The sequence below is a fragment of the Muntiacus reevesi genome, chromosome 7 (assembly GCF_963930625.1).
Source record: "Muntiacus reevesi chromosome 7, mMunRee1.1, whole genome shotgun sequence".
In the NCBI taxonomy this organism is placed as follows: Eukaryota; Metazoa; Chordata; class Mammalia; order Artiodactyla; family Cervidae; genus Muntiacus; species Muntiacus reevesi.
The window spans coordinates 38,536,054-39,689,486 of NC_089255.1; the positions used below are offsets into that span (position 1 = coordinate 38,536,054).

The window sequence follows — 1,153,433 nt, forward strand, 5'->3', positions numbered from 1 at the left end:
AAGGGACTCAATCCACAAAGTAGGAAACACCTTTTTTAATAGAAAAATAATAGTTTCTTTTTTTTAACATACATTGAAGGCATAATCACATAATTCTAATTTTATATGTTTAATTTTAAATGAGTACTGTGTTATCATAGGCAGCCACCAGTGCCGAGTAATTAGTTTTAGTCAATAGACTGACTTTATGGCTCATTTAAGGCCACTCTTTATTTCTCACTACAGTGTGACACACCTTTGTCCATGTAACAATCGGGGAAAAAACATCTTTAGGATATGCGTTTTCCTAAAGATAGGCAAATGTTACAGGAAATCTAAATCACCCTTCAAGTTCTAATTCTAAAAGCTCAGCAAAATTCAGTATGTGTTTTTATGTATTTTCATTTCCTGGTATTCACTTCTTAATTAGTGAGAGGTAAATCGGGCTCTGTAATCCCAAGGGGAATTGATGTGAGGGCTGAGTTTAATTGGTGGTTTAGAATCCTTGGAAATTGCTGTTATCCTTAGAGATAAGGTGTCTGTCTATCATACTGGTGTCAGTAAGAGTAGCCTTTATGGATCATGACTCAGTTTTTAAGCCTGATCATGAAATTATTTCATATGCTACGCTTTTGTAAATTTTTTTGCTGTGCTCTGTAAAGTGTTTCATCTCAGGTATAGACATAAAATGATTTTATTTATAATTGTTACTCGCTTTGTTCTGTAATCACCATTTTTGCTGGAAATTAAAATTATTTTTGGACGTCTCATCTGCTTCTACAGGCTGTTATTCACCTTAGGTTATTAAAACAGCTCTATTCAGTTACTGAAATCCTGTTCTCCATCTTTTAAAACAGAGTTTCATGTTTGACTTTGTGTTCTTCCCATCCCCCACTGCAGGCTCAGTGAGGCCCCAGTAGCTTGTCTTCTAGGGGTTGGTGAACTTGGTCTGCTGCTTTCAATGTTGTCTTTTCTCTATCTTTAGTCCCAGGAGATAGGATAAGGAGGAGAAAGAGGTTTTGATTTTGAGTGTGTATGACAGTTTAGTTAATTCCTTGAGTCGTATCGTAGGCAGCAACACATTGAAGGTAGTTAAGCTGCAGTCCTTCACATGGTGGTCATCGTGTCTCATCTATTTTGTGGTTTAGAGAACCAGTGAGAAGACAGGCAAAAACCTTACTGAGAAGATCCTGACTCCAGATTTTGTGGCTTGTCATCGAGTTAACATTATTGCCAATGGAATTGATTTGTGCTTTACTTCAGTGGAATTTAATTCAACAACCAATCAATCATTAAACATGTGCTGACTTTGTTTATGTTATAGAGGCAGACTTGAAAAAGGAGTCCACAATCATGAGGAGAGAAAGATGTCTAAAAAGATACTTAAAAATAATTTAGATGGATATACATTATATTTGGGGATCATTAAGGAAGTTGAAACTCATCAACTGAAGAGATGTATCATGAAAGGGGGGAATATAAATCGAGTCTTATGGAGTGATTAAAGTTTGAGTTGCAAGATTAGGTTTTGTCCCCTGCAAGAGTGTCAGCCTCCCTAGTACCCACTCAGAGAATGTGTAGAAATTCTAGGGCTTTGATTTCCCACCATAGTAAGCTAAGCCATAGCATATCCAACATTTGCCAAGAATCAAATCAATAAAAAGCAGTATTGAACTAGAACAAGATGAAACCATATAAACTACCCTAGTGAATGATGAGAGAACATGCCCAAGTGAACATGAAATAAAAACAAGATTTTAGTGGGCAATAGTGAAGGACAGATCCTTGAAAAAACTAGTATCTGAGACAAACATTGAAGTAAAAGTATGCATGGGACCATTTTGTGAGCAAAGAAAAGGAGATATCTTGGAAAGGAAAATTATATGAGTAAAATCACATTGTCAGGAGGGCAAAGGGTATAAACATCAGTAATGCAAAACAGGTGAGAAGAGGAATGAATTGGTAGAATCTGTGACTAATTAGATATTAGAAAGATAATTAGGTGGCTCAGATGGTAAATAATCTATCTGCCTGCAATGCAGGAGACTCAAGTTTGATCTCTGGGTCAGGAAGATCCCCTGGAGAAACAGCAATCCACTCCAGTATTCTTGCCTGGAGAATTCCATGGACAGAGGAATCAGGTGGAACACAGCCCATGGGGCTGCAAAGAGTTGGAAATGACTGAGCTACTAATACATACAATGACACAAAGAAAGGAGCTGAAACTTGTCCAAAATTTTGAATATTTTATTTGGAGACATAGATTGGAGAAAAGTTTAAATATAAAAAAGTGAAAGTGTTAGTTGCTCAGTCGTGTCCAACTCTTTGTGACCCTATGGACTGTAACTTACCAGGGTCCTCTATTCATGGGATTTTCCAGACAAGAATACTGGAGTGGCTAGCCATTCCCTCCTCCTGGGGATCTTCCTGACTCAGCGATCAAATCCAGTCTCCTGCATTGCCAGCAGATTCTTTACCATCTGAGCCACCAGAGAAGCCCCGTAAAATAAAGGCAAGTGATAAAAATTTAGAAGTCAAATGGAGTCAGAGTAATTGAAACAGAGCAGGTCCTTGCCACTTCTATGAACTCGCCTGCCTTTTGTCTGTGGAAAAATTTTAGCCAAAGAATAAGTTTAATCAGAGAAGTGAGAAAATGCAGAATAAAAGGGAAACAGTCAGAGACCAACTAATAATGTAATCATTAAGCATAGTCAAGAACATTTAGTTCCTTCTCAAGGGCTATAGATAATATTCTAAGCCATGTCCTCTGAGCTGTCTTGTAGACACTGAAACTCCCACCTAGTGGAAGAAGTTAACTACATGATGGCCAGACTATAGCCATGACAAAAGCTGCCACAGTTTCAAGAGCTGGCCTCAAGAAATGGAAACAAACCAACCCTGGAACTGAAGATCAACTGTACCTAAAATAATTAAGATGACACTGGTCAGACCACCAACAACCAATTTGAAGATGACTGTCAGAGCTGACTGTGCTGTTTCTGCATGTAACCCCTTCCCTCTCTCTATAAAATTTCTTGCTCCTGATTTTTGGGGATGGAGGTGGGGTGGAACTCAGCTTTTGATGAGACATCCAGTTCTTCCAACCCCACCCCACTCCACTCCCTAGTTGCCAGCATCCAAAATAAAGCAAACTTTCCTTTCCAGCTTTTGAGCATGAGCAGCTGGACCTGTGTTCAATAACATCACAATCCTTTCTCACATCCTTGTAACTTTGAGAGAGGCAAGATTAAAAAAAAAACAAAAACAAAAAACCGATCAAACTGAACAAATAATAAGGTACTGTATATTTAAAGATTTTAATATAATCTTTCTATCTCTTCTATATGATAAAAGTCAGCCTCATGAGATGAGCTGAAACTTTATACATTTAAGAGTCCACAGGTAGAAGCCTTTGTTACCTATCAAATAAATTTGTAAGAATTTAGAGTAGCTTTTCTTCTCTTTTCTTTCTTTTTTTTTTTTTTTTTTGCATTTCTTTTTCTTGGGGATGGTCATGATCCCTGCCTCCTGTACGATATCACAAACCTCTGTCCATAGTTCTTCAGGCACTCTGTCTATCAGATCTAATCCCTTGAATCTATTTGTCACTTCCACTATATAATTGTGAGAGATTTGATTCAGGTCATACCTGAATGATCTAGTGGTTTTCTCTACTTTCTTCAATTTAAGTCTGAATTTGGCAATAAGGAGTTTATGATCTGAGCCACAGTCAGCTTCTGCTCTTGTTTTTGCTGACTGTATAGAGTTTCTCCTTCTATGGCTGCAAAGAATATAATCAATCTGATTTTGGTGTTGACCATCTGGTGATTTGCATGTGTAGAGTCTTCTCTTGTGTTGTTGGAAGAGGGTGTTTACTATGACCAGTGCCTTCTCTTGGCAAAATTCTATTAGCCTTTGCCCTGCTTCCTTTTGTACTCCAAGGCCAAATTTGCCTGTTACTCCAGGTTTTCTAGACTTCCTACTTTTGCATTCTAGTCACCTATAATAAAAAGGACAGCGTTTTGGGTGTTAGTTCTAGAAGGTCTTGTAGGTCTTCATAAAACTGTTCAGCTTCTTCAGCATTATTGGTCGGGGCATAGACTTAGATTACTGTGATATTGAATGATTTGCCTTGGAAATGGACAGAGATCATTCTGTCGTTTTTGAGGTTTCACCCAAGTACCTCATTTCAGACTATGAGGGCTACTCCATTTCTTCTAAGGGATTCTTGCCCACAGTAGTAGATATAATGATCATCTGAGTTAAATTCATCCATTCCAGTCCATTTTAGTTCACTGATTCCTAAAATGTCAATGTTCACTCTTGCCATCTCCTGTTTGACCACTTCCAATTTGCCATGATTCACGGACCTAACATTCCAGGTTCCTATGTAATACTGCTCTTTACAGCATCAGACTTTACTTCCATCACCAGTCACATCCACAACTGGTTATTGATTTTGCTTTGGCTTTGTCTCTTCATTCTTTCTGGAGTTATTTTTCCACTGTTCTCCAGTAGCATATTGGGCACCTACTGACCTGGGGAGTTCATCTTTCAGTGTCCTATCTTTTTGCCTTTTCATACTGTTTATGGGGTTCTCAAGGCAAGAGTACTGAAGTGGCTTGCCATTCCCTTCTCCAGTGGACCATGTTTTGTCAGAATTCTCCACCATGACTCTTCCATCTTGGGTGGCCCTACATGGCATGGCTCATAGTTTCATTTAGTTAGACAAGGTTGTGGTCCATGTGATTAGACTGGTTAGTTTTCTGTGATTGTGGTTTTCAGTCCATCTGCCCTCTGATGGAGGAGGATAAGAGGCTTATGGAAGCTTCCTGATGGGAGAGATTGACTGAGGGGAAAACTGGATCTTGTTCTGATGGGCGGGGCCATTCTCATTAAATCTTTAATCCAATTTTCTGTTAATGGGTGGGGCTGTAATGGTTGTCTAAGGAGGCCTTACAAATAGCTGAGAAAAGAAGAGAAGCTAAAGGCAAAGGAGAAAAGGAAAGATATACCCATTGAATGTAGAGTTCCAAAGAATAGCAAGGAGAGATAAGAAAGCCTCCCTCAGTGACCAATGCAAAGAAATAGAGAAAAACAATAGAATGGGAAAGACTAGAGATCTCTTCAAGAAAATTAGACATACCAAGGGAATATTTCATGCAAAGATGGGCACAATAAAGGACAGAAATGGCATGGACCTAACAGAAGCAGATGATATTAAGAAGAGGTGGTAAGAATACACAGAACTATACAAAAAAGACCTTCATGACCCAGATGCTCACGATGGTATGATCACTCATCTAGAGTCATACATCCTGGAATGTGAAGTTAAGTGGGCCTTAAGAAGCATCACTATGAACAAAAGCTAGTGGAGGTGATGGAATTCAGGTTGAGCTATTTCAAAGCCTAAAAGATGATGCTATGAAAGTGCTGCACTCAGCAGTGGCCACAGGACTGGAAAAGGCCAGTTTTCATTCCAATCTCAAAGAAAGGCAATGCCAAAGAATGCTCAAATTATCGCACGATTGCACTCATCTAGCAAAGTAATGCTCAAAATTCTCCAAGCCAGGTTTCAACAGTACATGAACTGTGAAATTCCAGATGTTCAAGCTGAATTTAGAAAAGGCAGAGGAACCAGAGATCAAATTGCCAATATCCATTGGATCATAGAAAAAGCAAGAGAGTTCCAGAAAAACATCTATTTCTGCTTTATTAACTATGCCAAAGCCTTTGACTGTGTGGATCACAACAAATTGTGGAAAATTTTTCAAGAGATTAGAATACCAGATCACGTGACCTGCCTCCTGAGAAATCTGTATGCAGGTCAGGAAGCAGCAGTTAGAACTGAATATGGAACAACAGACTGGTTCCAAATCGGGAAAGGAGAATGTCAAGGCTGTATATTGTCACCTTGTTTATTTAACTTATATGCAGAGTACATCATGAGAAATGCTGGGCTGGATGAAGCACAAGTTGGAATCAAGATTGCTGGGAGAAATATCAATAACCTCAGTTATGCAGATGACACAACCGTTATGGCAGAAAGCAAAGAACTAAAGAGCCTCTTGATGAAAGTGAAAGAGGAGAGTGAAAAGTTCGCTTAAACTCAGCATTCAGAAAATTAAGATCATGGCATCTGGTCCCATCACTTCATGGCAAATAGATGGGGAAACAATGGCAGAGTTTATTTTCTTGCCCTCTAAAATCACTGAAGATAGTGACTGCAGCCATGAAATTAAAAGATGCTTGCTCCTTGGAAGGAACGTTATGACCAACCTAGACAGCATGTTAAAAAACAGAGACATTACTTTGCCAACCAAGGTCCATCTTGTCAGAGCTATAGTTTTTCAAGTAGTTATGTATAGATGTGAGAGTTGGATGATAAAAAAAGCTGTGTACCGAATAACTTATTCTTTTGGACTGTGGTTTTGGAGAAGACTCTTGAGAATCCCCTGGACTGCAAGGAGATCCAACCAGTCCATCCTAAATGAAATCAGTCCTGAATATTCATTGGAAGGACTGATGTTGAAGCTGAAACTCCAATTCTTTGGCCATCTGATGCAAAGAACTGACTCATTTGAAAAGACCCTGATGCTGGGAAGGATTGAAGGTGGGAGAAGGGGACGACAGAGGATCAGCTGGTTGGATGGCAACACCAGCGTGATGGACATGAATTTGAGTAAACTCCGGGAGTTGGTGATGGACAGGTAGGCCTGACCTGCTGCATTCCATGGGGTCACAGAGTCAGACAGGATTGAGTGACTGAACTGAACTGAACTGAGAATTGCCTTACCTTACTGCTATAGCTAGAAAGTGAACATGTAAGTCATTCTGTCATGTCCGACTCTTTGTGGCCCCATGGACTATAGCCCACAAGGCTTCTCTCTCCATGGGATTCTCCAGGCAAGAATACTGGATTAGGTTGCCATTTCCTTCTCCAAGGGATCTTCCTGATCCAGGGATTGAACTTTGTTCTCTTGCATTGCCGGCAGATTCTTTACTTGCTAGGCATTTCTCAAATATTTACAGAGAAAAGTGATGCATTAAGCAATACCAAAGTCTTCAGAAGTTCCGTTATGTTCTTGGATGAACCCTATATGTTTAGACCACTCTTACTCCAGAATTGTTATTTTATTTACTTTTATGAAGCAGAACTCAGTAAAGTCAAAATCAAGAAAAATGATGAACTAAGAAGGAAGCTGAGCTGATTTTCAAGTCATAAGTCTGTGGAAGAGAATGATGGAAAAGTAGAAATACAGTTATGTGTTGATCTTGTGTTTCTTTACTGTCACACCCTGTGAAGGTAGGAAAGCCTCCCACTAATTATGAATCCTTGTTAATGTCTTTTTTTTTTTGTATATGCTACTACAAACTAGCACCAAAAATGATATCATGAGAAGTAGCAAAGGAAAGTGTATGTGTGCTCAGTTGTGTCCAAACCTTTAGACTGTAGTCCTCCGGCTTCTCTGTCTATGGTACTTCTCAGGCAGAATACTGGAATGGGTTGCTCTTTCCTCCTCCCGGGGATCTTTCTGATCCGGGGATCGAACCAGTGTCTCGTGCATCTCCTGCACTGCGGATGAATTCTTTACCTGCTATGTAGATGAATTCTTTACCTGCTATGCCACTAGGGCGGTGGCTCAGGTGGTAAAGCGTCTGCCTTCAATGCGGGAGACCCAGGTTTGATCCCTGGGTTGGGAAGATCTCCTGGAGAAGGAAATGGCAACCCAGAATGCTTGCCTGGAGAATCCCACGGACAGAGGAGCCTGGTGGGCTACAGTCCATGGGGTCTCGAAGAGTCGGACACGACTGAGCGACTTCACTCACTTCACTTATGCCACTGGGGAAGCTCAAAAGAAAGTATATATTATATTAATATCAAGTAGGTTCTAGGGCTCAGGGTTCATTTCTAATTTATGCAAATGAAGAAAATATATAAGATTAATTCAATAAGCTTTGTGTTCTTTTAATTTGTTATTTTTTCTGTCAAAAAATTACATCTTTGAATCTGTTCTCTTAAAAGTAATTGCACAATAATATAATAAAGGCACAAATATCTAAAACTGATGAAGTCTCAAATAATCATTTCAAAATTTAAAAATCAAAAGTGAGAAAAGTTTCAAGTAATTCCAAGTGAAATTACATTTTGAAATAGAATTTTAACTTCAGCGATTCCTGATGATATATATGCTTACATCTGTGATTTTGTTTTGTACATCTGAAGGAACTCAACTCTTCAGTCATCCAAATTGTAATAGGTCACATAGAATTTCAGAAAGATAGAAGATTTGAAGGTTAGAGTCTTGATTTTGTGCTTTTGCTCAACTCATTTCTAATTATGAATACATTTTCTTAGGTTCTTTGAGCATTAGATCTTATTCTATGATACTACTACCATCATGTGTGTGTATGTTTTAGTCACTTAGTCATGTCCAACTCTGTGACCCCATGGACTATACCCGCCAGGCTCCTCTGTCCATGGAATTCTCCATGCAAGAATACTGAAGTAGGTTGCCATTTCCTTCTCCAATTAATATCACAGTAGTTAACAAATGCCAAGGGATAAGTGGGGCTTCTCTGATAGCTTAGACGGTAAAGCATCTGCCTACAATGTGGGAGACCTGGGTTCAATCCCTGGGTCAGGAAGATCCCCTGGAGGAGGAAATGGCAACCCACTTCAATACTCTTGCCTGGAAAATCCCATGAACCAAGGATCTGGTACGCTACAGTCCATGGGGTTGCAAAGAGTCGGACAGGACTGAGTGACTTCACTTCAAGGGATAAATATGTGAATGCATTGTTCTGAGAAATGTACATGTTTTAATCCATTTAATTCTCAAATTAATTAGTCTGTGAGATACATACTGTAATTATCACATTTTACAGATGGGGAAGTTGAGACATATAGAGGAGTAAATAAATAGGATTAAAAAGCTAGTAAATAGTGGAGCTAGGACATACCCAGGCTGTTCGACCTTAACCTAACAAATTTACTTTAAATAGTGCATAGTAATAACACTTAATTCATAGTGTTATCCTACATATCAAATCAGGTAAAGTAGGCAGATGTTCATTGCTTGTGAGATGTGATCATTGATTAAAAATGTTGGTTAAATTACACCTTGCACAAAAAATTGTCCTGAATGAAGTCTAATTTTAAACATGATTCCTATATTTTAAGGTTTACACATATTTGCATAAAGATTGTAAAAACCATCACATACTTCTACTTAATTTCTCCCCATATGCAGAACTGTGATATATGTCCTGTTGATTTATGGGACAGTCTAAAGTCATTAGACACCCAGCTGTGACTTGGTATGCAATATGTAGTTAAGACAAATCATTGAGATACATTTGCAAGTAACCAACGCAGATTTGTCACAGTGCAAAACATTCTTACGTAAACTACCAATAAATATGAAATTCAATGTTTAAACTACTTTTTATAAGTAGGCAGTAATTTGACTTTTATTTCTGATTTTCTTCTTTCTAAATTAACACATTGGAAGTTTGAGATGGCTTACATATATCTGAATATTCTGTGGCCAAAAAGTGAAAACTTGTTTAAAATTGCTATTTTCACCTTTCCTCTTAAATAAAAAAAAGTGACACAGCAGAAGGAAATCATAGGTGCACATATGATTTTTGTATCAATATTTCATATTTGAAATATGAAAATCTTTATATCAAGATTTTGTATTTTGTATTTAATAAAAATAAATTCCAACTTTATTTAATCATTTGAGAGCTTTTTATCTTCTAATCAGTTCTAGATAATGTGCAATTCTTGATTTTCATTTTTTCTGCCTCATTCCCCAACTATGGGAAAAAAACAAAAGGTGAATTTTCAGATAATTTTTATTGTTTGGTAATTTGATAGAGAATGAATGTGTTTTTTTTTTATTCTTTATTGCTGTATCATTCATTGTTATCAATTTATTTCCTAAATCATCTCCAACTTATTAAGGGTAAATGATGGCATAACATCTTACAATTCCAACACTTTCTTCTCCCCTGCTGTTTTTTCTTTCCTTTTTTTTTTAAGTAGCACTGTCACGCTAACACATAATGTAATTTAGTTCCTTTGTTGATGTTTTGCTCCTTGTTGTTTGTCGTGGCAGTGGTGATGCTTATGTTTCTACTTCCTCTAGAATATAAGCTCTATAATAGTAGATTTTTGTTTGTTTATATGGTTATGTTATTAGTACATGGTCTAATGCCAAGCTTATAGAAGTCACTCATTCGTGTTGTTAAGTGAATGGATGGTTGGTGGGTAGATGGACAGATGCATGTATGCATCCATCAACTTAAAGATGCCCCTCACATTAGTTGTAAATAGACACATTTTATTACAGTTTAGTAATTAATTAGGTTAAAGTTACATAGCTTTAACTATAATGTCACTATGAAACATCACTTCACAAAGTCATTGAATCTGATAGCAAGTTTTACGGTTTGGGGACAAAATAGAGTTGAAATAAAATATAGCACATGCTTAGTTGCTCAGTCATGTCCAACTGTCTGTGACCGCATGGACTGTAGCCCTCCAGGCTCTTCTGTTCATGGGATTCTCCAGGCAAGAATACTAGAATGAATTGCCATTTCCTTCTCCAGGGGATCTTCCCAACCCGAGGATCCAACCCGCATCTTATCTCTTGTGTCTCCTGCATTGCAGGCAGATTCTTTACCTGCTGAGCCATCAGGGAAGCCCAATACAATATAGGTTGTCCTCTAAATCCCCTAGTATTATTTCTAGATTATCCTTCCTTTATAGTTGCAACTCAGTTCTGGAAGGTTTGATTGCAATAGCTAATCAGATAAGTATTACTTTACTTAAGGATAGGGAAGTCAGTCTTGTAACAGCTTCTTCAGGAATAGGCATATTTAACCGAAGACTCAATATAGTTTCTTTCTCAATTGACTGCACAGCATCATAGATTTCATTAAGCTCCTGATAAGCATATTTCTTTTTTTTAACTTGCTGTTCAGAGCTAACCTCAAACAAGATAGTTATGTTACATCTTCAGAATTTTTAATACATTTGTTTCATATGTTTTACTAATAAGTTTGCAAAGTATCAGGCCTAAGAAATGATAGAACTCCCAGCAAGTACCTTCACAGATCCTGTCAGCATCCTTTCTTCACATGTGATCTGAAGAGTCTTTCCTTCCACTTGTGAGCACCCCACTTTGGCTACTGTAACTGGTTCATAAGCTGATAAAAGACATGCTAGATTAACGAGTTGAGTTCTTTGAGACTTTCTAAGAATGGTCTAAGGGAATAGGGTGTTACCCTATTTTCAATATGATCCCTGTAAGTTTTATCATGAAAAACAAGAGTGGAATCAGCATACAGAAATATTAGGGTGGAGTATAATTAAAATATATTTACAGAAAATTGAATAGTTATTGCAAGGCATGCATGTAAATCTTTTACTCAAAGTTAATTACTGTCTTTCACCCAGAAATTTGAAACTAGATTACCTTAACAAAGCAAAAGCCCAATTAATTGATAATAGTAACTTGAGAATGGGCAGTCTTCCATCTTATTCACAATGCATTCCCGTTTCTTGCATGGCTCACAGTAGCATATTAACACAGATCTGTTCAAATAATGCATACTTGAAAGGATGAATCCAGAAGTGAAAATTCAGGAAGCAGAAAGAACAGTTATAAATTCAACATCATAGATGTAAAGCCTATAATCTAGTTAATATAGGCAATCCACCTGCCTTCCCCATAACACTAAAGACTCAACCAAATCACAAACGGGCTTTCCAGGTGGTGTTATTGTAAAGAATCTGCCTGCCAATGCTGAAGATGCAAGAGACACAAGTTTGACCCCTGGGTCAGGAAGATACCCTGGAGAAGGAAATGGCAACTTGCTCAAGTGTTCTTGCCTGGAGTATTCCATGAAAAGAGGAGCCTGGTGGGCTACAGTCCATGGGGCCACAGAGAATCAGACATGACTGAGGGACCAAGCACAAATCACAAATATAAAGAAAAGGAATCCAAATGTAAAAAAAAAAATTACAAATTCAAATTTGTTGAAACATTTGACAAACCAAATTGTACTATTAAAACTATTTTAAAAATTTGTTGGCAATTTTTAGAATAGAACTTTCCTTTCTAACTAAAGAGATTATATTTCATATGGGGCACTGGTCTTATCCTATCAAGTTGCAAAATCAGTATGTTTCTAATCTAAAGGATAGTAAATAAATTTATTTAAAGAAATAGTTGTAGAATAGTAGATCTTTTACAAAGAAAAATGACATTCTTCTTAGTCTTTATAAATGTAACAATCTCCACTACCTCATGAAACTCATCTCTATCAATTTCAACACATAATTAACATTTTAGAAGTACTTTTTGATACTTATAGCCAGATAGAAATATAGAAATAGTCATAGTACTTCTCAACAAACTCTTTTTGGGAGGAAAAATTGATTTTCTTTCCAATTAAGTTACACCGTTGCTTTGGCAACATCAGTGCACTTGCATGCACTTAAATCTCTTATTCCCACTAGGTTCTCAGTGTGAGTGTGCCAGAAAAAACATCTTTTATATACTTTTTAGTATGAAAACATTTCATGTTACCACCGTGGCATATCCAATTCTTCTTTTGAGCTTGTATTCAGTGCTGAGGATGAATGAAGATGACTATTGAAGTTCAAACACCGTATCTTCCTTGTATAATTTCCAGTGTGACTCTAGGTCCAAATTGCAAAGTGTCACAAAGAATCTGAATCCAGTTTATTCATATTCGGGCAACTATGTACAAACAATGCTAGAATAATTGAACTGGTTACAGCTATATGAGCCCTATTTTATGCTGATATGTTGCAGATAATTTCAAACTAAAATGAACATGATTATATTTTGATGAGAATAAATCTTTCTCAATTTGTCTCCTTTGAGTTACTATATGATATAGGAATTGATGATTTATTGTCAAGAGATGAATATGGCCCCTGAGAGAGTCACTAAACCTATTTTTCTAAAATCACAGAAAGGCTGGGAAAGATTATTGTGTCCCTAGAATTTATAGATGCTGCATAATGTACACATGCTGATATACATATATATATATACAACCAATTGTATGTATAGATATAACTGCAAAAACTGATACATTCTCATTATTGGTAGTCTCTGTTAAACAGTTTTTCCAATGTTCCTATCATCTTTCAGAATATGCAGCAGAATATATTCTACATATAACTCTAGATAGAACAGAATTTAAATCATTACATTCCATTTGTGTATTAATTCACTTTACATTGTAAACAAATAATACTGGGATTAGGAAACACTATGTTATGGAGACAAATGTCAAAAGGCCCTGATTTTAGTTTTCCAAGGGATCTTCCCAACCCAGGGATCAAACTCGGATCTCCTGTATTGCAGGCAGAGTCTTTACCATCTGAGCCACTCTTAGGCTCATCTTATGGTAACAAATGTCAAAAGATCCTGATTTTAGTTCTAACCTTGTTATCAGTTATGCTACCTTTAGTAGATTAGTTATAAAAAATCCCTGTTCTACACTTTCCTAATCTATAGGCTGAGCATGCTATTATTTGTTCTATCTAACAGAACATTTGTGGACATTACATTAATGGTTTTATAAAAATTTTGAAACAATTAAATTGTATAAACATAAATAATATTAAATCATGTAATAAAACAAATGATACAGCAGGAACAATAAATTCTTTATTCTATACAGTCTGTTGTACAAATTTCAGTAATTTCTTGAATATTTTTGCTATATATATATATACATATATATATATATATATACATTTTGCTAAGTTTGATTTCCTACATATTTAGTTTAATTCAACAAATATTAATTGAGCACCTAGTATATGTCAATTCCTGAAACTGGTATTGCAGGGAACATGAAATGAACAAAATATAATTCCTGCTCTTAGGGAGCTTACAGTCTTTATTCAGGAAATAAGACAGGGGCTTGATCATTATAATGTAAAGCAAAATATCTATTCCATAAAAGAAATGCCAAAAAATGTTATGAATTTCAAGAAAGATATCAAGTAAAAAGGTAGCATTTGACATGAATGTTCAAGAATAGGTAGGACTTTCCCCTCCCTACCCCTCCTCACTCTGAACTCCCAAGACCATAAGCTAGAAGTCACTTTAGTCAAGTGGGATAGTAAGATAAAACTCAAAGAATTTAGAGAAGATAAATATATTCTAGGAAATGTATGCTATCTAGTAAAATTTCAACAGACAGTAATCTGACAAGATGTATTAGAAACATTTAAGAAGAGTTGTGGGTATACACTTAGGCATTTGTACCTTAGTTAGTATATAAAAGGTAGACACTAAGAATCCCTGAGGAGGGGACCAATATGAGAAGACTCCACACTCTTTGAAAGCAGTGGGACTCTAGGAAGACCAACTTGACATAGTTATGGTGAGGAATTTGGGAACTGGGTGCGTAAGGATAATGACATGAGTTAGGATGCTGTTACACTGTCTATACAGGAGAAAGTCATTTTTGGTGAGAGTAGAATGGAGTTTAAAAAGAGTTAAAGATTACAGAAATGAGAGAGTAAAACCGATTAAAATTAAGACACAAAGTAAATGGAAAGAGACAACTCTCCAGGTTCTGAACACAGTTTAACATGGTTCATTGGAAAATGGCAGAACAATGGTGGTCAAATTAATGAGATGGATAAGTCAAGAGAACTGAGAATTCAGGAGACAAATTTGGCTTTCAGGGATTAGAATGTTTGAGGGGATTATTGATTTGGACTATAGAGATAATATTCAGCATAAATCTTGAATCTGTATAAAATATTCAGGCTTGGAGGACGAGGTCAATTTGGACATCATCCATTGAAGAGTTGTTCTGGTAGTGGATGGGATGGGACTAACAAAAACAATTTAGACCATTAGAAAATATTTACACTTGAAGATATAAGAAACAGGTGGCATGCAGGTGATAGTATCCAAAGCAAGCAGGAAAAGCCTGCCAATATGATAACATGTAAGAATGTTGGGTATTTTTAAAAGTTGGTAATTTTATAAGTGTGATGAGAATTTATCAAAAGTAATTTATCAAAAAGTAAACAGAATGGATATAGGGAGAATGTCTTTGGATGTGGCTTCTGAATGATCAGAGTGGGGAGAATATATTCATTCATTAATGCCTTACAAATATTTGACATCTTATTCTGAATCTTTAAAAGATGGTAAGGAAAATAAGCATGTTTCCTCTGGCTTCATAGAACTTACAGTTTAAAGTAAGGGAATTCATAATAATCAATGCACAGATATTGAATTAAACATTTGAGAAATGTTTTAAGGCAAGATAGTAGGAATATATAATAGAAGAAACTGATTTGGTCTAAATGATGAAGAAAGAATTCCCAGAGAAATTCTTGTATAAGCTGAGATGGAGAACAAACTGGGCAAAGGGGAAAGAGGGCTGAGAGTGTTTGAAACATGGGGGAAGCAAGCAAAAGGCCCTGAGTGTGGAGGCAGCACTGGAGAAACTGAAGAAATGATGTGTCTGAAGCTCCATGGGCAAGCATGAGAGTGGTGGGTTAATCATTCATTCCTTCCTCTTAATTTATGAATGCCAATAGATTGAGGGCTTCCCAGGTGGCGCTAGTGGTAAAGAACCTGCCTGCCGATGCAGGAGCCATAAGAGACGTGGGTTGGATTCCCTGGGTGGGGAAGATCGCCTGGAGAAGAGCATGGCAATACACTTCAGTATTCTTGACTGGAGAATCCCATGGACAGAGCAGCCTGGTGGGCTCCAGTCTACAGGGTGGCAAGGGTCAGACATGACTTCATACATCACAGTGATAGAATGCACAATATGACGGGTGCTGGGAAGTACCAGTGCCTAGTGAACAAGTGAGATGAGGCTAGATTGGTGAAAAGAAGCCAGATCATACACATCTTTCTTACGCTACTTTAAAGAATTCATTTTTTCCTTGGCAAGCAATGGGAAGCCATTCAAAACTTTCAAGAAGAGGAGTGAACTTATATTTTTATTTTAAAAGGTATTTTTACCTAAGCTACAGGGTGAAGAATGAATGAGGGTGGTAGTGTCAGACACAGAAATCCACAATGAGAGACTAATGCAGTATCCCAGTGAGAATTCATAGTCACTCTGTCTAGGGCAGTGACATCAGAGACAGTGCAAGAAGACAGATTCCGAATTTATCTAGGAGGTACAATCAAGACATGGTGATGGATTGGATACAGGGTGAAGAATAAGGAGGCATCAAGGATGATTCCCAGGTTTCTGGTTTACTTTTAATGACCGATAGTGCTATTCTAGGTTTAAGGAATACTGAAGAAGTGATGGGTGGTGACCAAGGTAAAACAAGGTTTTGAAATTTTTATTCTCTTACTGTGATAATGAAAATCATCAATTTAGCCACGCAATCAAAGTCCTGTTTCTGACCAATACCAAGTGTTAGTGTGACTGATACTATCAATGTGTATCCATAGTGTTCATCTCTCTATGCACAGCTAATTAGGGGTTTTTGAATCTGCAGGACTGGCCTTATTAGCACAAGCCCCAATCAACATAGCTAACCAGGACAGAAAGATAAAAGAAATGTACTCTTTGTGATGGAGACTACTTTCATGTTCAGGGCACTATTTTCCAGAACAAATAAAATACAGTTGAGAGATTATAATTGAGATCAACAAATAATTAAGTGTACAGGAGGGAAGAGATAAAAATAGTCTCAAGGAACTTGTATATTATACTCTAAAACAGGAATTGTCCATTTCCTCCTGGCATGCAAACTCTCTATTGTTATTCATAATTAATGTGCATGTTATCATTTTACATTAACTTACATGTTATCATGTAAGTTATATATTAACTTACAAGCAAGGTTTTCACTTTTTTTTTCAATTAATATTTCCCAGTCTAAACTTTGAATGAAGTATGCTGCATTAAGTAGACCATATTTGACTCTACAGTGTTACCCAATTTCCCCTGCCAACATGCAGCAACATTCAGCGATATTTTGCCCTGGTAATTATCCTGTCTTCACTATGCCAGCACATGGTGTTTCTCCTCACTCTCTTATGCCTTCATGTAGAATGCCTAAAGCTATATTTTCTAGGCCATCTAAATCTATAACAGATCCAATTTTGAAAAAGGAAAAAAAAAAATCTTTCTCTATGCTATCCCTTTCCCTTTTCCTTCTTTTATCTCCCCAGGATTTTTTGTTACACTTTTTTGTTTTGTTTTTTTCAGACTACAGAATTAGCATATATTTAATGTCCAAAAAATTAAGAACCCAGGAATGAAATGAAATAGAATATCAAACTTTGCTAAACAAAACCTACCAGACAGGAAGAATGTTAGGAATTTGAGAGATATGTATTTTTATAAATATATCAAACTATGTGTGATATTATGTATGTTTTGATCCAACAATATATAGTAAATATAATTATGTTTTATATGAAATTCAAGCTCTTTTTTTTCATTTATTTTTATTAGTTGAAGTCAAGCCCATTTAAAAAAAGAGATTTCTGCTTCTCTCTCCTATAAATAATTGTCTTAGTTTGGTTCTTTCAGAAGCAGACCTTAAGACAAGGTTTTCGTGCCAAATTTTATCTGGAAGGTGATTCCAAGAAATTCTAGTAGGGATATGAGGAAGTGATAAAGGGAAGGAAAAGCAAGCAATAAAAAATTTCTCTTATTTAAGGCAAACTGTTGTTAATGACTTAGTCCTGTTGGAATTCTGGAAATCTGTAGTACAGGCATCCTGGTGTTACTCTTCCTTGGGGCTAGAACATTATGCATTGGTTGAGGACTGCTGGTGCAGAGCAATGGAAGGGCTGGTTGTGGTGGTGGTAATTCCTGGAACTTTTGAACTATAGCACGTGGTTAGATCTCAGCTCCCGAAGAAATCTCCCATACAATTGGTAGTCTTGGGAAGAGCACAACCATGTTTTATTCAACATTCCCTTACTGATGGGCATTTATATTGTTTCCAGTTTTCTCACTGTTATAAGTGGCCACAATAACCTAATACATGACTATTTGCCAGAATGTCTGATTTTCATTACACAATTTCTATAAATGAAATTAAGGAAGAATTAAAAAAAATGAAACCACTAATCTTTGGGTATGTTTTGAGATGAAGAGACATGACTTTCTTTTCTTTATATGGTTGTATCACATAATATAACTTTAAATGTAACATTCAAAGTTTTGATTTAACATCTAAAATATCTAAACTGTTAACTTCCTTTATTGCTTTGTTTAACACCTCCCACCATTGCTACGAGAAAATATTTTTGAACTAAAATAAATGTACCTAGCATTATAACAGGACTCTTAAAATATATCCAATTTTCCATCATAGGGTAAAGACAACATTGCTTTTAAAAAACAACAGAGCGAAAATCTTTAATATCTAGCAATAGACAAAGAGTTTTTAGACACCACCACAAGCATAACCCACAAAAGGAAAAAAATAAATTGGACTTTGTCAAGACTAAAACCTTTGATCTGAAAAATACCATGTGAAGAGGATGACAAGACAAGTTGTAAGTTGGGAGGAACTACTTAAACCTTACATACCTGGCAAATGACTTACATACAGAATATAAAAAGAGCTCTAAAAATTCAACTATTAAAAAATCTAATTAGAAAATAGCTAGACATTTCACAAAAGAGGATATTCAGATGGCAAGTGAAAAGGTGCTCAACTTCATTAGCCGTTAGGAAAATGCGAAACCTCAATGTGATATCATGACACCCCAAGCAGGATAGTTGAAGTAAAAAAAGTGGTGACACTAAATTTGGTGAGAATGCGTGGAAATCAGATCATTCATACATTGCTGGTGGGAATGGAAACTGGTGCGATCACTCCGGGAAACAACTTGACAGTTTCTTATAAAGCTAAACATGCAACTACTGTGTCATCCAGCAATGGCACTCCTGAACATTTATCTTGGGAATGGAAGCTTCCATTCACCAGACAGTGTATACATGAATGTTCATAGCAGCTCTATTTGTAATAATTCAACACTGGAAACAACCTACATGTCCCTCAATGGGTGAATGGTCACACAAACTGTAGGTGCATTCATGCTTCACAATACTGCTCTGCAATATAAACGTACAAACTGCTGATACACGCTGCAATGTGCATAATTCTCCAGAGAATTAAGCTGAATGCAAAAAAATATTGCACTTATATAGTGCAAATTTAATATACTCCAAATTTATATAGTGTGTGATCGCATTTATATAACATTCCTGAAATGACAAAATTGTGGAAATGAAGAGCAAATTACCTGTTGCCAGGATTATAGGATGGATTGGAGGAGGGAGGCAGAAGGGAAGTGAATGTGGTTATAAAAAGACAACACCATAGGGGTTGCTATGGTGACAGAACTGTGTATCTTGTCTGTAGTGGTGAATACATGAACTTACAAATGTAATAAAAATACACAGAACTAAATACATACACACATGCAAATACATGATGTTATCACTGGGGAAACAGGATCTCCCTATATTATCTCTTACAACTACATGTGAACCTGTAATTATCTCAAAATAAAAGTTTATTTTAGAAAGTGAACAGCATCTCTGTCTAGAATATAAACACATATGCAAATATGAGTGGTAACCTTTGAAGGATGCCAAACTTGTACTTATTTACTAACTATTGTCTAATTTTTCTAACAATTTTTTATATTCTAAAATGAGCATAGCTATTCAAAAATTTTATGTTATAAAGTAATGCCATGGGACTTAACTTCATTTGAAGGGCTAATATACTTCATATGAGATAAATAAGAACATTAAAATACTATAGAACATTCTTCACTGGCCATCTTCAAGATAAGAAAAAGAAAATAAGGATTAGTCATGAAAATAAATTTTAAAGAACTTAATTTGAAAGATCTTCCTTTATTAAGCCAATATATTAAAAAACAAAAAACACTTTTTTGCCAAACTCTTAGGCTGCATTGCCTCACTTACTCATCTTGGTGTTATGAGGTAAGTACTGTTATTACTATCCTGTTTTTGCAGATGAGCCAGAAATTTTGTTGGGGCTTCCCTGGTGCCTTAGATGGTAAAGAATCTGCCTGCAATGCGGGAGACTTGGGTTTGATTCCTGGGTTGGGAAGATTTGCTGGAGAAGGGATAGGCTACTCACTCCAATATTCTTGGGCTTCCCTTGTGGCTCAGCTGGTAAAGAATCCACCAGAATGCGGGAGACCTGGGTTTGATCCCTGGGTTGGGAAGATATCCTGGAGAAGGGAAAGGCTACCCATTCTAGTATTCTGGCCTAAAGAATTCCAGGGACCATATAGTCAGTCCATGGGGTCCCAAAGAGTTGGACAGGACTGTACAACTTTCACCTTCAAGAAATTATATGGTGCTTGTTAAAGACCAGCAGTGTCCTATATGTTTTACATATTCATTAATTATGTTCATTAATTAGATAATCCCATTTTATCAGTAAGGGAGCTGAGGGAGATGATGTAATGAAGAACCTGACTGTCTGAATCTGGACCGCTCTATGGTGTCCCCAGGAGTGCTAAGGCATAGGACTTTTAAACCTTCTGCTCAAGGTCACATAGCTACTAGCAGTAAAAATCAGGATTTGAACTTACATTCTTTGGGCCACACCAATCTCTATCAAATCGTGGTTGTTTTGATCACAAATATCAGAATTTTCAAGTGGCTTGTTTAAGGCCCCATGTCTTCCCCTTCCTCCAGTCCTACTGAATCAAAACCTCTGGTGCCAAGACTCTGGAATCTGTATTTTCAACAACCAGTCGAGGAGATTTTTACTCACATTTAAGGCAGAATCCAACTGCTTTATAATATACAGGACAGGTTTCTGTAAGTTTCAAATGCAATATCTAGTACATTAAAAATGATGTCATATTCCATTAATCTTAAGATTCAGTTTTTTCACAGTTTAACATCTTTAAAATTGGACTGCCTGTTATAACTGATGGTGTGTTACAATCACATTAAAGATGTGTTTTTTTCCCTTCTTAGTGGTGCACAAAATAATGTTGTTTTATATTTCCTATCATATGGAGGCTCCCTGTATAATAAAATACCAAAAACACTGCTTAATAAACATTGTTATTTTCGGTCCTGGGTCCCTCTGAACAGGTGGCCACCTACGTGTAGTGAGAGTGATAGAGGACAGGACATCGTCTGTCATACCTCCATTCACACACATCATGGAAAAGTCACCAATCATCCTGGGTTAGAATAGATGAAATAATGTGTGTGAAAACACTTTGAAAATGATAAATCATATTAATGGAATGTATAAATGTGTGCATATGCATGGGTTTGAAGTAAAATCACTAGAGAAAGTGAAAATAATTTGAAAATGATCATTTCCAAACTTGACACTTGTGGACAGGATAGACATTATGATTCTCAACTTTACTCTTCTGTCTCTAAGAATATCATCCTATCAATAGAAAAGTGTTCATTCTCTTTACAACAGCCAAGACATGGAAGCGACCTAAATGCCCATCAACAGAGGAATGGATAAAGAAAGTGTGGTACATATACACAATGGAATATTACTCAGCCATTGAAATGGATGAAATGCCATTGGTAGCAACATCAATGGACCTAGAGACTGTCATACTGAGTTAAGTAAGTGAGATAAGGAGAAATATCACATGCCATCCCTTTTATGCAGAACCTAAAAAAAAATGATAGACATCTTTTTCTTACAAAAAAGAAAGAAATTCACAGACATAGAGAATGCACCTATGGTTGCTAGGAGGAAGGATGCAGGAAGGGCTAGTTAGGGAGTTTGGGATGGACATGTACACACCGCTATATTTAAAATGGATAACCAACAAGGACCTACTGTGTAGCACAGGGAACTGTGCTCAATGTTATGTGACAACCTAGATGGGAGGACACTTTGGGGGAGAATGGATACGTGTATATGTATGGCTGAGTCCCTTCACTATTCACCTAAAAGTATCACAACTTGTTACTTGGCTATACTCCAATACAAAATAAAAAATTTAAAAAATAGTTTTTAAAAGTGTTCATTAGTGCTTCGATATTCTAGGAAGTTAAATGTCTTACGTACCTTATGTCATCTGAACTTTCCTGCAGTCCTATGAAGTAAGAATATTATTACTGTTGATATTATCCCTATTTTACAGGAGAGGAAACTGAGTTGTTAGGGACATTAAATATTAACTAAAATTGTATAATGAAAAAATGGTGGAGAAAGAGTATAAACAGCAGCAGTCTGAAACAGAAACTAGCTTGTTGATATACATCTTAAAGGAAAATGTACTCTACAGACTAAACTATGTACTATGAATCCAGATAAGCAGAAAAGAGAAAGTGGACAGAGAAGCCACGTTGTAAACAGAATCACTACAGAGGAAGGAAGAGGAAGCAAGAGGAACGTGTGGTGAATATGTGTATATGTATGTATCGTAGCTCCTTTTCAAATTTACTTAATCTAGACATTTTATTTTCATTTTTTAGGTTATGTGCCTCTACAAAATACATCTGATTGTGCAATTTTCCCCTTTTCTCCTTTCTACTAGTGTGAACAATCTGGTGCGATCAGTTTCGTTTTTAAATGCATCCATCTCTCTGTGACCTCATTGCTTATGCTTCCATCCTAGAAGCTCTCTCACTGTTCTTTGAGCTTTTGCCTGTGTCTGACAGCCTGACATTCCTCTTATTTGTATACTGGATATGTAATCTGGAAACCTGTCCTCAGGAAAACTGTGAAATGAATGTAGTCTTTGAAATCCCACACCTCTCCTCTCTGCCTGTTTCTCCTTCCCACTCCTTAGCCCCTTCCAGGAGGTCTAGAGTTTTCTTAGTCTATTTTGCTAGATGTTCGAAGACTGAGCTCATAAAATGTTACCCCAAATAATAGCGACTAGTATATTTTCCCAGTGGGAATATTTATAGCTTGAAAGGAGACTAAATGGAGAAAGCAACACCACGCATAAAGGATTGTACTCCTGAGTGAGGAATCGCATGCCCTGGTGTGGGAGTTGACTCAGAATGGATACCCTTCCAGTGCTGTGAAAGCCTTTTGGGTACATGTAACATCCCACTCTTGTATACAATACTGGCAAAAAGTAAATGAAAAAGAAAGGATACATGTTTATCTCATTAAAAATTATAACTGTTATTACATTAATTAATTGTTTATTATCATTTTTGCCACATACGAAATGGCAACCCACTCCAGTATCCTTGCCTGGAGAATTCCATGGACAGAGGAACCTGGCGGGCTACAGTTCATTCAAAGCAGAATCAAAATAAAATATTAAAATTAATAGATATCTCTGTTACCAATTTTGAAAATTATTCTTTCTCATTATTTTGTTCCATGTGTAAGAATCTTATATTTGATACCTAAAATATTATCCAGAACTAAATAAATATCTTAGTTTTATAATTCATTATTATTCAACTCTAAAATATTTGCATACTAAAATATACTTCATTTCAAATCTAATAGATGATTGGATATATATTTATCCAAGAGATATATATATATGTATACTACAGCAAACTCTAAAAAGGAGCTAAGGCTGAATTTAGCTCATGTGATCTCCTGAATGTAAAATTAAGCATAATCTATAATTAATACATTTTGATTAAAATAAGGGATTCTATATCATATTATTCTCATGTATAAGGATAACATCTAACACAAAACATGCAGAATTAGATTCATTTTCCTTAGCTTGTTCATGGAAACATTAAAAAGGTTTGCCTTTTTATTAAGAAATACAATCATTTTCTTTTAAACTAAGAAGTGCTTGAAAATTGTGTTGGAAATGGGTAAACTGATGTTTAATTTGCCTCGATCCTTATTTTTCTCAGCACCTAGGAAATGTGTTCTGTCTATGAAATGTCATTGATTTTGTAACTGAAAGTTGACATGACTGCTTATTTCCTGTGTTCATTGAGTAAGTTCTGTTCTAAAGGTAGGTCTAAATCAAGAATTAATTTGGTAATCATTAATTCAAAAACTTCTGTAGAACCTAGGTAAACTGGAAGCACTTAAATCTATAAAAAGACGTAGTCCTTGCCATGAAGGTGGTTCCAACTTCAGCTGGGAAGAGGATGTGCAGACAACTAAAGAATAACTTAAAGAATATAAGTACCATAGGAATCAAATATGGGCAAAGTCTTTAATTTGACTATTAAAACAGCTCATGAAGAATAAACAGTACTTTAATAGGCAGTTATGGAGCAATTAGGTAGTTGATTTCTGAGGATGCTTAATAGGTCTATTACTGTTAGCAGTACATCCAAAGTTTCAATGGATATAGAGTTATAACACCAAAGATGAAGGAAAAAACTAAGCTAAATAAGCAACAGGGAAATAATAATAAGCAAGTTTTAGGATTCCACTTATAATTTGTTTCACTCAAATCATTGTCAAGCAGTACTAATATTTTTCCTTGAAAGACCTACATTCAGCCTATAGTGCCTCCATGAAATATGTGATTAAAACTTTCTTCCTGGAAAATAGTAGTGCTGTTAATCTGTAGTCAGTTATTTCACATACCATACTGTTATGCTTCTGCCCACAGTTACTAAATGGAGCCACCAATCTTAAATCACAGTTTATTCAGGAAAATTTTAGTGCCTACTTGTTTAACACAATCTTATAAATGATCCCTCAGAAAGGATGTAAAAATCAACACGTATCTTTAATGGGCTAATTGTGCTTCACTGCGTGTTGAGTCTATAAAAGCTATTCAATAGTGAGAGAAATGATGGCATTTTCATCTTAATTTGAAAATATAATTGCTATTCTAAATATCTTTTTGTTTCTAACCTAAGTGCTTATTAACAGCAGAAATTTCCCCAAAACACTAGAAGAGTATTTAACATAATTTCATTTATTGAAAGAAAATCCAAGGGAAGATTACATACAGCTATCTGCAACTATTAGCAGAAGGAAAATATCAAAAGGAAAAGTAAGTTAAATCTAAACTTTGAGATCTAAAATGTAACTAATATTCGATATGAATTTAACACAGCATATTTTTTATTGACGTATACATTTAAATATACGGATGCCTCAAGTAATAAAAATGGTATCCTGGAAATCCAGGACAACAATTGAGAGCCATACTAAAACAAACTGAAACTAATAGGCTAATCCCTATTTCATAGAATTTCCCATCACTTTATTTAAAAATAAGATTACATTTAAACTCAACTTATGGAAAATTAGTACAATTGAAATCAAATTCATCAGTTGTAAATGTTCCTTTAAGAAAAACGATTTCAGTTTCTACCTAGAGTTTAAGCCTTGACTTTTTCAAATTTTGAATTCCAATTCCTTAATTCCAATATACTCAATGTAGATTCAGAGTAATGAAATCACCAATCATGATTTATTAAGCCTTATATTAATGTCAATAAAGTAGTCCATATACAAATATATGGAATATTTATCTCTCCCTAACCTAACTTTCACTTCTGTTTCCAAACAGACATATACATATGATAGATTGATTCTGAATTGGCATATTTCACATTAAAGTTTCAAGTTTTTAAGTCTTACTTTTTCTATGTAATAACATACATATTTACTTATAAATATTATGGATATCAGCAGAGAACTTTTTATACCATATTTGGAAAAAAGTTCTGATCATTCTGCAGTAGCTTTTCTAAGTAGAAGTAGAAAATGCCAGAGACATTGCTTTTTAAAAATAAGCGCTAAGAAAACTAATCAAGCCAGTTAGTCACAAAGGGAGCATTATAGGAAAGGAAATAACTTGGGATTGAACCCTATGATTTTATTGTTTTCACAGAAAATGCAATAACTCCTCCTTGACATCAACTACCCAGTTGCAAGAAGAGTATACCTTCTGCCTTGTTGCGATGCAGACGAAGCAATTAGTAAGAAGTAGCCATCACCCAAGAAGAAAATGAATTCAGAACAAACTTGTTCCAGTTTAAATGTCTGTTGAGAGGCTCTGATCTTAGAAAGGCACATTAAAAAAAAAGTTTGTTGATAAAGAACATGCATTCAATAGATCCTTTGAAGTCATTCTATCAAACTCTGGTTATGTAGTCTATTAGTATCTTTCAACTCACTAATGAAAACAAACAAAAATTGATCATGAAAAACACCACAGCCAGTTTCATACAGTCTTAAGTATGGAACTAAATTAATTGTTCTTCAAATTACACATTTTGACAGATAAGTTTATTATAAAGTCTTTAAAATAAAAATGCATGTTTGGTGAAAAGTTTAGTACAGTTGTCATTCATATTTTGTCATATTTTAAAATATAAAAGTAAAGAATGGTATTTTTTTTTTTTTACCATTTTTAACATGATGTGACTGACCAGCTGGTTTGCAATTCTCATTATTGTAATTATCACAATTCATTGCCATGCCAAAGTCGATGCTGTGATGTAGGTGAAGTGAAATACCATTAGTTTAGCCTATTACATGACATTGTGATGCACCATGCATTTTTCAAATCTCTGAAAGAAAATTTAATGGCAGGCCAAACTTCTAACGCATTAAGTGCTATGAATCACATAAGAACAGAAAACATTTTAATCCAGGGGTACGTGGCATATTGTAATTCATGATAGAACTAAAAAATATGTAGCAGGAAAAAAAGAAAAAGAAAGCAGGGCTAGGTTTGTATTATAATGTATGTAAGAGAAGACTCAGATTTTTAAAAAGCACAAAATAAAAGTTATGTTATTTTTAAGTAATGTGTATTCAATAAGTAACATAAATCCTACAAATATGAAATGGCTATTATTTCTATTGAAAAGTAATAACACTGGGCAGGATTTGAAACTTTTGGAAACTTTGGTGAATTTCAATAACTAAGATGCCATTGTTTTTAGGATGCACTTTTATTTTATATATCACTACACAGAAATGCTGCTAATTGTAATTAAAATATGCCTGATTGCAGAGATGTTAAAATGTGGAGAGACAAGCATCTTTGAACTGATGAAACAGATTAATGCTTCTTATTAATTAGGATCAACTACTGGCAGTAGATTATATGATATAATCTGTCTCCCAGGAAATTAAAAACTCCATTGCCTAATGCCTTCCTATGAGAGAACAACAACAACGAAACACTGGCATCAATTACACTTAAAATGTTATCAAAAAGGAAAAGGGGGAATACATTGGAGAGTTCAACTCATATACAAAAGTATTAGGAAAAGGAAGGCAGTTGGTAAGCAGGTTAAGTGCTTTAAAGTTGTCATTATTATAACTAATGTTAAGGAAGGGAATACCTCACAATTTACAGGTCCTGTATGCCAACCTTTTAAAAATTTCTGCATTTTTATCCATTGCCTTTCAATTATAGCAACTAAACATTTGCTCTGAGTGAAAAACATTGATTCTGTTTGTTGGTTTATATAAGCGATCTAGAACCCATTTGAGTTATATATTTTATTACCATATCAATAAAGTTGATTGATTTGTAGTTCTGATTACTCTTTTGTTTTTGGCACTCATCTGCAATTTCTCATTTAATCAAAATTACTTTTTGGAGTACCAGCCAGTTCTTGTGAACTTGTGAAGGCTTGTGTATTCTTACTGTGTGAAAGGTTATAGAAAGATTTTAGTATTTTGTGAATGTTAAGTAGTAGAACTGTATCTTTTGCTGACAGCAGTTTCTTTGTGCAGGGTGACTTAGGAGAAAAGACTTGATTCTTTTTCTGGGAAGGACATATACATATCCAAATATTCTGAATGTAGATTTTGTTTTGTTGTGATTTTTGCAAAAGCTTCACTCAAATAAAGATCAAGGAAAGAAGGCCAGGTGCAATGAGCTAAGCCTCTCTTTTGATCTATAATATTTTTATTGATGTTATCAGAAATGAATATGCAGAAAATCAATTAAAAAATATGATTCGCTAATATGGGAGAGTGGAGAGAAGTGGTTAGTTGCCACATAAAACGGAAGTCAAGGTGAAGGGAGATTTAGTAAATATTAAGCTAAGTGCCTCAAATATTGTTTAATTTCTTTGGTTTGATAAAATAGATAGGTGACTATAATTTTGAAATTTTGTTCAATATGCCTGATCTGTTCAAATATGTTATTAAATTCATATGTTTATTCTACTTAATTTAAAGAACTTGAGTTAGCTCGATTCTATTACTACTGGAATATTCAGACTGGTCCCCTTCTTAACTATGAAAATACACATTAAATTCCAAGTTCATATTTGTTTCATATTTTACTTTCAAAAGTTTGATTTTTTTTTAACATGTATTACATATAAGGGAGAGTGCATCAGAGATTCCCTAACAGAATTTCTTCCTGCAGACATTACAGTATATGAAGCAGTGAAGATTTATCCCATGGTAACATAACCAGTAAATTGTATAACTAGTCTCATTTTGGTGATAAGTGAACATTGTTCAACAAACACACATACTGCTTTTCATACCTTACCTGGAAAGAGGCTTTATTGAACATAGCTGTAAAATTATCTTTTAAGTTGAATTACTGAATTTGCACAAACATTTCTACAGAATTTTCTTTTAAAAAAATCAAGCTTTGTCATTTTTCCACTACATTTTGTTGTGCTTTTTATATTAATATTTGCAAATGTTATAATTTAATACTTATATCCCAATTACTTGCATAATCAGTTTTTTAATCCTGGGGTGTTGAAAGAACATATAATAATAATAATAGTATTCTTCTTTAGACAAAGTCTTTTTAAATGAAGTTAAAAGCTGAGATAATTTAAGGAAAAAGATCTTCAAATTTTCATAACCAACAGGTTTAAGTGAAATTTACAATGCATTGGAAAACTGGCTGGTTAAAGGTATGATTTGTCCTCAGGTAGCTCAAAATCATTTTTACAGGTTTTTGTTTTTTTGTAAAAGTGTTTTTTAATCTTGGCAAAATAATAAAATAATATTTCACAATTTGCACAGAGTCTGACTAAAGGGCAGAGGCATATTACCCTCAGTGTTTAGAATAAAGCCAGATTTTTCAGGCCCAGTTCCACTGTAGAGTTTGTATGCACTGCAATCACAGACATTTTCTTGTTCCCTCTAAAGCTAGGGCCAATTTCACTTCAAATGGAGGTTAGAGTAAAAAATCACGCTTGTGTTTTACCACCTTCTGCGCTAATTATTATCTTAACAACCTTTTGTTCTGGTTGACCCATTTAATAACCTGGAAGAAAAAAAGTGTTGCTCCCATGTCTGGTCTCAATGGAAGTTATTTTCTAATGGACAATAAGCCAAAAGGCCATGGCTGTCTAGGAGGTCAAACAACAAATATCTCGTCTGCATGGGCTTACGCAGCAGCTTCGGTCCTTTCTTCTTCAGAAGCGGCTTTGTTGTCTTGCCTGTAATTTGCACATTTAGGCTCTGTAGTTTGTTTATAAAATAGTTTTACACAAACCACTCTTAGCAGTGCAAGCTTCTGAGTTGAAAATTATTCAGGCTTGTCTCATTGAAGGCACTTGGTTTCCATGGCAATTTATAAAAGATGGTGGTTTGGTTTCTTCGTTGGAACAGATGACTGAGCTTGGGTGTTCAAGTGGCCGCAAGCAAACTCCAATAAGCCTGTGTGATGTGTAAGCCCAGGTTTACCATCCTGGATAGCAGTGCATGCACAAAGAGACAGCATACAGTTATCTAGCTTAGCCATGGGAGGAAAACAAATAAGAAGGAAGGTGGGGTAGGGATAAGGTGGGGAGGAAGAAGAATGTTTTAAATAATTCTGAGTTCGGGTTATTGTCAAGGAAGGGTAACAACCAAAGGTAAAAGGGCCTACATTTATTTAATTCTCTATGCAAAACCTTCTCAAAAGGAAAATAAATGCCAGCTCTTCACGTACCCTGTTTACAGTGAGGTTTTCGTTGGCAGGCCATTAGGTTTCCATAGTAACAAGCAAACTATTCATTTGAAACAAAACCAGCCATGACTTTGTGCTTTGACAAGGATTTCTATAGCTCTTTTTTTTTTTATTTTTATTTTTTCCGAGTTCAACCAGATGACCAGATGACGCTGTAATCTTTTTAGCCATAGAAGCACCTGAAGGTCTCTTCTCTACTCAGGTCAAGATTTTCTTTTATTTGTAGTGCGGAATAAGTTATATTTCCATGATGTCTTTTTATCCCCAGTGCTTAAAAAAATTTGTTTTTATTATTTTATTTTTGAGTCAGTAGTCAGTGGAGGAATCTTTGGTAGTTTGTTTTTTCAGTGTCCATTTACAAAGACTCTTTCTTCATGCTAGTGCCTGGTGAATCTTTTATAGCCTCTGCCAGGGAAAGGTCACCTTCGAGGACTTAAGATAGAGATGAGGACGATAACCGGAAAAAGCCATATATGTATTAAAATTCCAACAGCACCATCAACGGAATCTAAAGACAAGGAAATAAATGCCAAGAGACAAATGGAAAAGGAGACTAAGTACCCCATGTAGCTACCAATACAACTTTAGTGAACTAATAAAACAATTTTAGTACACAGAAGATATTTTTGGAAAGCATTTGCTGTTTTGTTTTGGTTTGTTTTATTTATCAGATTCATTTCCAGACAAGTGAAAAGGAAAATAACTTGAATATATGCCTAGAAATTTGATAAAATTAAACTATTTTCAGATTTTTGAATTGATATGCTATGCTATGCTACAAAACCTGTTCAGAAGATATTTATATGAGTTTGTGGCTTAGCTCAACCTCAGAGTTTTGTTGGCCACATGAAGGCATGCACACAGAGAAAATTCTCAAAAATCTAAAAGGTCAACTTTTTTTTTTTAAGTTTTCTGAGAAGTTTAAGCTTAAAGCCCACTGAGAGAAAATCTACTCTATGAAAACTAGGTAGGGATTATTATGGGTAAAGGAATTAACTACTGCAAAAAGTGGATTATATATATTTAGATCAGTCAATTATCTATAAATTAGGTAAATAATTTTTTCCTTAGTGTAATTTTTTAAAGTGCTATGAAGTTTGTTCTAACTAAAAATTGTTTTACCGATCAGCCTTGAGATGTCTCCTGTAGTTGTAATTTAAGTAAATTTCATATCCAGATGATACCTCTTAGAATGTGTAGTTTACCTAGGAGGACTAACAAGGACAAACCCAATAATTCATTAACCTGTCTTAAGTTACAAAATGGGTCTCACCTAGGGGCGAGCTGGGGTTAGAAAGAGACACACAATCTCAACTTTTGATAGCGTGGCTAGAGTGCTACATTTACTACTGGAGAGGGGTTGGGAGCCTGAGCAATTAGGAAGAGGCCTTTGGCCTCCAAGCTGGTTTGCACTTAAAAATTAACATAAGGTTAATATTCATCCAACAGTTTTCATCAAAGTGAACTTAAAAAGTGATAGTTAAAGAGAAACAAATGTAACAGAATATTATCTCATAGCAAAGAAATTTTTTCATTCAATTAGATTTATCTTCTCTGATTTACAGAGGCTAAATAAAGATGCCGCCAATAAATATAGATATCTTACTTAAAATAGTCACATATTTTTCTGGATTTAGTAGTTTAGAAGAAAACTGATTATGAAACTGTTCCATCATATAATAATAAAGTGCCTATGGGTTTTCATGGTCATTTCATTGTGGCTGCATTTCTCCTTTCTCCTTTTGGGAGAGTAAATTATGTTCTCTTGCTTTCCTCATTTGGAAAGTGTATTTGATTTATAATAATTTTCAGTGATTTAATTATCAAAATGTAAGATTTCTGTATAAAATGGTAACTATCTTCAGTTAATATAATGTTACTGTTGTGGATCCATGTTGTGAAATTCAAAAGAAATCTCTTTTCCCTCTAAGAAGAATGCTTGCTTTTCTGTGTATTTGATAAACCTACTTTATTTGGATTCAACTACTGGTTTTCTAAAGCAAAATTAGCCAGACACAAGGAGAAATTTTTACTAAAATTGTTACTTGAAATGTTAAGTGTAATGACAAGAAGGTGAAAAAAATGAGCAAAATGGCTCATTGTTGTAGACAATCTTAATTTTTGTCTCTTAACAATGTTCAAAAATGGAGTCAATTCAGTTTTTATGAGCAATCAGTGTACAGTTGTATAAATTTGACTCTCAACATCCAGACTGATATAATTTCTCACCAAATATACTCAATTAACAAAGACTGATTTGCTCTAGACTTACACAAAGTGGATTTTCATGCTCTTTTTGTAAGTGTTAAATCATTGATGATTTATTTATATATATTTAGTTTGATACCTCTTTAAATAACCACAAAATTAAAGATTCCAGATGGCTCTATGAAAATCCTTCAATTGGAGGAATTTTTCATAAGAATAATTTTAAATTTCTCAACTTCACATGAATAATATAATGAGGATTTTAAAGCAACAGCCCAACACATAACTCTGATACTTTTTGCATTATTTGTAATTTTCTATATAAACCTCTTTTACTAAAAATGAATTTTTGGTGAAAAAATACAATTTGAAGATATCATTATATCATAATACTCAACCCAGAATAAATAGTGAAACCAAATTACTAAACAAGATTGTGATGCACGTAGGAGATTAATCATACCAGGAAAAAAATAGGCTACTCCATTACTTAATACATATATACTAAAACTCAGCACAAGATTGAATCTGTTAAAATAGTTGGCAAAAGTTAGACCTAGAAAATACATTCATAAACTCGGGGGAATAAAAATAGCCATGGCTATATAAATGTAAGTTGATTATTTGAATTAGCCAGATATTTTAATAATAGTTAACAAATCCTCTGAAAGTAATAATATAAACAAAAAATATTTAAAAACCTTAATTAAAAATCAAACTGTGCTTGCCTTATATGAACCAAAATCAAAATTACTTTTATTTTGGGTCAAATAATTAAGGTCTAGTGTCTACCACTGGATTTAATAATTTGATTTTAAAATATGTTTGAAATTTTATGAGTTTCATGCATAGGAAATTTTTGAATAAACAAATTAAAAATAAATTCATTTTAGCAATTAGACCATATTAGCCTAATAGTCATTACTTTACTTTAACATCACACCAACAGATCCAAGAAGAGACACTTACTCTTAGTCGTTAGGTCTTGTTTCGCACATTCTCCTTCTGCAATTGATACGTCATCAATGGCAATGTCACCTTCTATGCCAGGACCTCGAATACCTTCAAAAATGAGCTACAAATATGAATGAAACAAACCTAAATGTAGAACTTTGATTAGCAGATGAATTTTTATTGAGAAATAGAGGAGCCAAACCTAAAATCCTGGTATTATTTATTATTGGTGGTCTTCAGAATTCTTGCTTGCAAAGAAACTTTCTCAACAAAACCAATAATAAGATCTTCCTTGTATAGCAGTTTTCCATTTTATAAGCTCCTTGTTAATTTTAAAACAAAACTAAACCTAAGTGAATAATAGAATAAAAACAGCTACAGAAAACAAATCATATCACTTTTTGTTTTCAAGGGTAAGGAAATTTTTTTTCTCTGAAATTGATTCCCTCCAATGTTCTCTAAACATATCTCATAACACTGGCTTTCTATTAAAGATACATTTTATGGATGAATCAGTTCCAGGTTCATTGTGACAGTACTATGCTTACTGAAGCCCATAACAAGTGTGTACACAGTGAATAAGTTAATTATATTCCCCATATGCTTTGTTTTTAAAGATATTTATTGTTTTTGAAGATATTTACGGGTTTAGTGGCAGATCTTCAAACTTCCAGTATCTAGAACAGTGGATATCACTAAGTCTTAAGACATTAGTGTTGAAAGAATAGATGAATGAAATCAATCTACATTTATTGCTAAATTCTGGATACAAAGTCAATATAAGGACAATTAACAATTTTTTATTTCATTTTTGTAGACATAAGACTGTAAACTTCCTGTCTTGTCTCACAAATTCTCCTTGCTTCCAGTATCCTTTTGGTAGAAAAACTAACCTATGCACCTAGTGACTATATTCGCAGAAAAAATTCTATGTACCAAAATGAAATACCTAGTTTGTTTTTTCTGAAGAAAAATTAGCTTAATAAAGAGCTATGTTCAACATCAAACTAATGTGTGTAATTTAATACAATCTCTAATCTTATTTCATTGCAACAAATTACAACAAAAGTCTATTTTTATGAATATAAAAATTTTTGTTTCTGTCTTATCTTAGAGTGTTTAATATGACTGCTTAAAGGTAAATTTGTGGTGATTTTTCTGAGGACTTTCCTTCCCCTACTTAAATTTGGTGCATAAGAATGAGGATAAGTTTCATGATTTTATAGGATAAAAAGATTTGAGAAATTTTTTATTATATTATTATTACATTTAATTTAGAATTAAATTAGATATGGAGAGGATTTCTTGCTTACCTTTGAGATAAGCATTATATGTTAATAGTGTCCAAGCCATTTCTTTGAAAAGCATTCAATTTGCCTTTTATCACTGAGGCCAAAATAAAATGGCAGACCAGAGTTAAAATATTTAGAACTGAGTTGGCAGTGTATAAATGCTCCATCCTCAGACAGAATCATGATGGAAGCCTTAGTTTGGCTGCCTGGGAATGATAATTTGCATTTGACTTAGGGTGGGGTTTTGGAAGATATCTGGGTAGTGGCTAAAAAACCCTCAGAGGACTATTTAAATTACAAGAGACAAGATTTAAATAAAAATCAATGGTATAAAAATTCAAAATCACTGACTATGGGAAAGGAGAAGTCATTTTAATGGCGGCAGAATAGTCCATGTTATTGGTAGAACAAAATTTATTTAATCACTATGTATTTTTATTGCTAGACAATAAAATTATTTTCAGTTATTCTGAACAAGGCTGAAATGAATATATTTCACATAATTATTATACACAAGTATTTGGAACACATGGCTCTTCAGGATCATTTTAAATTGCCCCTATCAGCAATCTATCTATCTGTGAAAAAGTACTGCCTTTATCCTAACCATGGGTTTTAAGTAATGGGGCTTTTTTCCTTTTCTCTCTCTTTTTTTTAATATGTGCTGCTTACCTGTAAAGAATCAATGTTAAGAGTAAATCAATGGTTATTCCCACCCCCTTCTTAGTTTCAGTCATGTGATGCTGAGTCTTCTCTCCTGAAGATAACAACATGAATGGGATATTATCTTGGAGAAAGTCAGAACTCAAAATTCATGCTATTATGAGTCTGATTCCACAAAATCAAATATTTTCCACTTTGCCCCCAAGACAAATACTATACTAAATAGAAGTAGGATGTTGTCATCACAATTTTTTCTTTTATGCATGTATTTTAAAGATTGAATGGAAGAAAGTGTAGATTTCTGCCTCCCAGTCAAATTTTAATCCTGGAAGGAAGCATGAACAAGGATGTATTTGCAAACTTTCCTTTCCACCAACCTGGCCTTATACTGACTTTTAAGCAGTGAGCAGCCAGACTCTACCTTTCAGTAAAAGAATGATCTTGCCATTGCTCAAAGCATTTCATAACTTCTGTTACTGAGTTTAAAGTATTAAACCCTTCTATTTTTCCTATTAATTTTCTTTTTCTTCCCCTCTTTCTGCCTCCCTGTGCAGCTTGAGCAAAAACACAAGATTGAACCTAGGCTTGTGCTAAAAACAAAGCTTCAAGCAGCAAGGCTGTGAAGGACGCTGCCGCCCTTCTAGTCTGGTCAGATTGAGAGGGGGTGATGGGAGCCTTTTATGGTAAATGTCAGGGAGTAGATTGACTGATGTCTTTTAATATGTGTGCTGCTTGCCTACTGGCACTGTTGACCACAAGTGTGTAGTGGGATGAACAGCAGAAATACAAATCAGCAAAAGTTGAATTGTCATATGCCCAGAGGACTACCTCTATCTAGAACATTCTTTTATAGGAATACTTCATGGTGATCCTAAATGAAGTAGTAAAAACTGATTTGTAAACTTATTGTTTACATTTATCTGTACAACCATAGATGATACAGTTTGTCTCCGAATAAAGTTGATTACTTTCCATATAAGTGTAGCAGCATTTTAGCTATTGTGTGGAAAAAAAAAAATCAGAGAATTAGTAGAAGTTATTACTGGGATGATAAAAGTAACTCTTGATGATCAAACTCTTGGCACAGTTATCACTGGTACTTTTAATATTTATTTGAAATCTTGTGATGATAGGGAGATCCAATCCAACAGGCTAGAGAAATATTGTAACCTTCCTGATGGTCCTGTTTGGACAAAAAGAAAGAAAAATATACTGTGCAGTGTATTCATTTGCTTCCTTTAATTTTCATAGCAGCTTTGTTATTAGGAAGATATAGATTGTCTTTTAACTCACTGGACTCTCACAAAGAAATATTTATTACGTTATTCTCTTTATGCTCTGAACACCAACTACAATGCTATCTGAATGATTATGACACATAGATTATAATAGACTTATAAATGGCTTTGAGATGAAGACCTAGAGGGATACTTTCTCCTTTATATTGTTTTTGACTATGAGATAGATAACAGAGATAAAATGTATATGTATTAAATTTAAATAATGTACCTTGGCCAAACTTTCAAGTGCTTTTAAAAATAAATCCTTGGTGACAAAAATCTTTTTTCCTTAAACACAAAGATGAGAAACTATAATAGTCCATTATAATATGATGTGCCTCAACTTGGAAGATATGATCTGTATGCAATGAAAAAAGTCTGAATTATATTCACTCAGAGAAGAAATGCTCTCTAATTTAATAGGCTAAATTATGTCACATTTTAATTAAGTACCATCATGATTCTGACTACTATTACATTACAAGGATAAGATTATGTTCCTTTCCTCTTCAATACTTCTGACACATTTGGCTTAATTGCCTTCAAGAAAGAATTAATGGCATCTAGATTCTCAGGGAGAGAATGTTGACGTTTAGGTCTCCTGAAAGAGGGTTCAAATTACTGAGCCTGTTCTTCACACAATCACACTGATCTTATTTAAAATGGTTTCCCTTAACTGAAGTGACAAATTTAAAATGGTAATATTTTCAAAGTGTGTGCATGCAATTCAGCATACTTAATATGCAAGAAATACTGCATGATCAGAAAATTAATTCCTAGTGAGTAAATGCTAGTGGGAGTTTAAAAAAAATATATGTGAATTTCTGTATTAGAACTACACTACATAAAATTAATTTAATTCATCAATTGATAGTTTCTTACATTTATTTATAATGCTTTAAAGCATAAAGATAGAGATGTCAATATGTAGGAAAATACAGATGATGCTATTAGAGCTGATGTTCAAATATAATTTCTCAGAAGAGTAGGAAGAGCTACATGTAGCATTAATGAGTAAAAGCAGATGGGGAGTCAAAGATTACAACACAGTTCTGATGATCTGACCTCAACATCAATGGTGCCTTCTGCAAATGTTTTCTTTCTGATGAGATATATTGGTTCTGATCATTACTGCTAAGGCTAAGTCAAAGACTTGGAATGCAGTTTGAAAACTGACAGTGTACATCACTTGGAAAAACTTCAGGATGTGAATAAATTTGAAAAGAGCTATTAACATTAATAATTTTACCTTCATTTTATTACTGGTTCAGCAAATAATTAGACTATCCTCCCCCCCCCCCCCTTTTTATAGGTAACATGTAGATTTATTCAGATTCAGAAACACACTCCATAGAGTGTGGGCCATCGCAGATGGGAGTATGGCCTTTCCCCACTTCTTATGTGCAAAGAGCAGGAGAACCATTGAATAACTAATACAGAAGAGATGTGAAGAGAGGTAACATAATAAACAGTACAGGACAGGGGGTCTGGCATGCTGCAGTCCACGGGGTCGCAAAGGGTCCGACAGGACTGGGCAGCTGAACAATAACAATGGCAACATAATAAACAGGTGGGTAGCCTAAATATTGATTTTTTATTTTCAGATTTTTTTTTAAAGAAACTACATAAATATTAACACTGAGTGTAACTTCTCAAGACTCTGCCAGTCCAACTTGCTGGATAAATGTCAGTTGGTTGTCAAAGCTTCTAATCTCAAATAATAACATGAGATTTTGACTGCTGGCCAAAACAGAAAGAACTGGATGGCACTATCAAACTGCAATTAGAAAATGTTTTCAATTGTTAGTTACTTCAGGAGCCATCATCATGTCTATAACTGCCCTTGAATTTGGCTTAAAATGTCAGATATATATCTACACAAGCATGCAATGTCTACTAAGGACAACATTTTCTGGATTGTTATTATTCTTAGATAAATATAAAAGCAGAATGATGTGATGAGAGCATTATAATCTCTTTTCCAACCCCTTTTTAACGTTAAGGATTTGTGTGATTTAAGATAAATTGTCTCAAAGCCTACTTCCAAATTTTTAAATGAGAGTATTAGAATAGAAAATCTCCAGAATTCTTTTTGCCTGTGACTTAGAAAATGTAAAGTCAGTCTCATAATGTCTCTATACTTTTCCCTCAGAAAATGTCTGAAATGTACTGTGAAAGAAGTAAAGGATTAAAAAAGGCAGTTAAATATTTTCCTAGGTGTAGGATATAAAACAAAAGGGACACTGTAAGAACAACACTGTATTAATTTTACTTTTTAGAAACTTTTCCCCCTAATCCTTCTGAATATAAATATATTTTCATTACAAGCACTGATCATGCTAAATTAATTCTAGAAAAAGAGCCCCAAAGAAATTTCAGTAGCAGAAAATTTCTATTTGCCTGGAAAAGTACTACACAATAATGTTATTGTCAGCTAAGCAAATATATTACAGACTTAGACAAAGTACTTGGCAAGTGGTGGATTTTTTTAAGAGTTTATGATCAAACTAATTTGAATGTATACAAACTCCTAACAAATAAAACATAAAATGTGTCAATGTTAACAGAGGCTCAGAATCACTTATTATTCATTTAAAATTCCAAGAGGTAAGAGAAACCCTATGCACTTGAATTAAAGACATCCTTGGATGGCACAAATCTACATTTGAATAATATTAAAACTTCTCACAATTTATACGGCAATATATTTCATACTTTTTTTATGCCATGCTTTTCTGGTAGGCATCACACACCAAAGATTTTTGAGAAGCTTGATAGTTTATAAATGAATTTTGAGGAAAAAAATAGTTAGAAAAAAAGTTGACAGCAACAAGAAACTTGAAAACAAAATTAAATTTTAAAAAAATGGAGTAGGATGCCACAGTTGTGTTTCCTTGAACAATCAAAATTTATGAAGTGATGCAATCCTTAGCCAATAGACCTTTAAATATCTTGGAGATAGGAGAACCTAGAGATCTAATATAAAAAATATTTAACTTATCTTCATTTCTCGTTAGTAATTTAAATAGCTTAGAAATTCATTGATTCAAAATCTTCATTTTTTGATTGGCTTCCCTCCAGGATAGAGTAACAGAAACCAGAGTTATCCTCCCCACTGAAACAGCCAAAGAACTTGACAAAAATGTTGAAACAATGGTATTGAGAACACTAGACCACACCAGGTAATGAAGAACAGTGAACACTGAGTGATAGAAGTCAAACAAAGTTTGCTCTATGACTGCCCTATACAGAATTTATAGATTATGAAGAAAGCAGAACAAAGGTAGAGCCTACTAGAAAATCTGGGTTGAAGAGAGAGATCTGAGAGTCCAAGGCAACTAGAGTATATAGGATAGAAAACCAGCCAAGAAAGAACTGGAGAGAAAGAGACATCTGCAGAGGAAGCCCCTGAAGTTCTCAGCAAAATCCTGATTGGGACTCGAATGAAAGAAAACTACCTAAGGCTGGGAAAGGCCCAGAGCGATGCATTTAAGGGAACAGTGTCCAGCTAATACAGGACTTGGAAAAATCTCATTATTCATGGGGCATTGGGTAGAGTACTCAGAAGATTTTTGCCTCGGTACTGAGAAACAATCAAAGACTATTCTAATCTCACCTAACAAATCTTGACAGCAAGAACAAAAATTATCAGAACTTTTCTGAGTATTAATAACTACACTACACCCACAGAGCTTTCCCTGGTGGCTCAGTGGTTAAGAATCCACCTGTAAATGCAGGGGACAAGGGTTCGATCCCTGATCCAGGAAGATCCCTCATGCTGTGGAGCAACTAAGCTCCTTGGCCACAACTACTGAGTCAGTTTGCCTGAAGCCTGTGCTCTGCAACAAGAGAAGCCACAGCAATGAGAAGCCTGCACACTGCTTACAACTAGAGAGGAGGCCCTGCTCTCTGCAATTAGGGAAAGCCCACGTACAGCAAAAAAGACCCAGCAGAGCCAAAAGCAAAGTAAATCTTGGGGGGAAAAAAAGCTACATCCACAAATAAACTCAAAAAAAAAAAAAAAATTCAGCACCTATCAAGGTAAAATTTACAATGCCTGACACCCAATCAGACTACCAGACACATAAGGAAGCAAGAAAATAATGACTTGTAAAGATGAGAGAACATCAATCAAAACCAACCAAAAACTGGCACAGATGATATCATTAGCAGAAATTAGTTACTATAAGTGGTTTTAATATGCTCAAAACATGAACTTAAGATATGAAAAGTATTTTGTAAAAAGACTCAAACTGAATTTAAAGAGGTGGAAAGTATAATAGCTAAGATGAAAAATACTCTGAATAGAGTTAAAAGTAGATTTTGTGTGTGCTAAGACACAGTTCTGTGCATGGACTGGAGCTTGCCAGGCTCCTCTGTTCATGGGATTCTCTAGGCAAGAATACTGGAGTGAGCTGTCATTTCCGTCTCCAGGGAATCTTCCCAACCCAGGGATTGAACTTAGGTCTCTTATGTCTCCTGCATTGGTGGGTGGGTTCTTTTACCACTAGCACCACTTGGGAAGCCCCTGAAAGTAGATTAGATATTGCAAAAGAAATGATTAGTGACTGTGAAGACAATTTATTATGAATAGTGAAATAATTTTAGATAAGATGGTGGTTTCCTAATTTCCTTACCACCTTATGCATTTATTAAGTGGGAACTCTCTCTAAGGACCAGTCGTCTGGACTTGACCTGCTTTCCAGTTTGAGAATCACAGTCTTCAAATTCTGTGGGCGTCAAACTTTCCTGGATCTTCTTCCTTGTAACTCTAAAAAATACTACTTAGGATCAAGCTGTTCTTCCACAGTTTATTGTTAATGATTGGTTTGTGTTCTATGTGGTTCCACTGTCTTTAATAACTGTTCACACATGTACACTTTTCCTTGGAAATATCAATCATTCCCATAGTTTCAGGCAACACATAAAGCCTAATGACTTACACACGTTTGTCCTCAAAGTTTCAGAAAAATATATACAATAGCCCTCTGCACATCGTTAAGAGGACATTCCACAGGCGTGTTATATTAATGTCCAGAATAGAAATAACTGTAATCATCCCAGTATCTTTTCTGTTTTCCTCTCTTTGTTATTTAAGGTAATGGGTAAAATAACAGGAATTACTCAATATTCTCTAGTTAGAAATTTCTTGGTCATTCATGGTTACTTTCCAAATTCCCAACATAAAAATGTTCTGCTAGTTTTTATACCCAAGTATATCTTGAAATTATCCTCTTTTCTTTGTACCACTTCCCTAGTTTGTATCTTCAATATCCCTTATGTGAATTTTATAACGGTCCTAACTGGTTTGCTGGCCCAATTTTACCTCCTTGAATCACCTTCCATACAACCACCTAAGTGATGCATCATCCATCCCATCGCCTGAGTAAAATTTTCCATGACTCCTCAGTGCCTGTGCTCTTGAGGTTCCTTAATGTCATCTCACACCAGTCTTTATTTTTATATTCCAAATTCCAGATAAACATCTCTATGTTTCTCTGACAAATCCTGTGATATATGACCTGCATATTTATTTACTCTGAACTTTGCATCAATATTAATATTAGCCCCTTTTCTGAGTTGCAATCCTTCTCTTCAGTTCAGGTCTCACCCCATGCTACAGGCGCCTCTTGCTTCTCCATACTCTTCTTGTTCATTATGTGTGCCTATAGAAACTTCTGCACATTTTGTTACTGACATTATTACATTATGTAATGCATGTGTTTAGATATGTATTCCCACCAATCTTAAGTAAACAATTATTATTAAATCTTCATGCCTAGCAATGTGCCTGACATACAGTACTAGCTCAATAAATATTGAATTGTTGTCTGTGACAATAAATGATTGTCCTGAAGGTGTGGTGGTGGTGGTTTAATCGCTTAGTCATCTCTGACCTTGCAACCCTATGGACTGTAGCCTGCCAGGTTCCTCTGTCCCTGGGATTTCCTAAGCAAGAATATTGGAGTGGGTTGCCATTTCTTTTTTTTTCATTTATTTTTATTAGTTGGAGGCTAATTACTTTACAATATTGTAGTGAGTTTTGTCATACATTGACATGAATCAGCCATGGAGTTACATGTATTCCCCATCCCGATCCCCCCTCCCTTTTTTTAGGGGATCTTCCCAACCCAGGGATCGAACCCAAGTCTCCTGCATTGTAGGCAGATTATTTACCACTGAGCCACCAGGGAAGCCTATCTTGGAGGTGCTCAATAAATATTGACTAAATTGATGTCTATAGCAATAAGGAATTATTCTGAAGGAAACATTAATATAACTATTACTTAAATGCTTACTGTACATACATTTGATTTAATAATTTTGTGTTAATTAAGGCAGTGATATAGAAAGCAAAAATATGTCTTTTTAGAAAGATTTTTTTGATGCCTATAGAGGTATGCACATTTTAATATTAAGGTTACTTCTATCAGTAATGCTTTGGAGTTCTATCTTCCCAAGTTTAATTTGGTTTAATAATATGCTGCCATGTATTCCATTTTTACTATTTTATTCTTTTTCATAGAAAAAATTATTAGAATCTATGATTTGAGTTGTTTTTATGTATTTTTAGATAATCAACTAGACTTGCTCCATTGTTCTTTACCAGAGTGAACAACTCAATGCATTTTATCATCTTGGTAAGTTACAGAAATACAATTTCTAAATCAAAATCATTACAACTTTATAGATTAGGTTACCAAAAAACAGTGTTCCACCAATTAAAAATTAGCATAACTGACACTGTCTGAATTTCCATACCCTTACTAAATGCCATAAAATGCAATTAAGAACTCCCCAGTATGAAAAAAAAAACCCCTCAACCTGAGTATATAAAACACATATATTATATAAAGTTATTAAAATCAGTAAACTACATTATTTTCTACATTAAAACAGTTTCATGATAAATTGTTTCAAGCCATGATGACCATTACTATAATTGCTAAAATATTTATTATATATTTGCAATTAGTTCTTTCTCTTAATCCTATCTAAGCCTTTCTTTTCTACATCAAAACAAATAAAAGCAATTTGTTTAAAGTTCTCTGATATTGAAAATCAAAATAATAAATTACTAAAATGACAAAGAGACACATTTTGTTAAAGCATACAAAATTCCATTAGTAAAATTCAGATTAAGAATTGATTACCCAGCTTCTGTTATATAAGAATCTATGTTGTTTGTCTTCAAGGAACAAAGTATGCACATATGATTTTATATAAATGGATTACATTTTCTCCAGGCAAATCATTTGAATTCAGATAGACCATTATTCAAACATATTACTTGAGAGATGTTACTTAATAAAAGAAAAGGGCATTTTCTCTTTTAAGCACTGCTTTTAGAACTAAAGGGAAACAATCATGTGATTTTTGTGATGCTTATATCAGAATTTTTACACACTCTTTTTCTAATTTTGCTCAAGTTCTGCCTTTAACATTATACTCAGGTGCAACAATCTATCCACAGACATGACTGTTCTTTTCTTACCTGAAATGAAGTAATTGGATATATATTAACGTGTGCCTCATTCCATCGTTGTCCTTTGTTCCCACTTGAAGACCACAGTGGATTCTCTATGGTTGTCTGTCCTTTCAAACGTAGATAGACATTTAAAACACCTAAAAATAACAATGTAATTTTATTCTGTGTATTTATTTTGGCTTCATACTTGTTTCTCCTTAACTGAGCACTTGTAAACTTTTAAAAATGAAATTTCATGGAATACTCCAGTGTCTGCTCTTCTCTTCCTCTCTCATTTCCAATCTTGCTCTTAGGACACTTGGCATACATGGCAGGTCTCCAGAGGTGATCACATCCTAATCTCTAGAACCTCTGAATGTTATCTTATATGGCAAAGAGACTTTGCAGGTAGGATTAAATTAAGAATTTTGAGACAGGAAGATTATTTCAAATAATCTCAGTGGGTCCTATGTTTAATCACATATATCTTTTTTTCTAAGACGGAGATTTGATACAGGAGAGAAGGTCATGTGAAAGAGAAGATGCAACACTGCTGGATTTAAAAATGAATGAAGGAGCCACAAGCTGAATGCAAGCGGCCTTTGGAAGCTAGAGATGACAAAGAGACAGATTCTCCCCTTGAGCCTTCAGAAGACAGCAACCCTGCCGACATCTTGATTGGAGCTCCATTATACTCATTTTAAATTTCTGTTCTCTAGAACTTTAAGATAACACGTGTGGTTGCTTTGTCATGAAGTGTGTGGTAGTTTTTGTACAGTGGCAACAGAAAACTAATATAGCATGCAATCATATACTGACTATAATGGTCAAAGTTTAATGAATTTTTTATCATCAGTTAACATCAGTATCAGTTCATTTTCAGTTTACTTTTCATCCAAATCTCTTTTTCCCTAAAAGAACTGTCTCAAGAGAAAATGAAAACAGGTTTTGTCTCATGATTTGATGTATCTCAACAGTCTCATGTCCTGCACATAGTACTAACAATAATGATAATAATAATATGACATGTTGAACACTTCAGGTAAGAAATGAATCCTCTCAACAATTCTATGAACTACTTAATACTGTTATCCTCATGTTATAGATAAGAAAACTTAGAGTGATTCAGTAATTTGCCTATATCATACAGTAAGAAAATAGCAGAGGTGGAATTTGAACCCATTGAGTTTTAAAATCTGGTATCTTAATGCTAGGCAATCAGTATTTTAATAGATGCAATTTAAAAAGTCAGCTTTATTGAGGTATAATTTACATGCAATAAAATTCATTTTAAATGCACGAGTCAATAATATTTGATCAATATATGTTATAGTGTAAGTATCAGTTCAGCCAAGATACAGAACATGGCAGGCCTCAGCGTCCCTCACTATCTCCTGGAGTTTTCCCAAGTTCATGTCCATTGAGTCGGTGGTGCTATCCAGACATCTCATTCTCTGTCATCCCCTTCTTCTCCTACCTTCAATCTTTCCCAGCATCAAGGTCTTTTCAAATGAGTCGGCTCTTTATGGTACAATTATCACATCCATATATCACTACTGGAAAAACCATGGCTTTGCTGACAAAGTGATGTCCCTGCTTTTTAATACACTGTCTAGGTTTGTCATAGTTTTTCTTCCAAGAAGCAAGTGTCTTTTACTTCATGGCTGCAGTCACCATCTGTAGTGATTTTGGAACCTAAGAAAATAAAGTCTGTTACTGTTTCCATTTTTCCCCCATCTATTTATTATGAAGTGATGGAACCCAATGCCATGATCTTAGTTTTTTGAATGCTGAGTTTTAAGTCAGTTTTTTCACTCTCTTCTTTCACCTTCATCAAGTTCCTCTTCACTTTCTGCCATTAGGGTGATGTCATCTGCATATCTGAGGTGACTGATATTTATCTTGGCTATCTTGATTCCAGATTGCACTTCATCCAGCCTGGCTTTTTTCATGATATCCTCTGCATAGAAGTTAAATAAGCAGGGTAACATATACAGCCTTGAAGTACTCCTTTTCCAATTTGGAACCAGTCTGTTGTTCTGTGTCCAGTTCTAACAGTTGCTTTTTGGCCTGCATACGTGTTTCTGAGGAGGTAGGTAAGGTGGTCTGGTATTCCCATCTCTAAGAATTTTCCAGTTTTTTTGTGATCCACACAGTCAAAGATTTTAACATAGTTAATGAAGCAGAAGTAGATGTTTTTCTAGAATTCCCTTGCTTTTTCAGTGATCCAATGGATCTTGGCAATTTGATCTCTTGTTCCTCTGCCTTTTCTAAATCCAGCTTGTATATCTGGAAGTTTTCAGTTCAGGTACTGTTGAAGGCTACCTTGAAGGATCTTTAGCACCACCTTGCTAGCGTGTGAGATGAGCACAGCTTATGTACAATTACATGTTATAAAGTAATTTACCCTTCAGATTTTTAGAGCAATTTGCCTAATTATTTATTCATAAGACCACCTGTATTCATATTAGACACAAATGAATAAATATGAACACCTAATTTTTAAACAATAAAAATATTGCATTCTTTACATCATAACTTTCACTTTCTAGCTTGATGTGGTCTCTTAATCTCTCTGCCTTAATTTCCTCATCTGGTAAATGATGATGAGAGTAACTAGCATAAGTTTTTTGTGGAAACCAAAATTACTTATAGTATATAAACCATAAATTGTCTCAAACATTATCTTCAGAATATTTTATCTATCGAGATATCAAATACTACCTCTTTATTTCTCTTTCAATGCAATAGATTACATCAGTATACATTTCTTAATGTTGAACTATGAGTATACTACAGGAATAACTTGGTAATAGACTACTATTTTCTTACTAGGTTTGATTGGATTTGCTAGTATTGTATTTAGAAGAAATGCATCTATGTTTATGCATAATATTAACCACTTTTCTTTCTTGTTTTATCTTTCCATGTTGCATGTTCACTTTTTGCTTCAGAATCTATCATCTTCTATCTTTTTCCATTAGTGTAAGAAATAATCTCAGGCTTGTCCTTCATAGTACAATACTGATTCATTTTCCACAATTTGGATTCTATCCTTCTGCTCCTAATATCATCTTGATCCAGCTGTATTATTTCTGATGTTACATTCTTTTCTGATCTTATCAAATTCCCCTTTATTTTGGTCATTTATCTAATTCCTTCTTTTCTTGTTCCACTGTTGTATCATTCTTATCTTTTTTTGTTTCATACAGTTCATTTTACACTTTCTTGAAAATATAAATTGTCAGTAATTCTTCTTTGACAATATGTGCTTATTTTACTGTGGACATGTTAGCCTGTTTTTATACTGTGGGATCAAGCCTGATTTTCTCTTTCTCTCTTTTTTATCTTCTTCCTCTTTATTCTTTTTAAATAGTTCTAAGTAATCCTGTGGCATTTTCCCTAAAACCACAAGTGGGGCTTCTTTTATATGCACCGCATGGATGTGGATTGTTAGCTCCTCCTCTAAAATTTAAAGCGATAGCCCAGGTGCATGTGAGGTTTCACTGCTATATAATGAGTCAACAATCGAGAATAAATGGAAAAGCATTTGTACCTTTGAGCCTTTTAAGGGTTGAATTTTCTGGGTTTTCCCCCTACACTTGGTGAGCTGTTGTAACAGGGAGTAGCTTTCTAAATCCATCTTCGCTAGACTCTCAGTGAGGCTCAGTTTTCCCTGCTGGCTGTTGGTGGTCGCTTGTGCATCAGATATGCAATCTTATACAAAATGGAAAAGTCAGCACAGCACATATTTCTGTGTGGTGGAATTGCATTCTATTTTTAAACATGAATCCACAATGGGGAGGGCTCCCAAGGAAATCATGCCCAAATAAAAATAAACTGTGTTAAACATTAAAGTGATAATAATTTTTTGAACCTGTTGTCACTGGATGAACAAAGTGTTATGTAACAAATACCTTTTGAAAATTATGTAGTGAAATAGTCTGTGTGACGATTAAACAGGAAAGGACTGCTTGTCAATTCCATGGCCTGCCTCTAGCTGCAACAGTGATAACTGTGGTGAATTAAGATCATTTCTACTGATTTCTACTTAAACTGCATTGATTTTCCAGAAAGGAAAGTATCAGTTATCTTACATTAATTTTTTTTGTATTTCTTAAATGTATCACCTTAGATTTTTTACCCAGTAGAGGTCTTTCAATAGCTTGCATGTAAAAAAATGAAAGATGCTCCCTCTAAACTACCAATTCAGTTCAAGTTTTTCCATACATTAAAAAATTACCACTGGATACGTTAGTAAATGAAGTGCTAATGTAAATAGATGGCAGTGAGTGAAATAACATTTTATACAAAGGTTTATTTCTCTCGGTAGCATGGCCTGCTATTTTGATTGCAGTGAGAGGAATCAATTCTGTCACCAAATCAGTATACAGAAATATATCTTAAATGTTAATAAAATGATGCTATCCTTTTTAAATCTATTCATTTAATTAGGCTAATCAAGCACTGTTTACTCTATGTCTTTTATAATTTACTTACAAAAATACATACTTTTGAAATAATATAGATATTAATAGATATGACTTACCACTCTTAGATCAATAATAAAATTATTATATTAGCATTGAATGTATTTTATCTCAGAGAATATGCTTTGCCTGTGATCATGTTTACTATTTTATTAACATTTTATTTTTACCTATGTAATATAAACTCAAACTTTGATTATTTCTATTTACATCTATTAAATGTGTACTATGTGAAAAAGACTTTTCTTAGGTCTAAAGAGGCCAGGTCTGAATTATACTAGATTTTGAATTAGTTTTTGAATAGATTTTATGGCTAGGTTTTATTTAAAAGCAAGTATTACTTGCGTTATAAAAAAAAGACACTAGAAATATAATTGATTTAAATAAGTTCTTACAAATATATTATAATTTAAATGTCTATTCCATTATCCAAATCAATAAAGACAAATTATTGATTCACTAGTCTATTTTAGAGCTGATGACAAAATTACTATTAATAGACAAATGATAAAAGGGAATTCAGTACCAGAAGTTACTTAAATTTATGTCCAGATCATCTTGGTCAACAAAGTGAGGACTTGAGAAACAGAATAAAACTATTCAAGAGAAATTTGATTCAGCAAAGCTGATTCAGCCTATTATTATAGTATTATAGTAAGAAAATTCCAAAGTGAATATAATGGATTGTGTTAATACCCTTTAAAAGTAACTTTAAATCCTCAGAGGCAGGGTGTTTATACTTTGGTAAGCACCAGATATCAATAGGTGTGAATTTAATCATCCCCACGGATTTTCAAATGTTATGTAGTGCATGAAACAAGTTTGAAGTTGGTAAGCAAAAATTAACTGTGTTTTTCTTCTGGGTTTCCTATTTCTTACCTTTTGGTCACCAGTCTTTAAGAGTCAGGGGCCAGAGTTAGGACACATCTGTTTATCTCACGCTTAAGGATTACAGTCAATAAATGCTGTACAATAATGCTGTAATATCTCATGAGCTGTGACCTGAGTTTTGGAGTTATTTATGGTGCTATTCAATAACACAATTCCTATTTTAGTACTATTTCATATAAACTGCAGTATAAAATATAATTTGCTTAAAGATTACTTATAATTACTACTACCAAGTTCTCTTCCTTCATTAAATTCTAAACATAAACTTGCTTCTAATTATTTTACTATAAGTATTTTTATATATTTTAGATAAGTAATTTAAATATATGTAGTAAAATGGGCATACTCTTTTAAAATAGATATTTGAAATTACCAAATTCATACAAATTAATCTCTAGCTTGCTTTACTCCAAAGCCTAGGGAACACTTGCATATAAATTATGTTTTCATTCTAATCAGTAATACAGACTCATTAATTTGAGCTTCAAGATGTGGCAAAATCATCTAGCTCCAGGCAAGAGCTATGTCTATTGATAGGTAATTGGTAACACCATTTATATTATACACACAGACAAAATGGGAAATTATAAAATCATTATTTTCTGCCTGAATAGAAACAGCTGCATGCATTTATTGTTATTTTTTTAAAATATATAATTGCAATGATATCTTACATTTTAAAAGTCAGTTTACTTTCTCTGGTCATTACCATGCCTTCCTGTATCCAGTTGAACCTCTATATCAGTATCAAAAATTTTACTAAAATATAGCTTTCATAAGACTTTCTATTTCTCCAATATATGTCAGAGACCATTATAGATTTTGTCACTATTTGCTTCTAAATTAGAGCAGGACCCTATGGGGCCTTCCCAGGTACAAATCCTTTTCAAGTCTCCCATTTTTTATTTATTGGAACAAGGCTTCAGTTTCCTAGACCTTCTGGGTCTACCAAAGGGCAGATTCAAACAGTTGCTATCCAGAAGAGTGAAGAAGGGCGGAAACAAAGGAGGAACAGGCAAGAAACAGTAGGACAATGATGGGGCAGGGTCCTGGGTCCTCCTGAAGAAATAGACATAACAATATCTTTGAATTCTTCTGCAGGACCAAAGGCACAAGATTCCTGGAGTACCGCCTCATCACCTCACCACCAACCAATCAGAAGAAAGTCTCACACCCTGCAGTCCTCACCACGAACTTTGCCTATAAAACACTTCCTTAAAAACCAAGAACCAGAGGAATCGGGTGGAGAGGGAGGTGGGAGGGGGGATCGGGATGGGGAATACATGTAAATCCATGGCTGATTCATGTCAATGTATGACAAAAACCACTACAATATTGTAAAGTAATTAGCCTCCAACTAATACAAATAAATTTAAAAAAAAAATCAGGGAGTTTGAGCTTTTTAGCTTGAGCTGTGCATTCTCCTTGCCCATTCTGCATTAAAGTTTTCTCTGCTACAAACTGATATTTGGATTTGTTTGGCCTCATTGTCTCTAAGGCACATGAACTTGCTTGTATTCAGCAACACTTACCTCTTTTAGAGGATGGCTTACATTTCCTTTCTTCCTTAGAAACTTTATTTTAACTTTGCTATTTTAGATGTTCTCTCCCTTGTTCACCCATGTCATGGGCTTGCCATGCATTTTTGCTGTATATTACATTTTGACTTTTATTTTATTCAGCAATTTATTATCCCATATAAATAATGGACTATTTGATGGATAGTTCTATCATCCTTTAAATTTCTCTAAACTAGGCACAAGCATGTTCAATTCATCCTACTGACTGGAAATGAGTGAATCTAAGACCTAATGAGACCACAGAGGGCCCCGTAGGGCTCCTGGGCACAAAGTATTTCTGCGTCCCCCCATTTCTTGGATTATAGAAAACAGCCTTCATTCAGCCTCCATGTCCTTCCCTGACTTCCAGTGGGCAGATTCAAGCTGTTGTTAATCATGGAAGGGAGGGGAGGAGAGACCAAAGAGAAATAAGCAATGAAGAGCAACCTTGAGGTAAGGTCCTGATTTCCCATCAAGGGATACATGCAAAGATATCTTTGAGCTATTTTCCAAATATTGAAACCCTTCCAGGTAAGAGAAAGGAACAATCACAAGAATGTAGACCCCAGATCAGTTAGATCTGAAGGTTGATGATACTGACTCCTACTTACCTCACCACAAACCCATCAGAAGAACATTGTTGCTGTTGTCACTAAGCTATGTCTGACTCTGTAACCCTATGGACTGCAGCATGCCAGACTCCTCTGTTTTTCACTATCTCCTGGAATTTGCTCAAACTCATGTTCTTTGAGTCAGTGATGCTATCTAACCATCTCATCCACCGCTACCCTTCCCCTTTTGCCTTCAATCTTTCCCAGCATCAGAAGAATGCCCATGGACTAACTGAGGCAGGAGGTAGATGCTCTCCACCCTCAGGGCAAGTTGATAGGAAATTTATTCCCTGTAGACCCAAAGTCAAAGATGAGAATAGCAGGGATACTAAGAAAGGAGACTGGGCCCTGCACAACCACATATTTTCATTTTCAAAGTCAGGAGACATCCTCAATTACACATAAATAGAAAGTCTCCTTGGAGATCAAAAGGGGAGAAATGCTAACTGATATTAGTCTACCGATAGGTCTCTGCAGTACAATCCATCTTGGTTAAGAGATACAAGTGCACACATGTGAAGGTCCTGAGATATAACCAAATATGGTTCAGGTAAATCAAAACCAGAAAAAATGCCCCATAGAAGGAATTCAAACTGAGGTAGGAGGTAGATGAGTCCCACCAGGGTAAAGCGATAGGAGATTCATTCCTTATTGATTGAAACTCAAAGATGAGAAGAGCAGGACAGTCAAGGGAGGAGGCTGAGTCCTGTCCAGCCCACATATTTCTCATTCTCAAAGTCAGGAGACCTCCCTGACCACATATGTGCAACAGCCTATCGGGCTGGCCACTACCCAGAAGCTCAAATTATAAACTTTGTAGTCTCTCAGGCACAAGGAATAAACTCCAAAATAGGGAGAATTATCATAGGACATAAACTCTACAGACAAGGGATCACTCCAAGTTCTGGCAACTGGTCTACTCTCATTCAAAAGCCCTTCTCTGGCGGTTCTGGGTTGGGTGACCTGCACAGGGTATCATGGGAGCCAGATACATTGTCAGAAATCAATGGGAGAGGAGAGGATGCTTGAAACCTCACTGGGATCAAAGGGAATTTAGGGAATGCTCTGAACCCCTTCAGGTTAAAACCTCCTGGTAAGTCTTTCCAGGACACTGTATTTCATTCTAGGAGCACTCTCTTGTTCTTGGTTGCAAGTTACTCAACATGGGAGGATCCCTCTCCAAGCCAGAAGAAACATCTCTAGAGTGTATCCTTAAGAACTGGAAATTCTTAAATCAAAGAGTTAAAGAAGGAGGAACTTAAATTGTACTGTAGCAGTGCTTGACTTTTGTACACGTTGAGGAATGGAGAAAAATGGCCTGAAGATCAGTCACTAAATTATAAAACCATCCTGCAATTGATCTTTACTGCTGCAGGATGGTAAAGTGGAGTGAGATTCCCTATGTTCAGGCCTTCATGATCCTTTACCAAAATACTGCCCTACACAGCTCTTGTAATTTAAAACCTGGAAAACCAGAAGACTCTCCCGACATTTTAGATGATCCCTTTCTAAGCTCCTCCATCTCTCCAGGAAGGAAACCTAGCTCTTCCTGTTCCTGACAGTATCCCTACATCTCTGGAGCTATCTACTTCTCCCAGTCCCTCCAACCAATCCCAAACTCCACCTCCCTATGTCCTTCTATACCATCTGTTACCCCAAGAAACAGAAGCTAGTCCTGCTGGGCTAATTTACAGTGGAGCTTCCTATCACCCAGGATCAGGGAAATTATGCCCTCTTAAGGAAGTGAGAAATGGCAAAGAGACAATTAGAGTACACGTGACCTTCACTTTAACTGACTTAGCTCAATACAAACAGAAACTGGGTCAACTTTTGAAGACCTTAGTAAGTTTAGTGAAGGGTTTCATGCCCTCACTCTGGTCTATGATTTAACTTGGAAGATGTTCAAGTAGCTCCGTCTACCTGCTGTAGCCCTGAGAAAAGAGAAAATCTGGACAGCAGCTAGGGGCACACTGATCAGCTTGCTGGAGTCCAATCTGAACATTATGCTATGAGTGGAGATGTAGTCCTGAATCAAGAACACTTTTGGAATCATAATTCTTGGGAGGGAACAGAAACCAAGAAGCACATGATCCACTGTATATTAGAAGGCATGAGAAAGCATATTAGAAAGTGAGTTAACTATGAAAAGGTTAAAGGAGTGACCCAAGGGGGAAAAAATCCAGCCCTCTTTAATGGGTGGCTTGTGGAGGCATTTAGATAATATACCAATATATTGCATGTAGATCCCCCCATTTCCAAAGGTCATTCTCTACTGGGACAGCATTTAATTAGCCAGTTCACCAATCATATTGGGTGGAAACTCCCAAAGCTACAATTTGGCCCACAAACACCCATGCCCCAGCTTTTAGATGTGGCCCTTGGGGTATTTAATAACAGAGACCAAGATCAGGAGAAAGAGAGAACCCAACAAGAAAAAAGACAGTCCAGCGTTCATGCACAACTGATAACCATTGCTGTCAGCCATGCCTTGCAACCTCAGGACAACCCAAGGGGGCCGATAAAGTCCACCTATCCATCTAGAGGTAAGACCAACAAGGGGGAATGTTGTTACTACAAATGCACGTCAACTGGCACCTGAGCCTGAGATTGCCAGAAAAAGTCCCCTGGGCCATGCCCAGCCTGCAAAACAAACAGGTCACTGGAGACCTGTTTGTCCTCTGTCTGGAAGGAGAAGTGGGGTGTCCACTCTGGAGATGGAGATGCTGAATGACTGAAGTGGCCAGGAGATTATGGTGGCTCCTCCCAACCAGATGTCTATTTTGATGGAAGAGCCCCAGGGAGTCCTTGACATGGCAGCCAAGAAAATCAATTTCTTAACTGATACAGAAGCTACTCACTCTGTGTTAATTTTTCACACTGTCTCTCTCCTCTAAAAGCTGCACTGTGACTGGTGTCAATGGAAAGTCTTGCACTCATTATTTCACTGGACCTCTCACTTGCCAATTTTAGCAGCAGTTGATTTCGCATGGCTTTCTAGTTGTGCTTCAGTGTCCTACTCCTCTCCTTAGGAGGGACCTTCTGGGTTTGGGGCCATACTCAGGTTAAGAGGCCCCAAGCAGCCTCTTATTTTGACTCTGACTAAGCCAGACCAGGGCTTCTTGGGTGGCTCAGTAGTAAAGAAGCCTCCTGCCAATGCAGGAGCTGCGGGAGATCTGGGTTCAATCCCTGGGTAGGGAAGATCCCCTGGAGAAGGAAATGGCAACCCACTCCAGTACTCTTGCCTGGAAAGTCTCATGGACAGATGAGTCTGGTAGGCTACAGTCCATGGGGTTGCAGAGTCAGCCAAGACAGGAACTGAGCATGCACGCAGAAATTGCCTATCCTAACAAGAAACAATATCCTAAAAAGTCGAAAGCAAAGAAGGGTTTACAACACTTTGTAGATAAATTCTTTTTTTTTTTTAGTTTTATTTAGTTATTTTTTTTCCAGTGGGTTTTGTCATACATTGATATGAATCAGCCATAGAGTTACACGTATTCCCCCCTCCCACCTCCCTCTCCACCCGATTCCTCTGGGTCTTCCCAGTGCACCAGGCCCGAGACTTGACTCATGCCTCCCACCTGGGCTAGTGACCTGTTTCACCATAGATAATATATATGTTGTTCTTTTGAAACATCCCACCTTCACCTTCTCCCACAGAGTTCAAAAGTCTGTTCTGTACTTCTGTGTCTCTTTTTCTGTTTTGCATATAGGGTTATCGTTACCATCTTTCTAATTCCATATATATGTGTTAGTATGCTGTAATGATCTTTATCTTTCTGGCTTACTTCACTCTGTATAATGGGCTCCAGTTTCATCTATCTCATTAGAACTGATTCAAATGAATTCTTTTTAATGGCGGAGTAATATTCCATGGTGTATATGTACCACAGCTTCCTTATCCATTCGTCTGCTGATGGGCATCTAGGTTGCTTCCATGTCCTGGCTATTATAAACAGTGCTGCGATGAACATTGGGGTGCACGTGTCTCTTTCAAATCTGGTTTCCTCGGTGTGTATGCCCAGAAGTGGTATTGCTGGGTCATATGGCAGTTCTATTTCCAGCTTTTTAAGAAATCTCCACACTGTTTTCCATAGTGACTGTACTAGCTTGCATTCCCACCAACAGTGTAAGAGGGTTCCCTTTTCTCCACACCCTCTCCAGCATTGATTGCTTGTAGACTTTTGGATAGCAGCCATCCTGACTGGCGTGTAATGGTACCTCATTGTGGTTTTGATTTGCATTTCTCTGATGATGAGTGATGTGGAGCATCTTTTCATGTGTTTGTTAGCCATCTGTATGTCTTCTTTGGAGAAATGTCTGTTTAGTTCTTTGGCCCATTTTTTGATTGGGTCATTTATTTTTCTGGAATTGAGCTTCAGGAATTGCTTGTATGTTTTTGAGATTAATCCTTTGTCTGTTGTTTCATTTGCTATTATTTTCTCCCAATCTGAGGGCTGTCTTTTCACTTTACTTATAAGGCCTGTTGGTGCCCTGCCAGTCTCCATACAACACTCCTATACCAATTGTGGAGCCAAATGGGGTGTATAGTAAAAAAACACAGTAGTCCCTATACATTCCCTTGTGGACAATCCTTATAGCATGTTAGCCCAAATCCCTGAGAATGTTAAATTGTTTATTGTACTCAACCTCAAGAATGCCTCCTTTTGTATCCCAGTTCACTCCTCATCACAACATCATTTGTCCTCCAGTGGACTAATACTGACTCAGGTCAAATGCAACAATACACCTGGACAGTATTGCCTCAGGGTGTTGGGGAGAGCCCACACTTGTTCACCCAGGCCCTAGGAAAGGAAATAAGGGAAATAAACCTAAAAAGAGGTGCTCTTCTACAGTACACAGAAGATATATTAATATCTAGTCTCTCCATGGAGCCCTCAGATCAAAATACCATAGAAAGCCTTAATTTTCTTGGGTCCCAGGGTTACAGAGTCGCTCAGAAAGAGGCACACATCTCAAAGCAACAAGTTAAATATCTGGGATGTATTTTAAGCTGCATAATAGACAGTTATCTCCAAAGAGAAAACAAGCTATAGTAGGCCTAAGCTGCTCCAAAGACAAAGAAACATCTCTGTACCTTTTGGAGCATGGCCAGATTTTATAGAATTTGGATTCCAGGATTTAGGCTAATGGCTAAGCTCCTGTATGAAGCCACTAAAGGCCCAGATACAGAACTATTACTTTGAAACAGGAACAGGAATAGGCTTTTAATGACATCAAGCAAGCTCTCAACAGAGTCCCTGTTTTGGGTCTCCCCAGTTTGAGAAAGGCATTCACCTTGTAAGTCACTGAAAAGCAAACGACAGTTTTGGGGATCCTTATACAGAAGCGAGGGGAAGCTCCTCAGCCTATAGGATACTTTTCCAAGCAACTAGATAGACTCCCTGGCCCTGGGACCTGCCAGCTTCCAGGTGGTAGCGGCTATAAATTTATTGCTGGAAGTAGGTAATAAGCTTACCGTTGAACAGCTGCTGAAAGTCCAGACCCCTCATCAAGTGCAAGGGGTCTTAGTGATAAAAGGCCACCATGGGCTAACTGGAGGCTACCTTATCAAGTACCAGATTTGCTCCTTGACTTCCCAGAGCTAACCCTCAAAATCTGCCACACTCTTAACCCAGCTACCTTAATGCCTGCCAAAAGCTCAGAGCTAACGTATTCTTACCTCAAAACCTTTGACCAGGCCTATGCCTGTAGGTCTGACCTAAGTCCAGGCCATAGAAAACCAACAGTTTATTGATGGCAGTAGTTTTGATAGAGATGGATTCAGGAGGGCAGGGTATGCTATCATGAGCACTCATAGTGTCACAGAAGCAAAACGTTTGCCACCAGTCACCTTGGCCCAAAGGGCTGAACTGATAGGTCTAACCCAAGCCTTAATCTTAGGGGAAGGATACATACACAGACTCAAAATATGCCTTCCTTGTTTTATGTACCTACATAGCCCTCTGGAAAGAGAGAGGACTTCTAAATGCAAGAAACATCCCTATAAAATATGTGACTGAGATCTTACATCTCACAGAAAGAATCCAAAAACTGAAACAGGTACTAGTCATCCACTGCCACAGGCACCAAAGGGGAAATTCTCAAAGTTCCCAAGGAAACTGCAGGGCAGGTGGGGGAACAAAGGAAGCGGCCCTGATGCCCATAGCCAAAATGGCTCTAGTCCCATCGCTTACATTATACTCAGGTACTTGACTTCCAAAGAAAACTGGGAAATAGGCAGAGGGGGGACTGAGGGAATGGATGGCTGGTGGCACATAGATCAGAAGTTGCTCATAAATCTCTCTGACCAATGGAAAATTATTAAAGGGCTATAGAATTCTCTCCATCTGGGGAGAGAAGCAATGTTTATGATTGTTTTCCTACTTTTTACAGGGAAAGAGTTCCTAGAGACAATTAAGAGTCACTTAAGCCTGTGCCCTATGCATCACCCATAATCCAGGAGGCAATGTCAAGCCTCCTCCGCTTGTTAGCTGCAATGAGGAACTTACCCAGGAGAGAACTGGCAAATAGATTCCACTCAGATGCCCTCCTTCCAGGGCTTCACATACTTACTAGTTTTGAAAGACATTTCTACTGGATGAATAGAGGCCTTCCCTACTAGAACAGAGAAGGTGACTCAAGTGGCCAAAGCATTTCTAAAGGAAATTATTTCTAGATTTCAGTTGCCCTGCCACCTTCAGAGTGACAATGGACCTTCTTTTGTAGCAAAGGTCACACAACAGCTTTAGCAGACTTTAGGAATTAAATTCACCACCTCCATTTGTCCTAGAGACCTCAGTCCTCAAGAAAAGAAGAACAGACTAATCATACTCTAAAGAAAACCTTGGGCAAACTCTGTCTGGAAATGTCAGAGTCATGCTATCACTTGCTGCCAATAGCCCTCTTAAAGGTCAGGGCAGCTCCTAAAACATCCACTAAATTGAGTCATTGTGAAATGATATAAGGAATGGAAGATCATTCCTTATTCTGGACAGGCCAACTGACCCAGAAACCCCGGCTCATCTTAAATATGTTACAAACCAAGGCCCGATTCAGAAGGCTCTATGAGCATATGGCAACAGAGAGCAGTCCACTCCAGATGACAGTCCCAGGTTTTGTTGTTTTGTCGTTGTTCAGTCCCTAAGCCTTGTCTGACTCTTTGTGAGCCCCATGGCCTGGAGCCCACCAGGCTCATCTGTCCATGGGATTCTTCAGGCAAGAATACCAGAGTGTGTTGCCATTTCCTTCTCCAAGGGATCTTCCTGATCTAGAGATCAAACCTGTGTCTCCTGCATCAGCAGGCAGATTCTTTACACAGAGTCATCTGAGAAGCCAGCTTTCCTATACCTATTTGCCCTATCTACAGGATATGAACCAAAACTCCAAGACAAGAACTCAGTACAAATGAGACAGGAGGCTAGATCCTTCTCAGACCACATATTTGTCATCCTCGAAATCAGGAGACTGCCCTAAATACAGAAGCACAGAAAGACTACTTGGAAGTCAAAACGGAAAAGAAGCTACTGATTCCAGGCTACCCATAGGCCTCTTCAGTAGGATCCATCTTGGCTAAAAAATGCGTGTACTCTCATGAGTGGATCCTGAGATACACCAAATATGAACTCTGAACCAGGCAAATCAAAAAGACTGGGCAAAAAAAAAAAAACAAAAAAGGAAGAAATAGTCCATAAAAGAATTCAAACCACCACGAGGGTGTGACTCAGGGATTCTCTAAGTCTGGCTGTGTGTCTATCCACACACATACTGTATTCTTTTCCTCCTAATAAATACTTTACTTGCTTCACTACTTTCTGTCTTTGTGGGAATTCTTTTCTCCAAAGCCAAGGGTCAGGGTCTTGTAACTGACCACTGGTCTGGTGGCTAGGATTCGGTGCTTTCACTGTACAACCTGGCCTTGATCTCTGGCAGGAGAACTGAATCCCCACTTTAAGCTGCTGCAGGTAGAGGCCATCAAAGATTATGATCATGCCTTCTTTGAATAATTACTCTAAAACTTCTCAATATCTTCCCCAAGTTGGGACACACAGTTTTGAGGGCATTAGCTTACTATGGCAACCTTTGCCTGGCAAAGTAATAAAGTTATCATTTTATGAATAAGTGAGTGTTTAGTTGCTTAGTCCTGTCCAAATCTTTGTGACTCCATGGACTATAACCCACTAGACTCGTCTGTCCATGGAATTCTCCAGGCAAGAATACTGGAGTGGGTTGCCATTTCCTTTTCCAGGGGATCATCCCCACCCAGGAAGTTCCTTGGATCTCCTCAATTGCAGGTTTTTTTTTTTTTTTTTACCATTTACTGAGCTACCAGGGAAGCCTTATCATTTTCTACTTAACCGAAAACTCTTGTCTCTGAGATTCATTATGCACCGGTGTACAGAGAAGCTGAGCTTTCAGCATTACTAAGGATACAAATATTCATCACAATAAATTTATATTTTCAGTTAAGCTAGTTTCAAAAAGTATACTGGATGAGAAACAAAAGCTTTCAACTTATTTGCTTACCATTAATTCAATTGATAAAATAATGCAGTTTATTAACTACACTGAAAATGAGATATATATTTGAAACATCAGACTTTCTCAGTCACTTTGTTAATTTCATTTAAACATCCCTCTACTATACCTTGACCATCCCCAAGAAAAATAAATGCAAAAAGGCAAAATGGCTGTCTGACAAGGCCTTACAAATAGCTGAGAAAAGAAGAGAAGCTAAAGACAAAGGAGAAAAGGAAAGATATACGCATTTGAATGCAGAGTTCCAAAGAATAGCAAGGAGAGATAAGAGCCTTCCTCAGTGATCAATGCAAAATAAGAGAGGAAAACAATAAAATGGGAAAGACTAGAGATCTCTTCAAGAAGATCAGAGATACCAAGGGAACATTTCATGCAAAGATGGGCTCGATAAAGGACAGAAATGGTATGGACCTAACAAAACAGAAGATATTAAGAAGAGGTGGCAAGAATACACAGAAGAACTATACAAAAAAGATCTTCATGACCCAGATAATCACGATGGTGTGATCACTCACCTAGAGCCAGACATCCTGGAATGAGAAGTCAAGTGGGCCTTTGGAAGCATCACTACAAACAAAGCTAATGGAGCTGATGGAATTCCAGTGGAGCAATTTCAAATCCTGAAAGATGATGCTGTGAAAGTGCTACATTCAATATGCCAGCAAATTTGGAAAACTCAGCAGTGGCCACAGGACTGGAAAAGATCAGTTTTCATACCAATCCTAAAGAAAGCTCAAACTACCACACAATTGCACTCATCTCACACGCTAGCAAACTAATGCTCAAAATTTTCCAAGCCAGACTTCAACAGTATGTGAACTGTGAACTTCCAGATGTTCAAGGTGGTTTTAGAAAAGGCAGAGGAACCAGAACTCAAATTGCAACATCTGCTGGATCATAGAAAAAGCAAGAGAGTTCCAGAAAAACATCTCTTTCTGCTTTATTGACTACACCAAAGCCTTTGAGGGTGTGGATCACAATAAACTGTGGAAAATTCTGAAAGAGATGGGAATACCAGACCACCTGGCCTGCCTCCTGAGAAATCTGCATTCAGATCAAGAAGCAACAGTTAGAACTGGATATGGAACAACAGATTGGTTCCAAATTGGGAAAGGAGTACGTCAAGGCTGTATATTGTCACCCTGCTTATTTAACTTATGTGTAGAATACATCATGCAATATGCCAGACTGGATGAATCACAAGCTGGAATCAAGATTGCCAGAAGAAATATCAATAACCTGAGAGTTGGAGATGACACCACCCTTGTGGTAGAGAGCATAGAAGAACTAAAGAGCCTTTTGATGAAAGTGAAAGAGGAGAGTGAAAAAGTTGGCTTAAACCTCAGCATTCAGAAAACTAAGATCATGGCATGCGGTCCCATCATTTCATGGCAGATAGATGGGAAAACAATCGAAACAGTGAGACACTTTTATTTTGGGGGGCCCCCAAAAATCACTGCAGATGGTGACTGCAGCCATGACATTAAAATATGCTTGTTTCTTGGAAGAAAAGCTGACAAAACTAGACAGTGAATTGAAAAGCAGAGACATTACTTTGTCAACAAAGGTCCATCTAGTCAAAGCTATGGTTTTTCCAGTAGTCATTTATCACTTTTTTAAAATGGCTTACTCTGTAAAATGCAAAAACAGAGACTGTTAGGAAGACAAATTTTGCACCTATTTGTTGTTTTTGCAACAAAGAATGAATCAGAAGCTAGTTTTAATTGTTTTCATCCCAATTCAGTGGAAGAGACATGCATATCTTTTTCAAGGCTAATCCCCAGCTAGGTTTTTAAATTCTCATCTTTTCAAGAAACTTGCTTCACACTGATTTGTGCATCTCTAAACCAATCCTTTCTAATAACTTATTTTCCTCTTATTTACAATCCTATCTTGTACAATTCCACCTTGTACAATCCCACCTCACTCTGCTGTATCACTTCTTCCTCCATTTCAGGATTCATGAGAATAGATTTCACTAATGAACTCCTTTTCCTTACTTCCTATTTGTTCCATAGTAAAAGTAGCTTTCTAGAGACACAACTGTATTGAACCATTGTTATCAAGTTCAATGTAAAATCTTTTTTATTTTTATATCTAATTTCCTGGTATGGTTTGATGTTTATATTTCACATTCTTATTTCTAGAAATAAATGAAGTATATATTTTACTGATTTTTAATAAGCTTTTGTTGTATCCAGTGAACTCATATGAGGTTCAATTTCTTTGCAAGAAAATTAGAAATTTAGCTGATTAATCAAGAATGAAAATGCTTAGTTGTGGTCATAGGACTACTGAAATAATCTTATATTATTGCCAAAAGTCAGATATTGTGTCATGTACTTATGAATCAACAGTTACTTTAAAGTTGACACATTATAGCTCTCATTTATTTTTTTTCTCAAAGCAATTTTGATGAAAACTTAACAAGAAACTGTACCAGTGTGGCAGACAGCCTCTAAGATGCCAACCAGTGATTTCAACCTCCTAGGATTAACATTTGCGTGTCATTTCCTCCCCCAAATGTGAATTGGGATGATCAACTCAGTTATAAGAAATAGAAAAAGACAGAAGCTATGGGATGTCACACCAGCGACTAGGTTATAAGAAACAATAGGTATGCATTTACTCTCTCTCATGGATCACTTGCTTTGGAGGAAGCCTGCTGCCATGAGACAGTCTTAGAGAGATGTCCATATGGTGAAAAACTGAGAAAGGCCTCTGGCCAACAGACAGCAAGAAATCAATATCCTTAGTCTTACACCTGTGAGGGAGTGAGACCTGCCAAAATCCTAATTGGTGAGCTTAGAAGTGTACCATCCCCAAGTGAAGTCTTTGACTTAGGCTGCAGTCCTACCTGGTTGCTTGTCTGCAAGCTCTGTAGACCCAGAGCCACAAGCACCCGGCTAAGCCATACCTGACCCACAGGAGATGTGAGATCATCAATCTTTGTTGTTTTAAGTCACGAAACACGGGAGAAACTTATCAGGCAGCAATAATAGATAAGTAATATAACATATTTGACTTTATTTCAAAGAGGAAACTTTAATAAATAATGAATAACTAACTGATCATTCATTTTTGTATTATTTTAAAAAGTGTGACTCTTTTCAATGATATATTGTCCATTAGTGCCAGTCAAAAGAGTAACTCATGGTTATTCAAGAAGTAATAATTGCAAGTAAGCAGTTAGAAATCCAGGACAAATTATTTTGAATCTTGTTTTCCAAAAGAATGGATAAAACTGAGACTATAGTTCATAAAACCAGTGACGATAAATGCCCGCCCCCTGCTCAAGTTAACAGATGAATGGATGTCTTAGAATAATATTTGCAAAGAGGGAAGCTTTTAGATACAGGCAGTATCTCTCTAATGAGGTAACTCACCTAACTGTCATTGACTCATTAGTCAATGTCTGCGACAGGTATTTCTGCCTAGATTTTAGCAACTTGATTGTTCCTGCTGGGCGGGGACCCAAGTGATATACCTAATACCTGCAAATGTTAGCCCTCTGAGGAAGCAGAGACATGGCACAGGTATCAACATAGTAGATTTTTGAGAACATGGAAAAAAATGGAGAACTGCCTTTTCTTTGAAATAATCAGAACAAAACTAGCAGAACAAGTTGCCATTCATTGACAATAAAGTGCATAAGAATAACAATGGTGAAATTAAAAGTATATTGAAATTATCTTGAAACTCAGCATAAATATGCAAAACATTTTAGAGTGAATCGAAGGAAGCCAGCCTCACAAATAAGGTAAATGCATAGCTTGCTCAATTAAAGTAATTCAAAATATGTATCTTGAAATTATTTTTTGAAAACTATTTTAAAATATTCCTGTTTCAAGGTATACTGGAGAAAAGAAAAAAAAGTCCATGAAATATAGTCAAAATAGAGTATGTGAAACCATACCTGATTAAAGAAAAGAATTAGAGTTAAGCTAATCCTATACTGGTAATAAAACAGAAATCTCACAATAAATAATGTGGTCTGGCAATTGTGTTGAGATTTATTCTCTTTCATAGTTTAGGCCGCAGTGAACCCATGACTATCCTCATTGCTTTTTAATTGCTTTTCCAGTCAGTATTCTGTTTCTCAAAAATTTTACCTATGCTTAGGAGATTTATTTTCCCAAATCATAGATGTCACTATACTTGTTGTCTGTACAAACTCTGTAGTAAGTTTTCCCTGGCTACAAAACAGCTAAGCTTTCAGGATATTCCAACAGTCTCCTTGCAGGTGAAGCAGGCAGACTACGTGTCCAGCTTCCTAGATTAGTATGGCTTCACTACACATGGGTTCAATTCCTGAGTCGAGAAGATTCCCTAGAGGAGGCTAGGACAACCCACTCCAGTATTCCTGCCCAAAGAATCCCATGGACAGAGGAATCTGGTGGGCTACAGTCCATAGGGTGCAAAGAGTTGGACATGACTGAGTGCAAATGCAAACTTATCAGTTATGATATGATTGGCATGGTAACTAATGTTTTCGGTATTTTAATTTCATTATCTATAAAACAGGATAACATTTCTAATGAGTCTAAATGTCTATTGTAAAAAGTAAGAGAAATAATCTATCACATGTTAGGAATAGTATCCTGGTCCATTATGAGTATTTCATAAATATTAGCTATTACTTTGTTATTGCTACTATTGCTCCTCTTTGAAATTCAAAGTAACCTATCATTATGTGTGTCTACCATCTGAGAGAAGATTTCATGTACATTATCTTATTTAACTTGAATTACAACAGTTTTTTTTAATTGATACTTAATTTTTTAAAGATATTTCTGATGTAGATCATTTTTTAAAGTCTTTATTGAACTTGTTACAACATTGCTTCTGTTGTTTATGTTCTGCTTTTTTGGCTGCTAGATATGTGGGATTACTAATTCCCTGACCAAGGATGGAACACATCCCAACCGCATTTGGAAGGCACAGTCTTAACAACTGGACGGCCAGGGGAGCTCTGAAACTACGCATTTCTGAAGTAGGAATCACTATTTGTATTTTAAAGATGAGGAGAGCTAGATCCAGATATTTTAAGTGACTTCTGTAAATTCTTACAAAGACTAAGTGCTACAATCAAATTCCCACACAGATTTCCTGACTTCATGTTGAGGGCATTTTTTTTTTCACTGCACAAGAATTTCCCTTTTTGAGTTTGTTACCAACTACTCCCAGGGATGGGAGAGCCTGGTGGGTTGTCGTCTATGGGGTCGCACAGAGTCAGACATGACTGAAGCGACTTAGCAGCAGCAGCAGCAGCACTCCATTGTAAAGAATACTGGTTAATAATTTTGGCTATGAATTTGAAATCAGCATAAACAATTACTTGCAGTTTTCACACAAATTCACAAAAATTAAACTTTCTTAACTGTAAAAGATGGATAATGATGCTCATCTTTATAAACTTATTAAAAGGATTCAGTTCAGTCGCTCAGTCGTGTCCAACTCTTTATCACCCCATGAATCTCAGCACGCCAGGCTTCCCTGTCCATCACCAACTCCTGGAGTTTACTCAAACTCATGTCCATCGAGTTGATGATGCCATCCAGCCATCTCATCCTCTGTCATCCCCTTCTCCTCCTGCCCCCAATCCTTCCCAGCATCAGGATCTTTTCCAATGAGTCAACTCTTCGCATGAGGTGGCCAAAGTTTCAGCTTCAGCATCAGTCCTTCCAATGAAAACCCAAGACTAATCTCCTTTAGGATGGACTGGTTGGATCTCCTTGCAGTCCCAGGGACTCTCAAGAGTCTTCTCCAACACCACAGTTCAAAAGCATCAATTCTTCAGCACTCACAGTCCAACTCTCACATCCATACATGACCACTGGAAAAACAATAGCTTTGACTAGACGGACCTTTGTTGGCAAAGTAATGTCTCTGCTTTTTAATATGCTATCTAGGTTGGTCATAACTTTCCTTCCAAGGAGTAAGTGTCTTTTAATTTCACGACTGCAATCACCATCTGCAGTGATTTTGGAGCCCCAAAAAATAAAGTCTGACACTGCTTCTACTATTTCCCCATCTACTTCACTTAAATAAGTACAATAGCTGGCAATATGTGCACAAATTTATTAATTTATAGGAAAATATTTGTATTTTTAGGGGCTTCCTTGGTGGCTCAGTGATAAAATATCCACCTGCAATGCAGGAGACACAGGTTCCATCACTGGGTTGGGAAGATCCCCTGGAGAAAGAAATGGCAACCCACTCCAGTATTATTGCCTGGGAAATCTCAAGGAGAGAGGAACCTGGAGGGATACAGTCCATAGTGTCTCAAAGAGTTGACCACGACCTAGCGACTAAAGAACAACAACAAATTTACATTTTTAGCTTTGTTAAATTTATATTGACAATTAATGTTATTCTCACAGCCCACATTTTGTTTTTTCATTGCCAGACCCTAATCTTCTCTACACAGTCAAGTGGGCCTTAGGAAGCATCAGTATGAACAAAGCTAGTGGAGGTGATAGAATTCCAGCGGAGCTATTTCAAATCCAAAAAGATGATGCTGTGAAAGTGCTGCACTCAATATGCCAGCAAATTTGGAAAAAGCAGTCGCCACAGGACTGGAAAAGATCAGTTTTCATTCCAATCCCAAAGAAAGGCAATGGCAAAGAATGTTCAAACTACCACACATTTGCATTCATTTCACTAACTAACAAAGTAATGTTTAAAATTCCCCAAGCCAGACTTCAATAGTACATGAAGCAAGAACTTCCAGATGTTCAAGCTGGATTTAGAGAAGGCAGAAGAATGAGAGATGAAACTGTCAATATCTGTTGGATCACAGAATAAAGCAAGATAATTCGAGAAAAACATCTATTTCTGCTTTATTGACTGTGCCAAAGCCTTTGACTGTGTGGATCACAACAAACTGTGGAAAATTCTTAAAGAGGTGGGAATACCAGACCACCTTACTTGCCTCCTGAGAAACCTGTATGCAGATCAAGAAGCAACAGTTAGAACTGGACATGGAAGAACAGACTGGTTCCAAATTGGGAAAGGGATACATAATGACTGCATATTGTCCTCCTCCTTATTTAATTTATATGCAGATTACATCATGCAAAATGCTAGGCGGGATGAAACAGAAGCTGGAATCAAGATTGCCGGCAGAAATATCAATAGCCTCAAATATGCAGATGACACCACCCTAATTGCAGGAAGCAAAGAGGAACTAAAGAGCCGCTTGATGAAGGTGAAAGAGGAGAGTGAAAAAACTGGCTTAAAACTCAATATTTAAAAAGTGAAGATCATAGTATCTGGTCTAATCACTTACTGGCAAATAGATGGGGAAACAATGGAAACAGTGACAGACTTTATCTTCATGGGCTCCAAAATCACTGCAGATGGTGGATTGCAGCCATGGAATCAAAAGACACTTGCTTCTTGGAAGAAAAGCTATGACAAAACTAGACAGCGTATTAAAAGGCAGAGACATCACTTTGCCAACAAAGGTCCTTATAGTCAAAGTGATGGTTTTTCCAGTAGTCAAGTATGAATGAGAAAGTTGGACCATAAAGAAATCCGAGTGCCAAAAAATTGATGTTTTTGAATTGTGATGTTGGAGAAGACTCTTGAAAGTCCTTGGGACTGCAAGGATATCAAACAGTCAATCCTAAAGGAAATCAACTCTGAATATTCATTGGAAGGACTGATGCTGAAGCTGAACTCCAATACTTTGGCAACCTCATACAAAGAGTTAACTCATTAGAAAAGCCCCTGATGCTGGGAAAGATTGAAGGCAGGAAGAGAAGGGGATGACGCAGTATGAGATGGTTGATGGCATCACCAACTCGATGGACATGAGTTTCAGCAAGCTCTGGGAGATGGTGAAGGACAGGGAAGTCTGGTGTGCTGCTCTCCATGGGGTCACAAAGAGTTGGACACGACCAAGAGACTGAACAACAATAACAATCTTCCCTATGCTTATCTCTGTCTATTGAAAATGTACCCTTCTTTCATAGAGAAACATTTCCCTTTGTCCCAAAGGACTGTCTTATCCTCCAAATAGATAAAGATCCACAGCCCTGTGCCAAGCTCTGTAGAGCTAAATAGACTTCACCATTCAGAATTTTATCTTATTTTATAGTTCAGAATGTATGTCTTATATATTCTGTTTTAGTTCTTTAAGTTTAGTTCTTTAGTTCTTAAGAACTAAAACAGAATCCCACAGTTAAACACAATAATATTTTTTGCTGAAAATAGTACATATGTTCATATTAATTTGGATAAATAAAGACTATACATGGGTTTATATCAGTTCAAGCCATATATTCTAACATATGCAGATCAGGCTAGAAAGTGGTTGCCAAATAATTAAATTTAAAACAGTTTGTGTTCAGTTGTTTTGATTTTATAATTACATATAAAGAATTCTAGATCTGTATGAACTCCTTCTGTCCCCTACCTCCCTACTCTTAACAAGTTTATTAGGTTCTTTCTTGAGGTTATGTGGTATTCTGCCTAGCATGATTGTGTAATTACTCATCTTAGCTTCTGTTACTTAGGATCTCTAAGGGTAGGAAGTGTGTCTTCATCTTAGTATGTTTCTCAGGATCAAGGATATTGTTAAATCCTACTAGGTATTTAGGCACACTTTATAAACAAGAAGCTATCACACCAATATTCCAAATGTGTAGATACTGCTAAAAGCACAGGTCTTCCAAATATGGCAATACTTCTTTTCACGGTCATTAATATACATTGAGTCATTATTCAAGCACATTTCTTTGGAAAGAAACAGTGTAAACTATGCTAGTATTGAGTCCCAAGAAGATCTCATGAAGAACATAACCTAATTTAGGTTGGCCTAAATTAGGATTCCAGAGGAGGTAGGTAATGCCCCCAAATTTCAAATGCTAATCTAAATTTGGGAAATTAGAACATGATGGGGGAACATTCTTAGCATCTTATTGTCAGTGTGCAGTTAAGTCATTAAAAATGTAATGATGAAAAAAAATGTAATGATTATATTCTTTAGCTAAAATTAACTTCATCCTATGTGTTTGTGAACCTTTTTGTTCCAAGTTATGATTTACTTTAGAAGGAGCAGTAATTTTTGCCATCTCACCTATATGCTGTCCATACATGTGATAAAAGAAACTGAAACAGTACGCAGTGTTCGTGGGTCCATAAGGGTTTTTGGGAGCTATGCTGAAAACAGGGCTGAGAAGTCGAGCCTTTTCTCCTTCTAATCTGGGTCGAGATGTCTCAATGTACATATAAAAACCTTTAAAAAGACAAAATAAAATGTGCAGGCAAATTATTAGTAGGTGACATGAAATTTAAAATCAATTTTCATATATATTAATAGTAAAATTGACAGGAGAGTCTGCATCTTATAAAAATCTATATAATGTAAAAATAAATAATATACATAATTAAAATATTTTTTTCAATGTATAAAAATGAGGCAAAACTGGAATTTAAGACTTGAGTGGGTCAAAAAAATTCCTAATCTCTTTATATAGGTCAGTAAGTTCTCAGTGAAAATTAATGATTACAAGCTTTGGAAATAACTGAATACTTGATATGATAAATAAAAATTTCATGTTTTATTCCGAAATCTTTAAATCTATAGCTAAACATTTTCTTGCATTTCATATTAGCATAATAGCATTTCTAAAAGTCCAAGGCTGGTGTATGATTGATGTGAACACATCATTTCATACCCTCATACCTTCTTTGGAGCCACTACGATCAGCATTAGGTCCAGTGTTTGGAGTATATTTTGTATTTCTTGTTGCAGTACTTTGTTTTGTCCAGTCAAAATTGTCTGTATCATCTTGGGTAAACAAACAAATGTTACCATCTTCAAATCCACAGTGAAATTCTCCTGTTGGCAAATTTTAATCATAATAAGTTAAAGTAATGCAAACACTGCAATAGTCTTCTAAGAAAAATTTAAAACATACAGCAATAATAATGCAAGATTGCAATAATGGCATCATAGCCAAAATAATGTGCAATATGACAACTAAACCTAAAGCTACTTCAATTTTAATGGAAATGAAAAATAATCTTGATATGTAAATCAGCCTCTTATTTAACAATTTAAACCCAAACCATTTTCCTCTGAAGTATACAAATAAGTGAAATTAAAAGAATGTGCTGCCTGCTTGAATTATGGCTGAAGAATTTCCCAACTTTCCTTCTTCAAGTATAGGAACAATCCAAACAGAACAATTAGAAAAAGGTCTTAATTAAACTACCTTATGGCACTTTAAAGCTGTCTACCTTGAGCCTACAATATTTCACACCACGTATGCAGATGCTGTCACACATACTCATTTGCACAAATGGAGGTTTACTTAAGGAAAGATAACGGCAAATTATTTTTAAAAAGTAGTTATCTTTCATACTTTATTTGAATGTGGATTTGCCAGATGCTTAAAATTCACTAGAAATAAAGTAATGAAAAGACTTTATGAAGAACCTGTGGAAGGACTGGGATTTCTTGGATGCCGGCCACATGCTGAGCTCAGACCAAACAACAAGTTCAGAGAATGGTAGTAATGTTTCTAGGTATTAAAGGGTTTTCTTACTGGAATGGGCCCTGCTTGAAACACAGGAATATATAATATTCTTAATTGAAAAAATAAAGAAAGCTTATATTATTTCATTCAAATTTTCAGAACTCTATGAAAATACAGAAATATTAACTCATGAGGTTCACAGAAAAGAAAATTTTGGCTAATTTAAGCTAGTAAATAATGAAGTTAAAACTGAGTACAGATACACTTCAATTCATAAAGTTATAGACATCTAAATAATAAAGACCCCATATTTTCCCCCTGCAATAGGTTAATTTATGAGCTATTCTTGGGAATGGAGCCCTTGAAGTTGGAACCATGCTCCTGAATTAATCTGTGTCTCTATACACTAACAATGAATTTTCAGAAAAATGAACTAACAAAATTATCTCATTTTCATTAGCATCAAAAAGAATAAAATACTTAAGATTAAACTTAGCCAAATATATGAAAGACTTATACATTGAAAACTACAAAACATTGATGACAGAAATTAAAGAGGACACAAATAAATGGAAAGACATCTTATATTCTTGTATTGGAAGAATTAGTACAGTTAAAATATCTTTACTACCCAAGGTGAGCTTTAGAGTCAATGCATCCTCTCTGAAAATATCTGTGGCATTTTTTTTAACAGAAATAGAAAAAAAAAAAGTTCCTAAAACTCTTATGGAACCACAAAAAATTTGTATACTATTGGTTGGAATATAAATTGGTACAGCTATTATGAAAAACAGCATGAAGTTTCCTTAAAAAATATCTAAAGACAGAACCACCATATTATCCAGTAATATCTCGTAAGAACATACATCCAAAGAAAATGAAATAAGTACCTCAGAAATACGTCCTCTCCATGTCCACTGCAGTATTATTTGCAAAATAATATTATTTGAAAGTCAAATATTATTTGAAAAATAATATTATTTGAAAGTCGTTCAGTCATGTCCGACTCTCTGCAACCCCATGGACTATACAGTCCTAACCCAAGTTTCCATTAATGGGTGAATGAGTAAAGAAGTTATGGCAGATATATGCAATGGGATATCATTTAGCCTTGAAAATGATTATCCTGCCATTTGCAATAACATGGATGAACCTGGAGGACAATGTGTTTCTCTTGACAACAAATGATATTTGCTTTTAGTTAAAAATTTCAAACAAAAGATTTTTTTTAAAAAGATACTTCTGAATAGAAAGACTTCCTCAATTGAATTTAAAACATAAGTTTTTTGAGGCTAACGAAGAACAAGACTGTGACAAAATTTCATAGACTTACTCTATAAAATATTTAGGAAGTGGATATTTAGGATAAATAAGTTGATTTAAATATTATGTAAGTTAATAAGATGCAAAAGGACATTTAAGAGTAACTTGATTTATTGCCAATATATGAGGTCTCATATCACAATTATTATCATATTAAATGTAATATATATTTAAATATATTCTTGAAATCATTTTATTCTATTAAAAAGAATTTCAAATAAACTAGAATTTCATATGTAAGCCAACATAAATTCAAACCATTTAAAAACTTTTATTATCAAAATGATCTTTTTTGGAAGAAATATTGCTAAATTGTAGTTTAAGAGTCAATGATGCATAAGTCACATATCAATTACAAATAATATATAAGAAGAAAGATTTGGAAACATTTTCTTCATTTTAAGAAATAACTTAGAATTATAATAGAAATACTTAATGTTTGTATTGCTTCTGCTGCTCATTCATTAAGTCATGTCTGGTTCTTTGGGACCCCATTAACGGCAGCATTCCAGGCTTCCCTGTCCTTCACCATCTCTCCGAGTTTGCTCAAACTCATGTCCATTGAGTAGGTGATGCCATCCAACCATCTCATTCTCTTCTGTCCCTTTTTCCTTCTGCCTTCAATCTTTCAAAGCATCAGGGTCTTTTCCAATGAGTCATTTCTTCCCATCAGGTGGCCAAAGTACAGGAGCTTCAGCTTCAAGAAGCAAGCATCTTTTATTTTCATGACTGCAGTCATCATCCACGGTGATTTTGGAGCCCAAGAAGATAAAATCTTTCACTGCTTCTACTTTTTCTCCATCTGTTTGCCATGAAGTAATGATGTATGTAAGTAATGCCATGATCTGCATTTTTTGAATGTTGAGTTTTAAGTTTTAAGCTAACTTTCTCACTCTCATCTTTCACCCCATCAAGAGGTTCTTTAGTTCCTCTTTGCTTTCCACCATTACGTGGTACCATATGCATATCTGGGGTTATTGCTATTTCTCTGTCACAATCCCAACTTATGAGTCATCCAGCTTCGCATTTCGCATGATGTATTCTGCATATACGTTAAGATAAGCAATGTGACAATACACAGCCTTGACGTACTCCTTTCCCAATTTTGAACCAGTCTGCTGTTCCATGTCCAGTTCTAACTGTTGCTTCTTGTCCTACATACAGGTTTTTCAGGAGCCAATTAAAATGGTTTGATATTTCTATTTCTTTAAGAATTTTCCACAGTTTGTTGTGATTTACACAGTCAAAGGTTTTAGTGTAGTAAATAAAACAGAAGTAGATGGTTTTCTGAAATTCCCTTGCTTTATTCTATGATCCAGCAGATGTTGATAATTTGATCTCTGGTTTCTCTGCCTTTTCTAAATCCAGCTTGCACATCTGGAAGTTCTCGGTTCATGTACTGTTGAAGCTTAGCTTGAAGGATTTTGAGCATTATTTTTCAAGCAAGTGAAGTGAGTGCAATTTTATGGTAGTTTGAGCATTCTTTGGCATTGCCATTCTTAGGGATTTGAATGAAAACTGACGTTTTCCAGTCCTGTGACTACTGCTGAATTTCCAAATGTGCTGGCATATTGAGTACAGCACTTTTACAACATCATCTTTTAGGATTTTAAATAGTTCAGCTGGAATTCCATCACTTTAATTAACTTTGTCTGTCGTACTGTTTCCTATGGCCCATTTGACTTAACCCTCCAGGATGTCTGGCTCTAGGTGAGTGATCACACCATCATGGTTATCTGGGTCATTACGACCTTTTTTGTACAGTTCTCCTGTGTATTCTTGCCATCTCTTTTCAGCTTCTTCTGCTTCTGTTAGGCCCATAACATTTCTTTCCTTTATTGTGCCCATCCTTGCAGGAAATGTTCCCTTGATATCTGCAATTTTCTTGAAGAGGTCTCTAATCATTCCCTTTTCATTGTTTTCCTCTATTTGCATTGAAGAAGGCTTTCTTATCTCTCCTTGCTATTCTCTGACATTTTGCATTCAGCTGGGTACATCTTTCCCTTTGTCCTTTGCCTTTTGCCTCTCTTCTTTTCTCAGCTATTTGTAAGGCTTCATAATTTGTAAGGCAAGACAACCACCTTTCCTTCTTGCATTTCTTTTTCTTGGGGCTGGTTTTAGTCACCTACTCTTGTACAATGTTACAAACCTCTGTTCATAGTTCTTCAGGCACTCTGTCTTTCAGATATAAGCCCTTGAATCTATTTGTCACCTCCACTGTATAATCATAAGAGGTTTGATTTAGGTCATACCTAATAGGCTCGGTGGTTTTCCTTACTTTCTTCAATTTAAGCCTGAACTTTGCAATAAGGAGGTTATGATCTGAGCCAGAGGGAACTCCAGGTCTTGCTCTATCTGACTGTATAGAGCTTCTCCATTTTTGGCTGCAAGAATATAATCAATTTGATTTTGGTATTGACCATCTGGGGATGTCCATGTGTAGAGTCGTCTCTTGTTGATGAACAAGGGTGTTTACTATGATCAGTGTGTTCTTCGCAAAACTCTGTTAACCTTTGTCCTGCATAATGGTTTTAATTACAGTGTTTTCTCAGATTTTTTTCCCTTGAACTGCTTGATTTTCATTTTCACTTCAATTTCATTAACAATATCATTACTGGGAAGGTACCTTTTAGTAAACTGTGTAGAATAAATACTAAGTAAGTTGTAACTAATTAGAATAATAGCAAAATTATAGTAACATAAAACAAGTTTGCCAGGGACTGAGGTACAAGGAATCTGAACTACAAAGCAACACAGAGAAATTTTAGGGGTAATGAAACCTTGTGGTGATGGTTACAAGACTGTTTAAACTGGTCAACTCTTCTTTCAGAAGTGTACACAAAATATGGTAAATTTTATCATGTATAGGTTATACCTTGAAAGTAAATGACAAAATTTAAAATACTGTAGCATTTAAGGAAAGTAGGTAAAAGTAGTCTTAGGGAATGAAAAATTAACTTTCCCTAGCAAAAATCTAAAATAAAACATGACCTTCTTGTACACACTGGCCTATTTTCCTTTTTTACTGAATAATGCATAGCTAGTGTATTGAGAACCCAAATCTATAATGAATGACTTTGATAAAGTACTGTTATATGTGTTTGGGACCTGGAGGTAGTAATGAAGCTTAAAAAAAATCAATTAACAATAAAAAATGCATTTGACTGTCAAAAATATAAAAATAATTACTTTCTTTTGATAACTTAGAGAAATCATTAGGTAATATTTACTCAATTCTTTTTTCTAAACAACTTTCATATTCTATCATATTGACTATCATTAAAAAATTCAAAAGGTACACAGCCAATGGAAATTTTGGTATAGAATGTTATGTTGGAAATTACTTTAAAAATAGAAAATCCAATGCATCATTTGGGTTTCCATTTTACACATTTGAAGTCCTTGCTGAGGAAGAGAAGTTGATAACTATGACTTGAAGGATACAAGTTTTAAAAGAAACATTCAAATTCTAATAAATATTGTCCATATTTAGGGCACATTTCTGACTTAAATAACTTTTGAACATTGTACACCAGACAAATGGAGCTTTGTTCAGTTATTATGTATGTGAACATGATCTCCTTTTCAATGACAGGCAAGCCTTTCCTCACCTTCTTTACCTGAGGGACCTCTATTAAACTTTCAGGATCCAGCTTTGATATTATCTCTTTTGTAAGATTTTCTCAGCTGCCATAAAATAATTGTGCTCATTATATTGAACTGAGGTAATCAGTTAACAATCACTTCCTGTCTATAAATATGTATGCATTTTGTTCAGTAGATAAGACTTCAAAACTCTTTCCTTGAATTGAAATATTTGTCAACTTTCCCCTGTATTTACTTTTAATCTTTCTATGATAACTATTTTTAAACATTTCTACTGAAAATGCAGTCAGAGAACTTATCTTTAAAGGAATTATAGTCAATAAAGTAATTAATTAGCAATAGTACCCTGAGTAGAAGCCAGGGAAAATTTATTTATGCCATTAATTCGTCTTGAAACTATCATGTATTTGTTCTTTTAACAAATGATCATTGAACACCTGCTAAACATGAGATGTCATTATAGACACAAAGATAGTGAAATATGGAGAGAAACTAGAAATGAATTTAGTTCTTAAGTATCTTACAGTTTACTGGAGGATATGAGAAAATAAAAAATAACTTCCACATAGATGAAGATAAATTGTAATTGAAAATCAAAATGAGGGAGTAATTAGTGGCGGAAGAAGCATTTGTGCTAAACATTATAAGAAAAATAAACCTCAAAGAGTTGATAATAATAGCTGCATTAAAAGGTCATTGGGATGATTAAATGAACTTTTATGCATTGAGGCAAGATGTGAACAATAAAGATCTATAAAAATATTCAGTATTAGTGTTTGGCTATGCAAAAGCAGGGTAAAAGAGGATCTTTGGGAGGAAACACAGCAAGAATAGAGGCTATGTAATTTGGTCTTTGCTATATAATCAGTTAAAGGCCAAAGAAGAAAAGAGAATACAGTAAAATGAAAAACACAGATTTGAACATTTTCTTCACTAAGGATAGGAAATTGAGAATGCTGAATGGATAGGAGTAAGAGTACAAAGATGGCTCTTCTTTCTTTGTTAGACAAGAACAATATCTTGCTAGACACAAAATAGGGGACAAAAATCAATTCTTAATTTTAAAATGAAATATTATTAAGAGGATGGTGATCAAATTATTTTTTGTTCATATAAGACTGGAATATGGAATAGTGATTAGTGAAAAATCTTGACCGAGCCATTAAAATACCAACTTTCTAAGTGAATATAATATTTCATGAGTGGAATATAGAAATCAAATGGTGAAAACTAAAGACATCAATAATAGCAATGCAAATAATATACAATGCCGCAAAAGGAACAAATAAACCACAGTTACACAAATAACAATTGTTAAGCATGTTGGAGAAATGGCTCAATATTTAGGAAAAGTCAATTATCTATATTAAATTATTTGTCTTTATGATCATAGTCTTTGAAATTCAAAGTTTACAATTAACACCAGTTTTACTATTTCTAAGACACTCTATGTCAACCCAAATATGAACAATTGATAAACAACCTTTGTATGTTTATGTATTTTTTATTTGTATCAATTGTCAAATATAGTGCCATTTTTTAAAGTGAAAATATACTTACTCAAATGAGGATTAACAGGAGCTACAAGAAAAGCAAAAAATAATGTTAGCATGGCTTAAATGTCTTTTATAAATAAAAGTCTAATCAGCGTCTCATAAGTGCCTAGCTAAAACTTAATGATCTTCCCCACTGCGACCAGAGAGAATTATATCTGCAATCCATTTTGTTCTAGAAGACTGAATACAGTCTACTTTGGAACTCAGCAATAACAGCCTCAAAGTACCCAAATGATCAATGCTAAATGGCACACGGGATTTGTTCATTTCCCAAGGTATAGAGTAGCTGATTTTTTATATCTTAAACATTGCTAAACAAAATCAAGTAATCAAAACTGAGGCTGACAAGCTATAATCTTGATGTTTTAACAATGAATGTAATTATCTAACAGAGAATACACTTCAGTTTTTTTTGCTATTGTCTATTTCTGTTTAAAATATATGGTATATATGAAAATAAAGCAATCCTCAAATCATGTCATTGTGTGTGAGCCAAAACAAATAGCTACTTTGATGCTGTTTTAATTACTTTCACACACACACACACAGTTTTCAAATGATAGGTAGTGCATTTGCATTTTTGCAATATTTATCTCAAGAAGAAATATTTATCTCAAAAAACTAAGTGTGTTTACAAGTGCCAATTGATTTCTACCTGAAAAGAAGTGAATACTTTAAATATTACTGGAGCAAAACCAAAACTATATCTATCCTAAGAGACAAAATGGTATCTGTATATATTGATTAAGCATTTATCACTCTGAGAGAAAATTTCATTCTGGATGAAAGAAAGCATTATTGTACTCTCCTAAGATTAAAATGGGTTGTTGATCTAACCTCCAGAATATTGTCTATTTTGTTGCTGGTTCCTAGTGTTTGCCATTAAGCACTTTTGTTAAACTTGGACACAGTAGTAAAATACAAAATGAATGTCATAAATGCACACACATGAACAAAGCATCTTCATATAAAATTTGTACATTTAGTACACTGAGATCAATTTTAACAAAGTGATTATTTGATCAACAAATTACTTTTTACTATTTCTACATCAAGAAGACAGAGTATTCCCGTTATTTTAGCTGCTCTACTTGTATTTGCCCCATTGCAGATTATGAAATGAATAACATAGAGAAGGGACTATACATTTATTAGCTCCACTGAAAAACAGGAAAAAAAAATCCCTTTCTTGCAAGGTGCATGCGTGCTAAGTTGCTTTAGTCATGTCCAACTCTTTGCAACCCTGTGGACCGTAGCCCACCAGTCTCCTCTGTCCATGGGATTCTCCAGGCAAGTATACTGGAGTGGGTTGCAAGGATCTTCTCCAGAGGATCTTCCACACCCAGGGATCAAACCTGCATCTCATTATGTCCCTTGCATTGCAAGTGGGTTCTTTACCACTAGTGCCAGCTGGAAAGCCTCAGGTATCAGTATGTTTTAATTTGAAAATTAACTATTTCACTATATTCGTTGATTAGCTCTAGTAATTTTCTGGTAGTCTTCAGGGTTTTCTATGTAGAGGATCATGTCATCTGCAAACAGAGAGAGTTTCACTTCTTCTTTTCCTATCTGGATTCCTTTTACTTCTTTTTCTGCTCTGATTGCTGTGGCCTAAACTTCCAAAACTATGTTGAATAGTCGTGGTGAGAGTGGGCACCCTTGCCTTGTTCCTGATTTTAGGGGAAATGCTTTCAATTTTTCACCATTGAGGGTAATGCTTGCTATGGGTTTCTCATATATAGCTTTTATTTTGCTGAGGTATGTTCCTTCTATTCCTGCTTTCTGGAGAGTTTTAATCATAAATGGATGTTGAATTCTGTCAAAGGCTTTTTCTGCATCTATTGAGATAATCATATGGTTTTTATCTTTCAATTTGTTAATGTGGTGCATTACATTGATTGATTTGCAGATATTAAAGAATCCTTGCATTCCTGGGCTAAAGCCCACTTGGTCATGATGTATGATTTTTTTAATAGATTGTTGGATTCTGTTTGCTAGAATTTTGTTAAGGATTTTTGCATCTATGTTCATCAGTGATATTGGCCTGGAGCTTTCTTTTTTTGTGGCATCTTTGTCTGGTTTTGGAATGAGGGTGATGGTGGCCTCATAGAATGAGTTCGGAAGTTTACCTTCTGCAATTTTCTGAAATTAAAATTATTTTATAATTAGGGTAATATAAATTTTAATTTTATACATTGTTTTTGAAAGAAGTAAGCATCTTTGAATTATAATTTAGTTCTAAGCAATGTCACAGCTACATGTATCCTGTGACCAGACTGAATTTTGAGACTTCTACAATATTTTAGTCCACAAATTCACTACAAATATCATGACTAACCTTGTAAAAATTTGCCATTCTAATTTGAAATATTGCAGTGAGTCTAGTTTTCTTCTTTAAAACTATTAATATCATGTTGAATTTCCTATGGATGCCTATAGACAATGTATGCTTACACACACTAAACTATACTTTATCCAAATCCATAGTCTATAAAAGCAAATTTTAATGAAAATGTTTAAGATTTTAATAAGCATGACAAGTTATAAAGATAATTATAAAGAAAGTTGGAACTAAACACAATACTTATTTTCCAGATTTATTTTTCATTTCTGTTTGTTACATCAGAGTTTTCAATAAAAATTAAATTGAGTTTCTGAAGATTTCTTTTCTATATCTCTACAAGACAAGTTCTAATAATTTCTAAACTGAGCAAATAGGTAAAGATTTCTGTCATTTAGGAGTGATCTCTAGTTTTCATCAGTTAGTCATGTCATATAATTGTTTACTGAGACAGGACACTGAAACTTTCTGGGTCTTAATATCTTCACCTTTAAAAGAGTATTAATTATGGTTTCCAATGCCCTCCATATTTTACATAGTTTGCAGTTTTACACCTTGGAGGAAAGGGAGCATAAATATTAGGAGGAGATAATTCATATTTTATAAAAATATTTGATGCGCAAACTTTAGACAATTATACTGGGATGTAATGTAGTTGTTTGTTTGATGGAATCATGAAAGTGATTACAGAATAGCAATTGCTATTCTGCTCTAATATTTATATCATTAAGATAAAAAGGTACATTTAAAAAATCATATTCAAGAAAATATATGCAGTGATTCTAATGTTTCTATATTCCTTGATCTTGTATGAATATTCCACTATATATTCCATATTTCATTTTTTAATGAAAATTGAATTTGTCATGCCCTATGTATACTCTGACTGATGAGAGCAAGTACAGGTAATCTTATAACTCTAGTGAGGTTTTAAAAATTTCACTTTATTTTTTACTTTGACAGTATTCACTCTTGCCCTTGTAAGTAGGAAAACATACTTAATGCTAAACAGAATGGAAAACTTCAGCTGCAAAAACCATCATTCTATTATCTTTTAAACTCAAGCCTTAATCAATAATAAAAAGAAAGATATTCCACTGAGGTAACAAAACATACAGAACCTTGAAAAATACATTGATGATTTTAGAGCTAGGCTTTGAACACAATAAATTTCAACCAAAATGCATATAAATTTCAAATGATAAAATATTAATCTGTCAGGTACATATGAAAAATAATATCATATCAATCAACATTATTCCTATTTGAACTATTATAAGTTTTTGATCAACTTTGTCACAGTTTTACACTATTTTCTACATTTGTTTAAGTAGGACATTTAAATAGTAAAGAAATAGTAAATGTATATTGTTTATAAAGGAAAATTATCACTAACATATACACATTAAATTCAGTGTTCTAAAGGAAAAAAAACTGATGAAAAAAATCAACTAAGATGTTGTTCAATAAGTAAATGGTTAAACAATCTGTGGTATGCCTATGCAATGGGAAATTACAATAAAGAATAATGAGCTATCAGGCCACACAAATTTATATAAAAGCTTTAAATGTATTTTGCTAAATACAATAAATCAGTTTGGAAAGGTTATATGTTGCATGATTCCAACCCAACTTTTTGGAAAATGCAAAACCGTGTAACATAAAAACTGATCCCTGATATAAACTATTGACTTCAATAATATATCAATATTTATTAATCAACTATTAACAAATATGCCACATTAATGTAAGATATAAATAGTAGGGAAGCTGTGACAAGGGAGAGGACATACATGGGAACACTGCACTTCCTACTCAATTTAATGTGAATTTTAAAGCTACTCTAAAAAATGATAAAAACTTAAAAATTCAATCACATTTCCTAACTTCTTGATATAAATTTTAAAATCATTAAGAATTTTTGAAAAATGTATACATACTGCCTCATAACTATGACATAGAAAATAATAAGACATTCATGACATTATCTCTGAGGTTCAAAGTTAATTAAGCACTTGTCTATACCTCTATATTCAAAGCTAAATATTACAATTTATGATAATTAAATATTACGGGATTTTTTTTCTCACTTGGCTAATGGCCCAGAAAGTCAGTATGCTAAATTTTAGTTTGTGTCTAAATTTGGTAGATAGTTACAACTTTCTAGATAGTTTAGTATATAAATAAATTATTTTAAACAAAAAGTTACTTACCGCTATATTTGATGACACGAATTGTTGAATCCCCTTCGCCAAATTTGGTGAGAGGAGTCAGTCGGACTTCATAAGCCTCTGGTTTAATTAGCTCAGTCAAGTTATATGTAATTAATTCTCCCTTTTGGATATTCCCATTTATTTTAATCTCTTGTTCCCACCATCGTTGCTGTCCAGCCTGAAATTAAAAGAATTATATAATAATGTTCCTGATATTTTTAACTGTGTGTTGATCATGTGGTTAAGAATACTATTGCTGAAGATTCTTTAGGGCCTAGGACAAAGTTGTATTTCATTAAAGATGTACCTTTGTTTCTGACATTCTGCAAGGGGCATTAACAGTATGGTTCACTTTTACTTTAAGTATGAAACACTTTGGTGTTACAGATTAAAATGAAGATGGTCCTTTTTTTGGGTCCCTTCAGTCATGTCCGACTCTTTGTGACTCTATGGACTGTTGCCCAGCAGGCTCCTCTGTCCATGGGATTCTCCAGGCAGGAATACTGGAATGGGTTGCCATGCCCTCCTCCAGGTTATCTTCCCAGCTCAGGGATCAAACCTGTGTCTCTTGCATCTACTGTGTTGGCAGGTGGGTTCTTTACCCTTAGTGTCATCTGGGAAGACCTTGCTTTGGATAGGACTTGGGTTTTCATTCCTTACCACTGCCAAACTCTAAGAATCAAAGTTCAAGTTTGCCTGGATTGGTTAATAACTGAAGGCAAAAGCAATATATATACTATATATGTTAATATGTATATACCATTGTTGTTGTTTACTCACTAAATCATGTCTGACTCTTTGGGACCCCATGGACTATAACCGGCCAGGCTCCTCTGTCCATGGGATTTCCCAGACAAGAATACTGGGGTGAGTTGCCATTTTTTTTTCAGGGGATCTTCCTAACCCAAGGATTAGACCTGTGTCCCCTGTATTGGCAGACAGATTCTTTACTGCTAAGCCACCAGGGAAAAAAAAATAATATATAAAACATATATATACACACATATATATACATATATTTGTTTATTTGCTTGTTTTCTGAGGGTGGGTTACTGTTAAGTATATCGCCTAGCCTGCTATATTTCTAGAAATGAAAATCTCAAGTACATGCTACTAGCACAAGATTAGACAAATGACAAACAAAATAATGAAATGGAACAGAAAGCCCATATATTAATTTATGTGGGGAATTGTTCACATAGAAGACATGAAAATATATTCCACTCAATTGGTTGTGTATATAAAAAAATACATGAATGTGATCCCTATCACATATCTTAGAAAGAACAGTCTCAGGAAAATCAAATACTTAAATTTAAAAGATAAAAGCTAAATCATTTAGAAAAACACAAAAGAATGTGATTATGATCTCACACAAGGTGCTATATTCTCAAACAGAATAGAAAAGCACAAAAAAAGACTGATAAATTAGTTAATTGTAAAATTGTAATTAATATTAAAATTAAAATTTTAATATAAACATTGCTTCTCATCGTTGCTCCACAATAAACAGGTAAAATATAGACAGAGGTTTGGAAAAAGATATTTAGAACAAATACAGTTAACCAGAATGTATTAAAACCCCCTATAACGAAATAAGAAAAATAATTCAATAGCAAAGAGTCTAATAGGAACAGGTATTTCATAAATGAGGAAGCCCAAATAAATAATTACAGAAAAGGCTCAACCTCACTGTAAAACAAGGAAGTGAAAATTCAAACCGCAGTATTATTTCCCAAAAAACCAGAAGCTTATAAAGATAACAACATTAAGGTTTGTTGTTAAAACAAAACAATGAGAATATTTATACCTGTCAAGAATCTGGAGCAGGGGAGGGTGGATGGGTAAGATATTAGTCTGCTTACAAGCAAACAAGTTAGCCTGCAATAGGATCATGGGCATCAGCAGAAGAGTCCTGACTACTGGGACAGAGAAAAGGATTCACAACACAGAAGACAGCACAAGCTTTACTTTCAAACCAGTTCTCTTTGGCTCCTTATTCCCCCACAGTGATGAAGAAGTGACCAGTTGGATCTTGCACATACCTTCTGTTTGTATCACGTCTCTGGGATCCTGAGCTAAAAAGACTTAAGTCTTTTATAAGTGACAGTAAGTAGCCAAATCTGTCCAAGTGCTGCCCAAGAGGGAGACATTATATTCATTATACTAGACATTAAATGAGCTTTCCCTCTGCTCCACAGGAGGTCTCTATATTCTAAGGATGTTTGCTATGAAAATAACCCCGAAAAGATAGACTGGAATAAAAAGACAGTGCCTCTGCACATATGATATGCAAAAAATCAAGAGATCTACAGAAAGCTGTCTTCTAAAAATATAGTCTTAGGTATGTAAATTGGTATAAGTATGGAGAGCAATTTGGCAATAAAAACACTATTACAATGAGAACAGATAAACTTATATACACAGGAAACAGAAATATTTATGGCATAGAAAACAGAGAGTTATCTAAATATCAGTAGGAGATAGGATAATCAAATTGTAACTTTTAATAAAACATAATTCAATACAGAGCATGAAAAATGAACCTAAGCCACAATACAACATCATGGATGGATTTCACAAAAGCAATATTGAAGTAAAATCAACTTTAAAGCAGATGTATTATAAAATTTAAGTTCAAAATATGTACTTTGAAAAGGGATGCATAGAAATATATTCGAGTATAAAAAATGCAGAAAATAGTAAATACTTGGTCATGTGGGATAGGAGAGCATCAAGAGGAGAATTTGCAATTGTGAGGGGATAGCAAAACACTCAGGTGATTTTTAATTTTTTAGATTGGTAGCAGGTATATAAAAATACTTACATTATTTTGCCTATACCTGAAATATTTCTTTTTGTTTTTATTTTATTTTTTTTATTTATTTTTTTTTCTCTTTTTTATTTTTTTTTTATTATTATTTTTTTTAATATTATTTTATTAGTTGGAGGCCAATCACTTTACAACATTTCAGTGGGTTTTGTCATACATTGACATGAATCAGCCATATAGTTACACGTATTCCCCATCCCGATCCCCCCTCCCACCTCCCTCCCCACCCGACTCCTCAGGGTCCTCCCAGTGCACCAGGCAAGAGCACCTGATTCATGCATCCCACCTGGGCTGGTGGTCCGTTTCACCATAGATAGTATACATGCTGTTCTTTCAAAACATCCCACCCTCACGTTCTCCCCCAGAGTTCAAAAGTCTGTTCTGTACTTCTGTGTCTCTTTTTCTGTTTTGCATATAGGGTTATCGCCACCATCTATCTAAATTCCGTATATATGTGTTAGTATACTGTAATGTTCTTTATCTTTCTGGCTTACTTCACTCTGTATAATGGGCTCCAGTTTCATCCATCTCATTAGAACTGATTCAAATGAATTCTTTTTAACGGCTGAGTAATATTCCATGGTGTATATGTACCACAGCTTCCTTATCCATTCATCTGTTGATGGGCATCTGGGTTGCTTCCATGTCCTGGCTATTATAAACAGTGCTGCGATGAACATTGGGGTGCACGTGTCTCTTTCAGATCTGGATTCCTCAGTGTGTATGCCTAGAAGTGGTATTGCTGGGTCATATGGCAGTTCTATTTCCAGTTTTTTAAGAAATCTCCACACTGTTTTCCATAGTGGCTGTACTAGTTTGCATTCCCACCAACAGTGTAAGAGGGTTCCCTTTTCTCCACACCCTCTCCAGCATTTATTGCTTGTAGACTTTTGGATAGCAGCCATCCTGACTGGCGTGTAATGGTACCTCATTGTGGTTTTGATTTGCATTTCTCTGATGATGAGTGATGTTGAGCATCTTTTCATGTGTTTGTTAGCCATCTGTATGTCTTCTTTGGAGAAATGTCTGTTTAGTTCTTTGGCCCATTTTTTGATTGGGTCGTTTATTTTTCTGGAATTGAGCTTCAGGAGTTGCTTGTATATTTTTGAGATTAATCCTTTGTCTGTTTCCTCATTTGTTATTATTTTCTCCCAATCTGAGGGCTGTCTTTTCACCTTACTTATAGTTTCCTTTGTTGTGCAAAAGCTTTTAATTTTTATTAGGTCCCATTTGTTTATTTTTGCTTTTATTTCCAATATTCTGGGAGGTGGGTCATAGAAGATCTTGCTGTGATTTATGTCGGAGAGTGTTTAGAGAGAAGAACCAAATTAACAAAATAAGAAATGAAAAGGGTGAGATCACAACAGACAACACTGAAATACAAAGGATCATAAGAGACTACTACCAGCAGCTCTATGCCAATAAAATGGACAACTTGGATGAAATGGACAAATTCTTAGAAAAGTATAACTTTCCAAAACTGAACCAGGAAGAAATAGAAGATCTTAACAGAGTCATCACAAGCAAGGAAATCGAAACTGTAATCAGAAATCTTCCAGCAAACAAAAGCCCAGGACCAGATGGCTTCACAGCTGAATTCTACCAAAAATTTAGAGAAGAGCTAACACCTATCTTACTCAAACTCTTCCAGAAAATTGCAGAAGAAGGAAAACTTCCAAACTCATTCTATGAGGCCACCATCACCCTAATTCCAAAACCAGACAAAGATGCCACAAAAAAAGAAAACTACAGGCCAATATCACTGATGAACATAGATGCAAAAATCCTTAACAAAATTCTAGCAAACAGAATCCAACAACATATTAAAAAAATCATACACCATGACCAAGTGGGCTTTATCCCAGAAATGCAAGGATTCTTTAATATCCGCAAATCAATCAACGTAATACACCACATTAACAAATTGAAAGATAAAAACCATATGATTATCTCAATAGATGCAGAGAAAGCCTTTGACAAAATTCAACACTCATTTATGATTAAAACTCTCCAGAAAGCAGGAATAGAAGGAACATACCTCAACATAATAAAAGCTATATATGACAAACCCACAGCAAGCATCACCCTCAATGGTGAAAAATTGAAAGCATTTCCTCTGAAATCAGGAACAAGACAAGGATGCCCACTCTCACCGCTACTATTCAACATAGTGTTGGAAGTTTTGGCCACAGCAATCAGAGCGAAAAAGACATAAAAGGAATCCATATAGGAAAAGAAGAAGTGAAACTCTCGCTGTTTGCAGATGACATGATCCTCTACATAGAAAACCCTAAAGACTCTTCCAGAAAATTACTAGAGCTAATCAATGAATATAGTAAAGTTGCAGGATATAAAATTAACACACAGAAATCCCTTGCATTCCTATACACTAACAATGAAAAAACAGAAAGAGAAATTAAGGAAACAATACCATTCACCATTGCAACAAAAAGAATAAAATACTTAGGAGTATATCTACCTAAAGAAACAAAAGACCTATACATAGAAAACTATAAAACACTGATGAAAGAAATCAAAGAGGACACAAACAGATGGAGAAACATACCGTGTTCATGGATTGGAAGAATCAATATTGTCAAAATGGCTATTCTACCCAAAGCAATCTATAGATTCAATGCAATCCCTATCAAGCTACCAACGGTATTTTTCACAGAACTAGAACAAATAATTTCACAATTTGTATGGAAATACAAAAAACCTCGAATAGCCAAAGTAATCCTGAGAAAGAAGAAAGGAACTGGAGGAATCAACCTGCCTGACTTCAGACTCTACTACAAAGCCACAGTCATCAAGACAGTATGGTACTGGCACAAAGACAGAAATATAGATCAATGGAACAGAATAGAAAGCCCAGAGATAAATCCACGAACATATGGACACCTCATCTTTGACATATGGACACCTCATCTTTGCTGGGAAAACTGGTCAACCACTTGTAAAAGAATGAAACTAGAACACTTTCTAACACCATACACAAAAATAAACTCAAAATGGATTAAAGATCTAAATGTAAGACCAGAAACTATAAAACTCCTAGAGGAGAACATAGGCAAAACACTCTTCTTTTTGTTTTTAAAGAGAGAATTTCAGAATAAGAGTTAGAAACAGGCAACTGTGTTTTCTTAAAGCTTTTTCTCCCTTGAATTTTAAAACTGTTTTCTTGTGTCAACAGCTTCCCTCATCTACATCTGTGGCTACTCATCCACTTCTGTTCAGCTTTTCCTTTTCCTGAGTTCTAAATGTTGGTAGTCTCTGGAGTTTTTTATCTGGTGTGGTTAATACTCTGTATTAATGGGTCTCACTTTTAGGGAAGCATGAGAGTCATGGGACAATCATGATTAAAAACCAAAAATTCCAAGTCTTAGCTACCAGGAAGTATTTTGCTTCTGTGAAGTCTAGAAACATAATTTTTTGGTGAGTTTAGAAATACATAATTTTTTTAAAAACACCTTCTCCTTTACAGGGTAATTTGAAAGCAGGTGATCCAGGGTCTGTATTTGGCGCGGCTCAGCCGGGCTAGAGGTTTTGTCGCTAACTCTTGTCCAACTCGTGGGACCCCATGGATTGTAGCCCATCAACTCCTCTGTCCATAGGATTTTCCAGGCAAGAATACTGGAGCAGGTTGCCATTTCCTTCTCCACAGACGGGCTAGACCACAGTATTAATACTAGTGGTTTCTTCTATACTTCTACATTGATTACTATCTAACTTGTGACTTCAGATCAGGTAATAAACAACAAAAACATCCTGCTACATTAATTTGTATGTATCTGCATACTATGTATCCATATACTATGTATCTGCCAGATACAATGTTAACTGCATTATATCTACTGTATTTAGTCTAGCACAACCCTTAGTAAACAGGAACTAATATCAGCCCTGTTATACAAACTGAGGAAACTGGGGCAGAAGGAAGTTTCTGTAGCTCTCCTAAGATTGTCTGGAGAGTAGCAGCTACAAAATTTGGTTACACCCCAAATGAGTTTATCTAGCATCATCTTCTCCTTTGCTTCCCCAGAATTTACTACTCCCTTGTTTTCACTCGTATTTTTATATATTTAGTTATAACACACTTAATAGTACTTTTTTGTACATAGACTATAAATCAGGAATAATTTCTTATTAATTTTTTTAACCTATAGTGTCTGGTCATTAAGTACATAATGACGTGACAAGATTAAATTCTAGTACACAGTGTATATTCAACTGACCCAATGAATAAAGCAGGAAATCTAACTTAGTGATAACTAAGTTACTAAGTGATAACTAAGCATACAGTCACTATATTTACAAACACTGGTAAAAATGTACATAAAACCTAATTTGACAAAAAGTAATTTACTTATGCATAGCTGATATTAGACATTACAAACTTCCTATCTGTTTTGCAGACTAACAGTTCTATAAACTTATATAATATAAATGAAAATTTCTTTAAATTTAAGACAAATAATTTAAGTCTTTGGGCTTTAAATTATTATGTATGAACTAAAGGCAATGTATTATTATTTCAGGTCATAAAGGTAGTTTAAACCCACAGAATTTTAACATTGTTTTATTATCTAACCAGTCCATTCTAAAGGAGACCAGTCCTGGGTGTTCATTGGAAGGACTGATGTTGAAACTGAAACTCCAGTACTTTGGCCACCTGATGCAAAGAGCTGACTCATTGGAAAAGACCCTGATGCTGGGAAAGATTGAGGGCAGGAGGAGATGGGGATGACAGAGATGGTTGGATGGCATCACCGCCTCGATGGACATGGGTTTGGGTGGACTCTGGGAGTTGGTGATGGACAGGGAGGCCTGGCATGCTGCAGTTCACGGGGTCACAAAGAGTTGAACATGACTGAGCGACTGAACTGAACTGAACTGAATAGTAAAATATTTTAAAGTTTATCAAAATCTGAGCATATGGAAAAGTTCCCATCTAAACTTAAACAAGCACATGTGTTAATATCTAGTACAAATTAATATGGGTGCTTCTAGCTCAGAAAAATCATCACTTTGGTCCTGGCCAGACTATCATATCTCTACCTGAGGTGAAGTGGTCCCATTATGAGAAACATGAATTCTAAAGACACAAGTGAGATTTCCCTGGTGGCTCAGTGGTAAAGAATCCACCTGCCAATGTAGGAGACATGGGTTTGATCCCTGATCTGGGAAGATCCCACATGCTGTGGAGCAACTAAGCCCATGCACCACAACCAGCCTGTGCTCTAGGGCCTGGGAGCCATAACTTCTGAGCCCACACACTGCAACTTCTGAAGCCTGTGTGCCCTAGAGCCTGGGCTCTGCAACAAGAGAAGTCACTGTCATGAGAATCCCGCATACAGTAGCCCCCATTTGCTGAAACTAGAGAAAAGCCCCCATGGCAACAAAGACCCAGTGTAGCCAAAAATAAAAAAATAAAGAAATAAGTAAAATGTAAAACAAAGACACAAGTGACGAGTCTGTTAAAAATGGAGTATAAGTTTCTTTTAAAGAGTATAATACAACACTCATTTTTAATTATAAAAATGTAAATACAGTATATTCATATTTCAATACTATATCTAAAATTCTAGGAACAAACTTGAGAACTATGGTGTTCTTTACATAGGCATTAAGAAATTAATCACCAAGATTGAGCTTACATAAACATTTTCTTTAATTTTATACTTCCTTTGAATATAAATAATAGTAAATCAGGATCCCTACAATTCATTTGACTGCAGGGAGCTGGGTACATAAATGATGACTTCTGTATAGTATGCCTTTTAATTCAGCCCCTGGACACAAGAAAGGCTGATCCTTTAGAAGTATATTCAGTTCATTTCCACAGTTTATGGAACTTTGGTATGACAGTTGGTCATACTCAACTAAATTATTTAAGTAATTTTGTCTACTAAGAAAATTAAAAAATACTAACTCCTGAAGATTTTATATACTATTTTTCATTTAATTTTTATAAAACTCCAAAGAGGTTAGAATTATTATATTTATTTCCTCAGTCAAAGAAACTGACACTTAAAGAACTGATAAACTTTTCTAGGTCACACAGTTGATAAGAAGCAAAAGATGAAACAGGAACCCAATATTGTCCAATTTCAAAGTTACCTTTTTAATCTTGATCACTATTATTTTCTTCCTATTATTTATATTAATATGTTGCCTTCACAATTTTTTCAAATCAATGTGCACTTTATTTGCATTCCCTTGGAAAAATGATAAAGAAGTTTTACACTTAGGAAGGCCTAATTATGTTGAACTGCATTACACAGCAATGGGTGATAGACTAAGATAATGAATCGTTCTTTTTGGAGGAACGTTAAACATACAAAAAGGTTTTGATTCCGTGAGTCCTGACAGTTTAAGAGAATTCAGATTCTGCTTTTGAATTTTATTTCAGGACTCCAATGAATGTATGCTCTGTTTGTGCTGAGCTCTGCGCTCATAGCTGTTACATATAAATCAGTAAATGTCAAGGTATTCTATATTGCCTCAGGAAGAAATTTGCATGTGTTACTGGTGTACCCCTTCAACAATGCTTTTTTTACTTTCATCTGTTAAAACAACACTGAACACCACCCAAGAGATCATGAATAACAGTAAAAATAATTATTATTTAGCAGATAGTGATAAATCACTATAGAAGAAAAACTGGTTTCCTATCAAGTTTGGAAATAACAGTCTAATTATTTTCGTGCCATGCTTAGATATGCAGGTAAAAGGACACCTCAACCTAAACCTTAATTCGTCAAGCATTTCTACCCTGATACCTTGGAATTAAGCAGTTCAAGCAACGTCTTTCTTCACAAGATAATTTTTTCAGGATATAAAATAGATCAATATTTCGGGTTTTGATTTTGGCATTTCATCTTGGTATAGCATTTCTCTGATATAAAGGGGATCATAATAACACCTTTACTTTTAGGAATGTGTACTGCTTTACATCTATATTTTACTACTGCTATGCTCTGGATTTATTACCGATAACTTTGTATTTTGATCCTGCAAAGATCACCTGACCCCTCCGCATCTCATTAATAACTCTCTAATAACCTTTTCATTAAATTTACTACCAGTAAATTCTGATTGCTGTCCACCCTATACATTGCCACCAAAGTAACTTAATCTTATTATCCTGCTCTGATTATCTGAGTGCAATGATTTTGGAATGTTATTTATAATAATAGCTAACATTATTGAACACTTACTGGGTACATTAATGAACTATTCAGCTAAACTTAGTTGAAATCTACAATATCACCATGAATATTTTCTAGGTTTTGTTATAATATGTTAGCATAATACCACTTAAATAGACATATAGTTATCCATTTGGGCAATCAATTTGACACTCATAGGGAGAAGCCTCAAGTTAATATATTTTCATAAAATTTACATAATAGAAACTAGTTATATAGCAGTTAAATGTATTTAAATAATATAGTTTCAATTCAATTTTCACAAGATAAAAGTCTTAATCATCAAACTTTTTTCAAATTATAGGCATAGAAGCAAAAACAGTAATAAAAACAAATAATGCTTGCACAAACATGTAAATAGAGATTAGCATCTCTTATTGCATTTTAGGGGAAAAAAACAATATTCTATTTTCATAATAAACATTTCACAACAACATTGACTGATACAATTGCTCATTCATTAAAAAATAACCTAACTAGACTGGCGTGAAAAAATAAAAATAATGAGAAACTAAGCAAAATTCTTTTAACAGATACTGTATCTGTTGAACTGAAAATGGATGGTTGAAGGAACAAGGCAATGAAAATATTACATAAGACATTTTTGAATACATTTCAAATACATTTCAAATTGTGTGTACATTTTTTATGAATCTTGGGAAATTTAGATTTAAAAATTTCCTGAGATACAAAGCCACTACATTTTAGTGAGTTTATGGCCAATAAGATAAAATAATTTTTCTCAGTGAATGAATAAACCAATGTCACTAAAGCTAACTCATTCCCAGTCCCCTTGCTCTTTAGCAAGAGAACCCAGTTTTCAGCTGTGCTACTTTTCTGAGTCTCCCATTAAACAAACTGTGGCCACGTGATCTAATCTTGTCCAATGAGAGGCAAGTAGAGTTGCTGCCTGGTGTTTCTGGGAAGGCTATTGCAGACAGCCTAAGCAGTCATATAGCAATTTTATTCATTTTCTGGTTTATTTTTTTAAGGATTTTATTTTTTTATACATTGCCTTTACTTTTGATTCCGGCTTATGATGAATTTGTGATGGCGCAGGTTATAGCAACTATCTTAGATTCTCAAGTAACCTTGGGCATGAAAGACATGAACTTTGATAGTGAAAAAGAAAGCTATAAAGTTAGGTCTCTGATGATACCATGGAGCACATGTCAACACTGGATGGCTGATGTCTGAAGTGATTCTATGTGAAAGAGAAATAAACATCTATCTCATTTAAACTCTTGTTATTTTGTTTTTTTCAGTTATGAAACTAGGTACAATCTTAATTATGACAACACTAGCAATTTGTTTCTTTTTCTATATATCTTAAAAAATTCAGACCGTTGAGTTTACTCAACGTAAGATTGTAAATCTTTCTAGATGCTTTTAATAAATCTGATTGTGGTTGAAGCAATGTGGTCTTCTATGAAAGAGTTACTTTGAAAAATTGAAATATAAGGTTATCAGGGAAAAATAATAGTATGTTTGCTTCATTTAGATGTTGCATAACAATACTCTTTTACAAATAACCAGAAAATCTTAGTGGCCTAAAATAATAAGCATTCGTTTCTTGCTTGTGCCTCTGCAGGTTGGTTGGGTTTCAGCTTATTTAAGCTAGGCTTGACTGGACTTGTCATTAGTCATGGATCAATTTCAAGTTAATTCTATACTAAATTATTAACATCTCTTATTCTTATCAGACCACCAATCTACCCAAGGTAGGTTTGTCTCATTGATGAGGTCAGATTGTCCTTAAGAGTGAGCAGAATCATGCAAGGCCTATTAATCCCTAGACATTCCTGTGTCCTCTCTGTAGTGACAAAAGCAAATTACTTGCCCAAGCTCAATATCTGTGAATACATTCTTTCCTAGAAGATCAGATTTTGGGGAGAAATAAATTTTAGATGAACAACAATCTAATATTCTATAATGTGGTTTTAGAATTTTGAGTGTATCACACATTTCTAACAGCAAAGTGTTCTTATTAAAGGGAAAATTTTAAATACATAAGCTCTTGAAGCTTAAACCAAAGGTGTTCATACTGTCATGTAATCACATTTTCATACTCCTTTTCATATAAGAGAGTTAAAAGCAGTATTTTTAGAAGCCAAACTTTACCTTATCTAGAAAATGTCATTGACAATAGATGTTTAGCTAGTTATAGGTCTTTTCTATAATATGAGACTAACTTCAATTTTAGGAAAGAGATAATTATTGAAATCAGTCTGATACTAGGAATACATAGTAAAAAAAATTAACAACAACAATAAAGATATTAAAAAAACACCCCAGATTTCTCAAAACTAACGTTTCAGTTGTGAAAAACAACACTAGACAATAATAAAAATTAAATATATAATATATCAGAGAGTAACTAGTGTGATGAAACAAATAAATCAGGAAGGTTGGATAAAGAACAAAGGATCTCACTAAAATAAGGGTGAAAAAAATATTCTACATTATTTAAGACACAATTCCTTAGCCCCAAACTGGATTTTGTAATATTAGAGTATATTTATGACTCCATGTGGACCTTTCTAGACTTGTGGGGACATGAAGTCCCACTTCTTCTATTTCAAGTGGGACTTTTTTGTTGTATTTTTTTAATATCTTTATTTTAAAATGATAACTATAAGTTTACTTGCTTATTACTAAAATTTTATTATGAAAATTCAAGGACACTACCTAATGAGATTCATTAAATATATTTAGAGGAGAAAAAGCATATAACTGAGCTGAAATATCTTAAAAGCAGAAGGTTCCAGGATAATCAATCATCTAAGTCTAGTTAGTTGTTTTTTATTTCTATTTTATAGCTATTAGTTGCTTTATTGGACCCATTAAGATATTTGAGGGCTGCAGTTTCCTTAGTAGTGGTAAGGGTGGTCTTTAAAATCCACCAGCACTGAAACTGATGAATATTTGAATATTATGTACTATCTAGTTCTATAGATGAGCTTCACTATTTTATCATAATCTACTATTTTTCCTTTCTACTAATATCTGAGCTGGCTGAATATTTACTATAAGTGTTTGAAGATCATTAGACTGTGTGACCAGAAACATCAACCATCTGTACTATGGAAACATTTTAATTTTAAATACTTTTGAAACTATGAAAAATATTAAAATGCAGAAACATGTAGAGAATATATAAACTAATAACCATGTATTTATCAAATAAGTAGACTCAATATTTTATCATATTTTGCTTAGATATGTTTTAAAAACAGATAAAATCTTACAGATTTATGTAACCCCACAGTCTACCTCTTTCCTGATACATTTTTTTTTCACTTACCACAAAAAGAACTATACACAGGATGTGCTTTTTTATCTTTTCCCAAACATGGTTTTATACTTTTCCAACATATATTTGAATACATAGAAGTTACATTGGTTGAAAAAGAAAAAAAAAACTATCTCTTCCAAAATACAAGCTTTTTTGCTATGATAAAAATAATTTTTAAAGACCTCTCTTGCAGTCCAGTGGTTAAGACTCTGGACTTTGACTTCAGGTGCCTTGAATTTGTTCCCTGGTTAGGGAAACAAGTTCTCAGATGCTATGCAGACAAAACAATTTTAAATAACAATAATAATTTTCTGTAACTGAGTTTTTATTTTATTTCCTCAAAACAACTGCACCTAAATGGGCATGGCATTGTGTTGATGTAGAATGTATATATACAAGTACAAGAATTCTTCCCACTAACTGTCTGTCATTATGGTTTCATATGAATTCCCTGGTGGCTCAGATGATCTACTGGAGAAAGAAATGGCAACCCACTCCAGTATTCTTGCCTGGAAAGTCCCATGGATGGAGGAGCCTGGTAGACTACAGTCCATGGTTTCGCATATGGGTATAATATCCTTATATTATCAACTAATAATGACTAAGAATCTGCTCCATGTTCAAGGTAATCCTATTGAGCACTTTATAGTGGAGAAAATATGTGTTTTCTCAAGATTTACACTACTTTGTATGGCAATACTTTATTTGCTGCATTCTCTAATGCACTGAGAATACACAGATCTAGCAGTATACACAGCGTAGTCAGTGTTTCTCTTTTCTGTTAAACAACTTAATTTCCCATTTTAATAGATTTCACCAGAAAATAAAATTATCATTTTTATTATATCAGGAAATATATTCTTTTAATTTCAGTGTTAGGGGAGAGTTAGCCCAGTGTAGCCTTTACAGATAAAATTGATGGTTTGTTATGTGTTTTGACTTTTTACTATCTCAAAATAATAACTTTTATTTTGATACTTAAAAAGTTTTATTTTTTAATCTTGACCAAAATGCCCAATTCTATACTTGACTTGGGGGAACTTTATTCTGTTTCCAAAGAAAGTATTTTCCTTCCTCACTTCCATTACAGAGCCGCTGTATCAGATGGCCAAAATAATTTACTTATTTTTCATCAAGAACTAGTTGAACTTAGACTAATACATGTGCTTATCACGTTATGTGTAAAACTTCCTACTTTATCTTGTGTTGTGGTTTTGCTAAATAAAAATTATTTGACTGTTTATTATGTTAGTTTGGTCTACAAGGAACAGTTTTTTGAAGCAGATGTGATACTAAATACCTAAATGTAGCAATTTTTGATGGTTCCTTTTGCATTCATCTAATTAGAATTGTCAAATCTAGAACATATAAAATAATTTTATACTAGCTAAAATGAATAAGCTTTTAAATTATTCTGAGTCAATTAGAATCACTTTGTAAACAGAGGTAGTTTTAAAATAAACATTTGTTTAAAAAGAAAAAATTTATAAACAGCTTCATAAAAAGAAAATTTATGAGAATTTAAGTTTTCTTTGAAATATTTTGTTACAAATCATCATATTGCCTTTATTAACATTGGCATTAATAATAAAATATGATAATTTTAAACATTTTAATCCATAAAAGAATATATATACACACACACCCGAGCAAGCCAGTGAGGCAGACTATGTACTTTTCTGAACCTAATATAATTCTAAGATGAGGAACCAAAAACAGAATTATTACTGAGGGTCAAACATATTAAGAATAACTGAGAAAATTCAAATGTGAGACATTTATTTTTATCAACTCTTTTAGATGTTTATAATAGACAAGTTAAAATGTTTCAATGTTCACATTAGCAAGTTTTCCTTTAAAGAATTAGGGGTCCATAAATAGTGAAGGAACATTCATGCAAGGATGGGCATGACAAAGGAGAGAAATGTAAGGACCTAACAGAAGCAGAAGAGATTAAAAAGAGGTGGCAAGAATACACAGAACTACACAAAAAAGTCTTAATGACCAGGGTAAACATGATGGTGTGGTCACTCATCTAGAGTCAGACATCCTGGAGAGTGAAGTCAAGTGGACCTTAGGAAAGCGTTACCGTGAACGAATCTAGTGGAGGTGATGGGATTCCAGCTGAGCTATTTCAAAACCTAATAAATGATGCTATTGAAGTGCTACACTCAATATGCCAGAAAATTTGGACAACTTAGCAGTGGCCACAGGACTGGAAAAGGTCAGTTTTCATCTCTATCCTAAAGAAGGGCAGTGCTTAAGAATGTTCAAACTACCATACAATTGTGCCCATTTCCCATGCTAGCAAGGTTATGGTCAAAATCCTTCAAACTAGGCTTCAGCATACTTGAATTGAGAATTTCCAGATGTACAAGCTGGGTTTAGAAAAGGCAGAGGAACCAGAGATCAAATTGTCAACATCTGGTGGATCATTAAGAAAGCAAGAGAATTCCAGAAAAACATCTGCTTCATTGACTATGTGAAAGCCTTTGACTGTGTGGATCACAACAAACTGTGGAAAATTCTTAAAGAGATGGGAATACCAGATCATCTTACCTGTCTCCTGAGAAACCTGTATGTGGGTTAAGAAGCAACAGTTATAACCTTAAATGGAACAACTGACTGGTTCAAAACTGGGAAATGAGTTCATCAAGGCTGCATATTGTCACCCTGTTTATCTAACTTCTTTGTGGAGTATGTCATGAGAATGCCAGGTTGGATGAGTTACAAGCTGGAATTAAGACTGCTGGGATAAATATCAACAATCTCAGATACGCAGATGATACCACTCAAACGGCAAAAAGTGAAGAGGACCTAAAGTGGCACTAAGGTGGCAGAGGATAAGTTGGATGGCATCACCGACTCAATGGACATGAACTTGGGCAAACACTGGCAGATAGTAAGCGACAGGGAGGCCTGGCGTGCTGCAGTCCTTGGGGTCGCAAAGAGTAGGAAATGACTTAGGTACTGGACAACAGCAAATAATGAATAGCATATATCATTCCTAAAAAAATTCATTAACTCATAAGATAGAACTTGACTAAATGCTCTAGACTTAAGTGAACTCTCCTTATCCAACTACAAGGTCTCAACAAACTTGCTTTTTAAAAAATTCACACTTGAATTCATAGAAGTCTATTTCCTAGTCTCCTAAGTAGTATTACCAGGGTAGTCTCTGTATATCCGTTGGAAATAAATATAAATTTCTGCAGCTGCAAGAGGGCATTGAGAAATCACAGCTCTATTAAAACAAAATTAATGGAAACATGTAGTGACAACCCTATGCAAAACAGATAATCAGAAAAACATTTCAATCTCCCAGAAGACTCTTCTCAATATCTAGATGATTATCCTTCATCTCACTTCATTCTCACAAGACCATTATTTATTAAGTTATTCTGAGATAAGTTGCTAGGTCTTTAATTTAGATGAAAAGTCCAGAATTTCACCTCATTTGGAGTACTCACTTTATATAAGAAGATGAATGAAGACAGAAAAGATTTCAAATGTTCAAAGCAATATCCTATGGTGCAGTGTCAAGACTGGGAAAGCTATTTTTGAGAATGTGGGACTTCTTGAAATCTATGTCAAAATACTAAGTAAATTTCACACGAACACAAATAAAACCATACCTCATTTTTTTTAAATTTAGCAAATGTACTCATTATCTTTTAAATTCATTTTATACTTTTATTTATATTCTTCTGAGATTGCATGCAAACTATCTCATATGCAATTATTGATATCAATTTGTGTCATTATGCATAGGCACACTAAACCCATACACACTGGAAATAGAAGGAAATGTAAGTCAATCAAAACAGAGGAGTACACAATACTTCTGAAATATTAAAATATATAAAATATTATCTGGCTATACAAAATGGTAGTAAAATATAGTGAACTACAATTACTTTATTGACATTTGCTTTTAGCAGCAATATAACTGCTCAGGTAGTGACAGAAATAAATAACAGAGCATTCATAAGCATGGGCTTCACCCATAGCACAGCAGGTAAAGAATACGCATTCAATGCAGGAAACACAGGAGACAAGGGTTCAATCCATGGGTCAGGAAGACCCTGGGAGGAGGAAATGGCAACCCACTCTAGTATTCTTGCCTGAAAAATCTTGTGGACAGAGAAGGCTGGCAGGCTACAGTCCATGAGGTTGCAAAGAGGTGGACACGACTGAGTGACTTGAGTGTAATTGATTAGAACTCACTGCTCTTTGTAACTGTCTGATACTGGGTTAATTTACCCTCTATAATGCAAACTCCACATAGCAAACAATCTTTTTGTCACTGTGATATTCCCACAGTATAGCCTAGTACTTACTTAATTGATGTATTAATATAAGTATTATTGTGTCAGTTACTCAGTAGAAAGATGTATCTTACTTTCTCGATAAGAAGAGAGACATTTTGCCCATCCTGATAAAATGTTTTGCCATTATTTAGATTATTGACAGATAGCTAATAAAAACTCAAGTCCAACATTAAAATTAATTAACAGCTGTCTCTCATTGAGCAAACCCAATTATGAACAAAGTTTCATTCTTTGCTTGTTTTAATTTCTAGAAAATCAGCTGTGGACTCTTCATTTTCATCTTCCATATAATACATCCTCTATCAGTCCTCTCATCTGCTAATCACATTTCTAATTAGCAAAATGTCTTATTCTCTGCTGCTGGCCTTTTTATTATTATAACAGATTCATACAAAAAATTTTGTGTCTGGACCTTCATTATTTCTTTTAATAAAACCACTCTATTTTTCTAATAGGTATTTAAAGATAAAGTGCTTGCAAAACTAAGAATAAAATGCATAATTTACATATGCATTTATTTCCTTCTGATATACTTATGTGTTGCTTTCATCTCTAAGTTCAATACTTTTCTGGCTCATAATTCTTGACTTCATTCATATCTCTATTCAACATCAACTCCTAAGAAAGGAGCCCCTGACCACACTATCTCATACAGTACCAATATCACTTCTTACTCCATGATCTTACTACATTTTACTCCAAAACATTTTTTTTAACTATCTGAAATCATAATGGTTGTTGTTTGCGGGTACTAAATAAAAAGGAAAGTTTCACAAGGTAAGGAGCTTGACCCAAGTATATTGTTAGGTCTGTTTCTGTCTTATCAACTCAAGAGTGGGAGGCACATCTTTGTTCTCAGCTGCGCGGTATTAGGTACCAATTTAAAGGCAACTGAAGGAGTTCCAGGCAGCATCACTGATACAGTGTCCCACAGATGTCCCCCCATATCATCATACCACTGTTAGCAATGAAACCAGATGTTAATAAAGCCACGTATATCATCTAACCATTTACTGCTGATAAAAACAAAATCATCTTTAACATCACTATTCTTTGTGCTTATAATAAAATATAAGCTAAAAAACTCAGAGTACATAAGACCTCATCCAGAATTTCAGAAATTAAAGGTCACCCAAAAAAAATTCCATTTGCCGTAGTTAGAGCCATTTTGAAGTGGAAAGTAGCTAAAGTTCTAGTTGATTTCTTGGCATCATGCATGCTGTTTTGGGCAACTCTTTCCCTCTCAGTTTTATCTTACCTGTCTCTTAGCAGCTTGATACTCTTCCCTGAGTCACTTTTTTTTTTTTGGTTGGGGAAGTATTTAGGCTCATTTAATCCTAATTAAATAACTTTGGTCTTTGGAATGCAAAATTCAAAATAATTAATTATTTAAATAAGCAAGGAAATACAGTTATAATTGAAACATTAGGAGTCTCAACCCTTTTGAAAGTAGGACTTCTTGTCCAAACAATAATGCCTCTTAGAATCTCATATGTTCCTCTTAGTTGTCAAATTCTTATTATGCAAGTGATCTGCCTTGCAAAGTGCAGAATGGGTTTTTACATACTGACTAGTCAAAATATGTTCTCAAAATATATAAACTGTATTACAACTCAGATTTTTCCTTTTATTCCCAAATATAGTTAAGGATTATGAAAGTAGCCACTGAATTTTGGGGTTATTTACTTTACTTCATTTAGTTTTTAGGAATAAATAAGATGATGAATGCAGGAAAAGTTTATTATTGTTTCATTTTAGCTAATGCACTTGATTATTCAAAATTAGATTTCTTCTTTCCACCAAACTAAACTATAAGTCCACTTCATGAGAACACAGTTTAAAAATTGTCTCAAAGTTATGAACTTGTGGAAAAAGTAGATAAACCTCCTGTTGCTTCTCAAGTTTTCATGAGGTTCTTTGAATACAGAATTAATTTTTAAGATACCAGTTTTATTCTGTCTCTGCTTTGTGTGTTGCATAGCATTAATCAATTTCAGATAATATTCTATTGATTTATTATTTTATTTTATCTTATTGTATCTTTGATCTGCTCTCTACCAGAATACAAGGTTTTTGAGATCATGGACTTTTTCTGCTTGGTTTACTTTGTATTCCACATATATATAATAGTATATAACATTTAATTACAAAATAAGAATTAATGTTGAGGCTTTGGTGGATACTTAGAGATGCATGTGTCAGATTTTAGTATCATTTTACATAGATCGTATGTATAATCTAATCTTTATTTATTGACTCAGGCACTGTAAAGACATGAACGTCTTTGAATTCTTTATGCTTTCATTATTTGAAATAAATGGTACAACTTCATAGCTAAATCTTTAAGTATTTTAAAAGTCAATTTAAGAAGAAGATCTTTCTGAGATTATATTTTCATCATAAATTCAAATGGTATTATTAATATATTCAGTCAAACACTGCCTACCATAGAGACAGATCTGGGTAGGAATTTGAGCTCTAAACAAATACTTGATCCTTATATTCCTTGCAGTACGTGAAGATAACACTTGTTTGCCTTGTTTGGCCTCAGATCATGTCATAGGGCTTACTTTGGACAAGGATATGTGAACAGAAGTGATATGCACTCCTTTCAGGAAGGATTTTAAAACATGGTGCATATTTTCAGCATGCTCTCTACAAAAAACAACTGATATTGTAATGATTATTTTGTATCAACATATAGAAGTACTTAACCTAGTATACCAATATTTTGTGGGATACTTGGACACCTAAGGAAAGAGTAACCCATAGGTCATGAAGATCCCCTGGAAGAGGGCATGGCAACCCACTCCAGTATTTCTGCCTGGGGTATCTCATGGACAGAGGAGGCTGACAGGCTATAATCCACAGGGTAGCAAAGAGTCAGACATGACTGAAGCAACTTAGCATAGGTGCATGCACACAAGAAAAGGGTAATACAAGAGTACAGAGGAGTTAGAATAATGGGGAAAAAAAACACAAAATTATGCGTTAAGTGAAACTATTCTTATCAAAAAATTTTCTAGAGTTTGTTTGTTAACTTTAGGACCCTTTATTGCAGCACCTTATAAAAACATACAGTAAGTCCCTTACATGTGAATGAGTTCTGTTCCGAGGGCATGTTTGAAAGTGCAACTTATTTGTAAGTCTAAAAAAGTTGGCCTAGGTACCCAATTAACACAATTGGTTATATAGTACCATAATACAATAGGTAGATAGTATTTTTCACATAAATAAACAAACACAAAAACAAAACATTTTTAGCTTTCAGTACAGTACAATAACTGGCATACGGGAGCTGGCATCAAGTGAAGAGTTAAGAAGAGTGTCTGACTGGATGAGGGAGAGGAGTGGAAGATGGTTGAGCTGAAGGATCATCAGCTAGAGGAGATGGAGGGCAAGCTGCAATTTCATTCCTGCTTCACCTTGATGGCACAGGTTCTGGTTTCTTGCTGAATTCAGTTCTAGCTCCCCTCTTGAAACAAAAACAAAACCAAAAACGCAGTGACGTCTGGATAGTAGCTCTTTTTTTCTCATCATAGAATGACACCATAGCACTGGATTGCATTCTGAGCTGCAACCTTTGTGTAGCATTCTATGTTCTGGTCCTATGCCTCAAAAATTAACAGTGCTTCCTCAAATAAAGAAAATCCCTTTGCCATTTCCTGCATCATGAATCTCTTCACTTCTTCAGTTACTTCTTCTTCCTTTTTCCTTTGTCCTGTCTCTCGGCCTGCAATTCCATCAAGTCTTCATCTGTAAACTCCTCCAGGGGCACAGCATGGAGTTCATTGAAGTCATCCTTTTGCAGACCTAGATCCAGGTTCTCCCTGAGGGTCACTGAGCTGTTGAAGACCCCTTTGGACTCCTCAACCAGCTTCTTAAATCCACAAATACTGTGAACAAACTGTGGGAAAAGATTCTTCCAAATCCTTTCATGGTGATGACTGTAACTCATACCAAGCAAAGTCAATGTGTTTTTATTGCTTTGGCTCAAGGGTGTTCCTGACTTGTCACTTGCCTTTACTGCCTGATGAAAAGTATGACATAGTTTTTGAAAGTCGCTATGACTCCCTGGTCCCTAGGTTGGATACGTGATGCACGTTTGCATCTTTGAAAGTTTGTTACTTTAAGGTTCATATGTAGGGACCTTATTGTATATGTTTGAATTTAGCATCTATATAAGAACACTTCCTTTCCATTTTTTCATGTCATTTTATTAAGACATGTATCTTTTAGAATAAATTTAAGCTTAGTATATTTAAACATTAAAAAATGTTGCATAGATATATTGGATCTTTATTTTACACCATAAGATGAAATTTCTTCAGATTTTATGTTTTAAAATTTCATTATTTTATAGTTCCTTGAAAATATTTCATAAAATATATGCCTAATATTCATTTCAGTAACAGCTTGTTTTTCTTACAGTATAAACAATCATATTCAACAATATTTTCTTAACATATAAAAATGAGAAAACAAATATTACCATGTTTTAACCTAAGATTTTCTAAAGACAAGCACTGAGGTAGTGAACAGCGTCTTCATCGCTGCCTTCATGTTCTCTTCTTTTCTGCAACCTACACTTAATCATCAAATCCTTTTCATATTACCATATGAATTTGTCTTCAATTGCCAATGCAGCAGCACTGATTCAGGTTGTTAATTCTCACTTGGGTAAAACAACAGCTTTTACTCTATGGTGTCCCCTATTTTGTACCATGATAGTGATTATTTGACTCCTCTGTTTTGGCTCTTCACAAGTCTCCCCACTTCTCTCAATGTAAAGTCCAATTTCTTTGGACCAGTTTATATGACCCTCCATGATCTCAGTCCCTTGTATCACCACTTTGTCTCTTCCTTCTCTCTTGAACTATCAGGAAAGGTCTAGATATACTGTATTATTTTCACTTCTCCAAATTTATCAAGCTGGCTTTGTACCCAGGCACCTGTTAATTTCATCCAAGTCCCCTGATATGTGTAACTTCTCTTCAACCCTCTGGTATCAGTTTGCTAGTATTTCTTCCATCAGCATTGCTCACATCCCAAAGTTAACTTAGGTTTCCCTCCAATATTTTCCAGTAATACCTCACAACCAGGCTTATTATCATACTTATCAAATTATATTATAGTTTGGTATCTACTTGGTTGGGCTTTCCCTGTGGTTCAGTAGTAAAGACTTTACCTGCCAATGTAGGAAACCTGGATTCAATCCTTGGGTTGGGAAGATCCCCTGGAGGAGGGCATGGCAACCCACTCTAGTATTCTTGCCTGGAGAATTCCAGAGATGGAGGAGCCTGGTGGGCCACAGTTCATTGCATTGCAAAGAGGCAGACATGACTGAAGTGACTGAGCATGCCTGCATCTACTTGGTTGACTGTCTCCTCATATGTTTCGTTTTGTTTTTCTCAAGTTTTTGATGTGGTTCATTTTTCAGAAGTATCTATTGAATCTGTTACAATATTGGTTCTATTTTGTGTTTTGGTTTTTTGGCTGTGTAACATGTGGGATCTTAGCTCCCAGACCAAGAATTGAACCTAGACTCCCTTCATTGGAAGATGAATTCTTAAACACTGGACCACCATGGAAGTCCCTCTTCTCATATGTTCTAAACTCTCTGAAGACAAGAACTACATCTTAACTTCTGTAAGATTAGTTCTGTACCTAAACAAGAGTGGTAATACCAAGTTTACAAAATGTTTTGATATTTAATATCATACCTAAATATTTTCCTAATTTACATTTTTATTCTTTTGAATCCAAACAACTATTCTATTTCCCTTTATCATTAAAAAATTTAAAAAGATATTATCATACCATAATTGAACAAATTATAAAATTAAAAGCTGAGGAGGGGCTTGCCTGGTAACTCAGTGGTAATGAATCTGTGAGCTAAGGTCCATGGGGTTGCAAAGATTCAGACATGACTGAAGCAACAGCACACATGCAGAGCAACTGAAGCACTTTGTTATATTTTGCATTTCTTGTTTGAACTTTTTAAAACAGAACAGAAATTTGGGGAAAAACCCAGCAATCCATAATCAAGCAAGCATGCAGCAGTAATTTTATGTAATTTTATTGATAATTGTCACATTCAACATCTATTATTTGAAGGTAAAATTGTTTCAGATATAGTAGTTGAAATATTTTAATGGCTGAAAATAAGACACATTTCTGGCATAGAAATAGTGTAGAAGAAATATACCAAGTTCATGGATTGGAAGAATCATTGTAGTGAAAATGAGTATACTACCCAAAGTAATCTATAGATTCAAAGCAATTCCTATCAAGCTACCAAAGGTATTTTTCACAGAAATAGAACAAATAATTTCACAACTTGTATGGAAATACAAAAAACCTCAAACAGCCAGAGAAATCTTGAGAAAGAAGAATGGAACTGGAGAAATCAACCTGCCTGACTTCAGACTAAACTACAAATCTACAGTCATCAAGACAGTATGGTACTGGCACAATGACAGAAATATAGATCAATGAAACAAAATAGAAAGCCCAGAGATAAATCCATGCACCTATGAACACTTCATCTTTGACAAAGGAGGCTAAAATATACAATGGAGAAAAGACAATCTCTTTAACAAATGGTGCTAGGAAAACTAGTTAACCACTTATAAAAGAATGAAACTAGAATACTTTCTAACATGATACACAAAAATAAACCCAAAATGGATTAAAGATCTAAGTTTAAGACATGAAACTATAAAACTCCTAGAGGAAAATATAGGCAAAACACTGTCTGGCATAAATCACAGCAAGATCCTCTATGACCCACCTCCCAGAGTAATGGATATAAAAGCAAAAATAAACAAATGGGACCTAATTAAACTTAAAAGCTTTTGCACAACAAAGGAAACTATAAGCAAAGTGAAAAGACAGCCTTCAGAATTTGAGAAAATAATAGGAAATGAAGCAACTGATAAAGAATTAACCTCAAAAATATACAAGTAGCTCATGCAGCTCAATACCAGAAAAATAAACAAGCCAATCAAAAAGTGGGAAAAAGATCTAAACAGACATTTGTCCAAAGAAGACATAAAGATGGCTAACAAATAAAAACCACAATGAGATACCATCTCATGCTGGTCAGAATGGCTGCTACCAAAAAGTCTACAAATCATAAATGCTAGAGAGGGTGTGGAGAAAAGGGAAATCTCTTACATTGTTGGTGGGAATGCAAACTAGTACAGCCACTATGGAGAACAGTGTGGAGATTCCTTAAAAAGTGGAAATAGAACTGCCATATGATTCAGCAATCCCACTATTTGGCATACACACCGAGATAAACCAGAATTAAAAGAAACATGTGTACCCCAGTGTTCATTGTAGCACTATTTACAACAGCTAGGACATGGAAGCAACCTAGATGTCCATCAGCTGGTGAATGGATAAGAAAGTTGTGACACATTGTTGTGGAATATTACTCAGCTATTAAAAAGAATGCATTTGAATTTAATGAGGTAGATGAAACTGGAGCCTGTTATACAGAGGGAAGTAAGTCAGAGAGAAAAACACCAATACAGTATATTAACACATATATATGGAATTTAGAAAGATGGTAACGATGACCCTACATGCAAGACAGCAAAAGAGACACAGATGTAAAGAACAGACTTGTGGACTCTGTGGAAGAAGGTGAGGGTAGGATGATTTGAGAGAATAGCATCGAAATATGTATACTGAAAGTGAAAAAGTGAAAGGGAAGTCGCTTAGTCGTGTCCGACTCTTTGCGACCCCATGGACTGCAGCCCTCCTACCAGGCTCCTCCATCCATGGGATTTTTCAGGCAAGAGTACTGGAGTGGGTTGCCATTTCCTTCCCATATATGAAATAGATGACCAGTCCAAGTTTGATGCATGACACAGGGCACTCAAAGCTAGTGCACTGGGACAACACAGAGGGAAGGGAAGGGAAGGGAAGTGGGAGGGGGTTTGGGAAGAGGGATACCTGTGGGTGATTCATGTCAATGTATGGCAAAAACCACCACAATATTGTAATCAGCCTCCAATTAAAATAAATAAATAAATTTTTTTTAAAAAAAATAGTGTAAAAAGAAGTATGACTCCATACTTTAAAACAACTTAAGAAACTTAAAGTAATAAAACTGAAAATGATAAATCTAAACAAATAGTAATTTATATTTTAAAATGAAAGGGAGCAATAGGAAATAGTTATCAATTCAAGACAACTCTGAGATTCATTCTTGAAATTTGAGGGAATGTTTATGGAGAAGTTGTATTTTCAGGTAGTCACACTCCTATGTAAAGCACTGAATTAGTCATCAGAATTACCAAATACAAAGTTTAGTTTGCACATACCACAATAAAGTAACTTTGAATACCTCATTAATATGTTTGTTATTTTTAAAAAATTTCTTAGCAATATATTCTAATGTAAGTCTAAGGAACTGAGTGTATCTTGCCCAGGAGAACAAAAGAAAATATTTGCCATTTGGGTTAGTTCTCAGTCCATGGAGTAAATCTTGTAACTTAATAGTGGACTGAGCACAATGTTTTAATAATCACTGGACTTGGAAGTGCATCAATTCAGGCATAACTAGAGAATGCATCTCTTGTTGGAACTTAATATGTGTGTATGCTCAGTCATGTCCGACTTTTTGACCCTATGAACTGCAGCCTGGCAGGCTCCTCTGTCCATAGCATTCCAAAGAACACTGGAGTGGGATGTCATTTCCTTATCTAGGGGATCTTCCTGACCCAGGGATTGAACCTAGGGATCTCCTGCATGGCAGACAGGTTCTTTACCATCTGAGCCACCAAGGAAGACAGTATTTATGAGGTGATTAATTGAGTAAGAGCTTTGTTGACCAACTTGATAAGAATGTGAATATGATAACTCTAAGTATTTTAGTATCAAAGTTTAGTAAGACAGGGACAGGGTGAATTAAAGTATTTTATTCAATTAAATATCCCCTATTCCAAAGATGAGAGTCAAAAGATCACATTCATTGTGGGTCTCTAAGACAGAGTATAAAAAGAAAACTGTATAAAAGTCTAAAATCCTTCATTTTTATAACCTATAATGTATATGTTAAATGGAGTCAAATGATACCTATGTTGTCTTGTATATTCAAATAACTCAGAAATAGTTTTGTTTGTTTCTTAATTCTTTAGAAACTAAGGAAAGCAGACACTCAAATAACCTTTTTCTGTTTCCTGTTAAACAACAAATGAAGCAAATAGTCGGGAAGCTAGTAGCTGTCTAAGGAGATTAAACAATTTCTTAGCTGAGCCTAAAAAGTACAACTTAAGGACATTAAGATTTTGAGAAAAATTTTTTCCATACATTAATTTTTTAACTTCACATGAAATATCTGTTCTGTTTTTAAGTTTTTTAAAGCAGTGATTCCAGAATTCTAGTGCTTTTTTATAGATAGCAACATTTATGAAAAGTATATAAGCCAATAATCAAATTCGAAAACAACTTTTCTCATTATATTTAAATAAAGACCATGCAATTTAATCAAAAGAGTCAGCTAATTTTACCAAAAATTTGGAGGAATGCTGGGTTTAGTTACCAAACCTATCAAACAAGGAGTTTATACAATACAGTACTGATTTTATAATCTTATTTTAAGAATAAATAAGTTTTTAACAGTTTGTGGATTAAAAAATAGGTGGGCTCTTTTGAACTGAATTTACCATGAGTCTTTAAGGGTCAAATTTACTTTTCATGCTTCAGCAAATAAAAAATGTGTTGTATAATTAAAGTCATGCTTGATATTAAAAAGGAAAAGTACTTTTCATTAGATAATATAGATAATTTATGGATAAAAGAAATTATTTATATATTTAGGCTCACAATAAAAATATAGAGTAAAAGAATGATTTTAAAATCATAAAGTATGTAATATAAATTAATAATCCCTTGAAGAAAACAGTCTCATAGTCAAAAACATAAATACTAATTATTAGAGAAGAAATCCTTTTTAAAAATTTATGTTTCTTAAATTTAAAATTTATGTTATAGAAATTTAAAATTTGCTATATTCCTAACATCACTTATTTAAACATCATCCAAGTTACATTGGTTACATTCAGAAGCTCATTGAGTCAATGAGTATTAGCATCAAGCTTACTGATCCAATCAATAAAGCTTTAAAATAAGACTGAAAGTGGAAGAGAAAAATGTAAGTCAGTAAAATGGATATTATGGAGGACATTAGTTTTGAAATAAAAATAAGACAAGTCAAAAAAATGGCTAGAAATTATTTTGTGAAAATCATGGCTTGGAATACTACTTAGGTCCAGGATATACAGTGTTCTGAATAAAGCTGAAATAAAAATAGTATATATGTTAATTTCTTAAAATGCACTTAAAAAAACAAAACAAAAACTGTTATCACATCCCAGGAAGATGAGTATAAGGATTACCACAGAGGTTTGTGTAAGGAGTACCCTGCATAAGGGAACATGGCCTGTGGTATAAGTGGAGAATATATTTTACTCCACACTCCAATTACCTGACAGGTATTATTATCTTTGACTTTCCAGGTAGGAGTCAAGGCTTTGGTATGTTCAGAAATAACAATAGTGCTCAAGGTTATACAGCTCAAAATGATAAGGCTAGATTGGCTAGAATTGGAAGCTGGGTGTGCAAGAAATTCATAATTTCAGCAAAACACAGTAAGGAGAAATTTATACACATACATGCATGCAAATATAATGCATTCTAGTGTAGCAGAATGGGGGGGAATTATCTAACTAATTTGTTCACAAGGGTGAACACAGTGACTGGGAAATGTGTGTCACCACATATCAGGGGCTTATATACTAGTTTTATGATCAGGAAGCAAAGACAGGAATTTAGAGATGTTCATGTCAGGAAAGGAAAATTAAAAAAAAAGAGAAACTAATCGGGAAAACAGCATGACAATCCCAGGAAAAAATATTTAAAAAGTTAGTGTATTAATAATGAGCACAAGATATGGGCAAGAAGGAAGGACTTTAAATAGTTGGATCCCTCTTAGGAGGAAGTTTAAAATCTCTCCATTTGAGGGGAGGACTTGGCTGGTAACTCTTCTGTCAAATATGATTTATAGAGGAGGTGATTTGCATACATAATGGAGACTTCGGGAATGAAAGTTTTAAGACTTTTAGAGTGAAAGAAGAGAACGATAAGTAGGGTTGGGTAAATTAATTCTAGAGATGTAACCAGACAGCCCTTCAGCATACAGGAAGCAAAAGGCAGTTAGTTACTCAGACACTCTAAGAAAATATAACCAAGGAAGAAAGTGAGAAATTAAAGACAACATTCTGACCAAATGTTGAAAAAAAGAAAAATAACCTATAACCAGAAAAAAGGAAAAGACACGTAAATAAAATGATTCAATTTTACACTGCAGTTTGGCATTGTGTGTTGTGTTAAGTTGCTTCAGTCACGTCTGACTCTTTCCAACCCTACAGACTGTAGCCCATCAGGTTTATCTGTCCGTGTTATTCTCCAGGCAAGAACACTGGAGTGGACTGCCATGTCCTTCAGCAAGGTATCTTTCTGAACCAGGCATCGAACCCGCGTTTCTTATTTCTCCTGCACGGACAGGCAGCTTCTTTACCACGAGTGCCACCTGGGGTTCTTTGTTTTTTTAGAAACATACGTAATAAAAGAGGAATATGATCGCCCAAATCATTTGGTAAAGACTTGGAAAGGAATGTGAGGTATCTAAAGTCAAGAATGTGCGAAGGTGCTCTAAATATAAAAGATCTAAAAACATTAACTATGTTGAGAAAAGAAAAAGAAAAGGATAAGCCAATAAACTGGGGGAAAAAGGGCTGCTGAACTTTTTTGTTTCTATCCTTCCTATCAAGAAAAATAACCATTAAATTCTAGCAAGTACAATAGAACAAACAATTTTGGCATGTATTTGGTATTTACTTAGGGACCAAAATAAATAAGAGTAATAGAGAATATTTCCAAATGAAAAATTCCTGCCTACCATTCCTGTGACCTGTGAATACTTAGACAAGAAGGATAAAGATATTCAACTTAAAATGTATCTTAATTTTAACGATGTATCTTGCATAGTCTTTTATTAAAACTTTGTTAACAAGATTAAAAAAAAAACAATGGTTTTATGATAGTGAGACTGAATGGATTGGTGGTGATGGATCAATCTATCTCTAAGCAAATTCTATCTTTTCTACTATCAGAACTCAAAATGCTATCATATGATTTAGCTATGAAAGTGGAAAAAACATTTTACAAATCCCTGCATAATACAAAGATGAAAAGAAAGCTATCCGCTTATGTGATAATCAAATAAATCTCCAAAAATGTTTTGTTCTGCTGAAACAATCTTTCCAGATAACTTCCTATATAACAGGAAATAATGAAAAGACCTACACTTAAACTTAAAAAAAAAATCATTTAAACCAGCAAAGGATAACTGAATTTAACATTGGTTCATTTGAAAAAGCTATGATATTTTTACAGACTCTATAATCTTCAGCTACTTTAGGAAAACATCTTACCTCATTGTTTTTTCTCATTTTACCAAAATATTTCTATTCTTCACATACATTAAATTAGCTTTTAAAAATCAGAGATACTTTGAATCTCTGAGAATAAAAATATGTAGGATTTCTAGTTTAGGAAATGAGACAAAGAATTACTCAGTGCAGGTAAATGTAAGCACATGTTAAATAAGTTTCTTTCATAGAAATTATGCCATGTAATTTCTATAGCATATCTAAATGATGAAGTATTTCAGAAAGCTCCCTTTAGTATGCCTCACATCATAGTAAAAATGCATAAATTAATTTCAAAGATTTGTAAATAATTTGAAACAGTTCTGGGTAGTGTAATGTTGTCTTTGATTTAGAAAAAAATGTGGTCTGAAATTCATTGAGAAATGATTAAAATTTTATATCAACTCATCATCCTAACAAGATCTTCAAAGAGAATCACATAAGCACAAAAGAAGATAATTAAATTCCCCACCTGCCTAATACCCAACCGGTATGCAACAATCCGATCCACTGCATCAGGATTCATTTGAGTCCACTGTAGACTGTAGGAGTAAACGCGGTGTCTGTTCTGCCACACAGGATTGTAGGTATCGTAATAGAATTCTGGAGCATAGGCCTTTCCTAGAAACAGAAAGAGTCCTTAAATTTAAATGCATATTACAGTCAAATCTAATTACTCTTTTTGTGCCTTTTATTACTTTCTACTTCATGTTCCATAAGTAATTCTTATATTTAAAAAGTCATATGATTAAATTTAAAATAATTTCTGGAGAATTTGAGAACAGATGCAAGATGATTTCCTGGTAGGTTTGATGAACAGTGTGAGAGGAAGAGAAGACCCAAGAATGGCTACAAGTTTTTTGGTGTAAGCAACCAGAAGAATGGAATTTCCATCAACTGATATGAAAAGGTATGGGAGGATCAATTTGAGGAGTCAGGAAATCATTTTTGAACAATTGAATGATATAAATGGAGACATCAAGTGAGATGCATTGGACTAAAATGCAGGAGAGGCCAGACTTGGAAATATAATCTTGCTAACCATAGGCATATAGATAGATTTCATTTATATATGTTTAAATATTTCCATTGGAGCATAGTTGCTTCAAAATGCTGTGTTATTTTCTGCTGTACACCAAACTGAAACAACTAAACATACACATATATCCCCTCTGTTTTGGATTTGTTTCTCATTTAGGTCATCACAGAGCAGCCAAAAACTTTATCAGCAAGTGAATGACAACTCTGCCAAAAAAAATCAGTGCATATGACAATCTGTGTTTATATTATCCATGTCTTAGGTCAATAAATTGAAATTAACCAAACAAATAAAACCTTAACAATGCAAGAACTTTGATCATTTAAAAAATAGTTTCTTTTTTTCTTTTTTTAGATTTTAAGGATATGTGACATGTGTGTGCTCAGTCACTTCAGTTGTATCTGACCCTTTGAGACCCTAGGGACTGTAGCCTAACAGGAACCAGGATCCTCTGGTCCATGAAATTCTCTAGGCAAGAACACTGGAGTGGGTTGCCACACCCTCCTCCATGGGATCATCCCAACCCAGGGACTGAACCCGCATCTCCTACATTGCAGATTCCTGTGGATTCTTTACCACTGAACAACCAGGGAAGTCCCCATATGTGAGGTACACATAGTGTATATATCATACATAAACCATCTCAGGTTTTTCTTTTAATCACCAAATTGAAAAATGTACAAACCATTGGGAATTATAGGTCCAACTCGTTAATAATCTGAAATATAAACTTTCTACACCCTATATTTTACCAATAATCCATTTATTTATTAAATCAATATTTATTGAGTGTCTGTTGAATGGCGAGTAGTGTTCTAGGCAATGAACAAAGAGGTATGGCCTCTGTCTTCCTAGAAATTGCTTCCATTTTCTCAGACCTTTCAGATAGCTTTACAATTTTTACTGGATTTATGATTTAATAAATTGTAAATTATTCAACAGACTTTATTTTTTTGAAATTAGGTTAAATATTAAATGTCCTCCTGAGGTTTTCCTCCTGGGTTCCTATTTGCAGGGAATTTTCTTACCTGATTTTCTTTTTCTTCATCATTAATCACCTAACATCTAGGGATTGCACAAAAGCTGATTCATAAGAATTTATAACAGATAGTTTAAAGAATGAATTTTGAAGGCGAAGAATGAAATTTATGGTCTCTATTACCCTAGAGAGGTTTACCAGGAAAAAAATGTTAGATGAACTGAAGTTAATTTCTGATAAATTTACTAGTAAAATTAAATACCGTTAATTAAATATCTGGATTTTAATAACATTTGGTAAAGTCTTACATCAACATTGTGTACTTTTTAAAATGTTCTATGAATGTTCATTCATTTTAATTGAAAATGGATTATTAATTCTATGCAAATTGTCTTGCATAGGAGAAAAAGAGCCATCACATTTGTTTATTGCTTCTTTACTTTGTATATTTTTTACTTATTACTAACTAAATGATAGTGCAAATTCATGTTCACAACACTTGGCAAAATCTAGATAAGAGGAACACAATATTCCGAATGAAGGAATCAATACCCAAAATGTCATTGACAACTTGCATTTGAGACAAAATTTCCCAAATGGTTATTAGGGAGGTACATTTGACAGAAGCCTATATAATGAGTGAGGGGTTTTGATTACAAGTAAACTTCCAAAATATATAAATGAAGTAATGAGCTGTTTAAGTGAGTAATGTCAATATATAGTGTTTTTCATTAGAAATTACTGTTTAGATTGAATTGAGGCGGTAACAGTATCAATGGTTGGCTTTTCATTTTATTTATTGCTTTTTATTTTTGCCTTTTAATTGAGGGGAGCAGGGGAAGAGGGGATTGCTTTTGTAATTTAGCCAAGAGGGAAATACAAAGGGTATTAGATTTAGTGCTATCATTTGTTTTTTCATAAAAAAATTAGGAATTCAAACAGAAATAACAAAAGAATAAAGTCACAACCAGAGGCTATTTAGCATGAAAAAAAAAAAAAAATTCCTCAAAAACTGGCAAATGAAGCTTTCTGAGAGTTGAAACTTCATCACAGAGAAAGAGAATCAGGCTATATTTTAACAGATCTATGAAAGATGAAAGCCAGTGAGTGGCTAATAAAAGGATGCATATTCTGATTTAGGAATGTTCTAGCAATTCTCTCTGAATATGGACTATGAATTTTCCCTTCACTAAAGGTATGGTTGTCTGAGGAGTTCTTACAAACAGCTGAGAAAAAAAGAGAAGCTAAAGGCAAAGGAGAAAAGGAAAAATATACCCATTTGAATGCAGAGTTCCAAAGAATAGCAAGGAGATATAAGAAAGCCTTCCTCAGTGATCAATGCAAAGAAATAGAGGAAAACAATAGAATGGAACTGACTAGGGATCTCTTCAAGAAAACTAGAAATACCAAGGTAAAATTTCATGCAAAGATGGGCACAATAAAGGACAGAAATAGTATGGATTAACAGAAGCAGAAGATATTAAGAAGAGGTGGAAAAAATACACAGAAGAACTATTCAAAAAAGATCTTCATGGCCTAGATAATCACAATGGTGTGATCACTCACCTAGAGTCAGAGATCCTGGAATGCAAAGTCAAGTGGGCCTTAGGAAGCATCACTATGAACAAAGCTAATGGAGGTGATGGAATTCTAGTTGAGCTATTTCAAATCTTCAAAGATTATGCTGTGAAACTGCTGCACTCAATATGTCAGCAAATCTGGAAAACTCAGCAGTGGCCACAGGACTGGAAAAGCTTAGTTTTCATTCCAATCCCAAAGAAAGGAAATGCCAAAGAATGCTCAAACTACCACACAATCGCACTCATCCCACATGCTAGCAAAATAATGCTCAAAATTCCCCAAGCCAGGCTTCAACAGTATGTGAACCATGAACTTCCAGATGTTCAAACTGGATTTAAATGGCAGAGGAACCAGTGATCAAATTGTGAACATCTGCGAGCTTTTTGATAAAGCAACAGAGCTCCAGAAAAATATCTACTTCTGCTTTATGACGATAACTGCTTTATTGACTATTTCAAAGCTTTGATGTGTGGATCACAACAAACTGTGGAAAATCTTAAAGAGATGGAATACCAGACTCCTGACCTGCCTCTTGAGAAATCTGTATGCAGGTTAAGAAGCAAGAGTTAGAACCATACATGGAACAACAGATTCATTCCAAATTGGGAAAGGAGTACGTGAAGGCTGTATATAGTTACCCTGCATATTTAACTTATATGTAGAGTACATCATGTGAAATGCTAGGCTGGATGAAGCACAAACTGGAATCAAGATTGCTGGGAGAAATATCAATAACCTCAGATATGCGGATGACACCACGCTTATGGCAAAAAGTGAAAAACTAAAGGGCCTCTTGATGAAAATCAAAGAGGAGAGTGAAAAAGTTGGTTTAAAACTCAACATTTGGAAAACTAAGATCATGGCATCTGGTCCCATCACTTCATGGCAAATAGATGAGGAAACAGTGGAAACAGTGAGATAATTTATTTTCTTGGGCTCTAAAATCACTGCAGATGGTGACTGCAGCCATGAAATTAAAAGACGCTTACTTCTTGGAAGAAAAGTTATGACCAACCTAGACAGCATATTAAAAAGCAGAGACATTACTTTGCCAACAAAAGTCCATCCAGTCAAAGTTATGGTTTTTCCAGTAGTCATGTATGGATGTGAGAGTTGGACTATAAAGAAAGCTGAGCACTGAAGAATTGATGCTTTTGAACTGTGGTGTTGCAGAAGACTCTTGAGTCCCTTGGACTGCAAGGAGATCCAACCAGTGAATCCTGAAGGAAATCAGTCCTGAATATTCATTGGAAGGACTGATGCTGAAGCTGAAACTCCAATACTTTGGCCACCTGATGTAACGACCTGACTCATTTGAAAAGACCCTGTTGCTGGGGAAGAGGAGGCAAGAGGAGAAGGGGATGACAGAGGATAAGGTGGCTAGATGGCATCACTGACTCGATGGTCATGAGTTTGGGTAAGCTCTAGGCGATGGTGATGGACAGGGAAGCTTGGTGTGCTGCAGTCCATGGGGTTGCAAAGTGTCAGACATGACTGAGAGACTTAACTGAATTGAGAGTTATTCAGTCAATACCTAACTAGCATTTAACAGGGATGAAATGGGTGGACGATTGTCAACAAAAAGGCCTTTAAGTTAGGGCTCAGTCTCAAGTCTATAAGTTGCTATGAAGTATTTGCCTACTGTTTCTTCTATTACTTCAATTGTGTTAAGCACAATTAAATTTACTTATAAATTCCAATTAATATATCTATTGGATTGGCCAAGGACATTAGATAAAACCCTATTGAACTCTTTGGGCAAGTCAATATTATCTGTAGTCCAGTTCTATCTTATTGACTGCCAGAAGAGTAACTGGCACATTGGTATTGGCTGCATGTCATAAATGGAAATTGGCATAATCCTAGAACTAATTGTTTATCTAAATAAATACTTTCACATTATTGAAGCAGTTTGACACTGAAGTTAGAAAACAATTGGCATGACCTATGTTAATAATATGAATTTGTTTATCAAAATCCCATTTTCAAGGTTGTGAAAAATTAAGACACAATCTAACCCTCATTTAAATATTCCAAGTAGACCATATTTTCCCATAACATTTCATCACCATCTTTAATGCAGATTAATATAAAGGCTTTTCAATGTATTCTTGAAATATTTTATTTGTAGTGACATGCCTACATTATATATGAGTGATATCATATATAATATATTTTCAGGAAATATTAGATTAGAGAAAGACATAGAGATTACCAACTCCAATATCTTGTATGACAGATAAGTTATGGAACAGAATAGAAAAGATGACAATATATGTTGATATAAAATTTTATTTTAGTTGAATAATTGCATCACTTTTTTTTTAGGATTTTAGAATTTTTTTTTAGAAGAGGAAAAAAGCATTTTAAGATAGTTCAAGGTAATATTGATTAGCAATAAATAATTACTGATAAGAAATGATCTTGAGTAGTTATGGTTAAATATGGACTTGCTTGCTATGTCTCAGAGAATGCATATCTATATTTTGGATAAATGTGCTAAAAGAAAAATGCTTTCTGACTTCATCTGAGAAATCTATCTTAAAAGTAAAAAAAAAAAACCCACAAATTTTCTCTCTTCTTTAAGAGCCACTCACATGTAATATTTATATACTCACTTTGTAAGAAGCACTTAGTACACATGGTAATGCTGAGGAAATACCGTTATAATAATCATAGGCTTTGACAAGCAAACATGACATCTGCTGGTTGAACAGGGAAATAATTCACAATTTTCCTTCATTTTTTATCATTCAGGCATTTTTGTGTCCTAATAGCAAGCACACCAATTTTTTTATTCTCTCTTATGCTCTAATTTTATTTTATGCAACATTGTTTGAGTTTATATCTTTTCAGATTAATTGGCCTAAAACTAAAGTCATTATCTAAATTAGCAAATAATCTTTAGACATTATGCATGATTATCTATAGATTTTGAATTTTAAAATATTCGTAAAATATATATAGAGAGAAAAATTTAATTGTTCAAAGTTTTAAATAAGATTTATGTAAATTTATTCTATTTTGTAAATAGCTTTTCAAAAATGAGTATACTGAGTTTTCAAAATATTTTATGCACAAAGCTCAAACTAAAAACGATGTTAAGAATATGCAACATGTCACTTTCCTAGTCTAAAAATGTTAGATTAAAGTATAACAAAAATCTTTCTTAGATGCATTTCTAAGCTTACAAGTTGAAAGGGAATTATTTATTAGGGGGTCAAAAAACAAAGAACTGAAAATCAGATGTTGAATAGGAGCTTAGGGAGAAAAAGTGTTCTTGGCTTTTGTACTCTTGGGAGCTGGAATTTTAAGTCCATAGGAGATGAGGTTAATGGGCCAACTCAAGATAAGTTAGAAATGAGACCCCACATATGAGTAAAATCAGTGAAAAACAGCAATCTTAGTCATAGAATATACTAGAACAAAAGTGTCTCTAACCAGCATAGGAAAATGAGAAATATATTTAATTCACAAAAAGTAATTCTTGGCTAATGATACCACAGGATGGCTTGAGTAGATCCAATATCAATTTACTCTTTTTTGAAATTTAAGTATAGTTGATTTGCAATGTTAATTTCTACTGTACAGCAAAATGATTTAGTTATACATATATAACTGAATGGTTATGGGGTGGTATATGGATATAAACATGCATATGTATATGTGTGTATATATGTACATTAATACAATCTATTTTAATATATTCTTTTCCACATGACTTATCATAAGATATTGAAAATAGTTCCTTGTGCTATACATTAGAACCTTGTTGTTTACCTCAATTTGTTCCTGAGAGACATTCTCTCAACTTACACTGCAGAGAATTTCTCCAAACTAAATCTTAATGAATATGAAGTATTAACACACAAGAAAATTTTTCATGAGTGACTAAGAAGGCCAATAAACAACAGGATTTGACTATGACTCCAGATGATAGAGGCATGAAATGGAATTTATAAATAAGTATGCTTGAAATAACTAAAGAAATATAGTATAGAACAATAAACAAACACTATGGGACCTTCTATGAAAGAATGATCAATACTCTATTGTGACCATTGGTAGGCTTCATGGGGTGCATAATTGACATCTTTATTGATTTTAAAGGAGAAGAAATTCCTCAGACAGACGAGGATTTCTCATCACAGGATAAAAAAGAGAAAAAATAATATTTGGTTTTAGAGCTTCCCTGGTTGCCGTGCCTGCAATGCAGGAGACTTGGGTTTAATCCCTCAGTTGGGAAAATCACCTGGAGAAGGGAATGGCTACCCATAACAGTTTTCTTCCCTGGAGAATCCCATGGATAGAGGAACCTGCCAGGCTACAGTCCATGGGGTCATAAACAGTTGGACATGACTGAGCAACATTCACTTTACATGGGAAAAAAAATGTATTAAAGACAATACTTTAGAACTCCCAAGGATCTGGTAAAGTTGCAGTGCCCATTTTTCCTACCAAACTGTGCACTCTTGAAGGACAGGGAAGGTCTTATTAGCCATTACTACAATGGTTGACACAATACATGTGCTTGAGTAAGGCAGGGAGAACAGGTAATTGCTAATTTATGAAGCTTCCTGTTCAATATGGTAAGATGTTAGCTATTTACATTACAGTCTAAATATTCTCAAGTTATTTTAACTAGTACTCACCTATGTGGAAGAAAAGATTTTATAGTGAATCTATTGATTTTCATATCCCAGTGTAAAAAGATCTCAATGATATAAAAAAAAAAAAAACACTGAAAGATAACTAAATTAATAATCAAAATAGTGATAATAAAGTTTCACAAAAACATACTTGTAAAGTACCAAAAATAATAAAACAATCTAAAACTTTTCAAATGTGTCTTTATTAGTATAAAAAGAGTAACTACACAGACTTATGGCAAATGTCAATACTGATGATGCATTGTTTAAAAGAGTTCTAAAAAGCATGCAGGAATCAGCTCTCTCTATGCATTTTTAGTGAAAGCTAACTGAAATAGTCAATTCTTTAAGAACCAGAGGTATATACTGTGTTTAGGCACAAAGACTAGCTGTGGATTACTCATAGCAATCTATTAGACATAATATACAATAAACATCTATGCAGCACTCTGTCCTTTCTCTATTGGGCATCTCTTCAAATCAGTTAATCTCGTTGTTCTGGCTTCCCTAGTAGCTCAGTCTGTAAAGAAACTGCCTGCAGTACAGGAGACGCAGGCTTAGTACCTGGGTCAGGAAGATGTCCTGGAGAGGGAAATGGCAACCCGTTCCAGTGTTCTTGCCTGGAAAATCTTATGGAGAGAGGAGCCTGGTGGGCTACAGACCATGAGGTCACAAGAGTTGGACACGACTTAGCAACTAAACCACCACCAGTGTCGTTCAGTAGCTCAGTTGTGTCTGACTCTTAGAGACCACATGGACTGCAGCACGCCACATTTCCCTGTCCTTCATTATCTCCCAGAGGTAGCTCACTCATGTCCATTGAGTAGATGATGCCATCCAACCATCTCATCCTCCGTTGGCCCTATTCTCCTCCTATCCTCAATATTTCCCGGAATCAGGGTATTTTTCGATGAGTCAGCTCTTCACATCAGGTGGCCAAATATTGGACTTCAGTTTCAACATCAGTCCTTCCAATGAATATTCAGGGTTGATTTCCTTTAGGATTGACTGGTTTGATCTCCTTGCAGTCCAAGGAGCTCTCAAGAGTCTTCTCCAGCACTATAGTTCGAAAGTATCAATTCTTTGGGATTCAGCCTTCTTTATGGTCCAACTCTTGCATACATATGTGACTATTGGAAAAACTAAAGCTCGGACTACAAGGACTTTTGTTGGCAAAGAGATGTCTGTGCTTTTTAATATGCTTTCAACATTTGATGAAATTGGACAGTTCTATGAAGACCTGAGAGACCTTCTAGAAGTAACACATACTAAAAACTGTCCTTTTCATCATAGGGGACTGGAATGCAAAAGTAGAAAGTCAAGAGATACCTGGAGTAACAGGCAAGCTTGGCATTGGAGTACAGAATGAAGCAGGGTAAAACCTAGCAGGAGTTTTTCCAAGAGAATGCACTGGTCATAGCAAACACTCTCTTCCAACAACACTAGAGATGACTCTACATATGGACATCACCAGATAGTCAATATCTAATTTAGATTCATTATATTCTTTGCAGCCAAAGATGAAGAAGCTCTATACAATCAGCAAAAACAAAACCAGAAGCTAACTCTTGCACAGATCATGAACTCCTTATTGCAAAATTCAGACTTAAATTGAAGAAAGTAGGGAAAACCACTCAACCTTTCAGTTCAGCTCAGTTCAGTCGTTCAGCCATGTCCGACTCTTTGTGATCCCATGAACCGCTGCACATCAGGCCTCCCTGTCCATCACCAACTCTTGCAGTCTATCCAAACTCATGTCCATTAAGTTGGTGATGCCATCCAACCATTTCATCCACTGTCGTCCTCTTCTATTCCCGCTCTCAATCTTTTCCATCATCAGGGTCTTTTCAAATGAGTCAGCTCTTTGCATTAGGTGGTCAAAGTGTTGGAGTTTCAGCTTCAACATCAGTCCTTCCAATGAACATCCAGGACTCGTCTTCTTTAAGAAGGACTGGTTGGATCTCCTTGCAGTCCAAGGGACTCTCAAGAATCTTCTCCAACACCACAGTTCAAAAGCATCAATTCTTCGGCACTCGGCTTTCTTTATAGTCCAACTCTCACATCCATACATGACTACTGGAAAAACCATCTAGTCTAGCCTTGACTAGATGCACCTTTGCTGACAAAGTAATGTCTCTGCTTTTTAATAAGCTGTCTAGGTTGATCATAACTTTCCTTACAAGGAGTATGCGTCTTTTAATTTCATGTCAGCAGTCACCATATGCAGTGATTTTTGAGCCCCCCAAAATAAAGTCAGCCACTGTTTCCACTATTTTCCCATCTATTTGACATAAAGTGATGGGACCAGATGACATGATCTTAGTTTTCTGAATGTTGAGCTTTAAGCCAACTTTTTCACTCTCCTCTTTCACTTTCATCAAGAGGCTCTTTAGTTCTTCCTCACTTTCTGCCATAAAGGTGGTGTCATCTGCATATCTGATTATTGACACTTCCCCTGGCAATCTTGAGTCCAGTTTGTGCTTCCTCCAACCCAGCATTTCTCATGATGTACTCTGCATATAAGTTAAATGAGCAGGGTGACAATAGACAGCCTTGACGTACTCCTTTTCCTGTTTGGAATCAGTCTGTCGGTCCATGTCCAGTTCTAACTGTTACTTCCTGACCTGCATGTAGGTTTCTTAAGAGGCAGGTCAGGTGGTCTTGTATTCCCATCTCTTTCAGAATTTTCCACAGCTTATTGTGATCCACACAGTCAAGGGCTTTGGTATAGTCAATAAAGCAGAAATAAATGTTTTTCTGGAACTCTCTTGTTTTTTAATGATCCAACAGATGTTGGCAATTTAATCTCTTTCCTCTGCCTTTTCTAAAACCAGCTTGAACATGTGAAAGTTCATCGTTCACCTATTGCTGAAGCCTGGCTTGGAGAATTTTGAGCATTACTGTACTATCGTGTGAGATGTGTGTGATTGTGTGGTAGTTTGAGCATTCTTTGGCATTGCTTTTCTTTGGGGTTGGAGTGAAAACTGACCTTTTCCAGTCCTGTGGCCATTGCTGAGTTTTCCAGATTTGCTGGCATATTGAGTGCAGCACTTTCACAGCATCTTCTTTCAGGATATGAAATAGCTCAACTAGAATTCCATCACCTCCACTAGCTTTGTTCATAGTGATGCTTCCTAAGGCCCACTTGACTTTGCATTCCAGGATGTCTGGCTCTAGGTGAGTGATCACACCATTGTGATTATATGGGTCATGAAGATCTTTTTTGTAGAGTTCTTCTGTGTCTTCTTGCTACCTCTTCTTAATATCTTCTGCTTCTGTTAGGTCCCTACCATTTCTGTCTTTTATCAAGCCCATCTTTGCATGAAATGTTCCCTTGGTATCTCTAATTTTCTTGAAGAGATCTCTAGTCTTTTGTATTCTATTGTTTTTCTCTATTTCTTTGAATTGATAGCTGAGGAAGGCCTTTTTTTTCTCTCCTTGCTATTCTTTGGAACTCTTCATTTGACCTGAATCAAATGTTTTATGATTATACAGTGGAAGTGACAAATAGATTCAAGGGATTAGATCTGAAAAGACAGAGTGCCTGAATAAATATGGACAGAGATTTGTAACATGGTATAAGAGACAGTGACCAAAACCAAGAAAAAGAAATGCAAAAAGGCAAAATGGCTGTCTGAGGAGGCCTTACAAATAGCTGAGAAAGAAAAGAAGCTAAAGGTAAAGGAGAAAAGAAAAGATATACCCATCTGAATGCAGAGTTCCAAAGAATAGCAAGGAGAGATAAGAAAGCCTTCTTAAGGAAACAATGCAAAGAAATAAAGGAAAACAATAGAATGGGAAAGATCAGAGATCTCTTTGAAAAAATTAGAGATATCAAGGGAACATTTCATACATGACAAGTTAGACTTCAACAGCATGTGAACCATAAACTTCTAGATGTGCAAGCTGGATTTAAGAAAGGCAGAGAAACCAGAGATCAAATTACCCACAATGCTGGATCATAGAAAATGCAAAGGAATTCCAGAGAAACATCTACTTCTGCCTCATTGACTCGCTAAAACCTTTGATTGTGTGGATCACAACAAACTGTGGAAAATTCTTAAAGAGACGGGGATATCAGACCACCTTACCTTACCTGCCTCCTGAGAAACCTGTGTGCAGGTCAAGAAGTATACATGGAACAAAGGACTGGCTCAAAATTGGAAAGGAGGACATGAAAGCTGTATATTGTCACCCTGCTTATTTAACTTATATGCAGAGTACATCATGTGAAATGCTGGGCTGGATGAAGTTGAAGCTTGAATTGAGATTGCCAGGAGAAAAGTCAATAACATCAGACATGCAGATGACACCATCCTAATGGCAGAAAGGAAATAGGAACTAAATAGCCTCTTCATGAAAGTTAAAAAGGAGAGTGAAAAAGTTAGTTTGAAACTCAATATTCATAAAACAAAGATCATGGCATCCAGTCCCATAACTTTATGACAAATAAATGGGGAAAAAATGGAAACAGTGACAGACTTTATTTTCTTGTACTCCCAAATCACTGCACACAGTGACTGCAGCCATGAAATTAAACATGAATCTTAAGTGATACTTTAAAAAAAAAAAAAATAAATGCCTCTACTGAAATGTGGGTTTTTCTGCTTGTAATCAGGAATGTGATAGAAATCTACTTTTATTTTACAACTGTAACTGGTGAGAAAGAAGAAAGTGCATTGGATTAGAAAGAAACCCTCAGCAGAGAAGCAGGAAATTCAAGAAGTGACTGTATTCAAAAAAAGAAAAAAAATGTGATCTGGGAAACGAAGAGAGGCTTATTAATTTAAAAATCATTGCAGACAAACAACTGATCAGTACTTGTCCTCTAACTAGTACTGTGAATGCACTCCTAAGTTTCAACCATCAGAGACTAAAGGGACACCAGAGTCTCTGAGTTGAAAAATGACTTTACGCATCTCACCCTGGAAGAAGAATGAAGAATTACAATAACTCTTGGGATCCTATTCTACTGAAAGCTTATCCTTTTGATTCAAAGCCATGTAAAAAGTGTTATGAAGATGGCGTAAGGCATACTCTGAGGCCACAACATTTGACCTGTGAAGTCAAAGGAAATTGTTTTAAAAAGAGTCAATATACTAATCTTACTACCTATATTTGGTATTTAGTTATTTACTGAATATTAGGCCTAAATATTTAGTGAATATATTCAGTGAATATTATTCACTAAAAATAATAAAGGAATTATTACTGATTGGTGGTTCAATTTTTATATGAATAGAAAGGTGTAAATTAATATGAAGAAGGAATTAAAAAATTGAAAGTATGTAAAAAACACAACAAAAATATTATTGTATCTGACAAGTGACAATTTATCTTAGAATTAAGGTGACTGTCACAGAAGCAATAAAATGAATGTCATCAAGGGTTTATTCAACTATGGTAACTTGGAGATAGCATGTAGGAAACAAAAGTACAAGATAAAAGACATACAGCTGGGAAGTCAATGATATCTCTCAGTTAATGATTGTTTGGAGTTTGTAAAAAAAATTGCAAGACGTGTGACAATTTATAACTCAACTAAATCATTTAGGTGAAATGCTTTTGTTCTTGAAACAAGAAGTATTTATCCATACCTTGTCTTCCCATATGTTTTCAAATGAGCAGTCATTGGGACCTTATTTTTAAATTGCAACCCAACTGGTTTTATTCAGTCCTCACATGGATCCAATTTCTTCTGCTGCAGTCAAAGCTATAAATACCATATTGATGGCAGACTGCCCTATGACCACACTTTAGCACTCAAGAACTTCCTTAGAATTTATATCCCTGGAGAACAAGTTTATTGATTAGATAAATAACAAAAATATTGACAATATTGTCAGTCTCTACAAATCACCTGGATCTTTGTAGAAGGCTTTTAAAATTGCTCAAGTATAAGGTATAGTTGCTTTGATTACATTGTGATTTCTTTTGTAGGTTATGTCCTTTCAAAATAAAACAGCTAAAAAACAGGTTTCTCACTCTTCAATAAAATGGCTTAATTAAAAACACTTTGTATTAAGTTAGTTCTATTTCCCACCTGGAAAAACTTCTAAATTTTTTTAGCACTATTTTTCTTTAAAAATCCAGTCACTGGAATAATATTTTCAATAAATACATGTTCATGAATCTACTTTATGAACTGCTAAATTCATAATAATATGTACAAAGCATTTTTATAAAGGAAATAAAACAATAGGAACTTGGAAGAAATGTTATGGGATTTATGTCTAAATTTCTTTATAAAACAAAACTTTGCCCATTCATCTTTGCCTCTTTTCTCTGTTGCATTTGAAGATTCATCGTTAGATCGTCTATTGTTTGTAACTATTATAGTTTATTCTAATGGCATCTAATTTCTCTCATCACTTCACACCATCAAAAGACTTCTAACTCAGTGTTCCTTATATAAATGAAGCAGTAACTTTTCTCCAACTTGTGCTGCTCTTGCCTATAGTCTAGTGACTCAGCTTGCCAGTGACTGAAATATCCTAAAACTAGTTTTATTCTCACACATTTTGACTCCTTAAACTGAAAGTCTTTTCTGGTGTATATTTTATCTGCTTTTCAATTCTTTTGGTACCCAATTATAACTATCATTCCTTTCTTGATCTTTTTTCTATGATAATTATTTACACTTTAATACTTAGCACTTAATTAGGAAAACACAACACATTGTAATGTTATACTGATATATAAGTACTCCTGAAAACATTTTCTATATTAACATTTTTTTTTTTCTGATTAGAGGCTCTTTTCCAGATTTGGATATAATGTAATTGCCACCAGCAGAGTAGACTGAACAATGTAAAGCATCTACAGTCTTGTTTTAATCTTGATGTTTCAATTCTCACACATATAAATTTTAAAAAATCAGAATTGTGCTATAATAGCTAATATCTCTAAGTAAAGTCAGTTTAACTAAATTCCAGCCATTAAGTAAATTTAATGCTACTGGCCAAGAAAAACCTACCGTAGGCATACCTGTGTTTTTCATATTAGTACGTCAATGAAATATTTAGGATGATTTTTGCAAAGAAAAATAAATGGGATAGTTATTGTAATATGAATATTATGTTTACATGTTTTCATTTCTGATGGTTATTTGAAACATTATTTTGAGAGTCTTGATAAGGATATAAACATAAATATTTACAGGTAAGGGAAGTAAAAGTTAAGCAACTCTGTAACTTGCTCCCTTTCTTCTCAAGGATGTCTGAAGTGCCTGTGACTCTATCAGACCACTCTCTAAACCAGGGTTTCAGCAAACTTTTCCTGTAAGGGATGAGATAGCAAATATTTTAGGCTTTAAAATGTAATCATAAGATATTTGACACCACTATTCAACTGTGATACTCTAAAAAGGAAATAGTCATGGACAATACTGAATGGACATGACTGTGTTCCAATAAAATGTTATTTATAGAGACTAAAATGTGAATTCTATACATTTCACATTTATTAAATTATGATTGCTCTTTTGAATTTTTGACCACCATTTAAAAAAATAAGAAAACATTTATTTATTTTTTTTTTAAGTCAAAGGACATATAAAAGAAGATGTTGAACTGAATTTGTCTCATGGGACATGATAAACTCTATTATAAATCAGTAGGGGATGTTAGAGTTTATAATATTAAGTTTGTTTCTAAGAATTCAGGATGCACTATGTAAACATCTGAAAATGCCTTGATTAAGCTCTATCTGCTCTATGAAATTGCTTATTTTTAATAAATATGCAATAAATATATTTATGAAGCAAGGCAGCAGTGAAGAGGGGAAGTTAGCTACACACCAACTCTCAAAACACCAAGCCTATATTTCCTGGGCTAATCACATATGTCACAGGAAATATCAAAAAAGGCAAAAGGAATATTGGAAGCTCCATTTGTTGGATTTGGGGATTCATACACAAATGCTACATCTGCATCAGTTTCTTGCTTGTATACTGGGCTAAATATTAGTGAAAGACTTATGGTTTGTATGAGATTGTTTTGACAGAAATGGTATGGACATAACAGAAGCAGAAGACATTAAGAAGGGATGTGGCAAGAATACACAGAAGAACTGTACAAAAAAGATCTTCACGACCCAGATAATCACAATGGTGTGATCACTCACCTAGAGCCAGACATCCTAGAATGCAAAGTCAAGTGGGCCTTAGGAAACATCACTATGGATGCTTTAAAGCTAGTGGAGGTGATGGAATTCCAGTTGAGCTATTTCAAATCCTAGAAGATGAAGCTGTGAAAGTGCTACACTCAATAGGCCAGTAAAACTTGGAAAACTCAGCAGTGGCCACAGGACTGGAAAAAGGCAAGTTTTCATTCCAATCCCAAAGAAAGGAATGCCAAAGAATATTCAAACTACCACATAATTGTACACATATCACTTGCTAGCAAAGTAATGCTCCAAATTCTCCAAGCCAGGCTTCAACAGTACCTGAAACATGAAATTCCAGATGTTCAAACTGGATTTAGAAAAGGCAGAGGAACCAGAGATCAAATTGCCAACATCTATTGGATCATCGAAAAAGCAAGAGAGTTCCAAAATAAAACATCTTCTTTTGCTTTATTGACTATGCCAAAGCCTTTGATGGTATGGATCATAACAAACTGTGGAAAATTCTTGAAGAGCTAGGAATACCAGACTACCTGACCTGCCTCCTGAGAAATCTGTATGCAGGTCAAGAAACAAGAGTTAGAACCATACATGGAACAACAGAGTGGTTCCAAATTGGGAAAGGAGTATGTGAAGACTGTATATTGTCACCCTGCTTATTTAACTTATATGCAGAGTACATATATGAAATGCTGGGCTGGATAAGTACAAGCTGGAATCAAGATTGCCAGGAGAAATATCAATAACCTCAGATATGCAGATGACACCACACATATGGCAGAAAGCGAAGAAGAACTAAATATCCTCTTGATAAAAGTGAAAGAGGAGAGTGAAATGTTGGCTTAAAACTCAACATCAGAAAACTAAGATCATGGCATTTGGTCCCATCACTTCACTTCAAATAGATGGGAAAACAATGGAAATAGTGACAGAGTTTATTTTTTTGGGCTCCCAAATCACTGCAGATGGTGACTGCAACCATGAAAGTAAAAGATGTTTGCTTTTTGGAAGGAAAGTTATGACCCACCTCGACAGCATATTTAAAAGCAGAGATGTTACTTTGCCAACAAAGGTCCGTCTACACAAGGTTTTGGTTTTTCCAGTAGTCATGTATGGATGTGAGAGTTGGACTATAAAGAAAGCTGAGCACAATGAATTGATGCTTTTGAACTGTGGTGTTGGAGAAGACTCTTGAGTCCCTTGGACTGCAAGGAGATTAAACCAGTCAATCCTAAAGGAAATCAGCCTGAATATTCATTGGAAGGACTGATGCTGAAGCTGAAACTCCAATACTTTGACCACCTGATGCAAAGGGCTGACTCATTTGAAAAGACCCTGATGCTGGGACAGATTGAAGGTGTGAGGAGAACGGGACAACAGAGGATGAGATGTTTGGATGGCATCACGGACTCAATGAACTTGAGTTTGAGTAAACTCTGGGAGTTGGTGATGGACAGGGAGGCCTGGCATCATCCATGGGGTTGCAAAGAGTTGGACATGACTGAGTGACTGAACTGAAGACAATTTAGTTTATCTCTCATAAACATTTGATTAAAAGTTCCAATTATACTTTGCAGATATATACAAGAAATAGTTAAAAATTTTTTCTAGAGCAAATTGAAGTAGATTTAACATGTCCTGTGCTGTGCTTTGTCACTCAGTTGTGTCCAACTCTTTGCCACCCCGTGGACTTTAACTTGCCAGGCTCCTCTGTCCATGGGGATTCTCCAGGCAAGACTACTGGAGTGGGTTGCCATGCCCTCCTCCAGGGGATCTTCCCAGTCCATGGATGGAATCCAGGTCTCTCAAATTGCTTGCATATTCTTTACCATCTGAGCCACCAGGGAAGCCCATGAATACTGGAATGGGTAGCTTATCCCTTCTCCAGGGGATCTTCCAGACCTAGAAATCAAATCAGGGTCTCCTGCATTTCAGGTGGTTTCTTTACTAGCTGAGCTACCCAGAAAGCCCAGATTTAATATGTTCTTAGTGTATTCTCCTCCCAAAGTGGTCAATTGCTATATCACAGCCTTTTGGTATTCAGTATGGTATTCTCTGATATATCGACATTGGTAAGGAAAAAAAAACATTTTTGTAAATAATAACATATTTAGAATAGAGATTTAATGAGCTATTTAAAACATCACAATTTTAAATCTTTAAAGGAAAACATAACTAAAATAAAGGACTCATTTCTCATGCTTAAATCATTTTATATAAGACCTTGTTTAATGATGAATAAAAGATAAAGTACAAGACTCCACTAGTCACATATACATGAAATTGAAGCAAGTTATTCTCACTGTATGTTCAGTAGTTTATAAACATTGATGGCAGAAACTTCACTTTTTATATACTCTTCCCTTGGTTGAGGTTTTGAAGAAAAATAATTAAACTCATAAACTGTCTCTCGTACAATTTTGAATGCAAATGATCATGTGTATTGTATTTTTGGGGGGTGGAGTGAGGAGTTATTCAGAGTTGTCATTACTAGTACATTAACTGAAATTTTATTGACTGGGAAGAGATTTTTAAACTTGTTAATATTATTGATGAAAAAAATCTCCCCAGAACAGAGCACTCAAATATGTACTGTTGATTTCAGTAGATCCTTGAAAGACTATTTCATCATTTTCCAGTTGTAATGTAGAAAGGACTATTTTAGCACAATTCCTTTCAATTTATTTTTAGGGTATTTTTTAGGATAAAAAAGTAATGTCAATTTAGTTGTAATCATGTCAGTGAAAGCCTTTCCACAAATTTCCTTTTAAGTTTTATTTAAATAAATGAAAGTCACTGGAATAATCAATAGATCATCAAATAATATTACTGGAATAACAAAAATTGGTGCAGAGCAAAACAGAATAATGAGTTTGTACATTACCTAGAAGTTGACAAATCTCAATTATTCTTGCTTGATCTGCATAGGTGTGAAGTTGATTAGGATTAGTAACATAACCATATAAAAATGCATTTGGAAAAAACACCATATAGCAAGATTCTCATGACACGCTAATGAAATAGCATCATAAAATTCATACTACTTATTAAAATGTGTTATCATGAAGGGTAACAGTTATTAAATCATTAAAATTACACAGATACCAATGCTGTTTTTCTAATTAACAACAACAACAAACATTAAAAGAAGATACTTAGACTTGTGTCGAAAACTTTAACTTAGTCTTTCTACGGTTTTCTTCAATAATTTAAGTTCACTTGAATATAATATCCTATCATATAATTCAACTTTCCTTTACAGATACTTCCTAAAATTATTGGATATGTATAGTAAATGTGTTTATAAAAATATCTACTTGGAAAATTATTTAACCATTGTTTGAATTAAAATATCATTTTTACCTTGTTTTGTGAAACATGGAATGAACACAAGACTCAATTTTATAAATTTCCCTAAAGACATTTTCATTTGTTAATAATTTAGTCTTTTCCTTAATCTCTAGGAAGGCAGAGGCTATCAAAATAAGACCAAAGAATATGGGCTCTAGGCCTATTCACTAGGAAACAGTAACTGAAAATGATGATCAGGTGCAAAGACTATATAACTTACCAAGAATCCTGCCTTTGGTTATCAAGAAGCAAATCACTCAGATTGAAATAGGTAGGCAATCAGTAGGGTTTTCAGAAGTAATATGGCTTAGTTAATACTTCTTGCAAGAAAAAGGTCCATTTTAACCAATCACTAACTGCTCATGCCACACATATCCGTATCAGTTGGAAGCTAATGTGATCTGTTTCTAATTGTAAACAAATTGCCCCAAATTTATGACACTTCTCAGAAGAGTTCATGCTTTTATTTGAGTAGGGATCCACAATACAAAGTCAAGATTCTTTACTTAATAGAATATAGAATTAATGGCTTCCCTTGTAGCTCAGATGGCAAAGAATCTGCCTGCAATGCAGGAGATCTGGGTTTGATCTCTGGGTGAGGAAGATCCCTTGGAGAAGGGGATGGCAACCCACTATAGTATTCTTGCCTCGAGAAGTCCATGGACAGACTCTGGGGTGGCAAAGAGTCACAAAGCGTTAATGAGCACAATACAGCCAGCAAATAATAATAGATTCATTTGTAACTGTAAGGACTCTTTCAATTAAGTTTTTGGAGTTCAAAAATAACAATTATTTTATAAAGTTAGCCAGGTTAAAAAGATATCACTGGAGATGCAAAGGGATCAAAATATAAAATTTATTCTGTTAAAATTACTGGATATAGTCTACATAAAATATCTATCATCACATTGGGGAAATAGTATTTAATAAACATTAATCTCCCATTGCACCCTCTCCAACAAAGAAAAAAAAAAAAAAGAACATAAAATAAAATTCTCTAGAAAGAGTTCCATAGTTTGGTTCGATTGTTACTGTTTCAAAGCACAGAAACTTGAAGCAACGTAAAAAATTAAACTAGACAAATTTAAATGAGTTCCTCTTTGGTTTTTTTAAATTTTAATTAAGCACTATTTCAATACAGTTAAATCGCTTCTGACCTCTTTTGGGCATCAGCCTAGAAAAAAAGTTATGCAAAGTAGTTATTGGCTTACACACCAAATATATACAGTTGTCTTGGGTGATGTAAAGTAAATACATGCACTTATTAGGTAACATTTCAAATTAAAAGAATGACTTCTTTAGTCTAAAACCCTTAATGTACTTTGTCAAAAATGATGTTAAGTATGAATAATCTGAGGGTTTTTTTCCCAAAATTAGCTTAAATTAGGATCTAGTCCCAAAATATATAAGGTGATTTGGATTTGATGAAAAAAATAGCTTTCATATTAGGCATATAAATAGGAAATTGTTAAGGAATTAGACGAAGTTTTGAAACAAAAATTATACATCCATTGATATTTTACTTGGAAATATCTAAGTAAGTTTTATGTGTATTAAAAACCACAGTTTTAAAGAAAAATAATCTGAGCACTCCTCTGGGAAAAAGGATAGTTGACTTTTGGAGGAGGGACGTGTGTAAAGAAAAAGAAAAGTCAGCTCTTACACCCTTCACTTCAATTATATCTTTGTATAAGATATATCTGGTCCAAGGCTTTTGCTCGCTACTATTCTGTCCAGTATTCGAGACACCTACCGGAATTATTTGTATAGGATTGCCACTAAAAGTTATTCTATTATAATTTACTATTGCAATCATGGCTCTCACTGACTTGAGAGATGAAAACTTATCTTAAATTTATATAGGAATTTACAGTTAAAAAGTAGTTCCACAAATATTCACTTTTTTTAGTCTTCACAGAAGTTGGAAGGGCAAATATGCAGAGGGATATAACTTGGCTTGAACTGCAAGTCCTGGAAGTTAATGTGCACAATTACTGAAGTAAAAGGCAGACTACTATCTTTGTCCAGTCTGTGGATCATCCCTCAAGAAGATTCAAATGAATATTTTGTGACAAGAGAGTTTACATCATTTGTCTAAATTTGCAAAGGTAGCTGGCTTACATCCCTACCTTCCTCAATGTATTTCATTTCAGAGATGTTAGAATAAAATGAAATTATTAGAAATCTCTCTTTTTGGAAATATTGCAGCAAATACTCCCAAGGGAGACCAAACTTTCCTGTCATTGGTGGTGGAAGCACAAGGTCAGGGTGGCTGTCTGCAGAACCACACTTGGTCATATCACAACCATGGCTCTAGATGGATTTGGTCATTCTCTTTTGCTATCCCTTTAAGACTTACACCATTTCTTTCATATATCACAACTCTGCTTGTTAATGAGTCAATTCTAGAATATTTATGTATGTACTGGCATAAGGGGCTTCCCAGGTGGGGCTAATAGAGAAAAACCCGCTTGCCAATGCAGGAGACATAAGAGATTGGGTTCAATCCCTGGGTCAGGAAGATCCCCTGGAGGTGGGAATGCAACCCACTCATTAAAGACAGAAGCAGATTTAGAAACAGCAGATGACTAAACATACATGGGGTCCAAAATCCTGTTGCTTAGTCACTTCAGTCGTGTCTAACTCTGTGTGACCCTATGGACTGTAGCCTGCCAGGCTCCTCTTCCCATGGGATTTTCCAGGCAAGAATACTGGAGTGGGTTGGGATTTCCTTCTCCAGGGGATCTTCCTGAACCAGGGTTCAAACCTGGGTCTCCAGCATTGCAAGCAGATTCTTTACTGCTGAGTCACCAGGGAAGCCCCCCAAATCCTGGGCTAAGCACAAATCTACTTTGTAGTGAGTGTACTATTTTGTAAAAATAGTGAGTGCATCCTTTCTCTCTGACCATGTCTATTTCCTCTGGCTAGTCCTATACATCCCTCACCTAAGAAACGCTGCTAGAAAATCAATCACTGAAGTGACTAGCAATCATTTATTTAAAAGTCAATTGCTAATACTTACATGGCCCCAAAGGAAAACAGAAATACTATTTGCATTCCCCTTAAGTATGAATATTTATGAGCCAAAACATGGAATAACCAAAATCTCTGCTTAACCAATGCCTACATTTTTATCAAGCTCTAAAACTTCTCTCTTCCTTTTTCTGGGAATCCCCAAAGGATATTTCATTTGTAATTCAAAAGCTAGTCAGTTTAGGCTTTCTTGTCTTTTCTTTCCTATTCCAGTTTTAATCAAAGGGACACTCAGAGAATTTTTCCCTTGAGGTAGTGTATAGTGTGGGGAAATTTTATGTAAATCTGAGTTACGTAAAAGAAACAGTATATGAAACGCATACCAATGCTCAAATTTGAAACATAATTCAAGAAAGACCACACAATGTAATATTAGAGATTCAATTTACTTTTGTTCAGTTTTGTAATATCAGATACTGAAGGATTTTTTTCCTTTCTTCTCATATAACACATATGAACAACTTCTCATAAAATTCTCATGAAATGCTTTCTTCTGGGGTCTTCCTCTTTGTAAGCCTGCTTCCAGTGTTCTATCTGTACACAGAACATATTCTGATTTTGACATTAGGAGACAGTTTAATCTAGGGAATACAACAATTCTTTCTAGATGCTTGATATCTCCCAGACAAAAATAAGACTATTAAAGGCACTCATGTGGTTAATTTTTCTATTTGCCAGGTACCATGCCAACCACTTGCATACGTTATGTTTCTTGATATTCACAATGCCTTGCAGGATGAGGATAATATCATTTTCCTTTCATAAAAAAATGAAAGTAAAGATTAGAAATATTTAACGACTTGCCCTGTAGTAAGCAACTGTGGAGTAACAAAGTAGCGTTCTGAAACCATGTCTGAAGTCCCTTTTATTCTAAGCCCTGGTGTCTTTGGATAGGGTTGCCACTACCTCGGGTGACTGAAATCCAGGCTCTATTTCTCTTGTAACCACTTGTGCTCTGATATGGGAGATACCACTATTTGAAGAAAGGGGCACCTTTTCCCTAATTCACACACACAATCTGTGCAGGCTGGTGGATTTCCTGTTAAGATGCTACTTCCACTATTCTCAAAAGGATCCCTGCTTCCCTACTCTGCCCACTGTGAATAAAGAAACTTGAACTACAATTCACCTGTAGGACTAAACCAGATAGGCCATATTACATCATTATCTGAGAGTATTTTCAAGTCAGGAATTTCTAAAAATAAGGACTGACTAAATCTCTAGAATGAGAACTGAGTATTTATTTAATTCAGAAGTAATTAATAGATAATAAGCTGCAAATAATTCAGTCTTTCCTAAAGCTTTACATTCCCTAAAAACATAAGAGTTCTGAAGTATCTAAAAGCCTGTGTTCCTTTAAAGGACCATTGGTTGGGGTGTGTGCATGGATGGGGAACAGATGGATGAACTGACCCAGCCACTCTCAGGCTGAGAGGACTGAACGTTCACTGGTGTCCTTATAAAGCACATTAACTTCTTGGCAAGGGCCGCTGCCGCACACGTGGGTGGTCCATTGCTGAATATGAATGTGTTGAATATCATTTAGGCAGGGAGCAAGAGGTGTTCAAGTGAGTTGGAGAGGAGCCCAGAAGGTATGCTGTTTATCTTCTAGGAACATTTATTTTCTCCAAAACATATAACTTGATTTAATAAAGTGGATTTAGATGTGAATAAAGGAAACCAGTTATTGAAACTGAATAACTGTGACTCTGTAAGAATAACCAAAAGATCTGTGAATATGTCTCCTGGAGCAAGAAAAAGATTAGAGCACAAATAACTGCTTTTATCATATAGATAAGAAGCACAGGTCCAGATCCAACTGCAGAGCTGGTTTCTGCCTGGAATTAGATCCCGAGGCTACTAGTAACTGTCATTTTGATGAGTTCTTTAGAAATAGACAAAGTTCATTGAAATGATGAAAAAAGATGATTTCATAAGTAACACTTACATAAGGAATGTAAAGTTATAAGACTTTGGTTATATCATCTGGTCCTAAATGCAAAAAATATCTGTTAAAAGAAGACCTCTTTTGACTTTCTCAACTTACTGCTATGTCACAAAATATCCTTTGAGAAAAGACAATCAATCAGGTTGTGGGCAATTATCTGTGGAAATTCTCACCTGATTACCTTAAGTCTTGTTTCTGGCGTGTCTTTGGAACAAGTTTTGCACTGTCCTCATCCACTAATCATCCCTTCAGGGTGATGGACAAAGGCCAGGTGCTTAAATAGACACTTAGGAGTAGGGGTGGGGTGTTGGGAGATGGCTTTGATTACACTCAATTTTAAAAGTCCTTTGATTCTTTCACAGATGGATTTTATTACTGCCCATTATCTACTGAAAAAAATCCAACTGAACTAAGTGTTAAACATTCTCTCAAGAACAGAAATACTAAACATGTGATATTCATATACATAACATGTGTTCAGTTCTATATTTGGGCTTCTTTGTTTTATTCTTTTCTGGTGTCAGAGACTATTATGAAGATTCCTTCCTCTCAGGGGAAGCTATTTGTGATTTCAAACTATTCCTTATCCTCTACAAACTGAATCTAATGCCTGCTCAAAATAATATGAGGAAGCTGTGAGAAATAGTTTTGGAATATTGTGTCCTACCCTGTTATGCTGACATCTCTGTCTTCCCTCTATCCTACCCAGCAGTGACAGTATCGTTTACAAAATGGTAATTCTCCAAAACCTGTTTCATATCTTTCTGATTTCACTTTGTATATATGACCTTTGTTACCAATAAACTGAGTCATTCAATATTCTTAATGCAACAGTCACTATCTCTTAAAGTAAGGGATATACATTTGGGCAAAGATAGTAGTGGTTATCCTGGGAAGGGGAACTGCTATGAAGATAACTAGTTTAGTGTCTACTCCAAAGCATGTAATTTAGAGGTTAGGGGAAGGAAAAGGCACACAGGATTCTTGAGGAGCAATTAAATTTTTTTAAAGAATTAGCACAATATGGATTAGAAAAAGTATATATATATAATAACACTAAACACCTCCTATTCCCAGCCCTAGCTTATTTGTCAAATACTGTCCATTTATTCAGTAATACTTTATTGAAGTATAATGTACATGCAGCAAAATGCACACATTTTAATAAAAGTATAAATTTCATTGAGTCTAGAAATTTATGTTGCTATATAATCGCCAATCAAGATACAGATTTTCATCACTGCTGAAAGTTGCCTCATACCCCTTTGTAATCAATCAACTGAACTCTCCAGCCCCAAAGAATTTTAATTTCTAATACTAATGGTTAGCTTTGTCTGTTCATGAAGTTCATATAAATGGATCATAAAACATTCATTTTCTGTGTCTGGTTGTGTTTATTCAACATATTGTTTTTGAAATCCATTTATTCATGTATTGTGCATCAATTTTTCTTTCAGTTTTTATGAATTAGAAAAATTCTGCTGTATGAGTAAATTAGATCACAAGTTGTTTATCCAATCAGCTGTTGATGGATATTTGGGTTGTTTCTAGTTAGACACTATTACAAATAAAGCTGCTATTAAAGTTTGAGTATAAATCTCTGTATAGACATCCACTTTTAATTTCTGTTGAGTAATCATCTAGACTGGAATTTCTGGATCACCGGTTAGTACATATTTAAGTTTGTAAGAGACTGACAAGCTATTTTAAAAAGAGAAATCCCATTTTACACTCTCTGGTAATAGTGTGTGATAATTCCAGTGACTATGATATCCTCACCTACAGTTGCTATTAGTCGTTTTAACTTCAGTCACTAGAATGTGTATAGTGCTATCTCATTGTGTTTTAGATTTCATTTCTCTGATAGCAAATGATGCCTACCACTTTTAATACAAATGTTAGCTAATCATATTCTCCTTTGTGCAATGTATATTCAAATATCTTATCAAATTTCATTAGATGGTTTGTCTTATTACTGATTTTTAAGAATTATTTATATACTCTGGGTAAGAACTTTTTGTCACAGACACGTACTTTATTTTATTTTTTTAAATAATATTTATTGATATGAATCAGCCATGGATTTACATGTGTTCCCCATCCTGATCCCCCCTCCTGCCTTCCTTTCCATCCCATCCCTCTGAGTCTTCCCAGTGCACCAGCCCTGAGCACTTTTCTCATGCATCCAACCTGGGCTGGTGATCTGTTTCACTCTTGATGGTATACTTGTTTCAATGCTATTCTCTCAGAACATCCCACTCTCGCCTTTTCCCACAGAGTCTAAAAGTCTATTCTGTATATCTGTGTCTCTTTTTCTGTTTTGCATATAGGGTTATAGTTACCATCTTTTTAAATTCCATATATATATGTTAGTATACTGTATTGGTCTTTATCTTTCTGGCTTACTTCACTCTGTATAATGGGCTCCAGTTTCATCCATCTCATTAGAACTGATTCAAATGAATTCTTTTTAACGGCTGAGTAATATTCCATACTGTATATGTACCACAGCTTCCTTTAAATAGCTATTTTTTCCAGTTTCTGGCTTGCTTTTTCTTTTCTTTCTTTCTTTTTTTTTCTTTTCTTTTTTTTTTTTTTTTTTGTTTCTTTAGACCAATAACTTAAACATTTACTGGAGTAGAGCTGACTTATGATGCAGTGTTAGTTTCAGGTGTGCAGCAAAGTGACTCGATTGCACACATACAGATAGCCACTTACTTTTAGATTCTTTTCCTATGTAGGTCATTACAGAATATTGAGTAGAGTTTTCTGTGCAATACAGTAGTACACATATATGGTAGCATGCTGCTGCTGCTAAGCTGCTTCAGTCGTGTCCGACTCTGTGCGACCCCACAGATGGCAGCCCACCAGGCTCCGCCATCCCTGGGATTCTCCAGGCAAGAACACTGGAGTGGGCTGCCATTTCCTTCTCCAATGCATGAAAGTGAAAAGTGAAAGTGAAGTCACTCAGTTGTCCGACTCTTCTCGACCCCATGGGCTGCAACCTACCAGGCTCCTCTGTCCATAGGATTTTCCAGGCAAGAGTACTGGAGTGGGTTGCCATTTCCTTCTCCATGGCAGAATACTACTCCATCATAAAAAAAAGAACTAAATAATGCTATTTGCAGCAAAATGGATGGACCTAGAGATTGTCATGCTGAGTAAAGTCAGACAAAGACAGACAGACATCATATGGTATTGCTTATATGTGGAAGCTTTTTCCTTTTATAAAGATGTATGTGCAGAGCAGAAAGACTGTAGTTTGAATGATGTTTGTATTGCTATTATTATTTATATTATTTTCAATTGATAGTGATACTTTGGCTTACTTTCTATTCCAAATTTGCCTAGATCTTCTCTTAAGTTTTCTTTTAGAATGTTACAACTTTAGCTCTCCATGTTTACAGCACAGTCAATTTTAAATTAATCTTGTTGGTAGTGTGAGGTATTATTTAAAATTTATTTTTTCAATATGAATATCCAGTTCTAGCAGAATTTATTTAGTAGACTAGCCTTTCCTAATGAATTACACAGGCTACTTTAAAAAAGTCAGCTGACCATATGTGTATTATATCTGAAGGTCTATTATAACCATGTTATAACCAGGAAGGTCTGTTCCTAGATTCTTTATCCCATCTCAACGATCCATGTGTTTATACAAAAACCATACTATCTTGACTATCATGACTTTACAGTAAGACTTGAAATCGTGTAATTTAAGTCCTCTAACTTTGTTCTTTTTCCCATAGATCAATGTGGAGGGAATAAGTATGAAAACAATATCGATTTTTTTCAAAACATGAATTTGGGATATTTCTCTACTTATTTAGGCTCATTTCCTTCAGCAATTTGGGGGGTATCTTTTAGTGTATCTCTTGTGTATATTTTATTAAATTTATTCACACTTTGATGTCATTGGAAATGGTATATTTACATTTACATTTCAGTTTCAAATTTTTATAGATATTATGTGGAAATATGATTGATTTTACATACTAATTTTGTATCCTATGCTTTTGCTAAATTATCTTAATTCAAGTAGATTTTCTCATACACACTTTAGCATTGTCTATAAAAATAATCAGATAATTTTTTTTTTTATGCATGTTATTTACCTTCCTTGTATTACTGTAGTGGTAAGGACCTGCAGTACAATATTTGCGACTAATGAGAATGGATATTTTTTCCTAGTTCCCAATTTTACAAATAAACTGTTCGATCAGCATATTATCTATCTTGGTGAGCACTCCATATGCACTCCACGAGCAGTCGCTAAGTCATGTCTCACTCTTTTTGACCCCATGAACTGCAGAATGCTAGGCTTCCTTATCCTTCACTATATGCCACAGTTTGCTCAAACTCATGTCCATTGAGTAGCTGATGCCATCCAACCACCTCATCCTCTGTTGCCCCTTTCTTCTGCCCTCAATCTTTCCAAGCATCAAGATCTTTTCCAATGAGTTGATTCTTCACATCAGGAGACCAAAGTATTGGAGCTTAAGCATCATCATCAGACCTTCCAATGAATATTCAAGGTCGATCTCTTTTAGGATTAACTGGTTTGATCTCCTTGTTGACCAATGGACTCTCAAAAGTCTTCTCCAGTACCACAATTTGAAAGCCTAGTTCTTCAGCACTCAGCCTTCTTTATGGTCCAACTATCATATCCATACATGACTACTGGAAAAATCATAGCCTAGACAATATGGACATTTGTTGGCAAACTGATGTGTCTTCTTTTTAATATGCTATCTAGGTTTGTCATAGCTTTTCTTCCAAGGAGAAAGTGTCTTTTAATTTCATGGCTGCAGTCACCATCCTCAGTGATTTTGGAGCCCAAGAAAATAAAATCTGTCTCTGTTTCCATCGTTTTCCCATATATTTGCCATTAAGTGATGGAACCACATACTGTGGTTTTCATTTCTTGAATGTTGAGTTTTAAGGCAGCTTTTTCAGTCTCCTCTTTCACTCTCATCAAGAGGTTCTTTAGTTTCTCTTTGCTTTCTGTCATCAGGGTGGTATCATCCGCTTATCTGAAGTTGTTGATATTTCTCCTGGCAATCTTGATTCTAGAGTGTGATTCATTAGGCCTGGAATTTTACATGATGTAGTCTGCATAGAAGTTAAATAAGCAGGGTGACAACATAATAGCCTTGACGCATTGCCGCCTTAATTTAAAACCAGTCTGTTGTTCCATGTCCGGTTCTAACTGTTTCTTTTTGAACTGCATACAGGTTTCTCAGGAGGCAGGTCAGGTGGCCTGGTATCCCCATCTCTAAGAATTTTCCACAGTTTGTTGTGATCCACATAGTCAAAGGCTTTAGTGTAGTCAGTGACACAGAAGTAGATGTTTTTCTGGAATTCCTTTGCTTTCTCTATGATCCAACTAATGTTGGCTATTTGATCTCTGGTTCCTCTGCCTTTTCTAAATGCAGCTTCTTCATCTGGAAGTTCTTGGTTCACATACTGTTGAAGCCTAGATTGAAGGATTTTGAGCCAAACATATTTAGAGCTGTGTAATTTTCCCTGAAGAGGGCATAGCAACCCACTCCCGTATTCTTGCCTGGAGAATCCCCATGGACAGAGGAGCCTGGTGGGCTACAGTCCGTGGGGTTGCAAAGAGTCAGACATGACTGAGTGACAAAGCACAGCACAGCACCCTTCCTTATACATTCCTCTTTTGCTATTACTAACATTTCCTCCTTAATTCTTACAAGTTTTCTTTCTTGTAGTCTACTTGTCTGGTAATAACATAGCCAAGTCAGCTTTCTTATGTGTCCTTTACATGCTATAAATTCCTCAGTCCTCTCCTTTCAGCTTCTTTTTGTCTTTATATTTAATTTGTGTGGTTTTTTTTTTTTTAATAGATAGCAGTGTCTATGTTGTAGACAGCTTGCTTTTTTGTTGTTTATCTTTTTTAAATTCAGTCCAGTGATTTCTGACAACTGAAGTGTTAAGGTCTTTTGCCTTTCATGTAGTTATTAATATCACTGGGTTAAAGTCTATCATCTTGCTCATTTTCTTCATTGTCCTTTCAGTGTTTTTGTTGTTGTTGTTCATCTGTTGTGCTTTTCTTATGATATTTTGAGTAAATTCAAATGTGCTTTTGTTTCTTCCATACAACCCTTTTTAAAAAAAATTGTTTTAGAAGTCTCTATATTGCAAAAACTATGCAACTTTAACTTACTGATTCCATTTACAATCAATATGGTATCACTTAACATATCACACTTCATATTTCATGCTTCTCTGAGGTCCCACTGGCTTCTCAGTTCCCACTTCACAACTAATATAAACTTAGAATAATGTAACTCAAATTAATCTCATCATTTATGCTATTGCTGTAATGTTTCAGTTGGAAAGATATTATAAACCCAAACTTATAATGCTGTTGCTTTAGCTTCAAACCAAGCATTGACAAACTTTTCCTCAAAGAGCTATATGGTAAATATTATAGGCTATGAGTCTTGTGGCTGCTACAACTAGTTACAACTACTCACCTCTCCTGTTGCAGTATGAATTGAGTCACAGACAATATATAAGCAAATGAATAAAGCTATGTTCCAGTTAACCTTTATCTATAAAAACAGCTGTCAGGTCCCCAAGCTGTAATATTCTGACCATTTCTTGTGCAGCTGTTTATTAAGGAAATTGCAAAAACAAAAAACAAACCCAGTCTTTTATCTTTACCAACCTATTTACTGGATCTGAACATCATTCCATTTTTTACCCAGTTTTATTGAGGTATAATTGGTATATAAAACAACTGCACATAATAAATATAATACAATTTGGTAAATTTAGACATATGTGCACCTCGTGTTGCTATCACCACAATCCAGGTAATAAACAAAAGTTTCCTTGTTTGTGTGTGTGTGTGTGTGTGTGTGTGTGTGAAGAGCCCAGAAATAAACTTACTCATATGTGCTCAACTGGTCTTCATCAAGGGTACCAACAATATACAATGGAGAAAGCACAGTCTTTTGAAAAAATGATGTTGAATAAAGTAGATATCTGCATTCAAAAATGATATTGGACCCGTGTCAAAATGAATGAAATTGGATCCTTGCCTTTTTTTCAGTACACACAAAATTTAACTCATAGTAAATTAAAGATTTGAACATAAGATCTGAAAACATAAAACTCACAGGAGAAAACACAGGAAAAAATATTCTCTATTTCTCTAAGCTATCTTGGTTTCCACTGATAACTTTTCCCTTTAGTGTGAAAAACATACTCTGGCATATTTTGTCATGCAGTTTTACTAACTACTAATTCTCTAGCTTTTATTTTACAGAAAAAAATTATTTCACTATTTTCAAAGCATGTTTTCACTGGAAATAAAATTATGAACTGACAGTATTTCAAAGAGGTTTAAAGGTTTAAAATGTTGTTCCATTTTCCTCTAGCCAACATTGTTTCTAACAAGAAGGTAACTATTATGCATATCTTCAAAATATCAGTTTTATTCTGGCTGCTTTGAAATTTTTCTGTCTTTGGTTTTCTGCAATTGGATTATGATGTGCCCAGAAGTGATTTTAGTTACATTTTTTTCTTGCTTTGTGTTCCATGATATGCTTGAATCTATGGGTTTGAAAAAAAATTTTTTTGGTCCTACTCTCATTGTCTTCTAGAACTTCAATTGCAATTATCTCAAAGCATTTTTTGTTATCTCCCATGTCCTTAGGTCTCTTTACTTTAGTCTTCAATCATTTTTCATCTATAAGATTGCCTCAGCTCATTCAATTTGCTTTCAATTTCACTGACCCTTCTACCTTTTCCAATATGTTGTCTATTTCATCTATGTACATTTTTGCATTTCTATTTTAGTTAAAGAATTTGCATTTGTTTTATTTTTAGAGGACTTTCCCCCTCTGCTGAAATTTCTTATCCACTTGCTCATAAATACTGCATTTATCTTTAAACCTTTGAACATATTTTCCTTTAATACTTTGATATTATTATAATAGCTAGGTTTTGCTATATGCATCTGGGCTAGCTCAGGGTTAGTTTTTAAAGACCACTGTTATTCTTGACTATGGATAATATTTTCCTATTTTCTTTGCATGTCAGATAACTTTTTTATTTATTGAGCAATTTTAGTAATTATTACTACATCATTCCTCTGTAATATATGCTATATAAGACAGATAATTGGACTATGCCCTTTACTTTTGAAGAATGTCAATGTTTATTCTAGTAAGTAAATCAGTTACCTGCTGACCACTTTACACTTTCGTATTCTGCCTTTTTATGTTTTATTTGGATGAGCTGTACAGAGAATGTAGAGTCTTGCTCATCCATATTGGTGGAACTCTACTTCCAAATTCTACTTCCTTATGAATCTTATAAGGGCTTGGAGTTTGTCTTTGTTCAGGAGTATCTAGAGTAAGCCTTTATTCTTAAGCATGGTCCATATTCCTAACGCTTAATCATCCTGACATCTCAGCAGGAAGTTTGGAATTTGAAGAAGGTATATCCTCTTTTACTGAGCTGAAAACAGTTGCTTTCTCTAGCACTTCTTGAACTCTACAGTCACTTCATGGCAAATGATAGGGAAACAATGGAAACAGTGAGAGGCTTTATTTGGGGGAGGCTCCATAATCACTGCAGATGGTGACTGCAGCCATGAAATGAAAAGACACTTGTTCCTTGGAAGAATAACTATGACTAACTTATACAGCATATTAAAAAGCAGAGATGTTACTTTGTGGACAAAGGTCTATCTAGTCAAATTTATGTTTTTTCCAGTGGTCATGCATGATGTGAGAGTTGGACTATAAGGATAACTGAGCACCGAAAAAATGATGCTTTTGAACTGTAGGTGTTGGAGAAGACTCTTGAGAGTCCCTTGGGCTGCAAGGAGATCAAACTAGTCAATCCTAAAAGAAATCAAATCTGAATATTTATTGAAAAGACTGATGCTAAAGCTGAAACTCCAATACAATACTTTGGCAACCTGATGCAAAGAGCTGACTCATTAGAAAAGACCCTGATGCTGGGAAGGATTGAAGGCAAGAGGAGATGGGGAGAAGGCAAGGGGATGATAGAGGATGAGATGGTTGGATGGCATCACTGACTCAATGAACATGAATTTGAGCAAGCTCTAGGAGTTGGTGATGGACAGGGAATCTTGGCATGCTGCAGTCCATGGGGTTGCAAAGAGTCGAACATGACTGAGTGACTGAACTGAACTGATAACTTTTCTGCCCTGAACCTGAAATAGCAGAGTGTGTTAAGCCTCAGTGGTTTCACTTTATCTATGCAGTCCAATCCTCAAGAAAAGACTAGAATGAAATCTACAGAAATTCCTATGACCTTTTCTTTAATCAGCATTTTCTGCTCTGTTGTCCAAAATAATGTGTAAATTAGAGAGAAAAATGAAAGTGAAGTTGCTCAGTCATGTCCAACCCATGGACTGTAGCCTACCAGGTTCCTCCATCCATGGGATTTTCCAGGCAAGAATACTGTAGTGGGTTGCCATTTCCTTCTCCAGGAAATCTTCCTGGCCCAGGGATTGAACTCAGGTCTCCTGCATTGTAGGCAGACGCTTTACCATTTGAGCCACCAGGGAAGTTAGATTCAATATTAAAGTAAAGAGTTTGGTAAAATGTTTGCTAAATGCTGGTATTAATTTCCTTAACTAATATTTACATTTTTATTTCTACCTTTTCAGAGTTAGCATGGACTCACCTATATTTTGGGGCTTCTCTGGTAGCTCAGTGGTAAAAAATGTGCCCTGCAATGCAGGAGACTTGAGATTGATCCCTGTGTTGGGAAGATTCCTTGGAGGAGGGCATGGCAACCCACTCCAGTACTCTTGCCTGGAGAATTTCAAGGACAGAAGAGCCTGGTGGGCTACAGTCCATAGGGTCACATAGAGTTGGACATGACTAGAACACCTAAGCAGCAGCAGGACCTATATTTTATCTGGCTTAATTATCCAAAAATTCAACTCTTTTAGAGTCACTAATAAAAGAGTCCCTGAAGTGTGTCAAAAAGAACTTGAATTTGCAGTGAGAAGATACACATTTTCTTTTTGGTTTCCTTAACCTCTATTAGCTTACCCATCATAGAAAGGTGATACCACTTCTACACAGATAGCAGAATTGTCTGAATAAAAAGAATATTAGTGGAATCAGTTTATACAACATAGAATACATTCAGTTGTTACCACATATAATTAATTTTCTGCTCTGCAGTTTTCACAGAATTGTAATTCATAAGGCTGACAGAAACACTGGGATCCATTAGTTTATCTGTTATCATCATAAGTAAATTCTAATAAATTTCACACAATTCTAGCCCCCAAAATATTTGATTTGCCATTGATGTCTTCTGCCTCTTAAGAGTTATCACAGGGAATTTTATTATATACTTTTGTATCAGTTCATTTGCTCTTACTTCTGGTAAATGGTCTTTCCATAGTGTTGTGCTGTTCATGTTTAGAGATAACAAACAAGTATTCAGTTGAATAGCACAAACATATACATTGCAAGAAAATAAAATATATTTTCTATCTCATTATTATATAACTCATATATATATGACTTTAGGAAACAAGAATGAAACATTTTGATTTGGAGTCAAATGTGATTTGGTTGTTATTTCATCCTTTTCATTCTTTAGAACTAAATAATGCTAGAATAATACAACATCCTGTCTTAGACACATTACAGCTCTCATTCATTCTGGATTTCTTTACATTCAGAGTGATAGCATGTACTCCCTTTCAAAGAAATGTCTCACTCTTGCTTTATTTGTTCTTTAGGATCTATCTAATTTTTTATTTGTCTGATCTGCTGGTGCTGAATATGGAGAAAAGAGTAATTCCAAAATGTCAATCTGAATATTGTCACATATCAATTGAAAACTAGAGGATGAACAATCCCACTATATATACTTCCAAATTAGAGGTGAAAGCAACAGTCACAAGCAAATTTTTGTTGGTAAAACTCTATTTGCCATGTTTATTGACAAGGGAATAAACTATGAGGGATTTCTTTAAATATTGCCATAAATAAAGCAGTTTGATATACAGGTTGTGTTTAAAGTATTCCTAGCAGCCGGAAAAGTTGATATTATGTGACAGACTGAACCTAAGAGTACTCCAGTAATTTCTACCTCTGCTTTTCATATCTTTGTGTATAATTTGCTCCTTTTGAGTGGAAAATAACTGTGATGGGATGTTCCTATGATAATTAGGTTATGTTATATAAGATTCTGGGACTCCCCAGGTGGTTTAGTGGTAAAGAATTCACCTGCCAATGCAAGAGATACAAACGTGCATTCGATCCCTGGACCCCTAGGTCAGGAAGATTCCCTAGAGGAGGAAATGGCAACCCACTATTGTATTCTTGTCTGGAAAATCCATGGACAGAGAAACCTGGCAGGTTACAGTCCATAGGGTCACAAAGGGCTGTGCTTTACATGACTGAGCACGTAGGAACACATTTAAAATTCCATCTTAACAGATTGGAGCTAGAGATTCTTCCTTACCACTTGATAAGTAAAGTAGCCATGCTGGAAAAGCCCATATGACAAAGAATTACAGGTGACCTCTAGGACCTGCAGAAATCTTCTAATACATGAGTGATCTTCACTCAACAACCAGCAAAATCCTAGGGCTTTCTACCATGCAACCTTTAGAATGTTAAATCTTTTACTAATCTTAGTAAGTCTGGAAGTGACTCAACTTCTTACAGAGTTGAACCTCCAGATAAGAAAATTTCACAAACATTCTGATTGCAGTCTTGTGAGATCCAGAAGACAGGATCTAGCTAAGTCATGCCTGTACTCTTGACCCACAGAAATTGTGAGATAATAAATGCATGCTGCTTAAAGATGTTAAGTTTGTAGGAATTTGTTATACTGTAATAAGTAACTAACATGGTCTCCTCAATTACATTGTTTACCAGTAAAAACTGTATTGTTCAGTTGCTCAGTCATGCCCAACTCTTTGTGACCCCGTGGACTGCAGCACGCCAGACCTCTCTGTCCTTCATCATCTCCCAGAGTTTAAAAACTCTCAAGAATCTGTATTAAATAAATTAAAAAAAATTCTAAACTTGAATGGCCATGGCCCCTGAGAGGTGATTCTGATGATCAATGATGGTGTTAAGTATTACAGAGATAAAACCAGAGATCCTAAAGTTTCCTTGTCAAGTTCAACTTTATTTCATGAAATAGTTTCAATAAAGGCAAGTTAAAATACATATAAATATATGTATCTCATGTATATATATGTGTGTGTGTGTTACCTAATCTTCCTAGAACAAAATCTATACCCACAGTTTTTATAGCAGCTACCACATTATGATTAAGTGGCCTCCAATGAGATGCAATGGAGAAGAAAATGACAATCCATTCCAGTATTCTTGCCTGGAGAATCCCATGCACAGAGGAGCCTGGTGGGCTACAGTCAATGGGTCACAAAGAGTCAAACACGACTGAGTAACTGAACAATGAGATGCAAGCAGAAAAGATAAATATATTTAAAAAAAACACTACTGGGTAGCATCATTAAAAAGGGGGGGGGGAATGAGGGAATATGCTGAGATGTAGAAGATGCGACATGCTAGAAGATGCTAGTAGAAGATGTAGCTATTAAGGTTATGAGATGTGCCATCTATGGATGATGATTAAGCAGTAAGATGGAAGAAACCTGGACCCATGAGGACTTTGTGGGACAGAGCTACTACATTAGTTTCTTAAATAATATTTCAAGGTTTTAACCTGAATGAAATAATTTTCTTTTTTTTAAATTTTTTTTCAGTTTTATTTTCTATTCTGTTTAAATCATGGTTTCATTATTCAGTCCCTAAGTCTGACTCTTTGTGACCTCAAGGACTGTAGCATACCATCCTCCTCTGTCCTTTACTATCTCCTAGAGTTTGCTCAAATTCACGTCCATTCAGTTGGTGATGTCATACTAGGAGTTTTACAGATACTTTCAGATAATAAATATTAGCATGTATGATTTATTTGTAAATTGTAAAATAATATATTATTACAGCCTACATTTCTGTATTTGGCCAAAGAATAAAGGTCAATATAATTTTTCTAAAGGTACAAACAAAAGTCATCACAGTTCTAGTCGAGGCATACACAAAGAGCTAGTATTTTAGAATAAAATATCATGTGAACAAAGGCACAGAGTCCTGAAATTATGTAACTTAGCAGATGGCAGCAGAATCTAGTTTGACTGGAGTTTAAAGTAACTGATAGGATTGAAGGAGAGATAATAAACTTTTTTAGGCTATTAATGGTTTAAAAATCCATGAAAATGAGGTTGCATTTCACCTATAATCCACAAACATTTATCACTAAGAATAAGATATATTTTCTGGGAAAATAAAACCCAGCAGTATAGAAAATAGATTGAAAAATATAAAGGTTGAAAATTCAGCTAGCAGTTAAAATATATATAGAGGACATAATACCTTAGATAAGAGAATATAAGGCTAACAGGAGTAATAGGGTTAAAAAGAAAATGGTGGCTGCAAAGTACAATGTAAATATAAAAATGACAAGACTCAGAAATATACATGATAGGGGAAAGATTTTGAGGAGAGGATATTTATTGTTTTACTTCTGGTATAATCTAGTACCTGACAGTCAGTAGGTACATAGTAAATAACTTAAATATTTGTCAGATTGCAAAGAAAATCATTAGCAAAGGGACAATAATGGTTGTTTCATGTTGAATTATAATTTGTAGTTATGCAATAAAAAATTTTAATAGTTACCTGTTGAAAAAGACACCACTGTTTTAGTATTTTTCATTTAACCGAATTTAAAACTGTTTTCATTGATTGAATCTTAAAGGATTCACAAGTTTCAGCATATGTAACTGTGTATATATACCCTCTGGAAGTTATAAAGACATTCTGTTTTTGCTCCTGGGCTATAATTGACAACCATGTTATTCTGCTTTTACTTTAACTGACATAAAATATAGTTTAATAAACACCCATGTATATACTGTCCCATGAAAGCTGCCACATTTTATTCAAGTAACTAATTAAAAGAAGTAAACAGATAAAATCGACTCATTTCCTTGTCCAATTTGCTTTTAAGTCTTAATTTACTAACATCCATAAAATTTCAACAGATACATACTGTCAGAAGCAAATTTGTTAAAGGAAAGAAATATGTTTATGGAATAGTTTAGAACTACCATCTCAATCACTAAATAATTTAAAAGACATAGGTAATTTAAAATTTTATAAATCAATTGTTATCATTATTGTTTAATACTAAGTTGCGTCCGACTCTTTGCAACCCCATGAACTGTAGCCTGTCAGTCTCCTTTATCCATGAGATGTCCCAGGCAAGAATACTGGAGTGGATTGCTATGCATTTTAATTCAGATAGCCTAGTTTTTCATATTCAAGGAAGTCAAAGTGAATCTTTATTAAACCTGGACATTTCAACAGAATCTGCCAACAGATTCTCTCTCATCTGTTATCCTATGTAATCAAGCTGCTGCAGACATCTTATCTTCATTTTATTATATAATGGGCATAACATTTCAATCTTGAAGCATCCCTAGGGGTCTTTACCAATGTATAGTTTAAACCAACATCAGTGACAGATGCAGGGGGTGATGCAATCTCCCAAGGTGCTTTTCCTCCCAGGCTTTACCTCTAGCAGATACAGCCTTGTTTCAGTTAGCTCTTTAGGAGGTAAAAGTACCCACTGTTCATAACTTTTCTGAGCTGTGAGAAGTTGCTATGCCTATTGTGCAGGGGTTTAGCCTGAGTAGGGTATCAGAGTTGAGGTTATCTGGCAAAGCAGTTCGATTTAACTTGAAGCATTTTAAAGAAAGGAGTTTATCGAAACACTGGTTTAACTGTGTCCCTGCCTCTGTACTCACATTGCCTTCTCCTCTGTCAAAATTCCCTCTGCCTTACTTATAAGGTACACATTCTTGCATTTAAGGCCAACATCAACCATCCAGGAAAAGCTGCTTGTCTCAAAATCCTTAAATTAATCATGCATTACCATGTAAAGTGATATTCAAGGTTTTGGGGACTAGGACAGAGATTTACCTTCTTGAGGGACACTATTTGGGCTTCCTAGCTGGCACTAGTGGTAAAGAACCCATCTGGCAATGCAGGAGACATAAGAGACATGGGTTCGATTCCTGGGTCAGGAAGATCCCATGGAGGAAGGCATGGTAACCCACTGTAGTATCTTGCCTGGAGAATCCCACAGATAGAGGAGCCGGGTGGGCTACAGTCCATTGGTGGCAAAGAGTCTGATACGACTAAAGCATCTGAGCACACACACAGGACACTATTCAGCCCACTGCATGTTTTCATCTTGAACTATCCTTTTATCCTCATTTTTTCCCAATAAAGAAATGATAATCAGTAAGAGTCCTTTCATCTAAACATTCATCTTGGTCATCCCTTTATCTGTTTCATCATTCCACATTTCCTGGTTTTCTTTTCTGGATCAAGCTGGTGTGCCAGGATCTAACCTAGCATGTTATTCACTCATATCTATAATATAATGAATGTGCCTACATATTTTGGAGTATTTAAAAACATTTTTTCCAAATGTTAATTTGGAGCATTTGGATCTGTGAGAAAGTGACAACCATGCTCCATTGGAGTGACATGCTGAATAGTACAGAACTATTTATTAATATAAAAATACTTATGTCTATGTATTTATACATATATACTTGGAATTTCATGTTTAAAAGTGGATTTATTCTAATAAATTAAAATGCCACATTTATTTTTAGAATTTATAAAATTCTCATAGGAAAACATGATAAAATGGTGTTTGGGTTATTGCTAAAGATCACAAAGGCTTAAACCACAAAAACAAACAAACAAACACCAGGCTTAACTTCACTATAACAATACTAGGAAATAAAATAAATCAACTACACAGTATGTTGTAATATTATAGTTAATATTTCCTAACATAGATGGTGGATTACAAGCTAGGCTGGCCATTCTTCATAAATACCTTTGCTTACTTTCTTGTTTTCCTTTCCAGGAAAATATTCTCACAACCTGTCTTACTCCTCGGTAAACAAAACCCTCCTCTCTTGCCACTGAACACAGACACATATCACATACTCATGATATATATGAAGACAACAGGCCCGAACTTTTAAGCTTTCAAAGGAGCTAAATAAATATAGACATGTGGCTGCCATTGCCTTTGTTCAGTTCTATACATTTTGATGTAATGTCAGATCAAATCCACTTTCAAGTGACTACATGATATGAAAAGCAAGTGGAAGTGTGTTCTTAAATTTGGTAAAATAGTTCTAACGATAAAATTTTAAATGTTTCTTAGTTAATCTGGGCCTCAAGAAAGGAAAAAGAATTGTCTTCAATGATCGGTTTTTTGGGTAAAGAACATATGCATAATGAATATATATGCAGCCTTGAATATATTATATTTCCTAGTTCTCTTCTGCATAGCTTCAAAGAGTTTTTGAATTGTGGGGAATTACTACTAATTCTATATTATATACTAATTCATAGTACTACTAATTATGCTATGTTTTAGTAGAAAAAGTAAATGGCCTTTCAAAGTTTCTTCCAGATGTCTTATTCTATGGATGTATTGATTTCTTTATATATTTTCTGGAATTATACTATATTTCAGATTCAATCATTTCCTTTTCTCTTCTTCAAAACTTTGTTAGATTTTATGTGGAGATCTTGAAAAAAAAAAAAATGAAGCTGACCTTAAGACTGAAAAATGCACACTGGAAACAAATTAAGGCCTGGGGATATTTTCTCTCCCTCCATGGGGCAATCCACAACAGGTTTATTCCTTTCTGCAGCTATTGAAATCTACTTACTGCACCCCATGAATCTGGGAAGGGAGAATGGAGCTAGTGTTTCTTCCAGTCTCAGCTTGTCTTCTAGCTCAAGAAATAGGATTTGGATCATATAATAAAGAACAAATGAAAATCTCACAGAGGTGCATAATCTAATATAGTCCAAGTTAGAAAACAGCGTCACCAAAGAAAATCAGGATGTGTATAAAGCCAAAAGGATTGGAGAAAGGAGTTTAGTTAATTTTATGGGGTATTTTTATTTTGGAGGGATAATGAAAGAAAGTAAAGTGCTCCATTTGTACCAATATGTGAAAAATAATTGCTTTTGAAAGATTCTTATTTCTTTGGAAATAATATATTATAAATAAAGAATGAAAGTATATCATGCCATTTAAATTACCCCCTAGAGTAATACATTACATTCTTTTACCCTTTTAAATACTCCTAGGGATAAAAATTAGATCATCATGTAAGTATCAGTCCTAGGAATTTTTTTATTTTAACAGTTCACTTGAAGAATTACAGTAGAAAAGCCTTAAGTTCAACTGAATGTTAATAAAAGAGATTGCAAAACCAAAAGGTGGTAAGATCCAGTGGAGAGGACGTCTTCATATTCTTTGGTTAGTCAATTATATTTCACCTATTAATACCTAATATCCCATTTCAGGAAGTTAAATGTCCCAAGGCAATTCATATCAGAGAATTCTCTTATAAGTAATAACTTATTAATAAGAATTTATATTACTAATGAACAAGATTTAATTAAGTCTGAAACATTTTAATCATGATTTTTATGATTGCTTTACAGATAACATATAATGTCCAGTTTCTTCTTTTAGTAGCATAAACACTATAACTGTTACAACAAACTTTATCTAGAACAAAATAATAATGAAAAGGAGTATATTCTTTTAAGATATGCCTAAATCTTAGCTCAAAAATAACAGAAATTTACTTTAGATTACAAAAATAATTCAAATAAATATATAAAATTTAACACAGATTTTCTATCTCTTTAAATACAGTAAAAGATAATGACATCAAAATGGTAATTTTCTCAACTCATTATATACCAAATACAACTATATTGATTTCCCTTTGAATATCTGTGATCCTATAGTAAGCCAATGACAAAATGGACATTCATGACACATCGAGTTAATAAGTAAACAAGAAAAAGAAAGCACTCTTTACTAAAACCAGCACAGATAATGGATTGAAAGAGCTTTTAGACTTGCAGAAAAAATATGTATTAATAATTGCAATTTGATCTAAAAAAAAAAAGCTGGTTAAGATTTGTCACTTTATTACTGTGATACTCAAAATAACCAACCTCATCACCAAATCTATTCAGATTCACATAAGCTTCTGTCTAATTTTATAGGCATATAAACTATCTTAACTATTAAAATAGACTTGCCTTGAAAATAATAAGTAGACACTCAAAATAGAACAGGCAAGCTGTTCATAATATGCTCTGTGGATTTGCAAAATGCTTTCATTCTTACACTGACAAGAGCCTAAGCTCTCATGATCTAAAAAAAAAAAAAAGAAATAGAAAAAAAGAAAAATATTCAGCACCTTACCTGTAACAAGAAAGCTGCATCTCCCTGCTCCAGCTTCATTTATGATGCTACAATTATAAACCCCATAGTTTTCATTGGAAAGACTCTTCACTGGGTATTCTGTGTATTCTTGAGAATCAAACTGACCCGTCCGCAATAATTTGTTGCCCAAGCGCCACTCATAAGTCAGCACCCGTATTGGATAGGCTCTTAGGACCCTGCAGCTCATAGTGACACTTCGGTCTTGTCCTTGCCGGATTTCCAGAAACGCCGGTTCCACAGCAGGAGGATCTGTAGAAAGAGATATTATAACAGATAAAATGGGTGATCTGCAATAAGCCGGTGGCTACACTTACTGTGAGAAGCTATTTTCAAGAATACATCTAGCAAAAGGAAAAGGCTATTATCAGGTAGGTGGAGAACATATTTAGGCTAGGAGATTTTGGGTTGGGTTCCGTTCAGTTCAGTTCAGCCGCTCAGTCGTGTCTGACTCTTTGTGACCCCATGAATCGCAGCATGCCAGGCCTCTCTGTCCATCACCAATTCCCGGAGTTTACTCAGACTCATGTCCATCGTGTCGGTGATGCCATCCAGCCATCTCATCCTCTGTCGTCTCCTTCTCCTGCCCTCAGTCCCTCCCAGCATCAGGGTCTTTTCCAATGAGTCAACTCTTGACATCAGGTGGCCAAAGTACTGGAGTTTCAGCTTCAGCATCAGTCCTTCCAATGAACACCCAGGACTAATCTCCTTTAGGATGGACTGGTTGGATCTCCTTGCAGTCCCAGGGACTCTCAAGAGTCTTCTCCCATACCACAGTTCAAAAGCCTTGGGTAGGGAAGCATAATTCCCGAGTGTGGGCAGTGAATAGGATTAATCGCTTAAAATGGCATTTGCAGGTGTGTGTGTCTGTGCTTAGCCTGTCAGTCATGTCTGACTCTTTGCGACGTCATGGACTGTAATCTGCCAGGATCCTCTGTTCAGGGGATTTTCCCAGCAAGAATACTACAACAGGTTGCCATGTCCTCCTTCAGGGGATCTTCCAGACCCAGTGATTGAAACAAGGTCTCCTGTAGCTCCGGGACTGGCAGGCAGGTTCTTTACTATTGAGAGACCTGGGAAGCCTCAGGTGAATCTAGAAGAGCTTTTTCTTTCTTTCTTTCTAGCTGTTTCCCAGAAAAACCTGCCATCAGTGTATTTGGTTTATACTGCGCTATGCTTAGTCACTCAGTCATGCAACCCCATGAACTAGAGCCCACCAGGCTCCTCTCTCCATGGAATTCTCCAGGAAAGAAAACTGGAGTGGGTTGCGATTCCCTTCTCCAGAGAATCTTCCCGACCCAGTGATCGAACCCAGGTCTCCTGCATTTCAAGTAGATTCTTTACTGTCTGAGTCACCAGGGAAACTCTGGTTTATACTGTTAGCAACCAAATGATGCTCTAGGTATAAAAACAGAGTATCCACACTAGCATGAAATTCTGCAGCAGATGAGGCCATTGGTTCATGTAAGCAAATTCTAATTATCTCATATGAAGCTCAATCCTTAGGATTCTGGATACCAAGTGTTTAATAATATGGGTAACACAAGTATATACATTTATTTTCTAAATTATTTGGTCAGGAATAATGTGACAGCAATTTATAATATTCATGTGTAAGTCTTAAGCAAACAGAAAATTATGCTACAGGTGGATATGGATTTCAACCCACCGCAATGCTTCATTTATTTGGCTTAATTGGGAATTTTTTTCCTATACAATTAAAACTTGCTACATTAGGTACCTAATCTTTTTGTTTTTGATGGGAAGATTTCCAAAAGGTATGACATACTTCTCCCATCATTTAGGTTAGGCAAAATATAGGCCTTTACTTAATGATGACTCCCAATGGTCATACTAAATAAAACTTATTTCCTGGGATCTAATGACATGATTCATTTAATCAAGGAAATCAGGTACAGCCAATCAGGGTTTTCTGCAGTCAGGACTTCTCCAAGCAACACAACCATATCCCTGACTAGATGTGGATGACAACCTCCTGAGTTGCACTGTATCAAAGCTGGACATCTCTACCTGGAAAACCCTTCCTTGAAGACGCTAAAAGGTTTTAGGACTATCACACCACATGTGCCATTTTATGTTCTTTATGGGTTATTCCATTTACTTTTTTACTTTTTACTTTCTCACAGCCAGTCTACTGACTGACCCTTCTTACTTCTTTCAATAAATATGTTTAAGCTACCATATCCATTTTAATTTTATTCATAAGTTTAACTTTTGAGGTTTCCTTATATAAATGCTAAGAATAGAAAAAAATGAACAAGAAAAAATCCTCTCTGCATGTAGTTTATGGCTTAATGCAATAGATAAGAGATTTAAATAGCTAATTTAAAAACTGGAAGTAAAAAATATTCTATGGTAGAAAGTGGAGAAGTGAGTAACACCATAAGGACTGATCGGCAAGGGAAGTGATAGTTGAACTGTATCTCTCAGGATGTGTAGGAAATTGTCATGTGGGTAAACAACAGGAGAGGACATTCCAGGTAAGAGGATAAGTAGGTACAGAGGTAAGGAGGAGACAGGGAGGAGGGCGTGTTCAGGGGAGTGTAAGTTATAATAGTATAACTAGTGTACAAAAGGTGCATGAGAGTTTGGGAGGAAATAAAAATGAAAAAAAAAAAAAAAGCAGAGATTGTTAAGGATCCTTGAACGTCATGTTATAGAGTTTGAATTTTATCCTGTTGGTATTTAAGTCCTTTAAAAAGTTTTAAATGAAAGCTTTATATGATTAAACCAATCTTTTAGAAAGAATAGTGTGGCAGATAGGAGGAGCGTGAACCTCAAAGAGAAGAAACTTAAAGAGAAGACTTGAACTACAGCAGTGTCATGGGACCATAAATGATGCCTTAGACAATTATGGGAATGAGATGAAGATGGGGAAAAAAGGAAAGGTAGTTTGGAACTTGATAGACATGTCAGATTTGTGCACGTATTAGTCACACAGTAGGGATACCTAATAGGCAAGTGCTTCTTTATTTTCAAATATATGTGTGCTCAGTTGCTCAGTCATGTCTGACTTTTTGTGACCCCAGTGGACTCTAGCCAGCCAGGTTCCTCTGTCCATGGGATTCTTCAAGCAAGAATACTGGAGCGGGTTGCCATTTTCTCCTCCAGGGTATCTTCCCAACCCAGGGATCGAACCCGTGTTGCTTACGTCTCCTGCATTCGCAGGTGGGTTCTTTACCACTAACACCACCTGGAAGCCCCCCCTTTACAAACATATACTTATGTTTTATTTTCTCCCTGATTTTGTGCTTAAGTGAATCATATACAGAGGGAAAAATTCATGTTTTCAATTTTCTGAAATTTGCTAAAACTAGATTTATTGCCAAGAATATGATTGACTATTGTCCTGTGTGTGCTTGCAAAGGAGGAGTAGTCTGTTGTTTGGGATGTGATGAGAATCTACTGGGTTAAGTCTGATAACAATTCTATCCATATCACTTATAGAGTTGTTACATTTTTTTGTGGGTTTTTTTTTTCCCACCCATTTATTCTGCTTGGATTAATTTAGAAGAGAGTGTCAAACTCTTTTAAATGGGTGTAGCATTTAAAAGTTTTCTTCTTCCCAGTGCCCCAGCCCTGAGCCCTTGTCTCATGCATCCAACCTGGACTGGGAATCTGTTTCACACTTGATAATATACATGTTTCAATGTTATTCTCTCAGATCATCCTACCCTTGCTTTGTATGGCAAAAACCACTACAATATTGTAAAGTAATTAGCCTCCAACTAATAAAAATAAATGAAAAAAAAAAGTTAAAAAAATACAACAATTTAATAAAAAAATTAGTAAATAAAAGTTTTCCATAGCTCTGTTTCCTTTTTGCTTTACATATTTCATGCTATTTACAAATGATGCTACATACAAGTTTACAGATGGTGCTACATACAAATTTACAGATGATGCTATGTACAAGTTTACAAATTAGCAACATACAAGTTTACAAATATGCTACATAAAAATTTAAAACTGCTTTTTGTTATTGATGATTTGAAGCTTTTAGCATTGTGAAATATAATCTTTTATCCTATTAATATCTTATCATTTAAAACTCTGTCTCCTATTTATATAGTTACTTTGGCATTCATTTAGTCAATATTTACATATTATGTTTTTCCAATCCATTTATACTTTTGGTTCAGTTCAGTTCAGTTCCGTAACTCAGTCTGAATCTTTGCAACCCCATGGACTGCAGCACGCTAGGCCTCCCTATCCATCACCAACTCCTGGAGTTACCTAAATTCATCTCCATTGAGTCCGTGATGCCATCCAACCATCTCATCCTCTGTCATCCCTTTCCTCTCCCACCTTCAAACTTTCTCAATATCAGGGTCTTTTCAAATGAGTCAGGTCTTTGCATCAGGTGGTCAAAATATTGAAGTTTCAGCTTCAACATCAGTCCTTCCGATGAACACCTGCAGGATGGACTGGTTGAATCTCCTTGCAGTCCAAGGGAATCTCGAGTCTCCTCCAACACCACAGTTCAAAAGCATCAATTCATCAGTGCTCACCTTTCTTTATAGTCCATCTCTCACAACCATGCATGACTACTGGAAAAACCATAGCCTTGACTAAATGGACCTTTGTTGACAAAGTAATGCTTCTGCTTTTTAATATGCTGTCTAGGTTGGTCATAACTTTCCTTCCAAGGAGTAAGCTTCTTTTAATTTCATGGCTGTACTCACCATCTGCAGTGATTTTGGAGCCCCCCAAAATAAAGTCTGACACTGTTTCTGCTGTTTCCCCATCTACTTCCCATGAAGTGATGGGACCAGATGCCATGATCTTAGTTTTCTGAATGTTGAGCTTTAAGCCAACTTTTTCACTCTCCTCTTTCACTTTCCTCAAGAGGCTCTTTAGTTCCTCTTCACTTTCTGCCGTAAGGGTGGTGTCATCTGCATATCTGAGATTATGGATATTTCTCCCAGCAATTTTGATTCCAGCTTGTGCTTCCTCTAGCCCAGCATTTCTCATGATGTACTCTGCATATAAGTTAATAAAGCAGGGTGACAATATACAGCCTTGACGTACTCCTTTTCCTGTTTGGAGTCAGTCTGTTGTTCCATGCCCAGTTCTGACTGTTGCTTCCTGACCTGCATACAGGTTTCTCAAGAGGTAGGTCAGGTGGTCTTGTATTCCTATCTCTTTCAGAATTTTCCACAGTTTATTGTGATCTACACAGTCAAAGGCTTTGGTAAGTCAATAAAGCAGAAATAGATGTTTTTCTGGAACTCTCTTGCTTTTTTGATGATCCAGTGGATGTTGGCAATTTGATCTCTGGTTCCTCTGCCTTTTCTAAAACCAGCTTGAACATCTGGAAGTTCACGGTTCACGTTTTGCTGAAGCCTGGCTTAGAGAATTTTGAGCTTTATTTTACTAGCGTGTGAGATGAGTGTAATTGTGCGGTAGTTTGAGCATTCTTTGGGATTGCCTTTTTTTGGGATTGGAGTGAAAACTGACCTTTCCAGTCTTGTGGCCACTGCTGAGTTTTCCAAATTTGCTGGCAAATTGAGTGCAGCACTTTCACAGCATCATTTTCCAGGATTTGAAATAGCTCAGCTGGAATTCCATCACTTCCACTAGCTTTGTTCATAGTGATGCTTTCTAGGGTACACTCTACTTCACATTCCAGGATGTCTGGCTCTAGGTAAGTGTTTACACCATCGTGATTATCTGGGTGGTGAAGATCTTTTTGTATAGTTCTGTGTGCTCTTGCCACCTCTTCTTATATCTTCTGCTTCTGTTAGGTCCATACCATTTCTGTCCTTTATTGAGCCCATCTTTGCATGAAATTTTCCCTTTGTATGTCTAATTTTCTTAAAGAGATCTCTAGTCATTCCCATTCTATTGTTTTCCTCTCTTTCTTTTCATTGATCACTGAGGAAGGCTCTTATCTCTCCTTGCTATTCTTTGGAACTCTGCATTCAAATTATCTTTCCTTTTCTCTCTTGCCTTTAGCTTCTCTCCTTTTCACAGTTGTTTGTAAGGCCTCCTCAGGCAACCATTTTGTTTTTTTGCATTTCTTTTTCTTGGGGTTGGTCTTGATCTCCGTCTCCTGTACAATGTCATGAACTTCCATCCATAGTTCATCAGGCACTCTGTCTATCAGATCTGGTCCCTTAAATCTATTTCACACTTCAGCAACCTTATATTTTACAAGCACCTCTTATGTTTTTATTTTTTATTTATTGTATGTTTAGAGTAGAGGTTTTATCTTAGAAGGATAAAGGATGGAGGTGCGATAATGTTTGGCATTTAAATTCAGGTTTGTTTTAAGTTTAATTTAATCCATGCCATGTATCAGTAAGAATGATAGAAATTCTGTATTTGAGGCTCCAGTCAGATATATATCTAGTAGTACAAATTTGCTGCAAGTTACACATATTGAATAAGAGGTTGAGTTAGCAAAGGAGGGGGATGTGACGTGCAGCGGGAAGAGGGTAGGAGAAGAAACAAAGAACTGAACATGGATGCAGGCTTTTCCATACTACCTTTAATGAAAAGTTGCTTCGGAGGGAGAGTAAAAATAGGCAAGAATGAGCAGCCACGGATTGTTGACCTGTTACTAGAACCATGCTTTTTAGCAATATTTCAGCAGAGTTTGAAACCCTTTTTAATAGCAAAACCATTACAACATTCCCCCCCAACAAACAACCTTTAATCACCTCCAGCTAACATCCAACTAATTGTAAACACTGGCATAAAGTTCAACTTGAATGATCAGAAAAAGGGAAAATGATACCACACACATCTCTACAGTGTGATTCACCTGTCTCTTACATGCTTGCATCACCTGAAAGTCTAATGGTTTTCAAATGTAACTTTTGTTTCTAAAGGCACTGTTGCCATATCTGGCAGGGGACAATACAGTAATGCTGATAAGGCCCCTATGCAGTCTTGTTAGTGTTTTAAAGAACCCAACGCTTGGGACCAGTGAAATCCGCAGAAATTCACTCTTGCCTATAAGAACATTCGAAAAGCGTTTAAAAACAACAAACCAAATAGGGCAGGAGCCTAAATTCTGAGCCTGAAGGTAACAAGTCAGATTTGGTGGTTCTCAGTACCATTGGTGGGTTTCCAAGAGGGGTGGCATGGGGAATGTGGAGTGCTCAGAGGTGGTTTCTCTTGTTGCCTTTTATGTCTCACTGATTTCCATCTTACATATCCTGCAGCAGTTCTTTATCCTGCTCTTCACCATCATCCTGATGTCTGAAGTCCACAGTGCCAGATTATCACATAATAAGTGCATAGTAAACGTAGATTTTATAGTCTTATTCACTCAGCATATCCAGTTCTGCAACTGCATCATCAAAAGCTGCTTTTGCCAACCTGCAGGCACGGTTTGAGGGAATTAAGAATTTCATAGTAGAATACAGAGAAATTGAGAGCAAGACCTAAGTAAACGGGATGTGTCGGTGGAAGTTCTGTTACTGCAATATCGCTAGCAGCTTTAAATCTACTAGTTGTTCTCTGCAGCCTCCTTCTTCCCATTTCCGGTGGTAAATTCAGCCAGACCCCTGTGGTAGTCCCCTTTCATTTTATAATAGGAAATCTTGGACTTGCCAGTGTTAGTTGCTAGAATGAGGGGTTTGTGCAGTACATCCAGAATGTCACAACAGATTAGTTTAGCCCCAACCATTTGCTGATATTCCCTAATCATTTTGAGTTTGACTTCACCTCCCTTGGTTTCTTCTTTCTGTTCAGTGCTGCTGATTATTCTCCAGGAAGCTCTCTTAGCTCCAGTAGCATTTTCACATGCAACAGATGAGAGATTTCTTTATTCAATTGTCAACTCCACATCCAACCCTGCTTCTTTCTTCCTCGATTCCACCATTTCATCCTATCGCTCAGTGGGCTGGGCCAGCTCCACCTGGTACACCAGATCCTCCCATCACCCATGGCAGCAGTGGGTCAGACAGGCTTTGGGTGATAGACGGACTTTCAGTCTCTCACTTGATATCCAGGTAGCAAAAATCAAGCACTTCTTTCAAACAGCACATGATTATATTCTTTTTTTTTTTTTCCAAAAAAGTCTGACAATATTTTTATTTTTATTTTACACAGAACACTTCGCTTTATTCATTTAATATATTGATATATTTGGGTATGAGTGTTCCTTTTCATTTCATGCTTTTTCTTTTTTGTGTCCTTTCTTTCTCTTTTTTATATTAATGGACTACATCATTATTGTAACCCTTTTCCTGATATTCATTGGGACTTTAACAGTTTCTATTCTTTTTTTGATTGTCTTAAAGCATGCAACATACATACTTAAGTTATCTAAAAATATCAATTAATATCTTTACCATCCTGTTAAAATAAGAATCTTAGAACATGTTGCTCCTTTAAATCTGAATCTGACATGTTACTGAGTCTTTATTTTACATCTATTGAATATTATCATAACTTTAAACCTGTACTATTTTTAAAATTACCCACATATACACTAGCTTATAGTAAGATAAGATAAGTGAAAGTCGCTCAATCTGTCTGACTCTTTGTGAACCCATGGGCTATACAGTCCGTAGAATTCTCCAGGCCAGAATATTGCAGTGGATAGCCTTTCCCTTCCCCAGGGGATCTTCCCAACCCAAGGATCAAACTCAGGTCTCCTAAAGGCAGGTGGATTTTTTTACCAGCTGAGCCACAAGGGAAGCCCAGGAATACTTGGGTGGGTAGCCCATTCCTTCTCCAGGGGATCTTCCCGGCCCAGGAATTGATCTCCTGCACTGTAGGTGGATTCTTTACCAACTGACCTATCAAGGAAGCCTTATTTGCCCTTAATTCCTTCTTTCATTATAGCCCTTCCAAATCTATGATCACTTTCCTTTCACCTATATCATATAGAATTATCTTCAGTGAACTTTCTGATCTTTATTTTTCTAAAAAATATATTTTTAATTTCATTCTTAAAAGCCATTTTCCTTGTATATAGGATTACATGTTGGCAGTTATTTTCTTTCAGCACAGCAGGATATAATTCCACTGTCTTTAGAAGGCCATTATTGCTGTAGAGAAGTCAGCTCAAAGTCTCACACTTTGAAATGAAAGAAATGAAGTGAAATGAATGCCTTTTTTTTTTTTCCTCTAGCTACTTTCCAAATCTTTTTTGTTTTTGATGTTGTACAGCTTCAGTAAAATGTTTCTAGGTATAGGCTCCTTTCTATAGTTTGGATATCTTGGGCTTCTTAAATCTCTTGATTTATGTTTGATGTCTTTCATCCAGGAAAGTTTTGGAAAGTTCTCATTGTAAGCTCTTCAAATAACCCCTGTAGGCTTCTCTTTCTAGTGTCACTTGAAGATCATTTTTATTCTGTCTTCCATGTCTCTCAATCTCTATTCTGAATACTCCATTTGAGGTTTCTGCATTGCATTAGGAGTAAATTATCTGAGCTAATTCAGTCACTGATTTTTTCTTCAGTTCTGCTTAATTGGCTAAACTCATCCATCATGTTATTACATTAGTTATTAGTTAATAATAACTAATTAATTATCAATTTTCATTTATAAATGTTATGTGCAGTTCTTTGGTATACTTTTATACCAATGTTTTAGTATGTTTTCATTACCTGCAAAGGTAGTAAGACTTGCCTTTTATTTCTTTAAACAAAGTAATTATTTTAAACTGTCTGATATTTCTAATTACAGTGTTGAGAGAGATTTTCTCTTAACTTTCTCTCAGGGCACCTTGTTTCTGTGTATTTGTTAATTTTAACTCTGTGCTGCTCATTGTCCTTTAAAAATATTTATGAGAATATTTCATGCCAAAGATGATGGCTTCCTCCTCTAGAGATCCATGTCCACAGGCAGCTCTTAGCATCAATATCTCGTTATTGTTCAGTGACTAAATCGTGTGACACTCTTTGTGACCCTGTGGGCTGCAATATGTCAGGCTCCTGTGTCTTCCACTGTCCCCCAGAGTTTGCTCAAATTCATGTCCATTGATTCAGAGTTGCTATCTGACCATCTCATCCTCTGCCAACCCCTTCTCCTTTTGCCTTCAATCTTTCCCTGTATCAGGGTCTTTTCCAATGAGTCGGCTTTTCCTATTAAGTGACCAAAGTATTGGACTGTCAGCTTCAGTGTCAGTCCTTCCAATGAATATTTAGGGTTGATTTCCTTTGGGTTGACTGATTTGACCTCCTTACTATACAAGGAATTCTCAGAAGTCTTCTCCAGCACCACAGTTTCAAAGCATCAATTTTTTGGCCCTCATCCTTATTGGTCCAACTCTCACATCCATACATGACTACTGGAAAAACCATAGTTTTGACAGTGTGAACCTTTGTCAGCAAAGTGATGTCTCTGCTTCTTTTTTTTTTTTTAATTTATTTATTTATTTATTTATTTATTTATTTATTTATTTCAGTGGGTTTTGTCATACATTGATATGAATCAGCCATAGAGTTACACGTATTCCCCATCCCGATCCCCCCTCCCACCTCAATGCAAACTAGTACAGCCACTATGGAAAACAGTGTGGAGATTTCTTAAAAAACTGGAAATAGAACTGCCATATGACCCAGCAATCCCACTCCTGGGCATACACACTGAGGAAACCAGATCTGAAAGAGACACGTGCACCCCAATGTTCATCGCAGCACTGTTTATAATTGCCAGGACATGGAAGCAACCTAGATGTCTCTGCTTCTTAATACACCATCTACGTTTGTCATAGCTTTCCTTTTAAGACGCAAGTGTCTTAATAGCAATTTCATGGCCACTGGTATCATCTGCAGTGATTTTGGAGCCCAAGAAAATAAAATTTGTCACTACTTCCACTTTTTTTCCTCGTTTATTTCCCATGTAGTGATGTGACCAGATGCCATAATCTTACTTTTTTAATGTTGAATTTGAAAACAGCTTTTTCATTCTACTCTTTCATCCTCATCAAGAAGCTCTTTAGTTTCTCTTCACTTTCTGCATTAGAGTGGTATCTTCTGCATATCTGAGGTTTTTGATATTTCTCCCAGTAATCTTGATTCTAGTTTGTGATTCATCCAACCTAGTACTTCACAGGGTGTACTCTGCATGTAAATTAAATAAGCAGGGTGACAATATACAGTCTTGATATACTCCTTTCTCAATTTTGAACCAATCTGTTGTTTCATGTTAAGTTCTAACTGTTGCTCCTTGACCTGCATACACATTTCTCAGGAGCCAGGTAAAGTGGTCTAGTATTCCCATCTCTTTAAGAATTTTCCACAGTTGGTTGTGATCCACACAAAGGTTTTACTTGTCAATGAAGCTGATGATTTTCTGGAACTCCCTTGCTTTCTTATGATCCAGCACATATTGGCAATTTGATCTCTGGTTCTTCTCTGATATCCAGCTTGTACATCTGGAAGTTCTTGGTTCATGTACTGCTAAACCCTAGATTGAAGGATTTTGAGCATCTGCTACATGTGGAATTAGTGCAATTGTAGGGTAGTTTGAGTAATCTTTGGTGTGTACCTTCTCTGGGACTGGAATGAAAATTACCTTTTTCCAGTCCTGTGACCACTGCTGAGTTTTCCAAATTTGCTGGCATATTGAGTGCAGCACTTTAACAGCATCATCTTTTAGGATTTGAAACAGCTCAGCTGCAATTACATCACCTCCACTAGCTTTGTTCACAGTAATGCTTCCTAAGGCCCACTTAATTTCACATTCCAGGATGTCTGACTCTAGGTGAGTGACCACACCATGGTGGTTATCCTAGTCATTAAGACTTTTTTGTATAGTTCTTCTGTGCATTCTTGCCACCTCTTCTTAATAGCTTCTGCTTCTGTTAGGTCCTCACTTTTTCTGTCCTTTATTGTGCCCATCCTTGCATTCAATATTCCCTTGATACCTCCAGTTTTCTTGCAGAGATCCCTAGTCTTTCCTATTCTAATGTTTTCCTCAGTATCTTTGCATTGTTCATGTAAGAAGGCTTTCTTATCTCTCTTTGCTATTCTCTGGAACAGTCCTTTGAGTTCCAACTTCTATTGGTAGATACTTTCCCAGGAAACACCCTGGGTTTGGAGTTCTACTCCTCTTGCCCCAAGATGCCATCGAAACTTAAGTTCAAGTTTGCCTGTATCAGCAGATGCCCACAGGACAAACGTAGTCTCACTGTACTATATTCACATAAATTTGGCATGGCATTTTTAACAAACACTTTAATGCTTTCATAATATTTTAAGAATATTTCCTAGCATTTTCAGTTGTTAGCATTGAAAGGGTTTGTGGAGTATTTTGGCTACTTTATGCTCAGAAATGCATGCCTCATGTTGCCAAGAGGAATGTGTGTGCATGCTCAGTCATGCAGTCTTGTGCAACCCACCAGGCTGGTGCGTCCATGGGGTATTTGAGTCAAGAATACTGGAGTGGGCAGTATTTCCTCCTCCAGGGGGTCTTCCTGACTCAGGGATTGAACACATGTCTCTTGCATCTCCTGCATGGGTAGGCAGATTCTTTATCCACTGAGCCACCTGGGAAGCCCATGGATCTAAACCTCAGAATGGAGCAGTGACTGCAGGATACAGTGTTGTTACGATATCTCAAGGTAAGTACAAACAAAGGCATTGTGTGTCTGTGTGTGTTCATTTGCTTAGTCATGTCCAACTCTGCATCCCCATGGACTGTAGCCTGCCAAACTCCTCTGTACATTGGACTTTGAATACTCCAATAAGTATTATATATAACCCAAGAATACTGCAGTGAGTTGCATTTCTTACTCTGGAGGATCTTCCTGACCCAGGGATCGAACCCACGTCTCACGTGTCTCCTGTATTGACAGGTGGATTCTTTACCACTGTACCACCTGGGAATCCCATAGTAAAGGCATACAGAATGTCAAATTTTAATTTACTCTTGAATATAATCACAGAGTTGGAGGAAAATAAAAGTTCCTAAAAGAAAATAAACAGAAACTAGATATATGTGGATCCAGAGAGTTGTGCTACAAAAATTAACGTAGTTGTATGTTTATAAGAGCAGGAAGCAATTAAATGTGCCAAATCCTAGCAAGTCAGGAATTAATACTGAAAATATGTACTGTTTTTGATAAGTTCAATTATACAATTATTATAGTGAAAGCACTTTCTGTGACGTATTTATAGTCTGGTTTACAGGTTTTTGGCATGTGTGAGGATGGTTAAATAGTAGAGGTCATTAATGACAGCTATTTGTTAAAAAATGTTATCTCTAATTATAAAAGATGGTTACTTATATTGATTCTACCTTCAAAATACATTAGGAGTTTGTACATTTCTCTCAGTCTTCACTACCACCACTGTTACCTTTCACGTGTGTGTTAATTGCTCAATCATGTCGAACTGTTTGCGACCCCATGAACTGTAGCCCACCAGGCTTGCCTGTCCATGGCAAGAATACTGGAGTGGGTAGCCATTCCTTTCTCCAGTGGCTCTTCCCAACCCAGGGATCGAATCTGGGCCTCCTGCATTGACAGGTGGATTCTTCATCATCTGAGCCACCACAAATGTTCTGCGACAGTCTTCAACCAGGCCAGCACGCTTCTTCTTTTGACCTTCTCTCTGCCTTCTGAGATTGGCCAGATATTCTTTTAAAAGAGAAATCAGCTCCTTTATTCGTCTGCTTAGAACATTTTATTGACTCACCCCTGCTTGTTATCCAGGCCTACTAGGTCCTACAATTTCTGGGTCTGGCTATATACCCAACTACTCTCATCTTGAACACTGTGCTTCAGAAATATAGGTTTTCTTCCTGCTTCTGTATGAGAAACCCTTCTGGACAACAAACCTCTGATGTTCTTTCTTCCTAATTTGTTCTTTTCTTTATTCTTTCCTTTTACTCTTTCTTTTACTATTTCTAAGTCTCATGTTTTAGATTTTTTGCCTTCAGAAAGTCTACGCTTGGTCAACAGTGAAGCATCTCTCCTCCTGTGAATAATACAATGTTATCATCCATCGTATTTGCCTCCTGTGTTAGCTTTATTATAAAGAAACTTACAAATTGCCAGTCATTGCATCACCCCCCTGAATCCATCAAGTACCTAGTGTTATATTTTCATGCTGTTACTTAGTCATGCCCAACTCTTTTCTGACCTATGGACTGTAGCCTGCTAGGCTCCTCCGTCCTTAAATTTCCCAGGCAAGAATACTGGAGTGGGTTACGCATGACCTCCTCCAGGGGATCTTCCTGACCCAGGGATCAAACCCATATCTCTTATACCTCCTGCATTGGCAGACAGGTTCTATACCATTAGCGCCACCTGGGAAACCCCACCTAGTTTTATATCTAGTGACAAAAATTATTGATTAGTAACTAAAAAAATGATTAAATTAATTGCATTGGTGTTTGAACACTGCTTTGGATCTCTTATCTGTCTTTTCTCCCTGACGGTCAAGGAGTGGGACTAAAAGTTCCAGTCTTCCGACAATGGCATGGTCTTTCTGGAGACCAGCTCACATCCTGAATATCTAGGGATCAGCCAAGATTCACCTTACTAGCATGAATTCAGGATGGTTGGAAAGAGCTTGTTATAAGTAATTAACGGTGATCCTTTCACTCAGGAAATTCTAAAACTTTTAGGAGGTTGGTTCCAGGAATGAAGAACAAAGATTTTGTATATATATCCTATCAATTTACAGCAATTAGTTATTGCCTTCTAAGAATTTGCACAGTGATTATATTAAATTATGCATACTTACCTATATTAACAATATTATCTTTACACTGATACTATAAATTCCATGTTAATAGGACTCATTTTTATTCATTTTAAAAATATCTTATTACATCATCTCTAACCCAACATTATCTAAGAATCTTATAAGTTTGGGCATGGTTGATAAAAATAAAATACACGTATTTTGAACATATATCTGTTTAGTAACATAATGCTTCAATGTACCACATGGTCAGATCTAAATGGCTGTTTTAAAGGTGAATTAGCCTAGGTTCAAATATGTTTAGTGTCTCTCAATGGCATTAAACAGGTTATTTTCATTCATCTTTTTGAAGTTCAGTTTCCTTAATATCATTTTTGCTGTTCAGTCTCTGCCGTGTCTGACTCTTTGCAACCACATGGACTGCAGCACGCCAAGTCTCCCGGTCCATCACCAACTCCCGGAGCTTACTCAAACTCATGGTCATTGCATCAGTGATGCCATCCAACCATCTCATCCTCTGTCATCCCCTCTCCTCCAACCTTCAATCTTTCCCAGCATCAGGGTCTTTTCCAATGAGTCAGTTCTTCCCATAGGTGGCCAAAGTATTGGAGTTTCAGCTTCAGCATCAGTCCTTCCAATGAATATTCAGGCATGATTTCATTTAGGAATCACTGGTTTGATCTCCTTGCATTCCAAGGGACTCTCAAGAGTCTTCTCAAACACCACAGTTCAAAAGCATCAATTCTTCAGTGCTCAGCTTTCTTTATAGTCCAACTCTCACATCCATACATGACTACTGGAAAAACCATAACCTTGACTAGACGTACCTTTGTTGGCAAAGTAATGTCTCTGTTTTTTAATATGCTGTCTAGATTGGTCATAGATTTTCTTCCATAGCTTTTCTCTTAGCTGTATCCTTTATAATAAACTGGGAAGCTTAAGAAAAAGTGTTTTCTCAAGTTCAGTGAGTCATTTTAGCAAATTATCAAATGGGAGGAACTGCCAAATCATGGGAACTCCCAAATTTATAGTCTGTTTGTTAGGATGACACGTGAGAATTGTGAGTGATGCCTAAAGTGGAAGCAGTTTTGTGGCACTGACCCCTTTAGCTTGTAGGCTCTACACTAATGCCAGGCAGTTAGTGTCAGAAGTGAATTGATTTTTAGATACCTAGATGATGTCAGAGAATCCGAGAACTGGTGTTAGAAAACACACCTCTTACTTGGTGTCAAAAAGAATAGAATTCTAGTAAATTCTTAAATAAGCCTAATTTATTCAATAGGGAAAGATATTATAAAGGATGGACTTGGAAAAAAGATGACTTAGAAGTTTGTAGGATCTGGCTAATGTATCTAGAAAAGATAGAGATTGAAACGGCTAACATTTATCCATTAATCTACTCTATATGACTGTGCTAGCACTTTTCACATACTTATTACCTCATTCAATCCTTACAGGAACCTTGTAAAATGTGTATTATTATCTCCATTTTACACATAAAGAAACTAAATCTGAGATGCTATATTCTCAGGCATCCCACACAGCCCAGGTGACAGACTTCAGACCCAAAACAACATGACTTCAAAGTCCATGTTCTTTCCAACACAGCAGACTGAGGAAATAGTGCCAAAAGCAAACTGTAAATTAGTCCCTAACATAATGTTAGTCTAACATAGAAGCTGGCAATATTGAAAAATGTAGTTTAAAAATAAAATAGTCTATAGCATTTGTAAATAATTAGCAGGAAAGCAACCCCAAAGATCTGGTGATACACTTTACAAAATTAGTATTTGCCTCTTTTTATAAATACTTTGAGATTGTTAATAATCATTATTTCATATTTTAAATAGTTTTCTCAGCAGGATAAAATTTTGGCATTACAGTGTAGAATTATTGTTATGTGACTGAAAATATTGGTACATTTGTATTGTTCACATGAGGCACATGATGCATAATGTGTAGAACCACAGTAATTTCTTTCTTATAACAAAAATGATAGTATACTCAGTACTCAAGCCTTTTATGGAAGCTTCGCTTTGTATGATTATAGATACTATTTATTATTTAGCTATAATGTTCCTAAGTGTAAAAGAAAGTGACAAATAAAACATCTCTAAATAATTTACCGATGTTTGTCATAAAACAATTGATTTAATTGTTTGGATTTTTCTAGGATATTAATTATGAATAAAATGGACTTAGCATCTGTTCATATAGGCAGTATAGCCATAGAGAGAATCTAAATGAAACTCAAAATGCTTTCCTTCTAACTCACACAACTAGATTCTTGATATGTGTATAAATAGATCTAGAAACATCATTATTCATGATGATATTAAAGGTCTTCTAAACCAGGAGAGAAATACATTTCTATTTTTATTTTTGTGTATGTTATAAGATGGTTGAATGGCATCACCGACTTGGTGGACATGAGTCTGAGCAAGTTCTAAGAGCTGGTGATGGACAGGGAAGCCTGGTGTGCTGCAGTCCACGGGGTCACTAAGAGTCAGACACGACTGAGCGACTGAACTGAACTGAACTGAACTGATAAGGGTCCAGCTTCACTGTTTTGCATGTGGTTCTCTAGTTTTCCCAATACCATTACTGAAAAGACTATCCTTTCTCCGTTGTTGACCATATTACCCTGGATTTACTTCTGGGCTCTCTATTCTGCTCCATTCTCCAAATGGTGCTGGAGAAGACTCTTGAAAGTATCCCTTGGACAACATGGAGATCAAACCAGTCAATCCTAAAGGGAATCATGCCTGAATATTCTTTGGAAGGACTGATGCTGAAGCTGAAACTCCAATACTTTGGCCACCTGATGCAAAGAACTGACTCACTGGAAAAGACCCTGATGCTGAGAAAGATTGAAGCCAAGAGTAAGAAGGTGATGACAGAAGATGAGATGGTTGGATGGCATCACTGAGTCAGTGGACATGAGTTTGAGCAAGCTCTGGGAGATGGTAAAGGACAGGGAAGCCTGGTGTGCTGCAGTTCATGGGGTGGCAAAGAGTCAGACATGACTGAGCGACTGAACAACAACAAAATTCTGTTCCATTGGATCTACTAAAACAGAGTCCCTTACCTCTTGTTTGCAAAAAAAAAAAAAAAAAAAAAAAAGCTTTAGCCTCCTAGGCCTTCCCAAGTTCCAAAGATCAAATTTAATCAAATACGTCATATTTTAAATCAGAAAAATCAGTTTTTAAAAGAAAATTCAGAAACAAAGAAAGTAGTCAAGCAAGATCAAATAATAACAGTTTAACCATAAAACAAAATCGAAGACCTTTAGTTCCTCCTCAAGGGCTATAGGTAATATTCTGAGCTATATCTTCAACTTGTTTCTCACATACTAAACACTCCACCAGGTAAAACAAGTTAACTGCATGATGACAACCAGTAAGTAGACTCCAAACTGGTTGGAGCCAGATAAATGAGATTCTTTTTTTTTTTTTTTTTCACTTATTTTATTTTTTTATTTTTTATTTTATTTTTTATTTTTTTTCTAATTTTATTTTATAATTGAGATTCCTGAAATACCTCCCTGTTACCTCTCCATCAAACAATCAGAGAAATGTGCATGAGCTTATCATGCACCCAGCAACCTTCTCCCTCACATTGTCTAAAAGATATTGGGGATTTCAGGTCTCTTGAGTCCTGGCTACCCATTCTCCTTGCTTGGTACTCTGCAACAAACATTGTATTTTCCTTTACTACAATCCAGCATCCATAGGATGGCTTTGCCACATGTCCAGCAAGTAGACAAGGTTGGTTTGGTAACACTATGTGTCTGCTTTTATGCCAATATTGTATTGTTTTGATTAATATAGCTTTGCAATATAGTCTAAAAATAGGAAGTGTAATGACACCAGCTTTGTTTTTCTTTCTCAAGATTGCTTGGGCTATTTGGAGTCTTTTTGGTTCCATAAGATTTTGGGATGGTTGTTCCTATTTCTGTAAAAAATGGCACTGAAATTTTGACCATGATTGCATTAAATCTATAGATTGTTTTGTGCAATACAGATATTTTAACAATATTTATTATTCAAATAATATTTATTATTCAAATGCATGAGTAATTAATATCTTGTCATTTATTTGTATCTTTGATTTATTTCATCAGTGTCTCATAGTTTTCAGTGTATAGATCTTTCAACTCCTTGGATAAACTTATACCCAAGTATTTTATTCTTTTTAATGCTGTAAACTGGATTATTTTCTTAATTTCTTTTCTTGATAGTTAATTGTTAGTGCATAGAAACTCAACTATTTTTATATATTGATTTTGTGTCCTGAAAATTTACCTGATAGTAAAAAAAATCTACTCAAAATGGATTAAAGACTTAAACATAAGTCCTGAAACCATAAAATTCCTAGAAGAAAACTTGGTGGGTAAACTCCTTGATATTGGTCTTGGCAATGTGTTTTTAGATTTTAATCTAAAAGCAAAGACACCAAAATCAAAAACAAATGAGTGGAATTACATCAAACTAAAAAGCTTCTGCACAGCAGAAAACAAACAATTTTTAAAAAGTCAAACAAATAAACAGAAAAAAACCACCAACAAACTGAACAGGCAATCCGTGGAATGGGAGAAAGTATTTGCAAACCACGTATCTGACAAGAAGTTACTATTCAAAATATATGAAATATCTTATTCAGTCACGAGAAAAGAAGGAAATATTGCCACTTGCAACAACATGAGGACCTTGAAAGCTAAGGGAAATAAGTCAGACAGAGAAAGACAAATATTGCAAGATATCACTTATAAATGGAATATATCTATAACTGTGTTTATATCTATAATTTAAAAAGTCAAGCTCATAAAAATAGAGCAAAAAAGTGATTGGCAGGGCCTGGGGATGGAAGAAATAAGTTGGTAAAAGGGTACAAATTTTCAGGTATAAGATGAATAAGATCTGAGGATCTAATAGATAACATTGTGATGATAGTAAATGACACTGTACTATATAATTACAATTTCCTAAGACAGAATAACTTAAATGTTTTCACACACACACCCACACAGAAGGTAAATATATGATATACTGGATGCATTAATTCTTCTTGGAAGAATCTTTTCATAATGCATACATATATGAAATCATGATGTTACACCTTAAATATTATAATTTTATTTGTAATTGATACCCAAATAAAGTCAAAAAATCTATTTCCTATTCTTTGTTCCTGCTTCTTTCTCATTGCCTTGTTTACATTTTTCTTGTTGTTTAAATGGTTAATGGTCAACTGTGTGCAAGATATTGTAACTAAGTAGTTACATGTAATATGCTTGGGGAAAATTTTGTTAACAGCTGTACAATTTTTTTAAATGTATGAGCAGTGTCTTACTAACAAAAAGGTCAGACATTCCAAAAGAAAAATCCTTGTAGTTATTAACTATTTTAGTTAACTAATTTAGTTAACATATATGCATGTGGATATGTTTAAGAGATATTTTAGTGAAGTAGTATGGTAAAATTGCAAAGGACATGAAACTTGTTACACTAGTGTTCAAGATTTATGACTATAATCACTGATTTCACGAGAACATCTTTTGTCTTCTGCATTCATCACAACAAAGCTGAAGCTTTCTCCTGGGTGCTCAGTCACTCAGTCGTGTCCGACTCTCTCTGACCCCATGAACTGTAGCCCGCCCAGGCTCCTCTGTCCATAGAGTTCTCTAGGCAAGAATACTGGAGTGGGTGCCACTCCAGGGTATCTTCCCGACCTAGGAATTGAACTTGCATCTCCTACATTTGCAGGCAAATTCTTAACCACTGTGCTGCCACGGAAGCCCTCCTTTAGGTTACTAGCTTTTAAAGCTGCTACCAGAAAAACTGCATTCCCTTTCCCATCTCCTTGCTTCTGTTGTTGTTCCCTATAGTTGAATACTATAAAAAAAACAACATCCACTAATTGAGAAGGATTTCTCTGAAAGATTTATAAATGACAAAAAATTATATCTATTCACAGTTTTGCAGTTTCTGACTTGATCTTTTGTATAAAAATATAATGAGGGTGAAACAATATAAATGAATACAATTCATACATAATTAAATCACACATAGGGTCAGAAAGAATCATGGTTTCAAACATAGTCATCTGTTTAAAGACTTCATTAAATCTTTACTGAATATTGACTTACAGAAACAAACTAAACAACAAAAAATAAAATTGAGGTGGAGTTGCATGCTAAGCAGTTCACCTTGTCAAAACATTATGCTTTTCATTTTTGTTAAAAGAAAAACAAAACAAAACAAAAAACCTTTGTTTATCTTCTAAAGTTCCTCTATTAAAACTTCTTATCCTCTCTTCCATCCAGACTGTACTCATTAGTTTGTTTCATTTTATTCTCTACATTTTTCTTACTGTGACCAAATGTCCTCAACATGTAACATTTTTCACTATTTATAGCTCCCCTTGGAAGCAGCATTCTTCACCCTTTTCCATTGCTTTGATCAGGGGAACCAGTGCAATTGCCTCACTGTCCCCAACATTAAAATTCTCTTGGTTGTTACAAACACACAAGAAAAAATGTTGAATCAGAAGAAAACACTATTGGACTATTTCTTTAATTTTTAAATTAAACATATAGCTCTTTTAATCAAAAGATCAACATAAAAAAGAAAATTTGATTGCAATATCACCCTTTAAAAGTGGAGCACAAGCCCAACTAGAATACAATAGTGTATCTAAAGAGTCTTTGTGCTCTTTTTCTAATATTAGGCAATGAAACAGGATTAAGCATTTAAAATAGCTATTTCTACTTCAAAATTATGTACATATAGCTCAGCAGATAAAGAATCCATCTGCAATGCAGGAGACACAGGAAACTCGGGTTCAATCCTTGAGTCAGGAAGATCCCTTGGAGGAAGAAATGGCAACCCACTCCAGTATTCTTGCCTGGGAAAATCCCACGGACAGAGGAGCCTGATGGGCTACAGTCCAAAGGGTCACAAAGAGTTGAATATGACTGAGCAAGAGCACAACCTACATTTGAAATGATAGATGATTACTCTGAAGTATTCTTACTATTTTATTAAAAAGTTATAACTGTGTGTGATAGAAGTTGACTAGACTTATGACAATCACTTAACAATATATAGAAGTATTCAATCATTATGCTGTACCTCTGAAATGTTATATGTCATTTATATCTCAATTAAAAATATATATATATTTAATGTTGAAGGACTCCTAGCAACATGTATTTGGTAATAATATCAGTGTAAAAGGAATTTTTAATAAAAGTAATATAACACCTATTCTTTCTGGGTGACCTCTTATATTTACTTCTTTGTTAATTTGAGAGGAAAGTACATTTAACACATTGTTCATCCCTTTGCCTTATGAGAAAAAAGGGCAATGTGAAAGGAGGAAAATATATCCTCAATATCATTATTCAGAAAATATTTTAAGGTCAATTATCTAGTGTTATAGTATTTAATGCATAGTTTGAGGTTAAGGTCTGGTTTGAAAACTGTTACAGTTATGTGACAAGATAAGGAAGTTGTACCAAAATGTAAACTAATTACATCACAGCACACTGCTAAATTCAGCTGATAATTTGAGTGGGAAACTTAGGAAATTGTTAAAAGCAATTACACAATGCATTTTTATTGATGAAGTCAGTTAAAAACTAGTCTGATTTCCCTTTAAAGCCTCTTAGAGCTATCTTGTGGGTCTATGTAACTCAACAAACTTGTCTCAAAGCTAAAATTAAGACTTAGATGAAAGAAAACTGACTTGCTAACAACAAAGTCAAACAATATCTGAGATGAAGTTCTAGTGAAGATGCAGAAGAACCAGAAGAAACTAATCTTCAAAACCTCAACCTTTTCTGTCCTTTGTATTCATCAATGGAAGGAATATTTCATAAGCAGTAAGAATCACTTCAATAAAACTGGCCTTTTATAATACTTAAACTCTAAGCCAACCAGGAGGTTCAATTAAGCAGAATAACATTCTCAGAAAATGAAATTTCAATACCCTCAGCTTGTGCTCATGTTTGATTTTATAACACATAGTAAATGAAAAACAACACACTAAATTTTACAATAAGTTTTGAACTTGGTCTATAGACTATGCTATCATGTAACTGTCCTTATATTTTGGAACTTGATGTATGCTTTAAAACCAGAATTAAAAGAGACACATGCACCAAAATGTTCATTGCAGCACTGTCTATAATAGCCAAGACATGGAAGCAACCTAGATGCCCATCAGCAGATGAATGGATAAGAAAGCTGTGGTACATACACACCATGGAATATTACTCAGCCATTAAAAAGAATTCATTTGAATCAGTTCTAATGAGGTGGATGAAACTGGAGTCTATTATACAGAGTGAAGTAAGCTAGAAAGAAGAACACCAATAAAATATAATAATGCATGTATATGGAATTTGGGAATAAGGTAATGATAACCCTATATGTGAGACAGCAAAAGAGACACAGATGTATTGAACAGTCTTTTGGACTCTGTGGGAGAGTGCAAGGGTGGGATGATATGGGAGAATGTCAATGAAGCATGTAAATTATATGTGAAACGAATCGCCAGTCCAGGTTGGATGCATGATGCAGGATGCTCGGGGCTGGTGCACTGGGATGACCCAGAGGGATGGGGTGGGGAGGGAGTTGAGAGAGAGGTTCAGGATGGGGAACACATGTACACCCATGGCGGATTCAAGTCAATGTATGGCAAAACCAATACAATGTTGTAAATTAAAATAAAGAAATAATCTAATAATAAAATAAAATTTTCATCTAAAAATTAGTTCAATTTACTATAATAACCATATCCCAATAAAAATTAATAAAAAGAAAAATAATTAAATTAGAAATAAACTTAAAATAAACAGAATTGACTCATTAACCTATCGCCTTAGAACAGGTTTCAAGACTAAACAAAGTATGGTTATCATCTAGCTCACCCTTTTATATAATGAAAGATTATAACACAGAAGGATCTGTTTTTAGAAGATGTAGTAGTTTACCAATGATCACAGAACTAAACCTTGAAAATCTGGGACAAGAAATTTTACTTTTTATATTAAGTTTGACATTTAAGAAGTGACAATTGTTTCATGCAAAAAGTTTCCCAAGAGAATTTAGTTTCTGATAGAATTAAAGAAGAATTGAGAGATCTATAAAAAAGTGATCTGGACATAGAAAATTACATTTTTAACAAGTTAAAAAAAGGGTTGTTGAATATTGTTTCCAATATGCAAGTAAGATATAAGAATAAAAACATGAATTTACATGTGTGACAGGGATTCTTCTGGCAAATGTGATTCCTATTGGAGATTTTTAAAAAAAAAGAGAGAGAGAAAAGACAATAGAAATAGGAATGTGAAGTAAGCAGAAGGCAAGAACAGAGAACACATTTTATGAAAATGTATTTTGGCAAAGATAAAGGAAAGAGAGGAAAAGTTAAGTTATTCAATAGAGTAGACATCCTGCATTTTTAAGGAAGGAAAGATCTGTGGCACAGTAAAGAGAGACTGATATATTCCTTGAATATGGAGGAAAGGGAATAAAGTAGATTGATAATACCAGTGTACCACCCCTGTAAAAACTGAACAAAGACTTATGAGCTTTTTCACCCACTAATAGTGAACAGTCACATAATAGGCTCCTCTGGAACGAATGGTTGCATTTGGTATGTCTCTATAATTTGAATCAAAAAGTACTAAAAGCAGCTCAACAGTTGGTTAGAGGGCCAGGCAGGAGTCTGCCTTATATATTTGCAATATATGAAAACGAATTTACAAGTAAGTCTTTGAAAACATAAAACAAGGCTGGTCCTCAAAATTCTCTACAATGTCAGACGTTAGCAATTATAATGCCACAAGTTTAGTATATTGCATTTAATATTTTGTCTTTATTGTTTTATTTAATGTCTTCCATTTGCTCACTCATTTTTTCAGTTGCCTAATACAATTTTTGTTCTTATATTGTGTTGAAAATAGTTCTCCTAAAATGGGGTTTTTTGGAAACATAACTTCACAATTAGGAAGGAAATATATTTTTCTTACTCATCTGCTCCTTAAGATTATATGTGTCATTATCAAAGATAATCTGCAGATAGTTGGAGATTGCAATTTTAATAAATTTGGGTTTAGGTGATGCAAAAACTATTTCTTTATATCTTTCAAACTTCATCATTTCCTTGGAATTTAGGAAAGAATTTGAGAGGTATTCAATCCAAATTATGTTATTAAGGATATGGGGGGCCAATTTTCAATTATGTGTTATATAAACTATATTTAATAAGGTAGGATGTTAGGATTAACACAACCACATGCATGTCTATTGTCAAGCTCAGAAAGAATAGAAGTTAACTCTAGAACTTTAACTAGGAAAAAAACGTCAGTTTTCAAATTCCATCCTCAGAAATCCTTTATAGTGTTACTTTCAGTAGTCAGTCTAGAGTTCAAGACTTTCACTTTTTTTGAAGGATAATGTAAAATATCTTTGAAAACATTAGATAAATGTGTTTAAAATGAGAATGTTAGAATTTTTAATATTTTCTTCCTTTCACATAGACAAATCTTAATAATAAAAAACAGATTGCTCATATTCTATGTTCATAGTAAGAAATCATAATTTAAAAATCCACTTATTTTATTTCAGCCCATACTTCTACACCCAAATATGAAATGGTTATTTGAAAATAGCCTCAATAGGCAAAACATGAAATCATGTGGATTTGCCAAAAATCTATTTTAAATATTGCATTTTATATATAGACTTATTATACATAGGCATTTTATGTTTGCTCTAAGTCAAAGGAATATACTTAATAGATTGCTACTTTGACAAATGAAATATTAACTCATTCATCCCTTACAAATCAGATATCTAGATACTATGACTCATTGACACTATAGTAAACTTAGTAGTTACAGAAATTTTCAGAAATAAAGAGAGAGACTCAGAAAAAGTATTATCCTTAAAAACCCTGTTATGAAATTGGAAAGCCTAATCTTGAGCCAATCTTAGTGGAAGATATTTTGCTTTAGTCTTGCAGGAGACCTGGGTTTGATTCCTGGGTTGGGAAGATCCCCTGGATAAGGCAAAGGCAACCCACTCCAGTATTATGGCCTAGAGAATCCCATAGTGAATAGTCCATGCAGTCTGAAAGAGTTGGACATGACTGAGCAACTTTCACTTTCACTTTGGCAGCAAAGAGCTATAAAACATGAATTCCATCACCAAAATATTAGAAGGTAGAAGTTGCATGGCTTTCTGTTTTTGCTCCTAGCTCCTTCAAAGTTTTGGTCCTTCAAAGTGCTGTATTTTTTGGTGTATATTTAGTGGATGCTTTAGTTATCTTATTTTCTTTGAAGGTTAAAGACTCTACCCGTATTGTCTATTTATACAAAAATATTTCAAGTAAAACAAAGCAAAAAAACCAAAATGATTATAATATCTGTGGCTACAAGACTGTATCATCAAATATAGTTAGCACATTGTTTAATTTTATTCATTTGACTTATCATAACAAAGATAAACAGTCTGATGAAAGATACTAACAGGAGCCACTCATATGGAGAAAATATTTAAATTAATATGTTACTCTAATTTAGGCTTCAAAAATAGAATCTCAATTTCTCTTTCTGATTTTTCATTGCTAGTATATAGAAATTAAGAGAAATTAAGTAATAAATCCCATTCACCACTGCAACAAAAAGAATTAAATATCTAGGAATAAACTTACCAAGGAGACAAAAGAACTGTATGCAGAAAATTATAAGACACTGATGAAAGAAATCAAAGACGACATAAAGAGATGAGAGATATCCCATGTTTCTGAGTAGGAAGAATCAATATTATGAAAATGACTATACTACCAAATGCAGTCTACAGATTCAATGCAAGCCCTACCAAATTACCAGTGGCATTTTTCAAGAACTAGAACAAAAAATTTCACAATTCATATGGAAATGCAAAACACCCCAAATAGCCAAAGCAGTCTTGAGAAATAAGAATGGAGCTGGATGAATCAACCTTCCTGACTTCAGGTTATACTACAAATCTATAATCATCAAGATATTTTGGTACTGGCACAAAAACAGAAATATAGGCCAATGGAACAAGATAGAAAGCCCAGAAATAAACTCATGTACCTATGGATACCTTATTTTTGACAAAGGAGGCAAGTATATACAATGGGGCAAAGACACCATTCAATAAATGGTGCTGGTAAAACTGGACAGCTACATGTAAAAGAATGAAATTAGAACACTTCCTAACACCTTACACAAAGATACACCCAAAATGGATTAAAGACCTAAATGTAAGACCAGAAACTATAAAACTCTTAGAGGAAAACATAAGCAGAACACTTGCGACATAAATTAAAGTAAGATCCTCTATGACCCACCTCCTAGGGTAATAGAAATAAAAACAAAAGTAAACAAGTAGGATCTGATTAAATTTAAAAGCTTTTGCACAGCAAAGGAAACTATAAGCAAGGTGAAAAGACAGCCTTCAGAATGGGAGAAAAAAAATAGCAAATGAAACAACTGACAAAGGATTAATTTCCAAAATATACAAGCAGCTCATACAACTCAATTCCAGAAAAACAAACAATCCAGTCAAAAAGTGGGAAAAAGACCTAAATAGACATTTCTCCAAAGAAGACATACAGACGGATAACAAACACATGAAAAGATGCTCAACATAGCTCGTTATTAGACAAATGCAAATCAAAATTACAGTGAGATATCACTTCACACCAGTCAGAATGGCCATCATCAAAAAGTCTCCAATAAATAAATGCTGGAGAGTGTGTGGAGAAAAGAGAATGCTCTTGCACTGCTGGTTGAAATAGCCACTATAAAGTTGATACAGCCACTATAAAGACAGTATGGAGATTCCATAAAAAACTAGGAATAAAACCACCATATTACCCAGGAATCCCACTTCTAGGCAAATACCCTGAGGAAATCAAAATTGAAAAAGACACATGTATCCCACTGTTCATTGCAGCACTAATTACAATAGCTAGACATGGAAGCAACCTAGATGTCCATCAATAGATGAATGGATAAAGAAGTTGCGGTACTTATACACAATGGACTATTACTCAGCCATAAAAAGGAACTCATTTGAGTCAGTTCTGATGAGGTGGATGAACCTAGAATCTATTATACAGAGGAAGTGAGTCAGAAAGAGAAAGATAAATATCGTGATCTAACGCATATATACGGAATCTAGGAAAATGGTACTGAAGAATTTGTTTACAGGACAGCAATGGAGAAACAAACATAGAGAACAGATTTATAGACATGGGGAGAGGGGAGGAGAACAGGGAGAGGGGAGCATCTCTATCATAATTTAACAAAAGATTCAGCATCCATGCTAATAGTCAAGAAGTACATTAAATATGCTTGTGTAAAAGTGGGAGATATAGGTAGTGATTTAGATAGCTATGTGTTATGCTATTGACATTAATTACAGGGCCCTATAGCGGAGCTTTCAGGATATACTTCAAAAGTTATTTGGTAGCCAATAACTAGCAAAAAATCCCACCTATCGTTTCACTATATTTTACTTAATGGTAATGACAGAAGAAGCAAGACACTTTTTTTATCTGCTGCAAATTTTTGTATATCAAGTAACTATAAATCTGAAGCTGCACCTTCCGGGAGTTATTGTTGGTAACAGAGGAAGAGATGTTTTCATTGCTTCCGCCAAGTCAGTGATGCTACATTTGCAAACACTGGGAAAATATTATAGAAACCCTATTAAAAAGTGCTAAATCTTTCCTGAAAAATGATTCAGCGACGCAAGGTAATATTTATATCTCCATTCACACATTTTGAGATGCATTTTGGAAATTGTACATTCATATTAAATACTAAATTTGAAAAATAAGCCCTTTCCTAGACTTTCTGTATATATTAATAGATGCATTGACTGTATCATAAACACAGTTGGGTTAGTATCTGACTTCATAAAAATGTCTATATTCAAAATTTTGAAAAGTTCTGACCATCTCTGATTTTAAAGTACCTATTATTTTCCCTTGGGAAAAAAGTACATATTTATGTCAACAAATAGATACACTGAGATGAGGAATCATGTGAAACAACCACACAGGACATTTTTTTCTACTTTTTAAGAAACTCTGAACCTGAGCTAGTAGATAAGAAATAAAAATATAAGTTATACATCATAATACTACCAAATGTTAATTGTTGTGTCAAGCAATATGACAAATCAGTTACATTTCAATAAAAAAATTTAAAAACATAGAGAAGAGAGTTTTGACTAATTTTCTTCTTCATTCAACAAAATGCAACCACATAATACCTAGTGCTCAATGAAATTAGTTTGAATATTAATTTATTATTAACATAGAATTAATAGCACTGATATTACTTTATACTTGAAAGTCTCTCAGTCATGTCTGAAGCCTCCAGGCCAGAATTCTGGAGTGGGTAGCCATTGCCTTCTCCAGGGGATCTTCCCAATCCAGGGAAGATACTTTATAAGACTATAATATATTAGTACTTTAAAGATACTTTTAAGATACTTTATAAGTATATTATTAACAATATAGATTGGGCTTCCCAGGTGGTGCAGTAGTAAAGAAGCCACCTGCCAATGCAGGAGGTGCAGTTTGATCCCTGGTTTGGGAAGATCCCGTGGAGTAGGAAATGGCAACCCACTCTAGTATTTCTTGCTTGGAAAATTCCACGGATGAAGTCTGGCAGGTTACAGTCCATGGTTTGCAAAGAGTTGGCCATGAGTGAACAAATGAGCACACAACAATATAAATACATAAAAATATTTGCATGGTTCCAATGAATGTCTCAAATTAGATTTCTGATTTCCACACTTCAGGACATACCTACCAGCCTTTACATCCTCAATCTTGATTCTTCACTTATTAAAATAATAAACTATACTCAGTACTCAGTTTTCCTGGTATTTCAAAACAGTATCTGACATGTATTTCTAATTCTTCAAACTGTAGTAGGTAAATAAAGCAGAATTGTAATCTCTAGGGAAGTGTTAATGATCCTATTTCCATTTATAAGTATTTTCTACCTTCTATGAAATTTTAAAAATAATGTTATATGGTTTCCTCAAGCTTCTTTGCTTACCTTTATCTGACTTTATCTAACTGTAGAGGTAAAAATGCACGCTCAGTCATATCTGACTTTTTGCAACCCCATGGATTGTAACCTGCTGGGCTCCTCTGTCCCCTGAATTTTCCAGGCAAGAATATTGGAGTGGGTTGATATTTCCTACTCCAGGGGAATCTTCCTGACCCAGGGGTTGAACCTGCATCTCTCATGTCTCTTGCATTACACACAGATTCTTTACCACTGAGAAAACCCAAACATGGGTATACCTTCTACTATTTCTTCTCCCTTTTCTATGTGTATTCTCTTCTTTAAGACTGTTGAGTATACGTCCTTACTATACAAATATGAAAAATATACTCAAAGCACCCATAAAATTTCCACATGGAAAATAAATGATTCCTGCTCTCGTGTCTATAATCAGTAGATCAATGCCATTATGTCCAAATCAGGACAATAATTTCCAGTGGATACTTGTATCCAGCGATCTCCATCACACTTCTCAAGAACATTTACACAGTCCATCCATTCACCAGTTAAAATCTTATCCAGTTGATTTACAACAGTGTGGTTTCTCCTTGCCTATTGAACTAGACGTGCTCTAGCAACCATATCAAAATACTGCAGTGGAAAATGCTGCAACTGCCAACTTGCAAAAGAACTAGAAGTTATGTTTAAATTTTCTGTTAACAAAATTACAACATTTATATACAAGTGAAGTTTATATTTTGCTCTTTCATCCCTAATGCTCAAGTCACCCACAAATTTCTTTTAGCTGCCCCTGCAGCATGTGGGATCTTAGTTCCTCAACTAGGGAATAAACCTGGATTGGGAGCACAGAGTCTTAAACAATGGACTACCAGTGAAATTCCACCAACAAAATTTTAGCATAAACTTAATAACAGTCATTCTAAATTGTAGTTAGCACTGAAATCTCTAAGTAAGCATTTGCTGAATTTCCCTCACAGATTTTCTTTTAAACAGGAATTGTTCTTCAATATTCAGTAGTGCGTTTTTGTTTTCATTTTTTCTCATTTATTTTCTTCTTTGGGGCCTTCTGAAGACAATAACAAAGAAGTAAGATAAGAATAAAATACAAAGAGCTCCAGACAAGGAATCAGAAGTCCCTTCCTACTACTGAAGCTGAGCGTCTAGGTGATTTGAAGCAAGTCACATACTTTTGATCAGGTTTGATTTTCTAGCCTATTTTGTGAATTTTAGGTACAGACTCAATTCTGTCTCTCTCAATGAGTTCTCATGAAGATTAAACGATATAGATGGGAAAGTGGTTAAAAAGAAGTAATAAAAAATATCAGTATATATACTGTACATACTGTACAGATTAGCACATATGAAAGATGCATACTAAGAAATTTTCTAGATAGAAACATTCAATAAATATAGAGATTACTGATTGGAAGCATTAGAGAAAATATTTAGATATTTTCTGACTTTAGATGGTGTGTCAACAAGTGATGACCACTGTTACTGTGCAAAACTAGTATTATCATATTCTCTTCCTTGTTTAATAACAAAAGTGAAAGTGTTAGTTGCTCAGCTGTGTCCAACTCTTTGCGACCCCACAGACGGTAGCCTACTGTGGCTTCTCTGTCCATGGAATTCTCTAGGCAAGAATACTGGAGTGGCTTGCCATTCCATTCTCCAGAGGATTTTCCTGACCCAGGGATTGAACCGGGTCTCCTGCATTGCAGGCAGATTCCTTACCATCTGAGCCACTAGGCAAGCCCTGTTTAATAATAGCTGTCATTCAATATTGGCCCCAAAAGGCTGTGTTTAGCTTATTTTTAAATTGCAGGGAACATCTAGCTCAGGTCCATGCATATAGTGGTATTTTTAAGAAAAGTTTATTTTTCCCTATTACATTCAGTTGTATTATTCTAATTTAACTGCTTTAATAAGGAATACATTTTTATATGAAGATTGAATAAAGAAGTAATAACAATATAAGAAAATACAATGGCAGGGAATAATTTATTTGTCAACATTATATTCTGCTAACTTATTTTGTTTGAGAAAGCCAGTATAATTTCGTGAATATGTGTTTCTCCTAGAAAAAATGTTGCAAAAAAGTGAACTGACCATAAAGGAATATTCATTTATAAGTAATTTACATGCAAGCATTTAGATGCCATAGGATGCTAAATTGATAAGTAAATTTCTTGTTTTATCTTATTAAAGTTCCGGCTAATGTTTCATTTTTTAAAAATTCTAGTCCGTGTATGTTACAATGATTTATAGTGTGGTTAGGCCAGATAAGTTTTTGGAGAAAGGTTATTAATAGGTCTCTTAAAGCCATACTCATCCCCTCCCTGACGTACTGCTACCCAAGATAGCCTGTGTTGGACACAAGATACTGTGCACATAAAAAGAAAACGAGACCACAGTGGGAAAATTCACTCTCCATGTAAGTAATGGAATATGGCATCTCTCCTACAGCTGAGCAAATCTTTACTTGAATGGTTTACCCTGGAGCTAATAAATAATTGGCCATCAGTGGATCTGTGGTAGAATTATATATTGATCATGAATATATAAGGAACATCTTCACAAATTCTACATTATTTCAATAATCATGTATTCAAGTGAAAAGGGAGGTATTGTTGGAAGAATCACAGCTCTCGTCATCTTATCCTACAGGATTAACACAGGTGTCATCAACCTTATCAAGTCACCATTAACTATCTGCAACTGGGACATTTTTCCAAGAAAATCAAGAATTACCTTTTCTTGGGTTTTATATATTGCTCCATAAATGTGATTCACCACCATTCTGAGTACTATCCTTGCCTACCTAAAAGCATCACTACATTTTGTTAAGCTTCAACACCCTGAGGAACCCTTCCCAGAATATCAGGTTTCAAGTGAGTATCAGAACACTGCAGTGCTCACAAATCACTGTTTTTACCCTACGGTGCCAGCATTTGGCACAAACACAAAATAACAGATGGCACAGAGATATCAATTGTTTGCCATTCACAAGCAGTGTCATATACAGAACTCAATTATGCACAAATGGATACAGAAGCCCTTTGTACAATAAGTTTTATCAGTTACCTTTACATCTGTGCCTTTATTATTTGTACCAAAAAAAAAAAAAAAAAAAAACCCATTTAGTGATTCTTTCTGGGTTAATCTACCCCATTTAATTATAAAGCACTGGGATGCTTTACTCAGCACTAATGATCACATAAAATGCAAGAACAACATTGAAGGCTGACAACCTAAGCAGCTGCCAACACTAATTCCAGAAAATCCAAACCACCTTCCCTGAAAATAATGGTGCAAAATTTTCTTTCTGATCCTCATCTACAGGCCAATTAAATTCATGTTAAATGTTATGGGGTACTATTGAGGTACTATTGGTTTTTCCAGTGGTCATGTATGGATGTGAGAGTTGGACTGTGAAGAAAGTTGAGCACTGAAAAATTGATGGTTTTGAACTGTGGTGTTGGAGAAGACTCTTGAGAGTCCCTTGGACTGCAAGGAGATGCAACCAGTCCATCCTGAAGGAGATCAGTCCTGGGTGTTCATTGGAAGGACTGATGCTGAAGCTGAAACTCCAATACCTTGGCCACTTCATGCGAAGAGTTGACTCATTGGAAAAGATCCTGATGCTGGGAGGGACTGGGGGGGGAGGAGAAGGGGACAACAGAGGATGAGATGGCTGTATGGCATCACCGACTCGACGGGCATGAGTTTGAGTAAACTCTGGGAGTTGGTGATGGACAGGGAGGCCTGGCGTGCTGCGATTCATGGGGTCACCAAGAGTCGGACACGACTGAGTGACTGAACTAACTAACTAACTATTGAGGAAACAAGCTATTGAAGAAATATCCAAAAGAGAAACATCTTAGAGAAACTAAAGTTCTAATCAAAATTATCTACCCAAAAGGCACAACTAGGTTTTTAGCATGCTATCTTTGTTTTCTTACCAACACATCACACATTGTTTATCCCTAAGTATCAGCGGTAAGCTTTATCTGATTTGCTAGCACTGATTTTATTATTGAAGTCAATAGAACTTACTTGTTCTATGCTGTTTAGCATAACCTGTCAAGAGTGTCTGATTTTCTATCAGAAATTATGTAGAAACCTTGGTTAAGAATGTTGTTGATTTTCAGGACCATTCTGGGGAAAGAACTTCACAACTCTTCAATGCAACTTCTCACATTTCCTCAAAGCAACTGTAATTTGATTTCAAGCTATTACAGTGATGCTTACAACTTTGACCCAGTCTCTGTATGTCTATTTGTCTATTTATTTGTCTATCTAATATGCTATCTATCTTTTTACCTAATCATTAGCAGTTCACCTGACTAAATCTGTTTTTACCTCAACTTATTTTAAGAAACTTATTCACAGAAAGATTATCTGAACTATCATTCTCAAAATGACAGTTCTCTCAAGTAAAGGATTAAAGTATTAATGTGCTCAAGGTGAATTTTGGGTGAAAGGCTGGCTGAGCAAACAGAGCTGAATTTCTCATTGCTAATATGTTAGCGCATATGATGAGTCAGTCTCCTCATTACTATTGAGACACTGTCACAAAATATTTTTGTGATATGCCCTGTCAAGGTGTAACTGAGAACTTGGCATTAAAATGGCCAAGGTAAAAAGTGTCATTGCCATCACATGTTCATAATATCCACAAGACTTATTCCTTCTCAGGAACCATGGAGCAGTTTAAGATATTCTCTCACCTATGCAGATGGGCGTAAGGCCTGTGTTCTGACTGTTCCAGGGTACAGAAGCAACTGATACTTACCATATTGATAAATTGAGAAGAAAGTTACCTTGATGATTTGAAAACAGAAAATCACTTTAAGGAGCAAAACTAGTGTACATAAAATTTTTCCTTAATTAATTTCCTAAATATGCATAAGAGTCACAAAAATACTAGAATACCCACTTTGATAATCAATGGAAATGAATGCTAGTGATATTTACTAAGTTCCTACTATGTACTAGGGATTCTACCTATACTAAATGACATACAAGTATAGTAATATAACACCATTAGGGCCTCAAAAAGTGACATTGTTCTTCATTGATAAATTATTATGTCTTGTAAGGTATGGAAAATATGTATGGAAAAGGGTGCTGAGATAGAATATCCTGGGAGGTTCTTATAATTTACTGTAAAGTATGCTACAGTTATTTATGGTGAATAATAGTATGTGATGGTGTAATAAAACATAAATAATAGTGCTGATATTAATATCATTAGCATAATATCATTTTCAGTTCAGTTCAGTCGCTCAGTCGTGTCCAACTCTTTGCAACCCCATGAATCGCAGCACGCCAGGCCTCCCTGTCCATCACCAGCTCCCGGAGTTTACTCAAACTCATGCCCAAGACTAAGATGAAGGTCTTCATTTTGAAAGTAGAAATCAGACTGAATTTGTTTAATACAACTATTTCATAACATTTCAATTCACTCTAGAAAAATCTGTCTAATGCATTTCATATCCCTTCAGAGAAAAGTAACATATTGTCAACATGACATTATAGCCATAAGAGGATAATTATCAAGAGTCTAAAATACAAAAGTGAAGAGGCTATGATAATCACAAATAAAGACAAATAATATTTGTCCAAAACTAACTTTGAAAGGAAAAACAGAATATTAAATGTTCTAAAATAAGAATTATAGCATTAAATCAGTCTCAAATGGATATAAGCATTCAAAGGATGCAAAGTGAGAGTCCCAATACCTCCAATCAATAAGCTCATTCATTTGAACACTTTCAGTCTCCAGTCTTTGGCATCATTTACTCTAAACATTTATTTTCTCTTTCTTCTCCCTTCCTCTAAACACAGTCATGAAAGCAGAAAGACAGAGAGGAATATGTGGGAGAACAATCTAGACAGGTCGTTCCCAGCAAGGCTTTCTATCTTCAAACTGCCCACCACAGCCACCCCATTCATGTCAACCTGCACCCCTCCATCTGTTCAACATGTTGAAATTTCTCATGCCTACTCATCCCACACTTATTTTCTACTCTTCTATGTATTTCCCTGTTTCCCCTCTTTTCTTCTTTCACTCACAACCTTTACCTCTAATTCATTCAGTAAAATTTACAATTTCAGCTTGCAGACAAAATTAGCATAGGAGCAAAGAGGAAATATGCAGTCACAGTTTCAAATAAGTATAAAAAGTGGAAGTGTTAGTTGCTTAGTCGAGTCCGACTTTGTGATCCCACAGACTGAAGCCTGCCATGGCTCCTCTGTGCAATGAATTATCCAGGCAAGAATACTGGAGTGGGTTGTAATTCCCTTCTCCAGGGGATTTTCCTGACCCAGGAATTGAACCCGGGTCTCTGAATTTAGGGGGACTCTTTACTATCTGAGCCATCAGGGAAGCCCTAAGTATAAAGAGGGTAAATATAAATTTTGAAAATGTCATAAGTGAGTTATTACTCCATCATAAAGAAAGTGTACTGACTTATTGTAGCTCCAATAAACCATGGTCCTAAATGACATTACAAACTGTCTTCAAGAAAGAGTACCTTTCAAATCTTCAGTACACACTCTTACTACTATCATAATGAAGATGGCATTTTAAGATGGTCCTAGTTAGCAAGGCCATGTAGGAGTGTGGGAGAAGGGTTGTCTTTTGCCCACTTTCTGTAGGGTTGAATATTGTGTCTTCAGATTCATAATGGGGTAATTGTAATGATTATTCCAAAAATTATAAAGAATAGGAATAAAAATCAGGGTCAAAGAAAAATAAGCAGAATAATTAGGAGATATATATAATGGCTTGGATGTTGGAGCTGATGGAAAAAATCAAGTTTATTAATTTAATTTGGAATCCATAACTCAGACAGCTATGATCACAAAGTTGAATTTGGTCAAAAAAAACTTAATAGAAACTGAGACAGCAGGGAATCCAAGGTTATACTCTGCTATGTTGGCTAACAGAAAGGATGCTGATGCTGGGTGTGTGACAACAGTGTCTCAGTTCACCAGAGACCCAGGGGAGCAGTCTGATGCCAGCATAAGAATATCATGTATCATGGACAGGAATAAGCTAAACAGTGGCAGAAAAATTTGCAGAAAACTAAATGCTAATAAGAAAAATGAACAGGTACAGCCTTTAATATACGATAGCAAGGGTACTGTGCATAAGATGGAAAGAGGGATGAATGAAGCAGAGCTTTAAGAAATCTCAGGAGGATCTGATTTACCTGTATCTTCTCAGGTAGAATTGAAATTTATGTTATATAATGGTTTTACCAGTAGGAATGAGACCCATTTCAAAACAGATATGTTTAGAAAGTGATTTTCAACTGTCTGCATCATAACACCCGGATAATGTGTTCTTAAGCACAACACAATCTCAAGCACAACACAATCTCAGGTATGAGGAGTGAGGAGTGTAAAACACTAAATCATATATGCAGTTTCTAGAATGCTAACACTACCTCCATCCTTCATTTTAAAGAAATCATACCAAAGGCATAACCCAAGATTTGTTCTAATTTCTTTTAATTTATATTGGAAGCAAATCCAAGCAAATCACTGCCTTACACTAATAAATAATTACTCATCGCATGCACCTGTAATTCTCTGCCTAGTTTTCACTTTCCTTTGTATCTTTCCAGTAAGCTCTACAAATCCCAATGTCATTGTGAACTTTTGTGTTCTGTGTCTCCATAGTTAGCCCTAATTCCACTAGCAAGTCTTAGTGGTCTTTTACATCTGTATGGGTCAAAAATATTTACAGTGAAGTTATGGGGAAATGGAACTTGCCTAAAATATCAGGGGAAATGGAACTTGCCTAAAATATCAGTACAAGTTGCAATGAAATAAAAGCATACATGTATAGACAATAAAACAGACGATTCTGAGGAAATTCTTACTAGAAAATGAACTAAACATAAATAAAAACACAAGGTGGCAAGATTACATTTTTTTAATCTTGGCAGTTGACAGTACATGACTAATCTGTTTCAAAATCTCCTGAATTACATAATGTTAGCACTATGATGGGAGAGCCTAAATATAGCATCAGCTTAAATAGTCTGTTGGCAAGAGCTACTCAAAACACATCCAGTTAACTCCTCAGTGACTGTACCAATGGACAAGAAAATGATAGAGGTAATATAAATAATGGATTGCTCCTTTCCAAATAGGTTCCATTTAGACTGCATTTTATCAGAGCTAGAACTACATACAGGCATTATACTTGCATTACATGGTTAGCTACATAGGACCACAGTGGCTGGCAGAGGATACAGGTGGCAGGAATCACAAAGAGTGTCTCATCAGGTGGATCCTGAATATTTCATAAAATCATAGAACTCTCAGTGTTGAGAGAAACATTAAAATCAGAACTTCAACAGCTCATTAGTGCCTGTTTTCCTGCTACTATTTTCTCAACTCAATGTATTTATTTTATGAAACTAAAATTACAGCTTCAAATTTAATATATATGGTGCATCTTATGCAGGGCAGGTTATTATAAAGGCTCAGTCTTTTATATAACTTAGGGTACTTTAGAGTTTTGAGACGTGAATCCAGATTTTATCACTTGCTAGACATATGAGACTGTGCCAGAAGAACTATGAACAAAGGTTGCTAACATTGTATAGGATGTGGTAATCAAAACCATCCCCAAGAAAAAGAAAAGCAACAAGACAAAATGGTTGTCTGAGAAGGTCCTACAAATAGCTGGAAAAAGAAAAGCAAAAGGAAAAGAACAAAAGGAAAGATATACCCATCTGAATGTAGAGTTCCAAAGAACAGTAAGGACAGATAAGAAAGCCTTCTTAACTGAACAACACAAACAAATAGAAGAAAACAATAGAATGAGAAAGACTAGAGATATCTTCAAGAAAATTATAGATATCAAGGGAACATTTCATGCAAAGATGGGCATAATAAAGGACAGGAACAGTGAGGACCTAACAGAAGCAGAAGCTATTAAGAAGAGATGGCAAGAATGCACAGAAGAACTATAGAAACAAGTCTTAATGACCCTGATAACCACCATAGTGTGGTCACGCACCTAGAGTCAGGCATCCTGGAGTGTGAAGTTAAGTGGGCTTTAGAAAGCATTACCGTGAACAAAGCTAGTGGAGGTGCTGTAATTGCAGCTGAGCTGTTTCAAATCCTAAAAGATGATGCTGTTAAAGTGCTGCACTCAGTAAGGCAGCAAATTTGGCCAGCAATGGTCACAGGAAAAGGACAATTTTCATTTCATTCCCAAAGAAGAGCGATGCCAAAGAATGTTCAAATTACTGCACAATTGTACTCATTTTACTTCCTAGCAAGGTAATGCTCAAAATCCTTCAAGCTAGGCTTCAGCAGTAAGTGAACTGAGAATTTCCAGATGAACAAACTGAATTTAGAAAAGGCAGAGGAACAAATATAAAATTGCCAACATCTAACAATCATCAAAAAAGAAAGGGAATTCCAGAAAAACATTTATTTCTGCTTCATTGATTATGCTAAAGCATTTGACTGTGTGGAACACAAAACTGGAAAATTCTTAAATGATGAAAATACCAGACTGCCTTACCCACCACTTGAGAAATGCGCACACAGGTGAAGGAAATGGACATGGAACAATGGACTGGTTCAAAATTTGGGAAAGGAGTACATCAAGACTGTATATCACCACCCTGCTTATTTAACTTGTATGCAGATCACATCATGTGAAATGTGGAGCTGGATAAAGCACAAGCCGAAATCAAGATTGCCAAGAGAAATGTCAATAACCTCATATATGCAGATGACACCACCCTTATGGCAGAAAACAAAGAGGAACTAAAGATCCTCTTAATGGAGGTGAAAGTGGAGAGTGAAAAAGTTGTCTTAAAATTCAACATTCAAAAATGAAGATCATGGCATCCAGTTCCATCACTTTGTGGCAAACAGATGGGGAAAAAATGGAAACAGTGACAGACTTTATTTTCTTGGGCTCCAAAATCACTGTGGATGGTGACTGCAGCCGTGAAATGAAAAGATGCTTGCTCCTTGGAAGAAAAGTTTTGACAAACCTAGACAGCGTATTAAAAAGCTGAGATATCACTTTGCCGTCAAAGGTCTGTATAGTCAAAACTATGGTTTTTTCAGTAGTCATTTTTGGAAGTGAGAATTGGACCATAAAGAAGATTGAGTATCAAAGAATTTATGCTTTTGAATTGTGGTGTTGGAGAAGACTCTTGAGAGTCCCTTGGACTGATAGGAGATCAAACCAGTCAATCCTAAAGGATATCAACCCTGAATATTCTTTGGAAGGACTGATGTTGAAGTTGAAGTTCCGATACATTGGCTACCTGATGCAAAGAGCTTTCTCACATGGTAAAGACCCTGATTCTGGGAAAGACTGAAGGTAGGAGAAGGGGACAATAAAGGATGAGACAGTTGGATGGCATCACCAATTCAATGGATATTAGTTTGAGCATCCTCCAGGAGATAGTGAAGGACAGGGAAGCCTGATGCTGCATTTCATGAGGTGGCAAAGAGTTGGACAAGACCGAGTGACTGAACAACAAAGACAAATGACTTTGAAATATGTGAACTAAATTTCTCTTGGGCTTCAATGGTCACACTTGTAAAATGAGACTGATAGTAGTTCTTAAGTCTCAAGTTTTTTATTTTGTAGATTAAATGGAATAACATATATGAAGCATTTAATGTATTTCCTTGCTCCCAGTTTAAAAGACACTCTAAAGATTCTGTAGTGCACTAGTCCTAGGAGACTAAATTACAACAACGTAAGCTCCATGAGAGTGGCAAACTTATTCAGCTTTGTTTACTATGGAATTTCAAGTATTCGTTAAACACCTCTTGAATAAATCAAAAGGTAAAAGCTTGAAAGTAATATTTGTTTGGAAAATTCTGCTTATTCTATTCTTCTCTTGAGAATCTATACTATACTTTAAATAAAAGATGTTGAGAAGTATTATAAAAGGTACAGGTAGTAAAACCTGTTAAGCTTTTTTCAAAGATGTTAATCATTCCTTTTATTTTTTGAGTATCTGCTAATGCCCATAGTTATATGCAATGCACAATGGAAGATTTCTCTTTGAAATATTATATTTTAAAAAGTAAGATGAACAATGTAAAATAATTTCTAGCAAGCTAATTAGGTATAGATAGGTAACAAAACATATATTTTATTTATAAAATACATCAAATTTTGCTGTGTTACATATAGTAATATGCTTAATAATTAAAGTAAATGCTAGAACAGGTATAATGATCAAGCTTCTAGTTATTACGCTGTCTTTATATATAGAATCAAACATAGAGAAGACACATAAAACAGAGCTAGGAAATACAGGAGCAAGCTGTTGTTGATCACTTCCATAAACGATTATGGGATCATGGCTACAAGTGTCAGAGCACACACTGAATTAGGCTTTCTGCTCACTGATTTTTTTCCTGGCTACCATCTGGCCCTTCAATATGGGGTAAGTACAGTTAATATATTTACTTATCTTACTGGGGTCATATAGCTAGACACTTTCTATTCTAATGAATGTGCTTCCTGTTCTGTTCTTTAATATTTCTATTTAAAGTTCTGTGGAAATGTCATATACAGCAATAGAAACTTCAGGATACTGAATAATAATAAGAAAGACATCCTTTTCTTTTGAAAGGTCATCTCCTGAGGATTATTTAAATTCTTGATGAAATGTAAAGAAGATCTTATAGTTTCTAAAAAGAAAAGAAATAGTATTCTCATCTCAGTACTTAGAACACAATTATTTTGTTTCATATTGAGTTGTCCAGATAATCACACAGAACCATTGCCAAATAGCAACACCAGCCATAACTCATTAATTTACCTTAATAGATCCTAATATCTCTTTTCTTTTTCAATTTACGTCCTAAGACAAAACAGGTAAGTTCAGTCATTGATGGCTTTAATATTGAAATTATTTGGTAACTTTATATCCACTAATGAAAATACGATAATTTTCACAAAAAAAGCTAATGATGTTTGTGTAGACATTTCCAAACATATAATTTCCATCAACAGTTAATCAATTTTTCTCCTCTCAGACTTGAATGTTTCTAAAGAAAAAAATACGAAATTCATTTATCCACTGAAACTAAAAGGGGCTTATTTTACCATTGACTGCAAGAAGAATGAAATAATTAATACAATTCTGTTTTTTAATAAATTCCTAAAAATTAAAAGTAAACTTTCCAATATCTTTGTTCATTCAAAACTCTGGGACTTTGTGAGATCACAATCCATTATACCTTTGAGTTTAGTAGAAGACTCTCTTGGATCCCTTTCAAAGTTTGAAATACAAAAAGAGCCTTGCATGTTAGGTTTTTGTCATGGACTCAGAAAAATGAATAATTATGTGACTTAAGTAGGAGAAAAACAATTGCTTCCACTTCATATTCAATGATTTGGTGAGCAAGCCTAGTTTTAAGTATAATCTTTTTGTCAAAGAGTATAACTAACAGTTGTTATTGGTAGTTGAGTTATACACTATGACAACAAATCTGCTTCCAGTAATAACAATTAAGAAATTCTCACACAGTTCAAATCCTTAGTGTGAACATAAGTGAAAAAAAAATGCAAAGGATATAATACTCAATGGCAAGCCTAAGTTGAAATTTCATCGTTTGGAAGTAACTGGAGTTAAAATGTATACAGTGACAATAAATCTGCATTTTTACTCAAAAGAAATAGAATAGACTAGGCAAATTCTATCAAAATTACCAGAAGAAACACATGGTAATTTTCCATTTAAGCAATTACCCTAGAATTTTAAACAATATTTTAAAAATCTTAAGAGTTTTCTTCCTAAAACGCAGGCAATTGCTTACAGTTTCATGTTTGTTATAATTAAGTGCTTCTCTGGTGGTTCAGACGGTAAAGAATCTGTCTGCAATGCGGGGGACCTGGGTTTGATCCCTGGGTTGGGAAGATTCCCTGGAGGAGGACATGGCAACCCACCCCAGTATTCTTGCCTGGAGAATTCCCATGGAGGGGAAACTGGAGGGCTACACTCCATGGGGTTGAAAGAGTTGGATATGACTGAACAACTAATCACAGCACAGAACAACTCAGTAATAATTTATATACTACAATAGTAGTTGTTTAGTTGCTAAGTCATGCCCAACTGTTTTGCAACCTCATGAACTATACAGCCCAGCAGACTCCTCTGACCATGGGATTTCCAGGCAAGAATACTGAAGTGGGTTGCCATTTTCCTCTCCAGGGAATCTTCCTGACCCAGGGATGGAACACTACAATCTTGTATTGGCAGGCAGATTCTTTACCACTGAACCACCAGGGAAGCTCATATACTAGAGTAGCTTGTGACCAAAAAAAAAAAAAAAAAAACCCTGCAAATTTATTATGCACTACAAATGTTTCAGTGTAGTTTTTGAATGAGTGGCATGGCATGTGGATCTTAGTTTCCTGACCAGGGATTGAGCCCTTGCCCACTCCAGTGGAAGCACAGAGTCTGAACCACTGAACAGCCAGGGAAATCTCAGAAGTACAGTTAGTTTTATTTGTATGACGATTTTCCCTCTAGAAGAGAATATTCTGTCATATCGTTTTGATCATTTCTTGGCACATTTCTCAGAGTAGTTAGACAGATACCTGAGTTCTCCAACAATAATATACTTATTTGTACTTTGCTAAAAGCTTCTATGTAATGAACATACCTATGTAAATTGTGTCACTTTCTATATGTCAGAGGAATTAAATTTTGAGCTCAGGTCTAAGAAATGAATTGTGAGAAAAAAATAGCTTCAGAATTGTCCTGATGATTCCTGAGCCAAGCATGAAGTTGATTAATGACACAGCAGTATGCCTTGACTAACCTAATCACTTATCTATTTAATACTGACAAGAGATAAATGAGTGATATGAAAACCTTTTCAACCAAATGTCCTGAAATTGTATACCTCTTTCTCCAATATCTGGATTATTATTCCTTGAGCTTGACTTGTCTCTTTGATTACTTATTGTGGAAATACACACATACAACATTTCTTCTCATACACTAAAAAAGAGGCACCACTGATGAAAAAGATGTTATTAGGAAAAGATAAAAAAATTTATTTTTCTACTACTATGATGATTGAAGCATTCTTTTAATAAAACAACACTATTTATTAAGAATATCTTTCAGACTGCATCCCAGTTATCCATAAAGTGATATGAATTGCTAAAAAAACCTAAAAACCATTCCCTCAACATTTTATTTCCAAAATGTTCCTTCACTACCTAGTTCAGTTATATTCCTAAAATATTTCATACTCAATGTGTGTGTGTGTATGTGTGCTAAGTGGCTTGAGTCATGTCCATTCTTTGTGACACTATGGACCATCGCTCACCAGATTCCTCTGTCTACAGGATTCACCAGGCTAGAATACTGGAGTGGATTTCCATGCCCTCCTCTAAGGGATCTTATCCACCCAGAGATTGAATCCACCATTCTTAATGTTCTCCTGCATTAGGAGGCATGTACTTCATCACTAGTGCCACCTGGGAAGCCCTCACAATGAATGAAACTGTGCAAGTCCTTCAATTCTGTCTGACTCTGTGACCCCATGGTCTGTAGACCACCAGGCTCCTCTGTCCGTGGAATTCTCCAGGCAAGTATACTGAAGTTGGTAACCATTCTATTTTCAGAAGATCTTCCCAACTTGGGGATCAAACCCTGTCCTCCTGCATTGAAGGTGGATTCTTTACTGTCTGAATGACCAGGGGAGTAATTAATTTCAAATCCTATCCATTTAAATAACTATTAAATAGTATTTATAATGAATTTCACACAATTATCAGTTTTTTTTTTTCCTATGCTGTTCTTTATACTAGGGACCATGTTAGCATTCTCTAACTCATTCAAGCTTTTTTCTTTCTGCTTTAAAGAGCTATGAGAAAAGGTGGGAAGAATATGTAGAAGAGCTATACAAAGAGAAAAGAGTTCTTAATGACATGGATAACTAGGATGTGTGGTAACTCCCCTGAGCCACATATGCTGGAGTGTGAAGTCAAGTTTGCCTTAGGAAGCATTACTACAAACAAAGTTACTACAGGTGATGGAATTCCAGGTGAGCTACTTAAAATCCTAAAAGACGATATTGTTAAAGTGCTGCATTCAACATGCCAGCAAATTTGGAAAACTCAGCAGTGGCCACAGGACTGGAAAGGGTCAGTTTCATTTCAATCCTTAAAAAAGGCAATGCCAAAGAATGTTCAAACTACTGTAAAATTGCCCTCATTTCACATGTTAGCAAGGTAATGCTCAAATTCTTTCAAACTAGGCTTCAGCAGTACATGAATTGAGAACTCCCACATATAAAAGTGAGATTTAGAAAAGGCAGATGAAGCAGAAATCAAATTACCAACATCCACTGGATCATAGAAAAAGCAAGGGAATTTAAAAAAAAGCAAACATTTACTTCTGCTTCATTGACTATGCTAAAGCCTTTGTGTGGATCACAATAAACTACGGAAAATTCTTTAAGATATGGGAATACCAGACCACCTTACCTGTCTCCTGCAAAACCACTATACGGGTCAAGAAGCAGTAATTAGAACTGGATATGGAACAATGGACTGGTTCTAAATTGGGAAAGGATATCAAGGATGAATACTGTCATCTTGCTTATTTAACTTATATGCAGAGTACATCATATGTAATGCTTGACTGGATGAATCACAAGCTGGAATCAAGATCACCAGGAGAAATATCAACAACCTCAGATATGCAGATAATACCACTCTAATGCAGAAAGTGGAGAGGACCTAAAGAGTCTCTTGCTGAGGGTGAAAGAGAAGAGTGAAAAAGCTGGCTAAAACTCAACATTCAAAAAATGAAGATCATGGCATCCAATCTCATTACTTCATGGCTAACAGCTGGGGGAAAAGTGAAAACAGTGAAAGATTTTCTTTTCTTGGGCTCTAAAATCACTGCAGATGGTGATTGCAGCCATGAAATTAAAAGATGCTTGCTCCTTGGAAGAAAAGCTATGGCAAATCTAGACAGCATACTAGAAAGCAGAGACATCACTTTGCTGACAAAGGTCTGTATAGTCAAAACTATGGTTTTCCCAGTAGCCCTGTATAGATGTTTTAGTTGGACCATAAAGAAGGCTGGGCACCAATGATTTGATGCTTTTGAACTGTGGTGCTGGAGAGTCTCCTGGACAGCAAGGAGAACAAACCAGTCAATTCTGAAGGAAATCAACCCTGAATATTCATCAGAAGGACTGATGTTGAAGCTGAAGCTCCGATACTCTAGACGCCTGATGTGAAGAGCTGACTCACTGGAAAAGACCCAGATGCTGGGCAAGATTGAGAGCAGGAGGAGAAGGGGTTAACAGAGCATGAGATGGTTGGATAACATCATCAGCACAGTGGACATGAGTTTGACCAACCTCCAGCAGATACTGAAGGATAGGGAAGTCTGTCATGCTATAGTCCACGGGGCGGCAAAGAGTCAGACATGACTTAGGGACTGAACTACCACGAGAGTAAATAACTAAGCCTTGACCAAGAGTATTCTGGCTTTTACTTTCAGATTCTGGGAGATACCTACATCATAACAGATAGAAACATCTTTATTCAAGATGGGAGCTGGCCACACCAGACAGTCTTGGGTTTGTCACACCAGAATGGCCATGTATTTATTTATTTATTTATTTTTTTTCAGAATGGCCATGTATTTAGATGGGAGCTTTGAATTACACAGAATTAGGTAATGTGGAGACTGACTTTAATCAGGTGGACACTCAATCATTCAATCAATCACGACTGGTACACAAAATCTCTAAACATTGAAGCCTGAATAAATTTCCCTGGTTGGCAATACTCCATGCATATTGCCACACATTAGTGCTGAAAGGGTAATGCATACTGGCTCTTTGGGGAAGATGATGGAAGACTCACAGGTGGATCCTTCTGTGTCTCTTCCTCTGCCTTCCTCTTTCATCTCCTTGGCCTGTAATAACTGTAACTTTGAGTACAAAGCTTTAATGAGTCCTATGAGTCCTTTCAGCAAACTTCTGAATCTAAGAGTGACTTAGCAGACACCCCTGAACTAACGCAATTGGTGTCTACAAAAACTGTGTCCTAAAATTTTGCAGTTTGGTTGACTCCTAGGCAGAAGTGTTTAGATGACACATTAACTGAAAGACAAACATACACACACACACACTGAAAAATACTGCACAGAAACTCAGTCTCAACATAAAAATGAATGTAAAACCAAACTATAGATCAGTAAATGTCAATAATGTACTGTCAGTTCTCTATGTGGAGGCTTTCATGTGTAGGCTCTGAACTCTTACACTATAGAGTTTAATAGTTAATTCACGTATTTATGCAAAACAATTTTAAGTATAAGAGCAAACCCTTAAATAAAAAATATAAATAGAAAGTCTTTAGAATGGAAAGTACAAAGCATCAATTTCATGTTATTTCAAGGAAATAACACTTGACAAAGCAGAAAAATGCAATTAAATGTAACTGCTCATAATCTTTTCATGCAATGTTTTTAAAACACAAATGATAGTTCCTTTAATCAATTCTCTGAAGACATTATTTTCAGACCTTGCCACATTACAGTATTATTCTTGTAGATGCATACACAAATGTCAACATCAATATTAAAATGAAATTTCAATATTTGTAATTCTTAATTCCAAATTTAGCTCATATAGCTCAGAACAAAACAATATTCCTGAAAACTGATCAGAGTAGAATGACATTTCTTAAATCAAAAAGGGAAGGTATACCATTAAATGGTTATGAACATCATTTTATGAAAATTATGTGAGACAGCCTTAAAACAGATGAATTAAATTAGAAATTTAAAGTAAAACAAATTAAATTCTATTTGCTCTTTCATTTATGTCCTCTTAAATGATCATCTACTACAATGCCTTTGATGAAATTGGTGCCCATTAGAACTACTGGTGAGTTTTGGGTTTCCAAATAATAACCTAAGATATTCTGAATTGGCAGACTGGGTAGGATTCTGGGTTTCCACATTTTAGCAAGTCCTCTAAATGATTCTCTTGAATATCAAAATTTAAGGACTACTGATCAACTAAAGTTTCTTGAGGATTGGACCTAGCATACTACTTCGCACTAAAATAAAATGTTCATGGAATTTTAATAAATCACATTCTAAAAGTCAAAATTTTCAAAACTGTACCATTTAATCAACTATGATTATTAAATAATTTTTGTGATTTTGGTATGGTATTATATGCATTTATTTCCATGACAATAGATTTGTTGGACAGTATCTTTTGCTGAATTCATTATCAGAAGAAAACACTTGCTAGTTGTTCTGAATGTTTTAAAGTTTCTTTTGATAATATTAAAATCAGATTTTTTTTCAACAGAAACATCTTTAATATACTTTTATGGATGTGAAAATTCATTTCTTCACATATATTAAATAAGGCAAGGATAAGTATAAGGAATCTGTCATAACAAATTTTATGCAAGAAATTGAAACTAAAATGCAATTAAAAATAAGAAAAATGCAAAAAATTTCATTAATATAAAATTATCCCTTATATTAGTCATGTAATAGGATAATAAGAATTTGCAATCAGAACAAGTTAGAGAGCAATTTTCTTGAATTCTATCATGTTTCTTATAAAAGTAAAGTGCTTAACAGAGTTGGTTGGAAAAAACTGGGAATGCAATTTCAATTTTTCACATTAAAAAACTTTATAGCCAAAATCTATTCACATAAAAAGCAGTGGTCAGTGTCTTGATCATATACATCATTAGTTATATGAGTAGGAAAATAGAAAATGTGAATAATTTCATAAAGTATTTAAGTATTCAATAATTTCATACAGCATTTAATTTCATAAAGTATTTAATAATTTCATAAAGTATTATATCTAAGAATGATGATAGCAGTTATTATTTTTCATAGTCTTCAGGGAAAGCTTTTTATTCTCTAAGTTTTGTATTTGCTCTCAAAAATCACTGGGTTTCTGTTGAAGGAAAATTATTTCATTACTGAATTATTGCTTTAATTTTAAACCTCTTGTGGGTTCAACATTATCCATATTCAAAATGTAAAGGGAGTTTAAAGCATTTCTTGTGTTCACAAGTATTATTTATGGAATTCCATAAAAATGGAAAGGAATTAGGACAGATAAATTCTAGGTATGGCAAGTATCAATATTATAAACAATCAATTCTGCTGTGAATACTCCAAACTCAAAGGTCTATGAATGCAAGTATTTTGTGTGTATTTCATATTTATCAGGAAAATGATGGCTTTGTAAATTTAAGATTATGAATAATTTCTATAAAATATCATCAGAAAAAAAGTGAAAACCAAAAACGACAAATTTAGACAAAGAGAAATGGATGGTGGAGAAGGAAAAGAGAATTGTTTTAAAAGAGCTCTAAGGAATAAAAACAAAATGAAGTGAAATATCATAAGGCTTAGAAAACAATTTCTCTGTTTCATTGAGGAGTGAGGAAACCAAGCCACTTCTAAGAAAGTTAAATTCATGAAGCTATCTTGGGAGACCTGTGGTTATATAAACATATCTGTTGGACAAAAGTTTAGAAACATATTGCTCAAAAAGTTTAATAAAGCTGAGTACATTAAGAAAAGGTTACATAAACTTTGTTCAGTCTTAAAACTGCAAGATCAAGTTCTTCTGCATTTCAGAATCCAATAAGAAGACCATAAGGTAGAAACTATTAACAGCAAGTCATAAAATGAGAAAGATGGAAGATCAGATACTCACTCATAATTCCTTTAAAATAGGTATTTTCTGCAAAAATAAAAAAGATGCAAATAGCTTTTTGAATTTCCCACAAAAGAATCTGAAACTTATTTTATCAATTATGAATAATAAATGGGCACTAATTATATATTACCCATGACTACTAATTAAATGGCTATAATATCATTTATATGATTTTAACTGTGGATTGATTTTTTAATTATTTTAAGACTTTTAAAATAAAAGACTTAATGCCTCTATTTATAACCTTGATCACCCATTTCTATTTCCCTATGCAATTTTAAGTTTGCTGTTCAGTCGCTCAGTCGTGTCTGACATCGTGACCTCATGAACTGCAGCACACCAGATTTCCCTGTCCTTCACCAGTTCCCAGAGTTTGCTCAAACTCATGTTTATTGAGTTAGTGAGGCCATACAACCAACTCATCCTCTGTCATCCCCTTCTCCTCCTGCCTTCAATCTTTCCCAGAATCAGGGTCTTTTCCAATGAATCAGCTCTTCACATCAGGTGGCCAAGGTACTGGAACTTCAGCTTCAGCATCAGTCCTTCCAATGAGTATTCAAGATTGATTTCCTTTAGGATTGACTGGTTAGCTCTCCTTGGGTTCAAGAGACTCTCGGGAGTATTCTCCAGCACGACAGCTCAAAGGCATCATCTCTCCCGCTCTCAGCCTTTTTTATTGTCCAGCTCTCACATCCACACATTACTGCTAGAAAGAAAATGACTAGGTGGACCTTTGTAGGCAAGGTAATGTCTTTGCTTCTTAATACACTGTCTAAATTTGTCATTGCTTTCCTTCCAAGGAACAAGCATCTTTTAGTGTCATGGCTAAAGTCATCATCTGCAGTAATTTTGGAGCCCAAGAAAATAAAGTCTGCCACTGTTTCCATTGTTTCCCCATCTCTTGCCATGAAGTGATGTCACTGGATCCCATGATCTTCATTTTTTGAACGCTGAGTTTTAAGCTAGCTTTTTCACTCTTCTTTCACCTTCATCACTGTGGGCTTCCCTGGTGGCTCAGATGGTAAAGCATCTGCCTGCAATGAGGGTTTGATCCCTGGGTTGGGAAGATCCCCTGGAGAAGGAAATGGTAACCCACTCCAGTATTCTTGCCTGGGGAGTTCCATGGGCTGAGGAGCCTGGTAGACTACAGTCATGGATAGCAGAGTCGAACACGACTGAGCGACTTTGCTTCTGTTTCACTTTCATCAAGAGGCTCTTTAGTTCTTCTTCACTTTCTGCCATAAGAGTGATGCTATCTGCATATCTGAGGTTATTGATATTTCTCCCAGCAATCTTGATCATAGCTTGTGCTTCATGAAGCCTGGCATTTCGCATGATATACTCTGCATATAGGTTAAATAAGCAGGGTGACAATATATAGCCTTGACGTACTCCTTTCCCAAGTTGAATTTTAAGTTTGTTCAACTATAAGTTGTTTTACCATGCTAGGTCATTGGAACCTAACCTTCCTAATCGACTGTTTATTAAATTACCTCTCATTAAAAAAGAGAGTGGGATACAAATGCAGAATGGAATGTAGTAGATGAAAAATACAATCTCAGATATAAGCTAATTACCACTACTCCTTTCATTCTCCAGCTCAAATAATACTCTTGCATGTTTTGTAAAATTTAAAACCTGGCAACTTAAAATATGATTTAAGTATAAATTGCAGGATCAGAAGGCCAAAATTCTATTATTATTTCAGTAAGTAACACAAAGTAGCTGCAATGTAGTCTATTTATTTTGCACTATACTCCTAATAAATGTAATAGCTTATATCTTCAATATAATTTTTTATATGTGAAATCATAAGCAATATTAGAACACAAGCACTAATAGGTAGTTACATTATATGTGGTTTGATTTTTATTTAACCATTAAGTTTAAGTGCTTAGAAACGTTTTTCAAAATTACAGATATACCACTAATAGCCCAAACAGATGTAAAACTACTTGATTCTAAAGCTGGTGCAACATCTCAAAAAAAATGTTTTTTCAGTATAACTGAAGTCTAAAAGCATGTCCTCTTTGCTATTCCACTTTGTAATCTATTGATAGATGTATTTACAATGAGATAAACTTATAGGATTTATTGGACAACAATAAATCCAACATTAAATATTTAAAATATTCTGAAGGAAATAAGGAAAGCAATATATTTCCTCTTCTGCCAGCTTGGAAACTACAAAAATGGCAATATCTCTCATTCTCTCTCTCCTTTGTCTCCCTCTACCTCTTCCGAAATTTTGAATCATCGTGACACAGATTTAAATTTATGAAGCGATAGCCAAGCAGGGCACAAATACCTAACAAATTAGGACATACTAGAACATCTACACTATCTACCCGCAGGCAATTTAGACAGTTGAATTTCATAAGGAGGATATATGCTCATCAGATATAATGAATAGGCTTTAATTGTGGTGACATTTAAAGCAAAACACCTGGGTGGGAATCCTAGCATTGACCTTTGTTAACTGCACAGATTGTATGTCATTTATTCTTTACAACTTTAAGTTTTACTTCTTAAAAATAACTGCAATTTTATGTTTAAGAAAAGAAAATATATTACACTGAAAAGCTATACTAATACTAATGGCTGCTATTTATTTGATACTTACTGTGTGCCAGGCAGATTTAATTCTCACAGCAGTAAGACATTCTGGTATCTATTTAATACACAAGGAAGCTGAAGGGTAGAAAGCTTGACTTCAAAGTACATTACTGCTATTAAGAATGATAATAACTTCTTTAAAAGCCTAGGTTCCAGGCAGTTGTGAATATATTATTTAAAAAATGTATGCAACTTCTTTGCAAATTAAATTGCTAACTGTGAGGTGTTGGGTATTATAATGTAGCTCTCAAAAATATAAGCTTTCAAAGTAAAAGGAGTTGTTCTAACCCCTAAATTCATGAAAAAATAGTATAGAATGATTATAGAATTTTAGAATCAGGAGTAAGTAAAGCAATGTGTTATGGTAAAGGAAAGTAAGCAATTCGATAACTTATTTTAATTTTAATTTAATATATTTGACATAGCATATCTAGTAAGATCTTTTGGAAACAAATATGTGCATTATTAGTGTAGCCTATATTACCACTTTTATTGAGGTTTAACTAAAAAATAAACTGCATGTAAAGGATACAGTTAAATATGTATTGATATATATTTTGACAAACCTATGAAGCCATCACCAGAACCAAGAGAGAGGACATGTCCATCATCCACATGTTTCTCCACACTGCTTGGTGATTCCTTCCTCCCAACTCTACTCATCCCCAGGTTATCTGCTTTCTGTCAATATAGATTAGTTTGCATTTTCCAGAATTCAGGGTAAGTAAAATCAAGCATCACACATTCCTTTTCATCTGGCTTCTTTCACTAAGACTAATTATTTTGAGGTTTAAACATGTTACTGTGTTTAGTTCGCTCCTTATACAGACATACCACAGTGCTTCTCTATTCATCTATCTGTGGACATTTGGCTTTGTTTCTAGTTTTTGGCTATAAGATTCTGTGAATTTGTGTACGAGTCTTTGAGTAAGATGAAAGGCTTCATTTCTCATTAGTAAACATCTAGGAGTGGAAAAACTGGATCATAAAGATAGGTGAATTTTTAATGATTAAAAAATCCACCAAACTGTTAGCCACATTTGTAAACTTTTACAATCCCAATGCCACCCCACTCCAGTACTCTTGCCTGGAAAATCCCATGGACGGAGAAGCCTGGTAGACTTCAGTCCATGGGGTCGCAGAGTCGGACACAACTGAGCGACTTCACTTTCACTTTCATCCCAATAGCACAGTATGTGAGTCTACCTATTCACATTTGCCAGCATTGGTGTGGTCAGTCATTTTAATATTAGCCATTAATAAATAACAAGTGTGTAGTACATCACATGTGGTACATCACTGTTTTAATTTGCATTTCCCTGGAGGAGGGCATGGCAACCCACTCCAGTATTCTTACCTGTAGAATCCCATGGACAGAGGACCTGGTGGGCTACAGTTGGTGGGGTTGCAAAGAGTTGAACACAACTGAAGTGACTGACGAGCACAGTAATAATGTTGAGTAAATTTTTATGTGATTATTTGCATTCCATATATCTTTGGCGAAGTGTCTATTTAAACCTTACCCACATTTTATTAAGTTATTTTATCATTATTGAGTTGAGAACTCTGCACATATCCTAGATTTGCAAATATTTTCCTCCTGTCTATGGTTTGTCTTTTCACTCCATCAATCAATGCCGTTGAAAGAACAAGCTTTTTTTTTAATAATATAACCAAATTTATCTTTTTAAAAATAGATAATGTTTTCATTGCTGCACAAAGCTGTAAAACTTGTAGAAGAAAATACAGAAAAAATCTTTGTAACCATAGATTAGGGAAAATTTTCTTAACTACAACACCAAAACACAATTTGTAAAATAAAGAAATGATACACATTACCAAAATTAAAAAAAAAAATTCTATTAAAAGAGACATAAAAGAATAAGAAGGCAGACCGGGACAAAACATTTGCAAGTCATATATTTGATAAGAAAAAAAAATGTTTACCCAAAGTATGTAGAGAATTGTCAAAACTCAATAGTGAGAAAACAACTTGATAAAAACTTCAAAAGATTTGGATAAAATTTTACCAAAAAAAAGATATATGGATAGCAAATAATCATATGAAAAGATACTAAACATTATTACTCACAAGGAAAATGCAAATGTAAATTCATGATAAATTTTGTGTTATTTTTTGTTTGTGGAGCAAAGGATATATTAAGGTTCATTTTAGAAATTCAGTTACTACAGAAACTTTTGTTGAAAAAATTATCCTGTCGCCAATAAACTGCCTTTACACATTTGCCAGTAATGAGGTGTCCTATATACATGGGGGTTTATTTATATTCTAGATAATAGTGTCACTAATCTATTTTTACATGAAAACCACACTATCTTTACAATAAGCCTTGAGATCAGGTAGTTAGTTATCCAACTTTGTTCTTCCTTTTAAAGTTGTTTTGACTATTGTAGTTCCTTCATATTTCCACATAAATTTTAGAATCAGCTTGTTGATGTTTACCAAATAATTTAGAATTTCAAATGTTTATTTGAATCTCTATAGGTTAAATTCATGACAACTGAGATCTTAATAATACTGAGCCTTATAATTTATGAACACATAAAATATATACTTACACATAAACCTAAAGGCTATTTTAATCAATATTAAGATTACATGGTATCCTGTTATTTGTGAGAGCAACATAGATCACTTACTAGAGATATTTACTGTGACCACTGCACTATGAGAATTAAGGAACTTTACACAGATTGTTCCCAATGTTACCATCTTGACTATAAGTTTGTTTCACCTCTATGATTAGAGAATGAAAGAAGACCAGTAGAGAAATGTAATGACATTTAAAAGCACTGGTATTTTTCAATGATCTCTAGATCACTCCTCTTGCTCTCCAATTATCATGATGTTTGGGTAGAAATTTTATCGATATAAGTAAGTAACATATTATTTGTCGAGTGTGTAAATGGTGCTCATTTTAAAGCTGTAAGTTGCTCTCGCTGGAAGTGTATTAAGTTTAGGTGAAGCAAATTCTAAAAATATTCAACTATATTCACTTCCAAATATGATTTAGGTTTCCCTAAATAAGCACAGGGTGAATTTTCCCGTGATGAAAATTATTTGGAAAATATCCAATTTCTAAATGTGTTTGTTTTATTTGGAACTTTCATTTGTGTCTACAAATCAAATTTTAACGGCGAATGTTAAACAACCACTGTATAATCATGCCTTTAAATATCCTGTAATATATAATATACTAAAGTATCATTCTATACACACTTTATGAGAGTAAGATGTATGCTTTGGACATGTGCATAGAGGAACAAAAACAATTCAGAGGTCCTCAGGATAAAAATGAAGAAGGGTTATGGAAAAAAAAAGTATAATTTAAATAAAAATTCCAAAGCTATGGGTAGATCAAATATTCCTAATAGGCAGTGTTAGAGTAATTAGCTAATGCCTAATTGTTTCTGTTTCTGCAATTGGCTCATACAAGCAGATAAACAGTGATAAATCCACTCTATATCTGGCATGTGGAAGTAAGTTTTTGAAACCAGATATTCCCTGAGCCACTTTGCTAATCAGTGTCAAATTACTAGGACTGGTCTGAGTGCACTGATTCAATCATATCCTTTGGGCTCTACAGTCAAAGAACATGGTGTATTTTATGTTTCTGCACAGCACAGACTTAAATACTGGAATAGTTTGTAGAATTTGGCAGCATTGACGTGAAAAAATAACACTAAACTACAGTTCCTGGCCCCAGTTCTCCCACTAATCAGGTGTATGATTTAGTTAAGTCATTTAACCTTTTAAGCTACAATGTTATTATCTACAAAATATCTTCTCTGGAAGTAAAGATAAAACAAAGTAATGCTCTCAAAGGAGTTTTTAAAAATTAAAACACTGTATAGTTATAATTGGAGATCATTCTATGAGGTCTCACAGTCCCTTCAATAAACTGTCTTTACTCTTTGTAATAATATTCATTTTATTTAAAAATATCTAAGATCAGTATTTAGAATTAATACAAATGTTTATTCCTCCCTGAGAATATCTTAGCTGTTAAATCATTAAATTTTGTTTGGCGTGTTGAAGCTAACATGTATTCTTTCTATTTTTAACCTAGTAACATGGAACTATATGAAAACATTTTCGTTACCCAACTCAAACTTCCTAGCGAATATCACCAGGTTAACTTTGCTTAATCAGGTAATATAATTTGATGCAATGTTTATTCCATAGATCAATAAAATAGTATAGTATGACACTCAAATAATCCTATTAGTTTATATTATCACATAAACTGAGTTGGCACATAACTTTTTTTTTTTTTTACTTATGTATCAGATTACCCTGTTTTCTAGAATAAGCCTGGGGCAATAATGAACTATTAGTCAGTTCAGTTCAGTTCAGTAGCTCAGTTGTGTCTGACTCTTTGCGACCCCATGAATCTCAGCATGCCAGGCCTCCCTGTCCATCACCAACTCCCGGAGTTTACTCACTCATGCCCATCCAGTCAGTGATGCCATCCAGCCATCTCATCCTCTGTCGTCCCTTCCTCCTCCTGCCCCCAGTCCCTCCCAGCATTAGGGTCTTTTCCAGTGAGTCAGCTTTTCTCATGAGGTGGCCAAAGTACTGGAGCTTCAGCTTCAGCATCAGTCCTTCCAATGAGCACCCGGACTGATCTCCTTTAGGATGGACTGGTTGGATTTCCTTGCAGTCCAAGGGACTCTCAAGAGTCTTCTCCAACACCACAGTTCAAAAGCATCAATTTTTTGGCGCTCAGCTTTCTTCACAGCCCAACACTCACATTCATACATGACCACTGGAAAAACCATAGCCTTGACTAGGCGGACCTTATGGAAATGATCAAAAAAAAGAGTAGATGTCCCAATGAAGTTGGCTTTTTCTTAAGTTTTTTCTTAAAAAAAAACCTGTGGTTTTTCTTAAGGTCACTATAATCAGAAAAAAATCATAAATACAGATGACTTCACTTTGATCACTCTTTAAACATGTGCTTTATGAATCAGATTACCTGACCTCTTTCCAGCTCCTTTGATAATCATATAATCCTGACATGTGAACTGGCCTCTCTGGCTCTATCTTCTCAATCTTTAAAACTGGATCAATATCCACTTTTCTCTAGTATATAGCAAACATTATACGTTGCATTAGAAATACAAAGTTTAAGAAAAAAAAAAATTCAGACTTATAGTGACTAGGAGTTCAGAAATATTTTGCTGTGATCACTGTGATATAATGAGTGAGCACTATTTGTACATTAAACTGTGATTCCATCTCTCCAGATAAAAAAGTGCATTTAATGTCCCTTGTTGGACATACTTAATGAATCCTATTAAGTGTAGGCAAGAACTTTCAACTCTTAGTATCTCAGGCCAAGAGGACAGTGGAAGAGACACTCAGCTCTGTAGCTAGCATAGCAGGACCTCATCCCTTCATATCTTTCTAGCCACAGCTGTGCTTTCTTTGTCTTCAGTTTTCCTCTAGCAGTACTGACTTCCTCTGTCATTCATAAACAACGTGCTATTTCTAGTCCTCTGAGCCTCTGCTCATTCTGGTTTCTCTGCCCCATACAATGACTGTCTCCAATCAATTAAGTCCTGATCTTCCTTCAAATCTTAGTTTAGACATCACCTTAAGAAAGATTTCTAATTTCCCATTCTAGTAGACAAGAAGGAATCTCCCTTTATTGATGTTCTCCATTGACTCTCAAGCCCCAGTAGAAAATTTCCCCTACGGACTAGCACAGAAATGATGGATATTCTGACTACTCAGCCACACAGGAAATTCTTAAGTATAGAAACTAGACCTTAGTAACATTTGTACCCTCAGTACTTGGTCCAACTACTGACATGTTCAATATATGCTTTTGGAACTCTTCTGAAGAAATAGCTTAGAGATACTCAGAGAACCTTTTAAGAGCTTCTTAAAAAGGAACTTAAATTAGATATACAAAAAAGAAATTTCCAGGACATTAAAGCTGAATGTGTACACTCTGAGGTTGAATATTATGGTGTCTATCCAGTGAAAAGAAGGGTCAAATTCATCTTTCTGATATACTTCAATAAGCAAGTCAATTTTTTCTTTAAGTCTGTGTATTACAGAACTAATTACCTGAGTACATAACTACAACTTCATAACCCAGTTTTGTTTCGTACAGTACTTGGGGTATTAGGTGAGGATGGGTAGTCAAGGATTCCAATTATTTAATATAAAGATTGCATAGAAATGTCAGTGCTTCCAATGTCCAACTTCCATTTTTTAACCAGGTAAGATTATGTTCATTCAGCTTGGTGTTTTAAATGAAAGTTACATATATCTGTGGTCTGCCTTAAGAATGTGTAACACATTCTACTTGTAGGGGAACAAAATTCACCACCATAAAATATGTCATTTTGGCATGAGGATTAACATAGGCTGATTAGTTTTTGTGTTTTTTTTTTTGAAGAATGCCCAGGAATTTTTTCTTATTACCTCTCTCTTAACTGTTTAAAAGAATTTAGATAAAGGACTTGTTCTGGGAACAGAGCTATCAGATGGAAGAAATGCTTAGGATAGGGTGTGCCAAAAGGGCAAGGAGCTGCCATGCGCTCTCCAGCTGAGCCATTCTCCCAGCATCTCCACAGGGTCACCATCACCAACCCAGAAGCACTCGGAACCCCATCTTTGTGGGGTTTTGTCGAGGCATCATTAGGTGGGCACAATTTATTAAATCATTGACCACTGGTGACTAAACTCCATCTCTAGCTTCTCACCCCTCCCCAGTGGTTAGGGGTGGGACTGAAAGTTCTAACACTGTATAACAATTATAACAACCTACATTTGAGCTCTGAAGAATAACAAGGAGTATAACCACGTATATAACTCTAATTTTTGTTAAGGAAAACAAGAAAAAATAAAACAAAACATAGATAATAACAATGACTAGTTTTAATGATGAAAATTTAATCCTTTGAGTAATTGCACTTATTTATATGATCCAAATCATATAAATACTCAAAATATTAATTTTTCAAAAAAGGTAGGTTCCATCATTCTACAGCATCCTTAGATCTATTAGATTTTCAAGGGGTTTGCATAGCACACTAGGCTAGACAATTTGCATATTATTCAGATACTTTATTTTTATTTCACTTTGTATAGTGAGCATAGATTTATCATTTTATATGAAATTAGAAAATAAATACATTGGAGATGTTAGTATATACATTGCAATGATTACCCTGCATGTGTTTTAAAATTTCTATTGGAAAAAGGAATAGAGTCTAAAACTCTCATTATCACTCAGTTAATTCGGAATCTGCAATAACGCAGTTTAGAGCTTGGAAAACTGTCTTACAAAGGAATTCATAGTGAACATAGCTAACATGTGTGCAGTGTGTGTGTGTGTGTGTGTGTGTGTGTGTGTGTGTGCACATGCTGTCACTTCTGTTGTGTCTGATTCTTTGCTTTTGAAATGAATCTCTATCATCATTTTTTGAAAATATGAAAGCATAAATCTAAATTTCTGATATATTTATTAATACACAGGATATGTTCAAAATTAATAGAAATTATTCAAATTTTATATAACTCACAGACAAGTGCTTCCAAAACACTTGTCTAAAATACTTCCACATTTCCTTTTCTTGGTAGTTTTTTAATTATTTTCTTCCACATTCTATACATTTTTCCTATTTTCTCCTTATTTAAAAGAATGTTTCCATGTTGCAAAGTGCCTGTATTTTATGTTACCACCTTTCTTATTTAGGAAAAGTAGATATCATATATCTATGTATGTCTCTATTTCTCTTGGTTTCCATTTGTGTTTATCTGTCCTGATTCACTTTTATCAAAGCACTTTATCCTTGAAATTGACTTTTCAAGCTTATCAAAGGAAAACATTTTCCTGACTTCGCTCACTTGCTACCCATACAGACAGGTTTCATTTTAGACTGAGTTAGGAAAACATAGTTGCAGTAAAAGCCACCATCCAAGGGGTCAAAAAGAATTATTCTAGGTTCATACAAAGAAAAAGAATAAAATTCAAATCTACTTTTTATTTTTGTGTTCTTTTTGAAAAATATCCCATTAATCAATATTTTAAATCAAGTAGGAAAATATATAAAATACATTCTAATTAAATTCTAATTAAATAATTACATAATAATAATCTAATTAAATTCTAATACATTCTAATATAAAATACATTCTCACTCTATATTATGTCCAGCAGTGAAAGATATACAAACACAAGAAGAGAGAATTGAAAAGACCAGAGAAACATGACAGAATCTCAGGATTTAAGCAAACCCTAAATTCAGAGTTCTCAAATTTATATACACACATGAAATTCAACATTTATGAGGGAAAAGGTGTGAAAAGATTTCAATCTACAATGGAATCAGAGGATATGAAATGGTGAGCTTGACAAAAGGCAGGAGAATGTATTCATATGATTCCTTAAGGAAATGGTTTTAAAATTCCACATAAAGCTGAAAAATACAATTATTAATTTTCTTCTTTTGTTTTCATTTATTAGAGAGATAAGCCCTACTTTCATATTCCAATATGTGGGAAATATATGCTTCAAATTTTAAGGGAACGATTCTACATAAATAGATTAATACTACCATCTTGTGTTGCTTTAAATTTCAGTGTTGTTTATAGTGATATTTAAAACACAATGCATGAAGTAGGCCCTATATACTGCCAAGTTGTTAAAGAACACCCCCAAACAAAATGTGGACATTTGCTTTGGTATTATCCTTTTTTGGAAACTATATTGAATTTTCTATTCAATGTTTGTGGTAGGTGTTACTTTCTTCTTTTCCCAGTGAATTCAGCCTGTTCTTTCTTTGATATGTTTTTCTGTAGACACAGACTTGCACACACACACAAATATATACAGAAAAACATACAGAAACATATATTCACATGTCACCCAGAAAAGGAAAGCATAAAATGTACTGTTTTAAAGCCCCAAACAACCACATTCTGTGGAAATGCCTTTTTATGGGGTAATTGGCTTTTTTTTTTTTTTTTTTTTAGTGTCTTTTACTAGTCTACATAGAACAGTCTAAATAGGAGGCCATCACCATGAAAAGAATTAAATTGCTATGCATAAAAAGTAAGATATACATGAATTGTGCCTACTATTGATGTCTCAGGGTTAGGAAGTAAAGATGTCACTTAGAAGGGAATTAAGGAAATGGCAACCAGAGAGTGATTGCTTACAGAAGGAAATGCTAATGACGATGATCTAGGAACTCTGATAACTCATTCTACTCTGTCCTCCAGTTTCTGAAAAGCTTCAGCAATCTGTCTTGCCTCTTGACCTTAGATTAAGACTACTTTAGGGAAATTATGAAGGGAGGTTATGTCCAATAAATTAAATTATGAGAGAGGAAAATTATAATTTGCTAAGGGAGGGATGATGGTGACGGGAAAGCCGAGAACCTAGGAGGAATTCAGATTGAGAGATTCACAGAATTAAGAACCCCAGAAATTCTCAGAAATATTAGAGAAGCAGGCTAGGAAACATCTCATAATTAATGGTAGGGCTCCAGCCACTTTATAAGTTTATGTTGAGAGAATAAAAATGAAGTAAAAGGATTGAAATAAAACTTTTAAACATTCATACCTATCATTACTGGTGAAATTAAATGCAAAAATATATACTGCACACATATGGCTGTCAGGACAAAGTAAAATTAGCTATCACAACCACCTCTACTTTAACCATACGGTACCTATTATATAACTTATATTCAAAGTATCTGTTTGATTTTACATTACAATATTCTCTTACCTGCATACAGACTACTTTTCTTTCTTATTTGAAAAGTATCCTTATTATGGAACAAAAATTGATAGGTTATCAGTAAATATTCATTGAATTATATTAAAGCTTTCCCATTTAAATACCGATTAACATGGAAAGCAGAAATAGTTTCACTACCTTGGAAAAGAATGAAACATTTAGCAATTAATTAAATATAACTAAGTCAGGACTCAAGACAAAGCCAATGTTTGAGTTTATAATGTAGGAAGAATGCTCACTGTTTTGAGCAAAACAGACGAAAGTGGAAGTGTACAAAACAATCATGGTTAGGCATAAAAGACACACTGCAAGTAAATGTTCTTTTGTAATCTGGCTTCAATTTTTTATTTTTTTGGCTTCAATTTTTAATGTAGTTCATTGTTACTGTTATTGTTATTTTTGTTTTAACAATGTATAAAGAGATTTGAAGCTATCAATATTTTATATTCAAAAATAAAGTCAAATTATTTACTAGGTAAAAGAGATGAGACACTTTCAAAAACTAGCATCTCATCTACACTGAATTTATGTAACTTACTATTGCTAAAAGGGAAAGAATATACATTTCTATTCCTATAAATTTTAGTATATTCAGGTGGATAACAAATCTCTATTTGAATTTTATGGACAGATTGACTCCAACTTTTCAGGCTCCCACTCAACATTAAAGCTGAAAATTCAAGGCGCTGATATTTTGAGATCAAGTGTCAACAAAGAGCATGCATATTCAGATCATCAAATCATTCTTTTTTTCATTTAAGGGAATCTATCTAACAACCATATGAATAAGCACATCAGTGTTAAGAAATTCTGTATATGAGCTAATTAATATGCAAAATATGCAAAAAATTATTGCAGCCCAGAGTTGGGGGCTATATGATCAAATAGGATTCTTAATAAACACTGGTTTACACAATGAGGTATCATCTCATGCTGGCCAGATGGCTGCTATCCAAAAGTCTACAAACAATAAATGCTGGAGAGGGTGCAGAGAAAAGGAAACCCTCTTTCACTGTTGGTGGGAATGCAAACTAGTACAGCCACTATGGAGAACAGTGTAGAGATTCCTTAAAAAACTGGAAATAGAACTGCCACATGACCCAGCAACCCCACTGCTGGGCATACACACCGAGGAAACCAGATCTGAAAGAGACACGTGTACCCCAGTGTTCATTGCAGCACTGTTTACAACAGCTAGGACATGGAAGCAACCCAGATGCCCATCAGCAGACAAATGGATAAGAAAGTTGTGGTACATACACACAATGGAATATTAGCTATTAAAAACAATGCATTTGAATCAGTTCTAATGAGGTGGATGAAACTGGAGCCTATTATAGAGAGTGGAGTAAGTCAGAAAGAAAAACAGCAATACGGTATATTAACGCATATATATGGAATTTAGAAAGATGGTAATGATAACCCTATATCTGAGACAGCAAAAGACACACAAATATAAAGAATCGACTTTTGGACTCTGTGGGAGAAGAGGAGGGTGGGATGACTTGAGATAATAGCATTGAAACATGTATATTACTATATGTGAAATCGACCACCGGTTCAAGTTCAATGCATGAAACAGGGCACTCAAAGCTGGTGCACTGGGATGACCCTGAGGGATGGGATGGGGAGGGTGGTGGGAGGGAGGTTCAGGATGGGAGACACATATACACTCATGGCTGATTCATATCAATGTATGGCAAAAACCACCACAATATTGTAAAGTAATTAGCCTCAAATTAAAAGAAATAAATAAATTTAAAAAAAAGAAACACTGGTTTATTTAGTCATCAATGTCAAAATCCAAGAATTATGATCAAGTTACAAATTAGGATCATCTGTACTCCGTAACATGGGATGGCTTGTTGCTCATCTTCAGAAGTAGGCAGAAAGGAAAAGATCAGTAATTTATCCTGAGAATTCTAAAATATACCAGTCTGGTTATTTAGAACAGACTGTGGCAAGATATGTTCCATCTTCAAACAAGGAGCAACAAGCTCAAATTATAATCACATAAAAGTGTGTATGTATGTATGCATGTGTGGATACATATATATGTGTATGTATATATATATATATATATATATATATATATATATATATATATATATATATATATATATATGGAGAGGGGAAAGAATATGGCAAGGGTTGGGGGAGGAAGAGACAGACACACAGACAGACTTTTGGAAGGTAAGACTCTTCCAAAACTGCCTAAGAAAATGATCATGTTTTCCCAAGACTATAGGAGGAAGCTTAACACATCTCTTGTAGTATTGTCACATGACTTATTACATGTTACTTTGGATGTGGCCCAAGGTCAAAATGGTCATTTCAATTAACATATTTTTCAAATCTAGACAAATACAATATGTATCCTGAAAAAATTAGGTTTTTGGTGTTTTTTTTTTAACCCAAATGAACTGATGTATTAATATTTAAAACACTAGAAGCAGAACTTTTTTATAAACAGATTGCTCTATAAGACTCAGGAACTTCTCAAAAAAGATACACTTGCTAAAGCAAACAGCTGATCTAATTTTAAAATTAGGCACTTGACATATTCTGGTGTTATTTTTTTTAAGTCGATACTGGACAATATATTTATATTATTTAAAAATAAGTAATTGCAAAGGAACACATATTTGCACATACAAAGCTTGGACTAGTACATGTGTCCTATTATACATAGTAATCATTGTTATAAAATGAGGTTAATCATAAATTAAGAAAAGGGGAAAGGTTCAGGTAAAATTCACAAGACAGCATCTTTAATATTTTTTTTTATTTTAATTTATCAGGCACTGAAATGTTGTCATTAAATGTACCAGGAATGCTTTTTCAGTAAGATTTCAAATGTGTTGTATTCTCTCTAATGCAAGAGATGCAAAAGAACTAAGCATGTAAAATTATAGGTGCCTCTAGTCTCCTAGTTTATCTTTTCTTTTATTGTCACTCTCATCTTTTAATTAGAACAGACATTTGGGTTATTTTAACCCTGAGTACTTATGTGATGAAATGTTTTCAACCATGAATCTTCTTTTTAATTCAAGTATGTAGTTTCTAGGAGTCTCCTGAAATGGCTACTAGAATATGTGTTTTCTGTAATACATACATTAATTATAATGGCTTATTGTTAACAATTTGAAACTTCAGGAATACTAAGAGATCACCTTACTAAGTTCTTCACTTGCATAAAAAAATTGGTGGCAGATACTAAGACAAGTCATACAATTAAAAAATGTCACCACTAGAATTAGAACCCAGTGACAGATTCAGAATCTATCCTACAATTTATAGTCTATTTCCCTCCTATTCTAGTGTGTACCCATATTTACAGCTCAGGTAAAAACTATGTGTAGTGTAACATTTTCATTAACAAAACTATAACTGAAAAACAGCCAAAGTCAGAAGTACATATTTCAAATAGTTATTAAGTAATGCAGTTACTGATCTAGGCTCTTTTGGAAGAAGCAGTTATGATTCATGAAGGGAAGAGCTTATACTCTAATGAGAAAGAGACAGAAAAAGGGAGAGAGAACAGAGACATGCAAAGATAGATAGACACAGATTTATATCATATATATCTGTATCTATTATCAGTCTATCAATTTGTAGTTAGAAGGTTGACATTACTAAGAACAGAAAAAAGGTCAGATTTAGAGGATAAAAAGATTACACCTAGCTGGAGGTTTCAGAGGTTACCATTAGAGAAAAGGTATTTGAATGCTGTTTTGAAGATGGCAAAGAGTGAGTTCATAGAGGTGACTCTTTAAGAATATTTGTGACAAAGGAAATGGAATTACAAGCAACAGCAAGTTCAAAAGTACACAGGGTAACGAACTGCTCACCCTGACTGGAATACGGTATATGATTTCAGAGAAGGGTGAAGGTCTTGTTTTCCAATTTAGGAGTCTGAATTTTGAATCACAGGTAATGAGTAGTCATATAGAGTTTTCAAACAGAGAAAGAACAAGGAATGCTTGCACTCAATGAATTTGGCTTGGTTATTCAGGCCAAGAAAATCATGTCCCATTGGAGTTGATCCTTGATGAGAGGCAAAAAGGGGCTAGTTTGTTTGTCTGTTTTTTCAGGTACAGCTGGAAATAATGAGAACCACTAAATAACATACAGAGAGGATTGAGTTCATGGTTGAGAAGAAGGTAATATTTAAGCCCTGGGAACCCATTACACTTTATTGCCCATAACAGTTAGACAAGAACTTTGTTATTTTCATCTGAAAATGTTTCTGCTCATAAAGTAACATTCATCTGATAGAAATGTTCTGAAGGGAAAGGGAAGATCAGAGATGGGGAAAAATAGTAGGATTTCTTGCAGGAGATAAAAGGGCCGCCGTTGGTAAATGACAGTGGGACTGGAGAGGCAGGGATGAATTCAGAGAATTTGAGACATGGCAGCTAACAGTTAGTCATCTACGAGTCAGATGGCTTCCCTCATGGCTCTGTGGTAAAGAATCTCCCTGCAAAGCAGGAGACACAGGAGATGCGGGTTCGATCCCTGGATTGGGAAGATTCCTTGGAGAAGGGCATGGCAGTCCATTCCAGTATTCTTTCCCGGAGAATCCCCTGGACAGAGAAGCCTGGCGGGCTACAGTCCATAAGTTTGCAAAGAATCAGACACGACTGAAGCAACTGAGCATGCACGCACGCATCTGTGTGTCAAACACTGGGCTACACACATATCAAACATCATCTAATTTACTCCTTGGATGGACCTATGACATAATGAATGAAAATAAATCTCTCTCATGATAGGTATTTAAAAACAACAAATATTGAGAGAAATGCTGTTTAAAGTAGCAAAGCTAGAATTTAAATCATGTCTAATTTCAGAATCCAATATTTTAATTTTCAAAGGCATATTTAGAAAAAGGGAAGATCAAATAGCGACTCTATTTTTTTCCCCCCTCGGGTGGGAGGCAGCACTCCCTGTGGCTCAGTCCGCACACCTGGGCACATGAGGGGAGCTGAAGCCAGCAGCAGAGAAGGGCGGGATGCGGGGAAACTCCACAGAGCAGGTCCTCACAGCAGCAGCTGCTGCCCCCATCTGCAGCCACACGTCATAGTTCTCCAGTTCACTGGGCAAGGTTTAGTTCAAAACCAGGATTCGGAGGAACAGCAGCAGCCCACCCACCATTCAGAGGATCCTCCCACAAGGTCTGAAATCACTACCAGGAGGTTCTGGGCTGTCTGGAGGCAGCTGGTAACCATTCTTGGGGTGAGGAGCAGGGTGTCAGCATAAGGGAGTTGGGTATGGTGATCGCTCAGGTTTCCACAGTGCTGAGGCCTCAAATCCCGGAGGCAGCCTCTGCTCCTCATGGCTGGGGGGCTTCTGAAAGGAGAGAGCAGGCCACACGCTGGAAGAAAAAGCACTGTTCCATCGACAGTGACTCAAACAGGGAGGAGAGACATCCTTTAAGGTGGGACAGGGAATTCAAGAGGAGAAAAATAATGAAGGGAAATATTTACAAACTTATTTTAGTCGCATTACATTTTAGAAATCATTAGGAGACAAAACTGAAATTTCACAGAAGCTGGCTGAATGTCTCAGATATATAAGGAGGAAGATCTGTAGAGCAATGAGAGTTCAAATCATCATATTGCCAAGCGAGAGAGCACAGAGTAAGAGAACAAGATGAGACCAAAACCTAATTTGGGGAAAGAAAGATAAACACAAAGACACAGTGTCTTTCACTGTAAAGACACAGTGAAAGTTGCTTAGTCTTGTCTGACTCTTTGCAACCCCATGGACTATACAGTCCACGGAATTCTCCAGGCCAGAATACTGGAGTGGGTAGCCTTTCCCTTCTCCAGGGGATCTTCCCAACCCAGGATCGAACCCAGGTCTCCTGCATTGCAGGCGGATTCTCTACCAGCTGAGCTACCAGGGAAGCCCTAATAAAGACACAACTTGAAGGTAAAAACAGAACTAGCATCTCAACATCATAGACAAAGAAGAAAAAAACAGTAATAAGAATGAGTGCTCACTCAATAAACATGCCCTCTTCAAGGAGCCTATACCAATTCAGACTGATATATGTGATATGTATTTATACCTCTCTAAATATTTTCATAAAATGCATCTGTATCTATTTATATGTGATCAATCAATTTATACATTTGTATCTTACAGTTTCAAGTTAGCACTTCAAGTAAAAACCTCATGTACTTAGATTACTTATATTTTTACCTGAACTGTAGGGCTTCCCTGGTAGCTCAGCTGATAAAGACTCTGCCTGTTATGCAGGAGACCCTGGTTCAATTTGTGAGTCAGGAAGAGCCCCTGGAGAAGGGATAGGCTACCCATCCCACTATTCTTGGGCTTCCCTGGTGGCTCAGCAGGTAAAGAATCAAGCTGCAATGTGGGAGACCTGGGCCTGATACCTGGGTTGGGGAGATCCCCTGGGGAAGGGGACGGCTACCCACTCCAGTACTCTGGCCTGGAGAATTCCATGGACCATATAGTACATGGGGTCGCAAAGAGCTGGATACAACTGAACAACTTTCACTTTGAGCAGTAAAGTGTTATACTTTATCTTATGTTGTATCTTATGCTGTACACAAAGCAGTTAGCTTACGTTTAAGAACATATACTTCAAACACAAGGAGCAATAGGGAACACATTGACACTGACAAAGAGAAAGTAACAGCTGAAGAAATCAGATTACTTCTACCACTTCAACCATACATTTTTTTTCCCCATTTATTTTTATTAGTTGGAGGCTAATTACTTTACAATATTGTAGTGGTTTTTGCCATACATTGACATGAATCAGTCATGGATTTACATGTGTTCCCCATCCCGATCCCCCCTCCCACCTCCCTCTCCACCCAATCCCTCTGGGTCTTCCCAGTGCACCAGCCCTGAGCACTTGTCTCATGCATCCCACCTGGACTGGCAATCTGTTTCACACTTGATAATATACATGTTTCGATGCTGTTCTCTCAGATCATCCCACCCTCGCCTTCCCCCACAGAGTCCAAAAGTCTGTTCTGTACTTCTGTGTCTCTTTTTCTGTTTTGCATATAGAGTTATCGTTACCATCTTTTAAAATTCCATATATATGCGTTAGTATACTGTATTGACCTTTATCTCTCTGGCTTACTTCACTCTGTATAATGGGCTCCAGTTTCATCCATCTCATTAGAACTGATTCAAATGAATTCTTTTTAATGGCTGAGTAATATTCCATGGTGTATATGTACCACAGTCTCCTTATCCATTCGTCTGCTGATGGACATCTAGGTTGCTTCCATGTTCGGGCTATTATAAACATTTTAATACAAATAACTAAATGGTAAGAAATACCTCGGAAGAAAAGTTATGACCAACCTAGACAGCATATTAAAAACCAGAGACATTACTTTGCCAACAAAGGTCTGTCTAGTCAAGACTATGATTTTTCAGTAGTCATGTATGGATGTGAGAGTTGGACTATAAAGAAAGCTGAGTGCTGAAGAATTGATGCTTTTGAACTGTGGTGTTGGAAAAGACTCTTGAGAGTCCCTTGGACTGCAAGGAGACCCAACCAGTCCATCCTAAAGGAAATCAGTCCTGAACGTTCATTGGAAGGACTGATGTTCAAGTTGAAACTCCAATACTTTGGTCACTTGATGCAAAGAACTGACTCACTGGAAAAGACCCCAATGCTGGGAAAGATTAAAGGCGAGAGGAGAACGGGACGACAGAGGATGAGATGGTTGGATGGCATCACTGACTCAATGGACATGAGTCTGAGTAAACACCAGGAGTTGGTGATGGACAGGGAGGCCTGGCATACTGCAGTCCATGGAGTTGCAAAGAGTTGGACATGATTGAGCAACTGAACTGAATTGAACTGAAGAAATACTGTCCCATTTTTCTTAAATGTTTTTCTATTTCCTGCTTATTTTTGAACATTTTCTTCCCCTGATTAATTTTGCATATTGAAATCCCTCTTAAATTTAAGTACATGCTACATAATTATCCTGCTCAAGAAAAAATACTTATACTTCATTATTGAGAAACAATATTAAAGAACAAAATCCACATACTGACCAATTTTCAAGATCATTATTTGACTCCTTTCCCTTTGGAAATACTCTGTAATTAAGAAGAAAGTAATTTCCAATTTTAAAATAAGTCTAATAAGTGTGAAATCAACAGAGAATGTCTTTCAAATTCACAATGCGTGGTCAGTTTAGGTTTCAAAGTTTCCTTTTGAAGGATTTTTGCTTTTGCCTACTAGAATCCTTAAAGCTTCAAGGAAATACTCATTTGCCAGCAGAAAGAAATTCATAAGATGATCAAAATGATCCAAGAATGAAATACAGCTACTGCCTCCCAAACCCAGATACCTGCTGAAAGTCCAGCAAAGAAAGAACATAAGCACAGCAGTAAAACAGGAAATGAGGCAAATAGCAAGTTAAGAGACAAAAAGTAAGGTATATTGGAAACATACTTTCATAATTTATACAACAGTAATTATTATGGCCAAATGAAAAAAAAAAAAAAAAAAAGCAAAAGAATTACTAAGAAAATTTAACAGATGCATTTGAAAAAAAAAAATTCTCCACTGTATGAGACTCTGACCTTTTAAAGTTCTCGCTCTGATCTCCATGACAAGGGAAGAATGCCAACTATGTTTTTAAGCAACATTTCTGTATTAAGTTGTTTCTGGATTGAGAGGAACATTAATATCTGATAAGAAGACATAAGTTAGAACTTAGTGTAGTTGGTGACTCTTGTGACTTCAGGGACTTTGGAAGTTGTACCTATAGATTTGTTACAAGGGACATTGATTCCTATGGGGCAGAGAATTCTGCCAGAGTCCCCATCTCCAAATTACAGAGATCTTGTCTCCTTATACACAAGACATCATCTAGGTAGACGTTCTCAATGGACATAATTTATACCCCTTTGGGTACAATTCTGCCCATCACAAGTGTACCTGATGTGTATAATTTTGATTATACCTGGTATAACTATGCATACCTGATGGGTATAGAAGACAGTTCGCAAGGTCTAGAGATACATTTTATTGTCATGACATGAGGGAGGGGTGTGCTACTGTACCTAAAGATTAGAGGCCAGGGAAACCTCCAAACATCCTAAAATTAACAAGATCTATGCATTAGATACCAGTGGTATCCCTCTTCCAATTATGACAATCAAAATGTGTTGACAATTTTCAAGTGCCCCCAGAAGTGGGGACAGGTGGACATGCTGGCAAGCTGTGGTTCCTGTCTTATATCTGCAAAAGTGTATTTGAGTCCATATATGTCTATAGTATCCCCATGAGTTGAGTTTGAATGTAGTTGAAACTAAGAAGATCCTCTGGTAGGTTATACAATAGAATAGTTCACTACTAGGTTAAAAGTTATTAACATAATATAATATAATTCCCAATAATATAATATACGCAAAACTCTTTGGTGTTAAATATTAAAATATTATATTGAGTCAAACAATTGATAATATCTAAAGAAAAAACTGCTAGCACATAACCTAAAATTCTGTATGAACAATGTTCGTAAGTGGATTAAACATTGGTTAAATGCATCTCTCTTGCTGAAGTGATAAGAAGTCATGTCTTCCTGTGACAATATTGGCCTTTGATTTCTCATTTCCTGATTGGTTCCATGCACTGACTGAAGTGCCTTTCTATCATCCAATTTCTTATATTGTTACCTAACTTCTAAAGTGCTTGTGCTGTTTTTCCTAATCAGAAACTCATGTCTTTTGCAGACTTTATATTTTCTTCTGCACGAAATGTTTCATGGCAAGTATTATAAAATATATTGATCAAGTCACAGCATGTTCATGAAATATATTATTGTAAAACTCTGTGTGTGATTTATTTAATGGTTTATTATTATTATCTTTTTATTTTCATGGGAGAAATGCACACTAGAAAATGCCTCAATTCTATATTTGGGAAGAATACATTTATTATTGGAAGAGGGAATAAACTCTTTTTTAACTAAAAATTATTAAAAAGGCACAGGATTTTTATAGTTACACACATATATTTACAAACATCTTTATGCTTACTTCTCTTAGAGGATATATTTTCATAAAGTGAGGAAGGGAGAAGGATAAGAAAACACCCCAGGGAGAGAGCCAACGTAAACCTTCTTCATTCAAACAACATTTAATCACATATATGAAGGCTTTCAAGGGAGAAAACTATCTTTTCAGTATTATGGAAATAACACAATCATCTATTCGAATTCGTATCTCCATAACAGGAGTGGGCAGAAGTACGTAACTGACAACATCAGTCAACAAATTCTTGCCTGAGTTAAGTTGACAATACTTTTAATCATTCTGTTAAAACTGGCTGGTTCCTGTCTCACTTCTTCACATAGATGCTGAAAATAAAACTTTTAATGAAAGTTATTTTTCTAAATATTAAACTATCCCATATTCTACATTAAGATGGAAGCAGAGATGGCACCAGGAAAAAAAATATATGCTTATTTTCCTTACAAGATCTATATACTTGACGAACTGATCATCTTTCCAGGTGATCTGTGCTCCACAGTTCAATGAAGACATCTTGTCGGTGTTCTGCATTGAGAAGCTCTTTAGAATGGGAGGTTAAAGAATTCACTTGCAATCCAGGAGACCTGGGTTCAATCCCTGGGTTGGGAAGATCCTCTGGAGAAGGGGAGGGCTACCCACTCCACTATTCTGGCCTAGAGAATTCCATGGACAGAGAAGTCTGGCAGCCTACAGTCCATGGAGACTCAAAGTGGAACACAACTGAGCAACATTCACTTTCATGTTTTACTTTAGAATGAAAGAGTTTCCATTGTCTTTGACAATTCCCTTAGATTAAATACCCTCCTGCCATCTCTGAAAGAGTGAGAACCAGGAAGCAAGAGGATAGTCCAGGATGGCAGGAGCAGTTCAGTTCAGTTCAGTTGTTCAGTCGTGTCCAACTCTTTGTGACACCATGGACTGCAGCACACCAGGCCTTCCTGAACATCACCAAGTACTGGACTTTACTCAAACTCATGTCCATTGAGTTGGTGATGCCATCCAACCACCTCATTCTCTGTCATCCCCTTCTCCTCCCACCTTCTATCTTTCCCAGCATCAGGGTCTTTTCAAATGAGTCAACTGTTCACATCAGGTGGCCAAAGTATTGGAGTTTCAGCATCAATCCTTCCAATGAACATTCAGGACTGATTTCCTTTAGGATGGACTGGTTGGGTCTCCTTGCAGTCCAAGGGACTCTCAAGAGTCTTCTCCAACACCGCAGTTCAACAGCATCAGTTCTTTGGCACTCAGCTTTCTTTACAGTCCAACTCTCACATCCATACATGACTACTGGAAAAACCATAGCTTTGACTAGACGAAACTTTGTTGGCAAAGTAATGTCTCTGTTTTTTTAATATGCTGTCTAGGTTAGTCATAGCTTTTCTTCCAAGGAGCAAGCATCTTTTAGCTTCATGGCTGCAGTTACCATCTGCAATGATTTTGGAGCCCAGAAAAATAAAGTCTGCCACTGGTTCCACTGGTTTTCCATCTATTTGCCATGAAGTGATGGGACATTACTTTGCCAACAAAGGTCTGTCGAGTCAAGGCTATGGTTTTTCCAGTGGTCATGTATGGATGTGAGAGTTGGACTGTGAAGAAAGCTGAGCACCAAAAAATTGATGCTTTTGAACTGTGGTGTTGGAGAAGACTCCTGAGAGTCCCTTGAACTGCAAGGAGATCCAGCCAGTCCATCCTAAAGGAGATCAGTCCTGGCTGTTCACTGGAAGGACTGATGCTGAAGATGAAACTCCAATACTTTGGCCACCTCAAGCGAGGAGTTGCTCATTGGAAAAGACCCCGATGCTGGGAAGGATTGGGGCCAGGAGGAGAAGGGGACGACAGAGGATTAGATGGCTGGATGGCATCACTGACTCGATGGACTTGAGTTTGTGCAAACTCTGGGAGTTGGTGATGGACAGGGAGGTCTGGCATGCTGCGATTCATGGGATCACAAAGAGTCAGACATGACTGAGCGACTGAACTGAACTGAACTGATGGGATCACATGCCATGATCTTAGTTCAGCTAAAGTAAATTCATCACAAAGCCTCTGCAAAATATCATATCCACTTGTTACATTCAATTTTCAAATATTCAGGAGGGACATAAAAATAAAATCTTTAAACAAATCTTTTTTTCAAGGCAGCTCCATTATAATTTCTCATTAAATCTTCTGGGAAATGAGGTGAAGTATACTTATATGACATACTGACTTGAGATAAAAATCTTAGAGTTTATTTTATACAGTTTAAATTGTACACTATCATATAAGGCTATAGTTTCTTCTTTTTAAAGACAAGATCTTAACTACTTGGGGATGCGAAAGCTAAGATGGGAGAAAATAACACAAATATTAATGTTCTCAAAATATTAACACTGCCTCAAGGTTTCATTGATTAATGCTTTTAATAACTTCCGCAAACATCAGAAGAACAAATATGGCCATTTAATTCAAATATAGGAACTGTGTGTAATAAATACTGAGTTCCATTTAATAATCATTCATGTTAAAATATGAAAAGTGAATGCTTAAAATATTATTTTCTTGGTAAATGTAAATGTTTTCCCCAACCTACATTCACTTGAGAAGATAAAATTTTACATTTCCTCTTAGTAAAGTTTTAGCTTTAACCTTATCTCAAGTACAGAGATCCTGGAAATGGATAAGTTAATCAAGAATCTACCAGTTTTATGGCTGCTCTCATGCTAGAAATGTAAGAGCTGCTTTGGCCCACAAAGACCTTAAGTTTAAGTAGGAATGGATCAAAGGGTCTTTAGAGAAGGAAACAGGAAACAGTAAGGTAGAGGAGGAATAATTTGCACTAAGAAAATGGATACTTTACATTAAAACATTTCAGAACTGATACATTAAAATGATAATCATAATTTCTACTCTGCGCTGCCTGGTGAGCAATATTCTGGAAGCTTTGCAAAGTTATTTCAAATAAATGTTAATTGAAAATGGAAAACATTTTTCTTTTCTTGGAAATAGAAAACTAAAGCTCAGAGATATTAAGATATTGGCCATGGGCCATGCACATATAAGGTTAAATTCATTAAACAAGGAGGCCATTAGACTGAGGTGTAAGCAAACCAAAATCAAAGCCTATGAAAGGATCAAGTTTACAAAACTGAAATCTAAAGATGACCAATCACAAACAGACAACCAGGCTTGAAACTTTGAAAGTAAAAGTGACTCAGTTGTGTCTAGCTCTTTGCGACCCCATGGACTATACAGTCCATGGAATTCTCTAGCCAGAACAATGGAGTGGGTAGGCTTTCCCTTCTCAGATCTTCCCAGCCGAGCAATTGAACGGGGGTCTCCTACATTTCAGGTGGATTCTTAACCAACTGAGCTATCAGGAGTCTTTAAACTATAGCCAGTTAATAACTTGCTGACTTTGTTTTTATGTTTTCTATATGTGTTGCCACAAGCTCCCGTCTATGGAGCACTCCTAATCACTTCCAGTTTGGTGCTGGTGGATCAGAATCAATTTTTGCTCAAATATGAGTTTAAAATCTTGCTTAAAATGTTCAACACACCTCTGTTTATCTTTTTTTTTTTTCAGTTTATCTTTTGATAACATGAGTGTGGGTGCGTGCGTGCTTAGTCATGTCCAACTCTACAGTCTATGGACTATACCAGGCATTGTAAGGGATAAAAGCTATGATTCTGTGGGTCAAAGAAAATTCTTTAAATGAATACTCTTGTCAAAGTTATCATTCTTATAGAGGCAGTGGTTGTACACTCTTTTGCTGTCATTACCTAAAATGTAGAGAAAAGAAACTTGAACTTACCATTTCTGTTTCTGATATACTCTTGAATAACCTGAAGGGTTTGTCCTCAACTTTTGAGTGTAAATTTGTTTTATGAGAGTAAACCAAGTCTTTTAGAATCAAGTCATACTGGTGAAAGAAATAACTCCATGAGAAGGACTTTTTGTGCTGTTCAAACTCATTGTATAAGTGATAGTACAGAGGTTTTTGATGATGTCAACAATGAAATGGCTAGATAGCATCACTGACTCAATGCACATGAATTTGAGTAAACACCGAGAGAGTGTGATGGGCAAAGGAGCATGGCGCGCTGCAGTCCGTGAGTTTGCCAACAGTCAGATGCAACTTAGTGACTGAAAAACAACAGTGAAACAATAGCCAATGCTTTTGAAAGAAGTCTGTCTTCTAATGTTCTTGTTGTTGTCATCTAACATGCACGTTCAAAATAAAGTTTTACTTTGAAGTTCTAAATTGGGCATACTAAACACCAGTGTCTACAGGGTTATCAAGGAGGGCCCTTCTCAGTAACCAAGGGACTTACTAACGGGGGAAGACTGAGGTAGGACTTAAATGGTTAAAGAGTTGAAAAATTGGTTGGAAGAGGAGAATGGGAGTATAGAAGTCTACAACAGAGGCAACACTGAATTACCATGTCTATGAGACTGAGAAGAGATGGGATGAATTAATATGAAAAATAAGAATACACCTGAATATGTAGAGCATTCCAGGTTATACTAGAAGGCATATTAATATTCTTTTAAGTAACATTATTGTCCATTTACTTATAAATTCCCTTGTATAGCCTTGAACATCTCCCTGTGTGAATATAGCAAACTGCCTCCTTGTTTCCTCTTTAATCAATACCTTGTCTCTCATATTATCTTTAGATCAATTTAGTCACAATAGTTTTAAAATAACCCAGAAAGCAGTTATATTTGTTCAATTCAGTTTTTCTGTATATCTAAACACTGTAGAAAATTACTCAGTAATTCATCTAACAATAGTCAGCATATCTGTTACATGGCATTCCAACCTGTCTTTACTTTTCCTTTTCTTTATAAGGTCCATGATATTCTGCTTTGGTTGAATATTCATTTGATTGAAAGAAATAAACATGCACTCTTCAATAAGCTTCTTGAGTAAAAGAGTAAGTGATAATGGCTCTAATCTATGGTTCCCTCCTCTTCATACAATCTGGTCTTGCTTTGGAAATAGATGAGGAACACAGGTCTTTCAATAGCTCTGATTGTTTTCTTTCATAGTTTTCCTTCATTTGGGAAATAGAAATTGTAAGTAAAAGGAGCATGGAATCTCATTTGAAGATAGCTAAAAGATGGTTACTTAATATATTTTAACATTTGTCAGTTTTGGAGTTTTAGTGTGTACTTTATATCTTATAAAAGAAATATCTTTAATTGTAGGTGCCTACAGATAATAAAGCTTTGGTTAAAACTGACATCCAAAGTAGTATATATCTTCTTCACCTGATTTACAAGAAAATATATCTCAAAATATATTGAAATATATTTCTTCACTAAAAGATTTCTTGCTTCGTTGAAAGATTTTTACCAGTGCTTTGAGATAAAACCATTTAAAGTTTGGCTTTTATTAAAAATAAAATGTTATAGTTTATGAAATTAAAATCACAGTATGTTTTATACACACACACACACACACACACTTCAAAAGCAATAATTTCTTTTAAAGGACCATAGGCATAACTGGACTTCTTCATTTAATATAAATATTTAAATATACTCTTCCAATGACATTTTCATTTAATTACTATTTAAATGATCATTATTTTGCTGGATAAATTTTAAAATCACTTTAACCACCGCTACTATGTTTAGGAAAGTGTTCTAGTTTTGTTCAATAGGCTCATACATACTATAATTTTTAAATAATGAACCTATTAACCTATGCAACATTTTTATTTTCAATGATTTATTCTAATACTACTTCAAATATATATAAGCAAATTAAAAGAATTATTATGTATTTTCAAAAAATGTGAATGAAATTAAATAGTGGCTGAATATTTAAAGGTCTGTTATTAAAAACTGTACAATATACAAGTTTCGATGCTGGTCTCTCAAAACATCCCACCCTCTCCTTCTCCCACAGAGTCCAAAAGTCTGTTCTGTACATCTGTGTCTCTTTTTCTGTTTTGCATATAGGGGTATCATTACCATCTTTCTAAATTCCATATATATGTATTAGTATACTGTAATGGTCTTTATCTTTCTGGTTTACTTCACTCTGTACAATGGGCTCCAGTTTCATCCATCTCATTAGAACTGATTCATTTTATTTTATTTTTTTTTAATTTTATTTTATTATTTGGAGGCTAATTACTTCACAACATTTCAGTGGGTTTTGTCATACATTGACATGAATCAGCCATAGAGTTACATGTATTCCCCATCCCAATCCCCCCTCCCACCTCCCTCTCCACCCAATTCCTCTGGGTCTTCCCAGCCCACCAGGCCCGAGCACTTGTCTCATGCATCCCACCTGGGCTGGTGATCTGTTTCACTATAGATAATATACATGCTGTTCTTTCGAAACATCCCACCCTCACCTTCTCCCACAGACTTCAAAAGTCTGTTCCGTACTTCTGTGTCTCTTTTTCTGTTTTGCATATAGGGTTATCATTACCATCTTTCTAAATTCCATATATATGTGTTAGTATGCTGTAATGTTCTTTATCTTTCTGGCTTACTTCACTCTGTATAATGGGCTCCAGTTTCATCCATCTCATTAAAACTGATTCAAATGAATTCTTTTTAATGGCTGAATAATATTCCATGGTGTATATTTACCACAGCTTCCTTATCCATTCATCTGCTGATGGGCATCTAGGTTGCTTCCATGTCCTGGCTATTATAAACAGTGCTGCGATGAACATTGGGGTGCACGTGTCTCTTTCAGATCTGGTTTCCTCGGTGTGTATGCCCAGAAGTGGTATTGCCAGCCCAGGTTGGGTGCATGAGACAAGTGCTCGGGCCTGGTGCACTGGGAAGACCCAGAGGGATCGGGTGGAGAGGGAGGCGGGGTGGAGGTGGAGAGGGATGGGGAATACATGTAAATCCATGACTGATTCATGTCAATGTATGACAAAAACCACTACAATATTGTAAAGTAATTAGCCTCCAACTAATAAAAATAAATGAAAAAAAAAAGAAAAGAAAAAAAACTGTACAATATATGCTGCAATTTCATCTAGCATTTTTAAAAATGTAGATGAATTTTAAACCACTATTTTTAAAGACCTTATATTTGAAACTTCTCATTCCAGTCTATATCATTTGTACTAACTTGCTACTGTAGAAATTAAAATATTATAAAATAAGCCTCAGCTTTCAGGAATGAGCAATGTGCACAAAAATTTAATAATTTAAACCATTTCATTATGGTGATTAAGCTACTCTTAATAGGACATAGAATGGTGTAAAATACCTCTAGGCTTCTGTCACTTGCTAAATCACTATCCACACATTTTAAGAAGAAGCAAATTAACTGGGGGTAGTAAATAATTTAAAAAGTTTTAATAAAATGACTACTGTGTAATTTTAATACATTGACTAAGAATAAATCTCACTTGAAGATTTAGAACATTAAGCTAAGTGGACTGTTTCATTTTTTATGCAATATAAAAACAATTATACTATTTATACTTAGGTCTTAACTACCTCTGCTCATCAATTACTAATATAATTACTTCTTTAATTCTTTTGATTGGTTACTGTTTAATTGGACACAACTAAAACTTAACAAAGGAAAATATGCTTTAGAGACACATTTTTGTGTGTTTTTTATCTATTATGATCATCTATTTTTCATTCTTTCATATTTCAAAACTGATAAAATTATATATAAATATATGTTTATATATATACATATTTTGGGTGTATACAATGGGTGTGCAAAATAGACTGTCCTAGAACTTGTCAGTGTAACATATTTTAGGAAAGGAGATAATAAAGTGTAGAGTTCACATCTTGAAAAATGTGCTAGGTACAAGTTAGAGTATTTGACATCCCTTCCCTTCATACACTTGGACATTTTCAGCTGTCAAACTGTTATGTGGCTAGTCCTCAGATATTCCTGAACCCTAAATAATAAAGAATGAATTATACAAGAAGATATATAGATATATATTTATATTTATATAAATATATTCCATATATATACACATTCCATTTGTTATATTTACACAACACATTTGCTGATTAGCTATAATAAAAAACGTATTATGCTGAGAATACAAAATGCATAAGTTATAGCTTTAAATATCACATGGATATATGATATATAAAGTAAATGAAAAAGCTTATTTTATATTCTATATAAACTATTTGCACATGTGGCACAGCTATCCAAATTAAGCACAAATATCATATTATTTTCATTCTTTTAAGAAATCACCATAAAAGTTAAATTGTTTATCATTTTAAAATATTGTCAAGATTTCTGCATGACTAGTTTTACAGGAATAAGCCTTAAGTAGTTAAGGCTTCTGGAGATGTTACCAGTTATTTGTACCTGGCAGATGCTCAGACACATAACCAGATTCTTCAGAAGAGTTGGGAATACATGAAAGAGAGCTTTTTGAAAGACATTAGGGCATTCTCACCAGCAACTGGTCAGACTGCTGGCACCCAGCCATGTTTCCTGGTAGGCTGGGGAACTTGCCTGTGAAAGGAAGTGTTGTTAGATTATACCTTCTGCTCTACAAAGTCACCTTGGGATGCAGATCTTTTCCTGTGCATTAAATGAATTCGGCTTTGCCTATGTCTATTGATGTCTTTTAGTCAATTATATCCTTGTGACACTAGAGACAACTGTGCCAGTATTTATCTTCATCTTGATACTAATAGGATTGAATTTTAAGATCTGGTGCTGAATTTATTATATATGCAATCTATTAGGAAGCAAAAAAGGGGGAAGTTAGGTCACCAAAGGAATCCTAGAGGTTAGTATATTCTATGGAGATTAAAGATCCTGGCTCTTGAAACTTTAATTCAAAATCCCCTACAGCCAATGGGTCCCACAGCTTTTATTTGTGTCACAGCTTCCACAGAGAGTTGTGAGCAGAGTGAAAATGAATTGCTCAATAGCTTTAGGAACACTGAAACGTCCTGCTAACTCTGCAGGAAAAACATATTCCTGTGATTATCAACAAGAATGAAGTACTCCAAACTGTATCCGCGTCCTGATTACCTGAGGGTGTCTCTTATCTATTGGAGAATTGAGGAGAGGTTTCTTTAAAATTTTGCTTTTCTTTCTGAAACTTGTTTTCACATGAACCTTCTACCCCATGAGCTTATTATCATGCGTATAAAGGTCAGTGAGAAATAAAAGAAAAGGTAATATTCAACTGTGGAATGGAACTTACCATTTAAGAGCTGCATTCTTTACAGATAAAACTAGTAAGATACTTGACAAGTATAAGTTTGCTTATCTACAGGACAAACAGCACATTGAAAGCTGAATTTCTAAAATATAGGGACAGGAAAGGGTTAAACAGCAGCCAGACCCTTGCTCCTCCCATTACTCACACACTCCTGAAACATAAATATGTGTGTTGTTATCTGTTGCAAACATAATCCTTCCATATTTCAGTTATTTTTCCAAATTTAAAGTAAGATAATTCAATCTGCCAAAATCTTTAAGACTAATATAAAAACAGACATTTTGGACTGATTTCTATTTTCCATTTTCTGTGTTAGAAAAGAACCACAAAAGAAAAGAACATCATTGCTTATTGAAGTGTATAGTTACTTCCACTTCATTTTTTTTTTTTTCTTAAAGATTTTGCCACCATGTAAATAACAAATAATACCTCAACTAAAATTTACAGCAACATTCCTGGAGTTTGAACAGATTGTGCTTAGCTTGCTTCTTCTCTTCAGTAGTACCCACACTAACAGTTATCCAAAATACCAGGGCATCATTCTCTAATAACCCAACACCAGTGACATTGTTAAACTTTTTAATTTCATGAATTTAGGCATTTTTACACTAAAAGCAAATACAAGGCACACTATGTCTGCATTTTTTGTTAGCACTTTCAATGAAGATAGTTAAAAATCTATCATATTCAGCTCTCAGAGTTAAATAATTATCTGTTAGGAAAATAAAGCACAAAGTCAGCACCTAATATCTGCCTGAATTATCTCAATATTACTACAATTATGTAATCTACTCTTACAATTTCAGATAGCAAACATAGCATTGCAATGATTAGGTCTCCACAATTTAAGCAAAGGGATGCCCTGAAATAGGTGAATAATTTGGGCAAAGGACAGGCAATTGCTGAAGCAGAAACATAAACAGTGAAAACAAAAGAGTATTATAATCTGAATTAGCAATTACTTCCAATTTCCATTTTGCTTCATTGCACATGGCCAGTTTTTAACCATTAGGCTTGTTGATTCTTTGGCTTTAACCAATGACATAACACCATCATAATCATCACACGCATACTAACACAATTCTTTTCCATTAGTGTGTATTAGCTCAAGTAATAGGCAGACTTAGGGAAATTATAGTTTAAATTGGGTAGCAATAATGTAGAAATATTGGTTCCTAATCCAACTCCGAAAATTACCTAATTTTCTTCCTTTGTCCCCCTAATAGAAATACCTAGAAAAAAAAATGTACTTACACTGCACGATGAGCTGCACCAAGGCTTCTCTCGGTTTCACGTTAAATCCATTATACTGGCTGGTCTGACATCGGTACATTCCTGACATTTCCCTAGATACATTCACAATCCTCAGTGTTCCATCATAACTCTCCATTTGCATATTCCCGTCAGGCATTGCGACTTCTTTATCCGCTCTAGACCAGAGGATGATGGGTTTAGGTTTTCCAGTTACTTGACACTGCAGTTCTATTGTGTCTCCTTCTCTGGTGACCAAAGGTGATTTTTCCTGTGGAACAGTCAGATTGGGTGGAACTTGAAATGGGAAAAAGAAAATTTTTCAAGGTTAGTATATACTGGTAAAGCATATTCAAACACAGAAAATCATAAGGAAACAATATCTGCTGGTTGAAGAAGTGTGACAATTCAGATGACAAAAATTACAGACACCTTGGGAATAAGTGGCACATACCCTCATTTAAGTAATTCTGAATTGTTTTCATGGTCTCAAATGAGGTCTTCAAACACTAGCAAGATAAATAAGCATTAAACTGGAACGCGAATGATCAACATAAGAACAATCTACTCCATGATTTGTCACTATCAACCATTAACTGGGTGTTTAACATCTGCATTTCACAGAAGAGTGATCCTACTTGCTAAGGTAAGGTTAAGCTTTTCAGTCTTCTGCTTCTTAGGCCATTATCTCTTACCCAAGGATGCTCTTAGAAAGGGATAAGAGATATCATAGACTTAGTAGGTACAGTAAATGCAATAGGAAGGGGAAAAAGAAGATATAATATATATCTGATATAAAATCCAAAGTTCTGCAAACTGATTTAGAAACTGACCAAACAGCTAAGGTTTAGGATTTGTTCTCTCCCCTGAGAAAATGAAATGGAACAATGGATTACAATGCCACACTCTGACGATTGAATGTATCATTCTTTTCTATTTTTAATATTTTTTTGACATTTGAATTTCATATGATTTGCCTTGAACACATTTTGAGATCATTGTAAATAGATTGTCATGACATTGCCACTATTTCTATAAAATGTATTTCAAGTGAGTTTTGAAAAATACAGCTCAATAATATAAGAATGTAATTTTCTCAAGTAAAGCTAATTTCTGATGTTACTGAAGATATTTATTAGAAAATTAGGCTGATTTAAAAAAATTATGTATTATTATTTATTTTGACTGTGCTGGGTCTTTGTTGTGTTGCAGCAGCTTCTCTAGTTGTGACGCGTGGCCTCAGGAGCTGTGGTGTCCGAGCTTATAGTTGCAGTTTGCGGGATCTTAGTTCTGTGACCAGGGATCAAACCCAGCCCCCCTGTACTGGGAGTGCAGATTCTTAGCCACTAGACCATCAGGGAAGTACCAGATTGATTTTACAGGAAGTTAACTTTACCACACTTGAAAACATGAATTAATAAAGGGAAGTATTATTCATTGAGTTGTTTTTTTTTTTTTAAGGAATCTCCTGTTCCACTGGAAGACTTTTACTTCTCATACAAATGTATATGAATTCAAAAGTATTTATACAATAGAGGATCTGTAAGAAAAGGATGGGCTAAATTAGAAAGGCAGAATAAGAATAACCAGAAACATACACATAATTCTATCCTTGTGAAAATGTCATACATTTTCCCCTTTGGAGGTAATACTGCATACGGACAAAAAGGCAAAAGTTTTATTTGCCCTTCTAGCATTACTGTGCTCCAGTGCCCAGGAAAAAAAACAAACATATTTAACCTTTAAGATATTTTTCTACTAATGCTGAACTGTTTTTCTCTTATACATATAGAAAACAAAATTTACAAAGTTATATCAGAATTAATTATCTTGCTGTTTAAATATCTTCATGTCTGCTTTTCCATTTAATTCCTTCATTTACTTCTAGTTTAAAAAACTGTTTAAACCATGCACAGCATCTTAGAAATTAGAAAACATGAAACATTACCACTATTTTCTTGAAATATATATACATTCTAGGAAATGGCATTAACAGAAACATGTTTAAATATGACTGCATTAGAAAAAAATATATATGATTAAATCATTTACTCTTGTAGATATAAACAACTAAATAATGTAGCTAAATAATTTGTTCTTTTTGAAGTGAACCACCAGAGAATGATACAATACTAAACAAGCATCACCTTGTAACAACAGTTTCAAAAAAAAGCTGAAATATTTATTCACCCTCCATGAGAAAGGATAGAATAACAACAATAACCTCAACACTTAACATTAATTATGCTCCTATTGTGTACCTGGTATAGTTAGGAATTTTACATTTTCATGAATTCTCATGACCATCCGTGAATCAAATGTTTAATATTAAAATTTAACAAATGAGAAAACTGAGAATAAGAGAAGATAAACACTTTGATTTGAACAGAATTAAAACTGAGGGAAATTGATAGCAGGTGGCTGATGTAGAGATATGAACACTGAAACCGGCTTTAGCGAACTATGGTGTTTCAAAGGAATCGAGTTAGCACTGGACTCCTCTCCTTTTGCTCATAATTACTTTGTTCCTATGGACAAACTGGACTGTTGGTTGGCGTCTCAGGGATAATAAAAGAGTCAAGGTAGAAATGTGATGGAGTACATAACACATATGTTGCAAATTACCTTATCTTTCTATGTTGGATCTTATATATCTGCCTTAAATATCTATATTTAATAATACTAGAATAATTCCCATATATGGCAAAATAAATATCCAAATTATTTTACATTTGTATGAAATAAATGAAAATAAATTATACATTAAAAGATTATTTAGTGGAGTGTTCTTATTTAAAATTTGTAAATTTCACCTCTTCCAAAATCAAGTCACATGGCCTTGGCAAAGCTTAAACACTCTGAGTATGAATTTCTTCACTTTTGAAACTAAGACTTCATATTTAACCATCTCCAAGGGTATTCATGTTCTGAATATAGTAACAAAGAGTAAAACATTACAGAGAGGAGAGGGCTAATAAAAGTATCAATTTTCTGATTTAAGAAGATGAATATTCAAAGATCTTATTACATTAGGCCAGTCTAACAAAAAGAGATTCTTGGCTAGCTATATTCTTTTTAAATTTATCATGCTAAATAGTTAAAAAAGAAAAAGAAAAAAAAAACTCCCTTGTAAATGTAATCATTTGTTAGATAAACTTTTCTCCTTTTGTAATAAAAATTATAGAAATGTAAACCTCAGTTTTAATCAAGTTAAGTTATAAATTTATTTTTTAATATATGTGCTCATTTTAAAATAAATACCAAAGTCCAGTTAAAATATAGCTTATTTTCCACCCTTTCCATGATGCTTTTGAAATTTTTATTTCAGAGTTAACCCTTTCTTTGCAACTTTCTTGGCTAAAAATGTCCTAAAACGTTAAGTTTTTTATAGACTTCTCTCTTTCTCTCCACATTAAATTTTCCATTCTCTAGAACACTCTAAATTATCATTATTATTTATTTTTTCTGTTAGGACATTTTGTTTGTTCTCATGAATATCTCTCTGTTTTGTAGGGTTATAAGAATTATAACTTTACCTCAAGATTCTTTGTCAGTAATTACAGCCTATTATGATTTTCCAAAATTCTTGCAAGTCCTTAAACCTAAGCACTATTTTTTTCTTGACTTAGTTGATAGCTAATTATGAGGACACTTGATCTGCTAATTAAAAACCATAGGCTTTTCTTTGTTTCAGCATTTATTCTAACTCATCACTTCCAATCAGTTGCTTTGGTTTCTCTGTCAAAAATCTCTCTTATATCTCCCATTTCTTTTAATGGCTATAGGAAGATTTCTTAGCAAAGTCATCATTTCTTCTTGTGACAATGTCCTAAGTGGTCTTTCTGTCACCAGTCTAATTTTCCAGTCCTCCTGCTTCCCTGTCATAAGATTTATCATCAGAAATGCAATTATGTTTCTGTCACTATGAAAATTTCAATCCTCAATGAGAGTACTCATCCTAATACTGCTTTAATTAAAAAAAGAAACTGAAATCAGACTGACAGATTTTATTTAAAAAAAAATCATGATATAGTCACATAATAGATTATGATGCAGCATTTTTAAGTGATGATGTAATTGACCCACATTTATTGATAAAGATATTTATATTGTTAAGCAAGGAAAGCATTCTTGTGAATAGTATGGCCATCTATAACCACTATTAATAAGTGAGTAAAAGATGTTACTGGACAGTATGTACCATATCATATTTTTATATAAAACAAATGCCAATGAATGTTAGCAGAGAGCTTAGAGGGGAGAATATACATGATTCACCTTCATATTTGCAGCATCCCCCAACTCTCTTTCACAGTCTCTGAGTTAAGAGGAACTCAGTAAAAATGTTTATACCAAATGTACAAATCAAGACAGTGAGTTAGAGAGGAGTTAGAGGAGTTAGAGAGGAAAACAAAACTTACATTGGGGAAAATGAAGAGGAAAAGAAAGCCTAGAAGGAAGTACGCTGAAACACTACTAGGAGTTCTCTTTGAATATGGAATTATTGGTAAATTTTATTTTTGGTATATTTTTCTTCATCTTTCCCTCTTCGATAATATGTGCTATGCATATTAGCATATTGTAGGGTTCAAGAACTCAGAGAAACTTAAAATGTTAATGCAGTCTATTTTCCAAAGCTCATTTGATGAAAACTCCACTTTTCAATAAAAGAGTGTCACTCCAGACACACTGATCTAGACAACACAGTCTTAGACAGGCTCTTCTAGAGTCACTCACCCCTGCAACATTCATTCACTCCCAGTTGCACTGACAGTGGACCTCAGGGCTCCTGCGGTTCTTTCTTGTGTCAGCAAGTCTGGCCCTGTCTTCTAGCACCCCTGCTTGTCCCATGTGTTGGGATTCAGTTCCAAGTTACCACCTAGATGGTACCACCACTTAGGTGGTAACTTTGCCCACCCCTAGGTTGAGCTGGTCGTTCACTATTCTTGACCACATATTGTGTGTACACCCATTTCGCCTGTGCTCATGGCTTCACCCTGTATTTTCTCCCATGTCTATATCCCTGGCCACACAGCTCTGTGAAGGCACGGAATGTCTTGCTCTATCTCTAAAGCCCGATGCCCTACTTTTCTGGTTGGCACAAACCAGAAAGCTATGAAATAACTGAGGAAGGAAGAAGGAGAGAGAGGGCAAAAGGAGTTAAGAAGGAGAAAAGATAAAATGTTATGACTGTAACAGAAAGAAAAGTGAAAGTCACTCAGTCATATCCCACTCTTTGTGACCCCATGGACTATACAATCTATGAAATTCTCCAGGCCAGAATACTGAAGTGGGTCGCCTTTCCCTTTTCCAGGGGATCTTCCCAATCCAGGGATTGAACCCAGGTCTCCTGCATTGTAGGTGGATTCTTTACCAGCTGAGCCACCAGGAAAGCCCATAACAGAAATAAACATGATAGACAAAAATCATGAATATTTTAAAAAGCAATAATGACCAAATGTAATAATTCTACAATTATTGCAACTAGCAGAATTTCCTAACAAATATATTGTTAATATAGATTTCAAATGTAGTTTTTGAGATCTGGGGAGGTAGGTGAGAATTAAGGGGATCTTCCTGATGGCTCAAAACGTAAAGAATCTGCCTGCAATTCAGGAGACACTGGTTTGCTCCCTGGTTTGGGAAGACTCCCTGGAGTAGGAAGTGGCTTCCAACTCATGTATTCTTGCCTAGAGAATTCCATGGACTGAGGAGTCTGGCAGGCTACAGTCCATGGGACCTCAAAGAATAAGAGTTAAGAGAGTCAAAAAAGGGCTCTTGCAGTTTTCCTTTTCTTTCACCTTTCATTTAAGATTTGGACAGATAAATTATAAATTAAAAACAAACAAAAGTCCCAACAGGACATATTATTTAATTTGGTCATAATGGTTTTTATGCTCTTTCTCTAATCAACTAAGCTATTTTTTATTAAAATATTATCTCACAACAAAAACACCAAATTAAATAGAAATGCAAGAAATGTCTATAGCTTGACATATATTTATTCATAATATATTTGCTAGAAAAGTGTCTCATTAAAAACACAAAGATACATATAGTCTGATATATAGCCTATAATACACTGCCCTTGCTTTGATTTTTCTTATCTAAAATACTATTGTAGCAGATGCTATAATCAAAGAGACTTCAAAAACATGATATGGCACCAAAACTTCTCATTCCAAACTTAAAAATAAATTAGACAAATAATTTGAGCAAACTGGTTTTCTGTCAACTTTTCCATTGTATCACAGGCTGGAAACTAAAGCAAGTGTAGAAAATAAAAATGCTTTCATTTCTTCATTAGGAAGGAAAGTGAGGAAATTCAATCTTAGCTTTTACTCAGAATGGTGGGCTTATTTTCCTCACTCAAAATAATACAGGGGAAAGTTAGTTCATCTCAACTATATGAGAAAATATCATGCTGCTAGAAACAAAAAAATCAGAATATGCTTATTATGAACTTATTGCTTTCAAATGTATAAATCACTATAGTGTATTTTAATAGCAGATATTTAAATAAGATGCATTTCTTTAATATAAAAATTGTAATAAACTAAGTAATAAGTGGAATTGTCTCCAGAAGGACAGCCAGATTCATATTTTCAAAAATCCTAAAATAAGTATGGCACTAATTTAATTATATTTGAATTTTAGGGAGAAGAAATTAATAACACATATGTATGTTTTAGAGTGGAATGAATAATCCATATTTAAAACATAATAAGACCAAAATAATATTTTGTGTTTATAAAAATGAACCTCAGAAATCAAAATTCAAGAATGCTCATACTGACTAGGTCTATGTAAACACATGTAAACACATGTAAACAAGTTAAGACTCAAGTAAATAGTGAATTTATAGATTTAACTAATCCAAATGAACAAATTTATTGTATTTTTTTAACCTTTAAAAACAAGTGAAGTAAAACTTTCCTGTAGACTTTATGTGAGTTTCAAGCTTAGTGACCTACTGATTGAAACTCAAAGGTTAGAAAAATCCTTAATTCAGACCTCACAGTTTTAAAGGAAACATATTCTCTCACATTTGAGTGTTTTGTCAGTGTCTAAGTCAGCAGTTTTTGTTTTTGTTTTTGTTTTCCTGCTAACACATTACACATTAGCTTTGTAAGCATATGGAGAAGGAAATGGCAACCCACTCCAGTACCCTTGCCTGGAGAATCCCATGGATAAAGGAACCTGGGAGGCTACAGTCCATGGTGTCACGAGGAGTCAGACATGACTGAACAACTTCACTTTCACTTTCTTGTAAGCATGAGACTTACACATGGATATAGTCAGATTTAGAGGTTTTGAAAAATCACAAAATGATTTTACATGGAGGTAAAGAACTGAATAGATGGGGAAACAGTGACTGACTTTATTTTGGGGGGCTCCAAAATCACTGCAGATGGTGATTGCAGTCATGAAAGTAAAAGATGCTCACCCCTTGGAAAGAAAGTTATGACCTACCTAGACAGCCTATTAAAAAGCAGAGACATTACTTTGTCCACAAAGGTCCATCTAGTCAAGGCTATGGTTTTACCAGTGGTCATGTATGGATGTGAGAATTGGACTGTAAAGAAAGCTGAGCACAGAAGAATTGATGCTTTTGAACTGTGGTGTTGGAGAAGACTCTTGAGAGTCTCTTGGACTGCAAGGAGAGCCAACCAGTCCATCCTAAAGGAGATCAGTTTCTGGGTGTTCATTGGAAGGTCTGATGTTGAAGCTGAAACTCCAATACTTTGGCCACCTGATGCGAAGAGCTGATTCATTTGAAAAGACCCTGATGCTGGGAAAGATTGAGGGCAGGAGGAGAAGGGGACGACAGATGATGGGATGGTTGGATGACATCACCGACTCAATAGACATGGGTTTGGGTAGACTCTGGCAGTTAGTGATGGACAGGGAGGGCTGGTGTGCTGCAATTCATGGGGTCGCAGAGAGTCGGACACAACTGAGCGACTGAACTGAACTGAAAGAACTGAATGGGCCTCCCAACTGGCTCAGTGGTAAAGAATCTACATGTGATGCAGGAGATGCAGGATAACCGGGTTCAATCCCTGGGTCGGGAAGATCCCCTGTAGGAGGACATGGAAACCCATTCAAGTATTCTTGCCTGGAGGATTCCATGAACAGAGGAAACTTAAGGGTCCATAAGATCACAAAAGTCGGACATGGCTGAAGGGACTGAGCACACATGCAAAGAACTAAATAGCTTACAATTGCAACAGTTATCAATGGCACATCAGTAATGCCTTTTCATAATGGACTATCGGTTAAGTATGGAGAAGGAAATGGCAACCCACTCCAGTATTCTTGCCTTGAGAATTCCATGGATAGAAGAACATGGCAGGCTTACAGTTCATGGAGTCACAAAAAGTCGGACACGACTGAGTGACTGACACACACATGGGGTAAGTAAGGTAAGCCTACGGTTAACTGAAATTGTCAGCATCTGGCTCTAACTCCACTCAATTTTCTTCCATTCAATTAAGTATCTTCAACCTAAGAAAGAATAATATCATAACTATAAACTATATTTTAAGACCTTTACATACTAACGGTTGAAATATTTTAATTATCATGCATCCCATAGCTGATTTGCTGAACATACCACTAAGATCTGGAATAAAAGCCTTGATATATGGAATTTATAAGTGACAATTGGAAAACAGTCATATGATACAAGGCAAATCTGATAAGCCCCTTAAATATAAAAATAATTCTAATCCAAATATCCAAGATACTCTTTAAACAAACAAGCTTGAATCATTTTCTTAATAATTTGTGTCAATTAAAATATCTAGTAAGATGTATTTGAAAGATATTCAAGATGACAAAAGAAATCCAACATGCTAAAGACTCCTCACTTATTAATGGGCTTCTCATATTTGCTTTCTTTCAGAGACCATGATGGGTAACAATGTTTGATGAAAGACAGCAACACTCTGAAAGCCCATTTCTCATGAAAGAAATAAAGGTTGCCAATAGATACTTCCTGTCTTGTAAAAACATGGAGACAATATGGTGATTTATATGATATGCAGCACACAGAGTACTTCTGCAGTTTTTTAAAATATGAAGAATATCCCAGAGCCATAGGTTAATATGGTATAATAATATATTGCATTGCTGCACTTTCTTCTGAACTATCTTCCCCTTTATAAATAAATCACTACAATCTAATTGATGATTTTTTTCTTTCTCCTTCTAAAAAGATCTTACTATTTCTGAGCTAATCTTTCTTTAAAATATTATTCTACAATTCAAATAGTGTCAGCAGCTCTCCATTTTCTAGAACTAGACTAAATCCCATTGTTTGTTCTCCATCTTACCTGCCACCATTATTGTTATAGTTCTTCTATGAAAAGCTCTCTATTCAACTTAGATAGGTTACTTTTGGTTTGCTTTTGGGCTTCCCTGGTGGCTCATATGGTAAGAAATTTGCCTGCAATGCAGGAGACCCGGGATTGATCCCTGGGTAGGGAAGATTCCCTGGAGCAGGGAATGGCTACCCCTGGAGAAGAGAATGGATACCCACTACAGTATTCTTGCCTGGAGAATTTCATGGATTAAGGAGACTGGTGCCAGGCTACAGTTCATGGGGTTTCAAAGAGTCGGACAGCACTGAGTAACTAACACTTTCACTTTAGTCAGCTTAACACTTGGCTCATTTCCTACTCATTGCCTTCCATCTTTCCCTGTAGGAATGATTTTCCCAAAATAATTCCCATCCAATGATTCCCAATTCTTCTAAGGCCCAACTGAAATTTCCTATTCTAAGTCTTTTCTAATTTCTGTATCTTTGTATCATACTCCACATCTCTGAATAACAGTGTGTCTGACTTACTCTATCAATGTATCATGACAAAATGTCTACTCCCTCACATATATAGCTAAAACATTCTAAGGTAAGTATCAGATTTTATCTATTTCCCCAGAAATTGTTCCCATACCATGTGATGTGTTAAAGTATTTTAGAGGTGCTTAATACATATTTGATTGATTGATGGAGCACCAATCAAGGTTACTAAGCAACCACAGTAAGAAAACTATTGATGAACCTCTTGATTTTTTGAGCTTAGTTATAAAGTATATGAATTTCAAGATCATTTTTTTTACACATGAACTCTTTCTATTTTTAACTAGAAAAACACAAAAACAATAGGTTTTCACTAAGTTAAGTCTTACACTAGATTTTAATTTGGGCACAGTAAAGAGACAAGGAAGTAAAATATTAGAAATATTTGGTAATAGTGAGTAATTTGTCTATGTTGTGGCTTTCCTCTATCATCAGTAAAGAAAAGGCCAGGTGGCTTTACAACAGAATGTCAATTTAGACCCGTATTTTAAGATTTGTATTTCTTACAGTCTTTTTTGCAAATAATATACGAAATAGACACATTTTTAAACATGCCATCATACCATATGCCAAGCTTGCTGTTTCTGTCCATAATATGAATAAGCATAAATACTTCCCTTATCATATGCTGTGAATAAAAACTGTCCTTTTTGCACTGACACACATTTTTTTTTTTACTGACTCACCCATAATAAAGCAGAAGATGCTAATAAAGCAAGATTGACAATGAATTACATATATAGCTACAGAGCAGGATGAAAGCATGCATTAAAAACAAACATGAGATTAAAACATCATGATATGTGCTTTTGGACATTCTAAAGGGAAATGTGCATGCATACACCCACATAAACACACACACACATGCAAAATGCTTATTTTTTTAAAGAGTTAAAGAAAATCTTATTATAAGGGTACTGCTAGTGATTTGAAATCTATGGGAAGAGGCAAGATTCTGAAGAGCAGCAACTGTGGAAGGTTTAGTATTAGAAGATGGAGGACATGCAGTGTCACTCAATCAGGATAAGGGCTTGGCAGGCAACAGTTGAGGCTGTTCCAACTCCCCTCTCCCAGCAGGTGCTGCTATGGCATAAGAATTGTCTCCCAGGGCTTCAGTGGAACACCAAGTGTAAGATGAAACAGCAACACAGAAAATCATTCCCTGAGTGGCATTCATATTTTCTCTGCTAAACAAGATACAGGGCCAGTTGCAAATAAACACAGGTTCTATCTCTGCTGCCTCAGAAACAGATAAATAAGTGGGACCTTAAGCTGGGGATGCTTATGTAGCATTTGCTTAGATTTAGTTTTCAAGTCTCTTGAATTTTTATGATCTTCACAACATCTGGCTTTCTAACTTGAGCTTATAATAAAATATTTTATAGAATCATTAATAGAAATCTATGTCAAAAAGACAATGTTTTGCTGATATTCTGGGGAAAAGATGTGAAAGCATATATATATATTTTTTTTTCTTGGTTTAACTTCTCTTCCCTGACATTGTATGTTTCTCATGTACTGAAATACAGAAATGAATGATGGTCACTGACTGAATATGTAAAGTATTGCACGTGAAACACGTGTTTTCTTTGGAACAACAACAACAAAAATGAGACCAAGATAATTCTGCTTGCCAGAAACTCAAATTATGTTAACCTTTTAGCAAGTTCGGAATCTGAACTAGCCTGAGAATGTTGGAGGATAAAGACCACAAAAGAAGCACTTCCTTTTTTTCTGTAATAAGAAAGGAGATATTATAATAGTCAAATCATCAAATAAAGTGCTAAGATTTTAATTATTTAGGTTGGTGCAAAAAGAATCATGGTTTTGCATTGTTGGAATTTGCCATGTGATTTTGGAATACATTCTTAAATAAACGTAGTTATGTTACACATCATTTTAATGTGCATTTCTTGCATTACATCTTTTTACTTGTTGTTTATTTCATATTTATTTTAGACTAGGGTAATGATGTTAGACAAAAGTAAATTCAAGTGATTTTCTTACTTGAGTTTGAAATGGGTCATAAAGCAGCAGAGACAACTCACAACATCAACAATGCATTTGACCTGGGAACTGCTATTGAACATGCAGTGCAGGGGTGGTTCAAAAAGTTTTGCAAAGGAGATGAGAGCCTTGAAGATGAGGAACATGGTGGATGGCCATCAGATGTTGACAATGACAAATTGAAGAGGATCATTGATGCTGATCCTCTTAAAACTACACAAGAAGCTGTCAAAGAACTCAACCTCGACCATTCTATGGTCATCTGGCATTTGAAGCAAATTGTAAAACTGAAAAAACTCGATAAGGGGGTGCCTCTGAGCTAACCACAAATCAAAAAATTGTCATTTTGAAATGTCATCTTCTCTTCTTCCATGCAACAACAACAAATCATTTCTCAATTGGATTGTGACAGGTGACAATCAGTTGATTTTGTATGACAACCAGTGACGACCAGCTATGTGGTTGGACTGAGAAGAAGCTTCAAAACACTCCCCAAAGCCAAAGCTGCACCAAAAGAAAGCCACGGTCACAGCACGGTCTGCTGCCATCCACTACAGCTCTCTGAATCCTGGCAAAACCATCACATCTGAGAAGTGTGCTCAGCAAATCAATTAGATGCACTGAAAACTGCAATACATGAAGCCAGCACTAGTCACCAGAAAGGGCCCAATCCTTCTGCACAACACCACCCTACCATACCTAGCACAACCAACGTTTCTAAAGATGAACGAATTTGGCTATAAAGTGTTGCCTCATTTGCCATATTCACCTGATCTCTTACCAACTGACTACCACTACTTCAAACATCTAGACAACTTTTTGCAGGGAAAATGCTTACACAACCAGCAGGAGGCAGAAAACACTTTCCAAGAGTTCAAAGAATCCCGAAGCACAGGTATTTACGCTACCGGAAAAAACAAACATTTCTCATTGATAAAAATGTATTGATGGTAATGATTTCTCTTTTGATTAATAAAGATATGTTTGAGCCTAGTTATAATGATTTAAAATTCACAGTCCAAAACAGCAATTACTTTTTTACCAACCTAAATACTAAGATATGACCAGGTCATTTGATGAAAAGATAATCAATCTATAACCATTTCTGGGAAATAAGGGGCCAATTCCTCAACTCTCTACTATTAATCAAGTTTAACCTCATATTTGGTATATGTTATTTTTTTAATAATGCAGAATAAAGCTGGAAAAATATAGTTATTTAGGCATAAGAAATTGATTAAGAATTTAAACATTAAAAGTTGAATATCACATTCTTGACACTAAAAGTGTCAAGCAGGAGAGTCCTAGAGCTTCAAAGTTAGCACAGATAGTCCCAAATTCATAGAATGTTGATATTCCATAATACAGTTGTGCTCTTGTCTACTTACTCTAAAAATATTGTGCCATGATTTGTCCAAATACATTTAAATGTATGTACAAATGCACTACCCCATAAATTAACATTTTGGAGTAACAAGGCAGATCTGCATATATGAAAACATGAACTAGGGAGGTCCTATTACCAATTTATTTGAATACACATTTGTCAGCCCCTCAAATAGGTACATATGCTTAAGACTGGGGCAAGAGAGATAAATTAGACCTTTAACTACTTTCAGAACTTACAGTGTACATAATGGAAGCTGATAAATAAGGAGAATTCTCAGTAACCGATGATTGTTCATAATCATTTTTAAGTCAGGAGGCCTTTTTAAATTGAGATGCAGAGTTCGGAACAGCTGTAAGTGTACAATCAGAAATCTGACCTAGGCTCAGTGACTGACCACTTACTAACTGTACAACCTTGGGTTGTCTTCGTTTTCTCATCAGCAAACAAGGCTGATGAAAAGGAGAATTTAATGAGAATTTAAAAATAAAATGGCATAAGTTACATTAGAGCATCATATGAAGTGAAAAATATTTCAAGTTGTAGAATATACTTTTAAAGAGCAAGGCTCAGGGCTGACAGCCTGGATTCAGCTCTACCACCTACTAGCTGAATAACCTTGGGAAAGTTACCTAACCAGTATCTCTTAGTTTAAGTAAAGTGAGCATAATATTACTTACTTCAATTTTCTTTTTTTTAGTATTAAACAGTATAATATACCTAAAATCTTGACCATAAGGTCTATCATATAATAAATCCTCAAAATTCTCATCACTGTCTTTTATTAGGGTGGTATCAACCACCATGAGGGATTCCCTGGTGGCTTAGCAGTAAAGAATCTGCCTGCCAATGCAAGTGATATGTGAGGAGATGCAGGTTCATTCCCTTGGTGAGGAAGGTCCCCTGGAGAAGGAAATGGCAACCCACTCCAGTATTCTTGTCTGGAAAATTCCATGGACTGAGGAGCCTCATGGGCTACAGTCCATGGGGTCACAAAGAGTCAGACACAACTTAGCGACTAAACCACGACAAACATTAATGACTATGACTGTATTTTATTGTTCTGTATATGTGTCTATATTAGGGCAAAGATTCTGTTTTATTCATACCTGTGATGCCTCAAACACTGAATACACATATATGAAACTCTAACACTTCGGACACCTGATGCAAAGAACTGACTCATTTGAAGAGATCCTGATGCTGGGAAAGATTGAAGGCAGGAGGAGAAGGGGATGACAGAAGATAAGATGGTTGGATGGCATTACTGACTAGATGGACATGAGTTTGAGCAGACTCTGGGAGTTGGTAATGGACAGGGGGGCCTGGCGTGCTGCAGTCTATATGGTTTCAGAGTCAGACATGACTGAGCAACTGAACTGACTGGTTTTATATATATATATATATAAATTTATATATTATTATTTATAGTTTAAACATTATTTTATATATTTATACTATTTATTTATTTCTTATATTTATTTATATTTATATAAATTTATTTATAAACTATATAAATTATATTTTATATAAATATATTATATTTATAAATATATATTAAATATTTTATATATTATACTTATATATTATATATATTATCATTGCCATTTTCAGCTGTCTTGGCAATATATGGTTCATTTCAGATGACATTATTTGAAGAACATAACATTTTGAAAAGGATAGGAATGAACCTTTTTAATCTGAATAGTCAGAGGTATTCCCCAAAGCCATCCAAAGAAAGCAGGTAGCAGATTTCTGCCATTAGATATAATAACTTGATCTGTTTGTTTGGATAGTATTATAAAATGGCACATAATACAGATATTCTAGGTCTCAGTCTATTTCTATGAAGTAATGAGGTTTGGGCATTCCAAAATACATATATTCCTCCCTTATGAGGATGACAAAATGTCAGGGCTGTCCATTTTCACAAAGGTCAGGGTGTTGCCATGAAAACCAGGGACAAATAAGTAAAAATGAACTGTCGGATCATGTTAATTATGTGATCGCTTCTTTGGATGAGGATTTCTAAATTAAAAAGAGGATAAGCTATAAATTATATATCAAATGTACTTAACGAAAGCATAGGATAAAAAGATGCTTTAAAGAAATTCACAATATACTTTATTTTCAAGAGCAACTGTTGGTCACAGAGGCAAACTCCTCAATGACAAATGGCTAGAAAAATCAATTTACTTCTATAATAAAAAGGCCATTTGTCTCCTTGTAGAATCCATGTGACATTGTTTGGCCTTTATAAATGATCAGTCTGAATAATGTCTATGGTTTACAAATTCCCTAACTACATCACTGATTATGTACCAATGAATATGCCTTATCCTGTGGAAATAGACACTATCACCATTTTAACAAACATTTTAACCTAAATAAAGCTGGCTCTTTCATGCTTTGTCAAAAGCATAGGGAAAACCAGTGAACACAATGTTTCATCAACAAATCCGGACCACATGTTCTTTAGAGCAAATGAGGTTTAATTAACAGATCCATTAGTAGATAACTGGTCAATTAAAACTTAGGAGGATTTTTTTATAACACGCGGTGACTTTATTAAGAAAATTTCTACACATGCACGACTGCATTTTATGATTCAACCTGCCACTCTGTAAGAAGTATAGAATGCTACCACAAAAATATGGGCCTAATTTTAGAACCACATAAAAACTCATATAACGTCATTGATAGGAAGGATATATAACTCATACTAAGCTAGTAAGTGTATGAATAGAGTTTAGTACCATTTTATTAATGTCGTTTTACATTGCATTTTATCCCTAAGCAAGGATATTTCTGTTTAAATGTCAACTAAATATATTCTGTTTACAAGTATTATTTAGACAGTCTTGGTAAAAGTGGACTACTTATGTTTCATTTATAGTGCACTGTTATTCACATTAAATGCATTTTAGAGTGTAGACATTTGAACTGCTTTTCATTTTATTATTTCTGCTTTGCATACTTTAATTACCAATATATTTCATATTGTGCATGGAACCTCTTTTTAAAGTGCAATCATATGCTTCTCAGTTCACATCTTTCTAATCTCATCATTATTACTGATAGAATATCCCTAAAATTTGGGAAACTCTGATTTATTTACCTGATTTATTTATGTACTTGAAAGAAACCTGGTATCTTCAGTTCTTCCATTCCCCTGGAAATTATCTTGTTCTCTTTTCTAAAATTCTCATTTCTGAGCTTAGGCGGTCTCTTAGGTTGACTTTCAGTCAACAGGACTGCTCAGGTTCTAATTCTTTAGTCAAAGAGGTAAGAAGGCAGACATGATATGATTGATTTGGGTTTTCTAAGATGGAGTCACTTATCAAAAATACATTTCTCATAGTTTATCTCTTGAGCCTGAAATTACATTACCTATGCTCACTCCACTGAGAAACTGTGTGTCTTTTGTAAAGAGCCTAGGTTTTGCAGTTAGAATTGACCTGTATTCAACATTTTGAAATGGTTCAGCATATGCTAATATTTCGTTTCTTTAATTGGGTGTATACACTAAGTTTCATGCTTACAATTCAAGCATTATTCTGTTTTTGTTATGCTGCTATAAAAGTTAAAAAAAATTCATTGACAATGCTATCTACACTGGCACGCTGCAAGTTTTAATGTATCGTCTCAGGTGACTTTAACACATAATTTATGCCACTCAGGAGCATGCACCCCTAGATGTGGTTAGGCAGGATTTTAAAGATACAAACCCTGGGTCCTCTCTTCTCAGGAATCTAGGACAAGACAAGTATCATCATGCTGAGCTGCACTAGAGGATTTTTAACCTAGCATAATGCTGAAAGTGGTCTTTTTTGATGAAAAGAATACTGCTCAATCTATACACCTAGGTCAGAATAGGGTAAGGCTTTGTCTCATTTTAGTGACAGGGATATGAGATAGGCAGACAGAACCTGACATCCTAACACTCTTTGAAGTGATATTCTAAGAGTAGGGGAGAGTGTTGTGCTCTGCCATCAATCCAACACAAGACTCAACTAGATTGTTACCTGAATTCCTCTTAGAATATTTTAATACCTGCCTACAGTAATTCTTTCATGCAAGGCCCTTGTTGAATGGTATAACTGAATATAAGAATCACCTGAGATAGTAAAAGGAAATATCCATTTAATGTAAGCTGCTGCAAGCTTATACTGAATTTGGAATCTGAGATCATAAACTTGAATTAGGATGTGATCATAGGAAGTGAACAAGTACCTCTAAACTTTGGGATCCCATTTTCCACTCTATAAAATGAAAGGTACCAGGAAATCTATAAATGTCCTCAGTATTTAAAAACAATTCCAATAACTGAGACATTTAGAAATATTTTTAAATTGTTTTACAAAATAGGTATCTAGGAACCTGACCAAATTATCTTTTGCTTTTATTTAAAAATAGATAACCAGAGTTCATAAATATCCTTAAATTGTGCCACCAAAATCCTAGTTGTAACGATTTACTTAATTTATTTGATCTCTTTCCTAACCTCACTGATAGCTCATAATGAAGGATGAAAAATTAAGACTATGAAAACTAGTGAGGCCCTTTTTACATTAAAATGTAAGCTGATTTAGAGGGAAAGTCCTTTTTACTAATGGTAGTTCTAACTTCTATTTTGGAGTTATTGAAAGAAATAGCTTAGATTTAAGACATTCCAAACTATAAAATGAAACCTAGACAATACAAACAAATTATATCACTATAACAATTTTCTATGTAATGCCAGAGATGTAGGATTCTAGATTTATTGCTATTACATAAAGTAAAATAGTGATCAAACTGTTAGCTATGGATACTTCTATTTATTTTTCTGTTCTTCAATTGATAATGGTAGCTTGGTAGTGTCATTTAAAAATAACATAAAAATCCCAAGTGTTACCATAATTCTATCAGCAGTGACTCTCCCCACACCTCTATCTTCTCTTCTAGTCAAGAGATGCAGAGTGAGTCCTGGTATTGTAGCTTTAGTAATATATCCTGATTTACATCCATTTGCTACTATAAATTTGCTGGAGACATTTATTTTTCATCAGTTAATGAATATAATTTTCACAATTCTTTCTTTAACTTGCATAAAGTATTGGTAGTTAAAATTTTAAGTGCAAGTTATGAAACTAACTAATGGTGTTCAGCCCTCTAGATTAGAGGAATTTCTATACAGGCATTTAAAATTTAAATAGTTTCCATGTCCCCATTGCTTGAATTTATAAACGGATGAAGGGTGTAGGAAACATAAATTGGGCATTCATTCCTATTTCTCATTGACTTGTTCTTATCTCATTGTAATCTTGGAATTTCAAAAAGTGTTTAATTCTGCCAAATGAAGGAAGTCCTTAACACATGACACAGTAATTAGACAATAGTTACTTAACCACTGCTAAACTATAAGTTTTAAGGTAGAACGGGTGCTTCCCTTGTGGATCAGCGGTAAAAGAATCTACCTGCAAAGAAGGAGACACAGCAGACACTGGCTGGATTCCAGGTTAGGAAGATTCCCTGGAAGAGGCATGACCATGCACTCCAGTATTCTCGCCTGGAAAATTCCATGGACAGAGGAGCCTGCTGGCCTACGGTTCACGGGGTCGCAAAGAGTTGGACACAACTGAAGTGAATGAGCATGTACATAAGATAGAACCTTTGTTCTTAAATTTGAGGAAAAAAAACTGTTGAATATTTTAAGATGATAATTGGAAGAAAGTTGTAAATCTGATGTTATTTTCATCATTAGTTAGATTCAATTTTTTGAGAAAATCCTACTATAAAAACGTGACTAATGTTTAATCAACTACTATAGAAAACAGAATTAACTTAATACAGCCAATCTTTGCATTTATGCTCTCCTCAAACTAAGCAGTATCAATATTGATAAAATGTATGCTTCTCAAAACAACTTTGAACTTCCTGGCAGGGTCAACTAAAAATGTTTCAAATATTCCTTCTCACTTCTTTAAATGATCTCACTGAAAACAGAATTAGTGTAATCATTACTGTCTATAAATCTCTCTTTCTCTCATTCTCTTCCCTATTTTCTCTCCTTTTCTCCCACCTTTCCTCCTTCAATTTCCAATCCTTTCACTTGAAGAAAAATTAGAGCTTGCTTCTATTATCAAAATCTATGCATCAATATTAAATTACTTGAAACAAATATAATCTTTCACATGCCTCTTCATGCTGATGAAAAGATATTGAAGGCTCTAAAGCTGTTGTACATAAAGGATGCCACTGGATATTCCTGTCTTTCACACAAACTAAGGCATTTTTTTCCCCTTGATCTCCACTGACTATTCTTTTTTTTTTTCCCTACATGGTTTCTGCTTTTCCCACCATATTCTTGGACATTATTTTTGTTTGTTTTGCTTCATATTCTCTTCTTGGATAAGATGATCTACTTCTAAATAATGAAATTGCTTGTGAAGTCCATGTTATACTTCTGAACTTTCTCTCAACTATCAAACCCTACTTTCTAATTGGTCACCAGAAACTTGAGGATGTCTTATCAACCCTTCGGGTACAACTACTCCCAAACCAATTTATCCTCTCAGACGTTTTCTTAAATCCCTCATTCAGACCTAACATCCTTCCCTCAGAATGTGGGATTACCATATGCTGAAATGAAGTTTAACACTTTGGAACCATAAAAAGAATAACATACTTTGGAAGGAATGGAAGAACTCATCTAAGCAAATGGCTTTCAACTATGTGTGCTTACTACTGTCTGCACACATATATGTTTGTGACCTTGAGTCAGAATTCTCTGTCCAAATACAATCTTAGACAGAATTTCTATATAAAAAAGAGAGACAGACTTTGTTCTATTTGAAATTAGAAGGTAAATAAAAAGGGTAAAACTCTCAACTGGTTACTACCCTTCCTCCTGCAGTTTAGCAGCCCCCAAGGATAGTTTTTAGAAATAGCTCGTTGTCATTGGAACACCATTTAGAAATCAGTTATCCAGCTGATCCTTTTATTCTACCAATGGAAGTTCTGGGGTCTAGCCAGACCCAATTCACAATGCTATTAAGTAGTAAATTTGGGCCTGGACCCAAGTTCCAGGCTCCACACACACTAAGCTGCCTGATGTCAGTCAGACACTTCTCAAATTGACTTGAGTGCATTGGTCACCGACCTAACTGCCCTGGAACGGGGTTGTGAGCGTCCCTCAGCACCTCACTTGATTTCTATCAAACTCTTCAGCTGAATAAATTTCCACCCCCAACCACCCACAAATACCACACACATGCTATGATAGGTAGACTTTTTTTTTCCCCATCATATTCTCTATTTTCCATTCTATTTCTTCCAAGTATCCTAAAGCTGTGGTGAAAAGGAATTGAAGATGTAAAGAGGCTACCTCACTTCTCAGGTATAGTTTGTGAGTGAGTCTCATGCTGTTTCTACCAGCTAAGCGTTTTGGCAACCCACTCCAGTGTCCCTGCCTGGAAAACTCCATGGACAGAAGAGCCTGGTGGGCTACAGTCCATGACACCACAAAGAGTTGGCCATGACTGAGTGACCAAGTACACACACACACACACACACACACACACACACACAAGCATACACACAAGCTTTCTGTATTTTCTCTCACATGACACATCTGTGACACATCTGTTAAAGAAATGTGTATCTCCAATGCCTTAATTTACTTCCTAAAAAAATTTTCTGCCTCCTCTTTCACATTACTGCTAAATGACTCACTGAACACCTCACCATGTTGCAAAGGTAGTCTACACTACTGGAGAAACAGAGGAAAAGTTTTCTTTCCCCAGTTGATTGAGTGTGAAGCTTCTGAAATGTTTCTTGAATGCTCTTCTAATTCTTTAGCATCCTTCCTCTAATTATCTCATTTTGGAACACTGCAAATTCATCCAACGAATAAGCCCTCCAAACACCAATCCAATCATGCTGCTACAATGATAAAATTCTGTGGTCATACTTGACTGTGTGAAGGAGATCTAATTACATTCATTTCCTTCAAAGATCTAGTGTCATATTACCCCCATTCTTAATCCAGCTCAGACACCACCTGCTTTATGTAACTCTTGTGGAATAGACTGAACAGTTTCATCCTGTTTCTTCTATATCACTCTAATAATTTATACAGCAAATGCAAGACTATCTATTAATAAAAATTTTTGAGTTTTTGGGTATAAAACCATTGAATAAGACCCTATACATCCTTATTTCTTCCTGTATCCCTTTTCCTATAGTGGTTGTTTAACAAATATTTTGGGGGGTTGAAAATGCACTACATTTAATGAATTAATCCCTGAATTGTGGATGACAGCTCTATTTAATTTCCCTTTGCCATATTAGAACACTTGGCATTATTCCTACTTCAATTGTCAGTTAACCTTTGTCTCTCAAAGTTAAATCTTCCTCCACTAAGAATAGATTATCTAAGGCTGAGGGCTTGAGAAATAAAGGTCAGATATACCAAAAGAAAGGAAAACATACCAATGACTTAAGTTGTAAATACTGTGTTCATCTCTTGTCATGGGTTTTCTATTTTTATTAAAAAAAAAAAATCAGAAGTTTCAGGAAGTTTCTATAAAGTGCTGTCAATTGATTTAACACATCTTTCCACATTTATTTTGTGCAGTTTTAGCAATTTCTCTCCCAGGTCATTCAGCATATTTTAATGTGCCATTTGCTAAGCCTTCTGGAGGTATCTTTACTCTAAAAATATCCAAACATGAATTTTTTCTTTGACTGTTTGAATGGCTGATATCAATAGGGAACTGGACTTTAGCTCCAAAGAGTCTTTATCAATGCTACCTGAAGCTAAATGATAGTATCAATAATAATACAAAAATAATAGCTCATGTGGACAACTGACATTTTCTCAAACTTAATTTAGTGTGAGTACATCATTTTTGGACTTCTCTGGTGGCTCAGACAGTAAAGCATCTGCCTACAGTGTGGGAGACCTGGATTCAATCCCTGGGTTGAGGATTGGAGTTGGAAAAGGAAATGGCAACCCACTCCAGTATTCTCACCTGGAAAATCCCATGGACAGAGGAGCCTGGTAGGCTACAGTCCACGGGGTCACAAAGAGTCAGAAATGACTGAGCAATGTTACTTCACACCATTTTTAGAAAACTGCTGTTTTTCTTTTATTATTTTAAACATATAATCTGAATAAAAATTGTACTGCTCGTTCAAACACAGAGTCCAGAAAATTACCCTAACTACTCCCAACACTTCCAGACTGTTGTGTTCACATGTTTCTTATACAGAAAATCTTCACCAGCCACAGAACAATGTAAGACTAATAACATGAGCAGAATAAATAATTCTAAATTATTAAATGAATTTTATATAAAACACATTTAATGTACAGAGTAAAACCTATTTTCTGATAGGCAACATTAAGCATAAAATTTTCTTCTTGGTAAACTTTTATATACCTAAATATGAGTTTTATAACCATGCCTGCCATGTAGGTTGATATTAATTCCACAAATGAATAGAATTAGGTATCTCTATGAGCATGCCACAGATGAATATTTCCTAGGGAATGTTCTATGTACATGCTCAATAAAAATAGCATTTCACAGTTCATTTTTTCCTCTGGTAAATTCATTAAGCACTATAGGAATTTGAGGGTCTGAAAACCACAGTAAAGACAACTGCTAGCCTTGCTTAGTTCCAGTCCCAGTGCTGGTGAAGAGGCATTTTCAATGCATATGAAAAGAAAGTGGGGAAGGATACAAAAGAGATAATTTGATGTTTTTAGGGGGACCCCTTATTGACACCCTGATCAAAATACTCACCTTCTTTTTGGCCCTTATCAAGGACAGATATAATACCCCTTACAATCAACATAAGACTCAACTGAAAGAGAGGGATTTTCAACACCTAAAGAGTAAATACAATCTGTATGAAACTTTGCCTAAAGTCAATGTGAAAAGCAGCCAATCATCCATTCAGATGTCTCCATAAGCAGGAGAAGCTATGAAGTTCAGAGTATGTCTGATTGTTTTAAAGTTTGTTTGTTTGTTTTTTATTCTTTCCTCAGCCATTCAAAATTAAATATATGGAAACTGATTGAAAAAAAAAAAAGGTGAAGGATTTCAGAAACAGAATGGAGGCAGCAGCAGAAAATCTTGCATGCTAGGAATGAGACGAGCAATTGCAAAGTAATCTCAGGAACCCTTGAAAACTGGGCAGCCTAGCAAAGAATGATTCATTTAACAAGGAACCAGTAAAATATAGTTGACCTTGAACCATAAGGACTCAAACTGCATGGATTATCAATAGACAGCACTATAGTACTACATGATCCTGGGTTGGTTGAATCTGAGGATATGGAGCCTCAGATATGAAGGAACCTCAAATATGGAGGGTCCTACTACAACACTATACTCTGTTTTTCCACAGCTCAGAAGTCAGCATCCTTAGCCTCCATGTTGTTCAAGGGTCAACTTCATACACAGACATGAGAAATAAGGAATAACCAAGATTTTTGCCTCAGTCATTAGAAAACATATTACTGTTTTATACACAAATAAATTATACATAGATTTAACTTAATTTCATAGTAAGTTCACAGAGTTCAGCTTTGTTATGATTTTCTTTCTTAATGAACAGGGTTTCAGAAGTCTAGGTTTGAGGTTAGCACACTATGGCCTATGGGCAAAATGTGGTCCACTACTTGTTTTTCTAAATAAAGTTTCATTAGAAAAAAGTAGTACCCAATCATTTTATTGCCGTGGCAGCTTTCCTATGGTATTAGCAGAGTAGAATAGTTCCAACAGAAACCATGTAGCCTGAAAAACTGAAAATATTTACTATCAGACTCTACAGAAAAAGATTGCTGACCTCTGTTCTCCATTAGTTATCTCCATCTGGAGGTCATGGGTTGAAACTCACAGTTTTAGAGACAAGGAAGAAAATGATTTCTGTGTCCAGTAATTTAGGAACCAATTACATAACTTTTTGGCTACATGGAAGCTTCCTCTGGTCACATCATTGTCAGCTCTTACATGTGCTAGTCTTACTTATGACATCCTCTTATAAAAAGTGATCTGTCACTACTATTGCCTTTCTCTAAAACTTTAGTTCTAATAAGCACAATTTCATGAGTCTCTACATCTCTATAACTTGAAAAGGGCAAAGAAGCAAACCAATAAGATAATCATTTGTCTTTTGCTCTCATGCTCATTAACTATTCTTAATAGTTGTGTACCATAGTTCTATATTATCAAGAACTTTCGTTTCAGAGATGGGAATACTTGCACAGACACTTAAATATCATAATTATAGTATCTAGTCAGGTAGTTGGGAGCAAAGAGAAAATTTCAAACTAATTTTGTCCCCTTCTCTGTGCACCTATATTTATATTGCTAGCTCCAGTTTAATCCTCTAAATCTTGCTCCATTTTCGGCTTTTTAAAATGCTCCTCTACTTTAACAGAGGAGAAAAAAAAATCATCAAATTTGTATCGAGTCTTCTGTCATATTTGCCCACCTGATGTCTCACCATGGAATTCCACAGATCACCAGGCTCACTGTTTGTATTTTCTAGGCATAATGCAGGCTTCAAAGTTTAGTATAAACCTACAAGTTTTCAGGTCATGCAAAGGAACACATGCAAGCTCAAGAGCACTAAAGGACTTGATGCAGAACAACACTACAGGAAGCAATGGAACGTTATTCAGCAAGCCCTCTGAAAACTGAAAATCTATAACATTTATACTTACATAAATGTATAACAGGTAAGTGATAATATTTTGAGGATTATTTTAACTGTTGCCAAAATTTTAGGCTAAAATTTATGTGCATTTTCCAGCAAGTATGTGAAAGATTTTCATTTTATAAGATTTAATTGCTACAATTAACATTTCAGTATATTCAATTTTTTAAATTAAGAACTTGCCAGCGATTACTAAATGTTTATTAAAACTTATTTGTAGTCTGAAAATGAAAGTGAAGTCGCTCAGTCGTGTCCGACTCTTTGAGACCCCATGGACTGTAGCCTACCAGGATCCTCAGTCCATGGGATTTTCCAGGCAAGAATACTGGAGTGGGTTGCCATTTCCTTCTCCAGGGGATCTTCCCGACCCTGGGTTCAAACTCGGGTCTCTCGCATTGTAGGCAGACGCTTTACCGTCTGAGCTAACAGGGAAGCCCATATTTGTAGTCTAGACACATAAAATATACTTCATTAAAGATAACAATAAAATAAACCAATAAAACCTGCTTATATTAGTATCAGCTGATATTAATTCGACATAAAAAGCAATAATCACATAGTATTTCTGGGACTTCCTTCATCCTGTATATTCTGCCAAATGCATTCTCACTTCACCACCACTATCACAGTCCTACTTCCATCAAGATTTATCTCAAATATTGTTTTTCTGTGGAATTTTCCTGGGCCAACATTTTGTCAATGTTGACAAAAGCATTCACAATTCCTACAGAACTCTAATCAAACTTTAAGTACAGTATCTATTCTACTATATCTTGTGCCTAGTTTTTAAATCATCTGACAGCTAAGTAATTTGACAACTTAGACTGTAAGCTCCCAATGGGCAAGGCCCATTATGTGTCACCATGAGACACAGAGCCAGCCACACGGAGCAGTAACACAGTAAAAGAATCTGTAAGGAACATGAATTCTAAAGTGACAGAACAACAAACACTCACAATAAAGCAATTTGCATGTTTGTAGGACCAGGAGGAGAAAATATTTCTAATAAGGAATTAAAATAAAAAGAAGACATAATCTATTATCACATATATTATAATTCTCATTGTTCAATCAGATACAGGAGGCAAACTCTGAAACACACGGAGCCTCTCCCTTTAAAGTTTTTTTTAGTCAAATCATTGTCTTTTAAAAATATTAATGATTCTGTAAGCTAGGATTTACCTTCCTGAGATGTTTTATATCTCAATATTACAGTCCTCAAAAGCAGATCTAGAAATGCAGTTCTGTCATTTAAAGAAACAGTTTTCAATCTATTAGGCAGAAATGTCTTAATGGTACCTCATTCTCAACTTAATGAATTTCACATATGTATCTTGAAACACGGTAACAACTAAGATTCTGTATGGAAAACAATGTATTCTGTATGTATAAGATTCTGTATGGAAAACAAAGGTTCAGATTTTTCTAAATTTAAATTTCATCCTAAATTTGTTTATATTTACCATATACACAGTTTAAAAAGAAACAATTATAAATTCCCTAAACTAGCAATAATGAACAAAATCCAAAATGCAAAACGACCTCACATATGTACTTATGTCTAAACAGTAGTCTCCTTTTCTTTTACTTCACTCACCCAATTTGTGGGAATTTCTTCTGAATTCTATATGGTTCATAGAATTAATATAGTTCAGGATTTTCCTGCAGGCTATCAATTCAATTTTCAGTTTAGTCACTCAGTCATGTCTGACTCTTTGCAACCCCATGGACTGAAGCACGCCAGGCTTCCCTGTCCATCACTTACTCCTGGAGCTTGCCCAAACTCATGTCCATCAAGTCAGTGATGCCATTCATCATAGCATTCTGCATGCTATAGCTTGTTCAAACTCAATTTCCCAGTAATATCTCTATATTTCATATCAAAGCACTCTTTAAGTATTTTCTCTACTTTGCAGGGATAAATACAATATTTATTGATACCAACTGAATCACACAATCTCTGGTCTACAGATCTTTATGTTGCACTCTGGTATTCTACTGTACTGTAAGCAAAATGAAACATCAAATCCAGTTTCAGCATGAAAACAGAATATGTAATCTCCTTCAGTGACTTATCCTTTAAACACCATCTTCTGTGGATCTCTATCAAAATACAATTCCCTGCACAGATTGCCCTGCACGCATGTCACCTGTGCAGCCAAGTTTAGAAAGGCCTCCTCACTTGGTTTAATGCTTTGATACTGCTATCAAGAAATTCTTATCAAGTTCTGAACAAGGGACACGCCTTATTTTTCACTGGACAAATTATGGAGCCAGTCCTGTCCCTAAGAGTCATAGCACATTAAATCATAGTATAAATTGGTCTTTAGAATGACTTTTCTTAAAGTCAGTAAAGAACTAAATGATCAGGAATTATGATCTATATGAACTATATGATCAGAACTATATGATCAGACACCAAATGTCTACCTTGGGAAGGTAATAATAGGAGGAGGAAAGCAAACCTAAAGGGAAAGATACATGCACAAATTAGTTTATTGCTTTGATTTAATAATTATTTATTATCTTCTAAGTGCCATGTAATGTTCCAAAGGCTGAGATCACAACAATGAACAATACGGACAAGTTCCCAGACTTCATGGAGTTTCCACTCAAGTGAGGGGACAGACAACCAGGTCTGTCTGTGGTGAGTAGGGCAGAAAAGGGAAATGTTTTGGCAAAGGATTTAACATATCTCTTTTAGAGATATCCCATGACATCCCTTATATGTGGAATCTAAAAAGAAATGATAAAAATGAACTTACTTACAAAACAGAGACAGACTTAGAAAACGAACTTATGGTTGCCAGGGGAGGGGAAGGGACAGTTAGGGATTTGGGGAAGGTCATTTGGGGAAGTTACACACTGCTATATTAAAAATGGATAACCAGCAAGGAACTATTGTATAGCACATTGAACACTACTCAATGTTAAGTTCCAACCTGGAGGGGAGGGGACTTTGGGGGAGTACTGATACATATATATGTATGACTGAGACCCTTCACTGTTCACCTGAAATTACCACAACATTTTTAATTGGCTATACTTCAATAGAAAATAAAATGTTTAAAACAAACAAAAATATATCTCCTTTATTTTGGGTATTATCACCTTTGGGGACCAGACAAAATGATAATGGTTTTAAAAAAACTTTATTACAACTACATTTTTATTACTAAGAGGTAATTTTGAGTGTTTTCTACTTCTCTGATTGTCTTTTAGCATTTTCCTGGAAAAATTTTTGGAAATTTCATAAATTAATGCTGATCATTTATAATACATAGTTTCAAATAGGCAATATTATTAGGTTATATAAAAATGAATGTTAGGACTCATTTGGTGAATAATCATATAATGCCCCTGTCTCCTCTCCATTTTCTCCTCCCTCTTCTCTCTAAATTTAATTGTATATAGACTGTGTTCTGTTTGGACAAGAACACTGATTCTTTGCATATGAGTTTGTGTCACCAGTTCCAAAGAAGAAACAAGCAAAACCAGGCAAACAAACAAAGCAATGGTCATGATTGAATGTAGACCACTTGAAAACTGTCTCTCATAAATAAAGACAAATTCCAAGATCTCACAAAATTGTTGTTACTCTTATAGGAATTATCATATATCGGGTGTCCCCTATCATGTTGATGTAGGCATTCAATGGCTATTTGCTGATTGAGTAAATGCATAAATGAATGATGACTGAGCATATCAACAGATTTCCTTATATATCCTAAAATTAGTCCATCTCCTAGGGATAGCACTAATTTTGAATAAAGTAGTTATTGTTGTGGTTTTTGTTTGTTACCTAGTAAAGAACATCTTTCCAAACACAAGTACCATCCATCACCCTAGAATGGAATATTCCTTAGAAATGATCTAGAATGATGAAAAGCAAGCACATTTGGTCACCCTGAAGTAAGGACTATATCCCTTAAGAAGTAAAGAAAATTCAGCGTGTATTGCAATTTGGAATCATGAAAAGACACAAAATCACAAGTCCATCTGTTAACACACAACAATCAAAATACTGCCTGACTGGAAAGAAGACGTTGACTATTTTAATTCCTTCAAAACAGAGTATGTTTGCAATCTACTTTTGTGCTCTTTGTTTTCAACACATATTACTCACCCTCGGATTATATGAAAATTCTAAATTAAAACTCAATCTAGTAACAAGCTGTCAAAACAAATAAAGCTACACTGGAGTTCTCCAAATGCATACTCATTGCAGTTCATAAAATTGCAGGGCTTCAAAACATCCTAAGAATTAAGCTAATATGTCCTCCATACCAAAGCCCTGCAATTTTCCTCACCTAAGGATGTTCATTTGACTGAGAGAAAATTGATAACATATTTTTGGTCTTAGTAGAAGAAATTTCACTCCAATATATTTTTATATTTAGTCATTCTGATTGTGAAGAGATACTAACATAAGGGTCTACAAACAGTCACATTTGATTACAGTTTTAACATGTTTATCTTTTTTATCTTGGTGGAAAATATATTTCTTATATAACTTATATTTTAATACTCAAATTATCTCTTGGTATTTTATTCTTAGGAATAAATAGTTTCTGTTTGTTTCAATTTTATGAAAATTGTCCCAATTCTTTCAACATTTGGTATTTAACTTTATCAATGAATATAATTATAGACTTAACAAAGAGTTCCTAGTTAATAATTTACAACCTGGTGCCATCTAATCCAGAAGTCTGTATCTATTATAACCCACACTATTAATTTTATGTGCACTATTTCTGTAAAACCTCATGTAAATCTAAACAAAAACTCATGTAAATCTAAATCTAATCAAATTCAAATTCTCTTAACATGATACTTATTGGGCATTCAGAATGTTAGGATTTTAGTTTCAGGAAACTTTGAAAATAAGAATGTTCTTAGCTTGACTGAAGACAATTTTGTATATTCAACATTAAAAAAAAAAGATTCTCAATGTGAACATCTTTTAAATCATAAATATACTTCTTACCTGTGCTGCTGGATATATTAACATCAATACTGATATCAGATATTCCGCCTCCCTTCAGAGATGCTACACATGTGTATGTCCCAAAATCCGTGAATTTTAAATCAATGATGTCCAAGTTGGTCGTTCCCGGGGAGACATCCGGATCAGTCTGCGTAATAACCATCCGCTCAGAACTTCTTAATGGACGACCATTTTTAAACCAACTAAATGTTAACTCCTCAGAAGGAACAGCTTCTACTTGGCAAGATATTTTCACCTCACGCCCAATCTGGATGTTGTCATCTTTGTGATAAGGATCTGGTGTGATCCAAAATCGTCCTTTTTTTAATGCTAAAACATAAAAATTCCATAAGTAATTAGTGTTACTTTCATAATGTTAGGGATTAATTCACTATATATAGGTAGTCATCTCTGGTCTGAAATAAAGTAAAACAAAATAAAATAAAATGTATATATGTTTCTTCAATTTCCAAGTAGTGTGCATAGTAATAAAACTCTTTTAGGTAATTTAGAAACAGTCTAAATAACTAAATTACTTACAGACTCTAAAATGGATTTTTATAAATTGGACAATATTTTCCAGTAATATAAAAATGCTTTAAATCTATACACGATACTTAAACATTGTTGCCTTTGAATTGTGAAAAAATGATGAAATATATTAAAGTCATTTAGGTATTAGAATTAAAAATAATTATCTGGATCATTAAGCCCAATTTCTTACCTATGTCATACCTCTTATGGCACCATTTTTCAAATAACTCAAATACTGTGAAAATTTCATAATAAAGAAAATTTTGAAGTTCTGTTCACACGCTGACCAAAACTAGTTCGGTAAGATTCAGTTACTCTACATCACTTCATATTCATGAGGCACTTTCATACTGAAGAAAAATGTTTTTTAAAAAAAATTGCTATGATAGCTCTGTTCCACCATACATAGATGTCTTCAGTAGAAACCATTTACTGGCTATCTCATGCAGATGGCCAAAAGAACCTCTTGGCAGATGACTTGCAAAACATGCTGTGTTTGTATCCTAACGGCAGTGCCTTCCGAGCCTAAGGTCATTGCTGTTCTCATAGCCTGTGTCAGTAATCATGACTACCGGAAACTTCCAGAAGAGCACCTATTGTATTTTTTAAGGGCTTCTGTTCCGAACTTTGAATGATCCTGTGGTATTCAGTTTGTAATACAGCTTGTTTTTTTTTTTTTTTTTTTTTTATTGCAATCATACTCTTATGTACACATTTTTCTCTTTTCCAATACCCTATCCATGCCCCTCTCCAACATCATCATGCCTACATGATGAAATGGAGCATATGCACTGAAACATAATTATCAGAATAAAATAGTGTTCATTCTCTTTTACCATTAAACCTAAATATATGATGACACTGGCAAAAATGTTGTGAATTTAGAGGACCTGCAGATATTGGAGGCCTACTAATTGCATCCTGGGTAGACTTTCCTGAGTTTAACTTGATTTTCCTCAGTTCAAAAAAGGCCAGGATGGGGAATTCGTGTAACTCTATGGCTGATTCATATCAATGTATGACAAAACCCACTGAAAAATAAAAAATAAAAAAAAAAATAAATAAATTAAAAAAAAGGCCAGGAAATACCATGGATTTGGAACTATTTGAGAATACACTAGAAATTAATTCATTTTTAAATCATAAAGAGATATTTTAATTTTCTTTACTTTTCAGCCTCAAGTATTTTCATCTGCTTTCTTGTTTGCATCTTAATAAGAAGAGATAAATGAATATCACAAAAGGTGTTTGTATGTCTTTTTTTTATTCAAGGAATATTTATGGGGCTCATATTCAGAACTAGGCACTGGCAAGATCCTTATAATATGAGGTGAACAAAACAGACATAACTTTGATCATTACATATGGCAAACTGTGTATTCATAATTTATAGTTCAATCTATCCAACCTGTACATATGATACTTATGTCTAAAAAGATATGAAATGTTTAATGAGTTTACAGAAGTCTGAACTGTAGAGGAGAATCCTCCAAAATATTGTTTAGAAAATGCACAAGGCTTCAGTCTTAACAAAATCACCAGAAGACAAATATTTAAGTCAGGTTCTTATACTGCTGTTTGTTACATCTTCCAAATGCAACTAATGAACCTTATTTATTCCAACCATAACTTTATCAGTACATGACTCTAGGATGGAATCAGGAGCAATTATGTAATTCATTATGTAGAGTCACATATATATATATTTTAATAAGGAACTGAAGCATGTGACTTTACATTACATCTAGAAAGGGAAATGTGTTAAAAAATCTCCACATCTGGCTACTTACATTTGATATGAAATACTGTGCACATATAGTTCAAATATAGTTGAAGTTCTATAGCACAAACAAAACTATAAGATCACAGAATGTCATTTTCTTATATTTAATAGACCTAAAACATAGCATGTCAAGGGGCATTTACTTTCATTAGCACTCACAACATTTAAACCAAAGTTTCCTTTCATTTGGTAAGAATTGTCCTTATCCTGTTTCTATAGAGAAATAATAAACCTACATTTAAAATGATGAAACAGATAATACATAATTTTCAAAGATAAAAATTATATACATATTAATAAGTTCATATGGAGGTACATTTTGGATAAATTCCACTCCAAAGTTTTAAATTGGTTATCATATACAAACACCACAAAAAAAACCCTGATGTTTCAATGATTAAAATTTATCGATGAGGTAGCTATTGTTTTCTAGCTCTGTTCTCTGTACAGTGACATATTAAAGGGATACTGATGTTGAGAGAACTGCAAACTCAGACAAATAAGATTTAAACTACTAAACAATGCAAAAGCCACTGATAAAAAACCAAGATATCAATATCTATATTATACATCCTGGACTATTTTATTCATGAGAGAGAACTTTTAAAATTCAAAGTAAAAATATTAAAGATTATAAATTTAATAATCAATTCATAAATAAAATTAAGTATGATATGCAATTATATTTTTAATAGAAAGCAATATGACCAAGTAGACTTTAAGACTGAACTCCTTGTTGATCTCAGTATCAGACAATTCTACTATTTGGCCAAAGTCAATCATATTAGTCTCTCAAATGATAAACTCTGAGAGGGACAAGAGGGACAAGTCAGTGTGGCAATGAGCAAATGGTGAGGAATATCAGAATAAGTAGCGTGGGTCAACTGACTGGGGAGCTAGCTCTTTGAGTTTGTTTTATATTACTCCTTAACAAAATAACTGGTTTTACATACAGAACAGAAATGTTCTAAAGGAAAATAAAAAGTGTGTGTGTGTGTGTCTGTGTGTGTGTAACCATCTGACTAATTTACTTAATTTTCTAACTTACTTTAGGTGCTCAGAAAACTAACAGCATAGCTCCGTTAACTAGGCACAGTTACATTAAGAACTTGAAACCCCATTCCAGTTTTTCATTTCTATGTGGTCCAGTATGGGCAATCTAATTTTTATGGGTCAAGTGCATCATTTATAAAAATAGGAGGTGATAGTATTAGACTCCCTCTGAGACCCATTGTGAGAAATAGCTTATTAACAATAGTGTAGATCTTTGAAAATATAAAGTGTTTAATATAGCTAATCAACTGGGAAACAGGTTTCTTCATTTATAATTAAACACTCTTTTTCAGTGAACAATTTATAGTAGTTCATGCAATGTTAATTTAAAGTCATTTCCTGCTACCAGTTAAGATTTCAAATACTTAAAATCAATCTGCGATTAGTACCAGAATATAACAGGGCTGCAATAGACATAACAAGACTCTGTAGAACTAAAGAAACTCTATGGAGAAAGAGAGGAGAAATCCCTTTCCCCAAATGCAATTTCATAGCCTGAATATAGAAAATCCCCTAACACCAGCTTCAGAGAACATTAGATTTAGCTTAATGTATCATAAATTGTGATGGATGAACCTCAAAAGGTACTTGTTTAGTCTGGCAATGCATGTAAAAGAACTGGCATCAAGCTGAGCCTCTGTTCTGGATAATCAGCTTAGAAACACTGCAATATAACCCACAGCCCCCTTTCATAACATTGTGAGAACTGAATACAATTGGCCCACATTCACTTTCCAGATATTACTTGCCAGGACATTCCAACTGCACTCACTGAAGCCCTCTACTTTGAGATTTACAAAGGTACTTTCTGAATAGAATGAAACCAGTGTATAAATGAAAGCCCACTGCAAAGATGTGGGTATGGTTTGCTGCTGACCTTGTCCTAGAGAGAAAAGTGGATTTTTGCTTGTGGATGACTAAAGTTCCAAGGCAGACTTCAATTATTTAAAATTAGATTACTTCTTGAGTTTATCCTTGAGCTAAAGACCAGGGGCTTTGGAGAAGTCTAGGCTCATGGCTTCCAGGAATACAATATGCATATAAAGACAATGGGGGCACTGTGGGATTATATCTTGTCTAGAGTTATAGATTTAAGATGATAAAATGCACTAATTGTTTGTCATATGTTCCAAGAATTATACAACGCATATTAGTACATATTAAAATTTGTACTTGAACAAAAAAGAACATTAAATAACGTTTTTAAAATGTTTTAAATATTAATGAGAAAGCATCTCTGGAGAGAAGAAACATCAGTTATCAACTACTGAACATCTGCTAAGAATCTGTTTCAGAAGGATGGTAAGACACAGATTGAGCACTGACCATCATTCCAAGTAGATAAATGAGCTAAAAGCCTCTAAATACATCACTTATTATCATCTCAGTAGGATTCTAGTCAACATGAAACACTGACAAATGTTGCTAAGAAGAATGGATCTAGAGATAATTAATAGTGTAATCAGATAAATAAAAAAATGATCTTCTATTCATGTATTCTCTGTAAAGAATAATGAATATATTTGAGTGAAAAAGGTACTTGCTAGTCCCACACGATGCTAGCTAAATAAAGAACTGGAAACATATTACATCAGCAAAGAAAGAAAGTGAAAGTGAAGTCAGTCAAGCGACTTTTGCGACCGTGTGGACTGTAGCCTACCAGGCTCCTCGGTCCATGGAATTCTCCAGGCAAGAATACTGGAGTGGATTACCATTTCCTTCTCCAGGGGATCTTCCCAGTCCAGGGATCGAACCCAGGTCTCCCACATTGTAGGCAGACGTTTTAACCTCTGAGCCACCAGGGAAGCCCAAAGCAAACTCTAATAGTAAATGGAGTAGACACAATCTGTCTTGGGGATTTCCCAGGTGGCGCTAGTGGTAAAGAACCCAGCTGCTGATGCAGGAGATGTAGAAGATGGGGGTTCGATCCCTGGGTTGGGAAGATCCCTTCGAGGAGAATATGGCAACTCACTCCAGTATTCTTGCCTGCAGAATCCCATGGACAGAGGAACCTGGTGGGCTACAGTTCATACCGTAGCAAAGAGTCAGACATGACTGAAGCAACCTAACACACACACATGAATAATCAGCCTTAATATAGTTAAATGCCTACCTGTCTTCTTAAAGAGCCTGTGAACACCTGGGGACTGGGCCCATGCCTAGCCCCCCACCCCCCCTCCCTTTATGTCCCCAATCCAGAACCTGGTTCCTTGGTTCTTTGTTAAAGTTAGTATTTAACAGTTTTCATTAAAACAGATTAAAGTTGACTTAATTGTCAACTTTATAGCCTTAACTTTACAGATTCCGATTGGTTCCATTCAGTCTGATCTGTCTATGTTAACTTTGTTCCTGCTTGCTAGTCTTATGTCCTAAGATGCAAGGGGGAAACAGGATAGAGAAAATAAAATTCTCAATATCCTGTGGGATTCAAGGGTTTTGTTTAGGGAGCAAAATATATTTGATGAGATTACAGTATTAATGTACAGAAAACTCGGGAGACTTCATTCTATCACACTTACTGAATAGCTAACTTTGTGTCCTAGTCATACAACGGTACAAGAAAATCAGCTGCAAACACGGTATCAGTTACTCATCCCTGCTCTGTAAAGGAGACGGAATTTCATGCAAAAGGGCTTGTTCATATGATTTTGAAAAAGGTTAATAAAAATCACGTTAAAAAAGAACAAAAAGAAACAAAATTTGAGGATTGACTATGATAGTAAAATTTTTGCTTTTCCACAGAGCTTTGAACATATTAATGTGCACATTAAAATATTCTTTTTGTTCATTCGTAAAGTCGTATCAGACTCTTTGCCACCCACGGACTCAGCTAACCAGGCTCCTCTGTTCTCCACTATCTCCCGAGTTTGCTCAAATTCCTGTCTATTAAGTCAGTGACACTATCTAACCATCTCACCTGCTGCTGCCCTCTTCTCCTTTTGCCTTCAATTTCCCAACATCAGGGTCTTTTCCAATGAGTTGGTTCATTGCATCAGGTGACCAAAGATTTGAATCTTCACCATCAGTCTTTCTAAAGAATATTCAGGGTTGATTTCCTTTAGGATTGACTGACTTGACCTCCATGCTAAGGGCCTCTCAAGAGTCTTCTCCAGCACCACAGCTCAAAAGCATCAGTTCATTGGTGCCCAGCCTTCTTTATTGTCCACCTTTCACATCTGTACATGACTACTGGAAAAACCGAAACTTTGACTATGTGGACCTTTGTCAGCAAAGTGATGTCTCTGCTTTTTAATACACTGTATAGATTTGTCATACCTTTCCTCTAAGGAGCGAGCATCTTTTAATTTCATGGCTGCAGTCACCATCCACAGTGATTTTGGAGCCCAAGAAAATAAAGTCTGTCACAGCTTCCACTTTTTCCCTTCCTACTTGCTATGAAGTGACGGGACCAGATATCATGATTTCCATTTTTTGAATGCTGAGTTTCAAGCCAGTTTTTTCACTCTCCTCTTTCACCCTCATCAAGAAGCTCTTCAAGGTTCCATTTTCTGCCATTAAAGCAGTATCATTTGCATATCTGAGGTTGTTGATATTTCTCCTGACAACCTGGATTCCAGTTTGTGATTCATCCAGCCTGAACTTTCACATGATGTACTCTGCATATAAGTTAAATAAGCAATGTGACAATATATAGACTTGATGTACTCCTTTTCCAATTTTGAACCAGTCAGTTCTTCCATGTCTGGTTCTAGCTGTTGCTTCCTGACTAACATATAGGTTTCTTAGGAGGCAGGGAAAGTGGTATTCCCATCTTTTGAAGAATTTTCCACTGTTTGCTGTCATCCACAGTCAAAGGCTTTAGTGTAATTCATGAAGCAGAAGTAGATGTCTTCCTGAATTTGCTTTGCTTTTTCTGTGATCAAACAGATGTTGGCAATTTGATCTCTGCTTGCTCTTTTTCTAAATCCAACTTATACATCTGGAAGTTCTTGGTTCACATACTGTTGAAACCTAGCTTGAATGATTTTGAGCATTACCTTGATAGCATGTGAAATGAGCACAATCATACTGCAATTTGAATATTCTTTGGCATTTCACTTCTTTGGGATTGGAATGAAAACTGACCTTCAGTTCCGTGGCTACTGCTGAGTTTTCCAAATTTGCTGACATCCTGAGGGCAGAACTTTAACAGAAGCGATCTTTTAGTCTTAAATAGTCCAAGTCTGTCACACTCAGTAGCTTTGTTTGTAGTAATGCTTCCTGAAGCCTGCTTGACTTCACACTTTTCTGGCTCTAAGAGAATGGCCACACAGTGGTGGTTATCTAGGTCATTAAGACCTTTTTGTATAGTTCTTATGTGTTTTCTTGCCACCTCTTTTTAATCTCTTCTTTTTCTGTTAGTTCCTTACCATTTCTGTCCTTTATTGTGCCCATCATTGCAGGAAATGTTCCCTTGATATTGCTTTGTTGAAGACATCTCAAGTCTCTCCCATTCTATTGTTTTCTTCTGTTTCTTTGCCGTGTTCATTTAAGCAGCCTTCTTACCTCTCCTCACTATTCTCTGGAACTTTGCATTCAGTTGGGCATATCTTTCCATTTCTCCCTTGTCTGTTTCCTTCTTTCCTCAGCTATTTGTAAGACAACCACTTTACCTTCTTCGATTTCCGTTTCTTTGGGAGGGATTTGGTCACTGCCTCCTGTACAATGTTGTGAACTTCCATCCATAGTTCTTCAGGCTCTCTGTTACCAGATCTAATCCCTTGAATCTATTCATTACCTCCACTGTTTAATCACAAGGGATTTGATTTAGGTCATACCCAGAAGGCTTAGTGGTTTTCTCTACTTTCTTCAGCTTAGGCCTGAACTTTGCAATAAGGAGCTCATGATTTGGGCCACAGTCAGCTCCAGGTATTCTTTTCACTGACTATAGAGTTACTTCATCTTTGGCTGCAAAGAGCATGGTGGCGGTTTGGTCGCTAAGTCGTGTCCGGCTCTTGCGACCCCATGGACTGTAGCCCGTCAGGTTCCTCTGTCCGTGGGATTTTCTAGGCAAGCATAATCAATCTGATTTCGGTATTGACCATTTGATGATGTGCGTGTATAGAGTCATCTCTTGGGCTGATGAAAAAAGGTGTTTTCTATGATCAGTGTGTTCTTTTGACAAAACTGTTAGCCTTTGCCCTGCTTCATTTTGTATTCTAAAGCCAAACTTGCCTGTTATTTTGGGTATCTCTTGTGTCTCTACTTTTGCATTCCAATCTCCTATGATAAAATAGACATCTTCTTTAAATTTTATTATTATCATTATTATTTTTTTTGGTGTTAGTTATAACAGGTACTGTAGGTCTTCATAGAACCAATCAACTTCAGCTTCTTCGGCACTAGTGGTTGGGAAATAGACTTGGATTACCCCTATCATAATGTTCATGGGGGTCTCATGGCAAGAATACTGGAGTGCATTGCCATTTCCTCCTCCAGTGTACCACGTTTTGTCAGAACTCTTCACTATGACTCATCATGGCAAGGCTCATAGATTCATTGAGTTACACAAGCCCCTTCACCATGAAAAGACTGTGATCCATGAAGGGGAAATATTCCTAGAGGGGTTAATAATATTAATAAAAACCCTTTACTTGTGGAACATCTTATTTTTTAGGACTAGTATCTCATAGGATAAAGTAAGAGAATCTATTAACTGATGAAAATCATTAAAGCAACTCTAAAATTAGACTCCATTGTTCTTATAGGCATTTCCATTATAAGCACCACAAAATGATAGACACAATACAATTCTCTTGTAAAAATAAAATTTATAATTAGAAAAAAAAGGAAAAGGGAAATATCTTGATTTGTTTAAGTTGTGTCTAATGACACAATGAATTGCAAAACACACTTCAGAGCCATGTAATAAAGTATCTGCACTAACACTAGTGTGGTTCTTTCTTTTCCCGAGCCACCAGGACTTCTTCAAACTGAATTATCAGTTTGTTCCTATCTTGGAAAGGCACATTTTGAAATATCCAACTGTCATGAAAAAGGAATGAAATGTGTTAGCATCTGTATAAGTTGCAATTATCGATACAAGCTAAAATACAGTCTCGCTCAGTTGCTTGAGGGAAAAATAATAACATACATTTATTTATATCTTATGTTGATATAAAAGTATTTAAAGTGTTATTATGACATTTATTAAAACTTCTAGAAGATGGATAGGAGGAAGAAGTGTTTATGTACTATTTGCTATTCTTATACTCATTTCTTTTATATAAATATTGCCAATCTATAGTCTGAATGAAAGCTCATTAATAATGCAAGAACAAAAAAAAAATCATTACACCCATTTCCAAAAAGTAGTTTAAAATAGCACCCTTGATAATTTGAATGCAGAATTAAATGTTGAAAAGGAAATTGGTTGTTCTATTTAATTATGAAGTATCAAGGCTCTATTTACTTTGTGAATTTACTCAAAGCTAATTACTGCAGTTAGTCATTCAAATTGTTTAAGCAAAGTATGGTTGAATTTTTAATTCTCTTTTAAATGTCCTTGCTCAGAATAACTGCAGGTAAGTATTTTGAGTAGAAATTAAAGTAAAAAAAATCTTTTAGGGGTCATAAATTTTGCTTTTAGATATAAGGCCTTCCTTGAGAGGAGAAAAGGAAGTGGATTAAGACAATATTATTACTATCATCATTAGTATTTTTCCGTTCTTACCATGTTAGCCCTATCTTAAGGAGAAATATATATTAGCTATAAAGTTATCAAAGTGTCCATATAATGTCATAAGTAGAGACAAATAATTTCATAGTATTGTTGCTTTTTGGTCACTCAGTTGAGTCTGACACTTTGCAACATCAAAGACTGCAGCACGCCAGGCTGCCCTGTCCTTCACCATCTCCCAGAGCTTACTCAGACTCATGTCCATTGAGTCGATAATACCACCCAACCATCTCATCCTCTTTCACCCCTCTCCTCCTGCCTTCAATCTTTCTCAGCATCAGGGTCTTTTCCAATGAGTTGGCTCTTCGCATGAGGTGACCAAAGTATTGGAGCTTCAGTATCAGTATCAGTTGCTCCAATGAATATACAGGATTGGTTTCTTTTAGAATTGACTGATTTGATCTCCTTGCAGTCCAAGGGACTCTCAGGAGTCTTCTCTAACATTACAGGTCAAAGCAGCAATTCTTTGGTGCTCAGTTTTCTTTATGGTCCAATTCTCACATCCATACATGACTACTGGAAAAGCGATATCTTTGACTACATGGACCTTTGTCAGCAAAGTAATGTCTCTGCTTTCTAATATGCTGTCTAGGTTTGTCATAGTTTTTCTTCCAAGGACCATGTGTCTTAATTTTATGGCTGCAGTCACCATCTGCAGTGATTCTGGAGCCCAAGAAAAGAAAATGTGTTTCTGTTTCCATTGTTTCCCCATCTATTTGTCATGAAGTGATGGGACTGGAAGCCATGATCTTAGTTTTTTGAATGTTGAGTTTTAAGCCAACTTTTTCACTCTCTTCTTTCACCTTCATCAAGAGGCTCTTTAGTTCTTCTTCACTTTCTGCCATAAGGGTGGTGTCACCTTCATATGTGAAATTATTGATATTTCTCCTAGCAATCTTGATTTCAGCTGATGTTTCATCCAGCCCGGCATTTTGCATGATTTACTCAGCATATAGGGATCCCCTGGTAGCTCAAGTGGTAAAGAATCCTCCTGCAATGCAGGAGAACTGGGTTCGATTCCTGGGTTGGGAAGTTCCCCTGGAGAAGAGAATGGTAACCCACTCCCGTATTCTGGCCTGGAGAATTCCACGGACAGAGGAGCCTGGCAGGCTACAATCCATGGGGTTGCAAAGAGTAAAAAACAACTGAGAGACTTTCACTTTACCTCTTACTCTTCAGTTCAGTTCAGTTCAGTTGCTCAGTTGTGTCCAACTCTTTGCAACCCCATGGACTGCAGCACGCCATGCCTTCCTGTCCATCATCAACTCCCAGAGTTTAATCAAACTCATTGCGCATTGAGTCAGTGATGCCATCCATCCTCTGTTGTCCCCTTCTCCTCCTGCCCTCAATCTTTCCCAGCATCAGGGTCTTTTCAAATGAGTCAGCTCTTCACATAAGGTGGCCAAAATATTGGAGTTTCAGCTTTAACATCAGTCCTTCCAATGAATATTCAAGACTGATTTCCTTTAGGATGGACTGGTTGGATCTACATAAGTTAAATAAGCAGGGTGAAAATATACAGCCTTGATGTACTCCTTTCACAATTTTGAACCAGTCTGTAGTTCCATGTCTGGTTCTGACTATTGCTTCTTGACCACAGGTTTCACAGGAGGCAGGTAAGTTTGTGTGGTATTCACATCTCTTTAAGATTTTCCCACAGTGTTTTTTGTGATCCACAAAGTCAAAGGCTTTAGTGTATTCAGTGAAGCAGAAGTTTTTCTGGAATATTCTTGCTTTTTCTATGATCCAATGCATGTTGGCAATTTGATGTCTGGTTCCTCTGCCTTTTCTAAATCCACCTTGAACATCTGTAAGTTCCAATTACATACTGTTGAATTCTAGCTTGGATAATTTGAGCATTACTTTGCTAGCATGTGAAATGAGTGCAATTGTGTGGTAGTTTGAACATTCTTTGTCATTTCATAGTATGGCTACTGTGTATACGGTATTTGACACAGTATAATATCTTACACTAGTTATTTGAATAGGAGAATATTAATGAGCCCAATTTACACATCCTATGTCATTAAAAATTAGTAGGTATTTTTAATTCACATTTTCTATCAAACTAAATATACCCATTCACTATGAGAATTCACTATGAGAAGAGTGAATCTAAGATGAGTTATACTTTTATCAATTTTGAAAAACAGGACTAGAAACAGCCATAACATGAACTGCAACTTAGAAAGGCCTGTGCTAACCTTTTGAAGTCTTTGAGAAAATAGCACATCCTTAATATTGATGGAATTGATTATGTAGTAGTGAAAACTGGAAGAAAATAATGAGATTAATAAACTAAAAAAAAATTACTTTTTTGCTTTCCTTACTTTCTGTCTCATAAGCTGTGTACTCTCTCCTTTCCAGAAGGGTCCTGCCCACTTACCAATATTTCTCCCCATACCCTGATACCAGGTTATACTCTTTCTTCTGAAATTTCAATACTTTCTCTTTCATATTGTTAGGTAGTTAGAATAGGGAAAAGGAGTCCAGACTGGCGGTGGATAAAAGAAAAGGGAGGGAAAAGCCCAGGAAAATAGAACAAAGGAAGGCCCAAGGACCTGAATGAGGACCTCAGGTAGAACAAACAGCACTCCTGGCTAGCCCAATTTACAGAGGGCAGGCCCGGGGGAGGAAAATGCATATAAAAAGAGGAGCCAAAGTGTGAGGGCTCTCTCATCTCTTCGCGTCTTTTGGGTTGGCAAGCCTTCATGCCTCGAGGATGTATTTTCCTTTTATTTTATAAATAAAACTGAGCTGTAACATGGAGCTGTAACACTGATCTGTCCCAGAGCTATAACACGGTTTATCTGAGAGCTGTGACACTCCGAGGGCTTTAACGTCTTGCTTCAAATTTTTGTTGTGAGGAGATAGAACCGAGGAGATTACACTCCCCTGACAATATGATGTTTAATCTTAGAGTAGAAAGTTGTTTAGATCACATCGAAACTTAGAAGATATTCCTAAAATGAATAATCCTACAAATTATTTGTTTCAATCTTCTTAAAAAAAAAATAATGAAACATCAATTGTCTCCTTGTGTCAAAATGCACTCATTCTGGTGGGCTGTTCGCACACTGATTTCACTGGTGCTATTCTGACACTGAAGTCTCAAAGGTTACCAGTAACCTCTTATTCAATTAATACAAAGATATCTTCCAGTTTTTCTCCATGTTTTTGTATCACTTGTATTTTGTACTTCATATCACTTTACATTACTCATTCTTTCTTCCTTCTTGAAAATTCTTTCTACAGACTTCTATGACTAGGGAAATATAATATTTAGAAAATAAATAAATTAGGTGACTTTGCACACATGCATCACAATTTTCATGAACCATGTCCTAATTCTCTAGTTCATTTGAATTTTATCTTTTGAACAGTTTTTGTAAAGCTAGTCTTTGTTGAGAAAGAAAGGATTTTTAAAAATTACTTGGTCATAATTGCAGACCACAATATTTTTATTTAATTTTCTACCTTTTAATTTGCTGCCCACGTTTAGGCATACGAGATTGTCATTTGTTTTGTTTCTTGACACACAAAAGATTGCAACAAGATCCACACACCTTCCATTCCATTTAAATTATGATAATTATTTAATCATTTGAATGTATTCTTTCACTTTCAATAGTAAACAGCAAGGTGATTAACCTAAATATATTGAATGATCAGATGAAAGCTACCTGTATTTACTACAAATTTATAAATATTATCTTAAATTGTAACCTGTCTTGTGAGAATCTAAAATGTCAACACCATTGACAAAGCCAACTAAACATTCCCCCCAGTGTGACTAAACATTAGACATGTTTTGTCCTGACTCTAGGCCCCAGTCTTCCTTTTCCTCTGAGAGCATTTATCTTTAGAAAACTTCCAGTGGTAGAGCAACTTTTCTGCTCCTTTGAGATGCAAATTTTATAAGCCAGAAATGGCTTTTTCAAGGAGCTAGGAGCCATCCATTCAAAAAGAACTAACCTCAGAGACACTGTGGGTTCAGTTACATAGCACCACTATAAAGCAAAGATTGATAAATGGACTCACAAATTTTTCAGTTTTCCAGTACATATGAAAGTTATGTTTACACTATGCTATAGTCTAGTATGGCACCCCACTCCAGTACTCTTCCCTGGAAAATCCCGTGGACGGAGGAGCCTGGTAGGCTGCAGTCCATGGGGTGGCGAAGAGTCAGACATTACTGAACGACTTCACTTTCACTTTTCACTTTTATGCATTGGAGAAGGAAATGGCAACCCACTCCAGTGTTCTTGCCTGGAGAATCCCAGGGATGGGGTCGCACAGAGTTGGACACGACTGAAGTGACTTAGCAGTATAGTCTAGTAAGTGTGCAATTTAGCATTATGTCTAAGAAAGCAAAGTACATACCTTAATTAAAGAATACTTTATTGCTAAAAAATGCTAATCAAAAAAAAAAATAAAATAAAAAATGCTAATCATCACCATAGCTTTCAGCAAGCCCCAACTCTTTTGCAATAGTAACATCACAGATCAACATAACAAATATAATAATAATGAAAAAGTCTTAAATATTATGAGAATTGCAAAACTGATACAAGAGATATAAAGTGAGCAAATGTTGCTGGAAAAAAAAAAAAGCCCCAATAGACTTGTTCAATGTAGGAATGACATAAACCTCCAATGCAGGATTGATACAAACCTCCAATTTGTAAAAAAGTAAAAAAAAAAAAAAAAAAAAAAAACCAAGAAGCACAATAAAGTGATGTTCGACACAATGAGGTATGCCTGTAATCATCAGAAGAGATAGTACTTCTAGCTCCCAGTTTCTATAGAAGGGTAGGAGCCTAAGTTTGAAAATGATAAGACAACTTGGCAAGCACAGATGGCTTAATCACATTGACCAACTTCCCCTCTAAAGTCTTCAGTACTTTTCCGGTAGCTCATCCCTGCATTTAAAAACCCTCTTTTGTTTCAGCATAGTTACATTTTATCTCTCCCCTCTTTTGCAACAGCCTTGACTCCTTTGCAACAGTCTTAATATTGCTGTCTTTGATAATTTATAAAGTGTCTGATATAATTTTTCCTTTACATCATCGTGGTCTTTTATACTACAGTCTTGTGCATTACTGAAGTAGATAAAGCATTACAGGCAGCATCTTCACCAGTTGAGCTATCAGGGAAGCCCTGAAAACTGAATAAGCCTAGGAAATCCATTGCTATAAAGTTTCAAATGAAAAGAAAATAATGTTTATGTTCACAACACACACATTGTAGTAGATTGTTCAAAGATGAAATATCACATGAGTAAAAGTATATCTGAGAGTTAGGGAGGTTAATTTAATCCCTGTATAAAGCTGTGCTTCCTCCAATGTGGCAAGCCCTAGTTAATACTTAAAGCCCTGTGGGTCTAGGATTTCTGATAATAAGCCACAGGACAAGACTCTGGATTTGTGAGTAATCAAAAGATGACAGAACTGCTGAAATGAAGTCTGAAGAGACTGACTCTAAAACCAAAACTTTAATAAATATATTATAAAGAGAAATGTGTAATATTTCTCTTTTAAAAAGTACACCCTACCTTGCTCTAGATGTCTTTAAAGCAAACTTTAGCAATATATGTTATAATTTTCCTTTCCTCTTTTTAATGAGAAAATCGTGGCAAATAGGCAAATGAGTTAAGATCAAAATGATGGTGGTATAGAAATGTTTTTATATCCTATAAAATTCTATTTGGGCTATAAATTGGCTCTGATCTTTACAGGAACAAAGGCAAAAAGGAAAACACCAATTTCATGCTTCATTGTATCTATTAGATCAAAATACCCCAATTCCTAACAAACAAACAACAAACAGAAAATACTCTTGGTCCAGAGATCTGAGTAGAATTTATCTTATGAATCTGCATAAGTGAAATACACAACAAGCAGCATTACAACCACATCCTTAAGATGATCATAACAATGTAATTTACTGAACTCATTGTCGATCTGTCCCTCAATTACAGGATTGTTAATTACATCATTTTATTCTGGAACCAAGGGCTTCCCAGGTGGTGCTAGTGGTAAAGAACCCACTTGCCAATGAAGGAGACATAAGAGATGCAGGTTTAATCCCTAGGTCAGGAAGACCCCTTGGACGAGGGCATGTTGACCCACTCCTGTATTCTTGCCTGGACAATCGCCATGGACAGAGGAGCCTGGCAGACCACAGTCTGTAGGGTTGCAAAGGGTTAGATATGACTGAAGCAACTTAGCAATCATGCATTCTGGAACCAAAGGAGTATGACCCAGGTACATAGGTATTAGTCTCAATTCAAGGATAAATCCAGATAGTATTCAGTAAGTATTATGCAATCGTAAATGCACATTCACAGGCTATGAGAATGACCCAGCAAGGTTATCATTGGTGGTCATGAAGGGTGGGTGGTGTTGCAGATATTATATATTGAGGGTTATATGGAAATATCTGCTTTGTTAGCTGACATAGATGTAAGATTCACATACTTCTAGAAAGTAGAAAGAAGATAAGTCAAACTAGGATTCAAGCTCTGTAAAAAGATGGATAGTGGGATGCTTGGTGATAAGAACAAGACAGAGGTCCAACATGTTACTGAAACCCAATGAAAATACCTCTTTAAGAAGTAAAAATTGCTGAGCATCTTAAGAAAAAAAAATGGTTTCACAATTTATCTCTCATGTCAAATCAACTGCTTGCATTACTTAGAAAGTCATTGGCTATAAGCCAGTCTACAGTGTTAGGACACATTTACCAGAAACAATGACTTTTGTGTTTGAAGAATTGCTCTGAACTCCTTCTTAAAGGAATGATTAGATAATAAGGCTAGGAATACATTAAAGGTATGCATACTATTTGAAATTAAATCTATGACATCTACAGTTTAGAGCATTAGTATTTAAAGTGTGGATTCTAGGCCAATAGCAACAGCAAAACCTGGGAACCTATGGGAAATGCAAGTTCTTGGGTGCCCCTCACACCAAAACTGCACTTCTTGGGGTAGAACTAAGCTACCCAAATCCAAACGTTTTGCTAGGTAATACTGATGTACTGTCAAGTTTGAGAACAACTGTCTAAAAAACAATTATCCTTGGGAGTTCCCTGGTGGTCCAGTGGTTAGGACACAGTGCTTTCACTGCCAGGACCTCGGGTTCAATCCCTGGTCAGGGAACTAAGATCCTATGAGCCACATGGTGCACCCAATGAAAACAATTATCTTTCCATCCTCTAGAAATGCAGAGATAGAGGAGGAGACAGGCCATCAGTTCTTCCAGAGGATTGTTGAATTATTAAAGAATATGCTAAAAGAGGCAACAGCATATCTTTTTTACCTCATAAGGCCCTCAAGAAATTGTTTACTGTGATTAAAACACTTGAAATATTACTAAGGAAGAAATTCTACAAGTTTCATTAAAAACCAGGTCTAAATTGACCTCACACAGCTTAACCCATATCTACGGTCCTTACAACACAGCCAAAGCCAGAGGAAAATTGCACAAAACCACACTATTTTTAGATTTCTTCACAAAATGACAAAGATGTTAAGAGTGGCCAATATAAAGTATCTTCCCCCTCTTTACATAAGAAACTGTAACTATTGAAGTATTAAGAATGTAAGCAAATTTCATGTAGGATGACCTAAAAAAAAAAAGTTTTGGTCATAATCTGTCATTGTCATAGACCATCAACTTTCTTCTGAGAGCCAATGGCGTCTCAAGAGAGTCAACATATGTAACAGTTAAGAGTAAGTATTTTGAGGTCAGATGTCTAGGTTTGAACTCGATTTCATCAATTATTAGTGGTGTGACCTTGTATAATTTACTCACTTTCCTAAATCTGTAAAATGGAGATGATGATAAAATTAACCCATGAAGCTCTGAGTATGCTGACACTGAGTAAGTAAACCACAGATGTCAGCTGCTTTTTCTTCAATATCACCCAGGCACTCCCAACATACCTATCACTCTGCTGGCTACCAAAGGGACAAAAATGAAGAGCATTGTGGTGGAGAAAAGCATAGAAATAAATAACTTTATTTACAGAGTAATAAAGACAAGGATTCATTGTACCACGTATTATGGAAGGGAATACTTAGAAAAATACAACTAGTTACCATGAAGCAGGCATTTCTCTGTGATTCTCTGTGATTTCAACCAATCAATTCCATTCTCCTCTTCCTGTCTCTGAGGATACAAGTTTGGGCATCATTTCAGAGCTAACCTCTTCAACTGTGCTCCTGATCTCAACTCCAGCTCCATACAGAATATCACACACCTGCAGTTTTTCCCTGTCTTTTTCTCTTAAATTCTCCCTCACAATGAGGCCCATCCTATGTATCTATAAACATGATCAGAATCTCCTCATTAATTCAAACAAAACAAAGCGACCACTAAATAATACAGGGAGCCTGTCCTCAACTTCTCTACCTCGTGAAACTACTTCCTATTCACTCTCTTTTGGTTTCTCACTGTCAAAATATGAAAATATAAACCACTCACCTTTAACCTCTTCCAATGAGATCTGATTTCCACCAGTAACAGAACTTCTAACCGTCGTCACCAGTGAGGACTGTGCTCCAAGGAACTGCTCTGTGTAGACGCCAGGCTGCATATGTTGGGTCTTATTCAGCCTGACCATTTGTTTCTAGCTGTCAGGCCAACTCTATCTTTACTTCCTTTGTCCTGAATCTATGCTTCTTTTCTCTGTCTACACTATTACTTCACCACTTGGTTTTCCGTCCATGGTTTCTGTCTCAGCTCAGATGTCCTCTTAGTAAAATTCTCTGCACCCACCTCAATGAGTTATACTTGCTTATTTCCAAACACCTGCTAGCTTTCTATGTGATGGAGCACTTCAGGGTCCATGGACCTCAATTAAAACTTTTCATATCACCACTGTAAGAAATATCTGTGTGACTCTCCTTTTTTCTCCTATTTTATCTGTAAATATAATCTATTAAGCGAAATAAATATTGGAGACCATACTCTATGAACTAGACACATTCCTTAGGAAGTCCACGTAAAAGTTGGGAGAAAATCAATGAAAGTTTTATGATGCTATTATTCTAAAGAGTCTTTCAAAAGTTATCCCCCTGAATCTACTTCTTTGAATTAGGTTTGGAGCAATACATTAGCCTTCTATGCTTTGTTTCATTAACAAAATATAGAAGTAACCAAATAGAGGATAAATTTAAATTTAGCTGATCTGGAAAATATTTCCTTACCTGAACATTCTGCAAAATTCTACTCTTTTTCTCTTTCCTCTTTTAAATAGATAAGTATTTTTGTTTATAGCAAAGTTAAAACTCAAGGATTGGATTTATAAAAGGGGTTTTTTTTTTGTATAATTAAAAATACATCGTCTTAGGGCTCAACTTTAAAAGGTTAAGCTTTTTAAAAGCATTAATTTTAAAATATATTACATATGTTGCTACTAATTTTAGGAAGGGAGTTGGAACATATTTTGCATTTTCTATAAGGTTTGAAAGCCTATCATAATCAATTTATTTTAACTCATAGTTAGATAATAGGTATCTTCTCATTATGATAGAATTATTATTTTTTTTCTTTAATAAAGGCTGCAGGCAGGTATTTTTAGCCTCTGCATGTCTCTTTTTGGTTTTAGCCATTTTCTTTGTTGATGACTATCAACTCTTGTCTTCACTATAGGCATATGCTTAGTGAAACAATTTTATTCCTCTCTTAATCTGTTCCTTTCTCTCTTTTACAAAAGATGAGGATTATCACATGCAGTTGTGCTGTGTCCTGTGCTCTTTCTGTCCATAGTTATATTTTCTGTCATTTTTTGGTTTTCTTTCACTGAATCTCAACTCCTAGTTGTGCTCTTTTAAGTTAATATGTTTGCTGTAAATGTGTAATTATCACTTGGCATTCTCTTCATGGTGGGATTTAATGTAATTTAGAGGCTGCATTTATACCTTGTCATATTCTAAGAAGGACTTCCAACATTTATTATTAATATATTTCATCTTGCAGCAAAAACAACAAGAAACAAGGAATCAGTGATTGAATCAAGTCAGGAAAATAAGGCAAAGCCACAGTGAACTTGATATGAAAAATAAATACAATCAACCTCTGTATAATTATTCACAGAGACAAAACAGAGATCATATACTAAACATTATAGCAGCAAAAATTATTAGGAAAATATAGAAAATTATAAGAGCTTCCCAGGTGGCTCAGTGGTAAAGAATTTGCCTGCCAATGCAAGACATGTGGGCTCAATCCCCAATCCGAAAGATCCCCTGAAGAATAAAATAGCAACTCACTCCTGTATTCTTGCCTAGAAAATTCCATGGATGTAGGAACCTGGTGGGCTACAGTCCATGAGGTCACAAAAAAATCAGAAATAACTTGATAACTAAACAACAATAACAGCCAGATACAAAGGTAACAGGATCTGTAGAATAAAAACAAAACAATGTGCAAGGGAAGTACAACCATCTCTATGGTCCTCAGAAAAACCATACATGAGAGAGTAGGGAACAATACCTTTGAATAATTTAGGGAACAATTTTGGAAGATGATTTGTTTAAAAATAAAAAAAAAAAGGTTCAGTACAGACTCAAAATGTTAGGCCAAGAGGAATTCAGCAAGGAGGATTCTAGTATGTGAGGGTTGAGGCAATAACTATGCTATATCAGTTTAGGGATTGATTTTAGATCACTGAGTCAGTGGTTTTCAACTAAAAGTAAGCATCAGGACCACAATATCTGATCCACATCCCCCAGTGATTCCAAGTAAGTTACTTTAGGGTAGGGTTGGGGGATCTGCATTTTTAGGCTACAATACAGATTTTCATTTATGCCTTGGGATGAAAAACTACTGACCTAAAGGAACAGCTAAAAAACAGCCTATATGAACTCCGCCATAAATTTGATATTTTTAAGATTCTAAAAGATATTGAGCAGCAATAACTTTGAGGTCAGAATCCCCTACAAGTAACCACAGGACACCCAATCTATCCTGATAGTCAACTACAGAGCCATATGCTTCAACAGTCAGCCAAGTTAAGACAGCCTCCCGTAGAAACTGTGGAGTTTATATGTACCATATCTTTTGTATCCATTCATCTGTCCATGAACAGCTAGGTTTCTGCCACGTCCTAGCTATTGTAAATACTGCTGCTATTAACACTGGGGACACAAAGGGGAAGGAAAGAGTGAGATGAAGAGAGTAAATGGAATCAACATATATACACTACCATGTGTAAAATAGATAACTGGTGAGAAGTCGCTATATAACACAGGTAGCTCAGCCTGGTGTTCCGTGATGACCTAGAGGGATGGGATGGAGGAGGAGAGGGAGGCTCAAGAGGAGGGGATATATGTATAACTATGGCTGAGTTGTGTTATTGTAAGTAGAAGCTTATCCTAAATTAGCTCAGAGTATTGATGACAGAAACGCCTTTAAATAGCAGCATATAAAATAAAACATCTGTATCAAATGCTTAAAATATAAATCCAATTTAGATGTTAGTACAGCACAACCTACATAACTGTTTATTCCTTCTCAAATTTGAGTCAAAGTTACAAAGGGAAAACCTCAGATAACTTCTTTCACATATATTTCATGAGGGAAATAACCTTTCAAAAGTAAAGTTTTGAAAAAAATCATGTTGGCTACTAAGCAAGCCAAATATGCAAATATGTGACATTTGCACTCCTACTTCTTCATGTATCTATAGTCATTATCACACATTAATCCTAATAGTCCTTCCTATGCAGACTGTATAATACCTCAAAGTCATTTAGGACATCATAATATGGGCATCACTAATATCTGATCAGCAGTTGGTGTGCATGAAGAGACCTTTCTGAACTTCAGCAAGGTTACTCACTCTTCACTTGACATAGTAATTATTTCTTAATGAAGGACTCTCTTTAATTTGTAGATTCTTTGGGTGATTTTTTAGCCATTGAAGGAGGGTGCAAATTAGGATAATAAATGATTGAAAAATTGTGGTAGATAATGTATTATTAATGGATTGAGAGATGTACAAACTAGTAATTGCTCCAAAGAACTAAGCCACATTTAATTCTTGCCTTGATTATAATGTTTCTGTTTGCTAAAACTGAGAAAAATTTAAGTCACAATGAAATTTCATTACTTTAACCTTTAGGAAAGAAGACTAGCTCAAGTATATCTTTATTCTGAACATACTTGAAGTAGAAACTAGCACAAAATAATATTTGAATGCAGGCAAATCAAATATGAAAAATATAGGTAATTGATGGTAAATTTGATAATAAAGTTTAGGGATGAGGATAGCCTGATTCTCTGTCCCTGTGCACTTGGTTTTACTATAGAAAATATTTACTGAATCTAAATGTCAGTATTAATGCTGATAATAAGTAGTTTTAAGGTGTGTTGATAAAAAAAATTGTTACCAAATATACTATATTATTTTGGTCAATTGTTGTTTTTCCTCCTAATTTCCATTTTCAGTCCACACAGAACTGAAAAAATTTGAAAGAGCGAGCTATGGGTAGGGGGAGGTTAAAAACTCTAATTCAATTAAACAGATACTACATATCAGTTATGTAATTCAGGCATTAGATCTGTTCTCTGTCATCACATATGCAGAAGAAAATATTACTCTAAAGCAAAGCTGAATGTGATAGAAACTAAGAGTAGTAAAAATAACTTAATCTTTATTTTATGTTTAATTCTATGATTTCTGATTGAAGAGATAGCTGTTCCATTTATATAGGCACTGTTTTATTTGAGGACACAGGATCAGACTAATTTTCTTCCACAAAGACTTTGAATGAGTTTTACTTCAATGAGAAAACAATTTTTGACTATCCAGTTTAAAAATACTTTGTCTATAAATATTAAGAACTATATGGCTTAATTTTATGTTAGTTGCTCAGTTGTGTCTGACTCTGTAACCCAATGGACTGTAGCCCGCCAGGCTCCTCTATCCGTGGCAAGAATACCAGAGTGGGTTGCCATTCCCTTCCCAGGGGATCTTCCTGGCCCACGCATTGAACCTGGGTCTCCTGCATTGCAAGCAGATTCTTCACCACTGAGCCAGCAGGGAAACCCACCCTAATTTTATATTACTATTATTTTCTTCCAGCCTTACCAAACATATATCTCTATTTCTTAAATCCCAGTTACTCCCATAATCTGTTGAAATCTGGCTCCTGACCCACTTCTCAGTGTCACCGTACACCAGTGGCATCATTTTCAAGTTTCAGTCCTAGTCTACCTTAACTCTTCAGACATCCTACAAGTTTTTCAAGGCACAGAAAGTAGATTTGTCACGGCCTTCAGTCACGGAATGAGCAGAATCAAAACTGGGTTTGCTCTGTCTCCTGTGTGCCCCGGTCCTGTGATCTGCTTGAGTTTAATCGCTCTGTCGTTTCCAACTCTGTGACCCCAGGACTGTAGCCCACCAGGCTGCTCTGTCCATGGGATTCTCCAGGCAGGAATACTGGAGTGGGTTGCTATGTCTTACTCTAGGCAATCTTCCCAACCCAGGGATAGAAACCAGATTTCCTACATTGCAAACCAGATTCTTTACCATTTGAAATACCACCCTTAGGGAGTGACATTTGTGAAATATGTTTTACTTTTTTTTTTTTTTTGCCTCTGGAACAGCATAAGTTTCTCATTCTCATTTTACCTTGCAAACAACTATTTCTCAATTTTTAAAAAAAATGCTGTATCCTCTAAATGTATACATTTCCAAAGGTTTATGTGAAGGTCATGTATACGATATTGCCCTTAATCTGGAAATACTGAAACAGAAGCACAGAACAATTTACTGAAAAGATATAAGTATCAACACTATACGAAGAAAGTATTTCTAAATAATATTTTAAATATTATCTAACAAAAGCAATTTTAGAAAAGAATATATTACTCATGCATTAATGCAGTCTCCAAGCTTACATGTCATTTGTGCATTTGGGCTCTTTCTGTAGGGTAAAGAAACTCAGGCAGGAAATTGGGATGCAAAATGCTTTTGAAAAAGAAAAAGAAAAAGCACTAGAGTTTATTTGGCAAGGGAATACCATCATGAGCTTATTTTTGGAAATGATGTGTTTCTTAAATAAAATGGTTGAATTACACAAATTGCTATATCACATTAACTGGTAACTATGAACAGTTCCTAAATTATCACTGGAAAAATACATATCCATTAGCGTATTATTTTCATCGCACAGTGCCTACAATTAAGACATTTCCATTAGCAAAGAAAGAACTGTGAATTTATTGTTCAATTAAAATTTTTCATTATTTGCTGATTGAGCCATTTGCCAATTATTGTTTCTGTGCTGGTAATCATTACACTGTAAAATTATGCTACTGTTAGCACCTTTACCATGTAAATACATCAGCTGCAAATCTTATCATATTCTATTGCCTTTTTTGCTCCTCAAAAATGAAGAGGTACCAAAAGTTTCAATTAGTCGTAGTGGCTTAAAAAATACCACATTTATGGTGAAAAAATGAATAAATCTAAACTACTTGGTTATTTTCCATTTTACGTGCTCAAAATGCTTGAGTTTCCTATGTTCTATCATTATTGCTCTTCACATATAAAGTTAGTCTCCACTGCTACAAACACATCACTGTTAAAACTATATTGAATCAGACTTCTATTTCTGATCTTACTGGGGTCATTTGTAGTTGACCATCATTCCCATGGAGAAAAATTAGAAAAGTCAATAAAAGTTCTTAAGTCTTTTTTGAAAGCATCAAATATCAGTTCGGACAACCTGAACTTGAGGAGTCAAAATCCCATAGAAGGAAAAAAAAACAAAAAGATGAGCTAACATACTGCAACCACTTTTCTTTCAAGGTTATTTTTTTTGCCTGTAGTAGGAGACTAAAGATCCAAATAAAAAGCTCCAGTGAATAGTCCAGGATACTTAGTTGAAAACTGTGAAGAGTCATGCCCTAAGAGTGGGGCAAATAGCAGACAGAGCATTACCAACTTAGCCTTGAATCTGCTCATTTCTCGACTGAATTTAGATAATCAAACTATATACTCTCTTCCTGGAAAAAAAATTGAAAAGAAATTTTCTGAACAAACACAGCATAATCCTGAGCCATTTTTAGCATAGAATAATACACATTCAATAAGAGGATAATGCTTGTCAAGAGACAGGACAAAGTCAAACAGAAGAATAACAACAGACTACAGGTAATCAAGACACTGGAGTTCTCAGATAAAAATGCTAAAACTGTTATGACTAGAATGTTCAACGAAATAAAGTAAAACACTGGGGAAAGCAAAATGAGAAGATAGGAAGTTTCACCAGATAACTGAAATCTGTAAAACTACATCACATGTAAATTTTACAATGAAAAAAATAAAACTATGTAAGAAATTAACTCAGTAAGTGTGCTTTAAAATAGATTAGAGATAATAAAGTACAGCATTGGTGAACGAGAAGGTAGGGCAGTAAGAGATATTGAAGCATAGGTGGAGGAGAAAATGAAGGCAAAGATAGGAAAGAGCATAAAAGATCTATGAAGCAATGGAAAGTCTAAATAGAAGTGCAAATAAAAGTGTAAATAGAATCAATGAAGAGGAAAAAGAAGTGAAATAAATAAAGCAGACTAAAGTTCACATATATAAAATGCTCAGAAAAGTTCAAGCAGGATAAACACAAGAGCACATCGAAGTACATATGAAGCAAGCCATTAAAATATCTAAGCAAACAAAAAAACCCAAAACTGTTAGAATGCAGCCATGGGGTGGGAGTGGAGGAACCGGAAAAAGAGATATACTCACAAACACTACAGATAAATCAAATGGAAACTTTAAAAATTTAGTTATATTTCATGGGAGAAATAGAGAAAAGCACATCTACTCTCCATTCCAGAATATACAAGTTCCCTATATTAAAATATCCACAGAAAGACAAATAAAAGGAAAAAAAAAGTGAAAAATAGAAAACAAACAGCAAACAAAAGATAAGTGGCATACGTAATCTCTAACATTTCAATCACTGTATTCAATGTTAATGGCATAAATGCATCAACTAAAACACATTGGCAGAGCGAATTAAAAAAGAACCCATGACTCAATTATACATTGTCTACAAGAAACTCACTTCAAATATAATTAAGACTAAAAGTAAAAAGAAAAAGAAAAATACTTAACATTCAAATTTCAACAACAAGAAAGAGGAGCTATGTTAATTAATATCAGATAAGGCAGAATTCACAGCAAAGAAAATTGCCAGATTCAGAGAGAGACATATATTGACAATGGGTCAAGTCACCAAAATGATATAGCAGTTTTAAACATGTATACACTAAAAACAAATAAACAAAAAACAAGCAGCAAGATAGGTGAAGCAAACACTGATATAACTGAAAGCAGAAATGGACAAATTTAAAGTTATATTTAGAGACTTTGATATCCCTCCCTTAAAACTTATAGACATAGTGGAAATTAGAGAGTATTTAAAGCTGAATAATAATAATCAATATTACATACCAAAGTTTGTGAGACACGGTTACTATTATGTCCAGAAAGAAATTTATAGCTGTAAAAGCCTACACAGAAAATTTTGAAAAAGTTTAAAAGTAATAATCCAATCAATGCTCTCAGAGATTTGAAACAATTTGCATTTTGAATCTACAGATTTAGGAGTAAGGAAATAAGGGTAGAAATTATCACAATACAAAACATATGTACAACAGAGGAAAAATTTTAAAAACCATAAAGGCACAGAGTTAGTCCTTTACAATAACTAGTAACATTGAAGGAGCTCCAGAAAAACTAATCAATAAAACCAAATAAAGAAGACATACATTTTTAATATTTTTACTTAATTACAAATTACAGAAGTAACATGTTGGAACTACTTCATATCTGCTCAAGACTGCAAAATATGTGCATGTCTTCCAACTATACGACTTGAAATTTGGTTGTTCTGATGATATATTGGCAAATATTATAAATCAAGTTTTTTCCCCCTAAACTGGTTTATCAGCACATCACTAAACCAAAAAAATAAAAAGTAACTACAGTACTTATAACAATTTTATACCAATAAACTCAATAATTTAAATAACATATGTAGGTTCTTAGTAAAACAAAGAAAATTAAAAAAAAATTGAAATTTAATAGTTCTATATTTACTAAAGAAATTTTGCAATTTAAAATCTTTGTACAAATCAATCTGTAGGCCCAGACAGTGGCTTCTCCTGAAAATTCTTTCTGAAACAATTAAATAAAAAGTAATACTGCTTTTACATAAACATAAGTTTTAAAAAAACTTAAGATAGTGAAAAAGAAAACATGTTTATGGATGTGGTTTATATATGTATATATATTTGTAATTTACATACAGTGAAATACTAACATCTTAAATATACCATCTGATCAATTATAACAGATCTAGACCACTGTGACCTAGTGATGGCTTCCCTGCTTCCCTGGTGGCTGTGACTGGTGGTAAAGCCTGCAATGTTGGAGATCTGGTTCAATCCCTGGGTTGGTAAGATCTCCTGGGCAAGGGGATGGCTACCCTCACCAGTGTTCTTGCTTGGAGAATCCTATGGATAGAGGAGCCTGGCAGGCTACAGTCTGTGAGGCAGCAAAGAGTTGGACAACACTGAGCGACTAACACCTTCCCTTCCAGACCACTGTGAAACCCACATTTCTATGATGCAGGAAATCCGATCATCATATAAAGCTCTTCCAAGTCCCATCTTACTGAAGGAGCCCTTCCCAAGAAGCAACCACTAATATAATTTCCATTAAAAAAAAATTATGTTTGTCTATTCTAGATGTCATATAAATGAAATCATACAATTTTTACTTTTATACATCTGATTTATTTAACTAATTGCATGGTTGTTATGATCCATCCTACTGTTTCAGGAACCATTCAGTTCAGTTCAGTTCAATCACTCAGTCTTTTCCAATTCCTTGCGACCCCATGAATCGAAACACGCCAGGCCTCCCTGTCCATCACCAACTCCCGAAGTTTACTCAGACTCATGTCCATCGAGTCGGTGATGCCATCCAGCCATCTCATCCTCTGTTGTTCCCTTCTCCTCCTGCCCCCAATCCCTCCCAGCATCAGGGTCTTTACCAGTGAGTCAACTCTTCGCATGAGGTGGCCAAAGTACTGCAGTTTCAGCTTCAGCGTCAGCCCTCCCAGTGAACACCCAGGACTGCTCTCCTTTAAGATGGACTGGTTGGATCTCCTTGCAGTCCAAGGGACTCTCAACAGTCTTCTCCAACACCACAGTTCAAAAGCATCAATTCCTCAGCGCTCAGCTTTCTATATAGTCCAACTCTCACATCCATACATGACCACTGGAAAAACCATAACCTTGACTAGAAAGACCTTTGTTGGCAAAGTAATGTCTCTGCTTTTTAATATGCTGTCTAGGTTGGTCATAACTTTCCTTCCAAGGAGTAAGCGTCTTTTAACTTCACGGCTGCAATCACCATCTGCAGATATTTTGGAGCCCCCCAAAATGGTCTGACACTGTTCCCACTGTTTCCTCATCTATTTCCTATGAAGTGATGGGACCAGATGCCATGATCTTAGTTTTCTGAATGTTGAGCTTTAAACCAACTTCTTTACTCTCTTCTTTCATCAATAGACTTTTCAGTTCTTCTTCACTTTCTGTCATAAGGGTTGTGCCATCTGCATATCTGAGGTTATTGATATTTCTTCAGGCAATCTTGAGTCCAGCTTGTGCTTCTTCCAGCCCAGCGTTTCTCATGATGAACTCTGCATATAAATTAAATAAGGAGGGTGACAATATACAGCCTTGATGTACTCCTTTTCCTATTTGGAACCAGTCTGTTGTTCCATGTCTAGTTCTGACTGTTGCTTCCTGACCTGCATACAGGTTTCTCAACAGGCAGGTCAGGTGGTCTGGTATGCCCATCACTTTCAGAATTTCCCAAAGTTTATTGTGATACACACAGTCAAAGGCTTTGGCATAGTCAATAAAGCAGAAACAGTTGTTTTTCTGGAACTCTCTTGCTTTTTCAATGATCCAGCACATGTTGGCAATTTGATCTCTGGTTCCTCTACCTTTTCTAAAACCAGCTTGAACATCTGGAAGTTCACGGTTCATGTATTGCTGAAGCCTGGCTTGGACAATTTTGAGCATTACTTTACTAGCGTGTGAGATGAGAGCAATTGTGCAGTAGTTTGAGCATTCTTTGGCAGTGCATTTCTTTGGGATTGGAATGAAAATTGACCTTTTCCAGTCCTGTGGCCACTGTAGAGTTTTCCAAATTTGCTGGCATATTGAGTGCAGCATTTTCACAGCATCATTTTCCAGGATTTGGAATAGCTCAACTGGAATTCCATCACCTCCCCTAGCTTTGTTCATAGAGATGCTTTCTAAGGCCCACTGTACTTCACATTCCAGGATGTCTGGCTCTAGGTGAGTGATCACACCACCATGATTATCTGGGTCGTGAAGATCTTTTTTGTACAGTTCTGTGTATTCTTGCCACCTCTTAATATCTTCTGCTTCTGTTAGGTCCATACCATTTTTGTCTTTTATCAGGTACCATTATTTTGTTCCATTTTATTGTCAAAAAGTATTCGACTATATATATAACTATATAAATAACACAGACTATTTTCCATCTGTTTTAAAGATGATGGGCATCTGGACTGTTTTTATGTTTTGATGAATATAAAAAAGATGGTATGCATTACACACAAGAATTTTTATGTGTATAATTTAATTCTCTCTTTGAAAAATACCTAGGAAAAGAATTACTATATCATAATGCAAATTATGCTTAACTTTTTAAAACTGCTAATGCTATTCAAGAAAGATTTACTACTTTATGCTCCCACTGGAAGTTTATAAGTTCCAGGTGCCCCACATTTCCTAGAGTTTTTGGTGATGTAAATCATTTTTATGGATCCATTTTAGTGGAGATCTTGTGGACTTAACTGTTGTTTTAACTTGCATTTCCCTGATGAACAGTGATGTTGAGTACTTTCTTATGTGCTTATTAGCCATTCACATACAAAGGTCTGTGCAAACCTTTTCTCTATTTTTTAAAATTGGCTTGGTTGTTATTTTATTACAGAGCTGCAAGAATTACTTATACCATCAGGATATAAGTCATTTGTCATAATATGTGAAGAGGGTATTTTCTTCCCACCTCTGGCCTATTTTCTTAATAGTTTCTTTTGATGAACAAAAGCTTTTAACTTTCTTAAAGCTGAGTTTATCCATATGTAATGGCAACTTTTGTTTTTCATAGATTCATGAAGAATATGTCATCATAGAATAATAATTGTACTTCTTCCTTTATAATCCACAGGATTTCCTTTTTCCTCATTTCACTAGTGGAAACTGCAGGAGGTATTATGCTGAATAGCTGTGATGAGAAAGGAGATCTTTCTCTTGTCAGTCTTGGGAAGGAAAGTGTTTAGTATTTTACTATTAAGTAGGTTTTTGGTTTTGTGCTTTATCCAATTGACCCCTTCTATTTCTAAAACCAATGTTGAATTGTAACCAATATATATATATATATTTTTAACTGTAGTGGGGCTTCCCAGGTGGCACTAGTGGTAAAGAACCCCCTACCAATACAGAAGACGTAAAAGATGCTAGTTCATTTCCTGGGTCAGGAAGATCTCTGGGAGGAGGACATGGCAACCACGTCAGTATTCATGCCTGGATAATCAAATGGACAGAGGAGGCTGGTGGGCTAAAGTCTATAGCATCACAAAGAGTCGGACATGACTGAAGCGACTTAGCAGTAGTAACTGAAATATTAATATACTTTTTCTTTTACTCTGGTAATCTAGTGATTATATTAATTGCTATTTGAATGCTAAACCAACACATTTTTAGATACAATCTACATGATAATTTGTCTTATTCTATTTATATATTAGTGGAATTGATTTGATAACATTTGTTAGGATTTCTGTGTCTATGATTAAAAAGGATACTGGTATAAATTTTCATTCCATGTAACTATTATCATATTACTTTGCTACTAAGGTTATGGTGGCCTTGTAGTATGAATCAGAGTTTCTTCTTCTCTTTAATATTATTAATTTTGTTGGTGTGTGTAGGATTGACATTGTTTATTTCAATAGATTTGATAGAGGTCACTAGTGAAGTCATCTGGACATGTTTCTTTAGGAAATTTTGAAATGATGAGTTCAATATCTTTAATTAATATTAAGGTATTCATCTTTAAAATTTTTCTTATGTTTTAACGAATTGTGTTTTTCAATAAATGTGTTCATTTTACTTGTCAAATATATTTGCATAAAGTTGCTCATAAAACCTTTTCACTGTCCTTTTAACTTTGTAAATTCTTCAGTAGTAATACCTGATGTTAGAAATTTTTATTTATCAATTTTATAATCAGTCCTTTTGGAAATTAACCAACATTGTTAATGTTATCAAAGAACACATTTTTGGATTGTTTAAGTCTCTCTGTTGCTTTTGTATATTTCATTGACATATGTTCTCTTTTATTATTTTCTTCCTGCTTAATGTTTGATTTCTACATGTTCCACATATCCTCGTTCCCCGATTCTTCCTTTCTTGCATTGTTTCCAATAATTCAATTATTTTATGGCATTTAGAACTCATTAAAAGTTCTTGGCCAGCTATGAACAGAACGGTATCATTAAATTGTCTGAATGATGGAAAAAGATCCTGACGATAGTAAAGATTGAGGGCAGGAGACGAAAAGGGCAACAGAGGATAAAATGGTTGGATGGCATCTCCGGCTCAATGGATATGAATTTGAGCAAACCCCAGGAGACAGTAAAGGACACAGAAGCCTGGTGTGTTGCAGTTCATGTTGTTGCAAAGAGTTGGACATAATTTAATGACTGAACAATAAAAACAACAAGATTTGTATTTAATGATTTGACTCTTAAAACTTTCCCTTTGGCATTGCAAAAGGAAGAAGGGTACGCAATATTGTACTGCTACTAAACATGTAATTTTGACATTTTTGGCAACAAAATAAATCAAGAAATATATAAATATGTAAAAAGAAGAATTATATCTTTCATTATTTGAAGTCAGCAAGATTATGTACATAGAAAATTTGAGACTCTTAAGATAATTATTAAAATCAATAACTGAATTTAGCAAGGTTGATATGCAAAGTCATTTGCATCAGAACAGATAAGAAATAAATACATTAAAATAGATAGGAAATAAAACCTTAACATTGATACTATTTACAATGCCAAAAATAAATAAAACAAAATTCTCAAATACTCAGAATAAATCTAATAAAAGATGTTTAAGATCACTCTGTTGAAGATCACAAACTGTTGTGAAAGAAATTAAAGAAGATAAATAAAAGGAGGGATAGAATATGACAATAATTGGATGGTTTGCAGATTCAATTCAGTCCAAATAAAAATTTCAGGTTTTTTTAGGAGTCCAAGTAGAAACTGATAAACTGCTCATTAAATACATATAGAAACACATGGGGCCAAGACTGACCAAGGCAAGACTAAAAAAGGAAAAAGCAAAAATCCTTGTTCTACCAGATTTCATGCAATTTTATAGTAATTGAGACAGAGTAGTATTAACATAAGTGTAAACAAAGACAAATAGAAGAGAAATGAATCAAGAAATAGACTCACTTGTACTTGATCCTTTTTTTTTTTTTTTTTTGATCCTTTAATTTATGACAAAAGTGATGAAGCAGTATAATGGGAAGTAATGGTCAATTTTATCGCTGGTAATGATTTAACTAGATATGCAAATTAAAAATCAAAACATTATCTTTAGTCCTACCTCAAATCACATAGAAAAGTCAATTTCAAATGAATTATACATCAAATATTTAGGTAACACAATGAAACATTTAGCAGGACACATAAGAATATATTTTTATTATCTAAGTTTAAGACAATTTTTCTAAAAAGAATAAAAAAGCTTTCTTAAATTCCCCCCCCCTTTTTTTTTGGATAGTTTAGACTGCATCAAAATGGAGGATTTTCCTATTCATTATAGAATGGCATTAAGATTGTGAGAAGGTAAGTCACAAAGTAGAAGAAAAAAAATTTAATAAATATATTAAATAAATGACATATCAAATACATAAAGGACTCTACAAATGAAGAAAAGTAAAACACAAAAGGAGGGAAGTGGGCCATGACTTGAACAGGTGATTGCCAAAAAATGATAATAGAGTGGTCAAAATCTTTTGAAAATTTACTCAATTCACAAATCATAAGATAAATGCAATTTAAAATCACACTATGATTCCATGACACCAAATAGAGTGTTTAAAATGAAAAAAATACAGATGACATTAAGCGCTGACAAGAACATGGAACAAATGGAATGCTTGCAGAAGTGCAAATTGGAAAATTGCTTGGTATTAGATATCACATCTTCTTATCCTATGCTTATTAGGTACATATCTGATAGAAGGGGCTTCTCTAGTGGCTCATCAGTAAAGAAATCTGTGTGCAATGCAGGAGCTACAGGAGAAGCAAGTTTGGTCCCGGGTTGGGAAGATCCCCTGGAAGAGGGCATGGCAACCCACTCCAGTATATTCTTGCCTGGAGAATTCATGGACTGAGGAACCTGGTGGGCTACAGTCCACAGGGTCACAAAGAATCAAACATGATGGAAGAGACTTAGCATGCATGCATCTAATAGAAATATATTCATGAAAAGACTGGTTCAAAAATACTGAGAGCAGAATTTTTCACACAATGGTCTCAAACTGGAAACAACTTGAAAATTCATAAATAGCCAAATGTAATGATTCTGTTCTATGCATACAATGGAATATTATACTAAAAATTATAAACATCTTGCTATATATATAACAGCATATGAATATCACAAACATAATATTGGGACAGAAATCTAGAAATAAGTTGTATAGTATATAATTCCATTAAAACAGCAAAACTAGTATAGGATGTTCAAAGTCAAAAGTCACATTTTAGTGAGGCTGTGAAAGAGTGGCAAGAGAGAAACTTCTTGAGAGCTATTAACATTAATTCTCTGCTTCTCAATCAAGGTGCTACAGACACAGATGTGCCCACTTCGTCAAAGTCCAATAAGGTATGTACTTATATGCTGACGATTTCTGTTACACTTATTAAAATAAAGTCATATTTTACATTACATTTTTAAGATAGTGTTTTAATATATGCAGATTATATTATCACCAGGCAAGAGGATACTGAGTAACAATAATATATTAAAACTAATAACAAAAGCACAGGGATACCAAGTCTAGATTCCATTACTGTGAGAGGAAAAAAAGACTGAAATTTTGTTATGAAGTGAACATCATTTCTCTGAGCACTCACACCAAATAACTTCTAAATTAACAGACCAACTGCAATCAATTACATGCCTTGCTTTTCAGGTTTTCCTACTTCCGTCAGAATAAATTAATAGTCAATGTGAAATGAAATGACATGTGCCATGGTAGAAACAGTCCTTCAAAATAAGTTTCAGTAAAGAAAGTCAGCATTTAACCCATAGTGTACGAAGATAAGCTCTTTCGACCACATATACACTATTTCCCATACACATATACACACACAAACAGGATAAATTAGGAGAAAGGTTAGAATGATTGATGAAAGCTACAGAAATATCTATTTTTAAATTTTCCATCACCTTAGTTTCATGTCTTGGATAATCTGACAGGTTATCTTCTAGTGCTACTGGAAACGTGGAAATTGTATAGGACTTAAGAGCACCATACACGAAAAAGTTGGGTTCATTTGGCTGTGTTCATTGACTGTGTGGGCTCAATGGATGACCTGGGAGAGGGAGCACGTCTTAGTACATTAATATTTACTGCTAGAGTAAATATTACATTTCAAAATTAGGAAGCGCGTTGAAAAACTTTAACAAATGAAGTGAGATATGTTGGCAAATGGAGTACAGAGCTTCCGAGGAATGAGTCTAAGATACTGATTAGGTAAACAGCTGAGACTCACAGAGATCACTATAACCCAGGAGACAGGAGCTCATAGATATGGACCACAGAGAAGAGACACTGCTCAAAGGTGAGGGGCAGGGAGGCCTGGCATGATGCAGTCCATGGGTTTGCAAAGAGTCGGACAAACTGGGTGACTAAACAACAACAACAAAAGCCGGGCCAGCTGATACATTTTTCCAAGATACAGAGAAACATGCAAGTCAGGTTAGGAACAACTGACATCTGAAATTCTAAGAAATGTGTCAAGAATGATTAATATCTGACATCAACGCTGTGTCAAAATGTACAATGTGTTTGGAAATTAACTATGTGTGTGTGCACACATCAGTGTATAGCTTTGTGAGTCTTTCTAGCTGACTATAAGGGAAACCTTTACCTAGGCCAGATTTTCTCAATAGCATCACTATTTATACTTTGGGCCAGGTATTTTTTTTTATATGAAGGTTGCCCAGTGTATCAAATGGTATTTAACAGCAACCCTGGCCTCTACCTTTTAAATGTCTGTGGCACACCACACTCCCCATCATAACAATCAAAAATGTCTCATGCTAAGTCACTTCAGTGATGTCTGACTCTTTGCAACCCTATGGACTGTAGCCCACCAGGCTCCTCTGTCCATGGGATTCTCCAGGCAAGAATACTGGAGTGGGTTGCCATTTCCTCCTCTAGGAGATCGTCCTAACAATCTAACCTAGGTCTGTTATCTCCTACATTGGCTGGTAGGCTAGGGCTACCTGAGAAGCCCCAAAGGACTCAGTACATTGACAAATGTCCTCTAAAGGAAATACTGCCCCCAATTGAGAACCACTGATCTATGCAGATAAATAAAATGCTACTCTCCTCTATCTCATTTTTTTTCAATGGACTCACATCATCCACTCAATAATGGCTTAAACTTGAGTGTGAATTGCATTACCCCTGTGTATATTAACTAAATAACTGTATGTGGGGCAGAAATGATAGAAAGAATCATGAGAAGACCAATCCTAATGTTTCCATGACTGAAAAATTTCTCTAATTAGAAAAAAAGTAGCTGATTTTTTTCATTAGCTTTTAAAAGTATTTTCCTACTTTTTGGAATTTGGAAATTAACTAATTAGTTTTGGAATGAATTTATGAACTTTACACAGATAAATTCTCTCTTACTTATCACTCATATTTGATTGATTTTAACAGATACATTTTCGCTAAGATGGATTGGAGCAACTGGGTTGATTTCCATGCACACACAATTTTCACATAACTATATTTGCTGACACAATAAGATTTAAAAAAAGAAAAAATAGAAAAGATTCTTTGAAAGCTAAAATTAAGAAATCATCTTATTGAGTCCAGATGAGTTATAATACAAGAATTAGGATGATTATCTGTATTTGGAGATGTCCTGAAGCATTTAGAAAGAGCAGTAGTGTTAGAAGAATATTGGATGGAAACCAAAGAGAAGCAGAAAACACAGTAAACATAAAATTGACTAATTCAATTAAGATTTTATATAAAATCTTATGCAACTCAAGACTGTAAAATATTAACATTTAGGCATTATTTCAAAATTGCAAAATACAATGCATAAATTATCTAATTTCTGAAAATACTTACTGTAAAATATGAAAGTTAAAACAGTTATTTTTCTTTTAAAAAGCTATTATAGTTTCTGATATTTCATAAATAAGAAAATGGAGAAAGTTCAAAAAGCTACTTGACATCAATATTCTGAGCAGAAAAGGAAAGAGGGACTTCAATTCTGCATATGAAAGGATTCTCAGTTTTCAAACACTTTCTCGAATGCCACCTTCTTGGGAATTTTCCTCTGTCTTCCTAATCAGAACTAATCGTTTCTTCACCTGAGCTTACAACAGCAAGCTATTCTGTTAGAATAGCTTTTGCCTATTCTTCTACTGTGACGTTATGATCTTCCTCACGATCTATGGAGTGAGTTGCCCTGCTGATTGTCTCCCTGTAAGTTTAAGAACTCGAGGGGTTCAGGGGCTGTACCCATTTCTATTTTGTCCCTTATAGCAACTGATACAGATCTAGTGTGGAATAGAAATCTTTTAAACATCTATTGAAAGTACCATTTGCATTTATCTTCCTGGTTTAACATCCTAAGGTAAGCAACTAAAACAAATTTTTAAAAAAATAATTTAGTTTGAAAGTTCAATGTTTCTTAATAATCATATCTTTACAACTATGAATTTGTAGTCACATATTTGTGTAAGCAAATTTGTAAACAAAAATAAAGTGTGATTAAGTTAGATTTCATTTCAATCCCAAAGAAAAGCAACGCCAAGGAATGTTCAAACTACCACAAATTGCACTCGTCTCAAACGCTAGCACAGTAATGCTCAAAATTCTCCAAGCCAGGCTTCAACAGTATATGAACCGTAAACTTCCAGATGTTCAAGCTGTATTTAGAAAACCAGAGGAACAAGAGATCAAATTGCCAACATCCGTTGGATCTTCCAAGAAGCAAGAGAGTTCCAGAAAAACATCTACTACTGTTTTATTGACTACACCAAAACCTTTGACTGTGTGGATCACAACAGATTGTGGAAAATTCTTCAAGAGATGGGAATACCGCACCACATTACCTGCCCCCTGAGAAATATGTATGCAGGTCAAGAAGCAACAGTTAGAACTGGACATGGAACAACAGATTGGTTCCAAAATGGGAAAGGAGTACATCAAGGCTATATATTGTCACCCTACTTATTTAAGTTGTATGCAGAGTATATCATATGAAATGCCAGGCTGGATGAAGCGTGAGCTGAAATCAAGATTGCTGGGAGAAACATCAATAACCTCAGATATGCAGATGACATCACCCTTATGGCAGAAAGTTAAAAAGAACTAAAGAGCCTCTTGATGAAAGTGAAAGAGGAGGATGAAAAATTTGGCTTAAAACTCAACATTCAGTAAACTAAGATCATGGCATCTGGTTCCATCACTTCATGGCCAAATATGGGGGAACAATGGAAACAGTGACAGACTTTGGACTTTATTTGTTGGGCTCCAAAATCACTGCAGATGGTGACTGCAGCCATGTAATTAAAAGACGCTTTCTCCTTGGAAGAAAAGCTATGACCAACCTAGACAGCATATTGAAAAGCGGAGACATTTTTTTTGCCAACAAAGTTCTGTCTAGTCAAAACTATGGTTTTTCCAGCAGTCATGTATGGATGTGAGAGTTGGGCTATGAAGAAAGCTGAGTGCTGAATAACTGATGCTTTGAACTGTGGTGTTTGAGAGGACTCTTGAGAGCCCCTTGGACTGCAAGGATATCTAACCAGTCCATCCTAAAGGAAATCAGTCCTGAATATTCATTGGAAGGACTGATGCTGATTCTAAAACTCCAATACTTTGGCCACCTGATGCGAAGAACTGACTCATTGGAAAAGACCTTGATGCTGGGAAAGATTGAAAGCAGGAGGAGAAGGGGACCACAGAGGATGAAATGGCTGGATGGCATCACCAACTCAATGGACATGAGTTTGAGCAAGCTCTGAGAGTTGGTGATGGACAAGGAAGCCTTGCGTGCTGTAGTTCATGGGGTCACAAAGAGTCGGACAAGACTGAGCAACTGAACTGAACTGAACTGAACTGAACTCAGAAATGGGCACACGTCATGGTTTGTTTTGATAGTGTAGAATCATAGACTTTTATTGCAAAAAGTACTTAAAAATTAGGAACTGTAATTTCTTGGTGTAGAGGAAAGTAAGCAGAGGCCTCTTTATTTATTCGTAGTCTGGGAGCTAATTTAAAAGAAGCCACGTCCATATCATAGATCTTTTTTCCTGCTATACTTTACTGTCTGCAGACTGTTTAATCCATACATACTAAGAGTGGTGAGACAGTAGGCCTGGGAAATAAGCACCTCCCATAACAGCAGGATAAAAAATCTGAATCAGGAGTTTTCAAATTAATATCATTGTTTTGGTTCTATTTTACAACTATAGGATATCCAAAAATGAAACAAACAAAGAGATATATAAATGCCTTCAAAGAAACAGAAGAAATTTAAAAATAATGTTACTTGAATAAGCTTTTTCTTTTCTGACTGTTAATAATAATTGATTTTTAAAGCACTACTACCAAGTGATGCATCTCCTTTTGACTAAAGTATATGTGACCGATTCCAACTACTAAGTGGGACAATCTAAGTTTTAATAAAGTAAGATGTATGACTAAGCTGTCTGTATATAATTATATAAAATTAATTATAAGATTATACAGTATCCAGATAAACTTTTTACTTGAAAATATATTTTATAATCCCTCCTGTGTTATTTCAATGAACAAAGGAAGTTAGATTTATTTCATTTGTAGGAGAAAAGTGAGTTATCTATATTCAGATGAGAACTACCAAATTGGTAATTTTTACATTTTGTATAGTCCTGATTAATTTTTAAAAAGATAATAATGAAACAATTTCAGAGCTACACAACACAATACACTAAAATTCTCTATGGTGTTTTGGGGAGATGTAATTACTACAGAATATTAAATTGGGAAAATAGAAGTAGAGCATTTAATCTACATGAGTAATTGGGACACCTGCACACAGCAAACAGTTTAGCTGTTGGAGAATGTTAAAGGATTATTATTATTTTTTTTTTTTACAATTTCAGCTATTATCTTTACAGTTTTTATTACTGAAAGGTTATGGAAGAAAACTATTGATGACTGGAAATTTAATTTGATTAATCTAAATGCTTGGGAGGAACTTGGCCCACCCTGTAATTGGTAATTCACAAGTAATTTACATTTAGAAACATACTGGGAGCTAAATAAGATCAAATCTTTCTGGAAAATTGACAATTAACTCTGACTTTCTGATCAATAGCTTAGAGATACATACCTTTCAGTGAAAACAATGAACACACTTTATAGTTCTTGTTTTGTTCCTTGTCTATACTAGGTATCTTATTTGTGCAGCTATTTTGTATCTTTGTCTTTCATAATTCAATTGATCTTGTATCATTAATAGAAATTCTTTAACAATTTTGTGCAATAATCTGTAAGACTGCCAATAAAAGTAACAGAGTCAAGCTCAGTCCTTCAAATGTAATATTATTTAGAAAATCCTAAACTACAAACAGTATGTTGGTTAGAACTTGAAGTATGCCCAACATTACTGGAGAAAAAATACTGATTAAAAATAACACGGGATTTCCTCCAATCAAAAATGATTGTATATAGGGGAGGGAAATAGTGTAATGGGAAGGACTAAACAGTTGGGGATCTTTTTCTAATGTGCATAAAAAATATATTCAATTTATAACCCAGAAAGAATTCTTAGTAAGTTTTTGGCAAGGCAAGGGTAGAGGAAAATAGAAGGAAATTAGTCAGTTCAATTTGGGGACAGGGGGAGGAGTTATACATTTTTAAAAACTTGGCTGAATTTTGAAAGGCACTATGGTACCTTGGAAGGAAAGTTATGACCAACCTAGATAGCATATTAAAAAGCAGAGGCATTACAATTGCCAACAAAGGTCCATCTGGTCAAGGCTATGGTTTTTCCAGTGGCCATGTATGGATGTGAGAGTTGGACTGCGCAGAAAGCTGAGTGCCGAAAAATTGACGCTTTTGAACTATGGTGTTGGAGAAGACTCTTGAGAGTCCCTTGGACTGCAAGGAGATCCAACCAGTCCATCCTAAAGGAGATCAGTCCTGGGTGTTCATTGGAAGGACTGATGCTGAAGCTGAAACTCCAGTACTTTGGCCACCTCATGCAAAGAGTTGACTCATTGGAAAAGACCCTGATGCTGGGAAGGATTGGGGGCAGAAGGAGAAGTGGACGACAGAGGATGAGATGGCTGGATGGCATCACCGACTAGATGGACATGAGTTTGTGTAAACTCCAGGAGCTGGTGATGGACAGGGTGGACGGGGAGGCCTGGTGTGCTGCGATTCATGGTGTTGCAAAGAGTCAGACACGACTCAGCTGAACTGAACTGAACTGATGGTACCTTGGTTAAGACAGTGGTCCTTGAACCATACTTTGTGGGCTTTGAAACTCAGCTTCACTGATTAAATAAGGCTTGTACTTGGGCAAAGTTATTTCACTGCTTCCTCTTCAGTTTTATTATTCTTAAAAATAGGGACAATAATATTTTTTACTTCATGAACATTTCAGAATTATCAAAAACTTCTTGTATATCGTGTACCTGGTAGCCTAGTACATGGTGAGTGCTCAAAATGATAATAACAATTACTATTTCTTAAACAGAACCAGCATACTCAAAAAAACTAACATTTTTTTCATAGAATTTTATAATTTTAAGATTTTTTGTAATAACCCTAAAGATCATTTTGAAATATTAGCAGTGCTAATATCTGATATATTACCATTAAATGAGTTCTGAACAAATATGTTTAATATAAAAAGTCAGGTTTTTAAAGATCTCAGTCCTTTCATGTGGATACACTAGAGTTAGGTAAATCAATGTTTTTCAGAACAGAGGATTATGATATTCCTGGAGGTTACAGTATATTTTTGTTCAGTTAGGAAAGTGTAAATTCATGCTTTTCTGAATACATATTGACTTATTCCATAAAAGTTAATCTATTTCAATATTGACAAAATATTTCCTACATATTAGGAACCTGAGATCATAGCCAACAAAGATAAACTGGAGAAATTCTACAATTTAAAGAGGACATCTGTTTATGATATTAGTTGTGCAGAAGCCATGGGTACAACATAGTGGTTTATGAAATTAAGAAGGAAAGGGGAAAGACAGAGGCATAAACGTGCATTGAGGCAGCATAAGAGTATGAATGATGAATATGGCTTGTTGTGGTGGCTTTAAAACATATCTGCAGACTCTGACTCACGTCCCTCCAAAAGGTGAAAATATTTGATTTCCTCTTGGAACCAGGCCAATCTCCGGCACTGACTTGATGAATAGACAATAGCAGTAATGATACCACATGACTTAAAAGGATAGAAACACCCTAATCTGGGAAACTATACAAGCCTGGTAACTTGAGGCTGCCAAGTGGAGAAACCATGTAAAGATGCTATTGAAAATGAATGAGAGAAATGAGAGACCAATAGATGAGAGACAGAGAGACTGACCTAAGGAGCCCAGCTGTTTAAACTTTCTGGTCCAGAAACCAGAGATTTGATTGGAAAAGCTTTGAAGATGATGCCAGCCCCACAATCTTCTGAGTGCAATTATATGAGACCCTAGATGGTTCAGTGGTAAAGAATTCACCTGCCAAACCAAAAACTACAGGAGATACATGTTTGATCCCTGGGTTGGAAGATCCCTTGGAGAAGGGCATGGCAACCCAGTATTCTTGCCTGGATAATCCCATGGACAGAGGAGCCTGAAGGGCTACCTGCCATGGGGTTGCAGAGTCAGACACGACTAAGCATGCACACACACAGTACTAGATATTTTAGCTAAGTTTGCCAACCCCCAAGTTTGTGAGTAAATAAATAAACTATATCATTTCTAGCTATTGTTTTGTAGTGACTTATTACACAGCAATGGATAATTAGAACAATGTGGTCTTTCAAATGAGTAGTCATCACATAAATGGTTAATATGATTTAACATGCTATAGAATTTCCTAATTTTGTTTGATATTATTTATTATATACTTAAGAGTATCAATGGGCAATAGAAGTTCAGAAGAAATCATAAAAAGTGATGAATTCATTCAACATATATTTATGAGAATCTACCATACGCTGAGCAATTTTTTAAACTCCAGGGATATGTCATTGATAAACCTGAGAAATAGATAATTTCTTTGTTCCTATATACAGTGCCATGAAATAGACAGTAAGTTGTTTAAATGTATAAAATAACTCCAGGAATTTATGTGATAGGAAGAAACAATAGATCATTCAGTGGATTAGGGGTTGATTATCTAAGATAGGGGAGTCAGGGAAGATATTTCTCTGATGATGGTATTTGAAAATTAACATCTCAGGCTGAAAGAACAGCAAATGTTTAAGTCCTGAGTTGTGAAGAAGAACAAGAAGAATAATGTGTCTAAAGCAGAGTGAGTAAAGAAGAGAGTGACATGAAATGACCAAGTGAGGAATATGAATTCCATTTTAGGTTAAGTGGGAAGCCATGGGAGAATCCGATCAGGAGGATGAGATGGTTCTCAAATGAATGTAACAGAGATGATTTGCAGTTGACCAAAACCCATGCCCTCTTATACCTAGTACCCAATGGTGTGACTATGTACCAACAGAACAGACTATGTTGCCAACAGAACAACAGAATGTGATTGGAATTAATACATATACGACAGACAGAAGTCTTCCATGCGTTCTCATTCAAGCTCCTTCCCACTTCCAGCTGACAGAGATGGAGGTAATACTCAGAGCAATCTTAGAAGCCATAGATTGAAGATGGCAGAAACATCATCACCCTAGGTGCCTAATGACTGCATGGAATAGACTCTCCACTCCTACATGCCCCCACTACACACACCAATCACATATACAATGCCACTGCCAACATAATCAACTAGGGAACATCTTAAACACTTCCATGATAAAAGCTAAAAGATTTTTGTTTTGGATAATTATATGTATGGGTCTATTTGTTAACTCAGCCTGTTGTTATTGTTTAGTCCCTAAGTCATGTCCAACTCTTTTGCTATGCCATGGACTGTATTCCGACAGGCTCCTTTGTCCATGGGATTTCCCAGGCATGAAGACTGGAGTGGGTTGCCATTTCCTTCTCCAAGGGATCTTCCTGAACCAGGGATTGAACCTGCATCTCCTACATTGCAGGCAAATTCTTTACCACTGAACCACCAGTGAAGCCTTGTCTACCTTATATAACTTAGCCTAGTCCACCTTATATAATATAGTGAATAAACAGCTTCTTCTAAAACAGAGGCTGAACTGGAAAGAAGAGTAATAAAAAGGCTGTTTTAATCAATGAGGGGAAACCTGCTGATAGCTCACACAAGGGTGGCAACAGTGAACTTGGCAAGACATGGTCCCATTCAGAGTATAGTTCGAAGATAGAACCAAAAGGATTTACTGATGATCACATAAGAACATCAGTTAGAAATTCTGAAAATTCTTATAATCCTTCTATACTCTTGTGAAACCAGATAATAGAATAGACTTTTCCTGATACACTCTTGACAGAGAACAAAATCCACAGAATTTCACAATGAGTGCAAGGCAAATCTCCTTCTTATGCAGAATTTTCAAAAGTGAAAGAAACTCCATTCTATGATTCTAGGGATTTATAGATATTTAAGCACAGAGAAAAGGATCAAAGATCAAAGTTGACAGGCAAGACATCTTTGAATAAAACTGTGAGATGATGCTTCTCAAGCCCCAGGCAGCCGGGGAGCCTATTACATCTCAGGCCTATTTGGGGGCATTTCATGGGACCAGTCAAAGCACTGAAATATTTTCACTGAAATGACGCCTGGACATATCTGAGGAAATCAAAACCTGTATGACCACAGGCTAGAAGTTGCTACACTGGAATCTCTGCGCGCTCGCAGCATTTATTGGTAAGCACTTCCGCCTACAGCTGTGAGTCACACAAGGAGGAGAGGTGATATGGGCTTCTTGTCTTGGGCTCTTGTTGAGCGGGCTGCCTCGAGGAGAGAGAAGCCTTCAGCAGACGGCAGGAGGGATAAGGCACAATATGCTCAAGGAATATGGCTCAGGGATGGTCTTGGGACAATGCATGCCTAGAGATCTCTCCTTGGCACACACCTTTGTGTATCTCTTCTAGATTGGTCTTGTCATTTAGTCACTAAATGAGTGTCATTTAGTCCTTAAAGTCGTGTCCAACTCTTTTGCGACCCCATCAACTGTAGGGCTTCCCACATGGCTCATTGGGTAAAAGAATCCATCTGCAATGCAGGAGATGCAGGCAGATGTGGGTTTAAACACTGGGGTGGGAAGGTGCCCTAGAGGAGGGCATGGCAACCCACTCCAGTATTCTTGCCTGGAGAATCCCACGGACAGAGGAGCCTGGTGGGCTACAGTCTACAGGATTATAAAGAGTTGGACACGACTGAAGTGACTGAGCCTGCATGTATTGTAGCCCACCAGGTCCTTCTGTCCAGGATTTCCTAGGCAAGAATACTGGTATGGTTTACCATTTCCTTCTGCAAGGGATCTTCCTGACCCAGGGATTGAACCTACATCTCCTGCATTGGCAGGCGGGTTCTTTACCATGCAGCCACCATGGAAGAGTCCATTAATGTGCCACAGAAGAAAGACAAAATTATATCTAGAAACCTTCCTACCCTACCCCAAGCCAGGAACGTCAGAGTCTGGCTATCAGGTCAGGGACAGGGCGGTGGAGAGGAGGGCAGAGAATAAATAGACAAACAAGAAGAAGCCAACCATACTAGCCCCTCCCATTCCCTTGGCCACTGACGGTCTCCAGCCCAAAGCTGCCCCAAGCTGTGCAGGGGAGAAAACTTTCCATTATGTCATGTTAGGGTTTATATTACTATTTTGCAGCATGCATACAAAACTCTGAACTAGATGTATGATTGTGATTTGAATGCACTGCAGGACTCTATTTCTAAAAATGAACTACAGGACCATGGGATCTGCCTGAATTTTTTTCTGAAGCTGGGCAAGATTAAGCCACTGAATAAATATTTTAAAAACTGCAGGACACTAAAATATAGTATGTCTTGATCATGTTATGAACCATGATTGCTCAACACAGTGGCTCATTCAATTCATAACAGAAGAGGAATGTGGGCATTTCTAAACACAGTGACTCACAACAGAGAACTTTGGGTGGGAAAGTGGAAGTTGACCTCAGGTCACCAACATGTGCCTAGGACAACAGCATAATTTTCTTATCAAATGTATGAAGGAACTTCTCTTCTGACTTGGGAGAAATGTAGCTTAACCACTGTAATCTCTTAGAGGATCATAAGAAAAGAATCACTGCTCTGTCTCTGAATGTCCAACAAAACATTAAAACCTATGAGATTCTCTTCACTATCTACATAGATGGTTCACTACATTATTTAAAGTGTTTTCTATTTTTTAAAAAGCAAATGACACATTCAGAAACATTTCTAGAATTTATTTTTTCCTGTCTGCTCCCTACAATCTTATTTTGTCCATGGATATTCTCAAACAATAGTGGAAACTCTATGCATAGAATATCCTCATGCTTGCTTAGAAAACCTGGTCTGTGGCTCTTGATTTAATTATGGAAAGGAATGGGGGAAAATGAACCCAGAGTTCTATTTTTGCTGTATCCATGACAGTTAATCTAAGATATGGCAGAGTTCTACAAACTCAAAAGACTTGAAAATAATTTATTTGCTATAATAAGAAGAAAGCCATTTTTTCTTTAACTGAATTTCTTGGCCTTTGTGGCAGAAATCAAATGCCTCATATTACTGTAGCAGTTTTTCTCCTCACAATTTAATCTAGGACTTGTTAACCAAGGCTATTTCTATATTCAGCAAGACTACATACAAACTCGATTTTATGAATTATGTGAATGCTACTGCTGAGAAATTCTACTGAGAATATGACTATGCAAATGGACACTTCAGGTAAATTAAAGGCATAGAAGAGAAATTATAAATTGAAGAAATACATTGTTCAGGGTTTATTTATTTTAGGTCATTAATGTCAAAGCTGAAAACTATCTTTAGGAAGAAATCAGATGAAAACTGCTAGATGGGCTGGGAAGAAGCAAATCATCTAGGAGTATATATTTGCTGTGAGTTGATTGAGTTCTTTATGGAGGGTCCCTGAGCAACACCACTATGCTGGACACTTTGCCAGTTATGCAGGAATTCAATACAGTTGCAGATGACTCTATGATTAAACTAGATTTAGAAATCTAAATGACCATAGTTAGCAAAGATTGATATGAAAACTGACTTAGAAGTTGGGTTAGTTCGGAGTCTGAAGTTTTAGGAACAATTTAATCAACTGATTTTCCTTGTTATATATGCTAATGGCTGATATATGGTTTAAAAGAAAACCTAAGTATGAACAACACTTCTTTCAGTAACATTCAGTTTCATAAGACAACATTGCAGTAGCTGAATAGGCATGAAGTTTTATTTTATAATGATCCTAAATAATGCTCTATCTGACAATTACTAAGTACAGTTGCTAAATACATATTGTATGAGTACAATTTTGAGTCAGATAGTGCAGTATCTACAGTGTCTTGGTTTACATTGTAACATCTTCCGGTATTTTGAATAGAGTATATTTTTGACCAAATAGTATATTTCTGTTAGTTTAGATGGTAACAGATAACTACAGTCACTAAAATCACTAGTCTATGTTCACAAAATCACAAGTGTTTATCTCAATATGTTCAATTATATTTTGTTATCACTATAATCTTCCATCAAGAGAAATTTTCATTTGTCTACTGGAAGAGGCCCATATGGATATCTATTTTAACTTTAGAGGCACGATATCCATCCTAGATCCCGAAGCCAGAGCCAAGCCAGTGAAGTGAGACAAGAAGAAACATGTTCTCCTTGCACATGACTTTACCTTCTCTGAAATGGGAAGTTAGCATCTCCTCCACATGCAACGCCAGTACACTAGCTATAGAAATCACTGCTATTGACTTAGTGGTAGGTAAGCAGGAGGTCACTACCTATTTTTTACATCAGTTCCTCAAATAAACTTTACCTTTTCCTAACTCTAACTTTTCCATGACTTTAGCTAATCTCAGTCTGTTAAAACTCTACCCAGCCTACAAGATCTGATACAAATTATTAGATATTCCCTAATAATATCTGCCAGAAACTATGATAATTTTTTATTTTTATGTCCATAGCTTTGCCTATGCTTGCCAAAGACTGTATCATATGGCTCTAAACTGATACATTTAATTTTCACTCTCTGACAGTAGAATGCTTGAGTACAAGGAAATGTTTATAGATGTCAATGTAATCCCACACTTTAAGGTTCTTCATATAATAAGGATTTGATAAATGTTTATTAAACATTAAATTGATACATGTGTTAAATCCTTAAAATTATACCCAATCTGTATAACAATGCATAATGTTCTATGCCAACTTTGGGTTTTAAGCTTTTTTTTAAGATAAAACTATTCCACTAAGAATGTGTTATGCAAACTATTCAATGCAAATATAAAGCAGGGTTATTAAGACTCAGAAATCTTAGGTTACTTTTATAATTAAAGAACATTATTTACAAACATTATTTGCTTTATCATAACCTGGCTAACCTAGAAATTTATGCCGTAACATTCTCTAGGCAAACTTACCTCTCACAATGATGTTGGTGGACTTTTTTGCAGGGTTTCCCACGTTATTATTGGCAATGCAGCTGTAAGTGCCAGCATCTTCTGAGGTGATGGCAGGTATGGTCAAAGTTCCTCCATTCAAAACAGTCTTTTCAGGCAGAGTCCCAAAGGACCTGACCCATGTGAGAGAGGGTACAGGCTCTCCTCCTGTCGTGACACATACTAATGTTATGGCCTCTCCAGGATTTACAACAATAGGGTCATCCACCAAGAGTTTAATTGACGGAGACGCTAAAAGACAAACAAAAGAACATGCACCTATTTAGATCAACTACTGCTAGACTTCAACAATATGCTTTACATTTACACAAACAATTAAGATGAAATACTGTTCTCTTGTGCCAAAATCTTATTGTATTGATCAAATTTAAACCATATAGAATGGTTATTTATTTTAATTATGTGGCATAAATCTATGGAATTTTACTAAGAATCTTACATATGGAGAGGGAAATTAAATTTTATGTATTCTTGAATTATTGTTCCACAAGTAGAATGATAAGAAGAATTAAAGTTTTAAAACAAAAATGCCTTTATCTTTTAATGTTGACAATCACCATTTGTTTTTGTCCTTCCAGGTATAAATATTGAAGCTACTTAGTTCTTGTATTTTCATGGTCAAGATCATCATTTATTTAATTTTTGGATCATCCTCAGGTCAAATGATACATATATTGCAAACTGAACACAATCAAGTAAGGAAAAAGATAGTGAGAGGTTTTTACCAGGCAGTGGGTCTGGTTTTTCATCTTGAAAGGAATAACAAAATCATGTAATTTAAAGCATCTCCAATATTTCACCTCTAACCTCTATTCAGAAAATTTAGGCAATGTGAGTTTTCATAACCACTGTTTTAAAACTTAGATGCAAATAAACCGCTTTTCAAAAATAGTCACCAAACTATGATGGCCACCACTCCACCGTTTGGGTTATACTGATCTCCCCAGTGAAAGTAAGTTGTTTGAAAACTTTCAGGTTAAAAAAATGTAGATAAACATCCATTCAATAAAAAATGCTTCATTGCAGACTTTTCATCAAACAAAGTAGAAACTGCACAAAAATCTGTTCAGACACAGTACTTTCTTCTCTGCTTATATGACAGTGTCAATCTATGTAGCACATTCCTAAGTAAGAACAGAAGAAGTGCATTACGCTAATATTTGAGTTCATACATTCAGAAATATTTTAGGCCAAATTTAGAACTGAAATCTATCCATATTGGGAATACAAAGTGTTCAACTGTACTGTGTAACTGTTTTTAGATATTAATTTCAGCTCAGAGTTGGAGAGAGCTTTTCTCAGAATGAAAGGTAAACTCGCTCTGTGGTTCAGTATTCTGCCTTGATGGAATATATAAATGTTCAAATGAATATATATATGTATATATATATTCCACTGTATATATATCCTGCCTTTTGGGACATAGTGTGCCTTGAGGGCATTATACTGAGATAAGTCAGAAACAGATCCCATATGATCTCACTCATATGTGGAGTATAAAAAAATAAACAAAAAGCAAAAGAAATGTACAAGCCAAACAAAAAAAAAATGCAGATATAGAGAACAGAGTGTTGATTACCATAGGGAAAGGAGTAGGGGAAGGATGAAGGGTGACAGGGAAAGGGGTAGGGGGTGAAATAAGTAAATGGTATCACTATATGATGATAGATGGAAACAAAATTTTGGGAGGTGAGCTTGCTGCAGGGTATACTGAAGTAGAAATACAGTATTGTACATATGAAACTTATAGACTATTATAGATTGGTGCTGCCTCAATAAAAAACACATTTGAAAAGATGCCAGGGGAGAATAAGAAAACAATTCCATGTTACAATTATGGTTCTGTGTAATGGGCATAGAATGCCTGGGTGACCTTTTTAAACATTGTTGGCCTTTCTAACATCATTGTAAGTAATACACAAGTTTTCAAAATATTTTAATTGCCCTTCTGAGGTGCTGACTTTAAATTATAAAAATCTGCGATGAAAAAACCTGTTGGGAAAGTCACAAAATGAAAATAAGAGACAAAAGGCACTGCAGAGTTTGGTAGAAAAGAAAGTATTTCAAAATGCTATTTAACGTTGCTAAACTGATAAAAAGATACTACTAATGAAATTTTTTAAAAATAGATAGTATACTTAATTATTGACACAGCATTATTAAACAGCAATAGAAATTCTTACAGCACAGTTTGAGGTAAACAGTATAATTTTATAAAGGTATTTAGTTAAAATACAAATCTACAGAGTCCAATAGCTATGTTAATAAGACTCATTTGTTTTACACCATGTTTTAGTAAATTAATAATCTCAAGGCCTAAGGACCATTAATAGTATATATTTAGATTATGGAAACACACAATGGTGATATCAAGTCAAGAAATATTTGCCCCTGAAATTGACTTGTATAAGGATGAGTTATTTTAAATATACCTGCACATTTTGAGGACACATAATAAAACATTTATTAATTTTGCTTTACATTTTTAATTTGGAAGTTGAAACTATTGTTTTTTCAATAGTCAACATTTTTTTAGAGCCTTTAAAATCTCAGGCAAAAGTGAATTGCAAGTGAATGGTATTATTTTAAACAGTGTTTTTAAACTTCTCAACTACATTGATTCCATGCACTGTTTCCAATTTTGTACTTACATAGGTAATTAGGAAACTAAGAAAGATTGATCTCATTGCATTAAATCATGTACATGGCTAAGTGTTCTTTAAATGTCTATTGCATGCTTGCTTGAACTACTCCATCAATACAAAAGAACAAATGTACAAAGCCATTGAGATCATCAGCTTCCTTATAACCATGAGACAAGAGTATTGGTCAAAACCATATTGTAGGATCTAGACATCCAGTCATTCTTCACAGCAACATGTGAGAGACAGATTACTATTTGAAGTTCATTTTTAAGTTAATAAAGAAATGAAACACAGAAATTAAAAAGGGACAAGAGAAAAACAAGAGTGGACAGTATGTTAGTTTTTATTTGGAACGTTCATCAAACCAATGCAAAAAGTAGAAAAAGGTGAACTACACAAAGTAAACAAAGGCAGTTTATCAAGTTAAGTGAAGAAGCATTGAATGGATGATGGATGAAACTAGGGGAAGGAGTGGGTGGGAGGTCCAAAAGGGAGGGAATATATGTTTACATATTGCTGATTCACCTCATTATACAGCAGAAACTAACACACATTGTAAAGCAACTGTACCCCAGTTAAAAAATAAAATAAACATCACATATCATTTTAAACATGTTTATAATTATCACCAGATGGCTCAAATTACATAAAAATTATTCCAATGAAGTCCGTTTTTCACATGGCACACACTACCAGCCATAATGTACACAGTGCTCATAAATAAGTGTCCATCTGACTTTCAGAATGAGAACCTTGCCAGCACTCAATGATGGAAGGCATGGGTCAGCATAGCAATTGTCTCAAAGACTTGACTCTTTCCTTAAGATCAGTATGGCAACATTCTAGCATGTTTGATATGCTCTGTGGTGCAAATACAGTAGATAGATAGATCTATAAATTATTGGTCCTGGGAGGGATGCGATGAAGTATAATGACAGACAAAAAAAGAGAAAGAAATGTAAAAGAAAGGAAGGGAAAAGAAAGAGAGGAGGGACCAAACAGTCTGTGGTATTTCTTTTCCAAAATCCTAAACCCTTTCATAACTATAACATGGAAAGTATAGTTTAGGGAATCTCTCTGAGGAAGAGAACTCTTCCCAGGTTCTCTTCAGCTTCTCCCCTCCTGGCAAACAAAAAGAAAAGCTTTGGGGGCTGAACAACAGTTACTTCAGCGGATCTGTGACAGAAAGAGGACTGGCTTCTTGACACCCACACCAAATCCCAAACATTTGGATATTCAAGAGCAAAGGGGATCTCTGTGTCCCTTCTTGGTTGAGGTCCCTAGGTGTGACTGGCTAGACAGACACAGTGAGTCCGTGGGGCAGGCTCCATGCCTCAGGGGAACAGCCCCGGCCCCAGATGGTGGAATGGAAGAAGCGGAAAGACAGGTCAGAACGGAATGTGACAAGTCAGTTGGAATGAGGAGGGGATCCATGCCCATCAGAGACCCAAGTCTCATGTCCCACACCATGGGGAAATAAAAGAAACCCCTAGAATTTAAACAAAATCTTCTGGAAATGGGAACTCCATGTTACCAATTTCTGAAATTATGGCAGAATAGATAGTTGAAGTAAAAATGAAGTTAAATTATAAAATAATAAAGATATATTTCTTTCAAACCTGAGTTTGTAGGCTGGGATTCATACCCATTAATTTTAGTGAGTCAGTTCCTCATGAGGTCCTCTGGATGGGCAATACAAAGGTTTAGCTTGGGGTTAATTAAGAATACATTCTGTAGGAAGAAAATACTATTTTAGCCAAGGTCAATGACTTCTTTTGGTGCTTTGTTTGGCTATTACCTAACATAATAGCTTGCTGAAGATAAACATTTCTTTAAAAAATGAAAGCAATGCAGTATAATCATCTTATATTTTTAGAGATTTAGCCCTCTACGGATCTGGGCAATTTTTTAAAAAAGGAACTTAGATTTCTACCCCTGACTCTGATTACGTGGATGTGAAGTAGTTAACTACAGAAAACTATTTGGCTTGAGTTAGAAATACCCTAAGACACATAATTCCTTGATTGAAAGGAAATTGACTATTGAGTCACAGAGAAAAATCACAAAGAAGGAAGAATATAAAAACCAAACCAAAAGGAAAAAAAAAACACAAAAACACCACCACCACCAAAACTCACAGGAATGAACTCCAATAAAAAATTCACAGCTAGGATGGTATTTGTTTTAGCTTGAATCCTCCCAAAAGCCGGTCCTGATATAAGGAGATCATCAGGGTGCAGATCCCAGGAAACATATTGAAGGAGTGGAGAAGAGATAAAGAAAGGTAAAACACCCAGCGATGGAACAGGAATGAGTGGTGGTCACTGAGGGAAACCTGACTCCCTGCTGTTGGGAACCCTCTGGGAAATTAGAAAGAACATATCCTAGAATTTTCCCTCTGAAAAGTGAGGAGGCTGACTGGGGTGCTTATCTTCCAACCCCTGTCCACATTAGTTAAGGACTATTCTATAGGTTTTAACTTCCCAACCTTCTCCATTGTCTGAACACAATGATCAGTCCAGAGAGAGTCTTCGGACAGAAGGACTTGGGAAAAGAAATCGTCAAAAGAAACAATGACCTCCAAAGCAAGGCAGTCACAGAGTCTCCTAGGGCACCCTTTCCATGTCAGTTCAGTGATCAATATTTGGCCACATGGAGATAATGTGAAAAGTATACAGAAAAAATAAGGAAGAAATCAGTGGTGAGTTGGGGCACATTTACTCATCAGGATATAAGCACAAAATAAAATGTGTAACAGCACAGCATGAATAAAAGGAAGAGGAAGTAAAAATATATACAATTAAATTTCTACTTCTTTTCCAAGGATCCACATTTTTCAAACTGAAAGAATATTCACACAATAGACAAACCAACCCCAGCTTCTATATGGAGAGGCATGCTATATTTGCAGATTTGAGGAATAAAATTTCTTGCAAAAAGAAGTCATTTAACTGAGATACAAGAATCACTATATTTTTGTGCATTTCATTGAAATTCATTTTCAACAGACATTTCAATGAACATTTCATATAATAAAAAATGAGAGAATATATTAGAAGTTGATTTGAAAATTCAAAATAATTCACCTATGTAATTGAAATTATTATCCTGATATTATCATTATTGACAAATTGATTGATTTTCATGAAGTCCAGGAATGGCATATTACTAGGAAATTCTATAAAACAATGCTCCAGGATATGACAATATTTAAATAGCAATCATAAATAGTCTCTAAAGCAAAAGAGAGCCTTTGCTACAGATATAGAAGCTAACAAGCATTTTTCACTTTGCTGTTTTTGAATATCCATAGGACAGATAGTCCTGCAAATGACTGAGAAAGCAGAGTAAATATGTTGCTTCATGGAACATAAAAGTTTCCTAAAAGAGACATATTGCATAATAACATCAGTTCCAAAAAGAGTTTCACTAGATAGGCTTTGATTGACAAAATATTATTTATTGTTTATTTTTATTGTTACTAGGAATAGATGCTTTTAGATATTGTTTGTTCTGCCCAGTATAACACTTTTCAACATAGTCATTTAAAAAGTATTTATTGAGCACCTACTGTGTATCAAGGACTGTGATAGGCACCTGGAATATAACAGTGAACAAAACAGCCAGAGCTCCTGCACTCAGTTTAACATCCTAATAGGACAAAAACCTGTTCTCTCCCATTGTCTTGGGTGACTTCACATATTTAAATCACCTCCTGTTCTCTGATTTAGTGTGCATTTGTTATTCTTGACCAGAATATTTATGCCACCACAGAACAATGAGTAAAGAAATTTGCCAAAAGGTATTCTTCAATGATATCAGACTTTATAAATTATAACAAGTGTTATATATATTTGAATCTAGTCATTAAACAAAGACAAATAGAAAAAAAAATAGAACTACAACTTGTGTTCCAAGGTGAGCAAAAGATACAAAAGATTAAGTCAAAGCTTATTTTAGTCAATAAGTTCTGTTAATAGCTGGGGTACTGATACTTAATGGCCTGAAAAGTCTTAATCATATCTTTAAAACATGATGGGGAAAAACATCATCACCACACATATCTCCATCCTTTGTTCAACAGTCCCTTACTGTTCCTTCCAACAGGTGAAATTGGCAAAACATGGTCTCATTCAATTTTATCAGAAGCTGAGTGTCATCTGCAGTTGCAGCAGAATTCCTGAGGGTCATCACTCATGGAAGGAAAATCCAAGCTAAAAAGCACTTCCAACCAAGGTATCTGTTTTCCAGGGAATTTCCAGTTCTAGAAGATACTGGCTTTTTAGGGATAAGGCCAGTTTGTAAAGATGCCCTCCACACAAAATCAGCATAATGTGAACTTGCTATTCCTGTTGCCTGGGAGTTTCTTCAACTGCTTATTCACCAGGTAAACCACTTTATCATGGTCAAATGTCAATGAAATTCCTTTACCAAATTCTTAGTTTTTCCCAAAGCAATTGAATTCCTTCCTGCTTTGAATTATATAAACATAGCAGCTTATGATAGCTTATAATAGCTCTCCTCACAACATACTTTTGTTTAGTTACTCAGTTGTGTCCAACTCAGCCACCTCATGGTCTGTAGCATGCCAGGTTTCCCTGTCCTTCACCATCTCCCAGAGCTTGCTCAAACTCATGTCCACTGAGTCAGTGATACCATCAAACCATCTTGTCCTCTGTTGTCCCCTTCTCCTCTTTCCTAGTATCAGGGTCTTTTCCAATGAGTCAGTTCTTTACAGTTCTCTGTATCAGGTGGCCAAAGTATTGGAGCTTCAACTTCAGCATCTGTCCTTCCAATGAGTATTCAGGATTGATTTTCTTTAGAATTAATTGGTTTGATTTCCTTGCATTTCAAGAGACTCTCAAGAGTCTTCAAACCACAGTTCAAAAACATCCATTCTTCAGTGTTCAGCCTTCTTTATGGTCAAAGTCTCACATGCATACATGACTACAGGAAAAACCATAGCTTTAACTCTATGGAAATCTGTCAGCAAAGCAGTGTCTCTGCTTTTTATATGCTGTCTAGGTTGGTATTAGCTTTTCTTCCAAGGAGCAAGTGTCTTTTAATTTCAGGGCTGCAGTCACCATCTGCAGTGATTTTGAAGCCCAAGAAAATAAAGTCTGTCACTGTTTCCATTGTTTCCCCATCTATTTGCCATGAAGTGATGGACCAGATGCCAAGGTCTTTGCTTTTTGAATGCTGAGTTTGAAGCCGACTTTTTCACTCTCCTCTTTCAACTTCATCAAGAGGCTCTTTAGTTCCTCTTTGCTTTCTGCTATATGATGGTGTCATCTGCATATCTGAGGTTATTGATGTTTCTCTCAGCAATCTTGATTCCTGCTTGTGCTTCATCCAGCCCAGCATTTCTCATATGTACTCTGCATATTGGTTAAATAAGCACAGTGACAATATACAGCCCAGACAAACTCCTTTCACAATTTGAACAAGTCCATTGTTCTATGTCCATTTTGAAATGTTGCTTCTTGACCTGCATACAGGTTTCACAGGAGGCAGGTAAGGCAATGTGGTATTCACATCTCTTTAATAATTTTCCACAGTTTGTTGTGATTCACACAGTCAAAGACTTTAGCATAGTCAATGAAGCAGAAGTAGACATATTTTTCTGAAATTCTCTTGCTTTTTTATGATCCCACAGATGTTGATAATTTGATCTCTGGTCCCTCTACTTTTCTAAATCCAGCTTGAACATCTGGAAGGTCTCAGTTCACACACTGTTGAAGCCTAGCTTGGAGAATTTTGTACATTACTTTGCTAGCATGTGAAATAAGTGCAACTGTGCGGTAGTTTGAACATTCTAGCCACATGCCCAAGCCACCATTAGAATATTTACCTTCCCCTTTCACTCTGAAATATTTAAGAATTGAATTATCTGTGAAAAGGGTGATGGTTTTCATATTTGTAACAAGAGCACTCATAAAATTGTTTGCAAAGAACTGTGAGCTCAATAAAGTCTTATTGAAAAAAAATGCTGAATTTAAAGATTAGAGAACAGGAAGGCCACATAAGACCTACTTGTCATAAACTTAACTCCCCAAAAAGAATCAACATGAAAAACTCAGGATTTCATGAATCTTTCATTAAAAAGTACTAGTTATGAAGACTTTTCAGGTTTTTTATTGCTCAACCCCTCTAAACTTAACCATGCTTTATGTCACTAATAAGATGATAGCAAAGAATTTCTCTATCAAAATTTAGAGCACCACTCACAAAAATAATTACAGCATAATATTTATACTTCTTTGTATTTAATTTTTTGCTCAGTTTCAACACACATATTACTATTAATAAACTTTCTGATTAAATCAAATTATGTCCCTGATACCAAAACTAGAGGCATAAGCTGTTTGTCATAAGAGGACAGCATGTGGGTAATTCAATATAGAATTTAAAAAAATCAGTTAAGATTTAAGGTTCTTCCTTAGGAATGATATAACAGCGGAACAGATAAAAACATCACCTCTAAGACCATCTGGTGTTGGTCTCCCAGCTATACTTCTTGAAGCCTCATTAGAGCAGCAAAGAAAACAAGACAATAAAATTCTGCTTTGGCCATCACAGCTGCTGAAATGGAGGCAGCTGGCATTTCTACAACCAGTGTTATAACACAGAGGGATTGTGCAAAAAGGTATTCTCTTATTAGTCAGTCTCTTACTCCATCTGATTGGTCTGATAAAGTTTAGATTTTTAAAATATTTTTAAATTAATTCTTGTACCTTTTTCTTTTTTAGGCTGCACGTGCACTGCATAGGCTTCGCAGATGGCTCAGACGGTGAAGCATCTGACTGCAATGCGAGGGACCCAGGTTTGATCCCTGGGTCGAGATCCCCTGGAGAAGAAAATGGCAACCCACTCCCATACTCTTGCCGGGAAAATCCCATGGACAGAAGAGCCTGGTAGGTTATGGTCCATGGGGTCACAAACAGTCAGACAGGACTAAGTGACTTCACTTGCACCCCATGGCATGTGGGATCTCAGTTCCCATACCAGGGATTGAACCTGCGCCACCCGAATTGGAAGTACAGAGTCTTAACCACTGGACCACCATGGAAGTTTCACTTTATAGTAATTTGGCTAATGTGACTCATAGCTAATATTAAAGAATAATGCTGAGCAGATTTAACTCTGGTGGGACTCTGTTTGCCTCTCCAAGGGAAGGTATTAGTTTCCAAAGGATTGCCCCGGCCAAATTTCTATATTGATTAGGAAAAAACCTTAGCATATAGTCTCCTAACCTTATGACATATCTGTACTCAGGTTACTCAAATATCTAAACTGGTTCCAAGAGACAGCAAAGATTAAAAATCACATCATGAGCTTAATTAGCCAGGTCATTGATAGCAACTAAATAAATTTATGGCAAACAAAGGAATAACCTATGTTTTATCTAAATAAAAATTGTTATTTCAGCATATATCTATTAAGAGCCAACTATGTGTCAGACTGTTCTAGGCACTGGAAATAACAGGGCAAGACAGACAAAAATCCTGCCCTTGAGGTGTTTGCAATTAAATGGAGACGATCACAGATCTTAATATGTTCCAGGCACTCTTCAATCAGTTTACACATATTTCTTATGTAATTTTATGAGACGACTAGTATTATTACCTCTTTTACTTATTACCAATCTGAGAAACAGTGTAGATAAGTTTGCCATGGCAACATACATAGTGAATGGCTCCGGGACTGAGATTCTAATCTAGGCAGTCTCACTTCAGATAAACACAGTAAATAAACTCCAGAGTGAAATAAAGTTAATAATTTTCAAGTTCTAATTAAATTCCTGGTGATATTTATGCCAGAGGAAGAATTAATTCTGCTGCTTTAATAGAAGGGATAACATTAATATCATCCATTATAATAAAGCCTAAGGAAGGAAAAAATAGACATAGTTTGCTAGTCAGGCTTATAGAAATCTCTACCATTTATAATAGAAGACAAAAAGGTCTTGTGAACCCCCTAAGGCATGATTTAAAAGTCTAAATTCTGAAGTGATGGTAAAAGAGGCTCTTAGGCCATTGCTCAGCGTTTTCACTTCTAACATACAAAACGATAATGGCCTCAGTTGTTTAAGTTCTCAGACTTCACAGGGTAAGGAGGAGAAATTTCAACAAGGAAAGGATTCCTAAGACGGGAAAATGTAGAACAACAGTGATAGGTGACAACATGCCACTAAGAAAAGATTAAGAAAAACAAGTGTATTATTACAAGGAATAGCAAGCAAATTCACAAAGATAAACTTATTAACCATGTCGTCTTCTATTTCAACTGCTAATCTTAAAATATCAGATTAGTCAGGTACAATTTTAAAAGGCAAGAAAAGAAGAAATACAGCCATATCTTCAGGTATTAATCATGGGATAAAGAGAGAGAAAAAGGGAGAAAGAGAGAGAGACTTTTGCTGGTGCTTCGAAAGTAAACTATCAAATACTACTCTGCAAATGACAGAAGTGGTCATATTTTGCTAAATACAATACTGGACCAAAGGTCAGATTAAAGAAATCAAAATATATGAATCATGCATACATTCATACTTAACACATTTAAGCATTAAAATGATTATTTATGTTAGCGTCTAGAAGTATTTTCATAAAATAGAATATCATATCTTGATAGCTGAATTGGGTCACAACTCAAAGACTCATGGCGCTTGCATCATGGGTACTCCGGCCCTTACCAAGTATCTATTACAACTTTCTAGCTGGAATTTATGCTGCAGCCTGAAAATGTTGGAGTGAGGAATCTAATTCTAGGAGATGAGAGGTGCTTCAATAAATCAAGGCCTGCTCTGGGAAACATGAGCAATGTGTACATTTTCATTTATAACGGCTAAATATGTTTTTAGGAGATGTTCTCCTTTCAAACACAACAATTAACTATTATTTACTTTGTGCTTACATTGATATTCTTTCCCCATGGTTAATCAAATGAAAAAGAAAGGAAAAGAGAGGTTGAATCAGAGCATAGTTTGTTAAAAATGAATGTGCCAAAGAAGAGGGATTTGATTCCAAGTTTTATGTGTGGTTAGAAGCCAATTTATTGGACTAAATTGCAAAACCACAAAATTGTGGTTTGCACTTCAGAAAAGGACAATTTTAAACTGTAGACCTTGTAATAGGTGTCAGTATGGTATCATGTTGACACACGGTAAATCCTAACTGCTGTTTAAGAATTTTATTAGAGACCTAATTCCGACATGAGTTAATCTAAGCCTATTAAAATAGCTATGTTTCTTATCTTGGGATTTCAGACATTCAGAATATCTTTAAATATACTGTTGCCATATTCTGGGACAATGCAGCTATATTATAAAGGAGGTATTTCTTTTTTTGAGCAAGATAATACTGTAGTGTAACATATGTGAAGGAACTAAAAAAGCTGCACAAAATAAAATGTTGCTTAAGGAAAGACTTAAAGTCAATAAAACTTTTAAATACGATTTTAATATAAAAGATAAAACATTGATTGAATCACATCGAAATTCAATTCCTCTCAATACATGAGAAATTCATGTACAAAAAATGTCCTGCCAATATTTTATTTCTCAAAGCTATTGAAAATATAACTTTCCCTCTCTAGTTCTGATGCTTTCAACACAGATTTTGTTGAACCCATATTTCCCATTCTGCACGATTAATATGCACTATTGAAATATCTTTGCAGAGGAAACAAATACTTACCATTTGTTTTCAATATCGAATTATGTTTGTTTTTCTTCATCTTAATATTGATATGTATTGAATTGCCTATTAAACTCTCTAGTGACTTGAGAATTAAATCCATATTACATATTCTTTGACTGTGGATCTGTATACATATAATAATGCTTTTCTAAACCTGTTCATATTTAACATTTGACTTAAACACACAAAACAATGCTTAGTAGGCAGATTGTTACACAGTCACTGAAGTTTCAGGCTCTCTGAAATCTAGTTATCATTTTGCTGTGTAGTCCCCACTGTCATAACTCTATATGGATATCATATCTGATTGCTGTTTCCTTATAGTTCCAAAATTAAAAAGACATAAACATTACAATTTTCAACAGGTTGAGCTAATTCTAAGCCTGAAAGACAAAATGCAGTGAGGTAGGACTTTAGTTATTAAGTATTCATGATCAACACCAAGAGAAAAAGAAAGATACAGTTAAGAATAGAAGGAATTTTGCTTCTTTTCACCCATTTCCTACCTCTCAGGCAGTTATCTTAGTGGATTCAATCCCAGGAAAATTTATAAGAACGTATATCACACTATTTGTTTTTCTAACAGTTTGTTCATTTACTTATTTTTGTGTCTTTTTCTTTCAACTTTGAAAATATATATTTTAATTTGTACTCAATATGTGATAATCATTTTGAAGAAATTTCTTACTTATGGTTACCTATTAAGTCAAACTATATGAAATTGCCTATATTTTACCATTTTAGAACAATAAACTATTTTTGGTAAAACAAAGCAAACTTGTCTTGCCAGATTCTACTAAAGACAGACAACTACCTGGTAGTATTTTATTTGACTAAAAATTTTGCCTCTTGCTTGGCTGTGCACAATGTTGCAATGCAAAATCAAAATGCAACTTAAGAGAAGCTTCATACAAGTGTCACATCTATTAATGCCAAAAAATTGTACACCCAATTTCTTGATAATTTTCATTTTTGTCAAAGCAGGGAAATAGGTACCATTAACTGAGGAAATCAGTCCTGGGTGTTCACTGGAAGGACTGATGTCGAAGCTGAAACTCCCAATATTTTGGCCACCTGATGCAAACAGCTGACTCATTTGAAAAGACCCTGATGCTGGGAAAGACTGAGGGCAGGAGGAGAAGAGGACAACAGAGGATGAGATGGTTGAATGGCATCACTGACTCAATGGACATGAGTTTGGGTAAACTCTGAGTGTTGGTGATGGACAGGGAGGCCTGGCGTGCTGCAGTCCATGGGGTCGCAAAGAGTCGGACCCAACTGAGTGACTTCACTTCTGTGTGGGAAACATGAGACACAGGTTTGATCCCTGGGTCAGGAAGATCCCCTAGAGAAAGGCATGGCAACCCACTCCAGTATTCTTGCCTGGAGGATCCCATGGACAGAGGAGCCTGACGGGCTACAGTCCATGGGGTTGGAAAGAGTAGGATACAACTGAAGGAACTTAGCACAGCACAGGTAAATATGATAGTTTACATTTAATGAGTACACAATATTTGATATTCACTTATTTCTGTAACCATTGAAAAAATCGGAAATTGCGATTTAATATTTCTGCTGAAGAGTACAAAGTAGTCTATTGTAACACTGATACTGTCAATAAGTAAAAAAGAATAACCAAAGGGCTAAATGAGATTTTGGAACTCTTCATTGATTTCTTCACAATGGTAATTTTTTAAATCTAACAACCAGAATACCATAAAACTTAGAGCCCATCATTTTCCAGAAAATTTAAATGTAATCTCATTTAAACCTCAGGTTGTGTAATAAGGTAAAGTTCTATGGGGAAATGTGTACTTTTAAATGTCTTAGAGCATGAAAAGGCAAAAAGATAGGACACTGAAAGATAAACTCCCCAGGTCAGTAGGTGCCCAATATGCTACTGGTGATCAGTGGAGAAATAAATCCAGAAAGAATAAAGGGATGGAGCCAAAGCAAAAACAACACCCAGTTATGGATGGGCCTGGTGATAGAAGCAAGGTTCAATGCTATAAGAGCAATACTGCATAGGAACCTGGAATGTTAGGTCCATGAATCAAGGCAAATTGGAAGTGGTCAAACAGGAGATGGCAAGAGTGAACATCGACATTCTAGGAATCAGCGAACTAAGATGGACTGGAATGGGTGAATTTAACTCAGATGACCATTATATCTACTACTGTGGGCAGGAATCCCTTAGAAGAAATGGAGTAGTCATCATGGTCAACAAAAGAGTCAGAAATGCATTTCAGTTCAGTTCAGTTCAGTCGCTCAGTCATGTCTCACTCTTTGCGACACCATGAATCGCAGCACGCCAGGCCTCCCTGTTCATCACCAACTCCCGGAGTTTACTCAAACTCATGCCCATCTAGTTGGTGATGACATCCAGCCATCTCATCCTCTGTCATCCCCTTCTCCTCCTGCCCCCAATCCCTCCCAGCATCAGGGTCTTTTCCAATGAGTCAACTCTTCACATGACGTGACCAAAGTACTGGAGTTTCAGCTTCAGCATCAGTCCTGCCAATGAACACCCAGGACTGATCTCCTTTAGGATGGATTGGTTGGATCTCCTTGCAGTCCAAGGGACTCGCAAGAGTCTTATCCAACACCACAGTTCAAAAGCATCAGTTCTTTAGCGCTCAGCTCTCTTTATAGTCCAACTCTCACATCCATACATGACCACTGGAAAAACCATAGCCTTGGCCAGATGGACCTTTGTTGGCAAAGTAGCGTCTCTGCTTTTTAATATGCTGTTTAGGTTGGTCATAACTTCCCTTCCAAGGAGTAAGCATCTTTTAATTTCATGGCTGCAATCACCATCTGCAGTGATTTTGGAGTCCGGAAAAATAAAATCAGCCACTGTTTCCCCATCTATTTCCCATGAGGTGATGGGACCAGATGCCATGATCTTAGCTTTCTGAATGTTAAGCTTTAAGCCAACTTCTTCGGTCTCCTCTTTCACTTTCATTAAGAGGCTTTTTAGTTCCTCTTCACTTTCTGCCATAAGGGTGGTGTCATCTGCATATCTGAGGCTATTGATATTTCTCCCAGCAATCTTGATTCCAGCTTGTGCTTCTTCCAGCCCAGCATTTCTCATGATGTACTGTGCATATAAGTTAAATAAGCAGGGTGACAATATACAACCTTGACGTACTCCTTTTCCTATTTGGAACCAGTCTGTTGTTCCATGTCCAGTTCTGACTGTTGATTCCTGACCTGCATACAGGTTTCTCAAGAGGCAGGTCAGGTGGTCTGGTATTCCTACATCTTTCAGAACTTTCCACAGTTTATTGTGATCCACACAGTCAAAGACTTTGGCATAGTCAATAAAGCAGAAATAGATATTTTTCTGGAACTCTCTTGCTTTTGCGATGATCCAGCGGATATTGGCAATTTGATCTCTGGTTCCTCTGACTTGTCTAAAACCAGCTTGAACATCTGGAAGTTCACGGTTCATGTATTGCTACAGCTTGTCTTGGAGAATTTTGAGCATTACTTTGCTAGCATGTGAGATGAGTGAAATTGTGCGGTAGTTTGAGCATTCTTTGGCATTGCCTTTCTTAGGGATTGGAATGAAAACTGACCTTTCCCAGTCCTGTGGCCACTGCTGAGTTTTCCAAGTTTGCTGGCATATTGAGTATAGCACTTTCACAGCATCATCTTCCAGAATGTGGAATTGCTTAACTGGAATTTCATCACCTCCCCTAACTTTTTTCGTAGAAATGCTTCTTAAGGCCCACTTGACTTCACATTCCAGGATGTCTGGCTCTAGGTGAGTGACCACACCATTGTGATTATCTGGGTCATGAAGATGTTTTTTGTACAGTTCTTCTGTGTATTCTTGCCACCTCTTCTTAATAGCTTCTCCTTCTGTTAGGTCCATACCATTTCTGTCCTTTATCAAACCCATCTTTGCCTGAAATTTTCCCTTGATATCTCTAATTTTCTTGAAGAGATCTCTAGTCTTTCCCATTCTGTTGTTTTCCTCTATTTCTTTGCATTGATCACTGAGGAAGTCTTTCTTATCTCTCCTGGCTATTCTGTGGAACTCTGCATTCAAATGGGAATGTCTTTTCTTTTCTCCTTTGCTTTTTGCTTCTCTTCTTTTCACAGTTATTTGTAAGACCTCCTCAGACAACCATTTTGCCTTTTTGCATTTGTCTTCCATGGGGATGGTCTTGATCCCTGTCTCCTGTACAATGTCACGAACCTCCGTCCATAGTTCATCAGGATCTCTGTCTATCAGATCTAGTCCCTTAAATCTATTTCTCACTTCCACTGTAGAGTCATAAGGGATTTAATTTAGGAAATTCCTGAATGGTCTAGTGGTTTTCTCCACTTTCTTCAATTTCAGTCTGAATTTGGCAATAAGGAGTTCATGATCTGAGCCACAGTCAGCTCCTGGTCTTGTTTTTGCTGACTGTATAGAGCTTCTCCATCGTTGGCTGCAAAGAATATAATCAATCTGATTTCGGTGTTGACCATCTGGTGATGTCCATGTGTAAATGCAGTACTTGGATGCAATCTCAAAAATGACAGAATGATCTCTGTTCGTTTCCACAGCAAACCATTCAATATCAAGGTAATCCAAGTCTATGGCCCAACCAGTAATGCTGAAGAAGCTGAAGTTGAACAGTTCTATGAAGACCTACAAGACCTTCTAGAACTAACACCCAAAAACGATGTCCTTTTCATTATAGGGGACTGGAATGCAGAAGTAGGAAGTCAAGAAACACCTGGAGTAACAGGCAGATTTGGCCTTGGAGTAGGGAATGAAGCAGAGCAAAGGCTAATAGAGTTCTACCAAGAGAATGCACTGGTCATAGCAAACACCCTTTTCCAACAACACAAGAGAAGACTCTACACATGGACATCAGCAGATGGTCAACACCGAAATCAGACTATGCTAAAGCCTTTGACTGAGTGGATTACAGTAAACTGTGGAAAATTCTGAAAGAGATGGGAATACCAGACCACCTGACCTGCCTCTTGAGAAACTTGTATGCAGGTCAGGAAGCAAAAGTTAGAACTGGACATGGAACAACAGACTGGTTCCAAATAGGAAAAGGAATACGTCAAGACTATATATTGTCACTCTGTTTAATTAACTTATATGCACAGTACATCATGAGAAATGCTGGGCTGGAAGAAGCACAAGCTGGAATCAAGATTGCTGGGAGAAATAGCAATAGCCTCAGATATGCAGATGACACCACCCTTACGGTAGAAAGTGAACTAAAGCCTCTTGATGAAAGTGAAAGAGGAGACTGAAAAAGTTGGCTTAAAGCTCAACATTCAGAAAGCTAAGATGATGGCATCTGGTCCCATCACCTCATGGGAAATAGATGGGGAAACAGTGGCTGACTTTATTTTTCTGGACTCCAAAATCACTGCAGATGGTGATTGCAGCCATGAAATTAAAAGAGGCGTACTCCTTGGAAGGAAAGTTATTACCAACCTAAAGAACCTATTAAAATGCAGAGACATTACTTTGTCCACAAATGTCCATCTAGTCAAGGCTATTGTTTTTCCAGTGGTCATGTATGGATGTGAGTGTTGGACTATAAAGAGAACTGAGCACTGAAGAACTGATGCTTTTGAACTGTGGTGTTGGACAAGACTCTTGAGAGTCCCTTGGGCTGCAAGGAGATCCAACCAGTCCATCCTAAAGGAGATCAGTCCTGGGTGTTCACTGGCAGGACTGATGCTGAAGCTGAAACTCCAGTGCTTTGGCCACGTCATGTGAAGAGTTGACTCATTTGAAAAGACCCTGATCCTGGGAAAGATTGAGGGCAGGAGGAGGAGGGGACAACAGAGGATGAGATGGCTGTATGGCATCACCGTCTCGATGAACATGGGTTTGGGTGAACTCCAGGAGTTGTTGATGGACGGCGGGGCCTAGAGTGGTGCAGTTCATGGGGTGACAATTAGTCAGACATGACTGAGCTAATGAACTGAACTGAATTGAAATGTCTTAGAGCTGGAGGCAGGACAGTGACCAAGAATATATCTTCTCTTGAATGTGATGAAAACCTCCCTGCCAGTGACTTTTTGTAAACAAAATACTGAGGGCTCAAGATTTGCAAAGATTTCATCAAGTAGGTTCATGAGTTCCACAGGTTATTTGTTTGCTATTTTTCTCAAATGGTAAAGTAAGCTTTATGTATAAAAGTACAACAGCACAATGAGGTATTAATCTCATATTCTGCAAGCCTGAAACTTGCCTGCATGAATTTTGGAGTTTAAGAGTAGCTGTGTACATATAGGCTGTATCTACTTCTTGTAGCCATCTCATTTCAACTAATTTTCCATTGATGTTAGTGTTACCATGCAAATAAAAATGAAATCTGAGAGTAAATATTCTCTTTCTATCAATCGATTATCCACCTATAGCACGTTATCAACATAGCTTAGCAAAAAGCAGGTTCAAAGAGTTAAAGAACTTGGCGACACAATTGGGGAGAGTCAGGATCTACACCTTGCTTTTTTCACAAATGCTTCTTTATGTAGAGCTGCTTAAGGCTGCATGTGAACCAATGCTAACAACTGACATTGAGACTCATATTTCATATGAGGGAAGGCTGTGTGTGAATTAGATCATTGAGTGACCAATTATACTAGCTTGCTTGAGATCATAGGATGTGAGACTTTCACTGAGTCCAGGACAAACTGGGATGGTTGGAAACCCTCAGGACAATTCACTGATATAATCAACTCTAGGATTTGGGGTAGAAAAAATATGGGATTAGCTACATGCATTTATGGAAATTATTGTATATCATCATGAGATCCAGTAATGTATTAAATCAACTTTGTCAGTGAATGATCATAAAGATATTCTAAACTACAAGTTGTACATAAGTTCAAAACCATATAAGAACCTTAAAGTGCATTTCCAGCAACTGAATTTTATCTATAATTACACATTTCTCAGCAGTTTCACTAGAACAATAGAACCTTATTAAGTACTAAGCCAAGGTCTACAAGTCTGCAATCTAAAATTAAAAATTAATTGACCTCAGGTGTAAAAATTCTATTGCTTTATTTTAGCATGATCTCACCCAACTTGCTGAAATATCACATGGCTTGAACTCCTTTATTCTTGTAAATAATTTTTAAATTGTTTAATTATAATTGTAGTTTAATAGCATTTGAAGAATAACTGTGTAAAGCTGTGAAATACCATCAGTGAATTGTTCTAGATGTTTGTTAAAATACAGACTATCTGACATACTTCAAAGTATTTGGTTAAGTTGTAAGACAACATTTCTTTAGTGGCTCAGATGGTAAATAATCCACCTGCAATGCAGGAGACCTGGGTTTGATTTCTGGGTAGAGAAGATCAACTGGAAAAGTGAATGGCGACCCACTCCAGCAGTCTGGAGAATTCCATGGACAGAGGAGCCTGGTGGGCTATAGACCATGGGATTGCAAAGAATCAGACATGACTGAGTAAGCAACACTTTCACTTTTAAAGATAGGATTTCAGTAATTTATACCCTTTTTATGATAGTGTTGCCTTTCATTTGATTAACAGTTTTTTTTTTTTTTTTTTTTTTTTAATCTTCTTTGCTTAGCTATCTAGTATATCTGAGTTATAAGGTCTTCTGGGCAAGTGGATAGTTTATGAGGAATATCGTATATAAGAGTTCACAGTCTAAGTTCACCTTGGATATAGTGAACCCGTGAAAAATTCATTACTAGGACAATAAAATGTGCAGGTGTAGAGAGATCCCAGAAATATGCATACTTCCTGTTACTATGATAATAGAATTTTGGAAAATTTGAGTCACATTGTTGTTCAGAAAATAGTCTCAGAAAGACCAAAGTTGAAGCCCCATAATGGCCATTGCGTCTGTCCCCAGATTCGCTGCATACTCAACATCCGTATGCTCATATTATGAAGCTACAGTAATGAGGATAGGGCATATTAAGGTTCAATTACCATAGGAAATGATGGCACACTCAGACGAAGAATCTGTTACATATCAACAAAAGTGCAAGTTTATTTAATTCCTTATCATTTTCACTGACTAGTATTTTATATTTCTGTTAAGCATTCTGTCAATTATAGTTTGATAGAAATATGACAAAAGAAGTATTCATTCTTACAGAATTTTTCTGGAGAATAGTAGTACTTAATTTATCCACTGAATAAAAGTAATTTAAAAATGATAGAGAACTTATTTGAAGATTAGTAATCAATGACTGAAGCTATATACCATATCCTAGCAAAAATCTAAGAGTCTTTTCCTCATCTCACCATGATTACTGATGATACCAATTTTATTCTTGCTCTCCATTATCGAGGTTAACAGTCCAATGATGACTACTATTTATTGGATTTGTTATGTGCTGGAATCTCTAAAAGCTTTTCATTTAAGGGCATTTATGGTCTATAAAATAAAATAATACAGATCTCTGGGTCATCTCTATTTTAAAGAGGGGGAAAAACAAGTTTAGAGAAGCTAAATAAAATCTCCAGTTTGAGAAAAACAAATATGAACCTTAGGTTTTGAACTTCAAAATACATGCAAGAGAGTTGTAGGAAACATCTCATTCTCTAATTATATGGGCTATCAATAAGATTGCAAAGTATTGCTTATATTCTTTTGGTGTCTTTAGTAGTAAATACTGTTGTTTAGAAAACCTGCATTATGTATAATTAAAAACAATCTGCTAAGGCATTCATATTCCCAAGATTTTAGTATATAAAAAATAAAACATTTTCTGTTTCTTTTCCTTTTTCTTCCTTCTGTTTCTCCTTTGTCTTTTAATAAGTGGTGCTAATAACCAGTTTGGCTAGATGCTGTGGAGGTTTCCTAAAGGAAGGAAGTTAAAATATACACATGGCTAAGAAATATTTATGAGGTTAGTACTCAGGTACAGATGACAGCAAAGATTCCCCAGTCACTTCCCTTCATCATTATACTGGTTTACTATGACAATGGGATATACTATTTTACAAGAGAAGGTGCTTATGTCCACACTATTCCTATTACAGACAACTCCATAAAATTCCTATAACTGAAGTATTATTTATTTATCATGACACTTAGATAATTTGAATTCCTCTAAACATAGAAGAGAACCACCATGAATAGATCACAGCATACACATTTTATATTAGGTCTCACAGAAATTGCTAAGCATTACAACATTTCTACAGGTTATATAAAGTAACAAGAACAGATAATGGTTATATAATGAAGGGAACAGATGTTTCCTAACCTCTTTTTCCATAGTAAAATTTACTGGGACAGATTAGAGAGGGAAAAAAAGGAGAAAGAAGAAAGAGAGAAAGCAGAAGAGAAGGAGGATGTAGGTGTTTCCCGTATTTCTATATACAGTAATATTTTGGGGATGACTTGGTTCCTAGATGTAATACAAATTTATGGAAAGCATCCTAATTGGATAATTTTGTAAATGCCAAATTTGAGCAGACGGAATCAGAAGACCTATACAATTTAGTAAAATTAGCCCCACCTGTCTCATTTCTTTATGGAATTCATCATAACCTCCCAAGTAGGTACAAAATATGTATTTCATCCTAAAATAACATGCTTAATTCTTATTTGCCTTTGAAATCATGTCATCAACATATAAGTGCTTGAAATATATTAAAATAAATTAAATCTGTTTTATTATAATTTATAGGTGTCCTCATGTTAGAAATAAGCATAATCTGAGAAATTTCAGTTTATAGTTACCATAATTATGATAAGTTAAAATATACTTTCATTTATTAATATTCCAAATTTTTAAATTTGAACAGGTTTATTTTAATAAACTATGAAAAATGCAAGTACATTAAGAATTTACCAATCAAAAGGTAATATTCATTTTCTTCCAAAAGGGAGTTGAAAAACTATCAAAATGATTTTTAGACCCTGCTATAAGATTATGACAACTGAAAATCAACAAACATGCTATCTTATGTTTTATAAAATTCTAAGAATTGTTCATGATGAGGTCTAAGACAGCTAGATTAGTATGATAAATAATAATATTTATGTAACAGAAAATTTTTCATAGCATGGCAAGTAGTCAACAGAGACCAACAAATGATTGGATACTCCATGACAGATATATAATTTCAAGCTCTACTATGATGCTAATTCATAGTAAGAAAGTTAAGAAAACACATTATTGGTAAATCTATAGATGACACTGACTTTTAAAATGACACCTAGCAGTTGCTTTTTTAAGCAGGTCTAGAAAATTGATTTTTATCAATGGCAGTTTCTATTCACAAAATGTAAGAGATTCATGGAAAACATTCTGACAATAAAGACATTTGTTTTCCAAAGCATTTATATATGTTTAAAATGTATACATTGCCAGGTCATTCCCTAGAAATTCTAATTCAGTAGGTGTGGAATAGGCTCAAGAATCTATAGTACACGATGCAATTGTTCTGCTGCAAAACCTTATAGAAACCTCACCCACAGTAGACATTATTTCCGTCTTTACAGGATGTGTCATTTGGGCATTGTGCAAGTCCCATCAATAGAGTGATTGAAATTTAAAAGTTTATTTGACTATAAAAATGTTAAAATGAAATTTTGTCTGTACAAAATATACATTTTTAGTAAATTACTTGATCTCTATACAAAAATTACTAATATTTCCAAAGTTATACTTTCCTAAGTGTGTTACAAAGGAGATTAATCAAACATTATAATATTTATAATAGAATATCCTTTCCCTTAATAAGATACACATTTTCCTTGACATTGTGTAAACTGAGTTAGAAGTGTGAGAACTTTTTATTTAGAGAGTCACAAGAAGGAAAAGTTAAAAATACCTGACTCTCATATTGGTTATGGCAGTAGTGACTTAGGATCTCCTGATGTTAGTAAAACTATGAAGTTATTTGTTAGTTTACAGACCTATTTGCATGGAGATGATGAAAACTTAACTTATTCCTGGTGTTCTGTGAAAAGCTACCTCTGTGATTTCACCTATTTGAAATTCATGGACTCTTCTAACTTTGAGCACAACCAGAGGGGAAATGTGCTTAAGCAAACCTGGTTTGAATATGAAAAACACCAGGCACACGACATACCTGATTATAGTCAACAAAGAATCAAACAAGGTACTAGTTTATATTTTTCAATTCAATTACTTACCATAACTCTGAAGCTCATTTTGTAATGACTGTCAATCTAAATGTTATGAAATATTTATAAAAGAGAATATTCAAAATATTCATAAAAGAGAATAATAATTTGCTTGTTCAGTCAAGACATATAGCATTTTTGCTTAAAAAATAATGGACCACAAAGCTGAAAGTGGTCTTGTGTTCTTCATGGGACAGGCAGTCAAATCTCTGCTTTCTGAGCTAATGATTGTTAAAAATTATCCTGGAAATAGTCACCCAACTGCTTTACAAGACTTCAAGAGTTGAGAAGCCTATTACTTCTTGTGATAATCTTCTCCTTTCCACTTTAGGATAAATCATTTATCTCTAACACTATGGCTGAGATTTAAGTTCATTTTCTCAGATCCACAAAGAGATCTGAATAGCTAATCAGCCTCCTATTTTAAAATAACCCTTCAAACATTGGGACCAATACTGTCTCCATCTTTCTTAGCTGTGGAAATTGGAAAGCAATAAAATCATACATATGTTCAGCATAAAAAAATAAATGCAATTTCATTGTACTTTAAGAATTTTTGTTTGTCTTACTTCAGTTCATCCTCAAAACAATCCAATGAGGATACTTTATAAATCAAAACAATTTTTTTTTAATTTTCATTTTATTTTGGAGTACAGTTGATGAGCAAGGTTCTGTTAGTTTCAGGTGTAGAGCAGAGTGATTCAGTTATACATATATATCTATTCTTTTCAAATTATTCTCCCCTTTAGATATTATTATACATTTCTGAGCAGAGTGCCTTGTGCTATACAGTAGCAAATCAAAATATTTTTCCAAAATGAATATATTTCCAAATGAAAATACTTTAATTGCTGTAGGCCAGTTTGTTATGTGTCAGGTGATGGGAAAACATGTGACTAAGAAAATCCACTTGTTTACCTCAGTAGTTATAAAGATAAACTGAAATAATAAACATTAAATACTTTTAAAATTAATATAGCACTTCTCAAATGCAAGGTTATAACATAAGTAGTAATATATCCACTATTATGCTATTTCTCAATTCACTGAGTGGAAGAAATATTCACAAGTATTGAGATATGGTGAAGTCAGCTTGGCTTACACATGATCTGGCTTGAACTAGAACAGCCTGTCTTATCATCTGTCAACATGCACTGTACACTTGCTTTAATCATTAATAAAAAGGATGCATTTAAAAATCAAAATGGAGTAACTATGGTTCAGGCATCCGGGATGGAGCCGAGAGGTCTCTTCATTTTCTGCCATTTGAGTGGTATCATCTGCATATTTGAGGTTGCTGGTATTTCTCCCTACAGTCTTGATTCCAATTTGAGTTTCCTCCAGCCCAGCATGGAAGTTAAAAAAGCAGATGTACTTTGCATAGAATTAAATAAGCAGAGTGACAATATATAGCCTTGTTGTTCTTCTTTCCCAATTTTGAACAAGTTGGTTGTTCCACGTCTGGTTGTAACTGTTGCTTCTTGACCTGCATCAGGTTTCTCAGGAGACACATACAGTGGTCTGGTGTTCCCATCTCTTTAAGAATTTTCCATAGTTTGTTGTGATCCACACAGCCAAAGGCATGAGCATAGTCAATGAAATAGAAGTAGATGTTTTTTCTGGAACTCCATGCTTTCTCCATGATCCAAAGGATATTGGCAATTTGATCTCTGGTTCCTCCAACTCTTCGAAACCCAGCTTGTGTATCTGGAAGTTCTCAGTTCACATACTGCTGAATCCTAGCTTGAAGGATTTTGAGCATAACGTTGCTAGCATGTGAAGTGAGCACAACTGTATAATAGTTTGAACATTCTTTGGCATTTTGGCATCCCTTCTTTGGGATTGGAATGAAAACCGACCTTTTACAGGTCAAAGTATGGGCACACAGTTTTTTCATCTTTCCAAAAAGCCCTGGATTTAATATTTCTACCAAATGAGTAGATGGGGTTGCTGACTACTAGCTCACTGTCAGAGGAACAAATAAGTGTGTTCCACATTCTTTATACATTAACTCATAAATCCCTTTCTATAACTTTATGAGTTTATGAGGAAACTGGGGCAAAGAAGAGTAAAGTAACTTGCTCAACAAGACCTAATAAGAGCTCATAAGCGGCAGAACCAGGACCTAAACTGAAGAACATCGAAACCTACATTTTTCAAAGTTTTTGTTAATGGGTAAAGCACTTTTTAAAGTTCTATACTTTTTTCTTTCTTTCTTTTTTTTTTTTAGTTCTATACTTTTAATATAATAACACAAGAGCAAAAACTCATTCATTGTCACTGAAAATTTCTCAAAATCCATTCAAATTCTAATTTATTATGGTGATATTTTATACACAAACTTACAAAAGTAGCTCATTCACATGCTCTCTCTTTGCTCTTTCATTCAAGCATTTCTTCTCAACATGTGTGCAATTATTCTGAGGTCTATATTACTAAACACAGGCTAACTTAAGTGGAAATCTTGTTAATGTTCTGACATTTTCTACAAAAATAATTTCCTAAAAATACCTACCTGAAATTACCAATTAGCTTTCTTGACATGAAATGAAATAAGGGAAAGGCTCTTTTACTCAGCTTTGGAATCACAAAATACTTTTAGCAACTTGGAGCATAAATTTTCATATGAAAAATCTACTATTTCTCTGAAATTTCTTTGAACAAAATATAGGCTGATTTGTGATATCTAGGAAAGCATTATTTTAAGGAATTATAATTTGATCTGCTATATAAACAAATGCCCTACATGGAAGCCTATTGCAATTCAATTTTACAGTTTCTAATTTAAAAAAAATTTTCATGTATCACAGAATTTTATGGAAAGAAAAGACATTGTTCTTACATATACTACAGAAAACATTTGGTCTGTTAAAAAGTTATAGAGACTTTTAAAACATTTGTTGTGGATAAAACATTCAGATTGTAGTTCCATACCTGTTTTATTGGAAAGTCTAAATGACACCATCTTATCAGGGATATTACATACATTCCTCACTGAAGCAACGCAGCTATAATTAGCATAGTCCTGCGGTCGAAGATTCTTTAGTTTTAAGATCTTCGTTTCACCCTGAAAATGCAGAAAAAGTCATTAGAAAAAGTCAGTGGCAACCGAATTAATAAATGGATGAATGATGACATTATATTTTAAATCATATTATCAGAATTTGGCAAATTGTCATTTATTTTAGAAAAATGCCCTAAATTTTAAAAATGTATTGCATTTAAAAATTGTACTGCAATGTGCCTGGAGATAAAAACTAACAAACAGCAAGAAAAATTCATAACAATTTCTTTGCAAACCAGCTTCCTAAGAGGGGGGGGGATCTATTTCTGGTGGTAGTTATGCAAATTATTATGCAAAGATCAGAACAGTGTACTTAATAATGGAGTCTATTCAACAAACAGTGTAATCTATGCAGACTTCAACATGAAATGTTATGAAAGAAAAGGATTCTGAAGATGAGACAATAAATGAAACACTGTTGGTAGAACAAAGTTAATGAAGTCAATCTAATGATAGATAATTAAATTTATATACATAAATATTTTGTGTATATGCAGCAATGGCAGATGATAGATCTAAAACTGCATTTAAAGAGTATTCATTATGTTTTTATATTATTTTTGTTCTTGTTACTTTACATTCAGGAATTTAAAGTCTAAACCTCCTGGGTAAATCTGCAGAATTGCAGATAGACTCAAATTAGGCAAGTTGCCAAAAATGTCTTATCCACTCTTGATGAACCAAAAAGCCCAAACAAAAACATTGAAATTATTCAAAGATAAAAAGAACCACCAACAACAATAAGATGATGAAAAAAACTTGCCCAATTCAAATACAGTCTCCTGGGATTTTTTTCTTTACCGGCTAAAGAAATGGTTCTCTCAAAATGGTTCCTCTCACAAGTAGCTTAATTATGGAGATGGTAAGAATGTCTCCCAATGACATCTTATTTGGTATAGCAATTTTCAAAATGTTAATTTTTCCAGATAACATCTGTACAGAGCCATGTGTTTCGTTTATTTTACTTAAGGAACTTCATTCAAGTCCTAAAAATTGAAATACTCTCAAACACTATTCAAAAGAATCAGAATACTTAGTAATTTAATACATAAGACATGGCCTGTTCATTTGCAAAAAAGAAAAGAAAAGAAAAATTCACCTCCCCACCCAAAAAAAAGCATTTGGCTAACTCCTTTCATTCATTGGCAAACTTCAGTCTTAAAACAGTCACACCTTAAAACAGTATTTTCCTCACTAGGATAAATAATAATCATATCTTTTAAATTGTTTGAATGAAAGACATTGCATTTTTTCTGTATAAGCAAATGCAAATACACTCCACAGAATATACAAAGAATCAGTGTGTGTGTTTCTCGAATTTATATTTAAAACATGTTCTCAATATATTACTGAGATTTCATATTATCTATATACAATGCATATAAAAGTGTGCTTAGTTAGAAAGCATAGAGAAAGAATATGTTATACTAGAACCAGTTGACTCAGATAATTTTTTGAACAAGATACTATATCTTCCTCCTCATAACTCTGAATGTCATTGCTTAGATTTCTTCACTTTTCTTTCTCCCCTTAACACTTGACTGTCGGTATTCTCTGGAATTCTATTTGTTCTACAGTTAATCATACTTTATAAACTTTCCTTAAATGATTTTATCCTTGCTGATGAATTTATACTGCAAGCCCTATATTCCTGCCCTTTTCTTCAAGTCTTTATACCTCTGTCTCAATTTCAGATGTGTACAGCAAAATTTTTACATCAATTTTGTCCATTTTTATGTCTCGTAGATACCTAAAACTCAACATATCCCAAAATAGACTTCAAATCTATTCCTCTAAATCTACTCTCTCTTTTTTAGCAAAAGTAATCTTAGATTTTCAATTATTAATTCATATTCACATAATCAGTATCTTGATCTCAGATTCTTTTATTGACCTTGCAACACATCCAATCTTGAACATTCTTTTATTTATATTTAAACATAATGCTCTAAGCCCAACATTCAGCTAAGAAATTTCTGATTGTTCTTAGTATAGCTTAAGAATCCAAGCAAATATGATCATCTAATCTAGAATCAGGACTTTTGTTTTTAATATGGAAATCTGATCATGCCCTCTCTTTGCTTAAATCAAAGGAATGACATGTTATTGTTCTTAAAAATAAACATAATAATTCTTAGCATGACTGTCAACCCTTTCTTTGTGACCTGCATTTTCCTCCTCTCCCGTCTCCTCTCATTTTCCTAATGCTTTCCACACACTCAGCTTCCTGTGGCCATAGACCCCCTGCGCATGCCCGATTCCTTACTTCTCTATGCCTGACCAATTTTATCTCATTCTTCAATCCCAACACTCCTCACTTCCACAGGTAAGTCTTTCCTTACTTTCTGGAAAAGAAGAAATCCCTTTTTGTGAGGTCTGCTTATATCGTGTTATAACACAGTTTCTTTATTCCACTTATTTTGGTAACGGATTTATTTTCTGCCATACTCCCCCCTTGCTAGTAAGTACCAAGAGGGCAGAGATTATATCTGTCTTGTTCTCAGCAGTATGTCCTAAGCACCTAGCAGAGGATTTGTCATAGGTGAGATACTTTTTAAACAAATTTTTTTGCAATTAAAAGTACTATGAATACTTATGTTTCACCACTCAACATTTTGCTTATACATATTTATTTCCCCAGAATTTATTTCTGCTTGATGCCTAATATGAATTCAATAGACATTAATAAATATAGTCAATATTCTAAAATGAACCAGGCAGTGATAACAATTCTTAAATATATACAAAGGATAAATGGTGTCATTTAGATGTATATTTAATGATAAAGCCTCTTTATTTACATAGAATTGACGATATTCTGCCAGTGTTCTTTGTTTCTGTTTCCACTGGCAAATTATATTTGATCCATAATTTCTGGATACTTTTTTAACACTTCACTGAAACTTCCAATGTCACCAATAATCTCTTTTGTTAAAATTCAATAAATCTTAATATATCTTCATTTCCTTTTTATGTGTGTATACTTCTCCACTTCCTTCTAATAGTTTAGATTACCTTTGCTATTTTGACAGCAACTTGTGTGTAGGTAAAAAACTATAAATAAAATAATTTAGACACTTTTTGGTTGCATTTATTTCATTTTCTATTATACAAATTTTAGTCTGAAAACTTCTACTAATACTATTTTTCTAGAGCAATCTGACACATTATCATGGTTTCAGTTAGCATTTATGTATAGATATCTAACAAATTTCTAAGCCAACACACACACACTTTTGGAAAAATAGCCAATAGTATTGCAATTAATGAAATTCTGCTTTTCCAAAATTTTCCTTTCTTTTTAGTTGCAATGTTTTTTAGCCATTACATTCTTGCACTTGAGTGTCTCCACATCCCATCTGGATCTCTAAAGATATTCTATCTTGGTTTTCTAATTCTTTCTGACTCTTCTTTTTATTGTTATTTTCCTTTACTGACTTCTATTCTTTCTGCACTACAGAACTTCTACACCCCAAAAAGCCACTTCATATTTTGCCAACAAATAAGTTAGGCTTGTCTGTCATTTTCAGATCAAATGTGTTCTCTCTTGGATTCCCCTTGACCTCTCTATGAATGTTCTCTCCCACCATTTCTAACTCTGACCTCTGACCTCATCTATGTATTTTGATAATTGCCTGACAAAGATTTTCATCAGCAAGACATAGAAGGTCATACCAAACTCAATGAGCTCACCATTACACTCTACTTAGACTGACTGCCTCACCTCATATAAATTTTCTCTTCTGATATTCTGCTACTTTTTAATGATCACCACCATCATTTTCCCCTATTCCAGACTCAAGACTCGTCATAATTCACTCTTCACTGTCTCTCATTACCTCACATAAATGGCATCAAATGCCTTAAATTATATTTTAGTTTTTCTTTTATATATGGCCTTTGCTTTTCAATCTGTAGGCACGATATTTTCTGTAGTCCGTGAGGGACTATGAATTTAACAAATTTAACCATGAATTTAACCATGAATTTAACAAACTCAGTTCGAGTGTCTTTTTGGCTAAAGTAATGTACTGTCTACTATTGAGAACTGCTGTTCTACTTTATTCTAATCACTCTGCATGCTCCCACCATACGCGTCATCATCATGTCACTGTCATGCTAGAAAACCCTAAATAGTTCTCCTACTCTGAAAGTTTATTTCAAAAGCCTTCAACGGCTCATTTGAGACTTCATGCAGTCCAAGAAAAATTTTACTTTTTTTCCTTATTCCTCATACAAATTTATTTATTATGTATTCATTTATTATTTTTATTTAATATTTATTCACACCAAGTTAGTTTCATCTCTATTTTAAGATGACTTTTCATTGTTGTTTTTTTTAAAGAAAACTACTCCTTGATATGAATCTTTTTATGTTGCCATAAACTGAAGTGCAGTTCAAAAAAAGTTGTATCTACTCTGTAAAGTCTATTTTTTTGTAAATACATTATATACATTATTGCAGTAGAGTTGACTTACAATGCATCAGGCGCAGAGCAGCATCATAGGTTGTTACAAGATATTGACTATAGTTCCCTGTGCTAGACAGTAAACCTTTGCTGCTTGTTTCATATCTATCTTTTTAAATTAGAAATCTAGCATTCTATTCATATGAAGTCAAAGAAGAAAGTCTTTTCTGACCTTCTCAGAAGTAAATTCTCTTTCTTTGTAACTTCTATTACATTTTTATACTGAAATATCTATTCATAACTCATCAGTATTTGGTTGTAAGTTATTACTCAATGTGCTGGCATGTTCCTTAACTGAATCATGAGACCCCTAGGGGCAGAGTCATCTTATATCACTCAGAATACTGAATAGGGAGCCTTCTGTATCATTGCTTAATAAACATATGCTGATTGACAGGATGTACTTAAAATTGGTCTTCCCACTGATCGTATTCTACAAGAAGAAAGGTAGTCATAGTGTATAATTATAATGATTCAAAAATAAAATGTACAAAAACATAAAATCTACAAAAATTAGACCACATTTTCCTACCACACATTCTGCCCTTTACTTATGATGCTGTATTTCTTATAACATTCCCCTAACTTTCCCTGCCCTTTCTATAACACTTGCCACATTAATAATCAATTGGAAACTAATTTTTTCTTTGTAATTTTTTTTAAACCAGATGTTTTCATTTACTCTACTAGAATAAATACATGGTAACTCTCTTGCTTCTCCTTAATCTTTGTTAAAAAAAGAAAAATTGTATCAGAGAAAGTAAATTCTTTAAAATTCTTTCAAATGTTATTCCAAACTTCCTGTCTAGGAAATTTTGAGAGATAACCAGCTTTTTTTTGACTTAAAATTAACTACAACCATAGAGAAGGTGCTCAAAAGTTCTGCTTCTTTATCTTCATGCTACTAAAAGAAATATGATTTCTGTGAAAAAACACATCAAGTTGTACACTTATGTTTCATGAGGTCATGGCAACCCACTCCAGTATTCTTGCCTGGAGAATCCATGGACAAAGAGCCTGGCAGGCTACAGTTCACAGGGTCACAGAGAGTTGGAACGACTGAGCTACTAAGCACAGCACACAGCAAAATGCTGCACAAATAATAGGGTGGAATTTAACGTGACCTTATCTTAATAGTGGAAAAGGTAGTATTGCTATAAATATACAATGCAAACTACAAGAAACATACATAAAGATGTAGACAAACACAACTGGTATGACTAGATCAAAGATATTAACTCAGAAGATAGAAAGCATGTAGGAAAAATATACTTTTACAGACTGTCTCAAAGGTAAGAGATTTTTAGTTTGAAAACCCTTCCTTGCAATAATGATATACATACACTACCATGTGTAAAATAGATAGCCAGTGGGAATCTGCTGTGAAGTACAAGGAACTCAGCTCGGTGCTCTGTGATGAATTAGATGGATGGGATGGGAGGTGGGAGGGGTGTCTAAAGGGGAGAAGATACATGTATACATAAAGATGGTTTACTTCAGGTTCAATCCCTGATTTGGGAAGAACTCCAGAAGTAGGAAATGGCAACCCGTTCCAGTATTCTTGCCTGGAAATTTCCATGGACAGAGGAACCTGGAGGGCTATAGTCCATGGGATTGCAAAGAGTCAGATATGATTGAGCATACACATACACACACACAGCAAAAACTAGTGCAACACTGTAAATCAATAATACTCCAATAAAAATTAAAAAAATAAAAGAATAAATCCAACTCATTGTTCTGAACATAATGTGTTCAGTAAAAATTTTTGAACCATGTTGACTCTAATTTTAATAGTAAGAATGAAAAAAATATTAATATTAGGGTAAGATGAATGATAGATTTAAGAAGCTGAGTTAGGGACCATCCACAGAAGAATTGAACAGTCCACTATTAACAAGCAAAGGTAAATAGGAAGCAAGCCCAAAGGGACTGATGAAACAATCAAATACATTCAAACCAACAGCAATGAAGCTCTGGCCATTAAAATAAAGAGGTCATTCTTGTAGCGAATGCATTCTTGAAATATTGTATATACCTAAGTTCTTGTGGTTAGAAATGCTGCTAGTGTTTATGCTATCTAAAAATAAAGACTATAAACTAGGTAGTGATAGTAATGGTGAGTTTTTAAGACCTAACTTTACTTGTGAGATGATTCCTACCCTATAAAGACCAACAGATATGGTCTGATAAATATAATGGTTTGTGTATGGCATATCCTAGTTAACTCTTATGCAGATCAGAGCAGCAAAGTGAACACATGAAAAGGACAGATGGAATGGAGAAATAACTCACTGTGACTTCCAGGTCCACCGTCTCCCAAGGTTAAGCTATCATATGACTGGAGAATCATTTGGGTTGAACTAAAATGATTTATATTTTCATGTGAATTTCTATGATTTGTAAAAAGGAATTTTCAGTTAATCATTGTCTAATTGTATAATTAGCCTAATTAGCCTAATTATAACTAATTACATAATTGATGTAAATATGTTCAGTCTTGCAATTAGATGGTGTAATTACAATGCACAAGATGATGTCATGAACATCTTTACAAAAGCTCTGAAGAAATAGCAAGAATACATGTATTTTGTAAAATTTAAGTACAAGTTTCTTTAACATTCACAAGATTATTTGAAATACTTAGATTTAAACTTTTGAAACTTTTTAAATAAATAAAAGGAAGGCCCTTACCAAAGGTGATTATTGCCTAATGAAATAATACCCATAACCTGAAACAGTAATGCTATTTACTTAGAAAAGGAATTTGAACTTCTTTTAATATTTACTTTCATATATCAATAAAAAGAAAAAAAGATCAATTCACACTCATTTTTTAGCTCTAAAAGTTAATTTATTTATTTACTTCTAAATAGATAACAATATATGCTATCTAGCATACCCAGTATTAAGAGAGTGGAAGTACGAAAAGCATAATTATTCCTCTTAGACTTATTCATATCCACCTCAGGAACACAGATCAATTTCATTCTGGAAGCATGATCTATAAAAAGGTGCAGTCAAGGTTCTGTATTTCTACTGTATGGTAAAATAAATATTCAATTCAAATTTATATAGTTATTAACTTAGTATGAATGTGTGTGTGAGGCAGATGTACCTCATTATCTTAGAAATTCTATTTTATTAAAAACAAGAAATTGTTATTGAACAGCGAAACATAATATCTTTAAAACAAATGTAATTCTCTAATATTAAAAATAAGCAGATTATTATCTGTCATTTGAATCCATCCACAGTATATACAGTCCCAATATATCTTTCCAGCTTTGTGGTCCACTATTGCCCCCATATACCAATCATTATTCCAGTCAACCAGAGGGGTGGCCAATCTTTGAAGATGTTATCATCGTTCTGTATATTATACAAGCTATTGCTTTCCATCTTGAATGTTCTCTTTGATTTATCCCTGTAATATCAAAGTTAGGAGGAGCCTTGCCTAGTAACCTCTGTATCTCTGATAGAGAGTTGCCTGAATCTGGTACGAAACAGATCTCAATCATTTTTAACTGGATCTTATTTACACTATGTAGCCACAGAGGCCTTAAGGTCTATGAAAATAAATTAAAATATCACTGCAGTGCTCCAATACAAACAAAACTAAAATGGAAAATTTTTTTCCTAATAAAGTACACATAGCAGTTTTTGGGAAACAACAGTCTAAGAAACCATTAACACATAAGAATACATACATACATAGTAGCCTGATAAGTAAAAAGAAAAGTATTGCTAAATACCATTCTTATCTCATTAAGAACTGCAAAGCCATTACAGGAAGGCAAAAAAAAAAAAAAAAAAAAAAAAACCTCAATATTGGGAAGCATTTTAAGGATAAAAAGCAAAGTTAATTTTAAATCTAAAGCAACTATGATATATACCCTAAATAATTGATGCTTTCATTTCAATTACATAATTCTGAATACTTACTGAGAAATGTTTGGGTTACCTTTCAATGTAGGGAAAAACAACTAGATATGATTAACTTTGTAAATTAGAATCTACATAAAATGTTTGTTTTATCATTGTAAAAATAAAGACCACAAGCTGTATCTATGGTGTTCCTTTCTCCTCCTGGATGATCACAGTTCACCACGCTTCCAAATTTCCAATGCAGCTAGAAGGTACTAAAGAGAAAGTTGTTTGTTATCAAATAAATTCAGGGGTTAATAAATGTTCTTTCCCTGTAAATAAATGTTCTTTACATTTTATGTGTCTGTATTATAAAAATGTGCCCTAGAGGTTGGAATGAGCCCTGGAATTCTCAATGTGTTGATTCTAATTTTTTTTTTCATATAAGATAAGTTTTAGAGAAATCCTGCTTATTCTATATTTCCCTATATTCACAATTATACAAAAGTAGTAATGTTATTATATGTGTCTTCTCCTCCTAAAGAAACTGTGGACTCAAGCAGAACTTCAAAATGGCAGCCCTGATGGTCAGATATAAAACTCCGGCAGCAGCAGGTCGTATATTGTTTTTTAAAAAGCGGGCATACACAGCAAGCCTAACCAGTTGCTATTTTCACACTAGCCCCCACAGATCACATATTTACAGTACCAGATAGCTCAGTGGGCATCTGCATCAGTTTCCCGCACAAAAGTAAACACACTATGGCCCACTGGAGAAACAAAACAATAACTGGCTTCCCAGGGGGTGCAGTGGCAAAGAATTGGCCTGCCAATGCAGGAGACTCAAGAGAACAGGTTGGATGTTTGGACCAGGAAGATCCCTTGGAGTAGGAAATCACAACCTACTCCAGTATCCTGGTTGGAATAACCCCATGGAGAGAGAAGCCTGGTGGGCTACAGTCCATGAGGTCACAGAGTCAGATGCAGCAGAGTCACCGAGCATGCACAAACGCCTTAACCCAAGAGGCATTTGTTTTAAAGAAACCCTTGAGAATTTCTTAAATAAATGATTAGCTTCCTATGCATTTATGATAAATATCCATATATACATGAACATACTCAAAGAAGTGTCTAAAAAATAAAAAAATTGTATTGGAAAATCTTACATATGTTCTGGAATTTTCATAGAACAGTACTACACATGATAGAGAGGTAAAACCAAAATGGAGCAGATCAGATTTTTCTTGCTTGGCATTAATACATTGCCAATATCAATCATCCTCAGTTCCATAACTTTAATATCTCAGACTGTTCTCAGATTGATCTACAGATTCAACAAAACTTCACTCAAAATCTTATCACACTTTCCTCAGAAATCAAGATGATTCTAAAACTTAAGTGGGAATACAAAGAAGTAAAAACATCTAAAACAATTTTGAAAAAGATGAACATGGTTGAGGGACTTATTCTTTCTCATTTTAAGACTTGTTATAAAGCTATAGGAATTAACAGTGTGGTATTTAAATAAAGACAGACATATAAATCAATGGGACAGAATAAATAGCTCAGAAACATTCTAATACCTAGGGGCAATTGATTTTCAATATAAGTGACAAGGAAACTCAGTGATGAAACAAAGACCTTTTCAATAAATGTTGCTAAACATGTGTATATACAACTGCAAAAACTGAAGCTCAAAGGTTTCCTTACACATAAATCAATGCAAAATGGAAAAAAGGACATATATTGGTAAATTTAAATGATAATGATTATTTCAAAGAACAAAAAAAATCTTGTTGATTTTAAAATATATGTAGAAATAAAGTACTAGAGAAAAAATAGCATAAAATATTAAAAGGGCAAATATTGCTAAGTTATTCTAAAGTTCTATCATTCTTGAAGAAGTGCTAAAGTAATAATTAAGCATGCATGCTGTAATTTTTTAAGGTAACCAATAAAAGCTATTAAGATAATTTTAAAATTTAGCTAGATGATAAAATTGAATAATTAAAATATCTGATAAACTCAGAAGGCAAAAAGAGAGAGAAGTAAATAAAAGAAGAGCCTAACATGGTAAGAAAAAAAAAAAGAAATCAATATTAGTCATTGGATTAAATGTACTAAAAATTAAGATAGTTCCACTGGCTTAAAACAAAAACAAAAATCTATATTCTGGTTATAAGCAATGTGTTGCAAATATGAAGTTTGAAAGTAAAGAGATGGATATTTACTACTCTTCCCCACCCCTTAAAGAGGACCACCAACCAAAGGAAAGTGTGTATAGTTAAATTAATGACAGACAAAACAGACATAAGGCAAGAAGCACTGCCAGTAGTACATTTCTGAGTGATAACTTACCAGGAAGATATAATATCAGAAAGATAATATGCTCAGATAATGCACTGCTGCTGCTGCTGCTAAGTCGCTTCAGTTGTGCCCCACTCTGTGCGACCCCATAGACGGCAGCCCATCAGGCTCCCCTGTCCCTGGGATTCTCCAGGCAAGAACACTGGAGCGGGTTGCCGTTTCCTTCTCCAAAGCGTGCATGCATGCTAAGTCGCTTCAGTCGTGTCCGACTCTGTGTGACCCTGTGGACAGCAGCCCACCAGGCTCCTCTGTCTACAGGATTCTCTAGGCAAGAATACTGGAGAGGGTTGCAATTTCCTTCTCCAGATAATCCACTAAGAAGATATACAAATTCTAATTCTACAAGTTCTAGCAATGTATTTTCAAAATATATAAAGCATAAATTGATAAAAATGAAGATGAAAGAGACAAATCCACAGTCAAAGTCATAGAAATTAACTAAATACTCTCAACAACTTTTAGAAGAGCAGACACAAAAAAATCAGGAAATATGTGGAATACCTGAACAACAAAATTAACAAATATGACCCAACTGAAGCTGAACAATTTTGGAATCACAATTTGTGGCTGCATAAGGGTCATTCATGGAGGTACATCAGAGGCAAGTCTCAACTTCTAAGGACTGAAACTTTCCCACCCAGTGAAACTAGACTAGAAATCAATTAAAAATTACAACAACAAAATCATCAACAGTTCAGAAATTAAATACACTAAAATTGATTTAATTTTAATATCATTCGCATTCACATTTCACTAAGCTTTCTTTAGTGGGGAAAAAGAAGTAGAGATTCAGAGAGTGTTTCAGGATTTACTAATAATTCTAACTGTTCCTTGGGCTTCCCCGGTGGCTCAGATGGTAAAGAATCCACTTGCAGTGCAGGGGACCTGGGTTTGATCCCTGGGTTGGGAAGATCCCCTGAAGGAGGACATGGTATCCCACTCCAATATTCATGCCTGGAGAATTATATGGAGAGAGGAGCCTGGCGGGCTGTAGTCCATGGGGTCACAAAGAGCAGGACACAACTGAGTGACTAAGCACACATTCCTTAGTTAAAAATCCAGACATCTTCACGGGAATATTGGCTCAATATATTCATTGAGGTTCTTCCATGTGTCAGGTACCATGTGAGTTATTGAAAAGACAAAGTCACTATAATTATTAAGTTTATGTCCAGATACACAAATAAGATAATTTTATAATTTTAGTGCTGTAGAAAAAAATAGAACCAAAAAAACAAAAAACTGAGTTTTAAGGAGGAGTAACTGAAAGGGGAGAGATGTCACTTCAAATAGATCTGTCAGGGAAAGCCTTTCTCAGGTGATGAGTTCTCAGTGTTAAGAAGATCCCTGCCATGTTATCTAAATAGCATTCTAATTGGAGGAATTAAGAACATGCAGACCCTGGGCAAGTCTATAGAGGGTGTGACTAGAACAGTGAATGAGGTTCACTCTTAGGAGCTTGGATAAGCAAGAACAAGGTGGAGCAAGATCAAAAATGGACTTGTAGGCCACAATACTTGGACTTGTGTGCAACATATCAGCTTGTGTTGTATGAAGAAAGACAATTAATAGCATTTGTCCAAGAGAAAGCCAACATTCTCTGTGGTCATAAATACTTTCCATGTGCTGCTGTTAGAGAGTTTTATCAATCTTGCCTACAAAAAATACACTTAATATTAACAAATTAAGTACATATATAACATAAAAATATTGAAGCACTTCTTGCTTCTGCATAATTTTTAAGACAGATATAAATACATAACCATTTTAGGAGGTGAGATAAAATAACCAAGTAACCAAAGGCAGGAAAGACCTTTTAAAATGGAAGCTAAAATTATATGTTATTGGCAATTATCAGCTAAGCAGGTGAATCCAGAGCACAAAATTTTAAAAACAATTTGTTTCTTAAACACTTTTTTAAGACAATTAATTCAGAGGGTCCAAACAGCAGAGTTCCAAGTACAGTAAAAAGCAGAAAAAGCATCTGTTATGCAGCACAGTATAATATTCATATCAAAGAAAGTATCAGGATTGAAACATTCAAACTAAAAAGTTTCTTTTCTCATAAAGGGTGGGAGAAAAATATAGAAGGAAGAGCAAATAAGTAACTTTTTAAAGGCAGAATCAACAATTACTAGTCTGAGAGCTTCCTTAAGATACATTTTTTGAGTGCTAACACACAAACAGCAACAAATTTAAAGGAATGAAAGAAAAATTTGATTGTGCTTATTTAATAACTTTAAAACAAATTCTTAATTACTTGGAAAACATAAAAGTTTCCCCCAAATTTGGGCAAGACTCATGTGTTTATTTTTAAGTGACAAGACCCTTCTGCAAGTAAGAAGCTGCCTACAGTGCTTCAGTACTTAGTGAACATGTGTTTAGAATTGCTTAGTATGGTAACATCATATGAACAGACAATTATGCCTTCTGAATTTTAACAACATCTATATTTTAAAAGAAGTTGACAATAGAAGAAGCAAATAGATGATAGGTGATCATTTTTTCAGATTTTTAAACCTTAGGGATATCAAGCTACTAAATAGTGTTAACAAATTTTTAAGTTATTTTGCTAACTAAAACCAATGAATTTTAGTAAAAATTGCATAATGAACTGCAATATGGATTTAATGCTGTATTTAATAAAAAATTGGATGATGGAAAATTTATAATTTCAGGATAATCTTATATTATTAGAGAGCTGGGATGTGAAATGTAAAACTCTTTAACATTCTGAAGTTAGAATATTTATAATATTTTTAATTTAGTTATATATTTCTCTCCTTATGGTTATTTGATGCCTCAAACTTTAACAGTGTTGTCTGATTCTTGTTTTTCTTGTTACCTATATAATTAAAAAAATAATAGTCACAATTATTTTGAAACTTTTTCCAAGTATATGTTTTTTAATTTAAAATCTTTTCTTAGTTAGGTTTGTGTTCTTTGCTAAATGTCAAAAAATATCTTTATAATTACAGCATCCAAAAATTTCCATAACTTCCGTGTCTTCCTCAAGAATCATTAATTCAATCAACTACACTTCAATAAAATTTTTAAAAAATGCATTACAGAAGAATGTTCCATATTACATGTACTCTACATAAAATTAATTCAAATGTTCTTATTAAATAAGTTTTTAATGACTAAGATACATTAACTTTTACATAATTATGATTCTATTCTTAAACTAAGCCAAAATTGAGAAAGAACAAAAAAAACTTGATTGATTTTTTTCCCCTAAAACCAAAACCAAATATATATCTATGGACAAAGAAATATTTAGGATACATTCATTTAACTTGTTTTCAAGAGGTAACTTGATACATGTAACTACTACATGAAAAACAAACAAATTGTTTTTCATTATTTGAGTTCTCTCATCTTTCAACTAAATATATATTGCTATTTTTAAAAATCTGTCTTTTCAAATAGAAAAATATTTGAAGTATTGCAATGCTGCCAGAGTTAGGAAAGTATCCAGCAGAGTGGGGTGGAAATATTATTACCTCAGTTCCTACCTGGGTAAAGAAGGGTTCATAAATCTCAACGCCTTTATCAGATCCTTGTAGTAATACCTCCTGGCCACGTCTCCAGCTGTACCGCACAGGTGGATTGGAATTGGCAACACACCGGAGGAACACTGTTCTCTCATAATAAAACTGTTCTTTAGCTTCACCTATACTTTGATGAACAGTTACTACTGGATCATCCAAATCTAGAAAACATAAAAATAGTGTTATGAGTTATATGGCTATAAAGTACTGAACATATAAAACGCAACCAAAGATTAATTTTCTTAATTGAATGTATTACTTTTAACTTAACTCTTTTTCATTGAGTTCATTGAACTCATTTGCAGAGAAATTTCTAGTGATAGAAGGCAAAGACAAATAATAATTGCTTCTTAAGATCTCTATTTGCTGAAATAGTACAAATGACTGCATATTTCTAATACATTGTCAACAGCCACATAAAACAGAGTTCCAAGAGAGAGATCAGAAAATTCAGGAGGTTAGCCAATGAGTTATAGTCATAGAAAAAATTTCCAAGCATCTCAGTTGACTCTTAACTTTACCATACTTCTTTTTCCAATTATTCACAACATATATTTTAAAAATAAAATAATTTATGTTTATAAATTATTATAACCTTTGTAGTAAGAAAATATGACCTTGTGCCAGATTAAATTTTCCTTCATCTCAGATTTTATATTCCACTTTGGCTGATTTAAAATGTACTAGCAGAAGGTACTATTAAAATGCATTAATATTTCTATTACTGAATATTAGAACTAAAATTTTGCTGTTTTACATACATCCTAAAGAAGGGATACACAGGAATTAGACTCTTTGATTTCAGACTATACTACAAAGCTACAGCAATCAAGACAGTTTGGTGCTGGCATAAAAACAAAAATACAGATCAATGGAACAAGATGAAAAGCCCAAAGATAACCCCACACACCTATGGTAACCTAATCTATGACAACAAGAGGCAAGAATACACAATGGATAAAACACAGTCTCTTCAATAAATGACGCTGGGAAAACTGGATAGCTATAAGTAAAAGAATAAAATTAGAACACTCCCTACTATAATACACAAAAATAAGCTCAAAATGGATTAAAGATCTAAATGTAAGGTTAGACCCTATAAAATTCTTAGAGGAAAACAGAGGCGGAACACTCTTGATGTAAATTTGAGCCACCTCCTAGAAAATAAAAATGAAAGTAAACAAATGGGATGTAATTAAACTTAAAAGCTTTTGCACAGCAAAGGAAACCATAGACAAAACAAAAAGACAACCCTCAAATTAGAGAAAATATTTGCAAACAAAACAACCAACAAAGGATTAATCTCCAAAATATAAAAATGGCTCATGCAATTTAGTATGAAAAAAATAAATAGTTCAGTCAAAAAATGAGGGGAAGATCTACCAAAAAAATGGACACTTATCCAAAGAAGACATCTAGATGGCCAACAAACACACAAAAAGATTCTTAACATCTCTAATTATTAGAGAAATGCAAATCAAAACTACAATAAAGTATCACCTCACATCAGTGAGAATGGCTATCATCAAAATATCTACAAACAATAAATTCTGGGGAGGGTGTGGAGAAAAAAGAACCCTCCTACATTTTTGGTGGGAATGTAAACTGATACACTCACTGTGGAGAAATGTAAAGAGGTTCCTCAAAAAACAAAAATAGAACTACCAGATGACCCATTCCTGGGCATATACCTAGAGAAAACCATAATTCAAAAAGATATTAAATACACGCACTCCAATGTTCATTGCAGAGCTATTTACAATAGCCAGGACATGGAGGCAACCTAAATGTCTATCAATAGAGGAATAGATAAAGAAGATGTGGGTACATATATACAATGGAATAATAGTCATTTAAAAGAATTAAATAATACCACTCACAGCAACATGGATGCACCCAGAGAATGTCATACTGTATGAAGTAAGTCAGAAAGAAAAAAAACAAAAAACAAATATAGTATCACTTATATGTGTGGTCTAGAAAAAATGAATACAGATGAACTATTTGCAAAGCAGAAATAAAAACACAGAGGGAGAGAACAAATGTACGGATACCAAAAGAGGGAGAGGGGGTGGGATGAGTTGGGAGACTGGAATTGACACAAATGCACTAGTATGTATAAAATAACTAACGAGAACCTACTGTATAGCACAGGGAATTCTATTAGATGCTCTGTGAGAAGGGGATCTAAAAATGAGGGGATATATGTGTGATTTACTTTGTTATACAGCAGAAACTAACACAATATTGTAAAGGAACTATATTCCAATAAAAATTAATTTTAAAAAGGAGTATCTATGACGTGCATGCTTAGTCACTTCAGTCGTATCCAACTCTCTGTGACCCTACGGACCATGGCCTGCCAGGCTCCTCTGTCCACGGGATTCTCCAGGCAAGAATACTGGAGTGGGGTGCCATGTCCTCCTCCAGTATCCACGACAGGGTTTAACCTATATTTTCTGGAAACAATTTATGAATATCTTGCACTTTGTGGTTCACACAGTCTTTATCTCAACTGTGATAAACTCTATCATTATAATTGGAAAGCATCCAAAGACAACAGGTAAAAGAATGAAAGATGAAGGTTGCTGAGTTTCATAAAATTTCATTTACAAATGCATGCGTCACAGCCAGATTTGGCTCATGGGCCATGGTCTGCATGGATTACCAACCTCTGATACAGCATATCACAGGTTCTTAAGAGAAAAAGAAATCAAGGAGTATATTAGCTTTAAAACAATTTTATTACATGTTTGAAACTTTCTAAAAGCGTAAATCTTAAAAGTTCTAGAAAACAAATTTGTAACTTTGTATGGTGACAGATGGTAACTAGAATTATTGTGGCAATCATTTTACAATGTATGCAAATTGGAATCATTATATTGTATACTTGGAAATAATATAATGCTATATGTCAATTATACTTCAACTAAAATAAACACACACAAAAAGTTTATAATTATGTGTTAAAATAATAAAAAGGCAACTAAAATGGAAAACTAAGTGCTTCCTTAAGGAATCAAAGTAAAGAACAAAATTCCAAATTTACTCAGTTTTTAAAAAGCTTTTTTCCAATATGAATTGCTTGACAGCCCTACTTAGATATCTAGTTTTGCAATATTCTTGTTTTTTTCCAACATTAGAATATTTTCACAGCTACCTCAATGGCCTCTAATTTTAGTAGTGAATATTTAGAGAACAACTGCTGGTTTTTTGGAAAAGCTGTAGGAACTTTCAGTTTATATTCATTCTATTAGCTGTACAGGAATATATGCCTGGTTTTAATAAGCTGGAGTATTCAGGGATCCCAGCATCATTACCATGATATGTTTAAAGGTCTTTAAATTCCATCAAATGGCTTCTTATTTGATGATTAGGCTTTTCACATAAAAATCAAATCCTACAGGAGATGGATGAGCTGAATTCCATCTTAGTGGCTTGAAAAAAAGGTACTGTGAGTCCGTGGTAAACAACTTATTTTCTCTTGTTCAAAACATAATTTCTATTAGTTACAGTTTCTTTTTAGAGATATGAACTGTGTTATATTGTTAAAAAAAATCTGAAGCTGGAAAGTTGTGGAACAAAACAGATTTGAATGGGAAACAGGGTAACAATGGTAACTCTCTTTGGGTTCTAAATAGTTAATAGTATTGTACTTTTTAACTTCCATTCATTGATGCAGCCCTAGCTCTCTTCACATTAGGTAGTGGTGTCCATAATTGCAGTCAGAAGAAACCAAAGCTGAACAATCCTTTAAACGTGCTCTTCCCTGACTTGGATGAGTTTCAGGTGAGAATTCAATCGTATGACAATGGTTTACAGAACATTGTATTGGCAGAATTACCTGTTAGATTCACCCATGTTTAGGAATCTCTATTTCAGAAAACTCCAGGATGATTTTTTTTTACACTTAAAAACAAATTTGCCACTCAGGGTTACCTTCCTGTACAGTATAAGACATTTCTGTCTGCTATTTTATCACTATTTTCAAAATCTAAAGACATGTAATAGTGAAAGTAGCAAACAAATAAAACCAAACAAGTCAAAAACAAGATTTCTGTTAGACAAGTCAAATAATAGCATGGCTAAAGAAAATATTTTAAGTACGATTATATGTTTATGTACACATACACATGTACATACAGGATAGTTTAAGTGACACAGAAATATATATCCCTTAAAATATGTTTAATATATATTCTTTATTATTACTGAATATAGACTGAATGTGTGTCCTTGCTTTAGGTCAAGTTTCTTGGAAGAGAAACTCTAAGACAGAGATATGTGTTCAGAAAGTGCAGTGGAAATTATCTTCAACACTAGTGGGGAGTGAAGGAAGGAGCCTGCTTAAGGACAGTGGGACGATACAGCAGTTGCATCGAAGTTTCGCAGCAGCTCTAGAGAAGATCTGGGTCCCTGAGGTCCTCCCAAACTGGAGGGGCTGTACCGCCTTAAGACCAGGAAGCTAAACCTTTATACGTCAACCCTTTCCCTCATCAACCAGTCCTGGCAAGTGTCCTGTTCTCCTCAACTTTGGAAGGGGCAGTTCTGTCTGGCTTGGGATAATTTCTAAAGAAGGAGTTGGCTGACAGTCATCAGTGTTAAAAGTTTTAGTGGCTGTCGGACTAAGTGCTTCAGCCCTGAGAAAAGGATCTGGGGGTGCACTTGAGCACCCACTCAGATCTACCTGCCAGATATGAAAAGTCACTGTATCTGAGAAAAGCTATTCCAGGATTCTCGAGAGTCACCTGTCCTGGGGAATCTTTTTAAAAGAAACCATGGTGGGATGATAGTTATCATCTCCTTCTACTATTACCATTCTAGATCGCTCTCATCCTGGGCTAGTACACCTTTTGATACAAGTAGTTTACCTAGTGAGACCACCAGATCTTTGTCACTGGGGATGTTGAGCCCCTGGTAAGCATGCTCTTCTCAAGCCATTAGTGATCTGTCTGTTTACCACCAAATTTGGACAACAGAATGGCAAGAAATGACTCAGTGAAATCAACTGGGTAAGGAATATATTCTTACTGCCTTGTTGTATAACAACACTCTTACCTTCAAGCTGACCATACGGGCCAGTTACTCCTTCCAGAATGGTGATTCCTTGCATCTGCTATTTCCTGACACAGGGAGCCTAAAGTAACAGCAGCCAACTCTTGAAGATTAATGGGACTCTTTCAGTATCATTTAAGAAAAGCTTTTTCCCTTTCTGAGAACTAGAACATCTAAACTGGCAGGAACCAACGTTGTGGGGAGGGAAAGATAGATTCCCCAAGAGGATCACCGAACATGATGGTAGTAAGTAGGGTCTCTACTTAATTCTGGAACCTATGTATTCCACCAACACTCCCCACCCCCCAAAAAAGAAAGAAAGAAATGGAAATAAAAGCATCATGTAATGACGGTCATTGATATAGGATGTACACTGCATCTCGGAAGATGGCACCCATTCCTTACTGGATATTATCTCTCCAAGACTTAGATGCCTCCTCCAAAGGCTATTCTATCACTCTAGTAAGTTAATTTTTTAGGTGGTATTGAATATGATATGACTAGAAATTCCCACAGCAATGTTCGCACTGCTACATCTTAACTGCTATAAAATCTGCTTCTGGTCCCATGGACTTTTAGGTAGGATCATGTATTGAGAATAAAACATTCTAAAAGTCTGGATAGGACTGATGTTGGCTAAGGTCAGACGAAAAGTTCATACTCAGAGTACATATCCAATTCAATCAAAATGATACACTGTTATTTTCAGGGTAAAAAAAAAAAATTCTAATATAATCTACTGCTTGACATTCTTGATGTATGATAATGCTTTATCATGAAGAAGTGGTGTCTATTGTTGCCAGATTAGATATTCAGTAGTGACATTACAGAAGGCAATGGCACCCCACTCCAGTGCTCTGGCCTGGGAAATCCCATGGATGGAGGAGCTTGGTAGGCTGCAGTCCATGGGGTCACAAAGAGTTGGACAGGACTGAGCGACTTCACTTTCACTTTCATGCACTGGAGAAGGAAATGGCAACCCATTCCAGTGTTCTTGCCTGGAGAATCCCAGGGATGGGAACCTGGTGGGCTGCCGTCTATGCGGTCACACAGAGTCGAACACGACTGATGTGACTTAGCAGCAACAGCAGCAGTAGTGACATTAGACAGGTCAAACTTCATGAATGATAACCAAAATTTAAAACTTATGCATAGTTTCTCTCCCTATCATTATAGCTATTCTTTTCATGAATCTGTTATCCCAACTATGGGCAGCCAATGACAGAAACTGGTTGGTATCAACTGTCTGCATTACTCTGTCAACTTCATTATTTTGTGCTGCTTCTATGGTAGATAATTTTTGGTGCTCATTAACATGAAATACAAATGTTCAATACTTCATGGCACACCCACAGTTCCATCCAAATGCTTGAACATATCTCCCCTGTTCACTCAAAATGACTGACCAGGTACAGTGCCCAAGTCAAAGTTCTATCCACTGAGATAATTTTCTGTTATTACCTGTCTATCAAGGACATTACAGAGTGGGGTTCTCCTGAAATAACAATCCAATTTCCAGCCTGCATACATGTACTGAGTTGACTCATTATGAAATAAGCTTAGCCTTTTTGCCCTACTATTATTTCAAAAGAGACCCTCTATATAGTTGTTATGATTTTAGAGAGAGAAACTGGCAAAAGACTGATAGCTGTCATGGGGGTCTGGGCACTTGCTTGTACTGCTTACCTGGACACTCTTGCCCTGGTCATGCCTCAACTTAGATGTACCACTTCCATATGATGATGGACTACTGATAGCCTGCCCTATTTTATGACTGAGTGCTTGGTAGATACAACAAAACCCAATGCATGACTGGCACTTCAGGACACTGGTCTGAAAATTACCATGTTCAACAACTGAACAAGGAGTTTTGAGTTTTTATTATGTCACCATATTCAGACTCCTGATTATCCACCTGTTTTAAATGTGTATATGGGGCTTGTTGACTATCCACTTATTTTGCCCCAAGGGATGCTATGTTCTATCGACCATCTCTAGAGCTCTCTATGGGCCCCCCACATATGCTAGTGGTAAAGAATCCACCTGTCAATGAAGGAGACTAAAAGATGCAAGTTAGATCCCTGGGTCAGGAAGATCCCCTGGAGTAGGATATGGCAACCAGCTCCAGTATTCTGGAAAGTTCAATGAAAGGGATGCAAAGAGTTGAACACCATTAAGCAACCGGGCACATGAACGCACGTGCACACACACACCCGCAGCTCTCTGTGAGTCTAGTGCACTGGATGCATTTGAACTGTCACCTCCTCTCTATTATTCTGTAATCCCAACATCCCACTGATATCAGGAAGACCAATTCTGTAACAGCATCTCCTACTATGAACATCTGTCTGCAAAGAACATTCACCCCTAAGTCTCAGTGAATCTCAGTCATCAGCACATTCCTATTGATTTAATAAATGTGGTGTCTTTTGAGCCTTTACATAAAATATACTGAGTTGATGACATTTTTAGGCTCTAACTGGTAAATTCACTCTAGCAAGCTTACATATGGGTCTTTTGATCTCATTTTATTCTATATACACAGTAGTTGTGGCACATATACTTCTTTTTGTGGGGCTCACTGCTTTCCCCAAGCTTCCAAACACCATCCTAACAGCAGCAACTATCTCCTGCTATCCTGGCTAGGGTCTACATCTTATATCATGGAGAATGCTCCCATATCAATAAACCCATATTCTTTCTCTGTACTTGATCTTATTCTCCATCTCTAATCTTAGTCAGTCTTACTGTCAGTCCCACTTGGAACAGCAGCCTCAGGATTCTACTCCCTGAGTACTCTCTTGATTCTTACTAGCAAATATTGGATAGGGTCTGCAGCTCATTTGAAGTATAGCATAGGCTCTTCCTCTCGCTTAGAAACCAAGCATTTCCATGCCAGATCTTGTCATCTGTTGACCCTACATACTAATTTGCTGGTAAGAAATGAAGGTAAGGGTATACCCTAAGAAGGGTATATATTACCACTAAAGGAAGAAGATTCTGCAACATCTTTAAGCGGGATGGAAGTTATACCCTCCAATTAGAAGAAACGGTACACTTATGTAGGTCCACAATGTTTAAGAAAATCTAGGTTTTCAACATTTTTGAGACCATAAATCCAGATACAGCCCACCTCTCCAAATCAGGCTTCTATTTATTCCCAGCTGGGGTTCAGATCCTGGGTTGGCCGATTTGCTGAGGCTGAGGATTCTCACTTCTCTGGAATTCTGCTATACTTTTAAATAAGTTCTAAGCCTTATTAGCAGCTTTTATAACCTCTGGCTAAAGAAGATAAGACTTTCTTTATATTCTGTAAAGAGACTCTCTTATCCTCACATATCACCTTCAACTCATGATTAATCACACACAGTCTTTTATTCTTTCTCTTCGCTGTATAAATAGAACTCAGCAGAAATGGATTATATTGTACTTATTACTTTCCATTGAATTCCTCAGAAGCCCAAGATTGAATTCACAGAGCACTACCTTCCACTGGTACCCATCCTTGTTCACCATCTGTGAAGGTTTTAACAATCTCACCTCCATAGCATTCAAAGGTTATCCACAATCTACCTACCACCAGCAGTGGCATTTTCACTGCCAGCTGGTTAGAGAGATCTAACATCCTATTTTAGACTCTACTTCCTCAGACCATCTAGAATTATTTCTTGAAAATATGATTATCTGATGAAGATATGCTTTTAGGAGATTTATAGGGCAGTGCTCTCAGGATCAATTTTTGTGATTATGTGCAGAAAAGAAAAAAGGGGGGAAGATAGCATTAGGTAGTGAGGGGCGTTAAACTGTGATACATCATTACAAAGTCTCCTTACGATCCGGAGGTGCTCCAGAGTTGAGATGGCCTTTCAGAGTTGTCCTACAAAGGATAACAACCAGTCACTAGATTAGCCCTGGTAGGGATGAGGCTTGAACTTGGGTTAGGCAGCTCTTTCCAGCTGAGGAAGCTTCATGAGAGGGATTCACTTGAGAGTCACAATCTTCCAGCACTCCCAGGATATAGAGAGTACCTGCTATCCTGTTTCACGGTAAGATAACTTTCTACATTTACTCATCATCAATTTTCACACTAGTGGCTTAGATACTCTTACCAAACCATGTTAGGCTATCTTACATTATTGATGGTATTTTACTGGCATTTATTTCTTCTCTTTAAATTTCTTTCAGTTTTGCAAGCAAAGTAGGTAAAATTCAAACATCTAGAGATGATATTCATCAACAAATGCAAAGTGCTTTTTGAAACCAAGAGATTGATTTTATATAATTTAATGGAGGTCAAACTCCTCATATTTATCAAAAAAACCATTGACTGTAATATTTGATGCATGAATATTTTATATATTTTTAAATAACAAACCTAATATAGTTTTCTATAAACCATAGCCCAATGTGCATAAAATCTATACCTTAGTCTTGTTTTATTCTTAGAAATAACACAAGGGATAAAAGTACTCAATAATGATCTAATAAATTAACTTGAAGATAAATCTTTAACTATATGCTTATTGTCAATTTTCAACAATGCTATACATATGTACTATAATGAGAAGCCTAAGGAAAATTCATTTTTCTTTCTAACAAATGCTACCTATCCCTTTCTAATTGAAATAATTTTCTGGAAACTTTTTCTTTGATTGATTAAATATGCCAGAAATTGACAAAATTAAGGCTATATATATATATATATATATATATAAATAACCTTACCAGTTATCCAAGGCAGTTCATGTAAGCTTAGATATATAAGTTAGCTTACATATATAAGTTACATATATATGACTTACATGAATATATTAGTTACATGAACTAACACACACACACACACACATATATATGTGTGTGTATATATATATATATATATATATGGCTTTAATTTGTCAGTATATATATATATATATATATATATATATATGATGAAAACTACCTTTTTTAAACTTAGAAGCTTACATGAACTGTACTGGGTAACTGGTAAGATATATGGCTAAAGAAAAGGTGAGAATTTAGGAAGGACCTGGCTTGGCAGCAGACAGTGCATTAACTGAAATAGGAAATGTAACGATAGACCTATACCTGACCAGAGGATGGAGTGAAGGAAGACATGATTAGAGAAAGGAGCTGTTTCTGTTTAGATCATGCTCAATGTCAAGTACCTATTGCTGTCTTAATCATAATGTTTTAAAATAGAACCAGAATGAGAAGTCTGGGCTACAGATGTTGAACAAGAGACACCAATATTCTGTGTGTGGCAGTGAAACAACTCAAGAAGTGTGCAGAATGAAAAGAGGAAAGTGTTAAGAAGAGAGCTCTGGTCTCTGGTCCACAACTAGTGGAGGCAAAATAAATAAATAAAATAAGGGAAATATCTGAAAAAGACAGAGGGAGAAAAGTGATGAGAGCGGTGGAGACAAAACAAATCACTGGGACGGAAAATAGATTTTAAAAGTATTTTAAAATGCCCTTACAGGGATTAGAGAACAGAATAAATGGTGAAACAAAATCAAGGTGAGAACACAACTGGAAAAGGATTTTAAAATTGGCAAGAGATATACTACTAGTAAGCTTCACCAGAGCTGTGCCAGTGGAGTTGTGGAACCAGTAGTCATTTTTCTGTATTTTTGAAAGTGAAAGAAAAGTGAAAGTGAAAGTCACTCAGTCATGTTCAACTCTTTACAACCCCATGGACTATAGCCCACCAGGCTCCTCTGTCCATGGAATCCTACAGGCCAGAATACTGGAGTGGGTAGCCATTCCCTTCTCCAGAGCAGCTTCTCAACCTAGGGACTGAACCCAGGTCTCCCACGTTGCAGGTCAATTCTTTACCATCTGAGCCACCAGGGAAGCCCTTTGAAAGACAAATAAAAACATGAAACAATTAATGGATATAATTATTTCTGGTAACTTGGCTATGACAAGAAAGAGTTTGGGAAGTAGCTAGAAGACAACACGCAATCACGAGTTTTGCTTTGTTTTCAGTTTTGTTTTTTTCTAAGTTGACAGACATATATTTAAAGACAAGTAGGGAAGAGTCAGTAGTTTACAAGGAAAAATAAAATGATGGGGAGCTCTAGGAAAATGGTAGATGCTTGAATTAGCTGTCTTAATAAATAACGATCATTTATATGGTATAATTATGAAATGAATTTTTACAACTCAACATTATTTAAGATTTCCTTTACCAGTAGTCTGTCTGTTTTTAGATATCTTCATTCAAGCTTTCAGTCTTTTATGCTAGAAAACTTGGAATTATTTCTAATCCTTCCCTCTCCTTATATATATGCAAGATAGTTTACCTTAAAAAATCCAAAATTAGTTCTTATATACATTAGATAGTCTTGTTTGAGATAAAGTTAACTAAGTTGTGGAAGCATTTGTGTAGTCTATTCTCCACTTAAACTGGAATACCCTAGTGACATGAGGAGCTAACTCTCATTTCCCAGTATGCACTGGCACAATTAATCTATGTGCTTATGGTTAATCAGTTATTAACTGCAACTGAAGTCATGGGTGTAACTACAAGTTAAAGAATCAATTAATCTCAAGAATAATCACAGCAGAAGCCTGTTTTCCACAGGGGTTTATTCCACCATTTGGTCCAATTTTTCTGTCTTTAATCTCTGAATTAAACCAAATGAATCTGAAGACCCAGATGGCAAAGACATACTAAATACTGTATTGGATGCTGCCTTTCCTCCGGGAAGTTCCAAAAATCTTATGCAAAAGAAATCCAGATGTGTTTTCTTAAGGAAAATAACCATGCAATAAACTTGTAGGCACTAAAGCTAATCAAGAATATTACTTTTTCATTTTATGGGTAAAAATTTATGCTACTATTATAACTACAGGATGGATGTACATAACAATAGATAATGCTGACAGACTAACTTGAATAAAATTAAGTTGCTTTGAAGTTATAAAAAAACTAATTAACTAATTGTTAGATATATCAATAATCAAGAACAAGGCACTTTATTATAAACAAAGCTTCTATGTCAATAGTTTGTAGTACACTCTGCAGATAACAAATACAAAAGCACCATCTTTAAGATAAATGAGAAATTTATCTAAAATTCTGTATAAATACTGAAAACAAGAAATGTTTCATATCTTTTTCTGCATAGTGATTTTTGAACAATGGTTAATTTTATCTAACAATCTATAAAAGAAATCAGACACAATGAGTATTTATAGCCAAATTCGTAACATGGGACATTTATCAGAGAGAAGCTATCAGTAAGATTCAGATTCCTTCTTTCAAATTTTGTTCATATCTACTCGCACTGGTTAAAACACATTGTACATTTTGTAATTTAAAAATGCAGTCAAATGTTTTAAATGGGGACTAATTAAATGTAAAAGCTTTTGCCAGCAAAGGAAATCATTACCAACACAAAAAGACAACCTAATGAATGGGAGAAAATATTTACAAAGGCTATGTCCAATGAGGGGTTAATATCCAAGATACACAAACAGCTCACATTACTCAATATAAAAAATCAAACAACTCAATTAAAAAATTGGCAGAAGACCGGAATAGGCATTTTTCACAAGAAGGTATACAGATGGCCAATAGGTACATGAAAAGGTGCTCAACATTGCTAACTGTAAGGGAAATGGAAATCAAAACCACAATGAGATACCACCTCACACCTGTCAGAATGGCTATCATCAAAAAAATCACAAATAAATGTTGATGAGGATCAATCAACATTGGGAGAAAAAGGAACCCTTACACACTGTAGATGGGAATGTAAATTGGTGCTATTTACTGTGGAATACAGTAAGGAGGTTCCTCAAAAAACCAAAAATAGTTACCATGTTTTCCAGCAATTCCACCCATTCCACTCTTCGGCATACATCCAAAGAAAAGGAAAAGGAAAATACTAATTTGAAAATATACATGTGCTCCACTATATAGTAGCATTATTTACAATAGCCATGATACGGAAGCAACCTAATTGTCTATATACATTCGAATATAATGAAGTATGATAATTTTTTCTTGTATAGCTTCGGTTGGTAACATAAGATAAAGTCTGCCTCATTTTCTCCTTGATTGCACATGAAGTCTTTACTCTCATGGATTTCCATCTCTTGATCTTCTATATATATACTATATATATATATTCTATATACATATATATATGTATAGTAAATACATTTATATTTTTAAAAAGGTTATTTTATAATTTAACAGCAAAATTTAATTTTTAAAATAATTTCATCAATAATTTTATATTCCTTTCTTAGAACACTTACTAGAAATCTAAGACAATATAAAAAATAAGAGTGCAAACAAGCATCCACACTGGATCCTAATTTTACCTGAAATTATTTTAGTTTTCTCTTTTTGTCATTTAGGATTTCTAAATTGAATAGTCTTGATTTAAGTAGGGTTTTTTTTTTCTTTCTACTTCTAATTTATTTAGAGATTTGTTTTAAAATTAAGATGGCTGCAAAATTGTATTAAATGCTTTAAAATCACCTATTGGTAATGGATGTATACCTTTTCACATAGTGGGAAAAATTTTGTACTCCTTGAATAGACCTTTTTTGAAAATATTTATTGCACTTATAATTCTACTGGTTAGTTAATGTACTAAATTTTACTTAATCTTTTTCTATCACTGCCATAAAAATTCATCTATAATTCTCTCTTTTTGTTCATCATTCTTAATCTGAAGTGACTAATTTAATTTCATGAAAATAAGAAATTATCTCTGGTTGATAAATATGACTTTGTGTTCTAAGCACACTTTTCAGCAAGGTATATTATATGTGCTAACAAAATCATTATTCCTAATATAAGCCTAACATCCACAGGAAAAAAAAAATCATAACTTTTGTAACTCTTCTTTTTCTCCATTATTTAGTTATTTAAAGAACTGAGTTTGAAAATATACATAATAATAATAAATTAAATTTTTATTATATTTTAGTGAACTCTGTAGCATAAACTTCAAAAAAGTACCTTCTGTATGATCATAAATTAACTAGAAAGTAAAGAGAGTAGATAGCATTCTTGTTCCCAGAGATATATGTTTAAAAGCAATATCAGTGAAGAAATGTCTCAAGTTATCCAATGTAGATAAAGGGGGCAGTGTATCCAAGTAAAAATCATGTACATTTTGGTAAAAAAAAAAAAAGAATATATATATATATATATATATATAGAAGTAATAATGAACATTCATGAGATATTATGAACTGTTTAAACATGTTTTTTGTTTTTATCTGCTATCTAACAAAATAATAGAAAAATATGGAAAAGTGGAAGGATGTTAAAAAAAAAACATAATCTAGATGAAAGTACAATTTGGGTATATATTTCTCAGTCCAAAAATCAGATTGCATACATTTAAAATATATTTCTTGCTTATATCATGTATACTATGATGTCATGTATTTTTCATAAGCATTCACCATATTCCTCCTCTCATTTTCCAGGCAGTAGTCTAGGCATGAAGTTTTCAGTAGGAAAGAAAGGAAGGAAGGAAGGAAAGAAGAAAGAGAGAAAGGAGGAAGGGAGGGAGAAAAAGAAAGGAAGTCTAAAACACTAAGTAATTACCAAAATAAGTGATAAAAATTCTGCATCATAATTATGATAAGGGCTAGGAGGAAGGTATAGGATGCTATGAGAGTCTGTAAAAAGGGAACACATCAATCTAGCATCACGGGAGGAATTGGTAAGGGTTGGTTGAGGAGAATTTCAAACAAAGTGTGGAGTATTCAGAGCCCCTAGAAGGGGCGGAAGCTTTGTGAATTCCAGAAACTGAGATAAAAGTGGAATGACTGAAGCAATGGCAGAGAAATGGAGGGAAACCTGGGGTGAAGCTTGAGAGTTAGGTAGGGCTCAGTGGAACCAAGTCATATAGCATATTAGGCAGTAGGAAGCCTTTGAAGGGTTTAATAAAGGTATTCTGCAAGCAAATTTGACTTAATAAAGTTGCTCGAGCTGCAACCCCAAGAATATATTGAATAGCAAGTGGCAAAAATGAATGTGAGGAGACCTGTTCATATGGCTGTCTAAGGGGCCAGAGTGGTGTTAATAGAAATGGAGTAATTGTGTTCAAATGGCTATATGATAACCCATGGTATTACTGCGAACACAATTGGATACATCCACCATAAACTTTGAATCAGGAGCTATTGATGCAAAGAAAAATCTATTCTTAGAGCATGTGGTGGAGGTGGCAGCAACAATACTGAGTTTCCTGGGGAGCAGGGAGAACTGTGCTGGCGACAGAAGCCAGTGTTTGATAGGAGCCACAGCAGGGCACTTTGGAAATCCTGTGCACTTTGCCTGCAAAAGTGGTTTTCCTGACCTCATCGGTTTGTGGAGGAATTAGCTTTGTGCCACCCATGTCATTTACCCTCATTTGTCCCTGATTGTTTTCTAAACTTCATTCTGAAGCCTGAAAGCAAGTCTACAAAATTTAAGTTCATTCATTCATTCATCCAGTTTAAATCTGCCAGAGTCAAAGTATCCTGCTTACACACGGCGGTCTACTGAATTAGCAGTATTTAATAGCAGTAAATCAACTTTATTCCTTCTGCCACTTGTCATTAGATAGGCTACTTCTTTTCCTGCTACTGGATAAAATTGGGGGGCATATTTCACAGCTTTCTGAGTTCCTTGAAGTCAGTCACAGGAACAGTCCAAAAATTTTTTATAATTAAAATGTCCAGTTCAATAACTTAAAAAGAAGACCTGTGAACTTTCCAATTAAGACTTTCTCCAATGCCTCCTGCTGTATACTAAATTAAGCTTGATATCCTAAAAGTTTGAGAGCAACACATGGAGAGTGTGGGGGGGTTACTTAGCTCCTGATTTTCCCCTGGCCAACATTTGTTGTTTGACTCCTCCCTCCTCCTCTCACTAGCCACAGGGGGTAAACCCCTCCAGGACTGTACACGTGATGACTGAAGGAGAAGGAGGGGGAACTATGGAGCCCTGTGTTTTGTAAATGAAAAGTCTGCAGAATCTTAAGGTGAAACTCTTGAAATTCCTCTCATTTGGCTGGAGGAAGCATTACCATCTTAATCCATCTTAGAGTGTTCAATGAAGCACTCTCAACAAAGAACTGCTTGTCCTCCATCCCTAGGACCCAATCTCAATTGTTTATAAAACTGAAATGGGGAGTCTCAGATGCTGACATGGAGGGTCTAGCAATTCACTTTGCAAGAGGTACTGGGCAACTTTTAAATTGATCTTCATCTATTTGCCATGAAATGACGGGACCAGATGCCATGATCTTAGTTTTCTGAATGTTGAGTTTTAAGCCAACTTTTTCACTCTCCTCTTTCACTTTCATCAAGAGGCTGTTTACTTCCCTTTCTGCCATAAGGGTGGTGTCATCTGCATATCTGAGGTTATTGATATTTCTCCTGGCAATCTTGATTCCAGCTTGTGCTTCATCCAGTACAACATTTCTCATGGCGTACTCTGCATATAAGTTAAATAAGCAGGGTGGCAATATATAGCCTTGATGTACTCCTTTCCTGATTCAGAACCAGTCTGTTGTTCCATGTCCAGTTCTAACTGTTGCTTCTTGACCTGCATACAGATTTCTCAGGAGGCAGATGAGGTGTTTTGATATTCCCATCTCTTTAAGAATTTTCCACTGTTTGTTGTGATCCACACAGTCAAAGGCTTTGGCATAGTCTATAAAACAGAAATAGATGCTTTTCTGGAACTCTCGCTTTTTCAATGATCCAACAGATATTGTCACTTTCATCTCTGGTTCCTCTGCCTTTTCTAAATCCAACTTGAACATCTGGAAGTTCATGGTTCACATACTGTTGAAGCCTGGCTTGGATAATTTTGAGCATTACTTTGCTAGTGTGTGAGATGAGTGCAATTGTGTATAGTTTGAACATTCTTTGGCATTGCCTTTCTTTGGAATTGGAATGAAAACTGAACTTTTCCAGTCCTGTGGCCACTGTTGAGTTTCCTAAATTTGCTGGCGTATTGAGTAGAGCATTTTCACAGCATCATGTTTTAGGATTTGAAATAGCTCAACTGGAATTCCATCACCTCCACTAGGCTTTGTTCGTAGTGATGCTGCCTAAGGCCCACTTGACTTCACATTCCAAGATGTCTGGCTCTAGGTGAGTAATCACACCATCAAGATTATCTGGGTCATAAAGATCTTTTTTGTATAGTTATTCTGTGTATTCCTACCATCTCTTCTTAAAAACTTCTGCTTCTGTTAGGTCCATACCATTTCTGTCCTTTATTGTGCTCATCTTTGCATGAGATGTTCCCTTGGTATCTCTAATTTTCTTTAATTTGGGGGACTCCAAAATCACTGCAGATGGTGACTGCACCATGAAATTAAAAGACACTTGCTCCTTAGAAGAAAAGTTATGACCAACCTAGAAAGCGAAAGTGAAGTCACTTAGTCATGCCCAACTCTTTGCGATCCCATGGACTGTAGCCTTCCAGGATCCTCCATCCATGGTATTTTTCCAGGCAGGAATACTGGAGTGGGTTGCCATTTCCTTTTCCAGGAAATCTCCCTGACCCAGGGATCAAACCTGGTTCTCCTGCACTGCAAACAGACTCTTTACCATCTTAGCAACCAGGGAAGCTCCTTGGAATAAAAGTTATGACCAACCTAGACAGCATATTAAAAAGCAGAGACATTACTTTGCCAACAAAGGTCTGTCTAGTCAAAGCTATGGTTTTTCCAGTAGTCGTGTATGGATGTGAGAGTTGGACTATGAAGAAAGCTGAGTGCCAAATAATTGATGCTTTTAACTGGGGTGTTGGCGAAGACTCTTGAGAGTCCCTTGGACTGCAGGGAGATCCAATAAGTCCATCCTAAAAGAAATCAGTCCTGAATATTCATTGGAAGGACTGATGCTGACGCAGAAATTCCAATACTTTGGCCACCTAATGCAAAGAGCTGACTCATTTGAAAAGACCCTGATGCTGGGAATGATTGAAGGTGGGAGGAGAAGGGCACTACAGAGGATGAGATGGTTGGATGGCATCACTGACTCAAAGGATGGCACGCTGTAGTCCATGGGGTTGCATCGAGTTGGACACGATTGAGTGACCAAACTGAACTGAAATGAAATTGATCTCAGCCTTCACATGCTCTGCCAAAACTGAGATACAGAGAGACTCAAGGCAACGTGTTCTGTTACTCTTGCAGCTATGAGTCCTGACGAAAGAGCTTTTTGAACTTCTAATAAGCCTTTTTATCTTAAACTTCACTCATTTATTGATAGGCAGGATAAAGACACACATTTTTTGTCCTACTTCCTACTTTATTTCTTACCTAAGAATAGCATCAGTGGCTGATTACCAAGATAGTTCAGTTTTTGTAGGTCAAGATACACCTGCTCTACATTTTGATTTCTTCAGCTTTGTAAGTAAGCCCTGTTTACTGCTTTAATCCATTACTTTAATTCATCTTTAGAAATTTTTAAAAGGTTTAATAGTGAATACATATATACTACCTATTTCATCAGTGCAAAAAATACATATTGCTATGCAATTAATTACCTTTTCTATTTTCTCAAAAGAAATGCAACATATATCTTCCTGCTTTTAACAACTCTGGTTATTCATCCATAATACATGCTTAAGCACCTTTCTTGTATCAGGAAAAGTATCTTCGGTAACACATTATGTAAGAATGGGTCTTTAGAGTCAAATTAAAATACCTCAAAATGAGACCCAACCCAGAGGAATCCTAGGTGAAGACTAAAAAGTCTGAAAGAACAAAAGTGGAAGCAGCTTATTATTTTTGAAAAAAGGGCAAACATGAATCAGCTCAGCAAAAACCTCACCTAAGATAAAGAGAGAGTTTTATATAAGACTCCAGTGCTGGCCTGATGGGACAAAGAAAATAACTGGCTTTGCACCTCCCACTGATTACCAAATGCTCCTCATTCTAATTATTAATTTAAAAACTAATCAACAGGGACTCCACACAGGCAGACAAGACAATTTGTGTCAGCTAGAATATATCAGGCAGTCTAGCCAAGTATCCAGCATATAGGATTCTACTTTCAGCTGCCGTCTCCTAATGGTCTGGATTTAGCTCTTTGAAAATCGGAGGAAATTAGCAATACTGCCAAATGTAGACTCTGCGCCTCACTACTGGCAAGCTCCACTTGTGAGAGTCCTCCCACCTTTATTACTGAAGTTGATATCTGTTTAAAAAGTAACAGAATGAAACTAATTCTAATTAAAGGTGAATAGGAATCAATTTAACTTGCTGCTGACAAAGAGAACAGGTAATCTCCCAGATCTCTGCTCTAGTCTTTACTAATACTGCAATTTAAGGCAACTTACTTAACCTCTTCTGCTCCTATGTCTTCTCTTTATACAAGCTCTGCTGAGGGAAGCGCCACTGAACCAGCTGATAGTGAAAAGCAGGAACGACTTTCTGATTGAGTAGAGAGGGAAAAGAATACTGGAGATTAACCAGGAAGAGAAAATCAGTATCAGTGAGCAAACTTCTCACAAGAGACAAATATGAGAGGCCAAAGGAGCAGAAAGGAGGCAAGACCAGCAGAACTGAGCAATTTCCAAGCTATAGGAGGTGGTCTGATTAAGTCAGTCTTTCCTTCTGGGACATCAGATTTAAAGGGGCTAAAACATCTTTGAATCATACATGCAAGCATCTCAGGGAATTACTGGAAATACTTGGGAAGACCAATCCTACAAAAAGATTTCGATTTCCTTAACAAATGAGTGATACAGGTGACCAGAATGGCATTTTACTTTAAACACAGCTGTTTCATTTTACATTCAAAATCTTGTAAAATCTGAGAATCTTTGTAAACTGGTTTCAGAATGATGGGTGTACTGCTGCTTCTATAATGTCCGAAGCAAATAATTTAATTGCATTTCCAACATGACTGACAATTTTTAGTGTATATTTTAATTACACAAAATGCACAGCTCCCTGGAGGAGGGCATAACAACCCACTTCAGTTCTCTTGCCTGGACAATCCCACAGACAGACGAGCCTCACAGGCTGTAGCCCATGGGGTTGCAAAGAGCTGGACAACTGAAGTGACTTAGCATGCATAAACACATGCACACATGCGAATAGTAACTTGCCAGGATGTTAGGTCTACATCTCTGACAATTGTCTCCCCTTCTCTACCATTTCGGTTTGTTTTTCTTTTATGGGATTTCTAAGAATTTTTTTCTTTTAATAGCCAAATAGCAACCCTTTGGCACTTTCACAAAAGAGATACAGCAATTTCCATCAAAATAATGAGAATTTTCACAAGAATATCATAAGCATCACAGAGATGGGATCAGCATGGGGGTGAAAGAAGGAAGTTAGGGACTAGTGTTCTGCTATTGAGAATGATTTGGGACAATGAGGAATCAAATAATTGACTTTGGTCAGGCATACTGTTTCAGCAGAACTAGAGGCTATCAATCAAAATGATTGATAAATTAGTAAGCTGGGTGGGATCTCTCCATACCAAATGTTAACTAAAACTATACTAAAAAATATTTTAAAAATAATATATATTACATAATTCTGAATCAAATGCACCTAAATAGGATAAACTGAGTTATAGAAAAGGAGGTAAATTTAATAAATGTGTGCTGATTTTTATAGTCTGGTATTAAGCCATCAACCAAGTTCAGTTCTAAGGCACTGCCACAAACTCAAGTTAATGCACCTTAAATTATATTTATACATTAAACTTAAGAAGCAGAAATTTCACAGCAAAGTAATAAAATGTTAATAAAGCTAATGGAAGAAATGTTGCTTTTGAGACACTAACTCAATGAAAGTCATATGTTCCTCAGAACAGTTTCTCTTTGGGAAATGATTGACCTAAAGTATTTCATCTGTTGAACCTTAGCAACAATTATACCTGACTGATGTTTATGAATGTAAGTCATATGAGATTGACTTAAAGACTGAAACACTAGTCTTTTGCTGTCTCATTAGTTATAAAACTAATTGGTCTAATTTTGGCTCTTTCGAATGCACATTGAAGGAAATTTAACTAATTCATGGTGTGTGTTTATTTAATCAGTCTTTCCTGGGCATTAAAATTTCCCTTCCAAATAGACATAGTAGGGTGATAAGAAACAACTTAAAAGCCACTTTGCTTAATTTGAATATTTCAAAACAGTCACGCTGAGCACACTGAAATTCAGTTTATGAATTCAACAATATGACCAACAATAATATATGACAACTTTAACAATTGGTTCCTTTTCAGAATATTTTCTGCCATTCTTTGCCCTGAAAAATACCCAAAGATATTTGTACACTACAATCAAAATGCATCTACAATTTAAAAAATTATTCTGCTGCCTCCAATAACTTACAAATGCTAAGAAAAAGATTCATATTTGTCAGAAATCAACAATTTTTGCTAAGAATTTCCAAATATTGTTGACAAGGAAATGAAGTATGACTAAAATATATGAATAAAATTTATGACTTTTGAATGATGATTTTCATAAAGTATTAATCATGTAGAAATTGAAAAAATTAAGTATATTGTTACAGAATCTCCCTCTTCCCTTTTCCACATTCATGCTGTTCCAGTCAGGCAAAGAAATACAAGGTATTATTAAATAAATATCAACTGGTAGATAAATAGAATAATAGTTCAACAATTCTGACTTCATTTATCTATATTGGGGACCGTGGTGGCTCAGACGATAAGGAATCCACCTGCAATGCAGGAGACCTGGGTTCAGTCCCTGGGATGAGAAGATCCATAGATAAATAGAATAATAGTTCAATCATCCTGACTTCATTTATCTATATTCGCCATCACCCAGAACCAATCCTAGCATTTATCCATAAATACAAGAGACTTCTGGAGGTAGAAAATGTCCATATCCTTTACTGATAGGACTCAGCACTTTTCTCTGGCCTCCAATCCAAGCTTTCAGATACAATAATAAATTGCTTCCTGGTTTAATTACTAAATTCTCAGTTAACCAAAAGAAGAATGGAAGAGGAAAAATGGCGACAACAATAAGAAATAGTATTTAAAAGGTTGACAGTTTTCTTTAATAATATTATGGCCCAAAGCTTAACGAACATTATGGAAAAAAGTGAAATCGCTAGTCACTTAGTCATGTCCAACTCTTTGTGACCCCATGGCCTATAGCCCACTAGACCTCTGTCCATGGAATTCTCCAAGCAAGAATAGTGGGGTGGGTAGCCATTGTCTTCTCCAGTGGGTCTTCCTGATCCAGGGATGGAACTGGGTTCGATCTCCCACATTGCAGGCAGAGTCTTTACCATCTGAGTGACCAGGGAAGCCCAATGAATGTTATAAATACTTTTAATTCATAGACTAGAAAAAAATAAAAATAATAAGATATATCAGTATTAACATATCAACATATTTCTTTCACTGAAATAATTTGGAAATCCTTATGATTAACTAGAATAAAAAAAACCTGAAAATTAATAAAAATTAAACTGAAATCTTATATTCTTGGCCTGGGCAAAGGTCAGATTTCATAGAAAAATGGTACTACTTTTCTAGAATTCTCCTCTATTGTTTCTTATTGACACATGACACAAAGTAAAGTAGGTGATATCTCATGGTTCAAAGGGAGATAATTTCATCAGTGACAACATCCATTTTAGATAGGGGGTGTAATCATTTTAGCATCTATATAAAATTTTATACCAATTTATTATATATATGCATGTGTTTCTTTACCAGTTTTCCATTTGTGAACTGTTTAAGACCAAAGATGAATAGAGATGCTTAGCAGATTAACTATAAGTATGTATATTAAATTTCATCATAACCAGTTCTGTTCTGTGGCTAACAGTGTTACAAAGATTTCCCTTTGAATGCATCCAAGGGAATGGATGACTTATAAAACACATGTTGAGGGAAGTAGGTGCTGATTCTGAAATCTAAAATACTTAGTCCAGAATAGCTCCATTTTTTAAAAGAAATTTTTTAAAAGGCATTAAATAGTATTAAAATTCATAACTAAATACTATGGTGTTTCAAAGTAAATGAAATGGTGCCATTTTTTGCTTTAACAAAGAAAACGCACATTTGGCAAGTCTGAACCCCAGGCCTTCTTTAGAGCGATTATTTCCTTTCATAAATAAAAAGCATTCAGAAGCATCTCTACCAGGTCAAAAACCACTAGGCTGACTTTGACCTTTTTTCACTATTCATAAGTGGGTATTCAAACCTGGTACTATGTTAGTAAACCTTTGACTATTTTGTCTTTAGTCTCTAACTTTGGTATTTTGCAGGTATTCAAAATATCTTCTCCCTAGTCTATTTAGAAATTTTACTAAATGAATTAATCAGTTAATTCATTTACTCTATAAAAGTCTTTCATGTCTACCATTTGTGTATCAGGCATTCAGCTAGTACAAAAATAGAAAAATAACTGAAGGAAGTTATTACCTAGGAAGATCTCACAACTCAGTGAAGCAGAAAATACAGAAAAACAAACATCCTCAGGTGGAAAGTGCTATGGTAACGATGGAAGACAATTATATTATAGATATGCGATTATATAACATATCCAAAATTTTACAGAGGTCCAAGGCAGAAATAGCAACAGATTTTGCCTGATGGTGGAATACAGAGGACACTTGAGCTGAGGATGGAAAAGTGAAGAGTCTAATGTTTTTCTAGCAGAGGGATGAACAAGCACTTGGAGGTATACAAGAACATGGTATACACAGGCAACTGCAAGGAGTTTGAAGTTGTTGTGTGTGTTTATGCTCAGCCTCTAAGTCAGGTTCGACTCTGAAACCCCATGGACTGTAGCCCACCAGGCTCCTCTGACCATGGGGTTTCTCAGGCAAGAAACTGGAGTTTCTCCAGTGGTTACCCACTGGAGTGGGTAGCCATTTCCTACTTCATGTAATCTTTCTGATCCAGGGATTGAACCCATATATCCTGTGTGGCAGGCAGGTACCTTAACACTGAGCCCACAGGGAAGCCCCTTGAAGTTCTTAGAGCAGTACATATTTGTATTCTATATATTTGTATTCTTATGAGCAACGAAGATCAACAGAAACTTTTGGGAGATGATAAAAACAACTATATATTAGAATGTTAACTTGTTTGATAAACAATTTTAATTGAGATTCTACTGTGCCTGGCTGTTTGTTAGGCCATGGATAAAAAATTATGGTCATACCACAGTGACTGTCCACAAGAAGATGAATATTAAACAAATAATTATAAGTAAGTAACGATTCGAAGTGTATGATGTTATGGGAAGCGAAAATCAATGAGTCATCAAGTTTAAATATGTAATTTTAAAAATCTGTATTTTCATTTATGGTTTACCATTACTTGAAATTTATATTGTTTTTCCTCTATTTACATCTGTATTAAGCAATTCTTTACTATTTAGTATAACAATAACATTTGAGGGCAATTATTCTCATATTTCAAAACATTTACTTTGTCTTTTTAAATCTGATTTTTATTCCAAACAAACTATTGGGTATCTATGAAGAGCGACCATCTCCACACTATTCAGACTCTTTTTTTTTCTTTCTTTCCTACATTTTAAATTATGAAAATATGACAGTATAGTTACAGGAGACTTGAAAAATACAGAACAAAGTTACATATAGTTCCACTATATATATCACAATTATTTTTTAAGTAAATGTCAATTTATAGTTAGAATTACAATTTCAAACTATTTTTCTGTTTATTCATATTATTCAGGTTCTTAAGCCACATTGACAATACATATCTGAATCAATTCAAGTCCATTTATGCATCATCAAAGTTTGGAGCTTTCTTTATAAAATCAAATGTATTTTTACTATATATTCTAATACATTATTGCTGATATATAGAATTTTAATATAAAAAGGACACAAAACACAAATCTGTAGTTTCTATGGGAACACAAAGGGAGGTAAATATTTTAAATGAAGTTATGACAAATATTTAATTGTTAAACCTCATTATTTTAAACTCTTAAGTTGAGTTCAGTCGCTTAGTCATGTCCGACTCTTTGCGACCCCATGAACTGCAGCACACCAGGCCTCCTTGTCCATTGTCAACTGCTGGAGTTTAATCAAACTCATCCATTGAGTAGGTGATGCCATCCAACCATCTCATCCTCTGTTGTACCCTTCTCCTTCTGCCCTCAATTTTTCCCAGCATCAGTGTCTTTTCAAATAAGTCAGCTCTTCACATCAGATGGCCAAACTATTGGAGTTTCAGCTTCAACATCAGTCCTTCCAATGATCATCCAGGACTGATCTCCTTTAGGATGGACTGGTTGGATCTCCTTGCAGTCCAAGGGACTCTCAAAAGTCTTCTCCAACACCACACTTCAAAAGCATCAATTTTTCGGCACTCAGCTTTCTTCACAGTCCAACTCTCACATCCATACATGACCACTGGAAAAACCATAGCCTTGACTAGACGGACCTTTGTTGGCAAAGTAATGTCTCTGCTTTTTAATATGCTGTCTAGGTTGGTCATAACTTTCCTTCCAAGGAGTAAGTGTCTTTTAATTCATGGCTGCAATCACCATCTGCATTGATTTGGGAGCTCAAAAAAATAAAGTCAGCCACTGTTTCCCCATCTATTTGCCATGAAGTGATAGGATTGGATGCTATGATCTTAGTTTTCTGAATGTTGAGCTCTAAGTCAATCTTTTCACTCTCCTCCTTCACTTTCATCAAGAGGCTCTTTAGTTCATAAATTCTTCAAAATATTCTAGTGGAGGAGTTACATACAAATTCAAGCAATTAGTGATTCTATATTCTGTCTTAACCAGAAGAGTATCTTTTTTTTAATAACTTAATTTGGATTTCTTAAACATGGCAATATCAAGAGACACACTTTAATCAGCTAATGTTTTACTAGATTCTAATGGAGTAGTCCTCTGTTTTTATTCATAATGTAACTGCATTATTCTATTCTTAATTATTTTAATTATTTTATTTTTTGCTTTCTAATTAATCATAAATATATGAAGATCATCTAGACTGGTGAGATTTAAAAACCATAGCTTACTGCTTATCATTTTAGATTCATAAGTTACAGTCCATTTTACCTGATACAATTTAAATTTTCTGTTTTCAATGATTTAATTTCTTTCCTACTTAATAAGTGGATATAGCTTCCCTTTCTCTTCCTTTTTCTCTTTCTTTCCTCTCTTATTTTTATTGTTATACTTTGCTTTGCAAATAACATTACATCCATCATCATATATCATTAAATATCATAGGTGAAATAAAACAGGAGGATTAATTCCAGACCCACTTTTTCTATTCATTAAGAGTGTGACATTGTAAAAGGCATTTAGACTGTCTGAATTTTAATTTCATCACATTTATACTAAGAAATTGAAAGTAACTGATTTTTCAGTTCCCTAATATAAACTTCTAATTGTCTACATTTATTGTCTGGTGAACTAATCAGCCATGTTTTGATTCAACATTAATTCACAACAATAATTCAACATCTTATTGTACCAAGAACATATCAGCAGGGGAGAGCACTCCCCATAAGCTTTGATTCTTGTTTACCTGTGACACCAGGATAGTATCACAGATTATTTTATCTCTTTGAATAGAGCTGTCTTAAAAGTAGATTATTTTTCTCGTGATTAAATTTTTGATTGAGACAGCTTTTATCACACAACTTATCAGAATTTTCACCTTATATTGATACTGTTGAGTATCAACTGTTCACCCCAAAATATATGTACACCCCAAAATGTGAATATTGAAGCCCAATATGACTATTTGGAGATATGACCTTTAAGGAGTTAACTAAGTTTAAAAGAAGTTATAAGAGTGGGGTCCTAACCCCAAAGGATTGATGTCCTTATAAAAAAGAGGAAGAGACATCGTGAGTGCACGCATAGAAGAAATGCCATCTTGAGGACAAAGAGAAGGCAACCATCTGCAAGCCAAGAAGAGAAGCCTCATTAGAATCCAACTCTGCCAGGACCTTGGTCTTAGAATTCCAGCCTCCAGAACTAAGAGATACCAAATTGCTGTTATGTAAGCCACCCAATTCATGGTATTCTGCTATGGCAGCCAAAGTATGACTTCATTTTCACCTGAATGTTGAGCTGAAGTTTCTTCTGAACCAAAATCCAGTTTAGCAACACTTGCTATGCATGTACATTTTGTTCATCTCTAAACATTTGTTATCTATATATGTGTAAAATTGGACTCATCATCTTCCCTTTATATCCTTCTGTGTTTATCATTCCAGGGAATAGAGTCATCATAGACCAAATTTACTATGTTCAAGATATCTTCATCAACTGTGATTCAACAGCTGAATTTAATAAATCTCTAAGGCAGTAAGGTCTATTCCCTAAGTCCATCTTAGATTCTAACATGTCAATCTCTATTGCATCTACTACAGTTTAGGCATGCACCACAATTTAGGCAACTCTGGCTTATATTTTAAGTATTTCTCCCTCCAGTTTCACTCCTCATATTCCTACATCCATTCATTACAATATAGCAAATGAGAGTTTCTATATTTCAAACTAGACACCTACCTCAATAGCTGTCAAATGCCACAAAATAATGTTCATGTTTCGGTGAGGTTTATAAAGCGGGTCATAATCTGCTCTAGATGACTGCTATTTCCTACCATTATATCACTCAATTTTTATATGTGTTCAAGTTATGTTGAAATAACTGCAGGGTCTTAAACAGGCAACAATGATTACAGCAAAGATAATAATAATAACTGATAGTATATTTATTGATCACTTACTCTGGTCTAATAACTGCACAAAACACATACACACATAAACATATCAAACCTATAGAACATACTTTTGATATACATAATATTATCATTGGAATTCATCAGAGTTTTAGAAATTAAATGACTTCTACAAAACAGTTCAACATCAGAATTCAAATCCAAGCCTTCCAGAAACCAAACTGTATGTGGCTATGCTGCCTCCCTGCATTCTTTTGCCTCAGTGCCTTAGATAGTTGCCTCTACCTGAAAATCTCCATCCCTTTTTTGCATCTCTAACTCTTATTTGATATTTAAGGTTCAGATATCAATTCTATGAACAAACATAAAATAATGACCTTCCCCCTCAAATAATGGCTTAAACCCCTTATTTGATTTAGCACAGACACTATATTTATCATACATTCATTTTATATCTTATATAAATTAATTTTAAATGATATGCACATACATATATGTGTGTATTTAAATAAATACATGGATGTCCCCCTATGTATCTCCTTATTTTGAATGTGAAACAGAAATATTTGTGCATAGGTATTAGAAATTTCTTACTGTTGAAGTTTCACCCTCCTTTAACATTATTTATTTTGTTGATTTAAGTTCTCTGCTTCAATATTCCTTAATTAAAATGTATTATAGTCAATATTTCCTTGAAAGCTAGTCAAGCAGTCTTTATTCATGTAAAATTGCTTTGCAGATAATAGTAGGGAAAACAATCAAACAGCTGCAAATTAGACCTCTATTGGGATATTTTAGAACATTTTTTTGTCCATGTAGCTAATTAGAAATCAACCCATATGATGACAAATTTTATAAACTGATACTGGTATAAATTTGAATCACTTTACAAAATAGCCATGTGGTCCAGATGCAGCTTTCTATTCAGTCTCTCTTTCCATTTCCCTCTGTCATTTCCTCTTTCCCTCCCTCCAAAGTTGCTGCAATATTTCCTAACATGTAAGACAAGCAAAATTTGCATTATCTTTTTTTTTTTGCAAAATTTGCATTTTCAAAGAAAGTTTAGCTAATCAGAATCAATTTGGGCATTGAAGAATAAATGTCATTCTATCCATCCCCTCCTTGAAAATGCTGTTAAATAGATAATAGTCAAGGTAAAAGATATGCTTAATGAACTAGAATATGGTGTGTGTGTGTGCGCTCAGTCACTCAGTCATGTCCAACTCTTTGTGGCCCCATGGACTGTAGCCTGCCAGCCTCCACTGCCCATGGATTTTTCCAGGCAAGAATACTGGAGTGCGGTACCATTTCCTCCTCCAGGTGATCTTCCTGACCCAGAGATCAAACCCACGTCTCTTGAGTCTTGTTTATTGGCAGGCGGATTTTTTACCACTAGCACCTTCTCAGTACTAATAATGCTATATAAAAATTTAAAAACTATAACTTGTATAGTTTAAATTGTTAGCTGTAGCACAGAAAAGAATGAGCTACAGAGTTAAAGATACCTAAAACACATGCATTATGAAAAGAGCAGAGATATTGATTAAAGTTTAACATAGGTTGAATACTCACACCAAAAGCTGTTTATCTATTAAAATAGGATGTGTGATTTTAGAATACATGAAAAGAATAAGTAAAACTAGAACAAATAAAACATATAAAGGAGATAAAGCAAAGAAACCCTATAAAATGAAATTAATGAATAATGCTAGATATGTAAAATATATGTTAATAATACTAATGTAAGTTGATAATAAAAGCTAAGAATTTTTTTCAAAAAATCCAATGATATGGTTTTACAGAAGACATACCTAAACAAAATGTTAACATAATGTTATAAAATATTTTAAAGAAAAGGATGCATAAGAAAAGGCAAATATTAACTGCAATAATATTATGGCAGCACCATTAATATGAATAAAATAAGGCAAAAGTATTGATAGTGATAAAGTGTGTCATTATTTTATAATTTTGAATATCATTTTTCAGAGAGACAGTGAAGATTTACTTATATGCTAGGTAGTAATTTTAAACATTTTACATGTGTTATTCTAATTAATCTGCAAACACTCTCAGGTGTGGAGAAAGGGATATAAAATAAATACAATTCAAAAAGAAAGAGTAGAACCATCCCTGTTTACAGATTACATGATCATATATATAGAAAACACTAAAGACTCTTATTGAAAATACTTTTAGAACCAGTAAAGGAATTCAGTGAAACTACAAGAAACAAAATCAACATACAAAAGTCAGTTGCGCTTCTATACACTAACAATGAATTATCTGAAAAGGAAATTATGAAAACAATCCCATTTACAAAGTACCAAAAACAATAGTGCCAAAAATAATAAAATACTTAGGAATACACTAAGTAGATGAAAGACTGTACACTGAAAGTACAAAACATTAATGGAAGAAATTTTAAAAGATATAAACAATTGGAAACATATCCAGTGTTCACAGATTGGAAGAATTAATACTGTTAAATAACCATAAACCTCAAAAATGTACATATTCAATACAACCCCTATCAAAATTCCAATGGTTATTTTTTATAGAAATAGAAAAACAATTCTAAAATTAACATGGAATCACAAAAGACTGTGAACATCTGGATCAATCTTTAGAAAGAAAAACAAAACTGGTAACATCACATTCCTGATTTGAAAATATATTTTAAAACCATAGTAACTAAACCAGTATGGTACTGTCAGAAAAACAGACAAATAAGCAAATGTAACAAAAAACAGGGGCCAGAAATCAATCCATGAATACATGGTCAAATAATCAACAAGGGTACCAAGAATGCACAACAGAAAAAGGATAAACAAATGGTGCTGAGAAAACTGTATAGCCACATGCAAATAAATGGAATTGGATCATTATCTTACACCTTACAGAAAAATCGACCAACAATGGATTAAAGGCTTAAGTTTATGACTGGAAACTGTAAAGATCCTGGAAGAACATATGCGGGAAATGCTTCCGGATATTGGTCTTGGTGACAATTTCATTGATATGACTCAAAAGCACAGGCAACAGAAGGAAAAACAAACAAGTGTGACTACAGCAAACTAAAATTTTTCTGAAGTAAAGGAAGCAAATAACAAAGTGAAAAAGCAACCTGTGAAATGGGAGAAAATATTTGCAACCATGTAATAGATAAAGAAGTCAACTTCCAAAACACATAAGGATCTCATACAGCTCAGTAGCAAAGAAACTAAATTCTATTTAGAAATGGACTAATAAGTTGAACAGACATTTTTCCAAAGAAGATATTAAAATGGCCAAAAGATATATGACAAAAGTTTAACATGAGTGAAAGTGAAAGTCGCTCAGTCATATCTACCTCTTTGTGGGACTCTTTGTGGGACTCTACAGCCCATGGAAATCTCCAGCCCAGAATACTGGAGGGGGTAGCTATTCTCTTCTCCAGGGGATCTTCCCAACCCAGGTCTCCCACACTGCAGGTAGATTCTTTACCAACTGAGCTACCAGGGAAACCCTAATCATCAAAACAACGGGGCATGACTTAGCAACTAAATACCACCAACTAATCACCAGGGAAATGCAAATCAAAACCTCAATGAGGTATCACCTCACACCTATTAGGATGATTATTATCAAAACAGCAGAAGACAACAGTATTGCTGAGGATGTAGAGAAATGGAAACCTTTATAAATTATCAGTGGAAATGCCTAACAGTGCAACCACCATGGGAAATAGTATTGAGATTCCTCAAAATATTAAATATAGAACTTCCTTAAGATCCAGTGACCAAACTTCTGGATATTCGTCTAAAAGAATTTCAATCAGGATATCAAAACCCCTCAAAGTAAGTGCAGTCTTATTTACAATAGCCAAGATATGGACAAAATTAAATTTCCATCAATAGATAAATGAACACAGAAAATGTGGTTTATACATATATGGAATATTATTCAACCTTAAAAAAGGAGAAAATTCTGCAACATGCAAAAGTGTAGATTAACCCCGAGGGGCATTATGTTAAGTGAAACAAGCTAGTCACATGAAAGCAAATACTGTATGATTCCATTTAAGAAAAATAAAGTAACAGTCTGAGAAAGGATACTTGTAACACATATTACAATGATTAATTTAGAAAGAATTTAAGGTCTTTCTTAAAATGAAAAACAACAACAAAAATAAACAGTCAAAAATAATTTAGAAATTGTACAGAAGGCTAACTTACAGAAAAGCTAAGCTAGTGTTAATAAATACGCAAAAGGTGTGTGTCCTTAACTAGTAATTAAAAATATCAAATAAAAACTTTCCAGATAACATTTAAGACCTGTTTGGTTGGCAAAATAACAACTGCTGACAAGAACATGGGAAACAAAACATCCAATAAATTCCTCATTAGAATGAATTTTAACACAATCACTTTGAAGAGCATTTTAACAATACTAAATACAGTTGAAGATGCACCCTCAGACCAAGTAATTCTACTTTTAGATATATACATTGAAAAATATTACAGATATTCATGTGAAGACATTTATACATATATTCAATTATTTCCCAGCAAAGCATTAAAGTTTTAGTAACACTATTCAGTGAGATTGCTGTACTATAGTTTAATAAATGAGCTAAACATTCATGTATTAACTTAGATAACTCCAAAAAAACTCATGTGGATTAAAAAAAAAATTAAGCTCTAGAAAATACATTCTGTTTCATAACATTTTAATAACTACTAAAATACAAAAATACTACATATGATATATGCATACAAAAACATGTAACAAATGCAAGCTATCAAAACTTGGATAAGAAAGAAAAAAAATTTTGTCTTATATTCCATGCAATGCTGGGAGTCCAATGCAATACATTTTGATGAAATTGTTTATAATTATAATTATTAATTAGAAAGTTAATTCTAATATTAGTAGATACTATAGGTAAATACCTATCTAATATGGGTAGGATGAAGATTATTAGAAACATAATTATTTTCACTAAGTAATATATTAACCATTTTTAAATAATTAGGAAATCATACAATCTATATGTCTAACTAATAAAAGCTAATATCTATAGAATGCTTAAATATTATTTCCTGTTCTACAATCTTTACAAATATTAACTCAATACTAACAAAAATCCTATGAGGTTATGAAGATTACAAGTAAACAAAAAATACTAGAGTATTTAGGAAACTTCTCATGATTGTATAACCATTAAGTGACTGAACTGATTTTCAAATCCAGGCATGGATTTGAATAGCATGGTCTAATTCATGCTATTAACCATATATTCTACTGAATCTTGATATGCCTTAAACACAAGCTGACTTTTGACTGTCAATGGGACCTATAGTCACTCAATCCTTTTCAAATTACTCTGGATTTGTAAATCAACAGATGGAGCCCAATCCTCTCTAAAGAAGTATATTTACTGGATCACTTTGATTTTTTTCTGGGATGATCATGTATTGTTGATTACATTATTACCACTTTCTTTTGTTAATTTGTTCTCTTGTTTTGCTCTGAGTTTATAATCATTTGTTTTATCTCATTCTGGATGTGGCTCTGTTTCTATGATGAGGCTGGGCCAATATTCCCACTTATTTCTGCTGCCAATAATGAGGAGTTAGACAGATCCTGTTTACACATGTTATTATTTTCAATGTAAATAGTTAGCCACAGCTGCTGCAATTTTCCCAATTGTTAGGCAGAAAAATGAGGTGGAGAGATGAGGGCACAAATACATCATCTGTCTAAGCATTCAGAATAAAAGATGAGAAAAGACCAAGAAAGAATGATTTGTTTCCAGGACACCAAACTTCAAACTGAATGGATCCATAGATATCCTATTAACACCTAACATGTACAATGAGCATAATCTTAAGGTTTGAAATTAGTCATTAAAATGCTTACACATGCTAGGGATTTTCAGAAATATTTTGTCTAATTACCTCACATAACTAGTTGGTGACCTGAAGAACAATAGAATATTAGATGGCACAATGCCTTTAGTGATCCAACAAAAAAGTTCTGTAACTACATTTTAAATGAGTAACCAAGAATAACATTAAACCGCTTAAAAATTAGTTGAGTGAACATATGTATTATTTAAGATATTCTATCTCCAATTTAAGGTTTGTGAGATGAATTCATGTTAATATGTGATTCCAGTTCATCTATTTCCATTGAGATAATATTTAGCTTTACGAATATACCAAAGTGCTCATCTCCATTCTACTAGTAATAAATATGAATTCTCCCTTTTCTTGTTATGCTGTTATGATTATTGCTTTTTCCAACAACCTTTAACATATATTCTTGGGAGCATATGAATAGATAAAACAGAGGGACCATTTGTATGAGGGTTTTAAAGAAGCACAAGAGTAGTATACTGTTAAATAATGCATATATATTATAAAATTATAAAAATATATTTTGAAAAGAACACCAAAGACAGGACAGCAATTATCCCCAAGAAAGCAGGAGTAAATAGGGGATTTTAGCTACACTGACTTTGCTCTGTTATTAAAGTAGGATGTAGACATTAGGTGTTTGTTCTGTTATCTCTACATTTTCTAGAGTTCCCAAATACTCTATCAAATTATGCAAATTTAATCCCGCTACATGAAAACACAAAGGTAAAATAGTTTTCCCATTTGAGATTTTGTAAAACTAAGTACACTTTTTATATGTAACTCCATGGCTGATTCATGTCAATGTATGACAAGACCCACTTCAATATTGTAAAGTAATTAGCCTCCAACTAACAAAAATAAATGAAAAAAAAAAAAAAAACCACTGGTTAAAGTTCCTATTCGTGGTAAACGGAAACTTCTAAAATGAATCCCAATGATCCCTCTTTCTGGTATGCATGACCTGTGTAAGCTTCTCCCTTTGAGTGTGGGCTGTAACTCACTTCTAATAAATAGAATATAGCCAAAGTAAAAGGGTTTCACCTCAATGATTAAGTTACAAAGACATGGTGGTTTTCTTCTTGGATATCCACTCCCACTCTTTTGCTTGCTTGGTCTATGAGAAAAAGATTACTCTGTTGTGAGCTGCCATGGATAAGGGATTTTATCTCTGGGGAATAGCCGGTGGAGTCATGAAGCCTGCCAACAATCATATGATTTAAGACTGAAAGTGACTCTTTACCCGGTCAGACCTTGAGATGGCTATAGCCCTCCTGGCTCACAGGTTGGTTACAGCCTTGTGAGAAATCCTGAGCCCCAAGACCTAGCTAAGCCATGATGAAATTCCTGACACACATAAACTATGAGATAATAAATGTTTGTTAACTGTGAGCTAATCAATATTTATTATTTTAAGTCACAGAGTTTGGAGTAATTTATCATGCAATAATAAACACTGGGAAAGGAAAATAAACTGGACCACACGAATGTAAAAATATTTCTAGAAGTAAAGTTAAAAAGAATGAATATGAAATATTCTTCATATATTCAGCAAAATGACTAGAGGGGCTTAATTTCTAACACGACAGAGCAAGGAGATCAACAAATCCTCTCCCAAAGAAGGCAACAGACATTCCAACCCTCTGAAATTGACTCTAGGCATACAACCTACTGAAACACATTTACTCACAAAATTCCAGAACTTCAGGTAAGGACAGCACAAATCTGTGATGCTTACGTTTGTGGCTACTTCTCTATCCCAACCAGGCTCTATCTTCATCATAGTCTAAACTAGCCTTAGAAAAGAGAAGTTCTGCTGCTGCTGTCAAAGACAGCTCATTGACTAAGAGGTTTTCACTTAAGGCAAGCAAACAGGAGAGCTGACAGCTATGGAAGCCTGAGTTTGCAACCCTGTCCTCCTGTGGCATGCATGTTCACACACACACACACACACACACACACACACACCTACACACTAAAGTTTACCAATAATTACTTTTCAGTTGCTGCAACTGTCACTCCCCAAGGTGCAGGAGCAGCTTGAAGCTATCATACTGTTCCTTTATGAAAAATGTTCTTGCCAGAGTGACTTGACAAGGAAGCGTGGGGATTACTGCTTCAGAGCCATGGGATACAGTTGGCTCAGTACCTCTTTTTAAGTCTCAGCAAAGTCACTAGATGGCTTTCCCAGGTGGTGCTAGTGGTAAAGAACCTAACTGTCAATGCAGGAGACATGAGAGAAGCAGGTTCAATCCCTGGGTCAGGAAGATTCCCCTGGAGGAGGCATGGCAACCCACTCCAGTATTGCTGCCTGGAGAATCCCACGGATAAGGAGCCTGGTGGGCTACAGCCCAAAGGGTCACAAAGAGTCGGACACGACTGAAGCGACTTAGCACAGTCATTAGATACAGGTCAAAAAAAAATATTCTTGGCAACTGCAGTTATTGATATTGAGTCAGCTGTCATTTCTGTTCTTCCTAGTATAACATGAAGATGTTGAACCCATCCACTTTTCCTCCTCCCAATCACTGCTTAAACAAAAATATCATTACTGATTTTCAAGTTTAATGGTGACTGAAAACATTCCTATGTCATTAGGCGAACAAGCATCGTTTAATTTTAAGCCCAAACATCTTTCCTAAATCAGGAAAGTAATGACTAAATTTCAATTTCTATTTAAACCCTGATTGTGAGAAACACAGCTCAGGACATGCTTCTCAAGGGAACAGATTTAAACATTCAATCACCATGTTAGGTAGGAGATGGATTTAATAGGTTTATCATCATATCTGGTGGTCGCTCTCACTGATCTGGTGATAATTAACACCTAAAAAGCACCTCAGTTCAGAAATAAAAAGAAATAATGAGGCTATGCTCTAACACCCTAGGAAAATGTCACTCTTTCGATTACTTCTCCAGAATTTAACTTGTCTGCCAGGTCCAATTGTTTCTCTCATTTATCTGTGGCTTTCGCTGTAGGGTAGTGGCAACATCTTACAGAAGTGCTCGGTCTTTTGGCCTCTGTATTTACTAAACAAACAGCCTGTGATAAATACAAATCAGTTTGACCTGTCATAACATCCAGTATGAGGCTAGAGTTGATCCCATCCAAATTGGAATGCACAGCATCTTCTTTCTGCCTCCATGCAATGCCTGGAAATGGCCACTTTGCTAATCTATGAGTTGGAACCTAATGACCGTTTGCAATGCCGCTGTGGTAAAATAGCATGAATGTGTAACAAGTCTCACTGACTTTAATACACACAGCCTCCCAGGACAGCAAGCCAGGTCGAAATCAATTATGTGGGTGGGAAGGCCTGCCTATCCTCTGGGCTGAACTATATAGGCAGTCAAGACATGCTGCTTTTTATATTATTATATTAGCACATCCGCTTTCAAGGCAAGTGGCCTTTGGAATTCTCATAATCTCTGGTGGAAATATATAAACATCAGTAAATTCAATAAACTGCTTCACAGATCAACTTGAATGTAAGGTCAAAGTTCTCAGACATGACACATCCTTAAAATATTATCTGTGGCTATGAAAAAAATAAATGCATTGCTGTGAGATTGTCATATCTGTATGACATTATATAATATTTAGACTCTTAATGTTCAGAAGATCATCATGGCATATAAACCACGGAGCATTTTTCTTTCCCTTTTCCCCTTTATGAAATGAACTTTACAAACAGAAATTGTTCCAGTGGGGGGGAAATATGGCTTAGTACAGAACTATCTAAATCAATTTTCTTTTCACATCCACAGTAGAATACAGCTATGAGTTGCTGGAGTAATATAGTAGAAAATCCAACGTAGGAGACTTGCATGTACACTGGAGTTTTCAGTCTTATTACACTGTTTGAACTGTTTCAGTCTTATTACACTTGTTTGAAACAATATAGTTGGGGTCAGTTAAGGTACTTTTCTCCAGGTTTTTCAGAAGGCACTCATTCATGTAACTATTTAAAACTGTGTGAAGTTGAGATTTGCTCTACATGCTGTTACCTTAGATTTAGGAAAGGTGGATAGTTTTTCAGCTGAAATGTTAAAAAGTGATTTTCAAAAGTTTAAAAGATACTTTTAGTATATGAACTTAGCTGGTGTCACATACATTTATATACACACAAATGCATTTTATATTTTATATATACATTCTACATTTGTATGTACTTATATATACGGGCTTTCCAGGTGGTACTAGTGGTAAAGAACCTGCTTGCCAATGCAGGAGACACAGGAGACATGGGTTCAAACCCTAAGTCAGGAAGATCCCCTGGAGGAGACAATGGCAACCCACTCCAGTGGGAATTCTCCAGTTCTCTTGCCTGGAGAATTCCATAGACAGAGGAGCCTGGTGAGCTCCAGTCCATAGGGTTGGACAGAGTTGACATGACTGAGTGACTAAGCCGCAGCAGAAAACGGTTTATATTAGGACGTCAGAATTTTAAAAATAATATGAAAACCCTAGAAACTTGCCATAATGTTCTTTCTTTTTTGAAAGCATTTAAAAGCATCCTTTACAAATCTCCTAAACTAGTACCACTTATTTCATTCAAGAGAAAAAAAAGTGCTTTCTACTTACAACCATTGATTTCTGAACCTTAAAAAAATGAGGAAATGCTAGAAATTTTAACATCAATGCTTACTTATGGCATCCATTTTTAGAAAAGGCTATCTCAGGGTCATTTTATCTTTTTGAAAGTTTCCATTGTCACATCTATAGTTAATGTCTTCATTTGATTAAGATTTCAATTAACTGCTTAAATTTCTTACAAAACTCCTTACTAGAAAAGAACTCTATGTCCATGAAACCAGCAGATTATCAAGCTAAGTATAATAATGCCTTCTGAATTTTCTCACTAATAATAGGTTGTAATTGCCTACTTGTTTCTACATCTGCTGTTCAACCTTTGCAATTAATGAACACACCATGGTTAAATGGTAAATCTAATGCACTGCAGTCAGAAAATATTTAGTAATGTCACACACACACACACACACACATTTTAGCTTTCCTTCTCAAACTCTAAACACAGTAATATGGACCTACCTGTGGAGCACACAGTGAAGGAGTAGGAGGCAGAGAAACCTAGATGTTAATCCAAGGTACAGAGTGTCACAGTTCAAGCAAATGAAAAGTCACCCCAGATAGTGAGTAATCTACTGCCTGCATCTTACTGGGCATGTCAGAGAAAGAAACTATCTTAGCTATGAGATAAATGAGGTCTCCCCAGTTAAAATCTGCACTGTGCACAAAGGCAGACATTGAGAACTTTTTGCAATTAGTATAATAATAAAGGAAGGCAATACCATTACCTGTGTAGATGAGTGTGAGATCTACGAAGAGACATTTGTACATGCTTTTCTTTGACTGAATCTTGGTGACTCCTGCCCTGAAAATGGCATTTTAATATCTAGTCATTTGTTATTTTTTTGAATCACTTTTTTATTGAGGTACAATTGACATATAAGATTATATTAGTTTCAGGTATACAACATAATGATTCGCTATTTGTATACACTGCAAATTCATCACCACAATAAATCTATTTACCATCTGTCATCATATGAAGCTAAAATTTATTCTTCTTGTGACGAGAACTTTTAAAATTTACTTTCTTAGCATTTTTAAAAATGCAATGCAATATTATTGACTGTAGTCAACATGCTGTACATTACACTCTCATGACTTATTTATTTTACAAGTGGAAATTTGTACCTCTTGATCCCCTTCAGTCTAAAATTATTTTAAACATGTTATAAAAACAGCAGACAGAGATGAGCTTCTAAATGGTAGATTTCCACTAATTTAGTCTTAGAGTATATTTATCAAAGAGTAATTCTAATCAGACTTAGAAGAAATAAGTGCTCATTAACCACTAACATAAACAGCAGAATATATTTTTTTAACTCTCTTCAGAAAAAATTGTCTGAACAATCACTTGACCAGAACACTGTACCTCAAAGGAAGGTGTAAGAATATTTCCTAGATATGTATCATATTCATGTTTGCATTATAATTTATTGTATTCTGAGCTTCCCTCATGGCTCAGCTGGCAAAGAATCTGCCTGCTATGTGGGAGACCTGGGTTCTATCCCTGGGTTGGGAAGATTCCCTGGAGAAGGGAAAGGCTACCCACTCCAGTATTCTGGCCTGGAGAATTCCATGGATGGTATAGTCTATGGAGTCACAAAGAGTTGGACATGACTGAACAACTATCACTCATTCATATTGTATCCTGGACAAAATTAGATTCTGCTAATAGATCTAAAATTTAATTGAAAAAAAAAAATCTCTACACATACCATTAAATACTTGAGGTGAAATGCTAATTTAGTAAAATAACAAATTCAGAAGATCCAGGCTCAAGTTCATTCATGTGGATCATTAATATTCCATTGTTTTGGCTGAATAACCAATAATAAAGGTTTTAACAAAAGTGTTTAAAATAGCTTTATGTTCTATGTATTACTGTATCACCAGTTTAATCATAAAATTTCAATTATCAGTTGGTCTTTTATGTGAAATTTCAGTCAACTCACTTGTTTTGATATATTTTTACCCTTTTATAATATTCAGACACAGAATTTTTTGTGCCTTATAAAAATACTTATCTTGAGATCATTCCTTTGTCTAAGAAAGATTACTGAAGAATTCTTTTTCAACTAGGTTGACTGGCCCCTTGGAACCTCCTTAGGAAGCATAGTTTCAAGGTAAATACTTGAACCTGATGAAGTAAAGCAATCACCTCATAGGAAACCAGAAAACCATAATAAAACTACAGTATTGAAGTGAAGATGCAGATAAAGAGACAGCACACAGGTAAAGATGTTTTAAGTTACCCTAGAATTGCAATTAGATAATTAGATGAATGGATAAATCTTTGTCCTCTCTTCCATTCTTCTCTCTTTCTCCTTCTTCACAACAGCTTTGCAAAAGTTATTGCTGTTGTTCCTATTTTAGCAACAGAAATCCTGAGTTTAAAAACAACTTATGACCTTCTCACAGTTATTTAACTATTAAATATAGAGACAGGATCAAATGCATTTTTCACATTTCTTATTGCATCATACCACTTTCTTATTTATTTGAGGTAATCTGAAAGATTGTGATATGAGTGTGCTTGATATAAGACACAACTCTCACATTTTCTCTCCTGTGCATTAAAGTACAATCCCTGTATTTTAGCACAAATCTCAGTATAATGGTTAAATAAAGGTTGCCGTTCAGTAGCCAGTTGTGTCTGACTCCTTGGGACCCCATGGACTGCAGCACACCAAGCCTCCCTATCTCTCACCATCTCCTGGAGTTTGCCCAAATTCATGTCCATTGCATCGGTGATGCCATCCAGTCATCTCATGTTCTGACGTCCTCTTCTTCTGCCCTCAATCTTTCCCAGCATCAGGGACCATTCCAGTGAGTCAGCTTTTCATACCAGGTGATCAAAATACTGGAGCTTCAGCTTTAGCATCGGTCTTTCCAATGAATATTCAGGATTGATTTCCCTGAAGATTGACTGGCTTGATCGCCTCGCTGTCCAAGGGACTCTCAGGAGTTTTGGCACTCTGCCTTCTTTCTGATCCAGCTCTCACAACCATATGTGACCACCGGGAAGACTGTAGCCTTGACTATACAGACCTTTCTCACAGAGTGATGTCTCTGCTTTTCAACACAGTCTAGTTTGGTCATAGCTTTCCTGCCAAGAAGCAATCATCTGATTTCATGGCTGCAGTCACCATCCATGGTGATTTTAGAGTCCAAGATGAGGAAATCTTGGTAGTATATGTTATATTCAGTGGGGTGAAAATTTTCATTCTTTCAACTTTAAATTGTATTTTTTATATATACATCACTTATATTTTGAGATTCTATGATTGTATTTAATTCTTCAAATTTCCATCACTGTTGGCAATAGTTTTTATATTTATTGAACCACCATGAAAAGCATCATCTTTTCAACAAAATTGTGGCTTAACAGTGCAAAGATAATAATATTGTAATTTGACTAGGGAATAGAGGAAATATTCTTATGTACCCTAGGAGCACTTTTAAATCCTTAATTTAAAATTTCAGTCTCTGAAAACACCTATCATCAAAATGTGAAGACATTAAGGACCAGACTTTGTACTATATCTCACCACAGGGTGTGTTTAATGAACAGTTTTATTGGACTACGTGAAAATGATTAATACAGACTTAAGTCTGCAAAGCTTACTAAAGTTTTTGGAAAGAAACTTAAAATGCTATTGCAGTAGATTCACAGTTTGCTTCAGTCCATAACTGACAACTGGAAGATAGGAAGACAGCTAAGGAACTTATAAGTAAATTGTCTATTATCTTCAACTTATGGAGATATCTTTTTTTAAAAAAAAATGTTATTTTTAATTGGAGGAGAATTGCTTTACAATATTGTGTTGGTTTCTGTAGTACAGCAAAGTGAGTCAGCTGTAAGTATCCATATATCCACTCCTCATATATCCCTTTCCTCTTGAGCTTCCCTCCCACAGCCCCCATCCCACCCCTCTAGGTTTTCACAGAGCCCTAGGCTGAGCTCCTTGTGTTACAGAGCAATTTCCCACTACCTATCTATTTTAGATTTCTTAAATGCCAGAGACCTAAAGCAGAGAGCTATAGACAGACATCCAGAAACAATGTATGCCTAATAAAGGAAAATAATGAATTAAAGGCTCCATTTAAAATAAAGTTAAAATCAGGAAGGGTGGGAGAGAGAGGGATTGGGAGTCTGAGATTGGCAGATGCAAACTGGTATATACAGAAAGGTTAAACAATAGGGTCTGGATGTATAGCACAGGGAACTAAACAAATGCAGCTTCTCCTGTTTCCTTATTCATATTGCATCATCTGCTAAACTATCCATTTCATCAACTTCTTAAGGAAATTTTTTTACCTAGTTTACAACCTCTTCCCCCATGTTTCCCTCCATCAGACTCAGATATTTCAATAACCATATCAGTGCTGCATGAATCCTCACTAGCTCTAAATCCCTTAATTACCTCTACTGAAGGATGGTAACTTCCATTCTACCTGAGTCACCCTTAACAATGTTTTACCCAGACTTGAGATGACACATAGGCAGCCTATCCCTGCAATTATAAACCCAGATTGTTTGTTTTCCTATGTGACCTCACTATTGTTTCCCTCTGCCTTGCCAGGTGGACCTACAGATAAAACTAACAGCCTTTCATGATGTTTCACAAGCTACCATCCTTGAAATAAACAGCATTTCCCGTGCCTCACAAATGCTCAAGATAGGCAGAATTTCTTCAGCCCTCTAAGCCCATCTCTGTCCAAATTCTCATCAAATGACTTCCTTTTCATTTTAGTAGACAAAAACATCTTCACCTTCTCAGCCACTGTCAGCCTACTTAATCTGTGTCTTTCTCGATTTCCTGCTTTGATATTATAAAACAAGAAAGTTAGATTTTATTCAAGTAACCTATCTGAGTTTTTTATTGTATTTCTTCCAGGATTCCATCAAGTAGCCCTCCTGTCTTACACTATTTATCTTTCTTTATATTCAACTTAATTTTCTGTAAAATGAAAGATGTGACAACTTAATAAATTAACATAAGATGTATTTGACATACTGCATCAGTTCAGTTCAGTTCAGTTCAGTCGCTCAGTCGTGTCCGACTCTTTTCAACCCCATGAATCACAGCACGCCAAGCCTCCCTGTCCAAAACCAACTGCCGGAGTTTACTCAAACTCATGCCCATCGAGTTGGTGATGTCATCCAGCCATCTCATCCTCTGTCATCCCCTTCTCCTCCTGCCCCAACCCCTCCCAACATCAGGGTCTTTTCCAATGAGTCAACTCTTTGCATGAGTTGGCCAAAGTATTGGAGCTTCAGCTTCAGCATCAGTCCTTCCAATGAACACCCAGGGCTGATCTCCTTTAGGATGGACTGGTTGGATCTCCTTGCAGTCCAAGAGACTCTCAAGAGTCTTCTCCAACACCATAGTTCTAAAGCATCAAATTTTCAGCACTCATAGTGCATACTAAATGCTATGAAATGTTAGCTTCTATTATTGTTGAGTAGTAATAGTATTAATCATGATATGATTATTTTATGTGCTTAAGTCTCTTGCACCTATATATAAACAAATAAAATCAATATGATACATCCCACTGCCTCTTCTTTTCATTCCTAGACTTTTTCTTCTAGATATCCTTTACTGAATTCTTACTATGTCAGTCATCATATTACTAAAACCTTTATAGTTGTAAGAATAAAATAGCAAGACCCTTACAATGGGCTCAACATTGCTGAGCAAATAGTAGGCACTTGATTAATGCTAGTAAATGCAGTTGTGATAATTAAGCAATAACAACTACCCTTCCTGAAATTATTCCTTAGTCTGTTATATCCCTATCATGCCACTTGTCAGTAGTAATTAAAAGATGAATCTCCTGAGCTTTGACTTTGTGTCAGCCATTGATTTAGGAACTTTACATGCCCTGACTAATTTTATCCTTGAAACAACTCTCTTTATATATAATATTATATGTATGGAGGAGGGATGGCAACCCACTCCAGTATTCTTGCCTGGAAAATCCCATGGGCAGAGGAGCCTGGTTACCACAGTCCAAAGGGTCACAAGGAATCAGATACCACTGAAGTGACTTACCATGCACTCATATATATATATATATATATATATATATATATATACACACACACACATATATGATTTTTTCAAAATGAGCAGAATTAGTTGCACAGTATTCAAAGAGTGAAAATATACAGATTATATGGTTACACCACTTAACAGAATTGACCAGGGTAGATCCAGGATTGGAACCCAGCAGCTTGACTGAATGTCTGTACTCAGAAGGATGCCACTCTACTGACTGTAGTGTCCAGATTAGTGGCACATAATTGATTCTAGGACATGATCATTAAAGAGTTTCTTTCTATATAATTATTATAATAATAATTAACTAAATACAATGTTAAGAGAAATCATTGCAATACTGGAAAATAAATTTTCTTTGCAATTCTGGTATTTAAAACACCTGAAAGAGTTTATCAATTGTCATGTTTGACTTGAAGGTAAAGGTTTGCTCTTATGGTCTCAACATACCTATACATAAAAAGTATAAGCAAGCAGAGTCAATCATATTGTTTAGGCACTGTGCAGTTACAGAGACCCAGATATTCCTTATGAAACTCTAACGAGGTAGAGGAATTTTATTAATCCACTACCTGACACTAATTCTCCCAAGGAAATCACTCTTTTGAAAATACAATTATAGGTGACCAAGGTGAAGGTGAAATTGGAAAGACTGGAGGGAGAGCTCACTAGATTTCAGAGGAAGGTGATGCTGTTCTTCATGAGGGAGGAAATGGTGACAGGTCAGGGAGAGACTGTTGTACTGTACTGAAAGAAAGAGGAAAAGAATGTAGGGGAGAAAGGCACCAGGAAGACACAAACATCTGAACACACCGAGAGAACACAAGATCAATGACTCCATCAAGTCTAGGTAAAGCTGTTTGAATTTCTGCGATGCAAATTTGCTTCCATCATAGCAGGACAAGTTTCAACACAGTTTACTGTAATTATAGAAACTTGGTAATTATGGAGTTTTGAGTAAAATCAAATGGACCATGCTTCCTGACTGGGCAAAAAGGACTGCTCAGTGATACAGGCAGAGAAGCAGAAGCCCAGGAAGCAGAAGGTTCAGCAAATTAGGGCAATTTTCAAAAACCTTGAGGGAAGTTTTGGATTTTGACAAAGTAGAAAAAGGTCAAAACTTTGAGGCAGATACCTATTTTTGAATCTGGAGGTCGACTATGATCTATAATTTTTTAAAGGTCCACAAGAGATTGAGATATATAGCCAGAGATAAGAACCACAATATGGCTTCAGGACCATGAGGAAGAAAGAAGCTTCTCCAACAACAGCTCCCGAGGACACACTCTGGTTGCAAAGAAGCAGATGTATATCTGTGGGGTCTTCAAGCAAGGTTAGTGGAATGGTGAGTTCTGAGAGGTGTCAATAGGAAAAATTAGGGTGAGAATAGTGTAATATTTGGAAAAAGAGGTATGAATAGATATAAAAACCCTACAATTAGAAGTGAGTTCATACACAGTAAACATTTTGAAAGGGCCTTATACTTTTTATTGGAAGGCTTAATAATTAATTTTATATGCATACTAACTGGGATCATTCCATCTCATTTTTTTCTATCAATTATAGTAAAAATTATTAATTATAGTGATTCATTTCTGTTTTAGCCTAACACTGCATGCTTAACACCTAGCAAAAAGAGACTATGTAGAAGAGAAAACTAAATGGTTATAAACTTACTATGGTGAGTGAGAAAATTCAGGAACAATGCATTAAAAATAACTGTTATTATCACAGGGAACTCTGTGACAACCTAGAGGGGTGGGAAGAGGTGCGGGTGGGCAAGAGGTTTAGGAGGGAAGGGACACATGTATACTTATGGCTAATTCACGTTGTTGTATGGCAGAAGCCAACACAATACTGTAAAGCAATTATCCTCCAATAAAAAATTAATTGAAAAAAAACTGTTATTATAAAGTTATGCAGACATGTCCTTCAAAAAAGATAAAATTCAGTGAGAAAGAAAATCATGTAATACAAGAAGACAATCTACATCTTCTAATGTACAAATTGACAACCATATAATAATCTGTTTCCTAGGTTGGAAAGATCCCAAGGAGGAGGAAAGGACAATCCACTCCAGTATTACTGACTGAAAAATTCCATGGACAGAGAGCCTGACAGGGTATAGTTCATGGGATTGCAAAGATTTGGATTCCACTGAGCATGCACATATAATAATCTGTTACCTCATTTCGGATAGATTTTGTATTCTCCTCCAAATTAGAGCACAGAGACTATGTTTTTGGTTCTTTAAAATATTCTCTCTCAAATAAACTCAAAATGGATTAAAGATATAAATGTAAGACCAGAAACTATAAAACTCCTAGAGGAGAACATAGACAAAACACTCTCCGACATAAATCACAGCAGGATCCTCTATGACCCACCTCCCAGAATATTGGAAATAAAAGCAAAAATAAACAAATGGGACCTAATGAAACTTAAAAGCTTTTGCACAACAAAAGAAACTATAAGCAAGCTGAAAAGACAGCCTTCAGGATGGGAGAAAATAGTAGCAAATGAAGAAACAGACAAAGGATTAATCTCAAAAATATACAAGCAACTCCTGCAGCTCAATTCCAGAAAAATAAATGACCCAATCAAAAATGGGCCAAAGATCTAAACAGACATTTCTCCACGGAAGACATACAGATGGCTAACAAACACATGAAAAGATGCTCAACATCACTCATTATCAGAGAAATGCAAATCAAAACCACAATGAGGTTCCATTACACACCAGTCAGGATGGCTGTTATCCAAAAGTCTACAAGCAATAAATGCTGGAGAGAGTGTGGAGAAAGGGGAACCCTCTTACACTGTTGGTGGGAATGCAAACTAGTACAGCCACTATGGAAAACAGTGTGGAGATTCCTTAAAAAACTGGAAATAGAACTGCCATATGACCCAGCAATACCACTCCTGGGCATACACATCGAGGAAACCAGATCTGAAAGAGACACACGCACCCCAATGTTCATTGCAGCACTGTTTATAATAGCCAGGACATGGAAGCAACCTAGATGCCCATCAGCAGATGAATGGATAAGAAAGCTGTGGTACATATACACAATGGAATATTACTCAGCCATTAAAAAGAATTCATTTGAATCAATTCTAATGAGATGGATGAAACTGGAGCCCATTATACAGAGTGAAGTAAGCCAGAAAGAGAAATACCAATACAGTATACTAATGCATATATATGGAATTTAGAAAGATGGTAATGATAACCCTATATTCAAGACAGAAAAAGAGACACAGATGTATATAACAGACTTTTGGACTCTATGGGAGAAGGCGAGGGTGGGATGATCTGAGAGAACAGCATCGAAACATATACATTATCAAGTGTCAAGCAGATCGCCATCCAGGTTGGATGAATGAGACAAGTGCTCCGGGCTGGTGCACTGGGATGACCCAGAGGGACGGGATGGAGAGGGAGGTGGGAGGGGGGATCGGGATGGGGAACACATGTAAATCCACGGCTGATTCATGTCAATGTATGGCAAAAACCACTACAATATTGTAAAGTAATTAGCCTCCAACTAATAAAAATAATTGGGGGGAAAATATTCTCTCTCATTCTTTTTTAAAATTCCTATTAGCTGTAACACCCACTTCACACTCAGTATTGCTTTATAAAGAGTAGACCCTTAAAAATGTGTGTTCACTAAACTCACTTATTGATAATAGTTTAAAACAGCTCAGGCTCACAGTGTTTTGCTGAGTTGGTGAAAGATAACATGCTAAAAGATGAAAATTTACCAGAGTTTCTTTATTACCAACATTACTTCATTCTAAGACAATTTCACCATGATACCATAGTGCTGTGAAGACTCCAAAAAGCTATATAAATTGAGTGATCCAAGTCACAGTGTAAAAAATGAGGCCTTTCTTGCTTTCTCTCTGCATCCTTCACACTTCTACCAATTTTCTTTTTCTTTCTACATTTCAAACAATAAACATATCCTTGCTTAGCAATTCAACCAGGGCTCCTCATTGCCCACACAATGATAAATAAACCACTTAAAGTTTGCATTCCAGGCCACTGCCTAAATATCCAGAAAACATTTGCCCTGTAACCTTTACCCAAACTTCTCTCCCACCAAAGTAATAGAATCAAGCTCTCCTAACTATATAATCCCACACACACCTTTGGCCAGTCCCATTCTTCCAGTCAGAAATATTCTCCCTTCTTCACCTCAACAGATCAAAGTCTTCTCTTTCTTTATAGCTTTCTTCCTTCAATCATACCAATATTCAGTGAACTTCCCCTGAACTTCTGTAATACACCTTTGTGTTTATGAGCTTATATCTATTCATAATTGCAAAAGAGGCTATAACTAATAGTATGCTTTATACATGTCAATATCCCCAAGGCTAATAGGTACCCCAAAATATTTACTAAAATGTGATTATAATTATTAGGAACTGTTCTTAGGGGACAAAAGTAAGTTTTTGTAAGAGCTTTAATCTCTTCCATGCCCCAGCACTTATTCAAAATCTTCACTCTAAATGCTTTCTGTTTAATATGAAGCAATCTTTCTATAAAATATTCACAATCAGAGAATCTAAAAATTCTGGTGGCAATTAAGGATATTTTAGTTCTATTTATTCATTTAGAAAGAAAGAAAAACCCATGAAACCCAGTAAAGCTGTGGCTTTATTGAATTCATAATTTATGAGGTCTCAGGGCCAACATGAGAAGACACGGAACCATGATTTCTCAATTTTAACTCAGCATTTCAGCAAGTATCTTAACTATCTCTCCTGGATCATACTCTCTCTCATGATATGATTTGTGTTGATTTTGTATAACACTCTGTTTCCAACAAAGATGATAAAAAATCTGCCACACATACATCAGTTAAGAATTGTTGATTGAATGAATGCTGAATGGCTCACTGTACATGATAACAAATGAAGTAGAATTTCACTTCCACAAAGCACGCTCTTCAAAGGCATCATTTTCCAGATGTCACCCTCTTGTTGACAACATTGCTTCATACTTACAAATAAAAAAAAAAAAAAAGGAGAAGCTGAATTTTCTAACTCAGAGTTTTCCAACTACAGCATAGCATTGTCTTTCAGTGAACTGCCACTCTCAGAAGCTCTTTTTACCCCAAAGAACATATGCCATCATTTAATTGCCTGTATCTTTACTCTGAGGAAATTCACTGGCACACAATTGCTAAGCAGTTGTTAAAAAAAAAAAAAAAAAAAAAAAAAACCAGCAAAGAATTTATATATTATTACTATTTATTTGGCAATGTTATGATTAGAATGGGGAATCACAGGATTTAAGTTATATAGGCTATTTATAAGAATTTGGAGGTCATAAAAGAGGGCCCAGAAGTCTAAGGAAACATAAACACTCAAATGCACATTCTAAACGAGATTAAGTCAAGTCGATTGATTTTAGTTCTAGGTGCCTCTCAGAAATTAATCTATCCCTCCACAAACACCTGTTTCTCATACCCTTCTGCTAGTTCAGCACTGAGCTGGTCATTTGGAAAGGAGTAAATAACAATATAAGGTGATCCTTGCTCTCTGAGTGTTTAAAAGACCTTCAGAAAAACAAAATTTACAGGTATGAATCATTATATAATACCTGTCAATATACACATTAATATTAACACAGATCTGTAATTTTTTATGTATGATTCAATGATTTCTTCTGCACAGCTCTGAAGGAAAGATTTTTCATAACTCATTTGATAACAAAATCTGATACAACTTGAGGTATTTTGATGACAAACATTGCCTTCAAATAATTTGAGTATATTTATAAAGTTCATTTCTCCCACTTCATGTTTGATATAACTCAGGGTATAGAGAGGATGATATTAATAGAATATTAATATTTTTCATCATGGTGATATTACAAAAATACTATATGCTAATCATAACTTTTCTAAAAATCTGAAAAACTGAATCTTGAAATGGCCTGGAGGATGCACAAAACATACTGTGGACCTGTAGCTTAAAGAGGTTGATAATTACACTATTTGAAGAATAAAATTTTTTTAATAAATGAAGTTATATTCCCAAGAGTTGAGATGAAGAAAGAATTCAAGCAGTCAGCAAGGAATCCTAAATGGTAGACAAGGTAGGGAAATTAGATGAAAGAGAAGAGAGAAGGATGCAGAAGACACAACAGGAACACAGTGTGGAGGTGGAAGTAAGCCCAGGCTCTTCAGCCGCAGGAGAGAGCCTAGACCAGCTAGAATGGGGGGAACGGGAAAGAGAAGAGATCTGAGGTCACTGGTTTGGGAAGATGAAGGATTATTTTCAAAAAAGAGGAGAAAAAACAAGCACAAGGAATTTGGAGGTTATTGGTGAAAAAGAACAGAATGAATGCAGACTTTTTAGTGACAAGTATTATGATGAACCCTGAATTAAGAGAGATTGATCTGGCCATGATATGCATATAAATTCAAGGGGAGCACTGCTGTTGTAGGCGAGGTCCACAGGAACCAGGTGTGAGGTTCCGATGAGGGACTAGAATAAAATAGTGGAGGTGGGATTACACAACGGCATCTGCTACCCTTTCTCTAATTTAGCTCATTCTGAAAATTGAAAAAGATTTCTAAACGCCTTTCTTTATGTGTTCACTCCACATTTTGAATGTAACTTAGGGAGGGACACCTGAAAATGTTTGAAATTGAACAAATTCCTCATTTACTTCATTCACAGCCATCTGGATGTCTTGAATACATATATGTTTCACAGTTACCTCATAAAACATAGATTTTGTATGCTAAGCCCAGTGACAAACACAAGTGACAATGAATTAAAAACCAAAAACAAAATAAATCAATCAAACAAAGAAAAAAACCACTGTACTCTTCTCTACCAAGGTTTAACTGCTTTCATTTCACTTTCAACTTAAGAGTTTGAAAGTAAGTGTACTTTTCAGACACTTCAATATTTGGTGTTCAGTCATAACGGTGGTGGCTCAGATGGTAAAGTGTCTACAATGCAGGAGACCTGGGTTCAATCCCTGGGTCAGGATTGATCCTTCTCCAGATCTCCTAGAAAAGGAAATGGCAGCCCACTCCAGTATTCTTGCCTGGAAAATCCCATGGGCGGAGGAACCTGGTAGGCTACAGTCCATGTGGTCGCAAAGAGTTGGACAGGACTGAGCAACTTCACTTTCACTTTCATGCCAGTATGGGACTTTCCAGGTGGCTCAGTGGTAAAGAATCTGCCTGCCAATGCAGGAGATACAGGAGACACGAGTTCAATATCTGGGCCAGAAAAGATCCCCTAGGGGAGGAAATGGAAACTCACTTCAGTATTCTTACCTGGAGAATACCATGGACAGAGAAGCCTGGTGGGCTGCAGTGCATGGGAACGCAGAGTTGGACATGACTGTAGCAACCTAGCACACACACATAGCAGTATGGGACAGATGCTAAAATTGTTAATTAAATTTCTCCCTCTATCAAGAAAAGAGAGCTAAGTCCTTCAAAATATGAAGTATCAAAGAAAGGTAAAACATTTTATGACCTTGACCAGACTGAAAATAACTATTTTCTTTGTCAAAGGAAAAAAAAATTTTTAAACAAATTTGCTTTAATTTAAAATTGGAGGTAGGAATCATTTTAATTTTAAACAACTTCTTATCTTGCATAAATCTAATTGCTTTTTTTATCCTCTATAAGAATCTTTCTACCTTATCTTATAAAGGTAGCCAAGAATTAATAATTCAAATCATTTCATCTGACTCATGGTATAGGCAGAGCTGCAGAAGCAAAGTTTGCTAGATTTTCTTGGGACTGTTATAAATTTGAGAGTCTAATACATTCTGAATAAATTTAGAGAAACTATTAGTCACATAATAGCCTCAATTGCAATACTTTACTATTCAACCTTTTCCTTTATCCTTTCAGTGAGACTCAGAATTTGCTAGATTTAAAAATATGTGAAACAAATTTAATTAAACATCTTCATACATTTTCAGATTTATATCATTTTATTAGCTCACATTATTTTACAAATACATTGCTTTATTTTTCTTTCTTTAATGAAATACATATGCAATCTAGATTTAAAAGTAGTAGACTTTATCCTCGGGGAGAAAACTGGATTCAGAGAGTCAACAAACTGGAACTTGGAACACTGAATGCCAATCTCAAATCTCTGGTTCACTCAGTAGGAACATATGCCTGCCATTTGATTTTAGGCTAAGCCATTTCAGAGATTTCTGTGGTCTGTTTTCTCAAGGGCCTTTTACTCCATTTAATTAATGAATTTATCATTTTGAAATGACAGATAAAACTTTTAAAAATATTTTTTAGATATGAGAAAGAACTTTTACTACATTTGGATACAAAGACTTTGCTTCCACTTGTTGGTAAATATAAGCTAAAAAGTATCAACATAGTTGCTCATCAGAATATTCAACATTCGTGAAAAACATTGCTTTTGTTGTTGTTCAATTAGTTAAGCCATGTTCAACGCTTTGAAACCCCATGAACTGCAGCAAACCAGGCTTCCTGGTCCTTCACTATCTCCCAGGGTTTGCTCAAATTCATGTTCATTGAGTCAGTGATGCTATTCAACCATCTCAACCTTTGTCGCCCCCTTTTCCTCCTGCCCTCAATCTTTCTCAGCATCAGGGTCTTTCCAATGAGTCAGCTCTTTGCATCATGTGGCCAAAGTATTGGAGCTTCAGCTTCAGCATCAGTTCTTCCAATGAATATTCAGGGTTGATTTCCTTTAGGATTGACTGGCTTGATCTTCTTGCTGTACAAGGGACTCTCAAGAGTCTTCTCCAGTCCAACAACTCAAAATCATCAGTTCTTTTGAGCTCAGCCTTCTTTATGATCCAGCTTTCACTTCTGTACATGACTACTAGAAAAACCACAGCTTTGAATTTTCAGATCTTTATTGGCAAAATGATGACTTAATTTTTAAATATGCTGTCTAGGTTTGTCATGACTTTCCTTCCAAAGAGAAAGCTTCTTTTAATCTCAAGGTTGCAGTCACCGTCTGCAATGATTTTGGAGCTCAAGAAAAGAAAATCTATCACTGCTTCCATTTATTCCCCTTATATTTGTCATGAAGTGATGAGACTGGATGCCATGATCTTTGTTTCTTGAATGCTGGGTTTCAAGCTAGCTTTTTTACTCTCCTCTTTCACCTTCATCAAGAGGTTCTTTAGTTCCTCTTTGCTTTCTGTCATTAGAGTTATATCATCTGCATATCTGAGGTAGTTGACATTTCTCCCGGCAATCTTACTTATCAGTAAGTAAGTTTGCTTAAGAATTCACAGTTTTACATAGCTAACAACTAAGCAATTAAATGCACATTGATGTAATAATTATATCTATTTTCTTGAATTCCTTAATATGTCTATGGAAAGACTTTCTAAATGATGCCATATTTCATATCACTTTTAATATTTTTTATACACATATACATTTTACTCGCCAGCCTATTTTTCAACCATGTTATTTTTATGTCTATTTTTCAAATCTCTAACTAATTATTAACTTCTTTAAGGCAAAGGCCTTATATTTTTTCTTTCATCTCTCACAATAGCTTCTAGTTAGAATGTTTTCCATATAGCAGGTCCTCAACATTGCAAACTGACTGATTTTAATTGGAAATGTCCTTGGGTACCTCCAGTCCAGAAAGTTTTGAAAGCTTAGGATTTTCAGAATCAGGATGAACGGGCACAAGGAACAGTTGGGCAGTAGGAACAGTTGTAGAGCAACTGAGAGAAAGCAGTTTCTAGATACTTTTGTTGTGTCTATGGAATCAGGAGAGGATTCCTATAGATGCTCTGTGATGAATGCTTAAGAGGTTGTGTTTGGTCAGTAATGAATGCTTGATAAAATAGGACTAAATTGGTTTATAAGCAACTCCTCCATTATGTTCTCTGAAAAAGAAGCAGTGAACAGGTTGAAATAGGCATTGCTTATTAGGCATTAGGAAGAACTAAGTCTTCTATAGACCCAAGGACATGCTTCAGAATCTGTTCCACTAAATTTGACAACTGTAAATGCAACCAGTAGAAGAAAACAAAAAAGTATTTAATGTTTCCTCTTCTCTAGAGGTGAATAACAAATTATCCCTTGAAATTTATGTTGAAAATCCTTAAAAATCCTGAAGATATTACTTAAAAAGATACCTTGTGATTACATAAAAATGATATTGTGAATTAAATAAGTCAAAATACGTGCTAATCAATAGCTTAACACTCACTATATACAAAATAACATTAAGGTTATTTCATAAAGTCAATAATAATATTAATTATAAATGCTAAATAATGTTATATTTATCAATTATAAATATTTATATTAGTTAAACAGTATTTATTATAAAGATATAATAAATATATTTCATAACATAAAAGTTATAAAAATACAAATGAGCCAGATCTATAGCTTGCTCTTAAAAGTTAAAATCAAACTGCTAACATTCTAGAATAATTTATTACCATATTAAGTTAAACACACTTCCCTTTATATGTCATTTTGAGTTTTGCCAGAAGCAAACTCTATGACAAAGATGAAAATGCAAAAAGTGTGTTTGAAAAGTGTTCTCAGAAACCCTCATAAGGTATTGGGAAAGTGTGGGGGGAAATATGCATAGGATATATTATTAAACTAGCAACAGTTGGGATGAATTAGAGTTTCGTTTTCCTGAGGAACTCTAGGAGACAGTGAAACAGGTGGAATTAGTGGGAATTCCATTACTTTATTCATTTACTACCTATAATAAATGAACTTCTTTTCTTCCATGAGATTGTTTTTTGTTAAAGTATGTTTACTTCTAATCCTTAAAATGTGCTACAAAAAAAAAAAAGAAACCCAAAGTGACCAATACACTTTTGAAGACATTCTGTAAACTTCATAAATATACTGTAGAAATGGAGAATAGGTAAAAGTAGTAATCAAGAAGCCACTGATTATGATAAGTGTAACAAATATCCCTAAATCCTCAGTGGCTCAAAAACAACAAAAATCCTCCTTTCATGAAAATTCCCATTCAACCGCTCCTACTCTTCTAGGTCCCCTGGGTGGCTTTCCTCCAAATGATAGCTCTAGGGAATTCACGGGCATTCAGAAGTTATGAATTCGAGCTTCCACTGCAGGGAGGAATGGATTTAATCCCTGTTATGGAACTAAGATCTTGCATGCCGCATGTCATGGCCGAAAAAAACTAGATAAATAAATTTATGGTGACTCTGTTATTCAAAACCTTTGCATCGTGTGGTTCCAAAAACCAATGAATCCTCAGACACTTAGGAGGCTCTGTATGTAGAGATAGAAAAATTAAGATACTCTATAAACAATTCTGTGAGGTGTTTCACACACTCAGCTGAGTAGGGCACATATCATTTTCTCTCACGTTCCACTGGCCCAAACTCATCTTATGACTCCAACCATACTGACTGGGAAATAGAGTTCAGCTATGTATGAAGAAAATTAACATTGGTCTGGAAAGTGTCTACCACAGGTAATAATTGATAGCCTAAAATTTGGAGGTGTATTTCTAGCACAGCATATTAAAGTGGTTTGGTCTTGGTCTTACCCCTAGGAAACATTTTAAACAATGAATTACATGAAATTCAGGAAACAAGTAATATTTTAAATGAAATAGAAAACTATAAAATGAGTAAATAGGAAGCATAATTCTACAACAAAAGTATTTTAAAATCTTAATTTCTGCACAGATAAGGTGAAAAATAAGGTGAAATTAAGTAGGAATAAACATAATATTCTGCCTTTAGGCTACAATACAATTAACTGCACAGATATGCTCACAGAATGTAAACTTTCAAATGTCTATTTAAAAAATATGTTTTCCACAAGCCAAATTCAAATCAACACAGTGAAAATATTATTGCTTTATTTTTTTCAAAAGTCAAATGCTTTTATTATCAAGAAAGTACATTTCTTGATTATATGGATAATACTTCCAATTTAGACTATGGATTAGCAGATATCTAAATTGTTTTGGGAAATATTGACAAATTTAAACATGACATGAAATCCCACTAGAAGTTAAAATATTTGGAAGCTTTCTCAAACCAAGAACAATAAAGTAAGTGGAAATAATAAATCAGTAAAAAAAAAAAAAAACAACAAAAACTGCAGGGGGTCAGAATGCCATTGTTAAAATATTCTAAATGGCCACCTGAAAGAAAGAGTAGACACATGTTTGTATACCAAAAATTCTAGGAAAATGCATTCCCATTTTTTAAAATCCACAAAAGTGGCACAAAAAACTGAACAAGCACTTGCAAGTTGAAGATATATTACAGAAGCTAAGTACACTTTATATAAGACTCTAAGCAGAAGAAATTAGATGGGTTTAAGAGGAATGTAATATACAGCTTTATCTGCCCATTCATATCTAAGATTATAGGATTTCAAATATTCTCAGCATGATGTTGACACGGTCTGATAGAAGTCTCTGCATATTCACTGTAGCTTTCACTGAAGGGTTTTCTGTGTGTTACTAAGTTCTTTCATTGGTAATGCTAATACTATTTGGGAATTAGATTGGCTATGTTTCCCATGAGTAAATAACTCTGATAAGCAAGCATTCTTCATGGCAGCATACAAAAAAAAATTGCAAAATTCTGTCTTGAAATTTATTAACAGGCTAATTACCATGACAGCAACCCATTTTTAATAAGCATTGTAATTACCACATCAAACATCATTAAGACCTTCCAAATCCAAGGCTGATGTTTTGGGAAAAGGGGTGGTGCTGAGAAAATTATGTTTAATGAGATTGACTTAAGACATTATTTTTCTTCCAGAGTTTGTCTTGCTACCAGAATCCCCACTAGTTGTTGTAGACCTCTTTCTAAACTTTGTTGTCCAGAAGTCGTGTTGATGAGTCTAATGAAAATAAGCTCAAATAATTCACTGTCAATATTTTTTAACTGCGAGGTTTATCATTCTAACACAGGTAAATTGTATTTGAATAATAAATTGATCATGTCATCCTAATTTCCCATTCGTTTCTCAGGTAAAACAAATCTAACAGACAAGGACAAAAAATTTTGCCACTTGTTCTGAATATAATGAAATGCAACTACCTAAAGTGAAAAGAAAGTAGGTAGTATGTTTCAGAAATAAGAAGGCTTACAAAATGCTTAATAGATATTGGAAAAGATTTGTCTCATGTGTGAACAGTGTCTGCACAGATGAAAACTTATTAAGCTAATGCCTCTGAATCTAATTTCTTTCTGATTTAAAAATAAGTTTTAATCAAGTCCTAACCTTTAAAGCTGTATGACCTCCATTACCCTGTGAGCAATACAGTGATAGCTGAGAATAACTGAAAGAATTACAGAAACACATTCTCAAAAAATTGCTTACATGCCCTTAAGAATCTCAAAGTAATGTTTATTTCAGTATGAGAACTTCAAAATTCTGTGAATCTACTTTTTTTTTTTACATAGAATATACTCTCTTCCTCCAAAGACAGATACTGCCTTTTGAGTGATCATTGCTTCTTAGGGCAAATGAAGCAGTATTAGTATTAGGAGAATGCTGACTCTCATCAGTAATTCTGAAGTCCTAAAATTATAATTTCTTCATTTTACATTTCCCATAAAGAGCAGATGATCATTCATATCATCTGCAAACATTAGCAGTAAAATCTTAACACAATATGACAGCCCACTTTGCAAATAAAGCTTTCTTTCCTCTAAACCCACCATTTGAGTCACTGTTCCCCCAAGCACAGTTCTGTCTTCTGTTATTTCTAATCAGACTGCTCACTCATTACAGAATATCACTGGCTTTCCCCTCTACTTATTTAAATCTATTGTGTCAAGAACTCTGAAGAGTTGTATATTTTCTCAGTCTACTAGCTAACAATTAATTTGCCACAACTTCATGGAAGCTGACAGAAGCTACATGACTCCTGGCTCAGAAAAAAAGGACTTCATTACCCAAGTCTCAGATGAGCCTCATGTCCTCATAAGTCCTCTCCCTCAATTTCAATAGGAGCAATGTGAGAGGAGTCTAGATAAACGTTGTTCCAGTTTGTTACACAATTAAGGAATTCTGAGTTTAGGAAACTTATGATCTTTAAAAGGTCCTGCTAGCAAACCTGCCTAATCTTTGCCCCTAAGGGAGACATTGCCTTCAATATCCTGATCAGGAAGCAAATCTTCCTCCAGACCTGGAGGCAGACACAACCTCTAACATCTAAGGCTGTCTGCTACACAAACATCCTTGAAAAAGAGAGTTCAGGACAAAAAATGCCAAAAGACATGCATAAATGCATATCAAATCCCATCCTTCAAGCTACAGTGTAAATCCTACTTCTTTTATGATTAGAGGCCACAGTAACATTTCACTCTACATTTTCTGCGCCGTTTGACACATCATTCATGTTGTGTGGTGTTATGCATATTTTTTATTTTCTTGCTTAACATTTATGTCCCATTTAAATAAACTATATATTTCATATGTCTCCTTAAGTACTTCAAATTCAATGAAGGTACAAATTACATAATATTAATAAATTCCTTTTTAGCCTCACAAAATTTAATGGAATTATATTTTGAATAGTCTCTCAAATATTTGTTGCATGAAGAAGTGTCAAACTTTACTTTGTAAATGTTTCATCCTAAACTATATCAATTTTTGGGGGGGAGGGGGGAATTAGAATGTGGCAACAACGTTCCCTATGCTATCGTCTGTCCTTTACTTAAAGATTTTCAGTCAACTTTATTGGTGTCAAATATCAAAGAACGTCAATTCTCTATGTCTGTTTTTCCACTGTTGCCCTGTAAATAAATTCTTCAGTACCATTTTTCTAGACTGAGAGGGGAGGAGAGGGTGAGATGTATGGAAAGAGTAACATGGAAACTTACATTACCATATGTAAAATAGATAGCCAATGGGAATTTGCTGTATGGCTCAGGAAACTCAAACAGGAGCTCTGTATCAACCTAAAGGATGGGGAGGGAGATGGGAAGGAGTTTCAAAAGGGAGGGGTTATTATATGTATACCTATGGCTGATTCATGTTGAGGTTTGACAGAAAACAGCAAAATTCTGTAAGGAAATTATCCTTCAGTAAAAAATAAATTAATTTTAAAAATATCAAAAGCATCAATTCTATGGAGAATTAGAGAAAAGTGTAAATATAATTAGAGTTGACAATAATCTTCTGATAAAATTTGAAATGAGGTTAGTTTTCACTTCTAGGAGCTTAATAACAAGGCCTGCAAGGCAAAATCTTCAAATCTATATTTTATGAACTGAAAGTCATCAAATTATACACATACATAGGTTAGAAAGTCAAATAAGTATATAAAACACAACCTCAAGTATTTCTAATACCCTGAGGCAATCTTTTCTAATGCATCTTGTAACCATTCTTGGTTTTGCCTTCATATTTAAAAATGTTCAACTGCTATTTACAGATTTTTTTTTTTCCATTTTCACATTGGCTTACTGATTCCTACCTGTTGAGAGAAGTTTTTCTCTCTCTTATACCAACTTTCCTCCTTCCCCATATTCCTTATATTTAGATCCTACTTGTTAAGTCAACTGCTATTGTTACCAGTGACTACACAAGTATGTCTTCAGAGCTGAACCCTGCAATATATTTCAATTACAATTCATTTCAAATAACTTTTTTGTGTTCATTAATAACACCCACAAGTTGTTTCTTCAATCATGTACACACCCATCATTACCATGTTATCAAGTTTTCTATGAGAAGTGTAGAATCCTTCTCTAATACATCAAATAATCCACCACTTGCACCTCTTTCACGAAGACATCCTTCATGAAAGCTCTTCTGGCAGCTTCTGTCTGTCTTGAATGTTCTTGAGTTCCACAGCACAGCTATCATGGTGTTTTGCTTCAATATCATTTTGGGATTCCATTCTATACTCTTATATACAATATCCTATATTTTAAATTAGTTTTGGTAGAACTAAAACTAAAAGAAAAGGAACATAGCAGAAAAAAATTTAGAAATCTAAAAATGTCTTTCTTATTTAATATCTGAAAAAATATGTCTGGCTGGGTGGAAAATTCTAGTTTGAAAATAGTTTTCCTTCAGAATTTCAAAAGTTTTACTCAGACATTTCCTAGATTCTTGACTTTTACTATGTCATTTTGATTCCTAATTCTTGATATATGATAATTTTGGGGAAAAAATGAAAAATTCATTGGAAATGTTTAAGATCTTCATTTTTCCCCTAGTGTTTTAAATTGCAAGTGAATGAGTTTTTGTGCAGGTCTTGCTTACTCTATGTGCTAGACACCTAGTGGGAACTTAGTAATTGAAAACATTTGTCTAAATATGATATAGTTTTTTTTTATTTTTTAGAAAATAATTTCTTAATCTCCATTTTATCTTTTGGAATTATATTCAAATGTTAGATTAGCTGGGCAAATTCTCTAATTTTATTGTCTTCTCCTTCTTCTACCCCTTTGATTGTTATATTTTGTTTAATTCTCTGTAAGATTTCTTCAGTTTTATTTTCCACCCCTTTTATTGATTTTATATATCAACATTTTTAATATTCTAAGAGTTCATTGATGTTCTCTGAAAATTCCTTGTTTCTATTTTCCTATTCTTATTATATGATTGCAACATTTCCCTTTTTCTCTGAGAATACTAATTAAAAATATCAATAACTGTGTTTTATTTTGTAGTTCTGCTCCCTGCAGCATTTTTGTTTCCTGCGTTTTTTTTTCCCATTTCTTTTTCTTGGTTTCTCTCTTGTTTTTTAGATGATTGTCTCAAACGTTTGGTCATCTGGTATACTCACACCTAAGACTCAGTTATACAACAGCTTACTGGTAGTTCTGTTGATCAGCAGTGGCCTTCACTGTCAGTGTATTAGCAGGGCTGTTTCACCAAGGATCACCTTGCTAGGATCTGTAGCTGTTTCTCCAGAGTTCATCAGTTTTACTAGATAGGTTCTCCAATATTCCTCCAGAAAGGCATTCTCAGAACCAAGTGTGAGAAGAGGTTGTGAAGAGTACATAAACTTACATTTAATAACTCTAATTGAAGAGTATATTGCCTTTTGTTTTTGATGATTTCACATTTCTTAGTTCAAAGTTTCTCTGTCTGAACATCTCACAAAAATAAATTTCTAGTCACCTGTAGGGATTTAACTAGGAAGTTGGTAAAAGAACAGAGGTAGTTTGGTGTTGAACTGTGTGAAATGTGAAAGATCTGGGAATGTAACTCTTCTTATATAGATTTTAAACCACTTGTATTTAGACTGAATTACACTCTAAAAGCTAAGTGATGTCTCCAATTCATGAATTTTTTAATGATTCTATAATTCTGTGCCTCATTTTATCCTCTATACTGACAGCTTTGATTCACGCTTTCTTCAGTATGTTGAACAGTGGTCATTCCCTGATCTGATTCATTTCCTACAAATTTTTTTTCCTGTCGTCTCTTCTTCCACTCCCTCTATCACTGTTCACATGTTTGGTTACTGTTTTATTCCTTTATTATTGTTTTAGCATAGTTTCAGGGAGAAGACACAAAGAATGAATATTTTGAAAACAGTAGGTTTAAGTAGAACCAACTTTTAATTTTCTCTTAAACATATAGCTGTTAGTATTCGGACCCTCAGAAGCTAGCTCCCAGCAATAGAAGAATTATAATTGAGTATATTTTGATCAGAAACATTTGTATAAATCCTTAAGAAAGGCAATCTCAAAGAATGCACAAACTACCCCACAAATGCACTCATCTCACACGCTAGCAAAGTAATGCTCAAAATTCTCCAAGCCAGGCTTCAGCAATACACGAACCAAGAACTTCCAGATGTTCAAGCTGGTTTTAGAAAAGGCAGAGGAACCAGAGATCAAATTGCCAACATCCACTGGGTCATCGATAAACAAGAGAGTTCCAGAAAAACATCTATTTCTGCTTTATTGACTATGCCAAAGCATTTGACTGAGTGGATCACAATACACTGTGGAAAATTCTGAAAGAGATGGGAATACCAGACCAGCTGACTTGCCTCTTGAGAAACCTGTATGCAGGTCAGGAAGCAACAGTCAGAACTGGACATGGAACAACAGACTGGTTCCAAATAGGAAAAGGAGTACATCAAGGCTGTATAGTGTCACCCTGCTTATTTAACTTATATGCAGAATACATCATGAGAAATGCTGGGCTAGAAGAAGCACAAGCTGGAATCAAGATTGCTGGGAGAAATATCAATAACCTCAGATATGCAGATGGCATATACCACCCTTATGGCAGAAAGTGAAGAGGAACTAAAAAGCCTCTTGATGAAAGCAAAAGAGGAGAGTGAAAAAGTTGGCTTAAAGCTTAACATTCAGAAAACTAAGATCATGGCATCTGGTCCCATCACTTCATGGCAAATAGATGGGGAGACAGTGGAAACGGTGTCAGACGTTATATTTTTGGGCTCCAAAATCACTCCAGATAATGATTGCAGCCATGAAATTAAAAGACACTTACTCCTTGGAAGGAAAGTTATGACCAACCTAGGTAGTATATTAAAAAGCAGAGACATTACTTTGCCAACAAAGGTCCATCTAGTCAAGGCTATGGTTTTTCCAGTGGTGATGTATAGATGTGAGAGTTGGAATGTGAAGAAAACTGAGCGCCAAAAAATTGATGCTTTTGAACTGTGGTGTTGGACAAGACTCTTGAGAGTCCCTTGGACTGCAAGGAGATCCAGCCAGTCCATCCTAAAGCAGATCGGTCCTGGGTATTCATTGGAAGGACTGATGCTGAAGCTGAAACTCCAGTACTTTGGCCACTTCATGAGAAGAGATGACTCATTGGAAAAGACCCTGATGCTGGGAGGGATTGGGGGCAGGAGGAGAAGGGGACGACAGAGGATGAGATGGCTGGATGGCATCACCGACTTGATGGACATGGGTTTGGGTAAATTCCGGGAGTTGATGATGGACAGGGAGGCCTGGCGTGCTGCGATTCATGGGGTCGCAAAGAGTCAGACACGACTGAGCGGCTGAACTGAACTGAACTGAAGATTTCTTTCTTAAATATAAGTTATCTGGTTATGGAATCTGCTTGTTTATAAATATACTTTTTAAAGAAATTATATTCATTTTGAAATGCTTTTATAGTTCTTAAGAAAAGAATCATAGGTCATGATAAACTGAAAAACAGGTATATCTTCTCCAAACAGTAGCACTGAGTAAACTATTTTCTAGATTGAAACAGCAAAGAGAAGAATAATAGTACATTTGGCAGTTTCTTTATGGAACCTACAAGGTCCAATTACTACAAGACATTTTAGAAAATTATTTGCGAAGGAACTGTTAGTTCAAATTAAAAAATCTTCCCAAATTGATCAAAATATTAATACAATGTCACAAATACTTTGATATTCCTATATAATAAAATCACTTCATTTCATATCAGTCAGCATTGTGGCAGGTTTCTCTTCAGAAAATAAATTTCCTTATCAAAATAAATTTTATTTTAGGATGGTATTAGCCATAAAATTAGAAACTTACAATCACCGAATGGGGTTTAATAAGAGATATACATTTTTGTGGTTATGAAATCTCTCCAGGATGGCTATAAAATTAATACTTTATGGAAGATTTTTAAAAGATAAACTATCATTAGGAACTCAAGGCTAAATTCTAATGCCATTTATTAAAATTTTTGTTAAGTCTAAGCCATAGTCTGCCTCAGTTAGCTGTTGCAAACATGATCCTAGTCTGCAGATTATTTTGCATTCTATGCCTATACTATTTCAAGTTCTACAAATGTGGATGAACCAGTTTAGAAAAAGAAATAGAAATCTACAGTGCATTGATGATCCTAAAACTATGGCTTAAAGCATTAAAAAAACAAAATTAGTCCTAGAGTTTTAGCATTTTCAAAATTATTTAAGGTAAAAGCACCTGAAATAAAGTTGCTCACTTGCTTATGGTTTATAAAAATGAATTTCTAGTCAATCAACCAGTCTGACATCAAGTCAAAATCCAAATAACAGATGACTCTTAAGACTATAAACCAATTTTAGATGTCAAGGTTGTCAAGTTTCAATTCAACACTAATATGTTACTCATGTTCCTATTGTCAATGATGGTGAGGTTTTAAAGTATAAATATTCATGTAAAGAAAACATACTTGAGCCTAAAACCTGTTATATATAGAACACATAGATTATATATAAAACATAGATTTCCCAAAGACCTGTCATTTATTCAGAGTCCATATGAATGGACTACTAGTTTACATGTTATCTCTGAATACATGTTATTGTCTCAAATAATATAATTTTAGACAGCCTTCTACTAAATCCTTATCAAAAACATATTGAAAGTAGTACTCCACTATGGTATGCATCACCATGACATTTCACTTACACAACAAAGAATGAGATGTTTGTCAAGTTCAGGTTGTGTGGGAAAAATCCCAAAGTAGGTCAAAGAAGAAGGTAATAGAAATAGCGCCTTCCAGCGTGGTTTCCTGGAAGGTGACACTGGCCTTAAAAGACTAACAGAGCTTGGGAAAATGAAGTGCCTTGTGCTGTCAGTTCCCCCCAAGTATGCAATGTGAATGAGATCCTGCAGCACAGCTGACTGTGGACACAGGGCCCTGAACAAATAGAAAAGAGTGAGAATCACGCACAACAGTGCTGTAAAGACTTCGCAGTAAGAAGAGAAAAGAAGCCTCTTTTCGACAGGCTTTTAAAATGCCATTTCTCTCTTGCATTAGATTTTTAATTCAGCAACACAATTTTATTGTTTTATCAAACATATTGCAGCGGGAACACAACTCACAATCTGTTATTCAAAACCTTAGGGAAATGTTTTTCTGAATATTTCAGATTTTAGGAAGATATTCCATGTTTTACATATTCCATGTTTTACATAACACACCCAGCGGGCTCTGTGGCAATGCTGTGTAATCAAACACATTATTTCCAGAGCAAAACATATGATTATTCAGAAGAAGTAGGGTAAATAAAGAAGAGAAAGTATTTTCGATTTTTGCATTCAAGTCATTTCAGGTTAGATGTCGCCACCAAACTAGTTCTCATCAGCTTTTGCTGCAAAAAGTTACCAATAAAATTTAACAAAACACATCCATTCAATCACCAGAGCTTTTTAGCTTTTAGAATTGTGTCTAAGGTATCAAGGTTGTGTATTATAAAACTTCATGACCATAATTATAACAAAAAGCACAAGTATGTTCTTTTTAAAAGCTATAGAAGTGTCATTTAAACTAAATTTAGTGCCATTTAAAATTATATATGAACAAAACAGTTTACATAGTCCTTTTTAAAAGTATATATTACCATAAATATTTGATTGGGGTGGGGGTGGTGGGCAGAGGATATACTGTTCAGAAACATTCAGGTAAGGCCAACGGGAAGGCCCATAAGAACAGGGAGAAAGCAGCCTCTGGGATACAGATGCCTGAGTTATTCCAGGTCATGCCTGAAGGTCTGGGAATTGCTAGAGAGATTGGGGCTTGGGCTTCTTCTCTTTCATCCTTTCCAGGAACAGTGAAAGCTCCTGAATGTGGAAGGTGAATCACAAATGCAACCCTGTCACTCACTTCTCAGTCACCTGAACAATTACATGAGATGCAGCATAGGATCTGATCAACCACATATAATTCCAAATCACTTTCCTAACTATGCAACCCTGCATTGAAAGAAAAAGAAAAAAAGGAAAGAATGAAAGGTAGGTAAAAAAAAATGAGAACTCCTCACTTGTTACTTATATCTGAAATCACTAAAAATAAACATCTTTTTACTAATAACACTAGAGAGTTAACAAATAAAATGCAAGTATTTGCAAAAAATACAATGGAGCAATAGAAACCTATATAAAAAACTGAACTGAACATAGGCCCTTAATTTCTTTTGGTGGGGAAGACAGTATTGAGACCAAGAGGACTTTAAAATATATTCGCTAACAGCTAAGAGTAGAAAAATGAGACCAAAAACAAAAATAAATCAACAAACACATTCCAGGAGGCTCAGCATTGCCCTAGGAACTGATTACTTTTAACAGAATTGGATCAAAACAGAGTTTACACAGAAATTTTGGCTTTTTACAAGCCAGTTCAAGTAACTTCACTCATGAAGTGCATTTTACAAAATAAGAATAACTGAAATTCTCATAGGTTAACAAAACCAATCACCATATCCACAGCATGATTTTTTCTTTATACAAAGGTAAATATGCATTTATATACTTATATAGAGAGATTAAAAAGTCTATACATTCAACACTAATAGTCATTAATAGGATTTTCAATGATATTTATTTTTTTATTAATCTAATTCTTAAATGTTCTATGATTAATATGTATTATTAATCATAAAAACTATGAAAATTTCCTATGGAGCTTCTACAAGAAATATGCTAAATGAGCTATCTTAACCTTAAAGACTTGTCATTCTCAACTAAATATAACTCTATTTTTTTGAACAAACTCTAGTCTTTTTCAATAGATGTAACAATAAAAATAGTTGTAGGACAAAAGGTATCTGCAGTTGACTTAATTATAGATTTCTGAGACATTTACTTACAGTACACATCCACTCTGATTGACTTTATCGCTGGGGAGCCCAGGCCATTCTCTGCTTTACAGTAATACCGGCCTCCTTGGTGTCGCTGAATATTTGTAATCCTCAAAGTCTCGTTGAAGACACTTGAGTCTTGGAATCTGTCAGAGGCACTTCCTGCTGTTTTGGTCCACCTGATCTGAGCAAGCATCAACAATGATTGTTACTTTAGGTTGGCTTTCTCACTGAAAAATTAAATAGCAATTACTCATTTGGAGGAAACTCCCTTGTGGCTCAGCTGGTAAAGAATCCACCTGAGATGTGGGAGACCTGGATTCGATCCCTGGCTTGGGAAGATCCGCTGGAGAAGGGAACGGCTACCCACTCCAGTATTCTGGCCTGGAGAATTCCAGGGCCATGGGGTCTGTATAGTCCATGAGGTTGCAAAGAGTCACACACAAGTGAGCAACTTTCACTTTCACTCATTTGGAGAGTTGGCTTTCAGAAACTGCTACAGTGCCATTTTTGGCAAGTTATTGAAAATTAAGAAGAGAAGTTTATATAAAAATAAACTTATAAAATTTTAAATGCTGTGTCTGGAGAAGGCAATGGCACCCCACTCCAGTACTCTTGCCTGGAAAATCCCATGGACGGAGGAGCCTGGTAGGCTGCAGTTCATGGGGTGGCTAAGAGTCGGACACGACTGAGCGACTTCACTTTCACTTTTCACTTTCACACATTGGAGAAGGAAATGGCAACCCACTCCCGTGTTCTTGCCTGGAGAATCCCAGGGACAGGGGAGCCTGGTGGGCTGCCGTCTATGGGGTCGCACAGGGTCGGAAACGACTGAAGCAACTTTGCAGCAACAGCAGCAGCAGCAAATGCAGTGTCATTATTATATAGTGTATACAATTCTAACTCAATTGCATAGAGTCCATCCATAGTGTCATCAGTGTGAAGGGCAATAAAATATTAATATATACAAAGGAAGTTAAATATAAGTAGTACATTGGAAATACAGATTAGTTTCTTTTTCTTGAGCCCCTAAAATTCTATTTTCTGAACCCTGTAAGGCATTTTTTATTTACCTAGCATAGGAACAGGTAGGCTCTCAGTTTCTTTTTGGACATATTTCATTATTTTACTCAATATTTTCTATTTGATTAGGCTAATTAAAGTATACTACCAGAGTAGTTTATTGAGATTATGTGTAATTTTATACACCTGGTTGTTACATATGATTTTTATTTCTTTTTTATAGCTTTGCTGTAATAAACCTACAAATGACTTGTCTATTTAATACTTAGAATTCACTTTACATCAATAATTATTTTCAAAAAATGTGTAAACTTTTCCAAAGAGAACATTTCTATTAAACTGCCAAAGCACTCTGAATATCTAAAACATTCCATTATAAACAATACTGTTCTTTTCAACACAGCTGTGTATATCAGACTTGGCTTTTACTAGAAAGAAAGAGTAGCATTCAAGTAAAATTTTGTGTATTTTAGCTTATATAAACCTGAACAAAAGCCACGTGATGGTACTGTAAAGTGATACAAAACAAGATGCAAAAAGATTCAGTTCTATATCTCTTCTTGTCCCTGCTGTATAATATATTGCTTTATTTATTTTTAGGTTGTAAAGCTGCTGATAGAAATCCTCTGCAAACACAAATGAAGAAACATAGAAAAATGCAACTAAATAGTGGGTTATCAAAATTTAAATCATTTAATACTACTATTATTTATGATATTTTGATACAATGTTAATTCAAACTTCTGATCTAATGACACTAAGCATCTTTAAAAAATTCTCCAAATCATTACAATATCAGTATAAATAGATTCATGTTTGCCCTTAATTGTGCATGAAATTAAAATTTTACTTAGAGATTGATAAAAGTTGAGTAATTCATAAAAATACATATCAAATATTTATCCAACACTTTGTACAGAAAATATATATAAAAACTAAATGGGATGATTCCTGATTTCAAGTAGTTCATAAGCTGATTATTAATATGCTCATAAAAAGACAAAGGGTAACGTGGCACTGATTTGATAAGTACCACTTCAATGGGAAAATCCAGGGTTCTATTTTAACTTAACTTTCAAAATTTATAGGTAACAAAATAAAAAAAGATTGAAATGAACAAGCAAATTACATACTTTTTGCTTTGTATATCTTATATAGATATATGCTAATTCTGTCTTATATATATATTTCTAAGGTAAAATCTAAGATATAAATAAAACACAATTCCAATTAAAGGCCAAGTTTTCCTTGACTATCACAATATGGTACCAATATTGATTTTAAAAAATAGACATTTCAGAATATAGAAAGTAAGTTCAGAATCAAAAGAGTTATGGAAATGGCCTAGAAGTTTTGGATATTAAAAACATGATATTAAGACAATAATTAAGTTTTAGAATACTGTTATAGTACTGGTAATTGTCCAGGAATTGGGGGAGGTAGAGAATAAGAGTGTGCGTGTGTGTCTGTGTGTCTGTGTGTATGTGTGGGTGGGGAGAGAGACAAAGAAAGAGAAAAGAATGAGAGAATAAATTATGATATAGACTATCAAACTTTTTGATCTTAGAATACTTTTACTCTATTAAAAATTATTAAGGATCTCAAATATCTTTAGCTTATTTAAATTATATCTATTCATAACCAGTGTAGTAGAAACTAAAACTAAGACAATGTTAAATTATGTATTATTAACTCATTTTAAATCATTTTAATAAACTGAAGACATTAACTTAAGGAACACTTTTCATCAAAAATCATATTTTTCAAGACAAAAACAATAAAATGAATGGAACTGCTTTATAATTTTTCAAATCTCTTCAGTACCTTCTTTAGTAAAAAAAAAAAACTAGCTAGATAATTATATCAACATCTGCATGCAATCTGTGGCAGCATGTTGGGTTTGTCAGAAATATTTGAAGAAAATCTTGACTAGCTATAAAGGGAGTAGTATTTAATAGCCTTTTTAGATAACTGTGTACAGTCTTCCTTGATGCTACAGTAAAATTCCTTCAGTGTTAGTTTCCTACTTGCAAAATAGAATTGAAAACCATATCAATGCCCTTTTGGCTCTTTGTGACACTATAACCCATTGGTCTGTCTTGCACTTTTAATAGATCATTTTCTCATGCATGATTTTGTAGCAACATAGATTAGTCATCTGGAAAATATGAATTCATTGAGTTATGAAGATCTTCCAGATGTTGAGATAGCTCAGTATATAATACAATTCACATACACTAATATCATCAATCTTCATAGAATAGTCTTATATAAGGATTGGTGAAATTAGTATATGTGACTACCATGCTATCATGTTTGTGTTGACAGATTTTCCAAAATTCTAAATTTTCTTTTAGTGAAAATTATCATCAGCAATGAGCGTTGTTAAGGTGTTTTATTTGGGACGATAGGTTCATTTCATACATTTCTGAGGAAATATTTGCCAAATACCCAAATCTGAATAACCACTGTTTGTATAAAAAGCATCCTTTTAAGTAAAAAAAAATTATTCTATTAAAAAAAAGTGGGTAATTCTCCACAAAACTCATTCATACAAGACTTTGCCTTGAGACAAACACTGTACTTTAGTAAGCAGCAGAAATGCTTTTTAGGAATTTTCCATTTTGTCACTTAGGATATTAAAAATATAGTAACTGTGTTCTAAGATGTTAGAAACTAATACTGGACCTTCCCTGGGGGTCCAGTGGTTAAGACTTTGTCTTCCAATGTAGAGGGTGGGGGTGTGTTCCCTGATCAGGGAGCTAAGACAGCACATGCCTCAGTCGATAAAGACCAAGAAATGTAAGACAAATTCAGTAAACACTTTAAAAGTGGACCACATTTAAAAAAAAAATTTTTTTTAATGAATATTGATTTTTACTGATTTATCAAAAATAGTGACACTGATCTTTTATTATTATTATTATTACTGTGAGTAAATAGTAGTGAATTAGTAAAGAATACAAAGACTGCTAGTACAATTTGATGCCACAGCTTTGTTCTGTGCTAACGTGCCGCCTGTTTTATCTTCCTTTACTAAAAAGTAGCATAGTGAGAAACAACATTCTTCTTCATAAACTCCTTGTAAAGATCACAGAGTCCCCAGAGACATCTAGGGACCACACAAGAGAACACTGTTAAGAGTACAGAAATATGTATATAATTTAGGAATTCATACAGGAAATATTTTAAATGAAAAGGGGAAAGAAAGTTTGTTTAGTAAGTGGTATTGGGGCAATTGACTATATATCCATAATGGAAAAAAAAAAAAGCTGACTCTATAACCCACCCTTCAAATCAAAATTAATTCTAGATGCAATAAGGATTTCAATGTAGAAAACTAAAATCATTCCATAAGAAAATATGGAGTGATTTGTCCACAATTATTCAAGTGAGCAGGGTTTTTAATACAAATTCTTAAAAAAAAAAAAAAAACTATCATTTTGATTAGTATGTCACTCTTTTTTAAAAATTATGTAAGACAACTTACTATTAAAAATGTCAGAATCAGGGTCAGTTTCCATAATATATACACATATATGTATTACATATATATATATAGTACACTAGATGATGAGTGAGTTAATGGATAAGAAAAGAAAAGGGAAAAAATAGAACTACAAATTGGCTTTATTTAAATAAAGAGATGTTCAATTTCTTTTCTTCTAAAACTGTAAATCAAAGCGTGAGAAACCAACTTTCACCTATTGAAGAGCCACAGACACTGATGCCATCTTGTGCTGTTGAGGTTTCGTAGCTGGGACTGGCAGGGTCAGATGGTAAAACCTTCCTTTTTGGAGCAGAACCCAGTAAATTATGTCAAAAAATGGAAACACATTCAGACTTGGACTTAGCAATGATCTAGTTAAAATATACCTAACATTTGCACAAGAATGTAAAAAAATGTCTATGTAATAGTACAACAGTGAAAACAATACAATATCAAAAGATAGGGAAGTGATGACAAATTAATTGACTCTAAAGCTGAATTGCATAGAGTAATGGAAAGAATAAACATACAAAATGTTTTATCAGGCTAACAAAAAAAAGAGACTATTCTAATCTGCGTAAAAAACATACATGTGTGTACATGCATTTGCACATATACACTAATATGTTACTCCTGGAGAGGGAAATGGCAACCCACTCCAGTATTCTTGCCTGGAGAATCCCCATGGACAGAGGAGATTGGCAGGCTACAATCCATAGGGTCGCAAAGAGTCAGACATGACTAAAGTGATTTAGCATGCAGGCATGCACTAATATGTTAATACATATTAATACATAAATGGAACACATGAATACACACAAAATTTAACTTTGATTAATTATATGAGTGAGACTGGTAAAAGAAGAGAATATGTAAAATATTCTTTTCAAAAATTTATTATTTAAAATTCTTATTTATACTTTATTTTACTATGAACAAATATTGAATTTATTATAAATAAGTTTAAAAGAAAAAAAATTCAATGAAGTTGTGAAATATAAAAGAAAAATCAGAAAAGTACAGAAAGAATAAAAAATAATCACTTATGGAAAGTGTTTTTTCCCCCTCTACTTAAAAAGATAAATAATGAAAGGAAATATTCCTGAGTTTTGGAAAGATAACTTTATTCATTAAGGGGGTTTACCAAGTTAAATTAGATTTAATTTATACATCTAATTGATGAGAAAAGAAACCCCTATACCATCCATGGAATTCTCCAGGCCAGAATACTGGAGTGGGTAGCCTTTCCCTTCTCCAGAGCATCGTCCCAACCCAGGGATCAAACCCAGGTCTCCTGCATTGCAGGTGGATTCTTTACCAGCTGAGCCACCAGGAAATCCCAAGAATACTTGAGTGGGTAGCCTGTCTCTTCTCCAGTGGATCTTCCCAATCCGGGAATTGAACAGGGGTCTCCTGCATTGCAGATGGATTTTTTTACCAGCTGAGCTACCAGGGAAGCCCATAAAGAAACCCTAGGCATGCTCTGATAGAACTTGTGACCTCAAAGTCTACAAAGGAGACTGTATAAGCTTCCCTGCAGAAGGAACAAACTATTACAATGTGTTAGAGTCTGCCAATTCCCTGATGTTGATTTCTCCTTCTTCCACAGGAACTGAATCCCACAGTATTCATCAGGCACAAGGGTGCCCAAAACAAAGGCAACTCCCATTTCAGCTACATTCTTGCCAGTGTGTTACAAGAAGAAATATTCTTATAGGGAAGCAGCCCCCCACATTTTGCTCATTTCAACACATTACTGCTGTCTGTCATCTTGGACCCTGACCTGATATGGAATGAAAGTCAAGCACAGAGAATCTATAAAACAGAAGAATCTAAACCTCTGATATCATGGGAGTTTCACCTACCTAACCTGAACTATGTATAGCTTCTGGGTTTCTACATAGGAGAAAAATAAAATTCTATCTTACATCATACTTTGGAAGGGAGGTGGTTTCTATGACTAACAGCCAAACTTTAATTGATAAACCTGGAGTGATAAGGAAGAACACACATACACACTCACACACACACCATAGAAATACTCTCTGGATAATTCAACTCTGCATCCCGACCCTGATTAGTTCAGCAGATATTTAATCTGTTGAATGAAATGTAGGACTTGAGTTGAAACTTGAGGTGTTGGTGGATATAATTCAGCTGTGAGATAGACACATGAAATTCACTCAGTCATGTCTGACTCTTTCAACCCCATGGAATTCCCTAGACCAGAATTATGGAGTGGGTAGCCTTTCCCTTCAGGGGATCTTCCCAACCCAGGGATTGAACCCATGTTTCCCGCATTGCCAGCAGATTCTTTACCAGCTGAGCCACAAGGGAAGCCCCCAAATACTGGAGAGGATAGCCTATCCCTTCTCCAGCGGATCTTCCCGACCCAGGAATCAAACTGGGGTCTCCTGCATTACAGGTGGATTCTTTACCAACTAAGCTATGAGGGGAAGCCCTCAGTTGGGGAAGCCTTTAGTTGGGGAAGCCCAACTAAGCTATGAGGGAAGGTGAATATAATTCAGCTGTAAGATAGACACATGAACAGTGATTTATAAAAGATAAATTTAGGTTCCATCATGTGAAAAAAAAAAAAAATCTGGAGTGAGGCAGACCAGTGAAAATTTAATGACTCTACTCAGGGACTCAGGCTCTTTGAAACTGCCTGCTTGAAACCATGTGCTGCTTGAGCTCAAGGCCCAGAATAGCAGCTACAAATCTAGTTTTCTCATCCCATTCCTAGCAGAAGAAAAGAGGAAAAGACAAGAAAGTGCCTACAAGATCGGGTTTACAGAAAGCTCTAGATATTGCCTCAGGACACTGGCTCACTTCAGATAGACAGCCCCACCCATAGCTCCCAGAAAGCCTGGGAAGTGTACTCTTTACCATGCAGAGCTCCTGTCTCCCAGGCTCCTTCTAAAATCTAATTCTATAGCTCTGGAAAAAGAGGAGATGGGTTATTTGGGACAACTTGCTAGTCCCAAAGCAGGAATAAAATACATTCACTACTCAGATATGCTACATTGTTAAATATGATTGTATTTAAACCCTTTAATTTCCATAAAAATAACAGGTACAGAAAAAGAAAGATGCTACACTTTAGGGAGATACTCTATGGTAACTATAAAATCTAAAGGAACAGCTTGGAGATACTCCTAGGCTGCAGATCATAACACTTAGCTTAGAGTCACCCAACTCTCAAAAGAGAATTTTCTACTTTGCTTTTTGCAAATAATGATATTTCTGAAACATCATTATTTTTATGTAGTCTTAAATAAAATCACTGTTGACTAAAATAGCTTACGAAAATGTTAAAAACCTGAAGTGCAGACCAGAGAGAGACCTAGGTGAATCCAAGGCTGTATTCCATAGCTATTACAAACTCAATAAGTAGTTAGCCCTTGACAATCCTCAGACTTTTAGGTTCTCCCCTTTAATTAACATTTAGTGAATGAGGAGTTTTGTGAATTAAAGATACTTTCTATCAGTTGTCAAGGCGTTAGGCTTTATTCTCCTGTCTCCTCAGGTCAATCTATGATGACAAATATGAGCTTTGTCCCAGCCTTGTTCATACTCTGAAAGAAGATCCTTTATCTGTAAAAGACATCCAGAGAAAAAGTAAGATAAACATCATCTGCTCTGCTATAATGACTGGGGTGATTTGCCAGCAGAGTCTTTGGGCACTAAACAAAGCCAGTCATGGCTCTTGTCATTTCCAGAGTGATAGTCTGGAAAAGCATAAAGGTATGATGTTAAGTAGGAGAAGGCAATGGCACCCCACTCCAGTACTCTTGCCTGGAAAATCCCATGGACAGAGGAGCCTGGTGGGCTGCAGTCCATGGGGTCGCTAAGAGTCAGACACTTTCACTTTTCAAATGGCAACCCACTCCAGTGTTCTTGCCTGGAGAATCCCAGGGACGGAGGAGCCTGGTGGGCTGCCGTCTATGGGGTCACACAGAGTTGGACACGACTGAAGTGACTTAGCAGCAGCAGCAGCATGATTATAAGTAAACAGTGCTCTTTACAGTTTTGAAAATAAAAGTTATCCTCTTATCCTGTACTGATATCAGGGAAAATAACAGCGACAATATGTTCTCTTTGAGCTACTTAATACAATAAATAGAACTATGGGTGGAACAGGACTCCAGATCGTATGGGTTCAATTTTTAATAAAGTGTATCAGCCTATTATAAATGATAGAAAAATGTCACTCTTGTTTCTAAATATTATACAAAAATTTTCTGTCAAAGTAACAAATTTTTTACCTGAAAACTTCTATAGACTGTGTGTGTGTGTGCTCAGCCGTGTCTATTTTCAACCCCATAGACTGCAGCCAGCCTGTCTCTGCTGCCCTTGGAATTTTCCAGCAAGAACACTGGAGTGGGTTGCCAGTTCCTACTCCCTGAGGATCTTTCCAACCCAGGGATTGAACCTGCATCTCCTGAGTCTCCTGCACTGACAGGTGGATTCTTTACCACCGAGACACCAGAGAATCAAAAACTTCTTCACTCTATGCATGGAACATTATATTTTTCTAGTATGCTGACCAAATATTAGAGACCACTACTATCACTAATATGACTACTACTAAAAATAGTTTAGAGCTTCAAACAATTTATACAAGTTGGAGTTACTATCTGTTAATATGTCCACATTGTGATAAGGAAGAATTGTTTAAAGTGTGTAGTGTGAGCAAGAAGCTCAGGGAAGCAATAAACATAAAAGAGAGTCTGAAGATCAACCTGGTGTCTTCTCACTAGTCAAATAATAGAATGGTGAAGGAGAGGGAATCATTATGGTAAATGCACTGGAAACAAAAGGAGAATTTTGAGGTGAGGACATGGGTATTTCTGAAAATGAGATATGCCTTAAAGCAGAGAAAACATTTTTTTTCTCATCATTCTCTTGACTGTGTCTTTTCTTTTGAACTTAAACTTTGAAGATTTTGTTCATCTCTTGTGAATATAAGCAGTGAGAGATACTAAGTAAATTTTGTATTTATCTTTAACAACGTCATTTCCTACATGTGTATGGAGAACTACAATAGGACCTAGTAGTGGTCTATCAAACCAAAGATGACAGAAGAGGGTACATTTTGGTGCAAATGCTTTAAAAAGTGTTGGGGGTTACTGCAGATTGCCTCGTTGAAGGCTTTTCTTTTGTAGCATAGCCAAGATATTAATCATGGACTCCAGACAACCAGTAACAGGATTTTACTTCTTTAAAGGTAAATAAAATGCTTTTTTATTTTATTGGTTGATTTTAAATCCACAACAGGCTTGAAATGTAGGATTTTTTTTTTTTTTTTTCTATGTGTCTGTGTCTTTGTAGACCAGGCTCCTCCTGAAATGAAAGTTCTTTTTTCCTTCACTCATTATGTAGTTAACTCCCTCTGATCCTCCGGAAATCATTTTATTAGAAAGTCTTCCCTCTCCCATAGAACTCTATTTCATCCTGTCCTCAGGGTTGCCATAGCAGCTTGCAAATCTCTCTGCGAGTACTCATTATGTGCCATATAAATGAGCTATTTGTATGTTATAGACAACTGGTGTTCTGCCTCAATCCCTTGTAGCCCCTTTTGTGCTTTCCATGTTCATCTCCTAAGAATGCCTTCTTACCCTTGGAAGGTCTCAGGTCTGTGGGGCCACTTTGCTCTCAGAGGCAGAGTCTGAGAAATGCTAGAGATTTTCCTCTCTATCCAATGGCTTTTTAGTGACTACGAAAGCCCAACTCACTTGTCTCCCTTAGGACAGATTTTGAATCATAACTTACATTCTAGAGCTCCTTCCACAAGATGAGGTTGAGGCTAATCCCCTAAAATCACACCCTCGCCTGGCTTCTTCCTTTTCCTGTCTTGCCTTTTCACTCCACTAGCAGTATCTCCTAAAGCATTTCCCTAATAAATCCTTTGGACTTGAATTCTCATCTCAATTTCTACTTCTAAAGAACCAGACCTAAGACAACAATTTTGCCTTTAATAAACTACAACCTATTACATCAAGGACTTTTGGTGTCTTCAATCCAATGCACTGAGTCTAGGATATAAAAGTAATATCAATAACCTCAGATATGCAGATGAAACCACCCTTATGGCAGAAAGTGAAGAAGAACTAAAAAGCCTCTTGATGAAAGTGAAGAAGAGTGAAAAAGTTGGGTTAAAGCTCAACATTCAGAAAACTAAGATCATGGCATCTGGTCCCGTAACTTCATGTCAAATAGATGGGGAAACAGTGGAAACAGTGGCTGATTTTATTTTTCTGTGCTTCAAAATCACTGCAGATGGTGATTGCAGCCATGAAATTAAAAGATGCTTACTCCTTGGAAGGAAACTTATGACCAACCTAGATAGCATATTAAAAAGCAGAGACATTACATTGCCAACAAAGGTCTGTCTAGTCAAGGCTATGGTTTTTCCAGTGTCATGTATGGATGTGAGAGTTGGATGGTGAAGAAAGCTGAGCGCCAAAGAACTGATGCTTTTGAACTACCGTGTTGGAGAAGACTCTTGAGAGTCCCTTGGACTGCAAGAAGATTCAACCAGTCCATCCTAAAGGAGATCAGTCCTGGGTGTTCATTGGAAGGACTGATGTTGAAGCTGAAACTCCAGTACTTTGGCCACCTCATGCAAAGAGTTGACTCATTGGAAAAGACCCTAATGATGGGAAGGATTGGGGGCAGGAGGAGAAGGGGACGACAGAAGATAAGATGGCTGAATGGCATCACCGACTCGATGGACATGGGTTTGGGTAGACTCCAGGAGTTTGTGATGGACAGGGAGGCCTGGTGTGCTGCGGTTCATGGGGTTGCAAAGAGTTGGACACGACTGAGCAACTGAACTGAACAAAATCATTGTTGCTTGAATAGATTCCTAGCACTATAATTCTGCTGACAATGAAACATAAATTAGAGAAAAACCACTCCACAAGGCACCCACAATATAATGAGTTTCAATTAATTGAGGTGTTGATCATTTAATAAATATTTCCTCAAATGAAAACTGAGTCTACTCAGCCACATTCATTTTGAAATAAAACAGAGGGATTTGGGGGTAAATTCTATGATTTTAATCAATTTAATTAATATCTAAATATTAACATTTTAATTGTATCTTTATAAACATAGGATTATCCTTTGAATATGGATGGGTGAATTTAGAAGAAAATATCAAATAGTACTTCTCTATTGTCAAATTTTAAATTCCTTCTGAATCTCCAATTAGAAGTACTATCTAGGACAAGAATAAAATTTGATAAATGGAAAAAAGCAAATTTATAAAGCTAAATTCATTCAATAGAGCTGGAAACATTGGAGAAAAATAATATAAAAATGAAAACATAAGGATAGGTAATGTGAGTTATGAATTTGTTTATCAGAAAACCATCCAAATTTTAGAAGATAGGGTGTTAAATGAATCAACATTGCAATACAGCTGGCATAAAAATATCAAACACCATGCTAAACGTATTCAGATATGATTAAAATATAAAGATTTGACTTCATTTCCAATAACCTCAGATATGCAGATGATACCACTCTAATAGCAGAAAGCAAAGAGGAACTAAAGACTCCCTTGATGAAGGTGAAAGAGGAGAGTGAAAAAGTTGGCTTAAAAGTCAACAATCAAAAAAATAAGATCATGGCATCTGGTCCCATCACTTCATGGTAAATAGAAAGGGGAAAATGGAAACAATGGCAGATTTTATTTTATTGGACTCCAAAATCACTGTGGACGGTGAGTGCAGCCATGAAATTAAAAGCCACTTGCTACGCGGAAGGATAACTATGAATAATCTACACAGCATATTAAAAGGCAAAGACATCACTTTGCTGACAAAGGTCCACATAGTGAAAGTTATGGTTTTATTAGTAATCATGTACAGATGTGAGAATTGGGCCATAAAGAAGACTGAGAACCAAAGAACTGATGCTTTCAAATTGTGGTGCTGCAGAAGACTCTTGAGAGTCCCCAGGACTGCAAGATCAAACCAATCAATCCTAAAGGAAATCAACCCTGAATATTGACCGGAAGTACTTATGCTAAAGTTCAAGCTACAGTATTTTGGCCATGCAGCCTGGCAGGTGCAGTCAACAGAGTGACAAAGAGTTGGACATGATATAGCGAATGGACAACAAAAACAACACAAGCTATAAAAAAACAGGAAAAAAGAAAAAGATATTCTCCCAAGTTTCCACAAGGTGACTGAAAAGAGATTTGGTTTGCTGCTTCCTTACTGTCCATTCAGGCTTCCCTGATAGCTCAGGTGGTAAAGAACCTGCCTGCAGTGCAGGAGACCCCAGTTTGATCCTTGGGTCAGGAAGACTTGCCAGAGAAGGGATAGGCTACCCACTCTAGTATTCTTGGGCTTCCCTTGTGGCTCAACTGGTAAAGATTCCACCTGCAGTGCAGGAGACCTGGGTTCGATTCCTGGGTTGGGAAGATCCCTGGAGAAGGGGAAGGCTACCCACTCCAATATTCTGGCCTGAAGAATTCCATGGACTATATAGTCCATGGGGTTGCAAAGAGTCTGACACAACTGAGCAACTTTCACTTTCACTTTACTGTCCACTGCTTCCTAGTTTCCTTTGGTGGTTCCTACTCATCTCCCTGACTTTTAAATGGATGCTGAGTGCCATAAAGCTTGTGCCTTTCCATCTACACTCACTTCCTTGTTCATCACTTCTGTACCTTAAATGCCTCTTACATGATGATGACTTCTAATTTAATATTTGTAGTTGAGCCCTCTCTCTTGAATCCAGTCTTCTGGCACCACCATCTACTCTCTGTCTACAATGTAACATATCCAAAATTGATCAAGATAGAAACTCTTGATCTTCCCTCCAAACCAACTCTCACCATCTTTCCATTTCAGTTAATGACAACTCCATTCTTCCAGTCATCATAGCTAAAGCTTTGCGGTCATGGTGATGAAAAGAGAAGGCCAATAAAAATTTAAAATCAAACTATGAATATTAGTACCAAAAAAAAATCACATTTGTGATAGACCTTAAAATGTGTTTTATAACTTGAGAATGTGTTTTATAACTTGAGTGACTGAATAAGTATTCAGTCACTTACTGAATTTTCATTTTTTTAAATAGGTCTCCAAGATCATGTCTAGGTTTGATGACTCACAGAGGACTTATAGGACTCATGATATAGTCATACTCATGACTATGACATATTACAGTGAAAAGATACAAAACAAAATTAATAAAAGAGAAATGTGACAGGGGGGATGACATTTAAAGGAAAACAGAAATAAGCTTCCAAGAATCCTCTCCCCATGTTGTCACAAGGAAGCACTTAACTCCTCTAGCATTAGCTAATGACAACACTTATGAAATATTCTATCAGGGAAGCTTACTAGAGATTCAGTTTTTACTGGGTCTGGTCACATGGGCACCATCTGCCCTGCCTATATCAAAATTCAATCTGCAACGGTAAAGCAAGTGTTCCATGCCAATCATATTGTTTGCAGAAAAAAAATTAAGCACAATGAACCATTCTAATCAGAGGGTGAATGGAGCAACCCTTCCGGAAATCCAAATTCCCAGATGCCGAGCAAGGACCAACCTTTCAAGCAGGCCTGTCTAAGCACCGTATTCTCAGACCTGCTAGGTTTATTCTTTCTGCACATATGTATACTTTGTAGCAGAAGTGTTATGAGGGCCCTCCAAAGAAACGCCTTAAAAGAGAAGGGCATGGACCCATTTCTGTGCTTCCCATTTCTTCCTTCCTGCCTGAAATTCAACCGTGATAGCTAGGGCTGCAGAACCCGTCTTAAATTGTGAGCTAACTCCAAGGCAGAAGTCATATGTGCTAAGGATGGGTCCCTCACGATACCATGAAGGGCTCATACTATCTCAATCATTTTGACATCTAGATTCATTTTCTAGACAGAATTGAAACTTATCTTGTTTAAAGTACTATTATTTCTTCATTTGATAATTAGCAGACAAAGACAACTTGTCATGAAAAAATTAAATAATAAGAGATCCATTTTTAACATTTGCAGACCTTATAAACATTTGATTTGTTTTTCCAAATCCTAAATAATCAAAATACTACTCTTGAAGAAGTAACTAGAAGCATTCAAAGAAATAAACTGTATACATTGGAAATGCTCTATTTAAGGCATCTAAAAGATCAGAGTGCCAGATCATAAGACAAAGAATAAACCATTGGTTAAAAAATAAATAAATCATTACACTGAGTTTTTACAACTCAATCATCAATATGTAATTTTTATGAAGGAGCAGGTGCTGTAATGGCATACAGTATACTCTAAACACTTTTATTTTTTGGCAATTTGAGAATATATACAGGAGGGTAGTCAAATTTCATTACAGTGTTTCTTCCAGAACTTTAAAAGTTTCCTCTGATTTAAATTTAGCCCATTATACAGAGTGAAGTAAGCCAGAAAGATAAAGAACATTGCAGCATACTAACACATATATATGGAATTTAGAAAGATGGTAATGATAACCCTATATGCAAAACAGAAAAAGAGACACAGATGTACAGAACAGTCTTTTGGACTCTGTGGGAGAAGGCGAGGGTGGGATGTTTTGAGAGAACAGCATTGAAACATGTATATTATCTATGGTAAATTTAGCACTTTTATACTTAATAATCAATATTTATTTAACCACAAATTTTAACTATTAAGTATTTTTACAGTGTTGCTGCTAAACAGCTAGTTTTCCACTTTGTTCCCTATGGGTTTCTTATGGGATATTTTTCACCATCACACTTAATCTTGCTGAAAGCAAAGCAGCAAATTCTTTAATGATTTTTATAATAGAATATAATCTAAATTAACAGTATTTCAGACACTGCAGAGTATTAGAAATGTAATAAAAAAAATTGCTCTGCCTCACTCACTCCAAGAGTGTACCATACTAAAGCTGCATTTAAATTTATTCATAAGATAACTATATGAACTTTTGCTATTTGAAATGCTGAAAAAAACACCAACACACTTCAGAAAAATGACAATGTCTTTTGGCATGTAGGCTTGGCAGAAATGTTTGTAATTATGATATTCTGACTTTCTCCTAATAAATAAATTTAGCCAGATTATACCAAATATATAATAAAGTACAATTCTATTTCATGCTTTCTAATAATCCATCTAAAATACTGAAAGAAAGGTACATTGAATTGGCCTAAGGATATATTTGAGAGTAAATTATCTGTCCTTCTGCACTTTTCTGGGCATCTGAAACTAGAAAGAAAAATTAACAACTTCAATTCCTATGGATACATTTTCAATCTATGGAAAAATCTTTATCACATACTTTTCTCCTAAAACATGTAAGCAACTTTTAGAAAAACAAGAATAAGAACAGTAAGATATTTTATGGGCACCTTACAACACTCAGAGGTGCAAATGATCTTTACTCATAACTGCTGACTTGGAATTTAAACTTGAAGCAACATCCAGATGATTGAAAGCTATCACAAGGAGACATGCAAAACCAAACTGAGGCATTATAAATAATAAAAATGAAAAAGGAGCATTTAAATATTCAAGCAAGTGGCTTAATTTCAGGAGCTACAAATCAGAGAGTATTAATGGTATGCTAATTTCAAATATAGTTGAAACATTTCAGCCCTTTAGATTAATGTCATAGTAAAATATTGCAAGAATTTCTTTTTACCTTGTTTCAATTTTGGATAAAGCTTAGATAGGGAAGACATGGGAACTAATATTGTGTTAGATTCTATATAGTCACTTCGGCATAATTGTCTTCATAAAAAATCCTAGAAGAAAATGTTATTATACTTAATTTGCAAATTACTAAATTGAGATTCAAAAAGGTTAACTATAAAACCTTTCCTAAGACCATACAATCAAAAACTAGTGGTTAAAGGATTTTAAAAAGCGTCTGTATGACTCTGAATTTCTACTAAAAGTAGTCAATAATTTACTAACAGTTTAATCTGGAAAATGCTTTATTATGACATCTCATTTAATTCTCACAGTCATATAATTTAGGGACTACAGCCCCACTTTACAGACGAGAAAACTGATGCTGAAAACAGTAAAGTGATTTATCCAAGGTCCTACAACGAGTATATGGGGAAGCTCTCTCTGAAATCAATCTGGTTTTAGTCATGCTCTGGTGTTACTAACAGAAACTCAGTCCGATAGCTTTTATTCAAGAAGATCAAAGAATTTTTCTCTCAGAACGGATAGATCAAAGGATGGTGCCTAAACTCTTCGTAAAGAGAGAACACATCATTCAACTTTACCAACACACTGTAATATTTCTGCCACATATTTGTATTTCATAAAAAAAAAAAAAAAAAAGAAAGTGTTAGTCACTCAGTCATGCCTGACTCTTCACGATCCCATGGACTGTAGCCTGCCAGGCTCCTCTGTCGATGGAATTCTCCAGGCAATAATATTGGAGTGGTTGCCATTCCCTTCTCCAGGGGATCTTCCTGACTCGGATCAAACCCACATCTCCCACATTGTTGACAGATTCTTTACCATCTGAGCTACCAGGAAAGCCCAGTTTATATTTCTACCAGACTGTTTTTCCCAATTTAAATGGAAATGAACAGTAAAGAACAAAATTATCCTGTGATTCTCAGGACTGAATATTTCTGCGACAGGAAGGAAATAAGAATATCTGTAGATTTCTGCAGAATAGAATCTGTTTGCTGGGCTAAAATGAGAGAAGAATTTTAAAGTTAAAAGAGGTCTACAAAGAAGTATGTCCTAAGACAGAGTTGTTTCCACAAACAACAGGAAATTGATATAATATAATCTTCAAATGCTGGCAAATCAAGACTTACATCTTTGATAACAAGTTTGAGATTTTGACTTTTATCCAAATATGAGCATGTGTGCTCAGTTGATAAGTTGCGTCTGACTTTTTGCGACCACATGGACTGAAGCCCCTCAGGCTCATCTGTCTATGGTATTTCCCAGGCAAGAATACTGGGGTGGGATTTATTTCCTCCTTGAGGGGATCTTCCTGACCCAGGGATGGAACCTGCATCTCCTGCATTGGTAGGAGGATTCTTTACCACAGAGCCACCAAGTCCAAATAGAGTGAAGACCAAATTGTTTATAGAGATAGATGAATGTGAAATCATTCCATATAATTGCCCCTTTGGACCACAAGATACAGTCCATTGGTTGCTTACCACCTCTTTCAACTTCTGAGTAGGATGCCTTCTTACAATCTGAAGCCAGAGAGCTGAAAATTACATTTACCAGACTCCTTTGCACTAAGGTTGCGAACAGAATTTCTGTTTGATCAGTGACAATTCAGAAACAAATTAGGTGGGGAGAAAGATATTTTCTGAGGAATCAATCATAACTAAGATCCATTTTTTTAAAATCTACTGGCTAGGAAACTACTTTGTGTTTCTAAAAGAGGAAACATTTCATTGGTGGATAGACACTGAAGTCATTCCAGTAGAAACAGTCTTACAGCCTCCTGCAGCCCTTAAAATCAGTTTTGTAAGCAATTAATTACATCAATTAATCCATCTATGCTGAAACTAGCTAGAATAGACTCTGTTATCTATAACTGAAACCTGACTGATAACAGCCATTTTCTCCTCACTCTCATCTGACATCAATCAGATTCACCTTCAAAGCCAGGCTTAGCAGAGTAATATCAGCAATACTTTGTCACATCAGGGGCCCCCAACCGCCAAAAGCATGTTCCTCTCCTTGGATTTACCTACATTAGCATTTTCTGGATACTAGAATATTTATTCCACAAATATACATGAGCAGCATAAAATCCAACTGCCCAAGGGGATGGATAGGAGACAGGACTGCTGGTCATATAAGTACAAACAAAGAGATGCTGCTCTAGAATTTCTTACACAACCACAGGAAAACTATGTTTTTAAAAACTTATTAAATGACTCATATAAACTTTCTTATCTAAAAGATTACTCCACTAATAGAAAACATGACTTTCAATTCAGACTCATTAAGAAATTCCTGAGAATATTTTGCTCTTACTCCTAGGACAGGGGGGAATTCAAACATTTTTAAAATCATGAAGTAGGATCTCTAACAATGGATGTTACCAACAGCTCTATACTTTGAATTGAGATCCTTTAGGAAAGTAAGTGACACAGATGAAACTCACTCAACTTATGGCCCCTTTAGCTATTAAGAGTAACCCTAAAGACCCACTGAAATGTTGTGGAGTGATTGGCCTCCAACTAATAAAATAATATTAAAAAAAAAAAAAAAAAAAAAGAGTAACCCCTAAAATGTTTACAACTATCTGAATGGTTCAAAATAAAACTAGTACACATAGCACTATAAAATATCTTTTATAAATATCTTGTTTTCTTTTTATTACCTTTATTGTAGATTTTGTTGTTATTGCTGTTTAGTCACTAAGTCGCATCCAATTCTTTGCCACCCCATGGACTATAGCACGTCAGGCTCCACTGTCCTCCACTATCTGCCAGAGTTTGCTTAAATCCATGTCTATTGAGTAGGTGAGGCTATTTAACCATCTTATCCTCTTCCACCCCCTGCTCCTTTTGCCTTCAAATTTTCCCAGCATCAGAGTCTTTTCCAATGAGTCAGCTCTTCGCATCAGGTGGCCAAAGTATTGAAGCTTCATCTTCATCATCAGTCCTTCCAAGGAATTTTCAGGGTTGATTTCCTTTAGGATTGACTGGTTTGAGCTCCTTGAAGTCCAAAGGGGTCTGAAAAGTCTTCTCCAGCTCCACAGTTCAAAAGCATCAATTTTCAACTCTCATCCTTCTCAACTTTCACATATGTACATGTTCACTGGAAAACCATGTTTTGTTAGAACTCTTCACTATGACCTGTCTGTCTTGGGTGGCCCTGTATGATATGGATCATAGCTTCTTTGAGTTATACAAGCCACTCTGCCACAACAAGGCTGTGATTCATGAAGGGGATCCAGGTAGATACCAAAACTCAAGTCACATAGCAAGTGACAAAGATATTAAAACATAACCCGCCTCTCATAATTCTGGACACTGCCCCAATAATATATGTGTACAAATACTTTATATATAAGTATATATTCAATATATAAAATGTTTATATTTGTATAAATACATATTTACATTTGTTTTATGTATGCAACTATATGAAACAACAATTGTATGTTCTCCAGTAAAACAACAAAGACATACAGAATAACATAAGGTGTAGATACTGTTTCTCAACTATTAACTAAAGTTTGGACACAGTTTTATCATCAGTGATTTTCAAATATGTATTAAATAATATTATAAGTACCTAAGATCTCATTACCATCTCAGCAGGAGACATAAGAGACTCAGGTTCAATCCCTGGGTCAGAAAGATCCCCTGGAGGAGGACATGGCAACCCACTCCAGTATTCTTGCCTGTAGAATTACCATGGACAGAGGAGCCTAGTAGGCTAGAGTCCACTGGGTTGCAAATAGTCGGATGTGACTGAAGTGACAGCACGCACATGCACAAGATCTCATTATTCCAAATGTACATCGACCACTGTTAGCTTCTATGCCTAATGCCAAAAAGCTCCCAAATAGCAAATATATTCAAATAGTCAATACCTTATATCAGTGGCTCATGTTGAGGACACAATACCAAAAGCAGATAAATGTATGCTGAACTGAACGGAAAATAGGAGATGACGTACATTCTAAGATGATACCATGACATTTAATGGAAAGGATTTTTGCCTCTTCTAATAAACTTATACATTCACTATTCCAGGTAAGATGCAATCTTGTTATGTCTTACTGTAAAATTAATACAGTTCATATCAAACTTATAATAAACAGAAAATGCTAGAGTTCACTGATAGGTAGTTTCAATAAATATGTATTTTTATTTTCCCTGACATTTTTTGATGGAAGTATTTATTTGATTTTTGTCACTTCAGTCAATTACTGTTTATTTAGTCTATAATACATGTAACTATATGGCTGATTCATGTCAATGTATGACAAAACCCACTGAAATGTTGTAAAGTGATTGGCCTCCAACTAATAAAATAATATTAAAAAAAAAAAAAAAAAATAATTGTCTATAATTAAGAAATTAGTGCTCACATGTGTAATCATTTGAACATGCAATTATGATATCTAATTATACAATTATAGGATATACCAAAATGATCAAAATCTTCATTACCTTATTGATTTTTAAAAAGTGCATGATATTAAGTATGTGAAAGAGAAAAGTTTCAAGTGTCACTTATAATACTGTCTTTAGAATTGCTTACTTTCCAAAATCAATTACTACTAGATTTTAGAGGGAAATAAAGAGAAGATAATTACACAAATCTTATATATCTGTATCAGGTCACAAATTTTTTTGCATTATTTCATACTATGACATGCCAAAAAGCCTATTAGTGAAATTTCACCATTCAATGTATTCACTTATGATGCATTTATTACAAGTTTTGCCCAGGGATAGATTTCTTTTTAATTCCTGGAATAATCATAGAAAGAAAAAAAAAAGGTTTTATGTCTTCTGAAAAAAGTTTTTGTTTTGTTTTGGTTCTGAACTAATAATAGAAATTAATGATATGAACAACTGATGGTAACAGTGTAGGTAGAAGGGGATTTTATAAACCTGTCTATTCTCTACAATCTTTGCTAAATGAATAGAATAATAATGCCATCTATCTTAGTCCCAATCCTTTAGAAAGAGTAGTTCCCAAAGCAAGACCCTGTTGACAGTTTCTTTGGGAATTGCAAGTCTAGAGAAATGAAGGGGGATAAAAAGCAGAAGGTGTGACTGAGGCAAGGAAAAATGTAGGGCAATGAAAAGGTATGTTGCTTCTGCCTGCAGGATTATCTGGAAGATTTGCAAACTGGAAACATACTCTCATTGCTGTTCTCTGAGAAATGAAATAAAGAGAAATGTATCCATCTTATCTCTTCCTGTCTCCTGCTTCCTACTTGTCTAAATTCAGGCCAAGAAAAGCTAACTCCCCCACATGGTTTCAGTGGCTACTCAAGATGCTAGATCTGAGGACCCAGAAATGGTCCTCAAATCAACAACTTTACCAATGTCAAAGCCTGGGGTCAAGGGTCAAGGTAAAAGAGAGGAAGAATCAGTGTCAGAGAAAATAGGGTTACAGAGAAGAGTCCACTGTGGGGAGATGATTTTATTTTAAGTGTCCCAAAGAACAAAACTGAAGGATGCAATTAACTTTTAGTTGGAATTGTTTAGGAGAAGTTAGTGCTTGAGAAAAGTCATAAATAGATAAGACTGATGGAAATAGATTGAGAATACCACACTATTTCTGGGATGAAGGACTGCTAAGTAGGCAAGATGTTATTTCCCATAGGTTTATTAAAGCACAATGAATGCTAACTTGGATTACTTTCTCAAATGTTTCCCTAGATGTTTGTCAAGGATTGATGATGCAATAACTGTTGGCACCTTACAGAACACTAAGAATGATGGTTAAATGAATGAATAGCCTCTTCAGTGTCTTCAGGGAGTGGATAAAGGTTGTGGTGGCTTTTTTCACATTAGCAAAGTGTTAAAATACCCAATAATCAACTTGTTTGAAATATTTAAAACAATAGGTAATATCAGCCTTAAGGATAAAAAGCTAATATTTCAAGAAACTTTTTCCTTTTTCCCTGATCCAGGCCATAAAATATAGAGGAGAGTCTTCATGAAAATTCACTCTTTAACTTTGCTTTGCAATATAAGTCAAGTTGTTAAAAAAAAAAAAAGGAAAAAAAACCTTACAAGGTACCAATTTAATAATTCTCTGTGACCCAGTTCTTAGAAATCTGTTACTGAGTTACCTATTAATATAACTTACTAGTACAAACACCCTGAATATGCAGTACTTATAATATTCAGGTTCCTATAAAAATAGCTATTGCCTCCCCCAGAGTAAGGCAAGTTTTCCCTTTCTCACAACCTAAATCTAATTTAGACAGACATTATTAATTCAGAATACCAGAGATTCTGGTGCATAAAAAGGAGAGGTTTGAGAAAAAAAAAAAGTCACATGTTTCTAGAGTCCAGTGCAAGAGTAAGGTCATGATAGGTCATGATATCTAAAACAGCTTAGTTCCCTGATAAAAATTAAAATCAAGTTAAGCAAGCTGAAGAAGTCTAATTTATGACATAATCAACTGACTTGTATTGTTCATTAAAATTTGAGATGAAACAGAAACAAAAATCGAGATAATCTTTATGGAATGAATCACAGATTTTCACTTTTTAGCACAAAATGTTAGAAACCAAAGATCTGTTATACAAACATTTCTGTTGATAAAGGATGTAGAAGTTCTTAAAGTTTAGTGTTAAAAATTTAGTAGTCAAAACTCCTTGTTTGTATATATGGCACCCACCATTTGTTTAGCTCCTAAGACCAGAATTCTTGAATCATCCTTAACTACTCTTCTTCTCTCACCCTCATATAAATATTTATCAATAAAAACTTCACTCAAAATATATTTGATCTACATTTTTCTACCAATTCCAAAATTAGCCCCCTTGCAAATGTCACCAGTATACCTAAATAGAGCAACAAATTCCCTCTTCTGCTTAAACTGTTCTTTGTTTTCACCTTGCACGTAGGATGGAAGGCAATCCCTTTCATCAGGCTCTCTATCTTTCTTCATCTCCATCAACCACCTCTCAGTCACTGGCTTCCAGGCATACTGACCTTCCTCCTCCACCACACCAATATTCCTTCTGCTTCAGGCCCTGTGTCTTTGCTGGTCTTCTTTCTCTCGACTTCATTCAATGCTATGCTTATATGTCAGTTTATCACTGTAGACTTCTCTGAGCATCCTATATAAAATAGTGGTTTCTGTTATTCTCAATCATCTTATCTAGTTTAGATTTCTTCAGGACACTTAATGTCAGAAATCAGAATATTTGCTTATTTGTTTATTACTTGAGGGCTGGGATTCAGGAGGTCTGTATCCTGGTCCCAAAAGGGTGCCTCACTGTTTGTAGGTGCTTAATGCTCTCCTCTTTATATATGGCATCCACTTGCTTTTTCCCAACTCCCTGGATAGTCATTAGAAAGTATAAAGGGCCTCATTAAGACCCCTATGTAATGCTGAGGGAATACTGCACTCCATTTAAAAAACTCAGCTTTGTACATGCTCACACACACACACCAAAAAAAAAAAAAAGGTTACCCATTCAGCAATAATAAAAACATTATTAATTTAAATGTCTGTGCTTTAAGTTACCCTATAGACCTCTCCAAATAAATGTGAAAACACCATGTTCCCAGAAGGGCACTTTATTCACAGAAGTTTTATGAAAAGAGTTCAAAGCTCAGCAGTTTTAGGAGGAGAAAAAGTGGAAAGCTCAGTAATAAAAAGGAAATACATTCCAGTAACTTCTCCACACCTAATGATGTAAAAACAAAATAAAACTTAAACAACAACAACAACAAAAAAAAAACCTGCTTTTAAAAAAAATATGACTAACCCAGAGGACTCCAAATAATACAGAGGGATACAGGGGAATATTTTTTTAATTAACAGAAAGTAAAAATGAGTTAAGCAGAAAATCCAAAATAGGAAAGCATTTTTAAAGTATCTGATGTCTATAATCTGTGCTCAGTTCTCCAATTACCTGGTATTCATCAAATATTCCATAATAGCATTTATATATTTGGGTTATTTCTAGAAAGTTATCTAAGAATTATCTTCTACATCCCGTGAAGTTTTATTGAAGGTCTGATATGCCATCCCTTGAAGTTTTATTGAAGGTCTAATATGAGCTTTACACTGATGAGGGGAACCAAAGCATATTTTGTGTGATTCTGAAGACCACAATGTATAAGGAAGACAAAATGTACAAAACAGCTGCTCTTCAGTTCAGTTCAGTCGCTCAGTCATGTCCAACTCTTTGTGACCTCATGGACTGCAGCACGCCAGGCTTCCCTGTCCATCAACAAGTCCAAGAGCTTACTTAAATGCATGTCCATTGAGTCAGTGATATCATCCAATTATCTCATCCTCTGCCATCCCCTTTCACTCCTGCCTTCAATCTTTCCCAGCAACCGTGTCTTTTCCAATGAGTCAGTTATTCACATCAGGTGGCATAAAATGATTTCTAAACTTTCTTACAGATAAGCAAATCACCCTCCTCAAAAAGATGTTTTTACTTAGTAAAAGGAAAGGAATATTTTTTGAACAGTTTATTGTGAAACATAAAAGTCCTCCTCAATATAAACATAATACTAGACATTCACTATTAATTGAGGAAGATTTTCATTAATTTTTAAAGTTTCAAGGGAATGTGTACCAAAAGGAGCAGTAAGTGAAATGGTAATTTTATTATTACATTTGCAATAAAATAATAATGTATTGGAAAATACATTTCTTCTTTAGAAAAAATGTCTTCAATGCTTGCCAAATAAGATCACTATAAGTTCAATTATCTGTCTAAAAAGTCACTATTTTAATAAACATTTTATTAGAGTTTTTTTGTCCTTTGCTTACACATTTGCTATGGCATCCTCATTTTTTGAAACAATAAATTTTAAATAAAATTTTTATATCAAGCCTTTTTATGGTACGGATATATATCTTTTCTGAAGTTTAGCAGCAATCTTTCTCTCAAAACATTTTGTTCCTTGAAATATCTTGGGTACATTCAGTTATTCTAACCTTGTCACTAAAGTATCTGATAAAACAAAGTGATCTTACCAAAACTAGTAAGATGATAGCACTATTATTGATAACAAATATTCTTCAAGAGGAATAATATCGTGTGGGCCATTTTCTGTGTCTTAACTGGGTTATAGGAGGGTTTTCAGTTATATACCTATATATATACACACATATACATTTATACAAGTATATATATGTAATAATCCTCATCATAATAAAGGGTAACTGGATAATTAGAAGGATTTAAGAAGTATAGTACAACGGCAATGTCAAGGAACCCTTGTCTCTGTGAACAGCCCACATGAAAGAAGACACAAGTTGAAAATGAAAAGCAGCATAATATGGTAAAAGATTGGGAGGAATTAACAAAAGCATTAGAAGAAAGAAAAGTGAGATTCAGTTCAGTTCAGTCGCTCAGTCGTGTATGACTCTTTGTGACCCCATGAACCGCAGCACACCAGGCCTCCCTGTCCACCACCAACTCCCGGAGTTCACCTAAACCCACGTCCATTGAGTCGGCAACACCATCCAATCACCTCATCCTCTGTTGTCCCCTTCTCCTCCTGCCTTCAATCTTTCCCAGCATCAGGGACTTTTCCAATGAGTCAGCTCTTCACATCAGGTGGCCAAAGTATTGCAGTTTCAGCCTCAGCGTCAGTCCTTCCAATAAACACCCAGGACTGATCTCCTTTAGGATGGACTGGTTGGATCTCCTTGCAGTCCAAGGGACTCTCAAGAGTCTTCTCCAACACCACAGTTCAAAAGCATCAATTCTTTGGCCCTCAGCTTTCTTCACCGTCCAACTCTCACATCCACACATGACCACTGGAAAAACCATAGCCTTGACTAGATTGTCCTTTGTTGGCAAGTAATGTCTCTGCTTTTTAATATGCTGTCTAGGTTGGTCATAACTTTCCTTCCAAGGAGTAAGCATCTTTTAATTTCATGGCTGCAATCACCATCTGCAGAGATTTTGGAGCCCAGAAAAATAAAGTCAGCTACTGTTTACCCATCTATTTGCCATGAAGTGATGGGATTGGATGCCATGATCTTAGTTTTCTGAATGTTGAGCTTTAAGCCAACCTTTTCACTCTCCTCTTTCACTTTCATCAAGAGGCTCTTTAGTTCTTCTTCACTTTCTGGTGTCATCTGCATAGCTGAGGTTATTGATATTTCTCCCAGCAATCCTGATTCCAGCTTGTGCTTCTTCCGGCCCAGTGTTTCTCATGATGTACTCTGCATATAAGTTAAATAAGCAGGGTGACAGTATACAGCCTTGACGTACTCCTTTCCCTATTTGGAACCAGTCTGTTGTTCCATGTCCAGTTCTAACTGTTGCTTCCTGATCTGCATGCAGGTTCCCAAGAGGTAGGTAAGGTGGTCTGGTAATTATTCATACTTTATTGCAACTAATTTTATCTGATGTTTTCTTCATAACATTCAGCTGAGTCAGCTGAATTTAAGAAATTTTATACATATAGACAGTATGAAAAGGAGTGTGTGTGTGATTTTTTAAAATGGGTTATATGAAAGAAACCTAGTCTAGATATATCTGATGAAATGACTGAAGCTTTCAAATTTTACTCACATAACTCTTATGATGGTCTTCTCAGATGTCTCATCATGTAAAGAATCCACACAGCAATGCAGGAGACATAGGAGATATGGGTTCGATGCCTGAGTTGGCAAGAACCCCTGGAGGAGGGCATGACAACCCACTCTAGTATTCTTGCCTGGAGAATCCCATGGACAGAGGAGCCTGGAGGATGACAGTCCATGGAACTGAATGGAGTCAGGCATGACTGAGTGACTAAGCACATTATACAAGCAACTCATGATTGGATGCCCAGACCAGAAGATGGGGATTCAGATTCACTTGATGCTGCAAGACTGAGTATATAAAATGCCACTTTATTTATTTTTTCCTTTATTTTTATTAGTTGGAGGCTAATTGCTTTACAATATTGTAGTGGTTTTTGCCATACATTGACATGAATCAGCCATGGATTTACATGTGTTCCCCATCCTGAACCCCCCTCCCAACTCCCTCTAAAATGCCACTTTAATGCTTCCTTAAACAGGTGTAACTCAACTACTAGGAATGTTACCATGACTTGGGGGAGAGGCACTGCATCAACTAATTATAACAAAAGCCAAGTGTTTGCTTTAAAGTTGAACTTACAAAAAGGAAAAGAGTGAAACCACTAGTTTCACTTAGGTTCCTATCTCTCTTTTTGATGCACAGCCACACATATTTCTATTGTTTTAGAATATCTCCACAGAAGCAGAGAATATGAAGAAGAGTTGGCAAGAATACACAAAAGATATACAAAAAAGATCTTCATGACCCAGATACCCACAATGGTGTGATCACTCACCTAGAGCCACACATCCTGGAATGCAAAGTCAAGTGGGCTTTAGGAAGTATCACTACAAAGCGAGTGGAGGTGATGGAATTCCACCTGAGCTACTTCAAACCCTAAAAGATGACACTGTGAAAATGCTTCACTCATTTGCCAGCCAATTTGGAAAACTCAGCAGTGGTCACAGGACTGGAAAAGGTCAGTTTTCATTCCAATCACAAAGAAAGACAATGTAAAAGAATGCACTCATTCAATTGCACTCATCTCACACACTAGCAAAGTAATGCTCAAAATTCTCCATGCGAGGCTTCAACTTACATGAACCATGAACTTCCAGATGTTCAAGCTCAATTTAGAAAAGTCAGAGGAAGCAGAGATCAAATTGCCAACATCCGTTGGATCACTGAGAAAGCAAGAGAGTTCCAGAAAAACATCTACTTATGCTTTATTGACTATGCCAAAGCCTTTGGCTGTGTGGATCACAACACACTGTGGAAAATTCTTAAAGAGATAGGAATACCAGATCACCTGACCTGACCTGCCTCCTGAGAAATCTGTATGCAGGTCAAGAAGCAACAGTTAGAATTGGACATGGAACAACAGACTGGTTCCAAATCAGGAAAGGAGTATATATTCCTGATATACTGTCAAGGCTGTATATTGTCACCCATCTTATTTAACTTATATGAAGAGTGCATCATGTGAAATACTGGGCTGGATAAAGCACCGGCTGGAATCAAGATTGTCAGGAGAAATATCAATAACCTCAGATATGCAGATGACACCACCCTTATGGCAGAAAGTGAAGAGGAACTAAAGAGCCTCTTGATGAAAGTGAAAGAGGAGAGTGAAAATGTTGGCTTAATGCTCAACATTCAGAAAACTAAGATCGTGGCATCCGTCCCATCACTTTAAGGCAAATAGTTGGGGAAACAATGGAAACAGTGAGAGACTTTATTTTTAGGGCTCCAAGATTACTACAGATTGTGACTGCAGCCATGAAATTAAAAGACACTTGCTTCTTGGTAGAAAAGCTATGACCAACCTAGACAGATTATTAAAAAACAAAGACATTACTTTGCCAACAAAGTCCTTCTAGTCAAAACCATGGTTTTTCCAGTAGTCTTGTATGGATGTGAAAGTTGGACTACAAAGAAAGCTGAGTGTTGAAGAACTGAACTGTGGTGTTGGAGAAGACTCTTGAGAGTCCCTTGGACTTCAAGGAGATCCAACCAGTCAAATCTAAAGGAAATCAGTTCTGATTATTTTGGGGAGGACAGATGCTGAAGCTAAAGTTCCAATATTTGGCCACTTTATGTGAAGAACTGACTCACTAGAAGAGACCCTGATGCTGGGAAAGATTGAAGGTAGGAGGAGAAGGGGATGACAGAGGATGAGATGGTTGGATGGCATCACCGACTCTATGGACATGAGTTTGAGTAAGCTCCAGGAGTTCTTGATGGACAGGGAAGCCTGGAGTGCTGCAGTCCATGGAGTCACAAAGAATCAGACATGACTGAGCGACTGAACTGAATTGATCTCCACAGAGATACTTCCACCCAGCTGCAGAACCATATTGTCTTCCCCATTAAAATGTCACTTCCTCCTGGAGTCAAAAGGAAAAAAAAAAAGTGTGTGTGTAAAGTATTGACATTGATTAACGATGTAGAGGCTTCAGTTGATTATCTTAGCAAAGGGGTTTCCTTTAATTAAAGGTCATCCTTAAACCAAAAGAAAAGGTTTCCTGTGAATTATTTGTGACCTAAAATATGTGTATGAATTACTATGGAGAAATAGTATAACAGATTCCCCAAGCTCTTACATCCACCAACCTTTTTCTCTGATTAATTGTCCTGCTTTCCAAAATATTTCATAGTATCATAAGACTCTATTATATATTCTAAGATCTTTCCCCCTAGGGTAACAATAATGCTCAATACCCAAATAGGCAATGCAATGTTTATCTATAAAGAATTTTTTTAGGCAAGGGAACAATAAAACACTGCTTATATAGGATGCAAGATTGAGATCCCTTCTATATTATAATTGCTTTGTGATCTTGCCGTAGAAATTAATGAACAGGGGTTTCCCAGGTGGCGCCAGTGGTAAAGAACCCGGTGGTCAATACAGTAGAGGTAAGAAATTAATGAACAGAAGTTAAAATAGTACAGAGGCCAGAAAAGAGAGCTCTCATTTCCTTGGAAGATAGTCCAGTCCAATAGGAAGAAGAAAGAACTTCCTCTTCTCGCCTGGCAAGAGTGCAGCCAATAAGAGACTGCTGGAATTCAGCCAATGAAGTCACTGTACTTCAAATTCTCAATTCCTCCAATGGGCTCTTTATTTACTATAGCCTTCCCAACTTCCTTTTCCCAAGGATAAAGGAGTTCTCTCCTTGTTGCACATGGCTCATCATGTTTGCAGACCTTGAACTGCAATCCCAAATAAGCCTAATTTGCTAAAGAGATAACTAGCAGTCTATTTGTATAACTCTGACTCTGGTATAGCTACTCTTTTTTCTAGAACTTCACATTCCACATTAGCAAAATGGAAACAATTATACTTAACTTGGAGGGCAATTGAGAAGAAAAAAATGAGATAGGATTTGGCTACTGATGACAGAGAATGTTTTTATTCACTTTATTGCTTCCTTAGCAGTAACCCCCCAAAAAACCTACTCCAATGTTTTCTTCCAATAACCTATAGCTAATATTCATCTACCATATATTAATTGCTAACTTCAACTATACACCCTCTACCATACACACCAGCAGCTCTGTTTATCAGTAATTTTGTGTGTGCTCAGTCACTCAGTTGTGTCCAGCTCTTTGCAACCCAATGGACTGTAGCCTGTCAGGCTCCTCTGTCCATGGGATTTTCCAGTCAAGAATACTGTGCTGCCATTTCCTATTCCAGGTGATCTTCTCAATATTTACATACTTATTAAATGGTTCTATGAAATAGTGCCTTGCCTGGAGGATATTAAATCCTGGTGGACCAACCACCAGATTTCTTTTTTTTTTTAATATAAATTTCTTAATTTTAATTGGAAGCTAATTACTTTACAATATTGTAGAGGTTTTGCCATACATTGACAAGGATCCACCATGGGTGTACATGTGTTCCTCATCCTGAACACCCCTCCCCCCTCCCTCCCCATCCCATCCCATCCCATCCCTCTGGTTCATCCCAGTGCACCAGCCCTGAGCACCCTATCGTAACTGGAAACCATGTCCCAATGGCATCGCATCAGAGCATGCTTAAGTTTTGCCTCTGTCTCTAGCTATACCTTATTCTAAGTTTCAGTTTATAGGTCTATAGAATATTAGATGAGCAGAGCAGTTCTTTCTACTTTTATAATTTTATAATTCTACTCATTCCTGTCCTGATGATTTTTCCTTGATGGCATCTATCATGCTTTGCAATTGCTTGCTTATAAGTTTGTCACTTCCCTAACATTCTGCCTTTGAGAGCAGAAACTTTGCTCTCACTTTAATTATGCTATCCTCAGCAGCTAGCAGAATGCCTGACACACAGTAGGCTTTCAAAAGCTACCTATTAAGGTTCTAAAAACTACCTATGGTAATCTCCATAAAAACTACCTATGGAATTACAATGAATTAGTTTAATGAATTAACAAATGCCCACCATACTGAAGTAGAAAAGATAATATAGTTCTATTAATTTTAATGTGATTATTTCTATCTGCCTTTAAGCAATGTACTTTCATTATAAGTCATGCACCCTCCAGAATTAAATAAATAAGACTCTTTGTATGCAATTTTATACTCTTGCAATTTTTTAATTTGTGTATCCATCTTTTCTGCTACAGTCAGCAGTCTTTGCTCTTTGAAGGCCTCTCCCTGGCCTTCAGTATCAACATATTTTTGGGTCATGTATATTCTCATACCCAATATAGGTTAAAATAATCTTATTTACACCTTTGTAAATATAATCATTTAAATTCTTTAAAATCATTTTCCATTTATCCTTTCAGTGTGATTCTCGTGTCTATGTTAACACTGCTTTTCAAAGCTTCTGTAAAATAAGAGTCGAGCTTTCAAGGCAAATGGTTGTCTAGTTTGCGGCACATAGACGAGGCAGCATTTTTCAATGAAACAACATCTCAATTAAAGGGATAGAAGATGCTATATTGTGAAAAGGCAATAGAAAGTGTGGGTTCTGTGTCTATATATTTTTATACACACTACCCAAAACAGTCTTCAGTTCCCTTAGTCTCCTGTATAATGATAAAAACAGAATAAGCATGGTCTCGGCATCATTGAGGTGAGGACAGGGAGCAGAGGGAAAATGAGTGCAAGATATGAATAGTTAGTTTTCAGCTAACTTTTACATGGAGGTTTGTCGTTGGCAGTCTCAGATTTAAAGATATGTTGATAAGTAAACGACTCCTACACTGGTGCCAGGTATTCTCCAATCATTTATTAAAAGATACTTGAATTTCTCACCCTCAATTCCTAAAGAAATTGGTTCTGTAACAAACAGTGGTAAAGGTGATAAAATAAAATTCTTGTAACTTTTTCTTGAACTATTTCTTCAAATTCCTGAATAAAACAACAGAAAACAAAGTCTCTTTTTTCCCCCAAGTAAAAGGGACTTTTGGAAGATTTTCTCCCTCAGATTTTGCTCTTAAAATCTAGTTATGAGGAATCTGGAAATATTATAAAGTTGTAGAAAAACATCCACTTGCCTCCTATTATTTTATTTAAAAAATTCTATGTATAATTTAGCAGCAAATGATTTAAAGAAATTTGTCTTTAAAGTACAAACGCTACCCAAAACCCTGTGAACTCATTCCTTGCCTATCAGAGAAGATAAATATCAGGTCTTCTAGTTTCTTTTTATGACATTTGCTTCTACGTACCTAAATAACATTCATATAGTTTCTTCTAACTTTTTTATTAGAGTTCTCTCTATTGACTTGCCATTGTAGAAAATGGGGATTTAATTCTTCTCCATTGCCCAGACTCACTCACTCTCAGCACAGACACACAGATTAGACCCAAAACACGCTTCTTGTCCCCATATATTCAATATAATTATGTCTATTGTTTTAGTTTAATTACTCAATGTTTATAGTACTGTGTCTATAAGAACGCTATTCAAGGCTGAGCTCTAGAAGATGATATGTAATCCATACTTTTTTATTCCAGTTTTGGCTTTCCTTGAAATAAATTACTGTGAGTTTGCTTGTCTGATCTCTTTTTTATACAGTTATTGCTAATTCATTCTCAATTGTCAACCATATGCTTATATATCTCAGTATATACAAATACATTAACTATTTCATTCACTTCTCTTATGGAAGACGCAAAAGTGTCTACCTTTCAAATCTGGATAGACTGCTTCCTCAATTTCTTTAGCAGCTGTAATCTAAGAATGTCCATGTGCACTAAACTGCTTCAGTCACGTCCTATCCTTTGGGATCCACCAGGCTCCTCTGTCCATCGGATTCTCCAGGCAAGAATACTGGAGTGGGTTGCCGTGCCTTCCCCTCCAGGGGATCTTCTTAACTCAGGAATTGAACTCACATCTCATAAGTTTCTTGCACTAGTGGTAAACTAGTGCCACAAGGGAAGCCCGCTTCTCTCCTGTGATCTCTTTATGATATGGGAAAGTTTCTTGTCTTAGTTCTTTGATAATTATCTTTTCTCCATTTTCACTCTTCACTTTTTTTTTTTTTTTTCTGAGACTTATTCAAATGGTGAACCTCCTGGAATAATTCTCTATTTTTCCCTCCTAATTTCAACTTTGTTGCTTATTTTACTTTCTGATATTTCTGAATTTCCAAAGTTCCTATTCAGATTTCCCTCACAACTCTCTGATCTTTAATTTCCAATAGCTCGTTTATGTTTGACAACTATTTTAAACAAAATATTATTGTCTCATGGATGCAAAAGTATGTTTTATCACTCTAAGACTAAGTGCATGCTAAGTCATTTCAGTCATATTTGACTTTTTGCAACCCTATAGACTGTAGCCCCCAGGTTCCTCTGTCCATGGGATTCTCCAGGCAAGAATACTGGAGTGGGTTGCCATGCCCTTCTCCAGGGGATCTTCCAACCCAAGGAGCAAACCCTTGTCACTTATGTCTCCTGAACTGGCAGGCAAGTTCTTTACCACAAGTGCTCATTTGCTCAGTCGTGTCTGACTCTTTGCGACCCCACGGACTGTAGCCCACCAGATTCCTCTGTCTGTCCATGGAAGTTTCCAGGCAAGAATACTGGAATGGCTTGCCATTTCCTACCCCAGGGAATTTTCCATACCCAGGGACCTAACCTAGATCTCTTGGATGTCCTGCATTGGCAAATGGATTCTTTACCACTGTGTCACATGGGAAAGCCCACTCTAAGATTACCAAAAAACTTGTTTGAAGATAAGTTCACTCCCTATTTAGCATCTTTCCTTACATATATAGTTTTCCTTTTTTTCCCCACCTCTAGCTTTCATCTTGTATGACTTCCTTAAATATGTAGTGGTCCATAGCTCTCTCTGTTCATACTAAGAGTAAGACATCAAAAAGTTGATTGGAAATTCCATGCCCATGCATGGAATTTGTTAACTGTGATCTTCTATATATGATGATCTGCTGAGCCATTTGGGGACCTGTGATATCAATATTTTCAAGATTCTCCACCCATCCACCCAAGACTACCTATACAAGCAGTTTACATTTTCATGCCTGCAGTATGTACACAATGTTTCCGGCATCCTGGATGTGAGGTGGCAGGAAGCTACGGCTGGGTATGAGGCATCTGAACTTAAGCACTCAATATTCATTTGTTCACCCTGTTTTACCTTACTGCCCCTCTCATTTCCCTAGGCAGAGCTTCGCTCATTTGCTCTTTTCAAAATATAATGCATTCATCTTTTGTCAGAGCATGTCACTCTAAATAACAACAAAAGAACCAGATACCAAATATGACACCCTGTATAGGATTGCAAACTGCACACTTCTAAGAAGCCACCTGATGCAAAGAGCCAGCTCACGGGAAAAGACCCTGATGCTGGGAAAGATTGAAGGCAGGAGAAGAAGGGGATGACAGAGGATAAGATGGTTGGATGGCATCATCAATACTATTTAGTTTGCAGCAGGCAAACTATAGTGTCTTGATTTGGTTTATTTTTGTTTTGCTTCCATTTTGGAAAAACATAAAATCCCTGGGCATCAGAATAATCACAAATCTTATTAGTGGCTGGAGAACAAAATAGTGTGCATAGAGAAATAATGTATTAGGTTTGTCAAAGTAAATAATTTCAAGTAACACTGCTACAGCATTTAAACACTGCTATAAGCATTTAGACAAAATTAGTATATTTGATGTTAATATCATTGTCTAAAAGTTAGATTTATGTTTCAGTTCATCTTTTCTATCGAAATCCTTATGGTCACTCTACGTTCTTCAGAATTTGTTGGATAATACAGGGATTTATATTTGTTAAGATGAAACAAGGATTAATCAGAGGCTACCTTATTTTTATTTTAAGAGAAACAGATTTAGATATTCCTATAAAAAGTAGGGCAGGAATGAGCTTAAAAGCTGAAAAAACTTGTAGAAGTCTGTTTTTTGTATTTTCCTATATGTAACAGTTTGTGTTCCTAAAAAATTGATAAGGATAGGTCATAACGGGAAACACTGCACCTGTAACCTGGCACTTCTATGGCAGGAAACAGACCTTCACACTGTGGAAGAAGCTCTAAGAGAAGACCCACAGTCTATTAGGGTCATAACCAGAGGGACTAAGGGATGCCTTGAAAAAATCTCAGGAAGAGGAGTTAGAGATATAGGATGATAAAGGAAAATTCTGGGGTAGAAGGGACATATCTCTGTTACAGTTGTATCTAATGTTTTATGTTGGATTAGACACTGAGTCAATATACTCCTGCCCTTAGACTGTGACCAAAAAATGCAACACCAGCATAGCTCTTTTCACAGTAATGCTTAATTGCTGAAGTCAGAATAGTCTTCTGGATTTTCAGGGAGAAGACTACTCAAAGTCTGCAAAAGATGATGTGGAGGCAGGCCTGATGGATTCTGGGAGCAGGACGGCCACTGGAGAATTCTGGATAGCACTGTATTCTTAAGTTTTGTTATTTACTTATTTATCTTCTTATCTACCACTTATTAAATCAATATACCCTTCACACACATATATGTATATTGAAAAAAATAGGATTTAAGATATTGTGGTAATTTTAAAACACAGTCAAAATCCCTTGGTTTTCTCCCGTTGAAAGTTGGAATCTATGCTTTTATCACTGGAATGTGAGCAGACCTTGTAAGTGCTTTAAATAACAGCAAACGGGCACAAGTGATGCCGTGTTTCTTCAAGGTTAGGTCATAAAAGGCTATTCAGCTCCCCCTTTATTCTCTGAAACACATTCTGAGAGCCCAAGCCATTCTGTAGGGTCTACACCTCCCCTGTGACCCTCATTCTAGAGATTCCACGTGTAGGGTCTGCTGTTCTCCTTCACAGCGTGCTTACTCTTTCGGCCATTTCTGAGAAGGCAGCCCATATGTCAGTGAAGCCTTACTGAACCATCTAGAACAGGCTGACTACTAAATCAATGCCACCAAATAACTTTGGCAAAACAACAACAAAGCACAAACAAAAACAGAAGAACCATTTAGCTGAACTCTAACAAAATTCCTCACAAAATAATGAGCTATAATAAAATGACTATTTTAAGACACTAAGTTTTGAGGTAGTTTGCTACATAATAAATAATAGGAACACACAAAAGACATATTAAATGTGGACATGTAAGATATTAGGGGATAAAATAATGCAACTTATAAGTAAGAGTTGAAAAATAAAAGGTCCAGGATATGCCCTACTGAACATTTCCAAGCCCTCTTTTATGCAGAGCTCACTCTCTGTACTCTAAGTTGTCTCATGAGCTCTTTATTCTACCTGGAGCCACACGCCACCAAGATCCTTTTGCTAAAACCATTCCTATAAAACTCATCTTGTATGTCTCAGCGCCTTGGCCTCAAGAGAGTCTTACCTGAACATTCATTTCCTTGCTCTCTTTTGTACAGTAAACGTTTCAGTATTATTATTAGTGGTTCGCAAGATCTGAGAAGGGGCTGTGCTTGTTACCCTACTCGCAAACAAGCTGAAATAGCCTATTACCGTTAAAAGAACACTGGCAGAAGACAAGAATCGCCTGAGTGAGAGGTAAAAGAATTTATTATTCTTGGGTGAGAAGAAAACAAATTTGTCTTATAATATTGCTATCACAGCATTGCTGGAGAAGGGATAGGTTACCCACTCCAGTATTCTTGGGCTTCCTTGGTAGCTCAGCTGTTAAAGAATCTGTCTGCAATGTAAGAGACCTGGGTTCAATCCCTGGGTTGGGAAGATCCCTTGGAGAAGGGAACAGCTACCAACTCCAGTATTCTGGCCTGGAGAATTCCATGGACTGTATAGTCCATGGCATCGCAGAGAGTCAGACACAACCGGGTGAATTTCATTTTCACTTCACTTTTTATCACAGCAATAGCAGTCAACAGAGTGCCAGCACTGGCTCCAGTTCCCAAGTCTCTATTTCAAATAACGGCCAGATGACATTTGCACATGTGTCACTGAAAGGAAAACTTGAGTTTAGAGAACACAGCTATTTTTTATACTGGACAGCATGTCTTCCTGCTATTCCAGACAGAGTTACTGTTTCTGTATTTCAGAAGACAATATACTTATACAGTTAAACATATATATATGAAAGTGAAAGTGTCAGTTGCTTGGTCATGTCCAACTCTTTGCAATCCCATGCATTGCAGTACACCAGGCTTCCCTGTACTTCACTGTCTCCCAGAGTTTGGTAAAACTCATGTCCATTGAGTTCGTGATGCCATCAAATCATCTCCTCCTCTGTCGTCCCCTTCTCCTCCCGCCCTCTATCTTTCCCAGCATCATAGTCTTTTTCAATGAGTCAGGTCTTCACAACAGGAGGCCAAAGTACTGGAGTTTCAGTTTCAGCATCAGTCCTTCCAATGAATATTCAGGGTTGATGTACTTTAGAAATCACTGGTTTGATCTCTTTGCAGTCCAAGGGAATCTCAAGAGTCTTCTCCAAGACCACACTTCAAAAGCATCAATTCTTTGGCACTCAGCCTGCTTTATGGTCCAACTCACATCCATACATGACTACTAGAAAAAAACACAGCTTTGACCATAGGGATCTTTGTCGGTAAAGTAATGTTTCTGCTTTTTAATGTGTTGTCTAGGTTTGTCACAGCTTTTTTTCCGAAGGAGCAAGTGTCGATTCATTCATTTCAAAATCACTATCTGCAGTGATTTTGCAGCCCAATAAAATAAAATCTGCCACTGTTTTCACTTGCTTTCCCCACCTATTTGCCATTAAGTGATGTAACTGGATGCCATGACCTTAGTTTTTTGAATGTTGAGTTTTAAGCCAGCCTTTTCACTCTCTTCCTTTACCTTCATCAAGAGGCTCTTTAGTTCCTCTTTGCTTTCTTCCATTAGAGTGGTATCATCTGCATATCTCAGGTTGTTAACATTTCTCCCAGCAATCTTGACTCCAGCTTGTGATTCACCCAGCCTGACATTTCATATGATGTACCCTGCATGTAAGTTAAATAGGCAGGATGACAACAAACAGTCCTGATGGACTCCTTTCCCAATGTTGAATCAGTCTGTTGTTCCATGTCTGGTTCTAACTGTTGCTTCTCAGGAGACAGGTAAGATGATCTGGTATTTCCATCTCTTTAAGAATTTTCCAGTTTGTTGTGATCCACATAGTCAAAGGCTTTAGCATAGTCAATGAAGCAGAAGTAGATGTTTTTCTGGAATTCCTTTGATTTTTCTATGATCCAATGGATGTTGGCAATTGATCTTTGGTTCCTCTGCCTTTTCTAGACAGCATATCTAGAAGTTCTCAATTCATGTACTACTGAAGCCTAGCTTGAAGGATTTTGAGCATACACTTGCTTGCATGTGAAGTGAGTACCATTGTGCAATAGTTTGAACATTCTTTGATATTGTCTTTTTGGGGGACTGGATTGAAAACTGACTTTTTCAGTCCTGTGGCCACTGCTGAGTTTTCCAAATTGGCTGGCATACTAAGTGCAGCACTTTCACAGAATCATCTTCTAAGATTTGAAATAGCTCACCTCTTCTATCTTTGTTTGTAGTGATGCTTCCTAAAGTCCATTTGACTTCACGCTCCAGGATGTCTGGTTCTAGGTGAGTGTTCACACCATCCTGGTTATGAGATCATTAAGACCATTTTTTATATAAAGTCTCTGTGTATTCTTGCCACCTCTTCATAATCTCTGCTGCTTCTGTTAGGTCCTTGCCATTTCTTTCCTTCACCGTGCCCATCTTTAATGAAATGTTCCTTTGGCATCTCCAGTTTTCTTGAAGAGATCTCTAGTCTTTCCTATTCTATTGTTTTCCTCTATTTTTTTGCATTGTTCACTGAAGAAGGCTTTCTTGTCCCTCCTTACTATTCTCTGGAACTCTGCATTCTTCTCTTACTTTTCTCCTTTGCCTTTTGCTTCTCTTGTTTTCTCAGTTATTTGTAAGACCTCCTCAGACAACCATTTTGCCTTCTTGCATTCATTTTTCTTTGGGATGATTTTGGTCACCACCTCCTGTACAATGTTAGGAGTTCATAGGCCGTAGTTCCTTCTGTCCTAGTTCATAGTTCTTCAGGCATTCTGTCTATCAAATCTAATCCCTTGAATCTATTTGTCTCTTTCACTGTATAATCATAAGGGATTTGATTTAGGTCATACCTGAATGACCTAGTGGTCTTCCCTACTTTCTTCAATTTAAGATTGAATTTTGCAATAATGAGCTCATGATCAGAGCCACAGTCAGCTCAAGGTTTTGTTTTTGCTGACTTTATAGAGCTTTACTCTATCTTCAGCTGCAAAAAATATAATGAACCTGATTTCAGTACTTACCATCTGATGATGTCTATGTTTAGAGTCGTTTCTTGTGTTGTTGGAAGAGGTTGTTAGGTATGACCAGTGCATTCTCATGGCAAAAGTTTGGTAGCCTTTGTTCTGCTTCATTTTGTACCCCAAGGCCAAACTTGCCTGTTACTCCAGATATCTCTTGACATCCTACTTTTGCATTCCAATTCCCTGTGAAGAAAGGGGCATCTTTTTTGGCGTTAGTTCTATAAAGTCTTGTAGGTCTTCTTAAAACCATTTGACTTCGGCTTCTTCAGCATTAGTGGTTGGGTATAGACTTGGATCACTGTGATGTTGAATGGTTTTCCTTGGAAGCAAACTGAGATCATTTTGTTGCTTTTGAGATTGCACTCAAGTACTGCATTTCAGACTCTGTTGTTGACTATGAGAGCTACTTCATTTCTTCTAAGGGACTCTTGCCCACAGTAGTAGCTAAGTCTACAGAATTAAATTTGCCCATTCCCATCCATTTTAGTGCACTGATTCCTAAAATTTCTGTTTACTCTTGCCATCTCCTGCTTGACTATGTCCACTTTACCTTGATTCATAGACCTAACATACCAGGTTCCTATGCAATATCGTTCTTTAGAGCATCACACTTTACTTTCACCACCAGACGTGTCCACAACTGAGTGTCATTTCCATTTTGATCCAGCCTCTTCATTCTTTCTGAAGCTATTTCTCCACTCTCTGCAGTAGTATATTGGACACCTACAGACCTGGGGGGCCTCATCTTCTGGTGTTGTATCATTTTGCCTTTTCATGCTGTTCATAGGTTTATCAAAGTAAGAATACTTGAGTGGTATGTCATTCCCTTCTCCAGTGGACCAGGTTTTGTCATAAGTCTCCGCCAATTCATCTACCTAGGGTGGCCCTACAAGGCATGGCTCATAGCTTCATTGAGTTATACAAGATTGTGATCCATGTGATCTCTTTGGTTAGGTTTCTGTCATTGTGGTTTTTGTTTTGGAGGCTGTGAGATTGTAGTTCTCGCTTCTTGTCTGCCTTTTGATGGATGACGATAAGAGGTTTTGCAAGTTTCCTGATGTGAGGGCCTGACTGTGGGGAAAACTTGGTCTTGCTCTGGAGGGCAGAGCCATGCTCAGAAATTCTTTAATCCAATTGCCTGCTGATGAGTGGGGCTGAGCTCCTTCCTTGAGCAACCTTCCTGGTTGGCTTGAAGCAACCCAGTCCTGGTGTCTACCAGCTCTATGGTGAGGCAAATGGCAACCTCCAAAAGGACTTAAACCAACACACACCTCCCAGGACTGCTGCTGCCAGTCCCTCTGTCCTGCGGACAGGCCACTGCTGATTCACGCCTTCGAGGGAGACCCTCAAATACTCACAGGCAGGTCTGACTCAGTCTTTTCTGGGCTCATGGCTCCTTTCTCTTGGGTCCGGGTGCACACAGGGCTTTGTTTGCACCCTCCAAGAACCTCTGTCTCCCCTAGTTCTGTGGCAGTTCTGTAATCGAGCTTTGCTATCCTTCAAAGTCAGGTTCCCTAGGGATTCCCAGATCCTTTGCAAGATCCCCAGATTGGGAATTCTGATGTGGAGCCTAGAACCTTCCCAACAGTGCAAGAATGTCCCTGGTATTATTGTTCTCCACTTTGTGAGTTGCCCACCAGGCAGGTGGGTAAAGAACTTGCCTACCACTGCAGGAAATGCAAGAGATGTGTTCTATCCCAGGGTAGGAAGATCCCCGTCCCCTCTCCCCAGAAGAGCATGGCAAGAAGAGCCAATACTCTTTTCTGGAGAATTCCATGGATGGAGGAGTCTGGCAGGCTACAGTACATGGGGTTGAAAGAGTAGGGCACAACTGAAACAATTTAGCATGCACCCATGCACATGCACGCATGCACATCTGGTAGGTATGGGATTTGATTTTAATGTGACTGCACCCCTCCTACAGTCTTGTTGCAGCTTCTCCTTTGTCATTGGACATGGGGTATCTTTTTGGTGGGTTCTAGCATCCTTCTGTTTATGGTTGTTCAACAGTTAGTTGCAATTTTGGTGTTCTGGAAGGAGAAGATGAGTGCATGTCCTTCTACTCCACCATCTTGGGTATATTTAATTACAATTTTGTACATTTCTATTATTATGGTATACCTACTTATTATTTCATAAACTATTGGGCTAGTTATAGCAGTAAAATTTTAAAATTATTTAAAAGCAAAACTAAACAAATGGGACCTAATGAAACTTAAAATCTTCTGCACTACAAAGGAAACTATAAGTAAGGTGAAAAGACAGCCATCAGATTGGGAGAAAATAATAGCAAATGAAGAAACAGACAAAGGATTAATCTCAAAAATACACAAGCAACTCCTGAAGCTCAATTCCAGAAAAATAAATGATCCAATCAAAAAATGGGCCGAAGAACTGAACAGACATTTCTCCAAAGAAGACATACAGATGGCTAACAAACACATGAAAAGATGCTCAACATCACTCATTATTAGAGAAATGCAAATCAAAACCACAATGAGGTACCATTACACGCCAGTCAGGATGGCTGCTATCCAAAAGTCTACAAGCAATAAATGCTGGAGAGGGTGTGGAGAAAAGGGAACCCTCTTACACTGTTGGTGGGAATGCAAACTAGTACAGCCACTATGGAAAACAGTGTGGAGATTTCTTAAAAAACTGGAAATAGAACTGCCATATGACCCAGCAATACCACTTCTGGGCATACACACCGAAGAAACCAGATCTGAAAGAGACACGTGCACCCCAATGTTCATCGCAGCACTGTTTATAATAGCCAGGACATGGAAGCAACCTAGATGCCCATCAGCAGATGAATGGATAAGGAAGCTGTGGTACATATACACCATGGAATATTACTCAACCGTTAAAAAGAATTCATTTGAATCAGTTCTAATGAGATGGATGAAACTGGAGCCCATTATACAGAGTGAAGTAAGCCAGAAAGATAAAGATCATTACAGCATACTAACACATATATATGGGATTTTGGAAGATGGTAATGATAACCCAATATGCAAAACAGAAAAAGAGACACAGAAGTACAGAACAGACTTTTGAACTCTGTGGGAGAAGGTGAGGGTGGGATGTTTAGAAAGAACAGCATGTATATTATCTATGGTGAAACAGATCACTAGCCCGGGTGAGATGCATGAGACCAGTGCTCGGGCCTGGTGCACTGGGAGGACCCAGAGGAATCCGGTGGAGGGGGGTGGGAGGGGTGATCGGGGTGGGGAATACGTATAACTCTATGGCTGATTCATGTTGATGTATGACAAAACCCACTGAAATGTTGTGAAGTAATTGGCCTCCAACTAATAAAATAAAATTAAAAAAAAATTAAAAAAAATTAAATTATTTATAGAAGAAATATGTAGAATTAAGAAAATTTATTCTGTTAACATGTGTTTTTCTTGAAAATTGAGACATACCACTATTATTTCATTTTGGTGATAAAACATGAGTGCTAACAGGAGCATAGTTTTGAATCACAATCTGAATTAGAAGTTCAATGCATATTGAAATGCTATACATATCTGCATGTTAGAATACAGACAGAGATAGCAAAAGGTAAGAAAAAGGATAAGGTAAAAGTGATGTTTCAGAAAAGGAAGAAAATAACATTTACATGTGACATGTTACATATTTTAAGTTTGCAAGAATTTAAAAAAAAAAAACACTTTTCTAACAGTAAAAAGAAAAACAGAAATGCCTAAAATAGGAAAAATCTAACATATGGTCAATATCTCAGTCAATACTTCTTTGGCAGCTTCCTTTATTTTTTGAAATTGAGAAAATCACTTGCTATTCAAGATCAGCCAACTGTGAGTAGTTTTCATGAAAATTAAAGTCTATTCTATTTACAAAATAGTTAATGGATGGAAAACTTGCTCAGGCAATGGTATGGCTCTGCTATCCAATGAATATGATATCTGAGTACCTCTTGGTGATTTGATAATGTTGATTCTTGTTCCCCATTTAGCTCTTTCTTTCTTTTCCTTTTTTTTTTTTTTTTTTTTTTTTAGGTTTGGTTGAAATTGCTGGGTGATAGAGGGAATGGCTGATGTTTTTATTCTTAATTCACTTAACACAGTTAGCAAGATGTGATAGATATGTGTTATGGGTCGTTTATTACCAAACTGTAGGGATGCAAGGGAGACTAGACCTTGGATTCTGCCTTCATGGAACATATATTCTCAAAGGAAAGAAAAACAAGTACGGAGGCAGTTATTATTATTATTATACAATGGTGCAATTGCTAATAAAGACTGGGAGGAATTAACAAAAGAGTAAGGAGAAAGAAAAGTGAGATTAATGCCTCAATAAAAGAAGAAAACTAGCAACTCTTTTCTATAGCTTTTTTTTTAAAACAACTAAACCATTTTCAATTGTACAGCTCAGTAGTGTTAAGCATATTTACACTGTTGTGCAAGAGATCTCCAGAACTTTTCATCTTGTAAAACTGAAACTCTATATCCATTAAGTAGCTTCTAAAAACCTTTCATCCACTTTCCCTTCATTCCCATGAGGAATTTATCAGCGTCTGACACTTAACAAAGCATACAATCAGTGATCTTCTCTCTTTTTCCTCTCTCCTTCTGTCTCACTATCTGACTCTCCTGCTATCTTTCTGTGATTCTCCTTACTATCAAATTTCAGTACATTTCTCTAGTAGAACAATTTATTTATTTGCTTCTTTCTTTCCAACCAAGTCATGCACTCAAGTGCTTACCTTACACATTAAAAAAAAAAAAAAGATAATTTACCAAAAAAAAAAAAAAGAAAAGAAAAGAAAAGGTCATTTCTCTGGGGAAAAAAATATTCTAGTACTCCAACAGTGAACAAAGTGATTTTACTTATTTGTCATTTTAAATAGAATATTTTCTTTTCCTCGTCAATAGTTAGTGTGACCTTACCTCAGGGATCATGTCTTTGCTATTTCTTCTGGAATGTTTGCTTCACTACCTTATTTCCCTTCAAATACAAGCTTCTCATTAAGGTTTTCCCAACAATTTATTGAAACTTGAAATTGCCCCGACTACCTCTTCCAGCTCTCCTCATCTATTACTCATTTAATAGTTACATATTTGTCCATTACCTGTGTCCCCTTATTAGGATATCCATGATATTCTAATTTATGTGATTTATGGGATTTATGTCATTCATTCACGGCTGATTTGTCCACTAGAAATGTGTCTGGCACATATGTTGCTCACTAAAATATTTGTAATGGTTGAATCCTAAAGATATTACCAGTTATCTAACTAATGTATAATTACATTAATCACATGTACAGTTCTTTAAGAGCTCTACCAAGACAGAGCCAGTTAGCCTGAGAAGAGGGGAAGGACATGGGAACCTGGAAACCAGATTAATAACCTTAAATCATAGAACAATACTTCCCAAAAAGTGTTAGGTAGAATTGTGGTTTTCACACACTTTTTGGGCTCCTAAAAGACTTTTGAAAAACCAGGTACCTTCACATATTTTTTTTTTATTTTAATTTTCCTAATTAAAAACTGAGAAACTTGCTCATATAAATAAGAATGTAAGAATTTGATTCTTTGAAATTCTTTCAAGCTTTGGGAATAATATCATTAGTCTTATGGTACATCATCAAAAATTATTTCCAGTAACCTGTCAGCTGATAACTCTATTAGATTCACCTTAAATTTCTTGAAAGAAAAAAGAAATAAAAACCAACTTAGTTGCAGCAGAATCTCTTTCCCAAACACAGATACTCACTTTTTGAACATCAAGACTTATTTCCATTTGTTTGTGCCCTAAAAACTTTTTCACCCTCCAGAAATAATGTACTAATAATAAGATCAAAGTAGTGAACTATAATTTTTTTCTTTGTAGAAAGGGATAAGAGGAATTATCATGAGTGGGAAAAAAGAATTTAAATACCACCAACATTTTCCTCAAGCACATCAATTACAGGAAAGTGTAAGGAACCTGAAAATAATAAGGTTAATTCCCTTAACATTCTCTATCTACTGACCCTTGTCTGAAAGTTATTGCTTGAACTGTTTTTTTTTTTTTAAAGTAAGTCTACATAAATGAGCATCCTAAAATGTTTACAAGGTAAACCTGTTTCAAAAATGCTGTTTTTGATCTTCCCCTTTGAAGAAATTCACAATATTCATTGGTCTCTGGGGAGAAAACCTGTTTGGCTTGTTTAATTTGTATTTTCTAACCATATTTGAACCCAGAACCCTTTTACTTTATACCATTATTTGGCAACCCACAAACTAATATTCCCTTGTTACATGATTAACACTAAAACCAGATGCTGCCATTGAAAGGCATGGACAGATTATTTATTTATCTATCTAGCTATCTATCTTCTTTTAATAGAAAACTGGCTTTAAAAAATAAGGACTTGCTGTCATAGAAGAATGAATTCTGAGAACTGAGGCATCTGAGAGTTGAGAGGGATCCAGGAGCTGAGCAGAATACTGCATATTCCTAACAGAACTAGTTCAAGAAATATGGGGGAACGGAGAGGACACAGTATCACCACTAAAATATTATATAAGAGATTGACAAAACTGTCCCACATCTAGGATACTTCATCTATATTCAACAGATAAGCTGCCGCTGCTAATAGACTGTTCTTTCTTCTGGAAGCTGAGGGTGGGAACCTAGAAAGAAAATAACTCTGCATCTCCAGAGATCAAGGAAGAACATTCATTCAGCTTCAAATTGGTGCTAGGTATGAAAATGGTGATTTAAGAGGGGAAGAAGATAGCCTGGCCCAAAATATAATGCTGTGTGGAAAACTGAACTGACTGGAGAAAAAGATTAAAAAGCTCCAGATGAGAGTTCCTTAAATTAGTGTAACATGAATTAATATCTGACAAAGGAAGAATTAATATATACATACATAAGAGAGAGGAAAAGAGATTGTTTCTGCTTTTTCTCAGAGGTTTTCTAGAACTATAAAAATTCCTGTATGCTCAATGCAGTGCTCATATGTTAGAAAAGTATGACAACAGAGAAATGAGAGGGAAAGTCAGGCTTTAATCAGGAAGTGAAATTTTCACTGAGCCCTTAGATAGGAAGAACAGAATTCACCTAAGACAGAGAGCAGATAGGGTGTATCTAGGTGTCTTCTCTTACAGAGATTTCTTGAATGTGTGCTCTCTCATTTTGGTTCTCAGACTGCAATTTTAAAAACAGTTTATATGTTTGTTAGCCATCTGTATGTCTTCTTTTGAGAAATGTCTGTTTAGTTCTTTGGCCCATTTTTTGATTGGGTCGTTTATTTTTCTGGAATTGAGCTTCAGGAGTTGCTTGTATATTTTGGAGATTAATCCTTTGTCTGTTTCTTCATTTGCTATTATTTTCTCCCAATCTGAGGGCTGTCTTTTCACCTTATAGCTTCCTTTGTTGTGCAAAAGCTTTTAAGTTTCATTAGGTCCTATTTGTTTATTTTTGCTTTTATTTCCAATATTCTGGGAGGTGGGTCATAGAGGATCTTGCTGTGATTTATGTCAGAGAGTGTTTTGCCTATGTTCTCCTCTAGTTTTAGAGTTTCTGGCCTTACATTTAGATCTTTAATCCATTTTGAGTTTATTTTTGTGTATGGTGTTAGAAAGTGTTCTAGTTTCATTCTTTTACAAGTGACTGACCAGTTTAGAAACATTAAAGAAATCATCACAAATATAAATAAGAGAAAAGCAGCATAGAAAATGCCGAGAGTGAATAAAACCAATTTTTTAAAGTAAAACTTTGTCCATACAACCCCTGTAACATTTAGACCAGCATCCTTCTTGGGTTCTCTGAATATACATTTAATGAAACTAGGCTGAGTCTGAACAAATCATAACCTTGGGACTAAAAACAGATGCCACTATATCAACTTCTCAATAAACCTAAATTTTCAATGTCCTTTTTATACAAAGTCCATGCTCAGTCCATACAGTTTCTAAAGAATGCAAATACTAGCAATGATTTAAATGTGAACTCCAAGAAAGAAACTTATATTTAGCTTTAATATCAGTTACTATGACAACCAATGGGCTATTTAAAGTTATTAGTATTCTAGCCTACTCAGTTAATAATACTGACAAAAATAGCATGAATGTTGAGAAAAAGCAACTTACTTCAATGTCATATCACATAACAATGACAGTGAAATCCACATAGGCTTAAGAAGGTTCAGAGGGCTTGGAGATACACAGTTTAAAAGATAAGTCAATCAGCAGCTCTTAGAACATGGAATATATTGATGCCTGCTCCCTATCATATTCTTCAAGATTTTTTTGTTTTGTTTTTGTAATTCCGAGTTCAGGATTTAAACAAGACACTGGAATGGACAAATTGATGTTTAGTCAGAATCTTTTACAATTACAAGGACTTGATCACACTGTTTCCTGTTTTATCTCAAGTATATAGTGAAGAGTAGAATGTAAAGTTAGCTCCGTGATATCCAGATAATTTTAACAAGGAAAAAGGTGATGTAATAAAGAAGACAGGATCAAGTTTCATGAACTTCCCGTTGAAAGATTCATCTGCTAAAAGCAGCAAAGAACGATATATCATAAGATGTTAAAACAGATGGCTAAAGTCACAGTGCTACATCACAAAAGTATGGAGACTAGAACTAAAATAGCCAAAGTAATATTTCTATTAACAACATGCCAAGTACACCAGCAAAAATACCTTGAGGAAGAATCTCACTTCAAAAAAAAAAGGTTTTCCCTCCTTACACTTGATGCTATTTTCTGAATTACTCTTGGTTTGTTGCATATGTTTAACCATCTGGGTGCTTGCCATGTGCAGATAAAAGAAACTAACCTCTCTCCTTGAATGAGGTGTCCTTGTCTTATAAGCCTACCTGTGTTATATAGACAAAGAAAAGTAAACTAAATAGGCAGCGTAGGAGCAGCGTGCTATACTGCACACTTTTGCAGAGAATTCTTTTTTGCACACCATACAAGACAGTGAAGAATTCTCCAGTCTTTGTGTTAGTTATTAAGAAAAGAACACTCATTAACCCATAACAGTCACTATGAAAGTGACCTTAAGGTTATTACAGATGATGTCAAAAAATCACTTCAAAAATGTGAATATACATGGAAGTGGTTGTAAACAGTGAATTATGATTACTCATAGACATTTCAACTACAAAAATGGGCACACAACAAGCAGATCAGAGTATGGTATAGTCAAAGACATGTGAAAGTTTTTTTCCAAATCAGATAGAACAGGCTGAGATTTACAGAAGGATTCACTTACACAGACCCATCAATAAATGTTGTTCACTAATGTATGTGGACTCGTTCATCGATTAATTATACTTAGAAAGTACCTTTGGGAAGTGGCATGATGTAATAGTTAAGAACATAGAGTCTGGTGCCAGACAACCTGGTGTGAATCTCAGGTCCTCTATTCTGGACAAATTACATGACCAATCTGGGCTTCATCTGTATTTTTCTTACAAGGCTATTTTAAGCATCAAATGAGTTACTTTAAACATCAAATGATGTTTAAATTTGATTTAAACATCAAATGTGTTTAAAGATCTTAAGTAACCAACACATGGTTTGCACTAATATTGTTGATTATTATTATTATTATGTACAATATAAAATAATTTAAATATAAAATGTTGAAAATATGCACAAATAAAAATTATAATATTGTTCTCCCATGAATTTGCTTGCACAACCCCACCAAGCCCATCAATCCAAAGGACAGAACTTTTTAATAACTTAGAGTCAAAAGACAAAGATGGGGCACTTCGCTGGCAGTACAGTGGTTAAGACTTCTCACTTTCAATGCAGGGGGCATGGGTTCCATCCCTGGTTGTGGAAATAAGATTCACATGTCACACAACAGAGCCAAATATAAATAAATAAATAAATAAATAAAATAAAGTGCAATTCCTGAAGGCCCAGCACCAAAAAAAATTTTAAAAAGGGGGAAAAAAAATATCCTGATCTTTTTGTCCCTGATCAAGCAGAGGAAAAATATGACACAAAAATCTTAATATCTGCTCTGACAGGACTTGGGATCTTGGATTTTACTCTCACAGAGACAAATAGCACAGATTTTTAAAACCTAATGGAGAAGGCAATGGCAACCCACCCCAGTACTCTTGCCTGGAAAATCCCATGGACGGAGGAGCCTGGTAGGCTGCAGTCCATGGGGTTGCAAAGAGTCGGACACGACTGAGCGACTTCACTTTCACGCATTGGAGAAGGAAATGGCACCCACTCCAGTGTTCTTTCCTGGAGAATCCCAGGGATGGGGGAGCCTGGTGGGCTGCCGTCTATGGGGTCGCACAGAGTCGGACACGACTGAAGTGACTTAGCAGCAGCAGTTGAAACCTAATGTCATTTTACCTTACCTAACTCCCCTGATCAAAATATAGCTTTCCTTACAACTATCAAGTAAGGAAAGACTATTCTAGTCAAAGAATGAAACTACCACTTTACCAGTTCAATTTCTCTAAATAAATGAATGAAAGGATAAATAAAGGAACAATCATTCTGCTTGTAAACTTTAAATTACTGTGGGTTTTGTCATCATGAGTCAGCCTACAAGTTCATTGAAAAGTCTGAGTTGCCTGGCCCACCAGGCTGTGGGGCAGACCCTGGATAAAGGAATATTCACCAGGATAATTCCTCCCTGTATAGCCTTTGCCTGCCTGGCTGGCTGGCTGGCTGCATCTTCCTAATGACATCCTAGCTACTCAGATACTATGGCTTTAGATTCCTCTAAGTGGAATCATAGAGAATTGGCAGTGCTTAATATCAAATCTTAGAACTTAATCTATAGAACCAAGATGTATTTAAGTATGTGGATTTTAAGCTGTTTTTGTCTTTCTTTTCTCATGTGACCTCATCAAGGAAATTTTCACAATATCTCCAGGCAAGAATACTGGAGTGGGTTGCCACTCCCTTCTGCAGTGTATCTTCCCAAACCAGGCATCGAACCTAAGTCTCCCAAATTGCAGGCAGATTCTTTGCCATCTGAGCCACTAGGGATGTCCCTGGGGAATAATTTAATAATCTGAGTTGTTTTCAAGGAGCAGAGCGGTACCGTTTCTGAATCTCTCTCTTAAAATTGTAACTCTGGCCTTCCTTTCTATTGTGGTCACTAAAAATTTCTTCACCAGTTTTTCTGCTCTCAAATCTTTGGCAAATTAACACTTTCATAGACATTACCAGATAGTTGAAATGAGGTGGATGAAACTAGAGCCTATTATACAGAGTGAAATAAGTCAGAAAGAGAAAAATAAATATCATATATTAATGCATATATGTGGAATCTAAAAAATGGTACTGATGAACATAATTGCAAGGTGGGGATAGAGATGCAGTTGTAGAGAACAGAGTCATGGACACGGCTGGGAAAGGAGAGCAGGGGATGAATTGAGAAAGTAGCATTGACATATATACACTACCATGTGGAAAACAGCTAGCTAGCAGGAAGCTGCTATATAACTCAGGGAGCCCAGCTTGGAGCTCTAAGATGACTTAGAGGGGTGAAATGGGTGTGGGTAGAAGGGAGATGCAAGAGGGACAGGATATTAATATACATATAGTTTTGACTGATTCCAGTTGTTGCATGGCAGAAATCAACACAACATTTTAAAGCAACTATTTTCCAATTTAAAAAGATAAATTAATTTTAAAAAATGCTGAACAGAAACCAATGAAATAGTCATTACTAAAATTCATAATTCTTTCCTCCAAGTAGGCATAAAAAAATTTAGGTAAGCTATAGTTTTCAACATTTTTAAAGCATGTTTTTGAACACAATAAAATTTCCTTCTTTGACATTGCTGAAGGAGAATATCTTTAAAAACAAGTTTGGCTGGAAATAGAACTGCCATATGACCCAGCAATCCCACTCCTGGGCATACACACTGAGGAATCCAGACCTGAAAGAGACACGTGCACCCCAATGTTCATCGCAGCACTGTTTATAATAGCCAGGACATGGAAGCAACCTAGATGCCCATCAGCAGATGAATGGATAAGGAAGCTGTGGTACATATACACCATGGAATATTACTCAGCCCAGCCGTTAAAAAGAATTCATTTGAATCAGTTCTAATGAGATGGATGAAACTGGAGCCCATTATACAGAGTGAAGTAAGCCAGAAAGATAAAGAACATTACAGCATACTAACACATATATATGGAATTTAGAGAGATGGTAACGATAAGCCTATATGCAAAACAGAAAAAGAGACACAGAAGTACAGAACAGACTTTTGAACTCTGTGGGAGAAGGTGAGGGTGGGATGTTTCAAAAGAACAGCATGTATATTATCTATGGTGAAACAGATCACCAGCCCAGGTGGGATGCATGAGACAAGTGCTCGGGCCGGGTGCACTGGGAGGACCCAGAGGAGTCGGGTGGAGAGGGAGGTGGGAGGGGGGATCGGGATGGGGAATACGTGTAACTCTATGACTGATTCATGTCAATGTATGACAAAACCCACTGAAATGTTGTGAAGTAATTAGCCTCCAACTAATTAAAAAAAAAGAAAAAAAAAAGTTTGGTGGGTCAGCCTTACCAACAACACAGGGCTTAACTAAACTAAGCTTTCTAAATTCAAAGTTTAAAAATAAATAAATAAATAAATTCAAAGTTTTGCTGGCTATGGAAGCACCAAAGAATTTTTTTTAATTTCATATTGATTAGTGCTTTCCTTGGCTTCCCCCAAGTCAATATCATTAAGATTAGCTTTAAAAATACTTTAGACTTTCTCTAATGTTGTGAAGTGATTTGCCTCCAACTAATAAAATAATTTAAAAAAAAATACTTTAGACTTTCTCTATATATGTTTATAATTATTTTCTTTCTAAGGTTGCTACAAGAGTTTGATCCCTAAATTACCCCTTTGTTCAGTGGCGTGCTAATAAACATTTAACAACCAGCTCACCAAACAAAATTAAACAGAAGTTTTGATTTGTAACATTTACCAATTTCTGTGATGTAAATACTTCTGATGGGGCTGATTTCAAATTACCAATATAATGACATTGAGAGTAGAGTTAAGAAGAGATGCACAATACAGCCTTATGCAACATTTCCAACATTTAGATACAACAGATATAAATAACTTCAAGATCATCAATAATAAGATGCAGTAAAATAATTAGGATGTGATTAGTTTTGATGATTTATTACCTTTAGTTTTAATGTAATGTATTCAGTGGTAAGATCATATCAATCTCCATGTTTAACAATTATTTTTCATAAGACATTAAGAGTTGGCTCCTGCACACCACTGCCTGTATGATAACAACTGATTAATATTTAAATATATATGTACATTTATGTATATGTACATATATGTATATATATATTCATGATAGCAAAATCCATATTTCAAACATCTATTTAAATACATTCCACAGTTTTGGCATGTTTTTCTTTTTCTTTTTTTAATTTGTTGTTAACTTTTCTATTCATGGTAACTGGAGTATTCTACTATCTTCTTTGCTTTTAAGTTCATGGAGGAAAGACTAAATATAGTGGCACAAACTAGACGATGCTGTGGAAGCCAGTGTTTCACCTTGTTTTATAAATTAAGTTATTTTAAACTGGCTGATTTAAGACATGACACTTTCTTTTTAACTGGCTGGGCAAATCTTTGAAAACTAGAGAGATCATAAGTCTTCTGTGAGGACAAGTGACGTTAGCATAATTTTTTTTACCTCAGAGGCCTTCATGTTAATACTGACCAAACTAGTGAGACCAAATTTTTAATAACACAGAAGTTCCACATTTCCTAAACAAGCATTTTAACACATATTGCAATACTTTCTACACAAGGGATACAAAAATAATAATCTCCACTCTCCAAAAATCTTCACTAACATTATTAAAAATTAATGTTGTTAATAGCTTAACACTACTGCTAGGCATTGGTCTAAGCTGTTACCTTTATTACCTCACTTTACTTTACAATCACGTGTAGAGGGTTATCCCTGCTAACCCCAATTTATAGGTCAAGAAACAGATAAGGTTTAAATAAACTAAGTAAATAGTCCAAATAATAATAGGGATAAAACTGGAACCTAAACCCAATTCAGGCTAACTCCCAATACCTTTGTTTACTCCACTGTGTTTATTAAACTAATGATAACTAATTCACTATGTCATCTTCCCCGTGTTCAAACTAGAAACCCTACACTTTTTAAATGCTGTGTAATCCTTCACCCCCACACTTATTCAGTGACTAAATCCTATTGGTTATACTTCTAAAATGAGTCCAGCATTTGCTGTCTCCATTGTCACTACCCTGGCAGAGGTCACCACCATCTCTGGCCTGGGTAACTATAATAATCATCTACTTAGTTTCCTCTCCTTTCATTTTGCCACTGACTCTGCATCACCATGCTCTACCATTTCTCAATGTATAGCTAGAATAGTCTCTAAAGCTAAGGCCTGATTCTATCAATATCTTAATTAAAAAACTTCAGTGATGGATCACATTAAGCCCAAAGTCTTACACGGACCTCCCCAAACTCTGCAATTTGTTCCGTTATCTCATTAGGCTCTGGCATTGCAGCTTCCCTTTTTTTTTTAAATTTTTTTCCTTTTTTTTTAAAAATAGTGACTGACTTCTGGTTCTCTGAAAGTGCCAAGCTCTCACCAACTGGCTTTTGACAAGTGCTTTCTTCTGCCTGAAGTGCTAATCTTTTGTTCCTACCCTCTTCCAATGCTACTGGTTTGCTCTGGTTAATTATTTAATTCCCAACTTAAAAGTCCCTTTCTCTGAAAAACTTTCTAGAATCTTACAGTCTAGGTGAGATGTTCTACCTTCCTGCTATCCACAAATTCTCCATTTAAAACATTTGGTACACTGCATTATAATTGCCCTGTTAATTCTGAGGTCAGAGACTATGTCTGTCTTATTTATCTCTATATGTCCAACCCTGAATATGGAGGTTTAAATAGCAAAGGCAATCAATAAACATTTGTTGAATGAATTGATGAGTTTGTTCTGCAGATTATAAGGGGATAATACTACAAAGTACTTGGTCACACAGTCCTTTTCAAGAACCTAAATATACAAGTATAAACATAAATGGAAAGGAAATGACTCCTCCACTTTCAGTCCTGAGGGTGATCCTTTTTGATGAATACATATATTTTAATAATAATTATACCAACACAAAAATATTTTAAGTGTGAAAACAAACCTTAAAATTAAGATTGCAGGGGAAAGTTAATTCTTTTAAAAGGAAATTAAATGATTTACATTCTTGTGGTTGAATATTTTCATTTCAGTCCATCATGTCTGATGTTAATTACATAAAAAATTTGATTCACCCCTTTGATTTTGTTCATTTCAAAATTTAATAGTGATTGCTGCCATTGGTTGTTTTCTGTGTTCATTGTGCATGTCGATTCCAAATTTCTCAGTTTAAATTTGGCAAACAGAAATTTTGTCAGGATAATTTTATTTTCCATTATTTTCTATAGATGATGTTTTTAAGTTATGCATATCTGAGCAATATCAGTGTTTTATAGATTATACACAAAACATGCAGTGTCTTTTCTTCCCCCAGTTATGTTTTCTTTTAAAAATCTTGTTTTTTACATTTTTTTTTCTTGTAATTGGTTTTTAATCTCATAGCCTTGTGGTTGGGAAGTATGCTTGATATGATTTCAATTTTTGTAAATTTACCAAGGCTAGATTTGTGGCCCAGTAGTGATCAATCTCAGAGGATGTTCCATGTGACCTTGAAAAGAATGCGTATTCTGATGCTTTTAGATGGAATGCTTTATAAATATCAATTAAGTCCATCTGGTCTACTATGCCATTTAAGATCTGTGGTTTCTTACTGATCTTCTGTCTGAATGATCTGTCCACTGATGAAAGTGGGGTGCTAAAGTCCCCCATATTATTGTGTGACTGTTGATTTCTCTTTTTATAGCTGTTAGTATTTGTCTTATAAATTGAGGTGCTCCTATTTTGGGTGCATATATATTTACCATTGTTATATCTTCTTCTTGGATTGATCCCTTGATTGCTATGTAGTGTTCTTCTTTGTCTCTTGTAACAGTCTTTATTTTAAAGCCTATTGTGTCTGACATGAGTATTGTTACTCCAGCTTTCTTTTGATTTCCATTTGCATGGAATAGCTTTTTCTATCCCTTCACTTTCAGTCGGTATGTCCTTAGATCTGAAGTGGGTCTCTTGCAGACAGCATATATATGGGTCTTGTTTTTGTATCCATTCAGCCTATCTATGTCATTTGGTTGGAACATTTAACTTGTTTTATGTTTAAATTCATCATTGATACATATATGCACATATTGCCATTTTGTTCATTGTTTTGGATTTATTTTTGTAAGTCGTTTTTTGTCCCTTCCTCTTTCATGCTCTTCTCTTGTGATTGATGACTAACTCTAGCATTGTTTTGGATTCTTTGTTCTTTTTTTGGGTATGTTATCTCTTGTAGATTTTCAGTTTGATGTTATCATGAGGTCACCATAATGTTTATGAATAGCAGTCTATATATAAATAAGATTGTTTTAAACTGTGTAGTTAGGAGGAATTTAAGAACCCTGTTTGCTGATGGGTGGGGCTGTGTTCCCAACCTGTTGGTTGTTTGGCAGGTGGCATCCAAGCACTGGAGCCTGCAGTTTGTTGGGTGGGCCTGGGTTTTGGTGAGGAAATGGCAGCCTCCAAGAGGGCTGACTCCAAAGAGTACTCCCCAGAACTACCACCACCAGTGTCCTTATCCCCATAATGAACCACAGCCCCCTGCCACCTGCACAGGAGACCCTCAAGTACTGGCAGAGAAGTCTGGCCTAGTGTCTATGAGGTCACTGTCATTTTTTCCCAGGTCCTGGTGCACACAAGACCCTGTGTGTGCCCTCCAAGAGTGGAGTTTCTGTTTCTCATCCTGTGGAGTTCCTGCGATCATTACCTGATGGCCTTCAAAGCCAGATTCTTTGAGGCTCCTTCCATTGCCAGACTCTCAGGGTAGAGAGCCTGTTGTGGGGCTCATAACTTTCATCCCTGTAGAAGAACTTCTGTGGTATAATTATTTTCCAGGTCCCAAGCCCACATGGCATGTATGGGATTTGGTTTTTATCGTGATTGTGCCCCTCCTACCACCTTATTATGGCTTCTTCTTTGTCTGTGGATGCATCTGTTTTAATAGGTTCCAGCATTTTTTCTTTATATTTTTCAACAGTTAGTTGTAATTCTGATGTTTAGAAGATGAGGTGAGTTCATGAACTTTTACTTCACCATCTGATCTTCTCTTGCTTCTTTTATCAACTTTAAAAGGCTCAGTTTTATACATTGTTGGCTTTATTTTGTATTTTTATGGTTACCAACATTATTTATTATAAGTAGTATACAGATGACCAATAATTTGATTTATTTTAAAAATAAATCTTAAAAAATGTAAAGCCTTTAGTAGGTCAAAGGCATACCTGAAAAGTGCTCATCATTATAGCCAAAATGTGCTTTACTTAAGAAATGTGCTGTACTTAAGAAACATTCATTGGTTGTCTTGAACAATGTCCTTTCACTCTTCTTTGAATTTTAAACATTAGTTATTTTCCTTAAGTACTTTGAGTAATATGACCAAGACTTAACCTATTTAAATGTCCTCAAAAACTTATTTACCTTTTATACATAGGAATGGAATTTTCAGCATGAAAGGAATTTTGGAAAATTTAATAAAAAATAATAGTACTACAAGAGCAGTGACTGGAATATCTCAGATATTTAAGTAAGGCAGGGCTGCAGGAACAGCCAAGAAATAGAATTCAGAGACAATTTGTTCTTATATGTGGGAATGAATGAGAAGGCAAGATGGAAAATGACTTCAGATGCTCCATCTTTTAAAATGTGAATTGTTTTTGTCAAAAGTCTAGATATAATCCAGATCTCTTCTGTGTCAAAACATGATATAATTATTTATGAAGCAGGAATGCAATCTGAGTTACAAAGTTCTCTCTGCCCTGTGATGATCTGAGAATACTATCATAAACTCTCCTTCAAACTACACCTAAAACATTCTCAGCACTGATGAAGCATGAACTCTAGGAATTAAATGTTATTGCCAAGGTTGACAGGAATCAGTGTTCAGGGATAAAAAACTGTAGAGGAAATGGCAATAGTAGCAAAATATGATTCAAATTCATAAGCTTTAATTTTTAAAAGATGTTAACACTGTTGTGATTACAGACTTTCCCCTGCTCGCCCTCCCCTTCCCTTCTTTTTTTCCCATAAAAGTTACTTTGCTTTTATGAAAGATCTACATTGGTAAGGTGACTGCTTTTTTGTAAAAGTGAAAATCCTCCTTGGATTTCTTTTGATTAATGAAAAATAGGTATGAATGTAAGTCTTTCATAAAAGCCAAATGGCATAAGGTGAACTTTCAGAAGGGGTAACTGTATATGGTTTTCACAGAGGACTTTGAAGCAAGGCTCACCCCTATGAACAAAGACCCCTTATTTAATACTTGAGGAAGAAAGAAGTCCTTATCGATCAAGTAAACGTCCAATGGGAGGACAATTTCATGCAATTAGTCAGTTGGAAATGGCTGAATGATATAATTAAGGAAAATATACTCTAACAAGATCACTGCTTGGTACTGTATAATTGTATTTCATGGGCCTTTGTACAAACTTTTTCTTCAGATAGCCTATGTAATATATTTGTTTTTGTAGAGAGAAGCAGCAGGTTATTTCAAATGATCCATTATCATCATTAACCATATTTATTCATACCACTCTTTCAAGCATGAACAGAGAAAGTTAGTTAACATCCCAGGCACCAGTTTCCCTACTGAAAAAATGCAGAGTGGACCAGATAGATAGTTTTTACAGAACAAGTATATACTTCACATTGCTAAATTAGAGGACTCTGTACCTTAAACAGTTTGGGGATTATAATATAAGAAGCAGTAGTAATAATTTTATTTTCTAAGAAGCAAATAGCTTTTGTTATGAAAATTCCTGAAACATTATAAATAATCAGTTTCTGAAAGAAGTTGAAGAGTTGCATGATACTGAATATAAATGTTTTATTGATATACTCCTCACTAAATATCAGTAACGTGTGTGAGGGACTTGAGAATTAAGAATGAAATGCTCCAAGCATATGGATTTTTCAGATTTCAACTTAAAATTCCCAAATTTGTGGGTCTCTCTGAGTACTCAGTGAGAAAAATTCAGTAGGAATAAGCAAATGATATGGTCTTATCTGTATAGACACTTTCAAGGGGCACTTTTTACATATAAGCCTCGATTCTTTCAACACATAACAAAAAGACTGGTGAAATGAAGTCTGAACAAACACCACTATGTTTTCCCCTTGCAGTCTATTACATCAGCCAACATTTCCCTGTACTTGTGATTATTACATTAGGACTTGATTATTAACCATTACTGCCACAGTTGGAAAAGTGAAAGCACAGCATGGAGCCATTTCCATTAAAGGAATATGAAATTCCATAACAAGCTCTGAGGCTGCATGGCTGCCGTGGGTTGAACTCAGAAGAGCATAAGTATCTACTTAAGATGCTCTTTGAAGGAGCACCCTAACTTACATCATTATTTCATTTAGTTTGAACTGTACCATGGATTTTTCCATTAAGCAATATTAGATACTTAAAACACTATATCAAGGTTATTTGTGCTTTAACAAAAAAAGGCAATGTCGTTTTTTTCTGCTCTTTTCAGAGTACCAGAATTTTCTCTCTCGTGTATATGCAATCCTGATTTTGTCTAATAGAACAGACTAAATGGTTACATAAGCTAGACAACACCAGTCACGTTGCAGTGGTGTAACTAAGAAGAGAAGCATTCATATCCATGTTGGTAATATGGGCATCTGTCATTTAGGAAACCTGAGAGAAAAGAGCTTCACTGTCTATTATTTAACAGGCCAAGAAAATGCAAAATAAAGAGGCAAGCTTATTCAGAGAATATAAATTAATGTTAATGGAGGAAATGAATGATGATACTCTTTATATATATTCTTGGCTTATGTATTACTAAAATGATAGGGTGGCCTGAGATTAGAAATTGGCTATAATCAAGTTCTTTCACAGTGTTTTTAGGACAAAATCTGTTGGTGGAAAAACACTAAACTATTTAAACAGCTTAGAGATGGATGATCATCACTTAAAGAAAGTTACAAATTATTATATACTTATTTTTGCTTAGGACAGATTCCATGTATGTGTGTATATAAGCACGTGAGTGTGTCTGACTATATACCCAAAGTAAAATAAATAGCTGGAAATATATATTTTTTTAATTTTTTAAACCACAAAGATCTGTTACTTCACGTGATTTCTTCTACCATAATCTTATGGAGAAAATCTGTGTTTAGCATGATTAAATCTATCTCCAGAAGCTTCCTTGAGGTAAAGAGACATTTACTTGTCCTCTTCTGTCTCATTAGGCTATTTTCTTTCCTGCATGGTACTCCTCACTTGGACACGAAGGCACATCCTTTGACAATAGCCAGTGGAAGTTTTTGGATCCTAACCGTGAGGGAGAGGAATCTAAAATGGTTCTAGATCTCAGTATCAGCACTGAGTTACTTTCTCCTTCCCCCAAAGCCTTGGCTACTCCCCTTTCAATCATCACTCCACTAGTATTAGCATTAACATCACTTCTGAATGCCTGCCTCCATTTTATTTTTAATCTTTTAAGCACACTTAAAAATCAATAATAAAAAAATCACACTTAAAAATCTGCCCTCCTCCCACCAATTTTGAAAAGAAAATACCTACAAAAGTATAGGAAACCGTGTGAGCAAATTTTCTGGCTTGCTATCCAAAAGTGTGTATAGCTTTTTTTTTTTTCTTTCTAAAAATGGAAATGCAGATGAAATTTAAAAGTCTAAACTATGATTCTAGGCCCTCCATAAAAGAGGATGACAAATGAGTATATAAGTGGCATCTGGGAAAATGCAGAGACTGTGATTTTAAAAGACCCTGGAAGCCTGGAAAGAGGCATCAAAGAGTAGCAAGAATGATAACCTCAGAGTTCCTATCCTGGCCCTGTGACTGGCTGTGTACCTCTTAATTTTGAATAAATCACTTAATCTGATGAAACTATTACTTTCTTTAAATATTTCAACACCAATAACATTAGAAAATACTTCTTTAAAAGTTATTAAAATTATAAATAACTTTCAATCATTAATAAAAAATGCACTTATAAGTGATTCCCCTAAGGCAAATATTAGTTCCCTATTTCCTCTGAATTTCTAAAACAATTTTCTTTTTCCATCGAGGTGAAGTCGCTCAGTCTTGTCCTACTCTTTGCGACCCCATGGACTGTAGCCCACCAGGCTCCTCCATCCATGGGATTCTCCTGACAAGAGTACTGGAGTGGGTTGCCATTTCCTTGGATTAACTCCTATAAAAACTGTTTAATCTAGGATTTCACACTTACTGAATCAAAGCACACAGAAAATCATTGTTTATTAATTTAAGTGTTGATATTTCACTATTTTGTACAGACTAGTTTTTATAATCTAGATATTCGTGAGTAATAATGCTTTGTTTTCCCCTTTTAAACTGTTATTTCATTAAAGCACACCCAAATTAAAGGTTTCAGAAGTCAAGCAAAAATGTTCAGCAATTTTTTTTTATCAGTAAGTGAAAATGAGAAATATAGTAAATGTTAAAAAGAAATTTAAGGACGGGAGAAAAAAGGGAAAAGAAACAGCTAGTTTAAAGGTCAACCGTTAATATTCATTGAACCCTAATTACAAGCCAGACTTACTGCTAAGTGCCTGGCATGGACTGTATTATTTAGACAACACGCAACCCCATGAGGAAGGTGGCATAATAATCTTTCTTGCTTAGATGAGGAAACTGAAATGAAAGCTAGAGCTTTATTTGAAGATTCTACTTTGGGTGAACAGCAGAGCTGAGACAGATACTCAGGTATGTGATTCAAGGAGAAAAGAGAGATTGAGATCACGGTGAAGATAAGGAATGGATGAATACAGTTCCCTCTTCATTCATTCCCAAAGTCATATTCAGGTTAGAAGCAATCCCCATGCCAGCTGTTACTTCACTCTTTTCTCTGTTCTCCAATTAGTGCTTTTAATGAAGGGAAAAAAAAGGAATAACATAATTTTCCTATAAAAATAACCCTGATTTTTTTCTTTTACTCAAGTGAACCATTTGCGGAAATTGGCACTTTAAATATTTCTAGTAACTTATTACATGCTATCGATTTCATAGCTGTTTTTATCAGCTCAGTGTATCACCACTGAGTTTACCTATTAATGCTTTTCTATAAAAAATAGTCTAGATAAAACAATATGCATATGAGATGGGTTCCAGTGTTTGCTAATCAGTTAGCAAAATGCCATTAACTTAGCTTAGTTCAAGATAATTGGTTACTATAAAAAATATAATACCCCAGGTGCAGGGAGATGCGAAGACCTACTTTCCACCTAACTAAGGCAGCGATTTTTACTCTAAGGAGTTTTAAGCATTCTTTGGAGGTAACCCAGGAGAGCACTGTGGCTAGAGGTTGGGTCTCTTGACCCTCTTTTTTAATTCCTAAAAAGGAGAATAACTCTGTTCGTATATGATTTATATACTGGATTTTGAACATGATTTTATTTAGGGAAGAGTTCAGTTCACAAAATCTTGAAAATCACTGAGGTAAGGGACTTTCTATTTTCCTCAAGAATAATTTTTAATGTAAAACAAAGTTATAATAGTTACATAACAATGTCTTCAAAAATCATATCAAATTATATTCATTTCATTAATGAAACAAGATGACAATGAAATATTGTCATAAAACTGTAAAATAATATTTGAGTAAGAAAGTTTTAGTTGTTCAATTCATTTTTCACTCAAGTATACTGAGGAATGAAAAAAGGCAGAGCAAATTAACAATGTTTGAAAAGTTTAATGGTGCTTTTTATAAAAGATAAAATAATCATAAGGTTTTTTTAATTGATAAAGTCTATACTATGAGAAAAAATCAAAATGAATCTGATCTGATTTTTCCTTCAAAAGATCATGACATTAATGGCCCAGTATATTCTATCACTTTCTGCATGCAAATATTGATTATCCGCTCTTGAAACTTATCTTTATCATCCACAATTTCAAGGCAAAACCTCTCCTACATTAAAAAAAGAAAAAAGAGTATTGCACATGAAATTTTCTACCGGTGGCTTGGTGGTAAAGAATCTGCCTGCAATGGAGGAGATGTGGGTGTGATTCCTGGGTTGGGAAGATTCCCCTGGGGAAGGAAATGGCAACCCACTCCAGTATTCTTGCCTGGGAAATCTCGAGGACAGAGGAGCCTGGTGGGCTACAGTCCATGGGGCCACAAAGGGTTGGACACAACTGAAGAATAAACAAAGACAGTAAGGAAAGGATTACTTACTAACTGTCCATAAGTATTTCAAAATTGATTTTAATATTATAAAATTGTAAATAGGCTCAAAAGGGTTACATCTATGCTAGACTCTGGCAAAACAATAATAGCAATAGTTATTATGAGGAGGAAGAGAAAGAGGAAGGGAAAGGAGAAGGGGAAGAAAGAAGAAGCGGGGAGGAGGAGGAAGCAAAAGGAGAAGGAAGAGAGGAAGAAAGTGAAGAAGAGAGATCAAATGAGTCAATCTATAGGAAATCAACCCTTAACTGGGACGACAGATGCTGAAGATGAAGCTCCGATATTTGGTCATCTGATGCAGACAGCCAACTCTTTGGAAAAGACTGATATTGGGAAAGATTGAGGGCAGGAGGAGAAGGGGACAACAGAGGATGAGATGACTGGATGGCATCATCCTACTCAGTGGAAATGAGTTTGAGCAAACTCAGGGAGAGAGTAAAGGACAAGGAAGCCTGGCGTGCTTCAGTGCATAAAGTCAAACACATCTGAGTGACTGAACAAAAACAACAGTGTCTGACCTTGAAGAGCTATTAGTTTAGAGGTAAAGCCATCCACATGAGGAATTTTAATGCAATATGACTGACAATATAAATAGATACTCCGGCAACCCAAAGAAAGGGAAATGAGCTCCAAGTTAAGTTTCAAGACATTTTTTCTAGAAGCCACAGTTAAGCTGAGGGCTTTCTAGAAAACAACTTTATTGAGATATTATTGAGGAATAATTCACATACCATATTATCCACTAATTTAGACTTTACAACTCAATGTTTAATATATTTGTATGGTGGTGCAACCAACATTAAAACCAAATTTTCGACTATTTTGGTTCCCTCTAAAAAAATCCAGTAGCCATTAGCTGTCATTCATCCTTTTCCTCCAAGCCGTAAGTACAGACTAATCTGCTTTATGTCTCTATGTATTTGCCTATTCTTGACTTTGCATGTAAACTGGAGTATATACTAGGTGGTCTTTTATGACTGACAGTTTTTCACCTGGTGTTTTCAAGTATGAAGCATGCACTATTATTTCATTTATTTTTATTGTTGAATAGTTTTCAATTGTATGAATGCGATATATTCTATTTACTCATTCATCAGTTAATGGATATTTGGGTTATTTCCACTTTGGTCTACTGTAAGCAGTGCTTTAAAAACATCTGTGTGCACATGTTTCCTGTGAACTTGATTTTACTTCTCAAGTATATTTATACATAAGAGTGAAATAGCTGGGCCATATGGTAACTCTATATTTATTTTTTTGAAAAATTCCCAAACAGTTTTCCAAGATGGCTACACCACTTTACATTTCCACTAACAATGTAAGAGGGCTTCAATTTCTCCACGTCCTCACTAACACTAGTTCTTATACCGGTGGCTCAGAGGGTAAACCGTCTACCTGCAATGCGGGAGACCCAGGTTTGATCCCTGGGTCAGGAAGATCCCCTGGAGAAGGATACGACAACCCACTCCAGTATTCTTGCCTGGAGAATCCCATAGACGGATGAGCCTGGTAGGCTACAGTCCATGGGGTCGCAAAGAGTCAGACACGACTGAGCAACTTCACTTTCAAGTGGTGATGAAGTGTTACATTGCTAAGGTTTGATTCCCTTAATGACTAAAGATTTGAGCATTATTTCACATACTTATTGTCCATTTGTACATCTTCTCTAGAGAAATGTCTATACATATCCTTTGCCCATTTTTTAATTGATTTTTTTATAACTGATTTCATAAGTGTTGCTTATATACTGTCACGACTCAGACAGTAAAAAAATATGCCTGTAATGCAGGAGACTTGAGTTCAATTCCTGTGTCTGGAAGATCTCCTGGAGAAGGGAATGGCTTCCCACTCCAGTATTGTTGCCTGGAGAATTCCACGGACAGAGTCTGGTGGGCTACAGTCCATAGGGTCACAAAGAGTCAGGCATGACTGAGCGACTAATACTTTCACTTTCACTATACAAGTTCTTTATCAGATATATTATTTGCAAATATTTTCTACTTTTTCATGGGTTATCACTTTACCTTCTTGGTCCTATTGGCAGCACATATGTTTCTAATGTTTACATAGTCTAATTTATCAATTTTATTATTGTTGTTGCTATGGTTTGTGCTTTTGGTGTCATATCCAAGATACTGTCTGGGCTTTGGCCTCAAATAAAGAGTAGGAAAGAACCAAATTAAGAAGTTTATTCTATGCAAAGATAATAGAGCAAGGAATGTCATGGAAGCATGATGCACTGTGAAATCCTCCCCTGTTTGTACAGAACAGGTGAGATTCCCACAAAACCATACTTAATAACTTTGGCACACTATCATCCCAGTTTTATAATGTACAGTACAGTTCCCAAAAGGCTATTATTAATCCAGTCCTAGGTTAAGTTCAGTTAAAGGAGTATTTGTTCTAAAAGAAGGCCCATAAGATGCAAACATTTAAAAAATCTGTTCTTTTAAATAATTAAATGATTCGTGTCCTCTAACTGGAAGGTCCTAAGGCAAAGTTCAGTTTATGTATCCTAGTTATTATTCGGGATTCGAAACTCTATCTAGGAAAATGTCAACTAAATCTCAAGATTTTTTTTCAAGTATGATAATTCTGTGGAAAGGTGGTAGAAAAGAAAAAAAAAATCTGTTCTTCCTTTGAACCCAAAAGTGATTTATTTTTACCTTCCTACAACGCTGATTAACTTCTCTGTGTCTTAATCTACAATAAGAGTCTAAACTCCTTGATGCTATCAGGGCTGGGAAGCCTGGAAGTTATAACTTACACTGTAGACTTTCCCCAGGATCAGGTTGAAGTCACTTTCTAAGGGCCTTTGCCTGATATCACATCATCTTTGGCTTCCTTCTGCTCTGCCCTTATTTCCCCACATCTTTACCAGTTTCCACTATGAGCATTTCCTTAACAAATCCCTTACACACCAGTCTTCATTTCAGTAACTGCTTCTAGGAAATCTGACCTAAGATACTGTGATAGAAGATAACCATGACAAGGATATGCAATGAGGATAAATAATGAACAAGATGGATTTCTATCTTTCAAGGAGACCAGTCTTAAATAAATAACTGTACATTTAACCTTGATCACTTTTCTTTGACTAGCATTGCACTAGAAGATACTTCATAAATATGTATTGGGTGAACAATTAAAAATAATTTAACTAACAAATACAGAACACATATACCCACTAACCAATTCGTGTACATTTGATTGGGCCCTGACCAGAGACAGATTTGAGAGAAGAAATCTATTTAATTGCAAATAATAGGCTTAATATTAATTAGGGGGAATTGAATATATCAACTAGGGAAAAGTACATAAGTCGCTTGGACCTAATCCACCAGAACTATGAAATGTTCTCCAACAGAATTGAAAGGACCAAGGAACATAGTGGGGAGTGAACAAGGATTAATTAAAAGCTCTAGAAGCTTAAATTGTTAATGCACCATTTTTAATGTCTTGGCAAGAAGAATAAGACACCTTTGAACTTGCTGACAAATCCTACTCCCTCAATTTTCCTGGAAATGCTGATAACCACAAACCTCACCCTAAGTAAGTAATTCCTTTATATGGGTGCTGCTGTGTGACGGAGTGAGCAGACATTTTCCAGGGCTGGCCCAGGGATGGAGTGAAGAGGAAGAATACGACAGGCAGGAGGATTACAAGCAGCAGCCAGCAGAGGGGAAAAACAGAATTAGGGAGCCGAAGATCAAGGAATGATAGAGGAGGGTAAAGGATAAAGAATGGAAAGAAAATCCTCTTAGATATGTAATCTACATGACTACAAGAATGAACATGGAAAACCAGAGAAGTATCTACAACAACTGGGAGTGAATAAAATATGTGAAATGATAGTTATCCTTCTTTAGTCTTGTCCAACTCTTTTGCAACCCCATGGGCTTTAGCCTCCAGGCTCTTCTGTTCATGAGATTTCCCAGGCAAGAATACTGGAGTGGGTTGTCATTTCCTTCTCCAGGGGATCTTCCTACCTCAGGGATCAAACCTGCATCTCCTACATTGGCAGGCTGATTCTTTATCACTGAGCAACCAGGGAAACCTCAAAATTTACAGTAGGAATGATGAAATTATAAAATTTGGAATATATATTCACAAGGCCAGAACTGATACTGGAAAGCTGGCAGTGGCATAAGAACATACCACCCCCTTAGAGGTCCTTTATGTACTCAGAGAAACCAACTTTCATCACAAACTGACAGGAGCATAGCAACAGAGATTTGTCAACCATCCAAGATACTTAGTGAAATGTTAAATAGGGCCCCATGTTCCGGCTCAGACATCTAAAGACCTGCACCAAGCAGTGAGCTTATTGAAACAGTCTCATTGGACTAAGACTTTTCTTTTCCCCATTAAGTTCAGTTCAGTTGCTCAGTCATGTGCGACTCTTTGTGACCCCATGGACTGCAGCACACCAGATTTCCCTGTCCATCACCAATTCCCGGAGCATACTCAAATTCATGTCCATTGAGTTGGTGATGCCATCCAACCATCCTCTGTCGTCCCCTTCTCCTCCTGCCTTCAATCTTTCCCAGCATCAAGGTCTTCTCTACTGAGTCAGTTCTTTGCATCAGGTGGCCAAAGTATTGGAACATCAGCATCAGTCCTTCCAGTGAATATTCAGGACTGATTTCTTTTAGGATTGATGGTTGGATCTCCTTGCAGTCCAAGGGACTCTCAAGAGTCTTTTCCAACACTACAGTTCAAAAGCAACGATTCTTTGGCATTCAGCTTTCTTTATGGTCCAACTCTCACATCCATACATGGCTACTGGAAAAACCATAGCTTTGACTAGACAGAATTTTGTCAGCAAAGTAATCTATGCTTTTTAATAAGCTATCTAGGTTGGTCATAACTTTTCTTCCAAGGAGCAAGCGTCTTGTGTCTTTTGATTTCATGGGTGCAGTCACCATCAGCAGTGATTTTGGAGGCTCCCACAATAAAGCCTCTCACTGTTTCCATTGTTTCATCATCTATTTGCCATGAAGTGATGAGACCGGATGCCATGAGCTTTGTTTTCTGAATGTTGAGCCTTAAGCCAACTTTTCACTCCTTTAGTTCTTCTTTGCTCTCTGCCATAAGGGTTGTGTTATCTGCATATCTGAGGTTATTGATATTTCTCCTGGCAATCTTGATTCCAGCTTGTGCTTTCTCCAGCCCAGTGTTTCTCATGATGTACTCTGCATATAAGTTAAATAAGCAGGGTGACAATATACAGCCTTGATGTGCTCCTTTCCCAATTTGGAACCTGTCCATTGCTCCACGTCTAACTCTAACTATTGCTTTTTGATCTGCATACACATTTCCCAGGAGGCAGGTAAGGTGTTCTGGTTTTCCCATCTCTTTAAGAATTTTCCACAATTTGTTGTGATCCACACAGTCAAAGGCTGTGGCGTAGTTAATAAAGCAGAGGTAGATGTTTTTCTGGAGCTCTCTTCCTTTTTTGATGATCCAACAGATGTTGGCAATTTGATCTCTAATTCCTCTGCCTTTTCTAAATCCAGCTTGAACATCTGGAAGTTTCCAGTTCATGTACTGCTGAAGCCTTGCTTGGAGAATTTTGAGCATTAATTTATCCTCACTAATGTTTTGGGAATATTAGTTATTTTTTACTTTAAGTTAAAGAATACATAATATATACATAAATTTACAGTTCAAAGAAACATGAAATATATAGTTAAAAATAAGTATCTTTCCCTCCAGCCTATGTCTCCCTTGATAAAAATAGGACATGTTATTATTAGTTTGTTTTCTATGTTCTTTCAGGGCTATTTCATGAATTTTTCAGACAGATGTTAGCACTCTGTTTTCCCCCATGTCTTGTCCTCCTCCTCCCCCTCACCTATTTAACAATATATCCTGGGACAGTGTGCAACAACATACCTTCAGAATATATGTAAAGATCTTATTATTTTTAAAAACTTCATAGTATTCAATAGTATAAATTATGGGTTGGTGTGCATGTGTGTGTGTTAATGGATTTAGTTATATCCTTCTCTACTATTTTTATACTAGCAAAATATGTTTCTATGTTTTTGCTAGTATACAAATGTTGCAATAAAAATCTTTGATCCACATTTACATAACATCAGAGACATATATGAGAATATAAGATAAATGCAGGGCTTCCCAGATGGCTCAGCGGTAAAGAATCTACCTGTCAATGCAGGAAATGCAAGTTTGATCTCTTGGTTGGGAAGATCTCCTGTAGAAGGAAATGGCCCTTGCCATTCCTGCCCAGGAAATCCTATGGATAGAGGGGTCTGGTCGATACAGATCAAAGGGTTGAAGAGTTGGGTACAGCTTATCAACTGAACAACAAGATAAATGCAGTGAAATGTAACTTCTGTCAAAATCTAGATTCATTGTTTTTAATTACACTTTGAAACTGACAACAAACTTAGTAGTTTACATTACACCAGAAATAAATGAGATTATCTATTCACTCACATACTTGCAGACAGTGAGGTATCAATCACTTTTTATCTTAGCCAACTTAACAGAATTTTTAAAAGGCCTCCATTTTCAATTTTAAAAGCTTATTATGTGTCACACTAAGCTAATCTTGGGCTTCCCTGGTGGTTCAGTGGTAAAGAATCTGCCTGCCATGAAGGAGAAGTGGATTCAATCACTGCGGGGAAGATCCCCTGGAGAAGGAAATGGCAACCCGCTCCAGTATCCTTGCCTGGAAAATGCCATGGACAAAGGAGCCTGGCAGACTGTAGTTCACGGGATCTCAAAGAGTAGGACAGGAGTTAGGGACTAAAGAAGCTAATTTTGGTCTCTTTAAGAGACATCTGTGCTTCTTTTTCTGCTTATTCACATTCTTTGAATATATTTCTCTTGAGCTGCATTACTTTCTCTCACATATGCTCTGCTTTTATTTTGCTGAAAGCATTACCTTTGTCTTAGATATAAATAGTAAATATTTTAATATTCTTTCCCACTTTGGCACTTGTTTTTAGTTTAGAATTTTTCCCAAAACTTATTTTGTATTATTATTATTTAGTGCACTAGAACATACCAGTTTATTGTTTATGGCATCAGGGTATCATCCTTAAAAAGATTTTCTTACTCTAAGATTAAAAACAAATCAATGAAAAAAAAAAAAAAATCAATGAATCATATTTTCCCTTAGTCTTTTTCATTTTTTGTGTTTAACTCTTAGATCCCTCCAGAACACACACAAGCACACACTTTTTCTTCTTTTTTTAACTCAGATGATATGGTTTATGATGTACCCTAGATACAGCTTTACCAGCTAACTGGTTTTGATGTATAATTTTTAGTAACAAAAAGACTATAATAAATATTAATGGTTTCTAAATCCAATACTTTTCTAAAAGAATATTTTCAGACATTTATCTATCAAGTCACCAAAACAAAAAGCAAATTAATTCTTTTGTATACTTTATTAAATATTATATAATCAATTTTATGATGAATATAAGGGGAAGTTATTATGTTTAAAGTTTAAATTTTTATAAATGTTTTTACTGACATTAAAAATAATGTTTTAAAAACAGAACCTAAAGATAAGTTTACTTCCATATTTACTACAGTTTTATTCACAGTAGCCAAGGTATAGTTAACACCTAAGTGTCTTGTCAATGGATGAGTAGATATGGCATATATGTACAATGGAATATTATTCATCCACGAGAAAGAAGGAAACCCTGCCATTTGCTATATTATGGATGGACCTTGAGAGCAATACACTACATGAGATAAGCTACACAGAAAAAGATGAAAACACTAATATGTGGAATCTTAAAATCCTGAACTCACAGAAACAGAGAAAATGACGGTTACCAGAAACTGGTGGTGACAGAAGTGGGGAGATGTTAAAGTGTACAAACTTGAACGAGAAGATGATTAAGTTCTGATGATCTAATGCAAAGCTTAGTGATTACAGTCAACAGTACTGTATTATATGCATCAAAATTGCTAAGAAACTAACTCTTGAACATTGTCACCACACAAAAGCAATGAGAATCAGGTGACACAATAAAGGTGTTAGCTAATGCTATAAATGCAATCATATTGCAATACATAAACAGGTCAAATCAACATGCTATAGATCTTACACTGACACAGTGCTATTTATTAGTTATATCACAGTTAATTAATTTTTCTAGGTATTTAGATACTTAGCTTATCTGCTTTAAAATACTTGCCAGACTAAAGCTCTCCCTGTCCAGCTCTGAGTTTTGTCACTCTGCAGACTCAGTTATTTGTCATCTATGTGCTAGATTCAATCCAATGTTATTTTGATATTTATCATAATATTCTGGAATTTTTAAGCCTACACAAAAGTAAATGGAATTTTTAATGAGTCCATATATACCCTTCACACAGCTTCAACAAACAATTTATCATTTAGAGTTCCCCTTTTCTTCCTCTCGTCTTTTTTAATCATTTTAGTTATCTTGAAATGTCTTAGGCAAATTACAGACACTGTTATCATATATTCTGTAAGTACATCATATTATCTCTATCAATATCAATACTACATCAAAATACATAAGCACTACATCTTACAATATGAACATGAATTCCTTAATATAAACCAGGCTGTGTTCAATAGTTCCCAATTGTCTTGAGAGTCCTTTTAAATACTTTTTTTCAGTGAGAATCTTGAAAAATCTTACCCATTACATAAGAATGATATGACACTTATATATCTTAATCTGTAACTTTTCCCCACCCATAATATGTACTAGGTGATCTGTCCCATACATTTTCCTACAATCCATGTTTAGGTCACTGCCTTCTGGTACTATTTAACATTGTTTCCTTACTCCATATTTTCTAGAAACTGCTAGTTAGTTCTATAGGCTTCATTATATTTAGGTTCACTTTTAAATTTATTTGGGAACAGAGCAAGAATACTTCGTGTGTGGCACCGTGTACTCCCTAGTGCTTCTTATTAAGAAGCATAGAATACTGGCTGCCCCATTGTCAGTTAGGTTAATACTGATCAGGGGGTCAAGGTGTGCTTATCCTGATTCAACCACTTTAAATTTCCTCAACATATTCCATCTAATTTTAGCAGTTATTGATGATCCCTGCCTAGACCCATTATTTTGGGAGGAGGTTGAAAAACAGTGATCTTTAAGTTCTATATTTATATCAGTGTGTATTAGCTGAAATTCATTACCAAAGAAGATATTTTCTTCAACAAAAATTTGCTTACTTTGAAATACAGTTTGTATAGAAGGTATTTTCAGAAAAAATGAATATATGTCAGCAAATTCTAAATGTAACCATTAGTTTTTTGTTGTTTTGGCTTGCTGGTATTATTTACACACAGAATTTGATGCATTTGACATTAATACAGTTATTTTGAGATTCCAATTGTTTATTCTTTGACCAGTGGAAGCCCTTTCCAGTTGGCTTTTGTGTCCTTTGGAAATAACCCTAAGTCATCTTTGATCCTTTCTTTGTTTTACAGCCAGAATAAAAATCTAGGCTCACCTTATGTAATTGCCTGCCCTAGGATAGGAATCAATCATTCTTCCAACAAGACCTAATTCCATTTACCTGGAGATTTTACTTAGAGATCAAAATTCAGGTGCTATGAGGCGCTCTTTGCGATATTTTCTCTAGAAATTCTCATTAGATTTAGCTAGGAAATGCACATATTTTTGAAAAAGAAAATTAAATTATGAGTTCATATGGATATTTCCAAATAAAATTAAAATTACAGCTTTCATTTAAATTGCATGCATACTTACATCTTTTCTATTATTATATTATTTAGCCTATTGTTTTAGTATTAGTTTCCTATTGCTGCTATATTAAAATTACACTAGCTTAGAGGCTAAAAACAAAAGATAGGTATTATCTTATCAGCTCTGGTGAAAACAAAATTTAAAAATGGATTTCAAACCTGCATCTTTTGGAATTTCAAGGAGAAAAACTGGCTTTTTTTTTTTTTTTTTTTTTTTTTTTTGCTTTTTCCAATTTCCTGCAACTGCCTACTTCCTTTGAATAACTGCTACTCTCTTTCACCTTCAAGGGCTTCTCTTGTGGCTCAGCTGGTAAAGAATCCTCCTGTAATGCAGGAGACCTGAAATACTGTAATGCAGATCGCTGGGTTGGGAAGATCCCCTGGAGAAAGGAAAGGCTACCCACTCCAGTATTCTGGCCTGGAGAATTCCATGGACTGCATAGTCCACGGGGTCGCAAAGAGTCGGAAACGACTGAGAGAATTTTACTTCACTCCATCTTCAAGTTCAGTTCAGTTCAGTCGCTCCATCTCAAAGCCAGCAGCATATCATCTTCTCTCTTTCACAAGGAGAACCCAGGATAATCTCCCATCTAAAAATGCTTAACTTAATCCCATCTGCCAAGTTGCTTTTGCATTATCATTCACAGGTTCCAGTGAAAGATTACAGCATGAACATCTTTCAGTTCAGTCGCTCAGTCGTGTCGGACTCTTTGAGACCCCATAAATCCCAGCACACAAAGCCTCCCTGTCCATCACCAATTCCCAGAGTTTACTCAAACTCATGTTCCTCGAGTCAGTGATGCCATCCAGCCATCTCATCCTCTGTCGTCCCCTTCTCCTCCTGCCCTCAATCCCTTCCAGCATCAGGGTCTTTCCCAATGAGTCAACTCTTCGCATGAGGTGGCCAAAGTAGTGGAGCTTCAGCTTCAGCATCAGTCCTTCCAAAGAACACCCAGGACTGATCTCCTTTAGGATAGACTGGTTGGATCTCCTTGCAGTGCAAGGGACTCTCAAGAGTCTTCTCCAACACCACAGTTCAAAAGCATCAATTTTTCGGCGCTCAGCTTTCTTCACATTCCAACTCTCACATCCATACATAACCACTGGAAAAACCATAGCCTTGACTAGACAAACCTTTGTTGGCAAAGTAATGTTTCTGATTTTTAATATGCTATCTAGATTGGTCATAACTTTCCTTCCAAGGAGTAAGTGTCTTTTAATTTCATGGCTGCAATCACCATCTGCAGTAATTTTGGAGACTTCCCAAAATAAAGTCTGACACTGTTTCCACCATTTCCCCATCTATTTCCCATGTAGTGATGGGACCAGATGCTGTGATACTAGTTTTCTGAATGTTGAGCTTTAAGCCAACTTTTTCACTCTCCTCTTTCACTTTCATCAAGAGACTTTTTAGTTCCTCTTCATTTTCTGCCATAAGGGTGGTGTCATCTGCATATCTCAGATTATTGATATTCCTCTTGGCAATCTCGATTCCAGCTTGTGCTTCATCTAGCCCAGCGTTTCTCATGATGTACTCTGCATATAAGTTAAATAAGCAGGGTGACAATATACAGCCTTGACGTACTCCTTTTCCTATTTGGAACCAGTCTGTTGTTCCATGTCCAGTTCTACAGTTCCTTCCTGACCTGCATATAGGTTTCTCAAGAGGCAGGACAGGTGGTCTGGTATTCCCATCTCTTTCAGAATTTTCCACAGTGTATTGTGATCCACACAGTCAAAGGCTCTGACATAGTCAATAAAGCAGAAATACATTTTTTCTGGAACTCTCTTGCTTTTTCAATGATCCAGCGGATGTTGGCAATTTGATCTCTGGTTCCTCTGCCTTTTCTAAAACCAGCATATAGTAGTGTGCCTATATTAGAGTCCCATTCTCCCAATTTATCCCTCCCCTGTCCCTTTTCCCCTAGTAAATGTAAGTTTGTTTTCTACATCTATAACTCTGTTTAGGTTCTGTAAGTTCATTTGCACACTTTTTATACAATTCCACATAAAAGCAATATCATATACTTGTCTTTTGGTGTCTAATAGACTTCACTCAGTATGGCAACCTTTAGGTCTATCCATGTTGCTACAAATGACATTATTTTGCTGCTTTTTTTATGGCTGAATAATATCTTATTGTATATATGTATCACATCTTTTTTATACATTTCTCTGTTGATGGACATTTAGGTTGCTTCCACGTCCTGGCTATTGTAAATAGTGCTGCAATGAACATCAAGGTGTAGTGTCTTTTTGAATTGTGATTTTCTCCAGATATATGCCCAGGAGTGGGACTGTGGGGTCATATGGTAGTTCTATGTTTAGTTTTTAAAGGAATCTCCTTACTACGTATGTTTTTATTAGGATCACAATACAAGAGAATAAGTTTTTGAGAGTGCATGAGAAATAAAGGGGCTGTGAGAAACAAAGAAACTAGCTTCTGTGAATCACAGAAAAGTAGACACTGGTGTCAAAGGCAGCAGTAGTTTCAGAAAGCAGTATGCCCTCTGTGTGATATTATTAATACCTACAGTAGGAGGAGTTAAGATGGCAGAGGAATAGGATGGGGAGACCACTTTCTCCCCTACAAATTCATCAAAAGGACATTTGAACAGTGAGCAAACTTCACAAAACAACCTCTGACCACTAGCAGAAGACATCAGGCACCCAGAAAAGCAGCCCTTCATCTTCAAAAGGAGGTAGGACAAAATAAAAAAGATAAAAAGAGAGACAAAAGAGCTAGGGACAGAGACCCGTCCTGAGAAGGGAGTCATAATAGAGGAAGTTTCCAAACACCAGGAAACACTCTCACTGGCGGGTCTGGGGGAAGTTTTCGAATCTCAGAGGACAACCTAACTGGGAGGAGAAATTAATAAAACTCATAGATTACATGCCTAAAAGCAACTCCCAGCAGAAAAGTACCCCCAGACACCCGCAGCCACCACCAGCAAGTGGGGGCGGAACGGAGAGAAGCGGGTGGCATTGCTTAGGGTAAGGACCAGGCCTGAGTGCCCTGAGGACAATCAGAGGGAGCTAACATAAGATAGCAACTTAAACTGGGGGATAGCAAGAGAGAGAGAGAGAAAATTAACCTCCCGAACACACTGCGCAGAACAAAGGAAAAACTGAGCGATCCTAGAGAAGAGCAAGCCAGCGGCATACCAGCCCATCCCCCTGGAGGCAGGGGGGAGGGGAAGGGGCAAACTCGGCCCCAGTGACGGCACCCCCTACCACACTGCAAACAGGCCTCCAGTTTCTAACCAAAGACTTCCTGAGATTCTGGACGGTCGGCATCCGCCGGGAGGGTTGTGGCTAAACACAAGGTGCGCGCACCCGACTGGCGCAGGCGGGGACTGTGGCGGGGACCGCGGAGGGGAGAAGGCGCACCACACCCGGGGAGAGTGCGCCCGCCAAGCTCCTGGCTGCCTGAGCTGCTCGGGCTGGGAAGGCACAAAACGCGGGCCCACCCGAGGTCGCACTTTTGTGGAGAACCCGAAAACTGGAACCGCACGCAACACAGGGCCCACTCCCTATAGAGCAGCCTGGAGCCAGAGCAGTGTAGAGGGGAAAGCACACACCCGTGAGCGGGGGGCAAACCCAGTGTGGCCAGAATACTGCGAGTGCTCCCCACACAGGCCAGTGAGATTTATCTGCAGTGCCCCTCCCTCCCCGCAGCACGACTGAACAAGGGAACCCAAACAAGAGACCACCTCCACCCGCCTGTGTCAGGGTGGAAATTAGACACTGAAGAGACCAGCAAACAGAAGCCAAATAAACAAAGGGAACTGCTTCAGAACTGACCGGTGCAACAGATTAAAATCCGTGTAGGTAACACCGACTACACCGGAAGGGGCCTGTAGGTATCGAGAAGTGTAAGCTGGAACAAGGAGTTATCTGAAACTGAACCGAACCCACACTGCCTGCAATAGCTCCAGAGAAATTCCTAGATATATTTTTACTTTTTTTGTTTGTTTTCTTAATTAAAAAAATTTTTTTCTTTATTTTTTTTAATTTTTATTTTTTCTCTTTTATTTTATTTTACAATTCCCTGTTACACCTCTATTACTCCTTAACTTTCATTTTCATTTTCATATATTTTCACTATTTTTTTAATTAAAAATTGTTTTTCTTTTTTAATTTTTTTCTCTTCTTTTAAAGTCCTCTATTACTCCTCTATTACTCCTTAATTTTCCTTTTCATTTCACTATAATCTTGCAAAAAAACGGGACCCTATTTTTAAACTGAACTTCATATATATTTATTTCTTAAATTTTTTGTGTTTTTGTTTTTAGTATTGTATTTTTAAGACTCTAACCTCTATTCTAGATTTTTAATCTTTGTTTTTCAATATTTGATATCAATTTTGGACATTTAAGAATCCAATATGCAGTACCCATTTTTATTCAGGAGTGTGTTGATTACTCTCTCCCACTTTTGACTCTCCGTTTTCTCCCTCAGATCACCTCTATTTCCTCCCTCCCCCTTCTCTTCCCAATCCATTCTGTGAATCTCTGTGGGTGTCTGGGCTATGGAGAACACGTAGGCAACAGAGTACTGCATAGATCTGTCTCTCTCCTCTTGAGCCCCCCTTTTTCTCCTCCTGCTCATCTCTATCTCCCTCCTCCCTCTCCTCTTCTTCATGTAACTCTGTGAACCTCTCTGGGTGTCCCTCATGGTGGAAAATCTTTTCACCATTAACCTAGAAGTTTTATTATCAGTGCTGCATAGTTGGAGAAGTCTTGAGGCTACTGGAAGAATAAGACTGAAATCCAGAGGCAGGAGACTTAAGTCCAAAACCCGAGAACACCAGAAAACTCCTGACTACAGGGAACATTAAGTAATAAGAGACCATCCAAAAGCCTCCATACCTACACTGAAACCAACCACCACCCAAGAGCCAGTAATTTCAGAGCAAGACATACCACTCATATTCTCCAGCAACGCAGAACATAGCCCTGAGCGTCAACATACAGGCTGCCCAAAGTTACACCTAACACATAGACCCATCTCAAAACTCACTACTGGACACTCCATTGCACTCCAGAGAGAAGAAATCCAGTTCCATGCACCAGAACACCGATGCAAGCTTCCCTAACCAGGAAACCTTGAAAAGCTAATCGTCAAACCCCACCCACTGGGAGAATCCTCCACAATAAAAAGAAACCACAGACAACCAGAATACAGAAAGGCCACTCCAGACACAGCAATCTAAACAAGATGAAAAGGCAAAGAAATATCCAGCAGGTAAAGGAACATGAAAAATGCCCACCAAGTAAAAAAAAAAAGAGGAGGAGATAGGAAATCTACCTGAAAAAGAATTTAGAATAATGATAATAAAAATGATCCAAAATCTTGAAAACAAAATGGAGTTACAGACAAATAGCCTGGAGACAAAGATTGAGAAGATGCAAGAAATGTTTAATAAGGACCTAGAAGAAATAAAAAAGAGTCAATTAAAAATGAATAATGCAATAAATGAGATCAAAAACACTCTGGAAGGAACCAACAGTAGAATAACAGAGACAGAAGATAGAATAAGTGAGGTAGAAGATAAAATGGTGAAAATAAATGAAGCAGAGAGGAAAAAAGAAAAAAGGATCAAAAGAAACGCGGACAACCTCAGGGACCTCTGGGACAATGTGAAACACCCCAACATTCGAATCATAGGAGTCCCAGAAGAAGAAGACAAAAAGAAAGGTCATGAGAAAATACTCCAGGAGATAATATCTGAAAACTTCCCTAATATGGGGAAGGAAATAGCCACCCAAGTCCAAGAAACCCAGAGAGTCCCAAACAGGATAAACCCAAGGCGAAACACCTCAAGACACATATTAATTAAATTAACAAAGATCAAACACAAAGAACAAATATTAAAAGCAGCAAGGGAGAAACAACAAATAACACACAAAGGGATTGCCATAAAGATAACAGCTGATCTATCAATAGAAACCCTTCAGGCCAGAAGGCAATGGCAGGACATACTTCAAGTAATGAAAGAGAATAACCTACAACCTAGATTACTGTACCCAGCAAGGATCTCATTCAGATATGAAGGAAAATTCAAAAGCTTTACAGACAAGCAAAAGCTGAGAGAATTCAGCACCACCAAACCAGCTCTTCAACAAATGCTAAAGGATCTTCTCTAGACAGGAAATGCAGAAAGGTTGTATAAACGCAAACCCAAAACAACAAAGTATAAATGGCAATGGGACCTTACCTATCAACAATTACCTTAAATGTAAATGGGCTGAATGCCCCAACCAAAAGACAAAGACTGGCTGAATGGATACAAAAACAAGACCCCTATAGATGCTGAAAAACAAGAGACCCACCTCAAAACAAGGGACACATACAGACTGAAAGTGAAGGGCTGGAAAAAAATATTTCACGCAATGGAGACCAAAAGAAACCAGGAATTGCAATACTCATATCAGATAAAATAGACTTTAAAATAAAGGCTGTGAAAAGAGACAAAGAAGGACACTACATAATGATCAAAGGATCAATCCAAGAAGAAGATATAACAATTATAAATATATATGCACCCAACATAGGAGCACCGCAATATGTAAGGCAAACGTTAACGAGTATGAAAGGGGAAATTAACAGTAACACAATAATAGTGGGAGACTTTAATACCCAACTCACACCTATGGATAGATCAACTAAACAGAAAATTAACAAGGAAACACAAACTTTAAATGACACAATGGACCAGCTAGACCTAATTGATATCTATAGGACATTTCACCCCAAAACAATCAACTTCACCTTTTTCTCAAGTGTACACGGAACCATCTCCAGAATAGATCACATCCTGGGCCATAAATCTAGCCTTGGGAAATTCAAAAAAATTGAAATCATTCCAGTCATCTTTTCTGACCACAGTGCAGTAAGATTAGATCTCAATTACAGGAAAAAAATTGTTAAAAATTCAAACATATGGAGGCTAAATAATACGCTTCTGAATAACCAACAAATCATAGAAGAAATCCAAAAAGAAATCAAAATATGCATAGAAATGAATGAAAATGAAAACACAACAACCCAGAACCTATGGGACACTGTAAAAATTGTGCTAAGGGGAAGGTTCATAGCATTACAGGCTTACCTCAAGAAACAAGAAAAAAGCCAAATAAATAAGCTAACTCTACACCTAAAGCAACTAGAGAAGGAAGAAATGAAGAACCCCAGGGTTAGTAGAAGGAAAGAAATCTTAAAAATTAGGGCAGAAATAAATGCAAAAGAAACTAAAGAGACCATAGCAAAAATCGACAAAGCTAAAAGCTGGTTTTTTGAAAAAATAAACAAAATTGACAAACTGTTAGCAAGACTCATTAAGAAACAAAGGGAGAAGAACCAAATTAGCAAAATTAGAAATGAAAATGGAGAGATCACAACAGACAACACTGAAATCCAAAGGATCATAAGAGACTACTACCAGCAGTCTATGCCAATAAAATGGACAACTTGGAAGAAATGGACAAATTCTTAGAAGAGTATAACTTTCCAAAACTGAACCAGGAAGAAATAGAAGATCTTAACAGAACCATCACAGCAAGGAAATCGAAACTGTAATCAAAAATCTTCCAGCAAACAAAAGCCCAAGACCAGATGGCTTCACAGCTGAATTCTACCAAAAATTTAGAGAAGAGCTAACACCTATCTTACTCAAACTCTTCCAGAAAATTGCAGAAGAAGGTAAACTTCCAAACTCATTCATTCTATGAGGCCACCATCACCCTAATTCCAAAACCAGACAGAGACGCCACAAAAAAAAAAGAAAACTACAGGCCAATATCACTGATGAACATAGATGCAAAAATTCTTAACAAAATTTTAGGAAACAGAATCCGACAACATATTAAAAAAAAATCATACATCATGACCAAGTAGCCTTTATCCCAGGAATGCAAGGGTTCTTTAATATCCACAAATCAATCAATGTAATACACCACCTTAAAAAGTTGAAAGATAAAAACCATATGATTATCTCAATAGATGCAGAGAAAGCCTTTGACAAAATTCAACATCCATTTATGATTAAAACTCTCCAGAAAGCAGGAATAGAAGGAACATACCTCAACATAATAAAAGCTATACATGACAAACCCACAGCAAGCATTACCCTCAATGGTGAAAAATTGAAAGCATTTCCCCTGAAATCAGGAAAAGACAAGGGTGCCCACTCTCACCACTACAATTCAACATAGTTTTGGAAGTTTTGGCCATAGCAATCAGAGCAGAAAAAGAAGTAAAATGAATCCAGATAGGAAAAGAAGAAGTGAAACTCTCACTGTTTGCAGATGACATGATCCTCTACATAGAAAACCCTAAAGACTCTACCAGAAAATTACCAGAGCTAATCAATGAATATAGTAAAGTTGCAGGATATAAAATTAACACACAGAAATCCCTTGCATTCCTATACACTAACAATGAGAAAACAGAAAGAGAAATTAAGGAAACAATACCAGTCACCATTTCAACAAAAAGAATAAAATACTCAGGAATATATCTACCTAAAGGAACACCTAAAGGAACAAAAGACCTATACATAGAAAACTATAAAACACTGATGAAAGAAATCAAAGAGGACACAAACAGATGGAGAAACATACCGTGTTCATAGATTGGAAGAATCAATATTGTCAAAATGACTATAGTACCCAAAGCAACCTATAGATTTAATGCAATCCCTATCAAGCTACCAACGGTATTCTTCACAGAACTAGAACAAATAATTTCACAATTTATATGGAAATACAAAAAACCTCGAATAGCCAAAGCAATCTTGAGAAAGAAGAATGGAACTGGAGGAATCAACCTGCCTGACTTCAGGCTCTACTACAAAGCCAGTCATCAAGACAGTATGGGACTGGTACAAAGACAGAAATATAGATCAATGGAACAAAATAGAAAGCCCAGAGATTAATCCATGTACCTATGGACACCTTATTTTTGACAAAGGAGGCAAGGATGTACAATAGAAAAAAGACAATCTCTTTAACAAGTGGTGCTGGGAAAACTGGTCAACCACTTGTAAAAGAATGAAACTAGAACACTTTCTAACACCATACACAAAAATAAACTCAAAATGGATTAAAGATCTAAATGTAAGACCAGAAATTATAAAACTCCTAGAGGAGAACATAGGCAAAACACTCTCCAACATAAATCACAGCAGGATCCTCAATGACCCACCTCCCAGAATATTGAAAATAAAAGCAAAAATAAACAAATGGGACCTAATGAAACTTGAAAGCTTTTGCACAACAAAGGAAACTATAAGCAAGGTGAAAAGACAGCCCTCAGATTGGGAGAAACTAATAGCAAACGAAGCAACAGACAAAGAATTAATCTAAAAAATATACAAGCAACTCCTACAGCTCAATTCCAGAAAAATAAATGACCCAATCAAAAAATGGGCCAAAGAACTAAACAGATATTTCTCCAAAGAAGACATACAGATGGCTACAAACACATGAAAAGATGCTCAACATCACTCATTATCAGCGAAATGCAAATCAAAACCACAATGAGGTACCGTTACACTTCAGTCGGGATGGCTGCCATCCAAAAGTCTACAAGCAATAAATGCTGGAGAGGGTGCGGAGAAAAGGGAACCCTCTTACACTGTTGGTGGGAATGAAAACTAGTACAGTCTCTATGGAGAACAGGGTGGAGATTCCTTAAAAAACTGGAAATAGAACTACCATATGACCCAGCAATACCACTTCTGGGCATACACACCAAGGAAACCAGGTCTGAAAGAGACACGTGCACCCCAATATTCATTGCAGCACTGTTTATAATAGCCAGGACATGGAAGCAACCTAGATGCCCACCAGCAGACGAATGGATAAGGAAGCTGTGGTACATATACACCATGGAATATTACTCAGCCGTTAAAAAGAATTCATTTGAATCAGTTCTAATGAGATGGATGAAACTGGAGCCCATTATACAGAGTGAAGTAAGCCAGAAAGATAAAGACCAATACAGTATATTAACATATATATATGGAATTTAGAAAGATGGTGATGATAACCCTATATGCAAAACAGAAAAAGAGACACAGATGTACAGAACAGACTTTTGGACTCTGTGGGTGAAGGCGAGGGTGGGATGTTTTGCGAGAACAGCATCGAAACATGTATATTATCAAGGGTGAAACAGATCACCAGCCCAGGCTGGATGCACGAGACAAGTGCTCCAGGCTGGTGCACTGGGAAGACCCAGAGGGATGGGATGGGGAGGGAGGTGGGAGGGCGGATAGGGATGGGGAATACAAGTAAATCCATGGCTGTTTCATGTCAATGTATGGCAAAAACCACTACAATACTGTAAAGTAATCAGCCTCCAACTAATAAAAATAAATGGGGAAAAAAAATACTGGCAGTAGTGATTTAGCACCTACACTACGGTCTAACATTTGCCAGGCACTGTGTCAAATTCCTTATGTATCTTATGAAATTTCAGACTTGTCTTCTGGCTCAGATAGTAAAGAATCTACCTCTAATAGCAGGAGACCTGGATTTGATCCCTGTGTTGGGAAGATCCACTGGAGAAGAGAATGGCAACCCACCCCATTATTTTTGCCTGGAGAATTCCATGGACAGAGGAACCTAACAGGCTATAGTCCATGGTATCACAAAGAATTGAACATAATTGAGTGACTAACACTCATATAAACCTTTTAAGAAAGAAAAATGTGAAACCTAAATCTATCTTTCCCTAAAGGTTATAATGAATGACTATGTTCCAGTATGTCTAAGGAAGCAAGTCTGAAACAATCTACTAAGTACTATCCTATATTAACTATACTCTGGAAGATTACTGCCTTCAAAGAACCAGTAAGTGTAATGAGTAGGAGGACCTCGGTGACAATAAAAGTATTGTCCCCGCCTGCTGGATAATGCCGAGTTTGTGGAAATTAACAATATGCATAAAGTATCTCTTATAAGGTGGGTAAATATCTAAGACCCACAAAACACTGGGGTTATGTATGAGCTTCTTGGGGATTTTCTTGACTGCATCACTATATAAATCCATGAAATGAATGACCCTCAAACTTAAAAATGCATCAGAATCATCCAGAAGATGCATTAGAACATATGTTGCTATACTCTTCCCCTATAGTTTCTGATTCAGCAAGTATTTGTGTTTCTAACAAGTCCCCTGATGATACTGATCGTGTTGTTTTGAGGACCGCCACTTAAATCAAACGGACTATGCCTATAATTGGCAATAATAAAAGCCAATCTAAGTAGTGATCAAATAAATTAATTTTCAGGTTACCAAGTGGAAATGTGAAGTTCCTAAAAGGGGACAGAATGGGTAAATGTGTTTAGAAACACTGAGTTGGTGGAGCAGGAGTATGAGGTCAGTAGTCTGACAGACAACACCCAGTCTCTATGGCTGAACAATCTGAGTAGCCTTGACTTAGTCACTTAACTTCTCCAGGCTCAGTCTGCACATGTGTAAATTGCAGAAAAAAGGGTAAAATATATTGAAAGTTTCATCAGAGTATTGGGATTATAATAAAATTTAATAAGGTGTACACATCCTAAAGAAATTAGAAATACAGTAGCTAAGATTTTCCTCAGAGAAGGCAGTTATCATTAAACATTACGATACAGAATAGAGATAATGCAAGGTCAGCATAATGAAGGCACCACATTAGCACATCTGGGACATGACTATGTATGTGACTGAGTGTATTAATATTAATACATCTAAAGAATGGGCCAATCAAAATATAAATTGGTCATCCTTGGGAACAGAAAAATAAGTTTTCAGGAGAACAGACATATGCAGTAGCTAATTGGGAACTATCCAAAAGAGAGAAAATCATTACTACTGGATTCAAGCCTTATGGTCTACTACCTCAAAATAGATTAGACAGGCTTAAGATGTTCCAGTTGAAACTTCTTGCTAACCAACATGATTTTTGTTTGGCTTCTTGATTGGTTTGCCTACTGAGACAGTCATCCTGCTATACAAGAGCAATGTTCAATCAATTTGCCATTGCATATTAAAATTTTGACATTTTGATAATATTTTGCTTTGAACGTAGTTTACCTACACTGATTTACAGGTGGAATGATTGCTGTAATCTGCAACTGCATTCCTCATTATAGATGCCTGACCTGATTTTTGTATTGTTTGTATGTGTATCAGTCTTTATAACTTTGGAAAATGCAAACTCATCCCTAATCTTCTTTTGTTATATGAACAAAACCAGACTTGTGGACCCACAATGTGAGTATTAGAAATTAATGTGACCTTATTTACCAAGGTAAAAGTCCATCTGTGGACGACTGCCTGGAAAGTCAGTTAGCATTCCCCAGGTGGTACCCCTCTCCACTTCTGTGATAGATGCCTGTAACCTGTTTGTTCATAAATCTGTTTTTCAGCCTTCCTCTTTGCCTCCTTATGAAAGTGAAATAGGAGAGTGAAAAAGTTGGCTTAAAGCTCAACATTCAGAAAACCCAAGATTATGGCATCCGGTCCCATCACTACATGGGAAATAGATGGGGAAACAGCAGAAAGAGTGGCTGACTTTATTTGGGGGGGGGGTCTCTAAAATCACTGCAGATGGTGATTGCAGCCATGAAATTAAAAGACACTTACTCCTTGGAGGGAGTGTTATGACCATCCTAGACAGCATATTAAAAAGCAGAGACATTATTTTGTCCACAAAGGTCCATCTAGTCAAGGCTATGGTTTTTCCAGTGGTCATATATGGATGTGAGAGTTGGACTATAAAGAAAGCTGAGTGCCAAAGTATTGATGCTTTTGAATTGTGGTACTGGAGAAGTCTCTTGAGAGTCCCTTGGACTGCAAGGAGATCCAACCAGTCCATCCTAAAGGAGATCAGTCCTGGGAGTTCATTGGAAGGACTGATGTTGAAGCTGAAACTCCAATACGTTGGCCACCTGATGCGAAGAGCTGACACATTGGAAAAGATTCTGATGCTGAGAAAGATTGAGGGCAGGAGGAGAGGGGACGACAGAGGATGAGATGGTTTGATCGCATCAGTGACTCAATGGACATGGGTTTGGGTAGACTCTGGCAGTTGGTGATAGACAGGGAGGCCAGGCATGCTGTGATTCATGGGGTCACAAAGAGTAGGACACAACTGAGTGACTGAACTGAACTGAACTGAACTTTGCTCTGTATCATTGAGCAGATGCTAAACACTTGTAGATTATAGATATTTTCCCAGACCCTCACTGGTTTCAAACAATAGATTGGCACTGGCATGAGAATGGATGACAGAAAAAAAAAGAAGAACCATGTATTGATTTTTTTTTTTTTTCCTTCTCAGCTTCTTCCATTCCCAGTAATTCATTTCCTTTATTAAATTTCCTCAGCTTTAAATTCAGAGGGTTTTTCTTTTTTTAATAAAAAACAAAAAACAAATGAAGTATTGTGTTAAGGTTCAGGAGAACAGCATTTTGATTCACTGCTTTCTTTTACCAATTATCTTCCATTATAAGTTATTACAAGATATTGGGTATAATGCCCTGTGCTATACAGTAAACCTTTGCTGTTTTTGTAAACTTAAGAGTTTCGGATAATTGAATGATTTCTGTTTTCCTTGTCCAAACCCAACTAATGACCATGTAACATAAAAGCTTACTAGTAACTGCAACCATCTGTTCAAGAAGTATCAAGTGTGTACCCATGGATACACACACAGAGAGAGACTCATAATAAAATTATATAAATCAATAAAATATTTGGTTTGCATTTTTTTGGTTAAATTATACTAGGCAGCCACATTAAAGAGTCACAAGCCAAGTGTGTGACTTATTTTAATTACCAAAAAGCACTGCAAGGAGATCAAACCAGTTAATCCAGAAGGAAATCAGTGCTGAATATTCATTGGAAGGACTGATGTTGAAGCTGAAACTCCAATAGATTGGCCACCTGATGAGAAGAACTGGCTCATTGGAAAAGACCCTGATGCTGGGAAAGATTGAAGGCAGGAGGAGAAGGGGATGACAGAGGATGAGGTGGCTGGATGGCATCACCGACTCAATGGACATGAGTTTGAGTAAACTCCGGGAGTTGGTGATGGACAAGGAGGCCTGGTGTGCTGCAGTCCATGGGGTCGCAAAGAGTCAGACACAACTGAGCGACTGAACTGAACTGAACTGAAAAAGCAGTCAGAGCAAATCCAAAATCTCAAGTAGACAAGTGGTTATGAGGGCAGTTGTAGAGTTAGATTATGCATGTGTCTAACAAGAAAGTAAATGTAGTTTTCAATTTAATCTATGAAGAAATCAAACTACTGACATATTCAGACTGAAAAATGTAATGTTACAGAATGTCATCACAGTATTGGAATACTTACCCATTTTGTTAACTAAAATATTGGCCAAGGCAGTGCATTTTTCTCTCAGGGGAATTCAAACATGTGAGAAAAAGTTCCTAAGCACCATCCATCCAATATCATGCATCTAAATTCTTTATACTTACAAAGAACTAACTCCCTTTGGATTTTTGGTTTTGCACCATATGTACATCTTTGACACTATGCTCTCTCAAAGCTTTCCAGCAAAATTAAGTGGGGCCAGTTGACAATATGAGGTCAAACATGAGTTAACATACACTTGTCAAATTCTGTTCCACTTTATATCGATGTTAAGTTTTTCCTTTTCTGATGAAAATTATGCTTCCATCTTTTCCATGTTATTTAGACATATTACTATGACTTTGTAGTTTAAAGTAACAAAGTCCAAGAAATGAATTACCAGGTTTTTGTATACTTAACAATATGCTACAGTCATTTGGGTCCCCAAGGTTGCCCTGTTATATCTATAATAAAACAATGTGTATTGTTATCAAAAGTGGCATGAAGGTTTAAAGCTAGACTCTTCTTCAACTACAAAGCTATAATAGCTTCATATTATTGAGTCCCATTTCCCGAGTGTCTTTAAATTCTTGCTGGACAGTAAAATAAGAAGACACATTAAAAACTTTTGGAGACCACCAAGGGAGCATTTAATGCAACCTTGAAGGCACTGAGGTATGTGGCTTCCAACAGTGCCTACACAAGTGAATCTAAGATTTCCTTAAATGCTTAATTTTAAGAGGCAAATGACACAGGCATTTACAAACACAATTTAGTACTTTTTAAAAGGAAACAAATTAATTAAAATATTCAACAATTAGCCCCAAGTGATAATGCCTGCCACATTTACTCCTTTAATAAATAATCAAGAAACCCTCTGTGAAAACTTTTATGTTTATGGTCCCATATATTTTATCCTCCAAAGTAGGATACTTTTGGGGGACTGAAAAACAATGACATCAACAAGTGTACCAGAACACTAGCTGTAAACCAGGACTGTACCAGGCAGATCATGATATATGTTCATTCTGAGACAGAAAATGGGAATGCAAGAACCAGCCCTTTGTTTCCTAGGAGTTTACAGTTCAGTAAGAGAGAAAGGAAAGAGAATAGCAACATGATCATTCAATTATTTCTATCATTATTGTCATGGTTGTTCAAGATTTTTGTCTTCCCTTGTACGGTTTTATTTAATCCTTAATGAGCAGATGTTTACTACTACTATGTCATTTTGTACATGAAGAAAACAAATGAAATGGAAGTTAAATATATTGAGTTCGCCAACAGGTTCATTTGGGCTTTTCCATAAGATGTTACGGAAAAACTCAAAAGAATTTTTTGGACAACTTAGTATTACCCACATTCACAGGGATGAAAAAGTAGAGAAGGTGAAATGTGAAACTATGGAATTTTTCTGCAGAATCTAAAATCTCACTCACTCCCCAAAGCAGGATCCTATGATGTATTGTGGTAAGAAATGGATGGTATTCTGGGATCACATAGAAAGGATACTTAAGCAAGCATCTTTGACCAAGCAAGGCTTTATGGAAGAGGTGACAAATAAGCCACTGACTCAGCTGGCTGAGGGGAAGGGGTGTAGGCAAGTGGGACAACAAACACTAAATTATTAGGTAAAACACTGTAAACCCCTTGAAGATTAATGATGCACAATAGTCACTGCATATATAATGTGCTCTTTAAAAGCAGCCCTAGTATATGCATAAACCATGTAATTTAAAATGACAAATGACTTGAATTGTGTGCCCCTAGGATATGTTGAAATACTAAATGCCAGTTCCTCAGAATGTGATCTGATTTGTAAACAGGGCTATTGCAGATGTAATTAGCTAAGATGAGATCTTACTGAAGTGTACCAGTATGATTGGTATCTTTATAGGAAGAAGAAAACACCATTCAAAAGACAGACAGACAGACACACACACACATACAGGTGACTATAGAGGCACAGATTGCAACGATGTGGCTGAGAGCCAGTGGACACCAATCTGGTGGTTACCACCAGACACTGGGAAGAGGTGAGGAAGGGTTCTACTTAGAATCTCAGAGACAGCTTTCGGGCACTGCGGACACATTGATATCACAACTGTAGACTTCCAAACTGTGAGAGAGGAACTTCTGTTGCTTGAAGCCACCCAGTTTGTGGGACTGTATTGTGGCACTCCTAGGAAATTAACACAATGTACAACCATGAAATTCAGACACTTATACAATTTTGGAATTAGGGAACTCCTCAGGCTGTAATGGGGCTTCCCTGGTGGTGGTAAAGAATCTCCCTTCAATGCAGGAGACCCAGGGTTTGATCACTGGGTCAGGAAGATCCCCAGGAGAAGGGAATGGCACCCACTCCAGTAGTCTAGCCTGGAGAATTCCACAGACAGAGGAAGCTGATGGACTACGATTCATGGAGTCACAAGGAGTCAGACACAACTTAGCAAATAACACTTTCACTTTTCACTTTAAGCTAATATTATACTTCAGCGGATATAGAATTTAAATATCTATGAAATGTGTTTACATACACTTTATACAGTAACACATGTAATACTTTTGTGTTATTAAATGACTGGCTATAGTCCGTCTTCTTGATGGCACTGTGAAGAATTATTCAAGATGGTAAATTGTTCTGATTACAGCCTGGCATGCTGCAGTCCATATGATCACAGAGCCAGACACGACTTACTGACTGAACAACAATGGCAATAAAAGCAATGTAAAAGATCAGTTAGATTCAGTACTACACCGTACCTGGATGCCTAAAAGCTAATCTTAAGAAATACAGATTACTATGACACCCAAGAAAACTAGAGTGGGTAGCCTATTCCTTCTCCAGTGGATCTTTCCAAACCAGGAATCAAACCGGGGTCTCCTGCATTGCAGGTAGATTCTTGACCAACTGAGCTATCAGGGAAGCACAAGCTGGAATCAAGATTGCCAGGAGAAATATCAATAACCACAGATCTGCAGATGACACCACTCATGGCAGAAAGTGAAGAGGAACTGAAGAGTCTCTTGATGAGGGTGAAATAGGAGAGTGAAAAAGCTAGCTTAAAGCTCAACATTCGAAAATAAAAAGGTCATGATCCTATCACTTCATGGTAAGTAGATGGGGAAACAATGGAAACAATGAGACTTTCCTTGGGCTCCAAAATCACTGCATATGGTGACTGCAACCATGAAATTAAGACACTTGCTCCTTGGAAGAAAAGTTATGACCAAACTAGGCAGAATATTTAAAAGCAGAGACATTACTTTGTTGACAAACGTCTGTCTAGTCAAAGCTATGGTTTTTCCAGTAGTCATGTATGGATGTGAGAGTTGGACTAGAAAGAAAGCTGAGCACTGAAGAATTGATGCTTTTGAACTGTAGTTTGGTGAAGAATCTTGAAAGTCCCTTGGACTACAAGGAGAATCAACCAGTCCATCCTAAAGGAGATCAGTCCTGTATATTCACTGGAAGGACTGATGCTGAAGCTGACACTCTAATACTTTGGCCACCTGATGCAAAGAACTGATTCTTTGGAAAAGGCCCTAATGCTGGGAAAGACTGAAGGCAGGAGGAGAAGGGGTTACAGAGGATGGGATCATTGAATGGCATCACCGACTCAATGGACATGAGTTTGAGCAAGCTCTGGGAGTTGGTGTTGGACAGGGAAGCCTGGTGTGCTGCAATCCATGGGGTCGCAAGGAGTTGGACATAATTGAATGACCAAACTGAACTGATGACACCCAACAGTGAAGACACTAATTAACTAAGGATTTTTTATTCTCAAGCGGATCCAACATCATCACCGAAGGGAAGTAACTAAACAAGAAGGGACCAAGTTTTATCGAATAATGATTCCTCATGTTCCACGGGAAAAAGGAAAACATCAATGTTTGTTGATTGAAACAGATAAAACTGTCAGGAAAATATATGTTATTTTTAGGTTTTTGTTAAGACTGGCACTAAAAGAAAACCAAAATAAAAGATTAACAACTCTAAAAAAAAATAATTGAGTCATTCTGAATAACTGTTTTCTCATTTTTCAGTTCTAGAAATACTTGTTTTTTACAAATGCTTTTTGTGTAGCATGAGTTAACTTTTTCAGATCACAGATAGGTTTTACTCCTTACTGATTTTTTTGGAAGCATCTGAGAATTTTAGGAAAAGACTGTGATGAGCCTAATTTGAAATAAATGTGCCATGATTACAAACAGCACCTGTATAGATTATTAATTACAACTGATAGCATATTCTTTAACATAGAACTAGATAGGTAGTATTTTCTATAACTGTAATTAAAATTATTGAAGCTAAGTCTCAAATCTCAATATTTTAAAGTAAACCTAAGGAGTGGTATATTCCACTGGAGTTTCAAAACTAAATTCAACTCTCTTAATTGGCATCTTTAATGTACTAGCCAGAAATGAAGAGGGTAAACTTGATTCAATAGGATCAGAAGTAGATCACTACTATTAATATATTTGTTTTCATGCTACCTTTTTAAAATAGCAGGGACTCATACAACTATAAATGAACACTTACCATTGAATGTGCCCCCAAAACTCACAGTGTATTATGAATTTCTCTTTCTGTGTGTGTGTGTATATATATATACATATATATATGTAATATAAACTTGAAAATAGAGAAATTGATTATCATCCCATTATGAAAAAATTCACTTAAGACTGTTGAATTTAGCACATTTAGATTTTGTTGACAGCTCAAGTGAAAGTGAAAGTCGCTCACTCATATCCAACTCTTGGTGACCCCATGGACTATACAGTCCATGGAATTCTCCAGGCCAGAATACTGGAGTGGTAGCTGTTCCCTTCTCCAGGGGATCTTCCCAAGCCAGGGATCGAACCCAGGTCTCCCACATTGCAGGTGGATTCTTTAACAGCTGAGGCACCAGGGAAGCCCAAGAATACTAGAGTGGGTAGCCTGTCCCTTCTCCAGTGGATCTTCTCAACCCAGGAATCAAACCAGGGTCTTCTGCACTGCAGGTGGCTTCTTTAACAGCTGAGCTACTAAGGAAGCCCTGACAACTCAATAGCTACTACAAAAAACAGTAAAAATCAAAGGAAAAATATATATTGCAGGGTGTCTATCACTTTAGAAATCTTCTCATACATCAAATAATACATACTGAAAATATATCAATGGGAGTATTCTTCTAATAATAAAAATACAAAACCAAATCATCAATGTCTATGTAGTTATACACTTCTACATTAAAAGAATCACAGCTATTTATCTTAAAATGATCCATGTTAACTATGTACAATACAACCAATAGATCCTCAACTATATATTGATAGGCAATAGTGATTTCCTTCTATCTTCCAGAAATGCCCTGATCAATTTAAAAAGCTTATTTCATGTCAACTGCTGTAATAAAATAACAATTATGTTCTCATAACTCATATATATTATTCATTGAAAGATGCAGATTTCAAAAAGACACATCTAATTTCAAACTTCCATGTGATCTGTATATCCAATTATTCTGACTTTGCTTTGAGATCCATTTTCCAATCATCTTGGAGATCCAATTTTGATCATGAGAGGCAAAACTCTTAAAACCAAACAAATCTTCAGTTGTTATCTACATAGGAAATCTCCATCAGATGACAATCCTTGTGAATGAACATACAAACTTTCAATGCTTAGATTTAATTCAAGTACAAGACATTTTTTTCAAGAGGAAAATAAGTGATGATGATATAATCTACAGCCATGCCAATTATATTATATAAAAGAAATATATTATATATTATATATATATTATATATATTATATATTATAAAGAAATTATATTATATATTATAAAGAAATTATAAAGAAAATATATTATATATTATAAAAGAAATATATTATATATTATATTTCTTAAGAAATAAAAGCAAAATTTAATTGAGCATCCTACCTTGGCTAGTGACATGTGGTTTACCTTTACAAGTCTTCAGGAAAAGAAGAAGTACAATAATCCTGAATCATGGGCTTCCCTGGTGGCTCAGAGGTTAAAGCATCTGCCTACAGTAGAGGAGACCTGGATTCAATCCCTGAGTTGGGAAGATCCCCTGGAGAAGGAAATGGTAACCCACTCCAGTATTCTTGCCTGGAGAATCCCATGGAGTGAGGAGCCTGGTAGGCTACAGTCCAGGGGGTCGCAAAGAGTCAGACACGACTGAGTGACTTCACTTCACTTCTTCAGGTCAGCAGCAAGGAAGCACAAACTAAGGTTAGGTGGATAAATGTGCTTGCTCCTCATGAGATTTGAGTCCAGGAGAGAGGTACTGTCTTATCCTGGAGTTGCCTCAGGAAGGAAAATCTTAGACAAGAGATTATAGGTAGTAGTTTATTTTCAGAATTAATTCCAGGGAAGCAAAGTAGGGGACTGTGAATAGTGACACAGAGAAGGAAAAAAACCAATAAAACAAAGTGTTATTATGCTAGACATTGCTGAGAGTGACTGGGGCTTCATTCTTCTGGGACCCTCCAAGGAACCATGTAGAAGTAGAATGTGTTACAGAATCATCTGACCAAGGGGGCAGGTATCAACTGAATCCTACTTGCTATTGACCAAAGAGCAGCTTTTCAAATAGCAATTAGCACCATGTTGTAGAAAGTCTAGTCTTGTTCTAGAATCTAAAGGTCTGTGCTGTGACTCTATGCTTAGGTCTTTAATAAAAGATCCACACGTTATTCATAAACAGCACCAAATCTTCTAGATTATCATACTTGCAGAGCAGGCAAAATGATGTGTTATAATCAATATAATGGACTAGTATAATGTTATGTAGATTATGAAGATAATCAAGTTCCCTGTGCACTAGAATGTGACGAAGAGTGAGACAGTTCATCTTGAGCTAGGGCAGAACTGTGCAGGTGCACTGCTGTCCATCTCACATAAAAGCAAATTTTAAATCCTTCTCCTTGAGGAGAATTGAGAAGCATTCACTTATCAGATGACTAGCTACATACTAGCTTGTATCAGAAGTGTGTCAGTTTTTTCCAATGTAGACACAACATCTGGCCCAGATTATAGCTAACTCAAAATACACAAAGCTAAATCCATGCTTGTGACCAAGCCCAACTTCAATGGGAGAGTAAGGAATACCCTACCTAATCTATTGGGTTACCTGAAAGTTATGATGACAGTAATAGTTTAGAATTATTAAGTTTATAGAAAAACATTATTTTGTATAAGTAATACAATCACAAATATGATGATGACTAAGTATTTACTTTTTGCCAGGCATTCTGCTAAATGATCTACGTGTATTATCTCATTAAGTACATTGACTAATGTTGCTTTTGCAAGTATCTGGAGTTGTCTGATGAATGTTTCTTCTAAGCATCAGGAACTGTTCATGGAATTAAACAAATGATGAACTCTGAAATAGCTGTAAATAAATTCAGATCTCCTCAGTAAGAAAAATGACCCTTTAAATTCATGAGGATTTTTATTAAATGTTAAAAAGTCTTTGGTTAATGCTGATGTACTAGGCATAAAAAGTATCAGTACTTGTACAGTATATTAAAGTGTTGAACCAAAAGAGTCTTTCTATACTCTATATTAAAAGTAATAGTAACAAAACTATTTGAAGGCATGGTATCAATGATCAGAAAGGCTCTTGTAAGCTCTTGTAAGATCTATCTCCTAAACAAGCTATGGGAATATATTCTCCCCATGTAACCATGAACTTACTAAAGATGTATATCACCAGGGGATGAGACTTTCTGTGCATGTGTGCTTGTGTCTGTGTGTGTGGGGAAAACTGTGAGGGTAGTTATTGATATGAAATTTGTGATTAATAAATTTTTGGATATTTCTCCTAGACCCTTTTCCATATCCTAGCCAAAGATATATTGAAAAAATATTAGTTGTTTCAGTTGGACAGTCACTCACCTGATAACAGTAAACAGATCCAGTCTGTTAAGTATCCTATTGTTTAAATCACTTACAGGAGAACTGTATTCATAATTCATTCCTTACTGGTTTTGACACATTAAAAGAGAGAAGAGAGGAAGGAAAGAAGGAGGAGAGAAGGAAAGAAGGAAGGAAAAAAGAAAAGAGGGGAAAAAAGAAAAGGAAAATTAAGAGTATAGGTAGCTGAATCCTGAAATTAGGAATGTACAGAGGTACAATAACACTAGGTTGCTAGACTTATTGACAAACCCTTGTCTCCTTTCTTATTTTTCCATATATTAATATCTTTATAATAAGCCTTTCTTAAATGAGGAGGACTTAGTTCTAGTCCTTGCAAGCTAAGAAAGTCAATTAACAGAGATGCAAAGGCTCTGCAATGCATTAAAACACAAAAATAGTGAAATTTATTGAAATGCATCTCACTTAGACTATAGAAATGCTAAGAACCATTTTTAAAATTTTGCTTATTTCAAATATGTTCAACAGTAGAGACCAAGTATAAATTACTTAAAATAATAAAAAGCTAGAATATATTTTATTATATGCCATCTTATATGTGTATATGTTAACATATGTGCATATATTTGTATATTTGTATATAATTTTGAAAGGAGTCAATGATATAGATATGATGGTTACCATTATTGCTGTTATACAGACAGGAAAACTGAGATGCAGAGAGCAGAGAGGTTAAGGAACTTTCCCAAGACCACGCTAGTAGTCAAGAAGGATCCTGGACTATACCCAGGCAGTCCCACGCTCATAACCACTGCTATGTACTGAATTTATTCACTTATTTTAAAGAAATTTTACATTACTGCCTTAGAATACTTGTGGAAATGAAAATCTTTATGACTCTCATTGCCAGAGAAATAGGTAACAGATTAAGAAATCTGAAAAGTGAATGAGGAACTTCTCCTTTTCACTGCATTTCCAAATTTTATCATACTCAGATTAAACAAAGGAGCAAGAAAACCTTTTCAGCTTCATGGTATCAGCCAAGAAAATTCATCCGGAGGAAACCAGCTGCCAACAGCATGCCCTTTAGTATTTAGACAGGATGCGAAGGCCCAGCTGTTTTGTCAACCTTCCTTATACATCTTGTTGACAAAGAAGAGGCCCAGTTAATTTTCCAAGTATGCAATATAAACTGAAACTGATTCACCTGCAAACACCTGAATTGCTTCTAGGAATAAAGAAATAATGATACCAAAATAGTAAATTTTTCATAGGATTAGAATACACTGAAATGATTCCCAAAATGGAATTTATCAGGAAAAATGAATAAGGCAACAATCTACTTCTGTTTTTCAGAACTTCTTTTAGATTGCTCAGAGCTCAAAAATTCCATCCAGATTGCTGAAGCATGAAAGAGAAGATGCATGGAGAAAATAAGAAATGTCTGAGACTGAATGTAAGTATGAAGATAGAGGGAGTAGAATAGCTGGATGAATTAAAATGTAAGTTGCATTTTTAGTTCAGAATGTACAGAATTTGGTACGGTCATTGTAAGAATAAGGGGATCATCAGTGAGTATTCTCTTGTGCCTTCTTTTAGGTTTACTTGGACATTCCTGTTTTGATTTCAGCTTTTTTACTCTGGAATTTTTATTCTATGCATATAAATTAAAAAAATAATAACAACACTGAACTTTCTTTGGGATAATATTCTTGAGTTAATGTTATCATTTTTTAATGTAACTAAAATTATTTTAATTGGACTACATTATTTTCTATACAAATTTTTAAATAAAAATGCTATTTAAATATCAGCTTATTTACCTACATCATGTTTCAACAATTATTGCTTCTGGACTTGTGTATTTAGTTTGGCGATCATTTTTTTCTACCAAATCTAATTTATTGGGTCAAATTTTCTGTGTATGTATGCTCAGCTGCTCAGTCGTGTCTGACTCTGTGACCCCATGGCTCCTCTGATCATGGAATTTTCCAGGCAAAAATACTGGAGCAGGTTGGCATTTCCTACTCCAAAGGACCTTCCTAATCCAGAGATCAAACCCATATCTCTTGAGTCTTCTGCACTGGCATGTGGATTCTTTACAACTGCACTAACTGGGAAGCCTCAAATTTTCTATAACTCAATTTTATTGAGACAAATTTATTCTTTAATAAATTTTCAGTTCTTAGAAAGTATCATAATTTGCAATTTTAGCTAGTATGGATCTTAATATTTTAAAATAATTTTAATTACTTTTACTGCTTTCCACTTTTTCAACAGCATAATTTTTATAAAACATATTTCAGCATTTCAGTTTACTCATGGTCTCATCAATCCATTGCTTCATTCTATAAAGTTCACAAGCTTATTTTAATTTGCTCTTCAGGGTCAAAATGGCAGAGTCAAAACATCCTTGAGAATTAAAGAGTTAAGGATGACAAGAGCAAAAGAGAAGATAAAATGATGGGAGATTTTATCATCTTCACACTGTTCTTTAGTTTTCCCTGTACAGTTGTGTGTTAACTGGAATTTTTTTCTGTAATACAAATAAAATACATAGCTTTGTCTACCAAATGAGACTTCTTTTTCATAACAGTGTTTGTGTTGAAAAACAATCTGTATTTTGAACCAGTCAGGTTAAATATATGACAGTAATTACTGGCAATTAATGAATAAAACATCCTGAAAATTTTGGATCTGAATTAAATTTTTAAATCACAGATATATAGCCTAACAATATTATCTCCTATCTAACCTCTTTTTCACTTGTACATTTTTTTTTTTTCTTTGCTCATTATTTATCACTTTAGTGCCCCTGGAAAGTCTCAATTTCTGTTCCTGGTACTTAGCTTGTAAAAGCTGTAGCTGCTGACTCTGACAACCTGAATTCATACAGCACCCGCAAACATCTGTTTTTCAAGGTTTTCTCTGAATATAATGACTAGGAGTAAGGAAAGTACCTGTGACCTTGTGCATCACATTTTTAGAACAAACGCCTCCTCCACTGCAATTATGTCATCGTGAAATCATGTTCCACATTCTAAAATAAACTCATTGCCATATGAATTGTTATCTGACAGAGATATTTTTGCAGTTGTCTTTTTAACAGCTTCCTTAGACTAGTGTCTTTTAAATTTCTCACAATACCAAGACAAAAACTATTTTTTGTCTTTTCTACATGTTTACTTAAGCTTGAATGTTCAACAATTACTACCCTTATCCTACATTGCACATATAATATGGATTTCACATACATACACACACAAACATATATACATTTTTAGCTAAATCATCTAAAACAAACATATATATATATTTTTTTTCTTTTTTTTTCTGATTTGCAAGACAAGTCAGAGAGTTTTCCACAGTGTCACAGTTCGGGACTCACCTGTGGACGTGGATGTCCTGTGACTAGACAGGTCAATTCCAGGGTTTCCCCTTCCCGTATAGTGTAGACCCTTTCTGAGTAGCGCTCCTCTTCAATGTTACAGGCCAAGCCTGAATGTACAATACGAACCGTGGGGGGAGCTGTTGAATCAGAAAGAAAATACGTAAAGATAAATAAACTGCCATCCAATGAATCATCATGGTTGCAAACGGCAATTCTTATTAGACTTTAGCTCTGTCAGATCCATCAGTCTTAACACTTTGAACATCCTAAAGGGATTAAACATTTTGCTGGACAGAAAGCTTCAAATTTATCTAAAAGTCACCAACACATTCTCAAAATGGGAACAGGGTGCTGAGGAAAACTGGTGATTCAGGAAATCACCATCATTACAAGACCTGTAATAAAACTTGACTGCTAAAATGTGATAGTTCTGAATCTCTGAAATCTAAAATTCAATATAGTAAAGGATGCTGTCCAAAGTCTATGTAGTAGTAGTATTCATTCAATCATGTCCAACTCTTTGCAACCCCACAGACTGTGGGCCCCCAGGCTCCTCTGCCCGTGGGATTCTCCAGGCAAGAATACTGGAGTGGGTTGCCATTCCCTTCTCCAGAGGATCTTCCTGACCTAGGGACAGAACCCAGGTCTCCAGCATTGCAGGTAGATTCTTTACTGTCTGTGATACAGGGACTATGGTGGTGAAAAAGAAAGATCACTCAAAGGAAAAGGTAATCTAAATTAAAGATATTTCTATTTTTCTGTTAATTTTCTAAGTCCTGTGTTAAAACTAGGAAGCTAAAGAATAGGAAGATTTAGCTGTCAGAAATTGAGTATCAACTTAGTTTTCAATATTTATAGACTCCTATATTAATATGAACAAAAGCCACTGGTGAAGATAGATCACTGAGGCTTAAGTATAAAATTCTGACTCTAGATAGACTTAGTTTTCATGAAATTGTATAAATTCCTAAGTACAGTTTCTCCTACTTCAATGCTACATGGGCCTATAAAACTTGTCTAGGATTCATTGACTTACTCTTTGTTACCCAATGGACTATAGCCCACCAGGCTCCTCCGTCCACGGAATTTTCTAGGTAAGAATAATGGAGCGGATTGTAATGCCCTAAGAATTGAACCCATGTCTCCTGCAGTTCCTGCATTGTAGGCAGATTCTCTACCCCTGAGCCACTGGGGAAGCCCATAGGAAACCTATTATATGCAAAAACTCTTTTGGCCCTGAGAAATATTTAGATAACAGGATAGGCTTCTTGCCATCAAGGAGATTACTGTGACTAGCTTCAAATTGGAGATCATCCCCATTTGTGAAATCAGCAATTTTGTTTGTAATATATTTGGAGTAGAGAAGAAAAATTTGTTGTAATTGGAGAAAAAGCTTTATCTGTATATAAGAACAATGATATCAAGAATTTACTGATCGCAATCTCAGCCTCAACAGCAAGCAGTATTATCAGCAGAGAATGTAATTGCTTAAAAATTAATATGACTATCTTTGGAATTTTTTAGTTAACATTTAAAAGATCATGAATATTATAAAATTTGCAGATAAATTTGGTGATTTATGAAGGAAATAATATAATTATAAGTCCAACTTATAAGAAATTTTCTTTTGGGACAACCTATGTTCTGAAAATAAAAAAGAGTAGTTTCCAATACTAATACTTTGCTTTACATAACAAGAATGTGTAGAATACTCCTAGAGTTTAAGAAAAGGGCAAAGTTTGTTATTGTTCTTAATTTCAAACTGAAAGAGAACTCTGCTTGTAAATAATAGTAATAAAACAACCAGTTATTTCCATTTTCTTTCTGGATATCCAAGCAAAGTACAGTTCTTCAACCTTTAAATGCAGGATCAAATTTTTAAACTTCAATTTAGATACATAATATTAGAAAACCACTTATTTTTGAACATCTGTCACACAACTGTATTCATAGTATGGAGGTTAACAAACTGATAACTATCAATTAACACTTTCAAAATATAAATAGAAAATTGTTAAGGAAGAAAATAGAGATTCATTACCTTGAAATATATTTCTATGCCAAATTTAGCCTAACAAGTGATAGTTCATATGCTTATTAATACATCTAATTATATAGCAACATGGCATCTTTTCTAGGTTAATTTACAATGTTATTTTTGCTTTATTTCATATCAATGAATAGTATTATTATTTTAAAGATTATCTTTCCAAAGAATCATTATGCAAATAAGTAGCTTTATTTTAAAAGTTTAAATTATACAGTAAGCACACTGTCTTCAACTACAAGGGTTAATTTTCTGCTATTTTCTTCCATATTTTAATACATTCTTGGAAGAGGTAATTGCCTATATATTGAGCCTTCCACCTATCTTATAGGAGGGTAGAATATTCTACCAAATTATGTGTTAAAGATGTACTTTTCCTAGTATGCATTAAAGTATATAGTCAGTACTTCAGAAGCTCAATGAAAATGTGAACATTTTAGAAGCTCCCATCAACTCTTTCGGCCTGAAGAAAGCTCAACTGAGACGTCTTAGGATTCATCCAGGTCAATGCTCTTATTTCTGAATTATGGAAGGAAAGGCTGAGAACATCAGGTGACCTGGCAACAGGCTTGCAGGTAGCTGTGGCCTCAATGAGACCAGGACCACCAGTCCTAGGCTCTCTTTACTAACTCATGCTATTAAAATTATAACAGACATAGTGTAGGTAGGTTTAAATAACTCCTAAACTAGATCTAGACTAGACTAGGGGGTAAAAAAAGATTGAGAAAAAGTTCATGAAGTAGTTACAGCACCATAACTAGATCAACAATATTAATTGTATAATTGTTCCCAACCTAACCAGTGTAACATTGACACAATTTTTGTTCTGTCTCCAATCCCTAACAAAATCTTAACCAAATAATATGTTGTAACTTCTCTTTTCATTATGTTGAATTTTGCCTAAGAGGGGCTTCCTAGGTGGCATTAATGGTAAAGGATCCACCTGCCAATGCAGGAAACATAAGAGACTCGAGTTTAATCCCTTTGGGAAGATCCCCTGGAGAAGGAAATGGCAACCCAGTCCAGTATTCCTGCTTAGAAAATTCCATGAACAGAGGAGCCTGGCGGGCTATAGTTCATGGGGTTGCAAAGAGTCAGACACGACTGAGTAACTAAACAGCATGACATTTCACAGAGTTCAAATCACCCCACATGGCATTTAGTCCCCTGTAAATGGGCCACATGTTGACTATTCAACATGAAATCTCACTTCTCTGTATCATCAGCCCAATATCAGTGAGAAGTTAAAGAACACTGACAATCCAAGTGTCTTTGATCATGATGTTCCCCCATATAGAATTCCCACACTGATCTTTGGACCAATGTTGCTGAAAGCTTCTTGAATTACTAGCAATGATTTTCTTCTCTTTTTTACCAGGAAATGTGTATTACCTAGTGATTCTCCTTTTTCTTATTCTATCTTGATAAGAAGCACGTCATTACAAAAATGAACATCATTTTGAGCATCTGTTCCACATTTCCTAATTCAGAGCATGGAGTAGGTATTTAATAATTAATTCATAATTTTTAAGCATATATCACTATCAAGACTCTAACCTCCTATTTTAATAAAAATATCAACTATTAGGGCACTGAATTTACCTACTTTAAATACAAATGCAATTTGCAGTACTATATCTGAAGCAAGACATGTTTTATCCTCTGTCTTGTTAGAAAAAAATCTCAACTCATCATCCTTAAATAGGACTAAGGGTTATGATCCCCTTTGCCCTGTAGAGTCAGCAATGAATTAAAATGTTAAAATATTGCAAGAGACTCATATTCATCCAAATTTGCTTGCCGTAAACCAAATCCCATTATATAAAGTCATTCCTAACACTAATTATATCAACTCCCTTAATCTGAATAAACTGGCTTTGGGCTCAAGAGGTCAACCTAAAAGGACAAAAGAGAAACATTCTCTTATCTTGTTAGAGTTTATAATTTTGAAAGTCATACCAAATTCTCTCTGTATCCTGTTGGAGAAAGAACACAAAAAAATTCTCAAATGGCAACAGCAAGAGCATATTTTAGCCTTTTATCTCATAAAAAGACTTTCAAACATATATTAATTGAGCAACTGCTATAGATCAGGCATGAGGCTTTGTGCTAAGGATACGAAGATTGATGCTATGAGTGGTGCCCTCTATGGCCACAGCCTATTGTGTTTTCAGCCTATTGGGTCTGACCAATTTATATACATACAGAAATCATTCAAAAATTACAAATGAACAAATAGTCATCTAACAGAAGAAAGTGAAAAGTACTACAACAGGACAAAGCAGAAACTGACTAAATCTGCCTGGGGGATTCGGACAGGTTTCAGGAAGCCAATGACATTTAGCAAGGTTTGGAAAGATACATGCAGTGGAGGTAAAAGAGGAAGAACATTCTAGAGAAAGGAAATAGTGTGTTCAAAAGCTTGTAATCATGTCTTTTGACATGATACTGCCTGCAGTGTTCACGAAATAACTACATGAAAATGTGATCCACACAATTTATAATCTACCCCAAACCTCAAAACCAGTGTCACTCTTCAATCTACCCTGATGTCTCCAGACATAGGAAAGAGACCGTAGGGCCCTGCCAATGGAGAAGATGGGAGAAACCTACGTGAGAGTTCTTGTTAGACAAGACTTGAGGACTGTTTGATGTGGGAGTGAGGGAACATGAGTTCAGTTGGCACTGAAGTTAATATTTTGGTTAAACAGGTAAAAGACATTTTTAAAAAATATTCTCTTGATCAGTAGGGGCTCCACATTATTCACAGTTGGGAGAGATTTAAAAGGAGGAGATCTGAGTCCAAATAATGGAGTGCTTTGTTAGAGCGAGGACTTAGACATGAAGTATTTTTGAGGGAGAAGCTTTTTCCATGTTTCTGAAGGATATGCTGTTATTAGCCATTAATAAGTTTCATAATAAGAGTTTTCTTTCCTCTAACAACGCCAAGCAAGAGTATTGTACTTTTGCATATCCTTCAAATCCTGGTCCAACTATTCTCTGGGAATTCAAGTTCCAGTAATATCGTACCACTTTGCTACACTAGATCAAGATAACTTGGGGTTACTGAGTTACTAGTTTAAAATACTATATAAGTCTTCTCCTCTCTCCTTTTTCCACAATGATCCCCCATTCAAATTTTAAATTAAGTATTGTGTCTACAAGCATGGGGCTTCCCTTGTGGCTCAGACAATAAAGAATCTGCTGTAATGCAGGAGACTCAGGTTTGATCCCTGGGTTGGGAAGATTCCCTGGAGAAGGGCATGGCAACTCACTCTAGTATTCTTGCCTAGAGAATTCCACGGACAGAGGAGTCTGCAGTCACAATGAGTTGGACACAACTGAGTGACTAACATTTTTATTTTTCTCCGAGTATAGTCTATAATTATCCCTATTCTTGGTGACAACTCTTTTGCCTAATATCTTTCTCCTTAGGATCATTATATTAATATAGATTTAATATAACAAATTCAGATAAGAAAGCGGAGAATATGAAGATTTGGGAGAGGAGATGAAAATTTTAGTTTGAGATGCTGATGGTGAGCTGGCCAACAAATGAAAAGTTGCTGCTTGATATAAAGATTTAGAGCTTTTAAATGGTAGTTGATGTTTGACAGCAATAGAATAGATGCAATCCCTAAAACAGAGCATGTAGAGTGAGAAATTAAGAGGATAATGATAAAATCATAAGGAATGTGAATTCTTGGTACAGAGCTGGTGTGGATGTTAATATGCATATACTGAGGCCATGAAAGGAGACTCAGAGGCAGAAAGAACACAAAGAAAATGTAATACTTCAAAAGTTACACAAAGAGATGCTCAACGATGGTAAATTGTCCAAAACCGTCACTTACAACAGATTTGGAGGAGCATAAACAAAAGGTCATTGCCAATGATAGTTAGGAAGGCATTGAAGAATTTCAAGTGAGGCTGTAGAACAACAGGGGGAAAAGATGAAGGAGGAGAGGTTTGAGAAGGATAAAAGTCTTTGTAGGTCAACCAAGCTTCAGGCTTTGAGGTTTACCCATACGTAAAAAATAAGGAAGCATATAAGTAAGCATTCTAAAATACTATACCAATGTCTCAGGATTACAAAGACTAACTATTTACATTATAAGAAACAAACCATAATGTCTGCATTTCTGACATAAACTGTAAATTTTAACCATACTATACTATTTTTTTTTACTATCTTTCATCATGCTTCTAAAATTAATTTTCCCTAAAAATCTGGCTTTCTTTATTTTCTTTCCTTTTTTCTTATCTTTCTGCTCTTTTACTCTTTTACAACTTTAATTCTTCTAACTTTGGTATTCTATATGCAGAAATTGCTCAAAACAGTCTAATCTTTTCTGGAAAAAAAAATCAAAGTTAATCCTCACAGCATATGAATATGCTTAATCTCTCCCATATTAAAGACTGGAGACAAAACAACATTTATCTTCTCATCACAGGTCTCGTCTCATCTTTGTTTTACAGCCTAGTGATTGGAACTAATGGTACCCACTCTATGCCACACTTTGCATGTTTTTGCAATCTTCAGGCCATAGCAGGCTGGCACCTACCCTATCTTTTGTGTTTATAAAAGAATAAGGAAGAAAAATAGAAAGCTGCTTTCTTTGCTCAACTGCTAATTTTTGTCATTATTTTGATCCCTTATATCTCCTTCAATCTTAGTTTGCCGGCCTTCACTTCTGCAACTCTAAAGATCTTTTGAAATTACACATTTGTTCTACCCTTCAAAACAATATAAACTATTATTATATCCCACTATTATTCTTACAACCGCGAATGTAAGCATATATTAAAACATGCAGATAGCAGAATATTCAATTTCTATGACTATTACAATAATTTCTGCAAAAAATAGTTAAAATCCTTTAGTCACTGTCATTTAAATAATCCCAAATAGGACAATATCTTGATACATAAACAATTTGCAGATTATTTATAATCAGTTTTTAGTCCTTTGGTTGTTTTTAATTAACTACTATTTCAGCATCAAGGTGAATTTATTTTCTTTTACCCTCATCCTTCATATTTGGTTAACACTGAAGTTTTGCCCACTGGAGAGAAATACATTTTTATATTTAATATGATGAGTTATAAAGTGAAAGTACTAAGATCATATTGATCATATTCTGGATTTAATCAAAAGAAGATCATATCTACCTCAGTATGACTTTGGTGAAGGCTCTGAATATGAAAGGTTTTGAATATTTTGTATTATTTCCTCAGCACATGTTGAGCAGCATTGTTATAAATTAATTGAGCTGCCCTGAGAAATTCTGCAAAGCCCAGAGTAAGGTAAGAAAATTAAACCCTGAAGCCTCTGGTTTTAGAAAGAAGCTATTAATTTTATCTAAATAACAGAGGTTGATCTGATATTTTAGGTTAATGTTAGTCAAAAATTTAAAGCAAAGAGTTTACATTTTTAATTCAAAAACAAGTTATCTGTTATGTGCGATACTATTTAAGAAAATGAAGAAAGTTTGTCATTAAAGAAAACGACATTAAATAACAATGCAATTATGTTCATGAAATTTTAAAGTTAAACAGAAAAAAACATAAGCAATTTACATTTTAATATTAAAAACAATAATAAAAGCAATAATGTTTTGTGTAAAAGAATTATCTTTTAATGTCATCTTTAAGCATTCTTGAAATAAGGTGCTAACTTTACAAAAAACTGAATGTGTGTGTGCTAAGTTGCTTCAGTGGAATATAGGTCTTTGCAACAAAAAGCTGAATACATAATGGCAAAACATTGATCTAAATCATCTTCTACAAAATGACATATTTGATTCTTATGTGTTTTAAATGAAACAGTATAAAACTTATAAATATTATTAAATTAAGGTTCTACATTTAACAACTTTAGATTTCATCAGAAATAACCTTTTTGTTTTCATCTCAAAACATAACCTATTACTATAAAGCTAAAACTGCAAAGACCTTGTATGTTTATAGATTAAAAAAAAAAAGTTTCACTGAACCTATGGTTCTTAACATTCTTTTCAAATACAGCATTTGACAACCTCTGATATGTATACCATAGAGGAAGTGTGGGTCCCTAAGTCTGACATACAAAGCCATCCATGCTTTACATGGATATTCCCAGCCCAAGCCATTCAGCCATTCACTATGTTCTTCCCAGTATTTTCCGGGAGAAATATATGATCTATATGTAAGCAATATTTGAAAGCTTATCAAATAGTTCATTCACCTTGTATTTTATTTACAAAGGACTTATGTGAACTACTTATGTGAACTTTGTGCTACAACCTAAGGTAAATATTGTGTGAACTATGCTTTCCCTAAGAAGGCAGAAACGTGAGCTACTATACACAAGTCCCTGTTCCTATGTCAGATCCAATGCCAAATTGTGAAATGTCTCCAACTAAAGACTGAATCATGTTTCTATCTAATCAGTAAATTTTAGGAGGAAAAACAAAAACAAGAAACAAAAACACAAAAACAACTACTCCAGAAATTTTGGAGGCTAGACCATGGACTATAAATACAAAAAAAAAAAAAAAAAAGACAAAGACAGAAGGGAGTCTCCTCTTGCTTTTATGGTACCATTCTGTTCTGTGCTTTGAGTCATCTTGGAAGCATAGTGAAGGAGGCAGAGAAACTATAATAATGCTAGGAGAGAGAACAGCATTTAATCTTCAAAACCGTTGGTAAGTTTTACCCCCTCTAAATCAACTTCGTGAAATGGCTTCCTCTTAATAATGTCCAAAGTTATATATCATGTGCTCAGTGAACCCTCTAAAGTTCTTTGAACCAAATCTTCCTGACTCATGAATTATCACAATATCTTATAAGATCAGGACTCCTGAACACACAGCTACTAATTACATCATTTTTAAACACTCTGGACTGAAATGTATACCTAAATGTACTCACCTTCTCTAAAATTAAGAGCATTTCAGCTTTCTTGGAAAGAACTACAAAGCCCCAGCAAATATTAACCAAAATGAAATTAGTATCATCATTGTGCTCCAACTTTAATCACAATTTGGTTATTTAGAGACCACTATTATTTCTTTCAATCTAGCTCATCAACAAAACAAATGACATCTACTAAAGAATATGCCAAAAATGAAAACTTCAATTTTGTTCTCCAAGAGTGGCAATGGCAGACATAGGATTTTGGGTATTTGGCCTGCTGACTTCCCCATTGTTTCTCTCCATTGAATAATGACTACTGCTGTGTGTGACTAACCCCAAGAAGGACAAGTTCCTCAGCATGTTACAAAAATGCCTTTGAAACTCCAGCATAGAGGAATCTGTGTGATAATGACACAACCCAAACTCTCCTTCAGAACTAGATGGAAGAGCAATTATCACAAAGCCATAATGATTCCAATTCCACCAGGCAACATTCATAGACTAAGAACTCAGCAAACACCAGACACTTGTGCAAACCTTGGTATTTTTTGCTAGTTCTTTCTAAATCCCTAAAATGTATATTTTAAATATACATTTGAAAAAATATGACATCTCCATTGAAGGTTAGCGAACATTCAAAGCTTAGTTTCATCTACAGTTGTCTTCCCTAGGTTGGGAAGATCCCCTGGAGAAGGGAAAAGCTATCCACTCTAGTATTCTGGCCTGGAGAATTCCATGGACTGACTGTCTAATCCATGGGGTTGCAAAGAGTCAGACACAACTGAGCGACTTTTACTTTCACATTCAAAGTTGTCTTACTCTAGAAAAAAATTTTATTGTGTGTATTTATATGTGTGTGTGTGCGCGCTATTGTTTAGTTTAACACTTTCGTAGATATATATATGTACACAGATATGTGTGTATACACACACACACCCCCATACATATATGTATGTATGTGCATATGCGTGGGTGCTCAGACGTGTCTGATTCTTTGCAACCCCATGGACTGTAGCCCACCAGCTTCCTCTGTCCATGGGATTCTCCAGGCAAGAATACTGGAGTGGGTTGCCATTTCCTCTTGCAGGGGATCTTCCTGACCCAAGGACTGGACCATATCTCCAGCACCTCCTACATTGCAAGAGGATTCTCTACCGCTGAGCCACTAGAGAAGCCTATATATGTATATGTAGCTATGTATATAAATATGCCATGCCATGTCCTCATTTTTCAAGGATAGACTTTATGTCTTTAGAATTTAGAGGAAAACAACAGAATAGAGAAAATAATTATCAATCATTTATATTCCCAAAGACAAAGAGTATTTTTATTCAATTAGTTGGTACCACAAGAGATAAAAGGAAAAATATTTTTATAAACCATTAAATGTGAAACATAAGCACTTATTAGTAAATATTATCACTCAACTTCTGATTTTGTATTTAGGCTTGACAGTTTCAAAGAACTATACACAGGAGATGAGGAAATGCCCACAGTTTCTGTTCAAACAATTTAATTTCCATCTATTTGAGGAGACGTTTTGAAATTGACCTTTTAAATATCTCAGTGGTTCACCTCTGTGAAACGGCATTCCCCAGGAAGGCTCTTAGACCTGTCATCTCTCCTGGAACCCCTCTCATCTCAGGTCCCAGGGGCTGGCGCACCCACTTTCCTGCTCACTCACCAGCGCTCTTTCAGTTTTCTGTGGAGCAAGACCCTGCCCTCCACTTTATGTTTCACATTCTCCTAAATGATTCATAAACACTTTTTCTAAGAATTTTCATATTTGTTATTAATGTCAGGATTTGTTAATAAAACAAACAATATGAGAAATCTGCAGTGTTCACAAAATCTTAAAATCTTAAGAGTAGTAGCAAAAAAATGGGTGATGCACACCACTTAATAAGTACACAAGGTTTTTTAAATTTAACTTTATAGCTTTAACCTGCTTTTTTCTATTACGAACTTCTAATTAATATTATTTATCTGATTATTTTGAGCAAACAGGAATCTGTAAAAATCTATAAACAATTGCTTATAGCTATAGCCCCTTATGTTGAATATAAAACTGTTATGCCTAAATTCTCATAGCATCATCCACCTAGCCTCAGATATTATGCTTGACATCCTTCCAATTTTCTCTGCAGACCTAAGAGATCATATCTGTTTGATGTTAAACCAAATAAGTTATTCAGATTTTAAGCAGTCTGGGTTGTAACACAGCTGGATCAGTGCCTTTCAAAACATTCTTCCAAATGCAAGTGGTCTAAAGACATGTTCAGTGCTTTTCAATCTGGATAATTTTTAAAGAAATTTAAACCACTAAAGTATTTGCTTTGCCAAAGATATTGATAAAGATAATAAATAAATGAAACCTAATGTTAGAGTAATCATAAGGTAATATATATCTCCATGATTGCTAGCTGAGAATCCGTAGAGTTTTTTGAGGATGCAGTTTGCCAATTTAGATTCCAAATTTAAATGTATATATAACATTTGGGCCACCTCTAAAACAAAAAAGACTAATGAGACAACCTGCCAGAAGGTACACAAACAAATATTTCCACTACAGTATTTATAAGTGAAAAACCGGAAACACCAGAATATTCGGAAAACTATTGAGTTGCTATTTCCTTCCTGACCCATGGATCAAACCTGCATCTCCTGAGCCACTAGGGAAGCCCACGTTAAACATGGGTATGTAGCTCCAAATTTATTGATATATAAAAATGCTGATGTCATTGATTTTTAAAAAATTTTAAGAAGAGTGTAGATCACACAGAATGTTGCGATTATAAGCAAGGACTCTGAATTGAGGTGTCCAGGTTCAAATTTCCACTATGACATTTACTGTGTGACATTGAGCAAGTGACTTATCTTTCTGTGCCTCTGTTTTGGTATCTGTAAAACTAATTAAAAATAAAACATTTCTCAGAGAATTTAGTGACAGTGCAATAAATAATGCTTATTAGAACAATGTTCAGCTCATCAAAGCTGGCAGCAAGTGTAAGCCATTAATATTTCCAAATGTACATGTAAAGTTTTCACATGTACAAATTAGATATATGTATAAGGAGATCTCTATACAGATATTGCTTGAAATTTTTTTCTAAAAGGTAATTTAGAAATAATCACACAAGAGGGAAAACATATGATCAAGCATAACCATTAAAGTAGTCTTATTTTTTTAATTATTGATAAAAGTATGGAATCAGTATAAGATTCAAATTTATGATACTGGATTAATAAGGTACTGGACTAATAACAGATTATCTTAATACCAGTATAAAAGGATGCAAATTCATACTTATTGACATGGAAAGCAATCCATAATAATTGCTAAAAATAACGTCTGCTATGACCCTGTAAATGTACTGTGTGCAAGTGTGTATCTAGAGACATGTCTAGAAGGATGTTGACTAGAGTGATAACAATCGTGGTATATTGTGACAGCAATTTTTCTGATATCTTTACTTTTTCATAATGTCATCTATACTTTCCAAATCTTTACAGTAAGAGCTTTTATTGCCCCCCAGAACTACTAAAACGATCTCATAGTTCATCTTTAAGATCTGGAGCCAAGCTCTACTTCTGACTGTAACAATTCTTTACTTTTACTCCACAGTTGCACAGTTCTCTTGATCTCAATGAATAAAGGAAATACTTGTCTGTCTGGATCCATTAGATTTTCCCCCGTAACTTCAGGCCATTAAAAAAAATCGATTTAGAATCCTCTGACTTTTCTTCAACTATGTTTCGGGACTTCAACAATCCTACCCTCTTCTTGGTCCTGACAAGTCTGACTGCAACATAATCACCGCTTCTGTTTGCAACTTTGAAGAAGCTTTGCTTTTTCACTTATTGTATAACTCTAAGCAACTGTCTTAGCAAAGTCTCAGTAAGCATCCTTAGTATTGAAATCTGGCATCATCATTAAAGTATGGCAAGTGTTTCTTCTCATCTTCCAAAATGCTAATGTATTGATAGACTTCTGCTCTTTCCACTCCCAAGTTCCTGCGTGAAACTCTTAATAACTTCTTGCATTCTCCCACTTTCATTTTAATTTTTTCAATTTATTTGTATGGCAAATAAGACAATACACAAATATCCAACTAACGATCAAGCTCATTATGGTTCAGGTCACCAGTTTAGTCCAGTTTGCCAAGCCCCTTGCAACAAGTCATCATTCACGTATCATCTTGCCAGTACCCATTTTTACTGGTACGCTCTCCTGGGTATCTATCTCCCAAAACACAACATTACAATTTTACAATATCAACATAATTTTAAAATAAGAACTAAAATAGACAAAGTTTTAAGCTAAGGAAAATGGACATTTTTCTTTTAATAGTGACGTTCTCCCACAAGTAATTTTCTCCCACACTCTCTTAATGCTATTGATAAATAATGAACAAGTGTGTATATATAAGGGCTTCCCAGGTGGCTCAGTGGTAAAGAATCTACCTGTCAATTCAGGAAAAAGAGATGCAGGTTCCAGCCCTGGGCTGGGAAGATCCCCTGGAGAAGGGAATGGTAACCCGCTCCAGTATTTTTGCATGGAAAATCAAATGGACAGAGGAGCCTGGTGGGCCACAGTTCAGAGGGCTGCAAAGAGTTGGACATGAGTGAGTGACTGAGCAAGCACACATGTATAAATATATGCATGTGTGTCTAGATAAATACATGTGTGTGTATATATAGGTAGATAGATACACACATGCAGGTGTATATACAGGTGTGTATATATATATATTTTCTTTTAATTAAAAAGTCTCTAACAGCAAGAATTGAATCTTTCTGATATTGCCAATTTAAAGTACTGGGTTTGGAGTTGGGTTTCCTGGGTTGGAAATATTAGCATATAATCTAAAATAATCTTAATTTCCTCATGTATAAAGTGGGGATGAAATGAGTTTCTACTTCATACAGTTGTAGCAATAATAGTAGATAATCATATCTAGGGTTTACCATAGTACACAACTCTAGCATTAAGCATTTAAAATTTTAGTTTTTCTTAGCAGCCTAAAATCTCCATGTAAGGAACAAACATTGCAGGAATAATATTATTTCTGATTAGTAAAATCATTACAAATTCTCATTCCCAATAATTAATATGAAACCTAGTTTCATATTAGAATAAAACTAGAAATGAAGAACATTTGTAAAAAGTGACACTAACTATGTAAATTGCTCACATAACAAAATGATCAAATTTGTCAGTGAATCTAAATTTAGATTCAACTGGTGCTTTTCAAAAGTAAACATGGAAAAATAACAAGGTAAATGCCATTTAATTTACTTAATTAATATCACAAATCAATTTTAAATAAATAAAAATAAAGACATACCAAATGAATAACAAGTATACTTATCAACAGAAAAGCATTTCAGATAGGCTTTTGTCTAACTAATCACTACATTCAGCATTCTTAGAAATAATATTTTAGTACTCAGTGCACAAACCATGTAGAGCCAAACATCTGTAGAAATTTCAAAGACATATCCAAAAAAATTATTAAGTGACATTTTCAATACTGAAGTTTCAATACCTAAAATGAATAACAGAAGCCAAAAATGTTATTATGCAGATGAAGTCTCCATTTTAATTAAGGGTTGAGAACGAGAGCCCTGAGGGTCTAATTCCAAAGCTATTTTGACATATATCAAATGTTCCTTAATTTACACTGAAAAGCCTTTCTAACAAGTTCTCATGTCAATATGTTCCTATTAGCTACCAGTACCTTTAAGTGGTGTTTTGTCACTGACCTACATTAGTATATCAAATTATGACAAGAAATTAATGGCTTCTCACAATAATAACTCAGATTATACTCTCTAGCCAAAGACTTAGAAGAGAACCTCAAGAGCAACAAAGCATGAATATCTGTTTCTACTTAATTTAACAATAAAAAAAAAAAACTTGAATATAACAGTAGATAGCTATACAGACTCTCAAAATTTTCACTTAAGATTTTGTACAAAGGTTATATAATTCAATTCTGGAAATAAACTCCCTTTTTAAATAAACAGAACAAGAAATAATTTTGAGAAATAGAAGGCTAAGACTTTGACATGTTATATGTATGTATATATTCATGAAAACCTCAAATTGAAAACACTGAACTCATGTTGACCTGATATTTATCTCTAAATTTTTTATTCATATAAGGTAACAGGTTAAAATATGTGACTTTTTATCATTCCTGAGATAGAGATGAATAAGCGTGGTAGGGAGCTAAGCGCTTTCATAGTTTTTGAGAGTCTGACTAAAGTTCTCAAGATATTTCCCCAAGAAAAGTTTCCTGTAGTGCTTATCAAAACTAAAAAAAATCTTTCCTTAGAATGATCACATTTCCCCACTGGTCATTTATATGGGGGTAGGGGGTTGGGGAGGGGAGATGGTCCCTACCATTTTGGTTATCTTTTAAAAAAAGAGGCAAAGACATAATATGCCACCCAAGGTCCTTCTCAATCATTTTTATTCTACAGGACACTTACATTAAGTTGTAAAATGATGTATCTATCATCTATTTAAATGGCTCACAAATTCATCTGGCCAACATAGACCTTGGGCCTGCTCTCTTGGCCTCTGCATCCAGTTGGCTACTTGACGTTTGTCTTGAATATCTTTATATTCCAATATATCCAAAATTGAATTTAGGACTCAACACTCTCTCAAAAAAAAAAAAAAAAAGGAAAACCAAACAAAAGTCTGTTTCAGCATCTCCTATGTCATTGAAGGGCAATACTATCCAAAAAAAAGTTGCTTATACTAGACACAGAGAACTCATCCCTGCCCTTACCCTCTTAATCAGCACGCTCTCTCCACCTCACCACCCCAAACTACAATCATCTCTCACTGAGACTGTTGCAAAAGCAACCTAACTGATGTCCTCTTTCCAACTGCATCTCCAGGCAGCACACTAGTGATATTTCAAAATGACCATATCAACCTCTTACTTAAGAACCTTCAGTGGCTCCCTGATGCTTTCAAAATCAAATTGCTTAACAGGACTCTGAAAACCCTGAAAGCTTTCCCACATGGACATGAAGGCAGAGATTAGGTATGATGTATGCAGCTAAGCCATGAAACACCAAAGCTTGGCAGCAACCAACAGAAGCTAGGGGAGAAGCATGGAATAGATTCTTCCTCAGAGCCCTCAAAAGTGAAACTGTCCCACAAAGGTCAACAAAAATTGATAACTAACAGAAATTCTTGAGCTCATTTTCCATGTAGGTTCAGTCATGTCCAACTCTTTGCAACCCCATGGACTAGAGCCCACCAAGCTCCTCTATCCAGGGGATTTCCCAGGCAAGAATGCTGGAGTGGGTTGCCATTTCCTCCTTCTGACCCAGGGTTCAAACCTGCATCTCCTACTTCTCCTATGTCTCCTGCACTGAAAGTGGACTCCTTAATTCTAAGCCACCAGGGGAACCCATCTTACAGAACAACAAATACAGAAACAGCCTATTAAAACTCCTTTACCTGTAAACTGCCTTCACAGATGAAGTTCACTTTAGTTACTTTGTTTTTTACTCTTTAACTGCAAACTTTCCCAGCTCCACACAGCCAGTTGGTTCACAGGATTGGAGTCAGCCCTTGCCTGGTGCGAGCTGGTTAGGGCTTGTAGGAGCCACTGCCTCCAAAATTAGGCCAGGTGCCCTGGCTGGAAAACTCCACCCTCCAGTCTTACTCTGAGCATCCTTGCTGAATATGCAGAGTCCCCTAATGAGATGCGGGCTACTAATTACCTCCCTGTCTTCCCTGCCTCCAATCACCTTTCCCCACCCCTAAGCCTGCCCAATTTACCCCATAAATATCCTAACCTTCTCACTTTTGGCGAGGTAGCATTGCATCTTGTTTTCCAGCCTCCTTGCTTCGCTGCCTCATGGATAAACTGTTTCTCGGCTATAAACCTCAGAATCTCAGCATTTCGCTTGCTGCCAATGGGACAAATGGAATTGGTTCCATAATAGAAGCAATCAGTCCTGTGAATACCTTGATCTTAAACGTCTAGCCATTTATCTTGCTTAAACCATCCAGTCCATGGCACTTTGTTATAGCATCCCTAGGAAACTAACACACTACTGAACAATTAGTGAGAAAGATGGGATGGGATATTTATAGCTTGGCATTTTCCCCTAATGATATAATGATAGGCTCCCTGGTGGCTCAGGCAATAAAGAATCTGCCTGCAATGCAGGAGACCCAGGTTCCGTCCGTGGATCTGGAAGATTCCCTGGAGAAAGCAATGGCAACCCACTCCAGTATGCTTGCCTGGAAAATCCCGTGAATGGAGCAGCCTGACAGGCTACAGTGCATGGGGTCACAGAGAGTCAGATATGACTGAGCAACTAACACTTTTGATAGGAATGATATAATTGCACCTACTTATCTTTCCTTCATTTCAGCCCCTTCTATTTTCCTCTTTCTTCTACTCTCCCTTCCTTCTTTGTTATTTTTTCTGTCTTCCTTCTACTGTTTCTTTCCTTCCTTCCTTTGGATAACATGCTAATAAATCATGGCCAGTACCATCGAGAATACCATTAAAAACAAGGGAGTTTTCTCAGCAAACAAGTAAAATATTTTGTACTTGAATTCAATGAGAGATGGTTATATTAAATAGCATCTAAAATTTTTATCAAAAACATAAATTCCCCTCTATTTTTCCTGGAAGGGAATAGCCTGAACTAGAGGATTTAAGACTCTCTTGAGTATCTGCACTGAAGTTAGGAGAAAGTTATCTATCTCTGCCACTTACCCATGGAACACTGTAACCCATATAAAATTAGTGGTCAAAGATGGTGGTCAAAGGGGACACGGAAGGATTTCATTGACTGAGGAATATCAAGGACATCCTATGTAATACTATGGTAAGTGTGGGACCTTCTCAGGACACAAAAATATCTGTATGTGACTAGAATAATACATTTGAGAGTGAAAGATGGCAGAGTCAGGTGTGGCCGAGTGTTAGTTGGCTTGAGAGTGAAAACACACCCACAGACACACACCAGGATGACATTCCAGTTAGTGCTGGGTGACCCTGTATATCTGTTTTTGAGGTTCCTCCTTGTGTGGCAGGCCTAAGCAAGGTCACTGCAGTAAAGGAAGGGTCTGTTGATGTTTTTATATGTCTTGCAATTAATTGCTTTTTGACACAGCTGATATTCAATGGAGTATTATTAACATCACATATTATAATTTCTACACATTTTATCAAATGGAAGGTCTTGGTCAAAGGATATATCCCACTCCTAGCTGTTATATGTCAGTTGCCCTAAAGGCTGGCAATTGAAACCCAGCCTCTAGTCACTGGGCTTGTCATTGTTCAATGCAAGTTGTTTCTGCCTAAGAATAAGGTTATGTTTGCATGTGTGCATGTGTGCTCAGACATGTTCAACTCTTTGAAACCCTATGGACTGTAACCCACCAGGCTCCTCTTTCCATGAGATTCTCCAGACAAGAATGCTAGAGGTGGTTGCCATTTCCTTCTCCAGAAGATCTTCCTAACCTAAGCATCAACTTTTTCCAATTCTTTGGTTTTTCCCTGTGCTAAAAAGAGATTTAGTAAGAACTACTAAAGATCATTAACAGTCAACCATTACCCTGTGGCTCTTAATTTGGTTTTTCCAAACCAGAAAAGAAAGAAAAATTCCAACACTATTTGTGACAGTTTTAGCTATACAAGTCAAAGATGCTTACAAAATGCAAACAGTGATATTTACAAGAAAGTAATCATATTGCATTACCCAACCTTTCACAATCTTTTTGTCTGAAAAATTGACACATCCTTACTTTCATCTCACCTATTTATGAATATTGATCACATGTATTCACAAAGAAAATAGCAATTATTTAACAATACATTCTGTAATAATTTATTTCAACAAGGCACCTTTCAGTTCTGAAGTTATAGCTTTAAAAACAGTGTGCAGTATTCTACTTAGGCAGAAATATTTATGCCACTTGTTATTAAAATGCTAAAAATGGCTTCCCCGCCCCCCGAAACACCAAACTTTGAATGTAATAGTAAACTGAGTGAAGGCAGAGTGATAGAGGCAAATAAAGATTTCAATATATTCTATACAAAGAAAAGCATTTTCCACTCACAGTGTTCTATTGGAATTAGTTCAGTGTCAGTGGAGACACTGGCTGACCAGACCTGAGCCATATGTCACTAAGCACAGGTTTTTAAAACTTACGCTGCAGGAAACGCTATAAACAGCAGAGTAACCAGTGGTAAGTGGGGTTCCTACATGTAACTAATGCTTCCTCGTCCTCGGTATTTTGCTGACAAGTGTCAAAATTAACTTACCCTCTGACAACAGTTTTGGAAAGTTTGTTTGCAATGTAATTTGCTTAGCCATTTATCATTATTGTCTTAGTATCAGTGCCTGTAGCAGGAAAATTAGAGACTAAAAAATGAAACTAACTGTTAACATTTGATGAAATCATCAAATGATGAAATCACACAACCTGACAAAAAAAAACAGAATTGCAATTTGATTTTATCCTACAGGAACAGTGCTGGAATAGACAAGGCAGGACTTCTAATGCGACACTTCCCAGAAAACATGACCTGCATAAAAAGAAAGTAACTTTTATGGCATAGTCACATCTCAGATTCTATTCATCATCCATGGATACTCAGTTTCTCCATTTGGGTTGAGATGGCATAATAATTTAGGATCCATGAGGAGTTGGTCAGATGGTCAATACAAAAGTCAGACTGATTATATTCTTTGCAGCCAAAGATGGAGAAGCTCTATACAGTCAGCAAAAACAAGACCGGGAACTGACTGTGGCTCAGATCATGAACTCCTTATTGCCAAATTCAGACTTAAACTGAAGAAAGTAGGGAAAACCACCAGACCATTCAGGTATGATCCAAATCAAATCCCTTAACAATTATACAGTGAAAGTGGGAAATAGATTCAAGGGATTAGATCTGATAGACACAGTGCCTGAAGAACCAAGGACTGAGGTTCATGACATTGTACAGAAGGCAGGGATCAAGACAATCTCCAAGAAAAAGAAATGTAAAAAGGCCAAATGGTTGTCTAAGGAAGTCTTACAAATAGCTGTGAAAAGAAGAGAAGCAAAAATCAAAGGAGAAAGGGAAAGATACACCCATTTGAATGCAGAGTTCCAAAGAATAGCAAGGAGAGATAAGAGAGCCTTCTGCAGCAGTCAGTGCAAAGAAATAGAGGAAAACAACAGAATGGGAAAGACTAGAGATCTCTTCAAGAAAATGAGAGATACCAAAGGAAATATTTCATGCAAAGATAGGCACAATAAAGGACAGAAATAGTATGGACCTAAAAGGATCAGAAGATATTAAGAAGAGGTGGCAAGAAGACGCAGAAGAACTATACAAAAAGGATCTTTATGACCCACATAATCACGATTATGTGATCACTCACCTAGAGCCAGACATCCTGGAATGTGAAGTCAAGTGGGTCAAAGGAAGCATCACAATGAACAAAGCTAGCGGAGATAATAGAGTTCCTGTTGAGCTATTTCTAATCCTCAAAGATGATGCTGTGAAAGTGCTGCTCTCAATATGCCAGCAAATTTGGAAAACTTAGCAGTGGCCACAGGACTGGAAAAGGTCAGCTTTCATTCCAATCCCAAAGAAGGGCAATGCCAAAGAATGTTCAAACAACCGCAAATTGCACTCATCTCACACGCTAGTAAAGTAATGTTCAAAATTCTCCAAGCCAGGCTTCAACAGTACATGAACTGAGAACTTCCAGATGTTCAATCTGGATTTAGAAAAGGCAGAGGAACCAGAGGTCAAATTGCCAACATCCACTGAATCATCGAAAAAGCAAGAGAGCTCCAGAAAAACATCTACTTCTCAAGATTGACAAAGCAATTTTGAGAAAGAAGAATGGAATGGAGGAATCAACCTGTCTGACTTCAGGGTATACTACAAAATGACAGTCATCAAGACAGTATGGTACTGGCACAAAGACAGAAACATAGATCAATGGAACAAAATAGAAAGGCCAGAGATAAATCCACGCAACTATGGACACGTTATCTTTGACAAAGGAGGCAAGAATATACAATGGAGAAAAGACAATCTCTTTAACAAGTGGTGCTGGGAAAACTGGTCAACCACTTGTAAAAGAATGAAATCTAACACCATACACAGAAATAAACACAAAATGGATTAAATATCTAAATGTAAGACCAGAAACTATAAAACTCCTAGAGAAAAACACAAAACACTCTGACATAAATCATAGCAGGATCTTCTATGACCCACCTCCCAGAGTAATGGAAATAAAAGCAAGAATAAACAAATGGGACCTAAATAAATGTAAAAGCTTTTGCACAACAAAGGAAATTATACACAAGATGAAAAGACAGCCTTCAGAATGGGAGAAAAGAATAGCAAATGAAGCAATTGACAAAGAATTAATCTCAAAAATATACAAGCAACTCCTGCAGCTCAATTCCAGAAAATAAGGGACCCAATAAAAAATGGGCCAAAGAACTAAACATACATTTCTCCAAAGAAGCCATACAGATGGCTAACAAACACATGAAAAGATACTGAACATCACTCATGATCAGAGAAATGCAAATCAAAACCACAATGAGGTACCATCTCAGGCCGGTCAGAATGAGTGCTATCAAAAAGTCTACAAACAATAAATGCTGGAGAGGGTGCAGAGGAAAAGAAACCCTCTTACACTGCTGGTGGGAATGAAAATTAGTACAGCCACTATGGAGAACAGTGTGGAGATTCCTTAAAAAACTGGGAAAAAAAAGAAAAACTGGAAATAGAACTGCTATATGACCCAGCAATCCCACTGCTGGGCATACACACTGAGTAACCAAAATTGAAAGAGATACATGTACCCCAATGTTCATCGCAGCACTATTTACAATAGCCAAGACATGGAAGCAACCTAGATGTCCATCAGCAGATGAACGCATACGAAAGCTGTGGTACATATACACAATGGAATACTAATCAGCTATTGAAAAGAATGCATTTGAATAAATTCTAATGAGGTGGATGAAACTGGAGCCTATTATACAGAGCCAAGTAAGTCAGAAAGAAAAACACCAATACAGTATATTAACACATATATATGGAATTTAGAAAGATGGTAACAATGACCCTATATGTGAGACAGCAAGACACACAGATGTAAAGAACAGACTTTTGGACTCTGTGGGAGAGGGCGAGGGTCGGATGATTTGAAAGAGCAGCACTGAAACAAGTATATTATCATATGTGAAATAGATCGCCAGTCCAGGTTCAATGCATGAGACAGGGTGCTCAGGGCTGGTGCACTGGGATGACCCTAAGGGATGGGATGGGGAGGGAGGTGGGAGGGGGGTTCAGGATGAGGAACACATGTACACTCATGGCTGATTCATGTGAATGTATGGCAAAAACCACCACAGTATTTTAAAGTAATTAGCCTCCAATTAAAATAAATTTTAAGAAAATTAAAAAAGAAAGTGAAAGAGAAGAATGAAACCATTGGCTTAAAACTCAATGTTCAGAAAACAAAGATCATGGCATCTGTTCTCATCACTTCATGGCAAGTAGATGAGGAAACAATAGAAACAGTGACAGATTGAATTTTGAGGGGCTCCAAAATCATTGCAGATGGTGATTGCAGCCATGAAATTAAAAGACACTTGCTCCTTGGAAGAAAAGTTATGACCAGCCTAGACAGCATATTAAAAAGCAGAGACATGACTTTGCCAACAAAGGTCCATCTAGTCAAAGCTATGGTTTTTCCAGTAATCATGTATGGATGTAAGAGTTGGACTATAAAGAAAACTGAGCACCAAAGTATTGATGTTTTTGAATTGTGGTTTGGTGAAGACTCTTGAAAGTCCCTTGGACTGCAAGAAGAGCCAACCAGTCCATCCTAAAAGAAATCAGTCCTGGATATTCACTGGAAGGACTGATGCTGAAGCTGACACTCTAATACTTTGACCACCTGATGCAAAGAACTGACTCATTGGAAAAGACCCTGATGCTGGGAAGGATTGAAGGCAGGAGAAGGGGACAGAGGATGAGATGGTTGGATGGCATCACCGACTCAATGGACATGAGTTTGAGTAAACTCTGGGAGTTGGTGATGGACAGGGAGGTCTGGCGTGCTGCAGTCCATGGGGTCCCAAAGAGTCAGACACAACTGAGCAACTGAACTGAATGAGAAGTTGAGTGTTATTATTTTTTTAAAGTCTGTTCATTTACCTAAACTATGAATGTGTTTTTTCAGACCCACGAGCCATGATGCAAATATGGGGAATATTTATCAGTACTGGATCAAGTCTGGTAATGTATAATTGACCGCCATGATTTCCACCACCACCAACCACCAGGTCTCACAAGCACATATATTTTCCTCCTCTGCAAGGTGGTTAGTATTAACATAAAGTTTGCAGATGCCACAAATAACAAAGGAGCAAATGGTCCTAAGTCTGTGATATAGCAGCAGAGAGAAAATTTTGGGGTTGTAAAAGATTCTTCCTATCCTTTAGGGACTAACTTTACCCAATGTCCTGCGGTGAACTTTGTTAGGTTTTTGATAAGGCTAACCCCAGGGGGAAAGAAGTCATGCATTTACACTGTATATAGTTCTAGATGACAATTTTGACTGACTACACATAAGGGTTCAAAATAAAGGTATTAACCACAGTTATTCATTAAATAACTGGGGCTAGAATTGATTAATAGATGTGATAAAATAGATAGTTCATTTCCTACATAGGAGAAAAAGAAAAAAAAAGAGAAAAGAAAAGAAAGCTTTCTATAACTTACAGAGTTACTAAACAGTCTCAACTGCAGTAATATCCTCTATTAGAATTAATTTGCAATTCAACCTTGAAAGTAGAGGCTGGAAAAGCAAAGAAGGGAAAAACTTCAACTAAAAAGAACTATGATAAGAATGAAAGTATGAAATAGCTTGGAAGTAGATATGAGAAAAACTAAATCTTGAATCATTCCATTCATTTCAAATTGGGGAAAATTTAATTGAGTAGATACTCTATATAAATGTTGCATTAATTTCTGTGAGTGATACAAAAGTATAAAAAACATTATTCTCTTTTTCCTAGCAGCCCAAAGTACAGTGAGGAGAATCAGATATTTCAATGTTGCCCAGGGACCAGCTGTACCAAAATCACTGGGACTGCATGTTAAAAATGAACAGCCCATTAATCACTCAGAAAATGTAAAAGTTACCTTCCACCTAGAGAAGTTCAGAATATTTTCTTTCTTCAGTTGTTATTAGTCCAGAACCTCAAATTCTCTGTGGACCCATCTAACCTAAAACTACTGGGCCAAATTATTATCATATCAAAATTATAAGAGGATTTTTTTCATTTTTTTCTTCTTAGCTTACTTGAAAAATAAGGTGGAAATACACAAGAAACAAATTCATTCATATTTTCCTTCTAATCACAAACATTTGCGTATTTCAGATTCTAATACAGGATGGTTAAATTGTCATCTTTTGTAAACTGTTTGAAAATTTTAAGATGTGAGGTTTTTTCCCCTTGATTTCTCATCAGTGGTTATCTTAACTTGATAAAAGAGGAAAAGATTATAAGTAATCTAAGGGTTGTTGTTCAGTATTGTATGAGAGAGAAGGAGAAAGCAAGCAATTTGTCAGCCTTAGGAGTAACTAATTTTAAAAGATTGCTTTGGGTAGTATAGCCATTTTGACAATATTGATTCTTCCAATCCATGAACACGGTATGTTTCTCCATCTGTTTGTGTCCTCTTTGATTTCTTTCATCAGTGTTTTATAGTTTTCTATGTATAGGTCTTTTGTTTCTTTAGGTAGATATACTCCTAAGTATTTTATTCTTTTTGTTGCAATGGTGAATGGTATTGCTTCCTTAATTTCTCTTTCTGTTTTCTCATTGTTAGTGTATAGGAATGCAAGGGATTTCTGTGTGTTAATTTTATATCCTGCAACTTTACTATGTTCATTGATTAGCTCTAGTAATTTTCTGGTAGAGTCTTTAGGGTTTTCTATGTAGAGGATGATGTCATCTGCAAACAGTGAGAGTTTCACTTCTTCTTTTCCTATCTGGATTCCTTTTACTTCTTTTTCTGCTCTGATTGCTGTGGCCAAAACTTCCAAAACTATGTTGAATAGTAGTGGTGAGAGTGGGCACTCTTGTCTTGTTCCTGATTTCAGGGGAAATGCTTTCACTTTTTCACCATTGAGGGTAATGCTTGCTGTGGGTGTGGACTGCACATATGATAGAGCAAACTTTGGGAAAATGGATCAAGAAAAAATAGTCATGTGTATATGAACATAAAGCAGAACAGTGCTAAAACAGAAGTAAATACCACAACATGATTACTGTGTTGCAACACAGGTTTGGAAGTAAAGATTGGCAAAAGCTGGAGAGGACATAAGACATGAAAGAACTAGAATCTGATCAAATGTAACAAGGAACTAGCATAGAAGATATGGGTATTAGAGACGACATATTCTGATTTTTTCATTGGTCATTCAAGATCTGATCAGATTTCTCAACTTATCCTTAATAAAGAAACTGAAATTGAGATCTCAGCAATGTTCACGTCATGAAACAAGTGTGGTTGAGATGATTGCACCCATCCACTCATCTCAGGGGCAGAAATATCAATCAGGAGAAAATTATGCATACCAAGTGAGAAGCTTTGAGGCTGGGTGATGAGCAGTGTCAATCTTTTCTCTTCGATCACTGATCATCATAAAATGCAGGCGCGCATGCGTGCTCAGTCACTAGGTTGTCTCTGACTCTTTGTGACCCCGTGGACTGTAGCCCACCAGGCTCCTCTGTCCACAGGATTTTGCAGGCAAGGATACTGGAGTGCACTGCCATTTTCTCATCCAGGGGATCTCCCCATCCAGGGGTCGAATCTGCATCTCCTGCATTGGCAGGCGGATTCTTTACCATTGAGACACCTTGCGTTAAAGCACGCAGACCTCATGAATCAGAAACTTTTGGATCAGGACACCCAAGAAGCTGTATTAATAACATTCATTACATAATCAGAGAATTTATTTTCTAATTTAAGAACACTTTGAGAAATACTATAATGTATCTTCACTTAGCATAACATAGGAAAGGGAGGAAGAGAGAGAACATAACTTAAATGGGAGAAGGGAATATGAAGAGCATCTCTTCGAGAAGCAGATTGATTGAGCTCGGCAGAATGACTGGTATTTTCTTGGGTACATATAGAAAAGATGGATATGTATATATCAATCATAGGGAACAGTCATAACAAAAGCTCAGAGGCAAAATAAATCAAAACTCGCAGGGATATTTAAATGGCTGCTAATGGAGGAAAATGATAAAATAAAGCAATATAACAGATGGGCTAAACCAGTAAGAACTTTGAATTCTAGATCAAGGATAGTTAACGCCATATACTCAAAAAAATAAAGAGGCACAAATGTCTGAGGATACATAAGATGAAATCTATAAAGTTACACAAAGGGCAATTTAGGTGAGAATAACTGAAAGAAAGATTCGCTAGGGCAATATGGAGGAATCTCATAAATATAGTGAAAGTGAAAGTGTTAGTCCCTCAGTCGTATCCGAATATTTGCGATCCCATGGACTGTAATCTTCCAGACTCCTCTGTCCGTGGAATTCTCCAGGCAAGAATACTGGAGTGAGTAGCCATTCCCTACTCCAGGGGATCTTCCTGACCCTGTATTGCAGACAGATTCTTTACCGTGTCAGTCACCAGGGAAGCCCCAGAGATATAAAGGGATCAACGTAAGACATAATCATTGTGGAAGATACCTAGAATACGCCTGGAATTTAAAAGAATTTGGGTTTTATTTTGTTATATTTTGAGCATAGGAATGACAGCATCTGACATTAATCTAAAATGGCAGCAATGCAAATTTGGAAAAAATGAAATTAATAGGAATTAGAAAATATTGAAGATCTGAACTTTCAGCTAAATTATCCACTTCAGTAAATGATACCAAAAAATCACATACACCATCAAATCATATATCTGCAAGTCTTCCCCTACACATCCTCTTCACCATACAAGTTCCTTTCACATCCACAAAAGTACTATTAACATTAATAATATTTAAGGTGTATATTATATAATGTTTACTATGTACCAGGAGCTATACTATGCATCTTAACATGTTAATTTAATCCTTACTCTGAGATAGGTACTATTCCCCTCATTTGGCAGATGAAGAAATTAAGACTCAGAAAGGTGAAATTATTTTCCCAGGGTCACAGAGCAGGTAACACGCTAAGCATTGTGCCCTAATGCCCCCCCAAATAACTTCCAAATTATTCCTCTCCAGTACTTTTCCTCTTCCTGATCTGATCAAGGTTACTCTCATCTCTTACCTTAACTGCATGACAGTCTCTGAATGAATGTTTCTGCATTCAGTTTTATCATTTTTCAAGGCACTCTCCATGATGCTGTCACACCAGTTGTTCTAAAATGCAAGCCATAGCGTTCCTTTGCCCTTAGGCAACAATAAGATATATTGTATATACAAAACACACAGTTGCAGAAACTCTTAATCACAAAGAGAGAAAAATTCAGGCAAATTGGTTATGGCTTGTCTTGGTTTTATAAATAGAGATATTAAGTGCTATCGATCTCTGGAGTAGAATAATCTATCATTCCTTCCTCTCTACAGAGAAATCATTAATTTTGTTTCATTGAAGACATTTGTATCAGTGAAGTTCTTGTCAGGAATCAGATGCCACACTCAAAAGAGCATGCTAGATATGATAGTAATGAAGAGACTGTTTACCAAGAAATAGGTGGAGTTAAGGGAAACAGCAAGGGCAGTGAAGACCCCCAGGACCAGTAAAAGTAGAAAGCCATGCCCCCACCTGGGCACGGAAAGACAAGTAGTCTGAATCCAGCCAGATCAATGGACAGAGAGAGAAACCCACGGGAGTCACTGATTAGGCGGAGAACAGAGCCACTGACAAATTCTGGTCCCCTAAGACAGCAAGCTAGTGAAATAACTAGCCCCCAGCTTCCTTTACGGACCAACCAGGGCCCTGGGGTCCCACTGGCCTAATCAAGTCAGAACCTGGATGAATAGGGAGCCCAGTCAAGTCAGCCCACACAGGTCTGCCTGTCAAGGAAGAGAGTGAGGTAGACAAGGGAAGACAGTGAATAAGAAAACAATAGTAGGAGAATATCCAACACATTTGTCTGCCTTCATATGTGACAGTCTTGTTTTTGACACAGAATTATGTGAATGAAGGCTTATCTGAATGTAAGAAACAAGCACATCATGTGACTCAGCAACAGGGGGGCTCGCTGGGCTTCCATTTTCTATTGCTTTTCTAATGCCTTGTTGCTGGAATTGTCTTGCCTCTCATTTACCACAAAATCAATGATTTTGGCAGGTAGAGACATGTATAAACCTTTATTGCCAACAAATAAATCCTAAGGCAGAGCAAGTCCAGATTAGCATACTCATCTTCCAGAAATATATTTCTTGACTCCTCAAGGCTCCTGTAATTGCTTACCATGATAGTTTATTTATAATGCAAATTACTACACAAAACATAGATATAGCATATACACATGCATATGTGTGTGTGAATGTTGCATTTTTGAAATATACTCGGCTCGTGTCACGTGTTCCCTATAACATGACCCACTTCACGCTACTGGCCTTGGAGGTCATGCGCCACTGTCAGTCTCGCTTAGCAGAGAAGATCTGAACAAGGAAGAGGGAGAGTCAACAACAAAAGTCCACATTTTAAGGAAAAAGCGGAAGCAAGTGTTCAGACCACAGGAATCGAGTGCCAAGTGACACTCAATTATTAAGTTTTACCACCCACAGCTGTAGACTCACATAGAGTAATGCAGTATCATATATTTGTTTCTGGAGAACAAAAGCACTCCTTACCCCAGGGTAACATTAACAAATTCAGTCTAGAAGCTCTTTCACGAAAGAGGATTGAGGGGATTATTTAAGCATCACTTTATGTGTGTGTGTGTGTGTATGTGTGTGTGTGTGTGTGTGTGTGTGTGAATATATGTGTATATATACACATATATACACATATATTCACACACATATACACTTTTTTCATCTGAGCACTCCACAATTGAAGAGAGGAATAAATGAAAGTGCTAAACCCTGTCTGAAAGACAATGTGGATTTAGGCACAAATTCCTGAAGAAATATAAGGGGAAAGATTTTTCTCCACACAGTGTTCATCTCCCACTGTGAAATCTTCTATTTCCATCAATCCAGGGAAACTTTAATGATCAGCTGAGGGCAGTACAAAACAGAAGTGTGCAGAGAACATATAAATCAGAGGATCTATTGCTCATCTTTCAGTGCGTACAACCAACATTTATGCTAATATCATGCTGAATTTTAAAGATTTTCAGTAATACAAGCCTATTTTCACTATTCATGCACTTTAAGCACTATTACAAGCACCCTCCTTATTCCCACTATACATCACACTGCTATACTCCTGAAACAAATTGGTGGACGTGAATTCATAGGTCTGTCTGAAAGACCTGTGTCCCCGATGCATGTGTATCCGGCCAGTTTTGCTTTTTATTTATTTATTTTTGTTTGTATTCTTTCAGGTATGGGATGCCATAAATAACAATCATCAAAGAAGTAGCCTTGCACAAAATATTTTATTGAAGTTAGCACTATAAATATGAGACAAGAAATAGCATAAGTGGATAACCACAGGCTTTTGGAAAAATAAGTAGTGGGTTCTTTTAGAATCTGCTGTCCATCTAGCCAATTAGGATTAAGGAGAATGCAAGTGTTTTTGAGGACACTGCATCCCCAAAGAAATGAGATAAGAATCATGGCAACGTTTGCTAACACTCACATTTTGGATAACCTGAACAGAGCAGATGTGACAAAATTCTTAACTGAGGCTTGGCTTTGATCTTAACTGATTACTTGATAAACACCATATATGTGATGTCCTGTTAACCAATCCATATTTTTGTAATGGTGTGTATATCATAAACTACGGGAATTTTTTTTTTCAAATGCTTAAGGGGACACATCAGATATCATATGGGACAGACCAGAAGATAGAAACAATAGAGGGAGAGAGGTAGGTTATGCTGAGAACCTTCTGTAGAAGAATTGGCCCAGTGAAATATGAAATGCAGGGCAGAAGGGTCAGCTCTAACTCCACAGCAGCAAGTAGTTTCCAGGTGAGAATATGGTATCACTGTTCATAAGTCTTTTTTTTTTTCTAAAGACAAGAGGAAAATGTATGCATGTGTGTGTGTGTGTGTGTGTGTGTGTGTGTGTGAAATCTCCTCCTATTTCAGTGTTGGCAACTAATGCAAAAACCTTTGAGACATTGTGCAGGCAGGCATTCTGTTCTCCAGTCCACACACATCTGCAGGTATGCAACAGCCCATAGGTCACTGACTGTGCCCGCAATTATAGATAAAGGACATCATTCTTATGCATGTGGCTGTTTTCTCTATCAATTGCTGTGACAGGGTTTTGTTTGCTTTGCTGATTTTTTTAAAGTAAATTTCTAGGTTTCAAATTATCATTCAGCAGCAAGCTGCCCATTTCTTTTTTCCACTCTGAATTGACAATGTGTTGAACTGGATCAACTCATATACTTATAGCATAAGCAAGGCAAAATTTTGTTGTTGTCATTGAATTCAAGTAGTCTTGATTATCATTATTTCTTAAACCTTGTATTCTGTTTAATAATTACCTAAAACCACTACAATATTGTAAAGTAATTAGCCTCCAATTAAAATAAATAAAGTAATTAAAAAAAAAAAAGAATTACCTAAAACCAAAGCAGTACTTGTATGCCCTAGAATTTTCTTAAGTAGGTCAAGAAAGAAGAAAGATGAAGAAAGGGAGGAAGGGAGAGGAAGGGAGGGAGAAGAAAAGCAGAGAAGGAAGAAAAGAAGAAGAACACAGGAGATGGTGTCAACCTGCTAGGGGAAGGTTCAAGTGAATCTTCCTAATTCCTGAAATAGAAAAATACCTGCTTCTATCCGAGTGCATGGAAAACTTCAGAAGTTCTCACTTCCCATGAATGAACACAGTACTTTTCTGTATGATTCAAGTGTGGTTTATTTTCTTACAGAAACAAAAGTAGAGATGTTTATGATCATTCAGTAAGTTTTTTTCTCTGTATGTTCTGACTTTGAAGAAATTTTGAAAATTGTAAGTCATAAATACTGGGTCATAAAGCCTCAAAAATCTCATAGTAAAAATGCCAAGTGTTGACTATTACATATTAATTGTAGTTAGTGAATATGTAAAATCTGACACTGATGGATAATCAGAAACAGATATAAAATCAATTATCTCAAAACTCAAGGTAATCTAGCAGTCATTTTATAATGATAAAACTGAAGCAAAAAGAAATTAAATGATTTATCCAAAGTCACTTCTTTGGAAGTCAGAGTGAGACTTTAAAATTTAGTTCAAAACACTAAATATGAAGTGAAATAAAGTCCTCTCTATTTATAGAAAGAAGCAAAATCAAAGACATGAAATACTTAGATGTAAAATATCTCATGCACAAATGTTTCAATAATATTCAAACTGACATTGTTCTATTTTATTTTCTTGAAATAGCTGCTGGAAAACCACTTAGGCTAGAATTATTAGGGCATACCAAGGAAGCATATTAAAATAAATGTAACCATATCCACACGTATATTTCATAAATAGCAATTTTAAGTGGGTTCCATTCCTGTCACTTTTATGAGTGATTTACAGGTTACCTAATAAAAATGTTCATTTATATTAAGCATTTTATATATCAATTTGATTTATTTTTACATACTTAACCCTAAAATTGATATACATGAGTATTCTTCTATACATTTGTGGTACATTAGTCTATATATATATAATACAAATTCTACTTGAGACATTAGCTGCTGTAGTTTGTGCTTTGAATAACTGGGATACACTAAGAAATGAAGAGAAAAGAGGATATATCTTCCAAGGATTATTTATATAAGATATCTCATAATTCAATACAACATCAAAAGGAGTAATCTATGAACATTTGGTAAACTTTAATCTGGAAAAGCAGAACTCTGATAGTAAAATTAAGCTATGCCTATGAAAAGTGAGGCTTAAATGTACAGTATGTATTTCTTCATCTATGACAAGGTATAAACAGAATAACTTGTATTCCCATGTCCATTTCAATCATGACATAAGGTAGCAGACCTTTTATATCATAATGATTTTTCACATCAACAGAAAAAATTCAGATATATTATACTTAGACCCCAAAATCTATGTCAGTAATTTCTCAAAGAACCACAGACTGTATATTTCCTTTCAGACATTCAAATATGTACGGGTGAAATGAGGACGCGTTTAAACAGTTGTACTGAATATCCTTGCCCATCTAAATCCAAATATCTCAAAAAGTAAAGAAAGATAGACAGTTTCAATGAAAGAATTACCTATTTCTGGATAATGCATGTCTCTGCATGCTTTTATGAGGTTTAGAGCTGCAGGATTTATCCACTATTAATGAACTTCAGACTGGATTAGTTTTAGTTTATTTTAATAGCTTTTTGAGGTATAATTGATTTACAAATTACTGACCATATTTCATGTGCGCAGTTCATTGAGTTTGAACACATGCAAACATCCATGGTACCATCACCACTTTTGAAGGAATAAACACAACCAATATTTCCCAGATATTTCTTGGTTCATTTATTTCTTTTGCATATGTAGTAAAATCACTTAACATTTGACGTCCCCTTGCAAAAAATTATGAAGTGTCCAACATGGCATTGTTAACTATAGTTACTATGTTGTATGGTAGAAGTCTGGTCATGTAATATAACTGACAGTGTATGCACACTGCATAACAACTCTCCATTTCCTCCACACTGCCTTATGATCCAGCATTCTCACTTCTGGATATATTAATATATTCAAAAAAATTGAAACCAAGATCTTAAAGAAATATTGATACTCCCCTCTTCATTACAACAATATTCATAATAGTCAAGATATGTAAATAATAGATGAATGCATAAAGAAAATGTGGTATATACATACAGTGGAATATTATTCAGCATTAAAAAGACGCTAATCCTGCTATTTGCAAAAACATGGATAAATGTGAAACATTTTGCTAAATGAAATTGCCACTCATAAAAGGAAAAAATATTGCATGATTCCACATACATGAGTTATCTAAAACAGTCAAATTCACAGAAGCCAAGAATATAATAGTAGTTGCCAGGGATTGGGGATGTGGGGGAAATGGGCCAAGGCCCTTTGTTTTATACTGTTTTTTTTTTAATTAGTATTTAAAAATTCATTTTTTTTACTCAATATTTAAAAATTCAATTCTTAATATAAAACAGGTTCACTAATAAAGTTTTTCACAATGGAAGTTTTGTGAACTGCAGTACTCATTCATGAAGATATTCATTAAATATTAATTTTAAAATGTCAAGATTAAAGATGAATATACATAGCTGCATAAGCATATATAAATTCAAAAAAGGGCAATATTGCTTTCAAGATCAGAGAACATATTTTCATGAAAAAGTACTCTTCTTATAAGATGACATAATTCTTCAATCAAATGCTCAGATTTAAAAAAAGACATAATTTCTGTATTTAGCCTTGAGCAGTTTGGTGTGAGCAGGAAAGGAAAAGGAGGAGAAAAATCACTCTACATGTCATTATGTCAAGTAATAAAAAGGTGCCAAAATAAAATGCATACTGTAGAAATCAGTATTCTAATTTACCCCTACTCAGTTTATTTTACAAACACAGACATCTGAAAAAAGTTCTGTTTCACAAAAATGTACATCTTGACACAAATGTCTTACAGACTCTCCCACTTTATCCTACTCTACCTCAGGTAGTTTTCTCTCAACAAGTCACATGATATTATTCTGTGTTAGTTTGATATTTTACGGGAAAGCTACTGACTCTACTTGATTTTTGTTAATAAATTAGCCTACTGGGACTATTGGAAGGATAGGATTATTAGATTATTTGAATAGGATTAATGAAGACTAGCTTCCTTATTTTGTATATACTTCATAAATTAACTAGATCACTGATTATTTGCCATTAGTGATTGGTAAACTTTCTATTTTATTGGTAAGCTTTCATTTGTAAATCTCAAACACTTAAAAAGAAGTCCTCTCTTCTTTTAACAGTTGACCACAGATATCTTTTTCTAAAAGAAAATCTGATAAACCAATTCTCATTTAGTACATAGGGATATTGCAGCATAAAGAAATAAAAAAAATTGAGGAGACACGAATAATAGAATCAGAGGAAACTAAATCCAGGTTTTCTCATGTCTGATCACAATACAAATCTTTAAAATGACCTGCACCACGTTTACAAACATAAAATGGCAATGTTAAATTGGACTGCAAAACCGTTTCATTAATTCCATAAATACTAGAGACCAGTCTCAGTTCCTCCACTAACTCTCTGTGATCCAGCACAAGTTAGTCCTCTTCATTAAGCCTCAGTTTTTTCTTCTGGAAAACTAAAGCATAGACAATACTGAAGTCTCCTGTAAGCTCTTAAGTTCTGATAATTAGTGATTGATTTGCGTTCGGAAATTGGCTAAGTGACCACTCTGGCTTAACTCCAGTCGAAGCTGGCAATGGCATGTCAGCACTTCATTAGCAAAACTCAGACATGCTGTGGGGTCCAAACAGCATTAAAACAATGATAAAAAGAATTCAAATAGCCAGTTTGGGTTAGTACACAAAACTATAAGCCTATCATGAAAAATAACAACACATGTCTTCCTATGCAGCTGAGAGGAAAGTTGGGCTATCATAAAGTCCTATTCTAAGAAAAAAGTGTCAAGTCCTTTAAAAGAATTCAAGACTTAGTAAGAAGACAGGTTAATATTAGTGCAAAATATCTTTCAAAACACATCGCCAGGCTTAGATTTGAAAGTCAAAATTGAATGAGCAACCAATTTAAGTAAGTAAGATTTTATGAAATATTACAACAGTAAAGAATTCATTTTGGTCCAATTATTTTGAATTCAGTTACATTCTAACATGCAGTCATTTTCTGCGTTAGTTGCTCAGTCATGTCCAACTCCACCCCATCATGGGCTGTAGCCTGCCATGCTCCTCTGTCCCAAGGATTCTCAAGGCAAGAATACCGGAATGGGTGGCATTTCCTTCAGCCAACCCAGGGATAGGACCTGTGTCTCCTGCATTGCAGGCAGATTCCTTAAGGTCTGAGCCACCAGGGAAGCCCAAATATGTAGTCATAGTACATAACATTATCCCAAATTACAGCAAATATCAAAAGTCTAAAGTATTCATTTTCATAATCATGTCTTCAAAACTATAATTCAATGATCTAACCATTTTTGTTTTAACAATATATTAAAAATTATTTTTATGGTTTTATGTTTTTATGTTTAAGGTTTTACCATAATACTTACGAAATTAATCTTTGAAACTTACTGCATTTAATAGTACTTCTTCTATCAATGCTAGCCCAGAAAACAAAACTAAGTCTTCCTCTCTCATTCCTCCCAATCTCCACCCTCCCCTCTGAAGCTCACACATGCACAGATGGAACAAGTCACTTATTAAACAAAATAAGGAAATGATTTCACAAAGTAATTCTAAATCTATGTTAATAAGTAAAGAGTGATAATATTAAAGGTAGTCTTAAATCCTATTTTGACCTGACAAATGGATAAGAAACAACAGTATCCTAAGCCCACATTTTAAAATATACTTTAGGAAGTTCCCTGGTGGTCCAGTGGTTAGGACTTGGTGAGTATGAGGGGCTGCTGAGGGCCCAGGTTCAATCCCTGGTTGCAAAACAAGATCCCACAAGCTGTGTGACTTGCCAAGATTACACTTTATGAATTGCAGTAGTTTGCGTTTGAGATGACTTCCCAGTTCCAGGTGATAAACAATAAGTAATATTTCTAGATCCCTAAGCATTTTGAGTTGTGTTTAAGATATTCCCTCTAGCAAAATGTTGATGTTCAGACTTTGGGGGAATCACAGCTCTCAACAGAGATGATAATGACAAACTAAAAATAAGTCTAGAGTGGAGTTGTGATTCATCACATTCAAAAGGTGATAGCTAGGAAGGTTTGAAATCTCCCAATGACACATAAAAGCAAAACAAAAAATTTTCTGATTTTTTGAAGGAGAACTCTACAGCACAGATGCACTGGAGAAAAGTTGTTGTTGTTTTTTTTTAATTGTCTAGATTTAAGATAGAATAGACCTGCTTTTTTCACGGTGAAACTCATTATATATACATGCATTTAAAAAATCCTTTAGTAGGAAATCTGTAAGTTTAAGTGGAGTAAATCTATTATATGTAGTGTCATTTTTAAAAATACAAGTCTCTAGAGTAGGAGAGCATTATTTTAAGTTCTAATTTTATTTACTACGTGTATAATCACAGGTAAGCCACTGGATCTTCCTAAATTTTAGTTTTCTCACCAGTAGTAGAGGCATAATGATCCCACATAGGCAACCACAAGTTCATTCTCTAAGTCTGTGAGTTATCTTTCTTTTTTGTAAGTTCATCTGTATCATTTCTTTTCCAGTTCCACATATAGGGGATGTCAGGTTGGTGGTGGGAGGGATGGGGGAAGGAATAGTTAGGAATTTGGGGATGAACGGTACACCACTCTGCTATATTTAAAATGGATAACCAACAGGAACCCACTGTATAGTTCACGAAACTCTGTTCAGTGTTATGTGGCAGCCTGGATGGGGAGGTGAGTTTAGGGGAGAATGGATAACATGTATATGTATGGCTGAGTCCCTTCGCTATTCACCTGAAAAATATGACAATATTGTTAACCGGCTACACCCCAGTACAAAACAAAAAGTTTAAAAAATGATACCTTATAGGGTTATTAAGAGAATTAATGAGATAATCATGTCAAAGTACATAAGAGAATAGTGGCTATGTTTAAAAATTATTTAAATATATCTCTCAATGTCTTGGATTATTTCAAGGTTAAAGATGAATGAGCATTAGGTTATCTGAATTATTTATATTTTGCTGATGATTTTGCAAGCAAAATGCACATCTCACTGGTGTCTGACTACATTTTAAGTGTCAGAAGGACTCAGGCTATAACACGATTGATTATTCAAGTGGAATCAAATGCAAGAGACTGTGATTGCTCAGAAAGCTAGTCTGATGTGGTGGAAGGATCCCTGGAGTGGAGGTCAAGACCAGATCTGTCTACAATGAATGAGCAGTATCTGTTGAAAAAGCTTTAAAATCTTTGAGACTTGGATTTCCTACTGAAAATGTTAAGGAACTGTACTGCACAACTGCTAAGATAAATCTCATCTATCTTTAAATTGAGTGCTTTTTTTAATATTTAGAAATAAATTATTATATTGGGAAAGGGCTTACTATAAAGCAAACACCATGTCCTTTATGTATAATGCCACATTTAATTTCATTTATTCAAAGCTATTATTAATATTTACTATGTGCTAGCCCCTGCACCACTGGGATAGGTAGGGGAAAAGCCTTCCAGGATTCAGAAGCAGCAAAGCAAAGACCCAAGGTAAAAAGTTCTCATTGAACAGGGCAACTGAGGGGAGAGGAATGGCAAATGAGGTCAACAGTTACAGGAGATCAGATCATGGAGGACTTTTTCATAATAGCTGAACAAGGTAGAATGTCATCACAGTCAAGAGATGAATTTAAACAGTGGAGGGATATAATCTGACATACAATAGACACACACACAGGATCACTCTGGTTGCTGTGTTGAAAACAGACTAAAGGGAGACAGAACTTGAGGCAGGAAGGCCAGTTAGGCTGCTGTCAGCTTAACTCAAGCAAGAAACAACAATGGATACATGGACAGTTGATTATACAGCATAAGAGAGAGAGGGCCAGGACGGCAACATCATTTGCATGACTCAGAGCAAAATAAAAAGATGCAGTTCCTATTGAAAAACATTTAAGGACTTCAATACAGAGCAAGCAGAACACTAAACAAAGCACAGAACTTTTCCGAGTGTGGAGCCCTGTGTGAATGCATACAGAGCCACATTCTCATGATGCTGGTTCCAGAGGAAATTCAAGGATGACTCCAAAATTTCTACCTGAGTAATGAAGTGATGTAGCTTCCACTAATACTGATTTTTAAAAAATGTACTGGAAAGGAAGTTTAGGGGCCAGGGGAAAGGTCAGGAATTCATGAGATGTCTCAGACTTCACATAGAGATGCCAAATAAGTAGCTAGATCTATGATTTGGGGGTTCAGGGAGAAGTCTGGGCTAAAGATATACATTTAGGTGCAATTCACGTATCAACTCACATTAGGCCTAGAGTAAACACAGACAATAGAGGGAAAAGGTCAAAGGACTGAGTCCTGAGAAAATGAGGAGGCTGAGAAAGAGTGGTATTGAAGAAACATAGATTCAACGGCTCTGGAGGCCAAGTGGAAAAAAACAAAAGGAGAAAGGAATTATTGACTCTACAATGTTAAGTGGTTTTTCACGGACTAATAAAACGATGACTAAGAATTTACTTTTACATTTAACAATACAGAAGTCATCACCGACCTCAACAGCACAGTTTGGTGGAAAGAGTAATGGTGTCAGACTGTAGTAGTTTTGAGAAAGAATGAAAGGAGAGAAATTAGCATCAGCAAGTACACAGCCACCACAAATTTAGCTGAGAAGGGAAGCTGAAAATGGAGAATGGCAGTAAGGAGAACATGGTAAAAAGAAATATATTTGATAGGAGAAATAACTGCACTCTCATAACAATCCTTTTAAGTCGGCATTATTTATCCTCCTTTATTAAGTTTAGGTAACTTGCCCTAGACCACAAAACTAGTAAGTTGCAATAGTATGAAACCACAAGTGATTTTATCTAAATGAATGTGCCACTTTGCATCACTGCCTTAGATCAATTGCTTAGGATCTTAGCTAAATCTTAGGGGTTTAAGGTGAGAGACATTATATAAACACACTGGTTTAAAAATGGTAGGGTTTAAGATTTCAGGTTAAATGTCACCTCTTCAAAGAAGAGTAGGCCCCCTCAAGATCGCCACCAGATCATATAGTATGCTTCATTCATAGTACTCAAAAAATGGGTTATTTCACTTATTTCTTTATTTTTTTGCTTATCTACATTTTTTTAAATCTCCTAGCTGTAAATGAATTCAGAATGTTTTTTTGTTTTTTTAAATTGCTCTCGGAATTTTTTCCACAGTACCCAACACAATGCCCACACTAGTATATACTCAATAAATCACTAAATGAATAACAATCTTTATTTCATCCACCCCTTTCAAAATCATGCCAATGTAAAGAAAAGAAATATATATCTGTCTTCATGGATATTCTTCTCTTTTACCAGAAGCAAAAGTACAAATGCTCATCCTCTTCTAATATCTGGTTTCATTTACATTTCAAACTCTAATGCTGGTTATGAATCTGATGTTACATTAAATTATGGTGATGATATTTTCATATAAATTATATTATTCATTCAGCTTCTCATAAAAAATAACCAGCTAAATGAAATAGAAAAACAAAGGTGAAATGTGTAAAATGTCAATAGTGAAAAGTGAAAGTCACTCAGCATGTCTCACTCATTGCGACCTCATGGACTATACATACAGTCCATGGAATTCTCCAGGCCAGAATACTGGAGTGGGTGACTGTTCTCTTCTCCAGGGGATCTTCCCAGCCCAGGAATTGAACCCAGAAAAATGTACAGACTATGCTAAATCAGGAAATCTTGTTGCTCAAATTCATTAACTTTTCCAGAGCTTCAATAATGATAATACTTTAATATATTTCATACAGATAGCCATAAAACGTATCATTCACAGATATTACTCTTGAAGCATCGGCTTAAGAATCATGCTAGTTCCAAACAGTTCATTTGCTATTCAGCATTCTACATTCCATGTTCAACGTTCTACATTGCCTACATTCTCTGACTGAAATATCTGCAACCCAAAGAGCCTTCAGTTACAACATGGCAGCTAGGATTTCATCCTGACTCTAAATCTGCTGGTTTGGGTGCTACTAACACCGTGGGGGGTGAGGGGTGGGGGGTGGAGTAGCTCAATTCAGGAGTAAAGAGGAAAAAGTAAGCACTAGTTGACCTTTTTGTCCAAATTTTCTTTGTGATCAATATGACATAAATCTGCTTATACGTTAAAGCTCACATCTATCTGATTGTCAAAACAACAACAAAAACAAGCTCTCACACCAACTAAATTAAAAGAGAAAAGAAAGAAAGAAAGAAGAAAGGAAGGAAGGAAGAGAAAGAAAAAGAAAAGAAGGTAAAGAATGAGAATGAGAACTAGAAGAGGTACTTTTAAATGTTTCAAGGTATGGCTACTAGCCACTGATAACACAGTACTATTTATTAAGAAAAGAGCTGTAAAAACAAAATTAAGAAAAATCAGAAATTGCTTTGATGAAGCAGGAGAAAAAGATTATAAAAATAGAAGGGGAAATAAGCTTTTCAGATAATGACCATTGTCTAGGTGCCATCAATAACTTTTCCTCTTAGGTTTATAATCTAAATCTAAGTTAGATTTAGGGTTAGACAGTATTCAATGATCATGATCAAATTTTGTATACTGCTGTATAATATTATATGAAATATCCAGACAGAACTACATATCATCACATTCCCTAATCTATTTGGAATAAGCTAGTCTATAAATAATTTTTAAAATTCTTCAATCCTCAGGATATGATTTTCTTAATTACACACACACTAGAACACTATAGTTTCTGTTACATAGTTTGATTTTTCTTGTGAGAGTTGGCTAAATAATTGTATGGTTTAACAGAACAATTTTGTTCTGAAGGCATCTTAAAATAATCAGTATGTTTACTTGATTCTTTAAAATTATCTAGGAGAGACAAGCCTGGTTTTCAATAGCCATTTATCCTAATTGTGTATTTGTTCTTTTTAATTACCAAGTCATCAAACTATAACTTGTGATTAGAGTGAATGATATTTCATTGCATTTGATATGGTTTGTTTTAAATAGACAGTTTGTGTAGGTTTATGGAAACAATTTTACTATCTAGGTAGGATATGTTAAGTACAAAGCTTCTGAAGAACTCTCTTAAGAACTAGATGGCATCAGAGAAGGATCCTTTTTAGCAAAGGAACATGTTGCTAAAAAAAAGTGTACCCTAACAGGCTATATACTTAGTTAGTAACATACACATAAGTGGGCTCTAATGTCTCTCTATATGTATGTGTATTCCTGATATTCAATCTTCAACATAAAAGAATGATCACATTCTCACTTATTCAAATTTATAGTACAATTAAATAAGAATGAAATTTGGTTAGTGCTTCATAACTTATACAGCTTTCAAGCACTGCAAGAGAAATGGATTTGACATAGTTATTATACTTTGGTTTTTAAAGATAATAGTAAAAGTATTGATTATATCCCAAATGGCTTATGTAAAACTCTAGGTTCTGATACTAGCATAAGCTATTGTTCAAAAGTCCACTGACATTGTTCAAAGTCGAGAACCTAATGTGTCCTCTTAGCATTATCAGATTAGTTTTGTTCTACCAAAGCCCCAGTTCTTTGTCTTCTGAAAGCCATAAATATTAATTTCTGTCTTAAGAAAGCATATTAATAACTCAGTTGTATGTTCGGAATTTATAACCTAAGTCAGCGTCCACATAAGACCTAAACCAACAACCAGTTCTGGGAAAACATTGTTCAAGTCAGTTAATGAACAAAGTGGCTTTTTTAGTCAATCTGTCAAGAATCCTGTGGAGTTGTAGCTATAGGTTCACACATCCCTCAAAATTCTACCCACAATATGACAACTTCTTTACTGAGAGATCAAATGAATCCGTTGACTCAAATAAGAATATTACACAGAAGCATTATAATTCAAGACATTAGGTTTTTAATCTACAAGATACGATAATGTACTTCCTCAACTCTAAAACGTACACAAATACATAAAGCCCAGCTGTCACTATTTTCATTCCTGATTCTTAGTGTGAAGCAACATTAAGGGAGTGTATTATTGTTCATATGATATACAGTCCTTTATAACTGAACCACAAAATACTATACTAATTAACAGAGGGCAATTAGCCATTACCTTCACGAAGAGCTGGATATTTTGAAAATGTCTACAAGCCTATGAAATATTTAAGAGGAAAAAAAATGTCTACTTAATTCTGGTTTAAATTAATCACTATTTATAAATTTGTAACTTAAGTTAAAATTGTTGAAAGAGATTTGATGTTTCTCACGAAGAGGGAAAATAAGTTATAAAAGTTTGAAAATAGTATAATGATTAGCACATATTAAAATTTAAATTAGATAGCAAAATTTCTAAGACTAATTTATATTTATACAAGCACATATATTTGTTTTTATATCTGTATACATATATATATGTTTGTATACACATAGGTGTTTCCCCTACTAATGCGAGTATTCTGAATTATCAACAAACACTATAACTTATATAGCATCTAAAAATAATATAATTTATCAAACATGTGCCTTCTAAAAATAAATATAAAGGTAACACATTGCTTTGGATTTTAGACTTTTTTAGGATAAAATGAAGATGTAATAGCAATGAGGCTAGCTGGCCACTTGGGGAGGCCTTAATTTTGACTGTACATTCATAGTTTAAGGTCATCAGTTTCAAAAGCAATCATTTAATTTTAACAACCAGAGATCACAGCATGTTATACTCAATGGGAAAAATTCTGGCTCACCAAACTCTCAATACATTAGTGCCCAAATCAATTTATAAATAGATTTCCTACCTGTTAATTTATATTGAGAAATATAAGTACTAAAGAAATTAAATATTTATATATGTTTGATCAGTGTGGTCTCTCCAATCAAGTAAATGACTGTAGGAGATAAAAAAATATCCAGAATACTGATTTTAATAACGATTTTGGAGCCCAAGGCAATTAAATAGATGACATCAATAGCTAATACCTTCTAGTTATGCCACCCTATAGAATCCATCTCAACCACAGGGATACATTTTCCAGATGGATTTCTGATAGTGATGGCACTCACTTTTTAGCACTAGAACCAAACCAATAATTCATTCCCAATTGCCTTAAAAAAAATTCCTGATCTCCTAGAGTTTGCAAACATAGCGTTTACACGATGGAGTACCCAGAGGATCGGCAAATCATTTGCTGCCATTCCTTGTCGGTGTAAGATGGCAGACATCAATTATAGCTCTCTTTTCTGATAAATCTGTACTGAGTCTTAGAGTAGCAAGCAGCCCACTGCACTCACTATCAATTGATTATAATTGTCATTTTAAGTGAAATTCACTTGTCATCCCAGAGTTAGAATTAACTTTCAGACATGTTATGTATGCAGTCAAGATTCAGTGCCATGAAATTCTCCCTGTTTGTGATAATATTGTTTCTGTGATTTCAGACCCATCACTTACAGAATATTGGTTCAGGTGGGTTGTTTATACAGATGGTTGGTTGATATCATCGTCTATATTTAATACTCTATAACTTTATTTTCAATGAATTTCTTTTCTTCAAGTTTTGGAGGCAACTTACTGTTGCTTTCCATGTATTAATGAAATTAGTTTCATCTGCTATCAGATAATCTTGCACTTTCCCCTACACTGATCTTATTTTAAATTATCTTTTTAAGAACCACTGAAATTTAATGATATGTAAAAGAACAGTTCCACATACTAGGCTGGACTGGGGAACTGGTTTTTAGGAAATACAAGTAATAGTACATTCAGTTCAGTTCAGGACACGCTGAGCATGTCTGACTCTTTGCAACCCTATGGACTGCAGCACGCCAGGCTTCCCTGTCCATCACCAACTCCCGAAGCTTGCTCAAACTCATATTTATCGAGTCAGTGATGCCATCCAATCATCTCATCCTCTATCATCCTCTTCTCCTCCTGTCTTCAATCTTTCCCAGCATCAGGGTCAATAGTACATTAGGACATTACTAATAGTACAGTAGGATATTAATATTAATAGTATCTACTATAATAAAAATACAAAAATTCGGGACTTCTTGATACAATGGTATACAACCAAATAAATCTTTGTGATAGATGTTGTAGAGTGAAGTGAATAAAACTGATTATTTTTCCAACACTGATAATTATAAAATGGAAAAGAAATCATACCAAAAGTATAAGAAATACCTGCTTCTTGGTAGGTCATTTCTTCACTTTGGGGTAAATTTTCAGTTGTTTTGCTGTTGTTGTTATTGCTGTTGGTGTGTTAATGCAAAGATAAAACAATATACTCAGTTTCTCAAGAGGGTCTGAAAACAGGGAAGTTACCTCAATGCAAATAAGGTTAGCTTTGATCATGCATTAACATTATCATTATGTAAGGATATATCTGACCAGCAGGTTTATTGTAAGAGTCTAAAATGTTCACCTTAGCAAGTTTGGATGTTTCTTTGGGGAAAAGTGTTTCTTGCTTCCCTTTCCCTAGAAGTGACTGGCTGTTCTTGAGTAGTCACCTGTGCTATTCTTTGAGCAGTTATTTGCTGAAGATAGTGAGGTGGAGAGAACAGCGGCAAGACCCTGTAGGAAGGTTGCTACTAGGATGTGAGGTGGTTTATTCAGAGATTCATAAACTGATCTGTGAGTTCCTACATAGAGATTATATTTTAAAATATTTGTTAACATTTAAAATGTATGCCCAGCTCAAAGAAAATGCTATATTACTATATATAATCTATCCTAATCTTATATGAAATTAAGAATTCATATAAGATATGAACGATAACTATTATATGAAATGTTATAATTTTTATATGAAATGAAGTATATGTTATATATATATACCTAAATACATATAATATAGCATATACCATATCTTATATGATAATTCTTCTATGAAATGAAGAATCCTTATTTCCATTCTACAGATAAGAAAACAGAAGTTCATAGCCAGTGAGCAGTTAAGCTGAGACTCAAATTCTGGTATCTCTTCCTGCACAGCCCAAGTTCTTATATTCCCTATTGCCTCACACTGAATAATCCAAAACTAGAGAAATGTACTCCTTTCAGACTATTGTCTTCTTAAATCTGTGAATAATGTTGTTAGTGGGATTTCTCTCAGTACACAATATAGTTACCTATTTTACTAGGAAGAATTCATCATGAGACAGAATATGTGAAGTCTTTTGAAGAATTCTTTTCTTTTTCAGGAAGGTACCCCCAGTTTAAAGATGCAACACTTGACTGAGAGGATTCTCCCTTAGAGAGCTAAACTGCCCGAGACGTGGTCATGAAGTGGCCTATGAGCAAAGTTAAAAGTGGCCTGTAAGAGAATTCATGGAAACGGATCTGTATTTGGGTGGCCTGAGAGGAGTCACAATTGCAGTAGTAAGTTCTTCTCCATATTGCATTTCTCTTCTGTTACCACAGAAAGCTTCCTTAGAGACTTGAGGGCTAGGTTCTGTGTGAAGGAAACAAGAAGTCAGAGTAAGGGCAGCTTTGCTTGGCAGACCACTAGCTCGAGGGAGCCATCACTAGAGTGGGAAAAGCAGGTAGCAAGACCAGAAGGCCAGGAAGATCCCTAAGGGACTTAGACCTGGAAAAGGAGGCCACACCCCAGGGAGCAGATGCTCAAGACACTGTTGATGGATTCATGAAATATTAATAGCTGAAGTTACTTTGAGAAGGACTGATTCCTCATGACCTTTCTGATAAGGTCTCAAGACATTAAAATGAACATGGTCTAATGTTTTAGACATTATTGAATACTTGGCATCACATCAAGAAGGCAATGTCACCTAAATTATAAGTGTTAATGAGATGTGGTGAATCTGTGATGAATTGAGTGTTCCCATAGCTGAAAGGAGGCCACAACCTGGACTAAAAAAACCTAACTTTGAGTACAAAATAAATACATTCATTCTTTCCATGAACATCACTAAAATTCACTTATCTATTTTATTGAGGTATTTCCATTCCCTTTCTTTATTTCTTTTTGTCATTTTTTACCCTAATGTTTTCATGATGGCTTTTTTTAGCTTTATCTTGAATTGATATGGTGTAATTAACTGGCACAGAGTAAAAATATTTTCTCTAACAAAGAAGGCAGGTCCCAAGGAGCAAAAATGCCATTTTCACTCATTATCTAAATATAATAACAGACATGCACAACAGAAAATTTGTTTCTCCTCCTAAAAAATGTTTTGAATTTAGGTTATGATAATTTCATATTGCTTTACTGATTTGTTAAAACTTTCCCTAGTGCTTTGTGGTTTTTCTTTCCCCTGTGTATTCAAGCATTGCACAATTATATGGTCTGTATGCATTTTAGAACGCATTAAAAAAGAAAACAGTTAAGGTAATATGCAATAATTCAGAATAAAATAGCCATATGTTTCTAAAAACACAACAGTTATTCCATTCAATTTGATAATGGAATTCACCTCTTAACAGCTTATGCATTTACCCTGACTCTCAAAGAAATAAGAAAAGCATGTGCACCTCTGCACATCTAGCATTAACTGAACTGTCATTGTCACCCCTCCCAAATGGCAAATAGCTGATCATTGTTTACACACAATCATGCTCAACTACAATTGTTTCCCTCATTTTCTTTCCAATTTACTTCTGCCTTATTTATCCTTACATTTATCAAAAACATGTCTTCAGAGGGATAAGAGATTTCTTAATTTCATAAAGAGAAAAGCATTTTTAGTTTTGGCGTGTGCATACACCAAGTAATTTTTAACTTTGTGATGTTGTCAGGACAACTGTTTTGTCTTTCATCCAATTGTTAAAGATTGGCCAGGGTGGGGCTTGCTGACATTCTTTTGTGTGAAGAACCACCCCTCAATAATACGAAAACAGTCTTGAGGCAATGTTTTGTGAGACAAAACCAGAGCCAATTTTAAAACTAGTTTATTCTTTCCTTAAACACTAGTTTGCTGTCCCAGGAACATGACTGAAGAAAGTGAGCTTCTCTCTCTCTCTTCCAATTTTGCATCTTCTAACTCCTAGTCAATATCAGGGAATTTTTTACAAGCTGTGTGATGACTAATAACAATATACTATATATATAGTCTGGGATTTGGGCAGATTGAGAAAGGCAATGCCAGAAAATGTTCAAACTATCGCACAAATGCATTCATCTCACACGCTAGCAAAGTAATGCTCAAAATTCTCCAAGCCAGGCGTCAACAGTACATGAATCGTGAACTTCCAGATGTTCAAGCTGGATTTAGAAAAGCCAGAGAAATCAGAGATCAAATTGCCAACATCAATTGGATCATCAAAAAAGAGAGAGAGACTTCCAGAAAAACATCTACTTCTGCTTTGTAGACTACACCAATTCCTTTGACTGTGTGGATCACAGCAACTGTGGAAAATTCTTAAAGAGATGGAAATACCAGACCACCTGACCTGCCTCTTGAGAAATCTGTATGCAGGTCAAGAAGCAACAGTTAGAACTGGACATGGAAAAACAGAATGATTCCAAATAGGGAAAAAAGTACATCAAGACTGTATGTTGTCACCATGCTTATTTAACTTATATGCAGAATACATCATGCCAAATGCTGTACCAGATGAAGCACAAGCTGGAATCAAGATTGCTGGGAGAGATATCAATAACCTCAGATATGCAGATGACACCACTCTTATGGCAGAAAGGGAAGAAAAACTAAAGAGTCTCTTGATGAAAGTGAAAAAGGAGAATGAAAAATTTGGTTTAAAAATCAGCATTCAGAAAACTAAGATCATGGCATCTTGTCCCATCACTTCATGGCAAAGATGGGGAAACAATGCAAATAGTGACAGACTTTATTTTTTTTAGGCTCCAAAATCACTGCAGATGGTGACTGCAGCCATGAAATAAAAAGACACTTACTCCTTGGAAGAAAAGCTTTGACTAACCTAGACAGCATATTATAAAGCCGAAATATTACTTTGCCAACAAATGTTCATTTAGTCAAAGCTATGATTTTTCCAATAGTCATGTATGGATGTGAGAACTGGACTATAAAGAAAGCTGAGCACTGAAGAATTGATGCTTTTGAATTGTGGAGTTGGGGAAGACTCTTGAGAGTCCATTGAACCGCAAGATCCAACTAGTCCATCCTAAAGGAAATCATCAATTCTGAATATTCATTGGAAGGACCGATGCTGAAGCTGAAACTCCAATACTTTGGCCACCTGATGCAAATAACTGACTCATGGAAAAGACCCTGATGCTGGGAAAGATTGAAGGCAGGAGGAGAAGGGGATGACAGAGGAAGAGATGGTTGGATGGAATAACGGACTCAATGGACATGGGCTTGAATAAGCTCCGGGAGTTGGTGATGGACAGGGAAGCCAATCATGCGGCAGTCCATGAGGTCACAGTCAGACACGACTGAGTGACTGAACTAAACTGATTTGGGCAGATTCCAAAAAAGGAAATCTGCTGTGGTCTTTACCATTTTTTACAAGCTAGCCCCATGTCTCCTTAGGATCAGATATTTCTATGAAACTTCTTAACAGTTTCTTATGATGAATTTACTATTTACTATCTTATATACAATATATATTAATTCAGTTTATCTCTTTTTTATGTACCTTCAATTTGGTGGGACATTTTTTTAATAGAGCACTATTTAATATTTGAGAGCTAAGACCGCACCAATGATAAGAAGTTAAATATGAAAAAATACTTTCTGAAGAGCCAAGAAAATATTATAATTTTACATTTTTATTACGTTACCATAAAATTACAACTTAATATACCAATATGGAAAAGTTTGTGTGTATGGGGGGTGATAAACATAATATCAATGACTGGTAATCATTATTTCATAACAATTTATATAAAATAGATGAGACAGAGAAATGAAAGTAGAAAAGTTTTGGCATATTTGATTTTAAAATTCAACCTAATATTTTCTGAATGAAAATTAAACACCTACATTTCTTTTTCCTATATTTCTTTCCCTTGGACATTTAAAACATCTTCTAGGAGAGTTCAAAACCAATGAAAAAAGAAGCAAGTTCCATTTGCTATTTATTTTTAGCAAGAACTTGGCACAACCAGATGCCAGGAGTAGTTCTACCGTTCTGAATACTAAATATTCAACAGATGGCTCTTCTTAGATTTCATCCAATCTGGAAATGCCCCAATAGGAAACAAAGATGGTCTTCAGATTGCCCCTTTTCTAATAAAATATACTTCCCACACATGTTATGAATAGGAAGGTAAGAATTACAAGCTCATTCTATAAAACAATGAGTTTAAAGGACTGTACCAATATTTATCATGTAAATAAATATCTCAAAGAATAATTTACATATCCATTTGTAAGTGAAGTATTAAGAAAATAAAAGATGAAAAAAATCTCAAAGATGGTTTGGAACTCCTAGTAACTTGACAACTCTTAACTACATAGTGTCTTTACAATTTAAAAAATTTAAATTTCTGCCCCCACCGCGCGCCCGCCCCCCGCCCCCCACCAAATTCTCAAATGAAGCTTGGTTAAACAATGAAACCATTGAGATCTGGCAATTTCCACAGCAAGAGGATCCTCCGCTGTAAGACTACAGATGAATTACAATGAGGCTCAAAGAATAGTCATAAATTAGCTAACCCAAATACTAGATGTTTTATATTCTGCAGAAGTGAAGCATGTGTGGTCTGTTTTCTTCTCATTATAAAGACAAATACCCTTGCATATGGTATCTTAATGGGTTGAGTCAAAGTGAGTTTGTTCATATAGTTAAGCTAACATCAATTAAAGGACAACCAGTAAGTAACACAGCGAATATTCAACAAATGGTAACTATTATTCTTGTTTTATTGTTAGTACTACTCAGTCAGCTATACTAGTTTGTGTCTTATATCACTACAGACTTGTCTAATAAATAATGTATGAAAATGTTGTTCTTCAAACACTTCCAAAATTCAGCCAGTGAGATACAGCAAAAGCAACGTTAATTGAGAAGTCAGGGACTCTAATTTTATTTTTTAAACATTAGCTTTTACGTTAGGCAAGTCATTGATTTTTTTTTTTTTTTTTTTTTTTTTTTGCATTTCAATCCTCTTCTGTATAAAACAAATAGTACCTTTATTCAGAGAATTGTCTTTAGGATCGCATGGTATAATGTATATGAAACATTTAACAAATTGCATATTAATCCTCCAGCTAAAATAAATGTGTCTTTTAATTATAATTGTATTATAGCATATCACTTACTTTTAGTAACCCATTCAAGAAATATTTATTGAGCATTTTTTTTTGCCTGGCACTGTTCTAAGTGCTGGGGAATTAATGATGAACAATAAAGACATATTTACACCTTCACAAAGCTTACAAAATCCTTAAAGAATATAATTCATAAAAGGTAAAAACAGAAAAACAAGCAATTATAAAGCTGAAAGAGTTTATATGGTGAAATATACAAAGTAGGAGCAGTTCTACATATCTTGGAATTCAAGAAAGGCTGAGAAGAAATTGGTGCCTAATCTGAGAACAGAGAGATGAGCCTGGTGGAGGGAGAACTGGGTTGGGGAAACACACACCACAAGTCCACAGAGCAATCCATGAAGAGGCAGAGTCAGAGCATGAGTGTAGACATAAAGAAATGAAAGGGCTGATTCTAAAGGATATAGAGAAAGGAATGAGAAGTGATCACACATAAGTCCGAAACCATTTAAACAGAGCTCAGTAGCCACATTAAGGAGTTGGGACATTAAGAGCAATGGAGGATTTTAAGTCTATAAGTGATATAGTCAGATCTTCATTTTTAAAAGTCATTCTGTTAGCAATTGTGGGTAATAAGTTAAGCAGGTAAGAATGGAGACCAGAGTACTTCTTAGGAGACTGTGGCAATAATTCCAATAAGGAATAAGGGTATGATGTACTAGAGAAAAAGGAAAAAGAAAGTGCTAATGAGAATGGATAAAAGTGATCAATGGAACAGATATTTAGATAGTAGAATTAAAGAATTTACACTTTATTGACTAGTGATGGAGGCAGGAATTAGGGAATGGGGAAATTGGCTAAGTCAAATGGACAAATAATCCCAAGTTGTCTGGCTTAGACTTCTAGGTGGTTGGTGTTGTCAGTCACTGACTTAGAGAACGCATGAGGAAATATGAGTTTTCTGGAAGGCTGTGCATTCAGACTTCAACATTTTGAAGTTAAGCTGCTTACAGCACCTAAACATGAAACAAAGGACAGAGATCTGGACAGGAATAAAGATTTGAATAAATCAGCATATAGTGCAAATGAGTCATGGGAGTCTAAAAGTTCACTGAAAGAATATGAAACAGAGGAGAAGAGTGTTAAGGACATCCTTCTGAATAACATTAACATGCAAAGAATGGACAGAGTTAAGAGCCCACAAAAATGACTGAGAACAAATGGTCTGGCATATAGGTATATAACTGGGAAAGAGCAATGTCATAGAATCTAAAATATAAGAAAATGTTCAATGGCACCAAGTGCTAGGAGGAAGTCAAGGAAAAAGAAACTTCATATTTTCTCTAAATCTTGTTTTCTTCTTACATAAAGTGGAGATAAGAAGCTATAAGAATTAATTGAGAGAACACTTATAAAATGCTCAGCATAATGCCTAACACATAGGGGTTCAAAAACAAATGTGACATGTTCTTACATGTATTATAACTTATTATGTATCCCACGGAATTATTGTGAGGAATAGATGAGATTATATATGTAAAGGCTCTTTTTAAATTACAAATTACTAAATATGTTTTTTTGGAGGAAAAAAAAAAAACTATGACAAACCTAGATAGCACATTGAAAAGTGGAGACATTACTTTACTGACAAAGGTCTGTCTAGTCAGAGCTATGGTTTTTCCAATAGTCATGTATGGATGCAAGAGTTGGACCACAAAGAAACCTGAGAGCCAAAGAATGATGCTTTTGAACTGTGGTGTTGGAGAAGACTCTTAAGAGTCCCTTGGACTGCAAGAAGATCAAACCAGTCAATACTAAGGGAAATCAGTCCTGAATATTCATTGGAAGGACTAATGCTGAAGCTGAAACTCCAATACATTGGCCACCTTATGCGAAGAACTCACTCATGGAAAAGACCCTGATGCTGGGAAAGACTGAAGGTAGGAGGAGAAAGGGACGACAGAGGATGAGATGGTTGGATGGCATCATGAACTCCATGGACATGAGTTTGAGCAAGCTGCCGGAGTTGGTGATGGACAGGGAAGCCTAGAGTGCTGCAGTCCATGGGGTTGCAAAGAGTCAGACATGACTGAGTGACTGAACAACAATCTTCCCTATGCCAATCGGTTGCCATTTCCTTCTCTAGGGATATGATTCATAGTAAATTACAAACCTTTAAAAAAATAATAACAATTTTGACTATCTTGAGTGTGTATATATATACTGACACATTAAGTCATTCCATTTTTAATTAGTTTAATGGTTGATTATTTAGTGTTTATTGTCTTTATAAGGTATAGATCAACTATACCAAGTACACACACACAAAATGAAAATTTAATTACTAATATTCTTGGTTGCATTTACTTTTGTTTCTTATTCTGCCTTACATAGATTTCCCCTCCATTTTATTTTATTTTTTATAAATGACTTCTTTGAATTATACATTTACAAAATTATTAAGTAAAACTAAAAGTCATCAGCTTGTAAGTCTCCCCAAATTTTTTGAAGGGATATTTCATCATGTTTAATAAAACTCTTTTTTATATTTTGCTATCTCTTATCAGTCTGTTATTTTTCTAGTTATTATGATATTAAAAATTGAAGCTTTCTCAATGATTTTGACAATAGGTATTATTTCATTTTACTTACCCTAAATTAATTCAAAATAAATACATCAGGGACTAATGGGCTGAACATTGGCAGGAAAATCTCATTCTATAGAAGCACTTAGAACTAAAATTGCATGATAATTTAAAATATATATATATATACACACATATACACACATTCCTGCTGCAAAAACTATCAGTAAACCTTTAAAAATAATAATTTTATCATTAAAAGTGTAGCACAACCACAAAATTGTAGCACAATTTTATATGCTCACAAAACAGCATTATTTTCTTTCCCTCAGGAGAAAGCCAGTAGATGATAAAGATATTAGAGTCTGTGTTTGTCATCTTGATAATATGACAAACTATGCAGGAATGCCTTCCTCTATTTGCATATACCTTATTTTCATATACTTTACATATACTTTTAGATGTACAATTCTATTAAAAATGCTTGAATATGTGTTGTATCAAATTTGTATGTTTATACTAAATCCTGATAACAGATCCTTTTTCACACAGCTCCTGCTTATTGAATTATAACATAAAATCATGCAGCATGGTAAAAGAATTGGTAAACATTTAAATTATTTTATAAACAATGCCAGAATAAGAGAAAAGAAGGAGAAGGAGGAGCAGGAGGAGAAAGAAGGAAGGAGGGAGAGAGAGGAAAGGGAGAGAGATCTGAAGACAAAACAGATGAGCTACATGAGTATTTCTGGGGAACAACTAGTCTAATTCTGTATATGAATATATATTTTAATACTCACTGCATGTCTAACATGTATATTTCATTTGCTTTGCACCTCTTAAATTTAGAAAAGATACTTAAAAGTACTAATATATTTCAAAACAGTAGCTGCCTGAATAAAAATGAAATTCTTAGAAATTTTGAGTTAAGGGGAAAAAAAGATAGATCACCTACACTCAATCACACGGCTATAGATGAAGCTCACATAGAATCTGGGCATTCCCAAATGTTTGACACTGTCATCTTTATTTCAGATAATCATTGTCATGATTTTCTCTGAGTTTCATTAATCCTAATTCAACAATGCATATATATACTATCTCCAAATAATAGGCATACATGTAACTCTTCAATACTGAATCCACTAGTCTGCTAATCATGAATTATATTAGCTGGAAGAGTATAGTTCTTCTGTTAAGCGACAACCAAATGAAAATATATGTGACTGATGCTAAATTGTATTGCACAAATTTTCACTGGGGAACTGACTCTAGAGAAACATTCCCTGGTATTCTAAGTTGGATCTTAAAGCTAGTTTCTTATACAAAGAGTGTGAGGAGAGTTGCTTAGTAAAGTCAAAATGGAATATTAGTAGTTTATAGGTAAAAACAGAATTTCATGGTCTCATCTAAAATTGAATCACCAAGTAAAATAGTGCTCTCATAATATAATGCTTATGAATTCTAAGAAACAACTAAGAAAACTTGAACGAAAACCATCTGTAAACACAATAAAGTTCTTTGGGGGAAATTGTAGTTTGATTTCTACACTATTCAATGGAATTTCAACTAAACAGGCGCTCGAGGTATTATCAGAGAAATCAAACAAAATTCAATTCCATCACCTCCATCCATTTCTCAATAGTATACTATATCTGACAGAGTTACGATGAAGCTCACTTTTTTCCTTCTGCTTTAGAAGGAAGACATGCCTTTCTGAGCACAGCTGGAAAATGTGCCCCTTGGAGAACCACGACTGTCTGTCTTGTCCGTCCAGGTTTACCCATGGAAGCTAGCAGTATGCACAGCTGCTGAGGCAGAGATAACTTCTTCCATAATAAAGGACTCTTTACCCCATGAAACCTACAGAGCTGATCATGTTGGAATGGGCAGAATCACCACAGCCATGCTGCCTATAGCACACTCCGCTGCCATTCCTAAGCTACTTCGTGCCATGAGCAGTTAGTACCGGGAGAAAAAACTTGGAAAAGGCCAAGAACACCCCGTGACAGCGCACGGCATTTTTCTTCAAATATTATTTCCTCACTTTTATTCTCCTTTTTCTCTCACATTAAGCAGCATAAGACAGCTGTTTCAGATTTTGAATGGTAACTCACTCCGTTTCCAAGTACAGAAACAGCCAGAATACCTACAAAGGAGACTCGGTGAAGGACATTAAGTACAGTCTTAACTTTCTCTTTCTTGCTTCATTGGACCATTGTAAAGACTTTTCCTTCTCCTTCTGTTTACAAATATTTATAGCTCCAGTATGCTGCCACATCCTAATTTGATGCCAAGCCAAAGCATATCCATTCTTTTAATCTTTTCTCATAAATCAATACTTCCAACTCTTTCATCATTTTTGTGGCTTTTCTCGGAAGCTCTTTTAATTTATTTAAATCTTTCCTAGAACTGAGGTGCCAAGAACTCAATCATAAAGACAATCTAAATGACCATGCATGAAGGAGAAAAGAAGAGGGAAAAGTCCCCAGTTCAAAACCACTCTTAAAAGTGACGTTTTAAGCAACTGCAGTTCTCACAATAGGATCTATTCTTCCCACGTCACTAGAAGCATTCAAGAGCTCTTTCCTACAGTTCAAACTTCCCCCATTGAAAGCTTTAGGGCCTTGGGTCTTGAAGATAAGTTGGGAAAACTATTAGAAGAACTTTGGATTGAAGAGCCCCGTTCTTCAGGAGGGGCAGAGGAAACATTTTTTTTTTTTTAATTGGAGGATAATTGTTTACAGTGTTTGTTGGTTTCTTAACAATGTCAATCAGCCATAAGCATATTATATCCACCCCCTTTTGAGGCTCCCTCAAACTCCCACCTCCCAGCCCACCCCTCTAGGTCATCACAGAGCATTGGGCTGGGCTCCCTTGTCTTATGTAGCAGCTTCCCACTAGCTGTTCTACATGTGGTAGTATATATATATGTCAATGCTGTTCTCTCAGTTCATTCCACCCTCTCCTTCCCCTGATTTGTCCACATCTCTGTGCTCTATTCCTGCCCTGCAAACAGGTTCATCTGTAACATTTTTCTAGATTCATTAATATACAATGAATATACAATTCATTTTCTAGATTCATTAATATACAATGCTTGTTTTTCTCTTTCTGAGAGAACTTCAAAATGTAAATGCCCAAGGACATCTGGGTCTGATGTCATAAGTCTGCAAAACATCTGAGTTCTAGAGTTTCTCTAAAGGGAGAATAATTCCTTCTAATTCTACTGGCATTAGCCTGGATGAACCCGTTTCCCATGGTCTTTTTTAGTGAAGGCTAAAATAACAGCAATATGGGGGATTCCTTCCTAATTTTTCTCTTCATCCTGTTTACTTTTACCAGCAGTGATGATATAGTAAATGCTGGATTCATCAGCCAGTAAAATGGGCTTCCCTGGTGGCTCAGCTGGTAAAGAATCTGCGGAAGACCTGGGTTCAGTCCCTGGGTTGGGAAGATCCCCTGGAGAAGGGATGGGCTACCCACTCCAGTATTCTGGCCTGGAGAATTTCATGGACTGTATAATCCATGTGGTTGCAAAGAATCCGACAGGACTGAGCGACTTTCATTTTCATTTTCAAAATGGTCAGTGGTCTTTCCTGATGGCTCAGTGGTAAAGAACTCACCTGCCAAGCAGGAGATCTGGGTTCAATTTCTGGATCAGGAATATCTCCTGCAGGAGGAAATGGCAACCCACTCCAGTATTCTTTCCTGGGAAATCCCATGGGCAGAGGAGCCTGGTGGGCTACAGTTCATGGAGTCACGAGAGTCGAACATGACTTAGAGACTAATCAACAACAAAATGACCAATATAACATGCTCATCTGTTACAAAGACTATATACATATATACATATATTTTTTGGTTTTTAATTGTTTTATTTATTTTTTAATTTAATTATTTTAATTGGAGGCTAATTACTTTCAATATTGTAGTGGTTTTTGCCTTACATTGACATGAATCAGCCATGTGTGTTTAAATTACATATTACTTAAAATTGCATCCTCAATTCAGTTCATTCGCTCAGTCATGTCCAACTCTTTGCAACACCATGGACTGCAGCATGTCCATGGACTTCCCTGTCTACCACCAGCTCCCAGAGCTTGCTCAAACTCATGTCCATTGAACTGGTGAGGCCAAAAAATGATACTGATACTAAAACTGAAGAACTCTATACTGATTAAATATAAATGAACTAAATTTGCACCCCAATTCATTTATATTTAAGAGCTTTCAATTTTAGTATCATTATCATTTATTTGCCTTTGTTCAAGTGATTATATTATTTCATCAGAAGCATTTAAAATATTATATAAACTTCAATCCATATAAATTTACTTATATTGAAGCAAGTTGGCATACCTTAAACATTATGTGTGATACTGTGTTTTTACCAACATTTAAACAAAATGCAATCATTTCACTTTGACTTTGGTTCATCAGTTTTGCTTCTAACAGAAGAAAAAAAGAAAAGCTGATTTGTCTGTAAAAGTAAGAACTAATGAACAGAAAGTTTAATCAATATGGTTAGAACTGTTACAAATAAATGTGTTCCAAAGCCTAATGGTCTGTCATCAAATGAAAGACTGACAGTTATGAATAAGAACGCACTTGGAGCTTATTAGCTAGTAATTGCTAACATACACAGAGAAATCTAAATATAACTGAGCTATCTTAATTCTGCCTTATAGTAAGCATTAAAACAATGGTATTAATTCAGTCATTAACTCACAAAATATCATGAGTAATTTCACAATATTTTGTGTATTTGCAATGATACCTATCCATCTTTCTTTCAGAGTAAGATAAAGTCCTAGAGTTTTCAAAATCATTTAAATCTTTCCTAGAGATATGTATCTTTAAAAATGTCTCTCTTAAAGCCAGTAATACTGTATTCATGCGTGCATGCTAAGTTGCTTCAGTTGTCTTCAACTCTGTGCAACCCTATGGACTGAGCCTGCCAGGCTCCTCTGTCCATGGGGATTCTCCAGACAAGAATACTGGAGTGGGTTGCCATGGCCTCCTCCAGAGGATCTTCCCAAGCCAGGGATCGAACCCACATCTCTTATGTCTCCTGAACTGGCAGACGGGTTCTTTACCACTAGCACCTTGAAACCCATTTAATCTAAATTATAAATCACCTGGATTTGACTCCCATTTAATTTAGGTACACAGATGTCAATTACTAAAGCAATTATTTTTATCTTATTTTCTTAAATAGCAGCGGTTACTACACAACCTACAGTCCTAAAATTATCTTAAATCTCATCAACATTCAGAAAGGGCATAACAATGTTCTAAGTTTCTCACTTTGGAAAAGCAGACTTGCTATCTGAATTATATTTAAGAGGCAAACAAAATAAAACCTCTTCATGAAACCCATCATTTCTCGTAAATAATAGAAGACAGATACTAGATACGGTTTAATGTAATATGATTTCTGATCTGATAATTGAATGCTGATAAAGTTGATTATATTTGATACTTCTCTTTAGCTGGACCATAAAAAAGTAAGAAATCAATTAAGAGGTCATATAACCAGGATGCTTGTAAGAGACTAAAGTATAGCAAATTCTTTTCACTAGCTAGGATAAACTTAAAATTTAAGTTATAATTACTTTCATATAGAATTAATTTGATTCTAGTACTACTGAAAATACTCTTTCTCAGGTAGCCAAATGTCAAATTCTCTAGTTGTGCATAATACCTTCCCAAAGTAAAACCATAGAATGATAGGCCATTAGCCACTAAACTATTACAGAGAAACTATTCTGAAAATTGCTATTCTTTTTTTCCCATAGTTTGCCAAACAAATCTTAATTTAAATAAGAGCAACAGTTATAAGCATGTGCATCTTGATCTTCTAATCCCCTTTTTTAAATTCAGTTTTCTCTGCTTTACCTAATTCTCTTACTTGGCCAATATACCTTTTGGTATTTCTCCAAACTTGAGTTAGGGTGACTCTAAAGAAGGTTGCCAATTACTTAGGCAATGCTCTTATTATCTGGGAAAGTAAAAACATATCTTTGCAAAGGCAAATTGTCCTTGAAACAGAAAATTTATTATTTTTCTGTTAAAGTACCAAAGTAAATTACTCTATGTTAGCCATGCTTCTTAAGAAAATAAAGGGAACATATGCCAAAATAATCTGGAACTGAAATGAATAAATGCTGCAATAGACATAGTAAACATTAACTTTAACAAGATATATTCACAAATTAAATATTTCTTCCATGGAGGTTAGATGGTGATACAAAGGAAAATAGAACTGAGTAATTACACAGTTAATTGGATCTTTGTTTTGTAAGTGCATAGTTGAAAAATAAAATGATTTAAAATTTTCCTTGTTAGATGTGTGCTTTCAACTGTATACTTGTGTAAGGAAACATGAAACACTGCTGGTAAGTGGCAATTTCATACCACTTTTTATTTAGGATCTAAGATATATAACTCCAGCTATTTTATCTCATTGTCATAAATAGTAACTATGATAACACCAACAATTCTAAAAGGTAACCTTATTTACTTTTTTAATTACTTATTCAAGGTTTACACTGTCCTTAATGTAAGAAATTAAGTTCAGAGTTCAATGAATTAAAGTTGTATTATAAAGTACATTAAAGTATATTATAAAGTGGGTCATAGGAAGCATCAGTACCACAAAGCTAGTGGAGGTGATGGAATTCCAGTTGAGTTATTTCAAACCATAAAAGATGATGCTGTGAAAGTGCTGTACTCAATATGCCAGCAAATTTTGAAAACTCAGCAGTGGCCACAGGACTCGAAAAGATCAGTTTTCATTCCAATCCCATGAAAGGCAATGCCAAAGAATGCTCAAATTACTGCACAATTGAACTCATCTCACACACTAGTAAAGCAATGCTCAAAATTCTCCAAGCCAGGCTTCAACAGTATATGAATAGTGAACTCTCAGATGTTCAAGATGAATTTACAAAAGCCAGAGGAACCAGAGATCAAATTGCCAACATCCATTGGATTATTGAAAAAAGAGAATTCCAGACAAACATCTACTACTGTTTTATTGACTAGACCAAACCCTTTGACTGTGTGGATCACAGAAACTGTGGAAAATTCTTAAAGAGATGGCAATACCAGACCATCTGACCTGCCTCTTGAGAAATCTATGTGCAGGTCAAGAAGCAACAGTTAGAATGGACATGGAACAACAGAATGGTTCCAAATAGGGAAAGGAATACATCAAAGATGTATATTGTCACTGTGCTTGTTTAAATTAAATGAAGAGTACATCATGAGAAATGCTGGGCTGGATGAAGCACAAGCTGAAATCAAGATTGCTGGGAGAAATATTAATAACCTCAGATATGCAGATGATACCACCCTTATGGCAGAAAGTGAAAAAGAACTAAAGAGGCTCTTGATGAAAGTGATAGAGGAGAGTGAAAAAGTTGGCTTAAAACTCAGCATTCAGAAAACTAAGATCATGGCATCTTGTCCCATCACTTCATGGGAAATAGACGGGGAAACAATGCAAACTGTCAGAGATTTTATTTTTTGGGGCTCCAAAATCACTGCAGATGGTAACTGCAGCCATGCAATTAAAAGACACTTGCTCCTTGGAAGAAAAGCTATGATCAACCTAGACAGCATATTAAAAAGCAGAGACATTACTTTGCCAACAAAGCTTCATCTAATGAAAGTTATGGTTTTTCCAGTAGTCATGTATGGAGAGTTGGACTATAAAGAAAACTGAGTGCCGAAGAATAGATGCTTTTGAACTGTGGTGTTAGAGAAGACTCTTGAGAGTCCCATGGACTACAAGGAAATCCAACCAGTCCATCCTAAAGGAAATCAGTCCTGAATATTTGAATATTGGAAGGAATCATGTTGAAGCTGAAACTCCAATACTTTGGCCACCTGATGCAAAGAACTGTCATTTGAAAAGACCTTGATGCTGGGAAAGACTGAAGGCAGCAGGAAAAGGGGACAACAGAGGATGAGACGGTTGGATAGCATCACGGACATCAAACTCAATGGACAGGAGTTTGAGTAAACTCCTGGAGTTGGTGATGGACAGGGAGGCCTGGCATGCTGCAGTCCATGGGGTCGCAAAGAGTTGGACATGACTGAACGACTGAACTAAACAGATAAAATGCATAGAGAGGTCAGATAATAATACAAATTTTTTAAAAAGCCATTTTTCTATATGCTAACATTAATAAAGGTTTAATTTATACCTCAGAAAGTTGGCAAGTGATTCCCATCATTACATGCACTGAAATATATTATCTGAATTGCACATAATCCACTTTTCTAGGTTATAAACATAGTATGTATCCAATGTAAAACAATTTTGAACAAATGAACAAAACTTATAAAAGCAAAAATCTATTCATTGTAACATTATTCAGAGATAGTAACTACTATACAATTCAGTGTTTTATGTCAAAATATGGTAGATAGATAGATGGATAAACACACTGGGCATGAAGGTTTTCATTATATATTTTTTTCTCATGTAACATTATATCATAAAATATTTCTAATGACAGTGAAACTTCCCTGGTGTAACTTCATTTCAAACAACTGCAAAATTATTTATTATATCAATTATTTAATTGCTTCTCCTAATCTTTTACATGTTTGCAAACTTACAATAAAAAAATAGTGCCATGTTGAAAATCCTTGTATAGAAATTATAATTTGTCTCTGAAAATTCCCTTAAATAGATTATGAAGATGGAAGTACATGGTCAAGGGTAAGAATCTTTTTATGATTGACACCACTGCTGAATTGCTTCCTCAAACTGTGGTGATAATTTGTATCAATCCCTCTCATAATAATGTTTGAGAGTTCAGGGTTTTTACCTCCCTCCTCACCAAAAAATTATCACAGGATGGATAAAAAATGTTGCTTACTAGGTGTTTTATTTTGACTTTCATGATTAAAAACAAGATATGGTATTTTTATATGGTATAAATATAGTGGTCATTTATATATCTCTTAAAGATTTTAATCAGTTTGCTTAGCTTTTAGGGAAATCATTTAGAAAGGTAGAATACTTTTTAATCATGATTTGTACAAACTCATATTAGAAATATTATCTCATTTATATATTTATAGGAAATATTTCAACCAACTTGCCACTTTGTTTTTAATTGGTTTAACAGTAACTTTGTGTATACAGGCTTTTAGACATTTAGGTAATCATACAAGTACAAATTTCCTTTGTGATGTTTCTAGTTTTAATGTTTAAAACATTACTCCTCATTCCATTTTGTGGTCATTTTTTAAAATAAATAACTCTTTAACAATTCTGACATTTACTTTGAAATAAGAAGTAATGTACAAGGCTTATTTTTTTTTATTGTTGTTTTTCCTTATATGGTAATTTTATTCTCTTAACAACAATCAGTAATTAATAAACTCAATCACTCAATAATTTGCTCAGGGGTTATTCACTAAGATACCATGAGCTTAGTATTGGTGTAGGTGATGGGATCCAGCCTTTGCTGGAATGAAAGGGTGAAACAGCCTTTGCTCCCATGAAATTTACATTCCTGGGGAAGAGAAAGTAACAGATAATTAAATAATATAATGGCATGTGTCAATAAATGCTTTGAAGAAAAAATCATAAGTAGATTAAGAATATAGAGAAGGCTGTACATGTGTGCATGGATGGGAGATATTTAAGACAGGTGACAAAAACGCCTCTCCTAGGAAAAGAGAGTTGATATGATTTTGAATGAATATTTTGCAATATTCTGTTTATTGTTTTAATATGTATAAATGTGAGTAAGATTTTGTGTTTGGACATCTAGAAAAAAATTTATGTGTTGCGATTGCAGGCAGACGCTTTACCGTCTGAGCCACCAGGGAAGTAAAAGATATAATAATCTATGTTAAATATTTTTGTCAAACTAATTTAGAGATTATGCTATTCACTTAAATAACTTTGTTTATACTGTGTATTACTCAAACTGAAGTCACTGAAATATTCACTATGGTGCTAAATTCATAAAAATTGTCCATCACTAATTTTGTAAACTATTAATGTCAGATAGCCCATCCCAACTTCTTCTAAGCATTTGTTGTCCAGTGACTCAGCCATGCACTGCATACATCAGGCTTCCCTGTCCTTCACTATCTCCCAGAGTTTGTTCAAACTATGTCCATTGAGTCCATGATGCCATCTGACCATTTCATCCTTTGTTGCCTCTTCTCCTCCTCCCCTCAATCTTTCCCAGCATCAGGGTCTTTTCCAATGAGTCAGCTCTTTGCATCAGGTGGCCAGAGTATTGGCTTTTACACTAGAGTTTACACAAATATTCTGTGTATGTGTAAAAACCTTTTACACAAAGTTTTTATACTATCTAAACATTTATAAAATTTTTATTCTGTTCTAGTTAATGCCTTCCTATTACATTTTATATCACATTTTACATCTCTAACTTTATAACAAAATCGACAAGATTTAAGTATATATCTCATATCTAGTAAACAGCACAAAAGAAATTATAAAATATTTCTTGACATGAAAAAGTTTGTAAAAGAAACCAGAATAAAATAGGGGATGAAAAAGTGTAAGTAATGATAATTTTACAATTTAAAATAAACTTGAAAAGTGGAAGATACTTTTATTCTTCTCTGAGGCAAAATTACAAGCCAAAATTCAGTGGCATGATATGGAAATTTTTTTTCATAACACTCTAGTTTAAGAGATTTTATTATTAGAGTAACAATTATGACCTTATAAAAAGTATGTATGAGCCATTTTTAAATACTGTTCTTTCTAATTCAGTGAAAGAACTACTAAATTTTAGTACAAAATTATAAAACCTAAAGTCACTATATAAAGTTTCAAATATATACCTTATTGGAAGTTACCTATTGGAAATATAAATCTCTGTTAGTCTGCTAAATTAATGTACTGACTCTCTCCAGCCATAAATTGTATTCAAGTTAGGATTTAATATATTTTCTCATAAAATATTAACATTATAGTAATTAATCATTTTAACCCCAGGCACATTTTTATATTCTGAATAGAACAAAGAGAAGCAAAGAACCAGATAAATAGCTCTAGGATAGTAATGCAAAAAAAGTAGTTTCCTAGATGATAATATTCCTGCAATTCCCTCATCCCAAAAATGTACTAGTCAAGAGGTTTCACATAAACTAAAATTTTTCCATAGTGCTAATGATCTTCCAACTTTAAAAATGGATTCTTGTTTTCACTGAAAGGGTACCAGAAAATAATGTACACCAAGATAACATCTAGACCTACAACCTGAATATTTTATATCATAGCATTATATTAATCAATATTCCTCCTTTTGGGTAAAAGTATCTATTAGTATTATTTTACATTTTATATGTAATAGCATTGTTAGTAGCTGCTTTGTGAGTCAAACATTTATAGTATATACTATCACTTTCTCATTTTCAAACATAAAGACATATGTACAATTTCATTTTATAAAATGTTCTGAGATTTTAAAAAGCATTTGATATTTAGAAAAGGAATTGTGAAAATGTATATCATATTAACAGCAGCTAACTACTGAATATCTTAAAAGCATTATGTTCTTTTGCTCAAACATAATACTAGGGTCAGGGGAAGCACACTGCCTGAAACTGCCCTACCCCAGGCACCGTGGTAACCGTTGGCATGAATTGTTTTGTGACAGGAGGTCTTGATAAGGAACAGGGAACTAATAAGCTGCCCCCAACAGGGAGAATTCAGGAAAGGTCAAAAGGTGACACCAGCTGTCCAACCATCTCCCAGAATCCCTCTCACCGATATCCATCTTGGCTGAGCAAGGTGTGAACCACCAAGAAGGACTCTGAGTCAGAACGATTGGCTAAAGACAACCCAGAAACTAATCCCATCACCATAAAACCTGAGGCTGTGAGCCACCCGGCAGAGCAGTCCCCCTGGGTTTCCTTACCCAACTGCTCTCCAGCCAGGGGGCCCTTTCCCGATAAAATCTCTTGCTTTGTCAGCACATATGTCTCCTTGGACAATTCATTTCTGTGTGCTAGACAAGAGCCCACTTTTGGACCCTAGAAGGGGTTCCCCTTCTTGCAACATTAGCTGAAATGAATTAAATTCTTTAAAAAGTATGAGAATAATCCTATTACTAGAAGGCAGAAAAGCTTTCTTGAGCAAAGAAAAATGACTGAAAGAAAGTAAGAATAGATATATATGAGCAAATTAAAAAGATTTATATGGCAAAAGACAAAAACAAAGTCAAAAAACAAATGATAAAATATTTGCATCACAAATAATAAGCAGATATTAATATCCCTAAAATATAAAGTGCTCCAATAAGTTGTAAGAAGAAAGCAAACAAACTTGATGGAAAAAAGGGCAAAGGAAAATAATTACCAATTCACAGAATATGAAATTTAAATTGCAAATTAACATATGAAAAGATTTTCTCTTTTCTTGCAGTCAGAGAAATTCAAATTAAATCAACAAAGAAATAGACACATAAAATTGGCAAATTTAAAAAAGATTGACTATATCAATCTTTGGATTGTGGAGAGGCTGTGAAACAGTCACGTTAATGAATTGCTGGTTGGGAGTATGATTTGCTATATATGTTTTTGAAAATAAATTTAACATATATAAAAATTAAGGATGACTATCAGCTCAGCCACTCTCTTTTATGGAAGCAAGCCTATAGAAGTTAATATATTACTTATAAAAAGTATATGTTCAACGATGATTACTATAGCTTTGTTTATAGTTGTGAAAAATTAAGAGGCAAAGCAACTAAATTTGAATACTCAATGACAGGCAAATGTTTATATTAATTCTGTTATACCAGTTTAATAGAACATTGTGTCATCATGAAGAAGAATGAGTTAGAGTTACATCTTTTCGCTTAGAAATATATGAATGGTATGTTTTTAAATGAGAAAAACAATTTACATTGCAGAAAAATGCAAACACCAGTATTATTCCATTTCAAAATGTCATACAACAAACCCTTATATGTGTGCAAATATAATTTTTTATTTGTATAAGTTTGTATGTATAGTTTAAAAGTTCAGTAGCACGAGAGAACAGTTTTGGGATATAGAATGATATCCAGTAGGCTATTACCTTTGGATATTTGGAGGGCTTAATGAAAAGAAGAAAGGGTAGGGAAGATTAATAACTGCTTTTTCTTTATATACACACACACACACATCTGTCTCAACAGTAACACATTTAATTAATTTGGAAAAATACTGTGACATTTAAAAGGACTACTACTGGTAACCGATTAAGTATGTAAGTCACGTCCTAGCATATCAGTTTAAAAATATCTGTGATGCTAGGTAATATGTTCAAGAGACTATGTAAACAGACATTCATGGCATCATTATTTATAATATCCAAATGTAGAAATAGTCAGATATCCATCAACTATATGAATGGATTAATAAAATAGGACATATCCATTCAATAGAATATTTAGTAGTATTGAATAAAAAGAAATTAAGTACTGATATATTCTACATCATTTGTGAACCTTAAAAACACTATGCTAAGTAAAGGAAGTTAGTCACAAAAAAATACATAGATTATCATACCTATATATGAATTGTCTAGAAAAGGCATCTATAGAGACAGGAAGTAGATTAATAGTTGACTAGGGCTGAAGCGGGGCCTTCCTTGGTGGTTCAGTGGAAAATAATCCACCTGCAATGCAGGAGATGTGGGTTCCATCCCTGGGTCAGGAAGATCCCCTGGAGGAGGAAATGGCAACCACTCAGGATTCTTGCCTGGGAAATCTCATAGACAGAGAAGCCTGGCAGGCTATAGCCCTGGGGTCACAAACATGTCAGACATGACTTACAGACTAAATAACAACGGGGGCTGAGGAGACGGACAGGAGGAGGAGGAGGAGAATGAGTGGGCAGGTACGAGGTTTCATTTGAGGGGGACAAAAATGTTCCAAAATTAGATAGTGGTGATGGGTGCATAACCATGTTCTGTGCCATGCTGTCGCTTCAGTCTTGTCTGACTCTTTGTGACCTTATGGTCTGTAGCCCGCCAGGCTACTCTGTCCATGGGATACTCCAGGCAAGAATACTGGAGTGGGTAGCCATGCCCTTCTCCAGGGGATCTTCCTGACCCAGGGATCTTAATTCCTGTCTCCTGCAGCTCCCACATTGTAGCAGGATTCTTTACAGCTGAGCCACCAGGGAAGCCTGCACAACCATGCAAATATAATAAAAATCATTTACCTCTACACTTTTAAGTGGTTGAGTTGTATGGTATATGGATGATACATCAATAAAGTTGAAAAAACAAAACAAGAAACTAGGATGACTACTTCTGGAGCATGCCAAGTTTCTTCTAAAAATTCATTTTTAAGTGTTATGCTCATTAAATTAAATACCTTATAATCTAATATCAAACAAGAATATGGTATTCCATATTACTAAAACTTCCTATTGGTTGAAAATTTCCATTTAAAATGTCAATGCTTTCTTTTCAACTTTAGATATTTTGGTTAAAAAAAAATTCTATATTTTTTTTAAACTTACTTGCGTTTTTCAGCAGGGTCCAATAAAAATAAGGCATATTTGTTTTGAAAGTTATAGTCAATAATATGAATGTCATCTTTACTATTACAATGTATTATAGTTTAAATATCATATTAACATAAAAAAAGGATTAAAACAGTTCTAAGATTTCTCACTAGTTTTCTTTGACAATAAATGTACAACGAGAGTAAAAGAATAAATCTTGTTTGAGAGAAAGCATGAACTTTCATGAAAAATATTTGTTGGTGCTGTTCAGTTGCTAAATCGTGTCCCACTCTTTGTGACCCCATAAACTATAGGCTTCCTCTGTCCTCCACTATCTCCCAGAGTTTGCTCAAGTTCATGTCCCCTGAGTTGGTGATGCTATCTAACCATCTCATCTTCTGCTTCCCCCTTCTCCTTTTGCCTTCAATCTTTCCCAGCATCAGGGGCTTTTCCAATAAGCTGGCTCTTCAAATCAGGTGGCCAAAGTATTGGTGCTTCAGCATCAGTCCTTCCAATGAGCGTTCAGGGTTGATTCACTGGTTTGATCTCCTTGAAGTCTGGGGGATTCTTAAGCATCTTCTCCAGCACCACAGTTCAAAAACATCAATTCTTCAGCCCTCAGTCTTCTTTATGGACCAATTCTCAAATCCATACATGACTACTAGAAAAAGCATAGCTTTGACTATACAGATTTTTGTTAATGAAGTGATGTCTCTGATTTTTAATATGTTGCCTATGTTTTTCATAGGTTTCCTTCCAAGGAGCAAGTGTTTCTTAATTTCATAGCTGCAGTCACCACCCTCAGTGATTATGGAGTTCCCCAAAAAGAAAATCTGTCACTGCTTCCACATTTCCCCCTTCTATTTGCCATGAAGTGTTGTAACTGGATGTCATGATCTTAGTGAATAATGTACCTGACCTTAAAAGGTTACATATTTTGAGATCAGTTTTGACTACTCAGATGTCTTTTCCCTCAATTTTAAGTTCTTCCCTCTGGTTCTGTATAAACAAGTTTGTCAGACATAAGTAAACTATGATAGAATAATTTTCAGCCTGGGCAGGGCCCCTGATAGTCTCTGATATTCAAATTTTTAACATTTTCAGATCTATTTTTACTCCATGGGGGGATTACAATTACTGCATGAATATCTATTTTCAGACTACAGTTTTCCAAACATGGTTTTGGCAGTAAATTCAGCCACTAACATTTTCAAATTGCACACCAAAATGGTTTCCAAATCTGTGACAGATCAATTTAGGGGTTTTATATAAGAACCAGGAAAAGTTGCAGGTGCTAGAAAAAACATAGACTGGATTTTCTTCTATGGTTTTATGCACATTTGTTCCTCAACCTGATTAAAGTTATTATTTAGTGCTAAAATATGTGATCCTTTCTGTTCCAAACTGGTATTTGTAATAGTATGTCTTCCAAAATAGATTTTTTACCCATACCTATATATTATTACATGCCAGATGGACTAAATAAAAACCTATTACCTCTCCAGGGTTCCCCTTCACAGGCATAGTCGTCTTCAACTCAGTTTTCTTTTAACCTGGCCTCACCCTGACAACTAATCATGTAAGAACATTATAAAAATGCTTTTTTCAGTGTTAAAATAGTAAGCGCTTGAATTTTGAAATCAAATAGAGCTTATCTTGAATTTTGGCTCAAGTGTTTTGTAAGGTTTTACTTGGTCACTTTCTTAACCTTTCCAAATCTATTTCTTGACTGACAAAGTAAAGAAGAGAGTATGTTTTGTAGCTCTGCAAGGGGGTTAATTTAGTCATCATTAAAAGGAAAAAAAAGTCTACTATAGTGCTTTCTTTTTAAAAAGTGACTCAATAATAGTTCATTTTTTTAACCATTTTAGCCCACAGTTCCATCTTAGTAAAAACCCTTATCATGTTGATTGATCTTTTTGCCACATAGGACAACCTGTTTTATCTCTCTAAAATATAGCTCATGTCTTCACTTCTCAAAAATATTCCATGCCAGGTTATGAGATTAATTTGACAAAGAAACTCAAAATGCTTCAACTTCAACTTTAAGAGCCTTCTTAATCTGGCCTCATCTTTCTTTTATTTCAGTAAAACTGATGTATACTTGAAATAACTTGTTTTCCCCAAATCTACCTTTTCCTAATACCAACTTAAAAAAAAAAAAAGATTAACTTTTAACTTATTTTTCTCTACTTCCATGATTATATACATTTTACAATTTTCTTTTCCATTTAACAATATAATGACATTATAGTTGTCCCAATTCTCACAATTACCCAGATCTAAAATTTTACCTACTTTGTAAAGCTTTTCCTAATTTTTCTAACTATAAGTCGTGTCTCTCGCCTTCCTTAACCTCTAAAATGATAGCTTTTAGACTTTCTGATGTAAAAATTTGTATTTTTATTAAAGTTATTATGTTATTTCCTATGATTGCTTTTCTTTTTTGTATGTCTTATGTGTGCTTTTCTTGGAAAAGCTCAGCACACACATGCAGAAAGTACCGTGTGATCAGTGGATAGTCCATGACCAATTGAAAGCCTTGATTTGCTCCTCTTTAATTAGTTCACTTTCAGGTCAATCAGCCAACTGTGTTCTAACTATCTGTACAAAAGTCACATCTTTCTGAATCATTAGGAAAATAAAATTCCATTGTATTCAATTTATAAGACAGAAAAGATTTCTGTCAAATTTCTTCAAAATGATGAAAAGGTATTTGCAGAATTTCACTTAAATAGAAAATGTAATTTATTCCAATTCTTTAATCTCAAAGCACATTCACCAATTTTATTTTACGCTAACTACATTTGAATGAGTTTAGGGCTTTTGATCATTTATTTTTGAAAATCTATGTGCATAATGTCAAGAGGTACTGCAAAAAAGTAAAAAAAGCAACAGATACTAGAGTGCACCTCCTATAAATCGGCCAAACGTCTTACACATACTCATTCCACATTTGTTTTCCTTATAAATATCAATATCATCTGTACTGACATGTCCATTGCACACAAAGGCTCATATGGGTAACAAAACGGAGAAAAAAAAAATTATGCCTGTGTAACCTGGTGTGCTGCGATTCATGGGGTCATAAAGAGTCAGACATGACTGAGCAACTGAACTGAACTGAACCGAACCTTATTATTATTGGTCAAACTCAGACCTAGGTTTGTTCTCTTTTTCAACTAAAAATAAATTATAAACATAAATTTCTCACAAGCACAAATTTATATTTTTAAATAATTTCTATTTAATGCTAACTTCCAAAACCCTATCTTATCTGCTTGCATTTATTTACTTTCTCCTTAATAAGAAATATTAAAATTTAGGAAATATTTGATGATTTCCTTTGGCCCCTTTATTGCATGCATCTCTTGCATGAGATGTCCATCTTTGCATCCATACATATCACAGTTTTCTAGTAAAACCAATTAATGATTTCCTAAGCAAGAGTTTACAGAAACACTTTAGCCAGGAAACTGACTTAGGTTCTAAAGAAGGTTGCTGAAAAAAAATTAAAATGCATAGTCTCAGGGACTTTCACATTCAGAGAGCAAAATAACAAACATGAACTTTCCTGAAGATTAATTTTAATCAGTTGAAAAAATAAATCAGCATAAGTATTTTTGTGGTTGTTCAATTGCCCAGTAGTGTTCAACTCTTTGCAACCTCATGGACTGTAGCACAGCCAGGATTCCCTGTCCCTCACCATCTCCCAAAGTTTGCTCAAGTTCATGCCCATTGCCTTAGTGATGCTATCCAGCCAACTTATCCTCTGATACCCTGTTCTCCTTCTGCCCTCAATCCTTCCCAGTACCAGGGACTTTTCTTCCAATTAGTCAGCTGTTCACATCAGATGAGACCAAAATACTGGAGCTTCAGCTTCAGCATCAACCTTCCAACGAGTACTCATGTTTGATTTCCCTAAGATTGACTGGTTTGATCTTATTGGCCAAGGGACTTTCAGGAGTCTTCTCCAGCACCACAGTTCAAACACATCAATTCTTTGGCACTTTGACTTCTTTACAGTCCAGCTCTCACAATCGTATGTGACCACTGGGAAGACCATAACCTTGACTGTTGCGATCTTTTAATGGACTGGAACCTGGTGGTCTGGAGTCGACGATAATAAAATAAGAGAGAGAGAGAAAGACAGACACACACAGGGACACAAGCTCTGATGGAGCAAGGGTGCTTTATTAGCAGAAATGCAGGCTTATATATCTTTAGTAAGATGATTACTCAGCTACTACACAGGATGAAATTTTATCAATAGCCACAATATGGATAGTCTAATACATACGAGGTTGCTGATGCTGAAAAGAGTCACTGAAGGGGATTCATACATGTCTCATCCTATGACCTCAATCCTGGGAACAGCGTGCTATTTCACTCATTCCCAGAGTAGGAACTGATAAGGAACAGAGAATCCTTGAGAAATGGCAATATATTGGATTCTTTAAAGTCAAACGTCCCCCGACAATTTTTTCTTTTTCCTTTTTTATAATTGGGGGTGGCTGTAGATATTTTAGTGAAAAAGGTCTTGATCAAATGAGTTTGTTCAGTTTTAACAATTTTTGTATAAAGGCAACAGTAAACAGCACATATAATTGTAATGAAAGGAAGGGAAATGCAAGCTTGCATGAAATATGATTGGTTATAATGAAAGAAATAGTTACTATGACTACGATTAGTCTTTGTAAAATGTCTAGTCCAAGTTTTAAGTTTTTTGGTGTTTGCAGCAAGTTTTTAGATGTCTCATTGTTTAGGCCCAATCTGTTTATCAAGGACGATTTGAGGATGAGGTGGTGTCATTTTGGGTTTGGTATCTTTTGATACCCTGTTTATGTCTAACTATCTACCTTTTTTTTTCCCCCCCAGGCATTTGGGAACCCAGTCTCAGGGGAAAAGGGGCAATGACCGCTCTGGCTTTTTTAGGCTGTACAGGGGCATTGTGGGGTTTTGGGTTTTCTTTGTTTCTTCTCTGTCAGGGTGCATTAACAGAGGGAGATGAGAGTCTATGGAATGATAAGATGACTTGTTTTAGCATCGTCTAGGTGTTGGTCAGGGAATATTTTTGTCATATTACCATTTGGAGATTTGGTGTATTTTGGTGAAACAAACTTAACAAGAAAGTTAATGTTGCATGGCCCAAAGATTAATAGAAGTAGAAAAGCTATTCAGGGGCTACCAGGAGAATTAGGGCCAGACATTGGTTTATGACATTAGTGGTTTTTAAGGTATGAGAAGACATAAGAATTTGGGCTCATAAAATCTTTATCTGAAAACATCTGACTATCTGAAGGCTGGTTTTTCTGGTTTTTCTCCAGAGCATAGAGTGTCTTAATTTTGTTTGCTACCCTTTCAGGGGGTGTTGAAGGTCAGCAGCTTGCAGTGGCCATGATGTAATCTCTGTAGAGGTAGCTGGCAAGTATCAACTTCCAGTCAGCAGGGTCCCTTCATAGCCACATATTTGACCATGCTTGGGGGGCATTTTATGGTCATTGTGTCCCACAGTGTTGGCAAGGCTTATTCCCAGGTCTAGGGAAGATTCCACTGATAGGCCACTCAACATGCTGTTACTGGGCCAGGCCTTGTAAGTAGCAAAAGTCTCTGGACACTGTCTTACTAGCCTCTTGGTCCAGGAAAATATTTCCTCTTGTTGCTTCTTCTCATATCCAGAGTTACATTATTACAATCATTGATTTTATATGGAACTGTATATCAGCATTATATCATAGGCTCAGTCATACATTTGTTATTATAAGAAATAATCTTCTGAAACAAGTGACATAGAAAATAATATAGCTATAGTTAGCAGTTATTAGTAAAGTCATAATTCTTAAGAAACTTGTATCATGCATAAAATTCTCTTCTACTTGTTACAAACCTTTTTTACACTTTCTGTATTCATTTGTAAGCCATATTTCTTTTTTTCTTAATAAAATGTACCACACATAGAACTTTCTTCTTGGGTTTTACTTTCCACAAACCTTTTTTACACTTTCTGTATTCATCATTTTATTTGTCCATTCATAGAAGAGCCATCTATAAGTCATATTTTCTTCTTTTTTTCTTAATAAAATGTGCCACACGTAGAACTATTTTTGGGGGTCTCACTTTTCACAAACCATTTTTACACTTTTTGTATTCATCACTTTATTAGTCTATTCATAGAATAGCCATCTATAAGCCATACTTATTTTTTCTCTTAATAAAATGTAATTCCATTCCTTATACCCTTTTTATTGAAAACGTGCATCTTACTCTCTTTCAGAAACAATGAACTGTTGTTTAGCTCATTCATAAATTAACCTCAGCAATATTATCTAGAGACAAAGACATACATTGAGACATACATATATATCCAGACAGACAGAGATCTCATAGCTTTTTGCTTTAAGATTTAAAAGGTCTTTTTGAACAAACGGTGAAGTAAAGTAGAGAAATAATGGGGCTTTTCAGCCGTTTGACCTATGTCTTAGTACTTACCGACCTCAATAGACCCTGAGTTACTCCATCTGAAATGTCACGTATACTAGGTCCCTGTTTGGGCACCACTTGTTGGGGTCCTTTAATGGATCGGAACCTGGTGGTCTGGAGTCGAGGATAAGAAAGTGAAAGAGAGAGAGAAAGAAAGAGAGAGAGAAAGAAAGAAAGGAGAAAAGAAAGAAAGACACAGGGACCCAAGCTCTGATGGAGCAAGGGTGCTTTATTAGCAGAGATACAGGCTTATATATCTTTAGTTAGATGATTATTCAGCTATTATACAGGATGAAATTTTATCAATAGCCACAATATGGATAGTCTAATACATACAAGGTTGCTGATGCTGAAAAGTGTCACTGAAAGAGATTCATACATGTCTCATCCTATGACCTCAGTCCTGGGAACGGCGTGCTGTTTCACTCATTCCCAGAATAGGAACTGATAAGGAACAAAGAATCCTTGAGAAACGGCAACATATTGGATTCCTTAAAGTCAAACGTCTCCTGACACTTGACTATATGGATCTTTGTCGGCAGAGTAATATCTCTGCTTTTCAATACACTGTCTGGGTTTGGCATAGCTTTTCTGACAAGAAGCAATCGCCTTCTGATGTCATGGCTGCATTCACCATCCACAGTGATTTCAGAGCCCAAGAAGAAACCTGTCACTACTTCCACCTTTCCCCTTTCTATTTACCATTAAGTAATGGGGCTGCATGTCATGATTTTAGTTTTTTTTTTTTTTTTTTTTTTTTTTTTTTTTTAAGGTTTAAGCATAGAATACCAATAAAAAATGATTTAAAAAATCTCCTTGACCAAACCTTAGTCAGGATCCTGTGAATTCTCCTTTCAACTAGACCCTGTGTTTGAGCTTCTATGTTCTCCTTTACATATTCCAATATTAACAAAAACTTACTGTCAGTCCAATCAGAATCCCCCACCTTGGTATGGGGGGTATGGTATGGTATGATCATCCTCAAGATCTAATCAAGCTCCTCATCCCCCACAGTTCTCCAGGTGATGTCTATAGTCCTGGCCTCCTTTCAACAAGAATCCTGTTAGGTCATTCAGCCAGAATCATCCTCACCAGGTGTGTGGTATTTCCTCTTAGCAATTTTCCATCCACTGACCCCACTTTACAACTTGGTTATCAATTCCTACCTTTCCTTGTTGTATTTTGAGTTGAGCCTGACTTCTGTCCTCACAAAATCCCATGTAGTAGGCCCCTGAATAAAGTCTGCCTTACTGTCTTCAATAAGACTCATGAATAATTTTTCTTTAAGAGCATTGATGGAATACAAAATAAAGACATGGATAGACTAAAGAAAAGGTTATTCATCTGGATTTCATGAGGCAAATTTTAGAATTGTGAGCCTTGGAAATAATGAATTAACATGACAGAAAAGTTATGGTTTTCTGTGGAAGGAAGAGAGATGGCTATTAAGAGGGGCTTCCCAGGAGGTGCTAGTGGTAAAGAACCTGCCTATCAATGCAGGTTAGACGTAACAGACATGGGTTTGATCCCTGGGTTGAGAAGAACCGCTGGAGGATGGCATGGCAACCCACTCCAGTATTTTTGCCTGGAGAATCCCATGGAAAGAGGAGCCTGGTCAGCTGCAGTCCATAGGGTTGCACAGTGTTAGACTCAACTAAAGTGACTTAGCACAACCTTTAAAAAGGCACAGAGGAGAAATATGGAAACTGAAATTTAGGGCATTATACACTGGTTTAGTTGAAGCAGAGGTTTCAGAAGTTGAAGAAATTGACACAAAATTAATAGATTTAGTGCATACTGAATGCTTGTCTAATAAAGTTCAGGTATTAACTGACTACTGTGTACAATCTGTGATTAGTTAAAGAAGCGATAAAGTACTAAGTGGAAAGTGATTGAAGCATATCACATACTTCTGAACACAGATTCATAAGAATTTCTCATGCACAATCACTCTGTGGAGAATATCTGATCAGCTGTGATCATCCTTGAGACAAAATGTTGCCATCTATGGACTATCCAGTCCTTAGAGGCAGTCTGGCATAAAGTCACTATGTATGGTGTTCCATAGACAGATACATACAACATAATGGTGTTCTATATTGCTTAGTGACTAAACTCATCAATTATTCTATCAGACATTTGAATATTAGATATATGTGCTGTGTGTTAAGTCACTTCATTCATGCCCGACTCTTTGCAATCCTAAGAACTATAGCTTCTCTGTTCATAGGATTCTCCATGGAGATCTTCTCCAGGGGATCTTCCCAACCCAGGGATTGAACCTGAATCTCTTATGTCTCCCGTATTGGCAGGCAGTTTCTTTACCACTAGCACCTCCTGGGAATCCCAAATACAGTGACTGATAAAGTACTATAAAATAGGAACTTATATAGATGTAACAAAAGCATCTAGGAGGCAGTGAAGAAAGTAGAGATTTCATGCTTGGCAGTACTAATAGATGTAGAGGGACTGAGTCAAGAAAATGGAACATTCTGAGAGTTGCTGCTGAGCCATGAGAGGGACTACAGAATCCAGACAATTCCAAAGTTCAACTCCAAGGTGAGGCTGTGACAAGGATAAGTTCCCTAAACTTGCTTAATTAGTTTAATATAAACTCATGATGATCTAAAACTTTATAATAATCTTAAAACTTAGAAAAAATTGAATGTGCAAACTCTGTTTTACCTGAAGATAAATTTTCTAGATTATTTCTCATAGAATTATTAATTATTCTGTATTCTTCTTCCTTCCCTTCTCTCTTCTGTTTTTTCCTTGGTGCGTGACTACACTTGGCACTGTACCAGATTTACCTTCGTTTGCATCCCCCCTCGCTAATCTGGACTATTTCATATTTCTGTGTTCTGCAGTATGGCTAAAAGGGCAACTTCACCACATACTGTCATCAAAATCACTGCTCCTGATTGCTGGGCTGGATGCACACGGCTGCCACACAGCTCCCAGTGGCTCCATCCCACCTGATATACCCACTTACAGACACTCCAGTAGAGAAGAAAATACTGCAAAACACATTCAAAGTCACTGAACAAATGGGGGTGTTAAGCCCTGTCAAGTGAACCAGATGAACAGAACACTGCAGAGCTAATCAGGAAACTATGCAACCTGGGAACACAAAGATAGCTGAGCCCATAACAATGGAGCAATCCTACAATGAGTACTTTTGATGCCTTCGGCTATTTCAAATTTGTCTTGCTAGGGTTTTCCTAAAAGAGAGCAAACACTGTTCTTGATGTGAGCAGACATGATTTAAAGTCCCAGCTGTGCTATTAGCTGCTTGTGTAATCTTGGGCAAAGCAACTGAACAATCTGTAGAGCCCTAGTGGGAGAGGATACTGGCCATCTCATGTATATAATGTACAAATACTTGAGAACCAATTAGAAGTATAAAATTATATTTTTATTTCTAACGGTTTTTTATACATGTTTTTAATAAACTGCATGTTAAAACCTAAAGATTTTAACTATATAGATAACAAATATTTATAGTGCCCCTGGTAGTTTCTGGGTGCAAACAAAATTAATTGAAAACAGTCGCATTTATCAAGATTAAGAGTTGACATTCATCTCCTTAAAACACAGTAAAATACATTTACTAAAAATTAAAAAGGCATTTCTGAATAAATGATAAGTGTAATTTATTCCTGAGAGATGTTAGGCCACATGCATTTTGCTTGTGAAAATATTTATCAGATTAAAAATTCAAACACAATGAAAAATATTTTGAAGAATGGTGAATACATAGGCCATTGTTTCAAAGATAGAGTCATAATTCTCTTATTGAAAAGATGGGCACCAATCATTATAAAGCTACATTTTCCTTCTAGTGTTTTACATATTTCAAAAACAAGGCAAGTGACCATCAGTGATTCCTTCTACCCTCCTTCCTTGCTCATCCATTAGTAATGCCCTCACTGTCTTTATATGTCCAGAGCAGAGAAATCACATATTTGCTCATTGTTGAAGAAGGGGTGGCTAGCTTTGGTGTGACCACAATGAACAAATTATCCCTAAGATTTCCAAAAAAATCAGTGATGATAACAACTGAGGCTACTGCTTACTCATCTTTATAATGTCAATAAACCCTGGGGCTGGAAGCATTAAATGCATGATACAGTAAAAAATAATAAATGCAGATTATCATTGAGAACAGTATAATGAAATAAAGGTATCCATATCATGTCCATTGGAATCATTTTTTTTTTTAATTTAAAAGTACAGACTTCATTTATAATCTTCTCAACGATTCTGATTTCACAGGGACTGATTATGGTGGATTCTAGCAGAGGAAAAAAAATGCAACCATTGATTGATAATATGTAGTTAACACAGAGATAATCATCACCATTAGTTTCACAGTAAAATGGCCACCATTCCTCAAAGATGTGAATGTAGTAATCATTTCAGAAAAAAAAATAGCAACAGAAGTGACAATTACAAGGTGAAAGAGTCCTTAGGAAATGACAATATAAAGTGTTAGCTTTGCTGAAACATACTGATCAGCTACAGAAGCAGAGTGAAAACGCATAAAAAGAGACAAATGGAGGGACAAATACCAAACTATCAATACCTGGTGAGGTTAGCCTCTTACAATTTTTCAAACCAAATACAAAAAGAAGCAACTTCCACAACTATGCATGTGCTTCATTCAGATTACACACGAGCCATGTACAGACATGGTTGTAAGCATCGATTCCCAAGGAAGACTGCTGGGTTTAAATCCTATTCCACCATTCAATAGCTGTGTGATCTTGGAAGCTTGCTTCCCTTATCTGCAAAATGGGGGCATTAATAGCTACTTCACTGGACTTTTAATAAGGAGTAAATGAAAGATAGTACATATGGCACTTGGCAAGCACTCAATAATGTTTTAAAATATAATAAATTAAGAATAACAACAAAACAAATATAAACAGACTATATACATTGCACAAGTGAGTGCTATTTTTCAAAGTCATCTTCCAAGGACATGACTATGATACCTGTAATGAATCTGTAGTTTCTGAACACTATTGTTAGAATATATTTTTAGGAGCTGGCTACTCTACAACCTTAGGAAACAAAAGGGTTTCTCTAACAGTTATTTCAAAATTCTGTAGGCAAAACTGATCCTGGATTTCTGTGGCCAATACATCAGAATAGCTCTCCATTTCTTATCCCTCATCATTGTCTACTAGGTATCTCTTCTCATCAGTCTCTCTCTCTGTTACTTTCTCTTATACACTTGATGTAAATAATTTCAGTAGGAAAAAATATTAGAAAGTTGCTCTAAATTGTGATTTTTAGTAAATCAAAGTATTCAATTGCTTCAAAAATTTTACAACAGAGAATACTTCTTTGTTCAAATGTCATCATGTGGGTATGATTTTGTTTAACATATTCGCACTTTAAATATCTTTGTGTCAATGATTAACACATCCTGTGTTCTTATCTGATATACTCTATGCTTTCTGTAAAATGGATATGACAACTTTAAAAGTTATAGATCTCACTACTTTTATAGATTGAGGGTATGTTTATATGTAAGCAGACCCCTTGACTTTTTCCAAACCAGTCTTTATTTATGGCTGGTTCAGGCTTCCCTTGTGACTCAGCTGGTAAAGAATCTGCCTGCAATGTAGGAGACCTGGGTTTGATCCCTGGGTTGGGAAGATCCCCTGGAGAAGGGAATGGAAACTCACTCCAGTATTCTGGCCTGGAGCATTCCATGGACAGTCCATGGGGTCGCACAGAGTCGGACAAGACTGAAGTGACTTAGCAGCCATAGCAGCAGTAGGCTTCCCCGGTGACTCAGGCTCCAAAGAAACCAAAGAAGGAAACCCAGGTTTGATCCTTGGGTTGTGAAGATCCCCTGGGGAAGTCAATGGCAACCCACTCCAAAATTTTTACCTGGAGAATTCTGTGGACAGAAGAGCCTGGCAGGCTATAGTCCAGGGAGTCATAAATAGTAGGACACAACTGAGCAACTAACACTTTCACTTTCACAGACAAATTGTGGGGCTTTCTGTGCTAGTGGTAAAGAACCTACTGCCAATGCAGGAGACATAAGAGACATAGGTCCCATCCCTGGGTCAGGAAGATCCCCTGGAGGAGGGCATGACAACCCATGCTAGTATTCTTGCCTAGAGAATCCCAAGGACAGAGGAGCCTAGTGGGCTACAGTCCATGGGATCACAAAAAGTCGGACACAACTGAAGCCACTTAGCACGCACACAGAAATATCATAGGCTCTGATGTTAGAGAAAACAATAATATGTGGATGGAAATACTTTTGGTCAGTAAATCACAGTTTTAAATATTCGTCAAACTCACTCTGCTTATTTCTCTTATTTTCAATGTATGGTTATTGAGAGACCACAAACTTGATAGTCAGTGATAGCAAATCTTCTTTCCTTATTGTCCTCTCTCTCATCCTGAGAACTCATCACTAGATGCTTTGAGGGGTCTATTGTTGCTGTTCTTACCATTTTTCTGTTAGGTATTCCCAGAATGCTAGCTGAAATTACACTACATATGGAGATAGAAGTTATAATAAATAGTGGTACAAATGATTCATTAAGATTTTTTTTCCCCTAAATCTAGTCTGAAATTAAATACTGTCCACCATTTTCCATGCTAAGGGTAGCAAATTAAAATGAATCCTCAAATAATGCCTTACTGGCACTAAATCAAGTGTTTAAACTGTGTGTCCAATCCTCTTAAAAATGTGTAAAATGTATAGGTTTGTAATTTGATTCCCTTCTTTTAAATTTTATAAGAAATGAATAATGGAGGTTATACAGACCAGCATACAAGTTAGTGTTACAAAGTGGGTGGGGAACCCAATAGACAAACAGCTTATTGAAGAACTCTAGAATATCTGAGAATGAAGACTATGCGAAACAGAAGCACGTAGACAATAATTTCCAAATATGTGTCTCCTCTAACAACAACACAAAATCCTGCTGCTTTCTGTTTCTTTCTTTTCACAGACAAGCATCTGAAACCATTTATCTATGCTTGCTGCCTTCATTTTTTCACATCCACTCAATATTTTAACTCCCTGAAACCTGGTTTCTGACCATAACAATCTCCTGATTCTACTCTCTACTCTCTCAAAGGTCACTAACAGCCTTTCTATGGCCATGTGAAATGGTGTTATCTCCAATCACATTTTTCTTCCTATTTCTGCTGTATTTACAACATATCCCCACCAACTCCTTCATTGAAATCTTTCTCCCCTCTGTTTTGTGCAGCATTATACATCTTGATTCTCCATTGACTTTCTGACAAATCTTCTTTTTTAGTTGTAATATTTGAGTCCTCTTTTCCCTATAACTTTCCCTATTCATGTTCCTCAAGGCCAATCCTAGATCATGTATCCTCCTGTACTGCATGCCCTCAGTCTTACTGCACATTTGGTTTCTCTGCATGATTTCAACTCTCTCATCTACGATGTTGACTCTTAAATCTATTGCATGGTCAGGCTTTATCAGTTGACAGTGGGAAGATCCCCTGGAGAAGGAAACGGCAACCCACTCCAGTATTCTTGCCTGGAGAATTCCGTGGACAGAGGAACCTGGAGGGTTAGAGTCGATGGAGTTGCAAAGAGTCACACACAACTGAGTGGCTCACACACATCCTGCTCTTCAACCATTCATCCCTCGTCTAGTCCAGGAAACCAGCAGCCAATGGCTCATTCATGCCAAAGATTGACCCCTGTTCTTAACAGAGAACACGTTAGAGGCTACTTAATCCTGACCTGGATTTTCTCCATTATGGACAAAATTCTTCACATAGGTTACTGATCCTAGCGACCCAAAGTCCATTATTTCAACACACTGACTGACCTGATTCATTGTGTCCAATTCTACCTTTAAGTTCTTTGTTTTTGTCCACTTGGAAGCCTACATGGCTTCCAAGTGGATTAAAAAAAAAAAAAAAGTTTGAAAGTTATGACCAACCTAGACAGCATATTAAAAAGCAGAAACATAACTTTGCCAACAAAGGTCCATTTAGTCAAGGCTATGATTTTTCCATTAGTCATGTGTGGATGTGAGAGCTAGACTATAAGGAAAGCTAAGTGCAGAAGTATTGATACTTTTGAACTGCGGTGTTGGAGGACTCTTGAGACTCCCTTGGACTGCAAGGAGATCCAACCAGTCCATCGTAAAGGAGATCAGTCCTTGAGTGTTCATTGGAAGGACTGATGTTGAAGTTGAAACTCCAGTACTTTGGCCACCTCATGCGAAGAGCTGGGTCATTTGAAAAGACCCTAATGCAGGGAAAGATTGAAGGCAGGAGGAGAAGGGGACAACAGCAGATAAGATGGTTGGATGGCATCACCAACTCAATGGACATGAGTTTGAGTAAACTCTGGGAGTTAGTGATGGATAGAGAAGCCCAGCGGGCTGCGATTCATGGGGTCTCAAAAAGTCGAACACGATTGAGCGACTGAAGTGAACTGAACTGAACTGGAAGCCTTAGATCCTGTTTTGTTTTAACACTCAGAAGAGCCTTAATCCCAGATGCCCTGTCTCTGGACTCGGCCCCACACAATCTGTTATATCCTGCTACTGGACAGGATATAGCGGGAGAAGTTAAGATATCCTCCACAGAATGGGAATAAAGGAAGGATTTGTATCACTTTGTTCCTTAATAGTCTTTGTTACTTGTCTCTCCCTTTTGAAACAATGTCAGATTCAATAGCCTTGCAATAAGACAGTCTTCTGTAAATGAAATGCGTCCTTCATAGAAAGGCCCACCCCATCTAACACACTCTTTTCCCCCTCATCTACCAATGCTCCTTCCCACCACTTCCATCTCAACTTGAACACTCTGTCTCCTGCCTACCTTACTTCTTTTCTAAGAGTTGTTTTAGTGGCAGTCATCCAAACTGGTGGCCCTTTTGACCTTTCTTGACCAAATCAAACCCTTTTTTCAGCTACTGAAATCAGGAGTTTGAGATGCCAGTCACCATTTGACAGGCACTGAAACTGAGGATATAAAGATTTAGGATTTTGGAGTATGAGTTGCAATCCTTCTTCATGTGTAGAAAAGTAAACTAAACTTATTCCAGGAAAAAGGAGATAGTGATGCAGATGTTCACAGAAAAGTGAAGGTAAGGGGAATTTGTTGCTGACATTCAGTTGCTCAGTCATGTCTGACTCTTTGCAACCTCATGGACTATAGCACGCCAGGTTTCCCTGTCCTTCACCATCTCCTGGACTAGAATTTACTCAAACTCATGTCCATTAAGTCAGTGATGCCATCCAACTATCTCATCCTCTACCACCCTCTTCTCCTCCTGCCCTCAATCTTTCCCAGCATCAGGGTCTTTTCCAATGAATTGGCTCTTAGCATCAGGTGACCAAAGTATTGGAATAGGTGAGCCCAGATTAAAAGAAAAGGTTATATCAGGGCCACTGTGGCTTTCAGCTCTTGAGACCTAAGTGTAACTCCTGATCATACTATGACCACGTCTACCTCCTCTCAGTACAGGCGGCTTTCTGTCTAAGCTGGCTGAATGGATTTCTGTTAGTTGCAACCATGGGTCCCAAACAAGACACTGACTATCATTCATACTTAAAGGTCACATTTCACTTTCTGTGTGATGTGTTTTCTAAGATTATCCCTTATTGATTTCTGAGTCTCAGAAATCCCACTGCAAAAGAGGCTTTGAGTTACAGAAGTCTGCACTAATAATGCATTGTCTTTGTCTGTTAATCACATCTCATTGCCAAGACTGTAAGCTCTTGTGATTGGCATCAAGTCTTTACTTTTTCTTTATTCCCCAATACATACAACATGCTACAAGCACATAGTTGTGTTAGATAATAATTTTTACTTAGCACTATATTCATTTTGATCTATGAAGTAGAAATACAAGTGTTACATAAATTTTGCATAGAGAGAAAATATATGTAAACATATAAGCATGTTGACTCCTAAAATAGAGGGGGCATTATGCAAATAAGCTTATAGTTTTTTAAAGTTTCCAAACTAACATATAATGACTAGAAAAGTATGAGTAATACATTGCTTATGTTTCTTAGGCTGAACTTACTGATTTTGTGATTTAAAATGGTATATAGAAATATTTATTTCAACCAATAGATTTTTGGTTTGTTCCCTTTTTGGGGGGGGGCATGCTGTAATGCAGTCTTCAAAAAAAAAAGAAACTGCTGTCTTGAAATGTATAGAAATATTTGCACCAGGAAATAACATAGTGTTGTAGGTCAATTATATTCTAAAAACAAACAAAATCATAGTAAAAGACATCAGATTTGTGGTTACCATAAGCTGGGGTTAGGGGACAGGGGAACTGGATGAAGGCATTTCAAATGTACAGAATTCCATTATAAGATAAATAGTACTAGGGATATAATGTACAGCATGACAAACAAAAGTAACACTTCTGTATGCGATATATAAAAGTTGTTGAGAGAGTAGTTCCTAAGAATTCTCATCACAAGGAAAAACAGGGTTTTGGTTTTTTTGGGTTTTTTTTTTTTTGCTTTTTCTTTTATATTGTATCTATATGAGATGATGGATGTTCACTAAACTTATCGTGGTAATAATTTCATGATGTATGAGTTGACTGAGAAAAATGCACAACCTAAAAGTTGAGAGTTATGTTTTATTCAATGGACAAAACTGAGGACTTAAGGTTGGGACAGAGCATCTCAAATAACTGAGGCTACTCTGAAGAGGCAAGGCGGGGAGCCAGGCTATACAGGAGTTTTTACAACGAAGATCAGGTAGTTGAAACATCAAAAGGTGACTGTGAATTAAAGAAAATCAGATATCTCAATATCTCAAGTTAATGACTTTAGTGATTTTCTATGTACCTGATATGCCAAGTCACTTCAGTAGTGTCCTACTCTTTTACAACTCTGTGGACAGGAGCCTGCCAGACTCCTCAGCCCATGGGTTTCTCCAGGCAAGAATATTGGCTTGCTAGGCTCTCCTCCAGGGGATCTTCCAGACCCAGGAAGATCCCAACCCAGAGATCTATCTAACCCTTATCTCTTCTGTCTCCCTCTCCAGCACTGGTAGGCAGATTCCACTGGGAAGCCCTTTCTGTGTATCTATCTGAAAAAGGAAAAGTCTCTGCTCACTGAAATCATCCCTTTGATATGCACCTCAGCTACAAGGGGCGGGGTAGGGGGATGTGCCTCTCATCCTGCATTCCCACGAGGTATACCATCTGGTGGCAATAATGTGATAGCTTGATGGCAGCAACATCCTTTGTTTACTAATATATTTCTTCATCCTTATATAAGTGAAATCAGTATGCTTCACATCTTAAATTTGCACAGTGCTGCATGTCAATTATAGCTCAACAAAACTGGAAGGGGAAAAATGTAAAATTGTTTAAAAATAAGAAATAAAGGTAAAACATTGCTATCTAGGAATGTGTTCAGACAATGGGATAAATGAATAGAGTGCTGTGTGAACAATTACAAAGGACTTGACAAATTTCCTTTTGGGGAAAAAAAAAAAAAACCCTTAAGAGAGCAAAGCAGTCTTACCTTCTGCAGCTTTAGAATTGAGCAGACAAAGCTATGCCCTACTTTGCAGTCCGTGAGCCTCAGGGTAAAAAAAGTTGAGGGGCGGGGGAATTCTCAGAGAGCTGTGAATAAAAACTGTTGCCACAGTCAAGTACTTCAAAATGCCTAAGGGTAGAGGATTCCAACATAATTCTCTCAAACACAAGCATTAAGCCAACTGACTTTAAAAAAAAGATAATAAGAAAGAGGCCATTTAACTCTTTAGTAGTCAATTTCCTGATTCTTACAGAGGAAAAAAAAGTAGGCTGGCTCCCTCAGTAATCTCCTCCAATACTGAGGATACTCTCAGACTTAAAGGACTGGCCTCTTTGAACTAGAAATAGTTTTTTCTCCTGACTCTCCATTGTTCCACCCCTTTTTGAAAAATCCTTGAATTTCAGTGTTTCAGGTAGTTGATCAACTAATTTACTCTCAATCTAAAACTGTTCCTAAAGGCACGGGTAGAAGTTAAAAATGACAGGCTTAATTCTCTCTATTGAAAATGAGGGAGAGGCTTCTTCCCACTCTCTCTTCTTGAGCAATTTCTTAAGAAAATTTGCATCAATATTTTAAGTTCTTTCCTTATCTTTGAAATGTATGCAACTGTTTTTATTTTTTAATGGAAGTATAGTCAATTTACAATGTTTATAACTGAAACACTTTGCTGTACGTAACCGTTTTTGAAAGTTTGGTAAGCCTCCTGCCAGCTTCACAACCCAGCCATGTCTCTTTGAAGAACTGGACAATCAACCCCTTGAAGTGTGATCATCAAGCAAACTGATACCCTATCTCTTAGCTTCTGTTGGGTGGGTAGGTGCATAACCCTGGCACCAAAACTACCTTCTGTCAGAAAAATTATTTTTTTCTTTGGATAAAGCCAACTAGTTAACACAGAGAGTCACCCCAATTATCGAGTGAATTTAGGATGAATGATGTGCAGCAAATGGTGTTGTCGAGTCCTCTTACCCGAAGACTGATTATTGCATATCTTGAGAACATGTATGTGATGGCTCTCTATGAAAGGATGAGATGTCTTTCTTTGCAATCTTTTAGCAGGTTGCCTGTGACATATCATACTCTGGTATAATCCTTATTCATTACTGAAACTGTTTTCTTTCTCTTCTACCCTTGTGATTTTAAAGTAATTAGTTGAAGGGACCATTAGATTGAGGTGCCTTGATAGCAATTAAAACTGATGTTAGAGTCAAAGCACTAGAGTTCAAGAAAATGAAACTTAAGAAACACCAATCCCAAACAGCCAACGAGGATTTCCCAGGTAAAGCAACCACTTAGGCTAGAGAAAATCAAATAACATTCTTGCTTTGCTTCTTTATCTTCTCCATAAAAGCCTTTCTCAGCTGTTGCTAGTGGACTGTCCCAAAGACTTTCAGTCTGGCACTGCCTGACTCATATGGATGTATGCTTAAATACACTCTTGAAAATGTAAAGTGCCTCAGTTAATTTTTTTAACAGTTCCAAGGTTTTCTGGGATAGAACATTTTGTTTTTTAACTATATTGCCCCAACACCAGCTCTTGACACAGGGTAAGGAATCCCTGGAAGAAGAGAACCAGGCATAGCTTTCTCAACAAAAGTGAAGTCATTTTTAGCCTAAGCCATTATGTGATCAAATCCTGGCTACAATGTTTATCCTCGAACAGGTCTCAGCAATTAATGATCCTAAGGGAATAAATCCCCACCAGGGATTCCCTGGTGGCTCAAATGGTAAAGCGTCTGCCCGCAATGCAGGAGACCTGGGTTCGATCCCCGGGTTGGGAAGATCCCCTGGAGAAGGAAACGGCAACCCACTCCAGTACTCTGGACTAGAAAATTCCATGGATGGAGGAGCCTGGTGGGCTACAGTCCATGGGGTTGCGAAGAGTCGGACACGACTGAACGACTTTTCACTTCCACTTTCACAAGGGAATAAAGAGTGCGGAAACATTGCCTGTTATCAGGCAAGAGAAGTAGAAATACCAAAGACAATGTATCAGTTGTAAAGACTCCTACTTCTGTTTCAATGGTAAAGATTAGCCTGAAGTGCTCACCCACCAGATCAACTGGAAACAAGGAGATGATATTGACCTTTTCTGACCCCTGTGACATCAATCAAGGAAAACTTGGACTCTGAGATTGCCCAAGCCTCTTTATGAATATTTATATACCTTTAGCTTAAAACTTTCCGATTTTGCTGTTCAGGGAGGCACTGCTTTGTGAAAGTTCCTGGGTGTTCTCCTTATATGCAGCAAGTAATAATAAACCCTTCTTCTCCCGATCTTTGGCTTAGTTGTGTCTTTTGGCCCATCACCCACTAAGAGGTGAATCTAGTTTTTGGGTAACATCTCTCTGCCTGCCTTCTTGGCCCCCTTGGTTGAATTATCTTTCCTAACATTGACTGGGCCAGATTTTTCAAGGTTTGGTACCTTTCCACCTTTTCAAATGGAGCTTTTGACAGTTCAGGCTCTACCGAGCCCTGCCCGGCCAGCCCCTGTATACTATAATCAAACAATACTACTAGAGATACACCATAGTTTTGATTCTATGTCTTTAAAGTGCTGTCCGTTCTGACTGGAGTCACCTGCTCCTCTGGTTTGATCTCTGTTAAGCTTTTCCTGACCAGACTATGAAAACAATTAACTATTCCCTTTGCTGCATATTCTGCTCTGATTTCATGCTACCCCAATAATCTTCTGATTGTAAATGCCTATAGTATAGATTTGCTGAAGGGAGAAAATGCACCAGTCTGCTCCAGAATTCCTGTTCAGTGACAGTGATTTCCCATTATTAAATTGGCTGGCATTTTATGAATCAGCTTCTGGGAGCAGGTGAGTGTGATGCTGCTTTTAAATGAAGGGATGACCCATTCAGAGAATTCCTGAATTTGTGAGGCTGTGAAGGTCAGACTCAAGGCAATGGTAACCTTTGGTACCCTGTGAATGCCATCTAGTTGGGCTTCTCTAGTTATATGCCTACCCCATCTCAATCTGAAGTCTGTTTAAATTGTTCTGGTTACAAGCATGCATATAAATACAAGCACTAATCAAGACAAGTCATTTTCCTGACCTTGGTTTTGTCACTTATAAAATGTCAGATTGACCTTGTTAATCTCTAAAAGTCATGCCTACAATGAGGTACATGTATCTATAAATGTTTTCCTAATCTGCAGTGTCAACATCAGAAAATACTAGGAATCCTCAGATATATATAATTAGTGTCAGACATTCCATTTTCTCCTTGGTGGGCTGTTGTGGACTATAAATCCCCTTCAACAAAGATATCTCAAAAATTTCATATAAGGAGCTGAGAGGCATTAAACAAAAGTTATTTTTTTTCATTTAATTTTTTTCCAAGTAAAGTTTCTATTTTTTGTCTAATCTTTTAAAAAATTAAAGTTTATTTTATTATTTTTATTAATTTTTATTAATTATTTTTATTAATATTTCTTCTCTTTTTGTTACTTATGTTCATATGCATCACCCAAAAGGATAGAAGGTTTAACAAGATTACTTGGGGCATATCTATGTGCAAGTTGCTTATAAGAAAGTGACATGAAACTAAGCTCCCTTTGATTTTATCAAACTCTCAGAATGACAGTCTTTTTAATTCTGAGATCGCCTAAGGGCTTGCACATTAGTCACTCAGTCCTGTCCAACTCTTTGAAATCCCTTGGACTGCACTGTCCATGGAATTCTCTGGGCAGTGATACTGGAGACGGTAGCCATTTCCTTCTCCAGGGCATCTTCTTGAAGCAGGGATAGAACCTAGGTCTTCCACATTGCAGGCAGATTCTTTACCATCTGAGCCACCTAAGGAGAACATCAGATAGGTGTGTATAGTGGGAAGTTGCTTTATAGCAGAGGGAGCTCAGAACAGTGCTCTCTGATGACCCAGATGGGTGGGATAGGAGAGTGACAGGAAGGATCAAGAGGGAGGGGATATATGTGTATATATAGCTGATTCACTTTGTTGTATAGGATAAACAAAGACAATATTGCAAAGCAATTATATATACTCCAATAAAAATATTGTACAAAAATGTGTGTGTAAATGAGTAAATGAATGATGGATAAGTAAACAAATAAAAAATAAATACACATATACATAATTAATTGAGGGTGAAGCTGAGGAGAGGAAAAAGACTGTTAGTTATCAAAGGGTGAAAAAAAAAGCAAAGCTTAGAAATGACTAATTGTTATTACTTGATTAGGCAAATGTTCCAACATTAAAGTGATGGGAAATTATAGTCATAGTACATTATAATGCAAAATCTAATTTTTGCTGATAGTTCATGCTGACCTACATCAGAATGTTTATTATAATACAGATTCATGCAGTAAGGCCTTTGAGTACAGGCCAAATTTCAGCAAAGGTTTTATTCATTTAGCAAATATCTTCAAGTGAAAGATACAATGATGAACAAAATAAATATAGCCCCTGCCCCAAAGAAGGTAGTGGATTTATAGCCAAAATGTCCATAATGGCCTTACTGAGCTTCACGTACCAAGCAATGCCTCTTGGAAGGCAGGAACAGCCAGAACAAAGGCCTGTGAGCATCTCCTGGGAATAGAGGAAGACAGCAGCTGTGCATGCTGACTTGGCTCAGCAGATACTTTCACTTAAACCCTCTGTCCAGAGGTAGGTTTACTTCTTGACAAACAAACAAAACAACAAAAAAAGAAAACATATGCATATTTAAGAAAAAAAAAATCTAATGAATGAGATTTCTGAATTTAAACAAAAAACACACAAGTCTATTACTGCCTGAATGAAATAAAAATCATATTTAGAGAAATGAAAAGGCTCTGGAATGTGGGAATAATGTGAGTTTAGGGGTCTCGTTACTCTTATTTCTTCATAAGTCAAGGAAATTCTATTGGGAATATCAGATCAGCCTCATGTTTTCTGAGAAGCTTTTATGGCTAAAAGAGAAGTTAGTCTTCCAAAGTCTTAAAACTAAAGTGTTTGCTAGATGAATCTTAAATTGCTGCAAGCTAGCTAAACAGAACTGATAATAAAAAAGAATTGCAACAAGAACTACATGTATCTACCTGTGTCAGAATCTTTTTTCTCTAAGATTGACTGGTTTGAGGAAGAAAAGCAACTTTAGAGTTGCTTCAATTGCAAAATCCAAAGCATTAACTCTTTTTACATCCTTGAGAATCTGGGTAATGTGTTGCAGCAATGTAAACCCAAATACTGTTGAAAACTCCAGACCAGATCTCTATGCATTTTATTTTTTCAGGATTTAGGTTTCTTTTTTTTTTTTTTTTAAGTTTAAAAAAAAATTGTTTCTTTATTTAAAATGACATATAATTACATATTTAATGTATGAATATATTTGCTATTTAAAAATGAAAACTCAACAGCTAAAAACTATTTCTTTTAATTTGTGGGTGAATGGGGCAGGGAGGAAGGTGGATTTATAATCAAAGGTTTCCCTTGTGGCTCAGACAGTAAAGAATCTGCCTGCAATTCAGGAGACTTAGGTTCAATCCCTGGGTCTGGAAGATTCCCTGGAGAAGGGCATAGCTGCCCAGTCCAGTATTCTTGCCTAGAGACTCCATGAACAGATGAGCCTGGCAGGTTACAGTCCATGGGATCTCAGAGTCAGAAACAACTGAGTGACTAACACTTTCATAACAGAAGCAAATTTCCCATAAAGCTTAATCTTGTCTCTTATTTGTACAAGGCCCTACCTCAAGCTTTTTATTTGTTATTTTCTATACTATTTCTGTAGGAACTTTTCCCTCTCTACCTCAAAATTGTACAAATTTGGGGAGTCAATAGTCTGGATGTAAACAGTGACAGACTTTATTTTCTTGGGTTCCAAAATCATTGCTGATGGTGACTGCAACCATGAAATTAAAAGATGCCTGTTACATGAAAGAAAAACTATGACAAACCTAGACAGTGTATTAAAAAGCAGAGACATAACTTTTCTGACAAAAAGCTATATAGTCAAAGCTACAGTTTTTCCAGTAATCATGTCCAGATGTGAGAGTTGGACCAGAAAAAGGTTGAGCTGAAGAACTGATGCTTTCAAACAGTGGTGCTGGAGAAGACTCTTGATAGTCTCTTCCACAGAAAGGAGATCAAATAAGTCAATCCTAAAGGAAATCAACCCCGAATAATCATTGGAAGGACTGACTGATGATGAAGCTGAAGCTCTAATACTTTGGCGGCTTGATGTGAAGAGCTGACTCATTGGAAAAGACCCTCATGTTGAGAAAGACTGAGGGCAGGAGGAGAAGGTGGGGAGGGCAGAGGATGAGATGGTTGGATTGTATCACCGACCCAATGGACATGAAATTGAGCAAACTCCGGGAGACAGTGAAGGACAGGGAAGCCTGGCGTGCTTCAGTCCATGGTGTCTCAAAGAGTCAGATATAACTGAGCGACTGAGCAAGTCTGAATGTGATACCAAATAATTAACATTCTAGAACAGTAAGATCCTCAGCTACTTGTCCATAGTTCAATACTGAGAATATTCTGTGATTTATGCTTGAACTGGAAGTGAGAAAGTGTGTTTGCAAACTGACTATGTAGTCATTCATACTCCTTAACCAAGGTCTGAAGGTTTTCTCAGGAAATGAGACATTCCATGCTAAAAACAGACCAGCTGGTCACTAGAACACTGAGTTGGACAGTGGTTTAAGAAACAGAAAGAGCAAAACAAAGCCTGTTTAATAATGTTCCCCCAAGACAAAATTGTTGTTAACCTACCTTTTCCTGGCCCTTTCTTTTCTTTCCATGAAATTGAAAATGCAAATTTTCATTAGTTTTATCATAAAGATAATTACCATCACAAGAAAAATTAAATTGCATATGTAGTAAAACACACTATATATTTGGAAGTGTGTGACATTATTTTCAGTGATTGCTTTTACAGCTGTTTATTCATTTGAACCTTGAAATAATCCATCAAGGTAGAAACTATATATTTTACTTTTTTTTAATTAAAGCAACCAGGCTAGTAAGGTTTGAATCACCAACTGAAGGACAATTGTTTGTTCAAGCCTGAACTAGAACCAAAGTTTCTTGAATTAGCACAACAGATCAGCAAAACATCTTGACACATTCTGGAAAATGTCCCTGACTCCTAATATTCTCCAGTCAAAACCCATCTTGATATTAATCTAAACCATGCTAGCAATTTAAGCAAATCAGAAACCATATCACAGAAGCAGTTATTTGACTATAACAGAAAAAAAGAAGCCTTAATGCCAAACCAGATAAGCTACTGTATTGCCATTCAAGTGGATACATCTGGTATAGAATGCGAAGAATACCTATTTCCCTTCATATGTTCTAACATGCATTCTTTTCTACTTGTAGTTGGTGGTTCTCTTTAAAATTACAACAGTTTAATTTGAGAATTTCATAAACTACATAACAATTAAAATATGTGGATTTTCTTCACATTATTAATAGGTGAAGTGCCCAATTACACCAAAAGTAATTTAAGATCATAAATTATGCTCAAAACTAAAACTGATAAAAAAAGTTTTTAAATTGAACATTATTAATTACAAATACAAAGTTATGTATTAATGACAAAAAGTAATATTTCATTGTGAGATATAGGCAACTAAGACCCTGTGGTTTTAAGAGAAACTACTGCCCCTCCCTTAACTTTCTAGAAAGAATTTAAATTGTGGCTATTTCCCAGCAAAAGAGATATTACCAGGGATAAATTGTATCTAAATGGCCCCATCTAAATGGCAAGGCAAACATCTAAACACCAAACATCTGCTCTTTCTCCTATGGAACTCTCCTGAAATGACCCTCCTCTCCTTGGAAACTCCAAGTCCATATCCCATTTCTTAGCTCAAGATGACATATATACCTCATTCTATCTTTCTGTGTTTGAACTTTTCATGTATTTGAGGTCTCTGACCTCTCCTGTATGTAGGATTCTTATACAAAATTAGATTTGGTTTTTTCCTGTCAATATGTCTCATGTCAATTTAATTCTCAGATCAGCCAGAAAAACCTACAGGGGACGGGAAAACCTTCTTCCTCCCCAACATATCAGAATGTTTAAATGTACATTCAGTTAGAAAATAAATATTTTTTTTTAATTAGGCAGTAACTAGCAATTTCTAGTTGCCATATTTACTTTTGTGTGTAGTAAGCAGGAGGAGAAAACTAAACCCCAAAGTCTGAGTATTTTCTGCAGCTAAGGTAGTGTACATATTTCATAAGTGTTGGGCTGGGTGAAATTGAGGTGAGGTAGTAAACTGTGCACTAATATTCAAAAGGGAGCGCACAAATCAATTTCCAATAACACACATGACTTACAACTTTAAGTGAACAAACAACTTTTCCTAATAAGCATATTTTTAAAGTTAAGGAACTTTAGAGGTTTCTTTTTTTTTCTGTATTTTATATACATCAGATGGCTAATGTGACTACTATTATAGTCATATTTGTACTTATAGAATCTTACCTGCACTCTGAGACAAAACTAGTGAAAGTCACTCTGTCATGTCTGACTCTGTGACCCCGTAGACTATACATGGAATTCTCCAGGCCAGAATACTGGAGTGGGTAGCCTTTCCCTTCTCCAGGGCATCTTCCCAACCAATCTTCCCAACCCAGGGAATTGAACCCAGGTCTCCTTCATCACAGGTGGATTCTTTACCATCTGAGCCACAAGGGAAGCCCAAGAATACTGGGTGGGTAGCCTATCCCTTCTCCAGTGGATCTTCCCAACCCAGGAATTGAACCAGGGTCTCCTGCATTGCAGGTAGATTCTTGAGCTATCAGGGAAGTCCTAAGACAAAACTAAGAACTAAAACAATTATAATATAAAAATCACCTAGATAATTTTCCAGACTCCAAATAAATTAGAATATAGGCAAATCAACAGGGCTTCTTTTCTCTATACAGCAAAGGAGAGTTATCTCTATAAATAGATAGATGCTCTCTCAATAAAAGTATGTACTATATATGTGTGTGCACGAGTACATGCTCAGTCGTGTCCAACTCTTCATGACCAAATAGACTCTAGACTGCCAGGTGCCTCTGTCCATGGGATTTTCCAGTCAAGACTATTGGAGTGGGTTGCCATTTCCTCCTTCAGGGGATCTGCCCAACTCTGGGAGGAAACTAATGTCTTTTGCATCTCCTGCACTGCAGGCAGCGTCTTTACTGCTGAGCCACCAGGGAAGTCCCTGCATTATATATGCACATATATATATATATATATATATATATATATATACATACAAATATAGATAGTTTTATATAAGTACATATACATAATTGAATATTAGATGCAACAACACAGTATTGGGGGGCTGGTTGAAGAAACATAGACTGAGAGGGCTATAATATAGAAAATGTATAGCTCTTATTTTCAATTATGTATATCTATGTCAATTATTTAGTTGTTTCAACAATTAGCAATATCTAGTAACTAACACTTATATGGCACTTAATATATACCAGGTACTGTTCTAAGCACTTTCATACATTCCCATTTTATCCTTACAGAACAGGATTGTTATTATCCTCATGTAACAGAAAAGCGCTTGAGGCACCATGAATTTTGACATGACTAGAGTCATTTGGAAGTATTTGATCCAAGAATCAAAGCCACTAGCAGTTTGGTTCCAGAGTTTGTGACCTCCACCATGTGCTGTGCAGTGCCTAGTTGCTCATGTATGTCCGACTCTTTGTAACCCCATGGACTGTAGCCTTCCAGGCTCCTCTGCCCATGGAATTCTCCAGGCAAGAACACTAGAGTGGTTGCCATGCCCTCCTCTAGGGGATCTTCCCAATCCAGGGATCGAACCCAGGTCTCCCGCTTGCAGGCGGATTCTTTACCATCTGAGCCACTAGGGAAGCCTGACCTCCACCATAATGCCCTTCAGTTAACTGTCTAGGCTCAAAATTTCCATGATAAAAATCAGTGGCTTTAACTCTGAAAGTCTTGAAATTTAGAAATCAAGGTTATTTTTATAGGTACAATTTCACATGCATTAATTCTAGCAACAATCTTATAATAGGCAGCATGAAGCCAGGCAGGTCTGACTCCTAGTCAAGCTCTACTAACTTCTGCCTGTGAGAGCTTAGGAATATGTTTTAACCTTCTTCAGTTTCATTTTACTATATTATGCTATGTAGGGGGAAAAGCATTCTTTAAAGTGTTGCTATGAAGGAAGATCCCCTGTAGAAGGGAATAACTACCCGCACCAGAATTCTTGCCTGGAGAATCCCACGAAAAGAGAAGCCTGGCGAGCTACAGTCCATGGGGTCAGAAAGAGTCCAACATGACTAAGCATGCACACCCACATGAAGGTAATAGAAACTGTATATATATTTTCTGGCCCATTCACAAGTACTTTATAAATGACCACCACTATTAAGCTATCATTTGTATTCCCATGATATTTGAGAAAACTGAGTTCAAAGACTATAAAAGATTTCCCTAAGAGAAAACTTCTGAAGTAGAAGAGGTATATCTTGAACCTGTCAGGTTCCTTGATGCTGTATGTGATGCAACTTCTAGCACATCACAGTGTTTCAAAATTTCCCTCTTTGCAGAGCGCAGATGTTATTTGTCCCATTTTCCCCTAGTTTAATTAATTCCACATCAAGTTTTCTTGATTTTGAATCTTTATGTCATATATCATTTATAAGATACAATTTAGTACGTAACTACTTCCAGATTGGTGCTTCTGTAAGAAAACTGCAAATTTTCTGAAGGAAGAATAACCAATATCTGTACACAACTGCATTTACATGCCACTTATACTCAATAAGCAATTTTACTTGTTTTCATCATAGAACAATGTTCACTTTTTCAACAGATAAATTCTACTCGAATTCATCTAATGGGACCTCTGAGTCTCCAGGAATTCTTTCCTCTTCAGCCAAGAAAGAATACCAGGTTTTGTCAAAAATTTTGTTATTAAAAATAATTTCTGGTATCATCGACAAGTAAGGAAAATTTGCAGAAGCAAATTATAGTTAGATATTCAGAAGGAAAAAAAGGTCAAAGATGAGACAAAAGAAAGGATAAAAAAAAAGAAGAAGAAGGATGCAACCATCTTCAAGAGCAGCATAGAGAAGGACAGGTCACAAGAAGGAGGGGGGACAGGAAGAGGAATAGATCTGACAAAGAGTTTATGCTACACAATCACACAGGGACCAAAATAGAATGGACCAACAGAGATTGCAAAGTGGGAAAAGCAGGTAAAACCCTATGGGATTGGGGGTGTCTATCTGCATAACAAGAAAAGGGAGAGTGAGGGATAATAACGTCCAGGATTTGCTTCTTTGTTCTCAAAATAAGTAGCTACTTCTCCATCATCTTAGAAGTAGATTTACTTCTGTCTCTTTTGAGACCTCAGAAAATTATGACTGAACAACATTTTTTGGCACTTTGAATACCACAGCTGACTAGTGTGTCCGACTCTAGGGAAAAATGCCTTTCTCTTCCACAGGACAGACCTAACACATTAACAGGTGCCAGAGCCAGGGTTTCCTGGAGCATTTTGTTTCCATGGCTTTGCAAGTATAGGTTCACCAACTCTCTGAATAAAATGGAATTTAGTGACATACACAATTGATGAAGGCAATTTAAAAAATAAAATTTCTTATAAAAAAACAACAGGTGTCAGGGCAGACTGATGAAGCATGTGTTAATAACACACAGCAAAGACTGGATGTTCTATAAATGTTTCGTTACTTCCATGAAGAGTTTATAAAAAGTTCAGGAAACAAAGAATGTCTGAATTAAAAGGAAAACAATGCTATGTAATAATATATGGTAACTGTCAAGTTTAGGATATAAAAATAGCAAGCTTTAGGATTTCAGAAGAAAGGAAAATCACCATGGGTCGGCTGATGTGGTCAAAAAAGGCATCCATAAGGAGGTGGGTCTGGTCATCAGCCAAGTCTCTTACTGTGGTACTGGAGTATATAATTAAGCAGTGACACCTAAAAGGCTGACCATGGCACAAGAATAGCATGTATTTCCAATTTGCGTCCTGTTTTCCACTGACGGTGTTTTGCCAGTTTAGATGCATAAAGTTCTGGTAAAAATAATCTTGTTGACAGAACATTCATATACAGAAGAAAAATTCTAGATCTATGACAGTTGAAAAATGCATGATTATCATGAAAAAAATCCTTTGAAAACTTGTATACCTATATATATATATATATATATATTTTTTTTTTTTTTTTTCTGTTTTCTTCCCAATTTAATGTTAACATCTTTATTTTCCAACATAGTTAGTTCCTGGTCCCAAGCTATCAGAGCTCTATCATTTAACGCGAATTCTCCTAAAATTCTCAACTTTATATTCAGCTACTCAGCATTTACTCTTCTTGTCATGACTATCATTTTTAAAAATTATTTTCTGGAATGTGTCTTTCTACATTTACCTTTATGCAGAATAGTCTTTTAGATTGCCTTTTCTGTCCCCCATACTCATACACTAATATCTAACTCTAAATGAAAATCTACCAGTGACATTTAGCCAATAATAAAATGTTTTTACAGAACTTATATTAGTAACACCTACATAAAGAAAATCATTGGAAGAAAAACAACACATAAGTTTTAAAATCACTGAAGCCAAGGCAAATATTCCCCCCACCCCATGTTTCCAACAGTGTTCTAGGTATTTTTCCTGCCTAATCGAAGAACCTTAATAAAAATATGCTAAATAAATGAACAAACTATTGAATACAGTAACAAAACAACTGCTCATTCTTTGTTTAACCTATTTAGTTAATCATTAATTCTGTACCCTTTTATTCCAGTAGACACTTTTGGGATAAAAAGACAGAATGGAACTTTAGCCTTTGAAACAGTAAAAGAGGGAATGGAGGATGACATGAATGTGAATAATTTAAACAGACGTTGAAAGCTTAGGGTGCCAGGGTGCTGTAAGATAAGATTCTGAGCCATAAGATGCATGGAAGCTGAAGGGAGAAAGAGAGAGTAAACCAAGGTTTGTTCTGTTTGCCAGAGAAAAGCACTAACATGGCCTAATAATTATGAACAACCAGTATGACTAAAGTGAGGATCAGGTTAGTCACCAACTGCTTGAATTTTTACCAGTGAATTACTATACAGCTTGGCTATGTTTACAAGTCAACGCTGAATGATGAAATGTAACCAGACTGTGAGCTGGGGTCCTAATGGTGTTTGATACCTGGGAACCTGGCAGCAGATGACAAGCCCCAACATGACCTACTGCTGCTGTGCCAGGCTCTGTGCCCTCAATCAGACCAACCGACTCACAAGTGTCTGTCCTTCCCAGCCACGGCTCAACCACAGTCACCGGAGAGCTCCTTTTCTGGAAGCCCCTGACAGCCAAGGTCCATCCTGGCTGGGCCACTGATTGCATATCTTTTGCTGATTTAATGAAGCGATAAATTATGATGTGTGCTGAGAGACAAAGTTTCTTTATTGTGAAGCTGACTTAATGCAGTGGATCTTCAAGGTGTGGCAGGTGAGAGGCAATAAATAAACAAAATCCAAATACCTTGTAAGAAGTGAAGACCTGACTTTAGGACATGGCCTAAAGCTATGAAAAATCAATGGCCATCAAAATCCATTTTGTGGCAAAAGTTATCACAAACAGGTAGTTTATTGATGTTTATTTCATATAGACTAGGAGTACTTAAGACTTTTTCATGGTTTGTTTCTTGTTCTGTAAATTACATATTTTTTTTCCCCCATGCCTGTGTTCATAGATCTGCCACAGGTAGTCAACACATCTTTAAACGGCATTAAAGGTAGAGATCCAGACTTAAGGAGCTTTCAGTATATTCAGAAGGGTAGAAAGAAGTTAAATCACAAGCTAGAGGTTTTTTTGTCACTATGTTTCCACAAATCTGATTTAGGCTTTCACAAACCAAAAAACAAATGACTGACTTATGCTAGAACAAAAAATCCACAGACCACACACACACACACACACACAGACATCCTGCTACCCTTTTATTTGCTGCAAGCAGAGGTGTAAACTTAACCTCAGGTACATTTCCTCCTCACCAAGGAGTACATTATTTCCCCAATGCAATTCTGTAAATGATGCAGAAGTTCTCTTTCTAGCCCACAAAATATATTTATTCTTTAATATTACTGGAACAGTATGGTAAATAGAAGTGACAGAGGAGAATGTCAAAAAAGAACAAACAGAAGGATAAGAATATAAGTTGTTTTACTTTAAAATAGTATTTTGCATCTATATAGCATTAAGTAGTTTACAAAATATCACATACACAGGTTTCATGTTACCTTAAAATTGGTGTGTCATCAGGAAATTACAAAGGAACAGAGTGGAATACCAAGAACATATTAAAAGTGTCCATTAAGAATGATAACTAATTTGAAAGTGCTTTTCAGCTTCATTAACAAAGAATTTCTACTCCTGTGGGGAAATATTCTTCACCTTTTCATCTCTTTTGCTATTTGGCACCATTATTTAACTCCCTTCCAAATATAGTTTTTTCCCTCTTGACCTGCTTTTTCTCCCGTAACATAAAATCATTCTTGAACTTTTTCTCAGGTTAAAAACAACAGCTGTTCTCTCAGCACTGTTTCCCCAGCCACCAAGCTATGCTCCCTTCTTAACTTTTTGAGATTCATCTCCAGTCGCCTTCCTCCATCCACAACATGTTTTAACTTAGTTTCATCCTTCCCAGCTCTACAAATGCACTCATGCCAAGTCCAAAGACTCCCCAGCTGCTAATTAGATTGGGCATTTTCATTTCTTACCCAAGTTGGTATCTCTGCTTCATTTCACACTGTCCTTCTCCTCCCTACAGCTCTTTCCATTTGCCATTACAGAATCTGCAAACCACTTTCTTCACCTTTCCCCTCTAGAGATTCCTTATCAGTCTCTTCAGCAAACTGCCTTTTCTCTGCTGTCTAGATGAATGTTAGTTGATCACATTCAAGGTCAATACTGCAGTCTTCTGGGATCTCTCCCTCTCCCTTTCACCACTGCAATGAACTGAACACCAGGGACCATCCATTCAATCAACTAATCTCTCGAAATTCCAATTTGCCCTCTCCATTTCTGCTGCCAGTGCCTCAACTCTACTCCTTGCCACCTATCACAGTTCATTATACAATCTGCTAGCAGTTCTTACTGCCTTTTCTCAACCATCTTTACCACCATGAACACCACCACTGACAACAACCACTCATTCACTCTCTATGCAGAGCCAAAAAAAATTATTACTTTTCAACTTTATTTGGCAATCAAGATGCAGTCTTTTCAAAATAGCAAGCACATTTCTTAAGGTCTTATTCCTTCCTTTTAGTTTCATTCATTGCTAACCTTCAACATGGATTCTTAGTCCAGTTCACACAACTGTTTTGCTCCTCTGTGAGGTTATGCTGCCCTCTCATGCCTTCAATCTTATGGAGGTTCCATTCCATAGACAGTGGTCCCAAACTTTTTGGCCCCAGGGACCAATTTCGTGGAAGACAATTTTTCCACAGAGGGGGAGGGGAAAGTTTTAGGATGATTCAAGTGCATTACATTTATCATGTGCATTTTATTTCTATTATTATTACATCAGTTCCACCTCAGATCATCAGGCATTAGACCCTGGAGGTTGGGGACTTCCAGGAAAGTCTTCTCTGCTGCTTATCTTTGAAGGTCTCTGCTAACTGTCATTTCCTTATAAAAGTTTCCCAAGACTTCCTAAATCGTGTTTGAATTTGGATTCACTAGCTTTCTATATCTGCCATTTTTAAGCTATAATGGAATTGCTGGTTTATTTAACTTTCCTATAAATTATTATGAAGGTGAGTATGAAATATATCTTAAGGATTTTAAGCAAACTTCTAATTTTACACTAAAATGAATCTTAGGTTATCTGTTTGTATAATAAAGCCTTTGACCAAGATAGCAAAAATGAAAAAACAAACAAACAAACCACCTGCAGCTCAGTTTCAGAACACACTATTTCTAAGTTTTGGAATCTGATGCAATGAATAATGTTTATAGCAATCATTAATTAATCAGTGCTTTCTAAGCTATAACTCACAAAACATTTTCTCATATATCTCTTCTCTGGTATACACATGTATTCTTATGATTCTGTAAAAATGATTAATAACAAGTGTGCCTTGATGCAACTTTATCAAAATACAAAATGATCAATTAAACTGCCTTTTAAATCAAGGAGACGTAATGTGTCCTTCATTTTAACTGAATTCCTAAATAAAATTAAAGTCATAGCCTCATCTTGTGTTTTACACTTGTCTCTCTCCTGATGAATATGAACTCTGATGCATTACTGCTACAGTGTAATATTCTGTCATATCTATAAATTCCACAAAGTCTTAAACCATAAAAAAGGATGGCTACACGCTGGGTTTTTTTTTTAATGTCTGAGAATTAATCATTTATCTCCCTTTCCTGACATGTCTTTTATGCTTTGCATGTTTTTTAAAGATAAGGGGAGTAGTAATGTTAAGCAATATTACTATCCTCACCAGTGGAAGAAAACAAAACTATCAACCCCAAAACAAAGATACATACTTGACTTTGAAGGTGCAGTAGTTTATCCAATTTCTAAGTATTTTCCAAAGACCTTTCCTTGAATTATGAACTGCAAAATCACTTTGACAGTTACACATTCTAATTTTAGAGACTGTACCTTTTGTCACATAATTTTACATAATCTTCGAAATACTTGGAGCATGAAGACAATAAGAGGGAGATATAAACTGTTTGAACAGTTACAGTATAAATAACATATGAAGCAATCACATAATTCAATCAACATATATACCACAAAGACTGTTTCCAAAAATAATCTATGCATGATTCAGCATTATGAACAGCATCTGCATAGTCAATGTTGGAATAAAAGAGAAACAATTAAGAACGTTAAACTTCAAAATGTACAACTAACTTTTTTCTATAAAATATAAATTTCAAGCCTGGTCCATAGAAACTGAAATTCACTGGTATCATTAGGTGCAAATTCTATGCAAGTGATTTAATGAAAGACAAGATCAGGAGCAAGAAAGAAGCTGATCCTCATTGTGAGAATTAACAAACATAAAAAAGCTATATTCTCATACTGCAAATTAGTGATACATTATGGAGAAATATAAAGATAATTTTCAATAAACCTAATAAATTTTACACAGTTAAGTCAGAAATTTTTCTTAAGAAAAAAATGAGAAACTCATACATAAATTAGGTAGTTCATTGTTGCATATTCTAATATAGCAAAGCAATAAAAACAACACAATATTTTGAAATTATAAGTGCAAATATGGTACAAATAACTGACCATATGGTAGCTATGTAATTAAGTGTGCTACCAATTAAGGATGGCTTATTAGGTGACCACTAAAAGAGCAGTACATTTGGAAACAAAAAATTTAAAACCTGAGGAGCAGAATTTATCTAAGAAAGTTTGGAACAAAGAGGAAACATAACATATTCTAGTCTTCACATCCAGTTACACTTATATTTTCTTCTATGCATCAAGGAGAATAGGTAACATAGAGCTATGAAGTACTTCTAGTAATAACTGGGTTGTTACTTCTTCATCTCTGTCTATTCTTTGTACTTAGTGAACATTAACAAAACATGTCGCATGTATTCTGTGACTGTTTATTCATATGTATCACTTTATTCAACTGAATTTTTGTGAGTTCTTTATAGATTAACCATGAAATATTTAAATGTTACTCCCCATATCAATTTTACCCCTGAAAATATGGTTTACAACTAGACTTTGGCTCTTAGTAGATTTTTCCTATATGGTATATTCTTAGAGAAAGGTAAAATAATGCATTTATGTAATCAGATTCTAACTTAAAATATGTATACAAAATAGATTTGTTTCTTTCATTCTCTATATAAAGAATTACAATTAAAATTTCTTTTTCACTATTCACCACTAATTAACTGCACATTTCACCACCATATTATGGTGAAAATGAGTGTGTATTCAATAATATTTATTAAGCAGCTACTAGCAGAAAGACTTCCTTATAGGCATTTTGAATACATCAGTAAACAAAATAGATGGAGATGTGTATCTGCATGAGGTTTTCCTAATTCTAGTAGGGACAGAGAGATAACAAACAACATGTATGAAGCAAAACAATGGATCCTCAGACATGTGCATACCCTAATCCCCAGAACCTATGATTCTGTGACCCTACATGGCAAGAAGGACTCTACAGATATAATTAAGGTTGCAGACATTAGAATGGGGAGTTTATCTTGATCTATCTGGAGAACCCATCTGACTTAATGAGCCCACAAAAAAGAATTGTTTCTGGTTCTAAGTGGAAGGGAGATGAAGTATGCTATGAGCCATTTCTGGCTCTGAGATGTAGGGAATCACAAGCAAGAATTAGAGACAGAACTCCAGGATCTAAAGGTGGCCCCAGTTGACAGCCAGCAAAGTCAATGAGACCTCAGTTACATCAGCACATGGAACTGACGCTTGCCAAGATCCTGAATGAGCTTGGAAGTCTATTCTTCCCAAATCCTCTGACAAAAACCCAGGTGACAAACACTTTGATTTCAGCCTTATGAAATCCAGAGAAGAGAAACCAGCAAGCCAATCTGGACTTCTGATATACAAGATGGGGAGATAATATATCTGTCTTGTTTGAAGCAGACACTACATCTGTGGTAGTTTGTCCTGACAGCAAGAGAAAACTAATACAAAATGCATAATTCATAATTAAATTAGATACTATATTATCAGATATTGACTGTCTAGGAAAAGTCAAAATTAATGTAAGGCCAGAAGAATCAGGAATGCTTGTACCAGGAGACTGGACAGATGGAGGATTAACAGGTGGCCAGGTTAGGCCTCATCAAGAAGGTAAGATTTGAACAAAGGAAGTAAGAATGCTGGCCAAGTTAACATAAGGAAACAGAGGTACCTGCTATTGGAAAGACTCTAATACAGACCCGGCATCTGGGGGAACAGGAAGGAGCCTTGTGTATCCGGGCAGGAATAAGTTGCGGCTACACAGGGTTAGTGGAGACGAGGCAATAACATTTGCCATCTCAGCCCTTGGAAACCTGGGCTTTATTCAGTGAAAAAGAAATACACTGAAAGGTTTTGAGTGGATAAGTGATATGATCTAATTTAAAAGTTTCGAGACCAGTCTTCCTGCTGTCCTGAGAACGGGTTGTTTGGGGAGCAGGAACAGAGATCAAGAGACGTGCTCAGAAGTCCATAATTTGCTCATTTATCCACACAAAAGATGGTCATGGTTTGAATTAAGTTCGTGAAAATAAAGATGATGAGAAGGAATCCTTTTCTGGAAATAGTTTTGTTTTTAATTTAAGGAATATGACATGATAGGAATGTATAACATTTAAGGACCTCTTTTTCCAGTAAGCTTCTGTGGCACACTTAGATAGCGTTACTTAATTATCACAACATATCACACTATTTTCATAGCACTTATCACACCCTATGGTCTGAAATGACCTGCTTACTTTCTCTCTCTTTCTAGACTTCAAGTTGGACTCTTAAAAAGGCAACTGCATATTTACAGATGAGCCTAATAAAAAGCTACATGCTGCCAGCCTTATTTCTAATCTGTACTGCAGGTACCATCCAGACTTCCTAAGAGTTATCTTTTATGACACACCAGAAGTCCTCCAGGCCACTTCTCTCAGAAGCTATATAATTTCAAACAACTTAGATGACACCTTGATGTGAAAATCAGGTTCACATTATTTTTATTTGTTTTCCAGTAGAAGGAAAACCTCAGGAATAGTATAATCACCAGTAAAAAGACGGTCTAAATGGAATATTGTTTCCTAGATTTTAATTCACTGGTTTTCCTTTCTTGGATTGGAGCATTGGAAAAAAAAGGCCTAGAACAATCCAAAAAAGAAAAGTGGGTGGTGGAAGAATATTCAATCACTTAGGAGTGAGATGCAAAATCCTTTCAAAACCAAGAAGTTCATGACCTTTCAAAGCCTTGAAGATCAGGTAACAATTGATTTCCATGCAATAAAAAGGAGCATATCATTCCAGACTATAAATTGGATTCTGTTTAACTACTTTTTAAAAACCTTTTGTTTTATATTAGGTTATAGCCAATTAACAAACAATGTTGTGATAATGTCAGGTGAACAGCAAAGGGACTCAACCATACATATACATGTATCCTCTCTTACCCAAATTGCCCTCCCATCCAGGCTGCCACATCACATTGAACAGAGTTTCGTGTCAAACTACCTTATTTTTTTTCCTGCCCTGACCTTATTCTAACAAGAACAAAAGCCAACTAATACTTGTCTTCAAGCAAGAAACTTGTCAGGGTGTGAGAAAGGACCATTTTGCATTCTAATCACTGCTTAGTAGACCTACCTATAAATTAATCTCCAGGCCTAACAGCTTTAACCATTTAGCACCCAGAGAAGCATCATTAATTCAGAGTAAGCCTTTGTTTGCTAAACCTTACTTAAGAGGAAGATGAAAAAAAAATGCTGAGAAAGTTATTACTTATTTCTAGTTTTTGCAAATTTTATGAACAAAAATGTTAAAGGTATTTAAACAACCAAGAACTTATTTATGTCCTTTCAACTATATTGTACTAATTTGATATAGGAATTTACCAGTTTTCTTTTTGTATTTATATACTTGAGGGTCACTTCCTCACTGTTTTTAAACTGTGCCTCTGTAACAAACAAAGAAGTGATTTCAGACAATGAATGATGTACTGACTATAATCATTTGCACGGAGATATTTGATCACAGTTACTAAGGAAGGAAAAGCAAATCTCTTCTGAGAGTAGAAATAATCATAAAATGGACACTTGTGAGTTGCAACAAGAAAGATAAGATAATATTAATTAATCTTCATATAATTATAATAGGAATAGACAGAAGTTTCTTTCTCCGCCGCACTCCACACACCCCCCCCCCCACCATGGGCCAGGAGTTAGCAATTAGACAAAGAAATAAAAAATAGCCCCAAGCCTTGAAAGTACAATAAAGAATACAATTCTGTTGGGAAAAAGGAAACAGCATATATAAAAGTGGCTTGTACCTGGGTTGGAACATTCCAGAGTCACTTGGAATTAAGGCCATTTCTTCTAAGCCCAGGTAGGGAGACTGTAGCCAAACCTTATATACCCTAAAATGATTAAGTACAAATTTATCCAAACTTTTGACCTACATCACTTAAATTTCATTGCATCTCTGGGAACTTAAAAGAGTAGGTATTGGGAAACAAAAACCAACTATAAATTGAAAAACTCATATAATACCAGAAGCTACGAAAATAAAGCATGTGGAAATGAAAAAGATTAACTGGTAGTAGGTTCATGCAGGATCAGGTAAGAAAAATGTCAGCAGTAATCTACGTGGAAAGTGGGAAGAACACAGCCATCTGCTTTACTGGTCTGTTGAATTTATGCATTTTTCCTATCAATGCATGTATTCCAGGATGGACCATGAGGCGTAAGTTCTTATCTTTGAATCAGAGCCCTGACTACATTAGGGCATTTGATAATACCCCATTGCTCAGGCAGGTTGTCTACGGAGTGCTATGGACTAGGCACTGTGAATGTATTAACTCCTCCTCACAACAACCCTAAGAAACAGGTACACTTATTAGGGGTATTACCATTTTACAGATTATAGAAATTCAAAGCTAAGCTAAGAAATTTACCTAAAGTCCCAGAATTAGTAACTCAGTGCAGTCCAGTTCCCATTTTTTCTGGTAACACTTTCTGGAATGAGGATGGAAAATGCAGCCATCAGAAGCTCATAACTGTTTCCAGTCTGTTTGATATGAAGTATCTGTGAGCCTCCATGGAAAAGGATAAAGATGAATCATGTGAAGCAATGAAAAGCATGAGACAGGAAGCTCTACAATTACTTAGAAGAAAAACAAAAATAGAAATGAAAATATTTCAAGTGGCAAAAATAGTTTTATAATGTTGTAAATGGCTGATAATGTCTAAATTATGCAGTAAATTAAATTATGCTGATAGATTTGCTGTGGAAGAGACAGGTTGGAATGAAAGTGGTCCTCCAGACTGTTACCAATGCCAGACCCCTGAATTTCCCTGGGAAAGAGGCCCTGAGGTTTATAAATGCTACTGATGTACATATACAAACCAAACCACACATTGCTCATACAATTTCAAGGTGAGTTTTGGGGAAAAGGCCTTTAGAGCTAAACAGTTTTGCATTCATCTGTTGGAGGAAGTGATCACGAGGCCTTAACCACTGGTTGACCTGTAAAATGAACCAGGGAAACTAGAGGTTCCTCATCCCCTAGCACGTCCTTGGAATGTACACTCTGCCTATTGTTCCCACAGTGAGCTCATGCAAGGACACAGCCTTGAGAGAGTAATGTCTTGCTAAGATCATCTAGACTGTGCATAGTGACTAAACCCAGTTAAGGATAAACTTTTAAGATTTGAGAGGACAGGTATGGAGATCTGCTTGTCTTGTGGCTGCCCAAGACAAGCCTTATTAATAACTAAGTTGTCTTGCTCATTAAACCAGTCCCCTGCCAATCTGGAGTGCTCTGCGTCTTTCTCCAAACTCTCCTTGCTCTCTGTGTATGAAGGCCACTTTGCAAACCAACATCATCCTTTATTATAAGTTGTCTTTTTTTTTTTCTTTCTTTTGGTCACATGGCATGCAGGATCTGAGTTCCCCAGCCAGGAATCAAACCTGCAACCTCTGCAATACGAGCACAGAGTCTTAACCAATGGACCGCCAGGGAAGTCCCAAGACAAAAATTTTAATTCATGGGTTCTTTGAAAACTGAATACATTACAAATAAAGGAATCTCTCAGCAATCCATTCATTAATGTGCTTTTAAAACTATCAACCCCTCATCAAAATTTCATTTGATTTTCTTCAGAACCATTTGGTGGTCCAGAAAATTGTGTAGTGTCAAAACCTTTTTATTTAGTGAGAAAAATATCATTCCATCAGGCTACTGAGTATTAAACTATATTTCAGTATTTCAAGCTTATATTAAACTTGTCCTATCAATATTAAAGATCTATCAAATGGCAAAGTTTTTCACTAGACTACAAATTTGACTGTTGGTAAAATAACTAGATGGGCTTCCCAGGTGGCGCTAGTGGTAAAAAAAACCCAGAGGTTCAATCCCTGAGTCAAGAAGACGCCTTAGAGTAGGAAATGGTAACCCACTCCAGTAATCTTGCCGGGAAAACTGCATAGAGAAGCCAGGCAGGCTACAGTCCATAGTGTTGCAAAGAGTTGGACACAACTGAAGTCACAGCATGCATGTACACAAACTTTAGACATACAGGAAAGCACATTCTTAAACTCTGGGTACACAGGATGGAACCTATGCCTTCCTAATTTTTGAAGTTGTGAGCTTGTCCATTACCAAAATTAAGCTCAGAAAACTATTATTAAGTCCCCTACTGTGTTCTATGTATTGCATTAAGTAACTGAGTTTCTAAGGATGAAAATGACAAGCTCTCTGCTTCTAAGGGAAAGCATAGTGGGAACAATAGATATTACATGAAAAAGGTAAATGAAAAAATAACTAAAGACGTTGTCCATGTCCTCAATGATTATATGAGAGAAAGATTACAAAATGTCTACAAAATAATTGGAGGGAGTTAACAGCTTACAAGGGGAACACAAACAAAAGGTAACAGATTGGCCAGCCTACTTGATGGTCTATTCATCACAAGCAATAATAAACCCAAATGGCCTGTTCTATGTGCAAAGAAAGAAAAGTTGCAAAAGGACATTAACCAAGCAAGAGAACAGAGTAGTGAGGAAGTAAATCAGTTATGGCAACAGCAAGTTTAGACATGTGTTGGGACACAGAGTCGGGAAGTTCTGTCTTTAGTTCTGTCATCAATGTCAGCAATACACAGTGCTCTGTCACAGAGGCTTTCAAGTTCCAACGAAAGAAAAGAAATAGATACACGCTCTCTGGGACTTGAAAGTCTATTCAGAAGATGACATTTATAAAATGATAAACAGCATTTCCTAAGGCCAAAGGAAAATAAATTTTCCTATAGAAATTAAGAGAAGTGTAAAATATCAGTGGAATAAGGTTGTGTTGAAAAACTGCATAAAATGGAGTTATAGTCCTAGGGTATTATTATTATTATTATTATTATTATTTAGTCCTAGGGTATTATTAACCTCCTTATTCTTAATGAAATGTCTCCATCTCCAAAAGCTCATGAATGTGGTAGTCAAGCCCACTGACTAGTAGCAAACAGCATCTTGTCATAAGCCAAGAGCTGCCCCTTACAAGTTTTGTGTCCTTGGCCATATAAAATCCTTTCTAAGACTGAAAGTATGAAAAAGATAAAATGTACACTTCATTAGTTTTCATAAATTAGTTTTTAGAGTAAATTATATAATTCATTAAAAATCCTTAACATATACCAATGTTTTTAATAAACGGTAGCTACTAATAGCAAAAATAATTTTCTTCGCTAAATCACAAATCAACCTTTAGAAATAAATTTCTTGATATATATATATATATACATATACAATATATATACATACAGACATAAGAACATGGAGGGTAAACACAATGATTCATTAATTCAAGTAAAAACTAAACAAAAACTTTACTAGAGCTCTACAAAATTGCTAACGCACACTATACCTATGGATATAAAACCTGAGGAGCTTGGAGTTTTCAAAATTACTGTCTTTGATTCATATTTCATTGTATACATTACTACTGTATTGCACATTTGACCATTTTTAAGATTTATGAAGTTCTGTCCTGATTTAAATTCGTACCATGTAACCAAGGCTCAACAAAAATTTAGATGCAACAAAATAGATATTGAAAAAGAGATAAAAGCCAGTCAAAAGAACAATAATTAAGATTAATGCAACTGTCATTTTACTAACATTGCAAGAATTCAAATTTAATTCTATAACAAAAAAAAGAAAATAAAAGAAGACTCAATTTTTGTTCAAAGAATCTTTAGTTAAAATATAAATGTTTGTGTGTGTGTGTGTGTGTGTTAGTTGCTCAGTCGTATCTGACTCTTCATAACCCCATGGACTGTAACCCACCAGGCTCCTCTGTCAATGGGATTCTCCAGGCAAGAATACTGGAGTGGGTAGCCATTCCCTTCCCCAGGGAATCTCCCTGACCCACGGATCAAGCCCGGGTCTCCTGCATTGAAGGCTGATTCTTCACAGGCTGAGCCACCAAGGAAGCCCAAAAGTTTGTGTATAATCACATATAAATTTGGGTATTTCCATTAGGGTCACTCTTTAGTTCATTCATTCCCTTTAAAACTAATGCCACTATTCTGACATGAGAAAACTTATTTTGAAAACTCTTCATTGAATAAACCCAAGTGGATTCAACATGAGAGCAATATTCACACCAATAATTCTTTAAATGTATGTATAATTTTGGTTGATAACATATAAAGAAGCCTGGATTAATCAGCAGAGGTGTTTTCAGTAACAAACTCAAAGATCTATCATTACCTCATAATCATGGAAAGCAAACACCCTCATACATATTATAATTTAAGCAATTTTAGTCATTCTACCTTGTTGAAAATATGTTCTATATATGTATTATTTGGAATTTGGTTATCTATGTTTATACACATATTCGTGCTCAATATAAAGTAAATTAAATTACTTTATTCTTCAAGATTTACTTTCCACTTTTATTCTAATATAGTACAGCTCTACTTTAATTACAAATGTGTCAATCCTACTAACCCCATAAGAATCACCATATAAATCTTAATAGAATATACTCAAGGCATTGTACAAAATGGAACTCCCTTCATAAACTGCAAAATCCCAAAAGTACTATGCGCAAATAAAGTAGGCAGTCACCACCATGGTTGAATTTGAAGGAAATGAAAGTTTTTCCATATTGAAAGACTCATTCAGTCAAAATATCTTCATAGCCAGTTTACCAGAATACCTAAAATTTCACCAGTAGAGATTTATGTCTTTGTTATTATATAACCCAGCTTCTGACTCCTTAACAGTAAAACAAACAAATATGGGTTTTGTAAGATAAACATATACAGTCATCATGTATTAACATCTTATAGTAATAAGCTTTTTACTTCACTTTCTAAACATATCTAACAGGTAGGAAACAGTAGAACCTAGGTTTGAGAGAACAGGAAGAATATTACATCTGAATTGCTGTCAATGAAATCAGCTCATTGGGGAGGGTTCATTTGACCAAAATATATTATGCTCCTTTAATCTAAGTGCTTTATGAATTCTGGGGACAGAAACTGGAATAATATTCAGTTCCTGCCCTATACAGAAAGTATAGGTTAAACAAAGATTAAAGAGATGTTAAAGGGAAATTAAAGAGGGATTCTGGAGAAGGAAATGGCAACCCACTCCAGTATTCTCACCTGGAGAATCCCATGGACGGAGGAGCCTGGTGGGCTACAGTCCACGGGTCGCAAAGAGTCGGACACGACTGAGCGACTTCACTTTCACTTAAAGAGGGATTCAGACACATAGCTAAATAGTTCCAGTTTACTTTTAAGAGGTGTAACTTTGAACGAGTCATTCACGTATATACAGCGTATATCAGTTATCCATCTACCAGTGGTGAAATTGATTTTCATGCTGATACTTACATTTGAAGAAAAACTATGGAGACCAGCAAAAGAAAGAGGATTCCCAGCTGAAATGGCATTAAATGCAAAGGCACAGACAACACGCACACTGCCCCCATGTTATCAGTATTGCTTACATGAGAGAATAATTTAGCAAAAGGGAGCTTTCTCTCGGTCTTAACAAGGATTCAGATATTGAGAGATCAAATAAGAATTAACAGCCATGCCCTAAAGAAAGTAAGATGGTCAAGATCCTTAAACACACACTCAGTAATCATAGAAAAATGTTTAAACATGTCTTCAAGTAGTCTTCTGTTAAATAACATACCTGAGCACAGAAGAATGAATTTGATTAACTGGAAATAGGACTCTTGTACTCTTATTTCTATTAATCAAGATCTTTCCTAACATATTCCTTACACACATATTGCTCACTTATACACGCATGTATGCATGCTCAGTCACTTCAGCCATGTCCGACTCTTTGTTACTCTACGGACTGTAGCCTGCCAGGCTCCTCTGTCCCATGGGATTCTCCAGGCAAGAATCTGGAGTGGATTGTCATGCCTTCCTCCAGGGTATCTTCTCAACCCAGGGATCAACCATCTCCTGCATTGCAGGAGGATTCTTTACATACTGAGCCACCTGGGGAACTCCCATTGATACATTCTTAGTATAATTATAGCGTCAAATGAATTTGTTTAATTAATTTTTAAAATCATGTAAATAAAATATACCATATGCCTCAATATACACAAGACCAAATCTATTATTCAGTAAAATATACTGAATATTAAAATTTAAATTTTAAATTGACAGTTGTAGAATTGGTTTGATAACTGGGCAGGGAGTAAGAAATATTCTCCTGTAAGTGTCACTTTTGAGGGGCAAGAAAGACCCTTCTCTGAGGCTAGGCATACTTACTAAAAGCTGAGATGCTTTTTAAGGGAACACATGGAACATTCATATATGAAGAAAGGTAACCCAAAAGTAATAGGTAATAAGATATAAGTGAATAAAAGCTGGAAACAAGAAATGACTTAAATAGTAAAAGAATGATGGGCTCTGAGTATAAGAAGCGTTACTTAGCAAATTATATGAATGGGTTTTGACTGGAAGAAAGAACAAAATAGATACTGTACAAGGGATCAAATCATCCAAAATCTGCATATTTGTGTGTATACATGCATATACCTATATGTAACATATATGGTAACAATTTTTAACCAATTTTTAAAAATGACTTTCAGAATATTTAAATTGAAAGTCACATAAGCAATGCAAGCTTGATAATTGACAAGTCATCAATTCACATGAATCTTTTCAGAAATAAATTTGGTAAAGTAACATGACCATGTAACAAGATAAAGACGAGGATAAATTGTTCAAATGTAAGGGAAAGAAATAGACTAGTTCCTAGTATTCCATGTTATTTTAAGCATAACAGTATCTACTGTGATTCCAATAAAGTCTACATTTGGGAAAATTATATAATGATTAGCAGGAAGGGTGACTTAGATCTTTCAACTAACATTAAGGAGAGTAAAACCAAGAGAAAAAGGAGAGGAGATGAGGAATGGGAAAGAAGGGAAATCAGAAAGGAGTCATCCAAATACATGTGGTGAAGCAAACAGGTTGCAGAGTGGAGAAAGAATAGGAAGAGAGGTCCTGTGTTGTTCCTAGAAAGAACTCACAGGATAGTAATACGTTGTATTTTACATGGATATTCAATAATTGATTTAAAAAAAAATACAGACCTAAAATGGAGTCACTTGTGCTAAGCCCCAGCAAACTGGGGACTTAATAATCAAACTAAGTAAGTTCAGTTCAGTTCAGTCACTCAGTCGTGTCTGACTCTTTGCGACCCCATGGGCTGCAGCATGCCAGGCTTCCCTGTCCATCACCAACTAAGTAAACTAAGTGAACTAAGACTTAATACCCGACCTAATTTCAATTACAACTATCTCCAGGAATGTATTCTAATAGGGTCTAAAATGATCTAAAATGATCAGGTCAGCACCAGTGAGGTAATCTGCTACAGTCCCCTTCTGTCCCCCATGGATAGGTTGCCTAAACCTAAAACAACTCTGCAAATTTCCTCTTCTGTCTACAAAAATCTCCCATGTTGTATAATGCCTTGGAGCACCTCCCTACTTGCTAGATAGGATGCCGCCCCATTTCTGACTTGCTCCACAAAGCCAATCATATCTTCAAATTTATTTGGTTGAAATTTTGTTATTTAAAAAATCTGAGCATCTATCTTTGAAACTGTATACAAGCTCTTCTGTCCCTGTACTTTGAAAGAAAAGGCTTTTGCTTTAGTCTTCCAGGACCCCCCAGAGTCTCAAAAGGCTGGCTCAAGAGTTAATGATTAGGGAATGTAAAGACTGAGAAACAAAGAAAAGCTGTAGGTCAAGAAACCGGTAACGACTTATACTATAAATCAGCTACACAGCAGTCACTGAACTCCCGGTTCCCTTAAAGATAGAGATAAAGATCTGATACACATTCCTAAATTATTTTTACAAGAAGCAGACCCCCAACAGATTAAAAGTGCTGATCGAATGGAGGTAAAAACCAGACCATTTGAAACCAGACAGTTAATGATGCTTGCAAGTTCACCTTGACGCCAATCAATCCAGGAACTGAGCACAAGCTGATCATGCACCCTGTGGCCTCCCTCAAACTGCCTTTAAAAGCCTTTCCGGAAGCCATCAGGAGTTCTGGCTTCTGAGCATGAGCTGGCCACTCTTCTTGCTTGTTGTTGGTGCTTAGTCACTAAGTCGTGTCTGACTCTTTGTGACACTTTTGTGGTCTGTAACCCACAAGGTTCCTCTGTCCCTGGGATTCTCCAGTCAAGAATACTGGCGTGGGTTGCCATTTCCTCCTCCAGGGGATCTTCCTGACTTAGGGATCGAACCCATGTCTCTTATGTCTCTGGCACTGGCAGGCAGGTTCTTTACCACTAGTGCCAGCTGGGAAGCCTCTTCTTGCTTGGTGCCCTGCAATAAACCCTGTACTTTCCTCCACCAAACCTGGTGTTCAGTGACTGACTTCACTATGTACAGGTGAGCAGACCCAAGTCCAGGTTCAATAACATTTTCTGTGTCAGTATGTTTTGGAATGGATCTGGAGAACTTCATGCTAGGTCTACCCCTCTGTAATATACACATTTTAAAACTTTGTTACTCAGAGTATGAAGAAATTAAAAGCTGTGTCTTATGAGATTAAAAAGTCAGAAGCAAATCACAACTCAAACTTTGGAGAAAATTTCTGCCTTTACTGGTTAACAGATAGTCAAACAAAACAAACAGTTTTGAACACAGTGATTCATGTTTTCAGAAAAAGATGGAAAGGAGAACATATATTTCATAAATTTCTATTCCTTAATATATGGTCAAGCAGAAAAAAAAGAAAAGAAAAAAAAAGCAAAACTGGACAGGAAATTCAAATTCCTTGAGTTTCTTGGTTTTCAGTACAGAAAGGGTAAAATCAAATTTTATTGACATCTACAGAAAATATTTGCTTATATAATGGTGCATTAATAGAGTTGTCAGTACCCCTGATATATCACTGAACTACTACTGGGTATCAAATATATATTAATTGACACTTGTGAGGAAAAGTGTCATATTTTAAGAGAAATCTCTCTCTCATGATGCCTAAAGTGAAAGTGTTAGTTGCTCAGTCATGTTTGGTTCTTTGTGACCCCATGGACTATAACCCACCAAGGTCCTCTGTCCATGGAAATCTTCAGGCAAGCATACTAGAGTGGGTTGCCATTTCCTTCTTCAGGGGATCTTCCCAACCCAGGGATTGAACCTAGGTCTCCTGCATTGCAGGCAGATTCTATACTGTCTGACAGACTATGATGCCTAAAAACATTTACTTGCTATTAACAGACAAGTTTCAATAGAAAGAGATGATTCTTTCATTTTGAAAACCAGATTATATTTCCTAAATGTCCTTAATTTTTTCAGAAATTTACGAGTGTGCATTTTGCTTTATTTTGTGTTTGCTTTGGTGTCAAACTGTTTACTAATTGTGTTAACTTTTAAGTTCATTTTTCCAAGTTAAAAGAAATCAAGCACTTGACAGTTTTGGAGGTGTGATGACTGTATTTTTTTTATAAAAAGCTGTATTTTACAACTTTAACACTATTCTCTGAAGTTGTCGTGTCACTAAATAGAATATTCATCTCTTCCTAAAAGTTAAAATGTGCCCTCTATGTGCTACGGCACAGACATTTACACTCTCTCTTCTGTTTACTAAATTGCCAGACTTGCATTTTCTGATTTTTTATCTCTAAACTCATAAATTTTCTGCTCTCTCCTTCAGTAAAGCATTCTCAGCATTCTGTGATAGCAATAAATTAAATACCTGAGTTCATTTGTGAGAAAAATCTCTATAGACTAAAAGGCAAATTTGACCTTCCAGTTACCTTTCTTCCTAGTGAAGCCTGGTTTTTCTTTTGGTTTTTATTAGCAAAGTGGCAGACTTCTCTTGTTTGCCAGTCACCCCTACTTCCCACCTCCAGATTCCAGGTTAGCAAAAGTAAAATCGACTGAATTTGACAATGATTCCTAAAGAATAAGAGAATCACCAAGGTACTTCTGAAGTTCATATAAGAATTTTGAAAAACAAGGCTCAAGTGGAAAAGAAACTTACATTAAAGGCATAATTTACATTGAGTCAAATTTTGTTTTCCTCTTTCAAATGTTCTGTTTGAAGTTTTCTAACATTTTACATTGTAACTTCTATAATGTAGGGTCTATTTTTAACTGTCCTTCTTGCTCTTCTCCTTCCATATTCCAAGGTGCCCAGTCAGTTGACTACAATACAAGGTTATAAAAGGAACTACATTGGACTAAAGTTTTGCTTAAAAAATAAATTTTATTTTTTGTTTTTCAAGCACCACCAATAGGAAAGTCAAAACTCATGTCTCTTCTATCCATCAGGTCACTTACAAGGACTGAGTTAGAACTGTCACAAGGAAAGGAAGTGGAAGGCTGAAACAGCATTAGTCTATTCCACATATACATGGTGATATACCCATTCCCCACATATCTTTGTGGTGTGCCTAGCATCCCATTCTTGCCATCCTTAGGGGACCCTATCATTATCTGTGAGATACATTATTTTAGGAAATAAATATAAAAAGACAGAATGGAACAATAATATATGCTATCTTCTTTTACCTCACAGAAATAATTTAGAATTAGTTTTTTTAAAAAATTGATCAAAGCATAAACCATATGTTAAATTTCCAACCGAAAAATCAGCTGATGAGCTATGAACTCAAAAGACAGAGTTTCATGGAACTACAAATCCCCATTCTATAAATTGCAGTGTTTATAATCTGTTTTAGCAACAAATTAAAGAACAATGTTGATAGTACCAGTAACATAAAACATCTACAAATGACAGATTATTGGACAGTATTTAAGCAAGTGTTTCAAGACAATGTGCACCTGAGCACCATCATGACAACTGAACTCTGGATAAAATTGAAAATATAGAAAAATGGAGCCTTGACAGGAATAACAAAGGTCATCTACTGGATAATTGATAGGCTGTTCTTAAATGATTATTTCCTAAACTAGAGGATCTTAACAGTAATCTCCTAACTAAAGGACTAATTTTTTTGTAGTTTTCTTTGGCCCACGAAGCCTTTTTTAAGCCATAATTCTCTTTCAGATACAAAGAACACCCTGTATATCTTTTAAGAAATACGTTTGCCTTATACTGTCTTCATTTAGTAATGCTACAAAATTAATTTGAGACTAACAATTATGGATATGTATGCTAATTTCAGATATGCCCACCATGATTTCCAAACACATGCAAAACTTCAGCAATGCCTGATAATTGTTTCAGTGACCGACCGCATCTCAGGCTATGTTCTGTAAAGCTTCAACATTCCTGAATTAGCACGTGCATTTATTTCCTGCACAACTAGATGAGAAACTTAAATAGCAGAGAATGCTCTGTCTGCTTTGAATAACAAAAAGATGATTTCATTTTTCTCTGTGTACTTACAATTCAAGTCTACAGCTTTATTCCATTTTCATGAAATAACAATGTAAATGGCAGCATCAGCCCCACAGCACTTCAATTCCCTGACGTCCTAGATTCAGAATGTCTAATTTCCTTTAGTGAGGAGCTTTCACTGCAGTCTCTTCAGTCCTGAGTTTGGTTTTATAAAGCATTAGGGAATATCTCCATTAGGATATAAAGCTACTTACTTCAAAACTGGCAATACACATGTTGATTATTTTACAGGGTATAAACATTTTTCAAAGTAATTCTAAATTATTTTCATTTTCTTGTCTTCTCTATTTTCCTATGCCTTTAGCTTGAATGTTTTTGAAAAGATTATTCTGTGATTCCTCAATCAGGTGGAATGTCAATTGTTTTTTTCACCAGTACTTAGTGTTTCTAGAAGACAGTCCTGATGAAGTAACAAAGTGTCATAAAGAAGGACCTCGGTTTCTCAGAAGGGAAATTCTGCCAGTTCTAAGGTTCTACAGCTAATACCGTCAAAATGGTTTGAAAGAAAAACTTTGTATTGTGGTTGTGACCATATTTAATTACCCAAATTAATATTTCTCCTCAAACACTTTTGATCCACAAGTTATTATGTCCTGTTTACACCTTGCCCTTTTTGTTTTGAAAAGACAATTACATCTATAATTACTGGTTTAGTACATGCCTTCCCCATGTGACCATGAGGGCAGCTTCCTGAGGGCATGCTCAGGAAAAAGTCATGCCTCTTCATTCATCTCTGTATTCCAGTGTCTAGCACAGGCTGGCATATGGCAGGTACTCAATAAATATGGAAGAAATGGATGAATAAAATAATATTAATACTTGGGTCCTGGTCTGCCAACAACCTCTACAATAATCATTTATCTTCAACATTTTTATCTGCATTTACCTAGGTCATCCAAAAAAATAAAATAAGGGTAACAGTTTTAAACTAGAGCTTTCAAAATGTCTTCCTTCAAACTTCACTATTAAGAATGTGATTTATTTAAACTATGTTACATTTATTAGTGGAATCAAGACCGAGAGAGCAATTTTCAATGTATTAACATATAGCATTTTCTCTCACTGAAAGTTCTTATTTGAGACAACATGTCTTTTTTCCTTTTTCAAAAGTACACAGAGAGTATCAGGAGTTTGTAAGGCCTTTGTTCATATAATTGAGAATATAAAAATGTTAATATTTAGACTGAAATCATATCATTCTTTAGGCATACATTTTCAGCTAGAAAACACCATGGATAAATCCCTTCTACTTATAATGGCATTAGGAGAGGAGTCAGAAAGTACATATAAAGCAACATAAATACACAGATTTTTTATTCCAAGGACTTGTAAATCTAACTGGGCATATACACGTGAGACAACATAACATGAAACATTTCCACTGCTGAACAAAATTTAAGCAGAATTATGACCTCACATAAAAGCATGAGATTTCCTCAGTCATCACATATGGAAATCAAGTCAAGAATATCTGTCTAACTCTGAAGGCGAAATAGACTTTTATCTTGTGTCATAGGTTTTTAATAATATTTTTATAATTTTTAAACATTTATTTTTTAATTGGAGGAAAATTGCTTTATAATCTTGTGCTTGTTTCTTCCATACAACAGTGAAAATTATCCATAATTATACATATATCACCTCCCTCCTCAGCCTCCCTTCCCTCTTCCCATCTCACCCCTCTAGGACTTCACAGAGGACCAGGCTGTGAAAAATAGGGCTCCCTATTTTTTAAAGCACAAAACCATAAGCAAAAATATCCATATGAAACCCAATTATCCTGCAAGATATTTTAAAGTGACAGATATAGGCATGTGCACAAATACCCATAGATTAGCCAAATTATTCAGAGTTATTCAGACCTAATGGATATTTTCTTTCAAGAGTTGATTGTTCCTCAGTGTGTATGCCCAGAAGTGGGATTGCTGGGTCATATGGCAGTTCTATTTCCAGTTTTTTAAGAAATCTCCACACTGTTTTCCATAGTGGCTGTACTAGTTTGCATTCCCACCAACAGTGTAAGAGATTAATCCTTTGTCTGTTTCCTCATTTGCTATTATTTTCTCCCAATCTGAGGGCTGTCTTTTCACCTTACTTATAGTTTCCTTTGCTGTGCAAAAGCTTTTAATTTTCATTAGGTCCCATTTGTTTATTTTTGCTTTTATTTCCAATATTCTGGGAGGTGGGTCATAGAGGATCTTGCTGTGATTTATGTCGGAGAGTGTTTTGCCTATGTTCTCCTCTAGGAGTTTTATAGTTTCTGGTCTTACATTTAGATCTTTAATCCATTTTGAGTTTATTTTTGTGTATGGTGCTAGAAAGTGTTCTAGTTTCATTCTTTTACAAGTGGTTGACCAGTTTTCCCAGCACCACTTGTTAAAGAGATTGTCTTTTTTCCATTGTATATCCTTGCCTCCTTTGTCAAAGATAAGGTGTCCATAGGTTCGTGGATTTATCTCTGGGCTTTCTATTCTGTTCCATTGATCTATATTTCTGTCTTTGTGCCAGATCTGAAAGAGACACATGCACCCCAATGTTCATCGCAGCACTGTTTATAATAGCCAGGACATGGAAGCAACCTAGATGCCCATCAGCAGATGAATGGATAAGGAAGCTGTGGTACATATACACCATGGAATATTACCCAGCTGTTAAAAAGAATTCATTTGAATCAGTTCTAATGAGATGGATGAAACTGGAGCCCATTATACAGAGTGAAATAAGCCAGAAAGATAAAGAACATTACAATATACTAACACATATATACGGAATTTAGAAAGATGGTAATGATGGCCCTATATGCAGGGCAGAAGAAGAGACGAAGTACAGAACAGACTTTTGAACTCTGTGGGAGAAGGTGAGGGTGGGAGGTTTTGAAAGAACAGCATGTATATTATCTGTGGTGAAACAGACCACCAGCCCAGGTGGGATGCATGAGTTAAGTGTTCGGGCCTGGTGGGCTGGGAAGACCCAGAGGAATCGGGTGGAGAGGGAGGTGGGATGGGGGTCGGGATGGGGAATACGTGCAACTCTATGGCTGATTCATATCAATGTATGACAAAACCCACTGAAAAATAAAAAAAAAAAAAGAGTTGATTGTTAATGCTAATGTTCACTAGATAAAGAAGTTTATATAAATAATGTTCTACCTACATTCATATCTCCCTCACTTTGTTCTTTAAAGTAGTACTACCTTGGGAGGTTAACAAGGGTATTTGAAATAAGGTTTAGTCAAATATGTTGTAGAAAGCTGCATTAGGCAAATTTGAAGAGGTTTCTTCACTGTAGCGCTTTTCAGAGTCTTTACTGATATGTATTATAAACTGCCATTTTTTAAAAAATGCAACATAGACAGACAAATTTCCAATGACTAATTCTCTGCCTGTTTTTAACTTTCCTAGTTTTATTGTTAACAATAAAATTTCAAAAATGTAGAAAGTATAACTTATTTCTGTAATAAAATAATATTACTCCAGAAACCCTCAATTTTGCAGAGAAAAACTGCACCACAAGCAACATTTGAAATATGGTCAAATTTCTTCAGTAGATAAATAGTAGTAAAGCCATAATTTGAACTTACCTCTACTGTTATGCATTTCCCATTATAAATTATCAGAAATATAACATTTAATGAGTTTTTTCTATTTGCTCAGTTCAGTTCAGTCACTCAGTAGTGTCCAACTGTTTGTGGTCTCTCGGACTGCAGCCCACCAGGCTTCCCTGTCCATCACGAACTCCCGGAGCTTGCTCAAACTCATGTCCATTGAGTCAGTGACGCCATCCAACCATCTCATCCTCTGTCGACCCCTTCTCCTCTCGCCTTCAGTCTTTCCCAGCATCAGGGTCTTTTCAAATGAGTCAGTTCTTTGCATCAGGTGACCAAAGTATTGGAGCACCAGGATTAGCATATTATATATATTACCACATAAAATTCTTATAATACTCATGTGATATGTCCACCATTACTCCCATTTACACAGGCCCTTTGACTGAGAAGATAAATATAAATGTCTTTAAGCAATTTTTATCATTAAATTTAGAAAACTCTACATATTTTCCCCACTCTTTAAACCGGATGATTAAATTTTACATTTTGTGCTTTCTGCTCAGTTTTGCTATGGATCTAAAATTTACTCTAAAAAAATAAAGCCTGTTGACAACAACTTACATTGTAAATCATTACCCACAGTTGAGTGAGTTGCCTTCACTTACAGTGGTATTTGTAATCTCCAATTAACTGTTCGTGTGCGTGCTGAGTCACTTCAGTTGTGTCTGACTCTGCGACCCCCGGACTGCAGCCTGTCAGGCTCACTGTCCATGGGATTCTCCAGACAAGAATAGACAAGAATTTCTTCTACAATATATAACAGACAATATATATAACAGACAATATATAACAGACAATATATAACAATATATAACAGACAAAAATTTCTTCTACAATATATAATACACCCACACACACACACACATATATAGTGCATGCATGTGAGAAAGAAACAATCATAGGGAAAAGCTCCATATATACAGAATAGCTGCACATATATAAAGCTCTCTACATAGAACAATGACGGGGGAAAAGCTCTGCTGAAAGTAGGCTGTCCCAATAGGGCCTATTATTTGGGTTTGACTGATGGTAATAAGATATCAGAATATAACAAATTTATGTATGAGAGTTTTGGAATCAGATTCTTGAAAACTACATTCTTTTTAAGGTATCACTTTTCATTTTGAAAATAACAGCACATCTCAACTAATAAGAATCAAATATAAACTTGATTCTGAAAATTAGTCTCTATATAGGCTAACAAGGATTTCTTATTTTGTAGTAAGACAGAATAATAATTTATTATGAAAATTTCTATACATTTCTAATGTAAGGAGAAATTCATTGAAATCTTAAAATAATTCATAGCAATATTTTCAGTGAAACACAAACTTTAGAATTGAACATTCATCTTTTTTCACTATGAGAAGGACTGAATGATACTGATATGGTATTCTCCAGATTAATTATCCATACTCATAAGTAATGCAGACAACAAAGTGAGAAAAAAATGCTCTTTAATTTTTTTCCTCAGTTTCCAATTATATGCTGACTTTTAAGTGGTACTCAAAATAGAATGAAATATTTTCAATGCAAATCATCCCTAGAAAAGTTTCTCTGTGAGCTGATCATCAAATTAAAATAGTGATTCGGAAAGAGGAAAGAAAAATCTGGCAAGATCAATAAATGTGTTTTAGTGAAATCAAGGAATAATTTATCTTTCTTAGGAGTTTGGCACCAGTTTATTTCTTTCTTAGGTGCAGCTAATCCATAGATCTAGACTAACAGCATGATAAATTTTAATCTTGGCATGTTCCAACGATAGATCTCTTAATAATGAGAAAGAAGCACATCTCTCACAGAGTCTGCACTGAATCAAATGTTTAGCAGAACCACATGAAGCTTCCCCTAACTCACTGTTCATTGGCACTTTCTAAGAGAGAAAGAATTGCTAGACAATTCAAACAAATTCACCATTTGAGAAAGTATCTGGCATCACATTAAGTCACAGGAAAGAGAAAAATGGCTGTGCTTTTCTAACTCCATCTCTTGGCTCCTACCACCTAGCTTCCTGACAAATACTCAATTGCAATTAAGTTCTGCTTCCACTGAGAATTTTTCAAAAAAGGGAGAGACTTCAGAGAGTGAGGAGACTTCCTGTGTTTGTAACTTATGTTTAGATAAATAATAACCAAATGACATAGAGAACCTGGATCCAGAGACTTCTTTTTCCTTATTCACTTGATCAAACTGGTGATGCTAAGAGTAACTGCAGTTCAGGACTGCAGCCATGAAATTAAAAGACACTTGCTCTTTGAAAGAAAAGCTATGATAAACCTAGACAATGTATAAAAAGCAGAGACATCTCTTTGCTGACAAAGGTCCATCTAGTCAAAGTTATGGTTGTTTCCAGTAGTCATGTATGGATGTGAGAGTTGGACCATAAAGAATGCTGAGCACTGAAGAATTAATGCTTTCATACTGTGGTGCTGGAGAAGATTCTTGAGAGTCCTTTGGAAAGCAAGATCAAACCAGTCGACCTAAAAGGAAATCAACCCTAAATATTCATTGGAAGGACTGATGCTGAAGCTGAAGGTCTGATACTTTGGCCACCTGATGCAAAGAGCCGACTCAATGGAAAAAACCCTGATGCTGGGAAAGACTGAGGGCAGGAGGAGAAGGGGATGACAGAGGATGAGATGGTTGGATGGCATCATCAATTCAGTGGACATGAGTTTGAGCAAACTCCAGGAAATAGTGAAGGATGGAGAAGCCTGGCATGCAGCAGTCCATGACTGAGTGCCTAAACAACAACAACAGAGAGTATTTAATATTGAAAACATAGTATCTACAAGCCTTAACATCAAAAAATCATAACAATCTTTCCTCTCCCTTTATTTACCACCCTTCAGTTGACTCTTGCTACTCCGTAACCAAAAATTCAATCATTTTCCTTAAATCCTTGTATTCCCATCAGTTTCTGGCTTTGAGGGAAGGAGGAATAATAAGGTTTGTTTGTTTGTTTGTTTGTTTTACCTTCAGAGAGTACATTTGAAATACAAAAAAAAAGAAAAGTTTTTTTTTGTTTTTGTTTTACCATTTTGCTATATTGACAATAGTAGCGTGACAGCAGCTTATGGGAAGCCTATGTGGATTAAAACTAAGTAGAGTTATTTAAATACTGCCAATCGAAAAGAAATCAAATTCAGCAATGTTTTTATTTAAATTATTACATAGTTTTAAGAGCATCTGATGTTCAGTGGGCTTCCCTGGTGGATCAGACGATAATCTGCCTGCAATGCAAGAGACCCGGGTTTGATCCCTGGGTCAGGATGATCCCCTGGAGAAGGAAATGGCAACCCACTGAAGTATTCTTGCCTGGAGAATTCCATGGACAGAGGAGCCTGGCAGACCACAGTCCATGGGGTCACAACCAGTCAGACACGACTGAGTGACAAACACTTCACTTCATAGTCTTAACCTATTATCACCACTGTATATTTACTTCCAGACATTTTTTTTCCTATGGTTATAGAAATACACAAAAATTCACAATAGGTAGAGAATTCCAAAGTGAGTTGTTCATCTCAAAGCAGAATCTTATGTATTTCCTTCCTCTTCTGTAAATATAAATCTGTATCATACTTTAAAGGTTACATGTTTCAAACACTATTACTTTAATCAATCCCTTATTGTTGGACATCTAGATTTTTCACATCATTTTATTTTAGATATATAGACAGATACATACATATATAGATAAATCACACAAGTATACATGGTGGCTCAGAATAGTATATCAAAGTTGCACTAAAATGAACATGTTTTTCCTTAAGATCTCTGGGAAAGTGGGCTTTTAAATTACACTTTAGTGAAAAATATCTTAATGCCTTTCAACATCCTTGTACAGAAAAGAATTTTACTTGTTCCTGGAAGTGTCCTGCCTCTGTGGTCTCTCTGTGTGTGTGTTTAGTATTTCTTTTACTCTTAAACATTTTAATAACATGATATTAACTATTCTTAATGATTTCCATTAGAAAGTGTTCTCAGGATTTGATGTTGATAGATACTATTATTTTGAACTTTTAGGTGACTTTTTTCTATGTTTATTTCCTACAGATATTCAGTGAGGGTTTATCTGGTTTCATTTTATTTTCTAGATGGATATGTGCACTATCACTAGAAACTAGTTTTGTCAGGTAGTTCTAAAAATTGATATCCCCAAATCTGAAGTTTGTAATGTGAATCTCAGTGTTGGTGCAACTTCTCCCAGTACATTAACATTGAACCATATTTTTCAAGGATGAGGATTTTGCAAATTTACAGAAATACACAAGAGATTACAAGATTTATCAGATAAGCTAAATTTAAATTGCCTGATAACTTTAAATGAGAACTTGTGATTGAAGATCTACCTTGGGAATTGCTGCAATTCCCATCACACCTGGGCTACTTCTTTGCTGGGTCTTTCTAACTATCTTTATTCTTATACCCTACCTCTTTCTCCATATTCCAAGTTGACTTCTCCTGCAGTTTTCCAACATCAGATACCACTTCATCATGTTTCTCCTAAAATTACAAAAATTAAACCTATGAGATTATTAGTTGTTATTTGCTTTGGTTTATTGATAACCAGCTGATGGGAAGACAGGTGGAGGATATGCTCTTTCATATTAGATTGTGAAATCATAAAATTAATTAAATTAACCTGTGAAAACAGAAACATGAAAAGATCAGTTACCCAAGTCACATGGATATGTACTGCGCCTCTAAGAATATCTAGATATAAGAAACTCTAGCTCCAAACTGCACTGATTATACAATTTTATAAATTTTGTGTATCGTTTGAAATTTTTTGTAATTGAAGGATAATTGATTTACAATATTGCGCTGGTTTCTGTTGCACATCAACACAAAACAGTCACAGATATACATATGCCTCTCCCCCTTGAAACTCCTTCCTATCTCCCACCCACCCCAGCCCTCTAGGTTGCCACAGAGCACCGGGTTGAGTTTACTGTATCACATAGCAAATTCCCACTGGGTATCTAGTTGAAATTTGGTAACGTGTATGTTTCCATGCTACTCTCTCAATTCGTCCCACCCTCTCATTCCCAGACTGTGTCCACAAGTCTGTTCTGTATGTCTGCATCTCCATTATTGCCCTGCAAATAGGTTCATCAGTATTATATTTCTAGATTCTATACACATGCATTAATATACAATATTTGTCTTTCTCTTTCTGATTTCCTTCGCTCTGTACAATAGGCTCAAGGTTCACCCACTTCGTTAGTATTGACTCAAATCTGTTTTTATAGCTGAATAATATTCCATCATATATATGTACCACAATTTCTATTTCCATTCAACTCTCAATGGACATCTAAGTTGTCTCCATGTCCTAGCTATTATAAAAAGTGCTGGTTTGTAAATTGATACAGACAATATGGAAAACAGTATGGAAATTTCTTAAAAAACTAAGAATAGAACTACCATATGACCCAATAACCCCACTACTGGGCATATAACCTAAGAAAACCATAATTGAAAGAGACATACCATGTATCATTTTGAGTCAGAATCACCTCTATCATAATCATACATACTTAAATGTGAGGTACTTCTAATATACATATTAGACTGTTTAAGTGGTAATAAAGTCCTGACACATGTGGGAAGATGCAGGGCATTAGAAAGAGCACTGAAGTCAAGAGAATTTGGTTCAAATGCCCACCTATGTCCTTAACTTATTCTGTCGTCTTTGGAAAAGTGAACAATCTCTCTGAACTTCTCTCTCTCAAAAATTAAACAAGACCTTAAATAATTGATTAAAGCAGATAAATCATGTATTAGTTCTTGAACACTGTATGTGTATGTGTATGTCCACACTCATATACACACATATATTTTGTTTTAACACCATCAATCAGCAGAAAAAATTCAGTAGGAAATAACATATTGAGTTCTAGCACATGATTCTTCAAAAACCACATAAGTAAGAAAGTAAAGAATCCTAATGTATAAAAAGATTCTTAACTTTCTGTTTCCAGCTCATCACCATACTGAAGTTGAACAGCAGATAGGGAAAGACAGATACACACTCTCACACACACACACACACACACACACACACACACACATGCATGGAGACTGAGAGAAAACAAGCGCTGGGTTCAAGTCTGAGCTTTGACAATTAATTAGTAGCTCTGTGATCTGGGGTAAATCACTTAAAATTTTGAGCTTCATTTTCCTGATCTGTCAAGTTGTTCTGATGACTAAATGAAACCAACAATGAATGTAAAGGACCTAGCAGAGGATATTTCACATGTATACCAGTATTCAGCAAATGTTAGTCTCCAGTCATTACTGATTAAGTATTAGGTGTACGGAAGTTAGTATGGAGAAGGGAGAAAGTTCATGGTTCTATCCATGGGGGTAAAATTATTTAATACATAAAGATAGACAAATGTGTGTGTGTTGTGTGTGTAAGAGTAGTTTGAAAGAAAAAAGTAAAGAAAACAAGGATTTGGTATCTAAACATTGGAAAAGAAACTGCCTACTCATGAAAATATCTTCCCCACACATGAAAGAAAGAACAACTGCCTATTTATAGGTGGTTAGGAAAAAACAAGATAATCACAAATTATAGGTAAGATAAATCTACCTATATGTATAATCTATCAATGGCAGACACACAAATAAGTATCTGAAGAATAACATGGGAGTATAGCACACATAAATTCTGATTTGGTCACTCTGGTCCCAATATTTAATTTAATTAATTATTAAATTAATTAATTAAATTATTAAATTAAATTAATTAAAATATTAAATTATTAAGGAAGGCAATACTGTGTTTTTATTAAAATTCATTCTGCAATATTATAAAATTGCATTTTACATGGACAATACAGTTACTCTATTTAACTCTATTAGGAGTATCACTGGTTCACTGAAGTCCATTAGGTTGTGAAAAGTCGGACATGACTTGGCAATTGAATGACGAGAGTGTCACTCTTAAGGAAAGGCAGCTGCTCCTTCCTAAACATATGAGTCCCTTGTGCTGTGCTGAGCTTCATCGCTCAGTCATGTCCAACTCTTTGTGACCCCATGGACTGTAGCCTGCCAGGCACCTCTGTCCATGGGACTTTCTGGCTAAAGATTTCCTTTGTGTTTTGCCAGATATTTCTCGATGCAAGTATTTCTGTCTACTGGGCATTTTTTTTTCTAAATTTCTCATCATTTTGTGAATGAGGAATAATGCACACATCTCATCAGACCCACATATTTGTAAAAGTATGGACTCTGAAATGTGAACCAGGGCAAACATGTCTTAGCACAACCTGGGAATCAGCTGTCTTGAACATAGTTGTTTTCACTTACAAAACCCTTTACTCACAGTTTAACAACCTGGCTTGCATTTTATATGACCTATGAATTATGGCTATTGTTGCCTCCAAAATAACTAACTTGTTTTGTAAGACTTTCTACAGTCACCATAAATTGCCATTTATGTTCATGGTAACACCAGGAAATATTTTAAAGCTTATAAAAAAACACCTGTCCTGTCAAGGATTTCTTGTACTGAGGAACACATGGCTTTATGGCCCTGCCACTAATGTGGTGATGGAGGTTGACATTCCTTCATGACCAAGCTATGGGCTGCCCAGATGGCTCAGTGGTAAGAATCCACCTGCCAATGCAGGAGACGCAAGAGATGTGGGTTCAATTTCTGAGTTGGGAAGAGCCCCCAGGTAGGAAATGGTAACCCACTCCAGTATTCTTGCAGGGAAAAAAATCTCACAGACAGAGGAGCCCGATGGGCTACAGTCCATGGGGTTGCAAAGAGTCGGACACAATTGAGCATGCATGCACGCATGGCCAAGTTATCAAAAAAGTCTAACTCAGCCCTCTCAAATTAATTCCTTATGAATTCGACAGAATATGACATATCACACAGTATTTGCATCATTCAGTTTCTCCTAGAATATCTAGAGTGTTCCCACCTGACCTATCTAAAACCTTCAGCCTTATTCGAGGGCTCCTTCCTTCTTCTCCCTTGTCGTAAATCTGGTTACTTCATGTCAGAGAGCCCATCATTGTCATAAAAGGCCCCAAGCTCGCTGTGCTTTCTGTGCACACAGTACTTCAGCGCTTAAGTCCAGAAATCAAAGTTTTCTTCAAACTGGGCCATCTCACAGAAAACTTATTCATGAAAATACATCTTTAATAACCCAAGTCTTCCCTTTTCACTACTTGAGAACTGGCTCTTCTCATGGAAATGAATGGAAGCTGATAATAAGAGATTTGGGTTTCAAAAAATGGTTGAAATTTTTCAGTCCTGGGTGAATACTTCAGGCGTTCCAGTGGAACGGGGGTTAGAAATAGGTTTAACATTAAGTGATATATGTTTCACACTTGTGCATAAACTGAATTCCATACATGTTATGTGTCTAGTAATGCAGACAAGCATAGCAAACAGCATTTCCTTCTAAATATAGTATGTATAGTATTATTTATATTATACATTACTAGATGTATATTGTATACAATACTATGCATCATTTATTTATAAACTACATATCTACTTACATAAATGCATACATAGTATCTTTAAAGAGGGGACCCCCAAGTGGTGTTCAGAGAGCAGAATGAAGAAAGAGAAGAAAAATGGACACTTTCACCTTCTAAGGTGCTCCATACTTTCTGGGTCAACTCAACATACAATGCCCCAGGTGTCTAGGGAAACCACAGAAAGTGTCCTGCGGCTGGTTGCCTTCTCAGGGAGAGCAAGAGCTCCAATCTGAGTTCTGGACACAAGCTCACTGCACGTGCACCTGCTGGAAGGAGAGTGATATCTACTCTACATTGTGTGGGCTCCTCTGTGCTCATCACAGTCGCCTACAGACCCCACCACTGCACTTCGCCCTCTGTATAATGTTGACCACAGCGTATAATACTGCTTGATTTCTGTCTTTACCACTACATGGAAAGCTGCTTAAGATTGGGCACCGTACTTAATCATTTAAGTAGGCCACTTTTCAGTTTCTTTAAACTTACCCCTTTGAGAAATAACCTCAGATGAATGCCTCTTCAGTTCAAAATAGTTATATAGAAACCTGACCCTACCCTAAAGCACAGGGTCCCAACGGGTTCCAGTCTGTGGCGGTCCATTAGGAACCAGGCCTCGCAGCAGGAGGTGAGCAGTGGAAGAGTGAGGGAAGCTTCAGCTGTGTTTACAACTGTGCCCCGTTGCTCTCTCATCAGCCCCAGATGGTAACTGTCTAGTTGCAGGAAAACAAGCTCAGGGCTCCCACTGGTTCCGCATGATGGTGAGTTGTATAATTATTTCATTATACATTACAATGTAATAATAACAGAAATAAAGCATACAATAAATGTAATACACTTAAATCATACCCAAATCATCCCCCACCACCATCTGTGTTAAAATTGTCTTCTGTGAAATCAGTCCCTGGTGCCAAAAAGGTTGGATAATTATGCCCTAATGGATAATTATATTGGCTGGGCCTGAAATCTTAAAGCAAGATATTTAACCCTTTTGAACTTCAGATATCTCAATTGGGTTGAGTGGATTAAATATGATCATGCATCCAAACTTAGCCTATCCCAGAGCATACAGTAAATTTCAATAAACATTAGCTATTATTTGTATTGTATTTCATAGTTTTAATAGGCTTCCAGTTGCTCAAACCATATCTAGTGTATGTTGCCCCTACAGAAAAATGTTGCTAGAAGACAATGACACCACCTCTATTTCTTTAGTGGTTATGGTATTTTCCCATGACTTATACTCATCCCCCCACAGTTGGTACACAGAATGGGTTCCCCAAATTTTGAACAGGGCACTAGGAAACAAATGACAGGAAATTACTGTGTAAAACAAATGAGTTTTCAAATGTGATCAGGAAACTGGGGTCATTCTTGTACTTTAAGAGTATGATCAGAATTTCTTTCACAGCTGATCTTTTAAGTTAAACAAACAAGCACAGCTGGAAAAACAAATGCAAATTTTGGTATTTCAGTCCAGCAATATGCAAGCATATCCACAGTAAGAATAATTTGCTGAAGAAGCCTCATTAATGAGTTCTAGCACTGGTTTATTATGAGAAGTCAATGCTATACTCTAAGAAAGGCAACATTTTCCTGAGTGCTGCATGAGGTCAAGTCTATGCACAGTGTCTTTCCCCATAAAACACCAGTCTTCTGAGTCAAGAACCTTCTTACATTATGAATAATTTGTCAAATACACACAGGGATCTGTATTTCTCAGCACCTCATTCTGAAGTACCTCTGGACTGAATTATTATTAACACATACTGTTCTACATTAGGATGTAATTCAGAAACACCAGTGGACAGACTGGATACAATGGATCCATCTACTAAATGTAGTCTGCTATTAGCTGTTTGTACATTGATTTAACTCCTTACTATGTTACAAATTTAAAGCCTAAAAGTAGAATAATCTGAAGTGAAACATGTTAACTCATCTTTAGGGTAAGAGGAAGGTAAGATTCTGCAGTGATACAATGGGAGAATCACCAAGAACATACTAAGGGTGAATGTCTCTCTCTAGAAGGAATGGTTGGTAAAGTGTCCATTAAGCTTTAGATTCACCTTGCAACTCTGACAGTGGAAATATCTGATATATAAAATATCATTGGATATACCTGATGGGGCACACTGTTCCGACCTCATAGCTCAGCACATTACATTTGTATCAAAGATTTCAAAGATTCCTAATCAGTCCTTCATCAGGAGGACTGATGCTGAAGCTGAAGCTCCAATCCTTTGACCACCTGATGCGAACAGCCAACTCATTAGAAAAAACCCTGATACTGGGAAAGATTGCAGGCAGGAGGAGAAGGGGATGACAGAGGATGAGATGGTTGGATGGCATCACTGACTCAATGGACATGGGTTTGAGCAAGCTCTGGGAGATGGTGAAGGACAAGGGAAAACTGGTGTGCTGCACTCCATGGGGTCCCAAAGAGTCAGACACGACTGAGTGACTGAACAACAATCAGGCTCTAAGTGCCTTCCACTCCTCATACATGTAAGCCAGGATGGCAATTTACTCATCTAGCTCCATGATGCCATTTTCAAGAGACAGGAGCCAAAAATATGTTGCAGCTCTAGCCCTGCAGCTGAGACTCCCAGGCTGAAAGAAGGAAATGTCAGCAACGCAAAAAGCAAAAGAAGAAACAGACCAATTGGCACTGCTATTGCCTGATTCATTAGCATGGGCCAGGGGTTATTTTCGAATGTTCGAATGTAGAAAAAAAAGCTGGCACAAATGCTTGGCAACGTGCTCCAAGCTCTATCAGGGAAAGGAATTGATATTTGGATAAGCAAAAAAATAAATAAATAAAGCCTCTCGCTGCCTCACTGTGTCTCATGTGTGGTGCTACTGTACTGCTTCAGGAACAAGCATAGTGTGTCTATTTTTAGGGCAAATGTGCCTACTCTGTCCTCGCCAACTAAATCTTTCTACATGACTAATTTGCAAGTTGAATTATCTTGGTAAATAGGCTGACTCACTAGCAAATAATCTGCAGAATTTAACTATGCATTAGGCCTCTGTAGTGAATTAGGTCTTTCTGTCTTGCTTAAAATGCTGAAATGAACTGCAGTAGCGCTTTGGTTAATAAAAAAAGGAAGAAAAGTTATTCCAAAGGCTAGACGAGTCTTTCTTTAGAAGAGTTTGGTATGATGGAGATAAATATAGCAGGCTATATTGAGAGACATAGCAGTGACTTAAGTGAAATAAAGAAATGAGCCGCAGTTCAGATAGAAGTGTGCATGGTTGAGATAGTTGAGTGTGTATACATAAGATGTATTTTATGTATGTATGTATCCTAATACATATTTATATAACAATTTGTACTTACATAATCATTTATCACACTGTGCACAACAATCAGTACCCAGCAGTTGTTCAAGAAACACTCGTGAAATGAACGAATTTAAATGCTGGGTTAACATTATCACACTGGGTCAAGTGTCCCGTCCCTCTGCTGCCCCACCCCCACTATGCCTGTGATGATTCAGTTGTAGAAAGACACATCTTATAGGTCATAGGTACATAAAATGTTTTCTCTTGTTTTTTGTTTTGTTTCCATGAAGTTTAAAAAGATTACTAATTTGCATTTATAAGGATAATGACTGACGTTCAAAAAAATACATATGTTGTACAAATTTTGGGCTTCCCTGATAGCTCAGTTGGTAAAGAATTCGCCTGCAATGCAGGAGACTCCGGTTTGATTCTTGGGTCGGGAAGATCCGCTGCAGAAGGGATAGGCTACTCATTCCAGTATTCTTGGGCTTCTCTTGTGTCTCAGCTGCTGAAGAATCTGCCTGCAATGCAGGAGACCTGGGTTTAATCCCTGGGTTGGGAAGATCCTCTGGAGAAGGGAAAGGCTACCCACTCCAGTATTCTGGCCTGGAGAATTCCACGGACTGTATAGACCAGGGAGTCGCAAAGAATCGGACATGACTAAGTGACAGTTTTAAAGCATGGTAGGAATTAAAATTTTATACATTTGAGTACCTGAGAGTGGGCCAGGATGGCAGCACAGCAAGTGAATGTACACGGGATAGGTAGAAAGGGGAGTCAGGAGCATTCTATCAGTGACAGGATTCAGGATTGCTGGTGCATGGTGAAATAAACAGACTGACTTTCAGCCAGTTTTATTTTATGTTCGTTTGTAAACCCTCAGCAGACAGTGTGCGTTCTTACTGCTTGCCCTCAGAGCGCACTACCTCTGTCGCTTCCCCTCTTGGGCCAGGACCCTTAGCAGAAACCCATGTCAGAGTTCAGGCTGAGGCTGCAGCAAAGTCAACACCCTCCCACACCTGCGCTGGTGTACTGATCACTTACCAGCGCAGGCACTGGCTCCGACCCGCCCTCACTCAGAAACAGGCACCTGTGGCTCCCTGGGGGAGGGCTACCCGCGAGCCTCTGGACTCGGCTTTGCACGTACCCAGGAAGAGAAGCACCCCTGGGGGCAGATCTTACTGATGACATACAGATGTCATGCCCTCAGAGGACCGTTCGGAAGTGTGATCATCACCATCTCCAGAGATCCCCATGGGACTGACTCCAATGTACTTTCCATGGAACTTTGTTTAAACTCCATCTTTACAAGTCCTGGAGAAGGAAATGGCAACCCACTCCAGTATTCTTGCCTGGAGAATTCCATGGACAGAGGAGCCTGGTAGGCTATAGTCCATGGGGTCACAAAGAGTTGGACACGACTGAGTGATTTCACTTACATGTCCTGCCCTGTACCATTTCCTTCCTCCTAGGGGTACTTTCTAAGAAACCATCATCTCGTGAAGCCTTGTCTTAGGGTCTGATCTGGGGAGAGACAGGGCAATCTTAGACACAAGTGACTGTTTACCTTAAAACTGGAAGAATCGTGAATTGCTGAGCAATCTTACACACAATCTCCTTAGAAAAGAATAAAACAATTAGATGAGTCTAGTTTGTATCTTGGGAGCTCCACTTTCATAAAAGAAAAGCTAATATAAGCCCCATTGTCTTACTCAGCATGATTCTACCCTTTTTGTAGGCTTCCAGAGGTTCCCTGGGAAGAGAAATGTCAAAAAATAAAACGACCTTTTTCTCAGTCTAACGATATTCTTTGCCTTCCTCGTTCTACAGAGGTGAGGGAAAGATGCAGTTGCTTTCCTTGGAATCCAAGGCATTATTACATAGAAATTGTTTACACTTCTCTCTCACTCCCTTACCCCTTCCAAACATAGAATTAAATTGAAGATCACAGCTAAGGACTGAATACATCGCCAGCCCTGATTCCATCTGGGGACTGCAAATTCACATTCTGAAACATTCTCTACCTTTGGTATCACAGTGTAATTGGAAAGTCAGATCTATGCACAGCAACTGTAAAGCATGGGAGAAAATACATGCCTAAAAAAAAAAAAAAAAGAACTATAAATAAAGGTTTATGAGAGCTGAAAGGTGAGGCAGATGAAGTCTGAACAGGGAAGCCAGGCAAAGCATGGCCAAGGTCGCCCTTGGGGAGATTCTTAATGTGTGAGTTTGGTCAGATGGAGTCAAGGAGGAGCCTTCCAAGCTGACAACATGAGTGGCTGTGATATGCAGAGACTAGGATAGCAGGTCATAGAGGCAAATGCAGGGAGCAAAACTGGAATGGGGCAAAACTTTTGGCAGGGATGTACTGGAGATTCAATGGCTACTTCATGGTAATTGAAATTCCATTGACCTCATTCACATTGCAACCTTGCAAAGAAGTGTAATTGTAGCCATGTGGTCACTTTTATCTTGAAGTGAGTGATTTCTAAAATAGTCTGCTTCACAACTGGCTTTGATAGAGGAGAAGTAAGATGAAGTTACTACTCCCTTAGGCCAGGAAGAGGAGACACTTAAACACATTCTGTCCACTTAAAACACTGAAAGTTTCAACCAGGCTTTTGCAACAGCCACAGACTGAATAAGAAAACAAAACATATGAATATCCAGCGCTCTTTCTCACAATGTAGGAAAGAGTAAACATCATCAATTGGTATTAACAGCTTTCTGAGACACACACTCTTGGATGTAACAGAATAATTAATTTATCAGCTATAAAGTATGGACTTTAAGCAATTGAAATCTGATGAGAAATATAACTAGAAATGATAGCACAGAAGATTAGGAACTAACCCAGACACAAGGAAAATAAATTTGCCTGAACCCTATAAAATCACTTGACAACATAAACTATAAGTCAAATAAGTGACTGAAGCAAGGCATTTTTTAGCCATATTGAAGGACTTATTGGGAAAATCAAGGAGTAATCTAGTTTTAACTACCAAAATAAGTACATGAATAAATATTGTGTCAACAAACATATACTGAATACCTATAAGTATTAGGACTGCATTGTTGAACCAGAAACACTCATTTTTCTCATATGAACTAACAGTGAAAATCAGGTTAATGATAAATACAACATATGACACCTAGCAGAGAGAAAAATAAAAAATTGGTTGATAAACTTCATACATGGATACAGGTTATTATCTCAATAGATAGAATGGTGTTAATACAAACACAAACTAGTACCTGAAGTTTGAATGAAACATCAAGTAGACACATTATGAGTTCAAAGCTGAGAATAATTACAAAACAGCTGCCGCAATATATCCTGGGATAGAATTACAGTGTCAGATGCACACATTTTGTGCAACAAAACAAATCTTTTCCAATTTAATTTCAGAAAATATATAAACCAGTCAAATATATTGATTCAAGGTTTCACTTAGGGGAAAAAAACTCAGAATATAGCAGAAAAGATAAATAGGACTATGGTGAAGAAACTGTTTTACACACACTGTCCACTGTGTGAATTATCATAGGTTGGCATCAATTTGTAATAATCATATTGATAATAATAATAATGGATAACATAATTTGAGTTATTATGTGACAAGCAGTCTGTTCAGGGATTCATAAGCATTTATTTACTCGTTCCTATGTTCATCGAAATCATGCTTATTTCGGTTCTATTCATGTGAGGCATTGTCCCAGATACTACAGACATAATGACGAATAAACAGTCGCGTTCTTGTGTTCTGGAGCTTACTTTCTAGTGGTGGAGAGACAGTAATAAATACACACTGAGGAAGAATGTAGTCTAATTCAAATACTAAAGTAGAGGATAAGAAAATAATGAGTCCTTTGCTTGCCATCCCAGACTCTCTGATGACTAGGGGGGAGGGACATAAGTGACAGTCGGGCAGGTGACTGTCTGCAGGCTCAGCCTTCATGGAGCAGGGAATGGGAAGGGGACAGCCAGGAGTGAGGGCGCACCTGACCTGGTCAGAGTCCCCACTGAAGGCTGGAGCACAGGGGTGGTGTGAGCAAGAAGACTGGCCCAGGAGGTCAGTGGTGAAGGCAGAAGCTAAGCATTAATGTATTTATCCTCACAATGATTCTACACAGTAGGTGTTTTTATAACTAAGCCAGCAGCTCAGACGGTAAAGAATCCACCTGCAATGCAGGAGATCCTGGTTCATTCCCTGGGTGCGAAAGATCCCCTGGAGAAGGGAATAGCAACTCACTCCAGTATTCTTGCCTAGAGAATCCCATGGTCAGACGATCCCGGCAGTCTTGATTTTCCTTCTTGCATAGTTCTGGGGTTACTCTTTATTCTCCCTATCTATTCTATATCTATGAGATTACAATCTCGCTGAGGGCAGGTCTTAAGTTTTTGTGTTTTTCCCATAACACAGTCTCTAGTAATTCAGAGACAATAAAGAAGAAGCTGTTTAAATGAGAGATTATCTTGTTTATGATAGAGGTTTCCCTTCCTGTAAACACCATTCTGGAGATGAAAATTTCCCTTGGCTTATTGCCCATAATGCATGCATGTATAACTTCTGGGGTTTTCTAAAGAGTCACTTTGTATTGGAGCCTTGGTTATCTACCAGTATTGTTAGGGGAAAGGAAAAGTGAATTTGGTGAAAGCAGGTGTTTAGACACACTAGAGACTTAACCTCATAGCCTTATCTTGGAACAGGGGTGCAATCATGCATGGCATGAAGGGTCAAAGGATTGGATTTATTAGCTAAACTTATTTTTTCAGATGTAAAGTAGATGTTATACATTGATATCATATATATTATAATTTCATTGAATATTGCCATATACTTAATTTGCCTATTAGAAGATGAATATACTTCAAACAGAAAAACATACTTCTTCACAGTAACTTCTCTGTAGGAAGGAGCCTACAGAGTAGGCATAAAGAAAGAACATGGGGAAATGTTAAGTGCTGAATCTAAGCTGTGCGTGTGTGTGTGTGTGTGTGTGTGTGTGTGTGTGTGTGTGTGTGTGTTAGTATCTCCATCATGTCTGACTCTTTGCAACCCCATGGACTATAGTCTGCCAGACTCCTCTGTCCATGGAATTCTCCAGGTGTGGACAAAGCTAAGGATAGAAGCATAGATCTGGCTGCCTCTTTATTCTACTGTGACCTTTTCTCCCTCTTTGAAAACAAATGGAGTTCAGAGTTGGGCAACTGGTACCCACAGCAAAGCTATGAAAAGGAGGATAGGAAAAAGAAAAATGAAGGAATAAAACGCTGAAACAGCAGCAAGGTCATGGAAGAATATCTGTTTCTGGCACCTCCATCACCTGACTGTGGGCTTCCTTGGTGACAGCTGGTTAAGAATCTGCCTGCAATGCAGGAGACCTGGGTTCGATCCCTGGACTGGGAAGATTCCCTGGAGAAGGGAAAGGCTACCCACTCCAGTATTCTGGCCTGGAGAATTCCCTGGACTAAGTCCATGGGGTCGCAAAGAGTCAGACACAACTGAGAGACTTTGATTTTCACTTCTCACCTGACTATAGCAACCTTTTATGTTTATAAATGTCATTCAGAGAATAAACATCTATATGTTTTGAAAATAAAGGTGTTTTCCTCATATATCTTTTAAAACTTGAAAAAGTAACAAGTGAAATTATTAAACTTGCAAATCATACCTTATATTTTAATTATATCTAACTGCAACAAAAAGGTTTTTTTCTTTTTAATTAGTTTCATTTTAACCAATTTCATTTCATTTTTTATTATTAGATGATAAGAATAGAGTTCATGGAAATATTATTTTAATTTATTTTTAATTGGAGTATAATTGCTTTACAATACTATGGTTTCTGCCATCTATCAACATAAATCATCCATAGGTATACATATATGTCCCCTTTTAAAAAGAACTTTAATTTCTCTATCAATTCTTTCTCAACCACTGAGATGACAAAACATAAGACACACAAAAAAATCCTGAGGGGATGGCAATTAGGAAGAGAGAAAATAAGAAACTGAAGAAGATTTGGGGGAGTCAGGAAAATGGGGGTGGGGAGAGAGCAAAGTCACTATGTACCAGCTTCAATGGATCCCAGTTTCCTTTGTGAACGGTCTAGGGCAATGATGAGTGCAAAAAGAAAAGGCAAAGCAATGAATCAGAAATGGAATTCAATTTCTTGATACCACAGTAGTACAGGCTATGCTGGCTGACAAACAGAAAAGAAAGGAACACAATTGAACAAACTACAATTTATTTCCATATCTCTCATAAGGGCACAGAAAGCAATCTGGGTGAATGCTCTGTGTATGTGACAATTGCCTAGCTTTGTAGTTTTAGGCTACACAGTCATTTAATTATTTTTTTTTCAAGAACTCTCACAAGCCTATCCCCTCAAACTGCTAGTGCTTGTCTCTATGTGCCAACAGAAGGGGAAGGGGTTATTGATGACTTAAAAAAATGTTTGTAGAAGTAATCCATAAAAAAAAAAAAACTGCCCACAATTTTATACTCACTGCCTTCAAAAAAGAACTTCTATCAGAGAGTTAGCCCAATATGGAATTTTTAATAAAAATGGCTTGTCAACTGAGAAATTTTACATGAAGATATATTTGAGCACATGATTTGCTATAACAAAGCAAAAAACCTTAGTAATTATGAATGAGCAGATTACACAAGAAATCTGGGTGGAAGTTTATGCAGTTAGTAGCTTTTAGCAAAAATGTAATGTGCTTGTCATCCAGAATTTATACCGGTTCCACAAGGCATAAACCATGAAAAGAAAGCTGCTTATTTGGACACATTACTGGTTTCCTCACCTTTTGGGGTACAGCTCATTGTGAAAGAAGAGGAATCAGAAACATTTTGATCCGTTTTTCTTCTAAATGATAATAAAAATAAAAGTAGGGAGCACTTGCAGGACTGACATGAAGTTTATATAAGATTCAAAAAGATATTTTCTCCCCACTTGTCAATAAAATCATCCACTCTCCTCTTCTGACTCTCCTCAGCTTTGTCCTAGTATTAAACTAAATTAAAAAGCCTGAGCCAAGGCATGTGGGTGCACAAAGAAAAAGAAAGAAATTAATGGGGGAAGGTCAGATTGGAAAGCAGCCACTTTCCAAGGTCAAATCTGAATATGTGATGCTAATATCCAACAGGTTCACTTTATCCCCGTGTACTACAGGCCTAAGTGGGGCAGACCAGAATTCTCTTCTCATAGTGGGGATGAATTTCATGCATCCTTGTAGTGATTTTCATCAGTATATTGAGTGGGTTGAACTCCATGGCATGTAATCGGAAACCAATTTATTTTTTTTCCCACACTGTTCTCTTAAACCTGACCCAGGGGCTCATTCTTCTGTAACTCATGGATGAAATATTTTCCTATTACTTTCAGATAATAAAATATTTTATGTTGCTCTCACATAACAAATATTACCATTTTAGCAATAAGAACGTCTAGTCTAGGGAACTCCTAACTTCATAGAACTTAATGCTTTCCTCCACTTCCTACCTAAGCTAACCTTGGAACTGATTAGCCTGGGAAGATTTTGATGAAGATAAGAGGAAAAGTCAGAATCTTTCCTCATTCCTAGCCCCACTGCCTGTGGCTGCCCCCAACCAATGTTTGGGAATCCATTTAGGGAGTCAGATCAGGGAAGGAAGGGGCCAAGGAAAGGGAAAGGAGAGATATTTCTCCAGATGCCATCTGGCTGTGGGTCTCTCTCCTTTGGTAGGTTCTCAGTATAAATGCTGTCTCATTTTGGATGCTTCTGTGGGTTACACGGGAATTCTTCACAGTGCCTGGAGCTGTGGCAGTTCATTCGCAAACCGGCCACTTCTGATGTCAATCCTCAGCCCTCTACCAGGACACATGGCAGCCCACGCCACAGAGACTGCCCTTCTAGACAGCACTTCTAAAAGAAGCCCTTTTAAATTCACTCTGGACAGGCTCCATCTTCTGTAATTGGTTATAGTTTATGGGAAATGAGGCGTTTTGCTCCTACCATCAGTAGAAGTGATTTCATTCCCAACATACAACCTCTTTAGTAAACAGTTAAGTCAGCAGCTCAAGCCAAAGACTATTGCCTGTGAATTGCTCAGATAGAAACAAATATCAGAGTTTTGGGCTCTTTTAGACGCGAGGCGATCTATGACAAGATCTGTGAGCCACATCTTAAAACTCCTCTCACTCAGTATGATGTAAGAAGGAAGCATTTCCCCAATTCTATTCGTAGGGATCTTAACTCTGGTTCTTCAGCTTCTTATGTACATGGGAAGTAGATGAATAGCTAAGATGCACTAAACTGGTGTTCTGCCACTGCTTTTGCCTGTCCTAAAACAGTTGTCCAGTACCCTTCTTTACAATGTGAAGGTTCTTAGCACTTATTTTGTTCCTTGCATTTGGAATCCCAGCCCTATCTATGTTCAAGAGTTCACTCCCATTTAAACACTCCACTAAACTGACAAAAGTACATTTCATATTTTAAATCCATATTGTATATGGTCTTAAAACAGGAATAAATGAGGACTTTGTTATAGAAACTCAGTCAGATTTAACTGAGGACATTATAAATTATAAATTAATTTATGACAGGACTTAACTAATGTTTGTGCCTTGAACAGTTTTTTCTCACAGTAGGGACAAATGAGGATTTTCCATACTGGGAGTGTTATTACAAAGGAGCATAACTTTTTGTTTAGAAATAGAAGTGAGTTTTGAAGTCATCTAGTTTATATTCTTCAATAATTTAGATTTACCTGAGAAACTTAAACACATTTGCAAAGTCACTAACATTATCTTACAAATAACAATCACAAAAGATAAAAGGGAAGATGGCAAAAAGTTTTTAAGTTTCAAGATTTCTAAATATATACAACTCTGAAAAGCAAAAACAGAACTGCCTAGGCTGATATTGACAAACTACTTCATTCACTGTAAAAATATTCTAAGAACTGCACCAGAGTATTTCTCTAAGCATGGGTTTTCTTATGCAAAAAGAAAAAAAAAAATGGTGACTTAAGAGCAATTACTATTTTCAACAGGGTTTCATGAACTCAAATTGTTTCATATTTTTATAATCCTTATTGATAACCTATATGTTCTTAATTCATATCTTCTTGTGAAGATCTTTTGAGGGTAAATAGCTCTTAGTATTTTTGAAGTTGACTGGCACTTTATTTAAATAGAGCTTCCTAACACTTAGTAGCAAAAATTAGATTCCCAGTGTATTTAAACACAGTTGTGTGAATCTGTCACTTTTCTCTTTTTGCATCCTCTGAGCAAAGACCTTTTAAACACACCTGAAGTCAAGGCAATTGGAGAAAAGGTGTATCTCACAACCCGTGTAAAGGAGGATCATCTATTTCCAGCCTAAAGCAAGTTGCAGAGGGGAGCCGCTGTGTCAAAAATTGGGACGTAATCTTCTGCTATATTCTCATTGATATGTAGAGTGTGTGCATGCGTCCTGTCTGACTCTGCAACCCTGTGAACTGTAGCCCACCAGGCTCCTCTGTCCATGGAATTCTTTAGGTAAGAATACTGGAGTGGGTTGTCATCTCCTCCTCCAGGGGATCTTCCCAACTCAGGGATCGAACCCATGCGTCTTACACCCTCTGCATTGCAAGAGGATTCTTTACCACTATGTCACCTGGCAAGCCCATATATAGAGAAAGCAAGGGAATTCCAGAAAAGCCATCTATGGAGATCATGGCATTCAGTTCCATCACTTCACAGCAAATAGAAGGGGAAAAATTGGAAGCAGTGACAGACTTTATTTTCTTGGGCCCCAAAATCACTGCAGATGGTGACTGCAGCTATGAAATTAAAAGACACTTGGTCCTTGGAAGAAAAGTTGTGACAAACCTAGATAGCATATTAAAACGTACAGATTATCACTTTGTCAACAAAGGTTTATATAATCAAAACTATGGTTTTTCCAGTGGTCATGTACGGATGTTAAAGTTGGACCATATAGAAGGCTGAGTGCCGAAGAATTGATGCTTTCAAATTATAAAACTGGAGAAGACTCTTGAGAGTCCTTTGGAGTGTGAGGAAATCAAACTAGTCAATCCTAAAGGAAATCAACCCTCAATATTCAGTGGAAGAACTGATGCTAAGGCTGAAGGTTCAATAATTTGGCTGCCTGATGTGAAGCGTTGACTCATTGAAAAAGACCCTGATGCTGAGAAAGATGGAAGGTAAAAGGAGAAGGAGGCAGCAGAGGATGAGATGGTGAGGTAGCATCACTGACTCAATGGACATGAATTTGAGCAAACTCTAGGAGACAGGGGAGGACAGAGGAACCTGGAGTGCTGCAATCCATGGGGGTCTGTCCGAAGAGTTAGATAAGACTCGGTAACTAAATAACAACAAATATAAAGGCAAAATTTTAAAATATCAGTGTCAAATAATGCTATCTTATTTTACCACCTATCATTTGAGATTATCGATATTTAATTTATCAGTATTAATTAATACATTTTTGTCTGAGAATTAAGACACTGTAATCTTAACCTAAAGGACAATTACTTACAGCCTTTATAACAATGGAAGAAATGTTCTGTGAGTAAATATGAATAAGGATAACATATTTTCAAGCTGAAGGGAAGCACAGTAGTTTCAAAAATTGTGAATATTTTTCTTCAAATGGTTGCTATTGGAATTCATAATAAAGTTTAAAGGCATAGAGAACTGAAGGTCTTGCTTTTTAAATGAACTTAAGAATTCAAATTCAAAAATCTTAGTTACCTGGAGCCACTACTGAATGAATATTTGGATAGGGCAGGTGTTTTCAACTTGGTTTGCTCCCTAACTCATCAGAGGGATGTGAGAGACACACATCTGTTAGTAACCATAGCTTACCACAAAGAGATGCTAAGATGGCAGCCATGCTAGAAAAAAGTACCACATCTCTTCACTGTTACAACCCCTCCAAATCCTCTTCCTTAATCACTGGAATAAGGCTTACTATCTGTAAATTCTAAAGACTCACTAAAACAGCACACTTTAGAACCTTAAGCTCAACTTCTCCAACCCAGGGAGGAAGGTCTCTGATTTGGCCGAAGTTTATTAAAAATTCTTTAAAATATCCAATGGGAATCATTGTGATAAAGGGAAAAGCTTTAGTGGTTTTGTGGAAGGAACAAAGTGATCATATGAATCTGAACTGGGGCAAATATTGTTTTGGGTTTTTTTTAAACTTTCTGGTCACTCTGTAAATTTCAATTATATATACCTGGCATTAAAATGGAGCCTGGGAACATATTTACATGAATTTCCCTGTCTTTGAAAAGTGAGAGAAATGGCAAGGTGTGGTTTGGAGAAAAGGCAAAATGGAACTTCCTATTGAAACCTCCTTCAAATCTTAATCTAAAGGAACCTTTGAAGCCAACAAACGTGTCAACCAGTCTACCAGGATGGAGAAATGGATGCAGATAATAGACCAAAAACCTAGAGTAATAAGGAAAATTTTAATCACAGATTTCCATGAGCATCTATCTTTTGGTACCTACATAGAATTGACTATGGATACATTAGGTATCTACCTGTTTCATGTAATGAAATTTTGATCTTGGCTAATAGGTTTTATTTATCCTCCCCCATGTAAATGAAAACTCAGTAACATATATTATAATAAAATACTTGCCATTTCATGCAGAGAAAATACTGGACAAATGGAAACATACATAAATAGTAGAAGACCTTTGAAAGACTCAGCAATATTTGGAGAATGATGATACAAGTCATAGGGTATATTGTGTATAAGTTTGAGGGTACAGAGAGACACAATTTCTTCGTGTCTGAAGAATATTTGAAGAATGCTGATGCAGAAAATATTAGATTTGCTCAATAAAGTACACATTAGGAAACAAGGGATTCAAGAAGATATGTGTTTTAGTTGCTGAAAAGAAAACTTTCTAAAACAATTCTTTAAAAATGGATAAAGCAGTCTTGAGTATGCTATAATGTGAGGTGTGCATGCATAAGAAGGTTAAAAGTTTCTCTGTGTTTCTTCCCCTCCACCACACACACACACACACACACACACACACACACACACACACACACACACAACACAGATGGAAGATGCCTGTAAAGCGATTAGACAGCTTGTGAATTATGTAGAATTTCCAACATGCTATCTGTGCTCTCTTTCCAACAAAGACACATGTTGCTGCAATGCACAAGACCAGCTGAGGGTATTTCCCCCAGACTCACTGCATCTAAATATCTAATTCTCTATAATGGAATGTTTGCAGAAGTGAACATGTCAGTTCTAAACTGAAATAGCTAAGGAACTGTTATATCTTCATCATGCATCTTATTTCTTATCTTCTGGTTAAAGGCCAAAAATACAGTTAAAAAAAAAAAATCTCCAATGTTGAGGGAATGGTAGAGACATAAAATTAAAGGCATTTAAGTCCATGGATCACAGTGTAGAAGGCCACCAACTTTACAAGTACATTATAGTAACTGTTATATTAGTGAGAAATATAGTCCTATTATATTATGTCACTAACATCCTAGGGTTAATTTGTTATAACAGTTAATCTACTTTGAGCAATAAAAATTATGATAATGTCCTTTTCTCTAATAAAGTTTAAAGTATTTCACACATTCTTGCCCTATAATAATATAATAATATTATTACAATTTATTGGGCACTCTATGACTAGGTACATCTATGGCAATGGAAGAAATGTCAAAAGAGTAATTTTAAGTAAAGGCTACTCTGCTCTTCAAGTGTGATCAACTGTAGACTGGGCCTGAGCTTTGTTTTTGATTACTCTAAGTTTCTTATATGTCTTACGTCCTCTTGGTTTTTGTCCTCTTAATTTAAAATATAAAAATCTTCCTTACAAACAGATTCTATAGAGTTTCAACTTATTTTAAGATCTTTTGTCTTTGACAAATTCAAGACCTAAATTGCAGAATTCTGAAAAATAATGAATTTGTATAACGTACAACTTTTGGGGATAGTTTTGCTACTCAGTAAAAAATAACTCCCTCACATGGTAAATACTAAGTAAATCTTGAGATTTCTAGATGTCTTTTATTTATTTCTCAATATGCTTACTATTCTCTTTCCTCCTAATTGTACCTCCCTCTAACTCCCTCCATCTATGGGCCAATCTGAAAAGCACAAGGTTTGAAATTTCCAAAGAGTAAAGATCTTCATAATATGGCTAACTAAATTTTAGACCTGTCATTCTGATAAAAGTTGCTTTAGTTGTAGACTTATATAATTTCAATACTTTGGTAACAACTAAATAATTGACTAATCCCTAGTCAATATATAAAAGGAACTAAAGAACTGGAAAGAGTTGGAAACATCTGACAAGATCTTCCTTTAGGTCAGTATTGACATCCATCAGGCACAGTGAATTGGTATTATTAGCTAATAGTTCAATAAAGGCTATCTCTGCTTCTGCAAGGCTTTTAATCTCACAGAAAATTAAAGCCACATAGATAAGCCTTTAAAGAGATGAGGTAACAGATGTTAAATGTCATGCTAAAATTACTGTTTACAGTATTCAAAAATCTTTTGATTTGTCATTGGATGGGCTATATACCCGCTCTGCTCCTAGAATTGAGAAACAGTCCCCAATAGGGAGGTCTAGCTTAATAAATGTAGCTGCTTTGTTCTTCAAATGGCTTAGTCATGTGATTGATCAAAGCCTTTATTTCATCCAGGGAGGTGGGAGAGTGTGGTAGGCAACAGACTGTAATTTCTGATGTCTGACAGAGCAAATGAAATTCATGTGACAGAATTCCTCTTCCCCTCCAAACTGCATCAATGTGTATTTATGATGAAGGAGAAGCTGGGTGATAAACAGTAGTATTGTTTACCATAAATCATGAAGTTTTACATCCTGCTTTTTAGAAAGAGGAATGATGGTTTGTGGTATATTTACAACCTCAAATTTCTTTTTAAAATATAAATATCTAAAATGTAGAACCAAGACTATCAAAACGCTAACTCTATAATACTTAATGCCCTTAAGGGATCAATGAAAATTATTATTCATTCTCCTGTTGTTTTTAACTCTGTGTATAGGTTTCATACTCAGTGAGAGCAATCTTTTACATATGTACTGGATACTCTGAGCTACATAATCATTTCTCAATTTCAATAGTGGTGTCTCCATAAAAAGACTTCAGTTGAGAGCTTGCTAGTGGGCATCTATTATGATGCTTGAAATTAAAAGACCTGAAATTATGTTGAATGACCGCCTGAAGTAACAAATGGTAAAAAATGGTATCTTTCAGGATCTTCTCAGATTTGGAATTCACTCTTCTGAATAAGATGATTTCACACTCCTCCAAGCAAAGTTGATTTCAAAAGATAAAATGTGAAGAATCAGGATACATCAACACGTGGCAGTGGGTAACATTGGGAAGATAGCATTGCCAAAGGAACACTAATAAGGACAATGGAGAAGTGGATACAAAATAGTGTGTTTAAAAAGCATACATACATCTTTTCTTTCAGCTTTGTTCAATAGCCTAAAAGGATGAGGAAAATACTATCATTTAACAACTTTTAAAACAGGTTGTACAGAGCATGGACATTATGTTAAAACAAGAATGACAAAGCACATTATTAGTATAACATTCCTGTTGAATAAAATAATGAACCAAAAAGGAATATAAGGTGTTTATGAATATATATTCTCTATACTTTGAGAATGAATAGAAGTAAAAGTACCCTAAGGAGTGGTATATTATATAGATTAATCTAAAAGGATATGAGGAAATATTGAATAATATAAGCTATGAAGAATTTTGATGTGCAAAGTTAGAATCCTGAATATAAGCCACAGAAACATGGAGCTTTTGATTTGCTTCTTACATTGATGGGTGAAACTGAATCACAGGTTAAATATTAGATTATTAGTGACAATGGGATATGGAAAATAAAATGTGAAGTTGGTTAAATGAATTTTTATCAAATGTAACTAAAAGGAAGATGATAGAAGGAGGAGTCTTTTATAAGGCTTTAGAGGGGAGGGCATTTTAGAATATTAAGTGATCACAGAAAAGTCCTCAAGAACGGATTAAAACATTTATACTAAAACAGATAATTGAGTCAGTGTTAGCAAGAAGTTGTGTCAAGTTTATAGTTAGAGAAATGTAAAACTATAGGGTGAGGGATGAATCAGAAGACAAATGACAAGTTAGAATGTCCCTATGTGAGAGATAAAACAATGCAAATGATTAAAGGAAGTCACCTCTTTGAAGAAAGACATATGATGTCTGAATACTTCAAGAGCAGTTTTTCCCTAATGTTTTAAGAAAAGCAGTAGAAATATGGTGGCCCTTAGTTTGTGAATGTGTTCTGTTTAAAAAATAGCATTAATCTTACCGAGAAAGTAAATTTAAGAAAACCACTTAACACATCCTAAAAAATGCTATGCTATCTGTAGACTCTGGATACAATTATATTCTAGATTTCGGTATAATGAGATATTTAGAACCAAAGCTGATATATGATTAATACAATAATGGATTGAATCCAATAGTTGATGTGTTGTATGAAGGAATATTCTGATAAAGCACACATAAATTATAGTGAAGTATATGGTGAAAAGGACTGGGTTACCTAGTGTAGGAGTCTCCAATCCCCCAGGGCCTGGATCAGTACCAGTTGTGGTTTGTTAGGAAATAGGCCACACAGCAGGAGGAGAGTGGCAGGCAAGAGAAGCCTCATCTGTATTTACAGCTGTTCCCCATTGCTCATATTACGCCCTGAGCTCTGCCTACTGTCAGATCAGCAGCAGCATTAGATTTTCTAAGAAGATCAAATCCTACTGTGCTTTGAGTCATACAAAAACCATCCTCTCCCGAAGCCCATGGAAAAATTGTCTTCCAAGAAACTGGCCCCTCGTGCCAGAAAGGTTCGGGATTGCTGAATTAGTGGAGTTAGGTAAACTGTAACTATATTAACATGATATTATCAGTGTGGAGTAGAAAGATTTAGTATTTCTTGTTTGTATGTGGTTTCCCAGAGGAGAAAATATTAATCATATATTAGCAATCAGCATATATTTTAGAAGGCATGCTTTCTGCAAATATTTGATCAATTCAGTGAGGACTACACTAATGCAAACTCATTAAATTCTATATTAAAATACAATTGAGAATTAATACATGAAGACAAGTAATTCCAATTCAAGGTGCTATGTGACAAGTGGCTTGGAAGAGTATAAACAATAATTTAGAAAACAATGGAAAGGGAGGAGATAATATATTTTCTCCAAAGAAGCCTTAAATAGCTTCTAACAATATACTTCTGCTTCATTGGCTATATGAAAGCCTTGGATTGTATGGATTACAAAAAACTATGGAAAATTCTTAAAGAGATAGGAATATCAGACCACCTTACCTCCCTGCTGAGAAACTTTCATGCAGGTCAAGAAGAAACAGCTAGTATTGGACATGAACAACTAACTGTTTTAAAATTGGCAAAGAGTACAGGTTTGTATATTGTCATCTTGCTTATCTAAATAATATGCAGAGTACATCATGCGAAATGCCAGGCTAGATGAATGGCAACTGGAATCAAGATTGCCAGGAGATATATCAACAACCTCAGATATGCAGAAGATACCTCCCTAATGGCAGAAAGTGAAGAGGAACTAAAGAGGCTCTTGATGAGGGTGAAAGAGGAGAGTGAAAAAGCTGACTTAAAACTCAACATTTAGAAAACTAAGATCATGGCATCAGGTCCCATCACTTCATGGGGAGGAAAAAATAGAAGCAGTGATTTTATTTTCTTGGGCTCCAAAATCACTGCAGATGGTGACTGGCAGCCATGAAATTAAAAGATACTTGTTCCTTGGAAGGAAAGCTATCAAAAGCCTAGACAACTTATTAAAAAGCAAAGACATCACTTTGCTATCAAAGTCTGTATATCAAAGTCGAAGCTATAGTTTTTCCAGTAGTCATGTACAGATGAGAGTTGGGTCATAAAGAAGGCTGAGCACTGAAGAATTGATGCTTTCGAACTGTAGTGCTAGAGAAGACTCTTTTGAGAGTCCCTTGGACAGCAAGGAGATCAAACCAGTCAATCTTAAAGGAAATCAACCCCGAATGTTCATTGGAAGGATTGATGCTGAAGCTGTAGTTCCAATATTTTGACTACCTAATGCAAAGAGCTGACTCACTGGAAACCCTGATGCTGGGAAAGATTGAAGATAAAAGGAGAAGGGGGTGACAGAGGATGAGATGGTTAGATAGCATCATCAACTCAATTGACATGAATGACAGTAAACTCTGGGAGAGAGCAAAGGACAGGAAAACCTGGCATGCTTCAGTCCACATGGTCACAAAGAGTTGGATGTGACTTACTGAATAACAACAGCAACAACAAATATTTCTCTATACTGCTTATTTGATTTTCTGTACTTGTTAACTCTACTGTTCATTTTATCATATTTGGAGTTAGTTATGCTATTTTGTTTTTGTTTTTATCTGCTACTTGAAAACTTCAGCTTATTTCCTTATTTCATATTAGCTTGAATCAGTCTATACTTTAAAATATGTTTGATCTTTTATTTTGACTTACTAGTCTCAGGTTATATCATCAATTTTATTTTCCTTTTTATTAATTTGTGGGTTTTTTTAATGATAATAGTTAGTAGATATATCCTAAAAATCATTCATTGTTACTATAGAAAATTATTTTCACAAGTACACTATTATTCCAAGTGGTTCAAAAGATATTACCTATTTTTATAATTTTTAAATTTTTCCATCTTTTCACATAAGACCTGCCCCTCTCCAATTTTGCTATCTTGTGTTGATATCCAAAGTTAATGACATTCAGAAAAGTCTTCTAACAGAAGCAAGATATGTGTGAATTAATCTTTTTATTCCCACTGTCCTCTGGAACTGAAAGAATATTCTACTTTATGGCAGGGCTGATATGCAGAGCTTCCAGTTCAATTTTCAGTAATAGCCAGAAATGCATCTAGTATGGCTTTGTGGGATGAAAGTTTATTTTCTTCTACCCTCCAACAGTTCTTTAACCAGGAGAAACATTTACATCCTAGTGAATTTGAGGCAGTCTATATTCTTTGACCAGAAAAATCTCTAAACCATCATGGCTCAGCCTATCTCTACTATTATGTAAAACATTATATACTGGAAATAAACCTCAAGTAGGCTATGCAATGTCTTCCATCCCTTTTCTAAATTCTCTTGATATCTTTGAGTTGCTGACTTACCAATGAGAGGTTAAAGGGAAATAACTCTGACTTTCCCAAGAAGAAAACATACAGAAAGCTGGCAGAGAGTGGGGGTTGGGAGTACGACAGTGACCTGGTTTTGTCCATGGTCTAGGTACCGAACCTCCAAGAATAAACGGAACTGAAAGTCAAAGTGAAAGGTGCTCAGTCGTGTCGGACCCTTTGCGACCCCTATACAGTCCACGGAATTCTCCAGGTCAGAATACTGGAGTGGGTAGCCTTTCCCTTCTCCAGGGCATCTTCCCAGACAAGGGAACAAACCCAGGTCTCCTGCATTGCAGGCAGACTCTTTACCAGCTGAGCTACCAGTGAATCCCAAATGTGACTGTACCATTTTAAAGGGAAAAGAATCCCTCTTAGATTGTGGCACTGTTTAATGGCTAGTTTCATTTTTTCTTCTACAGAATTGTGTTATCCATCCATCTATCTATCTATCTAATCTATCTACCTTCCTTTCCTTTTTCCCATTATTTCTATTTTCTGCTTTCTATGTTTGTCTGTGTATGTGTTTCCATAGCAGAAAGTTGCTAGAAAGGGTATATCAAACCCTTAAAGTGAAATGAAAAAAATTGAAAAAAATCTCAAGAAATTTAAATGTAATTATTTCATAATTTTTCAAGTCTCAAATACTATTGCTCTTGTCAAAAATTTTATGAGATTAAGAATAATAAAATGAACTAGCATAACACTTATGGTAACTACTTCTGCAAGGTCTGCTGAAAATGTTAAGAAGCAGAATTACTTTCAGAGTAGCAGGAAAAGGTAGTCAAAGGAGAAGAGTATTAAACTAGCCAAAAATTTCATTCTGGTTTTTCCATAACACGTGGAAAACCCAAACAAACTTTCTGGTAAACACAATATTTTCATAATTTCACAAAAAACAGATAATTTATGATTGTATGATATAGAGTGGATATTTATATATTTGAATCTCTTTTCTTGAACTTGAAAATTACAAAATAAGATATTTTCACTTGCTCTGATTCTGATCTTTTATGAAAAAATGGTCATGCCATTTTCTTCATTCTTACCCATTGTCAGTATTAAAATTGACTCCTTAGAGATCTTTAACACTCTTTTTATAGACATGCCTAACACAGAACATGTTCTGAGGGCATCTCATTCCTGTTTGGCATGCTATAACCTTTTATTCTCTATAAGAGATCCTAAATCATATGTAATAAATATTGTTTCTGCTCTGCCTGAAATTATGAAAAATACTAAGCAGAAAATAGGAAATGACTTTGAAATGATTTGAAAATAAAATAGAAATAATGGAAATGTGTTAAAACTGAAAGGAGATATGTAAAAAAGCAAGCATTATATTGCAATGTTTACAATTTGGTACATTTTTGTCTATTTCTAGAACACTGAGATGAAATACAAAGAGAGGATAGAGGAAAGAATTACACTACAAGAGGAAAGAGTTCGAAATCCATGCAACATTCAGAATGAAAGACAAAAAACAAAGTTCTATGCAAGTAGCAGAAGACAGTAAATAATATTTTATCTAGCAATCATATTTGGGTAATCTGGGACCCACCACGCAGCTAATTCAATGAGGCACCCTCTTTGGAAGATGAGATATTACATAATGGCATTCTCCAGTGCTCTGAAAACAGAACCCAGGAGGCCATGGTTCTATGCAGAAACTCTCAAAGAGACTGGGACAAAGGATAAAATGGGCATTACTGATCCATATCTGCTCACTAGGAACATCTCTCCAGCTAACTTTAGAGGCACACAAGTCCCATGAGTAGAGATACAGGCAGCCCAAGAAAGTGATTTTTATCCCACTTGCTGGACTGAGAGCATATATTCATTATCTGCATAGTTGTTCCAACATTAATGATCAATATTTAAATAAGAAAGATGTACTATGATCACTTAACAGAATTTCACATTTTACAAAGGCAATGCCTCTAATTTCATTTAAAAAACAAACAAAAAGGAAAATCTTGGAATCTCGCTTTCCAAATCTGATGGCATAATACACTTTGGTCACGCAAGCGTAAAGCTGCTTATCAATTGTACCTCTGTGTTTTAAGAACTCTCTCTACTTAGATGGCTGTGAGTGCATGCCAAGTCGCTTTAGTCCTGTCCAACTCTTTGTGACCCTATGGACTGTAACCTGCCAGGCTCCTCTGTCTATGGGAGTCTCCAGGCAATGGAGGACTGCCATGTACTCCTCCAGGGGATGTTCCCAACCCAGGGATCGAACCCTATATCTCCTTAGGTCTCCTGCATTGCAAGTGGATACTTTGCCACTAGCACCCACTCAGACGGCTACATGGCACCAGCTATCAACTAAGAGGAGGATAGGAGGAGGCTAACTATGCAGTCTTAGCGGAATAACTCCAGAGTTTCTTATTTATGCCATGAGAGAGTCAAAATTAAGTACTATCACAGTTGCCTGCAGCTTAAGTTAAAAAACACTGCGAGACAGAGGCACAAAACCAGCAGTCCATCCAGGCAGATACACCAGGAAGAACATCTGGTCCAACTTCTGACTCAAACTAGATATAAGAAAGAGAACTGTAAACATCTTAGAACAGAGGGAATTCAGAGCTGGAAATAACAACAAACAGCGCATCTTAGTTTTATAAAGAGAAAGCACTGTCCAGAAATGTAGAAGCAATTTAAATTTTCTGCAGTACATTTATTTCTCAGGAAAGTGGCTTCCAACTGAGAGCGCTAGCTCCTTCACAGACTTTGTGCTCAGTGGCTCAAATATATTCCAGCCCACAAAAACCTGCAATGATTGAAGACTACAGACAACCACAATAAGGCATCAAAAAAGACAAGGAAAAAAAAAGACCAAAGGAAGATACTTAATGAAAAAGATTTCAGCAATATATGACACTGGTTTTCTTATTTTCATGTGAAGTGAATGATACTACTGAAGTTCAAAGCTGTTCGCTTTTCCCAGAAACCCAATTTCGAATTCTTTCAAAGAGGAACACTTTGAAAAGACTGAAACAACAAGGAACAAAAGAAATTCATACATGAGGAATGTGCTTTCAGAAACAGTCTCTAAACTGAAATCTGTGGGAACCCTACGTATTTAATCGAGGACAGTAAATTGTTCTAATTAGAAATATCTTGTAAGTGATGAAGACAGTTCACCAGCTAACAGCCCTCTTAGGTCTTTGCCATTAAAAGAACCTTAATAAACTCTAACTCTCTTGCCACCTCTATATCCAGCTCACAAGAAATGCTCCGAGTAAAACCAGTAATTGTGGTAGGTGATGTCCACAAGGATTTGTAACTAGGAATGAAAGGAGCAGACAAGAAAGATAACTACTTCATACTGATGTTTTCCAAATTTCCTGGATGTTAAAAATTGCCTGAGGTAATTTTTAAAAATATACAATTCTGCCAGGAGTTACTGTTAAAAACACAAATTCCTGTTAAAATTACAACTTCAACCTAAGAGTCACTGACTAATAACCCTCCCAAGAAGGAATAGGAAGTTGTATGCTCAGGGACCCAAAGGATAATTACCAACATGATAATTCTGGAAATAAGTGATACCAATAATGGAACATTTCATGCAAAGATGGGCACAATAAAGGACAGAAATAGTATGGACCTAACAGAAGCAGAAGATATTAAGAAGAAGGGGCAAGAATACACAGAAGAACTATACAAAAAAGATCTTCAGGACCCAGATAATCAGGATGGTGTGATCACTCACCTAGAGCCAGACATCCTGGAATGTGAAGTCAAGTGGGCCTTAGGAAGCATCACTACGAACAAAGCTAGTGAAGGTGATGGAATTCCAGTTGAGCTATTGCAAATCCTAAAAGATGATGCTGTGAAAGTGCTGCACTCAATAAGCCAGCAAATTTGGAAAAATCAACAGTGACCACAGGACTGGAAAATGTCAGTTTTCATTCCAATCCCAAAGAAAGGCAATGTGAAAGAATGCTCAAACTACCACACAATTGCACTCATCTCACACGCTAGTAAAGTAATGCTCAAAATTCTCCAAGCCAGGCTTCAACAGTGTGTGAACTGTGAACTTCCAGATGTTCAAGCTGGATTTAGAAAAGGCAGAGGAACCAGAGACCAAATTGCCAACATCCGCTGGATCATCGAAAGAGCAAGAGAGTTCCAGAAAAACATCTACTTCTGCTTTATTAACTATGCCAAAGCCTTTTGTGGATCACAAAAAACTGTGGGAAATACTGAAAGAGATGGGAATACCAGACCACCTGACCATATCATATATAACAGTTTTCAGCAAATTTCTATTAAAATTGCTTTTGTACTTCCTTACCCCATTTCACTGGAAAAAAAAAACCAAACATTCCTTTGAGAATTATATATGTACAAACTCCTGAAAAAAATCATATGAATGCTTGCCCCCAGGCATGTAGTATAATGTAAATACTGTATGTACTATGAGTCAGCTCCTGTGTTTAGGATGTTCATAACTTAGGTGGAAAAAGATGAGACATAGCTATCCCAAAATTAAAACAACAGTAACAGTTCATAATATAGCAGTCCATCTAACTGCATGTGGTACAATATATACATATTATATATCATCCAAATGAGGCACCCAATGAAAAGTAATCAATCACAGAAAACTAACCAAACTGATCACATGGATCACAGCCTTGTCTAACTCAATGAAACTATGAGCCATGCTGTGTAGGGCCACCCAAGATGGAAGGGTCTTGGTAGAGAATTCTGACAAAAATGTGGTCCCCTGGAGAGGAGAATGGTAAACCACTTCAGCATTCTTGCCTTGCGAACCCCATGAACAGTATGAAATGACAAAAAGATGTGACACTGAAATTACTCTGATGCTGGGAAAGACTGAAGCCAGGAGGAGAAGGAGATGACAGAGGACAAGATGGTTGGATGGCATCACCAACTCAATGGACATGAATTTGAGCTAGCTCTGGGAGATGGTGAAGGACAGGAAAGCCTGGCGTGCTGCAGTCCATGGGGTCACAAAGAGTCGAACATGACGGAGCGACTGAGCAACAACAATGAAAGTAAATATGGTTTCGTGTGTTCGTGTGTCACCCAGTCATGTCCAACTCTTTGCGACCCAGTGGTCTGCAGCCCTCCATGCTCCTCTGTCCCTGGAATTTTCCAGGCAAGAACACTGGAACCAGTTGCTATTTCCTTCTCCAGGGGATATTCCCAACCCAGGGATCAAATCCATGTCTTCTACATTAAAGACGGATTCTTTACCACTGAGCCACCTGAGAAGCCTTGTTTCATGTATGTGAGACTAACTATTCAGCTAAGTCTTCACACAGTGATTAAGGTGAACTTTGAAATAGAGGGAAATTCATTTTAGCAAGAAGATGAAAAGGGGATACTCTGTAAGAGCACTTAACTTCCAAGCAAACTTCTGGAGACAGGAACATATACACAGTATTGTTAAATCAAATATACACTTTTATGACCACCAGTTATATGCAAGGCATTGTGCAAAGTAATTTTCATGTCATTTAATCCTCATATTATTCTTTTTGACTCTTTTCCAGCAATAGAAAGGAAATTCTAGGGTTTTTCTAATCATTTCTTATAGAATGGTATCCTTTTAGTTTATATGGGTATAAAGTATGGATTCCCTGATAGTTCAGTGGGTAAAGAATCCACCTGCAATGCAGGAGACCCTGGTTCAATTCCTGGGTAAGGACGATCCACCCTGGAGAAGGGATAGGCTACCCACTCCAGTATTCTTGGGCTTCCATTTTGGCTCAGCTGGTAAAGAATCCACCTACAATGAGGGAGATGTGGCTTCTATCCCTGGGTTGGGAAGATCCCCTGAAGAAGGGAAAGGCTACCCACTCAAGTATTCTGGCCTGGAGAATTCCATGGACTGTATAGTCCATGGGGTTGCAAAGAGTTGGACATTACTGAGTGACTTTCACTTTTACTTTGAACTTAAAGTATAATGCTGTATTTGAAAGTTCAATTTAATGACCAAATTTTTGGTTGAGAGGAATATTTAGGACAGACCACCAATGTGCATAACCTAAGAATTTTAAAACATTAGTCACAAGTTCTCATTAGAATAATTACTGTAAGACAAACTGAGTAGTTTAGTTTTCAACTTTTCAACTTGAGAACAAGTATGCTCCTCTTGTATGAATGACGAAGTACCTGATCAACTAGAGGACTGGAATGGGGGTGGGGGAGGGAGGCTCAAGAGAGAAAGGATATATATTTAATTATGGCTGATTCACATTACTGTATGGTAGAAACCAATACAACATTGTAAAGCAATTTTCCTTCAATTAAAAAAAAGAAAAAATCTTATAATAACATGGAAAAATGATATTTCAAAGGGAAGTCTTCAAATTAATCCTTTGAAATATGTGGGTGTATACATATGCAAACACATGATACATTTGATTCATTAATGATATATTTCTAATACCATATATTAACACCACATTACAACATAAAAGTATATATATAAATGTATACATACATACACATACGCTTTCTTTCTTTTGACAGATATCTTTAATTTCACTTTCTGAAGCTTGTACTTTCCTGTGCACAACATAAGTGATTGAGGGAATTGTAGAAAAGAGAAAGGGCAACTGAGTCACTGCTAGAAGGAAAGAGGCCAAGAGTTTAGGACAAACGACCAACTCAGTGCCCGTGAACCAGAGCAATTACGGCTAAAGAGGTACAGTGAGGGGGCCACTAAGGAGGTAACTCTATTCTTCAAAATGGCACCAAGATCATAAATTACTAGTTTCTCTACAGAAAAGCCACAAAGATTTATGATAAATGCCTGCCAAAATGGTAAAAAGGAAAAGGCAAGACAAGGCTGGTAGTTAGAGAGGGGGGAAAAAAGCAACAGAGCTCAGAGGAAGGTTTCCTTTATCCTCCTCAGACTCAGCAATACTTTGTATCCATGACTGATTATATGGGCAGCTGAGTGATCAAATTACATAGGAAGTATATGTGCCACAGGAATGCAAAAGAAACACAATTAAGCTTCAAGCAGTGGAAAATCTAGAAAAGGAGAGACATGAATCTTGCAGCATGACAAGCAATAAAGTTCTGAATAAGGGCTCTGGGAAAAGAGACTGTCACCTTTCATCCTTCTCCCACCATTAATATGCCCTACAATGGCATGAATGAGGGCATCACTTAAAGGTTTTGATAGCTTGGCATAATTTTTAATATTGTGAAGGAGCTGAAGAAGCAGCATAATGCCTTAATGCAGTGGGGAAATGGACAGTCTCTCAGAGCCACACTGCTTGGGGATGCCTTCTCACTCACCTACTTAGCAGCTTCTTGACCTTGAGAAAGGCATTTAGCTTCCTGTGCCTCAGTTTTCCTATCTGTAAAATGAGGGACAAATGAGGCTGTGATGATGACTTAATGAGTATTTGCCTATGGGTGTGTAGTTAGAAACAGAGCTTAACTCATATATATGGGGGGCGTGTGTGTGTGTGTGTGTGTGTGTGTGTGTGTGTGTGAATAATATAATATTATTTTAACCATTAACTAGTTAAAACATCTCATAAAATAAACTTTAACTCATTACTTAAAACATGCTAAACTAAAAACTCTATTCATAGAGTATCTGTCACATAATAAAAACTTTTATATAAAGATGGAGCAGAAAGTGAGAAACACTGGAAACCAGTTGAGGAAACTGGATCTGGTCTTATAGAAATGGACAGCCATGGAGGGTAGTAGCCTACAAAGGTTATAGCTTACAGAGGGGAAGCAATGTGGGCTTTGCATTGCTATTAGGTTGGTACAGGAGAAAAGAGCTGAAGGGTGAGGGCAACCAGGCCAGTGTTGGAAAAGTCCAATAATCCAAAGATTTCTGGGTGAGTGACAGTGACAAAAGCAATCTTAGGATGGTTTCAAACCAACTTCATGATACCTTGTGAAATTTTCTGAGGTCTTGCCTATCCATAATCTTCAAAATGTACCTCAACAAAGGGAAAGAGACAAGTATTTGTTCTTTAAGGGAATTACAAACTGACTAGAATTCTGGCAGCTCCAAAGTTGATGGAGGCTCATGTTGGTTTTGTTGCCCTTCATCTTATTTCTAAGTTGAAAAGCTAGGCGCCACTGACTGGTCCCCACACAACAGAAAACTCTTAATTAAACTGAGTGAAGTAAGTAGTTTTTTCCTTTCTGAAGCTTCTTCAAGTAAAGATTTGTATGGATAGTAACTCTGATTGTGATGAGGGTTGGCCGCTGACGCCAAAATTAATCCAAATCTAAACAATATTTAATAAATCAACTAAAACAAAAGTAGGTTGGAATCCTATCCATGCGTAGTAGAGCTTCACCTGACCTCATAAACTGAAGTTCTCATGGTTAGTTTTTCCTTTAACTAAGGAGATAAAAATAGCATTAAAATCTAGATTAAACCAATGGAGAAAATCTTTAAAGTATATTTTAGTTAAGCTTGGCACCTCTTTAGGATATAAATGCCAGGTGCATTGCTTTTCAAATGACTTTAGCTCACTGCAAAGTGTCTGCGCATATAGGGAATCTTGAGAATTTACTATGCAAATAATAATCATTTAAAATTACCTTTGAAATGTCAAATCTGCTTCATACTGAGGACTGAAAATTTGAAAAAAAGATTTTTCTTTCAAGTTTTATATCCAGAGGAAGGCTCTGGAAACAAATATGATTCTGTTCTATTTGATTGCTATATATATGTGTGTGTGTGTGTGTACATATATACATAATAGTTCAGACAAATATAAAAATCACATAACAATGACTTACATGATGTCATAATATACTCAAATATATTGAGGTAACAATTCTCAAAAGACTTATTGAACTTAATTTGGATTAGAAATGGGAAGAAATTAGCATCTTCTTGTCATATTAGAAGGGCACCCTAGTTTAATGCCTATAAAGGTAGACAGAATTTTCCCTCATACTCCCCTTGTCTCTCTTTTGTATGAAAGAAATTAAAATAATGACACTACAACCAGGTTCACTAATGTTCAGCTCTATCACAGTGTCAGCTAGCAGATTTTTATGAGGTTTCCCATGGGATCAGTTTCTCTAGTTTAAATGGAACTTTCACTGAAGGGCTACCAGGTGGCAGGTCGATCAAGATGAGTGAAAAATTCTCCCAGGAGAAGGTATTTCCAGTGCCAAATTGGTATCAATTAATTAAAGCATCAAATCAGGGTTGACTTTATACTCAGCTACAAAGACATTATTTTTTCCTAAAGTTTATAATAGAAAGTTTCAGGAAGTGGATTTCTGTTATGATTCATCAGCAATGGTGGATTTGTTTACAAGTCCAATCTCAAGGTTGTAGTGGAGTGGTAAGGAAAAATTACTACTCTTCTCCACCTGGGGTAGTATTAGGAAGGAGGTTCCAAATCACTGTTATCACTCTTTTAGTATCCCAAAATATTATAGAGTGATAGTGCAAAAAAAAAACCCTGATGCTGGGAAAGATTGAAGGCAGGAGGAGAAGGGGATGACAAAGAATGAGATGGCTGGATGGCATCACTGACTCAATGGACATGAGTCTAGAGCAAGCTCCATGAGATGGTGAAGGACAAGGAAGGCTGGCGTGCTGCACTCCATGGGGTTGCAGAGTTGGACATGACTGAGTGACCGAACAAGTGCAAAAACGAGTGAGGGTTTTTTTTCTTTCTTTTTTTATCTCGCCAGGTAAAGCTAGATGGCTCTCAGAATAGAAGCCAGACGAGAAGGGGAGAGATTTTAGAGCATTTTTCTATTTCCCATGACTAATGGCATTAATGGAGAGTTTTTTGGATTTTTTTGTTTTTTTTTAGTAACAGACTCTGGATGTTGTCATTATCATTTTAACACAGTCTGTGCTAAATCACTTAGTAGTGAGAGAAAGTTATAAAATTATCTTGACATTTAAAAATACATTGCCTTATTTCCACTCTATATTAAACTAGTTAAACATATTTTAAAATCAACTAAAGCAAAACAAGGAGGAAATTCAACATATGAAAAAGTCTAAGGAATATAATTTAGAGAAATGCTTATTTATTTAAAAAATAATCCTGGCAGCCTTTTTCTCACTTTTCATTTAGAAACACCTCTTCTTGGTTAAATTAATTTATCCAACAAAATAAAATAACTAATACTAGATAATTTGCACAGTTAACTTTCACATAACTCCAAATTTTAAAACTGCGTGAATCATTTTAGTGGTGTATTTACTCTTTGGGAATTAATTTAGTAATAAACTCTATGAATGCAGAAAACATAAAAGGCTTGACAAATACAATGATTCTTGGATTCCACAAGAGTTCCAGTTTTGTATTAGGATAATAATTCACTAAATTGGAAGGCAGTAGCTGAAAAATCATTTATATCTCTTTCCTAATAAGTTTTAGTCTGTTACAAGATCCAGTCCGGTCCAGTTCAGTCACTCGTGGTGTCCGACTCTTTGCGACCCCATGAATTGCAGCACGCCAGGCCTCCCTGTCCATCACCAACTCCCAGAGTCCACCCAAACCCATGTCCATCGAGTCGGTGATGCCATCCAGCCATCTCATCCTCTGTCGTCCCCTTCTCCTCCCGCCCCCAATCCTTCCCAGCATCAGGGTCTTTTCCAATGAGTCAACTCTTCGCATCAGGTGGCCAAAGTATTGGAGTTTCAGCTTCAACAACAGCTCTTCCAATACCCAGGACTGATCTCCTTTAGGATGGACTGGTTGGATCTCCTTGCAGTCCAAGGGACTATCAAGAGTCTTCTCCAACACCATAGTTCAAAAGCATCAGTTCTTCGGCACTCAGCTTTCTTCAAAGTCCAACTCTCACATCCATACATGACTACTGGAAAAACCATAGCCTTGACTAGACGGACCTTTGTTGGCAAAGTAATGTCTCTGCTTTTAAATATGCTATCCAGGTTGGTCATAACTTTCCTTCCAAGGAGTAAGCGTCTTTTAATTTTATGGCTGCAATCACCATCTGCAGTGATTTTGGAGCCCCCAAAAATAAAGTCTGACACTGTTTCCACTGTTTCCCCATCTATTTCCCGTGAAGTGATGGGACCAGATGCCATGATCATAGTTTTCTGAAAGTTGAGCTTTAAGATCAGGCTTCCACAAATAAAATGTTTATGGTGTTGTTATATTTTCAGTGAATACTGAATTAAATCCTTTTTATTCAAGGTAATATAGTAAGATACATCAGGGACATTGGGGAACAGTATTGCCTTACCTGTAAGTCTGTAAATGTAATACATCAAAATAATGATAATTCAGAAAAGGAGAAAACATGTAAATAATATCATTATTCCAACACAATGGTTCTATTATTGCTTACTCATCTTTGAGCTATGCTTATATGTATATTTTAGCTATTAAATATATATATATATACTTTAGACATAGTAATAGCATATACATAACTTTAGTTTTCATTTTTTTTTACTTAACATTCATCTCCTACGATCTTCCATATTTTAATGTCATTAGTAATGGTTGCATACTATTCTATCAAACCGCTACCCTATAACTTTTTCAAGAATGGTTTTTAAATTTTTTAAACTTTTTATTTCGTATAAGGTATAGCCGATTAACAATGTTGTGATATTCCCAGGTGAACAGTGAAGAGACTCAGCCATACATATACAGGTATTCATAACTTTTAAACTAAACTATCTTCAGATTTTTAAAAAGTGAAATGATGATTTAAAGCAACTGAAGTTCTTTGGGGTTTCTCAGTTGGTGCTAGTGGTAAAGAACACGTCTGCCAATGCAGGAGACATGAGAGACATGGGTTTGATTCCTGGCTCAGGAAGATCCCCTGGAGAAGGAGATGGCAACCCACTCCAGTATTCTCGCCTGGGAAAGTCCAAAGACAGAGCAGCCTGGTGGGCTACAGTCCACGGGGCCACAAAGAGTCAGACACGACTGAGCTACTTAGCACTTGAAATTCCTTGATAATCTGAAACTGTAAGTCAAAATATCATATACATTTTTGTGGCTGTCACCTGCTCAGATTTTTATCCTTTTTTCTTGATCATATACTATGACCCACTTTATGACTAAAATAATGAAGCTTAAACAATTTCTTGTGTCTGCCAAAAACTAAAAGGTAATGTTCTTTATCTTTCTGGCTTACTTCACTCTGTATAATGGGCTCCAGTTTCATCCATCTCATTAGAACTGATTCAAATGAATTCTTTTTAATGGCTGAGTAATATTCCATGGTGTATATGTACCACAGCTTCCTTACAGCATACTAACACATATATATGGAATTTAGAAAGATGGTAATGATAACCCTATATGCAAAACAGAAAAAGAGACGCAGAAGTACAGAACAGACTTTTGAACTCTGTGGGAGAAGGTGAGGGTGGGATGTTTCGAAAGAACAGCATGTATATTATCTATGGTGAAACAGATCACCAGCCCAGGAGAGATGCATGAGACAAGTGCTCGGGCCTGGTGGGCTGGGAGGACCCAGAGGAGTCGGGTGGAGAGGGAGGTGCGGGGGCGGATCGGGATGGGGAATATGTGTAACTCTATGGCTGATTTGTGTCAATGTATGACAAAACCCACTGAAATGTTTGAAGTAATTGGCCTCCAACTAATAAAATAAAATAAAAAAAAAAAAAAACTAAAACTAAAAGGTAAAGCTAAATTTTGAACATAGAATGCTTAATTCTTAGGGTGTATGTGTCACTTCTGTCACACAGTTATCAAGTGCTTACTTTGTGAGACTTGCCATGCTAGTCACTGGACAACAAAATAATTTGTAAGGCAAAACCCTTACAATAAACCCTTACAATAAACCCTTACAAAACCATTCTCAATAAACATAAGAAATTTATTTACAGAAGTGAGGCAATGGACTGTTAGTTCTACAGCCTCTACAGAGGCAAGCCTGGTTCAGTTAATGCCAGTGGTTGTTAAGGATGGAATGATTAGAGCAGCTTAATACATTAGCAGGTCATTACCTAAAAATGGCATCAGCAAAGAGTCAGGCAAGGCATGGGGAACTTGATCACCCTGGAGGAGTATAGAAAGAGGGGCTGTGGGGTTTTCCTTTATCTCACCAGCTGGGCAAATTTAAAAGCGTATATCTCCATTTCCTTAGCTGGAAAGAATTTTAATAATATCAGGCTTCTCAAGTGGCTCACACAGCCTGCCAATGCAGGAGATGCAGAAGACTCAGGTTTGATACCTGGATGGGGAAGATCCCATGGAGGAGGAAATGGCAACACACTCCAATATTCTTGCCTGGAAAATCCCATGAACAGAGGAGCCTGATGGGGTACAGTCCATGGGATCACAAGAGTTGGACACGACTTAGCGACTGAAGAACAACTTTGTTGAATGGTTCTGAGATTCAGTGAATTTGTACCTGAAGACTGTTTATAAGAATCTCTGTGCTACATTAAAAAAAAAAAAAAAAAATCCTCAAGACTGTTTATTTTTGTTGTTGATAGTATTCTTCAGTGAATTTAAGAGCCAAGTATAAGTTTGTATAATTGAGCATAAGAAGGCAAGAGGTTCATTTAGGGAAGGGTTCGGAGAAGAATACACACAGACCAGGTGGAGAAAGTCTATGTGTAATGAACAAACAGGAAGCAAGGCATGAGGACAAAGCAGACAAGAGGAGGGAGAGAGATCAGGGCCTGGAACAGACCACAGGGCAAAGGTTCAGTCAGCCCTGACAGTGGGCAACTCTGCTCTGCTCTGAGCTTCCAGTTCCCTTCATTTTGAGTTAAGGCACCAGAGGTCTATCTCCAAGCCATGGAGTAAGGCAGATTCCAACCATCAGTCATGAGTATGACAACTCTCTCTTGTTTTATAAATAATATTGCTTTAAATGTTGGCTTTAGGCATTTAAAGAAACCATAAATGTACTCCAACACAATTTCTGAAAGAGCAAGGACTTTAACATTTTGAAATAAAGCTCTTTGAAAGAAACTAATGCAACATGGTAAAACAACTATACTCCAATAAAAATTAATTAAAAATACTAAAAAAATAAAGTAAAGCTCTTTGAAACCAAAGGCAGAATAAAAAAGAAAATAAATTGACTACATTATTACTAACCTACTTGAAATGTGAAAAAGCATCATGAAGAAAGTTAAAAGGTAAAGGACAAACTGCAAGGGGACTTGTAATATAAAGTCAATAAAGAGTTAACATCATTATATGTAAAAGATTTACAAAGCAAATTTCTAAAACTCCATAATGGTCTAGATATGTGTTTCAGGAAGCTAATTTTGAGAACAGTGTGAATAAGGCAAAGCTGGAGGCTCAAAGAAAGCTACTGCGATGGTCCACAGAAGTGAAAGAGAACCTGAACTAACAGTAGTGGCAGCAGGGGAGAAAAGAGAGGGAGGCAGAGCTTCAGGAAACATTGGGGAGATTAAATTTACGGTGACTGATTAAACACATTAAGAAATTCTCTAACTGGGGCAGGAATGAGGGGAAAGGATGGACCTAGAATACATCTGTTTTTAGCAAATTTAAATTTTATTTCCTATTTATGGATGCTTGGTATACTTGCTCTCTACTGAAATGTGTTTTCTTCCATTAACAAGAAACAGCTCATCAGTAAAATTCAGTCTGACATCAAAAAATAAAATAAAAATTCCATTAGAAAATGGACAAGTTCAAAGACAAAATTAATTTTTAAAAACTTTAACTGACTCAAAAACATAGACATAAATGTTTAATCTGACTAATGAAAATCTGTGAATATAAAAACTTACAAATTGTCAAAAGGAATGAACTATGCACATATATTTAAAATCTAGTCTTAGACACAAGAAAAGAGGCATCATACTTGCCAGGGGTATAAAACGTTAAAAAAAAATTATCTGGAGAACAATTTGTCAAAATGTAACAAAGCTCTTAAAAAATTTATAAAATTTTATCCTGAATATCCTAAATAATAAAATAAGGATATTCATGAAGGTTTAAATATAAAGGTAATAAACTTAGAACATTTTGCACTAGAACAATTTAAGTATATTTTTCAGACAGTTCAGTTCTGTCACTCAGTCTTGTCAGACTCTTTGCGACCCCATGGACTGCTTCATGCCAGGCTTTGCTGTCCATCACCAACTTCATTCAAAGTCATGTCCATGAAGTCGGATATGCCATCCACTCATCTCATCCTCTGTCATCCCCTTCTACTCCTACCTTCAATCTTTCCCAGCATCAGGGTCATTTCCAATGAGTCAGTTCTTTGCATCAGGTGGACAAAGGATTGGAATTAAGATTCAGCATGAGTCTTTCCAATAAATATTCAGCACTGATGTCTTTTAGGATGGACTGGTTGGATCTCCTTATACTCCAAAGGACTCTCAAGAGTTCTCCAACACCACGTTCAAAAGCATCAATTCTTCCGCACTCAGCTTTCTTTATAGTCCAATTCTCACATTCATACATAACTACTGTAAAATCCATAGCTTTGACTAGACAGACATTTGTTGGCAAGTAATGTCTCTGCTTTTTATTATGCTGTCTAGGTTGGTCATAACTATCCTTCCAAGGAGTAAGCGTCTTTTAATTTCATGGCTGCAATCACCATCTGCAGTGATTTTGGAGCCCAAAAAATAAAATCAGCCACTGTTTCCACTATTTCCCCTTCTATTTGCTATGAAGTGATGGGACCAAATGCCATGACACTCTTCTGAATGTTGAAATTTAAGCCAACTTTTTCACTCTCCTCTTTCACTATCATCAATAGGCTCTGCCATAAGGGTGGTGTCATCTCTGTGTATCTGAGGTTATTGATATTTTTCCTGGCAATCTTGATTCCAGCTTGTGCTTCATCCAGTATAGCATTTGCCATGATGTACTCTGCACAGAAGTTATATAAGCAGAGGGACAACATATAGCCTTGATGTGCTTCTTTCCCGATTTGGAGCCAAACTGTTGTTCCATGTCCAGTTCTAACTGTTGCTTCTGACCTGCATACAGATTTCTCAGGAGGCAGGTCAGGTGGTCTGGTATTCCTGTCTCTTTAAGAATTTTCCACACTTGGTTGTGATCCACACAGTCAACGACTTTGGCATAGTAAATAAAGCAGAAATAGATGTTTTTCTGGAACTCTCTTGGTTTTTCAATGATCCAAAGGATGTTGGCAATTTGACCTCTGATTCCTCTGCCTTTTCTAAATTCAGCTGGAACATCTGAAAGTTCACAGTTCACACACAGAACAGAAGCCTGACTTGGAGAATTTTGAGCATTATTTTGCTGGCATGTGAGATGAGTGGAATTGTGCGGTAGTTTGAGCATTCTTTGGCATTGACTTTTTTTGAAATTGGAATGAAAACTGACCTTTTCGAGTCCTGTGACCACTGCTGAGTTTTCCAAGTTTGCTGGCATATTGAGCACCACACTTTCACAGCATCATCTTTTAGGATTTGAAATAGCTCAACTGGAATTCCATCACCTCCACTAGCCTTTTTACATAGTGATGCTTCCTAAGGCCCACTTGACTTCACATTCCAGGATGTCTGGCTCCAGGTTGGTTATCACACTATTGTAGTTATCTGGGTGATGAAGATCCATTTTGTATAGCTCTTCTCTGTATTCTTGCCACCTCTTCTTAATCTTCTGCTTCTGTTAGGTTCATACCATTTCTGTCCTTTATTGTGCCATCTTTGCAAGAAATGTTCCCTTGGTATCTCTAGTTTTCTTGAAGAGATCTCTAGTCTTTCCCATTCTATTTTTGTCCTCTATGTCTTTGCATTGATCACTAAGGAAGGCTTTTTTTAATCTCTCCTCAATATTCTTTGGAACTCTGCATTCAAATGGGTATATCTTTCCTTTTCACTTTTGTCTTTCGCGTCTTTTCTTTTCTCAGCTATTTGTAAGGCCTCCTCAAACAGCCATTTTGCCTTTCTGCATTTCTTTTTCTTGGAATTTGTCTTGATCCATGCCTCCTGTACAATGTCATGAACCTCCATCCATAGTTCTTCAGGCACTCTTTCTGTCAGATCTAATCCCTAGAATCTATTTGTCACTTCCACTGTATAACCATAATGGATTTGAATTGGGTCATACCTGAATGATCTAGTGGTTTCACCTACTTTCTTCAATTTAAGTCTGAATTTGGCAATAAGGAGGTCATGATCTGAGCCACAGTCAGCTCCCGGTCTTGTTTTTGCTGACTGTATATAGCTTCTCCATCTCTGGCTGCAAAGAATATAATCAGTCTGATTTCAGTGTTGACCATCTGGTGATGTCCAAGTGTAGTCTTCTCTTGTGTTGTTGGAAGAGGGTGTTTGCTATGACCAATGCGTTCTCTTGGCAAAATTCTGTTAGCCTTTGACTTGCTTCATTTTGTACTCCAAGGTCAAATTTGCCAGTTACTACCGGTATTTCTTGACTTCCTATTTTTGCATTTCAGCACCCTATAATGAAAAAGACATCTTTTTTGGGTGTTAGTTCTAGAAGGTCTTGTAGGTCTTCATAGAACCGTTCAACTTCAGCTTCTTCAGCATTAATGCTTGTGGCATAGGCTTGGATTACTGTCATATTGAATGGCTTGTCTTGGAAATGAACAGAGATCATTCTGTCGTTTTTGAGATTGCATCCAAGTATTTCATTTCAGACTCTTTTGTTGACTATGATGGCTACTCCATTTCTTCTAAGGGATTCTTGCCCACACTAGTAGATACAATGGTCATCTGAGTTAAATTCACCCATCCCAGTTCATTTTAGTTCACTGATTCCTAAAATGTTGATGTTCACTCTTGCCATCTCCTGTTTGATCACTTCCAATTTGCCTTGATTCAAGGACCTAACATTCCAGGTTCCTATGCAATACTGCTCTTTACAGCATCAGACTTTCCTTCCATCACCAGTCACATCCACAACTGGGTGTTGTTTTTGCTTTGACTCTGTCTCTTCATTCTTTCTGGAGTTATTTCTCCACTGATCTCCAGAAGCATATCAGGCACCTACTGGCCTGGGGAGTTCATCTTTCAGTGTCCTATCTTTTTGCCTTTTCATACTGTTCACAGGGTTCTCAAGGCAAGATATTTTTAGTGCTTACTTATCAGGGGTTACATAATAAAATATCATATATATTATCTAAATCTAATCTTATGAGCAGTTATTGACATATAAAGATATAAACATATCCCCGGGTGAAGAAAATAATTTGATTTTACATGGGTAAATTCTATATAAGTGTGTCTAGAAATCTGAAGGACATAGAGTTTATCATTTAGCATGAAGTGGCATATTTTTAAATTAGCCTTCTTTTCCCTAATAATGCATTATACATTTTCAATAACAAATGTGGACATTTTCATATAGTTTTATAGTGGGAAAAATATTAAAATGTGTAACAACATGACCTTTGGACACAGTCAGGTCAGGTATGGATAGACAGTTCTGCCTTCGAGCAATCTCCTTAATACTCAGGTTTTAAGTTTAATCATGGCATCCAGATTATAAAGTCACACATATTAAATTAATTAATATATGTAAAGTGCTTGATACAAAGATTGCCACATAAGGAATACTCAATAAATCTCTGTTCAGTTTTTAGAAATTTGATTTGAAAGAACTTTAAGCTTCTGGATATTAGAAAACATGATTTTAATTTAAATAACCCTGGAAGCTAAAATAGTACCAAGTATGAAATGAAAATTCATTTGAAATGGAAATGAAATGAAATGGAAAATTCTGAAGGAGATGAGAATACTAGACCACCTGACCTACTCTTGAGAAACCTATATGCTGGTCAGGAAGCAACAGTTAGGATTGGACATGGAACAACAGACTGGTTCCAAATAGGTTCCAAATAGGAAAAGGAGTATGTTTAGGCTCTATACTGTCACCCTGCTTACTTAACTTATATGCAGAGTACATCATGAGAAATGCTGGGCTGGAAGAAGCACAAGCTGGAGTCAAGATTGCTGGGAGAAATATCAATAACCTCAGATATGCAGATGACACCACCCTTATGGCAGAAAGTGAAGAAGAACTAAAGAGTCTCTTGATGAAAGTGAAAGAGGAGAGTGAAAAAGTTGGCTTAATTATTCAGAAAAGCAAGATTATGGCATCTTGTCCCATCACTTCACGGGAAATAGATGGGGAAACAGTGAAAACAGTGGCTGACTTTATTTTTGGGGGCTCCAAAATCACTGCAGATGGTGATTGCAGCCATGAAATTAAAAGACACTTACTCCTTGGAAGGAAAGTTATGACCAATCTAGATAGCACATTACAAAACAGAAACATTACTTTGCCAACAAAGGTCCGTCTAGTCAAGGCTATGGTTTTTCCAGTAGTCATGTATGGATGTGAGAGATGGACTGTGAAGAAAGCTGAGCGCCAAAGAATTGATGCTTTTGAACTGTGGTGTTGGAGAAGACTCTTGAGAGTCCCTTGGACCGCAAGGACATCTAACCAGTCCATCCTAAAGGAGATCAGTCCTGGGTGTTCACTGGAAGGACTGTTGTTGAAGCTGAAACTCCAATACTTTGGCCACCTGATGCGAAGAGCTGAAAATACCCTCATTGGAAAATACCCTGATTCTGGGAAAGTTTGAGGGCAGGAGGAAAAGGGGACGACAGAGGATCAGATGGTTGGATGGCACCACCAACTTGATGGCCATGGGTTTGGGTGGACTCCGGGAGTTGGTGATGGATAAGGAGGCCTGGCGCGCTGTGTTTCATGTAGTCGCAAAGAGTTGGACACGACTGAGCGACTGAACTGAACTGATGAAATTTTGTGAAATTTGTGAAATGGAAGGAAGAATGAAGGCCTACTATGGAAAGCATGCTCCTACTATTCTTGAATATCTCAAAGAATCCATATGTGATTCTTTTGATTCTTCAGGTCCTCATTCAAATTTTCATTTATGATCCTAACTCTGACTTTCTGCTTTACCTGACTTAAATAATTATTGGCTTTCAACTTTGATTTCTACCTTGGGTTTTAATTTTGTACATCAAATCATACCTGATAGTTGACTCATGTTCCCCCACTATAGCAACTTTTGTTTTTGTGTACTAATCCTTTGTCTGAGATATGAGAATGATATTCATTCATTTATAAGTGAAGAGAGAGAGATCCTCATAGATTCTGTGTGTGAGAGGATCTTGCCCAACTCCATCAAGAAACCATCCGTGATACTCCATAGATCGGCAGACATACACGTGGCACCAAGCAGCCTGAGAGAACATCAGACAATCTTTCTTTTAAAGAGAACAAAATTGTGTCCCTGAGGTCAAGGTGTCTGTCCATGGTTAAACAGCTATAGTAAGAGGACTCAGTTCAGGCCTTCTTATTCCCAGACCACTGACCTTCCCACAACATCCTGTGCCTTTTAAGGTACTTAAAAATAAACTCAGTGCTGCTGAAACATATTGTTTTTGTTTTTAAAATGGACAACACTTCTGGTATTTTAGTTCACAATGCCTAAGGCAAAACTCAACCCTACATATTTTCTCTGACGAAAGTAAAGTTCAGTTCATCTTTAAATAGCTGCAGTTGACTGGGTAGAAATTTTGTTTTCCATATGCAAGCAACCAAACTTCAGGGATAAACTTTCTATTTTTCAAAAACACAAACATATTGAATATATTCTAGATGGACATATTGGTGGCCAAAACTAATATACTTACGCAATATCAAGTAATGCTTTCAGTGCTACTTTTGCTTAAACGCAATTATATTTACAAATATTGCTTTATATATGTTTTTATATCCAAGGGCAGTGCTTATCTAGCAACAATGAATTCAAAGAATGCATTGAAAAAACTTCCTGTGAATTTGGAATTCAGTGGAGAATATTTCACCAGTGGATGCCACAGCATGTTAAATAGATGAGGAAAAGACACAGCTTTGAAGTGCTGGGGATTTTTTGGCATCTTGAAGCCTTTGAAATGGCAGCTAATTTCTAGAGAACGTCACCTTTGGTTCTTTTAGGCAAGTTAACTTTGTCTGTAGTTCACTATACTTGGTCTCATCAAAAGGAAATATCCACCATGCTCACATTAAAACAATGATTTTTGAGAGTAAGAGTCACTACATAAGCTCTTTCTTGTAACAGTCAAATAAACATGATCACTTTTTCTCAATTAAACTGAATTTGCAAGGTACACTGCATATAAACATAATAATTATCCTAATCATAAGTCAAATAGATGAATACTAGATCTTGATATAAACTCAGAAATACTTCAAAATTGATAACCACTTTCCTATTGAGATATAGAGTAGCATGATGATTCAAATGATAATATACACTGCTAAACACAACTCTTTATTTTTCAAATGAGGTTTGCATCAATTCAAAACCTAGGTCCTCCAGTAAGGTAAGGTACACACTGACTACATGCTCTCGTCCCTAGACTCAAAGCTGCAAACTGTATAAACTATTAAAAGATCTCCTGCCTCCTTGTGGCATCTAATTTTAATTACAGGTTTATTCCTTACCAGCAATTATTGTCCTATACAAAGGACAACTGCAAAGAGTCGGACAAAATTGTGTGATTTTCACTTTTCCAAACAGGACATAAATATTTAATGATGCAAACATTCCCTTTGGTGAAATGTTTTTCTAAATATCCACCAGTAAACATTCATTCTATCTCATCAGTAAAGAAAAACATTCACACATTACAAGAAACGAGTGATTCCAGACAGTAATTATTTATAACACATCCTATATTCCCTCCCCCAGTGATGTACCATGCTCTGAGCTAACCACACAAAAATATGAATCATCTTACCACCATCAGTTTATTGCTTCCAGTTCATACAATCTCTCTCAAGTCAAATCATGTCTGCTCCATTTCTACAGCCCTTGACAATGTTCATGTTCACATCTTATCTTCCAAAGGTCATGCAATAACATCCTTTCTGTTCTCTCTCCCTTCAGGTTCAACCTTTTCAAAGGCCTTATGCAAAACTGAAGCATAAATATTTTTTAAATGTGGCTCCTTTACATATAAAACCATACAATTTTAATTATTTAGTAACTATCTCATAACTAATGCCTTTCCCTTCTTAATATTTACTTAAAAGTTTCTAATGGAAATTTCTTTAAATATCAGTCAATCTTTAGCACATGTAAAATTAATGCATAAATACATATAAAGGATAAAACATTTCCATAGAAAAGAACCTAATATGTTAGTGTTTACAGTTAATCTAAGAACTGCACACATTGAACTAAAATTGTTTCTGGTTAAGGCATTTAAGTTCTGGGGGACTATTTTAAAATGTCAAATTAATTTTTCCCATCAAATGTCTTTTATATCTAAGAAACAACAGTTCTAAGAAAATGAAGCCTTTAATTTGTCTAAAATAAAATATTTGACAACAGACTGACATTTAGTTCCTAATTTCTTGCATTACTTGGTAAAAAATGATTATAAGAATTAATATTTCAAGCAGCAAGTACTAACAATCCAATATTTTCTGTCAAGAGAATACAGTGTAGATGTTGAATATGACATTAATATTATGTAAAAGAAAAAATACTGTTTTCTCACATTTTCTTCAAAATGATGAAGATACAAAATACACTTAACTATCGTCCCCGTAACAGGAAAAAACAGACAAACTCAGTCTACCAAGGCGGCTCCAGTGGTAAAAGAACCTGCCTGCCAATGCAAGAGACCTAAGAGATGAGGGTTCAATCCCTGGGTCAGAAAGGTCTCCTGGAGAAGGGCATGGCAATCCACTCCAGTATTCTTGGCTAGAGAATTCCATGGATGGAGGAGGCTGGTGGGCTACAGTCCACGGGGTGGAAAAGAATCAGACACAACTGAAGCGACTTAGCATGCACCAATATTGATTCCTGAATAACCACTATAGCTTTTGAAACCTGGAATTGAAGGCAAACTAGGAAAGAGAAGAATGTGATGTTTTTGTTGTTGCTGTTGCTTTAATTTTTTTTGCCCAAATAGGAATCTTTAAGAAGAATGAGGTATTGTAAATCCCGCTGTAGTAATTAGGACAATGTAGTATTGTGAAAATTCTCACATTATAGGATGATTATATTATTCTTTTTTACACTGATAGGGAAAAGCACCCTTGAGAATTGTTCCAATAGTAATAATTATCTTGCTATTATAATGGTAATCTCATAGTGTTTGAGAATAGAAATGGATAAAGAATGAGAGAAAAATCCTAAGATATTAGAAGTCTTTAAGAACGTTCTAATGTTAAATCTAGAGGTATATAAGTAGTGGCACTGCCATTGCAAATATGAGTTAAAGAGGTCCAATTCTCTGCCTAAGTTAATGTGATACTAAGAAAAGATGCTAGCCTTACTCCTCCTAATTTTTTACTCCTTTTGCCACATAGAAAGTGATAAGCGTAGGAGGAAATCTGACTTGGCAAAGAACCAGTACTATTTCCAATGTGCAGAAAACAGTTTCCACTTAGAAATATCAAAATCAACATTAACTGAATAGACTATCAGAGGTTTTTATGGACAGTGTTTACATGATGCATCAGTTTACAGGAAATGAAATTTGCTAATGATATGGCTGCCCATGATGCAAAACAAGGTTTACAGATGCAAAGTATTCTGTCCAACTTGTTAATAGCCAAGAGGAAGAAGTCGTAACAGACACCAATACCCTGAACTTTCAGAACAATGTTTCCTCTGTGCCTTGAGTGTAAAATAGACCTGGTGCAAAAATAACCATTCTCTACCTACAGAGAAAAGTAATCAAATTATTCCAGAGTCATATAATCACTTAAGTCCTTTTTATTACCAGATAAAGCACATAAAAGAGAAGGAATGTTTTTCTTAGTTTCTCTATCCTAAGTAGAAGGGCTTCAAAGGCACTGGAACACTTAGAGCTCTGAAATTATACTTGACTTAGTAATTTTGCAATGCCATGCTCAGTCACGTCCAACTTTTTGCAGCCCCATGGACTGTAGCCCACAAGGCCCCTCTGTCCATAGAATTTTCCAGGCAAGAATATTGGAGTGGGTTGCCACTTTCTACTCCAGGGGCTCTTCCTGATCCAAGGATCAAGCCCACATCTCTGGTGTTTCTTGTGTCTCCTACGTTGGCAGGCAGATTTTTTAGCATTAGTGCCACCTGGGAAGGCCCAGGTCTTACCACATCAGGGTTATTTTTCTATTGATGAAAATTAAAACACTATTTCACGAGAAGTAGCATAGATTATTTCTGAATATAAAAAGAAAATATCTAATGAGTACTGTATATGAGGAAATATATGAACTGTCAGAAATAAATGGCTGAAAACACATAATGATTTTGTTATCCCACATTTATATAATGTTAAAGATATACAAGGACTAAAATATAGGGGTAGGTCTTAGTTAACATATCTTTAGTAATATATTGCAGTGAATTAACAGATTCTGTGGGTTGAATTTAGATTTCCCTGGTGGCTCAGACGGTAAAGATTTTGCCTGCAATGCAGGAGCGAAGTGAAGTTGTTCAGTCCTGTCCAACTCTTTGGGACCCCATGGACTGTAGCCCACCAGGCTCCTCCATCAATGGAATTTTCCAGGCAAGGGTACTGGAGCGGGTTGCCATTTCCTTCTCCAGGGGATCTTCCTGACCCAGGGATCGAACCTGGGTCTCCCACATTGCAGGCAGATGCTTTATCGTCTGAGCTACCAGGGAGTCTCCCTGGAGACCCAGGTTCAATTCCTGGGCTGGGAAGATCGCCTGGCAAAGGAATTGGCAAACCACTCCAGTATTCTTGCCTGGAGAATTCCATGGACAGAGGAGCCTGGCAGGCTACAGTCCATGGGGTTGCAAAGAGTCAGACACGACTGAATGATTAACACTCATGTACTTGTAGTTAGAATTTATCATAAGGTTGTAATAGTGAATGTAGTGTGGCTCCCCAGGTAGCCCTTGGAGGCATTATAATTTCCAGGTGAAAAGCAAACAAGGGAAACTTTAACTCTGGAAGCTTTAACTCTCAGGTATTGAAAAATCATACTGCCTCAGGAATAACACTCCTTTAGGAAGAAGGGAATGGAGGGAAGTTTCCCTAAGATAAAGTTTCTGCTATAAAACCTTTTACAAAACAGCATGTTGAATGACACAGGATGATAATCAATTCCTTACCAATAGTTTTCATTTTCATATTGGGAGTGGCATGGTATACTGGAAGGAACCCTGGACTGTAAATTAGTCCCATATCTAAATAAAACTATGACAAGCACCATCCTGCCTGTGTCACCGGATCTCACCTTCTTCATTTGGCACAGAGTGCATTAGACTACAGCTCATTCTGACTCTACCAAATCTAGACTTCTCTAATTTTCAAATGTAAAAGCATGCTAATTTGTTTTACAAAACAATTTGAATCTAGGTTTCCAGATTGTGAAACAAGAAAACCATATCATGATATCTTTCTCTTCATTCTCCTTTCATTCATTCATGCATTCATTCATTCAATACTACTGACTACCTGCTTATGATCATTCTAACTTCTATACTGATAGACTATAGGAAGCAAGGTGGACTGGGGAGACCTACTAGAAAGCTACAGTGATACTCCGGGCTTGTATCAGGATGTTACTAGCAGAGGTAGTGAAAAAGCAGTCAGATTGTAGATATATTCTGAAGGCACAGCCAAGAAGGTCTGCTGAAGGATGAGATGTAGGATAAAAAAAAAAAGGAGGATATTACTACAATTTCCCCTTTAGCTATCTCAACCCTTTATATTCTAAAGAATTTTTTCCTTTCCAATTTACAATATGATGAATATTATTTTACAATATTGAACTGGTACTTCATGGAATACTTTCAGGTTTTAAAAAAAAATGAAGCGATTGACTTATATTTCTTTCATATCATGGCAACTATAACCATGGAAACATCCTTTTGAATCTTTTTATTGATACCCGTCCTTCCCTTTCCACAATTCTAAAACACCTCTCAAAGGCTTTTTCTTTTTTTATAATCTGCTAGCTTGTATTACTGCTATTCCATATGACATTTACTTTCAATGACCACATATTTTACATGTTCCATGTTGTTCTTCCTCCTCCCTTATGCCCATTGGCCTGCGTTTGTCAATCTTTCGGTCAGAATCACTGATGAGTAAGTTTGCTTCAGACACACACAATCACCATAATCATGATCTTTGTGGCTGCTTTTATTAGTTCTTTTCACTCTTCATGCCCCATCAACGTCATGTCCAAAGCTGACCTGTAATGTGGAGAGGCTCCAATGTTAAGAATCATTCTTATTTCTGAGAGCCCACATTTCAAAAATTTACCCCAGAGAACTGCTTTAAATCTTGTCTCACACAGTGCAGAAGTCCACCATGTATGTACAGAGAAGTACAGATGGTTTTAGACAAAGCTGAGAGCTCATGAGTGCATCACAGAAGTCAAAATAACAGTGGCTTTCCATCTGTTACCATATTCATATTTACCTCATTTTCCCACAAGTATACTCTTTACTTTCCATTCACACTGGCGAATCTCAGCAGGCAACGAGTGGTTGGCATCTATTTTCATCCTGTAGTAGTTCTTGAGGCTTCGTTTTCTAAACAGTGTGTTGTTATAAAGACAAGTGCCAGAGATATATTTTAGCCCCCAAGATGCCTTTGAGTGTTCTCACTCCTCAGCAATTTTTACTTTCACTGCTCAGTATTGGTGACAAATTTAGCAGTCTATTGGTATGATTACCCTTAAGGTACAATTTTTTTCTAATACCTGTAAAATCTTCATTTTCATATATTTCAAAATAAGCTTTTTCCAATTATTTTAGTATTTTTTCTTTTTTTTTTTAAACTTTTGGCTGCACTGGGTGTTTGTTGCTGCATGTGAGCTTTCTCTAGTTGCAGCAAGCAGGGGCTACTCTCTAGTTGTGGTTTCTCATTGTGGTGACTTGTTTTGCTGTCGGGCACAGGCTCTAGGGTACACAGGCTTCAGCAGTTGCAGAACACGTTTCCCCATAGCATGTGGAATCTTCCTGGACCACGGACTGAACCCATGTTCCCTGCATTGGCAGACAGGTTCTTAACCACTGAACCACCAGGGAAGACTTAGTGATTTTATAATATAAATTCAAGGAGAATTGAGTGGAAGAAATCTCCAAATGAAAAATGTATGGCTACATAGATTTAATCACTTTACAACAGTTTTTAAGTTAGCTATTGATTTTTTTAACAATGCTTCAGCTTTATCATATCAAGCCATATCATAATTATGATATAGAAATTATGGACCAGTAACTATAAATAAATAAATATTTACATATTTTCAAAGAATTTACTTCTAAAAACTGATAAATGTTGGTTTTCACTTTTCACATTTCATATGATTTATACAATTTCATACAATTATAGGGGAATAATTTACATGGTTGGAAAATAAAGTATAATATTTAAGTCCATTGAGTAGAGCAGCTTTTGATGACAACTGGTTAATTAAAAAAAAGCAAGATTCATTTATTAATGCTTTATGACAAAATCTTTCAAAACTTGCAAAAACCACTTGTTCATTTTAAGGAGGGCTTGATAACAAAGTTTTCTTTAAATTGTCAATAGAAGCAACACTATCTGTTAATTTTGTTCTCCTGCTTGGTGTTAACTCTATGGAGATATCCACAGTCCAAAACAGCTCTTCAAATTGACATGTGGATGCCAAATTAGCACTGAAGTTTTTTCTTTTTTTCCCCTGTATCACTTTTATGTGTAAATGTGCTTGACAAGATCCATGCATTCATTATCAATTCACAACATTACAAAGTATAAAAGTCTCTACATTTATAATATGCTATGAAAAATAACTGCTCAGTTTGAATGATTGCTAATTTCTTATCACTTATCTCTTCCTAAGCCAAACCTTGAGAAAGCAAATAGTATCACAAACCCTGTTCAAAACAAAGAATGTAAGTGCCTTATGCAACACTGCCTTATTCAAATCTCACTGACAGATGTTCAAGTACAACAAGGTTACTGTTTCTGATCCCAAAAGAGATACAGTAGATCACATTCAACCAGATATAACCCATCTAGGTCTGACTTTAGAAGATTTAGCATATTTTCCATAACCAGGAATGTGGGCAGTACATTATCAAAACTTACACTTTGGATAGGTTACTAAATATTTCTTCATATATGAAACAAAAATTATACAACATAATCAATAGAGTTGTATCGGTTGAATGATAAAAGATAGTGAAAGAGTGTGATATGGAGCAGGCTCACAGAAAACGAGAATGTTTATTATCACTTCACGGCTATTCATATTCACATGTTACTAGCAGCATATTGGCTCCATTATCATGTCTTATAATACTCTCTTCAGAGAGAAGAATAATGGATATCAGATAATTATTTGACCCTAGTATTGCTTAATGTCACTTTTAAAATGTATTTGGTAGTTTATTTCTAAACTTAGAAGATATACCATAAATAGAAAAACTAACCCTTCACTTGCTGTTTCATAAATTTAGATTGATTGACAATTAACCTTTCTTCCTAGCATTTCCAAGATTTCCCTCTTTCATTTAGTTTTGGTAACACCTCAAAATGTTCGTTATAAAAGTCTAATTTGCACCATATTAAAAATAGCTAGATTTTAAATTATCACTTATTTTCATATATCATACAAGGATTTTCTTATCTATGGAGCATTCTATAGTAGGAAAGTAAAATTATTGGTGAGCTAGCAATGTCTGTTTGAATGCAAGCTGTCTATCACCTTGTAGGAATCATTTCCTTCTATAGAGCCCTGGGGGCTCTCTGGGCTGTCGGACTGCTTCAGGTCACTCATTCTCTACCCTGGTTAGATACTTGTGTATTATAAGTGCATATTTTAGAGAATCCAGTCACCCTATGAGCTGTCTTGTCAATCATGTGTATGTGCTGACATGTGAGATTTCAAACCAAGACAGAGTATACTTAGGCCAGAGAGGAATAGAACCATTTAAATTTCAAAACTTCAGTAAGTAAATCTCTTTACAAAGCCAACTTTTGCAAAGCAACAGAAATAAGCTGACTAGTTTCCCCTTTCAAAGAAGCAATAGGCCTGGGCATTTTGTTCACAGATCAAATTCAAGGAAATCACTATGCTTTTAATATCTTGCCTCCTATAGTTCTACTAGTTTACATGTGAACTTTCTGACAGATACAAAGACTTCCTAAGAATGCATCATGAAAACACAGGCCACTCCCTTTATAAGGTGAAAAAAAAAATTAAGATAGACTTAAGGCATATATATTAATGAGTTAAAACTATATGAAAAAGACTAACAGAAAAATAAACATAGAAAAGAAATGGGATGAGGGAGAAGTACATAACCAAAGTAGATCAGAGTCAAGGTCTCAGTTTTTATTTTCAGTGTAGTTCAGTTCAGTTCAGTTCAGTCGCTCAGTCGTGTCCGACTCTTTGCGACCCCATGAATCACAACACACCAGGCCTCCCTGTCCATCACCAACTCCCAGAGTTTACTCAAATCCATGTCCATTGGGTCGGTGATGCCATCCAGCCATCTCATCCTCTGTCGTCCCCTTCTCCTCCTGCCCCCAACCCCTCCCAGCATCAGGGTCTTTCCAATGAGTCAACTCTTCGCATGAGGTGGCCAAACTATTGGCGCTGTGACATCCTTTTCATTATAGGGGTCTGGAATGCAAAAGTATGAAGTCAAGAAACACCTGGAGTAACAGGCAAATTTGGCCTTGAAGTACAGAATGAAGCAGGGCAAAGGCTAATAGAGTTTTGCCAAGAGAACACACTGGTCATAGCAAACACCCTCTTTCTACAAAACAAGGGAAGACTCTACACATGGACATCACCAGATGGTCAACACTGAAATCAGATTGATTATATTCTTTGCAGCCAAAGATGGAGAAGCTATATACAGTCAGCAAAAACAAGACCGGGAGCTGACTGTGGCTCAGATCATGAACTCCTTATTGCCAAATTCAGACTTAAATTGAAGAAAGTAGGGAAGACCACTAGACCATTCAGGTATGACCTAAATCAAATCCCTTATGACTATACAGTGGAAGTGAGAAATAGATTTAAGGGACTAGATTTGATAGACAGAGTGCCTGATGAACTATGGACAGAGGTTCATGACCTTGTACAGGAGACAGGGATCAAGACCATCCCCATGGAAAAGAAATGCAGAAAGGAAAAATGGTTGTCTGAGGAGGCCTTATAAATAGCTGTGAAAAGAAGAGAAACGAAAAGCAAAGGAGAAAAGGAAAGATATTCCCATTTGAATGCAGAGTTCCAAAGAATACCCAGGAGAGAGAAGAAAGCCTTCCTCAGTGATCAATGCAAAGAAATAGAGGAAAACAACAGAATGGGAAAGACTAGAGATCTCTTCAAGAAAATCAGAGATACCAAGGGAACATTTCATGCAAAGATGGGTTTGATAAAGGACAGAAATGGCATGGACCTAATAGAAGCAGAAGATATTAAGAAGAGGTGGCAAGAATACACAGAAGAATTATACAAAAAAGATCTTCACGACCCAGATAATCATGATGGTGTGGTCACTCACCTAGAGCCAGACATCCTGGAATGTGAAGTCAGGTGGGCCTTAGGAAGCATCACTACGAACAAAGCTAGTGGAGGTGATGGAATTCCAGTTGAGCTATTTCAAATCCTGAAAGATGATGCTGTGAAGGTGCTGCACTCAATAAGCCAGCAATTTTGGAAAACTCAGCAGTGGCCACAGGACTGGCAAAGGTCAGTTTTCATTCCAATCCCAAAGAAAGGCAATGCGAAAGAATGCTCAAACTACCGCACAATTGCACTCATCTTACACGCTAGTAAAATAATGCTCAAAATTCTCCAAGCCAGGCTTCAGCAGTATGCAAACTGTGAACTTCCAGATGTTCAAGCTGGTTTTAGAAAGGTCAGAGGAACCAGAGATCAGTGTGGCTAGTGAGTGCTTATTAGAGATTTGTAAGCAAATAAAAAACTTAGTAAATAATAAATAATTAAAGGCTTGGACCAGTATTGAAAGTACATAATGAACAAAGGATACCAATGAATCCATTTTTGCACAGCACAAGTTGACTAGGAAAATGAAAGAAAAAATGTGTCATGAGAAACACATACCATAATCAGCTGAAGTGGACAGATGACTGCAATATCTCCTGTTAGCTAATAAGAGGCATCCCTTATATAAAGCATAGGACAAAGTTATGGTAAGTGACCAAACAATCCAACTAGGAAATGCGGTTCCTGGTAATTATTCTTATGTAGATTTAGCTAAATTATATCTAGATATAGGGACCACTGATATCCCCTGTTATGCTATAACGATTCTGAGGACTGATGGGATTTAAAAATATAAATGGCTAAAAAGAAACCAGCATTTCTGTGATGGATAAAGAAAAACAATTAGGTAAGCTTAACAAGAACTAATAGTTACAAAATTAAATCATATTTTTAAATGTTTTTCTTTCTAAATTTATAAATGGAGTTCATTAAATTATGTTTTTTATATTGAATTCATGATAACTTTTTCTTGGTGTATCTTTAAAGGATTCATCTACTTACTAACTTGAACAAGCCTTTTAGTTTGTGTTTCATCCTTGAACATCTTAGTCAAAGAATTGACAGACAATTAATTGCTGACAAAAAAATAGACATTTCCAAAGTGCTATCTTCATTGGTTTAATTCTCTTCCCCATCTATTTGGTGAAGGTCACAAGTGGTCTGTGAAACGCCAACACATCAGAACAAGACAGACAAACGCTGATGATTCAAAGGGTATTTTACGAAGACAACATTTGCATAAGATAATTTTAAAATTTTCAAGTTTATAGTGCCATTAATACAATAAATGCACAGGCTTCCGAGGTGGCTCAGTGGTGAAGAATCTATCTGCCAAGCAGAAGACGCAAGTTCGATCCATAGGTCAGGAAGATCCCCTGGAGAAGGAAATGGCAACCCACTTCTCGTATTCTTGCCTGGGGCATCCCATGGACAGAAGAGCCTGGGGGGCTACGGTCCATGTGGTCGCAAAAGAGTCAGATGAGGCTTAGTGACTAAACAACAACAACAAATACAATAAAAATTCTGTAAGCATTTACAACAGCTACAATCTGCTCTTTATGAAGGGAAACTGAGGCAGCACCTGGAATAGTGCCAAAGTCATGTGACTGCTCAATGGGACAGCTGGGTAGCTCTTGTTACGTTCCACATCTAATGAAGTTTCAACATGTCTTCAGCTCTCTTCTTTCCCATGGGATAAGTTTTTCTTTCTTACACAGTTCAAGCTAATCATCAGCTGCTGCTGCTGCTGCTAAGTCGCTTCAGTCGTGTCCGACTCTGTGCGACCCCATAGACGGCAGCCCACCAGGCTTCCCCGTCCCTGGGATTCTCCAGGCAAGAACACTGGAGTGGGTTGCCATTTCGTCTCCAATGCGTGAAAGTGAAAAGTGAAAGTGAAGTCGCTCAGTCGCGTCCTACTCTCAGCGACCCATTGACTGCAGCCTACCAGGCTCCTCCGTCCATGGGATTTTCCAGGCAAGAGTGTTGGAGTGAATTACCCTTGCCTTCTCTATAATCATCAGCATTTCTTTTTAACTTAGTGGGTTACTTTCAAAAACTAGGCAACTTTCAAGATCAGAAAATTACGCAGCAGTTTTCACACTCACACCCTTTTGTGGCAGGTTGTTTTCTAAAGGTATCCTAACAAAGAATGACTATGTGCACCTACTTGTAATTTGGAAAATGGAAATGTGTCAATGATTACTGCTTTAATGAGATGGTATTGGCAACACCAAGATAAAATCCATTCCCCAAACGAACACTTACAACAATGAGATTACTGAGTCTTTTTGCTCATAAACTATGTAGAAATTGCAACTCTTGGGGTTAGCTCATATAAAATGTTTTTGAATTTTAGATTTTGTTGTTATTTAAACAAAATCACTTCCCTGCTTGCAGAGAAGTTGAACTCTACTGACTATGCTAACAATCCTGTGCATATATAGAGGAATCATCTTCAGTAATTTGAAAACATTTCATTTAAAGCAAATGCTATTGGAAGCTAAAGAAATGAAAAAGCTGTGAAAAATAATTTTATTCTGAATACATTTCAAGAAAATAAGCTATTGTTCTATAATGGGTGATGGAAAGCATCATATAATACATCCTTGAGGACTAACTGAAGATTCATTTTAAAAACAAATCATATGGTGTAGCTTGATTCCTCTATGCAGATCACATTAACTTAATAATTGCCGAATCTCACTTTCACAATGTTACATATATTTGTAGGAATAAAAAGAGATTACAAAAAAAAAGAGATTATAAAAACTATATTAGAAATAAAACTGGAAATATCAAATTATAGAATTTTAAGGAAAAAGAAATATAAAATAAGAATTATAAAGAAAAAAGTATCAAAATCTAAAAGCATGAACTAGGAAATTCCCTGGAGGTCCAGTGGTTAGGATTTCATTCTTTCATTGCAAAGGGCCCAGGTTCAATCCTTTGTCAAGGAACTAAGATCCCACAAGTCTCATGGAATGGCCAAAATGAATAAATAAATTAATAATAATAATAAAAACATGAACTAGGTGATAATGAAGCATATTAGATTAGATGTAATAAGCCAAACAATCACGTTGTTACGGTAGACTCCGGAGAACCCTCTCCAAGGGTCCTCTGATTCAGTTGCTCAGTAATGTCTGACTCTTTGTGACCTTATGGACTGTAGCCCGCCAGGTTCCTTTGTCCATGGGATTCTCCAGGCAAGAATACTGGAGTGGGTTGCCATACCCTCCTCCAGGGGATCTTCCTGTCCCAGGGATTGAACTCACGTCTATGATTCATTACTACTAAGACCAGTGTGTGTGCCGCATACAGACAAGCTGTGTGTATGATATATAGGAGAAGGTTTCACAGGATCTCTGACAAGATTCCTGTTAGAAGTCCTTTCATTTTAGAAACTATTCATGACTTGTTTTTTATTTGTCTGTTGAAGTACTAGGAGAATTGGCCCTTGTTATATGATGGTAGATGTATAGACATATGGATACCTAAACAAATGTAATCACTCTAAAGACAAGCTGGTTTTTTAGGAAATAATTATAGTAGGATATTGAGTGGAATTCTTTCTGTTATCTGAGAATTATGATTGAGGTTCATAGCTGAAAATGAAATTCATCAACTAGTCTGCATTCTGAAGAGATATGCAAGGATTCAGAGGGCCAGAAGCAAATTCCATGCAAAGTTTATTGAGTAAAACACAGCCAGCCCCACTGCCACCAAACATCAATCCACCAGTTGCTCCCTAGAGTCTCTTTGAAGGTCTTGTGATGAATGCAGAATTCACAATGAGAAAGATGCCCTTTTCCCTCTGGTAAAACCGGGAGAGAGGAACCCTCACCTATGTGAAGCTAAGTGAGAAGGTTAAAGATACTTACAGGAAGGAGAAACTAGCACTTCATCTCCCAGAATCTCTGCTTAACCAAGAGACTTGCTGATAAATGGATCTAATGATGACAAGTATGGAGATCAAAACGGGTACCTAAGAAGGTGGAGATGTTTTTGTATTTTTTTTTAAGTTTGATCTGGTAACTTGGATATATAAGAGCGGTTAACAGTCATTCCTAGGAGAACCCCAGGAATACTCCAGGATGATAAATATCTGTTAGACAATTATTTTTTTATGTTTATACCACATTTGTTATGTAACACGTCTGATTTAAAGAAAAAGATATTAAAGCTATTATTCATTTCAAACTATACAGTAATATCTCTTTAAAAAAATTCTCTAACAAAGGCTACCACTTTTGACCAGGGAATCATGGTAATATTTTCAGACATTCCTGGTAATATCCACTTTTCAATAATCTATCTATGGCAATGACATCACTTAGAAGCTGAGTTTTTACCATTAACTATGTTTGTCCACAGAGTCTCCAGCAATCTGTGACCATTCAAGGACATTTGTTCTCTATGAACCAGGAATCACAAATATAAATTCCTTTCCTTCCAATGGTTCCTCATGCCAAGTGGAAGTGAGTTCAAATAAAGGCACACAGGGCTGTTTTTATTGTAATAAACCCAGATGCCAATCAAATTTGTTATGGTTTCTGATTTTAAAGCCAGAACAACAGAGATGACCAGAAAGAGATGAGATCATTTCTTCATTCATGCATCTATTTAAAAAATTGTATAAAATCTCTTATCTCTGCAATACTGTTATTTGTAAGAAATACGTATTTGGTCCTTATCCATGGTTACTGGCTCACGGCTTCAAAAATCCTTGGAATTTGCTGAGAAATAAAAACCTTTGACTGTGTGGGTTAAAACAAACTGTGGAAAATTCTTCAAGAGATGGGAATACCAGACCACCTTACCTGACACCTGAGAAATCTATATGCAGGTGGAGAAGCAACTGTTAGAAGCGGACATGGAACAATAGACTGGTTCCAAACTGGGAAAGGAGTATATCAAGGCTGTATATCTTCACCCTGCTTATTTAATTTATATGCAGAGTGGGCATCCCTGATAGCTCAGTTGGTAAAGAAACTGCCTGAAATGCAGGGCATCCCGGTTTGATTCCTGAGTCAGGAAAATCCGCTGGAGAAGGGGTACCAGCTACCAACACCAGCATTCTTGGGCTTCCCTTGTGGTTCAGCCGGTAAAGAATCCGCCTGCGATGTGGGAGACCTGGGTTCAATCTCTGGGTTGGTAAGATCCCCTGGAGAAGGAAAAGAATACCCACTCCAGTATTCTGGCCTGGAGAATTCCATGGACAGTATAGTCCATGGAATTGCAAAGAGTCAGATGCGACTTTCACTTCCACACTTTCTTTTATATGCAGACTATATCATGCAAAATGCAGGGCTGGATGAAGAGCAAGCTGGAATCAAGATTGCCAGGAAAAATATCAGTATCCTCACACATGCAGATGACACCACCCTTATGGCTGAAAGCGAAGAGGAACTGAAGAGCTTCTTGATAAAAGTGAAAGAGGAGAGTGAAAAGCTGGCTTAAAACTCAGCATTCAAAAAACCAAAATCATGGCATCCGGTCTTATCACTTCATGACAAATAGATGGGTAAGCAATGGCAACAGTGAGAGACTTTATTTTCTTGGGCTCCAAAATCACTGCAGGTGGTAATTGCAGCCATGAAATTAAAAGATGCTTGCTCCTTGGAAGGAAAGCTATGACCAAGCTAGACAGCATATTAAAAACAGAGACATTGTTTTCCTTAGCTCTTGAAATAGCTTCAGAGCCATAAAGATGAAGTGGGTGTCTAATTATTCATAACAAGACCTTTTCTACCATGTGGAGTGAAAGTGAAAGTGTTAGTTGCTCAGTCATGTCTGACTCTTTGCCACCCCATGGGCTATAGCCTGCCAGGTTCCTCAAAATATGAATAGAAGTGTAGGACTAAAAGTGCTTGATTTCCTGCACAAGGAGGAGAGATGAACTGGAGATTGAATCATCACCAATGTGCAATGATTTAATCATGCCTCTGTAATGAAGCCTCCAGGACTTCCTTGGTTGCTCAGATGGCAAAGAATCTGCTGGCTTGTTGGAGACCTGGGTTCAATCCCTGGGTCAGGAAGATCCCCTGGAGAAGGGAATGGCTACCCGCTCCAATATTCTTGCCTGGAGAATTCCATGGACAGAGGAGCTTGGCGTGCTACAGTCCATGGGGCCACAAAGAATCAGACACAACTGAGTGACTAACACTTCACTTCTTCCAAAGTGAACTTGGCACTGTCCACTTCTTGGCTGAACATGATAGCTTAGATATAATGGGTAGGTAAAGCATCAAGAAGTCCTTAAACTGGGCTTCTCTGGTGGCTCGGCTGGTAAAGAATCCACCTGCAATGCACGAGACATGGGTTCAATCCCTGCACTAGGAAGATGCCTGGAGGAGGCCATGGCAATCCACTCTGCTGTTTTTGCCTGGACAATCCCTATGGACAGAGAAACCTGGTGGGCTACAGTGCATGGGGTTGCAAAGAGTCAGACACGACTGAGCGACTAATCACAGCACAATGAAGCTGCCATAAAAACCCCAAAGGAATGTGGTTTGGTGAGCCTCCAGGTTGGTTAACATGTGGTGAATCAGAGGGAATGGTTCACCCAGAGCGGACCTGGAAACTCTGCACCCCATCCCCGCTACATACTCAACCTATGCATCTTTTCCACCTTATTGTTCCTGCGTTACACTCTTTTACAATGAACCAGTAATGCAATAAGAAAATGTTCCTCTGAGTTCTGTGAGCCACTCTAAAATTAATTGAACCCAAAGAGGCCATAGGAATCTCTGATTCACAGTCAGTAGATGAGAAGTCCAGGTAAAAACCTGGGCTTTCGAATGGTATCTGAAGTGGGTGGCAGTGTTGTAGGACTGATCCTTGTGGGTTCAAGTTTGGCTCTTGAGACAAATATAAACATTAATCAGACAGAGAATATGGTCCCAATGAGCTTACAATCAGTTGTCTTGATATGTATGTCCAAAAGTATCAATCAGGACAGAAATGGAGAAATGGTAAAAGCAATTCAGAGAAAATTTTTGCTACTTCAGTGGAAGGAAAGATTATTAATGGCTGGTTGGGTTCATTCATTCAGTTCAATAAAGGTTAGTTTCTAAGTGATTTTTCATCCCAGTAGTCAGGTTAAAATATGATGAATTTCAGACTAAATTATATGAGCTTATTTTCAATAAGAATTGAATTTATATTTTCTGATAGGCAAATTTATTAAAAGATATGGGTAATTTTTTTTTTAATGTTCTGAACCACATCCAAGACCTTACTGAATCATATTAGCAATAATAAAATTATCTTCCTGATACCAGATTTATGCAATATAATCTTTTATTTCATGATTCAAGGTAAGTCAGCAAGATCTTACAAGAATCAAAACAAAAACTTAAATACTTACTTTACATGATTCCAGAGATATTTTATTTCACTTTGTTACATTCTCTAAACCCAGACATATACCTTTTAATTGTTTCTATACTCTCCCTGCAAATTTTGAAACTACTATATCACTTTTATCAGCAGAGTCAAGGTAACATAGTGATAGCTCTCATAAATGTAACTTACTTATGTTTGTTAATGCTATGTTTTAAACTATTTATGAAATGTTTAATACAAAAACCTCAATATTTTCAGGTAATGGAAAGCCAAATATAGAGTACCAATGACATCCAATTGTGTCTTCACCTCAGAAAGATTTTAATAGATAAATACATCATTTTTCCATTAAAATATATCTGAAATTCTGATATATTAAAATCATCTAAAATATTTAATATATATTTATGTATATTTAATAATATATTTAATATATATTTTTTTATTATACATTTAATTACATATCTCAAAAAGTAACTTTCAAATATCTTTTAAATTCCATCTTGGAATATTTTCCCATCCCATAGATTATCAATAATTATACTTAAATTATTGGTTCTTTTTGTCATTACCAATGCAAATGGTTCAATGGAATTCATGATTTAAAATTTTTGAATATAATCTACAAGACTCCAGAAAGAAGGTGCCATTCAAGAGAAAGATGTAGATACTGATCACTCTGTAACATATGTAAATGAGTTTTATATAAATCTATGTAACTATTACTAAATAAACCTTGTTTTCCTGAAACCATTCCATAATGACTATAGTTTTGTGACTATCCTATTGTTTTTAAACTGCAGCTGATGGCCAAAGCTACATTCCCTCAGCGCATCTAGAACAAAACCTTTAGAAAAAAAATTTGGCAATACTGCTATGTTAAACTAGATAGCACATTGTTTTGACTTTATCTATAAATCCTCCACAGATAATGACCTGGTAAATTCAATCAACCAAGTCTGGAGTCAAACAATCCTATTTTCAAATTATGGATCCCCTATTTACCATCTTCATGGTTTTGAGAAATTTTATTTACTCCTTACAGCCTCATTTTTAAAATCTCTAAACTGGAAAATAACTACTATTCCTATTATCATGAAATAGCATTTGTGATGATTAAATAGCTAATGCAGATTTTAATAGTCTTATTGTACATGTCAGGAGGATGGTGATCACTGAACAGAAAGAAATATCACTGCTTCAGATCTCCATTTCTGGATGCTTTACAAAGAGGCTAGATGCATTCTCAGTGGTGGTGCATGTAAATATCCATTTTGCTATTCTATCATAATCATTGGGTTACTTCATTTTTTAAGCATTTGCTGATTTACTTATTTTACTTTAATTTTAATTTAATCATTTTGAAAATTAGGAAATCATATATTTTTTCAAAGTTTATTTGATATTTGCATGTTTTGTAAATTGTCTCTTTACATACTTGGTATATTTACTAATTAGGATTTTTGTATTTATTTACTAAATGTATTCATAATTTGTGATTTTCTTATAATAATTCAACCAATTTTTTTAACCAAATGAATAGATGAATGAATGCTTGAGAGGAATTTTTATTATCACAAATAGAACAAATAATATCCTTAGAATTTACTTGTTTTTACAAAATTGTAAGTTTAATTTTGGAAAGATGGAGAGAAAATTTAGGTAAGTAATTTTAAAAGGAAGACTGATTTGCATTTTAGTTACAATTAAATATACTGGCATATCATTTTTAAGTATAATAATCTCTGTAAAGTGGAAGGCTTGAAATTTGCATCATTTTCTTCACAGATCACTACTGTCTCATAAATTTAGCAATCCTAAATACTGTTCATTAAGAACAAGATTTGACTAATCTTGAGATTCTCAATATCAAGTCTTTTAATACTGAGATTCACTTAAACAAGTCACTTATTATCATTCATTGACTTGGTGAGGGATTTTGGATAATACATTGAATTTGCCTGTGCTTCAATTTAATAATGGTTTTAAAAGTTGCATTCTATGAATAGCATATGTGCCAATTAAAACAGTAGGATATTAAAATTCACATTTAAAAATAAAGATGTTAGTGTAAAATAACTAGTCTTATTAGAATATCTTTCCTTTTAAAACTACTTCATCCTAACATTCTCTCCAAATTGTGATTATTATCTAAGAAGTATCTGTTTACATTAATTTCTGATGCATGCAAATTTAGGAACACTGTAAAAAGTTACAGGGTCAGTGTGTACTGAATCAAGATAAACCACAACCGCTGACAAATGTGTCTGATGTTGGTGCAAATTAATAAAAAATACAATGCAATTTACAGTAATTCATTTTGTATATTATTGTTCTGATAACTATTACTTTAAGAATCAGTTATAACATTCTCTTTTGGATGCTCTTTCCAAAATTTCAGTAATTATTCAACAAGCTTCACTTGGAAGACAGAAAACAGACAGTAGAAGCATGGTTGAAAACAGGATGCTGACCGGGAAAACATAAAGTAGTTGACTCTCAGTGGAGGTTTGAACTGTCCAGTCGACATGCGGGCATTTTTCAAGAGCAAATATTGCAGTGCTCAGTGTCCATGGTTGGTTGAATGCAAGGATGCAAAGGAACCATGGAAATGGAGGGCTGACTATAAGTTATACTTAGATTAAGTTCCTGAATTGTTGAAGAGTCAACTGTAATTATAAATCTTTGACTTTCTTATCAGTATCCAGATACCAGCATTTCCTATGGTGTAATTCTCTTCATTTCTGCAAAGTATTCTGAAGCAGTTATCCCCTTTTATCAACTCTAATGATATGTGTCGTTAGCTTGTTAACTGAGCTAATATTTCTAAACTAAAATGCTGACCCAAGGACAAACAAATTCTTTTTATCATGAAGATGTTACTGGAACAATATAGACTTAGAAGACCCTTGATTTCTGAAGGTACACCAGTGCTCATCCTTGTACTCTTGCTAATAAACATGTGGGCTCACAATGCCTTTTCCACCATGGCAGGTACAAGAGAAACAGGACTTCACAAAGGGAACATAAGAAAACTTCTCCTCAGGTATTCACTCACAAAGGATCTATTTAAGATACACTCAAGTCATGGAAAAAAAAAATGGCATTATTTAAATTATTATCAAATGCACTGGAAATAGTATTTCCACAGTAGCAAAGTATATGAAATAAAGATACCCAATACTTGGCAATATAAAAATATCGAAAAACAAACATGTCAAGACTTGAATTGAAAGATGGGAAAATGTATAACACAAAGGATTTCAGCACAGTTTTTGTCATATAAACAACCTGTGTATCCATATATATTTTGGTCTGAAAACTTGAAAAAAAAAGAAAGAAAGAAATTGCCTTAATCATTGTCATGGCCTCACCATTCATAGTTTATAAAACCACAGTTTATGAATCATGTCCACAATTTAAATACTTGACAATCTGGCACTTTTCTTATTATGTAGGATTTCTTTTCATTGTATTAATTATCATGTGCTAATCGTTCATATTTCTCCAGCATAGCTAAAACTTGCTCACTTTTAAAACCAAAGGTGTGTGTTCATTATTTAGGTATATTTCTTCCTAATCACTCCAGCTGGAGCTGGTCCATAATGTAATGGAACAAAGTTGCATAAAATGAACCTGGCTCTCTTCCCACTGATTGGTCTTTGCTAGATTGAGATCTTAGTGAAGTCGCTCAGTCGTGTCTGACTCTTGGCGACCCCGTGGACTGTAGCCCACCAGGCTCCTCCATCCATGGGATTCTCCAGGCAAGAATACTAGAATGGGTTGCTATTTCCTTCTCCAGGGGATCTTCCCTACCCAGGGATTAAACCCAGGTCTCCCACATTGCAGGCAGACGCTTTAACCTCTGAGCCACCAGGGAAGCCCAGATTGAGATCTTAAGTTCATGGCAAATGCTAGAGTATTAGAGGTATCAAGGTAAGTTTTGTCCTTTGTATGCAGACCTTGCATATCTATTTCTTACTGTTGGAAAAATCATTGAAAAAGTATTTTTATTACATAGACAAAGATAGTCTTTTTATTTTTTAAAAAATTATTTTTTCAAAGGATAATTGCTTTACAGAATTTTGTTGTTTTCTACTATAGTTCACTGCCACCATCAGTCTATACATCTATAGTTTCCAGCAACAGAGATGAGTGTGGACTGGCTGTTCCAAAGATAATGAGAGGAATAAAAGGTACAAAAGGAGCAGAGCCTGCACTTATCTTTTGATGAGTTTTTCCACTTACTAAATCAGGACAGCCAGGCTGTGCCTTCTGAGAAAAGACAGTTCATAGGCACTGCAAATTCCATGCTTGAGAATTTACAAATAGATTTTCTTTTTCAATCAGATCTAATTCAGTCTCCTAAAAGTGTGCATTCTCCTGTTTTGTGTCCTGGCATTTATCTTTGCCCAGATAACCACTGGGAAATAAGTACCTATAACCATAAAGATGAAAGAAAATGTGAAATTTAGTGGTAGACATTGTTAGAAAATATATCACCACTAAAAGTGTTTTGCTTTTTTCCCCCTTAGCTGCAAGTCTACTTCCACTGAAAAATCATTTGCAGATGCTCAGAAAAGAACAGGAGAAAACACAAATGACAATATGCGTAATCCCCACACATGAGTCTGGGGCTCATATCATTTTGAATTTAGGGCAGAAAGTAAGTTGCACAAATTTCCTCATATATTCCTAACTGACTGAACTCGTTGGTTATTCTAAAAGTTTTTATAAAAGCCAAATTAATCCCGTGACTGAAGGACAATTTAAAGGCCTAAATCAGTCACAGAAATTTCTCTCTAATTGAGATTATTTTTATAAATAATATCTATGTAATATACCTCTGTGTGTGTGTGTGTGTGTGTGTGTGTGGTTAGCCTATATCCAACTGGTGAATATTTAATTCTCGGTTTTGTTTCCAAATAAGGGTTTTCATTCTTTAGAGAGTAGCGCACTAAAAGAATAGATGTATAAAATGTGTAAACCTAATATCTTAATAACTTAATGTACATGGCAACTTTATGATGCCCTTTCTTATAACTCAGTGACATAATATTTAATGATTATTCTGTAATAAAATTAATACCAAATATTATTGTTGCTGCTTAGTCACTAAGTCACATTTGACTCTTTGTGACCCCATCGATTGTAGCCTGACAGGCTCCTCTGTGCATGGGATTTCCCAGACAAGAATACTGGAGTGGATTGCCATTTCCTTCTCCAGGGGATCTTCCTACCCAGGGATTGAACCTGGGTCTCCTGCATTGGTAGATGGATTCTTTACCACTGAGCCAGCAGGGAAGCCCAATATTGAAAATACCTGAGGTTAAGGAAGATCAAGGACCAAAAACAACAAAATTCTGTAAAGCAATTATCCTTCAATTAAAAGTAAGTAAATTAAAAAAAATATATCTAAAGGAACTCTTCTAAGACTTTAGTATTTTAACTGAATAGTGATTTTTTTTCACATTTTCCTTTTGAGAATTCTTTTTTAATAGTTCTTAAATTGTTCTTTGGTCATGGAAATTATTTTTGAGTACTAAAAAACTGCTACTGCTCACTAGTTCTGATAATATTCAAAAAAGATGAGGATATGCATATTAATGTCTTCAATGTCCATCTTCTCCATCCTCCATCATACTGTATCATATCATATCACATTATATTTCATATCATGTTATAATATGATGAGGTAAAGAGTGAGGCTAGCACCTGCCCTTTTCATGTTTTATCTGCAGACCTATAATAATGCCTGTTGCATCATTAGGCACTCAGTAGGTATTTGTTAAATGAATAAATAAACGCCTATATATAAAAATGAATTATCTAGGTTATTATAATTCATTCTAGTAAAAACAAGTTTTAGGAGTTTTTGTGTATGAATTTTTCCTAGGAAATTTTGCCATTATTTGCAAAGTTCAAACTAATCCTGCTCTTCAATTAAACTTCAAATTTCAACTTGCACTGCAGTCTCTTGTGACATTAATGCAAAAGTAATAAATGAATATAATTTGAATTCAAATCCAGATTCATTTATCCATTGAATAATTCATAATCCCTGTCAAGGTCTTCCTTTATTCTACATATTTCCACTATGTGTCTTGCTTATTTATTTTTCATTTTTTAACCCAACTTTAGAAAAACAATAGCTAAGTTACTCACGCACTCTGAATGAATACTGAGTAGAAATGATACACGAAGCACACTCTTCTCAGTGGAGTGGGATAAAACTATTAATAAAGCAATGGTACTATTATCTGTGAACAAGTAGTTTGTAGGTGAGATCAGGCATGCACCCAAATAACTAATAAAATACAGGTTTCAGTGATAAGAAAGTACAGAAGAAAAAAAAATCTATGAGAGTTCAGTAAATTACTTTTAGCTGGAGTGATCTAACATTCTCCACAGGAGAAAGTAGTATTTCTACATAAAGTGTTTGGACAAATTGAGTTTCGATGTCAGAAAACACATCCAAACAGATTGACTAGGAAGAGCAAAGGCATAAAGGTGATGCATAAGATAGAGAATAAAAAGACATATGGAAAATAGACTTGATGAAGAACACGGTCAGTTGCGTTCTCAAAAATCTAATTTTTTCCCTTGGCCACTCATCTAGAAACTATATTTTTCAACCTTGCTTGCAGTCAGACGTGGCCATGTGACCAATGTCTTGTCACGGCACATGAATGCAAATCCCCTTTTTCTGCTGTAGATGAAATTGCTTGCCCTGAATTTTCCTTGTTTCTCTCACTTTCCCTTTCTCACAGGCTGAATGTTTCAGCATTTGAATAGGATTCAAGAACACTTATGAAAAAAGTGCTCTAAACTACGAAGCCTTGAGAAGAACGGAACCAAGGTCCCTTGATGATTTCCTGGAGCAAGTCATTCTGGACATTGAACATTCAGACTTCATGCTATGCTTGAATGCCAGGATGAATTTAGACATTTTTCTGTTTACAGACTTCAGCGAGTGAAAGAAGGATAGAAAAGAAGATAGTTTCCTTTTTTCCCACTTGCTGTGAAGTCTTCCAAGTCATTTCATTATAATTTGATGAAAAGGATTTATTTAATGGAATGAAGTAAGAATAGATGATGTAAGAATAGATGACAAGATTAAATTAATTAATATCATATATAAGAGAAGGTGAAAGAGAGAACAGAAAGGTAAATTATAAACAACACAGAATCTCAGTTATAACAGATTACTGAGCTGTGATATTAGCCTAGGAGACAATAGAGATTGGGTTCCTTTCAAATTAGGTAACACAGAATAAGGAAAAGGATATAAAATAGGGAATTATGAATATAGTTTATGAAAAAACATATATTCATATACATGAATATATGAATATAATGAATATATTTCATTCATTCTTCTAAGTTACAAACAGAAGAACTAGCAAGAAAGTAGGGCTGAAACTTGAGTTTAGAAACCATTTGCTCAAAAATAAGTTAAGAAAACAGCTCAGTATAACACCAAATGTAAAGAGTGTACAAAACAGGCCAGATCTGAAAAGGAAAGAGGACAGGATTTCACAGATCCACGTTTGATCCTAAATAAAACAGAGCTGATAAACCTCTCAGTCTAAGTTTCTTTCAAGTAGCTATAACATGTTAACTACAGATTATCAGACAGAAGAAGAAAAGTTTTGAATAATGATTTCAACTTTCCCCTAGTGATAAAGGTAATGTATTATTCTCTTAGTGTTTTTCTTTACACTTAAAGGAATGTTTCCAGATAATACTCTTCATTATCAGAACTGCCTAAATAATTCATACAGTTTTTCTTGCTGCCGAGATTACATCAGTAACTGAAGAAAACTGAATTTGGACTTCAGATATCCAAGTTTATTGCCTAGGTTGTTCTTTATTCCATTCCAATAAGGAACCTGAGAACTGAAGCAATGATTGAAACAGTAATTTTAAGTCCATAGCAGTCCAGCTCACCCTCATGTTTAAATCCCTCTACACCTCTCTTGCCTCTGTCTAAATATCACCAGGTACTTCCAGATATCAGTGAAAGATAATCCTATTTTTGAATGGCTCTATTTGTTCAGAAGTCTTCCTGATATAGTAGTATAATCACTTCAACCCTCTAGAGAAATCTCCCAGCATAAAGATAATTCATTTTCAACATGACTACAATTCAAATATTCAAAGACAGTTATGTTTCCTATAAGTCTCCTTTCCAGACTAGCCATTTCCAGTTCCTTAAGTCATCTTTGATATAGCTGTTTGCACTACCTTTACCATACTGATCATTTACCATACTGGAGACCTACATGCCCATATTCTGCAGACAGCCAGAGGAAAGAGAATTTGATCAGTGCGGAACAATCAGGAACTATCATCTTATCTATTACAATCAAAACATTATGCTAAAACTAGTTCAACCTTCTGCTAACTTCAAAGCTCACTATGGGTCCTTCTTGTATAACAGTAAATAATAGCAACATAACAAAATTAGTCATTTAAAATTATCATGCCTTTAAAAAATATGCTGCTATTAGTCTGTATGTGTGCAGCTCAATTTTTAGCTAAGTAAAAGATTTTGTATTAATTCTTATTCAGTTTCACCTGAACGGTTCATTCTCCCAACCTGTTGAGAAAATAAGTGCATCCCAATCCTATACCCAGATTATTCATCACCGCTTTGCTCGAGTTTAATCATTATGCTATGCATTTCCCTTTTGAAATAATAAACAAGAATATTTAAAGGACAAAACTGAAAACTAAATCCAGCAGAATACCATTAGAGGTTTCTCTCTAGGGTGATGTACATTCATTAATAAATTATTATATTATTATCTGTCACATTAAATATTTATATTTAATAAATTATTATATTATTGTATTTCACATATAGTCATCCAACTCACAAGATTAACTTAATGTATTTTATAATCTAGACATTGCTTTTTCAAATTAGTCAAAAATATTTAAAAAGTCATATTGTTATATTAATCTAAGTAGAAATAATATATACTATATGTACTATTATTGAAAAAAACTTCAGCTTTTCTAGTCTAGTTAAAAGAGAAATACAAAGAAACAGGCAAAACAATAACAATTTAAGAAACTGAGGTCCTGTTGCATGTCTTCTTCCTAATGCATATATGTGTTGCTCCAGGTGTCAAATCAGTTTTAAGCACTGTTAATCATCTAATTAACAAGTCAAAGGAATCAATGCTGGTATCTAACCTATTATTATTGTTGCACTATACTTTTTGTCCTTTTAAATATAAATACATTGTACACACCCCCAGTGGTTTACTAATGCCCCTAAAAATACTGGAGTAATCCAGAGGTAACTAGTACCAGCCAAGTATTTTCTAATTTGTCAGCTGCCTCAATTTCTGTTCCACTGGTAATTTTTCTCATTTTTGGAGTATGTATAAGAAATAAAAATTTTTTTAAAAAATGATGACATTGATCTCCATATTTCCATTCATTGTTGGTATATAAAAACTAAGTCTTTAAGCAAGAGTGAAATAAGGAAATTCATTTTTTATTGTTTCATTGTCTGTTTTGGGTGGTTATTTTTACATGGAGTTGAGATCTGGTAGATGGTTTAGAGATTGTGTCATATTTTTGACAGCAACTTCCACAGTAGGAGGTGCAAATAAGATAAAAGGACACACATGCATATAATAGTCTGGGCAAAATGTGACACAACTTCCTACAAGACCACGGGGGAGGAGTTGAGATGGTTACAGATATAGAGAGGTTTCTATGAGAAAAGTTGAGTTAATGAGGGCTAGACAAAAAAAGAGAAAGTTAAAAAATTTAGTCACCATTTATAGGAGAGGGCTGATAAAAATAGAAAAGCCTAGATGAGACATTAGTCAACACTGAATAACTGGGTGCTGCTGCTGCTAAGTCGCTTCAGTGATGTCTGACTGTGACACCCCACACACAGCAACCCACCAGGCTCCCCTGTTCCTGGGGCTCTCCAGGCAAGAGTACTGGAGTGGGTTGCCATTGCCTTCTCCGAATAACTAGGTAGGCTGTCATATGAAAAAGAATTCTAGAATACACTTTGCTGGGATGGGGTAGGGTGGGACTGGGTGTGAATATATACAGTAGCACCCTTGGAATATTTATTTTGGAACTAAGGAAAATGAGTTAAAGATATCAGTTTAGGGATTACAAATGCAGTGGTAATCCAGGAGAGTAGATGAGTTCATTTAAGCAAAGTGATGTGAAAGCACAGAAGAAGGAAGTTCAGGGAGGCCCTGTATGCAAGAATGAAAAGTGAAAGTGTCAGTTGCTCAGTCGTGTCCGACTCTTGGTGACCCCATGGACTGTAGTCCACCAGGCTCCTCTGTCCTTGGAATTCTCCAGGTAAGAATACTGTATATATGGGTTGCTATTCCCATCTCCAGGGGATCTTTCTAACTCAGGGATAGAACCTGGGTCTCCCGCATTGCAGGCAAATTCTTTACCATCTGTGTCACCAGGGAAGCCTATGTAAGAGTGGGAGAGACAATTATCATGGGAGAGAGGAGCACAGAGAAAGAGACAGAGAGGCAGAGCTTCCATGTTTAACCTATTGCTCTAAATAAACATCCCCCAAGGTCCTATTGGTTAGCAGTATTATAAACTTCATCTTATTTTTGGTCTATAGTCTTTCTGTTAGCTTGAGATCTCTGTGCAATTTCATTTTCTAATTCAATGTCTCTTTCAAAAATATGACATAATGAGCACAGCCTCAAATAACCATGCTTCCTTTACTATCCCTCCTCCCCCTCTTCTTTGTGGGACAAAAGACTGATGTCACCATGGGATGTAAGGACAAATGGGAAGTCCTCCAATGACTTTCCCTTGGTACAGCAATCAAATCTAAAATCCTTGTGGTTGTTCTGTAAGTTCTTGCAGGACCTGGCTCCTGCCTCTCTGATGTCATCACGTTTTACCTCCCATCAAATATGCCTTCCTTCTGTCCTGGCATCCTCCAACATACTCCTACCTCAGGGGCTTAGCACCTGTCATCTTCTCAGTCTGGAACCTGAGTTCTTTGTTCCCATAGTCTGAATCTCAGCTCAGATGTCATCTTCTTGGCACAGACTTCCCTAACTATCTTAGCTAAAGCAGACGTCTTTATTCCATGGTCCAGCCTTAGTTCCTTTATCCAGTTATAGTTATCTATACTTCTCTAATTTTTATTGGTTTGATATGTGTCTACCAATCTACTTACATACATTTAACTCCATGAAGTGTTTCATTCCTAGTGCATCTTCAGATTTTAGAGCAAGCAAGAAGAAGGCCCTCAGGATACAAATTTCATTAAATTGAATTAGTGATTGCAAAAGACAACTTAAACTGTGCCCAAAGGAAACCTCACTACTAACAGAAATTTAATTTTGAGACTGAACCATAAAGTGAACATCAATTATGTTTATAGAAAAATATGACTATTTACAATATAGAAATTTTCTTTTAAATATTTTTTAAAAATTCTTTCATGTGCAAAGAGTTAACATGTAAAGTACTGACTGGTTGGTTGTTGTTGGGATATTTTTGTCCTTTTTCGATTTTTTTCAACTCTAATGGACCTAAACATGCCATGCATTTTCCTGAGAATAAAAATATTTCCAGCAACTTATTATTTAAAAGTGCTGAGTATTATATACATGGAAAAAGAAGAGGAAAGGTAGGACATTTCACAGAGCACAGACACACAAACACACTTTTATACCAGAAATATAAATGTAACTGAATGGAACAGCCAGTTCAAGCTGAAAACCTATCTTCATTGTCTGAGCATAGAATGGAGCAGGAAGAGAATGGAAAGGAATGATGACCAGTCTGCAGAAGTACACGTAATCAGGTCTGCTCCTCAAAGAAATACTTTCTCTGTTTGCTTGTTTGTTTATAATGAGTACTTGCAGGTCTACATACGCCAAATGTTCTAGCCATCTTGGACACATAAGCACAATAACTCACAAATAATAAAACTGGCTCGGTTAAGTGAAGTCCTTGTCAAGGGTCATAGAGCTGGTACGTGCAACTGTTTCATGGGGCATTGTAAGAGCTACTGAAAACTGCCCAGGGAACACCAGCATGTCAACTGTTTCAATATTTTATTTTCTTCCTAAATTCAGTAATATAGATGGATACACAAAAATATTAAAGAATAAAAATATTTTGTCTTTATCTGACTTTGACCTCCAACAATGAGTCAAAACTGAATGTGTCAGATGAAAACAAAAAAGGCTGATGTAAATTTACCCACTATAAAATTGTTCTGATTTTTCTGCATTAGAAAAATCATTAAAATGTTTGGTATATATATTAATTCACTGAATATAAACATTTATAATGATCTCAATCTGATGGTAGTTCAAAGCTGCTCATAAAGATTCAAAGAGATTCCAAAATTAAAGGACTATAAAGTCATAAATCAAATTCTCCACTTTTACTTACTGAAATGGTATCAACCTTTCAAGTGCCAAAGATTTGAATGACTTATGAAGAGATGCCTTGTTCTATCGACATCATAAATCTATCGTAGTCCATGCCAAGGTCCATACTTAACAGTACTTCAACTGTGAAATGCTAATTTAAATCCACAGTTCAATGATTTTCTTAAGAGATGACAGCATAATGCTGAAATTATTGATGTCAGTCTCTTACACAGCAGATTCCCTGTAGAGCTACTCAAAATCCATGGCTTTCTCTCACTGTGAGGGTATCAGCCACTTTGAGTTGGATGAAAGAATGGGAGAAAATATGACCCATGTTATCATAGTCATGTAACATATCCTGTCTTTAAAATTGCACAGTACAGAGTCAAACTTTGAAACTCTGCTATGTTTCTAATCAATGCTATAAAAAATCTGACTAAATGGCATTCAGGAAAAATTTTAATAATATTGATACTCCCAAAGTTAATTACTATATCATTTATTTCATGTACATTTTGGTAAGAATTGTTCTATCTTGTTCTGTTGTATCCAGTCAATGTTTATAGCATATTAATTTCCTTCAAACAAATCTAATCCATTGCAAGAATTTTACAAAAACAGCATTTCTTAGATAGCTGTGCTATTTAAGTAAAACTTGTGATGAAAGTGCTCGCTAATTGAAAATAGAAAATTTAACAACTATTTAAGAGAATTCACTTCAATTCTTCAAAGACATATTGAAAACTTTCTATAGGCCCACACAGCAATGAACAAAGCAGCAATAGAATAGTTTATGTCCCAATGGAGCTTACAGTGAAAGAAATTTTCTAAAATAATTACTATAGTAAACTCATGGGATAATTTAATATTTTCATTCTAAGGTTCCTCACAGAAAAATATTAGACCACTAAATCCATTTCTACTTAGCATATTTAGCAATCTTTTTTCTACCCATGTAGAGAAATAGAATTATAACCTGGGGGCCTAAAAATGAATGGGTAATTAAGCATTTCATTCAGTAATAGAAAGCAGAATCAGTTATAACGTAAACACCACCTAACATGTTAAAGTCTAATACATATTATCCATAAGGCTGGTAACCATACCTAAGTGTTTGCTGCAAAATATTTGAAATTCAAAGAACTGTAAAGCACATTAAGTTAGTATCCCCTATGTCTTGCGTTACAAACTAATTGACCTCCATTTCTGTGCTTAGTTGCTCAGTCATGCCTGATTCTTTGCAACCCTATGGTCTGCAGCTCACCAGGCTCCTCTATCCACAGGATTCTCCAGGCAAGAATACTGGAGTGAGTAGCCATTCCCATCTCCAGGGGATCTTCCCGACCCAGGGATCAAACCTGCATCTCCTGCATTGTAGGTGGATTTTTTACTGTCTGGGCCACCAGGGACATCCATTTCTTATATTGTAAAAATTTACATGAAATTATTTCTCCAAATTAAGACAGTAAGCCATCAACCAACTTAACATTCATTGATTTTGTACCTTTGTTCTTTGTTAAGCACCTTTAGATGCCGCTGGGATCTAAATACTGAGAGATACTGAGATAATGTGTAATATCTGAAACAGAGTAAATGCTCAACAAATCTTGTTGATTTCTAGGAATATTCTACTTGGTTAACATACCAGGAAGTATGTAGTGACACTGAAGGGAGGGGTGCAACTCAGAGGCTGACAGCAAAGAACATTTTAAAAAGAGTTCTGGTTTTAGCTAGAGTACCTTAACAGACATTTTACTGAGTTTTCATTTTGCTTGTTTTTCAGAGAGGTAAAGTGGTACTTGTTATAATTACCAGGTTAAGAGAAAACTTCACCAAACACATGTTTTTCTTTTTTTTCCCCTACAATGTTTCTCTTTCTACAAAGTCAAAAAAGATAGGTAGGTAAACACTCCCCAGTTCCTGAGAAACATGATATATGCAAGCCATCCTTATTGTTATCTCCTCATGGGCTTGGAAGGCAAATAAAATTAGATCAAAAAGCCCTCCTAGGCTAACATTAACTTCTGAAATTCTGTTTTCCTTCTGAATCTCTTAGGATGATTGGAGAAGAAAGACTCTACAGGTACCTCAAATCTTTGTTTTGCAAAGGAGAGTACCCGAAACTCTTGAGATTTTTTTCTGTAACACACAAATCTATTAACATCAGTCCTGTGTCCTGAAGAATAGTTTGTAATTTTATCATCAGTGTACTTCTGTCAGATCCCATGCTTTGTAGTACACTATATACAGGTGGTACTTAATTTATATTTGTATAAGGTAAATTCTGCCTTCTAACTGAATGACCACCTATGAATAACATCCCTCCTCTTATGTCATTTTTCCTCTCAGTTTCTTTCTCTGCTACTTCCAGGTGGCCCTTAAGCAGCCAAAACTTGATTACAAGAGGTCACAACAATGTTAAAGATTCTCCCAAAGTTATTTCTTTTTTTCTCATCTATCTGGTTGTCCTGATATTTCCCATTTCATCTGCTGTGATGATCTTCTAAGCATAGCCATCTCTGAAATAAAGATTACTTATACCTTATCTCTTCATATATGCAAAGTTCTACTTTTGTATCTGTGCCTACTTTGTATTTTCTTATAAGGTTGACTAAATAAATAGAAGGTAAGTTAAAGAACAAAGAGCCGAAAAAGCGGTTCTACAGTCAGAATTAGAAAATGACGGGGGCTTCTCAGAAGGCCCAAAGTGGGAAAGAATCCACCTGCCAATGCAGGAGATGCAGGAGACACAGGTTCAATCCCTGGGTCATGAAGAATCCCTGCAGAAGGAAATGGCAACCCACTCTGGTATTCTTGCCTGGAAAATTCCATTGACAGAGGAGCCCGACAGACTTAGAAAGAGTTGGACACAACTGAGCACGCACACATGGACAAGTGATTAACTCAAGCAAGAAAAGAATTTATTTCAGGATTTACAGTAGCTCATACAGTTAAGTAGAAGGAGAGAATTTGGCCTGGATGAGGGGCCGGGCCATTGATTATACAGCAAGGTGATGCCACAGGCATACCTATTTAGGATGCCAGCCCAGACATCATCACAGTAATTTTCAGCAGGGCTGTCAAACTCTCAGTCTGGTTACCACCATGGTGAATTACCTGTGAATACCTTGCACACATGAAGATATAAAGTTCACATGTTATGGGCCTGGGTCACATGACTACATGTCTGCAGAGTAAGAGCAGGGGGAGGAAATACCTTCTTATTTATATTCACACAGACATCAGTGTAGCATTGTTCCCTTACTCTTTTGGAATCCCTCCCCCAACACACACAGACACACACACATGCACACACACACATAACATGCACAGACCAATAACAGAATGAATATTCAGTGGCTGAATGCCAAACATCAATTAAGTACTTAAGACAGAGATGGGAATCTCTGATTTTGAGAGGTTCATTTCAAGTGTTAGAATATTGCATTTCACCTTATATAGATATACAAGCCATGGTGGGCAAGTCTGGAAATATGAACAAAGCATCAAGTACCACAGTATTTTTTTTTTTTAGGAAAGAATATACAATGTTTGAAATCCAGTGTATCCACTGATGAAGAGCACAGACTGCAAGGTGTAAATACTGTTTCGGTCACTTATTAATAGCATCACTCTGGAAAAATGCACCCAATTTTCTATACTTAAGTCCTCTAATCTGATAATAGAACAGAATCAATATCTAAGTGTTCATTCCAAGTTCTGAGCCACCAAATAAACGTTAAAACCACATCCAGTTACTAGATTTAAGACTGCCTGAATTCCATTGTTAGAAACTTAAGTCAAAAAGACTTTTCTGAGATGCAGATAGAGATCCTTCATTCCCAGAGTTAATGGAAAATAAGCATAGTTCAATCATTAAGCCCAACTCAAAAGACTCAGGAAACTCAAACAGGGGCTCTGAATCAACTTAGACTGGTGGGATGGGGAGGGAAATGGGAGGGGGTTTCAAAAGGGAAGGGATATATGTGTACCTATGGCTGGTTCATGTAGAGGCTTGACAGAAAACAGCAAAATTCTGTAAAGCAATTATCCTTCAATAAAAAATAAACAAATTTAAAAAAAGACTCAGTACCTTTTCTTACATTCTGACCGCATTTATGAATAGTTTTCTATAGGTGATGCTTATGGCTGTAGTGGACCCCAATTTGCTTTTTCACCAATTCTTCATACATATTACTAATACCTCCTTCTGCCTTCCACTTTACCAAGTGAAATCATTAAATATAAATGCATAGGACATTTAAAAAAATCGATGCTTTTTTCATAAGCTGTCTGTAAAATGGTCTTTTATGCATAGTCCTGGAGCTGACATTTGTTGCTTGCCTTCTCAGTAACTAACCTCCATTAAACTCTCATAGCAGTACCTAGGCTTTCCTATAGCCAATCTGTGTAACATCATTCCAAGCTTTTTTTTGAGCCTCAGGTTCAGAAAGCCACATTGCTTAAACCAGGTAGCAAATTCCATACTCTGGGCTGCATACTTCAGTTCAGGGATGATCAAGTCAATGGACCACAAGGAGGTATTCACCGGGGCTGCCAGAAGAGCAGCTTCCTTGCTTTGTGGGGGAGCTACCAGAACAGATGCCTTCTCTTTCTCTGGACTTCATGGTGTGAAGTTATGAGGTTTGACTCTGTTGTGGCCACCACGTGAGAAGACAACCTGAGAATCAGACCTGCACACAGAGTATGTACAGCTGGAGAATCACAGAAAAAAGCCAAAATATGGATAACCTCATTAATATTTAATTCAAACTGTGTCTCAAGTCAGTAAAAGCTCTTGTTTGGCAGATGAAAAGTGAAAGTGTTAGTAGCTCGGTTGTGACCCTTCTAGTGACCCCATGGATTGTAACATATCAGGCCCCTCTGTCCATGGAATTTCTTCAGGCAAAATACTGGAGTGGGCACCCACTGGAGTGGGCACCCACTGGAGTGGGCAGTGGATCTTCCTGACCCAGGGATCAAATCTGGATCTCTGGCATTGCAGATGGAATCCTTACCATATGAGCCACCAGGGAAAGCTTATTCTGTAGATATATGTCAAATTAATTTTTATTTCTTATGCCAATTTGGGTTAGATTTTCTACCACATGCAAGCAAAAGATTTCCTATTAAAAAGCAAACTAGAAAATGATCAGAAAATATATTCTTACACATAAGGACAAAAATAATGGATGTTATATTTACAAAAAAAAAAAAAAAAAACTGCCTACTGTAATACATTCATCAGAGAAACAATCAGAAGTTGAATCAGAAGGCATGGCAGATTGAGACTCAGAGTAGTTTTGATAGTAACAAATCGTTTACAAGCATCAACAAATGTTTTCACATATGACTATTTATCCTCCTTTTGGACTGAAAATGTCAGTCAGATAAAAGGAATCTTAGGTTGAATTTTTTTTCACAAGTACATGAGAAAAAAAATCATACCTGCCAAAAATGCTTACACCTGACTTTACAGTTTAACTCTGACTGCAGGTGGGAGTCTTTCAATGACACAAATGGAGAGAAGTCAAGCTTAACATACCCAGCGCTCTGAAGGGAAATTACAATGTCAAAATACATTCTTCAGCAAAAGTTAACGCAGAGATACTAGTGCACTATTCTGTGTACACTCCTCTCAGGGGCACATAAAGAGAGAGAGGAAATCAGGATATTTACAGCAAAATATTTACAAAGTAGGTTATAACTTGCAAAAACATTAACCTTTCTTAAATCTTTCATTGGAAATAAGCAATTTGCAAAGCAGAGAGAACCAATAAATCACATATGTTATATGTCCCATGGACTGTAGCTCACCAGGCTCCTCTGTCCATGGAATTCTCAAGGCAAGTATACTGGAGTGGGTTGTCACTTCCTTCTCCAGGGAATCTTCCCGATTCAGGGATCAAACCCCGGTCTCTCACATTGCAGGCAAATTCTTTACCATTTGAACCACCAGGGAAGCCATATTATATGCAAAACACTACATTTAGATGATCAGGATAAAGTTAGCCTATTCCATAAGACTGAGGTAATGAACTCTAAATTAGATTCTGCTGTGGAATTAGCTCGATGAACTTGGACAGTACACAGACACCTCCTGATTGTCTGTTATTTATTGATAACATATTTGTACAGAAGTGTAATGAAGACATGACATTGTTAAGATATAATGAAGAATAACTTATACTTGAATGCATAAAAATTACAAAAATGCCTAATAATATAATTATGTGCATTCATTGATCCCTATTTACCAAAGTATTAGGTCTCAGCCAGGAAACTGGAATTTTCTGATATAAAGAAAACATGCCCTCAACATATTGCATGTCTTAATTTCCTCACTTTTTCCTTCTTCTTTCTTTTCAGTTTTTCTTATTTTTTAAATCCAACAGTATAAAAAATTAAGGTGATGAAGGCACATAATAAGGAGAGGGAATGCATGGGTATGTCGGCATGTGTGTGGTGGGTGTCAGGGGGCATTATGTAGTTGAATTAATGACATGTTTTGTAAGCAGCTGGATCAATAAACAGTGAGGAGATACAGTATACTGATATAAAAGAGCACAAATATGCATATTATCAAGATGGGTTAAGAAATAATTCTTCACCAAGTGACTAAATGATATTTCAAAATTCTAGATGCAGAATATTCTACCCAGAAAAATAGGTTAAATTTGTGGGGGTGGAGGATGGGTAGGTGGTTGGGAGGTCAATAGACTTCACAGATATTGAAGTATTAATAGAAGAGATATAAATTTCCTCTGAATAAAAAGAAAACAATCATACAATTTTAACATATTTATATATACAACTTATAGAGGAACTATATGCTAAAATTATATTTACACATGCTTAGTTGCTTCAGTTATATCCAACTCTTTGCAACACTATGGACTGTTGCCCACCAGGCTCCTATGTTCATGAGGATTCTCCAAGCAAGAATAATGGAGTAGGTTGCAATACCTTCCTCCAGGGGATCTTCCCATATCTATACAATAGATACATGCTTATGCATGTATAAAAAATGGTGAAAACTGCTATATGACACTAATTGTTTAACACAAAACACTATTCAGGCTTTCTGTTACTGATGTACATATCATACACTGTAACAGGTAATTTGTAACAGTGTGCTTGCCAAAATATTGTTATTTTACACTTGCTTCATGCTTTGTTTTTCTATTTGATATTCTGTTACATTAGGTATCCCCATAGAGAAGCTTCTTTAAAAAAAAGAAAGAAAGAAAAGAAAGTTGAAGACTAATACATTAAAATCACTTACAGGAATTGGACAAATGGCTACCCAAGAGACCTAAAGCGTCATGAGCAGCACCCTGCTTTATATAAGGTCTGGAGACACTGCGAGCTGTCATACACATATTCAGGAGACACACAGAACCAGGTTAAGTGCTAGATCATCATCATTTTTATTATTTTCACTATCTATCTGCTGCCTAATTTGGCAGCCACATGTCTTGTTTTTCTTTAAAAAACAAAAAAACAGGTTATTAAACCTAAATGTTTTGTGCTCTTTTGCTTCATATTTTAGCAAGCATTTGTATCTTTATGGAATATTCATCTTTATTTTATGTAAAACATAGAAAACATAGAAAAAGAGAAAACCCATCAATTAAAAATGTTTTGTTCAATTTTGTTTTTAGTGCTTAACCTATTTTATATTTCATGCATAGCTATGTTCTACCTTAAAGGGCTGATTTAGTCTTTTTGATTCAATCATCACAGTATTTCATCAGAGGGAAGATGAACATACTTTTGGCCACCTGTTTTGGGAGTTCTGTTTTATCTTTTCTCATGCAATTTTTTAAAATTGCAACTTTATGTACAGTGTATGATTTAAAAAATACTCCTCACTTGGTCAATTAAATTGCAACTCCATTTTAAGAGAAATAATTTAAATTTACAAATGATGCTTAATTGAGATGGTTGATTTTTTCTCAGAAAAATGGGCAATAAAAGAAAGCACAAGAGTGGCAAAAACTGTTGTCCTAAGATTTCATTTGATTTTTTTTTTCTTAGAAGAGCAATGGAAATATTCTATTTCTTATAATTCTTTCTGACTATAAGTCACTTTGTCTCAAAATTCTTCTAAGTCATTCAGTCCGCTGGAAACAAACCATAAGTTTATACCATACACAGGGATTCTTACCTTCGGGTATACAAGCAACTATAGTTTGTGAGATAATGATTTCCAATTCATCAAGAACTTTCCCTCTCTTTTCTAGAATTAAAGAACAAACGAAGAGTAAATTTTCCCCCTCTCTCCAATATTTATCTCAGCTAAATTATTGCACTGAGTGGGAAGGCCATTACTCTCCTTAATAATGTACTCTCCCTCTCCATGAAGCCAGTCAGCTGAATTCACTGCTTGAGAACAAGGTGGACCATACTGGACCTCACTCAAATTTTTAAAAATCTAATTTCTGATTGGCAAAGGCTAGAACTCCATGTCTATGTATTGGGCTTGGTAGATTGGGTGATTCAAGACCTCAGGTACTCTGAAGTGTAGACCTCTAAGCCACGTGCCCTGTGAACACAACATCATTAAATCCCCCAACTTCACTTATTCTCAGCAGTAACTAAGAGCTTTCAAAGGATTTGCATTCAGCATGAGTTGTTCTTTCTTTAATTGCATTTTCCTTTCCTGTTTTAAGCCACCATATGTTTTGAACTCAATGAATTTGCTTTCAGAAACCACCTACACACAATGCACTCAAGGATATCTACAAACAAAACAAAACAGAAAAAATAATAACAGCCCCGACAACAAAAATGCTGTCTAAAACCTTTTAACGCTGAAAATGGTTGTCCAAAACCCAGTGGCTGCTAGTAGAGCAACTCATGGGATTAATTTCCCAGAAGAGACTGATGTCAATGGTAGGTAAAGCTACATATTATGAACCCATGGGAACTTTCTAATGCAAAAATCTATAAGGTGGACATTAAAGTGTAAGTAGTTTGCAAGCCTTGAAAAATTATATTAGCCATTTTTTTTCTATGACAGAGTACAAATGTAGTCAGAAAATAGATACAGAACACAGAACAGGAGAAAATTGACATTTTATTAACAACTCCATTAAAATACATGAGCTCACAGCCAAGCAAAAATCAAGAATCAATAAGTGTTTTAAATTAACCACCTGACATGTTGGAAATGAATGTACACTTCAGAACACTGAAGGAATCAGTGACCACTCCTTGAAATATGATTCCCAACTATTGGATTCATTACATGAAAGCCTCCAATAAATTTATTTCAAGTTAAAAGATGAATCCAAATTAAAACTAATTACTGATCATTCCTAAAGTATAGAAATTGTGCAATCCAGAGGTAAGTGAAAACATTTTGTAAAACAATTTTAATACAGAATGAATTTCAATTCACATCAGAATTTTATGTCTTTTTTAATGCCTATTGAAGAACACTGACACTTTGTCACTGATTTAAACTCAAGGGTAGTAGAACCTGCCATGGGTATAACAATTAACAAAGATATTTTCCACATTGTAGACATTCACACACAGAAACTAAAATTGATTTTCCACCTTCCTCAATCTAGTCGCAATCTTTTCGTGAATGGACTTGTCTCCTCCTTCCAGGGTATCTTAATTATTGGTTCAATGACTGGCATCCTTAATATTCAATTATTGAATAAGGCAATAGAAACTGAATTTGATGAATTTTTCTTGGACACTCTCACATGCTTTCTTTTCAGCATTACTCAGTGTACTCAGTAAAGCTCCCTGACTCATAACGAATGCACTTAAGGGCAATTATAATAAGAACATCCATCAGGTACACTGCTAAGTTTTATACATCTTAATCTTTCTATCACCCTTTCTCTTACAAAAAGAAAAAAAAAACCAACAACAACAACAAAAAAACTATACAGCAGCTCACTTTATAGTCTCACTTTATAGATGAAAAACTGAAGCTCAGAGGGTTTAATATTTTAACTAAAGGACCAAGGACAGTAATGAAGGGAGCTCACGTTTGAAACTTGATGTTAGTTACAACCTCCAAAATGCTAGAGCCATTCTTCAGAATGGCTTCATATTTAAAATATGGAACTTTATCTTCCTAGGCATGTTTATACTTCCTTTTTGGACAAATAAACCTCAAATCTTCAATGAGAACATATTTCCCCTATTTCCCTCTTACTTTAAATACTCCTCTGAACTAAGATAAACACATAAACTTATAAGCCCATGGTCAGAAACTTTTTCATTTCAGTTTCTTTCTATAGGCAAGCCAATGATTTTCTCTTGCAGTATAAATGTCTGCTTTTAATGTGCTACATAGGTTAATAAAAACAACATAATATTGTCTTCTCATATGTGAATATCCAAAATAAGAACATATTTGTGTATATGTATATACACACATATATACACTTTATAAATTACATATACTTAGAAATGCTATATTAAGTTGGCTATGTTCAATAAATAAATTCTCTTTCTGCTTTAAATAACTTGAGAGATGCAATTTTGAGTAATGTCACTGCAATTTGATCAGGGAGAATATTTAAAATTGTAATGTTTGAACAGTCCAGAAGAAATGAATGAGGTAATAACTGAGTATAATATAAATAACTCATATAATAATATGAGTGATATAGTATTTTCAAATTTCAAATTTTATCCATTGGAAGGAATAATATCTAAAAAAAAACAGGTTATTTCCTCCAATTTGAATTAAATCAATTTAATAATTCTAGCACTGAATTAATTTGAAAGTAACTATTGTGTTCAGAAATGTATCCCTAGCTTATAGTATTTCTAAAACCCATTTTTCTTATACAGTATTTTCATAATGAGGTTATATTCATTAAGATGCCAGAATTTCAATTTCCCAAAAAGACTGACACTTTCAGGCAGTCTTCACAATTTCAGATGCAATTCAATCTATTTTCATTTAATATTGATTAACATCTTTGGAAATAATGTGTAGTGAATTGCTGAGCTAATCAAGGTAAATAGAGCCCTGCATTAAGCATTCAAGAATGTTGTTCAGTCACAAAATAACCCACATTTTCAAACTCCAAATCAACAAATTAAAGCTGCCCTTTGGAAAACTTAATTTCAAGTTGGCTCATCAGTATTGTTGTACATACTTATATAGTTATCAAACACTAACAATATGCTCCTAAAATATGAAATAGACCACTTGCCCTGTTAAGCAAAGGTCAAATAAGACCAGATCCCCAAAAAATAATAATTAAAATACAATCAAGTCCATTTATCTTATTCATTCAGTTTTAAATGACAAAGCACTCCACAATACCCAACTGTATTAACAGAAAACCTACATTAATCTGAACCAACTAAATAATTTGGGATATATAGTAGGAGGGTAACACAAACTGTAGAGGTTGAAGATATTTAATGGACACTGATCTTAAGCTATTGGCTATTATTTTGATTTTAATCTTTTTTTAGTTTAAAACAATTTAGGGAAAGAAGCCCCTTACATCAGTACACTTTAAACACAATCCCCTATTTGAAGTAGAAAAAAGAAATGACAGAGGCTGAAGTGTGGAACACAGGCAGGTTACATCTGTAATCAGGCCATAAAGTCTTCAGATTCTCTGGACCTAATTCACTGGAAACTTGGAGGGATGATGACAAGGAAGGACTATTCAGGCAGATGGAAAGGCAAGGGTACCTGTACCCTAGTCTGACCTCCAGACACCCTGCCCCACAATGATGCCTGGCTTACGTGCCTGCCTATACATGGGTTTACAGCTCGACTATGCATAGGTTCATTAAGCCTTCAGCACAGGATCTCAACGAAAGGACATCTCCATTTTTATTTTGCCATCCATCATATTAGAAGCTGCTTTGCCTTAGTTTGTGACTGAAACAAAACATCCCTATTTCTTTCTTCAGCAGCTTACAAGTTGAAAGGTGTATCAAATGGGAACACAATGTCACAGTTGAAACATTCATTTTCTCCAGAAAACAATCTTCAGGCAGTGGAACTGACAATATTTTTCAGTAATGTTTGAGGGCAAATCAAGGACAGATAAAAAGGACCTGAGATACTTGGTATTTTCTTATTTTTCCCCTCCAGTTAAAAAAAAAAAAATGTGCTTCCAAAATGTAAAACCTCTTTTCCACTATGAAGACAGTTTTTAAAAATATAATTTGGTATGAAGAGTATGTTTTTGAAGATATGTGTCATGATCACATACTATAGATCACATGATCACATATTATAGACCACAGTGTAAGCCAACCCCTCAGCCGGGGTTATTAAAATGATAGCATAAAAGATTTTCAATCCCATTAGATTTAATAGGAGAAAATGTTTGGGGTAGAAAATAATTGCAGAGGATTTGATTTAATGGCACAGAAAATGCATTTAAAAGCTACTATTAATAACATCTTTTTCCTACCAGCACAAAAAGACTTATTTGATCACTTCATGACAAAGAACTGGAATCACTTCATTAACAACCAGTACAAAAATTAGGGTTTGTTGAAGAAACACAAGATTGTTTACACTGATAATATTGAGGCACCAAGAGTGCCTTCCAGAATTTTGAAGCAACAGTATGCCAAGATCACCTAGTTGTCCTGAAAGGGGTTATATTTATAGCAGTTGTGTTCAATTTGACAAACAGCATGTAATCTCCTCTGTAAAAAGGAATAAAATGCATATTTAGTGAGAATAAATTATTCTTTTACACTATTCAGCTGTTTTAATTATATATGTCCTATCTCCCCTTGTACAAAGTTATATTATAGTGACCTGAATAAGACAGAAACTCTCACGAATAGGCTTTTCTCAAGTACATGATTCAGATGATGCCAGAAACTGTGTCTTAGGTCTCCTAGTAGCCAGCCCCTCTGCCTGGGATGAGGCCTTCCGTGAAGTGGGTACTCACTAACATTTGCTGAGTTAACAATTAAATGAATAACTTCTTAAATCAGTGGTAGTCATAAAAATAATCATTCACTTGGAATGCACATTATAGAATTATTTAACCTTGGAGTTGCAAGGAGTCGAGGAGAGCTCATTAAATTCACATTCAGTTTAAGAATACTTTCTACCTCTCAGAAGCTTGGTCATCAAACTCTCAGGTTTAAAAAATTCCTAATGTTTGGCAGTTCATTGCTCCATTTTCATCCAGGCCTATTTATTAAACTTTCCTGTGTTGAGTCACAAATTGCTTCCCTTCAACTTGCCTCCTAGTTTTGTCCCCTGGATAACATAGAACAAGTAAATTGTCTTTGCATCCAGACAACACTTCAAATATTTTAAGACTACCAAAATTGTCTCACTCTTTTCTGGTTCAACATTCCCACTTCTTTCACATTTTTATTATTTTCTGGTCTCTAGGTCCAGTTTCCAGGTGTTTTAAGAACTCTGCACACTTGCCAATGGACATGATCCAGTTCATCAATCACCTTCCATACACATGGAACTCAAAAATGAACAAAATTAAAATGTGGCTTCACTGCTTTTATGATTTTTTTCTTTCTCTTTTGTTTGCAGTAGGTTATGATACACCTAGGTATGATTTGTCATTGTATCTACTTCCTTGGAATCTGAAGATTTTTGAATCTGTGACTTAACTGCCAGTTTTTGAAAATTTTCATTGATACTTTCCCATTCTCTTGCACCTCCCTTTCTAAAACCCTAAATTATATGTATGTTTGGCACATGCCACTTTTTTTTTTTTTATACTCTTCCTCGCTTTCTAGCCTTATCTGTCTCTGGCTTTAATCTAGATATTTTTAGTCATTTATTTCCCAGTTCACTAATCCTCTCTTCCAACATGTCAAATCTGTTATTAACCTATCTGTTGGATCTTTAATTTTCAACCATTGCATTTCTCAGGTTCCAGTTCACTAGGAAAATTCTGCATTTTTTTTCTTCTATTTTTTTGAAAATATTAACCATAGTTATTTATAAGTTCCTATCATCAGATATATTACTCCAATATCTAATTCATCATCTGGGTCTCCAACTATAGAATTTTGCTTTTACTTTTAACTTTCTAGGCTTGTTTTTGTACATGTGAGGTAATTTTAAAATTACTATTAGGTATCATATATTAAATACAGTTGCAAAGGTTCAAGCTGATGCTGCTCCAGGCCAAATTTTATTTTGTTCAGGAAGGCAGGTAGACTACTGGCACATTCAGTTAACCATGGGTTTTGGATTTTGTTAGGGTTGGTTTTTTTTCTAGTTCACCCCTTATTCCTAGATCCTAGTGCTTTTGGCATGATTGAAAGCCTATGAAATTGACAAGGGCCACTCCACTTTTCTAGGTCCTGAACTCTAACTTCTCTCTTACTATGACCACCAGGCTATTGATTTCTTTGCTAACCATTGTGGTCTTTTGGGAAGAGGTGTCTAGTTGATTTCTAGGAGTTCCACCCTGCACATGTATAGTTTAAAAATTAATGTGTGATACACCACATTAACAAATTGAAAGAAAAAACCATATGATTATCTCAATAATGTAGAGAAAGCCTTTGACAAAATTCAACATCCAATTATGATTTAAAAAAAAAAAAACCACCTCTCCAGAAAGTAGGCATAGAAGGAACATACCTCAAAATAATAAAAGCCATCTACAATAAACCCACAACAAACACTATCCTTGATGGTGAAAAATTGAAAGCATTTCCCTTAAAGTCAGGAGTAAGACAAGGGTGCCCACTCTCACCACTACTACTCAACATAGTTTTGAAAGTTTTAGCCACAACAATCAGAGAGTTAAAAAAAAAAAAAAAAGGAATCCAGATAGGAAAAGAAGAAGTAAAACTCTCACTGTTCACAGATTACATGATCCTCTACATAGAAAATCCTAAAGACACCACCAGAAAATTATTAGAGCTAATCAATGAATATAGCCAAGTTGCAGGATATAAAATTAACACACAGGAATCCCTTGCATTCCTATATGCTAACAGTGAGAAAACAGAAAGAGAAATTAAGGAAACAATTCCATTCATCATTGTGATGAAAAAATAAAATACTTAGGAATAAATCTACCTAAAGAAACAAAAGACTTACATATAGAAAACTATAAAACACTGATGAAAGAAATCAAAGAGGACACAAATAGAGAAATATACCATGTTCATGGATCAGAAGAATCAATATAGTGAAAATGAGTATACTAACCAAAGCAATTTATAGATTCAATGCAATCCCTATCAAGCTACCAAAGGTATTTTTCACAGAACTAGAACAAATAATTTCACAGTTTGTATGGAAATACAAAAACCTCAAATAGCCAAAGCAATCTTGAGAAAGAAGAATGGAACTGGAAGAATAAACCTGCCTGACTTCAAACTATACTACAAAGCTACAGTCATCAAGACAGTATGGCACTGGCACAAAGACAAAAATACAAATCAATGTAACAAAATAGAAAGCCCAAAGAAGAATCTACGCACCTATGGACACCTTATCTTTGACAAAGAGGAAAAATATTCAATGGAGAAAAGAAATTCTCTTTAACAAGTTGTGCTGGGAAAACTGGCCAACCACCCATAAAAGAATGAAACTAGAACACTTTCTAACACCATAAACAAATATAAACTCAAAATGGATTAAAGATCTAACTGTAAGACCAGAAACTATAAAACTCCTAGAGGAAAACATAGGCAAAACACTCTCTGACGTAAATCATAGCAGGATCCTCTATGACTCACCTCACAGAATATTGGAAATAAAAGCAAAAATAAACAAATGGGACCTAATAAAACTTAAAAGCTTTTGCACAGAGAAAGAAACTACAAGCAAGATGAAAAGACAGCTTTCAGAATGGGAGAAAATAATAGCAAATGAAGCAACTGACAAATAATTAATCTCCAAAATATACAAGCAGCTCATGCAGCTCAATACCAGAAAAATAAACAACCCAATAAAAAAAAATGGGCCAAAGAACTAAACAGACATTTCTCCAAAGAAGACATACAGATGGCTAACAAACACATGAAAAGATGTTCAACATCACTCATTATCAGAGAAATGCAAATCAAAACCACAATGAGGTATCATCTCACGCCAGTCAAACTGGCTGCCATGAAAAAGCCTACGAACAATAAAGGCCGGAGAGGGTGTGGAGAAAAGTGAACCCAATTACACTGTTGGTGGGAATGCAAACTAGTACAGCCACTATGGAGAACAACGTGGAGATTCCTTAAGAAACTGGGAATAGAACTTCCATATGATCCAGCAATCCCACTGCTGGGCATACACACTGAGGAAACCAGAATTGAAAGAGACACGTATTGCAGCACGGTTAACAATAGCAAGGATATGCAGGCAATGTAGATGTCCATCAGAAGAGAAATGGATAAGAAAGTTGTGGTACATATACACAATGGAATGTTACTCAGCTATTAAAAAGAACACATTTGAGTCGGTTCTAATGAGGTGGATGAAACTGGAGCCTATTATACAAAATGAAGTAAGTCAGAAGGGAAAACACTAATACATTATATTAATGCATATATATGGAATTTAGAAAGATGGTAACAATGACCCTTTGTGCAAGACAGCAAAAGAGACACAGATATATAGAACAGACTTTTGGACTGTGGGGGAGAGGGAGACAGTGGAATGATGTGAGAAAATAGCAATAAAACATGTATATTACCATATGTGAAATAGATGACCAGTCCAAGTTCCATGCATGAAACAGGGCACTCAAAGCCAGTACTACTGGGACAACCCAGAAGAATGGGATGCAGAGGGAGGTGGGAGGGAGGTTTGGGATGAGGGGACACATGTACACCCATGGCTGATGTCAATGTATGGCAAAAAGCACTACAATATTGTAAAGCAATTAGCCTCCAATTAAAATAAATAAATTTTAAAAAAATTAAAAAATATTTTCAGAGGAAATCACATATATTATTTCTGGTTCAGTTCTCAGAGATTTCTTCCTCATGTCCTGATCTACTCAATAGCACTGTGTGGTAAATTTTCTCTCTCCAGCCCAGCAAGTCTGTTGCAAGCCCCTTGGCTGACACTTTCCCTCAGCCTCTCTTCCCTTCGCTGAAAATTAACAAATTTACAAATTAACAAAATTAAAAAATTCTGTGAGGGGAAACTGAGCCTTCCCAGGTGGCCAGTGGTAAAGAATCTGCCTGCCAAGGCAGGAAACCCAGGTTCAACCCCTGGATCAGGAAGGTCCCCTGGAGTAGGAAATGGAAATCCACACTAGTACTCTTGCCTGGAAAATCTCATGGACAGTGAAGCCTGGGGGGCTATACAGCTCATGGGGTTGCAAAGAGTCAGACATGACTCAGAGATTGAGTATGCACCCAGGCACACATGTGAGGGAAACCTAGAATGATTGCTGGGATCACCATGGTGGTCCCTTTACTCCAGGATGTTGGCCCATGTCCTGTCTGCATTAGGTTTTCACCCATGTCATCAAGACATCAAGATTTGAATATGCCATTTTAACTGTGAAGGGTGCAGTGAGGTTATTATAGTTCAAAAATGTTTGTTGAATATTTACTAAATCCTAAGCCCTGTGCTAAACAACTTACTAAGATGATTAAGATATGATCCCCACTCTGAACTTCACTTAACACAGAGAGTAAGGTTAAGTGTATGAGGTGATAGTGGGTATGTGCAGGAAAGCACTTACTCTTGAGCAGATTCATTTTTTTTTCTATTTAGAAATTTTTTTAACTTCTAATTAAAATAGTAATTCACATTCATTTTCAAAAAATCAGAAAATCAGTTTATTCTATGAAGAATAAACTAGAAACTACCTCTTGACTCTCACCCAGGAGACAAACTATTTTACTGTCTATCCATCAAGACTTTTATGGTTAGATGCATGGAAAGAACAAAAGAAGGATGGAAGGAAGAGAGAAAAGAAGGATAGGAGGTAGGTGATAATTAAAACACCAACTGCTGTATCAATAAACAAAGGTTGTTACAACCATTAAACCATCACATTATAGCCACCCAGATGGTGAGGCTTGAGAGAACTCAGTTCAGTTCAGTTCATTTGCTCAGTTGTGTCCAACTCTTTGTGACCCCATGGGCTACAGCACAGCAGGTTTCCCTGTCCATCTCCAGCTCCCAGAGCTTATTCAAACTCATATCCATCAAGTCAGTGATGCCATCCAATCACCTCATCCTCTGTCATCCCCTTCTCCTCCTACCTTCAGTCTTTCCCAGCATCAGGGTCTTTTCAAATGAGTCAGTTCTTTGCATCAGATGGCCAAAGTTTTGGAGTTTCAGCTTCAGCATCAGTCCTTCCAATGAATATTCAGGACTGATTTCCTTTGGGATGGACTGGTGAGATCTCCTTGCAGTCCAAGGGACTCTCAAGATTCTTCTCCAACACCATAGTTCAAAGGCATCAATTCTTCAGTGCTCAGCTTTCTTTATAGTCCAACTCTCCAATCCATACATGACTACTGGAAAAATCATAGCTTTGACTAGATGGATTTTTGTTGGCAAAGTAATGTCTCTGCTGTTTAATATGCTGTCTAGGTTGGTCATAACTTTTCTTCCAAGGAGGAAATATCTATTAATTTCATGGAACTCAGGTTGGAGACAAATTGAGTTGCTCACTGCCAAGCCTATCTAGCAGTCAGACACTGTAGCCAGACCCAGTAGTGGAAACTCAGGATGAGAATACACAGGATACTAGCCCCAGACTGCTGTCCATATCAAAGGAATGATTTTAGTGAGCCAAGACTCTTGCATCTTCCCATACACAGAAAAGCACCAAACTCCTTAACTAGAGATATCTGTTTTTCTTCTACTAACAGTAATCCTTTAATGGTCCAATGACCTGGTGTTCTGGTGCAAAAACTTCTAAATATCATGACTTCCCCCCTTGCCTCTTTGGGACAGTTTTCTTAGAGTTATTTGAGATGCTGTGTACTGGGTTTGATATCCTCAGGAAGTCCACTAGATAAAACATAACTCTCAACTTCTAGGTTGTGCTTTTTTTTTTTTTTTTTCCAGTTGACTTAGGAAAGAAAGAAAAAGGCAGCCATTAGCATATAGAATGTGTTAAAAATACTAACAGTGGAAAGGATTATCTTTGAAGCAAGTGTTCATGAGACAATCAATGGACTGAAAACTGATGTGAGAACCTTGTAAAAAGCTAAAGTCTTATAAAGGCTGGAGAGGAGTGAGACTGGGGGTTGGGGTAGTGAGAAAAGAGGAAACTGAAGACTCCATGAGCAAGAGAACAGTTTCAAAAGGATGACATGAGCTGAAGGTTAAAAATGCAGCATAGATTATTGAAAACCTCTCTTCATTGGACCCTCATAACACCAGCACGTGTTTGCATGAGTGCTAAGTTACTTCAGTAGTGTCTGACTCCTTGTGACTCTATAGATCATAGCCCCCCGGGCTCCTCTGTCCATAGAATTCTCCAGGCAGGACCACTGGAGTGGGTTGCCATGCCCTCTGCTAGGGGATCTTCCCAATCCAGAGATTGAACCCATATATCTTTAGTCTGCTACATTGGCAGGTGGGATCTTTACCATTTATACCACCTGGGTAGCCCAATAACAGCATGAGTGACTTAAATGGGACTGTTTTGTGTAGAGCAGTGGTGCAAACCCAGGTTTCACAGAGGTAAGAGGAAATGAGAAAAGAGAAATGGAAGACATCAGTTATCAATTATTCTCCTTGATCTTTCATCATGACAAGAAGAAAGAGATAAAACAGTGGGTAAATTATTTAGTTCTAACTCTAGAGAGACTTGGGCATGTTTAGAGACTAAAGGCAGGAAACCATAAGAAGGCAGGAACTGAAAATGCAGGCAGAAGAACATGAAGCTAAAAAAATAAGATCCCTTCCTTGGATGTTACGATACAGAATATGATCATGCCAAACATTTGTGTACCCATATTTCAGAGCAGGTGCACATTAAATTTTAAGGTCAAATAAAACCAACACTTCTTTTTCATAAGAACCGCTACCAAGTCAGGCCATCTCTTATCCGTTTGTGCGCAAGTAGGCTAATGTTCCTTTTCCTGTATCCAGACACAGCACTGCTAAACTCCATCTCTGCCCTCCAAAGCTTTCACTCAGTAAATATTTAATCATTGCTTACTGTGGGCAGAGGATGAAGCACAGCAAGCAGAGTTTTGTAGTGAACAAAACAGACACTGTTCCTGCCCCTTGAAGCTTATACTCTGGCTGTTCACAGAACAGTATATGTTCCGATCAACCAACCATAATGCTGTGTATGTTAGTCGCTCAGGGATGTCATCTCTTTGTGACCCCATACACTGTAGCTCTCCAGGCTTCTCTGTCCATGGAATTTTCCAGGCAAGAATACTTGAGGGGGTAGCCATTCCCTTCTCCTGGGGATCTTCCTGACCCAGGAATCAAACCTACATCTCTGATGTCTTCTGCATTGGCAGGCAGGTTCTTTACCACTAGCACCAGCTGGAAAGTCCAACCATACTGCTAAGGGTCTCAAATATGGAAGCTCTTCAGTTAGTGGCTATGGAAACTTGTGGCAACTTTCCATCTTCCAACTGAAGATATAAATCACAGTCTCTTCTACAATTGCCTGAAAGTAGGTTTCCAGCAGATTTTCAGATATAAAGATTAGAAAATAAACATTTACTGGAATTATAGATACATTATGCCAACAACATTCAATATAACAAAATGTCTAAAAGTTACATTTAACCAGCTTATTTTTTAATGATCTATGTAATAGAAATTATTGATTAAATTAAAACTTATTTTCTTTCAGATATATTAGCTTTTAGACTGAATTGACTAAATCAAATAAAATTTTATAATTTGACTTAGCCTAAAATAAATGGTCTTTTTGCACCAAAGTGGGAAGCTCATGAGTAAGGATTATCAAAACATTTTATTTTGTAAAACAAACCATCTACTACACAGAGATAATTATCTATCTAAACATCCACTCTTGGGTAGCAACAATGCTGCTGCTGCTGCTAAGTCGCTTCAGTCATGTCTGACTCTGTGCGACCCCATAGACGGCAGCCCACCAGGATCCCCTGTCCCTGGAATTCTCCAGGCAAGAACACTGGAGTGGGTTGCCATTTCCTTCTCCAATGCATGAAAGTGAAGAGTGAAAGTCAAGTCGCTCATTTGTATCTGACTCAGCGATCCTATGGATTGCAGCCTACCAGGCTTCTCCGTCCATGAGATTTTCCAGGCAAGAGTACTGGAGTGGGGTGCCATCACCTTCTCCAGGGTAGAAACAATATTATTCCATGAAACTGTTTCATAAAGTTTTCTGGACAAGGAAGGGGTAACTATCTTTACCCACTATGTTATCAATGAGAAAGATTTTCAAGACTTTCGTAACACACTACATCTATTAATACAATACAGTGAGTTACCATATTACCAAGCCCCCTTTTGTATAACTATCCTGAAAAAGCCACAAAATCTACCATGAACACTTATTATTTGTGTTTTATAGAGAATATTTCACTAAGTAATAAAAAAGAAAAAAAATACTGTTTTTGTAAAGGTAAAATGGAAAAATTTCCATTTTTCATTATTTCCACACTCTTAGTGACCTTTTACAGAGAGCTCTGTTCCAGCATTCTGAACTCATGACCTGAATTTCTGAATTCTTTTCTTTCATGAAAAACACTGAGAATGGTCAACTAGAACTCAACCTGCAGGAAGAATCTTTTTCAGTAGGTAAGAAATAAGTCTACCTGTTTGACTAAATGTTGTTTTGCAAGTCACAGCTGGAGACTTTTCTATTTTGGAAATCCTGTCATTCAAAGTAATTGTGCAGTTGCACAGAAGAAGTTGCAGGAAATCTATTGCTATGACATTTATACAATTGCAAGCATCTTCCATACAGGAATCATGTTTTCATCAGTTTGAACTTTTGCTACTCAGAAACATGAATCTGCTGCTGCTGCTAAGTCACTTCAATCGTGTCCAACTCTGTGCGACCCCATAAACTGCAGCCCACCAGGCTCCCCCATCCCTGAAATTCTCCAGGCAAGAACACTGGAGTGGGTTTCCATTTCCTTCTCCAATGCATGAAAGTGTGAAGTCACTCAGTCGTGTCAGACTCTCAGCGACCCCATGGACTGCAGCCCACCAGGCTCCTCCGTCCATGAGATTTTCCAGGCAAGAGTACTGGAGTGGGTTGCCATTGCCTTCTCCGGGAAACCTGAAGGAGCAGAGTCAAAATGATAGATAAAATAAAACAAAGAATAATTTTCTTCTAGCATTCATCTTAAAGGTCTCCTTATCCAAATTATTAATTAATTAAACTCAGGTTATCTACAGTCCATGAAGTTTCCATATTAAAATTAATTTTCCAAAGGAGGTTAAAATTGCCTGGAAAATTAACACTGAATTCCAGGGTCAAAGGGGCTTCCCAGGTGGCTCAGTGGTAAAGATTCTGCATGCCAAAGCAGGAGATGTGGGTTCCATCCCTGGGTCAGGAAGATCCCCTGGAGGAGGAATACTGGACAACCCATTCCAGTATTCTTGCCTGGGAAATTCCATAGACAGAGGAGACTGACAAGTTACAGTCCATGGGGTCACAAAGAGTCCAACATGACTGAGTGACAGCATGCACAGGAGGGTGGATGGGGTAACATCTGGGAGTTAGGTACCACTCTTTCAGCAAAACTTCAAATATGATCACTCAAAATGAGGATACAAGATGTACAATCACAAAATGTGCATGTCACGTTGGCCTGCAAAAGCCAATATCTAACCAAGCCTCATATTAAAAGGGAAAGGGAATTATTTGCACTATTTTAGACAGCCATCAGATAACTACAGTATTACTAAGTGTATAACTTAAACCTATCTGAGCCTCAGTCCCTTGCTTATAAAATGTGGATAATAGGAGCACCAACTTATAACATCGTTGTGAGGGTTAAATGAATTATTTCACAGAAAGTCTTTATAACATTGCTGTGCATCTGATTGTGCTTCCATGTTCTACCTTGCACAGGAGTTACATTTTAGCATTTTTATCGTGGCCAATAAAACGACATCCTGTCCTTACCTCATGGCAGCAGCACACAGCTGCATCTGCTACAGTTCTCCAGTCCTCACATCACACACCCCAGGGCAGAAGACAACATCTTTTCTGACAGTTTCCACACAAATCCTGGGGTTCCTTCTCTCTTGTTCTGATTTAGGTCAGATGTACACCCTTAACAAAATTACTGAGATTGAAGATGAGCCTACTGAGTCAGGGGCAGTTTCAAGTCTTCCCACAATGCAAGACAGATGAATCCTTTGAAGAAAACTCAGGGTACTGTGTGGAGAGAAGGGGAAATATGTGCCAGGGAGGAGAGCAAGTCCCATCAGGTGACAAACTCTTAGCACGGATCAAGTTGTATATACTTCTGTGCTTATACACTTCTGTGCTCTCTCCTCATTCCCACAGTATCCACATGCAGAAAATCCGTAAGTTGATTCTTAATATATGTGTTGGGATTTACTGATTGATCAATAATAATTCCAACCTGACATACATATTTGGATTATATGGTTTATATACATCTATCTAGGGGTCAGGTTAGATGCTTGGAGAAATAAACTAGTAGTAAAGTTTATGTTTGTTCATCTCTACAAACATAGGAAGGATGCTCAAAACATAACTGGTGGCTCACATGGCAAAGAGTCTGCCTGCAATGCAGGAGACCCAGGTTCAATCCCTGGGTCAGGAAGATTCCCTGAAGAAGGGAATAGTTACCCACTGCAATATTCTTGCCTGGGGAATTCTATGGACAGAGGAGCCTGGAGGGCTACAGCTCACAGGATCACAAAGAGTTGGACATGACTGAGCAACTAACACTTCACTTTTTCACTTCATAATATAATTTTTAAAAGTACATAGTACCCTGTGGGCATTTGTGTGCTAGGTCGCTTCAGTCCTGTCTGACTCTTTGTGACCTTGTGGACTATATATAGCCTGCCAGACTCCTCTTTCCACAGGATTCTCCAGGCAAGAATACTGGAGTGGGTTGCCACGTTCTCCTCCAGGGATCTTCCTGACCCTACCTATGTTCTAATTTGCAAATTTGAGAATTAGGACCTCATTATACTGCCTATGCTCTGATATACTCTTACCTAACACTTGAGTGTATTTTAATGAATATATATGTCCTTAGTAGACTGTACAATTATTTAGTTATTTATATTTGTTTTTTGATCATTTTATTAGTTCCAGAGTTCAGCAAAAGACATGAAGCATAGCAGCTCCCAAATAGCTATTTGCTAAATAGCATTAACTATTATTCTACTCTTTGATTAGTAAGTACAGAAAGCAAAATTGACATTCCTTGAGTTATGGTAAATAAAACTGGCCAAATTCATCACTGGAAGAAATTCTTTATATTTCACAGGAGGTCCTATTTTAAACAGCATAAACCTTTTCACCATAGTATTCAAATGGGTCTGGACATGCCCTGGGAGGTTCATGTTAGAGAAAACTTGTGGGAAAAAAATATCTTATGGAAGAGATGAAGCCTCAACAGAGGTTCAAGGACAGAGAGCTTGTACTGAAGAGGTAAGACTGCTTTAAGGTGGGGAAAACATCTGTCACTCTGATTGATCTGTGGTCCAGTATTCAGGTCTTTATACATAAATCCTAGGGAAGAAGTGCAGTGATTGGGAGACTGGTGGCTTCAATAAAAAAGCAACTAACAATGAAAACTGCTGGCTTTGAATCTGACAGCTTTGGCGCCAGCAAATATAGTCACTTCATGGGCACAGGGTGTTTTGATAAGAACACTGGCTCCCTGAACAAGGTCTGAGGGCTCTGGGAGAATATATTAGGCACCAATAGCAGGAAATGTAGAAAATGTCAGACAGCAGGTGACAAATGAGAGGACCACAGTGAAGCATATAATGTAGAGCCTCCCCGGGAACTTCCAGACAATGTGGAGAGAAACTGAAGAGACTGAGTGTCTCACAGATCAGTTTAGATAGAACTCAAGGAACACAACACCACTGTTCTTCTTGCAGTCCTTGGTGAAAGTCATTCAGGTAGAGTCTAGGGAAACACAGACTGTGTCAAACTTAGAAACTGAACTGTGAAAAATTATGTGGCCAATAACCACATTAATATGACAACACGTTTTTGTTTTTGTTTATTCAGAACCTATTTGTCATCCTTAGGACTTCCAGGTGTTGAGCGTTGATTCAGAACATATTTTAGTTCTTGTCTAGCAAAAGGAAAAAACTAAAAAGCACCAAGATAAGTTCCATTTATGTCAACTATACAATTTCTTTCATACAATTGGATGCACTGACACTGGATCTTCTTTTTCCTGAAGACATGATAACCAGTGTAGTGTGAATGTATGTGTGTGTGTGTTTAAAAATGCCCTGTATACTATGAAGTTGACATTTTTTTAAATCATTCTGGCTGGGAGAGTCTACTCTCGTTTGATGGACTTTCTTACAGACAGCAAAGGGCCCAGCCAAGAGCAGGCCTTTGATATGCAAACACTACTCCTCTTTGGGGACCTTTAACCCCAGGAGGTTATATTTCTTTGCCTTAATCACCCCAGTTCCAGTACCAACAACCAGACATTAGTCTTATAGCTCAAAGCCCACCTAAATTATTCAAACTAGCCACTCTTGGACTACTTCCCTGCCCTGACTTGTCCTTCCTGCAGAAACCCCAATAGAGACCATTGGCCTAAGCTCTGCATGCTTCTGCTTTCTGACTCCTGACACCCTACTGTTCTTCCATGTGGTCATGGATGACGTGCCCTTCCTCCAGTCTCTAAGATCTGTGAGTATAACACACTTCACTTTGTCCTGAGCCTCTCCTCTGTCTCCTCTTGCAGTTACATCTGATTGACCAACTCAGTAAGATTACACGACAACTAATAATAAAGATCAAACTTCTACACCTAAAACTGACAGCTATTTGCTCTTAGTCATACCAATAATAGAAACAGGAAATCTTATTTAGGGCAGATTCTTTGTTCTGGAAGGAGCTATTTTGTTTTCCTCTCTTGAGGATGCAGATATAAGTCAGGAACTTTTAGTTTCTAAAGGTTAACTCCTAACTTTGGAAAGTTAAGTCAAGTGCAAACAGTTTAACTGGAATGGAAGTAATGTCCTGACATTAGCAGGCAGAGGAAAGGACTGTTCTGAAAGATTTTATAAGGCAGTTGGATGACAAGGACAGGGTTTAGTCAACTCTGAGTTACAAAAGAGGTGGGAGCAGTAGCCCTGAGTTGAAGAGGAGTGGATTTCAGTAACGTCACGGCAGACAAAATAATAGAAGGAGATAGTGGGTCTTCAGAATGGTGATGTCCTATATAAATAACTCATAGACAAAAAAAGAGGACAAATAAACATGAAATAGATGCCGAAGTAAAATTTTTCTGCTTCACCTTCCAGTACAATAGTTTTAAAGTCAATGCATATATATAATCAAACCTAAATTTTAGCCACAAAAGTAATGCATAACAAACCACTCCCAAACTCTGTTAACATCTCATTGATCCAAGCACATAACCTACTTAAACCCAAATCAAGAAACGGATTTCTAACTCTAATTTGTAGAACTACAGAGACTCAAAACAAAGGCAAGGGCTTGGAAATGGTTATGGTGAAAACTTAGGGGCAATACTTTAACTTACCACAAAAACAGTTAAAGAAGTGAAAATTACCAAATATGTACAAACACGTTACTAAAAATAAATTTAAATGTGTCCATGGACTGAATGTTTGTGTTCCCCATAAATTCATGTTGAAACCTAATCCCCAAAGTTATGGTAGTTGAAGGTGATCAGGTCACTAGGGTGGAGCTCTCAAGAACAGGACTAGCATCCTCATAGAATAGCCCTAAGAACTTCCTTGCCCTTTTCACCATGTGAGGACACAGCAAAAAGATAGCTGTGTGTCAACTAGGAAGCAGGTCCTCACCAGATATGAAATCTGCTAGGGGCTTGGACTTCTAATCATGAGAAATAATTTTTTTTGTTTCTAATTCACCCGGTCTATGGTATTGTGTCATAGCAACCTGAATGAACCAAGACATATGTTTCCCTTCTAGATGTTGATTCAATATTTATAGACAGAGACTATCTGTAACATTGGACATTATGTGTACAGATGTGATGTCAACATTAGCACACACAAAAAAGTAATTATTGTCTTGAAAAGTGAATGTTATGTTGCTCAGTCATGTCAGACTCTTTGTGACTTCATGGACTATAGCCTGCCAGGATTCTCTGTCCATGGGAATTCTCCAGGCAAGATTACTGGAGTAGGTAGCCATTCCCTTCTCCAGGGATCTTTCTGACCCAGGGATTTAACTTGGGTCTTCTGCAAACTTGAGCCACAGGGAAGTCCAATAATTGTCTTATGTCTGTGTGAAGTATGAAAGTTTTTGTGAGATTTACATTGCTAAAGTAGATGTGAATTTCCAAGTGTTCTATTACTCAGAGTAAGAGTTCACGAGTACGCCATTAGCTAGTTAAGCACACAAGTCAATAAGCCTATTCCTTGAAACAGTGGTAAAGAATAAATACCAGAATATAACCATACCATTATGAGACATAATTGAGTGTTTGTAATAACATGCAAAAGTTCCAGTAAGTCAATTCAGAACTACAGACAACTTCTTCGTAAGAAGTTAAAAAAAAAAAAAAGAAAGAAATGCTTCTATTTAAGCCACCAGTGATACTGACAGTCCGGCATGAATATTCTTTATAGTTGGCCATCAAGGCATTTCAGTGATCTAATTCCCTTACAGGTATGATCTTGCCCCAAAGTTAATCTTATAACAAAAGAAGCAGACAGCATCTGTGTCTATTTAAAAGCTAAGTATGACACTAACTCTAAGCATGTAGTTAAAGCTTATAGACCACTCCATGAAAGAATGGCAGACTAAATTGGTTAATCCACAAAAAAGACATTGAAAAGAGGTCAAGTGACTGTGGAAGAATTTAAGGAAGAGTTTTAAGAACTGTAGATTCTAGAAATGAAAGATCCTTCAAATGTGCCGTAACAAATTGCACCAGCTGTTGATAACGGAGAGATCTTACTGTGTAATTGAAGAATTAATCTGAAGAGGAGACCTGGGGCCCACTATTATCCACTGGTACCTACTCACTGTAAAAACTTAAAAATAAGCAAAAGCCTGTTACAATATTAAAATGCGTCACATTTCTCTTTAAATTCATCAGAGGCAGATGGGTCATTTGACTGAACCAACATTTGTTTACAATGGAACAGATACATTGACCCTGTGCCAAAGATGGGGAGGGGGGTGGGAGCGGGGTTCGGGACCAGGGGACACACCTGTGGCTGACTCATATCCATGTTTGGCAAAAACCACCACAATATTGTAAAGCAATCAGCCTCCAATTAAAACAAATTGATGAATTTTAAAAAAGAAATTTAAAAAAAACTTTTCCCTATTTCAGCTACCATATTAATTCCAGGGTTCACTGAGCCTCAAAAGAACAAGGTAAAGATTTCAATATATTGCTCAAAGATAAAACAACTCCATGAGTTCATACTAGTAAATATTTAGGAATCAAACTTCCCAAGGAAACATAACGAATAATAACCATGTATAGCACAGGTGGGCAGTTTTATGTCCTAGTATATTATTTATATGATAGGACAAAATATTGCTAAATGAAAAGCACTGTTACCAGCACTGATGTTTAAGACCATGCAGATTCAGATAAATAGATCCTCTGTGTTTTCCTATTTGAAATTTAAATTACAATGTTGGAGGGTTTTAAGTCCTAATTATTTAAAAGAGGCAATAGTTAAACAAAGGTATACTGTTCTGAATCTGTGCTAACACATTTTAACCATATGTAAATGTATGCCCTGGATATGCATGGTTTATTGATGAAATAAAATTATTGGGAGCTTTGTCTGCACTAATGTATTATTAAAGTTTGACTGATTGTGATTGGTGTGGTATTTCAAATTTGTGAATTAATTATTTTCTTCTAATTATTATTGCACAGTCTGGCCAGCAAACAATTCCATAAGTGTTGAGTAGCATCTAAGATGTTGACTTGATTACTCAACTAACAGGTGACTCAGTAAATTACTGTTCAAGAATAGTAAGTGATAGGTCAAAGTGTTTAAGTCTTACAGTGAGACTAAGCGGTCTTAGAAACTAACTTACTGATACTTAGTGCTATACATAAAAGTAACAATACAATATCTAGAGATAGGGGTCCTCTACTGAAAATTTGCTCACACTCAAAACATCATTGCTTCTCAATGACTGATATAATTGACCTTTCTGATACATCTCTGCTCTGTCACCTCCATCACAGGTCTTACTGCATCATGATGTCACTCTGCATGTGTGTGTGTGTGTGTCTGTGTGTGTGTGCATGCGTGTTTCTTCCCCACCCCTCCCCACCACTGTTTGTTCATACTCTCTCTCCCATGCTGCTGCAGCTGCTGCTAAGTCACTTCATTCATGTCCGACTCTGTGCAACCCCATAGACGGCAGCCCACCAGGCTCCTGCGTCCCCGGGATTCTCTAGGCAAAAACACTGGCGTGGGCTGCCATTTCCTTCTCCAGTGCATGCATGCATGCTAAGTCGCTTCAGTAGTGTCTGACTCTGTGTGACCCCATGGACAGCAGCCCACCAGGCTCCCCTGTCCACGGGATTATCTAGGCAGGAGTACTGGAGTGGGTTGCCATTTCCTTCTTCACTCTCTCCCATAGAACTCTAAATTACTTGGAAGGTAGAAATTCTTTTTATATGCTATGTGGTTTTTCTCTGTCCAGCGATTATCGGGTGCCAGCACTTAACTGTGAGTTTCAGAGCAAGTAACACAGTTGCTTTACATGTAAAAATTGCTCAATAAGTATGCGTGTCCCTGAATTAAACTATACCTTTCTATTCCTTATTAAGTTCAATTTGCTTGTCAAGAGTGCTTTGCACACTTGTATCAGTTGCCTCTCTTACCCCACCTGTCATGCTCCTCTTACTCTTGAGCTTTTCTGATAACTGCAACTCAAGTAACATTTTGGCTGACTTTTTCAATGTGATACATCCTTGAGGATACTGACAAAATAAACATGCATCTTTAAGTTTCAGCATTAATATTTTGCTCTATAACCTGTGGTCCAATCAGGGGTCAGAAACCATATCCTGATTTGAACAGGCAAAGTTTAATACCAAGAATTAGGATATACAGCAAATAAAATTAATATTTAAGTTATTAAATTATTAAGTTATCTACAAAGGTTTATTGAGAGCTCTAGAGAAAACTCTAGAGCTGAGGCAGAATACCTGAGGAAGGTAAGACTGCACAGGTGAGGGGAGTTCTCCAAGTCTGGAACACAGATTTAATTGATGAAATTCACTGAGTTGTCCAGGCCAGGGCTGGTTTACAGCTGCTATGCAAGCAGGGTGCACCTTTTGGGGTAGAGGATGCTCAAGGCTGGCAGGTGGGCATACTGAAGGAGTCAGGGTATTAGAGCCTGCTCACCAGCAGAGCACCAGGAGAATTACTATATGCAGTATCCCACTGGGAGACCTACAGCAAGATGATGCATCAGACTGAATGCTCTGGTATAGGGCTGAAACAGGATACCACTGTTTGTTCCCACACCAGCATTCTTGCAATACAAGTAAGAAGCAAAACAGATTAACACGAGAACTAGTAAGGGAAAGACTCTTCCTTCAGCAGTGTCGCTTTAGCACCCTCTACTGACAAAGCTTAATTTTGTGTAAAGGACCTAACTCCACTATGGCTGGGCAGGTAATGAAGGGTAGATGTGGAGCTGAGAGGCAATGAATGAATCACTGAAACATCACTGAACAATCAAAAGAGGATCAGGATTAGCATTACATCATTTGGATTTTCTTATCTTTTGGTCCAACTTGCATCCTTTCTTCTAACCAATCTATTGCAATGGAGTATGTATAGAGGTAAAGCGCACAGGTTATGTTACTTGTACTTTACAGAACTGGGACATAGAGCAAGTTCTGTATAAAATCACTTTCTTTAGGGCCTAATACAGTTCATACGCAAAGGCAGAGTGAAAGTTAGAGTGTTAATTAATAAGGCATTTCAAACAGAAAGCATTGTTACCTCTCTTAATGGTTCACACCAGACAATCCACCCAATACACCCCTCCCACTCCTACCCCCCCACACACTGGCCTCTTTAATGTTTATTTAACATACTAGCAAATCCATTCAGGGCATCTGTCCTTGATTTTTTAATTTTTCTTTGTCTGGAAGACTTATCCCTCAAAGAGTCACAGGGATTACTTTCTTTAGGTTCTTACACAAACGTCACCAACTCAATTTAGACAGGATAGTTAGAGAAAGTCTTAACGAGAGGGTGACTATTCCTAATGACCCAGTCTAAAATAGAAACCTGTGATACTGTTCCCTTTCCACCTTTATTTTCTCCTTAGCACTTCTAACAAACAAACTATATGTTTTAGTTGATTACATAATTAGATTAGGTAATGGCACATGTACGTTAGAAAAGAATCCCCACGCAGGAACTTTTCTGACTTCTTCACTGTCCTATACATTAGGTCCTAGATTGGTACCTGACAGATGCCTGGTAATCAGTAAATACATATGGAATTACTTTTATTCTATAATCTAAGATCAGATCATTGCTCACTCTCTCAAAATTAAAAAATTCAAATGCCCACATATGCCAACAAGGGAATATAAACATCTGAAGCAGGCTGAGGTGAGTCTTTGAGTGAAGGGAAGAACGCATGTCCTGTCAGAAGGGAGTTAGCTGTTCATCATCTCTATTGAAAATTGTGGCCACAAAGGAATAAGATGTAACCCTTGCTTATTTTGAAACTTTTCTAAGTGGCAGGAAATCAAGACTTTGGGGTATATCTTCTACTTTGTAATGTAGGTACTGGCTCAATTTAAGAACAACAACAACACACACACACACACACACAAATAAAACCAAAACATTTTGCAAAACAAACAAAATACACCTGGAGCCTGAAAGCAGCCATGGCAGACAGGGACACATGATATTTCCTCACTGAGAGGAAATACCATGCTTGATTTCTAAATGCATGCTTCCTGTACTTATGCTCAAATCAAAGTTTCAGTCCTCTTTCTTATCAAATTTGGCTCCTACAAAGACATCTCTTCCCTCTGTCCTTTTATATCCTTTATTCTTTCAGTCTTTTCTGCCAATAGCCTACACATGGTAAATTTTCAGAAGAAATATCTGCTTTGGAATTTAAAAAAGAGAATTGAATTATAGCTCTATCTCTTGATTGTTATGAGAACTTGATTAAATTTCTACAACTCCAACTCTAATTTTCTCATAGAATTTGAGTTTCCTTAGAAAACACACCACCTTTTTTCAAGTCTTTCTATCACTCTCCAACAACCCAGCTGTCCCCCAGGCCTCTGGCTATGCTTCCCCAGAGTAGCCTGAAACCATCTCTGCCTTAATAGGGAGAAACACAAAAGTTTGTCTTCTAAAAGAAGTCAAATTCTGGCACTAAAACCTCATTTTAACCATAGAATATTTTTATTTAAGAAAGGAGTAATTATTTTGTTAACAAGTATCCCTTGGAAGCAAGAGAATGGATTCCACAGTCTTAAACCACTCCTTGTGTTGCATGGTTCTGTGACTACATGGACTCAGTAAATAACTAAGAGGACAGAGTATGTTATAGACACAAAATATTTATTTCCAACAAAGCACTTATTTCTCTCTAATAGTTTATGAAAGGAATATTCTACTAATAATTTCTGTTTATGGTACCCTTAATAGACATTTAAAAAGTCATGTTTATTTCTGAAAAGATATGTGGATGGCAAACTCTCCATCGGTTTTATAAAAACCCCTGGGAGGCACATTTGATTGGCCCTTTAGCACACAAGGGAAGATAGAGGTTGATTTCAACTGGTCTATCTCATGTTCTTTCAACTTTGAAAGTGTTAGTCACTCAACTGTGTCTGACTATTTGTCACCCCTATGGACTGTAGCCCATCAGGTTCCTCTGTTCATGGGATTCTCTCAGCAAGAATACTGGAGTGGGTTGCCATTCCCTTCTCCAGGGGATCTTCCTGAGCCAGGGATCACACCCAGGTCTCCTGTATTGCATCAGATTCTTTACCACTGAGCCACCAGGGAAACCCTGACAATATTTCATGTTCCTACCAGTAAATTCAGAGTCAATACTACTTTAGCCTTCAGACTACAGTATAGTTTAAAGATGGACAGCATTTAAAAATCATTTCAAGGCCAAAGACATAGTAACATCATTTAGTTTTTTTTATTTAGGTTTTAAAACAGTAGGTTTGTATTGATAAAAAGTTTTTAAGAAAGATTATCTATCCATAAGCCAACTGGAATAAAAAAAATTATGTTAGATTAAAAATTTTGACACTAAATGTCTAAAATGTTGTAAAATTTCTACTTTATTTCTCTCATATTTTATATTATCAACTAATTTCTAAACATCAAAACTGGTTAATGCAAAAATACAGTATGCTTTGTGTTGTTGAATTAGAAAACAGATCTATAAATATATTTTATCTCTCAGGCTATAAAAAGTAATACATACATTTTAACAAGCATGGGAAGTAGAAAAACAGAAGATAATAGAAAATAAAATAATTAATAATTTCAATTATGAAAGTATATCAAGTCACCTCAAACACAAACTCACTGAGCTGTAAGTTACTATAATTAAGACTTAATGCCTAAAGATACAGTAAAGCAGAGAGTAAACACTAAAACTTAAATAAGGGGGAAGTGTCTTAATAAAAGGAGTTAAGGACACAGACATGGTCCAAAATGGTGAATGGAATGTAACTTCTGAACTGGTGACATTTTCAATTTTCCAGTTTTTCCCCATGGTTAATAAGTTAATGACCCTTATTCTTGCCACTTCAAATGAATTTACCCAGATAATTCAAAAATATCATGAGTTCTCTCAAGAACCCTCCTAGAATTATAGTCATAAATCATCTAATCTAGCCACCAAACTCCATAAAAATCTATAAATCATCAAGGGAGATATGCTTGAAAGACGCTATGAAAGATATTAAGCACTAAAATATCATTCAGCAAAGTGAATACAGTAGAGCACTAGTTCAGTGAGATTTTCTAAGAATAAAAAGGAGGGAGGTAGCTTACAAACCCTCTCTGCAGGTGTCTCAAAGTATATTATTATCATATAAGGGCTCTGAGAACACTCGTGATAAACACAACTGATTAACTTTCTTTAACCTGGTATCTTCCATTACATTTACCAATGAAAGGTTTAGACAAACTTCTTCACTACTCCTTAAGAATATCTTAGAGGTTTGGGGTTTGTTCATATAAAGTTCTTATAGCAAACATAATCAAAAGAACTAAGATAAAGTCCAACTATTTGAAATATAAAGTTTAGAAAATATGTCATAGACTAAAGGCTGGGGTTAATATCACCAGTGAGAAAATAACAGTTATCAAAAATGTAATCGTGTTCAGGTTTAACAGTTATAAGACTGGTGTTTAAACACTTTTGACTTTTACAAAACCATTAGCAAGTAGATCAAACCAGTAAATCCTAAAGGAAATCAATCTTGAATATTCACTAGATGGACGGTTGCTGAAGCTGAAGCTCCAATACTTTGACCACCCGATGCGAAGACCCAACTCGTTGGAAAAGATCCTGATGCTGTGCAAGATTGAGGGCAGGAGGAGAAGGGGGTGACAGAGGATGAGATGATTGGATAGCATCACGGACTCAATGAACACGGGTTTGAGCAAACTCCAGGAGATAGTGGACAACAGGGGAAGCATGGCATGCTGGAGTCCATGGGGTCACAAAAAGTAGGACACAACTGAGCAACTGAACAACAATTAGCAGATGACAGCGGCCTTTAATTTACTTTCCAGATATAAAATGTACAATTTGTATATTTCAAACTTGCAGTCATGGACTAACAACTGTAATAAAATACGTGCTTCCTAAATTGCACGTGTTTTTAATTGCCTGAAAGATCTATGTGAAACAATCACATTGATTCTAATTAGCAAAGCTAATCAGATGGGTTGTCCCAGCCAATCTGACTGGAGATTACAAAGATTATACAGTGGGATCAAATCTGTAGAGAGAAATAAAGATACCATGAGAGTCACAATACAGGACCAATAAGAAAGATGAGCCAAGGATTGTTTTGTATCACCAGAGATATGCAAGTTTAGGCTTTATTTAAGGTTTATTTTTAAATGTAAAGCAATCACTTCTAAATTTAATCTAATTCACCAGTAGAATAGTACTAAGAAAAGTAGGTATAAAACAATGATCTAAATGATCTGGGCCAACTAAAATTGATCTTTTTCCAGAACAGAATAATCATTTTTATTATTCAACTATGCAATACCAAGTTCAGTATTTAAATGAAATATCCTGGCTTTGTATTACTATTGTAAAATCTGTCAAATTCTGTGACAAATATTTCATATAGATGAATCAATTCTAAGTTACTGTTGGCTCTGTTTAATAATATTTATGGAAATAAAAGGACAAAATATTCTGATGCCACTAAGAGCTAATGGCTAAGCCTGAAATGTATTTAAGTGTTCATATTTAATGGTTGGGAAGCAATTTAAACTGCATACCATAAAACCCATCAACACACACTTTTATTTAAAAAGGAAATCTCCATTTTGTGGTCAGATAGACTCAATATTTGGTTTGAAAACATTTCATGTTTTCATAGATTAGAAAAGATTAGAGCAGGGGCAGGGATCATGTGCTAGATACACTTTATTTTTCAAAAAGGAATATGTTCATGACTTGGTATACACTGTAAACAAGAATGAAAGCCATAGATTAAAGGTCTATACACATCAAAAGCCAAGGAAAACTATGCAGGGTGCTACTTGTGATGTATTATTTACACAGGTGAATTTCTGCCAACAGAGCTTTCCACCTTAAAATACATTCGAAATCTGCAGTGTCAATCAATGACATTTAGCAACTCTGTCATGGTCAAAGAGAAAAAACAACCTGCTTGGATACTTACACTGAACATTTAATAATGATAATATGAAAACCCAGCAGCAGTCTCAAGTACAACAACATGCTACCAACAGAAATAAAGAAGATGAGAGTGGAAAGGATTTGAAAGTTATGTCCATCAAGTGTACTGTGAACAATTTAAGCATCATGTGTTTACTGATATTTGACAAAGAATACAGTAGCTGATTTATGAATAGCCTGTGTTAATGGAAGTATATGACCTGTGCTAGGCACTTTGAGGGAATATTTAGATGTTTAAGACACAGTTCTTGCCTTTAAATAACTGTTATGATGGTGAAGAATTCATTAAAAGGACTGATGCTGAAGTTGAAGCTCCAATACTTTGGCCACCTGATGTGAAGAGCTGACTCACTGGAAAAGACCCTGATGCTGGGAAAGAGTGAAGGCAGAAGGAGAAGGGGATGACAGAGGATGAGATGGTTGGATGGCATCACTGAGTCAATGGACATGAGACTGAGCAAACTTCAGGAGATGGTGAAGGACAGGGAAGTCTGGAGTGCTGCAGTCCACAGGGTCTCAAAGAGTTGGACACAGCTGAGCAACTGAACATCAACAATATGATGGTGAAAAGGGAAACTTAACTGGGTTTAGGAGAATAATGAAACAATTACTACAAATGCTATATCTGTACCCTGAAATAAATACAAAGCGAATTATGTGATTATTCATAAGGGAAGAGGTTACAGATAGTGGGGAGAAAATACTTGGCATAGAAATGGAAACTCCTAAAAGCCACCTGGGAAAGCCCCTTTGATTCCAACAAGAGGTCTTTGGTGGGGTCTGGACAACCCAGAAGAGTAGTGGGAGGAGGGCTCCAGGCCTGGAGCTGAGGCTCTGGGGCTTCTAATTACTTTAAAACCTCAAAGGTGTTTCTTGTGTCCCCTAGTTCCTAGATTAGCCTCTTTATTTTCTTCAGTGAACCTCCATAAAGCCAAGGCCTTTAACGCTGTTCACTTTGGGGCTGAGTGCTTAGAACACTATCTGGTTCATTTTAGGCTCACAGTACACTGAATGAATTCATGTTTAAGTTATCACATTTATTTCAAAAACGCTTATCCTCCTGAACTCACACAGGAACTGCATAACCTGTTTTCGCAAATTCTCCTCAAGGTATACTTTCCTGATGCATGTACTTAGGCTCTTTTTAATGAAGGCATCTCACACAAATTACTGAGAGAGATTCTGGAATAAAAGAGCTCCATTTTAGTTCAGTCTATTTTTTCTTTATTTATAAGATGTGTCCATGTTAAGCTGCTTAATCATGTCCGATTCTTTGCAATCCTATGGACCATAGCTCACCAGGCTCCTCTGTCCATGGGATTCTCTAGGCAAGAATACTGAAGTGGGTAGCCATGCCCTTCTCCAGGGGATCTTCCCTACCCAGGGACCAATCCACGTCTCAGGTCTCCTGTATTGGCAGACAGCTTCTTTACCATCAGCGCCACCTGGGACACCATTTATAAGACAGTGAAAGCTAAACAATAGATGAGGTCCTGTAGTGGGTTCTTGTACATTAGAGAATGTACCAAGACTCAGCTATATCTCAAGAGAAAAACTGGATTCAGTCTATTTTAAGCATTTTAAGACAGAAAACCAGAAAGACTGTAATAAAAAGCAGGAGTTAACATGGACAGAACTGCAGTCAACAGCTGCCACCAGGCTCCTCTGTCCATGGAATTCTCCAGGCAAGAACACAGGAGTGAGATGCCATTCCCTTCTCCAGGGGATCTTCCCAACCCTGGGATCGAACCCAGGTCTCCAGCAATGCAGATGGATTCTCTACTGTTGAAGCCCCCCGGGAAGCCCCACTGCATTAATTACAGACTGTGAAACTTCTGAACACTGACCCTTTGCCTGTCCACCCTTCTGCCTACACTTTCTATCATTTTGTTGGTGGTCAAAAGAAGCAAAGATCGAATGAAGAGACTCTAGGAATTTGCTCTCCTCTCCTTCCACACCTTTCCTCTTTTCTTTTCCCAGGAGCTTTTATGAGTTTCCATCCAGGATTTGGCCTGAAGAGAAATACAAAGCAGGGAGAGTAGGGGTTGGGAATCAGTGATGCCAAATAATGGTGACATAGGAGATGAACTGGCTGTCTCTGATACAGAAATGGTATTTTCACAACTCCCTGACATTCCAAGGTTTATCCATGAATAAGCATGAAAACTGGTTATTGCTTGATGAAATTCTTTCAAAGTTCAAAACAGGTTAAGTACAGAGGCCCTAGAGTAAGAAGTCTTTGATTTAAAATCTGGCCCTGTGCATTCCTCCTGATATGCCTGTGAGCAAGTTACTTGGCATCAGTTAAGTATTTGTACACGGATATAAATTATATTCCTCACTTTACCTGTGGTTGTTATTATTAAATATGATAAATCAAAAATATTAGCACTGAAGAAAGAAGGGAATAACCACCGAGTATCACATGCCATTGCTATTACTATGCTATCACATGCTGTTACTGTCCATTAATGCAAATATATAATCACACTGTGGTTTAAAATGAGAAAACATACTTACTGAGTGCTTCTTAAATGAAGATTTATGTCTAAGAATTAATGTTGGCTTATATATTGTAATATCCTGTGTATGGCAGTCTTAATAAAAACATGTTTATATATTCATTTAATGATGATGAGAAATCTAGTTAAAAAATTAGATGGACCAGTAATCTTTGTTCGAGTTTTGGTTATAAATCACATACCTAGTTCCAAAGCTCAGAAATTTCTGTTTGTCATAGAGCAAATGTGAGGCAAAGCAAAAGCAGTGGGATTAAAAACATGTGAGCAAACAAAACAAAACCTCAATTTACTTACTTTATTTGTAGTTCATATATGGATGGTATCAGTAGCTCTAAACATCTAAAAGAATGGTCATTCTTTGTAGAAAATTATTTCATCCCCATCATGAATACATACAATAAAAACTGTTAACTGCATAATAACCTTAGATATCCACATGATACCACTCTAATGGAAGAAATCAAATAGAACTAAAGAGCCTCTTGATGAGGGTGAAAGAAGAGAGTGAAAAGGCTGGCTTACAAATCAGTATTAAAAAAACTAAGATCATGGCATCTGGTCACAACACTTCATGGCAAATAGAAGGGGAAAAAGTGGAATCAGGGACAGATTTTCTCTTCTTGGGCTCTAAAATCACTGTGGACGGTGACTGTAGCCATGAAATTAGAAAGATGCTTGCTTCTTGGAAGGAAAGCTATGAGAAATCTAGACAGCATTTTAAAAAGCAGAGACATCACTTTGCCAACAAAGGCCCAAATAGTTAAAACTATGGTCTTTCAAATAGTCATGCACAGATGTGAATGTTGAACCATAAGGAAGGCAGAGCACTAAAGAATTGATGCTTTCAAACTATGGTGCTGGAGAAGACTCTTGAGAGTCCCTGGAACAGCAAGAAGATCAAACCTATCAATCCTAAAGTATTGGAAGGACTAAAGAATATTCATTGGAAGGACTGATGCTGAAGCTGAAGCTGCAATACTTTGGTCACCTGATACAAACAGCTAACTCATTGGAAAAGACCCTGATACTAGGAAAGATGGAAGGCAAAAAGAGAAGAGGGTGACAGAGGATGAAATGGTTGGATGCCATCATTAATTCAATGGACATGAACTTGAGCAATCTCCTGGAGGTAGTGAGGGACAGGGAGGACTGGCATGCTGCAGTCCATGAGGTCACAAAGAGCCAGACACGACTTAATGACTGAACAATAACAAGCAGCATAATAGTTTATATTTTCTAAAGCTAAATTTCATATTCATAATCTTGGTAATTCAAACAGAATTTCTACCTTACCATTAACCATCACAATTGCTAAAAAATTTAATTAAAAACACATAATTTTTATGGTCCTTACAATGGTATAAAAATATACTGCCTACAATATGCCCTCATTTCCATGAATAGCAATATCTTCAGTTTCAAAGAAGCAAAGTGATTTTTAAACAAGTTTGAAACAAGATTATTTTACACTTTAAAACTGTGTCAAATGTAATTCTTTGCAGAAGCTAAATGTAAAGTTACTTCTATATCACTGGTGTCCTTTAAAAATAGCCATTGCTACAACCATGGTAATAATGACTGATTTTCATGTGCAGAATTAGAAATTACATTTGGTCCCACTTTCACGTAACATTTCTTAAAAAAGGTCTGAACTAGATCATCTGATTAATTGAAGCATCAAATACATACCTGTTATACCAGACCGAGAAAAAACATGGAATCATGTGAATAAACTCCAATAATTTTAATGCCATAAAATCTAGACAGACTTTTCCTAAAAGAATATATAATCAGATTTTTAGCCTATGTTTAACGTGTTTACTTTGGGGATGTTCATAAAATTGAGAGGAAAGAAGATTGAGAGATGTTTTGTCTACACGAGAGAAAACGCAGTGTACTATGATTGTGAAAGATGGCAGGGAGCCTGCTTGTCTGGATTAAAATCTTAACTCAGTCACTTACTAGTTGCACACTTCTCCAGTTTCCTTTAGCTCTCTAGTCCTTCCTGCCCCATTTGATAACAGAGTAGCTATAACAATTTTCTGAATTCACAAGGAAAGAAATGCTTAGAATATTTTCTAGCATGCATACATTAACTTTTATCACCCTTAATGCTTTTATTTTAAACTTACATTGTCTCTCTAGATTTGGGAAACTATTTTTGATAACTATTCATGATCACTGGATACAGGCAGACAAAAACTACAGCACATCCAGAAATCTTTACATGCAAACAAAATATATTAATACTAGTTGAGATGTATTATTTACGTTTGCCATGATACTGCAGAAACAATGAATAAACTCATAATGTTGGATATTTGTTATTTTTAAAGAAGATGCTAATCATCCCTTTAAACATAAAGTTTGACTTACATATTGAAAATCTAATCTATTTTTTCACATCTTCTTCCAGATGAATGAGGTAAGCATCACCATATCTGAAGCCTTTCATTTACAACTTCTATATTGCCTTTTTAAAAGACATTTTTCTTAAAGATTTTTCTTGTATCAACTTATTTGATTCTGTAATAGCACTAATTTTCCAGTTTTAACATAAAGGCAGAGAGATAGGTAGACATCCAATCAGAACTTCTATTCAGCAGGCCCTGACTACAATATTCTATTTCCACACTTCATGAATATATTTGTAAACAAATGACATTGATTTTCTTAGGCATTCTTTGTAGCCTTATGATAGGTAAATGTAGGCCTTTATTAGTACTTCCAATATGTTGAAAAGAAGTCTAAGAACCTCTCAATAATAGTATCTTGAATTCCTGGGAGCTTAAGGTTTCTAGATACTAAGGAACAGAGCATATAAAAGTCATCCCTAAGAAGATAATAAATGTTTAAAAGACTTTATGCCTAGAATTGACAAAGAATAAATGAGTTTTAGAGCCAACAATCAAATTGTTAAAGCCATATGCAGAAGTTCATATATTCACTTATTTTAAACATTGTGACAATTTTTTAATCATTCAACAAAAGCCTGAAGAACTATACCATGGGTTGACAGATGAGATAAGCATGAACACTATGGCCAGGCATAGGCCAACTCTCATGACTGAGAGAGTCAAGGCTAAAAATATTCAGTCTTGATATCTGCTAATCACACAATCAGCACAGACCTAATTCAGATCTGGCCTGGGTTAGAATGTCATGCAAACTTCAGAGGCAAAAAAGCATTTATGCATATAAATTGGATAATTAGATAGTTTTAATTTGATAATACCAGCAATCAAGTATAGCTATAAGCCATGTATCTGTATTAAAAGAAAATCGTCATTTTTTTCACATGAAATAAAATGATCAAACCATGCTCTTTCATTTATGTTTTTTATTTGTCTCTCAGTCTCTTCCCTTCTATTTCCAAACATTCCAGTTCTCACAGGACTTATCTGTGATTCTTTTACTCCTTTAAATTGTATTGCTCTTTCTCTCCTTCTGGTTATCTGAATTGTTAAATGTTATGGACTGAATGTTTAGGGTCAACTCAATTTCAAAGTACAAAAAAACTTGCTCCAATTGTCCTACAAATTATTTATATATTATAAACCCATCAGCACAGTTTTAAAACTATTGCTTTACACATTTGCCTTTTAAGTTAAATAGGAAAGGAGTACACCAAGTCTGTATGTGGTCACCTTGCTTATTTAACTTATATGAAGAGTACATCACACAAAATGCCAGACTGGATGAAACACAAGTTGGAATCAAGATTTCCAGGAGAAATATCAGTAACATCAGATATGCAGATAACACCACACTTATGGCAGAAAGTGAAGAGGAATTAAAGAGCCTCTTGATGAAGATGAAAGAGGAGAGTGAAAAAGTTGACTTAAAACTCAACATTCAAAAAACTAAGATTATGGCATCAGTTCCACCATTTCATGACAAATAGATGGGGAAATAATGGAAACAGTGACAGACTTTATTTTCTTGGGCTCCAAAATCACTGCTGATGGTGACTGCAGCTATGAAATTAAAAGACACTTGCTTCTTGGAAGAAACACTATGACAAACCTAGACAGCACATTAAAAAGTAGAGACATTACTTTGTTGACAAAGGCCCATATAGTCAAAGCTATGGTTATTCCAGTAGTCATGTATGGATGTTGAGAGCTCCTTGGACAACCAGTTGATCCTATGGGAGATCAATCCCGAATGTTCATTGAAAGGACTGGTGCTGAAGCTGAAGCTCCAATACTTTGGACACCTGCTGCGAAGAGCTGATATATTGGAAAAGACCTTGATGCTGGGAAAGATTAAGAGCATGAGAAGAAGAGGATGACAGAGGACAAGATGGTTGGATGGCATCACTGACTCAATGGATATGAGTCTGGGCATGCTCCAGGAGATGGTGAAGGTCAGGGAAGCCTGGCATGCTGCCGTCCATGAGGTCACAAAGAGTCAGACAGGACTGAGCAACTGAATAACAAAAACATTTGCTCGTCCAGACAGTCTTCTCTATTATGATATCTTAATATGAGAGTCAATCATTTTTTGTTTAGTCCTCATTATTGCTGACTGCCAGACTTTTCCTTTGGGTCTCATTTCTTTATATTTAAAGCATTGATGATTCTACTCTCTCCCTGGCTTTTGTTACTGTTACAAAATTGTCTCCCCCCACAAAATTCATATGTTGGATCCTTAACTCAATGTAACTGGAGAGAGGGCCCATAAGGATATAATCAAGGTTAAATGAGTATATAAGAGTGGGGCTCTGATCCAACAGATCAGTGTCCTTAAATAAAAACACCAGAGAGCTCTCTCTCCACCCATATGTACCAAGGAAAGACAATGTGAGCACATGTGGAGAGGGAGACCATCTACAAGCATGGAAGAGGGCATTCACCAGAAAATGGACAGTATTAGCACCCAGATCTCAGATTTCCATCCTCTAGAACTGAAAGAAAAGAAGCACCATATCTGTGGTATGTTTTTTATGACAACCCAACCTGATGATAACTATCCCTCTAACCTATTTTTCAACTCTTAAATCCACTTTTAAGTTATCAGCATGTATTTTTAATTATTGCTTAGTATTACTTTCTTGATGTCCTGCTGGCTTCATAATCTCAACATATTCCAACTAGAATCCATAACTGTAAATCAGCAACTCTTCCTGCCTTTCTAAATTTTACTGATTCCCACTCCCAGCCACCCTTACCTATACCCTAGAATATGTGACTCTATAAAATGTTTTCTAAAACTATCTAGTGATCATTCCTAAGCAAGAAATTAAAGACTAGATAGTATTTTCTTTTCTTTTCTGTGACTTCTTAGTGAAAATAAAAAGTCACATGCTAGCAGAAGTAGCTATAAGATACAGTTGTGTATGTTTGGCAAGCCAGCTCTGGATGTTAATACTTCTGTCACTTTCTACAGAATCAATAGCATCAAGCATACAAAGGCTATGCACTACAAAAAGAAAACTGCTATTACAAGAAATGTGGACTTGTTGTTAAACCTGTATTTCTAGTACCTCTAAAAAACCCACCAGAAAAACTGAAAATCTGATGAAGAAAAAGCAAAATCACAGCAATCCTTAAATGTTGCATAAGTCAAAACATGATTTGTTGACTGATTTTTTTTTCACTTTTTAATTCACAAATAAATGTGATTAATTTCTGTTTCACCATAGTCTTATTGAGACTCTGTCTTTGTAACTGTCACTGTCCCTGTCTTTAGCAGCATGGCAGAATTCCTGGAATTATGTGAGTATTGCCAGAAGGGACAATGATTTTTCTCTAAGTTATATCCAGTTCTGCCTAGTGTGAACTCATTCTTGATAATCAGATAACATATCAAGAAAACACCTCCTCATTGAATTTAAAGTCCAGAGATTGGCCTAAGGTGCACACTGAGACAGTGAGAGAGCCTCTCTCAGAATCTCTACCCTTTCCAAATCGACTCTTGGCCACCTAGCTGAATGGATCTCTCCGCAGCACAAGGAGGAAAACCAACCCAGTGTTTTAAAGCACACAGTCTCATCCATTTTTGCTCCTCAAGTATTTCCATCATCTAAAGTATGTGTTGAAATGAGAACCATGAATGCTTAATGTTAATTTATTAAAATATTTTAAATTTTAAGTAAAGATGCAAACCAGAAGAGGTTTATAAAGAAATTAAGCATAATATGACACCTTCCAAACTAAACTGATACTATAATTAGTTATTAAATACATATTAGAGGAGACCTTTTATTTTTGACTCAAAACATTATTTCAAAGTATACATACTTTTAAATTCCACCTCCAGACAGCTTAGGTAGGTAGTTTTCCTTTTGCCTTTTTATCACAGACCAGCCTTTAACCTATTAGAATGACTTCTGACTGCATGCGTGTTCAGTTCCTCAGTCATGTCTGACTCTGCAACCCTATGGACTGTAGCCCGCCAGTACCAGCTCAGAAGTCACTAAGCCTCGTCTTTGCCTGGGGATAAACATTTTTGCTTTCTGTGCTTTTCTATTAAAACATCTCTACCAAGTGCAACTGCTGTTCAGGATAAATACTGTGATGTTCTCACTTCTTCACAACACACCTAAAACATATTGCTCCTCTGAGTCTTCACAAAATACTTTAATAGCATTTTATTTAAATAAAGGGTGTCTTTATCATCTTATTGGAGGCTTCTAATCCTTTCCCCAAATCTGATCACATATTAATCCCCAAGGGAGGGTTTCTGTATTATTGTACATTTTATGTATGTTACAATCTAGTGTCTCCTGAGAATTAAGGCAAAAAATAGAAAGCAACAGAAACAGACTCAAAGTCAGGTCTCCCACAGACCTTAATATTACAACATGTTCATAACTACCCCTTGACAGACTGGAAAGTAAAACAAACAAGATCAAAAGAAGTCGTAAGCATGTTTTTTAAATGCCTACTAAAGTCTTTTTTATAGAATACTCATGAGGTAAAAAATCAATTTCCATTTGTCCTTTTTCAATAAACTCTATCTTTATTGAAGATATTGTATCTGTAAGAGGAAAGAAAGCAGCTGAGGTAGAAATAACATCAACAATAGTAATTACAAAAGGACTCAAGTTATTTTTTCTGTTCCAATAGGAAAACATACTTCATTTTTGAAAGAGTTATAGTCATTTGGAATTTATTCTTAAATTACTCTAAAAACAATATTTCAAGACTTCAGCTCTCCTAGTTTTCTTACCTGCTCCCTAGCTATTCTATCTTAGTCTTTGTCTCACTACTTGATATAAATAAATAATATGGAAAATAAATGATATATTTTTATTATTTGTTAAATTTTTAAATAACTCCTTTTTAAGTATATGATCATTAGAAAGATATTGGAAAACATCAAAAGGTTAAAAGAACTGTCATCTCTGTCTCAATATTATCAACATTTTGAAATATTTCTGATTTTTCCTATGTACACACATATACATATATATACACACATATACACATATGCAATTTATAATACAAGAAGAAAAATATATTCAATTTTAAATACTTTATCAAGTCATTAACTATTCCTCAAAAACATTTTAATAGTGTCATTATATTCCATTGAATGAACATGAATTAATTTATTTAACCAATCCCATATTACTGAAATTTAAGTTATCTGAAGGATCATAAGTTCATTATCTTCCACATGCAGTTTATTGATATGAACTCATCCAGAATCATTCATCAGAGATTTCACAGGATTATAACTTACTTGTTTATAATATATGAGAATATGATTTTCTTATACTTTATTGCATCTATAGAACTTTCCATTGTTTTCTATATATTAGGTGCTCAATAAATATTTATTTACTGATCATGAAGAAAATATGCAAATACCATAAACTTTCCTAATAGTAAAGTCATAGATAAAATGAAATCAAGCATTCTATTTGAGCTTCTCTGGTATCTTAGTAAAGAACCTGCCTGCAATGTGGTAGATCCAGGTTCGATCCCTGGGGCAGGAAGATCCCCTGAGAAGGAAATGGCAACCCACTCCAGTATTCTTCCCTGGGAAATTCCATGGACAGAGGAGCCTGGTGAACTACAGTCCACGGGGTCACAAAGAGTCAGACACGACTGAGCGACTAACACACACACATTCTATTTATTTTTAGTTAGTGTTAGTCACTCAGTCATGTTCAACTCTTTGTGATTCCATGGACTGCAGCCTGCCAGACTCCTCTGTCCATGGGATTCTCCAGGCCAGAATACTGGAGTCGGCTGCCATTTCCTTCTCCATTTATTTTCAGGTAGGAGTACAGCAATTCTATATACTTTAGTTTGGATCTTGCTATTTTAACCCTTTCCCTATTTTTTTCTGCTATCATTTAAGAAATCCATTTTCTTTTGATGAGTGGTCATTTACTGAAATCACTGTCCATTATGTAAGAGCATTTGATTCCCTGGATGCCTGTGTCCTGGATTTCAGAGTGGGAGTTCCATTACAGATGTTACTAATTTGGGCTGAGTTTCTTTCTCTGAGTTACACTCTACATTTGCCATCTGACTGTCTGATGATGAGTATATTGCGCCTGAGTAGTTTGTCTGTATGTTATTTCACAGGAAAACGGAGACATGGATGGAAATTTGGCTGCTAGGAAAAATAACTTTGAAGACTATTTTTTGAAATGTGTTTGTTGGGTTTGAGTATGTATGTTTGTGTGTGAGAACAAAATCATAAACTCAAAGGAATACAAAGGAAAACCCCATGAAATATCATCTTGTCTTCATAAACCACTCCAGTAGCATTAGAACTAAACTATCCCAGACAGATGAAGATGTGTATCTATAGGCTTACTGGATGGCTGAAAAATTAATGATTCTTTGGGAAAGTTTCCAAGCAGCAGGCTAATTTTATTACCAGTACTTTTTAATAAGTCTTTGTTCCCTAACTGTACTCATAATAAACAATTTTTATAACATTATGTGCTTTAATACAAGCTGATCTGATCTTCTGACTTTAAAAGATATTAGTTTCCCATTTCATCTAAGAATCAGTGGTTGAAACTGGACTCTTTCTATCCTAAGTCACCTATATTAGGACATTTTGGTTATATTCAAATACAGAATCTAAGAAGTTCACATTTGGAAGTGTCCTAAGCAATCACTTCCTTTAGGTCTTTTCTTTTGCTGATGTAGAAACCGAGGCCCAAAGTTATTTGCCACAAGCTGTTGTCACTATCTATTTCACCTCTCTTTCCTTTTTTCCTTGATATTTCTCTTTTCTAATTTTCCCCAGCAGAATTGCAGAATAAGGTCAAATCTATACAAACAAGTAAGTTCAGCTCAGTCAGAAACAACATTATAAATGCTGAGTTATGTCCTATAAATGTTACAGGAAGGAGATTATTAGAACAGGCCTGTTGTCTTTGTCAGAGTCTAGGCTGGCAACAAGAGATAGGTTTCATCCTGTAAACGTTCTCACAGACTGAGGAACGTAAACAAGGATTGCCAATGCTTTCTCTGGCTTCAGTTGGCAAATCTCTCTCTAAGATTTTAAACCAAGGTCATACAGCTAGCTGGCACTAGAATTAGAACCCAGAAACCCTGGCTTTCCATAGCTTTTCACTCTTTAGCACGGCAACATTATTAGTCATTGGGATTGCATGCTCATGAAAACTGGGGTGTGGGATTGTGGCATTTGTGAGTTCTGTGTAATAGAGACTCATGATATTGAGCGTGAAATGGAACTAACAATATATCCTCCTAAGTCTGAGAAAGACATAGCACCTTTATTCTGACCAACATGTGTGCTGGGGCTACTTGACACTATATACTCTGGAGGAAGAGTCAAAAGCAGGAGTGTAAGTAAGAATCCTTCATTACGATGTTTAAGAAGTTACTTTAAATTACTATTTCTACATTCCAAGAGACATTTCTTTTTTTTAAAGAAAACGAAGCAATAGTGAGCCATGAAAATGAGAATCACTGTTTCTTCACCTCCCATGGTAAAGTAACTCAGTTGGCCAAAACTCTGATTTCTTTATAAACTGCTCCCTCTAACTCCAGTGTCCCCTATCCATCTCTTACCCTATGATCACAGCAATTTTCCAACAAATACTGCTTTATCTTTTCCAGTCCTTTCCACGTCCACCCCATTTGTAAACCCCAGAATCCTTCCACTCCCCCACTGCCAGTGAGAGCGCGCAGTGGCTCCGCACACAGGCTGCAACCTAGAAAAACTGCTGTTTGGGCTTAAAGGTTTCCGTTACTTTGCACCTTGAAATTTCTGAATTTAGAATCTCTCTTGGGCCCAGATTCTTGCTGTCGGTCTTGCTGAGAAACTTCCTTCCAATTACCACCTTCCTGAGGCCCGGTTCTGCTTCCACTCTGACTGCATCTCGGTTGGTAGGCTCAGCTGTGTTTCCCCATCACTGGTCCTTAGGCTGTGCCCCATCTCTGAATTTGAAGTTGGTTCTGTCACTGCAAGTGCCACACAGCACAGGCTATGGGACCATTTTCCACTAAATCAGATACAAATTCCATTCACTGACCTTTATGACTCCACGATCTGACCTAACGAACTATGAGAACCTATCATTCACTCCCTCCCATTTCTCACCAAACAAGTACACCAATCATTCCCAAACCAGCCCAGTGCTTTCCCACCAATGAAAGTTCCTGCACGCAATTCCCTGAGTTGGGAAAGCCCTTGTCAGAATTCTATCCCCACTGAGAGAACTCCACACATGTTCCAAGGTTGGATTTTTAAAAGCCACGTCTCCAGAGTATAAGCAAAAGTAAGTAATTTCCAAAATATTATCCCGTGAGAGGCAGAGCCATGAAGCTAGACTAGGTTTGAATCTGTGCTTCTCCACTGGAATTCCAGCTGGAAGAATGTGGTCAAGTGAAATGTTTTTAGCCTCCATATCCTAATCTTCAGAGTAGAGCTCTGATCATCCTAACTTCACAGAGTTTTAGGAATGACTATCTGAGTTTAAAGCAAATGCACCTGACATAGGACACATGCCCAGTAAATGCATGCTATTGTTAATACTTTGCCTCTAGGATACTTTCGCGAGAAGCTAATGGCAATCCACTCCAGTATTCTTGCTTAGAGAACCCCGTGAACACGGGGACCTGGCAGGCTATAGTCCAAGAGGTCACAAAGAGTTGGGCACAACTGAGTGACTGACTACCTAGCAGCAGCAAGATACTTCCCCTACAATGAAAACTAAAACACTTTATGCACATAGACTTCTTTTCTAAGTGTTTCTGGGATGTTTTATACTGTTATGTGATATTCTACAGTTTGTTAAAACTTCCATATATAAAAAGCTTTACCTATCCCCAAACTCTGCGTTGTACCCGTGAATTATCCCCAGTTCATCAATAAGGAAGACTAAGTCTGAGAGACCAAGCTGCTGGTCCAAAGATACACACACCTGGTAAGTGCCGCAGGCTCTGACATCAGCCCCACGAACTATGCATGATGGTGCAGCTTCCTTAGGCAGGCAAAATCAGGTTTACCAAATCCCTCTATTCCTCACAGCACAGAGCTCATTGTTTTATCTGAAGGAGGTTCCTAAATCACATGTCATGAATTATTATTCAGTGGCAAAACAGGAACAAAAAAGTCATCATGGTGGAGGTAAGATTTATAAAACGAATGGAAATAAAACTTACAAAAATTTATGAATGGACACATGTTAGCATTTAACTGATAATAAACATCCCAGAAGACTTAAGAAAGCCTTCTTAAATGAACAACGTAAAGAAACATAGGAAACAGTAGAATGGGAAAGACTAGAGACCTTTTTTTTTTTTTTTTTTTTTTTTTAAATATTATTTTATTAGTTGGAGGCCAATCACTTTACAACATTTCAGTGGGTTTTGTCATACATTGGCATGAATCAGCCATATAGTTACACGTATTCCCCATCCCGATCCCCCCTCCCACCTCCCTCCCCACCCGACTCCTCAGGGTCCTCCCAGTGCACCAGGCCCGAGCACCTGACTCATGTATCCCACCTGGGCTGGTGGTCCGTTTCACCATAGATAGTATACATGCTGTTCTTTCAAAACATCCCACCCTCACGTTCTCCCCCAGAGTTCAAAAGTCTGTTCTGTACTTCTGTGTCTCTTTTTCTGTTTTGCATATAGGGTTATCGCCACCATCTATCTAAATTCCGTATATATGTGTTAGTATACTGTAATGTTCTTTATCTTTCTGGCTTACTTCACTCTGTATAATGGGCTCCAGTTTCATCCATCTCATTAGAACTGATTCAAATGAATTCTTTTTAACGGCTGAGTAATATTCCATGGTGTATATGTACCACAGCTTCCTTATCCATTCATCTGTTGATGGGCATCTGGGTTGCTTCCATGTCCTGGCTATTATAAACAGTGCTGCGATGAACATTGGGGTGCACGTGTCTCTTTCAGATCTGGATTCCTCAGTGTGTATGCCTAGAAGTGGTATTGCTGGGTCATATGGCAGTTCTATTTCCAGTTTGAAGATAACTGGAGCTATCATGGGAACATTTCATGCAAGGATGGGCAAGATAATGGACAGAAATGGCAAGGATCTAACAGAAGCGGAAGAGATTAAAAAGAGGTGGCAAGAATACACAGAAGAACGATATTGAGAAGGTCCTAATGACCCAGAAAACTGCAATGGTGTGATCACTCACCTAGAGTCAGACATCCTGGAGTGTGAAGTCAAGTGGGCCTTAGGAAGCACCACCATGAACAAAGCTAGTGAAGATGATGGAATTCCAGCTGAGCTATTCAAAATCCTAAAAGATGATGCTGTTGAAGTGCACTCACTATGTTAGCAAATTTGGAAAACTCAGCAGTGGCCACAGGACTGGAAAAGGTCAGTTTTCACTCCAATCCCAAAGAAAGACAATGCCAAAGAATGTTCAGACTACCATATAACTGTATTCATTTCACATGCCAGCAAGGTAATGCTCAAAGTCTTTTAAGTTAGTCTTCAGCATTACATGAAATGAGAACTCTGAGATGTCCAAGCTGGGTTCAGAGAAGGCATAGGAACCAGAGATCAAATTGCCAACATTTGTTGGATCAAACTGAAAGCAAACCAAGTCCAGAAAAGTATATCTTTCTGCTGCATTGACTAAGCTAAAAGTCTTTGATTATGTGAATCACAATAAACTGTGGAAAATTCTTAAAGAGATTTTAAAGTACCAGACCACCTTACCTGTCTCCTGAGAAATCTATATGCAGGTCAAGAAGCAACAGTTAGAACCAGACATGGAACAACAGACCAGTTCAAAATTGAGAAAGGAGTACAACAAAGTTGTGTATTGTCGCTCTACATATTTAACTCACTTACAGAGTACAACATGCGAAATGACGCGCTGGATGAATCACAAGCTGGAAATCAATATTGCAGAGAGAAATATCAACAACCTCAGGTATGTAGATACAACTCTAGTGGCCAAAAGTAAGCAGGAACTAAAAATCCTCTTGATGAGGGTTGAGAGGAGATAGAACAAGCTAGCTTAAAACTCAACATTCAAAAAACTAAGACCATGGCATCCAGGCTCATCACTTCATGGCAAATGGAAGGGGGGAAAAGTGGAAGCAGTGTTGGATTCTACTTTATTAGGCTCCAAAATCACTGTAGACAGGGACTCAGCCATCAAATTAAAAGATGCTTGCTCCTTAGAAGAAAAGCTATGACCAACCTAGACAGCATATTATAAAGTAGAGACATCACTTTGCCAATAAAGGTCCATACAGTCAAAGCTATGGTTTTTGCAATAGTCATATATGGACATGAGAGTTGGACCATAAAGAAAGCTGAGCACCAAAGAACTGATGCTTTCGAATTATGATACTGAAGGAGACTCTTGAAAGTCCCTTGGACAGTAAGGAGATAAATCAGTCAATCCTAAAAGAAATCAACCCTAAATATTCATTGGATGAATTGATGCTGAAGCTGAAGCTCCAACGCTTTGGCCACCTGAGTCGACTCATTGGAAAAGACCCTGATGCTGGGGACAATTAATGGCAAATGGAGAAAAGGGTAAAAGAAGATAAGATTGTTAGACAGCATCACCAACTCAATGGGCATGAATTTGGGCAAATTCTGGGAGATAGTGAATGACAAAGGAGACTGGCATGCTACAGTTCAAAGGGTCGCAAAGCGTCAGGCATGACTTAGCGACTGAACAACCACAAAAACCATCCTATCCTAGTAAGATTAGGGACATTCCGGATATTGGTTTGTTACTTTATCTCTGGGAAAATTTTAGACAAAGGATATAATTTATTTTTAAGTCAATTGATTTGGTTTTAACATCCCTTGTTTGAAGTGTTAGATCTATAAAACTTCCTGATAGTTCAGGCTCACAAATCAATCTTAAAGGCCCTACACATAGGCCTTTAAGAACCAGAGAACAACAACAAAAAGAACCAGAGGAGAAGAGAGGACATTTCCAGTACCCGGGCAGGCTGAGGTGGGGAAGGAAGAGAGGGAGGGCAGATACAATGCTCGGAAGCCTGGAGTTATTGTTCAAAATTTCAAATTCGTCACAAATTGTACATTGGATCCAACCTAAATCCAATTCTTTATTCATTCGTTCAACAAATGTTTACTAAGTACCGATTAGTAAGGCATGATCTGTATCAGGTAGTTTGGTTACAACATTGAACAAAAGGTCTGCTTGTTAAGAAGCAGGATACTTATCCTGGGTCAGTTCTGTAACTGGTATGTGTGTGTATGCTCACGTGCATGTGGATGTGTGATTGATTTGTGAGTAATATTTACCACATTTGGATTTGACCTCCCTTTGTTTGCTTGTACACGCAAAACTCACCCTACATGTTAAAAAGTTACACACAGACCTGTAAGTCAAATAAATTGATTTCTGGATTACCTACATTTTTCATTAAAATTCTCTCACTTATCTCATGTAATTGAGATATAAGTCTGAATGGTCACGTTTCTGAAGATGAGTCATCATGGATTTTTTAAAAATAGAATCTTACAGGATAGTTGGCAGTGAAAATGAAAGCAAGTGGAGAGGAGCATCAGAAAGAAGGCTGATAATATGAGACTATGCGTCTCTCATCCTGAGAAAATAAGATTCATCACTGGATAAAAACCCTGATAATTCCCATATACGCCTATGGATAGAAGTGTAATGCTTTCTAAAAATAATATGATTCTCCAAACGCCTTCCAATGCTGGCTTTAAAAAATCTGTAGTAGAAGCAGCCAGGGTCAAGAAAAAACAAGTTTCCACTTTGATATCTTCACATTTTAGGTCTAGATTGGTGTAATGCCAATTTTGGTTTTAACCCAACATCTGGAGGAAGTTATATTTTTAATAGAAAAGTATTGTTTACTGAAAGTGACTGACTCACCACACAGTTTTCTGGAGGAGTATATTATTTATACCTAAACAAAATGAAGAACAACTGTCAAGAATCCAAAAATAATGAGTAAACATCTCTGGATCTTAGCAATCAATGATATGAATTGACAAAAGAAAGCAGTCTCTTAAGTAGTGAATTTCATAATTTGCCTCTATCGTCAGGAAGAACATATATATGCACATCTTCTTTGTCCATTTTTATGAGTTTTGTGCCTCTATTACAGTAAGTGTTGCCTGCCAGTCAATGACAGTATGCTTGTACTTTTATGAGTGTATTTAAATTTAACTCTTTCCCTTAGGGCAAACAGGGAATATATATTATATAATGACAGTTAGAATAAAACCTAGGGGTGAGTTTGTGCGGATAAATGATTATTTTTAATGATAGAACTTCTCACAGAAGCCTGATTAAAGATTTTCCTGCATGGAGATATTTTATCTTTCTTAAGGGAGTAAAATAGGCACCTATAATCTGTAAATTTTACTTCATTTTCTTAAAAATTTTATGTACCTATTTTATTATATATATATATGTATGTATGTATGTGTGTATTATATATATATATGGTTTGAAAAATAGTTTTGCATGACGTTGTTCAAGTTGGCATTCTCTAGGCAAGAATACTAGAGTGGGTTGCCATTTCCTTCTCCAGGGGTTGTTCTTCCCAATAAAGGGATCAAACCCACATCTCTTTGTTTCCTGTATTGGCTGGCTGGTTCTTTACCACTAATACCACATGGGAAGCCCCAGTTTTATGCAGATGTCTCAAATAAGTAAGCACTTTAAAAATATTAATGAATAAAGTATTAGATAAAAGGATAACATAAAGATTATTTTTAAAATATTTTCAAAGATAACTCAAACATTCATCATAGATAAGTATTTGCTTGTATTATTATAAAGCCTCTCCCAAACAAGCTCTATAGTAGAATGAGATGGTGAGCTTTACCTATGACTAACCAAAATGAAGTCCTTATCAAATGGGGGACAAACACAGCATACATCTAGCTATCAGAGCTCTTCATCTAGAAGCTAAATCTCATCTACTCTCTAAGTCAATCCCACCCACCACAAGGAGTGCCTCTACAGACAAAACACTGATGAGTAAGGTGAAATTAAGTCTTATTCTATAAGATCTAGTGCTCACAGTATTAGCATTAGTGGGAAGGTAGAGTATTTCACACCCCTGAGGCCATGTGCCTAGGCTTCTGGGTCTACTTCCCTAAACCAAGGACAGCTCACTTATCCTGACATTATGTCTATAGTTTTTTTTTTTATTGGTTTAGTTTCTGTGTATGCATACACAGATATATAGATATAGACAGATTATGAATGTATATTATATATACATGTTACGTATAAAATAAACAAAATCTTGTTCCTTCTGTCAGTAAGGCGTATTTTATTCATTTTACTCCTAGGCCTGGCTGGAATGCTACTTTAATGCTGTCAGATTCTCTAAAATCTCCTGTCCCTCTGCTTGTTGGCATGCTCCCAGCACCTGGATGCTATCTGTGGACTCTCCAGGTTACTCCCATACCAGTCCCCCCAAATAAGGAGCCAGCCCTAAAGCTTTCCTGGGTCCACTCTCATGTTTCCACAGGATCCCAGTGTCCTTGTTTTCTTCACTAGTCAGTACTGCTGAGGCCCTAACAGTATGGATTTTGTTCCAGCCTGCCTGAGTTATGACACAGGAAGGTCATTAAAGTTAAAAGTTTTAAAATCACACGTGGGTTTTATGGACCTCATGCTGTCTATATAGACTAAAGCCATCAACCAACTGCTGTTCCGGAAATTCTGCTCCTGCACTGCAAGTCAGAGTGTTAAGACTGCTCAGCTTCCCTTACTGCTGTCCACTTAAAGCATTCACCATCATCAGTCACTTTTTAAAATGTTTAAATAAAATACAAAACTGAACAAATCATTCCAACTTAAGGAATTATTTGTGAGGGCTTCCCTGGTGGCTCAGTGATAAAGAATCCAACTGAACTGCAGGAGATGCAGGAAATGCAGGTTCGATCTCTGGGTAGAGAAGATCCCCTAGAAGAGAAATGGCAACCCACTCCAGTATGGCCTGAACAATCTCACAGACAGAGGAGCCTGGCAGGCTACAGTCCCCGGGGTCACAAAGGTCAGACGCAGTTGAGCATATGCAATTATTTGCAAATTCCTTTTTGTGACAACCACATCTAAATCCTAAATGTCACAGTAGGGAATATGGATTAATAACTAATTTTTAGCAAAAGAAGTCACTGCCAAAAAATAAAGAACATTTTCTCTGAACAGTAAAGAAAAACTTCAAAATCTGTCTTTGGAAAAGGTAGCTAAATGGTTCAGAACTCTCAAAGTTTATGTATATAGTCATTTATTCCAATTTCCATATCATAGAAATTTCCCCCAAACTATTCAACTTACTTTCTCTGGGGAGAATAAAAATGAAGATTTAGATAACTGCATTAAGAAATCTTTGTAGACTCATAAAATTATTTTTCTATCAATGGGTACAGGATGTACTAGGAGAAGCTTGGCATATTTGAAATTGCTGCTGAAGTGAAAATAACTTTTTAAAATGCAGAATTTTCATGTGATCAATTTTGTTTTCATGTGGTCCACATTTAGTTTGCTGGTTATAAACTATATACTTTCTTTTTTTTAAACTTAGCACCGCTGCTCATGAACTATGACCACTATTTGGAGACCCTTACTTCCTTTTAGTACATAAGTTCCTTTTATCACATTTAACTAAAGCATGAAACTATGGCCACTCTAGATATAAACTTGGATGGTTACTGAAATAAAGAATAAAATAAAATTCTGTGTTATTTTTGCTGTTAAGGCCTTTATTTGTTTTACAAAATAACTCTCTCATAATCAGAAGTCCTACAGAAAAACTAAGGTAGACGTCAGAGTAATAAGGACAAATGCACACATGTAGTGTTTAGGATGAAAATCCAATCACTATTTTACTCTTTTTAATACACAGTTTTGTTCAGATAGCCACCCCATCACTGCTCCTAGCGAACGCATCTTGATTGCTCAAAGCTATCCAGTATATGGTATTAACATGGCAACTGCCATTAGTCTGGCCTAGTCAGAGAAACATGAGGATTTACAGTCCATAACTGGGAAATAACTTCTCTGTTTCTCACTAAATATGAACCAAAAAACATACAGTCCCAGATCACAAATTCAAACCATCTTGTAATCACCAAAGAGTCTGAGGAGCAGGCTAATACACCAAGGATGATAGTAGAAAGCCCCAGTGATATGGTTCCATCAACAATCAATTCTTGAGCACTGACAAATTCTGGAGATAAGAAATACCTTTATTGCTTAGGCTATTTCTGTCAGAATTTCCAGTACTTACAGTTCACAACATACTAACTGATTAAATACAGTTTAAGAGTAATCTAGCTGAAAATTCAAACAATTATATTTCACATATTGAGCCTTCTCTTGTGGTATTGAATTCCACTGGCATACAAGTAGTAATATCTAATATATTAATTTCAAGATCAGTCTTAAGAAAAAATTCACCTTAAGCATGGGAAACAAAAAGTGCTTTTAAAGACAGTTATACTCATAAAGCAAGAGCTTTAAAATGTTGAATAAACAGTTTAGGCAAAACAAACCACATTATTCATGAAGACTGAAAAATGTTTAAAATTAAATTAAGTTTGATTCTGCCCATGATTCAATTTAAGGAAAAAATGAAAAATTTGTTTTATACACATATATTATTAGAAAGTATCCAGTTGTAAGATGCTTTAAATTTTTAATCTTAAAAAAATTTTGTTTTCTCTCTCAAATATACCCCAGAATTAATGGGAAAATTAAAATTATAACAATGCTTTAAATATAACTCAAACTTTGGTTGGACCATTTTAAAAAATTCTGACCCAGTTAAAACATTAGAAAGATGCTCAGTTGTGTCCAACTCTTTGCGACCCCATGGACTATACAGTCCATGGAATTCTCCAGGCCATAATACTGGAGTGGTTAGCCTTTCCCTTCTCCAGGGGATCTTCCCAACCCAGGGATCGAACCTAGGCTGACCACATTGCAGGCAGATTCTTTACCAGCTGAGCCACAAAACATATTAGACTTAGTCACTAAGAAATTCATCTAATGAGTTGGCAGTATTCCTCAGTTAATACTCAGCTTTTTGGTGTGTTGCCTTGGAAAGGGCCAAATAACAAATCAAACCTCCAGAGAGAAATTCCACAGAAACCTTGAAGAAGCAGCATATAGAATCTTTTCAAGTCTCCTGTTTGGGAGATCTTATCTCTATACTCAATATAGCCAGCCTAACTCCTGGGAAAATGAAAAGCTGGGGTTGAAGATACAGAAAAAGTTTTTGTTTTTTTTTTAAATCAGTGGAAATTAACCAGCCAAATATAAATGGGACTGGAGATATTCAACCATGTAAACCAACCAGATCAGCAAACTCATTTAAATTACATACAAGAAACAAATTTCCTCAAGGTTGTATTATTTTGATACAAAGGTTCCTTACCTCCTGATTCTTTTCTTAAGCCCAAAGCAATAAAGGCAGAAATTATCTGAAGAATCAAACAATGTAATTAATTTGCCATGGACTTGTGTTTCCTTGGACAGATCCCTTAAAACAATGACCAACCCTTCTGCAACTGATTATTTCTCTAACTTAACTCTGTTAACTAAGCATGACCATTAAGGAATTTGCTTCTCTGCCTATTTTATATCTCTAGAAACATTAATAGACATCAACTCCATCAAATTGTCAATGAAAATATGAAATACTATGAGACTCGATCAAGATAACACTAAAGAAATGAGTATTATTCTTTTAGTGAGTGTTTTCCAAGCAGTTAAGCATGAACTGTTGGGTAGAGAATCCAACATAATAGGCACATACTATTTCTAGCCCTGGAAAAGTAGAATGCTATTAATCACATTATAATCCTTGGATAATGCAGGCAGATATGTTAGTATACTTATCATTGCCAGAGTCCTGAGGGCTTGCCACCTTACAGGATAGAATATTTTTTAACAAACCCAACATTCAGTTTACACGTGTCTTCATTTAACTGTGAGAATCTAGTAGAAAACCAATCTTTCCCATGCTCAGTTTCTTTATCTGTGAAATGGGGGGGAAGTAATAATTACCTAATGTGCTCGGGTGTTCTGTGGTTTAACTAATTAGAGGTTGTACTGCCTGATAAAGCACTAAGTGGTATTAAATATCTATATAGCATGCATTTACTGGCCAACTTGTTCGCCAGCTGCTTAAACACAGCTGCTGTTAATAAGCAGTAGAAAATCAGCTAAAAGCATGTGAAGAGCGGATTGGAGGAAATGACATGGTAAGAGTGTTTTACAAGTCATGAGTTTGTTAACATTGTTTTTAAAATTAAGAATTGATTTCTTTGTAGAATGTCCATGTCTTTTAAAATCCTAGAAAGGTGAACCTATAGAGGGTAAAGCTTTGAAATTATAGGAAGAATATACTCTGAAGTTCATGGACTGTGCCAAAAGGACTTTCAAACCCAAACTGACATCATTTGCCTTTTTTCCCCACTGTTCTTTCTCTTTGTTCTGCTGATGATAAAACTCAAGTGATGTATACAGATACAACCAAAGACACTAGTGTGTATCAATGGCAAGTTCTTATGGAGAAGCTGGGTTCTGTGCACTATGTTTCTTTAGCAAGCTAGAGTCAGACCAAGAAAGAGAGTGGATTAAATGCAAACAGATACTAGGGTACTCACTGACATTTGTTCCTGCTGACGATCAGTATCTGTGGCCCTACCCATATCATGGCTTCCCTGGGATCTCAGCAGTAAAGAATCTGCCTGCCAATGCAGGAGACACAGGTTTGATCCCTGGGTCAGGAAGACATCTGGAGAAGAAAATGACAGCCCACTCCAGTATTCTTGCCTGGAAAATCCCATGGACAGAGGAGCCTGACAGGCTACAGTCCATGGGGTTGCAAAAGTCAGACATGACTGAGCGACTAAACCAACACTACAGCTAGGATTGGGGCTATGCTACGCCATTGTAGAACAGGTGAGTGAGGGTATGTATGTCAGTATTATAAGATAAACAGTGCTCTACTATTAGAACACAGTATTTTTTTATTTATTTCAGTAAGACTTGTTTCTGAGTTTACTGTTCCAAGTTAATTTTGAAGCAAGCAGATTAAGATAATTTCTAATCATCATTGTCCATTGTACAAAATTCACTCAGTATATAACTTTGCACAGGAAATGTAAAATCCTTTTAAATACTGATGACATAATTTTAATCATTATAATGGATAGCTTTCAAATAAAATAGAAAAAAAACAAAACACCCTGGTCCTAATATCTAAATGTTCAAAGAAATAAGAGTTCAATATTAATTCTATCAAAAGCTAAAGCATTATTTTTGGCAAGTAATTGAAATCATTTGGTGTGTATTAAACAAAACACTACGCAGACTCACAGAGAAAGTGTACCATATCACTTGGAATCACTTATCAATTGGCTAAACGTGGTGATCATAAATATAGGACTTACAACATTTCCAGACATAAATTAATTCTGTCGTCCCAACATCCCAGGTCATCATCAGATAATCAACCTCATTTGTTTGTTATCCATTACCATTCAAGAACAAGAAGTGATGTTTAGGGAAAATATGTATAACTCATCCTTCCTGCATTGCTTTACATTTTATTAGAGATCAAAATCAGCTATTATAGAAGGATATTATTTGAACTGTATTAGTTTTGCATTCACTGAATCACCTTTACTGAAAGATACTTTAATATTGTGCCCCTTACATTTTTTTTGAGGGTCATAAAATATATACAAAATTTAATATGGCATATTATGTAAAAATATAATTTAGGACTCTTTCTATTATATAAATTCATATCCAGCACATAAAAACCCACATGATACATTTTGGGATTCAGGGCTAAAAAAAAAAAATCTGTTTCCTCTGAAAGACTGGTGTATATATATACTCTGGCTCAGTATTATAAGCTACATAATTATACCATGTTTGTTGTTTCCTGAATCTCAACTCCAGCTTTCTGGAAGCTGAGAACCAAATTTGTCAATCACACAACGTTTATAATATGCTTACATTGCTTATAATATGGCATCTTTATATTTGAAACAGATTTCCTAATCCAATTTGTATTTTACTATTTCATTACAGATTCCTATTTTTTTAAACAGTCTGAAAGTTTTCATGAAACAGGTATGCTGTAAATATAAATATATAAATGCAAAAGTCAGCTTATCCTAAAAACAATTTATCTTTGTTAAGTACAGATCAATATTTTAAAAACTGCTATTATAATGCATCCTTAACGTGGATAGTTGGTATGATCTTAAGAACTAAAAATAAAACGATTCCATCTTCTCTGTAATTTTGGCTCTTTATCTCATTATCTATGTTTTATCACAAAATCAAGCTATACTTGGTGGTACAAATATCAATTCAATCAGTATAAAAATCAAAGAGCCATATTTCCCCTTTGTCAATTACCAACATAAACAATACTGGAAAACAAGGAGAAGCAAACATGAGAACAAAGCCTAGCATAGACTAGCTGGATATTGTCGGGGGGAAATAAAACATTAATATTGAGAGTAACAACAATATTAATAATTTACTATGAGCCAAATGCTCATTTAACTTTAACCTCAGAGCCCATTCCAAAAAAATGCAACGTATGCTTGCTAGGTTTAATTTCTCCATCAGTATGTTTCTTCCTTCATTTCAACTTTGTAGTCTTAAAAAAAAGGTATTCATGTCACAGAAATTCTGTCCTACAGAAGCTCCATCTATGGCAACTCTGTGGAGGTTGGAAAACATTATTAAATTCAGTAGGAAAAGGGAAATAAGATTTAATGAGGTCAGGAAGAAATCTCAGCACACTAACTTAACTTCAGTGTGAGATTTCCAAGTCTTTAGTTGTTTCAAATCATAAATGTTTTTCCTTGCCTTATAAAATAAACTCCACAAATGCACTCTCAATCTCCACTGCAAGGTCAGTGTTTCTGTAATCTTGCGATTACCTTCTCTGGAGTGCAAACCATAAAAATGCTAACACAAACCCATGACCTGCTATCCCATTTCCAAATAAAAATAGAAGGAAAAAGCCCTGAAATGTTTGCTGTAGTAACCTAGTTATAGCTCTATTTTCATTCCCACTTATTTGAACTTTATCGCAGAGCAACATATGCCCATAGAGCTTTGACAGCCGGCCAAGTACCTTCAAGTAGTAACAAGATGGTTCTCTGTAAAGACATCACGTTAGTAGGTGTGCTTACTAAGGACAGACTATTTTATAGGACACAAAACTGAGGATCAAAACCTAGTCAAAGCTAATTCCTTTTTACCAAGTGGACTGCTGTACAACCTTAGACTAGTCAAATAATTAATTATACATTTTTCTCTATTTAGTCATTAGTAAAAGATGGCAGCCAACTTAATGGATAATTGTATATGTTTCCAAATTCAGAGGCTTCTCAGGTGGCACTAGTGATAAAAAAAATCAGTCCACCAATGCAGAAGATGTAAGAGACGTGGGTTTGACCCCTGGGTTGGGAAGATTCCCCTGGAGAAGGGATGGCAACCCACTCCAGTATTCTTGCCTAGAGAATCCCACGGAGAGAGGAGCCTGGCGGGCTACAGGTCACAGGGTGACAAAGAGTCGGACATGAGTGAAGCAACTTAGCACACACCAAACTCAGAGAATAACCTATGAGTAAGCAGTGTTTTTCTGTTGGTCTGTTTTTTCATGGTATGGAATAGTACACATTATGCCCACTATGTATGGGGCATGTAGACCAGTGTTAGAATTTTGGCTTAGAAACTTAGTAGCACTCTGATCTTGAACAAACACCATTTCTGAGCCTAAATTTCATCAACTATTAAAAATAAGGATAATAATATGTATTTTGCAAATTATAGTGAAAACTACCATTAAGAATTTTCACCTATATGATCAACACACTACAGTTCCTCAAGAAGACTTAGTTTTCTTTAATTACTTCCCCTTATCTCAAGATACATTGTTCTCATCAAACCAGGTTTATTCTCACAGAAGCATTTAGGTTCATTCAATATGTGATATATGTTTTGTGATTCTATCACAGGTCCTATATGAACTGGGAAACCATCCCTGCCTTAAGAAAGCTTACAACCTAATTATAAAGGGGAAAAATAGGCCAGAATTTATAATTGAGCATCAAATAAAATATGGAGAGTTCTCAAATGTAAAACGATGTCTTGATCTTCTCTGAAAGTCCACTTTCTTGCCTAGCCAGAACATTCCTGAAGGAAAACTCTAATGTGACTCATGTGCTCAGTCACTAAAGCATGTCCGACTCTTTGCGACTCCACGGACTGTAGCTTGCCAGGCTCCTCTGTCCCTGGGATTCTCCAGGCGAGAAAACTGGAGCGTGTTGCCATTTCCTCCTCCATCTTATTGTGCATATTTCTAGGAAGCAAAAAGTTAAATGAAACAAGAGATGGAATTGAAGAATAGAAATAACCTGTTTAAGCAAAATGACTTCATAATGTCCCCAAAGCATGGTGAACTTCCACTCTACTCTGTAGAAATTATCAAAATCTGAGTTCAGATCCCCAACCAAGCAATGATAATAAGACATGACCAAGGTAGGGAAGAATTCAGCCTAGCTAATTTTGATAATTTACTTTCGTTTTTATAATTGAAAAACACCACTATTCATGATTTTCCTTTTAATCCACCTATAATCATTATTTATCTGTTAATATGCCGCTGCTTTTACTCAGCATCATAGTTTTCTAAATTTCTATGGTGTTTACAATTATCTTTGTTAGAGGACACACCATAACTTATTAAAGGATTTTATATGTTATGTATTAATCTTGCTTCCATTTTTGTGCCACAATGAATTTCTTTTTCCTTGGGTTGAAATATTTTCTTAGGACAAATTTTTGGGAGTACAATATTAGATCAAAGTCTATGAACAGCTTACCCTCAACATACCAGGAAAAACTAAATATTACCATTTACCATCTTCATTCAATTTTCAAAATATAAATATATTAAAATGTATTTATATTTTAAGTTTTATCAATAATTGACAGAAGTGTAATGAGACAGTAAAACTTTATTACAATTTGTCATAAGATTTTAAACATATCAACCTCTATTTTAAAGAGAATGTTTGTATAAAATATTTTAAAAGATAAACTTTTATCAAAATGGGGTGAATCAGGTTTTTGTAATAAAGTATTACATGATTAAATCTTTCCAGTTGAATGCCAAATGAAGTGAAAATGATACATTTATTTTTGTCTTTAAAAATGCATTATTCATCTACTTATTCTTGATTTGGGGAAAATTCATCTAGAATATCATAATCTGAAGACTCATGGTCTGAGATTTCACTTACATAAGAAATTTCATCAACATTAAAGTCTAAAGTGCTACTGTCTCTTTCCATTCATCTTCTGATTCATTTAATAATTGTGAAACATCTTCCCTTAATTTTATTTTTTTAAGTCTTTTTCAGGATAGTTAGGAATCAACAATGAAAAATGAACTAATTCCTATGATAATTAAATAGCAAAATGTTTAGGATACGGGAAAAATAATATCACTAATATCCCATAATATAACTAAGTTTTATAAAAGGGCCAAATGGACCCATATGATAACTACAAGACATGATGAGTTCTACCCTAATTAAATAAACAAGTAAATGTTCTTTTTGCCCTTTGGAAAACTTCTCAGAAAAAATAACATTTATAATATATCAAGACTTAAAAGAGTTTCAGAAAATCAAAAATTAGATCCAACGGGCCCTATGGTATGTAGGGTAGACAGTGATTTCTGCATGTCTATTTTCTAGTTAAAACAATGTTTAGAAAACGAAATAGAAATCACTAAAAACTATCGGGCACCTATTACTATATACAAGGCATTATATTATTATTTATTTTACAAAGTAGGGCTTCCCTGATGGTAAAGAATCCACCTGTAATGCAGGAGACACAGGAAATGCAGGTTCGATCCCTGGGTCAGGAAGATCCTCTGGAAGAGAAATGGCTACCCACTCTAGTATTCTTGCCTGGAGAATCCCATGAACAGAGGAGCCTGGTTGGGCTACCATCCAAAGGGTCCTGAAGAGTCAGACATGACTGAGCAAATGAGCACGCACATGGCAATTTACAAAGTAGGTCCAAAGAGAGGAATTTTAATTCCCGTATTATGAATGAGGAAGCAGATCCAGAGAAATTGCTTATCTCTGTTAAATTCACATCACAAATAAATGGCAGAGGAAGTATTTGAACCCAACTCTATTTTATTTCTATTTATTTTATTTTACTCTATTTTATTTTTTTATATTTATTTTACTTTTTGAAGCTCAAGCTTTTACATGTGAGTTAGTTGTCATAAATTGTAACCATATAAATAGGCTTCCACCCAACCACTGTTATAAACCATAAGAGGAGACAATATGAGATAAGTAGAAAAGGAATCTAGAAAAGAAATAGTTGCCTGCAAGTGGTCTCTGAAAGAGTAGAATATATGCTGTTTCTACATATTTGAGAACACAAAGAAACAAATGCCAGCATATCCCTTGGAAATGTTTTTTTGCTTTGAAACAATATGGATTTATATTTTCCTGAGGTTTTAAATCAGAACAAGGCACTGGTTTTCTTACCCCACGGTTTGCAATTATGAGAAATAATGCTACTGCCACATAACAGGATGCCTGTTGTTCTTAGTCAACGTGGGGACAATGCTGCTCTCCACAGGTCACACATCAAAGGGACACATCAACAGTGGTTGCCTGGTTTCACGGACTTCCCTCCAACTCACGCTGTGTCAGAACAGAACAATGACTGCTAACAAATTTAAAGCCACGATGACTCAATCACTAGGCAAGGCAAGGTTTTAATCATCTGAAATCAGGAAACACAAGTTATCACAATGCTTTAAGTTTCTTTAGCAATTTGTTTTAAAAACCTTTATCCCTTAATTCAGTTTTCCAGCTAACGAAAGTTCTAAACATTTATCTTCACAGGCAACAGGAAAAAAATGCTTTATCTGTCTCCAACCCATCCTGTGTTACTCTCTTCATTGGGGTCTACTTCCTGACTGAAGGTTAGCAACATTTTTAGGAAAGTATTCAACAGTCCTCAACAAAATGTGGTGGTAGGGGTAGTATACAACTCTGGAGGTAGTATTTCCACACCACCTCTGCCCACTAATTTCCCTCAATCCTCAAGTTTCCAATAACTCAACCCCTGGTTGAAGATTACAGTTGGGCTTCCTAGGTGGTACTAGTGGTAAAGAACCCTCCTACCAATGCAGAAGACATATGGGTTCGATTCCTGGGTCGGGAAGATCCCCTGGAGGAGGGGATGGCAACCCACTGCAGTATTCTTGCCTGGAGAATCCCATGGACAGAGGAGCCTGGCAGGCTACAGTCCATGGGGTCACACAGAGTCAGACACAACTGAAGTGACTTAGCACTCATACACACACACACACACACACGATAACTGGGGATTGTGAACAATTAAGTTTGTAGGGTAATATGTTAAATATAATCTCTTGAAAAGAAATTAGAAAGTCTATGGGATCCACTTAGCTGATAAATGTGGGAAGAATACAGAAGGTTTACCATATGAAATACATACAGGGCATGGTCCCATTCATGATTCTCACTCTGTGTGGGGAAATCACTTTCTCACCTCCTTGATTCTGAACTTGGTAACATCACTTGTGCTATCATTGGAATCTGAGCAGAAATGACAATTTAGCTATTTAAAGCAGAGGCTACAGTTAACATAAAATTTGTCCGCTCTTTTGCTCCTTCATGAGAAAGGAATGACCTAGTAGTCACCAGTCCCAAAATGAAAATACAGTGGAGTGGCTTGAACCTAAGAGGAAAAATAAATGTTTGTTATTAAAAGTCTTTGAACGCTGTTAGTTAGGGCTGATTATTGTATATACCTGACTAATGAACATGGTATTTCAATAATTACTTTCCATCTTCATTCCCCTCATTCTGCCTACTGGTGCATTCATTACTTTAGGCAAAACAACATCAGTTAAGCATGCAAGCTCTGAAATTCAACAGACCTTCAGCAAGCTAACTTCTGCAAACACAGTCAATTGTGAAACCGGCATAACAACAGTATCTAGTTCATACTGATAAGACTAAGTAAGATAACAGATAAAGTCCATAGTACTATGCTCAGTATACAGCAACCATTCACTAAATGTTAGCTATGATTTTACTATTTTTCCATTATTTACTCTTCATTATTGACACTCTATCATGCTACAAGCTGCCATTAAAGATCCAGATAGGAAACATCTTTCCAATGGCCAGTCTCCCATGCTAGTGTAGTGAAAATGCTTTCATAAAAATGCATATCATTTCATAAAAAATGCAACAGCAAAAGAGAAATCATGATAAGTTCATGTTTCAAAAGTGTGATGCTGAGAATAAATGACTTTTTCATGTAGCTGAATAGGAATTCTTTCACACTGAAATGGTTTTAAATCCTTTTGATGGAAATATTTTCAAATGTCATGCTGATTTGCCTTTCTTTTGTATACAAATTTCAAGTATTAAGCATTTTCCATGACCTTATATTTGTTTTCTTATTTATTTTTCAATAATTATAACACTGCATTTTTAACATAAATTTGAGGTATCTGTACTGATTATAGGATAAACACTACAACTTACATTTTTAAATATAATCTGTATAACATCTCCTTTGCTTAGTTTAATTTTTTTTTTTTTTTTTTTTTTTTGCTTAGTTTAAATAAAGGTAGAGTGAAGAAAATATAGTTGCTTGGCTTTAGCTAGATGACCACTGTCCTACTTCAAACAGATTGACAAATCCAAGGATTAACCAGTTTTCCTTGAAGTTATTTCATGCTCTTAATAAGATCATATTTTGTTTACCAGTACTTTTGATACCATAGCATTATTCAAAGTATTTTCTCCTAATTCATAATTAGTAACCACTTCAACTGCTTTGACATGTTGAACTCAGTCTATCATTTCTATAAATGTCTAACTATGTCAAGTGAGCAAATATGTATCTGGTTGTGCAACAACACTCTTTGATGAGAAAATAACACCATCTCATGAAAACTTCAGATATTCATTCTCAAGTCTATCCATCCGGATTATGCTTTTTATTCATAATTCATTCATGTACTAAATTTTTCCAAATAGGAATGGAATACATCAAGGCTGTATATTGTCACCCTGCTTATTTAACTTATATGCAGAGTACATCATGAGACACTCTGGGCTGGAGGAAGTACAAGCTGGAATCAAGATTGCCAGGAGAAATATCAATAACCTCAGATATGCAGATGACACCACCCTTATGGCAGAAAAAGAAGAGGAACTAAAAAGCCTCTTGATGAAAGTGAAAGAGGAGAGTGAAAAAGTTGGCTTAAGACTCAACATTCAGAAAACTAAGATCATGGCATCCAGTCCCACAACTTCATGGGAAATAGATGGGGAAACAGTGGAAACAGTGGCTGACTTTAGTTGGGGGACTCCAAAATCACTGCAGATGGTGACTGCAGCCATGAAATTAAAAGACGCTTACTCCTTGGAGGGGAAGTTATGACCAACCTAGACAGCATATTAAAAAGCAGAGACATTACTTTGTCAACAAAGGTCCGTCTAGTCAAGGCTATGTTTTTTTCAGTAGTCATGTATGGATGTGAGAGTTGGACTATAAAGAAAGCTGAGAGCTGAAGAATTGATGCTTTTGAACTGTGGTGTTGGAGAAGACTCTTGAGAGTCCCTTGGACTGCAAGGAGATCCAACCAGTCCATCCTAAAGGAGATCAGTCCTGGGTGTTCATAGGAAGGACTGATGCTGAAGCTGAAACTCCAATACTTTGGCCACCTGATGCGAAGAGCTGACTCATTGGAAAAGACCCTGATGCTGGGAAAGATTGATGGCAGGAGGAGAAGGGGATGACAGAGGATGAGATGGTTGGACGTCATCACCAACTCAATGGCCATGAGTTTGGGTAAACTCCAATACTTGGTGATGGACAGGGAGGCCTGGTGTGCTGCCGTTCATGGGGTCACAAAGAGTCAGACATGACTGAGTGACTGAACTGAACTGAACTGAACTAAATCTTTACCAAGAACCCCCAATGTGTTGTTTTGGAAACCTGAGAGAAAGATGTAAAGCAAGACAGCCTCACCAAGCTTAAGGGGCAACAGATAATGTACAAGTAAATAAATGAATAAATGTAATGTGATGCAGAGACTTAAGACAGAATGATGTGAGAGCAGGCAGCCAGATTAAGCTGGATGACTGGGGAAAACATCTCTCTCAAGAGGTGGGATTTATGCTGAGCTGCAACTGACAAGAAGCAGCTATCCAGTGGAACTAGAGAGCTTTACAATTCCTGGCTTATATGTGAATTACAGCCTTTGATGCATTTTGACAATTCTCTTTAAAATTATGTTATTGATTCCTAATTTATTTTCAGAGACAGAGTATCAGACTTTGGGGTGGTGAATAAACAAGATTTTACTGAAATATACTTAGGTTTATATGTATGTATGTTAGATATATATATATATATTGAGCCCTCTCTACCTTGAAAAATTGATATAAGTTTTATGTCCCATCAACAAACTCACATGCCTGTAACTCTCAAGGGGATGGAAAAATGATAGATTTTAAATATATGTGTTTGTTAATCATTATCTATTCTTTATTTAAATCCTTGTGGTTTGGTGTGAAAGTTATATAAAATTGCTTCTGTTGTCAGGCCAAAATAAGATCCCCAGATAATATATGATTACTTTCTCAGACAAATTCTTTATTACTGTCTTTAGAAGTTGAAATGATTACCTTGTGTATAAACAGCACTTTCTCTGAAGAGTTTAGTTGTCCATTCAGACTTTTATTTTTAATTACTTTAAATCCACATAATCCTCAACACATCTTAGTGATGCAGAGGGAAGACAACTTTATCCCTACAATGCTAATTTGTAAACTGAGGCACTTGGCAATTAAATTACTTATTATTGATTACCCTGTAGTCTGTATTTTCATGGTTTCAAAGTGTCAGGATAAAAAGTAATCACCTAAGCTAGTTATCTTCCTGATGACAAGAGGTTGGCTATTTGAGAAACGTATAGATGTTTATTTAAAAAATAATCATCTTTTTTTAAAGTAAAACTTTTCATATTTTTAAACCCCCTGATATGTGTTCATTTTTCATTCACTAAGTAAGCATTAATTGTACCCCTCCTATTTTCCAAAGACAGTGCTGGGCATCGAGTGCACCAATGTAAATGAATCAAATGTGGTCTTTTTGACAATAATTTTTAATCTAATTTTATAAAATACGAAACCTAATCACACCCATGGATAATCATCTAATTGTTATAGATTAACATTTAATCTGGACATATGATGATTATTCAGTCAATACTTGCTACCTGATAATGTTTTGCTGTGTAGATGTAATCTTAATATCAAAACCACATATAAGATATAGCTTTGCTTACAACTGCTATATGGAGGAAGGTATTGTTCTATTGTTATAGTACAGACAACTAAAAAAATCACACTTCAGAAACAAAAGCATGCATTTAAACATCTTATTATGTCTCTTACCATCCATCCCCTCCTTTCCAACCCCACTGCTACAACCTTGGTCTAGAAACTTAGAACCTGTCTGGATTATCACAAAGTCTCCTCAAGGCCTTCCTAACCTCCCAACTTGCCTCAGCAAAAATCACTTTTCATTTTAAGTCTTCTTATGTTATCTTTGTGCATATAATTTTTAACGGTTCTTTGTTTTCCATTGGATAGAGTTCAGACTTCTTAGATCCCACAGAAGTTTTTCCATGAAATTAATCATCAATACCTCACAACTCAGCCAGACTGACTCCTCCCAGTTCCTATGGTATGCTTTCTGTTTCTGAGCTTCATGCCTTTGCCAAGTGCTCCGTCTCCTTGGAATGCCTTCCTCTTCACCCCAAATAGCACACATGTATTCACACTGACTTCATCCTACACAGCTTTTCCTGAATCTTATTTCCCTATTCTAGTAAAAATAAATTTCCTCCTTAATGGTCCCTTATAACAGTTCATTTAGACTTTGAAATCATAATGCCCAGATTCTAATATACTTTTGGAAACATATATTTACACAGGGATATCTCTCCTTGGTCAAACATAATCTACTGAAGTTTAGAATCTGTTTTTCCAAATGGGTAATTTGACATTCAGAGAAAACCTTTGAAGAGTGAGTGATTATTTGAAAGACAGCACATAGGTGCTATGTATGCCAGGTGGTGGCTGCTTTTTCTCCAACTCTGCAGATGTAGGTCTGCCAACATTCTCTCTAAGGCATTAGCACCATCAGCTTCCAGAGCAAGGCTATGTTATGAATGAACTCATCCTTCACATTTAAGATTCTCTTTCCACCACCACTAACAAGTATCTAAACTTGAGCAAATTATTTATCTCTAAGCTTCAGTATTCTTATTGATAAAATGGAAATAACAGAACACATCTTATAAAGCTACTATAAGGATTAACTGAGAATATACACACAGGGCTTAGAACAGAGTCTGGTCCATAGTAAGTGATCAGGAAAGAGAGTTGTTTGATAGCTAGGGCTCTTTTTTTACAACCGAGAGACCCAAGATAAGCTACCTTGACAACAACAACAAACAATAAAAGTGACTGATCAATTCCCATAACTAGGAAGTACAGAGTGCCTAAAAAGCTGCCACAAATCCTTAATTCACTTTGACTTTCAGAATCAATTTCTCTCTCCCAACTCCTCTTCCATCCTTCCCTCTTTAGTTTATTCCTACACTGTTTTACTTTTTTCCCAAGTGTTTAGGGCCAACATCAGCCCCATTGCTCCACGCTTGCATCATTCAACTTTGGCAAACAACTTAACAAAACATGAGGCAAGAAATATTCTCTTTCTTAGCCTCAATTTGTACAGTCTCTGTGAGGCTGGATGGTCAGTGGGGTAGGCTTCCCAGGTAACTCTAGTGGTAAATAACCTACTTGTCAATGCAGGAGATTTAAGAGATATGGGTTTGATCCCTGGGTCGGGAAGATCTCCTGGAGAAGGAAATGGCAACCCACTCCAATATTTTTGCCTGGGGAATCCAACTCCATGGACAGAGGAGTATGGTGAGTTACAGACAGTAACTCACATAGAGTCACAGAAAGTCAGACATAATTGAAGACACTTAGCATGTGCACACACAACCCCCGAGACGATGGTGTTTGAAGATGGAGACTTTGGGATGTGATGAATCCATGAAGGCATGATTATGAACACTATTTGTAACTGAGTATTTTACACAGAAAATGAAGCTATGTCTTCATTATTGTGAATTTAATTATTAAAATGCAAAGAAAATAATACAGATCACTTAAATCAAAAAAAATGTTTATATGCAGTATGAATCTTAGGACAATTATAGCAACAATGTATCAAATGATATCTTGTAATATGTTCACTGCCCATCCATTAGACAAAGAAATTTTTAAATTGACTTAAACAAACTATATTTTTGAAATCTGATGATTAATCAACAAATAATGATGAAATGTTAGGGAAAATGTCAATTTAACCCAATTACAGGCTAATTTTGGAACAGGAGAGGACATTTCATCTTTATACGGTCAACAGATAAAACTCTGATATGTCATAAGGAATGATTCTCTCCTATGGAGTCATTAAATTTAGGGCCAGTTTTACAAATGAAAGTTTTTGCTCGGCTTCCTCGTGGCAATGGAAAACCGCTAATCTCTGACATGAAGATTCCCAAGCTTGACTGCTAGGACTGGACATCTGCCCATCACGCTCTAACTTACCTGTTAAGTTTTGGCACCAGTTCGAGCAATATGAAAGCTCAGTGCCAGTGCCATGTAAAGACAGTTCAGTCAAGGCCCTGACTGAACATACCTGTTTAAATTATATTTAAAACCTAATTAAACTGAAAATACTAGTGAAATCATAAAATTGCCAGAAGTATTTTAGAATGAAACATACATTTTTCAAAATAAAAGCTATGAAATAAAATTTTTATCACAAATAATGCTTTTAATTATTTAGCTCCTTATAGTACTCACATAACAGAAACTGACATATCCATGTTGTTGTTTAGTCTCTAAGTCACGTCTGACTTTTTTCACAACCTCATGTACCACCAGGCTCCTCTGTCTACAGGATTTCACGGGCAAGAATACTGGAGTAGGTTTCAGTTTCCTCCTCCAGGTAAAATTGCATTTTTCAAAATAAAAAGTATAAAACAATTTGTAAAATATTTAAAAGCACTCGAGGCATTTTAGAAAGTAAAAAATACACTTTTCAAAAATCAATCAGCTCACTTCTCTTCCTCAATTAAGGAATTCAGATTCAGTGTGGCTTGAGAACAACAGTCCTTGTAAAAGTATAATTAACTCCTAAATTAAGGCTCGCTCTCTTTCAGGTTTCTTCAGGGATAAACATTAGACTAAATGTTCATACTTTTAAAGAGTCAGTTTGTTGGGACTCTGGTAAAAAACATGAATATAGATATCCTTCTTTATGCTATGGGCTTCCCTTGCGGCTCAGCAGGTAAAGGTCTGCCTGCAATGTGGGAGACCTAGTTTCGATCCCTGGGTTGGGAAGATGCCCTGGAGAAGGGAAAGGCTACCCACTCCAGTATTCTGGCCTGGAGAATTCCGTGGACTAAGTCCATGGGGTTGCAAAAAGTCGGACACGACTGAGCGACTTTCATTTTCTATATGTTACTTTGTTCTCTCACATACTTCTAGAATAACTTACTGGTTTTGATGACTAATCTTATTTTAATTTTTATCTTAAAGTGCTAGAAAGTGAAATACCTTGAGAGCTTGTAAATAAATTCAACATTCCAATAAGAGGATAGATTCTTCTACAGATTCCTCTGAAGGGCCATAGCTGTTTCAAACAAAAAATACCAATTAATGGAAACATTAAGATTCGGGTTGAGTAAAACTGGGTTTTGTCACTCTTTAGAAATAGACTTTTAGCTTCAGTGCTCCTCAGGGGTTAAAGGGGAAGTGTTATCTCCCAGGTGTTCATGTTCTCAGATGTCAGATACAGTTGTGTTCATTTTATACACAAGGATGTGGTTCTTAACTGCAAGCACGGTACAGACAGAGCCAGGCCCCTCTAGTCTCTGTGATCACCATGAAGCTCCATGTACCCTTTTTATTTTTTCAGCCAACATTTATTGAGTACCTACTGCGTACCTAATACTATGCTAGTTGCTGAGAATAGATTAGGGCAAGGAAGCCTCTTTGTTCTCCAGTTACTTCTAGTGAAATGGATGAGAGAGATCACAAGCTGTACATCACATTTACCTGTCTTGTCAATTTCCTCCATATCCTCCAACCTTTTGGCTTTCATTGGTACTCTCCTCCTTGATCTGAGAATGCCTCCTCACTCCTGACAATTAAAACATTATCTATACTCAAGGTCTAGCTAAATACCTAGTTTCTTTCACAAATCCCACTCCAACAAAAATACACTCTTCTAGAGCAAGGGCCATAACTTCAGCTTCTCTCACCTGTTGAAAGTGCCTAACAATAAATTTTGCATACAGTGGAACCCTGATGATTTTTGACATAAGCAACAGCAATAACTGGGATGTTCAAAAGATGATCCTTTAGACACTCTCAACCATGTTTCTTTGCTCATCCTTAGCACTGAAGGAACATATAGAAATGACAGTACTCGAAGAAATATTTTAAAAAGAAGCAACTCACATAAACTCATCCTACTATGTTCTGAGTTGAATCTAAGTGAAGAATTCACTGCAGGGCATGATAGCCTAATAGAGTGAGAGGCATTAATTATACTCTGAAGGAGCCATCCTCAGCTATGCAACTTAAATGTGTACCTCCTGAAATGAGTTGCCAAGGCAGTGCCCATGCTAGGCAGAAGCATGTAGGCATATAGTAATCTGTTCCTTAACTCAATTTTTCCTGTATGATTCGGTAGTTTTCAAAGCCCTAACAAGGAAATTGACGGTCTGCATGAAGTATGATACCTTTTCTATAAAAACAAGTCTGACTTTATAGGACTTCCCTGCTGAACAAAATAATTTAACAATTAAAAAGCATATCCTATAAAATGGTAAATATCCAAAAATAAACTTAACAAAAAGCATACCAGATCTATTGGATTGTCCAAAAATTTTTTGGGGGTCTTCTGTAATATCTTACTGAAAAACTCACTTTTGGCCAATCCAGTATTTAAAGAAAATGTTAAAATATTCCTTCCTTTCAACCTTTTAAAAATACAGAAACCATTCGTAACTTACAGATCATACATCAACATGCATGGGACTGATTTAGCCCATGGACTATAGTTTCTCCCTTATACATTTAATTAATTTTAAAAGTCATCAAATCAATGCCTCTATTTATTTGTTCAAGTTTCCTTTTTTTCTTTTTTGGTAATACAAACAATGCTGCCGTGAGTATCCTGTGCAAGACTCCTGGTACACATATATGAGGATCTGCATTTAAAATTTTATAAGACCTTGCCCAGGTCTTTATGTTCACAAGTAGTATATGAGAAGACCTTGTCCAGGTCTTTATGTTCACAAGTAGTATATGAGAATTCTGGTTTCTTCATGTTATTACCAATATTTATTATTTTCGGATTTTAGTTTCTGAAATTCCTGAGGAATGTGACATTAAAATTTCATTTTAATCTGCATATATCTGATTTTTAATGATGCTAAACATGTTGGGTATTTGGATATCCTTTTCTGTGAGATGCCTGTCAAAATTCTTTGGCCATATTTTTGTTGGACTATCTGGGTGTTTCTTATTAATTACATAGTAGAGAAAAAATCATTTGTGTGGTCTAAATATCTTTTATCAGTCTCTGGTTTATCATTTTGTGCAATGTAAAAAAAAATTTAATTGAATGCAAAAAAAGAAATTATCCTGTATGATTCCATTTATAGAAATTCTAAAATAACAACGAAAATTCACCCTAATCAGTTGTTGCCTGAGGCTAAGGTGGGAGACCTGGCTGCAGAGGAAAACCAAATAATTTGGGAGGGTAGGCAATGAAAGTGTTCCATACCTTGCTAGGGGAGTACTAACACAAGTGCACATATTTTGTCAATACTTGTTGACCTGTACACTTCAGATGGATACATTTTATTATATGTTAATTATACCTCAGTAAAATTTGTTTAAAAGTTAAAAAAAAAAAAAAAAAAAAGAAACTCAAAAGGCCTCTGAGAAGTGAAACTGAAGTCACTCAGTCGTGTCAGACTCTTTGTGACCCTGTGGACTATAGCCCACCAGGCCCCTCCATCCATGGGATTCTCCAGGCAAGAGTACTGGAGTGGATTGCCATTTCCTTCTCCAGGGTATCTTCCTGACCCAGGGATCGAACCTGGGTCTCCCACACTGTAGGCAGACACTTTACCATCTGAGTCACCAGGGAAGTTCTGGTGGACCTAGGGTGCTAATAATTCTGGAATCAAGAAGTAGAACTTGATGAGAATTTTTTTTTAATTATACAACTGATTCATTCTAAGAACTGAAGCCTAAAAACACAAGGAATTAGCTCTCCATTATTTTCCAAAGGTATTCCTGATTCATTCTTGAAAGTAATTTTTTTTTGGTTTATTTTCTTGGTTATGTTTTTCTTTGATGTCTCCTATGTTCAGGTACATGATCATGATAAAATTATTAAGCAGTTTGCTTCTCAACCACCCATCCATCTCCACTTTCAGCATTACCTTCGCCACTCTGTCTCCTCCCAGGAATCCATTCTGTCCTCTGGTTTCTCTACGCCTCATATCCCTACCAAAAATTACAACCAATATCATCAACAGCTAATGCTCCCTGAACACAGTATTTCCCAGACATTTTGCTACTTGGATCAATTTATTTAATCTTCAGAATATCCCCTCTGATGTCAGTATTTTGCTTTAACTGTTTTTACAAATGAAAAGACTAGTCCTGTAGAGATGAGGCAATTTTCTCAACTTCTAAAAATTAGCAGGTCTCAGAGTCTTGATTCAAGTCCCAATCAAGAGACTGTATCCATAACCAAGATGTTTTGGTGCCTAAGGACATTCTGTAAGAGTCCTGCTCTTCATTAAGTGATAGCTATTAACACACCAAACAAAGCATTTGTGCTAAAGTGTTAGTGAGTCACTGTGTCACCACACTGAGGCCACACATTCAAAATCCCATCAAAGACTTCTTCTTGTAGAAGACTGAGTTATTCTGTGAGATATGGGTATGCTCGAGTCAATCAAGAGACCTCTCTTTAAGAAGCTGAAGTCATGAAAAATTTTCCTTTAAGGCTAAATTTTATAGGTAGTCAGTTAAAGAAAAGATAAAGGAATCATCAAAATAAACAAATTCTCTAGAACTATTTCTCACAAACTGACTAAGATTGTCTGTTTCCATAGTCAAGAAATGACCTCTATGTAGAAGTCTTGCCATTTTTTTTAAAGAAAACATTTTAATTTTTTTTCAGTAAAATTCAATAGGGAAAATATCCTAGATGAAACTTTCTCTTTTTTTTTTCTAGCAAATTCACCAACACTTTTCAATGAACTAAAAACAATAATGTCAGTAAAATATTCCAACTATAATATGACTAACCTTTGGGATATCTTGGAGTTTATTATGACCCTTAACCTTGTATTTTTACATCTTAGAAATTAATTTTTTAGATAACTTTATGTTCCCTTTCAAAAGAAATATTTTATAAATGTAAAAATGAAAAGTTAATAGTTATTTGAATCAAAATGATCTCTGCTAACATCCTTCTCCCTAATCATCATTACTATAACAACTTTAAAACAGCTTCATATACCCTTGCTTGGGTTCAACAGCTGCTACAGTGGCTTCCTCTTTTAAAATCTAGTAGATCACAGTCAAAAAGAAAGTTACACATGTGAAAGATTTATTTAAAATAAAATAAAAACAGGGTCTGGACTGGCCACCTCCAGATACAATTCTTCAAGCCCTGGGAAAGGACAGATACTGATTTATTAGGACATCAATGTATAAAGCTTAACAAATACTGTGTCTATAAGGTATAGACACAAAGTATGTGTTAGTATATATTTTGGAAAAGAAAACTTTGATAAACACACAAAAAGGCATTCAGCATCATTTTAGTCATTAGCAAAATGTAAATCAAAACCACAATAAGATATCACTTCATATCTACTAGGAAGGCTACAATAAAATAAATAAATAGTGCTGGCAATGATGTTGAGAAATTACAATCTCCATACATTGTTGGTAGAAATATAAAACGGTGTAGCCACTGTGGAAAATAGTTTATGGTTTCTAAAAAGCTAAGCATAGAACTACTATATGATCCAGAAATTCTACTCCTAGGTATACATTCAAAATAATTGAAAGTAGAACTCAAACAGATGTTTGTACACCAAATTTCATAAGTTATTCACAATAGCAAAAAGGTGTTAATAACTTGTGTCGATCAACAGATGAATTGGATAAAGCAAATATGATGTATACATATAGTAGAATATTTTTCAACCACAAAAATGGGATGAAATTTTGATATATACTATAGTATGAATGGACCTTGAAAACATGCCTAGTAAAATAAGTCAGACAGAAAACTGCAAATATTGTATGATGAAGAATCTAGAATAGACACATTCATTAAGACAGAAAGTAGAAAAAGAAAGGGGAGAATTGTTATTTAATGGATACAGAATTTATGTTGGGGGAGTAAAAAATGTTGAGTGTACACAGTGGTGATGGTTATAAAACTTTATGAATGTATATAATGACATTGAATGTGTACATTTACAAATGGTTAAACTGATAAATAGTATGTCACATATATTTTACCACGATAACAATAATTTAAAAGAAAAAAAGCCATAATAATCTCTAGATTCTTCACCCCCAATGTAGTTCAGTGCTTTTCTCCACAGAAATGATGAACTAGGAGAATTAACTCTTGCAAATACATTATAAGAGGGGTCCCTAACACCCAGGCCACAGACCAGTACAGGTCCATGGCCTATTAGGAACTGAGCTGCATGGCAGGAGGTGAGCAGCAGGCCAGCAAAGCTTCATGTTTATTTACACCGCTCCGTTGCCAGCATTACTGCCTGAGCTCCACCTCCTGATCCGATCAGCAGAGGCATTAGATTCTCATAAGAGCACAACCCTACTGCATTTGACTCATCCTGAAACCAGTCCCTCCCCTCACTCCATGGAAAAATTGTCTTCCATGAAACCATTCTGTAGTGTCAAAAAGGTTAGGGACTGCTGCATTATAAGAAAGGGTTATTTTTAATACCTAGACAGAATATAGCTTAGTAGAAGGAATCGTGAAACTGGGATGCAACACCAACAGCATGTCATTCTCTATTTGTTTCCCATCAGTTTATTTCATCTCCTAAACTAGATAATAAGATCACTTGGGAAAGACATCATGTCTGTCCTCCTCTGGTATGCTTCACAGTATCATTATGAACAAGGAGGATATTCCATAATTGAGTCAATGATTTTTAACTTAAAAGGAATCTGTCAAATCATTCTATCTGAAACATAACTAGACAGAAAATCTGCTAGCAGGAAAAAATGAAGTCAGTTGGAAACTAAGGCAAGTCCTGCTTTGTTTTTCCATTTTATTCAAATGGCAGCAAATCAAATTAAGATAATTAACTGATGTATACTTAGGCCCAGAAAAAAAAGGCAATACAGGGAACTCAAATCACTTACACACAGCTGAGTATTTTACTGCATTCAATATTTCTTCCAAGAAGTAGCAGAAAGTGGCATGTGCTTAGAATAAGGAGTCATGAGTTTTTCATTTAACTCCACCAATCAGTTTAACTCCATAAAAAAGAATAGGCTCTAAATAGGTATCTGATTTTGTTTGCCTCAGTCCATGGGGTCGCAAAGAGTCGGACACATCTGCAGCGAGTTAGCACACAATACAGGTTTAGGTGGACAACCTATTTATGTTCTGTATATGCTCAGTAGTATCGCTATCAAAGATGGAAAATAAGAACTGATTTAGTTTCCAGGTTATGCCATATAGGATAAATAAATGTAATTCACATTTACAAGGAAAAGTGATACATTCAATTTGCAGTGGTATTGGATACATGTCTATGGTAGGTTTGCTCCTCTCTAATACTGTACAATTGTCCCAGGAGGATAGTTTAATATTTAATCTAACTCTTACTGAATTAATGACTACATGACTGTTTTTGGATGTAACAGAATTGCGTTATTTCTCAGGGGCTCTCAGGAGTCTTGGTTCCTCAGAGTGTCAGGCTGTGGGGACCAAAGAAATGCACCCAAACCCACAGGTGGGGATGCTTATGGTCCAGAGTAACAGCCTTAGTCACCCTTTTCCTGGTAACTACTTCAGAAATGTGTGTCTGTATGTCAGATCATAAAAAAAAAAAAAGCTAGAAAGAGCTCACTTAAATTGGTATAATTTATCAATGTTGCTAAAAGGCAGCCTTAAGTGTCTTTTTGACAGCTGAATAAAACTCATTTTCAAACACTGAAAAGTCATGTTAACCAGTAAGTTTTCCCTGACTGAATGTACAACTTTAACAAGGAATTTTAATTTAGGGATACTAGACTTACATGCTGTTATTGCTAGCATCTTCTTACAACATGCAGAGAAATGTGCCAGAAAACGTCTAGCATCTATAAGTCTGTTATCACAAGATTTCCAAAGACAGTAGAAGCTGATAGAATATTTGATGCTGATATCAACTCAAACAGAAACACTAAGCATTTAATTGAACAAATATTTTTGAGCATCAACTAGGTTATAGGTTGATGAGCTCCTTTTACTCTGCAGAGTAAATGCTAGTTGATACCATCAGCTAAATCTGAGGAGTCAGACAGAGGGTATGAAAAAATACTGAAGGTCTGTAAGAGCTTCAGGGGCTTCCCTGGTAGCTCAGAGGTAAAGCGTCTGCCTGCAATGTGGGAGACCTGGGTTCAAACCCTGGGTCGGGAAGATCCCCTGGAAAAGGAAATGGCAACCCACTCCAGGACTCTGGAAAATTTCATGGATGGAGGAGCCTGGCAGGCTACACTCCATGGCATTGCAGAATCGCACATGATTGAGTGACTTCGTCTTGGTTCTTGGTAAGAGCTTCAGAGAGTAACGAGGAGAGACTGGAACAGCCTTGATTTCAGAGCAAGAGTCAGGACCCATCTGAGGTGACAGGCTGTGCTAGAAATGTATCTGCTGTGCTAGAAATCAACACTTCTGACTTTCTCCAACAGTCTTATGCATCCTGGATACAGAATTTTTTTAAAAGTGTATTGGTCCAAAGTAGTTATTTTTCTGGAGGATTAGAAAATGTCAGGGAGCAAGAGTTTTATGTATGGCTCTTAAATTAAAAAGGATGCTTACATATGAGTCTATATTCTATTACTAGTCAATAGTCTAGGATGAAACAACTCTATTCACTTTCTTTTCCACTGTACTGCAACTAAATGGTTTAATAAAACATTCTTTCTTTTTTAAATAAGAAAGACAAGACTGTCAGAATTACATGCATAGTTGAGATGACACTCAAATTTTGTTCTTAAAAACTATGGGTAAAAGATATTTTGTTCCAGTTTCAATGGCCTCTGAGACAAGGCCATGGGTCATGCTGCAGCTCCATCAGTGAATAGTGTTTGGATGTGTTAACCCAGTGTATATGTAACTCTGGGAATGAAAGCAAGCTTGTGTGCATCTGGGTCCATACTAACAGATATTCTTCAGTAAAACTTGAACTCTCTTTTAACTGTAAGAAAGTCTCATGAATCCATACAAAGACAAAACTTAAATTCTCTTTTAGCTTTGGAGTTCTGGTTTAGGTTTATTTTCCTGGAGACACTATGTACTGTTTTAGGTAACAGCACTAAAGAAATTCACTCATTTAAAAAGAACAGGAATGCCACAGTCGATGCTACATACTTAATCTAAGAAAGCTTCTCTCAGGACTATGGAAATCTATGACTATTTTAAACCTAAACAGAATTATTTTTTAAATAAGTAGCACATGTTTTGCTTCAATCTTATCAAAGTATGAATGTGCTCAGTCATGTTTGACTCTTTGCAACTCTTTAGGCCCCTCTGTCCATAGGATTTTTCAGGCAAGAATACTGGAGTCGGTTGCCATTTCCTCCTCCAGGGATCTTCTCCACCCAGGCACTGAACACACATTTCTGGTGTCTCCTGCATTGCAGGTGGATTCTTTATCCACTGAGCCATCTTATGCCAGCAACTTAGTGTTTTTATGAAATGACAGTGCTAAACAACTAACCAATGAATTGACGGACCCAATCACAAAGGTGTACTGTGAAGACCAATTAGTCTAAATCCAAAGAGACAGCTGAGACCAAGAGGCCCAGCACAGAGTGAGTGCAGTAAAAGCACTAATTAGTGCCTGCTTTTAGATCAGACTGCCAAGAGGAATGAGCAGCATTGACTTTGAACAGATGCATCCCTCATTAAAGCAGTATAGAATAACCCGACTTTATTTTTTTTAGGGTGTTTACACAGTTCTGAAGCTCTGTAAAACACAAACAATTACAATTCCTCTAAAAACAGCAGGAAAAAGAGACCACCTATATTTCCTCTCTTACTAGGTTGAAATTTACATATATTTAGTTTACCACTAGGTCTCTATGGAAAACTTATTTCCAGTATTTACTTCTTTACTTCCAGTAAAGAAGACTTTAAAGAGGAATATCTTTGGGGGAAGGGGAAAATTATAAGCACCTGAATTCTTTGCTTGAGGCTTCCAAAGGCAGGAAAACTTAACCATCTGTTTATAGTATGTAAACCTGATGAAAGATGGAGCTTCGGAAGAAAACTAGTCTGTCACCCATGCTTCCCTTGCACAGGGCTATGAAACATGAGGCACTGGATACAAGTGGCCCAAGAATTCAGAAGGTTACACTGAACGCTACATGTTTTTGAACTTTGTTCTGATATAGATCACTGGAGTCCAAGTGAGGTACTCAGTAAGTCTGAAAGCTTAAGGCTATCAATGAAAAAGGAAACAACAGGAGCTATAAGTCATACATTAAAGAGAGCCTATACAGAACTTTCATAATTATTGCCCACACAAAGCCACAGGAGCCTGCTTATCCTTGCAAGTTCATCTGGTCAATTTAGGGGCTTAGATTAATGAGCCTACATAAAATCTACCCCAATAAGAAATAGGACCATGGCTCTTTAACCAACAACAGTCTGTCTGCCAAGAAACAGAGAAAAGCAATATTTTTACTTTTTCCATCTGCATGATTTAAATAAAGGGATTCTAATTTTTCTGTCTTACCACTAATTGATTTTGCTTTTACAATCTTTTCCCAGCCATTAATGAAACTATTCGATTTCACTTGAATGCTTTATTAAACTAATACATCAGTCTGTACTCGTTCCTCATAGTGATGTATTAGTCCAAAGCATTGGAGTACACCCTCAAATTACGTACAGTGGACATAAAATCATCACTGCTCAAAGAAGTGCTGCTTCAAAAACGGGTGTTATTTGATGTCAGGCTGAAAATATTCCCACGTCAGGTTGATCCTCTGGAGCAACGAGAGATCTATATTCTGCAAGATGCTGGTTGGAAAATGCTTTGACTTGTCCAAAGACTGAGTTAAATTAGAAATGGATTTATTTCCTGTTCCCCACTCATCTCTTACATCTCTTACAGTCTCTCTCTGCTGCCTTCCTTCCTCTTCCTTTCCCTACTCCATACTCATTGTCTCTAAATCCTTGGAAAACTGCTGAACATACATATAATTGATTGATAGTCCTTGAATCAAATGGGAGTAAAATGTGAAAGGAATACTGGTAACCTTTACTTGGATACTGCTGATGTCACTTTTCTCACTTCCTATGTGCCTCCTTCATCCCGTTTTCCTCTCTACCCATCACCACTCTCATATCTGCTCCTCTTTTCTCCTGAATCTTGATCTCACTCCAGCTCTCTCAAATTACAAAGAACCACACTTTCTGGGCATTTCCTTCCCTCAGGAAGCCGAATCCCTCTCGAACCTGGGCAGGTTTTAGGATTTTCATGGAAATGATACCCAGCAATTTCCAAGAAAGACTCTTTTTCTCACCCTTTTATAACCCTGAGATCATCATACTCCAGAGAAGCCTGGTCTGGCTTCCTCAAAGCTGAAAGACGACATGAAGATAGATTCACCTGTCCCAGGTGATCCACCTGCTGAAGCATCTGTATGACAGAATGCATGCAAGACCAGCAGAAGAACCATCATACCAGGCACAACATCACTGGGAACAACGAATTGTTGTGTTTAAGCTACTATACACCTGGGGGATAGTTTGTTATAGAGGGAAACACAGCAAATATACTCTGATTTTCATCCCACTTTTTTTTCTTATTTTTTCTCTACAGTTTAAAGTACCTTGTTCTAACAATGCTATTGGCATGTGCCCACTAACAAGAGTTTCCTCAGGTTCATATTTTCAGTTCAATTCAGTTCAGTCACTCAGTCATGTCCGACTCTTTGCGACCCCATGGACTGCAGCAGGCCAGGCTTCCCTGCCCATCACCAACTCCCAGAACATCCTCAAACTCATGTCTATCGAGTCGATGATGCCATTAAACCATCTCATCATCTGTTGTCCCCTTCTCCTCCCACCTTCAATCTTTCCCAGCACCAGGGTCTTTTCTAGTGAGTCAGTTTTTCGCGTAAAGTGACCAAAGTCCTAGACTTTCAATTCAGCATCAGTCCTTCCAAAGATATTCAAGACTGATTTCCTTTAGGATGGACTGGTTGGATCTCCTTGCTTTCCAAGGGACTCTCAAGAGTCTTCTCCAACGCCACAGTTCAAAATTATAAATTCTTGGTGCTCAGAGTTTTTTATAGTCCAACTCTCACATCCATATATGACTACTGAAGAAAAACAGTTTTCACTAGACATATCTTTGTTGGCAAAGTAATGTCTCTGATTTTTAATATGCTGTCTAGATTAATCATAGCTTTCCTTCCAAGGAGCAAGCATCTTTTAATTTCATGGCCATAGTGACTATCTGCAGTGATTTTGGAGCCTCCCAAAATAGAGTCTCTCACCATTTCCATTGTTTCCCCATCTATTTTCCATGAAGTGATTGGACTGGATGCCATGATCTTAGTTTTCTGAGTGTTGAGTTTTATGCCAACTTTTTCACCCTCCTATTTCACTTTCATCAAGAGGCTCTTTAGTTCTTCTTCACTTTCTGCCATAAGTGAAGTGAAGTGAAGTCACTCAGTCATGTCCAACTCTTTGCAACCCCATGGACTGTAGCCTACCAGGCTCCTCAGTTCATGGGATTTTCCAGGCAAGAGAACTGGAGTGGGTTGCCATTTCCTTCTCCAGGGGATCTTCCCAACTCAGGGATTGAACCCAGGTCTCTCACATTGTAGGCAGACACTTTACCATCTGAGCTAACAGTGAAGCCCCTTCACCCACACTGCTATGAGGGTGCCGGGATATTTCTCCTGGCAATCTTGATTCCAGCTTGTGCTTCCTCCAGCCCAGCATTTTGCATGATATACTCTGCATATAAGTTAAATAAGCAGGGTGACAATATGCAGCCATGACATACTCCTTTCCCAATTTGGAACAAGTCTGCTGCTCCATGTCCAGTTCTAACTGTTGCTTCCTCAGGAGGCAGGTCAGGTGGTCTAGTATTCCCATCTCTTTAAGAAGTTTCCACAGTTTGTTGTGATCCACATAATCCAAGGCTTTGGCGTTGTCAATAAAACAGAAATAGATGTTTCTCTGGAACTCTCTTGCTTTTCTGATGATCCAACAGATGTTGGCAATTTGATCTCTGGCTCCTCTGCCTTTTCTAAATTCAACTTGAACATCTAAAAGTTCATAGTTCACACACTGTTGAAGCCTGGCTTGGAGAACTTTGACATTACTTTGCTAGCATGTGAGGTAAGTGCAATTGTGTGGTAGTCAGCATTCTTTGGCATTGACTTTCTTTGGGATTGGAATGAAAACTGACCTTTTCCAGTCCTATGGCCACTGCTGAGTTTTCCAAATTTGCTGGCATATTGAGTGCAGCACTTTCAGAGCATCATCTTTTAGGATTTGAAATAGCTCAACTGAAATTCCATCACGTCCACTAGCTTTGCTCAAAGTGATGCTTCCTAAGGCCCACTTGACTTCACATTCCAGGATGTCTGCCTCTAGGTGAGTGACCACACCATCATGGTTATCTGAATCATGAAGATCTTTTCTGTATAGTTCTTCTCTGTACTCTTGCCCCCTCTTAACATCTTCTGCTTCTGTTAAGTCCATACCATTTCTGTCCTTTATTGTACCCATTTTTGCATGAAATGTTCCCTTGGAATCTCAGTATGGCATAAACCCTCTTGGAGGAGATTGCCATTAATCCCACCATAGAGCCACCAGAACTTACACAGGACTGGGGAAACAGACTCTTGGAGGGCACAAACAAAACCTGTGCACATCAGGATCCAGGAGAAAGGACCAGTGACCCCACAAGAGACTGAACCAGACTTGCCTGTGAGTGTCCAGGAGTCTCCATCAGAGGTATGGGTCCGTGGTGGCCTGCTACAGGGTTGGAGGCACTGGATGTGGCAATGGGAGCAAGGGACCTTTTGAGGATGTCTCCATTATCTTCATTACCTCCACCATTGTTTGACCTGAGGTCAAACAACAGAGAGGGAACATAGCACCATCCATCAAATGAAAATTGGATTAAAATTTTACTGAACATGGCCACCCTGATCAGAACAAGACCCAGTTTCCCCTTCAGTCAGTCTCTCCCATCAGGAAGCTTACATAAGCTTTTTATCCTTATCCTTCAGAGGGCAGACAGAATGAAAACCACAATCACAAAAAACAAATCAAACTGATTACATGGACCACAGACTTGTCTAACTCAGTGAAATTAGGAGCCATGCCATGTAGGGCCACCCAAGATGAATGGGTCATGGTGGAGAGTTCTGACAAAACGTGGTCGGGAAAAGGGAATGGTAAACCACTTCAGGATTTTTGCCTTGAGAACCCCATGAACAATATGAAAAGACAAGGAGATAGGACACTAAAAGTTGAACTCCCCAGTTCAGTAGGTGCACAATATGCCACTAGAGATCAGTGGAGAAATGACTCTAGAAAGAACGAAGTGACTGAGTCAAAGTAAAAACAACACCTAGTTGTGAATGTGACTGGTGATGGAAGTAAAGTCCAATGCTATAAACAGCAATACTGCATAGGAACCTGGAATGTTAGGTCCATGAATCAAGGTAAGTTGGAAGTGGTCAAACAGGAGATGGCAAGAATGAACATCAATATTCTAGGAATCAGAGAACTAAGATGGACTGGAATGGGTGAATTTAACCCAGATGATCATTATATCTACTACTGTCAGCAAGAATCCCTTAGAATAAATGGAGTGGCCCTCACAGTCAACAAAAGAGTCCACAATGCAGTACATGGATGCAATCTCAAAAACAACAAAATGATCTCTGTTCATTTCCAATGCAAACCATTCATTATCACAGTAATCCAAGTCTATGCCCCGACCAGTAATGCTGAAGAAGCTGAACAGTTCTATGAATACCTACAAGACCTTCTAGAACTAACACCCAAAAAAAGATGTCCTTTTCATCATAGGGGACTGGAATGTAAAAGTAGGAAGTCAGGAGATACCCGGACTAACAGGCAAATTTGGCCTTGGAGAACAAAACAAAGTTTTGCCAAGAGAATGCACTGGTTACAGCAAATACCCTCTTCCAACAACACAAGAGAAGACTCTATACACGGACATCACCAGATGGTCAATACTGAAATCAGACTGACTATATTCTTTGCAGCCTAAGATGGAGAAGCTCTATATAGTCATGAAAAACAAGACTGGGAGCTGACTGTGGCTCAAATCATGAACTCCTTATTGCCAAAACTTTTAATGAGTAACAGCATTTATCTATAAACTCATTAATTCATTTAACCTCCATGAGGGAAAATGAAGGTAATCATTACTTTCCTGCTTAAAGATAAGAAACAAAAGTGCTCAGTGCTAATACATGAGTGTTTGTGTCTTTGTGTATGTGCACATATACACATGCATACACACACATTTTTTCTTGTAACTAGAAGGAAGTCCTAACTACAAGAAAAGAATATGGACCCACAAGGATGAATGAGTCAACTAGTAGATGAAGAGGAAAGTAGAAACTTTTTCTATAAGACATTTTAGATAGAATAACATCATTTACAAGAACGGGGAAAATCACATCAAATCAGCCCAGCAAATATTCAAGGGAACAAAATTATTGTAATATCCAATGTTCTCATAGATCAGCTTTACAGTGGTTGTATGTGTGTGTATATGCTTAGTCATGTCCAACTCTTTGCAATCCCATGGATTATAGCCCATGAGGCTCCTCTGTCCATGGAATTTTTCCAGGCAAGAATACCAGAGTGGGTTGCCATTTCCTCCTCTAGGGGATCGTTCCAACCTAGGGATCAAATCCCCATCTCTTGAGTCTCCTGCATTGGCAGGTGGATTGCTTATCACTGTGCCACTTGGGAAGCCCCTCTGCAACGGTTACAATGAAAGACATGGGTCTCAGAATTCCTCAAAATAACTTTAACATGAATTCTGAGGCAGGTTTATGAAATTCCTTCTAACAAGTCAACGAGCAAGCATTCCTCACAAAAAGAACTAGCTTTTACAGTAGGTTCCAATAATCACTATTGCTATTTGATTGTATAGTACAAGTGTACTTCATAATATGGTATCTATGTAATCTATCTTCTTTCCTGTCTCTCATTTCCTTCAACTCTCTTCTTTATTTTGGTCTTGGTTTTCCTCAAACATGCTCAGCTCACGCCCATGACCGTCTCCTGACTCTCATGAAAGTCTCTTCTCTGTGTTGCTCTCTCAGTGATGCTGTCTCCAATCACTGTATCTAATGGTGCCCCTCCCCATTTAATCTTTTACATATTAACAAGTTTATAAAATTTTTCATAGCACAAATCACTAACTGAACTTTTTATATTTTTCTTCTTTTACTTTTTATTTTTCTCAACTAAAGTAAGCAGTCTACGAGTCAGTGACCTTCCTTTTCTTGCTCACTACTGTGTCCTTAGCACCTAGAATATGTGACCATAAATTTGCACGAATTGGCAAAGGAATGACACACACAGAAGTACAGAATTGACTGCCTCGCCAGGCAAAAGCTCATACTAAGTAACTTTTCCCTGACACATTACACAATTTGGACTCACTTCCCTTTTCTATCAAAACCAGGACTCAGAAAATAAAGGGAAATTTAGATCTTGCCACAAAACTCTTTTTAAATAGTATCTACAGAAAGGAACTTAATTTAATCCAAATGCTAAATACATATTCTGTATGTTCAAGATGTACTTTAGGGGATTTTCCTGGTGGTCCAGTGGTTAGAAGAAGTATTAGTTGCTTAGTCATTGTCTGATTTTTTGCGACACATGGACTGTAGCCTGACAGGCTCCTCTGTCCATAGGATTTCCCAGGCAAGAATACTGGAGTGGGTAGCCATTTCCTTTTCCAGGGGATCTTCCTGACCCAGGGATTGAACCCAGGTCTCCTGCATTGCAGGCAGACTTTACTGTGTGAGCCACCTAAGACTTCACCTTCCAATGCAGGGGGTGTGGGTTTGATCCCTGGTTGGGGATTTAGGATCCCACATGCCTCAAAGCTCAAAAAAACAAAACATAAAGCAGAGGCAATATTATAACAAATTCAGTAAAGACGTTAAAAATGACTCACATCAATATCTTTTAAAAAATGTACTTTAGAAATCACCATCTTGGGCATGAGATCTGCTGTTCTCCATCAGAAGAGGTAATTGAGACCTAACTGTGTAGAGTGAGCCCAGAATTGCAGCCTCCAGCCTCAACCTCACATCTGAGGCTAAATACTACAGGTACAGTGTGCCTGTGTAAGCAGATCCACCCGCACCACTTTGAAAAGGCACCACCCTTTCCTACTACACGCAGTACACTTATAAAGATGTATGATATGATGTGCTTCCCACTGGGAAGAAACAGTTTGTAGGACAAAACGAGCTGCTGTGAGTCAGAAAGCATGCTTCTTGTGCAAAACAAAATGTCTTGATCTATGAACAAAGAATTGGTTTTTAGTTGTTGCTTTTTTAAAAAAAAATAATTCACCAGTTTTCTCTATTGCTTAAACTTTTATCAATAGCCTAATGAATGTTAAGTCACTTCAGTCATGTCCAACTCATTGCAACCCTGTGGACTGTAGACCTCCAGGCTCCTGGAGGGCTATAATCCTCCTGAATGTTTTTTGATGTGAATTATTGTTAAAGTCTTTACTGGATTTGTTATAACATTGCTTCTGCTTTATGTTTTGGTTTTGTGAGCTGTGAGGCATGTGGGATCCTAAATCTCCAACCAGGGATCAAACCCACACCCCCTGCATTGGGAGGTGAAGTCCCCTGTCCATGGAATTCTCCAGGTAAGAAAACTGGAGTGAGTTGTCATTCCCTCCTCCAGGAGATCTTTCGGACACAGGGATCAATCCCACATCTCCTGCACCTCCTGCTTTGCATGCGAATTCTTTACCACTGAGCCATGGAGAAGCCCAGTTTAAAAAATACTAACAAACAATATCATGCATCGAAGAGGTTGTAAAACTAGGAAGCTTGAAATTTTTTAAACCATGCATACACTAGTGTAACCAAATTGTCCAAAATTTTAATGGGCCCAGAAAACTGTAGAATAATTGAATTTCAAAAATGTTTGGTTATTGTTTGCTAAAGATTATTTGGGTAAGAGCAAAAATCAAATTATTTTAAAAGCTAAGATTTCCTATAAGAAATACATGTCCAAGAAAATAAACATGCATTTCTCTATTACAATGCATATTTCAGGAGAAAACAAATTGCTTGACATTTGTCTCCAGATATATGTTGCTTCTGAATCTGTGTAGCTTTACTCTCTGATAATAGAGACTGGAGTATGAAAAAGGAGAAAATAAAGCACACGAAGATAGGTATTTTATCTTCATGTTTATCTTTATAAAGACAGGTATTGCACTGTTGCTTATGGAACAAGGGGACATTACAACTAATGATATACGAACTTTGCTCATCACTTATTTTTCACTTTCAGTTTTACTGCTGTTAGTGGGAAAAGCATAAAGTTATTTTAGTTGCTGTATATCAACAGAACTACTTGGCTTAGGCAAAATAAAAATTTTAACACACTCTTCTGTGCCCTTTAAGACTAACATTTTGTTTTTACATTTTAAAACTTTTTATTTATGTATTAAAAAATGTGCACATTCCAGTATTTAAAACCATTTTAACAAAAAGGAAATGGCACTCTAAACTGTACTTCACAGCCCACAGGACATCTTGGACCAGCTTGCTTTTTACTCTAAAGTTGTGTGTTGTCCCACCCAGCTTCCTCCTTCACCAACTTTTCCTTTCCTTTTAGGTAAACAGGCAGATGAGAGAGAGAGAGAGAGAGAAGTGGCCTACATATTGTTAGTAGTTCTACTTTCTTTGATGTGAAAAAGGGTAGCACAGTCATTTAAAGCTGATCCAACCTCTTTGCATCTTACAAAGTTAAACAGCAAAATGAAGTAAAATAAGGCATTGCATGTGGAAGGAACATACACTGCATTCTGGCAGTGCAGGTATTGTGACTTCATTATGACTCCCCTGCTCGCATCTCCTGTTCAACAGTTTTTTTTGAAGGCAGTGGATTTTTCTCTTGTGTTTCTGTTTTCTTCAATTCAACTTATCGAACTTCTCTACCTCAGCCTTATGGGGTCAGAGTTGTAGAGGGAGGGGAGCGAGCTGTGAGCGAGTGAAGTCTGGTTTGCACTGAGGCAGCTGCCAAGTGCCTAAGACTAACACTTGTAGCCAGGAAATGGTTCAGATCACTGTATGGTGGGGCAGTAAGGGTGGTAAGGGTAAGGGCAGCAAGCGGTAGCACCACTGATCAGTAACAACTAATCAAGGAGCCAAACGAGGGTGGCAGAAAGGACAAGGATCCTTGCAAGGGACAGGTTGGTAAGGATATCAGAACACACAGACACAGAAGGAAGGACCCTTCATCCAGACTAAGTGGTTTTGATTGCACCATGTAGGCTGGAAGGGATGTGAGACTGCATTTCAGAAAACTGGTTAATAAGCTAACTTAACTCAGTATGTTCAAATTAATAGCCAATAGCTATTCAATTACTTAAAACAGGTTAACGGTCTTGTGTATAGGAAATGGCCTAATCCAGCCCCCAGGGAAAATTGTGTTTATAATGTGATAAGATCGAGTATTAAAGAAAGATTTTGCATTGCAACACTGCCATGCTCTCTTTCTGATCTACTTACTGCATTGACTGTTTTTCCCCAATGGGAGAAAAATATAAAAAGCTAAAAATCTTGCCAAAAAATCACCATGAGCTTGTTTTGCAATCTTGCAACCACACAAGTGGTAATGGCTTGAGATATTCAATGTGAACCATATAAAAGCAAGTAATATCCACACGTCATGGTGGAGAAGCATCACTGACCAGCACAGTTGTACCCACTCCTCGTGGATGCTGGCTCAGGTGGCTGATAGGTGCTAGTAGTTCCTAGTGAGTCAGGGTATATTATAGCTCATTCGTGAAGACCTCCCCACCATCTTCTGAACAAAGCTGTGAGAAATTAATCACCTTAACATAGCTTGATCTTCAGGCAGCAGTAAGACAAGTGATTCATCAGCTTCTGTTTAGACCCCACCAAATCCATGTGTGTGTTAATCACTTAGTTGTGCCTGACTTTTTGTGACCCATGGACTGTAGCCCGCCAGGCTCCTCTGTCCATGGGATTCTCCAGGCAAGAATACTGGAGTGGGCTGACATGCCCTCCTCCAGGGGATCTTCCTGACCACGGGATCGAACCTAGGTCTCCTGCATTGCAGGCAGATTCTTGACTGTCTGAGCCACCAGGGAAGCCCCCAGAACTATAATATGAACAAGTATTTGGAGATCCTGAGTGCAGCATTTAGAGGGGAAAACTCTGGCCATTTTATGTGGAAATGTTTTCCAAGGTCAAAATAAATACTTAATCCAAGAAATATGTTTCCCCAATCTGTACCCCAATACTACTTTTCTACAGCACTCACTACATTTATTTTATATTTAAACTATACGTTTCTATATTGTACCTGTTTCCTGTGTTTTATCAAATGGCTGTCTCTGGAATGGAGAGTGACATTTACTAGGTGCAGCATAAAAACTCATGGCAGAGAATTCACGTAAGTAACAGGAGGTTATGCACCCTCATAGAAAGACCACTGATATAAAAGAACTATTTTTTACTCTACTTTAAAATGAAAACATTTATACATATAAGCTATAAAACAACCACAAAATAGGTTCTATAACTTTCTTAAGTTTGTCAAAGTTCTAGATGCCCGAGGTTATAACTATCGGCATGTGAATTTTAACTGCCGAAGAATTGATGCTTTTGAACTGTGGTGTTGGAGAAGACTCTTGAGAGTCCCTTGGACTGCAAGGAGATTCAACCAGTCCATCCTAAAGGAAATCAGTCCTGGGTGAAATCAGACAGAGGATGAGATGGCTGGATGGCATCACCGATTCGATGGACATGGGTTTGGGTGGACTTCGGGAGTTGGTGATGGGCAGGGAGGCCTGGTGTGCTGTGATTCACGGGGTTGCAAAGAGTCGGACACGACTGAGCGACTGAATTGAACTGAACCCCAAAAAGTGAATTGTCTTTAAGGGCCTTATACAGCATCTATAATCTGATACTTTTCACTTTTGGCCATGCAAAGTTATTTGGATGTGCTCCTGTTTGAAAAGCCTTCAACCTTTTCCCAGGTAATTTGTAACTGTTTGTGCTCTTTAAGTGCTATCTGTATACATTTTTTCTTTCTTTCTTTTGTTCCTGAAATAAAGTGCTTAAATAACATTTCTAGCTCAGGAAACATGTTATCCACATAAAGTGAAGTATACTTTAAACATTCTACTTCCTCAGGTTAAAAAAGTACAAAGCAAAATTCATATCCAGTTTAAACTATGGGGTCAGTTCATGACTTGTTAGGCAAGTACCTTCCTAAAATCTAAGTCTGACCATACTAAAAGTGGACCAAGTTTGTCTGCAGGATTTCCTCCTCCTGGGCCTCGCTGACACTCCTTTCTCAGCATCCTTTGGAGACCTACTCATAGCATGTTTTCTCTTATTACTTCGTTTTGAAAATGGAAGTCAGGGAAGAGCTTCAGGCAGCCACTCATGTTGAGTTATAAGCATCTTCCAGTGAAGGACAGGGAAGACGGGTATGCTGCAGTCCATGGGGCCGCAAAGAGGAGGACACAGTGAGCAACTGAACAACAACAATATACCAATTACTGTGATAACTGCTATAATTTTCTCATTTCTTTTTCACACAAACTCTGAAGTAACCACTGTTACCTTATTTCCCTGAAGAGCAAATTAGGACCTTAGAGTAAAAATAACTTGCCTATGGCCACTCAGCCAGCTACCACCAAGAGTCAGTACCAGCTCTGTTGGGTCCTAATAACCTTGTTTTTCATTAGATGGCAAAATGCCTAGAGTATCTCCCAAGGAAATAATTTTTGCATGTTAACTCATTAGTGAAGTCTTAAAGCAAAGAAACACGCAAGCTGCGCAATGTAATTTCAGATATTCACCAAGAGATAAGAACGCATATTTTGAGGGAGAGGTTCTGAATTCACACTCTGCACACATTACCTAATTTATTATATATGCATGTCCAAACACACTCACACTTCAAAAGGAAAATTATTAACTTCCTACAATATTATTTATCATGAAAGAGGGATTCCTTTCATACTGTGAGGGTCAATCCTTTCTGAACAGTCTAGGATATGGACTTAAATTCTCTCTGCACATACATTTATATATAGCTCTCCTGACTTCTGCTATGAATGACACATATCTGTCATGTCAACATTCACCACACAAGATGACCATATCATTCTCTTTATTAGGAAAAGGTCTCAATCTCATATAACTAACTTCCCACATGTCACCAAAAATCAAACTTCAGGCACTTATTAGGATATTTTACTTGTAATTTATATGAAATATTTTTAATTTCTTTCATCAAATATGAACACATCTAAAACATATGCATTATACATACACACACACACACACACACACACACACACACACATATATATATATATGGAGCTATATTTGGAATTGTGTTAAATATAGCTTCTCTACTCTGAGGAATTGTGAAGAGAATTTATGAATGAATTCTGAGAGAAATTCATTTACATTATTTTAAAGAATATAAACTTGATTAAATAGTAAAAACTATGTAATGAGGTGTCTATACCAGTCAGAATGAGCACAATGACCATCATTTAAAAGTCTGCAAACTAAATGCTGGAGAGGGTGTGGAGAAAAAGGAACGTTCCTACACTATTGGTGGGAATGTAAATTGTTGCAGCTACTATGCAGAACAGCATGGACGTTCCTTCAGTTCAGTTCAGTTCAGTCGCTCAGTCATGCCTGACTTTTTGCAACCCCATGGACTGCAGCACTCCTGGCTTCCCTGACCATCATCAACTCCCAGAGATTACTCAAACTCATGTTCATCAAGTCGGCGATGCCAGCTAATCATCTCATTCTCTGTCAGCCGCTTCTGCTACTGTCTTCAATCTTTCCAGCATCAGGGTCTTTTACAATGAGTCAGTTCTTCATATTAGGTGGCCAAAGTATCGGAGCTTCAGCTTCAGCATCAGTCCTTCCATTGAATATTCAGAACTGATTTCCTTTAGGATGAACTGGTTGTATCTCCTTGCAGGCCAAGGGACTCTCAAGAGGCTTCTCCAACACCACAGTTCAAAACCATCAATTCTTTGGTGCTCAGCTTTCATTATAGTCCAACTCTCACATCCATACAAGACTACTGGAAAAACCATACCTTTGACTAGATGGATCTTTGTTGTCAAAGTAATGTCTCTGCTTTTTAATATGCTATCTATGTTGGTAATGGGTTTCCCTTGTGGCTCAGCTGGTAAAGAATCCGCCTGCAATGCGGGAGACCTGGGTTCAGTCCCTAGGTTGGGAAGATCCCCTGGAGAAGGGAAAGGCTACCCACTCCAGTATTCTGGCCTAGAGAATTTCAAGGAATGTATAGTCCATGGGGTTGCAAAGAGTCGGACATGACTGAGCAACTTTCACTTATGTTGGTCATAGCTTTTCTTCCAAGGAGCAAGCATCTTTAAATTTCATGGCTGGAGTCACCATGTGCAGTGATTTAGGAGTCCAAGAAAATAAAGTCTGTCACTGTTTCCATTGTTTCCCCATCTATTTGCCATGAAGTGATGGGACCATATGTCATGATCTTAGTTTTCTGAATGTTGAGTTTCAAGACAGCTTTTTCAATCTCCACTTTCATCAAGATGCTCTTCAGTCCTCTTCACTTTCTGCCATAAGGGTGGTGTCATCTGCGTATCTAAAGTTATTGATATTTCTACCAGCAATCTTGATTCCAGACTGTGCTTCATCCAGTCCAGCATTTCACATGATGTGAAATGAATCTCTTGTAGCTCAGTCACTAAAGAGTCTGCCTGCAATCCCAGTAGACCCGGGTTTGATTCCTGGGTTAGGAAGACCCCCTAGAGCAGGAAATGGCAACCCACTCCAGTATCCTTGCCTGGAGAATCCCATGGACATAGGAGCCTGGCAGGATACAGTCTATGGGGTCACAAGAGTCGGGCATGACTGAGCAACTAAACACATATACACACACACACACCCTGTATATAAGCTAAATAAGCAGGGTGAAAACATACATCCTTGACGTACTCCTTTCCAAATTTGGAACTGGTCTGTCATTCCATGTCCAGTTCTAACTGTTGCCTCTTGACCAGCATACAGATTTCTCAGGAGGCAGTTAAAGGTGGTTGGTATTCCTATCTCTTGAATTCTCCACAATTTGTCGTGATCTATAAAGTCAAAGACTTTGGCATAATCAATAAAGTAGTAATCAACCAAGTAGATGTTTTTTTGGAATTCCCTGGCTTTTTCTATGATCCACTGGATGTTGGCAATTTGACCTCTGGTTTCTCTGTCTTTTCTAAATCCAGCTCGAATATCTAGAAGTTCCCGGTTCATGTACTGTTGAAGCCTGGCTTGGAGAATTTTTAGCATTACTTTACTAGTATGTGAGATGAATGCAAATGTGCGGTAGTCTGAACATTCTTTGGCACTGTCTTTCTTTGGGATTGGAATGAAAACTGACCTTTTCCAGTCCTGTGGTCACTGCTGAGTTTTCCAATTTGCTGGCATATTGAGTGCAACACTTACAGCATCATCTTTTAGGATTTGAAATAGTCTGGCTCTAGGTGAGTGACCACACCATCATGGTTATCTGATTCATGAAGATCTTTTCTGTTTAGTTCTTCTCTGTATTCTTGCCACCTCCTCATAATATCATCTGTTTTTGTTACGTTGATACCATTTCTGTCCTTTATTGTGCCCATCTTTGCATGAAATGATCCCTTGGAAGCTCTAATCTTCTTGAAGAGATCTCTAGTCTTTCCCATTCTATTGTTTGCCTCTATTTCTTTGCATTGATCACTGAGGAAGGCTCTCTTATCTTTCCTTGCTATTCTTTGAAACTCTGCATTCAGATGGATATATATTCCCTTTTCTCCTCTGCCTTTAGCTTCTCTTCTTTTCTCAGCTATTTGTAAGGCCTCCTCAGACAATCATTTTGCCTTTTTGCATTTCTTTTTCTTGGGGATGGTTTTGATTACTGCCTCCTGTACAATGTCACAGATCTTCATCCATAGTCCTTCAGGCCCTCTGTCTATCAGATCATATCCCTTGAATCTATTTGTCACTTCCACTGTATAATCATCAGGGATTTGATTTAGGTCATATCTGAATGGTCTACTGGTTTTCCTTACTTTCTTCAATTTAAGTCTGAATTTGGCAATAAGGAGTTTGTGATCTGAGCCACAGTCAGGTCCTGATCTTGTTTTTGCTGACTGTACAGAGCTTCTCCATCTTTGGCTGCAAAGAATATAATCAATCTGATTTTGGCATTGACCATCTTGTGATGTCCATGTGTAGAGTCTTCTCTTGTGTTGTTGAAAGAAGATGCTATGACCAGTGTGCTCTCTCGGAGAAACTCTGTTAGCTTTTGCCCTGCTTCATTTTGTACTTTAAGGCCAAATTTACCAGTTACTCCAGGTATCTCTTGACTTGCATTCCAGTCTCCTATGATGAAAAGGACATCTTTTTTGCGTGTTAGCTCTAGAAGGTTGTGTAGGTCTTCATAGAACCATTCAATTTCAGCATCTTCAGCATTATTGGTTGGGGTATAGACTTGGATTACTGTGATGTTGAATGGTTTGCTTTGGAACTGAACAGACATCATTCTGTTGTTTTTGAGATTGCACCCAGGTACTGCATTTCAGACTCTTTTGTTGACTATGAGGGCTACTCCATTTCTTATAATGGATTCTTGCCCACAATAGTAGATATAATGGTCACCTGAATTAAATTCGCTCATTCCAATCCATTTTAGTTCACTGTTTCTGAAAATGTCAATGTTCATTCTTGCCATTTCCCGTTTGACCACTTCCAATTTAACTTGATTCATGGACCTAACATTCCAGGTTCCTATGCAGTATTGCTCTTTACGGCATTGGACTTTACTTCCATCACCAGTCATATCAACAACTGGGCATTGTTTTCACTTTGGCTCCATCTTTTCATTCCTTCTGGAGTTATTTCTCCAATGATCTCCAATAGCATATTGAGTACCTACCGACCTAGGGAGTTCATCTTTCAGTGTCCTATCTTTTTGCCTTTTCATACTGTCCTTTGGGTTCTCAAGGCAAGAATACTGAAGTGGTTTGCCATTCCCTTCTCCAGTGGACCATCTTTTGTCAGAACTCTCCACCATGACTCGTCCGTCTTGGGTGGCCCTATATTGCATGGCTCATAGTTTCATTGAGTTAGACAAGGCTGTGGTCCACGTGATCAGTTTGATTTGTTTTCTGTGATTGGGGTTTTCATTCTGTCTGTCCTCAGAGGATAAGGATAAGAGGCTTATAGAAGCTTCCTGATGAGGGAGACTGACTGTGGGGGAAACTGGGTCTTGTTCTGAAGGGCGGGGCCATGCTCATTAAATCTTTAATCCAATTTTCTGTTGATGGGCAGGGCTCTGTTCCCTCCCTGTTGTTTGACCAGGACCCAGAGACCCCCCAGAGACTGAGCCAGACCTGTGTTAGGTCTGGCTGGGTACTTACCCAGACTCGCCTGTGAGTGTCCAGGAGTCTCTGGGAGAGGTGTGGTCAGTGGTGGCCTGTGCAGGGTTGGGGGCTCTGATTGCACAGCGCATGCATGGGGCCTTGTGAAGGACATCGCTGTTATCTTCATCACCTCCACCATGGTTTGGTGTCCAGTCAGACAACAGGGAAGAAGCACAGCCCCGCCCAACAACAAAAAATTGGATGCTCCTTACAAAACTAAAATCTGAGTTGCCACATGGTCCTGCACTCCCACTTCTGGACATATTTCTGGAGAAAACTCTAATGTAAAAATAGACATGCATCCCAGTGTTCACAGCAGCACTGCTATAATAGCTAAGACATGGAAGTAACCTAATGAACAGATAAAGAAGATGTGGTACATATAAACAATGGAAGATTACTGAGCCATAGAAAAGAATGAAATAATGCCATTGAAGCAACATGGATGGGTCTAGAGATTATCATACTGAGTGAAGTAAGTCACATAAAAAAAATCTCATATGATAACACTTAAATGCTGAATCTAAAAACATGATACAAATTAACTTATTTACAAAACAGACTCACAGACATTTAAAAAAAAACTGATGGTTACCAAAGGGAATAGAGGAGAAGAGGGAGAGATAAATTAGGAGTTTTGGATTAACATATACACACTAATATATGTAAAACAGGTAAACAACAAGGACCTACTGTATAATACAAGGAGCCATACTCAATATTTTGTAATAATCTATAAAGGAAATGAACCTGAAAAAGAATGTATATATATATGTATGTATGCATAAAGAATATATATATATGTATATATGCATAAATGAATCACTTTGCTATACACTTGAAACTAGTACGACTGTAAATTAACTATCAATTTAAAAATACACAAACTTTTTATAAAGTATACAAGGTTTTTAAAGTGTATAAACAAAATTGATAAACTTTAACCTATTAAAACCTCTTTCCCCATTAAAAAAAAATTAAATCTGTCCAGAAACAGGTTGTTCACTTTTTAAACCAATATTTTCCCTCAGATACACTCCACTCAATTCTATAGATCAGAAAGCCTATTTAAGACAACTACTAACCCTGTTGCATGTATTCATGTTATTTATGTTTATACCCATTATGCTAACCAATGGAATAATTAGGGATTAATTCTAATATAACATTCTTTAATTAATTCATATTAATTAGATGCATTCACAATTAACTGATTCTCAGAAATGCCTACAAATGAAAAACTGTCAAGATTCCTAGTTTAGAACCCTCCTGTAGAGCAAGGTTTAAAACGCTATCTAATCAGATTAAATTTCTACTGGTTCATCATTTTAACTGGGTAAAATAAGAAGAAAAGTCTAAACAAGAAACGTAGCAATTTTTTAAATTTATCTCAAACATCAGCTAGTTCATTCAGAACATTCAGAAGATGTTAAGTAAAAGACATATGTTTCTAGGGCTTAACAGTGACCTAGTTCTTCTGTGTCCCTCCTTCTACAAAATGGTGCCAATAATAGTACTCACTTCATGTGGGGTTTAGATTTTTTTAAAGAGTGTATGTATTAAGGATTTGGCTCTTTCACACATTTGCGGCAATCAAAAAGCTGAGGAAATATAATTTATTTCTCTTGACCTCCTCAGGAGTAGATGTTGAAGTAATGTAAAAAAATGATACTATTCAGAACATAAAATAACATTTGATTTAATGGTGCTTTTAATGCCCACCAAAACAACTATTCCAACCATTCTATAATAATGTATATTTATTAAAAAATAATGGAACATTTGAAATTCATGAACATTTTAAGGATAATTCCAGTTATCCAGATCAGTGGCTACACCAAGCATTAAGGGACTGTCCAAGATACCACTAAAGTGGATAACTCTAGTGTGAGCTAACAGAAAAGACGTTCATAGCATAGAGTCTGGGACAGTCAGAGGATGAAATGTGGGTTGTGCAAGACTACACTCAGCAAAACCATAAGTAGGTATTCCAATATCCAGGCGGGTTCTCAGTGGGGGTATTTACAGGGGTGAAGGGGAGTGAGGTCAACTGGAGAGAGGAGAGACAGAGCAAGCCAAATGCACTCTTTAAAAGCTATTCCAGTGATTCTAGTGGACAGTCTCAAACCCTCAGCCACCTTCCTCCCAGTGTAGGTGAGAACTATTAGAATTCAAAGGAGTCTAATCAATATCACCCTTCTCCCCAGCCTGAGTTCTGAGCTGGGAAATAAAACCAAATCTCACCTTGACAATGGATAAAACTGAAACTGTAAAATGTGGCTGATATCTGTGAGCAAATGAGTTTTCTGATACTGATCCCAGAACAGCATGGACTAACCAGCTCCACAAATATCGCACACAATGATCTGAGCTTTGGCCTCCTGTGTAGGTTTTCTGGCACTGTCCTAAGTGGGACTGGAAACAGTGAAGAGTAACCTTGTTCTTCCTTCCAACTTTACCAAGCAGAAAGGTCACTGCATCTCGCCTGGGAGGAGAGATGAGGGCGTGACAGGGAGTAATCAAGACCACTGAAACCTCAGCATAAGACCAATAAGCCCTGTAAGGATGTATCTTATAACTAAAATACATTGACTCTGGTTTTGAAGCAGACAGTAAAATATGATGGAGTGTAACTATCAAATTTGACTGAAGAATCAAAGTGAGTATCTGTGTACTGTTTGATCTCTGCTAAAATGTCCAGATTACTTTGTACCTGGCAGTAAACCTTGAATTAGCCTGTTAGAGGGTTTCTTTTAACATTGCCTGTTTATGTCATTTATGCTACTCATAACTTTTGAGATAACAGGTGATTTATTGTTTTACAGATATTCAATTAGCATGAAAAAAAAATCTAGATTTAAACTCTTGCTTCCTCTTTCCCTACCTGCCTGTGTAGTTTTGAAGCAAGTACTTCTTTAGCTAAGAAACCTTTTGCTGGAGGCATGTTTGAGTTTTCAAACACTGTCTCTATATTTCCCTGCTAATTACTAGGTCTGCTTTAAATATAACATAATGGGCCAAACAGCGACTTCTCTTACTTTAGAGATAGTTACATAAATGGGAAAACTGAAACCCCACTGATTTCTAGAATTTTCACCAGAGTCATCATAAAAGACAACACAGCAATTTTTAAGATAATGGACGTTTAAGATAATGGAAGTTTACTTCCACATTTGTATGAGCTTATATATGGAATACTCACTGGACAGAACAAATAAAAAACACATTCATCATCAGACAGCACTGATTTTAGGGCATCACTTTTGGAATAAACTCATTGTTAAATGACGGACTTTAGGGAATTAAATTCATATGCATACATATGATCTAATCTTTTTCTACACAGTAGAGAGTAGATATAACCTGATAAGCGAGGTGGATAATAAAGCATTTCTAATATTATTTAAATTTTATCAGTCTTTTTTGAAATAAGTGAACTTGCATACTATTATCAAAACCACTACAATCTTAAATTATTTCTGCACTAAAGCTACCAGCTCACTACAGTTGTTAGACTTCATAAAAAAACAGACTACATATATATATATAATATTGATTTTATAAATATACACTGAATTTATAAATATATAATTAATATGCATCATGTGTGCTCAGTTGCTTCAGTGGTATCTGACTCTTCGCACCCTATGGATTGTAGCCTGCCAGGCTCCTCTGTCCATGGGATTCTCCAGGCAAGAATACTGGAGTGGGCTGCCACGCCCTCCTCCAGGGGATCTTCCTGACCTAGGGATCGAACCCATGCCTGCTGCATCGCAGGCGGATTCTTCACCATGAGCCACCAGGGAAGCACTGTATGTTAATATATATTATATATGTGTGTATATATATATAATATATTTAGTGTCTTGGTTGACACTCTCCAAGATAGTTTCTTATTGGCTGGTTTGTAGACGTGTAAATGACACCAGGTTGCTGGGTGCAGAGTAATTTGTAGTTCTTCCCTGGTGGTTCAGTGTCTTTTAAGTCAAATCCAACTTGAATAGCTGGAAGTTCACGGTTCACGTACCTTTGAAGCCTGGCTTGGAGAATTTTGTAAATTTCCCCAAATTAGTGACATTCCCAGTTCAGTACCTCTACTTGAGCTCTTCTGTTCCTTTTGCCAAACGTCCACTGGAATCCTGCTCTCTATCCTTCCACCCTCCCCTCCACCCATGGGTGCATAGTTATCTATCAGTATGTTTCCACCACTTATCCTTCCCTGCAAGTTACACATCCTTTCTTGAGACTCTCTAAAATTCTCCATTGGTACCTTTCTTGCTGCAGTGTATATTATACTAAAGGCTCCAAGTCTGGTGAAAGTAAGCCCTCTAGCTAAAACGAAATTCTATTTTATCTACTTTGGATTTCTTCTTTTCATTTGCCTTGCTGCAATGACTATTCCAGTACTTTTAAACAGCCACAAAATTAGAAAGAACCCTTAAACACAGAGTATGAACAAAGTTAATTTAAAAACAAAATAAGTCACCCCAAAAAGGCAAAATAATACAGCTTTGAACGCACATAGGCTAGAGTTGAAATTGCAGTTACCACAACTTAGCCGGCTTTGGAGCTTTCCAGACTCGCCACTGATGGCAATCATAAAAAGGACTACATCTGTACAGTACACTAAAAGGAACAAAAAAATCCTTTCATGGTGGTCAGATGGGGCCCATCCAGGGGCTCTAGCTTCCCTCAGCCCCTCTTTTCAGGTCTGAAGGCTCAAAGAACAAAACCCTGGAGTGGAAACCTCTGGGTTACATTGCTTTTGATGCATTAACATAATAGTACCTCTAAGCCTCAATTTCCTAATTTTATATGGACGTAGCAATACTTTCTCTGCTGGAGAACAAGGTAAGTAACACATCAAGCATTATGTTAGACACTAAGAAGACATTCATACATAGTACCTAAAAATGATATTAGTGCCTAACAATGATATTCAACATATAAGTCACATGAATAAAACAGTACTCTTCGCAGAATAGTGTCAGGTGCATTGTCGATACCATGAAGTAGACTGCTCACAGAAGACTAGCTGATTGATACTTCTTTAATGAGTAAGCAGAGCTTTAAGCACATTAAAACTGATATAGGTAATTTCAAAGGTAAACTAAAGGCTTCTCTAGAACCAAACATCAAACAAAGGCTGGAAGGGCCAAGAATTAAACCGTGTATTCAGTCACAGTTAAAGAGCTCCAGGAAACACCACTCCAGCCTTCCGATGGCAGGGATGGAATCTCAGAATGCCAGCGCCCGGAAGGCTCTCAAGAGACCGCATAGCACAACTCCCAGAGGAGCAGGTACTTGCCTGTACTTACAGGCTGAGCGTAAGGAGCTCCCGTGCCCTTTCCAAGCCTGGAGACTGACATTTGAAAAGGCTGTTGACTTTATGTTTTGTTTCCTCTGACAAATGCAGTCATCTGATTGGACACTTGCCCCCCGCACCGTCAATATTTGAACAGGTTTTCAACACTGATCTTAAACGCAATTGCAATTTAACTTATTACTGTGTTAGCCACAGCTGCTCCTCTCTCAACAGTGGAGCCTGATTGACCCAGAGATTGATTCGCTGCTGTCCTCATCACAGCACACAGACATCTACTTGATTCAGCTGGCACAGACCTGTCTTTGTATCTTGGCTCCACAAGGGACCTTGATAAGAGGATCACAGGAAGCTCCAGACTACATACACATACAATTCTTGGCTTAATGCTGATATTTGAGATCTAGAGTTAAATACTGAAGAATGGAATAAATTGAGATCTAATAGTACATACATCAAGAAATCCAAGGTACCAAATAGATGCCAACTTTTAGAAATAAATGAATCATCAGGAAGCTAATATCAACATAATGGTTTATGAAGTCATTCATCACTATTTCTAATTCAAGAGAAAAATAATTGAGTTCCTGAATTACAGTAGGTAGCAGTCAAGACACTGTAGCCTATTCAAGGACATGTGGAACAAAATGATATTCAGTGGACTACATGATGATGTTGTTAACATATATAAAGGTACCATTAAAAAGAAAACTTTATTTTGGAAAATATTTGGCAAGTACAAGTTAAATCATCCCATGAAGTTCACATCTCTAAATTTTAAAAAGAATACATGCAAAAAAAAAAAAAAAAAAAGAATACATGCAGTTCTCAGTTTCCCAATTGTTGTTGTTGTTGTTCAGTCGCTAAGCCGTGTCCAACTCTTTGCAACCTCGTGAACCGCAACACACCAGTTATATATTGCCCAATATATCAAACAAAATCAACACAGTATATAAACTTCTTCCCTAAAAGAAACAGAAAGCATTGCTGATTCTATATGAGCAATATTTTTTAATTTCTTTAATCTGACTTCTAAATTCTTAAATCATAAAGATCCAATTGCATGTAAATACATTTCATTTAATTGTAGGTATATGTTATATGCTTACAAATGCTTTACCTCTTTCCTCAATTAAACAGAAATCAGAAGAACCTAATTACTTGCTGCCTAATTGTACCATAAATTTTGCCCCCAAAACTCAGAGCATTTTAGTTTCTAAATAGTAAGATCAGCATACACAATTAACCCTTCAAAGTGTCCAAAACAGTCTACCAAGAAAGTAAGGATCTGGTTGCCATGTTATGGCTTGATTGCAGGATAAGGGTTTGAGGAGGGAATGGATTAAAGGCAATGGCTTTTAGTCTTTTGAATAGCAAATGTGAACATCCCCTGGCAATGCATGATTGGATATTTGTGTTCATTCTGAGTTAGGCTGGTTGAGGCACCACCATGCTAATCAAGGCAATGTGAAGCACATACGGGAAAAATTGCCCACTATTTGTCACCTGAAGCCTAATCACAATTGTAATCACTGAGTATCCCCAATGCTGAAAATTAGTTTCAGTCATTTACCTCTAAAATTCTTTAATGTAGCAAATAGTTAAATATTACTTAAATGGAACAACTCCTTTGCAACTCCAGTCACCTTCCTAGTACCTGACCAATGCAACAATCATTATGTCTGAATACATACATTTGTCATCACAGACCAATCTCATGAACTCCCAACCCACTTTCCCACTACTTACACTTTTGCATTATTAGAACTATATTTTCCTTTTTTCAAAGTCCCTAATCCTTTCACAAATCCCCAAAGTATTACATGCATTAACATCTAGTTCTTAATTATTATTTTCTTTTTCCTTCTATCTTTTCACAATAATCAGACAACCATAAGAACTCCTGTGCCCACTTTGTATTAACAGTCACAAATAGTTGCCTCTTTTGTTTAATTTTCTTGACCATGTACCTTACCTAACAGCACTTATTTGTATTTGTTGTTCAGTTGCTCAGTTGTGTCTGATTCTTTGCAACTCTATGGACTATAGCACACCAGGCTTCCCTGTCCCTCACTGCCTCCTGGAATTTGCTCAAACTCATGTCCATTAAGTTGGTGATGCCATCCAACCATCTCATCCTCTGTCGTCCCCTTCTCCACCTGCCTTCAACCTTTCCCAGCATCAGGGTCTTTTCCAATGAGTCAGTTCTTCGCATCAGGTGGCCAAAGTATTGAAGCTTCAGCATTAGTCTTTCTAATGAATATTCAGGGTTGATTTCCTTTAGGATTGACTGGTTTGATCTCCTTGCTGTCCAAGGGACTCTCAAGAACATATCAAAACATGGGCTTCAGGCTTGACTATGTGACTTACCCTGGACAACAGAATGTGAGCACAAGAACAGAATGTTCCATAAGCAACTGCTGCTTCTGCTTAGTTCCCAAAGTGAGAAGAATACAGAGCAGAATCACCACTAAAGCACACCTCACAGGTAAATGAAAAATAAACATATATTATGGTAAGCCCTTGACATTCTGAGATTATCTGCTATCCCAGTATAACCCAGAGAAAACTAGTACAATACTTCATGGGTTTACAGTGATAACTAATTTAAATAAGAGAATGCGAATGGTGATTAACACCATGCCGGAACAGAAAACATGCTATACATGTGAGCTACTGTCAAGTCGGCATTATTCCACAGGCTATGTTTCATTTTCTCACATCCTTCAAATAACAGAACTATGTGTTTTCTAAGCAGTAATTCCTGATATGCCTAGAAGAATGACAGCTACCTAATAAATATGTATTAAATGAAGTCAAAAGAAAAGGTAACAAAAAGGTAACCTGAAGAAAGGGAGAAGAATAAGATTTAGAGGAGGGGGGAGAAAATGATGTCATCATTTGCTTTCACTCAATAAATATTTATTGAACACTTAACTGTGAGTCAGACATAACGATACACATTAAGGAAACAACTGTGAATGAGGCAATTCTGTCTTTCCAGAGAAGGAAAAAAAATGAGAAGTAGCAATTACATGTCCTCCCATGTAGAAAAGCACAGTGACTTTGAAACAACACAGAAATTGCTGAGAAGTTTTCCTCAGGTGAAAACATAAAGCCATTTATCAAACTGAAAGGAGTGGAGGGAATAAAACCCATCTTTAGGGAGTTAGATAACAACTGATGATGCCATTACAGACAACGAGTGAGGAAGCTGACCAGAGACTGAGAAAGCTTTCGAGGCACCATTGCTGACTTACTGGGAAGCACAGCAGTAGAGTGGCATTGATAATCAGAGTGGAGTGATTTTCTACAGTGATACTCAGACTGGTGATGCTCACAGGAAAGTAGACAGGTGGTTTGTGCCACAGTAGTTTATGATGCCAGATGGGTGCACTGAAGCTAACAGGAAATGGAATTGTGGATATTGGCAAGGATGTGGCTGCTGCCATGGAATATGACGAAGATGATATTCCATCAGGAAAATAAAAGAATGATTGTGCTTCCATAGATAGATGCATCAAAAGCAGATGCTTTCCAGGAACTGGAGGTCTCAATGAAGCAAAAGCATGGATTTTTTTAAAAATTTAGGTTCCATGCAGTATCTGACAGAGTTGCTCTCTACAGGTATGACCAGGATATGTTAAACACTTACTTCTGATAACTTACATGATCTAACACTCTATTATTACTTTGTTTGCAAGCACTTCTCTTAAGTTTGAATGTTTTCATATTCATTAAAAGTACACTTAATTGACATTACCATGTGTATTAATGGGAAACCACTATTAATATCTTTGTTTTCTAACTGGAAAAAAATAGAGATTTGGGCAAATTTTAAAACTTGCCTTAGGTTCCAAGGTGAGTTTGTGATGAATTATAACAGAACTCAGCTCATTACTCCTTTGATATGTGTCTCTTAATAAATATATGAAGAAACCTCAGAAACAGAAGCAGATTACCTATATGGTATAATCCCAGCATATACTGAAATTATCCATCATCTCAAACTCCTTTAGTGTGATTTCCAAACCATAGGTCAATGGCTGGCTCCTTCTGCTCATTCCAGGGAGAACAGTTATCTGTAGGAAGTTATTATGTCAGTTTTATCATCCTCATTTTTGAGGCATTGCTTTTGCTATAATGTGTACCTTTATGATATAAACATTGTTTTTATCTAATCACTGTAAACCTTAAAGGCCACATCTTCAACCTAGTAATAGTAAGGTTGAAGGTTCTTATTCCTTTAGTTTTGGAGATCTTTTTATTCACCTTTGAGAAATAACAACTATACATTTTATCCAATTATAAGGATATAAATAGAATCAAATAGTTGGTTCCACCACCTGAAAAATAAATGAATATTCTTATATCCAATCAGCTGAAAAAAGTTCCAGGCTATGAAATAGATGGTAAACAATTTTCCTATGTGCTTCTAATTTTAAATTAAAATCAAGGTCACATTGAACTGGTGGAAGTCAAAACCAATTTAGTTTCTTTGATCTCAAACTAGGAAATATACATTCTTGCTTGTCTGCTTTATATCAAATAAATGCTTTTCATATAAAACAAAGACTATACCACATATAAATAAGGGGATAGTATGATAGGCACCATATAAAAGTATTTTCAAATGCAAGATAAGTTCATTATGTACAGATTGATTTTATCTTTTCCTGTGTGTGTGTGTGTTTGTGTATTTCTATTAGAATCACAATTAAATGGAGTGCTCATTTTTATCTGGTTTGACCATGACCTTGACATGAGAAATTCAAACTCTCATTTTTTAGGTTTAGGTTTCCTTGTCTGTAGAGTGAGTGAACTTATTTGCCTTGACCAACTCTTAGGTTCTAAAAATTAAATGATTTGTTCAAGATTTTGTTGCAAGTGACAGCTAAGAACTTCAAGCCACGTCTTCTGAAATCTACAACTCCTTTTCAAGTTATAGTACAGTTGTTTCTGCAATAGGTTTTTATTCATCTTGGAATGATTTATTATAGAGTACTACAGTAGTCTCCATGAAAATCTGATCAAACTTCTTATATCTGCTGCAAGAATACAGACAAAGAACACAGGTGATCCTCAATAATGTATAAGCAAAAAATAAAATAAATTTAACTTCAGGATGCAAGATTCTTTGCTGCACTAAATGACTTTATAACAATGTTCTACTTCAGTTGGTTCAGTTCAGTCACTCAGTCGTGTCTGACTCTCTGCAACCACATGGACTGTGGCACGCCAGTCTTCCCTGTCCATCACCAAATCCTGGAGCTTGCTCAAATTTATGTCCATCAAGTCAGTGACGCCATCCAACCATCTCATTCTCTGCTGTCCCCTCTCTTCCTGCCTTCAATCTTTCCAAGCATCAAGGTTTTTCCCATTGAGTCGGTTCTTCACATCAGGTATCCAAAGCATTGGAGTTTCAGCTTCAGCATCAGTCCTTCCAATGAATATTCAGGACTGATTTCCTTTAGGATTGACTGGTTTGATCTTGCAGTTCAAGGGGCTCTCAAGAGTCTTCTCTAACACCACAGTTCAAAAGCATCAATTCTTCAGCATTGAGCTTTCTTTATGGTCCAACTCTCACATCCATACATGACTACTGGAAAAATCATAGCTTTGACTAGACGGACCTTTGCCAGCAAAGTGATGTCTCTGTTTTTTAATACACTGTCTAGGTTTGTCATAGCTTTTCTTCCAAGGAGCAAGCATCTTTTAATTTCATGGCTGCAGTCACCATCTGCAGTGATTTTGGAGCCCAAGAAAATAAAGTCTGTCACTGTTTCCATTGTTTCCCTATCTGTTTGCCATGAAGGGATGGGACCAGATGCCATGATCTTAGTTGTTTTTTTTTTTTAATATTGAGTTTTAAGCCAGCTTTTTCACTCTCCTCTTTCACTTTGATTAACAGGCTCTTCAGTTCCTCTTTACTTTCTGCCATAAGGGTGGTGTCACCTGCATATCTGAGGTTATTGATATTTCTCCCTGCAATCTTGATTCCAGCTTGTGCTTCATCCAGCCTGGTATCTCTCATGATGTACTCTGCATATAAGTTAAATAAGCAGGGTGACAGTATACAGTCTGGAAGTTCACCTTTCCCAATTTGGAACCACTCCATTGTTCCATTTCCGGTTCTAACTTTTGCTTCTTGACCTGCATACCGATTTCTCAGGAGGCAAGTCAGGTGCTCTGGTATTCCCATCTTTTTTTTTCCCCCACAGTTTGTTGTGATCCACACAGTCAAAGGCTTTGGCATAGTCAATAAAACAGAAGTAGATGTCTTTCTGGAACTCTCTTCATTTTTATATGACCCAACGGATGTTGGCAATTTGATGTTCTACTTGGTCTCATATTAAAACTTACCTTGTACCTCCTAGCCACATACCAATGATAATATTTATAATACGCCCCTAAGAGCAATGTTACACAAAATTTATATGGTGTTTTCAGGTCTGAAATGGGCTAACTGTGGTTTGCAACTATCGTAATTGCTCAATGACTTTTGGCTATTAAATTGGTCATTGAAAAGAGACATAAATGCACTCAGACTTAAGAGTTCTAAGTTCTGTTCCTTCCTCTTCAGTTTCACTGTCTTAAAATAAGACTTCTTCACTTATTATCTGGATTACTGAAACGCCTAACCATTTCCCTACTGATAACCTTCAGTTCAGTTCAGTTCAGTCGCTCAGTCATGTCTGACTCCTTGCAACCCCACATGACCATCAGTGTTATCTTTCTAATATGCTCAATAGGCTGTCATTTTTCTGCTTTATAGCTTTCACAAGTGTCTCACAGTTTTCAAAATAAAAGAAAAATTCCTACCTCAACCTCTAAATTTGTAAGGCTTAGCTTCCATCCTTTCTTTAACCCCAGACTCCTCTGCCATCCTTATCAAGTTAATTATAGGAGCCCAGGACTGGAGACTGAGTTTCAAATCTCTGTAAAACTCTAATACACTGTTTCTTCACCTAGGATCCTTGCCTGTTCCTCGCTGGTACAGCAGAGCTCACTGACACTTAATAGCTTCCCTCAAGCATTAGTTTGCCCTTCAGTCTGATTAGATGCTCTCCTGCATGTTTTCACCACATCCTCCTAACTATGACATCCTATCAGTCAGTAATCTATGTTTAAATCTATTTTCTGCATAGCAGCTAGGGTATTACTTTTTTAAAAAATTGTAAATCTAATCATATTACTAAAAAAAAAGTCCAGACTTGCCCCCTATATTCTGGACAACAGCTTCCAAGGGTGCTACATGACTTGCCCAGCCCAAACCTCAATCCTTATTGACCTGGTAGCACATTTCTTCCTGCCCACTATGTCCCTGTCAGAGTCTGGGGACAGAAGAAGAAAACCTGAACTCTTTCCCAGGTTTAGCATCTTCTCTTCTCGTGTCTGAAGTGGGCGTCTCCCCACCTTGCCCTTGCTCATCTCCAGTCTCATCTTACATGACACTTCCTCAGAGTCTTTACCCAACCCCCATTTTCAGGAAAATCCACCTCTCATCCCTTCTCATAACATATTTTGCTTTTCTTTCACAGTAATTATCAAAATGTGCCATCATCTACTTATCTCTACGACTATTTGTTTAATGAGATGATGTTGGGTTTGTTCATCACTCCAGACTCAGTGCTTGTCCTAGTTGCTGGTGCAGAGCAAGGCCCGAGAATATTTCTTGAATGAGTTCAAAGCCTCTTTTACTAAGTATCCTTACTCTTGAAGAATGATTTTATCTGACTTTATAACACCAATTAACTGTATAGTGCAGAACTGCCCATAGTGGGCTCTCAATATTAGATCAATGAGTAGGCAGTTGTCAAAGACAGATCAAAATCTTACTATTAAAATTACACAGGACAGTATCAACCCTTCTTTGATTATCCACCCATACTGAAGGATTGATATCCATTCAGGAGTGAAGACATTCCCTGAGCTGGTAGGAGTGTTGCAGGAAGATAACTCTCCCTCTCAGCTCACTTTGGGGATGGCCTCAGCTAAACAAAACCACTATGTTTTGCTCTCATCTACCTGCAGAGGCATTCTCATTCTGGTGGCCAAAGGTCCAGTCTCACCCCAACTGGGGAAAATGCTGGACATCATACTTAGCTCTTCATGGGGTCCACAGAAGCGGGCCAGGGACTAGATCATCATCCATCTTCTCCCTTTACCCACTCTTGCTTCTTTCTCTTCACTTCCATAGATGCTGACCTGTTCCCTCATGAACATCCTGACTGCTACATATCATCTCAGGGTCTGCTTCACGGCAAATCCTTCTGTGACAAGAAGAAAAATTAGCATTTATGTGGATAAAAGTGATAGATAAAGGACTTGTGGCACATTGATGTTGTTGAGATGTATATATTATTATTAAAGGGTTTTTTAAGCTACCGGAAGAAAGCATGTAATTCTTTCAATAGCATTACATATATTAGCAATTCTAATTAGAGTTAAGTGGATGTTTCCAAATATATTGCTATTATTGTCCAGGTTTCTTTTTCTTAATATTAGTATTGTGGTCCATATTTGCCTAAAGAGAACAAGTACATTGTTGAAATCTCTTTGTGTCAAGGGAGAATATGATGGAGGGTAAATAAGCTATATTTTGTGCAACACCATGATGATTTTTGTTTGTCTTTCTAGAAAATGAGAACCCATCCTTATAAACATTGGTCCAGACAGTAAATGTTGTAGGATAAAGGTGTAACTAGTTTCAGAGAAAGAAGGGATGCCTTATGCAAAAGGAAAAACGTACAAGGACTTCCTGGTGGTCCAGTGGCTAAGACTCCACGCTTCTAATGCAGGGGGCCTGGGTTCAATCCCTGGTCAGGGAACTGGATTCAACATGCTGCAACTAAGACTTCTCATGCTGCAATTAAGACCTGGTGTAGGCAAATAAATAGATATTTTTTAAAAGTATAAATGTTTGTTTAGAATAAAGGAATTATCCAGCTGACTTTGGCAGTTGTTTTTCAGCATACTACACTAGCTAACATTTAACCCTATTACGTTTTCTCTTGATCTCAGTTTTGCATACTGCATAGTTAAGTATTTTAAATTAAACACTTACCCTTTTCTAAAGAAATATGCATTCTCCTTCCTCTGTATCTCATTAGAAAATGTCTAATGGGAAAGGACAGGTTTCTTTTGAGGCATTTGAGCTTCTCAATCTTTATTATGAATCCAAACCACCCAAAAGATCTTATTAAAATGCACATGCAAATTCAGGAAATCCGCAGTGAGATCTGAGAGCCTGCATTTCTAACAAGCACCCAGGTGTGATGCTACCAATCTATGGGCCATACCCTGAGTAGCAAAGGTATAAAGAAACAAAAGAACACGTAACTAGGGCTCACAGAATATGATCTAGATTTAAGATCATATTTTTGATACATTGCTCAGTGGGGGAAAGAAAAGATATGTGTCACATTTGAAGGAAAAAAATTGCACACACAAGCATATAAAAAAATAAGTTGCTCAGCTACTTTAATTGCACTTTATAAAATGAGTACACCAAAAGCCTAGTCAACCTTAATGAGTAGTTGCTTGTGAGGAGTAAGTGAAAATCATTTCTGTAATGCAAACATCAAAATGTTCACTGTTTTTGTAACTGTGAATTACACGGTACAATAAATAATTTCAGTAGATTGTTTTCATATTGCAAGAATGACATTTTCAGGATGAAATTTAGATACATTTCTGTGTTGTGTGTGTGTGCACATATCTCACACATACACAGATCAAAGTTTGTATTCCAAATTTAATGTAATACAATGACAGATAATACAGTTGATCCATACACTATTCTTGTTTCATGTCTTTTTATTTAGTAAAAGTCTTAACTTTTCCTTTGCTTATAGGATTATCTAAACAACAGAGAACTTTCTTTCAAAGGGGATAAATACTCTCATGTGTCTCAATATTAGAAACAATGTCAAACGAAAACAAGCTCATGTGCATTGTCTGAAAATGAATTATTGTGATAACGCTAAAGAAAAAGGGAACATCCAGAACATCTATTCCCTTCATTCCAATGAAGCAAGAATACAAGAGTGGCTTGCCATCTCCTTCTCCAGGGGATCTTCCTGACCCAGGGATTGAACCTGTGTCCTCTGGGTTTCCTGCACTGCAGGTGGATTCTTTACCCACTGAGCTATTGGGGAAGACCAATGAAGTCAAGACAACGATCATCACGTCCTGACTGTGCAGAAACAATCAGGTATTAGAAATGAAACACATTTCTAAGAGTCTTCATGTTGGGGCACAAAAGAACAGAAACAATATTTATTGAGGATTTGCCATATTCCAAGGACTATACAAGCTGCTTTATCCCTGTGCTTATCCATTCCAAAAGGCAAACTTGTGTGGTAGGTCCTATTCCCATTCTACAAATGAAACAAATGTTCCTGGCCACAGAGCAAGACAGCTCCTATTTTCCTTTTTAAATATATGTAAATCCTGTTAATAGCTGTCAATCACGTTTACACAATGGAATCAGCTGAAGAGCTCTTAAAAAGACTAATTCTTGGATCCCACCTCTTAGAGGTTCTAACTTAAATAGCTAGGTGTTTGGTCTTCATGCTTAGTCGCTCAGTAACGTCGATTCTTTGCTACCCCATGGACTGTAGCCCCGTCAGGCTCCTCTATCCCTGGGATTCTTCAGACAAGAATACCGGAGGGGGTTGCCATGCCCTCCTCCAGGCAATATTCCCAACCCAGGGATCAAACCCACAGTTAGTGTAAAAGTCCCTTAGATGAGTCAGTCAAAGCTGAGAGCCAGGCTTCTGAAGCATCTGAATACCTCTGTCCTCATCCACCTCCCCTCAGTGTTAACATAGGACCTCATTTCTCAGTTTTTATTTCATAAGGAAAGTAGGCTCTATCAAATAGGGACTGTCTCAACTTATCACAACTATAATCTTGATACTGAACTCTAATACTATTCTCTTTTTCCCCAATTTTCACTCCCCCCCCCCCCCAATTGACATCAGAGATTATTCATTCTAATTTTAATGTCACACACCCCTAATGTTAGTTCTTCCCCTCTAAGTGCAAAATAGCACCTTCTTCCCTAGCCCCACCTCCAACTCCTTCCCTGGAAGCTTCTTGAATATACAGTTGTCTCTTTATTCTCTAACTTCAACTTGTACCTCCCTGTCAACTCATTTCTATATCTATTTTAAAATCCTCACAGTTCTCCTATCTTTTAAAACAAAGATCCCAAAGCCTCTTTGTCACCATAAACCATTTTAGCCTATTCTATTACACCCATCACAACCAAATTCTTCACCAAGTTATCCGAAAGGGCTGTTGACATTTTCTCCCCTTCATGTCCCAGTCTGATTTCTACCACAACATTCAATGAAATCCACTCTTACCCAAATCATAGATGTCACTTTTCATCCAATACCTCACATGTCTTACCAGCCTTTGACCCTTAATCTTTCCTTTTTCAACTGGTTGCTTTCCTTCTTTGCAACACTGCACTTTTCTGGCTTTCTGCCTATAATTTGGAAGGTTCTTCTCAGTCAATCTGAAGGCTTCTTGTCCCATATATTGATATTCCTCCTTGTATTTCTCTCACCCTACATATTACATAGACATGAATCCCACATAAACACCATTAGGGAAGTGAATCACCAGTATTGATACCCTGCTTGAATCTCTCTTGAACTGTGGATTTATATACCCTATTATAAATTAGACATCGCCAAGCTATGGAAACTTAGTATGTTCAAAATTAAACTCAGAATCTTCCCAACACTCTTTCTTATCTTATGCATTCTATCCTTTGGCAATGAAGAGTGCCATGATTTGGCCTCATCCCAGAAACATAACTACATTCCTGAAACCTCTCTTCCCACATAAAAACATTAAACCAATCATTGTTGGTTTTTTTTTTTTTCATTTCCTCAATTGTGTCTGACTCTTTGTGACCCCATGGACTACAGCATGCCAGGTTTCTCTGTCCTTCACCATTTCCCAGAGTTTGTTCAAACTCATGTCCATTGAGTCGGTGATGCTATCCAACCATCTCATCCTCTGTCATCCCCTTCTCCTCCTGCCTTCAATCTTTCCCAGCATCAGGGTCTTTTCTAATGAGTTGGCTCTTCCCATCAGGTGGCCAGAGTATTGGAGCTTTAGCTTCAGCATTAGTCCTTCCAATGAATATTCAGGGTTGATTTCCTTTAGGATTGACTGCATTGATCTCCTTGCAGTCCAAGGAACTCTCAAGAGTCTTCTCCAACACCACAGTTAGAAAACATCAAATCTTTGGTGCTCAGCCTTCGTTATGGTCCAACTCTCATATCCCTACATGACTACTGGAAAAACCATAGCTTTGATTATATGGACCTTTGTCAGCAAAATAATGTCTCTGCTTTAAGTCCTCTGAACTTTCAAAGATACCATCTAGATATCATCTTCTATTGCCTACCTGGTAATCATTATCTCGTACCTAGATGACTACTCCTAACTGTCCCCTCTGTTTCTACTTTTGTTCCCTCTACAAATAATCTGCACATGGTCATCATGAGAATCATTGTAAAAGACAAACTGGATCATGTCACTTTCCTTGAGGAAACCCTTCAATGGCCCCACATTTCCTTCAGAATAAAATTCAAACTTACTGCCTTCATTTAGAAGATCCTTCATAAACTGATCACTTCTTTCCTTGTAGCTCCATCTCAGGTTTTTCTCTTTAATATTCAAAGAAATATCTATAATGAACTTATTAAAGTCCCTTCAATTCGTCAAGTCTTTTCTGGCTTCTACAGCTTGGCACAGGCTCTTTTCTCTGCCTAGAATTCTTTTCTCATTCTTCACTGCCCCAATCTGTCCCCCCTTATGGATAACACTTCGTTCATCTTTCAGGTGATAGTTCTACAGTAGGTGTTCACATCTCAGACTCACGCTGTGTTTGAGTAGGAATTCTCATTCATTCTGAGTGAACATAAGATAGTTGTTTAACCTCCCTAATCCACACTCATGTCATCTTTAAAATGAGGATAATAGAAATAGTCATCTCACCAAACTACATAAAATTTAAATGAAATAATGCTTATAAAGTGGTTGACATACTACCCAGTACATGTTAATTGTCAATAAATATTATTATTCACTTGTTCTTGGAAAGGTTCCACTGACCCCAGAAATGTTTTTGGTCAGTATTCTAAGTATTCTTATCATGTTCTCTACTGCCTATCACTGACCTCACTATGTAGAATGACTAAGTCCTTTATCTTTTCATTTCCCACTATATGGAAGCCTCTGAGGGTCAGGACCATGTCCATTTTACTTAATACTGAAGTCCTGACATCTGGCACAGAGACAAGCCAGTAACAGTACCAGTTAAATATTAGCTCAATAAAGGAGAAGGGGCTTCAGAAATAAAAAGAACCCATTCCAAATGCATGAACTGTGCACTTCTGAAAGCTTCATGCTGCTTCTGGAAATAATAACCAGTGCGTGTGTGTGTCTCTGCGTGTGTATTAATTAAAGCATTCAGTAATAACCTTTAAAATGTATGTTCCATTTGAGATGCTAGTTTATGTTATATGCATTTTAATAAATGTAAAGAGTAATTACATAGATAAATTTTTGACAGAATGCTAAATAGGCATATAAAAGAAACATCAAATTTTAATTTAAAGAATTCTGATATATTTTAAAATATTGGTGTCATATCACTAATTTCAACAGTGAACTATACAGAGCATTGTGCTTATTTTACAAAGGCCATGTGAAAGCTGCAAAATTCTACTGATGATGCTACAAAGACACTACAAATTTCAGTTGGTAATCCACCTTAAATGCAAGGCAGATCTTTGTCCCTGGATCTATTTCTTAACCAAATCACCTTCAAAACCCTGTAGGTTAGATATAAGATCCCTGGGCTTTTGTAATCTAAGGGTTGGTGTCAACTGTATTAACTGGATAAAAGTTGCTCAGATGAGAAACTCTAAATCTCGAAATACTGAGGAGGTGAAAGGCTTGAAAAAGGATTCATTCTTTTCTAGGATGAAATACACAGCAATGTGTACCTAGCCAGTAAATGGATCCTTTAAGAAAGAAAATAAGGCACATGTCTTTTGGAACATAATGTGGAAAATGTTTGTATAGCTTGACCCAGTATTCCTCCCTCTGAAAATTCACTTTAAGAAATATTCTGAAAGAAGAAAAAAGCTAAATGGATTAAGAAGTTTATTGTAGTATTTCTCAAAATAGAGAGGAAAAACTAGAAACTATATTCAAAATGGGGGAAGAGTTTAGTGTACTATGACAGATCATATGTATCCCTTAAAATTAAAATGAAAACTATGATCATAAGTATTTTATGTTACTATATAATATCAAATAAAAGCATATCTTATATATACTGAATTTCAATTATGTGGAAATAATACATGCATAACTTATTTTATTGAACTTCACAGGTATTGGGGTTTTTTGCAAACTGAATGTCTCTCTCTGACAACCAACCCTATGTGGTGGTCAGTATTTTATAGCAGTAAACTATTTTAACTTAAGTGTGTACATTGTTTTTTAAGACATGCTATGGCACACTTAATACAGACTATGGTATACTATAAGCATAATTTTTATATACACTAGAAAACCAAATATTTCGTGTGGCTCACTTTATTACTATATTTGCTTTATTGTCATATTGCTTTATTGCAATAGTCTGGAACTGAACTCACATCTCCAAGGTTTGACTGTATGTTCATATTGAATAGATGAGAATATGGCTAGGCAATAATTTATGAGTTGTATAGCTGTGAAGTCACTTTTTAATAAATTCTGGGAAATATGTATATTTAATACAATATCTGTCCATTTTTAAAGTTTCCCAAATGTAAAAATCAGTCCTAGAAGTTTATTAGTATTGTCATTCTGGAAAAAAATGATTGCTTGTGAGTCTGGTTTCCAATAGAAAAGAAGGGCTTTTATAAACTGTATGTTTAGTAAAATAAAATGATTACTTCTGTGTCTCAAGTCCAAAGAACAGGACTTCAGTTAGAAAGACTGATTTCAGTACCACTTAATTTGACTTTGTGAGTTATGCAGCCACAGTTTACCTGGCATGAAAACTATTTCTATTTTTTTATTTGTCACAAATGAAAACTATAGAGCACAATGTTCTTAGATTCTTCCATGTTAATCATTATTATGTATCAGTCCTTTAACTGAATCATTCTAAAAGAGGCCATTAATGTGAAAGAGCTGAATTTAAGAGCAGGCTCTGCAATCATATCATAATGCCTCATGGACTAAACTGTGTGACTTCAGGCAACTTATTTAACATCTCTGTGCTTCAAATTTCTTGTCTAGATTATTATTATCAGTAATAATAATGCCGACTGAATAGAGTGGTTGTAAGCATAAAATATATTTACAGATGAGAAGCACTTAAAACAGGAAGAGATGTAGTATACAGCATATAAATGTTAATATAATCACTCAATATTAATCAGAGCTAGGTTTTATACATATTTTTTTCTTAAAGCTCTTTAAAAAGTACAGTACAAGAAGTAAATTTCATTCTGTTTTCCTAAGAGAAAGTCCTGAAATTCTTTATCTTGAAGTTGACCTAAGGTAGGTCACTTTTTTCTCTGAGCATCAGATTCTCCACTAACAAAATCAGATTAATATCTATATTTTAGGATTACATGAGACAAATAACAGAATCAGTGCAATGCAATCAAAGTTGTTTTTGTTGTTAATCTCTCAGGAGTGTCCAAGTCTTTGTGACCCCATGGACTGCAGCACTCCAGGCTTCCCTGTCCATCACCAACTCCTGGAGCCTGCTCAAACTCATGTCTGTTGAGCTGGTGATGCCATCCAACCATCTCATCCTATTGTCCCCTGCTCCTCCTGCCTTCAATCTTTCCCAGCATCAGGGTCTTTATCAATGAGTTGGCTCTTTGCATCAGGTGACCAAAGTATTGGAGATTCAGCCTCAGCATCAGTCCTTCCAATGAATATTCAGGACTGATCTCCTTTAGGATCGACTAGTTGGATCTCCTTGCAGTTCAAGGGACTCTCAAGAGTCTTCTCCAACACCACAGTTGGAAAGCAACAATTCTTCAGCACTCAACTTTCTTTATGGTCCAACTCTCCCATTCACACATGACAATTAGTATTCTCTTCTAAGTTCATATGTCCTGGCATAGCATCTGACACAAAACAGATGGTTTACAAATAATAATAATTTTTTTTAAGTATATGTACAAAAAATAATTTCTGAGGTGGACATTCATTTATAAATATAACCTCAATGGGTCAAATGTCATGAGATGTCATTATTCCTTACTTACCAAATGTATTATGATGCCAGAGTGCCAACACCTTATCAATGTGTGGACAGACGGGACTATGGTCATTACCTTAATTAAATCTATCTTCACAGAAAACAATCCCCAAAGTCAGTGGTCCTTGACATCAGAAGTTCTAATTTTTCTTATCTTGCAACTCAAACTTCAAGGGATAATAAGGCCCTTAAATGCTGACTTATGTCAAGAAAGAGTCATGCCTTGTTGTTACTTTCCAGAGAGCTTAGGTTTCATCCAAAACAGTATATGAAGTATTCAAGAATATGGTAGAAAAGTATTAATTTCGAAACGGTAGAAGTAGACAGACTTACGCAAGACATAATCTAAGGGAATGAAGGACACTCAACTCGCTGACAAAAAATAAAGACCCTAGCAAATCTTTCTTCAAAAAGTCGCCTACTTTAAAATTCTCAGTGAGCAACTAAGAGGGAACAGGATAAATCGGAACATTTTTCAAAAAGCTGCTGAGGGAAAAGGCTTGCCTGTAAAGGACAATAATTTCTTACAACAGGGATATTTTATTACTACGTCTGATCTATTCATGGTAACACAGTACTTTCAAGCACTTTGTTCCCCTCAGACTCAGAAACTCCTTAAATAAAGGTATCCTTCTAAAAGCATAACTTGAATTTAAGCAAAAGATAACATGGAATATTAATCTTACTATTAAAAGCAACAATGTCTAAGTATAACTGGAAAGAAAACACAAAACCAAAATGCAGTCTAATCTGCCTTCATGGAATACAAATGAAGATACCTTCTGTTGGTTTTTAGGTTTGAATCAAACATGAGAGCAAAATCTACTAAAATTGTTGTAAGACTAGAGACAGTTACACCATGAAGATAGCTACTGATAGTATCCAGAAACCAGCATTAGTAAATGAATGTATACATGTGTACACCCAACAACTTTCAGGTTTAAAAAGTGTTTCTTTCAACATGCTAAGCCTCATAAGATGTATGGTACATGCATTTTTCTCATGTTAATCTTCAACTTTTGTAAGTCTGGTATTATATCCTCATTTACACATGCAGAAACAAGATCTCATAAAACATACCTGTCTACAAGGATATGGATATGTATACAGAGTTGAATGCCTTGCCCAAGATCACTCAGCTGGCTAGGGAAGCAAACATGCTTCAAATACAAGTGGAATAAATCCAGAATGTCTAACTCTATCCACTAGGAGAATATGTCTGGATTTATAATTACCACAGTTAAACATTTGGTATCAAAATTTTAAATTTATGAATAAACCATTTAGCATTGGGCAGTAAATTATTTAAAGTAACTAATGCACAAATATCAATAAAAGAAAATGATTTTGAGTGGAATATAAAAATATTTTGAGAGAAAATTAACTTTTTTATGGTTTAATTCTCTCCAGAGCAACACAGCACAATAATCACCTAAAATAACTACTACAAGGTATAATTTTAAATAATTTTCTAAGAATGATTATCCATACAGAGACTTTACAGAAACAATTTGGAAAGTTAAAAAATTCCCCAGAAAGGTCACATCACTCCTACCTCTTAAAAAAAAGTCAAAATTCTGTAGATTTTAAAAGTGTATAGAAAAGTGTTAGTCACTCAGTCATCTCCAACTCTTTGTGACCCCATGGACTATACCCGCCAGGCTCCTTTGTCCATGGAATTCTCCAGGCTGAGAATACTGGAGTGAGTAGCCATTCTCTTCTCCAAGATATCTTTCTGACCCAGGGACTGAACCCAGGTCTCCTGCATTGCAGGCAGATTCTGTACATCTGAGCCACCAGGGAAGCCCTTTAAATGTGTATAGCTCTGCATAAAAGTATCCTTATATAGTATATTAAATAAAATATAAGCCAGTGTCAAGTGACCAGAGAAAATGCTATCCAATTTCACTGCAAGATAGTTTTAAATAGGGCAAAATGTCAGATTTCAGATGCACTATATTTAATCCTAAACTCTAGCTGGTCTCATTTCATTGTTATTCTTGAATGAACTATCATGCTAATTGCATAGCTCTGTTCCTACACTGCCCTTGGCAAGGCAAACAGCAACACGCTCAGATTAAATGTCTACGCGGTTACCCAAGGAGATGAAATGACACAACCGTGATTCTTTTTGCTTACTGTCTCCTTTGTCATCATCATTCTCAATCAAATCCTACCAGGCTTCGAGCATGTGATTATGGTCTTCAAAGCTGCAACAGTTAAAGAAACTGGCCTAATGATGCCTACCGCAAAGAATTTAGATGAAGCCCCTGATATCCAGAGGCAGAAATACTCAGTAGTGAAGAAATGAATGCCAATAAACCTGGGCACCCCCACAAAATATGCCCGTACATATGGATATGTGTGCATATTTCTAGAAAGGAATGTAAAACCCATTTTGCAGCTAAAATCATTAAAAATAAATTTAATTTGAGCCATAGGAGGAGCTGAGAAGATTCAAAGGCAATTGATAAATAAGAAATCTGGGTCTGCTATGAAAAAACCTTAGCAAAAAACAGTACCTAGAGTGATCTTAGCACCTTAAATAAAACCTTTCTTCTGTGCTTCCTTGAATATGAAATTGAGTCTAAGGGAAACATTCATCAAATGCCTACCTGCAATTCCCTAAACTAGGTAAGAAGTAGAACTGCAGACTCCCAAATTTCATCCTCAAATTTAGTCAGCCTAATTCTGCACAATTACTCAGACCGAAATTCCCAAGGAGGTCTTGGTCTCCACTCTTCCTCTCCTACCCACAGCCAGTGCAATAACCAATCCCATTAGCCCCTACTTTCAAAACAGAAAGTCAAATTGTGAATCTTCACACCATCTCCAATTCTGATCCAAACTACATCATCTTTCTCCTCAACTATGGCAAATGCCTTCTAATGGACCTCTCTCAGTCAATTTCAATTCTCTCCAGTCTACCATATATCTAGCAACCAGAGTCATCCCTTTAAAAACTGTAATAGATGATCTCACATTTCTATTCAGGTCCCATGATCTCCACTGCATTCAGCCAGAATATGCTTACTGTATAACAGTTAACAGTCTTCATTATGTGCAACACATTTAATGATGTTCAAGGCTTACTTGATTGGCCCCTGGTTCTCTCTCTGGTCTTTTTTTTTTTTTTCCCCTACAGTTCTGTGCAGTTCCCTGATAGTCTTTGAACACACGAGGCATTTCTACATCACGGTCTTGGCACTTAAGAGTACCCTCAGCCTGGAACTCTCTGTCCTAGCTTCCTCATGTAATTCAGGTTTCTGATGAAATGTCATCACCAGAAGTCTTCCCTGGTTATTGTACTTTAAAGAGGAACCTCCCGCCACTGTTCCCTATTTTCCCATCTTAATTTATATTCTCTGTAGTACTGTTACCAGCTGATAATATAAATATTTATGTACATGTATAGATTGTGCTTCCCTGCTGACTCAGATAGTAAAGGTTCTGCCTGCAGGGCAGGAGGCCGGGGTCCAATCCCTGGGTTGGGAAGATGTCCCAGAGAATAGAATGGCTACCCACTCCAATATTCTTGCCTGGAGAGTTCCATGGACAGAGGAGTCGGGCAGGATACAGTCCATGGGGTCACAAAGAGTTGGACACAACTGAGTGCCTGACACTTCCACTTTTTTCAATCTGTATAGATAGATAGATATAGATATAAATTTGTTGTCTATTTTGCACTACTAGACTAGGTATTGTGACAACAATGTCTTTAGAGGATGACATTGAATTAAAAACTTGACAAGCAAACATATTATCAAGCACTGCTGACAAGATCTCCATACATCATCCCCTCAGAGTATTTCATTATCTGATCTACTCTGGCCAAGACATGGATAAATCCTTTCTCTCATGTCTACTCTCTTCCCCTTTGAATACAACTAAATAGTAATGCACTTTTGTCTAAGTAAAAGCTCTATCTCCCTTCATAATCACTCATGAGCTCCAATCTAATTTGTATTTTCATCCCAAACCATTGCAAAGCTGAATTCTACTGAATGATATTGTGAATCTTCTCGTTATGGCATTATAAAACACCTCTTAAATTCTGAATAAAAATGTCAGCTTTTATTCATCTTCTCATTAAACCTTTCCTTATAGTTCACATTGCATACTATTTTATTTTTCCACGACTTTCTTGGTTCAACTCCTACCATCCAAAATACTGCTTCCTGGTCTTATTCAAGGAACTCTCCACCATCACCAATCCATTAGATGTTAGTGTTTTCTAAGATTCCATAGTGTGATTTTTTTTTTCTCTCAGTGGAAACACGGCCTGGACAACCCCAGATATCTACGGGTTTTCGATTCCCAGACATCTTATTGGCTTTTCTGTTCTGAGTTCCTGGGGGAAAAGGGTCACTGCCTTCTCATCAATGAATTGCTAGCTTTAAGTATAGTACATGGCACAGAACGAACGTAAGTAAATATATGCTAAATGAATGACCCCAAGGCAATGCACAACTCTGAGCCAGACCTCTCTACAGATTTCCAAAGCCAAAGCTCTACCTACTAATGGGGTATGTTCACTTTGACTCTGAGGTTCTTTGAACATGTACAAAAAACATGTTCACAAGTAAATCAAATCTTTCCCCATTTTTTCTTCCCTCACCCTTAACTGTAAATTGCTCCCTTCTTTTGTATTCCAAATCTTAAAAAAATGAAAACCACATAAGCCAAGCATTTGAGAATCACGTTGTCATGTACATCCAGCATTTAACGTCTATAGGCACCTTCTAATTGCCTCTTCAGTAAATCCTCCCTTGTTTAACACTGACACAAATATGTCAGTGCATGTCTTTCCCTAACAGGTTTACTGCGATGACTAAGTGTCCTCCTTGCCTCCAGTTATATCCTAATAGCCTTCCACATGGCTGCCTTTATGTTGCTGTAGTTGCTATTGTCTTTTAAGGTTAAACTATGTCATATTACTTGCTGAAAATCTGTGGAGGGCTTCCTCTACCCTTCTAAAATGCTTACAAATCAATTTTTACCACATCACATAAAGCCTCACATCATATGGACCCCACATCTTCTTTAGCCTCTTCTGTCTCTTTCCTGCTCTCACCCATCCCCATCCATCTGCTCCCCAGCACTTTTCCACTCATTGTCTCCAAGGGCTGACTTATTGCACATGCAGGTCTTTCCACCTCAAACACACACCCCACTCACCACTACTGATAGTTTTGTGAAGACTTGTTCAGACATCATTTCTTCTAAGCAGTCTTCCTGTCTTGTGCACTCATCAGGTCTTTTGTGCCTTTCTCTCATTGCACATATCACATAAGACCGCAGCATATGTCCAACAGAGGCAGGAGCACCACCTCTCTGGTTTACAACTACACATACAGACCTTAGTATAATCTGCACTTAGGAAGTACGTATCAAACATTTCTTGAAGAAGTTTAATGTACAATTAATTTTTATTTTTCTTTCTCTCCTACTTAAGTAGCTCTTCAGTGGCAAGAAGAAATATCCATCTCATCATTTCCAATGAATTAAACATAGCAAGTAGGTATTCAATGTTTTGTTTTATTCATTCAACTAAGAAATTGCAAAAATATACATATGTACCTATACATCTATATATATCCAAAGCAAATTAAATATGTCCAATATTGGTATAGTTAGAGTCAGGCCAAGAAATTTATATTCTAACCGGGGATACAGACCCCTACTTTGATGCCTGGTCTAAAGCACAAAACAGGTCCCGTTGTTAAGTGTATGCAAATCTGACTCCAAAACAGAATTAATGGTTTCTTCACTTACATTATCAACTTTGCTCACTCTGGGAAGTTGTATTCCCTGATTCAATAACTATTTCCTGAAATATCTCAGCATTTCTTCTTTTACTTGTTTCTAAATGCAAATATGATGGTAAAAGTTTGACTAATGAAAACACTACAACAAGAGGCCAAGTATGAGGGGAAAAAAAGAGAAGTGAGAGAGAAACTCCAGCAGAGGAAAGTGATGCCAAAGTGAAAGTGAAAGTGTTAGTCGCTAAGTTGTGTCTAACTCTTTGTGACCTCATGGGCTACAGCCTACCAGGCTCCTCTGACCATGGAATGCTCCAGGTAAGAATATTGGAGTGGATTTCCATTCCCTTCTCCAGGGGAGCTTCCTGACCCAGGGAGAGAACCCAGGTCTCCTGCATTGCAGGGAGATTCCCTACTGTCTGAGCCACTAGGAAAGTATTTGAATAGAGAGTTGAATAATGACAAAGAGTTCAAAAGTCCAGACAATGGTCAATAAGAAATCAACAGAAAGACTGATAAGCAGTGGCAAACCTCTAACAAGTTATTTGCTATTGTAAGGATTTAATCTTCTTACAAAACAATTTAGGCTGAATACTATGATACCCTTCCAAGCTAAAATGAAATAATCAGAAAGTTTTACTGTAATACTTCACTCCTACATAACAATTTTAGCTTAAGATTCTCAGGTGCCTGAGTGCATGCTCAGCTGTGTCCAACTCTTTGGGACCCCATGGAGTGTAGCCCACCAGGATCCTCTGTCCATGGAGTTCTCAGGTAGTTTACACCAAATGCCACTTTAGACATATATAAATTCACTTACCAGTCCATTAGTCTATCCAACTTATTTGAAAGAGAGAGGAGAGGCAAGGACAGTAGAGAAGAGAGGAGAGAACAGAAGAGAATTGGTACAATCTAAAGATGAGACTCCAAGGGTTAAGGAGTAGGGGTGGGATGTCATAGCTTTTAGTTACCTCATTCCAATTGTGACGGGAAAGTACGAAAAAGTGTGAACTAGGCTAAATTAGGAGGAGGAGGCTTCTCTCCCAAGAGCAACTTGTTCCCATAGATTTGAACTACTTTACGTACACAGAATGGACCCTGGAGACAGAATGCCCAGATTCAAATACTGGGTCTGTCACTTATTATCTCAGTGACCTTAGACAGTTTGCTATTCAGTCCTCTCATCAGAAAAATGGGGATTATTGTGGTACTTATCTCACTGTATTGTTAGAAGAATTAAATAAATCATTATTCTCAAGGCACTTAGAACAGAATCTGGTATATATGTTTGTTTGTTCAGTCACCAACTCGTGTCTGACTCTTTGTGACCCCATGCAATACAGGATGCCAAGGCCTCCCTGTCCTTCACCATCTCTCAGAGTTTGCCCAAGTTCATGTCCACTGAATTGGTGATGCCATCCAAACATCTCATCCTCTGTCACCCTCCTCTCCTTCTGCCTTGAATCTTACCCAGCATGAGGTCTTTTCCAATGAGTCACCTCTTTGCATCAGGGTGGCCAAAGTATTGGAGCTTCAGCTTCAGCATCAGTCCTTCTAATGAGTGTTCAGGACTGATTTCCTTTAGGATTGACTGGTTTGATCTCCTTGCTATCTAAGAGACTCTCAAGAGTCTTCTCTAGCACCACAGTTAGAAAGCATCAATTCTTCAGCACTCTGTTTCTTTATTGTCCAACTCTCACATCCATACCTGACTACTGCAAAGACCATAGACTTGATTATATGAACCTTTGTCAGTAAAGTGCTATCTTTGCTTTTTAATACACTATCTAGCTTTCCTGCCAAGAAGCAATCATCTTGCCCGTTCATGAATCACTGTCTTTTCATGGTGAAGGGGCTTGCATAATTCAGTGAAGTTATGAGCCATGCTATACAAGGCCACATAAGACAAACTGGTCACAGTGGAGAGTTCTGACAAAATGTGATCCACTGGAGGAGGAAATGGCAAACCATTGCAGTATTCTCGCCATGAGAACCCCATGAACTGTATAAAATGTCTGGTAGATAGTAAGCACTATATAACTGTGTGCATAAAACATGTGTGCATTTCAACACAATAAAATAAGTTCAAAAACATGATTTTCCAACAGATGAGAAACAGACAAGTACCTACATCCATCAGCCATTCTGCAGGAGAACTTGGACAGAGCTTTAGCTCCCACTCATTCTCCAATCAAAAATCAACATTTTCTCAACCTCACACACATTACTAAGCAAACACAGCTTCATAACCTTTTCAATCAACCAATGTCCCTATAAACCAATATGGTATAGCAGCCATAGGACTCCTAAGGCCACAACTCCTAAATATCTACATTAAAACATGTATGTATATGTTAGTTGCTCAGTCATGTCCAACTCTTTGTGATCCCATAGACTGTAGCCTGCCAGGCTCCCCTGTCCACAGAATTCTCCAGGTAAGAATATGGGAATTGGCTGTCATTTTCTTCTCCAAGGAATATTCCAGACTCAGGGATCAAACCCAGGTCTCCTTCATTGAAGGCAGATTCTTTACCATCCGAGCCACCAGGGAAGCCCAATTGTAAATTCTATACTCCAACCTGTTAACCTAAAGAGTTAACTTTGTAAATTCTATACTCCAACCTGTTAATCCTAAAGAATTAACTTTGTAAATTCTACACTCCAACCTGTTAACCTAAAGAGTTAACTTTGTAAATTTAACTTCTAGAAGATTTCCATGTGGGGTGAATTATTTGCATGTTCATGAGGATTACTGCTTAATAATATTTTTAAAATACAATAATGATTTGTTTTGAGTTCGGACTCAGACTGTCAGAGTTGAAACAGACTGACTGAGTTCAAACCCCAGCCGATATTTAATAGTTTGTAATTCAGATTTAACCTTTGTGTTATTTTTTTATCTATAAAATGAGGATAACAATTAGGCATATATGTGCATATATATGCATATATGTATATATGTGTATATATACACACACACATATGTATATGTGTAACACACTTGGAATATTATCTAGCAAATAGCATTATGTAAGCTTTTGCTTTATTATTATTATTGTTATTCTGGATAAAGCACAATGACTATACTCCTTTCCTATGCTGAAACACATTCTACTCTTAAAGAAACAGCCAAATAAATAATGAATTCTGTGCATGTTCATTTACTTCAAATTCAGTTCATGAAGCAAAGGGAAAAAAAGGAAAATATTTTAAAGTACTACATTATGCGATTTTAATAAAATGTCTATCAAAAGTTGAAAAGATATTTAATGAGCAGAATGTTTTAGTATCTCTGGTTCTTCTTGTCAATCATTATAAAAATCATGCAGAAATCACTAACATTCACCATTTTTGGACATGCATATGCAAATCACCGATTTCTCTAAGCCCATCAGGTATGCTGTAGGGAAGCTAATGAAGTAAATATGAAATGGCAATTTCTCCCCAATAATTCCTCAAAACTCATCTCCAGAAGTAGTTTAACATGCAAGTAAATGGCATCCTAGTTACTGAAATAAAACCTTGCATCTTTTTATCATCAAGCATTCAAACTATTGGAAAACAAGCAGGTACCAACTGCTAACATACCTGATGGAAGCTCTTAAATCTCTCCTTTAAAGCTCTGTTGTGTACATAAAAATATCAAGAAGTCATAATTTGACTAGCAGTTTCTTTATATAATAATAATCTTCTTTTACTGGAATAACAAAAATATTTTTATTAACACTTTTCCATTTACTCTGCAATGGTAAACTTGGGGATAACCAGTACTAAATAAAATAGTTCAGATTCTCCACTCTTTTTTTATTTGAATAGAAAAAAAAACTGTGAGAAAACCTAAAGTCTTTTTGTAATGCAGTAACTGCTAAAAGCTCATTACCAAGCACTCTCCTAGTTCTGTATAATTTACATAGTGAAAAGGAGGAAATGAGCCATTAAAGGGTCATTCAATAGATCAGAGTGTAAAGCAGGTGACTTTTCTCATGGCTAATTTTAAATTACTTTATTAGAGCACCTATACACATGCAGTAAGAATTATGAAGATATGGTCTTATATTAAAAACAATAATTTACTCTGTATTATAGAATCTGATTGTGGTAGACAGAACAACAGCCCCCCCAAAATGTCCACATCCTAATTCTTGGTACCTGTGATTATGTTACTTTATATAACGAAGGGAACTTTGCATATGTGATTACTTTATATATATATATATATACATATGTTGATATGTAAAGATCATCCTAGATTAACTTCCAATGGAAGGATCCAATAGAATCACAAGGCTTCTCATAAGCTTTAGCTAGGAGTGTTAGAGTAGGAGAAAGATTTGAAAAATACTAAACCTGCTTTGGAAAATGGAGGAAAGGCCATGGACCAAAGCACCTAGGCAGACTCCAGAAGCTGGAAAAGGCAGAGAGAGAGAATCTCCTCCAGAACTTCCAGAATGAATGCTGTGGAAACACTGATTTTAGGCTTATAAGACCCATTTCACATTTCTGTCCTCCAGAACTATTAAGATAACAAATATGAGCTGCTTTAAGCAACTAACTTTACAGTAATTTATTACAGTAGTAATACAAAATAAATGCACTGCTTTTACAAAAATAATGTAGCCTCTACTATATCATTCTTGAAAGGAACTATCTTTTTCCTCACTTCTACCTGCAAGAATTTCTGAGTTATCATCTTTATTTTTCTTCTGCAAGTGAAAATTCTAAACAGAAAAAAACTGCTTTCAAGGACTTGTTAGATATGTCTGTTTTGTTATTATACAGTTTTTAAGTTCTCATTAATCTAGGACCAGAACTAATAAAAAGTCTATAACTGATCAAAAGAATATATAAACAAAATGTAACTCTCAATTGTTTCAACACAGATTAACATACAACATAAAAGAAGAAAACTTTCCTCAGTTTTATCACCTTCAACACAAAAGCTTCCATTTCTGAAATATGCCCAATGTCAAATATCAATATAAACACATATAACATGTTATTTTTTTTCACTTGATAAAGATGTATCTAAGGTAGATTACCAAACTAGTTTTCTTAAAACATTCATTCACTTCTTTCTAGAGTTTCAGTTTAAATTTTTACTCTGAGTCTGGAAGCAGTAAAGTGACTGACAATGATCCTTCAGTGTCATTCTGGTTGGGTCTGAATTCTTTGTATCTGCCACCTACTTAACATGTAATTCGTGTTTCCGAAACAATAAGGAATCCGCCTGCCAATGCAGGAGAAGGGGATTCAATCCCTGGGTTGAGAAGGTCCCCTGGAGAAGGAAATGGCAATTCATTCCAGTACTCTTGCCTAGGAAACCCCTAGACAGAGAAGCCTGTCGGGCTACAAAGAGTGGGAGATGACTTAGCGACTGAACAACAACATGTTATCTATCCCTCCAAGTTTGGTATCCTAGTTGGCAAAATTAGGATAACAATAATACTTTCTTCATGGTATACAAATGACAATATATGTAAGTACCTGCCCAACCATGAGTGCAATTTCAATTATTATGTTATTATTAGACACTGCTTTATGGCATTTAATCATTAGTATGTGTTCAACAAATAACAGGTAATAGTTTGGTTTTAAGGGTAAATTTGCATCACACATAAGTTTCACATAAAATAAGACTGCTCATGAATATGAAATTTGAAGCTTACATTTACTTGGTCCTTAAATCCACATTCTCTAGTATGTATACAACTGACAATGATTGAATTCTCTGCTTCCTTCAGACCAAGTTCAACATTAAGCACTCTATTGAACTGACATATGTGAATATCTAAGAGATGGTTTACTAATAAAACAAATTGCCCTCTCAGAGAAAGTCTGGCTGCTTATAGCAAATATTGCTTGGGTTAATTTCTAGCTCCAGTATCACGTATGGTGTTCTAAAATTTCAAATGAATTTATAAACGTTTTACCCATTTGCCAAAATGCATGCCATTCATAAGTGAGGAAGACTTAACATACTCTAAAATTTTAATTGTTTAAATATTTGAATCTGAACGCACACCTTGAAGCCTCACCTTATGAAATATGCTTCAAAGTTTTCTTACTAATTTCAGTGTATTATATTGGAGCAGTAACATATACAGCCTGTTTCCACTGAATTATCTCACTTCATACATCTTTGAGATGACTTTTCCCTATAACACTATGTAATAACATCAGATACAAGTTAATAAGGTAAAAAAAAAGTCATGGTTCCTTTAAAATGTAGTTCAGTTCTCACTATTTGGCTTACATGCATGCATGCTCAGTGGCGTCTGACACTTTGCCATCCCATGGAGCCTGCCAGGCTCCTCTGTCCATGGAATCTTCCAAGACAGAATACTGGAGTGGGTTGCCATTTCCTACTCCAGGGGATCTTCCCGACCCAGGGGTCTTAACCACATCTCCAGTGTCTTCCTGCATTGGCAGGAGGATTCTTTACCACTGAGCCACCCAGGAAGTACCCATTTGGCTTAGAGACTGAGTATAATAAGATTTCTTATCCTGAATGAAAAAAACTTAATTGGATAAACAAATCTTAACCTTTAAGAAATACTATATAATATATGATCTCCTTTTGTGCTCAAAAGTAATCATATTCCTCATTTTGACATTTAATTTACACTATTCCATGCAGTAGAGTAATACTGATGTGGAACCACAAAATAACATAGATATTTGATATCCATATGCCCCAAATATATATATGCTGTATAACTGTTTTAAAAGCTTTAGAAAATTAAAAATGAAATATAATAAAACATGAAAACAGCTATATACCTTATAGCATCTTTGTTATCATTTTATTTTCTCTTCAATTATAAAGAAATTATGATTAAAATGGACACATTTTTAAAAGCTTACAAAACAACAATAAAGTGTGCCTACCAATTAAATTGTATGCTCAAGTATTCATTCAAATACACACAACTTCAAACTATGTTTCATGTAAAACTTCCAATTCTCTGCCCATGTCACGATGTGCTATTTTATATTGTTAAGAGGCATGAATACAGATTGTGGTGTTCGACACTTGTGGTTTCTAATCTGGACTCTGGAACTTATTAGCTACATAACTTTTCAAAATTATACAATCTGTCTGAGACTCGGCTTCCTCTGCAGAATTTGGATACTCTTAAAGGAGTATTTTGAGAATTTATGAAATATGGTTTCTAACACAAGGTTCATTCTCAGTAAATGATGGTATTGTGGGTATGGCTATGAATTTCTTTGTCTTGTCAATGGGAATATATGCTATCTGAGGACAAAGTCCCTTATCAAAACTGTTTGAATATTTTCCTAAATGTCTAGGAAGTACTATGCTTTGTACATAACCTCTAACAATGATTCACTCAATGAACAATTGTAAGCAAAGATAAATAGAGAACAATTAAGTACTAAACCAGAAGGCATTGAAATAAAAGTGCAAGAAAAGCTCAGCTTCACAGTGATATGAATGGGCTGGTGTAGTCAGGGAAAGATCAATGGCAGACAAGGGACCAGAACAGGGAAGTGATAGCATTTCTAGATAGAGCAAGACTAAATAAATAAAATCACACAATGTTCTCAGCAGAATATATTTCCAAATTTTAACCTAAGAGAGGGTACATAAAATAGACTACTCAATTTACTGATTTCTTCTTCAACTTCTTTAAATCATCTTTAGATATATCTTCTTTAAAATGCTAACAGAAATGGAAGAGAGATCATTTATTTTTACCTAAAATTGTATCAATAATAATTATTGTACCTGAAGCTATGTTAACAATGATGATGGTCTATCTATGTATTCCACCTCATGTCTTATGCCTAGCACACTTACTTATTTGGAAACATCAGTGCAATAGAAAATTTCTAAAATTAATTATGTAAAATATCTGTGTACTCACTAAAATAATCTAAAAATTATTTCCATAGTCCTAATGATTCATAGTAACTTCGAGGGTTCACTGAAAGCTTATGGGGTAAATTTTTCTTAAGGGATGAATAAGAAAATGGTAACTTTGTACTGGAAAACTTTCCTACTGTCCACTATCCTAAGATTTTACCAACTACTTCTATGACAAACTTGAGGAGCTGCATCTATAGCGACAAACAATGGCAGGGACCAGGGTGATGGCAGCAGTACATCTGAGACCTGCCGGGGTCCGGTTAAATGGGAGTGAGGGAAATGGCAGCGTCAAGTATGACTTCCAGGCAGATGATATGAACTATTGTGTAGATGAGAGTAACCTTTAATAAAAGAGGAAAACTCAGGAGAAAGATTTAGACAAAGATCAGGAGTATAGCTTTTAACATATTAAGTTTGTTGCCTTTGAGGAATTAAGTTGGCACCGTGAAAGAGGCAGTTACCTACTGGAGCTCAGAACAGAGATCTGATAAGGAATAAAGGTCTGCAAGTCATCAGACAGAGATGGTGTGCGATATGCCCAAGGCAAGAAGGTGCAGAGTGAGGAAAAAAGAGAGAGAAGAACAGAACTCTGAGAATCCCTAAAATCTGGAAACCAAGAAGAGAAGGAATTAGCAAAGGATACAGATAAGCATTGAGGCTTCCCAGGTGACTCAATGGTAAATAATCTGCTTGCAATGTAGGAGATCTGGGCTCGATCACCGGGTCAGGAAGATCCCCTAGAGAAGGGAAGGGCTACGCACTCCAGTATTCTTGTCTGGAGAATTCCATGGACAGAGGAGCCTGGCTGGCCACAGTCCACGGGCTCAAAAAGAGTGAGACACTACTGAGCGACTGAACACAGGGTACACGGATAAGCATTATGAAAAAGATTTCCTTGTTAGAAAATGTTATTTTCCTTTACTACAAAGTACCATTGGAACATCTCAAACTGATGGAATAAGGAAAGTTATTTACAGAAAACTTAAATATAGCCAATATTCATCTCACCTATTATTTCTGAGTATAAAACTTCTAAAATGACATAACAAATTATTTAGAGAGACACCTGAACTTTCATTATACATATATACAACTATCAATAAGAGTATCAAATGACATACAACTGTTCTTAAATTTTGCATAAACAAGACTAACTTCAATGATGGAAAACTCACAAAGTAATTTTCCTTTATCTGAAAATATTAATTTATCCAATATTTATAATATATGTGTTTTAAAATAGAATTAGGCTGTACTTTACAATGTAAAACTTATGAAGATGCCATGAAAGTCACTTTGGGTTTATATAATTACTTCTTGAGAGAAAATAAGTCTTGGAAAATTCTGGCAAACCAGAAAAATAGAGGTTGCATAAGAAACCAGTACCCTATAATTTTTTTTAATAATTTTTAAAATTGTAAGTACCTTTTCAGTATCATATACATACATACACACACACATATTTCTCCAATAACTGATAATTTAGAGTGGAGAAAATATACCACTTTTGGGGTTTGCCTGGTGGCCCAATGGTTAAGACTCCATGCTTCCACTGCAGGGATGCATGTTTGATCCCTGGTCAGGGAACTAAGAGTCCACATACCTCACAGAAAAACAAAAGATACCACTTTAAATTTTTTTCAAAAGAAGAAGGACTAAAACTCGGAAATCAGGATCTCAAAATACCTAAAGAGTTGGCACGTATGACCAAAATGACCACAGAGGGTAGCTGGGAGTCAGAGCCAGATCCAGGCTGAAGAGAAGACGATATTAACTGACAGACCATGGAATGTCCATTTCATCCCCCTTACTTCCAGAGACCAATTCATGGAGCACTGGTGGGTATGGGTGCTATCCTGGCAGATCCTTCTTTTCCAGTAAGAATATTAGATGGCAAGAAAAAAATTTCAACATAAAACCTGAAATGGCCATAGTTAAGGTCCTTTCAAATAAAAAATTTGTTGTCTAGAGAACATAAGAAATAGAAGAAACACGAGACAGTAGTAACAAATCCCAGGAATATAGAATAAATTCAATACTGACAGCTCAGTTGGTAAAGAATCCACCTGCAATGCAGGAAATCCCAGTTCGATTCCTGGGTTGGGAAGATCCACTGGAGAAGGGGTAGGCTACCCACTCCAGTATTCTTGGGCTTCCCTTGTGCTCAGCTGGTAAAGAATTTGCCTGCAATCAGGGAGACCTGGGTTCAATCCCTGGGTTGAGAAGATCCCCTGGAGAAGGGAAAGGCTACCCACTCCAGTACTCTGGCCTAGAGAATTCCACCAACTATATACTCCATGGGATCACAAAGAGTTGGACACAACTGAGCGAGTTTCACTTTCATAGAATAAATTCATCACAGGAATATTGCAGAAGTACAGTTCTTTGCTGAGATTTGCTGAGATCTGTGATGAGGACTGCTTGACCTTTTTGTAATTTTATCCCTCTCTTACCTAGATGAACAGAAATAATGACATACCAGAGGAAGTTGTATGCAGTGTCTCAGGTACTGACAGGCTGGGATAAATAGTAATTATAAGGAGTGCAGATTCAGGTGGTTATTTCTAGGGACTACCCATGCATTTGAGAAAAACAATGGAAGGTTGGCATCAATTTATTACTGTTGTTCGCAGAACACTGCCCCATCCCTAAAGATTTCCACATCCTAATCCCCAGAAATTGACTATATTAGCTTGCATGGCAAAAAAGGAATTAAGGTTACAGATGAAATTAGGGTTGCAACCAACTACCTTACCTTAAAATACAAAGAACACCCTGGATTTTCAGGGTGCACCCAAGGTAATCAGAGGTAGATGTGACTATGGAAAAAAGGCACAGAGAGACTCCACACTGCTAGCTTTGCAGATGGAAACATGGGCCATGGGTCGATATATGGGCAGCCTCCAGAAGCTGGGAATATCAGGGAAATGGATTTTCCATTTCCATTTTCTTGGAACCCCTTTGTCCTTCCCTCAAACACTCAGCAGTCTCAGTAACATTTAAAGATACCCCATTGTCATGCACTGTATTTCTACATCTGACCAATTACACATTTGGTTTCCAAGAGAATTGTTATGGACTAACTTGTATCCACAAAATTCATATGTTAAAGCCCTAAACCTCTATTGTTACATTGCTTGGAGATTAGGCCTTTAAAAAAAAAGGTAATTAAAATTAAATAAATTAAGTTTAAAAAAGGTAATTAAAATAAAATTAAATTTTTAAAAAAGGTCATTAAAAAATTAAATCAGAAGGATGGGGACTGTAAACCAAGAGGACTTTTGTCCTTGTAAGAAGAATAAGAAACACCAAGGAAACACCCACACAGAGGTTACAGAAATGCCAGAAACACAGCATATAATGGAAAGGTAGATCAAAAGACAAGAGTGAATTTATTTCTAGTAAGAGGGATAGATATGTGCTATCATAGTAGTTTCTTTTACTGAACCCTGTGTTAGTTGGCAAGAACTGCTATAAGAAAATACCACAGACTGGGGGACTTAACCCACAAAAAGTTATTTTCTCTCAGTTATGGAGGCTGGAGATCCAAGTTCAAGGTGCTGGTAGGACTGTTTTCTCCAGAGGCCTCTCTCCTTAGCTTGCAGATGGCTACCTTCTTGCTGTGCCCATACCTGTGTGTGGGTGTGGTTTTTTACATACACACAGCAGACCTCTTACTTTATTAGGGTCCCATCCTCTGATCTCATTGGACTTTAATTACCATTTTAAATGTATAATTGGTCAGATGTAAAAATACAGTACATGACAATGGGGTATTTTTAAATGTTACTGAGACTACTGGTTATTTGAAGGAAGGACAAAGGGGTTACATTATCTCTGGGTTCTCCAGAAAATGGGGCTAACCAGACCAAACACTATACTTTTATCATAAAGTGACTAAAAAAGAATATTTCTAAAAGGTTAAGTGAGTGGGAAAGCTTGAGTGCACATGCGATTATTTAAAGTCAGACACATCACCAACTGCCTATGTCTGCACCAGGGAGAGCGGTCTTGACATTGCTGTGGTCAGGACTGACAGTAGGAGATGTCGTTACAGAATTGGATTCCCTGACAGCAGTGGGAACGATAGGATCTCTAAATAACAGAGGCCAGATCGAAGCACTTAAGCAACAGTAGCAATGATGGCACAGTTAATCATAAAAAGCAGCAGAGTGGCAGCTAGGGTGAGGGATTCTCTAAAATGTATTATCTCAGCCCTAAACCAAGCTAGCAAATCACAAACAATATCGTTTATTGGGAGGAATAGATGATATTAATGCCACTGTTAAAACCTGAAATGAGGCATTATGTCCTAATTTTATTCACTAGTCTGGTCAACACAACAAGCAAATGGATGATGGAAGATGAGAGTGTACTACCAGATATTCAACCAAGTAGAAGCATCAATCGCAGTGTGTGGCTGGTTGCAGTATCTTTACTAGAGCAGATTGATATAACTTTAGGTCATGGTACTTGACAAGTGATCTAGGAAATGCATTCCTGTCCATCTCTATCAAGAAGAACCAGAAACACGTCTCACTCACATGGGGCAAAGAGCAGTATTTATCTACCATCGTGACTCAAGACTATAGTAAGTTTTTCATCCTTTGCCATAATATACTTACTGTACATTATGTAAAGTATTACCCTGGTCCATTATATCAATAACATCCTACTAAGTGAGCCAGATAAGCAAAAATAGCAAGTATAATACTTCAGAAACTTAGTAAAACACATGTGCTCAGACAGTGGAAAATAAACACCTTAACAGTGAAAGTTTTAGGGCTCTAATATCTGAGTAATGGGAGGACAACTCTGAATAAGGGGAGGACAAACAATTGCATCCCACATTATTCATCTATAAGAAAGAAGCAAAATCCCTATCAGGCTTCTTTCCATTCAGGAGGGAACATGTCTTACTCTAGGAACACTGCTCTGATCTACTTAACCATGTATGACACAAGGATGCTGGGTAGGAATGGGCCATAAGGAAGTCAAAGATTTTGCAGAAAGTACAGGTTTTATGGAAGAAATCCTGATATTTCAGCAAAATGATTCCACAAAACTCCATGGTACTAGACAATTGTGGTGAGAGAAAACACCATATAGAATTTATGGCAAACCCCAGTAAGAGAATAACAACACAGACATCTAAAGATTTTAAGAAAACCTAAACCATTTGCAGTAGAGAATTAAAAATCATTTGAAAACAGCATATGATGTCCTGAGCCTCGTTTAGGCAGAGTGCCTGATCAGAGGCTATTAAAAGACACTGTAGCCAAAAATGTCCATTACGAGCTGGATTCTGTCAGTCAAGCCATGCAAGATCAAGCAAGCCCAGAAATAATCCATTATTAGATAAAAATGGAATATCTGGGACTGAGCACAAGTAGAGAATGCATAAGTGAGCCACATGCAGAGGTGGTCCAGATCCCTACATCTACCTGAACAATGAACAGTGCTCACTAATCTCAGCCCACACCTGTGACGACATGAGAAGTCCCTTCTAACCACCAAGTCCAAGAATGGAGGTTAGATGGGTTGGCTTGATGTGGTGGGGTTTTTGTTTAGTCACTAAGTCATGTCCAACTCATGGACTATAGCCCTCCAGTCTCCTCTGTACATGGGATTTCCCAGGCAAGAAAACTGGAGCAGGTTTCTATCTCCTCCTTTAGGAGATCTCCCCAACACAGGGATCGAACCCAGGTCTTCTGCATTGGCAGGTGATACGTGGTACAAACTAAAAAGGCACTGCACCTTCCCTAAAGCTCCACTAGGGGGTGCCTTCAAAGTCAGTATGCTAAACTGCTTTAGTCCCGTGCGACTCTGTGACCCTATGGAATGTGCCCCACCACGCTCCTCTGTCCATGGGATTGTCCAGGTTAGAGTGCTGGAATGTGTTGCCATTCCCTTCTCCAGGGGATCTCCCCAACCCAGGGATCGAACCCGTATCTCCTATGTTTCCTGCACTAGCAGACAGGTTCTTTACCACTAGCGCCACCTGGGAAGCCCATTCAAAGTCTGCAGTGAGAAATCTAACCATGGATACAACTTCAGGGATCACACACTGTCTGTGGAAAGAGAAGTTGCTGAGCTAAGAATATATACTTATCTACTTGTGTATTTATTGGCAGTGAATAGATTGGCTGGTTGACTGACTGGAGACCTAGAGTTGGTACAAAGTAGACAGATCTTTGTCTACGATGTTACTGCCCTCAAGAGAGCACCCACCATGAGTCATGTTGCAGACTGTACTCTCTAAAGAAGGATGCAACAATTTCTCTAGCTACACAATGTGCAATGTGAACTTCTTCCAAAGTGAACTTGGTACTATTCCCATCAACCAGGGAGATCCATAGTCCCTTCAACTTGGGTGGACATTTGTCTCTGCTTCACACAAAAGTACATAGAATTGATGTACATAGTTTTCAAAGCAAGATCTCAGAAGGCCTCTTCCACTCTCTAGGGATACATGCTCTTAGCATCCAGCCACCATGCTGTGATGAAACCCAAACAATGTGAAAGTCCACCTGGAGACACCACATGGAGGCATTCCACCTGCCCACAAATGGAGGTCCTAGCTCTCGGCCAGGATAAAGACACCTCCAGACGATTCCAGTCCCGAGAGGTCAAGGCACCCTCTGCCTTCAAGTCTTAATAGGTAAGACTCCAGAAACTGTGGGACAAGAATGAGCCATTCTGACTGCCCCTTGTATGAATGCCTAGCCCACAGAATCCATGAACATAATAAAGTGGCCATTCTCAATCGCTAAGTTTGGATAGCTTTTTACAGAGCAATAGTAATTAGAGCAAAGCAGTTAACAGCCAAATAGATGGAATGACTTGATCGGCTAACATCAATCAGCTTGCTGTCAGTCTCCTCAGTGTTGTTCAAGAGGTGCAAGAAGAAAGCAGCCACAGTGAAAAGTATGGACACTGCATAGATTGAGCAGCACAGGCTCCAATTCATCAAGCTTACCCAGCTATTGCTGCTGCTAAACGCCCATCCTACCCTGAGATACACCATTCCTCAAGGAGACCAGCAAGCTCTTCAGTGGTAATTGACTACACTGGACTCCATTCAGACATGAAAGAAGGACACATATTCTGGGTATGGGTTTATATTTACTGCCTACAGGGCCTTAGCAAGGGCCTTAATCCAAGGGCTTAAGAGTATGTTATCTACCCAAATAGGATCACTCATAACCTTGCACTGAACATGGGATGGGTGTCCACTGAAGAGTAAAAAAAAAAAAGAAAAGGTACAGCAGTGAGTATGTGATCATATAATCCACTGGTTATATCACACCATGTGCCATTCAAAAGCTGTTGATCTGACAGAATGATGAAACAGTCTTTTGAAAGAGCAGCTGACAGAGAAACTTGGGGGTAATACCCCGAGTGGATCAGGCACCACACCCACAGGAGTAGTATAACCTTAAGTTAATGACCATTGTATGGAGCTGTGGACTTTCTTGGTGACTCATCACTTCATGGGAAATAGATGGGGAGACAGTGGAAACAGTGTCAGACTTTATTTTGGGAGGCTCCAAAGTCACTGCAGATGGTGATTGAGGCCATGAAATTAAAAGACGCTTACTCCTTGGAAGGAAAGTTATGACCAACCTAGACAGCAAATTAAAAAGCAGAGACATTACTTTGCCAACAAGGTCTGACTGGTCAAGGCTGTGGTTTTTCCAGTGGTCATGTATGGATGTGAGAATTGGACTGTGAAGAAAGCTGAGCACTGAAAAATTTATGCTTTTGAACTATGGTGTTGGAGAAGACTCTTGAGAGTACCTTGGACTGCAAGGAGATCCAACCCATCCATCCTAAAGGAGATCAGTCCTGGGTGTTCATTGGAAGGACTGATGCTGAAGCTGAAATTCCAGTACTCTGGCCACCTCATGCAAAGAGTTGACTCATTGGAAAAGACCCTGATGCTGGGAGGGATTGGAGGCAGAAGGAGAAGGGGACGACAGAGGATGAGATGGTTGGATGGCATCACCGACTTGATGGACATGGGTTTGAGTAGACTCCGGGAGGTGGTGATGGACAGGGAGGCCTGGTGTGCTGTGATTCATGGGGTCGCCAAGAGTCGGACACAACTGAGTGACTGAACTGAACTGAACTGAGACAGTAAAGAATTCACCTGCAGTGCAGTGCAGAAGACCTAAGTTCGATCACTGGGTCAGGAAGATCTCTTGGAGAAGGGAATGGCTACCCACTCCAGTACTCTTGCCTGGAGAATCCCATGGACAGAGGAGCCAGGCAGGCTACAGTTCACGGGGTGGCAAAGAGTCAGACATGACTGAAGCGACTTAGCACACAAGCACGTGGAGCTGTGTCCTTAGCAAGTAGAACACACAAGTCCAAGAGTCCCATTACCTTCACTCCCAGGAACCCACTTGGGGTATCTGTGCTTCTACTCCCCATAAGTATAGACTCTAAGTGGCTAAGATGTCTTGGCTTCCAGAGGAGTAACAAAAACCTCCACAAAAGAACAAGGATCTCAAACTCCTGTGACAGTTGCCACCTAGCCACTGTGCATTCCCGTGCAAAAGACAAGCAGGCAAGAAAAAAGTCACCTTCCAGGCAAGGACAATTAACCCTGACTGTTAAGAGAAGGCAAGACTACTAGAAATTTATGTGAGGATGGAAGAAGACATCAGGTACCCAGGTGACCCACTTAAGTATCTGTCGGCGCTCCCTCCCAATTCTGAAAGCAAATTGACAAAATCTAACAGCTGTGAAAGTGGCTTGAGAAGGACACAGTGACCAGGATCCCAAGCCCTTTGGGGTCACTTCTCTATGCTTGATATCCAGCCCATCAGAGTTGTTCACTGTGGTTAAGAGAGATCTAGAAAAGGTGGTTTAAAAAATAAGAGAGAATGAATATCAGAGATCAAGGATGACGATGGTTCTGAAATCAGGGGCAGCAGTGGGGGCTGAAATTCATCCCACAGACTTTCTTCTTGTATGTATCCCTGAGAAAAGAGGCCTGCTTCCAGAGGACTGGGTACCAGATGAGATGAATTTTCATAAACAAACAAACATGAACTCCCTAAGGGCAGAGGTATAGAAGATGTGATGTACTGTCCAGAACCCTTTCTGCATGAAGACATTCATTCCCCCAGCTCCCAAGAGTGTTACCTCCTAAACTTTCACAGTTGAGTTCCTCCTAGGGCTCACCTTCAATCCAAGGGAGCCACCTCATCCTGAGATATGGTACATCTTCCCCAGGGGCAGTCCACACCCAGTGACTGGTTAAAAGCAGGGGTGAGAAGGGGTTTTCTACTATCTGGGACATCTCTGAAGTCCACTCCAACTTCACAGTATCCCATTCACTCAGTTTAGACTCTGCTGTAACTGAGTCACAGCTCAACTCCTCTGTTTGCTGAATGCTGACTCCCTCCGTCTCTTCCAGTGGTGGTTCCCAGACAGCACTCCCCAGGAAGATCCTCTGAAGAAGGCATGGCAACCCACACCAGTATTCTTGCCTGAAGAATCCCATGGACAGAGGAGCCTGGTGCGCTACAGTCCACAGGGTCGCACAGGATCAGATATGACTATGGAACTAATACTCCCCAGGAAACCACCTGCACGTTAATCTTCCTCTCAACCCCCGACAATCAGACACCTCATCCTACCTTGATCCATTCTACCAATTCCCACGACGTGGGCCCAACTATCTCCTTGTAATAGCAATCAACTGATTCCAGCTGATTCTGCCTGTTTGGGGGCCAATATCATGATCAGACTAACTCACCTGTTGTTCCTCCACTTGCAACTTCAAATTCAATCCCCCCACACAATAGTATGCTGGAAGTTTGCTTTACCAGTTTTCATCTTTTGCTTTATCCAACATTTCCCATTTGTACAAATGCTGAGTTTTCATTAATAATGAGAAAACCTCTGGGGTGTCACAATAATTGTTAGGAGGATGACAGCTATGTACAGTGAATGAGAAACAGTCGACAGTTAAGCCACCAGAAAAGATTCTTAAGCAATTTTAAAATAATATTTAAAAATATGTAGACTTTACTTTCTGTCACAACTAAAGATATTTAAATACCATTTTCAAGTTTATAAGCTATTTCATCCTTTGTTCTAAGAATATCTATCCCAGCTTTTTTAGAAGTTCAACTGAATTAATATCGTTAATGTATATAATGTTCGACTAAATGATAAACCATAACATACAGATGCACACAGAGGCTCCTCTGTCCATGTAATTCCCCAGGCAAGAATACTGGAGTGGGTAGCCTTTCCCTTCTCCAGGGGATCTTCTCAACCCAGGGATCAAACTCAGGTCTCCAGCACTGCAGGCAGATTCTTTACCATCTGAGCCACCAGAGAAGCCCTTAATATATATAATATTCAATTAAATTATAAACTATAACATACAGATGAACTTAAATCTTTGGATATATAATTTTATACCAAATCATTAAGATACTGTGCACCTTCATCCAAAACAGACCATTGCCTGTAAGGTATCATAAACTAGAAAAATTAGAAGAAAAGAAAGATGCAAAAACAGGGGGCACTATTTTTTGTAAGTACGCTGAAATACATCATTAAATATGTGAAGCAGTAAAAACATACAATCTATGATTAAGGTCTTTTGAACACTGATTTGACTCATCTTTTACTATATTCCTTTACAAAAGTTTGTGACTTAATTTGAGATTTTTAAATTTCAAAATACATGATGGCACACTTCATTTAACAACATTATCACAATTTCCAGTGTGCAGAAAGTCACAGACCACTAGTTTCAAGTATCTGGCTCAAGTATGAAGAAGCCCTGTTCAGAGAAAAATTCACAAAATCAATGTTTCTCCATATTCTTCAAATAAAGAGGTCTGACTTTAAAACAATTCAATCATAACACAGTTAAACTAAAAATTAATGAATTTCCAATTGTGAACTATGAGTGCATAATGAATTTCAGGGCACTTCTCTGGCAACCAGACCAAATTAAGAGTTAAAGTTCTAAAGCCTCAACTGCCTCTGAAAATTTGGGGGGTGGTGATCAGTTAAAGAAAACATCAGCTGTTTAGAAATGCATGGCACTACAGCTGAATATAATACCTTTCCTGTTCTCCCTTAAAATGGTTTCCTATCGAAGCAGTTTCTGTATCAATCACACAATAGCCAGAATGGTACAGGGTTATACTATATGACACAATAACCACATTCAAAAAGCATAGGAAAAAAAAAAATCACTTTTATAGTAGCAAAAGCTGTAGCTAAAAAGTCTAAAACAAATCACTAAACTGCACTAATTTGTAAGCTTTGAGGTTTAAGGAACTCCCTAGCAGCTAAGAGAAGGGCAGAGCTTGCAATCAACTGTCCTCTGGAGCACAACAAGATTTTCAAGAAAAGAAACCCGTTGATATAGTCTCCTCAATTAACTCTGCAAAAAAATGCCCAAGCAATACCCGGAGGGAACTCAAGGCAAAAATCAGGCCAAATACCACATTTAACTATCAATCTTACCAAGGCCAGTGACTGTTAATCAGCCTGGGGGGAAATAAAGTACTACACTTGACAATGGTGGGTTTTTTTATAAGCATAACGCTTCCTATTTTACATGGAGGAAGAGAACCACTTCTGCAGAATATCTAGTAGAGCCATGTCTTCATTTTTACAGGTCACTAATTATGAATGTGCTTAAAATATCCTACCAGTCCAAAAATAAATTATAGCAGAGAGAGCCCTCAGTATGGGCATTTCGATTCTAAAAAAAAAAATGAAATTATAAATCATATCTTCCTTTTCCAAGTAAGAAAATTGTGATGTGAAATGCTGACATGAGCTACCTATATATATATATTTCTTGGTCAAAAAGCTAGAATTTATACCCAATCTGCATTTCAAATATAGAGTGCTTGAAATGTCTCATGAATGGCACAAGATGATTCAGGTAACTTGTATGATTCTGTCATTAGTAGGTCTACACACACATATGTGAATATAATTTAATAATACATATAAGGATATATACAAATATTTATTTTTATATCGACTTCCTATTTGATTTCAAATTCAGCCACTAGTAACTATATGTTAGTTAGGTAAACTTTATGAGTTTCAGATTTCTCATCTACCTCATTCAAAGATTATATAGTATGGCATAATGTATATAAAACTCCTAGAAGGTATGGCATATAGGAGGCACTTGTAAAATGGCAGTTATTCTATGAAAAAATTATGATATCCTATGTCTGATTAGTTTTCAACGATAGATAGAAAAAGAAGATAGATAACCCAAGTAAATTAAACTTGGTTTAAAAATATATTTTAGAATCCACACTTGAAGACACATGTGCCTGTTGCTCTAAAATCTCATTTTGGAAAAGAGGAAAGATCAGTATAAAGACCTGGCTATCAGAGCAGGAAGGACGGTCTTCTGAGTATGCAAGGGACTGGGCTCCGAGTTTGTACATCGCTGTACCGCTGGTAAAATAAACTTCATATGTATTGCTCTTATGCAGCTAAGAAACACTTCCCTTCTGTCAATTGCAAAAATACAGAAGGAAACAAAGTAATGGGAGTTTCTGAAAGTAATGTGGCAAACTGGAAATAGTACAAACATGAATTATCACAAAAGATATTTAAAAAAAAAAAAACGAATGTTAGAAGAGATACTGCACTCAACACTAAAGCAGAGTCAGCTTTGTAAGGGAGGCAAGAAAGCCATCCAGTCCCTCAGTTCAGTCGCTCAGTCGTGTCCGACTCTTTGCGACCCCTCAGCCTAAAGTTCAGTCACTGCTCCATAAGACCCGCTCAGAAAACAGAGACACATACACACCCAGTCACATAGACAGTTACAATATATGAGCATATAGTCTATAGGATATACATATACACTCTATACACAAGTATAGGTGTAGTCTGTGTGTAGATAGAAAGATGGATATCTTCTTTACACTTTCTCTGAAGCTGGAGAGGTGATTAAATATAAAGGTTTCAAAGTATTTACTTCTTTGCATAAAAGCTTAGAGAGTTAAGGCATTAACCAGTGAGTTTTCAATGATGACGGAAAATTTAAAACTAAATGCTTTTTGAAGTATCAAGCAAAATCACATCATTATAATTGAGTTCAACAGTAAATCATGAAATCACAGGGAGCAGGAGGAAGGCCACTTTGAATCCCAGCTGCTGTGGCTGGAGGGATGTTTGTTGGTGCGACACAGGAAATCATCAGAGGATAAATAGCCTCTGAGTGAAAAGCCTGCAGCCCACTGGGAGTTATTCTTGTCTTGGGTAAAAAGGGGTAAGTTTCTAAATCCCAAACTTAACAGAGACGCTGTCATTATATCGTTCATAATATGGCAGGGAACAGTCAAAATGGAAGAGGGCTGTGCCTCCTGAGGAAATTATACTTACACAAACCTACATATGACTAAGAACAAAATTAGCCCCAAATTGAGGTTTGATTAATTATGGACTAAAACAGAGAACTTTAATATTAATACAGCAACTCTGAACAAAAAAAAAGGGTACAGGTAGTACAGTCCAGTGTGAAACACGAACTAAATAAAAATATAAGTGAATACAAGAATAAGAGAAGAATCACAGTAATGGTGCAGAATAAGCCATGAAAAAGAAGAAACAAGTTCAGAAGCAGGATAAAAACCATAACTATACAACTTGATAATAACTTCACTAATTCTGATATATACCAAGATAAGACTGACAACTCCAGAACTACACATCTACTAAACCTGTGCATGTCACAGAGTCTACTTGTGTGCATACGCTTAAGTGACATGCCTAGCAAAGCTAGTATTGTTCATTCCATATAATGGGCAAAATTACTTTCAACTAATAATTTTGTTGGCTGTTTAAAGTCTTAAGTAAAGATGACCTTTTGGATTGGTTACAGTACCTTACAGACATTCCCAACCATTATAGAGCTAACAATCTGACACTTAGAAAACTAGTCTGAAGAATTTCTCCAATGTACTTAATTATGTGAATGGGTATTATCGAGTTGAATTATCTTTCACCCTTGAAAAATAGAAAATAGTGTTTACCAAGGACAATTTAAATCCACTGTATGCAAAAATGCATTTTTTTAATGGTGTATAAGGTCCCAGACTTATCATTTAATTCTACAGATACTTTTTTTTTAATGACTACATGACTAGATGGGAAACAGCAATTTTAGTCACACACTTTTGAGTCAGTTCAGTTGCTCAGTCATGTTCAAATCTTTGCAACCCCATGGACTGCAGCACGCCAGGCCTTCCTGTCCATCACCAACTCCCAGAGCTTACTCAAACTCATGTTTATGGAGTCAGTGATGCCATCCAACCATCTCATCCTCTGTCGTCCCTTTCTCCTCCTGCCTTCAATCATTCCCAGCATCAGGAGCTTTTCAAATGAGTTAGTTCTTTGCCTCAGGTGTCTAAAGTATTGGAGTTTCAGCTTCAGCATCAGTCTTTCCAATGAATATTCAGAACTGATTTCCTTTAGGATGAATTGGTTGGATCTCCTTGCAGTCCAAGGGACTCTCCAGAGTCTTCTCCAATACCACAGTTTTGCATCAATTTTTAAGCCCTCAGCTTTCTTTATAGTCCAACTTTCACCTCCATACATGACTATAGGAGAAGCCAAAACTTTGACTACATGGACCTTTGTTGGCAAAGTAATGTCTCTGCTTTTTAATATGCTGTCTAGATTGGTCCTAAGTTTTCTTCCAAGGAGCAAGGGTCTTTTAATTTCATGACTGCAGTCACCATCTGCAGTGATTTTGGAGCCCAAGGAAATAAAGTCTGTCACTGCTTCCATTGTTTCCCCATCTATTTGCCATGAAGTGATGAGACTGGATGCCATGATCTTAGTTTTCTGAATATTGAGTTTTAAGCCAACATTTTCACTCTCTCCTTTCACCTTCATCAAGAGGCTCTTTAGTTCTTCTTCACTTTTTGCCATAAGGGTGTCATCGGCATATCTGAGGTTATTAATATTTCTCCCGGCAATCTTGATTCCAACCTGTGCTTCATGCAGTTCAGCAGTTTTTTTATGTACTCTGCATATAAGTTAATTAAGCAGGGTGACAATATATAGCCTTGACATACTTCTTTCCCAATTTGAAACCAGTCTGTTTATCCATGTTCAGTTCTAACTGTTGCTTCTTAACGTGCATGCAGATTTCTCAGGAGGCAGGTCAGGTGGTCTGGTATCACCATCTCTTGAAGAATTTTCCACAGTTTGTTGTGATCCACATAGTCAAAGGCTTTGGAATAGTCAACAAAGCAGAAGTAGATTTTTTTCTGGAACTTTCTGGCTTTTTTGATGATCCAACGGATGTTGGCAATCTGTTCTCTGGTTCTTCTGCCTTTTCTAAATCCAGCTTGAACATCTGGAAGTTCACGGTTCACATACTGTTGAAGCCTGGCTTGGAGAATTTTGAGCATTACTTTGCTAGCCTGTGAGATGAGTGCAATTGTGCAAATACACAATAAATCTGTGACAGCTTCATTTAATGATTTATTCTCACTTTATCTGGTTTTATTTTTAAATTACCAATTACTTGTATTCTTAGAAATAGATCCCTATTTTTCCCATTTGGATGTATCATTTTTATAGTGCTATTTTTCATTTAGTCTCAAAATGGCATGATATTGAGACTATTCTTGCTCCTTGATACAAAAGGGATATTTACACACATATTTGAACACATATAAATATACTCATTATGATAAGGTCAGGGTGACATTAATAGTCTCTGGAGCTCATAAACGAGGAGGGATATACCAGCTCCCCACCCCAACCCCCAACCCCACCATTAAGGAGCAAAAGGACAAACTCCAGGGTTATGTGAATTCAGAGAATAACCCAAGGAGCAACACCAACCACAGAGGTATACAAGATAGAGGATCAAATGGGATTCTTGTGCACATATGAATATCACATACACTATGTGAAATATACTACATGAGTTATTTTCTGTTTGACAAATGAGAATTATTTTTTCCAGATTATAATTGCTTGCTCTCTGTTACTCCCTGCCCCCTTACTCTATTCTGAGAACCAAATGGCACTCCTACTAAAGTCCAATTGTTGCACCCCTGAGTGTGCCTCTCTAAGAAGACAGAAGACAGTTGCTATGTACTCTCCCTCTCCTCCAGATATAAAATGCAACCATACTTTATTTTTGCTGTTATTTACATTTTCCTTAGGTAACAGTCCACTTTCCTAAAAGTTTATTAGATATAGAAACTGATGGGTAGAAAGATTAAGAAAATTTTTTTTTTTGCCTGTGGTCATGCAGTAGAGCAGCTGGTGAATGAAAAGAAAGCCCAAGTTCACCAAGAGTTTTCAACTACATCATCCTTCTTTGAATGAGAATGTTTAAAAATAATAATAATAATAAAGGCACACATCTCTTTTCTTAAGGGCAATACATTCATCTCAGTTGCTGTACATTTGTAAAGAACATGATGTTTTAAGTCATTCTGGACTCACAGTTCACTGCTTTTAAGTAGTAGACAGTCTAAAAAAGCTTTGATAAGTCTTTGACACTAACTCCAAAAGGATCCCCTACGTAAGTTCAAAGCTTCCCAAGACTACCTCGAATTGGGGAGGGCTCAGTATCCTACCGGAACTTACGCGATAACTGTCTTATCTTCTGATGGCTTCACATTGAACAGACACAAACCTAGGAATCTGGTGGACATAAATACCTGAGCAAGTTTCAGGGTATTATCCAGCAAAATTTATTTCACAGATTTACAAGCTTTGGGAAGGGAGAGTTACCAAAGGTTAAAGGATGAACACATTTTTCTAGCTGGAGCAAACTTTGGAGAAATTGCTTAGGCTTAATACTAGACAAGTGCTGGAAAAGGCTCTTGAGAGTCCCCTGGACTGCAAGGAGATTAATCCAGTCAATCCTAAAGGAAATCAACCACGAATATTCACTGGAAGGACTGATGCTGAAGCTGAAGCTCCAATACTTTGGCCACCTGATGCAAAGAGCCGACTCATTGGAAAAGACCTGACCCATTGGAAAAAAACCCTGAAGCTGGGAAAGATCGAAGGCAAAAGGAGAAGGCGGTAAAGGATGAGATGGTTAGGTAGCATCACCAATGCAGCAGATGTGAATTTGAGCAGTGGAGAGACAGTGGAAGACAGAGAAGCCTGGCATGCTACGAGGAAAGCCCCACATACAGTCTATGCGGTTGCAAAGAGTTGGAAACGATTTAACGAGTGAGCAACAACAACAAATTGCAGGGTTATTTTTCTTTCTGCCCCCTGTTCCTGAAGCTGGAATCCAGGCTGTAGCATTGTCGGTTCCTTCCTTCTTACCTATACTCACCAAACTACTTGAAAGAATCAAATCCGGGTGTACCAGCTTTTTCAAGTTTCCTCCAACCATGGCAGCTATCAATGCTTTCTCCTGTCTTGGCACAAATGTTTGTATATTTCTCAGAATCTAGATTGTTTTTCCACTTGGCTTTATCTCCTCAATTAACTTCCAAACTCTGAGTTCATGGGGGCCTCCAACTCTTCAGTAATAAATGGACCTGAGGTGAGGCCCGGATTCAATTCACAGCTCCACAGAAATAACAGAGAGAATGCCCCAATGTTTAATCTGTGTCTATCTCTCCTTATGTACAATCAATTAGCAGGTAGGATAATCCGGTCCACTGAGACTATAGACCCCATTTAAGAATTCTTCATTTTTCCCATTCAGGAAAACAGAAAAATCTCCCTGAAGATCCCTTTATGTCAAATGGTAGCCATTTTTTTTCTTCCTCTGTCTGACACGCATGAACAAAGTTCTATTTAGTTAAAAAATATATATTTTTTGCTGTCTTGCTGTCACTTAAAGGGCAATGCTGTTTTCAGGCCAGCATTTTATTTCCTACTCACCTCTTTGAGATTTCAATGCCCTTTTTGCTGTCCTTTAGGACTATGGGAGGCCTAGCTATGAAACAACCCTTCCTCTTTCACATATATATATATGTATTTCCCTTTCCACAGAGTCACTCCATTATTTTTTATCCCTCCCACTCTCATCACAACAAAACAGGATAAGAAATATGCTGCTTGCAGATAAGGTAGCATGTCACATATCTGACCTCATCTGCCAACCACATCATAGTCCTTGGTACAGTTTTGTCAGGGAACAGTAAGAAACTGATGTCTCCTATTCTTATGCAAAGTCATAGAGGTAGCTTACTAAAAGACAGAAAGAATAAGTTACAATATAATTTCTAATAAATGTGTAATAGCCAAAGGAAAAAAATGTTCCTAATATTTGAAATCCTTTTCTGTGATGGTGAACTCCTGGGGAATGTATAATCTGGATTGTGAAATGGAAATCACCTTTCTTCCTGAATTCAATCAATTACATCAACAGGAAAGGAAATAAAGTGTTTTAAAACAAAGATTAGAAATGGTATCTTGGAAATAGTATCTTGGCATAGTATCTTGGAAAGGTAGTAAGAAACCAATACAAAAAGCTTAACTAGGATCAGTTCAAGGTGGTATAGTTAAGAACAAAACTGAAATTGTACTGGCATAAAATGGGAAATAACTAAGTGCATACCCCAATAAAGAAGATGAGGAATTTTAGCAAGATGGCAAAAAGGATCATTCCAGCGAGTAAGTCTGGACTGTGGAAAAAGAGTTGTGAAATTTCTTTCTGTAAAGAAAAGTCACAAAGAACATAGGACCACTGTCTGACTAGCATAATACAAAGCTATTGTGTCATAAATTAGTGAGATGATTTAATGCCATCATAAAGTCTCTTCTTACTTGCAACTTTATGATTTTACAGAACCAAAAGTTTATTAATTGGATTTGAAAATAAAAATAGGACACAGCACTCTATGAATGAAATCATTTATTCAGTCTGCTCTAAGTAATATATTTACATTGACAGTCACTGAAGCAAAGAAATGAAATTTCATTTTGAGGGACTATTCAGTTAACGGCAATTATAGTGAAGCTAAAAGCGTTCACCCTATTCATACTTGAAATGCATTCAGCATAATACTTTGCTTGTCCTTCTAAAAAGCCAAAAGGGAAAGTAAGATCTTCCCCAATTCAACTGGGAGCTGATAGCACATTCCTTTAGTTCACTGCAGCTGCCAAGAGCTCAGTTCCAGGACTAGGAGGGTATAACTGGCTCTTTGCCTTAGATTTTGTTGATTGCAAGCCTTGAGCCTAACTCTTCCAAGACTCTCCAAAGCATGAGAACCAGGCCCGAGAACATGAATGATGAATTATCTCTATAGTTGGAAAGCAATCTAAGACCATGGTTCCTAACACTATCTTAAGACATAAACTGAACCCACAGGCTAATGCAATTAGCTGCATCCCCATGAGTCTTACCCCAGTTACATTTTAACAGTACATTTTAAGAATACAGAGCACATTTTTTCCTGAAGAATTTACTTATACTCCATTTCTCAAAATAAGTTCAAGGTAGTTTGTCTTACAAAACAAAAACAAAAAGAATTTTACAATATCAGTAAGAAGAGTTGGTATCAGAGGCAATAAAATTAAGCAAAGATGACGGAAAAAAATGCATTCCTTGAATTTCTTTTATGACATCTATTCACCAGAATTGCTTCACCCCTAAACTTTTAACCTCTAATTCCCATCAGGACCCTGGCATCCTCACTGATTTGTTCACTAGAAAATGACTTCTTAGGCTTGATGTACAACCTGGTCAATCTAAAATACTTAATAAATCACTTAGAGGCTTCCCAGGGACAAACGGGACATGAGTAATTAATACTGTATAAAATAATTTGCTCATCTGGAATGTGAATTTTCAGTAACATAACCAGTAAGGACAACTTTGAATGAACAAAAACCATCTCAAGATACAAAGGACAGCCTACTTTTTCCTGTGATGGTGACCAAGGTGGTGATGATTAAGGATGTGCTGTGTGTGTGTGTGTGTGTGTGTGTGTTATCAGGTGCACATAGGGATAGTGGAGTGAGAAGTGGGAAGAAAAAAGGTTAAAGCTAACTGTATATGAAAGAGCTTCAGATTTACCTTTTTAAACAACATTCAGTAAAGTCTATCCTCCCTCCTCCCATAGAGGTTGTGGTTATTAGTCACTTAGCTAGGAATAGCTAATATGTGTTTGTTCAAAAAGCAGTACCTGATCACAAGCTTTCTGCAGACTCAAACGGGATAAAAATCACAATTCATTGTACCTTGGGATAATCTTGCCATGAGAATGGCAATATTCTGGGACCAGATGTCATGGTCAACTGACCTTCCAGAGCACTTTTATCCCTTTGGGTCAAGCTGTACATTTAGACTCAACCCACTGACAGTCTGAAATATCTTCCAGATCCTTCTTATCTACCTTATCCTTTGGTTCTCAATTCCATCAATCTTTTCCGTCAGTTACTGCCTGAGGTGTCATTCATAAAATTTGTGAGATTAATTGATATTACTTGAATTGAAAGCATATAGCTTGCTAATTTGTCATACATGTGTTGATAAATTTATTCTATTTACTGTTTCTAGCACATCCTGCAAGCTATTTACGGGCAGTACATTAACTATATTAAGACACCAAGTCATCAGTTGATTTGGCTCCCCTTAAAAACTATTCAAAGACATTTACTTGGTTTTTCAATTGCAGTGGGGATTTGTTCTGCACTAATGTAGTTATAAGGCTTCTCTGGTGGCTTCCCTTTCAGAGGGTAAAGCGTCTGCCTGCAATGTGGGAGACCTGGGTTCGATCCCTGGGTCGGGAAGATCCCCTGGAGAAGGAAATGGCAATCCACTCTGGTACTCTTGCCTGGAAAATCCCATGGAAGGAGAAGCCTGGTAGGCTACAGTCCATAGGATCACAAAGAGTTGGACATGACTGAGTGACTTCACTTCACTGGTGGCTAAGTAAAGAATCTGTGGAGATGTGGGCTTGATCTTTGGGTCAGGAAGATCCCCTGAAGAAGGAAATGGCAACCCACTCCAGTATTCTTGCCTGTGAAATCCCACGTACAGAGGAGTCTGGGGGGCAACAGTCCATGGGGTCGCAAACAGTCAGACATGACTGTGTGTTACTAAATAACAACAATGATTATAACAGCAATTATCATCTTTTACTAATCTCCTTGGAAATTATGAGTATAATAGGTCAGAGGTAAAAAATACAGTAGTTTTTTTTTTTCTTTTTAAAGAAGACAATTGTGAAGTTTACAAGAGATATGACTCTCAAAATTATGTAATTATTAACAGGTTCCTTAAAAATCAAGTTAAACATTCACAGAATAATTTACAAAGAAAGCTTTAAAAACTAGGAAAATACTTTGGATCACTCTGCTCTAAGTTTTGCACTAGTATACACTTTACTGGGGTTTACATTTTGACCCTGAATGGTATATTTACTAGTTTTCCTAAACTTAATGCAATGGATTTAGTGCAACAAAATTCACAATGTCAAAAATGGGTACCAGTTCACAGTTCTGTAATGACTGTTTAGTTTCAGTGATGTTTAGTATAGTAAAAAGAAAATTAAAATAAAACTTTACGATTCCAAGATTATTTTACTAAAAAGGTTTGACTCCAAATAACATTTTTAAATTCAAGATGGGACAATATATAATTAAGAAAACTGATTCTGAAGACTACACAAATATAGATATCTACAGGGAAAAATATCATTTCAAAAATTGCTTTTTAATAACATCAGAATCATTGGTGAACGGCAGACAAGCAGATATAAATCAAAGGATAATCTTCCTTACCCATTTGCCACATATCCACAAATCTCAGCTACTATGAAGTAAGTCTGCTAAGCAATATTCCCAGATAAATGACAATAATAAGTTCCTAGTTTCATAGCAGAAACTTTTATACTTAAGTAGTTCACAAAGGACCAAGCAGATCAAGCACAAGGGGAAGACAATTAGACTTAACTCGAGACAATACAAACTATGCATTAAAGCAAATATTCCCAACTACTTTAAAAAATCTGAATTTCAAGCTCAGAATTTTCCAGGAGAGCAGTAGAAGAGTGAGGGACTGACCAGCTATTTCAAATAAGAGAAGCCATAGTGATATATTTCTAAATCTTATAATTAATTTTAGACCACAATGAAATGATTTTGCTTAAACTACCTATAAAATAATTTTATTTCCTCTTGATCCTAGCTACTAAAAGACAAAATTAAGAAGTAATCCTTTGTGTGTACCATGGATGGTTTTAGGTCTGCAAATACAGGCAAATAAAGGGATACAAGGGCATAGACTTTTATGCTAGCAAAGTTCCTACCTAGTCTTTGATGTGTCTGTTTATAATTGCCCTGCTTTTTTAAATTAAATTATTTTCAAGACTCCTTATGTAAAATGTTCAAAACACACTTTTTATAATCTTACACTAACTCTTATTATCTATGTCTTTTTTACAGCTGATCAACGATTTACGCTTAAATAAAAATAAAATCTTCTCTTCCGCGTAAATGCTTTGACAAATGAAAATAAAGCTACTCCAGGTTAAGAAAGGTCATGGTTTACAAAGTCAAAGCAATGGAATTTGCAGTTTTATCAGTGGTTCTCAGACTTTAGCTTACATCATAACCATCACCTGAGGTGAAAAACCCAGAATGTGGGTCCCATATTCAATTTCTGATTTAGAAAGCCTGGGAGGGGTCTGAGAATTTGCATTCCTAACAAGTTCCCACTTTGAGAATGCTGAAGGTTAGAAGTACCCACTTTGAGAATCTAACTTCTGTGACATAAAAGACAGATTTGAAAAATAATAGATGAATATAGTTTTCGCCCATCTAATAGCTATGACATTTATAAGGACTAGAGATGCTGCCTAATTTTCACACAAAGCCAATTCTATTCCTAGCTAAGTGACTAATAACCACATCAATATTTAAAAAAAAAAAGACCACCGCCTTCATTACTAGGATCAGCTCAGTAGCAGGAATGTCAATCAACTTGAGCACAGGATCATTTTGATGAAATTGTTCTAGGTTTGTTTCCACTCCTAGATTTTACGCTTTTCCACTACCCAATATGAAACTTGCCAGGGCAAATAATCTAAATGACAAGAAGTGACAGAAAAATGGAACATTGCCTTTCTAATCCAGACAGTTCCAAAACATCCCTTACCCACCCAACTGTCTCACTTCTCCTTATCTCTCTCTCTCTCTCTCTCTCACACACACACACACACATATTTAAAAAAAAAAAAAAAAAAAAAAAAAGACCCGTCTGTTTATTTGGGTTAATATGAACCAATGGGAGAGAAATAAAGACTTGGATAAACAGAATTCAGACTCTCTCAGACTAGGGAACAGCTTCCTGAGAAGGTTCTATCGTTTATCTGCAACACTGGTCTGCCCTTTGAATACCAGCCACTCTCAGATGCCACACATCAGTGTCCAGCAAAAGTCAAAAGAGCTCTAAATGAATTCCTGCTGCTCAAGGCCCCACCTCCTACCATCAGTCAAGCGGGTAAGACCTCCGGAGAGTCTAGGCATTTCTCTCCTACATGCACCACCACCACCACCACGAAAGCTCTCAATTTCATTCTGGAAAGAGGGAGAGCGGAGAGAGGAGATGCTCAGATGCTTAGAGGTGGGAGAGACTGAGGATCTCTTGGCGGAGCCAAGGAGGAAGGCAGGAAGACAGGCAAGGGGAGTGGCGCTGAAGCCCAGCACAGACCGGTGCTCGCCGCTCCAGACCCTCTCGCTCCACCCTAGCACGGCTCAGCCCTGGACTAGACACCGCGGAGAGAGTCAAGGCTCGGTCGGACTTCGCGCCTCGGTTCGCAAGCAGCTGCCCACCGCGCACTCTGGCTCCCAGAGTTCGAGGACTCAAGGTCCCCTGGCATCTGCGCCCACTCCGAAGTCACTTCTAAGGTCCGCGCCTCCACGGGCACTCATGCCCTTTGCCCCCGGGCAGCCTCTGCGGTGCTGGGGCCTCTCCCCTAGGGAAATGGAAATCACAAGCCAGGGGTCGAGGCTGGGGCGGGCCGGGGTCGGGGGAGTGTGTTGATGTGCAAATTTCATTTTTTCTACGTCGGCCATAGCCTAGATGCCTTGGGTGAGTCTCGGCCTGCTGTCCCCTCAAGGGCTGTTCTCCTAACCTTCCCACCATACCTCGAGAATACAAAAGTTATTTTTCCTTTCTGTCACCGCCTGCTTGTCCCAGGTGAAGACGTACATTTCAGTTCAGCCAGAGCCTGAGGGTGTGTGTGTGTATTTTTCAGTCCCGAAAGCCAAGGGTGCCAACTGCTGACAGGCAAAGGAACCTGGATTTGCTCTTGAGGACTTAAAAACATCCGAGTTAACAAGCTTGCCCTTCTCTCGATCCTAACCCGTCCAGCCCTGGGTTTTCCAAAGAACTGAGATTGTGTTCCAGTTGCAATGAGCTCGCGTCCTGCCCCAGAGCCGAGACGCGCGGACTTGGCTGTCCGTTCATTCATGCGTTTGCTCATCCATTCACATAAACATGTTCCTTAATTGCGTCTGGCACCGAGAATCGTGCCTGCTATTTTCCCCTCCCAAGTCAGTGCTCATGGCAACGGCTGGTGCAGAATGTAACTCGACTGTCAACCCACTTCCTGAGCCGGAAAATCAAGTCAAGGAGGCATTCCACTCCCCCCTCTCCCCCCAAAGAAGGAAAAGGTGGGAAGAAGAAAGCTGGAGGCGGGGGATGGAGGGCAGAGAGCAATGGGAAGCTCACTAGGGTCACATTCGAAGCTTCCCTTCGGAGGAAACGGCGACACCGACGCCAAAGCCTCCAAGGAGCCCAATCACCCTCAAACCCAAGACTGCTAGAGCTCCGGTCCCCAGAGGGGATAAATCAAGTGCAAAGTCACTCATTCGCACGAGTGCGGGGCTGCCGGCCCGACCCAACTCGGAACCCGAACCGAGGCGCTGGGAGAGCGGCTCGCAGCCCAATCCGCAGCGCGCTCGCTGCCTCCTTAGCGCTCCCAATAACGTGATGAAGTGTAAATCAAAAGCCACGCCGGGAGGGGCCCCGGAACGGCGCGAGTCGTGCATTTTCGCTCAGCAGCCTATCTTACCTAAGAATCACAAGGTCACGATAGCGTCGCGATTCCACTCACCGTACACTCCTTGGCCAGAGATCCCCTCCAGGAGGACTGTCAGCAGCCACACGAGACCGTACACTAAATCCATCTTCACGTGAACATGAACATATCCAGCCCGGGGGGGAAGCAGCGGGACCTTCTGGAGGCCGGCGGCTAGCCGGGCGCGCTCCGCACGCTCCTCAGCGGAGACGAGGTGCACGGGAATCGCTCGCGGAAGGGAGAAGCGCCGCGCGTCCGTCCTTTCCCGGCGGCGGCCGAGAGCGGAGCGCAAGAGCCCCGCACACCCCACACTCATGCACGCACACACACACACACTCACACAACACAATACCCTGACACAGACTTCCACGCACGCCGCACTCACACCGGGCGCCTGGGAAAATCGCAGACGCCGGGGAGGAGCAGGGGGCGTGCTGGGAAGCGCAGCCGCGAGGCGAAGGGTTCTTCAGGGGAGCCGGCTCGAGTCTCCGCAGCGGCGGCGGCGGCGGCGGCGGCGCGCTGGGCCAGCGGCGGGTGCGGGCGAGGGGCCGGGTGTGCCGAGCGGTGCGAGCCTGGCGCGGGCAGCCAGGGAGCAGGAAGTGGCCTCTGACTCGGGGCACCGAGCAGGGGCTTCCTCGCTTGGGTTCGCCTTTACAAAGTAACTCGCGAAGGTCCCCGGAGGAGCGTCAAGCGGCGGCAGCGGCCCGCCGGTCCGCAGTCCGGAGCCCCCAGCCCTGCTGTCTTGCCTTCCCCCATTCCATCAGTTGCCATTGCAACGCCAATCCTGTTACACGATACAGGCTCGCATCGCCGAGCAGGGAGAGGAGGAAGAGAAGGAGGAGGAAGAGGAGGAGTGGGGCTAGGGGTACGGGGGTGGGGAGAAAGGGAAGGGAGGAGGGGGAAGAAGGAGGAGAGGGACCGGCAGGGCGCAGAGTGTGCGTCTGGAGCTCTCTCGGGCACCAGCCTCAGCTGCCGCCGCTGCCACCGCCGCCACTGTTCTCCAAAATAGCCTTGAGCGCCCCGCCAGCGAAGGGGGGTCTCAGGCCCGCCGCACCAATTCCGGGAGCCGAAAGCAGAGTCCAGGCACCGCCACTTGCAAGAGAGAGAGAAAGCCAAGCAGAGACCGGATCGCACACACGTCTACGCGTGCCCACCGGCACGGCGCGCGTCCTCTTCGCTTCCGCGCTGCCCCCGCCAGGTGGAGGGATGGGGGCGGTCGGGACAGGCGGGAGTTTAGAGGAGGGAGCCGCAGAAGGGGTTCCCCGCCTGGGCTAACGTGGTGCTGGCATCCGGAGGTGAACGCGGGAGCAGCTGCCTGAGGAGGACCCCAGCTGCGTGGCTGCCGCTCGGGCCCCAGCTGCGGCGGAGGTGCCCGGGCTGGGCGGCGGGGCGCCGAGGGCTCGACGCCGGCCGGAATCCCTGGGTGTGCGCGGGGGTGCGCGCCGCGGAGGCGGAAAGGAGACGGAGGAGGAGGGCGAAGCCGAGAGCTGGCTGCCGAGCTGCCAGGCTGCCGGAGAGGAGGGCTGTGTGTGGTCACGTTGTGCGCTACGTGCTGAGAGCGCGAGCTGCTAGCCGCAGCCGGGCGACGTCAAAGCCGGGTGCGCGGCTCGGTCGCCTTCCTCCGCGCCTCCTCTGCCTCCTCGGCTCCTCCTCAGCTCTGCCTTCCTGTGTCAGCCCAGGAGCTCATCAGTATGGACAGCGCCGAGAGGCTCCGCGAGGCCGGCGGCATCCGGCCTCCAGCCTTCCCCGCGAGCCCCTCGCCCCCACCTCCCGGACCTGCGCGGCCGCGGATGCCAGTTAGCGTTGCTGATTCCGCTGTTGGCGTCTGCACGCCGAAAGGCCGGCCACCACCTTAGACCCCGGGTAACTACAGGACGCCCCGTCCCCTCCCCGCCGCCCCAGGTTTCCCAGGAGCCGTTCTGCTTGACTAGAGGGCAGAACAGGCCACTACGCTTGGGAACGGCACCGTTTCTTCCCTATATCAGTTCTTTTAAAGAGAAATATGGTCATCACAGCAATGAAGGCTCTTAGGGGAAAACACCTAAGAGTTCAGAGATTAGTCTGTTTAATATGCAATGTCGCCTACGAAAGTTAACCGCTTTGAAAAATCTTTTCTCTGAAAGACGGAGGCTCTCATTGGGGCGAGCTCGCCCTGATGTTGGAGGAGCTTAAGAAATTCATAGTCACAAAAGGCTCAGGAAATGCAAAGCACCTGTGATTTACACTGGAACCAGTGTAGAAATAGTTCAGTAAAATTAATCGGGGGAAAACTGGGAATATAAGTAGTGGTTTGTGATTTCTGTAGCCATAATTATTAGTGCTTCCTGGGCGCAGTCCACTTTGTCGAATATATTCTTCACTCTTCAAACAACATATGGATGGGGAAGTGATTAAAATAGCTAAAAACGTGCATTTATACATGTGTTTTTTAAAAAGTAATTGCTATGGAAAATCTGGAATATAGTATTCGTTTATCCGCTCCCATAATAGACTGGTATAACACACTGCGGGTCCCTCTGCTCTGGCTGGGAAGGGTTGAGGGGGCGGGGGTGGGGTGTTACCTCCTAGCACTAGGAAATGAATAGTCCCCATTGTTTCCACCAAGGTCCTTTTCCTCACTTAAGTGAATTATGCATATTATTTTTACCGAGTGTGAGCTACTGTTTATGCTCTGTGTTTTCAAGTTAAGAGGAACTAATGTTGAGAAGATCCCAAAGGATGCCTTAGTGTTAAGACCCCTTGTTTATGAAATGCCACTTTCACATTGATATAATTATCACTCTAGAAGCAAAACTCAATGTGTGGCATTTGTGAAGGGGAGTGAGTGGTCAGCTGAGGTCCGCTCACTGGTCGGCTGAGGGGGACTGGCTTCTGTTTCAGGATATCAGTCTTTTAGAAGTAGGTGATTCCTGCATACTGCAGCAGCTTCCAGGGTAGTCAAGTGCAACTCCTCTCAGTTGGCTGCTAATAATGTGTCTTGTCCAAGAGGTGTTTGCAGATTTCAGGCACTCGTGTTCTGAAATACTACTTCACCTGTATATTTGTACTGTCCTTTTTTGACTCCTATTTATGGAACCGTAGGTAGGTTATTTGATTGACTGCAAGACTCTGGATGAAAATATTTTATCATCCCCAAAGTCGGTATATCACTTTAACAAAGGAACCCCACACTAAGTCGATATCTCTACTGGGGATGACTCTGCTTAACCTGCCACATCAGGATGGAAGCTTCAGGAACTTCGTGCCTTTCTTTTCCATGTAATGCATACCTCTGCCTAGGGAAGGACCAAACACCCATGGAGCCCCCAGCATTCCTGACTGAGATATTTGGAGCTTGTAGAGAGCTTAGAGAACCCAGTCATTTTATACTTTACTTTGGTTGAGGAAACAACTAGGTATAGTTACTCTGGGACAAGTCTTATCCTGGATATTGAACATTCAAAGATATACAGGACAGAATCCCTTCAAAAAAGACACGATCTAGCGGACAGGGTCATGCAGGCACCACTACTTCTGTTGACACTGTATGTGTGTGCTTAGTCATGTCCGACTCTTGGTGACCCTATGGACTGTAGCCTGCTAGGCTCCTCTGTCCATAGGGATTCTCTGGGCAAGTATACTGGAGTGGGTTGCCATGCCCTCCCCCAGGGGATCTTCCCAACCAAGGGATCAAACCAGGTCTCCCACATTGCAGGTGGATTCTTTACAGTCTGAGCCACCAGGGAAGTCCTGACACTGTAAGTGCTATATAAAGAAACTCCCAGGGCAAATGGTGGCAGATTTTACATGCAACCATTAATCAGGCTAAATGACAGAATAAAAATGGCATTGTACCTAATATGTTTTTTTTCTATGAATTTACTAGATTGATTGCTTACACAATCAATTGGCCAGTTAAATCAATCATGGTTTTTGTATGGTTCATTTCCTTAAAATTTAACAGTGTTTAGGATGCCCTAACCAAATAAGCAGGATGGATCCAGCCACACCTGAGCACCAACTACTGAAGGCCTGCAGGTGGTGAGCCTGAGCTGAGTCTAAGGAGGATCAGGGAGCTGTTTTGACAGAAAGAAGAGGAGATGCTCCAGAAGGCAGGTCTGAAGGCTGTAATGAAATCAGGACCAGCATAGTCTGTGTGGCCCAATTAGTGCACTCTTCTACACTTTAAGAATCACCAGCTTCTTGGATTTTGCGTAGTGAATATGGAAATTGTATAGAACCTCAGAGGAGTCCCACACTGCATTACTGCCAGGGCCTAATACTCACTACTCTGTTCCTAACAGGAGCAACAATGGACACTTTATCATTTATGATGACAAGGCCAGGAAAATTTAGGGTCTCTCCTCTGATAGCCCTAATTACCTTAATAACCCATTAGAGTTTTATTGACTGTAGTTTCATTTTAAATTTCTATCTCTGTCCTCCAGTATAAGCAAGATGTTCCATCCTGGTCAGCATGAAAGAGGTAATGTAATGGAGGGAGTCACAGTTTGACACAAAATCCACTCAAGATAGTGGGACAGAAATGGGAAAAACTAAAAACTCAGGAAAAACAGGTAAGTAGGCAAAATCAGACCAACAGTAGCAAATTTGTCCTTTCTTTTTAATCTAGCCTCTTCCCACAAATATCAGGTCTTCTATATTATTTATGGCTACTCCCTTGAAAATCAAAATGTTAATCACTCAGTAGTGTCAGACTCTTTGCAATGCCATGGTCTGTAGACTGCCAGGCTCCTCTGTGCATGGAATTCTCCGAGCAAGATTACTAGAGTGGGTTGCCATTTCCTTCTCCAGGGTATCTTCCCAACCTGGGGAACAAACCTGGGTCTCCTGCATTGCAGGCATACTCTTTACCATCTAACCTACCAGGGAAGCCCTTGTGGCTCTTTAAATCACCCAGACTCCCATACACACTATTCCATTTTTAGCTTATAAAGTCAAACAAGAATGTAAAAGTCATCAGTGGTATATAGTAATGTCTGGGGAGTTGTGCATCCTGACCTGTAGCTCCATTCTTTTTATACTTACTTTATCTTTCATGATCACAAATTTCTGGCTCATATCATGGCTTGTTAGGAATATAAACCACCCTGAGTCATTCCTTAGTTGGCTACATATTTGTATCCTTGGTCTGCTCCTTTAATCTTGAAAGTAAATATATTTATGATATTTCCAAAGTCAGTCAAGTCAAGCTCACTGTTCTATGGCCCAGACATGTACCTGAGACCATGAAACATCACCTTCTCAACCTCTGCCCAATGAACCAGATCTCTTTAAAGTTAACCTAGAGGACAGCAAAGTTTGATTAACCCTAAATTAGAACAACTTCTGTAGGGCATAGTCTTCTATGCTAGTAAATTTTCTTTAGCCAAATACCTGTTCACTTGGTTTATTTCCTGCTACTTAGTAATAGCTTCCATCATGCAAGCTTGGAAGTCCAAGCAGCATCACATGGAATTGACTGTTTCAAATGATAGATACAATTTTCTATCAGAGACACAGAGCATAGCATTAGGGATTCCACACGCATCATTTCCAGGAGACGGGGTGGGTGGGGGCAGTTGTTCATAAGAAGCAGAATCCAGACACTGGTGACAAGTATGAGACAAGGATTTCACTTTGGGAAACAGTATTATCCCTTGACAGGGCTTTAGTGAGAATGGAAAGGTCAATGAGAACTAGTAACTGCTAATATTAGAAATAAGGCATGACATCAGATCTGCTTTGTATGGACTGAGAGAAGTCAAGGAGATGTATGACTCGAGGAAACAGCAAGGTACTCAAAGAATAATCCCTAGAAAAAGCGAATCCATGGTCCAAATAATAAAGGAGATGCCCAGGAGAGGCTGATTAGAAGAGGACTGTTTTGAGAGGATGCCAAGGTAATTTGTTGCCAGATGATGGGGCTAAGGTCTCAGGTATATTGTGGCTGCCAGTGAAGAGTACTGACAAATGGAGGAAAGTTGAGGCAGAGACAGAAAACATGAGACAAGGTCTTTGAGATTCTTGATACTCTTATTATCAGCTGAAAATACCAAACTTCTGAGAGTTTTTAACTCATTTGGTAAAGAGCATTCCCTCTCATAGGCCCTTCTTCTTTCAAGACAGAAAGAAGTGTCTGCTAGTTTCTAGTTATAGACTTCTGGGATCTTGTGAAATATTCATGTTTTCTTTACAGTTTGTATCTTTAGCCCATAATTAGTTTTAAAGGTTTGTCTTAATATACCATAGTCTCCTGACTTTAGTAGCTCTGCCCTAGATTTACTCTTATTCTGACATGTCTCCCTTGCACTATTATTATAATTCTGATACTATTTAGGGAATAAGCCCAATGCTGATTTGTTCCAGAGCAGATGTTCAGTGTGGGGGTATGTAACATAGTAGGTAAAAATCTGAGCTTTGACATCAGATTGCCTTGAGCTTGAATTTCTGATGTCAGTGTGACCTTGATATTTCCCATATCCCATACAATGAAAAGGGCAAGAGGTTACTAAGAGTTTTATATAAAGTAATACATGACTGTTACATAGCTCAGCACCTGGCTTAAGCAATACATTATTATCATTTTGATTATTGTTAATATTTTTCATTAACATTTGTTAATTGTTGGAGAGCACTAGTAATGGGCCTTCTAACTGGAATGGGCTCCATTTTGAGGTTAGCTGACAGCTTGGAACCTTTGGTTTCATAAGGATGATGAAATGTTTTTCTCTAAAAGCATTACTTCACTTGCTTTTATTCAGAGTTCATCTGTCCCATTTCTGTCCAGTCACATTGAACTCTCAAGTCTTTCCACAGTTTATCTGTAACAGTTTGGCATTTCAGTACTTAGGAATAGCTGATAAGTTGAAATTTTGAGAGTACAGTTCTACTTCAAGATTTTTTTTTTTTAAACTGCTGCATCCCTAGATGTATCCTTGGAGAACTCAACAGCTTAAATATTAAAGCAGAGAAGTTTCTGCTTATCACTATGCATGCTTTACTATCTTAAAAACCAATTAGTATAAGTGATGCTTACACATCTAGGTCACCAGATTAAAGACCAGGTTAAAGGTCACACATCTAGTAGACCAGATTAAAGATCAATATCAATGTTGGATTAGAAAATTTGTGGTGTAAATATAAAGAAAGCCACTGTTTCTGACAAAGAAGTGATTTGATTCAGCCACAAAGATATCAAGGACCACAAGAGAGTAGAACAAAAACTTCCCCCCAAGATTCTGTATTTGGAGCAGTTTACAGATATGTATGTAATAGGAAATAAAGGAAAGGAAATTTGTGGCATAATCAGGTGGTAGATTCAAAGTTTGTCATTACAACATTGAAATCAATAGAATACCAACTTTTAATATTCTCTGTAGTTAAACTTAATCTGCAAACAAGCTACTCATATCAACTAGCTGTGAGAAAAACTCAAGGAAGTACAGTCTCTTCTTGGTTAAAACAGTCTCTCTCAGATAATTACTGTATTTTCCAGGGTTTCTCTTAAATGCTCTTCTCCCTGTCCTTACCCGACTGGTGGTTGGTTCGTGTTTTGTCCTGATAATAAGAGATATCTTCTTCCATTCGGTGCTGCTCTCCTCCACTTCATCACTGGGTGTCTGCAACTTACCCTGCTGGACCCAGTGCTCTGACCCCGTTGGCTCCAAGTTATAAGGACTCAACTCCCACCTCCTGCCCACCTCACACTTCTCCCAGACATCTAGCCATGGGAGTATAAACCCATGATGTGCTGTCGCCACCAGGACTGTCTGGATCTGCCACCCATGACTCACATTAGGAAATCAAATGGTGCTATTCTTCATTCTCCCTCTTCCTGAATATACTGTGTTGACATTTCTACTCATTTGTAGAAGTCCTGATTTGCACTCTACATGGCATTGTCTTCCAAGAGTTAGCGCAAGATTCAAAAAACAAGCTTTCTATATCATGGAATTCTTAAAGTATAAGAAGGTGGCTAATCCCTGTGCTACCATGAGAGGAAAAGGAGGCCCTCAGGGACATGTAGACATGCATAGCCCTGTCTTCCAACTCCACCTCTCTTTTTCCTTTGTCTCTCTCTATGGTCCTCCATTCTCCCTGCCTCCCCAAGGCAGAGGAGTGTTCACCTTCCTTCTAAAGGGAAAAATAGATTTCATTTCATTCGTGCCTTCTACCTACTCTCTGGTTTATAGAATTGCTGTGGTCTGAACCTTCTAAGCTAAAGCTTAATAATTTAGAGCCTGGGTCTAGGAGTTCCCCCCTAAACCTTTTTTTCTTTCAAGTGTCTAACACTTCTTTTTTCCCTGGCTTCTGCCCTTTCCTTGAAGAGATGTTCAGCTTCAATAAATATAGAATCCTGGAGCAGCAAAAATTACAGGAGGTCAGAAACAAATTGATTATGGGATAATATTTCAAAACATCAGTTATAGCTGTACAGTTTGGTCCCTTATAAAGAAGTTACTAAGGGGATAGGACCAGGTGACCCTACTTGGGGCGACTCAGGAAGGCAGACTGTCACATGGAAGTTCTAAGTTCAGGAGCAGAACCAAAGGAATGCACGGCTGGGTGGGGTGGAGAGTTTCCAGAGGGAAGATCCTTGAAGGAGGGAGAAAAACGAAACAAAACATGTAGGTAGGAGATGGTTTCTTAGGAGATTGGAGAGACATATAACCCAGCGTGCCACCAAACTGGCAAATAAGAGCAGTCAAGCAGATAATAATGGCTGTTGACGAGGGCATGCATGCATGCATGCTAAGTCACATCAGTCTGGTCCAACTCTTTGCGACCCTATGGGCTGTAGCCCCCCAGACTCCTCTGTCCACGGGATTCTCCAGGCAGGAATACTGAAGTGGGTTGCCTGCTGAGGGTTAATAAGTGAAAATACAAAATATTAATAGATGGGGGGAAGAGAAGGGACACAGGGAGAGGTGGTGGGTTGATAGTGTCCCCCTAATGCATGTCCTTCTCTGAATCTTAAAACTTGATTTTATTTGGAAATAGGGTCGTAGCAGATGTTATTAGTTAAGGTGAGGTCATGATGGAGTAGGGTGGACCTGTCATCCAACACAACTGATGTCCTTAGTAAAAGACGTCACAGAAGTTGACAGGCCCAGGGGAGAATGCCAGATGACAGGAGAGACAGAGGCAGGAGTGATGCATCTACAAGTTAAGGGATGCCAAAAAGCCAGGGGAGAGGCGGGAACAGGTTCCCCCCCAGCATCAGAGAAAGCATGGCCCTGCCGACTCCTTGATTTCACACTTCTAGCCTCCGGAAATATCAGAGAATAAATTGCTCTTACTATACACCATCGAATTTTTGGCGCTTTGTCATAGCAGCCCTAGAAAACTAATAGAGGAGCTCACATGTGTCCCTTGGGTAAGAGGCTACACAAAGGCTATTTGGCTGAAGCCTCTGGAATGTCCGTCTTAAATCCTTGCCTGTAGGAAGTATTCTTCTAAATCACTGCAGGTCACACTTTCCAAGTCTGGACAAATCAAATACCCATAGCCTTAGTAACACATGACTTCCCATATCCATAAACTATATTACTGACAGGAAAATGTTGTGAAAGTTAAGCGGAATGATATTTATTAAGATATAGGCTATCATGTCCTTTCTTAGGGAACTAGAAAGGACCATGGAACCTAGACTTGAAGGAGTCCTAGTCCCAAGTTGACTTTGCTTCCGCACACCCCAGAAAGAGGTGGGGAACCTGTGCTGTTGAGAGAAAAATCTAAGTACAAGTCTACAGAGACGTGTGTGTTCCCCTGCATCTCTCTGATGACACCCTCTATGTAGCAAAAGCCTGGAAAGAGGAAACCTCCTACTTTGTCTTTTCTCTCTCTTTCTTACTTTCCTATGACCGGAAGAGGGAAATTGGACTCTTCCTCCTGTCTATCCACCTTAAATAAAACTCACTTACAGCAGCAGTTATCAAACTTTCTTTTCTTTCCATATTTTTAAACCTCAACCCACAGCAATAAATGCATTTAATATGATGACTCAGTCTACATATACACACAAACACACGCAAAATGTATCTCTTTCTCATAAAAGGTTTACCTTTACCAGGAGTGGAGTATTTTGATGTGTTCTTCTCTATTCCATTCCATTTCATTCTCTTCCATGTTACTTTACTTTTAAAAAGTGTGGTCTGACTGTATTGAATTTCTTTTGTAACCTGTTAAGGTGTCAAGCATCATATCGAGTGCCAAACGCCTGACTTTTGACATGTTGAAGTGTTAACTTAAAAAAGGCAGTTCTCTATCTTAAATTAAAGAACATATACCCTAATTCTCTTGCCCTGAGATAATAAATCTCTTGGTTAAGCTTGTGGGAAGGATGATTGTTAAAGGTGTATTTTGAATGATAAACTTTTTTTTTTTTACCTATTTTGTATCCTATTTTTCCCCGTTCAGTATAGAGTGACATATTTCCATGGCAGTAATCATCTTCAGCAACAGTTTTAATGATTGAACAGTATGTCAATGGGTGAATGTGATACAATTGTTCAAATCTGTTGGACATTTGGTTTGTTTCAAAAGCTTACATTCTAATGGGAGGAGACATATATTTCATATATTGTTATTGAACAATAAACAAGCAAACAAACAATAAGGATAATTTTAGATTGCAATAAGTACTTTGGGCTTCCCTGATGGCTCAGTGGGTAAAGGATACACCTGCAGTGCTGGAGACACAGGAGACGCAGGTTCAATCCCTGGGTCAGGAAGATCCCCTGGAGAAAGAAATGGCAACCCATTCCAATATACTTGCCTGGAAAATCCTGTGGACACAGGAGTCTGGCAGGTCATGGTCCATGGAATCTCAAAGGGTTGGACACTACTGAGTGACTAACACTTTCACTTTCACAAATACTTAAAAAAAAAAAGACAATGTTGTGTTAGACTATGAAAGGGTTGGAGATTGGAGTAGATAATATCATTAGGAAAGTAATTTTGAGATAGACCTGAGGGATAAAAAGCCCACCATATAAAGAGATGAGATCTACAGACAGAAAGAAAACCAAGAGGTTTTAGAGATTAATACCTTGAAGGAAGAGAAGGAAGACTTTCTGAGAAGTAATTAGGGACCAACTCATGAAGAACTCTATGTGTCAGTGGAAAGAGAAGATTTTATTCTCAGTGTAATTGAAAGCTCCTAGGAAACTCAGAGAGAAGAAGAGATAGACAAAGAGATGCGAGAGAAAGAAAGAGAGACTATCCCAAGAGACAAAGGAGCCTATATTCAACAGATATGTTGAGTTAGTTATGACTGAATCTGTCTGGGAGCTGACCATATGAACTTTACAGTCAATTTCAGAGTTCAGGAGAAAAACAATTCACATACCCCCAGGAACATGAACTGTTTCTGAATTCATTAAGACTTTTTCAAGTTCTTAATACTTTTTTGGAGTTTCGGTCGTGTATGCCTTGTACAGTTCTGTAAAATTGTACTTCATTACCATGAATGAAAAATTTTTTAAATTACATTTTCTAATTGGTTATTGTTGGTATGTAGGAAAGTTATTTAATTTTGGTATACTCATTTGATAACCAGCTGAAATTGCTTATTAGGTCTATTTTTCTTTTTCTTTGATTGTCTTGAGTTATCAGTTAGGGAGACAATCATCTAATCTGCTAATAATGATGATTTTGATTGCTTCTTTCCAGCAGTAATGAGTCTTCACTTTTCCTGTTTTGTAAGATTCTATTGGCAGGAACTTCTGTTACAAAACTGAAAAATGTTAGTGATAACATGTTTCAGATTTTAATTAGAAGGCCTCTAGTGTTTCACAGTTTAGAATACCATTGAGTATTGATTTCAAATGGATGCATAATTCCCTGTTTAATGAAAGGCTTGTTTGTGTTATTTCTGGTTCTTAATGTTTTTCTCTCACCTAACTCACCCAGTCTGCATGGCTGATGAATTTAACCAAGTAACTTTTTGGCATAAATTGTAATCGTTTTGTGACTATTTTAAACCTAAGTTTATTGTAATGATATGTTAGGGTTCTCCAGAGAAAGAACCAATAGGATACATATAGATGTACACAGAGAGGGATTTATTATAGGAATTGGCTCATGGGATTATGAAGAGCAAGAAGTCCCTTGATCTGCTGTCTACAAGCTGGAAAACAGGAAAGCCAGTGGTGTAGTTCAGTCCAATTCTGAAGGCCTGAGAACCAAGAGAGCTGATGGTCTAAGTCCCAGTCCCAGTCCCAAGGCCCTAGAACCAATCAAGCTGATACCAGAGCACAGGAGAAGGTAGATTTCCTAACTCAACAAAGAGGAAATTTGCCCTTCCTCTGCTTTTTCGTTCTCTTCAGGCCCCCGAAGGATTGGATGATGTCTGCCTGCATTGGCGAAGGCAATCTTTTGTTTTTTGTTTTTTTTTTTTTTAGCCAAGTCTATGTATTCAAGTGTTAATCTCATCCAGAAACATCTTCACAAATACACCCAGAAATCATGTTTTACCAGCTATCCAGGTAAATACCAGAGATTTAGCTAAGTATCTTAGCCCAGTCAAATGACACAAATCACAAATGAACAATAACAATTACCATGAAAATTTGTAATATGCTGGACTTCCCAGATGGCTCAGTAGTAAAATTTATCCACCTGCTAATGCAAGAGACACAGGAGACAAGGGTTCAATCCTCAGATCAGGGAGATCCCCTGGAGTAGGAAATGGCAACCCATGCCAGTATTCTTGCCTGGAAAATCCCCAGGACAGGGGAGCCTGGTGGACTTCAGTCCTTGAGGTGGCAAACCATTGCCCACGACTTTGCCACACACACAGACAACATGCTAAGTATTATATCATTTAGTCATAATAAAACTAGAAGAGATACCATTATCCATTTATACTTGAGGAAAGCTGAGATGTAGAGGCTAAATTCATTGGAGATGTTGACTTTTGAATACCAATCTATCTAGTCTAAAACCACTTTTATGAGTTTTGATGTATAATCAATTTTAACTGCTATTAATATTTACAATAGATATTCATTGAGAAATTATATAACAAAATAAATCATTTAAACTTACTAATACATTCAGTCTTTGAAATTACCATATGAGGTAGAAATTATCATTATTCAATTTATAGATTAGGAAACTGAAGCACAGAGGTCTTATTATGTTGAAATATCTCTGTGTATATTTCTGTAAGAATGTATTATGGCTTTAAATAAAGTTCTGGATTTACTAATAATTTTATTTAGAATCTTTTTGTACTTATACTCTTATTATGAGTATTATTATTTATACTCTTAAAATTAATATGAAATTTCTTTTTTTATCATTAGTGTAACTTGTAATCACTAGGGTAACTGGGAAGGTTTTAATTATTATGAGCTCTAGAAGATCATAAAAATTATTACAGAAAGATCCGTGACAGTCATCTGGACCTGCCTGTTTTTGATAGTCTGTTCAATTTATGGTATCATAGTAGGTCACATATTTCTTAACGTTTACAGTTTTATGAGTAGTGTAGCCTTAAAATGTAATATACATCTCCTCTAGATCTGTGTTTATATCAGTTTTTTCAGTCTCAAAACTTAGTACTTTTAATTCCTTTGTGTGTATGTATATCAGTGTATAAGTTTTGTGAGTTTTCAAGTTTCATCTTTTATTGTCTCTTTAGTCAACCAGCTTTCAGACTTACCTGTCAATCACACTGGTTCATGGTTCCTAATTAAGTTTTATATTAGTTTTCATTTCTAATTATTCCTATCTTAGTTTACTTGAGATAATTTTGGCATTCTGATTATAGCTTCTTAGACTAGATAATTCATTTATTTTTATTCTTACCTATTTACTGATAAAAGTATTTAGATTTATACGTCTTCAGTATAGAATTTACTGTTTGTTTGTATTTTTGACGTATGCTGTCTTTCTTGTTAATTTGAATATAGACTGTACTAACTGTAGTTTTGAATTATTGGTTAGCTGAAAAGCTGCCAGGTAGAATTTTAAAAATATTTGCTGTGATTAGTTACCTTCCGTGCTAATTATTTCATAATGAGAAAATGTAGACTCTACAATTTCTAGCTATTTTATGTTTGTTGAAATATCCCTGTGGTCTTTTAGAAGATTTTCTTTTGGGTTAATATTTTATGGATTCTGAAATACAATGTAATCATCCATGTAAGGCACAAAGTTGTATGTGTAGATTTTAATGTGTAAAACAACCTTTTTAATTAGATCATTTACCTACTGTATATCCTGATGATATTTTGATACCTGCAGTGGCAATATGATTTGTCAATATTATTACAGAGGAAAGGTCTGAGTTCAGCTTGACTTTTCACTTGCTATATATATTTGCTTTTTCTCCCTAGGTGCATTAACTACTTTTACTTCATGTTTATGATTCACATATTTCATCAGGATGTGTCTAGGTAAGGACTTTTTCCAGCAATTATACCTTAAATGTCAGTAATTCCTTTCTCACCTTTGAAATGTCTTCTCTTGCTCATGTCTTCTCTGTTTATTCTGGCTATATTCTTTAGGGAACAACTACACTTTGATCTATGTTTACTCTTTGCTCTCTCTCAATATATACATTTCATATATCCAAGATTTATAGCATGTGTGTACTTTCATTTTCTCTTATTAGTTCAAATTTGTTATTTTCGTCTGTGCTTTTAGAAAGCTTCACATGCTTCTGATCCATATCACTGCTTTGATTGCCCACAGCAGTGGATATCCACACCAGAGTCAAATGGAAACTTTAACTTTATCATTAATTTATAATCGTCATTGAAGTCTTTTGATAATACATTTATTGCTTTCTTTACCTCATCCTATTTCCTCTTATGCCTCTCCTGACAATTAATGTTAGTATTAGTTGCTCAGTCATGCCCGACTCTTTGCGACCCCATGGACTGCAGCCCAGCAGGCTCCTCTGTCCATGAGATTTTCCAGGCAAGAGTACTGGAGTGGGTTGCCATTTTCTTCTCCAGGGAATGTTCCTAACCCAGGGATCGAACCCGGATCTCCTGTACTGCAGACAGATTCTTTACCGACTGAGCTACAAAGGGTCTACCAAACTTGTCAAATAAGTAATTGTGATTTTCTTCTAGATATCACAATAAATTATTGTCGAAGATGTACTCTCTCCATCCATTCCCTTTCTCTTTTGCTGCAATAATTTTTTATTAGTCCAATGCTGATTATTTTTCTATTTAACAAACATTTAGATTTATCAGGATTTAAATTTTGTTATTAGAAAATATGGATTGTCTTGGGTCCTACTCTCTCTCTACTTGAGTAATGGTGAAATTCTCTCTTCTGAGAGTCATGGTACAGAGTAGACTGATATAGCCTTTACAAGGATCAGGCCATGTAATTCTTTAATACTTCAAGGTATTTTTCTATTACTTGCATATCTGGGTCTAACCCAAGATAGTAGGTGAAGATCATAATTCCCAGCATGCTGCAACAGGATTTGTTATATCTGTCCCTTCTTCACTGTTCAGTTTGTAGAACTGTATTTTCCAGAATGTGTGCACTGTGATGGCTTTTCAGCAAATGGCACCTGAAATGTACCATTTAGTTGGGGAATGTACAAAGCATATCCCTTATCTTTTTTTTCTTAGTTAATCACTTGACTATAGTTAAAGATTAAATCCAGAGTAGATTTCTTCTTTCCCTTTTTTTTTTTTTCTTTCCTCAAACTGCTTCTCTTTATAAGTATGTCAGTGACTTCACTGCAGATGGTGACTGTAGCCATGAAATTAAAAGACCCTTGCTCCTTGGAAGAAAAGTTATGACAAAACTAGACAGCTTATTAAAAAGCAGAGACATTAATTTGCCAACAAAGATCCGTCTAGTCAAAGCTATGGTTTTTCTAGTAGTCATGTATGGATGTGAGAGTTGGACTATAAAGAAAGCTGAGTGGTGAAGAATTGATGCTTTTGAACTGTGGTGGTGGAGAAGACCCTTGAGAGTCCCTTGGACTGCAAGGAGATCCAACCTGTCCATCCTAAAGGAAATCAGTCCTGAATATTTATTGGAAGGACTGATGCTGAAGCTGAAACTCCAATACTTTGGACACCTGATGCGAAGAACTGACTCATTTGAAAGATGCTGGGAAAGATTGAAGGTGGGAGGAGAAGGGGACAACAGAGGATGAGATGGTTGGATATCATCACCAACTCAATGGACATGAGTTTGAGTAAACTCCAGGAGTTGGTGATGGACAGGGAGGCCTGGCGTGCTGAAGTCCATGGGGTCGCAAGGAGTCAGACACGACTGAGTGACTGAACTGAACTGAATGACTTCCAGATTCTAGCCTAAGGTTAAATGTCTGTTTTACTTACCTATTAATTTTTTAGCTTTTTCCACATTTTTTTCCATACAGAGGGCTGCATTAATGGTCTATTAGCCACATATCATTTAAATGGTTATCACACTTTTCTAGAGTTATTTTATTTATAGTTTTATTTATATATTTTTAACTATGCTGAGTTGCTGCATGTGGGTTTTCTTTAGTTGCCATGAGTGGGTGCTCCTCTTCATTGCGGTGTTCAGGTTTCTCATTGCAGTGGCTTCTCTTGTTGAAGAGCATAGACTGTAGGCTTCAGTAGTTGCCATTGTGGGCTCTAGAGCACAGGTCCAAGAGTTGTGGCATTCAGGCTCAGTTGCTCTGTGGCATGTGGGGGATCTTCCTGCACCAGGGATCAAACCTGTATTTCTTGCATTGGCAGGCAGATTGAGCAACCAGGGAAGCCCCTAGAGTTATTTTAGATTAAGTTATTTATTCCCTTTACTTCCATTCTGTAGACAACCCAAAATAAGTGGTATCATTCTTCCTGTTGATACTTGGTAGTTATAAAGAACTTTCCATTGTTTTTATTCTTTAGTTGTTTTTTTTTTTTTAATTCTGTTAAGCTGTCCTTATTGTTTACTAGAGATCTATATAGAAAATGATGGAACCACTGGTGAAATCTTTTATACTACAGATCTCACTCTAGAGCAATAGAAATGAAACTGAGATGGATTCAACACATGTCATCAGTGTTGAAAATAAGAGAATTCTTGTTTCAGAATCCTTGAGAAAATGCTCAGAACCATGAGGGATACAAAGTTTTTGTACCCTATATGTTATACATTCCTATTTTGTCTATTATCAACTCTATATGAAAGGACAGGAATCTAAAGCACAAACTATTGATTACAGGTCATTCGATGGGTAGTCAACATTCAGAAAATTAAGATCATGGTATCTGGTCCCATCACTTCATGGCAAATAGATGGGGAAACAGTGGAAACAGTGGCTGACTTTATTTTTCTGGGCTCCAAAATCACTGCAGATGGTGACTACAGCCATGAAATTAAAAGACGCTTACTCCTTGGAAGGAAAGTTATAACTAACCTAGACAGCATATTAAAAAGCAGAGACACTACTTTGTCAACAAAGGTCCGTCTAGGCAAGGCTATGGTTTTTCCAGCAGTCATGTATGGATGTGAGAGTTAGACTAAAGAAAGTTGAGCACCAAAGAACTGATATTTTTAAACTGTGGTGTTGGAGAAGACTCTTGAAAGTCCCTTGAACTGCAAGGAGATCCAACCAGTCCATCCTAAAGGAGATCAGTCCTGGGTGTTCATTGGAAGGACTGATGCTGAAGCTGAAACTCCAATACTTTGACCACCTGATGCGAAGAGCTGACTCACTGGAAAAGACCCTGATGCTGGGAAAGATTGAAGGCAGGAGGAGAAGGGGACAACAGAGGATGAGATGGTTGGATGGCATCACCAACACAATGGACATGGGTTTGGGTGGACTCCAGGAGTTGGTGATGGACAGGGAGGCCTGACGTGCTGTGGTTGATGGGGTCGCAAAAAGTCAGACATGACTGAGTGACTGAACTGAACTGAACTGAATATTCGTTCATTTTAAACGTTTGTTCATTTTAGAATGAAAGTGTAGGTCGCTCAGTCCTATCCAACTCTGCGATTCCATTGACTATATAGCCCACTAGTCTCCTCTGTCTATGGAATTCTCCAGGCAAGAATTCTGGAGTGAGTTGCCATTTCCTTCTCCAGGGGATCTTCCCAACCCAGGGATCAAACCCAGGTCTCCTGCATTGCAGGCAAATTCTTTACCATCTGAGCCACCAGGGTAGCCCTTGTTCATTTTTAGTGTTTGTTGAATCCATAAATAGGAAAGTGGCTCAGACAGTAAAGAATTCTTCCTGCAACATGGGAGACCTGGATTCGATCCCTGGGTTGGGAAGATCCCCTGGAGAAGGGAATGGCAACCCAGTCCAGTATTCTTGCCTGGAGAATTCCATGGAGAGAGGAGCTTGATGGGCTACAGTCTGTGAGGTCGCAAAGAGTCAGACATGCCTGAGTGACTAACACTTCAAGTAGCAATTGTATAAGACTCTGGCCTTACTCTCTTGGTCCACTCTGGAGGTCACCTGTGTTTTTAATAAAGAAGTCATGGAATACAAAAATCGTTTCCCACCTCAAGCACTTCAGTGTGAGCATATTTGCTAGCTGTAGAAAAATATTAGGTCAAGGAGCAAGCCAGAAATTCACAAAAATTAATGCCCGCAGAAACAAACTTCCAACTATAAAAATGCCTCGGCTTCCTCATTCCTTGGTGGAAAAGTTCTCTCAGCAGATAGCAAGTCTGAACCCCAGGTGTCCACAGTAGTATTCATTCATTACTGCATCTTGTGTTGACTGTCCTCCCTCTCTGACCTCCCTTTACTAATCCTATTTCTTCCTAGGACCTGGTTCTGTTTTGGAGGGAACCCCATCAAAGATAGGAGGAAAATCCCAGAGGGTATACGTGCAGCGCATATTAGGGGGACAATCAATCAATGCATATAGTGCAAGTGGTAATTTTTAGAAATGGATTCTATCCAAGCAAACACTTCAACAAAATACAGCTCCAAGCCACTGTTTTACTCAGTTATAATAGTGCTACTTTTCCATGTAAAAGTTTCAAGAAGTCAACAGTGGTTGAATCAGTTATCTGCCTTGTATCATTTTACTTCATTTTGAAAATCTTTTTATTTTGAAAATTTAAAAATCTCAGAATTCTAAATGTAAAATATAAAAATTCACATGTACTGTCATCCAGTATCTTTTTTAGTGTCTTTTAACTTATTTAAAAATAGTAATTCTACATATTTAACATGTACAACATGATTATTTGATATACATGTACATAGTGATTGATTGCTACAGTCAAACTAACATCTTACTTCTTCACATAGTTACCATGTTTTTGTATCATGAGGGCACCTATAATCTACTTGTTTAAGCAAATTTCCCATATTTGATACAGTATTATTGATGATAGTCATCATTTCTAAACATTAGAGCTCTAGACTCACTCATCCTACGTAACTATGATGTTGTATACTTTGACAAATATCTATCTATTTCCCTGGCCTTCTGCTCCTGCTGACCACAGTTCTTCTTTGTGTTTCTATGGATTTGATTTTTCTAGGTTCCTCACAAGTGAGGTCATGCATATTTTTTCTTTACGTGTCTAGCTTGATTCATTTAGCATAATGTCCTCTGGGGTTGTTGTAAATGACAGGATCAGCTTCTTTTTTAAGATTGAATAATATTCTGCTATGTATATCCAGTCATCCTTTCATGGGCATTTAGGTCATTTCCATATCTTGGCTATTGTGAATAATTCTGCAACTGCCATCCAATTTTGATAAATATTCATATTTACTATACTTTTACATATCCTATCATTCATTTTTTTGTTTTTTAAGATCTTCATAGATTGTAATATGCACACAAAAAAAATGCCCATTCTAAATTTATAGCAAGATGAATTTTCTCAAACTTGAACATATCCTTGTAACCAGAATCCAGATAAAATAAATAAAATATTACACATACATTTTTTCAATTACTGCTCACACTAACAAAATTAAATACCATTCTAACTTCTAGATTGCATGAGTCTTTTAAGCAAATAACACACATTCTGTCATTTTACCTCTACATCTACCCTGATTTACTGTATATTCTTAAGTCTAATCAAAAGGCAAATCTGCTCTCCAACTCTACCATACTTAACATACAAGCATGCAAATAATGTTTTGGAAATTGCTCTTCTCGATTTAGAAATTAACTAAAACCTGGATTGAAAAGAGATGTATAATAAGGGAATAAAAAGGCATATTTTCACTATATGGTTATGGATTAAGTGGAAAGGCAGCATCCTGTGTTCAAAGATCATGTAAGAAACATAGTAACTTTTTGAGAATTACTACCCTTTCCCAGCCTGAACTGGATTATTTTATTAAGAAGTCCAATAATTACATTAAGAGTATCCCTTTATTATAGCATTATTTTCTAACTTTAACCCAGTTTGCTAGTAATTGCTTTATTTGGATTTAAGTCACAATCTATGCTGAAAGTTATGTTTTAGAATGACTAGAGGCATTTTGGAATGCAAATCTTTTTATTAAGATACATCTGTTGATTAAAAAACTATTTTTGAATTTATAAAGTACTCCAAGTAATTAATTTTAACAGTGACATAATGCAGTGTATTTCTGGAACAGTCTTTCCCTACAGTGTAGAGTAATTCCATATTCATTAGATACTTCCTTATTTGACAGACAAATGCCCGAAGGAGACAATTATTGCAGTGTCTGACTCAGTGTACTATCTTTTCAGCTAAAATGTAGTCCTCTTCTTGTTAACACAGAAATAAAGAGCTGATAGTGAACTTCATCAAGCTACTTATTTGAATTTCAGAATAATGCCTGCCTTTTATGTTCATTTTCCATTTTGAATTAATAATTTTTAAAAAGAAAAATTGAATTGTAAATAGGAAATTGATAAAACCTATCTGATTAATCATCACTCTTTGAGAAATTCTAGGCCTGAAATAAAATGTTATTGTTTTTCCTCCTTTAATGATATGAAACAAATATACATTCTTAAAATTCAAATACTAACATAATCATGTTTAGTTAATAAAACATTCAAGTAAACACAAATATTGATTTCTTATCAACAAAAATGAAGTACAAAATAATATTACATAAAGAATCTTACAGTTGTGACAAATAATTGAAAATATTGTTTCTGTTATTTTGAACTTAATTTTCAAACTACCTAAAGACTTTACTCTCAGAAACACTAAGTTCCAGCATGCAGAAATAAAAGTTCTCTTGTCCACATTGTTTATTCTGCAGGTAGCAAATACTTGCACTTAAGCATTTAAATTATGTCCATGATTTTACTAAATTCATCCCTTGAAGATGTCCAATCTATCCATCTAAATCAAGTTTTGAAGAAAATATTTAGAGGCATAACCCCTATGTTCATAGCAGCACTGTTTACAACAGCAAAGACATGGAAATAATTTTAATGTCCATCTACAGATGAATGGATAATGAAAATGTGAAGCATTTACAGCAGCGTGGATGGACCTGGAGATTATCATACTAAGTGAAGTAAGTTGGAAAGAGAAAGACAAATATGATATCACTTACATATGAAATCTAAAATATAACACAGATGAACATACCTACAAATGAAAACAGACTCACAAATATAGAGAACAGATGTGTGGTTGCCAACGTGGGGGGCGTGGAAGCAGGAAGGATTGAGAGTTTGGGATTAGCAGGTGCCAAATGTTATACATAGGGTGTACAAACAACAAGGTCTTCCTATATAGCACAGAGAACTAAATTCAATATCCTTTGAAAGAGACTTCTCTGGATGTCCAGTGGTTAAGACTCCAAGGCTCCCAATGCAGGGGCCGTGGGTTTGATCCCTGGTTGGAGAACTAAAATCTGACATGTCACACAACATGGCCAAAACAAACAAACAAAAACTCTTGTGATAAATCATAATGGAGGGTTTCCCTAGTGACTCAATGGTAAAGAATCTGCTGCCAATGCAGGAGACACAGGTTTAATCCCTGATCTGGGAGGATCCCACATACCACGGATCAGTTAAGCCTGTGTGCCACAACTATAGAGCCTGTGCTCTTGAACCTGGGAACCGCAACTACTCAGCCCACGTGGGGCAACTACTGAAGCCTGTGTTCCCTAGAGGCTGTGCTCCACAACAAGAGGGGCCACCACAGCGAGAAGCAACCACAATGAGAAGCCTGCATACCACAACTAGAGAAAAGTCTGTGGAGCGATGATGACCCAGCACAGCCAAAAATAAAAAAAAATAAAAAAAACAAAAACTCTTTGCAATTCTGTGTCACACTGTCTTTTTTAAAAAAATCATAATGGGAAAAAACACGAAAAGGAATATATATAATAATATGTATGCATGTATAACTGAATTGCTTTGCTGTAAAGCAAAAATTAGATACAATACTGTAAATGAACTATACATCAATAGTTTTTTTAAAAAATTAGGAGCATGAATTTCCCCAAAATAGTAATACAGTAAAATTGTCTAGCATTAATTGGCTCTCACAAAATAATTCCAAGCAGCTTAATCATATATAGATAAAAAAATAAAGCTAATTTTAAATATATTTTTTTCTCTCAGATATCACTGCTGGCATGGCTCATTTGAGCCTGTTAAGAAATATCATTGGGGGGAAGCTTCATTCCTGGTACTGACAATCTAAGTTAATTTTGATCAACACTTCCACGAGAGCACAATCAGGAAGTTCAAATATAAATTTCTGTATATCTGTGCCTTAATCTACATTTATCTCTTTGTCTTCCTGTCTTCTGTTGATACAGACAAGAGAATTAACAGTGCAGTGAGAATTGCAAGGCCAAGATCTGACAGTAGTTGAAAACCCAGTGTACCAACCAACCAACCACAGAATTTGTAGCCACTTTTCCCCAACAAGAGTTTAATATTAGTAAAGAAGTGGCTGAGAACCTGAGAAGCAAGATTTTCAACATATTCAATGACCTGGAGGAGCAGAATTTGTGATTTTTAGGCCTACCAGATCATAGAGTCTAGTAAAATACCAAGTTTGAACTGGAACCCCAAATAAATGTAAGTTAGGAGTAAGGATTAAACTAAAATAAACCAGCCCTCACTGGGTCTGAATGATGATATTGAATCAACACTTTGACCACTTGATCCGAAGAACTGACTCACTGGAAAAGACCCTGATGCTGGGAAAGATTGAAGGCAAAAGAATGGGGCGGTAGAGGATGAGATGGTTATATAGCGCCATTGGCTTAATGGACATGAATCCGAGCAAACTCCGGGAGATAGTGGACAGGGGAGCCTGGCATGCCGCCGTCCATGGGGTAGCAAAGAGTCAGACACCACTTAACGACTGAGCAACAGCAACAAACTCTAGCTCACATTGAATTAAAGGGATCTAGAATTGCTGATGCATAGACTACACACCAGAACCAATTGTAAACCGACCTTAAAAAAAAAAAAATCCAGTATTTATGCTTAATACATTCAAGGAAATAAAAGGATAATTGATACAGAAATAGTAACTATTATAATAAACCAAGTGTAATTTCTGCAACCAAAAAATTCAGAAACCGAAATCAAGAAGTCAAAGATTAGTTTCATAATATATTTGATACAGATGAAGAGAGATTTTTAAACAGGATGAAAAATCAGAAGAAATTTTTCAAAATGAATGTGACTATTTTGGAAAGGGGAAAAACACAGAAGAGAACATATGAGATAGCAGATTAAGGAGGGAAAAAAAGCCTATGCAAACATAATTGAGTTCCAAAGAGGGAAAAAGGAACACATTAAAGATTTAAAGATGCACTAGCTTAGAATTTAAATAGTTAATGATGACATAAACCTCAGATTAAGAAGCAAATGAAGAAAATGCACCTACATATAACAAGGTAAATGTGCTAAAAATAACAACAAACAACAACAACGACAAAAGAGAAATGACAAAAAACATCTCAGGGGAAAAAGATGAATCACCTTCACAGAGATCACAATAGGACAAAAGCCAGAGTCCTCAAACAGAAAAGCAAAGTTAAAGCCATATGACAGGGGAATACTATTTTCAGAGTATTCAAAGAAGTTAAATATTCTATACCCAGAAAATGCTCTTGAAAAAATTAATGAAGAAGTTAAAAATAGGGGAAAATAACTTTCTCCTATGATAACAAATGCAAGATAAAATTGTGCTAAAATGCCATTTCTCATCTATCAGAATGGTAGACACTTAATTTTGAAAATACTGTCTCAGCAAGACTGGGGGAACAGTCATTCTCACATAGCACAAAAATCACTTAAAAAATAAAGAGAGAAATTAGGTAATTTGGCAAATTATATGTATTTTTTCCCTTTTTTCCAGCAGTTCGTCTTTAGTACTATCTCAGACACATACTGACAGAATACATGAAAAGCCATATGCACAAGAAAATCTACTGTAGTCCTATTTGTAATAGCAAGAGAACAGAATGCAACTCAAATATTCATTAGGGACTGATTACATAAACTATGGCCAGCTGTGTGGATTTCCTAGCTCAGCGTTGAAGATGTGACCTGGTTTATTTTTCCTGTTTATAATAAAATTTGAGAGGAGAGAGATGAACTGATGAAAAACTTATTAAAGAAAAGAGAATCAGAACTGATGATCTAGGAAACTATCAGTTCACGCAGATGGAAAAAATGCTGAAGTTCAGAAATTCACTGTCTTGAAAATACTCTGGAGAAAATGGTGATGGTGTGACCCTAAAATCCTTCCTAAGAACCTCAGAAGATCTCTTTGAGAGATTAAGGTATGACTCAAAAATCCCTTGAGTTGAACAAAGTATCTTCTAGGAAGCTGGAGGGCAAAGTCTTGTATCAGTAGAAACAAAATTCAAGAAGCGGTTGTTTAGATAAGATTTCTGTGGGAAATCCTTACACAATGTATATGTATATCAAATCATCACATTGTACACTTTCAATGTATTACAATTTTATTTGTCAGTTATATTTCACTATAAAAAAAGTCTCTCGATGAGACTAATAGAGTCTAAAGAGTGAATTCCTGTGACATATACAGTGACAGAAAGTTCTTGGAATTTTTATATAGCAGAAATTCTGCCACTCCAATCATGAGAAAAACATCAGAAAATTCTAATATAGGAGCACCCCACCAAATACTTGACTAATACTCCTTGGAATGGCCAAAGGTCCCCAGAAACAAGAAAAGTCTATGAAACTTTTGCAGCCAAGAGAAGCTTCAGGAAGCATGACAGCTCAAAATAGTGTGGTATCTTGAGTGGGTTCCCGAAATAGAAAAAAGACATTAGGTAAAAACTAAGGAAATCTGAATAAAATGTGGGCTTAATATTAATGTGTTAATCTCGTTTTTAGTTGTAACAAATGTACTATCCTGACATAGGATGTTCATACTGAGAGAGACTAGCTGTGGGCTATCTGGGAGCCCTTTGTCAGTCTGTGTGTGTGCGCTTAGCCACTCAGTCGTGTCTGACTCTTTGCGACCCCATGGACTGCAGCCCACCAGGCTCCTCTGTCCATGGGATTCTCCAGGCAAGAATACTGGAGTGGGTTGCCATGCCCTCCTCCAGGGGATCTTCCCATCCAGGGATCAGACCCAGGTCTCCCGCATTGCAGGCAGATTCTTTACCAACTGAGCCACCCAGGGAGCCTCCTTTGTAAGTAGCTCCTTAATTTTTCTGTAACTGTGAAATTGTTCTAAAAAATTAGGTCTTTTTAAAGATATAAACATATGTAAAGAAAGAACTTTACCTTATTAATTTGGTATAATTGTGTATATTGCAAACTTACCTTCATTAGTATTTTTACTTGGAGAAATGTTTACTCAGATTCTTTTCCTGCTTTTTCATTGTATCTTTTGTTAAGTTTTAATATTTTTTGTTTATTCTGAATAATAAAAATATATTATTCACAAATATTTTCTCTCATTCTGTGGTTTGTCTTTTCACTTTCTTGACAGTGTCCTTTAATGCACAAAATTTTAAATTTTGATGAAGTCTAATTTATCTATTTTTTTACCCTTGTTGCTTGTGTCTTTGGTCTTATATTTAAAAACTGTTGCCTAATCCAAGGTCATGAAAATTCATACCTATGTTTCCATCTAAGAGTTTTCATAGTTTTACCTCTTACTTTTAAGTCTTTGTTCCATCTTGAGTTAATTTTTTATGTATAGTGTTAGGTAGGAATCCAAATTCATACTTTTGAATGTGGATAGCCAGTTGTCCCTTCACTATTTGCTGAATATTCTTCCTCATTGAATGATCTTAGCATCCTTCTTGAAAATCAGCTAACCAGAGAGCTATTGGTTTATTTCTAGACTCTTCATTCTATCCCATTGACCTATATATCTATCCTTGTGCCAGAATCACAATGTTTCTATTATTATTACTTTGTAGTAAATTTTGAAATCAGAAGTGTGAGCCTTTGTGTTTCTTTTTCAGAGTGTTTTGAGTGCCTAGCATCCCTGTGTCCTAATATTCATTTATTCATTTTAGGATCAACTTTTCTGTTTCTAAAAAAATAAAGAACCAGATTTTGATTTTGGTGGGCATTACACTGAATTTGTAGATAAATTAGGGGAATACTGTCAACTTACAAATTGTCTTTCAATCCAGGAACATGGACGTCTTTCCATTTACTTAAGTCTTTAATTTCTTCCAACAGTGTTTTACAGTTTTTGGTGTGCAAGTTTTGTACTTCCTTTTTAAATTCTTTTCACAAGTTTTTATTGTTTTGATTCTATTGTAAATAAAGTTCTTTTTTTAAGTTTCATTTTCAGATTGTTAATTAAAATTGTAAAAAATACAGTTAAATTTTGTATATTGATCTTGTGTCCTGAAAATTGCTGAACTCATTTATTAGGCTTAGGGGTGTGTGTGTGTGTGTGTGTGTGTGTGTGTGTGATTTCTTTAGAGTTTTCTATATATAAAATCATGGATCATATCAAGCACAAATATGACAATTTTTCTTTCCTTTTCTAGCTAGGTGTCTTTCATTTCTTTTACTTGCCTAATTTCCATGACTAGAACATTTACTATAAAGTTGTAAAGTACAAGTGGTAAATGCAGATGTCCTTGTCTTGCCACCAGTCTTAGGAGAAAAGCTTTAGTTTCTTCATTGTTTAAAGTGATGTTAGGAACATTTTCTTGGATGTCTTTTATGCGTCTGGGAAAGTTCCATGTTATTTCTAGTGTATTGAATGTTTTTAAAAGTTGAATTTTGTAAAATGCTGTTCTGTAAATATTGAGATGACAATGTGGGTTTTTTCTTCATTCTGTTTTAATATGGTGTATTTGACTGATTAATTTCCATGTGTTGAATTATCCTAGGATTCCTGGGATAAATCCTACTTGGTCATGGTGTGCTAGCTTAGTCACTTCAGTCATGTCCAACTCTTTGCAACCCCATGAATTGTAGCCTGCCAGGCTCCTCTGTCCATGGGATTTCCCAGGCAAGAATACTGGAGTGGGTTGCCATTTCCTCCTCCAAGGGAACTTCCCAATCCAGGGATGGAAGCCACATTTCCTATGTCTTCTGCATTGGCAGATGAATTCTTTATCACTGATCCTATGTTTAGTTTTAGCGATGACTTTTGCACTGTCATAATAAGAACGGTTTATCTGTGGTCCTTTCTCTTTTGTTGTCTGTCTAGCTTTGATATCAGGGCTTCCCTTGTAGCTCAGACAGTAAAGCGTCTGCCTGCTATCAGGATAGTACTGGTCTTATAGGATGAGTTAGAAAGTGTTCTCTTCTTTTTTTGGGGGGTTTAAGGGTAGAATTTGATGAGAATTGTTGTTAATTATTTAATCTTTCTTATTTTCTTATTCCTGCTTATTTTGAGTTTGGTTTGCTCTTTTTTAAATTTTAGTTTTTCCAAGTTTCAAGTTTAGATTATTAACTCAAAATCTTTTTCAATGAATATATTTACTACTATGAATTTCCCTTTGAGCACTTTCATTGTATCTCATAAGTTTTGGTTTGTTGTGTTTTCTTTCAAGCATATAAATGTATTTTCTAGTGTAACTTTTGATTTAGTCTTTGACTCATTGGTGTTTAGGAGTTTGTTGTTTAACTTCTACATATTTGTGAATTAAAAAAATTTTCCTTCTGTCATAAATTGTTTATTGAAACATAGTTGACTTACAATATTAATTTCATGCTTACAATATAGCAATTTGACATTTTATAGGTTACCATATGTATAGAGTTATTATAAAATATTCATTACATTCCCTGTGTTGTAACTTACATCCTTGTAATTTATTTATTTTATACCTGCTAGGATGTACCTCTTAATTCCCTTCACCTATTTTGCCCTACCTCCCAAGCCACTCCTCTCTGGTAACCTTGTTATAAGTATTGATTGTAATCCCCAGTAAAACTACTAAGAAAAAAGCTAAAAAATAAATAGTAAGAGAAGTGACAAGGGAATTAAAATAATACACTAGAAGATATCAGTTTTATCAAAAGAAAGCAGTAAAAGAGGAATTGAATAAAGCAAAAAGCACAAGGCTTATAGAAACCAAGTAGCAAAATGGTAGGAATGTTTATCAGTAATAATAGTAAATATTTATGAATTAAATGCTTCAAATTAAATGCAGAGATGGATTAAAAATTCATCCAACTATATACTATCTTGAAGTGACTCATTTTACAGACAAAGACATACATTGGTTGAAAGTTAAAGGATTGAAAAAGATATTCTATTTGTGCTTGCTCCCCCCAAAAAACTTAAATTTTCATAAAATACTGTGTTGGGGCTTCACTGGTAGCTGAGTGGTAAAGAATCTACCTGCAATGCAAGAGCTGCAGGAGACTCAGGTTGGATCCCTGAGCTGGAAAGATTCCCCTGGAGAAGGAAACAGCAACCCACTCCAGTATTCTTATCTGGAGAATCTCGTGGACAGAGGAGCCTCATGGGCTACAGTCCATAGGGTCACAAAGAGTTGTACACAACTGAAGCGACTTAGCAAAAATATTTGTGTTGGTGGGGAGAGAGGTCAAATGGCATTCGAGCTTACTTTCTATACTTGATTATTAATGCAAAGGGGGATTTTTGTTATTTCTTACAAAGGATATAACTGTTCTTCCCCTCTAAAATCTATCCTGAAACATCTACTCACTCACCTCTCATTTAGTTACCCTTGTCACTGGTGTTATTTATTTATTACTTCTGAGCTCCAAATTTGTCTTGTCTTGCCTTGCTTAGTGACCCTGAAACTTCTGGACATTTCTCCTTTCAGGTAACTTAATGCTAGACTTAATTCAGAAAACTAAGATCATGGCATCTGGTCCCATCACTTCATGGCAAATAGATGGGGAAACAGTGGAAACCATGAGAGACTTTATTTTGGGGGCTCCAAAATCACTGCAGATGGTGATTGCAGCCATGAAATTAAAAGTACTGCTTGGAAGGAAAGTTATGACCAACCTAGACAGCATATTAAAAAAGCAGAGACATTACTTTATCGACAAAGGTCTGTCTAGTCAAGGCTATGGTTTTTCGAGTAGTCACGTGTGGATGTGAGAGTTGGACTATAAAGAAAGCTGAGCACCAAAGAATTGATGTTTTTGAACTGTGGTGTTGGAGAAGACTCTTGAGAGTCCCTGGACTACAAGAAGAACCAACCAGTCCATCCTGAAGGAGATCAGTCCTGAGTGTTCATTGGAACATCCAGGTCTGATGTTGATGTGATGTTCGTCTGATGATGATGGTGGTCTGATGTTGAGGCTGAAACTCCAATATTTTGGCCACCTGATGCAAAGAGCTGACTCACTGGAAAAGATCCTGATGCTGGGAAAGATTGAGGCAGGAGGAGAAGGGGACAACAGAGGATGAGATGGTTGGATGATATCACCGACTCAATGGACATGAGTTTGAGTAAGCTCCAGGAGTTGGTGTTGGACAGGGAGGCTTGGCGTGCTGCAGCTCATAGGGTCGCAGAGTCGGACACGACTGAGCGACTAAACTGAACTGACTAGATGCTAGACTTCACCAATAGAGGGCACTGGAAGGCCATTGCAAGATTAGAGCATGAGGAAGGGACTTCTTTTCCTTTAAGTGTTCTAGGTTCACATGACAGCCAGTGGATAGGTATGCAAAAAGCTTGGTATCCTTCACCACAGTACCAGTCTCATGGACTAGAAGTTCATGCCTCTGAAAAGTTTCTCCATTCCATAGCAGCAGCCCTTGCAACTCTCTTCGTCAGTATTCTCCAGGTAATTTCTCTTCTACCTGAAGTGCCACTATGGCTCACCAGTAAAAGCAGAAGCTAACAATAGGTAGGGGAAAATCAGAGTCTTACTTCAAGTTTAACTCACAGAAGTTCTTGAATATGTAATTGAAATAGATATAGATATATGTAATTGAAATAGAGATACAGGGAACTGGCAGAATCCCTGTGTCAACTTGGTGACCCATAGATAAAGACCACAGTGAAAGTCTCTAGACTTCTCTCCTCTTATTCAGATATTAAGCCAGAAGCCATTTACATCCCTGAACGAAATGCAAAGATTTGTACTGTTACGAAACTCTGTAGAGATGCAGCGAAGCTATACTCATCACATCTTCATTTAACTTGACTGGCCTGTGCAAAACCTGGATAGATCTTGGAGAATAACTCGGGTAACTGTTTGCAGCCAATAATGAAAGCATAGTATTTTTACTGGAGTAAATCAAAACAGCTCTTGGGACTTGGTTTGCAAATATTGATCTGGCCTATTCATTTTTCTCCACACAAAAAATTTCAGGGAACACTAGAAAGTTCACCTTTTCTAACAGACAATAGTACATCCTCATGTTTATACTTTAGAACTATTTCTACTCTCCTGCTCTCTGCCAAAACATAGTCTGCCAATATCTTAAGTATCCTCACACACAGTCTCCATAAACTGATGATATTATCCTGGTTAGATAGGATGAGGTAGAGGTGTTAATAGGTAATAATTTAAATGACAGCTGAGTGACTGTCTCCTGAGTGTCTCCTGCTGTGTAGCATGGGTCAGGTGGGCTGCAGTTACATGAAGGCTTACTGTTGTGGAGGTCCAGGTTGGCTTACTCACATGGCTGGTAGTCGGTGCTGGGTGCAACCCTGGGGTTCTCAACTGCAACATTGGCCTCTGGCCTCCCTGTAGATCTTGGATTTCTCCTGGAATGGAAAGTGGGTTCCTAGAAATATTATTCTAAAAGCAAACTGTCCAAAGGGAAAGAAATGAAAGATACCAAGGCAGTTAAGAACTATGCCTAAAATGGTGTTACTTCTGCCATACTTTGCCTATACTATTCCCAAATGCTCTCATTTTTCTGAACATCTGCTGCCATGTTAGGTACTAATTTTTCAGTTGGTTTCCTTATATACAGCCATCATAAGCTGATTTTGGCAACTTAAGCAAACAAAAAATATCCCTTTATTGATAGGATATCAAATTGTTCACAGAAACACCAGGAAACGAGCAGCCTACACTTTTAAAATTGAAAAGAAAGAAGGGAAGCTATGCCCACAGCCTAAATTCTTACCCAACAGAATCACTACTCTCTCTGGTAGGAACACCATTCCACAATTCATATTTCCAACAGATACACTGGGCACTGAACAATGTTGCCCTTAGAACCTTAGACCTGCTGCTTCTCCTTTAAAGAATTCTCCACCAGGTCCTCTTCTTTGTGCTATTACTTCAAAACTCACACACCCAGGAGCTTTATAAGCTTGGCCAAATCTAGATATAGTCCTGAATCCAGGTTGTCAGAAGAAATGGGTAATTCAGAATCTGACAATTTCAGCTTTGTAATTGGAGTAGGAATTTACTTGCAATCAAGACTCATAAAATGGAGAAATCTCCAAACATAGGAAGAGGGCTCAGGTACTAGCAGCTCCTCAAATATCAAATACTATGCACATAATATATTTATTTTGGAAAAAACAAATGCTATTCAGATCTCTAAGGTAAGGGCTTATTAGTCAAATGACAAAGTATAGATAAACTTTTAACCACACTTTTTATTACCATGTAATTTAATTACTATGTAATAGGGTCCTAGTATACCTGTTCTGATTACCAAAGAGATTTATTAGATAAATAATTAATTGAGTAATATAATCCCAAATAATTTAGGGTGATATGTTGTAACATATTTTGTTTTTAGAAATGCCAGTGTGAATCAGTGTATTTTTTTGTGGACAGTGTAAAATGCTGGTTTCTACTCCTCTTACTTTGGACATATATAACTATTTATGTGCTGTTACCAAAATTAAAACCATTTAGTTTGGGAAATAATTAGAAGAAATATAACGGCACCAGAGAAAATCTGAATAGTGATAACAGATTGTTACTTATTACAATGAGTTTCCTGTGAGACATGCTTTCTAATTTATAGTCCAGTCTTCTCAATTAAAGGATTTCTTAGGGATTAACAGAAAAAAAGGCTCAGAAAAAGCTACTTCTTGGAGTCTGAGGAAAATATTGACTTCTGGGGGAAGGTTAAAAAGAGTTAGCCGCAATGTGCCCACTGTGTACAGCTTTAGAGGCGTTGCTGGAGGAGAGAAAGTCATCTCCACTGACCAAGAGACAGCAGGATCTCATTCCAATTAAACCTGTCCACAAGCAGCAGCACGGCATTCCCAGGTGGCGCCAGTGGTAAAGAATTCTCCTTCCAGTGCAAGAGACTCAAGAGGCTTGGGTTCCATCCCTGAGTTGGGAAGATCCCCTGGAGGAGGAAATGGCAACACACTCCAGGAGTCTTGCTTGGAAGTATCCTATGGACAGAGGAGCCTGGCAGGCTACAGGCCATCAGGTCACAAAGAGTCAAACCCAACTGAGTGACTGAACACACACATAAACATACACACACAAATAACAACAAACAGGATTACCAGGGATGAAAATGTTGAAATATCAATTAATTACTAGGGACTCAGGTGAAAACTAGGAATCAGATATTCTTTGAACAGTCATAGGGGATTTAAATTATTCATGCAACTTCATTCCCCAATTTATTTATTATTTCTCTCAGTTACAAATCATTTACTGAAAACTTTCTGTTTTACAGGCAGTGAAAAAAACATTGGTGAAGCAAATGTTACTTTCTCACATATAGTCAAGCAGGGAAGGAAACAAAACCAATTAAAGTTAAATAAACAGACTCAGAAATAAAGCCACACAAATGGAAGTAACCAAGGATTATATGAAAGGACGATGTGGATGTAATACTTTGCTTTTTTATTTTGATTCTAGTTATTTAGATGTGATCATTTTGTGAAAAGTCACAGACCTAAACGTTTGTGATTGGTATACTTTTCAATAAAAATTTGAAAATAAATAATGAGTAATAATGATAGAAATAATATTTTGACTTTTGAAAGGATGAATACTCAGCTTTCTAGAAGTTTCTACTCATACAAGTGATCAATTTCCTAAATATCTAGATAAACAAGAATTTTTTTGTTTTGAGTTTATGTGATTTGCCAAAAGCTAGCTGCTGCTTCTTTAGATTCTATTTTTGACCACTAGTTTACAAAAACAATGAGCTCTTTTCATCTAAGAACACTGTAAAAATAAATAAAATCATTGAAATTTAAAAAAATCTTCACGGCAATTTAGCAATGGCTCTGCTGATGCAATAGACTACCCGTTGGAGAACATATTAACAGTATTTGGAGGACAATGTGTAGCTAATAAAAGAAACAGCTTGAGTGCACACTGGTTATATATTAATATATAAAATTGGGTTAAACTGATTAACCATGTGTATAAATCAGAGTGTTTGATTGTAAGTTCAAAAAAACTGATCCTTAGTGACCCAGAAAACCAGTTTATTGAAAGATTATTGGGCTGTTGTTAGTAAAATTGAAAAAAACATTGGGGAGTTAAATTCAGAAATTTGGTCAAATCAATGGAGACTAATAGAAAAGATCATGTGTAAAAGGCTCTGTCACATAAATTATTTGGTTAAGACATTGCTGCTTTAAACCCATCATGATGCCCCTGGAGTTGTCATCGTAAATGCCCACTGCTTGAGAATTTATCTTTACCATTTCTGTGACTTTGGTTTATGATTTCAAGATTCAAACTCCCAAGTGGAAACATCTGATTGATCACAATTCCTGCTTCTCAAGAAGATTCATCCAAAATAGGAAGAGTGCCCAGATGTTGTTTAACTTAAAACAAAATCAACAAACTCACATTGTAGAAAAATAAAAAATAAAAGCAACTTCTCAGATTTATTTTCAACACCTGTGGCCTACATACTCCAGGATACTAGCTATATAAAAAATTACCACCTGGCAGCTATAAAGTGATCATCTTAATGAATTATGTGAAACAGAGTCATGATGACAAATGAGAATTTCTTTAAAAACACTGTGATCATCATCAGTAGAGTGGATTTTGGGCTTAGTTATCTTTTTGGTATTTTATTCATACACCATGTATATTTATTTTAAATAAAGTATAAGGAATTTAGAAGCTGTGGAAACTAGAGGATCATATATTCCATGTCCCTCTATAATAGAAGTTACTAAAGTAAGAAATTAAGATAAGGTAAAATATTCTATTTTCATATATGGTTTATTGTGATTTCAGAATCAAATGTCTAGTCCATAAAGCTTTTTAGAATCAAATATTTTTCAGATGTAAATTAAAACCTCAAGTTGTTAAACATTGAAAAAATGTCTACCATGGAGCACAGAGGAATTTTAGAGCAGTGAAACTACTCTGTGTAACACTGTAATGATGAGTATATATCACCATGAACATGTCCAGATCCACAGAAGGTACCTGGAGAATGAACCCTAATGTAAACTATGGGCTTTGGGTGATAGTGATTTGTCAGTGTAGGTTCATCTAATGTAACAAATGTAACATTCTGGTGAGGATATTGATAATGGTGGAGGTTGCGCATTTTTGTGGGCAGGGAGTATATGGGACATCTCTGTACCTCCTGCTGACTATTTCTGTGAACTTAAAACTGATCTAAAAAATAGTCTATTAAAAATTATGACCATGATTTGAAGTTGGATACATCACAAACTATATCATACTTTCCAGTTAGAACACCAGACTTGGGAAAGAAGCTGTCTTGCATGATCCATCCCCAGAGGGTACAGTGTAACACAGAATAGCGGCATGCCTGGGCCCATCTGATTTTGCCAAATAATAGGAAATAACAAATGTGCTTTTAAAAAAAGCAACCGAGGTTTGAGTTTGTTTCTCACATTGTGCTGTGGGAGCTGTGGTAAGTTGCTTCAATTGTGTCTGACTCTCTGCGACTCTATGGACAGTAGGCTGACAGGCTCCTCTGTCCATGGGATTCTCCAGGCAAGAATACTGGAGTGGGTTGCCATGCCCTCCTCCAGGAGATCGTCCTGACCTAGGGATTGAACCCATGGCTCATGTCTCCTACATTGTAGGCGGGTTCTTTAACACTGAGCTACCTGGAAGCCCGAAAAGACTGAGGTAACATACACATATGGGAAAGGGCGTGCATGCGTGTTCAGTTGTGTCAATCACATCCAACTCTTTTGACTCTGTGGACCCAGGGATGCACCCTGCATCTTCTGCATTGCAGGGTTATTCTTTACCACTGAGCCAGCAGGGCTTCCCATCAAAACAATTCCTGACATGGAAAATAAAAATTGGACCTAATGAAGTTGTGGATCTGGATACAACTATTGTCAGGCAGAATTTGGCAAGTACATTTGGCTTTCTTTGACTGTCTACAATAAGATATTGCAAGAAAAGACTGAAACAGAGAAGGAATACTGTAGTATGCAAGGAGACTACACAAGAATTTTGGAACTACGTTACCTGTTCCTCCAAGCAGCAAAAGATTTCCAAAGTAAAAATGTCCTCAGGGCAAAGATCAAATACAGGGTACTGCTAGTAAAACATGGACTCAAGGTCAATTATAAGTGAGAGTTAAGAACTTAGAAATATTTAAGGCAGTTCCTAAAATCAGAGTCTTATATTTAGATAGAAGTATTTCCAACAGTCTTAAGGTCATAAAGGCATAGTCCCACAGTATCCCATCTCATAAAATGAAATATAAAGGATCTTTACTAGAAAAAGATTTATAAGTATGGTTTTGATCTAATGAAATAAACCCCCAAGAAGCTTCACAGGAAATCTACAATGTTTTCCAGAGAATTTATTGTCAAAATCGCCATCAATGGTGGACTAAAAAGAGACAGAGACAGGGGAAAAAAAAACGGAAGAGAGGTTTTAAGGCATGAAAATGTCTATAGGCAGAGGGCAGACTGATAAGACTACTCACTTGAAAACATTAGTCATTTCTAACGGAAAAAGAAAGAATAACTCAGACAGTAGGGACAAAAGACTGTGGAAAGAACTCAAGAATCATGTAAAATCATTTCCGAAGAGCACACATATATCCTAGCCAAGAAACATACCTTATACCCTCTCCAGAGGCAAGGGGAACTATTCCCTGTTGGATTTCAGGATTCCTATGGACTGATGTCTGATATAAGCCATCTGTCTACCCCTTCCTGAATGGGATTCATCCTATTCACTGTATGGCAACTTATGTTCTTTTCCATGGCAAACGTGTCTTTGCAGGTGTGATTAACTTATGACTCTTAGATGAAAAGAATATCCTGGATTAGACTGGTGGCCCCGTGTAATCACAAGAGTCTTTCTGAATGGGAAACCTCAGGGTCAAAGTCAGAAGGAAGAAATGTGAAAACAGAAGCAGGGATCTTGGTGAGAGAAAGAGAAATGGTTGAACATATCACACTGCTGGCTCGAAGATGAAGGAAAAGATCAGCAGACAAGAAAAGCTAGCTGCCTCTCAACGCAGGAAAAGGCAAGGGAACAGGTTTCTACAGACTCTAGTAGAAGTGCAGACCAGCCAACACTTTTATTTTAGCCCATAGAAACTGATTTTGGACTTCTGTTCTTCAGAATGGTAGGAGAAAATATTTGTGTTGTTTTAAACTACTAAGTTTGTGGTGATTTTTTACAGCAGAAATTAGAAATTAAAATGCTGTTTTACTACTGTGCATTGGGTACATAGAGGAAAGATAACATCTTTCTTCACAGGTCTCTGATCCTGAGGAATTGTACCCATGTGTTTCTAGAAGGACATAGATAATGAGAAACTGGATTCCGCATCTGAGCCAGGTGCCACAATGGGCTGAGGCTTTGGAGGTCTGAACACGTGCATACAACCAATGTGTTTTGAATGTGGGAGGATGTGTGGCCAGAGGGTGAACTGGAGTAGATATCCTCTAAGATAATTTGCCATCAGTTCCTTTCCTTTCTGCATATATGTGATGCCCTTCATATCAGGGGTGAAATTTATTACCCTTATCCTTCTGTTTGGTTTGGTTTTGTAGCTTTCTTTGACCAATATAATTCTGTGAATATAAATCTGTATGTTTTGGATCTAGCCTTTAAGAGAAGTGACTGTTTCTGCTTCCTTTCTCTTGGAAGTTAGCCACCATGTAAAAAATTTTGTGTGCGGACCGTCATTGTTTGAAGAAATTAGGCACAGTTAGAAGCTACAGGATATTAATAAAAGAAAGTATCTCTGTCAATTCCCAGCTCTTCCATCCATATTAAATGATAAAGTCATCTTGGATGAAGACTACAAGGACCAAAATACAACTAACTAAGAACAACAGAAAAATCCAGATACATGCAGACTTAGCTGCAGAATCATGAGAAATAATATACACTTTGTTATTATTTTAAGCTATTAAGTTTTAGGTTGGTTTGTTGTGCAGCAATGCATTCCTGAAAAAGTTAATGTGTTAATAATGAAATTTTCCTAATTTCAGTATTTTGTTTTCTGCACTTTTAACATTAGTAAATCTAAAGTTATCATTTTACGTTGTCCAAACAAGGAAAATTTTAATAAAATGTGACTTGGTTAAAGTGAAACCTGCTATTTTAACAAAAATCCCATAGTATACCTGCCTCAGTAGAGATTGATTCGATTATATTTGCCTTGTTTTTATTGTTTACTTAGATTTTTCTTTCCTTAAAATATTTTATTTTCATTTTCCTTGCCTGAGACTGTATGCTATAATTTTACCACTTAAGACCATAAAGTATCAGTGTATAATGAATAGCACATTAAGAAATAAACTCTTGAAGATAGAATCAGTCATGCAAGAAGATTTTGCTGTCTCTACACCCAATAATCTTGGTTGCTAATATTCAGATAGGGTTCACTTGGTCCAAAACTCTGGATAGAAAAATATGTCAATGAATGGATAGATAGATAAATATATAAGCAGGCAACTAATTAGATGGATAAACAGACCTATAAGGCTGTATTAACTGGAGACTTTGTTGTGCAAAAGGAAAAAAAAAACGTATTGATAATGATCAGACTTAAAAAAAAAAGTCTGAAATAAGCACTTATTACCAAATACCCAAGTACCATGGATTCTGAATGCCACAAAGTGAATTCAGCTATCAGTCTTTAAGTCCTTTTTAATTTAACTATTATGGTCAAGAAAATAGTTTTTGTTCAGTCTGTATCCATATATGTTGTATATTACTGTGTAACAAATTCCTCCAAACTTAGCAACTTACTGTATTTATTATACAGTTTTTGAACTTCCAGTACTAGAGCAACTTAGCCAAATGATTGTGACTCAGGGTCTCTCAATACTCAAGCAGTCAGCTAGATCTCAAGGCTTGACTAGGGCTAAAGAATGAGATTTTAAGTTCACTCAAGTGGTTATTTGCAGGCCTCAATATCCTCAAACTATCATCTAGTATTGCCAAAATTAACATAAAGGAGATTACATTTGAATACATAACAGGAAAAATATAAACATAGCATAATGGAAAATTCCTCCTGATAAGAAGTTGTCAAACTTTAATAGATATGAGATTGTGTAGCCTGAAAGTTTAAAACATCTATGGAGATTGGTTAACACACAATGTTTTATATTACAGTACATTATCTATATTAAGATTATTACAGTATACACTATGCAGGGCTTGTGAAGTTATGAGGAAAAAAAGTCTATGATTTTTGAAAGTAACTTATTATGCATATTCTTATGGGTCTGTATTAACTGCTTACATTTAAAAAAATAACTATTTATTTAACTTATGGGTAAAGGTATACTTCAAATCTGTGATACATTTCTGAGTTTTCAGTTCTGCTTGAGAATCTTGTGATATATAGCTCTTAGGGGAAATGGTTGTGTCTTTTTGCCTTCTGAATGTTTTCTGTTGTTCTTTTATTGCCCTTAAAAGGAATGTCAATGATGGTACAGATGACTGGAGGCCATACTGTTGGTGATTCTGTGATGATAACTTCAAAAGTTCAGAAAGTATTTCAGGGATAGGAAGTACCAGGGACAGTGTCAGCAAAAGTATTCCATCCAGTGTACATACCGTCAAGTCTCCAAATTTTGAAAAGTTTGCACTTAGAATATATCATATGATAATTTTACAGAAAAACACAGTGAATTCTTTATTACTGATGATGAAGCAATACAGACAAAATCTACTTCATTCAAAATGAATCTTTTTAGCCAAACTATCATTTACAGTCATGGCAAGAAGTAGTTTTTCTTTCTTTTTTTAAATTTTTTGACACACTATTGATCTGAATATAGAAAAAAACCAATTGTTTTATGGGCAATATACCATAATTAGTGCTGCATGGAAACTTTTCACATCATCTGTGAAATTATTTTTGCTAAAATATTTCATTTTTTGCTCAGGGCCTTTATGTTAATTTAGCCACACATAAAAATAGTTTTTCTGTAAGACCAACTTTCCATAGTCTCTATTCTAAAATTATAATCTCTTTTTCTTTAGGAAGGAATATAGTAATCTTGATGTGAACTGAAGAGAAAATTGATGAATATAAAGAGTTGTCAAAGTTAACTTATTTGATTATTCAGGATTTTTGCACAATATAGCAACTTGGGTCATTCAGGGAGACTTTCAGTCTCAAACAAGAGAAAGTTCAATTAAAGTTGGCTTAACATAGGGATGATTTATTCAAGAATGATAACAGGAAGCCCTAAGATTTGTTATTCCAGTATTGTTGAATCCAACACCTCTGAGAGATTCCTGGCTTTACTGTCATGGTGATAAGATCATTTATGCTGCTTCAAGCATCCTGTCTTTCCACATCAATGATGGAGGCAAGCAAAAAGAAAGGGCGTGGGTTCCCTTCAAATAGCAATCTCTTTATCATTGCAGAGGCTTTCCTCAAGGTGAATAGCTAAGGCAGTTCCTCTGGGAGGATCATCCCATGGCCCACACCAGTTCAGTCAGAGAACTTGTAGATTGGTTCCCTTCTTAAGCACATGTCCAAAGTCAACTTGTCTATTTGGCAGTTATGTCCTGTTTGTAAAATAGGACACAGAGGAAACCTTTGACTTTTTTGTTTGATCAGATTTCCAAAAAATAGATAATATATATTTAACTCTGAACATTTTAAATAATCTTATTAACATATTTCTGCAGTTGGCTTCTCCAAATTCAATCTAAATATTATTAACAATTGACATTAACTGTGCTGGGCCAAAGTTCAGTCTGGAATCATAAAGGCTTAAGTTATAAGTAAGTATATGATGGGAAAATTGCGTTCCTTCTTTTGCAAAATGTAGATGATGTTAGTATCTGTCCCATATATGTGCCTCTGTGTGTGTGTGTGTGTGTGTGTGTGTGTGTGTGTGTGTGTGTATGTGTGTCTGTAGAAGTAGCATTAAATGAGATCATGCACATAAAACTTAAAGCATATTTTATCTCACAGAGTATATAAATTCTAAAACATAGCTAATGATGATGAAGAAGATGATGATTCAGTCTCTTATATCTCTTGCTTTGAGCTGGGAAATAAATATGTGCCAAATGAAACACATATTCTTAATCATATATTAATGTGAGATAAATATTTAGCATTCAGTTTAATTTATATCCTTAACATCCTGTTTTCTGTCATTTATAGAATATTTACTATTCTCTACTCACTGTGGAAAGCTCTTCACTTACCTTATTTCTTTTAATCTCCAGCTATTATTTGTTTTACAGAAGACAGAAGTTCAGAAAGATGAAACAAGTTGTCCGAATCACAGCCAGGCTGTGGCAGGGCAGGGATTCAGGTACGGACTGGCTTTGCTCCTAGCCTCTGTTTTTAACCACTGCAGGGTTTTGCTTCTCTTTTATAATGCTTATATGAAAAGTTCTTACAGAACTCATCTATATAAATAAGTTTCTAACTGTCAGGCAAGTGTAATCTCCTCGGTTCTGTCTTGTCTCAACAAAAATTTGAAGCAGTGGACATTAAAGCTCTTGGCACGTCACAGCTCTTGGACTGACCGTGTTATAGCTCTTAGACAGATCAGTGTTACAGCTCCATGTTACAGCTCAGTTTTATTTAGAAAATAGCAGGAAAATACATGCTTGAGGTGTGAGGGCATGCCAACCCAAAGACAGAAGAGAGCGAGCCCCAGCGCTTTGGCTCGTCTTTTTGTATGTTTTTTCCTCCCCACTGGGCCTGCCCTATGTAAACTGGGCTGGCCAGGAGTGCTGTATGTTCTCCCCGCGGCCCTCACTCCAGTCCTCAGGCCTTCCTTTGACCTTCCTTTGTTCTATTTTCTCGGGCTTTTCCCTTCCTTGTCTTTTAGCCACCGCCATTTTGGACTCCTGCTTCCTATTCTAACTCCCTAACATTAACTATAAATATTGCCCTTGGGTATAGACACTCCAGAGCTTTGTTTTCACTTTTCTGCTCATCTCTGACACTCTTCATTCATCACACTTACTCTCAGGATTCCTTACTTAATATACTTGTAAAAGATTCCCTAAAAACTGCTGCAAGCTGTTAACTAGTTTCCTGGTACAGACATTGACATTTCAGCTAATTTATCGGTTGTTTCCATTAAAATTTAGTATATTTACAAAGATTTTTCTCTGTTAATAATACATTTAGGTTTCTTGTAGTATGTGCATGCATACTGACATGTCAATAGATAGTAACATGTTACACATAAGTTAGCAATAGTCTCTTTTATTGTAATTTTGAGTTTTAGATGAGTGATTTAAAAGTTCACAGCTCATTCTATGGGCTGAATTGTGTTCCTCTAATATTCTTGTTGAATTTAATTAAAGCCCTAAACCCTAATAGCTCAGTTGGTAAAGAATTTGCCTTCAGTGCAGGGAACCCCAGTTCTATTCCTGGATTGGGAAGATTCCCTGGAGAAGGGATAGGCTACATTCTCCAGTGTTCTTGGGCTTCCCTTGTGGTTCAGCTGGTAAAGAATCCACCTGCAGTATGGGAGACCTGAGTTAGATCCCTGGGTTGGGAAGAACCCCCGGAGAAGGGAAAGGCTACCCACTCCAGTATTTTGGCTTGGAGAATTCCATGGGCTGTATAGTCCATGGGGTCACAAAGAGTTGGACATGACTGAATGATTTTCATTCACTCACCCAAACCTCATGGGTCTTTTAAGAGGTGATTAAATTAAAATGAGACTACTAGAGTGGGCCCTGATCCAATGTATTGTCATAAGAAGAATTTAGACACACAAAAGAATACCAGGGATGCACGCACAGAGAAAATATCCTATGAGAAGGTGACCATCTGCAAGTCAAAGAGAGGAAACTTCCAAGTAAATCTGGAAGTTATCACCAGATTATAACAGTTATAACCTGTTATCACCTTAATCTTCGATTTCTAGCCTCCAGAACTGTGAAAAAAGAAATTGCTATTAAGTGTCCCAGTCTGTGGTATTTTGTTATGGCAGCCCTAACAAACTAATGGAGTCACTCATCTATTTATTTGTTCAAAAAATTACTTACTGCAAATGTCTACTCTATTCCTGATATGCTCCTAGTGTCTGGGGATGGGATATTGAATAAAGGAGAGCATCCTGGGAAACATGAAATGCATGTGAAATGTTAGTACCATATAGGAAAAAACAATATGTAAGAAAAGCCTGAGAACTTGTTTTTTGTATTTATATTGTTGTTGGAGAGGATGATCAAAATCATGATCATGGCAATGTACCATGGAAAATTTCCAGGTAAATTTTTGAAAAAAGTAAATATATTTTTCATAAGAGATTATGAAATTGGATATTTAACAACCCAAGTTAAGTTGAACACACTTGTTAAGTTGATTCTACTTATTTCTAGTTATCTATACATTGTAGCAACTGAGTTTTTTGTGGTAACTGAATGTTAACCATGGCTTATAGAAATAGGGAATGTCTTGCTTTACCTCATCTTCCTGACAATTAGTTTGTCTATATATTCTCATTTACATGTATGAATGCCTCCTAGTGGAGTGGAACATGTAGACTTGCAGGGTGAAAAGACTGAGATGAGAATTATGACAATTGGTGGGATTGAAAATTTTTAGAGAGAACTCTACCTTGATGAAGTATGAATTGATGAGGCAGCTTTAACAACAGATTCTGAGGCTTCTTGTGTTGTGCGGCAGCATTGACCTAGACATACTGGAAGGAGCATATGCTGTGGGGGTAAAGAACTCTGTGAAATTCTGAAAAAAGTCATGTCCTTTAAGTCTGTATTAATTTGAGTCTCTACCGTATAGAAGCAGAATAAAGATTAAGAAGACACTTCATTGTTTCTTCAGACAATGGAGATGACACCATTGTCTGAGGCAGTTTAGCAGTGCTATAAGCATTAACCCAAGTTGTTATTGTACAAAAGCTCAGTCATGTCCACCTCTTTTGCGATCCCATGGACTGCAGCACACCAGGCTTCCTTGTCCTTCACCATCTCCCAGAATTTGCCCTAACTCCAGTTCATTGTGTCGATGTGCCATCCCACCATCTCATCCTCTCTTGCCCTCTTCTCTTCCTGCCCTCAATCTTTCCCGGCATCAGGGTCTTTTCTAATTATCCTGAGTAGTGCTCTGGATTGACAGCTAATTAGGAAACAGAAGAGTGGGCTAAACAGAGTATGGGGCTGGCTTTGGTCCAGATGATTTTGTGCCTCTTTGGGGATACAATCCAATGGTCTACAGATTCTGGAGTGGGAAGAATCTCTTGGAAGGGGACTGAAGCTCTGTAGTTATGAAGGTACAAAATGTAGGATGAATGAGTAACCCAACTTATTTTGTATTCATGAGAGGATGAGGTCTTGGAAACACAGATGGTGGCACTGAAGCATATCCCCCAACCAACAGAGAGCTGATCAAATAGACTACTGAGAATCTTTGTTGGAAATCTTTACAAACTGTGGGCCTTTAAGTTGAAACATAATTCTTATGCTGGGTACTTTTTGCTATAGTTTAGAGCCTCTCAAAAATTGCCGTAGCAACTGACTTTGTGGGAATTCATGCATCACATCTATTGTCATACCTAAGATTTTATGATTCAGAAAAAGATATTTTTTTTATACTTAAATTACATAGTTTCTAAATTTTGACTCTTTTTAGGGATTTATTTTTTAAAAACTCTAAGAATAAAGATTATTCTACTATTAGTTCCTTTACTGAATGACTTAAATTTGCTCAATCAATTTCCTCTGTTGCACAAACAAAAACAAGCAAGGAATGATGATGAATTATAGTTGGGTGACAGTTCTTTTACAGATCAGGTTAACTGATAGGAAATGTATATAATAAAGTAGAATTATATAAGTATAAAATATGCAGTGTTATTTGATTAATCACAATTTATAAGAATTATTATCTGGCTTTTTTGTGGGGTTACTCATTTCACCTTGAGGCAGACTGTTTCTGAATGCATTTCTTGCTCTCTTTCTATAAAATGTGTGTTTTTCATTTTTTTTTCTTTTATATAGTCTAAATTTAAAAGCTGAAATGAGCCCGTTTTACCATTTGCCTTTTTTTTTTTTTTTTTTTTTTTTACCATTTGCCTTTTTTAAATGAAGAGCTCAAGTCATTCCAGGTTTATGTGCTTCTTGCTACTGCCAAGTATTAGTTTTAACTACAATATTTTACCAATCTGCTTACAAAGTGGGTTAAACAGGCCAGTTACCTTTCACCTCTCCTGTCAATTCACAGAAACATAAAGTCACTTAGATTTTTTTCAATCTACCCAATTTATCTAAATCAAGTCAAATCAAATAAATATAAAACCATATTTTTTCCATTTGCTCGTGTTTTATAAAATTCTGAATCTCTGTTAGCAGCTATTTCTATATCCACCCCCAAAACATACCTCGTTACAAATAGAACAAACTTTGTGATGTTAAAATATTAAAAGTAAAATTTAAGGTTGCTCATTTAGAAGTATTGCACTGATGATGGATAGTGGATAGACAAAAGGATAGGTTCACATTTAAATGTGCAATATACAAAATTGCATACATTTACCAGTTGGTAGTTGCTAGTAGCTAGGACAGATATTAACATTCACATTTCTAGTAGCTTAAACTAATAGGATTAAATCTTAATATTTGGGGATTATTTTCATAAAAACAATACATGTGGTGCTGTTATTAAGATTATATAATAGACTAGGTCTGTCATAGCTTAAATTGTTTTAGTTATTCATTAATAGAGTAAATTTAGAATATTTTCAGAGCTTAACTAGGCAAGTAAGATAATATTTCCCCTCTATGTCTGGTAGTAAATTTCCCTTTAAGTATCACTGAAATTCTTAAACTAATATGGAGAGATAGCCTTACTGTCTATTATGAGATTGGAAGAGTGGATTTTGAAGTTTTTGCTCCCTTGATAAAGTGGTAGATTACTCAGCCCAACCTATGAAAATTTTGACTCATGGAACCTGAGATGAGCCAAAAAATGAGTGTGTGTATGTGTGTGACTGGTAGGGGAGATAATATGTCCATATTAAGAAATGTAGAAGTAATATTATGAAATACTTCCTTTGGTTTTTTTTTTTTCATTTATTTTTATTAGTTGGAGGCTAATTACTTTACAATATTGTAGTGGTTTTTGCCATACATTGACATGAATCAGCCATGGATTTACATGTATTCCCCATCCCGATCCCCCCTCCCACCTCCCTCTCTACCTGATCCCTCTGGGTCTTCCCAGTGCACCAGGCCCGAGCACTTGTCTCATGCATCCAACCTGGGCTGGTGATCTGTTTCACCATAGATAATATACATGTTTCGATGTTGTTCTCTCAAAACATCCCACCCTCGCCTTCTCCCACAGAGTCCAAAATTCTGTTCTGTATATCTGTGTCTCTTTTTCTGTTTTGCATATAGGGTTATCATTACCATCTTTCTAAATCCCATACATATGTGTTAGTATGCTGTAATGTTTATCTTTCTGGCTTACTTCACTCTGTATAATGGGTTCCAGTTTCATCCATCTCATTAGAACTGATTCAAATGAATTCTTTTTAATGGCTGAGTAATATTCCATGGTGTATATGTACCACAACTTCCTTATCCATTCGTCTGCTGATGGGCATCTAGGTTGCTTCCATGTCCTGGCTATTATAAACAGTGCTGCGATGATGTCCACCAGTACACCTTCTAAATACTCTACCGTCTAAACCCAGCCATTATGAAAACAGTGGAAATATGTTAGTTTTTTTTTAGAGAGGGCTATCAGCATTGATGTGTTTGACTGCACTCTGCTGGCTGAGAAACTGAGAATCAAGTAAGCCCAGAGTATGAGCAATGCGGCACCAATGTGGGCTAATGCTGCCTCTCTGCTGGGCAGGGAATGGAGCTTACACGCCACAGTGAAGACCGAGGGCTAGTTTTTCCCTCTGGCCTTTTAGATTTCACTACCTGCAGTTGTAAGTACTGAATCAACCACAACATTTTATTGTGGTATAAAAAGAAATTCATGATAAAGACTTTAGGAATACTATTCCCCGCCCCCCCCCCAAATAAGCCATATTGTAATTGAATTGCCTAATATCTTTGAAATGTAATAATCAATAATATAACAAAAACTGAAGATTATAGGAGACACATAAAACAATTATCCAACAAAAACCACTATCTTGCTTAATATTTTTGGCAAGTTATGCTTTTCTTAAAAATAGCTAGAAAGTTGTTATTCATTGAGTGGAATTAAAAACTTATATTTTACCATACAAAGCCAGAAGTTAAGTGCAATAAGAAAATAGATCATTACAGCAATCCCAGTTATGTTTCCTATGATGTTTGGATAAACAATAAAATGCAGACTGTCTGTAAAGAACTGGGGATGTGGCTGGCTTACTGCTTCAATAGATAATTTCCTGGTCTCCAAGAAAAACTGTCTCATGATATATTATCCCTGGCAAAGACATTTATATATTTAAGGCCAGTTTTTTTCTGTATATGCACTGTGTTAGAACTATGAGGTAAACTTCAAGTTGTATTCCTTAGGGAGTGCTCAGACATCATGCAAAGATTTCTATTAATGAACTTGATCTTGATAAATAAAATATATAATGCATAAAATTAGAAGTAAATACAAAAATTACTCTTCAGAAGCAGAGTATTCTACTAAGGGTATAGGGCATCAAAGAAGCACAGTCATAACATTAGCATGCCGTGATGTCTTTCTTTTTAGCTTAAGGAGGAGACTCCAATTTTATAGTTGATATGAGCACAGCTAGAAAAACGAGTAAATATCCTTTGTTACCAGAAGATTTTTATCAGTTAAAAGCTGTTAAGAGTATTATATTCTCAGGAGGCTTCTGTGGTACTCCAGTGGTACTCCAATTCAGCAGGTGCACGTTCGATTTCTGATCCAGGATCTGTGATCTCACAAGCTTTATGGCCATAAAACCAGAACATAAACAACAGAAGCAAACCAGAATATAAAGAACAGAAGCAATATTTCAACAAATTCAATAAAAACTTTAAAAAATGATCCACATCAAGAAATACATATATGTTATATATAAGAATGTTATATATATATAAGAACATTATCTTCTTAAAGATACCTTATTTCAGTTTGTGAATGCCCAGTTCTACTCTTTTGTTATTCTTATTGGCCGTTTGCTATGTCACTTTTTCTTAGTGTTTACTTAAATTTTCTTTCTTTGAGTATCTGGTCTTTTTTAATCATGTCTGAGGACTCATAAATTTTTATGAGACAATGAAATTTATAAATACATAATTCTGATACCATTTGATCAGGCACCAGCTCATATAGGATGCTCATAATAAGAATTTAAGATCTGCAATGCAAAAAAGGACTTCTTTGAATAAGGATAGCTTTGAGAGACATGTATTTTTCCTTCATGTGAAATATCTTCACATGTGAAGATATTAAGCAAAGAGTGATGAAAATAAACTGAGCATAGTTTCAGACCAAAGTCTATGAATGTAACATTTCAAACATGAGCTCTAATGTTGACTTTCTATGAAACTCTGGTCATTTTTACCCTTAAGTGGTATATACCTAGTCTCCTGAGGAGAAATTACAAGTGTTTGAGAGAGAGTCTGATGACTTTCTCTTCATGCTTTTGTTGTTGTTTAGTTGCTAAGTTGTGTCTGACTGTTTTGCAACCCCATGGACTACAGTCTGCCAGGCTCCTCTGTCTATGGGATTTCCATGCCTATCTAGATACTAAAAATTAATAAACCTTCAGGAACTCTATCATTATTTTTTGTCATAGTGAATGATGAAATGCACATAATATTAAGTAAACCATACAGCAATAATATCATCTTTATCAAACTTAATAAAACATTAGATTGCTTTCATCTGGGACCATTAAATCAGTTTCCAAAATTTATCTAAATATAACTAAGTTAGAGGCATGAAAATAAAGAGGCCAAGATTAACACTTTCAACAAACAGGCAGTAAACAAATGCAAAAAGAAGTGATTACAAAATGAAATACATATTAATATGAGAATTCTGTAGGTTGCCATGATGGAGAATAAGGGAGATGTTATCACTCAAATTTGTCTTTGAGGAGGTGATATCTAAGCTGAAGTGAACGATAAGATCGATTCTGCCCAATCACGGCAGAATCACGTGGACAAATACCGAGTTAGGAATGGAGTGCTGGAAGATCTAAACAAAAGTCTGAGCAACTGAGAACCGGTGAACACCTAAAGGATGCTAAAAAAGTGAGATGCAAGTAAATAAAGCAGAGGATTAAGGGCCATGATTGGACTTCCCAGATGGCGCTAGTTAGTGGTAAAGAATCTGGCTGCCAGTGAGGAGACACAAGAGAGACGACTTTGATCCTTGGGTTGGGAAGATCCCCGGGAGTAGGAAATGGCACCCTACCCCAGTATTCTTGCCTGGAAAATTCCATGGGCAGAGGAGCCTGGCAGGCTACAGTCCATGGGGTCGCAAAGAGTTAGATGCAACTGAGCACACAGCACAAAGGCCATGGTAAAGTGCTTGTTCTCCATACTGTAAACATTTTAATTTCCCAGAAATTGCCATGTTTCCTACTGTCAAGCTCCTTTCCATGTGCTGTTCTTTCCTAGCCACCCTCTACACCTAATGATATTTCTCTTCAAAGCATTCCGTTTTCTTTTAAAATTAATTCTATGCTCCTACTTTACATTCTAATAAACCACTCCCCTTTCTGGCTCCTCAGTGTGGCACTTATCATACTATCCTGCAAATCACATATTTGTCTAAATCCATAGGCTATGATTTCTTTCGGCGGGGAATTTCACGTTAACCTTTCTCTCTTCAGCATCTAGCACAATGAATAGCACATAGCAAATGCCTGGCAAATATTTGTAGAACGAATGTATTCATTTCTTAGTGTCAGCTCTGCCTCAGTGCATTTCATTCAACGTTAAGCTTGTTCAGCTCTTGAAATGTCAATCATCCCCAGAGCCAGGCAACAGCGTTAGACATGGTGATTGCTCTCCTAAGTGCCTTCATTTCCAGCTGGGATCCTGGATCTGGTACTGGAGCCAAGCTACAAGTGACCTAATTAGTCCTTTGGTTATTTCCAAAAAAATTTGAGAATAATCAAGAACTGGGATGGCCAAAAACTGGCACATGCAGCATTTGATGAAAGCTGAAATGTTTAGGGTGCCAGATGCAAGTCTTTTAGACAGCATCAATAGTTTCCAAAACAAAGTAGTTTGCATTTTAATTGTTTTCTGGAACTTTTATCAACAAAATATGTTCATTGACTAATCAGATCTTTGTAGCAGATTAGAAATTAACAGTGTGTTGGCCACAGAAATAAGATACAGAATCTCTCTCTGGCCCTGCTTTGAAAGAATTTCTGACAGAATTCAGCCAGATGCTGTGTATCTTTTTCCAGAGTGCAATTTCAGGGCTAACTAACAGTGAGCTGCTCTTAGATCCCAAGCTTCTAATCAATGTCAGGGAGTGGATGCTAAGAAGGCAACCTTCCCAGAGGAATCAGTACTTAATGGAACTTTGACAGGCTTTCAGTGCTCTTTTCTAAAGGCTCATCTCTTGCTTCACAGTCACAGTTTGTTGGTGAATTTGATGGCTGATGTCACAGATAAGTGTAACTAATACCTCGTGAATGCGTTAGCCGCTCAGTTTTATTCAGCTCTTTGCAACCCCATGGACTTTAGCTTGCCAGGCTCCTCTGTCCAAGGAATTCTCTAGACAATAATATTGGAGTGGGGAGCCATTCTCTTCTCCAGGGGAATCTTCTTGATCCACATCTCCAGCATTGCCACCAAGGGAGCCCCAACTAATACCTTGTTGGTATCTTTTTTATCCAGGGGAAAAAAGCCAGGAACAAGATATTCTTTAAATAAACTACTTTAATGGAGTGGCTAATGAGTTTAAAGTTTAGCACCATGTGTTTCAGATAATGAGTGACTGTTACTAAGAAACAATATTCAAATCTTTTGAACACTCCTGCTGGTGGCGAATACACAAGATGAGGGGAAAATTTTTTGGAAGGGGATTTACATATCATTTGGAAGCATTGAAAAGGCTTTTGAAATGCAAAATATTTATTTACTTGTAAGGAAAACAGAAGTCTATATTCAAATATGCAATTGAATAAAATATGTTACATGCCTACTTTTACAGATCCTATTGTTGTTACTGACCCACTGGTGTAGGTCCCCAACAAGGGTTCCTTGTTTTTTCTTTTTTTTTTTTGCCCAAGAGCCTCTGGTGCCAAGACAGGGTTCAGTTCAGAAGCATTGTTGTTGCTGTTTAGTCACTAAGTCATGCCCGACTCTTTGCTACCCCATAGGCTGTAGCCCGCCAGTTTCCTCTGTCCTTGAGATTTCTCAAGCAAGAATACTGGAATGGGTTGCCATTTTCTTCTCCAGGGGATCTTCTCAAGCCAGGGATTGAACTCATGTCTCCTGCATTGGCAGGTGGATTCTTAACTACTGAGCTACCAGGGAAGCCCCTCAGAAGCTTAGGAAAGCTTAATTTTTGACCAAAGAAGGGAGACCTGCAAGCTCTTGCTCTAGAGCACAGGTTCTCTGTGACAGGCACGAGCATAGCTGCTTTAATAGGCTCTTGTCAGCGTGAAGGAGTTCTCGCGAGACTGGGTTTGGTTGTGTTGCTCTTGATTATTTCAGTCTGAAGTGCTGAGCGGGGTGCAGCTTCTCTGCACACGGCCCTGTTGCCGCCATCTTGAACTGCATTGTAGTGCAGAGTGCTTCCACACACAGCCCTCTGAGCTGAGGTGTTGGTGCAGCCATTTCACTCCAGGAACTCTGCTCTGAAGAGCTGGGATCAAGTCCTCTGCCCAGTCTCTTGTGAGCAAGTGAAACTAGATGAGGTGTAAAGGAAAACAAAACAAAACAAGGTTAGACTTCATTACCGAGATTGCTTGGAGTGAATGGGCTTATAATATGCATTTCTGTCAATGAGTAATGAATACTGCCTAGTTTTTGGGACAACACAGCCAAGAAGTAGCTTGAGAATCCAAATGGACAAAAAGTAACTGAGCAATATTAGAACCAGAATGGTTAAAGACCGTGATTGTTGATTTTTCAAAAACAACTGACATTTGAAGAAAGCCAAGTCTTCTTCTTTGAATTACTTGTGTAAAAGAGGAAAGTCAATATAGTTGTTCCCATGAATGAGAACTTTTAGTTGCTTAAACATTAGAGGCCTAAACCTTTTTCTTGACTTGTGTGTACAAATACTTACATTGTCATCACAGAATTGCCTAATACCAGATGAACAGGATAAAAAAGGAGCCTAGAAAATTAAATGCAAATATCTAGGGTAATCCAGTTTTTAGTTGTTCATTTTTAACTTTTGTATTCATTAAATTAGTTCTTCCCTGTCAGCTTAAACATCCCAGTACAGTCCTAAACATTCACTCTACTTCAGTGAAAACACCAGTGATTCCATAAAGCTACTTCTGATTATAATAATATAGGTCTTTAAGTTTTTCTTTATTAAACTAAGTCTTTATATCTCTATTGTGTGTATACGTTCACTGTAGACATTAACTGAGCATTTAAATAGTATGTATTGATCTTTAAGATTAAAGCTTAAATGTATTTATCTAAAATTCTGGACTCACTTCAGCCAGAAGATAAGTGCATATTTTAGATGAACACCCCGACTTCTTTTCTTTACTGTACTAGAGCACATGCCTGCTCTATAAAAACTTCTCCCCTTTTATTTTTACCTTTAATTTCTTTTCTAGGAGAAGTTTAAGATATTGTAGGGCTTGAAGCACATACATTTCAGGGGTCCCATAGAAGAAAAAGAATACAGCACTACAAAGTAAAAGCATGACTGAATATTTATTTAGAAATAAAATGAAATCATACAAACCACAAACTCAGAAAAGTTGAAAAAATCATTAAGATTTCATATAATCTAGAAAATACCAATATTGTTATTTAATGTCCATGAAACACTGTTACTATTAGCTGTCATGTGCTTTTAGTCTCTTTTAATTTGGAACAATTGCTCACTCTATCTTAGTCTTTCATAATCTTAGTATTTTTGGGGAGTCCAACTAATTGTATAGTAAATCCTCAACCTTGTTTGTCTGACAGTTTCTTTTAAATGACTGAGACATTTCTTGATTGTGACAGTACTATAAATATCTTTGTTTTATTCTACTCTATTATTATTCCTACAATATTTGCAGCCCTGGATGTGAGAACACAAGTTATGTGTTTAGCACAGAATTTGACATCTACATGTTACTCAATGAATAGTAGTTCTCTCCATTTTTATCTTCCTTCTGTGTGTTGTTAAATTTCTGTCAGAGTTACAGATTTTGTTCAGTTTGGCTACTTCCTGCATCACTCCAGGGGAGATATTTATTATTGCTGAAGTAAGCTTTTGATGCCTTCTCAAAGTCTCATTCTTGAACTCTGTGCTAACTGAAGCACTTCACTGTGTTCTCAGGCCTTTGATTCTATGAAAATACATGCTCTCAGTATCCTATAACATCTTATGTGTTTGCATTTATCCCATGCTCTTTCCTGTGTGTGTCCTACAGGCTTCTCTCCTTGACTGCATTCTTTTTTCTCCATTTTCCTGAAACATGCTCTGTTATGGGCTGAATGTTTATGTCCCCTCAAAATCCATGTGTTGTATCACCAATCTGCTATGTAATGGTGTTAGGATGTGGGGCATTTGAAAAGTAATGCGGTTTAAATGTGATGATATATGTAGAGCTCCATTACGGGATTAGTGCCCTTCCAAGAAAAGGAAGACACAACCAGAGCTTCCTTTCTTCACTGTGTGAGGATATAATGAGAAGGTGTCCTTCTGCTAACCAGGAAGAGGGCCCTCACGAAAAACTGAATCTATCAGCACCTTGATCTTGAACTTCCCAACCTCCAGAACTATGAGAAATAAATGCCTGTCATTTAAGACACTCACTCTGTAGTATTTTGTCATAGCAGTCTGAGCTATGATATGTGCTGTATTTTCAGTTATTAATTTGTCTTCTTTTAACTTTGTGTTCTCGCTCCCACTGGTTAATTCAATATATAGAAATGGATATTTTAGTCTTCTCTCTTCTCATTTTTTTGCTCTGTGTATTCTGATTCTGTGCATCCTTCTGGCCAGAAGTTTGGGACTCTCATTTTATTTTTTCCTATATGTTTTTGAAATTGATGTGTCTCTTGGTAATTATTTGATATAAATAGTTCTTTCAGTTTCTCTATGACCTATATGCCCATGCAAAGAGTTATGCTCATAGAAGCTGTGATGCCACATTCCCAAAGTGGAGATATTCTTTCTCAGTTTATTTCATGTTTTCACACCCATGTGATTTGTCAACACCTGCTCTTAATGCATATGAAGAACTTTTGGTTAAGAATATATTTGATGAAAGGTCAAAAGTATTTTCCATGGGTAATAAGTACTTAGGTAAAATATACCAAAGATCTGTTAAATTTGACTTGCTACCAATCTGCTACCCCACTCTCTGCATACATGTCTATATCTCTAACATTTTCTGAACTAGCTTATTTATATATCAAAGGTCTAGTTATCTATACACTATTTTGTTTCAAAAATACATAATGGAAATTTACAATTTATAATAATACATAAAATATTCAATAGCATAAGAATAGATGGGAGAAAAAAATAAGAAAAAACAAAGGCAGGAACATAAAATGAAACCTAAAATGAGGCTAATACAAAAAAAAAATCATAAAGCACAGTACCTCGTAATCTAATTATAATGCTCTTTGTGATTAAAGTTATTTCTCCTTATGGTACCTTAAATGGTCTTTAGATTTCTCTTTGGAGGAATATTCTTTTAATGTATTCCATTTATTCATACTGACACTAGCGGCAAATGAGGACTGGCTGCTTTTACTTTTCAAGTAATTCACAGAGGTATTTCCTTATTGACTATGTGAGTGAAGGAAGACAGACTCATTGAGAGGAATTTCTGAGAGCATGTCTCATTCCCCTGGCATGAGGGGAAAGTGCTTAGTTAATGTGTGAAGAGAGATGATATACTGTAACACTCAGGTTTGCATTTCTCTTTCTCTGTGCAGTTAGAAACACAACATCTACAGAAGAGTGAAATTGTTATAGCAGGAATGTGAAGATAAAGACTCAGTCAATATTTTGTCTCAGAATTTCAAGATAGGCTCTGAGAGCCAGATCAGTAAAGTTATTCTGAAAGTCAAAACTTTTGATTAAAAAAAGCATTTGATCAGAGGAAAAAATAATTTGATCAGAGGAAAATGAGGAAGTCAAATTATCTGATTAGATATTAGTATGGAGTGAGATCGAGACAACACTGACCTCAGGAAGAGTAGGTAAGCATTATCCAGCCTGAGAAGAGGAAAGAACTGCATGGCCAGTAGGGCGGGCAATAAAGTGACTGGATCTGAGAGATTATGTGGATAGACAAAGTCAGCACTGTGGGGTTTCTCTACATGCTTTTGCTCAAATCAGGGAGTTGAGCTAAATTAAGATAGCTGCACACTCTCCAATGCCCTGGAAGCGAGTACAGTATTTTGCCTGTTCTGGGGAGCCATGATAGCTGTTCTGGTTGTATCTAGTGACAGCTAACATCAGGAACCTCCTGCCTGTTGCTTATGAATTGTTCATCAGAGTAGTGCCTACCTAAATTTTAAGAATTGCTGAGCCATTCTTATTAAATTACCCTATGTGGGTATATCATTTTGAATTAAATCTAAACAAAAAAATGATTTATTTTTTTGCGCATAAAGGAATAAAGGGAAAGCACCAGTTTCTATGAGAATGGATATGTGTGGCCCTGTTTCAAAGAGAGAGAATCTGTTTTCATGACAGTACACTATTATAGTTGCGGTGAGGGCTAATGCTAAGTAGTTTCTATGATATCTTCCCAAAATTTACATGCAAATATTTTTAGACAACGTTGGGGATTAATTGCTTAGATAAACACCATTGGGGGCATCTCTTTCCTGTGGAGCTTACAGTCTTATTGGGATGGTACACATTAAACTAATCATTATGTCAATAAACATACAATTCACACTTATACAAGTTCTCAAAAAGGAAGTTTTATGTTGTTCTCTGGAGGTGTATGTTATACATACACTAAATAAACTAAAGTATATCTAGTTTAAAATGAGAGGCTCAAGGAATATGGTTACTTATGAAAAGGATTTAAGGTTAATTGAGAATAGTGGCATTGGATGGGACAAGAGTGGGGTTGGAGAAGGGAAGAAGGTTCCAAGCAAGAGAGGAGGGCTTAGCAAAGGTCTTGCAGTAAATAGAAAGTATTGAATATAAGGCTCTGAAAGAAAGCCAAAGTGTCTCAAGCCCCAAGATAAGGAGGAAGTTATGGCAGTTATGGCAAGTCTTGAAAACCTGATAGGGGCCAGGCAATGAAAGACTTTTCATGCCAGGTTATTTATCCTAGAAGTGGTGTGAAGCTGTTGATGTGTTTTAAACACCAGAGTGACATGGTTGTATCTGCATTTTGAAGATATCATTCTGTATCTTACAATTTATGGAAAACAAATTGGTGAGAGGGGCCAAAATGGATGAAGGGAAATGAATTAGGAGTCTAGAGAAAGATTCTTAGTGAGATATGATAAGAGTTTAGGCTAAGGAGGTACTCATGACAACAGAATAAAAGGTACTAGGAGACATAACAATTATTTCACCCATCATCCAAGGACACTTGTTTGATATCCAAAGTATAGCTATTTGAATATATGAGTCTGGAGACCAAAGGAGAGGTCTGGAATGAATATATGCATTGTAAAGTCATAGCACAGATGGAAAATGAAGCCGGGACATGGATGCATTCCCATACAGAAAGAGTGAGGAGTGCAGAAAGAGGCCAGAGCCTTAGAAATTCTAACCTTAACTATAAAACTTTGTCTACTTGGGGGAAATATAATGGGTATCCATTAAATACCACCACTCTTAAATCTTTATTGCTTACAAGCCCTTAGCAAATTCTTTCCTATGTTCTCTAAACTTATTATTTCTTTTATATTATTATCAAATGTTTCATCTGTAACATTTTTGTCTATTGTATACTATTCTTTCCCTGATTTCTATTTATTTATGTAAAGTAGGAGGATATATTTATATCTGTATATCTTTAATTCTTCACCATGCAATGATGCTTAAATCTTTAAATTTTCCAGATGTGCACTTTAAATTACACAATGCCTCTAATTTATACACTTAAATTAACCTTCTATTCCTCTCATATCCAGCATTGTATAGTGATGCTTTCCATTTCTGTTGTTGAAAGAAATGGCAATTCTTGCCTAAGCCCATCAGAGGTGCTGCCATCATGCCTGTTGCTTGTCCATAACCGAGGCTTAGATGTGCTGGTCATTTCAGACTCACTCCTTTCAAAACAAATTCTACCACCACCATCACTTCTTCTCTCAGAAGCTACTTGCCTCCAGTGTTGTCACATACTTTGCTTTGGCAATAGCAGACTAAAATAGTTTTACTTGTACTTTTATTGTATCCTTTTTGCCCTCAGATTCAAGCAGGAACACAAGGGCTAAGCCAAGTGATATGACTGGCCACTGATGACAGTACTTTATTAGGAATTATTTCCTCACATCTATCCCTAATACTGATCAGTTACTCACCTGCAGGATATTGTACAAATTGATTTTGTGTTTCTAGAGAGACTTCTTCCCAGGGTAACTTCTGACAGCCTTTTGTAGATAGGTCCCATGAAAGCATTCTCTACAAGTTTTCTGAAAACGATGGAATCCTTGCATTACTCAGCTAAGTCAGCAGTTAACTCACTCATTAACTCGCTGTAAATTACAAAACTGTTAAAATAACTCTTCATTTGAAGAAATAATGCTTATTCTAAAACCCATTAGAGAACTTCAACTCCATGCTCTGTGGTGACATAGAGGTCTGGAATGGGAAGGATGGCGCTCAAGAGGGAGGGGATCTATGTAAACTTAAAGCTGATTCACGTTGTTGTATAGCAGAAACCAACATAACAAAAATTATTTAATCTATGAGTTTCTTTCTTTTGTATAAGAAGGTGTTTTTTCCCCCACTTTTTAATATCACTAACATACTCAACAATACATGGACTTAAATGTGTATAAAACTGCCACAAAGATTCTTACACATTTTTCGGGGGGAGGGTCATATGGACTCATTATTTTCTTGAAAATACATCTATGTGTAAAATTGCTGACTAACAGGGTAACTATAGGCTTGAATCTTTAAGGAATTGCAACTTTGTACAAGTGTTATTCTGTTATAAACTCTCACTGACCGGGAGCTGACTGTGGCTCAGATCATAAACTCCTTATTGCCAAATTCAGACTTAAACTGAAGAAAGTAGGGAAAACCACTAGATCATTCAGGTATGACCTAAATCAAATCCCTTATGACTATACAGTGGAATGAGAAATAGATTTAAGGGACTAGATCTGATAGACAGAGCCTGATGAACTATGGACGGAGGTTCGTGACAGTGTACAGGAGACAGGGATCAAGACCATCCCCATGGAAAAGAAATGCAAAAGCAAAATGGTTTGTCTGAGAAGGCCTTACAAATAGCTGTGAGAAGAAGAGAAGCGAAAAGCAAAGGAGAAAAGGAAAGATATTCCCATTTGAATGCAGAGTTCCACAGAATAGCAAGGAGAGATCAGAAAGCCTTCCTCAGCGATCAATGCAAAGAAATAGAGGAAAACAACAGAATGGGAAAGACTAGAGATCTCTTCAAGAGAATTAGAAATATCAAGGGAACATTTCAGGCAAAGATGGGTTCAATAAAGGACAGAAATGGTATGGACCTAACAGAAGCGGAAGATATTAAGAGGTGGCAAGAATACACAGAAGAATTGTACAAAAAAGATCTTCATGACCCAGATAATCATGATGGTGTGATCACTCACTTAGAGCCAGACATCCTGGAATGTGAAGTCAGGTGGGCCTTAGAAAGCGTCACTACGAAGAACGCTAGTGGATGTGATGGAATTCCAGTTGAGCTATTTCAAATCCTGAAAGAAGTGAAAGTGCTACACTCAATATGCCACCAAATTTGGAAAACTCAGCAGTGGCCACAGGACTGAAAAAGGGCAGTTTTCATTCCAATCCCTAAGAAAGGCAATCCCAAAGAATGCTCAAACTACCACTCAATTGCACTCACCTCACATGCTAGTAAAGTAATGCTCAAAATTCTCCAAGCCAGGCTTCAGCAATACGTGAACCCTGAGCTTCCAGATGTTCAAGCTGGTTTTAGAAAAAGCAAGAGGAACCAGATATCAAATTGCCAACATCCACTGGATCATCAAAAAAGCAAGAGAGTTCCAGAAAAACATCTATTTCTGCTTTATTGAATATGCCAAAGCCTTCGACTGTGTGGATCACAATAAACTGTGGAAAATTCTGAAAGAGATGGGAATACCAGAGCAACTGACCTGCCTCTTGAGACACCTATATGCAGGTCAGGAGCAACAGTTAGAACTGGACATAGAACAACAGACTGGTTCCAAATAGGAAAATGAGTACATCAAGGCTGTATATTGTCACTGTGATTATTTAACTTATATGCAGAGTACCTCATGATAAACGCAGGGCTGGAAGAAGCACAAGCTGGAATCAAGATTGCCGGGAGAAATATCAATAACCTCAGATATGCAGATGACACCACCCTTATGGCAGAAAGTGAAGAGGAACTAAAAAGCCTCTTGATGAAAGTGAAAGAAGAGAGTGAAAAAGTTGGCTTAAAGCTCAACATTCAGAAAACTAAGATCAAGGCATCCAGTCCCATCACTTCATGGGAAATAGATGGGGAGACAGTGGAAACAGTGTCAGACTTTATTTTGGGGGGCTCCAAAATCCCTGAAGATGGTGACTGCAGCCATGAAATTCAAAGACGCTTACTCCTTGAAAGGAAAATTATGACCAACCTAGATAGCATATTAAAAAGCAGAGACATTACTTTGCCTACAAAGGCTCGTCTGGTCAAGGCTATAGTTTTTCCAGTGGTCATGTATGGATGTGAGAGTTGGACTTTGAGGCAAGCTGAGCCCCGAAAAATTGAGCTTTTGAACTATGGTGTTGGAGAAGACTCTTGAGAGTCCTTGGACTGCAAGGAAATCCAACCAGTCCATCCTAAAGGAGATCAGTCCTGGATGTTCATTGGAAGGATTGATGCTGAAGCTGAAACTCCAATACTTTTGCCACCTCATGTGAAGAGTTGACTTATTGGAAAATACCCTGATGCTGGGAGGGGTGGGGGGCAGGAGGAGAAGGGGATGACAGAGGATGAGATGGCTGGATGGCATCATTGGCTCAATGGGCATGAGTTTGAGTAAACTCCAGGAGTTGGTGATGAACAGGGAGGCCTTGAATGCTGCAATTCATGGGATCACAAAGAGTCGGACAAAACTGAGCGACTGAACTGAACAATATTTAAGGATTCAAGGGACCATATATCCCCAGACATATTTGGTATTTTCAATCTTTTCAAAATTAGTCAACTTAGTAGGAGGAAAATTATACCTAATGGCTTTTAGTTTATGTTTTTGATTATTAATGATACTGAACATCTTTTTTGTGCTTGTTAGTCATTCTTGCATCTTGTAAAGTTTCTGTTAGAATGTTTTGCCCATTTTAAAATTTAGGAGGCTATAGGATTTTCTTACATATTCTGGATATAAGTCTTTTGTCAAATATATGTGTTCTAAATATTTTTCTCTCAGACTGTGACTCCACTATTGGTTTTCTTAGAGATACCTTTTGATAAGCAGACTTCACATTGAATACGTCCAATTTACCAGCTTTTATTTTTGTGGTAAGTGCTTTTTGTGTCCTAAGAAATAATTTCCTACCCAAGTAGTGAGAAAATGCTCTAATATTTCTTCTTATAAGATTTATAATTTTAATTTATATGTTAGGTCAGTGATCCATTTCAAATTAATATTTAGGTATGTCATGAGACAGGAAGTGAGAATATTTTTATAATGTGTTTAGTTGTTCAAATATTTTTTCCTTAAGAAAGGCTTTCCTTTTCCTATTAACTTCCTTTGGTGCCTTTGTAAAAAATCAATTGAACATGTACACATAGATTCATTTCTGTACTCTCTCTTTTTGACTGATCTATTTAACTATCCTGAGAAAATTGCCAAATTATCTTGATTACAGTAGCTTAAAATAAACTTTGAAATCAGGTAGGATAGGTTCTGATCTTTCTTTAAACTGGATTAAAAAAATAATTACTTCAATGATAGAATGAAAGAAGCTAGACAGTTTTCTCTCTCATAAAGACTTTTAAAAATGACAGCTGTTGTTAGAGTTAAGTGAAAGACAGTATCGAATGGCTAAGAGCATATATATTTTTTTATGAACAGAGATTATATCTTCTGCTTGCTAATTGAGGATGCTTTAACTTTGAGGATGTTGTGTCTGCGTGTCTTTGTTTCAGCATGTGTTAGTGATAATAATCGCATTAGTCTCATGAGGCAGGTTAAAAGATTAACCTAATAGATGCTAACTAAGCACTTAGGAAAATGTCTGGCACACTGTTAAGTGCTAAATAAATATTTCCTCCTGTATTATTTTTCTATGGAGCAAAACAATTTCCCCCAAAACTTAGTGCCTTAAAGCAACAGTTTTGTGAGCCGGGCTTTTCTGCACAGTCTAGCTTGGTCCTTTTCTTCTCACAAGACTGCGTTCAAAATGTCATCTAGGGCTGGGGAATCATGTACAGGCTTGACTAGGAAAGGAGTAACTTCCAATATCACTTACATGGTTGTTGACAAGAATGAGCTTCTCATGGGTTGTTAGACTAAAGTTCTCTGTTCAAGTGTGGAGATTCCTTAAAACACTGGACATAGAACTGCCATACGACCCAGCAATCCCACTGCTGGGCATACACACGGAGGAATCCAGAATTGAAAGAGACACGTGCACCCCAATGTTCATTGCAGCACTATTTATAATAGCCAGGACATGGAAGCAACCTAGATGTCCATCGACAGACGAATGGATAAGGAAGCTGTGGTACATATACACAATGGAATATTACTCAGCCATTAAAAAAGAATACATTTGAATTAGTTCTAATGAGGTGATGAAACTGGAGCCTATTAAACAGAGTGAAGTAAGCCAGAAAGAAAAACACCAATACAGTATACTAACACATATACATGGAATTTAGAAAGATGGTAACAAGAACTCTATATGCAAGATAGTAAAAGAGACACAGATGTATAGAACAGTATTTTGAACTCTGGGAGAAGGAGAGGGTGGGATGATCTGAGAGAATAGCATTAAAACATGTATATTATATGTGAAACAGATCGCCCGTCCAGGTTTGATGCATGAAACAAGGTGCTCAGGGCTGGTGCACTGGGATGACCTAGAGGGATGGCATGGGGAGGGAGGTGGAGGGGGGTTCAGGATGGGGAACACATGTAAACCCATGGCCGATTCATGTCAATGTATGGCAAAAACCACTACAATATTGTAAAGTAATTAGCCTCCAACTGAAATAAATAAATAAAAACAAAATAAATAAAATCCTCTGTTCATTGCTGCGTGTTGGCCTGAGGCTGTCCTCAGTTCCTTGTTGCATTTTGCTTCATCAAAGTGTGCAGATCAAGAAGGCAACAGAGAAAAAGTCAGCCAGCAAGACGGAAGTCATACTCTTTTGTTACCAAATCATGGAAGTGACACCCCATTACCTTTGCTGTATTCCATTTGTCACTGGGTCTAGCCTACACTGAAGGGGATAGATTACACAAAGATGTGAATGCCAGGAGGCAGGAATGCTTGGGAGTCATCTTAAAAGTCTGCCCCATACCTATATATAAACACTTAAAAATATTTAAGCTTCTTATTTTCACAACTTTGTATAATAATTTTATGCACAAAAGAAAAAATTAGATGATCTTATATAATTTTATCTATGTCTTTAGACAAATATTGCCATATATGTTAAGGGAGTATGATATAATAGAGAAGTATTCAGCACTTAAAATCATATTTAAATCCCTAAGATAGACACTACTGCCTTAATGTTACCTTTTTTTTCTTCTCTTTTTCAGTTTGAGTAATGGCTATTTAGTTTTGTGTTGCAGCTCTCAGTACTTAATCTATGACTTTTTCTATAATGCCATGGTTAATTATTTTCTTATCTTGTCATTAAGAAATTTAAAATTTTCTTTTAATTTTTAAAGGTTAACTTTCCTCTCTTGATGCATTATTATTTTATCTCTTTCAACTATATCTTACAATTTTGAGGCTGCCAGTCTGCTCATTTTGACCTATGCAGGTCAAAGATTTTGTGCCCTCCTAGAAAACATAATGATTTATTCATGGGTAATTAAACTCATTTATGTATTTTATGACTACATTTTTTTTTCTTTTTAACTACCTGTGACTTTTTTGAGGGAGGAAGAATTTCTAATACAAGTTCTACTGTTCCATAATTCTGTGTATAGACACAGACATCTTTAAAGTTCAGGACAAATTAGACAATTTTCAGTGATTCTGGAAAAGGATTATTTTAATATTCATCAATTTGAGTGAGAAGTTTCTACTTTGAAATTCTCAGGTGAATGTTATCCTGTGCCACAGATTTATTACAATTTTGTACTCAAATTGCCATTTCAGGATTTCTGTTTTTGATAACTTTGACCTCATTTCTGTTATCTATAATGAATAAACAAGCCCAAGGATATTTTTCACTGCTATAAGAAAACTGTCTTGAACATTTTTCTATAAGGATTTCCCAGTGTATGAAAATATAGGCAATATGTGATCACCCAGTTATTGTCTTTAAAATTTTAAGAATAATAGTTATTTCTTGTATTGGAATAGATGCTTTGCATGGGCAGAGTGCATAGTAGTCCAGTTTATCTGTTTCAACAAACATGTAAATAAGTTCATTTAGTGGTGGTAAGCTGTGGCCCAACTTTACAGATAAAGTTTTCAACTCATGGTAAGACTGAACCAAACAGATATTTTGATTCTAAAACAGTTATATCAACTTTATTTTTTGAGCACATATAGCCTGAGTCCATAAGGTAATATTAAATACACATATAAGGTATTTATATTTGTTCATTGTGGTAGGGATTTGAATGAAAACTGAACTTTTCCAGTCCTTTGCCCACTGCTGAGTTTTCCACATTTGCTGGCATGTTGAGTGCAGCACTTTCACAGCATCATCTTTTAGGATTGAAATAGCTCAACTGGAATTTCATCACCTCCACTAGCTTTGTTTGAAGTGATGCTTTTCCTATGACCCACTTGACTTCACATTCCAGGATGTCTGGCTCTAGGTGAGTGATCACACGATCGTGATTATCTGGGTTATGAAGATCTTTTTTGTATAGTTTTTCTGTGTATTCTTGCCCCCTCTTTTAATATCTTCTGCTTCTGTTAGGTCCACACCATTTCTGTCCTTTATTGTGCCCATCTTTGCATGAAATGTTCCCTTGGTATCTCTAATTTTCTTGAAGAGATCTCTAGTCTTTCCCATTCTATTGTTGGCCTCTATTTCTTTGCATCGATCACTGAGGAAGTCTTTCTTATCTCTCCTTGCTATTCTTTGGAACTCTGCATTCAAATGAAAATATCTTTCCTTTCCTCCTTTGCCTTTCTTTTCTCTTCTTTTCACAGTTGTTTGTAAGGCCTCCTCAAACAACCATTTTGCCTTTTTGCATTTCTTTTTTTTGGGTAAGGTCTTGATCACTGCCTCCTGTACAATGTCATGAATCTCTGTCCATAGTTCTTCAGGCACTGTGTCTCTCAGATCTAATCTCTTGAATATATTTGTCACTTCCACTGTATAATCATAAGGGATTTTATTTAGGTCATATCTGAATGGTCTAGTGGTTTTCCTTACTTTCTTCAATTTAAGTCAGAACTTGGCAATAAGGAGTTTGTGATCTGAGCCACAGTCAGCTTCCGGTCTTGTTTTTGCTGACTGTATAGAGCTTCTCCATCTTTGGCTGCAAAGAATATAATCAGTTTGGTTTCATTACCAACCATCTTATGATGTCCATGTGTAGAGTCTTCTCTTGTGTTGTTGGAAGAGAGTGTTTGCTATGACCAGTGCATTCTCTTGGCAAAACTCTGTTAGTCTTTGCCCTGTTTCGTTTTGTACTCCAAGGCCAAATTTGCCTGTTACTCCAGGTATCTCTTCACTTACTACATTTGCATTCCAGTACCCTATGATGAAAAAGGCATCCTTTGGGGGTGTTAGTTCTAGAAGGTCTTGTAGGTCTTCACAGAACCATTCAACTTCAGCTTCTTCAGCTTTACTGGTTGGGGCATAGACTTGGATTACTGTGATATTGAATGGTTTGGCTTGGAAACAAACAGAGATCATTCTGTCATTTTTGAGATTGCTACTGAACAATTGCACTCATCTCACACTCTAGCAAAGTAATGCTCAGAATTCTTCAAGCCAGATTTCAACAGTACATGAACCGTGAAGTTCCAGATGTTCAAGCTGGATTTAGAAAAGGCAGAGGAACCAGAGGACAAAATGCCAACATCCATTGGATCATTGAAAAAGCAAGAGAGTTCCAGGAAAACATCTACTTCTGCTTTATTGACTACACCAAAGTCTTTGACTGTGTGGATCACAACAAACTGTGGAAAATTCTGAAAGAGATGGGAATACCAGAGCAACTGACCTGCCTCTTGAGACACCTGTATGCAGGTCAGGAAGCAACAGTTAGAACTGGATGTGGAAGAACAGACTGGTCCCAAATCAGGAAAGGAGGATGTCAAGGCTGTATATTGTCACTCTGCTTATTTAACTTATATGCAGAGTACATCATGTTTAATGCTGGGTTGGATGAAACACAAGCTGGAATCAAGTTTGCCAGGAGAAATATCAATAACTTCAGATATGCAGATGACACCACCCTTATGGCAGAAAGCAAAGAACTGAAGAGTCTCTTGATGCAAGTGAAAGAGGAGAGTGACAAGGTTGACTTAAAACTCAACATTCAGGAAACTAAGATCATGGCATTTGTTCCCATCACTTCATGGCAAATAGATGGGGAAACAGTGAGAACAATGACAGATTTTGGAGGGGAGGCTCTAAAGTCATTGCAGATGGTGAATGCAGCCCTGAAATTAAAAGATGCTTGCTCCCTGGAAGAAAAACTATATCCAACCTAAACAGCATAGGTTAAAAGCAGAGACATTACTTTTCCAACAACGATCCATCTAGTAAAATCTATAGATTTTCCAGTAGTTATGTATGGATATGTGAGTTGGACTATAAAGAAAGCTGAGTGCCAAAGAATTGATGCCTTTGATCTGTGGTATTGGAGAAGACTCTTGAGAGTCCCTTGAACTGCAAGGAGTTCCAACCAGTCCATCATAAAGGAAATCTGTCCTGAATATTCTTTGGAAGTACTGTTGCTGAAGTTGAAATTCTGATACTTTGGACACCTGATGTGAAGAACTGACTCATTGGAAAAGACACTGATGTGAGAAAAGATTGATGGCAAGAGGAAAAGCAGATGACAGAGGTGGGATGGTTGGGTGGCATCACCGACTCGATGGACATGAGTTTGAGTGAGCTCTGGAAGTTGGTGATGGGCAGAGAAGCCTGGAGTGCTGCAGTCCATGGGGTCACAAAGAGTCAGACATGACTAAGTGACTGAATTGAACTGAACTGATTGCAGTAGGGACAATGATGATGTATTTTGGCAATAACAACTGGAATCCATAAGAATAAAATCATATATATATTTGATTATTCATTCATTCAATATTGAAATACTTTTAAAAATAGTTCGCGGATACCTCAACAGCACGCAAATAGAAAAGGAAATATCTCAGACATCATGGAAAATAATTTGTATTTAGGAGAAAATGTCAATAAATAAAAAATTAGAAAGAAAAATGACTGAGTCAGAAGCTGATCTGCACTATGAAAAGAGATAAAGATAGAAATATAAAGACTACTGAGAATGTTTTATGTTAAGTTTAAATTATTCCTTACAAAGATCTTACTCATTTTTTTCAAATTTATTCTTAAGCACTTAAAATTTATTTACAATTCCATATATATCATTTATCTTAATTCTCTATCAAATTTGCTGATAATAAGGAAAGCACTGATATTTGTATATTTATGCTTTCAAGGATATTGTGTAAAATTCTCTAATTATATTTAAAACTTTTAAATTAGTTTGTTTGATTCATACAGACAATCATACTAAGGGGAAAAAAGACAAATGCAAAAAAGACAAAAGATTATCTCTCAAGGCAAAAGAAACAAAAACCAAAGTCAACAAAGGAATTTAATTAAATTTAAAAGATTTTGCATAGAAAAGGAAACCAACATCAAAATGAAAAGACAAGCTACTGACTAGGAGAAGATATTTGCAAATGATATTGCTGATAAGGGGTTAATTCCAAAATATATGTACAACTCATACAACTCAATATTAAAAAAAAAAAAAAATTGGCAGAAGACCTGCATAGGCATTTTTACAGAGAAGACATACAGATGGCCAACAGACATACGAAAAGATGTTCGACATTGCTAAGCATCAGGAAATGCAAATTAAAGCCACGATGAGATATCACCACATAGCTGTCAGAATGGCTTTCATCCAAAAGACCACAGATAATAGGTTTTGGAGAGGATATGGGGAAAAAGAAACTTCTGTACAGTGTTGGTAGGAATGCAAATTGATGCAACCATTATGGGAAACAGTATGGAGTTTCCTCAAAAAAACTAAAAATAAAATTACCATGTCATCCAACAATTTCGCTCGTGGTATATCCAAAGAAACCAAAAAGTCTAATTTGTAAAGATACACACACACGTGTGTATATATTTGTCTATATGTGTATATATATATATGTACACACATACATACACATGTGCAATGAAATACTATACAACCATAAAAAATGAAATGCTGCGTTATGTATTACACTTAGTGAAATAAGTCAAAGACAAATACTCTGTCACTTATATAAGGAATCTAAAAAATAAAACAAGTAAATGTAAATAACAAAATAGAAACAGATTCACAGATATAGAGAACAAACTAGTGTTTACTAGTGGGGAGAGAAAAGAGAGGAGGGATAATTTAGGAGTATTGCATTACTATGAGCTACTATAAACTACTATGCATAAAACAGATTAGCAAAAAGAATATATTGTATAGCACAGGGAGATATAGCCATTATTTTTAATAACTTTAAGTGAGATATAATTTGTAAAAATAGTGAATACTATGCTGTACATCTGAAATAAAGTTAATGTAGCAAATCAAATATACATCAATAAAAACGGCCAAAGAAAGAGAAAAGGAAAAAAATTAATTTATATTTTTTCTTGCAGAACTTCAAGAGCTCAGTTTTCTGTTAATTTTAATGAAAATATATTAAAATTGTTTCCATTAACCATAATGTTAGTAATTTGTCTTAAATTATATTCCTTGTCATACTACAGAAGTATCTTTCCACTTTAAGTTGGTCAAGATTTTTATCAGAAATAGATGATCAGTTTAATTAAAGATTTTCAGAATTTAAAAAATTATATAATTATTCTATTTTCACTAAAGAATGATGAATAATATTAATATATATATATATATTAAATTTAATAATGAACTTTATTAATGTTATCTTCATATTTAAAAATTACTCCAGAGTTAAATTAGCTAGTATTCAATTAATAACTGTATATTAATGGGTTTGGTTTTCTAAATATGATTTTGATATTATTCAGAAGAATATATAAAACTTTCTAAGTAATAAAATTTTATTATTAATTTTCACATATAATTTCTGTTTTTGTGATGGTGTAGTTACAGATTTTTACCTGAACACATTTTCTACATATGAAATTTTTAAAAGCAATGGATATTCTTATAAAAACCTAGATTCTTGATTATAACATTTCACAAATCTGTATCTTTCTGATAATTATTTATTGAATTCAGATGCTTTATAATTGTATTGATCATTTATAAAGCTAACATTACAGATGGGGGGATGTGTTAAAGGCTATTTTTACTGCAATGGGTTCGTTAACATATGTACATACTAATAACCTTGCATTTAACATTTAAAACAACATTATTAGCTACCAAAGTTTTTATTAAACTTGCTGTCTATCAGTTGGGGCTTCCCTGGTGGCTCAGATGGTAAAGAATCTCCCTGCAGTGTGGGAGACTCAGGTTCAATCCCGTATTAATTAAGGAACCCTATTTGCTTTTGCCTTGAATTTTACTTTGACGTACATAGCTAAATATGATCTGGAAGCAGTTAAATATGAAATTCAAAGTTATTGACTAGACCAGAGGTTAGAATTGGATATCACGTACATAAAGATATTATACGAGACCTCAGAGGTAACTATTCAGAGCAAGAGTATATAAGGACAAAGGAACCAAAAGGTATATTTTTAGAAACAATAATATTTAAAGTAATGAAAAAAGGGTTAACATAGGAGACTAACAGCAAGCAGGTAGAAAAGACGAATCAGGAAGCAGTTTGACAAAGAGGTAGAGCCAAGAGACACTAAATCAAGAAACTGGAGTTGTCAAACAGCATCAAAACATTAATGGTTTATGAGGAAGTGAACTGACATTCACTTCCAACCCGTATATTCAAACATACACACTGGAGTGTAAGATTGAGGAAAGGAATGTTTTAAAATGTTTTCTTCATGGGGTGGCTCCCAAGCCTAAATCATTGACTGCAGGGTAGATAATAATAAGATTTGTTGAAAAAATTAAAAATATGATCTTGTTAATAATTAAAACAATTAGTACAATAATATACGATTTCAAGACAAGTGAACTTTGGTGTTCAAATATTTCTCTATGTCCCATTCTATTATATGATAATTTACAGGATTAAATAGACCACGAAGTACAGCAGTTTAAAATAGTTTGGTTATAAAATAATTTACTTGGAACTGTTGCATAAAAATATCAAATATTCGAGTCATAACTCTTTCTTCCTTAACCCACAGTAACTATTTTCATGGAGATATACACATTTATTAATAACACTCAATTTATCTGCCCTAATGTTAATAACCCATCAGAATAAAATAGCCAGTTCCTATAAAATGGAATTTATAATGGAATGCCAGATGAATAATTACTATGTTAAAAACTTTGTCTGTTTTGTGGGTTATTAAAAAATAAAATGGAAAATAAAGCCCTTTAGTTATAGTTAAAAACAGGTTATTAAAAGCTAATTTTACAGAAATCCATTAAAACAGTTTATTCCATTTCAGAAAGTATTTAAATAAAAGGAGATAAACATTTATCAAATCCTCACAATTTTTAAGTGGAAAACACTCTTTGTTAATTTTGTAATAATATAAGAGCAAGTAAATTACTGACAACATAAATTAATGTATACAATAATGAGTGTATGCATATTAATTCAACCATAAAAATTCCCTCTCTTTATGGTGTTTACTATTTTGAAATGGTATTTAAAGTAATTAATATACTTTTGGAAACTAATGCCAATGATTTTTAAAAATAAACTTTTCAAAAGCTTGTACCATTGAAAAATAACTATTGTTTAAGATATCAGTCTCTTAGAGAGGCTAGTCACTTCTTCAAAATGTGATCCTCCTGTATTTAAAGACTGTTTGGCAAATGAAACAAGAATAAATACATGTATTTATACATAAATGCGTTTGCAGAAGGATGTTGATCTAATAATTTTAAAGGTTTTCTTTGAAATTATATTCAAAACCTGTGACATATTCTTTTTACAACAGACTCAAAGATGGTCAAGTTTTATCATCTTGAATTTTAGAAATAATGGAAGGTTTCTATATACTAAGCTTGATTGACATTTTGATCTTGTGAAATGAATTATGCATAAAAATCATCATTAATGCAGATGAAACAAACTATTGGCTTCACTTATGATTTTAAAGCATGTATCTTTTTGGGCATCAGACACCTCCAATTTTCCTCCTTGGATTTTGACATGCATTTTTATATTAGCCCAGACATCCATACTTCCATCCCAATGACTGTTTTCTATAGAAATAGACTGCTTAACTTCCCATGGAAGAAGAGAATGAATATCATTCAAAATGTAAGCATGATGTTCTGTGGAAATATTCTACGTGTTTACGATGTTTTCAGAACGTCTATTTATCTAAATTCAATGTTGACCATTATCCTCACAGCCTATCTCATTCTAGAATCAAGATCTGGCATTTCTAATATTTTCATCAGTGCTAAAGTTACTTTGTAGGCTGTTTTGTACACCATATTGGCCATCTTCTCTATAAATTTAACCCTTTCTACTGGTGAAAACTTTTATTCTTGATATTTTATAGACACTTTTAACAAGTCAGTTGTCTCACATGAAGATTTTATTACAGTTATACAAACTGCAAAGTCATTCTGTTTTGTGATTAAAGAGCATCCCTTTCTCATCATAACTATTACTATAAAGTAAATGGTTAAACTTAAATGTTATGTTGTAATATGAAGTACACATTTGTATCATCATTCAGTGACCATGCCTCATATTCTGTATATGCCAAAAGTTAAGGATCCTTACCTCTTACTCATATAACAAATATGCTGACTCTATGCTAGTCCAAGATATGAATTGTTACAAATAGTTAGTAGATTTAACTTAAACTTACCTTTTGCCTCAACAATCACAATACCAGGTGATGGAGGCACAATGAACTTAATACAGGAACATTTTTAAAATCAACTTGTGAACATGTCCTCCTATGTTTTCTGTGTATAAGATGAAAAATAGGAGCTGAATACCTGTGGTGGCTTTGGTTGGGCTGAAATAACAGTGTTCAAAGATGTCTAATGAATCATTTATTGTCAACCTGGAGAGAGGTTGCCACCATGAGCTTTGTATTTACATCCATCTTGTTCCACATTTTTAATCAATAATTTGGATTAATAATTTATCATATTTATTTATGCAAGTTACAAATTTAGCAAGAGTATCCAATAAATTCAGGTTAAAAGAAAAAAAAATAACCTGACTATTCAAGATGAGACAGCTAGATTTTAGCAGCAGTGTATATTTTAAAAGTCTTAGGAATTTTAGTTAGAAATCTTAAAATTAGTTAATAGTAGTACATCATTTCTAAAAACATACATATTTATGTTATATTTTGAGAATAAGGGAGGGCATAGTCTTATTATGCTTTACTCCAGAATAACCAGGGATATTAAAGTGACAATATTAAGATAAATAAAACAAGATAGAGACTTCCCTGGCAGTCCAGTGGTTAAGACTCCATTCAGGGGGCGCGGGATGGATCCCTGGTTGGAGAACTAAGATCCTGTATGCCTCACAGCACAGCCTAAAAAAAAAAAAAAAAGATAACTAAAATAATATAAAAGAGTTTTGATAGATATAGAGACATTTGAAAGTGTATATGAAGTATGTTCTTTAAGGTTGGGGAGCTTTACTTTGAACAATAGACTTGGAAGAAACTAACTTTTGTTGCTTTCAAATGTTTGAGAATGCCTGTTAGAAAGAGGTTTCTGATCCTAGCAGCTGTTCAAAAAAAAAAAAAAAGGACTGTCTTTAAAAGTAGTGAGAGTTTTGTTGCTGTGAAGATGTAATAATAATCAGTGATTATTTCAAGCTCAGAGGATACTAGATGGCAAAGGAGGCAAATTGATAGGATAAGTAATCTCTGTCTCTAACTCAGTTAAAAACAGCTTCATGTTTATATATTTTATTGACCCAGCTTTTATAAGATTAAAACAAAAATTTTGCTATGTTTTAAAATGTTGTTGTGCATGTGTGCATTTTCAGTCATATCCAGCTCTTTGCGACCCTATGGACTGTAGCCCCGCACTCTCTTCTGTCCTTGGGATTTTTCCAGGCAAAAATACTGGAGTGAGTTGCCATTTCCTCCTCCAGGGGATCTTCTCAACCCAAGGGTCAAACCTGTGTCTCCTGAGTCTCCTTGCATTAGCAGGAGGATTCTTTACCACTGAGCCATCTGGGAAGCCTTTAAAATTTTACAACTACTGAATTACATAGTCATTTGGCAATAAAATTTCTGTAAAGAAAATTCAAGTACTTGAACTAGGTAGCCTTTAGGGTCTTGTCAAACACTTTTAGTAAGTTATAGTGAAATTATAACATTGCCTACAAATAGAGTGTCTGAGATATTTACAAACTTTCTCTTTAATCATCACCACAGCACTGAAAGAAAGCTTTATCTTTTTAACACATGAGTGTATTGAGGACGAGAAAAGTGTAACACATTGTCCAAGGGTCTGTGATGTTTGGGAAGACTGGATATTATCATCTTGGCTCTGCTTTTACCATTGCAAGATATTATGAAATCATAGAATTGGGAATTGTCTTATAGGTCATATCCTAAAACATTCTAGCTCTGATACTTTAAGACTCACATATAGCACCACCATTCAGTGACTGGCTAATCTGTGTTTTCATATCTCAGACTCACTTACTTGTTCTTGAGTTATATCGTTCCATGTGAAGTAGCTTCTTATGAGAGCTGCCATCTGCCTTTCTATTCTACTCAATCCCAAACCTATGCTTTTGTCTTTGTCTTTTTTCCTTGTCTTTGTCTGCTGTGGTCTCCTCCTTGAAGGTGTTATAATTTAAATTGGGGGAGTACAACATGGAGACAAATAACAACATAGTAAGGATTTCTGCAACAGGATTCTATCTTCAAAAAAGCTCTTTTTTTTCCAAAATAAATTATAGTTTAAAACAGTAAGGCTAACCCATTCATTATTTTTTACCATGAAAGTTTTATTCATATCCTTTAAAAATGTGACTTGAATTGACATACATAATTTCCCTTCACATTCTTTTTTTTTAAGCAGAAAAGTTAAGTAGGGCACATATTAACACAGAATATCATTTGGCAATACAGGGGAATGACATTGATACATGCCACATAAACAAATCTTGAAGACATCAAGCTAAGTGAAAGAAATCAGATACAAAAGCCACATACATGGGATTTCATTTATATGATATCCAGAATAGGAAAATTCATAGAGGCAGAAAGTGGAATAGTGATTATGAATATACTGGAAACCTTTGGATTGTATACTTTAAATGGGTGAATTATATGGGATCACTCATTGTTTTGATCTACTCTTGCAAATGCCTTTGTTATATAAGATATTGTAATAACAAGCATAGTCATAGGTCAAAAAAGCAAATTCTTTCAGAATTGACGCTCAATTGGCAAGTGTGTAAAAGGCATAGAGTAGAAATCACTAAAGAACAAGACTCACTACTTCTAGAGTAGTTAATTAGAAAAGGTAATATAAATATCTTACAGAAATCTAAGCATGTCTCTGGGGGAAGAGAACCATAAACTCTAGTTTGAATCTCAACTGTTCAGTTCGGTTCAGTTCAGTTCAGTTCAGTCATTCAGTTGTGTCTGACTCTTTGCGACCCCATGAACCGCAGCATGCCAGGCCTCCCTGTCCATCACCAACTCCAGGAATTTACCCAAACTCGTGTCCATTGAGTCGGTGACGCCATCCAACCATCTCATCCTCTGTCATCCCCTTCTCCTCCTGCCTTCAGTCTTTCCCAATGTCAGGTTCTTTTCCAATGAGTCAGCTCTTTGCACCAGGTGGCCTAAATATGTTGAAGTTTCAGCTTCAACATCAGTCCTTCCAGTGAACACCCAAGACTGATTTCCTTTAGGATGGACTGGTTGGATCTCCTTATAGCTCAAGGGACTCTCAAGAGTCTTCTCCAACACCGTAATTCAAAAGCATCAATTCTTCAGCACTTGGCTTTCTTTATAGTCAACTATAAAGAGTCCGACTCTCACATCCAATATGACAACTGGAAAAACCATAGCCTTGACTAAATGGACCTTTGTTGACAAAGTAATGTCTCTGCTTTTTAATATGCTGTCTAGGTTTGTCATAACTTTCCTTCCAAGGAGTAAGCATCTTAATTTCATGGCTGCAATCACCATCTGCAGAGATTTTGGAGCCCAGAAAAATAAAGTCAGCCACTGTTTCCCCATCTAATTGCCATGCAGTGATGGGAACAGATGCCATGACCTTAGTTTTCTGAATGTTGAGCTTTAAACTAACTTTTTCACTCTCCTCTTTCACTTTCATCAAGAGGCTCTTTAGTTCTTCCTCACTTTCTGCCATAAGGGTGGAGTCATTTGCATATCTGAGGTTATTGATATTTCTCCCGGCAATCTTGATTCCAGCTTGTACTTCTTCCAGCCCAGCGTTTCTCATGATGTATTCTGCATATAAGTTAAATAAGCAGGGTGACAATATACAGCCTTGATGTACTCCTTTACCTATTTGTAACCAGTCTGTTGTTCTATGTCCAGTTCTAACTGTTGCTTCCTGACCTGCATACAGGTTTCTCAAGAAGCAGGTCAGATGGTCTAGTATCCCCATCTCTTTCAGAATTTTCCACAGTTTATTGACTGTGATCCACAAAGTCGAAGGCTTTGGCATATTCAATAAAGCAGAAATAGATGTTTCTCTGGAACTCTCTTGCTTTTTTGATGATCCAGCAGATGTTGGCAATTTGATCTCTGGTTCCTCTGCCTTTTCTAAAACCAGCTCGAACATCTGAAAGTTAATGGTTCATGTATTTCTGAAGCCTGGCTTGGAGAATTTTGAGCATTACTTTACTAGCGTGTGAGATGAGTGCACTTGTGCGGTAATTTGAGCATTCTTTGGCATTGCCTTTTCTTTGGGATTGGAATGAAAACTGACCTTTTCGAGTCCTGTGGCCACTGCTGAGTTTTACAAATTTGCTGGCATATTGACTTCAGCACTTTCACAGCATCATCTTTTAGGATATGAAATAGCTCAACTGGAATTCCATCACCTCCACTAGCTTTGTTTGTAGTGATGCTTTCTAAGGCCCACTTGACTTTAGATTCCAGCATGCCTGGCTCTAGGTGAGTGATCACACCATTGTGATTATCTGGGTCATGAAGGTCTTTTTCATATAGTTCTAGTATTCTTGCCACCCCTTCTTAATATCTTCTGCTTCTGTTAGGTCCATACCATTTCTGTCCTTTATTGTCCCCATCTTTGCATGAAATGTTCCCTAGGTGTCTCTAATTTTCTTGAAGAGCTCTCTAGTCTTTCCTATTCTATTGTTTTCCTCTATTTCTTTGCACTTACCACTGAGGAAGGCTTTCTTATCTCTCCTTGCTATTCTTTGAAACTCTGCATTCAAATGGGTATACCTTTCCTTTCCTCCTTTGCTTTTCACTTCTCTTTTTTCACAGCTATTTGTAAGGCCTCCTCAGACAGCCATCGGATCTAGTTCCTTAAATCTATTTCTCACTTCCACTGTATACTCATAAGGGATTTGATTTAGCTCATACCTGAATGGTCTAATGGTTTACCCCACTTTCTCAATTTAAGTCTGAATTTGGCAATAAGGGTTCATGATCTGAGTCACACTCAGCTCCTGGTCTTTTTTAGGGTTGGCCAAATCAATCAGCAGACAGCACACATATACTTAAAATGGGCAGAGAGAAGAATAGCAGGCACTGACAACAGGAAGTGAGTGAAGTGAAGTTCGTCAGTCGTGTCCGACTTTTTGCGACCCCTTGGACTGTAGCCTACCAGGCTCCTCCATCCATGAAGTTGTGTGTTAAACCAAGAGAGATCACACAACAAGCACGGCAGTACTCATTCATGGAAGTTGTTCTTTCAACACAGTAGTAGCTACTTCCTGAGGCCAAGGCAAGATTTCACTTTTGCAGGTACCAATCATAAACAAAGCAGCTGTGGGCAAACAAAAGATATCTGATTCCTGGGTTACAGTTCAACTTAATATGTAGGTCAATTGCTAGGCCCTGTTACCTATTATCAAGCTATATTTTAGTTTTATTTCCATTACTATATGAAACTAAGTTGGTATCACTCAGGAGACAAAGTTTAGTTTTTTTAGACAGAAGTGTGTCTGTGTGTCAATGATCTGAAATGGCAAATAATCAAGCTACCTAACTGTAAAAATATTCAGAATATTGATAAGTTATGAGTTGCCTGGTGCACAAAAGGGGTACTGCACTCTGAAATATAATGATAATCACTGAGCTATACCTCATGTCCAAATGTGCCTAATATGGTTTGTACTGTCATTTGGGCATCCATTGACCCAGAGATAGGTATGCTTCCCATTTTGGTTTTAGCATATCACTGAAGTCAATGAGAGTTGAATACAAGTTAAAGAACATTTTAGGCCAAATTATGGTACTTATTTACTCAAAAGAATATAATGAATCCTTGGCAAACACAACTTTGATTGCTGAAGCTGAGATTCTGTAAATATATAGGAGTTCAAAAGATGAAAATGAGAACTACTGTTATATGATGTTAATATAAGCAATAAGGAGGAGCTAAATGTGATTCCCTCCATTTCTTTTTTAGTTCTTCTAGTTTCTAATTTTATGAGTTCCTAGCAAACTAGAGTCTTCTAGGAAAATACTACTTCATTTTAATGGAAATATGGAAATGAAAATAAAGTTATAAAAATTTTATATAACACACACACATTGGGAAATAGCTCATAATTCTCCATCATCCAGCAATCAGTTTTAGACTTCAGTTTTTGTCCTAAGATTTCAGGTTCAGATTCTCAAAGGAATTAATTCTCAATTTTTTTATCTATAATTTTCTTTAAAAAAATTATAAAGTAACTTTTGTACTTTCGTATTTCAGGAAAAATAAAGAATGGTATCCGTTCAAACCTCTGTTTCATAATAAAGAAATCTGAGTAACAATAACTGGAAAGAACTACTGAGCATGTTGGAGAGCTAAGATAAAGTTTATAATGAGAGCCATGAAAAGCATTGGAAAGCTGTCATCATTTGCTAATACGTTCTACAATGGCTGCTCAAAAGCAAGTTAAGATCTTTTTCTTAAATCATATCTCATGTCACTCCTGATATATCATTTTATCTACCCTCTTGGGGTTATGCTTTTTCTATTGTGATTGAATCATATTTGCTTTCATTTCATAGAAGTATGACAGTGCTGGGGTGAGGGAGGGAGGAGTCAGGGTAGCAATAATACGGTAGAAAGAAGGAAGAAATTAGTATTTTAACTCATTTTATTCTGACTTCCATATTTTGGAGATAGTTTCCTCCAACTTGATGGAAGTTATGCTGCAGGGCAGGATCAATTCACTTTCTAAGTTGTATTTAGTTATTAGCCTTCCCTCTTAGTTGGGAGTGGAGAAGGAAATGGCAACCCTCTCCAGTATTCTTGCCTAGAGAATCCCGTGGACAAAGGAGCCTGGTGGGCAGCTGTCCATAGGGTCACACAGAGTCGGACATGACTGAAGTGACTTAGCATGCATGCATGCATTGGAGAAGGAAACGGCAACCCACTCCAGTATTCTTGCCTGGAGAATCCCCGGGACAGAGGAGCCTGGTGGGCTGCCATCTATGGGGTCTCACAGAGTTGGACACGACTGAAGCGACTTAGCAGCAGCAGCAGCTTAGTTGGGAAGATAATGCACAATGGTGGAATTGGCATTAAGTTTGAACTTAAATTTTCCAGGGAGGAAAAAGACACATAATCTGCTTTTCCATTCTCTGTGATTAATTTCTGGAATAGGAGATGTGAAGGAAGCTGAGTGATGCCGTGCCCATCAAGCTGTGGTGGGCATCTGTTTCAAAGTAGTTAGTAACTTTGCAACCAGATCTCTGTAGGTGTCACTTGTGTGCAATGATGCAGAGGGAAAATATGAGGAAGATGAAAAGGAAATGATTAATGTAGTTTGTGTTTCAAATTCCATGACAGTTTAGTAATGTGTATTGAGGATATATTTTGACAAGAAAGTTATTTAATAATCATTAAACAAAATTGCCATTCCCTATTAAGAGCAGACTATGTTATAACATATTGCCTAATTCCTTGTTAAATTCAATATAAATTATATAACAGATTTTATGTATACAGCTAAAGAGGAAGATCCCTTTAGTTTAGTTTCATAAGAAAATAAATATCTTTAGGGAAAATTGACTTTCAGCTTATAATTAGAGAACAAAACTGAAAGCTTGATTTTTATGTTCAAAATTATCATTCAAAGATGGTAAAAGAAAATGCATATTGCTCCACTGTGGTGTTTTTCAGGAAAATACTGGTTAAATACATGAAACTATTTGTTAAATGTAATATTCAAATTTGCAACCTACAATATATTTGTTCTCAAAGTCATTAAAAATTTTCCACGACTTAAGTTCAGGTATTGTTAGTACTGGATGGAAATGAGCAGTGAAGTAGAGGGCAGAGGCTCCAGTGCCTGGCCTCCCCACTGTTCTCCTCCTCACCACTGCCCAGGCAGGAGCTAAACATGCTCTTTGTAGATGGGATTAGCTGGCTGTTTTCCTGTTGAGTAAAGTGTGGAGGCTCTCTTCTCATCTCTGTGTATCTGCGAAGGTAAAGAGGCTTCTGGACCAGAAAACAGATATTCCTTTGCATCCCAGTAGACGATCAAATGTATTAAAATACATCTGATATTTAGAATTATAAAGACATGTGCTTGTTTGCAGGGAAATTCAAGAGAAGAAAATCACCCTGAAGGGAGACATCCACATTTTTTAGCTAGGCTTAACACTAAGGCCAAGTTATTCAAAAGAAGCACATGACTCTGAACACATACTTGACTCTGCACATGTCATTGTAATTATTAAAAACATTGCTGATGTTTTGTGAGTTTGGGGTTGGTTTTGATATTGTTTTATATATTTTTATATTTCATGTTCTTATGTTTTTCAATATTGTCTGGACTTTCATATGACTTCAAATGAGAAAAACTGTGTTGGAGAAAAATAATTATAGTTGAAATGGTTATATGGTATATAAAGAAAAATTAAAGACCAAATAAATTTAATGGCATGAAATATGTTGAATATTTGCTGCATAAAAAGTTTAGTTAGAATGAATCAAATCACATTATAGAGCTCCCTTTCCATTTAATAGAAAATAATTGTAGTGTATATCAAATAAGCAGATGAAGAGATTTTTTTTCTTATGAAACAATCATCTCAGTGTTTGTTTAAATGAAAAATAATAGTCTATTTCTAAAGTATGTACATTTAAAGTTAAAACATAATTCAGATGATTATATGAATCTATAATTAATGTCATATTCACAATTTTGAATATTCCTAGCTAAATAATCTTATGCTACAAATGAAGTTAAGAACTGTTACAGTACTTTGAGATTACTCATGGAGTTGAACGTGTCTGAGCAAATTTGTGAACTGCATAGTTTAAATATGCAGATCATGAGGAACTTCTGAGAATTACTCAAATTTTCCCTTCCCTTTTACTGGAAAAGGATAGTACCAAAAATCTTACTGATATTTTAAAACACTATAATGTGCTTCCAGATCTCCTTCTAAAATTTACTTCTATCAGCCTTCTGCATTTTCTTGCCTTGCTTTCTCCAGAGTTTTGTCATGGATGTTCCTCAATTTCTATCTAAGCTATCAAATTAATACCTGCTAAGACTTAATAGTACAAATAGTCTAAGCCTTCCCTAAATTGCCTCCTTACCAAATTTATTAAGGCACAAATTGTTAAATGACATTTCCTGGTTTCTAGGTTTGCATTTACTAGAACTTTTTCTGAGGACTTATATTACAATATAAATGTATGGAATCAATGTATTGTACACCTTAAAATTACACAATGTTGTATGATAAATATATCTCAGTTTTAAAAAGCCATCAACATTTAACTTTAAATATGTGCAGTTGTTCCCCAGCTCTAGAGCTCAATAGTTTTGGCATATAGGCTTAGTTGCTTCACAGCATGTGGGATCTTCCCAGGTCAGAGATCAAACCAATGTACACTGCATTGACAGGCACAATTCTTTACCACTGAGGTGAGGGAAGCCCTGGACTGGTTCTTAATGTGTGGCCAGCCTTGCAAACCACTGGCCATTTTCAAACATTAGGACTTTTTTAGAAGCAAAGGGTAAGAACTAGAAAAATCTTGATAACTAGATTTGCATTAATTTATGGTATCAAGGAGTTGCACTTCGTCAAAGAAGAGCCTTAACTATGATTAACAATTGAGATAAGAAAACCTGTCAGAGATAGCAAAGAGAACTAAGCTTCCTTAGCAACAGAAGGAAGAGGTGAAAATGGACACTTGCTAAGAAGCCCGGGGAAGTATAAAATGACGAAGAATAAATGCCGTTTTCTCCTATCTTCTGATAGAAGGCTATAAAATACTACAATATAATTAGATTATAATTGTAGAAATTTAGGATGATGAGACAATTTTAACCCTGTGCTAATATTCTCTGAGAATAAATAGTATCCTGGAATAGCTACATAATATATGCAAAACACACTTACGTCTTATTTTGGCATGAATTATTTAGATGATCACTGCAATGCTCTACTCATTTAGCCTGAAATTAAGTATGGTTTCAGTCTTAGGCTAAACATTAGGGAATTACTTTTACAGCCAAAACAAAATGACTTTGTCCTGCATGTCAGTCCTATCCCCTTTCATTCTACCCCCAGACTCATTATGTCCCAAATTCTATTTTAGAGATACTATTAGGATCTTTGTATTCAAAGTGCCTTCTCCACCATTGGAGAATGATTAGAATTTGATGACTAGCATTTCTTTCCTCAAACAATTTCCATATGGCAATCAAGCAAGAAGATAGGGGTTTCCATTTTGCTAGCATATTTGACTAGATATATTGAATACTTTTTTGTTGTGAAACACCTAAAAATACTGGATGAAAACACTGGAAAACAAATATTTTAAATATAGAGCTGAACTTTCAGTAAAGAAAATATCTGTGGTTCAGATTGATGAAGAGATGGAAGAATAGAGTGGTAAATTTATAATTTGATGTTGCAGATTTACTGTCAGGGAACACAGAACTTAATTTAGTAGCTTGGTTCCAGTGTCCACATCAGAATAGAAGATGAAGTGGGGATGCTGGTAATGGGTTGCAACTGAGTCATCCCTCTAAAGTTGGGATCCAAAAAGTGATCAGTTGTCAATGAAGTGATGGAATTAAAAATAGTCCTCCCACCAGCAACTAAGATAAACCAAAAGTCTTTTTTTTTTTTTTAACTGTGACATGGTCTCTAGATGGAGAGTAAAGAATATCCCCCTTAGAATTTGAAACCATATGTAGCACAGATGCTTTAGAGGCTCTCTATATATCACATGTTCCAGGACCACCGTCAATTTCAGCTCCAGTGATGGTGAAACTTTCCGTGCATTTAGCAGACTTCCCATCTCAAGTTACTACCCTTCTACCCCCAATTTTTTTCTGAAGACTATAGCAATCCTGTTGAACAATCCTCAGTCAGTGGAAGATGGGAACCAGGAAAAATATTTCTCAATTCCCTCCCTTAAAAGAAAAGATTCTGAGGAACACCTCACATTATATCTCAGAAGACCCTTGGGAAGTTTGAGCTCCATTTGCCTCCAGGTATAACTATGGCACAATACCCTGCCCTTTATTGGTATCACATCTTTTCTTGCTTTATCATCTTTACTCTCTAATTCTGATTTCTTGGGATCACCCCCAATATAGCACACCTATATGCAAATCATCGTATCAAGTAATGCTTTCAGAGAAATACAAATTAAGACAATGGATTTTTCACCTTATGTAAATTTGGGGTTCAAATTTATATAACAATTATGATCTGGGAATTCTTAAGCTAAAACTATCAATGTCAAGTTGCACACAGATCAATGAATCCCTGCACTCACCTGACAATCACAAATACAAACAATCTGGTGATAACATTCTTCTGGTGTCATTTCAGATCAGATTCCTCTAAAATGGGTTCTAGATACAAAGCAAGAGAAAAAATGATCCAGTCGAAGGAGTGTGAAGAACTAAAGATTGTATTCTTTGTTGCCTAGTGACTTACATTGCAAATCTCATTACCCCATAGTTTCTTTGGGTTATGAACTCAGTTTCAGATGGGATAGTTTGTCTATGCTTCCACATTTTTTGTGGTATCAGCTGGAAGACTTGAGGGTGACTCGCTGGAACTAGCTGAAGACTTCTGCCTTAGTCTGTTTTGGCTACTACAAAAAATGCCTTATATTGGGTGGTTTATAAATAAAAGAATTTATTTTTTAAAGTTCTAGAGGTTAGGAAGTTCAGGATCTTGGTACCGATATATTAGGTGTTTGGTGAGGACCCACATCCCAGACGTGGTTTCCCAGGTGGTGCTAGATGTAAAGAATCTGCCAGCAAAGCCAGGAGATGCAGGTTGAATCCCTGGATTGGGAAGATCTCTTGGAGGAGGACATGGCAACCCACTCTAGTATCCTTGCCTGGAGAATCTCATAGGCAGAGGAGCCTGGCGGGCTACACTCCATGGGGTTGCAAAGAGTCAGACACGACTGAGGTGACTTAGCACACACGCACTTCCCAGACTGCAGCTTCTCCCTGTATCCTCTTGTGGTGAAAGACACAAGGGGTCTCTGTGAAGCCTCTTTTATGAAGGTACTGGTCCCATTCATGAGAGTTCCATCATCACCTTGGGCATTAGGTTTTTAACATATGGGTTTGGGGAGGACACAAATGTTCAAACCTAAGCCTGGAAAATATTAGGTAGGTGGACAATTACCTATCTAAGAATTGTGTTACTAAAAGGAGAATGTGGATATTGAGAAAACAAATTGTAGGTTCTGACACAATGGTAAAAAAACAAAGCCCCTTCCCAAGAGAACATTAACAAACATAAAGGGTTGAGGATTTTACATAGGCTAAAGTGAGTTTGAGAGAGAAAAAAGATGAAAAAAAGGTGATAAAATAGGATAGATGGAATGGGGAAAGGACAGTAACTATGAATTTTTTAAAAAATTGATAAATAATATGAATCCTTATTTTGAGAAGCACACTGAATCTGGAGTGAGATAAAACAAAATTACACATAGATATATTGTAGTAAAACCAGACATAAAAAAGACCTTTAAAATCAACTTACGTACCCTCTGAGGAAAAGGAGTCTATATTCTTTATTTAAAAATCTGCATTTCAATGAATTGCTGTGGTTAAAGGGAAATAAGTAAATCTCTAAGCATCCCTTGAATAAATAACCTAACAAACATACAAAAAATGATCTGAATCCTAGGAAAAATCAAGGAACAGTAAACTGCCTTGAAGACACAAGGGGAAAGGTAGATAGAGCTAGTCTGAGATAAATGCTGCTAATAGCATTGTGCTCTAAGACTAAGCCAGAGAGAGCTGATCTTGGGAACCAGACAGTATGTTAGGAAGCCTGGTCACAGTTCTCACAAAACCAAACTTCTAGGAGAAATAATTTCTTATACCTCCTGGCGAAACATTGGTTTTAGACTTCCCAAAGATTGAGATTAAATAAATCAAGCCATAGTGAATGAGGTGCCAGAAACAACAAGTATTTAGATTCCTAGTGGCATCAGATATTGGAATGATTAGAAGTTGAATGTAGAATGATCAGATATAAAATGTTTAAGCAAATTATAAGTGAGACACAAAATCAGTAAACTATAAAATGTTATCAAGAATGAGCAAATACAGAACACTGCTTTAGTCAAGATAAATAACAGGGACTGGAGTTTTCTATGAACATATAGAAAACTTAGAAAATGTATTAGCCAAATGCTTGCAGATATAGGACAATGGGCAATATAAGATTTAAGTCCCAGGAAAAAAGAAACAGGCAATATGAGCCCCATGATATGCCTGGAAGTATTTTCCAAACTGTGCTGCACAAGGCTGAGTGCTCACATGATCTCACTGAGTTTCAGAGATCAGAGTAAGGGGATCCTGAGGTACCTGGAATGTGGCATCTGTAAAGCAGATTACCAAAGAAAAAGAAATACCTGGAGGAGGAGATTCAGGAACACACAATGAAGCCTCCTTTCGACTGTTACTAAACACTAAGTTGTACTTGCATGGAAGAAATTTAATAAGCTGGGAGCTTTTAGGTGAATAATTTCTAGAGCTCAAACAGGGCTGCTGCTGTTTTGAGCTCAAATGTTTGCTTTCAAATCAGCCAGAATATCCAGTGGAGACATCAGAGGGGTCATGCCTTAGTACCTCAGTTAGAGTAATCCTTAGGCAAAGAATCCTCTAAACCTACCCTAAAAAGCTTAAAAGTATCAAACTGACAATAACCCTAACTTTAGATCTAACCCAGCAAAATAGGCAGCTAGAGAAAAATAACATGTTATTTACTAAGGAGTCAAAATAAGAATATTAGCACATTTCTCATCTGAAACACTATCATCCAGAAAACAATGAAATTGAAAATTTTTTTTGAATTTTTAATACATTAAAATTTTAGCAGGACTTTTGTAGAAACTGACAAGCTGATTCTAAAATTTCTATGTAAGGCAAAGAACCTAGAATAGTCAAAGTGACTCTAAAAATGAAGAGCAATGTTGAAGAACACACAATTCCTGACTTTAAGAAACATGATAGGTGACAGTGGATATTTAAATTAGTGAAAGAGAACATAATCCAGAAATGTATGCAAAAAATATGTAGTCAGTTGCTTTTTATCATATTTGCCAATGTAATTTAATGGGTGAGGTGGTAAATGGTAAATTGAATAACTGAATACCAATAAAGAAGATAAATTAATCTCTCTCCTGCACAATAAAGAATAAGGACTGCCAGATTAGTGAAATTTAGGAGTTCAATGGTTTGGGGTCTCATGGGACATCTAAAAGTAAAGGAGAAATGATTACTTACTGCACCACTCACAATCAAGAAGGAAGCCCAACATTAAGTAGAATTTTTGGATATAGGAGGCAGCATATTCTACATCTGAGGATGCTGCTTCAACCCATATATTAGATGCTACAAATGTTCACGTTCATCAGTGCACACTAACTATGGAAGAAGAATTAAAGTGCTAAAAAAAAAACCCAACTAACCAAACAAACAAAAAAACCTTGATTCCCAGAGTGACTTGCTCAATTTGCAGCAACATCAAAGTGCTGGCATGATGGGCCATGATGAAAATGGGAACTTTGGTGGTATGAAGGAGTCTATGCATACTTTCCATGGTATAGGCTCCCTATCTCCAACACCAGTATGTCTATTGCCACTGCATGACATCCAGACATACAGAGACAAACACCAAATTCCCTAATAGCACTATTCAGCATGGAGAGCAATCTGTCACCTGGTACAACAATGGCATGGCCAGTTAACATTTCCAGTGAGGTGCTTGGCTCAGACATGAGACCAAACAAAGATGGCATGATATTTTCTAGGATTTGTAATTATTTTAAATCAACAAACTAATGTGGTTTTGTTTTCTCAATAGTTAGAATACATGAGTCAAAAATCAAGATCTTAAAATAGGAATAACTCAACATCACCCCAGTTACTTAACAAAGGTAGAATGTATTGGGCCCCAGGACAAACTTAAGCTATGACATTTTCCTGAGTACTTTGGGAAATTTTTTCCAAGGAGCCAGGTGAGAAGTTCACCATACTGAAGACAATAGTCAATCTGAACTTCAGGAAGAGGTAGATATCTCTTATCTCTTGTACAAGATAAGATCATGGCATCCGGTTCAATCACTTCATGGCAAACAGATGGGGAAACGATGGAAACAGTGAGAGACTTTATTTTCTTGGACTCCAAAATCACTGCAGATGGTGACTGCAGTCATGAAGTTAAAAGATGCTTACTCCTTTGAAGAAAAGTTATGACCAACCTAGACAGCATATTAAAAAGGAGAGACATTACCAGCAAAGGTCCGTCTAGTCAAAGCTATGGTTTTTCCAGTTGTCATGTATGGATGTGACAGTTGGACCATAAAGAAAGCTGAGCACCGAATTGATGCTTTTGAACTGTGGTGTTGGAGAAGGCTCTTGAGAGTCCCTTGGACTGCGAGGAGATCCAACCAGTCCATGCTAAAGGAAATCAGTCTTGAATATTCATTGGAAGGACTGCTGCTGAAGCTGAAACTCCAATACTTTGGCCACCTGATGCTAAGAGCTGACTCATTGGAAAAGACCCTAATGCTGGGAAAGATTTGAGGGCAGGAGAAGAAGGGGATGACAGAAGATGAGATGTAGGATGGCATCACCAACTCAAGGGACATGAGTTTGAGCAAACTCCAGGAGTTGGTGATGGACAGGGAGGCCTGGCGTGCTGAATGAAGTCCATAGGGTCGCAAAGAGTCAGACACAACTGAGCAGCTGAACTGACCCGCTTGAGTGTCTCTCACTGTCCTGTATTGAGAGTAAATGCAGTAAAACAGCAGCTGGTGCCTGAGAGGGCATAGAGACTAAGGTATAGAAGCCTCATGAGTTAAGGTCTGAGTCATCCAAAGTTAGGTCATAAAATCCAACACAGATGCTATTTAAGACTGAAGGAAATGAAAGTCAGTAGTTAATGAATGTGTTTTAGCTTGGGCGGCTATCATGCAGTATCGTAGACTGAGTGGCTTAAATAATAAACATTTATTTTTCACAGTTCTGGGGGCTGCAAGTCCAAGATCAAGGTGCTGGCAGATTCAGTTCCTGGTGAGGGGCCTTCCTTGGATTGCAGATAGTTTGCATAAACTTCTTGCTATGTCCTCACAAGATGAGGGTTGGATCTAATAGAGAGAAAGAGCGTAAGAGGGCGCTGGTCTCTCTTCTTCTTCTTATAAGGACAGTGACCCCATTATGGAGGCCCCACTGTCATTATCTTATGTAAACCTAATTATCCCCCAAAGGCACCTACTCCAAATACCATCAGGTTGGGGTTAGGGCTTCAACATATGAATTTTGGGGAGAAACAAACATTCTGTCCATGATAAGGAGGGTGATACTGAGTATCAGTCGCAGCTTCGAGATCTGCTACACAGTTGGTGGCTGTGGATTTTTCTCCCATGAGTTTCCAATAGAAAAGTGAATAATTAAATAAAACAGAAGCACACCAGAATTAGGGAGAAGCTGCTACTCCTAACACATGTGTGGAAGTGGGTTTGAGTAGAATTTAAAAATGGGTATTTTAAGTTCCAAAGTGGACTTGTGCTTTAGCACCTATTTACTTAGCTATTACTCTGTGACTCACATAGTGCTGCTGCCTGGTAGAAGTGTCTTTCTGGAAGTCCTTCTCCCTTCCCTGAAGCACAATTGTGTTTTGTTGTTGTTTAGTCACTAGATCATGTTCAACTCTTTGTGACCTTATGCACTGTAGCAAGTCAGTCTCCCTTGTCCTTCACTAACTCCCAGAATTTGCTCAAATTCATGTTGATTGCATCGGTGATGTTATCTAACCATTTCATCCTCTGCTGCCCCCTTCTCCTTTTGCTTTCGATCTTTCCCAGCATCCGGATCTTTTCCAGTTGTGGATGCAAAGGTATAAAGTCCTGGCCAGTCCTATTAGCTCAGACGAACTCTAAAATGCCATTTGGAGCTCTCTGTGGCGTACACTGAAGGGTTTTTTGTGAAAGAACCATAACCCACCTCCTTTGTCTTTTAATTCTTTCCCTTCTCCTACAGCAGTTAATTCTAAGGACGCTGTCTAATCAACTTCCTGTGCTAAATTTCACTGTAGTCTGCCTCCCAAGGAACAGGACCTGCAACTTTAAAATCTTGAAAACAAATATGCAAAAGTGAGACTCAACATAGCAACAAATTCCTTCTTTGAAATGATTAACCAAAGTGACAGACCTTAAGCAAGACTGATCGATAAATTCAGAAAGCAGCACAAAGTTAAAATATCAGGAAAGGAAATGGGATATCACCGCAGATCTTGAAAATGTGAAAACTGTAATAAGAAGATATTATCAACAACTTTATCCCACCAAAAAATTAAGTTTTGACGATAAGAACATATTTCTTGACAATCACAATTTAGCCAAATAGATATTAGAAGAAATAGAACCATAAAAACTTTGCTAAATAATTTGAAAGCCAAAAAATTGAAAAAATACATAGACAAACATAACTTTCCAAATTTTGCAAAGAATAATTGAAATGCCTTTAAGTAATAGATCCAGAATTTAAAGATCTTTCCACAAAGAAAATTAGAGTTTCAATGGTTTTATGAAGTCTACCAAAATGTTAAGGAATAAATTATTTAAATTCTGTATAAAACACCAGTGGCTAAGAAATGAAAGAATGCTTTCTGAATCATTTTTGAGTCCACCCAGTATAATACTGGCTTAAGTATCAGGTGATAACATGATAAAAGAAACGATAAACTTAAAAAATCCTGTAACAAAATGTAGAAAAATCTAATTAGCAGAGAATCAAAACAATGATAGCATAGTTTGATATTAGAAAATCAATTAATATAATTAATACTATGACAATAGATTAGAGAGAAATATCACTTAATAGCTGAAGAAAATGCAATGATAAATCCTTAACCTGATAAAAAATAGCTACCAACTAGAGCAATATGATTCCTAATGGTGAAACATTAGAAACATTTCCTTTAATACCACAAATATGACAAAGATGCAGAATGTCTCTACTTCAAATTAACATGGTGATAGAAGTCCTAATCTCTGTGGAAATATAATAAAAAAGAATGACAAACAAAAGGCTCGATGAGGAAGAAAACATGAACCACACATAAAATTCTCTCTATGTAATTATTATTATATTATTGTCACAGTTCTATAATTGGTTTGTCCTCCTCTGTTACTCTTACTTCTACTGACCTGGAAACCTGTGTATGAGTAGAAGAGTTCTGTTTAGGGTGAGGCAAATGAGGCATTTATCTCAGCCCAAAATGTGAGGGAGCACCAAAATAATCTAGCAGTTAAGTAACATTTTTTAATGCAATATTTTAAAAGTAAAAATCAGTGCCAAAAAATATCTATGGTGAACATAATTATAAATAAAGACATTATCATTAGTTTAAGTCTCTGTGTTGGGTAGAAAGAATAGTTTTTATTTTATTTCATTAAAGAATATTTCTAACAAGTAAGTGGTTTCCAGGTAGGGCTGCATTTCTCTTACATCGCATGGAGTGGGTCACTGAGGATGGACAGTAGCATAGGACAAACTGGGCAATATATGGCTTTATATCTAGTTATAAATGTCTTATTATATAACTTTTATTAACTTTTTTCCATGGAAAAAAATGGAATTCGTTGATACTTTGGATAAGTGCATATTAGAGAGCACACTTATGCTTTTGCCCCAGGATCAGACATGGCTACCCATGGCACTGAAGAGCTTTATTCCTTTTGTGTAGTCTGGGTTTTCCCAGTTCTGATCTACCTTCATGATCCCTCTGTTAAATTATGATGACCTAGATTTATTGGGCTTCATTCCTTCCCCCAGACTGTCCCTCTGCAGGGGCCTCTGAGGGTTCCTTGCCTCACCCTGACTTTGAGTACAGAAGGGCAGACTCTAGAGAATTATAAAGTAGGAAAAAAGTTCCTGTAGTACTTCACATTTCCGTGTTATATCAGCTTACTTCTGTCAGGCGAGTGTATTCTCCACGGCTCTGTTTCATCACAACAAAGATTTGGAGTAACGGACATTAAAGCCCTTGGTGCGTCACAGCTCTCAGGTCTTGGACAGACCGTGTTATAGCTCTTAGGTCTCAAACAGACCATGTTATAGCTCTTAGACAGATCAGTGTTACAGCTCTGTGTTACAGCTCTATTTTATTTAGAAAATAGCAGGAAAATCCATCCTCGATGAGTGAGGACATGCCAACCCAAAGACGCGAAGAGAGGAGAGTGGGGGAGCGCGCCAGCTTGCGGGAGAGAGGGAGAATCCCGGCCCTTTGACTCCTCTTTTTATTTGTCTTTTCCTCTCCCTAGGCCTGCCCTATGTAAACTGGGCTAGCCAGGAGTGCTGTTTGTTCTACCTGAGGTCCTCACTCTGGTCCTCCAACCTTCCTTTGTTCTATTTTTGTGGGCTTTCCCCTTCCTTATCTTTTAGCCACCGCCATTCTGGACTCCTATTTCCTATTCTAGCTGTCTAACACTTCCTAACTATGCCCCTTTCCCACTTTCTGATACTCATTGTTTTCATGGTATTTTTCCTTTTAATCATCTCTAAACATGAAAAGAATTTGTGAAATAAACTCACTCTAAAATATGGAAGACTGAAATCAGCTGAGTGAGCAGCCTGTATATACTCTGCACAGAAGGAGTTTCTGTTTTATACAAATCAAAGTTTTGCTAACTAAAACACTAAATACTAAATATTAACTAGTGAGTGAACAAATGGAGCCTTACTATAGCTCCTTAATTTTTTGTAACAATTACCTTTTCTTGAACTATGCATAAAGGCAGTTTTAAAATGTAACACACTAGAAACACATAACATTTTTACCTATAAGCCTAGAGAGGAGGAAAAATTCTTTTCCCTTTTCCCTTCCTAGGTTCTCCAGAAATTAAATTTCTGGACCCACTCCCTAAAGTCCAGAAATTTAACTAACCAAAGACAGATTAACAATATAAAAACAAAATGAACTTTATTAGTTTTTGCATCATGCATACACATGAGAACACCTAGAGATGAGTAACTCCAAGACATGGTTGGAACTTGGGCTTACTAGCACCTTAACAAAAGACAGTAAACTTCTAGAGAAGTAGGAAGACAAAGGAAAAGGATTTTGAGCTTCTAGGGTGGCAAATTGTAGGAAAGCAGATATATGGAAAAGGAAAATTAATGGTTTAGATAGAGCTAGTTTTAACAAGGTTTGTTGTGGAGATTCCACTGTTACAGTCTCCAGGTTGACAGAGGTCTAAGGTTGTCCCTTGGAGAAAGAAATGGCAACCCACTCCAGTATTCTTGCCTGGAGAATCCTATGAAGAGAGGAGCCTGGCAGGCTACAGTACATGGGGTCACAAGAGTTGGAAACAAGTGACTAAACCATCACCAGCAAAGTTGTCCTTGTTAATTAACATCTGTCCTGCCTGGTAGAGAAGGGAGAGTAGACATACTTGCAAATTTATGTCGTATTAATACTTTTAGGCATATAGGGGTAGTGCAGAGAGCTTTTCTTGTACCTGATTTCTCTCAATTGCCTTCAGGTCAAAATAGTCCTTATGCCAAAGTGGCACATTTGTGAGTGACATACTCTGCTATTCTACAAGGCCAAGAATTTTATTTACAAAAATAATTTATCTGGATGTGAACATTAAGGACACTACTTCTAAGAAAATTAAATTTTTGAAGTCTTAATTGAATCCAAAATAGGCAATGTGTGCCAACACTACAAAAAACTTCAAAAGTCTCTTCATCTGCCAACTGTTTCCCAATTTGAGCATGAATTTTATTCCTCTCTTGAGTGTCATGTTATACTCCCTGAAACCTGCACAACTGTCATTGAAAACCAGAGGGAATACAGAATGTTAGGTATTATATAGACTTTACTGAACCATATTCCAATGACTAAATCTCTATAGTTGAATTCCTGAGTTTATAATTTAGAAAAGTTGGGTTTGTTTTTTTTTTTTTTTTTTTGGTGACTCTGGGGAAGGAAATTTGGGTAGAGATAATAGCTAGTGTTTTCTAAGCACTTACCACATGCCAGGCATGATTCTAGGTTGTTAATATGGGTTATCTCATTTACTCCTCACAATAGTAATATTTAATTTTCTTTTGTATACTTATCATGTGAGGAAACTGGGAGATATATATAGATTAAGGAACTTTCCCTCATACAGCATATGCATGGAAGCCAGTGAGATATACATACTTAGCTGGGAAAAGGCTCAACATATCACATTTATAGCATACTTTTCTAAATCTTTTACTCACCTTCACCAATTCATAGTTGACAATTACTATCTCTCTCTCTCTTTCATTAACTCATCAGTTTTCCATGACTTGGTAAGCTGAATCTCATAACAGCCATCTGCACTCCTTTAAAAATTTTTGAATATATTTACATGTTACATCAAGATTGCCGGGAGAAATATCAATGACTTTAGATATACAGATGACACCATCCTTATGGCAGAAAGTGAAGAGGAACTAAAAAGCCTCCTGATGAAAGTGAAGGAGGAGAGTGAAAAAGTTGGCTTAAAGCTTAACATTCAGAAAACTAAGATCATGGCATCTGGTCCCATCACTTCATAGGGAATAGATGGAGAGACAGTGGAAACAGTGTCAGACTTTATTTTGGGGGGCTCCAAAATCCCTGAAGATGGTGACTGCAGCCATGAAATTCAAAGACGCTTACTCCTCGGAAGGAAAGTTATGACCAACCTAGATAGCATATTAAGAAGCAGAGACATAACTTTGCCAACAAAGGTCCGTCTAGTCAAGGCCATGGTTTTTCCAGTGGTCGTGTTTGGATGTGAGAGTTGGACTATGAAGAAAGCCGAGTGCCAAAAAATTGATGCTTTTGAACGATGGTGTTGGAGAAGACTCTTGAGAGTCCCTCGAGCTGCAAGGAGATCCAACCAGTCCATCCTAAAGGAGATGGAAGGTGTTCATTGGAAGGACTGATGCTGAAGCTGAAACTCCAATACTTTGGCCACCTCATGCAAAGTGTTGACTCATTGGCAAAGACCCTGATGCTGGGAGGGATTGGGGGCAGGAGGAGAAGGGGACGACGGAGGATGAGATGGCTGGGTGGCATCACCAACTAGATGGACATGAGTTTGAGTGAACTCCTGGCATTGGTGATGGACAGGGAAGCCTGGCATGCTGCAATTCATGGGATCACAAAGAGTCAGATACAACTGAGCGACTGAACTGAACTGAACTGAACATGTTACATAAAGACCAGCAAAAAAGAATATCTAAAAAAATTATGCAGACCCTTGAGCAATCCCAAGGAATTCTATATGCTCCCTGTTCCAGCTTAGATTTAGCTCAGACTACCTAAATGTGAAGAAAACAAATTCCTGCTCCTCTTTCCCATTAAGCGGATCTAATGATAGGTAAAAACAAAACAAAAACAATACAGCTCATTAAAGCAACAGTAACAACTGAACATTTAAAAATGGAATTCTTTCATAGTTCTTTCTTCCTTCTACTTTTACAAAAATGTTCACCCAAACTACATGTTTGCTCATACAGGGCAAATTGTGCAAAATTTATTGCACAGAATAACACAAGTGGTGTCCATTATAATGAAATAAAGCAAGTATCAAAGGCACAATATTCATAAAACACCTAGAATCTATAACCCACTAAAATTCAGGCTACCGGCCAAATACTACAACAGCTTCAAACATCAGGCAGCTTCAGCTGTATGATTTGAAACTGATAATGCATAATTTCCAAAGAGCCCTAGGTAGGTAAACAGTGGTGATGCAATGAGTTATTTGTGCCAGGTATTTATTTCTTTGCTGTCTGATTGTTCCAGCTCCCCAGAGGTTAGGAGTCTATCACCTGCTGTTCCTCAGCTGCTGAGATCAGACTATAACACAGATGGAGGGCCTGTGTTCTCAAAGCTGCTGCTTCACGGAGATAAGGCCACACTGGAGAAGTGCTCGGCTTTTTCTCCCTCTGAACGAGCCTGAACAGCCATCAATAACACACAGTTACTTCTCAGCTGTTATGTTGAACAACACTGCCTTGCACACACAGGTGAAATTTGATAAAAAGGAGTTATTTAAGTCACTTGAAATGCCTACAGCTTCATTATTTCTAGCTCTTGGGTTATCTCTCTTTCCTTATTTTTTTTTCTTCTTTCTCTCCTTCTGCCTAATCTACTGCCAAAATGCAATGATTTAAGAACTCAGTGGAAATATTGGGTCACATTTCTCCACTAATTTTTTGACTTGAATGTTTCTGGTGAGCTATTCTTTAGCCACTTTGTCATTCTGCTGTTATTCATGGCATTATATCTCTAAGTATGAGAACATTGCAAAAACCTACTATGCCCATTCAGAAACATGTATTATACCTGATTTTGACCTTACAATTAGAATGAGCCACTTTTCAGAAGCCAAAGAAAGATAGTTGCAATACTTAGCATCACACACATTTTTACAGTTCTTAATTTTATCAAAAGACAGATCATTTTCCTTGAAAACTCCTAAATATGCAAATACAAGCTGCTCACCCACCTTCCTGTCACTGGAGAATGGTAGAAAGGGTCAGATTGTGCCACTAAGTAATACTTCTTATAATTCATCAGGTTGATCAAACAATGGCATCATTATTGACAACAGTTTCCCCTCCCTTCCCCCGTGAGGTAGAAATCTGCTTAGCTTAGAACCAGAGATCAATTATTGCTTAATGTTATCAATATGCTTTTATTCTTTCCCTCCTGACAGGTCCTTGAGTACCATGTTTGGTGGCTAAATTTCCCCCCTTCAGCTACTCTGCGAATTCCTGTGTAATATTTTTAAAAAGACTTTAATCTGATGCTTCCACACTTCAGAAGTTTATTGGTAACATTGGGTGCAGATATACCTCGTGATACAGTACCAATGATAAGAGATTCATTGTCACATAATTTTTAAACATTGAACTGACTAAATATGCGTTACCTGAGTTATCACTATATATTTTAAATCCACATATTTTAATGTGTTTTCCCATCATTTCCTTAACTTCTCTTATAGTTGTTGTTTAGTCACTAAGTCGTGTCCGACTCTTTTGCGACCCAATGGACTGTAGCCTGCCAAGTTCCTCTGTCCATGGGATTCTCTAGGCAAGAATATTGGAGTGGGTTGCCATTTCTTTCTCCAGGGAATCTTCCCAACCCAGGGATTGAACCCGTGTCTCCTGTTCGGCAGGCGGATTCTTTACCACTGAGTCATCTGGGAAGCCCTCGCTTATAGCAGTAGAACCTGATCTTTTATTGTTGATAGAGCATTTTGATTCCTCCAGTAAACTCAAAGCAAACTGCTTCATGTGCTTCACTGGTTACTCAGTGGTGAAAAAGCTGCCTACCAATGCAGGAGACTCAGATTTGATCCCTGGGTCAGGAAATTGCCTGGAAAAGGAAATGGCAACCCACTTCAGTATACTTGCCTGGGAAATGCCATGGACAAGGGATTTCCATGGACATGAGGAGCTTGGCTGTCTACAGTCTGTGGGGTCACAAAAGAGTCAGATACATGTAGCAACTAAACAACAACAACAACAACAAACTGTTTCTTACCGAAAATCAAGCATTGGGAAAACAGTGACCCACCAAAGACTGAACTACCTGTTCACATTCTATCATGAGAGTGGGGTCATTTAAACGTGTTTGTTTTGTTTTTGTAAACTTATATTGACTTACCTATAATTTTAAGTCATTCTGCCAAATGTTGTCTTTGTTGTTCAATTGCTAAGTCATGTCCAACGATTTGCAACCCCAAGGACTGCCGCATGCCAGGCTCCCGTGTCCTTTGTTATCTCCTGGAGTTTGCTCAGATTCATTTCCATTGAGTTGGTGATGCTATCCAGACATCTCAACCTTTGCTTTCCCCTTCTCTTTTTGCCTTCAATCTTTCCCAGCATCAGGGTCTTTCCTAGTAAGTTGACTCTGCATCAAGTGAAAGTGAAAGTGCTCAGTTGTGTCTGACTTTGCAATCCCATGGACTGTATAGTTCATGGAATTCTCCAGGCCAGAATACTGGAGTGGGTAGCCTTTCCCTTCTCCAGGGGATCTTCCCAACCCAGGGATCAAACCCAGGTCTCCCGCATTGCAGGAGAATTCTTTACCAGCTGAGCCACAAGGGAAGCCCATCTTTACATCAGGTGGCTAAATTATTGGAGCTTCAGCTCAGCATTAGTCTTTCAATGGATATTTAGGTTTGATTTCCTTTAGGATTGGCTGGTTTAATCTTGCTGTCCAAGGCATTCTGAAGAGTCTTCTCCAGCACCACAATTCAAAAGCATCAGTTGTTCAGTGCTCAACCTTCTTTATGGTACAACTCTCACATACATACATGGTTACCAGAAAGTCCATAGCTTTAACTATCAGACCTTTGTTGGAAAGGTGATATCTCTGCTTTTTAATATACTCTCTAGGTTTCCCATAGCTTTTTTTCCCAAGGAGCAAGCATCTTTGAATTTCATGACTACAGTCAATGTTTGCAGTGATTTTGGAACCCAAGAAAATAAAATCTGTCACTGCTTCCATTTTTCTCCCCTTCTATTTGCCATTAAGTGGTGGGACCAGATACCATGATCTTAGTTTTTTTAATGATTTAGTTAATGCCACCCAAACCCATAGGGCTTAATATCTGCTTCTATCATATTTATACAAAGTATGTGAATCATATAAAACGTGCTCATTGATAGGTGATATTTGACATCAAGTGAATAACGAATCTGATATACTGAATAGTGAGGTGGTAGGTATAATGACAGGTTTCTTTTAATGACACACCTTCTAACTTTTGACTACCAGCAAGAAATGTATCACACTTGACAGAGAATTCTGTGAGAGCAAGAGAAAGCATAAGTAAGTTATTTAATTCTAACAGCATCTTCCATCCTCTCTAACCCCAGGTATTTAACCATAAGCAATTGTTTAAGCTATTCTCAGTACTTTTCTCATAATGAAAGTGTTATCAAAGGTGTGGTCTGACTGCTCGCTGTTCAAAAGTCTCAGAATATTACCTACAGCCCATGAGGAGGTGGAGGTCCTTGAGATCCCGGACTTTGCTTAATGACTAAACTATTATTCGGTCTCGGTTGACCGTTTTCTTTTGTTTCTGCATTTTCTCACTTCTCTGATTAAACTCATTGTTGGCTTTTTTTTTTTTTTTTTCTTTTTCACACAGAGAAGGCAGGCTGAGGACCTAATGGGGAAGGGCCATAGGGTCCTGCTCCACTTCAAAAGCACTGTCAAACTGAAGAATAAATGTCACCATTGATAAAAGTATTTAAAAAAATGTATCTAGAATGCCGTACAGCAAATTTCTCAAGGCAAATGGTCTCGATATAAAACCTCTGTATATGTATGTGTGTGTGAGAGAGGGATTTCTTTTTGATTTGCAGTTTCACTACTTTTAATAAGGAAGGTAAAACCTATTTTTTACATCATATCAAAGGTGATCTCTCCAATGACAGTCAACTCATGATTTTTATACTCAGAAGAAATGAAATATTTTATACCTCCAATTTTCAAATTGTATTCTGAGTATAAGATATGTTAGTTTTACCAATAGATAATTGTTTTATTAAATATATAAGAAACTATTGAAAGGTTGTTGCTGAACCATGAAAAGATGCCAGGATTTTGGCCTCTGGAGGAGAAGAATTCAATCCAGGGCCCGAGACAAGGCTTGATCACTTAGAGCTTTTGTGTAATAAAGTTTTATTAAAGTATAAAGGAGATAGAGAAAGCTTCTGACATACGTATCAGAAGCGGGCAGAAAGAGTACACCCCCCTGTTAATTTTTAGCTAGATGTTATATAGTCACTTCAGTTCAGTTCAGTTCAGTCGCTCAGTCATACCCGACTCTCTGCGACCCCATGAATAAACACGCCAGGCCTCCCTATCCATCACAAACTCCCGGAGTTTACTCAAACTCAGGTCTATCGAGTCGGTGATGCCATCCAGCCATCTCATCCTCTGTCGTCCCCTTTTCTTCCTGCCCCCAACCCCTCCCAGCAACAAGGTCTTTGCCAATGAGTCAACTGTTCGCATGAGGTGGCCAAAGTACTGGAGTTTCAGCTTCAGCATCAGTCCTTCCAATGAACACCCAGGAATGATCTCCTTTAGGATGGACTGGTTGGATCTCCTTGCAGTCCAAGGGACTCTCAAGAGTCTTCTCCAACACTGTAGTTCAAAAGCATCAATTTTTCAGCGCTCAGCTTTCTTCACAGTCCAACTCTCACATCCAAACACGACCACTGGAAAAACCATAGCCTTGACTAGATGGGCCTTTGTTGGCAAAGTAATGTCTCTGCTTTTTAATATGCTATCTAGGTTGGTCATAACTTTCCTTCCGAGGAGTAAGTGTCTTTGAATTTCATGGCTGCAGTCACCATCTGCAGTGATTTTGGAGCCCCCCAGAATAAAGTCTGACACTGTTTCCACTGTCTCTCCATCTATTCCCCATGAAGTGATGGGACCAGATGCCATGATCTTAGTTTTCTGAATGTTAAGCTTTAAGCCAACTTTTTCACTCTCCTCCTTCACTTTCATCAGGAGGCTTTTTAGTTCCTCTTCACTTTCTGCCATAAGGGTGGTGTCATTTTCATATCTGAGGTTATTGATATTTCTCCCGGCAATCTTGATTCCAGCTTGTGATTCTTCCAGCCCAGCGTTTATCATGAGGTACTCTGCATATAAGTTAAACAAGCAGGGTGACAATATATAGCCTTGAGGTACTCTTTTTCCTATTTGGAACCAGTCTGTTGTTCCATGTCCAGTTCTAATTGTTGCTTCCTGACCTGCATACAGGTTTCTCAAGTGGCAGGTCAGGTGGTCTGGTATTCCCATCTCTTTCGGAATTTTCCACAGTTTATTGTGATCCACACAGTCAAAGACTTTGGCATAGTCAATAAAGCAGAAATAGATGTTTCTCTGGAAATCTCTTGCTTTTTGAATGATCCAGCAGATGTTGGCAATTTGATCTCTGGTTCCTCTGCCTTTTCTAAAACCAGCTTGAACATTTGGAAGTTCATGGTTCACATATTGCTGAAGCCAGGCTTGGAGAATTTTGAGCATTATTTTACTATTGTGTGAGGTGAGTGCAATTGTGCAGTAGTTTGAACATTCTTTGGGACTGCCTTTCTTAGGGATTGAAATGAAAACACATTGTCCAGTCCTGTGGCCACTACTGAGTTTTCCACATTTGCTGGCATGTTGAGTGTAGCACTTTCACAGCATCATCTTTCAGGATTTGAAACAGCTCAACTGGAATTTCATCACCTCCACTAGCCTTGTTTGTAGTGATGCTTTCTAAGGCCCACTTGACTTCACATTCCTGGATGCCTGGCTCTAGCTGAGTGATGACACCATCGTGATTATCTGGGTTGTGAAGATCTTTTTTGTACAGTTCTTCTGTGTATTCTTGCCACCTCTTCTTAATATCGTCTGCTTTTGTTAGGTACATACCATTTCTGTTCTTTATGGAACCCATATTTACATGAATTGTTCCCTTGGTATCTCTAACTCTTGAAGAGATCTCTAGCCTTTCTCATTCTGTTGTTTTCCTCTATTTCTTTGCATTGATCACTGAGGAAGGCTTTCTTATCTCTCCTTGCTATTCTTTGGAACTCTGCATTCAAATGGTAATATCTTTCCTTTTCTCCTTTGCTTTTTGCTAGCACTCTGTTAATGAAAGAAAGGAATGTCTTAAAACTAGGAGAATGGCATCAGGCCCCTCATCCATAAGATGTATTTTGGGATAATCTTGGCACCAGGTGAGTCATCCCAGGCCATAAAACAATTGACCTGAATCTTGTAGAAAGGCAGATTACCATACAAATAGTTTCATTTACATAGGTTAGGGAAACAATGTCTAAGAATAACATACCGGTTTGTCAAGTTGGTTTTGAGCCATTAGGTGGAACTGACTTGAAGACTGAGTCTGGGGTAAATGCATGGTATATTAATATAGCTTAAGACAAACATTTCCATAAGAAAAATGCATTGGGTAACTCAAGGTTTGAGAATAATTAACTTCAGGTGGAACCAGTATTGGAACAGTATTTTAAGAGAAACTTTTTTTTAAATTTGAATAGAGAAGGGAAAAATATATATATATAATATAAATATTATATATATTATAATATAAATATTATAAAATATATTATATTATAAATATTATACATATATAATTTATATATAATTATATATAATATATTTTATTATATTATATAATATATATTATATATATTTATAATATATAATACATTATATATTATATATATTATATAATTATATACACTTATATATAAATTATAATATAATTTATATTATAATATAAATATTATAAAATATATTATATTATAAAATATAATATAATATAGATATATAAAAATATAAATATGTATATATCTATATAAATTAGTGATATATATACCACTAATTTTTTTCCTCCTGCCACTTAAGAGAGATAAAAAATGTTTGACACTTGTAGCCTATTTTCTCCATTTGGAGACCCCTGGCCTTCTTGCCTGTTTCCCTCTCACTACGATTGACATATATCAAACTGAATGAACTTATTTCTAATTTTAATTATTGATTATGATTTACTTATTCTGAAATCCAAAAAAATTCTAATTTTCATTCTTGATGATTATTTTGTTATTCTGAAAACCAAAAATATAAAGAAATTTTATGTATTTTATCATGCTTCTTGCTTCATAAATGACAAATTCTAGCAATGCACATAGCATAGACATATTACAGCTTAATAATGGGAAATAGCATATTAATATAATATGTAATTTTTATAATTTTCAATAAAATAAGTAAAATCAGTATGTCAGATGTGTAATATTTCAATCTTGAGTCCACAGCATTTACTAATTTGTCTTTCAAGATGTGTGTCACTATTTGTTTCTCATCTTTTTAATAATACTCCTTGAAACACATATTATGCAAATTGATAAATTAAATTGGACCTTATGAGAAAAAGAGAAAGAATTGGATGTTTGTTTTGACTTGAAAATGAGAATTGACTTTGCTAATTTGGTAGTATTCTGGACAGTTTTTCATAAATTGAATGAAATTAATCTGCAGCTCGAAATCATCTGACAGACAAATCTTTAAAGTTCAAGCTAAGAACATTTAAAAACATTAAATTAATAAACCTGTAACAGAACTAAAATATCTTCATAACTCCAATTCTGTCTCAGTCAAGATTCAGCAGATGACATGCTAAAATTAGAAATTTTGAAGACAGTTTACTTACAAAGAGCCTAATTAAAGGGGAATGTTAGAAGTACAGAAGAACCACAAAGAATGAAATGAGAACTAGGGCCAAGAAACTGACATTACCATTTAGCCACAGGAACAAGGGAAGGGAGGACTTATTGAACCCTGGAAGGAAAGTTGATCTTGTAGACAAGGCTGCTTGGAAATGAGCACTTTGTTTTGGAACAGCCAGTCTGAGCTATCTTATAGCAGAAAGATCAGGAGAATAAAGACCCAGAATAAAATCCCAGACTTTATTCACTTCTCTCCTTCATATGCTCTGCTAGGGCTTCCTATAGCTGAAGCTAGAGAGAAATCAGGAGGCTTGAAAGCCTACTGGCTTCTTGATACAAGGCAGCATACAAGAGCAGAGAGCAGGGCAAAGAAGGAAAGAGAACGAATTTGGAGAGGCACATAAAAAGCATCGAATATAAGACTTTTCTTTCTTTTTTTTAATTTTATTTTATTAGTTGGAGGCCAATTACTTCACAACATTTCAGTGGGTTTTGTCATACATTAACACGAATCAGCCATAGAGTTATACGTATTCCCCATCCCGATCCCCCCTCCCACCTCCCTCTCCACCCGATTAAATCAAGTTAAACAAGATGCACCGAAGAGAGAGAATAACAGGTAGAATCAATTGTTATTTATCTATTTTGATATTTGGTGATCCCTCTGGTATTAATGAAGGTTCTTCAGAGAAACAATCTATAGGATATACATATAGATATATAGATATAGATATATAGAAATAGATTTCTTTATGAGGGATTGGTTCACATGATTATGGAGGCTGAGAAGACTTTTCATGTGCTATCTGAAAGCTGGAGCTTGAAGGAAAGCTGGTGGTGTAGTACAGTTCAAACGTGAAGGCCTGAGAACCAGGGAAGCCAATGATATAAATCCCGGGTTCCACTGAATTGTAAGCCCTGAGAACTAGGACACCAACATTTGAGGACAGGGAAAAATGGATGTCTAGCTCAAGCAAAAGGTAAATTTGCCCTTTCTCTGACTTTTTAGTTCTGTCAGTCCATCTGATTGAATGACTGAATGATGTCCACCTGCACTGGTCTGTGCAAACTTCTTTACTCAGTTTATCAAGTCAATGCTAATCTCTTCATTCGATAACCAGCTGAAATTGCTTATTAGGTCTATTTTACCTTTCCTTTGATTGTCTTTATCAGTCAGTGATTGAAAATATAATCTACTATACTGATAATTTTAATTGCTTCTTTCCAATAGTAGTGAGTCTCCACTTCTACCTTTTTGTGAGATTTCATTGGCAGAAACTTGCCTTAGAAAACTGAAAGGTGTTAGTGTATATATGCTTCATATTTTAATTGGAATGCCTCCAGTGTTTCACAGTTCAGAATACCACTGAGTATTGATTTCAAATTGATACGGTTTAATGAAAACTTTTTGTTGTTGTTGTTTCTGGTTGTTGATGTTACTTTCCTGGTTATTCTCCAACTGCTAACTTACCCAATCTACAGTGTTAACAGATTTAACCAAATGCCTCTTTGACATACTTTTGAATCATTTTAAAGATGATTTTAAACTTAGATTGATTATAATGATGCTTTAGGAATCTCCAGAGAATCACAACCAATAGGATATGTATGGATATGTGTAAAAGGAAGTTTATAGGGAATTAGCTTACATAATAATGGAAACCAAGAAGTCCCAGGATCCACAATCTGCAAACTGGTGAACTAGGAAGTCCTGCAGTGCAATTCAGTTCATGCTTGAAGGTCTGAGAACCAGGAAAGTTAATAGTGTAAATCCCAATTCTAGTCTTAACACTTTAGAACCAGGAGAGTGATAGCAGTGATACCAGAGGACAGGTGAAGATGGATGTTTCAGCTCAAGTGAAAATTCAGCAAATTCACCTTTCCTACCTTTTTCTATCAACCAGCTGAAACTTGATGCCCACCTGCCTTTGGGAGGGCACTCTTCTTTACTCAGTATATCAATTCAAATGCTATTCCCATCTGGGAACACCCTCAGACATCCCCAGAAATAATGTTTTATCAGCTATCAGGTCATCCCTTACCTCAGTCAAGTTGATCATATAATTAAGTTTCATACTTCCTCCCAACAAAAACAATGAATGACACTAGTTACTGGATAAAAATTTTGTAATTTAGGTTGCTTCATGTTCTTTGCTTTCTACAAATCTAAACCATAACCTAATCAACTGATTTATAATTAATACGTGTAACTCTATGGCTGATTCATATCAATGTATGACAAAACCCACTGGAAAAAAAATTGCTTTATTAATCTCATTGAGATATGCATGTTGAATGTTAATTTTATGTTGTTTGCTTGTTAAATTAGTAATATGTTTATGCCAAGATCAATTACATACTAGTAATAATTATAATCTGGAGAAGGAAATGGCAACCCACTCCAGTACTCTTGCCTGGAGAATCCCATGGATGGAGGAGCCTTGTGGGCTACAGTCCACGGGGTCGCAGAGTGGGACATGACTGAGCGACTTCACTTTCACTTTCAATAATTATAATAAAAGTCAATTTAGAAGAAAAACACTTTGATAAACCCTTATATAACAAGATGTGTAACAAAATGTAAAATTTTATTTTGTGTACATATTTTGTGGCAGAATTAAGATGGGGTGTTTAATAAAAGAGTTTTTAAACATAAAGTGACAGTATTAACATGAAATTTAGTGATGGGCTAAAATGTGAATATGAGTTCAAGATGAAAAAGAATATAGCTTTTCTGAATATTATAGAATAGCCTATCTATATTTTAAATGGTTGACAAGAATTTCAAATCATTGTACTCAGGGAAAAAAATAGGGATGAAATATCTTCCTGCAAGGATTTATCCTGAGCTTTCTTACAGAGTGCTGAGGATCTGGTAATTTATATCCATCTACTGCACTCCTTTTGTTGTCTCTGATTACCTATGCCTAGAAAAAAACTTCACCAGAATATCTGATGATATTCCTTCTAAAAATTTACCTGCGTTTTGGTTGCTTTTCTGAAATCTTTGTTGTTATTGTTCAGTCATAAATTTGTGTCCAGCTCTTTGCGACCCTGTGGACTGCAGCATGCCAGGCTTCCCTATCCTTTACCATCTCCCAGAGCTTGCTCAAACTCATGTTCATTGAGTCAGTGATGCCATCCGACTATCTCATCCTCTGTTGTCCCCTTCTCCTCCTGCCTTCAATCTTTCCCAGCATCAGGGTCTTTTCTAATGGGTCAGCTCTTCGCATCAGGTGACCAAAGTATTGGGGTTTCAGCTTCAGCATCAGTCCTTCTAATGAATATTCAGGATTGATTTCCTTTAAGATTGGCTTGGTTCCATTGTTTCCCCATCTGTTTTTCATGAAGTGATGGAACTGGATGCCATAATCTTCATTCTTTGAATGTTGGGTTTTAAGCCAGCTTTTTCAGTCTTCTCTTTCACCTTCATCAAGAGGCTCTTTAGTTCCTCTTCACTTTCTGCCATAAGGGTGGTATCATCTGCAAATCTGAGGTTATTGATATTTCTCCCAGCAATCTTGATTCCAGCTTGTGCTTCTTCCAGCCCAGCATTTTTCATGATGTACTCTGCATAGAAGTTAAATAAGCAGGGTGACAATATACAACCTTGATATACTCCAATCCCAATTTTGAAGCAATCTGTTGTTCCATGTCTGGTACTAACTGTCACTTCCTGACCTGCATACAGGCTTCTCAGGAGGTAGCTCATGTGGTCTAGTATTCCCATCTCTTTAAGAATTTTCCAGTTTGTTGTGATCCACACAGTCAAAGACTTTAGCATAGTCAATGAAGCAAAAGTAGATGTTTTTCTAGAATTCTCTGAAATCTTAGTGCTTATCATTTTAACCCTTTTGTTTATTTTGGTTATCGTATGAGGCACAGATATAAAAGATGTTGTCTCTCCAAATTTATACTCACTTATCCCAACACTGTTTTGTGAACAAATATCATAACCTTTGATGTTTCATCAAATCCTTTGTTTCCTTGTGAATTTGTTTGTGTACTTTGTTTTATTCCATTGATATGTTTGTCTTGTGCTGTGACTGATCTTTTTATTTAACAGTACTATGTCTTTATAGGTATACTTTAAAATATAGCTTATATAACTACATCATTATAATTTTTCTTCAACATTTATGTATTTATTCTTTCAGATTAACTTTAGAATCATTTTTTTTTTCAACTTAACATTACCTTGGGATTGCTGTTGGCATTACATTGAATTTACTATCACTGGCTTGGCTTATCTCTCTTGGCTCAGTGGAACTATTAACCACTATTGAAAATAAGTTCCTTGGCTTTTCAACTTGAGGCATGCTAGTATAAGCAGCAGTTTTATGAACCAATTGGAATATAAACCAATTGGACTTGTGGCTTTCATTGCTCTGTGTTGGGAGAGTGATAATTGAAATCATGGATTTTTTTTTTTAATCTAACCATGATGTTTTCATGCATATTTTTTGAAATCGGAAGCCTTGCAAAGTTTTTTGCTGATTTTCAGGGCAACTGTTTATTGAGGTCTTTCCAGCACCTTCAATTTGAATTTTAGGAACTCTGTAAAGTTTATATTCTAAGGGAAGCCATTGATCCAGGTTTTATTGGGTGAAAGAAGCTTAATTTTACTCTATTTATGTAGGTTAGAAAAGAAGTGAGCACTTCTACACACTGATTCTTTTCTCTGGGAATATAATCTCTCTCTACTTACTCTCACCATGTTTTATGTTTCTCAAGTAAAGATTTAATTTTTTTTTTAATGAAAGCCTTGCTGATAAATTTTTAGTTTGTTGTGTTGTTATTTATTTTATTCTTGTTGTGAATAAAATACTTGTACATTGCCCTTTTAAAAAGTTGGCTATTTCTGGTAATATTATAAAAAGCAAGGATATGGTATAGGGTAGGGTATATTTTGGGGCTTCCCAGGTGGCGCACGGTAAAGAATCTGCCTACCAGTGCAGGAGGCGCAAGAGACACAGGTTGGATCCCTGGTTCGAGAAGATCCCCTGGAAAAGGAAATTGTAACCTGCTCCAGTATTCTTGCCTGGAAAATTCCATGGATAGAGGAGCCTGGTAGCCTACAGTCCATTTGGTAAAGAAGAGTTGAATATGACTGAGCACAAATGTATTTTGTCTTGCATCTTGCTGAGTCTTCTCATAAGTTTGGCTACTATTAGAGTTAATGTACTATGTTAGATTATGTACTTATATTTTCTATCTATTAATGATAGTGATTGTTATCATTTGCATTAACTTTCCATTTTTCAGATGACTAAATTCTCTAATTTCATTACAAAATCTATTAGAAGAATAATGTGAATAATAATTGATGATTTGGGGCTTTTTGTTGTTGTTCACTCTTACTAAGGAGTTTCTTATTGATTCCTGATAGTCTTTAATAGGCTAAAGGCATTTTTTCTAGTCTTAGTTTTTCATATGATTAAAAAAATATTGTTTCCAATTCTTCTTTAGTATCTAAAAATTTTTTTATATTTTTATCCTTTAATGTAATAACATGTTAGGTTATTAGATGCATGCGTGCTAAGTCACTTCAGTCGTGTCTGACTCTTTGCAACACAATAGACTGTAGCCGTCCAGACTCTTCTGTCCCTGGGGTTCTGCATGCAAGAATACTAGAGTGGGTTGTCATGCCCTCCTCCAGCAGATCTTCCCAACCCAGGGATCTATCTTCTGTCTCAAGTTTTCTGAGTTGGCAGGAGGGTTCTTTACCATTAACACCACCTGGGAAGACCAAGGTTAATAAATGTCTAGTTCTAAAACATTTTCAAATTTTGCCCCGTAATTTTCAATTTCATCTTGCATATTTCCTTTATTTTGAGTTGATATATTATTATTGTTACTTCCAACGTTGACTATTTATTTTTTTCAATCTTTCTTATTCTCTCATAAAATAAGAAAAATTTTTTCTGAAAAATTTCAGCAACATCAAATATTATTTTATATGTTTTATTCCCAGTTTCAGTCAGTTCTAATATGTTATATTATATTTACATTTCCTATTTAACCAAAACAATATTTAGAAATAAAAAATTTTGATTTTCTCTCTTCCTTCCTTCTTCCCTCTCTCCCTCTCTTTCTTTCCCTCCCTCCTTTTTCGCCCTCTATCCTTCCTTTTTTCCTCCTTACCAGTTCCATTAATTTCACTAATGCCACTTTCCAAAACTGAAATGTATGTGTTTTGGGCTGTAATATGTCATTGCATCTTTAACCAGACACTCCGAACACTTTCATAGTGACAAACACGTGGCTCACTCACCCAATCGCTATACTCCAATCTTGCTTACTATCAAAATTCTAATTTTGTTTTGACACCAATGTTCCTAGTATAAGAGGATCAATTATCATTGGTTCTGATCATTCAAACCAATCTTATTCTCTGGGATGGATCCTTGCTTTCACAACTGTCCTGATGTAACTACAGGTGGACACATAACATAGTTCTAACCAGTGAGTTGGAAGTCTCCTGATGGAGCATTGGGAAAAGGGATCTCCCTCTAGACAGTAGTGTGCAAGGCATTTATGCCATTGAAGGAAATCTTTTAAATATGTGACTGCTGCAGTTGTGGCAGTATCACTTGATATCTTAGGGAAAAACAAGAAAAGTACAGGAATATTACAGAAGGAACAGGTTTTTCATGCTTTTCTTTGTAATAGGCTTTCTGAATTTTAGCTATGCTCATGGGTGCTTGAAATAAAGCTAAAATGTACCAACTTTTTTTGATGCTACTTGCTATCAGGTCATTAAATATATGCAAATTCCAATAGTTTCTTTCTCTCCTTTTTCTCCTATTGCTGTCTCGAATGAACATAATACAGCTTTAGTTAATGTAATTCTATACTAAAAGGTGAATTAGGAATGGAAGCAATATAAAAATGTGCAACAAAATAGAAAGACACCGGATCTCCAATTCTGTGGAACATCTTTCTGGCCATGGACAATGCACTTGAACGTTTATGTAATAAATAATTAAATTTCCCTGTATTGACCCTTATTTTAATTTGGAGTTTCCTGTCCCTTAAATCCCAAACTAAACTAACATGATCCTGATCCAGATTCTTGATTTTCAAGTCACACAGTGGAAAGGGTAACTGGTTAATTTCAGGTTCTCATTAAGTAAAGTCATAAATATTTCCTTCCTTTGTGGTTGGCTTTTCTGTTGTTGTTGTTTAGTCACTCAGTCGTGTCTGACACTTTGTGACCCCATGGACTATAGCCTGCCAGGCTCCTCTGTCCATGGGATTTCTCAGGCAAAACTCCTGGAGTTGAGTAGCCATTTCCCTCTCCAGGGGATCATCTGGACCCAGGATCAAACCCATGTCTCCTGCATTGGCAGGCAGATTCTTTACCACTGAGCCATACTTGAAGACAAATCATTCAACATGATTAAAAATTAAAGCTTCATGTTTATATCCATAGACTATTGTCTTTATTAACAAGTTTTCTATGTGAAAAAAAGAATTTATTAGATTTGATTCTGCTGGGATACATTTTGAAACAACATTAAACTTACTGACCTATACTGCTAGTTTTCACAGGCAGAGTTTTTAAAGATAATAATCTTCCCTACAAGATAGCATTTAAACTTCAATATTTCATAGCTGTATTACATATTTTTCAGCATGATATGATAATCTCCATTTAATTTCATAATTGACTTCCTATATTGTATATATATATATATATATATATATATATTTACCTAGGTGTTTGAATTCTAATATCAAAAATTCTATTTCAGTCAGTTATGCCCTTTGTCATGATATAGTCCAGATACAAAGCTCTTAATTTTTCTTATTCAAATAGCTAAGTAAGAATGGCATAAATAAATGCTTTGATCCAAATGAAGAACATTCTTTTGAGCCAATGTATATTATAAAGATTGTGACTAGTGGGTTGTGTTTATAAAGTTAACATGTGTAAAGTTAATCCTTAATTAATATAACAAATATTCTGGGGGCAGTAAGTATCATGAGAAAGACAGAAAAGTAGAAGGTTGTTTCCTTTTTCAATTGATTTGTATTTCAGGTTCATTCTGTGTCTTTAAACTGTCAGCCTTACTACTGCTTGAATATCTTGGCTCTGCATATGTGAACACAGTCAACTCTTTCATTGCCTTGAGCGTTGCTGGAGGATATTCAAGCTATTTGCTGATCTCTAGCTATGTTTTAACCAAACTTTATTTTATAAGGAGTCCCTAGGCTCAACTATGAGGCATTTTTATGCCTCCTTTGATTGATGCTTCCTGCCATGGCCCTTAGTGATTTGGTAATATTTTAAATCCCTGCCTAAGTTGTCTCACTATTAGATAACTAGTATGGAGAGCTGCCAGAATATTTGTATCCTTTCTTTGTGGCCAAGAATAGATTTAATGGTTCCTGAGAGAATTTTATTGTTTGATGGCTTTTCCCATTCTTATGTCAGCTTTCTGTGGTTTCACAGAAAACTTATTATCTTTGAAGTCAGGCCTCCTCTACCTACCCTTCTGATCCTACTCCTTCCAAATTTTCTTTTCTCAGAACATAGAATTAAAAATCAACCACATTTGTTTCAGAAACTATGCCCTACTAGTATTTGTCTTAGGCCAAGATACTGACCTTTGAGTCACAAGTTCTGTAAGATGCACTTTGGGATAAGTAAATAGTTATGATATAACAGTGCCAGTGTCAGGACATAGTAAATAGTTTAAGTTCAGTTTCTCTTCTTTCCTTTTACCCATATTGCAGTTATAATCAGTCCTTTTGTATTGCACAATTAAATCATGAGAGATTTTTTAATAGAAAATGTAGTTTGTAGTCAACATTTATTATCTATCTATATTAATATTTAATAAGTATTTGTTTCTCTTCCCTTTAGTTCTGAATTGCCTGCTTGCTAACTCAGAACGTTACTGATTTTGTAGGCAGTTATGTATTTTTTAAATTAGAAATGTATTAATGAAATACAGTACCATCGATTCACTACCCTGCGATCAATTCAGTTCAGTTCAGTCGCTCAGTTGTGTCTGACTCTGCAACCTCATGGACTGTAGGATGCCAGGATTTTCTGTCCATCACCAACTCCCGGAGGTTACTCAAACTCATGTCCATCAAGTCAGGATGAGATGCCACCCAACTATCTCATCCTCTGTCATCCCCCTTCTCCTCCTTGGGATGCATATACCTTGAGATGGTTATATGAATTTTGGAATTTACTGAATATCTATTTTGATGATAAAACCATCTATCAGTAATTTAAAAAAAAATCTATTTGAAGTTTTCAAACTTGTATTCAAGGAGATTATATCTTAAAATGCAGATAATATCTTATATTCCAGTTATGTTAAGAGTATTATTTTGCTTTCTTTAAGCTTTAAATAGTTATTTATATAAAGTCTGATAAATGGACCCTTTATTATTTCAATGAATTGCACTAGTTTTCTATTACTCTGAAGATTTGGCATAAGCAATAAATCTTTGTGTTCAACATGACTTTTTATGTCCCCACAATTACCTTAGGCTCTCATGAACTTTTGTACTTATACTTTAAAATTCATAATCTTCTTTTAGTTCTGTAGCAATATTATTTTAGTTTCACATGTAGGGAAATATTCCTTGTAATTCCTGTGGGAATGAGAATATTTTCTGAGCAGTATATATTACTTCAACTTCTGTGCACTGGATTCATGACTCGAGACTTGATAAATCTAGAGCCTACAGATTGTATATTCTTCTGAGAAATCCCACTGCTGGGTATCTCAAAAGTTTAAGAGAAATTAAAAGTAATAAGCTTCTAGGAATAAGAGAAACTAATTACAAATATTTAAAAAATTTAAAGCTTCTTTCATGAATCATTGTTCAAAAAGACTACTGAAGGAACCAGTCCATTAGAAATAAAAGATGAGGACTTCTGTTTCCTTTCACTTCTGATATAGAAAGAGTTGCAAAGAGAATGTTCCTCCATCTTAGAAATAAGAATCTTTAAGTCAGAGTTTCATAAACTCACAGAGATATGAACATGCAAAGATACCAATTGAATTATAATCCACAGAGTAATTAACTTGACCTAGAAGAGAAGTGACCCACACCTGCTTTTTTATCTGGTGAAGCAGCAGGAGGAGAAAGAAGCCATCATACCTGTGACTAAGGAGAAAACAGATCCTTTTAATAAGTTCTTAAAGACTGATAATGCTCTGGTGTGATAGTTTGGGATCCCAGGGAGGGAGAAACAAAGGAAATTTGCAACTACCTGCCAAATCTTTTCCACAAGCTTCTTTCAGCCCTAAGGAGAAAAGCGTGCACAGCACGGAAGAGCTGAGACAGATTCCACCTGGGATTCAGGTATGTAGAGAATGCTGAAGTCTGAGGGGAAGACAGTGCACCAAGAGGAATCCTTATGCACTTAAGGAACTCGTGTGATAGTGCGATGGGCCTGCTAAAATGTAAAGGCAGGGAGGGACAACTGAGAGAAAATCTCCAGGCCTCTACACCTACTGAGTAGGAGACAACATCTGTTTATGTCAGAAGGAGAGCTGAGAGTAAGCCTTCAGATGCAGGTGCACAAAGATACCTGAACGCTGAGAAGCATGCCGAAGGGAGAGAATTTCCGCAGACACTCCGGATCTCACAGTGAGCATGAGGCAGAAGACATGTGTGGCTGGGTGTGGAAAAGAGAGATGAGATAAAACTCTCCAAAGTACCTGATCATGGAGTCTCATGAAGTCTGAGGACAGGGAAACAGGGATGCTGTAGGCATCCAGAACCCAAGTCTACTAAAAGAAAGGTTCTGAATTTACCTTCAAATAATTTTATTTATTTATTCATTTTCCATTTATTTTTACTAGTTGGAGGCTAATTACTTTACAATATTGTAGTGGTTTTTACCATACATTGACATGAATCAGCCATGGATTTACATGTGTTCCCCATGCTGAACCCCCCTCTCACCTTCAAATAATTTTAGACTTCACTGAACTAAATATAACAAAAGCAGCAACAGATTCTAGGCCGAACTCAAATGCAGATAGGGTTGATATAGAAGAAGGAGCATGCTTTTTTCTAGACATACATATTATTTATTTTGGACTCCTTTTTTTTTTTTTTTTTTTTTACAATTTTATGACATTTAAGAGAAATTTATTAGATAACAAGAAAGAAAACTAGACTGATAATCAACAATTAATCAGGCAGGAGGCATTGAAATTATCAATCAGTGATTTAAAAATAACCATGATAAAACATTAAAGGGTTTCATGGAAAAGGCCAGCTATTTCAAAGTAACTGTGACAAATACATCATAGCATCTAGAGAAAAAGGCAGAAAACATCAAGAATGAACAGATGGGATGTATCATCAGAGGAATAAATATTATAAAGGAATCAGTGAGTCATTTCAGTCACTCAGTTGTGTCTGACTCTTTGTGACCCCATGGACTGCAACACCCCAGGCTTCCCTGGCCATCACCAACTCCCAGAGCCTGCTCAAACTCATGTCCATTGAGTCAGTGATGCCATCCAACAATCTCATCTTCTGTCATCCCCTTCTCCTCCTGCCTTCAGTCTTTCCCAGCATCAGGGTCTTTTCCAGTGAGTCAGTTCTTCACATCAGGTGGTCAAACTATTGGAGTTTCAGCTTCAGCATCAGTCCTTCCAATGAATATTTATGACTGATTTCCTTTAGGATGGACTGTTTTGATCTCCTTGCAGTCCAAGGGACTCTTAACAGTCTTCTCCAACACCACAGTTCAAAAGCATTAATTCTTCAGTGCTCAGCTTTCTTTATGGTCCAACTCTCACATCCATACATGACTACTGGAAAAATCATAGCCTTGACTAGACCGACCTTTGTTGGCAAACTAATGTCTCTACTTTATAATATGCTATCTAGATTGGTCATAGCTTTTCTTCTAAGGAGCAAGAGTCTTTTAATTTCAAGGCTTGCAGTCACCATGTGCAGTGATTTTGGAGACCCCAAAATGAAGTCTGTCACTGTTTCAATTGTTTCCCCATCTATTTGCCATGAAGTGATGGAACTGGGTGTCATAATCTTCATTTTTGAATGTTGAGTTTTAAGCTAGCTTTTTCACTTTCCTCTTTCACTTTTAACAAGAGGCTCCTCAGTTCTTCACTTTCAGCCATAAGGGTGGTGTCACCTGCATTTCTGAGGTTTTTGATATTTCTCCCAGCAATCTTGATTCCAGTTTTTGCTTCATCCAGTCCAGCATTTCACATAATGTGCTCTGCATAGAAGCTAAATATGCAGGGTGACAATATACAGCTTTTAATGTACTCTTTTCCCGATTTGAAACCAGTCCATTGTTTCATGTCTGGTTTTAACTGTTTCTTCTTGAACTGCATATAGATTTCTTGAGAGGCAGGTCAGGTGGTCTGGTATTCCCATCTCTTTAAGAATGATCCACTGTTTGTTGTGATCCACACAGTTAAAGGCTTTGGCATAGACAATAAAGCAGAAGTAGATGTCTCTCTGGAACTCTCTTGTTTTTTCCATGATTCAACAGTTGCTGACAATTTGATCTCCGGTTCCTCTGCCTTTTCTAAATCCAGCTTGAACATCTGGAAGTTCTCAGTTCATGTACTGTTGAAGCCTGACTTGGAGAATTTTAAGCATTACTTTGCTAGTGTATGAGATGAGTGCAATTGTGTGGTAGTTAGAACATTCTTTGGCTTTATCTTTCTTTGGGATTGGAATGAAAACTGACATTTTCCAGTTCTGTGGGCACTACTGAGTTTTCCAAATTTGCTGGCGCATTGAGTGCAGCACTTTCACAGCATCATCTTTCAGGATTTGAAATAGTTCAAGTGAAACTCCGTCACCCTCACTAGTTTTGTAGTGATGCTTCCTAAGGCCCACTTTACTTTGGATTCCAGGATGTCTGCTCTAGTCGAGTGATCATACCATCACAGTTATCTGGGTCATTAAGAACTTTTTTGTATATTTCTTCCTTGTATTCTTGCCACCTTTTCTTAATATTCTCTGCTTCTATTAGGTCCGAACAATTTCTGTCCTTTATTGTGCCCATCTTTGCATGAAATGTTCCCTTAGTATCTTTAATTTTCTTGAAGAGGTTTCTAGTCTTTCCCATTGTATTGTTTTCCTCTATTTCTTTGCACCAATCACTGAGGAAGGTTTTGTTATCTCTCCTTGCTGTTCTTTGGAACTCTGCATTCAGATGGATATAACTTTCCTTTTCTCCTTTGCCTTTTACTTCTCTTCTTTTCTCAGCTATTTTTAAGGCTTCTTTAAACAAACATTTTGCCTTTTTGCATTTCTTTTTCCTTGGGGTGATCTTGATCACTGCCTCCTGGACAATGTCAAATATAAATGCTAGAAATGAAAAGTATGGTAACAGAGATGAAGAATCCTTCCTATGAGCTATCAGCAGACTGAGTATAGCAGAGAAAAGAATCAGTGATCAGTATCCTTAAATATAGGTCAAAGAAATTTTTCAAATTTAAATAGCAAAATTAAAATGGTAAAAAAAAAAGAGAGAGAGAGAGAGAACAGAGCTTGCAAGATATGGGACAATAGAAAATAGTTTAGCACATAATTTGGGGCTTCCCAGGTGTTTCTCTGGTAAAGTCATTTCTCCCAGGAAACCTGGGTTTCATAAACAAAAATCTGGGAGCTGGGTAGACTTACTCCCCTGTCGTTGCTTCTTCAGTTCAGTTGCTCAGTTGTGTCAGACTCTCTGCGACCTCATGGACTGCAGCACACCAGGCTTCCCTGTCCATCACCAACTACTGGAGCTTGCTCAAACTCTTGTCCATCAGTTGGCGATGCCATCCTACTATCTCATCATCTGCTGTCCCCTTTTTTTCCTGCCTTCAATCTTTCCCAGCATCAGGGTCTTTTCCAATGAGTCAGTTCTTTGTATCAGGTGTTATTAGCATACTAATTTGTATATGCACAAATATATATAACTATTTATCTATCTGTATATCTGTATCTATATCAAGCTAAACATGAAAGTGAAAGTTGCTCAGTCTTATCCAACTCTTTGCTATCCCATGGCCTATACAGTCCATGGAATTCTCTAGCCCAGAATACTGGAGTGAGTAGTCTTCCCTTTTTCCAGGGGATCTTCCCAACCCAGGGATCAAACCCAGGTCTCCCTCATTGTGGGCAGATTCTTTACCAGCTGATCCACAAGGGAAGCCCAAGAATACTGGAGTGGGTAGCCTATCCCTTCTCCAGGGGATCTTCCTGACCCAGAATTCAAATCAGGGTTTCCTGTATTGCAGGCAGATTCTTTTCCAACTGAGCTATCAGAGAAGGCCCAAACTAAACATGGATTCATACAACTGTCTCTACTCTAATCCATTACCATATGGCTCATTCTAGTCCCCCTTCTCCTTGCTTATATGTGACTCTCTTTCTTAAAATCATAAACCTAGCTCATAACACTCACCGTCTATTAATATTTACTGATTTGTTAACTGCACTATACATATGCAGTCTTTTTAGACTTGTTAACCCACACCCCTGTAAGAAAAAACTAGAGGACCGTATTTAGTTCAGATGGAAAGAATTATCTTTGGGAAAAAAATAGGTGCTATTATTTAAAAAATGTTACCTGGATATACATTAAAAAAGCAATGTTTCTAAGTTGGTGATGTTTTCAAATGGTAAGTGGGTTAAGTCAAATCCAATAAATCAAATTATCAAAAACTGTCATAGAATAGTTCAAAATCTGTGTAAAGGTTTTGTCTTGCTGTACTATGAATGACATAGGCATAAATACATATCACTGGTATCAGGATGTTCTGAGGAGATAAAAGACATATAAAAAGAAAGGTTTCATCAGTGGCGCAAGATCACTAAGGGCTGCATGATATGTGTGTACAAGTGACACTGGAGAGAAGATAAATATTTTGTACTATTACGCCTGGGAGATCACTAGTTAATAATAGGTAGAATGATAATATAAAGGTAAGAGTTCATAGGCTTCTTATCTTATTTCTCCCACTTCTTTACGTTTAGGAGCAAGGTTTGCCATGGTGGCATTCTTGATTTATTAGCGGTCTCAGGTTGCCCTGAGATTGCCAAACTTAGTATTGAAACAAATCCAGGGAGCAGCAGATATGTCCAAATGTTACTCTCAACCACGGTAATGAGCTGTGATTTTGAGATCCATTCCAACAAAGTAATCCAAGAATCAGGAAGCCAGCAAGCCAGAATTTGTCTTATTCTACAAAGATACTTTTCTTAGAGATTATCATGGAAATACAGGCTTTGTTTATCATAGACCTAAAATATATTCTTACTATGGGTTGATTTTAATGTTTTCAATTTGCAAAAGACTAATGGAAAATGTACTATAATAGAAGATAAAAGAACTAAATTATAATGTTAGCTCTTTCATTGACTTAGTTGTTTAACTCCTGAAAGTCACTTTACCTCTGTGAGACTTATTTTAATTTTTCGTACACTAGAAAGTAATTCTCTCAGGATGCTATAAATAAAATTCAAGTAAAATAAACAGGTGAAAGGAAGTACACGATCAGATTTTTCAAGCTATCTCAAAAAACTTTCTTCACTGCAGTTTAATTTAGGCAACCTTGGTGTATCTGTGATGCAAAAAAAATGTAAATGTGTTGTGTTTGCAGTTTCTAGTTACCTGTAATAATTATATATGTGGTGCTATTTTATTTTTATAATCTTTACTATCTTTTATATCAATAACATATATTTATAAAGTCCATTGATATTAGCAATATAGTTGCTATTAAAAACCTATAACACTTATTTATTACCAAATTATTACATTTATTACCAAATTATTACATTTGGTACCAAATTATTAGAGATGTATAATGTTTTAATTTATTCTAATATTTATTGATTTTTATGGAGATAAGGTCTCAACTCAAAATAGTGATTTTATTTATGAAAACCTTAGTCATTGTAGCAGACCAATACTGGAGCTGGTATTTTCTGGATGGAGATGTATTTCAGTAAATCACATGAGGGATGTAGCTTAGGATCAGCACTATAATAATATTAGCTACATCATTAGCAGCGTTATCTTAAAATATACAGAATTTTTAAAAGAAGGCTTAACATGTGTCTGTTATTGCATATAAAATCTCACATAAAAATCCAAAACAAATTCCAGAAAAATGGATTTCATTTTCCCATGCAAGCCGGTACAATTCATGCATGTAAAATCAGAGTTGAATTTTGTGGTTTGAGACATCCTTTCACCGATTTTCATACATTACTCTAAGCCACAATAAGTCAAAACCTGCATCTGCAAGTCCAATGACCCTATGGTCATCAGTGAACAATGCTGATTAAGGAGTCATATGTCATTTGGCAATTATTTCATCACACAATGATTATTTCAAAGTTGTTAATTCAACAGAAGGACTTTCATAAGAAGAGTACATTTATTGAATACTGTTTTATTCTCCAGTTAAGTGCCCATTTACTGTTTTTTTTTTCACCCCCCAAAAATCTCATGGAGCAAGTCAATATGTAAATAAGTCATTAGCTAAGGGAAAGGGAAATAAAAAACCCCAAACTCAACACTAATAAAATATCAGATGGGTTCCTAGTACTAAGCATATGAAAATGATAGATATGTTTCCTACTTCTCCAGGAGTTTCTATCTGACCTAGTTGCAATTGTTGAGTGTGTTTTCTATACACAAATCTTGAAAAACTGCTAAGACAGATTTGGAAAGCTTTGTGATTTCTAAATGTATTTTAAAAGTGAAATAACTCTCGTTGAAGATGAGCAATGAAAATAAAACATTGGTTTTATGAGATTAGGGAAAAAAAGTAAAATCTCAGTGATCATATAAACAAGTGATAATTTAAATTCCTAATAAAATATAATGTAAATATCTGTATTTCTTGTTCCCAGGAGTCAACAAAAGTAAAAAAAAAAAGTTTTTATCCCAGGAGAAAAACTGGAAAATAGACAAAATAGACTAAAAAGAGAAAACTATAAATTACAGGAGCTATTCCACAGCTTAGGCCACTTGCAATCAAGGCCCTTCCTAAAATGACAGTCAGCAGGTGAGATCTGTGAGCTAGAGAAGCACGTGGAGTGCAGTTTCCTCAGGCTAGACAATGCAGAAGTGATTGCTTCCCCAGAATGTTTCAGAACTATATCTCACTACAAACACCCAACATAGCCCTGGGGGGGTGCCAGATTTTGTTGACAAAATCATTTGACATAAACTCTTCCAATATAGAGGAGATTTTCAAGAGTTACCTCACTGCCATCTAGAACTTATATACTTTTATAGTAAAAAGAAGAAAGAAAAGAAAAAAAAAAAATTACCTTTGTGATTCTTTGTTTCAAAGAGCCCATTGAAAATACAAGAAGAGTTTTGTGGAAGCAAAATAGACCACACAGAATAATAAGAGAATTTAAACAGCTTTGTAAGAAAAGCAGGCACTAGTTCATCACATATAGAGTATGACACGGAACACTGAAAATTCAGTGATAAATGAGACTAGTGTAGGAGGAAGAGAAAAGTGAGTTGGATACACTCAGTTTGCTGTAAAACAAATCTCAGGAGAGGAGTGGGATTTGTACTACCTCAGTAGCTGGGAGAGACGTTTGTCAGGGAAAGCATGAAGATGATTAGATGTTATAAATGAACTAATCCGCGTTTCTTCAGGGGCTTCTCATTTCTCAAAAGGCACTCCTACGTGGTTCCACACTTACTCCCTCAAGTTCAGAGAGTAATTGTCTTGATTCCAATTTTGGGGTCATGTTGAAGATGAAAGACAGAGAGGATTTGTGTAAGTCAGTGTGGTAAAATTGCATATAAATAAAATGTTGATTGATTTGTCACAATAATTATAAAGCTGACCTTTTAGATTCCTACTATGGACCAGGTTAAGGTCATAACCCAAGTAGTGACTGATTTTTGTAAAAACTTTGATCTAATCAAATCTTTAATCACAAATGTTATAATCTGGTCAAAAGTATAGATTAGAGTTACATGAAAAAATTAATATTCTTCCAGAATTTTAAAGAGAAGGAAATAGACAAAGACAGGAATAAAACAATGATCCTTTCTGCCATATAAACTTTGAGTTATAGAACAATATCACTGGAATAATTAAGGTAATTTTTTGTTGTTGTTCAGTTCAGTTCAGTTCAGTCGCTCAGTCGTGTCCGACTCTTTGAGACCCCATAAACCGCAGTACGCCAGGCCTCCCTGTCCATCACCAACTCCCGGAGTCCACCCTAACCCATGTCCATTGAGTTGGGGATGCCATCCAACCATCTCATCCTCTGTCATCCACTTCTCCTCCTGCCCTCAATCTTTCCCAGCATCAGGGTCTTTTCAAATGTGTCAACACTTTGCATGAGGTGCCCAAAGTATTGGAGCTTCAGCTTCAGCATCAGTCCTTTCAATGAACACCCAGGACTGATCTCCTTTAGGATGGACTGGTGGATCTCCTTGCAGTCCAAGGGACTCTCAAGAGTCTTGTCCAACACCACAGTTCAAAAGCATCAGTTTTTCAGTGCTCAGCTGTCTTTATAGTCCAACTCTCACATCCATTTCAATTTATCTGGCTGTGCCATTTCTCAGCTGTGGGATGTGGGATCAAGTTTTCTTATTAGGGATTGAACCTGGACCTCTTGCATTGGGAGCTAGAGTCTTAGCCACTGGACCACCAGGGAAGTCCCTAGGGAAATATTAATAATAACTTTTATTTATTGAGCACTTAGTAATCATATGATAACTGCTGGTTCTTATTATACACTGGATACTGTTCCAAGTGCTTTCATACTGTATTTCATTCAATCCAAATAATAGCTCTGGGAATAATTTTGCTATCCCTATTTTCCATACAAGCAAAGTGAGTAGACAACATTTAACAACTGGATCATAGGATAGAAAGCCCAGAGATAACCCATGCACCTATGGTTGTTTTCATGTGTGTGCATTTATTTGTGATATTAAATATTTAGATCTTTGTTAATTATACTAGTGATATTGAATCTTATTCTATTTTATTTTTTCTAGTGAGATTAAACATTTTGAACATATTGTGTATGTTTGTTCAAGCATGTTACTTTCCAGTAGTCATTGTAATAAATTGTACCTTAACAGGCAGACGTGTGGTTTCTCTATTCCATAGAAATCAATGAAAACTGCAAGGAGTCTGAATACAAGAATTGGAAATGATTTAGTAAAAGTATATTTTTGGAGAATCTATACTGGAATGTTTGTTTTCCTATGGTCTCTTTTTTTGAAGAGTCCTTTATAAAATGTTTTAAAATTGCTTTCAATCTTATTTCTAATTATACAAAAGGGAGTATTCCAATATGCATGTTTGCAAATATAAACTGAGTTGTACTTACGGTCGTTCTTTTTCTTAGATTTTTTTTACTCTTGTACTATGTGCAAAACTTGTTATTTTCTGGATTCTTGCTTCTAATTTCCTTACATCAGATTTTAATAATAAATATGAATTTGATTTTCAAAAATGTTATACCTATTTTTGCTGTCTATCTTAAAAGTATGATACTGTCTTCCTATTTGGGAATTTAATATTATACTTCACTTATAAGGTTAGTAATCTGATTTTCTTCTTACTCTCTCCCTTTAAATTAAGCTACTTGCTTTGTGTTATAGTTAAAATAGGCAGCATCTATTCATCAATTCTCTTTCCAATTAGTTTCTCCTCTTATATCTAAAAGTCATAGATACTGCCTTTTCACCTATATTTTTTAGCTATCACCTTTTATCACAGTCAGTATCATGTGAACCAAAACATATATATAGCATCCAACTTATAAGTATTTATTTTACAGGTAGAAAATAACAACTGTTTTTAAGCTTTATCAATATTTGTTCTACAAACTAATTGCTTCATAAAAATCAAACATTTATTGGATATCCATTGAGGGAAAGAACTTTATGAATATAAAGAATCAACAAAGCAATTATCTGGCTTCATGATGTTCACATATATGAACACACATTCAAAGCTTTTCAATATGAACAATGAGGAAAAGAGGCATTTTTATGCAGCTTTTCCTCATTAATATTAGGAACTTTTATTTCTGTGGTGGGTTTGAGATATTGTTGAAGTGTTGGGGAAAATGTGAGACCAGAGAGCATGATAATGATGATAATCAGGTATCTTTAATTTTTAACTTCATAGATGGATCTGGATCTATTTAAAAAAAATATTTTCTTTATTTATTTGGCTGCACCAGGTCTTACTTGTGACATACGAGCATGTGAACTCAACTCTTTAAGTTACGGCATGTGAACTCCTAAATTGCAGCGTGTGGGATTTGGTAACCTGATCAGGGATTTAACCTGGGCACCCTGCACTGGGAGCACGGTGACCCAGCCACTGGACCACCAGGGAGTCCCTAAATCTATTTTTTAATTAAAGGATAAGAATTCTGCCTACCAATATAATGTAGACTATTTTAATTACTGGGGAATTTACAGCAGAAGCAGGGGAAGAGTTAGCTCTCTAACATTGTGGTTAGCTCTCTAACACTGTAAAATCACACCATGGTGAGAAATTTGAGGGAAGATGATTGGAAAAGAAGCAGTGGGAAGAAAGACTGACTGGATCAATTAGCAAAGTAAAACTGCAGGAAAAAGTGTATAAATAATCACAGGAGCAAGAGGACTAAGCAAGTTTATATCAATAACTAATGAATATCCTGGTTGGGCTGGAACTCTCTCTTTAAAGGGAAGAAGAAATGCAGATACAAGTAAGAGAAGGATAAAAGCCTGAGTGATATGATAAATAGCTCTCCAAATTATCCCATTATAAATACTGTTTTTCAATGAAACCAATGTGAGTGGAATAATTTATGGATATTCAAAAGAAAATGTGGCTACAGACAGAATCTTAGGGGAATAAAATACTGAAAAGCACTAGCTGAAAAGGAAGTAAATGGATTTAGTTCACACCAATAGGTCTGATGTGCCTTCAGAAATGGGATTTTCCCACGGTTCTAATTATGAAACCCTCAAGATCCTTAAAACTCTTCCATCGTAGTGCAACTTTTAACTTTACAGGCTTAAGGAAAATAAGTATTTTCATATAAATATAAAACACAGTAACCTTGGCTTATTTTTTTCAAAATCCATGTTGTTAATTCTATAGACTTCAAGAAACATAGAGAGAGTATTAACATATCACTTACATGCCATAACCACCATGCTCATTAATTACATTGAAGGGCGCATGATTAAGACTAGCAGGTTGCTTCAACAGGAGACAAGTTGAGTGATAATAAGTAAAGAGGGCAGAACATTAAAATAATAATGATAATGCATAATGATAATAACTGATGCACTGAAACACAACTTCCAAAATCTTTTTGATAGTCTGGGGAAATTTTCTGGTATTTAATATAAGGTATCCTTTTAAGAGGATTAGTTTGGAGCACTCCATGATGGGAGAGTAGAAAGTCTTCACTAAACTTGACTTTTACTATGCTTGGTGAAAGTCATTCAATCTCCTGAGATTAGTTTCCTAATTTTAAAATAGCTTCCTGGGATTGTTGCAAGGATTAAACCATCACTTTAATATTTTGCCAATATTAGGTACATATTAAATGTAGCTTCCTTCCTCTATTTGAGGCACAGACACAAATATTAGCTGCAGAAACAAGTCAATGATTCCTTTTTGTATTGTGCTATGGAGGAATGCTACATTGATTTTTTTAATGATAAATTATATAGTAATCACTGTAAGATTTGCTAAAAATTGTTTTCATTGTATAATAGATATGTAAAGGTGAACCCACATTTTAGGTGTCATGGCATAAAAATATGAAAATTGCATTACAGAGAGCATTACATACAAGAAATGAAAAAAAGAAGTCTCATAAATTTGCTAAAAAGCAATTGATTCTTAAAAACTTGTAAAGAGTTTCCCAATATCATCTTTCTGTGACAAATCAAAAAGTTTCTTTCAAAGACTGAGTTTTTAATAATGCCAATTTCAATAACACCTGCTATGAAAGAGGCTGAGAAATAGAAAAATTTACTCACTGAATGTAAAAGAACACTAAACAGTAGGTTAGAGGCAAACATGGCAACAGTTATTACATGGATAGCAGAATTCACTGTTTTATATCTTGTTCAGTGCTCTCTTTGGGAGCACAAGCACACCTCGTCTGGTAATTTTTGGAGATTTTATTGGAGGCGTTTCTTTAATTGATAAATTATTAAAGGTGATGGTGCATTAGTAGACAGAGACCAAGAATACTAGACATGGAGAAGTACTGTATATTTTAAAAAATTCTCTGGATACAAATTTTGAATGTCCCTCATTGCTACTTAAAATTACCTGACCCTAGGAAATAACTCTATAGGCATATATAAAATATTTTTCATAGCTGTAATATATACCAAATTTCCTGACTTTCATCTATATATCAAAGGGACATTGTCCATGGTTTTGTTTGAATTTTGCCAAAAGTCACTTTCCATTTTGGAAAATTATATTAGAATGGTAATGTTGCTTGTGATATTTGAGCTACCAATGTAGCATACTTTTTCAGTTTGCATTTATAATTACTACATTTTTAGAGAATCTTTATATAAGTGTATACTCAGTTGCTCAGTCATGTCTAACTCTTTGCAGCCCCATGGGACTGTAGCCTGCCACGCTCCTCTGCCCATGGAATTTTCCAGGCAAGGATACTGGAGTGGGGTGCCATTTCCTTACTCCAGGGGATCTTCTTGACCCTGGGATCAAACCCACATCTCTTGCATCTCCTGCATTGGTAGCCAGATTCTTTACCTCTAGCACCACCTGGCAAGCCCTTTTGGTTGTTGTTCAGTTGCCCAGTCATGTCTGACTCTTTGTGACTCGATGGACTGCAGCATGCTAGGCCTCCCTGTCCCTCACCATCTCCTGGAATTTTCCCAATTTCTTGTTCATTGCATTGGTGATGTAGTCCAGCCATCTCATCCTCTGATGCCCTCTTCTTCTGCCCTCAATCTTTCCCAGCATCAGGGACTTTTCCAATGAGTCGTCTTTTGCATCAGATGACCAAAATACTGGAGCTTCAGATTCAGCATCAGTCCTTCCAGTGAATATTCAGGGCGGTAAGTGTAAATATACTTTTAAAAGTTCTTATTTAAAACTATATAAAGAAAATATATCAATGGTATTCAGGTGATTATGTAACACTGTATTTTGTAGTTTGTCTGATAATTGAGCAATTTCTTATATTTCTAATCTGTGAACACATTTTTAAATGAAGCAATCAAAATTAGTGAAATTTCATACAAATTTTACTGAGAAACACACTGATTATGTTAGCAGGGATATATGATATTTCTGAAATTTATAGAAAAGTTTGAAAACTATACTAATGTCACCAGATTGCTTTAAATATATCTGATTCAGAGGACCAAAGGTTTATTTATTTCTTACAGGATAGCACAATATATTACAACTATGTAAAACCAAGAAAATTTTAAAAATGAGTCTAGCTGTTTAATAGATTGCTTTATTTATAGAAAGAAGTTCAAATGAAAAAATTCTTGTGCTTTACTGAGCAATGATTTTGTATCAAGAAGGCTTGATGAGATTGAGAAAAATGTTGATGATCAGCTGTGTAATGAACTGCAGTCAAAGAAATTTTCATACAAGGGATGTAACATCCTATGTGAAAATGAATCATTACTGCTCATATATATGCCAGGTTTGTAGGATTAAAAATTAATGATAGAAATGTTACTTTCAAAATTACTGATAATGGATAAAAAGAGACTGTCAATTCACAAAACTCTTAAGAATCTCATGTGAAAAACCTATTTGCTTTCCAAATGTCACTGCTTCAATAACAGCTATAAGTGGTCTACAAAACAGATGTAGAGCTGATTATTAATAGCTCTAGGTACTTTAATAATTCATAATATTATTTATTGAAATCAGGGATGTTAAAGAAATACTTCAAAATCAACAAAGATTACATTCGATGCTACTGATAAAATTAAGAGTAAACCATGCCATGGTAATAAAAAGAGTTTGAAATTGAAAGTAAGTTGACTTCAATATAAAGTTAAAAATGTTTTTATTATTTGAAATTATCAAAGAATTCATTAAATGAAAAATTAAGTATCACAATTCAAATATCACAAAAATGTTATATCGAGGACATATTTATGTTTGCAAAGGTAAATGGAATCTTTTATAAGATTTTAGAAATGAATATCAACCTCATAGTGAATGGAACTATTGCAGGATTTGTCAACAAACATTATTATTTAAAATTAGTTTTTGCATCAAACATTTTTATAGCTTTCATCTTTGCAGAAGTTAGATACATGCAAATAGATTGCTTTCATCTGAATAGCTACTAGAAAGAACAATGTTAGATTTTAAATATTTGGTTTTATTTACAAAACTGGATTGAGTAATAAATTCATTTGAAACAGATGAAGAACATTTTAGCCAAGATTTTCAGAAAATTTTAATTGAGCTGTAAACCACAGTTGGGGCCAAATCATACTTTATTCAATCTAATTTTGAAGGGGTTTGGATGGTGTTAAAACTTAAACACACTTTTTCAGAAAGAAAATGATTACTCTAGATTTTCAACACATTTGGTTGAAATGGCTGCCAGAGATGTAGCGCAAAAGTACCCATATCAATACACACATTTTAGCAGAGGAAACATGAGCTTCCTTTTAATATCCTTTGAACACCTTTAATAGCATAGATAAAATTTAGGTTTCTCACTGAATTTCATTAATAAAGATTGTTTTAGATTGTATATATAAGTAATTTAATTTTTGTAATGCAGAAATAAATCTAGGTTTTAGAAATTACATATTGAAATAGTTTATCTTGGTGACATAAATTACATATGGAAACAAATTGGGGGCATTCCTTATTGAAAACCAATTTTACTCTGCTTCTGTCCTCAGAGGTTTATCACTCAGTTTGTCTGTAGCAGCATTGTGCTCTGGAAAGCACAATGTACGCCTCAAATGAGAGCCACATATATAATTTCAACATTTCTATAAGCATATCGGAAAGAGAAAAAAGCAGGGGAAGTTAAAGCTAATTATATATTATATTTAACATACGATATCCCTCAGTTATTTCAACCTGTATTTAATTGTGTAAACATCATTGTGCTATTTTACATTGATTTAGCTTTTAATAAAAATCTAATTTAATTAAAATTGAGTAAAGTTAATAATTCAGTTTTCAGTAGCACTGACCATATTTCAATAGCCATCTGGGGCTATTCGTTACTATATTGGATATCACTGGACTACCGTCTTTGCAGTTATCATCATTTATAGTAGTCTTATCAACAATTAACAACTATTAGTTAACTTCACATCGGTTTTTATTTTAGTGTCCATACATATCTCCATTCTTCCATTTTCCTGCACTTATGGTAGGCTCCTCTTAAGTTCAAACCTACTATGAGGAGGTACAGGAACCTATCACTAGTTCATTAGGCTTTTAATGTAGCCAATTATTTTACTACAAATTATGTTTTCTTTCCTTTACAGTTAGGACATTATATTGACTCAAGAGAATCAACCTAACATATAAATTTGCATTAATAATGTGCAATTGAGTTACTCTTATGTGTGGTTTCAGGTTATATTTTCTATAAATGCCTTTTTAGGCAGTAAAGGGAACTTCAGAAAATATTTGTTACAGGGTTTAGAGCCATGGATCTACATGAATACAGTGATGGTGGTTTTGTCTCTCTGTGTCAGGAAGAACAAGTCATGTTTTATTGGGTTTTAATGAGAGTATTATGCTCATTGATTTCTAGGCTTATTAAACTACCATACCAGCTTAACTCTCTGAACTCTGCAAAACCTTATTGGCTATTCCACTGATCTTTCTTTATTGGATTCTTCTCTATCTCTCTCCTCTCCTTATCATTTCTGTCCATTGGACATTTTTCCTAAGGACACTAATATATGTTTTCTAATTAAGTGATCTAAAACATAAAGTGAAAATATCAAATTCTAAGAAAATGAGTAAGAAAACAGGTTATTGGTAATAAAAAGATAAAATACATTCAAGTATTTATCATGTCCTAGTCATTGTGTTAAGAGCTTAATATAAATATATTAGTTGATATATCTCAGAGCACTGTTTTAAGAATGCATAATTGTTTATCTTCTTTTACAATTGAGGAAGTTAATATTTGTCTTTGTTCAGACTAGGAATAAAGAGTTGAGCTGAGAATTGCCCTCAGATCTTTAATTCCCCAAATCCTATTCTTGCCTCACAAGGAGATATAGCTTTTAGCAGACGAAAGCACCACACTAATACACCTGTGTAGAGTGGAAGTTTATTACAATTGTGTGTTGTGTAATATTTACTTTAGTCCTTTTGTTTTAATCTAATAAAACATTGCTGGCAGCACTCAAATGAACAACACGGATGCATTTATGTAACAGTGCCCCATGACCAAAAGATTATGTGCTGTTTCACTATCTATCTAGTTCTGCAATATTAGGTTTGTGCTAGTCATACGGCTGTTGCTAAATAGAGACTCCCCAGGACTGTCCGATTTAATATTGGTTTCAATCATTCTGCTGCCTGTGGGGTATTAGAGCATGACGGGGTTGTAGTTGCGTTTCAAAAGCAAGGGACCTCACTGTTCTCAGCTCACGTACAACCATTACACTGGTCCTACATAATGAGCCATTCTTGCTTCCCTTTGCTGTTACTTTACTCTTGGTATACCAGTAATCTGCTTGTTAGGTTTCACAGCTAGCTCATAAGCTACATTTATTTATTTATTTTTTCACTTCGGTTAGCTTGCATTAAGGGAAATAAAAATGTTAGTATATTTCCTCAAAATGTTCTCTGTACATTAAAGGACACTCATGCTTTCAAGGGGACCAATTTTAATAGATCTCTCTTACTGTGCTCTTTATTTTAAAGAATAGGGATTATATTCTTACTTTGAAGGATTTGTCTAAGGAATTCTTTGATGCTAACTTTAGGTTTACATTTAACCCACCATCACCTGGATGCATGTAGAGTACTGATGTCTAGGAAAGTGGCTGAGATAGGTGCTTTTAAAATGGTGAGGAAAAATAATATTGTCAGTTCTAAAGCTTAAAAGTTTTCAGTATATCTATTAAATATATTAAAAACCTATTTTATTTAAATAGTAAATAAATAAATTTTGAATCTTTTAACATTTTAGCAAAATCTTAAGTCTTCTTGACTGTAAAAGAAAAATAATTATTAAAACGGGAATTTCTCAGCCTTGTAATAAGGGTCAAAATAAATCATACATGAAATTTAGTTTATATATGAAATTTGCATGCATTATATTTCATAAATATCTTTGGTGATTGGTATAATTAATATGAGTTCTATTTAAAGGCTGTTTTTGATAAAATTTCTAGCAAATGATGAATTCCCCCTATAACTTTACTAATAGTTTAGATTTTTTCTGTCCATTAAGACATTTCCACCTAATTCTCAAAACAACAAAAGAGAGAAATACTGTGCAAACACAAGATTGATTTCTGCAAGGTTAGAAAATGTATCCTCAGCTGTGCTAAACTCTTACTCCATATTTTATTTTAATTATGAAAATCATCATTTTCTAATTATTTCTCTCACAATGGTTTTAACATTTTTCAACAACTCCTCAGTCAAAATACATTGTCAATTTTCCTAAGCTAGATGAGGCAATGTATTATAGTCGAGAGTAACATTATTTAATTGATATTTAGATGTGTGTCAGTCAGCTAGTGCTGCAATAATGCTATATGACAAACCACTCACAAATTCAGTCATTCAAAAATTTTAAAAATTAATTTTCATATTCATGAGTTATAGAGTGCATCGTGACTGGTGTAGGCTGTATTTCAGAAACTAGGCTCCAGGGTCCCAGCTCCAGATTACAGACTGAATTCAGGTTCAGGTTCAGGTCTGTACCTTATAACGATCAATCTTTTGGGTCTAGCAGTTGCCCAGTGCATGTGACCATCTCCATGTATCTTATTGTGTGATCCAGTCCAAAAGACAGGGGCTTTCTGAAGGTATTTTCTTTTTATAGTGAATTATCAGGGTTAAAGAAGGCAAGCCAAACTCCACAACCACATTTCAAGTCTCTATTTATAACTTCCAATAGCATCCCACTGGCCAAAGAAATTCCATGTTCGAGTCAATGTCAAGATGAGGGCAAGTATATTTTGCCCATAATAAAGCTATACCATGGCCATAGTTGTGTGATCATATTATCAAAAAGTGAAAAATTGGAAACAGTCTAGCAGCTAGGTAAGTGTCATCTCCATAAGGTAAGTGCTTTGTTGAATGAGATGTACACAGGAGGATTCAAGCAAAAGACCGATTCTTATTTTTCCCACTTCAGGTGTTGTGATTTCCTTATATAAAAACCTCTTTCCTGGCCCAGAGTGAAACATCCCATCCTTTTTTGGTCTACCTGAGATTATAAAACAGGAAACTTAAACCTTAATTCAAATCTTTCCTCTTTCTTAGTGGGAAAAGTCTACTCTGGACTTAGAAGTTTGCAATAGAAGGAACAGTTAAGGTTTGACATCTCTCTTTCTTGACATATTTGTTCTCTTTACTGGCTAGCCTTCAGAGCAGGGGTGTGGGAGGGCTCTTTCAGAATTTGTGGGAGTAGAGAAGGGGAAGTAAGAGGTGAGAGAACATCTTAAATGACCTGTAGAGTAATAACAAGGCATCAGATTCACTTGCAAGGCAAATGGAGAATTTTCTGCGCCCCCCCCCCCCTTTTTTATTGTGAACCATTTGGTGGGATTTTTCACTTCCGTGTTTCTGTTTTTTTCACTTCTTTTGACTTTGTGTTTCTTTGGTTAAGCTGCCAACAGCCTCTGCTTTGATAGTTTAGATTGGTTGAGTCAACAGCTATTCCCACTGCTTTATAGTATGCTAAAACTAAGAAAACCTAAAACCACTTTAGCCCAGCTCTCTTGCTTTTCATTTTCAGGATACAATTAGGATCTTGTAATCAGAAACATAATGCAAACAATGAATAGAATGGTTGGTCTAGTAAAATGCTTTTGAAAAAATGCAGTTTCTAACAGGCCATTGAACAGAATTTTCTGATATAAGGTGATAGTTGTGTTCCTCAAAATCCTTGTTATGCTATTTCACTGAGGTAAGGGCAACATACACAAAGATGGAAGAAAACCGCATATGAAGCCCTTCCAATACCAGGCAAATTGAGCCCAGGAGAAAGGTGGGGGTAAGTGGTACTATGTTCAGGGAAGGAGCGCCACCTAATGGTGCTTCCTGCAATAGACTATTCACATAGCTCGATCAGTTTTTCTGTGTGAAGGATTGACAAACTGGGAAAAACTCTTACAAACTAATGCAATTACTATACTACACCCTTCTTATTATCTTATTAACCCTCATAAATAAACTAATTCATGCAATGGGAACATACATTTAGCAGGAGATACTGTGTGGCAGCTTTCCAGTTTGACAGGCAGCCACCTGATCTTGGCTAGATGAGCAGTTGGAGGTCCAATTCTTTGGGGTGGCCTTTGGCCCATTACTACCATCTCAGGCACATTTCAGTCTCATCAGTCCTTTCAGAAATTATCTAAGCCACTTAATACCCTGTAATAAATCCCCTTCTGTTTAATTAGCTAGAATGGATTATTTTTTCTTGTACTAAGTACAGAAATACTACCTGGAGATGTTAAAGGTCAGACTCTAAAGAAAAGAGAAGATTGATATTGTTAAATTGATCTGGTATGGCTTAAAAATAGTAAATATCCCTACAGATACTTAAATTTAAGATCAGTGAATAATGCAGTGGTAATATATGACACATATTTGTGAAAGATCTACTTATATTATTGCCTGGAGCACTTAGAATAAATAAGCACTTATTAAGTCATATAAAGACTGTGTGTTGAGCTGGATAGTTTTAGCTTCTTTACAGGATTTATAGGGAAAATAAAATGATAAGCTTAGAGTTTGAGAATTCCTTGCTCACTGATTTATCAGAAGATAAGCTATCTCCTATGGATCCCCTAATAGAATCTGATCCCTGAAGGCATAATATTAACATACAAAAGTCATAAACACAGTCTGACTCTCTGAGTTGCCAAACTACAAATTAAGCTGAATTTATAGGTTCCCTAAATATCTTATTTAAATTTAGGGCATCTGCTACTATCTACTATCAATCACCAAAATAGACTGTCACAATTAATTTAATGATTTTCTGTTATTGGACTTTAGTGCCTAACTGAAGAATTTAAAGCATCTTATGAAAAACTCATATATGTTTACAGCAGAGCTCAGTAAAATGTGAGTAAGCATAAAAAAAAAAATTAGGCATCTAGTGGAAAACAGTGAGACTCTAAAAACTGAAATGGGATATTTTGGTGCATTCAGACACATTTTAGTGTCTGAAGTCTAATTTCACTGAGCCTTGCCTGCAGAGACAAGCCTTGCCTCGCTGATACTGTTGCCTCTTGATTGTCTGAAGTTGTTGCCTCCTGAGTCACTTGACACATAATGGGTTATAACACGGTACGTTCTTTATTGTATCTGACTTTTTATTCAATATAATATTTTTGAGAATCATCTATATATTGTTGCATGTATTAGTAATTTATCCTGTGTATTGCTGAATTATATTCCATAAAATAAATATACTACAAAAGCTTATCCATTTTCCTGTTAATGGACATTTGGGCCGTTTTCAGTTTGGGGAAGTATGAATAAACCTTTTATGAGCATTTTTGGATGTCTTCTTTTGACATTTTCTTTTTGTCTTGTATAAATATCTAGGAGTGGAATTGCTTGGTCATATAATAGGTACTTAACTGCCAAAAAGCTTTAGAAAGTAGCTGTGCAATTTAGAGCAATTTAAGAGTTTGGTTGGCTTAAATCTTTGTCAACAATTGGTGTTGTCAAGTCTTTAAAATTTTAGTCATTCTACTGCGTCTGAAGTAGCATCTCTTTGTAGTTTCAAGTAATTTTCCTGATTGCTAATGATGTTGAACATATTTCATATGCTTACTGGCCACTTTTATATATTCTTTTTTGAAGTGCCGATTCAAGAATTTACTCATGTGTTTTAATTGGGTTTTTCTTTTTATTAGTGAATTGCAAAATTTCTATATATAATCTAAGTTTTAATTTAATGATTAGTGATTTTTGTGGCTTGTCAGAGAAAACTGTGACTCCAAAGTCAAAAAAGATTTTCTCCAATTTATTTATAGATACTTTATATTTAAGAGTTCATAGATATTTTATATTTGAGTTCATATTACCTGTCTTTCATGATGATTTAATATTAAAATGTCATCTTGTCTTCCTTTGGTTTATTTCTCCTTGCATATCATCTTCCATTCCTTTAATATCAAGCTTTTAAAATCCACCTCCCACCTCTTTCTGAGTTTTTTGTTTATCATATAATGCTGGATCTTGGTTTTATAAATCCATTCTGAGAATTTTTATTTTGGTAAGTTATCTTAACTCATTTACATTTATTTTAATAAATGAATAGATGCAATTTTTTGCAGGTATACAGAATTTATAAATTCTATATTTTGTGCCTCACTTGATATCTAATTTATTAAGTTCACTTAAAAACTTTTTCTTTACAACTTTCTTGACATCATAATTTTTTCTTCCTCTCCATATACCTGGCATGCATTTATTTCCTGATTGTTCATTCTTTACCTCGGCCTCCCAAAGCACAATTTTGGTATCATTTTGAGTTTCTTATCTGTTTTTTTGAACATTTTTTGTTTACTACATATTTAGACAGTAGTCAGTCCAGTATGCTATTTTATCCCCCTGACATTGTTAATAATGTTAATAAACATGTATTAATTAGCATCCTTTTGGATTTATTTCTGTCCTTATTTGGCTGTTTCCTCCATGTATAATTTCATGTAGTTTTATTTTTTAAACTTTTGAGATTGTGTGATTGAAAATAGTTTTATTTTTTGTATTTCTTTACGTTAGAATCTACTAGTGTAAAATTATGCCATTAATTAATTTTATTTTTTCCCAGTAATTTGAAAATGATGTAACTGTTACACTGTTTTCTTGCTTCAGTGTTAGTGATTCATCCTGTTCAATCAATCTAAACCTAAAGCAATCTGTTGTTTGCTTTAAGTCAGATCCACTCTTTCCTAGAAATTAGGAGGACTGTCACATTATTATAGATATTCTTGAGTTTCACTGTTATTTATCTAGATTGTGTGTGTGCATGAGTGAGAGATTCTTTAGAAGTATTTATGTTTCCTTAATTCTTAGAAATTATGAATTTTTATTATTTAAAAGATTTCCTTCCTTTTATGTTTTTTCTTCACATATTAAACCACCAATCATTTTGAAATTACTGCATCTTATTCTACTACTTATATCCTTAACTTTCTTTCACATTGCTTTTTTTATCTGTTTCTAGTACTTCCTAAAAGAAATGTTTGATCTTTTAACTTAGTAACTTGCTTTTTTACCATTAAATTCATATTTGATATTTTCATTTTAAATTTTCTGTATTTTATATATAACAGTTGGACTATCTCTTTTTATAAAGATCTGGCTTCCCTCTATGTTACAGTAGCCTTCCTGAGCTCTTGGAGGAAATTATTTATTTTGCTTATTTTAAATTATGCTCTCAGGTTCATTAATTTTTCTTCATCCTTTATTATTACTCAGTTTGTTGACTTTTTTCTCTAGGGTTTGTATTCTTTAAAGGTCCCATTAGTTTTTTTGTTGTTGTTGTTGTTAGATTAAATTCTCTTTAGGAAAAGAGCAAAAATGGATTCAATCTGACCCCTGATTGGTACATTTGTGATAAGTTTAGAGTGGGGGAATGAAGTAGGAAGGCATATTAGGATGGTCAGATCCTAAAATAGAAACATATGCTTCAATTTTTGACAGTCCACATGATCCTATCTTTAGTGAAATTTCTTCATCAATCTTCACTGTAACTCCTTTTCTCTAAGGGTTAACTCCCAGGGTTTTAGTTACTCAGATCTTAGAGTCTAGAGGGGGCTGTGGGGAGAATATCAAAGGCAATGGGGTCTTTCTGCACCATTGTATCCATTTTCCATCCCAACTTGATTGCAAACTTTATTTTAGACTACTGTAACAGTGAATGTTCTCCAGAGCACCGAGAAAAATAGGATATGTCCATAATAACTCTACCTCTACCTCTATCTACATCTAATCAGTGCCCTCTTTAGCACTGGAAATCCAGTCATGAGTGCCTTTAAAGCTAATCCGATTAGAAACCCTATTCCAGAAATCACAGAACTAATTAAAAAAAAAAAAAAAAAAAAAACACTCTTTCTTAGGATGGCGCTCCTCTAGAAGCACTGCCCTTGGTACCAATTCTGTATCACTCAGCATTCTCTGGAGCAACAAAAGCAATAGGACACACACACTCACAGAGGGAGAGACTCGGTTCACATGAATTGGGTTGTGGAGTTACGAGGGCTGGCAAGTTTGAAATCTGTGGGGCAGGCAGGAGTTGCTGCAGTCATGAGGCAGAGTATTTTCTTCCCTGAAAATGTCAATTTTCCAACCTAAGGCTTTCAACTAATTTGATGAAGCCTATCCACATGATTGAAGATTGATTAATATCAATTGATTGTAGATATTTACTACATCTACAAGATGCCTTCATAGCAACACCTAGATTAATGTTTGATTAAATAACAATTCAAAGTCTTGAAATAGTGACATGGTTCAGTAAATGACACAAATTACAAGGCTCTCAAATCCTTCTTCCATAATCTTTTATGTATAAGAAACTCTTTCCGAATCTTATTATTCTTTCCTTAACTCAGCAGCTCACAACAAAGAAATATCCAATCTAAAGTCTATAGTGTCAGTGTTGGAAAACCCTGGTTTAAAGTGATATTTACTATACTGTATTGGTCTTTATCTTTCTGGCTTACTTCACTCTGTATAATGGGCTCCAGTTTCATCCATCTCATTAGAACTGATTCAAATGAATTCTTTTTAATGGCTGAGTAATATTCCATGGTGTATATGTACCACAGCTTCCTTATCCATTCATCTGCTCATGGGCATCTAGGTTGCTTCCATGTCCTGGCAATTATAAACAGTGCTGCGATGAACATTGGGGTGCACGTGTCTCTTTCAGATCTGGTTTCCTTGGTGTGTATGCCCAGGAGTGGGATTGCTGGGTCATATAGCAGTTTTATTTCCAGTTTTTTAAGGAATCTCCACACTGTTCTCCATAGTGGCTGTACTAGTTTGCATTCCCACCAACAGTGTAAGAGGGTTCCCCTTTCTCCACACCCTCTCCAGCAGTTATTGATTGTAGACTTTTGGATAGCAGCCATTCTGACAGGTGTGTAATGGTACCTCATTGAGGTTTTGATTTGCATTCCTCTGATAATGAGTGATGTTGAGCATCTTTTCATGTGTTTGTGACCAATACAGTATACTAATGCATATATATGGAATTTAAACAGATGGTAACGATAACCCTATATGCAAAACAGAAAAAGAGACACAGATGTACAGAACAGAGTTTTGGACTCTGTGGGAGAAGGCGAGGGTGGGATGTTCTGAGAGAACAGCATTGAAACAAGTATACTATCAAGGGTGAAACAGATCACCAGCCCAGGTTGGATGCATGAGACAAGTGCTCAGGGCTGGTGCACTGGGAAGACCCAGAGGGATGGGATGGAGAGGGAGGCGGGAGGGGGGATCGGGATGGGGAACACATGTAAATCCATGGCTGATTCATGTCAATGTATGGCAAAAACCACTAAAATATTGTAAAGTAATTAGCCTCCAACTAATAAAAATAAATGGAAAAATAAAAAAAATAACAAAAAAAAATTCTTAAAAAAATAAAAAAATAAAGTGATATTTATAAGTAGGAATGACTCTACTTAAAGTTAAGAGTGCAATATAAAGTATAAACCATTACTAAATGACCTTTAATATGTATATGATAGTTTAATAAACTGTTGTAATTAAATTCAGTCTTCTATGACTGAAGTAATATGTTCTAACACAAGAAATTTAGAATGTTGAAAATAGTAATTTGAAACAAAGAATCTATCAACAATCCATATAGATGGGGACAAATAATGGTGGAAATATGTTATGACATGTTTAAGCTCAGAAATAGAAAATGTAGACTATGTAATAGAATAAAATAGTGCCAAATAAAATTTTAGGACAAAATAGCATGTAACTGTTTACTAATTGTTTTAGACATTGACTAATGCTTTTCTAACAAACAAAATAGAGCCAATGAAATTTGAGTCCAAGAGATGACTCAAATTCTTTCTTTATATGATTAGACATTTTTTGAAAAGAAACAAAGCAAATGTATCTTAACTTCCTCACCCTTTATTCTGTTGTACAAATGAAATTTGTTGAAAGCATAATTTGGAAAATACCAAAAATTTGAAGAAGATTACCACCAATCATATCTGATGACCATTAATATTTTGGTGTGTATCTTTGTTGTTTTCTTTGTTCTGTAAATATATATATTTCTATTTCTCTATATTGAACAATTTATAATCTCCCTATCTCTATATTGAGCTACCTTTTGGCTTCCCTGGTGGCTCAGTGGTAAAGAATCTGCCTGCTAATGCAGGAGATTAACGCGGATTAGATCCCTAGGTCAGGAAGATTCCCTGGAGAAGGAAACCGCAACAGCTTCAGTATTCTTGCCTGGGAAATCCCGTGGACAGAGGAGCCTGCAGGCTACAGTCCATGGGGCGACAGAGTCAGACAGGACTTAGTGACTAAACAACGGCAACAACAAATAACACCTAGACATATTTATATTATATTTAGAATATCCACATAATATTAGAATATCTTTTTTATTCATTACATTTTTGGCATTTTCCTAAAACCTTATATTTCATTCAAGGACACTATTTTAATGAGTATATCTTGTGGAGGTATAATGAATTCAACTGATCCCATTTTATTAGATATTTAATTTCCTTTTCTTTCATAGTGATATGATCCTACACTGTTTAGATTTGCCTCTTATATAATGTGTATAACTTTAGTATTTAGATCAATATGAGAACTTTTTAAGCAAAGTATTCTTACATATTTACATGTATTGCTATAACTGATATTGGTCTGTCATTTTATGTATTTGTGTTTTTAATTTGCTTGCATTTCCTCTCTTTGACTATAAGTATTAATTTTCTTTTCTATTTTACCCTCAAGTGATTTGTAAGATATTCTATTAGTGGCTACATTATGCTATTTTTAAATATCATTATTTAAGCTATTTTCCTGAAATTTTTTTCTTGACAAAATTAAAACCATATATTACTTTCTTCTTCCTAGCTTATTTACAGTGAGTGAAATTATATAAATTTCATACACTAAACAAACTCATACAAAAGGCATTTGGGAAAAACAGAATTAATAGGTGGATTTCCTCAGTTTATTTACATTAGAAAGTGAGAAATAAATGAAACTTTTCACACTAAAAATCTCTCCCTTATTTAATAATGTAAACCCTTTTAATTTTTGAAGAATTTTAGTAAAACTTTTTTATATTCATAAATTTTTATATATACAGTCCAATGTCATAGAATATGTCACTAGAAAATTAGAAATACAAAATACAAAATTGTTTTTGCGTACCAGTCTTAAAGAACACTTTATTTTTACATTTCTACAATAACTATTGATGTTGTACTACATGTGTAAGACTCTGAGGAAGATGGCAGTACTTTCTACTCTAACGTATATTAATCTCTTTTAAGAAACATATCTGTACTGTTTATGTACAACTTTTATGTTCCATTTTCTACACTCAAATTTCTGTAAATTTGAGAATGATGAATAAAAATTGATATAAAAATTATTGTTCTATCATTTTATTTATTTAGCAAATACATCCCTTTTGATAGGTAGAGATGCTTTGATCTTTCATCTCAAATGGTGTCTACTCTTTGGCTCAAAATGAATTATCTTTAGGGACAAATTCTTTTCATCTATCCTAATATGTGCAATTAAATCTTGACCATAGTGGTAATAATGAAATATTACTACAAGTTTTTTTTATTTTTTTAGGAATAAGATCATCTTTAGAGTGCTGTTTGAATTTTAAACTGTACTAAAACAATAACTCAGTTGGAGATTTTGATACTTTTACTTAAGAATAAGAAGTTATTTACAAAATTATGGAAAATATTCTGATTGAATATTTCCATAATAAAGGAAAGTTAAATGTTCTTACATTATGAGTGACTAATTAAAATCAACTATTTAAGAAAAAACTATACATTTATCAGAAATTTAGTTCATGTGTTATATTCTTTTTTTGTTATTGTTGCTAACCAGCTCTGTGATTTTTCACATTTATTTTCAAACTGATTATGAACCAACTGTCTGTAATGAATAAACAGCTGATATTTCATATTAATATGAATATAAAGAAATGAGAACAAATTTTCCATAAACATGAAAATTCTGGTCAATTTAAAAAATTTGCATAGGAAGATAATAGCACTGCAGCTTGGTGGGTTGTTTTTTTTTTTTTATAGTAGATTTTAAACTCCCACAGCCTACTGCCTTCCTAAGAAATACAAACTTGTTTGGATGCCAAGAATGCTCTTGTTCATTAATCACAGTAACTACTATTTTTATTTGCCCTCTGTATTTTAAGGTATCTGGGGTTGCTATGCTCCAAGTATCTTTGTCTAGAGCAAGCCATTCACAACCAGAACAATTTACTGGTATATAAAGAACCCCAACTCCTTAAATGCTGGAAGATATCGGAGTCTGGGGAAATCACTTGAATGGGTATTGAAAGCCAGGCATACAGCAGCCAGCAGTGAGGCTCACGCAGAACATGTGGGTCAGGGTCCCTGTGATTGTCAACAGGTGAAAGGTCAGTCCTACAGAAGTTTAGGGAGCCTGAGGGGCAGCTTTCCAGAGGCTGTGCTCTCAAGGCCTAAGTGTGAGTCGGAGTTTGTAATACAAAGGCAGCCTTGCCTACAGGGTAGTCTTCCCTTCTTTGTAGGGAGCTCTTCACTTGTCAGGTAAACTCCATCACAATTCTTTGTAATAACTGCCCCTTTACTTAAACCTGCTCTTTGTTCCTGAAACTCTTGTTCTCTGCTTCTTATCCAGGTTTTGTTTTCTCATGCCTTAGTAAATACAAACTATTTACTCACAGAGGTTCTCAAATGAAAAGTGGAAAGTCACCTAGTTAAACTCTTTATTGAGAGGGAATTTTGCTAGTCTATTCTATGTAGTCTCTATGGATTTTGAACTGGACATACCAATTGTTTTTTACATATTTCTCCAACTTTACATTCACAAAGACATTATAAGAATTCAAGTGCTTATTGCTCCCTACATTGACGATTGTAATTGTTTTTTTTTTAAACTGATCTCTCTGCCATTATTCTCCTCTACCCTCGATTTATTCCACACGCTAATGACATTCAAAATTTTCTAAAGCAAAAACACTTGGCTTTTCAACAAAGAAATCTAAACTCCTTGGCTAGCATTCAAGACCCTACACAGTTTGTCACCACCTTGCTGTTCATGGATTGCTCTCCCGTCATACTTGGTATGCATCATGCCCTAGAGGAAGGTGAGCTTGCTGAGGTTGCAAGCGCCTTTTATTTCTTTGTCACTGTCCTTGAGCTTAAGCAGTTCTTTACACTAGAAATGCTTCTCTCTTCACTCTAATGCTCTCCCATTCTTGAAATCTTTTAAAAACACAGCTCAATGTTTAATTCTTCTTTTCACGTTCTAGGATAATTTCTAATCACTACTCATGTCTCTGTTTGGTGGGTGTCGCTCAGGATGTCTCATTCTTCCTTTATTGAAATGTTTTATTCTTATATCAAAAATTTCTCCTACTGGGTGTTATGCTTTGTGAAGCAGATCCTAAATCTCATTTTTTCTAATCACAGTAACCAGCAAAATATCTGGCTAAAAGAAGTTCTTTAATATACATTAATTTTCATGAAAGATTATAATGTTATATTTTTATATGCATTGAATATTAAAGTAAGATAAATGAAATTAATTATATTTTACAGGAGTATTATTTCATTAGAGCAGGGATTTCCTAATATCCAAAATGTTAAGTTCTTTCCTCATGAGAAAAACAAATAGTACCATTGTTAGGAGACATGAATATAGTACAAATAAACATAAAAATAAAACAAATATATTCTTAAATAAATGACATGCTGAATATGTACTATAAATTGTTACTTTATAATTGTATCTCATTTAAACTAAATCCAACAAAAATTAAAAGATATCCTTATCAAAACAGTAAGATATTACATAGAATTGAGATTTAAGATTATGTCTCTGTTATTGTATTTAATAGTTTGAAATGACAAGATATGCTTAATATTTGGAGATCTTTTTTCCAAATACTTTTTTTCTCAGATGCTTGATTTAGCTTAGTAACTGTCACTTTTTCTCTGTACTAGCATCATTTAAGAATATATGATTTTTTGTTATATTCAAGTTGTACCACTAAAACATGAACATTTAAGTTCTTAATCTTGCTTTCATTCTTGGTGTATTGTGCATACCTGTGAACTTTCACGTGAACTGATATTTTAGGGGGCAAGATAGTCTACTATTCGGTCAAGAAATTTTATATCAGCACAAAAATCACCTATGAGGGTGAATGGAAACAAGATAGATTTGTATATGTATGCGTGTGTAGATAGTGAAGAGAGGAACATAATTATATTGAACTAAAGACATATCAGAATGAAAATAGATTTCAAAATGACAGTCTCAGAGGAGAGTAATATTGTTAACAAACTAGGTTCATTTTGCCCAATGCACAGCAAGCCAAATGCTGGGACACTGAGGTTTATAGCAAAGACTGGATTGACTCCAAAACCAGTTCAGCAAGAACACTGGAGAATAACCCTCCCTGAGCAAGGGGCTCAGGGGTATTTTGGGGGTAAAGAATAAAGAATCAGGGTGGTTCGAGGTGAGGGATACGTGTGTAAATGTGTTGGAAAAGGGAGCAACGATTGTGTAACTATTATTGTCAGCTCTGTCTAGTTTCTGCGGCTCAAACCAGACACAGCTGACTCCAAGTTACTGGAAAACAACTCAGGCAAATATCATTTAGGCTATGTGCTGCTTGGAGGACAGGCAAGTCTTTTGTAGCTACAATTAAAACGGCCTTGATTAGTGACGACAGGTTACAGGTGAAATGCATTTCACTAATGAGTGTCCAGAGTTTCAGCAGCACTAAAATGACGATATGAGTCCTTGCTGAATTTGCTCTCTTTATAAGAACAACACACAAGTACTGTTCATGGACAGAACGCCACTGAAAGAACCCTAGAACGCAGGGTGGTTCTGGTGCACCCTCTGAGCGACAGATACCAAGGTGGATGCCATTATAAGGGTAAGAGGAGCAGCTACCCACGGACGGTGCTGGCATAACACAGTGCTGAGAGGTCTCCCTTGAGCTGACAGTTTCTCCGGTGGGAGAAGAGAGCCCCGGGTGGTCTTCTTCAGTGTTGTGGGTCACTTCTTGGGAGTCCCCGCTAACTCTCCCTCCACGGGGATCACGGGGGAATCTGCTGGGCTTGACCCTGGGAAAGTGATGGTGAAAGACAAGGGGGGAGGGTCTTGCAGTCACCAGCCCGGGATCTCGGTAGAATGTCTGTCTCGGTTGAGGGCTTACATGAGATAAGATCGGCGGTGTTAGGAGCAAATACTCTGGAGCCCGATGGGCAGGTTAAATTCTGGCTTTGTCGCTTGCTAGAGGTACATTCTTTGGCAAATTACTTGGTCTCTATTACTCATTTTACTCTTTAGTAAAGAATAATAAAAGAAGCTACCTCATATAGTTATGGTATGAAATTAGTCATTTTATATTAATCACTTAGAACTTATTTCCTATCAGCTGTAATTATTTTGTAGAAGTACTTCAAATATCTAGGAATATTAATGATAGTTAACTCTTTTGGTAGAACTTAATTTGTGCCAGGCAGTTGACACTTGTAACTTCATTTAATCCATTGGGTTACTCGCTGTGTGCCAACAGGAAAGTGATGGCATATTCAAAACAAACAATGTAAGGGGAGTTGAACCTACTTAAAGAAGGGGTATTGATAGCACAGGAGTATCACAGCAGGGGGTCTTTGCCAACACTAGGCTTGGGGAGGCAAATGGAGTTATGGCAGCCCACTCCAGTGTTCTTGCCTGGAGAACCCCAGGGACGGGGGAGCCTGGGGGGCTGCCGTCTATGGGGTCGCACAGAGTCGGACACGACTGAAGCGACTTAGCAGCAGCAGCAGCAGTGCGTGTGACTATATGAAAGTTGCCAGACAGAAGTCTAGTCTCTCACAGTTGGATGTAGCCAATCTACAGTAATTTGGCAAAAAGAAAGAATAAATGCTGCATAGTATCAACCATGTGTCGATTCTCAAAAACAAAGAAGTCAAACTTAGAGAATGAAGAAGTAATTGCCAGGGGCAGGGAGTGAAGGAAATAGAGAGAGGTGGATGAAAGGAAAAAAACTACATTTTTAGCTATAAGATGAATGAGGTCTGAGGAACAAATGTAAAATATGGTGACTAGGGGAGGAGCCAAGATGGCGGAGGAGGACGGGGAGACCACTTTCTCTCCTAGAAATTCATCAAAAGAATAACTGAACGCAGAGCAAACGTCATAAAACAACTTCTGATCGCCAGCTGAGGTCATCAGACGCCCAGAAAAGCAGCCCATTGTCTTCGAAAGGAGGGCTGGAATGGCCGGGAGCCTGAGCAGCCCAGACGGAGAAAATAGCGCCGGCCCCTCCCCGCGGCGCCGACCCCGCCCTGCAGTGCGAGGAACTAGCTACCTGAATAAGAATCCACCTCCGCCCACCTGTGTCAGGGCGGAAATTAGGCCCTGAAGAGACCGGCAACAGAAGCCAAATAAACAAAGGGAACCGCTTCAGAAGGGACCGGTGCAACAGATTAAAATCCCTGAAGAAAACACCGACTTCACCAGAAGGGGCCTGTAGATATCGAGAAGTGTAACCTGGATCGAGGAGATATCTGAAACTGAGCGGAACCCACACTGACCGAAACAGCTCCAGAGAAATTCCTAGATATATTTGTTCTTTTCTTTTCTTTTTTTTTTTTTAAATAGGAAAAAAAAAATTTTTTTTTCTTTTTTCTCTTTTATTTTCCTTTAAAATTCCCTATTACTCCCCCATTACTCCTTAACTTTCATTTTCATAGATTTTTACGATTTTTTTAATTAGGTAAAACAATTTTTTTGCTCTTTTTTTTTCTTTTCTTTTTTCTTCTTCTCTTCTATTTTCTATTTTTTTCTTTTTCTCTTATTTCTTTTAAAGTCATCTAGTACTCCTCTTACTACTCCTTAATTTTCATTTTCAATACACTATAACCTTACGGGGAAAAAAAAAAAAAAGAAGAGAAGCCCTATTTTTAAACCAAACTTCATATATATTTCTAAAAATTTTTTTTTTTTTATGTTTTGGTTTTTGTTTTTAATATAGTATTTTTAAGAGTCTAACCTCTACTCTAGATTTTTAATTTTTGTTTTTCAGTATATGATATAAATTGTGAACATTTAAGAATCCAATATTCAGCTCCCATTTTTATTCAGGAGGTGTTGATTATTCTCTCACAATCTTGACTCTCTGTTTTCTACCTCAGAACACCTCTATTTCCTCCTTTCCCCTTCTCTTCCCAATCCAATTCTGTGAATCTTTGTGGGTGTCTGGGCTACAGAGAACACTCTGGGATCAGACAACTTCGTAGATCTGTCTCTCTCCTCTTGAGTCCCCCTTTTTCTCCTCCTGCTCATCTCTATCTCCCTCCTCCCTCTCCTCTTCCTCATGTAACTCTGTGAACCTCTCTGGGTGTCCCTAACGGGGGAGACACTTTTCACCATTAACCTAGAAGTTTTATTATTAGTGCTGTATGGTTGGAGAAGTCCTGAGACTACAGGAAGAATAAAACTGAAATCCAGAGGCAGGAGGCTTAAGCCCAAAACCTGAGAACACCAGAAAACTCCTGACTACATGGATCTTTAAGTAATAAGTGACCGTCCAAAAGCCTCCAAACCTACACTGAAACCAACCACCACCCAAGAGCCAATAAATTTTAGAGCAAGACATACCATGCAAATTCTCCAGCAACGCAGGAACATAGCCCTGAACGTCAACATACAGACTGCCCAAGGTCACACCTAACACATAGACCCATCTCAAAACTCATTACTGGGCACTCCATTGCTCTCCAAAGAGAAGAAATCAAGATTCATGCACCAGAACACTGATGCAAGCTTCGTTAATCAGGAAACCTTGACAAGCCAATCGTCTAACCCCACCCACTGGGTAAAACCTCCACAATAAAAAGGAACCACAGGCCTCCAGAATACAGAAAGCCCACTCCAGACACAGCAATCTAAACAAGATGAAAAGGCAAAGAAATACCCAACAGGTAAAGGAACATGAAAAAAGTCCACCAAGTCAAACAAAAGAGGAGGAGATAGGGAATCTACCTGAAAAAGAATTTAGAATAATGATAATAAAAATGATCCAAAATCTTGAAAACAAAATGGAGTTACAGATAAATAGCCTGGAGACAAAGATTGAAAAGATGCAAGAAATGTTTAATAAAGACCTAGAAGAAATAAAAAAGAGTCAATTAAAAATGAATAATGCAATGAATGAGATCAAAAACACTCTGGAGGGATCCAAGAGTAGAATAACAGAGACAGAAGATAGGATAAGTGAGGTAGAAGATAGAATGGTGGAAATAAATGAAGCAGAGAGGAAAAAAGAAAAAAGGATCAAAAGAAATGAGGACAACCTCAGGGACCTCTGGGACAATGTGAAACGCCCCAATATTCGAATCATAGGAGTCCCAGAAGAAGAAGACAAAAAGAAAGGCCATGAGAAAATACTCGAGGAGATAATAGCTGAAAACTTCCCTAAAATGGGGAAGGAAATAGCCACCCAAGTCCAAGAAACCCAGAGAGTCCCAAACAGGATAAACCCAAGGCGAAACACCCCAAGACACATATTAATCAAATTAACAAAGATCAAACACAAAGAACAAATACTAAAAGCAGCAAGGGAGAAGCAACAAATAACACACAAAGGGATTCCCATAAGGATAACTGCTGATCTATCAATAGAAACCCTCCAGGCCAGAAGGGAATGGCAGGACATACTGAAAGTAATGAAAGAGAATAACCTACAACCTAGATTACTGTACCCAGCAAGGATCTCATTCAGATATGAAGGAGAATTCAAAAGCTTTACAGACAAGCAAAAGCTGAGAGAATTCAGCACCACCAAACCAGCTCTTCAACAAATGCTAAAGGATCTTCTCTAGACAGGAAATGCAGAAAGGTTGAATAAACGTGAACCCAAAACAACAAAGTAAATGGCAACGGGTCCACACCTATCAATAATTACCTTAAATGTAAATGGGTTGAATGCCCCAACCAAAAGACAAAGATTGGCTGAATGGATACAAAAACAAGACCCCTATATATGCTGTCTACAAGAGACCCACCTCAAAACCAGAGACACATACAGACTAAAAGTGAAGGGCTGGAAAAAAATATTTCACGCAAACGGAGACCAAAAGAAAGCAGGAGTCTTAATACTCATATCAGATAAAATAGACTTTCAAATAAAGGGTGTGAAAAGAGACAAAGAAGGACACTACATAATGATCAAAGGATCAATCCAAGAAGAAGATATAACAATTATAAATATATATGCACCCAACATAGGAGCACCGCAATATGTATGGCAAACACTAACGAGTATGAAAGAGGAAATTAATAGTAACACAATAATAGTGGGAGACTTTAATACCCCACTCACAACTATGGATAGATCAACTAAACAGAAAATCAATAAGGAAACACAAACCTTAAATGATACAATGGACCAGCTAGACCTAGTTGATATCTATAGGACATTTCACCCCAAAACAATCAACTTCACCTTTTTCTCAAGTGCACACGGAACCTTCTCCAGAATAGATCACATCCTGGGCCATAAATCTGGTCTGGGAAAATTCAGAAAAATTGAAATCATTCCAGTCATCTTTTCTGACCACAGTGCAGTAAGATTAGATCTCAATTACAGGAAGAAAATTGTTAAAAATTCAAACATATGGAGGCTAAATAACACGCTTCTGAATAACCAACAAATCATAGAAGAAATCAAAAAAGAAATCAAAATATGTATAGAAACGAATGAAAATGAAAACACAACAACCCCAAACCTATGGGACACTGTAAAAGCAGTGCTAAGGGGAAGGTTCATAGCGTTACAGGCTTACATCAAGAAACAAGAAAAAAGCCAAATAAATAACCTAACTCTACACCTAAAGCAATTAGAGAAGGAAGAAATGAAGAACCCCAGGGTTAGCAGAAGGAAAGAAATCTTAAAAATTAGGGCAGAAATAAATGCAAAAGAAACTAAAGAGACCATAGCAAAAATCAACAAAGCTAAAAGCTGGTTTTTTGAAAAAATAAACAAAATTGACAAACCATTAGCAAGACTCATTAAGAAACAAAGAGAGAAGAACCAAATTAACAAAATAAGAAATGAAAAGGGTGAGATCACAACAGACAACACTGAAATCCAAAGGATCGTAAGAGACTACTACCAGCAGCTCTATGCCAATAAAATGAACAACTTGGATGAAATGGACACATTCTTAGAAAAGTATAACTTTCCAAAACTGAACCAGGAAAAAATAGAAGATCTTAACAGAACCATCACAAGCAAGGAAATCGAAACTGTAATAAAAAATCTTCCAGCAAACAAAAGCCCAGGACCAGATGGCTTCACAGCTGAATTCTGCCAAAAATTTAGAGAAGAGCTAACACCTATCTTACTCAAACTCTTCCAGAAAATTGCAGATGAAGGTAAACTTCCAAACTCATTCTATGAGGCCACCATCACCCTAATTCCAAAACCAGACAAAGATGCCACAAAAAAAGAAAACTACAGGCCCATATCACTGATGAACATAGATGCAAAAATCCTTAACAAAATTCTAGCAAACAGAAGCCAACAACATATTAAAAAAATCATACACAATGACCAAGTGGGCTTTATCCCAGGAATGCAAGGATTCTTTAATATCAGCAAATCAATCAACATAATACACCACATTAACAAATTGGAAGATAAAAACCATATGATTATCTCAATAGATGCGGAGAAAGCCTTTGACAAAATTCAACACTCATTTATGATTAAAACTCTCCAGAAAGCAGGAATAGAAGGAACATACCTCAACATATTAAAAGCTATATATGACAAACCCACAGCAAGCATCACCCTCAATGGTGAAAAATTGAAAGCATTTCCTCTGAAATCAGGAACAAGACAAGGATGCCCACTCTCACCACTACTATTCAACATAGTGTTGGAAGTTTTGGCCACAGCAATCAGAGCAGAAAAAGACGTAAAAGGAATCCAGATAGGAAAAGAAGAAGTGAAACTCTCACTGTTTGCAGATGACATGATCCTCTACATAGAAAACCCTAAAGACTCTTCCAGAAAATTACTAGAGCTCATCAATGAATATAGTAAAGTTGCAGGATATAAAATTAACACACAGAAATCCCTTGCATTCCTATATACTAACAATGAAAAAACAGAAGGAGAAATTAAGGAAACAATACCATTCACCATTGCAACACAAAGAATAAAATACTTAGGAGTATATCTACCTAAAGAAACAAAAGACCTATACACAGAAAACTATAAAACATTGATGAAAGAAATCAAAGAGGACACAAACAGATGGAGAAACATACCGTGTTCATGGATTGGAAGAATCATATTGTCAAAATGGCTATTCTACCCAAAGCCATCTATAGATTCAATGCAATCCCTATCAAGCTACCAACGGTATTTTTCACAGAACTAGAACAAATAATTTCACAATTTGTATGGAAATACAAAAAACCTCGAATAGCCAAAGCAATCTTGAGAAAGAATAATGGAACTGGAGGAATCAACCTGCCTGACTTCAGACTCTACTACAAAGCCACAGTCATCAAGACAGTATGGTACTGGCACAAAGACAGAAATATAGATCAATGGAACAGAATAGAAAGCCCAGAGATAAATCCACGAACCTATGGACACCTTACCTTTGACAAAGGAGGCAAGGATATACAATGGAAAAAAGACAATCTCTTTAACAAGTGGTGCTGGGAAAACTGGTCAACCACTTGTAAAAGAATGAAACTAGAACACTTTCTAACACCATACACAAAAATAAACTCAAAATGGATTAAAGATCTAAATGTAAGACCAGAAACTATAAAACTCCTAGAGGAGAACATAGGCAAAACACTCTCCGACATAAATCACAGCAAGATCTTCTATGACCCACCTCCTAGAATATTGGAAATAAAAGCAAAAATAAACAAATGGGACCTAATGAAAATTAAAAGCTTCTGCACTACAAAGGAAACTACAAGTAAGGTGAAAAGACAGCCCTCAGATTGGGAGAAAATAATAGCAAATGAGGAAACAGACAAAGGATTAATCTCAAAAATATACAAGCAACTCCTGAAGCTCAATTCCAGAAAAATAAATGACCCAATCAAAAAATGGGCCAAAGAACTAAACAGACATTTCTCCAAAGAAGACATACAGATGGCTAACAAACACATGAAAAGATGCCCCACATCACTCATTATCAGAGAAATGCAAATCAAAACCACAATGAGGTACCATTACACGCCAGTCAGGATGGCTGCTATCCAAAAGTCTACAAGCAATAAATGCTGGAGAGGGTGTGGAGAAAAGGGAACCCTCTTACACTGTTGGTGGGAATGCAAACTAGTACAGCCACTATGGAAAACAGTGTGGAGATTTCTTAAAAAACTGGAAATAGAACTACCATATGACCCAGCAATACCACTTCTGGGCATACACACTGAGGAATCCAGATCTGAAAGAGACACGTGCACCCCAATGTTCATCGCAGCACTGTTTATAATAGCCAGGACATGGAAACAACCTAGATGCCCATCAGCAGATGAATGGATAAGGAAGCTGTGGTACATATACACCATGGAATATTACTCAGCCGTTAAAAAGATTCATTTGAATCAGTTCTAATGAGATGGATGAAACTGGAGCCCATTATACAGAGTGAAGTAAGCCAGAAAGATAAAGAACATTACAGTATACTAACACATATATACGGAATTTAGAAAGATGGTAACGATTGCCCTATATGCAGGGCAGAAGAAGAGACGCAGAAGTACAGAACAGACTTTTGAACTCTGTGGGAGAAGGTGAGGGTGGGATGTTTCGAAAGAACAGCATGTATATTATCTGTGGTGAAACAGACCACCAGCCCAGGTGGGAAGCATGAGTCAAGTGCTCGGGCCTGGTGCACTGGGAGGACCCAGAGGAATCGGGTGGAGAGGGAGGTGGGATGGGGGACCAGGATGGGGAATTCGTGTAACTCTATGGCTGATTCATATCAATGTATGACAAAACCCACTGAAAAATAAAAAATTAAAAAAAAAAATATGGTGACTATAATTGGTAACATTGTATTATATAATATAATTGAAATATGCTAAGAGAATAGAACTGAATGTTCTCATCAACAGTAACAAATGCAAGTATAGAGGTGATGTGTATGTTAGTTAACTACATGGTGGGGATCTTTTCAGGATATATATGCATAACAAATCACCATAATAGACACTTCAAATATCTTGTTGTTGTTCAGTCACTAAGTCATGTGTGACTTTTTGCCACCCACAAACTGCAGCATACCAGGCTTCCCTGTCCTTCACTATCTCCTGGAGTTTGCTCAAACTCATGTTCATTGAATCAATGATGCCATCCAACCATCTCATCCTTTTTTACCCCCTTCTCCTCCTGCCCTCAATCTTTCCCAGCATCAGGGTCTTTTCCAATGAATCAGCTCTCCTCATCAGTGTCCAAAGTATTGGAGCTTCAGCTTCAGCATCAGTCCTTCCAATGAATATTCAGGGTTGATTTCCTTTAGGATTAACTGATTTGACCTCATTGCTGTCCAAGGGACTCTCAGGAGTCTTCTCCAGCACCACAGTTCAAAATAAAAGCATCAGTTCTTTGCTGCTCAGCCTTCTTTATGGTCCAACTCTCATATCTGTACATGACTGCTGGAAAAACCATAGCTGTGACTATCTGACCTATGTCTGCAATGTGATGACTCTGCTTTTTAATATGCTATCTAGGTTTGCCATAGCTTTTCTTCCAAGAAGCAAGTGTCTGTCTTTAATTATGTGACTGCAGTCCCTGTCTGCAGTGACTTTGGAGCCAAAAACAAAAACAAAAACAAAAACAAATATCTTACATTTTTGTTAATTATATCTCAATAAAGCTAAAATTTATTAAAGGGATAATGCAAGCAGTATTTATAGGAATAGACATAAATGTTATACACATATTATATTGAAAAAAGCATTTTCTTTGGCCAGATAAGGAATTTTATATTTGAGTGAGACAGTGATAGTGTTAAACTGAAAAAAGTCATGTTTATACTTTGGACATGGTTCAAGAAGAAAACATACAGGGAAAAATTATGTGGTTTGAGGCTGTCCACACTATATCATTTTAGACTAAGTTCCCATTTTCCTTCAACTTCTGCTAGGAACTGGCAATTTGAAACTAATCATAATTACATGGAAATTAATCCCAAGACAGTTGAGGAGATTGTTCAAGAGCACTGAGTCATATTATAGGAGTTTAAGTCACTAGTGCCAGATAAATTAACTTTGTAAGGACATTTCTGCAGTCTTAAACTTTTCCCAATTCTATGAAGGGCACTTTTGCCCAGTGTCCTGACAGCACCTCACATTCAACTTGTAAACAGCATTATTTTTTATGCCTGAGTAGTATTCTACTGTATACATGTACCACACCTTCTCCATCCACTCATCTGTTGATAAACACTTAGGTTGCTTCCGTGTTTTGGCTGTTGTGAATAGTGCTGCTATGATCATAGGAGTGAATGCATCTTTTAAATTACAGTTTTCTTTACCATCTGACTCACCACGGAAGCCCCAAAATACTGGAATGGGTAGCCTATGCATTCTCCAGGGAATCTTCCCAATCTTCCCAACTGTGGAGACAAACTGGGGTCTCTTGCATTGCAGGTGGATTCTTTACCAGCTGAGCCACCTGGGAAGCCCAGGTATATGCCTAGGAGTGGGCAAATTCAACCTGTAAAAACAGTTTATCCTCTATCCCCAAACTTTTACTTTTTTTCTTAATCTGCCTGCCTGCTCAGTTGCTCAGTCGTGTCCAACTCTATGCGACCCCATGGACTGTAGCCTGCCAGGCTCCTCTCTCCATGGGATTTTTGAAGCAAGAATAATGGAGTGAGTTGCCATTTCTTCCTTCAGGGGATCTTCTTGACCAGGGATCGAACCCACGTCTCTTGCATCTCCTGCACTAGCAGACAGATTCTTTACCACTGTGCCTTCTTAATCTGAGTCTCTTAATTAACTTGATTCTCCTAGCCCTTAACCTTCATAGTTCTGTCTTTCCTATTTGAAGAGTCTCTATAGCCAGTTATTTTTCAGATGCTGCTGGCAAGCTTTCTACTTTTTTTAAATCTCTTACCAATCCGTCTCAAGTAATCCTAGCTCAATCTTTTCCTACATTACTTAAAGAACTGCTATACTGAATGTGCATAAGAGAATACAAGGCTGAGTAGTATGCTGCTTATGCTGTGAGTGATCTCATAACTTAATCTGCCTCACTCCTTGATTATTGTGTCAACTACTTTCTGGCCTCCTTTTACCCATTTTGCATCAGTCTGATTAATCCTGAAAGACTAACTACCAGTTACAGCACAAAAAATAGATCTGATCATGTCACATCCTAATAATCTTTACATGAGCCTTTCCTGAGTCACCAAAATTCCATTATGGATGAATAAATGGTGTGCAAGTAGTTCTGAAGTTAATGGTTCTTATTGTCTCCACTGTAAGTGTTGGAGAGTGGGTGGTGAATAAATAAAGTACTTTCTCTTGGAGGAAAATCTCTGGGCTGTTTGATGATTCTATATTGATGAATAAAAAGAAAAGCTCTAAGAAATTCTCCATAAGGTTAACATCTGGTTTATGAATTTGAAAAATACATGCCTTTTGGTAATTAATTTAAGTTGCTATGATTCTAAAAGTTTTACAGTAGTGAATGGGACTATAACCTTCAAAAATTAATTGTGCAACTCTTTAATAGAATTTTTATTGCTCACTTGTCTTTTAAGAATACTACATAAAACAGAGAAAATAAAATACCTAATTGCTGTATTAGAGGCTAAGCTATAAAAGGAATAAACTTAAGTAGTTTCTTGCCTATCATTCCTAAAACTCTTAAATTCTATAATAAAATTATCTTTCTACAAATTTAAATACTCTAATGATGTTAGTCATATTAGATTCAGTCATTTTCATAACTTACTTAAGCTTTCCTAATTTTAAGAAACAAAAAGGAAGAGGAGATGGACACTGCAGTACTGATTTAAAGGGATATTATAGTCACTCAAGAACAAGTATTTCTCCTCCAAGCAGTGCCCAGATAGGGCATCTTTAATTATTGCAATTTATTAGACTTAATAATTTTACTCACAACAGAATGGGACAGTTAAAATGTCACTTCACAGATAAAGAAATTGAGGTGCATAGCATTGAAATAATTTGCTCAGGGTCACATTGCTATTAAGAGCTGGAGCTGGAATTTAAGCCCCAGGTTTTGGTCACATTGACATTCCTAGATCTTTCCATTTTGGACTGTTCTTCCAATCAATATTTTTACTAGACTATTTATCACTGCAAATATTCCAAATCCAATTACAGAAGTACTCAAGGGTGAGTTAAATTTTGGCCTCCAACTGCTGCTCACTGGGAATGTGGTAATGGTTCTTCAAGAACTGTCTTGATTTATCTGTAGTCTTCCTCTTGGCTTGTTTCAGAGGGCTGAAATGCTGCTTTGACAAATACCTCACTGTTCTATTATCATCACCATTTGTAAGGTTTTCTTACGTTTGCACAATAGTTTTCCAGACTCATTTCCCCCTGATTTTTATTTCTTTTACATAATCTCTTTCATGTTGCTTTCTTTTTCTCCTACCCAGCTCATAATTCACTTTCATCATTTCTTTTCCATTCTATAGATATCTGCCTCTAGTTTAACCTTAATTCCTGTAGTGGAATTTTGCTTTTTGTTTCCACTCATCCTGCAATAATCCTTTCTTTTCCTTTAAAAACTTTGATATTTAGAAGAAAACATTTTATTCCTGAGCAAGCCCACTGAGGGAAATCAAATTTTCTCAAAAACAATGCAAATATTCTTATGTTGCTTTTCTTCTTTCACAAATTTAAGCCACCTTCTGCTGTGAAAACATTTACATAAATGACATTGTTCAAAGGTTTTTAAACAGAAATTCCTGCATGGTGAATTGCTGAATTTGCTTTTTAACCCTTTGCTATTCCCCTACATTTACATTTGTCCACCTTTTTTTTACATAAGACTATGTTTCCTTGATGATGATGCTTTGAAAATAATAAAAAGCTGTTAAAAAAATTTGCTTTCAATAACTAAAATCCATTTAAGACTAAACCTATAATAACTAAAAATAATTTGTAAATAGCTAGATTTCTTAACGTGAGTGTTTAGATAATTGAATTGCTAGCTCTTTCATCTCTTTCTTCGTTTGTTCTTTGTAAAGAAATAGAATAGGTATTATTTGATAGATATTCCTTACATATTAAAAAATTCCCTTACCTGTATAAATTATACTTAGAAAAATCTGATTTATTTGATTTCCATGAAAATATATACCAGGTAAAATAAGAATCATTGAAAACTGTAGGAATTCTAAACACTTTTCAGAGTTCAACTTTTTGAATTAGCTAATTCTGCTAAGTAACCACTTAGAGTAGAAAGTGCAGAGTGCCTTCAAAAATATTGTACTGATTTGCAATTAGAGTCATATGGCTTTTTCATTCTTTTGCAAGACTTAGGTGAAGTGTTGGGCTGTGCTGTACTTAGTTCATTCATGTCCGACTCTTAAGTGCTCAAAATTTGGCATTCATACACTATCGGCTTTTTATCAATTCCAGAAGGCAGGTACAGATGTCCTGGAAAAATTCTGATCATAAATAATTGAAAGGTGATTTTTTCATGTTAACAAGGCTTTTAGCTGCATCCTATCAAGATCACAATGTACTTGATGTTAGGATATGAATTAGAGCGTCCGATGGACTTTCATTGTTGTTTAGAGACAGTTTTGTGTAGTTGATCCTATTCACCTAAAATAGATATTAATAGATTAGTAGTAGAACAGCAAGGTCACCTGCCCTGATTGCACCGTCCCTTGAATCCTTTCATCATAGACCAACAATGGAAGGGTCACATGGTAGGAGTGGAAAAGTCAGGGAGGGGAAGGGAAGTTAGTGGATATAATAGGTTATCTCGGCTGGAGGTCAGTCTACAGAACAAGTGATCAGGCACTTGGGCACACATAGATGAAGTATGGAGTTCAGCAAACCAAGTGATGGCATCAAACAGCCACCAAAGGCGCTGGTGAACCAACATTCCCTGGTCAGTCTCCTGTCAAGAGACCGAGCAGTCAGCAGCTTCTGGCTGGGCATGGAGGGTATTATTTTTGCAGAGTAAAAAGTAGCTTAGACTTTTATATAATCACTTCATGAATAATACAATGTGTTAAAAGTCTTCACATACCTGATTGATTCATGTAATATTGAAAACCCCCAAAGGAAAATGTCATTTTTACATTGAGGAAAATGCTAGGAAGTGACAAGAACTTGACACTTGGCCATGTGTTCTGAGGAAAACGTTTCCTATGAATCGTGTGCTGGTTAGTAGCACTGTGTTAATGCCTGAACTCACACGTGAAGCTTAGGAACATTTGTGGAATAAGAAACTACATAATTCCAACCCTGCAATTTGTTTCAATTCCCAAATAGAATAGTTGTACTCTCCTTGTATTTGGCTTCCTAGGTCTGATGAGGCAGAAAATTTTATGGAAATCCTAGGATGGTCATGTTGTGATAAGAGTTTCTTTGCAAAACTAGGTCAGCTGGACTCCTTATGGCTGAATTTTAAAAGGAAAACTGATACTTTTGACAAGTAATTACTAAACACTGGTGCTGCTGATACTGACATTGGGGTTACTTATATTTGTGTGTGTGTGTGTCTATGAGCATGCACGTGCATTCATGTGCGTATAAATATGTACTTAATACTTTATGTGAAATGAGATAAGAAAGTATGCTTTTTAAGCTAAATTGATTAAATATAAAGAATTATTCTTTATTTTCAGATAACGAATTTCATACATTTTTAAGAAAAATTAATTGTTCTTTTGTAAAGTGATTATAAAGGAACTGAACTATAGTGAAATAGTTTCTTTTTTTTTTTAATTAGTAGAGACTATGTGCCAGGCACTGTTCTTGCCTATTATCACCTACAAATTGGCGCTTGTCACCTAGTGCTAGAAGGGTTAAATAATGAACTGCTGCAACTGCTGACCTTCAACACCCCTGAAAGGAGTTCACAGTGGAGATATTACGAGGTACTTTGCGCCCTGGCAAAAACTAAAAGAACAGGTCTTTAAACAGTTAGATATTTTCAGCAGATTTTACGAGCTTGATTCTTGTATCTTCTCACATCTAGAAAAGCACTGAAATCCTTCATGGTGAAGTCTGCTTCTCCTGACTAGAAGTAACCTTCATGAGACTAGCAGAAACCTGTGAAAAATATGGGCTTGCATTTACTCCCCCTTAACCAAAATCACATGTATACTGGCATTCCCCTCTACCACTTTCTCAGAACCATCTTAAATGCTGTCTCTTGGGCTATAGTCTTTATTTTGCCCTAGATAAAACTTACATCATAACTCTCACATTGGGCAATATTTTTTCAGTCAGCACTGTTTACATATGCCACTCCTATGGTGGCTGCCTTAAAAAAGGGTCACATATTTTTTTACTTCTCTCATGAAAATGTGGAGTTTACTCCTTTTCCTTCCAATCTCTGTTATTTGCTGTGACCAATAGCAAGTGGCACAAATAACATTTTTATTACCTCCTAGCCTCAGCCTCAAGGTGTTTTTATAGATCCCACTGTTTCCCAGTTGGAATGCTATTTTTTACCTCAGTGTAAGAAAATTTAAGTGTTCTCCAAAGAGGCCATAAGGAGGAGACAGATCAAGGTAGCCCAGCTAACCATCAGATATGTGAGGGTGGCCATCCTGAACCACCTGGGTCTAGTGAAGCTCCTGGATGATAAATTCATGAATGATCTCAAGAGAGGGAGTCCCAGAGGAACTGTTCTGCTGATCCCTGCTCAGACTGCAGAAGCCTGAGCAAATGAAGTGGTTAATATTTTAAGCCACTTACTTTGGGATGAGCATGTTATGCAACAAGAGATATCTAATGCACTTCATTATCTGTCACTATTATGCTGTTATAATACCCATTTTATAGATGAGAAAACTGAGATTTGGGGATGTTAACAACTTGCCAAAGTCATACCCCAGCAGGTAGGAATTTCTTAGATTCAGGTATATGCAAAATTTTAGAACCTAGTATGTTATTTGTTTTGTTTTTAAATATCCATACTTATTTTTAAAAGTTGGTGATACTCTGTAGTCCTGTACATTAAAAAAATTTGCATTTTGGTGAAATAAAAAACTTAGAAACTACTCTCAGAGTATTTATCGTAGAGCATGAAACAATTATATTTAATGAAAACTCTATATGTGCCCATTGCTCAACGTCTTATCTGAAGTCCCTGAAAGCTATGATGGAGGGAAGGTTTGGCACATAGGTGTTTTATTTGGAAAATGATTCCAGGAAACAGGAGTAAAGATATAAGAGAGAAAAATGAGAAAACTATCCAAGGAAACAAAATTAAGTTGGGATTTGTTACTGGTCACCTTATCTCTATCCAGTGGACCTTCTAAGGGGTCTTATGAAACTAGCTCATGACTCCTTACACTTTGAAGAATGGGAGAAAGCTTTGCCATTAGGAAGAGTTTCACGGATGCTCACTCTCCACACTTCTAGGTAACTCAAGCGTCTTAGAGTAGGAAAGAAGCAGCAGGGAGCACTGGCATGAGAAAAAGCACTGTCAAGTGCATTTTCACTGGCTAGTCAAAGCTTGCAATGAAATGACGACCAGAACTTTGCAGGAGGAAGAGGTGAGGCCAGGAGGATTTGAAGTGGCCATGAAGATGCATCTAGGTTCCCCTAGTGGCTCAGTCAGTGACGAATTCACCTGCAATGCGGGAGACCTGGGTTCGATTTCTGGATCGGGAAGATCCGCTGGAGAAGGGAATGGCTACCCACTCCAGTATTCTGGCCTGGAGAATTCCGTGGACTATATAGGCCATAGGGTCGCAATGAGTAGGAAGGACACCACTGAGCCACTTTCACTTCATTTCACTAAGATAGATCTTATACACATACTTAAATACGCATTTCACTGGAAGACATGGCAAGACCATTGCTTTGTGCAAATTCCCAGTAAGGTTAAATAATCTTAGGCTGAATGCTCTAAAAGCCAAAATTAGAAAGATTACTCCAGGGAAGTAAACGTAAGCACTTTTTTTTATGACATCTGACTTCTGGAGATTTACTTCCTGCCCAATGTCAAGAGCAAACTGAGAGAGACATTAAACTGCATATGGTATTTGACCTTGCCTGAACTTTCTCTAGTTTGCACCCCCTTCCTTCACCTTTCTTTTTTGCTTTTGAAGCCAAGCATTAGTAAAATACCATGCAAGAAAAATGCTAAAATTCTCTTAATGAGCTACCCTTACATTTGGTTATATAAGGTCAAAGGAACGTGCACTTTATATTTGAGCCAAGCCAACTACTCAGAGCAATGTCAGTGTGAGAGAACCAACTTGAACTTAACATTAATTAGCTTTTTAGTGGGCTGTAAAACTTGCTCAATGTATGAAATACTTCATAATTATAGGAGATTATGGTCATATTCTGAAGAACTGAGGCAGAAAGACCCTGAATAAAGCGAATTATGTATAGGTCTGAATTATAAGAAAGTTCAGTGTGTTTCATATCTTTGGAAATGTTTTGAGATATTTGTGAATTTTATAAACTTAAGAAATGATAAGTAATTGTATTAGGCATGCAATGATAAAAGTGCAAATAAATACATATTTACAATTCATAGTTATGTGAAATAAGATTTCTTATCACCTGGTATTAAGTTTTTAAAGCAATTAACCTACTCACTGTAGCTTTAGTAAAGTACTGAATATGTTTATTGTTTTTTTTTTCTTTTATTTGTTGCATACAGTTGATTTACAATATTGCTTTAGTTTCAAGTATACAGCAAAATGATTGTTACAAACACACACACACACACACACACACACACACACACACACACACATATATATATATATACACACACACATGTATTTCAGAATCTTTTCCCTTACAGGTTATTATAAAATATTGAATATAACTCTCTATGCTGTGCAGTAAGTCCTTGATGGTTATCTATTTTATATACAGTGTATGCATATGTTAATCCCAAACTTCTAATTTATTCCTCCCCATTTCCCCCTTTGGTAAGCATAACTTTATTTTCTATATCTGTGAGTCTATTTCTGTTTTGTATATAAGTTCATTTGTATAAATTTCTTTTTAGATTCCACCTGTAAGGGATATCATATGATATTTGTCTATGTCTGTCCAGCTTATTTCACTTAGTATAATAATCTCTAGGTCCATCAATGTTGCTGCAAATGGCATTATTTCATTTTTTATGACTGAATAGTTTTCCATTGGATATATGTACCACATATTCTTTATCCATTCATCTGTCAATGGACATTCAGGATGCTTCCACTTCCAGCTATTATAAATAGTGCTGTAGTGAATATTGGGGTGCATGTATCTTTTTGAATTATGGTTTTCTCTGAAGCCCAGGAGTAAGATTGCAAGATCATATGGTAGCTCTATCTTTAGTTTCTAAAGGAATCTCCATACTGTTCTCCATAGTGAACACATGTTATTTAACAGGGCATACTGTTACATCTGACCAAGTATAATAATTTATCTTCCCTTATTTGAAAGGGGCAACTACTTTACTCTCACAGAAAACAGCTTTGCTGTAACTGATACTTTTAAGTATCCATACAGCGCATATATTAAGTATTTCTTCCAGAATAATGTCAGTTTGCTTGCTTGCTTCCTGAAACATTTAGGTTATTAGTTAGTGCCCAAGAGACTAATTGTAATGGAGAGGCTAATGAGGAGTTAGGGGAATTTAAAGATTAAGGTATATGAGACTAGATACATCCACTGCCTAACCCATGACTGAAAGTGTAAAGAACTTTTGTGAAATGATTTTGAAACTAAATGTTTTTGAACTTTACTGAAGGATATAGAGTAGATGTTCCGGTAAATTTTCATTTTACTAATTTAATTTGAATTCTCTAACATGAGGAAAAGGTTAGAGACTAATATTTAATTTCCTTCCTTTTCTATGTAATTGTACCTAATGTGATGTAAGTGAATTCAGTTCATGGAGAGTAATTTTCCCCTTAATGACTGAATGAAATTCATTTAGAGTGCCAAAACAAGTACCCCTCAGTTTTCAAATTAGTGTTGGTAACTTCAGTAACTGTAGTAGTATGTGAGATACTAAAGACTCAATATGTATCTTTTTAATATTTTGTCCAAAATTGTTTGATTTTAAAAATGATTTATTGCAGTCCTTTACATGTTGGATAAAAGTATTTTGTCATATATATGTATATATATATATACACACATATATATAAATATTTGTCACTTACATTTTAAAAGATTTCCTCTATGGTGACTTCTGATGAGCAGAAGTTTATGACTTTGTATTTATGCAAGAAGTCCAGCTTCAGCAACATCTGTTGAAAAGTGTTTTTCTCCCTAGCTTCTTCCCAACTGCTTTGGAATCTTTGTCAAAAGTCTACTTATTTTATATGTCTAGATTCACTTAAGGACTTAATGTTCTCTTTAGTTGATCTATTTATCTATACTTAAACCAATGTCACACTGTCTTAAATATTGTAGCTTTAACTTTTGAAGTAGGATAGGGTAAGTCTTCCAACACTGTTATTTTGTAGAATTATTTAGAGCAATTCTAGGTCCTTTTCACAGTCAAATTAATTTTAGAATCATCTTGCCTACAAATATGCCTATTGATATTTTAATTGAGATTGTACTGAAACCAGAGAACTATTTGTGAAGAATTTGCTTATCAAATTGAGTCTTCCAATCCATGAACATAGTATAAACTTCCATTCATTTAAATGTTCTTTAATTTCTCATAGCAAAATTGTCTGTATTTTAAATTTGGGAGTTCACAAGCCTTTTTAAAATTTATTCCAATGAATATTTTTGATGTTACTGCTTAAGATATGTTTTATCTTAAATATTATATTTCATTTTTTATACACAAAAGCACAGTGATCATGCACACTATGACCTTCTTAAGTTCATGCCTTAGTGTTGGAAACTTTTTTTGTCTATTCTTTGGGATATTATAGTTAACCATGTACCTGTGAAGAAGACAGTTTAATTACTTATGTTCCATTCTGCATGCCCTTTTATTTCCTTTATTTCCTTTACTTATTGTTTATACTGGCTAGAATCTCTAATACAATGCAGAATAGATTAGTATGAACAGATATCCATGCCTTGTTTGTGGAAAAGTTTTTAAATAATGAATTCAATGTTTTTAATTGATAGAGTTATTCAGATTCTCTGATTCTTTTAAACCATCATAGTTAATTTCTGTCTTTTAAGAAATTTGCAAGCCATCAAGCATTCTTAATTAATTTGCATAAATTTGTTCACAATATTAACACATTATTATTCGATGTCTAAAGAAACTCTCAATTTTAATATTAGTAAAAAAGCCTTTTCTTTGTTCTTCCTGAGTGCTGTTAATAAGTTATCAACTTTACTAGTCTTTTCAAAGAGATGGCTTTTTATTTTCATTGCTTTTCTCTATCCTTTTTGTTTTCCATTTCTTTGATTTTTCACTCTCATCTATTTCTTTTTAATTCCACTTCCTAATTTTGCTCTTTTTAAATTGCTGCTTATTAATATACCATGGATTTTATGTCTGTGTGCCCCAAAATTCATATGTTGAAATTCTAATATGCTCCAGTATGATGGCATTAGAAGGTGGTAGAATGGTGTTAGGAGGGTCTTTGGAAGATAATGAGGTCAGAAGGGTGGAGCCCTTATAATTGGAGACATGAGAACTTGCTCCCTTCTCTCTGCTTTGTCTCCACCGTGTGAAGATGGAAGTATTAATAGAAGATTGCCATATGCGACCCAGGAAGCAAGTCCTTGCCAGGAACTGAATCCAATGATGCCTTGAATTGGGAGTGGTCAGAAAACTCAGTGGTGGCCACAGGACTAGAAAAGGTCAGTTTTCATTCCAATCCTAAAGAAAAGAATGCCAAAGAGTGTTCAAATTGCCCTACAGTTGTACCCATTTCACATGATAACAAGATTATGCTCAAAATCCTTCAAGCGAGGCTTCAACAGTACATAAACCAAGAACTTCCAGATGTTCAAGCTGGATTTAGAAAAGGCAGAGGAACCAGAGATCAAATTGCCAACATCTGCCGAATCATAGAAAAGCAAGGGAATTCCAGGAAAAACATCTACTTCTGCTTCATTGACTAGGCTAAAGCGTTGGACTGTGTGGATCACAACAAACTCTTCAAGAGATGGGAATACCAGACTGCTTACCTGCCTCCTGAGAAACCTGTATGCAGGACAAGAAGAAACAGTTAGAACCAGAGATGGGACAAGGAGATGGTTGGAACCAGAGATGGTTCCAAATTGAGAAAAAAGTAGGTCAATGCTGTATATTGTCAATATGCTTATTTAACTTATATGCAGAGTACATCATGAGAAATGCTGAACTGGATGAAGCACAAGCTGGAATCAAGATTGTTGGGAGAAATATCAATAACCTCAGATATACAGAAGACACCACCCTTATGGCAGAAAGCGACAAACTTAAAGAGCCTCTTGAAAGTGAAAGAGGAGAGTTAAAATGTTGGCCTAAAACTCAACGTTTAGAAAACTAAGATCATGGCATCTGGTCCCATCACTTCATGGAAAATAGATGGGGAAACCATGGAAACAGTGAGATTTTATTTTGGGGGGCTCCAAAATCACTGCAGATGGTGACTGCAGCCATGAAATTAGAAGACACTTGCTCCTTGGAAGAAACGTTATGACCAACATAGACAGCATATTAAGCAGAGACATTACTGTGCCAACAATGTTTCATCTAGTCAAGGCTATTGTTTTTCCAGTAGTATGTATGGGTGTAAGAATTGGACTATAAAGAAAGCTGAGCGCAGAAGAATTGATGCTTTTGAACTGTGGTGTTGGAGAAGACTCTTGAGAATCTCTTGGACTGCAAGGAGGCCCAACCAGTCCATCCTAAAGGAAATCAGTCCTGAATATTAATTGGAAGGACTGATGCTGAAGCGGAAACTCCAATACGTTGGCCACCTGATGTGAAGAACTGGTTCATTTGAAAAGACCCTGATGCTGGGAAAGATTGAAGGAGGGAGGAGAAGTGGCTGACAGAGGATGAGACGGTTGAATGGCATCACCAATTCAATGGACATAAGTTTGAGTAAACTCTGGGAGTTAGTGATGTTCAGGGAGACCTGGTGTGTTGCAGTTCATGAGGTTGCAAAGAGTTGGACAGGACTGAGTGACTGAACTGAACTGAACTGAATGGGGAATGTAATATTCTCCCAATAAAACTTCATTTTTAGATATGTTGAAAGCCATTTTGATGAAAAATCTATGTCAATGAGAGGGAAGGATAATTAAATGACACTATTACAATTACAAGATTAAGGAATAAAGTTAGATATTGCATCGTAGCCAGAAAGCCTTCAATTGTTCTGAATCATTTGGAAGGATTTTAAGATGACTAATGTTCTCACAAGTTTTTGAGATACACTTTAAAAAAAAATTAAGGTGGTTTGATTTTTATCCTCAAGATGGGGTGGACTAGGAAATGCTTACTAGCAATCATTATATACTTCATGTTCAGTTCAGTTCAGTTGCTCAGTCATGTCCAACTCTTTGCGACCCCATGAACTGCAGCACGCCAGGCCTCCCTGTCCATCACCAACTCTCAGAGTTTACCCAAACTCATGTCCATTGAGTTGGTGATGCCATCCAACTATCTCATCCTCTGTCGTCCCCTTCTCCTCCTGCCTTCAATCTTTCCCAGCATCAGTTCAGTTCAGTTCAGTTCAGTTCAGTCACTCAGTCGTGTCTGACTCTTCATGACCCCATGAACCGCAGCACGCCAGGTCTCCCTATCCATCACCAACTGCCAGATTCTACCCAAACCCATGTCCATTGTCCATGGTGATGCCATCCAACTATCTCATCCTGTGTCATCCCCTTCTCCTCCTGCCCTCAATCTTTCCTAGCATCAGAGTTTTAGTCTTTTTATCATTTCATGTTATCAATGTTTAGGAATTTGTTTTTTCATTTTTAACTCTTTATTTGAAACAAGCAATTTCAGAGACAGAAGGATAGTCATGACAATAGCTTCTCAGTACAATGCAAGGGCAGGCATTGCTCACTGAAGGGACAGGTCAGGTGCCTTGGAACAATATGTACAATTTAAATAGTGGCTAAATTGGTGACAGTTATAAAAACACAAAAAGGAGGCTGGGGAACAGCAAAACCAATAGGAAAAGAATTGAGTACCCCCTTTGCCAGAGGCTAAGAGTTTTCTGGCACTACAGAGGCAAGATGGGGAAGAGAGAAGATTGGAGGTAGTGGGGGCAGGACCCACGCCCACAGCTCCTCACCTATCCTTTGACCACAGATCCCATCCTGCATGACCCAGGGCACTCACAAGCTTGGCCTGGCTCTTACAATGGAAGAAGAACAAGAGGGGAATCGAGCCTCAACCCAAGTGAGAAGGTAGCTTTTACCTTAGGAACTCTGTCCACTGAACTAAAGGGAGTCAGTTACAGAAAAGGGCTAAGCATGTTGGTACCATGGCTCATGCCAACCTAAGATGGCAGAGAGAGACAAACATATAAACCATGGGGACAGGAGTCTGCGCCCTGTACTTAGAGTCATTCTCTGCCTTTGAAGGAAAGAAAGCATTTAAAAAGATTTTTTAAATTGCAGTACCAACGGTTCATATTTATAAAATTGAAACCTCTTTAGTATGCTAAATTTTAATCTTCAGATATAATAAACAGAAATTTCACATCTGTTATAATATGCTTCTATAGAGTGCAAACTTAATTGTGGCTCCAGAATACAGAAATGGAGTAAAGGGCAGGCTATTCTGTCCTGTTTCACTGAAAGATCAGTTCATGTTTTTCCTAGAACTGGTGCACCATCCTGAACAAATTGTTGCTACCTAATTCGCTTTTTTAAGGAAAGCTCAACACATTATGTATTTGGAAGTATGCACAATAGAAAGTAACCAAATGATTACATTTTTTGAGAAAGCTCTGTGGTGAATTAGTAGTTAGACTGGTTGGAAGAGGAATGATTTAATGAAATTGCATGTTGTCCCAAAGTGTTCCCTGCGCAAGGATCATGCTGAGAAAACTGCAGGTTTCCTACTTAACTTGTGTTCCTATGAATCAAGGCTTAGTTCCTTCACGGTGGAACTAATAAAGTCATCATTACTACTGGGTGCTAACATTCAAAAGAAAACAAGTCTTCCCTTTAAAAAAGGAAAAAAAAAAAAAACATAGAAAAATTGAATATATATTAAATTGAATTTTTATTTCATTCACTATATACACTTTAAATACCTTATATACCTTAAAATAACAGGCTTATAAGGTATTAAAACAGTAATTAAAAGCATTCAGTGCTCTATCCAAAGGTGTTTATTTTTATTATTTTATCATTCCTCTTTTGCTTTTTTCATGGTTTTGGTGTATTAACAACTATAATTTGGCTCGTTGAACTTTTGTGCTAAGGAGAAATAGAAGAAAGAAATAAACTCTTAGGCTAACAATTGGAATATTCTTTACATGTTATGTTAAATTCTTTCATCTTCAAAACCACTCCAGTCTTGATGATATAAACCACAACCATTATATTATACTCATACATTTTCTGAATCAGGAATTTATATCGGGAATGGATGGGGGCTTGTCTCTGTTCTACGATGTTTGCAACCATGATGGACAGCTTCCCACTTGAATAGCAGGAGTGATTTGAACTTTTGGGAACCAAAATCATCTAGGGACTTCATTCAGATGTGTGGCTTTTGGTCTAGGATAAGTCGGAGTATAGACTGGTTGAGGCTGTCCACTCATCTTATGTGTACCTTCTTCATGAGATTCAGGCTTCTCACAAGGATGGAACAAGCCTTCCAAGAAATCTAGGCAGAAGCCATTAGCTTCTTCATGACCCATTCTCAACAGTCATGTAACATCACTTCTGCTGCCTGATATTGGTTACAAGCAAGTCACTAAAGTCAGCCTATATTCATGGGAGAGGGATTTCCCTATCTACCTCTCAAAGGTAGAATAGCAAACTCACACAGCAAAAGAGTAAGAATGATGTAAAATTCAGTTGTGACTGCATATAGAATGTAAAATTGGCAGAATAAAATATCATAATTTTAATTTTTATAAGTTAATTAAAAGAACTACTGAGTAATGGATTTGCAACCATCTTTAGTGCTTTTGGTACCCCAAAGCCTATGTTATTTTACTTTATTAAGTGCTTAATTTGTTTCAGGCACATGGGCCAATTTTCATATACATTTTCAGGCTTATGATTTTTGTCAGACTTTTTTGAGATAGATTAATATTTCTTTACTTAGTATTAAATGATCATGTTGTATATAATCAGGTTTGAAGATTCAAATACCTCATTTTATAAAATAAGATAAAACTAGAGTGCTAGAAGTTCAGTTTCATAGACAAAGTATTTTATTTTGAAAAGTTGCTAGCTTTGGGATTCTTAATGGTAGCTTGGTCCAGGGAATGTGGCATCTGACATTGAAAAAAGAATATGTGCTACTGTAGGGGAGAAGTCTCCTAAGATCCTTTATCGCCTTCTTGCTCCTAATCTCCAATTTCACCAAATAGAGTAACACTCTATATAATGTAAAACTACCTTATAATTTATATAATGTAGTCACTTTCATGTTAAGTTGGAAAGCACAACACTAGAGGGTTGTATTTAGAAAAAACAAACTCTTTTCTTTGTTTCTCCTTACCATTCCCCACTAGCTTTAATAGCAGATTTTTACTTGTCTATTCCAATTTCCTATTAACCCATTGATTTGAGGTTGACAAGGAACGTGATTAGTCCATTGACTGTGATATAGTTGCACTGAGTAGGCAATGAAGTGAGTTGATCTAATGAAATGCACCAAAGAGTTCCAACTGGCATAACATTTTTGGATTCAGTCCTTTGTAGTATATGCTGTATTGGCTTCAACTGCTGGATATGCAGAGCCAGACCTGGATATGCATAAATCCATTTAAATCCACTTGGGCCAACGTTGTCCACTTGTCAGTTGTGTCCTTGACGTTCACCCCCTGGGAATGTGTTCCAAAGTGAACTGCAGATTCTATCTTTCATGGTAAAAACAGGGCATGTATGTGTATGTGCTAAGTCATTGCAGTCCTGTCGAACTTTGCGATGCTATAGACTTAAGCCAACCAGGCTCCTCTGTCCATGGGATTCTCCAGTCTAGGATACAGGAGCGGGTTGCCATGCCCTTATCCAGGGGATCTCCACGACCAAGGGATTCAACCTGAGTCTTTTATGTCTCCTGCATTGGCAGACAGTTTCTTTACCTGGGAAACCCCCAAATGGCAAGTTTTATTAAACATTTGCAGTTCAGAGGAGCCAGCAATATATGTCGCTTTTCCACTTTACTTAACAATGTCTTTAAAGTTTTTTTTTTTTTTTAAACTAGGCATCATATAGATGGGTCTTACCTTTTTTAATCCAGTCTGATCACATCTGTCTTTCAAGTGTGATGGTTTGACAGTTCTTTTCCTTTAAAATAACTATCAATATAATTATATTTAAATCTATAATCTTGCTATTTATTTTCTATTTAGCCTATCAATTCATTGTCTGCTTTTCCCTCTTCCTGGTTGCCTACCTTTTTAAATTTCAATAGAATATATTTTATAATTACCTCCTTTGTTAGTGCATTAGCTAGAAGGCCTTTTTTGTTATTTTAGTGGTTGCTTTTAGGTTTATCCTATGTATCTTTACACAGAGCTTTGCTAGTGGCTCAGAAAGCAAAGAATCTGCCTATATTGTAGGCAACCTGGATTTGACCCCTGGGTTGAGAAGATTCCCTGGAAAAGGGAATGGCTACCCACTCCATTATTCTTGCCTGGAGAATTCCATGGACAGAGGAGCCTGGTAGACCACAGTTCATGGGTTCACAAAGAACTGGACACAAACAACACACACACAAATGTATTTTTAACTTATTACAGTCTACTTTCAAATGATGCTATTCTGCCTCATGTATATTCTGCCTCATAAAGCCTTGCAGTAGTATAATTCCATTCCTTCTCTCTGCTACACCTATCCAGTACAGAAAAGCTCAGGAGAAAATATATCCATCCTCCCTTGGTGCTGGTTGAAGAGATTAAGTTGAATAATCAGATTATAGAGTATACTTTTTTTTATTAGCTCTGTAAAAGATCTGATTAAAAATATAGTATCATTTAATAAAAGAACTCTACTATACGAATCTATATGAACTCTGGTGTTTCAGGGGACCGTTTTGCCTTTATAATTCACAGGAAATTATATTTTATGTGACTTGAACCTCATCTTGAATAAATGAACCTTGAACATATATTCCATTCAACACATTTTAAAAATCAATCATACATCAAATTGGTGCTGAGACAATGTCCATGAAAATATAATCATATGTAAGTCATGATCATCAAAATCCTATTATTCTATACTTTTTGAATATATATCATCATTCAGAGTTCTTATGTTAATAAAATATATTTACCTCATGAGTAATTTCTAAGAAAATATTTTAAAAATTTCTAAGGAGTAACTGAATATCTGCTGGGGCACAAAGAAGTAAGATATTATGTCTTCTACTTTCATACAAAAGACTTTACATAAAGTGTGATTTGTTTTCCTCAGTGTCATTTACCATTTGGATCAAGGTAATTTTATTTAGAATTTTGCACTAACATTTTTGAAAAATTTTATTTTAAAATATAGTGTCTTAAGTATATGATAAATATGCTATAAAATATGATTGTAAATATTTTTAAAAGGAATAATTTTACATTATTCATTTATTTGTCATCTATCCCAAAATACAATGGGAAGTTGAGCAATGATCCATTATTGTTATTGCATTAGACCATGTGAACTGCCAATTCAGCACACCCAGAATTGGAAAACAAACTAAAGCCAAATATTTGGAAACTAAACCATTCAAGTTTGTTGTCAATTAAAATAGCTTATTCCTAGTGTGTTTCTTCCTTTACTTGCTTTTGGTTTATGGGCAATATTGAGATGCCTATGTTGCAAGGCCAGAGTATGGAGAAAGGTTCACATAATATATTTATAAATATTTGAAAGTAACAAATTGCAGCAACAGTCTACAATATAAAATATATTTTATGGTTTTGCGTTAAAAAAATCTTCTTAAAAATCCTAGAAATTCAGATTTGAAATTGCACTTCTTGAACTCCTGAGTTCTATGGTGAAATGTGAAGTTAAGGAAACAAAAATACTTCTGAAATTCTTTGATCTTCTACCATGTCTCTATCACTTTTCTACATAATCATGGCTGTATATAGGGGTCCTCTGGTAGCTCAGCTGGGAAAGAATTCACCTGCAATGAGGAGACCTGGCTTGATTTCTGGGTCTGGGAGATCCTCTGGAGAAGGGATAGACTACCAATCCAGTATTCTTGGACTTCCCTGGTGGCTCAGCTGGTAAAGAATGCACCTACAATGCCGAAGACCTGGGTTCGATCCATGATTGAGAAGATCCCCTGGAGAAGGGAAAGGTTACCCTATTCTGGCCTGGAGAATTCCATAGGCTGTATAGTTCTTGGGGTCACACAGAGTCGGATATGACTGAGTTACTCACTTCACTTCATGGCTTTGCATCACCTCACCCCTGACCCTACAACAGTTACCTGGTAACTACCTTCAAGTGTGCGTGCGTGAGTACATGCTAAGTCACTTCAGACATATCTGACTCTTTGCAAACCTATGGACTGTAGTTTCCCAGGCCCCTCTGTCCATGGGATTTCCAGGAAAGAATAGTGGAGTGGGTTGCCATTTCCTTCTTCAGGGGATCTTTCTGACCCAGGAATTGAATCTGCATCTCTTATGTCACCTGCATTGGCAGGCAGGTCCTTTCCCAGTAGACACATGGAAGCCCCACTTTCGAGTTTAGAGGTATACAAACCTTTACAGTAGTCAGAGTACCCTGGCTTGTAGTAGTCAGTATGCTTTGGGGCAGGGAATTCCAGGTTTTTGGATATTCATAGTGTTTTGAAAGGAAAAACAGGATTTCAGGTAGGAATGTCATCTCCTTGACACTTAAGACTCTACATTGAAGAGAGGAACATGACAAAAGTCATGGGTGAAAGAGCCTGATCTGGGCCCTTCAAGGCATGGACCCTGTGGCAGCCAGAAACCTATCTTCTCTGGGCCCAAAGGAGGCACGTGTGTGCCAAGTCACTTCAGTCATGTCCGATTCTTTGTGACCTCATGGACTGTAGCCCGCCAGACTCCTCTGTTCATGGGATTCTTCAGGTAAGAATACTGGAGTAGGTTGCCATTTCCTCCTCCAGGGGATCTTCCTTACCCAGGCATCAAACCTATGTCTCTTATGTCTCCTGCATTAGCTGGTGTGTTCTTTACCACTAGCACCACTTGGGAAGCCCAAAGGAGGCACAGATCATACCAAACCTAAAAATCTTAGATTTAACAATACTGTCACATCACCCTCAACCAAGTGATTGATTATATTTGTTCTACTTTTAAATTTTGACCATAATCAAAAGGAAAAAGTTTTTTGACTGTTCTTTCTGTAATTAAAATCATTAGTGTAATATGTGCATTTATACAGATAATACACTACATTTTTTGGGCCACACTTGTGGTATGCAGGATCTTAGTTCCCCAACCAGGGATTGAACCTATGCCCCCTGCATTGAGAGCATGGAGTCTTAACCACTGGACCACTAGGGACATCCCTACAATACACCAAGCTTTAACTTTATCAAACATATAAGCAAGTGTCCAAAAAAGAAACATACGAAATGACATGGGTTGTAATAGAACACTTTTAGTTTACCAAGCTTTATGTATTTAACTTTCAGTTAAAATGGAAATATACTTTTTAGCAACTTAATTTTGCAAAGCTATATGGTCCAGAAATTGATGACATATTTTAAAAGAGGCTTTGAGTATACCACTATTTAATAACTATGTAATTTTACTTTTATATAAGAATGAATTTTGTTTTGTAAAATCCCATTATATAAATACATTTTCTGATTTAGTTTTACTTTGATGAAGAAATAATTTATTTTCCATATTTCTAGTTTCAAAGGATCCTGGAGAAATTCACTCATAAATGGCCTTTTCTTGTGTGCTTTATTTCTTAATTTGGATTAGCTCAAGTATTCACTTAAGATTTTCCAGCACAACTGCTTGAAAAGAGAGGAAAACAAAGTTTGTTCACAAAGCATCTTAGAATAACAGTTTATTCCAATGATATATTAAACCTATTATCATGCCAAGCACATTAAGTTCAATTGGAAAATAAATACAACACAAAAATCATTGATATGTCATATGTAAATCACAATATGAAATTAATTACAAGTAGAGTTGGACATAACTAAGTGTTAAGGCTGTATATTGTCACCCTGCTTATTTAACTTATATGCAGAGTACATCATGAGAAACGCTGGGCTGGAAGAAGCACAAACTGGAATCCTGATTGCCGGGAGAAATATCAATAACATCAGATATGCAGATGACACCACCCTTATGGCAGAAAGTGAAGAAGAACTAAAGAGCCTCTGATGAAAGTGAAAGAGGAGAGTGAAAAAGTTGGCTTAAAGCTCACCATTCTGAAAACTAAGATCATGGCACTTGGTCCCATCACTTCATGGCAAATAGATGAGATAACAGTGGAAACAGTGACTGACTTTATTTTTCTGGGCTCCAAAATCACTGCAGATGGTGATTGCAGCCATGAAATTAAAAGATGCTTACTCCTCGGAAGGAAAGTTATGACCAACCTAGGCAGCATATTGAAAAGCAGAGACATTACTTTGTCAACAAAGGTCCATCTAGTCAAGGCTGGTTTTTCCAGTGGTCATGTATGGATGTGAGAGTTGGACTAAAAAGAAAGTTGAACACCGAAGAATTGATGCTTTTGAACTGTGGTGTTGGATAAGACTCTTGAGAGTCTCTTGGAGAAATGTCTGTTTAGTTCTTTGGCCCATTTTTTGATTGGGCCATTTATTTTTCTGGAATTGAGCTTCAGGAGTTGCTTGTATATTTTTGAGATTAATCCTTTGTCTGTTTCCTCATTTGCTATTATTTTCTCCCAATCTGAGGGCTGTCTTTTCACCTTACTTATAGTTTCCTTTGTTGTGCAAAAACTTTTAAGTTTCATTAGGTCCCATTTGTTTAGTTTTGCTTTTATTTCCAATATTCTGGGAGGTGGGTCATAGAAGATCTTGCTGTGATTTATGTCAGAGAGTGTTTTGCCTATGTTCTCCTCTAGGAGTTTTATAGTTTCTGGTCTTACATTTAGATCTTTAATCCATTTTGAGTTTATTTTTGTGTATGATGTTAGAAAGTGTTCTAGTTTCATTCTTTTACAAGTGGCTGACCAGTTTTCCCAGCACCACTTGTTAAAGAGATTGTCTTTTTTCCATTGTATATCCTTGCCTCCTTTGTCAAAGATAAGGTGTCCATAGGTTCGTGGATTTATCTCTGGGCTTTCTATTCTGTTCCATTGATCTATATTTCTGTCTTTGTGCCAGTACCATACTGTCTTGATGACTGTGGCTTTGGTGGGAATGCAAACTAGTACAGCCACTATGGAAAACAGTGTGGAGATTTCTTAAAAAACTGGAAATAGAACTACCATATGACCCAGCAATACCACTTCTGGGCATATACACTGAGGAATCCAGATCTGAAAGAGACACGTGCACCCCAATGTTCATCGCAGCACTGTTTATAATAGCCAGGACATGGAAGCAACCTAGATGCCCATCAGCAGATGAATGGATAAGGAAGCTGTGGTACATATACACCATGGAATATTACTCAGCCGTTAAAAAGAATTCATTTGAATCAGTTCTAATGAGATGGATGAAACTGGAGCCCATTATACAGAGTGAGGTGAGCCAGAAAGATAAAGAACATTACAGTATACTAACACATATATACGGAATTTAGAAAGATGGTAACAATGGCCCTATATGCAGGGCAGAAGAAGAGACGCAGAAGTACAGAACAGACTTTTGAACTCTGTGGGAGAAGGGGAGGGTGGGATGTTTCGAAAGAACAGCATGTATATTATCTGTGGTGAAACAGACCACCAGCCCAGGTGGGAGGCATGAGTCAAGTGCTCGGGCCTGTTGGGCTGGGAAGATCCAGAGGAATCGGGTGGAGAGGGAGGTGGGATGGGAGACCGGGATGGGGAATTCGTGTAACTCTATGGCTGATTCACATCAATGTATGACAAAACCCACTGAAAAATAAAAAATAAAAAAAAAAAAAAGAGAGAGTCCCTTGGACTGCAAGGAGATCCAACCAGTCCATCCTAAAGGAAATCAGTCCTGAGTATTAATTGGAAGGACTGATGCTGAAGCTGAAACTCCAATACTTTGGCCACCTGATGTGAAGAGTTGACTCATTTGAAAAGACCCTGATGCTGGGAAAGGTTGAGGGCAGAAGGAGAAGGGGACGGCAGAGAATGAGATGGTTAGATGGCATCATCGACTCAATGGACAAGGGTTTGGGTGAACTTTAGGAGTTGGTGATGGACAGGGAAGCCTGGTGTGCTGTGGTTCATGGGGTTGCAGAGAGTCAGACACAACTAAGCAACTAAACTGAAGGACACACAGAGGTTTTAAGAAGATTTTCAGATCCCTTAGAAAAGATACATTTGGTACATCCCAGCTAGTAGAGTAGAATCTTCCATATAAGCAGCTCTGTATCTATAGAATACTTTCAGATTTTCAGAATAAATATGTGTGTGTGCATGTGAGTGTATGGATATTTAACCACCCTTCTATTAACATTTGGCATAGGCCATTCATCTACCTCTGAATGTGTATCTCTTAATCCATACACATCTATACCCATTTTCTCAATAAATTAAGTTGATTTTCTCACCATATTAGAGTTTTCTGGAGTTGCCTTAGTATGTATGGATTTGAGAAGCATGGCAGTCTGGAGACAGACATATTGGGAGACCTCCAGACCCCTAGTCCCTTGAATCTGTTTTGAAGATATTCTGCCTTTATCTATATATAACCTGAGGTATTCCTGTGATTTCAATTGAAAACCATGTTCTATGTCTTAAAAATATTTGACAGTGCCTGGGCTAATATCATTAATTTAGATTTCAGGAATTGTTGTATAATTGGAAATCAATAGTACTCTAAGATTATATGTTTTGTTATTCAAATGCAGTTAAACCATATAAAACCAATTTCTTCTCTTTGGTAAGTTAAAGTAGAAATATCTATCTATAGAAAAATAAAAGAAATTCGTACAGAACTTATATCAATAAAGAGAAAAATGAAGGCCTACTTTTATATTAACAAAACTTGTCTTTGAGAAGACAAGGGCATATTAGGAAAACTTTATCAATTAAAGAAAATTGACTGATAAACCTAATTTGTTGTTCAGTCTCTCAGTCCTGGCCAACTCTTTGCAATCCCATGGACTGCACCATGCCAGGCCTCCCTGTCCTTCACTATTGCCCACAGTTTGCTCAATCTCCTGTCCATCTAGTCATCTGTTGCCCACTTCTCCTGCCCTCAATCTTCCCCAGCATCAAGGTCTGTTCCACTGAGGCAGCTCTTCACATCAGGTAGCTGAAGTATTGGAGCTTCAAGTTTAGTATCAGTCCTTCCAGTGAATATTCAGGGTTGAATTCCTTTAGGATTCACTGGTTTGATCTCCTTGAAGTCCAAGGGACTCTCAAGAGTGTTCTCTAGCACCACAGTTCAAAGCATCAGTTCTTCAGTTCTCAGCCTTCTTTACAGTCCAACTCTCATATCCATACATGACTACTGGAAAAATTGTAGCTTTATCTATATGGACTTTGTCAGCAGAGTAATATCTCTGCTTTTTAATATGCTGTCTAGGTTTGTCAGAGCTTTTCTCCCAAGGAGCAAGCGTCTTTTGATTTCATGGCCACAGTCACCATCTTCAGTGATTTTCAAGCCCAAGAAAATAAAATATGTCATTGCTTCCATTTCTTCCCCATCTACTTGGCATGAAATGATGGGACCGGATGCCATGATCTTAGTTTTCTGAATGTTGAGGGTTTTTTTTTCCATTTATTTTTATTAGTTGGAGTCTAATTACTTTACAATATTGTAGTGGTTTTTGTCCAGCTTTTTCACTCTCCTCTTTTACCTTCATCAAGAGGCTCTTTAGTTCCTCTTCAATTTCTGTCATTTGAGTTTTATCATCTGCATGTATGAGGTTGTTGATATTTCTGCCAGCAAGCTTGCTTCCAGCTTGTGCTTCATCCGGCCCAGCATTTCACATAATGTACTCTGCATAAAGTTAAATAAGCAGGGTGACAATATACAGCCCTCACGTACTCCCTTCCCATTTGGAGTCAGTTCGATGTCCGGCTCTAACTGTTGCTTCTTGATCTGCATACAGGTTTCTCAGGAGGCAGGTAAGGTGGTCTGGTATCCCCATCTCTTTAAGAATATTCCAGTTTATTGTGATCCATACAGCCAAAGGCTTTAGCCTATGGCTAAATAAAGCAGATGTTTTTCTGGAATTCCCTTGCTTTTTCTATGAGCCAGCGGATGTTGGCAAACCTATTGAACATTGATTATAGGCTATAGGAAGTGTCCAGAGAAAATTGATAATGCATTAACTATTAAATATCCTCCCTCTTCTAAATGAAATAAAAGATCTCCCATGTTTAGAGTACTGTGTTCGTGTGTCTTTCTATGAAATCAGCTGCACGATATTTTAGAGACAATTAGTAAATTCATGAATATTTTGGATGAACTGAACAATCATATTGAAGTAGTTGGGGATAGTTTGTAACTGAAACTTAAAAAAAGAACCAGCTTTTTATTCAAGAATAAGTACAAATGAATGAGTTAAGACTTTTCATAAAATGCTTTTAATGACTTAGTGCAACTTATAAATATGTTCTGACTTATTTTACTATATTTCTATTAGAGCAGAAAATATTAAAATAAATTAGATTAATAATTATGATTATAATCTCATGTTAATGATAAATAATTCTATAAACAAGCTTTGTAAGCAATGGTAGAATTTTGCTTTAGGATAATCCAATTATCATAAAGCACTTAAAACTATTTCATATTATTCTGCTTGAAAATTTAACTCATACCAGCCCAATGGGATTGTCAGCAAGACTGACAATATTATGAAAGACAGTAAGCAAGGAATAAGAAAAAATAAATTTAAATTGGACCATTAAATTGGAGGGACTTGATTTAGGAATCAATCTTAACTTTAGCTTCATTAATGATCTGAAAAATGATGCAAATGGAAATTAATTAAATCTTTAGGTAAAAAGTGATTCATTTATTGGCATATAAACAGAAATGTAAAACTTTAAAAGTAAAGAATGAATAAAGAAAGAAAGGAAGGAAAAGAAGCATCACACAATAAAGACTATGAATTACCCTTCATATTGAAAACATTGGAATGCATTTCTATAATGCTTAAAATAAAATATTGATAGGCAAAAGTACAAAGTAAGGAGATAAACTATAGATGAGATGTGTCATATTCTATTTGGTACCACATATTGGTTATCATCTATTTATTGTGTGTATATTCAGATAATACTTTCTTGAATGATTTCTAGGAGGTAATATTATTTCTAGAAAAATAGTTTCTTCTTAGTAAGTGATATTATTTTTAAACAATAGAAAATACTATTCCAATAAAGCATAATTATTATCAAAATAGGAAATATTCATATAAATTTCAATTATTTTCCCCCAAATCATAAGATATGCACTGAAGAAATGTAGAAATATGCTACTCTATGATTTACTTCTATGATTATTACCCTTACAATTTCATACCTGGGTTAATAAGAAATAAGCTATTCTTTTTCAATGGAAGAAGACAGATTTTTGTCAGATATCCCACATATGGAAACACGTCAGTCACTGCTACATAATTATTGACTAATTTACACTTTCAATAAATGTTAAATTTTAACCCACTTATATGAGAATATATCATAAATGTTACAATGCAATTTATTTAAAATAAAATATTTTGCTATTGATGGATAAATTAAACCATAATATGTACTTATTAAACAGGTCAAAAGTAAGAACATTGTCCCCTGATATACTTGTTTTTTTTAAGTTCTCAAGGCAACAGTCATAGGTATGCCCACAGATATTGAGAAATTTATTATGTTTCTTTTTAGCCAATACTTCAGCTCTCATCTAGAAAGCATAACATTTTAAAATGTCTAAAACTCATTGTATTGTAGATTGTTTTGATTAAGATGACATCTCAATTCATATTGTTAGAACAGAAACAATTTAATTAATGATATTTTGGCAATTGAGCTTCCCTGATGGCTCAGCAGGTAAAGAACTGGCCTGCAACGCAGAAGACGCAGGAGATGTGTGTTCGATCCCTGGGTCAGTAAGATCCTCTGGAGAAGGAAATGGCAACCCAATCCAGTATTCTTGCTTGAAAAATCCCATGGACAGAGAAGCCTGGAAGACTACAGTCCAAAGGGTCACAAAGAGGCAGACACTGCTGAGAGACAGAGCACAAGTATATTTCAGCAACTGACTTCCATATATATACAAAATTATATTTTTTCTTACACAATGGAAAGAAATAGATTTCAAATCAAGACAGACTTTAAAAGTAAAGAACCTTTAAAATGTTTATGTCATATTATGGGAAAAGTCTTTATGACATTTTACTAACAATCAATAAGAAAAATAGTGCACCGGAAACATGATTAAAAGACACTCTTCTCACTTGGCTCCCCTGGTTTTGCTTCATCTTTAGCTTTCTTTCCGAAGACCTTCTTTGCTTCTCTTGTGAGTAAGCTGGCTACTATATCTTTCAAGATATATCCCTTAAAATTTTAGACTCCATTAACTACATCTCAAGTTCAAAAATCCCAGTGAGTGTTCTGATTAATTCAATTTAAGGCCAGGAAGTCCCTCAAAGATCTTTTATTGCCTCTCTTCTTAAATGGGCCCAATGAATAGACACTGATTTCAGCTTAGGTAGTCTAAGAGAATAGCTCTCTGGGATTAAGTGTACTAAAAAATATTTATATGGGTACTACACTGCTGTCTTAAAAACTCCCTGTGTGTGGGTATTAGCTCAGATTCTCCTCAATTGGAAAACAAGACCTGATTAAATCCTCTTTATCAGAAGTTTGAAGTGAGGTTTGGGAAAATATATGAAAGTGAAAGTGAAGTTGCTCAGTCGCATCTGACTCTGCGACCCCATGAACGTAGCCCATCAGGCTCCTCCATCCATGGAATTTTCCAGGCAAGAGTACTGGAATGGGTTGCCATTTCCTTCTCCAAGAGGGGAGATATATAGTCCAATGATAAAAGTAAAGCACTATGAGCTGTATTATTTTGGGTATTACTTCCGATTTCAGTTCTTCGCTAGAGAACCTGACAAAATCATTTACCTTGCTTTCTACATCTGTCACATATGTATTATAAAAATAATACTTTCAAGTATTACTAAAGGCTTTCTTTTCATTGAACAAATATGGTTGCGAGGCTAACTTTCCCTGGTTCTATTTCCATGTATGGATACCCTAGTTGTAATAAGATATATGTCAAATACCTGCCTATATGGAACTTGGGTTTCATGTGGGGAAAACAAATAAGATCAAGGCAAGTAGAATACATAGATTCTTAGACAGTGAGAAGTGTTTTGGCATAAATAAGACAGTGAAGAATGGGAGTGCTGAGTGAGGTTAGGTTTGAAAATCATGTGGTCTGGAGACTTGACAAATAGGAAGGTATCAGAATAGATTTAAAGGAGATGTAGGAGTTGAAGTAAGTACCTGTGCATATATCTGGGGGAAGAACATTCTAGGCAGGGGAAATAGGAGAGAACATTGCAAAGGCAGGCATGGTCTTGGAGTTTTGAGAAAAAAGCAGAGAGAACATTGTGGTTGGAGTGGTTAGCTAAAGATAGATGTATTTTAAAATAGAGCCAGATAGATAGCAAGAAAATAAACATATTTAGGGTAACCTTGTACACTACTGATAAACTTTACTTCTACTTCACATGCCATGGAAACTTGTTGGAAGTTTTTAGCAGTGACAGGATCTGATTTAGGTTTGGGATAAGATGACTCTAGCTGTGTTTTGAGAATAAACTATATGTGGAGGGAAAGGAGAAACAGGAGTGTCATTTAGGTTGCTATTAAGATAATCCAAGTAAAAGATGGACCAGACTGGTAATAGTGGAGGTGCTGTTATTTGATTCTGAAAGTAGTGTAAAGATAGCCTTTCTATTGAAAGTTTGGAGATATATATGTATGAAAGAAAAATTACAGGAGCAAAAGTTGACTCCAGGCTATTTTACCTGAATAGTTGGAAAGATGAAGTTGCCATTTACCAAGATACTGACAGTTATGGAAGAAGCAGTACTTTTGGAAGGAAGACCATGGTTTCTACTATGTACACATTAATCCTGAGACGTATATTAGGTTGAAATAAGGGTTGTTGAAATAAAAATTTGATGTGCGTGTGCTCATTGCAGAGGAGATATCCAAATATAAATAAATGTGACCAATATATACCTAATGATATTTTTTCTACATTTACTCTTCTATCAATATGCTCTTCAATCCTTCCTTCATTTCCTTGTTTCCATCTGGATTATTTTCTTCCTGCCTTCCTGCATAACTCACTTTAGCATGTTTTTGTTTGTTTATTTTTAAGTACAAGTTTTCTGGGAAAAAAATATTCTTTTACGTTCTGTTGGTCTGAAAACATATTTATCTTACCTGTAGTTTGGAAGATTGTTTTTATTGATCATGGGCTTTTTAGATTGGCTGTTATTTTCTTTCTGCATTGTAGAGTGTCATTCCGTTATCCTTTGCCTGTCATAATTTCTATTGAGAAAATTTCTTTCTTATTGCTGCTCCTTTGAAGATAAGATACCCATTTTTTTCTTGGTGCTTTAACATTTTCCATTTAGCTTTTGGTTTTTAGCAGTTTTGCTATGATACATTTAGAGTGGTTTTCTTTATCTTTTGGGATTGTCAGAGCTTATTGAATCTGTGGCTTGACGTTGTTCATGATTTTGGGAACATTTTCAGACATTTTCTCTTCACATAATTTTTTTAATTTACTCCCTTCCACCTCTCCATCCATGTACATATATATATATATGTATGTATATATATATATATATATATATAGAATGTTTACTGTGTCCTTCAAGTCTCTTATGACTTTTTCTATTCTTTTCATACTTTTTCTCTTTACATATATTTGCATATATATATATTACTACAGTTTCAATATTTTCTATTGATCTGACTTCTGGTTTTCTAAATCACTACTCTGGTGTATTTAATTTGTTACTGTTCTACTTGGTAAGCTGCTAATTCAAAATATATTAATTTTAGCTATGGCATTCAGTTAACTTGTTATAAATTGTAACTCTTTGGTGAAACTGGATACTTAATGAAACTAGTTTGTATATATCAAGGCAGAATGGGTGTCAAAAATGAGAGATAAATCAAGCATAAGGATCCTGCTAGGTAACTGGGTCACACAAATCCTCTCACCACTGCTTATGGAGGTTTAGATGTCTAGGGAGAGTTAGTGTTATTTTGAGTAGAAGTTCTAGACTTCTCTAGATTTTTTAAGAGAAAGGAATTATATAATAAAAGTAAAGCTTTTAACACTGTACTTAATGCATGATTAGATGCTTGATGAATGTTATTAGTACTAATATTACTGGACCTTGCTGATACAAGCTCTGTGCTTTCACCTCCGTGTTCTCTGTGTCACTATAGCCTATGAATTCTGTGCCCCAGTGCAGTTAGAACTACTTACCTGCAGCTTCTGATTTCAGCCAAGATAGACTGACTGGAATGAGACTTTTATTAATCCATTTGGGTTGCTATAACAAAACACCACAAACTGAAGGGTGTAAACAATAGAAATTTGTTTCCTCATGCTTCTGGAGACCAGAAGTTCAAGATCAATGGACCAGCAGATTTGGTTTCTGGTGAGGTAGTTCTTTATGTCTTGCAAATAGTTACCTTCTTGTTGTGTCCTCATATGGCATCTCCTCTGTGCTCCTGTGGGGTGAAGAAAGAGGAAGAAAGCACTTTGATGTCTCTTCTTATAAGCAACTCTATTGGCTCAAGACCCCACTCTTAGGACCTCATTCAAACTTAGATATTTCCTTAGAGATCCCATGTCCTAATATAGCCACATTAAGGGTTAGGACCTTGACATGTGAATTTGAAGGGATATCCTGCCTGCAATGCAGGAGGCAATTGAACGTACTTTGATCCCTGGGTTGGAATGATCCCCTGGGGTAGGGAATGGCAAACCACTCCAGTATTCTTGCCTAGAAAATCCCATGGACAGAAGAGCCTGGCAGGTTATAGTCCATGGGATCACAAAGAGTCAGACATGATTGAGCAACATTTACACTGTCACTTTTCAATCTATAACACTAGCTGAAACAACTTAATAAACAATAAAAATATATGAAACAATGATTCTCAAGACTTTGAAAATAGGCAACAAAGAACAGTGGTCTTTCAGAGATGGAAACCAAATGAGGTGAACCCTACAATTACTCCAGTTTACTTCCTGTATAGATATCAGGTGTTGGAACAGAGAAAGGAAGCAAGATGGAGCCTGATAAACCTCCTTAAGTACAAACGATAGAACTCGGTGTCTGCGAAGGCCAGTTAGAATTTCTTTCAGAGTACTATAAAGAAGAGAAAGGAATAGAGAGAAAACTCCAGAGAGTCAAATACCCCATAGATATTTAGTTGAGCACTGCTCAGGAACCACATAGGAAGAAACTATCCAAACATGGGAAAGAATTGACAGAAAGAATTCGATGGATTGTCCCCAGAGTTCACATATGGCTAGAAATAGTACATTTTCCATCAGTGAAAGTGGAGAACTTCATAATTCATGGGGCATATTGTAGCATACTCAGTAGTGAGAGAGAGAAACAAAAAAATAGAACCTTGAATAAACGCTATTATATTACCATCCAAAAATGTTTAAAAGCAAGCCCCTGAAGATTACAGTGTTTCCAAGTATCTATATCCCAGAATAAGGCTCAAAAATATTTATAGAAATACAAAAATGTTCAGCATCTAACAAAGCAATATTTAGAATGTATTATTGTTGGTGGTGTTCAGTCAATAAGTCATGTCTGACAGTCTACATGGACTGTAGCCTGCCAGGCTCTCTGTCCTCCACTATCTCCCAGAGTTTGCTCAAATTCATGTCTTTTATAATGTCTAGGATCCAATAAAAAGTTCTAGCCATGCAAAAACCAAAGCAATGATAATCTTCACGTGGGGAAAATCTGTCAACTGACTTTAATAACAATGATAGCACTAGTAGAAAAGGTCTTTGAAAGAGTATAACTGTGTTTTATATATTCAGGAAGTTTGAGGAATGATCAAATATGTTAGGTAGAGAAATGGAAGGTTTAAAGAGGAGAACTGCAATGGATGAGGTAAAACACATCCTGGATATGATGGATGGCAAATTAGACATTGTGGAAAAATGTAAAGTTGAAAACAGTGGTAAAACTTATCTAAAACATGGAGGAAAAAATGACTTAGAAAGAGAATAACACATCAGAGAGCTATGGGACAGACTGGAAGCAGTTTTTCAAGATGAGTGTCTGTGAGATGGTGCTTCAAGGAAGGGAGCTGGTTTGGCATTTATTAAGTTAAAAGCAATCACAAAAGGCCATTAGCCTATGTTAGGCGTGCCAAGATTGCTGTTGGTGCAGATGAATTAGAGGCAATAATCACGAGTTCACATTCATGCTATTTTTCTGTTGGTTTCATTGGTAGTTCTATGTGTGTTTTTTCTCCTTCTTGGCTAAGAACTTCCAATTTCTCATACTGCTGCTGCCACTGCTGTTGCTAAGTTGCTTCAGTCATGTCCGACCCTGTACGACCCCATAGATGGCAGCCCACCAGGTTCTGCCATCCCTGGGATTCTCCAGAGAAGAATTCTGGAGTGGGTTGCCATTTCCCTCTCCCTCTAGTTTCTCATACCCTCTGCATTTCAGTTTCTGCAAATCCTCATTTTCATCATGCTAAAGGGTTTTCATAATAATATAAAGCCATTAACACAGTGCTTGGCACATGAATAAATATTTGATGAATGTCGTTTAATTTCTTTAGTGCAATCCTCCTGGAAAAAAAAAAATCAAGTAGTTAGCTATGTTGTACAGTAACACAACAATTTATAACAAATGATTTGAACTAGTGTTTTACTAATCCAAGGGTAAACATTTGTTTGGCAGGCTTCTCCTAGAGTTAAACCAGGAGTAGTCATAGCCAATGAAGTTGTTTAGTTTCTCAGGGGCATTTGGATTTCACATGCAATGGGGCACTCTGGTTGAGGCTGTACCCTATTATTTTTTATACATAAGGTGGGAAAAATAATAATTTAAAAGTTGTATTTTTACCTGTATTTTGAGGTAGAGATTTCAGTTTACATTGGGAGCAGGATCCTTCATTTTAGGCAAATCACCTTAATGGACTTTGGATTTAGCCAGTGTCTAGGAAAACTGTTAACCAGGAATTATACCAGAGGTGATATATATTGTAGGTGTACATGTACTGGAGTTGTATGTTTAAGGAAGTTTAATTTATTTGTTTGTGAGGTGATGTGAGAAAATGGGAGAAATACATTTTTGTGTGTGTTTGAATGGAGGGAATTTATTTCCTTAATGAGGACATGAGTGGTTTCGCTGTTGATTTTTATTCATGGGTGGCTTTTGTTGTTCAGCTTTACTTTTAAGAGTTGCTTGCAGGTTATCAGTAATTGAGAAAAGAGACAGAAAAACTTACTTTATGAGAATATTCTTGAAATTTTGGATTTACATATTGTGGTTTGAGGCACATATGAATAAGTTTAGCTCAGAGTTGAAAAGGTGTCATTTTTTTCTGCCTGCACTCACAACCCAGCCTATTCTTGTATCACAGAGAGTAAGACATTTTTGCAGTATCAGGAGAAACATTCCTGATGAGGCTATTACTCATTTCTTAAGAAACTCCATTGGCAGGTGAAATAGGGCATTCCTTTGGGATGATTTAAGGGGCAGTGACAATGCACAGTGGGAGCTGGGGCAGCAGCAGAGGAAGACCCTGAGTTGCAACTACAGGGAGCTCACTACATTATGAGAACAAAGGGCATTCTCCTTTTTAGATTCAAAGTAAGTAACAAGAGAACATTCTGTTTTGCTTGGTTTGAGATGCAGCATTAAGACAGGGAAACACAAACATCTATAATATGGAAACATGACTTTACATTTATCCATATGTTGGTAAGGCCTCAGCATCTGGTCTACTCATGATTTGCAATTCACTATAGAGAAGAACTAGGATCAACCAGCACATTCATATTCTTGATATCTGTGATCACTAGATAACATTATTAAATAAAGGGTTAACCTTGTCAGTATAAACTATTCAGTTCAGTTGCTCATTTATGTTTGACCTCATGGATTGTAGCATGCCAGGCTTCCCTGGAGCATCACCTTCCCTTCCAGCATCACCAATTTCTGGAGCTTGCTCAAACTCATCAATTGCCTTTTGTTAAAGGCATTTATGTTTGTTTGTATGTTTTAAATTTATTGAAGTATAATTGATTTACACTGTTGTGTAAGGCACTTATGTTTTGATATGACCAGGAAGGAAACACAGCCCTGCCCATCAAAAGAAAATCAGATTAAAGATTTACTGAGCATGGCCCTGCCCATTAAAACAAGACCCAGTTTCCCACTCAGTCAGTCTCTCCCATCAGGAAACTTCTGCAAGTCTCTTAACCTTATCCATCGGAGGGCAGACAGAATGAAAATGAGAATCACAGAAAACTAACCAAACTGGTCACATAGACCACAGCCTTGTATAACTCAAAGAAACTATGAGCCATGCCATGTAGGGCCACTCAAGATGGACGGGTCATGGTGGAGAGGTCTGACAAAACGTGGTCCACTGGAGAAGGGAATGGCAAACTGCTTTAGTATTCTTGCCTTCAGAACCCCATAAACAGTATGAAAAAGCAAAAAGATAGGATACTGAAAGATGAACTCCCCAGGTTGGTAGGGGCCCAGTATGCTACTGGAGAAAAGTAGAGAAATAACTCCAGAAAGAATGAAGAGTTGGAGCCAACAACACCCAGCTGTGGATGTGACTGGTGATGGATGTAAAGCCTGATGCTGTAAAGAACAATATTGCATAGGAACCTGGAATGTTAGGCCCATGAAACAAGGCAAATTGGAAGTGGTCAAATCAGAGATGGTAAGAGTGGACATTGGCATTTTAGGAATTAGTGAACTCAAATGGACTGGAATGGGTGAATTTAACTCAGATGACCATTATATCTATTACTGTGGACAAGAATCCCTTAGAAGAAATGGAGTAGGCCTCATAGTCAGCAAAAGAGTCTGAAATGTAGTACTTGGATGCAATTTCAAAAACGACAGAATGATCTCTGTTCATTTCCAAGGCAAACCATTCAATATCACAGTAATCCAAGTTTATGCCCCAACCAGTAATGCCAAAGAAGCTGAAGTTGAATAGGTCTATGAAGACCTACAAGACCTTCTAGTAACACCCAAAAAAGATGTCCTTTTCACTATAGGAGACTAGAATGCAAAAGTAGGAAGTGAAGAGATACCTGGAGTAACAGGCAAATTTGGCCTTGGAGTACAAAATAAAACAGGGCAAAGGCTAATGGAGTTTTGCCAAGAGAACACACTGGTTGTAGCGAACACCCTCTTCCAGCAACACAAGAGAAGACTCTACACATGGACATCACCAGGTGGTCCATATCAAAATCAGATTGATTATATTCTTTGCAGTCAAAGAGGGAGAAGCTCTATACAGTCAGCAAAAACAAGATCGGGAGCTGACTGTGGCTCAGATCGTGAACTCCTTATTGCCAAATTCAGACTTAAATTGAAGAAAGTAGGGAAAACCACTAAACCATTCAGGTATGACTTAAATCATATCCCTTACAATTATACAATGGAAATGACAAATAGATTCAAGGGATTAGATCTGATACACAGAATGCCTGAAGAACTATGGATGGAGGCTCATGACATTGTTCAGGAGGTGGTGATCAATACCATCCCCAAGAAAAAGAAATACAAAACATCCAAGTGGCTGTCTGAGGAGGCCTTAAAATAGCTGAGAAAAGAAGAGAAGCTAAAGGAAAAGAAGAAAAGGAAAAATATACCTGTTTGAAAGCAGAGCTCCAAGGAATAGCAAGGAGAAATAAGAAACCTTTTTCACTGATCATTGCAAAGAAATAGAGAAAACAATAGAATGGGAAAGACTAGAGATCTCTTCAAGAAAATTAGAGATACCAAGGGAATATTTCATGCAAAGATGGGCTCAATAAAGGACAGAAATTGTAGGGACCTAACAGAAGCAGAAGATATTAAGAAGAGGTGGCAAGAATACACAGAACTATATGAAAAAGATCTTCATGACCCAGATAATCACGATGGTGTGATCACACACCTAGAGCCAGACATCCTGGAATGTGAAGTCAGGTGGGCCTTAGGAAGCATCATTATGAACGAAGCTAGTGGAGGTGATGGAATTCCAGTTGAGTTATTTCAAATCCTCAAAGATGACGCTGTGAAAGTGCTGCACTCAATATGCCAGCAAATGTGGAAAACTCTGCAGTGGCCACAGGACTGGAAAAGGTCAGTCTTCATTTCAATCCCAAAGAAAGGCAATGCCAAAGAATGCTCAAACTACCACACAATTGCACTCATCTCACATGCTCAAAATTCTCCAAGCCAGGCTTCAACAGTACATACACAAAGAACTTCCAGATGTTCAAGCTGGATTTGAAAAGGCAGAGGAACCAGAAATCAAATTGTTATCTGTTGGATCACCAAAAAAGCAAGAGAGTTCCAGAAAAACATCTGCTTTATTCATCCAAAGCCTTTAACTGTGGATCACAATGAACTGTCGAAAATTCTTAAAGAGATGGGAATACCAGAGCAAATTATCTGTCTCCAGAGAATTCTGTGTGCAGGTCAAGAAGCAACAGTTAGAACTGGACATGGAACAACTGATTGGTTCCAATTTGGGAATGGAGTACGTCAAGGCTGCATATTGTCACCCTGCTTATTTAACTTATATGCAGAATACATCATGTGAAATGCTGTCTTGGATGAAGCACAAGCTGGAGTCAAGATTGCCAGGAGAAATATCAATAATCTCAGATATGCAGATGACACCACCCTTATGGCAGAAAGTGAAGAGGAACTAAAGAGCCTCTTGATGAAAGTAAAAGATGAGAGTAGAAAACTTGGTTTAAAACTCAACATTCAGAAAACTAAGATCATGGCATCTGGTCCCATCATTTCATGGTCAACAGTCTGGGAAACAGTGGAAACAGTGAGAGACTGTATTTTTTGGGGGGGGGGCGCTCCAAAATCACTGCAGATGGTGATTGCAGTCATGAAATTAAAAGATGCTTGCTCCTTGGAAGAAAAGCTATGACAGAACTAGACAGCATATTAAAAAGCAGAGACATTACTTCACCAACAAAGGTCCATCTAGTCAAAGCTATGGTTTTTCCAGTAGTCATGTATGAATGTGAGAGTTGAACCTTAAATAAAGTTGAGCATCATAATATTAAGGTTTTAGAACTGTGGTGTTGGAGATGACTCTTGAGAGTCCCTTGGACTGCAAGGAGATCAAACCAATCTATCCTAAAGGAAATCAGTCCTGAATATTCTTTGGAAGGACTGATACTGAAGCTGAAACCCCAATACTTTGGCCACCTGATGCAAAGAACTGACTCGTTTGAAAAGACCCTGATGCTGGGAAAGGCTGAAGGCAGGAGGAGAAGGGGACTGCAGAGGATTAGTTGGTAGGATGGCATCACCAACTCAATGGACATGAGTTTGAGTAAGTTCCAGGAGCTGTTGTTGGAGAGGGAAGCCTGGCATGCTGCAGTCCATGGGGTTGCAAAGAGTCAGACATGACTGAGTGATTGAATTTTCATTGAATTATGAATATTCATTTTCATGAATATCAGTATTAACAAAACAATTGGCTTAAGAGTAAAATAATATTAGAAATCTCTCTGGTAGTGAATGTCATCCTGAATATAGCTCATTGAAAGACTGCATGTGTGAGTATGCAAAAAGATGGCTGAGCCAGCTAGTGTTGGAATTTCAGCCCTTAAGTTACTTTGCTCTCATATACATGAATACCTAACACTTTGGGAAGCATTATAGACCTCAAGGAAAGCAAAATGTATGGAAATAAATAAGCAAACAGTAACTTTGGAAATGAAAAAATACTATCTTAACTGTAGGCTAATTATGACTTGATATATGGTATATCATCTATATATAAGATATGAGTGTATCAGGTTGGTTTATTTCTTTTCCCTTGTTCTTATCTCATTGCAATAAAACTTTGGAACTTTAAAACAACAGACAAGTTACAGCTAAGTTCAGTTAAGGAAGACAGATCTTTTGTTAGACAGACAGTCCTAAGATATGGGAGCAGGCAACTCCAAAGGATTGTTGTGCTAATCACTCCTGGCTTCTCCCTTTTTATGCTTCCCATCTCCTCCTTTTGGTTGTGCTCTGTGCAAAATAGGGCTTGTACCCACCACCAGTCAAGAAAAGGGATGCAAATGGGCATGTGCTCAAGGCTGATAGGCAATTGCAAGTTATATGACAACAGGTTCTATTGTGTATGTCTTCCCATAATTCAGTCTGTTATAATCAGATGTATATATGTATAGAATATTTATGAGCTTTAGAATATTTAATGGACTTCTAGCTGCCTAAGGTTATTTGAGAAAACCTCTGTGGTTAGTTTATATCCACTGTGTCCTTAGGGCACTTGTGCAGGGGTTGGAAAAGCCTCTGTGATTATTTTGTAGCATATCTGTGAGCGGGATGGAGTACAGAGATTAGCTTGCATCCTTTTCAGCTAGGCCACCCCTCATAGCTCATGCCTAATTTCCTACCTAACAAGTGGACATGCATTTTTAAGTTTGAGATTCTTTTAAATTCAAAGATAGTCTAATAAGCAAAATCTCGAGAAAGTCCCACAGTAATAAGAAAAGGAAGTTTTCCAACAATTCAGCATTCCTCACTGACATTATGTGTTGTAGTGGGTACTTCAAGCATTTTGAAAATGTTGCATCCTGTCAGGGCAGAGGATGCAGGTAGTGATGCCAGTATCCTTTCATATCAATCCACGATTTAGTTGAAGTCACAGTTCACCACTGTGCCTCTGACAGAAGCTCTCCTGTTCTACTTTTGACACGTCACTTAACTTGCTCCCCTAACAGGCTTTTCTAAAAAGAAGAGTTTTTAAAACATAAACTAGCAAACTCTTTTTCTTATCAGAATTTGACCTCATGTTACTTGGAGTTAGTCCTTGTTACTTTCCCGAGTGATTCATTTAAAGGACTCAATTTGTATTTTGCACTGCCTTTCAAGTAGATACACAGGGCTAGAAAGATATTTAAGAATTTGAAATTTTCTTTGCTTTTTTTTTCGACTGCACCTTGTAGAATGTGGGATCTTAGTTCTCGACCAGGGATAGAACCTGCTACCCCTGCATTGGAAGTGTGGTAGACTTAACCACTGGACCAACAGGGAAGGTCCAGAAATCTAGATTTTCTTGGTGTTTTTTTTTTTTTAATTTATAATATATAGCAGTAATAGAGAATTGTGATAGGCTCTGATAATCTAAAAATATATAAAGTTTCATATGGTTTATTTTAGTCAGAATTTCCTAAAAGAAAGAGCTTACAAAATTATTTAATATATTTTTATTTAAATTCAGAAAACATCACAATGTTAACTGTGATCCATGCATTTAACAGGCAGAAAGAAGTGACATAGATTTATTTTCAATAAAAATTAGTAATAATTGATGAAAACACATCTTAAAACATTTTGAATGTGTGTCTTATCCTAGAAACAAATCTGTTACCTGAATATATTTAAAACATAAACTATTTAGAATCTAATGCTCCTAGTATATAAATCTAGTATATCAACATTACAAATCAATAGAAAACTAATATCATGGCTAAATGATATAAACTCTTGTGTCTTCTGATAGAAATGATCTTAAAAATGATAATGTTGCAAATATATTCAATTTCTGAACTATTCTTTCAAATATGTTCGTTAGAATCTACTTTGAACTGTGAGCAACAAAACCAGACTGCTGAGATAAATGAAGATGGTAATTACTTTAAAAATATATTGATGAAAAATAATCACAGAATTTCACTTTTGAGTTGTCTTTCAACTATTGAAACAGTGATTCTAAAGAATGCTAGATAATCGGGGTATATTTTACTTGCTGGGATATAAATGTGTTTTTCAATATGGCCTCTTTCTTTTTTTTCAAAATGGGTGCTATTTATCTTTTTTCTTTTGGTTTCCATCCAAAAATGTTTTCTGAGATTCTCAGAGCACTTTATCATGTTATCAATCTCTCTGTGTCTGCAGTATCCACAGGGAGACCATTCCCAGGTGGCAAACAAACATTCCAAGAACTTCATCTGAATCTAAATCTGATTTACTAGACTGAAAAAGCTTGGACAAAGGTGCAAAAGTACAATATTGTTCTTGTTACTTATCTTTTTTGTTCAAAAAAATTAACACATGCAAAAATATTAATTATTATCAGCTAAAAGGAAAATTATAATGAATTTCCTATTTTTAGGGTTTTTGGTATAGTTTCTGAATAATTAATAAAAAACTTTGGATATAAATTTTAAGAAAAATTCTAAAATTATTTTACTTTAGAGTTGAAGAATAAGCTTCTAAATGTGATTCATCTGTAGGTGATATTATCACTTCTGATATTTTTTTCTTGGTAATTATGCATGAGTATGATTTTAAAATCAGAAAACAAACTGTGTTATTTTTTTTTAAATTTTTTTATTTTTATTTTTTTTTATTTTTCAGTGGGTTTTGTCATACATTGATATGAATCAGCCATAGAGTTACACGAATTCCCCATCCCGGTCTCCCACCCCACCTCCCTCTCCACCCGATTCCTCTGGATCTTCCCAGCCCAACAGGCCCATAATGTTATTTATGAGAAATCAATATGCAGGTCAAGAAGCAATAGTTAGAACTCGACATGGAACAACAGACTGGTTCCAAATCGGGAAGGGAGTACATAAAGGCTGTATATTGCCACCCAGCTATTTAACTTATATGCAGAATACATCATGCAAAATGATGGACTGGATGAAGCACAAACTGGAATCAAGATTGCCAGGAGAATATCAATAACCTCAGATATGCAGATGACACCACCCTTATGGCAGAAAGAGAAGAACTAAAGAGCCTCTTGATGAAAGTGAAAGAGGAGAGTGAAAAAGTTGGCTTAAAACTCAACATTCAGAAAACTAAGATCATGGCATCTGGTTCCACAACTTCATGGCAAATAGATGCAGAAACAACGGAAACAGTGACAGACTTTATTTTTTGGGGCTCTCAAATCACTGCAGATGGTAACTGCAGCCATGAAAATTAAAGATGCTTGCTCCTTGGATAAAAGTTATGACCAACCTAATCACTATGCTATGTACACCTGAAACTAATATTGTAATTCAACTATATGTCAATTAAAAATTATTTTTTAAATAAAAGAAAGGATGAATTAAAAAAAAGTTATGACCAACCTAGAGAGCATATTAAAAAGCAGAGACATTACTTTGCCAAAAAAGGTCCATCTAGTCAAAGCTATGGTTTTCCCAGTAGCCATGTATGGATGTGAGAGCTGGACTATAAAGAAAGTTGAGTGCTGAAGAACAGATGCTTTTGAACTGTGGTGTTGGAGAAGACTCTAGAGAGTCCCTTGGACAGCAAGGAGATCCAACCAGTCCATCCTAAAGGAGATCAGTCCTGAATATTCATTGGAAGGACTGATGGTGAAGCTGAAATTCCAATACATGGCCACTTGATATGAAGAACTGGCTCATTTGTAAAGGCTCTGATGCTGGGAAAGATTGAAGGTGGAAGAAGGGGACAACAGAGGATGAGATGCTTGGATGGCATCACCGATTCAATGGACATGAGTTTCAGTAAACCCTGGGAATTGATGATGGAGAGGGAAACTTGGCGTGCTGCAGTCCATGGGGTCGCAAAGAGGGTCACAAAGGGTCGGACATGACTGAGCGATTGAACTGACTGAAAGGGTCGTGAACTACTGATTTGAATTAAAGAATGATACAGGAAATATATCCTTTGGTAGTTCTGTAAAGGGCACTTATAAACATACCTGCAGTTGATAAACACTGGACAGATATCACATATATAATTAACTTTCAATAATATTATAGCCTACTTTTTTATTTATATAGCACAGAGAACTTATTGAGGCAAACATAATGAAAGTGAAAAATTTCTGAAAGGATTTATAAAAGTTAAGCTTTAAACAAATTGTTTCATATTATGGAAAAATAAGTTTGTAGTAGAGGAAGATTATATGATTATGGCAACATCTATATGAGAAATTGAGAAAATTAGGATAGTGGTAGTAATATTATGATAATTAAACATCACAGTGGATGTTACATTTCAAGCAAGATATCAGACCATCTGACAATACTATGAAGGTATGCAAAATAATCCTTGATCTTCTCACAACTGGAACAGGAAGCAAAGTAGACTACGTTAGAACAGCTTTGTTTGTTTTTGTCTGTCATCTCAGATTCTAAGAGAAGTTTACTCCACAGTTATAGCTAGAATATTCATTTATTAAAGGAAAACAAAATGTGCTTTGTTTTCATAGCCATGGCATGGAATATGAACACAGTTCTGCCTTTGTGAGGATAACAGGCAGAGATTGGGATATAAACTAAAATTAAAAAGACAGCTTAATAAGTGCTCAAATAGGGGAGTGTGCCAAGGGGAACCCCAGCCCAGAAGAAAAGTAGGAAGGTGCCAGTAACATTTTCCAGAGAAAAACACCAAAACTGAGACCAAAGGTAGCCAGAGTTAAATTTTCAAGCATAGTAGAGGGCATAGAAGAAACTCCAGATGTCAGAGAGCGTGAAGATCTTCAGAAATTAAATGAACAAAATCAAACAAGTGATGAGATTGGCTTATAGACTTGTGTATGGAAGGGTGAAGGCTTCCAATAGATGAGTCTGAAAAGAAAACTGGTTCAGAATGGTCTTATTTGCTTTGACATCTGTTTTCTCTTACCTTTTACTTATTTTGCTTGTTCTGGAATTTATGTGGTGAACTTTGTGATATAATCATCTTATTATTTATCTTAAACTTTTCAAAAATCCTTTGGGAGATTTTCAAGCTCTTAGGACTTCTATCCTGTAATGAATATTATCATTTTTTAAATTTCTACTGTATTTAATTCTCTAAGTTCTTATTTTTCATTAAATATGCTGTAAATTTCTATACCTTTTACTTTATTTTTTTACCAAAGTAAAATATAAATGTTACAGTTTCCACTGTTTCCCCATCTATTTGCCCTGAAGAGTTGGGACCAGATGCCATGATCTTAGTTTTCTGAATGTTGAGTTTTAAGCCAACTTTTCCACTCTCCTCTTTCACTTTCATCAAGAGGCTCTTTAGTTCCTCTTTGTTTTCTGCCATAAGAGTGGTGTCATCAGCATATCTGAGGTTATTAATATTTCCCCTAGCAATCTTGATTCCAGTTTGTGCTTCATCCAACCCAGCATTTTGCTTTATATATTCTGCATATAAGTTAAACAAGCAGGGTGACAATATACAGCCTTGACATACTTCTTTCCCAATTTGAACAAGTCTGTTGTCCCATGTCTAGTTCTAACTGTTGCTTCCTGACCTGTGTACAGATTTCTCAAGAGGCAGGTCAGGTGGTCTGGTATTCCCATCTCTTGAAGAATTTTCCAGTTTACTGTGATCCACACAGTCAAAGGCTTTGACGTAGTCAATAAAGCAGAAGTAGATGTTTTTTCTGGAACTCTCTTGCTTTTTTGATGATCCAACGGATGTTGGCAATTTGATCTCTGGTTCCTCCGACTTTTCTAAATCCAGCTTGAACATCTGGAAGTTCTTGGTGCACGTACTATTGAAGCCTGGCTTGGAGAAATTTGAGCATTACTTTTCTAACATGTGAGATGAGTGCAATTGTGCGGTAGTTTGAGCATCCTTTGCCATAGCCTTCCTTTGGAATTGGAATGAAGACTGACCCTTTCCAGTCCTGTGACCACTGCTGAGTTTTCCAAATTGGCTGGCGTCTTGAGTGCAGCACATTCACAGCATCATCTTTTAAGATTTGAAAGAGCTCAACTGGAATTTCATCACCTCCACTAGCTTTGCTCATAGTGATGCTATTGCAATACATAAAAAACTCAGGAGTGTGCCTGGCACACTAGACTTATAATCAAACTAATTTAAATAAGATATCAAAGTTTCTGATATATGGTTATGACTCAATGATTTTTAATTTTGATAGTTTACTTGCTTACTTTTAAAATTATTTGTATTTTGTTACATAGGCAGTTTATTTTATGTCATCTGTTCTAGTAAAATATTTTTAAGTTCTGTATCTATGTGTTTGTTCTTGTTTAGTTTGCTAATTTTTTTAAATTTGCTTGCTTTATTTTTATATTCCATAGAAGAGTGAAATCATATAGTATTTCTTTTTCTGACTCTTTCACTTAGCCCAGTACTTCTCAAGTTCCTTCCATGTTGTTGCAAATGGGAAGATTTAGTCATTTTATGGCTGAGTAGTATTCTATTATATGTATGTATTTCCATCCTAAAGGAAATCAGTCCTGAATATTCATTGGAAGGACTAATGCTGAAGCTGAAACTCCAATATTTGGCCACCTGATGTGAAGAACTGACTCTCTTGAAAAGACCCTGATACTGGGAAAGATTGAAGGCAGGAGGAGAAGAGGATGACAGAGGATGAGATAGTTGGATGGCATCACCAACTCAATGGACATGAGTTTGAGTAAACTCAGGGAGTTGGTGATGGACAGGGAGGCCTGGTGTGCTGTAGTCCATGGAGTCGCATAGTCGAATATGACTGAGCAACTGAACTGAACCGAACTGATGTGTGTACATATGTGTGTGTGTGTGTGTGTGTGTGTGTGTGTGTGTGTGTGTGTGTGTGTAATAGCATCTGCTAGTGGACACTTAGGTTGTCTCCATATCTTGGCTATCATAAATAATGCAATGATGAAGATATGGATGTATATAACTTTCTGGATTATTGTTTTTCATATTCTTTGGATAAATGCCCAGGAGTGAGAGAGCTGGACCAGCTGGTAGTTCTACTCTTGATTTTTGGAAGAGTTTCCAATGTTTTTCCAAAGTCACTGTACCAATTTACATTCCCACCAACAGTGTATGAAGGTTCCCTTTTCTCCACATCCTTGCCAATGCTTGTTATTCCCTGCCTTTTGGATAATAGCCATTCTAACAGGTGTGAAGTGTTACTCTGGTTTTGATTCATATTTTCCCAACAATTAATGATGTTGAACAGTTTTTTTTGTGTGTACCTGTTGGCTATCCTTATGTGTTTTTTGGAAAACTGTCTATTCAGCTCCTCTGCCCCCCCCCCCCTTTTATTGGACTGTTTGTTTTTCTGCTGTTGAATTGTATGTGTTTGTAACATATTTTAAATACTGACCACTTAGTCGATATATCATTTGCAAAGATGTCCTCTCATTCAGTAGGGTGTCTTTAGGTTTTGTTGGTGATTCCCTCTGCCGTGCAGAAGCTTTTTACTTTGCTGTAGTCGCGTATCACATCCTGTGCTGTGCTGTGGTCAGCCGCTCAGTCATGTGGGATGCTTGGGGATCCCATGGACTCTAGCTCAGTAGGCTCCTCGGTCCATGGAGTTTGCCAGGCAAGAGTGATGGAGTGGATGGCCATTTCCTTCTCCATGGGATCTTCCCGACCCAGGGGCTGAATCCACAACTCTTGCATCTCCTGCACTGGCAGGCAGATTCTTTACCACTGCACTGCCTGGGAAGCCCTAAAACATCCTGTTATATTAATTCAGGAATGTTTATATTCATTGAGTACTGGAACAGATTATTCTTCAGACATGCCCACATTTTTCTTTTTTTTTTTTTTTTTTTTTTTTTTTATTTATTTTGTTTTATTAGTTGGAGGCTAATTACTTCACAACATTTCAGTGGGTTTTGTCATACATTGACATGAATCAGCCATAGAGTTACACGTATTCCCCATCCTGATCCCCCCTCCCACCTCCCTCTCCACCCGACTCCTAGGGTATACGAGTAGCTGCGCTCCCCTGCTAGAACCTCCAAACAAGCTCTCAAGGCCACATTTTTCAAATATAATTTTGAAAGTTTACTTCCAAATTTGAGTTATGAGTTGCATACCTGTTACCAATCTATGCATGGTGCTCCTATCAACACTAATCAGAACATCTTTCAGTTAAGCTTGATCTGTAAGTGACCAAAACTCAATATTAATATATACTAAATTGAGTGTAACTGTCTTTTATTCTTTTTACTCATATGGCTGGGAAGTAATGGATGTTCCCTCTTCCCTTTGGGTGTATATATATATATATATATAGATAGATAGATAGATAGATAGATAGATAGATAGATAGATAGCATATGCTCTTTCAATTATTTATGAAGTTCTATTTGATCAAAAGGAAATAACATTGTAATTTCCTAACTAGGTAAAGCAAAAGAACATTTTAAAAACAGATTCCTAAACATATTACTTAAATAGCTTCTTCCATGGGAGTCCTCGTCCATGCATTATTTGTCTTTTCATTTTTCATATTTTTGTTTCTTAGGACTTGACATATTTGTAAATATTTTGTTTATTGTTTGTAGTCTACATATACTGCTTCACTGATCATGTTTTATTGGTTATTGCCTAAATATTCCATTCTATTAATCAATATTGCATAACAGTCATAGCCTTTTATTATTGTAGATTTATGACATTTTTACAGTACTGAAGGATTTATGAGTGTTAGTGATTTAGGAAAGTAGGCTGATTGAGCATAACTATATAACTCCCTTCAGGCCTACTCAGATACTAAAATGTATAACTTTTTAGGGTGATAGGCATATCTTTCTTGTTTGTTCAGTTACTTGATGACATATTTGCCTGTGACCAGAACAGTGCTCACACAGAGTAGATCTCAGTAAATAATTGCTGACTGAATGAATTAATCTTCTTATAAACAGAAGTCTTAGATACCCTTGAAACCTCATTTTGTAGTAGATTTAGTCAATATACAGGGATGGAAATAGTTCACTTTGAGATAGTGGAGCTCAATATTTTACAAATTTTGTCATATAAGGATTTCATTTACAATCTCTTTATGTTAAATCTATCCCTTAACATAATGTTTAAGGGTGACATTCGTATAATAGCCTGCATGGAGCCCTTATTACAAGAAGTAGGAATATCTTTTAAAAAAACTTTAAAACAGAAATTTTATTGATTCTTTATACTCATTCATATAATGTCTCCTCCCTTCCCTTTAGAGAGAAAGACATTTTAGAGAGTTATGAACAAATGGCTCCTTAAGAACCTCTATTTCCATCATCATTTCAACCCATTATATTCTCTATTAAAGCTTTATTCTTCCATTGAGGAATACAAAGTTGAAAAACCTCCCATGTTACTAAATTCAATGTGTACTTTCGATCCTGTCTTATTCAATAACTAAAGAATATTTGACATATTTGTTCACCCTTTTTGTGCATGAAATACTTTTCTTTCTGTAATACCTTTCACTCTAATTTTCTTCTTAGCTCTCAAATGCTTATTCTCAATCTCTTCTCTTTTCCAATCCCACGTGACCTCTGCATGGAGTATATCAAGGCTTATTTGTGAATCTTTTTTTCTACTTTAACTCTCTTTCTCTAGGTATTATCATCCATTCCCAAGTCTGTATGTAGTAATGACATGCTAATTACTTCACCTTAATCTCTTCAGCTTTGGTGTCTCCCTCAAACTGTAGACCTTATGTACAATTGCCTCCTTGAACTCACAGATCTTTCAAAAGCATTTTTAACTTAAAATACCTAGATTGAAACTCTTGAGTCTCCTTTCTCCCACCTCCAAACTTACACTTTCCCAAGATTTCATAGTTCAATTAATGGAACTAACTTCTATCTAGTTATCAAAGCCAGAAACATTAGAATTCCCTCATGTACATTTAAAATTCTTAAAATTATTTTCAGTCCTTACTGACACCACTCAATTTCCAGAAACTATCATCTCTCCTCAGAACTGTCTGACTTCCTTTCATCTACTTTTCTCCTCACTACCTCCCCATGACCATTGTTCTTCATTCGTCAAAATATATGAATAAGATTCATAAAAGTCATACTTTTACTTCAGTTCAGTTCAGTCGCTCAGTCATGTCCAACTCTTTGTGACCCCATGAACCACAGTACGCCAGGCCTCCCTGTCCATCACCAACTCCCGGAGTCCACCCCAACCTATGTCTATTGTATTGGTGATGCCATCCAACCATCTCATCCTCTGTCATCCCCTTCTCCTCCTGCCCTCAATCTTTCCCAGTATCAGGGTCTTTTCAAATTAGTCAGCTCTCCGCATCAGGTGGCCAAAGGATTGGAGTTTCAGCTTCAACATCAGTCCTACCAAAGAACAACCAGGACTGATCTCCTTTAGGATGGACTGGTTGGATCTCCTTGCAGTCCAAGGGACCCTCAAGAGTCTCCTCCAACACCACAGTTCAAAAGCATCAATTCTTCTATGCTCAGCTTTCTTTATAGTCCTTTTACTTATTTTACTTATATTACTTTTACTTAAACTAAGTCAATTCTTTATTATTTAGAAAAAATTCTAAACTTCTTGCCATGCCCTATATTGCTTTGCATAATATGAAGTTCCTGTACTTCTCTGTCTTATGACTCTCCTTTTTGCTTTAATTTTTTTAGTTTCCAGAAGGTACAAACTCTTTAATATGTTACACCACTTATCCCAGTGACAAGTTTATTCTTATTTTTTGAATTTCTGTTTAACATTCACTTCCATGGAATAGCCTCAAGCAACCACACATTCCTGTCTTTCTCAGTTATGGTTCAATATTTACTTCTTTCTATCAGCTCATCCCATCCTATATCGGTTAATTTTAATATCTATGAATGTACAAAATGTCTCAAATATTTTTCTATTTTAAAGTTTATTTACATCATTTACCAATGTGTAGTAAGTATAGTTTAAACATTAATCATATAAAATTCAGTGCAGTGTTTCTTCCCCCAAACATTTGTCCTCTAAAAATATATGATGCATTATTTTTAGTCCTAAAATATAATATTCTTTTTATGTAGCATTTGTTAGTTTTTGCATTTCTAATGATTTAAATTATATAACTAGTTTTGGCTTCCATTTTGCACTAGCTAACAGAATTCAGAACAGAAGCTATGTTCATATATCTAGGTTATGTATTTATGTAATTATTTTATTTTGCTACTTTAAAACATTTCTACATAATTAAATAAGATCTAGTGAGATGATAACATATCATTTTAATCTATATTGGCTTGCTAATATATATTTTGTATTTTAGTGTAATATAGTACATATATCTTCACTTTTGCAGATGAAAAGATTTCCATATGGTTTTCTGTGACTTTTTTTTTTAACATAGTCTTTATCATTAGGAATAGTTTCTAAAATGAAAGTCATATGTAAATGAGCTCTTATCTATCCTCTAAAATCATTTAGACTAATTTTAATTGCTTATTTCCTTTTTATGTGTTTTCAACCTGGACTGTAAAATTTGAGGAAGGAGGTTATGTTGATTTTGACAAGTATTGTATCCTCAATTTATTTTACCTGGTTTTTACTAGATGATCAGTGTTTATTAGATGAAAGAATAAATGGTAAAATTTTCACCTTAAAACAATTATTGGGACAAATATAAAACCAGTAAAGTGTGTTGTTGCACATATATTTTTATTACTACCTCATGTTAAACAGCTGTTAAGATTTGAAATTTTGAGCAATCTTCACTTTCACAAAATCCAGTCTTGCTAATTAGCTGAGGCAATGACAAATGGAACAATAGTCCTTGATTCAGCAACTCACTTACTTTTCTAAGATTTAAAATAAAATATTTTATCTGACGTATCTAAGGTTATTGCCTTATTTTGTAAATTGTAGACATAGAAATAATCTATTTCATAATATGAAATCTAACATCCCTTTGGGGCTTCCCTGATAGCTCAGTTGTTAAAGAATCTGCCGGCAAAGGCAGAAGACCCAGTTTGATTCCAGGGTTGGGAAGATCTGCTGGAAAACAGATAGGCTACCCACTCTACTATTCTTGGGCTTCTCTTGTGGTTCAGCTAGTAAAGAATCTGCCTGCAATGCGGAAGACCTGGGTTCGATCCTTAGATTGGGAAGACCCCTTGGAGAAGGGAACAGCTATCCATTTCAGTATTCTGTCCTAGAGAATTCCATGGCCTATATAGTCCATGGGGTTAAAAAGAGTCAGATGTGACTGAGCAACTTTCACTAACATCCCTTTGAGCAAACTTCATTGGATTATAGGCCACATGACAGTATAATACATATTTAGAAGGTTCACTCTGCTTATGACAAAATGACAAAACAGATGGCTGTTCTTAATTTTCCACTCTGGTTTCAAAGAAGCCCTATAATGAATTAAAAGTTAGGGAGTTTTGATAGTCATATTATCACTAGTGGGAAATAATAAATAGAGTCATTAATTTAGTAAAGAGAGTCTTAAACAGCTAGTAAAGTATGGAATCAGGTATTCAAAATGGCATGATTTTCATATTAAAAAAAAAAACCTGCAAAGGCAATGAAAAAGGAAAAGGGTCATTGTCAGAAGCCAAGATGTGCATTAGACTTCAACATGTATTTAGGCTAATTTATAAGATTTCCACTTTCTGCTCTATACCTCTATATTTTGCATTGTGTATTGGCTGGGTGTGTGCAGTAACTTTGACCTCAGTTTTATTTTCTGGAAAAAAAGTTTAAAAAGAAACAACATCTATGGGAAAAACCAACTAAGATTTCAACTGGGCAGTAATTGGTAAGAGATAGAAACAAACTCTAAGAATGCATACATAATAGTCTCTTTTCTCAAAAAGTAGAGAGAAATTAAAGTGTAAAATCCTTTATTTGTATGTAAGGGATAAAAAGCTAAAACATCTTGCCTTGAAAATGCATATTATTATTTTTATGTTTTAATTTGCTCCAAATACACTCCCAGAGATACTGTCATATTATAATATTTTGATAAATGTGTGCTATTTGCCCCAATATTGTTAATACTTTTATATACTCAGTGAAGAAAATTGGGACTGTATTTAAACATGTATATAACCAAGTTAAAAAATCCATAAAATCTATCACTAAAGAGCTACTTAATATTTAGACACATTTTAGTTAAAAAATAGTACAAATTCTAGTTCCAGTTCTGATATTTAAAAAGCTTGGAAGTTTTCATTTCCATCCTTAAAATATGAAAAACTTGGACAGCTGAAAAGCAATATTTTTTGGACCCATAAGAGAATTGAGTGGGCAAGTAAGACTATCACCCCAAATCTGGAGAGACAGACATATCCAGAAAATCAGACAGGATCTGCTTACCTAGAGCAGATCCCACTGGTGACATAAATCCAAGAGATACTTGGAGTAACAGAAACATTTGGCCTTGGAGGACATGATGAAACAGGGCAAAGGCTATCAGTTTTGCCGAGAAAACACACGGGTCATAGCAAACATTCTCTTCCAACAACACAAGAGAAGACTCTACACATGGACATCAACAGATGGTCAATACCAAAATCAGATTGATTATATTCTTTGCAGCCAAACATGGAGAAGTTATACACAGTCAATAAAAACAAGACAGGGAACTGATGGTGGCTCAGATCATGAACTCCTCATTGACAAATTCAGGTTTAAATAGAAGAAACTAGGGAATCCCACCAGACCATTCAGGTATGACCTAAATCAAATCCCTTATAATTATACAATGGAAGTGACAAACAGATTCAAGAGATTAGATCTGATAGACAGAGTGCCTGAGAACTATGAATGGAGGTTTGGGACATTGTATAGGAGGCAGTGATCAAGACCATCCCCAAGAAAAGGAGATACAAAAAGGCCAGATGGTTGTTTGAGGAGACCTTACAAATAACTGAGAAAAGAAGAGAAGATAAAGCCAAAGAAGAAAAGGAAAGATATGCCCATTTGAATTCAGAGTTCCAAAGAATAGCAAGGAGAGATAAGAAAGCCTTCCTCAGTGATCAATGCAAAGAAATAAAGGAAAACAACAGAATGGGGAGGACTAGAGATCTCTTCAAGAAAATTAAAGATACCAAGAGAACATTTCAGGCAAAGATGGGCACAAGAAAGGAAAGAAATGGTATGGACCTAACAGAAGCAGAAGATATTAAGAAGAGGTGACAAGAATACAGAAGAATTATACAAAAAAGATCTTCATGACCCAGATAACCACAATAGTGTGATCACTCACCTAGAGTCAGACATCCTGGAATGTGAAGTCAAGTGGACCTTAGGAAGTATCACTATGAACAAAGTTTGTGGAGGTGATGGAATTCCAGTTGAGCTATTTCAAATCCTAAAAGATGATGCTGTGAAAGTGCTGAAGTCAATATGCCAGCAAATTTGGAAAACTCAGCAGTGGCCACAGGACTAGAAAAGGTCAGTTTTCATTCCAATCCCAAAGAATGGCAATGCCAAAAATGTTCAACTACCACACAATTGTACTCCTCTCACATGCTAGAAAAGTAATGCTCAAAATCCTCCAAGCCAGGCTTCAACACTATGTGCACCAAGAACTTAGAGATGTTCAAGTTGGTTTTGAAAAAAGCAGAGGAACCAGAGATCAAATTGCCAACATCCGTTGGGTCATCGAGAAAGCAAAAGAGTTCCAGATAAAGATCTACTTCTGCTTTATTGACTATGCCAAAGCCTTTGACTATGTGGATCACAACAAACTGTGGAAAATTCTTAAAGTGATGGGAATACCAGAGCAGATGACCTGCCTCCTGAGAAATCTGTATGCAAGTCAAGTAGCCACAGTTAGAACTGGTCATGGAACAACAGACCAGTTCCAAATTGGGAAAGGAGTATGTCAAGGCTGTATATTGTCACACTGCTTATTTAACTTATATGCAGAATACATCATGCAAAATACTGGGCTGGATGAAGCACAAACTGGAATCAAGATTGCTGAAAGAAACATCAATAACCTCAGATATGCAGATGACCACCTTTATGGCAGAAAGTGAAGAAGACCTAAAGAGCCTCTTGATGAAGTGAAAGGGGAGAGTGAAAAAGTCATCTTAAAACTCAACATTCAGAAAACTAAGACGGCATCTGGTCCAATCACTCTTTGGCAAATAGATGGGGAAATAATGAGAGATTTTATTTTTGGGGGGCTCCAAAATCACTGTGGATAGTGACTGCAGCCATGAAATTAAAAGATTCTTGCTCCTTGGGAGAAAAGCTATGACCAATTTAGATAACATATTTAAAAGCAGAGACATTGCTCTGCCAACAATGGTCTGTCTAGTCAAAGCTATGGTTTGTAGTCATATACTGATGTGAGAGTTGGACTATAAAGAAAGCTGAACACTGAAGAATTGATGTTTTTGAACTGTGATGTTTGATAAGACTCTTGAGGATCCCTTGGATTGCAAGGAGATTAAACCAGTCAATCCTAGAGGAAATCAGTCCTGAGTATTCATTGGAAGGACTGCTGCTGAAGATGAATCTCTAGTACTTTGGCCTCCTGATACAAAGAACTGACTCATTTGAAAAGTCCCTGATGCTGGGAAAGATTGAAGGCAGGAGGAGAAGGGAATGACAGAGGAGGAGATGGTTGGATGGCATCATGGACTGGATGGACATAAGTTTGAGTAAGCTCCAGGAATTGGTGATGGACAGGGAAGCCTGGTCTGCTGCAGTCCATGGGGTCACAAAGAGTCGTACATGAGTGACTGAACTGAACTGAACTGAAATGGCAATTTTAATGATGTGCTTGAGGCCTAACGTAGACTATAATGGTAATGAGAAACTTCCATAGACTTCAGTTTTGGGGTGGCCCCTACAGTCTCACAGGGTTTCCCAGGTGGTGCTAGTGGTAAAGAACCCCTCTGTCAATGTAGGAAACATAAGAGATGTAGATTCCATTCCTGGGTCTGGAAGATCCCCTGGGGGAGGGTATGGCAACCCACTCCTGTATTCTTGCCTAGGAAAGTCCCATGGACAAAGAAGCCTGGTGGACTACAGTCCATAGGGTTGCAATGAGTTGGACATCACTGAAGTGACTTAGCATGCACGAACACAGTACACTCTCATAGGTTTTATTGAAAAAGCCTCAACAGATTCTCTTGGTGAAGATTCAAGAAATATCTCAGAGATGGAAAAAGATGCCATTGTTAAATATCCTGGAGACTTCTGCTTAACCAAATACTAATGTCCAGCAGAAAAGACTGCTAGAGCCTTATCTCAACAGGAGGAAGGGACTCACTCCCACTTTACTCTCCTCTAGCCTTTTTGTCTTACTTAACAGGTGATACAGGGAACATAGTAAAGAGTTTCCAGGGCTTCAAGGAAATAGATTGAGAATGCTGCAGTCACAGATGGAAATAGATAACAAAGGGGAGAAAACTACACAACTGGAGAAACATTTTAAAATATCACCAAATGTGCTCTAATGGAAAGATTGTACAATATGCAAGAAAACTGGGTAATATGAACAGAGAGATAGAAGGTCTAAGAAAGGATAAAAATGACATGTTAGAAATCAGAAAACACTGTAGGAGAAATGAAAAAAAAAATGTGTAATCAGTAGACTTAACATAGATTAGAAAATAATTCTTGAGCTTAAAGAGAGGTCAATAGAAAAATTTCAAACTGAAATGTAAAGAGGAAAGAGAATGAAAAAAGAATACAAAAGAATTATAGATCAATTTCAAAATATGTAACAAACACAATATCAGAATGACAGAAAAACAATAGAAACTGAAATAGAAAAAATATTCAAATTAATAATGACATAAAACTTTCTAAAAGTAATGAAGGATATAAAACCACAGATCCAGGAAGGTCATAGTAGACAAAGTGTGTTAAATACCTAAGAATCCACACCTAAGCCTGTCATTCTTAAAAGAAGCCAGCGAGGAGTGGTATGGAATTAAAGAATAAGAAAAAGACTTACAGCATATTTCTTATGAGAAACAATGCAATCAAGAAGAGATGGAATAACTTATTTAAATATTTTTTAAACACCAACTTTATACTGAGTGAAATTATTTCACATGTTAAAGGAAAAAATATATTTTTCTCAGATAAACAAAAGTGGTAGGAAGTCATGCCCAACAGACTTTCCCTGAAAAGAATGTTAAAAGAAGTTATTTAGACAGAAAGAAAATGATACAGGTCAGAAATTTGTATTTAGAAAGAGAGGGAATGCATTGGACAAGGAATAAATGAAAGTAGAATAAAATATTTCCTTTTCCCTTTTTTGTCTAAAAAATGACCAAAAGTTAGCTGTTTAATATAATGATAATGAGGATTTAATGGGTGATTATCACATATGGACAAGTGAAATGAATATAAACTAATGTTACAATTGATAAATGAGAGAAATCATGAAAACTTTGCCATAAACGGTACAATATCTGAAGTGGTATAATGTTTATTGAAGATCAATTTAGATTGAAGTTTATACTGTAAGGTTTAAGGAAACCACTAATTATTTGCAAAAGGAAGCATAATTGATATGATCAAAGGAATAAAATTGGATCATATAAAATACTCTTAAAATTAGAGAGAGTAGTAAAAGAGAGGGATAAAGAAAGAAGAAACAAGTAGAACAAATAGAAATCAGCTACAAATATGGTACATAATTAACCAAAATATATATCAGTAGTCATTTAAAATGGGATTGCTAAAAATATACCAATTGAAAGAGAGAGGCTATTAGAGTAAATTTAAAAAAAAGACAAGACCTCAATTGAATGTTGTTCAAAAGAAATGCAATTTTAACTTAAAAACAGAAATAAAAGTAAAGTGGTAAAGAAAGATATGCCATGCTGCTGCTGCTAAGTCACTTCAGTCGTGTCCGACTCTGTACGACCTCATCCCTGGGATTCTCCAGGCAAGAACACTGGAGTGGGTTGCCATTTCCTTCTCCAATGCATAAAAGTGAAAAGTCAAAGTGAAGTCGCTCAGTCGTGTCTGACTCTTAGCGACCCCATGGACTGCAGCCTACCAGGCTCCTCCGTCCATGGGATTTTCCAGGCAAGAGTACTGGAGTGGGGTGTCATTGCCTTCTCCGATGCCATGCTATCAGTAATCAAAAGAAAGTTGGAGTAGTAGCTATATTAATTTCAAGAAAAGTAGACTTTAGAGCAAGGAATATTATCAGAGCTAAAGAGAAGCCTTAAATAAAGGGGTCAATTCTCAAAAAAGAAATAACAACCTTTCATGTACATAAATATAATAACCATACCTCAAAATATATGAAACTAAATTGACAGAACTGAAAGGAGAACACAAATCCACTATTACAGTTGGAGACTCCAAAGCTCTTCTATCAGCAATTGATAGATCAAGTAAGAAGAAAATTAGTAAGGATAAAAGAAGCATTAATAACACTATAATTAATGTGATCTAAATGATATTTATAGAATACTTCCTCAAATAAGAGCATAATACAGTAGTATTAAGCTCACTTAGAATATTCGCCATGACAGATCACATTTTGGGCCAACTCAAAACAAATTGTAGACCCAAATATAAAACCAAAATTGTGAAACTTCTAGGACATCTTGGGTTGATTGATGAGACTTCAGAAACAATATAAAAAAATGGTTCATGAAAGAAAAAAAAAACTGATAAACTGGACTTTATTAAAATGAATTCATGTACTCTGAAAGATACTGGATTATTGCCTTCTTATTGTCAAATTCTGAGTGCTTTTTATATTTGGATACAGGTACATTATCAGATATGTATTTTGCAAGCATTTTCTCCAAGTCTTTGCTTTGTCTATTCAGTCTCTTCACAGTGTCATAATGAAATAGGCAATTTTTTTCCCTCTCTTGTTGTTTTCCTTTTCATTGCTCTATTATCCAATTTAGAAAAGTGTTTGGAACATACTAGAAATCCACATTGTTGTTGTAACTGTTCAGTCTCTAAGTCATGTCTGACTCTTTACAATCCATGGACTGCAACACTACAGGCTTCCCTTTATATACTATCTCCTGGAGTTTGCTCAAACTCATGTCCATTGAATCAGTAATACCATCCAACCATCTCATCCTCTGTCGCTCCCTTCTCTTCCTGCCTTCAGTCTTTCCCAGCATCAGGATATTTTCTAATGAGTCGGCTCTTCACATCGTGTGGCCAAAGTATTGGAGCTTCAGCATCAGTCCTTCCAATGAATATTCAGGGTTGATTTCCTTTATGATTGACTGGTTGGATCTCCTTGCAGTCCAAGGGATTCTCAAGAGTGTTCTCTAGCACCATAGTTCAAAAGCATCAGTTCTTCGGTGCTCAGCCTTTTTATGGCCCAGCTCTCACAAATATACATGACTACTGGAAAAACCATAGCTTTGACTATATGGACTTTGTTGGCAAAGTGAAATCTCTGCTTTGTAATAGGCTGCCTAGATTTGTCATAGTTTTCTTCCAAGTAGCAAGTATCTTTTAATTTTATGGCTGCAGTCACGATCTGCAGTGATTTTGGAGCCCAAGAAAATAAAATCTGTCACTGTTTCCATTGTTTCCCCATCTATTTGCCATGAAGAAATGGGATTGGATGCCATGGTCTTCATTTTTTGAATGTTGAGTTTTAAGCCAGCTTTTTCAATCTCCTTTTTCATCTTCATCAAGAGGCTCTTTAGTTCTTCTTCACTTTCTGCCATAAGGGTGGTGTCATCTGCATATCTGAGGTTATTGGTATTTCTCCAGCATTCTTGATTCCAGCTTGTGCTTCATCCAGCCCAGTATTTCACATAATGTACTCTGCATAAAGTTAAATAAGCAGGGTCACAATATACAGCCTTGGTGTACTCCTTTCCCAATTTGGGACCAGTCTGTTTATTTCATGTCCAATTCTAAATGTTGCTTCTTGACCTGCATACAGGTTTCTCAGGAGGCAGGTAAGGTGGTTTGATATTCCCATTTCTTGAAGAATTTTCCAGTTTGTTGTGATCCACACAGTCAGAGGTTTGAGTGTAGAAAATGAAGAAGAAGTAGATGTTTTTCTGGAATTCTCTAGCTTTTTCTATGATGCAACAGATGTTGGCAATTTGATCTTTGGTTCCTCTACCTTTTCTAAATCCAGCTTGTATATCTGCAAGTTCACAGTTCACATACTATTGAAGCCTAGCTAGAAGGATTTTGAGCATTACTTTGCTAGCATGTGAAATGAGTGCAATTGTGCGGTACTTTGAACATTCTTTGGAATTGCCCTTTGGGATTGGATGAAACTTACTATATGTGAATGAATACTTAATTAGTTAAACTAATGTAGAGGCTCAGATCCAGTATTGATACAATGGGCTTAATTGGTCTCAGCCCCTTTTCTGTAGCTGCTACCAAGTTTCCAAGCATCGGGTAAGCGTTTTAATTCAGGCAACTGGAGAAGCAGGTGACTTGATGCTGATGGCATAGGAATAGACTCATACCTTTTAAATTTTACAGTGCTTGTTTCTAGGGTATTGGTGAGAGTGGGGATAAATTTGAAGGGATAGATATAAGAGAAATGGTGTTAGATGGTGCTGCATAGTAGGTCACAATGAATAAATGTTTATGCTTATTATATAACTGACAAATTGCTCACTTTGCATTTTAGACATAGAATAGCATGCTCTTATGGCATTATTGTGGAGATTTACCCAGATCTGTGTATGATTTAGAACCTGCCATTTTCTGAAAATGATGTGGGAGTTCAGAAACAGGTTGACACAGATAAAGTTATATGCCAAAATCTAAGGGAAATTTGGAGGTGGCTTAACTGATAAATACTGAGATTTAGTTTAAACTCTATCCTGATACCATGGAGAGAATTCTGGGCAAGCATTTTTAAGTCCTTTACAGTTGCATTTGATATACAATAGCTTATTACAAAAATACAAGTCTGAAAGAGTAGGGTTGCTAAGGTTAATCCAGAGGGGTTTAATTTGGGGAATTTATAATGCCTGTTAGACTAGTTTGCAGTGGTATTTTGGCTTTATAAATAAAGCATTCTTCCATGAATGAGATGGAAGCTATACTTGGAACTTACAACTCAATGTGTAGTTGTTTATCACTAGACCATTTAGGTAGTAGTTTAAAAGGTTTATTATTAGTGTGTAATTATTTTAGAGATTTCTTAAATAGCTAAGTAGTATAAGTCATATGTATTCCTCCAGAGTGGAAGTCAAAAAAAAAGATCAAATTGGAATGCATGTGGGTCAGCTTGCTATAAGTGTGTTAGCAAATACGTTAACTATAATCACATCTTATAGAATGCAGTTAAGACTTAGTCTTACATTTTAAACAAAAAATCCCTTTGTTATATACAGAAAAGATAAAGTAGTAGAAATATAAGTGGATGATGTAGAGAGGCCAATTAGGATGTTATTGCAATTGTCCAGGTGAGATATATGGGGTGCTTCTATGAAGATGAATTAATAAATACGAGTACAATTAGATAGCTTTGAGAATATTAAAGTAGAACTGATTAGACTTCATTCTGATTACCTTAGGCATGGAGTGAAGAAAGGAAGGTATTATGGATGTCAGTCTTCTAATTAAAGCAATTGAATTAATGGTGGTGATTTTCACAAAGAAAGGGATCTAATGAATACAGGATTATGTGTGTGTATAAGCTTACAAATTCAATTTTGAATCTGAGTATGAGATATTTGTGAGACATTTCATTAGAACAACAAATATGTAGCTGAATATAAGGTTTGCAATTGTGAGGTATTGTCTAGATTGAAGATATAAACTTGAAAGTCATCCTGTTTATGCAGTCAGGGCAGGGGAGTCAATGTGATCTATAAAAAATGATCAGAAAATGACCTAAGATCCATTACCTAGAACTGAGGTCAATATTTTCTTTTTTCTGTGACAGGCCATCGATAGAGGAAATACTTCAGATTTAGTAAGCTCTATGTTCTCTGTGAAAACTATACACTTTGCCATTGTTGTGCAAAACTGTTCATAGACAATACGTAAATGAATGAGCATGGCTGTGATTTGATAAAACTTTATTTAAAAAATCAGGAAGAAAGCTGGATTTCTTTTTTAATTGGAATAGAAATACTTTACATTGTTGTGTTATTTTATGTTGTGCAGTGAAGTGAACAGCTATACGTATACATGTAACCCCTCCTTCTTTAACCTCCCTTCCTCCTACCTCCATCCCACTCATCTAGGTCATCCAGAGAGCACAGAACTGAGCTTACTGTGCTTTAGGTTCCCACTAACTGTCTGTTTCCCACATGGTAGTGTACATATTGCAATCCTAATCTCCCAGTTCACCCCACCCTCCCTTTCCTCCCCTGTGTCCACATACCCGTTTTCTACATATGCATCTCATTCCTGCCCTGGAAAAAGGGTCATCTGTATCATTTTTCTAGATTCCACATATATGGATTTATATACAATATTTGTTTTTCTGACTTACTTCCCTATGAATGACAGACTCTAGGTCCATACACATCTCTACAAATGACCCAATTCTGTTCCTTTTTATGGCAATAAAAAGTAATATTCTCTTGTATGTATGACCACATCTTCTAATCCACCCATCAGTCACTGGACGTTTAGTTTGTTTCAATGTCCAGGCTTGGGCAAGCTCCAGGACACTGTGGAGGAGAGGGAAGCCTGCGTGCTCTAGCCCACGGCATCACAGAGTCAGATACGACTTGTGACTGCACGACAATGAGCGCATGTCCTGGCGACAGTAGATAGTGCTGCAAAGAACTCTGGGGGCGTATGTGTCCTTTTGGCAAATACCTTGAGAAAATCATAAGTCAAGAAGACACATATACCCTCACGTTCACTGCAGAACTAGTCACAATAGAAAGCTGGATTTAACTCATGGGCCATAGTTTGTAGACCTGTGAACTAGGGCCCTTAATCTAAATATAAAAAATGAATTGACAAAGTAGAAAAAGAAGTGAGAGGATGCAGAAAAAGATTGAGATTTGCATGTTACAACTTCAATTCTAAAATAAAGAAAAAATTATTAATTTAAAAAATCCCTTTGGATTTACCCACACGGTACTCATTGACCACCAAGTTAAACTTTATTCTAATGGGGAGTGAAGAATTGTAATGGTTTGAAGAGAGAATAGAAAAGGGAGGAATGGACACTATAAATACATATAAATCTTTTATGAAAATTAAATGTGAAGAGAAGAATAAAGATAAAATATAGCTGGAAAGGGAAACGTTTTCTGAATATGGATAAAAAATGGTTATAAAATGGACAGATACCTTATTTATATCAAGATTCAATATAATCCTATGTTTGTACTCCTTAGTTCAAGCTCCTCACTTCATTTTATGCTCACCCATTAAAAACAGAAGCTTTGGCACTTGGTTTGTAACATTTACAAATTGCATTAACAACATTTAACAGGAATCTCTTTCCCAAGCTCTATCCATCATTAGGGAACTAAGACCATCTTTCGAATATACTTCTTTAGAACATGAGTGTGAGATGAAATAATTTCTTCCACTGCCTATATACCCTACCAGTGACAGAAGTGTATAACAAAACAAAAGTAAAGGAATTTAATGACATCTATATTATGGTAATTATAAGTAAATGAATCATCAGCTGATATCTCTTGAAATTCAGAAACCCATTTAAACTTGTCTTAATCTTCAAGAATCTTGAGGTCTCCTTGTAATTTCTATAACATTATCTATGGTTAACATGGCTATGTTGTCCACTGACACCAACCCTGCTCTCTCCCAGCCTGTGGAAATAAGCAGCAGCTGCTTCACTGTTTTCCACGATTCCTTGAACCAATAACTTTATGATTGTAATAGTTTTTTGGGTATAATGACCTCCCACTGTCTCCCTTTATTTGACCCTAATACATTTCCTTTTTCTTTTCGTTGATCCCTGATTCTCTGAGGTTAACAATCTTACTTTTCCAAAGATCTCAAGACGGAAGTGCTTTTTGAGAACTTTTCTAACAAATGTGGTTTTCTTTCTCCCTAATAGATAGGGTGTAAGAGTACAATAACATCTGTAACTCATTATATTGTGTACATTCTGCTCTAGACAGGATTGAGCACAGGATTTACCATAAGGGCTTCTCACAGCCAGATTTCGACTTTAGTTAAAAGGCAATCAAAATGTCTTCTTAAATTTATCTCTTTAAATTAAAAATATAATTTAAATAAATGCTTAAATATGAACCTGCAGAAGAATTTGATGCAAATTAATTTTTTAGAGTCACTGTTTTACTTCCCTCTAATGTAAAACTCCAAATCTATAAATGCTTATATGCCATCACAGGCCAGGAGAGGGCAGCAGAAAGCTGGAATTAATGGGAAAGAAGTGAAGACTTGAAGGACCTGGGAAACCACGTAGAATATGGGAGAACATATGTTGGGGAAAGTGGGTGAGAGTCTGTAACTCCAACTAAGAAGCAAAGCTGTTGGCCCACTCTTCTAGGTACTTAAAAAGACCTTTTGAAGGTCTAAGCTATGCATAAACCCAAAATAGAGAGACACCAAATGAAGAAGGAAGATAATAACACTTATAATAATTTGTAAGTTTTGTAATAATTTGTAATATCTCTTGAAAGAATGTGTTTATGAAGGTTTTCAGTACTGATATATTTTCTAAGAAACAGCAACTCATTTGAAGTTATTGGTGTTTAAGTTGTCTTTTATTAGAAGGAAAAGACATTCCCTCGACTCACCATAAACTTTCCATCACTAGTTAAATGTTTCAGATGTTCTTGCCAAAGGACAATGACCAGCCAAGTTTGCTTCAGCATCTTTTTTGTTATGACTTACACTGTCATGAAATTAGAAGACACTTTCTCCTTGGAAGGAAATCTATGGCAAACCTAGACACTGTATTAAGAAACAGAGGCATCCCTTTGTCAACAAAGGTCCATATAGTCAAAGCTATGGTTTTTCCAGTAGTCATGTATAGTTGTGAGAGTTGGACCATAAAGAAGGCTGAGGGCCAAAGAATTAATGCTTTTAAACTGTGGTACTGAAGAAGACTCTTGAGAGTCTCTTGGACAGCAAGGAGATCAAACCAGTGTATCCTAAAGGAAATCAAGCCTGAATATTCATTGGAAGGATTGATGCTGAAGTTGAAGCTCCAATACTTTGGCCACCTGATGCAAAGAACCAACACACTGGAGAAGACCCTGATGCTGGAAAAGATTGAGGGCAGGAGGAGAAGAGAGTGGCAGAGGATGAGATGATAGGAGAGCATCATGGACACAATGGACATGAATTTGAGCAAACTCCAGCAGATAGTGGACAACAGGGAAGCCTGGCATGCTGCAGTCCATGGGATCACAAAGACTTGGACATGACTTAGTGAGTGAACAACAACAGCACTGTCATATTTTGTTCTCTTGTTTAATATTAGATATATCCTTTTAGACACATTAGATACATATTGCTTGTTCTTCTATTATTTCATATACTTAACTTCTTTAAACAAGTAAAAAATACTTTAACCTGGTGTATTGCCACATACAGAATCACGAGAGTAAATAGCTGTGTGCTTTAAGTGATTTGAACTATTTGTAAACAAATAACTTTTTATTGTAAATACAGCATAGGAAAATAGTCATCTCAGACTATGACTAGTATTTGTTATACAGTGAGAGCATATGGTCAAAAGATAGCATTTATTTTACTAATAAAAATGGTTTAAGAAGAAAACAGTGTTGTTTTTGACAAATAGACTATTTTTTTTGTAGAGCAGCTGACATTAAACCCTTAATTAGAAGTTTTTAAATTGTTATATATATGCTGCTGTAAAAGTAATTAGGAAAAGCATCAGTTAATTATAATATTTTTCTTAGAAAGCATTAGTTGATTCATAGGTGGAAGGAAAGTAAGGAAATATTATGTCCAATCTCAGAAAAAATAAAAAAAATTAAGTACAGAGTTGACATAGTACATAATGCAAATGTGAGAGAGTCTATAGATATAAAAGTCTATCCTATGAATGTGAAACAGTTAAGATATTCTACTAAAAGGCAAAAAAAAAATTGAGTATTCCTTGCTTACCTTGTACATCAGAATAGGGATATCAATGAGGTGGATCAGAATGGTGTGCAAAATTTCTTCAGAATAAATCATGACAAAGCTAGACAAGAATTTATATAGGTCTGAGGAAAGATAATAAATATATACATATATATATATAGAGAGAGAGACATATATTCTTACCTTTGTTAGATGAAAGCAAGCTTATTCTGGTTATCTTTTCTAAGAGATCATGTGTGTGTGTGTGTGTGTGTGTGTGTGCACGTTTGCGTAATTAACAGTTGCATACCAAGTATCAGGGCTATGTTGATTTGCTCCAATAAAGAAACTGTATATGGCAAAGGAACTTTAAATAGAGTCAAATCATGATTAACTTTATAGGAATCCACTGTCATTCTGCAGTATTCAGCTGCCTTCTTCACAGTTAAAGGTGCTGTGGTAGGACTCACCCTCCTTTTCTCCATAAGACTTGGATGGTGGCAAACAACTTGACCAGTTTTCTAAAGGGTTAGTTTTGGTGTGGGTTCACTATTTTTATGAAGAAAAATAGTTACAGTGACTTTTCCATTGGCAAATTCTCCCATAAAATCTCCTAGGTTCTATAAGCCAGGGGCTTCCCAGGTGCCTCAGTGCTAAAGAATCACCTGCCTAGCAGGAGACACAGGTTCAATCCCTGGGTTGGGAAGGTCCTCTGGAGAAGGAAATGGCAACCTACTCCAGTATTCTTGCCTGGGAAATCCCATGGACAGAGAAGCCTCGCAGGTTACAGTCCATAGGGTTGAAAAGAGTCAGATATGACAGACATTAAAACAACAATGATAACAATCAGTAAGTCAGAGAACCAGCAAGATGATTATTCTAGTTTTTAAATAGATACATGGTAACTGTGCATTCTAGAACTGATTAAATAGCCATAATTGTATTTGGAATCTCTCTACGCCTACCATGAGGTTAACCTAAGACAAAAAACTTCATTAATAAACTGAACCCACTGGTGCCCACTTGGATGGCAAACTAAAAAAACACATCATGTTCTAAGGAGTTGATATCAGTTCAGAGCCTAGTCCAGTAGTTTCTGAAAAGTCTGAGAATTTCCCTTTTCTTCATGCACAGTCATCCTGCATGATTACATGTGTGGTGATTCAAGTTCTCAGTCTGTAGAAACCAAACAAATGTTATAAGCAGATAGCATTTGGGATCCCTGGAGAATGAGAACCAGGCATGGCTTTCTTGACATAAGAGAAGCCACTTTAGCCTAGGTTATTCTGTGATCTAAGTCTAGCCATGGTGTTTTTCCTTGAAGAGGACCCAGTGGTTAATGATCTTAAGGGAACAAAGGAAGGCAAAACAAAGAAAAGGCAATCATGAAACAACAGTTTAGCAATAAAACAGTCTGAGTTTCTTCTCAAGACATATAACAAAATGATACTTACTTTTGAGTTCTGTAGGAACTAAGGCCCCCACCCAGGTGGAGGATGTAATTACATGCTGAGCCCCCAGACTGGTCAGAACCTAAGGAATAATGATACTGAACTTTTCTGACCCTCCTGACTTCAGTCAACTAAGGCTTAGACTCTGTTGGCCTTTGTTCCAATTCTATGCTGAATTCTACTCTACTCAAGCCCCCTCATGAATACAAATGTACTCTTAGCATAAAACTTCCCCAATTTTGCTCTTCAGGGAGATATTGCCTTGGGAGGGATCTCTAGTGTTCTCTTTACTGCCTGGAAGTAGCAAATCTTTCCTTCTTACACACTTTGACTTGGTTGACAAATGACAATTTGGCTCAATACCCACCAAGAATCAAATTGAGTTTTTGGGTAACAATGCCTCTATAAAGATTTTTTTTTTTTCATTTACACTGCAAATAAAATGCTAGTAAACTACACAAGATGCTAGTTATTTTAACCCAAGAAACATGAACCATTGTGAATTGCTGCTCTGACCCTGGTGCTCATTATAGTACCCACAACCATCCTGTTTGACTTGACTGCATATGTGGGCTAGATCTTGCAGGACTTCCATCTGGTTTCACCAGAGGTTCCTTACATGAAAGATGCTTGACCCTAATCCTTGTCTCAGTCTGACTATCAAACTCACTGCTTTGCTTTCCAGAGGCTACTTAGATACCTTCACTCCCCATGTACCTCTGCTGCTGCGTCACTTCAGTCGTGTCCAACTCTGTGCAACCCCATAGACGGCAGCCCATCAGGCTCCCCTGTCCCTGGGATTCTCCAGGCAAGAACACTGGAGTGGGTTGCCATTTCCTTTTCCAATGCATGAAAGTGAAAAGTGAAACCACAGCCTACCACGCTCCTCCATCTATGAGATTTTCCAGGCAACTACTTTCCAGCAAATGTTGAGAAGGAAACAGGTTTAGTGATGGCTTAGCTCTTATTCCTCAATTCACATTAGGCTAAATTCTCATTCCTCTCTTTGTCACTTCTCAAATCTGTATGGCCCCCAGAGTGAACTAAAAAACTCTATTCTGTCTCTGCTTCCCGAAAGAGAGCTTTGCCCAGGTAAAATCCAGATTGTCCAACTCTTGCCTAGTGACCAGAATCAGAAAACACCTCAAGGGAAAAGTGCTGCAGAATGTCAGTTCATCTCTTCATAGTTCTCTCCTGTGGGAAATCTCATTTCCTTTATTCCAGGTTGATTCATTAGCTCCCTAAAGCCTATAAAGATACATATTTGTATATATATTTACCCATTTTAGTTGCTCTCAAATGTAGCGTCAAACTACTCCATCATACCTGGAAGCAAAAGTTATACTTATTATTTAAAGTAAATGAAATAGTTGTTATTAGTTGATTAAATTTTACAGGGGTGTTTTTAGAATAGCAATTCCTATGCCCTAAACTTCTTCCCCTATTGCTTTATAAAAAAATAATCTTACAGATGAAAATTAGGCCATACTGCTTTATTTTATAGTTGAGTGCTTAAAGAGTTTGCTTTCATCTTTGTAATTGATGCGTTTTTACTTGTTTGGTTTCCCCCCCCTAACAATTATAATACACTCTCTGTGCACAGATTCAGATCTCTTGCTTTGGATATTTTAGAAACTTACTTCTCTGTCATTCTTACTTCTGGTTGCCTGTATTTAGGCAAAACTGTTAAATTTTAAATTTCACTTATATATCTCCTTAAATGTTTTTTTTTTTCATTTTTCTATTCCTTACCTTTGAATTTTGAGAAGAATTTCTCAACTCTTCTTCTATGTCAGTAATATACTTTACTAAAAGTTGAATTATGCACTTAGGATTTAATTTTCATAAATCATTTTTTGATTTGAAATACTTATTTATCATATATAATCATATTTAAACCTCAGCTCACCTTTTGTTATGACTTTGATTATCTTTCATGAATCCCATGTCACTAAGTTAACAATTTCAAAGAGTTTTTGAAAAGTTGGTCTTTTAGTTAACTGTTTTATCTCAGTTAAGACTTCCACTGAGGCTTTAGGAAACCATTTCATTTTTCATGCCCTTTAGTGAGTTTTTAACAATAAAATCTTAGATTTTTGTTTTACTTAATCAGTCTGTGATGAAAAGAGATTTATCTAGGCCAGGATTTTGCCAATTGGTGATTTGCCATTCTTATTTTACATGTTTAAGTTAGATAAAAATCTTTATTAAAACTAAAATCAAAATGTCAAGCGATATTACAAAGGTCTATCAAATACTCCCTGCCTAGCAGGCATTCATCTAGTATAACTTTACTGAAATGAGTTGAAATGGACTATTGTTTAATTTCCATTCCTGATGCTAGGACACTAAACTGGAAGGATATAAAAAAAAAATGAAAGTTATTAGCATGAATGCTACCAGGGCTCTTCTGGTTTTTATCCTATACTGAGTGCTTAATTTATGTGAACGAGAAATGCCAGGTAACTTTTCACTACCAATAGTAACTGCCCTTCTCTTCAGCTATCTCCCAACCCAACTCAGGCATCGCCTGCCTCCCACATTTGGTGTTTGTTCTTCCAGAAAAACAATCTATAAATGTCTATGGAAATTGTAAATTGATGGACCACCTCAAAAACCTTTCTTATATAAGATATAGCATTCGTAAGTTTACCGTCTTGTTTTCTGGTTGTTATATGGCTGGTTCGCTGAACAAAAGTTTAAGCAACAGAGAAAGGAATACAATCTCTTACTTTTTTTTTTTCAGAAAGATTGCATTTTAGGTTGACTAGTAGTCAACAGTTAGATTGTAATTTTTCATTGTATTCCATTGTGCTTGCTGTTATAGCAAGCACAGTGGAATACAGCTATAAGGTAACTACCATGTATATATATACCTACCTATATGTATATATATATATAACTACCATGTATATATATATGTGTGTGTGGTAACTACCACACACATATATACATATATAGTTTCTTCTTTGTCTTTAAAACTGTTTTATTTGGAACTTGGCACATGAAATAATAGATATCATTTTAAACAAGGAAATATTCCTATGATTTTAATAGGATTATAAAAATTGTGTATAAATTTTTATTCTTAATATTTTACTCTTAGGCCATTTTAGAATTTTATATAGAAGATCCATTTGTGAAATTAAATGTAGTTATTTTTCTCAGTTCTAGACTCATTACAAGGGAAATAAAAAATCCCCTTTCAAAGTTGGGCATTACATGTGGTCGTGAAGTACCTCTACATGCATTAAAATAAACTCCTTGAGTAAACAACTTTTTGGTTCGGCATTGTATTTTCAGTTTCTAAAATGGTGTTTCACATCTATCACCCACAAAAATAAATTTATCAAATGAATTATAATCTTTCTTTACTCTTTTAGGTCCATAAATTTGAGACCACTGAATGGAGAGTTGCCATTTGAGAATAAAACTATGAATCTCATTAGTATAGTTGGGCATTAAGCAGACCACTTTAAAAAAAAGAATTATTTATTTTTGGCTGCCCTGGATCTTCTTTGCTGCACGTGGGCCCCCTCTTAGTTGCAGAGAGTGCGGACCAGTCTCCAACTGTGGTGCATGGGCCTGTAACTGCAGTGACCCCTCCCTTGTGGAGCCTGGGCCCCGGGGTGCGCAGGCCTCAGAAGTTGTAGCACCGTAGTTGCAGCTCCTGGGCAGGTCTCTTTTATGTGTCTATATATTCTTTTTATGTGTCTAAGTTCATTGAGGAAACTAAATTGATTTTTATCCTATGGAAGAATGAGAATAGGCCAAGTATATTGAGATTTGGAAGGAGGGAGCATGTCCTCCTTATTCAGTTTCGTTGGATTCTAATAGGAGTTAGGACAGAGGTGGTAGACGGGGTTATGGGTGAGACAGTGATTGTGGATTCCATCCTTAGTTAATACAGATGCCTTTTCCTTTTGGGAGGTTCATTCGAGGTCCTGAGAATCAAGTTTAATAAAGAGGGAAATGGGACACCAATGGTAACACCCATTTTTTTGGATCACGTGGTCACAGGGAAGGGCCACAATGGCTTCACTCACCAAGGATTAAGGGTTAGAGTCTTTCCTGTGTTCTTACTTGATATGTTTTGTGATTCTTGTTTGATATGTTTTATGATTCTTGCTTGACATGTTTTGTGATCACTAAATAAAAGAAGGAAACGCTTCACCTCCTTTAGCATTTACCCAAATGTTTGACATTTACAGCTTTATGTTTTCTAATTATCTATTTTTATGAAATTGAGCCTCTCTGTGAGTTGAATTTGGGGAAGTGGTTACATTTATTTTCTTAGACTGATTTTTACGAATTGAAATTACTGGGTAAAAGGAACAAATAATTTTAATGCTCTTAATTTTCAGGCCAAATTGTTTCCTCCAAAGTTGTTCAATTTTCTTTCTTTTTAAAAAAATATCTTTTAAAATTTACTTTTCTTTTTTTCCTTCTAGTTTTATTGTGACATAATTGACATACAACATTATAGAAGTTTAAGTTGTATAGACTTATAATTTGATTTAGAAATATCATGAAATTATTATCAGAGTAAGTTTAGTGAACATCCATCATCTCATTTAGATACACAGAGAAAAAGAAAAAAAATTTTTCTTGTGATCATATTATTAGAATTTACTCTTAACAGCCTCCACATATAATGTATACTGCAGTGTAAATTATACTTATCGTGTTATATGTTACATCCCTAGTAGTTATTTATCTTATAACTGAAAGTTTTTACCTTTTGACCACTTGCATTCAATTCTCCCTCTTTCCTTCATCTCTGGTAACCACAAATCTGATACCGTTTTTGTTCTCTGTATCTATAACTCAGTTTCTGTTTTGTTTATGTTTGTTCATTTATTTTCTAGATTCCATATATAAGTGGAATCATATGTACTTTCTCCCATTTCACTTAGTGTGATACCTTCTTGATCCATCCATGTTGTTGCAAATGGCAAAATTTTATTCTTTTTATGGCTGAGTAATATTCCTTTGTGTGTGTGTGTGTGTGTGTTCATGTGTGCCTGTGTGTATGTGTATACACAAACATACACATACATATACACATACACATATTATATTCTTTATCCATTCATTTATTGATTGATACTTAAGTTGCTTCCATATCTTAGCTATTGCAAATAATGCTGCAAATAAATATTGGGTGCGTATGCATGCATGCTAAGTCGCTTCAGTTGTGTCTGACTCTTTGAAACCCTATGGACTGTATCCCACCAGGCTCCTCTGTCCATAAGATTTTCCAGACAAGAATTCTGGAGTGGGTCATCATGGCTTCCTCCAGGGGATCTTCCTGACCCAGTGACTGAACCCACATCTCTTATGTCTCTTGCATTGGCAGCCGGGTTCTTTACCACTGGTACCAACTGGGAAACTCTTGGGTGTTTATGTGTTATCTCATTAGTGTTTTTGTTTTCCTTGGATAAGTACTCAGGAGTGGAATTGCTCAATCATGTGTAGTTCTATGTTTAATTTTTTGAGAAATCTCCATACTATTTTCCTTAGTGGCTGCACCAATTTGTATTCCTACCAACACTGCACAAGTGGTCCCCTTCTCCACATTCTTGACAACACATATTTATTGTCTTTTTGAAGATAGCTATTCTGACTGGTGTGAAGTGATATCCCATTATGGCTTTGATTTGCTTTTTCCTGATGATAAGTGATCTTGAGTATCTTTTCATGTGCCTATTTGCCATTGTATGTCTTCTTTGCAAGCATTTCTATTCAGGTCCTCTTCCATATTTTAATTGAATTGTTTATTTAATATAAAGTTGTATGAGTTCTTTGTATATTTTAGATATTAACCCTTTATCAGGTATATTATTTGCAAAGGGAATGGATACCCACTCCAGTATTCTTGCCTGGAGAATTTCATGGACAGAGAAGTCTGGTACAGTTCATGGGGTTGCAAAGAGTCAGACATGATTGAACGACTCTCTCCTCCATTCAGTTAAGTGGCCTTTCCATTTTGTTGATCATTTCCTTCGTTGTGCAAAAGCTTTTTAGTTTGATGCAGTCCCAATTGTTTATTTTTGCATTTGTTTCCTTTGCCTGAGGATACATATCCAAAAAAAATATTAATAAGACCCCTGTCAAAGAGTGTACTCCGTGTGTTTTCTCCCTAGAATTTTTACGGTTTCAAGTCCTACATATAAGTCTTTATTCTATTTTGCATTTATTTTTGTGCATGGCATGAGAGAGTATTCTAGTTTGATAATTTAACATGTAGCTGTCCCAACATTTTTCCCAACACCATTTATTGAAGAGGCTGTCTTTCTCCATAAAATTTTTCAATTTTTGCTACCATTCATGGTTTATAACACATATTTAAACATAACTTATCTATCTTTCACAATTAAAATATCAACATCTGTCATTTCTAAATATTATTTTTATATTATTTGTTTAAAAATAAGGTTGACTGGGAGGCCAGTGGTTAAGACCATGTGTTTCTAATGCAGGTGATGCTGGTTGATCCCTTGTTGGGGAACTAAGATCCTATATGCCTTGTGGTATGACGAATGTTGGACATTTTACTGTTAAATTTGAATTTGATTTTATTAGGAGAGGAAACTACATTAGTTTATTAAGCAAGTATCCTACAGTTTTGAAGTTTATAAAAGGCTTTTTCTAAATCTGGTGTTTGCTGTATTCAAGTAAAGAATAGCTGTTTTATTTTATTAAAGAAAAAAAACTATATCCATCCTTGTTTCACACTAAGAAGGATAAATATAAAGTGTCTTGAAATTTTTGATAATCTATACATTTCAAAGCTGTGCAACCATCTTTAAGTTTTCAAATATTGTTTTAAATTTTTTCAGATATATTTTCTAAATTAGAATATGCTAACTCATAGAATTAGCAGATCATCTTCTCTATGTGTATGTTGTAATAATTCCTATGTTAAGCTTCCATATTTATGAAAATAAGAACAATAAAATAATGCAGTGTATACATTACATACACACATGTGCATATATACATAAGTTCATAACTATTTGTATGTGTGTAAAAGTTAAATGCATAAGACATGAGAGATGATTAAAGCATCATCAGTAAGGCAAGAATTCTAGATTTATAGCTGATTTAGCAGTATCTTTCTGGTTTGCCATATTACAAAAAGTTTTCAAAGATTTCTAAAAATAATTATCTCTAAATATATGACTTCTCTACTATGTCCTCATTAAATGTTTAGAAGAGCATTTTTGTTTGTTTTGACTCAATGGACATAATGCTGTATCTATTATAGTAGTTAATTCTATAAAAAGTGAACATAAAGTTATGTTTCTTTCTGGCTTTCTCAAATGAGTGTTTAGAGCATAAATGCATAATGTGACATAGTCTATGTGTGTTTATGGATCTTTACTCAATGACATCTCCGTGTAACATAAACTTTAGAATATCACCTTGAAACAAAAACTGAGCTATGAGACACCAGATAGAAACTGGATTTTTAAATACATGCTGCTATTTCTTTTCGGATTTGGCTTATAGTTTTATTCCATAAAAATTAGCATAAAAAATTTAAGACATTTAAATTTTGACAGGACAGTCAGAGACAGAGGGTACTAAATGTTTAAATGATTCGTTTATCATATTGTAATGCATCTTATTAAATGATCTCTATTGGATACTGATTACATAAAATTTATTTTTGCCTGCACCTTTTTGTTAGGTACTTTACTTCCTGGTATTGCATAGTATTGAATTGTCTTATATCTTTTATTTTAAATGATTTTTGATTCATATATACTCTCACTATCGAAAAATAAAATGTGTTTGATCATAACAATCTCTATTACATTAGAAATTTGGTTAATTTGGAAACTATGTTCTTTACCTTTGATCTTTTATCTGATGACATATCCTTGAATTAGTCATTTTATCACATAAAGTGTGAGCTAAAACCATTCCATTTGCATATTTTAAGTCATAAAGCCTGAATTAGAATCTTGAATATGAGTCCTATTAAGAAGTAGATACTACTGATTACTTACACCTGTGCCCTTGCATGTGGAATTGATTCAGTGGAATTGAACTCATGCCTCATAAAACTGATTGTATTTTGGCCATATTAGCATCATTCCATTTTGCAATAGACAATAATTACAATTCCCCTTGTCTTCCTTAACCTGCTTTCATGAATAAACTATACAAAAGTAAATCATCTTATTCTATTAATAAAGCAACCATAGTTATAAGAACCAGTTGAAAGAAAAAATGTAATTATAATAACTTCTTATCTAACAAAATCAATTCATAAAATTTAATCTTCTTATAAACTCAATCATTGGGGATGCAAAAAGCAGATGATTGAAATGATCTAAAAATATCCTTTAGCCATCTGGGTGTATACAGATTGATAGATCTTCTGCTGACATAGTGATGAAAAAACTCAAGGATATTTTGATTTGAAAAAGAGAGGGCAGGAGCTAGTTTTGGATGGAGTAGGGAAAGAAGAAAATGAGGGAGAATGGGGGAATGTGAATGCAAACTAATTACAGGGACAAGAGCCAGATGAAGATCTAAGATTAAGAACATTGTTTTAGGTTTTGGCTGCTTATAATTTTAAGAATGGTACAGAAAATCGAGGAAGCTATTCTTGGTAGAAAGATCCTATAATTTTAAAACGTTGCCTTGAGTTTATACCATAGCTTCATTAAATTTGTCCCCCAGAAACAGTAGTTAGGATTAAAGGAATCACTTTAAAAACAAATCAAGATGATGATTCTGCTTCTGCTATTTCATTGACCCCTAATGGTCATCAGAACTGAAAAAGCTCATAGTGTAACTCTAGTTGATAAATAAGACATGTGATGTACAGCATATGGTTAGAACCAAGATTGTTAAGTGGTGAGTTAGGATTAATGAGTAGGGGTGAAAAAATCATGTAAGGCAAAAACTCAATCAAAACAATGATAAAAAGTGATATGATTGAGATTTGGAGTCAGAAACTACTGTATTCAAATCATATTTTCCAGCATTATTAGCTGTATGAACTTATTTAAACCACTTACTCTCTGAAACTCAGCTTTCTCACAAAAATGAGCACAATAATACACATCTCACACATTTACGAGAATTAAATGAGCTAAGGCATCCAAAGAACCCAGCACAGTGACTGGCACATAGTAGACACAGTATATTTTAGTTATTATTATTGTCATGATTGTTACTCATATATCGTAATGATGGTGATGTCTAGTTATAAGTGACAGTTTTCAGATCTTGAAACCCAAAGGGGTCATGGTTTCAGAGTCAAGCAAGAACAATACACAGGGACCCAATTTATCAATCAACTCATGTCAGGAAATGCAACAATAACTAGAAAGTAAACAATAGTGGAGATTGAAGCTTGAGACTAAGTGAAGAATAGCAAAACAATCCTCCTGAAAAAGATAGAACATCAGGTCTTCTCAGCCCGATTTGGGAATGCTGAGGATAGAGTAGGAGGAGGTAAAGTAAAATCTAGACAAAGATTTTTTTTGAACTAAGTATAATTCAGGAGTATGAAAGGAAGAAGAAATTGATATGATGAAATTAAAATAGAATAAAAAAATTTGGATATATACCCAGGTATGATCTAGGACTTTTTAAGAGCCCCTTGACTAGGGACAAACTGGCTAAAATCTTGATGCCCACCACAGGTGAACTCTAACTTTTGACAGTTTTTGAGATTGCAGAAGTGTTACTATAGGGAGTTGATCATATCACTCACTATATTGTGGGTCAGAGTTTTGGAAGAGTTTATGATAGGTTTACTTCTCTCTCCTGGAAATTTCTGGTACTGACTTTATCTTACTCCAAAAGTTGATCGTGTGGTTTGAAATGACTTGCCTACTATCTTACTGACTTTTTAAGAAAAGGTTTTGCTAGCAGGGGCATGGTTCAGGTAGACTGGTTTATCTTTCAGTCTCCCTAAGAATTTTTGATGAAGTGTCAAGAGATGGTAATTCTTAATATAAAAATTTGGATTTAATTTTGAATTTCTGAAATTGCAGATTATACAACTAAGATGAGGGATAAACTGCTGTTTTAAATAAATTTTGATCCTGGGCTATAGATTTTAAAGAAGGAATTTCATAGAATAAATGAGGATTAGGAGGTTATTAATGCTACCTGTATAAATAAATACAGATTAGAGATGGCAGAAGGAAGTGAGAAAATAGAGGTCAGAGACCAGGGTCATAAGAACATTTTCGGTATATAAGTTTTGCTAAGTTCTCCTGTTTATTATATTGCTATTTCTATTTTCTTTCCTTATGATAATAACTGGTAAAATTATAACATGTGAAGGATTCATATGTTTGTCTTCTGTTATATCAAAGAAGAAGTAGAAATAGTGTCCCATTTCATATTCAGTCTTGAAAAAAAATCTTTAAGGACTGATGTAGGCATTGGTGTCTTTATAGTGAAAATCAGCTTAAATAATCCATGCATATAATAGAAAAAAGAGAATAATATGAAGAAAGAATTTGATTTCAAGAAAATTATTAAGGATATCACTTTTTAATCTCCCCTTCTTCCAAATAAGAACAGATAAGCTGAAAATTTATGATACAGTAGAATAATAATGTCACTATTTGGCAAGTGGTACCCTGTGCTGATATGAAGTGCTCAGTGATATCTAACATTATAAAACAGAAATATAATGTATAATAGTTTCAGAGTGAAGCTAGAGACAATATACAGAAGTCCAACCTACTTGTCAGACTATATAAAGATGTGTGTTATAGCTATGAAATAAACAAAAGATAAAAATGTTATATCCTTACATACACAAAAAGGAGAGAATTTGATGTGAGTGCTTTGTGCATAAGCAAACACAATGTGGCTAAGGATGGCATGGGGAGAAAATTAGGATATAAGGTCTCAGAGTATGGAAACAGGGTTTAAATGCTCAACAGTTAAGTATAAGATACAGCTTTGCACCTACTCAAAGTGGGGCTAGAATTAGAAATTTTTATAAATCAAGAGCTTTAGAGTCTATTGAACTTATGAAAATAATATAATTTCAAATTATTTCCCATTCTCAATAATGTCTAAATTAGCACACTGTTAATAAATAGGTTGTTTATATGAAAGCATTTCCCAGGTGGCTCAGTGGTAAAGAATCTGCCTGCCAATGCAGGAGATGTAGGTTCCATCCCTGGGTCAGGAAGATCCCCTGGAGGAAGAAACGCAACCCACTCCTGTGTTCTTGCCTGGGAAATCCCATGGACAGAGGAGCCTGGTGGCTATGGTTCATGGGATTCCAGTGAGTCGGACACAACTGATCAACTAACACATTCATTTATTCATATACTATATTTTGCTAAATTGATAAGTGAAATAGTAGGATAAATGTAAACCTTAAATACTAGAACTCAAAAGAAATACGTTTAGTAGAACTTCCCTGGTAGCTCAGCTGGTAAAGAATCCTCCTGCAATGTGGGAGACCTGGGTTTGATCCCTGGTTTGGAAAGATCTCCTGGAAGAGGGCCTGTCAACATACTCCAGTATTCTTGCATAGAAAATCCTCATGGACAGAGGTGCCTGGCAGGTTGCAGTCCATGGTGTTGCATAGGGTTAGATGCTACTAGGTACTAAACATGTATAGATCTAAGCTACATTATATCTGTACATATGTATGCAGTATGTATTCATTGCAATTGTTTGAAGATATTGGAAACAAAGCATTATTATTGCCATTTCCATCAAACTAGAATTGGACATCTCATGATAATTACAGGTCTGATTCTAAGGGATAAAATATCACTACAATAGTCATTTAAGAAGCCTTTAAAGGACTTCTGCATATTTAACTTATATGTTGAGTACATGATGTGAAATGCCAGTCTAGATGAAGCACAAGCTGAAATCAAGATTGCTGGGAGAAATATCAATAACGTCAGATATGCAGATGACACCACCCTTATGGCAGAAAGCAAAGAAGAACAAAAGAGCCTCTTGATGAAAGTGAAAGAAAGAGAGTGAAAAAGTTGGTTTAAAACTCAACATTCAGAAAACTAAAATCATGGCATCTGGTCCCATCACTTCATGGCAAACAGATGGGGAAACAATGGAAACAGTGAGAGACTATTTTTGGGGGGTTCCAAAATCACTACAGATGGTGACTGCAGCCATGAAATTTAAAGACGCTTGCTCCTTGGAAGAAAAAGTTATGACCAACCTAGAACAGCATATTAAAAAGCAGGGACATTACTTTGCCAACACAGGCCCGTCTAGTCAAAGCTATGGTTTTCCCAGTAGTCATGTATGGATGTGAGAGTTGGATATAAAGACAGCTGAGCACTGAAGAATTGATGCTTTTGAACTGTAGTGTTGGAGAAGACTCTTGAGGGTCCCTTGGACTGCAAGGAGATCCAACCAGTTAATCCTAAAGGAAATCAGTTCTGAATATTCTTTGGAAGGACTGATGCTGAAGATGAAGCACCAATACTTTGGCCACCTGATGTGAAGAACTGACTCATTGGAAAAGACCCTGGTGCTGTGAAGGATTGAAGGCAGAACGAAAAGGGGCAACAGAAGATGAGATGGTTGGATGGCATCACCAACTCAAAGGGCATGAGTTTGAGTAAGCTCTGGTAGTTGGTAATAGACTTGGAAGCCTGGCACACTGCAGTCCATGGGGTCACAAACAGCTGGACAGAACTGAGCGAGTGAACTGAACTGAAGTGAACTAAAAGACTATTCCATTGTTGTCTGCGCCATTAAGCTGGTTTTCTTTCTAAGTAACCCCTCTTTAGTTCTGCAAATGGCCATGAATCTCTTGCTGACTGATAAAGGAAGGCTTTTGAGGGGAGCAATTAACTGAACACCCATGTTCATCATAACACCAACAATGGATTTTATCACCTGTACTTGTAATACCATCATTAGCATGATCTCTAGAACCTTATGCTTATATGCACTTAACAGTAGAATAATTTCCTGTCATAAAGAAAATGAAATAAATATATCTTATCAGTGTTTTTTAATTTTTCTAGGTCAACTTTTAATTTATATTTTTGTCTGACAAACATTTGGAGTAAGTAACAAGATTCTGGATGGAGAAGGCAATGGCACCCCTCTCGAGTACTCTTGCCTGGAAAATCCCATGGATGGAGGAGCCTGGTAGGCTGCAGTCCATGGGGTCGCTAAGAGTCAGACACGACTGAGCGACTTAACTTTCACTTTCACTTTCATGCATTGGAGAAGGAAATGGCAGCCCACTCCAGTGTTCCTGCCTGGAGAATCCCAGGGACGGGGAGCCTGGTGGGTTTCCATCTATGGGGTCGCACAGAGTCGGACATGACTGAAGCAACTTAGCAGCAGCAGCAGCAGCAACAAAGTTCAGGATATAAATTCCAACAAATTTCTGGTATAATGAGTTGTATTGACTTTAGCAAACCATGTTCCATGCATATTTTAAAGGATAATACAATTGCAATATAATTATTTTCTATTTTTTCTTTGCTTTATTGTTCCTTTCCCAATATATAATTTTTTTCACAGTGTTGTAACATTTTCCATTCTTGGAGTAAAGCCAACAATAAATAGCCTGTCAGGATCAAATCTTGTATAATATATGGGCTATTAACAAAAAGAGCACAACTGATTTATGTGTATCTATGGTTTTATTTCATGGAAACAATAGAAAATTATGAGGAAACAAGAGAAAAATACATGATTTTAATATTAAGCATTAGCAATCAGGTGAGATTGAGAAAGTAGGATACAAATATTTTAAAATGTGTGATGTCTATATTTAAGAAAGTTATAAAATAAGATTTATTTTGTATGCTTATTTTTTAATACACAGAAAAAGGTTAAAAGGTAATATCTTGCTAAGTAATCTTTCAAAATTCAAGGTTTATTCTCTTCTTTAATCATCTTATAAAACCTAAAGCTAATATTTTCTTTGATTGATACTTATTTTTCTTTCTTAATCAAACATACCTGGTTAGGAGATAACTTTCATTTTTTCTTTCTTCCTCCTTCCTTCCTTCCCTCCCCACTGCTCCTGTCTCACAAAATATCTCCTTGAATAACTAAAGCATTTTATCTTATGGTTATATTAACTTACAATGCTGTTTCAATTAATTAAAATATGAAAAGAAATCTGTTACTGATCTTAGTTATTTGAAAACTTAGTGTGGGAAGGAGAGGGTGGGACAAATTAAAAGACTGGCTTGGAAGCAAATACTTTACCTTGTGTAAAATAGATCAATTCACTTCAGTTCAGTTCAGCCTCTCAGTCGTGTCTGACTCTTTGTGATCCCATGAATCGCAGCACGCCAGGCCTCCCTGTCCATCACCAACTCCTGGAGTTTACTCAGACTCATGTCTATTGAGTTGGTGATGCCATCCAGCCATCTCATCCTCTGTCGTCCCCTTCTCCTCCTGGCCCCAATCCCTCCCAGCATCAGGGTCTTTTCCAGTGAGTCAACTCTTCACATGAGGTGGCCAAAGTATTGGAGTTTCAGCTTCAGCATCAGTCCTTCCAATGAACACCCAGGAATGATCTCCTTTAGGATGGACTGGTTGGATCTCCTTGCAGTCCAAGGGACTCTCAAGAGTCTTCCCCAATACCTCAGTTCAAAAACATTAATTCTTCAGCACTCAGCTTTCTTCACAATTCAACTCTCACATCCATACATGACCACTGGAAAAACCATAGCCTTGACTAGACAGACCTTTGTTGGCAAAGTAATGTCTCTGCTTTTTAATTTGCTGTCTAGGTTGGTCATAACTTTCCTTCCAAGGAGTAAGCGTCTTTTAATTTCATGGCTGCAATCACCATCTGCAGTGATTTTGGAGTCCCCAAAAATAAAGTCTGACACTGTTTCCACTGTTTTCCCATCTATTTCCCATGAAGTGATGGGACCAGATGCCATGGTCTTAGTTTTAGGAAATGGATAGCAAGTGGGGATCCTCCTTGTGACACAGGGAGCTCTGTGACAACTTAGAGGGGTGGGATGTGGTGGGGGTTGGGAGGGAGGTTCCAGAGGGAGGGGATGTATGTATACCTGTGGCTGATTCATGTTGATGTATGGCAGAAACCAAAACAGTATTGTAAAGCAAATATCTTGCAATAAAAATGTTTTAAAATGCAATTAAAAAACTTTGTCACAGTCTTTGTAGACCAGGACCTGGGGACTGGAATCGACGGGAAGAGGGATGCAGGGGACCCAAGTCTTGAGTGAAACAAGGATGCTTTATTTGTAGGAATGCATGTTTATTTATCTTTATACAAGGCAGCTCTAAAGCTGCCTTTTTTACTGCCTAAGCAGTAAAAAAAATTGAGCAAAAACAAAGCCAAGCAAATAAGAATCTTCAAAGGGCCAGAAAGCATTCAATATCTTGAGTAAGAGGGGCATAACTGAATAGATTACGTTTAAGTAAAGTCTCTGAAGGGAGTCACTGAAGGGTGTCCAAGCAGGTGCCCTTTCTCATGATCTCAGTTCTGAGAACTGCGTGCAGCTCTGCTTGCTCCTATTTTCTAGGAACTGATAAGGAATAGAGAGTCCTTCAGAAACAGCACACAATATAAGAACATATTGGATCCCTTAAAGTTGAACATCCCCTGACAAAACTTGAATATGAAAAACATTTAAAAATATGCATCAGTGCCTCAGTTAAGATATATAAAGTCAGTTATAACTTTGTTTTCTTCAACTCATGTCTTCCTGTAAGTGTTGTTTTCTTTCTTTAAAAGAATGTGTGGGGCTGTTACATTATTTTGACAATAAACTGAAAAATCTCTCACATACCTGTGTCTTTTAGGCAATTAGTCTTTCATATGATGATTGAATTTGGAATGATGTTTATGAAAATTGTGATGTATATATTTTGATTTTTTTCTATAACACTTCCCTAAGGTATGTTTTATTTTAATTTTTGTTGCAATTATGTTGGCCATGTAAAGAATTTTTTTTTTTTTTTTTTACTCTTTAAAACAAGTTTAAGAATTCTAACATTTGTTCTTTTGATCACTTTGGTAATGTCTTATGAGCATCAGTGGTTTTTCCTACATATGTACACTAAAGAATTCTTGACACCTTTGCTCTTAGGCATTACTAACAGTATGATGGAAAATGTTTAGATCTTATTTGACATGCTCATTCACTGAGGTAGATGATAGGAATTAGGAAGAAACACACTAAAACAATTATCCTAACTACTATAGAAGTGTGTCTGTGCATTTGTATATTCTCAGACATGATTTCATTTTCCAGCCTGGTTAACTTCTGCATTGGGCCAAGCTATGTAAAATTATGTTCAAGAAACTAGAACATTCTGGTAATAAGAGTAAGCCTCTATAGAACAGTATGTGACAGTTCATCCCAAACACAGGAAAGCTATTAACATTGCTCAATTTCTATCTCTCAGGTTATTGACAACTCTGAAAAATCTACTGATTAATTGCTATAGAATTTCCTTGAAAATGGAGAAACAAGTTTAATATGTATAATTCAAATTTATTTTGAGGGTATTTTCTCCCCACGAATTTCTTCAAGATTCTGAAAAGAAAAATATTCAACTATTTCCTTGGTGACAATATTCGAAGAAATCTAAACTAATTCTGGTACAAACAGCCCAAATCTTAGAGCGTTGTGTTTTTATCACCCACCACAAGTTTGAATATTAATGACATCTGTCACTGAAGAACCGTACATTTCCATCTATCCTGAGCTCCAAGAATTCTGACTGTACCTCTCAGTTCCTGATAAACATGACAAAGAGTTTGCTCTGAGCTGCTCGTATGTTCATGTCCAATATATATATATATTTTTTGCATTAGCCATCAAAATGGCTGTTTTTCTAGAAGGAGTATCAGGATAAGCTATTAAAATGAATAAAACTGTTTTTAGTACAATGTTGTTATGGTATTGTTACATTAAAATTTTGTGATACATACAAGAGATGAACATATGAAAACCAGAGGAAGTACATTTTAACATCATATATTTCAAAAGACAGGAATATACAGATGATTGTAACATTTGTTACTTTTTTTAATAGGGTCTCTTTTTTTAAACTGTTGCCATTTGAAGCCATGTGGTAAGAGATGAAATTGGGCTAGTTACTTGCCACATTTTATATAAGATTAGATAAACAGAGTGTGAAAAAAATCTGTTCTTAAATGTCTTCTGTTAACAGAGCTGATAGCATCAGTATTTAACTTATTAAAGTAATAGCCTCCTTAATATCACTTGTAGTTAGCATTTTACATCTCCCATCACATTGGATCATTTCAATTTGCATAGATTTGAGTGATTGTTTAATTTTGAGAAATTAAGCTAACCGCTTTTAACCATCAACTCACATAAATCACCTTTATGACTTAATGTTGAAAAGGACAAATGTAATAAATGCTTGGAGAAAAGACAGAATTATCTTACTTCTGTTCTTGTAAATATGACAAGGAAATAGGCATTTTAAGAATAAAGAAATCAGTTTCAGTTATTTCTAAAACATATATATATAAATAGTAAATAATTTAAAGCTCATATTTTAAAAGACAAGTATCTTTATATTTCAGATTGTTAGCTGAAACTAGTGAATTAATAACATTCTAAAAGGATGCTAAAAGAACAATAATGTTACCTATAATTTATTGAACATTTGCTAGAAGTTGTGCTGTTTGCTACATGTTGTTCAAGATCTGTGCTAGGTCCTTAGTATGAATTAATCTTAATCCTAACATAAATCATACAGATAGATGGATTTCACCCCATTTAGATTATGGAAACATAAAACTTGAAATGTCAGTAATTTATTCATGGTATTCAACAAAGCTGAATTCAAACACAAATCAACATTCTTAAAATGTTTTAATCATTGTATAATCTCCAATGACCTTAGAACTGTGACAGAAGAGTCACACCTATATCTTCGACTTCCCCATATGCTCCCCATCCACATCAACTTAGGAAAATAATTGCTGAGACTGAGAAAAATCAAAGCTTTTTTTTCAATATGAGTACATTGGGCTTTTATTCAGAAACAAGAGCAGAATTCTCAGGGCAACATTTCAATATGTTGTACATTCAGGAAGTGCTTTAAATTCCCTAAGTTATACTGACTTGTGACTTCTATTTTTGCTGAGATTTCTTTCTAGGGAAATTAAAGGTGCAAGTTACAGGGGTGAGGAGTAGAAGCTGATGGTGATGGTGGCGTTGATGCTCTCAGAAGGAACAATCTGAAGTCACATAATTTGATCTAACATGGGAACCTAAGTATTGGTTGCTATTTTAATTCAACCAAAAACCAAGACAAGAAAAATAGATCTTTTATTTAACTCATCAAATTATTTGTAAGTTTTAGGAAGCAAGCCATGATTTTAAGGTCTGTACAATGCTAAGATAAGTAGCAAAAGAAAATTATGTATGTGTCTTCAATTGCTCATTATTTCTCAGAACAAAAATGAGTGGCTATCATTTCCCTCAGTAAGTTTTAAGTGCAGTCTTATTTCAAAACAAAGGTATATATTAGCAACTCCTCTTACTTTATTCTCAAAATTTCCTACTGAGTTTTTCCTTTTATTCATGATAAATAAAACATGAAAAGGTGAGTAGATGTTGAGCACAGAGAGAGGAATTTGCAAATACAGATGCTTCTTTTTAATCTAATTTCTTATCAATTTGTTTGCTTTATCCTTATTTAATTTCTAGTGGAATTTTAGAGATAAAAAGTGTGGAGAAAACATCTTTTATATATCAAGTTTAACATAGTAGAATATATTCTGATTAAGTATGTACAAATCATGATGCCATCTTTTAAATGAGCAGAATGTGATTAGTTTCAAAATGCCCACCAACAGTCAGACAGGTTCTTGCCAAAAAAATTGCAAATAGAGCCGAGTCGACATAAACACCTCTTCTTGGTTGTAGTGCTATGAATAAATTCAGTCTACGGTTATTATCAGTCCAAAGCTTGGCTCCTTTGATTCAGACAAGTCTGTTGGCTTTGTTTTCAGCTGATGCTGTGGCTTCAGAAAGCCCTCCTGGCGTTCCTTCCTCACCAATTTCACAACCCATGCAGTTGACAGTGTGTATTCCTGAGATGTCCCCAGTTGTGTTCCTCAATGAAACTTAAATCTAAAAGCTTATGGAACCCCATGATGGGAAATAAGGGAGCCCAAAGCTGCAGCACTGAACCAATTAAAAAAAAATTCCTTTCCAAAAACAGTCCAGTGACTTCCACAAATTCTCAGTTCCTCGGTCCTCTCGGGTGGTAGCCAGCCCCAGTTATCTGGTTACTTTCATTATTTATTGAAAAGCACCATGGGGAGCAACACATTGCTTCCTCCAGTGTTATTCAGTAGATAATGAATTAATGAACAGAGAAGCACAGACTTTGAGCTTCAGGAGGAAAGAAAAAGATATTTGTGTGGTAAAGAGGCTGGGTGAAAAAAATAAAAGCAGTTCCTACTCAATATAAAAAAGGTGCTCTTGTTCCAATATCTTGCTTATTCTCTCATGTAACTGAAGTAATGCAGCAAAAAGAAAGCAAAACGTAAAATCCTAAAGTCAAAAAGAACATGTGTGTAAGAGTAGACTCATATTTTGGGTCTTAACACTGATGTACGTGTGTAAGAGGAAAGAAAACACTATCTACAGTTTGAGTTCAAAATGGGTGAAAATAAATGGCTCAGGAACATCCAGTCATTAATGTTACAGCCCATATAACTGCTCGGTAAACAGAGGCCCATCCAGAGACTGATGGCACTCAAAAAATCCAAATCTTCAGTCCAGTTCTGGAGTCGACACGAGGTATCGCCGCTCTTCTCCTGTGAAGAGGTCTCCCATAGTCATTAGATCTTTTTCTTCCAGGAACTGTAAGAAGTTAAGAGTGCTGAATACTCTCTTTCCCAAACCTTTCTTGTGGTTTCCTTGGGCACAAGCAGATATACAGAACTGTTACTAAGTAATCATATTTTTTGATATTTCTGTTGTGGATTAATGGGTAAAACTTCTTCAGATGGGATTCAAAACCAATCAGTCTCTAGTGAAAAATATCATATCAGATTTCTAATATATTGTCACTGTTGTAATTTGTATAAAAGTCTCTGTGTAAAAAGTGAATATTCAAAAAATTTACTAAATGGAATTCCATTTTGATATCTATTATGAAGCTGAATATATGTTATCAATGTTTTCTTTATAGTCAAACCTCCCCCTACAATTCTTTACCATACTATTGTGAAAAGAGTCCATGTTCTGGAGGAAGGGAGACCAGCCTCCCTTGGCTCTGCTTATGTATTCACTTTGTGACCTTGGGTCACAGTCTGACCGTGACTGCTAAATCTAAAAAAAAGAAGAAAAAAAGAGTAAACGCTTCCAATATAATTAGAATTTTACTATCCATAAACTATATAAATTAAGTGAAATGCTTGTAATACCAAATGCAAAATGAGCACACAATGCTATCTAACATTATTTATTTTATAAGGCTTTAAAAATTCCTTCTTATTAGTTTGTAAGGTCACATAACTTTAGGTTTGCAATATTCTTTCCTAGTACTTGTTTAAAGTTTATAAACTATTCTATTTCTTGCTCCTTCATTCTTTTTGAAAAATAATTTCATTGATTTATTTGGCTGTGCTGGTCTTTGTTGCTGCTCAGGCTTTTCTCTAGTCACTGGCGAGTGGGGGCTACTCTCTAGTTGCAGCGTGTGGGTTTCCCACTGCGGGGGCTTCTCTTATTGTGGAGCATGGGCTCTTGGGCACACGGGCTTCAGTAGTTGCAGCATGTGAGTTCAGTAGTTATAGTCCACAGGCTCTAGAGCACAGGCTTCATAGTTGCGGCACACTGGCGTGGTTGACCCGTGGGGTGTGGGATCTTCCTGGACCAGGGATCAAACCCAGGTCTCCTGCATTGGCAGGTGGATTCTCTACCACTGAGTCACTAAATATACACAAATCTAGTTAACAGAGTTTAGGAACAAGAGATTTAGGGGTGGTTGGATCAAATGGCCTATGTCACCCACTCCATCTAATACCTTGAAGTCTATGTCTGGTGCTTGGCAACAAATCTCTTGTGCAAGCAAACTAACAAACAAACAAACAAAATACAATTAAATTTCCTTGGATTACATAGAAAAATTGCTGCTGCTAAGTCGCTTCAGTCGTGTCTGACTCCCTGCGACCCCATAGATGGCAGCCCACCAGGCTCTCCCGTCCCTGGGATTCTCCAGGCAAGGACACTGGAGTGGGTTGCCATTTCCTTCTCCAATGCATGAAAGTGAAAAGTGAAAGTGAAGTCGCTCAGTCGTGTCAGACTCTTCGTGACCCCATGGACTGCAGCCCACCAGGCTCCTCCGTCCATGGGATTCCCCAGGCAAGACTACTGGAGTGGGTTGCCATTGCCTTCAGAAAAATTGTTAGTTACTTCCAAATCTTTTTTGAAGATTCATGATGCACTCTGTGTAGATGGTCCACTTGAATATTCTCAGTGCTACCTTGATATCATATTCGTTCCAGTATCTTTATGGGTACTTCTGTGCTTTGAAATCTGTCTGGTACATAAATGTCATAGGTTTTGAACTCGCTGTCTTCCTTCATTAGAAAGCATATTTAGAATCCAGGGGAAAAAAATGGAACAGCTATGCTTTTCCCAATGATTCCCAGAGTCACTGGGCTTATTAGAATTCCACAGCTAGTAAAGAAGGCGTATCCACTTCACCCTTCAATCACAGGCCCGAACTATGAAAGAGCTCTCAAAATGTGCTAAAAAGGAGTATCCAGGCTTTGGCTCTTGCCCCATAAGGAGCCAAGGGAACACTTGTTCTATTATGTCATAATCTTTCCAGTGGTATTTTTCCTCCTAGCCTTTAATTGTAAAATTTCCCATGGCTGAGCTCTGGCTGAGAGTCTGGCTCTTCAGATTTTTTCTGTGCAATTATTCTTACTATTTTTACTGTGGCCTCTGGTAACCTGAGATAAAGCTCTGATAAATTGTCTTGCATATACATGACTTTAATTCATCATGCTTTTATGCTGGAATGCAAAATTCTGCTTTAGTATTTATGAAGTGTCTTTCGTAATATGACATAACTTTCAGTTTGCATGACTCACTCTATTTAAAATAAAAATTTTCTCACAAATGGTTAGGTTTTGTCTCTAAATATTCATTTTCAGAGTTTGGAAGCACTTGCTATAGTTTCAATGATTTATTAATTAGAATAAAAATAAAAAAATATCAATTTAAGAATTTGAAAATCTTTTTGATGTAGCTAGAAAAAAATAGTAAATACAGATAAGAAAAATAATTAAAATGCACACACCAAATGCTGCAGAGAGAAATTGTAAACAGTTGGCAAATATCATTTCAGATTATTTTTCATATAATGTAAAACATTACTTTAAAGGCATAGGTTCTTAGATATAAAGGTTTCATATACAGTGTTGGTTTTATATCTTATATAGATAACTGAGGTTCTTATATTGGAATTTTTTATCTTTTGCTTTTGTTTTCTGCTAGTCACATTTCTGTGGTTGCTTTTAATATAAGTGTTTAAATTCTAACTATCAGATGTTTAAATCATCTTAAAGAATTGTCAAATATTTCCTCTATTTAAAAAATGTATCCCATTATGCTTACCATGCATATAATCAAAACTTCATAGCTCCTATTGCACAAATTTTTACAATGAGGATAATCAGAGGTAACTCAATACCTTCTGATTTACTTCAAGCTTATATATGATATACAAATCTTGGCTACTATGCTCATGAATATTTGTGGACTTTGAAAGGAAACTGGCTATATTCTACAGTTTTTGACAGCTTTAAACTCTACTCTGGTACAAGCATCACAAATGTCAGATTTGGTCTCTATTTTTCTGAAAGAAATTGAATCCACTTACAACATTCAAAAATTGGGAGACTTAAGAGAAATATGAATTTCTGGTTTCTCCTATAAAACTTCGAATTTTCACAGTGCTAGCAACATGTGCTAGTAAGCTGCAACTGCCACGTCTATAAGGACACATGCTCCTCACTTCACTACAGTCTTTACTGCTCCCTATTGTAGACCCAGAGCAGCCTTTTATGACTGTTAAATCATAAAATGGCCTCTGCATGCATTTAAAGGAGTAACCTCAGATTTAATGCTTTTTCCTGTGTTTCACCATCAGCATCCTTCTTGAGGCAATCATCCTGATTTCCTAAGGTTACCATATTTTGTTACATCTGGTTTAACAGACTGCTTAACTCTAACATGCTTATTGTAACAGACTTGCAAATGCACTTATAACAAATCTGATTTACCCTGTAAAGACGCAGGAGTATCCTTTTTTCCTAATTTAAAGCTAATGAACTAATGCAGTGTGATTTTATCATAATGGTATGTATACCTGAAATATATTACTTTAGGGGTTGTATTAAATTATACTCTTCCTGTAGTTTAGAATAGTAAAATAGTAGTGAACGTCTAGTTTTAGTTCATGTTCACAAATGTTCCACCAAATGCAAAAAGCAAGGACAAACCTCAACCTTCACTCTGTACACTGCTTAACCTTGGAGCTGGTTTTGTGATAAAGAGCAGGGGCTAATGAGAAATGGCAGCTTTCCACTTGCATGAGGATCACTCTGGCCATCAGGGCCCAACAATGCCTAAAATAAAGCCAGGCAGTGAAAAAGGTTGAACTGATTCCAGACAAAGTCTGGGGGAATTAATAATTCAGGAAACCCTAGAATGAGAAAAATATAATATGCAAGAAAGAACAATTTTTATGAAATATTATAAGAAATAAAATGTTAGGTAAAGTATTAAATTCTGGAAGTAGTAATAATTTTGGGGTAAGGAAATGTAGATTTAAATCCTTACATTTTTGATATTTGGCTATTTAATGGGTGGATTTTAGGCTCAGAAACTTAGTTAACCTCTCTGACTTGTAGTCTCCTCATCTTTATAGTTGCAACTATATGCATAGGGAAAAATATTTGAGGTGCACATATGTATTTATGTATGTGTGTATTTATGTATTTATAATATATACATATAGTAGTCATATAATGAACAGTATCAAGTGATGTAAATTGGTGTAGCCACTAAGGAAAACTGTATGGAGTTTCCTTGAAAAATTTAAAATAGAACTGCTATATGATTCAGCAGTTTCACTTCTGAGTATTTACCCACAGAAAACAAAAACACTAATTTAAAAAGATGTATGCATCCCAATGTTTAATGCAACAGCATTATTTACAACAGCCAAAATATGGATGCATTTAAGTGTCTGCCAATAGACAAATGAATAAAGAAGATGTGGTATGCATATACAATGGAATAGTGCTCAGCTATAGAAAAATCTTGCCATTTGTGATAACACAGATGGATCTAGAGGTACTATGCCAAGTGAAATAAGCATCTCTCTTGGTCTAGAGAAAGAAATAGCACATGATCTCATTCATACATGGAATCTAAAAATCAGGGCAAACAAAGCCAATGAAAACAGATTCATGGATACAGAGAACAATTGGGTAGTTGCCAGAGGGAAGGACTGAAGGGGTGGCTGCAGTAGATGAAGGAGATTAAGAGTTACAGCTTCCAGTTGTAATAAACAAGTCGCAGGAATGTGCTATACAGCATAAGGAATGTGGTCAACAATATTGTAATGACTTTGTATTTTGCATGGGGACAGATGGTTAGTATACTTATCATGGTAATCATTTTGTAAAGTATGCAAATATCAAATCATATGTACTACACCTGAAACTAACATAATATTGTATGCCGACTATATTTCAATTAAAAAATAAGGGAAAGGTACTGTTTTGTTTTACAGTCTTTTCTCTAACATCAATTAACAGGAAAACTTGACATGTCAGAGGCTCATGAAATAGAATGTTCTATATGCCTAAAGTGAAGTGTAACAGACGTTGAGGGGAAATGGAAAACAGCAGAATTCAAAGATATGATACTTTGGTGCCAGATCATCCTATATTTTATGAGAAATGTTTAGAAACAAGAAGTTATAAGAAACAATGGAAATATTTTAAATTTGATGTCATCAATAATTTAAAAGTTCACTGGCTAGACTGTTGAAGATAGTTTAGACTGTACCTGAAGATGAAACAGCATGCCACAGCAGAAAGCAAAGCAAGAAAAGAAACTAAATCAATTGTAGTTGGACAAAGTGGGAAATGATGAAGATTTGAGGAATATTCAGAAATTTAAACTACTGGACTTAATATTTAAGTGTAGGAAGACAAATCATGGGAGAAATGTGATCAGATTTGCAGCAGATTCACAGTTTTTTTTATTTCTGTGGGCTGAATGGCTTTGTGGTTCACTGAAATGGAACATACAAGAGGAGGAGCAATGATTCAGCAACAGAACATTTTCCTTAGTTATCTAACAAATTAGTAATCCCAGTCTGATGTCTTTACTTACTTTTTTTTCCCTCTGAAATAATGTTCTCATATATGTTACAGCGGTCCAATAGAGCCAATTAATTTAGATCTGTAAGGGACTTGTGGTATCGTATTCATGATTTACAGAAATCTCCATGAATGAAGGAGAGAGCCTCTGAGGAAAACTGAGTGATTTAAACTAAATACACTAATTTTACAGCTGATGACTTGAATAATATAACCAGACTCTGTATGATAGCCTCTTGTTCAACATTTCAAGGAGATCCTATAACTGAAATAAATTTTCCAGAGGCAAGTCGTCAATCTTTCAGTGTTGCTTGGCTCTCATCGGTGGAGGGAATCTGATCACCAGAAACACAAGATTGAAAATGATGCATGAAATAAAATGTCCAAAGCATATTGAAAAGTTAAAGGGTTGATGAGATTGGATGTGCATGTTCCTTACCGATTTGTCTCCCTTCCTAAAGAACCACTTTCTGTCAGAGACCTTCTGGGGTTTCTTCCAGGATACTTAGACTGTCCGCCTAATCCACATTCACATCCACCCAATGCGAAACTAACTCTGCTCATGGAAGGAAAAAAAAAAAACCTTCTATCTTACCTAATTTCTCTCTCGCTGCCTCCCAATCCACATATTCCATGCATTTCTGGAGATAAGGGGCCTCTGGTGCAGTAAATGGTTACAAAGGAAATGTGAGATTAATAGAGGGATGCAATGTAACACGATGCAAAGCACATTCAGTTCTGGGTTCAGATCTAGACTCTGGATCTCTGTGACTGAGTGATGCTGATCATGTATCAACCTTAGTTCTCTTACGTGTAAAATGGAACTCAAATTACTCATAATAAATGGAATTAATGAGCTGGTGAAATGAAATACATGTCTTAAATTTAATGATAGTGAAATGAAAATAATCTACTTAGAATATTTTCAATGATCAGTCTAACATAAATGCTCTCTAGGTCAGAGTCTTGAAACTTTATCAGAATGTTGATACTATTAAATGTTTTTACTTAATTCCTACCTTTTTATATAAAGCATACTTTTATTAGTTTAGAACCTTACTTTAAATGCTACATTTGAATAATCATAGAGTTAGGAACTTAAAGGAAAATTGTTAAAGGAAGAATCAACAGGAGTATTTAGGGCCCAAATAATTCCAGATCTGAAAGGTCCAACAATTAAAATTATTTTTAACTTTAATTTTAATAATAATTAACTGCCCCTGATACTTAAGTGATCTGATGTGTACTTTGTTGAGAGGTACTGATAAATAGTGGAAAATTGCTTAAAAGTTGGAGAGTTATTAATTCAAGTTTCTTTTAATAATCTCTATTATATATCATCTATAGAAAACTGCCTTAAATCTATGTGTATTTGTGTGCAGTCATGTCTGTATTGGGAGGGGAAGGGACTCTCTTCTTCTTCCCTGAAAATATGAATGCATTTTCTATTTCCACTTGAAAAGTTCCAAAGTTTAAAAACATACTAATGTTTTATATATTTGGAAAATTTCCTGCTGCTATGATTAAATTATGTTTTAAAAATTATTATTTTGATATTATTTTCTGTTTTCAGTGTTACCATTCAATAAATAGATATCAAGGACAGAAAAAATAACATGAGAAAATAATAAGTTAAAAAGTAATAAAATCACAAGAAAATCAGAAAAATTATAAAATTTAATTTTATAATTAAAAATAAAATTATAAATTTTATTATAAATTTTATAAATTATAAAAATAAAAATTATAAATCAATTTTCAGGACCAGATGGAATTTCCCCAACAGTTTTGGAAGAACTCAAGGGTATAAAATTGTTAGCCAAAGGGCATTACCTCTTGTAAGAAAAGCTGGAGTGTCAGGGTATGAAAAGTCTGCCAGTGCACCAAACATCTAGAAGACTCTCTTCCCCACCTCCACAACCACCCCCCCAAAAAAAAATAGAGGCTCAATAGAAGACACTCCTCAAACATGTTCTGAGAGTTAATTCTTTCATTCCTAAGCTGGTGGGATACATAAAAATGAGTGGATTATAGATCTTTTCATATTTTGAAAAAGGAAATGTAATTTTATAAGCAAAAATTAGCTTTACTAAGCTTTTTTTAAGGATTTAATTTATCAAGAATTTCAGAAAGTATTATTGACATTGCTCTTCTACCAAAGATTATGAAATATTTTTATTTTGTGTGATTCTTTTTATCATGTGTACTCCATAGAGACAGGAGTTAAAAAAGAGCCATACATCTAGATGCATCTGTGTGTGCTAAGTCACGTCAGTCATGTCTGACTCTTTGCGACCCTATGGACTGTGGCCCACCAAGCTCCTCTGTCCATGGCATTCTCCAGGCAAGAATACTCATGGAAGATTGGGTTGCCATGCCCTCCTCCAGGGGATCTTCCTGACCCAGAGATCAAGCCCATGTCTCTTACATCTCCTGTATTGGCATGCTAGTTCTTTACCTCTTGCAACCCCTGGGAAGCCCCTATGTCTAGATGCCAAAGTGTCAATGGCAATGCTTCACCATAAGCCATGTTTTCTTGTTGCGGGCTAAGCTGCTTCACTCATGTTGGGTTCTTTGATCCTATGGACTGTAGCCCTTCAGGCTCCTCTATCCATGCAATTTCCCAGGCAAGAATACTGGAGCGGGTTGCCATTTACTTCTCCAGGGGATCTTCCTGACCCAGGGGTCAAACCAGTGTCTCCTGTGTCTCCTGCATCTCCAGCACTAGCAGGCAAGTTCTTATCACTAGGCCACTAAGACAAAAAAGGAATCCCCTTTTCTTGTCTTACATATAGTTTTAGATGTTAATAGAAAAATAGAGTACAAATAGTAAGTTTGCAGGTATAAAATATTTTTAAATTATTGGAGGTTAGATGACACATTTAAGATCATAAAAGTCATTGTCAGCTGTATTTAACTATACAAACACATACCCACACACATACACACACTCAAACAGGATGCAGAATAGCAGAACTAAAAGCTCACACTAAAATAAGTAGTTTTTATTCAAATAAAATTATACTGGGTGGCAAGCTTGATACTATCATTATCCTATGTGCTATTGAATGCTAAAAATATAGACTCAAAAACATTGAAATTAATTCACAAATTAGCCAGTTTTTGCATGATATTGGGGATGCTTGAAAATTCTTAAGCCTTATAAATTTCCTGGTCTAGATGGATTACTGCTTAGAAACAGAATACCATAAACTAATTTATATATACTGTGGTTTTTTGTTGCATTTGTCTAATAGCTAATTTTACCACTTTATTACAAATAGGTGGAAAGGGAAATCAGTCTTAAGGTCTGAGATAATATGGAGTATTTAAACATTAGCATATTCAAATAATCGCTATTTAATGTGTTGGTCACTGAAGACAAAAAATAATATCTCTGGTTCTCAAGGGTCAAACAGACATAAATTGGACAAATACTCAGCTGTATGTAACATCGTTGTCTTAGTCATAGCTTCAGCAATGACCATGGCCTTGAGACGCTAAATGTGAAAATCCAAAGTTGCCTTTACCTAGTGTTGACTAAAAGATGAGTGCTGAGACACTTGCAATCTGGGTCCACTCCAGGGAAAGTCCTGCATCTGATTCTGTCGAAAACATATGCAATTCTTAATTCGGTACCGTGATTTCTCTTTACTCTGAAGGGAAAAAACTAGCAAAGAGGGAGAGAAGTGAATTTTGTTGATAAGAGAATGACATGTAAGAACTGTCTCCTCTTCTGAACAAAATTTTCTTTGTAGTTTCAAGGAAGGAAACATCTTTCATGGGAAAGGAAAAATGAACATACACAATTGTTTTTTGATAAACTTGAGATGGGGACCAGCAGTGAAATATAGCTGGACTGAACAAAATGGCTTTGCCAGGGGACAAGAAAATGATAAGGGAAGACACATGGAGAGTGAAGCTTATTCATTTATCTGAATTTTCCTGAGAGAAGCTAAATTTCAGCAAGTTGTTTTGTTTTCAAAACATCTGCCCAATTTTGTTCTTCTATGTTTCTTACAAGCATTTTGATAGCACTGCTTCTGGGTTTGCATATATGGAACTGATTATTTGTCACAGTGGGAGTGGGTACATTTAAATTTCTTCCTGGCTATGGAGAAAAAAAAAGAATGAGCTGCTTTATGATGGTACAAAGAGGGGTCAAAGAGATCCAAATATTAGAGAGAATCATTTCCAAACACATAGTGATTGCTGTTCCTCAAATAGCAGGGTGACACTTATTTTAATGCTATTTAAATGTGTCAAGATTCTTCCATACTGTTCTGTATACATGTGTTTATGAGAATGTCTACATTCTGTGCATAATGCATAGAATTTTGAGCTAATCATGTTTAATTTTTACATAGTTACATATAAAAATATATATTCATTAATAACCTGGCATTTAATTAATGTAAAATATCCATCTGATTAAATCTCAATTTGATGCCTATTTAAAACTGTGACATTTCATGTGTTATTAGACAACCTGACAGCCCACACAGATGGCATGCAATAAAAACATTAGCCAAATATTTTACTGTGACTGGTTGAACAAACTAAAGCACATCCCTCTTAATAAAATGTATTATAGACCAGGCCTCTGAATACAGTCAACAATGAAATTATTACCATAACAGATTGGTGTTCACTCTAACATATGCTGCCAATCGAACGTATTTTGCTTTTGTGTGTGTAAACAAGCAGATGCAGATGTGTAATATTCTGTCTTGGATCTTGAGCACATTTTACTTAGTATTAAGTAATAAACACCAAAGCAGATGGTTATGGAACTACAGATTTGAGTATATCTGATGACCACTTGGGATATTCATCAGAAGTATGCTATTGAAATTATTTCAAAATTATCAATCATAATATGGTTATTCATTAGTAGAAAGATATCTATTTACTTTATTATCACTGGTTAGACAATTGGGCAAAAATGTAACTAAAACAGAATACAGTAGTTCTTACTAATAGTTATAATAAACATTCTCTATTAGAATGCATGAGGTATTATTCTAAGAGTTTTACCTAGACTGTGTAATTAAATTACCAAGCTGAAGAAATATTAATATGACATTCATATTTTACTGAGAAACAAAAGTATAAAGAGAGTATAAAGTCAGCTGATCATGCTGGTGGAGTTCAGATCTAGGCGGTCTGACTTCAAAATTCATAAACAATCTGCTGTGTTTTCTCTTTGAATATATTTACTTAAAGACATGACATCAATGTTTCACTGAACAGAGAATTACTTTATAGAATCGACTGTAAGGTCAGCAAGTAAAGGGACAATTTCCATTGATTTCTGTAATCCAGATACCTAATATAGTGCTTAAATAAAAGCAGACAATCAATATGTTTAAATGATTGATGAAGCAAATGATCTCTTGGTTGCTGAGTAACTGATATACATGATATCCTGAGAAATGCTGACTTTCTATTTATTTTTTTTTTTATTAAGACATTATCTTTTGGAGTAGTTTAAGGTTCACAGTAAAATTTGGGAGAAAGTACAGAGATTTCCCATAAAGAATTTCCTACCATCAGTTCAGTTCAGTCGCTCAGTTGTGTCTGACTCTTTGCGACCCCATGGGCTGCAGCACACCAGACCTCCCTGTCCATCACTAAGTCCTGAAGTTTACGCAAACTCACATCCACTGAATTGGTGATGCCATCCAACCATCTCACCTCTGTCATTCCCTTCTCCCCTGTCTTCAATCTTTCCCAGCATCAGTTCAGTTCAGTTCAGTTCAGTCGCTCAGCCGTGTCCGACTCTTTGAGATCCCCCTGAACCGCAGCATGCCAGGCCTGCCTGTTCATCATCAACTCCCAAAGTCCACTCAAATCCATGTCCATCGAGTTGGGGATGCCATCCAACCATCTCATCCTCTGTTGTCCCCTTCTCCTCCTGCCCTCAATCTTTCCCAGCATCAGGGTCTTTTCCAATGAGTCAGCACTTCAAATCAGGTGGCCAAAGTATTGGAGTTTCAGCTTCAACGTCAGTCCTTCCAATGAACACCTAGGACTGATTTCCTTTAGGATGGACTGGTTGGATCTCCTTGCAGTCCAAGGGACTCTCAAGAGTCTTCTCCAATACCACAGTTCAAAAGCATCAATTCTTTGGTGCTCAGCTTTCTTTATAGTTCAACTCTCACATTCATACACGACCACTGGAAAAACCATAGCCTTGACTTGACGGACCTTTGTTGGCAGAGTAATGTCTCTGCTTTTTAATGTGCTATCTAGGTTGGTCAAAACTTTCCTTCCAAGGACAAGCATCTTTAAGTTTCATGGCTGTAGTTACCATCTGCAGTGATTTTGGAACCCCCCAAAATAAAGTCTGTCACTGTTTCCACTGTTTCCCCATCTATTTCCCATGAACTGATGGGACCAGATGCCATGATCTTAGTTTTCTGAATGTTGAGTTTTAAGACAACCTTTTCACTCTCCTCTTTCACTTTCATCAAGAGGCTCTTTAGTTCTTCTTTTCTTTCTGCCATAAGGGTGGTATCATCTGCCCATCTGAGGTTATTGATATTTCTCCTGGAAATCTTGATTCCAGCTTGTGCTTTATTCAGCCCAGCATTTCTCATGAGGTACTCTGCATATAAGTTAAATAAGCAGGGTGACAATATACAGCCGTGACGTACTCCTTTTCCTATTTGGAACCAGTCTGTTGTTCCATGTCCAGTTCTAACTGTTGCTTCCTGACCTGCATACAGGTTTCTCAGGAGGCAGGTCAAGTGGTTTGGTATTCCCACCTCTAAGAATTTTCCAGAGTTTGTTGTAGTCTATACAGGTAAAGGCTTTGGCATAATCAATAAAGCAGAAGTAGATGTTTTTCTGGAACTCTCTTGCTTTTTTGATGAGCCAACAGATGTTGGCAATTTGATCTCTGGTTCCTCTGCCTTTTCTACCATAGCCTCCTCCATTATAAACCTCCTCCCAACCAGAGTGGTATTTCTACATTTGTTACCACAGGTGTACCTACGCTGACACATCATAATTTCCCAAAGTACACAGTTTACATTGGGCTCATTCTTGGTGCCATAAAAATTTAATTTTAAAGACATATTTGTTGATCATATCCTCATATAAATATTTTGATTAGCTGGATTGAGACTGAGAAGACTTCTCAGAATTACACATATAACATGTATACACCTACACATGTTTATGTATGTACATATGTATACAGATATGGATATGAAAATATGTTTGCTTAGAAGGATTTTAGACATTGTTGCAAGAGCATCCTTTTTTTTTTTTTCTTGCTTCTTTCTCTTTTGTGAAAGGAAAAACTGTGTGTTAGAACGTAATTTTAGAGCCTGACTACTTCTTGGTGAATGAGTGAATGCAGTAATTCCTGACTTACCTCCTTCTTTGTGACAGGAATCTTTTTCAGCTATTAGCTGGCATGACAGTATTTGTTTCCCCCTTTTTCTCTAATGATGCATCTCTATTTATCTTTTTTTGCATACCAAGGATGTTTTGGTTGACATTCATGTAATCATTGTCTCGACAATTAAAAAAAATCACCTGGTTCTGTAGGAGAGCACCACTAAATAACACTCCTGTGTTATTTTAAATATTTGAACATCACAAATCTTAAGTTTCATTTTCACATTATTTTCACGTATTTTTAATTAGTGGAAATATCAGGCACCATCTGTCTGTATTTTTTCAAAGCAATGGCTTGTGTAGCCCACAGAAACACATTATTCACTATAGCATTTCTCTAACATAGATATGGAAAAGTTACAAACTTCCTAATTCCATGTTCATCATTTGGTAAGCTGTTAAGTCGAATATTTCCCTCATAAGTAGAAGCATTTCTTTGGTTAAGTGTAATATTTCTGATTTCATTTTCCTCCAGCTGTCTTCTAATATGTCTCATTCAGTAAGTCTCCTCTTTCAAACCCTTGTTATTCTCTTTGCTTATCAGGGTTAAACCTCAATTTACTTTGAAAGACAAAAAATGCACATCAAAGGTTCATTCTCTTTTCCACTACTCTTCTTCCTGGTGAGTTGTTACATCTGTTCACTCTGGCCTCTGGCAGTAAAGTTCTCTATTTAGGATTTGTCTCTGAGACAAAAGACCAGTTGAATGGCCCTCAGGGTCACTGGTGATTTGGAGGTTTACAGGGGATAAAGTCAGAAGTGGAGCAGCATTCCAAAAGAAAAATCAAGAGTATATTTCTGAAACAAAGACACAAGGCTTTATTCAAGAGAATAGCTGTGTTCAGAATCAGAAGACAGCTATACAGAGGTCTGGAGGAAAGGCAAACAGCAGAATAAATGGTGAAGTCATTGCTTTGGAATTCTTAGAACATAGAAACAAGGGCAAAGTATGAATCTGATTGAGCAGAATGAGTCATTCATCCAAAAGAGATATATCATAAGATGGCTTTTTATATGGTGTCCACACACTGAGTTTTGGTGTGGATTGGTCATGACAGCTATTTAAACATTGAGCTAGAGTGAGCTTGAGTTCACTAAAATTTTTTATGAGACTTCTCTAATCATGCTCCATGGGAGACTGTAGCACATTTAAACACCCTTTAAAAATGAGATGTGAGCTCTCCTTTATGCTGGAACTGAATTGACATCTGTGGTAACATGAGGCAAGAACAACCCATATGGAGCTCTCTAGTTCTTTTTTATTTTTAATCTTGATTATCAAGACAGGATTGTCAAAATAGGATATCATGAAATCTGGGTTCAGAAGAGAACCGTGAAGTGCAGGCTGAATATTCTTGAGAGTAACTATGAGCTCTGAAATTGGGATTGATAGTCTGAGACACTTGGAATGGATTGAGGTGACTGGGGCCTACATTGGAATGGGCTCCTCAGCAAATGGTTCTCTCTCAACAGTGTTCTGCTAGTTGGCTTGGACCCTAGAAGGGGACTGTCGAGTTTTATAAAACAAGAGTTCCTGGCTGTCAGAAAGTTTTACCATCCTATTTAACATTTTAGGGAGAAGATTGCTGAAATTATAACTTCCACAGAGGTGAATTGAAATTCATGGGGGACTTTCACAGGTGGATTTGATCATGGGGAAAAGGTGACATAATTGTCCTGCTGGGAGGGGACATGTCATATACTATGTTCTATCTGGGTTTTGGTTTGAAGTGAAGTGAAAGTCACTCAGTACTGTCCAACTCTTTGTGACCTGTCAGGGAAGCCAAGGTTTTAGTTTAGAAGAAGCAGATGTTGGAGTCAATAATTTATAAAGGAATTTGAATAGGTCTATTAATTGACAAACATGTCTAAATATACTACAAAAATTTCATTGATATTTTAAATAGTATATTCTTAATTATGTGTTAAAAATACCTTTGTTGTATTTGAAATATAACATAGATACATTGAACTTACATTCAATTAATTTATAAAATTACTAAAATTTCTAATAAAATCTATCATCCCTTTGCGGTTTTCTATTTAGAAAATGACTTAATCTGTGAATGTGACGGTTTCGTTACTTCCTTTCCAAACTTTTATGCCTTTACTTTTCTTAAGCTATTACTTGGCTATGTCCACCAGTGCATGTTTGATAAAATGTATGTCAATTCAGTTCAGCCACTCAGTTGTGTTCAACTGTTAGTAGCTTCATGGACTACAGCACGCCAGGCTTCCCTGTCCATCACCAACTGCCAGAACTTGCTCAAACTCATGCCCATCAAGTCAGTGATGCCATTGAACCATCTCATCCTGTCGACCCCCTTCTCCTCCTGCCTTTAATCTTTCCCAGCATCAGGGTCTTTTCTAATAAGCTAGTTCTTCACATCAGGTGGCCAAAGTATTGGAGCTTCAGCTTCAGCATCTGTCCTTCCAATGAATATTCAGGACTGATTTCCTTTAGGGTGGACTGGTTTGATCTCCTTGCATTCCAAGGGACCCTCAAGAGTCTTCTCCAACACAACAGTCCAAAAGAATCAAAATGTATGTCAGATATTGACTTTTTTTTGGTAATTTTAAAGAAAAACTTCTGATATTGTTTATTAAGGGTAGTAACTGTTGTAGGCTTGGGTAGCTACTTTTTATCAGACTAAAAATATCACCTTTTATTACCATTTCCTAAATTTTCACTTGTCTACTTATTTTTAAGAATGAATGATAAAATTTATCAAATATGTTTTCTAATTTCATCAAAATAATGTGAAAATATTCTCAAACTTCTCATATAATCAGTAACAAACTTTTTAATGTTTTCATTGTTTTCTGGAAGTAATCCTAGATTGAAGTGACTAATATGTATTAAAAGTTTTCCATCTCTCTTCACTAGTGAAACTATTTAATAATTTTGTTTGCTTTTTCAATCAAGATTATTTTTAAACCAGAAAGACTGAGATGGAGTTCCTATTTCTCTTTCTTATCTGGAAGAGTTTGTGTAAGATCAGAATATTTCTTCTCTGCTATTTTGCTAGAATTCAGCTTCAAAGCAACTTGAGTGAATATTCTTAACTATTCAGTTATTTAGCACTTCCATGATTATTTTTGATTTACAATTCTTTGTAAGATTTTTGTGTATTTTTAAATATATTGGAGCTTCCCTGGTGGCTCAGTGGTAAAGAATCTGCCTGTAAATACAGGAGACCCAGGTTCAATCCCTGTATCAGTAAGATCCCCTAAGAAGGAAATGGCAACTCACCCCAGTATTCTTGCCTGGGAAATCCTATGACAGAGAAGCCTGGAAAGCTAGAGTCAACAGGGTCACAAAAGAATCAGATACAACTTAGCGACTAAACAGCAACAAATGTATTAGAGCAAAGACTTACATATTATCCACTATATAGTTTTCATCTTTGATAAATTTTTCAACTTGATTTATTTATGCCTTCAATCATTCACCAGAAACACCAGATATTGGGCTTTACTACTAGTCTTTAAGGAAAAAAAACTGTATATTTTGATTATCTTAGTTATAACATTTTTTAATCCATTAATTTCTGCTCCATTAGTTAATGTTTCCACTCAAACCCACTCAACCTTTCTTAAAACATGTAATGGTTCAAATTTTTCCTTATTTCTTTATTTACTTATATACTGCATTTATTTATATAAATAAATAAACTCTTTATTTATATACTCAAATAATTGAATATCAGGATTTTTCTTTTGTAATGTAAGAATGCAAGGAAATAAAATGTGAAAGTGTTAGTCACTCAGTCACATCTGACTCTTTGCTGCCCCATGGACTGCATGCAGCCTGCTAGGTTCTTCTGTCCATGGAAATCTCTAGGCAAGAATACAGAAGTAGATTGTCATTCCCTTCTCCAGGAGATCTTACTGACACAGGAATCAAACCCTAGTCTTCTGCATTGCAGGCAGATTCTTTACCATCTGAGTCACCAGGGAAGCCTTGCAAGCAGCATTTTTACTTTTGAGGAAATATTGATATATAATATTTCAATTTTTCTTCAACTCAAAATATTTAACACATGAACTATTTAAAAATTATTGCTTAAATTTCTAAAACTACACTTATCTCTATTTGTCTTTCTATTATTGATATTACATTTGGTGTCACTGTAGTCAGATAATAGTGTGTATGATGTATTTTAAAAATATGTTGAGATTTTCTTTATGATTCATTTTTTCATTTTGCAAACCATTAGGATAAATGGAGCCAGATTTTTTAAAACAGCTTGAGAATATATGCTTAATACGTGTGTGTACTGGGTCTTCAACCAACTTTCATTGAAGGGAGCTGCATTAAATCTTTCACACCGCAGTATTTTAAGATCAGAAGCTATAGCTTCTTATATCATGAATGTTTTTAAATATTCCATGTGTTTTGGGCAAGGTTGTGTTTGTCTGATGCCTGGATGCATAAAATACACACATGTAAAATTAAAATGCTTAATTCCATGATTCAGATTCTCTATAGGTTTGTTTCTTTATGCTTAAAAGAGCAATAATTGAAACAATTGTGTCAAGAACACTCAGAATGATGACAGATCTGTTGATTAGTCATTATACTTCTATACATTTCATAACATATTTAGACCATATATTTCATGAACACAATTTTATAGTTATTACATTGGCCTGTTTTATATGTATAATTATTGATAAAATCAGAAAAAGAAAAATATGCATAAAATTCTATTTTACACTTTTTTTGAAAAATGCGTGCATGTTTAAGGACTTTAACAAATACAGTGGATGTAAATGGGAGGAGCAGAAGTTAATGAAAATATTTAAATTGAAAAAATAATAAAATGTGAAGAGTAACTCCACCAAACTGATAAACTAAGGGGTAGACTAAAGGTTACGATTGTCTCTCTGAACTGTATATCTAAGGATCAAGAGAAGAAAAGAATAAAATATGAGATTGTTATCAGAGAGAATGATTAAAGCCTGTGTCCTTTAGCAAAGTTTTCTGAGGAAGTTCTTGATTATTCTGAACAATTGCTTAAACATTTGAAAGGAAGTCAAAAGGCTAGAAAACCCACAAATGATAATATAGGAAAATTTTTCCTTTGGAAATTAGAGAGGAAAAACAACTGACCAAAAATATATAGAAAGCAGCAAATTCTTCTGTTTAAAATTTTGGAAAGCAAACACCACACCCTTTCCCTTTCCAAAGGAAATTGTTAATATAGAAGATTCTTTGTGTTTAGCTTATTTTCCAGGCTTTTAAATAATTGCTTTATAATGACTGTAAAGCAGTGAAACTATAAAGCAATGAAACTATATAACTCTATGAATACATCTAAGAGGAAGATAGTGGTCTTTACTACCATCAGAAATCATCAATTATTTTTGTGTAGTTAAGAACAGTTTCCTTGTTATAAAAATAATACTTGTTCATTTTATAAAAAATTAAAAGATACATATAAATAGTTTAAAAACTGTGAAAAATAGCTGTAAGTTCCCAGTGCAGGAATAACATAGTTAGCCTGTATAACTACAGATCATCCTTTATATATGAAGAGGCAGGTCATGAAGGTCTTTTTATGTCAATGAATATTAATGACTAAAATAATTTTTATAAGTGAAAAGTATCCACAGTGGGATGATTTATTTAATTTGGGAATTTATGTTCTTTTTCCTACACATAATTTCAGTTATGATCCTATATTATATTCTTGGGATTCATTTGTAGAAATGGTATTACTGGAGTGAAGGAAATGAATACCTTTAAGGATTTTTAAGCATTTGCTAAAGCTAGACTAAACCACACTTCTGAAAGAAGTTTAAGAAAACTATTCTGTACTCCTGTCCATATTTAGATTTTTAATTCTTGAACTAAGAACTACATGTGTGTTTGTGTATATGTATATATTATATATATGTTTGTGCATGATACATATATACATATATGTGTATGGGGGCCTCACTGGTGGGTCAGTGGTAAAGAACCCACCTGCCAAGCAGGAGACATGGGTTTTGATTCCTAGGTCAGGAAGATGCCCTGCAGAAGGAAATGGAAACCCACTCCAGTATTCTTGCTTGGAAAATCTCATGGAAGAGCTGACCCACTGGAAAAGACTCCGATCCTGGGAAAGATTGAAGGCAAAAGGAGAAGGGGGCACCTAAGGATGAGCTAGTTAGATAACATCACTGACTCAATGGACATGAATTTGAGTAAGCTCTGGGAGATAGTGAAGGACAGAGAAGATTGGCAGTTCATGCAGGGTCCCAAAGAGTAGGACATGATTTAGTGACTGAACAACAAATATATATGTATATACCTATACACGTATATAAATGGATAGTTATTTTTTTATTTTTATTCCACAATTAACTTTTTTTTTTAAATGGAAAATTTACTTCTTGAATAAAATGCTTTATATTGCAAGTTATTTAATTATTTGTGATAGATAGAAGAAATATACTGCCATCCTCTGAAATATTTTTCCCTCTGAAATATACTTTATTTGATTCATATGTATGTTTTTCTGTCATGAATTTATGAAATACTTTTTTGATTTTTTGTTGGTAAATGATTAATGTATTTTAACTTTTTTAACATGAATTTGAAAATTATTGGGTTCCTCTTATGAATAAATTAGAGCCTACTTAATAATGGCTAAAATAAATCTATTTTAAGCCAAATAACTGAAAATGCTTTCTATTTTTTAGCATTTGAATTAAGCCAAATCAGAAAGCAGCATTTCATTTAAGAAAAAAAGTGGTTTGTGTATGAATATTATTATAAAATGAAGTTTATTTTAGAAAGGTGTCTAAACTTTTTAATACTTTTTCTTTGTATTTAACAGTTCAAGCTTATACAAATAACTAAAAGAACTGGCTTTTAGATATCAAATGTAATTTGACAAATTGTTGTCAATTATATTTTTGTGATAATATTTTAATTTGAGATTCATGAATAATATATTTAATAGGAAAATTTGTCATATTCTTGACTACAAACACTTTAATTTTCTGAGACAAGAGATTAAGGAGCTAGAATTGCAGTTTGGTGTTTACACTATTATTTAATCTTGATGCAAGTTTATTAATGATATTACTAAGTAATTTTATCACTTTTGATATACCCTACCCTGATATATTTGATATTACTCTAATGGGCAATCGCTATTTCTGGATGAAGTAAATGAGGACCCCAGTTAAATGAAATCTATTCCCATATATCTCATTATATTGCATTACAGCACTTTTTTTTTTCAACTTCATAGGAATTATCACCATTGTGATCATAACTTTCTTTATTTTTATTGTGATAAACCTCTAAAGTCAAAGGCACATCTATCTTATTCATTCTTTTTTTTTTAAGTTGAAATATGGTTGATTTACAATACAGCATTCATTTTAGGTGTACAGCATAGTGATTCAGTTTATTTGGGGGGGATTATGTTGAATATATTGCAAAAACCTATCTTATTCACTCATACAGCTCTAGAGTTTAGTCGAAGCATAAACAACACTCTTTTGTGCTTAGACTTGGAAATTATTAGAGTCATGCTTACCTTTATTTAAAATTATTGCAAACTTCTGCAAAAATTAAAAAAGAGACAGCTTTCTTTCAAAATAAGTTCTGGAATATTTTGTTGTTTCACTACTTTAAATAAAACAAGGAAGCTAGTTAGCATCGTGTTTTAGGAAAAAACATCCACATTTCTGAAAGTTCATCTTAGTTACACCTAAAATCATCACCATATAGGTGATTGTTCAGAGACAAGAAAGCAAGTGATTCTTGAGTGAGCATTTTCAAAATAATTATTGTGAAATGTGGAGGTAAACTAAAGGATGGAGAGACAAATTTCTTTTTATATCCACCAGTATTGGCACTGTTAAAACAGCTGGAGATGGTGGAGGAGACTTTCAAAGAGCTACAATATGCTACCCACATTAAGAGGTATAAATGTGGCAATAAAATGTATTGTTAACATCTCTCTGACTTCTTTCATGCTTTTATCTTTATAGTTCTTTTGTCCTTGCAATATTCTCTTCATGATGCTTGTGTTGGAGTTACTCTGTCAAGATTTTCTGCTCTGAAATTAATACTCATAATGTACCTTGAAAAGATTTTAGATATTACCTTGTGTATTCATCAATATGAATAACTACAGAGGTCCTATTTTCTTTTCAATGTTGTGACTTAATGAATATTTTCCTTAGTAATCTTAGTAATGCATGTTTCTTCTTGGTAATTAAAAAAATCAGAAGTGCACTGTAATATTTCATTTTGCTGTTCGGTCACTCAGTAGTGTCTGACTTTTTGTGACCCAATAGACTGCAGCACACCAGGCTTTCCTGTCCCTCACCATCTCTGGGAGCTTGCTCAAACTCATGTCCATTGAGTTGGTGATGCCATCCAACCATCTCACCCTCTGTCGTCCCCTTCTCCTCCTGCCCTCAATCTTCCCCAGCATCAGGGTCTTTTCCAATGAGTCAGCTCTTCACATCAGGTAGCCAAAGTATTGGACTTCACCACAGCATCAGTCCTTCCAATGAATATATGCACTGATATGGAAATGAATTACCTAAAATGGTTATCCTAAATGAAATGTTAAGGGACACTCAAGAACTGTGGTGTTGAAGAAGACTCTTGAGAGCTCCTTAATATTTCATTTAGGATAATCATTTTAAATAATTCATTTATATATCAATATGCATATACAATTTCAGATTTTAAATATAGTATATGAGAGTATGTAACGGATATGAGGTAATTTTTCTTAAAGTAGTTTTTTTTTCTTTCTCTTTTCCTTCTATTTTTTCCCCCTCCCACATTAAGTAACCCATGTTAATAGTCTAGTCTGCATCTTGTATATTTTCCTACTCACCAATACAATCATATAAAGACTTTTATACAGATAGTGGACTTAGGGGTCAATATATGACAAAAATGAGTTAATTGTACAAGTTGATCTAGATCTTGTTTTCCTTATTCAAAACATATCAACCCTTGTATAACTCAATTATTTTTCATATAGCCTCCTACTTTTTTCCAAAAATTTTTATTAATATTGAGTTTATCTTGATATATTATGTGAGAGATGAACCCAATAATTTCCCCCAAAGGAACAGTCAATTATGTAAACACTACTTATTGAGTCAGTTATGGTTGATGACTCAAAATGAAAGGAATCCAGAGGCAGGTTGCTAGTCTTTCCTGAAGGAATCAGGAAAAAGTCATACTGCTCCTCAGACTTCTAGAACTTTCCCCAGGAGGAGCAAGGACCTAGACCCTTCTCTTAGTCCTTCCTTAGGCTCTGAGTGGCCTGTGAGGCCAGATTCGTTCTTGTTGGGTAGTGCCAACTTTACTCACAAAGGATGATGATTTTATAGGCCAAACTCTTTCCAGAACCCCCAACATTATAATTTTCACCTTAGATTTCAATAGTAATGGAAAGTTCTCTGATCAGTTAAGTGTTGACCTAACAGGACGAAAGTGTTGTGTCTTTGTTCTGGAGAAGAATACATATTAAAGAGGGAGGAATTGATAAAAATTCAAGCTTACTCTCTCAAAGATTCTCACCCATGATTCCACTAATTAGAAAAAAAAATGAGATAGGAAAAACTACAGGTTAAAATCAGGTAATATTTTTTAAAATGGTAGAATTTTATCAAAATCTGGCCATGTTCCTCTTCCCTCTTTGGAGACAGTATAAATAAGGTGATGTTATTTCAAAGCATACATGTGATATGTATACAGACAGATGTAATTCAAATTTAAGTCCCTGTTATACACACACACACATATGCTTCCTCCCATCTTATTTTGGTTGTATCAGTTACCATGCCCCTTGCAGCTGTCCGTCTCAGTGTACTGATGGGATGTAACATAAAATCTGTGCTTAGGTTTGAAATGATTGCATCATAAACACAGTTGTATGTTCTGTAGAAATAAACCTTTCTTTATTTATTCCTTCAGATGTTCTCTACTGCGAGTTATCAGAAACATTCTTCTAGGGCATCTGCATCAAAATTCATGTGCAACCTGCCTGCCTAGTCAAGCATTGTATTCTTTACTTTATGTTCAAGACAGTTGAATGATTCTGTTTAGTTTGAGTGGCACTCTGCCACATGTATATTACAGCGCGAGGGGAACTTGCAAGAATCACTGAAGCTAACCATACATTACATGCCTGGTGCACACCAGATGTCTCTTCTTACATTGTTATGGTTTCATAAGCTACACTGACATTGTCATTAAGTTCAGAAGTTTCATTCTGCTCACTGCCACCTTGAAAATAGATGACTCTCAGGGTTGCTGCTTTAACAAATAGAATTTGCATACAAAGAGAATTCTGTCAGCAACACTTGTAAATAATTATGTCATTCCATTTATTCATATTAAGTAATAAAAGAGTCAATTCAGAAATAAGAAATCATACCAAGCCAGAACATGAAGAAATTTTAAAAATTCTGTCACTGTGCTTTTTTCCCACAGTATTCTGAAACAACAACTTGCCTACCTCTCTTTACTTACTTTTGAAGTCATTTGTCTTTTATGATGTATACTAACATATATGGCTGAGTCTGTAGAATGCCACATTTTGGATAATACTGAAGCATTCTCCTTGTTAAAGTTTGTGTGGCTTAGTTATAGAGCTCTATTTGTCGTTGTGGTATAAACCTGGAAATGCTGAGCTTCTCTTAATTACGCCATTGATGATTTTCTGACATGTGGACATGCAAGTCTAAACTTGCCCAAGTAACACTGCAGAGGGCCGCAGCATTGAGAAATGCTCCTGTGCTTGGAGCGTTGCTTTTCCAGTATAGATGCTACAGATATTTCCACTGCTGACATTTCACAATAATCAAGAAAAAACTGTAGTTTTTTTTTTTATTTAACAAATAGCATTGTATAGAAGGGTTGGGTCTAGGATAATTAGAGTCCAGTGTATTTTTCTCATTTGCTTATGTGTTTCTGAATAAATTTAGCTTTGACTGAAATTGCTTAATAGTTTCTATATTTATTACTGATGCTTTGATAATGTTTTGTTAAATAAATTTTTCATTTAACCATGTTTTGCTCTAATTGAGTTACTGCTAATATCTTTTATTCACTTATGCTCTTCTGTTAATTATTTTGAAAGTAAGCATCCTAGAGATTATTTCTATTATTAGCCTTCAACATTTATCTTCTCCCCTTCAATGTGTATTTTTTTGGCATTGTGGGATATTAGAATGATGATTTTTCTTGATGAACAGATTTATGGTCAATTCCCTTAGAAAGTAGATATGTTTGTTTTTGTGTTTCTTATTAAGTAAGCTTTGGTAAATTGCCCTATAAATTTTTATAGATAATAATTTTCTATGATATGATGTTGGTCTCAATCTCTTCTTTTTCTTTTCCATGTTATTTTACTTTAGTTCATCCTACCAACCGTTTAGAAGTCAAAAGTACTTAAAATGTTTAAAGCAGGGTTGATTAATGCATTTACCACTTACTTCATTTTAATTTTGAGTGCTTTTGAGAATGCTAACACAGAACACCTCTTATTTTCTATCAGACTTTATATGATAGCCTTTCAACTTTGCTCACTATTATCAAATAATAGTATTATATAAAAAAGTCTATGTTTAAAACTTAAGGAATTAACAGAATTCTAAATCCTCTCTAGATGGTTAAGTTGGTATTATATTCATATGATAAAGTATAATTTATTAAATTTTTTCTGTCCAATATTTAATATTTTCCCATGTTAATAATATGACTATACTGTAAAAATTCTAATATTGTAACATTAAAAGATGATATAATGATGTAACATTATTTTAGTCTTTGTTTCCTTGGAATTTGAGTAAATAGTTCTTTCTCTGTGACAAGTCCATGATGACTTGAACCACTCTTCAGTAATGAAAAGTTATATTCTATTTCAAGTCAGAACACAAATAGTTCTTAAATAATTAAAATATCTACTTTAGTAATTTAAAGTTTCCTCTTGATTTAGAGTGGAGGCCTCTCTCATCCCTTCAGGTGGAATTGTTGTATGCCACATGGCCTATGACAATTGTAGTTAGTAGAAGGACATGATTGGTTTTTAAGGTTTTCTTCTCTAGTATTTGGACTTGTCACTGCTTAAAGATGGAAAGTATGTGGGGGAAAGAGTGTGAAAGCAGGATTGTTCTTCCTAATGGATGTGTCAGGGTGATTGACATTAGTGTCCTTTGAACTTAGCTGATGCTGAAAAATGACATTTTAGATGCTGTTCTGTTCTGTAAGTTTCACACAGTCATGTCTGACTCTTTGTGACCACGTGAACTGTAGCCTGCCAGATTCCTCTGTCTGTGGAATCTTCCAGGCAAGAATACTGGAGTGGGTTGACATTTTCTTCTCCAGGGGATCTTCCTGACCCCAGGGATCAAACCCAAGTCTCCCATGTCTCCACATTGGCAAGCAGATTCTTACCTCTAAACCACCTGGGAACGCCTTTTAGGTGCTAGGTGCCATCTTTTGGTCTCCAAGTCCTCTTTTTTCAGCCCCTCCAAGCCACTTTTTGGGAGAAGGCAGTGGCACCCCACTCCAGTACTTTTGCCTGGAAAGTCCCATGGGTGGAGGAGCCTGGTGGGCTGCAGTCCATGGGGTCGCTAAGAGTCGGACATGACTGAGCGACTTCACTTTCACTTTTCACTTTCATGCGTTGGAGAAAGAAATGGCAACCCACTCCAGTGTTCTTGCCTGGAGAATCCCAGGGATGGGGGAGCCTGGTGGGCTGCCGTCTATGGTGTCGCACAGAGTCGGACACGACTGAAGTGACTTAGCAGCAGCAGCAGCAGCAAGCCACTTTTTGAGTGAAAGCAGGATGTCAGCTGAAGATTTACAACCTCTTTTTCTATAACAGTCTGTTTGAATATGCATCTGCTGTTGTAGTTCATTCGCTGTCTGTCTGACTCTTTGTGACCCCATGAACTATAGCAAGGCAGGCTCCTCTGTCCTCCAGTATCTCCCTGAGTTTGCTCAAATTTATATCCATTGAGTCAGTGATGCTGTCTGAACGTCTCATCCTCTACCGCCCTGTTCTTCTGCCTTCAGGATTTCCCATCATCAGGATCTTTTCCAATAAATCAACTCTTCGCATTAGGTGGCCAAAGTAATGGAGCTTCAGGAAGCTCCAACAACAGTCCTTTAAATATATATAAGGATCTAATATTTCTCTTTGAAACCAGCATCTATTCATTTAATCTCAGAAGGAATTGGAACAGAAGACACCCACTTCTGACATGCTGGTCAATAAATACTTAGCTATATCTCTAACTTGTTAGTGTTGGTGTTGTATGTGTTTTTATCCTCCCTTAAAAAGTAGACTCATTAAGAAGGGTCACTATCTTGGAAGATAATGGGCATTTTTAAAACTTAGAAGACATATTGTAAGATAATTTCTCAGAAAGGTTGGACCCATTTTTGTAAACTATCAGCCATCCTCTCACTAACTCCTTTCCTCTAACATTCCACTGTTACTTTTGAAGATTTAATGAGTTAATGATAGATTGCCTTAATGTTTTAAATTACGTGGATTCAATCACTAGCAAGATTGATCTTCGTTGTATATGTTTACCAGATGTCTGACTTTTCTTAGATTTTATCTAACCATGTCATTTGACCATTTGCTGAGATAGCATTTTTTCAGTGCTTAAATACACACGTACAAAATAATGTATTGTACATTATAAATAACAGACATAATATATAGTGTAATTAGTAACTAAACATCACTCAGCATAAGAACTAAAGCATGGCCAACACATTTGGAGCCCATCTGGTATGAACCTTATGTTGGAAAAACAATTTTTATCAACAATATTTTTGTAAGTATTTTTAAATTGTTGCTTTTGTTATGAGTTTTCATAAGTACTTTAATTGTTAAGTTACAAGAAATCAACAAACAATCAGCTTGATTGCAAATGAACTTGACATATAATTTATATTGAGATTAATATAATTTCAATCTTAACATCCAGAAACATCTTTGCACTTATCCAAATCTTCTATAATACCTCTCTATAAAGCTGAAATTTTTCATTTAGATCCTTGATCAGACTTGTTTGTTTATATCAAGTGCATCACTTATTATTATAGTAACTAACAGATCTGTTTTATAACTTTTTTTACTGATATATTAGTATCAGTAATTGAAATTACTGATTATCAGTTATCAGTAATTGAAAGTATCAGTGATTGAAAAGTCAATTGATATTTCTAAGTAACTGACCAGCTAATTAAACTCTGGTTTCATTTATAAGTGATTCTCTTCAATATTCAGTTCAGTTCAGTTCAGTCACTCAGTCATGTCCAATTCTTTGCGACCCCATGAACTGCAGCATGCCAGGCCTCCCTGTCCATCACCGACTCCTAGAGTCCACCCAAATTGAGTCAGTGATGCCATCCAACAATCTCATCTTCTGTCGTCCCCCGCTCCTCCTGCCCTCAATCTTTCCAAGCATCAGGGTCTTTTCAAATGAGTCAGCTCTTCACATCAGGTGGTCAAAGCATTGGAGTTTCAACTTCAGCATCAGTCCTTTCAGTGAACACCCAGGACTGATCTCCTTTAGAATGGACTTGTTGGATCTCCTTGCAGTCCAAGGGACTCTCAAGAGTCATCTCCAAAACACAGTTCAAAAGTGTCAATTCTTCAACTCTCATCCCTGTTTATAGTCCAACTCTCACATCCATACATGACAACTGGCAGTATTACTAAAATACAATTATATTAAGATGATTCTCTCATATTTTCTCATAGATATTTATCTTATTGTTATATCCTGTCATAGTATAATGGGTAAAATTTCTTGTAATAATGTAGTTTTATGTCCCTAACTTGAATGAAATATTTCTTATTCCCTATTCATATTATTGATATTTATTGAGGTGTATTATTTCCAGAAACCATCTTTCTTCTTCTACATTTGAGTATTTTATTATTTTGTTTTTTATGAGAAGAGATTTACCTTTTTAGTAAATACATATTTTCATATTTCTGCCAATCATTAGTCTGGCCTTCATCTAAAATGGTGTTGCTCTGCAAACACTGCAACTTATTTTCTGAATAGATTGATTTCCTAAGGAATTGGGCTTCCCAGGTGACACAGTGGTAAAGAATCTGCCTTCCAGTGCAGGAGATGTGGGTTTAGTCCTTGGGTTGGGAAGATCCCTTGGAGAAGGAAATAGCAACTCACTCCTGTATTTTTGCCTGGGAAATCCTGTGGACAGAGGAGTCTGGAGGATTACAGTCCATGGGATCACAAATGAGTCAGGCACCACTTAGCAACTATATAATAACAAAGAATTACAATACAATTTTAAGAAGTCTTATCTTGGGTTCCAGATTCTGGCTCATACCAACTCAGGCCTAGGATAGAGGGCCGCTTATCCATTTCCTGGATGATACAGATCTTCCATATCTAATCTAACTAACAAACACTGATGCAGGGGAAGGACTTCTTTTATAGCACATGTAGCTTACATGTTCATTTCTCTCCTCTACCATTGATTTTGGAGTTAGTGAAAATCCCCTCAGATTATGGAAAAGGACACCTGTTTTTCTAAATATACACATGTAGTTTTTCCAGTGAGATTTGAGTACTCTCACAGAATAATTTTGACTCTAGTTTTTCCTTTTGGAATTAATTTTTCCATTATCTCCTTTTATTTTTATATGGACAGAGTGAAATAATGGGAGTTTTATTTTAAATTGTTCATAATTTCATTCTATTTCTCAGTTATTTTATAGCAAGAGAAGTTATTGTGGTCATTATATATTAATAGTACTTAGGGAAAATAATGATGCCAGAAATGAACAAATTATATTTATTCATTAGGATGTTTCTGACTGCAAGTACAAGAAAACTCAAATCAAGTAGCTAACAACAACATAATGCATTGTTTCATATAACACATAGGGAAGACTTGGTTTGTTGATGTAGTGGCTACCAGCAAGAGTATTAAAGGCCCAGATTCTGTCAGTCACTCTGTCTGCTGTCTGTGTTGTACATTTCCTCAGCTTATTTCTTTGTCTGACTGTAGAAATTCTGTCACTTGCCATAGGATTCTAGGTTACCTAGTGCACCTCTGACAGTAGGGAAAGTGAGAACAACTCTTCCTCACCCCTTCCCTTTTGTCTAATTATGCCAGACTAGCTCACATGCCCAACTAGACCAATAATCGACACTAAAGGGAAATCTTTGCGATGATTACATATACTGGTCTAGCCAGGCTTCCCTGGTGGCTCAGATGGATAAGAATCCACCTGCAATGTGGGAGACCTGGGTTGGGAGATCCCTTGGAGGAAGGCATGGCAACCCACTCCAGTATTCTTGCCTGGACAATCCCCATGGACAGAGGAGCTTAATGGTCTACAGTCCATGGGGTCGCAAAGAGTCGGATCGAGCCCTGGTGGAGCCCTGGATTCCTGGACTAGCAGTAAATATAGGATTACTAATGAAGACTTTCAGTAATCAGAATTTATAACACCAAAGTCTATTGCTACCACAAAAAAAGGGGGAGGAACACAGACTATATTGGGCTGTTGCATTTCCTCCCTAAAATTTGTTATTTGCTATCTTGTATTGAAAGTATCTTTGTTCACAGAGGAAACAAAGCTTACCTTTAAAGGTAAGAACTATTTCATATTTGTTAGTATTTTTCAAGACTTAGCAATAAGGACTAGCAATCAGAATTAAGAAATCAGAACTAGTTATTTCATGGACATTTGCTAAATGAAGGAAATCATTTCTTCACATTTTAATTTTTTTTTTTTGGTATTTGGGAAACAGACAAAATAGTTTTCTACTTCCCATTTTATTTTTCTTTTATATTTAGAAAATAGATTAAATATCTTCCTACTTCCCATTTAACTATCTTGATATTTGGGAAATAGTCAGAAGCTTACCCCTGTGTTTTGTAATAATCATAGTTTCATTAGCTTTTACTGTGACATCACCTCTTTACAGACCACAATTTTCTATGCGATTTTCCTAAATACGATTTTATATATAGATAAGCACCTTACTTATAATCATTTCTGTGGTAATGATAGGCTGTGTATATTATCTTTCATCCTGCCAAACTTGCCCTAAAAGTGCTCTGTTACTTTCAAATGCCTTGTGACCCCTGGAAATATGATGTTTATATACTTCTAAATTATATGGTGTTTATGCGATAGCAGAACAGACTCTATAGTGCTCATAAAAACATTTTTATGAGATTTTGTATTTTCTTTGGAATTGGCACCTTACCTCATGTTAAGGGGATTAAAAAAACCATTTTTTTTAATACGTTCTCGGGATGTTAAGCTCATATGTACTAACATAGGTGCTGCACTTACTAATAACATAGGTGCTTCACTTTGTGAAGAAATATCCATTTGATTTTTGTGTCTGCTGTAGAAAATGGTGATCTATTTGCCTAAGATTAATGCTTTAAGCTTTAACTAAGAATAGGTTATACTTATTGGCATGTTGGTACACATGCATCCTATTAGATAGACAATGGCAGGATTAATGAAGCACATAGATTGATACAGAATTTGAAAATTAGCATAACTAATTTAAATTTTGTTACTGTAAAATAAATATCAACGTCTAAGCTCTTTTCAGTTTAATTCTTAGTATTAATCTAATTTACAACAGAAATACATGAACTATAAATTTTTCCTTTTCAGAGATGTCAATTTTTAATTTTCTCAACATTTACTAAACTTCAGCAGAACATCATGTCAAACACTGAGAATGCAAAGATTAATAAAACAATTTCCATATTAAAGAAGCTCAAAATCTACTAATAAAAATGAAAATAAATGAGATAATTTAAAATATGCTAGTCATTACAAAAAATCTAATTGTACAAAAAATCTTACAGAAACACAAATAAGCTTTTAAGGGAGTTGGAAAACTTTCCTAATGGTGATAAAACCAAAATTTGAAACTTAAACATATACATTTTTCTTAAAAACATTTATTCACAAAAAAAAAAAACATTTATTCACGTCTTACACTAAAATGAATTTAAAACTGCAAGTCTATTCAGCAGGAAAAATGACACAAAGAGTGTTCTTGTCACAATTCAGCTAGAGAAAGCCTTCATAGATTTCTATTTTGTCTAAAAATGTGGGAACAAAATTATTTTTTCATTCTCAAATTTGTCAGATGTTTAGATAACAAATCAGAAATATTAATCATATGTGAAGTGTTGAAATAAATAACAAAAGGGAAGAAGAAAGGGCATGAAAGTTATCAAATTGAAGGTAAAGAAAACTATTGTAAAAAGCTTTCAGTTCAGTTCATTGCTCAGTCCTGTCTGACACTTTGTGACCCTGTGGACTGCAGCACACCAGGCTTCCTTGAATATCACCAACTCCTGGAGCTTGCTTAAACTCATGTCCATCGAGTCAGTGATGCCATCCAACCACCTCATCCTCTGTCGTCCCCTTCTCCTGCCTTCAATCTTTCCCAACATCACGGTCTTTTCCAATGAGTCAGATCTTCACATCAGAAGGCCAAAGTATTGGAGCTTCAGCTTCAGCATCTGTCCTTCCAATGAATATTCAGGACTGATTTCCTTTAGAATGGATTGGTCGGATCTCCTTGCAGTCAAAGGTACTCGAGTACAAGAGTATTTTCCAACACAAGTTCAAAAGCATCAATTACTCAGTGCTCAGCTTTCTTTACAGCCCAACTGTCACAGTCATACATGACTACTGGACAAACCATAGCTTTGACTAGATGGACCTTTGTTGGCAAAGTAATGTCTCTGTTTTTAGTATGCTGTCTAGATTGGTATAGCTTTTCTTCCAAGGAGCAAGTGTCTTTTAACTTCATGGCTGCAGTCACCATCTCAAGTGATGTTGGAGCCCAATAAAATAAAGTCTCTCACTGTTTCCATTGTTTCCCCATCTATTTGCCATGAAGTAATGGAACTAGATGCCATGATCTTGGTTTTCTGAATGTTCAGTTTTAAGCAAACTTTTTCACTCTCCTCTTTCACTTTCATTAAGAGACTCTTTAGTTCTTCACTTTCTGCCATAAGTGTGGTGTCATCTGCATATCTGAGGTTATTGATATTTCTTTCAGCAATCTTGTTTCCACCTTGTGCTTCATCCAGCCCAGCATTTCACACGATGTACTCTGTATATAACTTAAATAATCAGGGTGACAATATACAGCCTTGACATACTCCTTTTCCAATCTGGAACCAGTCTGTTTTTTCATGTCCAGTTCTAACTGTTGATTCTTGACCTGCGTACAAATTTCTCAGGAGACAGATAAGGTGGTCTGGTTTTCCTATCTCTCTAAGAATTTTACACAGTTTGTTGTGATCTACACAGTTAAAGGCTTTGACATAATCAATAAAGCAGAAGTGGATGTTTTCCTGGAATTCTTTGCTTTTTCTATAATCTAACAAATATTATCAATTTGATCTCTGGTTCCTCTGCTTCTTCTAAATCCAGCTTGAACATCTGGAAGTTCACGGTTCACATACTGTTGAAGCCTGGCTTGGAGAATTTTGAGCATTGCTTTGCTAGTGTGTGAGATGAGTGCAATTGTGTGGCACTTGAACATTCTTTGGCATTGCCTTTCTTTAGGATTGGTTGAAAACTGACCTTTTCCAGTCCTGAGACCACTGCTGAGTGTTCCAAATTTGCTGGCATATTAAGTTCAGCACTTTCAAAGCATCATCTTTAAGGATTTGAAATAGCTCAGCTGGAATTCCATCACCTTCACTAGCTTTTCTTTGCAGTGATGCTTCCTAAGGCCCACTTGACTTCGCATTCCAGGATGCCTGGCTCTAGGTGAGTGACCACACCATCATGATTATTTGGGTCATGAAGTTTTTTTGTTGTTGTTGTTAGTTCTTCTGTGTATTCTTGTTACCTCTTCTTAATACCTCCTGCTTCTGTTATGTCCATACCATTTCTGTCCTTTCTTGTGCCCACCTTTGCATGAAATGTTCCCTTCATATCTCTAATTTTCTTGAAGTGATCTCTAGTCTTTTCCAATCTATTGCTTTCCTCTATTTCTTTGCATTGATCACTGAGGAAGCCTTTCTTATCTCTCCTTGCTATTCTTTGGAACTCTGCATCCAAATGGATATATCTTTCCTTTTCTCCTATACCTTCAGCTTCTCTTTTGTCAGCTATTTGTACGGCCTCCTCAGACAACCATTTTGCCTTTTTGCATTTCTTTTTCTTGGGGTTGGTCTTGATCACTGCCTCCTATAAAATGTCATGAACCTCCATCCATAGTTCTTCAGGCACTCTGTTATCAGATCTAATCCCTTGAATCTATTTGTCCCTTCTGTATAATTGTAAAGGATTTTATTTAGGTCATACATGAGTGGTCTAGTGGTTTTCCCTACTTTCTTCAATTTAAATCTGGATTTGGCAATGAATTCATGATCTGAGCCACAGTCAGCTCCCAGTCTTGTTCTTGCTGACTGTATAGAGCTTCTCCATCTTTGGCTACAAAGAACATAATCAATCTGATTTTGGTATTGACCATCTGGTGATGTCCATATGTAGAGTTTTCTCTTGTATTGTTGGAAGAGTCTGTTTCCTATGATCAGTGCATTCTCTTGGCAAAACTCTGTCAGCCTTTGCCCTGCTTCATTTTGTACTCCAAGGCCAAATTTGCCTGTTACATCAGGTGTTTCTTGACTTCCTACTTTTGCATTCTAGTCCCCTATAATGAAAAGGACATCTTTTTTGGGTGTTAGTTCTGGAAGGTCTTGGTCTTCTTGCCACTGCTGCTGCTGCTAAGTCACTTCAGTTGTGTCTGACTCTTCGCAACCCCATGGACTGCAGCCTGTCAAGGCTCCTCTGTCCGTGGGATTTTCCAGGCAAGAAAACTGGAGTGGGCTGCCATTGTCTTCTCCGTAGGTCTTCTTAGAACCATTCAATTTCAGCTTCTTCAGCATTACTGGTTGGGAGAAAGCTAAGGTGGCAGAGTAGAAGGATGTGACTCATTCTGTCCTGCAAGAACTCCAAAATTACATCTCGAGGCTGAACAGCCATCGACAGGAGAATGTTGGATCCCACCAAAAAAAGATTCCTCACATCCAAGGGCAAAGGAGAAGCCCTAGCAAGATGGTAGGAGGGGAGAGATTGCATTTAAACTCAAATCCATATCCACCAGAGGTGCTCAGAGGGCTCAAACAAAACCTTGTGTGTACCAGGACCAAGAGATGGCACAGAGACGGAGCCAGACCTGTGTTTGGGTCTCCTGCAAAGGTATGGGTCAGCACTGGCCTACTGCAGGGGCAGGGGCTCTGGGTGCAGCTACCTGGGTCATGCAGTCCATGGCATAAACCCTCCTGGAGGAGGTAACTGTTAACCCCACCATAGAGCCGCCGAGCAGACGACCCACAAACTACAGAACAGTTATACTTGTACAGTTAAGAAAGTTCTAGGACCCACAACAGACTCCCAGCCTGGTGATCTGCCAAAGGGACTGAGAACCCCCAGAGAATTTGTCTTTGGTGGACAGTGGGAATTGATTATGGAACTTACACAGGACTGGGGAAACAGACTCTTGGAGGGCACAAACAAAACCATGTGTGCACCGGGACACAGGAGAAAGGAGCAGTGACCTCACAAGAGACTGACCCAGACTTGCCTGTAAGTGTCCAGGAGTCCAAAATGCAGTAATTGGGTGCAATCTCAAAGAAGTTTTAGAGGGGGAAAAACATTTCTTCTGAAGAGTAAAGAATTTCTAAAATGAAGATAGGGCTAAGCAAGATGAGGTTAATAAATATAAAATAAATTGTTGTTGTATAGTTGCTCAGTCGTATCCAACTCTTCGCGACCTCATGGACTGCAGCATGCCAGGCTTCCCTGTTCTTCACTATCTCCTGGAGCTTGCTCAAACACATGACCATTGAGTCGGTGATGCCATCCAAACATCTTCTCCTCTGTCATCCTTTCTATTCCCGCCTTGACTCTTTCTCAGCATGAGTTCTTTTCCAATGGGTCAGTTCTTTGCATCAGGTTGCCAAAGTATTGGAATTTCAGCTTCAGGATCAGTCCTTCCAATGAATATTAAGAACTGATTTCCTTTAGGATGGACTGGTTGGATCTCCTTGCTGTCCAAAGAGCTCTCAAGAGTCTTCTCCAACACCACAGTTCAAAAGCATCAATTCTTTGGTGCTCAGCTTTCTTTATGGTCCAACTTTCTCATCCATACATGACTACTGGGAAAGCCATAGCTTTGACTAGATGGACCTTTGTTGTAATGTGTCTAGTTTTTAATACACTCTCTAGGTTGGTCATAGATTTTCTTCCAAGGAGCAAATATCTTTTAATTTCATGGCTGCAGTCACCATCTCAAGTGATGTTGGAGCCCCTAAAATAAATTCTGTCACTGTTTCCAT

The 1,153,433-nt window shown here is 36.1% G+C and overlaps 1 protein-coding gene and 1 pseudogene across 1 annotated transcript; both read right to left on the minus strand.

Moving 5' to 3' along the window:
• Positions 1-28,434: 28,434 nt before the first annotated feature.
• On the minus strand, positions 28,435-883,274 carry MDGA2 (MAM domain containing glycosylphosphatidylinositol anchor 2). The gene is made up of 17 exons (XM_065940680.1): positions 882,564-883,274; positions 521,184-521,323; positions 422,930-423,104; positions 356,049-356,245; positions 341,698-341,830; positions 315,259-315,528; positions 267,018-267,347; positions 237,060-237,353; positions 154,645-154,914; positions 112,011-112,159; positions 81,363-81,540; positions 76,813-76,833; positions 69,528-69,683; positions 68,919-69,077; positions 43,772-43,902; positions 33,057-33,162; positions 28,435-30,387 (listed from the first exon to the last, which is right to left on the minus strand). Exons 1-17 carry the CDS (start codon positions 882,841-882,843, stop codon positions 30,299-30,301), a joined length of 3,078 nt encoding a protein of 1,025 aa, XP_065796752.1. The 5' UTR covers positions 882,844-883,274; the 3' UTR covers positions 28,435-30,298.
• Positions 161,826-162,532, minus strand: LOC136171746 (14-3-3 protein epsilon pseudogene; annotated as a pseudogene).
• Positions 883,275-1,153,433: the final 270,159 nt, after the last annotated feature.

Bases quoted from the DNA above. Each gene is read 5' to 3' on its own strand.
- MDGA2 (XM_065940680.1), bottom strand. From the start codon at position 882,843: ATGAGTGTGGGGTGTGCGGGGCTCTTGCGCTCCGCTCTCGGCCGCCGC. The intron at 341,831-356,048 runs GTAGGAACTGAG...CTGCATTTTCAG, and splicing joins ATGAACCCTTCTTTACCCAG to GGTGAAACGAAGATCTTAAA. The intron at 315,529-341,697 runs GTATGGAACTAC...TTTGTCTTTTAG, and splicing joins TAGACTTTCCAATAAAACAG to CGTCTCCGTCAATTAAACTC.